The sequence below is a fragment of the Somniosus microcephalus genome, chromosome 19 (assembly GCF_052327205.1).
Source record: "Somniosus microcephalus isolate GS21.2 chromosome 19, FLI_Smic_1.0, whole genome shotgun sequence".
Taxonomy (NCBI): Eukaryota; Metazoa; Chordata; class Chondrichthyes; order Squaliformes; family Somniosidae; genus Somniosus; species Somniosus microcephalus.
Genome location: NC_141005.1, coordinates 52,125,698 through 53,177,455, shown reverse-complemented (window position 1 = coordinate 53,177,455; position 1,051,758 = coordinate 52,125,698). Strand labels below are relative to the sequence as shown.

Sequence of the window (1,051,758 nt, the reverse complement as noted above, 5' to 3'; positions counted from 1 at the left end):
ACCCTGTATGTTACGTCCTCAAAGAATTCGAGCAAATTTGTCAAACATGACTTCCCCTTCATAAAACCATGCTGACTCTGTCCTATTAAATTATGTTTATCCAAATGCTTTGTTACTGTTTCCTTAATAATGGACTCCAACATTTTGCCAACCACAGATGTTAGGCTAACTGGTCTATAGTTTCCAGCTTTTTGTCTACTTCCCTTCTTAAATAAGGGTGTTACATTAGCAGTTTTCCAATCTGCCAGGACCTTTCCTGAGTCCAGGGAGTTTTGGAAAATAATCACCAATGCATCCACAATCCCTACCGCCACTTCTCTCAAGACCCTAGGATGTTGGCCATCAGGTCCGGGGGATTTATCCGCCTTAAGTCCTATTATTTTACTGAGTACCATCTCCTTAGTGATTTTAATCGTGTTTAGCTCCTCCCCCCCCCCCCCCCCCCCCCCATTGCCCCCTGTTTGTCCAGTGTTGGGATATTTTTAGTGTCCTCTACTGTAAAGACTGATACAAAATATTTGTTCAGCGTCTTTGCCATCTCCATGTTCCCCACCACTAGTTTCCCGGTCTCATCCTCTAAGGGACCAACGTTCACTTTAGCCACCTTTTTTCTTTTTATATAGCTGTAGAAACTCTTGCTATCTGTTTTTATATTTTTTGCTAGCTTACTTTCATAAGGTGTCTGTGGGAGTTGGTGGGCTGAAAGGAGTTATTGGTTGACAGCCTATCCCCAGAAATGGAGATAGAGAAGTCGGAGATGGACCATGTGAAGGCGAGGCGAGGGTTGGAAATTTGAAGCAAAGTTGATGAAATTATCCAGTTCAGGGCAAGAGCATGAAGCGCCACCAATGCAGTCGTCAATGTACCGGAAAAAGAGGTGAGAGGGGAACTGAGTAGGACTGGAACAAGATCGTTCCACGTATCCCATGAAAGGGCAGGCCTGGTCAGGACCCATATGGACTCCTATAGTGACACTTTTTATTTGGAGGAAGTGAGAGGAGTCAGGAGAAGTTGTTCAATGTAAGAACAAAATCAGTCGGACTGAGTCGGGTAGTGGTTGACACGGACTGGTTAGGCCATTAGTTTTAGAATCATAGAATGATACAGCACAGAAGGAAGCCATTTGGCTCATGGTGTATGTGTCGGCTCTTTGGTAGAGCTATCAAATTAGTCCCACACACCTCTTTCCCCATAGCTTAGCAAATTTTTCCATTTCAATATTTATCCAATTCCCTTTTGAAAGTTATTATTAAATCTGCTCCTACCACCCTTTCAGGCAATGCATTCCAAGAACTCTGTAAAAATGTTTTTTGTCCTGTCGCCTCTGGTTCTTTTGCCAATTACCTTAAATCTGTGTCCACTGGTTACCAACCCTTCTGCAACTGGAAACCGTTTCTCCTTATTTACTCTATCAAAACCCTTTAAGATTTTGAACACCTCTATCAAATCTCCCCTTAACCTTCTCTGCTCAGTTTCTCTAGTGTCTCCACATAACTGAAGCCTTTCATCCTTGGTACCATTCAAGTAAATTTCCTCTGCACCCTCTCTAAGGCCTTGACATCCTTCCTAAAGTGTGGTGTCCAGAATTGGGCACACTATCCTAGAGGGGGGGGGGAGAACCCAGTGTTTTAAACTCAAGTTGGCCTGTTTCTGTGCTATAAATTCTATGTAATAAGAACCATGAGAAATTGAAATATAAAATAAGAAAATTGCAGAAAATAAACTCTGGAAAACCATTAAAAAAACAACACAAACTTCCCAATATTTATTGTAAAATAAACTATAAAACAAGTATTTATATTTGAAATACATAATTATATTTAAACTAATAATGAATATTTATGAAATCTAGTAATTAGCCTGGATCTTCTTTGTTAAAGTAAATCTGAAAAATTCCCAGAAAGGTGCAAATGATGTTAACTGACTGAGGAAGAGCACATTTCAAAGGTGTGAATGACACCTCTTCTGTCCACAATTGACTTTGGAACAGATGCTTACAGAGGGGAAGATGAACAAACAGGATATGGTGAGAAAAATTAGCATTTTTATGTTTTGATTGAGTTCACTTTGATCTCTGGGCTGTTGAGGAGGGTTTAAAATAAAATGGCAGGGGGTTGGGAATCTGTGCAGGGAGACAGAGGAAAGGGAAGCAAGGATAGAAGCAAAAGACAGGAAGGAGAAAAGCAAATCTGGAAGGCAGAGAAATCAAGGGTGTAAATCAAACAGGGCTACAGTAAATCATAATTCTAAAAGGACTAAGAGTGTTAAAAAAACAAGCCTGAAGGCTTTGTGTCTTAATGCGAGGAGCATTCGTAATAAGGTTGATGAATTAGCTGCGCAAATAGATGTAAACGGATATGATGTCATTGGAATTACGGAGACATGGCTTCAGGGTGACCAAGGCTGGGAATTCAACATCCAGGGGTATTCAATATTCAGGAAGGACAGGCAAAAAGGAAAAGGAGGTGGGGTAGCATTGCTGGTTAAAGAGGAAATTAACACAATAGTAAGGAAGGATATTAGCTCTGATGACATGGAATCTGTATGAGTAGAGCTGAGAAATACCAAGGGGCAGAAAACGTTAGCGGGAGTTGTATACAGACCCCCAAACAGTAATGCTGAGGTTGGGGATGGCATTAAACGGGAAATTAGAGATGCATGCAATAAGGGCACAGCAGTTATCATGGGTGATTTCAATCTACATATTGATTGGGCTAACCAAATTAGTGACAATACTGTGGAGGAGGAATTCCTAGAGTGCATACGGGATGGTTTCCTGGACTAATATGTCAAGGAACCAACTAGAGATCAGGCCATCTTAGACTGGGTATTATGTAATGAGAAAGGATTAATTAGCAATGTTGTTGTGTGAGGCCCCTTGGGAAGGAGCGATCATAATATGATAGAATTCTTCATTAAGATGGAGAGTGAAGTAGTTGACTCAGAGACTAGGGTCCTGAATTTAAATAAAGGAAACTACGATGGTCTGAGGAGTGAGTTGGGTAGGATGGATTGGGGAACATTACTTAAAGCGTTGATGGTGGATAGGCAATGGCAAACATTTAAAGATTGCATGGATGAACTACAGAATTTGTTCATCCCTGTTTGGCATAACAATAAAACAAAAAAGGTGACTCAACCGTGGCTAACAAGGGAAATTAGGGATAGCATAAGATCCAAGGAGAGGACATATAAATTGGCCAGAAAAAGCAACAAACCTGAGGATTAGGAGCAGTTTAGGATTCAGCAAAGGCAGATAAAGGGATTACTTAAGAGGGGGAAAATAGAATAAGCTTGCAGGGAACATAAAAACTGACTGTAAAAGCTTCTATAGATATGTGAAGAGAAAAAGATTGGTGAAGTCAAGCATAGGTCCCCTGCAGTCAGAATCAGGGGAATTTATAATGGGGAACAAAGAAATGGCAGACCAATTAAATACATACTTTGGTTCTGTCTTCACAAAGGAGGACACAAATAACCTCCCAGAGATGTCGGGGAACATAAGGTCTAACAAGAGGGAGGAATTGAATGAAATCAGTATTTGTAGGGAAATTAACAGCATTGAAGGCCAATAAATCCCCAGGGCCTGATAATCTACATCCTAGGGTACTTAAGGAAGTGGCCCTAGAAATAGTAGATGCATTGCTGGTCATCTTCCAAAATTCTATCGACTCTGGAATAGTTCCCATGGATTGGAGGGTAGCTAATGTAACCCCACTATTTAAAAAAGGTGGTAGAGAGAAAACGGGGAATTATAGACCGGTAAGTCTGACATCGGTAGTGGGGAAAATGCTAGAGTCCATTATAAAAGATGTAATAGCAGAGCACTTGGAAAACAGTGACAGGATCGGACAAAATCAACATGGATTTACAAAAGGTAAACATGCTTGACTAATCTACTTGAATTTTTTGAGGATGTAACTGGTAGAATAAGGGAAACCAGCGGATGTGGTGTATTTGGACATTCGGAAGGCTTTCGATAAGGTCCCACATAAGAGATTGGCATGCAAAGTTAAAGCACATGGGATTGGGGGTAAGGTACTGACTTGGATAGAGAACTGGTTGGCAGACAGGAAGCAAAGAGTTGGAATAAACGGGTCTTTTTCCGAGTGGCAGGCAGTGACTAGTGGGGTACCGCAGGGATCGGTGCTAGGACCCCAGCTATTCACAATATATATTAATGATCTAGATGAGGGAACTAGATGTAATATCTCCAAGTTTGCAGATGACACAAAGCTGGGTGGGCGTGTTTTCTGTGAGGAGGATGCAGAGAAACTCCAGTATGATTTGGACAGGTTGGGTGATTGGGCAGATGCAGTATCATGTGGATAAATGCGAGGTTATCCACTTTGGTGGCAAAAACAGGAAGGCAGATTATTATCTGAATGGCAATAGATTGGGAAAAGATGAAGTGCAACGAGACCTGGGTGTCCTTGTGCACCAGTCGCTGAAGGTAAGTATGCAGGCGCTTAAGAAGGCAAATAGTATGTTGGCCTTCATAGCGAGAGGATTCGAGTACAGGAGCAAGGATGTCTTGCTGCAGTTGTACAGGGCCTTGGTGAGACCACATCTTGAGTATTGTGTGCAGTTTTCATTGCCTTATCTGAGGAAGGATGTTCTTGCCATGGAGGGAGTGCAGCGAAGATTCACCAGACTGATACCTGGGATGGCAGGAATAACGTATGAAGAGAGATTGGGTCGATCAGGCTTATATTCGCTAGAGTTTAGAAGAATGAGAGGGGATCTCATTGAAACTTATAAAATTCTAACAGGATTAGACAGACTAGATGCAGGAAGAATGTTCCCGATGGCAGGGGAGTCCAGAGCCAGAGGTCACAGTCTAAGGATAAGGGGTAAGCCATTTAAGACAGAGATGAGGAGGAATTTCTTCACCCAGAGAGTGGTGAACCTGTGGAATTCTCTACCACAGAAGGCAGTTGAAGCCAATTCATTAAATATATTCAAGAAGGAGTTACATATATTTCTTAAGGCTAAAGGGATCAAGGGATATGGGGAGAAAGCAGGGACAGGGTACTAAATTTGGATGATCAGCCATGATCTCATTAAATGGCGGAACAAGCTCGAGGGTCCGAATGGCCTACTCCTGCTCCTATCTTCTATGTTTCTACGTAGTGTATGTGTATGTATATCTTTGATTAAAACTTCATTTGATTCGTTGATGATCACAACCCATTCCTTTTGCTTTGCAATAAAAAATGTCCACATTTGCCAGTGACCCACATTTTGTATGTGTTTTATGTTTCGTGCACCAATGTGCATTACCTTCTGTGTATCTACATTAAATTCCATCCACCAATTAAAATATAGATCTGGAGGTAAATAGTTTTGTTTGGGAGGAGTGGTGGTTGAGCTGAATGTCTCTGTCCATAGTACAAGGTATAATATTAGGCCCTAAATGCCTGTAACTAGTTTGCACTCCTATGTTAAATCTAGTAAAAAAAAAAAATCAAACTAATTAACCTCTTTATACTTCATTCATAATTATTCATGCAGAAAAAGTGTGACGTTGAACAGTGAGGGTTGAATAATGGAGATGTGAGGATGGATGGACATTCAGGACATTTTTATAATTCATTCACGGGATGTGGGCGTTGCTGGCAATGCCAGCATTTATTGCCCATCCCTAATTGCCCTTGAGAAGGTGGTGGTGGTGAGCCGCCACCTTGAACCGCTGCAGTCTGTGTGGTGAAGTTACTCCCACAGAGCTGTTAGGTAGGGAGTTCTAGGATTTTGACCCAGTGATATATTTCCAAGTCATGAAGGTGTGTGACTTGGAGGTGGTTCCTGTGCGCCTGCTGCTCTTGTCTTTCTAGATAGAGGAGGTTGCGGGTTTGGGAGGTGCTGCCGAAGAAGCCTTGGCGAGTTGCTGCATCTTGTAGATGGTACACACTGCAGCCATGGTACAGGGAGTGAATGTTTAGGGGGGTGGATGGGGTGCCAATTGAAGTAAGATTTAAAAATGAGCGTAACAGGGCACGTTTAGTAGAACGCAATTGCGCAGCAAAATGTTTAAAGGTGAAATGTACTAATTATTCGTATGTTTAATTGCAGAAATGACCATACCAGTTTAGAGCGATGAAACTTACAAAAAGAGACAATGACATAACCCTTTTCTGGAAAAACGAAACTCAGTAGTGGTCAAGAGAGAGAGGGTCTCGTTTCTCAGAAATCACATGACCTGATGACTCATTTCCAAGAAATCAGAGGGGCCACAGGCCCATACAATGAAAAGTGAAACTTATGTTATTGGTTACCTTGTAGAAGTTAGGCACACCTAGTTAGTGATTAATGTATAGACTTTTAAATCGATTGGACCTCTGGAGTAGGAGGTCTCGGAATATGTGTATAACTGTGTAAACCTCGAGATTCGGTGGAGTTGGAGCCTTGTGTTGGGACGCAAGAGCCATAGCTCCCCAGGCCTGAATAAACCATTTTTACTTCAATTATTGGGTCTGTCTTTCTTACAACAAGCCAGTGTAGTCGACTTTGTATATCACTTAGTCCACACTTTGGGGGCTTACATCAATTGGCGACGAGGATGGGATATGCGTTCTGAACCAGACTCTCGGACAGCGTTAACCTAAGACGGGTGAGTATGTTTTAATTACCACCTGTAAAATTAGGGGTTAATCGCTGGCGAGACGTTGAGTCAGAATCGACGTATAAAAGAACTATAAGAAGAAAGACACCCTTAATTGAAGGCGGTTAAAAAGATAGGGATAAGGTGTTCCCTAAGCCGTATAGCGGCAAACCGACAGGGGCGGAAAGACTCCAATCCCGGGAGGCGGGAAATCCTCATTTAGCCGGGTGGCGGCAAACCGACAGGGGCGGAAAGACTCCTATCCCGGGAGGCAGGAAATCCTCATTTAGCCGTGTGGCGGCAAACCGACAGGGGCGGAAAGACCCCTACCCCGGGGAGGCGGGAAATCCTCTTTATCCGTGAGATGGCGAAATCTCAACAATTGAATGAATGGGTGCACCGTGGTGAGTGAATGAGATAAAACCCTGCGGTCATAAGGAGGTTAGAATGGACAAGGGTGAGGTCTGTCCCCAGCACCTAGCCTGAATTAAGAGGACAGTAGTCCCACGTGACGGCCAGGATCAAGTAGGACGCCGGGAGCTACAGACCCCACAGTACCAAAACCTCGGGACTAAAGGGTTGGTGTGTGTCTAACGAAACGAAGTGACTAATAGAAAGCCAGAAACTAACGAAGGTGACGCTATAGGGGCGAACAACGTAGCGTACAAACCTAATTCCTCAACATCGTGAATTACGCGTGAAACGTAGCCGATAGTATGACTAAAAGGGTGACCGAAGCTTCCCTGGGGGAAATATGGGGAGACCCGGGAACTGCAACGCGCTACGTCTTTGACAAAAGCAAAAGCCTCATAGAGAAAATGAAGAAGGCAGGGTGGGACCCGGACGATAAACCAGAGGTACAGAGAGACTGGTGGAAGAAACAGACAAAGGATAAATTAGAAAAGGCACACCTTATTGTAGCTGCATGCTATAATTGGGAATGCCTGTTCCAAAGAGAGAAGCATAAACACTATCCAGTAGCCGCGATAGCCCCTACCCCGAGGGACGCTCGGGAAAGCCTATACCCAGAGACCACGAGGCGGGGGACGACTGAATGCCCTCCCCCGTATGTAGGACCCAGTTCGGGAGGCCAGGAATCGACTCCAATGGCACCGATAGCTTTGCAGTATACCCCAGCAGTCCAGGCGGCAGGCGCGAACCCAGCAGTCCCAGCCAGACCGGCTACAACAGCGCTGATTTATACACCATTGAGCTTGCAAGATCGGGTAACGCTCCTCAATGACCTGCCAGCTTTGAGACACCGCCAGAATAATCAGGGGTTTTGGCACAAATTGCGCGAAATACGCATAAATCATGCCCTGCATAACATAGATATCGACCAATTGGTGCGAGCTAAATGCCCTGAAGAACAGTGGAGACTGGTAGCAGGAAATCACGGGAACGGGACAAACACTTCAGCAATTAAATAATGAATTCGATCAATATAAGGCGGCGGTGGAGGCCGCTACGGGGCAAGCCCCCGTCAATTGGGCAGCTATAAGTGGAATCACACAAAAAAAGGGAGAAAGCGCCATCGATTATGGGAAACGAAAGTGGGCGGCCTTTGAGGGGAACTATGGAATCCCGGGCCCCCTAAACAAAGACAACGCTTGCTTCCTGCAGACCTTTAAACAAGGATTAAGTTCGATGCATCAGAATGCAATAAAGATGGGGCTAGTGGTCCACAATACTTGGGATGATTTAATCCAGTGGGCGTGTGAAGTAGACAGTCAGGCCCAAGAACAGTCTAAACTAAAGATAGCTGTCCTAAAGACAGATAGCGACGAGGAAGGTGCAGTACACGTAGCGGCGTGTTACGGGTGCGGGCAGGAGGGCCACATAAAAAAGGATTGCCAGAAGCAACAAAAGGAGGGAGGTAACCAGTCATCACAGAAGCAGGAATCCTGCCGCAATTGTGGGAAATCGGGACATAAGCAGCAGCAGTGTTGGAGGAATGGAAGGTCAGGGACCCAGACAAGGAGGAAAGCCGGGGTGTAACACTAGAAAGACTGCGACTAGTGAGGAGAACGTGGCCAAATTGATTAAGAAGGGAATACAGGAGTGGGAAGATGAAAAGGAGCGACAGGAAAAGAGGAGAAGAAAGAGTAGGAGGTCTAAAAGAGACGATTCTTCAGACGCCTCAGAAGGAGAGGACATAGAGGAATTGGCGAAGAAAGTAGAGAAACTGGCTAAGCAAATGAAAAAGGGTAGCGCCTGAAGGATAGCGGCCCTCGGAAACCCGGCAAAGGGGGACCCGAGAATGTTTATTGGCGCGCTGATAGGGGGCCGACAGTGCGATATGCTGGTAGACACAGGGGCCTCGATATCTGTGACAAATTTGCCTTTGCCACGAACTAAGACGAGCATGTTTATTTCGGGCATAGGCGGAGTTAAAATTAAAGCATGGAAAAGTGAGACAATATTGTTAGACTTAGGGAAAATCGCTATACCAACAAGTTTTTGGATCTGTGAAAATGCTGAGGGGACCATTATGGGAATAGATATATTAAGGGAAGTGGGAGTTTTAATCGACCCCAAGCGGGACAAGCTGTTATGGCCAGATAATCATAAGGAAGAGAGGAATAAGTCCAAGGGACCCAAGACAGCGTGTGCCATCAGCGCTATCAAAGTGATAGACCCCAAGTGGGATGAAAAGGGGAGGTGGGAGGAATTGTGCCATCAATTCCCCGAAGTATGGGCCATACATAAGCAGGACTGCGGGCTGGTTAAAATGAATCCCGTTAGAGTCCCCGGACCATCCCACCGACCCCATAAACAGTATCCACTCAAAACGGAGGCACAGATAGCCGTGCGGGGCATTGTATTGGAATTAGTTAAGCAGGGAATCTTGTGAGAAACAGTATCTGACACTAACTCTCCCGTGTGGCCCGTAAAGAAACCAGACACTTCATATCGACTCACAATCGATTATACGGCCCTGAATAAAGTAACTCCCAAAGAATATCCAATTGTGGCGAGTCCAGCCACTATCTTTAACGGTTTAAAGCCCGAGCATAAAATATTCACTGTGCTAGACATCGCAAACGGATTCTGGTCGATTCCTCTGCATGAGGACTCACAAGAAAAGTTTGCTTTTACCGTAGACAACAAGCAGTATACGTGGACACGAGTTCCACAGGGATTCCATAATAGCCCCGCCATCTTTCATCGCCACATGGCTAAAGCTTTGGAAAACCTAGATTTAGAGGAAGAAAGCAGTACCCTCCTGCAGTATGTAGATGACCTCCTAATCGCATCTGACACCCACGAAGGACATAGGGAGGCTTTAACAAAAGTTCTCTCAGCCCTGCGGGAGGCGGGTTTTAAAGCAAACCCAGCCAAAGCTCAGATCGGGAAATCAGAAGTCATGTACCTGGGGTATAGGGTCAGTATGGGAAAGAGGGCTATGCCAGAGGAAAGGAAAGAGGCAATCAGCCGAATGCCTAGACCCATAGATGTGAGAGGAGTACGACAGTGCTCGGTCTCTTATAACTTCAGCAGGAATTTTATAGAGGGCTTCTCGCGCATGGCAGCACCCCTGTATGAATTAACAAAAGGGGGTAGGGCAGCGGAAGAACCCATTGAGTGGATGGCAATACAGGAAGAAGCATTCTCAAAGCTTAAACGCGCCTTAACCGCTGCACCCGCGCTAGGATTGCCGGACCAGAGAAGACCGTATCACATATTCTGTCATAACCATGACGGACATTATAGCGCCGTAGTAGCTCAGGAGCACAGAGGAAGCATGAGAGCGGTAGCCTATTACTCAACAAGGCGATCCCCCGTCGTGGCAGGTATGCCCTGCTGTGTGGCCGCTATAGACTGCGCTAGATGGGCAGTACAAATCAGTGAACCAATTATAATGGCCGGAGAGATTGTGCTACACACCCAGCACACCCTGGTAGAACTACTGAATAAGGGACGACTAAAGTCTGTCTCAACCGCACGGCGAGCAGCCTGGGAGGCGGTACTCTTACCCAGAAACAAGTCCGTGCAGATAGTCAGGGACATGAGGCAGAACCCCGCCTCCATGATGATCCTGGAAGGGGAGGACCACCAATGTATGAATGAGGAGGTGCCAGAGAATGATATAGATAGAATAAGGGAACTACCCCTGGCTGAGGCAGACTTAGAATTATACGTAGATGGATCCCGGAAGTACGTGCAGGGAAAGCCGAGGACAGGCTGGGCAGTGGTAGATGTGGATGGGACAGTGTTACAAGCAGGGACCCTCTCCGGGGATAACTCCGCCCAAGCAGCCGAACTGACCGCTCTAACGAAAGCCCTGAAGATGGCCGAGGGAAAAAGAGCCAATATATACACAGATAGCCGCTATGCCTTTGGGGTAGTGCATGACTACATGGCCTCCTGGAATCGGAGGGGATATGTCACTTCTGGGGGAGCCCCCATCCAGCATTTAAACTTAGTAAAATCATTAGTGGAAGCTGCGCACGGGCCAATGGAAGTAGCCGTAGTAAAGGTCAAAGCACACACCAAAGGCAAGACCCCCCAAGAACAGGGAAACAGGGCAGCAGATTTAGCCGCCAAAGCCATAATTGAGGGGTCCTGTGCTTGCACAAAAGCAACCGAAAGCGCCCCAGTACCCCTTGTGCCTGTCGAGTATAATATTGTCAAACTGCACCAAAACATACCAGAGACCGAATTAAAAATCTGGAAAGAGAAGGGGGCGGAGCAATCAAGGGATGAGGTCTGGAGAAAGGAAGGTCGGGTCTGTGCCCCCAGCTGCATTCAACAGGAAATAATGAGGTTGTATCATGGGCTGGCCCACACCGGAACCAGCCGAATGACAGATAACTTGAGCCGATGTTGGTGGTGGCCCGGACTCTCAAACAGTGTGAGAAAGTACTGCAAGGATTGCCACATCTGTGCACAATGCAATACTGGGGAGCCAGTGAAAGTAAAGTGGGGTAGACAGCCGAGGCCAAAGGGACCCTGGGAGAAAATACAAATTGACTTCACGGGACCCCTAATTAAGAGCAAAGGAAGGATGTATTGCTTGGTGATAATTGACCAGTTCACCCGGTGGGTGGAGGCTTTCGCCACCCGGAACTGTACGGCAAGTACAGTAGCCCGGATCATGGCAGAAGAAATAATACCCAGGTGGGGAATCCCTTTACAAGTAGATTCAGATAATGGGACACACTTCACTGGCAAGGTAATGAAGGAAGCCTGTGCTCTGCTAGGAGTAAAACAGAGATTCCATATACCGTACCATCCGGAGAGTTCAGGGATGGTAGAGAGGATGAATCGGACACTCAAGCGATCCCTCACTAAAGCAATTGAAGAAACAGGACAAGGTTGGGCAGAGCTGCTACCCGCGATTTTAATGAGACTAAGAGCTACACCAAATAGGATAACCGGATTAACCCCTTTCGAATTAATGACCGGACGGGCCATGGCCCTCCCCGAAGGAGTAGCCACCGGGGAGGGGGATGTAGGACCCTTAAAAGACCGAATTGGTAGGTTCGTGAAACAACTGTGCACGGAACTACATGGGTTAAGACAGGAGGCCAGCAGATAATTCGGGACCTAGAAAAGGACTCAGAGGAACAAAAAAGGGTATTACCCGGGGTGGGAAGCCAGGTAATGTCTAAAATCCTACCGGTAAAACCGGGACTAAGGCTCCGGTGGGAAGGACCCTACGAGGTGCTAATGACCAGTGATACATGTGCATGTATAGATATACAGGGCACGGGAAAAGGGAGGTGGAAACACTGGACACAGCTGAAATTATATAAGGGAGCCAATGAGTAATCCGGAAATTGTACTTTACAGCGAGAGCGAGGACTACCGGCTTAGAGTCCAGCAGGAGAGCGACGACTTCAGATTTGCATTAGTAACGTCGTGCTGTGTGGTGGTAGTAGTATTCTTTGTAGTTTATATATTTAAATACCTCTGGGAAGTTAACCAGGAACAGAGGGGCGTGCCACCACCAGTGAACCAACCTGGAGAGAGGATAGAATTAGTGAGGATAAACTGAAACCTAGAATAAGTATAGCCACTCATTATAGGATTCCGAGGAACCGAAAGTCTTAGTATAAATTAAATGACTGTGGTATTGCGGTGCGCATGTTGGGGCGATATAGAGCCCGAAGTAGTAGGAATAATAGGATTGGATTAACCAATTGCTGGTGACGACCAGCCTTGTATTTTCACAGAACCTATCGGAGAAGAAACCAGAACGAAAGAGACAGCCAACAGGCAACAAACAGAATGATTATCTTTTTATTTTTTGGCCTTTTGAGCCTAAGGGCGCCCGACAATGTGGAAGGGAAACCCGCAAGCGCGGGGAACAGTTACCTGTACATGTCCTGGAAGTACACCAGTCAGTTAAACCTCTCGAGTTGTTGGGTTTGCACCAGGATCCCCACACACTCAAAGGGAGGGATTCCCTTGGTAGCGGGCACGGGGTATGAGTATCCTGAAATAGTCGAGTGGCTGATCAGGCAGAACACAAGTTCCGGTAACTATTCTTGGTTAAACAACATGTGCACGAAGATGTGGAGGACAGCCGGATACCCAATGAACAGATTTGAGGGCTGGTACCTGACTTCTTTCGATGCAAACGAACCACCTCCCGCATTGATACTGGTGGGGGAGCACCGGGGAGGGTGGTGTCTAAACAAAACCAGGAGCAAGGGACAGTTCATGGGGTGGAGTCTTTGTGATAACTTCATTGAAGTAGAGGCAATCTCTAGGACTAGAAACGGAGTGGTCACTCCAGTAGGGGATCTTATTTCCTTAGATTGGACTAATATGATTAATAAAACCAGCGGAGGAAAGTGGGGCAAAGGAAAAACCGCACAGCATTCATGGGAGGACATGCTCAGAGTCAATAAGACCGTACACGCCTATAATGGCACATATTTTATATGTGGGGAAAGAGCATACCCCTGGCTGCCGCATGACTGGAGAGGATCATGCTACCTAGGCTTTGTACGGCCAGATGTAACCCACTATGGCACCCTAACCGACGCACAACAAGGGGTTTCGGTGGGCAGGAACAAGCGGGCGGTACAATCCTGGGAAAAGGTGGTGGCTATGATGTGGCCTTTCTATGGGATACACAGGGCCCTTCATGAAATGGATCAATTAAATACCTTATTGGAACAAGTGGCCAATGATACAGCCGGGATAGCCAGATCAATAAATGAGGAACTGGTGGCCACGCGCACTGTATCAATGCAGAACCGAATGGCCTTAGACTACTTATTGGCTAAAGAAGGAGGAACGTGTGCTCTAATAGGGCCATCATGTTGTACCTACATCCCAGACAACTCAGAAGAGATTGAAAATCTCGCCAATCACATTCAGGAGGTGGCCAGGAAAACTAGAGGCCCCCCCACTTCCTCATATTTTGATAATTGGGGATCAGGATGGGCGGGGACTGTGGGCGCCTCGGTGGTACAAGGCATAATGATATTCCTCTTGATTGTTATTCTGATATATTGTGTATTTTTATTTCTCCAGTGCCTTTGTGCCAGAATGAGTAAGGCCGAAATTGGTGCGGTGAAGGAAGTAGAGCCTGAAGAGGGGCAGGAAGCGATGTTAAGAATGGACAACTCCCCCGCCTCTCCAAGGCAAATGGTGTAAGATGCGATGGGAAGCCCTGAAATTATATGGGATTAATTGGGCATGGTAATTAAAGACCGGGCCGGCCAACCGTACGATGGAGGTGGCAGAAGGGGGGTGGCAGAAGGAGGGTGGTGAATGAGGATCGGTGTGTGATGACAGTCTCGAATTGGCACGTCACACACCCCACGTGGGAATGAGGGACAGGCTTGAGCAGAAAAGCCTCAACCATTAGTGCAGGGTCTAAGGGGCCCCGGGAATGGTTACACCAGAAGGAGTGCATAAAGGAAAGACCACCCTAAAGGAAAGCCCACCGTAGAGGAAAGACCACCATACCACAGAGGGGGGAAGTCGGCCTCCAAATTGATAGGACATATACATGTATAACCTAGACTGGTAGAAGGCCAGGGAGTGCACGCTCTGGCAGACACCAGGCAGTGGACATGCATGTTGACCTGTTTTGGAACAATTGTCCAAAAGGTCAAAAGGAGGGACTGAAGTAAGATTTAAAAATGAGCGTAACAGGGCACGTTTAGTAGAACGCAATTGCGCAGCAAAATGTTTAAAGATGAAATGTACTAATTATTCGTATGTTTAATTGCAGAAATGACCATACCAGTTTAGAGAGATGAAACTTACAAAAAGAGACAATGACATAACCCTTTTCTGGAAAAATGAAACTCAGTAGTGGTCAAGAGAGAGAGGGTCTCGTTTCTCAGAAATCACATGACCTGATGACTCATTTCCAAGAAATCAGAGGGGCCACAGGCCCATACAGTGAAAAGTGAAACTTATGTTATTGGTTACCTTGTAGAAGTTAGGCACACCTAGTTAGTGATTAATGTATAGACTTTTAAATCGATTGGACCTCTGGAGTAGGAGGTCTCGGAATATGTGTATAACTGTGTAAACCTCAAGAGATTCGGTGGAGTTGGAGCCTTGTGTTGGGACGCAAGAGCCATAGCTCCCCAGGCCTGAATAAACCGTTTTACCTCAATTATTGGGTCTGTCTTTCTTACAACAAGCCAGTGTTGTCGACTTTGTATATCACTCAGTCCACACTTTGGGGACTTACATCACCAATCAAGCGGGCTGCTTTGTCCTGCATAGTGTTGAGCTTCTTGAGTGTTGTTGGAGCTGCACTCATCTAGGCAAGTGGAGAGTGTTCCATCACACTCCTGACTTGTGCCTTGTAGATGGTGGCAAGGCTTTGGGGAGTCAGCAGGCGAGACACTTGCCGCAGAATATCTAGCCTCTGACCTGCTCTTGTTGCCACAGTATTTATGTGGCTGGCCCAGTTAAGTTTCTGGTCAATGGTGACCCTCGCCCAGGATGTTGATGGTGGGGGATTCGGTGATTGTTAGACCCTCGCTTGTTGGAGATAGTCATTGGCAGGCACGAATGTTACCTGCCACTTAGCAGCCCAAGCCAGAACATCGTCCAGGTCTTGTTGCATGCGGGCATGGACTGCTTCATTATCTGAGGAGTTGTGAATGGCGCTGAACACTGTGCAGTCATCAGCGAACATCTCTATTTCTGACCTTTTGTTGGTGGGAAGGTCATTGAGGAAGCAGCTGAAGATGGTTGGGCCTCGGACACTGCCCTGAGGAACTCCTGTGATGATTGACCTCCAACCACCACAACCATCTTCCTTTGTGCTCAGTATGACTCCAGCCAGTGGAGAGTTTTCTCCCCTAAATCTATCCCATTTAGCACGGTGGTAGTGCCACACAACACAATGGAGGGTGTCCTCAGTGTCAAGATGGGACTTCATCTCCGCAATGACTGAGGTAGTCACTGCTACCAATACTGTCGTGGACAGGTAGATTGGTGAGGATGAGGTCAAGTAGGTTTTTCCCCTCGTATTGGTTCTCTCACCCCCTGTCGCACACCCAGACTGGCACCTATGTCCTTCAGGACTCAGTCAGTAGTGATGCTACCAAGCCACTCTTGGTGATGGACATTGAAATGCCCTTGCTACTCTCAGTGCTTCTTCTTCCACGTGGTGTTCACCATGGAGTACTGATTCATCAGCTGAGGGAGGGTGGTAGGTGGTATTCAGCAGGAGGTTTCCTGCTGGCCCATGCTTGACCTGAAGCCATGAGACTTCATGGGGTCCAGAGTCAATGTTGAGGACTCCCAGGGCCACTCCTTCCCAGCTGTATACCACTGTGCCGCTACCCCTGGTGGGTCTGTCCTGCTGGTGGGACAGGACATACCCAGGGATGGTGATGGAGGAGTTTGGGACATTGGCTGAAAGGTATGACTATGTCAGGCTATTGCTTGACGCGTCTGTGGGACAGCTCTCCCGATTTTGGCACAAGTCCCCAGATGTTGGTGAATACGACTTCTGCAGGGTCGACTAGGCTGGGCACGCCGTAGCCGGTGCGGTTTGTTACAACTGAGTGGCTTGCAGTTAAGAGTCAACCACATTGCTATGGGTCTGGAGTCACATATAGGCCAGACCAGGTAAGGATGGCAGATTTCCTTCCCTAAAAGAACATTAGTGAACCAGATAGGTTTTTACAACAATCAGATAGTTTCATGGTCACCATTACTGATACTAGCTTTTTTATTTAATTAACTGAATTTAAAATCCGCAGCTGCCATGGTGGGATTTGAATTCACTATCTCTGAAATTACTAGTACCAGTAACATTACCACTATGCTACTGTTCCTAATCCCTTAATGTGATCACAGGGGAAGTATTTGTATAGAACGTTCCCTCAAAAGATTAAATAGGTGGGGTAGAGTCCACAATAGAATAGAAACAATGAAAAATAGGAGCAGGAGTAGGCCATTCAGCCCTTCAAGCCTGCTCCGCCACTCAACACGATCATGGCTGATCCTCTATCCTCAATTAGATTGGATATGGCCTGTGTAAGGAGTGGGCTTGATGGGTCGAACGCTCTGTTCTCGCTACATACTTTTTCAATATTGTTCTTTTTAATCCTTACTATCTGGAGCAGCTACAACAACAACTTGCATTTATATAGTGCCTTTAATGTAGCAAAACATCCCAAAGTGCTTCACAGGAGTGTTAACAGATAAAATTTGACACTGAGCCACATAAGGTGATATTAGGACAGATGACCAAAAGCTTGTTCAAAAAGGTAGGTTTTAAGGTGCATCGTAAAGGAGGAAAGAGAGGCTGAGAGGTTTAAGGAGGGAATTTCAGAGCTTAGGGCCGAGACCACTGAAGGCACAGCTGCCAATGGAGGGGGCGACAGAATGCACAAGAGGCCAGACTTGGAGGAATGCAGAGTTGTTGCAGGGCTGGAGGAAGTTAGAGAGATAGGGAGAGATTTGAACCCAAGAAGGAGAATTTTAAAATTGAGGCATTGCTGGACTGGGAGCCAACACTGATAACTGCAGCAACTTTTGCACCCACTGAGAGCCCTGGCAAGCCTCCAATTTTATACTCTCTTGCTAACTAAATCGAAGTGGGCCTTTGGCGTAGCGGTAGCATCCCCGCCACTGGGCCAGTAAGGCGTAGGGTTTCGAACCCCGCTCCAGACAGTCCCAGCAAGTGGAGTCGGAGCTCCGGCTCTAAATTCTGGGTTGACATCCAGCGGGATACTTGCGTCCGTGGGTGTGGGTGGCCCCCCCCCTCGTATGGGTTGTGGGAGCCCGTAAAACCCTCCCGCATTAGGACTAACCACCCTAATGGCTGGTACGAAGATGGTTACGGTCACAGAAGAAGCATTAATCGTGGCCAGAAATCCTTCCACCACTTCATACAGTTCCCCAAAGGGAACAGTGTGAAGACATGTACGACAACTAACTAAATCAACTGATACTATCATTAATTGTAGATTAAAGATTTCATTGTTATTGTTGTACTTATCATACTTATAAACCTTGTTGTAATATGAAATGGGTAGACCGGAATAGATTTAAAATGCAAGAAACCAAGGCCTTGCTTAGCCAAATCTGGGGACTTGTGCCAAAACAGGGAGAGCTGTCTCATAGATTAGTCAAGCAACAGCCTGACATAGTCATAATCACAGAATCATACCTTTCAGCCAATGTCCCAGACTCCTCCATCATCATCCCTGGGTATGTCCTGTCCCACCGGAGGTGACGGTACAGTGGTATACAGTCGGGAGGAAGTGGGCCTGGGAGTCCTCAACATTTTTATCCGGACCCCATGATATCTTCACATCAAGATTAGGCAAGGAAACCTGCTGCTGATTACCACCTACCGCCCTCCCTCAGCTGATGAATCAGTACTCCTGCATGTTGAACACCACGTGGAAGAAGCACAGAGTAGCAAGGGCACAGAATGTACTCTGGGTGGGGGACTTCAATGTCCATCACCAAGAGTGGCTCGGTAGCACCACTACTGACTGAGCTGGCCGAGTCCTGAAGGACATAGCTGCCAGACTGGACCTGCGGCAGGTGGTGGGAGAACCAACACGAGGAAAAACCTACTTGGCCTCGTCCTCACAAATCTACCTGTCGCAGGTGCACCTGTCCATGACAGCATTGGTAGCAGTGACCAAGACACAGTCATTGTGGAGACAAAGTCCCATCTTCACACTGAGGGCACCCTCCATTGTGTTATGTGGCACTACCACCATGCTAAATGGGATAGATTCAGAACAGATCTAGCAGCTCAAAACTGGGCATCCATGAGGAGCTGTGAGCCATCAGCAGCAGCAGAATTGTGTTCCACCACAATCTGTAACCTCATGGCCTGGCGTATCCATCACTCTACCATGACCATCAAGCCAGAGGACCAACCCTCGTTCAATGAGGAGTGCAGAAGAGCATGCCAGGAGCAGCACCAGGCGTACCTAAAAATAAGGTGCCAGCCTGGGGAAGCTGAAACACAGGACTACATACATGCTAAACAGCAGAAGCAGCATGCTATGGACAGAGTTAAGTGATTCCACAATCAACGGATCAGATGAAAGCTCTGCAGTCCTGCCACATCCATTCATGAATGGTAGTGGACAATTAAACAACTAACGGGAGGAGGTGGCTCCCTGAATATTACCATCCTCAATGATGACGGAGCCCAACACACGAGTGCAAAAGACAAGGCTGAAGCGTTTGCAACCATCTTGAGCCAGAAGTGTCGAGTGGATGACCCATCTCTGCCTCCTGCTGAGGTCCCCACCATCACAGAAGCCAGTCATCAGCCAATTCGATTCACTCCACGTGATATCAAGAAACGGCTGAGCGCACTGGATACAGCAAAGTCTATGGGCCCCGACAATATCCTGGCTGTTGTGCTGAAGACGTGCTCCAGAACTAGCCGTGCCTCCAGCCAAGCTGTTCCAGTACAGCTACAACACTGGCACCTACCAGCTGAGATCTTCGTGGATAGCGCGTTTAACGAGGTGGTCACACTGCAGATAAAGAGTGCACAGGCAGACACAAAATGGGTGACTGCCAGACAGCGTAAAAGGACTAGGAAGGTAGTGCAGGAGTCCCCTGGGTCCATTTCCCTCTCCAACAGATTTTCCGTTTTGGATACTGCTGGGGGAGATGGTTTCTCAGGGGAATGCAGCAAGAGCCAAGTCCGTGGCACTACGAGTGGCTCAGCTGCACAGGAGGGGAGGAAAAAGAGTGGGAGAGCAATAGTGATAGGGAATTCTATCGTAAGGAGAACAGATAGACGTTTCTGTGGCCACAGGCGTGACTTCAGGATGGTATGTTGCCTCCCTGGTGCCAGGGTCAAGGATGTCACTGAACGGCTGCAGGGCATTCTGAAGGGGGAGGGCGAACAGTCAGAGGTCGTAGTTCACATTGGTACCAACGACATGGGTAGAAAGAGGGATGAGGTCCTGCAACAAGAATTTAAGGTAGCAGATTAAAAAGCAGGACCTCAAAGGTTGTAATCTCTGGATTACTCCCGGTGCCATGTGCTAGTGAGTATAGGAATAGGAGGATGGAGCAGATGAATGTGTGGCTAAAGACTTGGTGCAGGAGGGAGGGCTTTAGTTTCCTGGATCACTGGGTCTGCTTCTGGGGGAGGTGGGAGCTGTACAAGTCGGACGGGTTGCACCTGAACCGGAATGGGACCAACATCCTTGCAGGGAGGTTTGCTAGTACTGTTGGGGGGTTTAAACGAACTTGGCAGGGGGATGGGATACGGAGTGGAGCTATAGTAGCGGGTGATGCACCGCCAAATATAGAGGAAAAAACAAGTCAGCCTGGAAGGCAGAGCAAATATGTAATGGCACAAGGGAGTATGGCAAGGCTGGATGATATTTATTTTAATGCAAGGAGTCTTGCGAGTAAGGCAGATGAATTGAAGGTGTTGATGAACACATGGGAGTCTGATATTGTTGCTATCACAGAGACATGGTTGAGGGAGGAGCAGGACTGGCAGCTCAATATTCCGGGGTATAGAATCTTCAGGCAAGACAGAGGGGGTGTAAAAAAGGAGGGGGTGTCGCAATATTAATTAAGGAGTCAATTACTGCTGTAAGGAGGGATGATATCTTAGCAGGTTCCCCTAATGAGGCCATATGGGTAGAACTTAAAAACAAAAAGGGGGCAAGCACTTTGCTGGGAGTGTACTATAGGCCCCCAAACAGTCAGGGGGAGATAGAGGAACAGATATGTAGGCAAATCTCAGAGAAGTGTAGAAATAATAGGGTAATAATATTAGGGGATTTCAACTTCCCCAATATTAACTGGGATAGTCAGAGTGTGAAAGGCTTAGAGGGTGCGGAATTCTTAAAGTGCATCCAGGAGAGCTTTTTGAGCCAGCCTGTAGAAAGTTCTACAAGAGAGGGGGCGGTACTGGACCTAATTCTAGGGAATGTAGCCAGGCAAGTGGTAGAAGTGTCAGTAGGAGAGCATTTTGGTGACAGTGACCATAATTTGTTGAGATTTAAGGTAGTCATGGAAAAGGACAAAGATGGACCGGAAATAAAGGTTCTAAATTGGGGGAGGCCGATTTTAATATGATAAGGCAGGATCTGGCCAAAGTGGACTGGGATCAGCTACTTGTAGGAAAATCCACATCAGAGCAGTGGGAATTTTTCAGAAAGGAAATAGAGTACAACGCCAACATGTTCCCATAAAGGTCAAGGGTGTGACCAACAAGCCCAGGGAACCTTGGATGTCAAGGGATATACAAGAATGGATTAGGAAAAAAAGGGAGGCTTTTGGCAGAAACAAAGAACTAAAAACAGTGGAAGCCCTAGAGGAGTATAGAAAGTGCAGGGGGTACTTAAAAAAGAAATTAGGAGAGCGAAGAGGGGACATGAAAAAACACTGGCAGGCAAAATAAAGAAAAATCCCAAGGTGTTTTATAAGTATATTAAGAGGATAACCAGGGAAAGAGTAGGGCCCATTAGGGACCAACGTGACAATCTGTGTGTAGAGCCGGAAGATGTAGGTGAGGTTGTAAATGAATATTTTGCATCTGTGTTCACTATGGAGAAGGACAATATAGGCATAGAAATCAGGCAGGGGGATTGTGAGATACTTGAACTAATTAGTATTGAGAGGGAGGAGGTACTAGCGGTTTTAGCGGGCTTAAAAGTGGATAAATCCCCAGGCCCAGATGAGATGTATCCCAGGCTGCTGTGTGAGGCAAGGGAGGAGATTGCAGCGGCTCTGACACAAATATTCAGAACCTCTCTGGCCACAGGGGAGGTGCCAGAGGACTGGAGAACAGCTAACGTAGTACCATTATTCAAGAAGGGTAGTAGGGATAAACCAGGGAATTAAAGGCCAGTGAGCCTAACATCAATGGTAGGGAAATTATTGGAAAAAATTCTGAGGGACAGAATTAGTCTCCACTTGGAGAGGCAAGGATTAATCAAGAATAGTCAGCATGGCTTTGTCAGGGGGAGATCATGTCTAACCAATTTGATTGAATTTTTCAAGGGGGTGACTAGGTGTGTGGATGAGGGTAGTGCAGTTGATGTAGTCTACATGGACTTCAGTAAGGCTTTTGACAAAGTCCCACATGGGAGACTGGTCAAGAAGGTAAGAGCCCATGGGATCCATGGCAATTTGGCACATTGGATCCAAAATTGGCTTAGTGGCAGGTGGCAGAGGATGATGGTCGAAGGTTGTTTTTGTGACTGGAAGCCTGTGTCCAGTGGTGTACCACAGGGATCGGTCGGCTGGGTCCCTTGCTGTTTGTAGTGTACATTAATGATTTTGATATGAATGTAGGAGGTATGATCAGTAAGTTCGCAGATGACACGAAAATTGGTGAAGTGGTAAATAGCGAGGAGGGAAGCCTCAGGCTACAGGACGATATAGATGGGTTGGTTAGATGGGCAGAACAGTGGCAAATGGAATTTAACCCTGAAAAGTGTGAGGTGATGCATTTTGGGAGGACTAACAAGGCAAGGGAATACACAATGAATGGTAGGACCCTAGGAAGGACAGAGGATCAGAGGGACCTTGGTGTGCATGTACATAGATCCCTGAAGGCAGCAGGACAGGTAGATAAGGTGGTTAAAAAGGCATATGGCCTTCATTAGCCGAGGCATAGAATATAACAGCAGGGAGGTTATGATGGAGCTGTACAAAACGCTAGTTAGGCCACAGCTGGAATACTGTGTGCAGTTCTGGTCGCCACACTATAGGAAGGATGTGATTGCATTGAAGAGGGTGCAGAGGAGATTCACCAGGATTTTACCTGGGCTGGAGTGCTTCAGCTATGAAGAGAGACTGGACAGGCTGGAGTTGTTTTCCTTAGAGCAGAGAAGGCTGAGGGGGGACCTGATTGAGGTGTACAAAATTATGAGGGGCACAGATGGGGTAGATAGAAAGGAACTTTTCCCCTTAGTAGAGGAGTCAATAACCAGGGAGCATTATTTCAAGGTAAGGGGCAGGAGGTTTAGAGGGGATTTGAGGAAAAACTTTTTCACCCAGAGGGTGGTTGGAATCTGGAACTCACTGCCTGAAAGGGTGGTAGAGGCAGGAACCCTCACAACATTCAAGAAGCATTTAGATGAGCACTTGAAATGCCATAGCATACAAGGCTACGGACCAAGTGCTGGAAAATGTGATTAGAATAGATAGGGCTTGATGGCCGGCGTGGACACGATGGGCCGAAGGGCCTCTTTCTGTGCTGTATAACTCTATGACTCTACCCGACAATGTGGAAAACTGCCCAGATATGTCCGGCCCACAAAAAGTAGGACAAATCCAATCCGGCCAATTACCGCCACATCAACCTACTCTCAATCATCAGCAAAGTGATGGAAGATGTCATCGACAGTGCTATTAAGCACCACTTACTCACCAATAACCTGCTCACCGATACTAAGTTTGAGTTCTGCCAGGACCACTCTGCTCAAGACCTCATTACAGCCTTGGTCCAAACATGGACAAAAGTACTGAATTCCAGAGGTGAGGTGAGAGTGACTGCCCTTGACATCAAGGCAGCATTTGATCGAGTGTGGCATCAAGGAGCCCTAGTAAAATTGAAGTCAATGGGAATCGGGGGAAAACTCTCCTGGCTGGAGTATACCTAGCACAAAGGAAGATGGTTGTGGATGTTGGAGGTCAATCATCACAGCCCCAGGACTTCGCTGCAGCAATTTCTCAGGGCAGTATCCTTGGCCCAACTGTAGTGTATGTACCTTTAAGGGGAGAACTACTTTTTACAGCTCCTGTATACTGTAGTACCGGCAGTGACCACACCTGTATATAAACCCTGAGTAGGGATCTGTACTGTTAGTTTTTAGAGTAACCATCATCCAGTAAACACCTGTTGTTTGTTATCTGCAGTCTCTGTCTATTTATTGAAGGACACCATACATCAAGATACACGGATTTAACAGTGGCGATGAGAAGTGGATTCAAACCTACCTGAAAGAAGAAAAAAAAAGAAGGCCAAGTCCAGAAATACGGGTGTCGACCATCCAGCGAAGACTTGAGCATCGCAGAGGAGGCTGTTAAGAGCTGGGCTTGGTTCTCCAGTCACGACGATCCAGCGCAACGGGCTGGCAACAGGTACGGCGCAGACCCTTCCCGGACAGCGACGGCACAGATAAAGGCCGAGCAGCGTCGACGGGGTAAGAGAGAGGGTAAAGCGCACAGGGCGCAGCCGGGGTTGAAGACCGAGTGGCGTCGACGAAAACAAAAAAAAGAGAGAGAGAGGGTAAAGCGCACAGGGCGCAGCCGGGGTTCGGGACCGAGCGGCGTCAACGAGAGAGGCGCGCAGGAAAACGCGCAGAGCGCAGTCAGTGATCAAGGGCCGAGCAGCGTCCGCGGAGAAGAAAGGGAAGCGCGGGAGACACCATCTGAGCTGCAGCAGAGAAGAAGGGAGAGCGCGGGAGACGCCATTTTTTTTTTTGCCGCAGTGGAGCAGAAGGGAGAGCGCGGGAGACGCCATTTTGTTTGAGCCGCAGCGGAGAAGAAGGGAGAGCGCGGGAGACGCCATTTTGTTTTGAGCCGCAGCGGAGAAGAAGGGAGAGCACGGGAGACGCCATTTTGAGCCAGTCTAACCACACCCAGGGATGCCGAAGAGTGGCAGTGTCACAGCGTTCGACAGTGAAGTCGAAGATTGGACGACATATGTCGAACGCATAGAAGTGTACTGCAAGGCGAATGAAGTGCCAGATGACAGGAAAGCGCTGGTATTGTTGAATTCAATGGGTGCAAAAACGTATGGCTTGCTGCAAAACCTAGTAACCCCAGAGAATCCAGTGGAAAAGGATTTTGAAAACATAGTGTCAATACTAAAGGACCACTTAGACCCCACACCACTGCTGATAGCGGAAAGATTTAAGTTCCACAAAAGGAACCAGCATAAAGATGAAAGTAATGCTGAGTTTTTAACGGAACTGCGCAAGCTATCGAAACACTGCCAGTTTGGAACGGGACTAGCAGATACTTTAAGGGACAAGTTTGTGCGTGAGCTTCAAAGTGAAGGAACCCAGAAACGGCTTCTATCAGAAAAGGATCTTACACTGGACAAGGCTTTCAGCATGGCAGTATCACACGAAGCAGCAGCACGGGGCGCGGCAGAGATACAACGGAGACCGCAAGAATATGGCACAAATGAAATGTCATACGGAACAGTAAAGTGCTATCGCTGCGGCAGAACAACACACGACCATAAGGATTGCTGGTTCAAGGACCAAGTGTGCAGGCAGTGTGGAAAAGTAGGACACACAGCAAGAGTCTGCAGGTCGGAAAAGAAAACCAGCAGCAAGAAATCCCCACAGGAGAAGTACAAGAAGGTACATAAGGTGACGGAGAGTAGTTCAGACGAACTGCAGAGTGACACAGACTCCGGAAGCAAGGAGCTGGGTTGTCTGAAACTACATAATGTGATCAAAACGGAGGATCACCAAACTATCTGGGTCACGCTCAAGATAGCCGGAGTCCAAGTGAAAATGGAATTGGACACAGGATCAGCCCTAACAGTCATAAACCGAAGGGACTACAAGCGGCTATTCTCACATATACCCTTGAGAGATACGGAGATTGTCTTGAAGACGTACACGGGGCAAAAAGTCTACCCCAAAGGAAAAATAAGGGTGAACGTTATATATAACGGCAAGGAAACACCAAAAATGGACCTATATGTATTGCCAGATGGAGGACCACCACTACTAGGGCGTGAATGGATCCGGAAGATACAGCTAGATTGGCATTCCATACAAGCACTGACTGCAGAAGCCAAAAAGGATGACGACGTCACACCTGGACGACTGTCAAAAATGCTAACTGACGCACAAGAAGTGTTCCAGGAGGGACTCGGAACACTAAAAGGCATAGCAGCGATGATCAAAATAGAGGAAAATGCAAGCCCAAAGATTTTTAAGGCCAGACCGGTACCTTATGCGATCTGCCCAGCCGTCGAAGCAGAGCTGGAAGGTTTGGAACATTCAGGAGTACTGTCCAAAGTGGACTGGAGCGAGTGGGCTACACCCATCGTTCCTGTAATGAAGAGGTCGTCGAGTAATACGCCTGGGGAACCAAAGAAGGTTTGCATCTGTGGGGACTTTAAGGTGACAGTGAACCCAGTCCTTCACACTGTACAATATCCGCTTCCGCGGATTGAAGATATTTTCGCCTCGCTATCTGGAGGGAAACGCTTCACTAAGATTGATCTGGCCCAGGCATACCTGCAAATGGAGGTAGAAGAAGCCTCGAAACAGTACCTCACGATCAACACTCATAAAGGTCTCTACCAATACAACCGTCTGGTGTTCGGGGTAGCATCAGCTCCGGCTATTTGGCAAAGGGCAATGGATCAAGTCCTGCAAGGGATTCCAGGGACCCAGTGTTATTTGGACGACATCCTGGTCACGGGCGAAAATGACAGTGATCACCTCGCCAACCTGGAGCAGGTGCTCACTAGATTGAAGGATTATGGGCTCCGAGCTAATCGCCACAAATGCGAGTTTTTCCAGAAGCAGATCTCGTATTGTGGCCACGTTATTGATGAAGAGGGGTTACATAAGTCCCCTGAAAAGATTGAGGCAGTAGTCAAGGCTCCAGCACCGGAAAATGTGTCACAACTGAGGTCGTTCCTCGGGTTGGTGAACTACTACCATAAGTTCTTGCCGAATTTGTCTACAGTACTACACCCACTGAACACCCTACTGCAAACGGGGGTACCATGGAAGTGGAATGATGAATGTAAACGAGCTTTCCAGAAGTGCAAAGAATTGATCACATCAAAAGAGGTGTTGGCTCATTTCAACACAGCACTACCAATTCGGTTGGCGTGTGATGCATCACCCTATGGCATTGGAGCGGTGCTGTCACACAAGTTCCCGGACGGCTCGGAGAGGCCAGTAGCCTTTGCGTCTCGGTCACTAACCTCAGCCGAGCGTAACTACGCCCAGATTGACAGGGAGGCCCTCAGCCTAGTGTGGGGAGTAAAAAAGTTCAACCACTATCTGCACGGGCAGAAGTTCACCTTGCTGACTGACCACCAACCACTTGTCTCCATCTTTAATCCAAAGAAGGGCGTTCCGGTGATGACTGCGCAACGGCTACAAAGATGGTCCCTTTTTCTAGGGGCGAACCAATATGAAATCGAGTATAAGGGCACGAAGCAGCATGGAAACGCTGATGGGCTACCACGCCTGCCACTGCCTACTGCGGAGGAAGCACCAGCAGTGGACCCTGTCGAAATATTTTATTCGACTATGATTGAACGCTTGCCAGTAACTAACGCTGATATAGAGAAGGAGACCTGAAATGACCCGACACTGTCTCGGGTATATGACTTGACGGTGAAGGGATGGCCAACACATGGCGACTCATTGTTGCCAGCATTCTCATCCAGAAGAGAACAGGTGTCAGTATGCCAGGGGACCTTGATGTGTGGATCCCGAGTGGTAATTCCACCCAAGTTAAGGGAGAGAGTGCTCAATGAGCTTCACGAAGGCCATCTGGGAGGGGTGAAAATGAAAAGCCTTGCTAGGGCTTATGTGTGGCGGCCGGGGATCGATCAGCAAATCGAGGACCTGACAAAGAGCTGCTCAGGATGCCAGAAGGTCCAAAATGCACCACCACATGCCCCTCTACACCCATGGGAGTGGCCCTCATCTCCATGGCAACGGGTGCATATTGATTTTGCTGGTCCATTCATGGACTCAATGGCCTAGAAATTCATTGACGCCACTTTTGGGGCGCTAAAGTGGGGCGTCCGCTAAAGTTAGCGTCCGCCTCCAAATCTAGGCCACTTCTCCGATATTCATTAGCTTCGCCCTACTAGTTCGGGCGAGCGCTAAAACTGCTGTTGGACGCCTTCTTTGGGCGCTAAGCCGGAGGCGGTGATCGATAGCGCCTAGGCCGGGCGCAGCGCAGGTGCGGCCATCTCGTGACTGACAGCAGACACCCTGGCGCCGGCCAGCTCTTAAGGGGGAAGGGTCGACTGTGTCTGCTGCCACGCCCTGGATAGTGGAGCCCTCCAGCTAGGCCTGAACACTGCTGCTGGACCCAAATAGCGCCTGAAGACATGGAGAAGGCCCGTGAACGTGCGCAGCGCTTCTCAGAGCGTGATCTGAGTGTGCTGCTTGCTGCTGTGGAGAAGAGGCGCCATGTTTTGTACCCGGACAATGGCAAGAAGGCGACGGTCCGCGTCTACAGGAGAGCCTGGAGGCATGTCGCCAGCAAGCTGTCAGCCAACAGCGACGTCCCCAGGACCGGTGCCCAATGCCGCAAAAAGATAAATGACCTCACACGCATTGTCAGGGTGAGTACCCTTTCCACTGACCTCCTCATCCTTGCATGTGCACCTCACATTATGGGCAAAGGGACCTGAAAGCTCTAATGGCCAGCCTTCGTCCAGCAGCTATGGCACAGGCATGAGCATCAATTGCACATTCTGCACTGAACACACTGGCCAAGCTATTCCACCATGGGAGGCAGTGCACAGCAGATCATGGCGACACACTGGCCAGGCTATTCCACCATGGGAGGCAGTGCACACAAGATCACGGCGACACACTGTACTTAGAGGCCGTCCTTTCTCTTGCAGGCCAAGCTGGCGAATAATCGCAGGAGCCGGGCTGTGACCGGGGGAGGACGACCCCATTTCCAGCCACTCACCGACCTGCAACATCGCGTGGAGCGCCTCATGGGTCGCCGGGTGATTGGGCCCGTTGCATGTGGAGATGCCGACCCTGTTCTGGGAAGCAATGGTAAGGACATCACCTTTTGCACCTCTCTCGTCCCACTTGCGCATCAGATCTACATCCTTTGCCACTGTCCGACCAATGCGCTGAATGCCACCACTCATGCATCCCGCACTGACGCCCTCTCCTCACTCTAAAGCTACTCTTGTGCCTTCCTGCTTTCAGATGGTCAAGAGGAGGTCCCTCAACTTGCCAGTGATAGACCCTCCGAGGAGGAGCAGGAGGAGGAGCAAGAGGAAGGCGGCCCATCAGGGGAACCCTCAGCCGCGGCCACCCAGGCCAATGTAGGGGACACGTCTTCCCTGGAGGGCAGCGTGGCGGAAGTGTCGAAGGGGAGGGGAGCTCCTGGGACCTGCATCCTGCAGAAAGGCGGGAGGGGGGTGGAAGCTCGGCGGCCTTCTCCCCAGAGGGGGGATGCGTCGGAGGGGAGTCCAATTGCTGGGCCCAGCGGCCTCCAGCAACGTAGGAAGGGTCGGCCAGCTCGGCGGCCTTCTCCCCAGAGGGAGAGTCCGGCCTCCAGTCAGGAGATGCTCTTCGCCGAGGAGATGGAAGGCCTCAAAGACTTGTCCGCGGACTCGGAGCGCCGGCACACGGAGCTCATGGCGTTAGTGTCACGGTTGCCTGAGTCCATCGATTCCCTCTCTCGGAGTGTGGCCGAGTTCGGGCCCTTAGAGGCCACCAGTCGGGCGGAATACCGGGCAGATCTTGCAGCGACTGGCCAGGTGATTAGTGGTGCCGTCCAGTCACTGGCTGCTCTGCTGCGGGCAGTGAACAGGTCAACACGGGCACTCACTGCTGCCACACTCGCTGTGTCAGCCAGGCATCGCCAGGGCACCCGGCGCGCTGCAGCAGCACATCGGTCTGTCCCTCGGCAGATTGGTGCGCATGCTGCAGTGCTGGCCCGGGCGAGTGCCAGTGTCTCAGGCGACCAGCGAGCGCCTGCCATCCGCCAGCTTGCCGCCATTCCTCCAGCCCCCACTGCCACTCCCCCAGCGGAGCTGCCAGGAGCTGCTGCAGCGACTGATGCTGGCCAGCCACAGCTGCAGCAATCAACAGCCGGCCGCTCGACGCCCAGACCTCGACTAGGCCGACCCCCAAGGGCATCTGCCGTCACTACATGTGCCCCTCAGGAGCCTGCCTCCAGCCTTGCAGCAGCCAATGGCCTTACTTTGAGGCGGAGCAGCAGGGCGGGCAGGGGCCAGCCAAAGATGGCCAAGGCATCGCCCTAGCGGGCCAAATATTCGAATGTGTGGCCATTTGTGTTTGTTTCTTGAGGCCGAGAATTGGATGTTAGTTTTTTGAAGGCCGATGCTGTGATGTTTGTTTTGGACGAAGACCGACAATGACGGCCATTTTAGTTGCCCTATTTTGTTAATCCTCCCCAGGTTGTGGGAGCGAGTAATGTGTTTGAGTGTTTTTTGTGGGTTTCCTCTGTTTTTGGTTTTCATGTGGGAAGGGCCCAGAGTTTGTACAATAAAGCATTTTATTTATTCACATTGTCCGTGTTTGATCTTTGAAGTGTTTGTTGCCTTAACCGGCTGCGGGCTTGCGGAGCGGCTGCAATCATGTTCTATCATTGGCGCAAGCCATTCCCTGACAGGGGGCCTAGAAGTGACGTTCAATAAGCCGACGACGGGCGGCCCTTGGACCTTGTGCGTCCCTCCTGGGCTGGTACTCCTCGTCCTCGTCGTCCTCATGCTCCTCCTGCTCCTCCTCCTGAGGTGGTGGTCCAACGTGAGGTGGCAGTGCCTGAGTCCTGCGGATAGCCAGGTTGTGCAGCATGCAGCAAACGACGACGAATTGGGAGACTCGATCCTGCGAATACTGGAGGGCTCTCCCGGAGCGATCGAGTCAGCGGAACCGTTGCTTGAGCACGCCGATTGTTTGTTCTATGAGGTTCCTCGTTGCTTGATGGCTCTCGTTGTATGCCTCTTCAGCAGGGGTCGTGGGCGCGCGGAGCGGGGTCATGAGCCAGGTACACAAAGGATAGCCTTTGTCCCCGATAAGCCATCCTCTTGGGGGAGGCTGTGCCTGGAACATGTCAGCCACAGTTGTCTGTCGCAGGATAAAGGCATCGTGGCTGCTGCCTGGAAAGCGGGCATTGACAGCTAGGATGCGCTGCCTGTGGTCACACACCAGCTGTACATTGAGGGAATGGTAGCCCTTCCGGTTGCGGTAATCCTCGGCATGCTCAAGAGGTGCCCGCAAAGCCACATGCGTGCAGTCAATGGCGCCCTGCACCATGGGGAAGCCCGCTATTCTTGCAAACCCCAGTGCACGCTGCTGCTGCTTGTCCAGGGTCATGGGGAAGGAGATGAATTGATGTCTCCTTCTGAAAAGGGCTTCGGTCACCTGGCGGATGCAGCAATGCACGGCGAACTGGGAGATGTTAGCGATGTCCCCAGTAGCGGATTGGAAGGAGCCGGAGGCATAGAAGTTGAGAGCCACCGTCACCTTCACTGCCACCGACAGAGACGTCCTGCGCATCAGCTGTGGCTGCAGATCTCTCTGAAGCAGCCGGCAGATGTCTGCAACCACCTCCCTTCGGAATCGCAGCCTCCTAACACACATCGCGGCAGACATGGTCAGATAGGAGGTCTGCTGGCGGTATACCCTGCGTGGGTAAGGCCTCAGTTGGCGACGCCTGTTGCCCCCTCTGCGTCTAGCCAGGGCTGCCACTCTCTCACGGCGTCTGTAAGCCCTTCTGGCATAAGGCTGAAATTCAGCGTTGCCACCCAATGCAGCCCCCATTATATGCTGGCAAACACTGAGCTCTGAATGAAGGCTAAGATAATTGGTAAGCTCTGGCCTGAGCCAAAAATACCTGTCCAAGTGTTGGTCCAAACCAGTAAACTCTCCTCCTTGGTCTCTGTCCAAAAAACCATTGCACAAGAGTGAATGCTGCAAAATGGCTGGCCTTTATACTGCTGGGTAAGTGCCCTTTAATTAGCGCTTCCCCCGGCCTGGCTGCCCTGTGTACCGTTCCACTTCACAGTCGCTCGGGACGCCCGGCGCACAATGGGCTGGCGCGAGTGAAGTTCCGGTTTGGGGCGCACAAAGGGCGTTGCACTATTATATGACGTCATGATCTGCGCGCGCAGCAGGGCGCACGCTAAGACTTTGCGCCGGCGCTAAATGTGTCCTGAAGTTGGGGAGAGGCGCAGATCGTGCTGCGCCCGGGCGATAAGCGCCTAGCGCTCGAGATCTACTCCCCCTAAGGCGCTAACGGCTGGCGCGCCCAACTGAATTTCTAGGCCAATGTTTTTAATAGCCGTGGATGCGCACTCGAAATGGCCTGAAGTGATCAAAATGTCCTCCACCACCACGGAGAAAACTATTGCTGTCCTACGGACCATATTTGCCAGGAACGGCTTGCCAGAGCAGATTTGCTCTGATAACGGACCACAGTTTGTGTCCGAAGAGTTTCGAAGATTTATGAAAAGGAATGGGGTAAGGCATCATACATCCGCCCCGTATCATCCAGCCACAAATGGATTGGCTGAGAGGTTCGTACAAACCTTTGAAAAAGCAGTAAGGGCCATGTGCGATGACGACATTCCACTGCAGCATAAGGTGGACAATTTCCTGTTAGCCTACAGAAATGCGACACATGCAGTCACCAACCAGACCCCGGCCATGATGTTCTTTAACCGAAGGTTGCGATCTCGTCTGGATTTGCTCAGACCAAATGTACGAAGAGATGTTGAGCATAAGCAATTCCAGCACATCAATGAGAAGCCGACAAGGAGCTTCAATGTAGGGCAACCAGTCTTGGCCCGCGACTACTGAACAGAAAAATGGCAACCAGGAACGATATGCACACGGCAGGGGCCACTAATGTACACAGTGGATGTTGGGGAGAACATTGTGAGACGCCATGTCGACCAGATCCTAGAGTCACAGGAACAAGTCAACCCTAGGTCTCGCGTACCTGGTGATGAACCCGACGTACAGGTCGCATCTACCCCAGAAACAGTAGCATCGGAAGCTGATGAACCAACTGACGACAGGGGGCCAGAATCGCCTCCGCACCAAGAGCAAGACACTCAGGAAAGGCGCTATCCAGAAAGGATCAGGAAGCCGCCCCAAAGACTGAATTTATAAATGGACTATTTGCAGTTAATGTTGCATGTTAAAAGTGTTAATTGTTAAATGAATGTTATGGTACTGTTAATCTAAAAGGGGAGGAATTGTAGTGTATGTACCTTTAAGGGGAGAACTACTTTTTACAGCTCCTGTATACTGTAGTACCAGCAGTGACCACACCTGTATATAAACCCTGAGTAGGGATCTGTACTGTTAGTTTTTAGAGTAACCCTTATCCAGTAAACACCTGTTGTTTGTTATCTGCAGTCTCTGTCTATTTATTGAAGGACACCATACATCAAGATACACGGATTTAACACCAACCATCTTCAGCTGCTTCATCAATGACCTCCCCTGCATCATAAAGTCAGAAATGGGGATGTTTTGCTGATAATTGCACAGTGTTCAGTTCCATTCGCAACTCAGATAATGAAGCAGTCCATGCCCGCATGCAGCGAGACCTGGATAACATTCAGGCTTGGGTTGATAAGTGGCAAGTAACATTCGTGCTACACAAGTGCCAGGCAATAACTATCTCCAATAAGCGAGAGTGTAACCACCGCTGCATGACATTCAATGGCATTACCATTGCCGAATCCCTCACCATCAACATCCTGGGGGGGTCACCATTGACTAGGAACTTAACTGAACCAGCCACATAAATACTGTGGCTACAAGAGCAGGTCAGAGGCTGGGTATTCTGCGGCGAGTGTCTCACCTCCTGACTCCCCAAAGGCTTTCCACCATCTGCAAGGCACAAGTCAGGAGGAGTGTGATGGAATACTCTCCACATGCCTGGGTGAGGGCAGCTCCAACAACACTCAAGAAACTCGACACCATTCAGGACAAAGCAGCCTGCTTGATTGGCACTCCATCCACCATCTTAAACATTCACTCCCTCCATCACTGGCGCACTGTGGCTGCCGTGTGTACCATCTACAAGATGCACTGCAGCAACTCGCCAAGGCTTCTTCGACAGCACCTCCCAAACCCGCGACCTCTACCAACTAGAAGGACAAGGGCAGCAGTTGCATGGGAGCACCATCACCTCCAAGTTCCCTTCATCGTCGCTGAGTCAAAACCCTGGAACTCCCTCCCTAACAGCTCTGTGGGAGTACCATCACCACACGGACTGCAGCAGTTCAAGAAGGCGGCTCACCACCACCTTAAGGGCAATTAGGGATGGGCAGTAAATGCTGGCCTTGCCAGTGACGCCCACATCCCAGGAACAAACAGATGATGTCAGCGTGTCATAAGACTAGAACCTGCGAAGGCCAAGGTGCTATGAACGAGGCATCTTTATGATTGGATTTTGGGTGTCAGCCAGTTATTGGTTCAGGAGGACTCCATAGGTTTTGAATGAGAGTAAGGGTATAAGAAGGGCTCTCTCAGACACTTAGGTTGCAGAGGCATTCGGCAAAGAGCTTGGGCACATCCACCAGATGAGCCGAGGAGGGATTCGGATTGGCGGAGGACCCACATGGGTCACACCGGGCAGACGAGTGACCTGGAGGCCAGGGCCGACGGGGGCAATCATGTCTTCTACCCAAGGCATAACTGGTAATATAAATCTTGATTGCGCCTTGTTTAACTACTGCTCAGGTGCTCAAGTCTCACTTACACTGAATGAAAGAAAGAAGAAAGAAAGACTTGCATTTATATAGCGCCTTTCACGACCACCGGACGTCTCAAAGTGCTTTACAGCCAATGAAGTACTTTTGAAGTGGAGTCACTGTTGTAATGTGGGAAACGCGGCAGCCAAAAAAATATAATTACTGTCACCAGTACAGGTCAAGCCGAAACTGTTGGAACTTAGGAGTGAAAGGGTTAATTGGCAAAGACCCAGAAACTCAACACCGTGTCAAATAATAAATCTATTGGGACAAAATGGGGCTGATTTTCCTCCAGCTAAGATTCCATCACACATGGTCTGCATCCTGTTTCCACATGACACACATTTCCTGGGGCACCCCCAGCGTCTGCAACTGATCGGGCTATTTAGTGGTATGCAAATAACACAAGAGTGACATCATAACTTCTCCCGCATCATTTTCCTAGGATTCTGCTGGGCAGCCCTCTGGTAAAGGAAAGGTCCATAGAAACTGGGCTTTAGCGTCTGCGGGGCTGCCTCTTCAGATTGGAGGATCTACAAAGGGGCAGCCAGCAACTTCCACTTGCCTCAGGTGGGTATTTAAAAAAAAAATCCTCCATGTAGCAAGGCTGCACCGCAGTGCTGGAGGCTATGTTGCTGCTCTCACTGACAGCAGTCAGCAGACCAAATTCTCACTTGTAATTTGCACTGCTACAAGCCATTAATATACAACTTACCTCCTCCAATTTGTCGCGAGTGCCAACTCCCAGGTCATTGTCCTGTCCAGCACTCGTTCATTATATTTTAAATGATGAACGGACAGTCAGCATGGATTTGGTAAGGGAAGGTCGTGCCTGACTAACTTGATTGAATTTTTTGAGGCGGTAACAAGGAGGGTCGATGAGGGTAGTGCACTTGATGTAGTCTACATGGATTTTAACAAGGCTTTTGACAAGGTCCCACACGGCAGATTGGTCATAAAAGTAAAAGCCCATGGGATCTATGGGAAAGTGGCAAGTTGGATCCAAAATTGGCTCAGTGGCAGGAAACAAAGGGTAATGGTCGACGGATGTTTTTGTGACTGGAAGGCTGTTTCCAGTGGGGTTCTGCAGGGCTCAGTACTAGGTCCCTTGCTTTCTGTGGTATATATCAATGATATAGACTTCAATGTAGGGGGGCATAATTAAGAAGTTTGCAGATGATACAAAAATTAACTGTGTGGTTGATAGTGAGGAAGAAAACTGTAGACTGCAGGAAGATATAAATAGACTGATCAGGTGGGCAGAAAAGTGGCAAATGGAATTCAATCCGGAGAAGTGTGAGGTAATGCACTTGGGGAGGACTAACAAGGCAAGTGAATGCACAATAAATGGTAGGGTACTGAATAGTGTAGAGGAACAGAGGGACCTTGGAGTGCATGTCCACAGATTCCTGAAGGTAGCAGGACAGGTGGATAAGGTGGTTAAGAAGGCATACGGGATACTCTCCTTTATTAGCCGAGGCATAGAATATAAGAGCAGGGAGGTTATGCTTGAACTGTATAAAACACTAGTTAGGCCACAACTAGAGTACTGCGTACAGTTCCGATCACCACATTACAGGAAAGATGTGATTGCACTAGAGAGGGTACAGAGGATGTTGCCAGGACTGGAGAATTTTAGCTATGAGGAAAGATTGGATAGGCTGGGGTTGTTTTCTTTGGAACAGAGGAGGCAGAGGGGAGACTTGATTGAGGTGTATAAAATTATGAGGGGCCTCGATAAAATGAACAGGAAGGACCTAAGTTCCCCAGTAGAAAGGTCAATAGCCAGGAGGCATAGCTTTAATGTAATTGGAAGGATTAGAAGGGTGTTGAGGAGAACATTTTTCACCCAGAGGGTGATGGGAGTCTGGAGCTCACTGCCTGAAAGGGTGGTAGAGGCAGAAATGCTCATCAGATTTAAAAAGTACTTGGATATGCACTTGAAGTGCCATAACCTACAAAGCTACGGATCAAAAGATGGAAAGTGAGATTAGACTGGATAGCTCTTTTTTGGCCGGCAAGGACATGATGGGCCGAGTGGCCTCCTTCTGTTCTGTAGATTTCTATGATTCTATGAAAATAGCAGTACCCAGAAATAGGGCTGGGTTCAGCCATGGTCAAGTTGGGCACTTGCAAAAAATTCACCATTCACTGCATGATTGGTCAATGATGGTTGTACTTCTGTGTGTGTAAATGGGCACACACATCTGCAGCCTTGGTTTACATGGCTCTTATGATGTAAGGGAACATTAGTGGCATAAAGTACTTTAATTCCCGGGAGCCGCTTAAAGAAAGAGCCAAACACCAATAGAGTATAATTAAGTTTTGCATGAGTGCAGTTTATTGGTTATATAAAGTAGAACATGTTTGTGAAGTTATTCACAACAATTCCTGCATTGGTGGGTTATTGAATAAACCATGTTCAAACAGGAACCTTAATTTCTTAATGACACGGTGTCAATAAAGCTTAAATCTATCCTTTACCGTGAGTCTAGATTATCAGTCTTTTATTATTTGTTGAGCTGTGGTTAATTTAACAGAGTGTAAATGTATATTATATATATATAATGCAAAACTGATTATGCAGACAAAAGGTACATTCACAAAGTGCAGTTTTTGTGATCGGAAACAGTAAAAGATCCAGAATCGTTTTAAAATGTTTTAAATTACAAGAGAATGAACATCTTGGTCACGCTGGCAGGACAAAAACATTTCAGAAAGTTACAGAAAAGCAATTTTATTTTTACTTTACTGAAGCACAAACACCATGAAGCTCATTACAATATCAGGTTATATAGTTCTGTTAATGTCATTCAATACAGCTCAACTCAGCACAGTATACACTTTAACATGCAACACCATTCTTAGTCATAGTTCAGTATTCAGCTTCATGTTTAACAGGGCTCTAATTCCCCATTTCTCTTTACTTAGAAATACATTATTTGGTGCAAATTAGGATGTGCAGTAGTTTTTTTTTCATGAAGACGGTGTCTTTTTAAAAATACTGCACTACAGAATCTGTCACATTATCCAACTGAAAACAAGCAACAATGAAAGACTAGAGAAGTTTAAACTTTACAGTTTAGAAAGAAAGCATTTAAGGGATTGCCTCATCAAAGCATTTTATATTAAATGATACATCAGGAAAGTAGGACCAGATGGAATTTCCTAAATGGAAATGAGTGAAAACTAAATTTAAGACGGATATCAGGAGAACTTCTTTACTCAATAATGCAAACTTTTGGAATAATCTGCCAAGGAGGATATCAGAACCATAAACAGTGGGATCATTCAAAATACAGGTGGGAGAGTTAGGGTACTAGAAGATGAGTTGTGATGGACTGAATGGCCCTTCTCTCAACCTTGACTTTTCTTATGTTTTGGTAAAAATGTTACCTGCCTTTATTTTCATCACAAAAACATCACGGGAAAATCTTCACATTAAACATACTATCAGATCACATTACAATGGAAAAGAAAGCCACCTTAAAGAACTGTCCTTATCTAGCATATCACAATTGATAAAACAATGCCTTAAATTAAATGTAGTCAGTTATCCACTCTCGGGTTTCAGGTAAAACACAGAGGTTGTTCAAAATATATTTGAATGTTAGGATGGGAGAGGTAATACAGCAGGGTTCAGGCGATGTTCATTTACCACTTGTGATTGATGTCCTCACCTGAAACCCTTGGTTGAGTACCCTCTCTGTAATTCCCATAGATTTTCTGTATGTATCTCCATAACAGGTCCGGGTTATGCTATGAGCTTGGGACATACATTCCCATATCACTCTATGTAAATGTAATTAGATCACAGGAGGTGTCTGTTCATTGTTGGCTAACAATAGCAGGGACATTGAAATTGTAAAGAAATTGTGTACAAAAATATATTGGATTGGAGATAATAAACCACTTCAACTTTACTCGTGTGGTTTGTGATGTCACCAGAGCTTCTTGATATGTTATTGCCCTGTAACATCCTGTGTGTTATCCTCTAAATGGCAGATTTCTCAAAGCAATCATTTTCAAGTTTCCTGTCAGCAACAATTTCAATGAAAGTCATTGGCTATTTGCTTCAATTCATTGAATAAATGCAACCGAGCTTTGTCTAAAATTAGCTTAACGAAGCAGTCTGTAGGTAGATGTAAAATAATGAGGGAAAAAAGGACAGAAAGCTTGAATTCGTGCTCGCATTGGCTGGTCATTGATCAAATCATGTTCAAACAGAAACCTTAATTTCTCAATGACACGGCGACAAGAAAATACCCCACAGTTTCCTTTTTTCATTAAACCCTTTTGGGATAATACTTAATTATGGACTGAAATAAATCTAAGATAACTCACTTTGATTTGGAGAAGGATTCCACATATTTCTTCAATTTCGCATGATAATGTTTACCATTAAAAATATAAATAAGACAACCATTTTTGCAGCTGTTGTAAAGTATATTCAGTGTTCAAAGGGTTAATTATAATGTGACAGGAGAATTATTGGCACAGCACAAGTGCGGTATTTTGGAATTGGCAGGTTTCATCTAAATATCCAAGTAACACTTGATTGTAAGTTACCCTAAAAGTAGGTTAGAAATCATGTCCTGTACGCCTTCAAACATTTTATTCTTTTTACCTTCCCTCTCCCTAGTTCTGTGCCGAGGTAGCTCCTCTTGAGCTAGTTAATGAGAGGTACAGAGAATGAACACTATTTGAGTCATCCTCCCATTTTTTTTTTTACGTAGAATTCTCCCCAGCCCCCCCGGCAGAACCTTGCCTTCATTTGCTATACCCGAGACTGGCTGGCTGTGATTGTAACCCCCGCTGTTAATGGAACTGCTGGGGGGGGGGGAACCTACCATGGCACAGGACATAATACACCATTATGTTGTACCAGCAGCCCACCTGGTACCCGGTCCTCATGAGTAAGTGCTTGCACGTTGTGACATTCTTAAAAAGATCCCACTTAACCATCTCCCGCTTGCCACATAATCTGCGCATGATCACATTTTATATCTTCAAAGCGTGCAAACAACAGGACTGCACTTTCACAAATACGAAATATGTAATTGTTTCTGTTAAGCCATTTGCTAACTTGTAAGAGACAAACAAAGCAAGTTAGTGCCCCACATCTGTCATTTGTTCTTCGAAAAATCCAGACGGTAACTCCTATATATCTTTAAAATATACATTTACTGAAGAAACGGATTGGTGTTTTACCATGAAGCTTGCGTATGCTGAATTCTTAATATTTTATAAAGGAAGTGATAAAGTTTCTTTTATTTCATGCAACAACTTTTTTGTCATTGAACAGATGAAAAAAGTTGTTTGTTTGCTTGCAGCAGACGTTGCAATTTTAAAAGCCGCACGTTGGCAAAAAACTGACACAATAGATACACCATGTAACAAATTACAGAACAATCTCCCTCGTGTAAAAATATTGAAAGCGATGTTTCAATACTGTAATATAAAAGTTTATCTCTTATCACGCTGACAGCATCTGCACTCGGGTGGATTCTGATGCTCAGTGAAGTCTTCAGGATTGAATGAAACTTCTTTCAGCGGCCATGATCGAGGGTGTCATTGTCGTATGAACTTCCCAATCAAGCACAGAATACTCTGCGGAAGATGTGAGGAACAAGGGGAAATTGTAGCGTTAGTAAAACCACATAGAGGAATAGCTTTCCAGATTTAATTTAACTATTAGTGCACCTTTTAGTGTATAAGGTTGTCATGTTACATACTTATCGCAGTGCTCACTGAACCTTTCAGCATTGACTTTCCTAAATAATAACTCATAATTTTCTGTGAATTTCTCGTGACAAACATTGTAAAGTAGGAGATACACTAGAAAGCGGTCTAGACCTGACAAGCTGCTGGGAATTAAGTAAGTTATTTTTGATCTTGGCATTGAAATGCTATTGCAGTCCTCCATACCCTTCACACAGAGAATGATGGGCGTGACTATGCAGTTGATTATTTCTCGTGGGTCTAACACTTTGGGGTAGGTTTTCAACTGGGCGCAAACCTGGCGCTGTGGATCAGTCAGGCCCGTGTGACAGAAACCGCCTGGTTGAGAATCTACCCCTTAGTCTCTGTTCACATACTGTGCACAAGCAACCAAGCAATGATTTCATGACATTGGGGGTGATTCTCCCAGCCCCGCGGAGGCGGGTTTGGAGGCGACATTGTTGGCAAAATGGCAAAAATGAGGGCGGGTTCGGAACCCGCCTCCGCGCAATTTTGCCGGAGGCGGGTTTCATGGGTGCGATTTGGTCCCACCTTCATCAGTCGGGAGAGGTAGTTAAGATCCTTAAATAGTAGTTAAGGGCCTCTATAATCCTATTTTGACAGGCTGTCGTTATTTTACCACATTTTCAGCGTGTTGTACGACCCTCCTAAACCATGCCAGCTAATCCTGGCGGGCTGACAAGTGGGTGGCCTCCTCACAGCTGCAGCTCCACCATTGAAACAGAGCTTTCATCAGGGATCAGTTGCAGGTGGCAGAACTTTTGTTCCAAAGGCCTTTCAGCACTTTTAGCAGGCCTAGCGAAGTCGGAGGTGCTGCCGCTTCTATCTCTTAACTGTGGGACCTCCTTGGAAAACTCTCTCCCTGCTTGGACTGAGCGCTTCCCCAACAGAGGTATCTGCCAGCAGCATGGGAACCATTTATTTCCTTTCATCATGGACCTCAGATTCGGATGAGGAGCAGCCACGGCAGCAGCAGAACCAGGCAGCTCAGCAGCAACAGCAGCAGGAGCGCCAACCTCTTGCTCACCCACCTGATGTTGCACAGGGCAGAAGGTGCCAGCGCATGGTAGCACGTCGTGCAAGGAATGCACTCATCCTGGCCAGATTTGCATAGGTTGCCCATTGTGGCATATGTGCTTGGCTGCTTCTTAACACATGATAGACAATGGACATGACTCTCTGGCCTCCAAGTGTCGTGGAGCCCGCAATGTGGAGCTGCCTGAGCCGAAATAACAGATGCCATCACGCCAACAGTTTGCCATCACCTAATTTTAATACATTCCCACAGGGATGGCATTTCATCAATAAACAGAAACAATCACCAAATCTGCACACAGATCTGGAGGTTATATCCCTTGCCAGCTGGACCCACACAGCCTTGGTTTCTTTGGGAGGCCTCTTCCTCCCAGATGAGGGGAAGAACACCTCCCTGCTAGCTCTCGCCCCCCTCAACCAGCAATCCCAGCGCCTCATCCGAGAACCTCGGGGAGGCCCTTGCCTTGGAGCTGGTCAATCTTCAAGGAGATAACAGCTTGGAGGTGGTGCAGCATCGACCAAAAACCAGTGGAATGAGCCAAGGCAGCAAGCAGCCCTTAAATTAAGTTGGATGAGTGATGTCAGCAGAGGCGAGTTTCAGTCCCAAAACACTAATTGGCCCAGGGGAACCCACACCTCTGAAACCAACTGGCCAATTAGGGGAAAAATCACAAATTTTCCCCACCTCTCATCGCGCCCATTGTGCTCGATTTTGCCAGGCCCGAGGAGGTGGGAATGGAAGCGTGTGGGGTGTTAAAATTGCAAAACGTGGCGGGCAGGCCTGACCCCACCTCCGTCCCACCTCCAAGCAATTTTCCCAAATGTGTAGTTTCTGATCCCGTCTCCGTCCCGTCTCCAAGAGGCGGGATAGGCCCTTAAGGTCCTTAACCACTGAATTGCCTCTATAATCCCACTTTGAGAGGCCTTTCTGATTTTAACACTTTTCCCACATGATGCACGCCTCCTCTGAAACATGATGGTGAAACCTGGCGGTAGCACAATTGGATTGCTGACTATCAGCTGCAGCTCCACCATTAAATAGGAGATTTGATCAGTCATCATTTGCAGGTGGCAGGACTTTGTTGTCTCAGGTCTGGGGGAACTTTTAGCCGGCATAACCATAGCTGTGGAAGTTTGGAGCCTGACCCCCATCTCCAGTGTGACCTCCTGGGAAACCCCTCTCGTCACCTTAACTGAGCGCTTCCTCAACTGAGGCATATACCAGAAGCATAGGAACCATTTATTTCCTTTCCTCCTGGACATCAGATTTGGACGAAGACCAGCCACGGCAGCAGCAGAACCATGAACAACAGCAGCAGCAACAACAGGAGCGCCAAGCTGCTGCTCACCCACCTGAAGCTGCACAGGCCAGAAGGTGCCAGCGCATGGAAGCCCGTCGGCGCAGGAGATACCCCCCAAACAGGGTCTACAGACAGAGGATCAGCTACCTCAACATGACTGAGCAGCAGTGCCAAAGGCAGCTCCGACTTTCGCGAGAGGTAGTGGATGACATCTGCGCAATGGTGCAGCAAGACCTGGAGCCCAGAGGAGCAGGTGGACACCCCTTACCAGAGCCATCAATGTCACCACCGCACTCAACTTGTTTGCCTCATGCTCATTCCAGGGATCAGCAGCAGACATCAGCGGCATCTCCAAGGCGGCCGCACACACTTGCATCATGCAGGTAACCGATGCCCTCTTTGCCATCGCACACAATCACATCCATTTCACCAAGGATCGAGCAAGTGTCACGGCGCTAGCAGTTGGATTAGCTAATCTGGCAGGCTTTCCAAGGGTGCAGGGCATCGTTGACTGCACACATGTGGCCCTTAAGGCACCCCATCGCAATCCAGGTATTTTTGTCAACCGCAAGGGCTTCCACTCCCTCAACGTGCAGCTGGTGTGTGACCACAAGAAGGAAATTTTGCATGTTTGTGCCAAGTACCCTGGCAGCCGCCATGACTCCTTCATACTGCGCCAGTCTAGTGTGCCTCCGCTCTTCAGTCTGCCAGACCAACTTAACGGATGGCTACTTGGAGACAAGGGCTATCCCCTGAAGATGTGGCTAATGACGCCATTGAGGAGCCCATCCAACAAAGCTGAGGAGAGCTACAACTACAGCCACATTTCCACCAGATCCATAATCAAGCAAACCATCGGCTTGCTGAAGATGCGCTTCAGATGCCTGGATAGATCAGGTGGAGCCCTGCAGTACTCAGCAGCCAGGGTCTCCAGAATCGTCGTGGTTTGCTGTGCACTTCATAACATGGCACAGCGTCGTGGCTTGCAGATTCCTGAGGACCAAGTGGCTCCTCACATCTCCTCCTCAGATGAGGAGGAGGAGGAGCAGGAGGAGGAGGAGGAGGAGCAGGAGGAGGAGGAGGAGCGCGAAAACAAACATCTTGCAGAGGCCCATCAACCAGCGGCAACAGTACGCGAGAACATTGCTGCCCGGGATGCAAGGAACGCACTCATCTTGGCCAGATTTGCTTATCCTAGGCAATCAAGCACTTTTGCCTCGCAGCTTCTTACCAGAGCATCGACAATGGCCAAGAACCAGCGGATTCCTAGCACTCTGACCACAATACTGACAATTGCAAGTAATCCTAAGCCCTCAATGTGGAAGTCCCATTAGCGAAATGACACACGCCACAACTGCAACAGTTGCCATCAGAATTTTTATTTACAATAACCAACTGATGGCTTTTCAACATTAAACATCACATTTCACCCAAGTGACTACCCTTGTGACTATTTGTGCAGTATCTTTCTCTTACGCGTGCTCTTACGTGGTGGTTCCCCCTTGGCATCAGCAGATGTGGAGGCCCCTTGCTCACTTTCTTGCTGTTCGTGTCTCGACACCTTTGGCGGGCGTCCTCTGGGGTTGTGAACCTGTGAGGGCTCGGCAACAGTCTGCTGCTCCTGCGGCTGTGCAGGGGTTGAGACGCTGATCTCAGTTGGGTGGGGACTCTGGTGGGCCTCTGAGTGAGGACTTGGCAGTGGCATGGAAGTGTGAGCGCTTGGAGAGGAGCCCTCACTTCCTTGTTCTCTGCCACCAACATCCCTCTCATGGGTCAGGTCCACCTCAGCGCTTGCAAGTGGCTTGAGAGCACCTTGCTGCACATCAGGGGGGCCATGGGGACCCGTATCTGCACTGGCAGTCCTACTCAGAAGGACTTCCATGAAGGTCTGGTTTCTCTGTTCAGTAGCTGACCATCGCTCCTCCAGAAATGTCAGTCTATTCTGAACACTCATCATGTTTTCTACACTCTGGTGACTTAGCTCCTCCACACCGTAGCCATCCTCTCGTCTACTGTAGCCATGCTTTCCACGGAGGTTGCCATTATTTCCATGGTGATGTGTTCATGCGCCAATGACTCCACAAAGGCTCTGCTCATGTTCGCGATGGACTCCTCCATTCGCTCCACACTCGCAACGACCCTGGAGACAAAACCTGCCAGAGACTCCTGCACCTGTTACTAAAGTTCCAGCACCGCTGTTCTTCTGGATGGACCCAGAGGCAGAGGGTCGACATGCAGCTGAGCCGAGCTGGGAGAGTCCTGCGCCCTCTGACTAGGACTCTCCACTGCTGTCCCTGTCTCCACAATCTGCTGATGCTCACTTGTGAGCTGTGATACACCAGGTGACAACACTACTCGATCTCACGATGGTCCCACCGAGGTGTGAGTGTCTGCACTGGTGCTGGGTTGGCTGAATTCGGCTGACGCTGCGTCCTCAGAGGTTGCAGCTTCCTCTGAGGAGTCTGGAGGCTCAGGCTGTTCCTGCTGGATTGTGGGGACGGGTGCTTGCGATGGTCATGTGGGGGAGTAAAGGAAAGAGTCAGAGCTGTGAGGCCAAGGTTACATGCACATTGCATATTGCAGATGATCATAAGTCCATCTGTTAGAGCTTCAGAATCATTATCAGTGACTCATGCAATGTCATTGAGAGAGATGAAAAACTATTCTGTCACCAGTTTTCTCTGATGGACCCGTCTGTCCATCCCCCACTTGCGCATCGTCCTCGAGTCCCACGATCTCCAGGACCGCCTCCTTCCAAGGGGAGAGGTGGGCTACTGAGGGTGGCCCTCCTCCTGTCCTCGCTCTTTCCCTCTTATTGTGAGCTCTCTTTTCCTGCAATGAGGGAGACAAGTGGAGTTTGAGTGAGAATGAAGGAGTGAGTGTAGAGAATCCATAGCATAGTTGCTTAGAAGGAGACAAAGATGGAGTGAGGTGGCAAGACCAAGGGCCCTCCCTGTGTTTTGTAAGTTGTTTTCATAGCATCACAGTGATAGGGAGTGTGAGGGCTGCATAGTCGAATAGTTAGGTGAATGTGACCATAGAGAGAGAGGGAATGGCTAAGGGTGCAGGGATGTCAGTGTCAAGTGGGATGTGGAGGAAGAGGTTGCTAAAGTTGAGTGCTGGTGAGGAGAGGCAATGGGGATCAGATTGAGGGTGATGGGAAAGTCATACTCACTTTTCCAGTGCGCAGAAGGTCATGAAACCTCTTCCTGCACTGAAGCCAGGTTCTGCGGATGAGGGACAACGAGTTCCCCTCCTGGGCCACCTGGATCCACACAGCCTTCGTTTGCTGGGGAGGCTTCTTCCTCCCTGAAGAAGGGAAGAGCACCTCCTTATTAGCTCTTGCTCCCTCCACCAAAGCTTGCAGGGCGACGTCATCAAATTTGGGAGCAGACTTAGGTCTCCCGCTGCTCATTCTGTCTCCAGGCCCCTCTCACAGCAAAGGCCAAAAGGTTGGCAGTCTGTGGAAGAAGCAAGGCTTCTTGCAGACCTTAAATGCAGCAGCAATGATGACACAATCGGAGGCGAGTTTCAGACTGAAAAAACTAATTGGGCCATGGGTTCCCACACGCTGGAACTCAATTGCCCAATTAGATGAAAATCGCATCATTCTCCCACATTGATTTGGAATCGGATGGATAACACGAAAAGCGGATGACACGACCCCAGCCCGCCCCAATGACAAAATCGAGCCCATTATGTCCATTGAGCACATAAGTAAGAATTTGAGGTTTGAAACTAGAAAAAACAATTCTGATCTTGGTGCCTGATGGATTAGGATCTGTCTGCAGCATTAATCCATCTGTTACTAACTTTGAAGTCACTATCATCCAAAACTCAACTACAATCAATCAGCATCTTGCTTTCTACCCCCAACCCCCGCCACTATACTTTCCTGCCTTAGGAATCTATCAAATTCCTAAATCGTATTCTCCCTAGTTTTATTTTACTGATTTAATTCAAAGAATTTGCTACTTTCTACAGGAAACTTTTTTTTATCCGGCACCAACGGGACCGACGTGGTGCCGCTTCATCAAAAATTCCGGATAACCGAAAGCTATAGTAAAAGATACGGAGAGCTGAGAGCTCCGTATAAAGCAACAAACCCTGTTGCTTAGCAACAAGTTCAGAACAATGGCCACAAGTTCCAAGCGTCTCTGTAGCTTAGCAACAGCTGCAGCCACACCCTTGCACAGCAACAGATCGAGGAAGGCAAGTACAATATGAAGTAAAACTTACCGGAACCTGCTCCTGAATTTTGCCGGTTAACTGAGATTTCCGGTTATTTAGGTGCTGGTAAATCGAAAGTTTCCTGTACATTGTATACTCTGTATTTCCGTATATTAACAATCTGAATCTTATTTCTTTTCAAAGGATGATGAAATACATTTTTAATTTAAAACCAGCTCCTGGATGTTTCAAACTACTGATGCCAGATGTTACAAGAGATTCTATGAGCAATTCAACTTATTGCCGCTGTAATTTCAGCAATTTCTCACTTTTTTAATCCGCGTACTTACTCGTCTGAGTCTTTCTTGCTTTCTTCAATAAAAGCAATGGATTCTGATCGAAGGCGGTTTGTAACTTCATATGTACGAAGAGTAACGCCAAATATGTCTTCATGGTAACGGTTTTCATCCTGAAGTATTAAAGAAGGCACAGGTCAGCCATATAGCCAGCCAGGGGTTCTGACTAGTGTCAGGGGAAAGAAATCGGCATTGCATTAATACTTTGAATTTAAAAAAATATTTTTCATTGTCATTATGATTTAATGCTGAGGAGCACAGAATATAAAGCAAAAAATGCATTTTTGTTAATGAAAATTCTTGTTTCTATGATCATTTTGTTATTTTGTACTACATTTGGATACATGAAATCTCAAACAGGTAGCTATCATGAACTCCATGTTACAAATTTTGAATTGTATGTCTGTCTTAACATGTTAGACTATATGATGCCTTTTGTGATTATTATGAAGATTATCTAACAGCCTTCTAAATATCTAAACACAAATAATGATATGGGTAAGAAAATTAATTAGTTTGTATAAATCTATCCAAAAAGTTAAATGTCAGGTAACTCAGCTATTGATCTCGGAGTAGGATTAACATTCTGTGCTATAGTCTTTGTCTGCTATCTTTGTTTAAGACTCACTTTGACCAATAGTCAATTTGGATAAAAAACTGCAGAATCAATTAGATTGAAGATAATTGTGATTAATAATGGCCCAGAAAATGTTGGGAATTAAAAATTTAATAAACCTTTAGGAACAATTCACTACCTGTTGGAGTGAGACTCCAGAGTTTTAATTGTTCTCTTTCTGGGCTGGAGCGATTGAGTTTCAGGTCAGGACCATAAATCAAGTTATTAACCGAGTCCTTACAACATGAAATACCAGCCCTAAATGGCAGTGATGAGATTCATTCATATTTACGGCGCAAATCCAGCAATTTCTTGAAACTCATGGGGAGGTTGACGGTGAGCACCCATTTTTACGAGGCTAATTGTTCAGCAATTTGTGGCGATTCACAACTCACGGCATATCTCGTCCTTGCCACAAACTGTTGGTTTTTGTCGTGCTAATAATGGCGTGCGATTAAACTCGCTGTTATGTCCCCAGCAATTTCTGGGCCATTGTATCAAAGGCTGTGGTAGTGGGAACAGGACGGTAAGTTGTTCCGCGCCATTTTCAGGGCGTTACCACCCCGTTTCTGCCGGGCGAGAGGACTCAAAATTCAGCCCCATATATTCAAAAGTCAGCCAAATACTTTGTACTGAAATATACTCATTGTATATTCTGAAACGTTAGTTTCTCATGTAAAGTGCTTTGGATTTATTTGCTTCTCAAGCTGTCAGATCCTGAGTTCTCCATCCTGGCAATTCTGCATCATTTGTAACAAACTTCTTCATTATTTTTGCATCTACACCTGGAACTGGGCTAGAAACACAAACAGGGCTTTATTATAATCTCAAATAAAAGAAATGGGAATGCACTTTGGATCAGTCAACATCTGAAAGAGAAACTTTGGGCTGGATTTTGCCAATGGGGAGCTTTTGGAGGCGGGACTCCCACTTGTCGGGTTTCAGTCCCGCCTCCATCAACTTCTGGCCAACCCACGCTATTTTCCCTTGATTGACCTTGTTAAGCCCGCCCAACGGGCTTAGCAGGCCAATTAAGGGAAGCTGGTTACAGAAAACGTCAGCGTATGACGTTTCATCTGTCAGAATTGTCATCATTTGACAGCTCTGTGAAGCTGTCAAACAGTGACATTCTCTGTAGTTTGATGAGTTCTTGAATACAAGAACTCATCAAACCTCTTTCTTTTGCAGAAATTAGATGGTTGCTGCATTGGAGAATGCAACGACCATCTGTCATCTCTGCCGCGGAGGTGCGAGACTCTCCACATATCCACCGATTGAAGCCTGCAGGAAGAAACAAAGGTAAGTAATCTTTTCTTAACACTTTCCACTTACCTCACATACTCACCTCTCCACACTTGCACCCATCATTTACCTTCACAGCACACTTTTGCAGCCCTCCGACCGCCGCAGACCCACTACTCGCCTCGGTGACCCTGGCGGTGTTCGGAGCCTTCGGGAAGCCCGTACTTGTGTGGGCAAAATGGGGATAATTCTCTTATCTGCCTGTTAACAGGCAGTTAAGTGGCTATAATCCCTTCCCACCTTCAAGGAGACAGGACCCGGCGCGGGACGGCTACCCGCCTCCTGGCAAGATGGCACGGAGGTGGGTTGGGGGCGGACATGGGCTCTGCCATTTTGCCAACTGTCCTGCTTCCAAACCCGCCTCCCCAGGGCTGGCAAAAATTCAGCCCATATATTCAGTGTGGTACTGAGGGAGTGCCGCACTGTCAGAAGTGCTGTCTTTTGGATGACCATTTAATTCAAGACCCTGTTTGCCCTCAGGTGAACACAAAAGATCCCATTGCACTATTCAGAGAGGAGCAGAGAGTTCTCCCGGTATCCTGGCCAACATTCATCCTTAATTCAACAGAACCAAAAACAGACTAAGTGGTCATTTATCTCACTGCTGCTTACGGCATCCAGTGTGCAAATTTACTGCTGTGTTTACTGACATAACTAAAGTGACTGCTTTTTAAAAGTAATTCATTGGATGTGAAATGTTTTAAGCTTTCCTGAGGATGTGAGTGACACTCTATAAATGCTTACTCGTAGCTTGCTGATGAAGACCCCGGCATCTTCTAATGATATCTTTCCATGCTGTTTGAAGATGTGCTGAATGGTCTTCAGGACATCACCGGCCATTGTAACATCTCCACAAACGTATATGTGTCCGCCTTGTTCTTGTAGCAGTTTGAATATTTGGCCAGAAAGCTGTTCACGTAAAACGTCTTGCACATATTTCTGAAACCAGACAGACACCTCAGTGTGCTTACTGCCAATAAATATTAGTTTGAAATTTCAAATTTGCAATAGCATTAAAGGGACCTCAAAGTGTTCGGAAAACCTTGCCAATGGTGGTAGCATACACACAATGTCCTTATGTCATTTGCTCAACTGGTTGCTTCTCAGTGAAAGAACACATTTAAAAATTATATTTTAAATGCCCCAAAGTAAACCCCATTGCCCAAAGCTGGTATTGCAGCAAATCTTGCATTTGCTGAACCGTGAGCTTTCCCAATGGCCAATGCGGACCCACCATGGAGTCTTCGGCATTCTCATCTGTTCCACAAACTCAACCTGCCTGCCAGGAATCCCCCAGAGGGTGGAGATACTCCTTTAAAAAAAGCTGTATTTTGGAAGTCAAATAGACTTGAATATTTTGATCAAGGATTTGCTACTTTTATGTACTTAAAGCATTTAAAAATCCCCAATGTCCCAGAAGCTTTTTTACACCCTTTTAATGGCTGATTTATATATAATTATTTATTTTAAATAATTAAAAATAACAAAGGCTGTAATTAAATAAAATACTTTTACATAAACAAGATACATAAAACCCTACACAAAGACAGAAACATAGGCTGGCTAAGTACCTTTGGTTTTGCTGGTTCACGGGAGTAAGCTGTATAGAGTTCCTGAAAGACACCTTTAATTTTTACTTCAATGGTCTCCTCTCTATAGATGTGGTCGATTTTTGATTGCCGACAGCCAAACACAAGCATCATGGGACATGCTTTTATGCCTAAAAATATAAAAGTGATGTTACAAACTTTGATGAGGCAATGTTATTAAAGTGATTATTAGACACTAGGGGGGCATATTTCCTGCAGCACTTGACTTCAACATAAAAATTAATTTGGGCGGGGTGTAAAACAGGCTACTGATTTGCTATCACCCATTTTGCACTACAGCCCCAGACCAATTTCATCTACTAAGCCTCTGAATAATTGAAAGAAAACATTTTCATTGCCACTGAAGGGCATGGTGGTGATTTAGCCACTGCACAGAAAGAAGCAAAGGTTGTAAACACTGAGGACACAGGCAGAGCGGTGGGGGTTCGGACGGGAAACCTGGAAGTCTGGGTTTCCCTGCATGCTGTGAGCATGCATCTTTTGGCCCTGATAGGTTCCCACCTGGAAGACAGCCGATTGACAGGCTTGGCTTCCAGTTGGGCGGGGAGCTCTCTGGAGCAGGCTGCAGCACCAGGTAGATCCGATCCATCACCCCGGGGAGGGGATCCAATCCCAGAACCCGGAGAGGTCCGATCCCAGATCCTGGGGGGGGGGGGGTGGTCCAATCCCGGGGGGGTGGTCCGATCCCAGGGGGTGTCCGATCCCTGGCACCAGGGGTCTTTGTATGGGGGGGTGGGGTCTGATGGGTGGAGCTTGGGGGTCTGGCGGGGAAGCACTCCTGCTCCTCCTGGCCCACAAGCAGTGCCATAAAGGCACTTACCTTCTCCTCGAAGCTATCCTCACCTCACATCAGTTGCCAGGTTTCCCGAGGCCTGGGAAGCCCGACCGCCCACTGTAAACCTGCAAAGCAGGGTAAATCAGAGGCTGCCAGCCTCATTAACAGATTTAAAATGCTAACCCACCTCCTGGGAGCAGGTTGACTGCCCTTCCCTTGTCCCGCCTCGGTAAAATCCAGAAGTTGGCGGGTTGGAGCCAGATTCCCGACGCGCTCAGAATTTTTCCCAACTTAACCCAGCACCCAATCCCACGCGCTTACCCATGTTAAAATTCCACCCACAGGGCAGGATTTTCATTGGGCCGTGGAGGCGGGATTGGAGGCATGTGGGGGGTTAAAATCCCGAAATCAGGGGGCACGAACCCATCCCATACCCAACCCGCCTCCATGCCAGTTTCAAAGGAGGCGGGTACCCGCCCCGCACTGGGGCCCGCCTCCCCTAGGCGGGAAGGGGATTAGTGCCAATTAACTGCCTGTTAACAGGTAGTTAACAGGCAGTTTTTAGCCTAATCCCTATTTTTAATGTTGAAGTGTGGGATTCCCAACGGCTCCAAACCACGCCAAGTTAGAGGAAGTGGACCGTCAGGATGAAGGGCTTGGAGGGGTCGAGATGTCCGGTGTTCAGGTGAGTGATGGGTGCAGGAGTGCAAAGGTAAGTGTGTTTGGTGTGTGTAAAGTGCTTAAAGAAGTTTTACATACCTTTACTTACCTTTATAGCCTTCCTTCCTTCAGGTCTCGGGAGTCCCTCATCTCACCGGCACAGAAAGCAGAATGGCTGCGAGCTGTCAAAAATTGCAGCATTCAACTTTCTGTTCCGGGGAGATCTCTAAATCATCCTGAGAGGAAGGAATTAACCTGGAGTGCAGATTGTCAGTGTTTGACAGCTTCAAACAGCTGTGAAACGCTGATATTTCATCTGTCAAAAGGTCTTGACAGATGAAATATCAATCTGTGATGCCACCTGTTGCCGGGTGGTCCTTAATTGGCCTGCTGAGCCCGCTGGGCGGGCTCAACAAGGTCAATCAAGTCAAAATCGTGTGGGTTGGCTAGAACTCGATGGAGGCAGGACTACAACCCCGAAAGTTGTAGTCTCGCCTCCTACCCGACTCCTCAATGAAAATCCAGCCCATAGAGTCTGAAAAGAGTTGATTAATATGTCAAATTAGCAACAAAGTGTTGGCAGATTTGAATGAGATTGGAGGAGATCATTGACATGAAGAGGAAAGAAGGGCTCCTAAGGGTTCTGTCCTTTCTCCCACTCTTTTCCTTCTTCATATCAATGACCTCATCCAGTTAAGCAGTCCTAGGCAATTTATGTCTTCCTACATATTTTTAACAAATGTAACATTCACGCTTAGCCCTGTTGGAAGAACTACTTAACAAGTCTGGTGTGTTTTAAGCTTATTGTCTTATTTTGATGACCTACCTTTGTGTTCAATATCATGCAGACGCTGCTGCCAGAAGCTTCTGAAGGGCGCGATTCCAGTTCCTGGTCCAATTAAGATGCAAGGAACCATTGGATCTTTTGGCAACCTGAAAGAAGGTGCTCTGCATCCAAATGCATAAAATAAGTTAGCACTGGCCTCTGTCATTGGGTACTCTGATTGTTTTCCTTTGATTACTGAATGATCCTTTGATAAATGACTTGAAATTTGTGATACTGTATTTCCACATTTTTGATCATTTCAAAATTGCTCCTCTGTAAAGTTAACAGTGACAATCACAGGCTAGAGCTATGTGACATTCTTTTGTAAATACGGTAGCTGCTACTTTCTCAGAAAATTCTTGAAGTCCTAGTAATTGTAGAAACACTGGTAGTTAACTTCCTGTTGTATCTTGTACAGTTACAGTGAGAGAAGATCAGATTAAAGCCATAACTGAATCTCCTAGGCACCAGCCTGGGTAGAGTACTGGGAGTGAGTTTCTTGTTTGCTCTCAGTCCCAGGAGGCACTCGGCCCAGTGAGACCAGACTTGGCGAATTGAAGGGGGGGAACAACCAAAATAGTAACATATCCTCCAAAATGTAAAAAATAATAATTTCCTTTAGAATTAAGTGCAGATTAAGTAGTTCTATGGAAATAGAAAAGTGGTGGTCTTTAGTGTATGTGTGCATAAAGATGAACTAGCTCTACACTGAAATGAGAGTTTTTGGTCATGTCCTCAAGAAGTCACTATATGGCCATCTTTAGCCTTTATACAAGCCTCACACAAGCCTTGCAACTAGAGTGGTACTGCATTATGTTTTGAATCCGTGTGCTTATCTCCTGGGTCAGCGTGCTTTAGCTCACTCACAGGGTAAACTTTAAAGGTGCAACATGAATTTCTATTTGGATTAATTGATGTAAATTATGTGTGAAATATCTCATCTGAGTGTGAGGTTGGAATCATAGAATCATGGAATTTATGGCACCAAAGGAGGCCATTCAGCCCATCATGTCTGTGCTGGCAGAGCTATCCAGCCTAATCCCATTTTCCAGCTCTTGATCCGTAGCCTTGTAGGTTACAACACTTCAAGTGAATATCCAAGTACTTTTTAAATGTGATGAGGGTTTCTGCCTCCACCACCCTTTCAGGCAGTGAGTTCCAGACCCCACCACCCTCTGGGTGAAAAAAGTTCTCATCAACTCCCCTCTAATCCTTCTACCAATTACTTTAAATCTATGTCCCTTGGTTATTGACCTCTCTGCTAAGGGAAATAGGTCCTTCCTATCTCACTCTATCTAGGCCCCCATAATTTCATATACCTCAATCAAGTCTCCCCTCAGCCTCCTCTGCTCCAAAGAAAACAACCCCAGCTTATACAATCTTTCTTCGTAGCTAAAATTCTCCAGTCCTGGCAACGTCCTCGTAAATTTCCTCCGTACCCTCTTTAGTGCAATCGCATCCTTTCTGTAATGTGGTGACCAGAACTGTACGCAATACTCTAGCTGTGGCCTAACTAGTGTTTTATACAGTTCTAGCATAACTTCCCTGCCCTTATATTCTATGCCTCGGCTAATAAAGGAAAGTATCCCGTATGCCTTCTTGACCACCTTATCTACCTGTCCTGCTACCTTCAGGAATCAGTGGACATGTACTCCAAGGTCCCTCTGATCCTCTGCACTTCTCAGTATCCTAACATGTAATGTGTATTCCCTTGTCTTGTTAGCCCTCCCCAAATGCATTACATAAGTGTGGTAAACCACTGTTATTGCATATTGTTACCTCTGGTTGGCGCTGTGTACCAATGCATGCCTCAGCTGGCTCCGCCCACATGACCAGGTATAAAGGTGGGTGTTTCGGTTACCCACTTCCTTCTTGGAACCAGTCGTCCACGAGAGGCATGCTCTGTTCTTTAGTTAATAAAAGCCTTTTCATTACCTTCCTAATTCATCGCCTTTTATGGAGTAATTGATAAGCGTATCAATTTTATTAACTAAAAGTAAAATGGCGACACCTGAGCAGCAACAACAGCAACAACAACAGCAGGCGTTGCTGCGAGCCCTCAGACCAGCATGCCTGGACCTCGACCCTCAAGCAGCGGGTTCATCGACCAATTTCGAACACTGGCTGAGCTGTTTTGAATCCTTCCTAGAAGCCTCCGCAGTGACATCGGAGGAGAACAAACTAAAAGTTTTGACCGCCCAGGTGAGCCCTCAAGTATATACACTCATCCGGGACGCTGCTACGTACACGGCGGCCCTCGAACTACTAAAAGGGCAATACACGCGCCCAGTGAACACGATTTACGCCAGACACCTTTGGGATCCCGCAGGCAGCAACCGGGGGAATCGGTAGAGGCATTTGTACGGGCGTTACAGACACTCTGCAGGGACTGCGACTGTAAGGAGGTAACGGCTGCGGGGCACGCAGAGGGACTTACCTGTGATGCCTTCGTTAGGGGCCTCCAGTCCGACTACTCCCAGCAGAGACTGCTCGAAAGCAAGGAGCTCGACCTGAAGACGGCCGTAGCCCTTGCGCTCTCGTTAGATGCGGCCCACCGAAACCTCAAAGCATACTCACGTAACGGCGCCGCGCCATGGCCATCGCGACCTTGGGACATGGGACCGCTGCCCCCGGTACCAACTGCTGCAGCGATGTCCCGAAATCAACTGGGACCGCCGCCCCCGGTACCAACTGCAGCGATGCCCCGTAACCAGGCCCAAAAATGCTATTTCTGTGGCCAGTTAAAACACCCTAGAGCGCACTGCCCGGCTAAGACCGCTACCTGCTCGGGCTGCGGGAAGAAAGGCCATTACGCCCAATGCCTGCAGGGGGAAACCCGCGAACGCCAGCAGCGCCGCGTGCGAACCGTGGGGGCAGCCATCTTATCCGCCATTTTGTGCACCTCCGGCCACATGGCCGCCGCCATTTTGTCCGCCGCACTCAACCGCCATTTCGTCTCCGGACTCGACCACCGTCTCGTCGGACGACCATATCGACTCACTAAGCCATACACTGGCCTCCGTTACGCTGGATCAAGCCCTCCCTCATCATCTGTCCAGGTCCATGATGGACATCACGGTAAACGGCCGCGCCACCACTTGCCTATTTGACAGCGGGAGCACAGATAGTTTTATTCACCCCGACACGGTACGTAGCCACTCCCTCACGGTCCTGCCAATGCGCCATCGGATTTCTATGGCGTCCAAGTCCCATTCAATGGACGTCGGCGGCTATTGTGTGGTGACCCTTTCGGTTAGGGGCACAGAATATAAAAATGTTAAACTTCTAGTCCTGCCCCATCTTTGCGCTGCCGTGCTGCTAGGGTTGGATTTTCAGTGCCACCTTAAAAGTGTCACATTAGCATACGGTGGACCCCTCCCCCCACTCACAGTCTGCAACCAACACCTTTTAAATCGCCCGCCGCACACCACTTGCGGCCTTTCCACACTCAAAGTCCCCCCCCCTCCCTTGTTCGCTAACCTCACCCACGACTGTAAACCCATCGCTACCAAGAGCAGGCGGTACAGCGCCGGGGACAGAGCTTTTATTAGCTCTGAGGTGGAGCGGCTCTTGAAGGAGGGCATTATCGAAGGGAGCACCAGCCCCTGGTGAGCCCAGGTTGTAGTCGTTAAAACCACCGATAAACGCCGCCTGGTCATTGACTACAGCCAAACCATAAACCGGTACACTCAGCTGGACGCATACCCCCTTCCTCGCATATCTGATATGGTCAATCAGATTGCGCAATACAAAGTATTCTCCACCATTGACCTTAAGTCAGCATACCACCAACTCCCCATCCGCCATGAGGACCGCCAGTATACTGCCTTCGAGGCGAACGGCCGCCTCTACCACTTCCTTAGGGTTCCCTTCGGCGTCACCAACGGGGTCTCGGTCTTCCAAAGGGAGATGGACCGGATGGTTGACCAGAACGCGCTGCAGGCCACCTTTCCCTATCTGGATAATGTCACCATCTGTGGCCACGACCAGCAGGACCATGACGTTAATCTAGAAAAATTCCTCCGTACGGCCCAACGGCTGAACCTAACGTACAATAAGGAGAAATGTATGTTTCGCACCAAGCGCCTTGCCATTCTCGGCTGCGTAGTGGAGAACGGAGTCATTGGGCCCGACCCCGACAGAATGCGCCCCCTTATGGAGCTCCCCCTCCCCCACTGCCAAAAAGCACTGAAGAGATGCCTGTGGTTTTTCTCTTACTATGCCCAGTGGGTGCCCCACTATGCAGACAAAGCCAGACCCCTCATCAAATCCACCTCCTTCCCCCGGACACCAGAGGCGTGTGCAGCCTTCACTCTTATCAAGAGCGATATTGCGAAGGCCACAATGCACGCAGTGGATGAGTCCATCCCCTTCCAAGTGGAGAGCGATGCATCCGACTTCGCCCTAGCTGCGACCCTTAACCAGGCGGGGAGACCCGTGGCCTTTTTCTCAAGGACCCTCCAGGGCCCCGAGACTCGACACTCCTCTGTCGAAAAGGAGGCCCAAGCTATTGTGGAAGCGGTGCGTCACTGGAGGCATTACCTGGCCGGAAAACGGTTTACCCTTCTCACTGACCAGCGTTCAGTTGCTTTTATGTTTAATAATAAGCAGAGGGGAAAAATCAAGAACGACAAGATCTTGAGGTGGAGAATCGAACTCTCCACCTACAATTACGATATCTTGTACCGGCCCAGGAAACTCAATAAGCCCCCAGATGCCCTATCACGTGGTACATGCGCCAACGCGCAGGTTGATAGACTGCAGTCCCTCCACAATGACCTCTGCCACCCGGGGGTCACCAGGTTCTTCCATTTCATCAAATCCCGTAACCTGTCCTACTCCATCGAGGAGGTCAGGACCATGACCAGGAACTGCCAAATCTGTGCCGAGTGCAAACCGCATTTTTATAGGCCAGACAGAGCAAGCCTGATCAAGGCCACTCGCCCCTTCGAGCGCCTGAGCGTCGATTTTAAAGGGCCCCTCCCCTCCTCTGACCGCAACGTGTACTTCCTCAACATAATTGATGAGTACTCCCGGTTCCCGTTTGCCATCCCTTGCCCAGACATGACCGGTACCACGGTCATCAAATGTCTGAATGACCTCTTCGCCTTGTTCGGGTTCCCTAGCTATATACATAGCGACAGGGGCTCATCTTTCATGAGCGACGAACTCCGGCAGTACCTGCTCGCGAGAGGCATTGCTACGAGTAGGACCACCAGCTACAACCCCCGGGGGAACGGCCAGGTGGAAAGAGAGAACGCGACGGTTTGGAAGGCCGTCCTCTTAGCCTTAAAATCTAAGAGCCTTCCGACCTCTCGCTGGCAGGAGGTCCTCCCTGCGGCGCTCCACTCCATCCGGTCACTACTTTGTACTGCCACTAATGCCACCCCTCATGAGCAAATGTTCGTTTTCCCCAGGAAGTCCACATCGGGAACCTCGCTACCGACATGGCTGACTTCTCCTGGGCCCGTCCTACTGCGGAGGCACGTGAGGACCCATAAAACGGACCCCCTGGTCGAGAGGGTGAACCTCCTACACGCCAACCCCCAGTATGCCTACGTGGCATACCCAGACGGGTGGGAGGACACGGTCTCCATACGAGACCTCGCACCCTCGGGTGCCCCTGAACTACCACCGTTATCCCCCACCACCCCTCCCAACCCAACCCCTGCAGACGGCATGCCGGAGCCCCAGGACCCTTCGTTGACCACCCAGACACCAGATTCGACGTTGGATACTGCACCACCGCCACCGCCACCACGACGATCAGGACGTCAGACAAGGCCTCCTGATAGACTTACCTACACGAACTTGTAGTACACTTCACCCCGCCGGACTCAATTTTAAACAAGGGGTGAATGTGGTAAACCACTGTTATTGCATATTGTTACCTCTGGTTGGCGCTGTGTACCAATGCATGCCTCAGCTGGCTCCGCCCACATGACCAGGTATAAAGGTGGGTGTTTCGGTTACCCACTTCCTTCTTGGAACCAGTCGTCCACGAGAAGCATGCTCTGTTCTTTAGTTAATAAAAGCCTTTTCATTACCTTCCTAATTCATCGCCTTTTATGGAGTAATTGATAAGCGTATCAATAAGAACATAAGAAATAGGAGCAGGAGTAGGCCAATCGGCCCCTCGAGCCTGCTCCGCCATTCAATAAGATCATGGCTGATCTGATCCTAACCGCCAATCCACTATCACAGAACCATCTCCTGAATCTAACAGAATTAGACACACGAAATAGGAGCAGGATCAGGCTACACGGCCCCTGGGCCCGCTCCGCTACCCACAGGGCCATGACCGATCTGAACCTAGACTCATGTCCAAATTCCTGCCCGCTCCCCGTAACCCTTAATTCTCTTTACTTCTAGGAAACTGTCTATTTCTGTTTTAAATTTATGTAATGATGTAGCTTCTACAGCTTTTTGGGGCAGCATATTCCATGGACCTACCACCCTCTGAGTGAAGTAGTTCCTCCTCATCTCAGTTTTGAAGGAGCAGCCCCTTATTCTAAGACTATGCCCCCTAGTTCTAGTTTCACCCATCATCGGGAACATCTTCCCCGCATCCACCCGATCCAACCCCTTCACAATCTTATATGTTTCAATAAGATCGCCTCTCATTCTTCTGAACTCCAATGAGTAGAGTCCCAATCTACTCAACCTCTCCTCATATGTCCATCCCCTCATCCCTGGGATTAACCAAGTGAACCTTCTTTGTACTGACTCGAGAGCAAGTATGTCCTTTCTTAAGTATGGACACCAAAACCGTACGCAGTATTCCAGGTGCGGTCTCACCAATACCTTGTACAACTGAAGCAATACCTCCCTATTTTTATATTCTATCCCCCTAGCAATGAAAGCCAACATTCCATTGGCCTTCTTAATCACTTGCTGCACCTGCATACTAACCTTTTGAGTTTCGTGCACCAGGACCCCCAGATCCCTTTGTACTTCAGTACTTTCCAGTTTCTTGCCATTAAGATAATAACTTGCTCTATGATTTTTCCTGCCAAAGTGCATAACCTCACACTTTCCAGTATTGTATTCCATCTGCCAAATCTCTGCCCACTTACTTAGCCTGTCGATGTCCCCTTGCAGGTTTTTATGTCCTCCTCACTCACTACTTTCCCTCCCATCTTAGTATCATCTGCAAACTTTGATATGTTACACTCGGTCCCCTCCTCCAAATCATTAATATAGATTGTAAAGAGTTGGGGACCCAGCACTGACCCCTGCGGAACACCACTAGTTACTGATTGCCAGTCTGAGAATGAACCATTTATCCCAACTCTCTACCTTCTGTTAGATAGCCAATCCTCTATCCATGCCAGAATATTACCCCCAATCCCGTGATTTTTTATCTTAAGCAATAATCTTTTGTGTGGCACCTTGTCAAATGCCTTTTGGAAGTCTAAATACACTACGTCCACTGGTTGCCCTTTATCCACCCTATACGTTACTTCCTCAAAGAACTCCAGCAAATTTGTCAAACATGACTTCCCCTTCATAAAACCATGCTGACTTTGTCCTATTAAATTATGATTATCCAAATGTCCTGTTACTGTCTCCTTAATAATGGACTCCAAAATTTTACCTACCACAGATGTTAGGCTAACCGGTCTATAGATTCCAGCCTTCTGTCTACTGCCCTTTTTAAATAAGGGTGTTACATTAGCAGTTTTCCAGTCTGCCGGGACCTTTGCCGAGTCCAGGGAGTTTTGGAAAATTATTACCAATGCATCCACAATCCCTACCGCCACTTCCCTCAAGACCCTAGGATGTAAGCCATCAGGTCCAGGTGATTTATCCGCCTTGAGTCCCATTATTTTATCGAGTACCACTTCCTTAGTGATTTTGATCGTGTTTAGCTCCTCCCCCCATTTAGCCCCCTGTTTGTCCAGTGTTGGGATATTCTTAGTGTCTTCTACTGTAAAGACTGATACAAAATATTCATTCAGTGTTTTTGCCATCTCCATATTTCCCACCATTAATTTCCCGGTCTCATCCTCTAAGGGACCAACATTTACTTTAGCCACCCTTTTTCTTTTTATATAACTATAAAAACTCTTACTATCTGTTTTTATATTTTTTGCTAATTTACTTTCATAATCTATCTTCCCTTTCTTAATCAATCTTTTTGTTATTTTTTGCTGTCTTTTAAAGTTTTCCCAATCCTCTATCCTCCCACTAGATTTGGCTACCTTATATGCCCTTGTTTTTAGTCGAATACTATCCTTAATTTCTTTACTTAGCCACGGATGGCTCTCTTTTCTTTTACACCTTTTTCTTCTCAGTGGAATATATATTTTTTTGGAAGTTGTAAAATAACTCCTTAAATGTACACCACTGATCATGTATCGTCTTACCCTTTAATCTATTTTCCCAATCCACTCTACTCAATTCCGCTCTCATTCCTTCATAGACTCCTTTATTCAAGCTTAGCACGCTTGTTTGAGATCCAACCTTCTCACCCTCTAATTGAATATGGAATTCAACCATGTTATGGTCACTCATTCCAAGGGGATCCTTTACTTGGACATTTTTAATTAATCCTGTCTCGTTACACAGGACCAGATCTAAGGTTGCTTGCCCCCTGGTCGGTTCAGTTACATACTGCTCAAGAAACCCATCCCTAATACACTCAATGAACTCATCCTCAAGGCAGCCCTGCCCAATTTAATTTGTCCAATTAATATGATAGTTAAAATCCCCCATAATTATAGATGTTCCCTTATTACAAGCCTCAACTATTTCCTGATTGATACTCCGCCCAACAGAGTTGCCACTGTTCGGAGGCCTATAGACTACACCCACTAGTGTTTTTTTCCCCTTATTATTCCTTACCTCCACCCAAACTGTTTCATTATCCTGATCTTTTGACCCAATATCATTTCTCTGTATTACAGTGATTCCTTCCTTTATTAACATAGACACTACACCTCCCCTTCCTTCCTGCCTGTCCTTCCTGATCGTTAAATAACCTGGTATGTTTAATTCCCAGGCATTGTCACCCTGCAGCCATGTTTCTGTAATGGCCACAAGATCATACCCATATGTAGTTATTTGTGCCATTAACTCATCTATTTTGTTACGAATGCTACGTGCATTCAGATAGAGAACTTTCAAATATGTTTTGTGACACTTAGTTCCTGCTTTTGCCCTTTTTATTACTTTACCTTTTACTCCATACCTTCTGCCCCTTCCTGACATGCTCTGGTTTTTAATTTCCCCACTGCTACCTAAGTCTATGACCTTCTCTGTTGTCATTTTTATTATTTGCTCTCTAGGAACCTCCCCCCCACTAGTTAGTTTAAAGCCCTCTCTACAGCCCTAGTTATATGATCCGCCAGGACTCTAGTCCCAGCACTGGCCAAGTAAAGCCCGTCCCAACGGAACAGCTCCCTCCTGCCCCAGTACTGGTGCCAGTGTCCCAGGAAGCAAAACCCATTTCTCCCACACCAGTCTTTGAGCCACGCATTTAACTCTCTAATTTTATTTGTCCTAGCCAAATTCGCTCGTGGCTCAGGTAATAATCCAGAGATTATTACCCTTGTGGTTCTGCTTTTTAATTTGGCCCCTAGCTGCTCAAACTCCCTCAGCAGAACCTCCTTCCTTGTCCTATCTATGTCGTTGGTACCAACATGGACCACGACAACTGGATCTTCCCCCTCCCACTCCAAGTTTCTCTCCAGTCCAGAGGAGATGTCCTTAACCTTGGCACCGGGCAGGCAACACAGCCTTCAGGACTCTCGCTCTCGGCTGCAAAGAACTCTATCTATCCCCCTAACGATACTATCCCCTACCACTACAACATTTCTTTTAACTCCCCCCACTTGAATGGCCCCCTGCTCCACTGTGCTGTGGTCAGGTTGCTCATCCTCCCCGCAGTCCCTGTTCCCATCCTCACAGGGAGTAAGAGCCTCGAACCTGTTGGACAAGTGCAAGGGCTGCGGCTCCTCCAACACTACCTCCTGGATCCCCGTACCTGCCTCACTTCTAGTCACACCATCCTGACCCTGGCCACGGGCTACATCTGAATTAATTAATCTAATTGGTGTGAATACCTCGTGATACACAGAGTCCAGGTAACTCTCCCCCTCCCTGATGTGTCTCAGTGTTTGAAGCTCGGACTCCAGCTCTTCAACACGGAGCCGGAGTTCCTCGAGCAGCCAACACTTACTGCAAATGTGATCACCGTGAGCATCAATGGTGTTCACCAGCTCCCACATATTGCAGCAGCAACACATCACCTGATCTCCCATTCTATGTAATTAATTAAATTTATTAATATTATTCTTAAATACCCTCTGCCCCGATTCTAGATGGTGAATATCACACCTTAGAAACTATAAACCAAAGAGATTTAAGCTTAAAAAGGGAGAAATACTTACCAACCAATCACTTACCTGCTTTCTGGTGACGTCACACTTGGATTACTTTTTACCTCTCTCCTTCCCTCCGAGTTCCCAGACTGGAGATTGGTAAACCTTCCTGGTCTCTGGGGCCTTTTATAGCCCCGCTCTGCCGCTGAAATTCCCGCCGACGCTGTGAGGCCTTACCTGGTCTCTGGGACTTTTATAGCCCCGCTCTGCCGCTCAGGATTCCCGCCGACGCACTGAGGCCTTACCTGGTCTCTGGGACTTTTATAGCCCCGCTCTGCCGCTCAGGATTCCCGCCGACGCACTGAGGCCTTACCTGGTCTCTGGGACTTTTATAGCCCCGCTCTGCCGCTCAGGATTCCCGCCGACGCACTGAGGTCTTACCTGGTCTCTGGGACTTTTATAGCCCCGCTCTGCCGCTCAGGATTCCCGCCGACGCACTGAGGCCTTACCTGGTCTCTGGGACTTTTATAGCCCCGCTCTGCCGCTCAGGATTCCCGCCGACGCACTGAGGCCTTACCTGGTCTCTGGGACTTTTATAGCCCCGCTCTGCCACTCAGGATTCCCGCCGACGCACTCACATTACCTCACACTTCTCCAGATTGAATTCCACTTGCCACTTTTCTACCTACCTATTGATATCTTCCTGCAGTCTACAGCTTTCTTCCTCACTATCAACCACATGACCAATCTTTGTATCATCTGCAAACTTCTTAATTATGCCCCCTATGTTGAAGTCCAAATCATTGATATATATCATAAAAACCAAGGGACCTATTACTGAGCCCTGCAGAACCCCACTGGAAACAGCCTTCCAGTCACAAAAACACCCGTTGACCATTACCCTTTGCTTCCTGCCACTGAGCCAATTTTGGATCCATCTTGCCACTTTCCCTTGGATCCCATGGGCTTTTACATTTCTGACCAATCTGCCATGTGGGACCTTGTCAAAAGACTTGCTAAAATCCATGTAGACTACCTCAAACATGCTACCCTCATCGACCCTCCTTGTTACTGCCTCAAAAAATTCAATCAAGTCAGACATGACCTTCCCTTAACAAATCCATGCTGACTGTCCTTGATTAACCCATGCCTTTCTAAATGGTGATTAGTACAGTCTCTCAGAATTTTTTTCCAATAATTTTCCCACCACCGAGGTTGGGCTGACTGGCCTGTAATTACTTGGTTTATCCCTTACTTCCTTATTAAACAACAGTACAACATTAGCAGTCCCCCAGTCCTGTGGCACCACATCTGTAGAAAGAGAGGATTGGAAAATGATGGTCAGAGCCTCTGCTATTTCCTTCATTGCTTCTCTTAACAGCTTGGGGTATATTTCATCTGGCCCAGGCAATTTATCTACTTTCAAAGATGCTAAACCCCTTAATATTTCCTCTCTCACTATCCTTATCCCATCCAATATTTCACACTCCTCCTCCTTAACTACAATATTTACAGCATCCCTCTCTTTTGTGAAGATGGGCGCAAAGTATTCATTAAGAACCATACCCATGTCTTCCGCCCCCACACACAGGTTACCTTTTTGGTCTCTAATAGGCCCTACTCTTTCCCTAGTTATCCTCTTACTCTTTATGTATTTATAAAACATCTTTGGGTCTTTCTTGATGTTACTTGCCAATATTTTTTCATGCCCTCTCTTTGCTATCCCAATTTCCTTTTCAATTTCACCCCTGCACGTTCTATACTCCTCTAGGCTTTCTGCAATAAGCTCTCGTTATCTGACATAAGCTTCCCTTTTTTGCCTCATCCTACCCTGTATGCTCCTTGACATCAGGGGGCTCTAGATTTGAGAGTCCCACCCTTTTCTGTTTGGGAATGTATTTGTACCGAACCCTCACTAGATCCTCCTTAAATACTCTCACTGCTCTGACACTGATTTACCTTCAAGTAGCTGTTTCCAGTCCATTTTCGCTAAATCACATCTCAGCTTAATAAAATTGGCAGTGGTTAATGTCAGTGGGCTCTTCCCCCTTTGTTCCTCCATCCATTATCAGTTTAAGCTCTGACTGCAACAATTCCTATGTATATTGAATCCACAATAGATATAATTGCAAGTACTGGTATGCATTTTACAACATACACTTTACTTGCAGTGCACCAAGGCTCTGAAGAAGGGGAAATCACTATTTTTCCTCCTATTAACTAGGAATGCTCAGATTGCATGGGTGCAGTTCACCGAGGGGAAATTGGGTGGGGAGGAGATGATTACCCAATTCACCCAGGCACAGGAAAATCTGACCTATCTTTCTTAAAAGCACTTTTCAAAATTCAACGGCCTATGCTTGTGTAAAGATTTGCAGTACGCATTTATACAGTTCAGACAGCTGTTAAACTTCATACTTTCATGAAAAACTGATTACCCTCTGACAAAGCATGGCACCGTTTCATCCCTGTCTATCCTGTTAAACCAGGAAGAGCAGACTCCATGGTGTAGTGACCCTTCGCCATCTGTAAACATAAAGACAGTGGCTCATTGTCAAATATAACCACAATATATTGCATTTAAATGGTTAGTTATTCTCCACTCTCTTTTAGATTTCATCCATCCTTGTCATGCAGCATTCCCTCACTCAAGCCAAGCTCCCCAGCCTCTGCAACCAGTCACTAGGGTGGGGCAGAGAATGGTCTTCACTGAGTTATCTTTTGAAATATCCTGTGGAATTATGGAAGGGACCATGTCCTACCATGGTATAGAACGGTGTGTTGCTACCAAACCACAACATGTAACACTTTTTAAACAGAACAAAATAAAACTATCTTGAGGTTTAACACTTAACACGCCAGTCATATAAATCAAATACCAAACAACAGCCAAAATTAGATAGTACCCTTTACGGTATAAATAATTTCTTTCCACTTATTCTAGTCCTGTTAAGAGCTAACTCCAGTACATGAGATGAGAGAAGGTGCCGTGAGCAGTAGATTGCAATCCACTGATTTAAATTTTCCCCTTTTCTATATGTTCTGCTCTATCACTTATAGTTGCACACTTACACGAACTAATACATTTTAGATTCGGTCATGGTTTTGCATGCCAGTGCTATCCGATAGTAAACTTTCTCCAAACTTTCCCCCAGGGTTCCTCCTGAGCGCCAAATAGACAATCCTGCACACTCTTCCTCTTCCGTGTTTCCTCACTGTGTTAAAATCAAGACCCATTGCACCAAAATCTATTCTAACTCATTCTTTCTCTAGACCATAAAACTATGGAACTTTATCACAACTTTGGTCTTCTCTTTTACCTATAATTTACAGGTTTTAAAAACCCAAGCTTGGTGCTACCCAACCTTTACCACTCGATTTACCTTGTCTGCTCTCCTGCTCTTTTCAACATCCATTGTGCACTGCACAATGGAGCTTGGGCCCTCAAGCGAGAGCTGGGCCTGTTTCTGGCTTGGGCAGAGATCACCTCGTACAAAAGGTAGGTACTGCACAGCATTATCAGGGCCAGAGTGATCTCCTGGATTCGTTTTAATCACCTAAAGGGGGTCAGAGAGGAATTTCCCAGATTTTTTTCTCTCCCAAATCTGGTTTCTCGCCTCTCCCAGGAGATCACACAGTTTTGGGTCGGGTGCGGAGTCTTTATATTGTAATGCATAAGGCAGCGCAATTGTGAGAGACAGGCTGGATGGATCAAAGGGTCTTTTCCTGTCCGTCATTGTTCGTATGTTCATCTATGTTTCATAGATGCATGAGGTGAAGCTTGTACCACCTAACAGCTGTCATGATGTAGGCTTGGACCTGCATGCCGGATAGTGTCTCAATGCCACTATTGTACATAACTTCATTTTTTCATTCTTACACTTGGGCATAACTTTACTGCCACTTATATATTGGCATTCCGTCTAGAAAAAAAGAATTCTAAGCACAGCAATGTAGCAGCGATGAGCATATCTCATACTTTTGATGCGTGTACCTCTTGTGCGATATGAAACCACAGCCACTGTAAGGTGAATCTCCTCTGGGTACATGTCAGGAGATGAGCTGATAGAGTAATATCGAGGCTGCAGCAGGGGAAGCTGGGTAAGCAGTAGGGTTGCTGGGACCTGAACAGAAGGAAACTCCTCCAGCACTTCCACTATGGTTGGGTTATTGTACCACTTCCATTCCTCATACTCCTGCAAACCCTGCCAATGGAATGCATGGTCCTTATTAAACCGTCACTGCAGGCATAGCGTATTACAGTTAGGATTATTGAATGCTCCAAAGGTGAGGTCTAAAGTAGACTAAACATCTTTCTCACAATACAGAGAACTGGTCTAAACCAAAAGGCTGCCATACCATACCAAGACCACACCTTGAGTATTGTGTGCAGTTTTGGTCGCCTTATCTGAGGAAGGATGTTCTTGCCATGGAGGGAGTGCAACGAAGATTCACCAGACTGATACCTGGGATGGCAGGAATGACGTATGAAGAGAGATTGGGTCAATTAGGCTTATATTCGCTAGAGTTTAGAAGAATGAGAGGGGATCTCATTGAAACTTATAAAATTCTAACAGGACTAGACAGACTAGATGCAGGAAGGCTGTTCCCGATGGCGGGGGAGTCCAGAACCATGGGTCACAGTCTAAGGATAAGGGGTAAGCCATTTAGGACAGAGATGAGGAGGAATTTCTTCACCCAGAGAGTGGTGAACCTGTGGAATTCTCTACCACAGAAGACAGTTGAGGCCAATTCATTAAATACATTCAAGAAGGAGTTAGATATATTCCTTAAGGCTAAGGGGATCAAGGGATATGGGGAGAAAGCAGGGACAGGGTACTGAATTTGGATGATCAGCCATGACCGCATTGAATGGCGGAGCAGGCTCAAGGGGCTGAATGGCCTACTCCTGCTCCTATCTTCTATGTTTCTATGTTTCTATAGTTGCTGAGGTTGGGAGAGAAATATAAGGAAGGACCTTTGCTGGACCAGACAAGAATCCATATTATGAGTATCACCAAGAGGAACAATAACAGACACTCAGATATTACTGCTTTATAGTGCAGTGGTCGCGAGTTGGACACTATGCCTATACATGACTCTTCCATGAGAAAGTCTGATTTTACAAGCCACTGACTGAACTAACACCCTCTCGTAGAGCTGTGGTGAGTGTTGTGTATGTACCTTTAAGAGAATAACTGGTCTCAGACTGCAGTACCGGCAGTGACCACCCCTGTATAAAAGGCGCTAGAGAGCCTCTGTTGGTTAGTTTCGTTTATGCCTTTCACCAGTAAAGACTTCTTTGTTTCTCTCCTGCTAGTCCGTGTCTCAATCATTCACGGACTTAACACTGGCGACGAGTTAGAAACGAACTTACCTGCAACTCAGCAGCAGCTCCGACGACGTGTTGAAGGTCGGAGCCAGAAGAAAGAAGAAAAAAAAAAAAAATAGGCCATTGAAACTCGAGAAACGGGCGTCGACCGTCAACCATCGATTTCAAAACTTGCAGGAGAGACTGTCCAGAGCCAGGCTGGGTTCCTCGGTCCGTGGTTTCCCAGCTAATCGGGCTGGTGGCAGGTAGTGCTCTGATCCTTCCTGGGCTGCAACGGAGCCGGGCAGCGAGTCGGGAAGCAAGGAGAGAGAGAGAGGGTGGAGCATACAGGGCGCGGCCGGTGTTTCGAAGCTGGGCAGCGTTCGGACCTCAGAAGAGGGAGGGAAGTGTTCCAGAGGGTCCGCTCCACGACAGGAAAATAATAAAAGAAAAAGAATACGCGCAAGAAACCATGGAAAGCAGCGCTAACAACAGCGGGGAAGAAGGAAAAGTGCGGGAGGCGCCATTTTGTTAAATCGGAGAAGAAGGCAAAGCGCGGGAGGCGCCATTTTAGATTTGCAAGATGCCGAAGACTGGCTGTATCACTGCTTTTGATAATACATTAGAGGACTGGACGACGTATGTGGAAAGAGTCGAGGTATATTTCGAGGCAAATGAAATAGCGGAGGGGAAAAAGGCATCAATATTGCTAAACGTAATGAGCGCTAGAACGTACGGCCTATTGCGGGATCTGATTACTCCAGCCAAACTGAAGGCGAAGAGTTTTAACGAAATTGTTGCTGTTCTACAGGAGCACTTAAACCCTGCACCGCTGTTGATAGCAGAAAGATTTAAATTCCACAGGAGAACTCAGCACAAAGATGAGAGCAATGCTGAGTATCTTACGGAACTACGCAAGCTATCAAAGCATTGCCAGTTCGGAGCAGGACTGGCAGATACCCTACGGGACAAATTTGTCTGTGGACTCCTGAGTGAAGGAACACAGAAGAAGTTACTCGCAGAAAAAGAGCTGACGCTAGATAAGGCTTTCAGCGTGGCAGTATCGTATGAAGCAGCAGCCAGGGGAGCTGCAGTAATTCAACAAAAACCACAGGAATACGGCACCCACGAAATGACACGGGGATTTGCAAAATGTTATCGCTGCGGCAGAACTAACCATGACCAGAAGGACTGCTGGTCCAAAGACAAAATATGCAGACAATGCGGGAAGATTGGACACATTGCACGAGTTTGTAGGTCTGGGAAGAAGACCAGCGACAACAAAAAAGCTGCTAAGGAACCGTACAAGAAAGTACAAAAGATGAGCGATAGTGAATCCGAGAACAGGAGATTAAGCTGTCTCAAACTTCACAATGTAATCGCAAAAGAGGATTACCGAACCACTTGGGTCACCCTCACGATAGCAGGGTCCCAAGTTAAAATGGAATTGGATACAGGATCAGCGCTAACCGTCATGAATCGACGGGACTATGAGCGGCTATTTTCACACATACCCTTGAGAGAGACATCCATCGTCTTGACGACGTATACGGGGCAAAAAGTATACCCCAGAGGAAAAATAAGGGTGCCTGTCGAATACAATGGCAAGAAAATACAGAAATTGTATCTCTACATACTGCCAAATGGTGGACCACCGTTATTGGGACGGGAATGGATCAGGAAGATAAACTTAGATTGGCATTCCATTCATGCAATGACGGTGGACGGTAAAAAAGATGAAGACGTCACTCCTGGACGATTGTCAACAATCTTAGCTAACGCCAAAGAGGTATTTCAACAAGAACTGGGCACGCTTAAAGGCGTAACCGCCTCGTTAAAAATAGAAGAGAATGCAGTTCCCAAGTTTTTCAAAGCGAGACCGGTACCATATGCAATTCGTCCAGCCGTCGAGGCAGAGCTGGAGAATCTGGAGAAGGCGGGCGTGTTGTCTAAGGTCGACTGGAGCAAGTGGGCGACACCCATCATTCCTGTCATGAAGAAAACGTTAAGCAATAAGTCCGGAGAGCCAAGGAAGATTCGCATCTGTGGGGATTTCAAGGTGACGGTGAACCCTGTCCTTCACACAGTACAATATCCTCTTCCAAGGATAGAAGACATCTTCACCTCACTGTCTGGAGGGAAGCATTTTACAAAAATTGACCTAGCACAAGCATATTTGCAGATGGAGGTTGAAGAGTCCTCTAGGAAGTATCTCACGATAAACACTCACAAAGGTCTTTACCAGTATAATCGACTGGTATTCGGAGTAGCATCGGCTCCGGCGATATGGCAAAGAGCAATGGAACAAGTCCTGCAAGGGATTCCGGGGACTCAGTGTTACTTGGACGACATCCTTGTAACAGGTGAAGATGACAGTGAACACCTTAACAACCTAGAACAGGTGCTCACTAGACTACGGGAACATGGGCTGCGAGCCAACCGCCCCAAGTGCGAATTTTTTAAGAAACAGATATCGTATTGTGGCCACATGATTGATGAAGAGGGGTTACATAAGTCCCCTGACAAAATTGAAGCGGTTGTTAAGGCCCCAGCACCTGAAAATGTGTCACAACTGAGGTCATTCCTCGGGTTGGTGAATTACTATCATAAGTTTTTGCCGAATTTGTCGACAATTCTGCATCCACTGAACGCCCTGCTACGAATGGGGGTAGCATGGAAATGGAGCGATGATTGTAAACGTGCTTTTCAGAAGAGTAAGGACTTAATCACTTCGAAGGAAGTATTGGCTCACTACAACCCAGCACTGCCAATCAGGCTGGCGTGTGATGCGTCTCCCTACGGCATTGGGGCGGTACTGTCACATAAATTCCTTGATGGTTTGGAGAGGCCAATAGCTTTTGCGTCACGCTCGTTAACTTCTGCCGAGCGTAACTACGCCCAGATTGACAGAGAGGCCCTCAGCCTAGTGTGGGGGGTGAAGAAGTTCAATCACTATTTGCACGGTCAAAAATTTACTCTACTAACCGATCATCAACCTCTTGTCTCCATTTTCAACCTTCAGAAGGGCGTACCGATAATGACAGCACAACGGCTGCAGAGATGGTCCCTTTTCCTAGGGGCACACCAATATGACATCGAGTACAGGGGAACTAAACAGCATGGAAATGCTGATGGATTGTCACGTCTACCATTGCCGACGGTGGAAGAAGAAGACCTTGCAGTGGATCCAATGGAGTTATTCCACTCGACCATAGTCGAATGTCTCCCTGTGACAAATGCAAACGTAGAAAAGGAAACACGGAATGACCCGACACTATCACGGGTCTATGATTTAATGGTGAAGGGATGGCCAGCACATGGCGAACCACTGCTGCCAGCATTTTCGCCAAGAAGAGAACAGCTGTCAGTGTGCAGAGGAACCTTGATGTGTGGATCCAGAGTAGTAATTCCACCTAAGTTGACGGATAGAGTGCTCAATGAGCTTCATGAGGGTCATCTGGGTGGGGTAAAAATGAAGAGCTTAGCCAGAGCGTTTGTGCGGTGGCCGGGAATCGATAGAGAAATCGAAGAGATGACCAAGAGCTGTGCAGGATGTCAGAAGGTCCAAAACGCCCCACCACAAGCTCCTCTGCATCCATGGGAGTGGCCCTCATCTCCATGGCAAAGGGTGCACATTGATTTTGCTGGTCCCTTCATGGACTCGATGGCCTAGAAATTGAGTGGGGTTAGCGCCCAATTAGAGGCGCTAGAGGGCCTTGCGCCGGAATTATAGCCGCTTCGGAAATTGATTTGGGCCCTACCATCGGCGTTAGCCAGTAGCGCTGCGCCGGCACCGATGACGTCATCGGTGTGCGCAGCGTCCCGGTTGCAGTGGTAACGCGGCCGGACGCCGAAATTCAGTTGCGGCCGCCTCGCCCATGGCAGCCGCAACCAATGATTTTTCAAAAGTTTCTTGCTGGACTTAGCGCCGGCGCATTAAGGTGGCGCGGCGGCCGGCCGCTTTCCAGGCGGCCGCCTGCCCGCACCTCCCTCCCCGGACTCCTCCACCACCCCCCCGCGGCACAGATGTGTGTGGGCCTCGAGCCCGGCACTTCTCCGAGGTGCCGGGCTCATTTTTCGTGCGATTCCACCGGCCAGCGGTCGGCTGCAGGCAGCTCCTCCTTAACAGAAGGAGGAGGCCTGCAGTACCCCAGCCTGCCGCACCGCATCGGGTGCCGCAGTGGGGGATTAGCGCCGCAATCCTGCATTCAGCGCCCATTGCGAGGCGCTGACACCCTCCATTAGCGCCCGCAGCCGTCTGGGCGCGGCGCAGCTGAATTTTTGGCGGGCGCAGCGGCAATTAACGCTGGCGCTAAATTTCGGGCGCTACAGCCCTGGCGGAGGCAAACTCAATTTCTAGGCTGATGTTTTTAATTGCGGTGGATGCACATTCAAAGTGGCCAGAGGTAATAAAAATGTCCTCAACCACCACGGAAAAGACTATCGCAGTTTTACGAACCATATTCGCCAGGAATGGGCTGCCTGAACAGATTTGCTCTGACAATGGACCACAGTTTGTGTCAGAAGAGTTCCGGAGGTTCTTAAAGAACAATGGTGTTAAGCATTACACATCTGCCCCATATCATCCAGCCACTAATGGATTGGCCGAGAGGTTTGTCCAAACATTCAAGAAGGCTATCAAGGCAATGTGTAATGAAGATATACCCCTACAACACAAGGTGGACAACTTCTTGTTTGCCTACCGGAATGCGACGCATGCGGTTACCAACCAAACTCCAGCCATGATGTTCTTCAATCGAAGACTATGATGCCGCTTGGATTTGGTTAAGCCAAACGTCCGAAGAGATGTGGAGAACAGGCAGTTTCAGAATATGAATGAAAGGCCGACCAGGAGTTTTAAGATAGGTCAACCAGTTTTGGCCCGGGACTACCGCACTGAGAAATGGCAGCCAGGAACGATTTGTACACGACAAGGACCTCTCATGTATACCGTGGACGTTGGGGAGAGCATTGTAAGACGCCATGCTGACCAGATTCTAGAGTCACTGGAAAACGTCAACTCCACACCACGATCTGATACACCTGGTAATGAAATCGATGTTCCAATTGCAGCTACCGCAGAAGCGGTAATATTGGAAGCAGATGAACCAAACAATGACATTGATTCCGACTCAACATTGCCAGAAGAACCTGATACTCCAAAGAGGCGTTATCCAGACAGAATCAGGAAGCCTCCTCAAAGACTGAACTTATAATTGCTTAAACTTAACCAATGTATCTAGCAACAGTAATTGTGATTGTAATTCGTTATCATTAGTTGTTAAGTGAATGTTATGTACTGTTTATCTAAAAGGGGAGGAATTGTTGTGTATGTACCTTTAAGAGAATAACTGGTCTCAGACTGCAGTACCGGCAGTGACCACCCCTGTATAAAAGGCGCTAGAGAGCCTCTGTTGGTTAGTTTCGTTTATGCCTTTCACCAGTAAAGACTTGTTTGTTTCTCTCCTGCTAGTCCGTGTCTCAATCATTCACGGACTTAACAGTGAGGACCTGCAAATTATGGAGAATTATCAAAGTACATTTAAAGGGATGAGAATCTAGCCCAAGTCCCCCAAAATTTGCAACTCTAGCCCTAAAGCTAGTGTCTGGAAACTTGGATGTAAAAGATCACCCCCGGTGAAGCTATGGAGAAATCCCATGACCAATTTCGGATGGCAATCAGAGTCAGGCATTGTATATAAGTGCAGGATTATAGGCAATCCCTTCAATGTATGTTTCAACATCTTCAATAGATAAGTGTTTTTTAAATGGAAAAGATTTTAAAAATTATTCAGTTATGCAAACATAAACATGTTTTCTTGCCTGTGCGAGTTTAAAAGTGTGGCGGGTTGCAGGGAGTCAGCTGTTCATCGGGTTAGAGTTAGCATTAATGTTAGGTGCACTTTGATTGTGGAGGCATGGAATGCTTTATGGGAAGGGGTCTTTGAGTAGCTGTGACAGCTGGCAAGAGGCTCACTCTTTTGTTTTAAAAAAAAATATAAACCTAGTTGAAATAGTTTAATGAGTTTGAATAAACTAAGAAGTAATTTACCTTGCTGAGAACTTCGAGCCTTTTCTTTTGCTGGTCATTTCTTGCCAGGAGAGCAAACTGCTGCAGTAAGAGTGGGGTTGGGGCCGTTGTGATATCCAGATAGTATTTAAAGACTTGAAAGATGGTGCAAGGCGGAATGCGCTTCTCATCACTCCAGTTGCTAATAACGCCTGTGTGGACAAAAGAGGTTGCTCCTTCTGTTTCAAAAGCTGCAATCTAGAATTTACAGTTGACGATATGAATACAGGAACAGTTAAGAACCCATTTTCCTTTCGGGCCACGTATGTAAGGGGAGTCTGCCCAGATTCCCTGGCAGAGCCTAGCACTGGGATTGGAGTGGGGTTGAGGGATGGAAAACAGGAGCATAGCTGCAAGGCTGAGAGGCTGTGTCCCTGGCTACCAACTTTGAGGCCTTCGGGCTGTCGCTGGAGAGCAGCAACCTAAAGGTCTCATGGCCTGAAGCTCATGCTGGGGTGAGGGCGGGGGAGGGAAGAAGTTATTTTCTAAACTTTCCTGCCCTTCATCTTTGGGATAGTCCTGTGACCCCAATCTGTGGAGTGTCCCAGTGAAAGCCCCACTGTCAGTGTTTTTAGGGTGCCCCTCTGTATAGGGTGCCCTTGGGTACAGTCAGAAGAGAGCAAGGCAGGAGGGCTGAGAATGATACCTGCCACCTCATCTGCATGGTTACACTGGGCCTGCACCTACTCCAGGAATTTAGGAACCCACGGGGGTGGAGAGCTAATGTAAAGGGTTTGCGCCCCTGTTTCCTCTTCACTGTACCAGGAAACTGAGAGTTCCTCAGGGGCAACCAACAGAAAATCTCCCCTTTAATGTTTAAAGTAGGCGTTAGCCCACTTGTTTTAAATGGCATACAAAGAATATTCATTAATATCCACAACAGTAGTTCCTGGACCTTAGCGTTCAAAATTCTTACAGGGCTTGACAGGGTAGATGCAGGGAGGATGTTTCCCCTGGCTGGGGAGTCTAGAACCAGGGGTCACAGTCTCAGAATAAGGGGTCGGCCATTTAGGACTGAGATGAGGAGGAGTTTCTTCACTCAGAAGGTGGTGAATCTTTGGAATTCTGTACCCCAGAGGGCTGTGGAGGCTCAGTCGTTGAGTATATTCAAGACAGAGAGCGATAGATTTTTGGATATTAAGGGAATCAAGGGATATGAGGATAGTGCAGGAAAGTGGAGATGAGGTAGAAGATCAGCCATGATCTTATTGAATGGCGGAGCAGGCTCGAGGGGTCAAATGGCCAACTCCTGCTCCTATTTCTTATGTTCTTACACAGAGCTTCTCCCGCTGAGAGCACACATCAGGACTTCGGGCACATGTTCCCACAATTGTCTGGCAATTCCTAATGAATATCTACAGAATGGGCAGGAAACTCTGCTGTAATTCCCAATGGGAGAATTCCCAAACTAGCAACATGTACCCAAGTTCTGCCCCCAGAGCGCTGGAGATGAATATTTAACCCATAAGTGAAGACAGGGGGTGCAGTTTTCTTACTTCATGGTCCCAGCAGAGAGCCTTATCCACTAAGAATGTACATTGAAAATTCCAAAGACTGGCTGCACATAAATTTCCAACCAGTTAACGTAATTGGAGTGCCTTTGTGCAGTACCATGGAGTAGGCTGCAGGCTTTGATCTCCCACTCTGTTGAGTTTCTGATCTCAACCCCGTGGTTGCAAAGTGTTGAGCCCAGTGAGTGGAAGATTGTCCCCCTGACCTCTCAGCTTCCATCTAACTGCACGTGTAATGCTGAGCAGCGAGAAAGTTAGAGGATGAGGTTTCCTAAATTGATCTTCTGTGCCTACTGGAAGCCTGTTAAGATCAGCATTGGTGGATGCCCAGGATTGCGATGTCAATATTTCCTGTATTTGCTGTGCCTAGACAATCCATAGCCTCAGGCGCAGGAACAGGTTCATCTGCCCCACTACCCCCTAGCTCCCGACAGTGAAGTCAATGTTTTGCTCCTCTCAGGAGGGGGTGGAGGAGTCAGCTCCTCTCATTCAGCATTGTATTAACCATCAGGGTATTATACTAGTAAAATATAAATCTAAACAGTAACAGTTATTAAGATAATTGAATGATAAGGATATATGCACAATGAATTTCAAATGGCCCTATACCCTATATGTGAGTAGACCAGTATCATTTTGCCTGATATCTGTATGCCTAGACATGCAGATATTTTCTTTGAAAATCCCAGATATAATTTCTATAATTACCTAAAGCTGTGCTTCTCTCCTCCAAAAACTCAACTTTTATGATCTGATTTACAGGAGGTGCATCATCTAACCGGCCAATCAAGGCACTGACCAAATCTTCATGATTACCAGGAAAGACCCCAAGGTGGTCACCAGGCTGGTAGTGTAACTCTTCCCGCTTGTCTGTGTGTATCCGTAGTAAAATTGTGGAGCGGCTAAATGGAAAGACAGAATGATGCTTCAAACACTTGGATTAAAGATGTCTCAAAACCTATGTTGCTTTTTTTCATTGCACTCGGCCCTCAAAATGTTTTCCATTCTCTCTTGAAGATTGTGACTCTTGTTGGGAAATGATTCCACAGACCCACCCAAACAATGCCTCTTCATGTGTCAGTCCCAGTTGGTGATCATCAGTGGGCTATTTGACCACAGAGGGCAACACAGCAAAGCCCAATCTGCCCTTACTGATATCTACCTGTGCATACTTTCCAACTCTATAGTTTCCTTATGGGCACTGAATTGTAGGTGGGGATTATGCTCACCTCGGTGGGTCTAGGGCGGGCAAGGTTGGTGGCAGGTCCCGACCCCACTGCTGGCTCCATCCCGCTGTCTGAAATGACTTTCCCCTGATAGGGCTTGTTAAGCCCGCCCAGTGCCTTTACCGGTCCAATTAGAGGAGGCGGGTCGGGTGACGTCATTTCATGACACATCATCAACCGGTTTCCTTAAAGGGACCATGGCCAACTTTATTTTGACATTTGTGCTGTCAGTGTTCTACAGCAATGAGGTGCTGCAAACACTGACAAGCACTGCACAGAGGCAGAGGGCTACACCCAGGTTTCCCACGACTCCCTCCATATGCTTATGGAGGGAGTCACAGCACACAGGGAGGTCCTCTTCCCTTCTGATGGGTGGACGACACCTCCCCAGGAGACCAAAACAGCCTGGTTGCACATTGCACAGGAGGGCATAAGCAGGGATGTCATCAGGAGGACCAGACTGCAGTGGTGCAAACCTTCCAATGATCTCATTAGATCACGAGTACAAAGCCACACTCACCTTCATCCTGCTGTGCCTCTCATCACATCCCCATCACTCTGCCTTCCCTACCCAACCCCTGCACATCCTTACACCAACTTACCTTGCACCTCCACCCATCCCTCTCTATCCACACTATCACTTCCCCATCTCACTAGCCACCCTTCACACTCACCCTCATCCTAGTCCAATCATACCAACTAACAACACACAGGGGTAGCCACTTGGGTGTTTTATGCAATGTTCATGTGAAGTTTCTGTTAATGTGGTGTCAAAACATTGAAACCTTTATTTTCAACACTTTGCATTCTTGGACAGATTAGTGTGCATCTTTGGAAGTGGCTTAGTGAGTTGCAGTGAATGGTGAGACATAACGGTACCCCCTGCAATGATGGTGAGTGTGGAAGGAATGGCTTAAGCATTGTATGAGCTTTATGGTGTTGGTGTTGGGTGGTGCCAACCTGGCACATCATGTGGCAGCCAGGGTGTACAGCGTGAAGTGAAGTAAATCTGGCCATGGTGAGGCCATCCTTGGCCTCCCGGGCAGCAACGTGCTCGGGTGCTGATGCCCTGTGTCCTGTGCAGCATCAGGTGATTGCAGAGACGGCTGGTGTTGTTGTTGGTGCTGCTGGTGTTGGGGCTGATCGTGGTGGGATTCTGAAGACCAAGGTGAGACAGTATGAAGGGCACCAATGCTGATGCAATAGATGGCAGGTGAAGTGGAGATGACAGAAGCGATCTGTCAATGGTGAGAGAGTTCTTCCAATGAGGTGAGAGTGGATGCAGACTGTAAAGTGGAAAGCCTGCAGAATATATGCTGGAAATGGACTCAGAATCTTAAACCTGATGGGATAGAATTTCTGCAGTGGTTCTCTCGAAGTTACAGTGGATGATCAGGAGATGGTCCACTGGACTTCCAGGTACATGAGCTGAATAATGGGATAGCTTATTTGTCAGAATTGGAAACATCCCCATCGCATGCTGCCGAAACAGTTACATGTAAGTACACTAATATGTTCAACCGATTGGATCACAGTATCCTTAGGAACTGGTGATTAACTGGTGGTCTAGGGAGAAGATTGCTGGTTGCTGTTTGCTCTGATGTTTTTATATCTGAGGCTGGGTATTTAGTTTCCACAAACAAGTGAGAACATAATTGCCTTGTCCAGGCTTAAAGACGCCAGACCAACCCCGCTCCTCTTCCCCTCCCAACTACAGGTTTTTATTTTCTTTCTCCATCCACTCATGACACTTTGCTGGGATAAGGTACCGTGGGCACCACCATCACCCAAATGGCCATTCTCCATATGTAAGCCTAGACTGTGAGCAAACTATTCATTCATGGAGGGCATCAAAACTGAGCCAATCCTGACCTCAGCCATTGTTCATGTAAACCCAACTTCCAACAGAGGTTACTGAATTACTAATGAGAGAGGGAACTGTGGTTGTTCCCTCCCCCAAGCTTGGGAAGTGTGAGGAAATTAGAGCTTCTCTAACATCACCTCAGCTGAGATAAGTTAATTCATCAGAGATTAACCTGGAACATTTCAGGTCTGAATGACTGAGTTCTACACGGGACAGTATCTTTAACAGTGGAACTCTACATTACGGCCGGAATTTTGCTGGCGCACAGCAGATGGGATTGGTGGCAGGTCAGCTGTTAAATTTTAAATGATTGACAGCGGGTCGGTAACCCTCTGTCAAAATGCGCACACTGGACTTTCCCAATGTCAGATCTGTCAGCGCTGAGCAGACCTGATAGGCAGCGATGGGGGAGGCAATTAAAATCATTAGTGGCTTGTTTACAGCCACTTATCAAAGGTTTATTCCCAGCTTTTTGAATTTGGCAGGTCGCCCACCAGTTTCCTGCTGTGCCTAGACCTCGTCTGTGAAGCTGAGGCGGGAGGTCACTGGCCATTGAATCAGCTGATGAGTTGACAGCTTCAAATGTCAAGTCAAAGCTCCCAGCTGATTGAGACATATTCCCTTAACCACTAACTTCTTTAAACTGCATTTCCACTACAGATTCAGATGCTGCAAGTCTTTACACAAGTCTCCATCCAGTCTGACCACATTACCTCTCCCACCATTGACAGATTGCTTCTGTCATCTCTACTTCACCTGCCATCTATTCCATCAGGATCAGTGCCCTTGAAACTATCTCACCTTCGTCCTCAGGATCCCACCACGATCAGCCCCAACACCAGCATCACCAGGCACACCAGCGGCACCAGGCACACCAGCAGCAACAACAACAACACCAACCTTCTCTGCAATCACCTGATGCTGCACAGGACAGAGGGCATCAGCACCCGACCACATTGCTGCCCGAGAGGCCAGGGATGACCTCACCATGGCCAGATTCACTTCACTTGACACTGTACACCCTGGCTGCCACATGATGCGCCAGGTTGGCACCACTCAACACCAATGACATAAAGCATCCCTACAATGCCCGAGCCATTCCATTCGCACTCATCACCATTGCGGGGTATACCGTTATGTCTCACCATTCACTGCAACTCACTAAGCCACTTCCAAAAGTGCACACAAATCTGTCCCAGAACGTAAAGTGTTGAAAATAAAGATTTTTACATTTGACAGCACATTAACAGAAACTTTACATGAACATTAGATAAAACACCCAAGTGCCTATCTTTGTGTGTTGTTACAAAAAGAAAATACTGCAGATGCTGGAAATCTGAAATAAAAACAGAAAATGCTGGAGAAGCTCAGCAGGTCAGGCAGCATCTGTGAAGAGAGAAACAGAGTTAACGTTTCAGGTCGATGACCTTTTGTCAGAACTGGAAAAAAGCAGGAAATGGAACAGAGTTTTAAGCAAGTGTAGAGCATGGGAAAGGTGGGAGGGGATGAAAGAACAAAAGGGAAGGTCTGTGATAGGATAGAAGGCGGAAGAGGTTAAGAGACATTGAGATATTCAAGGGAAAAGGAGATGGTAATGGAGGGAGTCATGGGAGAGCCTGGGTGCAGCTGTGCACCTTTGTGCAGTGCTTGTCAGTGTTTGCAGCACCTCAATGCTATAGAACACTGACAGCACAAATGTCAAACTAAATTTGGGCATGGTCCCTTTAAGGAAACCGACTGATGACGCGAAATGACATCATCAGACCCGCTTCCTTCAATTGGCCGGGAAACGTTCTGGGGGGGCTTAACAAGCCCAATCATTGGAAAGTCATTTCAGAGGCCGGGATGGAACCAGCAGCAGGGTCGGGACTCGCCACCGACGTCGCCCACCAAGGACCTGCTGAGTTTCGTAAAATCGCGGCCAATGTGTTTGTAAAAACCTACAGAAATGTAATGACTTGCAATAAATTTGTACAAACATATCCGACTCTGGTAGTGGACAGATCACCCCTTCACCTTTGGCATCTGGTACATTTACGTCAGCCTTGACTCAGTTGGGAGCACTCTCACCTCTGAGTCAGAAAATTGTGGGTTCAAGTCCCACTCCAGGGACTTAAGCACATAATCTAGGCTGACACTCCAGTGCAGTGCTGAGGGAGATACTCTGAGCACTGCTCAGGAGCAGCTGGTGGCTTCACCACAAACAAGCAGGGACTTTACTGTTCGACGTTCACAAAGGTCTTGCAAGCCACCAGAGAGATTGATACTGAACTGTCAGAGGTGCCGTCTACTCTCTCAGGTGGATGTGAAAGATCCCTTGGCACTATTCGAAGAAGAGCAGGGGAGTTCTCCCCCGTGTCCTGGCCATTATTTATCCCTCAACCAACATCACTAAATCAGATTATCTGGTCATTATCTCATCGTTGGTTGTGGAACTTGGTTGTGTGCAAATGGACTGCCAAATTTCCTACCTTACAACAGTGACTCCACTTCAAAGGTACTTCATTGGTTGTAAAGCACTTTGAGAAATCCTGAGGTCACCAAAGGCGCTATATAAATGCAAGCTCTTTCCTTTTTCATTTTACACTGGAAACTTTGTAGCTAGGATAAAGTCCCATAGGCTCAGTGAGAACAAGACAATAATTACTTAGCGTTTTAATGTGAAGTATATCCTTCCACTTAAGTTTTTCTTCCTTCTAAAGTTATATTAATGAAGTAAAAATTGATCTACCTGGATTTTGGATTTTGCAAGTTGTGTCGAGACAAGAGTCTTGCAGCGTAAACTTTCTTTTTGTGAGTGCTGTAGAGAGCTTTGCCAGAGGGAAAAATACAAAAAGATTATTTATAATAATCAAAAATATTGAAAACGCGCTCACGTTATTTATAGTAACACGTACCTCCCGTGAGGTCGGGTGCTGTAGCCTGGTAGGTCAGGCGGAATTTTGCTCTCTTCCAGCTGCGATCGTTACTTATTAAGGAGTTGTTGGCTTTTTCAATGTTGACATCATCCCCCACACAGAATACATCGCACGCTGCCTAAAAACAGTGCAGTTATATGTAAGTGCACTAATATGAGCAACCGACTGGCTCACAGCAACCCCAGCAACTGATGATTAACTGGTGTTTTAGGGAGAAGGTTGCTGGTTGCTGTTTGCCTCCTTAAGCCTCTCCGCCTTGCTACCTCTCTCTCCTCCTTTAAGACGCTCCTCAAATCCTACCTCTTTGACCAATCTTTGGGTCACCTGTCCTAATATCTCATCATGTGGCTCGGTGTCAAATTTCTGTTTGATAACGCTCCTGTGAAGCGCCTTGGGACGTTTTACTACATTAAAGGCGCTATATAAATGCAAGTTGTTGTTGTTTAGCCTGAGATGAGGAGATATGGCTGGCCTTACTTGAGAACGTAGTTGGGATAACTCTTGGGTTTGTGACATCACTAGAGTACAACTGCAATCCTGTTCTTTTTTTTTACAAGTTATTTTATATTTTGGCATAGCTTCGCACCATTGTTACTCTATAACTAGACTTATGAAAGTACATGAGTGTCTCTCAGTATCTTGCCTTCTGATTTTTCCCTTTCTCACTGTGGAAAGCACCTTTCTCTGCTCCTAAATGTGGTTTTAGGCTAAAATTAAGAACTTCCGGTGGGGGGTGGGGGCGGGGAAGGTGGTGGGGGAGGGGGGTGCAGAGGGGTAATTTTCTAAAGGGATCCTCTATCCTGCCACACACTCCCATCGCTGGTGTAACTCCAATGCACCTTCACCACTACTGTGCTTCCCATTCTTATACAGTGCCTTCTTTGTCACTTCCTATACTTATTACTTTTTTATATTAATGCTTTCCTATGCTCTCTTAATACTTCCAATACTCTGTTATTACTTTTATGTGCCCTGCTATTAATTTTGGATATTCTGCTAATACTTTTCGACATCCTGCTATTATTTCTATATGCTCTGCTAATACTGCAGGCTCGATGGGCCGAAATGGCCTCTATCTGCACTGTGGGGTTTCTGTGATTTCTGTGATTTCTGTGACTTTGACATACTTTGGCAACACTTTGAGCAATACTTTGACAGAAATACTACAGCTTCATAAGTATCCCTGAAAAAGAACCAATTTTGACTTTGGGCGATAGTGTGAAACGAGCGCTATCGATTCAGCCGCCTGTTATACATTTCTCCCCATTTTCATTTCCATTGAAGTCTGATATTGCTCGATTTACACTATCGGCCAAATTCAAAATTACCCCCAGTGAATCTGAGAGGTCGCAACAGCAGACCCTGGTTAGTTTTAAAAAGTTATAAGTAAGTTCCTAAACATCAATAACCTTAAAGACTTTCTTAGCCCATGTCCTGAATGACTCCTCTTGCCCGCAGAGTTCATCCCCCTCTCCCATCCTCATAATCCGTTCGCCTCCAAGTTCTTCGAGTAAAGTGTCAACAGCTCGAGCAAAAGCGCAGAAATGGGGATAGGCTCGAGAGCCAAGACCAAAGGCAGAAAATCTGCAAAACAGTGTATTCAAAATTAATATTCACAGTGGTCACTTTCTTTCTACTTCTTATTACAAAGGTCACCACTACTTCAAACAAGAGCCTCTTTAACCAGCTTGACGGGTTTTCTTTAGGGGGTTATTTTTTTTTAAATTACATTTCCAGCAGTTTTTATAACCCAGGTTGACATGTGCTATAAAAATGTTTTATTTCCAGTGCACTGATTAAAGTGTTTGCATTAAATTCCAGTCAATTGTTGAACATTTTATTTAAAATGAGCCAGCAACAAAATACTAGGGTCATCCAGTACAATCAGGGCTGGTCATGTGTACTGCTTTGCTTATTTTGCAGGGTTGGAACATAAATGCAACTTGATTGAGCCTTATGCTATTTCAGATTATTTGGAAAGCACTTACCTAACATTAGCTAAAGGCCCGGTACTCTCAAAGTTATCTTTGTGTTCTGGTTCATCACTTGAAGATTTCCGGGACTCTGAGTATGAGGATACACTGTTGAAGCGAACCTTGTAGCTCCTGGAGTGAGAGGAGACACAACACATTTGTCTTATTTCTCATCTACATGTTGCCCCTTGGCAACATCATCCGAAAACACTGATGACACCCAGCTCTACCTCACTACCTCTTCTCTCAACCCCTCCACGGTCTCTAAGTTGTCAGACTAATTGTCCGACATACAGTTCTGGATGAACAGAAATTTTCTCCAATTAAATATTGGGAAGGCTGAAGCCATTGTTTTCGGTCCCCGTCACAAACTCCGTTCCCTAGCCACTGACTCCATCCCTCTCCCTAACATCTGTCTGAGGCTTAACCACACTATTTGCAACCTTGGTGTCATACTTGACCCTGAAATGAGCTTCCGACCACATATCCGCAGCATAACAAAGAACGCCTATTTCCACCTCCGTAACATCGTCCATCTCTGCCCTTGCCTCAGCTCATCCGCTGCTGAAACCCTCATCCATGCCTTTCTTACCTCTAGACTTGACTATTCCAACACACTCCTGGCTGGCCTCCAACATTCTACCCTACATAAAGTTGAGGTCATCCGAAACTCGGCTGCCCGTGTCCTAGCTCGCACCAAGTCCTGTTCACCCATCACCCCTGTGCTCGCTGACCTACATTGGCTCCCGGTTAAGCAGCGCCTCAATTTGAAAATTCTCATCCTTGTTTTCAAATCCCTCCATGGCCTCGCCCCTCCCTATCTCTGTAATCTCCTTCAGCCCCACAACCCCCCGAGATATCTGCGCTCCTCTAATTCTGCCCTCTTGAGCATCCCTGATTATAATCACTGAACTATTGGTGGCCATGCCTTCTGTTGTCTAGGCCCTAAGCTCTGGAATTCCCTGCCCAAACCTCTCCGCCTCTCTACCTCTCTTTCCTTCTTTAAGACGCTTTTGACCAAGCTTTTGGTCACCTGTCCTAATTTCTCCTTATGTGGCTCGGTGTAAATTTTTTTGTCTTATAACACTCCTGTGAAGCGCCTTGGGACGTTTTACTACGTTAAAGACGTTATATAAATACAAGTTGTTGTTGTTGTTATAAAGACAAGCTCAGTAATGGCACAGTAGTTATGTTTTCTGCTGATAGGTCATAGTTTGTCTCAGGTAGCCTGGCATTCTATAAACGGTCATTATCAGTGCTGGTGTTTCGATCGCACTCACTTCCTTTCTGCTGAATTTGAACTATGGTGTCTTATTTCCATCAGGGCAGATCCAAATTTCTAGAAGAATGAGATGAGAAAGTTATACTTCCATTATGAATAACCATTCGTCAAACCTGCATTTATTTACAAGGAAACAATACATGCAGTTAATTGCATCCGAGTGCCTCATCATATCACTTATGTCATTGTGAAGAGAATGATCCCGGGCTCTTCTCCTTTCCAATACAAAAAAAAAACTTTTCATGAAGGTAGCGCTGATTTAAGTATAAAGATGTTGTATAAGCAGTATTTTTATTATTGAGAAACCTAGGTGAAGGGGAAAGATATATAATGCAGAACATTGAGAAATGCCCTGATAATTGCTTTAAATGTGTCTTCCAAATGGAGTCAGTAGTTAGGCTGTTTGCTGGGAAAGGAACGGGCTAATGCTAATTAAACCACGAAGGCTTCTATAAATAAATCATTCCTTGCCATCGATAGAAGACAAGTTATCAAGACCTCATGCCCGGGGACGGCTTGTGAAGCGGGATATAAAAGTGTCCTGTCTTCTCTGCACCCGTGTGTGACTCAAGACCTAATAAGCTGGGGAATAAACATGCAGCCGGCATGTCTAGGTACCAGTGCCTCATTGATTTGGAGGTCAACATGGCTGCGTGAGGTGATTGACACCAAAGATCTGATTTGATCTGATTTCTTCTCGCACACCTGTCCCTCAGATTGGTCAATAGAATAGGGGAAGATTTTTTTGTAAATTAAGGCTATATAAGATGGCGTTTTTGACATTAAAGTCCTCAGTTCTCAGTCCTTAGTTATTTTAGTAGTTCTTGTCGTAGTCGTAGAAGTAGGAGTTCCTAGTCTAGTACATGTAGAAGGGTGTCGCTGTAAAATCAGTAAGTGCATCTCCAACAGAGAGACAGGAAGGTTCCAACAGTTAAGATTGACCAGCCAGATACAAGCTGTACAAGTTACCTGATATCAAGAAAGGTAAGATTTAAGACAGTCACTCCAGATACAGCTACCGGCACAAAAGGTGAATTTACCGAGGAGCAGAGGATCCAGGTGGAACGGATATGGAGATTCATCACTCCAACATCGCAGAGGCTCACGCCATCCACCCAGGAGCAAGCAAGGCACCCGGTGCATCCACACAAGCTCATAACGACGAGGTTCACAGAATCACAGAAACCCCACAGTGCAGATAGAGGCCATTTCGGCCCATCGAGCCTGCACCGACACATGTCCCACCCGATCCCCGTAACCCCTACACCAACACATATCCCACCCTATCCCTGTAACCCCACGTATTTAATCCCCCTAACACTAAGGGTCAATTTATCATAGCCAATCAACCTAACCTGCACATCTTTGGACTGTGGGAGGAAACCGGAGCACCCGGAGAAAACCCACGCAAACACGGGGAGAATGTGCAAACTCCACACAGACAGTGGCCCGAGGTCGGACTCGAACCCGGGTCTCTGGCGCTGTGAGGCAACAGTGCTAACCACTATGCCACCGTGCAAACATTGCTAACTACAAACCTTAATCTATTCAATAGACTGGCTATCTAATCCTGTTAATATGCCAGCTATCTAAGGAGTCTAATTTTAGGCCCAAAAAATGGGTGCATCAATGTCCAATTTAGATCCCTATCAGTCAAGAAGGCGTGGTTTGGTTTTAAACAAAGACGTCAGATTGTGAGAGGAAAGGAAGATTGAGAGAGGCTCAGTTCCACAGTTTTGAGGTCATGCGAAAGGTTGGGAATCAGAACTCCGATCTTTCGAGAAAGCAATTCAATACAGCACAACAGTGAAGTGCTATCCAGGATAATGGATATCCTGGATATCCAGGATAATGGATATCCTGGATATCCAGGATAATGGATATCCTGGATATCCAGGATGTGTCTAGCATTTAACTCAGAATTTGTAAAACTTGTTTGTGGTGCTAACTAGGTTAGAAGACTCAAAACATAACAGGGCCGTTTTTATTCTTTATAGTTTCACATTAACAACAATTTGCACTGGCTTTATTATTAAAAAAAACTAAAATTTGTACCAGTGCTTGCTGGGTAAACTGTGGTACATTTCGGGATTGAGGAAAGAATCTGCACTCTTATCAACAGCACAGCTATTTTCATTGTTCCTAAGATGGTGCATTTATGCAATGAAAGGGAGACACAAGGAGTAATGTATACGTTTTTGTAGGAAACCTCAACACAAATAAATCAGTACGTTAAGGGAGAAAATCTCCTTTACACTACTTATTCATCCATTTGGAAAATGGCTTCTTCCCCACTAGTGAGCAACCCATCATGGATTGCTCTACAGAGAGCCGGTATGGACTCAATGGGCCGAATGGCCTCCTTCTGTGCCGTAATGACTCTATATAGGGGGGAATTTTCCCAGCCCTGGGGAGGCGGGTATGGAGGCGGGACTGCCGGGAAAATGGCAGAAACTGGGAGCGGGTACCGTCCCCGCTTCCAACCCGCCTCCGTGCCATCTTCCCAGGGGGCTGGTCCCCGACTCGCGCAGGGACCCGTCTCCTCGAGGCGGGAAGGGGATTAGAGCCAATTAACTGCCTGTTAACTGGTAGTTAACATGCAGTTTTGAGGCTTTTTCCCATTTTACGCCTGCAATTGCGGGCTTCCCGGTGGCTGCGAACCTCGCCAGGGTCAGCGAGGCGAGCAGTGGGTTTGTGGGGGTGAGAGGGGTCGAAATGTCAGCTGTAGAGGTGAGTGATGGGTGCAAGTGTGGACAGGTAAGTATGAGAGGTGAGTGTAAAGTGTTAGAAAAAGTTTCTTTACCTTTGCTTCCTTCTGCAGGCTTCAACGTTTGAAGATCCAGAGGTGCCTCATCTCAACGGCAGAGATGACAGAATGGCAGCTGCACTCTCAGATGCAGCTACCATCTGCTTTCTGCTGAGAAGAGAGGTCTTGGTGAGCCTTCTGTGCAAGAGCTCATCTTAGAATAGAGATTGTCAGTGTTTGACAACGTCTCAAAGCTGTCAAACGCTGACAATTCATCTGTCAAAATTTTTTCGACAGATGAAGCATCATACGCTGACGTCATCTGTCACCGGCTTTCCCTTAATTGGCCAGCTAAGCCCGCAGGGTGGGCTTAACAAGGTCAAGCAAGGGAAAATAGCGTGGGTTGGTCAGACGTCGCTGGGGGTGGGACTGAAACCCGGAAACCAGAAGTCCCACCTCCAGCACGTCTCCATTGAGAAAATCCAGCCCTGCGACTCTATGTTTGCAGTAAAATCCAGCGCAGAGATTGCGCCAGGGGTTTAACACCCACCTGCAGTAACAGCCCATTGAGTTGAGCCAGTGCACAGGTTACACTGCCAGACTCTAGGGGGTCGATTTTCCTGGAGCTGTCAGGCGGGGTTTCAGGCGTGTGGGGGGGGGAAAATCCTGAATTCGGGGGTCCCAACACCATCCCGCCCAAAACCCCACTCCACGCAAGTTTCAGAGGCAGCAAGTACCCGCCCCGCACTGGGACCCGCCGACCCCAGGCGGGAAAGGGTTAGTGCCAATTAACTGCCTGTTAACAGGTAGTTAACAGGCAGTTTTTAGCCTAATCCCTATTTTGAGGGGTGTCGTGTGGGATTCCCGACGGCCCCAAACCACGCCAGGTTAGAGCAGGCGGGCCGTCGGGTTGAAGGACTTGGAGGGGTCATGATGTCAGTGTTCAGGTGAGTGATGGGTGCATGAGTGCAAAGGTAAGTGTGTTTGGTGTGTCTAAAGTGTGTAAAGAACTTTTACTTACCTGTACTTACCTTAACAGCCTTTCTGCCTGTAGGCGTCCAGAGCGCATCACTCAGCCGGCACTTAAAGCTGAATGGCTGCGATCTGTGAAAAGTGACAGCCTTCAGCTTTGAGTGCTGCTGAGAGTTCTAACTGAGTCTGTGCAGAAGGACTCATGTTAGAAGTAAGACTGTCAGTGTTTGACAGCTTCAAACAGCTGTGAAACACTGATATTTCGTCTGTCAAGAACTCTTGACAGATGAAATTGCAGTCTGTGACGTCACCTGTTGCCGGGTGGCCCTTAATTGGCCTGCTGAGCCCGCTGGGCGGGCTTAACAAGGTCAATCAAGGGGAAATCACGCGGATTGGCCGGACGTCGAAGTAGGCAGGTCTAAAACCCGAAAGTTGTAGTCCGGCCTTCTTCCCGACAGCTTCAGGAAAATCGACCCCTAGGTCATTGAAAACCAACACGCATCATGTGTTCGATATTTTGATACTTATTTCCATATAAAATAAAAACATAAAAGGTTTTATCTGGCACAAAGGCAGTATCGGCATAGCTGGTGCTCAGACAATACCGGCACTCAGGAAACTATAACCGGAATCAATGTGTACATTTTGAATTCTGATGATTTTAAATTTTGCTGGCTTGTCTTTTGGAAACACACTAGAGTAACTTGTACTTATTTTCATACTTCTCCATTCTCGGGTGGGTCACCATTGCCGAATGTGCTTGTAACTACCAGCACCAATGCTTCGTGCTCTAGGTGCACGATGTCATATTCATCCATGGACATCACCTACAGAAGAAATGGAATTCAGGCAGTCATACCAAACTTCAGCTCCATCCTTTTTCGGATTGAACCATTTTAACTCAACATCACATATATAAGTCCGCACCTTATTTATAAAATTTAATAACCATTAACCGTCATTTGTCATAAGTTGGAACTAATTAATAACGCTGCAAATTTTCATTGGCAACTCTTCTATTGTGCTTTAAATAAACGATTTGTAAATTAAATATATAGACAGCATCATAGCAATGGCCAAATGTTACGGACAGTTCATGAAGAAAAGACCATCCGAATCCAGTATGAGATGCGTTATACTTAAGGATTTCCTATAACACACCATCAAACGTTTAAATTCCTAACAATGCTATGTGATGTGCATCACTGAGTAATAGCTAGCTGTAGCTAGTTTGTATTAATATTTTCATTATGGTTAATTAACATATTGTTGGGCTAAGGAATTCTCAATAATCTTGCATTGTTTGGAAGAGAAACCCTTTATGACACAATTTTCAAGCTGGACATTAAACCCTGCTGAGCTGTGGCAAACCAGTGAAACCAGATGGTGCTATCAAGAAGGAACAAAGACTGGATGGATTTTGTCAGTGTGGGCGGGCTGGGGTGTGTCAGGTGGAAATCGTGTCAGGACCCCGACTCCTAATTGAAGTGCTGAAAAAGTGGGATTTTCCCCTAATTGGGCAATTGATTTCCAGCGTGTGGGAACCCCTGGCCCAATTAGTCTTTCCATCCAGAAAGTCGCCTCCGATGACGTCATCAGTGCTGCTGCTTTTAAGGCCTGCAATCAGCCTTGCTTCTTCTGGAGACTGCAATCTTTATGCAGCCCTCACACTCTCTATCAGTGTGATGCAATGACAACAACTTACAACACACAGGGAGGGCCCTTGGTATCCTTCTAAGCATCTATGCTATGGATTCTCTTCACTCACTCCTTCATTCTCACTCAAACTCCACTTCTATCCCTCATTGCAGGAAAAGAGAGCCCACAATAAGAGGGAAAGAGTGAGGACAGGAGGAGGGCCATCCTCAGTAGCCCAGCTCACCATTTCGGAGGAGGCGGCCCTGGAAATCGCCGGGATCGAGGAGGATTCCCAAGTGGGGGACAGACAGATGGGCGCATCACAGCAGCTGGTGACAGAATAGTTTGGCATCTCTCTCATTGACATTGCATGAGTGACTGATAATGATTCTGATGCTCTAACAGATTGACTTATGATCATCTGCACAATTCAATGTGCATGCAACCTTTACCTCACATCTCTAACTCCTTTACTCCCCCACAGGACCATCAAGAGCCCCCGTTCCATTGTCCAGGAGGAAGAGCCTGAGCTTCCAGACTCCTCAGAGGATGCTGCAACCTCTGAGGGCGCTCCGTCTTCAGAATTCAGCGCACCCTGCACCAGCGCAGACACTCACACCTTGGTGGGACCTTCGGGACATGGAGTAGAGTTGTCACCTGGTGTATCACAGCTCACAAATGAGCATCAGTAGATGGTGGAGATAGGGACAGCAGTGGAGAGTCCTCGTCGTAGTGGTGAGGATGCTCCCACCTCAGCTCAGCTGCATGTCGACCCTGTGCCTCCGGGTCCATCCAGAAGGAGAGCGGTGCTGGAACTCCAGGAACAGGTGCAGGAGTCTCTGGCAGGTTTTGTCTCCAGGGTCGCTGCAAGTGTGGAGCGAATGGAGGAATCCATCGCAAACATGAGCAGACCCTTTGTGGAGGCGTTGGTGCATGAACACATCACCACGGAATGGATGGCAACCTCCTTGGAAAGGATGTCTACCTCCATGGTAAGGCTGGCTACCGTAGAGGAGAGGATGGCTACGGTAGAGGAGAGGATGGCTCCGTCCATGGAGCAGCTTAGTTGCCAGGGTATGGAAAACATGGTCATTGTTCAGAATAGACTGACATCTCTTGAGGAGTGATGGACAGCTATTGAGCAGAGAAATCAAACCTTCATGCAGGTTCTCTGGAGTAAGACTTCCCGTGCAGAAACGGGTCTCATGGCCCCCCTGCAGTGCAGCAAGGTGCTGTCCAGCCACTTGCTAGCTCTAAAGTGGGGCTGACCCATGAGAGGGATGTTGGTGGCATACAACAAGGAAGTGGGGGCTCCTCTCCAAGCGCTCATACGACCATGCCACTGCAGAGCTCTCGGTCAGAGCCCCACCAGAGTCCCCACCCAACTGAGATCAGCGTCTGAACCCCTGCACAGCCGCAGGAGCAGCAGACTTTTGCCGAGCCCTCACAGGTTCGCAACCCCAGAGGACGCCCACCAAAGGTGTCTAGACAGGAGTAGCAAGAAAGTGAGCAAGGGGCCTCCACATCTACTGAAGCCACAGGGAAAGCACCACGTAGGAGCACGCGTAAGAGGAAGATCATGCACAAGTAGTCACAAGGGTAGTCACTTGGGTGTAATGTTGTGTTTAATTTTGAAAAGCCATCAGTTGCTTATTGTCATAAAACATTCTGATGGCAAACTGTTGCAGTTGTGGCCTGTGTCATTTCGCTAATGGAACTTCCACATTGAGGGCTTAGAGCGACTTGCAATTGTTAGTATAGTGGTCAGAGTGATAGGAATCCGCAGGTTCTTGTCCATTGTCGATGCTCTGGTAAGAAGGTGCGAGGCAAAAGTATTTGATTGTACAGGCTAAGCAAATGTGACCAACATGAGTGCGTCCGTTGCATCCCGGGTAGCAATATGGTCGTGCTCTGGTGACTTCTGGCCTGTGCATCTTCAGGTGGGTGACTAGCAGCTTGGCGCTCCTGTTGATGCTCCTGCTGTTGGTGCTGCTGTTGCTCATGGTTCTGCTGCTGCCGCGGCTGGTCTTCATCCGAATCTGATGTCCAGGAGGAAAGGAGTTAAATGGTCACCATTCTTCTGGTATATGCCTCAGTTGAGGAAGCGCTTAGTCAAGGTGGGGCGAGGGGGTTTCCCAGCGGGTCACACTGGAGATGGGTGTCAGGCTCCAAACTTCCACAACACTGAGTATGCCTGCTAAAAGTTCCCCCAGACCTGAAACAACAAAGTTCTACCACCTTCAAATGATCATTGGTGAAAACTCCTTTGTAATGGTGGAGCTGCAGCTGTGAGTAAGCAATCCATTTGTGATGCCACCAGGATTACCTGGCATGTTCCAGAGGAGGCGTGAGGGATGGGGGGAATGAGTAAAAATCGGAAAGGCCTCTCAAAATGGGATTATAGAGTCTATTAAGTGGCTGTTAAGGGCCTTAAGGGCCTATCCCGCCTCTTGGAGGTGGATTGGAAAGGGGGTCAGAAAACACGCATTAGGGAAAATTGCTCGGAGGCGGGATCGGGCCCGCCTGCCATTTTTAGCGATTTTAACAACTCACACGCCTCCAATCCCGCCTCCTCGGGCCTGGCAAAATCGAGCCCATTGTGTAGTAAAAGGAATTAGGCCTTGAGGAGATAACACAGAACTCAATGGGCCTCTTCAATAAACAATCTTTATCAGAAAGTTTGCCAGCTAGACGGTTGAGATTTGCGTGAGCTATCCAGCCAATCAACAGTTACTGTGGTCTTCACATGTGGGCTTTAACTTTAAGTTTTAAACATGATCTAAGGCTACCATCGATAGGTCAATGAAGCCTTGGCGATGTAACATCCTGTTCACCATTGAAAGGCAAAGATATAAAAGAAGCTGTTAAGGCAACTTCGTTACTGCAGTCGGAAGGAGGTGGCCTGGCCAGTCATCTCGCCTACGAGGATCAGACTGCAGTCAAGGGGTCGGAAGGAGAGCTGCAGTCAACAAGAAGGGAACGCGACCAATCGTCAGAAGGAGAGATCTGCAATCAACAGGAGCTGGCCACTTCGGGGTAATTGTATGACCATTTACTTAGAAAATATTTGGGCATTGTATTGCTGGAGCATCTTTATTGCTAAGAGTAGAGTAAGAAGGGCATTGTATTGTCAGGTAGACTAAGAAAGGCATTGTATTGCCAGGTAGAGTAAGAAGGGCATTGTATTGCCAGGTAGACTAAGAAAGGCATTGTATTGCCAGGTAGACTAAGAAGGGCATTGTATTGCCAGGTAGACTAAGAAGGGCATTGTATTGCCAGGTAGAGTAAGAAGGGCATTGTATTGCCAGGTAGACTAAGAAAGGCATTGTATTGCCAGGTAGACTAAGAAGGGCATTGTATTGCCAGGTAGACTAAGAAGGGCATTGTATTGCCAGGTAGGCTAAGAAAGGCATTGTATTGCCAGGTAGACTAAGAAAGGCATTGTATTGCCAGGTAGACTAAGAAGGGCATTGTATTGCCAGGTAGACTAAGAAGGGCATTGTATTGCCAGGTAGGCTAAGAAAGGCATTGTATTACCAGGTAGACTAAGAAAGGCATTGTATTGCCAGGTAGACTAAGAAGGGCATTGTATTGCCAGGTAGACTAAGAAAGGCATTGTATTGCCAGGTAGACTAAGAAGGGCATTGTATTGCCAGGTAGACTAAGAAAGGCATTGTATTGCCAGGTAGACTAAGAAGGGCATTGTATTGCCAGGTAGACTAAGAAGGGCATTGTATTGCCAGGTAGACTAAGAAAGGCATTGTATTGCCAGGTAGACTAAGAAGGGCATTGTATTGCCAGGTAGACTAAGAAAGGCATTGTATTGCCAGGTAGACTAAGAAGGGCATTGTATTGTCAGGTAGACTAAGAAGGGCAATGTATTACCAGGTAGACTAAGAAGGGCATTGTATTGCCAGGTAGACTAAGAAGGGCATTGTATTGCCAGGTAGACTAAGAAGGGCATTGTATTGCCAGGTAGACTAAGAAAGGCATTGTATTGCCAGGTAGACTAAGAAAGGCATTGTATTGCCAGGTAGACTAAGAAAGGCATTGTATTGCCAGGTAGACTAAGAAAGGCATTGTATTGCCAGGTAGACTAAGAAGGGCATTGTATTGCCAGGTAGACTAAGAAAGGCATTGTATTGCCAGGTAGACTAAGAAAGGCATTGTATTGCCAGGTAGACTAAGAAGGGTATTGTATTGCCAGGTAGACTAAGAAAGGCATTGTATTGCCAGGTAGACTAAGAATGGCATTGTATTGCCAGGTAGACTAAGAAGGGCATTGTATTGCCAGGTAGACTAAGAAAGGCATTGTATTGCCAGGTAGACTAAGAAAGGCATTGTATTGCCAGGTAGACTAAGAAGGGCATTGTATTGCCAGGTAGACTAAGAAAGGCATTGTATTGCCAGGTAGACTAAGAAAGGCATTGTATTGCCAGGTAGACTAAGAAGGGCATTGTATTGCCAGGTAGACTAAGAAAGGCATTGTATTGCCAGGTAGACTAAGAAAGGCATTGTATTGCCAGGTAGACTAAGAAGGGCATTGTATTGCCAGGTAGACTAAGAAAGGCATTGTATTGCCAGGTAGACTAAGAAGGGCATTGTATTGCCAGGTAGACTAAGAAGGGCATTGTATTGCCAGGTAGACTAAGAAAGGCATTGTATTGCCAGGTAGACTAAGAAAGGCATTGTATTGCCAGGTAGACTAAGAAAGGCATTGTATTGCCAGGTAGACTAAGAAGGGCATTGTATTGCCAGGTAGACTAAGAAAGGCATTGTATTGCCAGGTAGACTAAGAAGGGCATTGTATTGCCAGGTAGACTAAGAAAGGCATTGTATTGCCAGGTAGACTAAGAAAGGCATTGTATTGCCAGGTAGACTAAGAAGGGCATTGTATTGCCAGGTAGACTAAGAAAGGCATTGTATTGTCAGGTAGACTAAGAAGGGCATTGTATTGCCAGGTAGACTAAGAAGGGCATTGTATTGCCAGGTAGACTAAGAAAGGCATTGTATTGCCAGGTAGACTAAGAAAGGCATTGTATTGCCAGGTAGACTAAGAAGGGCATTGTATTGCCAGGTAGACTAAGAAGGGCATTGTATTGCCAGGTAGACTAAGAAAGGCATTGTATTGCCAGGTAGACTAAGAAAGGCATTGTATTGCCAGGTAGACTAAGAAGGGCATTGTATTGCCAGGTAGACTAAGAAGGGCATTGTATTGCCAGGTAGACTAAGAAGGGCATTGTATTGCCAGGTAGACTAAGAAAGGCATTGTATTGCCAGGTAGACTAAGAAGGGCATTGTATTGCCAGGTAGACTAAGAAGGGCATTGTATTGCCAGGTAGACTAAGAAAGGCATTGTATTGCCAGGTGGACTAAGAAGGGCATTGTATTGCCAGGTAGACTAAGAAAGGCATTGTATTGCCAGGTAGACTAAGAAAGGCATTGTATTGCCAGGTAGACTAAGAAGGGCATTGTATTGCCAGGTAGACTAAGAAAGGCATTGTATTGTCAGGTAGACTAAGAAGGGCATTGTATTGCCAGGTAGACTAAGAAGGGCATTGTATTGCCAGGTAGACTAAGAAAGGCATTGTATTGCCAGGTAGACTAAGAAGGGCATTGTATTGCCAGGTAGACTAAGAAGGGCATTGTATTGCCAGGTAGACTAAGAAGGGCATTGTATTGCCAGGTAGACTAAGAAGGGCATTGTATTGCCAGGTAGACTAAGAAGGGCATTGTATTGCCAGGTAGACTAAGAAAGGCATTGTATTGCCAGGTAGACTAAGAAGGGCATTGTATTGCCAGGTAGACTAAGAAGGGCATTGTATTGCCAGGTAGACTAAGAAAGGCATTGTATTGTCAGGTAGACTAAGAAGGGCATTGTATTGCCAGGTAGACTAAGAAGGGCATTGTATTGCCAGGTAGACTAAGAAGGGCATTGCATTGCCAGGTAGACTAAGAAAGGCATTGTATTGCCAGGTAGACTAAGAAAGGCATTGTATTGCCAGGTAGACTAAGAAGGGCATTGTATTGCCAGGTAGACTAAGAAAGGCATTGTATTGCCAGGCAGACTAAGAAAGGCATTGTATTGCCAGGTAGACTAAGAAGGGCATTGTATTGCCAGGTAGACTAAGAAGGGCATTGTATTGCCAGGTAGACTAAGAAAGGCATTGTATTGCCAGGTAGACTAAGAAAGGCATTGTATTGCCAGGTAGACTAAGAAGGGCATTGTATTGCCAGGTAGACTAAGAAGGGCATTGTATTGTCAGGTAGACTAAGAAAGGCATTGTATTGCCAGGTAGACTAAGAAAGGCATTGTATTGCCAGGTAGACTAAGAAGGGCATTGTATTGCCAGGTAGACTAAGAAAGGCATTGTATTGCCAGGTAGACTAAGAAGGGCATTGTATTGCCAGGTAGACTAAGAAAGGCACTGTATTGCCAGGTAGACTAAGAAAGGCATTCTATTGCCAGGTAGACTAAGAAGGGTATTGTATTGCCAGGTAGACTAAGAAAGGCATTGTATTGTCAGGTAGACTAAGAAGGGCATTGTATTGCCAGGTAGACTAAGAAAGGCATTGTATTGCCAGGTAGACTAAGAAAGGCATTGTATTGCCAGGTAGACTAAGAAGGGCATTGTATTGCCAGGTAGACTAAGAAAGGCATTGTATTGCCAGGTAGACTAAGAAGGGCATTGTATTGCCAGGTAGACTAAGAAGGGCATTGTATTGCCAGGTAGACTAAGAAGGGCATTGTATTGCCAGGTAGACTAAGAAAGGTATTGTATTGCCAGGTAGACTAAGAAAGGCATTGTATTGCCAGGTAGACTAAGAAGGGCATTGTATTGCCAGGTAGACTAAGAAAGGCATTGTATTGCCAGGTAGACTAAGAAAGGCTTTGTATTGCCAGGTAGACTAAGAAGGGCATTGTATTGCCAGGTAGACTAAGAAAGGCATTGTATTGCCATTTAAATCTATAAGCGTGTTTTGTTTTCTTTCCTCTCTTCTTTTCCTTTAATAAATGACCTTATTTAACTTAAGAGCTTTTGGGTGATTCATTAATTATTTCCCTTGTAATTCGTGGGTCAAAACGAACTACAAGCCTGAGAATAGGATAGCAAGGCTGACACATTTATATTACGCACTTTGGAGGTAATCTTGACTTTGTGCAATAGTGTAAAATGGGTGATAGTGAGTCAGCAGCCCATTTTACATCACTCCTGATTTTTATTTTTATTGGCTTCAATGGGAGAGATGTAAAACAGGCTGCCAACTCACTATCACCCGTTTTACACTATCGGCCAAACCAATATCGCCCCCCTTGTGCTTCAGGGAAGCTGTTTCTGCTTCTCAGCAATGTGGAAATGGCAGTATAACTGCGGCCGCACCAGCACCAGCACCACTTCGACCCGAAACGTCAACTCAAATTTCTGTCCACGGATGTTGCCTGACCTGCTGAGTTTTTCCAGCATTTTCTGTTGTTATTTCGGATTTCCAACATCCGCAGTATTTTGCTATAATACCTTCATGGCCCTGCACTGGTCAAAGTATAACAGCATCTGGTGACGATTTTTAAAAGAGCCCTAGTAATACGCTGTACCAGCTTTTAATTTGTAATGAGAGACAAGAGCCAATTGTCTCATGGGGCCTTTTCTTAATTTACAAATGTCACTGACAATGAGATGTTGGTGAGCAGAGCCCTGTGCACATATTTAAATGGGCAGCATTCACAGAAGTCTGCTTTCCCCTGGGTAGAGAGTGGTGCAAGCGGGCCAGTTAGAATTTGGTGTTGTCCACTCGCACTGCTCAAAAACAAATTATTTTCTCACGTGGTATTTTCATCACTTGAAACTTTGATGTAAACAGAGGTGTGTGTATGTATTTATCATTCCTGTTACAATATAAGGGGAGATGTTCCTAGGTCTGTGGCCGGGCTCACTGGATTGTGTGGTGAGAATAATAGAAAATTGGGCGGGTCGGAGCACAGGCCAGTGAAAGAGTTCTCCTGATTTTCCTTCCATTCATTTAATTGGAGCAAAACCAGGCGGGTTCCTTTTGTGATTCAGCCAGCCCAATTTTCCGATATCCGCTGTACCCGGTGAATCCGAACACGGAGCCAAGAAAATCTCCCCTATAGCATGAGGCACACAATTATTGTAGCATAGCTTCGTGAAATAAATTAAAGGAGTGCTATTAAAACAAATTTGTTTCTCACCTTTGCATCAAAAGCATGCTTGAATATTTCACATAATGTTTTTGCATAGACTTGGGACTTCCCCGTTTCTGTGGCATATAAGATGGTGGCTTTTACTCTTTTGGCCATTGCTTGTCCCATCAACTTTGTAGAGAATTTCACTGCCCTTTTCAAATGAAAATGATAGAGTATTAGGACTGGATGTCTTCATGGTGGAGCTAATGACAGCATACTAGGACGGGTCTTTTTGGAGAAGTCTCCTCAGGATCCTGTACCCACCCATTTGCTTCAGCTATGGAAAGTGCTGTACCACATGAATTCTGTACTCTGTCAAGTCTCATGATGCCAGTTGGCTTTGCTTCACTGTTTCCCGCTGTTGCTCAATGTGACTGTGTTTCTGAAAGGACAAGCCTGGTTTTATCTAGTCCAAACAGATGGGGAGCCAGCAATGCCTGGCCCCAGCGGTTTGTTTTTTCCAAAAGTGCTGGTGTTATTAGTGGTGCAAAAACATGTTTAACGCAGTGCAGAGAAGGCATACTCAGTACATTAGAAGCAATATTTTATGAAACTTGAAAGAGTGGTGTGCACAAAAAGATCACCGGTTATATTATATAGAATGATAACTTTTCAATATCCCCATGCAAAGTATATAAACATGCTACTAGATGTCTTTAAATATGGCAGTGCCACTGTTGCATTTCTGCCCTTTTTACTCTAGGTTATTTTGGCTCTCATATCTTAGATCATGCTCAGGGATGAGTCCCATCTCCCCGTACCTTCAATTTAGTCTATTCTAATCTTAAGATCTGCAGATCCCCAAGGAAAACGATACAGAAAACATTGTCTGGTAATTAGTGAGCTACTGGACCTACCCTATAGGAACTCTCTCAATGTTCAAAGAGCGAACAAGTCTTCAGACCTTGTTTTAAGAACTAAATTCACTTAATGATTTTGAAAACAAAAGGCAAACAAGCATACAATGGTTATATATATTTCCACCTAACTCCTCAAGTGGGAAAACACTAAAAGGGTCGGCAACAAAAAATACTAAGCTACCCTTTGTAAATAGCTTAAACAATGTTTCTTCTTAAATTTCTCACCATTGCGAGAGAGTTAACGTAACCCATCTCTTGCAAGTTTCAAACCAATTTCTTCTTGCTCCGAGAAGTTTCAAACTGACTGCTTCCTTCTCAGATACTTTCAAAGGATCTCTCCGATTGAAAGAGCTCTTTTTATATCCCAGAAAGAGTTACCAGGACTTCCTGGATTTTGAATAATCGTCCAGTCAAATTTAAAAAGCAGCTGTCAGTCATACAGCATTATTTAAGTTTGAAGTATTTCTCTCTCAAACCGAGAGCTAATGAAACTTGCAACATTGTAGTGAGTTAAGCGCTTGGGCCAAGATTCTGGCTGTAGCTAGTTCATTTTTAAATTGCTTATGACATGGATTTAAAGGAACAGACACCAAACCAAAACTAGGCTGAAGTCACGTGCAGGTAGCATGCACTGAAATCCACCTGTTACATCCAACTGAAATATTGAGCAACATATTTTAACATTTCTTAAAGTATATTGCTCCTATAAACAATAGTGTGTTGAATATAATAAACTTACTTTGCTAACTTTTTAAATCCAATGGTTCTCTTTTTGGTGGGAGTTCCATTGACTCCTTTCCACACATGAGTGAACCAGGGATCTGACTGCATGAGAAAAAGCAGTTAATACAGTTAGCCGAAGAACATTCAATGATGCATAAGATATGTTACAGGCAGGAACATGGGATTTTGATTCTGAGATTATTTCACAGGGCCAGAACTCACAAGCAACAAGTTTTAAGCTCCTGAGGAACATCCCAATTAGTTTTCACTCATACAACGTAACAAATCTACTGACATCACTCACAGGTACCTTCTAGTCCAGGGGTTTACTATCAGGTCACTGTGGAAAAGTTACCTTTGAGGTGGCATTATACATCGTGTAGGTCTGTAACAACATTTTATACAGCGCCTTTTTGCTCTGTTGCTAGGTCCTTGTATGATACATGACGATACCAAACCTACTGAAAACTTCACAGCATTTTAAATGTTACTAAGGCATTATTTGTCAAAAGTGGAGTGTTACTTGCTTTAGTTGATTTTTTAAAATCAAACATAGGTTTTGCTGGATCACCACCAATACTTTCAATAGTTTGAACTACAGGTGCTTTGTGAGGTAGTAAATATGTGGTAATAATATAAACCCTACTTACCACAGGAGGTAAGGGTCCTATGGACAGCATGTGCATAAATTAAAGCACTGAGAGCATTGAATGGTGCCAAAATACAGATGTCCTCATGTGAATTAAATAAATATTTAATAACTTATTACTAATTTATTAGAAGTCAAAAGGATAGATGGCCAGAATTGCTTATTAGGGGAATGCAATTGGCTGCAAACTGTAAGGGTAACTAAGGGCGACAGATCTTCAGAAAAACCAAGGTGTAAGAAATACAAATGTTTAAGGATCATTGTTTTATCTCTTATATGTTACAATGGAAGGGTTTCTATAGTTTATGCATTCTCACTCTTGTACATAAAGGAATTTTTAATCTAAGGTTAATTTACTATTTACTTTCATATTGCTTCTTGTTTCAGATTTTGCTTCTCAGCATTTTTCTTCTCATCTGTGTTCCTCGTCTGGTGACTCTGATTCTCTCTTATTTATTTCTGCTATTCCTTTCTTATTTCCTCATCTATTTCATTTTTGCTTCTCTTAGTCCCTCCTCCACTCCATAACCTTTACTTTCTTTCACTCTCCAAGTCCCTGTAGCCCTGGTAACTGAGATAACTACATTTGCTGAGAGTTTCTTCGATATGTTTCATTCCACATCTCCCTGTATACTTGCTTAAGGTATCTATCTGTTTTTTAAATTGAAACTGCTTCGGTGTTGCTCTTCAAACCAATCTTTCTTCCTATCCTTGTCCTTCTGTATTGTGTTGGAGGTGAACATGGAAAGAGATGAGGCAGAAAAGTGCACTACACTGGAAAAAGAAAGACTTGCATTTATATAGCACCTTTCACAACCACCGGATATCCCAAATCACTTTGCAGCCAATGAAGTACTTTTTGAAGTGTAGCCACTGTTGTAATGTAGAAAACGCAGCAGGCAATTTGCACACAGCAAGCTCCCACAAACAGCAATGTGACAATGACCAGATAATCTGTTTTTTTAGTGATGTTGATTGAGGGGTAGATATTGGCTAGGACACCGGGAATAACTCCCCTGCTCTTCTTCGAAATAGTGCCGTAGGATCTTTTATGTCCATCTGAGAGGGCTGATGGGGCCTCAGTTTAACATCTCATCCGAAAGACAGCACCTCCAACAGTGCAGCACTCCCCTGGAGTGTCAGCCTAAATTTTTGTGCTCAAGTCACTGGAGTGGGACTTGAACCCACAAACTTCTAACTCAGAGGTGAGAGTGCTACTCACTGAGCCACAGCTGAAGGTGTACACGGAAAGAGATGAGGCAGAAAAGTGCACTGCACTGGAACACCATACAGATTATGCTTTACTTCATTTTTCCTCCTGTATCTTGTATTTGAGGTCAAAACCTTGAGAAATGTCTTAAAACAGAGGTAGTACAATAACTGACACTCCTATTTTTTACAAACAGAATTACTGATTGCATAGAGCTAAAAGTCACGTCAGTCTTGGCTCAGTGGTAGCATTCTCGCCTCTGAGACAGAATGTTGTCGGTTTAAGTATCACTTCAGAGACTTTTTAAAAAATTCGTTCCTGGGATGTGGACATCTCTGGCAAGGCCAGCATTTATTGCCCATCCCTAACTGCTCTTGAGAAGGTGGTGGGCACATAACCTAGGCTAAGACTCCAGTGCAGTATTGAGGGAGAGCTGCAGTGTTGGAGGTGCCGTCTTTTGGATGAGTCGTTAAACCAAGGCCCCATCTGCCCTCTCAGATAGAAGTAAAAGATCACATGACACTATTTTGAAGAAGAGCAGGTGAGTTCTCCCCAGTGTACTGGCCAATATTTATTCCTTAACCAACATCACTAAAACAAATTATCTGGTCATTATCACATTTCTGTTTGTGGGATCTTGCTGTGCACAAATTGGCTGTCACATTTCCTACATTACAACACTTCAGAAAGTACTTAATTGGTTGTAAAGCACGTTGGGACATCCTGAGGTTATGAAAGGCGCTATATAAATATATAAGTCTTTCTTTCAAGTACATGACCACAGGGCAGCTAGACTTTGAAAACCATTATATAAGGCCATGGCTTGGTCCCTTAAAACATTTAATTTTATTCAAAACTATCTTAGTACTCATGGGAACTGTAATAATGTCCATCTGATACAGATGATTGAGCACATTTGAATACATTTGGCAGATATGTGGAAATCAACTACTGAAAGAAATATTTGAATAAAGTTGTTATGGAAGAGAAAATTAACCTTTGATGTGGTGGGATAAGGCTGATTAATAGAATGGCAATAGATAAGGATATATACTAAGTCAATTCAACAATGCTAAGGATGCTACCAGTTTTTTCCCAAATCTTCCATTATTTAGTAGCTCATAAGTAGGAACCACAACTGGCCAAATTAAAAAGGCAAAATGTAGCATTTTTTTGTAAAATATTCAAGAAATTGCTCCTGTATTATTAAATAGAGATCTTCTTGTTTTCATTACATTTCAGAGCAGGAGTTTCTACAGTCTCTGCGGTCGTAGCTTATCTCACATGTTGCAGGAGAAAGGCATCACTGACTGCCTCAGTGAAATTGTTTGTATTCTCATTCTTCCAATCTAGTAATCCCTGATCTATCCATCTGACCTTTGGGATGTGAAGAGCCGCATGATTAGTGTTATTGCATTGTCCCACAGCTTTCCTTATCTGCCAAAACAACTTCCTGTCCGCCTGCACACTGAGCTAATGATCTACAACAGTGGCCAACTGATAGTTTGCCAACCTTATTACTCATATTGTTTTGTTAAATTGTGCAAGGATAAGATTGTATAATGATTTCATGCTGTAATTTCCCATGTTAGATTATATCCTGGTGTTCTGGAGTTCTTTTCCAGTGCCCTCAACCAGCACCATCAAAACAGATTAACTGGTCATTTAACACATTATTGTTTGTGGGACCCTACCATGCATTATGGCCATTACATTTACCTACAAAGCGATAGTGACTACATTTCCAAAAAAAGTACTTCATTGACACTTTGGGACATCCTGGGGACATGAAAGGTGCAATATAAAATTTTCTTTGTTTCTTACATTATCACATTTAAAAAGAAAATCTAACCAATAAATTAAGAACAAGCTTTAAAAGAAAAATCATTCAACTATGGGAGTGACTTCCTAATTTACGCAACCGTGTTTGTTTAGTTCCTGCCTTAGATGAAGTCTCCTGGAACATGTAGCCTTGCTGTTAATTGATTTATTCTATTGCAAGCCCCTCAAACCACTTAAATTCAATGGTACGAATGATTGAAGTACATGGCAGGATGTGTCTCTTTTGCCTGCATTGCAATATACAAATGACAAAACCTGGCTATCAAGAGGACACAGCCTCTAAGCAACAATTAACTGTAAACTAGCCCAACAGCTCCACCACCATGAACTCTACCCATCGTACTTGTCCTCCTAATGTGTTAATCCTCTATGTTTTTTATATATGATCTAACAACGGTAACTGAAAACCTTCTAATAAGTTCAACTCACTGTGGTTAGTACTTTCAAGTCCAACACTTCCTTGTCAGTGCTCCAGATTTACACAGAGCGTATCCCTTGAATTACATCTCCATAACTTAATACTAAAAGTCTCCTCAGTGCCCTTGCACTAGATTTGCATCACTTACCCTGAGAATTGAAGGTGGAAGGCAGCTGCATTTAGTATGAGAATGTAGTTGTCCTTCAGCATTTTGGGCTTATCTACCTCAACAGTACTAAAATGACACCCCTTTGGCTTCCATATCTTATGGATATATGTAAGTAATGCATTGGACTTAAATAATATATATTCTAAAATGTCAAGAATTATTGATAAAGAACTAGCATAATAAAAAGTAAGCTTAATCGATTGGTTAGAAGCTAAGCAGAAAAAGACAGGCAAAGGGATTATATTGTTACCATCGGCTTACCTGATATTCAAATGATGGGCTTAGCTGATAGTTTAGCATCTCTTGATGGAACACAGGCGTGATGCTTCCTGACATCGGGGGAACAATCCACACCCAGTCTGCAGGACACCCTCCTCGGCATCTATACTCGTTTTCCATGTGTTTCATGAAGGACTCCGTAGCAGAATGATGATCCACAATGGTCACTTTATCAGACTAAATAGGGAGAAAACATTTTCAATGAGCAGATAATCTGTGTATTTATTGAGATAAAAATGGCCACTATATGAAGCACGTACATACCTGAAAGCTGTACAGGACAGCAATATTTATTTCAACTAATGCTTGATCTTTCCAAAGGGAAGATGTCTTTCTGGTGTCAAGTCCCATTTGTTTTGCTACATTCTGCCAGAAGATCACATACAAATAATTTAACAATAATAACATCTATAAAATAACCCTTCCTGTTTACATCAAATTAAACACTAAAAACATTTTTACAATATTTTAATATTGTATTACATATGTCCAAACAAAATACCTTCAGAATGCCACAAACACTACTTAAGTTGCTATTGCTATCTTTGGCTCAGCTGAGAAGTGGGTCAACAAGATGATGCGTCCACTGTGTACCACCATTATCTTGTTCATGCCTTGTAAAGAATTCATCCTTCCACAGAATGAGACCAAGCTGCACACAACAGCTTGTTTGATGGTTGGTCAGATTAATTCAATTCCTAGTTCAGTGTAACTCCCATATTTAATACCGGCAAGTACATATAAGTACTTTGATTTATTGTGTTGACAACACAAACTGAGTGTCGTGCTGCATTCTACAGATGGTAAAATAGCAAGTTTGCCTGTACAAAGCACTAGTCCCAGCCAACCTTGAGGTAAGTGCACAGTACTGGGCACTGTACCACAGTGGGGAGATCCTGGCCTTGGAGGGAGGATACAGCATTCTTCTAGCTATAGTATTCTATGTGTGAGAGAGATAAATGGGATTGGGCATCTGAACTATGAGGAAAAACTAGTGTGCTAGAGGCGTTTACATTAGGAAAAAGGCAGCTTAAAAGTGACCTTATTCAAGTATCTAAGGTCATTAAAGGAATAGATGTTCAATATTAACACGTGTACTAGGGCAAGGGAACAGAAATTCAAGTTTAGGCCATAAAATGAATATACAGTTAAGATAAGAGTCTTGCCTGCTGTGAGTGCATTTCAGAAATACGGGCAGGCATTCCTCATGATTTTCCATCTATTAAAATTAATGGACAGAAAATGGTAGTGTGTGCACACAAATTCCCGATATGTGCGCTCACGGGCAAAGCTCCACACCAGGAACATGATTTCCTAAAATTACCTGTAGAACTTCTTGGCATAGAGGGTGGCAAACGTGGGAATTGTCTACCCAGGGATGCAGTGAAAGCAGAGCATGATATAAAATTTAAGATTTGTTTGCAGACAGAGCTGTTGAGGTATCTCAGAGATAAAGTGGGTTAATAAGTCTGAAACCCCAGGAACTTAGTCGATGGACAGAGATGGTCATTTGCCGTTCTGTATTTTCCCATGGAAACTGGGAGACTTTTGGGGAAGATAGTTTAAGTATGTCTAGTGCTGCATTGTGGGTAACCACGGCCTGCTGGGACATGTTTGACAGCCTTACAGAGTCAGGTAGGAAATTCCCAGGATTTTTCCTGAAATTGGCCACATTTTCTTTTCTCTGCTTTTTTTTGCCTCCCCGGGAGTTAGCATTACTAGCAATTGGAGGGTAGTGTAGGAGGTTTCACTGCCTAATGGATGAGTCTGATGGCCTTTTTTCACCTTTCTGTATATGTTTATAAGTAACCATTCAATGAAATCTTTAATGGAATTATTTTAAGAGCTTAATCAAATATTAGTCCCAAGTAGCACTCCTAGCTATTGTGATTACAGTATTCTACATGAGCAAGTTCAAATCCATGGCCGAGATTTTGTGGGTGGGGGGTGGGTGGGTGTCAGCGGGCGCGATTGGTGGCGGGTCGGGTGGGAACGTGTTTTTTTTCCCTAGCAGGTCGGGACTCCACTGTGAACTCACCACCACACGCCTTTCTCCGATGTCGGGTCTGTCAGCGCTGAGCAGACCAGACACGCAGCAGCGGGGGACCTGATACACTAATTATGACCTTGTTTAGAGATTATTAAGAATACATTTGAGCTCGCCTTTTGATTTTACGTGCTCACCCATGGAGTCCTCGCTGCTCGGGGATCACATCTGTTAAACTGAGGCGGGAGTTCAGTGGCCATTGAATCAGCTGTTGAGTTGACAGCTTCAAATGTAAAGTAAAAGCTCCCACCTTACAGAGATATCTTCCCTCAGCCACAAGCTCTTCCTCACTGCATTTCCACAACAGATTCACCATGTTGCAAGTCTTTACACAAGTCTCCATCCAGTCTGACCTCATTACCTCTCTCACCATTGACAGATCGCTTCTGTCATCTCTACTTCACCTGCCATCTATTCCCTTTATACTCTCTCACCTTGGTCCTCGGAATCTGACCACAATCAGCCCCAACACCAGCAGCACCAGGCACACCAGCAGCACCAACATCAACACTAACCTTCTCTGCATTCAACTGATGCTGCACAGGACACAAGGCATCAGCACCTGACCACATTGCTGCCCGGGATGCCAGGGATGGCCTCACCATAGCCAGATTTACTTCACTTGACGGTGTACACCCATATGGCTGCCACATGATGCGCCAGGTTGGTACCACCTCACACCAACACCATAAAGCATCCCTACAATGCCCAAGCCATTCCTTTCACACTCATCACCATTGCGGGGGGTAACGTTATGTCTCACCATTCACTGCAACTCACTAAGACACTTCCAAAGGTGCACACAAATCTGTCCAAGAACATAAAATGTTGAAAATAAAGATTTCAATGTTTGACAGCACATTAACAGAAACTTTATATGAACATTGGCTAAAACACTCAAGTGCCTACCCAAGTGTGTTGTTAGTTGGTGTGATTGCAGTAGGATGAGGGTGAGTGTGAGGGGTGGTTAATGAGAGGGGGATGTGATAATGTAGATAGAGAGGGATGGGTGGAGGTGCAAGGTAAGTTGGTGTGAGTAAGGATATGCAGGAGTAGAGTAGGGAAGGCAGTTTGATGGGGATGTGATGAGAGGCACAGCAGGATGAAGTTGAGTGTGGCTTCCTACTAACGTTTCGTGATCTACTGAGATCATTGAAACGTTTGCGGCACTGCACCCAGGTCCTCTTGACCACATCCCTGCTTGTGCCCTCCTCTGCAATGTGCAACCAGGCTGTATTGATCTCCTGGGGAGGTCTCTTCCGCCCATGGGAAGGGAAGAGAACCTCCCTGCCTGCTGTGACTCACGAGAGAGCCGGGGTGCAGCCCTACACCTCTGTGCAGTGATTGTCAGTGTTTGCAGCACCTCAATGCTGTAGAACACCGATAGCACAAATGTCAAAATAAAGTTGGCCTTGGTCCCTTTAAGGAAACCAGCTGATGCCGCGTCATCATATGACGTCACCAGACCCACTTCCTCTAATTGGCTGGGAAACGCGCTGGGCGGGCTTAACAAGCCCAATCACGGTAAATTCATTTTACAGAGTGGGCTGGAGCCAGCAGTGGGGTCGGGACCCACCACCGACGACGCCCTCCACGGACCCGCCGAGGTAGGGGAAATCACGGCCCATGTGTGGGAATGATTTCTCATAGAGACTGTAGTGTATGTACCTTTAAGAAGAACTATGTTTTTGAAGCCCCTGTATACTGTAGTACCAGTAGTGACCACTCGGGTATATAAGCCTGTGTAGCGTCTTGTGTAGTTAGTTCACCTCCAGACTTTGTTCAGTAAACACTTGTTAAATCAACTCCTGCATTCCGTGTCTCCATTAACACACGGATCTAACAGTGGCGACAAGTTAGAAACGAACTTACCTGCAATTCGGCAGCACCTCAAGGAGATCGATTCCTCAGACGAAGGTCGAAGCCAGAAGCAAGAAAAAAAAACTGTGGTTTCACCAGCTAAACGGGCTGGTGGCAGGTAGTGCACTGATCCTTCCTGGGCTGCGGCGGACTAGAGCTCGATCGGGTGGCTCTGCAACGGGGCCGGGCAGCGAGTCGGGAAGCAGAAGCAAAGAGAGAGAGAGGGTGGAGCACTCAGGGCGCGGCCGGTGCTGCAAAGCAGGTCGGCGTTCGGACCGAGCAGAGGGAGGGGAAGTCCCAGAGGGTCCGCTCCACGATGGGAACGGTTCTCCAAGTAACGGAGAAACTACTGAAGCGAGATATAAAAAAAAATAGAAATACCGCGAAAAGCTGCAGGTCGCAACGGGAACCACGGAGAACAGCGTTGGCAGCAGCGGGAAAGCGCGGGAGGCACCATCTTAACTCGGCGGGGAAGAAAGGAAAGTGCAGGAGGCGCCATTTTGATCCATCGGGGACGGAGGAAAAGCGCGGGAAGCGCCATTTTAGATTTTCAAGATGCCGAAGACTGGCAATATTACTGCTTTCGATAGTAATATAGAAGATTGGACCACATATGTGGAAAGAGTGGAGGTATATTTCAAGGCGAATGAAGTAGCGGATGATAAAAAGGCATCGGTACTTCTAAATCTGATGGGCGCAAGGACATACGGGCTGTTACGAAACTTGATCACTCCAGCCAAACCGATGGACAAGAATTTTAAGGAGATTGTTGATACCCTACAGGAGCACTTAAACCCAACACCGCTGCTGATAGCGGAACGATTCAAATTCTTCAGGAGGAATCAGCACAAGAATGAAAGTAACGCTGATTACCTCACCGAATTACGAAAGCTGTCAAATCACTGCCAATTCGGGGCAGGGCTGGCAGATTCTCTACGAGACAAATTCGTCTGCGGTCTCCTAAGTGAAGGAACACAGAAAAGACTACTTTCTGAGAAAGATTTGACACTGGACAAGGCTTTCAGTGTGGCTGTATCATACGAAGCAGCAGCAAGAGGAGCTGCAGAGATACAGCAAAAGCCACAGGACTTCGGCACCCATGAAATGACACGGGGTTTCGAGAGATGTTATCGCTGCGGCAGATCCACCCATGACCAGAAGGACTGCTGGTTCAAGGACAAAGCATGCAGGCAATGTGGAAAGATGGGACACATTGCACGTGTATGCAGATCTGGAAAGAAATCCGCTGACAGTAAAAAGGTCAATAAGGAAAAGTACAGAAAGGTACAAATGATGACGGACAGTAGCTCCGAAGACCAGAAGAGCGATAGCGACTCCGGAAACAAGAGACTAAGCTGTCTCAAATTACATAATGTAATTGCCAAAGAAGATTACCAGAGCATTTGGGTTACCCTCACGATAGCGGGGTCCCCAGTCAAAATGGAGCTAGATACAGGATCAGCTCTGACCGTCATGAGTCGATGGGATTACGAGCGGCTATTTCCGCATATACCTTTGAAAGACACATCCATTATCTTTAGACATATACGGGGCAGAAAGTAAAGCCCAGAGGGAAAATAAGGGTGTCTGTTGTATACAACGGCAAGGAAATACAGAAGTTGTATTTATACGTTCTGCAAGATGGTGGTCCACCGTTGTTGGGACGTGAATGGATCAGAAAGATACGTTTAGACTGGCACTCCATTCAGGCACTGACGGTGACCAGTAAGAAAAAAAACGATGATGACGTCATACCTGGACGATTAAAAGAAATCTTGGCTAATGCCAAAGAAGTGTTTCAACAGGAACTAGGAACCCTGAAAGGCGCCACCGCCTCAATAAAAGTGGAAGATGCGGCAATTCCCAAGTTTTTTAAGGCAAGGCCGGTGCCATACGCAATTCGTCCAGCCGTCGAGGCAGAGCTGGAGAATTTGGAAAAAGCAGGCGTGTTATCCAAGGTAGATTGGAGCGAGTGGGCAACACCCATCGTCCCGGTCATGAAGAAAACGTTGAATAATGATAAATCTGAAGAACAGAGAAAAGTTCGCATCTGTGGGGACTTCAAGGTGACTGTAAACCCGGTTCTTCACACGGTACAGTATCCTCTTCCGAGGATAGAAGATATTTTCGCCTCACTATCCGGAGGGAAACGTTTCACCAAAATTGACTTAGCACAGGCATACCTACAGATGGAGGTTGAGGAGGCCTCTAAAAAGTATCTCACGATAAACACACACAAAGGCCTGTACCAGTACAATCAACTGGTTTTCAGAGTGGCATCAGCTCCGGCTATCTGGCAAAGAGCTATGGAGCAAGTCCTGCAAGGGATTCCGGGGACTCAATGCTACCTAGACGACATCCTTGTAACAGGAGAAAACGACAACGAGCACCTTGCCAACTTGGAGCAGGTGCTCACGAGGCTGAGAGAACGGGGCCTACGAGCAAATCGCCCCAAGTGCGAATTTTTCCAGAAACAAATATCATATTGTGGCCATGTCATTAACGAAGAAGGGTTGCATAAGTCACCTGAAAAAATTGAAGCGGTCGTAAAGGCCCCAGCGCCTGAAAATGTCTCACAATTAAGGTCGTTCCTGGGATTAGTAAATTACTATCATAAATTTTTACCAAACTTGTCGACGGTTCTGCACCCTCTTAACGCACTGCTACAAACGGGAGTAGTTTGGAAATGGAGCGAAGACTGTAAACGTGCCTTCCATAAATGCAAAGGCTTCATCACGTCCAGGGAAGTGTTGGCTCATTACAACCCATCACTGCCAATCAGACTGGCGTGCGATGCATCCCCTTACAGCGTGGGAGCGGTATTATCGCATAGATTCCCTGATGGCTCGGAGCGGCCGATAGCTTTTGCGTCACGCTCATTGAACTCAGCTGAGCGTAACTATGCCCAGATCAACAGGGAGGCACTCAGCCTGGTGTGGGGGGTGAAGAAATTCAACCATTACCTACACGGACAAAAATTTACCTTGTTGACTGACCATCAACCCCTCGTCTCCATATTCAACCCTAAAAAGGGCATTCCCATTATGACAGCGCAAAGGCTACAGAGGTGGTCCCTTTTCCTAGGGGCACACCAATATGACATAGAATACAAAGGAACAAAACAGCATGGGAATGCTGACGGGTTATCGCGCCTACCGTTGCCAACGGTGGAAGAGGCACCTACAGTGGACCCAGTGGAGATGTTCCAGTCGACCATAGTGGAATGTCTACCGGTGACAAATTCTACCATTGAAAAGGAAACGTGAAATGACCCGACTCTCTCACGAGTCTACGATTTAACGGTGAAGGGATGGCCAGCACTTGGCAAACCACTGTTGCCAGCATTCTCGCAAAGAAGAGAACAGCTGTCAGTGTGCCGAGGAACCTTGATGTGCGGATCCAGAGTGGTGATTCCACCCAAACTCAAGGATAGAGTGCTAAAGGAGCTTCATGAGGGGCATCTGGGTGGAGTGAAAATGAAGAACTTAGCCAGAGCGTTTGTGTGGTGGCCAGGTATCGATGGAGACATCGAAGAAATGACCAAGAGCTGTCTAGGATGCCAGAAGGTCCAAAACGCCCCACCACAAGCCCCTCTACATCCATGGGAGTGGCCCTCATCTCCATGGCAAAGGGTACATATCGACTTTGCTGGTCCATTTATGGACTCAATGTTCTTAATCGCGGTGGATGCACACTCCAAGTGGCCGGAGGTAATCAAGATGTCCTCCACCACCACGGAAAAAACCATCACAGTATTAAGGACCATATTTGCCAGGAATGGGCTGCCTGAACAGATCTGTTCTGATAATGGACCGCAATTTGTATCCGAAGAATTCAGGAAGTTCTTAAAAAACAATGGGGTTAAGCACTACACGTCCGCCCCATACCATCCCGCCACCAATGGATTGGCTGAAAGGTTTGTCCAGACCTTCAAGAAGGCCATAAAGGCCATGGGTAATGAAGACATAAATCTACAACATAAGGTAGATAACTTCTTGTTTGCGTACAGGAATGCAACACATGTGGTTACAAACCAAACCCCCGCCATGATGTTTTTCAATAGAAGACTAAGATGCCGGCTGGATTTGGTCAAGCCAAACGTCAGAAGGGACGTAGAGAACTGGCAATTTCAAAGCATGAATGAAAGGCCAACTAGAACCTTCCAGATAGGTCAACCAGTTTTGGCCCGGGACTACCGTACCGAGAAATGGCAGCCTGGAACTATTTGCACACGACTAGGACCGCTGATGTATACCGTGGACATTGGAGAAAGCATAATAAGGCGCCATGCTGACCAGATCATAGAGTCATCCGAAAAAGGACAACCTACACCACAACTCTATACGCCTAGTGATGAAGTAGAGATACCCATAGTATCTACCTCCGATCCGGTGATACTGGAACCAGATGAACTCGACACTGGCATTGAAGCCGAATCGACCTTGCCAAAAGAACCTACTACACCACCGAGGCGTTATCCGGACCGAGTCAGGAAGCCTCCAGAGAGACTGAATTTGTAATTGATTAACTTTGGCAAAAGTGTATATTATTGTTCTTGTAAAAATGTTATTTAATGATTACTTAAAATGTTATGTACTATTTATCTAAAAGGGGAGGAATTGTAGTGTATGTACCTTTAAGAGGAACTATGTTTTTGAAGCCCCTGTATACTGTAGTACCAGTAGTGACCACTCGGGTATATAAGCCTGTGTAGCGTCTTGTGTAGTTAGTTCACCTCCAGACTTTGTTCAGTAAACACTTGTTAAATCAACTCCTGCATTCCGTGTCTCCATTAACACACGGATCTAACAGAGACCGCAAATTTTTAATCATGTGAAGGACACAACTAGATCTCCATGTTGAAAAACAGTTGATTAAATTGACGTAAGAAAACTACCAGGCACTTGGTCTGAGTATTAAACAAGGCTTTAATCAACTGTTTTTCAACATGGAGATCTCGTTGTGTCCTTCACTCGTTCCTGTTAAAGATTCATGTCAGCAGGAAATAGGTACAGTAAATTATTTATGCTTTATGATAACCTTAGATCAATTTTTTCTGTATATATGAGTGAGAAAGCACAGAAAGTTTCCTTGTTTCCATTTTCTCCCTTGGATCATTCACACTGTGTACAGAGTAAAAATATGTAACTTCCTGATGGCTCAGTTGTTAAGAACACCAGCTGGTGTGAAATTCCACCATATGGACCAGAAAAGTTCCAGGTTCAGTCTGTGCTGTGTTTGTTGAGTTCAAGCAGAACAACCAGTGTCGTGGACTGGGGGGGGGGGGGAATGAAAATCAATCTGGATTCTTGCCCCAATTGGCATCTGAATCTTCTGCTGAAAGTGTGCTTCTGCGGACATTGGGTAAGGACAGGATTGTGTTTGGTTTTGATGCCCCCGCAGTTGAACAAACTACCAATATTCACTGCCTTAGTTTAGTCATGAAGATTTTCCACTTGAATAAGGAACTGGAGGGTGACTTGTGCTTGTAGAACTAAATGCCAGCATGGGGCAGTGCCTTCAACAGAGGAAGGAAGGGAAGAAAATTGGCCAAAAAATTCTGGTTTTCAGAAGTCTATTCATGATTGTGGTACTGTCATTCCAACAGGTCTTTACATCCACCACAATTTAGTGGCATATCAAGCACCATCCAATAAACAGAATGAAAGTTTCTGTGCTGTATAATCAGCTATTAGCAAGCTTTACGAGCATGCTGTCAACATTCATATTTTACAGACATATTTTTGTCAATGTCCTTTTCCAATGCTCTCCTGGCCAGGCTTCCCAACTCCCACCCTTCATAAAGGTCAGCTCATCCCAAACTCTGCTGCCCATCTCCGTATCCTAGCTCAGCTGACAGGGGACATTATGGGGTAAATATCCCCCCCCCCCACTATGAGCGGACTTCCGGCAGTTGTACGGCAGAAAACATCATTCAGCACCCCCTCTCCTGGGTAGTTGCAGCGGCAGACCTGGTTCATTTTGAGGCCTCATTTGTATTGAGACAGCAAGGTGCGGCTGGAGTTTGAGCCCCCCGCCCAGGGCATCCCCCCCTGAACCCCCCGCCCTCCCCACCGGTGCCCTACATTCCTCGACCAAATCTACCAGTAGCTCCGATGTTTAATAGTAAAGTGGCTGATTCATTTTGGGAATAACTACAGTGCACAGCTTAACTTTTTATCATCCCGTGTCACTTCTAAAGAATCAACAATGGCCAGAGGAGGCTGTGCTCCTGTTGTACTAATAGCTTCACACTGCATTCACACCACTCAGATTTGAAATGCAGCATGAAAATCTTACTTTCGAACTACCAATTCCACATTACCTCAAGCTGCACATTTCATTTAGATCTGCTCAAAATGGTTGTCTTGCAGTGGAGCAGCTTTGTGGCAGCGTGAGTATAACATGATGTGGCAAACTGGGCTGAACGTTCAACTTCAGCGTGGGTGTAAAACGGGCCAAGGCATAACATGGGCAGTAGCGGATCGGCCACAAGGGAAAGGAAATATTGTCTATATCCGCCGAACAGTGCATATCTGACTACAGTGTGCTTGTTAGCCAAAACCGTACCCACTGGGAGCGCATTATCAAGAAACTGTGAGCGCACAGCCAGCACTTTTCCATTCATTGGCCCAGAAATTCGGGTCGGAGGTTTCCCGCGGGTGCAAGCCTCCGACCTGCACTTACCTAGCGCGCTGGCCATTGTGCTGTGGGCCGGCGTGGGATTCCGATCCTTGGCCTCCTCCAACTGCCGACGCGCAGTGCTTGCGTATCCCAGGGGCGCAGTTAGTTCGAAGCATCCCCTGGGATCACGTGGGCCATGGAGAGCCAATGGTAGCAGGGAATGCCCATTCATAAATTTGACAGGAAGAGCTGTCAAAACTATAAATACAAATCAGCCTCAAAACATCACTAAAACTTCAAATAATTTTTTTTTTAAATCACATTTTTAAAATAACTATTAATTATATAAAATAACTATTTTAAACAATAATTTAAATTTTTGAAAAAATTAATTACAGTTTCTAACAGGGCTAAAAATAAACTTACCTTTCTTTAAAGTATTTAAAAATAATAAACCTATGTAAAAAAATGTTTTAATTTTACTTAATTCACCATTTACCTTGTTAAAAGCAGGCCTTGCGACTGCTTTTTAAAAGTGTAACTCCTGGAGACTTGCCCTCCCAGAGAAACCTGCAAAAAAAGTAAGTTCCAGGCGCACGCGCTGCCTCTCCTGCGCACGCGTTCGACCTGTGAACCCCTTCTTTCAGGGGAACGGAAGTTCCGGTTTCCCGCGCATGCGCAGTGCATGCACGAAACCAGCACTTTCATTGGGCCTACGCGTGAGTACCCAGTGCGTACTCAACCGTGGGGACCCGAATTTCTGGGCCATTATCTTTAATGGACAGAAGTCACGGTTCCACCTATGCTGCTTCCTGATAAGTGCTCCCAGAGGGTGTGGCTCTGTCCCACAAGCACTACTACTACAAAATTCCATTCGGCAGCTCAGCAGTGACGACGGAGTCCAATGAATTCACTCCACTGCTGTCAGTTCTGAACTAGCTTGGCCGCTTCAGTCATCTGTATGCCTTTCTGTGATTGATCGCTCTTGACATTGTCTATCCAGCACTTCCTTGGTCTTCCTCGGCTTCTTCCTCCGCGTACTCCTGTGTGCAGGACCATGAAAGGCATTCCAGCTGTTTCCATTCTTGAAACCTTCCCAAACCATCGCAGTCGTTTTTCTTGGAACTTCTGTGCAAGCCATGTTCTTATTATATCATTCTTGATTCTTCGCATCCTGGATACTCCCAGTATTCCTCACAGCCAACTCATCTCTGTAATGATCAGTAACATGTCATTCTAGAATGGTACACTAGGTGGAGCTGTATGTATATAAGAGTGGGCTACCCACGATGCACTAGGCTACCCACAAGGCAGTAGTCAAGATGGATGCTGTACAGAAGTCCACATGGCTGAATAAAGTGACTAGCTCAAGCTAGCTGTTCATAATGAAAATGTCTATTTATTTATGATAACAATCTCTGCTGTTAGTATCCTTTGCTCATCAACTTTTCTCATATTCCACATACCCAGGGACCCGGGTTCAAATCTGGCCTCGGGCGACTGTCTGTGTGGAGTTTGCACATTCTCCCCGTGTTTGCGTGGGTTTCCTCCGGGTGCTCCGGTTTCCTCCCACAGTCCAAAGATGTGCAGGTTAGGTTGATTTGGCTATGATAAATTGACCCTTAGTGTTAGGGGATTAAATACGTGGGGTTACGGGGATAGGGTGGGATATGTGTCGGTGCAGGCTTGATGGGCCGAAATGGCCTCTATCTGCACTGTAGATTCTGTGATACTGTGATACTGTGATACGCCTTATCCGTTAGTCCCTGCAAATCTGTTTTAGATGTTGCTATAAGGTCAATGTCATCAGTAAATTTGAGATTGTTTAAAATTTTGCCATATAAGAAGGTTCCTCCAATATCATCTTTTAATGCAAGATTCATTACTGTTTCCAGTATTAGGTTAAATAAATCAGGTGACAGTGAGCACCCTTGTCTCACCACAACTGGTGATCTAAACTGCTCTGTCAGTTTCCTATCCACTTTAACAGCTCAAGGACTTGTTGTAGATGTGTTCTATCAGTCAGATAAGTTTCTCAGGAATATCATACATCCTCAATAACACAATTCTTCAAAAGAGGAGACAAGGGCAAATGCAGCATTATAGAGAAATCAGCTTACTGAACATACCGGCTAAAGTATCTTGCTAAGACACCGCAGAGGAGAATGAAAATATACGTATGTAGAAGTGATACTGCATGTAGAACAAGTTGGTTTTAGACCAGGATGACATAAGTTAGGTCAACTGTGACAAGACAGATTTCAGAGAAGTTTATAGAACACAACATCCATTGTTATAACAGCTTCATTGATTTTAAGCAGGCCACTGGCAGTAAATGGCAAAAAGGGATATGGCACTACAAGCACTCGAGCAGAAAATTTGTGTTTGTGGGTCAACAGATAATACACCAACTGGTAGGCATAACTTCCAGATACACCAACTGTCTCTGCTTTAAGCTGACAGTCAACAATCCAACTCATGTGTCAGCTTGTTAGCTTTTTCTAAGAACAATCAGCTATCTCCAGCAGGATTGAAGGTTGCCTGTGCTGACCTATTATATCAGTTGAAAGATGGAGCCAGAGGCTGTCAGACCCAATCAGATCAGTTAGGATGGTGGAACGGGAGCCTGTCAGAACCAATTAGACATTGGTTTCTCCCACTGTTGGTTGCACACAAACACGAGGAAGGAAACTTTTAAGATGAGCTGAAGTTTTTTTTGAGAGTTGCAGTTATAGGTGTGTTTATCCAGTGTTTATCCCCAAATAATTTGTATAAAATAAATTAGATGCTTAAAAGCAGTCTTTAAAAGTATTTTATTTTCTAAAATAAGGAGGTTGAATTCTGGTGTGAGTGAATTAACCTGCTTTATTTCAGAATTGCCATCACTGTACTTGCAGAATCCCCAGTGTTTGGTAATAAAATAGGTAGCAAAGTTGGAGCAGTGGTGAGTTTTACTTAATTTTAAAAATTATACTGAGATTCCCATATTTAGGATCTTACTGCAATGTATGATGCGAACCATTGGCCTATTTGTGGGTGACTTGTAGTGTTCAGTTATGTTCCTCGACTTTGAAAGCAATTTTCAATTTACAGGAAACTTTCTTTTATCCGGCACGGACGGGACCGACGTGGTGCCGGTTCATCAAAAATTCCGGATAACCGAACGCTATAGTAAAAGATAGGGAGAGCTGACAGCTCCGTATAAAGCAACAAACCCTGTTGCTTAGCAACAACTGTAGAACAATGAACACAAGTTTCAAGCGTCTCTGTAGCTTAGCAACAGCTGCAGCCACACCCTTGCACAGCACAGATGGAAGGCGGCAAATAAATATGAAGTAAAACCTACTCCTGAATTTTGCCGGTTAACCGACATTTCCGGTTATTTAGGTGCTGGTAAATCGAAAGCTTCCTGTATTTACACACTGATAGTGGCGGTCCCTTTGTTACCGAACAGTAACTGGGGAAAGAACCCACACCATTGCATCAAAGTGGTTAACAACCATGGAAAATGTAAGGAGTTACATTAATAATTAGTAACATATATCACTGTTCCTTCAATGTTGCTGGGAAAACATTCTGGAATTCCCTACCTAACACCATTCCCTACCTACCACCATTGTGGGAGCACCATTGCCACAAGGACTGCAGCAATTCAAGGAGACAGCTTACCACTACCTTCCTAAGACAACTAAGGATGGGCAATAAATGTGGCCAGCATTGCTCACATCCCAAGAACAACATTTTTGTAAACACTTTACACCCACTGTTCTGGAAAGTCCTTTGATCCATGTCTATATCTGAACAGAGGACACAGTGGTATTCAACAACAAGTGAATCTGCTAAGCCTATATCTTTGACAGGTTCTAAGTAAGCATGATATCCACAAGAAATCAATGAATCTCTGGTTTTTGGAGCCAATTAGATGGTGGAGTGATGCACATTATAATTAATTGTTCTAGAGTAAGTGAAAGACTTGGCCTAAGAGGTATAAATGTTTGAAGAGTGTTGAATTAAAATGAATTGTCCTTTCCTATTTAGAATTGTAACCCGCTATAGATAATGCTACAAAGTACAATGTTAATGCCGACTACATTTTATAGGCTGGTGTGTACAAAACCATGGCAGGGCTGCATTTCCTACATTACAACAGTGACTGCATTTCAAAAGTACTTCATTGGCTGTAAAGCACTTTGGGACTTCCTGAGTCCATGAAAGGCGCTACATAAATGCAAGTTCATTCTTTTTCTTTTATCTGTTGTTGTATATCTCATTAAAAAAGTCATTCATTTTGCTCTGTGATAAATGGAAAGATCAATAGAAACATTCCTATGTTGGTCTACAAAGGAAATAGAAGTTACCTCTAGTATACAGTACCGGGAGGTATCGCAGAAGTCTCGTACTCCGATTTCTGTTCCCATATACCACCCACTGAAAGGACAGGCTGTAAACTCGAGGCCTCCGATATCTAGAAGCATGTTTGAAACAGCTGGCAGGCCATACCACTTCAAGTTCAAATCTTTAAACCATTCAAACCTAAAGGACGTTACAAAGGTTACAGAAATGCAAACACCATAAGATGCAAGACTCCAACGTTTTAACCGCTGTAATTATGATTCTAGATTATTATTATCTTTTATATTTGAGTAAATATTCCCTTCTTTTTTGTATTTTTCATCCTCTTTCTTCATCCACTGTCTTGATGCCTGGATCAAGGGGCAGGCATCTAGCTTGCTCTCAGACAGCTACTAATGCCCCTTGTAGCTAGCTGCCAGGAGCCACCAGAGACTACTGACTCTCCCCAACACTTCTCCCTCCCTCTTGCTGGGAGGCACAGCAATCAGTGCCACATTGTATGCCCTGTTCCACATGGCAACTGTACCTTTTTGGGGTTTCCGTCTAGTAACAGCAAGCCTAATGGAGGACATGTGAAAAAAAACTCACTGCACTCCAGCTAAACGCACAATGTAGTTGCTTTCAAATATGATTTGGAGTGAAATCAATATTCCTGGCAAACAAACTGCGTTTAACAGGAATTAACTGTAATATTAATCAAAAATGTTCATTTAGAGAGTTTAACAACATATTTTTTAAAACTCAGATGAATTTCATATCTAATAATGGGAACCATAACAATATTTGAATTTCAAAATTCTCATCCTTGTTTTCAAATACTTCCATAGCCTTGCCCCTCCCTATCTCTGTAATCTCCTTCAGCCCCACAACCCCCCGAGATATTTATGCTCCTCCAATTCTGCCCTCTTGAGCATCCCTGATTATAATCGCCCCACCATTGGTGGCTGTGCCTTCTGTTGCCTTGGCCCTAAGCTCTGGAATTCCCTGACTAAACCTCTCCGCCTCTCTACCTTTCTTTCCTCCTTTAAAACGCTCCTTAAAACCTGCCTCTTTGACCAAGCTTTTGGTCACCTGCCTTAATTTCTCCTTATGTGGCTTGGAGTCAATTTTTTTTGTCTTATAATACTCCTGTGCAGCGCCTTGGGACGTTTTACTACGTTAAAGGTGCTATATAAATGCAAGTTGTTGTTGTAAATGATCAAATAATTAAAATTCTACAAATAGGTGTCTTCAACAAAACTTATTGCTGTACGTACTTGGGGTGTCTGAGAGGTACTTCCAGGATTAGCTCTGGTGGAATCTCAAATTGTTCAGGGTCATTTCCATTGGCTTGAAGCAAAAGGGGGAGGATGTCAAAGCGACCTTTAGGTCCTTTCCAACCTTGTTGCATACAAACCTGTATCAATAATAATCAACAAAGAAAATAGAGCATTCAGGTAAGCAAATAGAGAAAGGTCCATAAATAGGACTGAATACTGTAGGTTGAAACAAGCTGTTATTTGATATACTAGACCTCAGTTAACTCCACAGAAGCAGGGTCTCCAATGACAGAGCCATCAGGTTGTTTGTACCCAGCATATCGTATCAACTGGCTGTTCCAGATTCTGAAATCATGCTTGCCATCTGTCCGTTGTGGGAATATTGTGATAGCAGATCTGTAAAATCATCGATCTTATAACTGTTGAATGATGGTATACTGACATCGATTGATGTTAATTTAAAACAATACTTTAAAAAAATTACATTAACTTTTGAGTTCTTAATTGAATCTGTGGATTTTCATTGAAATTAAATTATTATTTAACTAACTGTACAAACAGGTTAAAGATCTTGTTCAATGTATTTAATGAAAGATAATGGGGGAAAAATTCAGTTGTTTGCGCCTCCCGTTAGCACCTTAAGAGGGCGCTAATGGGGCGCAAAGCAATTAGCGCCCGGGCGCAGCAAAATTTGCATTGCTCGCGAAATTAGCTAGACATTTTTCGGCGGCTCTAAATACTACCGCCACGATCTCCTGCACTGGCAGGTCGTGACGTCAGTCGAGTGCACAACGTCCGGTAGCGCCCTGGACCGGATATTGAGTGGCGCCCCCTGCCTTACCACCTGCCGCTAGCAACGACAGGTTGAGGGGAGTGTTTTGCAGTCAGGAGGGGACTGGGGGAGCGCTATTTAAAGGCGACCGCTTCCTGCCCTTTTTTGTTGGTGACATTTTTGCACCACACATTCTGAGAGAGTGAGAGAGACTCTCCTGGAGAGATTCAACGCTGTGTGAAGGAGTTTTGGGTACTGAGCAGCACTTTGCAGGTTCATTTTGATTTGCCCTTCCTTGCTTTGCCAGCACTCTGAGGTAGCGCCTCGCTCCTCGGCCTTTGTGCCTTAAGACAGGTGTGAAGCACCTGATTTAGCGCTCCAATCACCTCCAGGGGCGATAAAAGCCAAGTTTGCCATCGGAGGCGATAAGTAGCACCAGGCGCTAAACTTTGCGCACGGCCGATAATGGCGCCCCAAATGGGGCGATACTGAATTTTTCCCCCAATGTGTTCTCAATGTGAGATAACTAACACAGGATTGAGCAATGTAAAAATATTTTTTTAAATGCACGCTTAGGGTTATCTATCAATTTGGATTTCTCTAGGAAATTAGCAAAATGCAGATATATATTTTACAAATGAAAAATTGTCTCAGTTGAAGAATAAGGTAAAACTTCAGTAAAGCCAACTGTCAGTGTTATTTAGTCTAATGGATAATATCATATGGCTCAGTTGTTTGAGTGCTGAACTAGAAGACACAGGGCCCCGAATGGAAATCCCAGTAGGGTTCACACAGCTTTTCATCCTTCTGAGATAGACAAAATGAATACCATCTTAGGGTGTGGGGGAGATCAAAAGACTGCAAGAACTGTGCACCATGCTTGACACACTGTAACTGTCCTTGGAAATTCCTTGTCATATGCAATAGGAACAGAGATCAGTACCCCGTCATGCTGCTAATGTAATGGTTAAAGTACAGTATTGGGGAAATCTAATGGGAATGGTACATACAGCATTTATTGAAATGCGCAAAAGAATTCCTACTTCTCCAATCATTGTCTAATTGCATTGCATGGTGTGAAACTGAGCCATACAGAGCAGTAAGGTCTCAGATTCAATTCCCTGGTCAGTGGTCTAGGTTGACACATGAGGCACTGCCCTGAAGAATGCGATATTGCCCAGACGAATGAGGCACTGCCCTGAAGAATGAGATACTGCACTGATGAATGAGGCACTGCCTTGAAGAATGAGATACCACACTGAAGAATGAGATACTGCCTTGAAGAATGAGATACCGCACTGAAGAATGAGGCACTGCACTGAAGAATGAGATGCTGCACTGATGAATGAGGCACTGCCCTGATGAATGAGGATACTGCACTGAAGAATGAGGCACTGCATTGAAGAATAAGGTACCGCCCTGAAGAATGAGGCACTGCCCTGACAAATGAGGCACTGCATTGAAGACTGAGATATTGCACTGCAGTCTGATTTGATATCTTCAGGAGAGGAGGACAGTAAATTGGAGGGTTAAAAAAAAACCCTCAGCCAGAAATAATAGTATTCATTTTAAAAGGTTGAATGCCTCTGTTAAACAGTGGACAAAGTAATGTCATACAAACATATAACATTTGCATGGTGATATTGTACATTATAATTTCTAGTCCAATGCTTCTGATTCTGTGACTAATTTTCTATCTATGACTGGACCACCAGATAAAGTTGATTAATAAAATTAACTTTCATGGCACCAACCTGAGATTTCCCTTGTTGGTTGCGTACTTGATGTGATTACAAATATAGTTGAACATTCCATGAGCACTGGAACAGTCTCGTGCATCAAAAACCTGCAAATATTACAGCAATTAACAAATTTGTAAAAAAGCAATCATCAGATACTATTTTTTTATTTTTAAGTTTTATCCTCTATTGTTTGATAATTTGTCTTTTTTGTTCTATTATTTTAGTTCTGTGATACTGCACCAACATAAAATCTTGTATCCAGCACACAGTACTATAAGAAAAAACATAGCTATAGGTTGCTTCAGTATGATGGAGAAATCCCACTAATGACTTTCGGTTCAATTTCAGTATCTTACAATAATGCCAGTTAAATTCTGCAGTGCATGTAGGGAAAAGAATGTGGGTTAGGAATTTCCCATTTCATCCAATGAATATATTTTTGAAACAACATCTGAAGGATTATCAGCATCTGAAAGAGAAAGATACGCTAATATCTTGGATGGGGATCCTTACCAGAACCGTTAAAGAATTTCACATAAAAAAAATTTTCTCTTTCAGATGCTGGCCATTCTGTTGTACATTTCCAGCATTTTGTTTCTCAGTTCAGATTTCCAGCATTCACACATTTGTCTGCATCTCTACAGGACCGTACTGTTTTAGTTTTCTTCTTGGTAATTGTGATTTATTTATCAGTCGGTGGAAATTCATTGGAGTAGATTTTGCGATAGCGAAAAACGAGTGATACTGAGTCGGCAGCCCGTTCTACATCTCTCCCTATTTTTATTTCCTTGAAGTGAATTAAATAAAATTGATAGAGATGTAAAATGGACTGCCGACTCCCTATCACCCATTTTACACTATCGAAGATCTACCCCATCATTTCAATCTCTGTTATTACAAACATCTGTTCACAGCAACCTATTCTCAATCCAGGCCTTGTCTTAGGAATGGATGAATGGGTCTCAATCACCATTTTCTCTAGGCAACCATCATAACATTTATCAATACAAATAAATTGGAATTGTGATTGATTAGAAAACACTAAAAAGAAAATTGTAAAACATTTAAGGGTAAACTCACTGTATCGCAGGGGGAGCTGTGCTTGAATCAGGTTAGAGAATTGGTGCTACAGTGTTGTAGCCTTGTCTCTATCTTACACTCCTTTTGAGTACAGCTCTCCACTAGGAACATCAGATCACTGAATTTACCCTTTACAGCTTTAATCTTAAAATAAAGCTGTTGTCCATTTGAATTCAGAACTGTTCATTGTATAAGTAAGTGTGAAGCTGAGATTGCGTAAATAAGTGATTAATGTGAACTTGCAACTTGACAATTCCCTGCCTTTTTAAAGATTGAAAAACAATTTTTTTTAATATTGCATTCTCCCCTTTTCTGCTCCTTAAATCTGGCAGTGCCATACCCTCCACACGTGACTGCACCATTTAAAGTACATTCTAATACAAGCATTGGTAAATCCCAACCTGTAACTTGGACCACTGGATCCTCCCAATGCAGCGGGTAGCATTTCTCCAGGCATGTTTGGCCCCATAAATTAGCTCAGTGTCTTTAAGTTGGTAAGTGCCAGTTGTTTCAATCTCCTTTGTCACCTCCTCGATCCTTTGAACGTGGGCCTTGGACCCATGCCTATAGTCCAAAACAAAGCGCTTTATGCTTGTAATAAATAGCACCCCATGTAACTGAATGTGTATTTGGGAGGCAAGTTCCAATTTCCAATACAAATTTAATATCTAAAAGCACTTGTGTTAATTCCTGATACTGAACTCTGAACTGGTTGTGGTTTCGGGATTGGAGTGGGCTAAGGTGGAATACTAGATTTAAAAACCATTTGCGCCCAGGGATGTATTACTAGGCAAAATATCAAAACTTGGTTTTGTTCTTTGACGTTAATTTTGTCAAGGTGAGGGATGTCAGTGTTGGAGAATTGAACATTTCTCAGCACCAAATACTCTGAAATTAGTTCAGTCAGATAAAGTGCCAACGTTACTGTAGTAACCCAATCCAAACTTCAAAAGAGCCCCTCTCCCCTTCCCCCAACACACATTCTACACCAGTGGGACATTTCTATCTCCCCCACAATCTAAACCAGTGGACGTTGAGCGAAACCATTAAAAATCAGTAGTTTTGTGCTGTGGACTGGAGGGGACTGGATTAATAAAGCTCAATTTCATTTCACTGGAGTCCCTTGCAGTCATCGGGAAGTGAGAACATTTTCACCCCATCTGTCTGGTTTGGATTCAATGTCAGGCCCCAGACACAAAAGGACAATTTCTAGCCCACTTCTCCATCCATCCTCCAAAAGCTATCTGCTGCATTTCGGTCCAATTCTTTTTTTAACGTTCACTTAATGAGTCAAACTTCTTTGGAAGGTTTGTAGAACCCAATTGCACAGCACAAGCCTGCCACAGTGATTCACTGGATGAGGGAGATGCAGCGGACTCACTTGGTTGAGGAGTTACCCATAGTATGACAGCATACGGCTTAGAAATTTTCAAGAGGATTTTACTCAATCACAATCAAATTACGGAAATTTAAATCAGATAAGACATAATAGCTCCCATTTTAAATAGGCGTAAATTAAATAATTGCCTTCTGATGGATGTATAATACTGGTTAATAAAGTCTGCTGCTGGCGGAAGTAGCTTCTCTTTTGTTCGGGCTTCATTTGGTTTTCTTACTTGCTGGTTTGGCATCACAACTGATCCCATGCATATCTGCTCTGTACACCCATCTGCCTGTAAGCACAGAACATGTTGAACATTACCGGAACTGCAATAAACTGCTTTGCACTAAAATGCTCAAAGGTTGCCAGCGAAGGCCTCAATTTGAATTTCTGAAAAGCTGACCTTACCCTTCGAGAGTTCAGGTGCAATGTATCGGTTAAAACGGCGCCCGTTTCCCAGTTCTTTATCTTAATAAAACGGGGACATTTGGATGGACTGCCATTTGACAAACTCTTTGTAGGTGACACTTCCCCGGATGGGATTATCTGAAATAAATGAACCGTTCACCTTAGTTTACAAAAACCTGTTGAAATCAGTACGTAGAAATGCAAAGCAAAGTTACTAAATAACATTAGTGTTAAAAAAAATAATTGGCCCGGAATTTACGGTCAGCGGCGAAGCAAAGGCGAGAAGTTTGCCTTTTTTGGCGCACAAGTCATTTCAGTGTAATTTCATGGGGATCCCCCCAGAGCGCTCTGCTGTGATGTCAACAAGCTGTCTAAGCAGCCAATCACAATTCAGATTTCTCGCAGACAAGGAACCAGGAAGTGAAGAAGCTGCTTTTATTCAGACTTTTTAAAAAATGTTACAGAGAGCACAAGACAAAGATTGGAGTTCTCACGTGGGGAAAAGGTAAACCTGTAATAAGTATGAGCAAACTTTAAAAAAAATATTAAAACGTTTTTTTAAGTTTCTTAAAAATTGTAATTTTTATCATTTGACACTCCACAAAATTAAAATTAGTTTCTCAGGGCCATAACATTTGTTGAGCAGTCAGTACACTGTTAAAACCCCAGTTACCCCTAATCCAACAAGGTCTAACTTTTAATGAGGTATTTAACAGTGATATTAATGCGGAAAAGACCAAGTTTTCATCAGTTTCACTGATTACATTGATTGCCGGCTGTTGGTGGGGTGGGGCTGGGGGGTGTGGGGGTGGGGTGCAGGTGCCCACAGCGCAGCCAGTGTCGGAGCAGTGAATGCCTGACCGCAACTTCAGGATTTCCACGTTAGGATGCGCATGCGCTACATCCTGAAGTTGCGGTCAGTTTCAAAGGGTTAATAACAGTGAACGCTGCTAGTCTGCCGTTATTACCCATTGGAAATTCCGGGCCATTGTTTTTCCTATAAGGTACCAACACAGATACATGGATTAACTTCTTAAAAATGAACCGTCTGGATGGCTCAATAAAACGAGTCAGTATTTTCCACTGTAGGAAAACAGTTCAAACCTGCATTAGACAAGAGAAATAAAAGTTTTATTTCTGATGCCTGCTAAGTGGTTAAAGTCCAGGGTACCCAGTGTCACGCATCAGAACAAAACTGCCTGGCAAATTGGAAAAGGTATCCATGATTTAGTAAGACTATTGAGGGTGGTCACAGAGTGGGAGAGTTCTTTCTGAAATTGGCATTTACAGTGGGGCCTCATCATCCACCATAATGGAGAGGGCTGGTGGATAATGGAGATTGGAGGTATGGAGATGAAGACAAGTCAGAAAAGAAACATTTTTTTAAATTTTAACATCTCTTGCACGGTTTTGTCTTGGAAACCTTCCAGCAGATAATGAGGTTGGCAGATAATTTAAATACCGATAACAGAAGTTGTACTGAATTTACTTCATTATGTTGCACAAGGTGATCAGGACTGGGATAACTGGCTGAAAACAGAAGCCAAAAGTTCTGAATTTAACTCTCTTTAAGCAGGAGTAGTGAGCAACATTTTACATTGAAGCTGATTTCAAAACTTTTGTGCAATTGCATTTAGTACAAATGTGAGATTAAAACGAAGTTTAAAAAAATGCCATTTTGAAGAGACTGATTACATTGACAAGTGGGACATTCAGCGGAAGGGTACTTGTATTGTTTTTCCAATTTCTACCTTTTCTCCCTTTTCCTGAAGACATTGCGGAGATATGGTTGGATGGATGCTGGCTACGCTCTGTTATCTCACCCAAATTTAGTGTGTGAGTCTAGACACCGAGCGACAGGAAGATACTCCACCATGTGGCCCGAGGCAGCTGAACCCAATCCTGACCTCATGCAATGTACACACATGCACATTTTCAACCATGGGGCTTTGGATAGTGATCAGAACCAAGAACTTTGGCTGATTTTATTTCCCCTTCTCTAGCCCATGGACACCAAAAATAATTTTAACACCCTTACTGCTGTTTTGGTTGAGATCTGCTAATTCAGCATGGACCAGAGATCATTGCACTTCCTACTAAATGACTGGGATTTAAAATACTTAAATACTTTTCATCTATTGATCTCATTTCCACTCTGCAATCAACTAAATCAATTGCTTTCTACATTAACGATTTATACTTTGGAATCAAAAACACAATTTCCAAATTTGCAGATGATACTAAATTGGGGGGATAGTCAATGCTGAGGAGGACTGCAACAAATTACAGGAGGACATTAATAAACTTGCAGAATGGGCATATAATTGGCAAATGAAGTTCAACACAGATAAATGTGAGGTATTACATTTTGATAAGAAGAATAGGGAGGTCACTTATTACTTGGAGGGTGCGAGTCTAGGTGGGGTAGAGGAACAAAGGGATCTCGGAGTACAAATACACAAATCACTAAAAGTTGCGACACAGGTTAACAAGGCCATAAAAAAGCAAACCAAGCACTTGGGTTTATTTCTAGAGGGATAGAAATAAAAAGTAGGGAAGTTATGCTAAACCTGTATCAAACCTTGGTTAGACCACACTTAGAGAGTGCTGCGTACAGTTCTGGTCGCCATATTCTAAAAAGGATATCTTCTCTGCACCATGGAGAGGTTGCAGAGAAGATTTACAAGGATGATACCAGAAATGTGAGGGTATACATATCAGAAAAGGATGAACAGGCTGGGTCTCTTGTTTCTTGAAAAAAGAAGGCTGAGGGGGTGACCTAATAGAGGTCTTTAAAATTATGAAAGGTTTTGATAGAGTGGATACAGAGAGAGTTTTTCCACTTGTGGGGAAGAGCATAACTAGAGGCCATCAATATAAGATAGTCACCAAGAAATCCAGTAGGGAATTCAGAAGAAACTTCTTTGCCCAAAAAGTGGTGAGAATGTGGAACTCGCTACTACAGGGCATGGTTGAAGTGAATAGTATAGATGTATTTAAGGGGAGGCTGGACAAGCATATGAGAGAGAAGGGAATAGAGGGTTACGCTGATACAGTTAGATGAGGAAAGACGGGAGGAGGCTCGAGTGGAGCATAAACACCGGCATGGACTGGTTGGGCCGAATGGCCTGTTTCTGTGCCATATATCCTATGTAATCCTATGTACTTGATTTTTTTTCCAATTTTGAACATTACATGTTTTTAAAATGTAGCAATAAAATGGTAACTGATAATTAATCACGTATGATCCAAACACTTATTTAATTCCATTTTTGCTACCAGTCATATAGTTGTTGTTTGGCACTTAATATATCTGAGATGTCAGCCAGTGTTGGCAATATGTTCTCTTACCTGTTCTGAATAAGGATTAGGAAGAACTGTCTGCAGATTTTCGTTACTCCACAAATCATAAAACACTCTGTCATTCTTGGCTTGAAGATACAAACACTGCTGGCTTTTGTCTGCCTCACCCCTGTATGTGAACATTATTTTTATTACTTTAATGATAATAAAACAGTTTTATACCCATTTTTCTGTTTCATCAGTGCTTTATGAGAGATTGCAAATTTCACATTATACACCAGTTCAATTTTTTTAGCATGTGCCAAAGAAAGCTTACGCTTCCGGGACGGTCGTAAGCGTATTTACTTTTCGGTTGGACGAAAATTGTTCGCGCCTTATGCAAAAAACCTTCAAAATTAAACTCATTATCTGCTACTTAGCATTGATTGACTGACGTCAAGGTTCCACCAATCCTGTGCCGTCACGATTGACCAATCCTACAGTACAGTCCCCTGATGGTTGGCCAATCGGTGTGTGTGTGGGCAGGACTAATCGTTTTCATCTCAGGGATGTGCCAGCCATTGTTTCACTGCTTTCAGCTCAAACTACTCTCCTTATCCAGCTTTGAAAAAGTTAGTATCTCTTTTAAAAATAACATAAGATTTACCAAAAACGTTTTATAAGTACTTTCACTTTCATCTTTCAAGGTATTAAAAGGTAGAAATGTTGCCCGGCAGCAGATTGAGAGAGGGACACAGACAGGGCCCAAAAGCCTGGGACTCGATTTAAAATGTTGCCCGGCAGCAGATTCACAGAGGGACACAGAGAGGCCCCAAAGCCTGGCACTCGATTTAAACCGCCCGGCCCAAAACAGCCCTGGCAAAGCCGGGCTCCCCCAGCTAGTATATATATAAATCAATAAATATGCCATTTACACCATTTTGCCAGGGTTTCCATTGGTCTTGTGCAAAAGAGATCAGGAGAATCCCAAACAGAAATTCTATCCCTTTTTCTCTCTTTTTGTGTCTCTTGCAGGAGATTGTGTGGTTATGGAGCAGGTAAATGGTGTATGTGGTTGTCCTATATCTGGATAGGGTAGGCTTGATTGTTCCGGTTTTTTTTCTCATCCTTTTCATATGTTTGTATATATATATATAATATATATATATGTATGTGTGAGAGAGACAGACAGACAGACAGAGGGGGACAGAGAGAGAAAGAGAAAAAGTGACAAGATATAAAATAGAGAAGTCAAATGAATGTTCAGTTATACAGGGAACCAGATGAAGACAGGTGAGCACCCAATGCACAGTTATATTTACCGCATCACTTCAAGTTATACAATAGGTATGGTATCTAACTGGTGAGTTATGTCAGTAGTTTATACCTCCATGTGTTCACTGGAATATTTTTTGTGATGCATTAATACTATCCAATAATGCATGTGACTTCCAAATGAATCAAAAGTAATTTCATAAATGTGATGAAGTCGAGGGCATATATTTGCCACCCTACCTACCTGAAGGAATAATCCTCTATAAAACATGATATATCACTTCATTATCATAGAAAAAAATCCTTTCTGTTTCCTATTTAGAATGCGTTTATCAATGAGAGTGGGGGGGTGATTTTCATTCAGAAGTCGGGAAGGAGGTGGGACTACAACTTTCAGGGTTGTAGTCCCGCCTCCATCGAGATACAGCCAATCCATGCGATTTTAACTTGATTGACCTTGTTTAGCCAGCCCAGCGGGCTCAGCAGGCCAATTAAGGGCCACCCGGCAACAGGTGATGTCACAGACTGAAATTTAATCTGTCAAGACGTTTTGACAGATGAAATATCAGTGTTTCACAGCTGTTTGAAGCCGTCAAACACTGACAGTCTTACTTCTAACCTGAGTCCTTCTACACAGACTCAGTTAGAAATCTCTCCTGCACAGAAAGCTGAAGGCTGTCACTTTTGACAGATCGCAGGGCCGTTCTGATTTCTGTGCCGATTAGATGATGGACTCCCGAAACCTAGAGGAAGGAAGGCTGAAAAGGTAAGTACAGGTAATTTAAACCTCTTTACACACTTTAGACACACCAAACACACTTACCTTTGCACTCATGCACCCATCACTCACCTGAACACCGACATCTCGACCCCTCCAAGTCCTTCAACCCGACGGCCCGCCTCCTCTAACTTAGCGTGGTTTGGAGCTGTCGGGTATCCCACACTTCAAGCTTTAAAATAGGGATTAGGCTAAAAGCTGCCTGTTGACTACCTGTTAACAGGCAGTTAATTGGCACTAATCCCTTCCCGCCTCAGGTAGGCGGGTCCCAGTGCGGGGCGGGTACCCGCCTCCTTTGAAACTTACATGGAGGCGGGTTGGGGGCGGGATGGTGTCGGGACCCCTGAGTTCGGGACTTTAACCCCCCCGCACGCCTCCAATCCTGACTCCATGGGTCAATGAAAATCGACCCCATGATCTTTAATCGGACTTAAAATCAGTTTTTCCTCACCTCACCATCTGAGCTCCTGTCTCAGTCTAATGTTGTTGGATTAAATTGAGAAAAGCTGGTTGCAGTAACTGGGTGCTGACCTGTTGTTATTAGTGCCATTGTTCCTGTAGCTGATAATAAATAATGGGTCAGAATCACCGTGACTAAAAATAGCTAATTTTCTGGTTACGGTAGAGGGTCATACTTGGGTAGGTAATATGCTAGCATCCTTATCAATTGAATTGCCCATTTGATATACTGTTGTTATGAAACAGTTCTCACATCCAATGTGCCTTGTGGTTGGCTTTATTTTGCCTTATAATTAGCTACTTAGGACTGCATCAGATTTACTTGTGAAAATTATTGACATAAGATGGAAATGTTCATTGAGAACTAGGAAAATGAAGAATACGCAATGAAGTCGGTTACTGACAGACAGAGATTATCAAGGGTTTCCTATGAATAGTTACAAGGAATGGTCTTGCATCAAAGGATAGAGTTTTGAGGCAAGACTGTGAAAAAACTTGAAAGGAAGCAACAGACAGAGGATCTTATAAAAATATACAAAATATTAAATAGCATAGATGAGGTTAATCCAGAGCACTACTTCAAGGTTCTGGTACAATTCTGGGCATCACATTTTAGGAAGGATGTCAAGGCCCTGGAGAGGGTACAGAGGAGGTTTACCAGGATGATACCAGGGATGAGGGAGTTCAGTTATGTGGAGAGATTGGAGAAGCTGGGATTGTTCCCCTTAGAGCAGAGAAGATTACAGGGAGACCTAATAGAGGTATTCAAAATTGTGAGGGGTTTTGATAGAGCGAGTAGGACGAAACTTTTATTCTGGACAGCTGAGCTAAAATGAACCTCATCTGTATCTCTCTTGTAATATTGTGAGTGAGCTGGTTGAGCCTTTTCCTCTTCTTAAAATGCCTATCTTCTTGTTGTCAGAGGCAAAAGTCTAAGTACACACAATAAAAATTGCAGGTAAAATTACCCGTCAAGATCTAAAGATTACTGCAGAACGCTGTCGACTGATTCTGTGACATAGTGTGGCTCTTGTCTCCAAAGTACAATAGCTTTCCAATCTGAAGGTGAATAAGTCAAACAAGGAAAAAATACTAACAGGAAAAATACTAGCGGATGACATTTCATCATGAACAATACATCAAACCAATAACAGAATGCATTCCACAGTCAGTATTCTTTCTACAAATGCTGTAGACATCTGGGATTAAATAGTTGTTCCAGTGAACAAAGCTTTGCTATATTTTTAATACCTCACCTTTTATCTTTCAAGTATTTTCTTGTACAGTACTATCCATAAAGGTAACATGTATTCACCAGAGAGAAGATGCAATTTTGTGCTCATACATTATGGATGACAACAATTTGCCCAATGCTTAATGTTTGCTCTTAAAAAAATTAGGTTGGTTTTCCGTGGTTTTATTTATTTCCCCTTGCTTTAGCTGTTACCTACATCATGTACATTCAATGGTGTGGGCCGGCAGACTCTTCTTAGGCCTTTGTCACTGATGTCTTTAGGACAGCCACTTGAAGCTTCTCCAATGGCTGAATTGATAAAGGCAACAGCTAACTGAGCCATACAAACCAGGCTCGATTCCCAGTCTTTGCTGAGTTATCTTATCACCGGGAATAGCAGTTGGGAAGTAACACTTGGCTCCCAGACTAGGGAGAAGAAAGCCAGTCAAAGTTCCCATTCCTGGTCACTACCGATAACTCTTACTGGAAAATGTACATTGGTATGGACGTTCCCGAGGTCAGTCCTCGGCTGCGATGCCTCTACGGTTAAACAGTCTGCCTGCACGCACTGTCCAAGCTCGTACATGAAGAGTGGTCTTCTGGATGAAGAGTAGAAAGGCAATCAGCCATGTAACACTGTGCCTCAGCAACAGTCAAAGCCTGCGGCAGAGAGGAGAAAACTGCCAACAAAAAACATCTCTGTGGTAATTAACTGGTTCTCTGTTTTTTTGAGAGGAAAGGGGCCTCAATATATGAGGAAGTACAAGTGACAACCTATATCTTAACATGTTATGATGTAGCATCTGCGAAAGGGCACCTCATATTGCTCAATAATTTAGGAATAAGAGGCGCTGTCAAAGTTCTACAAGGAAACCTCTCCCCTCCGCTCTCCCTCTCCCCTTTCAGATCAGGGATTCACTGTATGAATACCACCACTTTTTTTTTTAATCCCCTCCCAATTTTTCACCCTCACCACTTGAAGATGTGGCTCACAGTGTGACACTGTTCCGGCAGGTGCAAACTTCCCTCCAAGTATCTCACCCAAATGACCATTCTGTACCGATGAGCCTAGACAGTGAATGTCAGCTGGCCATCCTACTCAAATGGTATCAAAGCCATGTCCTTACCTGAACTCATCTAACGGCCACATTTTCCAGCAGGGAATACTGGGAAGTGTCAGGAGTGGGAACCCTGGATGATTTCCCCCCCCCCTTTCCTTAGCTTTGGGCCCTGGCTGAGATCGGCTAACTCAGCACAGCGCAACGATCAAACCTACAATGTTTTCGGAAAAGATGTTCACTTATATAGTTAAATCTTGAAACATGGAGAACTAATCTATGAAGGCATGTTATGCTTGTGTCAGAACTTCTATAACATACTTACCAGCCCTTCTAACACATCCTATATAATAATTAATTCAATGTAAGGATAAGCTGCTGAGTACACTCTACAAAAACCTGCATTTTCTACAAAAATTATTAGAATTTTAAAATATGTTGCTGTTTCTAGTTGAAATTTGGCATTGGATGAACTGTTTGGGGCCACTACATGTTTATCTAGAATGAATTGCTTAGAATTCTTCAATGAAGCAACCAGGATCCTTCCCTACTGTAACATTGCTGACAATGCAACAATCTTCAATGCTTCAAAGTATCTAATGGGTTGAATTTCTTTGTCTAGCAGTGCCAATGACTTTGTACTTCAGTGCTCATCTGCAGTGTCCTCACACTGTTAAACTGCCCACAGTTTTCTAATGTCAAAGTTTCCTTTATTAATCAGACTGTCCTAGAACTTTAACGAACCTCAGTAAAACTGGGATCATGTGTAACCATGGTAGTACAAGTTTGGTCATTGTCTTTGAGTGCCAAATCCCAGGTCCGTTATCTGCAAATCAAGGATGCACACTAAGACTTGTGATTCTAAAAACTGCATCTTTTATCTACGACGCCAGTCTTTCTCTCTCTCTCTCTCTTTTGCTTTCTAAAGTTTATCGAACACAAAACAAATACTAGAACAAGTGTGAACTCAGAACATTCTCACATATCCACGCAGAAACAGCTCCTCTGATTTTAAAGAAAATTTGGAATTTGTCTTCAAGCTCTTTTTCCCCAAATAACTTTGAAAAACCTTTGAGCAGAAACTGTAAGAAGCTCAAGAAAACAATATTTCTCAGTATAAGTGACTGAACAGTACCAACGCATCCTGGGAAATTAGGTACATCGCACATGTTCAGACATTTATTATAACCAGAATTCAACTGACCATGTCACAGCTCTGGCCACAAATATCAAGTCCAAGCCCAGGCTTTTGGGAGATGCTGAGGCCTTCAAGTAAAAACTTTAATGGAGGTATTAAAAGACACGTCAATAATTCAAGATACATTTAATCATGTTATTTGTGAAATATGTATTTTTGATTATTTTAATTTTGGTTAAGCCCTTATTTCAGATGTTAGCAATTTCAATTACTGAAGAAAAGATGATAGTGTGGCGGAGCCACTAAAGGACTCAGATCATTTGTACATAATTCCCTTTAACAACATGTTAGCTACAGACTGAGTCTGTATCTTTATTTACACTGTTTACTTGTACAGAGCGTGATTACTTTAACAGTGCGGGTAAACGCGATGACGTAACGCCGTTCATCACGTGATCCCCCACTGGCGGGAAGAACGTGATGACGTCATGACGTCAACCACGGGACCGCCCCAGCAGTCCTCGTGGAGCCTCCGAACTGAGCAGACCTACACTCGATGTTCTCCTGTAGTTACTTGTTTAAACCTGTTAGTTTCCATTAAACTTTGTTTTGTTTGATCGCCTGAGTGGACCTCAGTCTTTGGATAGGAACTAGACATTCCTACATTGGTGACCCCGACTTTTGCGAACGGTTTTCGCAGAAGATACTCAACATGGAAACGAACGCCATTACCTTGAAGCTACCGCTTCCAGGTGCCACCATCGCCCTTACCACCGACGCGTCGGACTACGCAATCGGCGCAGTGCAGGAACAGTGGGTGAATGGGACATGGCAACCACTGGCATTTTTCAGCCGTCAACTACGGCGAAATGAAAGAAAGTACAGCACTTTCGACCGGGAGTTGCTGGCCCTTTTTCTGGCCATCTGCCATTTCCGGTTCTTACTAGAGGGACGCCCGTTCACGGCTTTTGTAGACCACAAGCCACTAACGTACGCTATGGCCAAGACCGCCGAACCGTGGTCAGCTCGGCAACAACGTCACCTGACGTTCATTTCAGAATTCACCACGGACATTCAGCATTTGTCCGGCAAAGACAACCTGGTGGCGGATTGCCTCTCCCGCGCGACTGTGCACGCAGTCCAACTCAGAATCGACTATGCCCTCATGGCTGCGGATCAAGCCTCGGACCCAGAAGTCCAAGCATACAGAACCAGCCCCTCTAGCTTCCAAGCAGCCGACGTCAAATTCCATGCCGCAGGCACCACGCTACTTTGCGACGTCTCCATGGGAGCTCCCTGCCCTATCGTACCAGTTGCCTGGTGCTGAAAAGTGTTCGACGCCATACACGGGTTGTTACACCCTGGCATGAAGGCCTTGCAAAGGCTGATGTCATCAAAATTTGTCTGGAGGGATATGCACATGGATGTCCGCGACTGGGCCAACACCTGCGTGGTCTGCCAAAAGTCCAAAGTACAGCGTCATGTAAAAGCTCCATTGGCCACTTTCACTGTTCCGGAGCGTCAATTCGACCATGTGAATGTGGACCTCGTGGGGCCGCTTCCACCTTCTCAAGGTTTTACACACATCCTCACAATGGTAGACCGCACCACTAGATGGCCAGAGGCAGTTCCTTTGGTTTCCATCACTTCGGCAGACGTAGCCAGAGCTTTCATCTCCTCTTGGGTTGCTCGTTTCGGGGTACCGGCGGACATCTCTTCCGATCGTGGACCGCAGTTTTCCTCTGAGCTCTGGAACGCTGTGGCTCAGGGGCTCGGCACCAAACTACATTGCACCACCGCCTATCATCCACAGGCGAACGGCCTGTGCGAGCGATTCCACAGGTCGCTCAAAGCCGCTCTGCGGGCCAGTCTTCAAGGCGCGGGATGGGTGGACAGACTTCCATGGGTCCTTTTGGGTCTTCGTACGGCGCCCAAAGAAGATTTGCAATCGTCCTCGGCGGAACTCGTATATGGCCAGCCACTACGAGTACCAGGGGATTTCCTCCCATCTCCAACAGAGCCATGGTCTGCATCCCAGCAACTCGTCAGCCACCAGGAAGCAGCCAGATGTTTTGCTCCAGTGCCTACGTCGCATCACGGCTTACAGAGCTCCCATGTCCCAACTGAGCTGAAAAGCACTGAGTACGTGTTTATCCGCCACGACGCTCACCGGGATCCGCTCAAGCCTCCTTACCCTGGTCCCTTCCGCATCATAGAGCCGGGAGACAAAACCTTTTCGGTCGATATCGGAGGTAAACCAGACCACATTTCGGTTGACCGGTTGAAGCCGGCACACTTAGACCTGGACCGCCCAGTTGAGATCGCTCAACTGCCAGAACGTGGCCGACCGCCCACAGTTGCCGTGCCAGATCCACCACAACCGCCCGCAAGCTCGACCACCGTCCATCAGCTTCCACTTCAGGGTTACAGAAGTCGCTCGGACAGGCTTGTCAGGCCTCCTCGCCGTCTCACTTTTGCTGTTAAAGACAATTCTGGGGGGACGCATGTGGCGGAGCCACTAAAGGACTCAGGTCGTTTGTATATAATTTCCTTTAACAACATGTTAGCTACAGACTGAGTCTGTATCTTTATTTATAATGTTTACTTTTACAGAGCGTGATTACTTTAACAGCGCGGGCAAACGCGATGACGTCACGCCGTTCATCACATGATCCCCCACTGGCGGGAAGAACGTGATGACATCATGACGTCAACCACGGGACCGCCCCAGCAGTCCTTGTGGAGCCTCCGAACTGAGCAGACCTACACTCAATGTTCTCCTGTAGTTACTTGTTTAAACCTGTTAGTTTCCATTAAACTTCGTTTTGTTTGATCGCCTGAGTGGACCTCAGTCTTTGGATAGGAACTAGGCCTTCCTACAATAGTTGAATTATTTTTTCAAAAAGCACTTTGAGAGATTTGTGGGAAGCCATAGGCCGGATTGTTCAACCTGGTGGCCAGATTGTGCAGAGTGATGAGTTTACATACGGATTTTTCGTAACCAATGTGCACATAGGGATTCAAAAAGGAAAATGTTGACACAATAGTGTGACAACAATGTGACAAGAGGAAGTCAAATGGCACAAATAGGAAGTGTATGTAGATGTAAGATTTCAAATATCAGTCCACTGCACTACCACCCATGTTCCAGAGGTGAAAGGCCAATAGTCCAATTCACTAAACTAGGATTCTATTATTTAAAGCCACAGACAATAGACAAAGTTGGGAAATGTGCTGAAATGCATTTGAAAGCAATTGAATAAATAACAAATGTGTTATGTTAACATGCCTCAGCTAGTCATTTGTTAAAAAAGACACAAGTTCCGGTATATTACAAAAAAAACCACATAAGCACAGTTAGGATGTCTAATAGCAACAATAAAATTATTTTTGGATCTTTATTGTTAAAAGATTAAATCAGGCATTTCTTAATTTTGTTCGCCCTCCTAGGTAACTAACATAGAGCCCATTCAGCAATGAAGCAAGATGTTGTGATACTATACACTGTATCTACATTTTTGCTATTTCACATTCTATTACCAGGTATAATTTTTTCCTGTGTATGATGCATTGGTAACTTCTTTTTATTTGACAGCCATCTCTTTCCAGTGTAAGAAAAAGAGCCTGGAAACTACAATAAGCCGTATTATTGTGAAAAACGTAATGCCTTCATATGAAATTTCTCTGTCCCCAATTTCAATAGAGCTATTAATTCCTCTGTTAAAAAGGTGGGAAAGGCATTTGATACAAACTCATAAAGCGTTAAAGTAGCAAAGTGCGTTTTCCAGGCCCATATAGCACATGCTCCACATAAGAGGCTGTTGGCTAAAAGCTCATGGAATTGAAGGCAAATTATTGGCCTGGTTAGGAGATTGGTTAGGCGGGAGAAGACAGAGTGTAGGGATAATGGGTATGTACTCGAATTGGAAGGAAGTGATTAGTGAGGTCCCACATGGATCTGTGCTGGAGCCGCAACTATTCACTATATTTATTAATGACTTAGATAACAATAGAGAGCCATATATCCAAGTTTGCTGATACGCAAAGATTGGTGGCAGAGAAAGTAGTGTAGACGAGAGCATAAAATTACAAAGAGACATTGATAGATTAAGTGAGTGGGCAAAACTGTGGCAGATGGATTACAATGCAGGTAATTGTGAGGTCTTCCATTTTGGACCAAAAAAGGATAGATCCAAGTATTTTTTAAATAATGAAAAGCTAGGAACAGTGGCGGTCCAAAGAGATTTAGGGGTCTGTGTACACAGATCACTAAAATGTAGTAGTTAGATTGAAAAAAACAAGCGAAAAGGCTAGTGGAATGTTAGCCTTTATAACTAGAAGGCTAGAATATGATGGTAAGGGGGTTTTGATACAGCTTTACAAAGCCCTGGTTAGACCACATCTGGAGTACCATGTACAGTTCTGGGCAGTGCACCTTAGAAAGGTTATATTGGCTTTGGACGGAGTGCAGCTCAGATTCACCATAATGTTACCAGGGCTCCAAGGGTTAGATCATGAGGAGAGATTACATAAACTAGGCCTGTATTGCCATGGAATATAAAAGGTTAAGGGGTGATTTGAATGAGGTTTTTTTTAGGATTTTGAAAAGAATTGATAGAAACATTTTTCCACTGGTGGGGTTGTCTAGGACAAGGGGAATGGGGGAGTTGCTCTCACTGGGACTGGGACTGGGACTGGGGGAGTAGCTCTCACTGGGACTGGGTCTGAGGGAGTAGTGTTAAAATCAGAACCAGGGCATTCAGGAGAGAAGTTAGGAAACATTTCTTCACAGAAAGTGTAGAAGTGTGGAACTCTCTTCCACAAAAAGCAATAGATGCTAGCTCAATTAATAATTTTAAATTTGAGATCGATAGATTTTTGCTAGCCATGGGTATTATGGGATATGGAGTCAAGGCGGGTGGATGGAGTTAGGATACAGATTAGCCTTGATCTCACTGAATGGCGGAACAGGCTCGAGTGGCTGAATGGCCTACTCCTGTTCCTATGTTCCTGTAGAATGGACTTGTTGGGACTGACATTGGAGGAATTTCCTTCGGTGCACTAAGTGTAGAAAAATCACAAACATGTTCTTTATAAAGACATTTGTGACTCTACCACACATAGCACATAACCGCCACTGCCCCTGCTCATAAGCATCTTGGAACATGGTTTTTACTGTCTCTATCCATTTTCATACCAGTCCTCGGAATAAACAAAAAAGTGGGAAAATAATTGGGCAAAATTGCTGTCTCTATCCATTTTCATACCAGTCCCCGGAATAAACAAAAAAGTGGGAAAATAATTGGGCAAAATTGTAATGCTTGCCTACCTGTCCACTTGGACTTCAACATCACACTTCTCTGGCTTTTCACTGTTCTTCAGTAGATTTAGTACAGGTTCAATTTCTTTAAGAAGTTCATCGTTCTCAGCTCTTCCATTTATCATTGAGTTGTTCATGTTGGTAGAACAGGCATCTGTTACTTTTAAAGAGTTTTCATTAATCAAAGGCATCATTCCATTGATCTGAATTAGGGAATTGGGCTCCTGCGGGATCTCATTGCCCCATGTCTCAGATGTTGGGTTAGAGATGTCCCTCATCCTTTTATCTTCAGCTTTGAGGTGGTCTTTGCTTTGGGTGCCTTGAATGGGAGAATCACTCGCTTTGGTAACAGGAACCAAAGGCTTGGTAACACGCACTGTTTTTGGTGTCCCATCACCAGTGAAGGTGGTCTCCAGGTGAGTGGAGAATCCTTCTGGACCCCTCAAAATCAACACCACAAACGTCTCTGGGGCTATGTTCTTCAGCATCTCCAGAGCATGCTCATAAGTCACATCTACCAGAGGCTTGTCATTGGCAGCCACGATGATATCTCCAACCTGCACCAAACCGCTCTCCTCTGCTGTCCCGCCACGAATGATGTCAGAGATGATCACAGGGGGCTTGCACACACGCTGCTTCACTAGAAATCCGAGACCACCCACCTTACGTTTGAATAGTCGGACAGATATGATGTTTGGTTGCAACTGCTGGACATGGAACTCGTTCTCCTCCATGATTCAGGTGTTTCTCAGTGGATAAGCGACTATTTTACTTTACTGAATTTCCATGTACCTGGAGCTTTCATCCAACATAATTAACCTGTGATCACACTTGGGTTCTTCCAGTCTTAGTAAAGCTTCTCGTTCACTTAAAGAAACACAATACAGTGTTAGTTGAAGGAGCCGAATTGTAACTGTTATTGCTGTAATAAAAGAGAACATTTTCATTCATTAACAGTTATTTTAAGAAACTGTTCCGTGAATACATCCATGAAATAACTCTAATAGGAAGGGAATAGAGGGTTATGCTGATAGAGTTAGATGAGGAAAGATGGGAGGAGGATCGAGTGGAGCATAAATGCCGGCATGGACTGGTTGGGCCGAATGGCCTGTTTCTGTGCTGCATATCCGATGTAATCCTATGTAACGGTAGACCTTTATTTGTGTTGGGCCTTCATGGGCTAATTTTTCTTTGTTTAGAAAATTAACAGGTGAAGTTGCCGGTAAAAAGAGAAACTTCTAAAGTATATGACCGGGAGTAGTAGATCTACTGTAGTTACTTTCCTTCACTGTGGAGCAAGCCAAAAGCCCTAAAATGCCAGCTTTGTATTCGGAAGTACTCCTTGGCCCTTTTGATATTCTTGAAGCCTAGAAAACTTGGGAAGTCTGGTAGTCTTTTGAAAATGTTCTATTTTGAGTAAAATTATGATTTCAAATGCTTTCTTAGTGAAATATACCCTCCTTTTTGACTGGGAATTTGTTGGACATTCTATAATCAAATTTGTTTTTCATGCTTATTTCGCTCATAGAAAGCCACTGCTCGCGTTCCCCTTTTAGATTGAACATAATGGCCCAGATTTTGCGGTAGGAATAGCGGTGAGGCTATCAGCGCTCACTGTTATTATGGAGTAAATTGGACAGCAACTTCCGGCGTCTGCACATGCGCAGTTATAAGCGGAAATCAGGAAGCCGCTGTCAAAGTTGCCCTGCTCCTCCTCAAGCTTCGCTACACCGGTACATCATCGAGGTATTTGACATTAAAACACACGAAGGTCATGAAGTTGCGGTACTTACCCACTAGACACCCACTAAACACGCCAGAAAAAATTTGGGCTTGTCCATTCAAGTATAAGTGAATTTTTAACGGCATGATAAGTCTTAATTACTGCCAAACAATCTTTCTGGCACTGAAAATTAACTTTTACAAGTGTGGAGTCTCATTCCTTCAGATTTGAATTTAAATTACATTTTTTTTAAAACTTTTTTTTTCTGACTCTTTTATCTCTTTCTCTTAATCCCATCCTTCTTTCCCTCTCTTTATTTCACTTTCTGTACATGATTTTACATTGAATTAAATATTCTACCTTATATTTCCTGGTTTACACTCTCTGCGTGTCACTGTAAGGGCGGCCAGAGACGATCACGAACCTCTCTCTAGGTCAGTATTCCAACTGTGGCCTAACCAATGATTTTGTACTCTTGCTTTTGTACTCTATATCCCTATCTTTCTCCAGTTTCTCTCCGATCTCCCTTCATGACATCTCCGCGCAAAATTTGTCCATGAGACCCACTTCCTGCTCCCTCAACCCTATTCCCACTAAATTGCTGACCACCCAACTTCCTTTTCTGATTCCCATGTTAGCTGACATTGTTAACGGTACTCTCTCCTCAGGTACTGTCCCCCTCTCCCTTAAATCTGCCGTCATCACCCCTCTCCTCAAAAACCAATTCTTGACCCCTCCGTCCTTGCAAACTACTGCCCCATCTCCAACCTCCATTTCCTCTCCAAAGTCCTTGAACATGTTGTCGCCTCCCAAATCCATGTCCATCTTCCAGGCAACTCCATGTTTGAATCCCTCCAATCAGGTTTTCGCCCCTGCCACAGTACCGAAATGGCTCTCATCAAAGTCACAAATGACATCCTTTGTGACTGTGATAAAGGTAAACTATCCCTCCTCATCCTTCTTGTCTGCAGCCATTGACATGGTTGACTATTCCATCCTTCTCCAACGCCTCTCCACTGTCGCCAAGCTGGGTGGAATTGCACTCGACTGGTTCCATTCTTATTTATCTAATCATAGCCAGAGAATCACCTGCAATGGCTTCGCTTCCTGCTCCCACATTGTTACCTCTAGTGTCCCCCAAGGATCTATCCTTGGCCCCCTCCTATTTCTCATCTACATGCTGACCCTTGGCGACATCATCCGAAAACACAGCATCAGTTTCCACATGTAGGCTGACTACCAGCTCTATCGCTTCTATCGACCCCTCATGGTCTCTAAAATGTCAGACTAATTGTCCAACATCCAGTTCTGGATGAGCAGAAATTTTCTCCAATTAAATATTGGGAAGACTGAAGCCATTGTTTTCGGCCCCCGCCACAAACTCCATTCCCTAGCCACTGACTCCATCCCTCTCCCTAACATCTGTCTGAGGCTGAACCACACGGTTCGCAACCTTGTTGTCATACTTGACCCTGAAATGAGCTTCCAACCACATATCCGCAGCATAACTAAGACCGCCTATTTCCACCTCTGTAACATCGCCCATCTCTGCTGCTGCTGAAACCCTCATCCATGCCTTTGTTACCTCTAGACCTGATAATTCCAATGAACTCCTGGCTGGCTTCCCACATTCTACCCTATGTAAACTTGAGGCCATCCAAATCTCGGCTACCCGTGTCCTAACTCGCACCAAGTCCCATTCACCCATCACCCCTGTGCTCGCTGACCTACATTGGCTCCCGGTTAAGCAACGCCTCAATTTCAAAATTCTCATCCTTGTTTTCAAATCCCTCCATGGTCTCGCCCATCCCTATCTATGTAATCTCCTCCAGCCCCACAACCCACCCTCCCGCCCCGAGATATCTGCACTCTTCTAATTCTGCTCTCTTGCGCATCCCTGATTATAATCGCTCAACCATTGGTGGCCGTACCTTCTGTTGCCTAGGCCCTAAGCTCTGGAATTCCCTCCCTAAACCTCTCCACCTCTCTACCTCTCTTTCCTCCTTTCAGATTCTCCTTAAAACCTACCTCTTTGACCAAGCTTTTGGTAACCTACCCTAATTTCTCCTTATGTGGCTCAGTGTCAAATTTTTTTGTCTTGTAACACTCCTGTGAAGCTCCTTGGGACATTTTACTACATTAATAGCGCTATATAAATACAAGTTGTTGTTGTTGTTATTTATAAAACTATGGCCCCGATTTCTGCCAGCCGTCGGGCGGGTTTTCATGCGGGCGGGGGCCGAAAATCGCCGAAATAGGGGGTCACAACCCCCCCGCCTGATTCCCCACCCCGTCCGACTTTCGGACCGCCGTTTCTCTGTGACCCGAATCAGTCCCGCCCGCCGCTGGCAGAACTGGCCGTCAGGACCCTGATCACCAATTATTGGCGTGTTTAATGCCATTTTAGGGTGCCCTTGTGATTTTCAGGGGTTCCCCATGCTAAACACGCCTGCGGGGAACCTCGCTGTTGAAACCTGGCGTGAAGCTTGCCAGCTTGCTTTCTGTCAGCTGCAGGTCAGGGAAAGCTGCGATTTAAAGGGACAGCATTTGTATGTTGAAGGACCTTGTTGCTGCAGGCTTGGGGCTACTTCTTCAAGGCTTAGGCACAGCTGTGGAAGGTTGGAGCCTCACACACTTCTCCAATGTGATCTCCTGGGAAGCACCGCTCGGCACCCTCACTCAGCGTTTCCTCAGCGGAGGCATCTATCAGAAGCATGGGACGCCTTTTTTTCCTTCCCTTCTTGCCATTAGAGGATCTCCAGCAGCAGAGGTGGCAGCAGCAGAACTAGGAACAGCAGGATGAGCACCAGGAGCACCAGGCTGCTGCTCACTCACCTGAAGCTGCACAGGCCAGAAGGGGCCAGCGCTTGGAAGTGGCTTGAGAGCACCTTGCTGTGCTTTAGGGGGCCATGGGGACCCGTGTCTGCACTGGCAGTCCTACTCAGAAGGACTTCCATGAAGGTCTGGTTTCTCTGTTCAATAGATGGCCAACGCTCCTCAAGAGATGTCATTCTCTTATGAGCACTCACCATGTTTTCCGTACCCTGGCGAGTTATCTCCTCCATGGAGGTTGCCAACCTTTCCATGGTGATGCGTTCCTGCGCCAATGACTCCACAAAGGCTCTGCTCATGGTCGCTATGGACTCCTCCATTCGCTCCACACTTGCAGCGACCCTGGAGACAAAACCTGCCAGAGACACCTGCATCTGTGCATGGAGATCCATCACCTCTTCTCTTGCAGATGGACCCAGAGGCAGAGGATCGACATGCAGCGCAGCTGAGCTGAGCTGGCAGAGTCCTGCGCCCTTCGACGAGGACTCTCCACTGCTGTCCCTGTCTCCAGAATCTGCTGAGGCTCACTTGTGAGCTGTGAAACACCAGGTGACAACACTACTCTATGTCCCGAAGGTCCCCCCGAAGTGTGAGTGTCTGCGCTGGTGCTGGGTGTGCTTACTTCTGCTGACGCTGCGCCCTCAGAGGTTGGAGCTTCCTCTGAGGAGTCTGGCTGCACAGCCTCTTCCTCCTCCACAGTGGGGACGGGGGCTTTGGATGGTCCTGTGTGGGAGTAGAGGAAGGAGTTAGAGATGTGATGCCAAGGTTACATGCACATTCGAGTTGACATCTGCTGACACCTGCATCCATGCAGCCTTGGTCTCAGTGGGAGGCCTCTTCCTGCCTGACCTAGGGAAGAGGATCTCCCTGTGGGCCCTAACCCCATCCAATAATGCCTGCAGTGAAGCTTCATCGAATTTGGAGGCAGCTCGGGGTCTGGCACTGGCCACAGCTGCTGTAGGCTCCTCTGCCATCCTGTATGGTTCATTTGGAAGCCAACAGAGGAAGCAATGCTTGCTGTGGACCTTGAAAGCACCATGAATGATGACATCATACTGTGGGGCTTCCTGACTGGAAATGAACAATTAGCAAGGCTGCCCACACGCTGGAAATTAATTGGCCACTTGAGGGAAAATTGCGTGCAGCTGGCTGACCCATTTCTTTGTGTGTCAGAACCCCACATTCGGGGGAATCCGACCATTTCCCACACAATCCACAAAATCGGGCCCAAAATAATTTCATAAAAAGGCTTGGCTGTATTTTTGCACTACCTGTAGATTGTTGTGCAGCTCTATGTGGCTGTTCCTTCTGCGATGTTGTTCCTGGCTCCTACAAAATAAGACACTGCAACATAGAAAAATCAATCAAGTATCCAACATTTGCCAGGGTTATTTTCATGCCTGGGAAAAATTCACTTAAAACATGACTTCCTATCAGGGCTATTCATGAAATAATTGTATCAATACTACTTTAGAACTAATACTTGAATAGAGAGAAGCTCGCGAGCACAGTTGAAACTACAAAATAACTTTTTTTTAAGACAGGATTTTCAATATAATCACACAACAAAGACAACATGCGATGTATTTTCAAGTAGTCTCAAGGCCGCGTTACCCCTCCAAATTTCACAGCAGTACAATAAATGTTTTGCTGAACCTTCATCATCCCACTCCTCTCCTCTCCCACATAACCTGTTAGCTTTGATATTCTTTCCTGCATCTTATCATATGAACCAATCTAGTTTACCTCTGTGGTTTTATACCTTTTCAAAATAATTCTAAAAGGCTCCTTGCTGCCAAGAAGAAAATTGGTCTCCCCCCAAAAAAATCTTTGTTTGGTTGTCCGTATATTCATTATTAAATACTCCAGGGACTTTTTGAATCTTTGCGTTTGTAATTTAATGGCATGGTAACACTCACCTAGAAAAGTCCACTCAGGTAATCTATTTGAAAGACATACGTTCCGGATGATCATCTGCCTTTGTAGCAAGTTGTACACTTGCCTGAGTATCTAACAATGAAACAAAAGCAAAGGACTGCGGATGCTGGAAATCTGAAATAAAAACAGGAAATGCTGGAAACACTCAGCAGGTCAGGCAGCATCTGTGGAGAGAGAAACAGAGTTAATGTTTCAGGTCGATGACCTTTCAGTGTCAGAACATCTGACAATGAACTTATTTTTAATGTTTTTTTTATTATCCTCTTCCATTCCTATTCACGACAGTTGAAAGTACTGTTATATCTTTTATTACCGTATCCCAATTGTAAAAAAATCTATTTGTTACAAGAATGGCCTGAATCTTTTTTTTTAAGCAGGCCAACTTCGAAGCTCTTAGAAAGCGATTTCTATGGGATGCAATGTTTATTACTCGTTACATGATATCAAAATCGTGAGGGGTCTAGACAGAGTAGATAGAGAGAAACTGTTCCCATTGGTGAAAGGGTCGAGAACCAGAGGACACAGATTTAAGGTGATTGGCAGAAGAACCAAAGGCGACGAGGGAAAACTCTTTTACGCAGCGATGGTTAGGATCTGGAATGCACTGCCTGAAAGGGTGGTGGAGGCAGATTCAATCATGGCTTTCAAAGGGGAATTGGATAAGTACCTTAAGGAAAAAAAAATTGCAGGGCTACAGGGAAAGAGTGGGGGAGTGGGACTAGCTGAAGTGCTCTTGCAGCGAGCTGGCATGGGCTCAATGGGCCGAATGGTCTCCTTCTGTGCTGTAACGATTCTATGATTCTATGATTGGTTAAACATTTTGGCCCCGATTTTCTGCCAGCCGTCGGGTGGCTTTTCAGGCAGGCGGGGGCCGAAAATCGTCGAAATAGGGGGTCGCGACCGCCCCCGCCTGATTCGCCGCCCCGTCCAACTTTCGGACCACCGTTTCTCCGCAAGCCGATTCAGTCCTGCCTGCCGCTGGCGGGACAGGCCGTCAGGACCCTGATCACCAATTATTGGCATGTTTAATGCCATTTTAGGGTGCCCTTGCGATTTTCAGGGGTTCCCCACGCTAAACACGCCTGCAGGGAACCCCGCTGATGAAACCTGGCATGTAGCTTGCCGGCTTGCTTGTTCTCAGCTGCAGGTCATTCGGGAAAGCTGCAATTTAAAGGGACAGCATTTGTATGTTGAAGGACCTTGTTGCTGCAGGCTTGGGGCTACTTCTTCAAGGCTTAGGCACAGCTGTGGAAGATTGGAGCCTCACACACTTCTCCAATGTGATCTCCTGGGAAGCCCCTCTCGCCACCCTCACTCAGCGCTTCCTCAGTGGAGGCATCTACGAGAAGCATGGGACGCCTTTTTTTCCTTCCCTTCTTGCCATAAGAGGATCTCCAGCAGCAGAGGCAGCAGCAGCAGAACCAGGAACAGCAGGATGAGCACCAGGAGCACCAGGCTGCTGCTCACTCACCTGAAGCTGCACAGGCCAGAAGGGGCCAGCGCTTGGAAGTGGCTTGAGAGCACCTTGCTGCGCTTTAGGGGGCCATGGGGACCCATATCTGCACTGGCAGTCCTACTCAGAAGGACTTCCATGAAGGTCTGGTTTCTCTGTTCAATAGATGGCCAATGCTCCTCAAGAGATGTCATTCTCTTATGAGCACTCACCATGTTTTCCGTACCCTGGCGAGTTATCTCCTCCATGGAGGTTGCCAACCTTTCCATGGTGATGCGTTCCTGCGCCAATGACTCCACAAAGGCTCTGCTCATGGTCGCTATGGACTCCTCCATTCGCTCCACACTTGCAGCGACCCTGGAGAGAAAACCTGCCAGAGACACCTGCATCTGTGCATAGAGATCCATCACCTCTTCTCTTGCGGATGGACCCAGAGGCAGAGGGTCGACATGCAGCACAGCTGAGCTGAGCTGGCAGAGTCCTGCGCGCTCCGACGAGGACTCTCCACTGCTGTCCCTGTCTCCAGAATCTGCTGAGGCTCACTTGTGAGCTGTGAAACACCAGGTGACAACACTACTCTATGTCCCGAAGGTCCCCCCGAAGTGTGAGTGTCTGCGCTGGTGCTGGGTGTGCTTACTTCTGCTGACGCTGCGCCCTCAGAGGTTGGAGCTTCCTCTGAGGAGTCTGGCTGCACAGCCTCTTCCTCCTCCACAGTGGGGACGGGGGCTCTGGATGGTCTTGTGTGGGAGTAGAGGAAGGAGTTAGAGATGTGATGCCAAGGTTACATGCACATTCGAGTTGACATCTGCTTCCATGCAGCCTTGGTCTCAGTGGGAGGCCTCTTCCTGCCTGACCTAGGGAAGAGGATCTCCCTGTGGGCCCTAACCCCATCCAATAATGCCTGCAGTGAAGCTTCGTCGAATTTGGAGGCAGCTCGGGGTCTGGCACTGGCCACAGCTGCTGTAGGCTCCTCTGCCATCCTGTATGGTTCGTTTGGAAGCCAACAGAGGAAGCAATGCTTGCTGTGGACCTTGAAAGCACCACGAATGATGACATCATACTGTGGTGCTTCCTGACTGGAAATGGACAATTAGCAAGGCTGCCCACACACTGGAAATTAATTGGCCAATTGAGGGAAAATTGCGTGCAGCTGGCTGACACATTTTTGTGTGTGTCAGAACCCCACATTCGGGGAATCCGACCATTTCCCACACAATCCACAAAATCGGGCCCTTTGTCTTTTGTGTTAGTTTCCAATACATTTCTCACAGCTGTTTTCAGAGAAGTATATAACATAGTCATGCAAATCAGTTCACGAGTACTCCAACAGTTAATTTGTTGTAAAGGACAAATACGAATCGACTTCAATAAAAATCTTTTACGCTGATTTAAGGCCTAAGAATTCCCATCTATTGTGGTACTGCACAGGGCTGTAGCCTGGGTGGCCCACAGTTTACCCAATTAACACCCAGCCATCCCCCCCTCACCCAAATCTGAGCATGTGTGAATGCAGCATCAGAGAAACGTAGGATAGACTGCCCCATGTTATCAGTCAGACACAAGCAGAGCAGTGAAGCTCAGCCTTAAAACAAATGCTAGGAGGGAGATGGGCCACCAGAAATGGCAATCGGAACAACAGTGAGAGACAGATAACATGAGCGGTGGAGTGAACATCTAAATACACCATCCTGTTTAACTGTCTCTATAAAATGTTTCAACAGTGCTTCTGTTGGGGTGAGTGGGAGGGAGCAATATTGAAAATAATGCAGTGACTTGACTCCAGTGCAGAACTGAGGGAGAGGTGCACTGTCGGAGGTGCCGTCTTTCAGGTGAAATGTTAAACCGAGGCCCCGTCTGACCTTTCAGGTGGACATAAAAGATCCCATGAAACTATTCGAAGAAGAGCAGGGGAGTTCTCCCTGGTGTCCTAGCCAATATTTATCTCTCATCCAACATTTCTAAAAAACCCAGATTATCTGGTCATTATCTCATTGCTGTTTGTGGGAGCTTACATAAGAACGTAAGAACATAAGGCGTAGGAGCAACAGTAGGCCATTCGGCCCCTCGAGCCTGCTCCGCCATTCAATCAGATCATGGCTGATCTGATCTTGGCCTCAACTCCACTTCCCTGCCCGCTCCCCATAACCCTTGACTCCCTTATCGTTCAAAAATCTGTCTCTCTCCACCTTAAATATATTCAATGACCCAGCCTCCACAGCTCTCTGTGCTTGCTGTGCACAAGTTGGCTGCTGCGTTTCTTACATTACAACAGAGATTACACTTCAAAGAAGTACTTCATTGGCTACAAGGTGATTTGTGATGTCCTGAGGATGTGAAAGGCGCTATATAACTGCAAGTCTTTCTTTCTTATTTGTAGAATATAATATAAATGATTGGCTGTGACGTCAGACCTTTGATCATTGCCCATCCACCATAAGTTGGGGCCCATCCCAAATTTCCATTCTTAGGTACATTACTGCTTAGTAATCTTGGCGGGAATTTTCCAATAGATCAGCGGGTGCGATCGGTGGTGGGTCAGGTGGGAAAACGTATTCTTTTTACAGCGGGTCGGGACCCCGCTGTCAACCCGCCGCGACGCGCCTTTACCAAATGTCAGAGCAGAGCCAACATGCAGAAGCGGGGGAGGCAATTCAGGTCATTATGACCTTGTTAACAGAGGATTAACAGCAATTTTGAGCTCACCTTCAGAGTTTACCAGCTTGCCAACAGGGATCACATCTGTTAAGCTGGGCGGGAGTTGAATGGCCATGGAATCATCTCATTACTTGACAGCTTGAAATGTGCTATAAAAGCTCCCATCTCACAGCTGTTTACTTTCCAAGCTCAGAAGCTGTTGCTTACTGCATTTGGAAGGCAAATTGAGCTTTATGCAGGTTGCAAGTGTTTGGAGCAAACTCTCTATCCAGTGTCACCTCATTGGGACAACCTCTATCACCATTGACCAGATTGCTTCTGTCATCTCAACTTCAACTGCCATCTATTCCATCAGCATGGGTACAGTTTATACTCTCTCACCTTGGTCCTCAGAATCTGACCATGATCAGCCAGAACACCAGCAGCACCAGGCACACCAGCAGCACCAACAACCACACCAACCTGATGCTGCACAGGACACAAGGGCATCAGCACCCAAGCACGTTGCTGCCTGGGAGGCCAGTGATGGCCTCACCATGGCCAGATTTACTTCACTTCATGCTGTACACCCTGGCTGCCACCTGATGTGCCAGGTTGGCACCACCTCACACCAGCACCATAAAGCCCATACAATGCCCAACCCATTCCTTTCACACTCATCAGTATTGTGGGGGGCGCCGTTATGTCTCACCATTCACTACGACTCACTAAGCCACTTCCAAAGGTGCACACAAATCTGTCCAAGGCCGTAAAGTGTTGAAAATAAAGATGTCAATGTTTCACAGCACATTAATAGAAACTTCACCCGAACCTTGGTTAAAACACCCAAGTGCCCACCCTTGTGTGTTGTTCGTTGGTATGATTGGACTAGGATGAGGGTGAGTGTGAGGGGTGGCTAGTCAGATGGGGAAGTGACAATGTTGATAGAGAGGGATGGGTGGAGGCACAAGGTAAGTTGGTGTGAGTAAGGATGTGCAGGAGTAGGGTAGGGAAGGCAGAGTGATGGGGATGTGATGAGTGGCACAGCAGGATGAGGTTGAGTGTGGCTTTGTATTAACGTTTCATGATCTACTGAGATCATTGAAAGGTTTGCGCCCCTGCAGCCTGGCCCTCCTGATGACATCCCCGCTTGTGCCCTCCTGTAATGTGCAACCAGGCTGCGTTGGTCTCCTGGGGAGGTCTCTTCCGCCCATTGGAAAGGGAGAGGACCTCCCTGTGTGCTGTGACTCCCTCCATAAGCATATGAAGGGAGTCATGGGAGAGCCTGGGTGCAGACGTGCACCTCTGTGCAGTGTTTGTCATTGTTTGCAGCACCTCAATGCTGTAGAACACTGACAGCACAAATGTCAAACTAAATTTGCGCATGGTCCCTTTACGGAAGCCGACTGATGACGTGTCATCAAATGACATCATCAGACCTGCTTCCTTCAATTGGCTGGCAAACTTGCTGGGCGGGCTTAACAAGCCCAATCAGTGGAAAATCATGTCGGAGGCCAGCATGGAGCCAGCAGCGAGGCCATGGACCGCCACGGACATGCCGATGTTCATAAAATTGCTGCCCTTATGTTAGTTACTACTGCACCAGAGGCGGGAATCCCGCTTTAACCCTTTGATACATTAGAGAAAGTCATGGGTTTACTGGGGAAATATGAAAGACCCTATTTGCTGCGGGTCTTTGATACTCATAAGATGAGCTCTGCTTCCAAATAAGCACGGTCACTTACTGATGCGCCATCAATTTTATTAACTAAAGAATGAAGGTCTAGTCTCGAGTGGTCGACCCGTCCAGAATACTAAGGGACTGGGAGGTAGTCACTTATATACCTGGAATAGTGGGAGGAGTCAGCCGAGGCATGTCCAGACCTGTACCTAGTGGAATACACATACACATACAGACAGGTATAACAGTGGTTTACCACACTTACAACGGTTATTAAATGCAATGCACGACAGCCGTGGAAAAGTAAATGTCCCTGGAAGGAAAAAGTCAATGCTACTTAGATATACAGGGGGTGAAATTGGACATGGGCAGTGACTCAAAACAGCTGGAATCACATTGGTCACCAGGCATAGCCCCGTCTGATATTCAGTTTCATTGGCCGTGATTCCCCCTACCTCGACGGGTCTCGACCTCGCTGCTGGTTCCAGCCCGCTATGATGACTGATTTTACGTTGATTGGGCTTGTTAAGCCCGCCCGGTGAGTTTGCCGGCCAATTGAAGGAAACGGGTCTGATGATGTCATTTGATGACGCGTCATCAGCCGGTTTCCTTAAAGGGACCATGCGCAAATTTAGTTTGACATTTGTGCTGTCAGTGTTTTACATCATTGAGGTGCTGCAAACACAGACAAGCACTGCACAGAGGTGCACGGCTGCACCCAGGCTCTCCCACGACTCCCTCCTTATGCTTATGGAGGGAGTCACAGCACGCAGGGGGGTTCTCTTCTCTTCCAATGGGCGGAAGAGACCTCTCCAGGAGACCAATGCAGCCTGGGTGCACATTGCAGAGAAGGCACAAGCGGGGATGTCATTAGGAGGACCAGGCTGCAGTGGCACAAACCTTTCAATGATCTCAGTAGATCACGAAATGTTACTGCAAAGCCACACTCAAACTCATCCTGCTGTGCCACTCATCACATCCCCATCACTCTGCCTTCCCTACCCTACTCCTGCACATCCTTACTCACACCAACTTACCTTGCACCTCCACCCATCCCTCTCTATCTACATTATCACTTCCCCATCTCACTAGCCACCCCTCACACTCACCCTCATCCTAGTCCAATCATACCAACGAACAACACACAAGGGTAGGCACTTATGTGTTTTAGCCAATGTTCATGTGAAGTTTCTGTTAATGTGATGTCAAACATTGAAACCTTTATTTTCAACACTTTGCGTTCTTGGACAGATCTGTGTGCACCTTTGGAAGTGGCTTAGTGAGTTGCAGTGAATGGTGAGACAAAACGGCACCCCGCAATGGTGATGAGTGTGAAAGGAATGGCTTGGGCATTGTAGGGATGCTTTATGGTGCTTGTGTGGGTGGTGTTAATCTGGCACATCATGTGGCAACCAGGGTATACAGCTTCAAGTGAAGTAAATCTGGCCATGGTGAGGCCACCCCTGGTGTCCTGGACAGTAATGTGATCAGGTGCTGATGCCCTGTGTCCTGTGCAGCATCAGTTGATTGTGGAGAAGGTTGCTGTTGTTGTTGGTGCTGCTGGTGTGCCTAGTGCTGTTGGTGTTGGGGCTGATCGTGGTGGGATTCTGAGGACCAAGGTGAGATAGTTTCAAGGGCACTGATGCTGATGTAATAGATGGCAGGTGAAGTTGAGATGACAGAAGTGATCTGTCAATGGTGAGAGAGGTTGTTCCAATGAGGTGACACTGGATACAGAGTTTGCTCCAAACACTTGCAACCTGCATAAAGCTCAATCTGTCTTCCAAATGGAGTAAGCAACAGCTTTGGATCTTGGAAAGTGAACAGATTTGAGATGGGAGCTTTTATAGCATATTTGCAGCTGTCAAGTAATGAGATGATTCCATGGTCATACAACTCCCGACCTCCTTATCTGACGTGATCCCCGAGCAGATTGGACCCTGTGGGCGACCTCGTAAAATGTTACGGTGAGCTCAAAATGCTTTTTAATGGACTGTTAACAAGGTCACAATGACCTGAATTGCCTCCCACGCCACTGTGTGTCGGATCTGTTCAGCCCTGACAGACGCGACATCTGGGAAAGTCGCGTGGGGCGGGTTGACAGCGGGGTCCTGATCCACTGTCAAAAAATGTTTTTCCCACCCAACCCGCCACCGAACGCGCCCGCTCACCCCCAAAAAAATTCCCCCTATTGACTTCAGTAGTACTGAATATCAGGCGTGTCATATAAAGGTTGGCAAATGCGATTCTGCCCATTTGATGTCCCCACTCTTGTCCAGTTTCACCCCACAATGTTGTGCCAGTCCCATACTCATGTTTTCCACTTGGAGTCTATGTCTGGAGGTTTCATATCAATGAGCACCTTTTTTAAAGCCCCCCTATTGTTTCAACTGACTGCTCAATGGGATGTTTCACTATTAGTTTTCCCTTTAAAGGTTAAACTGTAGTTACATAGAATGTACATCAGAGAAACAGGCAATTCGGTTAGGCCGGTGTTTATGCTACACAAGAGCCTCCTCCTGCTTTATTTCATCTAACCCTGTTAACATATCATTCTATCCCTTTCTCCCTCATGTGCTTATCTAGCTTCCCCTTAAAAGCAGCTATACTATTCGCCTTAACCACTCCATGTGACAGCGAGCTCCACATTATAGAATCACAGAATCTTACAGAACAGAAGGAGGCCATTCGGCCCTTCATCCCTGTGCTGTCTCTTTGAAAGAGCTCTCCAATTAGTCCCACGCCCCTGCTCTTTCCCCATAGCCCTGCATTCTTCTACCCTTCGAGTATTTATCCAATTCTCTTTTGAAAGTGGCTACTGAATCTGCTTCCACCAGCCTTTCAGGCAGTGCATTCCGCTCACAACATAAAGCTGCATAAAAAAAATGATCCTCATGTCGTCTCTGGTTCTTTTGCCAATTACCTTAAATCCGTGTCCTCTGGTTACCGACCCTTCTGCCACTGGAAACAGTTAATCCTTATTTACTCTATCAAAACCCCTCATGATTTTGAATGCTTCTATTAAATCTCCCCTTAACCTTCTCAGAAGAACAATCCCAGTTTCTCTAGCCTCTCCATGTAACTCACCACTCTGAGTAAAGAAGTTTCTCCTGAATTCCTTATTGGATTTATCTCTGACTATCTTATATTTATGGCCCTTAGTTTTGTACTCCCCCACTAGTGGAAAGATATTCTCTGCATCTACCCTATCATAGAGTCATAGAGTTATACAGCACAGAAAGAGGCCCTTCGGCCCATCGTGTCCACGCCGGCAATCAAGCCCTATCTATTCGAATCCCATTATCCAGCACTTGGTCCGTAGCCTTGTATGCTATGGTGTTTCAAGTGCTCATCTAAACGCTTCTTGAATGTTGTGAGGGTTCCTGCCTCTACCATTCTTTCAGGCAGTGAGTTCCAGATTCCAACCACCCTCTGGGTGAAAAAGTTTTTCCTCAAATCTCCTCTAAACCTTCTGCCTTGAAACTATGCTCCCTGGTTATTGACCCTTCTACTAAGGGGAAAAGTTCCTTTCTATCTATCCTATCTATGTCCCTCATAATTCTGTACACCTCAATCAGGTCCCCCCTCAGCCTTCTCTGCTCTAAGGAAAACAACCCCAACCTGTATAGTCTCTCTTCATAGCTGAAGCACTCCAGCCCAGGTAACATCCTGGTGAATCTCCTCTGTACCCTTGCCAATGCAATCACATCCTTCCTATAGTGTGGCGACCAGAACTGCACACAGTATTCCAGCTGTGGCCTAACTAGCGTTTTGTATCCCTTCGAACCCCTTCATAATTTTAAAGACCTCTATCAGGTCACCACTCAGTCTTCTCTCTTCTAGAGAATAACAAGCCCCAGCCTGTTCAGCCTTTCTTCTTAATCCCTTTGTTTCAAGTGATTTTAACATGGCTGAATTACATCACTGTGGAAGCACCATCATTGTGATATTAATCCAACCCTTTCTCGCTGCTGGTCTCAGCAATCCTTCAATGCTAATTCTTCCCTTAATGTTACCAACACTGTCCAGGCAGCTTTACCTTTCATCGACTTACCGCAAACTTTATACAGAAGTAAAAGACCGCAAATAAACATACCCCTAAAGGGGGACACACTAACACTAATCCCAACTTTGGCACTGTGTTAAAGGGGACTGGTGGAGAGACATCTTTTAAAATGCCAAGAATATACACTTACCATATGACTGCAATTAGAATAAATTGATGACACTCTCCTTTGCTAAGAAACCATCTAACAGTATCAGTTGCAACCTTTATCACTCACACGAAAATAGTTACACAATTTTTAAATCTTTCCAAAACAAGACGTCCCTGTTCACCAAGCGTACATCCTATTGGCAGCTCTCCCCCCCCTCTCAGTCTGATAGTATAACACTATTTAGAATCATGGAATGGTTACAGCACGGAAGAAGGCCATTCGGCCCGTCGAGCCCGTGTAGGTCCTCTGCAAGAGCACTTCAGGTAGTCCCACTCCCCCCGCCCTTTCCCCTAGCCCTGCAAATGTTATTTCTTTCAGGTACTTATCCAACTCCCTTTTGAAAGCCGTGATTGAGTCTGCCTCCACCACCCTTTCAGGCACTGCATTCCAGATCCTAACCACTCGCTGAGCAAAAATGTTTTTCCTCATGTCGCCTTTGGTTCTTTTACCAATCACCATAAATCTGTGTCCTCTGGTTCTCGACCTTTTCGCCAATGCGAACAGTTTCTCAAATTCAAATTCAAATTCAAATTCAAATGCTTTATTGGCATGAAAGTTTACAGAGAACCATATTGCCAAAGCTTACATAGCAAAAAGGTACATTTTCAAACATTCTGTAGGTGTCAATCGATTTGACATTTGTTGGGTACATACAATATTACTTTTAAACAATATTAATTTTAAACAGTCTTTGTACTTCATTTGGTACGTTCAATATTAATTTTAAACAGTCTTAATTTTAAACAGTCCTCAGGTTGTGACATGTTGTTACATATTTGGCCCCAAGGTATGGTCTGTCTCCTTCTCCCAGGACTAATCTCAATTTTGACAGGTCATCCAATTCCTTGAAATCTCTCTGTCTACTCTGCCTGGACCCCTCACTATCCTGCGGGTTGCCTGATCTTTCTGTCGCCACAAGGGCGCGCTGTTATAGAAGAGGTAAACTGTGCTTAGAATGTAGACGTTTATCATATTACATAAACTGTATTTCTTAACTTTGAAAAAATATAAACTCTGCTCTTTAATCACCCTTTATATTTTGACGTGAAATGCAGTTAAACAAATGTAAAGAATGCAGCTGACTATAGTTGAAAAATAAACCTCACTTGGTAAATCGATGCATCGCTGGAAGTCACAAACTTTTTAGGGGAGCGATTGCAATCCTTCATTAATCTTCCAACTGTGCTGGTTCAATGCGAGTCCACCCAGGAAGGAACCCCGCTCCCTCACCTGTAAATCCCAGCAACTTTACTTTGACCAATTTACTACAAACTTTATACGGTGATACAGGAGCAACTATTAACTCGGCCAAGCTGTGTACCAACCATCTCCAGGACCAGGTACAGCATTTTCACCGGCTGCTCCTGGAATCTCAACTGCACTCGGTTCCCATGGGTTCCCTGCAAGAGCAGCAGCCCCGTCGACTAATAGAGATATTTATCCAATTACTACATTTATTTACAAGGTTATCCAGTATTGGAGCATTCAGAAATCGATCTGCTGATCTTGAAACAAACAAACATTCATATCTGCAAACCTTTACGTCTACTAGGTAATCCCAATATAAGCAAAATTCCTGACAGTGTCCTGGAACATGGGGAACGCATCTGCACGCCCAGTGTTTGATTTGATTAATGTATCCGTTGTTTTATTTTTGAAGAGTGGTGTCGAATGTCACCCATGTGCAGTTGCATTGTGTAACTGTCTAAGAATTGTGCAGGTTTGACAGCCTCTGGGCGTGAGACGGTGACAAGTAAAATGTGACAAAATAAAACTGCAAATGCTAAGAAAATCTGAACTCAGATAGATTTAATGTTGGAAATACGCAGCAATTCGGGCGGAGAATCTCCAAACATTAACCGGTCTTTTCTCTTCATGTTAAGCGAGTGCCTGGTGAGCTTCTCGTGGTTCAGTCTCTATCCAGCCTTTGAGTTGCAAAACTGCGATCTTGCACCTTGTATTTGCAACTTAAGTTACTTTCAAGGTGTACCTTAACCGACTTTACTCACTTCACGGAACACACGTGATCTGACCATAGATGTATCAACAATCCCGACATTCAGTCCGTGTCCCATCACTGCAGGGTCACAATAACCCTCTGGGTAAAACCAATCCGGTGTAGGACATTTTTTTTACAGGATGATCAATGGTCCAGGAATAAATGACAAACAACGTAACACCTGGGGGAAAGGTCACCCAATAAAGCACCAAGCCCCGTTCACCCACCGCCCCTGTGCTCGCTGGCCTATTATTGGCTCCCAGACCATCAACACCTTGAATTTAAAGCTCTCATCCTCATGTTCAAATCCCTCCATGGCTTCCCGCTCCCTATCTCTGTAACCCCCTCCAGCCCGACAACCTTCCGGGATCCCAGGAACTCTGCCTTCCTCCAACTCTGGCCCCTTGTGTATTCCCCACTCCCTTCTCCTCTCCCGGTGCCTTCAGCTGTCTGGGCCCTAAACTATGACATTTGCTCTTTTTGCTTCTCAATCTATATCTCCTCATTTAAGGCATTCCTTAAAACCTCTTTGACCAAGATTTTGCTCACCTGTCCTTATTTGTCTTGATGTCACTGTTTGTCTGATAACGCTCCTATGAAGCTGTTTGGGACGTTTTATGTTAAAGGCGCGCGCGATATAGCTGCAAGTTGTTGATAACTACAAAGTGATCTAATCTGGGGTTACGTTCAAACTCACTGAACACTGCGCAAAATTAATATTCCGCTTCCCATTTTAGATCCGCAACTTTGTAATACCGGCAGTTTTAGAAAGTTTGGACTACATAAAACCAATAGACCCGTGTCATTTCCAAACGGCCATTGGTTATAAAGTATCCGGAGCCGCTAAGAATGACAGTGCCAGCAAATGATCTTCACATTTCTACTTTACACAAGGTTCATCTGGTTATGAAGCTGAGTCCCCGCGGGCAGTGGAAATCATCTTCACTCACCCAGTGCTGTCTGAAGGAACACGTTAGCTGGCAGCCCAGAGGAAGGACTCCCAGCTCCTGATGTCAAGACGAGACGCAACATCTCTCACTGCTGGTCCAACTGAAGTCCTCAGTCTGTGGTCAGCATCCCAGCAAAATGAGGTGCTCGAGTGGAATGGGAATGAAATGGCGTGTACTAAAGACAATAAGTCTCCCTGTTTGAAGAGCTACAAGATGAGAGTGTAATATTAGGGAACACAGTTGCCAAACTTGGATAGAATGGTCCCACCGCCTTTCTATACTTGTGTTCTGTAAGGAAGAGCATTCTTTCAAAATGTAACTTTTCACAAGGACGCCCCTAAAATCCCTGCTTCACACTCCCCTGTACTGTAACCACTTTAAATAGGCGCAGGAAGGTGTATATTCTGGGGCAAAGAAAACGATGTCGCTGTATAAAGTAATGGTGCTTTGTCGCTTCCATCCCGGGGGTTTAACTGGGACCAATTCGTCTACTCCCACCCCTCCGTGGCTGAGCTGCACAGGGTAACTGACGCACGAACTTTATCCCGTCCCTGAAACAGAACAAATGATTCCCGTTCTATTTCACTCAAAAGTCTGGCAGTTCTGTCGCCAAGCTTCCATTGCCAAACCAGAAACCACACATTGACTAAAAGAAACCGCAGTTGTCTGTGGCGGTGAAACCCAGCTTTTTAGTGTCGCCCTCTGCACAGTCTCCTCGCTGCCTGGTGCGGGGAATAAAGCACAATACAGTCGCTGCCTTGTTTAAAACAGCCAGGTGCAGGTGTGTATTCGCCACCTACCTGGTTCCACGATGATATTCTCTGATGTCCAGCTGTCTCTTTCGCCTTCCTTGTCCAGTCAGTTTCACTATGTCTGGTCCAGTGTGGAGCAGATGGACTTTTGCCCTGATCCACTCTGTTGACACTCACCAAGCTCCCTCCCTCTCCCTCTCTCTCTCTCTATCTACTCTGAGATCTTGGAAACAGCATAAATATGTAGCAATTCCAGCCTCTGCCGAGTGTGGTGAGAAGGCATCAGTTAATGTGCCTCACTCCCCTGTCATCACTAAACGAATTAACTTTGACGTCCAACCAGTTTATTTTATGGCTGATGTGGAACAATATAACCCTCATTAAGAGCTGCGCGGTCAGAAAGTCACGGATCGGTGACAACGAACGAGGTTAGAAATATTACAGCACGACATCGACACGTTGCTTTTTCGCTGTAGAAGAGTTGGCTGGAAACGAGAGATTCCACTCATGTAGAACAGGATCCTTTGCAGGGGACACAGATCACGACCTAAGACAACAAAACTCGATGGTGGCTTTAAATTTCAAATTGCCAAACGCGATAACACCATCTAACGCGGTTCAATGTTTGACACCCGAGCCACAACATGACTTTACTAAAGTAATGTGTACTGTGCCACAAGTAATGTGCCACAGTGCCAGCCAGTGGCTCAGTGGGTAGCACCCCTCACCTCTGAGTCAGAAGGTTGTGGGTTCAAAGTCCCACTCCCGAGACTTGAGCGTCAAAAATTCTAGGCTGACTCTCCACTGAGGGAGTGCTGCACTGTCAGAGGTGCCCTCTTTCCAATGAGACGTTAAACCGAGGCCCCGTCTGCTCTCTCAGGTGGATGTCAAAGATCCCATGGCACTATTTCGAAGAGAAGAGTTCTCCCCGGTGTCCTGGCCAATATTTATCCCTCAATCAACATCACTAAAAGCAGATGATCTGGTCATTATCACATTGCTGTTTGTGGGAGCTTGCTGTGTGTAAATTGGCTGCCGCGTTTCCCACATTACAACACTTCAAAAAGTACTTCATTGGCTGTGAAGCGCTTTGAGACGTCCAGTGGTCCTGAAAGGCGCTATATAAATGCAGGTCTTTCTAGATTATTGCACGACTTGGTAACTGCTCCTTATTACAACAATGGACTACACTAAAAAGTCGTTGCGTAAGTTCCAATTAGTGGAAACTCCCTATTTTCATAATAAACATTTTTACACGGATTGCTTGGTCCTTCCATCCTATCTTTTATTACCTGGTGTAGATTTCAAACTTGCAGCTGCAGATCTCTCTCTAATGACATTTCTACTCAAGTGTAGCTCTAACACAAAGCAAACTTGGCGCCCACAGGATCCAGCTGTTCGCAACAAGTAACTTAAAACATGCCGCACCCCCTCACACTGCAAGTACAAACCTTACAACCTGTCAATTTTGACAGGGCAGCGATGGCATGGACCCAACTATAGGGAGCTCTCTGGGTAAGTTTGCGTTTGTGAAATTGACAAGGAAGTCAGTTTCAAAGAGATGTGACTGCCTTGACATTTCCAGGAGACTTGGCGGTTAAAATAAAAAGATGGAACTGTGATTGGAAGTCATACTGCTCAGCGCCGACTCGAACAAACCTAGACAGCAATGGGCTGCCAGGTGCAGTTTTGCAGTTGAAAGATTTCATGTGACACCATAGAGATCAACCATGTCGCTAGATTTTTTTTAAATCTACGATTTAGTAATGTATACATCAATTATATGTAAAGTGCTTCACTGATCAACGGCCAAAGCTAACAAGCAGGATCTAGAGTTGTGTTGCTGTTGCCGTAACAAACCACGCTCGATTATTTTATTTCTGTCCCCAGGGTCTTAAAAGGTGACGGATTGTCTGAGGTGCCACATTATCGCTGAAAGACTCCGCTTTCATTATGGAAGTATCGATTGCTAGATGATCTATGAAGTGGATCTGCTATTGATCTGAAAGTTATGTGAATATCATGCTATAGGATTCTAATGTTTGGAAGCTGCCGGTAAATCAAGTCTCGTTTCCAGACGATTTGTGGTTCATTTTGACAAGGTGAGCAATTGTTAGAATTCAATTATTCAATGATGGGTTGTCTAGACTATTAAAAGAGCAACGATTGGTTTTCCTGTTTATGTTGTTCCGTTATTAATGAGTGTACACTGACCATCTAAAGACTTAATAGAGGTCTTTAAAATTATGAAGTGGTTTGATAGGATAGTCATAGAGAAGATGTTTCCACTTGTGGGGGGAGTCCAAAACTAGGGGCCATAAATATAAAACAGTCACTAGTAAATCAAATTAGGAATTCAGGAGAAACTTCTTTACCCACAGAGTGGTGAGAATGTGGAACTCGCTACCACAGGGAGTAGTTGAGGCGAACAGTATAAGTGCCTTTAAGGGGAAGCTAGATAAGTGCACGAGGGAGAAAGGAATAGAAGCCTATGCAAATAAGGTTAGATGAAGAGAGGTGGGTGGAGGGTGGTGTGGAGCATAAACACCAGCACAGACTATGCAATTCTCACACAAACAGACTGGATGTCCCAAAGCACTTTTTGAAGTGTAGTCACTGTTGTAATGTAGGAAACACAGCAGCCAATTGGAGCACAACACGCTCCCACAAACAGACCAGATCATCTGTTTTACTGATGTTGATTGAGGGATACATATTGGTCAGGACACAAGGATAACTCCCCAGCTCTTCTTCAAAATAGTGCCATGTCCATCTGAGAGATGGCACCTCCGACAGTGCAACACTCCCTCAGCACTGCACTGGAGTGTCAGTCTAAGATTTCTGTGCTCAGGTATCTGGAGCAGGACTGTGAACCCACAACCTTCTGTCTCAGAGGCGAGGTGCTACTCACTGAGCCACAGTTGACACAGCATTACCTGTAATATTGCTCAATTGTTCTTGATGGGACCTACCAAACTCCCACCAAGTCTGAAGCAGCACCATACTGTGTAAAATCCCTGTCTTTTTTACTGGTTCCTGGGATGTGGCGTCGCTGGCAAGATCTACGGCCAGTTATATCATCGTTCAATAATTAATTATTCCACTGCCCTGAAGTTTGTTGGGAAGTAATATATATTTCGCAAGTGTTAGTCCCGTGGGTCACGAATGGCGAAAGACCCAACGTGTTCCACTTACCAAACTCCAAGGGTATCTGTAACCAAAACTTGTGTGAAATATGGGCATCTGGATGGGGTCCTTCAGTCACAATGAATTAGGTTATTGAATACGAAGATGTTATGTTTACAACACCAGACATAAACCACCTGGGTTTCAAGAAAGCATCGACCTTCATTATGGTCTATCCGAGAACATCCCGTTTTTCCTGACATTACGCAGGCTAGACAAGGCACTGCAAGACTAAGACTAAACGTTGTTAGGGTTGACACAGAGCAAAATGTGATTGCGCAGAGACAGAGGCACAGGAGAATCTCAACACGAGTGCAATGTTAGCTTAAGTGTAAGTTGTGATGGCTAAGGCGAAGACATGTACTAATAAAGTCTTTTTATGTAGAAATGAGAAGGTTTGAAGTGGAAATACGCTGGATAATGAGTTAAAATAGAAGCAAGGAAGGCGAATGGGCGGCTCACAGTACTAAGTTGGAAAGGTGTGATGTGTGAAATCAATGGACCTACACGCATATAAACTCAGAATAATGACTGGTGAACAGCAAGGGATCAGGGCACATAAAGAGAGTCACGATAATCGAGCGGGAAGTACGGCGTGCAGACCAGAGAGAGATGGTGTCATTAGAAGAATATGGTGAACCGAGGAACAAAGTATAGCCTGCCCTTTTTGCTTGCGACACATTTTGCAGAATCGCTAGCAGCTGTCAGATAGGGTCCATCGTGTTAATTCTTCACCACTCCAGTGATTCCATCTGCTTACGGTAAACGCGCGACATGTTCGAGGAGTCTCTGCCCGAACACCTGGACATGTTTAGTTCCGATAACTGAACATCTCCTCCACAAAGCTCCACACGTCAAGCAGGTCAAGGGGATGAAAATGATGAAAGTCTTGTAAGTAGTGTGTGTGCCTGGTGATATATAAATACACCAGAGACAAACATATACCCCGTCAGGTGCTGAACACAGAATTTGTCCCACAGGCAGGATAACTGAGGAGCAAGAGCCCAGTGTGGTGGGGCTGGTGTGGGCGCTGGAGCAGGAGTCACCAGTCTGCGCTGTCTGTAGTAACTGGAGCTCAGTTGCTTGGGAGAGAGCATGTAGATTGAACTTAAGACGCACTGCATGTTTACCTGAGAAGTTGCGGAGTTTTTCTTTGTAGAAAAGGACAATGTTATGCCGCGAATGGAGGTTTCTGATGAGAGTTGAAACCTCAAAGGAGAGTCTGGTAACTTGCTCCGATACCAATGTTTCATGAAGAGTGGAGGGATTGTTGCTTAGTAACAGATTCATGTGACGCGTTTCCCGAGAGCAGAGATTCTAGCCTCATTTGGAGCCACGGTTGGAACCAGTGACTGCGGGATTTTAAAAACCACATTGGCAGGTCTGTGCCATACTTATGGTGGAAGCACATTCATCTTAGAATTGGAGATTCTATTCAGGAAGTCTACAAAGAAAAAAATGGTCTTAAAAAACAGAAAACATTGTTCTATAAACGGCAGGACAGATCCAGAGTGGTTTCACTCTAAAGCGACTCAACAACACATTGCTATTCTATTTGTCTGACCCTGGACTCATCAAACTGGGTCTTACTTGGGGTGTTTACTTAGGGCAGGGCGCTTAGTAAAGTCCCTGTAATATTTAGTTCCCACATTACAACAGTGACTCCACTTCAAAAGTACTTCATTGGCTGTAAAGCTCTTTGAGACGCCTGGTGGTCGTGAAGGACGCTATATAAATGCAAGTCTTTCTTTCTCGTCAAGTATTTTTGTTGTCAGCCTCAGCTCAGTAGTAGGTCTCTTGCCTCTGAGGTAGAAGGTTGTGGGTTGGCCCGCTCCAGCGACTTGAGCAAATAATGAGCAAATGCTATCTTTCATGTTAAACCGAAACTCCATCTGTCCCTCCAGGTGGATATGACACATGTAAGAAGTCACACAACACCAGGTTATAGTCCAACAGTTTAACGCACGGACCTATGGAGCTTATGCCCAGGGATCGGTGTCATTTGAGCGAAGTTATATGATTTGCTTTATTATTAGTGCAGTGTGTAAACATTCTCGGGACTTATTCATGCACTTTACTACACATTTGTGTTTTAATGGGGGGGGGGGGGGATGCCTGCGGTGTGGTGACCTGAATGTTCCTGGTGCCCATATAATCGGGCCCTGATTAAATGTAAACCTTTTGTATGTATGTGTGTAGAAGTATTACACAAACATACACATACACGTGTACACACATACATATACACACATATACATATATTTATGCAAGGAAAGTGACATTGTCTCCAAAGGTGATTCATTCAGTTGTGGGAAATATAAATCCTCACAGCCCTGCCAAAGATTGATCTCATCCAAACACAATTGGCCTGCTCGCGCTCTGGACAGCTTAACTCACTCAGCTGCTATGTACTTCTATTAAATGTATAAAATGATACCAAAAATGGTTAATTTTCAGTTTTAGACCATAATTGGCTAAAAGAATAAACTTGGATCCAGATTTCATCCAATCTGTTTGGCTTTTTCTCTTACATTTTCCCACATGGTAACAGTGACAGCGCCTCACAAATACTTCAGCGAATGTGAAGCACCTTTTGAAGGTATGATATGGTGCTATATGGTGTTTACACACAGCAAGCTCTCACAAAAAGCAAAGTTATAAACTACTAAGTAATCTGTTTCGATTGTGTTGGGTGAGGGACAAATGACCAGGACACCAGGAAAACTCCTCTGCGTTTCTTCAAATAGTGCCATGGGATGTATCATATCCACCTGAAGGGGCAGATGGGGTCTCGGTTTAACATCGCAGCTTCTTTCTTTACTTCTCACAGTTGGACAATGAGAAGAGGAAGGCTTTGGAACAAATGCTAAAAAGTAGCTTTTTTGTAACAGAGGTAATATGGATAATATAGAAAAGATAGAAAGCTGAAGAAAGAGAATGGAGTAAAGAGAGAAACCCAGTATTTATTTTTTATTCAACACTGTTTTAAGTATTTCTTTCAGTGTATACAGTTAGTATTAAAAGTAATAAATCTACATCTGATAATTGCATAACTTATTATTGTAAGGTTAAGCATTGTTTTGACATCATAATGTGTGTGCTGATTCTTTAAAGGCTGGCTCAGGAAGATTGGAATTCCCTTGGACCTGCTAGTAGTCTCTGGGTTATTACCTATTCTGGTCAAAGTTATTTCCTTCAATTACAAAATGCTGTTTCTAATTATTGGCCTTAGTTCTAATAATTCTGGGTAGCAATTAAAGACAACTGGACAAGATCTTAGTGTAAGACTCATATCTGTACATATGATTGAATTTATATAGCATCTTTCAGAACCTCAGGACATCTCAAAGCACTTCACAGCCAATGAAGTACTTTTGAAGCGTAGTCACTGTTATAATGTAGGGAAAGGCAGCAGCCAGTTTACACACAGCAAGCAATGTTATAAACTACTAGGTAATCTGTTTTGATTGTGTTGGGTGAGGGACAAATGACCAGGACACCAGGAAAACTCCTCTGCTTTTCTTCAAATAGTGCCATGGGATGTATCATATCCATGGTGTGGAGATACCGGTGTTGGACTGGGGTGGACAAATGTAAGAAGTCACACAACACCAGGTTATAGTCCAACAGTTTTATTTGAAATCACAAGCTTTCGGAGCGCTGCTCCTTCGTCAGGTGAAGTGGAGAGATGCATAAAGACACAGCTTATATAGTCAGAGAATAATGCCAGATGATTACAGGTAATCTTTCTAACTGCCATTTATCACACCTCGGCAGAGAGATAATCACAGCGATCAAAGGTGTGAATGGTGTCCAAACAGGTTAGTCAGGAAAACATTACATCAAAGAACAATGAGGTGGGGTCACAAGGGGTCAAATGTTGCAGATGCTGGGGTCTGTATGAAAAACAAAAAGCAGACAAAAAAACATTTTTTTTGCTGGAAATCACAGCAGGTCCGGCCGCATCTGTGTAGAGAGAACAAGCCAACGACGACTTGAGTCTGGGTGACCCTACGTCAGGTGGGGTTACATGTAACGTGACATGAACCCAAGATCCCAGTTGAGGCCGTCCTCATGAGTGCGGAACTTGGCTATCAGTTTCTGCTCTACGATTTTGTGTTGTCGTGTGTCTCAAAGGCCGCCTTGGAGAATGCTTACCCGAAGATCGGAGGCTGAATGTCCTTGACTGCTGAAGTGTTCCCCGACTGGGAGGGAACACTCCTGCCTGGTGATTGTTGCGCAGTGTCCGTTCATCTGTTGTCGCAGTGTCTGCATGGTCTCACCGATGTACCATGCTCCGGGGCATCCTTTCCTGCAATGCATGAGGTAGACAACATTGACCGAGTCACATGAGTATGTACCATGTACCTGGTGGGTGGTGTCCTCACGTGTGATGATGGTATCTGTGTTGATGATCTGGCATGTCTTGCAGAGGTTGCCGTGGCAGGGTTGTGTGGTGTCGTGGTCGCTGTTCTCCTGAAAGCTGGGTAATTTGCTGTGAACGATGGTCTGTTTGAGGTTAGGTGGCTGTTTGAAGGCGAGTAGTGGAGGCGTGGGGATGGCCTTAGCAAGGTGTTCATCGTCATCGATGACATGTTGAAGGCTGCAAAGAACATGGCGTAGTTTCTCTGATCACAAACCCACTCAAGTCGACCTACAACACAGACTACGCTGAGAGACTCTGCTGTCGTACCTCTCGCAGTCTCCTCAACCATCTCGTACACCAGCTCTACAGCAGACGCCGCAACCTCGAAACCGAGATAGAGTCCATGTTCTCAGCCTGTGCTCAGGACACAGCAGACCAGCAACGAGACACCGCCAAACAGACGAGGCAACGGAACTACACTGCCTACATGCACACCAAGAACAGGAAGCTTGAGAAACTCGGCATCACCACCAGCAGCAACCAAGCCTCCCCCGGTACCACGGTCGAAACCATAGGGAAGTCCATTGTCAACTTGTCCGACCACACCCTTCTACCAGACTAAATTGAAGTTCTCAGCCGAGGGCTCAATTTCTGCCCCACCACCAAAATGGACCCCATCGGTCTTGCGGCAGACACAGAGGAATTCATCAGGAGAATGAGGCTCCGGGAATTCTTCCACAAATCCCAAGATGTCAGCAGCGAACCCAATGAGACAACCAATGATCCGGAACAGCAGACAGAGGGATCTGCAGTGCAGCAACCGAAGAAGAAAGAGTCAAATTGGACCCCTCCGGAGGGTCGCTGCCCTAAGCTTGACATGTATGCTCAAGCTGTCAGGAGATGCATCAACGCCAGATTCATCAGCCGCACTCACAAGACAGTCCAGAATGTCATCCGAGCACAACGCAATGCCATCCATGCTCTCAAGACCAACTGCAACATCATCATCAAACCAGCAGACAAAGGAGGAGCCATCGTCATACAGAACAGAAGGGACTATTGCAAAGAAGCATACCGACAACTGGACAACCAGGAACACTACAGACAGTTACCCGCAGATCCGACCAAAGAACACACCCTCCAACTCAACAGACTGATCAAGACCTTCGATCCAGACCTTCAAAGTATCCTACGCGCTCTCATCCCACGTACTCCCCGCGTGGGGGACTTCTACTGCCTCCCAAAGATACACAAAGCCAACACACCCGGACGTCCTATCGTATCAGGCAATGGAACCCTGTGTGAGAATGTCTCTGGATACGTTGAGGGCATCCTGAAACCCATCGTACAGGGAACCCCCAGCTTCTGTCGCGACACTACAGACTTCTTACAGAAACTCAGCACCCACAGACCAGTTGAACCAGGAACACTCCTCGCCACGATGGACGTCTCGGCACTCTACACCAGTATCCCCCACAATGACGGCATCGCTGCGACAGCCTCAGTACTCAACACCAACAACAGCCAATCTCCAGACGCCATCCTACAACTCATCCGCTTCATCCTTGCCCACAATGTCTTCACCTTCGACAACCAGTTCTTTACCCAAACACACGGAACAGCTATGGGGACCAAATTTGCACCCCAATACGCCAACATCTTCATGCACAAGTTCGAGCAAGACTTCTTCGCTGCATAGGACCTCCAACCAACGCTATACACCAGATACATCGACGACATTTTCTTCCTATGGACCCACGACGAAGAATCACTGAAAACACTACACGATAACATCAACAAGTTCCATCCCACCATCAAACTCACCATGGATTACTCCTCAGAATCGGTTTCATTCTTGGACACACGAATCTCCATCAAAGACGGACACCTCAGCACTTCACTCTACCGCAAGCCCACGGAAACCTCAGGATGCTCCACTTCTCCAGCTTTCACCCTAACCACGTTAAAGAAGCCATCCCTTATGGACAAGCCCTGCGAATACACAGGATCTGCCCAGATGAGGAGGAACGCGATGGACACCTACAGACGCTGAAAGACGCCCTCGTAAGAACGGGATATGACGCTCGACTCGTCGACTGACAGTTCCGATGGGCCACAGCAAAAAATCACATAGGCTTCCTCAGAAGACAAACATGGGACACAACCAACAGAGTACCCTTCATCGTCCAGTACTTCCCCGGAGCGGAGAAACTACGCCATATTCTTCGCAGCCTTCAACATGTCATCGATGATGATGAACACCTCAATAAGGCCATCCCCACGCCTCCACTACTCACCTTCAAACAGCCGCCTAACCTCAAACAGACCATCATTCGCAGCAAATTACCCAGCTTTCAGGAGAACAGCGACCACGACACCACACAATCCTGCCACGGCAACCTCTGCAAGACATACCAGATCATCAACACAGATACCATCATCACACGTGAGGACACCACCCACCAGGTACATGGTACATACTCATGTGACTCGGCCAATGTTGTCTACCTCATACGTTGCAGGAAAGGATGCCCCGGAGCATGGTACATCGGTGAGACCATGCAGACACTGCGACAACAGATGAATGGACACCACGCAACAATCACCAGGCAGGAGTGTTCCCTCCCAGTCGGGGAACACTTCAGCAGTCAAGGACATTCAGCCTCCGATCTTTGGGTAAGCATTCTCCAAGGCGGCCTTCGAGACACACGATGACGCAAAATTGTAGAGCAGAAACTGATAGTCAAGTTCCGCACTCATGAGGACGGCCTCAACTGGGATCTTAGGTTCATGTCACGCTACATGTAACCCCACCTGACGTAGGGTCACCCAGACTCGAGTCATCGTTGGCTTGTTCTCTCTACACAGATGCGGCCGGACCTGCTGTGATTTCCAGCAAAAAAAATGTTTTTTTGTCTGTTTTTTGTTTTTCATACAGACCCCAGCATCTGCAACATTTGACCCCTTGTGACCCCACCTCATTGTTCTTTGATGTAATGTTTTCCTGACTAACCTGTTCAGGCACCATTCCCACCTTTGATTGCTGTGATTATCTCTCTGCCGAGGTGTGATAAATGGCAGTTAGAAAGATTACCTGTAATCATCTGGCATTATTCTCTGACTATATAAGCTGTGTCTTTATGCATCTCTCCACTTCACCTGACGAAGGAGCAGCGCTCTGAAAGCTTGTGATTTCAAATAAAACTGTTGGACTATAACCTGGTGTTGTGTGACTTCTTACATTTGTCCACCCCAGTCCAACACCGGCATCTCCACACCATGGATATGATACATCCCATGGCACTATTTGAAGAAAAGCAGAGGAGTTTTCCTGGTGTCCTGGTCATTTGTCCCTCACCCAACACAATCGAAACAGATTACTTAGTAGTTTATAACTTTGCTTTTTGTGAGAGCTTGCTGTGTGTAAACACCATATAGCACCATATCATACCTTCAAAAGGTGCTTCACATTCGCTGAAGTATTTGTGAGGTGCTGTCACTGTTACCATGTGGGAAAACGTAAGAGAAAAAGCCAAACAGATTGGATGAAATCTGGATCAAAGTTTATTCTTTTAGCCAATTATGATGTAAAACTGAAAATTAACCATTTTTGGTATCATCCTACTGAACTCCACAAATAAACTCTAAAGCCTGCACATCTGCCAATGCACTTTATTATGTTTATGTTAATGTATTACAAGCCAAATGAATGTTGAATGTTTAAATGTCTTAATCTAAATGTACACTCTCGGGAGCCGCAAGCCTACATTTCGTTGTACTGCACTTGTGCACTAACAATGACAATAAAGTTGATTATTATTATTATTATTATTTTATACATTTAATAGAAGTACATAGCAGCTGAGTGAGTTAAGCTGTCCAGAGCGCGAGCTGGCCAATTGTGTTTGGATGAGATCAATCTTTGGCAGGGCTGTGAGGATTTATATTTCCCACAACTGAATGAATCACCTTTGGAGACAATGTCATTTTCCTTGCATAAATATATGTATATGTGTGTATATGTATGTGTGTACACGTGTATGTGTATGTTTGTGTAATACTTCTACACACATACATACAAAAGGTTTACATTTAATCAGGGCCCGATTATATGGGCACCAGGAACATTCAGGTCACCACACCGCAGGCATCCCCCACCCCCCCCCATTAAAACACAAATGTGTAGTAAAGTGCATGAATAAGTCCCGAGAATGTTTACACACTGCACTAATAATAAAGCAAATCATATAACTTCGCTCAAATGACACCGATCCCCGGGCATGGGCTCCATAGGTCCGTGCGTTAAACTGTCCCTACATTTTAATCATTACTGTTTACCTAACTTGAATCTGCACACCATAGCAGGAAGGCAAAAGGAAAGATATAGGATTTAGTTATCAAACACATAATAAAAGAACAATGGCAGTCCAACAGTTCATCATTTGTATATTCTTGCCACTCCTTAGCAGGGAAGAAAGTAATTTGTTGGTTGGTTTCACAACAAAGTAGAGTATGTGACAACACTCAGTCACAGTGCTATGGTGAGGCTTTAGCTTCCTGAGTTGATTATAAAGTCAAAATAATAATATTCATTTTAAAATCAGATTTTACTCGTTTTACAGAATTAAAACAATTTCAATTCCATAAATTAACTGAACTGTGAGAGTTTTGTGAATCATTGCAAAAGTAAAAATGTTTGGTAAGTTGTAACTTGACCGCAGCAAGAGTAGATCAGTATCCTCCTAAAATGAAGAGAGGAGCAATGGTATCATGATATGTTACTGCATAAAATAAACACAACCTTGCATTTATATTGACAGTGGGCGGCTGGGAGCTGATGTAGGTCAGCAAGGACGGGGTGATGGTCAGGCGGGGACTTGGCACAAGTTAAAATAGGGGAGCAGATTTCTGGATGAGCTGAGGTTTACAGATGGTGATGGATGGGAGGTGGAAGGAGGCAGTCTTAGTAACGGTAAGGGTGCTATATAAATGCAAGTTGTTGTTCAATATGTCTTGTACAAGATAAACCTCACTGAGCAAGAATTCACAGAGCGCTCAATGCATGGAGACTGTTTTTTTTCCATTGTCCAGTACATAATTCATGTTTTGGAATGTAAGAATTTTTAGGAACAGGAAATGGAAATTAGGCCCAACAAGTCTATCACTTTTTCAAAGATAATCCCCACCTACCTGCTTTCTCATCCTATATCTCAATCCCACTTCAAAAACACATTTATACAATACAACTCAATGTTCTTGCTTGGTAATTTATTCCACATCTCCTTATACCTTAGGTGAAGACTTGGGGCGCGATTTTGCCGGCCCCGGGGAGGTGGGTATGGAGGCACGACTGCCGGGAAAATGGAAGAATCTGGGAGCGGCCCCAACCCGCCTCTGTGCCATCTTCCCAGGAGGTGGGTCCCCGATCCGCGCTGGGTCCCGTCTCCTCGAGACAGGAAGGAGATTAGTGCCAATTAACTGCCTATTAACAGGTAGTTAACAGGCAGTTTTTTGGCTAATCCCTATTTTGCCACCTAAAGTGGGGCTTCCCGACGGCTCCGAACCTCGCCAGGGTCAGCGAGGCGAGCTGTGATCTGTGGGGGTCGGAGGGGCTGAAAAGTGCACTGTGCAGGTGAGTGATGAGTGCAAGTGTGGAGAGGTAAGTGTAGAGTGTTTTAATAAGATAACTTACCTTTGCTTCTTCCTTCAGGCTTCATCCCTTTAGGCTGCGGAGCTGCCTCATCTTACCAGTAGAGTAAGCAGAATGGCCGCTGCATTCTTAAATGCAGCAACCTTCTGCTTTCTGCTGAGGAAGGCTTTCTAATTGAGTCTTGAGTAAAGACTCAACTTAGAAGACAAATTGTCAGTGTTTGACAGATGAAACATCACTCGCTGACGTCACCAGTAACCGGCTTTCCCTTAATTGGCCTACTAAACCCGTTGGGCGGGCTTAACAAGGTCAATCAAGGGAAAATAGCGTGGGTTGGCCGGATGTCGATGGAGGCGGGACTAAAACCCGACAAGCAGCAGTCCCGCCTCCATCACGTCCCCATTGGTAAAATCACCCCCTTGATATCCCTTCTTGCTCCTAATATGTTAACTTCTATTGTGATGTCTCACATTCATCCACATGAACCAACATTTATTTTCATCCTTCAAAATTCTCCCCTCATTTCACTGACTCATTCTAAGCTACAGTTCCATCAGCACTGGTTACCTTCCAGTATCTTGCTCAAGTGATTATTCCTCATATGTGTGCCTGGAGAGTGAGCGATGGCAGGCTATTCAACTATGGGAGGGGAATCATTACAGCCAAGCTCAAGCCTCACACGAACAATTCCCAGAGGGGATTGCTGGATCAGGAAAAAGAACCCAGGTCAATGTTTCTCTAAACTCAGGGCTGCTGAGGCCAATTGTAGCTCCCCTACTAGGGTTCCGGTTGAAATCATTCAACTCAGCATAGACTCCGCAGTGAACCGGAAATCAGCCAGGACTTTATGGCTCAGGTACTCACTGGATAATCTTGCTGAGTAATCAGGGAAGTATTTTTTAAAAACTGATGTACAAAAATGTGTAAATAACATTAAAAGGAGCACCAAATTATGCAGCCCCTAAGTTCAAGTGGTTTTCATACATCTATATTTGTTCCTATTGTGAGTGTAACAGAACTCATTGCATTTATCAGCAAAAAGACTAAAATCAGACTCGCCATCACCAGATGAAAAGGAGGATGAATAGTTCCTGTGAAAGATACAACTACTGTTCTACACATTGGCCTGGAAATTCCATGGGCTATCTCCCAATGTCCTACTGTTACTTCACTGGGAGATCAGCATAACCCCTGGAGAGATGGCGTAAGTGGATGAAACAACAGTTTATGTTGTTTCTATGGGCACTCTGCTGATCTCCCACTAAAGTTAAGGCAGGAGACTTGGAGAACCCCTGTGGATTTTTCTGGTCATTATCGTTTGGTACAGAGTGCTTCACTGGTTGACCTCATGACCACAAACAAGCACATTTCCCAGCAACAATTTATGCTACAGAAACCTTTCTATATTTTGTACTAACAAGCCTTTCAGCAGCTTTTTTAAGGTAGACCTGTTGTATTGCCTTTTTAACAACAACCACCTGCATTTATATAGCATCTTTAATGCAGTAAAATTTCCTACTCACTCACAGGAGCATAAATCAGCGAAAAATTGACACCAAGAAGGCAACCTTATGAGAGGTGACCAAATGCCTGGTCAAAGAGGTAGGTTTTAAGCAGCGTCTTAAAGGAGGAAAGAGAGGTGGAGATGCACAGAGGCTTAGGGAGGAGATTCCAGAGCTTATGGCCTAGACTGTTGAAGGCATGAACACCAATGGTTGGACGAAGGAAGTGGAGAATGCACAAGAGACCAGAGTTGGAGGAACACAGATTTCTCAGAGGGTTGTAGGGCTGTAGGAGATTACAGAGATAGGGAGAAGTAAAGTCCTGGAGGGATTTGAAAGTAGACCTATTCTATTGCCTTTTTAAGGTAGACCTATTGTAGTGCCTTTTACTCAACCTCACTATGGAATAGTTACTGCAATAGATCATTGATTGTGCAGTATCTCCTTTATAGTCAACTAAAATTGATTTAATGTTGAACCAGATATTTTTTATTTTGCTATATACAACTCAATACTAATTGCTTTAAAGTTATTGAAGATGCATGTTTTTCATGTTTTCCCTAGAAGCAGCGGGTATTAACACTTTATTGCAAACTAAATTTACAGGAAATTCTTGTGGTTGTGATTACAACATTGTTCAAACTCCACTCTAGGACCAGAGTTGTGAGGCACATTTGCAAATTTATGTTTTGTATTCAATCAGACTGTAATTACTTGGAAGTTTTTTCACATGTTTTTAGTTGGACTGTGCATCTCGTAAATAAACTTATGCATAAAACAGAAAACAGCATGGAATCAAATTGAAACTGAACTACAGCCTAGAAATCACTGTTAGCAGTCCAAGCGTTAATATGATACTCATTTGTCTGCTATTTTAATGCAGATGTTAAGCTGTTTAAAATAAATAGATTGAGTTTTTAAGCATTCATATATAGTCTTGCTGACAGCAATTTCTAGGGTTGAGTCTTTTTATACTGAATCTTGTGAAACGTTAAGAATTGGATTTTGTGGTATGTCAAATTTTTTTCTTGGTTAGACAGAACTCTTCAATAATACTAGGTGTAAAACCTAACAGTAGAAGTTTAGTTTTTCTACTTATGACTCCTGACATTATTTCTCACCTGAGTAACAGCAAATCATCTCGACAATTATTTTTCATTGTCCACCGCTTCCCAGAATGGGGTCAAACTTTGCTATTGCTTCCTTTTGGAATGGTTAGAATTGGAATGATCTGAAGAATGTTTGATTTTAAAATACAAAAGATGCACAGCAACAGAACATTACATTGTAAGAGATAATTCTGTGAGGATACAATTTAGACTTGTGTTAATTCTGGACCTTTTCAATTACTTTTAAATTGTTCTTTTCTAGTCCTACTGCTTGATCTTGTGGTTTGCAGCAAACTCAGACTATTTCTCTGTGGCCGTTGTTCAATACCATTAACCTTTAATAAAATATAATAATGCAATCTGATTGACCAGAGTCTCAACATTAATCACAGTTAGAGTCCAGCATTCCAGTTTAATATACCTTTCGAAAGTGGCTGATTCATTTTTTTTGAGCATTCATAAAAATTTTATGTGTTAATGACCTGAAGTCCTGGGTATATTTTGATTTAATTTTTTTTTGATCCTGTAAGCGAATTGTAAAATGAACCTTTTGTGCATCTCATTGCAATGCATAGGAATAAGCACTGAAGGCAAATGTATTATACCTAAACTCATTGGGCAGGGAGGGGCACTTGTGGTGTGGGGTGACGGGAACTGCTGCAATTTGTAACAAAATTGTAAACTCATGTATATATAGTTACACCATTAGATTTTAGGTGATTCCTTTAATAGCATTTAGAAATCAAAAGGCTCCAGTAAAACCTTGTTTGTGTGTGAAAATATCTTGAGTAATTATTAATTGGAATAAAAGGTTGTTGATTTAATTTCCTCTGAGCAGCTATCCATAACTGCTATCATCACAACTAAAAACAAGTGGGCTTTCAGTTCTCTCCACTCGCTTCCACCTAATGCATACTTTAGAAATATTTCCCTACTTTTTTGCTATTGTTCTTACTCCTTTTATTTCTCTGTACTAAAATAGAAATATTTCCCTACTTTTTTGCTATTGTTCTTACTCCTTTTATTTCTCTGTACTAAATTCTGTTATCAGTTATGCTCCTTCTTCATCTCTGCCTTCACCTCCATTAGTCGTTATTACCCTTTAGCATTTCTCTTTTATTTGGAATAAAAACAGAAAATCCCAGAAACACACAGCCGGTCGGTCAGCCAACATCTATGGAGACAGCAGACAAGTTAACGTTTCGGCCAAGGAAGCTTCTTCAAAACTGGAAAAACAGGAGGTGGACAGGCAATGAGAAAAAAGGGAAGGGGAAAATTATATATTAAAAAAGACAGACCATGAGTGGAATGATGTAATCGTCAAGTAATGGACAGAAAGGTGAAGAGACAAAAGGTGTGTAAATAGCTAAGGAAGTGGAAGGTCTGGGGAACTGTGAGGGAATGGGAGCGATGGAAAAACCTGGGGTCAGGTACAAACTTAAAACAGGCTTGAAAATAAGGATAGAGCTAAAGTCTGAAGTTACTAAAGTCAATGTTCAGACTAGAGGGTTGCAGGGTGTCTACGAGAAAGATGAGATCTTGAACTTCTGTTGAGCTTCCTTGGAACACTGTATGAGGCTGTGATGAAATAACTCTGTGTTCTGGCATTTGTATTGTCTGTTGTTGTTGTACTTGCTAATGTCTGAAATGTTCTACAGATGTAACCACTAATGCTCCTCCCTAGCCCCGCCCCTCTGGATCCTCCGGATTGGTGTGAGTCTTACTCATAAGGGCTGGGTCGGTGATGAATGATGGCTGCCTTGTGTTAACTCGATGCCATGTTCTTACTTAATAAAAGCCTTTAGTTTTAAGCTTTAACCTCTTGGATTCAGGCAGTTATTTGGCACATCAGAGGCCAGTGATGGAGAGGTCAGAGTGAGAGTGGGAGGAGGAGTTAATGTGGAGAGGCACAGTTAGCTCGGGGTCACTTTTGCAGACAGAATGCAGGTGTTTGGCAAACTGATCACTTAATCTGTGTTTGCTCTCCCCAATGTAGAGGAGACCGTACTGTGAGCAGCAACAACAGTATCACACCCGAGCAGCAAGTTGAAAATCTACCCCAATGGTTTGTAGCCCCTACCCACTCTGTTACAGTTCTAATGATCGTATTTTAAGCTCACTGTTTCAGGAAGAATCTTTACCAATGTTGAGTTCATGAAGCACTCAATATTCACATGTGTGAAACCTCCTAATAAAATAAGCTTCAGTAATACAAAGATGAACACTGTGAGAAGCTTGAAAACACATTAGTATTTAGTCTGAAGAATCATTATCCAGTTAATAATTGTGCATTGCTCATTGTGCTGGGGAATAATGCTAACCTGTCGACAACTGCTTGACCTTGCTGAGCTCCACTAGAAGTCATTGGTTTCATGATGATTCAAAGGGAGGGATGTTCAAAGGGTTAGAGTTTTTGCAAAGTTTCTTGAAACATAACAATTATGTATTGGAATCAGATCATTCCAGAACTGTTCAACAAAACACACATCTAGCCAGCAGAACTATTGGGTGAGCTTTCTTTTATTAGACATTCCTCCAGAATGAACAGCTCATCTCTGACGCTGCAGTTGTATTGCGGGTGCCAGTTTAATATCAGTTATACTGCCATCTCTGCACCAATCTGTGCTCAGGCAAAGTGGTGCGGTGTGTATGTGTACTTAAATATATGGGCAGCTCTCTAGCCATTGGCACCCAACTGCCAGTAAAGTATTTTAAATTAGTAAAGCACCAACTGTCCCACCAGCTGCTTCCTGACATCCTCTTACAGGTGGTCCAGAGGATGTTCCAGGCACTTTTGAAACTTTACTTTTAATTTGGCAGGAATTCCACAGCACAGCTGGCTCATCAGGCATTCTACTGAGTGGCGCCTATTCTACTGAAGAATGGGAGCCAGATGGTGCAGTGGATGGTGGGATGAAAATGTCCTCTCGACCAGCTGCAAGGATCCGACATGGAATAAGTCAGGCACAGGCTCAAACCAGTTCCCAGTTCCAGATATAAAGCCACAGCACAAAACGTCCCATAATTTGGCACCAACTGCTACGAAATTGGCAGTATCTCTGAGAAGCCACTAACATGTCTGGTGTGGGGAATGGGATTGCTCAGTGATCTTTCGACGCCGGGGTTGACACACTGTTTAGGTTCAGACCTGTTTCGCGGGGGAGCAGTCGAGAGCTCCAATCCGCAGCGTGCCCGTGCAATTCCTGATGCTGACAGTAGATGGCAGCAGAGTTGATCCAGCAGGATTGCCAGTCACTGGTTTATTTTGGTTAAAAACACAATCGTAGTCAGATTTGGTGGGCTGGGGTTTAAAATGAAAATACCTATTGGACGAGTCTACTTTGACGGAAGGATGATTTTGATTAATTGCAGTATTTAAAAAAGAATACGATTGTGAAAGTGGATTTGAATCAAGAATGGTGATGCAGTCTTCTTGGAGATTCAGGGGTAATGGATCAAAATATGTTGGCCGTGGTTCTGCCTGTAGTGTATGTGCCTTTAAGTCAGAACTACTTTTTACAGCTCCTGTATACTGTAGTACCGGCAGTGACCACACTGGTATATAAGCTGTGCGCATGCCTCTGTACCCCAGTCTAGAGATTACCCTCCTCCAGTAAAGACCTGTTATTTGTTAATGTACAGCATCCGTGTGATTATTTATCCACTGAACCACGGATCTAACAGTGGCGACGAGTGTCGATTCGAATCTACCTGCAACATAAAAAAAAAATAGTCGAGTCCAGGAACACGGACGTCGACCGCGAGCAACCGCCCAGCAGTCAGGCAGAGATCCAACTTCGCTGGGGAGGCTGTGGAGAGCCGGGCTTGGTTCCCCAGCCACAACGAGCAGTAAGAGACCGACGACAGGTCCAGAGCAGACCCTTCCCGAGCAGCGGCGGCTGGAGCCGACCGACGGCAGAGAGAGAGAGCCGAGCAGCGTTGACGGGGTAAGAAAGAGGGTGAAGAGAGCAGGGCGCAGCCGGGGGTTGATCACCGAGCGGCGTCGAGGAAAAATACTGCAAACTGGAGAGGGAGAGGGTAAGAAACAGCCGGGTTCTAGACTGAGCAGCGTCGACAAATATCAAGAGAAGAACGCGCAGAGCACAGCCAGGGATCACGGGCTGATCAGGGTCCGCGGGGCGAAGCAACGGGAGACGCCATTGAGCCGCGGAGAAGCAGGGAGAGCGCGGGAGGCGCCATTGAGCCGCGGAGAAGAAGTAAGAGCGTGGGAAACACCATTTTGCGAAGCCGCAGCGGAGAAGACGGGCGAGCGCAGGAAGGAAGGAAAGCGTGGGAGACGCCATTTTGTGCCAGCGGAGAAGAAGGGGAAGCGCGGGAGGCGCCATTGGTGATAGTTAATGCACAACCAATGATGCCGAAGAGTGGCAGTATCTCTACGTTCGACAATGAAGTCGAAGATTGGGCGACATATGTGGAACGTATTGAGGTGTACTGCAGGGCGAATGAAGTGCCAGATGCTAATAAAGCACTGGTTCTGTTAAATTCCATGGGTGCAAAAACTTATGGGTTACTGCGAAATCTAATAACCCCAGAGAAGCCGGTAAACAAGAATTTTGAAAGCATAGTAGAAATCCTACAGGACCACTTAAACCCCACACCGCTGCTGATAGCAGAACGATTTAAGTTCCATAAAAGGAACCAACACAAAGACGAAAGCAATGCTGAGTACCTAACAGAACTGCGCAAGCTATCGAAATACTGCCAGTTTGGAGCGGGACTAGCAGACACGTTAAGGGACAAGTTTGTGTGTGGGCTACAAAGTGAAGGAACCCAGAAACGGCTTCTATCAGAAAAGGACCTTACACTGGACAAAGCTTTCAGTATGGCAGTATCACACGAAGCAGCCGCAAGGGGCGCTGCAGAGATACAACGGAGGCCGCAAGAATATGGCACCAACGAAATGACCTATGGAACAGGGAAGTGCTATCGCTGCGGCAGAACAACGCATGACCAGAAAGATTGTTGGTTCAAGGACCAAGTGTGCAGACAGTGTGGGAAAGCAGGACACATAGCAAGAGTCTGCAGGTCTGGGAAGAAAACCAACAGTAAGAAATCTCCACAGGAGAAGTACAAAAAGGTACACCAGGTGATGGACAGTGGTTCAGACGAACAAAAAAGTGACACAGACTCCGGAAGCAAGGATCTGGGTTGTCTGAAACTACATAATGTAACCGAAATGGAGGATCACCAGACTATCTGGGTTACACTCAAGATAGACGGAGTCCAAGTGGAAATGGAATTGGACACAGGGTCAGCTCTAACAGTCATAAATCAAAGAGACTACAAGCGGCTATTTTCACACATACCCTTGAAAGCTACAGAGATTGTCTTGAAGACGTTTACGGGGCAAAAAGTCTACCCCAAAGGGAAAATAAGGGTGAAAGTGACATATAAAGGTCAGGAAATACCTAAAATGGATATATATGTATTGCCAAATGGAGGACCACCACTGCTAGGACGTGAATGGATCCGAAAGATACAATTAGATTGGCATTCCATACAGGCACTGAAGGTTGAGGCCAAAAAGGATGACGACGTCACACTTGGGCGACTGTCAAAAATGCTAACTGACGCAAAAGAAGTGTTCCAGGAGGGACTAGGAACACTAAAAGGAATAACAGCAACAATTAAAATAGAGGAAAATGCAAGCCCAAAGTTTCTGAAGGCCAGACCAGTGCCTTATGCGATCAGACCAGCGGTTGAAGCAGAGCTGGAAGGGTTGGAACGTTCAGGAGTACTGTTCAAAGTGGACTGGAGCGAGTGGGCTACACCCATCGTTCCTGTAATGAAGAGGTCATTGAGTAATACGCCTGGGGAACCAAAGAAGGTCCGCATCTGTGGGGATTTTAAGGTGACAGTGAACCCAGTCCTTCACACGGTACAATATCTGCTTCCACGAATTGAGGATATGTTCGCCTCGCTATCTGGTGGTAAATGCTTCACCAAAATTGATCTAGCCCAGGTGTACTTGCAAATGGAGGTAGAAGAAGCTTCGAAACATTACCTTACGATCAACACCCATAAAGGTCTCTATCAATGCAATCGGCTGGTGTTTGGAGTAGCCTCAGCTCCGGCTATCTGGCAAAGGGCGATGGATCAGGTCCTGCAAGGGATTCCAGGGACCCAGTGTTATTTGGACGACATCTTGGTCACGGGCAAAAATGACGGTGATCACCTCACTAACTTGAAGAAGGTGCTCGCCAGAGTAAAGGAATATGGGCTATGAGCTAATCACCACAAGTGCGAGTTTTTCCAGAAACAGATCTCGTATTGCGGCCACGTCATCGATGAATAGGGGTTACATAAGTCCCCTGACAAGATTGAGGCAGTAGTCAAGGCTCCAGCACCGGAAAATGTGTCACAACTGAGGTCGTTCCTCGGGCTGGTAAACTATTACCACAAGTTCTTACCAAATTTGTCTACGGTATTACACCCGCTGAACACCCTACTGCAAACAGGGGTACCATGGAAGTGGGATGATGAACGTAGACGAGCTTTCCAGAAGTGTAAAGAATTGATCACATCAAAAGAGGTGTTGGCCCATTTCAACCCAGCACTACCAATTCGTTTGGCATGTGATGCATCACCCTACGGCATTGGAGCGGTGCTGTCGCACAAATTTCCAGACGGGTTGGAGAGGCCAGTAGCCTTTGCGTCTCGGTCACTAACCTCAGCCAAGCGCAACTACGCCCAGATTGACAGGGAGGCCCTCAGCCTAGTATGGGGAGTAAAAAAATTCAACCACTATCTGCATGGGCAGAAGTTCTCCTTGCTGACTGACCACCAACCACTTGTCTCCATCTTTAATCCTAAGAAGGGCGTGCCAGTAATGACTGCACAGCGGTTACAAAGATGGTCCCTGTTTCTAGGGGCGAATCAATATGAAATATAATATAAAGGCACGAAACAGCATGGGAACGCTGATGGGCTATCGTGCCTGCCACTGCCTACGGTGGAGGAAGCACCAGCAGTGGACCCTATCGAGATATTTTATTCGTCGATAATTGAACGATTGCCAGTAACAAACGCGGATATAGAGAAGGAGACCCGCAATGATCCGACGCTGTCACGGGTATATGAATTGATGGTGAGGGGATGGCCAACACATGGCGACTCACTGTTGCCAGCATTCTCATCCAGAAGAGAACAGCTGTCAGTATGCCAGGGGACAGTGATGTGTGGATCCAGAGTGGTGATTCCACCCAAGTTAAGGGAGAGAGTGCTAAATGAGCTACATGAAGGTCATCTGGGGGGAGTGAAAATGAAAAGCCTTGCTAGGGCTTATGTGTGGTGGCCGGGAATCGATCAACAAATTGAAGACCTAACGAAGAGCTGCTTAGGATGCCAGAAGGTCCAAAATGCACCACCACATGCCCCTCTACACCCATGGGAGTGGCCCTCCTCTCCATGGCAACGGGTGCACATTGATTTCGCTGGTCCATTCATGGACTCAATGTTCTTAATAGCAGTGGATGCTCATTCAAAGTGGCCTGAGGTGATAAAGATGTCTTCAACCACTACAGAGAAAATGATTACAGTCCTACAGACCATATTTGCCAGAAACGGTTTGCCAGAGCAGATCTGCTCTGATAATGGACCACAGTTTGTGTCCGACGAGTTCCAAAAATTCATGAAAAGGAATGGGGTAAGGCATTACACATCCGCCCCGTATCATCCAGCCACCAATGGATTGGCTGAGAGGTTCGTACAAACCTTTAAGAAGGCGATAAAGGCCATGTGCGATGAGGAAATTCCACTACAGCATAAGCTGGACAATTTCTTATTAGCCTACCGAAACGCGACACATGCAGTTACCAACCAGACCCCGGCCATGATGTTCTTTAACCGAAGGTTGAGATCTCATCTGGACTTGCTCAGACCAAATGTGCGAAGAAATGTTGAGGACAAACAATTCCAGCACATCAACGAGAAGCCGACAAGGAGCTTCAATGTAGGGCAACCAGTCTTGGCCCGGGACTATCGAACAGAGAAGTGGCAACCCGTAACGATATGTACAAGGCAGGGGCCATTAATGTACACTGTGGATGTCGGGGAGAACATTGTGAGACGCCACGTCGATCAGATCTTAGCATCACAGGAATGCGTCAACCCCATGTCTCGAGTACCTGGGGATGAACCCGACATACCGGTAGCATCTACTTCAGACCCAGTAACAGTGGAACCCGATGAACTACTCGATGAAAAGGGGTCAGAATCGCCTCTGCACCAAGAACAAGAACCTCTGGAAAGGCGCTATCCCGAAAGAGTCAGGAAGCTGCCCCAAAGACTGAATCTATAAATGGACTTTTGTTATTGAATGTACATGTAAAAATGTAATTGTTATTTGAATATTAAGGGGGTATTATTAATCTAAAAAGGGAGGAATTGTAATGTATGTGCCTTTAAGTCAGAACTACTTTTTACAGCTCCTGTATACTGTAGTGCCGGCAGTGACCACACCGGTATATAAGCTGTGCGCATGCCTCTGTACCCCAGTCTAGAGATTACCCTCCTCCAGTAAAGACCTGTTATTTGTTAATGTACAGCATCCGTGTGATTATTTATCCACTGAACCATGGATCTAACACTGTCCAACCCGGTTAAGCCTTCTATCACTCTATGTACTATGACATGTCCATGTGCTCTGTCACAATCTGAATATAATAATATTTACATTTAGCTAGCACCTATCATATCCAAGTCTCAAAGCCTTTCACACAATTAATTTTCATTTTGAAGCATCTATTCTCCACCAGCAATGTCTCACAAACAGCAACGAGACAGATGAATGATCAGTTCACTTGTTTGTTGAGGATGTTAATCGAGAGGAGAATGTTGGCCAGGACTATTCTGCAAACAACGCAAGGGATCTTTAACATCTAGCTGTACCGCCAGAATAGGCAGCTGGGGCACAGTTTGATATCCGAGCTAATAAATGCACCTGCAATAAAACATTACTCCCTCAATAGTGCTCTGGAGTATAAAGCTAGATTATGAGCTCAAAATTTGATAAGGGTTTCAAAACCACAACCACAGGTAAGACCGATATTAACTGAGCTAAGCTGACAGAATATTGAGTGTGCAACAGCTAATCTGAATGATGCTGTTGCCTGCAATTGGTGTTGGCTTGGTATTGGCTTGGTGCGTGCCCAGTGAACAGGTCCATTGCAAGATAACATATTTCAGGCCAGATGACATATCACTGGCAAAGTCACCTGTATCCACATGCTAGTTTGCCTCTTACCTTTGAGGCTTGCTTTCCAGCCAATCAAGGAATGCCAAGTTACTGAGCAGCTAAACTGGAGGATTCAATATTTGACTGCATCGTGAGCATATTTGTTTACCATTGAGGTTTAACAAAGCAAATATCATGGCTAGCACTTAATAGCTTTGAATATTCACAGTGAAACACCTGTAGTTACATCTTACTTCCCTAGGTTTTAACTAATGTGATTCCAAATCATAATACTACAGTTTTGTTCAACTGAATCAATTAAGTAATCAAATACTTTTGGGTAAAAACTATCCTTCCCTTTTTTTCTAACGCCCTGCCTTGTTGCAATTACATTCCCATCTCATCCTGTTTAAAGCCTGACAATCAGATTTCTACCATGTCAACAGCACCTGAGATTACCCTGGTCAAAGTCAGCAGCCTGGTGTAACTCAACTGTCGCTTACCATCCCTCCTCATGCTCCTCAACATCTCCTTTGCATTCAGTGTCATTGACCATTCCACCCTCCTCAATCATCTGTCCTGCACAGTCCTCCTCTGTGGCACTGCTGTTTCGTGGCTCCACTTCTACCCGTCACATCTTAGAGCTGTGGCTCAGTGGGTAGCACACTCTTGCCTCTGAGTTGGGAAGGTTGTGGGTTCAAGTTCCACTCCAGGGATTTGAGCACATAAAGCTAGGCAGACACTCCCAGTGCAGTGCTGAGGGAGTGCGGCACTGTCGGAGGTGCCATCTTTTGGATGAGACGTTAAACCGAGGCTCCGTCTGCTCTCTCAGGTGGACGTAAAAGATTCCATGGCACTATTTCGAAGAAGAGCAGGGGTGTTATCCCCGGTGTCCTGGCCAATACTTATCCCTCAAAAAACAGATTATTTGGTCATTATCACATTGCTGTTTGTGGGAGCTTGCTGTGCGCAAATTGGCTGCCACGTTTCCCACATTACAACAGTGACTCCACTTCAAAAGTACTTCATTGGCTGTAAAGCTCTTTGAGATATCCGGTGGTCGTGAAAGGCGCTATATAAATGCAAGTCTTTCTTTCTTCTAGACACTTCGGGGTAGATATTCAACTTGCCACCTGGGCATAAAACTGGCGATTCAGATCGACCGCCCGTTATAGAAACCGTTTGATTGTCATTAGCATTGAAATCAATGGAAATGAGAATCAGATGGTTTCTATAATGGGTGCCTGAGCCACAACATCAGTTTTACGCCTAGGCAGCAAGTTCAAATCTACCCCTTCATGTCCTCCAATATTTGCATGATCATCTGTGGCGTGCCCCAGGGTTCAATCCTAGCCGTGTCTGTAGTGTATGTAACTGTTCTACCTTTAAGAGAACTATTGTATGTAACCGTCCCCCTTTAAGAGAACTATTTTAGGTGTGGCACTATTTGATCTTGGCTGCTGTATACTGTAATACCGACGGTGACCACACCGGTATATAAGTGCTGTGTCAGGATTTATTGGGCAGATTCGCCCTGACCTTCGAATAGTAAAGTCCTGTTAAAGTTACTCTTGTAGTCTGTGTATTAATTTGCCATAATACCTACAGACTTTACAGTGGCGACGAGTTCGATCTTACCCTGCGGCAACAATACTTCCGAAGCAGTTAACGAGCGTCGAGAAGAGGCACCCGCCCTCGTCGTTCTGCTGAGAGAAAACTCGAGTCTGCAAAGCAAGGAAGAAGGAAGAATTCAGACACGAAGCCTTCCATCAGCAACAGGCACTGATTGTCCCTTCTGCCACGGTGGTGAGTGAGCCGATCAGCACGAGAAGCAAGTCGGCCACGGTGACTGTGAGTAAAGGGAAAATAAAAAAAATAAACGGAGGATAAGGGCGGTGAGCTCGACCACGGTCGGGGGGAAAGGAGCCGGACAGAAGTCGGGCCCAGAGGCGCTGAGACTGGGGCAGCGTGGAGCACGGAAGCCACGGTACAAGCGGGCTGGGAGACGCAACGGCGTCGTGAGACAGCTAGACCGCGACCGGCAAAAAAGGCCGGGCAGCTACCGAGGCCACGAAGCGCTGCGACCGGGATCGTACGGCGCGGGAAGATATAAAAAATAAATAAATCACGGAGAACTCAGCCGCAGCCGGGGAGGAAAGCACCGGACTGCAAGAGGGCTGGGAGGCGCGATTGGAAGCCGCTGAGGGAGAGACAGAGCCCGAGCGAGGGAGACTGAGCGAGATCCAGCCAGCGGCTGAAACTGTTCGCCGTCAACGGGTTGTACCCAGCGCCGGTTGCCCTGCCGAGAAAAGGGAACAACAGAGCCCGAGCGAGGGAGACTGAGCGAGATCCAGCCCAGCGGCTGAAACTGTTCGCCGTCAACGGGTTGTACCCAGCGCCGGTTGCCCTGCCGAGAAAAGGGAACAAGGAACGCACTGAAGCTGACGCGCAGGCTGCAAACCCCGAAAGCCAGCGGTCGTCGCCCGAGGGAAAAGCTTACCCCTCCCGCCAGGGGAAGAAACGCGGGAAGCCGCCAGTAGGCGGGGAAGACGACAGAAGCGGGAAACCGCCATTTTGAAAGTGGGCGGGGGAAGAAGAAAGCGCGGGAAACCGCCATTTTGAAAATAAAAGTTAAAGAAAAATTTCGTGTTTGTTTTGCAGAAAGATAGTGAGAGATAGTGAAGATGCCTAAGCATGGTAACATCAACAACTTCGATTCCGAGGTGGAAGATTGGGCCACGTACGTAGAACGTATCGAGATATATTGTGAGGCCAATAAGATAGCAGATGATGATAAAGCTCTCACCTTATTAAACGCAATGGGGGCAAAGACATACGGGCTATTGAAGCATCTTCTATCACCAGCTAAACCGGCGGATCAGACTTTCGCTAATATTGTTGCTGTCCTGAAGGATCATTTGAACCCCACACCACTGATGTTGGCGGAACGATTCAAATTCTATGCGAGAACGCAACGGAAAGAGGAAAGCAATGCGGAATACTTGGTCGAACTGCGTAGACTAGCGAAATACTGCCAGTTTGGGGAAAATCTGACAGAGGCATTGAGAGACAAGTTCGTGTGCGGGTTGTCGAAGGAAGGAACACAAAAGCGTCTGCTAGAAGAGAACGATCTCACACTTGATAAGGCTGTCCTTATTGCAGCATCGCATGAAGCCGCAGCGAGAGGCACAGCGGAAATGCAGCTGAAGGCAGCGGTACTCAGTGTGGATCAAATTACTTCGGGTACATCGAAATGTTATCGTTGTGGGAAGACAACACACGACCAGAACCAATGCTGGTTTAAAAACCAGGAATGTAGAAAATGTGGCAAGCTTGGTCACATAGCTAAGGTATGCCGGTCAGGGAAGAAGACCAACAACAACAAAAAAAAGTCACCGCAGGAAAAGTACAACAAGGTACACAAGGTGGCTGAGAAGAGTTCAGATGAACAGAATTCGGATTCAGACCCAAACGGCCAGGAACTGGGTAGTCTGAGAATTCACAATGTGAGTAAAGAAACCGACCTACAAACTATATGGGTCATGCTAAAAATAGCCGGAGTCCGAGTGAAAATGGAATTGGACACAGGATCAGCCCTATCAGTCATAAATCGAAAGGATTACAACCGGCTATTCTCAGATATACCCTCGAGAGATACTAAGTTTGTATTGCAGACATACACGGGGCATAAAGTATACCCCATGGGAAAGATAAGAGTCAAGGTGAGAGACAGGGGCAAAGAACACCCAGGAATGGATTTATATGTACTACCTGAGGGAGGACCACCACTTCTAGGATGGGAGTGGATCAAGAAAATAAACATGGAATGGCACTACCTAAAAGCAATAACGAGTGAGGACTCGGTGCAGACAATCAGCTCAGACTCTGAAACGGATGACGATAAGACCAGCCCAAGTACGAAAGACAAGTCTAAAATGGACTTGCTGACTAAGGTTGGAAAAACGAAGGCGTGCATAAATGCTTATGCTCCAGAGGAGAACAAAGTTGCAGAACAGAATTCCACTGAACAACAACAACATAGTTTGACAGCGAATTCTGAGTCTGTCCAGGTTACAGACATATACATTACTGAGGAACACCGAGCTCGAACTCAACTCCATTGCAAATTACGACAGCAATTAGAACAATTGAGTTGCCGTCTCAAGCAAGAGATGAAAGCAATGCAAAAGTTCTTGGACACCGAATGGGAGAATCTGGAAAGACAACAGAAGCAGCTGAGGGAGAAAAGGGAGCAGGAGCACACAAACCATCTGCGCGAGGAGGCCAAACGAATCAAAGCTGATTCGGGTTCTGAAGGTGCGTGCTCTAATCTGGTGGAACATGATGTTCAGCAACTGAAGGCGCTTGTTAGCAGGTTGCAGGCAGAAAAGGCTGAGTTGGTCGACATGACTTCCGAGCTCCTACTGAAGTTGGGTGCAGCATCACTGGACGATTCAATTGTGGAAATTCGAATGGTGGAGGCTGCGGATGATGGCGAAGTAGAAACAGCAAAGGAGCCCCAGGGCAAGGTTATAAACAGCCCTGCAGCTAACGGGAAACGGATGATGGCAGAAGAATTAACAGTCAGCCAACTCCTTCATATGCTGAGGGACAAGACTCTGAAATGGAAACAACTTGAACACGAGCCTCAATCTTCAAAGAAAAGGGGTTCGGAGCTCTCAAAAGTTATTGAAATAGCTGAGGTGGCAACACAGACTGAGAAGACTGCAGCAGAGCAGCCCTTGGATGCCAAAAGTACGCTGACTCGCGTCAATGTAGAACAACGGAATGCTGAAACAGCTACGTCAGTAGAAGGATTGAATAGTCCGATCAATCAATCTCCGAATGAAGTTGAAGTATTGAAATCACAAATGAGGTCATTAGTAAAAGACTTGCAGGAAGCCCAGGAAAAGCGGGATGAAGCTGAACGCATGAAGAAGTCTCTTCAGGAAAGATGTCTGGATTTGGAACAAAAGTTGGCTAATGTCCAGCTGGGTAAGGAGGAAATAGAAGACCCTCTCGCTGGTCTAGCTCAGGACGACACCGAATATTACCATGACCTGTTGAGCGACACTGAATATTACGATGACCTGGTCTGCCCAGCTTGTGCTGAAAACTCCCAAAGTGCCGAAACCATGATGAATCACCTAAAGTCTAAGGAACATCGGGAGATGGTGGCGCTACTACTGGCAGCTGACAGTGGAGCCCAGAGAGTCTCCAGGAAGCAGAAAAGGAAAAGATGAAGCAGAAGACGATGACCATCTGAACCATTATCACCTCTACCAGATCACGCACGTGGTCCCTCCGAACGGAGCCAAATCAGTTGGGAAGTAGAGAAACTTCCCAAGGCAATCTAGCTGTTTGTAAAAGTTAACAATGCTGGTTCAGAAGTGACGGAAGTTCAAGCTGTTAAGTTAGGGAAGGACTATTGGATGAGTCACTCCAGCAACGTGAACCGACTACACCACAAGGAACTGCTACACCACGGAGGCGTTGTCCGGACCAAGTCAAGAAGCACAGGAGATGCCTCCACAGAGACTGAATCTGTGAACTGTTTCCCGCAGAGACTGAATCTGTGAACTGTTTTCCGCAGAGACTAAATCTGTGAACTGTTTTCCGCAGAGACTATATCTGTGAACTGTTTTTACATGAAGTGAATATATGTTATGTTTAACGGGGAATAAGTATGTTGTAAGCTAAAAAGGGAGGATTATAGTGTATGTAACTGTTCTACCTTTAAGAGAACTATTGTATGTAATCGTCCCCCTTTAAGAGAACTATTTTAGGTGTGGCACTATTTGATCTTGGCTGCTGTATACTGTAATACCGACGGTGACCACACCGGTATATAAGTGCTGTGTCAGGATTTATTGGGCAGATTCGCCCTGACCTTCGAATAGTAAAGTCCTGTTAAAGTTACTCTTGTAGTCTGTGTATTAATTCGCCATAATACCTACAGACTTTACAGTGTCTCCTGACATTTACGTGGCACCCTTCGACTGGAAGCATGTAAGCTGCTTCCTCCATCCATCCCATGGCTGTTGCCACATTCTCCAGCTACCAATCCAACAATAAGATGTGGATCAGCCAAAACCTCTTCCAGCTAAATATTGGCAGTATTGAAGCAATCCTCTTTGGGTTCTGCAAACGCTTACGCACTACGGAACTTGACTCCCATTAGCCTCCCCAGGTTGCCACCTTATGCTAAGTGACATGAATCTTGTCATTCATGTGGAAATGACTTATGAAGTAATACTGGGTGGCCTGCTGGTGGCGCTGTCCAGGGAGAGTATAAATACTCAGGCATGGGCCCAGCTTGCGCAGGACATTCTTTAACAGGAACTAGTGAAGGACACAACTAGATCTCCATGTTGAAAAACAGTTGATTAAAGCTTTGTTTAATACTCAGACCAAGTGCCTGGTAGTTTACTTACGTCACTAAGCCCAGAGGTGTGGAACCTTAGTGTTCTGCTTGACTCCGATCTCAGCTTCCTCAATCACCATCTTCACCATTTTCACCTCCACCAAACCCCTGTGCCCCTGAGAATCAACTTCAAGATTTTCATCCACACCTTCAAATTACTCTATGGCGTCACCTTTTGCTACCTCTGTCACCTGCTCCAACTACGCACGTACTCCACTCCTCCAACACCAGCCTATTTCTCATTCCCTACTTCGTCTGGTGCACCATCAGTGCTGCTCCTTCATTCCGACAGTGGGTGTAACTAGTTCCTGGGAACCGCGATCTAGGGAATAGGATAGAATCAGACAAGGTAGAAGGCTTCTTGACCGAAGTAGTCCCTTTAAAAATTTCAGACTGGTTTAGAGGAAAAGGGGGACACTACAGGTTTTTCAAAGACATTCTGAAAGGGAGCTGGGAGGAGATAGAAAAGGTGGTGGAAAAAATGTGCTGGTAGAAAAAAAGACAGTTGCCCTGGGATGAAAAAGAAACTGGCGAGACAGTATGTAGCTGACTTCTGTGTGCAGAGAAGTGAAGCCAAAGTGGGTGATCTAATGAGAGAGGAAGAACAGTCTGAGGGCTTGCTCATGAATTCGGTAAAGGGAGTCGAGGATAAGAATCTGATGCAGAAACAGAGATGAAAGCAATGTGAGCAGCTTGCTCAGAAGCACTAAAGTTTCTGTAGGAATGGGCCATTTCAAAAGTGGTAGGTTGTTGAGTGAAAAGCAAAAATGTGGGAGTTGTAAGGATGGTGTAAAGGGATGCAGAATTGGAGTTGTAGGGCTCGATTTTACCAACCCTGAGGAGGCGGGTTTGGAGGTGTGTCAGCTGCTAAAATCAGAAAAATTGGCTTCAGACACCCAACCCGCCTCCATCCCACCCCCATGCGATTTTTGTGAGTGTCTGTTCCGCTGCTCCCAAACTGACCCGACTCCAACTGGTGGGACAGGTAGTTAGGGCAGTTAAGAGCCTGTTAATTGCCTTGATAATCCTATTTTGACAGAGGTTTCCCATTTTCCTATTTCCCGTCTTGTCAGAAACAGTCCTACTGCAAGGAGACGAGTTGGTGGAGGACATGATCTGTAGTCATTAGTGGTGGAGAACTTTAAAAGCGCACCTGTAACATGGCTGGCATTCAAATGCAACAACTTTGTTGTTGGAGGTTTGGGATAAGATTTTGCAAATCTACTGACCTTGTGACTGAACAAGCTGATACACATCTGCTGTTTGAACTGATTGGGAATAATTTCAGGCCACATTGAGTGTGCGCTTGCAAGCTTCTTGCCTGAACTGAAATCTATAACAACGGGATGGAAACCATTTACATCCTCTCATCCTGGTAGTCAGATTCGGAGGAAGAGCAGCGTAGCTTAGTGCTGCCGGATGAACAAGTGACTCAGCACACAGCCTCCTTGGAGGAAGATGAAGAGGACGAGGAGGAGGTTAAGGACATGGAGTGACGCCTTGCGGGGCCGGATGTGGCCAATCCAGCAGCAAGCGACCACATTGCTGGTCATCAGGCAAGGGATGCACTCCTTCATGCCAGATTCACATGAGCTTATACTTTAAACACAGGTGGCTGGCAGATGGAGATGAAGATAAGATCAAGATTCTTAACACACCATACATCATCTGTCCAATAAATGGTGCCTTCCGATCATTGTCACCACCATCATTATAAATGGAATTAGCCCTGAGCCCTCACTGTGCAACTTCCATTTCCCAGAACACATTGACTAGAACCTCAACTGCTTGCCATCACTTTTGGTTAATGACATCACAAAAGGAGGACACTCGATAATTTACAGCACGACTATTTGTGTGTTAACTTCCTCTAACGCGTGCTTCTACGTGGTGCTTCCCCTGTGGCTTCAGCAGATGTAGAGGCACCTTGCTCACTTTGATGCTGCGCCTATCTAGATGCCTTTGGCAGGCATCCTCTGGGTTTAGGAGCCTGTGAGGGCTCCTCTACAATTTGCTCTTCCTGCAGCTGTGCAGGGGCTGAGACGGCCATCTCAGTTTGGTCTGGAATGTGGGGCTCTGACCAAGGGCTCCACAGTGGCATAGTCATGTGAGTGCTTGGAGAGGAGCCCACACTTCCTTGTTGCCTGCCACAAACATCCCTCTCATGGGTCAGCCACACTTCAGTGCTAGCAAGTGGCTGGACAGCACCTTGCTGCACATCAGGAGGACTATGAGGACCCGTCTCTGTATTGGCAGTCCTCATAACAAGGACGTTCATGAAGCTCTGGTATCTCTCCTCAATAGATGCCCATCTCTCCTCCATTGCAGACAATCTATTTTGAAGAGTCACCATGTTTTCGTTACTTTGGTGACTTATGTCCTCCATGGCGGTTGCCACCCTCTCCATGGCGGCACTTTCATGCGCCATTGCCTCCACCATGGCAGTGCTCATGTTTGAGATGGACTCCTCCATTCTCGCCACACTCGCAGTTACCGTGGATGCAAACCCTGTTAGACGCTCCTGCACTTGTTCCTGAAGTTCCAGCACCACTCTCTTTCTGGATGGCCCCAGAGGCACAGCGTCCACATGCAGCTGAGCAGAGCTATGAGAGTTCTGTGACCTCCGACGAGGGCTCTCCACTGCTGTCCCTGTCTCCACCATCTGCTGATGCTCACTTGTGAGCTGTGATACACCAGGTGACAACACTACTCTATGTCGCGAGGGCCCTGCTGAGGTGTGCGTATCTGCGCTAGTGCTGGGTGCGCTGAGTCCTGGTGACGCTGCTCCCTCAGAGGCTCCAGGTTCCTCTGAGGAGTTGTCCGGCTCTTCATCCTGGATCGTGGGGAGGGGGGCTCTCGATGGTCTTGTGGGAGAGTAAAGGCATGAGTTAGGCATCAGATTTTCAGGTAGCAGACACATCCTTTTGTGCAGATGATTAGAAGTCAATCACTATGAGCATCTGTAAGAAGTCACACAACACCAGGTTATAGTCCAACAGCTTTATTTGAAATCACAAGCTTTTGGAGCGCTGCTCCTTCGTCAGGTGAAGTGGAGAAATGCATAAAGAAACAGCTTATATAGTCAGAGAATAATGTCAGATGTTTACAGGTAATCTTTCCAACTGCCATTTATCACACCTCGGCAGAGAGATAATCACAGCAATCAAAGGTGTGAATGGTGTCCCAACAGGTCAGTCAGGAAAACATTACATCAAAGAACAATGAGGTGGGATCACAAGGGGTCAAATATTGCAGATGCTGGGGTCTGTATGAAAAACAAAAAAAGACAAAAAAACATTTTTTTTGCTGGAAATCACAGCAGGTCCGGCCGCATCTGTGTAGAGAGAACAAGCCAACGACGACTCGAGTCTGGATGACCCTACATCAGGTGGGGTTACATGTAGCGTGACATGAACCCAAGATCCCGGTTGAGGCCGTCCTCATGAGTGCGGAACTTGGCTATCAGTTTCTGCTCAACGATTTTGCGTTGTCGTGTGTCTCGAAGGCCGCCTTGGAGAATGCTTACCCGAAGATCGGAGGCTGAATGTCCTTGACTGCTGAAGTGTTCCCCGACTGGGAGGGAACACTCCTGCCTGGCGATTGTTGCGCGGTGTCCGTTCATCCATTGTCGCAGTGTCTGCATGGTCTCGCCGATGTACCATGGTCCGGGGCATCCTTTCCTGCAACGTATGAGGTAGACAACGTTGGCTGAGTCACATGAGTATGTACCATGTACCTGGTGGGTGGTGTCCTCATGTGTGATGATGGTATCTGTGTTGATGATCTGGCATGTCTTGCAAAGGTTGCTGTAGCAGGGTTGTGTGGTGTCGTGGTCGCTGTTCTCCTGAAAGCTGGGTAATTTGCTGCGAACGATGGTCTGCTTGAGGTTAGGCGGCTGTTTGAAGGTGAGTAGTGGAGGCGTGGGGATGGCCTTAGCGAGGTGTTCATCGTCATCGATGAAATGATGAAGGCTGCGAAGAACATGGCGTAGTTTCTCCGCTCCGGGAAAGTACTGGACGACGAAGGGTACTCTGTTGGTTGTGTCCCGTGTTTGTCTTCTGAGGAGGTCTATGCGATTTTTTGTTGTGGCCCATCGGAACAGTCGATCAACGAGCCGAGCGTCATATCCCGTTCTTACGAGGGCGTCTTTCAGCGTCTGTAGGTGTCCATCACGTTCCTCCTCGTCTGAGCAGATCCTGTGTATTCACAGGGCTTGTCCATAGGGGATGGCTTCTTTAACGTGGTTAGGGTGGAAGCTGGAGAAGTGGAGCATCGTGAGGTTGTCCGTGGGCTTGCGGTAGAGAGTGAAGTTCTGAGATGTCCGTCTTTGATGGAGATTCATGTGTCCAAGAATGAAACCGATTCTGAGGAGTAGTCCATGGTGAGTTTGATGGTGGGATGGAACTTGTTGATGTTATCGTGTAGTCTTTTCAGTGATTCTTCGCCGTGGGTCCATAGGAAGAAAATGTCGTCGATGTATCTGGTGTATAGCGTTGGTTGGAGGTCCTGTGCAGCGAAGAAGTCTTGCTCAAACTTGTGCATGAAGATGTTGGCGTATTGGGGTGCAAATTTGGTCCCCATGGCTGTTCTGTGTGTTTGGCTAAAGAACTGGTTGTCGAAGGTGACGACATTGTGGTCAAGGATGAAGCGGATGAGTTGTAGGATGGCGTCTGGAGATTGGCTGTTGTTGGTGTTGAGTACTCAGGCTGTCGCAGCGATGCCGTCATCGTGGGGGATACTGGTGTAGGGTGCCGAGACGTCCATCGTGGCGAGGAGTGTTCCTGGTTCAACTGGTCCGTGGGTGCTGAGTTTCTGTAAGAAGTCTGTAGTGTCGCGACAGAAGCTGGGGGTTCCCTGTACGATGGGTTTCAGGATGCCCTCGACGTATCCAGAGAGGTTCTCACACAGGGTTCCGTTGCCTGATATGATAGGACGTCCGGGTGTGTTGGCTTTGTGTATCTTTGGGAGGCATCATATGCCATTTCAGTCAATCATGAATTGTAAATGCGAGGGATGAAAATGCATTCTGTCACCAGCTTCCTCAACTACACCCGTCTCTCTGTCCCCCACTTCCAGCTCCTCCCCACCTCCCACGATGTCGCGAGCAGCCTCCTCAGCGTTTGTTAATGTTGCCAGGCATGGTGGGCCTCCTCCTGTCTTTGCTCTCTCCCTCTTACTGTGGGCTATCTTTTCCTGCAAGGAGGGACACAAGTGGAGTTTCAGTGAGAGTAATGGAGTGAGTGTGAAGAATCCAAAACCTAGAAGCTTAGAGGGAGACCAAGATGGAGTGAAGTGGCAAGAGGAAGCTGCCTCCCTGTGTGTTGCTAGCTGTTGTCACTGTATAACAGTGAGAGCGAGTGTGAGGGGTGCATAGCAGCATGGTGAGGTGATTCAGTACAGAGAGAGAGATAGAGAGGTAAGGGTGCAAGGGAAGTAAGGGTAAGGTGGGATGTGGAGGAGCAGGCTGACAATGCAGAGTGCTGGTGATAAGAGAAGGGAAGCAGTTTGCAAGTACATGTGATGTGATGCTCACTTTTGATGTTCGCAGAAGATCATTGAAGCATTTTCGGCACTGGACCCAGGTGCGTGTGCATAGCAACCTAGCGCTGACCTCCTCAGCAATGCACAGCCAGGCTGCCTTGGTTTACCGAGGAGGCTTCCTCCGGCCATCGGGAGGGAACAGAATCTCTCTGCGTCCTCTTACTCCCTCCACAAGAGTTTGCAGGGAGTCCTCAGTGAATCGGGGAGCAGCCTTGGATTTTGCAGCACTCATGGTCACCTCGGCCCATTCAAGCTGCAGCAGTAATGAGAAATGAGATGCTGAGGCTACATGGAGCCCTTAAAAATAAATGCAGCGATGACCTCATCAGTGCAGACCAACAGACCTGCCCCCAGGCAATGCAGCAGGCAGCGCGCATGACAGGACTAATTGATCCAATTAAGCCAAACTGGGACACCGGGAGTGGCTGAAGCCGGCAGCGGGTCCGAAACCCGTCCACCAGGCAGACCGCCCTCAACCCGCCTCCATTAGTAAAATCAAGCCCCCAATGTTGAAACCAGCAGTGGGAGAAGCAATCATATCGGTTCCGGAGGGTGAACAGAGAATAGGACTGGGACTCTTGACTGGATCCTTAGCATTCACCTCCCCCTTTACTCTATGTCATTACACCCCTTCCATATACCAACAGAGAAGAGTGTTAAGAATTGTGCAGGAGATAACAGGCTTGGGTGAGGACACAGACTGTGATGTTCTTGAGACTTTGGCCTGAATTTTACAGGGTGTCAGTGAGCAGGATTGGTAGCGGGTTGGGTGGAAAAGTGTTTTCTTTGGCAGCTGTTCGGTGACCACGTCTGTCAACCTGAGGCGGGAGCTCAGTGACCATTGCTCCAGCTGATTACTTGACAGATTCAAATATACAGTAAAAGCTCCCACCTGACAGATCATCACTTTCCTCAGCCACAAGCTGTTCCTCACTGCATTTTCACAGCAGATTCAGAAGCTGCAAGTCTTTCCACAAGTCTCCGTGCAGTCTCACCTTATTCCTCTCTCAACATTTACAGATCGCTTCTGCCATCTGTACTTCACCTGCCATCTATTCCATCAGCATGGGTGCTGTTTATACTCTCTCACCTTAGTCCTCAGAATTGGACCACAATGAGCCCCAACACCAGCAGCACCAGGCATACCAGCAACACCAACCTTCTCCACAATCACCTGATGCTGCACAGGACAGAGGGCATCAGCACCCGACCACATTACTGCCCGAGAGTCCAGGGATGGCCTCATCATGGCTAGATTTACTTAACTTTATGCTGTACACCCATATGGCTGCCACATGATGCGCCAGGTTGGCACCACCCCACACCAACACCATAAAGTATCCCTAAATGTCCAAGCCATTCCTTTCACACTCACCATCATTGCGGGGGTACCGTTATGTCTCACCTTTCACTGCAACTCACTAAGCCACTTCCAAAGGTGCACACAAATCTGTCCAAGACCGGAAAGTTTTGAAAATAAAGATTATTATGTTTGACACACATTAACAGAAACTTTACATAAACATTGGATCAAACACCCAAGTGCCTACCCTTGTGTGTTGTTAGTTGGTATGCTTGGACTAGGATGAGGGTGAGGGGTGGCTAGTGAGATGTGGAAGTGATAATGTTGAGAGGGATGGGTGGAGGTGCAAGGTAAGTTGCTGAGTAAGGATGTGCAGGAGTAGGGTAGGGAAGGCAGAGTGATGGGGATGTGATGAGAGGCACAGCAGGATGAGGTTAAGTGTGGTTTTGTACTAGCATTTCGTGATCTACAGAGATCATTGAAACATTTGTGCCACTGCACCCAGGTCCTCCTGATGACATCCCTGCTTGTGATCTCCTGTGCAATGTGCAACCAGGCTGTTTTGGTCTCCTGGGGAGGTGTCTTCCGCCCATCGGAAGAGAAGAAGACCTCCCTGTGTTCTCTGACCCCCTCCATAAGCATATGGAGAGAGTCATGGGAGAGCCTGGGTGCAGCTCTCTGCCTCTATGCAGTCATTGTCAGTGTTTGCAGCATTTCAATGCTGTAGAACACTGACAGCATAAATGTCAAAAGGAAGTTGGCCATGGTCCCTTTAAGGAAACTGGCTGATGACGTGTCATGAATAACGTCAGCAGACCCGCTTCCTCTATTTGGGCCAGGAAACGCGCTGGGCGGGGCTTAACAAACCCTATCAATGGAAATTCATTTTAGACAGCGAGATGGAGCCAGCAGCGGGGCCGCGACCCGCCACCGAAATCGCCTGCCCCGGACCCACCGAGGTAAGGAAAATCCTGGCCTTTGAATCAGTACAGAATGGGGCTAAGTAGCAAACAACAGAAATTGAAAATTGGGTTAAGTGAAAAAGGATAAATTACTCTATGATGAAATAAAGAAGGGGAAGATCCAATCTCTTCTACTGTTCTACAGAATTTTTTGTTTTCAGCATCTCTTTAAAAAGCCGGTTTCAGTGCCATTAGCTGTGGCTCTACCCTCTTTTTCAAGACTAAGAATGTTACAAATATTTTGCTTAGCTGTGAAGGCTAACTTTTTCTTCAGTCATATTCAGTGTTTTTACAGTCATTTGAAAGAAGGTGATGTAATTTACTAGGTATTTGCTGTTCTGTATTGTGTTAAGTTTAAGATATTAAATAATATTAAATTAGGTATTGAGATTAACTAACCTATTAAATTGTGCAAACTTTTATTGTGGCTACAGTAAAATTCTGGTCATTGTAAATTATGTGGAAAATCTCTAGTTCTGAACATGAGATTATAACATAAAGAAAATTGAACTTTGAGTGTAATTGTGATCAGGGAACAATGGTTTATTATCTAAGATTAAATCAGTACAAGACATCTTGGGAGTACTGGAATGTGATAGCTGTTAGCAAACTGACAGCCCCCTTTGATTTTGTGATTGACTGTGATCAGATAAAAGATAAAAAGGGGAGTGGGGGGGGGGTGGGAGAATCCGAGAATCTACTGCTATCTCTATGACAACAATCTGAAGATACCTTGTAGGTGGACTAACTACCTCAGAGTTAATAACATTTTGGACAGCTCTTAAATAAATGCGAAATGCTTTAACGAAAATTGGAGTTTAATCTGAAATATTTGTAGGTAAAAAGGCCAGGCGAAACCTACATTTTAAAAATGAGATGAACGAACTAAAATGCTGTCTTCCCCAACAGGATTGTTTCACAGAATGTTTATTTTTCTGAGTTTAATTCTATTAGGATCTTTGGGCAAGCATTAACAGCACAGAGACTTTAAATAAAGTAAAATGGAGTTTGGTTCTTAATCATTTGACAAAGTTTCTTTTAGGTGCAAGCTGTGTGACGCAAGCTGCGTGAGGCTGATGCTGAATCTGGCTCCGCCTTCTTTTCACTGTAATGAATTTAACCTCTTCCACTGGCAGCTGATTTTAATTTTTCTAGTATCGGATTAACTCTGCTTAAATGTTCACTAAGCAACAACTTTTGAATTGCTGAATGTAAACATATACCAGGCATTATTAAATTCTAAGTTGCTTAATTTCAGTGGATGTTTCTCCACAATGGCAGAAGGAAATCAGGAATTGACGACTGTATTTTATGCAATTAACCCATTGGACTTTCAAGAAGAGCCACAATGGATTTTCTGGGTTTTTCCCCCCCTTTTAAACAGGCCACCATGGTATTGGGACCACAAGACTGTTGATGGTGCAGAAATACCGAGAGTAGTTCTTTGACATAAAAGTGGCTTCACAGAGTTATAGAGCAAGCTTTGCTGGAAAAATGTTGTTGCAGGAGGTGATCCAGTGGTGTTAAAAATTTAACCATGGTGTGGAGATGCCGGTGTTGGACTGGGGTGGACAAATGTAAGAAATCACACAACACCAGGTTATAGTCCAATAGCTTTATTTGAAATCACAAGCTTTCGGAGCGCTGCTCCTTCGTCAGGTGAAGTGGAGAGATGCATAAAAACACAGCTTATATAGTCAGAGAATAATGTCAGATGTTTACAGGTAATCTTTTTAACTGCCATTTATCACACCTTGGCAGAGAGATAATCACAGCAATCAAAGGTGTAAATGATGTCCTAACAGGTCAGTCAGGAAAACATTTCCACCTTCCCGTGCAAGCGCAGGAGATGTAACACCTGCCCCTATACCTCCCCCCTTCCCACTGTCCAGGGCCCCAAACACCCCTTCCAGGTGAAACAGCGATTTACTTGTACTTCTTGCAATCTAGTATACGGTATTCGCTGCTCATGATGCAGTCTCCTCTACATTGGGGAGACCAAGCGCAGATTGGGTGACCGCTTGCGGAAAACCTCCGTTCAGTCCGTAAGGGTGACCCCGACCTTCCGGTCACCTGTCATTTTAATTCACCGCTCCATTCCCACTCGGACCTCACCGTCCTTGGCCTCTTGTATTGTTCCACGGAAGCTCAATGCAAACTCGAGGAACAGCACCTCATCTTCCGATTAGGCACTTTGCAGCCTTCCGGACTCAATATCGAGTTCAACAATTTCAGATCATAACCTCGGCCCCTATTACATTTTTACTTATATTTTTTATCCACACATTTGCGGTTTCTTCCTCCCCCCCCCTTTCCTTTTTTTTCTCTCTCCCACATGGCAGCTGTCTCTCATTCTGCCAGTACATTTCACGCCTAATCTAGAGCCGTCTTTTGTCTCCACTAGTCCTATCACCATCTCGTCTCATTTTGAATACCTCTTAATGTCTCTTCACTTCTTTTGTTCTGTCCCAGCCCTACCTTTCGAACTATTTCATTTCCTTTCCAGTTTTGAAAAAGGGCTAGACCCGAAACGTCGACTCTAATTTCTCTCCACAGATGTTGCCTGGCCTGCTGAGTTTTTCCAGCATTTTCTGTTGTTATTTCGGATTTCCAGCATCTGCAGTATTTTGCTATCGATCTAATTAATTGTTTAATTTGATTTAATTTTTAATCAATATAGAGTTAAATACACTGGTACTTGTCAGAGGGATTGAAATTAATGAGGGCATAGAAGTTGGATTTCCAAAATTCAGGGTTGGGCTCCTTTGAGTTAACAATAACATTGGGACCATTGAGAGCTAGAGAGGAATAATACTTAGCAAGAATATCCACAAGATAGATAATGGTAAAAGGAGGTGGAGAATCATTTCTTGATTCATGATTTCTTGATAATATGGTACGTTCTAGCTTTCTGTACAATGTATTATGATTTCCTTTGTCTGTATCATGATGTGTAATATTTACCAAATAAAACATAGACTAGAAGAGCAAATGGCTCGAGATGAGGAACTTCGATAAGCCATGCGGGCTCACCAGGGGATATTGAAGATTATGACTGAGAAGTAGCAAAGGAAACCATTTTCTTGGATTCTGTAGTTTAAAAACCCTAACATTAAAAGACTGACAGTGTATATGAAACAATGTAATGCTGACATTGACAAGGGGACCTCTATTCTTGGGAATCATAAATGGCGGGAGATAATTTACAACATTGGTCAGCACCCATGGACTAGAATAATGCTGTATGTGCAGTCCACCTCACTCTATGGGAACACACAAGAAGAAATAAAAAGTGGTGGATATGTTGGACATGTTGTAGAGTTGAGAGTTAATAAACTGAACTATAGTAACCATATGAACTGTAGTAATCACATGAACTGTACTAACCATAACTGGTTGATGGACCAGCAGGCTGTCTGGAAAACGCAAAGTAAGATGAAACATGGAATACAAACAAAGGGATTCAGTTCCACTCCAGATGTCTGGTTATCAACTGGAATACAATGGTGTGCTGGCTCAAACGGACATCGACCACGGGTGATTAATGAAGAATTATAGTCCATAGTACAGATGCTTTGAAATAAACAACCAGTGTAATCATAAGTTGGAAGGTATCTCATAAGGGAGTTAGAAGGAGTTGACAGTCTGAAGGTCTGTCTATGAAGTACCATTTTGCAATAAACAACCAGTGTATAAAAAGGGGTGAAGTTGCAGGTTTAAGTCAGGTAGCAGGACCGAGAGAAACCCGAATTGCTATCCTTTCTATTGTATTGGTTGATCACCTATACTTTATGAATCCGTACACTCATCTGTCTCATGCTTACTCGAAGCAGGTTACCAGAACCACAGAGGGGAATAGGTTGACAATTAGCACTCATCAATATAGTTACACTTACCAGAACCTCTAAGTCTGTAGAGCCATTGATTGAAATGAATTATATCTGTGATTCCCAGTGGACTGGACTGATTGCTGCCTGACATGGAAATGTGTGCTGCACAAGAACACATTGGTGCTAATTTTAACTTTGGGTGATTGTGTAAAATGGGTCAGATCAAATTAGTTGCCCATTATACACCTGGCCTGATTTTTCTTACCATTGAAGTCAATGGAAGGGAAAGGTGGCCAATCCGATATCGCCCATTTTATAGCATTGCCTAAAGTTAAAATGACCCCCATTGGTTGTAATGGCTTCTCACAGGGTCTCACTTTACAATAATCTTCCCATGCTGAAGAATGATAACAAAGGAAGGCCAGTACACGGAAGCAGCCGACTTGTTTCACCCAAAACTGTCGTTTCCAGCATGTAAATGGCTGCCTTTAGAGGTCGAGTTCTTGCCAATTTTTGTTTCATTAAACTTAATTCTACAGGTGCGAGTAAGTGGTCGGTTTCCAGCACATCTATCATTATTTGTGATTTAGTAATTTTTCCGGAGAAGTTTTCAAATTAGCTCAGTGAACCAGTTTCCGACAAAGTTCCCATTATGGGATAACTTGTAATACTGTCAACGTTACCCATTTAGCAATTTCTAACAAAATTCAAATAAAGACAGGCACATCTACTCTGTAAGGGAGTTTTCAGGATACTTTCCTCAAACTTACATTTCCTCAGTTATTAAACTATAAAAATATATAAAGCATTGATGAGGGTCTGATTTTTTTAGTTCACAAACCTGGTAAAATAAGTTTGGCCCTGGCTTTGTAAATACCTAAAAAATAAAACATTCTATTCGGCTTTCACATCATATCATATATTATTATCAATCATATTAAGGCTGCTCCAGAGGCAATACAGTTGGCCTTCCCACCCGATAGCCAGCCAGCCTCTTTATCCGGCTGGCTGGAAAATGGTGTAAAATAATTCAAATGAGGTCCTGCTGTTAAACTCGGAGGAACATCCACATTACCCGCATTTCTGAGTTTCCCGGCTGCTACAATCCCCCACCCCTTCCCCACCTCCCCATAAATGTCGGAGCCTACGTGCCTCCCAGTCTAGCTTTGTGCACAGCGTGTTCTGTAAATAGCCAGTGAGAGGAGAACCCTGCAACCTACAGATTTAGAAAGCTGCTTACTCTTTCCACCCACTCTTTGGTGCAACGCCCCTGGGCTATTGCCAAGATATTTGTATCCATAACCTCAGACTATCTAACATCAGTTTCAGAGTCTTGCGGAGATTTTCATTTCAATTTTAAGAATTGCATTCTTAAGGTTGCTCCAACCCCCCAAAAGCTGAAAGGTGTTAAAGACAAAAGTAACAACCTCCAATAAACTTTAAAACCTTGACACACACAATCATTTCCTGCCAAGAGTGAAATATCAGTGTGAAAACTGGGATCAATAAAATCTCAATTAAAAATTATTTTGAGGAGAATTGTATTGTTTGTGTGCATTTACCTTCTGATTTGTTAAGTCCAGTATTCTCTGTATTACTGTGTGGTGTTTTACCAGCAATGGAAAATGCAGATAACAAGTCAGCGTGTGGTTTCAATAATTATTTGAACTAGTTTAACAAGCTGGAATTCACACCCTTAACTTCGAGAAGTTGTCATGGGGTCAACACTTAACAGGTGCAGAAAATGGTTACTGCATTGAAAAGAAGGAAGTGACTTTTTTTTTTACAGAACAGCAGGAGGATGTTCCTGTGGCTGAAGAGACACTAAAGTGAATGTCAGCCTTGTGGACAACGGTGTGAACCCCCTTCCGCTCGGACTCAAGGGCATGTCACAAGGCACGGCACGAGTTACTGAATGGAATCAGCCCCGTAAGAGGAACCTGGGTGAGTGCCCACAAATGATTCAGTGAAAAATGAAAAAAGATAACCAAGGTTGATAGATTCACAGGGGGAGAACCTCCCAACCTCAAAAAACTGACACCAAAGGGGAGGCATTGGAGGTGTTGGGGCTGTAATGTTGGATGGGCCGCTACTTATTCTGGTAAAGTGTCTCTTACCTTTAAAAAAAAAACTGTATAAATAGGGTAATTGTTAATTATTATATTTTAAGGGCATTTTCATTTTCTGTGGCAAGATGTATAATAGTTATATCAAGAAGAAGGAACAAGTAACTCAATGGATTAAAGGATGAGCCCTAGTCTTTCTCACCAACACACACAGTATGGCACCAATCATGTGTAATGCATATGGTTTGCAATTCAGTATTTAGATAGCTAAATACTCCAACATGCTGGAACAGCAGGAGTCCATCATCACAGTCGGTTACAGAAAAATATGGTTCATTTGAAAAAAATTCCTCCTGGATAGAAATAGAACTGAATTGTACCGAAAAGGTGCAAATGACATCAACCATTTTGTGAATGACATCTACTCAGAAAGAAGAGTTGATATTATCAAGCATTTTATTTTGATATTTTGTATGCACTATATTAACATCCAGCACCCTTTACTGTGTCTAAGCTGGTCCTAATCAGGTAGATTGCACTTTTGTTTTTATATATAATTCATTACAACACTTTCAACCAATTGATGGCACCTTTTCTCTGTAGGATTCGCAAAATTGAACATTGTCCTATAAGGGTCTATTGGCAGAAAAGGCCTTAATTTTAAAGACTGTTTTAAAAGAAGCCCAGGAAAAGGGGCACACAAAATGGCCACCAGACCCCGTGACCAGCTTTTTGGGACATTTTTAAATGGTTCCTGCAGTCCACAGACAGCTTTTGTGGATTCAGCCCACAGTAAGTTCTGGAATGCAATTTTGGAGAATGCGAAACCAGACAGAACCCCATACATATGGATTGGATGCAGATCCAATCAGATTGGCCTGTAGATAAAGGCCATCAAAATGTTTACCCAAACAAAGGGAAACAGCCTCAAGTTCAAAGGGGGACATCAAGACCCATTAAAGACAATACAAGGTCATTCCAGACCAGAGATGGCAGTTACCGGCCATCCCGAAAGTACTTTAAACACAATGACTACCCCTCTGTGCTACAAGCCTGCCAAAATTTAAACAAAGACTAACCTTGATATGGCAGGAGATAAGGGCCTCCATGAGAAGTATAACTGGAGACCTGGGGTAGCCATTAGGAGTTGGGAGAGAGAGAAGTGCGGAAGAGCAAGAAGAGCATTGTAGAGATCATTTTCGAGAGATCGTTCGGGGGTCCGAAGAAGGTGTAGTTCGGTTAGGAGTTCGGGTTTGGTAGAGAGGCCGCTCAGACTCGGAAGAAGACGACGATTCGGTAGACGATTGGGATCGGAGATGTTTGAAGACTCGGCGTAGCCATTGGTGGTTCAGGTTGAGTCAGCGTCCAGACCCTGGGTAGCTATCAGGAGATCATCGACAAACCCCGGGCCATTGACGAGACGAGAAGACGACGACCCTCCAAGAGGAAACCTTATGAACATGGTCAAACAGATGGGCTCTCTCCACGCCAACGTCCAGGCCTGCTAACATCCAGCCTGTCCGTGTCCATTACCTCGAGGGAGAAAAGAGTGTGTCGCAGCCCGCTGCGTTCCACTGACCACGTGGAGGCAGGACACCCGAGAGGACCAAAACGCAGACTTCAAAACCTCTATTTTTCTAACTGGGACTGGTGAGCATGTTTCTGGCCCCTCATAATCTAATTTAGCTAGGTTTAGGGGATGGGCATTTTAGGGGATAATTAACAATGAGTTGTTGTCCCTCGATGTTCCATGTGTTTCCCTATTTCATGGTGAACCGTGTAAAGTATAATATGCCTGTAGATATATTGGTTAGTACTGTATTATGATTTGTTTTTCCTTCCCATGTACCTTATTTGGCTTACATTCAATTTTTCCTTTATGCAATAAAATTTCACTTCGTTTCATTAAACTTGGTCTACAGAGTATTCTCTGCATTGTAGTTCCTGCCTCAAAGTCCAGTGTACAGAACCTAAGGGGTGAGTGGGTCGAACCACTCGGTAAATTACTGTGCAAAAGAGAGAGAGGTCTCACCAGAGAGAGAGATCTAGCAAAAACCCCTTACAGAAACACTAAGAAATATCAGTAGCCTACACTTCAGATATTCTGTGTTATACAGTCCAAAAATGTCTATGGAATCAAGTTTCCTGGAGGAGTCCACTCTTCTGTATGCAGGAGAGAGGATGGCACCCTTTTGTTATACTGAAAATCTATCTACATGGATTGCCCTTTTATAGGGTAATGTACCACTGATTGTGCAATGTTACCACTGAGAATAATTCAATGTTTATGCTAATTAGTGCTAAATGCATTCTCAATATTATCTTTCAATATGTTACATTAGAATTCTGCACACTGCCTAAAGAAACAATTAAGACAATGGATCATAGTTATTCTGGTAGTGTTTTTTATTTTTTTAACTTCCGTGCTTAATTTTTTTTTTAATTATCAGATGTAGCTCAGTGGTAGCACTCTTGTCTCTGAGTTAGAAGGTTGTGGTTTCAAGTCCCATTCCAGAGACTTGAGGACAACATCTAGGCTGACACTCCCAGTGTAGTACTGAGGGTGTGCTGCACTATCGGATGAGATTTTAAACTGAGACCTCATCAGGTGGACGGAAAAGATCCCCAGGCACTATTTAAAGGAAGAGCAAGGGAGTTCTCCCAGGTGTCCTGGCCAATATTTACCCTCAACCAGCATCACCAACAAACAGATATCTGGTCACTTATCACATTGCTGTTTGTGGCATCTTGCTGTGCGCAAATTGGCTGTCGCATTTCCTACATTGCAACAATGGCTACACTTCGAAAGTACTTCATTGGTTGTAAAGTGCTTTGGGACATCCTGAGGTTGTGAAAGCACTACATAAATGCAAGTTTTACTTTAAGTCCGATGACAGCATATAGCACAAACATAAAGTTTCAAAAATATATTTAATTCTGAATATTTTATTGATCGCCTTTACCAGAATAAGACGGGTCCTCCAACATCATAAACCCAACACTTCAATCTCTCCCCATGTTAACAGAGACATTTTTCTACATTACTCTATGTATATCTTGTAAAGTTTTACCATCGCTGTTTGAAATGGAGTAATTTTTTTGCTAATATCTGTAGCATTTGCAAGCAGTTTAATCAACCACTGATGGAATGTCTTTAAGTGCAAACAGGAGTATATTAAATGCTGTGAGCTGCTGCCAATTTACAGCACGTCTTTGAGATCATTTATCTGTGCAATGAAGATACTGGCCTGGATATTAACAGGGGTGGGTTACGTAGGCGGGGGAATGGAGTTTAGGACGGGGAAACCTGGAAGTCCAGATTTCCTCGCAGGAGTTTTATCTCCAATGTCTGCGACTTTTGGCCCTGACAGGTTCCCAGCCTGGAAGCCAGCCTGATTGACAGGTGAGCAGGCAGCAAGGCCAGGTAGGTCTGATCCGCGATCCAGGGTGGGGGGGTCCAGTCCTGGGGTGGGGGTCCGAACCCCGAGAGATCTGATCCCCGATCCCGGGGGTGGGTCTGATCCTCCTAGCCCACAAGCATTGCTGTGAAGGCACTTACCTTCTCCCCAAAGCTGTCTTTGCCTCACTTCAGCTGCTGGGTTTCCTGCATAGCAGGTTAAATCTAAGGCTGCCAACCTCACTCAAATATTTAAATAGTCATAGCAAAATACTGCGGGTGCTGGAAATCCGAAATAACAACAGAAAACGCTGGAAAAACTCAGCAGGCCAGGCAACATCCGTGGAGAGAGAAACAGAGTTAACGTTTCAGGTCGAAGACCCTTCGTCAGACGGAGTTTCTGACCCGCTGAGTGTTTCCAGCATTTTGTTTTTTTATTTGTTTTAATATCTGTCAGTCAGGCTGATTTGGAGGAAGACAGCAATGGTTGGGTTGGATTAAGCATGTTAGGAAAAACCATTAAAAAAATTTAAATTCTCTGAAGGAAAGATACAATACAACTTAATTCACAATAAATAATTCTTCGACCTGAAACGCTGACTCTGTTTCTCTCTCCACGGATGTTGCCTGGCCTGCTGAGTTTTTCCAGCATTTTCAGTTGTTATTTAAATAGCCAACCCTCCTCCTGGGAGTGGGTTGGCCACCCACCCCTTGTCCTGCCTCTGTAAAGCCCGGAAGTGGGCGGGTTTCAGGCAGGTCGGGGTCAGGGATCAGATTTTTAAAAATTTCACCCCCAACCGTTCCCAACCCACCTGTTTTTGCATGCTAAAGTTCCCCCCACTGATTTCAAAGGAGCAGCACTTTTTATTTAAAAAATGATTTATTGTGAATTAAGTTGTATTGTATCGTTCCTTCAGAGAATTTACATTTTTTTAATGGTTTTTCTAACATACTTAATCCAACCCAACCGCTGCTATCTTCCTCCAAATCAGCCTGACTGACAGATATTAAAATAAATAAAAACAGAATACGCTGGAAACACTCAGCAGGTCAGGTCGCATCTGTGGCGAGAGAAACAGAGTTAACGTTTCAGGTCGATGACCCTTCACCAGAACTTTATGATCGATAGACGTGATTTCATTGCCGTACTTATGGGGAATGGGGTAGAAACACTCAACCACAATCCCCCTCCCCCTGCGTTTTAAAAAGGCACAGGTAGTAGTTAATATGCTGTACATTAATGAAGAAAATAAAAGTACATTTTAATTGTACATTTTTAATAGGCAGGTAGTGGATGATGGAATTCCAATACTGGTGATCGCACTTCAATAAATATCAATCAGCCAAACTATTGGACGCTGGTCATGGGATCCCATTACTCCAGCAGCTCAATTTAAAGCAACATTGATGGCGACCACGGAAATAACCCTGAGCTGGACGACCCCATCTGGCAACCGAAGAGCACAGGATGGATGTTGGGAAAATTCTAATAAATTACGTTAAAAAAAAAAAACCCAAATCAGTCAAATATTTAATCAAAATTGCCTTCATGTTTATATATACAGAGGTGGAGAACCATTTGGTGATGATTTATCACTTGCAAAAATGATAAATGATGACAGAAGTTTCATAGCCAAAGGAATTCTTTGTTAATATTGCAAATCCAAGTTAAGGGGCCAAGGCCCATAGTGCAGCAGGCCATCAAGTTTAAAAGGAGCAGCAAAGAAGACAATGGCCCGTATTTTCCGATCGAAGGCTTCCTGCGTGCGGAGGCCTCCGATCTGGAAAAAATCTACGGACTTACCTGAGGGCTCCCGAGGTCCGTACACTTCCGTTTCCTGGGCCTCTGCAAACTCGAAATGTGTCGGGCCCACATATCCCAGAGGCGCAGGCAGTTCGCAAGCGTCCCTGGGATCACATGGGCCATGGGGAGCCAATAGGAGAAGGGACTCTCCCTTCAGACACTTGACATAGACCTGTCAAATATATGAATGGAGATCACCCCAAAAACAGTTAAACCATTAAATTAATTTAAAAAAAAACACATCACATTTTTAAAATGAGTTGAAATTGCAATAAATTAAATATTTTAAACAAATTTAATTTTTTGAAAAAAAAATTAGTTATTTATGGGGCTAAAAATAAACTGACCTTTTTTAAAGTATTTTTAAATGATTGAAATTAAAAAAAAAAAAAATTTTCAACTCTTATGCTAGTAAGCTTTTACCAGGCGTAAGATTTCTAAGGGTTTTCTGCGGGCGGAGGTTCTCCAGAAAGCCTAGGCGTCGGAATATCTGGCCCAATATAAATCGGGGTATAATGTTTAGGTGATGCTCAGCTTGGCTTTTTAAACCCCGGAGACGGCAGGGAGAAGAGAAAACTGAGGGAAGTAAGATAATTTATTAGTTTTATGTAAACATCAACAGTTATCAATGCAAGAACAAGTCAATAAATAAAAAAAAAACACAATTTACCATAGAACCTTGCGATGCAATGATTTTTAAAATTCTTTATTGGCATAAATAATTTGAACATCATAACCTCACCAAACTTTGCACATAACACAAGTTGATATTTGCAGTTCAAAGAGCTGATATCCAATAGAACAGCTGAAATTATAAATACTTTCTTAAAGTGTAGAAAACTTTATAAACGTTACTGTACAAATATACACAAGGGACCGACTATATCTTTGCACCAGAGACAATTCTTCTTTCGGATGAAGTAGCAAAAGAAAATCATTCCAGCCTGTTTGGTGACAGGCATCGTCACTAACACTGACGTTACACGGTATCCATTAATTCGGCTTCATACTATACAAGCTCAAGAGTTTAAAAAGGAGCGAGAGGGGGGGAAAAAACTACTTTTGTTGACCAAAGTAGGCTTTTGCATTTTTTTTTTCTGACAAAGCTGTCGAGGTCACTATTCACAAAAAAAACATGCGAAGTACGAACACTTGTGACTTTAAACAGTGGCTTGCAAGCAAATTGGAGCTAATAGAACATTTGAGCGATTCCTAACAGACACAGGACAGTTGGCCATGCAGAGTCATGGTTATTGTACAATGTGTCTTATTTGTGATAATCTCAGGAGAGAATGATCTCCCACTGACCACTGGTGGCAATGCTCCGTGCACTCCTGCTGCTGTCTGCTAATTGCCCTCAGCGCTATTTTCCTCGGACTTATTAACGTTTTTTCTTTAAAAAATAACAAATATTGATTGCTACCGTATATGTGTTGTGTCCTGGCAGTAATTATAAACCCTGATGAAAATAATGTTTCACAGGAGAGAGACTGGTAAATGGAGTTGAAAAATGTCCATTCTTAAGGGTTCGCAGACAATGCTGTTTGGCATTTAGTTTTGATTAAAGTACTTTATTAACTCAGTCCAGACACTGTCTCCCTAACTCCTAGTCACTACATGGTGGGAAACAAGCAAAAAATCTCCTGTTTCCCAACAAGAACATTCTCATTGTCATAGAACGTGTTAAAGGTTAAAAAATGATTTCTGAAGATTTGAGATATATAGTTATGTTTAAAAAATCCTCATACAGAGTAATTTCCATAATGATTCCCAATGAACCATTTCAATTAAGATTTATTAAAAACGTAATTAACACTAGTTTTATAGATTTGTTTCAGTTGATTGGCAGTGGTACAGTTATTGCATTGTCCTTTCATTCTAGAGCCTGGGTTCAAACCCAGTCCAGACTGATGGGATAAAAGCATTTTCTTGACCTGTAAGGATCACTGACTTGTAAAGATCCTACACAAAATGAGTTTGACCAGTCTCAATCTAGGTCAGCACTAAACCACTCATAACTGGCACTAATTTACCAGTGTTGTGCTGAGAGGATGTAAGGATAGTTGGTGAGTGACATATTACCCTGCTACAGAGATAGAGAGATGCTTGTACAAGAGTGGAGCTAAGGCACATTGTCAGGATAGAGTAAAAGGAGTCTTATTCTGCATCAGTCCAGCAACTAACTGATCTGCATGTGGCTGATAGTGGCAATGAATACCTAATTTGGAAACGTGTTCCCCACCCCAGAATACTGACATCCCTCAATTTAAAGTGGACAAAAGTTCAGTGAAAATATGAATTGTAGCAATAATCACAGAGGGAAATATGAAGTACTTGCAGTACACATCAGGTGAAGAAAAATAATTCATATACTATTGGTACTACACAGTACATGTGTCGCTTACTGTCAACTCCTGAAGGCTCAACACACGTGTCAGCTGTGGCTCAGTGGGTAGCACACTCACCTCCGAGTCAGAAGGTTGCAGGATCAAGTCCCACTCCAGGAATTTGAGCACATCAATCTAGGCTGACACTCGCTGCAGTGCTGAGGAAGTGCTGTACTGTTGTAGGTGCCATCTTTCGGATGAGACGTTAAACCGAGGCCCTGTCTGCTCTCTCAGGAGGACATAAAAGATCCCATGGCACTATTTTGAAGAAGAGCAGGGGAGTTATCCCTGGTGTCCTGGCCAATATTTATCTCTCAATCAACATAACAAAAACAGATTATCTGATCATTATCACATTGCTGTTTGTGGGAGCTTATTGTGCGCAAATTGGCTGCCGCGTTTCCCACATTACAACAGTGACTCCACTTCAAAAGTGCTTCATTGGCTGTAAAGTGCTTTGAGACGTCTGGTGATCGTGAAAGGCGCTATATAAATGTAAGTCTTTCTTTTCATGTAAGCTGTATACCAATCATGGCAATTGAGCCTCTTTTTTCAGAGCAAAACAGACCATGTTGGTGGTGACAGAGATTGTGTTTGAGAGTGGGACGGGCTGTGTTGGTGGTTGAAGAGGTTGTGTTTGAGAGTGGGACGGGCTGTGTTGGTGGTTGAAGAGGTTGGGGGGAATTTTTCAGGGGGTCAGTGGGCACATTCGGTGGCAGGTCGGGTGGGAAAGTTTTTATTTGACCGGGTCGAGTCCCCACTGTCAACTCGCCACCACGCAACTTTCCCAGATGTTGGGTCTGTCAGGGCTCAACAGACCTGACATGCAGCAGCAGGGGTGGCAATTCAGGTCATTATGACCTTGCTAACAGCCCATTAAGAAGTATTTTGAGCTCACCTTTACATTTTATGAGGACCATGTCAGTTAAGGAGGTCGGGAGTTGTATGACCATAGGATCATCTCATTACTTGAGTGCTGCGAATGCGCTATAAAAGCTCCCATCTCACAGCTGTTCACTTTCCAAGCTCAGAAGTTGTTGCTTACTGTACTTGGAAGACAGATTGAGCTTTATGCAGGTTTCAAGTGTTTGGAGTAAACTCTCTATCCAGTGTCGCCTCATTGGAACAACCTCTCTCACCATTGACAGATTGCTTCTGTCATCTCAAACTCATCTGCCATCTATTACATCAGCATCGGTGCCCTTTAAATGATCTCACCGTGGTCCTCAGAATCCTACCACGATCAGCCCCAACACCAGACACACCAGCAGCACCAACAACAACACCAACCTCCTCCGCAATCAACTGATGCTGTACAGGACAGAGGGCATCAGCACCTGACTACATTGCTGCCCGGGACCCCAGGGATGGCCTCACCATGGCCAGATTTACTTCACTTGATGCTGTACACCCTGGCTGCTACATGATGTGCCAGGTTGGCACCACACCAACACCATAAAGCATCCCTACAATGCCCAAGCCATTCCTTGCACACTCCTCACCATAGCTGGGGGTACCATTATGTTTCACCATTCACTGAAACTCACTAAGCCACTTCCAAAGGTGCACACAAATCTGTCCGAGAACGTAAAGTGTTGAAAATAAAGGTTTCAATGTTTGACAGCATATTAACAGAAACTTTACATGAACATTGGCGATAACACCCAACTGCCTACCTTTGTGTGTTGTTAGTTGGTATGATTGGATTAGGATGAGGGTGAGTGTGAGGGATGGCTAGTGAGATGGGGAAGTGATAATGTAGATAGAGAGGGCTGGGTGGAGGTGCAAGGTAAGTTGGTGTAAGGATGTGCAGCAGTAGGGTAGGGAAGGCACAGTGATGGGGATATGATGAGTGGCACAGCAGGATGATGTTGAGTGTGGCTTTGCAGTAACATTTTGTGATCTACTGAGATCATTGAAAGGTTTGCACCACTGCAGCCTGGTCCTCCTGACGACATCCCTGCTTGTGTCCTCCTGAGCAATGTGCAACCAGGCTGCGTTGGTGTCCTGGGGAGGTGTCTTCCGCCCATTGGAAGGGAAGAGAACCTCCCTGCATGCTGTGACTCCCTCCATAAGCATATGGAGGGAGTCATGGGAGAGCCTGGGTGCAGCCATGCACCTCTGTGCAGTGCTAGTCAGGGTTTGCAACACCTCAATGCTGTAGAACACTGACAGCACAACTGTCAAAATCAATTTACGCATGGTCCCTTTAAGGAAACCTGCTGATGACGTGTCATCAAATGGCATCATCAGACCCGCTTCCTTCAATTGGCCGGCAAACGCGCTGGGCAGGCTTAATGAGCCCAATCAGGGGAAAATCATTCTAGACAGTGGGCTGGAGCCAGCAGTGGGGTCGGGACCCGCCACCGACGTCACCCACCCGGGCCCGCCGAGGTAGGGAAAATCGCGACCGTTGTGTTTGTGAGTGGGACAGGCTGCATTGGTGGTTGAACAGGCTGTGTTGGAATGTGGGACAGGCTGTGTTGGCTATAGAGAAACTGGTATTTAAGGGCAAAATTGCACTATTGGTACTGGGGAAGTCCAAGTATATTTGTTTAATGTCTCCAATGATGTTTTTGGTACTTTCTATATTGGAAGTGTGCCATTGTTACCTTTCACACGCTGAAATGTATTGTGAGGTCTATAATAAAACTTGCTGGATGCAAAAGGATCTTCCCAATGAGCTTGTATTCAACTCCTATGTCCTATTTAAATGAAGCAGATTTACACACATGCCCAAAACTCTAAACTGTTACATTCAGAATCACTTTACCTACATTGGGTATAATTGGTGCGACTAATGAATTTTCCCATGGGGGTTTTATAACTCATTTCTTCTAATTAACCTTCTATCATATTCATTCCACCAACATCTGATAGTGCTTTTTGGATAAGCACATTTATAATGAAGTATTCTAACTGCAAGCAAAATTAAATATTTATAAATTAAATAATATTGCAATCTTGATATGTCATGATGTGGTAAGTTCAAAGCTATGCTTTTTGTATTAACAGGTCTCCATTTTAAATTTTTTGAGATACAGATGAACAATAGAATTGCACTTCTATTAATTTCTAATTATTGTAACATTGTAACGAATCAGTTTTTATTAAAACACTTCGATGTAGATCTTGACTTTGTGCGATAGTGTAAAACGGCTGATATGCGAGTTTATTTCTATTGAGGGAGAGATGTAAAACGGGCTGCCGATTCACAATCAACCATTTTACACTATCGTACAAAGTCAAAATCTACCCCATTAAGTCATAATTGCAAGTGGTCCAATAGGTCATCTGAGAAAAATTAATTCAACAATGTTTTCATATTTATTGATGAAGTATACACCCCAAAATATGATGACTTTGCATCTTGTTAGTTTCTGAAATAGTGCATATCTGAATGTCCGTCCTCCTATTATAATGAGAAATGAATATGCGTCCGCCATAAGACCAGTAGTGTAAATACATGTGTAGCTTGCACTAAGTTGGCACAGATAAAAATAAATCATTGTAATATTTTTAAAAATTCTCGTTCCAGCACTATAAATCAGATACATTCCACAATAACAGACTGCCAAGAGTCAGACACACTATCATTCATCCTTCCTAATTGTGCCAAATACTGAGAGCAGTTTTGTGTTGGAGAATCATAGCCCCTGAAATCTGCATCGCAACTGCCAAAACTTATTTCACTTCGGACACGTTGAGGACCATCAGAGACAGAGGAGGCTTTTATCCCACCTGTCTGCATTGGATTTAAACCTACATTGCAGTGATGTAATTCAATTGCCACTCAGTAACCCCTTTGGTATTTATTATCAATATGTGAATCTATTAAAAACTCAAGCAACACCAGCATCTTTGATGTTTGATCAGTTAATATTCAAGCAATAGTAAATATTGATGACATTTTCTAATCTTGCTCTCTTCTGTAGCAGTGTGTGATGTCACCAACTAAAGGAATGAGGTGCGTTATACATCTGTTGCTGAGGCTTGTTCTGCGATTACCCTTAGCAACAATACGCAGTCAAATGCCTAAAATAGCAGACAGCTAACAATTCTATTTTTGCTCATTAATGATGGCATGCTCTTGTGCTTTCTGACTAGAGATGGGAAGCTGGGGGGCAAGAAAAGTAGCAAATGATCTCTGAATTGTATTCTTGCTGCAGTAGTCAGGACACAATACTGTACAAACAACATTTAAAAAGACAGGTGAGTAAGTAAATAAGTATTTAAATATGAGTACACTGTAAAAAAACATTTTAACAAAATGTAACCAGGCATAACATAAATAACACTGCATCAATGAGACCAAATACTACTGAAACTTTCCTGCAACCTCTTCAATAAACCTTTTAGCTTTAAAGGGGACAGAAAGTGTAGGAAATGAGCACTTTCGCATGCAAATAGATCCTTTTTGTTCACCTTGGCATCTTTAAATCATAAGGGGTTCAGGAGAAACTTCTTAATCCAAAAAGTGTTGAGAATCTGGAACTTGTTACCATAAGGAGTCGTTGAGGTAACTTGCATTGATGCATTTAAGAGGAAGCTAGATAAGCACATGAGGGAGAAAGGAATGGAAGGGTATGCTGATAGGATGAGATGAAGAGAGGTGGGAGGAGTCTCGTGTGGAACATAAACACCGGTATAGACCAATTGGGCCGACTGGCCTGTTTCTGTGCTGTAAATTCTATGTAATTCTTTAATAAAAGTGGGAAATATTTAACTCTTCATTCTTTGTGCCAGGAACAGATCCGTGCTCTGCTGCCATTTCATTTGGTGGTGACAAGAAGCCACGGTGGCGCTGATGTCAGTTACGTCGTGATGCTTTCAGGCAAGGTGTGAAAATCGTGCTGACAATTAGCTTTGTCTGTCTGTTTTTTTTTAAAGTGCTTCAGCAGCTCAATGTCAGTGTGGTTTTACTGTGTTAGTGGTTTGCGTGGACCATGATGTCACCAAATCAAAAGGCAGCAGCAAAGGCCTACTTCTGACATCAAAAAATAATGATCATAAAAGCAAATATTTATAGTTAAGAACATAAGAACATAAGAAATAGGAGCAGGAGTAGGCCATTCGGCCCTTCGAGCCTGCTCCGCCATTCAATGAGATCATGGCTGATCTTCTGCCTCAACTCCATTCACCGGCCCTATTGCCATATCCCTTGATGCCCTTACTAGTCAGAAATCTATCGACTTCTGTTTTGAATATACCCAATGACTGAGCCTTCACAGCCCTCTGGGGTAGAGAATTCCAAAGATTCACCACCCTGAGTGTGAAGAAATTTCTTCTCATCTCAGTCCTGAATGGCCTACCCTTTATCTTGAGGCTGTGGCCCCTGGTTCTAGACTCCCCAGCCAGGGGAAACATTCTCCCAGCATCCATCCTATCAAGCCCTGCAATAACTTTGTATGTTTCAATGAGATCCCCTCTCATTCTTCTGAATTCAAGAGAATACAGGCCTAGTTTACTCAATCTCTTCTCATACGACAGTCCCGCCATCCCAGGAATCAATCTCGTGAACCTTCGTTGCACTCCCTCTATGGCAAGTATATCCTTCCTTAGTTAAGAAGACCAAAATTGTACACAGTACTCCAGGTGTGGTCTCACCAAGGCCCTATATAATTGGAGTAAGACTTCTTTACTCCTGTACTCAAATCCTCTTGTAATGAAGGGCAGCATACCATGTGCCTTCCTAATGGCTTGCTGCAACTGCACATTCACTTTCAGTGACTCATGTACAAGGACACCCAGGTCCCTTTGAATATCTGCATTCCCCAATCTTTCACCATTTAGGAAATACTCTCTTTTTTTCTACCAAAGTTGCTAACTTCACATTTATCCACATTATATTCCATCTGCCATGTTCTCGCCCACTCGCTGAGCCTGTCAAGATCCCCTTGAAGCCTCTTCACATCCTCTTCACAACTGACACTGCCACCTAGCTTTGTATCATCAGCAAATTTGGAAATGTTACATTTAGTCCCCTCATCCAAATCATTGATATAGATTGTGAATAGCTGGGGCCCAAGCACCGATCCTTGCGGTACCCCACTAGTCACAGCCTGCCATTCTGAAAAAGACCCGTTTATCCCTACTCTTTGTTTTCTGTCTGTTAACCAATTCTCAATCCATGCTAGAATATTACCCCCAATTCCAGGTGCCCTAATTTTGTTCACCAACCTCTTGTGTGGGACCTTATCGAAGGCCTTCTGAAAATCCAGATACACATCTACCAGTTCCCCTTTGTTTACTCCACTAGTTACATCCTCAAAGAACTCCAATAGGTTTGTTAAACAGGATTTCCCTTTCATATATCCATGTTGACTCTGCCCAATCTTACTATTAGTTTCTAAGTGCCCAGTTATTGCATCCTTTATAATAGATTCCAGCAGTTTCCCAACTACTGATGTGAGGCTAACAGGTCTGTAGTTCCCCGCTTTCTCTCTCCCTCCTTTCTTAAATAGCGGGGTTACATTTGTTATCCTCCAATCTGCAGGAACCTTTCCAGAATCTATGGAATTTTGGAAGATGACAACCAATGCGTCCAATATTCCAATGGCCACCTCTTTCAAAGCACCGAGACTTCACAATAAGGATAAATAACAACATAAAGTACTGGAAACACTCAGCAGGCCAGGCAGCATCTGTGGAGAGAGAAACAGTGTTTAACGTTTTGGGTTGATGACTTTCATAAGAACTGGGCACTTCCATCCGCTCTGAATGGTAGAACAAGGTTAAACGCCCCTCCAGGCACTTCGGTATGGAGCGCTCAGAAAAGGAAAAGAAGGATGTAAATAAATATGGGAGGGGGGAAAAAAAAGAACGCGGGAATGCCAGCTGTGGAAAACCAACCAAAACAAAAAGTGCATTTCGAGGCTCGGGATAGGGACCTAAAGGACCAGGTACATCCCAGGCAAGCCCAATGCCAATGACTGCACCATCTGGTTACTTCTAGATACTGGTTTCCACTCACTGGTCTGGAGGGGGAGGGTGAGGGACATCACGCAAGAAAGGCACAGTCCTCTCACTCCATCTGCTACAGCGTGGAGGGATTTCGTAAAAAGAAAATACACATTGCATCAACAAGCGGTCAAGACAGCATTAAAGACACTGGAATAATAGAATGGTGAGCTGTATCAATTTCCCCGATTCAAATTTATGAGTAAAAATTACAAATTTGTAATTAGTGGCCCAGCCACCTCGGATATCACTTGACCTGATATATTTTAGACATTAACAGCCCAGCCAATTACCCATTTTTATGAAGTGAAGGTGACCAGTGTAGCAAATGTTTTACTAATCTCCACGCTGAACTTAATGTTTCTGTTAACTGTTAAACCCGAGAGAAGAAAAAATTAAGCTGCCTCGCGATTGAGCTGGTAACATCTGTCCACAAGTCTGTAATAATGGCAAAAGTACACTTCTATCCCTGATGGGCTATCTTTCAGCGCACGTTGGTCCTACTTATGTGGAACTGATAATACTGATTTCTTTGTCAGCCAATTTTAGTCCATTTGACAAAATAAGTCACTTTTCTAGCCTGTGCCCAGCAACGGAGGCCTACTCCGTCCCAAGCTCCAGACCCTCAGCCAGCGTTACACCTGACTATCACCCTGAGAAGGAGCGGTAATTCTAGGCTATTATTTATTCAACAAAAGTACCTGATCAGGTAACGGATGAGCAACAAAGTCACAGTAAAGACAATTAGCTGGCGAGATTCCTGCCGTTGCTAATTTTGCCAGAAAGCTGGCAAGTGAATAAAGCTGTGTTCCCTACTTGATACTCACACTACCCTTTTTGCCAAAATAATATAGGTGACAAGAATTACATCTCCCCAGTTGGTAAATAACATCTTGCCAAGTTTTCTCTCTTAGGCTTTTAAACTGTGATTATTTGAAAGTGATGTTTCTGCTTTATGATCCTGACCCTGGCTGAGGAGGGGAAGATGTCCTGTGGTATTCAGAGCACGGGGCTGCCTGATGTTCTACTGGCGTGATATCAGTGGAAGGAAGTGGTCCACTGGACCTCCGGGCACTCTATATATGTGGACAGGATTTTTGTTTAATGTTTAGTAAAAGCAGACACCCCGCCTGTCCTCTTGAAACACTCAAAATTTAGCAGGAACATGTACACAGCCACAGGAGTGTGATTCGCAGGCTAACAGTAGAGCAGGAGTGCTGGTCTCAGTTGATCAGTCTCCGATCGGTTGTTCCTTATAACATAGTCCAGGTCTTAAGGCCCATGAATAAATATGGATTCAAATAGTGATGCCAAAAATCATATTCAATGGCAAGTCTTGAACAACGGCACCAATTGCTATACATGAACTAGCTGTTTGTGAATTTCTATTAATAGTACACATTTCCACGTACATTAATCATAGAATCATAGAACTTTACGGCACAGAAGGAGGCTGGCACAGAAGGGGGCCATTCAGCCCACTGCGGCTGTGCCGGCTGTGAAAGAGCTATCCAACCTAATCCCACTTCCCAGCTCTTGGTCCGTAGCCCTGTAGGTTATGGCACTTCAAGTGCATATCCAAATACTTTTTAAATGTGATGAATGCTTCTGCCTCTACCACCCTTTCAGGCAGTGAGTTCCAGACCCCCACCACCCTCTGGGTGAAAAAAGTTATCCTCAACTCTCCTCTAATCCTTCTATCAATTACTTTAAATCTATGCCCCCTGGTTATTCACCTTTCTGCTAGGGGAAATAGGTCCTTCCTATCCCACTCTATTCTAGGCCCTTCATAATTTTATACACCTCAATTAGGTCTCCCCTCAGCCTCCTCTGCTCCACAGAAAACAACCCCAGCCTATCCAATCTTTCCTTTTATAGCTAAAATTCTCCAGTCCTGGCAACATCCTTGTAAATCTCCTCTGTACCCTCTCTAGTGCAATCACATCCTTCCTGTAATGTGGTGACCAGAACTACACACAGTACTCAAGCTGTGGCCTAACTAGTGTTTTATACAGTTCAAGCATAACCTCCCTGCTCTTATATTCTATGCCTCGGCTAATAAAGGAAACTATCCCATGTGCCTTCTTAACCACCTTATCTACCTGTCCTGCTACCTTCAGGGGTCTATGGACATGCACGCCAAGGTCCCTCTGTTCCTCTACACTTCTCTGAGTGACAACACTGCAGGGCAGCTGCTGTTAATGCTTCAGGATAGTGATAAATTACTGGGCGAACATCGTTTGTGGCATAAGCTTAACGCACAGCCTTAATCAGGAGTCTAGGAACCCCATTCACACTGACACTAGTTACAGTGTAAACGCAGCCTGAATCCAGTCAGAAAACCCATTCACACTGACACTAGTTACAGTGTAAACACAGGCTGAATCCAGTCAGAAATCCCTTGTACTATACATACGAAGGCTTACTATCAGAGTAGATGCTGCTGGCAGGAGAGTCCATGTTGTGTTCCTGTGACTTTCTGATATGCGCTGCTGGTGGTTCCCCAATGCCAGCGCTGATGCAGAAGATAACCCCCACTCTCCAGAATCTACAATGATTTTCTAGCAGTAAATAATATTTTCAAGTAGAATTAAGGCCTGCTAAGGACCAAGTCAAACTCCTTGGCTCACTGGATAATTTGAACAGACTCTCAGAACTTAATCCTGTGTATGTATTAATTTATTTGTTTTTGAAACAGAAGTAGGAACAAGGTGTGGGGCCCAATATTCCTCCTTTTGCTTGTCTTAGCACAGGAGTGACAGGAAACGGAGAGTAGTGGTGAACGGTTGTTTTTCAGACTGGCGGAAGGTATACAGTGGTGTTCCCCAGGGGCAGTACTAGGACTGCTTTTCTTGGTATATATTAATGACTTGGACGTGGGGATACAGGGTACAATTTCAAAATTTGCAGATGACACAAAACTTGGAAGTATAGTGAACAGTGAGGAGGATAGTGATAGACTTCAGGATGATATAGACAGGCTGGTGAAATGGGCGGATACGTGGCAGATGAAATTTAACGCAGAAAAGTGCAAAGTGATACATTTTGTTAGAAAGAATGAGGAGAGGACATATAAAGTAAATGGTACAATCCTAAAGTGGGTGCACAAACAGAGAGACCTAGGGGTATGTGTGCACAAATTGTTGAAGGTGGCAGGGCAGGTTGAGAAAGCAGTTAAAAAGGCTTAAAGGATCCTGGGCTTCATAAATAGAGGTATAAGAGTACAAAAGTGTGAAAATTATGATGAACCTGTATATCCAACTGGAGTATTGTGTCCAATTCTGGGCACCGCACTTTAGCAAGGATGCGAAGGCCTTAGAGAGGGTGCAAAAAAGATCTACGAGAATGATTCCAGGAATGAGGGGCTTCAGTTACATTGATACACTGGAGAAGCTGAGGTTGTTCTCCTTGGAGCAGAGAAGATTGATGGAAGATTTGATAGAGGTGTTCAAAATCATAAGGGGTCTGGACAGAGTAGATAGAGGGAAACTGTTCCCATTGGCAGAAGGATCAAGAACCAGAGGACACAGATTTAAGATGATTGGCAAAAGAACCAAAGGCGACGTAAGAAAAAACTTTTTTACACAGCGAGTGGTTAAGATCTGGAATGCACTGCCTGAAAGGGTGGTGGAGGCAGACTCAATCTTATCTTTCAAAAGGGAGTTGGATAAGTATCTGAAGGAAAAAATTTGCAGGGCTACAGGGAAGGGGCAGGGGAGTGGGACTAGCTGAGAGCCGGCACGGGCTCGACGGGCCGAATAGCCTTCTTCCGTGCTGTAACCATTCTATGATTCTACGAAAACCGCAGGAAGGAGAATGGGGCATTGATAACTGGTATCAGCTTGATGGCAGGCTGCAGTTGCTCCCAGACATCACTCCTGTGTGTACCTCAGTGCTGGTGACTGTGGGTGCTCAGGTATGTACTGCTTTTTGGGTGCACCTGGTTCTGTGGAGAGAGCAGATGGTACATTATGGGGGCAATTTTAACCCAACCCATCTGTCGGGAAACTGACGAGATCGAGTGTAACGCTGGTTTTACACCTTGCCCGATTTTACTCGCCATTGAAGTCAACCGGCGTACCACCCGATTCCGTGGGTATCCTGCCTGGCAAGTTAGGTTAAAATTGCCCACTGAGTCTGTATGTTGGAGCATGTTAATGCAATATATCACGCCAATCATCCAAAAGATGATTAATATGGTACATGTCTGTACATCTGCACTGCACTTCAACCTCCCTCCCAAACAAACCAATAGGCAGTTTTACCTTAACTGAGTGCAATTGATTGTAGTCTCTCAGTTCTCATGCTGGTGACAGCACTCCTAAACATAAAAAATCCAACCTCCATAAGCTGACATCAGTGGTTACCCACTTTTTCAAATTTGATCAGTTGGCTCCACCTCCATCTTGCTAAATATAAGAAATAGGAGCAGGAGTCGGCCATTCGGCCCCTTGAGCCTGCTCCGCCATTCAATAAGATCATGGCTGATCTTCTACCTCAACTCCACTTTCCTGCACTATCCCCATATCCCTTGATTCCCTTAATATCCAAAAATCTATCGATCTCGGCCTTGAATATACTCAACAACTGAGCCTCCACAGTCCTCTGGGGTAGAGAATTCCAAAGATTCACCACCCTCTGAGTGAAGAAATTTCTCCTCATCTCAGTCCTAAATGGCCGATCCCTTATTCTGAGACTGTGACCCCTGGTTCTAGACTCCCCAGCCAGGGGAAACATCCTCCCTGCATCTACCCTGTCAAAGCCTGTAAGAATAGTGAATGTTTCAATGAGATCACCTCTCATTCTTCTAAACTCTAGAGAATATAGGCCTAGTCTACTCAATCTCTCCTCATAGGACAATCCCCCTATCCCAGGGACCAGTCTGGTGAACCTTCATTACACTCCCTCTAGGCAAGTATATCCTTCCTTAGGTAAGGAGACCAAAACTGTACACACTACTCCAGGTGTGGTCTCACCAGGGCCCTATATAATTGCAGTAAGATATCTTTACTTTTATACTCAAATCCTCTTGTAATAAAGGCCAACATACCATTTGCTTTCCTAAATGCTTGCTGTACCTGCATGTTAACTATCAGTGATTCATGTACAAGGACACCCAGGTCCCTCTGAACACCAACATTTCCCAATCTCTCACCATTTAAAAATACTCTGCGTCAGTTGATGACGCTTCATCTGCCGGTTTTCTTAAAGGGACATGAACCATTTATTTTTGACAGATGATGTGACCGTGTTTGACAACATTGAGGTGCTGTCAAACACTGACAATCACTGTACAAAGGTGAGCCCTTACACCCAGACTCTCCAATGACTCTCTCCTTAGGATAAAACAGATGGCAGCTGCAGGTGAGGGTACAGAAGCAATCTGTCACTTCTCCCAATGAGCTGAGGCCACACAAACTTTCAAAGCTTGTCACCTACAGAAAAATCTAAACACATTGGGCTGGATTTTCATTCAGCAGTCGGGAAGGAGGCAGGACTACAACTTTCAGGTTTTAGTCCCGCCTCCATCGATGTCCGGCCAATCAATGCGACTTTCCCTTGATTGACCTTGTTGAGCCCGCCCAGCGGGCTCAGCAGGCCAATTAAGGGTCACCCGGCAACAGGTGATGTCACAGACTGAAATTTCATCTGTCAAGAGTCTTTGACAGATGAAATATCAGTGTTTCACAGCTGTTTGAAGCTGTCAAACACTGACAGTCTGACTTCTAACCTGAGTCCTTCTACGCAGACTCAGTTAGAACTGTCACCGGCACTGAAAGCTGAAGGCTGTCACTTTTGACAGATCGCAGCCATTCGGCTTTCAGTGCCAGCTGAGTGATGGACTCCCGATGCCTAGAGGAAGAAAGGCTGTTAAGGTAAGTACAGGTAATTTAAACTTCTTTAGACACACCATACACACTTACCTTTGCACTCATGCACCCATCACTCACCTTTACACCGACATCTCGACCCCTCCAAGTCCTTCAACCCGACGGCCCGCCTGCTCTAACCTGGCGTGGTTTGGAGCCATCGGGAATCCCACACACCCTTCAAAATAGGGATTAGGCTAAAAACTGCCTGTTAACTACCTGTTAACAGGCAGTTAATTGGCACTAATCCCTTCCTGCCTCGGGTTGGCGGGTCCCAGTGCGGGGCGGGTACCCGCCTCCTCTGAAACCCCCGAATTCGAGATTTTTGCCCCCCGCACGCCTAAAAGCCCGTCTCACGGCACACTGAAAATCTGGCCCATTATAATTGACTTTCCCAACATATCCTTACCTGATACTCACCAGTGTCCCATTGCATCCTTCACACCACTTCTGCAGCTGTCATCTATACACAAACATTACAACAGACCCACAGCATGCCTCACTTACCCTGGCGGGATTCCCCGACGTCGGGAAGCCCGCAGCAGAAGTCTCAAAATGGGATAAAGTCTGTTAACTGCCTGTTAACAGGCAGTTAAGTGGCTATAATCCTCTTCCCACCGCTAGGAGTCGGGTCCCTGCGTAAATCGGGTACCCAACTCCCAGGAAGATTGGTTGGAGGTGGGTTAGGAGCGTGTTCGGAACCTGCTCCCATTCTTTTCAATTTTCCCAGCAGTCCCGCCTCCTCAGGGCTGGTAAAATCCAGCCCTCTCTGTATTCAAAGAACCAGTCTCCAAAAACCCTACAGGAAAGTGCCAGCAGATTAAGTATAGAAACAGGAGATCGACATAGGAAGGTTATTTTGGTATTCTTTCCTGCAATATATTCCTTCTCCCATTGTGACATTCGTAGGAGATGGGGTTACGAGATCTATAACACACCTGAGCCACCTAACATCCCACTATGTGGCTGGCTAGTGCACAGGGCAATGGGAAACTGTGGGCAAGGTTCACTTAGGTGATAACAGCAAAGCTTGCAAACCAAGAGTATCGACGATTATATTAATGAAGGGCCTCCCCATAATGTGACTGCAGGGCAAGTGATTCAGGTCACTGAGTGACTATTTAGAATGGATACTATTATGTCCATGTATAATTGAGACACGGCCAGCAGGAGTTGATTTAAACAAGTCTTTACTGAATGGAGACAATCGGGAAACTGAAACTACAGAGGCTTGCTAGCGCCTTTTATACAGGGGTGGTCACTGCCGGTACTGCAGTCTGAGACCAGTTATTCTCTTAAAGGTACATACACAACAGATACTTCAGGGAAGGAGGTGGAAAATCTTGGGCCTTTCCCTAATACTGCGCCATGCTTCATTATAAGAACAGTTTTTTTTTCTTCTGTCAGCAGTTCCATTCATTAAGGGCCTTAAATCACCAGTGGTCACAAAGAGGGAAATAATAGTGGCAATGTTGAGGCAGATAGCTGCCTTTCATTACCTCAGGCTGCCCACGCGCACTGTGGCACTCCCACTGTGTGTTTTGCACAAAGTGCTGGCAGTGGTAGTAAGTGCACGGACCCTGTATTGTATGAAGTTTGCTCCATCCCGTGCAGATACATGGAGCTGAGGGTCTGGCAGTGCTGTGTCAGGACCGCATTATTGTAATTTGTATAGTCGCAACTATTTTCACTGTTTAAACCATTCTTTACTACATTCTTATTTACAATTTTCTGCCTGAGTATTACGTTTCACAAACACCTTTAATGACAACATAGAAGATCAGCCATGATCTTATTGAATGGCAGAGCAGGCTCGAAGGGCCAAATGGCCGACTCCAGCTCCTATTTCTTATGTTCCTTCATGTCCACCTGTGCTCTGTGCTGGTACTTTACAGTTAAGACATGGCTTAACTTTGGGCCCTTACTTTAAGTAATCCAGCTTCTTCTGGACTACCCGCCGTGCCTTTTATGTCATTGAGACAGAGTTCCCTCTGTCAGTGGAGATAAAAAGAAAAAAAAGAAAACTGCAAATGCTGGAAATCTGAAATATAAACAGAAAATGTTGGGTGTACACACAAGGCCCGTTAGCCTATCTCCTTGCCTTACAGTTGCTAACAATTCAGGTGTAGGGCCTTCACCCGAACTGGAAGCTGGGAGGTAAGCTAGCTCCTTTTGTAGGACTGAGGGAAACAATCAAGGTACGGGTAAACAACAGGGCTGGCTGATTTTTCTTCTAGCTGCTCTGAACAGTGGTGGCAGTAGCTACAGCTGTGAAGATTTTTTTTTTAACCTGTTGTTCATTCTTCCTCGCTTATCGCCCGCTCTCCAGTTTTGACCAATAGTTAGCCTATCTTTTATCTTTATAGATGCTGATGGACCTGCGGCGTATTTCCAACATTTTCTGTTTTGATTTCTCTCTGTCAGTGACACATTGGTACATTTGGTGTTCTCTTTGCATATTGGGGGCTGCCCTTTCTCGTCAAAACAAGAAACAGTCCTCCCATTGCTTCCTTACAGCAGTTTCCAGCATTTGCGGGGACTCAGATGTTTAATTGTGTCTTTATGTAGGTCTTCCAAATACTGTGCACTCTACAGATGGATTAATGAACTTGGACATTGGGTTGAGGGCTTGTTAGCTGCTTGAGAAGCATTAAAGGATCATTAATGCAATAACTGACCTTGCGTCGCCACTAAAATTAATTGCATCCCCAGAAACCAGTGTTTGAAAGCTGAACCTTCCCACAATTTCACTAGGGATTTCTCCTTCGTGCAAAAGCAGTCCACTAAGCAGAACATTGTGCTTTGATGCAAGTAGAATCAGTTTTGTCAATTCGAGTAAAGTGAGATTCGCTGATCGCCCCAAGAGCAAAGTTGAGTGTGCGGAATCCTTGCTGTTAAATTTAAGCTGAAGAAATTAGGTCAATGTTGAGTATAGAATCATGCCGCCTAGTGGTTGCAAAGCAGAATAAACATGTTATTATATACAGTAACAACAATATGCATAGAGAAGTAAATCAAACACCTGCACTTCATTCTTTGAGCTTTGATCAGTAGAGGTGAATTGCAACTCTACAGATGTTAATGATTTTTTTCTACTTTTATCTTAACATGGATCTTTTTTATATTAAAAGAGCAACAACGTCTTCATTTTTATATTACACTGGGGAGACCAAACGCAGATTGGGTGACCGCTTTGCGGAACACCTCCGTTCAGTCCGTAAGGCCTGTCACTTTAATTCTCCGCCCCATCCCCACTCGGACCTCACCGTCCTCGGCCTCTTGCATTGTTCCACGGAAGCTCGAGGAACAGCACCTCATCTTTCGATTAGGCACTTTACAGCCTTCTGGACTCAACATAGAGTTCAACAATTTCAGATCATAACCTCGGCCCCTATCACATATATATATATATTTTTTTCTCTTTTTTTAATCCACACTTTCGTCTGGGCTTTTTTCTTCCCTCCCACATGGCAGCTGTCCTTCATTCTGCCAGGGCCATTCACACTTCATCTAGAGCCATCCTTAGTTCCTTGAATATCTCTCAATGTCTCTTAATCTCTCCTGCTTTCTATCCTATCTCTGACCTTCCCTTTTGTTCTTTCATCCCCTCCCCCTTTTCCCAGCCCCTACTTGCTTTAAAATCTATCCCTTTTCCTGCTTTTTTTTCCAGTTCTGACGAAGGGTCTTCGACCTGAAACGTTAACTCTGTTTTTCTCTCCATGGATGCTGCCTGGCTTGCTGAGTTTTTCCAGCATTTTCTGTTGTTATTTCTTCATTTTTATAACTCACCCTGTTTTCTGATTTTTTCCCCCATTACAAAATCTTCTTCCCTGTGCTGTTTTCTCTGCATCACAGTGAACCATCTCACTTAAAAAAAAATCAAAGGGAAGGCCAAAATCCAACCCATTTAATCTGTAAGGTTCTCACAGCCCATAGAGCAATTTTAATGCTACACGTATTTTTAACTGCAAACCAAAACAACAGGATAATTCATGGAAAACACAATGGCCTAGAAATTCATTGTAGCCACTTTTGGGGCGGTAAAGTCGGGCGGCCGCTAAAGTTTGCGCCCGGCGCAAAATCGAGGCCACTTCTCCGATATTCATTAGCTTCGCCCTAAGAGTTTGCTCGAGCGCTAAAACTGGCGCTGCACGCCTCTCTTTAGGCGCTAAGCCGGAGGTGCTGAGCGAGAGCGCCGAGGCTGGGCGCAGCGCAGGTGGGTGCTGGTTGGTGGTGTGGAGAAGAGGCGCCATATTTTGTACCCAGACAATGGCAGGAAGGCGCCGGGCCGCGTCTACCGGAGAGCCTGGAGGCATGTCGCCAGCAAGGTGTCAGCCAACAGTGAGGTCCCCAGGAGCGGTGTCCAATGCCGCAAAAAGTTTAATGACCTCACTCGGATTGTCAGGGTGAGTACCCTTTCCAGTGTCCTCCTCATCCTTGCATGTGCACCTCACATTATGGGCAAAGGGACCTGAAAGCCCTAATGGCCAGCCCTCATGCAGCAGCTATGGGACAGGCATGAACATCAATTGCACATTCTGCACTTAACACACTGGCCAGGCTATTCCACCATGGGATGCAGTGCACACAAGATCAGGGCGACACACTGGCCAGGCTATTCCACCATGGGAGGCAGTGCACACAAGACCAGGGCTACACACTGTACTTAGAGGCCGTCCTTTCTCTTGCAGGCCAAGCTGGCCAATAATAAGAAGAGCCAGACTGTGACCGGGGGAGGCCGACCCCAGATCCAGCCGCTCACCGAGCTGCAACATCGCGTGGCGCGCATCATGGGTGGCCGGGTGATTGGCCCCGTTGCATGTGGAGATGCCGACCCTGTTCTGGGCACCAATGGTAAGGACATCACCTTTTGGACCTCTCTCGTCCCACTTGCGCATCAGATCTACATCCTTTGCCACTGTCCGACCAATGCGCTGAATGCCACCACTCATGCATCCCTCGCTAACGCCCTCTCCTCACTCTAAAGCTACTCTTGTGCCTTCCTGCTTTCAGATGGTGAGGAGGAGGTCCCTGAAGTTGCCAGTGACAGCCCCTCAGAAGAGGAGGAGGAGGAGGAGCAAGAGGAAGGCGGCCCATCAGGGGAACCCTCAGCCGCGGCAACCCATGCGAATGTAGGGGACACGTCTTCCCTGGAGGGGAGCGTGGCGGAAGTGTCGGAGGGGAGGGGAGCTCATGGGACCTGCGGCCTGCAGAAATGCGGGAGGGGGGTGGAAGCTCAGCGGCCTTCTCCCCAGAGGGGGGAAGGGTCGGAGGGGAGTCCAATTGCTGGGCCCAGCGGCGTCCAGCAACGCAGGAATGGTCGGCCAGCTCGGCGGTCTTCTCCCCAGAGGGGGGAAGGGTCGGAGGGGAGTCCAATTGCTGGGCCCAGCGGCGTCCAGCAACGCAGGGTCGGCCAGCTCAGCGGCCTTCTCCCCAGAGGGAGAGTCCGGCCTCCAGTCCGGAGATGGTCGTCGCCGAGGAGATGGAACGCCTCGAGGACTTGTCCGCGGACTCGGAGCGCCGGCACACGGAGCTCATGGGGGTAGTGGCACGGTTGCCTGAGGCCATCGAGTCCCTCTCTCGGAGTGTGACCGATGTCGGGGCCTCACAGGCCATCAGTTTGGCGGAATTCGGGGCAGAGCAGGCAGCGAGTTGGGCGGCATTCGGGGCAGATCAGGCAGCGAGTCGGGCGGCATTTGGGGCAGCTCAGGCAGCGAGTGGGCAGCTGATCAGTGGTGCCATGCAGTCACTGGGTGCTCTGATGAGGTCACTGAACAGGGCAACACGGGCACTCACTGCTGCCACACTCGCTGTGTCAGCCAGGCATCGCCAGGGCACCCGGCGCGCTGCAGCAGCACAGCGGTCTGTCCCTCGGCAGATTGGTGCGCATGCTGCAGTGCTGGCCCGGGTGAGTGCCAGTGTCTCAGGCGACCAGCGAGCACCTGCCATCTGCCAGCTTGCCCCCATTCCTCCAGCCGCCACTGCCACTCCCCCAGTGGAGCTGCCAGGAGCTGCTGCAGCGACTGATGCTGGCCAGCCACAGCTGCAGCATTCAACAGCCACCCGCTCGACGGCCAGACCTCGACTAGGCCGACCCCCAAGGGCATCTGCCATCACGACATGTGCCCCTCAGGAGCCTGCCCCCAGCCTTGCAGCAGCCAATGGCCTTACTTTGAGGAGGAGCAGCAGGGCGGGCAGGGGCCACACAAAGATGGCCAAGGCATCGCCCTAGCGGGCCAAAAAGTCGAATGTGTGGCCAGTTGTGTTTGTTTTTTGAGGCCGAGAATTGGATGTTTGTTTTTTGAGGCCGAGAATTGGATGTTTGTTTTTTGAGGCCGAGAATTGGATGTTTGTTTTTTGAAGGCCGAGAATTGGATGTTTGTTTTTTGAAGGCCGAGGATGTGATGTTTGTTTTTTACGAAGGCCGAGGATGACGGCCATTTTAGTTGCACTGTTTTGTTAATCCTCTCCAGGTTGTGGGAGCGAGTAATGTGTTTGAGTGTTTTTTGGGGGTTTCGTCTGTTTTTGGTTTTCATGTGGGAAGGGCCCTGAGTTTGTACAATAAAGCATTTTATTTATTAACATTGTCCATGTTTGATCTTTGAAGTGTTTGTTGCCTTAACTGGCTGAGGGTTTGCGGAGCGGCTGCAATCATGTTCTTTCATTGGCACAAGCCATTCCCTGACAGGGGGCCTAGAAGTGACGTTCAATAAGCTGCCGACGGGCGGCCCTTGGACCTTCTGCCTCCCTCCTGGGCTGGTACTCCTCGTCCTCCTCCTCCTCATGCTCCTCCTGCTCCTCCTCCTGAGGTGGTGGTCCAATGTGAGGTGGCAGTGCCTGAGTCCTGCGGATAGCCAGGTTGTGCAGCATGCAGCAAACGACGACGAATTGGGAGACTCGCTCCTGCGAATACTGGAGGGCTCCCCCGGAGCGATCGAGACAGCGGAACCATTGCTTGAGGACGCCGATTGTTTGTTCTATGATGTTCCTAGTCGCTTGATGGCTCTCGTTGTATGCCTCTTCAGCAGGGGTCGTGGGCGCGCGGAGCGGGGTCATGAGCCAGGTACACAAAGGATAGCCTTTGTCTCCGATAAGCCATCCTCTTGGGTGAGGCTGTGCCTGGAACATGTCAGCCACAGTTGTCTGTCGCAGGATAAAGGCATCGTGGCTGCTGCCTGGAAAGCGGGCATTGACAGCTAGGATGCGCTGCCTGTGGTCACACACCAGCTGTACGTTGAGGGAATGGTAGCCCTTCCGGTTGCGGTAATCCTCGGCATGCTCCAGAGGTGCCCGCAAAGCCACATGCGTGCAGTCAATGGCGCTCTGCACCATGGGGAAGCCCGCTATTCTTGCAAATCCCACTGCACGCTGCTGCTGCTTGTCCAGGGTCATGGGGAAGGAGATGAATTGATGTCTCCTTCTGAAAAGGGCATCGGTCACCTGGCGGATGCAGCAATGCACGGCGAACTGGGAGATGTTAGCGATGTCCCCAGCAGCGGATTGGAAGGAGCCGGTGGCATAGAAGTTGAGAGCCACCGTCACCTTCACTGCCACCGACAGAGACGTCCTGCGCATCAGCTGTGGCTGCAGATCTCTGTGAAGCAGCTGGCAGATGCCTGCAGCCACCTCCCTTCTGAATCGCAGCCTCCTAACACACTTCGCGGCAGACATGGTCAGATAGGAGGACTGCTGGCGGTATACCCTGGGTGGGTAAGGCCTCAGTTGGCGACGCCTGTTGCCCCCTCTGCGTCTAGCCAGGGCTGCCACTCTCTCACGGCGTCTGTAAGCCCTTCTGGCATAAGGCTGAAAGTCAGCGTTGGCACCCAATGCAGCCCCCATTATATGCTGGCAAACACTGAGCTCTCAATGAAGGCAAAGATAATTGCTAAGCTCTGGCCTGAGCCAAAAATACCTGTCCTAGTGTTGGTCCAAACCAGTATGCTCTCCTCCTTGGTCTCTCTCCAAAAAACCGTTGCACAAGAGTGAATGCTGCAAAATGGCTGGCCTTTATAGTGCAGGGTAAGTGCCCTTTAATTAGCGCTCCCCGCGGCCCGCCTCGGCTGTGTACCGTTCCACTTTACAGTCGTTAGGGCCGCCCGGCGCACAATGGGCCGGCGCGAGTGAAGTTCCGGTTCGGGGCGCACAAAGGGCGTTGCACTAGGAAATGACGTCATGATCTGCGCGCGCAGCAGGGCGCGCGCTAAGACTTTGCGCCGGCGCTAAATGTGTACTGAAGTTGGGGCGAGGCGCAGATCATGCTGCGCCCGGGCGCTAAGCGCCTAGCGCTCGAGATCTACTCCTCCTAAGGCGCTAACGGCTGGCGCGCCCAACTGAATTTCTAGGCCAATCATTATAGTAATGCCTGCCACCTTCCTGACTCTAAAAGTCAACAATAATAGGACGCTGTCACAGGAAAAGCAGAATCTTCGTTAATTAAGTGTTTGAATAACACATTATTGGCCTTTGAAAAGAGCAGCCTGTTTTTGCGTTCTTAGCAACACGTCGGAGAGAAAAAAATCTGTTATGAAATAAACTTTAACTGGAATGTAAAATATTTAAAATAACATTGTAGGAAAAGATGGAATTCAGACATTGGTATTTAATAGAGATAATTATGAAGCTCTAATAATCACTGATGATCATTTTTAAGTCGATACTGCATCTTTTGTATGTGTGCTCTAATTCAGCACAGTCTGTTGGCGTGTTGACATTTTTGGGATGCTTCCTTTTACTAACAGATTCAATTGAAGAGTATGGGATGTAATAACCATCCAGAAATACACTACATGATCCTTTCTGTACTATGGTAGCACAATCTCCCTAAATAATAAGCACAATCTCCCTAAATAATAAAGTGCATGTGTAGAATACCAGGAATAAAGTAATGTTCTGTGAATCTGTTTGTAATATTCATTTTGAAAGTAATTGGCATTAACCCCAACAGACTCCACTAGCTAGGATGTACCGACGATGGTTAATCAAGAGGCATCTTGAATATCTTATACAAATTAGGCGAGAGACACAATATCAACTGGGTAATTATATCTGCAAGTTTCTATGGATACTGCACATAAGTATCTTTTTCAAGATTGATCAGTAGCTGCATAAGAGGTTCTGTGGAGCACCTATGGGCTACGAGCTGCACAGGGTAGTGAAAACGATCAGGGTACGAGAGGCTAAACATTGGGACGACCAAGGCCATTGTCTTCAGTCCCCACCACCAACTCGGCTACCTCGCCACTGATTCTAGCCCCCTCTGGCCACTGCCTCCAGGCTGAAATAAACTGTTTGCATCCTTGATGTTCTATTTGATCCTGAGCTGAGCTTCCGACCCCACATCCTCTCCATCACAATGATCGGCACTTCCACCTCCGTAACATCGCCTGTCTCCACCCTTGCCTCAGCTTATCTGCTGCGGAAACCCTCATCTATGCCTTTGTTACCACCAGACTCGACTGTTCCAATGCTCTCCTGGCCAGCCTTCCATCTTTCACTCTCCATAAACTTGAGCTCATCCAAAACCCTGCTGCCCTTATCCTAATCCGTACCAAGTCCCGTTCACCCATCACCTCTGATATAAGAAAACTACTAGGCACTTGGTCTAAGCATTAAACAAAGCTTTAATCAACTGTTTTACAACATGGAGGACTAGTTGTGTCCTTCACTAGTTCCTGTTAAGAATGTCCTGCGCAAGCTGGGCCCGTGCCCGAGTATTTATACTCTCCCTGGACAGCGCCACTCGCAGGCTGCTCAGTATTATTTCATAAGTCTTTCTTTCATGAATGACTGATTCATGTCAACCCCTGTGCTCGCTGACCTACACTGGCTCCCAGTCCACCAACGCCTTGATTTTAAAATTCTCATTCTCATGTTTGAAACACTCCATGGCCTTGGGCCTCCCTATCTCTGTAACCTCCTCCAGTCCTACAAACTTACAAACTCTGTGTTCCTCCAAATCTGGCCACTCCTTTTACCGCACCATTGGCGGCTGTGCCTTAAGCTGCCTAGGATCTAAGTTCTGGAATTCCCTCTGTAAATCTCGCTGCATCACTCTCCTCCTTGAAATCCTCCTTAAAACCTACCTCTTTAACCAAGCTTTTAGTCACCCATCCGAATACCTCCTCCTTTGGTTCGGTGTCAATTTTTGTTTGACTACACTTCTGTGAAGTGCCTTGGGACATTTCCTCATTAAAGACGTTATTTCATTGGTACTTCAATACCATGTCATTGGTACTTCAATAACTTAGAATCCAGCCATGGAAACCATAATTGGAATTTTTCAGCACATTTTTGGTTTATAAAAATAAAAGACTAACTGAAACTCAAAATATAAAATTCCCATCACATTATTAACAGAAAATCAACATAAAGGCTTGAATCAATGCAAAGTATGGAATAGACAATCCATATAATGACTGGTACAATTAATCTTATTAATATGTACTACATGGATGCAAAGAGTCTGAACTAACAACACTCCATAGGGAGTCTCGTCCCTGTGATCCCGATCTCCCTTGTGAGCTCTCGGTTCTCCTTCCACCTCCTGGTTTTGTTCTCATAAGCTTTAGACCTTGAATCAGTTCACTAGCATATTTCCACTGCTGTCACAGTATTATTTTACATACATTTTAATATTTGCTCTTAGTATGTTACAAATAATCAGTTACTGAGAACCAAGAAAATCGACAATTACCTGTGCTGAGGTAACTTTTCAAGACAATTTTTGACTCACAACACATGACCTCAAAGTATTGCAGTCACAATGAATGATAAAGATGGACACGTGTAGTTCAGCATTGAATCCTTTCTGTTCTAACTAAAAAGGAACATCTGATAATGCTAACTTACTTATAGACCAAAGGGTAGAAATTCCCATTGACAAAGTTCTCATATGAATGCTTAATGCATATGAACTACATTCATGTGTGCATGATTTTTACACTGGCATTAACCCATTTAAAAGATAAACAGGTTAATGCCTGCATAAAAATAGCACACACAGAAGTACAAGTGATTGAAGATACTGTGATAAGAACTTTTGTGAATGCTACCTTTAATAAGATGCATGTTTTTTTCTCTGAGGTTTAATCTGCATCAACTCAACAGCGCCTTTTCAACAAGGCTAGGATTTTACCTCCTTCTGCTCTGGTTTATTTATAATAATGTAGAATTATAACATAGAAATATATTACACACTTGTATTGGCCTTCAATGCATTGTGAATGAACTTACTCATCTGACATACTATTCTGAGGGGTGTTGATGAGAATACTGAGCTGTCGGCAGTCCTTTTCTATTTTGACATGAAAAAATGCATCAAGGATTGATTTGATCAAGTATACCTAAGCCAATTTTTGGATCCTGGGCATTCACCTCACCTGAGGGAAAAAGCTCCCCATGGAGCTAGGATTTAACCAGTGAAATGGCAATGTTTTTTTAATCAAAGTTGTTCCCATTTCTGAAACGGATGGTGGACACAGGGCGGCTGGAGAAACAAAGAAGGTCTGTAACTTTAAACTTAAGAAATGAAAATTGAATTTGTAGCATTGATTATATTAGAAAATAATGACAGTTAAAATTAAAATGGATAGAGAGAGAATAGAAGAAGGGAAGACAGGACAAGTGGGACAACAGGTAAGTGTTTAAATGTTTTACTTTTATTTAAAATTGTGTTTTTAGTGTTTACCTTAGTTGGTTATAGCCAATATTACAGTAATAAATATATCCCCTATGTTTCAGTAACATTACAAGCGTAGTATTACTTTTTTTTCAGTATCATACTGCGTGAGCTGAAACACACAAATCCAGCTGGCCCAAGGAGACAGACATGTCTCTGGACCCGTTGACAGTCCAAGGGTTGAAACTGTACAAATGTGTTTTTGCTACAAAACAGTAATGAAATATTGAATGAAAATTCAGAAATTTAAATATATTACTTCAAATGAAATTCAGAAAAATTCCAATTTAACACCTAAAAAAGAATTGCTGTAGCTAATTATTTTGAGTTCAACAAAATAAATCATGGGGTTTTGTAGATTTAAACTGAAACTATAATGCCTAGGAGTCAATTTCTGTTTTAGACTGTTCAATTTCTCCTTAGACATTTTACTTTTCACTACTGACATTTTTACATTAGATGAGCTGTTTTTCTTCAACATAAATATCTCGTGTTAAATGATTGTGTTAATTACACCAGATAGTTGCATCTCAAATATTTAACATCCCTGATGTTACCATGTGTGCCTTAATGTAACAGGATTTCCAACATTTGGCTTGCTTAGCTTATTTAGTTTGGATTGCTTACTTAAACCTCAAAACTAAATTAAATTTAAATGCTTACTTATTTCTTGAACACAGAATTGAAAGATGTAAAAAAGCAAGTTATGAATGGGGCCAAGTGACTATCATTTGGGTCTTGTAATTGTCTTAAGACTTTAAAGCCTTTCGAATGATTCAAAAACCAAGGCATCGAAACTAAATAGGGGTTAAAATGTAAACCAAAACTGATTCAAAATGGAGCCTTGTTCCTGTGCTTAAAATTTCTAGCAATTAAAATCAGGTTAGTCCAACCAACAGATCCACTGCAACTGGCCATCACAACCAACAGCTGCTCCGCTATGTTCTACCTTTGCCAGCTCGTAAAGAATAGTCACTGTTGCAGCTATTGGAAATATGTCAGCATTGCACTAAGTGACTATGTGGTACGTTGTTGGGGACGCTTGGCATATGACTTATACCCCATGAGTCAGCTGAGTTAATAACTCACTGTTGTGAATAAATTATAATCAATGCCATCAATGGCACAAAAACCATATCCTACATAACTTCATAATGTGTTGTTTAATGTCATATATTAAAAATTAAACTTGTAAACAAGTGAAAAGAATATGTTGAATGCGGCAGTATGTTCCTTTGTGCATTGGTTCTAGTGCAAATAGATGTATTGCAAGTGCCATTCAGCCAACTATGATGGGTACAGAATATTCAGGCTTTGAATGTTTTCGTCAAAACAAACTTTCAAAGTAAAAATAGTTCAGGTACTTAGAATGTGATGATCTAATCTCCATGAATTATGGGAAATACTTCAGGCCTCCGCCAGGACCACTCGGCTCCAGACCTCATTACAGCCTTGGTCTAAACGTGGACAAAAGAGCTGAATTCCAGAGGTGAGGTGAGAGTGACTGCCCTTGATATCAAGGCAGCATTTGAGTGAGTATGGCATCAAGGACCCCTAGTAAAATTGACATCAATGGGAATGAGGGGGAAAACTCTCCACTGGCTGGAGTCATACCTAGCACAAAGGAAGATGGTTGGTTGTTGGAGGTCAATCATCTCAGCCCCAGGACACCACTGCAGGAGTTCCTTAGGGCAGTGTCCTAGGCCCAACCATCTTCAGCTGCTTCATCAATGACTTTCCCTTTATCATAAAGCCAGAAGTGGGGACGTTTGCTGATGATTGCACAGTGTTCAGTTCCATTCACAACTCCTCAGATAAGGAAGCAGTCCGTGCCCGCATGCAGAAAGACCTGGACAACATTCAGGCTTGGGCTGATAAGTGGCAAGTAACATTCACACAACACAAGTGCCAGGCAATGACCATCTCCAACAAGAGAGAGTCTAACCACCTCCCCTTGGCAATCAATGGCATTACCATTGTCGAATCCCCCACCATTAACATCCTGGGGGGGGGGTCACCATTGACCAGAGACTTAACTAGACCAGCCACATATATACTGTGGCAACAAGAGCAGGTCAGAGGCAGGGTATTCTGTGGCAAGTGACTCACCTCCTGATTCCCCAAAGCCTTTCCACCATCTACAAGGCACAAGTCAAGAGTGTGATGGAATATTTTCCACTTGCCTGGATGAGTACAGCTCCAACAACACTCAAGAAGCTCGACACCATCCAGGACAAAGCAGTACACTTGATTGGCATCCCATCCATCACCTTAAACATTCATTCCCTCCACCACCAGCGTACCGTGGCTGCAGTGTGTACCATCTACAAGATGCATTGCAGAAACTCACCAAGACTTCTTCGACAGCACCTCCCAAACCCGCGACCTCTACCACCTAGAAGGACAAGGGCAGCAGGCACATGGGAACACCACCACCTCCAAGTTCCCCTCTAAGTCACACACCATCCTGACTTGGAAATATATCGTCATTCCTTCATTGTTGCTGGGTCAAAATCCTGGAACTCCCTCCCTAACAGCACTGTGGGAGTACCTTCACCACATAGAGTGCAGCGGTTTGAGAAGGTGGCTGACTACCACCTTCTCAAGGGCAATTAGGAAATGGGCAATAAATGCTGGCATTGCCAGTGACGCCCACATCTCCTGAGTGAATTAAAAAAAACTTCATGGAAATGACATCATCGTATGCAAGGAAAGATTTTCCAAATGCTGTCAGCTTGGCTCAGTGGCAGCACTCTTGCCTCTGAGTCAGAAGGTGTTGGGTTCATGCCCACTTCAGATTTGAGAACATAATCCAGGCTGACACTTGAGTGCAGCGCTAAGAGAGTGCTGCATTGTTGGAGGGGTCGCCTTTCAGATCAGATGTTCAACCAAGGCCCTATCTGCCTGCACCAATGATTCAGCTGGACGTAAAAGATCTCACGGCACTATTCAAAGAAGAGTTCTCCTGGTGTCCTGGACAACATCCTTCCCTCAACTAACACCAATGATCATTCATTGAATTTGCTGGGTTTTTTTGGAACTTGCTGTGTGCCACAGTTGCTTACGCGACAACTATGACTCCGCTTCAAAAGTAATGCATTGATTATGAAGTACTTTGGCGTGTCCTGAGGACATGGCAAGGTGCTATATAAATGCAAGTTCTCTCTTTATCAACAGAAGCTTCATAGGTAGTATGTATTCAGAAGCTCAACCCTATAATGGAATAGAATTGATAAAATTGCAGTGCTAGATCCAGCACAATACCACTTTTTGATGGAAGTATAGTGAGCTTCACGGTACTGCTATCAATCGCTTCTAGAGTCACATTTCAATTATCAAAAGAAAAAAAATCCATTAAACTACAAAAAAACCATACAAACACTAAGATGCTTTAATAAAGTTAAACACGTAGGAAAAGTACATAAAAATACCTCCAGAAATAAAGAAAAACTAGTGCCTCTGAAATGCCACACAGCATGAGAATGTGAGTTTCCTGGAATACTAAATGAATTATCACAAAGAACTACAGAACCAAAGTATCTATGGCAGAGATTTATAGTTATTTGACTGAGTTTTATGAAGAGGTTATGTACTTTTATTTTTTATGCATTAAAAAAAATGTTGACATAAAAAAATTGCTCATTTCAGGGCAGCAGTTGGCACAATCAGGTGGCAGTGAGGGCATGCAGTACCGGGTGGGGGGAACAGTTGCCAGGGGGGAGCAGCAGGAGATGGGGCATGAACTTGTAGTCAATGGGACAATGAAAGAATGTGGAGCAAGATATTATCGACTAAGATCAGCTGTTCCTTTGTAGTTTCTCTTCCAGAGATTGGCGAAATAAAGGGTCAACACAGCAGAGCCCTATTACAGGTGATAGGCCAGAAGGGGCACAAAAGTTGCTGATAAGAACGTAAGCTCGTTAAAAGGGTAGAAATGAGAAAAGTCCATACAGCCCATCTAGCTTGCCTTATTTTTGTGTCCATGATCAGGACCTGTAGTGACCGTTTTTGTCTCCTGCCTTGGTACCAAGTACCAAATCCATGTCTAACAGGATTGAATGTACATACCATTACTGACCAATTAAGGAGCACAATGTGCAGTTTGTAGTTATTTTCTATTATTAGGATTGCATGTACTATCAAAACCTGATAAGATTACATTGTTGATATAAATCACTTCATATCACACATCTTAAAGGTACTATCTTATCCATAGTCATTGTGATACAATAGGGGACAATAATCATAATGGATCACATGTTTTTCTGGGTCATAACAGCATTCTGTCCCAGTGATGTGGTCTTATCAGGTTTCCACAGCATGTGAATTAGACCACTTTTCCTCATTATGTTCTACCCATTTTGAGAGACCATCTGAGCAGTTGGAACTTTCCTCATTTGCAGACAGACGCAAAGCAGACACAGGATCATGCAAGTCTTATTTTTTGGCAACCATGTCACTCAATTTATTCATGAGGATTTTTGTCTTGAACTCAATTGGCCTTTTCTCCAAGTGCCTCTCCTGTGCCTGCCTAGGTACAGAACTCATAGTTAGAAGAATCCCATCAATCAAACCAAGTGATATTTCCACGCGCCGCACTCTTCAGCCCTGGCACTTGGAGCTGTGGCTACCAAAAGAGTGTGCTAAATTGTGCCTGCTACTGTTGCGGATTTTATTCGGTTAAGACTGAGGTTTAAAACACTCACTTGGAGTTTCAGTTTATGATTCCCAACTTGTGCATCCTTGGATGATTGATCTGATTTGTCCAGCAATCGTCTGAAACACTAAAGCAAATCGCTAACCCAATGTAATGCATGAAACGCAAGACTGCATCCGAAATCCGACAACGTGTATCTGGGCTTTCACACGTTGGAGCTAAGGGAAACGTACTCAGCTGACTTCCAGAAATGTCCAGGGTGGGAGAGGCGGCGGTTTCGCTTGGGCAGTTTCTCGAGCAGCTCCACGATCTTTGAGAAACTGGGACGCTCTTCCTGCTCATAGGCCCAGCAGAAAAGCAGGATATCCTGAAATCAATCAGAAACAGATGCACTGAGACTATAAAAAAAAGTCAATTACTGCACAATGTATTTATCTTTTTCACCTGCTCACAGATCAAAAGCTAACACATCCCATAACAGGTTTTAAAGAAGGAACATAGCTAAATTAGCCGCACAAGAGAAACTCAAATGATTTATACTAGGGATCTGTAGAGCACAAGTGTGAGATACAGATGTTTTATCATCAATACAAAAATGGTATTGTTGGAAGTTCAACATTATATAATCAACTGGATTTATAAATAACACTATGAAAACAAAGTTGTGTTGTCAAATGGTACAAATGTAGTAAAATCATTATCAACCATTGGAATCAGTGAGATAAGTGTCACTATACTTAACAAGTTGTACAAAACTGAAACTGCATAAAGGGAGATAGAGGCAGTTTAATGTTGCCATATCCCCACCCCGAGAAAGGCCTTTATTGATGAGAAAGGTTATTTGATGATAAGCCGTACTAAAAGAATTAAAGGTGCAAAAGTTCATCAATACTGTTCTCAAGGAGATAGACTTAGCAAGACAGCCATGAAGATCAGGAGAAATTGCACATTTCAAGTAAATGTGGTTGTAACTTTTGAGCTTCCTGACAGATCCAAGTCATATACGGGCATGGAAAAGAGGAGTGAGATAGAAGGTTGTTTGGGGGGCGGGGAGGGGGGGAGGAGTAAACTTGGGGTCAAGCTGTATTGTTTTTACAGCATGTAAGTTTAATTTAAGCATTGACTATTAATCAACAAAAGGTTGCGAGATAGTGTTACCTTCAGCAAACACAAATGAATAATAGTGCTAATACAGATGTGTGCACTGACTGTACTCTTTAGATGTACCTGGTTTAGTACCTGCGTGTTTTATTCTACCATGCCTTTTTATATGATCAATTAGGTCAATCAGAAAAATAAAATATTTGCAGTGTTTTCAAATATGAATTACAAGAAACAATAGTCATTAAATAGAAAAAGTGTACTGCAGATTATTTTGCACACTTGCCTACCTATTTTTAATCTTTATTTCTTCTCTTCTTTAGGTTTCCTCACCATAACCCAAGTGGGTAGGTAGGTGACCTATTTCAAAGCTTTGCTGTTGCTAGGAGAACTGGAGAGCAGAGGTCCAATTTTTCTTAACTCCATTCCTCACCTCTCCAAGACAGCCTGGCTGAAATTGGAAACTCAGCATATGGAGAAAATGGAGAGGAAAATCCCACGTCTTACCGCTGGTGGCACGGTGTATTAATGTATTGGTCGGTGCCAGTTTATAAAGGAAAATTGTCTAATTGCAAGTAAACTGGAGGTATGTTGTAAAATTGTTTTGTAGTACTTTAAGGTTACTGAATACTTTTAGATAACCAATGGTTGTGTGGTTTCTACATACCGAAATCTCCTTTCCCACGCCAATTTGACTTAGACTAGGCTTCATGCCTCGCCCGGCTTGCCATATTATCGCATCTGTTGGCTGATTCTTGAAAGGCCACTCACGTGCATGCAACTCGTACCATATGGTTCTGTTACAAAATGTAATAAATGTATTTAGCCCAACAGTACTGTGTTTTCAAAACATTTGTACAGATGTAGAATTGCAACAGGCTTGAACTAGTATGCTGCACACAAAAATGTTTCACAAGAAGAATGGCTTGATTGCACTTCACTTATTCCCCCAGGTAGGAACAGAAACCCCCAAAATCTCTACTTGAAGCAGGAGAAAGGAGAAAGACTAAATTAAAACCTTGGGGCAATAAGTCGCTTGCAACATCTAAAACTTCTCTGACTATGCAATGTATGGTTTATATGTTTAGGAAACTGCTTGGTACTGTAACATTTTCTAGTACATTTATATTCAGGGAAATAAAATATATTCTGTGATTTAAATTTGTTGGAATTTAAAAGAAAATCAATAAGGAACTACAATTCAATCATTTTCATTGCTATTGCAACTTCCCGCATTTTAATAATTTACACATTATGGTGATAAATTTTACTGTGCTGCTTTCTATTGACTATTTCATTGGCGCTTCAATAACTTGGAATTCAGATTTGGAAACCATAATAGGAATTTTTCAGTACATTTTTGGTTTATAAACTCAAAATATAAAATTCCCATCACATTACTGATAGAAAATCAACGTAAAGACTTGAATCATAAGAACATAAGAACATACGAAATAGGAGCAGGAGTAGGCCAATCGGCCCCTCGAGCCTGCTCCGCCATTCAATAAGATCATGGCTGATCTGATCCTAACCGCCAATCCACTATCACAGAACCATCTCCTGAATCTAACAGAATTAGACACACGAAATAGGAGCAGGATCAGGCTACACGGCCCCTGGGCCCGCTCCGCTACCCACAGGGCCATGACCGATCCGAACCTAGACTCATGTCCAAATTCCTGCCGCTCCCCGTAACCCTTAATTCCCTTTACTTCTAGGAAACTGTCTATTTCTGTTTTAAATTTATGTAATGATGTAGCTTCTACAGCTTTTTGGGGCAGCATATTCCATGGACCTACCACCCTCTGAGTGAAGTAGTTCCTCCTCATCTCAGTTTTGAAAAAGCAGCCCCTTATTCTAAGACTATGCCGCCTAGTTCTAGTTTCACCCATCATCGGGAACATCCTCCCCGCATCCACCCGATCCAACCCCTTCACAATCTTATATGTTTCAATAAGATCGCCTCTCATTCTTCTGAACTCCAATGAGTAGAGTCCCAATCTACTCAACCTCTCCTCATATGTCCATCCCCTCATCCCCGGGATTAACCGAGTGAACCTTCTTTGTACTGGCTCGAGAGCAAGTATGTCCTTTCTTAAGTATGGACACCAAAACTGTACGCAGTATTCCAGGTGCGGTCTCACCAATACCTTGTACAACTGAAGCAATACCTCCCTATTTTTATATTCTATCCCCCTAGCAATGAAAGCCAACATTCCATTGGCCTTCTTAATCACTTGCTGCACCTGCATACTAACCTTTTGAGTTTCGTGCACCAGGACCCCCAGATCCCTTTGTACTTCAGTATTTTCCAGTTTCTTGCCATTAAGATAATAACTTGCTCTACGATTTTTCCTGCCAAAGTGCATAACCTCACACTTTCCAGTATTGTATTCCATCTGCCAAATCTCTGCCCACTTAGCCTGTCTATGTCCCATTGCAGGTTTTTTATGTCCTCCTCACTCACTACTTTCCCTCCCATCTTAGTATCATCTGCAAACTTTGATATGTTACACTTGGTCCCCTCCTCCAAATCGTTAATATAGATTGTAAAGAGTTGGGGACCCAGCACCGACCCCTGCGGAACACCACTAGTTACTGATTGCCAGTCTGAGAATGAACCATTTATCCCAACTCTCTGCCTTCTGTTAGATAGCCAATCCTCTATCCATGCCAGAATATTACCCCAATCCCGTGATTTTTTATCTTAAGCAATAATCTTTTGTGTGGCACCTTGTCAAATGCCTTTTGGAAGTCTAAATACACTACGTCCACTGGTTCCCCTTTATCCACCCTATATGTTACTTCCTCAAAGAACTCCAGCAAATTTGTCAAACATGACTTCCCCTTCATAAAACCATGCTGACTTTGTCCTATTAAATTATGATTATCCAAATGTCCTGTTACTGTCTCCTTAATAATGGACTCCAAATTTTTACCTACCACAGATGTTAGGCTAACCGGTCTATAGTTTCCAGCCTTCTGTCTACTGCCCTTTTTAAATAAGGGTGTTACATTAGCAGTTTTCCAGTCTGCCGGGACCTTTGCCGAGTCCAGGGAGTTTTGGAAAATTATTACCAGCATCCACAATCCCTACCGCCACTGCCCTCAAGACTCTAGGATGTAAGCCATCAGGTCCAGGTGATTTATCCGCCTTGAGTCCCATTATTTTACCGAGTACCACTTCCTTAGTGATTTTGATCGTGTTTAGCTCCTCCCCCCCTTTAGCCCCCTGTTTGTCCAGTGTTGGGATATTCTTAGTGTCTTCTACTGTAAAGACTGATACAAAATATTCATTCAGTGTTTTTGCCATCTCCATATTTCCCACCATTAATTTCCCGGTCTCATCCTCTAAGGGACCAACATTTACTTTAGCCACCCTTTTTCTTTTTATATAACTATAAAAACTCTTACTATCTGTTTTTATATTTTTTGCTAATTTACTTTCATAATCTATCTTCCCTTTCTTAATCAATCTTTTTGTTATTTTTTGCTGTCTTTTAAAGTTTTCCCAATCCTCTATCCTCCCACTAGATTTGGCTACCTTATATGCCCTTGTTTTTAGTCGAATACTATCCTTAATTTCTTTACTTAGCCACGGATGGCTGTCTTTTCTTTTACACCCTTTTCTTCTCAGTGGAATATATATTTTTTGGAAGTTGTTAAATAACTCCTTAAATGTACACCACTGATCATGTATCGTCTTACCCTTTAATCTATTTTCCCAATCCACTCTACTCAATTCCGCTCTCATACCTTCATAGTCTCCTTTATTCAAGCTTAGCACGCTTGTTTGAGATCCAACCTTCTCACCCTCTAATTGAATATGGAATTCAACCATGTTATGGTCACTCATTCCAAGGGGATCCTTTACTAAGAGATTTTTAATTAATCCTGTCTCGTTACACAGGACCAGATCTAAGGTTGCTTGCCCCCTGGTCGGTTCAGTTACATACTGCTCAAGAAACCCATCCCTAATACACTCAATGAACTCATCCTCAAGGCAGCCCTGCCCAATTTGATTTGTCCAATTAATATGATAGTTAAAATCCCCCATAATTATAGATGTTCCCTTATTACAAGCCTCAACTATTTCCTGATTGATACTCCGTCCAACAGAGTTGCCACTGTTCGGAGGCCTATAGACTACGCCCACTAGTGTTTTTTTCCCCTTATTATTCCTTACCTCCACCCAAACTGTTTCATTATCCTGATCTTTTGACCCAATATCATTTCTCTGTATTACAGTGATTCCTTCCTTTATTAACATAGCCACCCCACCTCCCCTTCCTTCCTGCCTGTCCTTCCTGATCGTTAAATAACCTGGTATGTTTAATTCCCAGGCATTGTCACCCTGCAGCCATGTTTCTGTAATGGCCACAAGATCATACCCATATGTAGTTATTTGTGCCATTAACTCGTCTATTTTGTTATGAATGCTACATGCATTCAGATAGAGAACTTTCAAAGATGTTTTGTGACACTTAGTTCCTGCTTTTGCCCTTTTTATTACTTTACCTTTTACTCCATACCTTCTGCCCCTTCCTGACACGCTCTGGTTTTTAATTTCCCCACTGCTACCTAAGTCTATGACCTTCTCTGTTGTCATTTTTATTATTTGCTCTCTAGGAACCTCCCCCCCACTAGTTAGTTTAAAGCCCTCTCTACAGCTCTAGTTAGATGATCCGCCAGGACTCTAGTCCCAGCACTGGCCAAGTAAAGCCCATCCCAACGGAACAGCTCCCTCCTGCCCCAGTACTGGAGTTAAAGTATGGAATAGATAATCCATTAAAAAAAAATTATTCATTTACGGGATGTGGGCGTCACTGGCAAGGCCATCATTTATTGCCTATCCCTAATTGCCCTCGAGTCCATGTGGTGAAGGTACCTCCCACACTGCTGTCTTTGTCATAGCGGTTTAGCTATAACGGAGTGGCTTGTTAGGCCATTTCAGAGGGCAGTTAAGAGTCACAATCACGTTGCTGTGGCTTTGGAGTCACATGTAGGCCAGACCGGGTAAGGATGGCATGTTTCCTCCCCTAAAGGACATTATTCCCTTTACGACAATCTGGTAGTTTTATGGTCACCCTTTTTATTCCAGATTTATTTAATTAACTAGATTTAAATTCCCCAGCTGCCGTGCTGGGTATTTGAACTCTCAATTTCCTGATCATTAGTCCAGGCCTCTGGATAACTAGTCCAGTAACATAACCACTATGCTATCCAGGACGCCTGGAATTCCATTTTGAATCTGAAGAATCCCGGGCAGCGTTTGACGTCACGCCGCCCAGGAGTGCAGCCAGCGCGAAGCCTGGAGCGCGCTGTGCAACTGAGACACGCCCCTTGAGGTCTCAGTTTAACAGGACACGCCCCCAATGTTTCTGCCAAGCTGCTAAGCATTTTTACATGCAAAGCAGCAGTTTAAATAGGTTTTTGGAAGTTTTTTGAAGCTTTTGGTAACTTTTATAAACTTTTAAAAACGTTTACATTATTTTGAAGAATCTGAAGTAGTTTTAAACAGAATTAAAGCAATTTAAAGACTTTTAAAAGCCCTAAAAGATTTTTTTAAATTCCATTTATTTATTTAGCAATGTCGTCATCATACGTGTCTTCACACTGTTCCCTTTGGGGAACTGTATGAAGTGGTGGAAGGATTTATGGCCATGATTAACGCTCATTCCGTGACCGTAACCATCTTTGAACCAGCCATTAGGGCGGTTAGTCCTATGGCGGGAGGGTTTTACGGGCTCCCACAAGCTATACAAGGAGGGGGGGCCACCCACACCCACGGACGCAAATATCCCACTGGATGTCAACCCAGAATTTAGAGCCGGAGCTCCGACTCCACTTGCCGGGACTGTCTGGAGCGGGGTTCGAAACCCTACCCTGATCTGGCCCAGCGGCGGGGATCCTACCGCTATGCCAAAGGCCCAATCCGATTAGCAACGTGAAATGGCTGGAATGAGCACAATTCACGGCATTAAAAGAACTCACAATTGAACTGATGATGACCTCAGCAATCTCCTCAAGGAGGTGGAGGCGCAGCGCCTGCTCATCATTGGTAATGAGAAGTCAAAGGCGCCGCAAAAAGGGCAGATGATAGCTTGGTCTTTCAAGTGGCAGCATAGGGCTCCAGTCACGGGGAGGGAAAAGGCGCAGGAAACTTATGGGTGTCACCTTTTGTGCGGAGTGGGCCTTTTGCGTAGCAGTAAGCATCCCCGCCGCTGGGCCAGAAGGAGTAGGGTTTCGAACCCCACTCCAGACAGTCCCGGCAAGTGGAGTCGGAGCTCCAACTATAAATTCTGGGTGGACATCCAGCGGGATACTTGCGTCCGTGGGTGTGGGTGGCCCCCCCCCCTCAGATGGGTTGTGGGAGCCCGTAAAACCCTCACGCCATAGGACTAACCACCCTAACGGCTGGTTCAAAGATGGTTACGGTCACGGAATGAGCGTTAATCATGGCCATAAATCCTTCCACCACTTCATACAGTTCCCGAAAGGGAACAGTGTGAGGATATGTACGACGATGACCTCTTGCGCAATGCACCTCCTTGGACCCTCAGTCGCAGATGCGAGGGGGCAAATCGTGCAATTGTTAAATTTTTCATTTTATTGACATGTAAAATGTTGGCCCAGTAATTCCCTTCCAAATGCGCGAGTACGGTCGGGGTACTTACGCGTCTGGCCGGAGGAAATGCCGGTTTTCAGCATGCACAGTGCATGTGGGGAAAACCGGCATTTCCTGTCCTCTGAACGAAGGGGTTCAGAGGCAGAACGCGTGCGACTGCACAGGCAGCGCGTGCGCAGTAAAATTCGCCGCTTTCATTCATGCTTTCAGTGAAGTCAAGTCCTTACAACTTACACATGAAAAAAGCATGGGTACAGTTGCTCCAAAGGCTGCGGAGGAAGATATTTCTTATCGTGGAGCTTCTGAAAGTATGTATGTCTGTATATATTCCTTTGCGTGTTATGTATATATCCCTTTACTTATGTGTATGAATGTATTATTTAATTATGACTTTCAGAGAAAGTAACTTATTGGAAAATCATAATTAAAAACATACATTCATATACATAAGTAAAGGAATATAAAACATACATACATATACGTAAAGGAATATATGCGGACATACATACATAATTACTTATTACTGATGAAAAGTTTCTTTCTTAAAAGTGCTGGAAATGTTACATTACTCATTTTAGAACACTCATTTTCACATTCAATTCACACAGCCACAATTGCTCCTTCTACCTACCGTTCTGAAAACCCGTTTAAAAAAAAAAATTTAAACTTTAAAACTTACTTAAAATTTCTTAAAATAACTTCCCTCCCTTTCCCAAACAAAAATATTGCCTTTCAGAAGCTCCACGATAAAATATATCTTCCTCCGCAGCCTTGGAACAACTTTACACATGCTTTTTTCAAGTGTAACTTGTAAGGACTTACCCTCACTGAATCCATGAATGAAATCGGCGAAGTTCACTGCGCAAGCGCTGCCTGTGCAGTCGCACGCGCTGTGCCTATGAACCCCTTCGTTCCGAGGTCTGGAAATGCCGGCGTTCCCCGCATGCGCTGTGCATGCTGAACGCCGGCATTTCCAACGGCCAGATGTGTGAGTACCCAGACCGTACTCACGCATTTGGTCACGAATTTATCTAAAGTGACAAGTACAGTGGTGCCCAACCCATGCCAGTAATACACTAACGTACTGTAATTCCTTTCTTGTTCTATGCATTCATTATGATTTTTGTGTTAGAGTATTTTAGGTAGGGGGATTAAACTTTCTGCAATTTTCAAAACTGTATAGGGTAAGTACTGGATGGGCAGACAACAAGGGTTTTATTTTAATGTATTGAATGCCACCTCATCAAAATAGCAATCATTACTCCTCCCATCCAATCTCTTAGAAATAACCTGTTATAAAAATGATTATGCTCTGTGTACAGCACTAGGTTCTGGTTGCTCCTTACTTACTTTTATAACAACATTAATTATTACATAATCGCCAAGAGTGAGGTCACAAAGTTTAAGAGAAATTCTATAGGTTGTTGAAGAACAGGGACACTTGCATCTGTTGTTGTGATACCTGGGGCAGCCAATGATGGCAGAAAATCTTGTAAATGAACGACTGCAAAGGGCTTTAGATAAATTTATCTTCTGTGGAAGAAGAAATCCATTATGCTTCACAAATATTTAAATCGTTATTTTTCCTGATTTATGTTACTTTTTTAAAATAGACATCAATAACTTTGGGCAATTATCCTTGAAAGGACACTATGTGGGTAATTTGTGTCTTCCTTGTCCATTATAGAAAATTATAATTAATGGAAATCGAAATTGGACAGTTTCTATAACGGGTGGCTGATCCACATTGCCAGTTTTATACACGGGCAGCACGTTCAAAATCTACCCCAATGTCTCGATGTAATGTTTTGTTCAATTTATTCATTATTTTTTTCAAACCGGACACCACAGTGCTTATCTTATGATACGGCAGTGAACTAACCCAAATGCAAATACATCTGATTGCTTGGAGAACGGCAGTTTGTCTTCATCTGTAGAGGGAGAGAGTTGTTGAATGATTTCTGGAGCCAGATGACACAGCCAACCATTAGGAATCCTCATTTCACTCTCTCTCCTAGAGAATAAAACACATGAAAAATTCATACAATTAGGTGGCAGGGGGAAAGGAATCACCAGTTTCGGCTTTTGTTATAAATTTTGCATTTGCTAACTAATCAAATTGTCAGCATAAAACAGCTGTGCAAGGAGGAAGAAGTACAGAATTAATGATTTTGACAGTTAAGACATAAATTGAGTGGTCTGTAAGTAGATTTATATTGTAACTTATTACATTGCTATAATGCATAGGTCTACATAGCTCTTATTATTGCTCAATATTGTTGAAACTGTATCTAGAAATCAAATTAACAGAACCTGTAGCTAGACATCTCTGGGAACGAGTTTGGAAACATTTGTAGGCACGAGAAAATCTGATTAACTGTTGAGTGTTGAATTATGGCCCCTTGTTATTGGATCATGCAATGGGCACTGATGGCTTTGGTACAGAACTTCATGGCATAGACCATCCCATTTACTAGTCTGATGGTGGGAGGTTAACTGGCAATACAGCATTTGTTATATGCCGTTGACTAACATCAAAGCATTAACACGCAGTCTTGAAGTTAAGGTAACATAACAGCAGAAAGGTTTTGCTTTTCTGTGGTTGATACTGATTTGCTTATATCTAATGAATACTGCTATAATGGGGGAAGATGTAAAGGTATCAAAATGGAAAGAATCTGTATACTAACTGAAAAGTTAAATTTCAAGACAGTGTCCACTGCACATTACACTGTTCTACATTTAAGACGCTCCTTAAAATCTACCTCTTTGGTCAAGCATTTGGTCACCTATTCTAATATCTCCTTACAGTATGTGGTTCCATGTTAAATTTTGTTTGATAACGTTCCTGTGAAACATCCTTGGTAATTTTTTACTACGTTAAAGGCGCTACAATAAGTACAAATTGCTGTTGTTGTTTGATCGTGCAACAGAATGTGGCTTGTCCCATCCTTGTGCGAATACATAGGAGCCTCATCAGCCCGGAAGCTGAAGTTTCTTGTGTGTGACAGAAGTATGGTCATTACCAATGTTCAATGGGGTACAGAGTATATCCATGCAATGGTCAAGGCAATGCTGGCCATGCACCCACACATTGTATGGTGAGTTGCATTGCTTTCCATGCTGCTTGTGAAGAGCTCCTAATACCTCCTATCTGCTGAGTGAGGGCTCACACTGACACTTAACCAGTTGTCTGATAACCAAATAGTGGCTAGGCTGAGGAGGTAAGCAGGGTTCCTTTGTTATTGAGATTGATCCAAGATGACCCAGCTGGCAATGGAATATGAGAACCAAGTCAATCATCTGTGGCGGAATTTGTAATAGATCGCCTCAGCCAGGCAGGCCTGCAATACTCCAGGACACTATTGATAATTGGCCAGCCAGCCTGACCTATTAGTTTTTGGAGGGGTAGTCCCGTCACTGGGATCTAGGATTCTCCTCACTCAGTTCCAGATAAACCTGCAAGCAAATGCCCTAAATGGTAGGGTGGGCCTGACCGGACAAACAGCAGGAAGCTTACCAGTGCTCTGTGCAGTTAGGCTGGATGATTTAGGTGAACAGACTGTACTTGTGTGTATTTCTCAGTACCTTGGTTTGGAGATTCTTATGCATAGTGGTGGGTTTCTATATGTCAGACACCCAGGTGACCAAAAAAAACCCCATCACCGTTGTTTATTGGGTGACACAGCTTAATGGTAGAAGGTGTGTTGCACCAAAATGAATTGCGAAGAAACAGAGTCAATAGGTAGAAATAATCCATTAGGGCTTGGGCTAGCCTTAGAGTCCTGAGGATTTTTCATATTGCAATTGTTTTATGCTCTTGTCTTTTTTGCAATGTTGAAGGCTTTTATGCAAATAAAGATATTATTGCTGTTGATACCTATTAAGTGTCCAATATATTACTGTATATAGGGCCAACGTTCCCTCTAATATTTTTTGGCCCGCACGGCCCCTTTAACGGGCTGCGTGGGCCATTCAAGATTCCGCACTTGCGCGTTTTTTCTCTTTAAAAACCGGCTCACTGGGTGCGCGGGACCTTCAGAGCGCTGCACGGCCGTGCAACTTAAAGGGAACATTGTATAGGGCCATAATTTGCTGTGGCATGGCATCTCAAAAGTGTCTGCCATTAGTTAGACTTGCCCCTGCAAGTTTATGTTTTTAAATTTTTTGCGTGGCAAGTTGCTGAAAGTGCGAGCTGATAACGGGGCAGCGAGGGACACAGGGCATCTGGGACCTGAGTGAACAGGACAAGCAACTGTGTATCTCCTTAACCAATCAGATTGAAGGATCATGAAATTAACAACATAAGGACTGAGAAAGAAGTGTAAATTAGAGTGGGGGAATTCAGTGTCAAATCAGGTACAGAAAGAGAAATAATGAGAGGGACAGAAAGATTGGATTAAGAGAGAGAGAAAAAGAGACAGAAAGGAAAAGTAAAATAAAAATGTTACATCTTTTAAATCTCCAATAATTCAAACCTGAAGGAATGAGACTCCACACTTGTAATAGTTCATTTTCAGTGTTGACTGGCAGTAATTAGCACTTAGCACTTTGTTAAAAGGGTACTTAGACAAGGCTTAATGTCCTGTGGTGAGTTTAGCCTACCTACTGCGGAAATACAGCAACTTCACGTCATTCAATGCATTTCCATGGTGAGGCAGAAAGCAAAAAGCCATTTTCGAGAAACTAACAGCGGAGTGACACAATTCGGTACAGCAACTTTTGAATAATTCAGTTTAACCTCGCATCTGTCCCTTGCCTGAAGTTGCATTTGCGCATAAATAACGGCGACGCCATTAGTCTCAGTTATTTTGACAGCAAAAATGTTTTCAACAAGCTTACCAGCAACACTAAGCAAACCTTTATAACATCACATCAAAATATACTGTGGGAGAAGGCTCTATGTTTATTTAGATTTTATAGAGCGTAAACTACAATATTTGTTCACACACTTGTTCATAGTCACAAGTGATTATCAAATTGACTGAGTTCAACCGGACATAGAATGTGTTCACACTCAGAAATTATTACAAAAGTTGAATGGACTAAGCCCTAGGCTGTCCGCACTAATAGTTGATTAGCTCTGGCTGGGTTTGTACATGCATCTTACAGCAATACTTGCCTGTGAAAAAAATACAAATTGTGAATGCTGAAAATACACAGCAGGTCAGTCTGCATTCAAATTATTGTATTATTAATTATTGCCTATTGTAGTGTTATGAAAAAGAAAAACGGGGTTAACGTTTTGGGTGGGACCCTTCATCAGAACTTAGCTGTGGTGCATGTCAATCAGATACGGACAAAAGTACTATCAGTGTTACGGTAATGACATTATTGCCAATTACCATCTGATGCTCATCAAAGCAACGATCAGTGATGAAATAGCATCCTGACAAACAGGTAAAATCATTTTCACACTGTGTCCATCTTAATTCTACTTCATTGCTAGAGATAATAAGGGATTTTCAGTTCATACTTTAAAGAACTGTCTCAAAATACCAAATGGTAAAACTAAACACTCTTTGATTCTGAGGTTCAAAGAACTAATCACTTATCTGTGACAAGTGGTCTGTATAACCCCAAGTTTACACTTTACTCTAAACATAGCTATACATTCCTTAAAAAATAATTTGGATTTCTCATTCTTTAAAAGAAGCCATTGAACAGACGTTTATTGAATTTGGTTTTGATTGGATGGTGAAATCCCAGTACTGTTACTGATATGGTGCTGACTTTTTTTTCTCTTGTTGCACTTCCAGGTCAAGTTATATATCAAATTCAATCAGAATATGAATTAAATCTGTAATAACCCGACCCAACTGTCCCATGCTTTGACAATGAAGCTAAAGTTGTTGTTTCATCATTTGCCCAAGTATAGTTTGGAGACACCAGCCTCCAGAACAAAGCAGTTGCATTTAACGACAGTCTTTTCAAAATTTCCTCATGGACATCTACACCAACGGACAGCTTGTCCTAGCTTCAGTTACAATGTTCTAACGGGTAATACAAGAGGAATTCTCTAAAACTGTATTCGACTCCCCTGCCATTTAGCATGATGGAATTTTGATATTTCAAACTTCCTGTTGTCTAATATATAAATTTCTGTACATCCGTTGGGAATAACCATCTTTTAACTGTTAGATTAGTAGGAGTTTTAATTGTAACGGGGCATCTAAAGTTCAAAGTAATTGCAGTCTGAGGCAATCTCATTATAGTCCAATTAAACATTTTTTTCTGGAATTACATCTGTTAGTAATTTAATCTCTATTTTCATTTCAATTGTTAACCAAGTGCTGGGATTTGCAACTTCATAAAGGGAGAAACTGTCCAACTTGTATTGGTTCAAAAGATTGTCAGTAGAAATATCAAAGCTCCGTGGCTAAAAGCCAACAAATCCCCTGGACCTGATGGCCTACATCCTAGGGTTCTAAAAGAGGTGGCTGCAGAGATAGTGGATACATTGGTTGTGATCTTCCAAAGTTCCCTAGACTCTAGAACTGTCCCAGCGGATTGGAAGGTAGCAAATGTAACCCCGCTATTTAAGAAAGGAGGGAGAGAGAAAACAGGGAACTACAGGCCAGTTAGCCTGGCATCAGTCATCGGAAAAATGCTGGAATCCATTATTAAGGAAGTCGTAACAGAGCATTTAGAAAATAATAATATGATTAGGCAGCATCAACATGGTTTTATGAAAGGGAAATCGTGTTTAACAAGTTTATTAGTTTTTTGAGGATGTAACTTAAGGGTAGATAAAGGGGAACCAGTGGATGTAGTATATTTGGATTTCCAAAAGGCATTCGATAAGGTGCCACATAAAAGGTTATTACACAAGAGCTCATGGGGTTGGGGGTAATATATTAGCATGGATAGAGGGTTGGTTAACAGACAGAAAACAGAGAGTAGGGATAAACGGGTCATTTTCCGGTTGGCAGGCTGTAACTAGTGGGGTGCTGCAAGGATCAGTGCTTGGGCTGCAGCTATTTACAATTTATATTAATGATTTAGATGAAGGGATCGAGTGTAATGTATCCAAGATTGCTGATGATACAAAGCTAGATGGGAAAGTAAGCTGTGAGGAGGATACAAAGAGCCTGCAAAGGGATCTAGACAGGTTAAGTGAGTGGGCAATAAGGTGGCAGATGGAGTATAATGTGGGGAAATGTAAGGTTATCCACTTTGGTAGGAAGAATAGAAAAACAGACACAAAGCGGTAGCATGCAGGTACAGCAAGCAATTAGGAAGGCAAATGGCATGTTGGCCTTTATTGCAAGGGGGTTGGAGTATAAGAGTAAGGAAATCTTCTACAAATGCACAGGGCTTTGGTGAGACCACACCTGGAGTACTGCGCACAATTTTGGTCTCCTTATCTGAGGAAGGATATACTTGCCTTAGAGGCGGTGCAACGGAGGTTCAATAGATTGATTTCTGGGATGAGAGGGTTGTCCTATGAGGAGAGATTTCTGGAGTTTAGAAGAATGAGAGGTGATCTCATTGAAACATACAAGATTCTGAGGGGGATTGACAGGGTAGATGCTGAGAGGTTGATTCCCCCAGCTGGAGAGTCTAGAACTCGTGGCATAGCCTCAGGATAAGGGGTCGGCCATTTAAGACTGAGATGAGGACTTTCTTCACTCAGAGAGTTGTGAATCTCTACTCCAAACGGCTGGGGATGCTGAATCGTTGAGTATATTCAAGAAATATATTGCTTATTCCTTAGTTCCCACTAACTTAACCTATATCCCAAAGTGCTTTACAGAGGTACTTTTTTTGAAGTGTCGTCACTGTTGTAATATAGGAAATGCGGCAGCCAATTTACACACAGCAAGCTCCCACAAACAGCAATGTGATAATGACCAGAAAATCTTTTTTTTAATGTTGATTGAAGGATAAATATTGGCTAGGACACCGGGGATAACGCCCCTGCTCTTCTTCGAAAGAGTGCCATGGGATCTTTTACATCCACCTGAGAGGGCAGGCGATGCCTTGGTTTAACGTCGCATCTGAAAGACGGCACCTCTGACAGTGCAGCACTTCCTCAGTACTGCACTGGAGTGCCAGCCTAGATTTTTTGTGTTCAAGTCCCTGGAGTGGGACTATGAACCCACAACCTTCTGACTCAGGCGAGGGTGCTCCCAACTGAGCCACAGCTGACACTCAAGGCTGAGACAGCTAGATTTTTGGACTCTAGGGGAATCAAGGGATGTGGAGACCAGGTGGGAAAGTGGAGTTGAGGTGGATGATCAGCCATGATCTTATTGAATGGCGGAGCAGGCTCGAGGAGTCATATGGCCTACTCCTGCTCCTTAATCTTATGTTCTGACAATTATCACCATTCACCCTCCCTAGGTGTCAGAGTGGTAGCTCTTTCGTCTGAATCAGAAGGTTATGGGTTCAAGTCCCACTCCAGGAACTTGAGTACAAAATCTAGGCTGACACTCCAGTGCAGTACTGAGGGAGTGCTGCCCTGTCTAAGGTGCTGTCTTTCAATGAGACGTTAAACCCAGGCCCTTCTGCTCTCTCAGGGGAGTCCTGGCCAATATTTATCCCACAACCAACATCACTAAAGCAGATAAGCTGGACATTTATCTGTGCGTAAATTGGCTGCCGAGTTTCCCATATTACTACAGTGACTACACTTCAAAAGTACTTCATTGGCTGTAAAGTGCTTTGGGATATCCTGAGGCTATGAAAGGCACTATATAACATGCAAGTCTTTCTTTTGTTATGAAGTTTACATACATTTCTAGGCCGCAAGCTCTGGAATACCCTCTAAATTTCTCTACTGCTCTGTCCTCCTTTTAAGACACTCCCCAAAACCTACCTCGTCCTGTCCTAATACGTAGGTCGGTGTCGATTCTTATCTGATTAATTTTTCTCCTGTGAAGTGCCCTGGGACATTTTACTACATTAAAGGCTCTCTATAAATGCAAGTTGTTGTTGTTGATTCCAGAGCCTTCTGACTCAGAGATGATAGTGCTACCACTATGTCAAGCTGACACCTAGGGGGGACGTTTAACCTTAGAAAACGGGTGGGTTTGGAGTGTGAGGGTAGTCAAATTGTTAAAATTCGGATTCCCGACCTGAACCCGCCCACTTCCGGTTTAAACTTGTGCCTTGTAGATGGTGGAAAGGCTTTGGGGAGTCGGGAGGTGAGACACTCGCTGCAGAATACCTAGCCTCTGACCTGGTCTTGTTGCCACAGTATTTATGTGGCTGTTCCAGTTAAGTTTCTGATCAAAGGCGACCCCCAGGATGTTGATGGTGGGGGATTCGGCGATGGTAATGCCGTTGAATGTCAAGGGGAGGTGGTTAGACTCTCGCTTGTTGGAGATAGTCATTGCCTGGCACTTCTGTGGCGCAAATTATACCTGCCACTTATCAGCCCAAGCCTGAACGTCGTCCAGGTCTTGTTGCATGCGGGCATGGACTGCTTCATTATCTGAAGAGTTGTGAATGGTGCTGAACACTGTGCAGTCATCAGTGAACATCCCCATTTCTGACCTTATGTTGGAGGGAAGGTCATTGATAAAGCAGTTGAAGATGGTTGGGCCTAGGACACTGCCCTGAGGAACTCCTGCAGGGATGTCCTGGGCCCGTGATGATTGACCTTCAATCGCCACAACCATCTTCCTTTGGGCTAGGTATGACTCCAGCCAGTAGAGCGTTTTCCCCCTGATTCCCATTGACTTCAGTTTTACTAAGGCTCCTTGATGCCACACTCTGTCAAATGCTGCCTTGATGTCAAGGGCAGTCACTCTCACCTCACCTCTGGAATTCAACTCCTTTGTTCATGTTTGGACCAAGGCTGTAATGAGGTCGGGAGCCGAGTGGTCTTGGCGGAATCCAAACTGGGCATCAGTGAGCAGTGAGTAAGTGCCGTTTGATAGTACTGTCGATGACACATTCCATCACTTTGCTGATGATTGAGAGTAGACTGATGGGGCGGTAATTGGCCGGGTTGGAGTTGTCCTGCTTTTTGTGGACAGGATATACCTGGGCAGTTTTCCACATTGTCGGATAGATGCCAGTGTTGTAGCTGTACAGGAACAGCTTGGTTAGAGGCACGGCTAGTTCTGGAGCATAAGTCTTCAGCACGATAGCCGGGACGTTGTCTGGGCCCGTAGCCTTTGCTGTATCCAGTGCGCTCAGCCATTTTTTGATATCACGGAGTGAATCGAATTGGCTGATGACTGGCTTCTGTGATGGTGGCAACCTCGTGAGTAGGCCGATATGGATCATCCACTCAGCACTTCTGGCTGCAGATGCTTCAGCCTTGTTTTTTGCACTCATGAGCTGGGCTCCACCATCACTGAGGATGGGATATTCATGGAGCCTCCTCATCCTGTTAGCTGTTCAATGGTCCACTACCATTCACGCCTGGATGTGGCAGGACTGCAGAGCTTTGATCTAATCCGTTGATTGTGGGATCGCTTAGCCCCGTCTATAGCATGCTGCTTCCATTTTTTAGCATGCATGTAGTCCTGTGTTGCAGCTTCCCCAGGTTGGCACCTCATTTTTAGGTACGCCTGGTGCTGCTCCTGGCATGCTCTTCTACACTCCTTATTGAACCAGGGTTGGTCCCCTGGCTATGTGGTAATGGTAAAGTGAGGGATATGCCGGGCCATGAGGTTACAGATTGTGATGGAATACAATTCTGCTGCTGCCCCACAGCGCCTCATGGATGCCCAGTTTTGAGCTGCTAGATCTGTTCTGAATCTATCCCATTTAGCATGGTGGTAGTGCCACACAACATGATGGAGGGTGTCCTCAGTGTGAAGACAGGGCTTCATCTCCGCAATGACTGTGCGGTGGTCACTGCTACCAATACTGTCATGGACAGATGCATCTGCGACAGGTAGATTGGTGAGGACGAGGTCAAGTAGGTTTTTCCCTCTTGGTGGTTCTCTCACCACCTGTCGCAGGCCCAGACTGGCAGTTATGTCCTTCAGGACTCAGCCAGCAGTGGTGCTATCAAGCCACTCTTGGTGATGGACATTGAAGTCCCCCACCTAGAGTACATTCTGTGATAGTGCTACTCTCGGTGCTTCTTCCAAGCGGTGTTCAACATGGAGGAGTACTGATTCATCAGCTGAGGGAGGGCGGTAGGTAGGTGGTAATCAGCAGGAGGTTTCCTTGCCCATGCTTGACCTGAAGCCATGAGACTTCATGGGGTCCAGAGTCACTGTTGAGGACACCCAGGGCCACTCCTTCTCGACTGTGCCGCCACTCCTGGTGGGTCTGTCCTGCCAATGGGACAGGACATACCCAGGGATGGTGATGGAGGAGTTTGGGACATTGGCTGAAAGGTATGATTCTGTGAGTATGACTATGTCAGGCTGTTGTTTGACTAGTCTGTGGGACAGCTCTCCCAATTTTGGCACAAGTCCCCAGATGTTGGTGAGGGGGACTTTGCAGGGTTGACTGGGCTGGGTGTGCCATTGCCGTGTCCGTAGCTGGTGCTGAGGTCGATGCCGGGTGGTCTGTCCGGTTTCATTCTTATTATTTTGTTTCGTAGCGGTTAGTTACAACTGAGTGGCTTGCTAGGCCATTTCAGAGGGCAGTTAAGAGTCAACCACATTGCTGTGGGTCTGGAGTCACATATAGGCCAGACCAGGTAAGGGCGGCAGATTTCCTTCCCTAAAGGACATTAGTGAACCAGATGGGTTTTTACGACAATCTGATAGTTTCATGGTTATAGCTTTTTATTCCAGATTTATTTAATTAACTGAATTTAAATTTCCCAGCTGCAGGGGTGGGATTTGAACTCACGTCTCTGGATTATTAGTCCAGACCACTGAATTACTAGTCCAGTGACATTACCACTATGCTACCACTCCAAGTACAGAGTGTGACGGAATACTCTCCACTTGCCTGGATGAGTGCAGTTGCAACAACACTCCAGATACTCAACACCATCCAAGACAAAGCAGTTTGATTGGCACCCCATCCACCACCTCCTTAAATATTCACTCCCCCCACCACCGGCATACTGTGGCTGCCGTGTGTACCATCTACAAGATGCACTGTAGCAACTCGCCAAGGCTTCTTCAGCAGCATCTCCCAAACCCGCGACCTCTTCCACCTAGAAGGACAAGGGCAGCAGGTGCAGGGGAACACCACCAACTCCAAGTTCTCCTCCAAGTCACACACCATCCTGATTTAAAAGTATATCGCCGATCCTTCATCATCGCTGGTTCAAAATCCTGGAACTCCCTCCCTATGGCAGGCCTGGACAGGCTGAATTCAGAGAGAATGTTTCCAATGGCCGGGGAGCACAGAACCAGGGGCCACAGTCTAAAAATAGCGGGCAAATCATTTAAAACAGAGATGAGGAAGAATTTCTTCACTCAAAGAGTGGTGAGCCTGTGGAATTCCCTGCCACAGAGGGCTGTGAAGGCTAATTCAATAAATATTTTCAAGAGAGAATTGGATATATTTCTGAAGGCTAAGGGGATTAAGGGTTACGGAGAAAAGGCGGGGACGGGGTACTGAACTGGTAAGATCAGCTATGATCTCAGACGAAGATCAGCCATGATCTCATTGAATGGCGGAGCAGGCTCGAAGGGCCGAATGGCCTACTCCTGTTCCTATCTCTATGTATCTATGTATCTAACAGCACTGTGGGAGTACCATCACCACACGGACTGCAGCGGTTCAAGAAGGCAGCTCACCATCACCATCTCGAGGGCAACTAGGTATGGGCAATAAATGCTGGCCTTGCCAGCAACGCCCAGATCCCATAAGCGAATTTTAAAAAACGGAGGCGGGACATCAATTATAATATTATAATGAGGCTGGAAGCCTCTTTTTTAACCTCTATTTGTTTTTAACTCCATCTTGTCGGGTTTTACACACTTCGTAAAACCCGGCAGTTACAGCAAGGCGAGGACTGCTGCATCCAGGAGGCAAGTGTCTTTCCGCCTACCTCCTGGATCCAGGGTCCCTGCTTAGCCCGCCCCCTGCGATCAGAGACCCCCCTCACGAGGCCTCTGATCGCTTTCCTGGGCCCACACCCACTACGATCATCCTGAGGCCGGCCCCGATGCTCTGGTGGCCAGCCCTGAAGTGATCTTCCCTCCCCGCAACCCGGTCCCACGATGTCCCGGATCTCCCCCTCCCCATCCTCCGGAGGCTGGCACCGGCCCCCACCTGATCCCTCTTCTGTGTGGCCTGGTGCCGCAGGCCTACCTGCTCGCAGCCACCAAGCCTCTCCATCTAGCTGGCTGCGGGTGGGAAACAGAGGCTTCAGATGCAAATCAGGCCCTGCTGTTGAAGTTGGCAGGGCCTGCGGGAAACCTGTTCTCCCGGGTTTCCCGCCTGCTTCGGAGCCCCCACCCCCACCCCCCTTCCCCATGAAAATCCAGGCCTTAGTATCAAAGTACTTTTGTTACCCAAAGGCAATTCAGTTGTATCAACTTTCACTTGATTATTACTTGGTTAAAGTTATGTTCAATCTGATCAGTAATCACTGATAAAACACATAGGACCAAGAGCTCAAAACTCATGACTTGTTCTTTCATTGCTATCTGTAAAGCAAACCAATTATGATACTTCAATGCTGCTGGTGAAAGGGAGGCACATTACATTGCACAGCTACTGCAAAGCATTAGGGACACTGATTAAAATTCAAGCAGAAGCCATTGCCTAATATATATGATGACATGGCAATCACAATTCAAAAAGCAGAACATCTGCAGCTATAAACACTCCAGAACAAATGATTTCATTTATGTTAAGGAAAATTAAAAATGTCCATGTTCTAATTTGACGTCAAGACTTCAGGCTTAGATTTGGTTCATAGGACACAAATATCAAATCATGCTATATCTAAATTAGTTTGGATTGCCATCGCTGGTCTTGTTGCATCAATTAGGTTTGTATTCCTTTGAATATAGAGATGGTTAAGATAATGAAAGGAATTGATAGGGTAGATAGAGAGAAACTATTTCCTCTGGTGGGGGAGTCCGGAACAAAAGGGATTACCTTCAAATAAGAGCCAGGCTGTACATAGGAGATATATCAGAAAGCACTACTTCACACAAAGGGTAGTGGAAATCTGAAACTCTCTCCCTCAAAAAGCTGTTGAGGCTAGACCAAGCAAAAATATCAAAACTGAGATTGATAGATTTTTGTTAGGCAAGGGCATTAAGAGGTACGGAACCAAGACGGGTAAATGGAGTTAACATACAGATCAGCCATGATCTAACTGAATGACGGAACAGGCTTGAGGTGCTGAATGGACTACTCCTGTTCCTATATTCCGTGGGGAAAAAATTGGGTCACGCCCCCTTTGGGGCGCTATCTTCGCCGGGGCGCTACTTTTAACACCCCTGTGCCAGAAATTGAATGGTAGCGCCCCAAGCAGGAGGCGGGGCGCTCCTGGAAGCGCTCCCCCTCCCTCTTGGGGCGCTAGTATTCAATATCGCGGTGCTACGTGCAACAGCACCACACGCGCGTCGGCACGTAGCGCCGCGGTATTACAGGCCTCCCTCCCCTGATTAAAGGGGAGGGGGTGAGCGCAGCGCACACCGGGTCCCTGCTGGACCACCAACGAGCGGGGTGCCGGCAAAGAACCGGGCACTCGAGAGGAGTGCCGGGCTGACCGATCGTGGCCGGCATCCCGCAGGAGGAGGCGAAAGGGGGCAGGTGGTGGCAGGCGGCCCCAAAAAAATTGCCCGCCCAGCACCTGCCCTTTAATTTGCGATGCCGCAACTGCAAAAATGCCCCCCTGACCCTGTTGGACATAGCGTCCGGCGGTATCTCGGGGCGGGGCGCTGCGCACGGTGATGATATCATCACCAGAGGCGCAGCGCCGCACGGCGCTATCGGCTACCGCTGCTGCTAACCTCCCACTGAATTTCGCGGGAGGCGTTAGCGCAGCTGCGCCCGGGCGCTAGGTGCTTTGTGTCCTGTTAGCGCCCCCTATAGGTCAAAGTAAATGCTTATTCACGGTTAAGTGATCCAGATCCTAAGTAAGCTTCAGGCAAAGCTGGATTCAGCCAAATGTCTCTCACATCATCAAAATTGGTTTCATTAATTAAAAAAAATCACCGAGTTGCTATTATTATCCAAACTATCTCCAACGTCACATTATGTGCATTGCATTGCAATTAAAAAAATCTTTCTAGCTGTGAAAATAATCCAGTGCCAAGCAATACTTAAAGGTGGTATCATCTCTTGTCTTAAGCACTTAATACAAAATAGTTACTGTATAATTTAATGTCATCTGAAATTATAATTTTCTAGTAGAAGCATGAAATTCATAAACATTTGTAATGATATAATCAAATGGATTTGTGAAGCAATAGGAATCTATGAACTTAGGAGTGAAAGATAAAAGTGATTCAAAAGTGATTTAACAGCAGATAAAGAAATATACTTGACCAAAGAAATCCAAGTATATCATAAATGAATACTGACTAATTCTGATTTAGCACTACTGATTTTTCACGGTGTTACCAAGTCCCAATTTACACCAACCTATCGCAGAGAGCAGGATTTCAATATTTATTTAAATGACTAGCATTTACCGATTAGGCTTCTCATCAGCATTCAAGTAAATTGAATGTCAGGTCACAATGACTCATTTTCTGCAAGCGTATTGAGATTAACAACTAAATTTTGCAAGTACAATCTTCAGATTTCATTATGAGGAAAAAAGTTAATAGCTATTCTAGAAACCAGAGGTAGGGGAGCGATTTGATAAATTTTAATCAGAATATCAAGTGTGCATGTACTGACAGACTGCTGATAGCTGTTAATTGCCCTGCATTTGATTGTGTATGGGGCATAAAGGAGATCATTCTTGAGGGGAATTCTGTTTTTTCTCTCTTTTGTAGCAAGCACGATTTCATAGAAGCATGTTCTTGGTTGAACAGAAAGCTGTTAAAAGCACAGAATTTTGATGCATTTTATCACATTCAATTGACTTAGACTTCCTGGTCCAGGCAGTTAAACACACGCTCATGTTGATGGAATAGATGGCAGGTGAAGTAGAGATGAGAGTTCTTCCAATGGATGGAGACTTTGCTGGAAACACTTGCAGCCAGCGGAATCTGTGCTGGGAATGGACTGAGCAATAGCTTCTGCCTGAGGAAAGTGATCATCTGTCAGGTGGGAGCTTTTACTGTACATTTGATGCTGTCAAGTAATCAGCTGGAGCAATGGCCACAGAACTCCCGCCTCAGCTTGACAGACGTGCGTCCCGAGCTGCGTGAATCACGTGGCCATGCAGGGAAAGTTAAAAAGTAAGTGAAAAAAGGCTCTTGCCGGTAAACTACCTGATAATCATCTCAATTGGGTCCCCCGCCGCTGCTGGTCGGGTCGGCTCAGCGATGATATGCGCCTGGGGGAGAGGCTCGTGGAAGTGAGATGGCAGCGGGTTCCCGGCCTGCTGTCAAAAATAACAACTTTCCCACCTGACCCACCATCGATTGCGCCCACTATCACCCCGGAGAATTCCGGCCTATGATTCTATGGGCTGAAGCAAGGGTGAAGACTGATAATGATATGGAGGTGGATATAGGTGGTCTTGGTGATGGGAGAGGATATGGGGTCAGAAGCTCAGCTCGGGGTCAAGTAGAACGCCGAGGTTGCGAACAGTCTGGTTCAGCCTGTGACAGTGGCCAGTGAGGGTGTTGGATTCGGTGGTGAGGGAATGGAGTTTGTGGCAGATACAGAAGACAATGGCTTTGGTCTTCCCAATGCCTGATAAATTAACACAGGCACTTGATTCAATTTATCATGCAACGGTACCAAATGAAAGAAATTACTGCACTTAGGGTTTCTTTTCAAGCAAATCATGTATTTTATATCTTCAACAAAATGTTTTGGGAGTTTTACACTTTTTATTTTGCAGAGATATAATTCCCTCAGACTGGAAGGAACTTGCAGTATCTTTAGATCTTTTTATTGTTTAGATGGTAATTTCCATGAATCGTAAAGGCACAGTTGAATTGATTTAAAGTGTAGAAGTAAATCGTGTAAATCAATGAGAGTCAATCCCTGCTTGTGGCGATGTCTATTTGCAAACAAGTCGCATTGTGTATCAGGAATTGCTTTTGTGAGAATTCATCATTTCACTGCTGATTTTGTATGAGACACACAGGAATAAATTACCTCTAAACCAAATGGTTTGGAGGAGAGAGTTTGGCTGTCTATCCACTGCATGAATTGGCTGTCTCACTTAGGAGTTACTCATGTCAGGTTGGGATTAATGCTACCTTTGTATTGAATTATTAGCATCAGCTGTCTTCTTAAGGTGATGTGAGCAGGAATCCACTGCCCATTCATACTTGTAGGATGACAGAATTCTCATCTTCATGTGTGGAGCACTGATTACCAATCTTTGACTGCTAGTGAGATCGGTAATAATATAGAAAGGTGATGAGATGGTTAACTCTTTATTAAAACCTGTCATACCTTATTTTTCATGTTAGAAGCGCACCTTATTGTGCAGAGCTTTGTGCTGGCTGCTTTTATGCACCGGCTGATGTACAATCTTGTCGGTGTAAACCCACCTCTTCTAGGTGGTCTCATTAACTGTGCACCATGACTAACATACGGGTCAGTTTAGTAGCTCACTATTTAGTGCAATACAAAACCAATATAAAGCAAATTATTGCAGAGCATAGAGCATATTCATCTTATCCCAGCTGTACTGTGTCTCAATGAATCCCTTACATGGCTCACTTTAATGAGCAAAAAAGGTAACTCTCCCCCAAAACATGCAAGTTTAAACATAATGGGGGTAATTTTGAATTTAGATGATGATAAAATAGGTGATATCAGATCAGCCCCCCATTGTACATCTCTCAGCAACAACAACTTGCATTTATACAACACTTTTAACGTCATGACACATCCCAAGGCACTTCACAGGAGCATTATCAAACTAAAATTGACACCGAGCCACATAAGGAGATATTAGGAGTGGTGCCCAAAAGCTTGGTCAAAAAGGTAGGTTTACAGGAGGAGAGAGAGTTAGAGATGCAAAGAGATTTAGGGATGGAATTCCAAAGCTTGGGGCCCAGGCAGCTGAAGGCAAGGCTGCCAATGGTGGGGTGATAGAAATTGGGGCTACGCAAGAGGCCAGAACCGGAGTGGCGCAGAGATCTCGGAGGATTGTAGGGCTGGAGGAGGTTACAGAGGTGGGAAGGGGCGAGGGCCATGGAGGGATTTGAAAACAAGGATGAGAATTTTAAAAATCGAGGAGCTGCCGAACCGGGAGCCAATGTAGGTCAGCGAGCACACGGGTGATCGCTTTTCCAATCGGGTGATCGCTTTTCCAATCGACTGATCCGTTATCACTCGTTTCACGCTATCGCCCAAAGTCCAAAATACCCCACTGAATCTCAGTATAGCTTCCTCCTCTTACAGCACCAGTCTTATGTGGGAGACACCATCCAACTTCTCTCTTGACTCAGGGCCAAAATGTAGTGTAAACATTCAGCAGATCAAGCTCAATTCCACTCTTTTTATCCTTTACTTCCTGATTGAATTGAATCTGCAGTGTAAACAGGTTACATTAAACCACATCGCTACCCACTAAAATTACTCTGAATTCCACTGAACCAGGCAAGCCTGACGAAGATGACATTCAGTAGCATCAAAAGGGTGACAGGTCCGTGATCCATAATGAGATCATTCATTAATCATACTTCAAAATCATGTTATGTAATAATGTACAAAAAAATGTTAACATGCCAATTTGAACTTGAAAAGCTAAAAATTTACCTTGGTTCCAAATGTTTCAAGAAACACACAGGAAGGAACTCAGCTTGCACACAATGTCAGAGGTTCACAGCCCACATTCAATAACAGAGGAAGCGTGCATCCATATTCATACAAGGTATCAGTAAAAGAGTTAAGCACTGGTTCAACAACAGATCTAAGTAATGATGCATTAGCATTTCTAAAGTTCATTCGGCCTCTTAGTCATGATCACTTTTTAGAGTATCAGATTATTGATTTTAATTGGATAATTATTGTACATTCCCTTTTCATCTACTGCGCTCTTACACATTTTAAACTGGCTTTGACAATTATTCCATTATACAGTATATAAAGTCACAGATTAGCGCCAGGGAAATCCAATGTTTTTTGATCCTACGTTTTTTTAAGCTAATCTATCAATCTATTATATATTAAATTTGATAAACTGGGCGTGAGTTTCACAGAAAACTTTCATGATATGTTTGCCCAGAGGGACACAGTTATTATATTGCCTGTAGTACCAGTTATAGCTGTAGTTGGCGCTGTGATGGAAGTTTTCAATGTCAAACATGTTACAACTTGGCTGTCACGGACTCATCCAGACTGGCATCCCACATAGTGAGACTGCAATCCGTAACACTGCCTTTTCCCCTCCCCCCTCACAGCAAGTTGAATCCTTGAAGTGGTTCTGAAACTTGACCCACTCAAACCCCTCCCTCATCTATGTAGGGAAGATTAAACTGTCATGGCATAGTGCAATTATGGCATTATACCTAACTAAGCAGAATTTGTCCAGCCTCCTCTCCGCCCCCCTTTAATAATAATAATAATTTAATTTTATTGTCATTGTACAATGCACAAGTACATGAACAACGAAATGTGATCTTGCAAGCTCCCATGAGTCCAGTACAAATAACATTAACATTAAACGTAAATAGCACCGTCCTGGGAGAAGCAAAGCCGCTGCGTCTGTGCGCGCCGCCATTCCATTTCCACCATTCCTCCTGTCCTCTCCCTATTCTCTCCTACTCTCCTCCTATCCCCTTCACTCTGTTCACTGGCCTCTTACCCCTCCCTTTCCCCATGCCATCCCTCTTTGGTCTTGACCCTCCATGTGAAACACCACAGAAAATTAACTTAAATATAAATAACAACCTTGCATATCTCGGCACCTCTGTCCGTCACGCTTCATGCACAGTTTTGTGCCACACTTGCATCTGATTGTCTAAAATTTTGAATTCATAAAATAGCAACAAATCACAATGAGCAAAGTAGGGAATGTACAAATCAAATGTGAAGAAAGCAGATAGGCTCATTGGGGGGAGGAGAAGGACACGTGGAATGTGGAAGAAGAGCAGAGGAGATGAAGGGGAGAGGAGAACATAGGACATAGGAACATAGAACATGAGTAGGCCTGTCAGTCCCTCGAGCCTGTTCCACCATTCACTGTGAGCGTGGCTGGTCTGTATCCTAACTCCATCCACCCGCCTTGGCTCCATAACCCTTTGTACCCTTGGCTAGCAAAAATCTATCAATCTCAGATTTTAAACTATTAATTGATAAGTTTGACACCAAGCCACATAAGGAGAAATTAAGCCAGGTGACCAAAAGCAGAAGTAGGTTTTAAGGAGCGTCTCAAAGGACGAGAGAAGTAGAGATGCGGACTGGTTTAGGGAGGCAATTCCAGAGCTTGGGCCTAGGCAGCTGAAGGCATGGCCGCCAATGGTGGAGCGATTAAAATCAGGGATGCGCAAGAGGCCAGATTTGGAGGAACGCAGAGTTCTCGGAAGGTTGTATGGCTGGAGGAAGTTACAGAGATAGGGAGAGGCGAGGCCATGGACGGATTTTTACTCAACAATTACAAATTGCATTTATAGCGACATAGAAACAGGAGTAAGCCATTCACCCCCTCGAGCCTGTTCCACCATTGAATGAGTTCATGACTGATCTGTATCTTAACTCCATTAACCTGCCTTGGCTCCATATCCTTTTATACCTTGGGCTAGCAAAAATCTATCAATCTCCTATTTAAAATTATTAACTGAGCTGGCATCTACCGATTTTTGGGGGAGAGAGTTCCACACTTCTACCACCCTTTGCATGTAGAAATGTTTCTTAATTTCTCTCCTGAATGGCCTGGCTCTCACTTTAAGGTGATGTCCCCTTGTCCTAGACTCCCCCACCAGCGGAAAAAGTTTCTCTCTATCTATCCTATCAATTCCTTTCAAAATCCTAAAAAAAGAGGGGCGTGAAGAGTGAGAGGAAAAGGTGGCAGAGATGCGTAGGGAACAAGCAGGGGAGAGGGATAGAGGGGTGGGGGTACGAGGAGGAGACAGGGGGAGAATGGAGGATATTCTGATGATTAGTGGTGGAGGGACATCAATTGAAGCTCTGTGGAGGGAGAGATTATGTGCTAGCGACAATTTCATTGCTCAGTGAGGGTAGGGGGCAAGGCCAGAAATGCAGGGGAGTAATGTTCCCATTAATTTTGAAATGGCCTGCATGGCCCCTTTAACGGGCCGTGCGGGCCATTTAGAATTCCGCGCATGCGCGGTTTTTCTATTTAAAAGCCGGCGCACTGGCTGCGCGGAACCTGCAGAGCACGCAGCGTAAAGGAAATGTTGAGGGGGAAGGTGGAATTCTGATGAGTGGAGGTACTAGCAGGAGCCATAAAACTGCTATTTGGCCAGGTTATGAAAGGGATATTGATACATTAATGGAATGGACAAAAAAGTGGCAGATGGAATTCAATGGCAGTAAATATGAGGTGGTAAATTTTAGTTTGAGCACATAATCTAGGCTGACACATCAGTGCAGTACTGAGGGACTTTTCGAAGAAGATCAGGGGAATTCTCCCTTGCCCTGGCCAATATTTATCCCTCAACCAACATCTAAAACAGATTATCTGGTCATTTATTTCATTGCTGTTTGTGGGAGCTTGCTGTACACAAATTGGCTGCTACATTTACTACATTACAACAGTGATTACACTTCGAAAGTACTTCATTGGCTGTAAAGTGCGTTGGGACATCCTAAGGTTGTGAAACATGCTATATAAATGTAAGTTCTTTCTTTTGAATGGAGGAAAGCTGGGTAATGTGGAAGGGCAGAGTGAGTTAAGGGCTCAGGTTCACAAGACATTTAAAAACAGCAGCTGAAATGGATAAGGCTGATGGAATATTGAGCTTTATGGCAAGAGGTATAGAACATAAAAGTTGAGATGTAATATCTTCATAACCTTCATAAAGTAAGAACTTGCATTTAGATAGCACCCTTCACAACTTCAGGATGTCTCAGAGTGCTTCACAGCCAATGAAGCACTTTTGAAGTGTAGTCAATGCTGTAATGTTGGGTAACATAGTAAGACCATAGTTGGAGCAGTGTGTGCAGTTTTGGGCTCCACGCTGTATGAGGGATTTTGAGGCAATGGATAAGGTACAGCACAGATTCACAAGGATGTTGCGTGCTATGAGAAAAAATAAATACAAGAAAGACAGAGAAGATTATGGTGTGATTTTATAGAGGTGTTTAAAATTATGAAGGGGTAACAAAAGGTCATCGACCTGAAGCATTGGGCTGGATTTTGTGAATGGAGATGTGCTGGAGGCGGGACTGCTGCTTGTCGGGTCTCAGTCCCGCCTCCATCATCTTCTGGTCAACCAGCGGGATTTTCCCCTGATTGTCCTTGTTAAGCCCACCCTGCGGGCTCAGCAGGCCAATTAGGGGGAAGTCACTAACAGAGCACATCAATGTCTGATGTGCCATCTGTCAAGACTTCTTGAAAGAAGAAATGTCAGCGTTTGAGAGCTCTGTGAAGCTGTCAAACACTGACATTCTGTGTAGTTTGATGAGCTCTTGTGTTCAGGACTCATCAAACCTTTCTACTTTGTAGATTTCAGATGACTGTTGGTTCGGCAGTTCCAACAGCCAGTCTGTGAAATCTACAAGGAAGATGTCGGGACTCCCGATCCAGAGTGGGTGAAGGTTGTAAGCAGAAACAAAGATAAGTGAACATTTTTTAACACTTTACACTCACCTTACATACTTACCACTCCACACTTGCACCCATCACTCACCTCTACATTGCACTTTCAGATCCCGCAAACCCCCACAGACCTCCTACTCGACTCCTCCAACCCAGCGGGGTTCTCCGAGGTCGGGAAGCCTGCAGTTGAAAAGGTAAAATGGGACTAATCCTTTTTTCTGCCTGTTAACTACTTGTTAACAGGCAGTTAAAAGGATTTAATCCCTTTCCTGGCTCGGAGACGGGACCCGGGTCAGGACGGCTTCCCGCCTCCTGGCAAAAGGGCATGGAGGTGGGATGGGGATGGGTTTTCCAGCCGCCCCCACTTTCTGCAACTTTACCAGCAGTCCTGCCTCCATACCTGCCTCCTCAGGGCTGGCAAAATCCAGCCCATTAACGCTGTTTCTCTCTGCACAGATGCTGCCTAACCTGCTGAGTATTTCCAGCATTTTCTGTTTTTATTTCAGATTTCCAGCATCCACAGTATTTTGCTTTTGTATAAGGGATGGGTCAAAATTGATAGAAAAGAAAGACTTGCATTTATAAAGCGCCTTTCACAACCACCGGATGTCCCAAAGCGCTTTACAGCCAATCAAGTACTTTTTGAAGTGTAGTCACTGTTGTAATGTAGGAAACACGGCAGCCAATTGTTGCACAGCAAGCTCCCACAAACAGCAATATGATAATGACCAGATCATCTGTTTTTTTTTAGTGATGTTGATTGAGGGATAAATATTGGCCAGGACACCGTGGATATCTCCCTTGCTCTTCTTCGAAACAGTGCCATGGGATCTTTTACTTCCACCTGAGAGCAGACGGGGCGTCGGTTTAATGTCTCATCCGAAAGACAGCACCTCCGACAGTGCAGCACTCCCCCAGTACTGCACTGGAGTGTCAGCCCAGCTTTATGTGCTCAGGTGTCTGGAGTGGGACTTGAACCCACGACCTTATGACTCAGAGGCGAGGATGCTACCAACTGAGCCACGGCTGACACGATAGCAACAGACTGGTTTTAGTGGTTGATGGGTCGAGAACAAAAGGGCATAGAAGTAAGATTAAAAAAGGGCATAGAAGTAAGATTAAATGTAGGAGATTTAGGACAGAGGGTTGTGAGGCTGTGAAATGAACTGTCGGAGTTAATGATTGAAGCAGAGACCATGTCAATATAGGTTAGATAGGTGGTTGAAGAAAAAAGATGGTGGGGTATTAATATGCTGCTCAGCGGTGGGGCCTGGGAGGGGCGGTGGGGGTGGGGGGGGGTGGAGATATGGTGTACGGTAGGCAATAAGCAATGGTTAAGATGGTGGGGTATTAATGCTGCTCAGTGATGGGGCCTGGGGCGGGGGGAGGTGGGGGGGTGGAGATATGGTGTATGGTAGGCAGTAAGCAATGGTTAAGATGGTGGGGTATTAATGCTGCTCAGTGTCGGGGGAAAGATAAAGACAAGAGTGATGATCAGTGGGGATCAAGAGGAACCTACAATTAATGATGAAGGGTGTGATAAAAATGATAACTTCCGGGAAGTTATGTCATCACTTCCTGTGAACTATGAACTGTGTACATACCTCACTTCCGGTCATATGTCACTTCCTGTTGGACTGGTATAAATACTGGTCTGTTCAGTATTGTAAGAGGCTTCTACCAGAGGCATGGTAAAGACCTCTCGTGTATATAGTGTGTTTATAAGTTACTTAAAGCTTACTTTAAAGTTACTTGATGGTAAGTCTCCTTTTTCTTACATCAATTTAAGTAACTTAGTATTTACACTGACAAATACTAGACCTTCAGACAAACTCAGAAGTTAAGGATCCAGGGAACCACCCATCATGGAGAAAATCCTTAGACCTATTCGTCTGGACTTGGACCCGAATACACCAGCAGCTGGCAGGGTATGGAAGCATTGGTATCGTACTTTTGAGAATTTTCTGGATGAATGTAAAGCGGATGCTCCTGCTAAATTGAAGATACTTGTCAATTATGTGACCCCAAAAGTGTTCGAATATGTTGATGAATGGGATAATTACGAAGAGGTGATTCGGGCACTTAAGAAACTGTATGCGAAGACCCCAAATGAGGTCTATGCTAGACATCTACTGGCCACAGCCCGACAAGGGCCAGGGGAATCAATTGACGAATTCCTGCAAGAACTTCGCAGGCTCAGCGTAGATTGTAACTTTCAGGCAGCCTCAGCTGAGCTGTACCGCCAAGAAATGATTCGTGATGCTTTCATCTGCGGGATTGCCTCTCCATTTATACGCCAGCATCTACTAGAAAGTAAAACACTTGAGCTACAAAAAGCTTTTGACCTAGCTTGTTCACTGGATTTGGCAAAGAGAAATGCAGACCTCTATCAGCTGCCCAGATCTCGATCTGCTGCTGTAGCTGCAACCAGACAATTCAAGCGGTCTCAGGTGAACCCTATCATGGGGGAATCTAATTCTGATAATTCTGATGAAGAAGAGGAGGACGACCCCACTTTAGCAGCCTCTTGGCAATCTAGGAAGGAATGCTTCTTTTGTGGAGATGCTTTTCACCCTAGGAAAACCTGCCCTGCTCGCAATGCAATCTGCAGTTATTGCGGGAAAAAAGGACACTTTAGCAAAGTTTGCCTATCAAGGGCCTCTACGAGGGCCAATCCAGCTAAGGCCTACCGAACTGCCCCAATTAGGGCCTATCAAGATGCTCCAGCTAGGACCTATCAAGCTTCCTCTCGAGCTCTCTCCCGAAGAAGCACACCGAGAGTTTTAGCCACTCTCTGTGCAACGACACCAATTACAGCTGCTTGCCCACAGAACCTGTCTCATGCAGCCACAAAAATTTCAATTAAAGGGCATACCTTAGATGCCTTAATTGACTCAGGAAGTACTGATAGTTTCATTAAGGAACAGATTGTTGCGAAATTGAAACTACATGTCTTCCCATCGGACCAGGCAATTGCGATGGCCCAGTCATCACTTAATACCAGAATCTCCGGCTTTTGTGTTGTTGATATGACACTTCATGGTCGTATGTATCCCTCCACCCGACTTTCGGTGCTCAAGGACTTATGTAGTGATCTCCTCTTAGGGCTGGACTTCCAAAAACAGCATAAGAAACTCACCATTGAGTTTGGTGGATCCAAACCCGGACTTACTATTTCTAATATACCGTCTAAATTACCATTTTGTGCATTATCAGCAGCTTCACTTGATGAACCCTCATTATTTGCCAGTATTCCGCCTCAATGCCAACCGATAATAACGAAATCACGGCGCTTTAATCAGGAAGACCAATCTTTTATTGCGGCTGAAATCTCTCGACTTCTAGCAGAGGATATCATTGAACCATGTTCGTCGCCCTGGCGGGCTCAAGTCGTCATTGTCAAGAACCCTCTAAAACCTCACAAACAGCGACTATGCATCGATTATTCGCAAACCATCAATCAATATACCGACTTGGACGCCTACCCATTGCCACGCATTGATGATATGGTTAATAAACTGGCCGAATACAAAGTGTTCTCAACTTACGATTTAAAAAGTGCCTATCATCAGTTACCCTTGAAGGTCTCAGATAAGCAGTACACAGCCTTTGAGGCTAATGGACGGCTGTACCAATTTCGTCGCCTCCCATTCGGGGTTACTAATGGAGTGGCTGTCTTTCAACGGGCAATGGATGGCCTGGTTAAGCAGGAAAACCTAAGGGACACTTTTCCCTATCTTGATAACATTACCATTGCAGGTCACGATCAACAGGAACACGACTCCAACCTCCAAAAATTTCGGGATGCCCTCCATCGCCGTAATTTGACCCTGAATGAATCCAAATCTGTTGAGTCGCAACCGACCATCAACATCCTTGGCTACTGCGTAGGCAATGGTATCATTAAGCCAGACCCAGAAAGACTTTGCCCGCTCCAAGAGCTCCCGTCACCTAAGAATCCGGCTTCTTTACGTCGGGCTCTCAGTCTGTTTGCATACTACGCTAAATGGATTCCTCATTTTTCGGACAAAATCCAACCCTTGCTGCATGCTAGATCATTTCCACTGGGAACAGCGGCTGTTGCAGCCTTTAACCTTCTCAAAAAACAGTTGGAGAAAGCGGCTCTTCACTCCATTGATGAGAATCTCCCTTTCGTGGTTGAATGTGATGCCTCGGAGGTGGCGATCTCGGCTACTCTGAATCAGGAAGGTCGTCCTGTAGCATTTATGTCCAGGACCTTACAAGGTGCCGAGCTACATTATCCTCTGGTTGAGAAAGAAGCCACAGCCATCATAGAGGCAGTACGGAAGTGGAACCATTTTCTAGCTCGCCAGCACTTTACATTGATCACGGACCAACGATCAGTCGCCTTCATGCTCGATAATCGAAAACGAACCAAAATTAAGAATAATAAAATACAACTTTGGAGGATGGAACTGGCCTCTTTTGGTTATACCATTCTCTATCGGCCTGGCAAGGAGAATGTGGCCCCGGACACCCTCACACGGGCATTCTGCTCCACTATGTCATCCTCCACTCTCATGGATGTCCACAATGGTTTGTGTCATCCTGGCGTTACGCGCATGCTACATTTCGTACGATCACGGAATCTCCCTTTTTCCACTGGAGATGTAAAGAAAATATGCTCAGAATGCCGGCTTTGTGCGGAATTAAAACCTCAGTTCTTCCGCCCCTCAGATGGTATACTCATACATGCAACCCAACCGATGCAACGACTTGGCATCGATTTTAAGGGCCCAGTGCCCTCTTCAACTCGGAACACATATTTGCTCACCATGATCGACGAATATTCACATTTTCTGTTTGCCTTCCCCTGCTCCAATATGCTGGCGTCCACAGTAATCTACTGCCTTGAGCAGGTATTTTCTCTCTGTGGCATGCCGGCTTATATTCACTCAGATCGGGGTCCATCCTTTATGTCAAGGGAACTCAAGGACTACCTCTCAGAACGGGGAATTGCTACAAGCAAAACAACACCATACCATCCCATCGGAAATGGGCAGGTAGAGAGGTATAACGGTATCATCTGGAATTCCATACGTCTCGCTTTAAGATCTCGGGGCCTACCAGACCAGCAATGGGAAACAGTGCTTCCGGATGCATTGCACTCTATACAGTCCCTGCTTTCTACAGCCACAAATACTACACCTCATGAGCGGTTCTTTGGATTCCAGCGTCGCTCATCTCATGGGACATCACTCCCGTCATGGCTAACTACTCCTGGACCTGTATTACTCCGAAGATACGTTCGGACGTCTAAAAATGACCCTCTTGTAGACGAGGTCGAACTAACCGATGCCAACCCCACCTATGCAAACATACGATATTCCGACGGCCGAGAATCTACCGTATCATTACGGGATCTGGCTCCCTGCCCACCAGGACCTAGTGGGACATCGGGTGATGGCATTTCACCAGGAAACTCTTGGGACCTATCGGGTACCCCTCTCCAGGATCCTGATCGGACACCAACTAGCTTGGTGCCGGTAGAACCCCGTGCTCAAGGTTGCGACCCTCCCAGTACCGCGCATGAAAGTACTGATCCGCCACAGGCCAGCTCTGCACCTCCCTCTGAACAGAGGCAGTCCGACTTTGAACCTATTGGGGCTCGTACTCGAAGCCATGATCTCCCCGACCCTTCACAGGGCAATCCAGGCCACACAGACTCTGACCAATGGCCAACCGCATGTAAGCGGACCAGCGGCCCTCTACGACGGGAATCCAAACGGGTGCGACTCTTCCTTGTTCGGCGGCTGCGGACCAAAAGGTAGACCACAGCCTCCTAATCCTGCAGGAGGGAAGAATGTGATAAAAATGATAACTTCCGGGAAGTTATGTCATCACTTCCTGTGAACTATGAACTGTGTACATACCTCACTTCCTGTCATATGTCACTTCCTGTTGGACTGGTATAAATACTGGTCTGTTCAGTATTGTAAGAGGCTTCTACCAGAGGCATGGTAAAGACCTCTCGTGTATATAGTGTGTTTATAAGTTACTTAAAGCTTACTTTAAAGTTACTTGATGGTAAGTCTCCTTTTTCTTACATCAAAGGGAGTGGAATTGAACAAAAAAAAAACTGCTCGGGGTGGAGGGGCTCTACAACTGCAGGAAGGAGACTGAGGCATTGATAACTGGTATTGGACCCTTCATGCCTGCAAAGGACAAAAGAAGGTAAAGGATGAAGGCAGGAGGTTGAACGGTTAGTGGGGAGGGCAAGTAAGCCAGCAGGCTGGAGGGGCCGGGCGGTCCAGCAAGGTGGAAAGCCTGGGCAGTCACATTAGCGAGCTGTCAGCAAAGGCCAAACGTAGATGTGGAGCGAGTTGGCAGCTGGGTGTCCAGTCCGGCAATCCAGGCCTGCAGAAACACCGGCCTCAAAAAGTAAAGGCTGAAGGTGAGACAGCAGGCTTGAGGGGCCAGGTTGTCCAGCAGGGGCAGCTGTATTAGTGGGTAGATGTGCGAATGGTCTAGACAGGCGGGCAGCAGAATTTCTTCACTGTTTCTTGCAGTGGAGAACAATCAGGCAGTGGGGTGGCATGACAGGAATCTGGGAGAGCTATATTTAGGCATAATCATTCTTTTTAAAGAATTAAGATTTAATTTTAAAGCAAATTGTTTACCTCCTTTACTTACCTATACCAACATGGTTGTTGTTTGAGAGACCAGTATTTCAGAGAAACAGGCTGCACCATAGTGACACTAGGTGGTCAGAGCCTGCAACTGTATGCAGATGCAACCTTTCTTTTTAAAAATGAACTCTTCCTATATATTAGATATTGGGCAGGATGTCGGCGGGGAGTAAAACAGGCAGTAACAAGTCGGCCGCCCGTTATATACCCTGCCTGAAAATTAGGCGGGGTCTATAACAGGCAGTCAATCAGCTACTGCCGGTTTATGCCCCAGATGAAGTTGCAAGTTCTGCTCATTGTTTTAGCAGCTAATGTTACGTGACATTTACCACTGAAAACCCCTATCACAGTGCCACCTACAAACGTAATTGGTAATGCATTTCCCCATCGAGATAGTGTGAAATAGGACTTTCCAATGTAATGTCAAATGGAATGTTGTGACTCACTCATCGATTTTAATATGACAGATATTTAAAATAAATATATATAAAAGTTTTGAGTCTCTTGTGCTTAGGATGTCCTACTTTGCTAAAGATGCAAAAGAATCTTAAAAAAACGAAAGAAATTACCTTCAGTTATTTCTTGTTGTTACAAAAAACACCCTCTCACTGAGTTAAGAATGTGCTGTTTTATATTTTAATAATCCTTGTGGTCTTATAGGAAAAACCCATTTTAAACATAGCATCAACGTAGCTGCAGAATAAAACACTATGCATTACATGATATAATGATCCTGTTCCATGGGAAATCCGCAGAACTCAACTTAATCTCCTCTCCTCAAAGTGCTCAAACCTGCTGAGTACAGTTTCACCAGCACTGGGCACTCATTGTAACTCGTCCACTTTGATATTCTTCATATGTCAGCCTAGACTGTGAATTTTGACAGGCTATTTGATCATGAAGGGAGGGGGGCATACAGCTGTTAAGGAAATGCTTGGCAAGTAAAAAGATTGGGTCCATTTTTCATGAAACTATTCCATAAAATCTTCCGTGCTAATTTTCCTTTGTATTTTGCAAGGCACACAGATATTTTGAATTATATAAATGCTGTAAAAATGAAACCCATATGAAATTCCAATATTGAATGCTATGTGGAAATGGGAAGAAAGTTAACAATGCAAACTGTTTTATTCACGAGCATTCTCAATAATGACAGTCCCTAACCACTGTAAATGTTTGCACAATCTAATTTCTTCTTAGTCATCTTCTCCTCTTTCAAATGAAAATCATCCTATATTTTCAGTTTCTGTTCAGCCAGTTAAGCTGGAGGAAGAGAGTATTTAAGATGGCATTGAAGTATTAGATTCTGAGTTGAGACTAGTTTTGTATAATACAATCTATTTTAATCTGGGGGCATTTTGTAATTCTCATCAATCACCACATAACATAATTATTTGAAAAGGGAATGTTATCTGTGAAGGGCAGGGTTGAATAGTGGAAAACTAGAGACGGTAAATTTTATAGAATTCTGTTTCATTATTTTTGAGAAATGTTGAATATTTAAGCAGATTTTTCCCTCAGAAAATTAAGTAGAATCTAATCCATGTGATAGGATAGACTTGTGCATGGTTGGTGAAGTTGTTGGGTTTGAAGAACCAAATGGCCTTGCCTCATTCCTTGCTTTCTTTTATTCTTATGTTTTGTCATTAAAACACAAACAAAATTCCCATCGAATATGGTACCTGAAGTCCAGTTAATCACCATACAACACGACCTTTCAATGCCACCACACATCCTATTTTAGATAGCAATCTGTATTTGAGAAACTTAATTTTAGAAAAAAAGAACATGTAATGGAAAATGTATTGAGAAAATAAGGAAGTCTTTCAGCTTAAGAGGGAATTATTGATAAAAAATTGTTTCGGAATAGCAACAATTTGGGAAAGCTTCTGTAAAATACTAAATACACCGGGAGCGGTGGGGGCCGGGCAGAGTGCGGGAAACCCAGAAGTTCACGTTTCCTCACATGCTGTGGAGTTTTAACTCCAGTGTTCGTGTGATGTCACGGATTGGTTCCCTGCCTGGAAGTCAACCTGATTGACAGGCTGGCTTCCAGCCGGGCAGGGAATACAGGATAAGAGGCTGCAAACCCAGGGGTGGGAGGGGGGTCGATCCCTGACCTCGGCGGCGGGGGGGGGGTGGGGGGGTGTGTAAGTTCCGATTCTGGAGGGGGTCCGATCCCCGACCCTGGGCAGGTCTGATCCTGGGGGTCTGATACCTGACCCTGGGGTTCCAGCCTCATTATCATATTTAAGTGCCAACCTGCCTCCTGGGAAGGGTTTGGCTGCCTGTCCCCTTCCCGCCTCCATTAAAACTGGAAGTGGATGGGCTGGGGCCGGGATTCAGATTTTTTACACTTTTTAACCCCCCACCTGACCCCAACCCACCCATTTTTGGGGTTAAAATTCCCCCCAGTGTGTGGCTCAAAGGTCCAGGTTAAAGCAAAGCATTTCTCTCTTCTCATGAGAAATTGCTACATTTTTTAGTCACAATTTGTGACTAATGCTATCCCCCAAGGATCTACATTGGGGCCTCAACTATTCACTGTATTTATTAACAACTTAGATGATAGGATAGAAAGCAACATGCCCAAGTTTGCCGACGACACAAAGGTAGGTGGCATTGTAAGCAGCGTAGATGGAAGCATGAAATTACAAAGAGATATTAATAGATTAAGCGAATGGGCAAAACTGTGGCAAATGGATTTCAATGTAGGCAGGTGTGAGGTCATCCACTTTGGTACAAAAAAAGGGTAGAGCAGAGTAATTTCGAAATGGGGAAAAGCTAGAAATAGTGAAAGTCCAAAGAGACTTAGGGGTCCATGTACATAGGTCATTAAAATGTTATGGGCAGGTACAGAAAATAATCAAAAGGGTTAATGGAATTCTGGCTTTTAAATCTAGAGGACTAGAATACAAGGGGGTAGAAGTTATTCTACAGCTACACAAAGCCCTGGTTAGACTACACCTGGAGCACTGTGAGCAGTTCTGGGCACCACACATTAGAAAGGGTATATTGGCCTTGGAGGGAGTGCAACGTAGATTTACCAGAATGATATCTGGACTCCAGAGGTTAAATTACAAGGAAAGATTATACAAACTGGGGGGGGGGGGATTTTTTGTGGGGTCAGCGGGTGCGTTTGGTGGCGGGTCGGGTGGGGAAAAAAAATGTTGACAGCGGGTAGGGAACCTGCTGTCAACCCGCCACCACGTTAGTTTCCCAGATGTCGTGTCTGTCAGCGCTGAACAGACCCGACACCAAGTGGCGGGGAAGGCAATTTAGGTGATTAAGAGCTTAATAACAGCCTGTTAAAGAGAATATTGAGCTCACCGTAACATTTTATGAGACCGCCCACAGGTTCCATGCTGCTTGGGGATCACGTCAGTTAAGAAGGTCAGGAGTTGTGTCACCATGAACTGATCTCTTTACTTGACAGCTGCAAATGTGCTATAACAGCTCCCATCTCACAGCTGTTCACTTTCCAAGCTCAGAAGCTGTTGCTTACTGCATTTGGGAGACAGATTAAGCTTTATGCAGGTTGCAAGTGTTTGGAGTAAACTCTGTATGCAGTGTTACCTCATTGGAACAGCCTCTCTCACCACTGACAGATCGACTCTGTCATCTGAACTTCACCTGCCATCTATTACATCAGCATCGGTGCCCTTGAAACTATCTCACCTTGGTCCTCAGAATGCCACCACGATCACCCCCAACACCAGCAGAACCAGGCACACCAGCTGCACCAACAACAACACCAACCTTCTCCGTAATCAACTGATGTTGCACAGGACACAGGGCATCAGCACCCGACCACACTGCTGCCTGGGGCGCCAGGGATGGCCTCACCACGGCCAGATTTACTTAACTTGACACTGTACACCCTGGCTGCCACATGATGAGCCAGGTTGGCACCACCCCACACCAACACCATAAAGCATTCCTATAATACCCAAGCCATTCCTTTCACACTCATCACCATTGCGGGGGGTACCATTATGTCTCACCATTCACTGCAACTCACTAAGCCACTTCTAAAGGTGCATACAAACCTGTCCAAGAACGCAAACTGTTCAAAATAAAGATTTCAATGTTTGACAGCGCATTAACAAAAATTTCATGTGAACATTGACTAAAACACACAAGTGTCTACCCTTGTGTTGTTAGTTGGTATGACTGAACTAGGATGAGGGTGAGTGTGAGGGATGGCTAGTGAGATGGGGAAGTGATAATGTAGATAGAGAGGGATGGGTGGAGGTGCAAGGTAAGTTGGTGTGAGTAAGGATGTGCAGGAGTAGGGTAGGGAAGGCAGAGTGATGGGGATGTGATGAGTGGCACAGCAGAATGAGGTTGAGTGTGGCTTTGCAGTAACGTTTTGTGATCTATTGAGATCAATGAAAGGTTTGCACCCCTGCTTGTGTCCTCCTGTGCAATGTGCAACCAGGCTGTCATGGTCTCCTGGGGAGGTGTCTTCCACCCATTGGAAGGGAAGAGGACCTCCCTGCATGCTGTGACTCCCTGCATAAGCATATGGAGGGTATCATACGAGAGCCTGGGTGCAGCTGTGCACCTCTGTGCAGTGCTTGTCAGTGTTTGCAGCACCTCAATGCTGTAGAACACTGACGGCACAACTGTCAATATGAATGTGGCCATGGCCCCTTTTAAGGAAACCGGCTGATGATGCGTCATCAAATGACATCATCAGACCCGCTTCCTTCAATTGGCTGGCAAACGTGCTGGGCGGGCTTAACAAGCCCAATCAACGTAAAATCACTTTCGTCAGTGGGCTGGAGCCAGCAGCGGGGTTGCAACCCGCCACCGATCCCGGCCACACCGGACCCGCCGAGGTAGGAGAAATCGCGGCCTAGGGTTGTACTCCCTGGAATTTAGAAGGTTAAGATTGATTTGATTGAAGTTTTCAAGATATTAAACAGAACTGTTAGGTTAGATAGAAAGAAACTATTGCCGCTGGTTGGGTAGCCTAGGACTAGGGGGCATAGACTAAAAATTGGAACCAGGCATGAAGTTAGGAAATACTTCTACGTGTAAAGGGTGGTGGAAGTTTGGAACTCTCTTCTGCAAACAGCAATTGATGCTAAGCCAAATGTTAATTTTAAAACTGAGATTGATAAATTTTTATTAATCAAAGGTATTAAGGGATATTGGTCACAGATCAGCCATGATCTCACTGAATGGCGAACAGGCTCGCGGGGCTAAATGGCTGACTCCTGTTCCTATGTTCCTAAAGGAGGAGAAAGAGGTACAAAGGCGGAGAGGTTTAGGGAGGGAATTCCAGAGCTTAGGACTGAGGCAGCTGGAGGCATGGCAGCAATGGTGGAGTGATTAAAATCGGAGATGCATAGGAGGCCAGAATTGGAGGTGCACAGAGATCTCAGAGGGTTGTAGGGCTGGAGGAGGTTACAGAGATAGGGAGAGGCAAGGCCAAGGAGGGATTTGAAAAAATTCGGAGAATTTTTAAATTGAGGTGTTGCAGGATCGGGAACCAATGTAGGTCACTGAGCACAGGGGTGATTGGTGCGAGTTGGGATACGGGTAGCAGAGTTTTGGATGAGCTCAGGAGGGTGCAAGGTGGGAGGCCGGCCAGGAGTGTGTTGGAATAGTCGAGTCTAGAGGTAACAAAGGCATGGATGAGGGTTTCAGCAACAGATGCACACATCTTATTGGAGAGAAACCAAGGGCCTCCAGCGCAAACCTGTGAACTTTACTATTTATAAAAGAGGGAAATGTATCCCATGATATCTAATACAGCATTCAATTTAATAATTACAGCTGACTGAAATGTCAAACAAAGCATTGCTTTCTCCTTCAGATTAAATTTGATAAAGTGCCACATAATAGGCTTGCCAGCAAAGTTGAAACCCATGGAATAAAAGGGATAGAGGCAGCATGAATACAAAATTGGCTGAGTGACAGGAAACAGAGAGTAGTGGTGAACGGTTGTTTATCTGACTAGAGGAAGGTACACAGTGGGGTTCGTAGCGAGAGGATTCGAGTACAGGAACAAGGATGTCTTGCTGCAGTTGTACCTTGACCACACCTTGAGTATTGTGTGCAGTTTTGGTCGCCTTATCTGAGGAAGGATGTTCTTGCCATGGAGGGAGTGCAGCGAAGATTCACCAGACTGATACCTGGGATGGTAGAAATGACATATGAGGAGCGATTGGGTCGATTGGGCTTATACTCGCTGGAGTTTAGAAGAATGAGAGGGGATCTCATTGAAACTTATAAAATTCTAACAGGACTAGACAGACTAGATGCAGGAAGGATGTTCCTGATGGCAGGGGAGTCCAGAACCGGGGGTCACAGTCTAAGGATAAGGGGTAAGCCATTTAGGACAGAGATGAGGAGGAATTTCTTCACCCAGCGAGTGGTGAACCTGTGGAATTCTCTACCACAGAAGGCAGTTGAGGCCAATTCATTAAATATATTCAAGAAGGAGTTAGATATATTTCTTGAGGCTAAAGGGATCAAGGGATATGGGGAGAAGGCAGGGACAGCGTACTGAGTTTGGATGATCAGCCATGATCTCATTGAATGGCGGAGCAGGCTCGAGGGGCCGAATGGCCTACTCCTGCTCCTATCTTCTATGTTTCTATGTTCCCTAGGGGTCGGTACTAGGACCACTGCTTTTCTTGATATATATTAATGACTTAGACTTGGGTGTACAGGGCACCATTTCAAAATTTGCAGATGACACAAAACTTGGAAGTATAGTGAACAGTGAGGTGAGTAGTGGTAGACTTCAAGAGGACATAGACAGGCTGATGGAATGGGTGGAGATGTGGCAGATGAAATTTAATGTAGAAAAGTACGAAGTGATACATTTTGATAGGAAGAATGAGGAGAGGCAATATAAACTAAAGGGTACAATCCTAAAGGGGGTGCATGAACAGAGAGTCCTGGGGGTATATGTGCACAATTCTTTGAAGGTGGCAGGGCTGATTGAGAAAGCGGTTGAAAAAGCATACGGGATCCTGGGCTTCATGAATAGAGGCATAGAGTACAAAAGCAAGGAAGTTATGATGAACCTTTATAAAACACTGGTTCAGCCCCAACTGGAGTATTGTATCCAATTCTGGGCACCGCACTTTAGGAAGGATGTGAAGGCCTTAGAGAGAGTGCAGAAAAGATTTACAAGAATAATTCCAGGGACGATGGACTTCAGTTACGTGGATAGACTGGAGATGCTGGGGTTGTTCTCCTTAGAGCAGAGAAGGTTGAGAGGAGATTTGATAGAGGTGTTCAAAATCATGAAGGGTCTAGGCAGAGTAGATAGAGAGAAACTGTTCCCATTGGCAGAAGGGTCGGGAACCAGAGGACACAGATTTAAGGTGATTAGCATTAGAACCAAAGGCGTTATGAGGAAAAACTTTTTTATGCAGCGAGTGGAATGCACTGACTGAACGGGTGGAGGAGGCAGATTCAATCGTGGCTTTAAAAAGGGAGTTGGATAAGTACCTGAAGGAAAATTTTTTGCAGGGCTACGGAGAAAGGGCGGGGGAGTGGGACTAGCTGAAGTGCTCTTTCAGAGAGCCAGCATGGACTCGATGGGCCGGATGGCCTCCTTCTGTGCTTTAACCATTCCATGATTCTATGATTATTTACAAATCCTGATGGCAGATTGCTGCCCCAGGGAGAGAGCACGGAGGTTTTCCCGAGGAAGCTTTGGAGGCATTGGTTTTAGCGGTGGAGAGAAGGTGAGCGGTCCTGTATCCCCCAACTGGCAGGAGGCCCTCGCCACAAGTCTGCCAGACTATGCGAAGGGGGGTGGCACACCATGTCACGGGCAGACTGTGCACCCCAGGACCCACACCCAGTGCAGGAATAAGTTTAATGAGTTCACGCGGGTGGGTAGGGTGAGTGAATGCTTCACCAAATGCTACATACCACCATCTGTACCACAAGCTTCACACAATGCTCAATGCACCACACCCCCAACACTCACCCACCAACAATCTCTACCTAGCAAAACTCACACCCACATCTCACTCCTTGCACACAATGATAGCTATTCAACTATGGCAGTCACAAGGGTCATTAGTTATTAGAATTCATGTGATATGTTTATGTTTATTAATTGTGTTTGGAATATTTTGTGGTCTCTCTCATTTCACCTTTGTGCCCAGGAGGGCACTGATATGCCATGAGACAGGGATTGTATGATGGGGATGTGGTGAGCTACGGGGATCTGGGGTTTCATTCATGTGAATCGGAGTCTGATGAGCCGGTCACGGACAGCCCGTCCAGAAGGCTGATTGTCTCGCTGCCTCGTCCCTCCCTCTTGTTCCTCCTCCTCCTCCTCGTCCTCCTCCTCCTCTTGCTGCTCCTCCTCATCCTGCTCTGCCTCCTTGTCATCGTGAGGTAATCCCACAATCCCGCAGCCGCCATGACTGTGAGGAAGTGTTGTGAGCAGAAGCCTTTACCAAATAATGAGTGACCTCTGCACTTGAATCAACACTCCCTGTCACCAAAAAAACTTGAAATAACTAAAGAAAGCTGCTTCAGTTGCAGGAAGTAGCAAACAGGCACGGAAACTGCAGAACCCTGTTAGTTGGAGCTGATTGGGGGATGGTGCCTTTAAATATCGCTGCTGCAGCCTGCTTCCTGCTGGTAGACACCAGCTCTCCCTGTCGTCGTTCTGCGCGGCCGTTAAGGTAAGTGGTTATAACAAAGTTGGGAGATCGGACGTCGAATGAGCATTGCACACTCACTGACATCACGATCTCCATGATGGCGCGGTCGCTGGCAATCGCGTTCAGTGGCCACGCTGCCGGCAACACCGATATGGCATGCGGTGCTGGAACCGACATCAGCTGTCGTTACAGCTGTCAATGGCATTTTAGCGCCTAATGTGTGGCGCAAACCACACAAATTTCTCCCTCAAGGTTTTTAAACTGCATCAACAAATGTCTTCCTTGCTTCTTACAGCATCAAATATTTGTGAAGTACTAATTGAAAACCATTTAAAATAGTAATACATTTCCATTCTGTTCACAGTTCCAATATATTTTCAAGAAAAAAGTCTGCTATTCTGTACATAAAAATGGAAAACCCATCCTCTCCATTTTGTAGAGAAAATACAAGGCAAATTTGTAAGAAAGAACAAACTATCAATATATATTATCTAAATTGTTTATCTGCTTAATAACAATGATTTATATGCACTGCAGTACTGTACCTGCCCTCTTGCAAAGCTCCAGAGATGCTGAAGAGGCCAAAATCGGTAATAATTATCTTTCCATTGTCATAGAATATATTCTTTGACTTCAAATCTTTGTGAAGAATTCCTTTAGCATGTAGGTAACCCATTCCCTTGAAAATAAAAATTACAATAATGTTTTAAGTAAGCGCATCGAGGTAATTACATAGAATACCACAGAACAAGAACATGTATTACATTTTCCCAAGGTACAAATATTTTGCAAATTAATCAGTACAAAAAATGTGAAGTTCTATTCCTTATTTTATTAGTACCAGTGGATTGGTGTTAAATGATTTAGCATTTTTTTTAAAAAGTTTTATTTTTGTGTCACTTTGCGTACCTTCACAATCTCCTGAGCAATTTGTCTGGTCTTGTTCACATCCAGCACCATTTTAGCATCTCTTACGACAGAGTACAGAGTTCTTCCCTTGCAGAGGCTGCAAAAAAATCAACCAATTACTAAATTACTGTATAGATGCTGCAAGCTTAACTGCAAGCAGTGGGAAACTGAAATAAGTAGTGATACTTGTTAACATATATAACCGTTTAAAAAAAATATTAAATTCGTATTGTGTATTTTTAATTTTTGTAAAATTAAAATGGTAATTCAAAATATTTTTAATAGGTATTGCAATATATTAAAGATTTTAAAATCTGTTAATACTGAAAATCTAAAATTGGTTCAGTCAGCAGCTAAAAAAGAATGAATAATTAATACCATGGGTGAGACCTTTCATTATGTTTTCTGATGAAGTGTCCTCTTGAAGTACAGTACTATGTATATGGGACTGTCTGTATGTGTGTGTGTGTGTATATTTATTTATAAAATGCATTTGCTCAGCAAGAATTAGAAGTGTGATGACACAGTGATGCCATTCCCTTAAGTACTTCAAATGATGCCCATATTTCACTTTCTCAAAGGCCCAAATGTAGGATCTGAGATATTGATCTTTGAAGATTCCCATATATGTTCCCTTTGGACGCTATAGATCTCAAAGAGTTTGGCTTCAAACTGTGCCCATCTGTTGTATATTATGGTACTAGAGGTGTTTACTGTCATGCAAACAGCAGATTCTTTGATCTGGTTGCTTATTACAAGTGTCTGGAGAATCCCTAGCCTCTCACATACAGCTCAGGCAGCAGGTTTCAGGTGAATATATTGCATTCATTTTGACATTTGAAGAGCGATTGTTAATTTGAGTAATGATTGATGATTTAAAGGATTTTAATTCCTTGAGTACATCACAGCAATGGTTTCTATATACTTACTGCATACTTTACAATGTGGTTGTTGTGAGTGACAGTATACTTTAACAGATAAGATAATCTTCACTATAGAACAAGATTAAATGGCCTAGAAATTCAGTTGCTTGCACCACCAGTTTGCGCCCAAAGAGGCCACTCAGAGGCTTTAGCGCCACTGGCCACAACCACCGCGATATTTAGCGGGGCGCTAATGGCGGCGTTAGCCTGTAGCGCTGCGCCGCCACCGATGACGTCACCGGTGTGCGCAGCGCCCCGCTACCGCCCCGAGCGCCATATTAGGTCGCGGCCGCCTCTTCCGCGCCGGCCGCAAATAGCGACCGGTACACAGGGGCCTACCTGTGGCGGTAGTGGGGCGAGTTAAGGTGGAGGTGCGGCCGGCCGGTTTTTCGGCGGCCGCCTGCCTGCACCTCCGTCCCCGGCCTCCTACACCCCGCCCCCCCCCCGCGGCATTGCCGGCTGTTTCCCGAGAGCCCGGCACTTCTCCTTGGTGCCGGGCTCATTTGCCGGCACTCACGAGCGGGGATCGCGCTGTTGCAGGCACCTCCCCCTTAACAGTGGGAGGAAGGCCTACAGTACCGCAGCCTGCCGTGCCGCAGCAGGTGGCGTTGCGGCACTTTGCGCGCCGAAATTCAGTTTCAGCGCCCCAAGCGGGGCGGCTAAAGCCTTGTTTAGCGGCCGGCTTCCATTTGGGGCGCTGAAACTGAATATCCCGATGGCGCAAGTGGCTCCACGCGCAGCGGTAATTCCGGCGCCCAGGCGAGCTTGGCGCCCCAAACTGAATTTTTAGCCCAATGAGTCTTCATAATCCATAAAATAAGTGAAGGAAGCTAAGGTATAAATCCCACTTCTAGTTCAGCTTCTAAGTGATCACATTAAGCTTAAGTCAGTGTGGGGTTTCTCACAATCTCACCTTTTCTGCCTTTGGAAAATGTGAATTTTGGAAAGATGGGAGAGGATTTGAATTTGACTTCATCTGTTGCCTTCAATCAGGGATTAAATGACGAACTAACTTTTGTAGTGCGTTTTGATTAACTTCTGTAGTTTATAGATTCCCATTGGTTAATAACACCATTCTGATGTGAATCTCCATCGCAGTGCTAGTTGAAACTGGCCTTAAGGAGATGTGCTTGCCTTGCAGGTTAAATTCTCCTTTCTTGTCTTGGGAGTCCTTATACCATACGGTTCTGAGTCACAGTGATTGCAATACTGCTCTGAAAACTGCAATCACTGTATGAATGTGATATTGCCGAAACCCCTATTTTTTGACTGAGAAGATCGAAACTCATTTTCCAAACCATTTTGAATGTATTAGGGTATCTCCCATGGATTTCCCAACAGAAAGTTCAATGATTTGTTATTTTATAGGAACAGGAGTATTATACCATGTAAATCAGAATTTATTCTGCTGTTATGGTGGAGGTGTCCCTGAAGGTTAAAAAGTCTAATTGTAGTAAACAGGCATGCCCTGAGGTTAATTAGAGGCTAAGTGCTGTCGCCAGGAGACAGCTGCTTGTAAATCCCCAGCTCCTCCCCTTGGGAAGAGTCCATTTTTCAAGGTCAGAAGAAACCAGCAAAAAAAGACTGGCTTTCCCTCTCTTTTGTGAAACACTTTTTATAATATTACTTGTTCATTGGTAGATTCTCTTTCTGATCAGTTGTGATTCGTTGCTGTTCTATGAATATAGTATTTCAGTTTATTAGATGCAAGTGTGACGCTTTCAAGGGTGACGAATAAACTAGACGCGAGACTATAGAGAGGGAAGAGAGAGGGAGAAATAAATGCTAAATGTTAAGAATCAGCTTAGGCTGCTGTCTCTATTGCACCCATTGTGATCTTACCCCAGTGGAGGTGTTCAGTAGGTGTTTAAGCATTTTATTTCAGCATAATTAAATGAGTCATTCACCTCATCTGTATTTGAGATGATTCATTAACTTACATTGTACTACAAAAGAACATGCAAAGACAAGATTCTCGCTCTTACAGAAAGAATCAACAACTTGTTGATTTTCTTTACCTAGGGTGCTTCACCGAGTGCGGGAACGATGCAGAGCCAGACAAGGGGAAAATCAGGGATATTATTTGAATACACATGGCAATCTATTCCAACCTTTCTCACTAGCATTCCTAAATTACTAACTTCAATCTTGGCCACAGTGGTCTTCAGTGGTAAATTTATACTATGGCAACTGTTAGCATTTACAAACTAACGCTTCCATCTAATGGCTGTCACTCTTTACTGTGGTCTTTTTTCAACATAGGTTTCATTCTTGAATCAGTTAGCATCTAAAAAAAAATGTATGCTCTTGACTTCCATAAAAGAGTTGGTCTGTTTAAGATAATTAACTCACCCTCGCTATGTTTCAGAGTCGCCCCCTTCCCCCCCACAGCCAACACCATGTAAAGGGCATGAATATTAGGGCTTCAGGTTCTATCAGCTTTCAATCTATGGCTCTGATCATTAACTAATTTGAAAGATCCAATGCCATTTCTGATTTTTGTTTTGCAAACAACAAGAAATAGATAGCGGGTGCATAGAGTGAAATGAGATATCATTGTGGTGGAAAAACTCAGCAGGCCAGGCAACATCCGTGGAGAGAGAAACAGAGTTAACGTTTCAGGTCGAAACCCTTCTTCAGATCATTGTGGTGTATTTGCATATCTTAGCCCTTATTTTTAGCCCTTTTAAACCCTGATTTTGCTCATTTACAATTTAAAATAGAGAGTGAATATGGGCAGGGATCACTTAGGCGCAATCTCTGCCCGTAATACGCATGATGCACAATTCCAGTGGGCATTATGACAGGTGCAAGAAGCTCCCAGCAGAGGCGCCAACCTCCTTACAATATAATAATGCACGGGCGTAACACCATTTGGATGTGTACACTATTTCTCAGCGTTTATCCAAGATATACATTCATCCATCAATATGTCATTGTAAAACCTACAACCAGGACTGCTAGGCAGCTGGTGGATGCAGAATTGAGGATTTATTAAAGGAAGACAAAATAGTGTTTCTACAAGATGCTTTACAAGTGTTTTAGTGCAGGTTTTTTTTTTAGCAATTTTATTTTTGCTCACCTTAGTTGGCGAGAAGGCTTGCTGTGATGAGTAATGGCACTGCCATGCCGCAGAAATCTGGATAATGTGCTTCCTTATGTGAATCCTGCTATATTTAAGTTTTCTGGCAGAAGAAGCGGGATCTGGGGGTGCCAAGCAGGTGACGTAGGAGGACTGTGCACACCTGCTATTAACCTCCCACCCACAAAGTAGGCAGAGGTACATTTCTCTGCAACTTTTCCAAGGAACTCTGTGTGTGCATAGGTTCCAGTTCCCAAGGAGACAATGACAGAATTGTACCACTTATTGCAATCTGATCGGGAGCCAAACTCCTTCACGTTTTCGGCACGGCCACTGGCTGTGAAGGTCACTTCAGCCCTTATCTTTTTGGCCTCAGACTCATTTCAGCATGCTGCACTGCAGTAGGGTCGCCAACGCTCCAGGATTGCCCTGGAGTCTCCAGGAATTAAAGACTAATCTCCAGGACACTTCTGCGAGCAACCCTGGAGAAAAAATCACAGGGGCACTAAAAAATGGTATTTTTTTAAAACACTTCTTTGAACACTTTTGTTTACTAGTTATAAAAACATTGGACATGGGGAAAAAAGGCTGTTTGACTGACAGTCAAGAATCATCTAATTGGGTAATGAAGTCTATTCGCTTTCCAATGGCAGGAGTGTGGGGGCGGGTTGGCAGGAGGTCATGTGATGATATATCCAGGAATATGTTCAACTAGAGTTGGCAACCCTACGCTGGAGTCCTTCGGTGAGGGGACCCTCGGAGCCAAACAGGGCAAACCTCTTTGCACCCATCTCATGCATCATATAACTTGCTTTGCCAGCCATGGAACAGGGGTTTGGATTGTGGGCTGCTCCATCACCTACCGGCAGACTCTACTTCCTGCCTCCACTTTCTCTTCATCCTCTTCATTCTTCTTGCAGGGGACTGATGGGTTGAAATGCCTTCTGAGCATTTCCAAAGGCTCTTAAGAATTTTTGTCGCTCGCCCCCATGCGGCCACGTATTTTTAACTGACTGCATCTCATAAGTTGCACCTAGGGCTTAACCAGTCCCCCGGTTAGGTTACAAGGCCAATGCTACACAAGGAACTATGAAATATTATGCAATGGAAAATTATATGCAATCAGGTCACACCACCTCTGGCAAGCTTTGCACAAGCACGTAACCATTCTTGATTGAACTTCACTGCATCTCGAATATCTATACTCTTATGCGTTCCTGAGCCCAGCATCAATCAGGACAGCAGCATTGATATACTGTCATTAAACAAAATAGCTATGGGCTGTACCAGAGATCCTATAACCACTTCAACTGATCAGCAGGGCCTTTCATGTGCCTATATTGTCCATGCTGATTTCCCAAAGAAACTCTGGCCTGGAAATTACTGTTTATGGTATTATTGTACCAACAGAAAATAAGATTGTATCAAATTCCTGGGTCCACTATTTTAACAAAGGAATTCCTTTTGTTTACTTTTATTTTAATCAGAATTAACTTTAAAACCTCCATAAAATGGCAGAAAAAAGAATTTGATATGAACATGTGAGCTTGTATGATAATATCACACACAATCATTTCTAGGTTTCTACAATGGGTAATGAAAACTACAATACCAGACCGATAAATGGCTTTCCACAATATGGGCGCGATTTCGCCTACCTGGGCGGCTTCAAGGCGGGAGAGGGTGGCGGTGGGGAACGACCCTGCTGCTGCATTGATCCCAGCGAAAAAGAAGATCTTCCCTTAATGGGCCTCGTTAGGCCCGCCCTGCGTGATTCCCGGCCCAATCAAAACGTGCAGGTCTGGTGACGTCACCGGATGACTCGATTCTTGTCAGTATATTTAAAGGGGCCATGGCCCCATTTTCTGTCACTTGCAAATTCAGACAATTCAGTGTGTGTGGGTCTGAAGTATGAGCTCCCAGCGCCGAAGAGCTGCGCCTCGCTTCTCTGATAACTCCCTCCATCATCTTGTGGAGGGAGTGAGAGCACGTAGGGAGGTTCTCTTCCCTACAGACGGTAGGGAGAGGCCTCCCCAGCAGACAAAGGCAGCGTGGCTGCAGATAGTGCAGGAGGCGACAGGGATGTCAGTGGTGGTTCGCACCTGGGTGCAGTGCCGGAAGGTTCAATGATCTTCTAAGATCAGGAAAAGTGAGTATAAAGTCACACTTACCTTGATTCTGCTGTGCCTGTCATCACATTCCCACCACTCTGCATTGCCAACCCTACTCCTGCACAACGTTACTCACCCCAACATCCCTTGGACCTTTATCTATTCCTCTCTCTCTATCTACATTATCAGGTCCCCATCTTTCTATGCATCCCTCACACTCAGCCTCATTGTATTGCAATGACAGCAACTAACATCACAAAAGGAGGCAACTTGGTATTGCCAACCCACTCCATCAGAGTCTCCCTGTAAAGCTCTATCCCATTCCATTCCTTACACTCATTCCATCACTCTCACTCAACCTTCTCTTCTTTTCCTCCTTGCAAGAAAAGAGAGCCCACAATAAGAGGGAGAGAACGGGAGGAGGCCCTCAAAAAGCCATGGCATATTTGACCACTGCAGATGAGGCAGCACTGGAGAGTGGTGGACCTGCCGGAAGTGGGGGACGGAGATAGGGGCTCATTGGAAGAAGCTGATGACAGACTTATTTTCCATACACTTGTATGCCTTTCATCAGCCACTCATATGGGGTCTGATGTCAATAGAAAATGAATGCTCATCATGTGGATAATGGTATGTGTCTGCAGTCGACATCTCGGATATGTAACTGATGTCTTTACTCTCCCACAGGTCCATCAAGATACCTCCCAGTGTCCAGGAGAAACAGCAAGACTTCTCCTCAGAGGAGCCTCCTGCTTCTGAGGGCGCACCTCAGACAACCCAACCCAGCACCAGCACAGAGATGCACACCTCGGTGTGTTCGTTGCGAGACAGAGTAATGTTGTCACCTGGTGTCTCACAGGTCACAAATGAGCAAGAGCAGATGATGGAGACAGTGACAGCAGTGGAGACTCCTCGTCAGAGGCCACAGGAGTCTCCTAACTCTGCTCAGTTGCATGCAGACGCTGAGCCTTGGGGGCCATCCAGGAAGAGGGCGATACTGGAGCTGCAGGAACAAATGCAGGAGGCTCTGACTGGTTTCATGACCGCGGTGACTGCAAGTGTGCAGAGAATGGAGGAGTCTTTCTCCAACATGAGCAACACCGTGGCGCAGTCACTGGCAACTATAGCTTCCTCCATGGATAGGATGGCCACCTGCATGGAGGGAACACTGCACCAATCTCATGAGAACATGGTTTCACTTCAAAATAGATGGTCATCTATGGAGGAGAGAAACCAGAGGCTCACAGAAGTCCTTTGTAGGAGGGATGTCAATATAAACGTGGGCCCTCATGGCCCCTATAAAGTGCAGCAAGGTGCTCTCCAGCTGGCAGGCCATGAGAGGGATGGTGCTGGGAGGGGACATGGAAGCAGGGGCTCCTCTCCAAGCGCTCAGACTTCCACCCCCTTGCCAACCCCTCGGTCAGAGTCCCAGATGTCTCCCCGGCCAGTGATGGCCGAGTCTGCCTCTGCACAGGAGTAGCAGACTTTGGCGGGGCCCTCACAGGCTCCAAAACCTAGAGGACAACCGCCAAAGGCGTCTAAGCAGGCACAGCAGGGAGGTGAGGAGGCTGCCTCTACCTCTGCTGAAGCCACAGGGGTAGCACCACGTAGAAGCACCCGGAAAAGATCCCACACAAATAGTCACAAGGGTAGTCACTCGGGTGTCTTTTTTATTATCGCTGTCATCTTTGTATTATATGAAATTGTTGTAATAAATCATTTATTTGTCACACTTTGCAGTCTTTGCCAAATGTGTGTGCTCAAATGGAAGTGGCAGGGTTCATTTCACATCCAGCAATGGTGGGGTGAGTGAAACAAGGGACTAGTTATTGTTTGACTGCTCTATGGTGTTGGTGTGGGGTGATGCCTGTGGCAGCCACACGTCTGAGCTGCATAAAGTTAGTTAAATCTGGCATTGATTAGGGTATCTCTGGCGTGACGGGCAGCAACGTGCTCATGTACTGGTCGCAATGGCACTGCCGGCTCCTCCAGGTCTTTGTCATCCTCGTTTTCAACCTCATGGTGCTCCTCCATGTCTTCCTCCGATGAGGCTGTGCGCTCTGCGCCGTCTTCCTCATCCAGTGCTAATCCTCGCTGCTGCGCTATGTTGTGCAGGGCGCAGCAGACCACGACTATTCTGGAGACCCTGGCTGGTGCATACTGGTGTGTACTGAAGGGCTCCTCCAGATCTGTCGAGGCATCTGAAGCGCATTTTCAGCATGCCTATTGTTTGTTCTATGACACTTCTCGTCCAGATGTGGCTTTGATTATATCATCCGTCAGCCTCGTTTGTTGGCCTCCTCAAAGGCGCCATGAGCCACATCTACAGGGAATAGCCCTCGTCTCCAAACAGCCAGCCGGAAAGACTGTTTGGCGGAGCGAAGAGCTGAGAGATGGTGGAGTGGCGCAGGATCTAAGAGTCATGGCAGCTGCCCCCAGGGAACTTGGCGCATACATGGATGATGATCTTCCTATGGTTGCAAACCAGCTGCATGTTGAGGGAGTGGAAGCCCTTGCGGTTGACAAAAGCTCCTGGGTGATAATGGGGTGCCCTGATGGCCATAGCGCAATCGATGATGCCCTGCACCCGTGGGAAGCCAGCCAGAGTGGCAAAGCTGAGCGCCCGCTCATTGTCACTGGCTTCATCAGCGGCAAAATGGATATAATTGGCGGACTTGTTAAAGAGGGCATCGGTGATCTGTGTGATGCATCAATGGGCGGCCGACTGCGAGGTGCCGCAAATGTCTGCTGCAGATGCCTGGAAGGAGCCAGAGGCAAAGAAGTTGAGGGCAAGGGTGACTTTGACAGCCACTGGTAAGGTGTGTCCACCCACTCCTCTGGGCTGCAGGTCTTGCTCCAGCAATCCGCAAATATCGGCGACGACCTGGCGCGACAGCCTGAGCCTCCTTTGGCACTGCTGCTCCGTCATGTTGAGGAAGCACATCCTCTGCCTGTATACCCTGTGTTGGGGGTATGGCTTCCGGTGCAGTGCAACCCTACGCTGATGCCCTCTGCCTTGTGTAGCATCAGGTGGTTCAGGAAAAGGTTGGCGCTCTTGTTGCTGCTGCTGGTGTGGCTGATCGTCATCAGATTCTGAGGACCAAGGTGAGAGAGCATAAATCATGCCCATTCTGATGTTAGATATAGCAGCTGAAGTTGAGATGACAGAAGCAATCTGTCAATGGTGAGATATGTAGTTCCAAGGAGGTGACAGTGAATAGAGAGTTTACTCTAAACACTTCCAAATTGCATAAAGCTGAAAAGTCTCTTCCAAATACTGAAGGCTCCAGCTTCTGAGATTGGAAAGTGAACAGCTGTGAAATGGTAGCTTTTATAACACTTTTGCAGCTGTCACCTATTCAAAGCAATGGAGAGTTGTTGAAAACCTGACATACTTACCTGACGTGATCCCCGAGCGACATGAAACTCGTGAAAAACTTGGGAAAATGGTTTGGACCTGGTAAAATGCTGCTTAAGTACTTTAAACACCCTCGTAAGTATTTCAATTGGCTGGCCTGTCGCTTAGTGCTGGGTCTGCAAAACGCAGGCAGAGCCGGCACTAGGGAAACTCACAAGGAGGCGGGTTCAGAGCGGGATACCGCCCCGCTGTCAATCTTTTAGATTTTGACAGCAAACCCGCCTCCAAACCCGGCCTCTGAGCACCGGCAAATTCCAGCCCTTTATGTGTAAGTGAGTCTCAATCGGTTCCTTTATTCGGAGCCACCTGATAAAATTGCCTCTCTGTAGAGTATGATTGTTTTTTAATATAAAGCACTCGAGGCTTTTTACCACAAATTAACAACTGCTAATGAAACAACTATTGAGTTAGAAGACCATGGCAATCATTCAAAAAATTAGTCCAACCTAATGAGCAGCAATCCTGGCACATGCAAGGAGCGCATATCCGGAAATTCTACACTTTGTCCGTGCTTTTCCTATGATCAATTGTAATGATCAGAAAACCATAGGCCGATGTGTGCTGCCAGGGCTGAAGTGGAAAACCCCAACCAGATAGTCCAGAGACTGGTAAAAATCACTATAAATACACCAGATAGATAGTTTTCCAACTGGAAATTTGGGTATTTCGGATGAGATGTTAAACCGAAGCCCCAACTCCCCTCTCAGGTGGACGCTAAAGATCCCACGGCACTATTTTGAAGAAGAGCAGGGAAGTTCTCCCCAGTGTCCTGGCCAACATTTATCCCTCAACTAACATCATTAAAACTGATTATCTGGTAATCATCTCATTGCGGTTTGTGGGACCTTGCTGTGTGCAAATTGGCTGCCGCATATCGTACATTACAGCAGTGACTACATTTTAAAAAGTACTTAATCAGCTGTAAAGTGCTCTTGGACGTCTTGAGGTCATGAAAGGTGCTATATAAATTCAAATCTTTCTTTCTTTCTTTCTATGTGCTGTGTGTGGTTTCCAACCTTTACCTTAATGGCCTGCCTCCTTGCACATGGAAAACATGCTTGGTTGGGGGCCTTGCAAAAATCAGGACAGGCAGCGTCTCGCAAAGGGGCGACCATTGTTTGTAAAGATGGAAAGCCTGGAGGTGCAGAGAATGTCACAAGAGAGAAGTGTGGGCAAAATTAACCCCTTCACTGACTATGCTCTGGAGATCCTGCTGCAAGAGGTTCACCAAAGGAGAGCGGCTCTTTTTAGCATGGAATGCCACCCTGCTGTAAGATGGAGGTCCAAATTGTGTGGCAGGAGATGGGAGCCGAGTGAATACAATATCCCAGGTACGCCAGATCCGACAATAAATGTGGAAAAGGTTTCTGGTGATTTGGAGGGGTGAAACAGTAAGTATATGCCTTATGTTGCAGATTGCTTGCTCACATTCCTTTCCCACATTACAACAGTGACTCCACTTCAAAAGTACTTCATTGGCTGTAAAGTGCTTTGCGACATCCGGTGGTCGCTGTATAAATGTTTCCTTTTTTTTTCTTTCTTTCTTTCCTTCCCCTTCTTTCCTTCCCCCCTTCTTCCCTTTCCTTCTTCTCTTCCCTTCTTCCCTTCTTTCCTTCTTCTCTTCCCTTCTTTCCTTCTTCCCTCCTTTCCTTCTTTCCTCTCCTTCTTTCCTTCTTCCCTTCTTTCCTCCTTTCCTTCTTCCCTCCTTTCCTACCCTTCTTCCCTCCTTTCCTTCTCCCCTTCTTTCCAACCCTTCTTCCCTTCCCTTCTTTCCTCCCTCCTTCCTTCCTTTCCTCCTTTCCTTCTTCCCTCCTTTCCTTCTTCCCTCCTTTCCTCCTTTGCTTCTTCCCTCCTTTCCTTCCCTCCTTTCCTTCCCTCCTTTCCTTCCCTTCTTTCCTTCCCTTCTTTCCTTCCCTTCTTTCCTTCCCTTCTTCCCTTCCCTTCTTCCCTACCCTTCTTCCCTTCTTTTCTTCCCTTCTTTTCTTCCCTTCTTTCCTTCCCTTCTTTCCTTCCCTTCTTTCGTTCTTCCCTTCTTTCATTTCCTCCTTCCCTTCCTTCCTGTCTTCCTCCCTTCCCTTCCTTCCTGTTTGTGTCTTACCTCCCTCAGGGAAAGAGCATGATGAGAACATTTTTCCCTCTTCACATCACGCTTTCATACAGTAGAAGGTGGAGATTATAATTGCAGTGGGCCACACTGATACCATACACACAGCATTTGAAAGTTCTGCTCGTAATCAGTACTGCCACCAGAAACACCGTGCTAATTAATTTGCAATGTCTTAGCCCAAAAAAAGGTGGTGTTCACAGAGGTGCTGTTTGGGTTTCTAAGAAAGTTCCTATTTAATCTTCTTTCCAGTGTTCTGATTAGAGGCTGAGTCAGTGCACTACAGCAGGGACAGGTGGGCGACTGGCAATCTTGAAACAGCTGACTTCACACTGGGAGAGAGGCAGTGAGGGTAAATTTGGAGGTGTGCTGACCCCATCTAGCAAGCATTCTCCATTTATAATAATCCTTCATACTCTAACTCCTTTTCTTCATCCTCAGCACAAGGGCTGTACTAGGTAAGTAACTGTGTGGTGCATTCAATGTTTTATGGTCTTACTTCACTTTTGCAGGAATTGTCTTGGGCATGCACTGCAAGTTCTTCCCAAAATGAGGTGACCGGACCAACTAGCAGCATTTAACAGACAAGTAGGGAATAAGAATAAGAATGAAACGAACAAAATACTTTGTGATGCATCAACTTGTGGCCCTTCTTTTTGACAGCACCGTGCCAAGCACAAGTCCTATTAAGCCATTCTTTTCAAATCTTTTCTTATCTGTTGTTATCCACTCCATCTTACATATCCACTGTTGAACTAGTTTCCCTGAAAAATGCAACTGGGGTCAATTCACTCTCAGAATCCGGTAGTCTGCTTCATAATGTCTCTTACGGGCTTTTAACCAAATTAAGCAGCTCAAGGCTTTCTGTTTTCTAACTCATTTGTGTTGCTCTGTTGACTATGCAAACATTTAAAGCCTGTTTTAAACAACTGCGTACTTCCCCATTAATATGATTCACAGTGGGACATGGATTGAAGATTCTGCTTTCTGCTTAACTCTTTCACTCTCCCAGCTTAGCTTCTGAAAAACCACTTAGAAAGACACTGCAGTCTAACTGCGCTGTTATAACCTAACCCGCTAATGAGACTGGGTGCAACGCCTGATTTCAATGGAGAGAAATATTGGGCGTGGTGTAAAACCGGCGTTCCATCTGATCCCGTGGGCTTCCCGCCTGGCAAGTTAGATTTAAATTACCCCCTCAATGTCAGGATCAAGCAGTTCCAGGTTAGATTTGGCACAATAATATGCCTCAGCCCAATCCCAGAAGAGCAGCACTCTCCTCCCCACTGCCCTCTACGTCAGTTTGACAATTTTTCCAATTCCCACACTAACTATCCTGTGACTCCTTGACTGACATTGTCAATTAGGAGTTGCTTTGTGCTGTAGGCTTACTTCACCCTGACACTTTCATTCCAGCAGTATTGAAAGGCCAGTGCTAACCCAAAGCATCACACAGCTCATTATTTTTTAAACTATACAAACAGTGCTAAATGGATGACTTTTGTTGAGAAAAAATGGGCTGCATACAGTGGCAGGGCCATTTTGGGCCAGAATGGAGATGACTGGGTAATTCCCCCGTCAATCCCGTCTAGAGACTACACTGCTGTAAGTGACTAGGATTGATTTTACGCAAAAGATTTGTATGTAACTATCCTCCACTCACTGTATTTTGCTGGCGAAATCACTGCTTTTATCGAGAGAAGTTGCTGCTGCAGTTGGTAGAGACTCTTTTTAAATATTTGCTTTTTGCTGTAAAATACACTGTTTGGGTGTAAGTCCTGCTGCAAGTCCCGCCTCACTGCCAACTCATTGGCTGACACAGTGTACCTCATTGGCTGACAGTGGTGTCAGTAGATACTCTGGAGAAAATTTGCATTTTAAATTGTTTACAAGTCACTTACTGTGCTTAGCATCTGAGTACCCATGTGCTGCTTCGCTGTTTGCAGTAATAGCTGTATCACCCAGTCAGCTATCCACAGACTCCATTTTGAGGTCTCAGATTGGGTTTCTTTTCATTTAATTTTTGCCAGGCACTTCTCTCCTTCCCCCAGGCTTGATAAATATTTAACGTTCATTCTGAAGCTTTATAAAGGTTGAATTTTGTGAGGCCCCATGTAGCAGGCAGGGTATCTCACACAGCCAGTGCATATCAGAAAATCATAGACTCACTGCCTGCCATTCTCTGGCGGTTGAAATCAATCAATGGACGGTTTCCTGATATGTACTGGCTGCATGCAAAATCCTATTAGTGGTTCGGCGCCTTGCAAAAGTTATCCTAATATTTCCACACACCCGCCCCCGCCCCCCACCACTCCCCATATTAAGCCACTTAACTTTAAGTGGGTACATCCTGTTATATTTGAGATGCTGACCAGATTTTGACAAGGGGAGCCAGCGGTAGGCCAGGAATGTTCCAAATGGGTTAAACCTGGATGAGAGATAGAAGAACTGAAGGACTGTTCGGGTGTAAAGACCCAGGTTCCCTCGGAGGAAAGCAAGCGGAATAGAACGTTATATTGAAATATTAAATGATTATAAATAAGCTTAGAAGGAAAAGAGACTAGAATCTCTGTCTTCCTCTGTTCGTGAGTCGCGTCAAAACCAAATAAATGCCCCAGACAAGTCTTGTTACTGGCTCGGGCGATGTAATATATATATATATGCAGCGAAGATTTAATAGACTGATACCTGGGATGGCAGGAATGACGTATGAAGAGAGATTGAGTCAATTAGGTTTATATTCGCTAGAGTTTAGAAGAATGAGAGGGGATCTCATTGAAACTTATAAAATTCTAACAGGACTAGACAGGCTAGATGCAGGAAGGATGTTCCCGATGGCGGGGGAGTCCAGAACCAGGGGGTCACAGTCTAAGGATAAGGGGTAAGCCATTTATGACTGAGATGAGGAGGAATTTCTTCACCCAGAGAGTGGTGAACCTGTGGAATTCTCTACCACAGAAGGCAGTTGAGGCCAATTCATTAAATATATTCAAGAAGGAGTTAGATATATTTCTTAAGGCTAAAGGGATCAATGGATATGGGGAGAAAGCAGGGACAGGGTACTGAATTTGGATGATCAGCCATGATGTAATTAAATGACGGAGCAGGCTCGAGGGGCCGAATGGCCTACTCCTGCTCCAATCTTCTATGTTTCTATACATACACAATATCTCAGGTGGGTTAGCTTTACCCAAATGGTAGTTGCATAACAGGACTAAATTCCAGGGCGATTGGTGCATTTACAGAGCACTCCGGGTCCTGATCATGGGCAGTTTAGTCCTGTGGGCACTAGAAACTGGGTTGAGTCTTACCTGGTTCATGTCACGTAGGACCTTTAAAGCCATCAGAGACTTCATATCAGATCAGTGTGCACTTAATTCAAAACTTAACTGACAAGGTGGTAAAATAGAGTGCTGACCCACTACATTACCCAGCACCCACTCAAGCAGTTTATTAAGTTATCTTAACTCCAAGATTAAGTGGGAACTAGAACTGGATATGAACACAAGAGAAGACTACTTTAAGGGACATAAGAAAGGAAGTATACTTGTGTTACAAATTCTGGACCGCAATGACTGGATTTGTAAATTTGAGCATACCCTTCATTTGTTAAGACAGACGTGAAGAATCACACAAGTGCCATAGACTATCTCTCACGAGGCTGGAAACCTTCAGATGCATTAATGACAAAGTAGGTACTCAAGAAAACACATTAAACACATCAGCATCTCTGGGAGGAGGTTAGTAAAACAAGCCACAAGCTCAGTGGGATTCTGTGGCTTGGTTGTGCTGCATGAGAAATCCTACCCTCAAGTTGAGTTTACCGCAGCTCCCACAGCATCAGATCACCTTTAAAACTAAGGCACTTTATCAACAGTGGAAGTGGCCTTGGAGCTTTGAAAGCTCATATTTAAACTTCAACATTTTTCTGTATTTATGACTCCGATTACTTAGAAAAAAAGAACTTGCATTTATATAGTGCCTTTCACGACCTCAGGATGTCCCAAAGTGCTTTACTGACAGTGGCCCAGTAATTCCTGTCACAACGCGTGAGTACGGACGGGGTACTCACACGTGTGCCCAGAGGAATTGCCGGTTTTCAGCATGCACAGCGCATGCGCTGAAAACCGGCATTTCCTGTCCTCTGACCTAAGGGGTTAAGAGGCAGAACGCGTGCGACTTGTGATGCAGCGCGTGCGCGCTGAAATTCCTTTTTTTTTTCAGAGTTGCCCGAGTGTAAAGGCCTCCGGTTTTTACGCGTGGAAAAACCAGATGTAAGTACTTAGTTTTACAGGTAAGTGGTCTTTTAGTACAATTTAGAATTTTTTTTCCACAGGTTTATTATTTTTAAAGAATTTACAGTAAGGTAAGTTTAGTTTTAGACCCTATTTTTTAAAAATTTATTTTTTTCAAAAATTTGATTAATTGTTTAAAATATTTTTTTAAACTTATTTATATAGTTAATATAATCAGTGGGATGTTTTTTAAATTTTTATTTGACGTTTAAGTAGTGTTTTGGCAGCCCATACTTTTCATGAGTTTGACAGTTCTTACTCTCAAACTCATGAATGAAGTTTCCCCTCCCCTGATTGGCTGCACAGTGCTCACCTGATCCCAGCCGGCACATCGCACTAACTACGCCGCTGGATCAGGTAAGCACATCGCGCCGACATCTGAACCGGGCCAGTGACAGGAAATGCAAGCAGGCCCGGGCTTCAGATGTCGGCGCGCCGGGTGAGTGCACATCGGGGGCTTGCACGCGCGGCAATTTCAGGGCCAATGAATTACTTTCGGGTGTAGTTGCCTTATCTCATTACTGAACAGTGACAATTACTTTTGATCCAACTTGATGCAAAGTGATGTATATTTTCAGTTGCATCTGTACACTTTGCCAATATTTGGAGGGAAAAAAGAAAGTCTAAAGAATTAATAAGCAGCCTTTTCGATTTAACACTGCTTTGCATAATAGTGTGTGACTGAAAACTGCAGTCAGTTCCCCACTGTCAGATCACACCTCAAATTGGTACCCAGTGATTTTATTCTCTTAGAACACCCAAACCCTGAGCTTTATAATTGGCAGCTATTCTCTGTAGAATAATTAATCACAGCCAATGCACTTGGCACAGTTTCCCACATTAAACAGGCTCACAAAATCCCAGGCACATTTTATCTTTTCTATACTGTAATTTACCTTACTGTTGAAAACACAACATTTGCGGTAGAAATAACAGTGAGGCTAACAGCGCTCACCATTATTTACGTGGAAATCGGACAGCAACTTCCAGTGACTGCACATGTGCAGTTAAATACGTAAATCAGGAAGTTGCTGTCCGAGATGTCCTGCTCGTCCAAAAGCTGCGTGACATCAAGAGACTCTCCATTGAAATACATGGAATGGCATGAAGTTGATGTACTTACCTGATATATACAAACTAAACTCGCCAGAAAAAGTTAGGGGTTGTCCATTCCAGTGTAAGAACCCATTTAATGGCGTGATATGTCTTAATTACTGCCAAACAACCCCCCATGCCATTGAAAATTAACTTTTACAAGTGTGGAGTCTCATTTCTTCAGGTTTTAATTATTGTTGGAGATTTAAAAAAAATTAAACCATTTAAATAATTTTTTCTTTCTGTCACTTTTATTTCTCTCTCTCTTAATGCCATCTTTCTATCCCTCTCTTTATTTTGCTTTTTGTACCTGATTTAACATTGAATTAAACATTCTAACTGACACTTCCTGGCTTAGACTCTGCACTGTTCATTAACGATTCTTCAATCTGATCGGTTAAGGAGATGCACAGTTGCTTTCCCTGCTCACGCAGGTCCCAGATGCCCTGTAGCGAGCGCTGCACGTTTTCGACAGTTGGCTGACAGGAACTTCCAATGCAAAAGCTCATAGAAAGTCTATGGGTAGGTTCAAGTGTAATGAACAGCACCGCTTACTGCAAAATCTGGCCCAATGGTTTTGATTTAACTAGCTGGTCAAAAATAAAGAAACTATCCCCTCATCTGAAAATACTGCCAATCGTAGAATCATAGAATAGTACAGCACAGAAGGAGGCCATTTGGCCCATCGAGTCTGCGCCGGCTCTTTTGAAGAGCAATCCAGTTAGTCCCACTCCCCTGCTCTTTCCCCATATCCCTGCAATTTTTTTCTCCTTCAAGTAATTATCCAATTCCCTTTTGAAGACTACTATTGAATCTGTACCCACCACCCTATCAGGCAGTGCATTCCAAATCCTAACCACTCTTTGTGTAAAAAAGTTTTTCCTTATGTCGCCTCTGGTTCTTTTGCCAATCACCTTAAATCTGAGCCCTGTGCTTATCGACCAATGGTAATATTTAAAACTTTATAGCATATATGAAGTTTTGTAATGTGTCAAATTTAAAACCACTCTTTTTCAAATTATTGGAGTTAGATATGAATATTGTAGCTATAAAAATAGAAATGAAATTTATTTCTTATTTTATTCCAGGAACAAAGTGAAGACAGAAATTCCCTATGGTCTAATGGGGATTAAATTCAATTTGGATGGGGACATGAAATGGGTCATATCTGTCTGTTTTACACTCCGCCCAATATTCGGTTCCGTTAATTTTATGGGCATATAACAGGTGGCCGATGTAATACTGTCTGTTCTGTGTCCCCGGCCAAGTTTCACCCCCAATATGTTATGTTCCTATTGCACAATATACAGTGTTCAAAATTCACGGTGCCAGTATTATAGAGGTAACATGGTAGAAACAGCATGTATATTTTGAAAATTATCAATAAAATTCAGCACTAAAAGAGTAAAGAACGAAAAGCACTATTTATATAGATGTAATGAATTGGTGACTCGGGGTAAAAGCTGGATTTTGATTTACCTCAATCAGTAGGAGGTACTCTTTTGGCTGATAAAAACAGCTTAAATGGGCACTAATCAGTAAAGAGCAAAAGTAGCAAATGCTGAAAATCAGAAATAAAAATAGAAAATGCTGGAAAGGCACAAAAGGTTCAGCATCTGAAAAACAAAAATTAAAGGTTTGTACCTGACCCTTCATCTGAATTGGTCAGTTCAGGTTGATGGATGATGAAGCCAATTCTACAAAAAGCACGTCACCAGCCTGATCATGCCAATTCTGGTGAAGGATCACGTCGGAAATGTTAATCTATCTTTCTGTTTCAGATGCTGATCAACTTGCTGCGGCTCCTAATCAGAACTGGGAAGCTCAGAGGCTGGGCTTCTGATGACTCAATTATTATTTTTCTGAATCCAATGAGGGGGTCAATGAATGCACCCTATATTCAGAGCAAGGGGCGAGTGGGAGACAAAATAAAATATGCTCCATTTTGATTTCTCGAATTGAGCCCCGAGAGACTTATATTACAAACAATGTATAAAAAGCACAAAATAAGAAGAAAAGCAATTCTGATCTGCAGTTTTAACATGCTGAAACATTTGTTGGACTGTTATTTTGTTTTGGAATAGATGTGCTATACTAAAGTGCTTTTTAATTAAATCATATTAAAAATAAATCTAGTGACATCCTGGCAATTATTTCAGAAGAAAGCTCTGAGACTGGGCTCAGGGGGCCTGGTGAAACTTGTTGTTGAGCAGCTGGCCAGTATTTGGACTGAAATTTTCAAAATGGCTCTCCTCGTTAATAAAAAGCCGCTACAACAAAAAACCTTTTCAGTTGATTCAGTGAAGACTTTTTTTCCCTTTCCTGAAAGATATCTTGCAACCAAAACTAAACTCCAATAGATTAGGATTTTTGTCGTTGAACTCAGCATTAAATACTTAAGTGTCAAACTGCTGTTTCTCTGTAGCAAAATACTGCGGATGCTGGAAATCTGAAATAACAACAGAAAATGCTGGAAAAGTTCAGCAGGTCAGGCAGCATCCGCGGAGAGAGAAACAGAGTTAACGTTTCAGGTCCGAGACCCTTCGTCAGAACTGGAAAAAGTTATAGATGTAACAGGTTTTCAGCAGGTGCAGAGGCAGGGAAAGGAGGGAGGGGAGGAAAGAACAAAAGGGACGGTCTGTGATAGGGTGGGAGGCAGGAGTGGTTAAATGTTGCAAATGGGGATGGCAGAATCATCAACAGCTGCCGCCTGAAAAAATAGGGGCAGAGGTTAAAGTCTGAAATTGTTGAACTCAATGTTGAGTCCAGAAGGCTGTAAAGTGCCTAATCGAAAGATGAGTTGCTGTTCCTCGAGCTTATGTTGAGCTTCATTGGAACAGTGTAAGAGGCCGAGGACAGGGAGGTCAGAGTGGGAGTGGAGCGGAGAATTAAAGTGGCAAGCGGCCGGAAGCTCGGGGTCACCCTTACGGACTGAACAGAGGTGTTCCACAAAGCGGTCACCCAATCTGCGTTTGGTCTCCAGAATGTAGAGGAGACCGCATCATGAGTAGCGAATACAGTATACTAAATTGCAAGAAGTACAAGTAAATCGCTGTTTCACCTGGAAGGGGTGTTTGGGACCCTGGACAGTGGGAAGGAGGGAGGTAAAAGGGCAGGTATTGCATCTCCTGCGCTTGCATGGGAAGGTACCGTGGAGAGGGGAGGGGCTGTTGGGGGTGATAGAGGAGTGGACCAGGGTGTTACGGAGGGAGCGGTCCCTTTGGAATGCTGAAAGGGGAGGAGAGGGGAAGATGTGAATAGTGGTGGGATCACGCTGCAGGTGGCGGAAATGGCAGAGGATGATCCATTGAAAAAGGAAGACACATCCACTATAAGCCCACTGACTCCCACAGCTACCTGGACTACACTTCCTCCCACCCCGCTTCCTGTAAGGACTTTCTTCCATTCTCCCATTTCTCCGTCTCTGCCGCATCTGTTCTGACGATACTAGTGCTTCCGATATGTCTTCCTTTTTCCTCAACCGAGGATTCCCCTCTACCATGGTTGATATGGCCCTCAACCGTGTCCATTCCATTTCCCGCACTTCTGCTCTCAACCCATCCCCTCCCTCCCGGAACCATGATAGGGTTCACCTTGTCCTCATCTTTCACCCCACCAGCCTCCACATTCAATGGATTATCTTCCGCCATTTCCGCCACCTCCTGCGTGATCCCACCACCAAATGCATCTTCCCCTCCCCTCCGCATTCAGCATTCCGAAGGGACCGCTCCCTCAGCAACACTCTGGTCCACTCCTCAATCACCCCCAACAGCCCCTCCCCTCCTCACTTCCTGTGCAAGCGCAGGAGATGCAACACCTGCCCTTTTACCTCCTCCCTTCCCACTGTCCAGGGCCCCAAACAGGCCTTCCAGGTGAAAGAGTGATTTACTTGTACTTGCAATTTATTATACTGTATTCGCTGCTCACAATGCGGTCTCCTTTACATTGGGGAGACCAAACGCAGATTGGGTGACCGCTTTGCGGAACACCTCCGTTCAGTCTGTAAGGGTGACCCCAAGCTACCGGTCGCTTGTCACTTTAATCCTCCCCGCCACTCCCACTCTGACCTCTCTGTCCTCGGCCTCTTACACTGTTCCAATGAAGCTCAATGTAAGCTTGAGGAACAGCAACTCATCTTTCGATTAGGCACTTTACAGCCTTCTGGACTCAACATTAAGTTCAACAATTTCAGACTATAACCCCTGCCCCTATTTTTTCAGGCGGCGGCTGTTGATGATTCTGCCACCCCCATTTGCAACATTTCACCACTCCTGCCTCCCACCCTATCACAGACCGTTCCTTTTGTTCTTTCCTCCCCTCCCCCCTTTCCCTGCCCCTGCTTAAAACCTGTTACATCTCTAACTTTTTCCAGTTCTGACGAAGGGTCACAGACCTGAAACGTTAACCCTGTTTCTCTCTCCATGGATGCTGCCTGACCTGCTGAGTGTTTCCAGCATTTTCTGTTGTTATTGCTGTTTTTCTGTGGTCAGCTTGCCTCTAGCCTCCGAGTCAAAAGGTTGTGGGTTCTAGTACTACTGCGAGACTTGAGCATTTAGTCGAGGCTGATGCTTCTGTGTAGTACTGAGGGGCTGCTGCACTGCTGGAGGTGCTGACGTTTAAATGAGACGTTAAAAGAAAACTAAACCATCTGCCCATTTCGGTGGTTCAGGTGGAAGTTAAAGATCCCCTAATGGAAGAAGAGCAAGGAGTTCTGGCCAACATTCTTATTTCAAACAAAACCATTAAAAATATATTGATTAAGTGATTACAGCCATTCATCTCATAGCTGTTTTGGGTCCTTGCCATGTGCAAAACGGTTGTCACATTTGCCTGAAAATCAACAATGACTACACTTCAAAGTAAATAACTGTACTTGAAGTGCTTTGGTTTGTTTCTGAGATGTGATAAAGGCACTATAGAAATGCAAGCTTTTTCTTTCATTCTCAATAGGATATGGCACTGCAAGGCGGCTGTGCGCCAACTACAATTGAAACTCCTATACAAGGTGTTAAGGATAGTGTAAGAATTATTTGTGGGTGTATTGAATTTACAACACGTTGCTGGCATAATGTTTAAGATATTAAGGGCTAAATTGGGGCGCTAACTTCACCGATGCGCTAAATTAGCGTCCCCACACCGGAAATTGAGTGGTTGCGCCCTAAGAGGGAAGTGGGGCGCTACTGGAAGCGCCCCGCATCCCTCTTGGGGCGCTGTGAGTCAATATTGCGGCGTTATGTGCCGCAGCGTCACACGCTGCGCCACGTCACGCCGTGGTATTGCAGGCCTTCCTCCCCTTCTTAAAGGGGGGGGACCTTGCGCAGCGCGACCTGGGGGGGATCGGGAGTGCAGGCAAAAGAGCCTGGCACTCGAGAAGTGCCGGCCTCTTGGAGCGCGGCCAGCACTCCGCGGGGGGCGGGGGGGCGTTTCAGGAGGCCGGGGACGGGAGCGCAGGCAGGTGCGGGCAGGTGGCCAGCAACAAAAATGGCCGCCCCGCACCTCGCCTTTAAATTGCGCCTCCCCGGCCGTAGGTACGCCCCCCTGATCCCGTCGGACATAGCGTCCGGCGGTAAGTCAGGAGGTGCTTCCGAAGATCATGGCCGGGGCATGAGCGGGGCACTGCGCACGCCAATGATGTCATCGCCAGCAGCACAGCGCCGCAGGGCGCTACCAGTTAGCGCCACCACTAACCTCCCGCTGAATTTTGCGGGAGGCGTGGGCAGTGCCGCGCCCTAGTTGGTTTGCGTCCCGTTAGCGCCCTCTTAAGGCAACCAACTGAATTTTTCCCCCTAAATGTTTTCATCAAGGGAGGGGAATTATTGTGCAACTCCAATGCTCTAAGCACTCTGATATTTTCTGCACATTATGTTTGTTGTATCAGACTGTGACAACCTGTTGCCCACTTGTATCCGGTACAACTTTTTCAACTCTCTCTGTACTCCCAGCAACTACCAGGCTCAATCTCGGGTGGCATCTGGCCATCCAAAACGGTCCTATCTCTTCTCATTACAGAGAAGGAGCTGTTATGCATTGCGAGCATTTTTGTATTATTATTTCAGATTTCCCACGTTTGCAGATTTTTCCTTTTATCGTGAAGTATCTGTCTGATACAATTGTCTCCTGCTGCAAGCTCTGCTTGTGCAATCTATCGCTTACAGGGCTTGCATCCGTATTTAATGCAGACACAATCACACTTGTGAAGAAGAGCACGGAGGAACAAAGAACAAATACATAAAAATGATAAATGGAAACGCAGGTCCCCTGGTGTCAAATAATAATTACTGCTAGGAACAAAAAGAAACACTTTCCATGAAGTAAAAGTCTGACAGATAAGGACGATACAAGTTAAATCAGTCTTGCTTTGAAGAAACAGAAAATAAAGGCTGGATACTGTGCCTGGAGTTATAAGTACCAGAAATACTTAGATGATGCCCATATGTAATAGATAGTTGGTATAAATATATATTATACATACATACACACACGCATAAATATACATATGTATTAGAAACAGCTGCAGAACCAGTGATAATCGTGATTATATCAGTGATAATACTGCTAGAGCCAAGTCCAACAGACATTTTAGAATAAGAAAGGCAGAGATGTGAGTGCCTGATGAATATCATTTCTGCTATACAAGCTATGAGTTACTAACATGTGTGTTTGCTGCTTATCAAAATAGTACAAAAATAACTCATTAACTGCACACACGCAATGTTTTCTGGCTGTGGTTTCATACAGCTATTAAGTTCTATGGTCAATAACTGCTGCCTACATTCAGTAGGGTCCATGCAAGCAGCTTTAGTAACCATAGATACATTGTGATAGGGCAAACTAATGATTACCTTTCCTGAAAGACTGCAGTTACAGGGAGATGCCAACATTACCATTCAGCCTACTCAACCAGGTACGATAACACGATAACATCAACAAGTTCCGTCCCACCACCAAACTCACCATGGACTACTCCTCAGAATCGGTTTCATTCTTGGACACACGAATCTCCATCAAAGACGGACACCTCAGCACTTCACTCTACCGCAAGCCCACGGACAACCTCAGGATGCTCCACTTCTCCAGCTTCCACCCTAAGCACGTTAAAGAAGCCATCCCCTATGGACAAGCATTGCGAATACACAGGATCTGCTCAGACGAGGAGGAACGCGATGGACACCTACAGACGCTGAAAGACGCCCTCGTAAGAACGGGATATGACGCTCGACTCGTCGATCAACAGTTCCGACGGGCCACAGCAAAAAATCGCATCGACCTCCTCAGAAGACAAACACGGGACACAACCAACAGAGTACCCTTCGTCATCCAGTACTTCCCCGGAGCGGAGAAACTACGCCATGTTCTTTGCAGCCTTCAACATGTCATCGATGACGATGAACACCTCGCTAAGGCCATCCCCACGCCTCCACTACTCGCCTTCAAACAGCCGCCTAACCTCAAACAGACCATCGTTCGCAGCAAATTACCCAGCTTTCAGGAGAACAGTGACCATGACACCACACAACCCTGCCACGGCAACCTCTGCAAGACATGCCAGATCATCAGCACAGATACCATCATCACACATGAGGACACCACCCACCAGGTACATGGTACATACTCATGTGACTCGGCCAACGTTGTCTACCTCATACGTTGCAGGAAAGGATGCCCCGGAGCATGGTACATCGGCGAGACCATGCAGACACTGCGACAATGGATGAACGGACACCGCGCAACAATCGCCAGGCAGGAGTGTTCCCTCCCAGTCGGGGAACACTTCAGCAGTCAAGGACATTCAGCCTCCGATCTTTGGGTAAGCAATCTCCAAGGCGGCCTTCGAGACACACGACAATGCAAAATCGTAGAGCAGAAACTGATAGCCAAGTTCCGCACTCATGAGGACGGCCTCAACCGGGATCTTGGGTTCATGTCACGCTACATGTAACCCCACCTGACGTAGGGTCATCCAGACTCGAGTCGTCATTGGCTTGTTCTCTCTACACAGATGTGGCCGGACCTGCTGTGATTTCCAGCAAAAAAAATGTTTTTTTGTCTGTTTTTTGTTTTTCATACAGACCCCAGCACCTGCAACATTTGACCCCTTGTGACCACACCTCATTGTTCTTTGATGTAATGTTTTCCTGACTGACCTGTTTGGACACCATTCACACCTTTGATTGCTGTGATTATCTCTCTGCCGAGGTGTGATAAATGGCAGTTAAAAAGATTACCTGTAATCATCTGGCATTATTCTCTGACTATATAAGTTGTGTCTTTATGCATCTCTCAACTTCACCTGACGAAGGAGCAGCGCTCCGAAAGCTTGTGATTTCAAATAAAACTGTTGGACTATAACCTGGTGTTGTGTGACTTCTTACAGGTTAGAGATGTTAGTTTAGTCCACATAAACAACTATGACAATTGGTAATCTATGCTCAAAGGAAGGGGCAATGTAATTGATAATCTGAATTGTCCTCAGGCAAAAACTTGTGTCCGCTTCTCCCAGCTTCAATCATGGGGTGCGGATTTTAGTTAAGACCAATATGTTGCCTTCATCAACCTTTGAGCCCAAAGACTGCGGTATGGTTTTAATTAAACCTTAACCCTTCCTATCATCTTGAATGAGTTCATGTTTAAGTAGATTGTTCTGTCATGTCTGATACATGGAGCAGCCCCTCTCCTATTACCTGGTGACACTGGTAAACTAGTAAGCTAACAGCACTCACTGCAGTCTTTGTCTGCCTTGGGGTATGTTAATCTAATGTCGAGACACAATAATTCCTTTGCCACAGAGCAGACAAACCAAGACAAGTCGAATGACACGTCAAATTACCTTCACAGTTGCACCCAAAAGGCACATTCGGCAAGATGGATCAGTCTTGTTATGCCAACAGGGGTAAAGTTGTATGAAAGCATAGAATTGTACACCCAAACATTTATTTCAACAGATAATAATGCCTCAACAGTTAATGACAGTTAATAGAGGCAGTTCCAGCAGATATTATGTGCATTGTATTATTTTATGCCATGTAATGAATATGGACTATGGCCTCCTGTCACATGAAGTGTGTGATCATTTATAATGGGAGTTCTCATGGTAAATGCTTGTGAAAAAAAAAATCTTTTTCTTGCTGATTTGTCTCCCCCCACTTTCCTGAAGTTATTGACTCCTTCCTGTAGTATGGTTCCACGGACCTCTGGCACCATCCTGTACCTCACCCAAGTGGCTATTATCCACGTGCAAGTCTTGATAATGAGTGTCGGCAGGTTATCCAATCTTGGGGGACATTGCAGCCTATCCTCACCTGACATCCCACATATTTTCGGCAGGAGTCACTGGATAACATTCATGTGAGGGAACACTGCTTGATCTCCTCTCTCTAATTCAGGAGTCCTGAGCCATTTGTAGCATTTCAACTACTGCCTGATCAGCTAACTCTACACAGGCCAGGTATCAGACCTGCGGATTTCCTGTTCTGTGTGACTCAATTACTCACTCACTCACTCAGCATTCTCTATCCACTCTATTCAGCAGCACAACATTCAACTTTTTTTTGCAACCAACTTACAGGAAAACTCTTAGTTTTGAAGATGAAACAAATTAAATCTATCTGAAGCCAGACTCATTTTATTTTTCTCAAAGAAAACCATTTTTTCCCCTCACTAATTAGACCTTCTGCAGTCAATTCTGGTCAGAGTTTACTTTGAACAGATTTTTCTTATAATTAGGATAGTAATATAACAGAACTCACAATGGTTTTCTAACTTATCTTGACCCTATTTCTCTGAAGATACTTAATACATTCTCTATTCAAAAAGCTTCCACAATTCTTTGAACATAACGAAGCAAAAGACTATTAAGTGAAATGTACCACAGCTGCATTTATGAACTATCTTAAGTTTGGTTCTGTCGATTGACTCGCCTGAGAACATAAGAACATAAGAAGTAGGAGCAGGAGTAGACCATACGGCCCCTCGGGCCTGCTCCGCCATTCAATAGGCTCATGGCTGATCCGAATCTAGACTCACGTCCACTTCCCTGCCCTCTCCCCGTAACCCCTAATTCCCTTATCTGCTAGGAAACTGTCTATCTCCATTTTAAATTTATTTAATGTTGCAGCTTCCACAGCTCTCTGGGGTAGCAAATTCCATAGATTTACTACCCTCTGAGTGAAGAAGTTTCTCATCTCAATTTTGAAAGCGCAGCCCCTTATTCTTAGATTATGCCCCCTAGTTCTAGTCTCACCCATCAGTGGAAACATCCTCACCGCATCCACCCGATCAAGACCCCTCACAATCTTATATGTTTCGATAAGATCGCCTCTCATTCTTCTGAACTCCAATGAGTAGAGTCCCAACCTACTCAACCTTTCCTCATACATCAACCCCCTCATCTCCGGAATCAACCGAGTGAACCTTCTCTGAACCGCCTCGAGAGCAAGTAAACCTTTCTTAAATATGGAAACCAAAACTGCACGCAGTATTCCAGGTGTGGCCTCACCAATACCCTGTATAACTGCAGCAAGACTTCCCTGTTTTTATACTCCATCCCCCTCGCAATAAAAGCCAAGATTCCATTGGCCTTCCTGATCACCTGCTGCACCTGCATACTAACTTTTTGTGTTTCATGCACCAGGACCCCCAGATCCCTTTGTACTGTAGCACTTTGCAGTTTCTCTCCATTTAGATAATAACTTGCTCTTTGATTTTTTCTGCCAAAGTGCATAACCTCACACTTTCCAACATTATATTGCATCTGCCAAATCTCTGCCCACTCACTTAGCCTGTCTATGCCCTTTTGCAGGTTTTTTATGTCCTCCTCACTCATTGCTATCCCTCCCATCTTTGTATCGTCGGCAAACTTGGATATGTTGCACTCGGTCCCTTCCTCCAAATCGTTAATATAGATTGTAAAGAGTTGGGGTCCCAGCACTGACCCCTGCGGAACACCACTAGTTACTGATTGCCAGCCCGAGAATGAACCATTTATCCCAACTCTTTGTTTTCTGTTAGATAGCCAATCTTCCACCCATGCCAGTATATTACCCCCAATCCCGTGATTTCTTATCTTGATCAGTAATCTTTTGTGTGGAACCTTGTCAAATGCCTTTTGGAAGTCCAAATACACTACATCCACTGGTTCCCCTTTATCCACCCTGTATGTTACATCCTCAAAGAATTCGAGCAAATTTGTCAAACATGACTTCCCCTTTGTAAAACCATGCTGACTCTGTCCTATTAAATTATGTTTATCCAAATGCTCTGTTACTGTTTCCTTAATAATGGACTCCAACATTTTGCCAACCACAGATGTTAGGCTAACTGGTCTATAGTTTCCAGCTTTTTGTCTACTTCCCTTCTTAAATAAGGGTGTTACATTAGCAGTTTTCCAATCTGCCGGGACCTTTCCTGAGTCCAGGGAGTTCTGGAAAATAATCACCAATGCATCCACAATCCCTACCGCCACTTCTCTCAAGACCCTAGGATGTAGGCCATCAGGTCCGGGGGATTTATCCGCCTTAAGTCCCATTATTTTACTGAGTACCATCTCCTTAGTGATTTTAATCGTCTTTAGCTCCTCCCCCCCCCCCCCCATTGCCCCCTGTTTGTCCAGTGTTGGGATATTTTTGTGTCCTCTACTGTAAAGACTGATACAAAATATTTGTTCAGCGTTTTTGCCATCTCCATGTTCCCCACCACTAGTTTCCCGGTCCCATCCTCTAAGGGACCAACTTTCACTTTAGCCACCCTTTTTTCTTTTTATATAGCTGTAGAAACTCTTGCTATCTGTTTTTATATTTTTTGCTAGTTTACTTTCATAATCTATCTTCCCTTTCTTAATTAATCTTTTAGTTATTGTTTGCTGGCTTTTAAATGCTTCCCAATCTTCTATCCTCCCACTAGATTTGGCTACTTTATATGCCCTTGTTTTCAGTCGGATACTATCCTTTATTACTTTACTAAGCCACGGATGGCTGTCTTTTCTTTTACTCCCCTTTTTCCTCAGTGGAATATATTTATCTTGAAAGATGTGAAATATCTCCTTGAATGTAGACCACTGCTCTTGTACCGTTTTACACTTTAATCTGTTTTCCCAGTCCACTTTAGTCAATTCTACTCTCATACCTTCATAGTCTCCTTTATTTAAGCTCAGTATGCTGGTTTGAGATCCAACTCTCTCACCCTCAAACTGAATTTGGAATTCAACCATATTATGGTCACTCATTCCAAGGGGATCCTTTACTAGGACATTTTTTATTAATCCTGTTTCATTACACAGGACCAGATCTAAGGTTGCCTGCCCCCTGGTTGGTTCAGTTACATACTGCTCAAGGAACCCGTCCCTAATACACTCTATGAACTCTTCTTCAAGGCTGCCATGCCCAATTTGATTAGTCCAGTCAATATGAAAGTTAAAATCCCCCATGATTATAGCTGTTCCCTTATTACAAGCCCCAACTATTTCCTGATTTATACCCCGACCAACAGAGTTGCCACTGTTAGGAGGCCTATAGACTACGCCCACTAGTGACTTTTCCCCCTTCTTATTCCTTATCTCCACCCAAACTATTTCACTATCCTGATCCTTTGACCCAATATCATTTCTGACTATTGCAGTGATTCCATCCTTGATTAACATAGCAACCCCACCTCCCTTTCCTTCCTGTCTGTCCTTCCTAATTGTCAAATAGAGGCTTCTAATACAAGTCTAGAATGAACGAAAGAAGTTTGGTGCACCAACTTTCAAAATGCATGGAATTCACTGCCTAGAAACATAGAAAAATAGGAGCAGGAGTAGGCCATTCGGCCCATCGAGCCTGCTCCGCCATTCATTGAGGCAGAAATTCCGGTCCCTACGGGTGTGTACGGTTTTAGGCATGCACTGCGCATGCGCTGGAAACCGGCATTTCCAATCTGTCATGCGCTGGAGCAGGGCCTCTGCGGGTGGAGAGTTCCGTTTTTTGGAGACCTCCTGCAGAAAACACTTACAATTCTTGCGCCTGTAAAAGCAGGCATAAGGCCTGCTTTTACCAGGATAAGAGTTGAAAAAAGTAAAAAAAAATGTTTCCACTAATTTATCATTTAAAAATACTTTAAAGAAAGGTAAGTTTATTTTTAGCCCCGTTAAAAACTTAAATTTTCTTTTCAAAAAATAAATTTTTTGTTTAAAATACTTAATTTATGTAATTTAAAGTCATTTAAAAAATGTGATTTAAAAAAAAAATGTATTTAAAGTTTTACTATGTTTTTGGGGGTGATCTCCATTCATATATTTGACAGGTCTTCCTGTGATCCCAGGGACACTGCGAACCACCTGCGCTTCTGGGATATGTGGGCCCTGCGCACCGGCAGTTTGGAGAGGCCCAGCAACGGAACTCTGCGCCTCCCGGGAGCCCTCCGGTCTAGGCGCAGATTTTTCCAGATCGCAGCCCTCTGCCCGCGGGAGGCCTGCGAAAGGAATTTCTGGGCCAATATGATCATGGCTGATCCTCTATCTCAATACCATATTCCCGCTCTCTCCCCATACCCCTTGATGCCTTTTGTGTCTAGAAATCTATCTATCTCCTCCTTAAATATAATCAGTGACTTGGCCTCCACAGCCTTCTGCGATAGAGAATTCCATAGGTTCACCACCCTCTGAGTGAAGAAATTTCTCCTCATCTCAGTCCTAAATGTCCTACCCCGTATCCTGAGACTGTGACCCCTCGTTCTAGACCCCCCAGCCAGGGGAAACATACTCCCTGCATCCAGTCTGTCTAGCCCTGTCAGAATTTTATACATTTCAATGAGTTCCACTCTCATTCTTCTAAACTCTAGTGAATACAGACCTAGTCGACCCAACCTCTCCTCATACGACAGTCCTGCCATCCCAGGAATCAACCTGGTGAACCTTCACTGCACTCCCTCTGCCTTTAAGAGATACATTTCCTTTTCTGTTTATTTGTAAGAATTTTCTGCTTTTATGAGGTACTTATCATCCTCACTGGCTCTGGAAACTTTTTACTATCTTTGTCACTTGTGCATGCGCAAGTGAGGAAGAGAAACTGCCAAGGCTTAAAGTATACAAAGTGTTACATATATTTACTAGTTTATGTGCATATGTATGAAGAATAAAGTACTCATGACACCAGATGGTGATTTTTAACACTGAATGGCTTCTAAGATGGCGGCACAGGTATGTAGATGGAAAACACTCAGACAAAGATTCCCTCGATCACTATGTAATGGAGAAATTGCAAACCAAACAGGAAGATTTCTTTGGATCACTATTTCTAAGAGGGGGGGAGTGGAATATGTTTACGATTTACTAGAAATAGCAAACACAGGGAATCTTTCCCCTATGTTTGATATCAATAACACATAGTGATCAGATGTAACTGCCAACGGACACCAACCAGATGTTTATGTTCCCCCTATATTTCTGATATCGCTAATGTATAACGATCACAGGAAATCCTCCCAGTATGTTTATGATATCGCTAACACAGTGACCAGAGGTAAATCTTCAAAGTATCGCTAACAAATAGTGACCATAGAGAGTTTCTCTGCCACGTTTATGATATCACTATTAAATGGCAGCCAGCAGAAATCTTCCCACATGGTGAGTAAACAATAGCATGGAGCACATGGCATGACATGATGTGTCAGGTGGTCATAACTTAGGACTGGGCATGAGCTAGCAGTCAAAAGGGAATTAAAGCTGTGGTAGAACGTTATTACACTCCAATCTGACCAGGTCTTCTTGTTGGGTTATATACGCTGAAATGAGGATGTCATTTTCTCAGCTTCACTGTTTTCTCTTGTAAAACTACCAGAATCAAATGCTCAGTTTGTTTTTAATATTATGTTTAATGGCACATTATAGGATGTTATAACACATGGGCCTAGAAATTCGGTGGCGCCCCAAGCTCGCCTGGGCACCGGAATTAACGCTGTGAACGGAGCCGCTTGCACCCGCCGGAAATTCAGTTGGAGCGCCCCAAGAGGGACGCGGGGCGCTGCTCAAGGTGCCCCGCGTCCCTCTTGGGGCGCTCCAACTGAATATCGCAGCGCAACGTGCCGCAGCGCCACACGCTGCGGCACGGCGCACTGTGGTACTGCATGCCTTCCTCCCCTTCTTAAGGGGGAGGGGCCTGCACCAGCGCGATGACCGATCGCGAGTGCCGGCAAAAGAGCCCGGCACCGAGGAGAAGTGCCGGGCTCTCGGTACAGAGCCGGCACTGCCCGGGGGGAGGGGGGATCAGGAGGCCGGGGACGGTGGCGCGAGGAGGTGCTGGCAGGCGGCCACCGAAAAAAATGGCCGCCCCGCACCTCCACCTTAATTTGCGCCACTACCGCCACAGGTAGGCCCCGTGAACCGGTCGCGATTTACGACCGGCGCTACAGGGGGGGGGGGGGCGCGACCAATTATCGCGATCGGGGCGGGAGCGGGGCGCTGCGCACACCGATGGCGTCATCGGTGGCGGCGCAGCGCTACAGGCTAACGCCGCCATTAGCACCCCGCTAAATATCGCGGTAGGCATGGCCAATGGCGCTAAAGCCACTGAGTGCCCTCTTTAGGCGCTAACTGGCGGCACAGCCCACCGAATTTCTAGGCCATGGTTCTTTAAAACACGTGAAAAACTAGGCACCCAAAGAAGATGGAATGCACTAATAAATTTCTTTGTTGGCCTTTCATCTGCTATAAATTTTTCTAAATGTTTAGAATAATGGTAAGCACCATTCTTACATAGAATTACATAGCATTTACAGCACAGAAACAGGCCATTCGGCCCAACCGGTCTGTTCAGTGTCTGTGCTCCACACAAGCCTCCTCCCACTCTATTTACTTCATCTCAACCCATCAACATATCTTTCTTTTCCTTTTTCCCTCATGTAGTTATCTGGCTTCCCCCATTCTTGTGTAATGTACTTCTACTGCCTCATGACATAAAAATCAGTGTTGGAAAGGTTAATGCATAACATAAAAAGAACTTGCATTTATTTAGTGCCTTTCACATTCTTAGGACTATCCTACAGCAGTTCACAGCCAATAAATTACTTTTGAAATGTAGTCACTGTTGTACTGTAGATAAACATGGCAACCAGTTTGCACACAGCAATGTGCTAGATGGCTAGTTAATCTGTTTTTGGCGGTGTTGATTCAGGGATGAATATTGGACAGGACACCAAGAGAACTCCCTGTTCTCCTTTGTAAAAGTGCCATGGGATCTTTTACACCCAAACAGGGTCTCGTTTTAATGTCTCATCCTAAAGACAATGTAGCACTCCCTCAGTGTGCTGAAGTGTTGGCCTAGATTATTTTTTCTTTACACTTGTACTTTTGTGGAGCTGGAAGGAGTAGGAGTGCTCCTCCTGGCTCCACAAAAATATTGTGGGTCGCTGCCGGCCCAGGCTTAGCTCACCTCGGCCTCCAGTCGGATTTCAAATGAGGCCCGGGCCTCAAATTTTGCGGCAGCCTCTTTGCCGCCACAACGGGCGGGTGGCCGTCTGCTCCACTGGTTGGCTGTCCAAAGATTTAAGTCTACGCACTGGGCTATAAAACACATCTACGGTCCTCAATTTATGAGCATTTTACCAACTGTCATACGAGTATGAACAGCGGAACTGTGAATCAAAAGTGCCACTGAGAGACAAAGCACATTATACCGATATTTCAATTGATTCTAAACTGACATTTTTATGCAATTATGTTTTTTAAGCCAACGACCGCCCATTTAATATAATGATATTTTACTACAATAGTAATATATGCTAGGAATTTCCTTCGGGGTTCTCCTAATTGGTCGCTGTAACTTTGGCAGTCGATCGGCAGAAACCCAGTTTATGTGTGTATTTGTGCTGATCTTACTTAGAATTTATGGCGGCCGATTGGGAGAAGACTCAAGGAGATGTTTTCGTAGTAAACTGTACTTTGCACTCTGTGGGCCATTTGCAAATAGCACTAACCTAGCATTGTATTATTTATTGTAAAAATACGTATTTTAAAAAAGTTAACTAGACAATGTGTTCAACAAAATGGAATTTACTTTATGATTCATGTACAAGGGGTAAGATCTGCTCATCTCTTGATATGCAAAAGGTTTATTATTTTTTTTTAAATTACGTTTATTTAGGAAATTGAGAAACATGATTTATCAAACAATTCACTGAACATGCACTTGCCTGCTGCAGGCCTCACTAGTTGGGGCTCTTGCCCCTGCATCAGATGTCCCACAATGCCATCAGTAATTAAAATAAAGATGTCTGCCGCCTCGCAGGTTAGAAGTCAGCCCACTCAAAGTTTTATCAAATGGTAATCATGAGTTGTTTGTTTGGTCCAGCAGCTTCTCATCAAGGAATATGAGTCACCGCCAAACAACTGTTAACAAAAGCCAAGATAAAATAATGATCAGGGCTGTCAAATTTAATGCATGTTTTTCATTTATGCAAGTTGGCTCCTGATGTATGACAACGCTGAAACTGCTAAGAGACTAATTATATTCCTCTGCATTGAAGGTTGGCAATGATCTGTACCGATACCAATTCATCTTTTGCTTGCAATGTCTTACATATATAAGCTGTGCACAAATTGGCTGCCTTTTTGCCTACATAACAATAACTACACTTCTAAAGTTAATTAATTGGCTGTGAAGTGCTTTGTGATGTCCTGAGGATGTGAAAGGCATTATATAAATGCAAGTTCTTTCTTCTCTAAATGGATAAATGAAGAGAAGGAGCAACATACTGCAGATTTTTAGTAGTTACAGGTTTAACTATCATTCCAAGAAGAAAGAAGATATACAAATAGTCATGCCTGCTGCACTAAACTGTAATATAAACCTATAAGGGGACATGCATTGCTCATTGTCTATGGAGTCTATCTGGCAACTCAATTGGAAAAAGGCAGGTTGAGAAATACTTTTCAATGTGTTGCTGGGACAAAGAAAATTTAAATGCGTGTCCATTAAACTCAAATTTATCATTGAATTGAGTGGCTTGGTCCATCCTTCAGAAACCTGACCAGACACAATGGGGGAAAAATTCAGTATCGCGCCGTTTGGGACGTGATTATCGGCCGTGCGCAAAGTTTAGCACCTGGCACTAATTATCGCCTCCGATTGCAAACTTGGCTTTTATCGCCCTTGGAGGTGATTGGAGCGCTAAATCGGGCGCTTCACACCTGTCTTAAGGTGCTAACGCTGAGGAGCGAGGCGCTACCTCAGAGCGCTGGCGAAGCTCATGTGATGTCAGTCAGCAATGGAACACAGATACAATGGTGCCGGCCAGTTCTTAAAGGGGAGGGTTGATCTTGCTCTCCATCCACATCCTGCTCATTGCAGCCTTGAATCTCGGCCGGGAGAGACCTGTGCATCAAATCTGCTGGAAAGAACAAGGGAGAGAACCAGGGAAAGAGCTCAGAGTGCAGCCCCTACAGTCTCTTCTAAATCGATACAAGGAAGGTCAAATCAAAATGAACCTGCAAAGTGCTGCTCAGTACCCAAAACTCCTTCACACAGCGTTGAATCTCTCCAGAAGTCTCTCTCTCTCTCAGAAAGTGTGGTGCAAAAATGTCACCAACAAAAAAAGGCAGGAAGCGTTCGCCTTTAAATAGCGCTCCCCCAGTCCCTTCCCGACTGCAAAACGCTCCCCTCAACCTGTCGTTGCTAGCGGCAGGCGGTGAGGCAGGGGGCGCCACTCAATATCCGGTCTGGGACGCTACCGGGGCGTTGCACACTCGACTGACGTCACGATCTGCCGGCGCAGGAGATCGTGGCGGTAGTGTTTAGCGCCGCCGCAAAATGTCTAGTTAATTTCGTGAGCGGCGCAAACATCGCCTCACACGGGCGCTAGTTGCTTTGCGCCCCATTAGTTCCCTCTTAAGGCGCTAACAGGAGGCGCAAACCAACTGAATTTTTCCCCTAATGGGTCTCAAGTTCCAGGTGACCTGCTCCGCCAGCCGATCGGCGACAGAGTTGAACTCCCAGCTGCCCATGGACCCTCCCGTAGACTCCATCATAAACTGCAGAGACAGGGAGCTGGATTTTCATTCAGGAGTCGGGTAGGAGGCGGGACTACAACTTTTGGGGTTGTAGTCCCGCCTCCATCGAGATGTGGCCAATCCACACAATTTTAACTTGATTGACCTTGTTGAGCCCGCCCAGCGGGCTCAGCAGGCCAATTAAGGGCCACCCGGCAACAGGTGATGTCACAGATTGATATTTCATCTGTCAAGAGGTTTTGACAGATGAAATATCAGTGTTTCACAGCTGTTTGAAGCTGTCAAACACTGACAGTCTTACTTCTAACCTGAGTCCTTCTCCACAGACTCAGTTAGAAATCTCTCCTGCACCGAAAGCTGAAGGCTGTCACTTTTGACAGTTCACAGACATTCTGCTTTCTGTGCCGGTGAGATGAGGGATTCCTGAGACCTAAAGGAAGGAAGGCTGAAAAGGTAAGAAAGGGTAATTTAAACTTCTTTAAACACTTTAGACACACCAAACACACTTACCTTTGCACTCATGCACACATCACTCACCTGAACACCGACATCTCGACCCCTCCAAGTCCTTCAACCCGACGGCCCACCTCGCAAACTTGGCGTGGTTTGGAGCCATCGGGAATCCCACACTTCAGCATTAAAAATAGGGTTTAGGCTAAAAGCTGCCTGTTAACTACCTGTTAACAGGCAGTTAATTGGCACTAATCCCTTCCCACCTCGGGTAGGCGGGCCCCAGTGCGGGGCGGGTACCCGCCTCCTTTGAAACTGGCCTGGAGACGGGTTGGGTGTGGGATGGGGTCGGGACCCCTGATTTCGGGGTTTTAACCCCCCACATGCCTCCAATCCCGACTCCACGGCCCAATGAAAATCCTGCCCAGGGTCATTAATACACTCAGGGTGGGCTATTGGCACCTGTAAAGGTGCATCAGCAATGTCGATCTCAGCTGAGGCCCAATTCTGCAGTTCCAAAAGAAGACAGTCAATTCCATCTGTGATCAATTCTTTGCTCTTCTGTATATGTAGGGCCTTTATTACGGCCATAATGGGTGTCGGCTCCATTGGGACTATCAGAAGGCAGACTAGGTAGGTATGCGATTGATTGGGTATCTCAACTACGTAAATTACCTGCTGCACCTTTCTACCTTCTGTGTACGGAACTGCTAAGTGGACCTGTAATTGGTTACACTTCACTGGCAGCAGAATCAGCCGCGCCATCCTACCTGATACTCTTGGTACTTGGCATTGCACTCATACCAGTTTTTCTGCTGGCTCTGTGCATGTTCTTGAATCTCCTGTGCATGCTTGGTGAACCTCATCAGATCATTCCTCAATTTCAGGATATACTCTATTATAGTCCTGTCCTTATCAGTAATCTCTTCCCTGACTGTGCTTCTCTGATCACTGCCCATTAAACAATTCAAATGCGGAGCATCCTGTTCTTGGAGTACTTCATTGTAGATTCTTGGAGTCCCTTCCTATAGACAAACAATGAATATGGCAATGCTTTATCCCAGTGCTTGAGGTGGTGCTGCTCAGTGTATGTGCATAGCATGCAAGTTAGTGCGCCATTAAACTGTAGTGTATGTAACCGTTCTACCTTTAAGAGAACTATTTTATGTAACCGTCCACCTTTAAGAGAACTATTTTAGGTGTGGCACTACTTTATCCTGGCTGCTGTATACTGTAATACCGACGGTGACCACACCGGTATATAAGTGCTGTGGCAGAATTTATTGGGCAGATTCGCCCTGACCTTCGAATAGTAAAGTCCTGTTTAAGTTACTCTTGTAGTCTGTGTATTACTTCGCTATACAACCCACAGACTTTACAGTGGCGACGAGTTCGATCGTACCCTGCGGCAACAATACTTCTGAAACAGTTAACGAGCGTCGAGAAGAGGCAACCGCCCTCGTCGTTTTGCTGAGAGAAAACTCGAGGCTGCAGAGCAAGAAGGAAGACTTCAAACAAGATGCCTTCCATCAGCAACAGGCACTGATTGTCCCTTCTGCCACGGTGGGGAGTGAGCCGATTAGCACGAGAAGCAAGTCGGCCACGGTGACTGTGAGTAAAGGGAAAATAGAAACAAATAAACGGAGGATAAGGGCGGTGCACTCGACCACGGTCGAGGGGGAAAGGAGCCGGACAGAAGTCGGGCCCAGAGGCGCTGAGACTGGGGCAGCGTGGAGCAGAAGCCGCGGTACAAGCGGGCTGGGGAGCGTCGTGAGACGACTAGACCGCGACGGCGAAAAAGGCCGGACAAATACCGCGACCACGAGGCGCTGCGACCGGGATCGTAAGGCGCGGGAAGATATAAACATAAATAAGCCACGGCGAACTCAGCCACAGCCGGGGAGGAAAGCACCGGACTGCGAGAAGCTGGGAGGCGCGATTGGGGTGAAAAAGGCCAGACAGTGACTGAGGCCACGAAGCGCTGCGACCGGATCGTAAGGCGCGGGAAGAGATAAAAATAAATAAACCGCGGAGAACTCAGCCGCAGCCGGGGAGGAAAGCACCGGACTGCGAGAGGGCTGGGAGGCGCGATTGGAGCGAAAAAGGCCGGGCACCTACCGAGGCCGCGAGGCGCTGCAACCGGGATCATAAGGCGCGGAGGCAATAAATAAATAAATAACTAAATAACCCGCAAAGAATCAGCCGCAGCCGGGGAGGAAAGGACCGGACTGCGGGAGGTCTGGGAGAGGCGTTTAAAGCTGCTGAGGGAGAGCCGCGCGAGCGGGAGAGACAGAGCCCGAGAGAGAGCGAGCGAGAGCCGAGCGAGCGGGAGAGACAGAGCCCGAGAGAGAGCGAGCGAGAGCCGCGCGAGCGGGAGAGACAGAGCCCGAGAGAGAGACCGAGCGAGGTTCCGGCCAGCGGCTTGCAGCAGCTGCCGTGAAGGACCAGGAGCTGGATCTGTCCGACGCCAACTGGTTGTCCCCAGCGCCGGTTGCCCCTGCCGAAAAGAAGGGGGGGGGAACAAGGAACGCGATCGGCTTTTCTAGCGCGCGCTTCAGAATAAACTGAAGCCGGCACACAGGCTACAAACCCCGTAAACCAGCGGTCGTCGCCCGAGGGCAAAGCTTACCCCTCCCACCAGAGGAAGAAGACAAGCGCGGGAAACCGCCATTTTGCCAGTAGGCGGGGAAGAAGACAAGCGCGGGAAACCGCCATTTTTGGAAAAAAAAAAGAAAAAGTAAAAAAGTTAAAGAGAAATCCTGTTGTTACGCAGAAAGATAGTGAGAGATAGTGAAGATGCCTAAGCATGGTAACATCAACAACTTCGATGCCGAGGTGGAAGATTGGGCCACGTACGTAGAACGTATCGAGATATATTGTGAGGCCAATAAAATAGAAGATGATGATAAAGCTATAACCTTGCTAAACTCGATGGACGCGAAGACATATGGGTTATTGAAGCATCTTCTATCACCAGATAAACCGGCGGATCAGATTTTCGATAATATTGTTGCTGTTCTGAAGGATCACTTGAACCCCACACCGCTGATGTTGGCGGAACGATTCAAATTTTATGCGAGAACGCAACGGAAAGAGGAAAGCAACGCGGAATACTTGGTCGAACTGCGTAGACTAGCGAAATACTGCCAGTTTGGAGGAAATCTGACAGAGGCATTGCGAGACAAGTTCGTGTGCGGGTTGTCGAAGGAAGGAACGCAAAAGCGACTACTCGAAGAGAACGACCTTACACTTGAGAGGGCTGTCCTTATTGCAGCATCGCACGAAGCCGCAGCGAAAAGAACTGCGGAAATGCAGCTAAAGGCAGCGGTACTCAGTGTGGATCAAATTACTTCGGGTACAACGAAATGTTATCGTTGTGGGAAGACAACACACGACCAGAACCAATGCTGGTTTAAAAACCAGGAATGTAGAAAATGTGGCAAACTGGGTCACATAGCTAAAGTATGCCGGTCAGGAAAGAAGACCAACAACCAAAAAAAGCCATCACAGGGAAAGTACAACAAAGTACACAAGGTGGCTGAGAAGAGTTCAGATGAGCAGAATTCGGATTCAGACCCAAACGGCCAGGAACTGGGTAGTCTGAGAATTCACAATGTGAGTAAGAAAGCTGACCTACAAACTATCTGGGTCATGCTAAAAATAGCCGGAGTCCAAGTGAAAATGGAGTTGGACACTGGATCAGCCCTATCAGTCATAAATCGAAGGGATTACAACCGGCTATTCTCACATATACCCTTGAGAGATACCAAGTTCGTATTGCAGACATACATGGGGCATAAAGTATACCCCATGGGAAAGATAAGAGTCAAGGTGAGAGACAGGGGCAAAGAACACCCCGGAATGGACTTATACGTACTACCTGAGGGAGGACCACCACTTCTAGGATGGGAGTGGATCAAGAAAATAGACATGGAATGGCACTACCTCAAAGCAATAACGAGTGAGGACTCGGGGCAGACAATCAGCTCAGACTCTGAAACGGATGACGATAAGACCAGCCCAAGCATGAAAGACAAGTCTAAAATGAACTTGCTGACTAAGGTTAGTAGAACGAATGTGGGCATAAAGGCTTATGCTCCAGAGGAGAACAAAGTTTCAGAACAGAATTCCTCTGAACAACAACAACATAGCTTGAATTCTGAGTCTGTTCAAGTTACAGACATATACATTACTGAGGAACACCGAGCTCGAACTCAAACTTATTTCAAATTACGACAGCAATTAGAGAAATTGAGTTGCCGTCTTGAACAAGAGATGAAAGCAATGAAAAAGTTCTATGACACCGAATGGGAGAATCTGGAAAGACAACAGAAGCAGCTGAGGGAGAAAAGGGAGCAGGAGCACACAAACCGTCTGCGAGAGGAGGCCAAATGAATCAAAGCTGATTCGGTTTCTGAAGGGGCGTGCTCTAATCTGGTGGAACAAGATGTGCAGCAACTGAAGGCGCTTGTTAGCAGGTTGCAGGCAGAAAAGGCTGAGTTGGTCGACGTGACTTCCGAGCTCCTACTGAAGTTGGGTGCAGCATCACCGGACGATTCATTTGTGGGAATTCGAATGGTGGAGGCTGCGGATGATGGCAAAGTAGAAACAGCAAAGGAGCCCCAGGGCAAGTTTGTAAACAGCCCTGCGGCTAATGGGAAACGGATGATGGCTGAAGAGTTAACAGTCAGCCAACTTCTTCATATGCTGAGGGACAAGACCCCGAAATGGGAAAAACTTGAACACGAGCCTCAATCTTCAAAGAAAAGGGGTTCGGAACTCTCAAAAGTTATTGAAATAGCTGAGGTGGCAACACAGACTGAGAAGACTGCAGCGGAGCCGCTCTTGGATGCCGAAAGTACGCTGACTCACGCCAATGCAGAACAACAGAATACTGAAACAGCTACTTCAGTAGAGGGATTGAATAGTCCGATCAATCAATCTCCGAATGAAGTTGAAGTATTGAAATCACAAATGATGTCATTAGTAAAAGACTTGCAGGAAGCCCAGGAAAAACGGGATGAAGTTGAACACATGAAGAAGTCTCTTCAGGAAAGATGTCAGGATTTGGAACAAAAGTTGGCTAACATCCAGCTGGGTAGGGAGGAAATAGAAGACCCTCCCGCTGGCTTAGCTCAGGACGACACCGAATATGACCATGACCTGTTGAGCGACACCGAATATTACGAGGACCTGTTCTGCCCAGCTTGTGATGAAAACTCCCAAAGTGCAGAAACCTTGATGAATCACAAAAAGTCTAAGGAACATCGGGAGATGGTGGCGCTACTACGGGAGGAACTGTGCAGGCAGCTGGCAGCTGACAGTGGAGCCCAGAGAGTCTCCAAGAAGCAGAAAAGGAAAAGACGAAGCAGAAAATAATGACCATCTGAACCATTATCACCTCTACCAGACCACGCACGTGCTCCCTCCAAATGGAGCCAAATCAGTTGGAAGTAGAAAAACTTCCCAAGGAATCCAGTGGTTTTTAAAAGTCAGCAATGCTGGTTCAGAAGTGACGGAAGTTCAAGCTGTTAAGTTTAGGGAAGGACTATTGGATGAGTCACTCCAGCAACGTGAACCGACTACACCACCAGGAACTGCTACACCACGGAGGCGTTGTCCGGACTGAGTTAAGAAGCACAGGAGACGCCTCCACAGAGACTAAATCTGTGAACTGTTTTCCACAGAGACTGAAATTGTGAACTGTTTTCCACAGAGACTATATCTGTGAATTGTTTTACATGAAGTTGAATACATGTATGTTTAATGGAGAATAAGTATGTTGTAAGCTAAAAAAGGAGGATTGTAGTGTATGTAACCGTTCTACCTTTAAGAGAACTATTTTATGTAACCGTCCACCTTTAAGAGAACTATTTTAGGTGTGGCACTACTTTATCCTGGCTGCTGTATACTGTAATACCAACGGTGACCACACCGGTATATAAGTGCTGTGGCAGAATTTATTGGGCAGATTCGCCCTGACCTTCGAATAGTAAAGTCCTGTTTAAGTTACTCTTGTAGTCTGTGTATTACTTCGCTATACAACCCACAGACTTTACATAAACCTCTCTAGCAGGCTACTTATCAGAGGATGATATAGGATAAATGAAAGTTGTTATATTTGGCTCTTCTGGGACCCAGATTCAAGTTTCAAACAATGTATTGGCCATGATGTTGCTGATTGATTGCCACTTGCAAGATATTAAGCAGGGAGCCCTCAGCCCCCTCACATAGTTGTCACAGCAGAAGTAGAAGACTCCTCAATGCAAGGCCTGGCCACTGTCTCTGGTGCTGTGTGGCCTGAGCTTGCTGTGGCAACCAATTCTACCAGTCCTTTCATTTTGTTGGAGATTTAAACAACAATGGATAGCCAGGAATGATTACATAGCAATAACCTTATTAGTGGAGTTCCCTAAATTTATAACTGTCATCTGAAGCCCTTGACAAGATTACAGCTCTGAAATTACCATAAATCCATTGCTAGATTTTGTTCAGTGTGTCAAAGTTTTTCCTGGTATGTGTCGTGGGTTAGGACAACCAGTGCTCTCCGAGTAGTTGGTACGTGACGAAATCCCATCTGCAGGATTATTGATTTTTATGTGATCACTACAAGTTTATCAAGTGATAATAATCAGTTGATTTCTAGGAGATAGCAGTCATTACATACTGTAGAGAAATAAGCTGCAGTTGATTTCAGGTCACCTGTAGGTCTAATGTATACTATATTGTCACATATTGAATAGACCTAAAAGGTAAGAAAAAAGTAATAGAGCAATATATTCCTCTTATTGTCAACTTAATCTGTCAAAAGCAACTGTTGAAAAACAAAGACATGGGGATGGATAGATATTTTGGAGCGTTACTTGATTACCTTTGTAAACCACAGAGTATTTACTCAGCACTTTTCCCTCAGGAGATTAAATGGATGGGTAATCTCCCTGATAGGGTAAACAGTACACAATCTATGGAAAGATCAGGCTTATTTAGTTGACTTTCTGTGCATTAGGTTCCACATGAAATAAATCATCTGCTATTTGTATTATCTATGAAACCCACATTTTTACCTTCCTGAAATCCCACATGAATTTACAGTGCATGGTGGTCAATCATGCAACATGCAATATTCCATGCCAACTCAAGGATTTAGCTTTAGGTCAGTTTTAAAGTTAAACCTTTAACTCCAGCATAAAGTGGAAACAGGCACAACATTTTACAGGGATACTTTCTCCGTATTAAATAGAATTGTCTGACAAAGCATTCCTTGAGGAAGTTGAGGAGCTTTCCGTCATCTTCATCATAATGACATGATTTGATGATCGAATTTGATGCAATTTAAGCCACTGTGTCAATTTAGTTCAAATGAAGCCAGTGTCCCTTTAACACTAACATTGCACTGAACATAAAAAAATTTTGACAGAGTGCCAGGTAAAATAGGCAAGTAAGATGCATTATTGTGGGCCATTTAAAAAAATGTTTCTAGTGTTTTTTTTCTATGACATGCAAACTCACTCATTGTCAAGAACAACATAATATATGTAATTCATGAACACACCTGAAAATCTGACAGCTGATTCTATGGTTGGGCCAAAAAGTTGACCATGCTCCATGTGCACCCACACTGGTCGAATGGCAGCTTGACCATGCCAGATTTCACATGGAGCTACCTTGTGGGGGGAGGGTGGTGGAATTGGGAGACCAACAGCTTCTAAAGGTCTGCTGCATCCTTAAAGGGAGGCGGCATTTATTTTTTGAAGGCTGACTTATTGTACAGCATGGCTGGAGGAGCTCCCAGAATGCCTTCTTCAATGAAGAGAGTCTGGAAGTTTCATTGGTGGAGCTGTCTCTGAGGAAAGTTGCCATTTTTGAGGAAGAGGGAATCCCCCAATAGAGATACAGGTACACTATCCCTTATCCGAAAGCCTTGGGACCAGCTGAGTTTCAGTTTTCGGAATTTTTCGGATTTCAGAAGGTATTATTAGAAGACTGGGAAATTTGTATTTAATATGAATTTTAAAAGTTCAGGCTACCTCTTGTGACTGTTCCGTGTCTCATTCCCCTTCCTGCTTCTCTGGAAAGCCAAATATCGGCTGACTCCTACTAAGCTGGCCCGCAAATCAGGTCGGGGGTCGGGAGAAAAGAATATCGGACGGGCCGCGGTTCAGGTCGGGGGTGGGGGGGGAGGTCGGGGGTCAGCGGGGGGGGGAAAGAATATCGGATGGGCCGCGGTTCGGGTCGGGTGGGGGGGGGGGAAAAAGAATATCGGACGGGCCGCAGTTCGGTTCAGGTCAGGTCGGGTCGGGGGGAGAAAAGAATATCGGACGGGTCGCTGCAGCTATCGGACGGGCCGCTGTATTGTTGGGTTCACTCTCCCGGTACCTCCTTCACACTGCCCGGCTCGGCCTGCAATCTCCTACCCAGGAGGGAACTCTGTGACCCTCTGCCCTGCTCAGTGTAAGTTGTGCGCCACCTCTGGTCATGTCGTGCGCACGACTTACGCTGAACAAAAAAACTTTCGGTTTTTAGAGGTTTTCGGAAGTTCGGATAAAGGATAGTCTACCTGTACTATACAGCACATATGGCAGGAGGTGTCCAATCATGTCAATAATGTCTCCTCAGTGTATTGCTCGTGGAAGCATATTAGAAAAAAATCTTTAGATTCAGGAAGAGTACCAAGATAAGGAAGACTAATGGGTACCAGCTCAAAACAAGCGGATAGTTGTATTATGTACATGCCAAGCACTCAGCCCCCAGTATGCTGCCACATTTGCAGGGCAACATACAAAGCACTGGGCCCACCTCTCACTCCTTCAACCTTCAAAATATCTGAAACGGCACCTCCAGCTTGATGGCTTTTAAACAGATAGGCTTCCTTTCGCTCTATCTAATATTTTTTTCCAGCAAACATACTGTACGGTTTTTAGAACTACTTGCATGCGTTCTACTCATCCTTACACATCAGGCGGAATGTAGGCTTCACATTGGGATGCTCCTCATATTCAAAGGGTTCTCTTGTTTATCTTTTCAAAGAAGAAGGCTGCACATAACCATCAGCACAGAACCGCACTGGTGGCTTATCATGAGTCAGTAACATAGAATTTCAATGTGGTGGTGAATTTAACCACAACAGGCAAAGTTGTTGCTGTGCTGGATGTCACCCAAAGGTCCAGTCCAGTAGATAACACTACTCGGCGACCACCTCGCTATTCAAGATCTTCCATCCATTAAAATGAGTGGAAAACCTGCCTCCCCAACCCACCCCCGCCCCCTCCCAACACCCAACAGGATTGGTAGACTTCTTAATCAAAGCTAAAGTTTCCCCATGGACATTAAACAGGTAGAATATCTCTCATGTCATCTTATTGTGGTGTATTCCTTTAAGTTTTGTATTTTGAATAATTAACAGCCATCTGAGCGGATTAGCAACAAACACTGAATCAAAACTAATATTTGGAGAGATTTGCTGGTGCAGTGTAGTGCCAAGAGACACTCAACCTAAACTGGGATCTAGTTCATCAAAACGGGTGACTTGCGCTGCTGCTAAACCACAGACCAGTAGTGTGATGCGCAGATAGCAGATCTGAGTTGTACTGCTAGCTGCGGGTCATACTGAGCTCAGCATCAAACAATGTGCAGATGTTCGCTCCTCAGCTGGCTAAATTTAATGTTAGGAGACAACTGATGAAAGGATGATTCACTCAACATCAGAAATATTCCACACTAATTTTTAATGTTCCCAGGAGGTACACTGTGGCTTTGTTTCAGGTTGGAATTATACAAGGCCTATTGAGAAACCCAAGTAATGTGAGCCACCGACTTCCTGGTTTCATTGCACTTGGCAGTCAGATTGCCTCCAGGACCACGTTTAATACTGCGTCTCTCACAGTGGATACCACTGCATCAACACAAAAACCTTAACAGAGGCCTTAAAATCAAAATTCTCACAGTAACCCCTGGAGTTGCAGCTATTAACCACATGAAGTTTCTATTTACTCAGCAAGTGTCATATATGAAATGAGGTCTGGCCAGTCTCAATGAGGATGCCCTGTTCAGAATAACATTCTCATTTTTCAGAAGTCATGCTTTGAATGTGTGATGTTTGAAACTATCCCAAGGCCTGTGGTACCTACAATGATCTTTAGCCTGAACTTTGACTCTCATAATGTAAACTACAGACCGTTTACATACTCATGACCCCATCTTAATTCTCGTTGTAACTGCATGAAAAGAAAAGGAAAAAGAAAACCTTTGTTACTTGTCCATCACTCTTATTAAGTCTCCTGCTTGACATTGAGACTATGTTATGGCCAGGCAGAACATAGGATAAACATCTCCATAAGTTAGTCTGATAAGTTTCAAATAAGTTAAAGTCAACTCACAAGTGGAGACATTTATCATATCACATAGCTCCCCATGATATATTTATTACAGCTTCGTTTCAACTGATAAGAAAATTGAATGAGTGTTTTTGAACCCCTGAAAATGAATTGAAGCTGTTTTGTGATCTTACTTTGTTACTGGAACATCACACCTGTGGGAGCAGGATTCGTATCTCTTCTTCTTTATCTCGCCTACAAAATAAATTATATTAAGTCATCACTTACCTGGTGATTATAGCTAAGTGAGGGGGACTCATACAGGCTCCCATAAACAGTACCACATTCTCATGTCGAGTTTGTCTATATGCCATCACTTCCCTTTTGAAAAGTTTTAGGTGGTCCTCATTGTCCCTTTCAATATCAATCAAACGGATTGCCACCTCTCCATGCCAACGGCCATGATAGACTTTGCCAAAGCGTCCTTTGCCTATGAGTTCTCCAATTTCTAGTTGCTCAAACGGGATGTCCCATTCCTGCAGGAAAATGCTGGTCTGGCTTGCTTTTCGTGGAAAATTACGTGCAGACAACAATGAAAGGTTCATCTCCTCAAAATCATCTTCAGAACCATCTGACTTATAAGCCTCATCATTTGCATCTTCATTCTAAGAAAACAAAATGAGTTTCAATCAATCAATTAAGCAACTTGCAATGTGTATCTAGGTTCTAAGTGAAACATGCAACTTAACAGAGTGAAGACGTTTCCAAATGTGGTTGTTACATTGTACTTCTCCCACATGTATTTTTAATAAGTAAATCCAAAATTCTCCATATAATGCCAGGAAGTTCTTCAATTCAATTTGAAAGAACCTTTTGCCTTTTATTACCATATTTACCAATCCATCGCAATCTTCATCTCTCATGCTTTTTATATATTCATAATGAAAGTGTGAGACTGATTTTAAGCAATCAGATGATGTCTTGAAATACAAAAGTAAAGCTTCAGCATTCATTGGAAGCCTTAATTATGAACAGATATTCAACCTTGTACTTATTATTTTATATCATTTACGTTGTTTCAATGTAGAGGTTTTAATTCTCAGCTATTTTCTGTGCCAGCAGCAGCTGTCAGCACAGATGCTGACCCTTAGTGCATCTCAAGTCCTTGATGTGAAATGGTAATGATGTGATGATCACATGAGGGCATTACCGACTAGTGTTATATCTATTTATTGAGAAATATTCCACAGCCAAGCTACTAAAGGGGGTGGTTAGGTGCATCATATATAGTAGTAGGGAAAATTTCACTCCCTTCACAACATGGATACTTCACAACAATTTCTGGAATCTTCCTCTTTTGTACTAACCTCCAACTGTAGTCAACACTGAAGAGTATAAAAGGTTTGGTGATATCTATGTTTCCTTGATAAATAAATATACACCATAACAATGGAATCTAGCATTCTTATCTCATTAGTGTTAATATTTTTTCCTTTTAGGTTCTGCTTTTGTGAAAATATGACCCTTTGATCACCTCTTTTATGTTCATTTCACTTTTGATGTGGAATTGTGCTGTGTAATATTAGTAATGAATACATTAACATGTTAGTATGAAATTCCTTTGTCTGCTGTTTCAATGAAGACGTTAACCTGTTTATTTTAATGCAAAATGTATTTTAAATAGGTTAACAACGACGCTAAAAGAGCAGACAGAAGAATGTCATACAAACCATTAACATACTCTTCACAGTGTGTGTCTACTGACTATGAAAACCAGCAGATTCTGAAGCCATCCTTCGCTCACAAACACACATTATGTTGTCGTTACCTGTTGACTTTTCGTCTATTGTACTTTGCCGCAAACAAGCTTAATTTGGAGAATGCAGCAGTTCTTGTGAATCTAGTAATGTTTCTGCAGAGAGGACACTGTGTACTGGCTGAATCATCAGCAACCAGCACAATCAACCTGTTAACACGGTGGTGCCTTATTTTACATGCTTGAAAACAGACTTCATGTATTAATGCTGTGTGCTCACTTTCTTACTGTCGCGGTCAAGTAGTCACTCTTAGTAATAGGAGATGTCTGATTTTTACAATGCAAAATGATGTAGCAGCACATTAATGGAGTTATTCCAGTGTTCTAGGCTATTGATTCTAAGGGTGCCTGAAGGCAGGGAATCAACGGTTGTGCCAATCTAATTTAAAACATACTAAATCGTTTTCTGATATGACTACAGAGTTCATAATATAAATCAGAGCAATTTCGCAAATACAAAGCAAGACTTAAATTTTCTATAAAACTAGCGGGTGTCCTGTGGTGTTGTTCATTGGTAGTCTTGGATCTGGGGTACAGTTGTGACATTTAGCTGCTCTAAATGGGCAAATCAAGGTAATTGTAGCTATTTACAATCTGTAAAGGTTAGTAATAGCACTATGGCAACTGCTTGTAAATTTTAGGATGCAGACCAAAGACTGGCTTTCTGTTTTCAAGATTGTTTTGCAGCTCAGCAATGTGTTACATCTGGCATGTGACGTCTGCAGTGTAACAGATGAACACAAGACATTTAAAAAAACACTGCCGATGTTCCAAGGCATTGCTGATAGTAAACTGAAGGTCCAGCTGTTTTATATGTCAATAAGTGTGTCATCAACAAACTGTGATGGGTAAGTACGACAGAGAAAGTACTACAGGAAATAAGTGCCGGCTATAAGCAAAATGTTACTCACACATCTCACTCCTGTAGTACTGCTCACAGTGAGTTGGATGATGTTTTATAAGGCCAGGAGTGTTATACCATGTGATGCTCAACAAGGCTATAAAAAAGCTAACAGAATTCTAGGTTTTATCTCACTAGGATGCTGCCTGGTATAAGGAAATACAAATATGAAGAAAGACTTGGGAAATTGGGTCCTTTTTTGTTAGAACTATGCAGATAATGGGGTGATACAATAGAATTTTTTTTTAATTACGAAAGGTTGGGACAGGGTAGATCGATGAAGACTGTTTCCAGTAGCTGAGGGGGTAAAAACAAGGGGCAGTAGGTACAAGATTATATGTAAGACTTTATTAAAAAAGAGGACTGAAGAACCGTTTCCATACAAAGTTGTGAGGCTGTGGAATTCATTTCCAGGCTTACTGGTCGAGGCAGAAACTATGTCAATGCTCAAAGTTATTCGGACAGGTGGATAAAGGAAAAGGGACGGGAAGAAATTTATGTATGAGCCAATAAACAGCAATACATTTTTGCTACCATTAATTGTGAAGTGAGACAGGAAACGACGCACATGTTTCATGATGCCAATTAATAATTACCCCCTCCCCCCACCACCATATTTTCCCCTTCTTTCTGACAGTGTTGACTTATGCTGAAGTATGCTTCCACAGTGATGGCAGCCCTCCAGTATCTCATTCAGGTGTAATTTTTCATGTGTGAGCACCATAAGTATGAGGCAGTGAGTACTGGCAGGTTACTCGATTATGAGGGGGTTGGGAAGAGAGCATCGCAGCCAAGCCTGATGCTAGTCTCACCCAGTATCTATAACGTGCGCACTTTCTAGCAAGATTCACAGGATTGCTGATTTTTTTTTCTAGTGAACTAAATAAAGACTCAGAACATGTAGTTTGGAACAATTCAAATATATCGCTTTTAAATTCATTAGAACAGGTTGCAATTTGACTTCACAGGCCTACACTTGTGAATGTCCTACTTAGGCAGTCATTCTCTTTCCTGCTGTCTCTAGCCTATCATTGTAGACCTTGGTCAAACCGTGTTAGCTTCAGATACAAAAGCTTGCAATGGATCAATACACTGCACCTAACACAGGGGTTAGAACTGGAGTAGAAATTCTTCTTGGGCGGTAAAGCCAAATGTGTGGTGTTGCATCGTCCGTCTGTTATACGCGCCGCCCTATATTTAGTTCCATTGACTTTAATGGAACAGAATATCGGGTGGGGGATATAACAGGCGGCCAGTGCATACCACCTGTTTTGTGCTACCCCCCCACCCCAAGATTAAATCTCTCTCCCACTGAGACTAATTGTAGCTCTCTCATTATCCAGCATAGATGAGATTAGCTAATAAGCTAAGGCAACGTAGACCAAGGATTGAAACTGGGACCTTCCTGGTCATATATGGGTCAGTTCCATGCTTGATTCATTTATTATTAAACCATCGAGGAAGCAAGTTAGCACGACTTACATTAATTTAATTTAATAGAGCCACAGTATATACTTATACAAGAGCAAAATTTAATTTCCTCTCTATCATCATTCAAACAGTGGAGCCTAGATTTTCCAATTTTTTTTTAAACACCAGTGTTAAAATAAATAAGTTAATGCTGGAGTTACAATACCGCCGATTAGCAAATCTAGGCTTAGCTTCCTAAATTTATTAAGTCTATTGACACTTATTTTCAAATGAAATCTCTTAATAAATTGATTTATTCTTCATTTGTCTTGCTGCTTAAATTTCATGGATGAAGAGCTTCAAGAGGTTAGTTAATCTTTTCTAATCACTTCCAACTTACCTCTGAAGTGGGCTCATTCACTTCCACTCTAAGCGGGGGAGCTCCTTCACTACTGAAAAAACAAACAATTATGCTTTAGTGCAGCCCGGCAGTTCGAATAAAGTGCATGCAAACAAAAAGAAAATTCCAACAGTAAAGCCCATTCTCCACATTGGATGCAGATTATGCGGGGGTAGATTTGACAAATGAATACTCCTGGAAGAGCTTCACATGACAGGAGTGTATATCCCCTCATACAATTTCTAGTCGTTAATTTTAATGAATGGGGCTTGATATATGAATGCCTAACTTTCCAGTATACACCCTCAGTGCATGAAGCTCTGCATCAGGAGCGCTAATTGATTGAAGTCTACCCCATCGTTAATTCCAATACATTTTCATGCAGGAGAGGCTGAGAGAGATGCAACATGCTGACCAAACTGTGCTGTCCCCAAATAAATGATCCTCCTCTGTGGGGCTGATTTTCCCCAATTCAGTTATTGTGAAGCCGGGGGTAGGTGGCGGGGGAGGGGTGTGGGGACTGATCAATGGTGAGCTGTTTCCCCAGAGGGTGAGAATGTTGGGGGTGTAGCCCCTCCAACCTATTCTCCCACAGACAAAATAAGTCTAACTAATACCTGCGATTCTGCTATCACACTACAGAAATTGAATGTATGTTCAATGGACATGGTACCTTGAGAGAAGTTAATATAAATATTCAGTAAGATGGCTGGGCATTTCCAGATATAACCTGAGGAATATTTGGAAAGTAGAAAACATCTGTATTTCCATTGTAATGAGGGATATAATGGGCCATGATAATAGACTTAGCTTGGGTACCATTCAGACATCCCCCTCCCTCCTGACAAAACCATTAAGGGGAAAGTAACATATTCTGCAAATTTTGTAGACTGGGGGAAGGGGCCCTCAAGAAAACGCAGTGGTTAAAATGGGTCGTAACTGTCTAGAATACGATTCCAGTTCTTACCTCTTTAGGTACCATATAGTACTGCTGCTTGTCGTTTGGTCTGTCCCACTTACTACAGGGCTCCACGGCTGGTGTTAGATTATCAATACAAGTACTGGCAACATAACTGAATTTCTCAGCTCTCACAGCTGGCGACAGTAGCTTTAGGCTGAGGAGATCACTGATTCAGCAGGCACACAAACACAACAGTTGTGAGGCTCAGCATACCGATAAAACAGCTGAGTCTCCTAGCTGACTATCCTGTTTGCCGGCCTCCTGACTCAGTGAGCTCCCTAACCTACCAGCATTTCACTCAACTAGGGTTGCAACCCACCAGGATTCTCCTGAATGAAAGATTCATTTCCTGGGCACTGCTGGAGAAAAAAATTAGGAGGGCACTAAAGAAAATGTGTTTCCCCCCTACCCCCCCCCCATTTCTTTTGAACACTTTAATTTATTAGTTATAACAATATTAGAGATGGGAGGGGAAAAAAAGGTTGCTTGCTGACAGTAAAGAATCACCCAATCGGGTAATGGAGAGTCTGTTCACTTTCCAATTGGTCTGGGAAGGCGATGTGACACGTGGATTTTTTTAAAGAATTGCACAGAATTTTACAGCACAGGAACAGGCCATTCGGCCCAACTGGTCTACACGATACCTCTTCCCAACCCTCTTCATCTCACCCTATCAACATATCCTTCTATTCCTTTCTCCCTCATGTACTTACCTAGATGTCGCTTAAATGCGTCTATGCTAATCGCTTCAACCACTTCATCTGGCAGCGAGTTCCACATACCCACCACTCGCGGAGTAAAGAAGTTTCTCCTGAATTCCTTATTGGATTTATTAGTGACTATCTTATATTTAGGGCCCCTAGTTTTGGACTGCCCCACAAGTGGAAACATCTTCTCTACATCTACCCTATCAAACCCCTTCATCATTTTAAAGACCTCTATCAGGTCACCTGTCAGTCTTCTCTTTTCTAGAGAAAAGAGCCCCAGCATGTTCCTGATAGTTATAACCTCTCAGTTCTGGTATCAACCTTGTAAATCTTTTTTGCACATCTTCTATTGCCTCTAATATCCTTTTTATTGTATTCCTTTAAGGCCGTAAGATGTAAATGCTGGACAGATTCTCAGGTCTGCTTTCTTTTTCATTTTTTTTTAATTCCTGAAGTTTCTGTTGGGGAAGTTTCTCCATATATTGGGAATGATTGGCTTTTATTTAAATATTTTAAAAAAGGAATGACATAGAAATTTCTGTGTATGGCAGTGTGACATCCAAGTGTGATGGATGTGTCTCGAAACTTCTAGAATTACATAGAATCTACAGCACAGAAACAAGCCATTCTGCCCAACTGGTCTATCCTAGTGTTCATACTCCACAAAAGCCTCCTCCCACTTTAATTACCTCCTTTTTTTTTACCTCTTTCCCATCCTGACACCATATCCCTTGGATTCTCTTCTCCCTCATGTACGCATCAAGGCAGCTCTTAAAGATGTCAATGCTAGCTGCTTCCATCACTCCGAGTTCCATGTCCTTATCACTTTTGGTGTAAAGAAATTCCTCCTAAATTCTTTATTTGATCTTTGAGTGGTTATCTTATATTTATGTCCCCTTGTGCTGGGTCATTTTTCCATGTCAAATCATGGATGAAGACAATGGCCCAGAAATTCGGGTCCCAACGCATGAGTACACAGGGGTACTCACGCGTAGGCCCAACGAAAGTGCCGGTTTCGTGCATGCACTGCGCATGCGTGGGAAACCGGCACTTCCGTTCCCCTGAAAGAATGGGGTTCAGAGGTGGGACGCGTGCGCCGGAGAGGTAGCGCGTGCGCATTGAACTTATGTTTTTTTTACAGGGTTCTCCGGGAGGGTAAGTCTCCAGGAGTTACACTTTTAAAAAGCAGGCGTAAGGCCTGCTTTTAACAAGGTAAGTGGTGAATTAATTAAAATTAAAACATTTTTTCCACAGGTTTATTATTTTTAAATACTTTAAAGAAAGGTAAGTTTATTTTTAGCCCCGTTAGAAAATGTAATTAATTTTCTCAACAATTTAAATTATTATTTAAAATAGTTATTTCATGTAATTTATAGTTATTTTAAAAATGTGATTTAAAAAAAAAGTATTTGAAATTTTAGTGATGTTTTGGGGCTTATAGTATTTATAGGTTTTACAGCTCTTCCTGTCAAACTTATGAATGAAGCATTCCCTGCTACCATTGGCTCTCCATGGCCCATGTGATTCCAGGGGACGCATCGAACTAACTGCGCCCCTGGGATACGCATGCACTGCGTGCCGGCAGTTGGAGCAGGCCCAGGATCGGAATCCCACGCGGGCCCACAGCTCAACGGCCGGCGCGCTAGGTAAGTGCAGGTCGGAGGCTTGCACCCGCGGGAAGCCTCTGCCCTGAATTTCTGGGCCATTAGCTTCAAGAGGTCAGTTAATCTAACCCCCTTCATAATTTTAAAGACATCTATCAAGTCTCTTCTTCGTCTTTACTTTTTCAGTGAAAAGAGCCCCAGCCTGTGCCATCTTTCCTGACAGTTGCATGCTCTCAATTCTGCTAACATCCTTGTAAATCTTTTCTGTAATTTCTCCAGTGCTTCAATATTCTTTTTGTAGTATGCAGACCAGAAATGAGCACAGTATTCCAAGTGTCGTCTAACCAAAGTTGACATAAGAAAACTACTAGGCACTTGGTCTAAGCGTTAAACAAAGCTTTAATCAACTGTTTTACAACATGGAGGTCTAGTTGTGTCTTTCACTAGTTCCTGTTAAGAATGTCCTGCGCAAGCTGGGCCCATGCCCGAGTATTTATACTCTCCCTGGACAGCGCCACCCGCAGGCCGCTCAGTATTATTTCATAAGTCTTTCTTTCATGAATGACTGATTCATGTCAAAAGTTCTATTTGAATTTTACATTACCTTCCTGCTTTTGTATTCTATTCCTTTAGAAATGAGCTCCAGCACTTTGCTTGCACTCTTTGTGGCATATCGATTTGCATTGCTACTTTGAGCTATTTATACATCTGTATTCCCAGATCACTTTGTTCCTCGACCACGTTTAACTTCTTAGCTTCCAAGTGTCAGGCGACAAATGGCGGGCAGGGTGGTTGGAGGTGGGAGGGTCATGTGACGATACTTCCAGGAATACATCTGACCAGAGTTGGCAACCCTACACTCAACTGACATGCAAACTGAGTTGACTCCAAATAAAATTGTAGCTTTGTATGCATACTGGTAGAACAGCTGAGGTCTTTCAGCTATATGAAATGTCAGTTGAGTGAAATGCTGGTAGGCGGGGGAGAACACGCAGAGAGTTAGCTGTGATTTTTCCTGTATTTCTATGTCAGTTGTCCTGTCACAGCGAGGCTCCAACTCCTGCTGAGGAACTAAAGGCCAGACTAAAAAGTACAGAAACAAGCCGCAAATTATTTGATGAGAAATTCAGCCTAGAAAAAGCTCTTTAAAAGGTTTAGAAAAAATTCCATTCGTCCAAAAAGCTAAATGTAAGACTAAGGAAGTTGCTGATCTTGTGTAGAATGTGGAGGTACTGAAGGCTGTTTTGGAGAAGAATGAATGTGAGCACTGAAAACCTAAATGTCTAGAAATTGGATAAAGCCCGAAAATGGGCGCGGGGATCGCGGTGCGCGAGCAACCCACGCTGGTTCCACCGATGCAGGGAAACTTTGTGCTGCCTGGCAATTTACATGATTGCAGCGTTCAGCCCAGTGCTGAATGTGTGCTGAGTGGCTGCACCCTCAACAGCGGGCCCAAGTTCATGTGAGGCTAGCACCAATTAAAGCTAGCCTGCAATTCTTAAAGGGTATGTGCAGTTTAACGAGAGGACATGCCAGAAGTCATTCCAGAATTGAGTTTGAGCTGGGAAAGAAACAGGAATGGCACAACATGCCAGAGAACAGGCTGCAAGATTCTCCGATGCAGCATTGAAGGCCTTAGTGCAGGAGGTGGATAGGAGGTCCTGTTTCTGCCAAGGGTCAGGAGGCCCTCCAGACAGACTGCGAAGGCAATGGGAGCAGATAGCCATGCAGTGTTGCCCTGAGGACCTGGTGCCGAAAGAAGTTCAATGAGTGGTCAAGGTCAATGAATGCCTCTTCAAATGCCATATCCCACCAACTGCACCATTAGCCTCACACACTACTCAATGCACCACACCCCCATCACTCGCCAACCAACAATCTCTAAATCGACTCATATCTCACATTCATATGCTCCACCTCACCCTCACTCACTTACCGCTGCTGCAAGCCTCACACCCACATCACACAGTTTGCACAAGCTGTTCACCCATGACAGCCACATCAACCAAACACATTGCACCACACTCACTGACACACTTCCCTCTCTCTTGCAGGAGAAAGAGGCGCATAACTGCAGACAGCAGCAGCTAACTGGAGGGAGTCAGGCGCGCCTGCATATCCTGACCCCTGTGGAGGAGATGGTGCTTGGCATTATTGGAGCGGCCATGGCCAGCGACGGGGCTGAAACCATTGAAGATGACGGTATGCTCATACCTAATCCTCCTTCTCACATCCCACTTCCCCCTCATCCCACAATCTCTTCTGATTTACAAGCTGCACATGGTGTAAGCATGCACCTCTTGCTTTCCCCCCCTCCCCTCACCACAACCCTACCCTTGTGCCTTTCTCCAAACTGGACAGGCAATGGTGGAAGAGGAAGACGACAATGATGAAGAAGACAATGATGAAGAAGAAGACGACAATGATGAAGAAGAAACACTGTCATTCGCACTCACACTCGCCAGCTCCCTGGAGGGTGAGGTCGCACACGAGTTCTGCTGCACCGGGTTCAGACAAGGACTTCGATGGGGCGGCCTACAGAAGAATGCTGATGGGTGTACACAATTAAATGCTTGGTGCATTTGCAGGCCTGCTAGGAAGCCTGAATGCAATGTCAAGGAACATGGAGGGGTCCAGCACCAACCTTACACAAGGCTTTGGGCAGAGCTTGGAGCCTATCCTTTCCAGCATGGAAGGGGTGGGCAGATCCATTAGCGCACTTGTGGACCCAACCATGATGCAGCATCTGATGGCCAATGTCACAGCTTCAATTGCAGCACAAGCAGAAGCCGCCCAAGGTCTGAGTGCTGTAGTGGAAGCGCAGACTGAAATCATGCAAGCTCAGCTTGTTGCCATCATGGCTGTGATTACCAGTGCTGAAAGGGGCATGCAGGGTGTCACAGCAGTTCAGCAATCTGTCCTCCAACAGATTACAAGGATCACTGAGGTGCCGCCCCAGGGGAGTAGCAGTGGCTCCATGGACCATGAACCTGCTGTCCTCTCCCAGGATGACAGCATTTGTCCTTCCAATTCAATTTAATTCAATTCAATTTTATTTGTCATATATGCAGCAAACGTGTGTACTGCACAATGAAATGTTGATTTTTACAAGTCCTCCCAACATTGGAATAAATATGGCATAGCAATGATAAAAATACTAATAGAAATACAGTAATAATAAATAAAACAACAGTATAAATAATAGTTCGCCCCCCTGCCATCTGGGAGACACTACAGATGCATTCGCACCCGAACGACCAGATTTAGGAACAGCTTCTTTCCCAGGGCTGTCATCCTATTGAACTCTGCAAATAATCTCTAAAGCCTGCACATCTGCCAATGCACTTTATTATGTTTATGTTTATGTATTGCAAGCCAAATGAATGTTGAATGTTAAATGTCTTAATCAAAATGTACACTTTCGGGAGCCGCAAGCTTACATTTCGTTGTACTGCACTTGTGCACTAACAATGACAATAAAGTTGATTATAAATTATTCGTTCATGAGTCTTATAGCCTGGGGGTAGAAGCTGTTTCGAAACCTGCTGGTACGAGACCGTATGCTTCGATATCTCTTACCGGACGGGAGCAGGGCGAAGTGGCTGTGGCTGGGGTGGCTCGCGTCTTTGATGATTCTCAGGGCCTTCCCCCGGCACCTCTCGGGGTAGATATCCTGCACAGCAGGTAGTTTAATTCCTATAGTATGTTGTGCAGCTTTCACCACCATCTGTAGAGCTTTGCGGTCTATGGCGGTGCAGTTGCCATACCAGGTAGTGATGCAGCCGGACAGGATACTCTCGATGGTGCACCGGTAGAAGTTGGTGAGAATCTGGGGGGCCATTCCAAATTTCTTCAGTCTCCTGAGGAAGAACAGGCGTTGGCATGCCTTCTTGGTTACGACGTCGATGTGATTGGACCACGTTAAGTCCTCCGTAATGAATACACCCAGGAATTTGAAGCTGCTAACCCTCTCCACCTCAGCCCCTTCGATGTAGATTGGGGTGTGTCCCTCCCCCTGCCGCTTCCACCACTCCCACTCCGCCAGTGCCCTTGCTGTTGCCTGTAAGCCAGCCAGCCTAGACTGCTGCCGCCCATGCTGAGGGGGTGCAGTCTAAAGCCGGGTCTTCTAGGTCCAGAGCTGCTCAAGGTTGTCCTTCAAGGCCAGCTGCAGTCTCCGTCACTGAAAGTCAGCAGCCTTCCATCAGCCATGCTGCAGCCTCTGGGGTAGCACTGCATAGGAGCACTAGGACAGGCAAAGGCACACAGAAGACAGGCACTAAGGGAATGCACAAGGGTGATTAGTTGACTTTCGTATGTAATATTGGATGGACTGATGTATAAATTTCATTTGGAATGTTTGTTTTGTGGTGGCTTTTACTGTAGCATTGTGGCCAAGAGGACACTGTGATGGTCCGTAACAGAGGGAAGGTAAGGTATGGGACTGTGGGTGAATGGAGAATGGGGGCTGCTGCTGTGTTCACTGGTACCCCAGTCGGGTCAATTGATCACGGGCAGCCCGGCCAGAAAGGGGCTGTGTTGGTTGACTTTTCCCTTCGTCCTCCTCCACCTCAGCTCTTCACCAAATACCCGGGGGCAAAGGCTGTGCCCTCATGATGGCGATGTTGCTCAGCATGCAGCAGATAACGACGAATCTTGAGACACGCTCTGGTGAGTACTGCAGGGCTCCTCCAGAGCAGTCCAGGCAGCAGCAGCATTGTTTAAGGACCCCAGTGGTCTGCTCGATCAAATTCCATGCGGCAGCATGGTTTTCGTTATATGTACGCTGCTTGGGTTGCGCACCGGAGTCTTGAGCCAGGTGTTCAGCAGATAGCCTTTGTCACCCAGTAGTCACCCTTGGTTTGTCGTGGTGGCTCAAAAGCAGATGTTAAAGCGCACTGCCGCAGAATGAAGGCATCATGGCTGCTGCCAGGATATCGAGCATTGACCTGCATGATGCACGGAATATGGTCGCACACCAGCTGGACATTGAGGGAGTGGAATCCCTTCCGGTTGTGGTATATCACCGAGTTCACATGCAGCGCCTGCAAAGCAACATGTGTGCAGTCAATGGCACCTTGCATCATGGTGAAGCCTGCTATCCTGGTGAAGCCGTGTGCTTGCTCCGCCTGCTTCTCTCTGGCAAGGGAAGATGAAATGTATTCACCTCTCTTTGCATACAGAGCCTCCCTTACGCAACGGTGAACCGCGAACTGTGAGATGTTGCAAATGTCACCTGCTCCAGCCTGGAAGGAGCCTGTCACATAAAAATTCATGGCCACGCTCGCCTTCACAGCCACTGGCAATGCTGTCCTCATCCTGCTCTGAGGCTGCAGGTCTGCCTGCAAGAAGTGGCAGATGTCAGTGAGCACCTCCTTAGTGAAGCGGAGACGTCAGATGCCCTGTTCTTCGCTGAGGTTGAGGTAGGAGAATTGCTCTCTGAAGACCCTGGCTGGATATGGCCTCCTGCTGAGAGCCCATCTCTCCTTCCACCTACTCCTCCCTCTTCGAGCAGTGTGTCCTCCTCTGTGTTGCCTCTGCTCATTCTCCTTATCATGCTGCAGGCCAAGGGGGATACAAACTACAGCACTGGGAGCAACTGGTCTGAGTAGAAGCCTTGAAGTGACCTGCCACACCTCTCCCTGGAGGCTTCAGCAACTTCAAATAAGACACCAAACCAAGAAACACCTCTACAAACTCACCAAGAGCCAGTAGAAATCAATCACCAACTAACCTGAAAGCAGGTGATGATCCCTTTAAATAGCGCTGGTGGGGTCCTTCCTGCTGCTGAACGCATGTTCAGCTGTGGGAGGTTAAGTGAGGGCGTTAGCTACAGTGTTGAGGTTGAAAATGGTAGCGCTGGCGTTAAATCACGTCACAATCTGCTTACTCTGCATATTTCTGGCGCACAGTCCTTGCGCCGATGCAAATGACCTCACCAGAATGGTGGTCCAGTGCGTCCCCCAGCAGAAGTGTGTGCGTGCGTGGACGCCATTTTGGACACAAAATGGCACCCACAGTGCCGAAAAATCGGGCGCTATGAGGCCGAATTTCTAGGGCAAAGACTTTAGAGTCTACTCCCGACAATTCAAAGTCTTTTTTTGCACTAAAAAATTAATTAGCCAATAATGTGAATTAAGCAATGTTAATAAGGCAGTTAAATGGGAATCTAGAGTAAAGAATGATTTATCAGATAATTTGAATTAAAAAATTAAGCACAACCTGCTCGCGTACAGGAGCAGTGAATAGTGACTGAAAAGGGTTGTACAAGAATGATCAGGAACAGCTGCTTAGTCTCTGATATGACCAAAATATTGATAAAAGAATAATCAAGTGAAGGAATTACACAATTGTCTTTCAAGCTACAAACTAGAAGACCAAGAACACTGCACGATAGTTTTTCAGCTGTTTGGCTGCTTCAAAAAGAAAACTCCAGCGATTGTTTCCTATTGCATTCTTTATGATCGTCATGTTATAATCTTAAGAACATAAGAAATAGAAGCAGGAGTCGGCCATTTGGTCCTTCGAGCCTGCTCTGCCATTCAATAAGATCATGGATGATCTTCTACCTCAACTCCACCTTCCCGCACTATTACCATATCCCTTGATTCCCTTAGTGTCCAAAAATCTATCGCTCTCTGTCTTGAACGTACTGAACGACAGAACATCAACAGCCCTCTGGGGTAGAGAATTCCAAAGATTCACAACCCTCTGCGTGAAGAAATTTCTCTTCATCTCAGTCCTAAATGGCCGACCCCTTATTCTGAGACTGTGACCCCTAGTTTTAGACTCCCCAGACAGGGGAAACATCCTCCCAGCTTCTCTCCTGTCAAGCCCCATAAGAATTTTATATGTTTCAATGGGATCACCTATCATTCTTCTAAATTCGAGGGAATATAGGCCTAGTCTCCTCAATCCCTCCTCATAGGACAATCCCCTCATCCTAGGAATCAGTCTAGTGAATCTTTGTTGCACTCCCTCTAAGGCAAATATGTCCTTCCTTAGGTAAGGAGAACAAAACTGTACACAGTAGACCAGGTGTGGTCTCACCAAGGCCATATATAATTGCAGTGAGAATTCTTTACTTTCATACTCCCTTTGAAATAAAGGCTAATATACCATTTGGTTTCCTAATTGCTTGCTGTGATTCATGTACAAGGACACCCAGGTCCCTCTGAATACCAACATTTCCCAGTCTCTCACCTTTTAAAAAATATTCTGCTTTTCTATTTTTCCCTACCAAAGTGGATAATTTCACATTTCCCCACATTATATTCCACCTGCCACATTCTTGCCCACTCACTTATACCCCTTTGCAGCCTCTTTGCGTCCTCACACTTACTTTTCCACCTAGCTTTGTATCATCAGCAAACTTGGACACATTACACTCCGTCCCCTCATTTAAGTCATTGATATAGATTGTAAATACCTGAGGCCCAAGCACTGATCCTTGCAGCACCTCACTAGTTACAGCCTTCCAACTGGAAAATGTCCTGTTTATTCCTACTCTCTGTTTCCTGTCCGTATATGTGGATGTTATTTTTAATATTTTGATTTAAATCACAATTGTACTATTAATATAAGAGGTGTATAAGACGGGCAGCCGATCTGATTCTGTCAGTTTCCCGCCAGGCGGGTTAGGTTAAAATTACCTTCCTGGTTTCTGAATGAGTCGGAGCGACAAATCATTTACCTCAACTGATTAGGGTTCGCATCTATTTATAAGGGGTTTAAATGTATTAAAAAGTTCAGTGAACATCCTAAACCACAAACACTGCATAACGTCAACTGATTTATGGCAGTGTTGCAGATTGTTTTACTTTTCAGATTACATATTACCATAATAGATATATGTGCAGTGATATACCTTCTGGAGGTGCTTCCAAAGTTGGGTTGAATTTTTCTGACTGTGCTGTCCAAGTTGTACTGTTAGAAAACTGTTAGAAAACCCTATTTAACTGCAGATGTTCAGAAGTACCATAATATATTAACAGCAAATAAGTGAGAGGGCAACACATGATGAAAACTAGCGTGTTAAATAGTTATTTTCTGTACTGCGATCCTTGGCCCTCATTAATTGTGTACATTAAGATGCCACTGATGTTATTTCTGTTAAAACAATAGGTCAGTGTGCGTATACATGAGAATGGTTGGGAAGTGGGTTTAACATTTTGTACCTTCAATATGTCTTGGGTTTTTTTGGTAAGGTTTTAGAAGCTTTTTCCTTTCTGCAGAGCAGGCAGCTGTCAGGTGGCTTGGTCTAAGTCCACTGCCAGTAAGGTTCCATAAGCATGTAAGAAGATGTGCGAGAACAATCCAGGACAAGCCTCTTTCCAAATCTACCCCCATGTCAGAAAGCACCCGGCTTGCACTAGGAGCGTTGGCTATTGTGGCAAAGTAGGAGCAGTGCAATAACTTAGCGTGGCAAAATGTCGCCATGCCACTCTACATTTTATTGATCATTCAATATTCCTGCAGACTGTATACAATGCTTCGTATTCACAAGGTTCATTGTAATTTTAGTCAAATTAGCCAGTATCAAAATCTCTTACATGGGGTCAGAGTTGACAGGATGGAGAATAACTTGTGGAGTTCGGCTTTGTGTGTCAGGTGTGACATCTAGGAACAAGATATTAGGTTAGAAGAGAGGAGAAATTACCAGCTGACAATTAAAAAAGTAATCATAAATTCTACATCAAATAAAGAATACCAACTCTCTGAAGGGCCTCAAAGGCAGCACATGGCACATATTAAAAGAAGATACCTTAATCTTGGGGAAATCAAATAGAAACTGTATGAATTTATTCATGTGCCCTAGTCAAATATTTATCAAAGGACCTTGCCTCTTACAGCAATGGCACACACACGATTCAATTCATTAAAGCATCTCAAATGTCAATAATTAATGGTAATAAAGTACTTTAAGAAAATGCAAGAACTATGACTACAGTTGCATAATACCCATCAAAAGGTGCTAACTTAACTGTGTAGTGCACTACAGAAAGGAATAATGGTCAATTAAAGATCACTTACCTGGAAAAATGAACTGCTGCTTGTACTTGAAATAATGAGAAGCTTGCAACAGAGAAAAGGCAGAACTGTAAGCAAAGCAATCGAGCCCAAGTAAAACACAGGCACAAAGGCATTCTCTTATCTTTATAATAATCATTACATTTGTCAACTTGATTGATAATAAGCCTATGTTACAAGCAACACTTTATATCAGGCTATCAATATTATAAGTTAAAACAACTGATAAAATGACACTAAAATTGCAGATTAAAATATTATACCAGTCCTATGGATTTTGCAAAGCTTTATGTTACTAGGTTCACAAAAATGGATTAAATGCCTTTTTCCCTCCTCGATTAACAACCTGCTAACAAAATGGTGGGCTATGCAGTTTTTAAACGTGCGATTACTTTGGATGCAAATTTGTTAACAGGATCGACAAAGCAACAATCAATCATGGTGCACATGTAATAATGGTGTTTTTCTTAAACACGTCTGAAGCAACTAATAAGCTACTTAACTTACAATCTACTTGTGGGGTGCACAGAGCATCTCAGAAATGACTGCATGGCATTTTTGCAAGGCTTGTTTTTCCCATCAGGCCCTGCAGCTACTGGTGAACCGTGCATCAGGAAATGCCAGAATCTGATTGGTGTGGAAGGGAGTGCCTCGAAGCACGTTACAGGATCTACAAACATGGGCTGGCATTTTCTCAAGGGAGGGGGATTGGGGGCGGGGGGACTCCGAGGCAGGCGGGAAATCCGGGAGGCCGGGTTTCCCACCGGACTTTAACGGCAGGGCTTGATTTGAATGTGAGGCCTTGGATACCCGCCTGCAGCCAGCCAGATAGAGAGGCTGGCTGGCTGCAGGCGGGTAGGACTCAGATGTGAGGGGTCGGTCCGGGGAAGGGATCGCGGTGTCGATATGGTCAGGGATAGGTGGGGGGGGGGGTGGGAATCACGGGGTCAGCATGGTCGGGGATCGGGGGGGGCCGGGGATCGGTCTGGCATAATAGGGGATTGGGCAGGATCGGGGAGGGAGGTCGCCAGGAGTGGGGTCGGCCAGGGATCGGGAGTGGGTTAGAGGATCTGTAGGGGGAGGTCTGGGATTGCAGAGGGTCGACAGAGGCGATGATGTCTGCCGAGGATTGGCGGGGGAAGAGCGGATTGTGGCCGGCCACAGCATCATCGGTGGGGTGGGGGCGAGGGGAGGCCTCATGGTGGGGATCGGAGGCCTGGGGAGGCGATCGAAAACCTGTGGGAGGGTCTCCGATCGTGGGGGGCGGTGGGGGGGTCGGGACCCTGGATCCAGGAGGTAAGTATAAAGCCACTTCCCGCCTGGATGCAGCAATCCCCGCCTCGCTTTAACTGCCAAGTTTCATGAATTGTGTGAAACCCGTCCACAGGCAGTTAAAAACCATATGGTGGTGAATAAGGAGGCTTCCAGCCTCATTACAACATTTAAATTGATGTACCGCCTCCGGGAGCGGGTTGGTCACCCGCCCCCCCACCCACCCCTGTGCTTGGGAGCTCGCCAGTGCAGGGTTGGGGAAGGGTGGTAAATGGCTGCTGCTATAGAATTTCACTGGCAATGCATCATTGTCATGTTGGTAACATTGAGCTAACTCCAATCTTCCTCACAAATGCCTGAAGTATCTGTAGAAAAATGCTGCTGGCCTATCGACTTTAAAGTGCCCGTTGTACCAGTTAAAATTTAATTCTGAATTTTGTGGTCCCTAGCAATGCTGGAATATTAGGGCCATAGTGTCTGTCTTCCTGTAACTGTGGATGAGCTATGTTCCAGGCTGTAACGGATTCTATCTCTGTCTGTGTTTGCTTGTCTTGGACTGTTATGTATGTGTTATCTCCAATATCGTTCTGTTTGTTTGTGACTGGTTTGGCCATTCGGTTTATCTGTTTGTTTCAGTCCGCTTGTCTTCTGCTTACATGGATCTGAACGGGTGGGAAGTTGGCCAGTGAAATTTCAGCGAGACCCGGGAGTTAAAATACCCCTCATTTCTAGGAGCATAGGAACAGGAGTAGGCCATTTAGCCCCTTGAGCCTGTTCTGCCATTCACTGAGATCATGGCTGATCTGTGACCTAACTCCATATACCTGCCTTTGCCCCATATCCCTTAATACCTTTGGTTAACAAAAATCTATCAATCTCAGATTTAAAATTAATAATTGACCTCAACTGCCATTTGTGGAAGAGAGTTCTGAACTTCTACCACCCTTTGCATGTAGAAGTGTTTCCTAACTTCACTCCTGAAAGGCTTGGCTCTAACTTTTAGGATATGTCCCCTAGTCATTAGCCCAGAACTGAACACAGTATTCCAGGTGTGGTCTAACTAGGGCTTTTTATAGCTGTAGCAAAACTTCTACCCTTTTGTATTCTAGTCCTCTAGATATAAAGGCCAGCATTCCATTAGCCTTTTTGAATATTTTCTGTACCTGTCCATGACATAGTAACGATCTATGTACAGGGATATAGGGCAAAGGCGGGTATATGGAGTTAGGTCACAGATCAGCCATGATCTCATTGAATGGCAGAACAGACTCGAGGGGCTAAATGGCCTACTCCTGTTCCTATGTTCCTACAGACCACTAAGTCTCTTTGGACTTCCACTGTTTCTACCTTTTCACCATTTATAAAGTACTTTGATCTTTTTTAGGTTCTGGAGCAGCGGCTGAGTTTCTAACTCATTCCGCTGCTCGCCCGATGAAAACTGATCTCGAGTTAATTGGCCTGAGTTTTTATCTTTATCACCTCTCTCAGGAGATTGCATGGCTTTCAGGTGGGGTATATATATACTGTATAGTGATGCACAAGACATTGCAGTTGTGTGGGACAGGCTTGATGGACCAGCGGGTCTTTTTGATATAACATTAACCAGTCTTTCCTCTTTACACATGCTGACAGACCTGCTGTGCATTTCCAATATTTTCTGATGTGTTTTTATTGGTGTAATGTCATGCGAGTGGTTGTGCGAGTAAGCCAAATATTTATTCTTCTGCATTTTGGCCACAATAGTTTGATGATGTTCCAGTCATTAATGAATTTGAGTTCATCAGTTCTTCAAACCAATGGAGCCTGTTTTTCTTAGATTTATGGGCCTGCCAACGCCCCTGTCTGATTTTCCTTTGCAAACTGCACCCAGGCAATCTTTTATGCCCATGTGCAATAAGGATCTGCACTAGTATTTCTCTGCCTGGGAATAGCAATGAATACAATTGAGTGAAGACAGTAAAAAATTGAAGGTAGACTGCAAAGTGCATCATAGAATCATAGAAATTTACAGCACAGAAGGAGGCCATTTGACCCATCGTGTCTGTGCCAGCCAAAAAAGAGCTACCCAGCCTATTCCCACTTCCCAGCTCTTGGTCCGTAGCCTTGTAGGTTACGGCACTTCAAGTGCATATCCAAGTACTTTTTAAATGTGATGAGTGTTTCTGCCTCTACCACCCTTTCGGGCAGTGAGTTCCAAAACCCACCACTCTCTGGTGAAACAAGTTCTCCTCAATTCCCCTTCTACCAATTACTTTAAATCTATGCCCTTTGGTTATTAACCTCTCTGCTAAGGGAAATAGGTCCTTTCTATCCACTCTATCTAGGCCCCCATAATTTTATACACCTCAATAAGGTCTCCGCACGGCCTCCTCTGTTCCAAAGCAAACAACCCCAGCCTATCCAATCTTTCCTCATAGCTAAAATTTTCCAGTCCTGGCAATATCGTCGTAAATCTCCTCTGTATCCTTTCTAGTGCAATCACATCTTTCCTGTAATGTGGTGACCAGAACTGTACGCAGTCCTCTAGCTGTGGCCAAACTAGTGTTTTATACAGTTCAAGCATAACCTCCCTGCTCTTATATTCCTTGCCTCGGCTAATAAAGGAGAGTATCCCGTATGCCTTCTTAACCACCTTATCTACCTGTCCTGCTACCTTCAGGGATCTGTGGACATGCACTCCAAGGTCCCTCTGTTCCTCTACACTTCTCAGTATCCTACCATTTATTGTGTATTCCCTTGCCTTGTTAGCCCTCCCCAAATGCATTACCTCACACTTCTCCGGATTGAATTTCATTTGCCACTTTTCAGCCCACCTGACCAGTCCATTGATATCTTCCTGCAGTCTACAGCTTTCTTCCTCACTATCAACCACATGGCCAATTTTTGTATCATCTGCAAACTTCTTAATCATGCCCCCTACATTGAAGTCTAGATCATTGATATATACCACAAAAAACAAGGGATCTAGTACTGAGCCCTGCGGAACCCCACTGGAAACAGCTTTCCAGTCACATAAACATCCATCGATCATTAACCTTTGCTTCCTGCCACTGAGCCAATTTTGGATCCAACTTGCCCTTGGATCCCATGGGCTTTTACTTTTCTGACCAGTCTGCCATATGGGACCTTGTCAAAAGCCTTTCTAAAATCCATGTAGGTTACATTAAATACACTACCCTCATCAAGCCTCCTTGTTACTTCCTCAAAAAATGCAATCAAGTTCGTCAGATACGACCTCTCCTTAACAAATCCACGCTGACTGTCCTTGATTAATCCGTGCTTTTCTAAATGACGATTAATACCGTCCCTCAGAATTTTTTCCAATAATTTGCCCATCACCGAGGTTAGGCTGACTGGCCTGTAATAGTCTATCCCTTATCCCCTTTTTTAAACAACGGTACAACATTAGCAGTCCTCCAGCACCACGCCTGTAGCCAGAGTGGATTGAAAAATGATGGCAGAGCCTCCGCTATTTCCTCCCTTGCTTCTCTTAACAGCCTGGGATACATTTTATCTGGGCCTGGTTATTTATCTACTTTCAAAGATGCTAAACCCCTTAATACTTCCTCTCTGTGTGTTTATCTCATCTAATAATTCACTCTCCTCCTCCTTAACTACAATGTCTGCACCGTCCCTCTCTTCTGTGAAGACAGATGCAAAGTATTTATTAAGAACCATGCCCACATCTTCCGCCTCCACACACAAGCTTCCTTTTTGGTCTCTAATAGGCCCTACTCTTTCTTTTGTTATCCTCTTGCTCTTTATGTATTTATAGAACAGCTTTGGGTTTTCCTTGATTTTACTTGTCAATATTTTTCATGCCCTCTCTTTGCTTTCCTAATTTCCTTTTTAATTTCATCCCTGCATTTTCTATACTCCTCTCGGCTTTCTGCAGTATTTAGCTCTTGGTATCTGACATAAGCTTTCCTTTTTTGCCTTATCTTAGCTGGTATGCCCCTTGACATCCAGGGGGGACTAGATTTTGGAGTCCCACCCTTTTTCTTTGTGGGAGCATATTTGCTCTGAACCCTCACTATCTCCTCCTTGAATGCTCCCCCCACCACTGCTCTGACACCGATTTATCTTCAAGTAGCTGTTTCAAGTCCACTTTTGCTAAATCACAACTCAGCTTAGTAAAATTGCCCTTTTCCCAATCGAGAACTTTTACTCCTGATCTATCTTTGTCCTTTTCCATAACTACGCTAAATTTAACTGAATTATGATCACTACCACCAAAATGCTCTCCCACTGATACCCCTTCCATCTGCCCAGCTTCATTCCCTAAATCTAAGTCCAGAACCACCCCCTTGTGACATACTGGCTACAAAAGTTCTCCTGAATGCATTTTAAGAATTTTGCGCCCTTTATACCTTTTACACTGATTCTATCCCAGTTGATGTTGGGGTAGTTGAAATCCCCTACTATTACTGCCCTATTGTTTTTGCACTTCTCAGAAACTTGCCTACGTATTTGTTCTTCTATCTCCCTCTGACTATTTGGGGGTCTATAGTATACTCCCAACAGTGAAATTGCCCCTTTTTGTTCTTCAGTTCAACCCATATGGCCTCATTTGATGATACTTCTAACATATCATCTCTCCTCACAGCTGTAATTGTTTCTTTAACCAATATTGCGAACCCTCTCCTTTTTTATCCCCCTCCCTATCTCATCTGAAAACCCTGTAACCAGGAAAGTTGAGCTGCCACTTCTGCCCTTCTTTCAGCCATGTTTCAGTAATAGCTATAGGGGGAAAAATTCGGTTGCTTTGCGCCTCCCATTAGCGCCCTAAGAGGGTGCTAACGGGGTACAAAGCAACTAGCACCCGGGCACGTCGCCGCCAACGCCTCCCGCAAAATTAAGCAGGAGGTTAGCGGTGGCGGTAACCGTTAGCGCCCCGTGACGCTGCGCCGTGGGCAATTAAATCATCGGCGTGCGCAGCGCCCCGCTCGCGCCCTTGCCGGAATCTTCGGTAGCACCCCCTGACTTACCGCCGGACGCTATGTCCGACGGGGTCAGGGGGGCCTACCTGCGGCCGGGGCGGCGCTATTTAAAGGCGAGGTGCCGGGCGGCCATTTTTGCTGCTGGCCGCCTGCCAGCACCTGCCCCCACTGCCATCCCTGGTCTCCTAACCCCCCCGCATAGTGCCGGCTGCACTCCAAGAGCCCGGCACTTCTCTTGAGCTCTTTTGCCGGCACTCCGATCCCGGTGGCCCTGCTGGGCCCCAGGTCGCGCTGCGCAAGGCCCCTCCCCTTTAAGAAGGGGAGGAAGGCCTGCAATACCGCGACACGTAGTGTATAGCTTCCCTCTTGGGGCGCTACCACTCAATTTTGGCTGCGGGGGTGCTAGTTTTACCCCTTTGTTGTCTATTTTCTAGCCTGATGCATTAGTGCTTTTGGCATAAAGGGTATAGAAAATGGAAGATGGAAATGTCTTCAAAGGAATAACTAGTAGTAATTTTCCCCACTGAATCATGTGACTTATAGTCTGTGATATCAAATGACTTTAATACAGAAAACAGTCATTGTACAGTCTGTGGGACATCTGCAGCCCTTGTGGTCTCTGTTGGGGCCCATGGTCCAATCCTATGCTTCCCATTTCTTACATTGCTGCCACTGTCTATCTAGCCCTTGTTCTTCGTGTCAATGTCCCAAGATCCTGCCACTGTTCCAATGCCCCTCCTGATTCAATCCTTCTCCTCCCTTCAACCAGATGCTGGTCCCAATCCTTGCCCCTCAGCAGATAATATCAAAGCCAGGACCAAGGGATACTTCCTGACTGCTGTGTGTCTCGGTAAGGCTCTGAAGTGGAGCCGTTTCCGCGAGTGAAATGAAATGTGGGGATTAAAATAAACTGTAAATGCTAAAAAACGGTAATAAAAATAGAATCTGCTGCTCTGTCAGCATCTAGTAATAAAAATAGAGGTTAATGTTTGGGATGTAGACCCTTAATCATGAAATGTATACTGTAGCCTGTCATAGAACAGCGCTGGAAGTTTAGAAGGCTTCTGACTTGGAGTATGCTGCTGTCCTAGCTGAAGGAGATTAGAAGAGAAACCATTTCAAATGTAAGATGGGAAAGGAAAAATAGCATACTTTCTACTGAGTAAATATTTAACTACTATTTAAAATACTTTTCAGATCCATGTAAGCACACACATTATAAACTATTTTGATCAAGATTTGAAAGTGTGTTTTATGGTTTCTTGTTGTAATGTCCTGATATCTTTTTAATGTCGCTGACTCGCACTTCTCAGTACAGGTACGTGAATATACAGAATATTTATTATTTACAGCTTGTTGAATGTCTTACATTGGAATCATAGGATCTTACAGAATAGAAGGAGGTCATTCAGCCCATCGTGCCTGTTATGTCTTCTAGCGCTCGTAGTGCTTTGTAAAGACGGCTCTGGACTCGGTAGTTTGTAATTATAACTACTGTTTTATTTGTGTTGTAATGGCTGCCTGCCGCATGGTGCGGGGTGATATTTCTAAGTCCTATGCAGCGCCTGCGCACTACTTTCCCAGCATCGTAGTGCTGCTACACTTGATTTGAGTGTTAGTACACTTGTACAATGTAGTCCCAACATAACTATGTAACATCCCTCTTTCCCAACAAAACTAATTACATAAATTTTCTATTTTACAATGTTTCCAGTTGAATAACGTTAACAAAATACAGAACGTGAGCTTTCTTTGCTCAATTTATATACAGATATTTGTCCATGTTGTTTTACTGTTCTGTGCGAATTATAATTGTCTTTATAATTATTCGCGATACCGCTCAGGTGGTTGTATGTTACTCCTCCATCTTGTGGATTTAGCTATAACTATTCCTTTCTGCGGTGTTTTGGTGTGTTCTTTTCTTGTTGCCGGTGCTGTCGTGTTTGGCTCTGGAGAGTGCATGTTTGCAGTTGTTGTATTTGAGGTGTTTGTTTCTGGCGTTATATTGTTTTCCGTGTCTGGTACCCTAACTGCTGTTAATGTTGTCCGCTGTTTGACAGCTTCAGGTGAGGGTCTGATATGGATCCTGTTTCGCCTGTATTGGTTTCCAGGTTCTGTCTCTACCAAGTAAGATCTTGGAGTATCAGCTTTTCCAATAATCTTGGCTGGACTCCATGTTCTCAACAACGGATCTTGTATATGCACTGATTGCCCATTTAGCAGCTCCGGTAGTGGTTTTGCATGCTTGTTATAGTGTGTGCTCCCCGTAGCTTGTGTTTCCATCAGCTTCTGCCGAACATCCTCTTGGTCCTGGGGAGGATATACCTTTGCTGGTAGAGTTGTTTTGTATTTTCTACCGTTGAGTAGTTCTGCTGGTGATTTCGAGTCTGCTCTCAAAGGTGTCGATCTGATTGCCAAAAGGGCGAGGTCTTGGTCTTCTCCCATCTCCTTGCTTTTAATGAGAGCTCTTTTGACTGTTTGGATCTGTCTTTCAATAAATCCGTGTCCCCTTGGGTAATGTGGGGATGAGGTAATTATTTTAAATCCGTATTTTCCAGCCAGTGCTCTGAATTCGCTGGAGGTGAATTGTGTCCCATTGTCGCAGGTGACCTTCTCTGGGATGCCCTGTTCTGCGAATAAGTTTTTTGCAATTTTTGTGACTGTTGTGGCTCTCATGTCGTTTATCCTTCTGACAAAAGGAAATTTTGAGTAGTAGTCTGCTACTATGATGTACCACTCCTGGTTGCACAGGAACAGATCTGTTCCGACCGTGTGCCATGGTCTCGGGGGTACTTCCATTGAATTATCTCCTCCTTCTGCTGTGTGTTTCGGTATTTCTGGCATATGCAGCATGTGGAGACCATTTGTTCTATGCTTTTGTACATGCCTATCCAGTACACAGCTGATCTGGCTCTTAGTTTACATTTCTCCATCCCCATATGGCCTTGGTGTATTAAGCGGAGAAGTTCCGTTTGCATCGTTTTTGGTATTATGATTCTTGAGCCAGCAAGGAGAACACCGTCCTCCACCGAGATGTCGTCTCTGATTGTCCAGTCCTGTCGGATTTGGTTTTGGACCTGCTGGATCTTCTCCGGCCACCCCTGTATTACCTGTTGCATGAGTAGTAGCAACTCCTCTTCTTTACCAGTCTCCTCTTGAATTTGGCTAAGCTTTGTGGGAGTAACATTTACGAGGTGGTGTATTTTTACTGTCAGGCCCTTCATCTCATGTTTTTCGTGTGGTGACAATCGAGACAATGCATCTGCCAGTGCCATTTCTTTCCCTGGCCGGTATTTTAATTCAAAGTCGTAACTTTGGAGTCTTAACAGTAACCTTTGCAGTCTTGCTGGGGCCTTGCTTAGGTTTTTCTTGTAAATTTGTTCGAGTGGATGATGGTCACTCTCTACCTCGAATTTTCTTCCGTATAAGTAGGTGTGGAACTTTTCGCATCCGTATACTACTGCCAATAGCTCTCTTTTGATGTTTGCGTATCTTGTCTCTGCTGATGTCAATGCCTTCGATGCGAAAGCTATTGGTTTTCCTTCCTGCACGAGGGCTGCCCCTAGCCCCCTGGTAGAGGCATCTACCTGTAGGGTGACAGGTTTTTTTCTATCGTAATAAGACAGGCTGGTTTCTTCACTTAATAATTCCTTTAGGTGTTTGAAGTTCCTTTCATGAGATTCTGACCATTGGTATTCGGTGTCTTCTTTTAGTAATTCTCTTAGGTTCGCAGTGTAGTCTGACATGTTCGGGATGAAAGAGCTCATATACTGGACCAAGCCGAGGTAGCTTCTCAGCTCCTTCTTGTTGTTTGGAGGTTTCATCTCTGCTATCGCCTCGACCTTTTCGGGATTAGGTTTGACACCCTCTGGTGTGTAGATCATGCCAACAAATTTGCATTTCGTACTTTTAACGATGCACTTCTCGGCGTTCAGCTTGATGCCAGCCGTTCTGGTGCGCTCCATGGCCTCGTGCAAGTGCACATCATGGTCTCTTTCATTTGATCTGTAAACTTGGATGTCATCAGCGATTCCAATGGCTCCTTCACAGCCTTTGTATGTTTCATCGATCATTTGTTGGAAGATGTCTTGGCTGACTTTCAACTCGAATGGCAGCCGCAGGAATTTATAACACCCCAATGGTGTATTAAAAGTCATCAGGTTAGTTGATTCTTCGTCCAGTTTTACGTTCCAGTAGCCGTTTCTGGCATCCAGTTTGGAGAAGACTTTGGCTCCTGCCAGTGCTGGTGTGATTTCTTCTAATGTTGGTTTGGGGTAGTGGTCCCGCTTTATTGCCTGGTTTAAGTCTTTGGGGTCCAGACAGATTCTGAGCCGCCCGTTCGGCTTTTCCTGTACCACAATCGAGTTTACCCAGTCTGTGGGTTCAGTGACCTTTGCAATTATTTCTTTCTCTTCCATTTCTTTTAGTTCGGTGTATAATTTTTCTTTTAGCTCGATGGGTATTTTTCTTGGAGTGTGGATGACGGGTTTTACCTCTGGATCTATTGTTATATGGTACTTGAACTCCCCGAAGCATCCTACAGTGTCATCAAAACATTCTGGATACATGTCCATCAAATGTTTCGTGTCCATGATTTGTGGACGATTTTCCAGTGGGGTGTTGCTGTCGACTTTCAGTGATGTTTTTGTTAGTTCATGGTTTACCGAGATTAACCCCAGCTTCTCGCAGCTGTTTAATCCCAGGATCGCCGGTCCCTCGGAGTCGGTCACATAGAACATGCAGTTGATGTTTCTGCTTTTGTGTGTTCCTTTTATATAGGTTGTTCCGAGTTGTCTGATCTCGCTCCCCCCATACGCTGTCAGCGTGACGTTGTTTGCTTTTAAACATCCTCTTTTCGGGTATCTATCTTCGCCCAAGTTTTCGGGGAAGATCCTCTGGTATAGCCTCAGTGGAAGGATGTTGCTCTGAGCTCCTGTTTCCAACTTTACTTTTAGATTGACGGTTGTGGGCTGTCCTTCGATCCTCTTTTTAATCTGGATGATAGTGTGCCATTCTTTCTTTGGGGTGCTTTCCGCTCTGGACGTTTCGTGTAAGAGAACCTTTATGGTTTCAATGTTCAGAGCTTTGTCATACCCGCAGTCTTCGTCATCTTGCTCACCCATGGTATGGATTTTGTTTTTCTTTTGTTGGTTCTGCTGCCCACCTCTGCTTTTGGTGTGTAGCCCCTCTCTTTTAGCTCTGCACATCTTTTGCCAGTGGTTTGCTTTACCACACGTGTTGCAGCTTGTTCCATACGCTGGGCATTTTCTTCTGTCTGTGTAGTCGTGTTGTCTTCCGCAGTTTCTGCACGTATTCTTCCCGCTGTCATATACTTGTTTTTGTGTGCTGTGCTTTTCGCGCACTGCATCTACTCTGTGATCCGGTTCAGGAGTTGTCCGCACATCAGCCGTATGAGTATTCAGCGTTTTCATCTGTTGTTTTGTGGCTTCGTGAGCCCTCGCTGTATCTATGGCTTCTGATATTCCAAGCTTTTCTTTTCCTATTAGTTCTTTTTGCACTTCTGTATGTGCTGATCCCCATATTAATTGGTCTACCAGCCTTTCTTCTAGTTCCGTAAACTTGCATTTGCTGGCTTCGTTTTTTAATCTCGTCAGGAAATTGTTAGCCGTTTCACCAGGTTCCTGTCTTAAGCTTTGGAATTTATACCTGTGTATGCTGTGGTTTGATTTAGGCTTGAGATGGTTACTGCACTTTTCATAAATCTCCGTAGGGTTCGTTTTATCCTCTTCGGATAAACTCCAGCTGTTATAGAGATCTAAGCCTTTTTCTCCCACCCACAGTAGAATATAGCTGACTTTTTCCTTGTCGGAGGAGCCTTTCAGGAAACTTTTAAATGTAAGCTCGCATTTTTGCTTAAATTTCCAGAAAGCTTCCACGATATCGTCGGCTTCCCAGTTCATGATGGGGAGCATATTCGCGGTCAGTGCATTGGACGCCGCCATTTTAGCTGCCCGTATGATTCGCGGTTACAACGCTGCAGAGTTTACTTTTAAATTTCTTTCTTCAATCTGATATCATTTTTATTTGCGTAAGTTTTACTCACTTATACCGCTGCCACCATGTTATGTCTTCTAGCGCTCGTAGTGCTTTGTAAAGACGACTCTGGACTCGGTAGTTTGTAATTATAACTACTGTTTTATTTGTGTTGTAATGGCTGCCTGCCGCATGGTGCGGGGTGATATTTGTAAGTCCTGTGTGGCGCCTGCGCACTAATTTCCCAGCATCGTAGTGCTGCTACACTTGATTTGAGTGTTAGTACACTTGTACAATGTAGTCCCAACATAACTACGTAACAGTGCCTGTGCCAGCTCTTTGAAAGAGCTACCCAATTAGTCCCACACCCTGCTCTTTCCCCATAGCCCTGTAAATGTTTTCCCTTCAAGTATTTATCCAATTCCCTTTTGAACGTTACTATTGAAACTGCTTCCACCTCCTTATCAGGCAGTGCAGTCCAGATCACAACTCTCTGCATAAAAAAAATTCCTCATGTCGCCTCTAGTTCTTTTGCCTATCACCTTAAATCTGTGTCCTCTGGTTACCAACCCTTCTGCCACTGGAAACAGTTTCTTCTTATTTACTCTATCAAAACCCTTCATGATTTTGAACACCTCTATCAAACCTCCTCTTAACCTTCTCTGCTCTCAGGAGAGCAACCTCAGTTTCTCCAGTCTCTCCACATAACTGAGGTTCTTCCTCCCTGGTACCATTCTAGAAAATCTCTTCTGCACCCTCTCTAAGGCCTTGACATCATTCCTAAACTGTGGTGCCCAGAATTGAACACAATATACCAGCTGAGGCCTAACCAGTGTTTTGTAAAGGTTTTGCATAACTTCTTTTATTTTATACTCCATGCCTCTATTAATAAAACCAAGGATCCCATATGCTTTTTTAACAGCCTTATCAACTTGTCCTGTCACCTTCAAAGATTTGTGTACACACACCCCCAGGTCTCTCTGTTCTGCACCTGCTTTGAAATTGTACCATTTAGTTTATATTGCCTCTCTTCATTCCTCCTACCAAAATGTATCACTTCACACTTCTTGTGTTAAATTTCATCTGCCATGTGTCTGCCCATTTCACCAGTCTGTCTATGTACTCCTGAAGTCTGTTACTACCCTCCTCATTGTTTACTACATTTCCGAGTTTTGTGTCATCTGCAGACTTTGAAATTATACCCTGTATACCTAAGTCCAGGTCATTAATATATATCAAAAAGAGCAGTGGTCCTGATACCGATCCCTGGGGAACATCACTCTATACTTCCCTCCAGTTTGAAAAGTAACCGCTCACCACTACGCTCTGCTTTCTGTCCCTTAGCCAATTTCGTATCCATGCTGCCATTGTCCCTTTATTCAATGGGGTTGAATTTTCCTTACAAGTCTATTATGTGGTACACTGTCAAATGCCTTTTGAAAGTCCATATACACATCAACTGCACTTCCCTCATCCGCCCTCTCTGTTACTTCACCAAAGAACTCAATCAAGTTAGTCAAATGCGATTTGTATTGACTTTCATTTATTAGCCCATAATTTTCAAAATGCCAATTAAACTTTTTCACAATTATTGTCTCTAAATATTTCCCAACCACTGATGTTGGGTGGACTGGTCTTTAATTTCTGGGCTTAACCCTCCTCTTTTTTGAACAGAAGTAACATTTGCAATCCTTAAGTCCTCAGGCACTACCCCCATATCTAAGGAGGACGGGAAGATTGTGGCCAGAGCCTCTGCAATTTCCACCCTTACTTCCCTCAGTAACTTAGGATGCATTCCATCCAGACCAGGTGACCTTTCTACTTTTGAGTACTTCGAACCTTTTAAGTACCTCCTCTTTATATATTTTTATCCTATCCAATATCGCTACTATCTCCTCCTTTACTGCTACTTGGCAGCATCCTCTTCTCTAGAGAAAACAGATGCAAAATATTCATTTAGTACCTCAGCCATGCCCTCTGCCTCCACAAGAATATCTCCTGTTTGGTCCCTAATCGGCCCCTCCCTTCCTTTGACTACCCTTTTACTATTTATGTGCTTATAAAGGACTTTTGGGTTTCCTTTTATGTTAGCCGCTAATCTGTTCTCATACTCTCTCTTTGCCCCTCTTATTCCCTTTTTTTAGATCTCCTCTGTACTTTCTATATTCAGCTTGGTTCTCTACTGCATTATCAAGCCTCCTTTTTCTGTCTCATTTTAACCTCTATATATTTAGTTATTCCGGGAGCTCTAACTTTGGATGGCCTCCCTTTTCCCTTCATAGGAATATGTTTACTCTGTATCCGAACCATCTCCCCTATAAAGGCCTTCCATTGTTCAGTTACAGTTTTGCCTACCAATTTTTGATTCCAAACCACCTGGGCCAGATCCTTTTTCAACTCACTGAAGATAGCCCTCCTCCAGTTCCCACATGGACCACAACTTCTGGTTGTTGGCCTGGCCCCCGCCACCCCCCACCCCAAAAAAAACACATTCTGCACCCTTGCGGCTCTGTTTTTTATTGTAACACTGAGGTTCCTAATGATTCATTTAAGTTCGAAAATGCTACAATAATAAAATTCTGTATGCTCACCTGTAGAGGACTGCGGAATCATAGCAGCTAAATAGAAATACAACAGTGCACAAATTCACTGCTTTCAATGAAGCAGATTGTGATTGGAACAGAACCCACCGTGTAGCAGTGAGATGTCCTTTCAGCATTTCTCAACCTATCACTACATTTTGCGCTAACTAACAGCTTTGTTAATAAATCTAATGAGAAGTCTTTGCTATTGTGAGCGCCAATGATTATCGAGCAAGTGTAACTACCCCGACCCATAACTGGTCAAGAGACATAGGCCTGGAGTTTCTGCTTTGGGCGCAATCGGCGATCTGGGCGCAAATTGCGCTCAAAATTGCGCTAGTTTTGAGAAGGTTTTCTTTGGTCAAGTTTCCACTTGAACTCATTTGCATATGGCTGAACGTAAAATCTTCCATGAACCAGTGCAGCAGGCAGCGTTTTAGAACTTAACTTTTTTAAAATAAAAAATCTTCATTAAAACATATTCCTTGATATATTTAAGTGTGGTAACTGATACAGCTTTATTAAAATAGGTTCATCAAAAAAATTAGCATTTTTAATCAGAGTGTCTGGTCCACCACCTGTGAGTAACCTGATTTTAAATAACTGAAAATGATGTTAAAAACTGCAGAGAACCATTTACAAGTTACATTGGTGTACAGGAGTCACTTTCTTAGTAAATTAAAAACTAACATTTTTTTTTAAAGGTGCCTATTAGTGCACATGCGCCTAAACAAAACAGCTTAATTTTAAGAACCTCTTCGAAGGCCCGCAAATGAGCGCATTAGCGGAAACTCGCAATGGTGATTAATTCGACCTGGGGGCATGGCCAGTTTTGTGAGCAGGGCCAGCTTCTAGCACAATGTTTTTTAAGAACTGGCGCAAAAGATTGTGGAAACTCGATTTGCGCTGAATGTAATTTGCTCCTAAAATTCCTCGATCTTTTGCGCAGGTTTGGCCGATTTCGGGCGAATTGCGCTGAAAAAACCAGCGTAACCGAGTGGAAACTCCAGGCCGTAAAGTTATTAGATTGAAAAGGGGGAAAATGCATCCCATTCTCACTAAAAGTCACTTTCCAAGGGGCACAAATGCATTGAGGCACAGCTACACACACCATAAACATACTCTGACATGAGGATAGATCGTAGCGTAGATTTTATGAATTCACCTTCCCAGCCCTGAACGTCACTTGCCAGGAATGCATACCGAGAATTCAGGTGCAGCAGTTAGCCCGTCCTGCAGAATTTTCCATTCATTAAATTCCCAATAATACTCCATGCCAGGAATATAAATTCATAAAATCTGCCCTAATGGGCCAGAAATTGGCGAACGGGGCTTGCCGCGCGTGCAAGCCCCGTATATGCACTTACCCCGCGCTACTGCCGATCAGCTCCAGGGACGCCTGGACTTGGTGTTTGAAAAAGAAGAATCCCGGGCAGCGTATGACGTCACGCCGCCCAGGAGTGCAGCCAGCGCGAAGCCAGGAGCGTGCAGTGCAAGTGAGACACGCCCCTTGAGGTCTCAGTTTCACTGGACACGCCCCCAATGTTTCTGTCAAGCTGCTAAGCATTTTTACATGCAAAGCAGCAGTTTAAATAGGTTTTTGGAAGTTTTTTGAAGATTTTGGTAACTTTTATAAACTTTTTAAAATGTTTACATTATTTTGAGTAATCTGAAGTAGTTTTAAAGAGAATTAAAGCAATTTAAAGACTTTTAAAAGCCCTAAAAGAATTTTTTTAATTCCATTTATTTATTTAGCAATGTCGTCGTCATACGTGTCTTCACACTGTTCCCTTTGGGGAACTGTATGAAGTGGTGGAAGGATTTATGGCCATGATTAACGCTCATTCCGTGACCGTAACCATCTTTGAACCAGCCATTAGGGCGGTTAGTCCTATGGCGGGAGGGTTTTACGGGCTCCCACAAGCTATACAAGGAGGGGGGGCCACCCACACCCACGGACGCAAATATCCCACTGGATGTCAACCCAGAATTTAGAGCCGGAGCTCCGACTCCACTTGCCGGGACTGTCTGGAGCGGGGTTCGAAACCCTACCCTGATCTGGCCCAGCGGCGGGGATCCTACCGCTACGACAAAGGCCCAATCCGATTAGCAACGTGAAATGGCAGCATAGGGCTCCAGTCACGGGGAGGGAAAAGGCGCAGGAAACGTATGGGTGTCACCTTTTGTGCGGAGTGGGCCTTTTGTGTAGCAGTAAGCATCCCCGCCGCTGGGCCAGAAGGAGTAGGGTTTTGAACCCCACTCCAGACAGTCCCGGCAAGTGGAGTCGGAACTCCAACTTTAAATTCTGGGTGGACATCCAGCGGGATACTTGCGTCCGTGGGTGTTGGTGGCCCCCCCCCTCAGATGGGTTGTGGGAGCCCGTAAAACCCTCCCGCCATAGGACTAACCACCCTAATGGCTGGTTCAAAGATGGTTACGGTCACGGAATGAGCGTTAATCACGGCCATAAATCCTTCCACCACTTCATACAGTTCCCCAAAGGGAACAGTGTGAGGATACGTACGATGATGACCTCTTGCGCAATGCACCTCCTTGGACCCTCAGTTGCAGATGCGAGGGGGCAAGTCGTGCAATTGTTAAATTTTTCATTTTATTGACATGTAAAATGTTGGCCCAGTAATTCCCTTCCAAATGCGCGAGTACGGTCGGGGTACTTACGCATCTGGCCGGATGAAATGCCGGTTTTCAGCATGCACAGTGCATGTGGGGAAAACCGGCATTTCCTGTCCTCTGAACAAAGGGGTTCAGAGGCAGAACGCGTGCGACTGCACAGGCAGCGCGTGCGCAGTATAATTCGCCGCTTACATTAATGCTTTCAGTGAGGTCAAGTCATTACAACTTACACATGAAAAAAGCATGGGTACAGTTGCTCCAGAGGCTGCGGAGGAAGATATTTATTATCGTGGAGCTTCTGAAAGTATGTATGTCTGTATATATTCCTTTGCGTGTTATGTATATATTCCTTTACTTATGTGTATGAATGTATTATTTAATTATGACTTTCAGAGAAAGTAACTTATTGGAAAATCATAATTAAAAACATACATTCATACACATTAGTAAAGGAATATAAAACATACATACATATACGTAAAGGAATATATGTGGACATACATACATAACTCATTCTCACATTCCATTCACACAGCCACAATTGCTCCTTCTACCTACCGTTCTGAAAACCCTTTTAAAAAAAAAAAATTTTTTAACTTTAAAACTTACTTAAAATTTCTTAAAATAACTTCCCTCCCTTTCCCAAACAAAAATATTGCATTTCAGAAGCTCCACGATAAAATATATCTTCCTCCGCAGCCAATGAACAACTTTACACTTGCTTTTTTCAAGTGTAACTTCTAAGGACTTACCCTCACTGAATCCATCATTGAAATCCACAAAGTTCACTGCGCAAGCGCTGCCTGTGCAGTCGCACGCGCTGTGAATAGACCTCGGGTCTGGAAATGCCGGCGTTCCCCGCATGCGCTGTTCCTGCTGAACGCCGGCATTTGCAACGGCCAAATGCGTGAGTACCCCGACCGTACTCACGCTTCTGGCCGCGAATTTCTGGCCCAATATGTCTCAACCAGAGCAATATACAATAGCAAAGTTGGATATAAAATCTCATCAACACATTACATTTCATTTTGTTAATATTGTTAATTTTCTTTCCTCGACATTCCTCGGATCATGAGGTTTCTCACTTTTGTTAAATTCTATTAACAACTTTTGCACAGTGATGCAGTATTATTAATTAGGGTACTCTCAAATACAGCACCAAGGATACATTCCACTCCTTTGTTCCTTCCCCTTACTCTCACGGTGCAAGGGCATACATATGTGAGTCAATTATGCATTTCCAGCTTGATTGTCACTGAGTTTTCCCACTATGATTGGTATAATGAACAGAGTTTGTAACATACCAGGCTATCACATAGTCTTCAAATAAACAACACTTAAAATCTTCAGCCTTCAGATTCAACAATACTTCAAATTCTGGGATCATCAAGAACCTCAGTGCTACAACAGAAACTTGGGCGGTAAAATATTTACTTCTAGGTATGTAAATATAGACCATATATATGCTATTGTTAAAAATGGAGTTACCTTGCGGTGGGCTTGTGTGGCTGTGGCCCTCAAGCAAGTCACTGCTTGTGATTGCTCTCAACCGAATGTTAGTGAGTATACCTGATTTGGAAGAAAAGCAAAATTCTAAAACCCATTTAAGATGGATATTGGCTGTACTTACAAGTTGACTACCTTATCCCAAAGGATCAAACTGAAAATTACCATCATTTCAAGTTTTATTGTGCAGATAAAGAACCTGCTGTCAAATTAACGGCGCTTTTGTACAGACTCTGATGTTGCTGATGTCCTATTCCCCGTTACCATAGAAACTATTTGTGTCCTATCTAATAGCAGGCATTAGCTTTGTAGTTATAGTAACAGCAGCTTCTCGTAGGTTACTAGGGAAAACTGCAATGGATACCAACTGTTAAATGCACAAAATGTTAAAATGCAATTATGAACAGAGCTGGGTTTTGTCACATATTTTCTTTCAAAAGTGACACTTACTTAAAAATAAATCGCTGAATTGGTGGACATTATCCCAATTGGATGGCCATCAAAGATAATAACTTCTAATTGAAGAGAGGAAATGACCAGTTTGAAATAGGTGGCTTTTGATTTCTTTGAATCAAAATCTCCTAGAAAGAACCTATTTTACTTTCCCATATTGATTAGACCTTCTTCAGCCAAACCTTAACTCGTCCACTAATGCAACTGTGGACATGTGCCTGGACACCAAAGATACATCAGCTGCTTTAGGAGCCTAACGGCATGAATTTGAAGCTATTACGTACACAGATCAAAAAATGTTCAATCAGTGGAATGAATGAAGTGCCAAAGGAAATAGATCAGCGGCTGATGGCTTAAAGTAATGAATGTTTTGTTATAAGCAGACTCTGTTGGCTTAGAAGCTTGGCCAAAGTAAAATTACATTTCACATAGAGTTGTGGAGGAAAGCACTGCAGTTGGAAGAAAGCAAGCTGTAAGGATAGCTTCTGAACAATGATTTACTGCAGAAGAGAGCACCAAATCACAAGACAGGCTGGGAGACTATTACCGGGGGAGAGCATTAACATTTATTTGAACGTTGGACCCTTTTTGAGAAGTCTATGCTGAATTAGGCAATCAGGAACAGATGTCTATGGAGAGCTTCACTCAACCATAAGAGATCAGATGAAACTTTGAAACTAGGTGTCTAATGAACATGGATATAACCCTCAATGAACTGCCAGTGATTAGATACATGCCACTCATTTGGCAGGAGTCAAATGCACGATGATATACCCCTTGATGCATTTCCCCTTTACTGGATTGTCAGGGATCTGACATACTCATCACTAGGTAAATAATACCAGACATTGCCCACCTCTACAAGATCACACTAAAATATATCAAAAATAAAATAGATGTTTATGGACTCCAGCACAGATTCAATGGGCTGGATTTTACCAGCCCTGAGGAGGCAGGTATGGAGGCGGGACTGTCAGGAAAGTGGCAGAATTTGGGGGCAGGTGGCCTCCGTGCCCTCTTGCCAGGAGGCGGGAAGCCGTCCCGCCCTGGGCCCCATCTCCTTGGAGGCGGGAAGGGATCAAAACCTATTAACTGCCTGTTAACAGATAGAAAATATGATTATCCCCATTTTTCATCCTGAAGTGCAGGCTTCCCGACCTGGGGGAACCCCGCTGGGGTGTAGGAGGTGAGTAGGAGGTCTGCGGGGGTCGGAGGGGTCTGAAAGTGCGAGGTTTCTAGTTGTGCTCCTGGCTGTACTTCTCTTCTTCCGATACCAGTGCCTCTGGAGTAGACTTTGTGCAATGAGACCGCACATAAAAATATCGCCTAACTGAGTCTGAAAAGAGCCAGGGCGTTGGGGAGGGGGGAGGGCAGGGGGATGTGGAGAATAAGTTGAAAATTGCTATTGCTGGAGCTCTTTTATCTTGTTGGATGAGTCAGGCTGCCTTTTCAACATCTCCACAGGAAATTGCTTTATGAAGAACCCTTTGACTATTTGATCTCGATTCTGTCACAACAAGCAGAGTCAAAACGGTTATCATGGTAGAGTCTAATGGGGTTGGTTCCCTCCATGCAGCAGGTATAAGGAAATTGTAACCACGTATGTAAGGAAGAAGTCTGTGGTTTTGCTATATTCCGTGCACAGAGGAAGCTTCCACCCTTTGTTAGTAAACTCAATCTCAGCAGACCAGCGGAGCGATGTACAGAAACTACACTTGCCGTGGGGAAAATATTTACAAGTTACGGATGGGGTGTAAAACGGGCTTCCGATTTGCTATCACCCATTTTGCTCTACCGCCAAAGGCCAATTTCACCCCCTTTTTCTTTAACTTTATACCCAGAGGTAAATATAAATCCCCAAAAAGTCTTATTACAGATACGCGATCTGATTTACCATATTGAATAGGGGGCAGGAATTGCTTAGAATTATTGCCTCATGTTTAAAAGAAATTACATACACTTTACACTTGAGTACCTACAACAGATGTCACATAACTGCAAAGTTAAGATCCAATATATCCGTGAACATTCCCAGATATTATTTATTAACTGAAATATACTTGTCCAATGGAATTTGGTGACACTGTCATGCATTAATATATTTGGTAATATTTACAGTCATTATCAAAACCACGGTAGTCAGGCTGTGTTAATTATTGATTTTTTGAGCAGTTAAGTATAGAGAAATTAATCTTTTGATGAAGAAACTCCTTCAGTTATTCCCTATTCCTATCCTATTCCCCACTTCAGTCATTGCTATGGTCATTGGCTCTCATTTAATGCTAGGGTAAGGTGCTGATAATTAGAACATTCCAGAATGGGTGCTCTCGTGACACAGTAAAAATCTTTAACTGTTTTCAGAAAAACGTCCACTGCAAGTAAATAAGTTATTGTTCTTAAATTATAATCCAAAATCCCATTTCTTTTTTTTTACAGGAGAGCAAAAATAAAATAAAAACAAAAAAAATGGGAGAATGTTGATGTTAAACATTTTATGATTTCCATAGTTTTTAAGAGATGTGATTGTATACATGCACATTCAGGGAAAGAGAGGAAGAGAGAGAGAAAAGACACATTGAAGTTGGTCTGTCTCCTTTAGAATATTTAGAATTATAAAAAGTTGAGTAAAAACCCTGTCAGGGATCAAACTCAACAGACCTGACATTCCAGGAAAACAAACAGGACAGGAAAAGTAATTGAGAAATACAGGGAACTGCAGAAGAAAATGTGCAGGGATAGTCTGCTCACGGTATGTTATTAATTTTTCCGATGCCATTTCTTTTCTGGATTAACGCAGCGTTGCAATTTAATTTCCCGACCAGACACATAAACAAACAGTGTCGAGAACTTCGGGTTTTCCGACCTTCAATTCAAATCAATGAACTGTAGTGGGGATCCCCTTGCGCGAACTGCTGTGACGGCAACAGGCTATCTAAGCAGCCAACCAAAAGGCAGAATTCTCACAGACAGCGAACAAGGAAGTGAGTAAGCCCTTAAAATTCTAACATTTTGAAAATGTTAAAGAGAGCGAAACAAAGATTGGGGCTCTCACTTGGGGAAAAGGCAAATCTGAAATAAAGGTGGACAAACTTTAAAAATAAATGTAAAACATTTTTTTTGAAAAGTTACTTAAAAATTTAAATTTTTATTAAAATGAACAAATTTCACACTGCACAAAATTAAAATTAGTTTTCCAGGCCCTTAACATGTATTGAGCAGTAATAACTGACATGAATCAACTGAGCGGCCTGCGGGTGGCGCTGTCCAGGGAGAGTATAAATACTCGGGCTCGGGCCCAGCTTGCGCAGGACATTCTTAACAGGAACTAGTGAAGGACACAACTAGACCTCCATGTTGTAAAACAGTTGATTAAAGCTTTGTTTAACGCTTAGACCAAGTGCCTAGTAGTTTTCTTACATCAATAGCGCTGTTAAAACCCCAGTTACACCTAATCCCTTTGGGCCTAACTTTTAGTGGGGAACTTAACAGGGTAATTACTGCGGAAGAGCCGAAGTTTTCATCAGTTTCCCTGATTTTGGCTGATTACACAGATTTCCGGCTCTGTGGGGGGCAGGGGGTTGTGGGGAAGAAGGGGGGGGGTCACAGCGCAGCCTATTTCGGAGCCGTCAATGACGGACCGCAACTTTCGGGATTTCTGCATATGCTGTCAGTTTCAAAGGCGGAATGACGGCGAACACGGCCAGTTCGCCATCATCCCGACCGCAAATCCCGGGCCATTCTATTTTTAAACAAGCATGCTCTTTAAACATTTACCCAAATTGTCTGCTTTAGTATAGTGCAGACAATCTTTAAATGTCTGTTGACCGGTTTGAGTTTCATTTTGTGGCAATTACCATACCCAGTAGGCATGTCCTTGCTCATTTGACACGAAGGGTGATTCTGTGATACTGCATTTGCAATGGCAAGCTGTGCTCCCAGGGAAAGGGAGCACTGGGGCTAGAATGTTCTATCACCATCTCCAAACTACGCTCCCCAAGAGCTTGGCTCCCCCATTGGGCACGGGAGATTTCGAAATAACCCCTATGATCCAAATAAGAAGAAAAATGACATGCTGCAGGGCTGAATTTTTTTTTAAATTTGGGAACTACACAAAGAAAGACAAGTTAACATTCCTGGTGGAGGCCTCTTATTTGAATCAGGTGAAGGGTTCCACCCACAATGTTAATCTGCTATGGTGTCCATATCTATCATTTTCAGTTTCTAACTTAAATAAAACACGTTGGGGCTGATTTTCTGCATAGTGGGGAGCCTCATCCCGCCAGGAAATCACGGGGGACGGGACGACAACACCTTGCTCTCGATTCTCCATCTGTAGTGGCTCCCCACCAGCAGAGAAAACTCAGAAAAAAAGACCCCGTTACTTTCAACACGTTTCGGCTAAACATACGGAACGCTGAAGAGTTGTACCTGGCAGGTTGAATTGTTTCTGCTGCCGGGTGCCCTGCGGCGAAGGATGAAGGGGTGAAGGAGGAGTCGCGCTGGGAGGTAGAGGCGGCGCTGGAGAAGATGGTGTTGAAGACGTAGTTGATGAAGGATTACTGCTGGAATCCGGCTGGTAGGGGACAGGTATGTGATCCTGCAGACAAAGAAAAAAGATCTTGCATTTATATAAGGCTGCATGTAGTGACACAAGTCCCGGCCAAAATGGACACGATTGGGTAATTCCCCCGTCAATCACGCCTGTAGACCGCACTGCTGTAAGTGACTGGGACTCATTTTGTGCATATAACTTGCATTCTGTAACTATCCTCCACTCACTGCATTTTGCTGGAGAAATAATCCTGCTGTACTCGGGAGGCTCTGTTTGCTGTAGTTTCGCTTATGAGTTCGGAGACTCTGTAAATTAAAACCACAAGTCTCTCCCCGCCTTCAACACATTGGATTACACAGTGGTGTCAATATTTACTCCATTTATGTAAAGAAAGAATTGCATTTATATAGCGCCTTTCAGGACCTCAGGATATGCCAAAGCGCTTCACAGCCAATTAAGATTTTTTGAAGTGTAGGCCTTGTTGTAATGTAGGGAAACTTGACATCCAATTTACGCACAGCAAGCTCCCACAAACAGCAATGCGATGATGACCAGATAATCTGTTTTAGTGACATGGATTAAGGGATAAATATTGGCCAGGACACCACCTATGCTCTTCTTTCACTAGCGTCGTGGGATCTTTTATGTCCACCTGAGCATTGTTCCCTGTAAGATGCGCTTTGTTCTGCACGGCCTGTTTCTTTTAATGCATGGTCCCTTTAAATTTCTGTGCATGCACGGTATTTACAATGTAAAAGCAGCCTGCATAGGACCTTTGAGATTACTGCGCGTCCGCGCACCTTAGTGGGAACAGCGCACCCGAGAGGGCAGACGGGGGCCTCGGTTTAACGTCTCATCTGAAAGACGGGTACAGTGCCTTTCACGGCCTCAGGACGTCCCAAAGCACTTCACCACCAATGAAGTACGTTTTGTAAAAAATTTAAACTTCAATAATTAATCTTTGAAAACTGTTTATTTGCTGGTGCAATAGGCAGGGTGTGTTATCTTTTTTATTAGTTTATTGGATGTGGGCGTCGCTGGCAAGGCCAGCATTTATTGCCCATCTCTAATTGCCCCTGAGAAGGTGGTGGTGAGCCACCTTCTTGAACAGCTGCAGTCCATGTGGTGAAGGTACTCCCACAGTGCTGTTAGGGAGGAAGTTCCAGGATTTTGACCCAGCGACGATGAAGGATCGACGATATACTTTTAAGTCAGGATGGTGTGTGACTTGGAGGGGAACTTGGAGGCGGTGGTATTCCCATGCGCCTGCTGCCCTTGTCCTTCTAGGTGGAAGAGGTTGCGGGTTTTGGGGAACATCTAGTTATTAAAGACAATGGGGCAGATTTTCCTCTTTCTAAGCTTGGGGTTATTATATTGCCTAGGTACAGAGAACACGGGGAAACTGTGCAGGAGGAGCGCGTGTCTGTAAGGGAGACTGCCAGACTTTCCATCCATTTCAATGAATGGATTTGAAAATCGGGCAGACTCCCTGAGGCATGTGTGCTCCTCCCTGCTTGACTTTCCTGTAGTGGCCGCACTCAGACAATCCAATAGGTGCAGGAACAGGAAAATCTTTTCTCATTTACAGAAGCAACTGCTGTTGCTCTCATTAATTTTTGAATTCATTTATTAAAGTAAACTAAAGTGTAGTAATTAATATACCACGTCATAGCTTACATAGGGTGTACAGTTATCGTGCTGTCTCCTACATTCCCATCCAGCGCACAGGACATCAGTCCTGCCCCATGCACTGAAGCCTACTTTATGAGAACATCACTTATAGCAACATCCGGTTTTGATTTTAAACAACATATAAACATTGTTAGTCGCAATTATTTTTTGAAAGGCATTTCTCAGCCTGCCTTGTTCAAAATTAGTTGTCTGCCTGAAGGAATTAGAAGTAAAGATAGGCCAGAGAGACTTCATAGATTGCCAGCAACAAATTGCTATGCTCAGATTAATATTTGATTTCTTATGTCTGGTCCTCTTTACATTGTGGTTTAGTCCAGCATACATGACTGTTATTGTTCTAACTTCCGAGGAGGGAAAGTTAAGCCTGTAACTGCTGTAAATCTACAGGTTGTCATTGTTCCTGTTAACTTTCATGTTAACTTTGCCAATTCGGAAGTATTTCTATGAAAGTCCAACTGGTATAATGTTATCCTAAATGCTGAAGGGGGAATTTTGAAAGATGCCCAGTACTTTCCCCCACACTTGGAACTTTCTCCCCAAACCTCCCTGCCTTGCTTTGTCGCTCCCTGCTTTCAGAAAACTCCGTAAAACCTTTGGTCATTTTCCTTAATTCTCTCCTAGTCCTGCTTAGGTTCACATCGGAACTGTGATGTGTCTTAGGAGGTTTTACTAAGTTAAAGGTGCAATATAAAGGTAAGTTGTTGTTCCATTTCAGATACATCCTTGTAGCTTGATGAATTCCAGCTCAGTCTACAAACTCCTAATTAAAAAAAATAAGTTACAGTCCTGGATTATATTTTTAAGGAAACGTGCTATTGCTAAAACTATTAGCTACCTTTTTTGGAAGGTAACTGTTCTGGACTGTAACCCCACTCAATAGCCAAGCTAATTTTAAGTGTCACAATTTTTGAAATAAAGATCTGGAACAAGTTTCCGTTTGGTTCTGCTAGTAATATCAGCACAATCCGGATGAAATTCACCGAACCAGCATGAAATATATCGGGGAATTTTAAACGTCAGTGAGTTACGCTCAAAACCACTTGCGTTTGTGTTTTCCGCAATCTTTTACTCTGATTCAAGATTCAATTCGCCTGGATCAGGCCCCACCCACAAAATTGCCCCCCCCCCAGGTTAAAGATTCCGTTGAATGTGCTGGTTAGGAAAGGCGTCTCAAAGTGCGCTCATTTCATTAGGCATACAGGCACCAGTAGGCACATTTTCAAAGTTTTTTCATATCAAATAATAGTTAATTTACTAAGAAGCTGACTGGTGTACACCAACAAAACTGTTAAATGGTTCGGTATAGTATTTTAAAATCATTTTCAATGATTTTAAATCAGGTTGCTCACTCACAGGTGGCAGACTGGACACCCTTATTAAAAACGCTTATTTTTGCTGATAAACCTGTATTGATAAAACTGCACCGGGTTACCACTCTTGCATACATCAAGGAATACTTTTTAATGGAAAGGAAAGAAGCAATTACGTTCTATTACGCTGCCCGCTTGCGTGGTTCATGGAAGATTTTACGTTTGCGATTCTGCAAATGCATTTTAGCAGAATCTTGAACTTTATAACCTAACCAGTGCATTTTGTGTGCAATTTCCTGATTGCACCCAAAGCGTAAACTCCACCCCATGCAGCTTCTTCTCTGTTCACACTTGTTATGTAATTCCAGCACAATCAATGGTGGGAAACTCAAACTGTGCCAGTAATGAATCTCTCTCCCTGACAGAACACTGGGCAAGCTTTTACAAGGATCCATGTTTGACAGCAAGCAGGCCACTTCCTTATATGTTACATTGCTCAAAGCTGAGTGTTCAATTGTCAAGGATAGACTCTTTGAATAGATCCATTAAACTATCACCAAATAGCACAAAGGAGGCTAGAAGAACAAAGGGTATGGGATTAGGGGGAAGGTAGCAATTGGATTAAACACTGTAGAAGGGAGGAAATACATAATAGGAGTTAAGGTGGTTGATCAGAGTGGTTGGAGGTGGGTAGCAGTACAGGGTATCCCGCAGGGTTCAGTTCTGGGACCACTTCTGTTCACTATAGGGCTTGAGGGAGCGGTGTTCAAATTTGCAGATGATAATAAAATAGGAGGTATTGTAATAAATTCTGAGGACTAAACAAAGCTACAAGGGGATACTGATAAGAAGGAATGGGCATAACAGTGTTAATGGAATTCAATGCCAGTAAATGTGAGGTGATAAATTTTGTCTAAAAAAAAGAAGTAAATTATATTTCGAATGGGGGAAAGCTGCGTGATGTGGAGGATCAGGGGGTTCAGATTTGCGAGACATTAAAAGCAGCGCCACAAGTGGATAAGGCCATAAAATAATCTAATGGAATACTGGGGTTTATGGCAACAGGTATAGAATATAAAAGTTGAGATACAATGGTGAATCTATGTAAAACCTCAGTTGGAGTACTGAGCTGTATGGGTTCCACACTACAGGAAGGATGTTGAGGCAATAGAGAGGGTGCAGCTCAGATTCGCTAGGGTTCTGCCTGGTATGAGGAAATACAGAAATGGAGATAGACTTGAAAAATTAGGGCTATTTTCATTAGAGCAGAAAATATTATGGGGTAATTTGATAGAAGTGTTTATAAAATTATGAAGGGATGGGACAGAATAGACTGTTTCAAGTGGTGGGGGGAGGGGTCGAGAACACTGGGGCATAAATATAAGATTACATTTAAGAGATTTAGGACAGAGAGCAGAGGAAATATTTTTAAACAGAGGGTTGTGAGGTTGTAGAATGCACGATCAGACTTAGTGAAGCAGAGACCATGTCAACATTTAAGAAAAGGTTAGATCAGTAGATGAAGGAAAGGGGAATAAAGGGATATGGAAACAGAGCAGGCACGTGGGACTAGGACTACTGCTGATGTGGATGATAAACAGCAACGCGGACTGGTTAAACCCAGCAGCCTGTTTCTGTGTTATAATTTAGATGAAATTCTATGTAATTAGCAGGAATGATCATCTCTAATGATAGACCAACACTGTGAGAGGACCAGGTTACGACCACATACATGCACTGTTTTACACACTCCCTGGCTATAATTCCATGGAAAAAGTGCAGCCCTTGTTGCAAACATAAATTATATTTTAATCTCTTTTAAAAGTCATATTTGGTGCCTTTTAACATTATTTTTAGCTAAGTGATTGCTCACACTACTTCATTCATTTACAAAAATAATGGTACCTTTGAAGATCATCACTGAAAAGATGATTTTTCCACCTAAGTTAATTATTTGATCTGTGGTTCCAACAAATATGTTATATTAATATGGTGACTGAACCGTAATGGGTATTTTGCATATCAGGTACTTATAACAAATTAACACAGGAATCAGTCTTAATGAGGCTTGGTTTTAAAAATACTGGTCCATTGGGAATGCATTTATACTCTAATTGCATAATACCAATGCTAACACTACCTTATCATTTTTGTATTGCTAAAATTATGTGGCAATGACTGTAATTTAAACTAGCCTTCACATTCCCCCCCGCAATTTTCTCCTGAAGATACCGACTACTGTAGGGATACAATTCCGCAGGTGCCAGCAACTCTCCTGTACTTCACTCAAGTAAATATTTTTTTATGTGCCTGCATAGACAGCGAGCAATGGGGGAATGACTGAACCAAGCCTGATGCTGCTTCTCGTCTGATATCTACGTATGTGCACTTTTAGCAGAGGTCAGAAGTGGGAATCCAGGAAGATCCTACGTTTAATCCTCAAATCTGAATCGAGTTAGCAGGAAACTCCTGCTGCAAAGTACACGTGTGTAAACATTATAGAATCATACAGCACAGGAGGAGGCCATATGGCCCATCGTGCCTGTGCTAGCTCCCTGAAAGAGCTATCCAATTAGTCTTGTTCTTTCCCCATAACCCTGCAAATCTAACCTTTTTAAGTATATATCAAATTCCCTTTTGAAAGTTCCTATTTAATCTACTTCCGCCACCCTTTCAGGCAGGGCATTCCAGATCATAACAATTCTTTTTTATTTATTCATCTCCCCTCTGGATATTTTGCCAATTATTTTAAATCTGTGTCCTCTGGTTAATGACCCGCTTGACAGTTTCTCCCCATCTCCCCTATAAATCTCCTCATATTCGTGAACACCTCTATTAAATCTCCCCTTAACTACCTTTGGTCGAAGACAAACAATCCCAGCTTCTCTAGTCTCTCCATGTAACTGAATCCCATCATCCCTGGTACCATTCTGGTGCACCTCCTCCGCACCCTCTCCACGGCCTCGAGATGAGGACATGATTGGCTAAGCTATGTTGTCCCCATGGTTGCCCTGTCAACAAACACTGTTTAGGCCCACGCATGAAGAATGAATATTGAGGCAAGGGACTGCTCCCCAATATAAGATGGTAACTTCAGGGGCAATGGGGAAGAACATTTTGAGGCAGCTGACAGACACCACAGAATTGCATGCTAACTGCTAATTATAAAGGGTTTGACAGGTTTCTTTTTTATTCACAAGTTTCCATTGATAAAAAAGATACCAGTACCTAATTCGCATTAAGCAGCTAACACATTTTCTTCAGCAATAATAATGTACACGGCTCTAAGCTGGTACTACCAGCTGTCATTTTTATCTTTCGCAGATGGTTAAACAGATTAGTGCATGACTGAGGAGCAGCTTCCTGCAAAATATCACCCTTGTAAATTATTCATGTTTCACGTTACAGCTTAACCAATTCAGAGTACTAACTAAATATTATCCAAACTGCAAAGCAAAATAAGCTTTGAGTGTGTGTGACAATTTAAATAACACTTGTAATCATGATTCAGTGCCATTCAATGGGTTAGAGCCGAACACTGCTGAAAATGTTAACATTTCTTCTTGCTATTCCAGACTAGCCAAAAGTAACATAAATTGTGCCAATCTTGCTTCAGTTTTCAGCAAGAAATAGCTCTAAATTTAGCAATAAATGGTTAAGTGTTAAGTGTTTGTCCGCTAATATGGCCAACAGCAATTTCTGGGCTCATGTAACAAAATGCAGAACAACTGAAATTTTGCTTTTTAAAATATTGCTCAAGTACAATGTAATATTACAGAAATGCTACAGTCCAACCCCTGAATGATGTTTGTGACGAACAGGCTGAATTTTATACTGAAAAGTATTTAATAATGCTCCGGGATACTAAGTGGATAGTAACAGTGCACATAAAGTGATTAAATAGCAAGGCAGTTGTCCAATTTCATTTTAAATGCATGAACAGTAAAATGCTTTAAAGCCAAATTGTTCGAGATTTTTAAAAAAAGTTATAAAGTTGTTTTAAACATTCAACTGTGCTTAGAAAAAAAAAGAGAAAATTCTATTATTTCTCACATAAACAATGGGATGGCAGCACAATAGATATGGTGATATAATCAATGATTCATGAGTTACATATAATATGGCCAGGGACATTTCCAAACATATTAGATATCCTTTACATGAGTTCCCTTGAGTATGGGATCTGGTTAAAGCTTGGAACAACACATCTATTATTTAATGCTTTTAGCATTTTACTATTCTAAACATCACTCCAGAATTAAGCAAATCAGTGAAGCAACAGAGACACAGTTGGGGGTTTGTCCACTTCTGTGCTCGCCAGTCCGTGATTCTCCTAGCCATTAAAACAAGCACATTATAAGATCCATCTAAATGTTAGGGCCTTGCCAGAAAGCAGCAGCAGATTATGCCTCTTTGGACTTGACAGCATTTGAATTATACTGATGGCAGAGACAGCAGTCCAGTGGCACCAGATTTATGAGATTCAGCCGTCGTTTCAGCGGCAAAGCATCATTTGCTCAATATCCTATACTTAGCAACCCACTCACTTCTGGAGAGCAGCAGGCCAATTTGAACAAGGCCTTATCTAATGTTTCCCCTAGTTCAGATGCTAATTGGCATGGCAGTGCCCCAGCAGTTAGTTATAATAGCAGGCACACTGTGATAATGTGTTGCCAGTTTAATGGGCATAAACAACTATTGCATCTATCTTTTTAGTGCATGTAAACTGTAATTTATCCATTAGGAAAGAATGCTGGGTAATTGCAAGGACAGAGCAGATTACAGTCAGAATTTATATAAAAGATATTTCAATGAGTTATGAGCTAAAGTAGCTTAAATCCCCTTTACATTCCATATTTGGAAGCTCTCATACCAAACCTATTGCAGCCCCTCTCGGCAACATGAGATGTCCGTGCCGAAATAGCTGGTCCTGGCATCTGGCAACATCAGGAATGAAGATACCTGTGCCATTTCCTGAACTCAACAACGGCAGTCATTTTGTGGATTTCAGCCAGGCCAAAGTGCGACGTGGCTTAAAATACCCATCAAAAGTTATCGCTGTGCCATGATGACCGTGCTACGAACTATCCGTTTAGGTACAACTGCAAGCTTGCTGTATTTCCTGCAAACATTTTGTTGGTAATTAAGCTTTGTCACTTGTATTCCACAAATTTTCCATACTTCCAAACCTGAATTTGTGGAAACATTTCAGGAAAACCACATTTTTTACTGAACTGAGCATGAGGTCATTTTACAGGTCAGTTCTACGTATAAAATGGTCGGTTCTGGTACAGCAGCCAGGCCCTACTCGGGCTTGATTATCGCATTATTGGACTTTTCTGGACAGACAACTCCTTACAGCATAAATGAGAATGGGAAATTGGAGGGCTAAATTTTATTTTCTTAAAAACAAGCACGTAAGTAATCGTACAATATTGTCATAAATTTACTGTAGACATCCTTCTACCTAACTCCTCAAATGGACAAAGAAAAAGAAGCTGATTACAAGTTCAAAAACTAAGCTCACCCTTTGTAAATAACTTGTGAATTTTACTTTTCCTAGAATTTCTTACCACTGTGGAAGGCTAATTAATCTAAATTGTTTCTTGGAAATTCAAACCAATTTTTCTCTTTCAGGAGTTGCAAATCGGTTGCTTCTTAGATGTTGTAAACAGACTCTTGAACAGAACAGCTCCTTTTTATATTCTAGGAAAGAGATTCTGGACTTCCTGGATTTCAAATTTCTCACCGCTCAAATTTAATAAGGAATTATCAGTCATATACAAAGTGAACCAGTATTGTTAATCATTTTCCTCTCCACCACATAACCAATCAACTTTCAACACTGTCTCAAAATAAACTGAATTACAGTTGGTTTTTAAACTGCTAATGTAATGTGACTGGATGTAAATCAAAACTGAACAAAAAGACCTCATTTTTGTCACAGGAGGTTTGGGACAAGGAACTGGAACAGAAATTCTCATCCTTGTTTTAAAATCCTTCCATGGCCTTGCCCCTCCCTATCTCTGATCTCCTTCAGCACTACAACCCTCCGAGATCTCTGTGCTCCTCCAATTCTGGCCTCCACTACTGGCAGCCTTGCCTTCAGCTGCCTAGGCCCTAAGCACTGGAATTCCCTGCTTAAACCTCTCCGCCTCTCTATCTCTCTCCTCCTTTAAGACGCTCCTTAAAACCTACCTCTTTGACCAAGCTTTTGGTCACCTTTCCTAATATCTCATTATGTGCCAAATCCTGTTTGATAATCGCGCCTGTGAAGTGCCTTGGGACATTTTATTACGTTAAAGGTGCTATATAAATGCAAGTTGTTGTTGCTGAACAGATGACACAAATAAAGTTTGTTCACCTCTAGCATATCTGCACATGAAACATTGAAGTCGATTTTAAAACTGGCTGCCTGGGTGTAAAACTGGCATCGCGGATCGGTTATCTGATTTTCACTTCCAAAAATATTGTCGTTAACGCGTAACCCCAACACCAACACCTTCAATGACACATCTGGCTAATGTATGTGAGCCGTAAGCAAGTACAATGACTTACCTTATTAATTTTGTTGGTTTTAGGCAGTGTTTGGCTGGAGTGCAGATCAGAGTACCTGGGTGGCTTCTTAAGCGGATTGTTAATGTCACATGGCACAGATTCTGTTCGCACAAGTCTTGCTGAAAATCAGAGATGGCTACAAGTGAGGATAAAGCTGGGCATATTACCATTATCATGCATGACAATGATTTATTCCATAATTAGTCACTCAGCTGATTAGTAATGTCTGTTCTCCATATTAAAGTCAGCACCCTCAAACAAAGATTCATTTAGTTACATTTGCACATCTTTGTCCTTAAGGTTATATGCATCATGATTCTGCATTCAAAATGGAGATTACTGGCACAGGGAAACAAATCAATTTCTATATATTCAGAGCCTGGAGCAAGGGGAATTTCCAAAAGGGCTTTAAATTAAAAGGGGGGGAGGGGTCAGGTGCAGGAAAATTTAGAAACCTAAAGAGAAAGGTCAAGGCAATAGAACAGTGTAGCAATTTGGGTAAAAATAAGCAGAGTGTGACAGGAAGGGACAGCGAATTCAACGGTAACAGTGCAGCAGAGAATAAGGTCAAAGCAGGGAATAATGGTAAAAAATTTAAATTAAAGGCTCTTTATCTGAATGCACGAAGCATTCGTAACAAGATAGATGAACTAGTGGCACAAATAGAGATAAATGGGTTTGATCTAATAGCCATTACAGAGACGAGGTTGCAAGGTGACCAAGGTTGGAAACTAAATGTTCCAGGGTACTTGATGTTTTGAAAAGACAGGCAGAATGGAAAAGGGGGGTAGCCCTGAGAATAAAGGATGACATAAGGACAGTAGAGAGAAAGGATCGGGGCTCAGAAGATTATGAAGTAGAATCAGTATGGGTGGAGATAAGGAATAACAAGGGGCAGAAAACACTGGTGGGAGTAGTATATAGCCCCCCTAACAGTAGCTGTACCGTTGAACAGAATATTAATCAAGAAATAGTAGGAACTTGTAAAAAAGATAATGCAATAATCGTAGGGGACTTTAATCTTCATATAGACCGGACAAATCAAATTAGCAAATGTAGTCTGGAGGACAAGTTCATGGAATGTAATCGGGACAGTTTCCTAGAACAATAAGTCATGGAACCAACCAGGGAACAGGCTATTTTAGACATTGTATTGTGTAATGAGACAGGATTAATTAGCAATCTCATAGTAAAGGATCCTCTGGGGCAGAGTGATCATAATATGATAGAATTTCACATTAAGTTTGAGAGTGACTTACCTAAATCCGAAACTAGTCTTAAATTTAAATTAAGCCAATTACATAGGTATGAGGGGCGAGTTGGCTTAGGTAGATTGGAAAAATAGATTAAAAGGTATGGCAGTAAATAAGCAGTGGCTAGCATTTAAAGAAATATTTCATACTTCTCAATGAAAATACATTCCATTGAGAAACAAAAACTCCATGGGAAAAGTGATCCATCCGTGGCTAACTAAAGAAGTTAAGAATAGCATTAGATTGAAAGAAGAAGCTTATAAAGTTGCGAAGAATAATAGTAAGCCTGAGGATTGGAAGAGTTTCAGAAACCAGCAAAGGATGACCAAAAAATTGATAAAAAGGGAAAAAATAGAATGAGAGAAAACTAGCAAGAAAAATAAAAACAGATTGTAAGAGCTCCTACAAGTATGTAAAAAGGAAGAGAGTAGCAAAATAAACGTTGGTCCCTTAGAGGCTGAGACAAGAGAAATTATTAAGGGGAATAAGGAAATGTCAGAAACGTTAAACAAATATTTTGTATCTGTCTTCACAGTTGAAGACACAAAAGGCATAACAAAAATGGTGGGGAACTAAGGGTCTAATGAGGGTGAGGAACTTAACGTAATTAATATAAGTAGAGTAAAATTACTAGAGAAACCAATGGAACTAAAAGCCGACAAATCCCCTGGACCTGACGGCCTACATCCTAGGGTTCTAAAAGAAGTGGCTGCAGAGATAGTGGATGCATTGGTTTTGATCTTCCAAAATTCCCTAGATTCTAGAATGGTCCCAGTGGATTGGAAGGTAGCAAAAGTAACACCGCTAATCAAGAAAGAAGGGAGAGAGAAAACAGGGAACTACAGGCCAGTTAGCCTGACATCAGTCATCGGGAAAATGCTGGAATGCATTGTTAAGGAAGTGGTATCAGGGCACTTAGAAAATCATAACATGATTAGGCAGAGTCAACATGGTTTTATGAAAGGGAAATCGTGTTTGACAAATTTATTAGAGTGTTTTGAGGATGTAACTAGCAGGGTAGATAAAGGGGAACCAGTGGATGTAGTACATTTGGATTTTCAAAAGGCATTCGAGAAGGTGCCACATAAAAGGTTATTACACAAGATAAGGGCTCATGGTGTTGTGGGTAATATAGTAGCATGGATAGAGGATTGGTTAACGGACAGAAAACAGAGAGTATGGATAAATGGATCTTTTTCAGATTGGCAGGCTGTAACTAGTGGGGTGCCGCAAGGATCAGCGCTGGGGCTTCAACTATTTACAATCTATATTAAGAACTTGGATGAAGGGACCGAGTGTAATGTATCCAAGTTTGCTGACAATACAAAGCCAGGTTGGACTGTAAGTTGTGAGGAGAACACAAAGAGTCTGCAAAGGGATATAGATAGATTAAGTGAGTGGGCAGTAAGGTGGCAGAAGCTAATTTGTGGTACATTTGGCCAAATGGCCTTGTGACAAAGTAGCTCTATTTTCTTTTTTAAAATTTGGTCTCAAGATCAAACAAAATAAAGCCGCTTTTATATTGCCATTGTATTTGTCCAGATTCTGGGAAATGGGCATTCTACTAAATCTGGTTTCATTATCCTGGCAGCTGACTCGTAGGCCGCAAATTTAATAGTGCTCAGGGGGCGGGTTTGGAGGCGGGTCCGCTGTCAAAATAGCAAAGATTGACAACGGGTAGGAAACCCGCTGTCAACCCGCCTCCACGCGAGTCTCCCAGGTGTCGGGTCTGTCAGCGGAGAACTGACCCAACACCAAGCGGCGGAGGACACAATTCAGCTTGTTAAATGGCTTGTTAAGAACCAACTTAAGAGTATTTTGAGGCTTACTTCTAATTTTACATTCTTCCCCACGGGTTACCCGCTTTTCAGGGAACACGCCAGCTCAACCTGGCATGTTTTAAGTCTGCTCTGATGTTTCTGAAAAGCTGACAGCTGCAGAAGTGGTGTAAAGGATGCTATGTTGCAGATGGTCAGTTTCAGAGCACAGAAAATGTTGGTTACTGCATTTGTAAGACATATAGAGATTTCTTTAGCTTACATGTTTTTAGATCCAACTGTATGAACCTCTCCCACCATTGTCAGATCGCTTCTGTCATCTCACCTGCAGCTGCCATCTATTGCAGCAACATCAGAGCCATTGCAACAATCAGACCGTGGTCCTCCAAAACCTTCCACGATCAGCCCCAACACCAACATCACCAGGCACACCATCATCACCAACAACATCACCAACCTTCTCCGCCATCACCTGATGCTGCACTGGACAAAGGGCATCAGCCCCTGACAACATTGCTGCCCGGGAGGCCAGCGATGGCATCACCATGGCCAGATTTACTTCATTTGATGCTGTAAACCCTGGCTGCCACATGATGCGCCAGGTTGACACCATCCCACACCAGCACCGTGAAGCATCCCTTTAATGTCCAAGCTATTCCATGCACACTCATCACTATAGCGGGCGGCAGGGGGGAGTTATGTCTGAACAATCACTGGAAATCAATAAGACACTTCTCAAGGTGCACACAGATCTGTCCAATAAGGGGCACATTTGGAAAAATAGATTTCACTGTATGGCCATACATTACCAGAAACTTCACATGGACATTGGCTAAACCTCTCAAGTGCCTACCCTTGTGTGTTGTTATTTGGTATGCTTGCAGTAGGATGAGGGTGAGTGTGAGGGGTGGCTAGTGAGATGGGGAACTGATAAAGTAGATAGAGAGGGTTGGGTGGAGGTGCAAGGTAAGTTGGTGTGAGTAAGGATGTGCAGGAGAAGGGTATCGAAGGCAGAGTGATGGGGATGTATTGAGTGGCACAGCAGGGTGAGTTTGAGTGTGGCTTTGCAATAACGATTCGTGATCCACTGAGATCATTGAAAGGTTGGCGCCACTGCAGCCACGCACTCCTGACGACATCCCTGCTTTTGCCCTCCTGTGCAATGTGCAACCAGGCTACGCTGATGTCATGGGGAGGTCTCTTCCGCCCTTGGAAGGGAAGAGAACCTCCCTGCGTGCTCATTGGAGAGCCTGGGTGCAAGTGTCCTCCTTTGTGCAGTGCTTGTCAGTGTTTGCAGCACCTCAATGCTGTAGAACATTGACAGAACAACTGTCAAACTCCATGTGGACGGGGTCTCTTTAAGGAATCCAGCTGATGACGTGTTATCAAATGACATCATCAGACCCGCTTCCTGTTAATTGGCCGGGAAGCCCGCAGGGCAGGCTTAACAAGGCCAATCAAGGGAAAATTATGTCTACAGAGCGGCTGCAGCTGAGAGCGGGACCGGAACCTGGAAAGCAGCTCTCCCGCCACCATCCCGCCTCTTCCATTAAATTCGCGGCCGTAAATTCAGTCTTCTGTGGGTCTACGAGTCTGCTCCTGTGATAAGGGAGCCAGATTCAACATCAGCATGCTCATGGATGCTGGTCTCCTGGAATCCGATGTTGGACGTAGAACAGCAGCTTGAAAGGCACAGTGAAATACCTACCATTTCTATTACTCTGAAACTTGCTTTAAATGATATACTCAAATAGAGAAAGTGTGCATCAGCAGGGTGAGTTCGAGTGTGGCTTTGCAATAACGTTTCGTGTACATCAGCAGCTACCTGAATTGAGCTTAAAGATTTGAAAGCCACGTCAAATATGCTCATAATTATTACTGTTCCATTAACACTGAGGCCCACGGTACAGACACAGGTAAAGCACTTTACTTTGAGTGCAACCTTATATGCAAAGAATAAGATGAAGATGAAAATAGAGTCTCTTTGTAAATTACAATGGAATTAGGATTATTACAGAAAAACAGTATAACACAAATTCCAGTGACACAGGTTCAATCTATGACTCATGGAGTCACATTACTCCGTATTACAATATTGAAAGCATGCAAAATCTATTGAACATGCTATGGCTTGTTAAGTAAAATATATGCGTTTAATATCAAGAAAAATATACTTATATGTTCACAAAAGTGAAAGAAAGAATAGTCAGTTAATCCAATAAATTTGCTAAATGGCTTAACTGCAGAAGGATTTTTCAACCTAAACTAAAGGTCTCACAGAGGCAGTCACATACAAGCCATCTTAAAATAAAAGAATACAAGAGGAACTGGAAAGTGGTCCAATGACTTATTAAAATACAAAAGCAACAATAATCCTTTGTTAACTTGATTGATAAAAGTTAAGTGATATAATCACTTTATTATTGATCTCCAGCATTGAATAATGGAGGTACAGATGAGTGGAACATTTCAGAGTCAATATACAAATAAGAGTTACAAAATACAAATATTTAAACCTCACCTCCACGATGAATGATAAGTAAATGACAAGGTGGGGCTTCTTTGGTGCATTTGTTATGGCACTTCAACCTAGTGAAGAAAGAAACATTGAAATATTATTACAGGAAATGCCTTGATATTAAATCAATGTCAATGACATTTTTAAATAGGTTTCTCTGTTGCCTCTTTTCTAAAAAATTTTTAAGCTACTTTCGTCTCTTGTGATCTTAGGTATTCTCAAAAAAAGGTACCAATCCCCTTGCTGATACGGCAAGCAGATTGGCATTTTAGGTCTTTGCCAATGACTCTCTTGGTCTGATGTAGAATAGACAAAGCGGGCCTCTGCGTAAAGGTAATGGATCCCCTCCAGGTTTGCGGCATTTTTTGCAGGCTTCAGCGGAACTCATGTCAGCTCTTAGCCCCCTTGAAATAGAAAGGTCAGAAGATCAGCCCATGCTTCCCCAAGCCCACAGAAATGGCAGATTCCCAGTGTAGTCGGGTTCCACCCCATTTTCTGGCGTCCGATCTGGAGATGAACTGGGGATTGCTGGGATTCTACCTTGGAACTTCGGGGTCAATGCTTTCATGGAATCTTGTCAAAATATAATTCTGAGTCTGGTTATTATCGGATTCAGCTAGATAAAAGAAGCAGGGAAAGCACATTGGGGCAATTTACCCAACCCACCCGGTAGGAAACTGAAGTCAATGGAAAGTAAAATCAGGCGGGGTGTCAAATGGGTGACCGATCCGATACAGTCACCTTCCGGCTGGGCATATTCAAACTGGCAGTGTTCAAAACCACCAAAGGATAACACATAAGGGGGGCATTTGTTAACTTAGCACTATGGCTGCGCAGCCATGACTGCTGGGAGTGCTTGTCGGAAATCTGGACACGTGCAGCACAAATGGGCTAATTGCCCTGCTCTGCCAATGGTCACAGCTGGGCCCCTTCAGCCGCATGGTAACACCTCTCTGTATGGTGAAGTTGTGTAACATGCAATGCACCGTTAAAATCTTTGAAATTTTGACAGGCGTATACTGCAAAACAATCCCATTGAGCTGTCCAAGCACCTGAACCACTGTTTCAACATGCTGTTCCACAATGTTCCTAGTGGCCACATGTGCCTCATTATATTGCCATTTGCTGCTTCTGCATTAAATCATTGTCTGGTACTCCCTTCTGTTCATTAAGATCATGGGGTTGGTGCAAGTGCCTAGATAGCCACGTGCATGCTAGCTATAATGCGCTGCACTCTGGCAAAACGGAAAAAGTGCAGGGTGCTTCTACACGTTCCGCGGAGTGAGTGATGAAACAGTTTGCCTAAGTGGCAATGCCTTTGTTGCCTATCGTGTGGATTAGTGCATTGTTCTTTGATTGAATGGGAGTAATTATAAGGAGTGTCCTTCTGTTTGCCATTCTTGGGAAAACTGTAAACTTATGAATAAATGGCACATTTATGATTTCACCACAAATTCTTCCCCTTTGTTATATGCTCTGAACTGAGTCTATTGCTAGATTGAGCCTGTTGAGTCTAATTTCACCTGTGGTCCTTAGTTGTCAGATGTGCTCCCGAAGGCTAAATCTACAAGGCAAATTCTGATGCTCATTGAATAAACTTGAAGACGTTGCTGTTGATCCGACCTCCAGCCATCAGCAGGTTGGTTTGACATCATTAGGAGATGTAATGCAGCTAATGTTATCTAACCAGTGTAAACTAAATCCAACAATTGAAAATTTCAAACCATCAGATCTGCTACCTGATTAACCTTCTAACTTCTCACTGAGGGTCAGGGTCTGAAGTACCTAGAGCTCCCCGTATAAATTACCAACACACAGTTTATTTTTTGGATATATTTTTGGATTGACTTCATTTCTATTTCTTTTTTCCATGTGTCCATTCATCTTGTGTTCAGCTGAGAAAGAAGGCAACAAGTAAACTGCTCTTAGGCCCAGCCAATCCCACTCTTGATCCAACCACTAAGAGATGTACAAGAGTGATCCAGGGTGAATGGCCCTTTGATTTCCCTGCCTCACACCCTATGGAGAAGCATCTGGCTCCTCTTTGGTGTCTCCTCTTGCTGCAACTGAAACTTATAATTCATCAATTAGAAAATCATAGGCATAAACCTGCATTCTACTACTTCCTGAGCTTCCACATATAAATGGAGTTAGATAGACACATGTTAATACTACTTTTAGCCAAGAATGGAAGGCTATATTTTACTTTGTTTTCTAACTTTAGTGAGTCTGTATACAAAATATTCTTTCTACATGTCAGCCGTGGCTCAGTGGGTAGCACTCTCGCCTCTGAGTCAGAAGGTTGTGGGTTTAAGTTCCACTCCAGAGACTTGAGCACAAAAATCTAGGCTGACACTCCAGTGCAGTACTGAGGGAGTGCAGCACTGTTGGAGGTGCCTTCTTTCGGATGAGACGTTAATCCGAGGCCCTGTCTGCCCTTTCAGGTGGACGTAAAAGATCCCACGGCACTATTTCAAAGAAGAACAGGGGAGTTATCCCTGGTGTCCTGGCCAATATTTATCCCTCAACCAACATCACTAAAAAAAAGATTATCTGGTCATTATCACATTGCGGTTTGTGAGAGCTTGCTGTGCACAAGTTGGCTGCCGTGTTTCCCACATTACAACAGTGGCTACATTCCAAAAGTACTTCATTGGCTGTAAAGCGCTTTGGGACAACCTGAGGCTGTGAAAGGTGTTACAGGAAACTTTGGTTTATCCGGAGGTTAACTGTCTGGAATGCTCGAGCCACCGGCAAAGATCAGGAGCCGTTTCGTTAGATTTTTTTTCTTTCCGTTGCTTTTTTTCCCACCAGTCAGGCTCTGCAAGGTCCCGCTGAAGCTGTTGCTAAGCTACAGAGACGCTTGCAAGGTACGGCCGACTGTTTAGAAGCTGTTGCTAAGCAACAGGGTTTGTTGCCAGATACGGAGCTCAAAATCTCCGTATGTTTCAACATTAGCACTGGTTTGTCCGGCAGTTTTGATGGGACGGCAACAGCTCGGTCCCGTCGGTGCCGGATAGCACAAAGTTTCCTGTACATATGTGCAAGGCTTTCTGTTCTTTTACATTATCACTAAAATTAGTAAACAGAGGAAAAATATACTCTACAGTGTTTGATTTGGTTACATACTTGCAGTTTTTGCACTTCAAGCCAAAAAGCATCCCTTTCCCACATACTGTGCAGGTCTGAGACATCCAATACTTGGTGGAAAATCTATAAGAAAAAGAGTAAAAGAGGATATTTTAAGATCAATCACTTGGATCAATATTATTAATTAGATTTAAACAATATTATTATGACCAGGAAAGGGAAAGTAAAATGGACATGATCAAATATTACTTAATTTAATGTAGACTGTAATACATTATCAGCTCATAGTATGGTAACAATGATACATTTCTTCAGAAGTAACGTGGGCCAGAAAGCATGTTTACATCTATTGTAATATGTACTGAAGAAAAAAAAGTAAACAGAATGTTGTCATGGCTATGTTGAAGATGGCACAATCCAGCACATCTTTTGGACTTTTAAAAATCCATCTCTACTGGCATAGCACGCTACAGGGATGAATTAAAGAAAATACCCAGCTTATCACTAAGATGGATTCAAGACACTCCTTCCTAGGATGCCCTACAAAGACCTCCAAAAACCTCACTTCTCCTAACTGCAGTCTGGTGCTACATCTCACTCAATAACGGGCAGATAGAACCCCTGTGCAAAAATGGTTCAGTTCCCAATAAATTAGAAGAGCAAAAAATAGAAGAGGATGAAGAAAAGGTCCATAGGGCCCACCAAGCCCATTCCTCCCACAAACCATAAAAAGGCTCTCATTAAAAATAAATTGGGAGGTATTTTTCAAGATATAGGGCTGGATTTTCCCTGCGGAGGCGGGATGGCGGCGGGAGAGCTGGTTGGCGGGTTCCTGTCCCGCTCCCGTCTGCAGCTGCTCTCTGGAAAAGATTATCCATAGATTGGCCTTGTTAAGCTCGCCCTGCGGGGTTCCCGGCCAATTAACAGGAAGCGGGTCTGATGACGCGTCATTAGCCGGTTCCCTTAAAGGGACCACGGCCACATTGATTTTGACAGTTCTGCTGTCAGTGTTCTACAAAGGAGCACGTCTGCACCCAGGCTCACGCATGACTACCTCCATATGGTTATGGAGGGATTGACAGCACGCAGGGAGATTTTCTTCCCTTCCCATGGGCGGAAGAGACCTCCACATGAGATCAACGATAATAGGAGAAAATAGGAAAACAAACATAAAACAATTTAACACAACGCACCTACAACATGTACTACATCTTATGCATTGCTGCAAAACATTTAGAGGGAAAAATTGGGTCGTGCCCCCTTTGGGGCGCTATCTTCGCCGGGCCGCTACTTTTAGCACCCTGAAAAAGTCAGCAACCCCTTGCCTGAAATTGAATGGTAGCGCCCCAAGCAGGAGGCGGGACGCTACAGGAAGCATTCCCTCTCCCTCTTGGGGCGCTCCCATTCAATATCGCGGTGCTATGTGCAATAGCGCCACACGTGCGTCGGCACGTAGCGCCGCGGTATTACAGGCCTCCCTCCTCTGATTAAAGGGGGGGAGCCTAGCGCAGCGCGCACCGGGTCCCTGCTGGACCACCGTGGAGCGGGGTGCCGGCAAAAGAGGAGTGCCGGGCTGACTGATCACGGCCAGCACCCCGCAGGAGGCGACGAAAGGGCCTAAAAAAAATGGCCGCCCGGCACCTGCCCTTTAATTTGCGTTGCCGCCGCCACAAACACATCACCCTGATCCCGTCGGACATGGCGTCCGGGGTGTGAGCGGGGCACTGCACAAGGCGATGACATCATCGCCGGAGGCGCAGCGTCGCGGGGCGCTACCGGCTACCGCCGCCGCTGCTAACCTCCCACTGAATTTCGCAGGAGGCGTCAGCAGCGCCGCGCCCAGGCACTAGGTGCTTTGTGCCCCGTTAGCGCCCCAAGGGGCTCTAACGGGAGGTGCAAAGCAACCTAATTTTCCCCCCTTAGAAAACAAGAATAAAGAGAGAAACAAATAAAGCATTATAAGAAAAACTCAAAATTTAGAAGAATGATCTGAGCATTCGCATGACAATGAAGTTCAACATACAGTAGTTACTAAGTCAGTGTGGAACCTTTATTAAAGTCCTGGGGGTGGGGGGGGGGTGGCAGGGGATCAGGGGTTAACAGAATGTGAGTAATGTTGTCTGACAGAACTGAGTTAACATAAAGGCTTTTCCATTTATCTTGTCACTAGAATAATGACCAATAGTTTAACACATTACAACAAATTACAGTTAAACAGCAAATTTACTGACCTATTACGAGCCTAAAATGAAGGAGGCTCTGTTTTATTGGAGAAGGTATCTTTTTTTCAAAATAATTTATAAGAAAAAAATGGAAAATTAAGTTTTGCCCAAACAGTGCGGGTAACCGTATCATTTTTTTGGCTGATGTTGCTCGAGGTCAGCAAAGTCTGGAATAGCTTCATTCAATAAAGTAAGAGTGTCACACTTCAGAGGATTACTATCTGCCCTGGTAAGTGAGCAATGAATGACAAGATACATTTCTAGAAAACAAAATTTTGAACTTGAAGCATGTTTCAAAACACAAACCTAGATTTTCTCCTCTTGTCAAAGAAAATGAGTTACTAGCTCTAATACCTTGGCTTTGCTTTGGGTGGATTGATTTGGCAGCGGTTGAAGGAGTTGTAAAATATTATACGGTATTTGTTCTTAGAAAGGTTCTACTGTCCCTGGTGAGGGAATAGCTTGATCCTGGCTTGCTGGTAAAATCATTACCACTCCTGCCCCACGGTACAGTAATGACTCATCATATTATTTTATACCGTAATCTAATTGCGACAGATTTCAAAAAAACATTTCATATTTTCTTTTACATAATTATTTGGGTGAATATTTCCTTTAAGTTAGGTGAAATGGGATTGTTTATAAAGAAATCTGACCAATCTGGCACCGATAGTTTCATCCTTCTTCAGTACCTTAACAAGCTCTTAACTAGGAAAAGTAACAGCAACGACTGTTAATATAGATGGCGGTGGGAAAACAGAAGGCTAGGGTCATAGCCAGTCATATGAACTGAAAGCTGAGATGTCCTGCAGCAATTAATTATTTTTTAAAAACATATGAGTTTTCTGGACTGAGATGATAGAATCATAAAATGATACAACACTGAAGGAGGCCATTTGAAACAGTGCCTGTGCCGGCTCTTTGAAAGAACAATCCAATTAGTCCCACTCCTCTACTCTTTCTTCATAGCCCTGCAAATGTTTCCCCTTCAAGTATTTATGCAATTTCCTTTTGAAAATTATTATTGAATCTGCTTTCACCACCCATTCAGGTAGTGCATTCAAGGTCATAAGTTAGATATATCTCTTAAGGCTAAAGGGATCAAGGGATATGGGGAGAAAGCAGGGACAAGGTACTGAATTTGGATGATCAGCCATGATCTCATTAAATGGCGGAACAGGCTCGAGGGGCCGAATGACCTACTCCTGCTCCTATCTTCTATGTTTCTATAACATCTTGCTGCGTAAAAAAAATGTCTCCTCATCTCTCCTCTGGTCCTTTTGCCAATTACCTTAAAGTTGACAGCACAAAAAAAATCCCTAGTAGTGGCAGATTTTGGGGATGAAGCACAGTCTATCACTGACATTACCGACCTTACCCAACCCGACCTCGAATCTGAAACAAAAGCAAAATACTGCAGATGCTGGAAATCTGAAATAATAACAGAAAAATGCTGGAAATACTCAGCAGGTCAGGCAGCACCTGTGGAGAGAGAAACCAAGTTAATGTTTCAGGTCGATGACTTTCCATCATGAACCTGATGAAAGGTCATCAACTTGAAATGTTAAATTGTTTCTCTCACCTCAGATGCTGCCTGACCTGTTGAGTGTTTCCAGTATTTTCTGTTTTTATTCGCCCAGAATCTGTTGAGCCTCAATTTCATAAGGTGCAAATTTACAACATAGTGCTGTGGGTGCACACACCAACAATAAAAGTGTTTTTGCACATACTGTTTGCTTAGCAGCTTCTGAAATATGCTTTCACTAATCAATAGAAGATTTACGATCATAGCATTGCAGCAATACATTACTGAGCTGTTTCATTCAATGCATGGGAGCCATTTCATTCATAAGTGCAAGAAGTTGAAATTACAACTTGATCTCTCTATCCTTACCACATAAGCAATGATTGGCCTGAAGTTGTACATCACGAATGGATAAAATCTATTACTTCAGGACAACTATTCCTGGATACACAGCAAAGAGACAGGCCATTCAGCCCAACCAGTCCATGCCGACGTTTATGCATAACCCTCTATTCCCTTCTCCCTCATATGCTTATCTAGCCTCCCCTTAAATGCATCTCTACTGTTCGCCTCAACCACTCCCTGTGGTAGCGAGTTCCACATTCTCACCACTGTCTGGGTAAAGAAGTTTCTTCTGAATTTCCTATTTGATTTCTTGGTGACTATCTTATATTGATGGCCTCTAGTTTTGCTCTTCCCCGCAAGTGGAAACATTCTCTCTGGGCTGGATTTTACTCACCGAGACGAGTTGGGGGCGGGACTGCTGCCTTCTGGGTTCTAGTCCCGCCCCCAGCGACGTTCGATGCACAGACGCTATTTCCCCCTGATTGGCCTTGTTAAGCCTGCCCTGTGGGCTTGCCGGCCAATTAAGGGAAAGCCGGTGTCAGATGACGTCATTTGATGACACTTCATCTGCCGGTTTTCTTAAAGGCACATGAACCATAAATTTTTGACAGATGATTTGACAGTGTTTGACAACATTGAGGTGATGTCAAACACTGCCAATCACTGTACAAAGGTGAGCCCTTGCATCCAGGCTCTCCAATGACTCTCTCCTTAGGATGAAACAGATGGCAGCTGCAGGTGAGGGTACAAAAGTGATCTGTCACTTCTCCCATTGAGGTGAGGCCACACAAACACTTAAAAGCTTGTCACCCACAGAAAATTCTAAACACATTAAAAATGACTTTCCCAACATTTCCTTACCTCTGATACTCACCAGTGTCCGATTGCATCCTTGCATTCTGCAGCAGTCATCTGTACATCAACAGTACAACAGACCCACAGCACACCTCACTTACCCTGGCGGGGTTCCCCGAAGTCGGGAAGCCCACAGCAGAAGACTAAAAATTGGAAAAAGCCTCTTAACTGTCTGTTAACTACCTGTTAACAGGCAGTTAAGTGGCTATAATCCTCTTCCCGCCACTAGGAGTCGGACCCGACTCCCGGGAAGATTGGTTGGAGGTGGGTTGGGAGCGGGTTCGGGACCCTCTCCCAATCTTTTTGACTTTCCCAGCAGTCCCGCCTCCAAACCCGCCTCCTCAGAGCTGGTAAAATCCAGCCCTCTGTGTCTACTCTTTCAAAACCTTTCATAATTTTATAGACCTCTTTTAGGTCACCCCTTAGACTTCTCTTTTCAAGAGAAAAGAGACCCAGCCTGTTCATCCTTTCCTCATAGGTATATCCTCGCATTTCTGGTATCATCTTTGTAAATCTTTTTTGCACCCTCTCCAGTGCCTCTATATCCTTTTTATAATATGACAACCAGAATTGTACACAGTGCTCCAAGTGTGATCTAACCAAGGATCGATTCAAGTTTAGCATAACTTCTCTATTTTTCAATCTATCTCTCTACAAATAAACCCTAGTGTTTGGTTTGCTTCTTTATGGCCTTATAAACCTGCATCGCTACTTTTAGTGTATTTGTACTCCTAGATCCCTTTGCTCTTCTACCCCATTTAGATTCTTATTTCCCAAGTAATATGTGACCTCCTTATTTTTCTTTCCAAAATGTAATACCTCACATTTATCTGTGTTCAAATTCATTTGCCAATTATATGCCCATTCTGCAAGTTTATTAATGTCTTCTTGTAATTTGTTGCAGTCCTCCTCAGTATTGATTATCCCCCCAATGTGGTGTCATCTGCAAATTTAGAAATTGTGTTTTTGATTCCAAAGTCTAAATTGTTAATCTAAATTGTGAACAACAGTGGTCCCAGCACTGACCCTTGTGGGCCCCCACTTTCCACCTTCTGCCACTCTGAATAGCCACCCTTTACCCCTACTCCCTGCTTTCTGTCTTGAAGCCAGCTGCTACTTGTCCCCTGACTCTGCATTCTCTGACCTTTTTCATTAGTCTATTATGTGGTACCTTTTGGAAATCTAGATAAATTACATCTACTACCTTACCCTTGTCTACCTCTTCAAAGAATTCAATGAGATTGGTCAAGCAAGTTTTTACCCTTTGAAATCCATGCTGACTATTCATTATTATATTTTTGATTTCTAGATGTTCTTCTATTTTTTCCTTCATGTAGGGATTCCATTATTTTTCCTACCATCAATGTTAAGCTGACTGGTCTATAGTTCCCTTCTTAAATGTAGGTATTATGTTAGCTATCTGCCAGTCCTCTAGCACTACACCTTTTTCTAACAAATTATTAAATATGTGTAATAGTGCCTCTACTATCTCTTCCCTAGATTCTTTTAAAATGCGCAGATGTAATCCGTCCGGACCAGGGGTTTTATCCTCTTTGAGTTTGATTAGTTTATTTAATATTTCTCCTCTTTTTATTTTAAATGTGTTATATCATATTACATTAAACATGTTTGTGTAACAGTAGAGTGCTTAGAATATCAAATAATTACCAGAGAGAAGTTGGCACTAGTTTGGAAACGTCACTCAGAGGTTATAAAGATGGCTGGTATGGGACATAGACATGCCACAGGGGCAGAGTGTTGTATCCGTGTGTTAATAGGGACACGGAAGGCAGGAGTAGGTTTCACAGGCGTTTACTGAACAAAGTCTGGAGGTGAACTAACAGATACAAGACAATATACAGGCTTATATAGCCCGAGTGGCCATTACCGGCATTACAGTACACAGGGGCTCTTAAAGGCACATACACCACAATTCCTCCCCTTTTAGACAACCAGTACATAATATTTTAAGTAATCATTAATTAACATGTTACAAGGACAATAATCTACACATTGCTGCAGTTAATCAATTATAAGTCAGTCTTTCTGGAGGCTTCCTGACTCGGTCCGGATAACGCCTCGGTGGTGTAGTGGTTTCTGGTGGTGTAGTAGGTTCTTTTGGCAAGGCTGATTCGGCTTGAATGCCAGTGTCGGGTTCATCTGGTTCCAGTATCACCGGATCGGAGGTAGATACTATGGGTATCTCTACTTCATCATTAGGCGTGTAGAGTTGTGGTGTAGGTTGTCCCTTTTCGGATGACTCTATGATCTGGTCAGCATGGCGCCTTATTATGCTTTCTCCAATGTCCACGGTATACATCAGCGGTCCTAGTCATGTGCAAATAGTCCCAGGCTGCCATTTCTCGGTACGGTAGTCCCGGGCCAAAACTTGTTGACCTATCTGGAAGGTTCTAGTTGGCCTTTCATTCATGCCTTGAAATTGCCGGTTCTCCACGTCCCTTCTGATGTTTGGCTTGATCAAATCCAGCCGGCATCTTAGGCTTCTATTGAAGAACATCATGGCGGGAGTTTGGTTTGTAACCACATGTGTTGCATTCCTGTATGCAAACAAGAAGTTATCTACCTTATGCTGAAGTTTTATGTCTTCATTACCCATTGCCTTTATGGCCTTCTTGAAGGTCTGGACAAACCTTTCAGCCAATCCATTGGTGGCGGGATGGTGTGGGGCGGACGTGTAGTGCTTAACCCCATTGTTTTTTAAGAACTTCCTGAATTCTTCGGACACAAATTGCGGTCCATTATCAGAACAGATCTGTTCAGGCAGCCCATTCCTGGCAAATATGGTCCTTAATACTGTGATGGTTTTTTCCGTGGTGGTGGAGGACATCTTTATTACCTCTGGCCACTTGGAGTGTGCATCAACCGCGATTAAGAACATTGAGTCCATAAATGGACCAGCAAAGTCGATGTGTACCCTTTGCCATGGAGATGAGGGCCACTCCCATGGATGTAGAGGGGCTTGTGGTGGGGCGTTTTGGACCTTCTGGCATCCTAGGCAGCTCTTGGTCATTTCTTCGATGTCTCCATCGATACCTGGCCACCACACAAACGCTCTGGCTAGGTTCTTCATTTTCACTCCACCCAGATGCCCCTCGTGAAGCTCCTTTAGCACTTTATCCTGGAGTTTGGGTGGAATCACCACTCTGGATCCACACATCAAGGTTCCTCGGCACACTGACAGCTGTTCTCTTCTTTGCGAGAATGCTGGCAACAGTGGTTCGCCATGTGCTGGCCATCCCTTCACCGTTAAATCGTAGACTCGTGAGAGAGTCGGGTCATTTCTCGTTTCCTTTTCAATGGCAGAATTTGTTACTGGTAGACATTCCACTATGGTTGAGTGGAACATCTCCACTGGGTCTACTGTAGGTGCCTCTTCTACCGTTGGCAACGGTAGGTGCGATAAACCGTCAGCATTCCCATGCTGTTTTGATCCTTTGTATTCTATGTCATATTGGTGTGCCCCTAGGAAAAGGGACCACCTCTGTAGCCTTTGCGTTGTCATAATGGGAACACCCTTTTTAGGGTTGAATATGGAGACGAGGGGTTGATGGTCAGTCAACAAGGTAAATTTTTGTCCGTGTAGGTAATGGTTGAATTTCTTCACTCCCCATACCAGGCTGAGTGCTTCCCTGTCGATCTGGGCATAGTTACGCTCAGCTGAGTTCAATGAGCGTGACGCAAAAGCTATCGGCTGTTCTAAGCCATCAGGGAATCTATGTGATAATACCGCTCCTACGCCGTAAGGGGATGCATTGCACGCCAGTCTGATTGGCAGTGATGGGTTGTAATGAGCCAAAACTTCTTCGGACGTGATCAAGCCTTTACATTTATGGAAGGCACGCTTACAGTCCTCGCTCCATTCCCAAATTACTCCCGTTTGTAGTAGTTCGTTAAGAGGGTGCAGAACAGTTGACAAGTTCGGTAAAAATTTATGGTAGTAATTTATCAATCCCAGGAACGACCTTAATTGTGAGACATTTTCAGGTGCGGGTGCTTTTATGACCGCTTCAATTTTCTCAGGGGACTTATGCAACCCTTCTTCATTAATTATGTGGCCACAATATGATATTTGTTTCTGGAAAAATTCGCACTTGGGGCGGTTTGCTCGTAGGCCCCGTTCTCTCAGCCTAGTGAGTACCTTCTCCAAATTGGCAAGGTGTTCGTTGTCGTTTTCTCCTGTTACAAGGATGTCGTTTAGGTAGCATTGAGTCCCAGGAATCCCTTGCAGGGCTTGTTCCATAGCTCTTTGCCAGATAGCTGGAGCTGATGCTATTCCGAAAACCAGTCGATTGTACTGGTACAGGCCTTTGTGTGTGTTTATTGTGAGATACTTTTTAGAGGCCTCCTCAACCTCCATCTGTAGATATGCCTGTGCCAAGTCAATTTTTGTGAAACGTTTCCCTCCGGATAGTGAGGCGAAAATATCGTCACTGTACCGTGTGAAGGACTGGGTTTACAGTCACCTTGAAGTCCCCACAGATGCGAATTTTTCTCTGTTCTTCAGATTTATCATTATTTAACGTTTTCTTCATGACTGGGACGATGGGTGTTGCCCACTCGCTCCAATCTATCTTGGATAACACGCCTGTCTTTTCCAAATTCTCCAGCTCTGCCTTGACTGCTGGACGAATTGCGTATGGCACCGGCCTTGCCTTAAAAAACTTGGGAATTGCCGCATCTTCCACCTTTATTGAGGCGGTGACGCCTTTCAGGGTTCCTAGTTCCTGTTGGAACACTTCTTTGGCGTTGGCCAAGATGTCTTTTAATCGTTCAGGTATGATGTCATCATCATTTTTTTTCTTACTGGTCACCGTCAGTGCCTGAATGGAGTGCCAGTCCAAACGTATCTTCCTGATCCATTCACGTCCCAACAGCGGTGGACCACCATCTTGCAGAACGTATAAATACAACTTCTGTATTTCCTTGCCATTGTATACAACAGGCACCTTTATTTTCCCTTTGGGGTATACTTTCTGCCCCGTATATGTTTTCAAGATAATGGATGTGTCTTTCAAAGGTATATGCGGAAATAGCCGCTCGTAATCCCGTCTACTTATGACGGTCAGAGCTGATCCTGTATCTAGCTCCATTTTAACTGGGGACCCCGCTATCGTGAGGGTAACCCAAATGGTCTGGTAATCTTCTTTGGCAATTACATTATGTAATTTGAGACAGCTTAGTCTCTTGTTTCCGGAGTCGCTATCGCTCTTCTGGTCTTCGGAGCCACTGTCCATCATCATTTGTACCTTTCTGTACTTTTCTTTATTGATTTTTTTTCTGTCAGTGGATTTTTTGTTTCCAGATCGGCATACACGTGTAATGTGTCCCATCTTTCCGCATTGCCTGCATGCTTTGTCCTTGAACCAGCAGTCCCTCTGGTCATGGGTGGATCTGCCGCAGCGATAACATCTCTCGAAACCCCGTGTCATTTCATGGGTGCCGAAGTCCTGTGGCTTTTGCTGTATCTTTGCAGCTCCTCTTGTTGCTGCTTCGTATGATACAGCCACACTGAAAGCCTTGTCCAGTGTCAAATCTTTCTCAGAAAGTAGCTTTTTTTGTGTTCCTTCACTTAGGAGACCGCAGACGAATTTGTCTCGTAGAGAATCTGCCAGTCCTGTCCCGAATTGACAGTGTAGGGTATCAACAATCTCCTTAAAATTCTTGTCCATCGGTTTGGCTGGAGTGATTAAGTTTCGTAACAGCCCGTATGTCCTTGCGCCCATTAGATTTAGAAGTACCGATGCCTTTTTATCATCTTTTATTTCATTCGCTGTGCAATATTTCTCCACTCTTTCCACATATGTGGTCCAATTCTCTATATCATTATCGAAAGCATTAATATTGCCAGCCTTAGGCATCTTGGGGGAAAAAAATGGCGCCTCCCGCGCTTTCCCGCCGCTGCTGCTGACAACGCTGTTTTCCGCGGTTTTTATTTACAGGTGGAGACTCGTTCCCGCCGGACTCTCTGGGACTTTTCCCTCCCTCTGCTTGTCCGAACACCGACCTGCTTTGCAGCGCTGGCCGTCTCCCGAGTGCTCCCCCCCTCTGTCTGTGTTTGTCTCCGCCTTCGCTGCTCGGCCCCGCTGCAGAGCCAGCCGATGGAGCCCCAGCCCGCCGCCCAGGAAGGATTATTGCAGTACCTGCCACCAGCTCGGCTAGCTGGTGAAACCACAGTTTTTTTTTCTTGCTTTTCTTTGACTTTCGTCTGAGGAATCGATCTTCTTGAGGTGCTGCCGAATTGCAGGTAAGTCCGTTTCCACTTCGTCGCCACTGTTGTATCCGTGTGTTAATAGAGACACGGAAGGCAGGAGTAGGTTTCACAGGTGTTTACTGAACAAAGTCTGGAGGTGAACTAACAGATACAAGACAATATACAGGCTTATATAGCCCGAGTGGCCATTACCGGCATTACAGTACACAGGGGCTCTTAAAGGCACATACACCACACAGAGTAGGAGGTGCTTTCTGAGATTGGAGTTAAGGTCCATCAAAGAGAACAGAGAGGCACAATGGCCTGCATTTTGAAATGGAGAGTGAAAGAAAGAGAAAGACAACTTGAATAGTAGAAACTGAAAGAGACAAAGGAAGGTAAAAGAATTGGGGAGAGAACAAATCTAAAATACAGAGAAAGAAACAGGAAGTAAAAAAAAGAGAGAATGAGCTTAAAAGAGAGAAGTAGAGATCAAAATATAGAAATAAACATGGGAGAAAGAGTGAAATAGAAACAGAGGGAGGAAAGTAGACAGAAATAAAGAAAGAGGGAGAAAGAAAAGGACTGGCATATATGTATGTATGTCTTAAATCAAACATAATCTGGTGAGTTTAAAGTGCTCCTTTGATCATGTAAAGCTCATTCATAAATTAATCATGTGTACGCAGTGCTCAAGATTAATCAGTTTTATTCACTCATTTGTGAAAATCCAGCAAGCAGACATCACCAGTGGGATCTCTGGTGTACTGAGTTGTGGTGCCATTCAAAGATCTCTTGAGGTTCACCGTCCCATTTTCTTTTCACTTTTAAGAAACTAAGAAACAATTTTAAGCTGTAATGCTGAGTTTTACTGATTTGCTGCTGCAACTATTGCTGCTATGCTTGTGGATGACATGCTATCTAATTGGAGTGACATGTTAAGTCATATTGTTCACCGTATCGTACCTGTGTTTTATTGAATTCCCCAGATCTCTGCGGGGAATCTGTGGGGACCATCGAGGCACTGACAATGTATCTAACAAAGGGAGAAAAAGAAAAAGGCAAATGAGATAATTGGCCAGTGGTTCTAAAATTCTACTCACAAAACACAGTAACAGCCATTAAATGGTATTTAATTCAGAATTATAAAAATGAAGCAGGTGAAGAAGTACATTTTTAAATTCAATTTGCTTAACAATTTTATGAGTATGATTATAATTAGCACAGAAAATAGTCACATCGCTTAAATGTATATTCTTGACCAATATTACGTAAACCTTCAGCTACTCTGAAGTAGCTTTAAATTCCACTTTTGTCTATTTTTTTATGTGTGTTCAAAAGGTTCAAAAATAACACTGCTGACACCCTGAGTAGCCGGAAAAAAAAACCACCTGCAATACTTATACTGCCGAGTATCAGTTCAGACTTAATGTACTCTAGTGTGGGTTGAAGGGGTTTATTAGTTCTAAAAAGCAGCAAAATGAACATGGTGATGCTTCCATCTGTTTTATTAGGGGCAATTACAATCCATAATTGGGGCCATTTTCAACCTGACAGTGAAAGTCTCACCAAACTTTCAAACATTACTAATACATGTCATTTATATGAGAATATGAAGAGGATGAGGATCACTGGGATGTATTTGAAATTTTTCAAGTGAAGTGTTTTGCTGCCTGTAGCAAATGTACTTGAGGTTATTATCCATCTGAGTGGAACAAGTACTTCAGTTTTGGTTCGTACATAATTGCAAACAAACCCAAAGCACCAAAGCTCAAAGGCTGCAGGAACAAAATTGATTTCAAGAACCAACTATGATGGTGGAGGAGTAAACAGCAAGGGAAAAACAAGTCTTACAACTAAAATTATTAACAAGGCTGATTAAAAAACTTGAAATTCAACTTTCGTCTCTCCTTCTCCCCTCTCCCCACCACCACCAGTGTGCTCGATATGTGCTTCGCTTCCCAAGTCTGCTGCATCTTGTCAAGGCCTCATGAGCATTCTTTCAAGCAGTACCACTGAAAACATTATGGGGGAGAAATTCGGTATCGCCCCGTTTGGGGCACAATTTTTCGGCCGGGCGCAAAGTTTAATGCCTGGCGCTAGTTATCGTCTCCGACTGCAAACTTGGCTTCTATCGCCCCTGGAGGTGATTGGAGCGCTAAAACAGGCGCTACTCACCTCTCTTAAGGTGCTAATGCGGAGGAGCAAGGCGCTACCTCAGAGCGCTGGCAAAGCTCATGTGATGTCAGTCAGCAATGGAACACAGACACACTGGCGCCGGCCAGTTCTTAAAGGGGAGGGTCGATCTTGCACTCCATCCACACCCTGCTCATTGCAGCCTTGAATCTCGGCTTGGAGAGACCTGTACATCAAATCTGCTGGAAAGAACAATGGAGAGACCCAGGGAAAGAGCTCAGAATGCAGCCCCCATAGTCTCTTCTAAATCGATGCAAGGAAGGTCAAATCAAAATGAACCTGCAAAGTGCTGCTCAGTACCGAAAACTCCTTCACACAGCGTTGAATCTCTCCAGAAGTCTCTCTCTCTCTCAGAATTTGTGGTGCAAAAATATCACCGAAAAAAAGGCAGGAAGCAGTCGCCTTTAAATAGAGCTCCTACAGTCCCTTCCCGACTGCAAAACGCTCCCCTCAACCTGTCATTGCTAACGGCAGGTAGTAAGGCAGGGGGCGAAACTCAACATCCAGTCCGGGGCGTTGCACGCTCGACTGACATCACGGTCTGCGGGCGCAGGAGATCGTGGCAGTAGTGTTTAGCGCCGCCGCAAAATGTCTGGTCAATTTCGCGAGCGGCGCAAACATCACCGCGCCCGGGCGCCAGTTGCTTTGCGCCCCATTAGTGCCCTAACGGGAGGCGCAAAGCAACCCAATTTTTCCCCCTATATATTGTGGCTGGAATGCTTCTAAGGAAGCATCCAGCATTAGAATTGGTCAGGCAATCATATATCTTAGTGGTGCCATCTGGTCTGCTGTCCAGCTTGCTTTGAGAATGGGAGCCTCCTCATGCAGTAATCCTTTGCCAAAGCAAGGTATCTGTCTGTAGATGCGGGTGTGAGGGTCCCAGCGGGTGGGCACAGAACGGCTCTACTGCAGCCTGATTGGCTTTGCATCCCTCTGTTGATTGTTCTCTTCTTCCTCCAAAAAGCTCAGATAAAGGGGGTTCCCTCTAGAAAACGTAATGGTGCTGGTGACAAAACAAAATTGCACCAATACCTGCAAGGCACGTCGGGAGTTTAGTGGATGGGTGCAGCTGCAACAACACTCAAGAAGTACAACACCATCCACGACAATGTAGTTCGCTTGATTGGTAGCCCATCCATCACCTTAAACATCCATTCCCTCCACCACCGGCGCACCATGGCTGCAGTGTGTACCATCTATAGGATGCACTGCAGCAACTCGCCAAGACTTCTTCGACAGCACCTCCCAAACCCCAGACCTCTACCACCTAGAAGGGCAAGGGTAGCAGATGCATTGGAACTCCACCACCTCCAAGTTCCCCTCCAAGTCACACACCATCCTGACGTGGAAATATATCGCCGTTCCTTCATCGTCGCTGGGTCAAAATCCAGGAACTCCCTCCCTAACAGCACTGTGGGAGTACCTTCACCTCACAGACTGCAGCAGTTCAAGAAGGCAGCTCACCACCACCTTCTCAAAGGCAATTAGGGATGGGCAATAAATGCTGGCCTTCCAAACGACGCCCACATCCCATGAATGAATAAAAAATACTAAAAAGTGGAAAAAGAACAAAAAGAAAATGGAGAAAATTGGTCAGGAAATATTTTAAGAATGCTTAACTGAGTTTTCTTGTGTCCTTTAAATGAACTTCCATATATGGACTATCCCCTAGTGTTGATTGAGTGTTCTGCATGCACTATCGTAAATTTGCATGCAGGACGATGGGCGGGGCTGATTTTAATATACAAATGGAGCTCCCACCTGTTTCAGGCAGACATTACTAATACCAGCGTTCTCTGTCTCCACAAATGTGCACGTGATGTAAAGCGGACGGAGATCCAGAGTAACTATCTCTGCCCCATCTTCCCAATCTGGTTCGCCTGATTTATTCCCCAAAATCGATCGAATCTGATCAAAACATTTACTGCAACATCTCATCTTCTCATGAGAATACTGCCAGAGTTTCTTCAAACTTGTGTTTGATATTAAATCTATTTATCTTACGTACAATCAAAGCACTTTTTTTTTACAGCATTCAAACTTAAAATTATAATGAAATATCATTGCTGAGACTGTAAAAGAGACTAGGGCCCAGAAATTGGGTTCTGGTCTTGCCAGGGCTGTAGCGCCAGAAAGTTTGCGCCAGCGGTAATGCGGCAGCGCCTGACGAAAATTCGGGTGCGCCGGGCCCAGACGGCGGCGGGCGCTAAAACCCTCCTTTAGCGCCTCAAAACGGGCGTGAACGTGGGTTTCCCGGCGCTAATCCCCCGCTGCGGCACCCGATGCGGTGCGGCAGGCGGGGGAACTGCAGGCCTCCTCCTCCTGTTAAGGAGGAGCTGCTTGCAGCCGACAACTGTCCGGCGGATTGACCCGACATCTGAGCCCGGCACCTCGGGGAAGTGCCGGGCTCGCATGAGACACTGATCAGGGCCGCGGGGGGGGAATGCAGGAGTCCGGGAAGGGAGGTGCGGGCAGGCGGCCGCCGGGAACGCGGCCGGCCGCCGCTCCACCTTTATGCGCCGGCGCACACTGGGGGAAGACTCTGTTGCCAGAGTCTTAGTTGCGCCTGCCACGGGCGAGGCGGGCGCAACTGAATTTCGGCTTGGGGCCGGGTTACCACGGCAACCGGGACGCTGCGCACACCGATGACGTCATCGGTGCCGGCGCAGCGCTACCGGCCTACCGCCGCGGTAGGGCCCCAGGCAATTTAGGAACCGGCGCCAATTGCAGCGCTAGGCCCTCCAGCGCCGCAAAATCGGCGCTAAGGGCACTGAATTTCTAGGCCTATTATTTTTGTCAGTTACCCAGGGGAATAAGTCCTCATAAAGTTAATCTAGTAAACGTTTGGGCCTTTATGCTCCTTGTAGTTTTATGAACATATACACCATCTAAATCAAACAGCACCCCACTGAACTGCTTGCTCAGATCATTAGTTTCAATAAAATCTTTAATAATTGCCATATGATGCTGCAATGAATCTGAATATAATTATAAGTTCCAGTGCAGTAACTTGTATCACTCCGTTACACAGAAAATTAATGACAGCACCCTGCACATGATTAACATGTCTGCGTGCTTGACTATACTAACGAGGTTCAAAAGTATGTATCATTCAAAAAAAACCTAGCTTCAGATTTTGCCTATGCATTAAAATAAGATCCTGATCATGAACCAATGTTTATATCAATTAGGTCAATTTTAACTCCTCCCACCTGGCAGAAACCAGTTAAAATGGAACGGGGGGAACCTTACCGTCTCCCTTCCCCCCCAATCTGGTCGACTGCAATTTTAAAGTGGCGGGGCGCTCTTTAAATATGCAGATTGAGCTCTTGTGATGGGGCCCAATCTGCTATTTTAGCCTAAGGTCCGAGCGGGGGAGCAGTGGTTTCTAATTTTTTTTTACAGGTTTGCCTGTGGGAAACCTTTGGCCTCCCCTATCTCAGGGATCCTCCTCCTCCCTCCCCTGACCGGGATTCCCCTACAGGAGCACTTAACTTGTGCCGGGAACCGTTGCCCTGGAAATAGCCTCCTGTCACCCGATTTTAACGGCTGAACAGCTGCTTCCCACCGACTTCCTGGCCGGGAAGTCGGCAAGCGGCATGTTAATGAGGCCTGGCTGTTACAAATCGGCCAACCCTGCCCATTGCTGCTCCCGGACAGGCACACATGGCTGGCTTTGTTGCGTTCCTGCCCGGGAGTTAAAATCGAGCCCACTGTGGCACAATTACACTTCACTGAAGTTACACTGGGGTTAGATTTTCAACTTGCCGCCTGGGCACGGAAACAAAAATCAAGCAGCTTCTATAACAGGCGGCTGATCCGCATAGTCACATTTACGCCCGGGCGGCCCCTTACAAAGCTACCCAGTGGGGTCCAGGTCTGGTTGCTGGGGTGAAAGCCACCCACAACATGCTAGGAAATGATGCAGAAATGTAGTCATGCAAGATTGCCTGTAACCAACTATTCCAATGGTCTCTCAGGTTTCACATGAATGAACAGGAACACAGTTACCAAATCTAACAAGCAGGTTCAGAGAGCTACCATCCTGTGCAATGAGCCAATCCTTGCAATTGTTAGCCCAGAACCAGGCCACTGCTGCTCTAGAAGCTTTGGGAAACCCAAATAATGGATTAAAGTAACATGATGAAACAGTCTTCACCACTGATGATTGTTGTACCATTTCCAATATTCTGGATAAGACAACATTAAAATAAAAAGTCCCTCCTCCTGACCTATGAAAGTTTAATCTGAAGAGCTCCAAAATTCACACTAGAATGCCTTCTGCTTACATGAAATGTTGATTCAATCACTAAAAATCAGTCACACCTGCTTCCAAGCCTACAGCATGATATCTACACAATGGGCAGGATTTACATTGGGCCGTGGAGGCGGGATTGGAGGCGTGTGGGGGGTTAAAATCTCAAAATCGGGGGGCACGAATCCATCCCACCCCAACCCGCCTCCATGCCAGTTTCAAAGGAGGCGGATACCCAACCCGCACTGGGACCCGCCTCCCTGAGGCGGGAAGGGATTAGTGCCAATTAACTGCCTGTTAACAGGTAGTTAACAGGCAGTTTTTAGCCTAATCCCTATTTTTATTGCTGAAGTGTGGGATTCCCGACGGCTCCAAACCACGCCAAGTTAGCGAGGTGGGCCGTCGGGCTGAAGGGCTTGGAGGGGTCGAGATGTCCAGTGTTCAGGTGAGTGATGGGTGCATGAGTCAGAGGTAAGTGTGTTTGGTGTGTGTAAAGTGTTTAAAGAAGTTTTACTTACATTTACTTACCTTTACAGCCTTCCTTCCTTCAGGTCTCGAGAGTCCCTCATCTCACCGGCACAGAAAGCAGAATGGCCGCGAGCTGTCAAAAGTTGCAGCATTCAGCTTTCTGTTCTGGAGAGATCTCTAAATCAGCCTGAGAGGAAGGAATTAACTTGGAGTACAGATTGTCAGTGTTTGACAGCTTCAAACAACTGTCAAACACTGATACTTCATCTGTCAAAAGCTTTTGACAGATGAAATGTCAATCTGTGACATTACCTGTTGCCGGGTGGCCCTTAATTGGCATGCTGAGCCCGCTAGGCGGGCTCAACAAGGTCAATCAAGTGAAAATCGCGTGGGTTGGCCACAACTCGATGGAGGCGGGACTACAACTCCGAAAGTTGTAGTCCCGCCTCCTACACACCTCCTCAATGAAAGTCCAGCCCAATGTTTCAGTAAAGTTGACCCTCTTCTGAGGAATAAAAAGGACAGAATGTGCAAAGAATTAAAACGTTATGATGCAGTGCAAAGATGTCATTCAAAACCTGAGAGTGATGGGCACTATCACAGGCAATGTAGAGAAAGCTAAGCCTTGCCTCTGTTTTATGCCATACCAATGACAATTTGTTGAATGTTTTATTCTGAGGTACTACCATCCCTTGCCTGAGGATATCAATGCAAGTGAAGGAGAATATGATTGGTTCTTAGCCTTGAGTGTAAGATTCAACAGATTGTAAATATTTTCCATTGTTAGTCTGTAAGACTGCAATGTGCAAACATAATTAGGATCATGCCCGCAATTCAAATTAGCATCTTCAGTAGAGGGCGAGAGATGTTAGTCTTAGGGAATAGGATATGTTCAGATATAGCACAATATGCCTCAATATTAACTTCAGAACAGTTTCTCCTAGTACACCAGCATGACATTTTCCCCATTTCCCACTGATGGCCTCTCTGTGTGAGAATGCCAATTTATGGGCAATTTTGTGCTGTGGGACCAGTTCTACTAGGAACTGGGTTGTCCGCCCAAGCTTATCTCACGCAGGACTTTTAAAACTGGCTGAGAAAGGAGACAGTCAGCCCATCGTTCTGGGTTGGCTTCAATTCCAGGTCTGAGAGTTGAAAGGTGTTGAAGTCATTGCACTACCAAGTCCCCTGGATATAATGTTTACGAACTCTTTACAAAGGTCAGAAAAAAATGACTGCATTAAATCAATAACATAAATCAAGTCTAATATGGAGTTACAGATTAAATGCAAGTTGAATACATGCATAGATTTATGAGTGAAAAAAAGACAGTTAGGAAACATGTACAAAAATTTTGAGAATTTGTACATTATAGTTTAAAACATTCCTGCCAATAAGGGCTAAAGTCCACAATCCTGTACAAGTTCCATTTTTACTGACAGTACGTGTAATGAACCTTGTCAATTCTTAGAGGTTAACAGCCCTTCACGAGAGAAAACAAATGTGGCTTACTAAACATTTTGTCCTAGAGTTCTGATCCTTTTTGACCAAGAGATTGTGCCCTGCACCTAACCTCCTATGACCTTATGTGTGGGGGTGAGTGGCTCCAAGGAGAGAAAGGTGCAGAGAGCTACACCAGTTAGGAAGCTATGAGTTTGTGTCTAAGGGCAGGATTTTGTCAATGGGGGCGCGTTGGAGGCGGGACTGCTGCTTGTTGGGTTTTAGTTCCGCCTCTATCGACTTGTGGCCAGCCCACGCTATTTTCCCTTGATTCAACTTGTTAAGCCCGCCCACCGGCTTAGCAGGCCAATTAAGGGGAAGCCGGTTACAGAGAATGTCAGCGTATGACGTTTCATCTGTCAAACATTTTTGACAGATGAATTGTCATCGTTTGACAGCTCTGTTAAGCTATCAAACACTGACATTCTCTGTTGTTTGATGAGTTCTTGAATTCAAGACTCATCAAACCTCTTTTGTGAGCAGAAATTAGATGGTTGTTGCATCGGAGAATGCAGCAGCCATCTGTCAAATCTGCCGGTGAGATGTGAGACTCTCCGGTTCCCCAACTTTCAAGCCTGCAGGAAGAAACAAAGGAAAGTAAACATTTTCTATCACTTTTCGTTCACCTCACATACTTACCTCTTCACACTTACACCCATCACTTACCTCCACACCGCACTTTTGGACCCCTCCGACCCCCGCAGACCCACTGCTCGCCTCGCTGACCCTGGCAGGGTTTCCCAACGTTGGGAAGCCCGCACCTCTGATAGAAAAATGGGGATAACCCTCTTAACTGCCTGTTAACTACCTGTTAACAGGCAGTTAAGTGGCTGTAATCCACTTCCCGCCTCCAGGAGACGGGACCCGGCGTAGGTCAGCTACCCGCCTCGTGGGAAGATGGTACAGAGGCGGGTTGGGGGGCGGGATGGGTACCCGCCCCCAGATTCTGCCATTTTCCCGGTAGTCCTGCCTCCAAACCCGCCTCCCCAGTGCTGGCAAACTCCAGCCCTTAGTGTCTGCATGTAAAATTGTTTTACTCAGTTTATGGATGTTAAAACCCTTTGCTTAAAATACATGGATTTTAACAATTCAATTAAAAACTCAGCCTTTTGTAAGCATGGTTGCTTGCTCTTAGTAAAGATGGTTTAGTTCAAAACAAATGACTGCCTGTGAAGCTCACTCTAGCTTCATTATATTCAGAGAATATAAAAACTAATGAGGCTAAAAATCATTCTGCCTGTCTTTACATAGGGCTGCCCAAGCCTTTTGTCTCCTCGCTGTCTTCAGGTATTTATTTTCCAAAACCATTTTATCTTTCCTTACTCTCACACCATTTTGTTGCTAATAAGGTGAGGATTAGTACTGCTCCCGCTTTAAATGATCTGATTGCAATACTAGTGAATTGTGAACATCAAGAAATAGTCAACAGTTTCATGCAAAACACGTCAGATTTAGCAGAATGTCTTCAGTGCTGGTAAATTAATTTCAACTATTAGATCTCCCATGGCATAGCTCATAGGTAGTTTGGGGCAGGGAGTGAGCATTCCATGTATGTTACTTGTGATGAATTGACATTGCTGCTTTGTTTCTTATCAAATTGTCTCTCAATCAAGGTCTTACTGTTGTCTCTCAAGGGCTTTGATTAAGTGCTGGGGCAAGGGTGAGGACTGGGAGCACTTGTGGGCAGGCCTGAGAGACTGAAGATAGACTGGTTCTACTGGTAATATTGGCCCAGAAATTCGGGTCTCCACGGGCGACTACACACGGTGTACTCACCTGTAGGCCCAATGGAAGTGCCGGTTTCCTGCACGCACTGCGCATGCCCGATAAAACCGGCACTTCCGTTCTCCTGAACAAAGAGGTTCAGAGGTCGAATGCGTGCGCGGGGGAGGCTGCGCGTGCGCATCGAACTTCGTTTTTTTTTACAGGTTTTCCCGGGAAGGTAAGTCTGCAGAAGTTAGAAATGTAAAAAGCAGGCATAAGGCCTGCTTTTTACAAGGTAAGTGGTGAATTAATTAAAATTAAAACATTTTTTCCACAGGTTTATTATTTTTAAATACTTTAAAGCAAGGTAAGTTTATTTTTAGCCCCGTTAGAAAATAAAATTATTTTTTTCAAAAATTTAAATTATTGTTTAAAATAGTTATTTCATGTAATTTATAGTTTATTTAAAAAATGTGATTTAAAAATTTTTTTATTTGAAGATATAGTGCTATTTTGTAAGAAGAAGGGGCCCGTAGTATTTCTAAGTTTGTCAGCACTTCCTGTCAGACTTATGAATGGAGCATTCCCTGCTCTGATTGGCTCCCCGTGGCCCACGGGACGCATCAAACTAACTGCGCCCCTGGGATACGCAAGCACTGTGCGCCAGCAGCTGGACCAAGCCCCGGATCGCAATTCCATGGGGGCCCACAGCTCAACGGCCGACGCGCAAGGTAAGTGCAGATCGGAGGCTTGCACCCGCGGGAAGCCCCCGACCTGAATTTCTGGGCCATTATTTATGGAGACTTTTGTGCTTTCTAGAGGAAGGACATTTAGGGGGTGATTTTCATTCAGAAGTCGGGAAGGAGGCGGGACTACAACTTTCGGGGTTGTAGTCCTGCCTCCATCGAGATGCGGCCAATCCACGTGATTTTAACTTGATTGACCTTGTTGAGCCCGCCCAGCGGGCTCAGCAGGCCAATTAAGGGCCACCCGAAAACAGATGACGTCACAGACTGAAATTTCATCTGTCAAGACGTTTTGACAGATGAAATATCAGTGTTTCACAGCTGTTTGAAGCTGTCAAACACTGACAGTCTTACTTCTAACCTGAGTCCTTCTACACAGACTCAGTTAGAAATCTCACCGGCACAGAAAGCTGCAGGCTGTCACTTTTGACAGTTCGCAGCCATTCTGTGCCGGTGAGATGATGGACTCCTGAAACCTAGAGGAAGGAAGGCTGAAAAGGTAAGTACAGGTCATTTAAACTTCTTTACACACTTTAGACACACCAAACACACTTACCTTTGCACTCATGCACCCATCACTCACCTGAACACCGACATCTCGAACCCACCAAGTCCTTCAACCCGACAGCCTGACTCCTCCAACTTGGCGTGATTTGGAGCCGTCGGGAATCCCACAGTTCAAGCTTTAAAATAGGGATTAGGTTAAAAACTGCCTGTTAACTACCTGTTAACAGGCAGTTAATTGGCACTAATCCCTTCCCGCCTCGGGTAGGCGGGTCCCAGTGCGGGGCGGGTACCCGCCTCCTTTGAAACTTACATGGAGGAGGGTTGGGGGCAGGGTGGTGTCGGGACCCCAGAATTCGGGACTTTAACCCCTCGCACGCCTCCAATCCCAACTCCACGGGTCAATGAAAATCGACCCCTTAGTGTTTGGTGGAGATTGTTCCGTCACTGCAGCTCATCTTACGCAGGGCCACGCGACAAAGTTTGGCTGCTCATTTATGACTCCTCCAGGGATGGAATTGGTCTTGGGGGGGTGGGGGAAAGGGGGGACGGTAGCACACAATGGGCTACAGTGAATCGGCAGCCCCGTTTTACACCCTGCCCAATTTTCTTATTCATTGCAGTCAAATGGGCTGTAAAATGGGCAGCCAATTTACTATATATCGTTTTGCACTACTCTCCTAGACTAATTTCACTGCCCTAGGTCTGTTACTATTACCTTTTCTCTGTGTTTTCTCCCTCCCAGCAAACTCTCGACATTTTGTGTTTTTTTCTATTACTTTGTTCTGCATTTCCCTTAGCCTCCCCTTTTCTTTTAATCTGTTCCAGTGCCCTGGTTACAATTTTTCTTTCTCATTTTGTGTCTGTGTTACTCCTTTCTTGTGCTTCTGTTTCTTTCCCTTCGTTTCTGTTGCTCTCAATCTTAATAACGTACACCGACCAGTGTGCAGCACCAAGGAGAGCCACTGGAGAGTACAAGTGGGAGAGTGGGGAGCCCAATGATCCTGCACTGAGCACAGAGTCAATGGAGGGATCAAGCAAGAAAATGCAGTTGGCACCAACCATATGCCTTGGTCTGCTGTACATACATGTGCGTTCTCCACATTGGACCTAAGTTGGGCAGACCCTGGCGTTGTGGTATGGCTGGATATGGTGCTGGTTCCTATCAAGAGAGGGTGTCCCCAGGGGCAAGGCTGTTGATTTTCTGTGGGCAGAGGAAAGACATCAGGGCAAATGGAACATGGGACTGAAAAAGTTCTCGGTGAGTTTGATTTTTTAAAATATGAATGGCGAGATGGGTGAGGAGCTGTCATGGCAGCTGTATGCCACAGAAATGTTTTTGGTAACATGTGACTGGCCACTATAATGATTGATTCAATGAGAACTTACACCATAGAGGGACCTCTCGGATCTGACAGGTGCCTGGTGAGATGATTCTGGGATCTAATTTGTTCCTGGTTTTGGGATCCTATCTGGATGAACAGGCAGGTTGAAGGGATAGTGGTTTTTGAGATCTGATTTGTTCAAGTTCTCAGATATGATTGGTTGAAGCAACAGTAGTCTCTGCTTCCGCAATCTGATTGATTGAAGGGAGTCTCCACCATTACAGCAGAAAACAGACATATATTCACACAGACATAAGCTTTATAATAATAGATAATATAGCTTGTCAATTACAATTCCATTATACAGTACTATGCTTTCACTTTAATGTGAAGTGATTTCCAATGCACACTGGCACTAGAGCAGTAGTATAACTTGGAAGTCAGGAAGCTATCGGCTGCCTGTATCCTAACTCGCACCAAGTCCCATTCACCCATCTCCCCTGTGCTCGCTGACCTACATTGGCTTCCAGTTAAGCAGCGCCTCGATTTCAAAATTCTCATCCTTGTTTTCAAATCCCTCCATGGCCTCGCCCCTTCCTATCTCTGTAATCTCCTTCAGCCCCACAACCCCCCCCGAGATATCTGCACTCGTCTAATTCTGCCCTCTTGAGCATCCCTGATTATAATCGCTCAACCATTGGTGGCCGTGCCTTCTGTTGCCTAGGTCCTAAGCTCTGGAATACCCTCCCTAAACCTCTTCGCCTCTCTATCTCCTTTAAAACACTCTTTAAGACCAAGGTTCTGGTCATCTGCCCTAATTTCTCCTTTTGTGGCTCAGTGTCAAAAATGTTGTCTTAAAATACTCCTGTGAAGCGCCTTGGGACGTTTTACTACGTTAAAGGCGCTATATAAATACAAGTTGTTGTTGTGGTTGTATTTGATTTCCATTTATGTCAGGAAGTGTGAAACCACCACTAGTACCCGGTGACAAAGAAGAAGAAGCGTTTTGTCTTTGTTTAGCTCAGTAGTGGTTCTTTTAATTCAGTTATGATATACAGGTTGACTATCCCTTATCCGAAAACCTTAGGACCAGCTGTGTTTCGGTTTTCGGAAATTTTTGGATTTCAGAAGGTATTATTTCAGACTGGGAAACTCTGAACATTAAATTAATTTGGTAATTAGTATTTGTATTTAATATAAATTTTAAAAGTTCAGGCTACCTCTTGTGACTGTTCCGTGTCTCATTCCCCTTCCTGCTTCTCTGTGCTGCCGCTCACAGTCTGTTTACAGCTCCCCCTGCTCCGTATCTGAATTCCTTGACTTAGCGGGGGTCTGGGGCTCGACTGCCACCGCCAGTTGTGGGAAAGCCGGATATCGGCTGACTCCTACGCTAAGCTGGCCCGCAAATCAGGTCAGAAAAGCATCGGCCGCGTCGGGTCATGTTTGGCGCCACTCGGGTTATGTCGTGTGCACGACTTACGCTCCACAAAAAAACTTTTGGTTTTCAGAGGTTTTCGGTTTTCAGAAGTGCGGATAAAGGATAGTCTACCTGTATAAGGAATTAAAAGCCAGCTGCATTCCAAATCATGTCTCCAGCCTAACCTGATACAATGTGATGAGGACCTCTGTTTGGTTGCCTCTGAGACTGTTGGCTTGAGGGAGCAGCCAAGCCGCACAGTTCTAACAAAAGCGTACCGTGTGATTAGTTCAGTTATGTACATGACACCCTTGTTGGACTTAGCTGACAGTTATTCAAATGCATGAGCTTCAATGTCTATTTGGGGAGTATTTATGAGCCTGAGTTATTCAACAATCTGGAATTTTTGTAGAGATTGGGTCGGGTCCGTTAGCTCCAGCAGTTGACAAATAAGACAAGAGTAAATATGTATACAAAAGTTAATTATAAAATATATAGTTACGATCCATTCATTACGCTCCTCATCCAAGAAAATTAACATAGTTTAACATTTGCTGGAAATACATACATTACATTGTTCTTATTTAGTTTCTTAGTTTGTCTATTGTTCAATGCCTTCATTTGACAGTTAAACCTAAAATATTGTCTGATGTGTGTGATACTTGTCAAAGACATGAGGTATATTCTATAGAGTTACATGATAGATCCAATAGTGAAAGCAAATCTAATAAAAGGTCTGCTGTTTGCTATCCATGGGCATGCTTTCATAACTTTCGCAAATAGCAGGGCCAGTGGACATACTTTTAAGGTTGCAGGGAGCTAAGAGTCACCGATGAGAGTTGTAAAAATACTGAAACTGAAATATCCAGAAAAAGGGAAGAAAGCCCCAAAAGTGCTTGGGCTTTACACTGCTTTCAGTATGATAATTTAATTGGACTTTCTGGCCAGTTTATAAGCTACATTTTCAATGTTTCAATGCGAGGAAAAAGTTGACGTTCTTGCCCTCTTAAAAATGTAATTAAAAACTGCCTGCCCGAGGAGCAAATCACCGTACGTGAATGCGCAATGCTCCTTTGCCTCTGGGCGAGAAGCAGCCGGTAGTGTAGTTCAAGTCTGCTCAGTTGCACACTCTGTTAATGCTGGTCTCAGATTAGTGTCCATGGTATAATGTACCTTAAATAAATAACAGGCCACTAGACTGACCTAAGTGATGGGACAAGTGAATTGTACATTATTTTCCATGCTTTCAATGAGGCAGCTCGAAACAAGTGGCACACGGGAAGAATTACCTTTCCGATTATATGCAAACTAATCGGGGTAATGGCTAATATATACGCACACATTTCTACAGACTAAAAACCTGATGGATGTAGCTGGGTTTGGAAATAAAATCAGATCCTCTTTCGCGTACTGCTTCTCGTGCCTCTACTCAGAGTAGTAGATATGCAGAATAAACTCTCACCTGCAGTGATTAATGCTACATTGATTAGCCACTTTAAAAAGAAGCTTGGCAGATATTTGGTTATGTAGAATGTAAATTGTTGAATTCTAAGGAAAACAGAGATTGCAGATAATCAAATATTCTACCAAGCGCTCTTGAGTCTTCTTGAGATCATGGGAATGTCATCTGTGGAAGAAAACCTGACAGGGCAGCATTTTATTAATAATGCACATTAACCTATCAGAATAATATCCTGGGGTTCCAACAGAGAATATTAATTGTATCTTCTCTTCTTAAAAATTTACCTGCAGCTATTTGCTCCGTTTGGGAGATAAAATAACTTAGGTAGAATCCGTGGGGATAATTTTAACCTAACCTGCCAGGAGAGGAAATGGATGGGTTTGGATCTGCCGCCCATTTTACTGAGAGTAAAATCAAGCAGGGTATAAAATGGGCGTCTAACCCAAGCCTGCCCAGTGGGTTAAAGAAAGAACAGGAAGAAAGACTTGCATTTATAGAGCACCGGTCATCATCTCAGGACGTCCCAAAGCGCTTTACAGGCAATGAAGTGCTTTTGAAGTGTAGTCACTGTTGTAATGTAGGAAACACGTTAGCCAATTTGACACAGCAAGATCCCACGAATAGCAATGTGATAACGACCGGATAATCTGTTTTTAATTATGTTGGTTGAGGGATAAATATTGGCCAGGCCACCTGGGAGAACTCGCCTGCTCTTGTTTGAAATAGTGCCATGGGATTTTTTTACATCCACCTGAGAGGGCAGACTTTTTGGTTTAACATGTCATCTGAAACATTCCCACAGTACTGCACTGGAGTGGTAGTCTAGATTTTGTGCTCAAGTCTCTGGAGTGGGGCTTGAACCCACAACCTTCTAACTCAGCGGAAAGAGTGCCACCAATGAGCCATGACTGACACCTAGATCGTAAGGTTATTAAAATTAGCGCCCATAACACGGGATGAAGGGCTGTTGGTAATCAGATGAACGTGACAACAGTCAAAGAAAAATGAACAGCTCCATTTCTCAGTTGTGTTCAGGGCTAGAAATTCATTATAGCCAAGAGATGGGCAGCGTTTAGACTAAAAATGGTTAAGTAGCGCCAGTTGAAAATCTTCTAGGCTGCGCGCAAAATTCGTCCTCACTCATTAAAATGATTGCAGTCATGATTCTAGTCTAAAAACTCAAGCTCATTGGTGTTACACTGAAAAAATGGCCCAATATCGGGGGCAGTCTAATTGAAAGTTATGATTGCCACAGGCTTTTTTCACTACTTAAAGGGGAGGTTCATGATGCTGCAGCACCTCATTCTCAGCATTATTGGGTGTGCAGCTACCTCACGTGCTTCTCACATGCAGTGTTCATCATGACTGAGCACTTTATGTTAAAATAGGAACAGGAGAAGGCCATTCAGCAACCATAAGAAGAAGGACAAGCAGAAGGAGCACTTATTTACAAATCCTGATGGCAGATTGCCGCCCCAGGGAGAGAACCCGGAGGTTTTCCGATGAAGCTTTGGAGGCATTGGTTTTAGCGGTGGAGAGAAGGTGGGTGGTCCTGTACCCGCCAACTGGCAGGAGGCCCTCACCACAAGTCTGCTGGACTTTGTGGAGGGGGTGGCACACCACGTCACGGGCAGCACTGTGGTCCCCAGGACCCACACCCAGTGCAGGAGAAAGTTTAACAAGCTCGCACGGGTGGTCAGGGTGAGTGAAGGCTTCAACAAATGCTACATACCACCATCTGTACCACAAGCTTCACACACTGCTCAATGCACCACACCCCCAGCACTCACCCACCAAAAATCTCTACCTAGCAACACTCACACCCTCATCTCAGACCTTGCACACAATGACAGCTGTTCAACAATGGCAGGCACAAGGGTCATTAGTTATTAGAATTCATGTGATATGTGTAATATGTTTATAGATAAATGTATTAATTGTGTTTGGAATATTTTGAGGTCTCTCTCATTTCACCTTTGTGCCCAGGAGGATGCTGTGATATTGCATGAGACAGGGATGGTATGATGGGGTTGTGCTGAGCTGTGGGGATCTGGGGTCTGATGAGTCAGTCATGGACAGCCCGTCTGGAACCCCGATTGTCTCACTACCTCCGTTCCCTCCACTGTAGATCCTGGAGGGCGAGGTCCACTGCCAGTACAGCCCTCATAACTTTTAGCAAGTGTTGTAGGTTGGAGCTTTTCAGAAATAATTATGGAATTTTGTACTTGCCACAATACTTCCTGATACCAAAGAACCTTGAAATGAATAAAGAAAACTCTTCCAGTAGCAGGAAGTAGCACACAGCAGTCAAACTTTAAAAACCTGTCAGGTCCGCGTGTTTGGTGATAATTCCTTTAAATAGCATCACTGGAGCTGGCTTCCTGCTGTTGCACGCCACTTGAAGTTGTTATTGTTTTCTCCAGCCGGTAAGTATATTGGTTGTAATGAAGTTGGGAGTTCGGACGTCAAGTGAGCGTTGCACACTCACCGACGTCACGATCTTCGTGATGGTGAGGTCCCTGGCGATCGCGTTCAGCGGCAGCACCGATATGGCGTGCAGCGCTGGAATCGGCATCAGGTAGCGTTAAAGCTCTCAACGGCGTTTTAACGCCATCTCGTGGCGCTAACGTTTGATGCAAACCACATGAATTTCTCCCCCATGTTATTTCACTCCAAATTATATTAAATAAACATTAACTGCACCTATATTATTAGAAGTTTACAGGATATGGCATTACAATAAATTCAATGACAGACATTGTGCATTTAGAATACTATGTAGAAATCATTGGGGTTGAATTTTCACGGGGTGGGGGGGATGTTCCTCTCTCGCGATGATCTGCTGTTACTTCGACGGAATATCCGCTGAAACACCTGGTCTTCCACCAAAGTTACCCACAGAAATTTACCCTTGGTCAATGAAGGATTAATTTAATGTTCTTTTGCTATTAAGCTGAATGATTAATGTTCAATAAGTTTTATGCTGCCTTTCTTTTTTTATATTCCCTGCAATTCTCTTCAGACATTGCATCTATTGTGCTTGTTTTTTTTTGCAGAGTGACAGCTAATGAACTGAACATTTCCCAGATCTCCATTTTTTTGTGTCTCGTTCATCAAATAACTAACCATCATGACTGCTTATCCGCAAATGTTGTTGGACTCCCACTGGAATAACAGAATGAGCTTTGAAATTTAAGTAATTTAGCATTCTAATTATCTTATTGCTGCACACAGTATTATATATCATTCTTATCTAATCCCAATGATTTTAGAATTCTATATTTTTATGTTACTGTTAGGTAATAGCATTCACATTTTCAAGCTACTTTTCTTTAAATTTTGCAATTGCGTTCACAGTAGTTCTCAGATACAATGGTAAGTAGTATCAAAGTACCCCCGAATTTTCCCAAGAATATCAACTCTAAGGTGACATTGAAACTGACAGGCTTGGCAGCAAAGTGAAGTTGGACTTGCCAGATAACAGATGAAAAACACATGTTAAATGTATGGCAAGAGTGTATGATGAGCATTTGAATATCAATGATTTGATTATGAGAACCTGTAGTGCACATGGAGATAGATAAGTCAATGGACACCTATCTATCTATAAAGGTACATGTCCAAGCATGAAATGGATTAAATTGATTGGTAAGAAACACAAAAAAAGTGAAAGTTTACCATTTGAATTTCTCATTTTTCTATGAATCATAATAACAGTAATACAATTTGCAAAAACTTCCCCATCCTCTACTTCATGTTTTAAATTGATCTCATAATTACTAACCCCATCTCTATTACTGCCAGGGGCTAAGGAGAACTTGAAAAGCTTTATAATAAACTAATATGACACCAAGAAAACAAAGGAAATAATCGTGGACTTCAGGAAGTCCAAAGGCAGAAGTCACACCCCCATCCACATCAATGGGGCGGAGGTGGAAAGGGTGGCCAGCTTTAAGTTCCTCGGAGTCCACATCACAGAAGACCTCTCCTGGTCCCTCAACACCTCCTCTCTGGTGAAGAAGGCCCAGCAGCGCCTATATTTCTTGAGGAGGCTGAAGGGATGTAATCTGTCACCCCTGATCCTCTCTAACTTCTACCGCTGCACTATAGAGAGCATCCTGACAAACTGTATCATGGTATGGTACGGCAGCTGTAGCTCCCATGACCGGAAAGCCCTGCAGCGGGTAGTCAAAACTGCCCAACGCATTACCGGCACCCGGCTACCGACCATAGAACATATATATCAGAAACGCTGCCTACGGAGGGCACGGTCCATCATCAAAGACCCTACCCACCCCAGCCACAGTCTGTTCGCCCTCCTACCATCTGGAAGACGCTACAGATGCATTCGCACCCGTACGACCAGATTTAGGAACAGCTTCTTTCCCAGGGCTGTCATCCTACTGAACTCCACAAATAAACACTAAAGCCTGCACATCTGCCGATGCACTTTATTATGGTCATATTTATGCTAATATATATGTACAAATGTATGTTGAAATGTTTAAGTGTCTTAATCCAAATTGTACACTCTCGGGAGCCGTAAGCCTACATTTCATTGTACTGCACTTGTGCACTAACAATGACAATAAAAGTTGATTTGATTTGATTTGATTGATTTGATAAAGTGACAATCAAGTATGAATATTTTGTATATTTGTTTTTAAGTAGGTGATGTTTTAGTCAAAAGGATGAGGGAAATAAGGGCTTTGAAAACAACAGATGAAGGACTACATTTTACATTTGCCAAAGTACATTTTGAAGTACAACCCAGGATTATCCTCCTCTTCCTCTCCTTTCCTTTCCTAGTAGCTACATTGGAAAGCTAAAACTACTGTATTGGCTGATTGAGTGAATGATTAGTTGACATCTGTTGTGCCAGATGCCTCTGATCTTCCCTACAACAAATAGGCCAGACTGTGTGCCAGGCCTTGACACACCAGATTGTGTGTCCAGGATTATACTAGACGTTGAGCAACATGATCAGTAGTCCTTAACGGGACTGTTGCAGACCACTTAAAATATAGCACCCCAAAAAATAAAGAGCAGAGGTCAGTAGTGTGAGCATTCAAACCACATTCCATAGTAAAGTGAGTCTCCAATACAAAAACCTAAAGTCACGTGGTATGAGGCCCACAACTTTTTTCAGTGGTTGGTAAATTCAGATTCTAATTGTAGCAGGGTTAAGGCAAATGTAGCCACTGCAACTTTAGAAAAACACCAAACATCCTGTCCAGAGATGTAGTCACACTCGCAGGTTAGCATTGGTGTGAAGCAATGTTGCCTTCACATCAATGCTAAGTGGAAAATTTACTTCTGGGTTCAGGGCCCACCCTGACTTCAGAGAGAAATTACATTTGGGTGCTTACCTTGTGGGTGCATCCATACTGTAGCTTCCTTTGAGCCATACGAAAAAAAACTGACCAATAGCATAAAGCTACCATTCTATGTCTGCATTGTCAATCACATTACTGTAAATTAACAATGGCAGGGTAAAATAGAGATTTCCGCTATTTTCTTCTACGCATTAAATGAATCCAAAAATGCTTTGTTTGTACATGAGTTTACAGATTCATTAAGACTAATATACAGAGGAAAATATTGGGGCCTGTTCCTCAGGACAAATCCAATATCTTTACGTTGCTTTTACATGGCGGAATGATTTTCATTAGTGCCTTTTCATCCCAAATTTGTAATGTTTGTATTCAAAAGGCAAGTCTGATCTGAAATGTAAAATTATGATGTGTAAGTAACAGACGCCATCTGGCGATATCACCTCTCCGGTAACCTTTAACTACATCTGGTGAACTCCTGATAAGATATAAAAAGCATCTGAAGCCTCCAGGGGAAGGGTCTCCTAGTCCTACCCCCCCTGGTGCCTCCCCATGACATTGCAGCTGACACAAGGTGCTGAGCAGAGTGGAAGAACTGAACCTGTGTCTCACCACTCAGCGGCACAGTGTACTGGTGCACCAAGGTGCTGTCTCATCAAAACAACTGTACTAAATATATTATTTCCTTATGTAATAAATTTGGCAGCATTCTTGATAACCTGCAGCAATGAACATTGCTGCACGTGACAAGTTGCAATTGAACATCAGGGAACATGACACCGACAGCTGTTCATGACTAAGAAATAACTGATTGAAGACTAAATAAAACAGAAATAAAATATGAAGCTGCACATATTAAAAACAGTAACTTATAGCAGGAAGTTCAGTGGGCTGTTATTAACTTCTCAAGCTCTGCTCTTGTGGTTTGGGATGTCATCTGAGCCCTTTAATCAGATCACTACCGATTAATAACTCCCAGGTATTTGTTATTCTGCATTTCCATCTTTTATTGAATGTGTCGGTCATAGCATGCTTCTAACCTGTTCCTCCCACAATACCTGTTCACAGACTCTATAACAGACAGCGCCCTTCAGAATGAGTCACACAAGACCATTGGGAGCTGAATCAGGGGCTTACATAAAGAGCAGATCGACAGCTTTTTAAATAAAAAAGCAGGCAGAGAAAAACAAAGAAGATGGAGAGAACAGGAACTACCGGTTGGAGTAGAATGTTCAAATAAATTTCTGCCATGAGTTTTAAACACTTCAGAGTAGAATATTCCAATCACCAACACGTGAGTCCTTGGAGAGGGAGCATGCAGTGTCTACCAGTAAGTGTGAGTCCTTCCGCCACTGCTGGGCACTGTAGGGTAAAGAATGTATTTTGGATACCCATAACAATATTATAATTTAATTGTTTTGTTATCTCTTACTCTGTTGGGCATGTTATTTATTTGAACCTGTTGTTTATTTATTATATTAATGTTGCTCCCCTTGCCTTATTGATTTCTGCTTCCGTTTGGTGATACTGGGGCAACTTAGTGTCACCCCAACAGGCCAATCAAAGAAAAGGCCGAAAGGTGACTCTACTGATTGCCATATTGTAGCAGGCTCGAGAGAGCAATTGAGCTGCAAAATGGCAGTAGAAGTAGATTAGACCATGAAAATGCAAACAGAATTCTTCTTATTGTTTCTAGAGGCAGAGAATACAAAAGGAAGGAGCTAATGTAAAAGACCTTAGTTAGACCACAATTGGAGCACTTTGTACAGTTTTTGGCATACCATTATTAGGATATAAAGTAATGGTAAAAGGTGCAGAGTATGATTATGAAGAGTCTTGATCAGCAAGAGGAAACTTGAGCAGCAAGAGACCAGTGGAATGCAGAAGGTCCGGAGTATGGATTTTAGTCTCAATGGGTATGGTGAGTGCAAAAGTACTGGCATTTTAACTAATTTATTTTATTGTATTTTGACTTAAATTTACTTAATTTCAGCTGTTCACCACCAGGAGCTGCTTAAACTGGCTTATATGGTGCCTTACCTTTGGGCTGGCTTAATCTGGTAATAGGTTAATTAATCAATTACTTATGTGGTGTCAATAGCTATTCTCCAATAGGTTGTTTTTTCCCACTGGCAAATGGCTTAATGTGCAAATTGGGACAGTATAAATTTGTGTTTACTAGTGAGAGATTAGTCTTAAAACAGCAAGAGATCAATGGGGAGTGTGGACTTTAGCCTCAGCGGGCATTACGCCTTGAGGTGCAGTTGGCCTAAAGTTACATTTGAGCTGTAAAATTGCTAATTTGTTGTTTTTGATTTTATTAAACTATTTAGTTTGGTATCTGGAGCAGCTGAAGCCTATGATGTGTGGTATCTATGCAGTGTGGGAGGTCCTGCTTGCTTCATGGGCCTGGGATAATCACATCTGTTGGAAGTGTTTCTGACTGCTTGCAATTGAACTCAAAGTTTAACTTGTGGAACAGCTGGCGATTCTGCTACACATACGGGACCCTTCGGTGACTGGTGGACACTGCAGGGACTGGAGTGCCTAGTCAACATGCATAGTACAATTATATTACTTAATTTGATAAGTTTCCTCTGTTATGATTTAGTTTTCTATTAGTTGTGCCCCTTTAAAAGGGGGAACTTCTATTTGTTTTTGTTTGATGACACTGGGGCAACCCAGTGTCTCCTTATAGTTTTAATTAGAAGAGGCATACGGGACACTGAAGGCACATTCCAGGAGTTGGTCATCCTGTAGGCAAAGCGAGTTAGGGAAGAGAAGTTGGTAACCATCCATTGGCATAGGAAGAGGTGATCAGAGGCAGTGCAGGGATTGCCTGAGACTACTGAATTGATAAAAAGGGATTCTGTACTGTATATTCAAGACAGTGACAACTCGGTGGAAGTTACGGTTGGAGTTTTATGGCAGTCCCATAACTATCAAAATGTCAAACTCCTGGCTGACAAAAACATAACTAATAATATACTCGCCTATCGCTAACTAAATAATGTGCAGCCAAATCTTTCCAATGTGTCTCATATCAAATAGGTGTTTCCATTTTATGTTTCTCGATGATAAAATGTACAGGATGCTGCTGTATCCACATGAATAGGCAATTGAAATACTTCTTCCCCCCACCCCCCCCCCCCCCCCCCCCCCCAGCTTTGGATAATCATTCAGTGAGCTGGAAGAGTATGAACAAACCCCTGAACGTGAAACAGCACGTCATTGAAGAGAGAGCAAGAAGCAACCTCCAGCTATTACAACGTCATAAAGTGAAGCGAGGTGAAAAATTAACCTCCAGCATTTAGAATCTACGTTGTCAATTGTTTCTATACTCCTTGAATAGCTTTATATCTTTGTGCGCCTGCTGTTACTTACTGTGACATTTTCATGTCAGAAAACAGGATGTTAGATTTTGGCTACATACCAAACTTTTGCGACTTGCAACAAATGATAATGAACTCCGTATCAGTATTCGCAGGTATTTTGAAACCGCTCCGCTGCAGATTTGCAGACTTCCCTGACTTTTCCTGTGTGTACATTTAAGTAAAAATTCTCTTACTGAATTCTTATTGGTTCATAATGACTGATCGGTAAAAAAAATTACATTTTCCTCGGTGTAAAGTTTATCACGTAGCTTTGTTTTAAACAATAATTTTTATACAGTTCCATACCCAGGTGTAAAGATAGTCATTATTATGAAATTTATAGTGCATGCAAAACAGATTTATTATCTAATGTAACCAAAGAACATTGGAAAATTCAATCATTTTTATTAAATAGAGATTTTTCCACTGCCAGATAGGTTTCTAAAAAATTGTAGGTGCTCACAATGTGATCTGCAGTTACTGCAACAACTTTTAGTTGTATTAAAGACTAAGGGAGCTAAATTCGGTTGATTTGCGACTCCCGCGGGGCGCAAATCAACTAGCACCTGGGCGTGGCACCACTAGCAGCTCCCGCAAAATTCAGTGGGAGGTTAGCGATGGCGCTAACATCATCGCCGTGCGAAGCGCCCCACTTGCGCCCCGGCTGTAATATTGGGTGGCGCACACCGACTTACCGCCGGACGCTATGTCCACCGGGGTCAGGGGGGGACTACCGGCGGCGCTAGTTAAGAAGGAGGTGGCGGGCAGCCATTTTTGTTTCTGGCAGCCTGCCAGCGCCTGACCCCGTTGCTGTCCTCGGCCCCTGTGAAGCCCCCCCCCCCCCCCGCGGGGTGCCGGCTGCCCTCCGTGAGCCCAGCATTCCTCTTGAGTGCCGGGCTTGTTTGCTGGTCCCTGGTGGCCCAGCTGTGCATTGGGACGCACTGCGCCTGGCCCCTCCCCTTTAATAAGGGGAGGAAGGCCTGCAGTACCGCGGCACGATGTGCCGCATCGCCGCCGCGATATTGGCTCACAGCACCCCAAGAGGTACGCGGGGCGCTTTCAGTAGTGTCCCTCCTCCCTCTCTGGGCGCTACCTGGGAAAATCGGCTGCCGGCGTGCTAAAATTAGTGCCCCGGCGAAGGTAGCACCCCAAAGGGAATGTGACCCAATTTTTCTCCCGAAGAGTAAAAAACATGCCACAGGTTTATAGTACAGCAAATATACCTCAACATTTTCCTCTGTGGGTTACTTGTGACAAATCTGTAAATGCATTGGTACTGCAATTCCGCAGGGGTTCTCCTGGGAGATTGATGGAACTCTCGGAGAAATGCGCAAGTTATTGTTCTTGGCTACTGAAGCCATTTCTCCAGGGGTTCCGGTGATCTCCTGCCAAAGTTATGGTGGGAAATCGGGAGAACCCCTACAGATTTTGCTGCATTTGGCCAGGCCACAAGTCCCAGCCAGGATGGAGCTGATTGGGTAATTCCCCCATCAATCACACCTGGAGACTGCCCTCCTGTAAGTGACTGAGATTGACGTTACGCACATAATTTGCATTATGTAACTATCCTCCACTCACTGAATTTTGCAGGAGAAATAATCCTGCTTTTATTGGAGACTTTGCTGTAGATTCGGTCATGAGTTCTGTTTGCTGTAGTTCATAGAGACACTGGGCCAGATTTTCAGTGTGCCGTGAGGCGGGCTTTCAGGCGTGCGGGGGGCAAAAATCCCGAATTCGGGGGTCCCGACACCATCCCGCCCAAAACCCGCCTCCACGTAAGTTTCAAGGGAGGCGGGTACCCGCCCCGCACTGGGACCCGCCGACCCGAGGCGGGAAGGGATTAGTGCCAATTAACTGCCTGTTAACAGGTAGTTAACAGGCAGTTTTTAGCCTAATCCCTATTTTGAGGGGTGTCATGTGGGATTCCCGACGGCTCCAAACCACGCCAGGTTAGAGCAGGCAGGCCGTCGGGTTGAAGGACTTGGAGGGGTCACGATGTCAGTGTTCAGGTGAGTGATGTGTGCATGAGTGCAAAGGTAAGTGTGTTTGGTGTGTCTAAAGTATGTAAAGAAGTTTAAATTACCTGTACTTACCTTTACAACCTTTCTTCCTCTCGGCTTCGGGAGTCCATCATTCAGCCGGAACTGAAAGCTGAATGGCTGCGATCTGTCAAAAGTGACAGCCTGCAGCTTTCAGTGCCGGCGTGATTTCTAACTGAGTCTGCGTAGAAGGACTCAGGTTAGAAGTCAGACTGTCAGTGTTTGACAGCTTCAAACAGCTGTGAAACGCTGATATTTCATCTGTCAAAAACTCTTGACAGATGACATTTCTGTCTGTGACGTCACCTGTTGCCGGGTGGCCCTTAATTGGCCTGCTGAGCCCGCTGGGCGGGCTCAACAAGGTCAATCAAGGGAAAACCGTGTCGATTGGCTAGACGTCGATGGAGGCGGGACTAAAACCCATGTGGTAAACCACTGTTATAACCTGTCTGTGTCTGTATGTGTATTCCACTAGGTACAGGTCTGGACATGCCTCGGCTGACTCCTCCCACTATTCCAGGTATATAAGTGACTACCTCCCAGTCCCTTAGTATTCTGGACGGGTCGACCACTCGAGACAAGACCTTCATTCTTTAGTTAATAAAAGCCTGATTGTTACTCGCTCAACCTCAGTCTTTTGAGTAATTGATGGCGCATCAACCCAAAAGTTGTAGTCCCGCCTCCTTCCCGACAGCTTAATGAAAATCCAGCCCTCTGTTTAAATAGACTCTGTTTGCTGTTTGCTGTAGTGCGCTGTTTAAATAGGTTCTGTTTGCTGAGTAAATAGACTTTGTTTTCTGTAAAATAGACTCTGATGTAAGTCCTGCCATAAGTTCTGCCCTGCCTCCAACTCATTGGCTGACACAGTGGTGCCAAACTCACTTTGCACAGAATTTCCAGGTTTACAGATGCATTAAAACTGAAGCACTGAGAAAAATATCAGCAGTAGAATTGGCTTTAGTGTTCTTCCCCCAACAACCAATATAGTATGCTCAGTTTTCAGAATAGGCTGCTCCCCTACTGTAGCTGTTCCCAGCAAAAGCTCCAGTACAATAACATCTCCTTAAATGTTAATCCATTTACCTTTGCATGGTATTAGTTGAAGTAACACTTATAATCAGCTGTTTTTCAGTAAATCATTAAAAGAACTTTTATATTTGATTATTCTTAGCAAAAGATCGAGTGCCTCTGTTACTGCTAATGCCACAATAAATACTTGTAACCCGAGTTGTGGCAACAACTATGATTTCGGGATCAAGGTCAGTCTCACCCACCCAGGCAGTTCTTCAGCAATAAGCAATAGTACTCAAGGACCCAAACATGCTGGAAGAAGAAGAAAAAAAAATCTTGTCCATGCTTCAGAAGGTAGCTGGAATGACAGAAATCAAATAGGTGGTAACTGTTTTGAAAATGTGTATAAACCCAAATTAATTAAGAACCACAACAGGTTATCTTTACAAACAAGGTTCCCCTTATAGTTAAATTATAAATATAATAGTTTTTGCAAGTCTATGATTGAGATTAAAATTAGTTAAAAAAAATTAAGATAGTACAGCATGTTACTTTCTTACTGGAATTACCTAGTTTTAGACTACGGTTTTCCCAGACGATTTTGGTGAATTTTAGACTATGCTTTCTAACCTGAAGAGCACAATAGAAAAATTGGAATAGCTGTCTATCATGTTCCAACATTTATTTGACCATTTATCCACAGACTGGAGTTAGGAATGAAAGAAACACTTGCATTTATATAGCGCCTTTCACGACCTCAGGACGTCTCAAAGCGCTTTACAGCCAATGAAGTACTTTTAAAGTATAGTCATTGCTGTAATGTAGGCAATGAGTTGTTTGTTAATTAAATTAAAGTGAATTAACAAAGGGCTAACACCCAGTTTACAGCTAAACTTACAACAAAGAAAAGAATAAAATACATGATCCGTCAGGCTGAGAGGCATGCCTTGGTCTGAGCTGGAAATTAGGATATAGCCCGTCGGTTCTTGCAGCTCGAGGCCGGCCAGGAAGAAAGAAAAACTCTAAAGAGAGCATTCGGCCCTACATTTGGGATAGCACTGTACAGTTTTCTTGTTTTCTATGTTGTGAGAAGTGCGATAGATGAAATTTAAAAAGTCTGGAAACACTGTACTGATCAGTCACATGTATTATCCAAAATAAACCAGCTGCTCTCCATATTGTTCATCCATTCCACCTACCAGAAGATTGGAGAGGGCAAGAGCGAAGGACACGATATCCAGTTCAGATCATGAGGGTCCTATTCTTACACCCCTAGGTTAGTCTTTCATATAATTAGATATTGGGCAATAAAGACGAATTCCTGAATGTAAGACATGGGACAATTTTCAACTGCTGGCTGACCGTTTCTCCTGTGAAAGACAACAGTCCGGCAGTTGAAAATTGGGGCGGGGAGAGGGGGGAGTCATTGGGGTGGCTGACATGCGCCCAAGGCCCTGATACAATTGTCACCTAAGCCTGTAAATGGACGAGCACGCCTACCTGTTTTGGGCGGGAGGCTGCTTAAATATGCAAATCAGCATCTTACGCTGGGTGTAGGGCCCCATTTGCAATTTTCAGGTACAAATGAACAAAGCATGTTCCACCCATTTCTACCAGGTGATGCGTGTCCTAACCGCTGGTCCTCAAAGAGACTGCTGGTGGCCACTCAAGAAAAGGCCCCAAACTTTTTTTCTTTCCTTTTGTGGGCCCTGGAGGAGCAGGAGTGCTTCTTCCGGGCTCTGCAAAAATACCACAGGCTGCTGCTAGCCTGTGTTCAACCCCCCTCTGCGATCGGCTCTCTTCCTCCTAGCACCAGACCTGCCAGTCGCATCGATGTGAGGGCCGGATGATTTCCCACCCTCCCACAAGCTGCGAGGGGGTGGTGGTAGTGGTGGGTGCAGGGGCACGGGCGGGGGTTTAGTTGGGGGGCGGGCCCACAACTCACCGGCGGCAGTCAGGTTAAGGCCCGAACCGGAAAGTGGATTGGGCCTCCCAACTCTGGCTTCAGCCAAGTGGTGCAGTCGCTCCACCGATTTCATGTCAGTTCTGGCAGGATATCTAAAATCGTCCCCACAGGTCACATCTACTGGAGGCACCAGAGCCACCGAAACCAAGAGAATATCTGAGGCAGGCCCGAAATTTGTAACAATGCCTCGAACAAGGAATACCCATCCAGTTGTTAGTGGCCTTTGTGAACAATTAGCATTATTAGTTTCTTGCTGAAAAATTCCACCAAATTTATATTTCAAATCAAAGCTAATGGGAAATAGAGTGCTTCCAACATAACTGAAAATCCTCTGTTAAGTTAAGGACACAGGGCTTTTCATTACAGCTTCTTCATGGACCTTTTAACCCAACACAGCACAGTTTAAAAAATGTCAGTTCTTCCAACCAGATTTAACCCCCACTGGATCCAATCTTTGAGGATCGTTACTTTTTACATTACAGAAAAAGCCCTTGATATTGTTAAGCAGGAAGTAACTCTCTGCAAAAGCATTTTACTGCAATCCTTCATAATGCTAATTTGTTTTTAATTAATTTTCCATGTCCTTGGAAATGCATTTTATTTTAAACTTGCTTTTATCAAATCATTAGAAGTCCATCTAATCCAGGCCGTGGTATGAATGAATGAGCTCGCACTTATATAGCATCTTTCACAGTCTCAGAAATGCTTCACAGCCAATGAAGTGCATTTGAAGTGTTTTAATGTTGTATGTTTTGATGCTTACTTCCAATGTCAGTCCTTCTCTCTCCCAATGGCCCCTGGCATCTTCCATGACATACAAAAAACTTAATAAAAATTATTTTCAGCTCCTGTGGAATAGCTAATTATACTTTAACATTGCCAGTATTAAAATGATACTGATCTGTAAATCCAGTCTGCGAAGTCTTTGCTTTCATACTCGAGTATTTCATAGCTGAAATTTACCACCTTCTGTAGTCTCCGGTCTTCCACCGTTTCATAGGCAATGAAATGTTAAGTTTTCTCTCCTGCAGTTGTCACTGTAGTGACAAGAAGAAAAAGAAGAAGCTCCAACACAATAGACAAGCTTTTGGAAACATATCTCTTCCATCTTCAGGATCATGCCTTGCATCAGTGTATGAAATAAGGAAGACCTAGGGGGAGAAATTGGGTATAGCCCTGCTTGGGGCACTAGAATTGGCGGAACGCAAATTGTATCGCCAGGCGCAACTTATCGCCACCTCCAGCGATATTGGGTTTCATCGCCCCTGAAGGAGATTGCGGCGTAAAATCAGGCGCTGCAAGGGACTCCTAAGGCGCTAACCTGGCGGCGCTACTCAATGTCTGGGCAGCCGGGCGCAGCGCAGGTGCTGTTAATAATCGATGACCATGAGACATGCTGGCGCCGGCCAGCTCTTAAAGGGGCGGGTCATTTCGGTTCAGCAGCCACACTCATTGCCCTGTAGGCCTCAAAATCAGCGCTGTGCAATCTGAGGCATTACAAACTTTGACCAGATGGAGAGGGTGAGGCAGAGAGCGGAGCGCTTTACCGAAAGGGCATTGGATGCTTTGGTTGGCGCAGTGGAGCACCGGCGAGCAGTGCTGTACCCTGACAATGGCACGAGGCCTCATCAGAACGAGTACCGCAGAGCTTGGAGGGAAGTTTGTCAAAGAGTCAACTCCAGCAGCGTGGTGCCCAGGACTCCTGTGCAATGCAGGAAGAAGTTCAACGATCTCACTCGGGTCGTTAGAGTGAGTGGCTTGTTGGCAATCTTCTTCATCCCTCCATCTGCACCTGACTTTATGGCCAGAGGGTGCGCGATGCCCCAATGGCCATCTGTCAGCCAGCACCCATGGCCCTTTCTGGGAATGCACACGCACATTCAACTCCGGGCATAATGTAAGGGCTGATCCACCATGGGGGGGGCATGAGATGACAACTCAGGGCATAATGTAAGGGCTGATCCACCATGGGGGGGCATTAGATGACAACTCAGGGCATAATGTAAGGGCTGATCCACCATGGGGGGGCATGAGATGACAACTCAGGGCAGCATGTTTCATAACTTCCCGTCCTTTCTCCTGCAGGGCAAGCTGGCCAGGAACCGGAGGGAACAGATTCGTACTAGAGGGGGCCCTCCTCAGCTGCAGGAACTCACGGACCTGGAGGAAAGAGTCCACCAGATTGTTGGAGGTTGGATGAGTGGTCCTGTCACCACTGGAGCTGCCGACCCCATTGTGCACAGCGATGGTAAGGTCATCACCTTTTTGAACTCTCTCCTTCCACTTGTTCCCCCCACCAGCATGCTTTTTCAGTCTGGACCCATGTCAGAGCATTGCAGCGCTCTTGCATCCCTTGCTGCCACCCTGTCCTTTCGCTAAAGCCACTCTTCAACCTCCCTGCTTTCAGATGCTGCATCACCAGCTCGGGAGCCGGGCCATCAAGCTGCCAGGGACACTGACTCCGGAGGCGACGAGCAGGAGGAAGCCGGACCATCCGTCCCACCCTCAGGCGAGCCAGCCCATCTGCAGACTGGGGATAGTGCTTCCCTGGAAGGGAGCAGGGAGGATGGCTCTGAGGAGGAATCAGTTGCAGGAACCAGCGGCCTCCAGCAGCGCAAGGGGGGTAGGGAAGTTCGGGAGCCGCCTCCCCGGAGGGCGCGTCAGGCCACGATGACTGCTGCACAGAGCGCAGAAGAGGTGCGTTCCCTCACAGAAATGAGTGCCCAGGCTCGACTCAGGCACACTGAGCTGATGGCTGCAGTTGCAAGGATGCCTGAATCCATTGAGACACTGGCAAGGAGTGTGCAAGACTTCGGGGCAGCACAGGAAAGGATTGTGCAAGACTTCGGGCAGCCCTGGAAAGGAGTGCCCAGGGCTTCGGGGCAGCCCTGGAAAAGACTGCCCAGGGCGTCGGTACATCACTGGAAAGGACTGTCCAGGGCGTCGGTACATCACTGGAAAGGACTGTCCAGGGCGTCGCTACATCACTAGAAAGGACTGTCCAGGGCTTCACCGAAGCACTGGCACCTGCCACGCAGTCCCTCGCTGGCCTCATGCAGAGGCAGATTGAGGCCACACAAGCACTGACTGCTGCCACCCTCGATGGATCAGGCAGGATTACCCGGGGCCCTTGCAGCACCACAGCAGGCCAGCAATCTGTGGACCAGCCGATTGGTCCGCATGCTGCGGTGCTGCCCCGTCAGAGTGCCAGTGTGTCGGCCGACCATGGAGCAGGTGTCCGCTCTCAGGATGTCAGCATTCCTGATGCCAACGCTGGCACGTCTTCACTGTAGCTGCCATCACCTGCAGGACAGACTGCTTCCACCCATGCCCATTTGGAGCAGTCAGCATCCGGCCCCTCCAAGCCCAGAGTCCGTCCAGGCCGTCCCTCGGGCATCTGCACTTTCGGACAGTCAGCAGGCGTCCCCCAGCCTTCATGCAGCCACTGGGGTCCCATTACGGAGGAGCTGCAGGGAGCGAAGGGGCCGTTCTTGCAAGAGAAGTAGATCACCATCAAAGAGGAAAGAGTAGAAGGTGCTGCTGAAGCGTCCTATTTCTAGAAATCAAGGCCGTGAATGCTGGTCTGAATGTTAGTCATGTTTTGGATAGTCTCCCGGGTGTGCGAGCCACTTGGTCTGAATGTTAGTCATGTTTTGGATAGTCTTCCGGGTGTGCGAGCCACTTATGTGTTAGTTTGTTAGTTAAGTTTTCTGTTGCCATTGCTTTGTCATGTTGGAAGGAAGCACAGTTTTCAAAATAAACAAAACATTTTATTGTCATTGGCCATGTCTGCTATTTACAATCATTGTGGCCTTCATAGGCTTTGGGTTATCCGAATGGTTCCATTCCTGGTCTTTGAATGGCACCAAGCAGTCCGTGAGAGGGGCCTAGAACCGACTCCTTATCAGCCTCAGATGGACGGCCCTTCCAGTTTCTCGGACCCTCCTGTCTTGGTCCTCCTCCTCCTCCTGCTCCTCCTCCTCCTGCTCCTGCTCCTCCTCTGCTGGTCCTTCAATGCCTGCTGGCATTGGCTGGGTGCGCAGGGTGGCGAGGTTATGGAGCATGCAGTAGACAACAACGAAGTGGGAGACTCTCTCTGGTGAGTACTGCAAGGCTCCTCCCGAATGGTCCAAACAGCGGAACCGCTGCTTCAGCACGCCGATTGTGTGCTCCACAATATTCCTCGTCGCCTGATGGCTGACGTTGTAGTGCTCTTCTGCAGGGGTGCTGGGCGTACGGAGCGGGGTCATCAGCCATGGGCACAGTGGATAGCCCTTGTCGCCGAGAAGCCAGCCTTCTGGGTGAGCCGGGGCCTCGAAAAGGTCAGCGACTGAAGTCTGGCGCAGGATGAATGCGTCGTGGCTGCTGCCTGGGAACTGTGCATTGACCGCCAGGATCAGCTGCCGGTGGTCACAGACCAGCTGCACATTCAAGGAGTGGAACCCCTTGCGGTTGCGGAACTCCTCAGGATTCTGTACAGGCGCCTGCAAAGCCACGTGCGTGCAGTCAATGGCGCCCTGCACCATGGGGAAGTCCGCTATTGCTGCGAAGCCCTCTGCACGCTCCCGCTGCTTCTCCGGTGTCACACTGAAGGCTATGTACTGACGCCGCCTTTTAAACAGGGCATCTGTAACCTGCTGGATGCAGCTATGCACCGCAAACTGGGATATGTTGGCAATGTCCCCAGTTGCTGACTGGAAGGAGCCGGTCGCATAGAAATTCAATGCCACTGTTATCTTCGCAGCCACCGACAGAGAGGTCCTGCACCTTATCTGCGGCTGCAGATCTTCCTGAAGCAGGTGGCACAGCTCAGTCACCACCTCCTTTCGGAATCGCAGCCTCCTAACACACTGCTCCTCTGACATGTTGAGGTAAGAGAACTGCTGCCTGAATACCCTGGCAGCGTAAGGTCTGGTGTGGCGACGTCTGTTGGCCTTCCTCCGTCTGGCCATTCCTGGCCCTCTCTCCCTCCGTCCCTGTGCCCTTTCCAGATGGTCGAGCAGCAGGACATTCCCCTCCAAAACAGCCCCCATAATAATAGGTCAGCAGAAATTAAATAGGGTGTAAACGCTCACCAGCAGCAGGGTGATGGTATGAAGGCTGAAGGTCCTCTGGCAGCGCTGGGTCACTAGTGAAATGGCTCAGAGTTCAACTTTGCAACTCTGTGTAAATCTCAAATAAGTTGTGCTCCCAAAATGGCTGCCACTTTTATACCAGTGCAGTCCCCTTTAAAGAGCGCCCCCCTAAGCCTGAGAGCGACTGGGGAACGTTCCAGGAAGCTGTCCTTATTAGCGCCGGTCGGAACAGAGGAGGGTGCCACTGAATTTCCGGTCCGGGGCGCCAAAAAGGCATTGCACACTGAAATGACGTCATGATCTGCCTGCGCCCGCGAGCTAAAATTTAGCGCCGGCGCTAAAAGCCCATTCAATTTTTCTTTATTCGTTCATGTAAGAGGTCAATGATTTTTCCTATAATTGTTATATGACTGTAAGCCTGATTTAATTAAAAGGTGGCAAGAACCTTAAACCCCAATGATGCCAAGTCCTATCTTTTGTCCATAAAACCCTGCTTTTAGTGGAATGCCACAATTTCTTGGGGAGGATAATGTGGTCTCAGTGCGTTATATTGGGCACTGTCCTCACCTGCGCCCCAGGATACTAATGTCACCCAATAATGTGAAGTCAGCTCATTATCAATATTTGCTGGTACTCCTAGCACATAGCACATGACACACTGGGAATGCGCCAAAGAGAGGTGCAGGATTTTCTGCGTCAGTTGGCTGCCCTTAAAGACATACATCGCTTTAGGCTACAAGATGGTTGTAGAAGGTCCCCATTCAGCAATAAGACTTTGAAGATCGTGCTGCAGGAGGTCCTAAAGTAAAGGGTGGCTCTATTTTCTAACTGTATATAGAGTACAGCCAGAGCAACAGGGATGGGGGTGATGGACCACTCGATGCAATCTCACCTGCAGCCTGAACCTGGGAGCAGCTGAAGAAGAATTATTTTGGCCAATGCAAGGTTGCCATGGTAGGTATCCCAACATATGACAACGTTTTAATAGATTATTTGCCAATCTTCTTTATTGATCCTCATTGTAAATTTGGCAGACCATCAGAGAGGGAGAATGCAGGGAACTTTGTCAGTTGCTGTATAAATGTACATGCATTCTTACTTTACTTTGCTTAATTGTGCCATGTAACCATATCACAACTGACTGTTAAATGGGCCAAGTATCAAGCAAGAAGTACTATGTTAGCATAAAGTTCCTTACAGCTACAAGTTCACTTTATTAACCTTCGGCTGTTGTCCCTGGACACTCTGATAGAGCTCATCTTCTCTTTCTGTCCTCTTTCTCACATCTGTCCCTTTCATATCACCTTGCAGGGGAAATAATATGGGACAGCGCTTGCAAACAGCAGGGGGTCACCAAAGCTACACTCCTTGACTCCTTATGAAGAGTGGGCCATCAGCATTATGGCTGTGGGAACAACAGAGACAGTGAGGTGGGGTGAATTTGGCAACTCCCCAAGCTCCCCTCTTGCTTACCTCCTTAATTATTCTCTCATTCATTCCCTCACACACAGGCCCACGTTGCGGAACTTCAGTGTAACACACAGCAATCTCTTGGTGTTTGCATCTATATTTCGCAGTGCTTCTGACTGCGAGCACTGCCAAGTATGTTCATCGTCTGCGCCTCTAGGTGCCCAAGAGGAGGAAACGGGTGAGCCAATGTTATAGCTTCAACCTCACAGCACTTTGTGTCACCCACTCCTACAATTTTAAACACCATCATCAAAATATCTACTGGGGGAGGTAGGGGGACTGGGGCCTGATACCAACTTGTAGGAGGAAGTGCTTGGTGAAGCACTGAGCAGGAGTGAGGGGAAGAATTGCAGGAGGTGTAACCTACTGGCTGGATGGTTTGCTTGAGTCCTCCTTCAGCTGCTGTACCCAGGAACTTGGATCTCAAAGTGCCTGCCTACATATGTTCTTTGATAGCTCAACATCAGCACTTCAAGGAGTCATTTGAGAGTGTCTCATGCAGCCTGCACAAGTAACCCTCCCACTCCTCACCCGCCTGGTTTCTTCCCCAGTGTTTCAGGATGCCAAGGATGTCTTCCACTATGACTCAGGTGGATGTATAGGTTGCACCGTATCTCTCCTGGCACCTGTCTGTGTGTGATGTACTGGTGTCATGAGCCCAAAAGCCATCCTGGAATCTTTTTGGTCCTTCAAATAAGTCTGGCTCTACTGACTGCAGCAGGATGAACAATTCGCGGGAGCTGCTTGGGAAACGCACGTTGGATTCTGTCCCCGTGGTCACAGACTACCTGTACATTGATGGAATAGTAGTGCTTTCTATTTATGAATGGTACTGTGTTCATGCTAGGGGGAGGATGACCACATGAATGCAGTTAATGATGCCCTGCTCTTCCGGGAATTCTGCCACATAGGGTTCTTTCTTTCTTGCTGGCTGTTTTCTGCAGGAAATGTGATGAAATCCCTGGCTCTGGAAAACAATCCATCCGTTAACCTGCTTGGTGCAGTTGTCGACTGAAGGTTGGAAGATGTGCAGAATTCTCCTGCATTTGCCTGGAAGGAGCCTGCCATGTAACATTTCAAAGCAGCTGTAACCTTGACAGGCACTGACAGTGTTGTCCCTGTGCTGGAACTGGTCCCTTAGTCTGGCCGCAGGAGTGTGCGGAGCTCGGTGATGGTTTTCTCTGGGAATCCAAGTCGGTGCTGGCAGATTTCTTCAGGCAGGTTCAGGTAACAGACCTTGGCCCTGTACACACGAGTGTCAACATAAGGATGTGTCTGAATGGAGCATCTAAGGTGCAATCTCACCCGTCTTTCATGCCTCCTCTGATCCTCCTTGATATGCCGACAGGAATATCCTTAACTGGAAGATCGTGAACTCTCTAACAGCTACAGCTGCACAAACAGCCACAAAAACACGGTACAGCTTTAAGTAGCTTATCAGGAAGGCTCCAATATTTTTGAACTTTATTTCTGCACTGTTTTGGTTTTGTTGGACAAATAATCAGTTGCTAAGAGATACAGCAATAACAGCAATTTTCCTTTACCAAGAAGGACACAACTGAAGGAACGAAAATCCTTAGCAGCACAGGGATCGATGCTCAGCCTTTTGGGAGCTGCTCACGCCGCCTGATGCCATTATGGGGCGGGTCCCCTCACTTAAATAAAATTGTTGGCTCAGAAATGCTTCAGGGTCATACTTTGGTGCACTGTGCTCTTCTATTGCCTCGGAGGCCTCAGGCCAATAATACGGGGAACCAGCACTCGATTTACATTGTGTTTCTGGTGCCTGCCATTGGATTATTGTCTGGTTCATGATCTAGTGAAACCTTAGTTAGGTCGATTGGCCCTAAAAATCAGCAGGGGCGTGATCCCAGCTGTTAGAGCGAAGTTGCTAGCTGTTCCGTCGGAGTTATAGCAGGAGCCCGCCAGAACAGCCGAATAAGTTCGGAGCCATTTTGATTTACCTCTCTGACTCAGAAGAGGTACATGTGTACACATTATTGCTCAGCTTGTACCCTGGAATACCTCTGTAGTTGGAGTCAATGTCCAAGTTAGATGCTTCACTCTAACAATTCACCTTACTAATTCCATCGTTACTGTTTCTGTTTAAATCAGCCAGATGGTAGAAATGAATGAGTGCTTTAAAACCAGAGTCTACTGGCTATTTATTAAGGACTTAAAACATACATCTTTGAATTCACATTAGTCCCACACTTTCTAGTTAGGCCGGGACCTGAACTGTAGAAAGAAAGTATTCCAATCAATGTGAAGTCTCTGACTTTCTCTTTAATCATAGGTGATAAATCTGTTATGTGGAAAAATCAATTGAACAGAAAATCTATGAGTGTGCCATATAAAGCTGACAGTCTGCAGATAATGGGATAAAGCTGCATCTGTTTTGCATTAAGGGACCAAAACACAACACGGAGGAAACATGCTGAAATAATGGATGAGTCTGTGTGTGATAGTCTGGCGGTGATTCAATCTACTTTAAAAAAAAAATCAGGGCTCCCAGCTCCCAATTGTCATTTTACCAAAACATTCCTATGGAGCTTTACACACATTTTTTTACCTGCATTTCATGTCTACTGTCAAACACTGGCAACAGCCACCCAAAAAAAAAAATCAGTGGAAACATTCAAGTGGGTAAACTACCACCAAAAATTTACCACCACTTAAAGTGCCGGCATTTAAAGAGGCAGAACCTCCACATTTGGAAAATCTGAAATTGATGCGTGATTTGCTTGTTTCATTCACTCTAACTTTGCAGTATTTATAATGGAAAACAGTAGTCAAATTTTCTCACTGTTTTCTCCAATTTGGCTCCTATTTCATTCAGTGTCACTATTCACCACGACAGTGCCCAAGACAGGAAGACTTGTCAAATCTATGAATAGAGTTCGGCCCCAAAACATAACTAAAACTTCAAATAATTTTTTTTTTTAATCACATTTTTAAAATAACTATAAATTACATAAAATAACTATTTTAAACGATAATTAAAATTTTTGAAAAAATTAATTACAGTTTTTAACGGGGCTAAACTTACCTTTCTGTAAAGTATTTAAAAATAATAAACCTGTGGAAAAAATGTTTTAATTTTACTTAATTCACCACTTACCTTGTTAAAAGCAGGCCTTGCGGCTGCTTTTTAAAAGTGTAGCTGCTGGAGACTTACCCTCCCGGAGAAACCTGCAACGCACGCGTTCGACCTGTGAACCCCTTCCTTTAAGGGAACGGAAGTTCCGGTTTCCCGCGTATGCGCAGTGCATGCACGAAACCGGCACTTTCGTTGGGCCTACGCGTGAGCACCCAGCGCGTACTCACCCGTGGGGACCCGAATTCCTGGCCCATTATGAATATTCTTCTCATGGTGCAGGTCGTTTGCTGCTTGCACTGCTTCCAAGACAGACACACCTGGCAAATATGTCAAATGCCTTGCTGATATTTCCCATGTAAAATGAAAAACAGAAAATGCATGGAAAAGCACAGCAGGTCAGTCAGCATCTAAAAGAGAAGTGTTTCCAGTTCTGATGGAAAGTTCCACTGAAACATTAATCTCTCTGCTGTTTACCCCATTAAATCATTTTTAAAAAATCTCTAATTCTCATGCAAATGGTCCTAATCAGAACGAGAGAAAGGAAGTTGCTGTGCCACGCAGCCTGAAATATGTGTTGGGTGGTTTAAGGGATACTAGGGTGGGAAAAAATAACCCAGCAGGGGCTCAAATTTAAAAAGATAACTATAGATCTGATCAAAATTATACAACATTGGGATTGAAATGATACAACATGCATCAATAAACACATCTAGTAAATGATGGCTCAAATTGAATCAAGACTGCTGAGAGAGTCCAGCAGTTAGGTGATGTTGTCAGGGGCTGTTAGTCTGATTAAATCATTTTGCTCCTGCAGGCTGCAGCAGCTGTTTGAATTTGTCTTCATTAGCATCTATAAACAGGATAGACAAACGACCAGGAAAGCAACTATTTGATCGGTCGGCTTATGCGATTTTACTGGCAGGTTAAAACGGAACAAAACAAAATGAAACATATTTAAAGTCTGAGGCGTGCAGTATATTTGTGCACTGCTATCATCATAGCATTGTCTCTTAAAACCACTAGTGAATCTTCAATGGCATTGCTCAACGTAAGTCTATACTTACGTTGAGGATATACCCATCAGGAAAGGATGAACAGGCTGGGTCTCTTTTCTCTTGAAAAAAGCCTGAGGGGTGACCTAATAGAGGTCTTTAAAATTATGAAAGGTTTTGATAGCGTTGATACAGAGAGAATGTTTCCACTTGTGGGGAAAGAGCATAACTAGAGGCCATCAATATAAGATAATCACCAAGAAATCCAATAGGGAATTCAGAAGAAACTTCTTTACCCAGAAAGTGGTGAGAATGTGGAACTCGCTACCACAGGGAGTGGTTGAAGCGAATAGTATAGATGCATTTAAGGGGAGGTTAGATAAGCATATGAGGGAGAAGGGAATAGAGGGTCATGCTGATAGGGTTAGATGAGGAAAGACGGGAGGAGGCTCGAGTGGAGCATAAACACCGGCATGGTCTGTTTCTGTGACATATATCCTATGTAATACTATGTAATCAGAAGACAAGAGCAGTACATTGTGTACATCATAGTGAATTATTTCTGCTATTAAACTGGAACTATATACAAGGTGGCCTGGCCCTTTATGGCCACACAGTCTAATATGGATCCTTCTAAAGTGAATTATATTCCTCCTAGATACAACCTCAAGGCAATTGCTCTTAGATACATGGCTCCTCCCCAAGGTTAAAAAACAGCAGGACATGACTGGATTTCCTCTTTAGAAAAATGAGTTTTGCACCTGTAATAAATGTGATGTCGGAAGTGTGATATGTGCAGCGTAACCGATGCGAACTAGAAGAGAGGGCGGGGGTGGGGATATGGGATGAGTTATCGGGGGGGCATGAGGAGGGTGGTTTGGATTACTGTTCGCTTGGTGCGATTTTAGCTTCAAATTTGCTTGGCTTGTTTGATTTTATTCGGAGCTTGTTTCCTCTGGTGGGGGATTCCAGAGTTCTCCCCGCTGTCCTGGCCAATATTGCTCCCTCAACCAACATCACTGAAACAGATTATCCAATTATTATCACATGACTGTTTGTTGGACCATTCTGTGCGTAAATTGGCTGGCGCATTTCCTACATTACAACAGTCACTACACTTCATAGGTACTCCATTGGCTGTAAGGCACTTTGGGACGTCCTGAGGTCCTAAAAGGCGCTATATAAATGCAAGTCTTTCTTTTCTTTTACCCCAGTGCGAGTTGCCATCTTCAGGAGGTAAGGAGAGAAAATTGAAGTGGGGGAGGGGTGAATTTAAAAATCTGCCATTGCTGCCTTAAGTTTGTATGGCTGTAGTTTTATGTGGATAAAGTTTACACTATAGTTGTGGATTACAGACACTGTGGTAACAATAAGGTACAATGAAAGAACTTCACAGAATCTTACAGCACAGAAGGAGGCCACTCAGCCCATCATGCCTAGGTTGGCTCTTTGAAAGAGCTGTCCAATTTAGTCTCACACCCCAGCTTTTGCCCCCTTAACACTGCAAATTAGTCCTCTTCAAGTACATGTCCAATTGCCTTTTGAAACTTCCTATGGAATCTGATTCCACCACCCTTTCAGGTAGTGCGTTCCAGAACTTAACAATCCTCTGTGTGAAGAAATTTCTCCTCATTTCCACTCTAGTTCTTTTGTCAATTATCTTAAATCTATGACCTCTGGTTACCAATGCATTTGCCACAGGAAACAGTTTCTCCCTACTTGCTCTATCAAAACCCCTCATAATTTTGAATGCCTCTATTAGGTCTCCCCTTAACCTTCTCTGCTCTAAGGAGAATAATCTTAGCTTCTCCAATCTCTCCATATAACTGAAGTCCCTCATCCCTGGTATCATCCTGGTAAACCCTCTCCAAAGCCTTCACATCTTTCCTAAAGTGCGCTGCTCAGAACTGTACACAATACTCCAGCTGAGGCCTAACCAGAGATTTGTAAAGGTTTAGCATGACTTCCTTGCTTTTGTATTCAATGCCCCTATTTAAAAGCCAAGTATCCCATACGCTTTCTTAACCGCCTTATCGACCTGCCCTGCTACCTTCAAAGATTTGTGAATATGCACCCCCAGGTCCCTCTGCTCCTGCACCCCCTCAAAATAATACCATTAATATTATACTGCCTCTCCATGTTGTTTCTCCCAAAGTGCATCACTTCACAATTATCTGCATTAAATTGCATCTACCATGTGTCTGCCTATTTCACCAGTCTGTCTATGTCCTCCTAAAGTCTGCTACTATCCTTTTCACTATTTACTACGTTGCCAAGTTTTGTATCATCCGCAAACTTCAAAATTGTACTCCCCATACCCAAGTCCGGGTTATTTATATATAAGAAAAGCAATGGTCCTAATACCGACCCCTGGGAGACCCCACTGAATACTTATATCCAGTCATCGAAAACATCCATTCACACTACTCTCTGCCTCCTATCCCTTGGCCACTTATGTACCCAGGTTACCACTGTCCCTTTAGGGCAGCACGGTGGCATAGTGGTTAGCACTGTTGCCTCACAGCGCCAGAGACCCGGGTTCGAATCCGGCCTCAGGCGACTGTCTGTGTGGAGTTTGCACATTCTCCCCGTGTTTGCGTGGGCTTTCTCCGGGTGCTCCGGTTTCCTCCCACAGTCCAAAGATGTGCGGGTTAGGTTGATTGGCTATGATAAATTGACCCTTAGTGTTAGGGGGATTAAATACATGGGGTTACAGGGATAGGGTGGGATATGTGTTGGTGCAGGGGTTACGGGGATCAGGTGGGATATGTGTCGGTGCAGGCTCGATGGGCCGAAATGGCCTCTATCTGCACTGTGGGGTTTCTGTGATTCTGCCATGTGCTTCTATTTTCTGAATAAGTCTGATATGTGGTACTTTATCAAATGCCTTTTGAAAGTCCATATATAAAACATCTACTGCACTACCTTCATCGACCCTCTCTGTTACTTCATCAAAGAACTTGTTAGAATTTATTATTGGGACAGTTTTAATAACTGTTCCCCATGGGGATCTGAGTGACAGATAGCATAGCTATTTGTGAGGAAACCGTTGCGTATGAGTTTTTGGGGCATTTTACTTTGTATAGTAATGACTGAGTTTACTTTCAGGCCTGTGGAAAGACACGGTTCTATTTAACTATCCAGCCATCTCCTCACCAGGATGCAATGAATATGTTGCCACTGGAAATTAACTAAAATAAAATTAACGAAGTCAGCAGGATGACCCTGTGTGGCACTGATGAATAAAACATCATTTTTGTGCGATAACACTTAGCTGAGAGTACAGTGCCGTGAGGCGAGTAAAGTGGGTTTTTGTCAAAAGGTTGGGGGCAGATGAGACGTCCTAAGCAATAGGTTAGTCGAGAAACTAAAATCCTCTTATTCTATGCAAAAAAATACTGTTTCTTAGAAAAGGACACATGACGTGAATCTCCAGGACACATGACGTGAATCTCCAGGACACATGACGTGAATCTCCAGGACACATGACGTGAATCTCCAGGACACATGATGTGAATCTCCAGGACACATGACGTGAATCTCCAGGACACATGACGTGAATCTCCAGAAGGGGAATCAGCAGAAAAAGTTTGGGAACCTCTGAAGTAGAAGATGGAAGGGATTTTTCAGCGAATCTCCCATGGCATTGTTCACAGTGAGGCAGAAGTTAGGCTTTGTTCTGTGATGGCAACTTCACAGTAGATGCAACACTAACAACAATCACATTCAGAAACCAGGCATTTTCACTCAAGAACCCAACAATCACCGATCTATGTTTAAAAATCTGTTTTTAGGCCCCCCATGTTAGCAATGCATCAATTTTAAAATTCTCATCCTTGTCTTCAAATCCCTCTAAGGCCTCGCCCCTCCCTATCTCTGTAACCTACTCCAGCCCTACAACACTTCAAGATCTCTTCACTCTTCCAGATCTAGCCTCTTGTGCATGCTCGATTTTCATCGCTCCACCATTGGCGGCTGTGCCTTCAGCTGCCTAGGCCCTGCGCTCTGGTATTCCCTCCCAAAACTCTCCACCTTGCTACCTCTCTCTCTTCCTTTAAGATGCTCCTTAAAACCTGCCTCTTTGACCAAGCTTTTGGTCATTTGTCCAAGGTTGCGAACAGTGTGTTCCAGCCTCAGACAGTGGCCAGGGAGAGGGCCGGAGTCGGTGGCTAGGAAACAGAGTTTGTGGTGACGACCGAAGACAATGGCTTCGGTCTTCCCAATATTTAATTGGAGGAAATTTCTGCTCATCTAGTACTGGATGCTGGACAAGCAGCGTGACAAATCCGAGGCAGTGGAGGTATCAAGAGAAGTGATGGTGATGTATCATCAGCGTACATGTGGGACCTGATGACGTGTTTTCAGATGATGTCACCGAGGGGCAGCATGTAAAAGAGAAATAGGAGGGGGCCAAGGATCGATCCTTGGGGGACTCCAGAGGTAATGGTGCAGGAGTGGGAAGAGAAGTAATTGCAGGTGATTCTCTGGCCACGACTGGAGAGATAGGAATGGAACCAGGCGAGGGAAGCCCCACTCAGCTGGATGACGGTGGAGAGGCATTGGAGGAGGATGGAGTCGGCAACCGTGTCAAAGGCTGCAGACAGGTCGAGAAGATTGGGGAATGTCACTCAAAGGGTTAACGGTGGATAGGCAATGGCAAACATTCAAAGACCGCATGGATGAACTACAGAAGTTGTTCATCCCAGTTTGGCATAAAAATAAAACAAAAAAGGTGACTCAACCGTGACTAATGAGGGAAATTAGGGATAGCATAAGATCCAAGGAGAGGACATATAAATTGGCCAAAAAAAGCAGTAATCCAGAGGATTGGGAGCAGTTTAGGGTTCAACAAAGGAGGACAAAGGGACTAATTAAGAAAGGGAAAATAGAATATGAAAGTAAGCTTTCAGGGAACATAAAAACTGACTGCAAATGCTTTTATAGATATGTGAAGAGAAAAAGATTGATGAAGTCAAGCGTAGGTCCCTTGCAGTCAGAATCAGGTGAATTTATAATGGGGAACAAAGAATTGGCAGACCAATTAAATACATATTTTGGTTCTGTCTTCACAAAGGAGGACACAAATAACCTCCCGGAAATGTCGGGGAACATAGAGTCTGATGAAAGGGAGGAACTGAAAGAAATCAGTATTTGTAGGGAAATGGTGTTAGGGAAATTGATGGGATTGAAGGCCGATAAATCCCCAGGGCCTGATAATCTACATCCTAGGGTACTTAAGGAAGTGGCCCTAGAAATAGTAGATGCATTGCTGATCATCTTCCAACATTCGATGGAATCTGGAACAGTACCCATGGATTGGAGGGTAGCTAATGTTACCCCACTATTCAAAAAAGGTGGTAGAGAGAAAACGGGGAATTACAGACCGGTAAGCCTGACATCGGTAGTGGGGAAAATGCTAGAGTCCATTATAAAAGATGTAATAGCAGAGCACTTGGAAAACAGTGACAGGATCGGACAAAGTCAACATGGATTTACAAAAGGTAAATCGTGCTTGACTAATCTACTGGAATTTTTTGAGGATGTAACTAGTAAAATAGATAAGGGAGAACCAGTGGATCTGGTGTATTTGGACTTTCAGAAGGCTTTCGATAAGGTCCCACATAAGAGATTAGCGTGTAAAGTTAAGGCACATGGGATTGGGGGCAAGGTATTGACTTGGATAGAGAACTGGTTGGCAGATAGAAAGCAAGGAGTTGGAATAAACGGGTCTTTTTCCGAGTGGCAGGCAGTGACTAATGGGGTACTGCAGGGATCAGTCCTTGGACCCCAGCTATTCACAATATATATTAAAGATCTAGACAAGGGAACTAGATGTAATATCTCCAAATTTGCAGACGACACAAAGCTGGGTGGGCGTGTGTGCTGTGAGGAGGATGCCGAGAAACTACAGGATGATTTGGACAGGTTGGGTGATTGGGCAGAAGCATGGCAGATGCAATATAATGTGGATAAATGTGAGGTTATCCACTTTGGTGTCAAAAACAGGAAGGCAGATTATTATCTGAATGTCAATAGATTGGGAGAAGGAGAAGTGCAACGAGACCTGGGTGCCCTTGTGCACCAGTCGCTGAAGGTAAGCATGCAGGTGCAGCAGGCAGTTAAGAAGGCAAATGGTATGTTGGTCTTCATAGCGAGAGGGTTTGAGTACAAGAACAAGGATGTCATGATGCAGTTGTACAGGGCCTTGGTGAGACCGCACCTTGAGTATTGTGTGCAGTTTTGGTCACATTATCTGAGGAAGGATATTCTTGCCATGGAAGGAGTTCAGCGAAGATTCACCAGGCTGATACCTGGGATGGCAGGAAAGATGTATGAGGAGAGATTGGGTCGATTGGGCTTGTACTCGCTGGAGTTTAGAAGAATGAGAGGGGATCTCATTGAAACTTATAAAATTCTGGCAGGACTGGACAGACTAGATGCAGGGAGGATGTTCCCGATGGTCGGGGAATCCAGAACCAGGGGTCACAGTCTAAGGATAAGGGATAGGCCTTTTAGGACAGAAATGAGGAGGAATTTCTTCACCAGAGATTGGTGAACCTGTGGAATTCTCTACCACAGAAGGCAGTAGAGGCCAATTCATTAAATATAGTCAAGAAGGAGTTGGATATATTTCTTAAGGCTAAAGGGATCCAGGGGTATGGGGAGAAAGCAGGGTCCGGGTACCGAACTTGGATGATCAGCCATGATTGCATTGAATGGCGGAGCAGGCTAGAGGGGCCGAATGGCCTACTCCTGCTCCTCTCTTCTATGTTTCTATATTTCTAACCTGTCCTAATATCTCTTTATGTGGCTTGGTGTCAAGTTTTGTTTGATAATCGCTCCAGTGACGTGCCTTGGGAAGTTTAACTATGTTAACGGTGCTATATAAGTGCAAGTTGCTGTTGTTGTATTACATAGGCCCGTAATTTCCGATCGGAGGCTTCCCGCGTGTGGAGGCCTCCTATCGAGAAAAAATCTACAAACTTACCTGAGGGCTCCTGAGGTCTGGACACTTCCGCTCCTGGGCCTCTCCAAACTTGAAATGCGCAGGGCCCACGTATCCCAGAGGCGCATGCAGTTCGCAAGCGTCCCTGGGATCATGTGGGCCAGGCCAGCCAATAGGAAAAGGGAATCTCCCTTCATACACTTGACAGATAGACCTGTCAAATATATGAATGGAGATCGGAAATGCCGGTTTTCAGCGCATGCGCTTCGCATGTCCCTACGGGTGTGTACACAGCTCGTACACACCTGTAAGGATCGGAATATCCGGCCCATAAAGTTAAACATGTGACTCGAGTTCCCTGTGTTAACCAAGAGTTTTTTTCCCCCAATTTCAGACAGACCTTTAAACATTAATCTTTTCCCTTATGTTATTTGCTATGTTTCCTTGTACAAGTCTGACGTGGCAATTTGTAGAAAATGAGCATGTGCCCATGTCATTTACCACACTCCATGAGCATCCAGGATTTGCTGCTTACTTAACAGTAGTCGGCCTGTCTGTGATCAATTGCCATTGGGAAATGACATTGTGGGCTCCACTTATGGCCCTTGTATGGTAAATATGTCTGTGGCATGCAGGCATAATTTCTTCTACACTGGGCAGAACTGGCAGGATTTCCAAGCAGAGACTGTCTGTCATCCCATTCGTCCAGCTTCCAAGTGTGATATCAAGTTGGGGGGAGGGAAGAATGGAAGTGGCGCTTGCTCCCCGTCCTCCTGAACTTTGGAACATGGCCAGAAAGGGACAGATACCTGGCAGAAACAGGTGCCACCCAAATTCAACACCCTTCCCATCCAGATTGCACCACTTCTGCACCCAAAGCAGGCTGCAATTTCTAGGCTAACATCTGTGAAACAAATTGTTTAGGGATGAATAACAATGTCAAAATGGTGATTTAGAGCATTCACTCAATTAACTTTAGTGATCAGAGAACATTTTGAGAGCTTTCTCTCCTTAGAGATTTTTGATTACTCACATCGCCTCAGGAAGTTAAGTAAATTAGTACAAACGTACATAAGTTGCAGCAAGGAGCAGGTACAATGGGCTAGATGGCTTTCTCTTGTTTCTTACTGGAGGTCTGGTTGTATGATTATCTCAGCAATATCTTTGCTATCCACACAGGAGAAACAGAAACTCTGTGTCGTTCCTGCTTTACTATTAATGGCCTTAAAGATTGTTATCCTTTGCAGTGTTAATGCTGCTTACATGTTAGAAACAAAAAGTAGAAAGAGAAAGCACAAAGCATGTTGATGCATTCTACTGAAGGGCCTTGACATTACACCATGGGATTATAACTTACGAATGCCTCAATGCCTTGTTTCTAATTCCACTACTTTAGTAGCGGCTTAACACATTTATTTTACAAGAGAGGAATTTCAGATGGATGTGTTAAGTGCTCTTCTTTTATTATCCAATGGTGTCATGTCAAATAAATTAATGTGTAGAAGATAATATTGTGCACCAAAAATAAAAGTCATTAAAACAATGAAAATACAAATCTAGTTAAAAATAATTGCTGGTTTTATTCATTAAATATGTCTTTTAACAGTATGCATATTCTCATGCCCAGCAGTTCATCCCATGCATAAGAAGCTGAAAACAGCCTTCATCTGGTAAAAGATTAATTGCTCAGCCCTCTACCTGACAAGAATGTTATGCAGTAGGGACCAGCACCACAGGATGAATCATGTTGGCAGGATAAGTAGCAACAGATGAATTAGAACATATTGGTCTAGCTTTGAGTCTACGATGTGTCATGTTCCATCCGGAACAATTACAGTTTAATTTGCACTACTTTTTGCCATTTGCAGTCCCCTCACACGGTCACTTCAGGCTCCTATTTGTAGATTAACACATTTCAACACGTAGCTTGCGGAAGCACAGCAGCAACATGAAACGCTGGCATAGGCAACATGTACGCCATAGCATGCTCATAATTAGAAATAATTAGAAACAAAAAAATCTGCTCACACCTCGCTTCTTTCCTGAGGACAATATGCTGTATAAACCACACACATTTATATTTGTCACAGTGGTAGTACAAGCTTTTTATATTGCACATTACTGAAATTCTTGGAAATGTATAAACCTGTTGTTTGATTCAGCAGCATGTAAATATTTACAATTGGCAATTCCAGAGCTCTAGGCTGTCCACACAGATAAGAGGTCCAGTAATCTATCCCTTTAACTCAAACTTCCAAGAGAAACCTTTGCTACTACTACCTTTGCAACTTGATGTGAAACATGCAATAAATTTTACTTTAGGAATGTACAAGTGGCTGATTTATGCACAGATACATCGCTATTATAAAAATTGGGTAGTGCAGTGTGTTAACATCTTGCCCTTGCACCCCATACTGTTGGGGTGAAAGTCTCTTTAATTAAGGAACCTAAGTGAAGTGAGCTTGGCCATGTGCTATGGAATATGAAAATAACTTCCGCCTGCCCATCTGCCCCCATCCCCACTCCACTGCAAATCTTGAGACAGGGTCATTTGTGTGCCCGGTGAAGGTGCTTGCACCATTCGTGGTGCTACTGGGGTGCCTGCCCCATGGGGGCAGAAGGATATTCGAGTAACGTCTTCCATCGAGGGAAGGCAGGAGTTGGGTTTGTCCTGCGTGTCCATAGCAAGAACCAAAATCAAAGTTGCAGCTGCTCTAATGTCGCCGCGCCACTTCTCAAATGGTAATCAATCTCTCTGAGATGGATTACTGTTGGGATACGACATTGTGGAGTCTGTTTACAGCACTTACGCAGATAATATACCTACTTCATGCAGGTGTATGTACTGCTGGATATAATTGGCAGGAGTACAGGTTAATGCAGCAGTTCAAAAAGTAACATCATGCAGGTAGAAGGACTTGCGGTCCCTCCATTGGAATTTCTCAGTGAAGCAAGGAAGGGCAGACACCATATAGAAATGGGTTCCACCCCAAATTCAGCACCCATCTCCCATTTGATTAAGCTAATTCTGCCCCCAAAACAGGCCAGAATTTCTAGGCTCAAATCTGTTGGGATTTGCAACAGTCTTACTCCACCAAATAAAAAACAGCTGGAACATATCAAAATACGAGATGAATTTTGAACAGGAATATTCTCAAGTGTAATCTCCACATTTTATAGAAGATTTTATGAAGCATTGTCATGTGAAATTAATGCTGCTGAACAAATATAATTTCAAGATTCATGTATTCTCTGTATATCTGAAAAGAGATAGTAATGCTTTCAAGTATACATCCTACAATTGCTAATGTACTTAGATTGAATACATACTAAATGAAATTGTGGTTAATCTTGAGATTTTCAATGATGTCAGTTTGGTCATTGGACCTCAAGACTTAATTTTTCTACTACCATGGTCTGACGTGTGGAAACCTATCACGATGTTGAAGAGTCTCCAAACTAAGCTACTGAGAAATCCAAAAAGTAAAACTCCTGTTTACCCACTATGGAAAACACACTATTTTCACATAGGGACACACTCCACTTAGCCAAGTCCAGAGATCTTAAGCACACATTGGCATGAGAACGACCAAATGCCACCGAACAGCTCCACCACTTGCAGGTGTGGAGCTTCAGCAACAGCTTCTTGCCATTCTGCAAGCCAATCACGGTAGGTAATGATCCCTAGATATATCAGCATGTGCTTTCATACCCAGCCTCCAGATAACGCCTTCCAGCAGCTGTTATCCCAAGTCTCAGAATTTCCTCATGAGATATACGATGATCATCTGCCATCAGCATGGTGGAAGAACCTACACAGGTCAACTTATGACATGCCAGTCACCTTGATGCTCTAGATGTCCAAATTCAGTGCCACATACCAGATTCACTCATCACTGGCTGCTTAATTCAGGTCCTTGTGTGAAGGACCTTGTTAAATCTGCTGATGTTGACTTCCCTTCCAAGGTGCTGAGTAAGAGGTTGGTGTAGGCTAGAGCCCTCCTACCCTGCAACCGTCCTTTATGCCACAAATCCACCTTTTAGCTTCATCCTGGATCTTACACATGGGCCAAAGGAAGCTCCTCTGTAGCCTATTTGGAAACTCTGAACCATGAAGGAGAACTGTTTCAACACATGCCATATATATAACCTGCCCTGGAACTTTGCCGTCATTTAAGAAAGACAAGTGCCCTGTGCCAATTCTCAGCATAGTCCCAAAGGACTGTGTCCAGACTGAAGCTAATATCCTCTATGGCCCCAGGTACCCATAAGAATCAACAACTGAGACAAATGCCCCTTGTATCTTCTAGTCAATATCTTTGTGTATATTCCAACTAAATTTTTCTACTCTTACTACAGTATTAAGTACTATTATTATCCCTACTCCAAAAAATGATTTGCTAAAGTTCCTGCCGCTGCACAAACATGGCAGACTTTGACCATAATTAAAACTTTGAACAACTCCTATTGCTCCCATTTTAATTACTGTATTTCCTGGAACGCCAGTGCTTTTCTTTTGAGAAGACGACAGAATTTTATCGTAGCTAGGCCCATTACTGACAATATCGCTTTGAAATCAAGCGCTGTAAAGATCAAATAGCCTCAAGATCTTTAAAACCAAGCTCTGCTCTTTAAGATACACTACATATCATTAGCTTATTCAATTAATTTCCTGTCAGATCTTGAACTAGATGTTACTCTGCTATGATTCTCAGAGCATGGTGTAGCCTGAAATAAGCGATGTAATGTCACTGATTCAAATATACCACCTTTGGTTACCAATAGCTGGTATAGCTTTAGCAGGTTACCTTCCAAACGGTCCAATATTGAATCAACAACTGCTCCTCTACAAAATTTTCAAAGTACATGTGGGGGTTTTTTTTGGAAGTAAAACAAACGACTAAACCAACACAATATTAAAGGGTTAATGGGATTAAAAATGAAGTGGGGCTTTAAGATTCCAAAATAGATGGCTGATGTTCTTTCAAATTGAAATGGCTGGATTTTGACCTGGAATAGACCCCTTGTTCATGCAACGACCCATTCAAAATGACTTGCGTTACTTACTTGATGAAAAATTGGCTTCAGTGTGAACTGGAGGAGTGGAAGGAAGAAAAGACGGGTATCCCACAAAGAAGGAGCGCAAAGAACGTTCGGAGAGAAGAGGGGAACGTTGAGCAGGGATGTTCTCGCAGCTACCAACACTATTGTGAATCTTCAGGTTTAGAGGTTTGTTCTTTTTCTTTGCTCTGGCAGAATGATACAAAGGCAACAAATCAGTAAAGACCTATTCACATGTACAAAATTAGCCCTCAAATATAATGAAAGATTCACTGCTTAGAAAGCATAATGACTACAGAAAGTGCTGGAGCAGGCCACTCGAAGAGGTGCAAAACTCTTGCTGCCTCTGTTCAACCTTGATCAGTTTTTTAATAACTTGCTGCAGTTTTCCCGGGAAACCCAGCCTCCATTGGTTAAAAACAAAACTTTCGGTAAAATGGAGGCACACTGCATCCTTAAAAGATTTTACTGACCGACCCATCTCCTGAGAGCAGATTGGTCACACGCGCCCCCCAATCAGTCTCTGTTAAAACCGAAAGTGGGTGTGTTGGAGACGGATTGGGGTCGGGTTTGAGAAATGTAAAATTTTTTACCTCCCACCCACCCCAACCCACCTGTCCTTGGGGGTTAAAATTCCACCCCCCACAATGACTCATGAGGGAGTTTATCAAGAGAAATAATCAATTAATTGGCTCTTCTAAAGGGGAGAATGGGGGATAATTAGCTAACTCTACACAATGCACTCAAACTAAAAAATGACATTGAGTATGAAGATTAAAAAACTGACATTGAAATAATTTAGCACCGGCTGCTAATCCAATAGCTTTCTAATAGTTTCTGATCGCCAATGCTGTTATTTGTGACTGATTTTTAAGAAGGATGCTACTCTTGTTGCACATGTCCTTAAACGTGGTCACTGTAATATGTGCTCAGTCAATGCTGCCTTATATCTAAGCTAAAGTTACCCAGTAAAAATCCAGCCCTTGTTTGATACCATCTTTAATTCTCAAATTCCTTTTCTTTTTAAATCACACAATTCAAAAACATTTCACCAAAATGTTTGTGGATTTGCTTTTGTGCACGTGCTTTATTTGCAACCCTCCAGACACATGCGAGATATAACCTTACAAAACAACTGCAGTCGAGACACAAATATGTTTGTACCATCCTCACAGCAAGACTCCGAAAGACATCTGTGATGATTCATTCCAAATATTAACATTTTTGGCTGCAAATTAATTTTTGAATTTACCCTTTAACTTTTCAGTTCCAATATTAAGCTCACCACAAACTTTAGGGGGTGAAATTCAACTTGCGTGGTAGTGCAAGACGGGCGGAGTCGCATCTGCCGCCTGTTGTACGCCCCGCCTGATATTCAGTTCTATTGCAGTCAGCTGGTGGGGTGGCGAGGCGACAGTGAAGTATGGTGAGGTAGGGTGTACCAGATGTTGAGAGGCCATGGGGACTTATTGGTGCTGTTTGTGAAGGAGGGGGGAAGTTACCAGAGGAACACGTTTGTGGCTAAGTTTGTGATTTCTTTTTTTAAGATTTTTTTTAATATAGTTTTTGTGTGACAACTTATTATTTTTAGGAGTACATAGTGGTATGGTTGAAGAACTCTCATGGTGCTTGCTTAGAATCATAGAATGGTTACAGCACGGAAGAAGGCCATTTGGCCGGTCGAGCCCGTGCTGGCTCTCTGCAAGAGCACTTCAGCTAGTCCCACTCCCCTGCCCTTTCCCCGTAGCCCTGCAAATTTCTTTCCTTCAGATACTTATCCAACTCCCTTTTGAAAGCCGTGATTGAATCTGCCTTCACCACCCTTTCAGGCAGTCCATTCCAGATCTTAACCACCCGCTGCGTAAAAAAGTTTTTTCTTACATCGCCTTTGGTTCTTTTGCCAATCATCTTAAATTTGTGTCCTCTGGTTCTCGACCCTTCTGCCAACGGGAACAGTTTCTCTTTATCTACTCTGTCCAGACCCCTCATGATTTTGAACACCTCTGTCAAATCTCCTCTCAATCTTCTCTGCTACAAGGAGAACAATCCCAGCTTCTCCAGTCTATCAACGTAACTGAAGTCCTTCATTCCTGGAATCATTCTCGTAAATCTTTTCTGCACCTTCTCTAAGGCCTTCGCATCCTTTCTAAAGTGTGGTGCCCAGAATTCGACACAATACTCTAGTTGGGGCTGAACCAGTGTTTTATACAGGTTCATCATAATTTCCACACTTTTGTACTCTATGGGCTGGATTTTCATTGAGGGGGGTAGGAGGCGGGACTACAACTTTTGGGGTTGTAGTCCCGCCTCCATCGAGTTCTAGCCAACCCACACGATTTTGACTTGATTGACCTTGTTGAGCCTGCCCAGCGGGCTCAGCAGGCCAATTAAGGGCCACCCGGCAACAGGTGACGTCACAGATTGATATTTCATCTGTCAAGACCTTTTGACAGATGAAATATCAGTGTTTGACAGCTGTTTGAAGCTGTCAAACACTGACAATCTGCACTCCAGGTTAATTCCTTCCTCTCAGGATGATTTAGAGATCTCCCCGGAACAGAAAGCTGAATGCTGGAACTTTTGACAGTTCACGGCCATTCTGCTTTCTGTGCCAGTGAGATGAGTGACTCCCGAGACCTGAAGGAAGGAAGGCTGTAAAGGTAAGTAAAGGTTAGTAGAACTTCTTTAAACACTTTACACAGACCAAACACACTTACCTCTGCACTCATGCACCCATCACTCACCTGAACACCGGACATCTCGGCCCCTCCAAGCCCTTCATCCCGACGGCCCACCTCGCTAACTTGGCATGGTTTGGAGCCGTCGGGAATCCCACATTTCAACAATGAAAATAGGGATTAGGCTAAAAACTGCCTGTTAACTACCTGTTAACAGGCAGTTAATTGGCACTAATCCCCTTCCCGCCTCGGGGAGGCGGATCCCAGTGCGGGTCAGGTACCCGCCTCCTTTGAAACTGGCATGGAGGCAGGTTGGGGGCGAGATGGGTTCCTGCCCCCCCCCCGATTTCGGGATTTTAACCCCCCACACACCTCCAATCCCGCCTTCACGGCCCAATGAAAATCCTGCCCTATACCTCTATTTATGAAGCCCAGGATCCCGTAAGCCTTTTTAACTGCTTTCTCAACCTGCCCTGCCACCTTCAACGATTTGTGCACACATAGCCCTAGGTCTCTCTGTTCATGCACCCCCTTCAGGATTGTACCATTTAGTTTATATATCCTCTCCTCATTCTTTCTACCAAAATGTATCACTTCACACTTTTCTGCGTTAAATTTCATCTCCGACGAGTCTGCCTATTTCACCAGCCTGTCTACGTCTTCCTGAAGTCTATCACTCTCCTCCTCACTGTTCATTATTCTTCCAAGTTTTGTTTCATCTGCAAATTTTGAAATTGTGCTCTGTACACCCACATCCAAGTCATTAATATATATCAAGAAAAGCAGTGGTTCTAGAACCGACCCCTGGGGAACACCACTGTATACCTTCCTCCAGTCCGAAAAACAACTGTTCACCACTACTGTCTGTTTCCTATTGCTTAGCCAATTCCATATCCATGCTGCCACTGTCCCTTTTATTCCATGGGCTTCAACTTTGCTAGCAAGCCTATTATGTGGCACTTTGTCTAACGCCTTTTGGAAATCCATGTACAGTACATCAACCACATTACCCTCATCAGCCCTCTCTGTTACCTCATCAATCAAGGTTAGTTAAACACGATTTGCCTTTAACAAATCCGTGCTGGCTTTCCTTAATTAATCCACACTTGTCCAAGTGACAATTTTGGGGGGATTGGGGAGAAAGGTTTTGTATGCTGTGATTAGTGAAGAACAAAAGTAGAACGTAACCAAGGTGAAAAATACAAAGCTGTAAACATTTATCAAATGAGAAAAGGAGAAAATTGACTAGTAGCTCAATGGTTACGTGATATAGGACAGACTCAACAGCTGTTGCATGGATGATAGACACAGGAAATTTTATGGTAAAATGGTCAAATGTATTCTGAAAGCATCTTTATTGTCTCTGTATTCTTTTCTCCCACTGGAACTATGCAGATGACCAGAATATTTCATTGTTCTCCTTTTATCTTGAGGACATGAGGTAGTGTTTCCTGTATTAGTACCATACAATAGGATTTCCTTCTACAGCAATCACAATTTGTGTTCGCGAAATTAGTTCATCTTGAATAATAATTAAATTGTAAAGCCATCATATGCCTTTCTGACAGATTCATTATTTCTGACCGGAGAACAAATGAATGGCTTTTGAAATTGAGATATTCATTTTGCAAAATAATACGGAAAAACAATGTAAAATGTAATGAGACATTTATTGGCTCTTGAATGTGATAAAAGCAACAATACAAATACTGTATGACAAGACAAGGCACATAGCAACATCAGAACAGCCAGCTGTATCGAGAATGGCTTGTGGTACTTGTCAAAACAAGGAATAGAGCATCCAAAATGGGGGCTAACAGCAGTATCACACAGCACCACAAATATTATCTGTAGCTATAAAATAGAATAATGGCAATGATAATGTTAATTAGTTAATACCATGTTGAGCTTTTCATTTAAAACTGTAATATGTTGTAGTAAAACAGTGTGATAGTTTTAACTTTAATTTGCAACAGGACTTTAATACTCTCCATTTTATGAAAATATAATGCAGGGAATACTATAGGGAAATGTTACTGGTTTTTATTTGGGTTCATCACACTGGGGTATCATATCATTAACAATGAATAAATGAATTTATCATGACAAATGTTATTCCCACCCCCACATTTTGTGTAAATTTCCACAAAATAGTTTGTTTATAGAGTGTATAAATTGTGACAATTCCTCCTTCAAGTAAGAGAGAGACTAACAAATTCCACTCACTAACTGACTTGGAGCAATTTTCTTTTGAACTTAGCAGCGCCCTGGTTTATACTGTCTGGCTGAAACAACTGTTCTGCAGCCCAAGGAAGAGAAGAGTTTCTCACTGGTGTCAGGTCAGCCGGCAGTCTGGATTTATACTGCAACTTTAGCATCACTACAAAGCAGAAAACACTAAAGTTGCTGTGTAAACATACCCAAACCAAGTCAAGGGGGGGTGAATACTGGACGGTTCGTATAATGGGGGGCAGATGCGATACGGCCCATTTTGCATCCCCGTACCCAAGTCGAATTTCACTCCGAGTGTGATTACCTCATTATCTCCTCCAGTCCCTAATTATACAGTTGCTTCGTCTGCCATTGCTAATATTTTAAGGTATTTAATCTTCCATCACCAATCCTTTTGTGGGGAAGGGTAATCATCTGTCTTCAATCTGTTGTGGCAGGTAATCTTGTATTTCCATTCTTTTGGGACACTTACTGTTGCCAATCCTCAGGGCACTCAATGTTAGCCCTTTATCTCCATTTTCTTGAGGCACTTACTCTGCCATCTCCAGCCTGCATCTTCTTTCTTCCTTGCTGCATCTGCTGCATTTTGGGCTGCTGTAATTTTTGCCCTAACCCAATGGCTAGCTCCTGCCTTATAATAAAAGTTACATTTCACTTTATTTCAGGATTCATTTCCTCTGATTAAAAATAAAATAATAGTTATTTGAAAGCATAATTGAGCTGAAGTTTAAAAAAAAAAATCATCCTAGCTTTTATAGTTTGTAATGGAATCATTATTCCTGAATTGGATGTTACGGCACCTGCATTTAGTTAGACAATTTTCATTATAGCCCACTATATATTTCTGTTAATAGTTTAAAAATATGTAAATAAATTAGCTTGCTGCCATGTCTTGCAGATCATAGCTCCATTTCTATGCCATCCAGCTAATTCAAACTCCTTGACGCAATTTTCTTAACAGCATAAGAAGTCTATATTAGCATTAGGAGGCAGCTGCGGCTCAATGGCAGCACTCTCGCCTCTGATTCAGAAGTTTTGGGTTCAAATCCCACACCAGAGACTTGAGCACATAGTGATACTTCAGTGCAGTACTGAGGGAGTGCTGCACTGTTGGAGGTGCCGTGAAACCGAGGCCCCATCTGCCCTCTCAGGTGGATGTAAAAGATCCCATGGCACTATTCAAAGGAAAAGGAGGAGCTCGCTCTGGTGTCCCGGCCAATATCACTAAAACAGATTTTCTGGTCATTATCTCATCGCTGTTTGTGGGACCTTTGAGCCACGTTTCCTACATTACAACAGTGATCACGTTTCATAATTAAACGCTTTGGGATATCCTGAGGTAGTGAAAGGTGCTATATAATTGCAGGTTCTTTCTTTCTGTCTGGGATAATAAAACACTGTTGAGCACACCATGCTCGTCCCTTTGCCATTTGGATGTATTTTGAATTAACCCTAATATTACTGCCTTTACTACCCTGTTTGGAAGATTGTTGCAGACATTCACCATATTCCTAATTCTTATTCTTTCTCTTATCTAGGTTCTGTCATGATACCCAGCATTCTCTGACCAAGGGAGCAGGCAGGCAATCTGCTCACACCACTTCTGCCAAAAGATGCTTTTGAAACAGACGAGAATCACAACAAAATATTTATTCCTCCAGCGAGATGCAAAGTGAAGATTCCACAGGGGCATGAGGAAACCAGGAGAGGGCTCAAATGACAGAAGAATTAAAGTGCTCTGGGTTGTTATCGGGTAATTACTTTATTATTAATGCATTACTTGACCTCTGGGAGGCCTATAGAATTTATTCAAGAATCTTTTGCCTTGAAATTGGGCTGTTGAATATTAGCATACAAGCAAACAATGGGTTTGTGTGAAATTCCATTGCTATTTTAATTCAGGTGTTGACTCAAGATTTTTAAATGGACTAATGCCAGTATTAAAATAGCAGACAAAAGAATTTAATTCAATCATCTTTAGTGCTCATTTGGTAAAATTCAATCAGCATAACTTCAAGGCAGTTCACTCATGAGTTGTCTAAAGTCTCTCCCACATAGGGAATAAACTGAGTATGTTACTAATAATTGGAATGTATGTACCTTTAAGGGGGGAACTACTTTCTACAGCTCATGTATACTGTAGAACCGGCAGTGACCACACCTGTATATAAGACTGAGTAGTAATCTGTTGTTTCAGTTGCAGTTTGAACCACGTTGAGTAAACACCTGTTGTACCGTTCTCTGCAGTCCTTATCTTATTATTACACGGACGTAACAGTGGCGACGAGCAAGTTCGAACCTACCTGCAACTCTGCATCACCTCCCAGGGATTCGCTCCTGGAGAACAGTGGAAGAAGGTCGAGTCCAGAAGCACGGGCGTCGACCACGGGCAACCGCCCAGTCATCCAGCGGAGATTTGAGCATCACAGGGGAGGCTGTCGAGAGCCAGGCTTGGCTTTCCAGTCACGGTGGTCCAGCGAAATGGGCTGGCAACAGGTACTGCGCAGATCCTTCCCGGACAGCGACGGGCTAGAGCCCGACCGAGCGGCACAGAAAAAGGCCGAACAGCGTCAATGGGGGAGAGAGAGAGGGCAGAGCGCACAGGGCACAGCCGGTGTTCAGGACTGAACGGCGTCAACGGGGGAGAGAGGCGAGAGAGAGCAGAGCGCAGCCGGTGGTCAAGGGCCGAGCAGCGTCAACGGGGGAGAGAGGCGCGCAGGAAAACGCAAGGTGCTGCCATTGCCACGACGACCGCAGAGAGCGGCGTTGGCAGCAGCGCAGGAGCAGCGCACGAAACCCACAGGGCGTCGCCATTTGCCACGAGGACCGCCGAGAGCGGCGTTGGCAGCAGCGTGGGAGACGCCATTTTAAGCCGCAGCGGGGAAGAAAGGAAAGCGCGGGCGACGCCATTTTAAGCCAGTCTAACCACACCCAAAAATGCCGAAGAGTGGCAGTATCACAGCGTTCGACAATGAAGTCGAAGATTGGACGACATATGTCGAACACATAGAAGTATACTGCAAGGCGAATGAAGTGCCAGATGACAAGAAAGCGCTGGTATTGTTGAATTCAATGGGTGCAAAAATGTATGGCTTACTGCGAAACCTAGTAACCCCAGAGAAGCCAGTAGAAAAGGATTTTGAAAACATACTGTCAATCCTACAGGACCACTTAAACCCCACACCGCTGCTGATAGCAGAAAGATTTAAGTTTCACAAAAGGAACGAGCATAAAGATGAAAGTAATGCTGAGTATTTAACGGAACTGCACAAGCTATCGAAACACTGCCAGTTTGGAACGGGACTAGCAGATACTTTAAGGGACAAGTTTGTGTGTGGGCTTCAAAGTGAAGGAACCCAGAAACGGCTTCTATCAGAAAAGGATCTTACGCTGGACAAGGCTTTCAGCATTGCAGTATCACACGAAGCAGCAGCACAGGGCGCTGCAGAGATACAATAGAGACCGCAAGAATATGGCACAAATGAAATGTCATATGGAACAGTGAAGTGCTATCGCTGCGGCAGAACAACACACGACCATAATGATTGCTGGTTCAAGGACAAAGTGTGCAGACAGTGTGGAAAAGTAGGACACATAGCAAGAGTCTGCAGGTCGGGAAAGAAAACCAGCAGCAAGAAATCTTCACAGGAGAAGTACAAGAAGGTACATAAGGTGACGGAGAGTAGTTCAGACGAACAGAAGAGTGATACATACTCCGGAAGCAAGGAGCTGGGTTGTCTGAAACTACATAATGTGATCAAAACGGAGGATCACCAAACTATCTGGGTCACGCTCAAGATAGCAGGAGTCCAAGTGAAAATGGAATTGGGCACAGGATCAGCCCTAACAGTCATAAACCGAAGGGACTACAAGCGGCTATTCTCACATATACCCTTGAGAGATACAAAGATTGTCTTGAAGATGTACATGGGGCAAAAAGTCTACCCCAAAGGAAAAATAAGGGTGAACGTTATATATAACGGCAAGGAAACACCAAAAATGGACCTATATGTATTGCCAGATGGAGGACCACCACTACTAGGACGTGAATGGATCCGGAAGATACAGCTAGATTGGCATTCCATACAAGCACTGACTGTAGATGCCAAAAAGGATGACGACGTCACACCTGGACAACTGTCAAAAATGCTAACTGATGCACAAGAAGTGTTCCAGCAGGGACTCGGAACACTAAAAGGCATAACAGCGACGATCAAAATAGAGGAAAATGCAAGCCCAAAGTTTTTTAAGGCCAGACCGGTACCTTATGCGATCCGCCCAGCCGTCGAAGCAGAGCTGGAAGGTTTGGAACGTTCAGGAGTACTGTCCAAACTGGACTGGAGCGAGTGGGCTACACCCATCATTCCTGTAATGAAGAGGTCGTTGAGTAATACGCCTGGGGAACCAAAGAAGGTTTGCATCTGTGGGGACTTTAAGGTGGCAGTGAACCCAGTCCTTCACACTGTACAATATCCGCTTCCACGGATTGAAGATATTTTCGCCTCGCTATCTGGAGGGAAACGCTTCACTAAGATTGATCTGGCCCAGGCGTACCTGCAAATGGAGGTAGAAGAAGCCTCAAAACAGTGCCTCATGATCAACACTCATAAAGGTCTCTACCAATACAACCGGCTGGTGTTCGGGGTAGCATCAGCTCCGGCTATTTGGCAAAGGGCAATGGAACAAGTCCTGCAAGGGATTCCAGGGACCCAGTGTTATTTGGACGACATCCTGGTCACGGGCGAAAATGACAGTGATCACCTCGCCAACCTGGAGCAGGTGCTCACTAGATTGAAGGAATATGGGCTCCGAGCTAATCGCCACAAATACGAGTTTTTCCAGAAGCAGATCTCGTATTGTGGCCACGTTATTGATAAAGAGGGGTTACATAAGTCCCCTGAAAATTGAGGCAGCAGTCAAGGCTCCAGCACCGGAAAATGTGTCACAACTGAGGTCGTTCCTCGGGCTGGTGAACTACTACCATACGTTCTTGCCGAATTTGTCTACCGTACTACACCCACTGAACACCCTACTGCAAACAGGGGTACCATGGAAGTGGAGTGACGAATGTAAACGAGCTTTCCAGAAGAGCAAAGCATTGATCACATCAAAAGAGGTGTTGGCTCATTTCAACCCAGCACTACCAATTCGGTTGGCGTGTGATGCATCACCCTATGGCATTGAAGCGGTGCTGTCGCACAAATTCCCGGACGGCTCGGAGAGGCCAGTAGCCTTTGCGTCTCGGTCACTAACCTCAGCCGAGCGTAACTACGCCCAGATTGACAGGGAGGCCCTCAGCCTAGTGTGGGGAGTGAAAAAGTTCAATCACTATCTGCACGGGCAGAAGTTCACCTTGCTGACTGAACACCAACCACTTGTCTCCATCTTTAATCCAAAGAAGGGCGTTCCGGTGATGACTGCGCAACGGCTACAAAGATGGTCCCTTTTTCTAGGGGCGCACCAATATGAAATTGAGTATAAGGGCACGAAACAGCATGGAAACGCTGATGGGCTATCACGCCTGCCACTGCCTACTGCGGAGGAAGCACCAGCAGTGGATCCTGTCGAAATATTTCATTCGACTATAATTGAATGCTTGCCAGTAACTAACGCTGGTATAGAGAAGGAGACCCGAAATGACCCGACACTGTCTCGGGTATATGATTTGACGGTGAAGGGATGGCCAGCACATGGCGACTCACTGTTGCCAGCATTCTCATCTAGAAGAGAACAGCTGTCAGTATGCCAGGGGACCTTGATGTGTGGATCCCGAGTGGTAATTCCACCCAAGTTAAGGGAGAGAGTGCTCAATGAGCTTCACGAAGGTCATCTGGGAGGGGTGAAAATGAAAAGCCTTGCTAGGGCTTATGTGTGGTGGCCGGGGATCGATCAGCAAATCGAGGACCTGACAAAGAGCTGCTCAGGATGCCAGAAGGTCCAAAATGCACCACCACATGCCCCTCTACACCCATGGGAGTGGCCCTCATCTCCACGGCAATGGGTGCATATTGATTTTGCTGGTCCATTCTTGGACTCAATGTTTTTAATAGCCGTCGATGCGCACTCGAAATGGCCTGAGGTGATCAAAATGTCCTCCACCACCACGGAGAAAACTATTGCAGTCCTACGGACCATTTTTGCCAGGAACGGCTTGCCAGAACAGATTTGCTCTGATAACGGACCACAGTTTGTGTCCGAAGAGTTTCGAAGATTTATGAAAAGGAATGGGGTAAGGCATTACACATCCGCCCCGTATCATCCAGCCACAAATGGATTGGCTGAGAGGTTCGTACAAACCTTTAAAAAAGCAGCAAAGGCCATGTGCGATGACGACATTCCACTGCAGCATAAGGTGGACAATTTCCTGTTAGCCTACAGAAATGCGACACATGCAGCACGGTGGCATAAGTGGTTAGCACTGTTGCCTCACAGCGCCAGGGACCTGGGTTCGAATCCGGCCTCGGGTGACTGTCTGTGTGGAGTTTGCACATTCTCCCCGTGTTTGCGTGGGTTTCCTCCGGGTGCTCCGGTTTCCTCCCACAGTCCAAAGATGTGCGGGTTAGGTTGATTGGCTATGATAAATTGACCTTAGTGTTAGGGGGATTAAATACGTGGGGTTACGGGGATAGGGTGGGATATGTGTTGGTGTAGGGGTTACGGGGATCGGGTGGGATATGTGTCGGTGCAGGCTCGATGGGCCGAAATGGCCTCTATCTGCACTGTGGGGTTTCTGTGAACTTTCTGTTTCTGTGAACCAGGCCCCGGCCATGATGTTCTTTAACCGAAGGTTGAGATCTCGTCTGGATTTGCTCAGACCAAATGTACGAAGAGATGTTGAGAGTAAGCAATTCCAGCACATCAATGAGAAGCCGACAAGGAGCTTCAATGTAGGGCAACCAGTCTTGGACCGCGACTACCGAACAGAGAAATGGCAACCAGGAACGATATGCACACGGCAGGGGCCACTAATGTACAGAGTGGACGTTGGGGAGAGCATCGTGAGACGCCATGCTGACCAGATCCTAGAGTCACAGGAACGAGTCAACCCCATGCCTCGCCCATACGTACCTGGTGATGAACCCGACGTACAGGTAGCATCTACCCCAGAAACAGTAGCATCGGAAGCTGATGAACCAACCGACGACAGGGGGCCAGAATCGCCTCCGCACCAAGAGCAAGACACTCGGGAAAGGCGCTATCCAGAAAGGATCAGGAAGCCTCCCCAAAGACTGAAATTATAAATAGACAATTTTCAGCTCATGTTGCATGTTAAAAGTGTTAATTGTAATTAGTTTGATATTTAATTGTTAAATGAGTGTTATGGTACTGTTAATCTAAAAGGGGAGGAATTGTAATGTATGTACCTTTAAGGGGGGAACTACTTTCTACAGCTCATGTATACTGTAGTACCGGCAGTGACCACACCTGTATATAACGCTGAATAGTAATCTGTTGTTTCAGTTGCAGTTTGAACCACGTTGAGTAAACACCTGTTGTACCGTTCTCTGCAGTCCTTTTCTTATTATTACACGGACGTAACACTAATACAAAGTGTGGTAAACCACTGTTTGTATTCCACTGTGTACATGCCTGGACAAGCCTCGGCTGACTCCTCCCACAAGTCCTAGTATAAAGGTGACTGCTCCCCAGCCCCTTTGTATTCTGGACCGGTCGACTACTCGAGGCAGACCTTCATTCTTTTGTTAATAAAAGCCTTTAGTTACTCTCTTAACTCTCAGTCTTTTATGAGTAATTGATAGCGCATCAATTTTATTAACAAAATTTTTTTAATGGAGAAGATCCTCACACCAGCATGCCTGGACTTAGATCATCGGGAGGTGGACTCATCCACCAAGTTTACTCACTGGCTTAAGTGTTTCGAAAAATTCCTGACCGCCCCCGCAGCAATCAAATCGGACGAGGACAAACTGGATGTCCTGACCTCCAAAGTGAACCACCGAGTGTACTCGGTCATCCAAGACGCGACCTCGTACGCGGACGCTATCAAGCTCCTCAAGGACCAGTACACGCGCCCAGTGAACGAAGTGTACGCCAGGCACCTTCTGGGGAGTCGTAAACAACAACCTGGGGAATCGACCGTGGAATACCTTCAGGCACTGTCTGTGCTTGGCCGGGCCTGTGGTTGTAAGGATGTAAAGGCCGCCGTGTACACAGAGGAACTTATTCGGGACGCTTTTGTAGCGGGCCACAGATCCAATTACACCCGACAGCGACTGTTGGAGCAGAGTGACCTCGACCTCAACAAGGCCTCTGAACTCGCACTATCACTGGATGCAGCCTACCGGGGCATGGATGCCTACTCCTCTGCACCGTGGACGCCGCGGGGAATGACAGCCTGGGACACGGTAGGACCGCCTCATAGCGCCGTGCCACCCCAGCCACACCCCAGCAACGGCCCAACTACCGCAGCAGTGTTCCAAGGCCAGACAGCAGTGCCCCAAGGCCAGAAATGCTACTTCTGTGGCCAGGCAAAACACCCCAGAGCGCGCTGCCCGGCGAAAAACGCGATCTGCTCGGGCTGCGGGAAGAAGGGACACTACGCTAACGTCTGCAGGGCCAAAGCCACCCCAAACCCCAGCAGCGCCGCGTGTGGGCCATGCGGGCCGCCACCTTGGGCCTCCCCGGCCATGTGCGAACCACCGGTACAGCAGCCATTTTGGACGCCTCCAGCCACATGGGGATCATGGACGCCGCCATCTTGGACGACAGCCGGAACGCAGCAGGCCCCCAACACCGCCTCATCCGATACCCGCAGCGACACACCGACCCCTACGCTGGCATCCGTTACACTGGACCAAGCGAGACCGCACCAGCTGGCCAGCTCCACAATGGACATTAAGGTAAATGGCCACGATACAATCTGCCTTTTTGACTCTGGGAGCACGGAGAGCTTCATCCACCCCGACACGGTGCGGCGTTGCTCTCTCCCAGTCCTGCCTGCGCACCAGCGGATTTCTATGGCCTCCGAGTCCCAGTCGGCGGACATCGGCTGCTACTGCGTAGTGACACTCGTAGTAGACGGGACCGTGTACGATCATTTTAAACTTCTGGTCCTGCCCGACCTCTGCGCTGCCGTCCTGCTGGGGTTAGATTTTCAGTGCCACCTTAAAAGTGTTACGATGGCGTACGGTGGACCCCTACCCCCACTCACAGTCCGCAGCCAGCAGCTCCCAAATTGCCCGCCGCGCACCAGGTGCAACCTCTCCACACTCAGAGTCACCCCCCCCCCACTGTTTGCTAACCTCACCCCCGACTGTAAGCCCATCGCCACAAAGAGCAGGCGATACAGTGCCGGGGACAGGGTTTTCATTAAAACCGAAGTGGAGCGGCTCCTGAAGGAAGGGATTATTGAGGGCAGCACCAGCCCCTGGCGAGCCCAGGTTGTGGTCGTTAAGACCGGCGAGAAGCAGCGCCTGGTCATCGACTACAGCCAGACAATAAATCGCTACACCCTGCTGGACGCCTACCCACTCCCCCGCATAGCTGATATGGTCAACCAGATCGCGCAGTACCGCGTCTTCTCGACCATTGACCTGAAATCAGCGTACCACCAGCTCCCTATCCGCCCTGAGGACCGCCAGTATACTGCCTTTGAGGCAAACGGCCGCCTCTATCACTTCCTTAGGGTTCCCTTTGGCGTCACCAACGGGGTCTCCGTCTTCCAAAGGGAGATGGACCGGATGGTAGATCAAAATGCGTTGCAGGCCACTTTCCCATATCTGGACAATGTGACCATCTGCGGCCGTGACTTGCAGGACCATGACGCAAACCTCGAAAAATTCCTCCGCACCGCCCAACTCCTGAAACTGACATATAACAAGAAGTGCATATTCCGCACAAACCGCCTCGCCATCCTTGGCTGTGTTGTGGAACACGGAGTCATCGGCCCCGACCCCGACCGGATGCGTCCCCTTATGGAACTCCCACTGCCCCACTGCCTCAAGGCCCTGAAGAGGTGCCTAGGGTTTTTCTCCTATTATGCCCAGTGGGTCCCCTACTATGCAGACAAGGCCCATCTGCTGATCAAGTCCACCTCTTTTCCCTTGACGGCAGAGGCCCGCTTAGCCTTCCACCGTATCAAGGAAGACATTGCCAAAGCCACCATGCACGCAGTTGATTCCGGAGCTGAGGGGGTTGACGTATGAGGAAAGGTTGAGTAGGTTGGGACTCTACTCATTGGAGTTCAGAAGAATGAGAGGCGGTCTTATCGAAACATATAAGATTGTGAGGGGGCTTGATCGGGTGGATGCGGTGAGGATGTTTCCACTGATGGGTGAGACTAGAACTAGGGGGCATAATCTAAGAATAAGGGGCTGCCCTTTCAAAACTGAGATGAGGAGAAACTTCTTCACTCAGAGGGTAGTAAATCTATGGAATTTGCTACCCCAGAGAGCTGTGGAAGCTGCAACATTAAATAAATTTAAAATGGAGATAGACAGTTTCCTAGCAGATAAGGGAATTAGGGGTTACGGGGAATGGGCAGGGAAGTGGACGTGAGTCTAGATTCGGATCAGCCATGATCCTATTGAATGGTGGAACAGGCCCGAGGGGCCGTATGGCCTACTCCTGCTCCTACTTCTTATGTTCTTATGTTACAGCATCCACTTGTACACTGGTTGTACAGTATTGGTACACTGAAAGTACAGCATCCACTTGTACACTGTTAGTACAGTATTGGTATACTGAAAGTACAGCATCCACTTGTACACTGTTAGTACAGTATTGGTATACTGAAAGTACAGCATCCACTTGTACACTGATAGTACAGTATTGGTATACTGAAAATACAGCATCCACTTGTACACTGATCGTACAGTATTGGTACACTGAAAGTACAGCATCCACTTGTACACTGATCGTACAGTATTGGTACACTGAAAGTACAGCATCCACTTGTACACTGATAGTACAGTAATGGTACACTGAAAGTACAGCATCCACTTGTACACTGATAGCACAGTATTGGTACACTGAAAGTACAGCATCCACTTGTACACTGATCGTACAGTATTGGTATACTGAAAGTACAGCATCCACTTGTACACTGATCATACAGTATTGGTACACTGAAAGTACAGCATCCACTTGAACACTGATAGTACAGTATTGGTACACTGAAAGTACAGCATCCACTTGTACACTGTTAGTACAGTATTGGTATACTGAAAGTACAGCATCCGCTTGTACACTGATCGTACAGTATTGGTACACTGAAAGTACAGCATCCACTGGTACACTGATAGCACAGTATTGGTACACTGAAAGTACAGCATCCACTTGTACACTGATCGTACAGTATTGGTATACTGAAAGTACAGCATCCACTTGTACACTGATCGTACAGTATTGGTATACTGAAAGTACAGCATCCACTTGTACACTGATAGCACAGTATTGGTACACTGTAAGTACAGCATCCACTTGTACACTGATCGTACAGTATTGGTACACTGAAAGTACAGCATCCACTTGTACACTGATCGTACAGTATTGGTACACTGAAAGTACAGCATCCACTTGTACACTGATCGTACAGTATTGGTACACTGAAAGTACAGCATCCACTTGTACACTGATAGTACAGTATTGGTACACTGAAAGTACAGCATGCACTTGTACACTGATAGCACAGTATTGGTACACTGAAAGTACAGCATCCACTTGTGCACTGATAGTACAGTATTGGTACACTGAAAGTACAGCATCCACTGGTACACTGATTGTACTGTATTAGAAAACTAGGAAGAAAGACTTGGATTTATATAGCACCTTTCACGAAGTCCCAAAGTGCTTTACAGCCAATGAAATACCTTTGAAGTGCAGTCACTCTTATAATGTAGGAAACGCAGCAGCCAATTTGTGCACAGCAAGCTCCCAGAAACAGCAATGTGATTTTGACCAGATAATCTATTTTTTTTTAGTGATGTTGGTTGAGGGATAAATATTGGTCAGGACACCGGGGATAACTCAACTGCTCTTTTTCAAAATAGTGCCATGGGATCTTTTACATCGACCTGAGAGAGCAGAAGAGGCCTCGGTTTAACATCTCATCCGAAAGACGGCACCTCTGACAGTGCAGCTCTCCCTCTGTACACTGATAGTACAGTATAAGTATACTCATTTTAAGTAAATAGAAAGCAAAGATTTTTTCAATAATAGTATATTGATCAATTCATAGAATGATAGAAATTTACAGCATGGAAGGAGGCCATTTCGGCCCCTCGTGTCCGCGCTGGCCAACAAAGAGCTATCCAGCCTAATCCCACTTCTCAGCTCTTGGTCCGTAGCCCTGTAGGTTACGGCACTTCAAGTCCACGTCCAAGCACTTTTTAAATGCGCTGAGGGTTTCTGCCTCTACCACCCTTTCAGGCAGTGAGTTCCAGAACCCCACCACCCTCTGAATGAAGAAATTTCCCCTCAAATCCCCTCTAAACCTTCCAGCAATTACTTTAAATCTATGCCCCCTGGCTGTTGACACCTCTGCTAAGAGAAGTAGGTCCTTCCTATCCACTCTATCTAGGCCCCTCATAATTTTATACACCTCAATTAGGTCTCCCCTCAGCCTCCTCCATTCCAAAGAAAACAAACCCAGCCTATCCAATCTTTCCTCATAGCTAAAATTCTCCAGTCCAGGCAACATCCTCGGAAATCTCCTCTGCACCCTCTCTAGTGCAATCACATCCTTCCTGTAATGCGGTGACCAGAACTACACACAGTACTCTAGCTGTGGCCTAACTAGTGTTTTATACAGTTCAAGCATAACCTCCTTGCTCTTGTATTCTATGCCTTGGCTAATAAAGGAAAATATCCTGTATGCCTTCTTAACCACCTTATCTACTTGGCCTGCTACCTTCAGGGATCTGTGGACCTGCACTCCAAGGTCCCTTTGTTCCTCTACACTTCTCAGTGTCCTACCATTTAATGTGTATTCCCTTGCCTTGTTAGGCCTCCCCAAATGCATTACCTCACACTTCTCCAGATTGAATTCCATTCACGGAGAAACATCAATGCCACAAAATCATAGTACTTAAGTATAACCTTAACAAATGAGGTTTGAAAGATGGTGCTTCAGTATTTTAACATTGCCTCTAGGGTACATTTTATTCTTGAATGACATGTACAGTAATGTTAAAACATTGCAGATTATTGGATCACACTTTAGAGAAAAATTGACCTTTACAAACCCTGGAATAGATTAGCCAATTGGACATCAGTTATTAACAATCACCCAACCACGAGTGTGCTGATCCCATGTGATTTTGCGGAATCTGTCTTATTTAAATAGTGTGGACAAGTTTCTGACCGTTAATGGGGCCCGGCATTGGGAATTTGCCAGAGGAGGTAGGAAAGTATGTGTAAGCAGTCTTTAAATTGCTATTTACGAAGAGTAATGAGTACATTTAAAGGGACGCAACCAGTTCAAGGTAAGTGGCTACGTATAGGAACAAAAGTGTTGGTAACAATTACAAAAAATTACACACTGCAACCATGATTGGCCTTCTGTGGAGGTGCTGGAAGTAAAATTGTGTGAGAGCATGCAAATACGCAGCCATTCATTTATCTCACCAGATAATGGCAGTAGTTACTGATGGGTGCAGGTCAATCTGTTATACCCAATGCATAATTACATTTTTATGTGGCTAAAAAGGTTTGAAACCTTTTAACGCTAGTGTGGGTTATTTGCTTATCTGGACTGAGATGTATCAAAATAAATATACTCTATAGGTTTCCCACACCAACACTAACACAGACGCGCTGCCCACAATTCTCCATCAGTATGGGCAGAAAATCATGGGAAGTGTGCCTAGGATTTCCTGATAGGTGCAGCCAGCAATAGAGGCCCCTGTCAGCATTGCAAACTTGGAGAATTTCCCTCAATTGTATAATCCCTTTGTGACTGAAGACAATATCTGAACCTTTTGATTTTTTTACAGCCTTCTAAACGACCATGTAAGCTCACCGTATATATACACATATACACACATATACACACGCACACATTTTGTTTAACAATAGTGAAAAGGGAAACAATCCTTTGTCTTTGTCATGCAAGAACGCTTTGGATTTACACTTGTAGCTCTCAGGTTCACTTGATGTAATATTTTAGGCTCTATATATTGGTCTGATGCACTATAGAGTAATCAAATAATAATCACCAGTTGAAAGTTCTTGCCCCTCACTAAATGTAATATACTACAGGAAAAGAACAACTCGCTTAAGGCATTTTAGTCTTCATTTTGAATTAAATTCTCCTCTGCATACTATGAGCAATGATCAGAATCTAGCATAGCCCATGAGGGAAGGCTTCAGGATTCCTAAATCAGTGAAAAGCAACTGTGTCATTCCAACACATGACCTTCCCTTTCCTATAGCACCTTTTTATCTTTTCAACAGATGGAAGGCAAATTAATATATTTGCCAATCAAACAATGTTTAAAAAAATCCTTTTTCCTACTCAAACATATACTTAATTCAAAACTTTGTTTTGGTTCATGCAAATATGTGTAATACTATCTATACGACGGAGTCACACACAACTGTCAGAATCTATTGAAATAAAAGCAGGAAAATTGATATGTGGAAGAAAATCTCATTGAAGCATAATAAGCCCTGAGTGAGTAATTCCAGGCCAATGATTGCCTTTCTTGGTCTTTGTTCCTTAAAATTATTTTACATCTCTAACAAAGTGTGATCTCTGCTGTGTGACAAATGCACATTGTACATATTGTGTATTAGAGAAAAATGAGATGTGGCTACAATTCTTATTGAATGATTTGTAATTTTTCCTGGGAGCTATTTTCCTGACAGTTGATTAATCAGTGGTGCCTTCCAAGTACGTAGTTTCCCATTCTTTGTTTTTTAAACGGTTTGAGCAATGTTTTGTTTCCAAATAAAATAATTGGATATGCTGAAACTCTCAGATGTATCTTGACAGTAGTAGAGAGCCAAACAGTAATCTTGCAGATAATTAACAGAATCTTATTCAGTAGAATTTGCTTTACTTATCAGACTTAGTCAATGTGTCAGTTTGGTTCAGTAGGAGCACATTCACCAGAGTCTGAAGGTTCTGGGATCAAGCCCCACTTCAACATCTAATTCTAAGCCAACACTTCAGTGTGGTACTCAGGTAATGCCACATTGTCAAAAGTACTCTCTTTCAGATGAAATGTTAAACTGCGGCTCCATCTGCTTGTTTATGTGGATGTAAAAGATCTTAGGCAAGTGTTCAAAGAATAGCAGGAAGTTCTCCTGCTGTCATAGCCAACATATATCCCTCAACCAACATCACCAAACAAATTAACTGATCATTGGTGTTTTGCGGCCTTGCTGTGGCTGCGGTATTTGCCTGCATAAACAGTGTGGTAGAAATTGGTCCTTATCGCAACACTCTGTGCCCGATCTGCTTTGCGTTACAGGCGCCAATTCTTCTCTTCTTCTTAGGCAGTCCCTCGGAACCGAGGATGACTTGCTTCCACACTAAAAATTAGTTCTCAGGTGACTGATGAGTCCAATGCGGGACCTACAGTCTCTGTCACAGGTGGGGCAGACCGTGGTTGAAGGGGCGGGTGGGTGGGGTGCTTGGGTTGACGTGCGCTCCTTGCGCTGTCTGCACTTGGCTTCTGCTTGCTCCCGGCGAAGAGACTCGAGGTGTTCGGCGCCTTCCCGGATGCTTCTTCTCCACTTTGTGCGGTTTTGGGCCAGGGATTCCCAGCTGTCGGTGGGGATGTTGCACTTTTCCAAGGAGGCTTTGAGGGTGTCCTTGAAGCGTTTCCTCTGTCCACCTGGGGCTCTCTTGCCATGCCGGAGCTCCAAGTAGAGTGCTTGTTTTGGGAGTCTCGTATTGGGCATGCGGACGATGTGACCCGTCCATCAGAGCTGATCGAGCGTGATCAAAGATTCGATGCTGGGGATGTTGGCCTGAGCAAGAACACTGACGTTTGTGCGCCTATCCTGCCAATGGATTTGCAGGATCTTGTGGAGGCAGCGTTGGTGGTACCTCTCCAGTGCTATGAGGTGCCTGCTGTACATGGTCCACGTCTGTGAGGCATACAGGAGGGCGGGTATCACTGCTGCTCTGTAGACCATGAGCTTAGTGCCGGGTTTGAGGTCCTGGTTTTCAAACACTCTCTTCCTCAGGCAACTGAAGGCTGCACTGGCACACTGAAGGCGGTGTTGGACTTCGTCATCGACGTCTGCCCTTGTTGACAGTCGGCTCCCGAGGTATGGAAAGTGGTCCACGTTGTCCAAGGCCTTGTCATGGATTTTGATAATTGGGGGGCAGTGCTGTGTGGCGGGGGCAGGTTGGTAGAGGACTTACGGATGTTTAGTGACAGGCGCCAATATATTGGTAAAGTCAGCTTTGCAGGCAGCCCAGTTGGCCACCTAAGCGGGTGTAAGGCCCCTTGCCTATGTTACTGAGGGGCCTAACACCAGTGTTAGGACCGCTCGTCAAAATTAGGCTGCCCTGAGTGGAGCAGGCGTCGGGCGGGCCCCACTCAGGTTTCCTGTTGCGGATGCAGCCAAGCAAATGGCTGCCACCGAAAAGTTAAGTTAATTTTTTTTATTCACAGCTTGATGTGAAGCCAGGAGGAGCAGGACTGTTCCTTCCGGCTCCACAGCACTCCCAAGGGCCGCTGCGACCCGTGATCGGCCCCACCTCCCGTTTTCCCTCTCCCCCGGGACTTATCTGAGGGCTGTTGCCGGCGAGGCAAGCGGCCCAAAAATTGATCTCATTGAAATGTGCCTCTCAAGGTGCGTCAGGCATCGGCAGTTTTGCTCAAATTATTGAAATGAGGCGCGATGCCCAGTTTCGGGTGAGCCTCGGGCCTCCTGGTTTGGGCTCAGGCTGTCTGTGCGCCATTGAGTTGTGGCTGAAAAAGGACCATAGCCACTTTCTAACTCTAGTGACTACACATCAAAAGGAATTTGTCGGCAGTTAAGCATTGTAGGATGTCCTGCAAACATGAAAGATGCACACCAATGCAAATTTTTTTCTTCTTTTCTTTCTTGGTTGGAGCAGAGTAGAATGTTAATCTTACAAAATGGATGAAGCTCAGAGACTGCACGCTGTTGTATCTTGATGCCATTTCAGGTAAGGGCGATCACTCATCAAGCTGTGCAGTTCAGTGACCATTCGTGAAGACCAATGCAACAGCTCCAACGCGGCTAGTTCTTCCAGAAGCGTGGATGGATTTGCCTTATCATAAAAGTTGTGGGAAGTAGAAGGGGAAGAGAAATAATTGTGGACGCTTGCTGGCTTCGGCCATGTCAGCCATTGTTGTATCAGTCACCATGGATTTGACGAATGACTCCAGATTATGCCACTGGATCTTGGTATAAATAAGGTGCAAGACAAGCACGGTGGCATAGTGGTTAGCACTGTTGCCTCACAGCGCCAGGGACCCGGGTTCAAATCTGGCCTCGGGCGACTGTCTGTGTGGAGTTTGCACATTCTCCCTGTGTCTGCGTGGGTTTCCTCCGGGTGCTCCGGTTTCCTCCCACAGTCCAAAGATGTGCGGGTTAGGTTGATTTGGCTATGATAAATTGACCCTTAGTGTTAGGGGATTAAATACGTGGGGTTACGGGGATAGGGTGGGATATGTGTCGGTGCAGGCTCGATGGGCCGAAATGGCCTCTATCTGCACTGTGGGGATTCTGTGATTCTGTGAAAATGTTCCCTGTTCCATCTGATCAAACTAAGCAAAAGTGATAGAATATACATTTAGCAATCCCAACGGGTGGGCAAGAACAGAAAACGTTGTTGTCGAAGAACCAAAGCCATTAACAAGTCTCCAAAAGCAGTTCTAAATTAGAATATAAGAGGGAGTAAAAATGGCCCACTGAGTTCTTCAGTGGTGGATCTGCTGTACGGTAATAGCAGCAAATCATTCAAATTCTATTCCGATCACACCGGCTCCAATCAGACTACTATTCAGCAGGTTTATATATATATTTTTTTAAACAATTATCTTTGTGAATGTGGCTCCAAATCCAGCCATCGTGGGTGGCGGGGGGGGGGGTACAGGGAAAATGGAAGTTTGCATCTGTTGCTTTTTTTAAAAACATGAACGTTTTCAAAAATTTGGGTAATCTTAATTAAATTTGAAACTTTTTGCCTCACTTCCAACTCAGAATATGTTTTGCAGCTAATCCCCAAGTCAGACATCCACAGTTATGAACTGTATTGAAGTCACTCTGGGGACAAGTAAACGGCGCCCTCTTCACATCTCCACAATAGAAGCTGTTGTGGTTCCAGTAGCCACAAGTAGGAGGCACTCGAGGCTGCCACTGTCCTTTAGACTAACTCTTAAGGCTTGAAGATTCAGGGCACCACTGAAATGTGGAATCAAAAACATTGACGTACCTTCCCAGCAAGAAAGAATAGAAATAACGTAACTCAACCCAACAAGAAAAGCACCAAGGAACTTCAAACAGGTCTTTATCCATTTGTAGACGTGCACAGAGCTGGAAAATATCCATTTGTAATTTCATAGTTTTATCTGAAAATTCAGAATCTCTAATCATGATAATCAGCATATCCTCACTTTTTTGTGTTTATTCCCAATTATCTCCCCTTTTTTCTCTAAATTATATTGGATATTGAGGTGCAGGCATCAGTTATGTCTGGTGTTTCACTCAGGTGCTCATTCACAGTGTGTAAATCCAGACAGTGAATGTCAAGCAGGCTAAACAAAAAATAAAAACCGTGGATGGCTGGAAATCTGAAAGAAAAGCAGAAAATGCCTTCATCTGTATGGAGAACAAGTTAACATTTCAGTTATAGACCTTTCATCAGAACTTCTGAAGAAGGGACTATGCCTAAAGTGTAAACTTGTCTGTTTTGTTCATAGATGCTGAGGGCAGGAATTTAACTCGGGAGTCGGGTAGGAGGTGGGACTACAATTTTTGGAGTTGTAGCCCCGCCTCCATCGAGATGCAGCCAAACCACGCGATTTTAACTTGATTGACCTTGTTGAGCCCGCCTAAGCAGGCCAATTAAGGGCCACCCGGTAACAGGTGATGTCACAGACTGTTTGAAGCTGTCAAACACTGACAGTCTTACTTCTAACCTGAGTCCTTCTCCACAGACTCAGTTAGAAATCTCTCCTGCACAGAAAGCTGAAGGCTGTCACTTTTGACAGTTTGCAGCCATTCTGCTTTCTGTGCCGGTGAGATGATTGACTCCCGGAACCTAAAGGAAGGAAGGCTGAAAAGGTAAGAAAAGGTATGTAAAACTTATTTAATCACTTTAGACACACCAAACACACTTACCTTTGCACTCATGCACACATCACTCACCTGAACACCGACATCTCGACCCCTCCAAGTCCTTCAACCCGACGGCCCGCCTCCTCTAACTTGCCGTGGTTTGGAGCCGTCGGGAATCCCACACTTCAACATCAAAAATAGGGATTAGGCTAAAAACTGCCTGTTAACTAACAGGCAGTTAATTGGCACTAATCCCTTCCCGTCTCGGGTAGGCGGGTCCCAATGCGGGGCGGGTACCCGCCTCCTTTGAAACTGGCATGGAGGCAGGTTTGGGTGCGGGAAGGGGTCGGGACCCCTGATTTCGGGATTTTAACCCCCCGCACACCTCCAATCTCGACTCCACAGCACAATGAAAATCCTGCCCTGAGTGTTTCCACCATTGTCTGCTTTTATGTCCATAGGATATTTGACTTTAAGAAGCATCACTTCCTGTTCTCATCCAAGATTCACACAAATGCACTTGCAACAACAACAACTTGCATTTATGTAGCGCGTTTAACGTAGTAAAACATACCAAGGCACTTCACAGGAGCATCATCTAAAGAATTTGACACTGAACCACATAAGGAGATATTCAGACAGCTGACCAAAAGCTTGGTCAAAGAGGTAGGTTTTAAGGAGCGTCTTAAAGGAGGAGAGAGAGGTAGAGAGGCCTTAAGGAGGTAATTCCAGAGCTTAGGGCCTAGGTAGCTGAAGGCACGGCAGCCAATGGTGGAGCGATTAAAATCGGGGATGCGCAAGAGGCCAGAATTGGCACTAGAGAGGGGAAAAAAGTCAATGGCCCTGTTTCAAATCCTGCTCCCTGCTTGACATTCACTGTCTGGATTTACACACTGTGAATGAGCACCTGGAGGAGCGCTGAGATCTCAGAGGGTTGTGTGGCTGGAGGAGGTTACAGAAATAGGAAGGGGCAAGGCCACTGAAGTATTTGAAAACAAGGAGGAGAATTTTAAAATCGAGGCGTTGCCGGACCGGGAGCCAATGTAGGTCAGCGAGTACAGGGGTGATGGGTGAATGGGACTTGGTGCGAGTTAGGATACAGGCAGCAAAGTTTTAGATGAACTCAAGTTTATGTAGGGTGGAAGATGGGAGGCCAGCCAGGAGAGAATTGGAATATTCAAGCCTAGAGGTAACAAAGGGATGGATGAGGCTTTCAGCATCAGATGTGAAAGGATTCGCAAATTTCATGTCTCCCCTGAAGATTTACTTCTGGCTTATTGGAGAAACCCTGGCTGGACTGAGTTTAAAATCCAGGGCTCCAGGACCCAACAAGATGGCTACGGTCAACCTCATGGCCAAGGCCTGCAAAGTTCAGGTTTGGACTGACAAAGAAGGAATGTTCCAGAAATTAGAAGGCAGACAGGCCTTCTGCATTTATGTATGAGAAGCAAACAGTGGCATTCGGGCCTCTGATTAAAACCCATCAAGGCCGTTTGCACAGATAATCAACGGGTAATGGCTGCATTCAGACCTTCGTTAGCTGACTTCAACACTGTTTGGAAACGATCAACGGGGCATTAAAACTGGAATGGTCCCATCACAAGACCAGTTACACAAAGGAAAACACTTATGAGACGTTCAAAAGCCGATTAACCGGCCATCCAGGTCGATGGGCCCAGATCGGTTTCCTTTGTAAAAGCTTCAACACGTCCAAGTCAGACAAAGAAACAAGCTGATCTGGCGAGAGATAAGGACTCCCAGGAGGGGTATAACTAGTCCCTCGGGAAGCCATCTCTCTCTCTCTCTCTCTCTCGCCTGGACTCCGATGCCCTGCCTTACCATCAAGAAGATCGACGACGAAGAGCCCGTCCAGGGAAGCAGGATACCGACAGTTACCTTTGAATCACTGGGGTATCTCTGCTCTGGGCGGTGAAAACCCTAAAGACATCGGCAGGCAACGGGGCACGGAGCAGGCGTTCTAACATCCGAGACTGGTGAGCATAAACTTTCTGGCCCATCGCAAGACAACTTAGATAGGTGTAAAGGGTGGGAGTTAAGGGGATTGCTAAAATTGTCATTTTAGTCATTTTCCCTCGATGTGTCCGTTTCTCCTCCCCCGCTAAGTGTAATTGTGTTACATACATAGTGATTTTCTCTGTATAGTGTTTATCTTTCTCTATTTTTAATAAACATTGGTTTTCTTTGCACCAAACCACTGGTCTCGTTTTGTCTATATTGCTACTCGTAATAAGTCCGGTGGTCAGAACCAGAGGGGAAGCGATTCGAACCGCACGGGGCTGGAGCAGCTCAGATACGCCTGACTGGCCAGACACAAACCCCAAACCAAAACCCCCTACAGAAATGGCGACCGTGGCAAGGACATCGGCGACAGTATGCGATATAACAGACAGTGGTGCGGAGGGAGAAACCGCAATGGAAGAGAGGTTGTCCACTTATGTGTGTAGAAAGGTCAATATCGCCAAGAAATGGGTGGGCGCTATGTTAAAAGCCGAGCGTCCCATAGACGCCGTCGCCCAGTGGACGGCGAGTAAACAGCATAAGAGGGCAATTGAAAAGGCAGTCTGGTTAATGTGCTATAAGAAACAGGTCCCAGTGCTGGACAGGGTTGTAGCAGCACAGGCTGCCAAGCTCAAGAAATTGGCCCTAGAAATGCAGGATAAGGTTGCAGCAGAAGAGAAGGTGCTAGTGGTGCTTCAGGCTTTAAGCCAAGAAAGAGCGCAGACGGCCAAGGAACACCAAGCAAAAGTAGAGTGTCTGGAGGCCCGGGCCGTCGAGGTGCAACGGGAACATCAGGCAAGGGTAGAGCGCCTGGAGTACCAGACCGCTGAAAGTAAAGCCAGCGCTAGGCGCAAGATGGAGCACTTAGAATACCAGGTTAGAGAGGCGAGGGGCAGCGAGGTAAGGCTGCAGGACACAATTTGCGACCTTACCCAAAAATTAAAAGAGCAGGAGGAGAAAGTAAGGGAGGTAAAGGAAGCATAAAAGCTAGCTTGCGACCGAGGGTTCGAGGAGGCAAATCACGGGCCCTGTAGGGAGGAGACAGAAAGCTTGGGCATGGCCTTGTCGCGGGCGAAGGGGATGATATGCCTCATCAGCCCGAAGGCGGGCCAGTCGGACTTTACCGGCAACCCAAACCGAACCGTCCCACAGGCAGCACCCAGGACAAAGTTGGCTAGGGAATCAGAGGTCCCACGGCCACCACCCATAGCTGAGTTTTCAGGAGGTCTGGCAGCAAGGGGGGGGTGGAGGATGAAGTGGTAGGGGAAGCACAGCAGGCCCTGCTAGATAGGCCGGGACCAGGACCGATGTACCCCCTCCGACAACAGAGGTACGGCCCGCCCGTTGATGACGAGGACCCAGGGGCCATCCAAAATCAGTTTGTGGTGCCGCATGGCACCCAACAGCTCAGGGCCATGGTTAGTCACATCCCCAAGCTCACCGAAAAGGGAGACCCCTCTCTGCACTTCAGGGAGATAGAACAGGCAGCGTGCGTCAATGACTGCGATGATGCAGAGCAAGCTAAGATGCTGCTGTTTTCTCTGGGGAGTAATCTCCTCCAGACCCTATCTGATGAATGTAAAAAGGGGCAGAAAGATTATGAGGATTTGAGGAACGAGATATTGGAGGCCATGGGACTCAATGACGGTAGTCCATTCGCCCGAGTGGAAAAAACGGTACAGCTCCAAGGGGAGTCCCCGCAGGCGTTCGCAGACAGGCTGTGGCCAGTCTACCAGAGCGCATGCCTGGGAATGCCAGCGCGGGCATTACTGAACCAAGTTCAATTGACCCACTGGCTCCATTGTCTAATGACAAACTGCCTGCCCCAAATCCGAGCCCAGGCTGCGGCCTGGTTTGACCCTAGTAGCCCCCAGACCACCGAGGAAACGGTGATCCGCCAGCTCACGATAGCATTTAAAAATATGAGGGGTATCGAGATGCCCCAACCCAAGGGAAAAGTCCATGAGGTTAAACCTGGGGGCCAGAGTAAGAAAGAGTGGCACCAGGAGGGGAACCGTCCCTCCCAGATTAAGTTAAACTGTTACGGGTGCGGGAAGGACGGCCACCGGCGCAAGGATTGTAAGAATCACTGGAAGGAGAATAAGGGAAAGAATTCATCAGCCCCAGCCCAAAAGGCAGAGCCAGGTATCCCTCCCGCTGCGATCGAGCCAATCTTGGAGTCGATACGATTTTTCTTCCTGACCAACCAGGGGAAAATAGCAGCCACCACCAGTGCTTTGACCCCGTCTGCCCCATCCCACTCCCAGCAATGACTAGAGCCAGCACAGCCTGTCGACCTGTGTCCCCCAGAAAGACACGCACAGGAAGAGACCTCCTGTAAAATGGAGGAATACCTGCGGTGCCAGGTTGCGGAGGCTAAGTTAGTTGAGCAGGCTTTAAGGGAGGAGAACGTTAGGTTAACAGCGAGGGCTGGCAGTTTAGAGGGTCAGCTAAGGGTTTTTAAAATGGTTCATGACCAGTGTGAGCTGTTTAAGCAGGCAGCTGGGATCCAACCCGAGGTTAGAAATCCTCAGCCCGCAGCGGGTACGCGCACGCAGGCTGCACACGCAGGTGCAGTCACGTGCGTCAAGGGAGAAGTTCCCCAGCACTTTGTCCAGACCACTCCCCCTCTCTTATGGGATGCCGAGGAGAAGGAGCCCGAATCAGATGGCCCCGAGCCCGAACCAGGTTTTGAGCCTGGAGGGGAAGACCCTCAGCCGCCGGCTGCCAGTGGCGAGGGATTGCCCATCCCCAGTTCAGGTTTGGGAAGGGAGGGACCCGAGGGAGAAGGCCCCCAGCCAGCGAGGACTGTGACCTGAGCCAAGGGTCCGCTCACCAGGGTAGCCCCACTGGTAGCACTCCCCAGGAGGTCTCCTCGGCCACCCCAGCCCAGAAAAGTATGGTCACCGGCTCTTCAGTTAAAAAGGGCGGTCTCCTGTGTCAGGGAGAAGCCGAGAGACAGAGGTCCCCAGCCAGCAGCCATAAGCTGCGACGGACCAGAAATGGAGATCAGTGCAGCCACACTGCAGGGAGCAGCCTGCAACAGCCCAAACAGGGATTAAGCTGGCCGCCCGAAGACGGGCGGCGGATGTATATAGTTTAGGTAGTATAATTTTAAGTAGTGTGTATAGTGTTAAGTTTAGGGTTTTAATTTAATTCTATGCAAGGAACTGGTAGTGTATACGTTTTATAAGTATGGAACCGTTCCAGAGTGCTGTCTACGTGAGCCAAGGTCGTGGGACCCGATCACACTTCCCCCGAGCCAGGGAGCCTCCAGGGAACCTGGCTAGATGCTTTTATGTCTTTTTCAGAATTTTCGAAATGTACAGAGGAATAATCCTGCTCGCCCTGTTCGGGCTGAGCCTCGCAAGAAGGGGCGATGTCGAGGCCCATCATATCTTTGGATGCTTGGGGAAGAGAGCGCCCCTAGCACACGATGGAAGTGGTCTACGGGAGGCGGATGAAATCACCTCGTATGTCCACGAGGGGAGCTGGCCGGGATGGCTGGGATCCAATTCAACCCAGTATTCTAGCGAGACCGGCTTCACGTATGGGGAGGCCTCCCTCCAGTGCCCGAGGATACGAATCGTCACCCCAAGGATTAGCATCACCGTGGGCAAAAGAATATGTTTGACCTGTAAAGGGAACGTTCCCCTGGATAGGTGGTGGTGGCTCAGAAAGTTAAGCAAAGACATGAGGAACCCCAGGGTAGAGTGGGAAAGGTTAGGGAATGACACTCACAGGACCATCACAGGGACTCAGGGAGGGTTAAATGGTGGGAACCGGCTCAGGGGATCTACGTCTGTATGTTGGGATCAGAGAAAGTCTGCCCCACAGGCGTTTCCATCATTTTCCGCAGCCAGTGGCAAAATAACAGGAGGGGGATGGACTGGGAGTCTCGCCTGGACGCATGCGCGATCCCGTACTCCCCAATCTCGGTTAATGCCACTGAACTAGTGACCCGCCCCCGACGGCCCCTGCCCACGACCCCGACGTCACGGACAGTAGCAGAGGGATGCCCCGCCACCACCAAGGGACCAGGGAACGGCTTGGTGCTAGTACCCACAGACCAGGTGCTGTACCAAGGGGTGCATTACGCGGTGGCCTCTGTGATTTTAAACCTCACTGAGGTACACTTACCCGCGTGGTGTCCCGCAGAGACTGCCAAATTGTATCAAGCCCTGTTAACTGACATGTTTCGAAAATTCCGTGAATTTGACTTTTCGGAGGTCAATAAGACCGCATTGTATACTCACCATGAGATTTGGGACGGGGTTGGGAGGCAAAGAAGGGGTGTTTTTAATGACGTTTTAACTGGTTTTAACACGGGATCCTCGGTCATCAACAGTTTAGGTGACATCGAGCTGCAGACCCAGATTAATGGTCTAAAAACGCAATTAAAGGGTATTTTAACTGATGAGAATAAGGTGGTAGGTTCTGAATTGCATGAAGACCAGGCCATGACTCTCCACTTGAAGGAGATCATCACGGAGCTGGAAAAACATGCAAAAACGGTAAATGCTCTCATCAGGGAGGACAGAAACGCTTCTGACCAGGCTGCGCAAAACGAGGTGTGCGTGCTGTATGGAGCATGGTTGCTGGGCGAGGGCCGCAGAAATCTGGAGGATTTAAAGCAAGGTTTAGTCCCCTCCTGGATCAGCAACAAACACCTCGCAGCCCTCCACCCTTTTGAGAAAGCATTAAGCCCGTACCAGCTCCGGTTAGCTTCTGAGGCCTACCCAGTCCCGGTGGACTGTGGGCGGTCCAACCACACCGTCATGGGGATAGTTATAAGAATGCCGGTCATGGGCGGGATGGCCCAACCCGCACCGGTATACAGGGTGGAGAACATTGGAATCATTCAAGGGGGTGCACACATTCGTTTTGCAGCGGTCCCGTCCTATGTCATAAAGTGGGAGCACGCTATGACGAGTACTGACCTCTCGGGGTGCTGTAGCCGGGGAGCACACATCATCCTGTGTCCCCAGCACTTGAATGCCTATTCGAAACCACAATGCGGGTTCAGAGCTGCTGACGCAAAACCTATAAATTGTACCATGGAAGCCATGGCACAAGGCCATGTTCCCCCACAGGTAGCATATATAGGTGGGACATATTGCGTCACCACAGGAGCATCTCACTACCAGCATGGACAGCACAGCTGGTGCGCGGTGAGTGACAGCAGTTTCTGCTTCAAACCCGAGGCAGAAGTTCAAGTGGCACAGATACGAATTGTCCCCATTCCTGAACCATCCACTGTTCACTTCACTGTGGAGGAGCATTTCACTCACCTCCAGAAATATGTCGCCCATTTCGGTTACCCGATTCCCCCTCTCCCAGAGCACCTTACCAAATTATTAAAAGCCGTCCTAGTATCACAAAACCACTTCTACACTTTGGAACAGAAGACTGTACAGATAGGGGCCAACATTTTAGATATCACGACCCCGCCCTGGTGGGATGTTTTTGAGAGTATAGAGGTCCCCTCCTGGATTTGAATGGTGTCCCACATCTTAGTAGTCTGTCAGTTAGGGATCGTCCTCTACCTGGTTTGTGTCCAGTGTAGGAGAAAGGGTCCCGGGGTAGGGTTTAAAGTAAAAGGGTTGTGGAAGGACCAGTATGCCCGGGTGGAAGAAGAAACACCCATGTGAGCTTTGTGTAATATCACTGCCGAATGATGGCAGATCCATTTGTTATTTTAATAAAGCTCGTTTCCTTCCATTTGTTATTTTTAATAAATATATTTTTGGCCTGATGTTTATTTTTTATTAAAGGTTATGTGTTGAAATGAAGTTCTATGATGTCCCAAGTAGTGCAGGGGTGTTGGACCCCCTCCGTGCTTGGATTATCGTAACAGATAGTAATTTGTTTCTATCGATAGATGCCTGTCGTGCACTGTGGTTTTCTCTGAGTAAGGGGAATGTATGTGTCGAGGGATCGTGGATAGACAAATATAGGGGAAGGTTGTTTGTGGGGGGGCAGAAATTTGCTCACCTTGATTGAATACTTCAAGCAAGTTTCAGTATCCTAGGGGGGACTGAAAGGATTCGCAAATTTCATGTCTCCCCTGAAGATTTACTTCTGGCTTATTGGAGAAACCCTGGCTGGACTGAGTTTAAAATCCAGGGCTCCAGGGCCCAACAAGATGGCTACGGTCAACCTCATGGCCAAGGCCTGCAAAGTTCAGGTTTGGACTGACAAAGAAGGAATGTTCCAGAAATTAGAAGGAGACAGGCCTTCTGCATTTATGTATGAGAAGCAAACAGTGGCATTCGGGCCTCTGATTAAAACCCATCAAGGCCGTTTGCACAGATAATCAATGGGTAATGGCTGCATTCAGACCTTCGTTAGCTGACTTCAACACTGTTTGGAAATGATCAACGGGGCATTAAAACTGGAATGGCCCCATCACAAGACCAGTTACACAAAGGAAAACACTTATGAGACGTTCAAAAGCCGATTAACCGGCCATCCAGGTCGATGGGCCCAGATCGGTTTCCTTTGTAAAAGCTTCAACACGTCCAAGTCAGACAAAGAAACAAGCTGATCTGGCGAGAGATAAGGACTCCCAGGAGGGGTATAACTAGTCCCTCGGGAAGCCATCTCTCTCTCTCTCTCTCTCTCGCCTGGAGTCCGGTGCCCTGCCTTACCATCAAGAAGATCGACGACGAAGAGCCCGTCCAGGGAAGCAGGATACCGACAGTTACCTTTGAATCACTGGGGTATCTCTGCTCTGGGTGGTGAAAACCCTAAAGACATCGGCAGGCAACGGGGCACGGAGCAGGCGTTCTAACATCCGAGACTGGTGAGCATAAACTTTCTGGCCCATCGCAAGACAACTTAGATAGGTGTAAAGGGTGGGAGTTAAGGGGATTGCTAAAATTGTCATTTTCCCTCGATGTGTCCGTTTCTCCTCCCCCGCTAAGTGTAATTGTGTTACATACATAGTGATTTTCTCTGTATAGTGTTTATCTTTCTCTATTTTTAATAAACATTGGTTTTCTTTGCACCAAACCACTGGTCTCATTTTGTCTATATCGCTACTCGTAATAAGTCCGGTGGTCAGAACCAGAGGGGAAGCGATTCGAACCGCACGGGGCTGGAGCAGCTCAGATACGCCTGACTGGCCAGACACAACCCCCAAACCAAAACCCCCTACAGATGAACTGAGGCAGAGACTGGCGATGTTACGGAGGTGGAAGTAGGCAGTCTTGGTGATGGAGTGGATATGCGATCGGAAGCTCATCTCTGGATCAAATATGACACCAAGGTTGTGAATGATATGATCTAGCCTCAGACAAGTTACCAGGGAATTGGATGGGGTTATGGTGGTTAGAGAAGGCAGTTTGTGGTGGGGGCCGAAGACAACAGCTTCGTTCTTCTCAATATTTAGTTGGAGGAAATCTCTGCTCAGCTAGTACTGGATATCGGACAAGAATGTGACAAATCACAGACAGTATAATAGAAAAATACTGCGGATGCTGGAAATCTGAAATAACAACAGAAAATGCTGGAAATACTCAGCAGGCCAGGCAGCATCCGTGGAGAGAGAAACAGAGTTAACGTTTCAGGTCTGGGACCTTTCATCAGAACTAGAAAAAGCTGGAGATGTAACAGATATTAAGCAGGTGCAGAGTATGGGGGGGGGGGCAGTTCGGAGGGGAGGAAGGAATTGAAAGAACATCCTGTACTTTTGTAAGAGGCAGGAAAGATAAAATGTTGCAAATGGGAGTGGCAAAAATCATACTGCATGAAAAATGGGGGCAGGGATAATTATCTGCAATTATTGAACTCAATGTTGAGTCCGGCAGGCTGCAAAGTGCCTAATCGAAAGATGAGGTGCTGTTCCTCGAGCTTATGTTGAGCTTCATTGGAACAATGTAATAGGCCTAGGACAGAGAGATCAGAGCGGGAGTGAAACGGTGAATTAAAGTGACAGGCGACCGGAAGCTCAGGGTCACCCTTACGGACTGAACGGAGGTGTTCCGCAAAGGGGTCGCCCAATCTGCGTTTGGTCTCCCCAATGTAGAGGAGACCGCATCGTGAGCAGCGAATACAGTATATTAAATTGCAAGAAGTACAAATAAATCGCTGTTTCATCTGGAAGGGGTGTTTGGGGTCCTGGACAGTGGGAAGGGAGGAGGTAAAAGGGCAGGTGTTGCATCTCCTGCGCTTGCACGGGAAGGTGCCAGGTGAAGGAGAAGGGCTGTTGGGGGTTATTGAGGAGTGGACCAGGGTGTCGCGAAGGGAGCGGTCCCTTCGGAATGCTGAAAGGGGAGGTGAGGGGAAGATGTGTTTGGTGGTGGGATCACGTTGGAGGTGACGGAAATGGCGGAGGATGATCCGTTGAATGTGGAGGCTGGAATCACAGACAGTGGTGGGAACAGGATTTGAAACGGGGCCACTGACTTTTTTCCCCCTCTCTAGTGCTTAGATGCTGAGGCCAATTGTACAGAGGGCTTTAAACTAAATAGTGGGGGGGAGGATCCAGGTGAGTGGGAATTTAAAATGTCAATGAGAAATGATAAAGCAATAGAGCAGGATAGAGATGAGGGAAATAATAACCAGACTGTGGCAGGAAGGGACAGAATGTTTAAAAATAAGAGTGCAACAGAAAATGGGGCCAGAACAAGGAGAAATGGTAAAAAGATAAAGTTAAAAGCTCGATATCTGAATGCACGCATCAAGATAGATGAGTTGATCGCACAAATAGAAACAAATGGGTATGATCTGATTGCCATTACAGAGACGTGGTTGCAAGGTGATCAGGGCTGGGAATTGAATATTCCAGGGTATTTGACAATTCGGAAGGATAGACAGAAAGGAAAGGGAGGTGGGGTGGCTTTGTTGGTAAAGGATGGGATCAATGCAGCGGTGAAAAGTGATATTGGCTCAGAAGATCAAGATGTAGAATCGGTTTGGGTGGAGATAAAAAATAATAAAGGGAAAAAGTCTCTGGTGGGCGTAGTCTACAAGCCTCCGAACGGTAGCAATACTGTTGAACAGAGTATAAATCAACAAATAATGGAGGTCTGTAAAAAAGGTACAGTAATAATCATGGGTGATTTTAATCTCCATATTGATTGGACAAATCAAATTGGCCATGGTAGCCTTGAGGAGGAGTTCATAGAGTGCATCCGGGATGGTTTCCCAGAACAGTATGTAATGGAACCAACCAGGGAGCAGGTAATCTTGGATCTGGTACTGTGTAATGAGACAGAATTAATAAATTATCTCATAGTAAAGGATCCTCTAGGAAAGAGTGATCATAGCATGGTTGAATTTCAAATTCAGTTGGAGGGTGAGAAAGTTGTATCTCAAACCAGTGTCCTGATCCTAAACAAAGGCAATTATAATGGCATGAGGGCAGAACTGGCTAAAGTAGACTGGAAAAATAAATTAAAGGGTAAGACAGTTGAAATGCAGTGGCGGACATTTAAGGAGATATTTCATAACTCTCAACAATATATTCCAGTGAGAAAGAAAGATTTTAAGAGAAGGGAGCACCAGCAGTGGCTAACTAAAGAAGTAAAGAATGGTATCAAATTGAAAACGAAGGCATACACTGTTGCCAAGATTGGTGGGTGACCAGAGGATTGGGAAATTTTTAAAAACCAGCAAAGGATGACTAAAAAAATAATGAGAGAGAAGATGAATTATGAGAGTTAACTGGCAAGAAACATTAAAACAGATAGTAGGAACTTCTACAGGTATATAAAAAGGAAGAGGGCAGCTAAAGTAAATGTTAGTCCCTTAGAGGATGAGACTGGGGAATTAATAATGAGGAATGGGGAAATGGCAGAGGCTATGAACAAATATTTTGTATCTGTCTTCATGGTAGAAGACAGTAACAACATCCCAATAATGGATAATCAAGGAGCCACAGGGAGGGGGGAACTAAAAACAATCACTATCACTAAGGAAATAGTACTTGGTAAAATAATGGGACTAAAAGATGACAAGTCCCCTGGACCAGATGGCCTGCATCCTAGGGTCTTAAAAGAAGTGGCTGCAGAGATAGTGGATGCATTGGTTGCAATATACCAAAATTCTCTGGACTCTGGAGAGGTCCAGCGGATTGGAAAACTGCAAATGTAACACCCCTATTTAAGAAAGGAGGGAGACAGAAAGCAGGAAACTATAGACCAGTTAGCCTAACGTCTGTCATTGAGAAAATGCTGGAGTCCTTCATTAAGGAAGCAGTAGCAGGGCATTTGGAAAATCATAATGCAGTCAAGCAGAGTCAGCATGGTTTTATGAAAGGGAAATCATGTTTAACAAATTTGCTGGAGTTCTTTGAGGATGTAACGAGCAGGGTGGACAAAGGTGAACCAGTGGATGTGGTGCATTTGGATTTCCAGAAGGCATTCAATAAGGTGCCACATAAAAGGTCACTGCATAAGATAAGAGCTCACGGAATTGGGGGTAATATATTAGCATGGATAGAGAATTGGCTAACTAACAGAAAGCAGAGATTTGGGATAAATGGGTCATTTTCCGGTTGGCAAACGGTAACTAGTGGGGTGCCACAGGGATCGGTGCTGGGGCCTCAACTATTTACAATCTACATTAATGACTTGGATGAAGGGACCGAGTATAATGTAGCCAAGTTTGCGGATGATACAAAGATGGGTGGGAAAGCAAGTTGTGCAGAGGACTCAAAGAATCTGCAAAGGGATATAGACAGGCTAAGTGAGTGGGCAAATATTTGGCAGGTGGAGTATAATGTGGGAAAGTGCGAGGTTATACACTTTGGCAGTAAAAATAAAAAAGCAAATTATTATTTAAATGGAGAGAGATTACAAAATGCTACAGTTCAGAGGGACCTGGGGGTCCTTGTGCACGAAACACAAAAAGTTAGCATGCAGGTACAGCAAGTAATCAAAAAAGCAAATGGAATGTTGGCCTTTATTTCAAGGGGGTTGGAGTATAAAAGCAAGGAAGCCCTGCTAGAACTGTACAGGGTATTGGTGAGACCACACCTTGAGTACTACGTACAGTTTTGGTCTCCTTATTTAAGGAAGGATATACTTGCGTTGGAGGCAGTTCAGAGACGATTCACTAGGTTAATTCCAGAGATGAGGGGGTTGACTTATGAGGAAAAGTTGAGCAGGCTAGGCCTATACTCACTGGAATTTAGAAGAATGAGAGGTGATCTTATTGAAACATATAAAATACTGAGGGGCTCGACAAGGTAGATGCAGAGGATGTTTCTAGAACTCGGGGGCACAGTTTCAGAATAAAGGTCACCCTTTTAGAACTGAGTTGAGGAGGAATTTCTTCTCTCAGAGGGTCGTAAGCTGGTGGATGGGATGCCGATCAAGCGGACTGCTTTGCCCTGGATGGTGTTGAGCTTATTGTGTGTTGTTCAAGCTGCAACTCACTGACATCCAGGCAGTAAAGATGAAAATCTACGCCACATTCTATAGATTTAATCTGAAAACCTTGTGGGAAGCATCTGAGTAAGTTAAAGGAAGAACGGATGCTCTCTAAAACCGCTGCTAAGTTATTTTCTTTTGGGTTTCAATGAGAATTAATACCTACATCTCGGGAAAGATACAGTGTAGACTTGAGATGATTAAATGTGCTACGACATTTAATTTTGCAAGCCATAGTTTTTTTAAATTAAAAACACAGTAAGAAATGTATTTACCCTCAAAAAGTTCCAATAATCACAAAGAGCCATAAAAACAAACACAGAAGCCCATTTCCCCAATCACACATCCTGCACACTCACTGACATCACGATGCCCACTTGAATCTGTCAGAGTGCATGCTTAATGATGACAGCGCTATTACCACTAACATTCAGGCTTAATAAATCAAATATGCATGGGCAACGAGAGAATTCCAGGCGTCAACACTGGATGCACGTAAATACTCATATAAATTCATAATCATGCCTTCAATTTCTTGTCTTTTGAAGATGCAATGCTTTTCATTAAAAGAAATAGCTGATGCAAAGAATTAGTTCATCCTTGCCACACTTCAACACTCCCCTCTCCCTTCTGTCCTCACTGAAGACTGAATGCCACGGTGGAAATCAGCTTTGATGTGACTTAGTAACAGCCACAGATTCCAACTTCTTTAATGTTGATTGTTATGTGGTAACACAGCCTGTTGTATCTTCCATCCAATCATGCCTGTTGTATCCGTGTGTTAATGGAGACAGGAATGCAGGAGTAGGTTTCACAGGTGTTTACTGAACAAAGTCTGGAGGTGAACTAACAGATACAAGACACTATACAGGCTTATATAGCCCGAGTAGCCATTACCGGCATTACAGTATACAGGGGCTCTTAAAGGCACATACACCACAATTCCTCCCCTTTTAGACAACCAGTACATAATATTTTAAGTAATCATTAATTAACATATTACAAGAACAATAATCTATACATTTGCTGCAGTTAATCAATTATAAGTCAGTCTCTCTGGAGGCTTCCTGACTCGGTCCGGATAACGCCTCGGTGGTGTAGTAGGTTTTGGTGGTGTAGTAGGTTCTTTTGGCAAGGTCGATTCGGCTTGAATGCCAGTGGCGGGTTCATCTGGTTCCAGTATCACCGGATCGGAGGTAGATACTATGGGTATCTCTACTTCATCATTAGGCGTATAGAGTTGTGGTGTAGGTTGTCCCTTTTCGGAGGACTTTATGATCTGGTCAGCATGGCGCCTTATTATGCTTTCTCCAATGTCCACGGTATACATCAGCGGTCCTAGTCGTGTGCAAATAGTTCCAGGCTGCCATTTCTCGGTACGGTAGTCCCGGGCCAAAACTTGTACACCTATCTGGAAGGTTCTAGTTGGCCTTTCATTCATGCCTTGAAATTGCCGGTTCTCCACGTTCCTTCTGATGTTTGGCTTGATCAAATCCAGCCGGCATCTTAGGCTTCTATTGAAGAACATCATGGCGGGAGTTTGGTTTGTAACCACATGTGTTGCATTCCTGTATGCAAACAAGAAGTTATCTACCTTATGCTGAAGTTTTATGTCTTCATTACCCATGGCCTTTATGGCCTTCTTGAAGGTCTGGACAAACCTTTCAGCCAATCCATTGGTGGCGGGATGGTATGGGGCGGACGTGTAGTGCTTAACCCCATTGTTTTTTAAGAACTTCCTGAATTCTTCAGACACAAATTGCGGTCCATTATCAGAACAGATCTGTTCAGGCAGCCCATTCCTGGCAAATATGGTCCTTAATACTGTGATGGTTTTTTCCGTGGTGGTGGAGGACATCTTTATTACCTCCAGCCACTTGGAGTGTGCATCAACCGCGATTAAGAACATTGAGTCCATAAATGGACCAGCAAAGTCGATATGTACCCTTTGCCATGGAGATGAGGGCCACTCCCATGGATGTAGAGGGGCTTGTGGTGGGGCATTTTGGACCTTCTGGCATCCTAGGCAGCTCTTGGTCATTTCTTCGATGTCTCCATCGATACCTGGCCACCACACAATCGCTCTGGCTAGGTTCTTCATTTTCACTCCACCCAGATGCCCCTCGTGAAGCTCCTTTAGCACTTTATCCTGGAGTTTGGGTGGAATCACCACTCTGGATCCACACATCAAGGTTCCTCGGCACACTGACAGCTGTTCTCTTCTTTGCGAGAATGCTGGCAACAGTGGTTCGCCATGTGCTGGCCATCCCTTCACCGTTAAATCGTAGACTCGTGAGAGAGTCGGGTCATTCCTTGTTTTCTTTTCAATGGCAGAATTTGTTACTGGTAGACATTCCACTATGGTTGAGTGGAACATCTCCACTGGGTCCACTGTAGGTGCCTCTTCTACCGTTGGCAACGGTAGGCGCGATAAACCGTCAGCATTCCCATGCTGTTTTGATCCTTTGTATTCTATGTCATATTGGTGTGCCCCTAGGAAAAGGGACCACCTCTGTAGCCTTTGCGCTGTCAGAATGGGAACACCCTTTTTAGGGTTGAATATGGAGACGAGGGGTTGATGGTCAGTCAACAAGGTAAATTTTTGTCCGTGTAGGTAATGGTTGAATTTCTTCACTCCCCATACCAGGCTAAGTGCTTCCCTGTCGATCTGGGCATAGTTACGCTCAGCTGAGTTCAATGAGCGTGACGCAAAAGCTATCGGCCGCTCCGAGCCATCAGGGAATCTATGCGATAATACCGCTCCTACGCCATAAGGGGATGCATCGCACGCCAGTCTGATTGGCAGTGATGGGTTGTAATGAGCCAAAACTTCGTTGGACGTGATCAAGCCTTTGCATTTATGGAAGGCACGTTTACAGTCTTCGCTCCATTTCCAAATTACTCCCATTTGTAGCAGTTCGTTAAGAGGGTGCAGAAGAGTCGACAAGTTCGGTAAAAATTTATGATAGTAATTTATCAATCCCAGGAACGACCTTAATTGTGAGACATTTTCAGGTGCTGGGGCTTTTATGACCACTTCAATTTTTTCAGGTGACTTATGCAACCCTTCCTCGTTAATTATATGGCCACAATATGATATTTGTTTCTGGAAAAATTCGCACTTGGGGCAATTTGCTCGTAGGCCCCGTTCTCTCAACCTAGTGAGCACCTGCTCCAAATTGGCACGGTGCTCGTTGTCGTTTTCTCCTGTTACAAGGATGTCATCTAGGTAGCATTCAGTCCCCGGAATCCCTTGGAGGACTTGCTCCATAGCTCTTTGCCAGATAGCTGGAGCTGATGCTACTCCGAAAACCAGTCGATTGTACTGGTACAGGCCTTTGTGTGTATTTATCGTCAGATACTTATTAGAGGCCTGTTGTGTATGTACCTTTAAGAGAATAACTGGTCTCAGACTGCAGTACCGGCAGTGACCACCCCTGTCTAAAAGGCGCTAGTAAGCCTCTGTAGTTTCAGTTTCCCGATTGACTTCATTCAGTAAAGACTTGTTTTGTTCAACTCCTGCTGTCCGTGTCTCAATCATACACGGACATAATACTGGCGACGAGCAGATACGAACTTACCTACAGTCTGCAACACCTCCTGGGATCCATTCCTGAAGCGAAGTGAGCAGAGGTCGAGGCCAGAAGGAAGAAAGTAGCAGTAGAAATGGGCGTCGACCGTGGGCATCCGCCACTGAGTCAGCAGAGTTGAAGATTGCTGGAGAAGCTGTCGAAAGCAGGGCCTGGTTCCTGCCGACGGTGCTTCAGCTAATCGGGCTGGTGGCAGGTAGTACACTGATCCTTCCTGGGCTGCGGCGGTCGCGAACTCGAGCGGGTGGCTTGCAACGGGGCCGAGCAGCGTTGTCGGGAAGAGGAGAGAGAGAGGGTGGAGCACACAGGGCGCGGCCGGTGCTACGAAGCCGGACTGCGTACAGACCCAAGAAGAGGGAGGCAAGAGTCCCACAGGGTTGTTCCACGATGGGAAAATAATTTTAAAAAAAAGAAATATTGAACGCGCAGGAAACCGCGAGGAGCTGCAGGTTACAACGGAAACCGCGGAAAGCAGCGCTCGCAACAGCGGGGAAGAAGGCAAAGCGCGGGAGGCGCCATCTTAATCAGCGGGGAAGAAGGCAAAGCGCGGGAAGCGCCATTTTGTTAAATCAGGGAAGAAGGCAAAGCGCGGGAGGTGCCATTTTAGATTTTCAAGATGCCGAAGACTGGCTGTATCACTGCCTTTGATAATACAATAGAGGACTGGACCACGTATGTGGAAAGAGTCGAGGTATATTGCGAGGCAAACGAAATAGCCGATGAGAAAAAGGCATCGGTATTGCTAAAATTAATGGGCGCTAGAACATACGGCCTATTGCGGGACCTGATTACTCCAGCCAAACCGAAGGCGAAGAGTTTTAACGAAATTGTTGCTGTCCTACAGGAACACCTAAACCCTGCACCGCTGCTGATAGCAGAAAGATTTAAATTCCACAGGAGAACTCAGCATAAAGATGAGAGCAATGCTGAGTACCTTACGGAACTACGCAAGCTATCAAAGCACTGCCAGTTCGGAGCAGGACTGGCAGATACCCTACGGGACAAATTTGTCTGTGGACTCCTGAGTGAAGGAACACAGAAGAAGTTACTCTCAGAGAAAGAACTGACGCTAGATAAGGCTTTCAGCATGGCAGTAACGTACGAAGCAGCAGCCAGGGGAGCTGCGGAAATACAACAAAAGCCACAGGAATACGGCACCCACGCAATGACACGGGAATTTGCAAAATGTTATCGCTGCGGCAGAACTAACCATGCCCAGAAGGACTGCTGGTCCAAGGACAAAATATGCAGGCAATGCGGAAAGATGGGACACATTGCACGAGTTTGCAGGTCTGGGAAGAAGACCAGCGACAACAAAAAGGCTACTAAGGAACCGTACAAGAAAGTACAAAAGATGACGGACAGTAGTTCCGAAGACCAGATGAGCGATAGTGAATCCGGGAACAAGAGACTAAGCTGTCTCAAACTTCACAATGTAATCGCAAAAGAGGATCTCCGAACCATTTGGGTCACCCTCACGATAGCAGGGTCCCAAGTTAAAATGGAATTGGATACAGGATCAGCGCTAACCGTCATGAATCGACGAGACTACGAGCGGCTATACTCACACATACCTTTGAGGGAGACATCCATCATCTTGACGACGTATACGGGGCAAAAAGTATACCCCAGAGGAAAAATAAGGGTGCCTGTCAAATACAACGGCAAGAAAATACGGAAATTGTATCTCTACATACTGCCAAATGGTGGACCACCGTTATTGAGATGTGAATGGAGCAGGAAGATAAACTTGGATTGGCACTCCATTCATGCAATGACGGTGGATGGTAAAAAAGATGAAGACGTCACTCCTGGACGATTGTCAACAATCTTAACTAACGCCAAAGAGGTATTTCAACAAAAACTGGGCACGCTTAAAGGCATAACCGCCTCGATAAAAATAGAAGAGAATGCAATTCCCAAGTTTTTCAAAGCAAGACCGGTACCATATGCAATTCGCCCAGCCGTCGAGGCAGAGCTGGAGAATCTGGAGAAGGCAGGCGTGTTGTCTAAGGTCGACTGGAGCGAGTGGGCGACACCCATTGTTCCTGTCATGAAGAAAACGTTAAGCAATAAGTCTGAGGAGCCAAGGAAGGTTCGCATCTGTGGGGATTTCAAGGTGACGGTGAACCCAGTCCTTCACACAGTACAATATCCTCTTCCAAGGATAGAAGACATCTTCGCCTCACTGTCTGGAGGGAAGCGTTTTACAAAAATTGACCTAGCACAAGCATATTTGCAGATGGAGGTTGAAGAATCCTCTAGGAAGTATCTCACGATAAACACTCACAAAGGTCTTTACCAGTATCATCGATTGGTATTCGGAGTAGCATCGGCTCCGGCGATATGGCAAAGAGCGATGGAACAAGTCCTGCAAGGGATTCGGGGGCCTAGTGTTACTTGGACAACATCCTTGTGACAGGTGAAGAAGACAGTTAACACCTTAACAACCTAGAACAGGTGCTCACTAGACTACGGGAACATGGGCTACGAGCCAACCGCCCCAAGTGCGAGTTTTTTAAGAAACAGATATCGTATTTTGGCCACGTGATTGATGAAGAGGGGTTACATAAGTCCCCTGACAAAATTGAAGCAGTTGTTAAGGCCCCAGCGCCTGAAAATGTGTCGCAACTGAGGTCATTCCTCGGATTAGTGAATTACTACCATAAGTTTTTGCCGAATTTGTCGACAATTCTGCACCCACTGAACACCCTGCTGCGAACGGGAGTAGCATGGAAATGGAGCAATGACTGTAAGCGGGCCTTTCAGAAGAGTAAGGACTTAATCACTTCAAGAGAAGTATTGGCTCACTACAACCCAACACTGCCGATCAGACTGGCGTGTGATGCGTCTCCCTACGGCATTGGGGCGGTACTGTCACATAAATTCCTTGATGGTTTAGAGAGGCCGATAGCTTTTGCGTCACGCTCGTTAACTTCTGCCGAGCGTAACTACGCCCAGATTGACAGAGAGGCCCTCAGCCTAGTGTGGGGGGTGAAGAAGTTCAATCACTACCTGCACGGTCAAAAATTTACTCTACTAACCGATCATCAACCTCTTGTCTCCATTTTCAACCCTCAGAAGGGCGTACCGATAATGACAGCGCAACGGCTGCAGAGGTGGTCCCTTTTCCTAGGGGCACACCAATATGACATCGAGTACAAAGGAACTAAACAGCATGGGAATGCTGATGGATTGTCACGCCTACCGTTGCCGACGGTGAAAGAAGAAGACCTTGCAGTGGATCCAATGGAGTTATTCCACTCGACCATAGTCGAATGTCTCCCTGTGACGAATGCAAACATAGAAAAGGAAACACGGAATGACCCGACACTATCACGGGTCTATGATTTAACGGTGAAGGGATGGCCAGCACATGGCGAATCACTGCTGCCAGCATTCTCGCCAAGAAGAGAACAGCTGTCAATGTGCAGAGGAACCTTGATGTGTGGATCCAGAGTAGTAATTCCACCTAAGTTGACGGATAGAGTGCTCAATGAGCTTCATGAGGGTCATCTGGGTGGGGTAAAAATGAAGAACTTAGCCAGAGCGTTTGTGTGGTGGCCGGGAATCGATAGAGAAATCGAAGAGATGACCAAGAGCTGTGCAGGATGCCAGAAGGTCCAAAACGCCCCACCACAAGCTCCTCTACATCCATGGGAGTGGCCCTCATCTCCATGGCAAAGGGTGCACATTGATTTTGCTGGTCCCTTCATGGACTCGATGTTTTTAATTGCGGTGGATGCACATTCAAGGTGGCCAGAGGTAATAAAAATGTCCTCAACCACCACAGAAAAAACTATCACAGTTTTACGAACCATATTCGCCAGGAATGGGCTGCCTGAACAGATTTGCTCTGACAATGGACCACAGTTTGTGTCTGAAGAGTTCCGGAGGTTCTTAAAGAACAATGGTGTTAAGCATTACACATCTGCCCCATATCATCCAGCCACTAATGGATTGGCCAAGAGGTTTGTTCAAACATTCAAGAAGGCTATCAAGGCAATGTGTAATGAAGATTTACCCCTACAACACAAGGTGGACAACTTCTTGTTTGCCTACCGGAATGCGACACATGCGGTTACCAACCAAACTCCAGCCATGATGTTCTTCAATCGAAGACTACGATGCCGCTTGGATTTGGTTAAGCCAAACGTCCGAAGAGATGTGGAGAACAGGCAGTTTCAGAATATGAATGAAAGGCCGACCAGGAGTTTTAAGATAGGTCAACCAGTTTTGGCCCGGGACTACCGCACTGAGAAATGGCAGCCAGGAACGATTTGTACACGGCAAGGACCTCTCATGTATACCGTGGACGTTGGAGAGAGCATTGTAAGACGCCATGCTGACCAGATTCTAGAGTCACTGGAAAACGTCAACTCCACACCACAATCTGATACACCTGACAATGAAATCGACATACCAATTACAGCTACCGCAGAATCGGTGATATTGGAAGCAGATGAACCAAGCAACGACATTGATCCCGACTCAACCTTGCCAGAAGAACCTGATACCCCAAAGAGGCGTTATCCAGACAGAATCAGGAAGCCTCCTCAAAGACTGAACTTATAATTGCTTAAGCTCAACCAATGTATCTAGCAACCGTAATTGTGATTGTAATTAGTTATCATTTAGTTGTTAAATGAATGTTATGTACTGTTTATCTAAAAGGGGAGGAATTGTTGTGTATGTACCTTTAAGAGAATAACTGGTCTCAGACTGCAGTACCGGCAGTGACCACCCCTGTATAAAAGGCGCTAGTAAGCCTCTGTAGTTTCAGTTTCCCGATTGACTTCATTCAGTAAAGACTTGTTTTGTTCAACTCCTGCTGTCCGTGTCTCAATCGTACACGGACATAATAAGGCCTCCTCAACCTCCATCTGTAGATATGCCTGAGCCAAGTCAATTTTGGTGAAACGTTTTTCTCCGGATAGTGAGGCGAAAATATCTTCTATCCTCGGAAGAGGATACTATACCGTGTGAAGGACCGGGTTTACAGTCACCTTGAAGTCCCCACAGATGCGAATTTTTCTATGTTCTTCAGATTTATCATTATTCAATGTTTTCTTCATGACCGGGACGATGGGTGTTGCCCACTCGCTCCAATCTATCTTGGATAATACACCTGCCTTTTCCAAATTCTTCAGCTCTGCCTCGACTGCTGGACGAATTGCGTATGGCACCGGCCTTGCCTTAAAAAACTTGGGAATTGCCGCATCTTCCACTTTTATTGAGGCGGTGACGCCTTTCAAGGTTCCTAGTTCCTGTTGAAACACTTCCTTGGCGTTGGCCAAGATGTCTTTTAATCATTCAGGTATGACGTCATCATCATTTTTTTTCTTACTGGTCACCGTCAGTGCCTGAATGGAGTGCCAGTCTAAACGTATCTTCCTGATCCATTCACGTCCCAACAGCGGTGGACCACCATCTTGCAGAACGTATAAATACAACTTCTGTATTTCCTTGCCGTTGTATACAACAGGCACCTTTATTTTCCCTTTTGGGTATACTTTCTGCCCCGTATATGTTTTCAAGATAATGGATGTGTCTTTCAAAGGTATATGCGGAAATAGCCGCTCGTAATCCCGTCGACTTATGACGGTCAGAGCTGATCCTGTATCTAGCTCCATTTTAACTGGGGACCCCGCTATCGTGAGGGTAACCCAAATGATCTGGTAATCTTCTTTGGCAATTACATTATATAATTTGAGACAGCTTAGTCTCTTGTTTCCGGAGTCGCTATCGCTCTTCTGGTCTTCGGAGCTACTGTTCGTCATCATTTGTACCTTTCTGTACTTTTCCTTATTGATTTTTTTCCTGTCCGTGGATTTTTTGTGTCCAGATCGGCATACACGTGCAATGTGTCCAATCTTTCCGCATTGCCTGCATGCTTTGTCCTTGAACCAGCAGTCCCTCTGGTCATGGGCGGATCTGCCGCAGCGATAACATCTCTCGAAACCCTGTGTCATTTCATGGGGGCCGAAGTCCTGTGGCTTTTGCTGTATCTCTGCAGCTCCTCTTGCGGCTGCTTCGTATGATACAGCCATACTGAAAGCCTTGTCCAGTGTCAAATCTTTCTCAGAAAGTAGCCTTTTCTGTGTTCCTTCACTTAGGAGACCGCAGACAAATTTGTCTCGAAGAGAATCTGCCAGTCCTGCCCCGAATTGGCAGTGCTTTGACAGCTTCCTTAATTCGGTGAGGTAATCAGCGTTACTTTCATTCTTGTGCTGATTCCTCTTAAAGAATTTGAATCGTTCCGCTATCAGCAGCGGTGTTGGGTTTAAGTGCTCCTGTAGGGTATCAACAATCTCCTTAAAATTCTGGTCCTTTGGTTTGGCTGGAGTGATTAAGTTTCGTAACAGCCCGTATGTCTTTGCGCCCATTAGATTTAGAAGTACTGATGCCTTTTTATTATCTTCTATTTCATTTGCTGTGCAATATACCTCCACTCTTTCCACATATGTGGTCCAATCCTTTATATCGCTAACGAAAGCATTAATATTGCCAGCCTTAGGCATCCTGAAAAAAAATGGCGCCTCCCGCGCTTTCCTTTCTTCCCTGCAGACAAAAAATGGCGCTGCCCGCGCTTTCCCGCCGCTGTTGCTGCTGACAACGCTGTTCTCCGCGGTTTTTATTTACATAGGTTTTTTTTTCTTCAATCGGTGGAGACTGTCTGGGACTTTCCCCTCCCTCTGCTTGGTCCGAACGCCGACCTGCTTTGCAGCGCTGGCCGTCTCCCGAGTGCTCCCCCCCTCTGTCTCTGTTTACCTCCGCCTTCGCTGCTCGGCTCCGCTGCAGAGCCAGCTGATGGAGCCCCGGCCCGCCGCCCAGGAAGGACCACTGCAGTACCTGCCACCAGCTCGGCCAGCCGGTGAAACCACAGCCTTTCCCTTATTTCTTTTCTTTCTTGTTTTTCTTCGACTTTCGTCTGAGGAATCGATCTCCTTGAGGTGCTGCCGAATTGCAGGTAAGTCCGTTTCCAATTCGTCGCCACTGTTGTATCCGTTTGTTAATGGAGACACGGAATGCAGGAGTAGGTTTCACAGGTGTTTACTGAACAAAGTCTGGAGGTGAACTAACAGATACAAGACACTATACAGGCTTATATAGCCTGAGTGGCCATTACCGGCATTACAGTATACAGGGGCTCTTAAAGGCACATACACCACAATGCCATTTGGATAAACAATGGCCCAGAAATTCGGGTCTCCACGGGTGAGTACGCACGGAGTACTCACCCGTAGGCCCAATGGAAATGCCGGTTTACTGCATGCACTGCGCATGCGCGGGAAACCGGTGATACGCTTATCAATTAATCCATAAAAAGCGATGAATTAGGATGGTAATGAAAAGGTTTTTATTAACTAAAGAGCAGAGCATGCCTCTCGTGGCTGACTGGTTCCAGGAAGGAAGTGGGTTGCCGAGCAGCCACCTTTATACCAGGTCATGTAGGCGGAGCCATGGGTGGAGCCAGCTGAGGCATGCATTGGTACACAGTGAGTAGCAAGAGGTAACAATGTATAATAACGATAACAGTAGTGAACAACAATGAAAACGATAACAGTGGTTTACCACATTCACCCCTTGTTTAAAATTGAGTCCGGCAGGGTGAAGTGTACTAAAAGTTCGTGTAGGTAAGTCTATCAGGAGGCCTTGTATGCCGTCCTAATCGTCGTAGCAGCGGCGGCGGTGGTGCAGTATCCAACGTCGAATCCGGTGTCTGAGTGGTCAACGAAGGGTCCTGGGGCTCCGGCATGCCATCTACAGGGGTTGGGTTGGGAGTAGTGGTGGAGAATAACGGTGGTGATTCAGGGGCGCCCGAGGGTGCGAGGTCACGTATGGAGACCGTGTCCTCCCGCCCGTCTGGGTATGCCACGTTAGGCATACTGGGGGTTGGCGTGTAGGAGGTTCACCCTCTCGACCAGGGGGTCCGTTTTATGGGTCCTCACGTGCCTCCGCAGTAGGACGGGCCCAGGAGAAGTCAGCCATGTCGGTAGCGAGGTTCCCGATGTGGACTTCCTGGGGAAAACGAACATTTGCTCATGAGTGGTGGCATTAGTGGCAGTACAAAGCAGTGACTGGATGGAGTGGAGCGCCGCAGGGAGGACCTCCTGCCAGCGAGAGGTCGGAAGGCCCTTAGATTTTAAGGCTAAGAGGACGGCCTTCCAAACCGTCGCGTTCTCTCTTTCCACCTGGCCGTTCCCCCGGGGGTTGTAGCTGGTGGTCCTGCTCGTAGCAATACCTCTCGCGAGCAGGTACTGACGAAGTTCGTCGCTCATGAAAGATGAGCCCCGGTCGCTATGTATATAGCTAGGGAACCCGAACAAGGCGAAGAGGTCATTCAGACATTTGATGACCGTGGTACTGGTCATGTCTGGGCAAGGGATGGCAAAAGGGAAACGGGAGTACCCATCAACTATGTTGAGGAAGTACACGTTGCGGTCAGTGGAAGGGAGAGGCCCCTTAAAGTCGATGCTCAAGCGCTCGAAGGGGCGAGTGGCCTTGATCAGGCGTGCTCTGTCTGGCCTATAAAAATGCGGTTTGCATTCGGCACAGATTTGGCAGTTCCTGGTCATAGTCCTGACCTCCTCGATGGAGTAGGGCAGGTTGCGGGCCTTAATGAAATGGCAGAATCTGGTGACCCCGGGGTGGCAGAGGTCATTGTGGAGGGTCTGCGGTCTATCAACTTGCGCGTTGGCGCATGTACCTCGTGATAGAGCATCTGGGGGCTCATTGAGTTTCCCGGGCCGGTACAAGATATCGTACTTGTAGGTGGAGAGTTCAATTCTCCACCTCAAGATCTTGTCGTTCTTGATTTTGCCCCTCTGCTTATTATTGAACATAAAAGCAACTGAACGCTGGTCAGTGAGAAGGGTAAATTGTTTTCCGGCCAGGTAATGCCTCCAGTGTCGCACCGCTTCCACAATAGCCTGGGCCTCCTTTTCGACAGAGGAGTGTCAAATCTCGGGGCCCTGGAGGGTCCTTGAGAAAAAGGCCACGGGTCTCCCCGCCTGGTTAAGGGTTGCAGCTAGGGCGAAGTCGGATGCATCGCTCTCCACTTGGAAAGGGATGGACTCATCCACTGCGTGCATTGTGGCCTTTGCAATATCACTCTTAATAAGAGTGAAGGCTGCACACGCCTCAGATGTCAGGGGGAAGGAGGTGGACTTGATGAGGGGTCTGGCTTTGTCCGCATAGTTGGGCACCCACTGAGCATAGTAAGAGAAAAACCCCAGGCATCTCTTCAGTGCCTTTTGGCAGTGGGGGAGGGGGAGCTCCATAAGGGGGCGCATTCTGTCGGGGTCGGGGCCGATGACTCCGTTCTCCACTACGCAGCCGAGAATGGCAAGGCGCGTGGTGCGAAACATACATTTCTCCTTATTGTATGTTAAATTCAGCCGCTGGGCCATACGGAGGAATTTCTCTAGATTAACGTCATGGTCCTGCTGGTCGTGGCCGCAGATGGTGACGTTATCCAGATAGGGAAAGGTGGCCTGCAGCGCGTTCTGGTCAACCATCCGGTCCATCTCCCTTTGGAAGACCGAAACCCCGTTGGTGACGCCGAAGGGAACCCTAAGGAAGTGGTAGAGGCGGCCGTTTGCCTCGAAGGCAGTATACTGGCGGTCCTCAGGGCGGGTAGGGAGTTGGTGGTATGCTGACTTAAGGTCAATGGTGGAGAATACCCTGTATTGCGCAATCTGATTGACCATATCAGATATGCGGGGAAGGGGGTACGCGTCCAGCTGAGTGTACCGGTTTATGGTTTGGCTATAGTCAATGACCAGGCGGTTTTTATTGCCGGTCTTAACGACTACAACCTGGGCTCGCCAGGGGCTGGTGCTCCCTTCGATAATGCCCTCCTTCAGGAGCCGCTCCACCTCAGAGCTAATAAAAGCTCTGTCCCCGGCGCTGTACCGCCTGCTCTTGGTAGCGATGGGTTTACAGTCGCGGGTGAGGTTAGCGAACAAGGGAGGGGGGGAGACTTTGAGTGTGGAAAGACTGCAAATGGTGCGCGGCGGGCGATTTAAAAGCTGTTGGTTGCAGACTGTGAGTGGGGGGAGGGGTCCACCGTATGCCAATGTGACACTTTTAAGGTGGCACTGAAAATCCAACCCTAGCAGAACGGCAGCGCAAAGACGGGGCAGGACAAGAAGTTTAAAATTTTTATATTCCGTGCCCCTAACCGAAAGGGTCACCACACAGTAGCCGCCGACGTCCGTTGAATGGGACTTGGACGCCATAGAAATCCGATGGCGCGTTGGCAGGACCGTGAAGGAGTGGCTACGCACCGTGTCGGGGTGAATAAAACTCTCCGTGCTCCCGCTGTCAAACAGGCAAGTAGTGGCGCGGCCGTTTACCGTAATGTCCATCATGGACCTGGACAGATGATGAGGGAGAGCTTGATCCAGCGTAACGGAGGCCAGTGTATGGCTGAGTGAGCCGATGTGGTCGTCAGACGAGACGGTGGTCGAGTCCGGAGACAAAATGGCAGTTGAGTGCGGCGGGCAAAATGGCGGCGGCCATGATTCCGATCCCCACGTGGCCGGAGGTGCACAAAATGGCGGATAAGATGGCTGCCCCCACGGTTCACACGCGGCGCTGCTGGCGTTCGCGGGTTTCCCTCTGCAGGCGTTGGCGTAATGGCCTTTCTTCCCGCAGCCAGAGCAGGTAGCGGTCTTCGCCGGGCAGCGCGCTCTAGGGTGTTTTAACTGGCCACAGAAATAGCATTTTTGGGCCTGGTTACGGGACATCGCTGCAGTAGTTGGTACCGGGGGCGGCGGTCCCAGTTGATTTCGGGACATCGCTGCAGTAGTTGGTACCGGGGGCGGTGGTCCCATGTCCCAAGGTCGCGATGACCATGGCGCGGCACCGTTACGTGAGCATGCTTCGAGGTTTCGGTGGGCCGCATCTAATGAGAGTGCGAGGGCTACGGCCGTCTTCAGCTCGAGCTCCTTGCTTTCGAGCAGTCTCTGCCGGGAGTAGTCGGACTGGAGGCCCTTAACGAAGGCATCACAGATAAGTCCCTCCGCGTGCGCCGCAGCCGATACCGCCTTACAGTCGCAGTCCCTGCAGAGTGTCTGTAACGCCCGTAAAAATGCCTCTACCGATTCCCCCGGTTGCTGCCTGCGGGATCCCAGGAGGTGTCTGGCGTAAATCGTATTCACTGGGCGCGTGTATTGCCCTTTTAGCAGTTCGAGAGCCGCCGCGTACGTAGTAGCGTCCCGGATGAGTGTATATACTTGAGGGCTCACCTGGGCGGTCAGAACTTTTAATTTGTTCTCCTCCGATATCACGGCGGAGGCTTCTAGGAAGGATTCAAAACAGCTCAGCCAGTGTTCGAAATTGGTAGCTGAACCCGCCGCTTGAGGGTCGAGGTCCAGGCATGCTGGTCTAAGGGCTCGCAGCAACGCCTGCTGTTGTTGCTGATGCTGCTGCTCAGGTCCCGACATTTTAATTTAGTTAATAAAATTGATACGCTTATCAATTAATCCATAAAAAGCGATGAATTAGGATGGTAATGAAGAGGTTTTTATTAACTAAAGAACAAAGCATGCCTCTCGTGGATGACTGGTTCCAGGAAGGAAGTGGGTTGCCGAGCAGCCACCTTTATACCAGGTCATGTAGGCGGAGCCATGGGTGGAGCCAGCTGAGGCATGCATTGGTACACAGTGAGTAGCAAGAGGTAACAATGTGTAATAACGATAACAGTAGTGAACAACAGTGAACAACAATGAAAACGATAACAGTGGTTTACCACAACCGGCACTTCCGTTCCCCTGAACGAAGGGGTTCAGAGGTCGAACGCGTGCGCGGGGGAGGCTGCGCATGCGCATTGAGCTTCGTTTTTTTTTTACAGGTTTTCCCAGAGGGTAAGTCTGCAGAAGTTAGACATGTAAAAAGCAAGCGTAAGGCCTGCTTTTTACAAGGTAAGTGGTGAATTACTTAAAATTAAAACATTTTTTCCACAGGTTTATTATTTTTAAATACTTTAAAGCAAGGTAAGTTTATTTTTCGCCCCATTAGAAAATAAAATTAATTTTTTCAAAAATGTAAATTATTGTTTAAAATAGTTATTTCATGTAATTTATAGTTTATTTTAAAATGTGTTGTTTTTTAAAAAATTTATTTGAAGATTTAGTGATGTTTTGTAAGAAGAAGGGGCCCGTAGTATTTCTAAGTTTGACAACACTTCCTGTCAGACTTATGAATGGAGCATTCCCTGCTCCGATTGGCTCTCCATGGCCCACGTGATCCCAGGGGATGCATCGAACTAACTGCGCCCCTGGGATACGCAAGCACTGTGCGTCGGCAGCTGGAGCAGGCCCCGGATCGGAATTCCACGGGGGCCCACAGCTCAACAGCCAGCGCGCTAGGCAAATGCAGGTCGGGGGCTTGCACCCGCGGGAAGCTCCCGACCCGAATTTCTGGGCCATTGGGCTAAAAATTCGGTGGCGCCGCGTTTGGGGCGCCAAGCTCGCCTGGGCGCCGGAATTTGCGCTCCGGCCAGAGCCGCTTGCGCCCTCCCGATATTCAGTGGGAGCGCCCCAAGAGGGACTCGGGGCGCTGCTCGAGGCTCCCCGCGTCCCGCTTGGGGCGCTCAAACTGAATATCGCCGCGCTACGTGCCACAGCGCCACATGCTGTGGCACGGCGCGCTGCTGTACTGCAGGCCTTCCTCCCCTTCTTAAGGCGGAGGGGCCTGCACCAGCGCGATCACCGATCGCGAGTGCCAGCAAAAGAGCCCGACACCGAGGAGAAGTGCCGGGCTTTTGGGACACAGCCGGCACTGCCCGGGGGGTGGATCAGGAGGCCGGGGAGGGCGGCGCGAGGAGGTGCTGGCAGGCGGCCACCGGAAAAAATGGCCGCCCCACACCTCCACCTTAATTTGTGCCACTACCGCCACAAGTAGGCCCTGTGAACCGGTCGCGATTTGCGACCGGCGTTACAGAGGCGGGCGCGGCCAAGTATCGCGATCGGGGCAGGAGCGGGGCGCTGCGCACACCAATGACGTCATTGGTGGCAGCGCAGCGCTACAAGCTAACGCCGCCATTAGCGCCCCGCTAAATATCGCGGGAGGCGTGGCCAGTGGCGCTAAAGCCACTGAGTGCCCTCTTTGGGCGCTAACTGGTGGCGCAGCCCACTGAATTTCTAGGCCATTGTCTTTTGGCAAGCCTTTGTGAAAATCTATATGCTACTTGTAAGGGAGCAGCATTACTCTCACTACTTAGGAGACAAGTATGTTTAGCTCATTTAAAAGTAAATTCATACAGAAACAAAACATTGAGGAACAGTAACCACCATTGACACACTCAACTCTCGGGGGGAAAAATTTGGTTGCTTTGCGCCTCCCGTTAGCTCCCTAAGAGGGCACTAATGGGGCGCAAAGCAACTAGCGCCCGGGCGCGGCTTGCGCCGCTCGCAAAATTGACCAGACATTTTGTAGCAGCGCTAAACACTACCGCCACGATCTCCTGCTCCCACAGATCGTGACGTCAGTCGAGCGTGCAACGCCCTGGTAGCGCCCCAGACCGGATATTGAGTGGCGCCCCCTGCCTTACCGCCTGCCGCTAGCAATGATAGGTTGAGGGGAGCGTTTTGCAGTCAGGAAGTGACTGGGGGAGCGCTATTTAGGGACGGCCGCTTCCTGACTTTTTTTTCGGCGACATTTTTGCACCATGCATTCTGAGAGAGAGAGAGAGAGAGATTTCTAGAGAGATTCAACGCTGTGTGAAGGAGTTTTGGGTACTGAGCTGCACTTTGCAGGTTCATTTTGATTTGACCTTCCTTGCATCGATTTAGAAGAGACTATGGGGACTGCACTCTGAGCTCTTTCCCTGGGCCTCTCCATTGTTCTTTCCAGCAGAATTGATGTACAGGTCTCTCCAGGCCGAGATTCAAGGCTGCAATGAGCAGGATGTGGATGGAGAGCAAGATCGGCCCTCCCCTTTAAGAACTGGCCGGCGCCAGTGTGTCTGTGTTCCATTGCTGACTGACATCACATGAACTTCTGAGGTAGCGCCTCGCTCCTCGGCGTTAGCGCCTTAAGAGAGGTGTGTAGCGCCTGATTTAGCGCTCCAATCACCTCCAGGGGCGATAGAGGCCAAGTTTGCAGTCGGAGGCGATAATTAGCGCCAGGCACTAAACTTTGCGCCCGGCCGATAATTGCGCCACAAACGGGGCGATACCGAATTTCTCCCCCTCGGTGTTTAACAGCTAACACAGTCAAGGATTTTTACATCACACCACATGTGTATAACCTACATTATTAAAAACAGAAATGTGTTAACTTATTCAACAAATTATTAACTATATAAAATTATCCAATGAATCCCCATGTTGTATAGAAATTAAGATTCCTCTAGTCACATTGTTTAATCAGCCATCCAGTCAAATGCTGATAGTTTATCTCCGAGAGATCTCATTACCTTTTCTTTTTGAGAATCCGACATTTGTAGTACTGCTAATTTATAAATCCTCAAACATACTGAATAGATTATTCTAACAGAACTGAACCCTTCAGCTTGCAGTTTTTCCAGTGCAAACATACCGTGCCATGAAACCTTATCTATCAACTTACTCCTTCTGCAAGCACCATGTGATCAAAATATAACATGGCTTCATAAAATTTTAATGTATGAATGTAAATCTTTGAAAATACAATTTAGAACACTTAAAAAATAAACTGAACTGAACAGATCTGTATTAGAATGGGCTTTAAGTTTTAAATAGGGGTCTTCCCATTGTTGGCAGAGCACTGGGACCTCTACCAACAAGACTGAAAATGGCAGAATTACGCACTTTTCCACAGCACTAACTGTGTTTGATGTTTGATGAATTTGGTCCATTGCAGCCAAGTTCACAGTATACATTGTTTACAAGTGACTAGAAACATAGAAACATAGAAAAATAGGAGCAGGAGTAGGCCATTCAGCCCTTCAAGCCTGCTCCACCATTCAATATGATCATGGCTTATCCTCTATCTCAATACCATATTCCTGCTCTCTCCCCATACCCCTTGATGCCTTTTGCATCTAGAAATCTATCTATCTCCTTCTTAAATATATTCAGTGACTTGGCCTCCACAGCCTTCTGTGGTAGAGAATTCCACAGGTTCACCACCCTCTGAGTGAAGAAATTTCTCCTCATCTCAGCCCTAAATGTCCTACCCCGTATCCTGAGACTGTGACCCCTTGTTCTAGTCCCCCCAGCCAGGGGAAACATCCTCCCTGCTTCCAGTCTGTCTAGCCCTGTCAGAATTTTATACGTTTCAATAAGATCCCCTCTCATTCTTCTAAACTCTAGTGAATACAGGCCTAGTCGACCTAATCTCTCCTCAAAAGACAGTCCTGCCATCCCAGGAATCAGTCTGGTGAACCTTCGCTGCACTCCCTCTATGGCAAGTATTCTTAGGTAAGGAGACCAAAACTGCACACAGTACTCCAGGTGTGGTCTCACCAAGGCCCTGTATAACTGTAGTAAGACTAGATTTACATTAAGTATCAGGACAAATTCAATGCACCAAACACTAAGCATCATTGCACAACTCTGCCATTGGGAGAATCAGGGCTGTAGCGTGTAACCCTATCTCCAACCTGCTCTCCTATCTAATAAGACTCAGCAATGGGCACACAGGATTGTTGAATAAGCCTGATAATGTAATTTGTGCTAAGACCCAAGTGCATTTGAGTGGGTAGTGCAGTCAGTGAGGGGTTACGGTAAAAGGGGAAATTAAGTGGGGTAGGGGTAGCCTGTGATGGGCATTCGCAGCCAGTGAGAGTGTTGAGCGGGAAGAGATTGACGGCCAATGGTTGGGTTGGAAATAGAAATGCAGCTCGTGGGGGAAGGAGGAAGGGGTCGAAATCGCGGTCATGGTGGGACAGAGTGAGGCCCAAAACTTGCTCACTGCTTTTCTCGACAACAGTGACTCACCTTGAAAGTAATTCATTGGCTGTGAAGCGCTTCGGGATCTCTAAAGGTCATGAAGGATGCTATATAAATGCAAGTTCTTTCTTTTGCGTTCAGTCAGGAGTGTGTGGGGGGTGGGGGAGGGCGAAGGAAGAGGTTTAGTGCTGAAAACGTGCTCATGGTAGGTTGATGAGTGACATTTAGCTGCGTGGAGAGGGGTGATGGCCTCAATCCAACTCATTGAGGGGGGAGGGCTGGAATCTTGCTCAATTGAGGGGTGCGCGGGGTAAAATTATGCTCAGTATAGGCTGGGGTGGGTTTGAGGCCATAAATCTTGTTCAGTGTGGGGTGCGATTCTTACCCAAGGGACTAAAAGTTGTCATTCCTGTGCTTTTAATTGGCAGGTGTGAGGTTACCTTAGATCTGCCCCAATGCACTTATGTATGTGGTGTTAACTTCAGGTGCAAGCCCATTACAATCTACGTTGAATGCAGCATAGATAGATGGGAAAAAAAATAACAGTAATATAATGTATATGTTAACAGTAGGTATTCCATTATGATTATCGCCTCAAAGAAGGAAAGTAATGGTTTGCAATCTCTATACTAAACTAGATATTTTAGAATTAACATTTATCTACAGTTATCTTATATTCGTTCTAACTGCAAGAGCTAACTGGGCTAACCTGACCTCTAAGAAAATTCCAGACGAGCTCAAAAGGTTGTTGTGTAGCTCCACCTCTGAGCTACTCACCAGTTATCTGGGGTAGTGCTTTTGAATAACTTTTTTTTTCATACATTGCTGGGATGTGGGCGTTGCTGGCAAGGCCAGCATTTATTGCCCATCCCTAATTTCCCTCGAGAAGGTGGTGGTGAGCCGCCTTCTTGAACCGCTGCAATCCGTGTGGTGAAGGTACTCCCACAGTGCTGTTAGGGAGGGTGTTCCAGGATATTGACCCAGTGACGATGAATGAACGGCAATATATTTCCAAGTCAGGATGGTGTGTAACTAGGGATGTGGTGGTATTCCCATGCGCCTGCTGCCCTTGTCCTTTTAGGTGGCAGAGGTCGCGGGTTTGTGAGGTGCTGTCGAAGAAGCCTTGGCGAGTTGCTGCAGTGCAGCTTGTAGATGGTATACACTGTAGCCACGGTATGCCGGTGGTGGAGGGAGTGAATGTTTAAGGTGGTGGATGGGGTGTCAATCAAGCAGGATGCTTTGTCCTGGATGGTGTCAAACTTCTTGAGTGTTGTTGGAGCTGTACTCATCCAGGCAAGTGGAGAGTATTCCATCACACTCCTGATCTGTGCCTTGCAGATGGTGGAAAGGCTTTGGGGAGTCACGATATGAGACACTCACCGCAGAATACCCAGCCTCTGACCTGCTCTTGTAGCCACAGTATTTATGAGGCTGGTCCAGTTAAGTTTCTGGTCAATGGTGACCCCCCAGGATGTTGATGGTGGGGATTCGGCGATGGCAATGCTGTTAAATGACAATGGGCAGTGGTTAGACTCTCACTTGTTGGAGATAGTCATTTCCTGGCATTTGTGTGGCATTTATCAGCCCAAGCCTGAATGTTGTCCAGGTCTTGCTGCATGCGGGCATGGACTGCTTCATTATCTGAGGAGTTGCAAATGGAACTAAACACTGTGCAATCATCAGCGAATATCCCCACTTCTGACGTTATGATGGAGGGTAGGTCATTGATAAAGCAGCTGAAGATGGTTGGGCCAAGGACACTGCACTGAAGAACTCCTGCAGCAATGTCCTGGGACTGAGATGACTGACCTCCAACAACCATCATCCTTTGTGCTAGGTATGACTCCAGCCAGTGGAGCGTTTTTCCCCTGATTCCCATTGACTTCAATTTTACTAGGGCTCATTGATGCCATACTTGTTCAAATGCTGCCTTGATGTCTTCTTCACTCAGAGGGTGGTGAATCTTTGGAATTCTCTACCCCAGAGGGCTGTGGAGGCTTAGTTGTTGAGTATATTCAAGACAGAGATCGATAGATTTTTGAATATTAAGGGAATCAAGGGATATGGAGATAGTTCAGGAAAATGGAGTTGAGGCAGAAGATCAGCCATGATCTTATTGAATGACGGAACAGGCTCGAGGGGCCGAATGGCCTACTCCTGCTCCTATTTCTTATGTTCTTATGATCTAACAGAATGGCAGAACAGGCTTGAGATGCTGAATGGCCTACTCCTGTTACTACGTTGAAATCTCAAACTACAGCTGAAACCGAAACAGGCAGTCTTGGAGGCAGTCAAGACATCAGTGGACATTTACCCACTGCTACACCCATGTCTACAGAAGAGAGAAACTTGGACCAGTCCGAGCCACATTCTGAAGGCAGCTGCATGAGTCATAAGCTTTTGTCACTTGCAATTTAGGAGATCTTCCACAGTACTGAGATCAATGTATTCCAACTCAGTGTTCTCTGTATCAAATACATGCAGCCATCACCGATTGAACAATCATTGTGGCTTAATCATTCTCAGAAACCCTTATAACATGCTTAATTTTTGATACAGATCTTATTATATTGTACTGCACCAATTAGAAGTAAAAAAAATACTGGGAAATTTGCCTCACTACATATATAAAAATCAAATAATCAGTAATCCTTCTGTTAACTATTATCAATTTTATGTTAAATTTACAACCCAAACTGACAGGTTATTCACTTTTGTTTAGTCAAGCCTCATCATAGGGTATTCAAGATTATTTATAGTTGAATGAAATGACAGTGGCATTGCAGTGGTTAAATTTAGACACCCATAAAATGATTTTAAAGTGCATAAGCTGAATTTTCAGTTGTACTGATTTTTAGAAAGACTGAAGCCTTTAAGATGGTATTTTAATTAGAGGCAGCTCAATATCAGGAACTACAGGGACACAGGCCTGCCACTTGTCATCCATTGGAAGTGACAGTCATTCATTTTCAGTTGAAATATGTAACTCGTTTTGACATGTCGCTTTGAAATTTGGCCGTACATCTCAATCCTAGCATTTTCCAGATGTTAATGCTCTTGGAATAGAATCTGGGTACTGCAGAATCTCAGAAAGAGAATGGGAAGTCCTCATTAAGGTAGTCACTGCTATAATCATTCAAAATCATTGTACTGAATTTTGGATGTCTTTAGAGGTAGGACTAAATTACTAGTACTGTTCGCCCTCCACCTACTCCTTACAAAAAAATAAAACAGCCTGGCACACGTGAGCAGTAATATTATGACAAATTCTACAAAATGCCTGCAATAGTCTTTCTTTCAACATTTTGCAGACATACAATGTGAAATGAAAGATTGCATGATCAAGATTAAGATTTTTTTAAATGAACCTTTGTCTTAAATGTGTTCATACCAATCTTGTTTTTATACAAATTACTGTATATGCTTTTACACATCATAAGAAATGTGCTAATAAAAATAAATTAAGCTGCCATCTTCATTTATTCACTGATTATTGCTAAATTGATAGTGTTATGTGCATGCCATTCTGGATGAAAGCTGCTGTGTAGAGATCCAATTGCATGTGCAACAATGGGGTCCATCATACACTACCATAAAATTAATGAATTGGCCCATAGTGAAAAATCATGTCATTGAATCCTGAAGTAATTGTCTGCAGTAACTAATAAAAATATTGAGATCATGAATGACATTTACAATTGAAAGTGCTACAGGAAGTCCTACTTCTTATAGTCTATTTTCTAATATAATCTGGATGTATATTTGTTCTTCTTTATATACGAGAGCCATAAAACATTTAGCAGCAATACTGTTATGATTGTAAAATTTAATGCATTGCCTGGATGTGACCACCTATGGCTAAAACGTATTAACAATACACAGCAGTTCAGTCCCGACTGTGACTGAAAAGCAACATTTCTCTCAAATAATTTACTTTAGATTTGTACAGGTTTTAAAAAAAACTTTAGACGAGCTAGATCGTGTAATTTAGTAATCATGTAAAGTGATGTAATCTGTTCACATAATGCAATATCATTGAAGTTGAGATTGGTAGAAAGGGACAATTTAATAAAGTTCTCACTCATCCTGAATGCAGCATTTTGTTTAGGTCAAAGCTCCAGCCGCGGGGGGTGGGGGGGGGGCAGGTCAGGAGGCCGGGGACGGGAGCGGAGACAGGTGCTGGCAGGAGGCCAGCAACAAAAATGGCCACCCAGTACCTTACCTTTAAATAGCGCCGCCCCGGCCGCAGGTAGGCCCCCCTGACCCCGTCGGACATAGCGTCAGGGGGCGCTACCGATAATCACGGCTGGGGCGCAAGCGGGGTGCTGCGCAGCGCCACGGGGTGTTAACGGTTAGCGCCGCTGCTAACCTCCCGCCGAATTTCGCAGGAGGCATCGGCAGCGTCGCGCCCGGGCGCTAGTTGCTTTGCGCCCTTCTTAGGGCACTAACGGGAGGCACAAAGCAACCAAATTTTTCCCCCAATACATTTATCTGAAATTCCTCGATCTGTAATTTTAGCAGGGATGTTATATCAAAGCTGTAGTGTTCTAGTTCATGTATATGATCCATGATGAGAACAATTTAGATTTTTTTTTTAATTTATTAAAACGATTAATGCTGCGCTACCTCATATGGTGAATTTTAAATCTGGCCAGATGTTTCTCTATAAGGGAAGGGAAGAGTTATAAAAAAAAGTCATTATGGTTACAATTCTCCTAATATTATTTTTTGGAGGTTAAGGAGGAGGCCAGAGGGCTTCATTAAAAAATTAGCCTGGCGATACGGTCCCCATGCACCATAAATGAGGGGGGATGGGGTGGGGGGGAGGGGAGAATTCCACCCAAATATTTGGAGTAGTATTGAGCACTTTTTGAGAGAACCCCAAAATGGAATACAATTTATAAATGATTTTAACTGCATTTCATTTGTTGTTACTTTATGACATCAACGTCTTCCACACAACTGAGCCCCGAATTTAGCCTGGGGTGGCGGCCGTGCGCCGAGGCGGTTGGAAAACTGTTCAGGCCTCGGCGGCATTGGTTTCCGGCGGGTGCCCCTCTTGCCTGCTCAGAAGAGCAGGTTGAAATCGGAACTCGCAGTTGGACAGTGGAGCCTCAGTAACTCCCACTGGCGTTTATAATTGCCCACCCATCTGGTTTCCCCCCAGTAGGCGGGTTAAAGTCGCCCCTCGAGAAACACGCTGACAAAATACATTTTACTGCTTCATAACACTGTTAATTTAAAGCTACAGTATTACAGTAATGACTCCTGAATTGATGACATTAACGATAACCAGCCAGTTAGAACTACAGAAAAAAGATGCAGCCATGTGTCTTGGTTTGGTTGTTATTTGCCTCATTTCTATTTCACTAAAATGTTCACCCCTCATTCACAGAATGCCACACAGGTGTAAAACTTCAACTGTATAACAACAAGGTGACAGAGATGCAAACAGACACATAGGTCAATGTTGTTTTGGGAGCACTTTGCCCAAATAGGTACATATTTGTGTTGAGGAGGAACTTGACAAGGTTTCTAGAAATGTTAATGTGGACAACAATTTTAATTCCCTAAATGAGCAAGGCCCACTTAGATGAAGGATAATTTAATTTTTATCTATCTTTTCCCCACTCCTGTATTCTATATTTTGAATGTAAATTTGCAAAATGCTTACATTATAAAAAATAAGCTCACTGTTCTCAATGAACTTCACCTGTTGGTGATGATTTGGGAAGCTGTTTTGTTGCTACCGTCATTTTATTTTACTTTTTCCTTCCAGATGACATGCTCAACATCTTGATATTTCATTTAACTAAAATTAAATTCAAAAGAAACTAAACCAGTCCTTTAGGGAGCTTGCCTGTAAAACATGATGAGGATCTGCAAAGGCTTTCTCAAGTTCAGTCTCTCCTATGGCTTTGCCGGGCAAGTGTACAGATGGGTGAACAGCCAGGACCATGAAGGGATTTGAAAAAACAACAGAAAACACTGGAAAAACTCAGCAGGCCAGGGCAGCATCCGTGGAGGGAGAAACGGAGTTAACGTTTCAGGTCGATGACCCTTCGTCAGAACTAGAAAAAAGCAGGAAAGGGAATAGATTTTAAAGCAAGTTGGGGGCTGGGAAAGGGGGGAGGGGATGAAAGAACAAAAGGGAAGGTCAGTGATAGGATAGAAAGCAGGAGAGATAAAGAGACATTGAGAGATATTGAACGCCAGAGGAGGTGGTGATGGGACAGGTATAGGAATAAAGGATGGCTCAAGATGAAGTGTGAATGGCGCTGGCAAAATGATGGACAGCTGCCATATGGGAGGGAAGAAAAAAGGCCAGACGAAAGTGTGGATTAAAAAAAAATTAATTATATAATATATGATAGGGGCCGAGGTTATGATTTGAAGTTGTTGAACTCTATGTTGAGTCCAGAGGGCTGTAGAGTGCCTAATTGAAAGATCAAAGTGATCTGAAAAACTTGTAATAAACTGACCAAATGAAAGAACAACAACACAAAATAGTTTTCGTTCTCCATTAAGCAAGGGACACATGCCATGCACAAAATCAAACCCTTGCCCGTCAGTTTTATTTGATATTTATTGATCCTGTGAAACCTTAACATCACTGCCCACAATTGCATTAAGGCCAGGAGGTGGGAGTTTCTCCAGTAATGTGCAATAACGTAACATAAGCAGGGCTTTAAATTATTATTCCTGCCATCAAGATTGAAAGAGAAAGCATCCTCTCCAGATACTCAGCACAGCTAATCATTCCTGTCTTTAGAAGGGAAGGCGAATGTTATTCGTTTCACAAAATCGGCTATGGCGATCATTCCCATTATCAATCAACTCCCTGGAGAGAATAACATTTCCTTTCTATTCCTAAGTTTGTCATTTTTATTGACAGGAGAGAGACAGTGAACATTATGCGAGAGAATCGACTAAAGTAATCATTCTTGTCATCAAGGACAGATCAAAGGTAGGATTATGTAATTTGCAGCCTCAAAAGTCTGATTTAGATGCTTGAGTACACATTGGTTTGAAAACCAGATCAGTTACTGTAAATTTAAAAGTCCCATTTTATCAACAACCAGCAAAGAGCAAAACAATCAAATATTGGTTCAGGTCACAGTGTCAAAGAATGCTATAATGTAAAAAAAAGCCTTTTGACCCATCAAATCTGCACTGGAGTTTATCTCCACAGCCACCTAGTCTAATCCCACTCTCCTGCTCTCTCTCCATACCAGTTAACATTCCTCCTTTTCAAGCAACTATTTAATTCCCTTTTAAAAGTAATAACGGATTCTATTCAACAACCGTTTGGGGCAGAAAATTCCACATTATAACCATCTTCCATGCAAAGGAATATTTTCTTGGGGCTTAGTAGCCTAAGAATTAGCACACTCTGAAACATAGGGCACGATTTTGCCAGCCCTGGGGAGGCGGGTTTGGAGGCGAGACTGCCGGGAAAATGGCAGAATCTGGGGGCGGGTACCCATCCCACCCCCAACCCGCCTTCGTGCCATCTTCCCAGGAGGCAGGTACCTGACCCGCGCCAGGTCCCATCTCCTGCAGGTGGGAAGGGGATTACAGCCACTTAACTGCCTGTTAACAGGTAGTTAACAGGCAGTTAAGAGGATTATCCCCATTTTTCCAGCAGAGGCACGGGCTTCCCGACGTCGGGAAACCCCGCCAGGGTCACCGAGGCGAGCAGTGGGTCTGTGGAACTGAGAGGGGTCCAAAAGTGCGCTGTGGAGGTGAGTGATGGGTGAAAGTGTGGAGAGGTAAGTATGTGAGGTGAGTGAAAAGTGATAGAAAATGTTTACTTACCTTTGTTTCTTCCTGCAGGCTTCAACAGTTGGGGATGCGGAGAGTCTCGCATCTCGCCGGCAGAGATGACAGATGGCTGCTGCATTCTCCAATGCAACAACCATCTAATTTCTGCTCACAAAAGAGGTTTGATGAGTCTTGAATACAAGAACTCATCAAACAACAGAGAATGTCAGTGTTTGACAGCTTCACAGAGCTGTCAAACAATGACAATTTTTGACAGATGAAACGTCATACGCTGACGTTCTCTGTAACTGGCATCCCCTTAATTGGCCTGCTAAGCTCACTGGGTGGGCTTAACAAGGTCAATCAAGGGAAAATAGCGTGGGTTGGCCACAAGTCGATGGAGGTGGGACTGAAACCCGACAAGCAGCAGTCTCGCCTCCAACGCGCCCCCACTGACAAAATTGCCCCCTTGGTTTCAAATACTGGGATAAAAATCTTGGTGGAGAAATGAGTCCTTATTGCACCTGTTTTCCAGGCAAAAAGTACCAATTTCTGGGGGCACTGTCCTGTACCCCAAGGAGCCCTGAAAGACATCCGACCCCTAATTGGGCCCACAACTAGCAAGTGAATGAATGACCAGAGAATTTGTTTTTGGTATTGTTGGTTGAAGGAGGACTTTTGGCCAGGACTCACTGCTCTTGTTCGATTAGTGCTATGAGATTTTTTATATCACCTGAGAAGGCAGATAGGGCCTGACCCTACTGTCATATCCAAAAATACCTCCGCAATGCAGCACTCCCTCACAATGGCACTGAAGTGTCAGCCTAAATTATGTACTCAAGTCTGTAGCTGACGGGTAAGAGAGCTTGCTGAGTGGGTTGCACACAGAGAAGGTAAATTTGTGGAGGGAAGGGCGAAGATGCACAGTGGACTATTAATGCTATAGCCAGAGATGGTAGTCTAGGGGTCTTGAATGAGAATTGCCTGAATGTCTCTTGCAGCTGGCAACAGATTGTCCTCTGCATCCTCTTCAGGCTGACGCCACTAGTCTTGCTAATCCCTTAAGCTACCTGTGGGGTATCTTCCTCCTCTGGGGCCTCCATCCGGAGGCCTCTTAGTAAGGCAAAGTTGTGCAGCATGCAACACACAGCCATGTTCCTCGAGATCCTAGCAAGACTGATCCTAGCAAGAGTGGTGCTCAGCTCATTTCCTGGGAAAACACACAGGAGGGATGAGCCCTGCCTGCATAGGATAGCCTTGATCTCCCAGAAGCCACCCAGATACTTGCCTTTTGGTGTCAAAGATTGCTGCCATGGTGGATAGCCTTGAATTGAAGGCATCTTGGAAACTTCCAGGGAGGTGAGGGCAATCTATAGCTCCTTAAACTTTTGGGAATCCTGCCACTCCTGCAGGGCTCTGTCAAGTTGTTGCCAATTGCTTAGGAGGAAGACAATGAAAATTGCTTGCTCTAACAAACAATGCATCCAAAACTTGCTTAATGCATCTGTGCGTGCCTGATAGGCCAACGGTACTGATTTCACCACTGGAGTTACCCAAGAGTTAAGTGTGTTTGCGGCTCTTACAGGCAATGCCAGTGCACTATATGTAGGTGTAGGTGGGTTTTAGGAAGGGTTGCAGCATGTCGTATAAATCAGTGATGTCTTCATTTATAAAGCAAAGCTTTCGCAAGCACTGCTTCTGGGACAACTGGGGGTAGAAGCACCTCTGCCTGTGTTCTGGTGTGGCCATACTGGCTGGTGAATGGCGTGCACATGTTATGCTGCCTCACCAGTTTGGCACCCTTTCGTTCTTGTTGTTCTTCTTCTTCCAAAAAGCAAAAATACCAGGGAATTTCAAGTGTGAAACACAATGTTCCCTTTCTGAAATAATGGGGGGAATAATTGCAGTCCCACAGCCAAAGCCACCACCTTCTCAAGGGCAACTAGGGATGGGCAATAAATGCTGGCCTTGCCAGCAATGCCCAGATCCCAAAAGTGAATTAAAAAGAACCAAAGCCAGATGAGATGTTCTAGGCAATAGCAAAAAATCAGCAGAAAAAAAAACACCAAAAGAATCAGAAATAAGTTTCCTGGAATTTTTGTTAATTCATTCTCGGGATGTGGGCATTGCTAGCAAGGCAGGAATTTATTGCCCAAATAGCTCTGTAAATCTGCTTGCCTGCAGTGCCTAACAACCATGGTGCACATTTTATACCGGCAAGAACATGCATTTGGGCAGAAATGACGTAGTCGCAGCTCCATTTAAGTGCGCTCGCATAAAAATGAGTGGATGTCTCTCGCGGCCGCCTGAAATGATGCAGGGAAATGAGGAGAGTGCTGAAGTAGAAGGCACCCTGACCAACCAGAACTCCGGCCATTTTCTGCCCTGAGATGCCGTATTTACGCCAGTAAAATGAGCACTTCGGTTGAAAAATCTACGGTGGTGCCTAAAAAGAGGAAAAATATTCCAGTACCAACAGTGACAACCCTCACTTTACTGGGTGCAAATTTCATGAAAAAAAATTCAGCTTTAAAAGAAAAATGGGTTCCAACATTCATTTTATTTTCTAATTTTAAACACATTTATATAAATCAGAGTTGCCTGAAATCTATCCTTCCTGTGTGAGGCAATGTAATGTTACATAAAATCAGATTTGTTTTGTCTGGCTGCAGCAGCATAATTTATGACACTTTAGTGTTTAAATAATTATAGCATCTTATTTCCTGTTTTCATAGTGGTCGGCCAACAGTCATACTAGATCATTAATGACAATTGAGAAATAACTTCACGGGATTATGGCACTTTACAAAAGCCATCTTTCCAGGATCATGCTTTGCAGGCCAGAAGAACCCCCTGTTATTGTTTAAAGTGACTGAGAAGCCCATAGTGCAGGAGTAACGAAAAAGAGGAGATAAATCAGCTAGTGGGTGCTTAACAGAAAATGCTGGAAACACTCAGCAGGTCAGGCAGCATCGTGGAGAGAGAAACAGAGTTAACGGGCTGGACTTTCATTGAGGAGGCGGGTAGGAGGCGGGACTACAGCTTTCGGGGTTATAGTCCCGCCTCCATCGAGTTGTAGCCAATCCACTCGATTTTGACTTGATTGCCCTTGTTGAGCCCGCCCAGTGGGCTCAGCAGGCCAATTAAGGGCATCCCGGCAACAGGTGACGTCACAGATTGATATTTCATCTGTCAAGACCTTTTGACAATCTGTACTCCAGGTTAATTCCTTCCTCTCAGGATGATTTAGAGATCTCCCCGGAAAAGAAAGCTGAATGCTGCAATTTTTGACAGATCGCGGCCATTCTGCTTTCTGTGCCGGTGAGATGAGAGACTCCCGAGACCTGAAGGAAGGAAGGCTGTAAAGGTAAGTAAAACTTCTTTAAACACTTTAAACACACCAAACACACTTACCTCTGCACTCATGCACCCATCACTCACCTGAACACCGGACATCTCGACCCCTCCAAGCCCTTCAGTCAGACGGCCCGCCTCGCTAACTTGGCGTAGTTTGGAGCTGTCGGGAATCCCACACTTCAAGAATGAAAATAGGGATTAGGCTAAAAACTGCCTGTTAACTACCTGTTAACAGGCAGTTAATTGGCACTAATCCCCTTCCCGCCTCGGGGAGGCGGGTCCCAGTGCGGATCGGGTACCTGCCTCCTTTGAAACTGGCATGGAGGTGGGTTGGAGGTGGGATGGGTTCGTGCCCCCCGATTTCGGGATTTTAATCCCCCACATGCCTCCAATTCCGCCTCCACGGCCCAATGAAAATCCTGCCCAACATTTCAGGTCAACGGCCCTTCGTCAGAACTGGAAAAAGTTAGAGAAGTAACAGATTTTTAAGCAAGTGTAGGGGGCAGGGAAAGGGAGGAGGGGAGGAAAGAACAAAGGGAAGGTCTGTGATAGGTTGGAAGGCTATTGTATTAGTGGTTGCTCGATACCTGGCTTGGGTTTTAAAGGCTGGCAGATTGTAGGAGGAACAGAAGAGAGGGAGGAAAGAAAGTGTTTTGAGGTCCAGGGAAAGAATGAGACAAGTAAGAATCTAAATGGGGTAGAAGAGCAAAGAGACCTTGGAGAGCAAATACACAAATCACTAAAAGTAGCAACACAGGTTAATAAGGCCATAAAAAAGAAAACCAAGCACTGGGGTTTATTTCTAGAGGGATAGGATTGAAAAGTAGAGAAGTTATGCTAAACCTGTATTGAACCTTGGTTCGACCACACTTGGAGAACCGTGTACAGTTCTCGTCGCCATATTGTAAAAAGGATATAGAGGCACTGGAGAGAGTGCAAAAGAGATTTACAAGGATGATACCAGAAATGCGAGGATAAAGCTATCAGGAAAGGATGAACAAGCTGGATCTCTTTTCTTTTGAAAAGAGAAAGCTGAGGGGTGACCTAACAGAGGTCTTTAAAATTATGAAAGGTTTTGATAGAGTAGACACAGAGAGAATGTTTCCACTTGTGGGGAAGAGCAAAACTAGAGGCCATCAATATAAGATAGTCACCAAGAAATCCAAAAGGGAATTCAGAAGAAACTTCTTAACCCAAGAGTGGTGAGAATGTGGAACTCGCTACCACAGGGAGTGGTTGAGGCGAATAGTATAGATGCATTTAAGGGGAGGCTGGACAAGCATATGAGGAAGAAGGGGATAGAGGGTTATGCTGATAGATTTAGATGAGGAAAGACGGGAGGAGGCTCAAGTGGAGCAGAAACACCGGCATGGACTGGTTGGGCCGAATGGCTGGTTTCTGAGCCGTATACCCTATGTAATTCTATGTAAGAGAGTTTTGGTTTCAATACATTGAGAATGCAAGGAGAAGAAACAGCATGTATTCCAGCATATTTGCAGCTTAAAAGAAAGAAAAGAAGAAAGTTCAAAGAAGCATAGTAGTACAAATTAAGTAGAGAAAGACAAATTGATAGCGATCGAACATGGTTAGATACTAGAGATGAGAGGAGTGTCAATCAGTTGAAAAACTTTATGGCCGTGAAGTTTGGGGGTATAGTGCGGCCATTAAGGCCGGTTTTGCTGAAAAAATAGCGGCTGCCTCGCTTCCGCCATTTTGTAGAGGTCTTTCACGCTGCCGTTGCCTGTGCTCGCCTCTCACATGTAAATATGCAGATCGTGAAGTCAATTGAATTGTGATTTTGGACATCGCAGCTCTTGATACCGCCCTCTCCAAACCACGCATGGAAGAACGTGCGTGCAGCAATACTACAGAGATGCTGCCAGCGCTTCTTAAAGGGACACACACATCTTTCAGGTAAGTTTCAATTTTAGCTTTTGGACTTTTTTTTAACATTTTATTGCAGTAGTGGCTTGGTGCAATACATTTTAAAAGTTGTGTGCAGGGAGTGCTGTTGGACGGTTGCAAGGCTTTGGATGTTAAAGGAAGGCCTCTGAGAACACCACTTGCTCACAGTCCGGGGGGCTCTAGTTGCAGTCCCCCCTTGGGCTGCAACATCACATGGAGATGAAGCAGAGGCAGCAAAGGGGACAAGCTGCTCGCAGAGGAAAGAGGAGGACGCAGAAGAGGAGGACGCAGAAGAGGAAGACGCAGAAGAGGAGAAAACAGAAGAGGAAAAAGCAGAAGAGGAAAAAGCAGAAGAAAAAAGGCAACCCAGGCAGCCACTTTCTAGCTGGGATATTTGGGATTGAATCATCTGCCTGCGGTACCAGTGACCCCAACCCCAATTCCTCTTTCAACATTTGTCCCACACCTTACCTTCCCTCTGTTACTGACTATCACAGCGTCCGCTTGGCCACAATGCTGAAATAAAAGCCACCACAAAGCAAACTTTCCAATCCAACTTTATCCATATATGCAGCCAATATTACATCAAAAATCAACAATCATCCTTGTGCATTCCCTTAGTGACTGTCTTGCGTGTGCCTTTGCCTATCCTAGTAATGTTATACAGTTCTACTCCAGTGGCTGCAGCATGGCTGGTGGAAGGCTGCTGACTTTCAGTAGGGGATGCTGCAGATAGCCTTGCAGGACGACCTCGAGGAGCTGGTGGCTGGGAGTGTGAAATTAAGTGACCGTGTTTCTTCTTCTTCACTCTCCTCTCCCTCTTCTTGGTCAATCACTGGCTGGGTAGGCTGGATTTCTTGGGTGTCTGAAATGAGGAAGGCACAAGGGTAGGGTTGTGGTGAGGGGAGGGTGGGAAGGCAAAGGTACATGCTTACACCATATGCAGCTTGTACATCAGAAGAGATTGTGGGATGAGGGGGAAGTGGGATGTGAGAAGGAGGACAACGTATGAGGATACCAGCATCTTGTATTCTTTCAGCCCTGCCCCTGGCCAAGGGCTCAGCCATGCCCCTGCCAACAATGGCTAGCATCTTCTCCTCCAAGCGGGTGAGGTGAAGCTATGAATGTGAGGTGTGCCTCATGTTTAGTAGAGATTGTTGATAGGTGAGTGATGGCCGGGGGGTGGGGGAGGTGGGGGGGGGCAGCGGGCGAGGGTGGGGGGTGTGCATTGAGCATTGTGTGTGAGAGTAGAAGTGCTGCTGGTAGAAGACAGCTTTTGAAGATGCATTCACTGACCTTGGCCGCTTGTCTGAGGTCATGAATCTTCTTTGGACACTGGAGCCAGGTCCTGGGGGGCGACACTGCTGGCAGTGACGGCCTCAGCGATCTGGTCCCACATCCTTCTGTATGGAGGGCCTCCTGGCCCCCTGTGGGTAGAGGATCTCTCTTCTTGCACAAGGCTCGAGTGCTGCATCCGAGACCCTGGGTGCCCTTTCCCTGGCCTGTTGAGTCATTTGTGTTAGTGCTGAAGCACTTTTACCATTTTATATGTGCAGAAAGCCGTTCAGCTTTAAGAGCTGCAAACTGCCTAGTTTGGAATGATTTTTAATTTTTTTTGCAGAAGGCAGTTGAGCTTTAAGGGTTAGAGACTGCCTTGAAATCTAACAGCCTCGCCCCAGTGACGCGACCTTGGGCCTCCTGCTGAGCGAAAAGCATGTCAGCAGCGCGATAGCTGGGCTGTGCGATTGTGGTGATTGTTCTTTATGTTTGGTAAGAAGTATTGTGATTGGTTGTTTGTTTCCTGCCTTGGGATATATGCTGTAATCTCATTGGTAGTTGATGTCATGTGATTTGTGGTGGCCATCTTAAATTCAGTTCTTTCCAGCCTTTAGTTGGGACTGGGTGTTGAAAGATGTGCTACAAGATTTTTAAGTTAATAAAGCCTAGATTAGAAAGGCAAATCTATTCTTTATTTCAATTTATTAACTTTATGTCAGAATGGAGCGATATCTTCAACCAGAACGATTCAATGCTGACCCTAATTCTGCAGGAGTGGATGATAAATGGAAACACTGGTATTGTACATTTAAAAACTTTTTGGGCGTGTTGGATCAAGAGTCTCTAAATAAGCTGAATATGCTGATCAACTACATTGCTCCGGATGTGTATAAGTATATTATGGACTGTAAAACTTACGAAGTGGCTATTTCTACATTGGAAAAGATTTTTGTTAAACCAAAGAATGAGGTATTTGCACGTCACCTTCTATCTGCCCGTAGGCAGCAGGTGGGAGAATCTTTGGATACTTATTTACAAGCACTTCGGTGCCTTAGTGTTAACTGTAATTATAAGGCTGTGACGGCTGAAGAATATAAGGAAGAATCGGTACGGGATGCTTTTATTAATGGATTACTGTCCAGATCAATTCGTCAGCGGTTGTTAGAAAATAAGACTTTGGATCTTAAGAGTGCTTTTGAGCAAGCTTCTACATTGGATGTGGCTCAGAGAAGTTCGGATTCTTATGCTCTTTTTAATCGGCCTGTGACTGTGGTTTCGGCAGTTCCGGATGAAAAGGAATTATGTGGACTTAATAGGAGTGGTTTACTAGATTCTGAAACAGTTTCTACTTCAGCGGCTGTTGCCTCTAGGGTTCAGAAGTGTTATTTTAGTGGGAACGTCCGGCACCCTCGTCTGAAGTGTCCTGCTCGGGAGGCTGTGTGTAGTAAATGCGGCAAGAGAGGTCATTACGCACGTGTGTGTAAATCATCAGGTTCAATTACCTCCTCTGTGACTATTCAGCCTTTAGATAGGGCGTTTATTGCATCAATTTCTGCTGCATTTGCTCATGGCCTAAACAAAGCTATAGTTACAGCCCAAGTTAATGGGTTGGAAGTGAAGGCCCTTATAGATACGGGCAGTACCGAGAGTTTTATAAGTCTTCAATTTGCAAAGGAGAAGCATTTGAAAATTTCGCCTGTTTCCTATCAGGTGTGTATGGCTCAGACGACTCTCACTTCACAAGTAGCTGGTTGTTGCCTTGTGAAATTGATTCTTCTAGGTAATACGTATACTGATATACGCCTATCTGTTTTGCCTAATCTCTGTGCGGATATTTTGATTGGTCATGATGTGCTTCAGTTACACGAGTCTCTCAGTCTTTCATTTGGAGGGACTAAGCCACCTTTATCTATTTGTGGATTAACCTCTTTATCCATTTCTCCATTATCACTTTTTTCCAATTTGATGCCGGATTGTAAGCCAATTGCTACCAAGTCAAGAAGGTATAGCAGTCAGGATAGAGAATTTATTAATTCTGAAGTTCAACGTCTCTTATTGGAAGGAATCATTGAACCTAGTTGTTCGCCTTGGCGGGCACAGGTAGTTGTCACGACTAACGACAGACATAAGAAACGAATGGTGATAGACTATTCCCAAACTATTAATAGGTATACTCAATTAGATGCGTACCCTTTGCCTAAGATTGATGAGCTTATCAATAAAGTATCTCAGTATAAGGTTTTTAGCACTATTGACCTAAAGAGTGCTTATCATCAGATTCCTATTGTTAAGAAGGATCAACCATATACGGCCTTTGAGGCTGGTGGAAAGCTGTATCAGTTTTGCCGAATACCATTTGGTGTTACTAATGGTGTTGCTTGTTTTCAACGGGCAATGGATGCTTTTATAAGTGATAACTCTCTCTCTCTGACACCTTTTCATACTTAGATGACATCACGGTGTGTGGCAAATCAAGGGTGGAGCATGATTCTAATTTAGAAAGATTCCTTCAAGCTGCGGAAAAAGTTGGTTTAACTTTCAATAAAGAGAAGTGTACCTTTTCGACCACTGAGGTAAATCTACTGGGGTACATTATCTCGGGAAACAAGATTAAACCAGACCCAGAACGTCTGTGACCATTGATTGATTTACCTTGTCCTACTAATTCTAAGGCTTTGCAACGAGTTGTTGGACTGTTTTTTTACTATTCTAATTGGATTGCAAATTTTTCACAGAAGATCCGGCCTCTTATTCGGGTTACGACATATCCTCTATCATGGGAGGCCAGGACGTGTTTTCATAATTTTAAAAAGGATATCCTTGGAGCAGTTGTGCATTCTATTGATGAGCAGGTTCCTTTTGTGATTGAGACGGACGCTTCTGATTTTGCAATTGGGGTTACTCTGAACCAAAATGGAAGACCTGTGGCCTTTTTCTCACGTACCTTGAACAATAGTGAAAAAAGGCATTCTTCAATAGAGAAAGAGGCGTATGCAATAGTAGAAGCACTGCGTAAATGGAGACATTATTTATCGGGGCGACATTTTACATTGGTAACTGATCAAAAGTCTGTGTCCTTTATGTTTGATGTCAAACATTTTGGAAAGATTAAGAATGATAAAATAATGAGGTGGAGGATTGAGTTGGCATGTTACCATTTTGATATAGTTTATCGTCCGGGGAAGGATAATGTTGCTGCTGATGCGCTGTCGAGGGCTTATTGTTCTGTGATTCACGGAGATACGCTTATTAATCTTCACAATGCCTTATGCCATCCTGGGGTTACGAGGATGATACACTTCGTACGCAGTAAGAATTTGCCCTTTTCAGTTGAAGACGTCAAGCAGATGACTTCATCATGTTCTATCTGTGCTCGGTGTAAACCGAATTTCTTTAAGCCTCAACGAGCTCATCTTATAAAGGCTACTTCTCCTTTTGAACGTTTGAGTGTCGATTTTAAGGGGCCTCTTCCTTCAACTACTCAAAACCGATATATATTTACTGTTGTGGATGAGTTTTCAAGGTTCCTTTTTGCTTTTCCTTGCGTAAATGTATCAACTGCTAGTTATCAAATGTCTGACTCAACTTTTTGTCATCTTTGGGATGCCTGCGTATATCCATTCGGATCAGGGAAGTTCTTTTATGTCTTCCCAGTTGAAGGAATACCTTCAGAGTCGGGGAATTTCTACTAGCAGAACTACCCCGTATAATCCCCAGGGTAATGGACAGTGCGAACGATACAATGGGGTGATCTGGAAGGCAGTTATGTTGGCTTTGACATCCCGGAACCTTAAGAATACACAGTGGGAAATGGTACTGCCTGATGCCCTGCATTCCATTAGATCATTGCTTTCAACGGCTACTAATGTGACCCCCCATGAAAGGCTCTTTAACTATCCGCGGAGATCTACTACGGGATATTCGGTACCTTCATGGCTTACTATGCAGGGACCTGTGCTGCTTCGATGCCATGTTAGATTGTCAAAATATGATCCTTTAGTGGAGGAGGTGGAGCTGTTGGAGGCAAATTCCCAATATGCTCATATTCGATTCCAAGATGGGAAAGAAAGTACCGTTTCAATTAAAGACTTGGCTCCTTGTGGTGGCCAGCCCTCTTCTGAGGATATTAACAATAGTCATGATTCAGATAATGTGGATGCTGTTACAGATACTACGAATATTTCCAATCCGACTGCAGATAATTATACTTCTATTAGTCAGCCCTCGATGGATGTTCATGACCGTCCCAGTTTACCTCCTGATGGGATTTCTAATCCGGAAACTGTTGAAAATCGGGATATGGATAGCCTTCCTGCAGAAGATACTTCTGTGTCTCCTGGTGTGGGAGGGCAAGGAATTTCACCAAGGTTAAGAAGGTCGACACGAACAAGATATCCGGTCGACCGATTGAAAATGGACTTTTAAATTGATAGTAATGTTTTAAAATTGTTGAAATATTATATTATATTGTTTTAGTTGAGAGATACTTAATACTTATGTGCAATGTTACTATTTGTTGTTGCTCACTTAGTATTGTGTCATGTTGAATAGTTTTATTTTGTCTGTGCATAGTTTTCGTTGTAAATAATTAATTATAAATTGTAAAGGTTATTTAGGTTGGAGTATATTTTAAAAGGAGGGGTGAATGTGGTGATTGTTCTTTATGTTTGGTAAGAAGTATTGTGATTGGTTGTTTGGTTCCTGCCTTGGGATATATGCTGTAATCTCATTGGTAGTTGATGTCATGTGATTTGTGGTGGCCATCTTAAATTCAGTTCTTTCCAGCTTTTAGTTGGGACTGGGTGTTGAAAGATGTGCTACAGGATTTTTAAGTTAATAAAGCCTAGATTAGAAAGGCAAATCTATTCTTTATTTCAGCGATAAAATCATTTAAATTAGCAGACAGCACCAAATTGACATGCTGCCTGCGCTTTCTAATCGGGCGTGAGCAAATCTCGCATCGCAGTGCCCGTGCCCATTTTTGGGCCATATCAAATTTCCTGGCCTATATTTATTCCTGGTGAGGTGCGAGCAGTTTCTCCCCAGATATGTGAACTGTATTAAAATCTAATACTTTACACTAAGGGCTGGATTTTGTCAATAGGGACGTGATGGAGGCGGGACTCCCACTTTTTGGGTTGTAGTCCCGCCTCCATCGACTTGTGGCCAACCCACGCTATTTTCCCTTGATTGACCTTGTTAAGCCCGTCCAGCGGGCTCAGCAGGCCAATTAAGGGACACCTGGTTACTGGTGACGTGAGTGATTGACATTTCATCTGTCAAGAGCTTTTGACAGATGAAAAATCAGCATTTGACAGCTCTGTGAAGCTGCCAAACACTGACAATCTGTCTTGTAACTTGAGTCCTTCTACTCAGACTCAGTTAGAGATCTCTCCAGACCAGAAAGCAGAATGCTGCAGATTTTGACATTTCAGCGGCCATTCTGCTTTCTGTGCTGGTGAACTGAGGGACTCCTGAGAACTGAAGGAAGGAAGCCTGCAGGAGAAAGTAAAGGTAAGTAAAACTTATTAAAACACTTTACACTTACCTCACACACTTACCTCTGCACACCTGCACCCATCACTCACCTGCACAACGGACATCTTGACCCATCCAACCCCTTCAGACCGACGGTCCGCCTCGCTAACTTGGCGTGGTTCAGAGCCGTCGGGAAGCCCACACTTTAGGGCTAAAAATAGGGATTAGGCAAAAAACTGCCTGTTAACAGGCATTTAATTGGCACTAATCCCCTTCCCGCCTCGGGGAGGCGGCTCCCAGCACAGGTCGGGTCCCTGCCTCCTGGGACATTGGCACGGAGGCGGGTTGGGGCGGAATGAGTTCGTGCCCCTCGATTCTGCAATTTTCCCACCACTCCTGCCTCCAAGGGGCTTGGAAATTCGAGCCCTAAGGATTCAATCAATGGCTACAGACCAGGGAAGAACCATTTGAAATATCTTCTACCAAAGGCTGATGTGGAATTTTAGAGCAAGTTAGCAATCTGCTCAAATGTTTTCAGAATAACAAATGTTCTTTGTTTGCAACGTGTGCAGAACTTGTACAGATATTTGGTAAACTGGCAGCACGTTTGACCAGTACCAATGCAAAAACAACAACACATCCTTTCATAACTATACTTGATATTCTGCAGCTTGTGTTGAAAACATTTCTATACTAAGTAACTTCATTGTAATCAGTTAATATTTGTTCGCAAAACAGACCCGTCACAACCCAACACGACCTCCTTCCATCATCACCCAACTCCAAGCCGAGACAATATACTGAATTTACCCAATTCCTAACTGCCAAATACAAAGGCTTAACTCTTGATGACATAATAATTGCAGGTTAAATTCATAGGGCACAAATAATTAACAACTATATAATGCACATTATAATCTCTTTCACGGGGTCATTTGCATGATTTTACATCTTCTCCAAAGTCAATCATGAACTATTATAGGGCTCTAATTCTCCATTACTTCAATTGTTTTATAATTGCAACTTTTCAAAAACATTCAAGTGACAAAAGTGCGCAATTAGAATTTACATAGTTGAACTCATCCTGACAAGGGTTAATATAATGGTTCTGAACTGTCAGTATATATGTCATTGATTGACCCCACTGAGCACCTGAAGACCTAGTAGAGGTCATGCTTATTGTAATAAGAGGTTAATTTCCAATCTAATAGTTGCCAACATTTCTCTCCACAGTTGGCATAATTTAATTCTACACAACTTGCATAACTCTAACTGCTTCACAGATACTTGAATTTAATTTTTCACTTAAAGTCTCTGCTTTCCAAAAAGCCAAATCACAAGAATTGTAGCACAACCATCCGATCTATAAATATATTCATAATCATCCTTCAAGGCAATGTAGTATAGACGTTCAGAAGTAAATTGATTGCCCAGTGACTTTAATACAATTGTGACTTCATTGTCGTCAATTCCCAAGTATTTCCAGATATTCACTAGTTGATATCCTTTTACTAAAATGTAATTCTCAAACTTCTTGAATAGAAGTCTTCACTAATATTCAGTTTTAAGTTTCCTACAGATATGTAACAATCTGAGCAGATGTCCTGACGCACTGCATTTCCAAGCTTGACTCTATCCCATTCCCCTACTGAATGATACCAATTGCTTACAAATTTACCCTTTCCACGGTGCTTCTAGTTAAAACTGCTGTCCTCCTGAAACTGAATGGATAATGATAAAATACAGATTTACTGATATGGTGCCTGGTAATCATAAAACTAAACTTTACTGAAAAAAATACACAACATGCTGCTAGTCTCTGAATCTTATCCACAATTTTGAAACTGAGCTGAAAGGAAGTTACGGCTGTGCATTGCCAGTGCCTTACTGCCAGATCAGGTTTCTGTAAGAAAACAGATGCATTACATTCATTACCACTTTTCCAAAACAAAGCTACGATTATAATATGGTTTTAACCAAAGTTAAGTTGTTAGCTTTCCAGTTATTTTATCTGTAATATACTAAATGATGATTCCTAACTGTTCCAACAACTCAGAGTTTCCCCAGGCTTGTGTTCTCTCTCCCGCTCTGTTCTCTCTTTATATCAATGATTTCCTCTACTTATCATCCACTCTTTTGCTGATAGTTCCACTTTACTGCCTACATGCCCGCAGTACACACAGCACATTCCTCTCACAGTGCAAGGGTTCAATCGCTTGATCTTTTCTATGCCCATTAATGGGGCAATGGAAGGCTTGATTGTTTCAATTCTTCAAAGACACAATTCCTTCACATATCTTACAAGTCCAACCTGCAACGCCACCTTTTCATCTCCTTTGAGCTCAAATGGAACTCCCTCCAAAAGGTTTTGTTTCCTCTCTTGCTCAACAACCTTAACTGCTATTTAAAGGCCAAGTCTATTCAGAAGTTGAATAGTGCTATCACACCTGGGAAGACTCTTCTTGCACTCCTGTCCACTCCTGGACAAGATAGAAAAAAATGCTGCCATCAGATAGACAATCACATTTTTCCATTGCTAGATTCCAACCTCTCTCTCCATCTTGACCTTTCTTGTCTCTATTTTATTAAGACTGCAATGATCATTGTTCCTCTGAATTTTCTGCTCTTATTTCTTCTAAGCTCCAGATATTGTTCACATTAATGGAAAATGAATCAGGGGAGGAGCCATCAACTACACTTTACTACCATTTTTAATATGTACTTTCTGAAAAACCATCTTGTTGGTGCTTAGGGCATCACCAAATGGAAGGACTTGCAAAGGATGGGGGAGCTTACATTTGAAAACAATGCTTATTAGGTTAAAATGAAGGAGGGCACCTCCTTGAAACTGAATTGTTCTTGATCGTTTGGGAGTGGAGTTTTCATTAGTGGAGAATTAACTTTTTTTACATTTAAGCACCATTAATATTTTGATTATTCTCTGTGTAATGTGAAAAATGCAAAGTAAGAACAGAAGAATGAAAGAAGGAAATACAGAGAGGTAACTAAGAGAGAGATAGTAAATACAAAAGATACTGAAAAGAGGCAAAGTGTGAAATGAAGAGAAAGAGAGTCAAGTAAAAGGAGGGGAAGAAATTGCAGTCACAATGTAAAGATAAATTGTTCAACAGTTCCAAGTATTAAGCCACTCAAAGTCTACCTGAGCGCACTGTTACCTATTTTCAGTGTATTATGGATAGAAAAATCTGAAGCTGGTCAAAGCTCATCAAAGAGAAGGGTAAGGAACCTCAACAGAATGCCATAATCATGTGGGTCAAAAAATCATAGAAAGCTGCCTGGAAGGGGGCAGGTTGTTACAACAGCAATCAGGAGCTTATTTAACATTAGGACCATAAGTGTTGTGTTCACTGATGGGTACGTCATCCGTTCTTTTTTGACTGTTAGATGGCAGTAAATTATTCGAGTGGACATTAGAGGGAGTCTTTAATACAAGAAGGTAGGCTTCCAGACCACACGCGCTCTTTTTCTCTCTCTTTGTAGTCTACCAACATACAGGACAATTTATGTGCTTGGGACGGGAACTCATACCGCCCAATGTTATTTTTAACTGCTGCTGATGCTTGTCACAGCTACAAAGTGATAAAAGGTAGCAAGCTGAATATTTATTCCATACGCATCTCTCTAAAAGTGAAATAAAGCCAGCTGCTGTTACCATTTAGTATACATCACAAAGTATAAGTATTCCACTGTAAAATTTGGTATTCTTTCAAGTTTTGTTCGCCATAATCAAGTCCTTCCATATGGTACAGTATTCTGTTTTTTCAGAAAATTTACTCCTGAAAACGGGGGAGGGATTAAACTAAAATGGCAGGGGGTTGGGAACCTGAGCAGGGAGACAGAGGTAAGGGAAACAAGGATAAAAGCAAAAGATAGGAAGGAGAAAAACAAAAGTGGCAGTCAGAGAAATCAACGGCTTAAATCAAACATGGCCACAGTAAATAATAATTCTAATAGGTCTAAGAGCATTAAAAAAACAAGCCTGAAGGCTTTGTGTCTTAATGCAAGGAGCATTCGTAATAAGGTGGATGAATTGGCTGCGCAAATAGAGGTAAACGAATATGATTTGGTTGGGATTATGGAAACATGGCTCAAGGATGGCCAAGGCTGGGAACTCAACATTCAGGGTATTCGATATTCAGGAAAGATAGGCAAAAAGGAAAGGGAGGTGGGGTAGCATTACTGGTTAAAGAAGGGATTAACACAATTGTAAGGAAGGATATTAGCTCTGATGATGTGGAATCTGTATGGGTAGAATTGAGAAATACTAAGGGGCAGAAAACGTTAGTGGAAGTGGTATATAGACCTCCAAACAGTAAGGCGGAGGTTGGGGATGGCATTAAAAGGTAAATTAGAGAAGCGTGCAATAAGGGCACAGCAGTCATCATGGGTGACTTTAATCTACATATAGATTGGGCTAACCAAATTAGTAACAATACTGTGGAGCAGGAATTCCTGGAGTGTTTACGGGATGGTTTCCTGGACCAACATGTCGAGGAACCAACCAGAGAGCAGGCCATCTTAGACTGGGTATTATGTAACAAGAAAGGATTAATTAGTAATCTTGTTGTACGAGGCCCCTTGGGTCGGAGCGATCATAATATGATGAAATTCTTCATTAAGATGGAGAATGAAGTAGTTGACTCAGAGACTAGGGTCCTACATTTAAATAAAGGAAACTACGATAGTCTGAGGAGCAAGTTGGGTAGGATTGATTGGAGAATGTCACTCAAAGGGTTGACGGTGGATAGGCAATGGCAAACATTCAAAGACCGAATGGATGAACTACAGAATTTGTTCATCCCAGTTTGGCATAAAAATAAAACAAAAAAGGTGACTCAACCGTGGCTAACAAGGGAAATTAGGGATAGCATAAGATCCAAGGAGAGGACATATAAATTGGCCAGAAAAAGCAATAATCCTGAGGATTGGGAGCAGTTTAGGATTCAACAAAGGAGGACAAAGGGATTAATTAAAAAGGGGAAAATAGAATATGAGAGTAAGCTTTCAGGGAACATAAAAACTGACTGTAAAAGCTTCTATAGATATGTGAAGAGAAAAAGATTGGGGAAGTCAAGCGTAGGTCCCTTGCAGTCAGAATCAGGGGAATTTATAATGGGGAACAAAGAAATGGCTGACCAACTAAATGCATATTTTGGTTCTGTCTTCACAAAGGAGGACACAAATAACCTCCCAGAGATGTCGGGGAACATAGGGACTAATGAGGGGGAGGAACTGAAAGAAATCAGTATTTGTAGGGAAATGTTGTTGGGGAAGTTGACGGGATTGAAGGCCGATAAATCCCATGGGCCTGATAATCTACATCCTAGGGTACTTAAGGAAGTGGCCCTGGAGATAGTAGATGCATTGCTGGTCATGTTCCAGAACTCGATAGACTCTGGAACAGTACCCATGGATTGGAGGGTAGCTAATGTTACCCCACTATTCAAAAAAGGTGGTAGAGAAAAAGCAGGGAATTATAGACCGGTAAGCCTGACATCGGTAGTGGGGAAAATGCTGAAGGTAAGCATGCAGGTGCAACAGGTGGTTAAGAAGGCAAATGGTATGTTGGCCTTCGTAGCAAGAGGGTTCGAATACAGGAACAAAGATGTCTTGCTGCAGTTGTACAGGGCCTTGGTGAGACCGCACCTTGAGTATTGTGTGCAGTTTTGGTCGCCTTATCTGAGGAAGGACGTTCTTGCCATGGAAGGAGTGCAGCGAAGATTCACCAGGCTGATACCTGGGATGGCAGGAATGACGTATGAGGAGAGATTGTGTCGATTGGGCTTATACTCACTGGAGTTTAGAAGATTGAGAGGGGATCTCATTGAAACCTATAAAATTCTGTCAGGCCTGGACAGACTAGATGCAGGAAGGATGTTTCCGATGGCCGGGGAGTCCAGAACCAGGGGTCATAGTCTAAGGATAAGGGGTAAGCCAGTTAGGACTGAAATGAGGAGGAATTTCTTCACCCAGAGAGTGGTGAACCTGTGGAATTCTCTGCCACAGAGGGCGGTGGAGGCCAGTTCATTAAATATATTCAAGAAGGAGTTGGATATATTTCTTAAGGCTAAAGGGATATGGGGAGAAGGCAAATGGCGGAGCAGGCTCGAAGGGCCAAATGGCCTACTCCTGCTCCTATCTTCTATGTTTCTATGTTGAATAGTTCATAGATGCCATTCGGCCCATCGAGCCTGTGCCAGCACTTGGAAAGAGCTATCCAATTACTCCCACTCCCCCTACTCTTTCCCCACAGCCCTGCAAATGTTTACTTTTCAAATATATATTCAATTTCCTTTTGCTTTACTTTGTCTTTGATATTTTCAACAACAAAAAACTGGCTACTTTTAATTTTCCAAAACTGGTTTCCCTCAGGGTTTGCATTAGAAATCATTAGAATCATAGAAAGTTACAGCACGGAAGGAGGCCATTTTGGCCCATTGTGTCCGCGCTGGCCAAAAAAGAGCTATCCAGCCTAATCCCACTTCCCAGCTCTTGGTCCATAGCCCTGCAGGTTAGAGCATCCCAAGTGCATATCCAAGTATTTTTTAAATGTGGTTAGGGTTCCTGCCTCTACCACCCTTTCAGGCAGTGAGTTCCAGACCCCCACAACCCTCTGGGTGAAGACATTTTCCCTCAAATCCCCTCTAAACCTTCCACCAATTACTTTAAATCTGTGCCCCCTGGTTTTTGACCCCTCTGCTAAGGGAAATAGATCCTTTCTATCGACTTTATCTAGGCCCCTCATAATTGTTTACACCTCAATAAGGTCTCCCCTCAGTCTCCTCTGTTCCAGGGAAAACAGACCCAGCCTATCCAGTCTTTCCTCATAGCTAAGATTCTCTACTCCCAGCAACATCCTTGTAAATCTCCTCTGTACTCTCTCTAGTGCAATCACATCTTTCCTGTAATGTGATGACCAGAACTGCACGCAGTACTCTAGCTGAGGCCTAACTAGTGTTTTATACAGTTGAAGCATAATCTCCCTGCTCTTGTATTCTATGCCATGGCTAATAAAGGCAAGCATTCTGTATGCCTTTTTAACCACCTTATCTACCTGGCCTGCTACCTTCAGGGATCTGTGGACATGCACTCCAAGGTACCTTTGTTCCTCTACACTACTCAGTGTCCTACCATTTAATGTGTATTCCCTTTCCTTGTTAGCCCTCCCCAAATGCATTTCCTCACACTTCTCCGGATTGAATTCCATTTGCCACTGTTCTGCCCACCTGACCAATTTATTGATATCTTCCTGCAGTCTACAGCTTCCTTCTTCAGTATCAACCACACAGCCGATTTTAGTATCATCTGCAAACTTCTTAATCATACCCCCTATATTCCGAGCAGTTTTTCATTGGAGGATGGATCACTGCATTAACACCTGTGCAAATCAGCAAACGAGTCCAGCACCAGTTTACAGTGAAGTCTAAACCAATTTGATAAGAATCCAGATCTCTCACTCTTGCTATTTAATGGTATTGTACATCAGGTTGTGTTATTCAGCAAATAATGGCATAGTTGGCTACATGTTGCTAAGCAAATTACATCAGAATTTCCTGGGACGTTTTAGCATAACTGTGGCTTAGGAGCATCGATGTGCCGTTAGTTTATGAGGAAATTCGCGTGTGTTTGATTTCACATTGGTTTTACGCTGAAACACCGCTACACAAGAATTCCCTTGATCATTGGCGCGCTTCCGAAATACGCCTGCCAGAACCCTCTGCCACTTACTTACATAGCTCCAACCCGTGCAAAAGATCAGCTCATGTGAGTTTCTTGGATTTACGTGAATAATGCGCTGATGCAGATTTGTGCCCAAAAGTGTAGGCGGAGCACAGCCCAAAGTCACCTGATATCAGTGTAACTGAGACCTCTGGAATTTGATAGCGATTTTCTATGTCATTTTAAAAAAAAATCTTGACCAGCACTATACTGAAACAAAGTTCTTGGTGAACCTGAAGGTATTCAGAATCCCCCCACCGCTGCCCCGCCCCCACACATTCAGAAGGGCTAATCAGGTGGAGTGGCTTTTCCAATGGGCGTAACCCTGTTCCGAAAAATACTGAAAGAGGAAGAAGAATGGCAGAGGCAAAGGCACTGAGAGTAAGGTTCCCTGGCAGAAGACAGCAGCCCATTCTCCATTACCCCCACTAATGGTGCTGCAATTGTACATGTTTTACACCTGTTTTTACATTCCAGGTAAGGTAAATATGCTGCACAGGAAATTTGGGCATAAGTTCCCGTTGGCAAGATCGGCGCAGAAGCCGGCATGAATTTTGACGTAATTTCTGCGTAGGTGCGATTCAGGATGTTCAGGGCCTTTATTTTTGAACCTGTTTCAATTCTTACACCACTAACAATTTCAGGAAATTAAAAGTGTACATTAGCTTTATAAAATTGTAGAGGAATTGGAAAGATTATTTTTAGCATCTGAAATATCAATTATTTAAAATTTGAACTGAACTCTTTAGCCCCACTTTTAACCTAAACCACCCAGAGGGAATGAAGCAGTTTCTGGATTGGCACCCGTTTTACAGCCCGCCTGATTTTACTCTCCATTGACTTGAATGTTGAGTAAAGTCGGAGCGGGTATAAAGTGGGTATCCGACTCAAACCTAACTCAGTCCCACTGGGTGGGTTAGGTTAAACCCAGGGCTACATTTGTTTCTTTGAATTGAACTCTTCACTGAAAGTAACTGATGTAGAAAAGATATTAAAGCTGTTACCAATGACTATTACAGCGACACTGATTCAAGGCCTCACTATTTAAAAGGGAAAGCTGGAAGTTCTATTTATATATATAATATATTAACCTATGTGAAGGTGCAGGATATCAATAACGGAGGAAAAGCTATTCTGAAGTATTGTGCAAGTGATGTCAAACTTGGGTTTCAAAGGCCTGTAGATTGCAGGAGAAAGACATGACTGAGGAGAGTGAGAAATTCAACCTTTTTAAGGTGATAGAAAGAATGAGGCACAGTTGTTTGTGGTGCAATGGGTCTTGTTTTCAAGTTTACTAGGATATTTCCACTGTACAGAAAGAAAAACAGTTCAACATTCAGAGTCAAGCTAAGGGTGAAAACTCAACCCAAACATGATATAAGTGGGTAAACGCATTACCTCTTACCAATTGTAGGCTCTTTATAATCAATTATTTTGTGCCTGTCATGCTGAAAAAACAATTATGGATAAATTCTGTTCAGTTTCTGATTTGCTGTTACCTTATGCCCTTTAAACACAGAAAACGACATGTCGAACTGTATTATGCTGCAAACAAGTAGCTGAGCCTTTGTATTGTCAAACCTCTGAACACTAATTGGGTATGAAGGCACATGTAACTAACAGCCATCCTTCGATGATTAGGAGCTCTTGCAGTAAATTAACCTTTCTACTCCCTCTTAGTAGTGCTAGGACTTTGGTCTTCTGTATTTTCTAGTATGAATAAATTCCATACACCCGGTTTGATGCCTTAGGCATAAGTGCTGTTTACAATTTTTCCCCTGAAAAATGATGGTGCTCTTGGGAGTGAGTATTCATCACTGATTTCTGAGTTTCTAGACGCAGATGCTCTTTCGCTAATGGAAGGTCTAATCACTCAGCTCATGTCTCAGTATAATACAAATAAGAACACACGCCACCTCTCAGGCACAGATACCATGAAAAGTAATTTTGTGTAGAAGAAGAAGAAGATTGGAATTCTATGGCACTCCCTGAGCAATGAGCTATTAAAATTTAATTCATTCTCCTGCACTTCTGCAAGAAATGTGCAAACCCGCTAAGGTGGGAAGCAATGAGTAAATCTGGAAGGGGAAACAGCTGTTTGTCATTTCAATCACCTTTGATTTAAAGAGAATAGCACATCTGAGAAGAAAGGAGTATTTAATTTTTTACAAATGACATTCATGAGAGAAATCTTTTCAGGCTGGATTAACAGTGAACAACAGAGTAGCAGTAATTGTCTGAAAGTGACAAACATATGGTTAAGGAAATCAAGGAGAATATTATCCCAAGTTGAAGCAAATCACAATGCTGAAACCCAATTCATAATATAGGTGGACGTGATATTTTTAATGGCCCAGGAATGTGGTAACTAATCATACTGATGGGAAACTCAGGTTAAACTGCAGTGCACTCTGACCTCACATCACATTCTTATGGTTCTTACATTTATGTATTTGATTGGGTCATAATTTTGTTTCATCTTATTTTCATACTAAATCCAAACAAACAGATTTATTGATCTTTATATCTGATGACAGTAAATGGCACGCCTGATATAACACTGAAAGCATACTTTATATTCCCACTCTGATAACAGATGTGTTACAGGGTGTTAACTGTTAGCCCTAGAGCGGTGATTTGAGGCCATTGCCAACATATTTGTAACTCTGGCAACTTTTGCTGTACAGGCTTTTTTTTACTGTAACTTAAGGTTGAACATTTTGAACGCATTTTAACATATTAAGATTTAATAACTCAAACATGAATTGCTGTCACTGCAAGTGATGAAGGAGGCTAACTTTTTAAAAAAAAGAAAGGTATATGAAGGGGTAAAAATGCATTTAAAGAAATAATTAAATTTGGTGCGTTACAAAACTGTGTAAACGAAATAAGCTCAAAATTCTGACTTCCAACATGCCAAGACTCGGTAATTTTGAAGAATATTTTATCTGGTTTGAATGAGCATCAGGGATTCAAGCACAACTTTCTCTTTTAGCTATTGTAATCCTTTAGGGTTGATTTTGAGTTTTCGGTGGTGGACTGGCAGAGTGCAGGTTGCCCACAGTTGAAGCAAAGAAGAGGCAAATGATACTGGGACTGTTTAAGTATCATTTTCCTGAAAGCTTGTATTAGAATTTGAGACAAAATGTCTTCAGTTAGATTAGATGAGGCATAAACGTTCCACACAGGGGCCCACAGGATGGCCTTGCCTGCCATATCTGTTATTTGTAAGTTAGGATTTTGACTTTGTTAATGTATCTTTAATTTGGCCAATGAAGGGCCAACCTATGTTCCTTCTATTATTACTAATAACCATATTATAATGCTACGGTAGAATTTGGAGTTTGTTCAACTTAAACAATGTTTAAGTGTCCAATCCAAATTGTACACTCTCGGGAGCCGCAAGCCTACATTTCGTTGTACTGCACTTGTGCACTAACAATGACAATAAAAGTTGATTTGATTTGATTTGAACTGCTTGTGAAGATAATTAAAAGTTAATTAGTGTATAAAGACATAGAATAAAAGGAATTTAGGGCAGTTAAAGTATGGATGGCGCAGTTTGTATGAAAGTGAGATAATGACCGGCTGAAGCGGAACAGCTCTGGCTTGGGCCTCATGATTGAAAGGGTACAAGGCCAGGCCTAGCACCAACTGTGCCAGGGAGGATGGGGACAAAGAGAGATTGGACGAATTCCAATGGAAGGACGTTCAAAATGTAAAAACAAGAAAGATAAATTGGCAAAGGACATGAGACCCCTTTGAGGGAGGGCTTTCATCCAAGAATTGAGACAAAGAACTCGACGCCCCATTGGGTACTGAGTTTTTTGGGGAACCTCTATTGGTTAAATGGTTAAATGACACAAATTTTCAGAACCTCTCTGGCCACAGGGGATGTGCCAGAGGACTGGAGAACAGCTAACGTAGTACCATTATTCAAGAAGGGTAGTAGGGATAAACCAGGGAATTACAGGCCAGTGAGCCTAACATCAGTGGTAGGGAAATTATTGGAAAAAATTCTGAGGGACAGAATTAGTCTCCACTTGGAGAGGCAAGGATTAATTAGGGATAGCCAACATGGCTTTGTCAAGGGAAGATCATGTCTGACCAATTTGATTGAATTTTTCAAAGGGGTGACTAGGTGTGTGGATGAGGGTAGTGCAGTGGATGTGGTTTACATGGATTTCAGTAAGGCTTTTGATAAAGTCCCGCATAGGAGACTGGTCAGGAAGGTAAGAGCCCATGGGATCCAGGGTGCCTTGGCACATTGGATCCAAAACTGGCTTAGTGGCAGAAGGCAGAGGGTGATGGTGGAAGGTTGTTTTTGTGACTGGAAGCCTGTGTCCAGTGGGGTACCGCAGGGATCGGTGCTGGGTCCCTTGCTGTTTGTGGTCTACATTAATGATTTGGATGTGAATGTTAAAGGTATGATCAGTAAGTTCGCAGATGACACGAAAATTGGTGGGGTGGTAAATAGCGAGGAGGGAAGCCTCAGGCTACAGGACGATACAGATGGGTTGGTCAGATGGGCGGAACAGTGGCAAATGGAATTTAACCCTGAAAAGTGTGAGGTGATGCATTTTGGACGGACTAACAAGGCAAGGGAATACACAATGAATGGTAAGACCCTAGGAAAGACAGAGGATCAGAGGGACCTTGGTGTGCATGTATATAGATCCCTGAAGGCAGCAGAACAGGAGGATAAGGTGGTTAAAAAGGCATATGGGATACTTGCCTTCATTAGCCGAGGCATAGAATATAAGAGCAGGGAGGTTATGATGGAGCTGTACAAAACGCTGGTAAGGCCACAGCTGGAGTACTGTGTGCAGTTCTGGTCGCCACACTATAGGAAGGATGTGATTGCTTTGGAGAGGGTGCAGAGGAGATTTACCAAGATGTTACCTGGGCTGGAGCGCTTCAGCTATGAAGAAAGACTGGACAGGCTGGGGTTGTTTTCCTTGGAGCAGAGAAGGCTGAGGGGGGACCTGATTGAGGTGTACAAAATTATGAGGGGCATAGATAGGGTAGATAGAAAGGAACTTTTCCCCTTAGTAGAGGGGTCAATAACAAGGGGGCATAGATTCAAGGTAAGGGGCAGGAGGTTTAGAGGGGATTTGAGGAAAAACTTTTTCACCCAGAGGGTGGTTGGAATCTGGAACTCACTGCCTGAAAGGGTGGTAGAGGCAGGAACCCTCGCAACATTCAAGAAGTATTTGGATGAGCACTTGAAAGGCCATAGCATACAAGGCTACGGACCAAATGCTGGAAAATGGGATTAGATTAGACAGGGCTTGATGGCCGGCGCGGACGCGATGGGCCGAAGGGCCTCTTTCTGTGCTGTATAACTCTATGACTCTATGGTCTTGTCAATTATTTGGCCTCAGGCCCACCCCTAAAAAGAGAATAAAAATAACACCCTGAGGGCTTACCCACGCAGACGGTGGAGGGGAGAGCTAAACAAAAGTTGGGCTGGTCGAGCGCTCTTTCGAGTGTGATCTCATGCTCGCCAACTCAGAGGTTCTAGACGATAGGAAGAGAGGCCGCAAGCCAGAGAACTGTTCACGCACGCCAGCCGCCTGTCCGATCGGGTCCGGTCCAGCTGCTTGTCATGGTCATATGTTTTTGCTGTATTACTAGTGTGTTATATTCTGTCCTAAACTCCAATTAAACACAATATACCCACCATATTGGTTTGCACTCGATCCTGTTTACCAGAGATACATGAATCTCTACACAAATATCATTTCTGGTTAGTAGCTAATCATTTTGTTGCCCTTCACTTTCAGTCAGGTGCACCAATCATTAAGAAGATCTATAGATAAAATGCAATGAAGCTGTAAGAACACCTAACTCTTTATGCACTGATTAAAGCTAATGATGACTACTTAGGAACTAATGTACTGAGAGTCAGCAGATTCTACGTGCTCTTGATGAGTTAGTTCACATTTAGTATTTTCCATATTTAGCTTCAAGTGACTACTCTTTCCTTATTCTAATTCATATCATACTCAACATTCCCAATTGTGTCATTTTGCAGCAATACCAATATTCTCTTAATAATAACACAAGGTGGCTAGAACCATTTTTTCTTATGGAGCAACTCACAAACTGTGACAATTTTATGCTGTGCAACTTAAGTCCACTACAGTGAATTGAAAATGCTCAAGTATGCACTTTGTGATCCTATAAAGCCCTCAGTGAGTCACAACCTGCATAAGTTACAAATTCATTAGGTCTGAATTTCAGTTTCCAAAAGTAAAAACAAGTAAAAATGACCACTTTAATGATAATACAGTACGCCAATCTCTGTTTTATTTATTCCAACCTCCAAGAAAGCATGGGGGAAAAAATCAGTATCGCCCCGTTTGGGGTGCGATTATCAACCGGGCGCAAAGTTTAGCGCCTGCCGCTAATTATCGCCTCCAACTGCAAACTTGGCTTTTATCGCCCCTGGAGGTGATTGGAACACTAAATCAGGCGCTGCACACCTGTCTTAAGATGCAAAGGCCGAGGAGCAAGGCACTAACACAGAGCGGTGGCGAAGCTCATGTGATGTCAGTCAGCGATGGAACACAGACACACTGTCGCCGGCCAGTTCTTAAAGGGGAGGGTCGATCTTGCTCTCCATCCACATCCTGCTCATTGCAGCCTTGAATCTCGGCCTGGAGAGACCTGTACATCAAATCTGTTGGAAAGAACTGTAGGGGGTTTTGGTTTGGGGATTGTGTCTGGCCAGTCAGTCGTGTCTGAGCTGCTCCAGCCCCGTGCGGTTCGAATCGCTTCCCCTTTGGTTCTGACCACCGGACTTATTTACAAGTAGCGATATAGACAAACGAGACCAGTGGTTTGGTGCAAAGAAAACCAATGTTTATTAAAAATAGAGAAACAATTACTATACAGAGAAAAATCACTATGGATGCAACACAATTACACTTAATAGGGGAGGAGAAATGGACACATCGAGGGAAAATGACTAAAATGACACTTTAGCAATTCCCCTCAACTCCCACCCTTTGCACCTATCTAGATTGTCTTGTAATGGGCCAGAAAATTGATGCTCACCAGTCTAGGAGGTTGAAACGCCTGCTCCGTGCCCTGTTGCCTGCCGATGTTTTAGGTTTTCACCGCCCCAAAGCAGAGATACCCCAGTAATTCAAACGTAACTGCGGGTATCCTACTTCCCTGCACGGGCTCTTCGTCGACGATCCTCTCGCTGGGTTGATGATATGGCAGGGCACTGGAGGCGAGGCGGGAGAGAGAGAGAGAGAAAGAGATGGCTTCCCGAGGGACTAGTTATACCCTTCCCGGTAGCCCTTATCTCCCGCCAGATCAGCTCGTTTCTTTTGTCTGATCTGGACGTGTTAAAACTCATACAAAGGGTACCGATCTGGGCCCATCGACCTGGATGGCCGGTTAATCGGTTTTAAACGTCTCACCAGTGTTCCCCTTTGTCCAACGGGTTTCGTGATAGGGCCATTCCAGTCTGAATGCCCCGCTGATCGTTTGTAAACAGTGTCGATGTTCTCTAACGAAGGTCTGAAATGCAGCTAAGCTTGTCCCATTACATATTGAATAGGCCTTGCCTGCTCTTGATTGTCTGTGTAAACAACCTTGATGGGTTTTAATCAGAGGCCCAAATGCCACTGGGTTTGCTTCTCATGCATAAATGCAGAAGGTCTGTCTGCATTCGAGTTTCTGGAAAGTTCCTTCTCACAGTCATCGGAATCCAAGTTTGTGAGTCCAAACTGAAACTTACAGGCCTTGGCCATGAGGCTGACCGCAGCCATCTTGTTGAGCCCTGGATTTTAAACTCAGTCCAACCAGGGTTTCTTTACTAAACCAAAAGTAAATCTTCGGGGGAGACATGAAATTTGCGAATCCTTTCAGAACAAAGGAGAGGACCAGGGAAAGAGCTCAGAGTGCAGCCCCCATATTCTCTTTTAAATCGATGCAAGGAAGATCAAATCAGAAAGAACCTGCAAAGTGCTGCTCAGTACTCCTCAACACAGCTTTGAATATCTCCTGCAGTCTCTCTCTCTCACTCAAAAAGCATGGTGCAAAAATTTTGCTGACTAAAAAAGGCAGGAAGTGGTTGCCTTTAAATAGCGCTCCCCTAGTCCCTTCCCCACTGCAAAACACTCCCCTCAACCTGTCGTTGCTAGCGGCAGGCGGTAAGACAGGGACACCACTCAATATCCAGTCCGGGGCGCTACAGGGGCATTGCACACTCGACTGACGTCACGATCTGCCGGCGCAGGAGATCGTGGCGGTAGTGTTTAGCGCCGCCGCAAAATGTCTAGTTAATTTCGTGAGCGGCGCAAACATCGCCGTGCATGGGCGCTAGTTGCTTTGCGCCCCATTAGCGCCCTCTTAAGGCACTAACGGGAGGCACAAACCAACTGAATTTTTCCCCCCATAACTCTGCACAATTTTTCAAAAAATGATTGGAAAAGCATGCCAAGTCACATCATCATTTCCAATATACACTCTTAGTGGGTGAGGGTTCCCATTGGGAGCGTGGAATCGGAAAATCACCCCTTCTATTTAAAATTCAAGGTTTATTTTCCAAACTCAAAGAAAATCTAGCTGCATAAAGGTTTGAAGTGCTCCCTTTTTATTGGGACAAGGTACAGACATCCCTTTACAGAATACCTCTACTTTAATTTTTTTTTTACATCACTTATCCTTTATATCTTTCCCTATCTTTTCTTACAAGTTTTTAGTTTTGTTTAATGTAGCTCACCCATCACCCCTGTGCTCGCTGACCTACATTGGCTCCTGGTCCACCAACGTCACGATTTTAAAATTCCCATCCTCGTGTTCAAATCCTTCGATGGCCTCTCCCCTCCCTATCTCTATAGCCTCCTCCAGCATTACAACCCTCCGAGAACTCTGTGCTCCTCCAACTCTAGCCTCTTATGCATTCCCCACTTCCACCGGTAGTGGGTCCTGTTGGTTGAGGTCACTATCCTGCCTATTTATGGGTGTATAATTACAATCAAGGTTGAGGAAAGACCATCAGGCCCATTAAAGCTCACCCTATCCATTAGACAGTGCAACTTTGTTGCTCATTCAGTTCTACTTCTTTGCTCGTCTGCTTTCTCCTGCTGGTTTGGTGTTTGGACAAGTGTGGGGAAAGCAGATGAGGGTAGGGGCTGTGCTGAATGAGCTTCCAAGAATGAGCCCAGGCTACCTAGTATTCTCTCAGTTCCAGGCGGAGACTAAAAACTTCCAATTCTTTTAAATTGGGATATGTCTAATTGGTTTTTCACTCATTGGTTGTGGAGAGAGCTACACTTTGCCTCAATGGGGGAGAATGCATCCATGTGTAGCTCTTGCTATCTCTTTATCATTGTGTTTGATACTTTTTACTTTATTCAATTTTCTCCTATATCTGTTTTATTTTCTGTGTTTTATTTATTTCATTTTTCTTCGTCCATTTTACTGTCTATTTCTGGACGCTTCTGTATTTTTAACTTCAATCTCATTCAGAACTGCTTTAACTCAACTTTCCAAGTGACTCCTTCTCCTTAGGCATTGTTTCTCTTGAAAGTGGCCGTTCCCTACACAGTAATATGCCACTTTCAGTCCCTGAAGATCAATATGCCACTTTCATTTATGCTCAGATATCGTGGATGCAACATGTCTACAGCTATCAAATCTGAGCCATTACAATCACCACAGCCTGCAATGAAAAATAAGTCACTTATTGAGAGAATTTCCAACATATGTTAGGATGATGCCTGGAAACAGCAAGAATGATGAAAAGGAAACTTTGCAAGCTATTATGCCAAGAATCCACATTGTTAGAATAATTACCCAAATACAAGAACTGCAGTCACATTGCTGCACCAATGTTAAAAATGTAACATGGTTATTGCTTTGCAGTTTATTAACATGAAACATTTTTCTTAACTAAAAAAAAAAGTTCTGAGCGTTCCTCAAATCTTGCTTGGTGATAAGGAATATTAGGAATTTACAGAAAGTCAGTTTTATTGAGAATGAATTGCAAAAAGGTTCTGAAAGTGTGGTCTTTCCGCAGTTGAAGGGCTAGACTTATTGTCACAACTTAGGAGCCACACATTCTTGGAATGAGATGTGCACTCCAGATGCATTCTTCATTAAATTAATAACAAGCCAATATAAAAAAAAAATAATCTCAATGTAAATGCAAAAGTCCGATGACATGGACCGCGGTTAGAATCCATTAATGTCTGTGCTCCCATTATAATTGTTGATTCAGACATCACATTAGATTCCACAAGGATTGTGTTAATTATCTCTCAACATGATTTTGCTCAGTTCAAAATTCCAGAAAGTGAATAGGTGGCAAAGTAAAGAGACATAGGGGGGAATTTTCACATGAAAAAATGGGTGGGTTGAAGGCGGTGGGGGGGGGGGGGGGGGGTGGGGGGGGCGGGGGGAAGTTAAAGTTTTGAAAATCTAAAACCCGACCCCAACCCGCCTACTTTCACCTTTTACTCAGGCAGGATGGGGGGCGTGCAGCCAACCCACTTCAGGAGGCGGGTTGGCATTTTAAATATTATAATGAGGCCTGAAGACTCTGCTTTAACCTGCCTTGCAGGTTTAACTGCTGGCGGCCGGGGATCCTGGGGCTCGGGATTCACGGTAGCTGCAGCGAGGCGAGCACAGGCTCAGGGAGCAATCCTTGGGGGCCGGGAGGAGCAGAAGTGCTTCCTCCCGACCCCCAAGATCACCCACCAGCAGCCGCCCCACCCCCCGGGGTCAGGGATCGGACCCCACCCACTGGGGATCAGACTCCCACCCCGGACCCCACACCTACCTGGTCCTGTGGCGTCCTGATCAGCATTCCCTGCCCGACTGGAAGCCAGCCTGTCAGTCAGGCTGACTTCCGGGCGGGAAACCTGCCGATTACATCACACGCATGCTGTGGAGTTAAAACTCCAGGTTTCCCACTATCTACCGGCCACCCCCGCTCCAGATGGGTGGGAAACGACAAAATCCAGCCCATAAACGCTGATTTTTCAAGTGTTTCCTGTGCATATCAGAAAACCGTGAGCAGTGGGCCTGTGATTTTCTGATACGTGCTCATGGCAGGCAAGGTACCTCACCACAGGTACCACAGGACTGGGAAATTTTGCCCTATTGGGCAAAATACACTGATTGCAAGAAGTCTGTTGTGAAATGTCACAATGTTTAATAAAAGAGAAAATACATCAACAGAATTGCTAATTTAAAGAATAAAAGGTAAATAAAAGCAAGTTTTTCTCTAGGTAAAGAACCAGAGATGAGCATCCAAATCAAAATTGATATTGTCCTTTTAATTAATAACATTGAATTCCAGGACCAGTGTGAGGAGTTTTAGAATACTCATTTTGATGGGAGTCACAATCATGAAAAGTCAGCCACAGGCATGAGCCCCTACATTAACAGTTGCGCTTCTGCAGACAGAACTTCAATTTTTCTTGATAACAAGAAACAGTTGCTAAATATTCTCTGTATACGAAACAGGGGAGGCTTTCCTCTTTGTTGTGCCTGAAGAACACTCAGTTCCCAAACAAATGGTCAGGACCTGGAAAATTCCAGGCAACTCTCAACTCACAGATGCAGTGCTGGACCTGTTGGGGACTCAGTAGGAGTTCAGAGAGGAATATCAGCCTTAATACCTAGAACAGCAAGATAACTTATCAATTCAGAATATTCTCCATGGTTTTACAGCACCTTCAACCTGCTCCCTTGTGTAAAATATTTATACATTGATGTACGGCTAACTTACAAGCAGATCTGCTAACATTAACATAATAGTCATTTGACGTTGTGTTATTTGGTTAAACTATCCTCCATATGAATGGAGGGAAAGTGTTGCTCTACAAGTATAAAATGATTGTAAATTTTGTGATACAAATCAATGTTATGATTCAAAATTACTTTCGATATCAATAAATTATGAGGACAGGTTGCATAAACTTGATTTGTATTCCCTTGAGTTTAGAAGGTTGAGAGGTGATCTAACCAAGATCTCGAATATGATAAAGAGATTCAATAAGGTAGATACAGAGAAACTATGTCCTCTGGTGGGGGAAATCCAGAACATGGGGACACAATCTTAAAATTAAAACTAGGTCATTTAGGCCAGGAAGGAGTGAAATCAGGAAGAACTTTTTCACACACAAGGTAGTGGAAATCTGGAACTCGCTCCCTCAAAAAAGCTGTGGATGCTGGGACAATTGAAATTTTCAAGACTGATTTTTGTCAGGGAAGGATATGATCTGTACCTCAACTGAATGGTCTACTCCTGTGCCTATATTCCCAATATCACTGACTTTTTTTGTCTTGTGGACCCCACAACTTATGTCCTACAGCATCAATGAAATGAAATATAGGTGGTGTAAATGCAGCTTAATCAAACAGCAGCTTGGTTTTATGTTATAAGACCTTATTCAAAAATTAATTTGCAACTCTTCAGGGCAAACATATTATTCAGTTCATTGAGTGACAATTTAATTTGACAAATAATTGGTAAAACCATGATTAGTTGTACATATTTAGTCATAAAAGCCTGGAAATTATGCTGAGCGATATTTTCATTCACACCCTTATCACTATTGTATCAAATTCTTTTGTTTGATATTTTAGCGTATTAACCTATTCAAAACAATATTGGACGGTGAAATTTCATTTCAAATTGTTCCTTTCGTTTCTGCTTTTCCAAGATGAAAGCACGAAGAAAACATGGAATGAGAAGCAATCATTCAGAGCACCAGGCCTTTTACCTTCCCAAAGACCATGTCCAATTTCCCTGACATGGATTACGCCCAACTTATTGATCCTCCTGAAGTAAATAACAGAATCTAAAACTTAGCAGAAAATTTAAGTTATAAAGTTTCTCACCAGCCCTAAAGGTGTCATGGATCCAGCAAAGTTTGAAGACATCAATCAAACATCACATTCTACCTTGCTGATCCATGACAGCTGACATTCTATTCATCACAGCTTCAACAGGACAGAATCCATGTACAGGAAACTCTCGATTTACCGGCACCTAAATAACCGGAAATCTCTGTTAACCGGCAAAATTCAGGAGTAGGTTCAGGTAAGTTTTACTTCATATTACTGGCCGTTCCTGGATCTGTGGCTGTGTAACCGGGGTTCCTGCACCTGTTGCTAAGCAACAGGGATGCCTGGATCTTGTGGCCGGGGTTCCTGCACCTGGGAAGCCTGGATCTGTTGCTATGTACGGGGCTCTCGTACCTTTTACTATACCTCTCTGTAATCTGGACTTTTTGATAAACCGGCACCACGCTGGTCCCGTTGGTGCCGGATAAAAAAGAGTTTCCTGTATTCCACACAGTATTTGACAATCTGGCCTAGGTTTTCCATGTTTGTATACATACATGTATACATTCTCTCTGATTCTGTATTTTGTATTACTTTTTGAATGGGCTTGTCTTCTTTTTCTTTTCTGATCCTCATTGCTCCCTATGCCTCTCTATTTTCTTGTAAATCCACTTCTAAATACAGTAAATGTATTCTTTATGTTTACATTTCCAGCCCTGACTCTGGCTGCAGTTGGAGCTGAGAAGAGTTATGGGTCATATTGGGTCTGGCAAAGCAGAGAGACTGAGTAAGACAAAACTTTGGCAGGTGGTTACACTTGGAGGGAAAGGGGAATTCGGATCAGGCAGAAGAGAGAAGCCGTGCTGGTCTGGACCTGGTTGCCTGGGAGAAAGAAAGGATTTTAAAAAAGCAAAACTCTAAAAATAATTTAAAAGTAGAAATAAAATTAAATTATAGCAAATGATTTTAAAAGGTAAGCTAGTAAAAAAAAAGACTAAAATGTTTTAAATGGCTGACTTTTGATTTTGACAGAATTGATTGGTCTGTGGTGACATGATCATTCTACAATCCTAACTATTTGCTCTCTAGAGTCACACAACTCTACACACATAAAACTCTGTACAGACATAAAAGGCTGGCTTTTTCCAACCTCAGCGGGTTCAGGGTGGGCGATGTCAGTGTGGGGACCTCGCCTCTGTCTGGATCCCGGCCACCAACAAGATTTTACGATGATGGGGCGAGGTTCCCGGCCAATTAATAGGAAGTGGGTCCGATGGCGTCATTTGATGACGCGTCATCAACCGGTTTCCTTAAAGGGGCCATGTCCAAATTGATTTTGATGGTTGTGCTGTCCGTGTTCTACAGCATTGAGGTGCTGCAAACACTGACAATCACTGCACAAAGGTGCACGGCTGCACCCAGGCTCTCCCATGACTCCCTCCATATGCTTATGGAGGGAGTTACAGCACGCAGAGAGGTTCTCTTCCCCTCCAATGGGTGGAAGAGACCTCCCCAGGAGACCAATGCAGCCTGGTTGCACATTGCACAGGAGGACACAAGCGGGGATGTCATCAGGAGGGCCAGGCTGCAGTGGCGCCAACCTTTCAATGATCTCAGTAGATCATGAAACGTTACTGCAAAGCCAGACACAACCTCATCCTCCTGTGCCACTCCTCACATCCCCATCACTCTGCCTTCCCTACCCTACACCTGCACATCCTTACTCACACCAACTTACCTTGCACCTCCACCCATCCCTCTCTATCTACATTATCACTTCCCCATTTCACTAGCCACCCCTCACACTCACCCTCATCCTAGTCCAATCATACCAACTAATAGCACACAAAGGTGGGCACTTGGATGTTTTAGCCAATGTTCATGTAAACTATCTGTTAATGTGTTGTCAAGCATTGAAATCCTTATTTTCACCACTTTGCATTCACCTTTGAAAGGGTTTTGGTGAGTTCCAGTGAATGGTGAGACATAACGTTGCCCCCCCCCCCAATGGTGATGAGTGTGGAAGGAATGACTTGGACATTGTAGGGGTGCTTTATGGTGCTGGTGTGGGGTGGTGCCAACCTGGTGCATTATGTGGCAGCCAGGGTGTTCAGTGTTAAGTGAAGCAAATCTGGCCATGGTGAGGCCATCGCTGGTGTCCGGGTGATGATGCCCTGTGTCCAGTGCAGCAGCAGTTGATTGCAGAGAAGGTTGATGTGGATGTTGGTGCTGCTGGTGTGCTCCACCATTAGTTTTGCAAAAACAGCATCTCGCTGTCTGCCTCACCACTGATATGCATTGAATGGTGTAAAGTTGTTGTATGTGTGCGGTAGATACGAACTAAATGCAGCACAGAAAGATAAGTCAAGTCATTTCAAGCCTAAGTACCCTTTTAACAATGTGATAAGTGATAATAACTGCCAATCAACCTCTCTGGCACTAAAAAAATAACTATTACATGTATGGAGTCTTATATTCATTCAGGTTTTAATTGTTGTTGGAGATTTTAAAATGTCAAATTTGACTTTTTTTACTTTTCCTTTCCGGCTCTTTATTTTTCTTTCTCTCTTAATCCAATCTTTCTTTCCCTCACTTTATTTCTCTTTATGTACCCAATTTGGCATTGAATTCACCCATTCTAACTTACACTTCTTTCTCAGTCCTTGTGCTGTTAATTTCACAACCTTCAATCTAATTCACTACGGAGATACACAGTTGATGCCTTGTTCACTCAGGTCCCAGATGCCATGTGACATAAGAAAACTGCAGGTAGACTATCCTTTATCCGAAAACCTTGGGACCAGCAGTGTTTTGGTTTTCGGAATTTTTCGGATTTCAGAAGGTTTTGACAACAAACACTGTTGCTTAGCAACAGCTTGTAAACACTCGGGCCCTGCCTTGGAAGCGTCTCTGAAGCTGTTGCTAAACTACAGAGACTCTTTCCACAGCCTGACTGTTTAAAAAAATGCTAGGGGAAGAAAAAAAATGCTAGGGGAAGAAAAAAAATGCTAGGGGAAGAAAAAAAACCTAACAAAACGGCTGCTGATTTCTGCCGTTAGATCGAGGTTTCTGGCTCCCCCTGCTCCGTATCTGAATTCCTTGACTTAGCAGGGGTCTGGGGCTCGACTGCCGCCGCCAGTTGTGGGAAAGCCGGATATCGGCTGACTCCTACACTAAGCTGGCCCGCAAATCAGGTCGGGGGCGGGGGGGGAAGAAAAGACTATCGGACGGGCCGCTGTATTGTTGGGTTCACTCTCCCGGTACCTCCTTCACACTGCCCGGCTCGGCCTGCAATCTCCTACCCAGGAGGGAACTCTGTGACCCTCTGCCCTGCTCACAGGGAAAGGCAGAGCTCCTGGACCACTCCTGTCATGTTTGGCGCCACTCTGGTCATGTCGTGCGCACGACTTACGCTCCACGAAAAAACTTTCGGTTTTTAGAGGTTTTCGGTTTTCGGAAGTGCGGATAAAGGATAGTCTACCTGTACTAGACACTTGGTCTGAGTATTAAACAAGGCTTTAATCAACTGTTTTTCAACATGGAGATCTAGTTGTGTCCTTCTAAAGAATGTCCTGAGCAAGCTGGGCCCATGCCCAAGTATTTATACTCTCCCTGGACAGCGCCACCAGCAGGCCGCCCAGTATTACTTCATAAGTCATTTCCACATGAATGACAAGATTCATGTCATTCTTCCCGCCTGAAAGATTGGAAGTCCGGCGGCTTCCTTCTACTGAATTAATCGGACTAAGAATAGACGCAGTCGTTTGGATCTCCGTTGAAGGCCGGAAGTAACGTCTCCTCGGACATTGTTTTGGTCCCTGGGTCGCTTGGTTCTTACTGGCGGGCCGGCAGAGTCCATGTCGCCTTGATCGATCTGAGGGGGACTGGGGAGATCGTGGCTCCGGGTGCGGGCCCCCACTGGTGCAGAGCTGGCTTCACCCTGCTCAGTAGTCGGTGACTGACCGGCATCCTGGCTTCGGGTGGCCATCCCACGGGGAGTGCTCTGTTCCCCGGGCTGATCCGGCGGAATAGCTGGCAGATCCCTTGACGTACCGGGTAGGGCATCATCCTCAGAGGAGCGCAGGGTATCGGCGTCATTAATACGGATCCCACTATCGATTGGGTCTGTGGGACCGGTTGGGCAGGGAGCCAGATCCCAAAGTGACACTGTGGATTCCCAGCCATCAGGGTACCGCACGTGCGCGTACATGGCAGTTGATTAAATTGACGTAAGAAAACTACTAGGCACTTGATCTGAGTATTAAACAAGGCTTTAATCAACTGTTTTTCAACATGGAGATCTAGTTGTGTCCTTCACTAGTTCCTGTTAAAGAATGTCCTGAGCAAGCTGGGCCCATGACCGAGTATTTATACACTCCCTGGACAGCGCCACCAGCAGGCCACCCAGTATTACTTCATAAGTCATTTCCACATGAATGACAAGATTCATGTCACCATGTTTCCCTCAGTGCGCCGTTATCAGTTCGCACTTTCAGCAACTTGTCACATGAAAAATTTAAAAGGGCAAGTACAACTAACAGCAGATGCCATTAGATGCCCTGCTCCAGCAAAATTTGGCCCAATATTTTACAAACACAGTTGTTAGCAATTGTATATTAACAGTGTGCCAAAGTTTGAAAAAGGGCATTGCTACGCCAAAAGCTTATTTAGATGAGAAGAACCTTCACATGTTCAGCTTGATTTTTTACTATGTTATTGTCTTCAACGTCTACGTAGCTATTGGAAGATTTAGATTAAATTAATTTCATCTTAAAATGTTTTTCTATTAAGACGGCATTGTTGAGATAACAGTCGGTGGTCGAGACATAAAGTTCTAAGAGAAAGAATAATTAATTAAGAGTATTTAACTTACTTTGGGGTTTGTGTTTCTTCCACTCGGTTTCCTAGCTGGAACTCATGTGATTTACTTCGGTGTAGTGCAGTGAAGCCAGGGATGAGGTGAATCAGTTTGCGAGAAGTTGGCGGAGGAGTTCCAGGTGGTTTCAATTTGTTCCTTCTCCTCACCGGTGGCGTTCCCGGAGGTGTCATTGTCGTCACTATTGGAGGGGTTCGAGGAGGAGTATGAATAGGATGCCGCTGTCGTGGAGACGGTGGCAGGGAACTTGGTCCAGTCTCTAATGTAGGGCAAAGTCCAATCGGATCTCCAATGGTCAGTCTATCTGCGTATGTACAAGAGGGTCCTAGCACAGGCACTGAATGGAGGTCTTGCTGCATGAACTTTGATGGGAACTTGGGACTGTGTGCGATATGGCATCCAGGCCACTGGACAGGTTCTGCTTGGCTGACAGGAGTATTCTCTTTCCCAGTTTCTGTTGTAGGCCACTGGATAGCCCAGTCCTGGCTGGAATGGCTACTCCCTGCATTTCAAAAACACAAGATGCTCATTAAATCCACCAAATATGAAAACAATGAGAACATTATAATTAGCAGTCTTAATTAACAACCAGCCAACTATGTCACAATTTGACTTGGCTACAACACCATTTTTCCTAAAAGAAAAAATAGCCGTTAGTGTTAGTGAATCAGGAGTGCATGAAGTTGACAATTTAGGCAAATGTTCAGCTTACTTCTTGCTAGCAGCTTAACTCTGGGTTCTGACTGCATAAGTGCCTAGAAGCAGTATGGGACCAGTTTAGCTATATTCATGACTAGACTGTGTTTTGGTCTTACTGTGCACAGTTTTGGTCTCCTTATCTAAGGAAGGATATACTTGCCTTAGAAGCGGTGCAACGAAGATTGATTCCTGGGATGAGAGGGTTGTCCTATGAGATTGAGTAGATTGGGCCTATACTCTCTGGAGTTTAGAAAAATGAAAGGTGATCTCATTGAAACGTACAAGATTCTGAAGAGGGATTGACAGGATAGATGCTGACAGATTGTTTCCCCTGGGTGGAGAGTCTATAACTCGGGGGCATAGTCTCAGGGTAAGGGGTCGGCCATTTAAAACTGAGATGAGGAGAAATTTCTTCACTCAGAAGGTTGTGAATCTTTGGAATTCTCTGGCCCAAAGAGCTGTGGATGCTCAGTCATTGAATATATTCAAGGCTGAGATAGATTTTTGGGGGGAGAAATTGCACACCTTTGTGCCTCCTGTTATCGCCTCCGGGGGGCGATAATGGGGCGCTAACCACTTTCCACCTGGCCGCAGCGAGAATATCGCCTCCCGCTAAATTTAGCGGGAGGTTTACGGCGGCGGTATGGTGTTGTGCACCAATCTCCATCATCGGCATGGAGATCATGATGTCATCGTCGTGCACATCGCTCCGGTTGCGCCCCTGACCCGAACTACAGTTCCGCCTCCTGCAACATCGCTGGGCGACAACACCGACAGCTGCAGGAGGCGTTCATCGGGAGGCCAGGCACTTCGGGGGCGATACTTAAAGGCGAGGTGGCCGAGGTAGGGAAAACGATAATCAAATGCTTGTTTTCTGGGTTTTTTTCCTTTTTTCCCCAGTGCTCGATCAGTCTGGCACTCTGCTGCACTGCATCGGGCTGGATCGCAGCTGCTGTCAGGGACCAGGTAAGTCGTTTTCCATTGCAGAGCCTGCAGTGATGGCCCTTCCCTTTAAGGGAGAGAAAGGCCTTCCAACGTGGCAGCGCTGCACGCCCCGCCTGCTGCCTGTTGCACTCCAGGAAGTTAGTGGAGTGCTTGATTTAGCGCTCCACTTCCTTCCTGGAGCGCAAAACCGAATTTTTTAAAAGTTAAGAAATATTAGTGCCTGGCGCTAATTTTTTCAACTTTTAAAAGTTAGCGCCCCAAACAGGGCTAAAATGAATTTCTCCCCCTTGGACTCTAAAGGAATCAAGGGATATGGGGATAGGGCAGGAAAGTGGAGTTGAGGTCGAAGATCAGCCATGATCTTATTGAGTGGCAGAGCAGGCTCGAGGGGCCGAACGGCCTACTCCTGCTCCTAATTCTTATGCTCTTATGTTATGCTCTTACACTTCAAAACTACTTCATTGGTTGTAAAGCACTTTGTGCCGTTCTGAGGTTGTGAAAGCCGCTATATAAATGTAACTCTTTCTTTCTTTCTTTCTTTCTGTTTCTTCTTGAAATAAGCTGTCCTCTGAACCCATGTCCTGTTATTAAAGACACTGGCCTAGAAATTCAGTTGGCGCCGCGCCAGGGCTTTAGCGCCGGAAAGTTAGCGCCGGCGCTAAGTCCCCCTGCGCGCGCCAAAAATTCAGTAGCGCCACGCCCAAACGGCTGCCGGCGCTACTGAAGGGTGTTTGCGCCTGAAAACTGGCGCTACGCGCCGCATTGCGGCGCTATTCCGGCGCTGCGGCGCCCGATGCGGTGCGGCAGGCTCGGGAAGTGCAGGCCTCCTCCTTCAGTTAAGGAGGAGCTGCCTGCACCCGCCCGCTGGCCGGTAAAATCGCCACAAAAATGAGCCCGGCACCTCGGGGAAGTGCCGGGCTCGCAGCCGAGAAGCATCTGTTCCGCGGGGGGGGGGGGGGGGGTGGGGGAGTCCGGGGAGGGAGGTGCGGGCAGGCGGCCGGCGGGAAAGCGGCCGGCCGCTGCTCCACCTTTATGCGCCAGCGCAAAGTCGTGTAAGACTCTGTTGCCAGAGTCTTAGTTGCGGCTGCCACGGGCGAGGCGGCCGCAACTGAATTTCGGCGCTGGGGCCCGTCGGCATGGCAACCGGGACGCTGCGCACACCGATGACGTCATCGGTGCCAGCGCAGCACTACCGGTCTACCGCCGATTCCAGGGCCCCAGGGAATTTTTAAACTGGCCATAACTCCGGCGCTAGGCCCTCCAGCGCCCCAGATGGGGCGCTAGGCCTACTGAATTTCTAGGCCACTGAGTGGCATTATAAGCTCATTCTAATTTGGTTGTTAATTTTGATAAAGTATTGTGTACTTTTTGGTAGGAGAAGTGAGATAACAGGAAGTTGTGTCACTCCATTTCGTTTAACCGACATTTTTTTTCTTTATTTTTCATCAATTTGAGATATCTGTGTTGGGACTGTCAGCATCAAGGACACCTGGGTCAGGTACAGTATCGATATGATAAAGGGTAAAGCTCCATTTACTTGCTCCAACAATGTGCTTTTAACCTTTACCTGCATAATAGTCCCGGCACTTCAAAACATAAATCATATGTGAAACCGTTTGAGATGTTTTGATATAATAGGCATGATATTACTACTATAAACTCAACCTCAGAAAAGCACCTGTGCCCCATTAGCATGACATTTCCATTTCCTACGCCATCCGTTCATGTAGCCTGCCCAAAGTCGACCTCAAATTTAGTACCAATTAATCCCAAATATAGGTCAGTTTTGTGCTGTAGACATTTCAGATCCTGAACTGAGTCTGCCAAAACTCATTCTGTTTGGAATCTTTGCAACCACCAAAGAATTCACACTTTCAACCCAACAACAAGGGCTGAATTCAAACTCAAGACCCAAAGGTGAAAGCGCAGTACTCTATTTCATTGCATCACCCGTCCCTAGCTTCATAACCTTCTATCAGACTTCAGGAACCACTAGTCCATAGAGATTGGAGCAGACAGCAGCTTTGCTAAGCAGAATTAAAATACTGAATAACACATCTCTCCTCAGTTCTATTCTCTGCAACTGCTGTAGTTCTGATCACATGCAGTATATTTGCAAATGAAGCAGCTTCATTGCTTGGCTATTATTTTCTGACTCTGATCTCATCCAAATAATCTCAACAGGAACTGTAGTGTAAGCAGGGCTCTGGATAGATCCCTTTGCTTATTAACTTGAAATATCCAAAGGGATCTACCCAAAGTCCTGTAATTTACTGCAGTCTACTGGTTGATGTACCAATACAGTGCACAAAGAGTGATTAAACATTGATTCCTGACCACAACTTTCCCATATGGTCTCTGATGTAATAAAACTCACTACGCACTTGGTTCGAGTATAAAGCAAGGCTTTAATCAACTTGTTTCAAAACATGGAGGTCTAGTTGTACTTCACTAGTTCCTGTCTTGCAAAATGTCCCTGGGCGAGCTGGGGCCCACGCCCGAGTATTTATACTCCTTGGACGGCGCCACCAGCTGGCCATCCAGTGTTATTTCATGAGTCGTTTCTTCATGATGATGAGCTTTATAACAGTGAGTTTCCAATCCCAGCTAACCTGAACAAAGAGAAAAAATTTCCCCAGACTGTAAACAAAACATGATACAGTTAACCAAATATCCACATTCACCTCTCAGAAGCTTAACAATGTTTTCAGAGCAGCCCTGGAAGTAGGGTGCTTTCTCAGTAAGGGATTGAAACCCATTCATGGTGATGGGGTGGTATTAACAATAAGAAATAATATGAAGAAACAATGATTTGATAGTTTTCATATGCATGTAGAATATTCAATTACTGATAAAAAAAAAAGTTAATTACATTTTTAGCTGCACCAGAAAAACGTTTTTTCTGCACAAAAGCAAGGAAGTTATGCTGAACCTGGTTAGGCCTCGGCGTGTCCAAGTTTGGCCACCACGCTTTAGGAAGGATGTCAAGGCCTTGGAGAGGATGCAGAGGAGATCTTACAGAATGATACCAGGGATGAGGGACTTCAGTTATGTGGAGAGACTGGAGAAGCTGGGATTGTTCTCCTCATAGCAGAGAAGGTTAAGGGGAAATTTAAATGAAGTGTTCAAAATTATGAGTGGCTTTGATAGTGTAAATAAGGAGAAACTGTTTCACTGGCAAGAGGGTTGATAGCTAGAGGACACAGAGTTAAAATAATTGGCAAAAGAACCAGAGGGGAGAAGAGCATTTTATCACGCAGCGATTTGTCATGCTCTGAAATGCACTGCATGAAAGGGTGGTAGAAGCAGATTCAATAGTAACTTTCAAAAGGGAATTACAAAGGAAAAAATTGCAAGGCTATAGGGAAAGAGCAAGGAAGTGGGATTAACTGGATAGCTTTTACGAAGAGCCAGCACAGACATGATGGGATGATTGGCCTCCTTCTGTGCTCTTTGGTTCTATGAAGCGCATTCTCCAATTCCATCCATTTTTCTGTTGACAGCTTGAGTATGTTTACTAAATTAATGGTCTTTAAGTCTACCCAGGTCAATATAGAGAGGCGAGCTTCCAGTTAGAGATTTCATTACTCCTAACCTCTGCATATAGCATACCTTTAATCAAAAGAATAGGCTCACTCCTCAAGCAGATTTTTTGCTTTCCTGAGTAATGAGGAGACGGGGCATGAGATTAAAGAGATGCAAATACTTAAAGAAAAGAAAGAAAATGCTTGCATTTATATAGTGCCTTTCACGACCTCAGGACGGCTCTTAGCGCTTTACAGCCAATTAAGTACTTTTGAATTGCAGTCACTGTTGTAATGTAGGACGTGTTATCAAAATTGTTTTGGCTGTAAGAACTTAGAAATTATTTTTCAGCCCTGCAAAGGCTTTGTGGAGCAAAGGAAGCTGGCAAAAACCATTGGGTAGCAAAGGATGTGATTGCTTTGGAGAGGGTGCAGAGAAGATTCACCAGGATGTTACCTGGGATGGAGTGCCTCAGTTATGAAGAAAGACTAAACAGGCTGGGGTTGTTTTCCTTGGAGCAAAGAAGGCTGAGGGGGGACCTGATTGAGGTGTACAAAATGATGAGGGGCATAGATAGGGTAGACAAAGAGGAACTTTTCCCCTTAGTAGGGGGGTCAATAACAAGGGGGCATAGATTCAGGGTAAGGGGCAGGAGATTTAGAGGGGATTTGAGGAGGAACTTTTTCACCCAGAGGGTGGTTGGAATGTGGAACTCAATGCCTAAAAGGGTGGTAGAGGCAGGAACCCTCACAACATTCAAGAAGCATTTGGATGAGCACTTGAAATGCCATTGCATACAAGGCTATGGACCAAATGCTGGAAAATGGGATTAGACTGGACAGGGATGGATGGGCGGTGCAGACACGATGGGCCGAAGGGCCTCTTTCTGTGCTGTAAAACTCTATGACTCTATGACTCTATGATGGAGCAGTCCTGCACTCAACCCCCACCCCTCCCCTCCCCACTGTTTAATAGGTGGTGAAGTGGACACGTTGCTGCACGAGGTGCATACCAGGAGAGGAGCCCTGCTTGGCGCACAAAGGTACCCTCCCCAAAAGACTGCGGTGGAACATGCCTCACGGGAGAAGGTGGTGGCGAAGGTCATCACTGTGTACACTACCCGCAAGACCCAGAAACAGATGCAGAAGAAGGTGGCACACCTAAAGGAAGCTGCCTGACTTAGACCACTCAACAGTAGAGAGCCCGAGTATCTGTGCCACAAAGTGCTCCTTTGGCACCATTTCTCCAGTGGGTTCCACCAGTCTCCCACCAAAGTTACGGCAGCAGATCTGGAGAACTCGTGTGGAATTTCAGAGCTTCTTGGGGCAATTTTAACCTAACCCACCTGTTAAGTCCGTGAATGATTGAGGCACAGACTAGCAGGAGAGAAACAAACAAGTCTTTACTGGTGCAAGGCATAAACAAAACTAACCAACAGAGGCTCTCTAGCGCCTTTTATACAGGGGTGGTCACTGCCGGTACTGCAGTCTGAGACCAGTTATTCTCTTAAAGGTACATACACAACAATTCCTCCCCTTTTAGATAAACAGTTCATAACATTCATTTAACAACTAATGATAACGAATTACAATCACAATTGCTGTTGCTAGATACATTGGTTAAGTTTAAGCAATTATAAGTTCAGTCTTTGAGGAGGCTTCCTGATTCTGTCTGGATAATGCCTCTTTGGAGTATCAGGTTCTTCTGGCAATGTTGAGTCGGAATCAATGTCGTTGTTTGGTTCATCTGCTTCCAATATTACCGGTTCTGTGGTAGCTGCAATTGGAACGTCGATTTCATTACCAGGTGTATCAGATCGTGGTGTGGAGTTGACGTTTTCCAGTGACTCTAGAATCTGGTCAGCATGGCGTCTTACAATGCTCTCCCCAACGTCCACGGTATACATGAGAGGTCCTTGTCGTGTACAAATCGTTCCTGGCTGCCATTTCTCAGTGCGGTAGTCCCGGGCCAAAACTGGTTGACCTATCTTAAAACCCCTGGTCGGCCTTTCATTCATATTCTGAAACTGCCTGTTCTCCACATCTCTTCGGACGTTTGGCTTAATCAAATCCAAGCGGCATCGTAGTCTTCGATTGAAGAACATCATGGCTGGAGTTTGGTTGGTAACCGCATGTGTTGCATTCCGGTAGGCAAACAAGAAGTTGTCCACCTTGTGTTGTAGGGGTATATCTTCATTACACATTGCCTTGATAGCCTTCTTGAATGTTTGGACAAACCTCTCGGCCAATCCATTAGTGGCTGGATGATATGGGGCAGATGTGTAATGCTTAACACCATTGTTCTTTAAGAACCTCCGGAACTCTTCAGACACAAACTGTGGTCCATTGTCAGAGCAAATCTGTTCAGGCAGCCCATTCCTGGCGAATATGGTTCGTAAAACTGCGATAGTTTTTTCCGTGGTGGTTGAGGACATTTTTATTACCTCTGGCCACTTTGAATGTGCATCCACCGCAATTAAAAACATCGAGTCCATGAAGGGACCAGCAAAATCAATGTGCACCCTTTGCCATGGAGATGAGGGCCACTCCCATGGATGCAGAGGAGCTTGTGGTGGGGCGTTTTGGACCTTCTGGCATCCTGCAAAGCTCTTGGTCATCTCTTCGATTTCTCTATCGATTCCCGGCCACCACACAAACGCTCTGGCTAAGCTCTTCATTTTTACCCCACCCAGATGACCCTCATGAAGCTCATTGAGCACTCTATCCGTCAACTTAGGTGGAATTACTACTCTGGATCCACACATCAAGGTTCCTCTGCACACTGACAGCTGTTCTCTTCTTGGCGAAAATGCTGGCAGCAGTGGTTCGCCATGTGCTGGCCATCCCTTCACCGTTAAATCATAGACCCGTGATACTGTCGGGTCATTCCGTGTTTCCTTTTCTATGTTTGCATTCGTCACAGGGAGACATTTGACTATGGTGGAGTGGAATAACTCCATTGGATCCACTGCAAGGTCTTCTTCTTCCACTGTCGGCAACGGTAGACGTGACAATCCATCAGCATTTCCATGCTGTTTAGTTCCCCTGTACTCGATGTCATATTGGTGTGCCCCTAGGAAAAGGGACCATCTCTGCAGCCGTTGTGCTGTCATTATCGGTATGCCCTTCTGAGGGTTGAAAATGGAGACAAGAGATTGATGATCGGTTAGTAGAGTAAATTTTTGACCGTGCAGATAGTGATTGAACTTCTTCACCCCCCACACTAGGCTGAGGGCCTCTCTGTCAATCTGGGCGTAGTTACGCTCGGCAGAAGTTAACGAGCGTGACGCAAAAGCTATCGGCCTCTCCAAACCATCAAGGAATTTATGTGACAGTACCGCCCCAATGCCGTAGGGAGACGCATCACACGCCAGCCTGATTGGCAGTGCTGGGTTGTAGTGAGCCAATACTTCCTTCGAAGTGATTAAGTCCTTGCTCTTCTGAAAAGCACGTTTACAATCATCGCTCCATTTCCATGCTACCCCCATTCGTAGCAGGGCGTTCAGTGGGTGCAGAATTGTCGACAAATTCGGCAAAAACTTATGATAGTAATTCACCAACCCGAGGAATGACCTCAGTTGCGACACATTTTCAGGCGCTGGGGCCTTAACAACCGCTTCAATTTTGTCAGGGGACTTATGTAACCCCTCTTCATCAATCACGTGGCCACAATACGATATCTGTTTCTTAAAAAATTCGCACTTGGGGCGGTTGGCTCGCAGCCCGTGTTCCCGTAGTCTAGTGAGCACCTGTTCTAGGTTGTTAAGGTGTTCACTGTCATCTTCACCTGTTACAAGGATGTCGTCCAAGTAACACTGAGTCCCCGGAATCCCTTGCAGGACTTGTTCCATCGCTCTTTGCCATATCGCCGGAGCCGATGCTACTCCGAATACCAATCGATGATACTGGTAAAGACCTTTGTGAGTGTTTATCGTGAGATACTTCCTAGAGGACTCTTCAACCTCCATCTGCAAATATGCTTGTGCTGGGTCAATTTTTGTAAAACGCTTCCCTCCAGACAGTGAGGTGAAGATGTCTTCTATCCTTGGAAGAGGATATTGTACTGTGTGAAGGATAGGGTTCACCGTCACCTTGAAATCCCCACAGATGCGAATCTTCCTTGGCTCTCCGGACTTATTGCTTAACGTTTTCTTCATGACAGGAATGATGGGTGTCGCCCACTCGCTCCAGTCGACCTTAGACAACACGCCCGCCTTCTCCAGATTCTCCAGCTCTGCCTCGACGGCTGGACGAATTGCATATGGTACCGGTCTCGCTTTGAAAAACTTGGGAACTGCATTCTCTTCTATTTTTAACGAGGCGGTTACGCCTTTAAGCGTGCCCAGTTCTTGTTGAAATACCTCTTTGGCGTTAGCTAAGATTGTTGACAATCGTCCAGGAGTGACGTCTTCATCTTTTTTACCGTCCACCGTCATTGCATGAATGGAATGCCAATCTAAGTTTATCTTCCTGATCCATTCCCGTCCCAATAACGGTGGTCCACCATTTGGCAGTATGTAGAGATACAATTTCCGTATTTTCTTGCCATTGTATTCGACAGGCACCCTTATTTTTCCTCTGGGGTATACTTTTTGCCCCGTATACGTCGTCAAGACGATGGATGTCTCTCTCAAGGCTATGTGTGAAAATAGCCGCTCATAGTCTCGTCGATTCATGACGGTTAGCGCTGATCCTGTATCCAATTCCATTTTAACTTGGGACCCTGCTATCGTGAGGGTGACCCAAATGGTTCGGTGATCCTCTTTTGCGATTACATTGTGAAGTTTGAGACAGCTTAATCTCCTGTTCTCGGATTCACTATCGCTCATCTGGTCTTCGGAACTACTGTCCGTCATCTTTTGTACTTTCTTGTACGGTTCCTTAGTAGCCTTTTTGTTGTCGCTGGTCTTCTTCCCAGACCTACAAACTCGTGCAATGTGTCCAATCTTCCCGCATTGTCTGCATATTTTGTCTTTGGACCAGCAGTCCTTCTGGTCATGGTTAGTCCTGCCGCAGCGATAACATTTTGCAAATCCCCGTGTCATTTCGTGGGTGCCGTATTCCTGTGGTTTTTGTTGAATTTCTGCAGCTCCCCTGGCTGCTGCTTCATACGATACTGCCACGCTGAAAGCCTTATCTAGCGTCAGCTCTTTTTCTGCAAGTAATTTCTTCTGTGTTCCTTCACTCAGGAGTCCACAGACAAATTTGTCCCGTAGGGTATCTGCCAGTCCTGCTCCGAACTGGCAGTGCTTTGATAGCTTGCGTAGTTCCGTAAGATACTCAGCATTGCTCTCATCTTTGTGCTGAGTTCTCCTGTGGAATTTAAATCTTTCTGCTATCAACAGCGGTGCAGGGTTTAAGTGCTCCTGTAGAACAGCAACAATTTCATTAAAACTCTTCGCCTTCGGTTTGGCTGGAGTAATCAGATCCCGCAATAGGCCGTACGTTCTAGCGCCCATTACGTTTAGCAATATTGATGCCTTTTTCCCCTCCGCTATTTCATTTGCCTCGAAATATACCTCGACTCTTTCCACATACGTGGTCCAGTCCTCTAATGTATTATCAAAAGCAGTGATACAGCCAGTCTTCGGCATCTTGCAAATCTAAAATGGCGCCTCCCGCGCTTTGCCTTCTTCTCCGATTTAACAAAATGGCGCCTCCCGCGCTTTTCCTTCTTCCCCGCTGTTGTTAGCGCTGCTTTCCACGGTTTCTTGCGCGTATTCTTTTTCTTTCACTATTTTCCCGTCGTGGAGCGGACCCTCTGGAACACTTCCCTCCCTCTTCTGAGGTCCGAACGCTGCCCAGCTTCGAAACACCGGCCACGCCCTGTATGCTCCACCCTCTCTCTCTCTCCTTGCTTCCCGACTCGCTACCCGGCCCCGTTGCAGCCCAGGAAGGATCAGAGCACTACCTGCCACCAGCCCGATTAGCTGGGAAACCACGGACCGAGGAACCCAGCCTGGCTCTGGACAGTCTCTCCTGCAAGTTTTGAAATCGATGATTGACGGTCGACGCCCATTTCTCGAGTTTCAATGGCCTATTTTTTTTTTTTTTTCAGGCTCCGACCTTCAACACGTCGTCGGAGCTGCTGCTGAGTTGCAGGTAAGTTCGTCTCTAACTCGTCGCCAGTGTTAAGTCCGTGAATGATTGAGACACGGACTAGCAGGAGAGAAACAAACAAGTCTTTACTGGTGCAAGGCATAAACGAAACTAACCAACAGAGGCCCTCTAGCGCCTTTTATACAGGGGTGGTCACTGCCGGTACTGCAGTCTGAGACCAGTTATTCTCTTAAAGGTACATACACAACACCACCTGTCGGGAAACTGAAGGGATTGTGTGCGATGCTTGTTTTTTTACACCACACCCAATTTTACTCTTCATTGAAGTCAATAGCGAGTAATATTGGGCGGGGTGTAAAACCCGCACGCCACCCAATCCCATTTCCCGCCCGGTGAGTTAAGTTAAAATTACTCCAGTGTCTTTGTCCGGAATTTTCTGGCGTCTGTGCGGGCAGGATTGGAGGCGGGTCAGGAGGGAAATTTGAAATAACTTGGAGCGGGTCGGGAACCCACCATCATCCGGCCCTCACGCACCTTTCCCTCAGGCGCATTTGCCAGCACAGCAGCGACCCGAACAGCAGAGGCGGGCGAGCTAATTTAGATGATTATTCAGTACTTGTCAGACACTTAAGTGTCTTTTTGACCCCACCTTTCAAATTTCCCTGGATGACCATGGGAATCACGCAGCTCGGGAACCACGTCTGTGAACCTGAGGCAGACGTTCAGTGGCCACTGAACAGCAAGGAAAGCACAATAAATACTCCCACCTGACACCTGGTTACTATCCTAAGGCAGATGCTGTTGCTGAGTGCATTGTCAACACAGAGTTAGGTTTCTAGAGGTTGCAAGTCTTTTCAGCAAAGTCGGGATCCACTGTCACCTCATTGGTACAACCTATCACACCACTGACAGGTTGCTCTGTCATCTCTAATTGACCTGCCATCTATTACGTAAGCATGGGTGTCGTTTATACTGTCTCAGCTTAGTCCTCAGAATCGGACCTTGCTGAGCCTCAACACCAGCAGCACCAACAACACCACCACCAACCTTCTCCTCACCAACCTGATGCCGCACAGGACAGAGGGCATCAGCGCAGGACTGCAGGAGGCGATATCCCCAACACAGGGTATACAGGCAGAGGATGAGCTTCCTCAACATGACTGAGTAGCAGTGCCAAAGGAGGCTCAGCCTATCATGCCAGGTCATCGCAGACATTTGCAGATTACATAGAAACATAGAAACATAGAAGATAGGAGCAGGAGTAGGCCATTCAGCCCTTCGAGCCTGCTCCGCCATTCAACGAGATCATGGCTGATCATCCAAACCCTAACACCCGGTCCCTACACTGACAGCCATCCCACCCAAGCCCTATCCCCGTAACCCCACATATTAATCCCTCCTAACACTAAGGGCCAATTTTTTATTATTTTTTATTATGGCCAATCAACCTAACCCGCACATCTTTGGACTGTGGGAGGAAACCGGAGCACCCGGAGGAAACCCACGCAAACACGGGGAGAATGTGCAAACTCCACACAGACAGTCACCCAAGGTCGGATTTGAACCCAGGTCCCTGGCGCTGTGAGGCTGCAAGACCTGCAGCCCAGAGCAGTGGGTGGACATGCCTTACCAGTGGTTGTCAAAGTCACCCTTGCCCTCAACTTCTTTGCCTCAGGCTCTTTCCAGGGATGTGCAGCGGACATTTGTGGCATCTCGTAGTCGGCCGCCCACAGATGCATCAGACAGGTCACCGATGCCCTGTTTCACAAGTCAGCCAATTATATCAACTTTGCCACTGATGAAGCCAGTGTTACTGAGCGGGTGCTTAACTTTGCCACTCTGACTGGCTTCCCACGGGTGCAGGGCGTCATCAACTGCACAAATGTGGCCATCAGGGCACCCCATCATCACCCAGGAGTCTTTGTTAACTGCAAGAGCTTCCACTCCGTCAATGTGCAGCTCGCCTCCAAACATAGGAAGATCATCATGCATGTGTGCGCCAAATTCCCTGGCAGCTGCCATGACTCTTTTGTCCTGCGCCAGTCCACCCTCCCTCAGCTATTCGCTCCTCCAAACAAACTTTCCGGCTGGCTGCTTGGAGACAAGGGCTATCCATTAAAGACGTGACACATGACACCCTTGAGGAGACCAAGTACTGAGGCCCAAGAGAGATATAATGAAAGCCACATTTCCACCAGGTGTGTCATAGAGCAGAAAATAGGCATGCTGAACATGTGCTTCAGATGTCTTGACAGATCTGGAGGAGCCCTTCAGTATGCACCAGCCAGGATCTCCAGAATCATCGTGGTCTGCTGCGCCCTGCACAACATAGCACAGCAGCGAGGAGTAGTGCTGCATGAGGAGCAAGGCACTAAACGCACAGTCACTTCGGAGGAGGAGGAGCATCAGCTGGAAGATGAGGAGGAGGAGGAGCAGGAGGAACCTGTGGTCCAGCTCCCACCAGCACCCGAGCACACTGCTGCCCGGAAGGCCAGGGATGGACTCATCATGGCCAGATTCACTTAACTTCAGGCATTAAACCTGTAACATTTGCATATTGAATTATCATTGGTCCGCAGGCATCTATAAGGAATACCTATTATATTCACATGTGATCACATGCTGAGTTGTCATTGGCCTGCAGGCATCTGTAAGGACTACTATTGTTTTGAAGACCCAGGCTAGGGGTCCTAATGCCAGGCCTTTTCCCCATGGATGCTGCTATGAGTAAGATCAGACCTAATGCTTAATAAAAGAGTTAAATTGTAATACTCCATTGTCCTGCAATTTATTATTTTTGTACAAAGTGTGCAAAACAAGACAACACCCATATGGCTGCCATATGTTGCGCCAGGCTCCCAACACCCCACAGCAACACCATGCAGCATCGCTACAATGACCAGGCCATTCCTTTCAAACTGACTACCATTGCAGGAGGTAATGTTATGTCTCACCATTCACTCCAACTCACTAAGCCAGTTCTAAAGTTGCAGACACAATTGGTCATGAACAGAAAGTGGTGAAAATAAGAATTTTTATCTGTGACATCACATTAACGGAAACTTCACACAGTTATTAATACACCCAAGTGATTACCCTTGTGCATCTACTTGTTTGTCATCTTTCTCTTCTGTGTGCTTCTACGAGGTGCTACCCCTGTGGCTTCAGCAGAGGCAGAGGCAGCCTGCTCACTTCCCTACTGCGACTGCTCAGACCCTTTTGGCAGATGTCCCCTGGGTCTTGGAGCCTGTGATGGCCCCGCCAAAGTCTGCTCCTCCTGCGACTGTGCAGGGGCAGACTCAGCCATCGCGATCCCAGGAGGCATGTGGGCTCTGACTGAGGGGGAGGTAATGGGGGAGAAGTGTGAGCACTTTGAGAGGAGCCCCCACTTCAATGTCCCCTCTCACCGTCATCCCTCTCATGGGCCACCCACACTTCCCTGCTAGCAAGGACCTGGAGAGCACCTTGCTGCACAGCAGTGGGGCCATGAGGACCCAAGTGTATGTTTACATCCCTTCTAGAGAGGATGTCTATGAGAGTCTGCCATCTATTCTCCATAGATATCCATCTAGTCTCCACAGATAGCCATCTATTCTCCATAGATCCCATGTGCTCCTGTGAGTGGTGCATGAGCTGCTCCATGCAGGTGGCCATCCTATCCATGGAAGAGCCTACAGTCGCCATTGCCTGTGACATGGTGGTGCTCATGTTGGAGATGGACTCCTCCATTCTCTGCACATCTGCAGACATCGCCGTTGCAAAACCTGTCAAAGCCTCCTGCACTTCTTTCTGCACCTCCAGGATCACCCTCTTTCTGGATGGCCCCCGAGGCTCAGCGTCTGCATGCAGTTGAGCAGAGCTGGAAGCGTTCTGCGTCCTCTAGTGAGGACTCTCCACTGCTGTTCCTGTCTCCACCATCTCCTCTTGCTCACTTGTGACTTGTGAGATACCAGGTGACAACACTACTGTATCTCGCATGGGACCCACCGAGGTGTGCGTATCTGTGCTGGTGCTGGGTGCGTTTATGTCTGGTGACGGTGCACCCTCAGAGGCTGGAGGCTCCTCTGAGGAGTTGTCTTCCTCTTCCTCCTAGACAGTTGGGGGGGCTCTTGATGGACCTGTGCGAGAATAAAGAGATGATTAAGAAATGTCATATCAAGCATGGGTAAAAATACCATTATGCGCGTGATGAACATTCACTGGCTGCTGACATCAGTCCCCATACTGCTGTATGCCATGTGGTTGTATGAAATATAATTCTGTAACCAGGTTGTTGAGATATCCCCCTCTCTCTCCGTCTCCCACCTCCGGCTGCTCTGCGACTCGAGACTTCCAGGGTGACCTCCTCTGCTGGAATTAAGGTGGCCAATGATGGAGGGCCACCTCAGGTTCTCTCCCTCTCCCTCTTATTGTGGGCTCTCTTCTCCTGCAAGGATGCAAAGGAGAGAAGTTTGAGTGAGAGTAATGGAATAATTGTAAGAAATGGATGGGTAACATCTTTAGAGGGTGACTATGAGGGAGTGTCGTGCCAATGCCAAATGGCCTCCTTGTGTGTTGTTAGTTGGTATGATTGCATTAGGATGAGGGTGAGTGTGAGGGGTGGTAGTCAGATGAGGATGTGATAATGTAGATAGAGAGAGAGGGATGGGTGGACATGCAAGGTATGTTGGTGTGAGTAATGATGTGCAGGAGCAGGCTTGGGAGGGCAGAGTAATGGGGATGTGATGAGAGGCACAGCAGGATGAAGTTGAGTGTGGCTTTGCACTCACCTTTGCTGATCTAATGAGATCATTGAAGCGTTTCCGGCACTGCACCCAGGTCCTCCTGACCACATCCCTGCTGTTGACCTCCTCTGCTATTTGGAGCCAGGCTCCTTTGGTCTGCTGGGGAGGTCTCTTCCGCCCATCCGAGGACCTCCCTGCATGCTCCCACTTCCTCCACAAGCATATAGGGGGAGTCATCTGAGAACCTGGGTGCAGCCCTCTGCCTCTGTGCAGTCATGTTTGCAAGTGTTTGGAACACTCCAATGCTTCAGTACAGTGCCTACACAATTCTAGATGAACTTTCAAATGTAATGTGGCCCTGGCTCCTTTAAATATCTCGGCTGAAAACGTGTCATCGATGACATCATCAGACCCGCACCATTTAATAGGGCCGGGTAACGCGCAGGGCTGCCTTAATAGGCGCCATTAAGGGAAAGTTGATCTCAGGAGCGGGATGGAATGAGGAACGGGGTCGCGACCCGCCACGTCGACCGCCCGCAACCGCCCCACCCAGGTACAGAAAATTCCAGCCATTGTATCCACTTTCTTGTTATTACTTGACGTTATTCTGTCATGTGTGTTTATATACATGAAACTTTCTGGTATCCGGCACCGACGGGACCGAGCTGGTGCCGTTAGATCAAAACTGCTGTAGAAACCAGCGCTAATGTTAAAACATACGGAGCTCAGAGCTCCGTGTGAAGCAACAAACCCTGTTGCTTAGCAACAGCTTCAAAACAGTCGGCGCAGCTTGCAAGCGTCTAGCTGAAGCTGCTACTTAGCTACAGAGACGCTTGCAGAGCCAGGACTGGAGAAAAGAAGCAATGAAAAGAAAAAAATTATCTGAACCGACTCCTGAATTTTGCCGGTAGATAGAGCTTTCCGGACATTTAACCTCCGGATAAACGAAAGTTTCCTGTAGCAGTTTAGTCATTAACAGAAGTCAAATGGCAAAACGTGACAGTGACAAATACAAATCCTAAAGGAAATATTTGGTGGCAAGAGGAGAAGATGGAAAAAAAGAAGGGAATATTTATGTAGTATTATTAATAAAAATACCAGCTATCATTAACAGTTTGTCATAAAGCACAATCTCTGGATTCACATGGCTTTGTAAATTGCTTAAACTTTGCTCTTGCAGTTTATGATGCTACTTGAGCCAGAAACACATTTTAGTCCACTAACTGTTCTATATATTTATCATTATTTAGAAATGAACAATGACTAAAAAATGCAAAGTCCCTTCAATTATACATCTGGGAATCCCATTAAGCTAATCAGATGGAACTGCATCTACACCATTAAAGACAGAACTACTGTAATTAGTGAAACGATGATTAATCATTTTACTTGCACAGAATTGAGAGGATACTCTAAGGGGGCATTTAAAAAAATTAAGTTATTTTGGCAGGGTTCAGTTTTTAGCATTTGTCTTCAGTTGTCAGGATCCTCATTTGCATAGAAATACAACATCAAAACAAATTTGCAATCTTGTTCAATTTTCAATAAACGCCCATTAAAGACAAATGCAAGTTTCAGGGGACATTGAACAACTAACACTAATAGTTTGTCGTTGGGAAAACAGACCAATGAAGCAATACCGAATTACATAGGCCTAGATTTTAGCCCGGAGGCATGCTCCATGCGGGGGGCAGGCTGTTTTGAGGTTGAGAAACCCAGAAGAATGGGTTTCCCGAATGCGCTGCAGCTTTAACTGCAGGGTTCCTTTATATTTTTTTCTGTTGGTTTCCCGCCCACAGGCAGCCTGATTGGCAGGCTAGAGGCTTGTCGGGCAGGAAGCCTGCAGCACAAGGCCGCAGTGGAGAAGAGAACGTAGGTCTAGTGAGGGGGATGTTACAGACTGTGGGGGGGGTCCTGATCGTGGGGGGGGGGTGTTGATTCGATGGTGCTTGGGGGTGGGTGGGGTCCTATGGTGGTCGGAGGGGTCTGATGTTGGTCAGGGGAACAGATGGTGGGGGGGAGGGGAGGAGCTGACAAATCGCAGGGGGTGGGGGTTTACTGGGTAGCTTGTTGGGCCTGGCCCACAAGCAGTGCTGTAAAGGCACTTACCTTATAGATTCAGCCCTTCTCATCTCCTTTCACCTGCCAGATTTCCCGAGGCTTAATACTTAGTACTGAAGTATAATACTTAAATGACCAACCTGCCTTCTGCGAGCAGATTAGTCGCCCGTCCCTCGTCCCGCTTCCATTAAAACCGGAAGTGGGTGGGTTCAAGGCTTGTTGGGTTCCTGTTTCAGACTTTTTGAATTTTAAACTCTGTCACCACACCAACCCACCCATTTTTGGGAGTTAAGGTTCAGCCCATAGTACTTACAACACAGAAAAAGGCCATTCGGCCCAACTGGTCTGTGCTGGGGTTTATGTTCCACACGAGCCTCCTCCCACCCTACTTCATCTAACCCTATCTGTACATCCTTTCTCAAACACAGAAACTGTGAAGAAACACAGCAGGTCTGCAGGTGTCCAAAAAGAGAAAAGACAGATTTAACATTGCAGGTGGCGATCCTTCATCAGAACTGGAAAAAGGCAGAAAAGCCTCTGTACAGCACTGACCAAAACAAAAAAACTGTTTTTCCATGTGCCTTGAAGAGATGCTGGTACCACCGGTTCCCGACTTGGGGATCCTGTGCCTCCAGCAGAAACTCCAATCCAACTTTGCCAGATTCACTCCAAACCAGCAGTTGGGAAGAACCAACTCAAAACAGGCCTTCCTCGCAGCCAGTCTCTGTGAAACCAGCACGTTTACATTGGAATAAAAACAGAAAATGCTGGAAACAATCAGCAGGTCAGGCAGCATCTGTGGTGAGGGAAACATAAAGTTAATGTTTCAGGTCGATGACTTATCAGAAATTTTGGTGAAAAGTCATCAAGCTGAAACGTTAACTCTGTTTCTCTCTCCACAGATGCTGCCTGACCTGCCGAGTGTCAGCAGCATTTTCTGTTGTTTTTTTTCAGATTTCCAGCATCCGCAATATTTTGTTTTAACGTTTAAATTGGAGTTGCTGCCTGGGGCATAAGCATCGGGAAACAGTGGCTGAGGTGCCCTTCTAAGACCCGTGTGAAAGCAGCTGAAAGAGCGTGGGAACTGTTGGAGAAGAGCAGGCAAATAACACAAGAATGAATCATGGAAACTTACGGCACAGAAGAAGGCCATTCGGCCCATCGTGTCTGCGTCTGCAAATTATTACGAAAAGGCAACTAATCGCTTAATTAGCCTAGAAACAGATTTTTTTTTTTAAATCATCTTTTAAAGGTGAAATGAGCTGGATGATATACATTGCTTGTCTCAGCTAGGCTGTGAAAAACATATAGGAAACCAAAACTGAAATCTTTAAAAAATATAAATGTTTAACAAATTGCTGTGAAAATTGAGGATTAGCAAATATCTACAAGCTGATCTAGTTACATTTCAAATAATAAATGATAATTTTATGAGCATACTTGGATAAAGGCAAGATAGGTTGGCAGGGATTGTTTTCCCCCACAGTTCAAGGTGTAAGCCTCCTTAAGACATATCCTTAAGACATTGAAAGATCAAAAGAAATTACCTGATCAGGGATTTTCAAAAATTTATGATAATGTTAAATAGAGGGTCCCAGAACCTTTTAAAATACGGTTATGAAGAACTTGTGGCATTGCCACATTGGGGAAACACTGTGTGTATGTAGATAAACCTGTATAATCCCCTTTTAACTGCTGTATTCCCCTCCCCCCGCAAGACAGTGGCAAGCTGAGAGGAATAAGGCATGTTCAGACTTGCCTGCTGCTGAGAGAAGGAAAACCAATCAGGTTCCAGCAGGTGACCAATCCGTGAGTCATCACAGGTTCGTGGGCTTTACGAATTCAGTACTGTATTGTGAGAGTTGGAGTAAAGACCTATTTCTTGTAGCTCGCTGTGTTGCCTATTTCTTTACGCGGGAGACTGTAGTCTCCCACATTGGTGACCCCGAATGTCGGCGGCCGAAGCCCCCGACTCACGTAGCCCTACAGAGGCCAGCAACGACCCGACGGCAACCAGCAGCAGCCCGATGTCAGCCGACGCCGCGTCCTTGAAGCTCTCCACCTTCTGGGAACACCAAGCACCAGCTTGGTTCGCGCACACGGAGGCCCAATTCACCCTTCGCAGGGTTCAAGACGATGAAGAAAGGTACCTCCATGTAGTCTCAGCACTAGCAAGCTCCACCGCCGCCGAAGTTCTCGACCTGCTGGGGAACCCACCACAGACCGGCAAGTACTCAACCATTAAGGGCCGCTTGCTGCAGGCTTACGGCCTGTCCGGGGAGGAGAGGGCCCGTAGGCTTCTTTCACTACCAGGCCTCGGCGACTCTACCCCGACCCAGTTGATGAGCTGGATGCTTGCGCTCCTGGGCTCTGAACCGCAGTGCTTCTTGTTTCGGGCCCTTTTCCTCAGCCTGCTTCCTCAGCAGGTACAGACTGCCCTCGCGGGGTCCCCGATCACGGACTGCGTACAACTGGCAGCCGCCGCGGACAAAGTCTTCGCCATCGCCCAACTCGGCTGTGCAGCCGCGAGGCTCCCCGACACCACCGAGCGCGCGCCGCCACGCCAGGCCGCAGAACTATGCTACTACCACGCGCGTTTCGGCCACAAGGCCCAACGCTGCATAGCACCCTGCTCTTTCGATCAAACCAAGATGGCCGCCCAGCCCAACGCGCCAGCCCCGCGCCGCCGTCTAGGCCTGCTCGACCGCACCCCCGCCGCCACGATGGCCATCGGCACCGCAGGTAAACTGCTGTACATAACCGACTCCCTTTCAGGGCGCAGATTCCTTTGCGACACCGGAGCCCAATGCAGCATAATTCCTGCCTCCCAGCTCGACATCCAGGCAGGCTGCAGCGGCCCACCCCTCGTGGTGGCAAATGGCGCAGCCATCGCTACTTTTGGAAAGCGACGGGCCGAGGTTTGTTTCAACGGCCAGCGATTTACGTGGGACTTCGTGACGGCCTCGGTGGCACATCCCTTGCTGGGCGCCAATTTTCTTTGCGCCCACGGACTCCTGGTCGACGTCCGCGACAGGCGCCTGATCGACGCAGCAACTTTCACTTCACTGGCCTGCCAGCAGAGCAACAGCCCGGCCCTCGTCGGGTCCTGCTCTGCCCCGGCGGATGACGACTACGCCCGCCTACTCGCAGATTTCTCGAGGCTCACACAACCGACCTTCTCAGCCGCGGCAGCCAAGCATGGTGTCGAGCACCACATCGCCACTACGGGACCACCAGTGTTCGCCCGAGCCAGGCGCCTGGACCCAGCCAAGATGGCGGTGGCCAAGGAAGAATTCGCCATGATGGAGAAACTGGGCATCATCCGCCGCTCGAACAGCCCCTGGTCATCCCCCCTCCACATTGTGCCCAAGCCGGGCGGTGGCTGGCGCCCCTGCGGCGACTACAGACGGCTCAACGACGCCACCACGCCCGATAGATACCCCATTCTGCACATCCAAGACTTCTCGGCACACCTAGCAGGAAAGTCCGTCTTTTCCAAGGTCGACCTGATTCGCGGCTACCATCAGGTCCCCGTCCACCACGCAGACGTCCAGAAGACGGCGGTCATCACCCCCTTCGGACTGTTCGAGTTCCTGCGCATGCCCTTCGGGCTCAAGAACGCCGCACAGGCCTTCCAACGGCTCATGGATTCCGTCCTACGGGACCTGAGCTTCCTGTTCGTCTATCTGGACGATATCCTCGTGGCCAGCACCAGCAAGGCCGAGCACATCGCGCATTTGTGCTCTCTTTTCCAGCGCCTCAGCCAACACGGGCTAATCGTCAACCCGGCCAAATGCCAGTTCGGAGCAGCCCAAATTGACTTTCTCGGCCACAGAATCTCGCCAAGGGGAGCCATTCCCCTACCTTCCAAGGTGCAGGCGGTGGCGGACTTTCCCCAGCCCACCTCGGTCAAGGCGCTGCAGGAATTTTTGGGGATGGTCAATTTCTATCACCGTTTCGTGCCCAAGGCCGCCTCACTCATGCGCCCCCTCTACGAAGCCACCAGGGGCAAAACGGGCAAAGAGCAACTCACCTGGTCCAGCGAGATGGCGACAGCCTTCCACCAGACCAAAAGCGCCTTGGCCAACGCCACACTACTGGCCCACCCCATCCCGGGCGCCAAGACCGCCCTCACCACGGACGCCTCAGATTACGCCGTCGGCGCTGTCCAGCAACAGTGGGTCGAAGGCGCGTGGCAGCCACTGGCATTTTTCAGCTGACAGCTGCGCAAGAATGAGCAGGCCTACAGCATGTTCGACAGAGAGCTCCTGGCCCTGTTCCTGGCAATCCGGCACTTCCGTTTCCTCCTGGAAGGCCGGCCGTTCACTGCATTCGTGGACCACAAGCCGCTCACTTTCGCCATGGCCAAAGTAACCGAACCCTGGTCCGCGCGCCAACAGCGCCAACTCAACTTCATCTCGGAGTTCACCACGGACATCCGCCACATCGCCGGCAAGGACAATTTGGTGGCCGACTGCCTCTTAAGACCCTCGCTCCACGCAGTGCAGCTGGGCGTCAACTACGCCAGCATGGCGAGAGACCAGGCCGCCGACGCGGAGATCCAGGCCCTCAGGACGTCAACCACCAGCCTCACTCTGGCCGACATCCACTTCCACGCAGCCGGCACAACCCTCCTGTGCGACGTCTCAGTCCCCTCGCCTAGGCCGGTCGTCCCATCCGCCTGGCGCAAGCGAGTTTTCGACATCATCCACGTGCGTCTCAGAAGCTCATGTCCGCCAAGTTCGTCTGGCCTGGACTCCACAAGGATGTGAGAGACTGGACCAACACATGCATGGCATGTCAGCGCGCTAAGGTCCAGCAGCACACCAAGGCGCCATTGGAGTGTTTCCCGGTGCCCGAGAGGCGTTTCGACCACGTCCACGTCGATCTGGTAGGCCCCTTGCCGCCGTTGCACGGTTTCACACACCTGCTCACGATCGTCGACCGCACCACCAGATGGCCCGAGGCGGTTCCCCTCGCCTCCACCACAACGACCGACGTCGCGCGAGCATTCGTCTCGACATGGGTGGCCCGGTTCGGCGTGCCGACCGACATATCCTCGGATAGAGGCCCCCAGTTCACCTCCCACTTGTGGAATGCCATCACCGCCGGCCTCGGCACCAAGTTGCACAGGACAACAGCGTACCACCCGCAGGCCAACGGGCTCTGCGAGCGCTTTCATCGTTCCTTAAAAGCCTCCCTCCGCGCCAGCCTGGCCGACACCAGCTGGATCGACAAACTACCCTGGGTCCTCCTGGGATTGCGCACTGTGCCCAAAGAGGACCTCCGCGCCTCCGCAGCCGAGATGGTCTACGGCCAACCGCTCAGAGTACCAGGCGACTTCCTCCCCCTGACAACGGAGCCGTGGTCGGCCGCCAGACAGCTTTCCCTGCACCAGGACGCGGCCCATCAATTCCGTCCAGTGCCCACTTCGCAACACGGCCCGCAGCCGTCCTACGTGCCTCGGGACTTACGACATGCGGAGTTCGTCTTCGTGCGCCGGGACGCGCACAGAGGCCCTCTGCAGGCACCATACACCGGCCCCTTCTCAGTATTGGAGACGGGGGACAAAGCTTTTCTTATCGACGTCTGCGGGAAGCCGGACCTTATTTCAGTAGACCGCCTCAAACTGGCGCACCTGGACCTCAGCTTCCCGTTTCGTCCGGCTCTTCCCCCACGGCGGGGCAGACCTCCTGTGTTGGCGGCGGCCCCACAAGAGGACCAAGACACGCCAGAACCTTACTTCCCGGCCGCCGCCCCACCTTCGCCGGCAGCCCGTCCAGCCAGCCCACCGGCAGACCAGCCGCCAGACCAGCCGACGAACCAACTGGCCGACCTCCCAGACAGCCCTCCTCACACGCCAGATGGCTACTACAGCCGCTACGGCCGTTTGGTCAAACCTCCGCAGAGACTGACTTTTACAGTTAACGAGGATTCTGGGGGGGCGTATGTGGCGTTGCCACATTGGGGAAACACTGTGTGTATGTAGATAAACCTGTATAATCCCCTTTTAACTGCTGTATTCCCCTCCCCCCGCAAGACAGTGGCAAGCTGAGAGGAATAAGGCATGTTCAGACTTGCCTGCTGCTGAGAGAAGGAAAACCAATCAGGTTCCAGCAGGTGACCAATCCGTGAGTCATCACAGGTTCGCGGGCTTTACGAATTCAGTACTGTATTGTGAGAGTTGGAGTAAAGACCTATTTCTTGTAGCTCGCTGTGTTGCCTATTTCTTTACGCGGGAGACTGTAGTCTCCCACAAACTACAATTAATTCTAGAAAGAACGACTTCCACTTATAAAGCACCTTTCACAACCACTGGACGTCTCAAAGTGCCTTACAGTCAATTAAGTATTTTTGGAGTGTAGTCACTGTTGTAATGTGGGAAACGCGGCACCAAATTTGCGCACAGCAAGCTCCCAAAGAGCAATGTGATAATGACCAGATAATCTGTTTCCATTATGTTGATTGAGGGATAAATATTGGCCAGGACACCGGGGATAACTCCCCAGCTCTTCTTCGAAATAGTGCCAGAGGCGAGTGTGCTACCCACTGAGCCACAGCTGTCACACAATGACAGCCAATGACGTACTTTTGAAGTGGAGTCACTTTTGTAATGTAGGAAACGCAGCAGCCAATTTGCACAATGCAAAGTCCCGCAACCAGCAATGTGATAATGGCCAGATAATTTGTTTTAGTGATGTTAGTTGAAGAATTAAATATTGGCGAGGACACCGGGGAAAACTTCCCTGCTCTTCTTCAAAATATCGCCATGGGATCTTTTACGTCCACCTGAGAGGGCAGAAGAGGCCTCGCCTTAATGTCTCATCCAAAAGGTGGCACCTCCGACAGTGCAGCACTTCCTCAGCACTGCACTGAAGTATTAGCCTAGATTTTGTGCTCAAGTCCCTAGAGTGAGACTTGAACCGACAACCTTCTGACTCAGAGGAGTGAGCGCTACCACTGAACCATGGCTGACACCTGCACCATCTCATTTTGTTTAACTAATTTGTTCAATACTTTTATTAAACACAGAGTAGCAAAGCATCATTGTGGGTAATAACTTGGAAAAGTTACTGACCCTGACAATCCATGTTGAAACTGAAATACCCTTAAGGTTAAAGCCTATCCCTACTGATAATAATTCTGCTCCCACCACTGTTGGCCTCAGTGACTCATTCAAACTAGCACCTCTGATGATGTCATCAGCATTTGTTGTTTAAACAAAAATATCCAAAATAAACTAAAGTGGATAGAAAACAAAAATGGTGATTAATACTAAATATATTTTTTCGTAATAATTTGATTTTGTAAAAGGATCTGACGCTATCAACTTCCTTCCCCATTTCATGGTGTGGGTCTTAGCCACATAAACCAGGAATTGAGGTGCTAGAGGGTTAGTACTTTCGGTGGGTGTCCGATGCATCTCTTGAAAACTGCAGGTTAAATTCCAGAAGGCAGCAAGATCCCAGGGGGTAAGTCACTGCCCTGATTTTTACTGCCCTTGCCTGGTTTCCGTTGCGATGAAGGGGTGTTTAAAATCCCCCCCACCCCCACAGAGTGTCTATGACTGTCCATCTGCAATGGAGCCTGCTAACAGCCACATAAAGGTAAATTTTACAAATTCACACGTCAGTTTTAATGGGCAGAAAACCCTGCAAAGACCACTGACCTCTGCAACGTTATACGTTTCCAGCGGGCAAAGTTTCATGGTGGGAGCGGGACTTCGTAAAACTTACCCTAAGATCTGAAGTGATGGCATCACAAACAAAGCATCGTTAGGATGTTGACTTCCAGACAACAGTAATGATAGACATAAACCTTTCAATGTTTTATCACTGAGTTGTATATTTTCCTGCATCAGAAGTGTAACAGTCTCAGAGCAAGTCTTCAGAATCGTTAGAAACAGTGACATTTAAATAATCTTAGCAACCAGCCTCTCTCTAGACTGGCATTCAACCAACTTATTTATGCTCATGAGGTCAGGCAGACGCTTATTTCCTGAGACATCAATTTTGACCCCCCAGCTGTCAATCATTATCGAAAGTTCTGTCCACCCTCATATAAGACATGGAGCTGTTCAATCTGAATGGTAGATTTTAAATTCCACACAACAGTACACAATAGAGTTCTAATACTGTGTGTGGTTCCTTCAGCAATCGTGTGGCATAAGTATTCCCAGTAATGTTCATGTTCAGAGGTCATCAAAATGTAGTAACATTATCTGACAATCTGTATGAAACCAATGTGATATGCTTTGTTACGTCAGTCCCCAAGAGATATGGTTGTTGCGAGTGCAATGCCTGGCACCCAGTGCCCTTCAGCACATTGAAAAAAGACTTGCATTTATATAGCACCTTTCACAACCACCTGACGTCTCAAAGTGCTTTCCAGCCAATGAAGTACTTTTGAAGTGGAGTCACTGTTGTAATGTAGGAAACGCGGCAGCCAATTTGCACATAGCAAGGTCCCACAAACAGCACTGTGATAATGACCAGATAATCTGTTTTTGATATGTTGATTGAGGGATAAATATTGGCCAGGACACCAGGGATAACTCCCCTGCTCTTCTTTGAAATAGTGCCATGGGATCTTTTACATCCACCTGAGAGAGAGCAGACAGGGCCACGGTTTAACGTCTCATCCGAAAGACGACACCTCCAACTCCACTTGCCTGGATGAGTGCAGCTCCAACAACACTCAAGAAGCTCGACACCATCCAGGACAAAGCAGCCCGCTTGATTGGCACCCCATCCACCACCTTAAACATTCACAGTGTACCGTGGCTGCAGTGTGTTACCATCTACAAGATGCAATGCAGCAACTCGCCAAGGCTTCTTCGGCAGCACCTCCCAAACCCGCGACCTCTTCCACCTAGAAGGACAAGGGCAGCAGGCGCATGGGAACACCACCTCCTCCAAGTTCCCCTCCAAGTCATACACCATCCTGACTTAGAAGTATATCATCGATCCTTCATCGTTGCTGGGTCAAAATCCTGGAATTCCCTACCTAACAACACTGTGGGAGTACCTTCACCACACGGACTGCAGTGGTTCAAGAAGGCGGCTCACCACCTTCTTCTCAAGGGCAATTAGGGATGGGCAATAAATGCTGGCCTTGCCAGCGACGCCCACATCCCATAAACAAATTTTTTTAAAGTGCAGCACTTCCTCAGTACTGCACTGGAGTGTCAGCCTAGCTTTATGTGCTCAAGTCCCTGAATTGGGACTTGAACCCACAACCTTCTGACTCAGAGGTGAGAGTGCTACCCATGGAGCCACAACTGACACTGGATACCTGCTCCCCCTATTGTTGGGCACAGAGGCTGCGACATCCCCGAGGCACACAGTGTGCCCTAGTACAGCCAGTGAGTGTGAAGGATGCTGGGAGCCTGTGCACAAGACAAATTTATATTAGGGGGTTGCCCCCATAATTTAACTGGTGCTCCTGAGCATTTGGAATGGGAGCTGTACTGGAAGCACTAATATATTTGAGTTTTAATTTCCCTTGCCTGGCCTCTCCACACGCAGCCTGTGCTACCTATGCTCCCGTGCCATCTCTGGCCCAATTGCCACGCGGCCCCACCCCCAGCCCCTGAAAGAAAATATGTCAGTGTTCAATGGGCAGCTGGCAGTCCACCCCACACCCCCAATTCCAGGCTTACAATGAAAAGTGTGAAGAATACTAGTAAGAATGGTTTTATTAAAGAATCCATTTTATGTTCAAGACTCCATTTTGAAGTTAAAAGTCAGTTTTTGCAGAATCTGTTAAAACAGAGGATATCTGAAGCATGTCGATAAGACAGCCAAAGCTGCAAAGCTGGTTTCGATTGTATATTCAACTGAATATTGGGACGCCGAAACCATTGTCTTCGGTCCCCGCCACAAACCCCGTTCCCTAGTCATCGACTCCATCCCTCTCCCTGGCAACTGTCTGAGGCTGAACCAGACTGAACCTCAGATGAGCTTCCGACCACATATCTGCGCCATCATTAAAACAGCCTATTTCCTCCTCCATAACATCGCCCGACTCTGTCCCTGCCTCAGCTCATCAGCGGCTGAAACCCTCATCCATGTCTTTGTGTCCTTCTAGACTCGACTATTCCAATGGACGCCTGGCCAGCTTCCCATCTTCCACCCTCCGTAAACTTGAGGTCATCGAAAACTCGGCTGCCCGTCTCCTAACTCGCACCAAATCCAGTTCACCCGTCACCCCTGTGCTCGCTGACCTACATTGGCTCCCGGTTAAGCAACCCCTCAATTTTAAAATTCTCATCCTTGTTTTCAAATCCCTCCATGCCTCGCTCCTCCCTATCTCTGTAACCTCCTCCAGTCTTAAAACCCTCCAAGATATCTGCGCTCCTCCAATTCTGGCCCCTTGTGCATCCCCAATTTTAATCGCTCCACCACTGGCAGCCGTGCCTTCAGCTGCCAAGGCCCTAAGCTCTGGAATTCCCTCCCTAAACCTCTCCGCCTTTCCACTTCTCTTTCCTCCTTTAAGATGCTCCTTAAAACCTACCTCTTTGATCTGCCCTAATAACTCCTTATGTGGCTTGGTGTCAAATTTTGTTTGATAACACTCCTGTAAAGCACCTTGGGACATTTTATTACGTTAAAGGTACTATATAAATACAAGGTGTTGTTGTTGTTGTCATTATAAAAGATAGCCTTTTGAAGTTATAACTCTCTAATGGATGCAACTATCTGTTTGACAACTATATATTTATCTTTTTTGTACAAGGACAGCTTTGGTTATGAGAGCCACTCTCTGGAATCCTGAGTTAGTGTAAAACCAAGAGTAAAGGTCATGGAAGAAGTTTGATGTAATGGCCTTTTAGCTGAGGATGAAAGTGTGACCATTGTAAGGAAGTTAGCAAAGACCAGGGGAGCTACTCGCCCTGTGACCAAACACAGCAACTGTAACATGAGGTCTCCCATAGTCTTCACATCATCATCTGTGTGATCACTCCTTCTAATGAATTCGATAACCGAAGATTCTTCATTTAAAACTCTCATTCCTGGCACAGGGATAAGCTTCAAACTAGTCCCTCTAGCAGTATTATTCAACAAAAAGCATTTATTTAGACCCTTTCATGAGCTCAGGACGTTCCAGAAAGCTTGCCAGCCAATTAATTATTTTGTAGTGTAGTCACTGCTGTAGTAGAGAAACATGTCAGCCAATTTGTGCACAGCAGGGTCCCACAAACAGCAATGACATACATGGCCAGATAATCTGTGTTTGGTGGTGTTCATTGAGAGATAAATATAGACCAGGGCTTCAAGAGAACTTCCCTGCTTTTCTTTGAATAGTGACATGGGGTCTTTTATGTCCATCTGAGAAGGCAGATGGGACCTAGGTTTAATGTCTCATCTGAAAGACACCATCTCTCCATAGCAATCAGATCAGGAAACAAATGATTTTTAAAATAAAGCTACGTGAAGTGTAAATTACAAAATAAGTAATATTACAATATGAATAAGAACTAACCATATATTAAACAGGTTTAAAGTCTGAGATAGTTGAAGGTAGACTTAACAAAACAATAAACCAGAACAGTTGACTCTTGTCAGACCCAGAATGCAGTATATCCTGGTTTACAGCCCGTCTCAAGCAGTGTCCCACTGACTTCAAGGTGATTGATGGAGACACATCGAACTATCATTATTATTTGTTAGGTTGAGGGTAATTTCAGAAATAGATACTGTTGTACTCATTTCATCCCAGGAAAATATGCAGAGTCACACACACATCGTATGTCCTCTGTTCTGGGGCCCTGCTGTTCACATTATCCATAAATTATGTGAAGCAATATCATTCCAGTCATATTATAAAAATTGCTTTTGTCACCAAGCTATGTGATAAGAAGATGAGTATAAGGGAGACTGATAACATTCAAAGGAATCTGGACCAATTAAATGGATGGACTAAGGAACCAATGGAATTTAATGTGGTTCAGTGCAAACTAGGGTAGGAAATGTAAAAAATATGTTAAAAGGTGCTATTCAAAAGATTCCACGGCAGTCACCATCAGCTGTGGAGGACATCAAGTCCAAACCCAATCCTGTTCTGTACCACCATCCAGTCCCATAGACACACACACATAATTCCATTAAGGGGTCATAATTAGACTGGGGATTAAACATCAGACCTTCTAGCCTGTCCGGGTCAGAGATGGAGATGTCGCCTTGGAGCAACTGGGGCAGTTATACATGATGAAAATGTATAATTTTGCAATGCAATGAAGAGGTCCTATTTTAGGTAGGCCAGTGGAAATGTGGGAGCCAGGCAGGTCACACTCAAAGTGTCTGTCCTTATAAGGGTGGACACCATTAATATTTCTTCAGAGAGGGTCTGGCCCACCACGTTCCCCGATTTGAAAAATATTAGTAAGCAAACTAAATTAAAACACTGAGGTCAAGGAAGATGACTGCAAAAATTCCACACAATGTCCACCTTTCCTGGAAGAAATCCAGAGATCTGGCAGGTGCCGCATGTTTGTGCTCAAGGAGATACAATGGAAAGGCCCTCAACAGCAACGATGGAAAAGAAGAGGATACGGGTGCAATTATTGACCATACACTGAATGGTAGTGTGAGATCATCACCAACAGAGTGATCAGTAGTACTGTTCTGGACATTATGTGGACATTATGGACATTTTACATGCAGATAGCACCCTCTGGTGGTAGCTATCGTATTGCAGTGAAATTCTGTACTCTGGTGGTGGTTATTGTGTTAGCAGTGTGTTTGTATGAAGCAGAGGTCATTTGACCTTTGTTCCTTTCTTCCTGTGTGAGGTCATTTGACCTTTGTTCCTTTCTTCCTGTGAGAGGTCATTTGACCTTCGTTCCTTTCTTCCTGTGAGAAGTCATTTGACCTTCGTTCCTTTCTTCCTGTGAGAGGTCATTTGACCTTCGTTCCTTTCTTCCTGTGTAACCCAGGAAGTAGAATCCCAGGAAGTAGAATTCCAGGAAGAACCTGGCAGTAATGGAGGATTCATAAGGGATTCACAATCCAATGTAATCTGATTTCATATGTTAGGCCAAGCGCAATATCTGTGAGTATCTTTGTTTGTTAGCATAATAGCAACATTGTCAGAGTAGTATTTTGATAACACTATGTTTATAAAAGGTTAATATTTGATAGTTACAGAAGTTAGTCCAAATGTTAGTTAGTTATACAATTAGTCTATTCTACTGTTGTAAATATGTTTATATCTTATGTAATATCGAATGTATAGTACTCAGTTTATGTACAAAACATACTTTGTCTTTGTTTACAGTTTCACAAATTTGTTCAAGTAAAGCTTCAAAACAGCAAACGGCTTCACGAAGAATTATTTTTGAATAAGTGTTTAACTTGCTGGATAACTAGATAGGAGCACGTCTAGCACGGCCAGTACAAGTACTATGATGTAAATCAGGAACATTTGATTAAAAGTAAACAACAATAACTTGCCTTTATATAGTGCCTTTAATGTAGAAAAACACCCGAAAGCCCTTCACAGAGGTACAATCAAAAAATGGATACTGAGATAAAGGAGGAGACATTAGGAGAGGTGACAAAAAGCTTTGTCACAGAGGTGGGTTTTGAGAAGGGTCTTAAAGGAACAGCAGGATATGGGTGCAATTTCTACCCTTCTATCTTCAAAAGAACACTGATATATTGGAAAATATTTAGAGAAAGTAACAATTCTTGAAAGTAACAAGAATGTTTCTATGACATATGGCTCTTAAGTTCTGAAGGCAGAATCACAAAATTTAATATTTTTTACTGGAGGAATAAAGACAGGGCATTATCCAAATCTATAGAATTCTGATACAAATGGAAAATGTGATGTAAAAACCACTTCAACCATGCCACTTTGCTTTCAAAAGCCTCTTATGAAGCAAGCCTTTTCAACCAGCATTTGCTCTACACTCCTAAATTCCTTCTTGTCCTGTTTAATGCCCACCGCTACCTCTTGTAAAGCACTTCGGTGTTCTTTTACATAAGGAACACTACATAATTGTGGTAATAATTGTAAATAGACAGGCAACAGTAAAGATAGATTTTATTTTACCCCTGAGAACTAGTGGATATGCAGAACTGACATCAGCAAAAGTTTCACATTAACAGAGGTGGTCAAATACTTTACAGAACGCAATGACCCATATTTTCCGATCGGAGGCTTCCGGCGCGCGGAGGCCTCCGATCTGGAAAAAATCTACGGACTTACCCGAGGGCTCCCGAGGTCCGGACACTTCTGCTCCTGGGCCTCTGCTCTACGAAATGCGCAGGGCCCACGTATCCCAGAGGGGCATGCGGTTCGCAAGCGTCCCTGGGATCACGTGGGCCATGGGGAGCCAATAGGAGAAGGGAATCTCCCTTCATACGCTTGACAGATAGACCTGCCAAATATATGAATGGAGATCACCCCAAAAACACTGTAAAACATTAAATAAAGTTTAAAAAATCACCACATTTTTAAAATGAGTTGAAATTACAATAAATTAAATATTTTAAACAAAAATATAATTTTTTGAAAAAAATAATTAAAGTTTTTTACGGGGCTAAAAATAAACTTGCCTTTTTTTAAAAGTATTTTAAAATTATAAATGAGTTTTTAAAAAACTTTTTTCAACTCTTATGCTGGTAATAGCAGGCCTTACACCTGCTTTTACCAGATGTAAGATTTCTAAGGGTTTTCTGTGGGCGGAGGTTCTCCAGAAAGCAGAACTATCTGCCCACAGAGGCCCTTCTTCAGGGCAGGTATCCAATCTATCAAGAGCATTGTCGACAGATCGGAAATACCGGTTTTCAGCACATGCGCTTTGCATGCCTGAAACTGGCATTTCTGATGTCCCTACGGGTGTGTACACAGCTCATACACACCCGTAGGCATCGGAATATACGGCCCAATAGTTCCAGGAGTTCTGGGACTCAAACTTCTGTGGAAAGCAACTGGTTGTCGTGGATTAATATAAACTGCAAATCTCTGTAACCTCCCTATCTCTGTAACCTCCTCCAGCTCTACAGCCCTCCAAGATATCTGCGCTCCTCCAATTCTAGTCTCGAGGATCCCCGATTTTAATCGCTCCAACATTTGTGGCCGTGCCTTCAGCTGCCAAGACCCTAAATTCTGGAACTCCCTCCCTAAACCTCTCCGTATCTTTTTTCCTTTAAACCTACCTCTGTGGCCAAGCTTTTGGTCACCTGTCCTAATATCTCCTTATGTGGCTTGGTGTCAAATTTGGCTTGATAACGCTCTTGTGAAGCACCTTGGGACATTTTACTACATTAAAGGCACTATATAAATACAAGTTGTTGATGTTGCGAAAAAAGACAGCTAACTTTTGAATTTTGCTTGACTTTTTGGACACCAGTGAAAAATTTACAGAATTTTCCTTGAGATGTTATAAGTGGGACAGAGTCCATGACAAGCCAAGCTACGAGCTGACTTTTATTTTTCTCTAGATTATTTTTCCTTCTGTTCCCATGTTTCGCTTCACTGCTTTTTCATCAACAACAACAACAACTTGCAGTTATATAGCACCTTTAACATAGTAAAACATCCCAAGGTGCTTCACAGGAGTGTTATCAAACAGAATTTGACACCGAGCCACATAAGGAGATATTAGGGCTGGTCAAAGAGGTAGATTTTAAGGAACATCTTAAAGGAGAGGTTTAGGGAGGGAATTCCAGAGCATCGGGTCTTGGCAGCTGAAGGCACGACTGCCAATGGTGGAGCGATGAAAATTGGGGATGCGCAAAAAGGCAGAATTGGAGGAGCGCAGAGTTGTAGGGTGGAGGTAAAGCTTTCTCTACAATTCCCAACATCTAACCAAGCTGTCAGTTTTGGCTCAGTGGTAGCACTCTCTCAGTCAGTAGGTCGTGGGTTCAAACCCCACTGCAGGTAAAGAAAACTTGCATTTATATAGCATCGCTTAGCACTGACAGTAATCCTTATCCACACTCCTTTCCGTTGGTCAAAGCACTACATAGAATAAATGCAAGTTCTTTCTTTTATTGCAATATACACGATTGTGAAGCAGTGCTGTCTTCGCACAGCTATGTACCTAACTTTTTAATTTTGCTTGACTTTTCAGATACCATTTACAGAATTTTCCTGGAGGAGATGGAATAAGTGGGACAGAGTCCTCGACAAGCCAAGATACAAGCTTACTTTTATTTTTCGTAGATTTTTTTTTCCTTCTGTTCCCATGTTTCTCTTCACTGCTATTGCCAGTCACCATGGTTTAGATTCAGGGTCATGGCAAAAGGAGATAATAAAGTAATGACCCAGAAATTGGATAACGCGAAAAAAACGGGCGCAGGCACCACAATGCGCGATATGCCCGCACCTGTTCAAGCAGCGCTGCCAGCATGTCAACTTTGTGCTGCCTGCTAATTATAATGACTGCTGCGCACAGCCTAGCATTGATCGCGCTGCTGACAGGCTGTGCGCTCAGCAGGGGGCTGAAGTTCGCATTGTTCGAGCGAGGCTAACTTTACTTAGCTTTACTAGTTGATTTTTTGATGTAATATTGGATGCATATATGGATAAAGTTGGATTGGAAAGTTTGCATTGTGGTGGCTTTTATTTCAGCACTGTGGCCAAGAGGACACAGTGATGGTCAGTAACAGAGGGAAGGTAAGGTGTGGGACAAATGTTGAAAGGGGAATTGGGATTATGGTCACTAGTACCGCAGGCGGATGATTCGATCCCAGCCAGGAAGAGGCTGCCTAGATTGCCTCCTTCTTTCCACTTCCTCCTCTTCTGCTTTTTCCTCTTCTGATTTTTCCTCTTCCTCTTCCTCCTCCTGCTCCTCCTCCCTCTATGAGTAGCTTGTCCCCTTTGCTGCCTCTGCTCCATCTCCATGTCATGCTGCAGCCCAAGGGAGACTGCAACTAGAGCCCCCAGGACTGGAAGCAAATGGTGTTCTCAGAGGCCATCCTTTAAGAGCCAAAGCCTAGCAAATGTCCAGCAGCACTCCCTGCACTCCTTTCACGCTTTAACCACTTTTTAAATGTATTACACCAAGCCACTACTCCAATAAAATGTAAAGAAACCAGTGATGTGCCATCAATAGCTCAAAGACAAGGAATTAAAGGATTCAACTGAAGGCTTTTAATCACTAAGAACATTGCATGTCTTTCCACATCGGATTCGTCTGGCAGAAATGACATACAGCACTCGAGACCTTTATATGACAAAAGACAGGGGCGGAGCCAATACACACAATAGGAAAAGGGGGCGGTACACACAATACAATGCAGGTAAAACACAGGGGCTGATGAAGGCATATATTTCATCACATTCACCCCTTCTACAGATTTAGTCTGTCCGGGGGTGTGATAGTCCTTCCTGAACGTCGCAACAGTACCTCGGGTTCCGACCGGGAGTCCGTGGTGCCCTCCTGGGCATACCCCTGTGCTGGGGGTGTTGCAGGTACTTCTGGGGGTGGTGAGGATACCTCTGGGGATGGTGGAGGTTCTTCTGGGGGTGGTGAGGATGGGTCGTCGTTGCTTCCTGCCGAGGCGAGGTCCTCTATGGACATGGTGTCCTCACGCCCGTCGGCGTGCTTGACGTACGCGTACTGTGGGTTTGCGTGGAGTAGGTGTACTGCCTCCACGAGGGGATCCGCTTTGTGGCCCCTCACATGCTTCCGTAATAGGACTGTCCCTGGGGTGGAGAGCCACGAAGGTAGGGACACTCCTGAGGTTGATTTGCGGGGAAAAACAAACATCTTCTCGTGAGGAGTGGCGTTAGTAGCAGTACACAGTAGCGACCTTATCGAGTGGAGTACGTCTGGGAGGACCTCTTGCCAGCGGGAGGTAGGGAGGCCTTTAGACCTTAGTGCTAAGGTGACCGCCTTCCACACCGTCGCGTTCTCCCTCTCCACTTGCCCATTAACCCGGGGGTTATAACTAGTGGTCCGACTCGTGGCTATCCCCTTCGACAGCAGGTATTGGCGCAGTTCGTCGCTCATGAACGACGCCCCCCTGTCAGTGTGGATGTAGTTAGGCATGCCGAACGTGCAAAACAGGCTGCCGAGGCACTTGATGACCGTGGCACTGGTCATGTCTGGGCAGGGGTAGGCGAATGGGAAGCGGGAGTACTCGTCCACAATGTTGAGAAAGTACACATTGCGGTTGGTGGAGGGGAGTGGTCCCTTGAAATCTAAGCTCAGGCGCTCGAATGGCCGTGTAGCTTTGATCAGGTGGGCTCGGTCGGGCCTGAAAAAACGGGGCTTGCATTCCACACAGGTGCGGCAGTCCTTGGTCATAGACTGGACCTCCTCGATGGAATAGGGCAGGTTACGGGATTTTATAAAGTGGAATAGCCGGGTGACCCCCGGGTGGCAGAGGCCATTGTGGAGGCCCTGTAGCCTGTCCCCCTGGATGCTGGCACACATCCCTCGTGATAGGGCGTCGGGGGATTCGTTGAGGGCCCCCGGCCTATATATTATGTCGTACTCAAACGTGGCGAGTTCGATCCGCCACCTGAGAATTTTGTCGTTCTTGATCTTCCCCCTCTGTTTGTTGTTAAACATGAAGGCTACCGACCGCTGGTCGGTAAGCAGGGTGAAGCGTTTGCCGGCTAGGTAGTGCCTCCAGTGCCGCACTGCCTCCACTATGGCCTGGGCCTCCTTCTCTACCGAGGAGTGCCTGATCTCAGGCCCTTGGAGGGTTCTTGAGAAAAAGGCTACGGGCCGCCCATCCTGGTTGAGGGTGGCTGCTAAAGCAAAGTCGGACGCATCGCTTTCGACCTGGAAAGGGATGTTTTCGTCCACTGCCTTCAGCGCGGCCTTCTCAATGTCATGTTTAATGCTGTTGAAGGCGGCGTGGGCCTCGGCCGTGAGCGGGAAGGACGTTGATTTCAGGAGGGGACGGGCCTTGTCGGAATAATTGGGGACCCATTGGGCGTAATAGGAGAAAAACCCCAGGCACCTTTTCAGGGCCTTGGGAGTGTTTGGTAGGGGTAGCTCCCGTACGGGGTGCAATCGGTCGGGGTCCGGACCGATTTCCCCGTTTTCCACCTCGCAGCCCAGGATACAGAGGCGCGTGGTGCTAAAGACACACTTATCCTCGTTGTAGGTGAGATTGAGTCTGAGGGCGGTTTTCAGAAATCTCACGAGGTTCGAGTCGTGGTCTTGCTGGTCGTGGCCACAGATGGTGACGTTGTCTAGGTATGGCTAGGTGGCTGTTGACTGGTTCTCATCGACCATGCGGTCCATCTCCCGCTGGAAGACCGAGACCCCATTCGTTACCCCAAAGGGGACTCTGAGGAAGTGGTAGAGGCGTCCGTTCGCCTCGAAGGCAGTGTATGGACGGTCCTCCGGCCTAATGGGGAGCTGGTGGTATGCCGATTTTAGGTCGATGGTGGAAAACACCCGGTATTGCGCGATTTGGTTAACCATATCCGCTATGCGGGGCAGAGGGTAGGCGTCTAGCTGGGTGTATAGATTAACCGTCTGGCTATAATCTATCACCATCCGCTTCTTTTCGCTACCCTTAACTACTACTACCTGGGCGCGCCACGGGCTGGTACTGCATTCAATGATACCCTCCCGCTTGAGTCTTTCTACTTCCGATGCAATGAACCGTCTGTCCTTCCAGCTGTACCGCCTACTCTTGGTCGCTATGGGTCGACAGTTGGGTGCGAGGTTGGCGAACAGAGAGGGCGGCTTGACCTTCAGGGTAGCCAGACCGCACACTGTGAGGGGCGGCTGGGACCCACCGTAGGTGAGCGTGATACTTTGGTGGTGGCACTGGAAGTCCAGACCCAAGATCACGCTCACACAGAGATCTGGCATTATCAATAGTTTAAAATCTCTGTAATCAGTGCCTTTTACCGACAACATAACCGCGCAGAAACCTGTAATTTTTGAGGTATGGGTCTTATCAGCCATGGCGATTTTGCCCTGTGTAGGGACTATCGTTAGTGAAAGTCGTTTTACCAGGCTAGGATGAATAAAGCTTTCGGTGCTCCCGCAGTCAATCAAGCATTTAACCTTGTTCCCGTTTACTTCTATGTCCATCATCGATCTAGACAACGGATGCGGCCTGGATTGATCCACCGTGATCGAGGCCACCAGTGGGTCCTGGAGGTCCGTGTAGTCGGGACAGGATGGTGGACTCCATGAGGGTGGATAAGATGGCGTCCAAGATGGCCGCCCCCACGGCGCGCACGCAGCGGTGGCGGAGTTGGAGGCGGGGTTCCCTCTGCAGACTTTGCTGAAATGTCCTTTCTTCCCGCATTTAAAACAGGTGGTGCCCTTCGCTGGGCACAGATGCCTGGAGTGTTTGTCCTGGCCGCAGAAGTAGCATTTCGGGCCCCGATGCATCGCGGCAGTAGTGGGGCTCCTGGGTGGAGGCTGGGGCTCCGATGGTGCTGGGCTGGCCTGAGACCTGGGAGGTGAAGATGGCTTCCAAGATGGCGGCCCCCACGGCGCGCACGAGGCGGAGTGGGCCGCGTGGCCTGAGGAACAGGATTCAGAGTTCCTCTGAGCCATATCCAGCGATCGCGCTATGCCCATAGCCTGTTTTAAGTCCAGTCCCTCCTTTTCAAACAGTTTCTGCCGAATGTAATTTGAACTGAGGCCCGCAATAAAGGAGTCTCGGATCAGCTCCTCCGTGTACACGATGGCAGACACGGCCTTACAGTTACAGTCTCTGCCCAGTACTTTTAGGCTTAGCATGAAGTCCTCTAGTGACTCACCATGCCGCTGCGTGTGAGTAGTCAGAAGATGCCTGGCGTACACCTCGTTTATTGGCCGCACGTAGTGGGCCTTCAGAATGGTGCAGGCATCCCCGTAGCTGGTGGCATCTTGGATGAGAGGGGAGACCCGATGACTCACCCAGTTTCGCAGGATTCCCAGTTTCACGTCTCCGGTGGCGGTCGCGGCTGCGATGGCGGTGGCTGAGCTTTCGATGAAAAATTCGAAGCATTGGAACCAGTGTCCGAACTGTGTGGCTGCGTCTGAGGCATGGGGGTCCAGATCCAAGCGCTCTGGTTTCAGGAGTCGATCCATCTCGGCATATATTTCATCACAACCAGTACAAAAGCAAAAATCTAAACTTACCTGAAAGTTGCGTGTGTCCCTTTAAGAAGTGCTGGTAGGGGGTCCATCGTACTGCTGCACGCACGTTCTGCCATGTGTGCTTTGGAGAGGGCGGTAAAAGAAGCGGCGACATCCAAAATACCAGATCGTGTGTCAATTCAGCAATGCACGCCGCTTGACATCACTATCTGGCTCATCTAAATATCTGGAGCAAGCTCAGGCAACCATAGTGCTGCCGAGCTGTCCAAAATGGCGGCCATCAAGTTCTGCGCCTGAAATGGGTGAAGGCAAGGCGGCCACCATTTTTTCTTCCAAACTGGCCTTAACGGCCGGCGCAAACGGGTCCAATTTCACAGCCAATGTTTTTTTGCAGAATGGTAGCGGAATATTCCTGATCTGGTATTTGTTACTATGTTAGGATTTTTCTCAAAGTTTTTAGTCATATTCAAAATGTATAGTATGAGTACATGGTGAGGAGCTCTGATCTCTGCTCATTGAGATTGATTGTGATTAATGAGACCTTTTCTGATTTTCACACAATGTAAACAGCAGCCACAACAGTATCTGGAAAGCTACAAAGGTGGCAGAGGAAACCCAGTCAGCTTGTAAAGATTCCTAGTCCCAGTGCTCAATACAGGTCAACACTTCCTTTGGTGTCTGCTTGTGTGTCATCAAGACCTCATTAAACATTGCACACTTGTGGCAACAGCATGAGTTTTTGGCAATATCCCTGGGATAATTTGCAAATAATTGACGGTTTCACTCAAAGAGCCCATAAGGCTAACTGAGGGAATTGGAGATGCCACGTTGATTCAGCAGGGCCTGCTTTCCAGAGGTTGGATAAAGCTACACAGCTGTGTGCTCAAGATTTGCATTAAACATACCCACAGCTGGAGTGGCAAGGAGAACTTTCAAGATTTGCATAATAATTTGTGCTAAGTTAGTTAGTGTCAGTAGGTTTCCTGACACCACATCAGTGACATCATGTAGCGGTATATTTAGTTAGTATCACTGACAGTGAGCCACATCTCACATATTACTTGGACCATGAAGACATTGATATTAAAGTGATTGATGAAAGGACTGCACAGCTTCAAGCTATTTGTGTTACATAGACTGCCAATATAAGTTAAAATATGCACATATGTCAGCTTTGTTACTAACTTCACAATCTGTCAAATGCACAACGTGTTATTGGAAAGTTTCTTGTAATTTTTATGAAGTATTGGGGGGGGAGTGGGGAAAGAGAAGAATTGGTGCAGTATGTTAGAACACTGTTCTGTCATATCTGGGGCACAGGTTCAGGCTAATGGGATGAAGGCTTCCCTTTCTGTGGTGGAAGTAGGGGTCAGTTTCTATCAGCCACAGGAGGTCACAGTGAATTACTGCTCCCCTAATTCGTCACCAATTGGCAATTTTAACAAAGAGTCCACAAGGCTGGCTGTGAGAATTGGAAATGCCATATTTATTCCACATGGGGTGCTTTTCTGTGGTTAGCTGATGGTGCATTGTTAGGAATTGTGGAGAAGGCTTTACTTTACATCTAACCAACTGTCAGCTTTGGTTCAGTGGTAGCACTCTCTGGGGGAGAAATTCGGTATCGCCCCGTTTGGGGCGGTAACTTTTAAAAGTTGAAAAAATTAGCACCAGGCGCTGATGGTTTTCAACTTTAAAAATAAATCGGGGTTTGCGCTCCAGGAAGGAAGTGGAATGTTAAATCAAGCGCTCCACTTCCTTCCTGGAATGCAGCAGGCAGCAGGCGGGGCAGTAGGTGTACAGCTGAGCACTGGGCCGTGCAGCGCTGCCGCGTTGGAAGGCTCCTTCCTTACCTTAAAGGGAAGGGCCATCGCTGCAGGCTCTGCAAGAGGAAACCTTACCTGGTCCCCGACGACAGCCGCGATCCAGCCCGATCAGCCCGATGCACTGCAGCAGAGAGCCGGGCTGATCGATCGCTGGCAAAGAGAAATGGAAAAAAAAAATCTAAAGAGCATTTCTGAATATTTTTCACTTACCTCGGCCACCTCGCCTTTAAGTATCGCCACTGAAACGCCCGGCCTCCCGATGAGCGCCTCCTGCAGCTGTCGGTGTATTCGCCCGGCGATGCTGAAGGGAGCGGAACTGAAGTTACCGGGGCGATGACGTCACGATCTCCGGGCGAAGGAGATCGGGGCGCAACGCCATACCGCCAGCGCAAACCTCCCGCCAAATATCTTCTGGTCGTGCCCGGTCAGTAAGTATTTAGCGTCCCGTTATCGCCTCCGGGGGCGATAACGGGAGACACTAAGGAGGCCAATTTCTAGCCCTGAGTCAGAAGGTTGGGTGTTCAAACCCCACTCCAGGTAAAGAAAGATCTTGCATTTAAAGAGCACTTTTTAGGGTGTCCCAAAGTATTTTACAGACAATGAAGTACTTTTGAAGTGTAGTCACTGTTGTGATGCAGGGAAACACGGCAGCCAATTTGTGCACAGCAAGGTCCAACAAACAGTAATGAGATAAATGACCAGATAATTGGCTTTTATTGATGTTGGTTGAGGGATAACTATTGACCAGGACACCGGGGAGAGCTCCTCTGCTCTTCTTCGAATAGTGCTATGGGATCTTTTATGTTCACGAATCCAATTTTATGATTTTGTTTGGCGCCCTTTTTCAGAGCTGTGTAATTTCTATGGTGTTTGTCCTGTTATTAATGTTATTTTTAGCTGTACATTTTCAACGCAAGTTGTTGTATATATTGACCTCAATGAGGAAGGAAGAAGGTGGCTGAAAACAGTTTGAAAAAAAATTGCTCGGTTTGTTTTGTGGTCATTGCTGGGTTTGAAAAAAAAAAGTGATTTTACTAGGTAATTTTGTGATAATATACTTGTTGTTAATTGGTGGCTTTTCCTACCTGGCCAGTAAATGGAAATGTTTTTAATTTGTTTCACAGATAATCAAATATTTAAGCCAACAAACATGGTTAACTTAACAGACTGGTTAGTTGATCCAATCCTGACTCTTGGTCCTATGGATGAGTGACATCTTTGAGATGTGATGGTATGGACACTACAGAAGCTCAAGACTTTAATTCTATAGGGAGGAGGGCCTTCAGATTAAAACTCCTGTCTCCTCCTCTTGGTTTTGGTGGACACTGCAAAATGAGAGAATTGTACCTGGCAAACACAATAACATAAGATTTACATCTGTTCAGATAATCAAAAGACTGTCTTGGCATTGGTCAGGTAACTAGATATAGTAATCTGGGATGTTATGATTAAGGTTATCCACCAGGTGGTGCTGTAGCCAACACTGCTGCTAAGGTCAGAGGTTTGCTTCCTGTTAAGGTCAGAGGTTTGCTTCCTGTCAAGGTCAACAAAAGGTGGAATGCCAGGATGCAGGCATGATGTTTGTTACTCTGTTTGTTTAATAACATACTCGTACTAGTTCCAAGATATCGCCTCTTCGAGTTCTTGTTCCACTACATGGATTTATCACACTAAATATCATTAAACCTGCTGATAAGGGTGGTGCTGTTGTTGTTTGGCAAACCGACCTCTACCGTTCGGAAGCTGAATGCCAACTCTCCAACACCTCCTGCTACCTCCACTGGGACCATGGCCCCACTAGCTAACATAAAGCCATTGTTTCCAAGACTGTCACTGACCTCATCTCCTCTGGAGATCTTCCCTCCATGGACGCCAACCTCATAGTCCCCCAACCCCGCACAGCCCACTTCTACCTCCTTCCCAAGATCCACAAACAGGACTGCCCTGGTAGACCCATCGTTTCAGCCTGTTCTTGCCCCACGGAACTTGGCCTAGAAATTCATTGACGCCACTTTTGGGGCGCTAAAGTGGGGCGTCCGCTAAAGTTTGCGGCTGCCGCCAAATCTAGGCCCTTATTTAAAAAGGGTAGTAGGCAGAAGGCTGGAAACTATAGACCTGTTAGCCTAACATCTGTGGTTGGTAAAATGTTAGAGTCCATTATTAAGGAGACAGTAGCGGGACATTTGGATAAACATAATTTAATAGGGCAAACTCAGCATGGTTTCATGAAGGGGAAATCATGTTTAACAAATTTGCTTGAGTTTTTTGAGGAAGTAACATACAGGGTGGATAAAGGGGAACCAGTGGACGTAGTGTATTTCGACTTCCAAAAGGCATTTGACAAGGTGCCACACAAAAGATTATTGCTCAAGATAAAAAATCACGGGATTGGGGGTAATATTCTGGCATGGGTGGAGGATTGGCTCTCTAACAGAAAGCAGAGAGTTGGGATAAATGGTTCGTTCTCAGATTGGCAACCAGTAACTAGTGGTGTTCCGCAGGGGTCAGTGCTGGGTCCCCAACTCTTTACAATCTACATTAACGATTTGGAGGAGGGGACCGAGTGTAACATATCAAAGTTTGCAGATGATACAAAGATGGGACGGAAAGTAGTGAGTGAGGAGGACATAAAAAACCTGCAAAGGGACATAGACAGGCTAAGTAAGTGGGCAGAGATTTGGCAGATGGAATACAATACTGGAAAGTGTGAGGTTATGCACTTTGGCAGGAAAAATCATAGAGCAAGTTATTATCTTAATGGCAAGAAACTGGAAAGTACTGTAGTACAAAGGGATCTGGGGGTCCTGGTGCACGAAACTCAAAAAGTTAGTATGCAGGTGCAGCAAGTGATCAAGAAGGCCAATGGAATGTTGGCTTTTATTGCTAGGGGGTTGGAATATAAAAGCAGGGAGGTATTGCTGCAGTTGTACAAGGTATTGGTGAGGCCACACCTGGAATACTGCATACAGTTTTGGTGTCCATACTTAAGAAAAGACATACTTGCTCTCGAGTCAGTACAAAGAAGGTTCACTCGGTTAATCCCGGGGATGAGGGGGTGGTCATATGAGGAGAGGTTGAGTAGATTGGGACTCTACTCATTGGAGTTCAGAAGAATGAGAGGCGATCTTATTGAAACATATAAGATTGTGAAGGGGCTTGATCGGGTGGATGCGGTGAGGATGTTCCCAATGATGGGTGAAACTAGGACTAGGGGGCATAATCTTAAAATAAGGGGCTGCTCATTCAAAACTGAGATGAGGAGAAACTTCTTCACTCAGAGGGTGGTAGGTTTGTGGAATTTGCTGCCCCAGAAAGCTGTGGAAGCTACATCATTAAATAAATTTAAAACAGAAATAGATAGTTTCCTAGAAGTAAAGGGAATAAAGGGTTACGGGGAGCGGGCAGGAAATTGGACATGAGTCTGGGTTCGGAATGGTCATGGCCCTGTGGGTAGTGGAGCGGGCCCAGGGGCCGTGTAGCCTTGTTCTGCTCCTACTGTGTTCTAATTCTGTTAGATTTCAGGAGATGGTTTTATTCCTGTTCCTGGCTGGGGTGGAGATCGCCTTTACAGAAGGTAAGTACTGTAACAAATATAGGGACAGAGTGATCTCCTGGAAGAATTTCGATCGCCTAGATGGGTCGGAGAGGAATTTCCCAGATTTTTTTCTCCCAAATTGGCCATTGGGTCTTTATCTGGTTTTTCGCCTCTCCCGGGAGATCACATGGGTTCGGGTGGATGCAGAGTGATAGAAGATTTGAGGTTAGGGTCAGATCAGCCATGATCTTATTGAATGGTGGAGCAGGCTCGAGGGGCCGATTGGCCTACTCCTGCTCCTATTTCTTATGTTCTTATGTTCTTATGTTCTCCGATATTCATTAGCTTCGCCCTACTAGTTCGGGCGAGCGCTAAAACTGCTGCCGGACGCCTCTCTTTGGGCGCTAAGCCGGAGGTGGTGATCGATAGCGCCGAGGCCGGGCGCAGCGCAGGTGCGGCCATCTCGTGATTGACAGCAGACACCCTGGCGCCGGCCAGCTCTTAAGGGGGAAGGGTCGACTGTGTCTGCTGCCACGCCCTGGATAGTGGAGCCCTCCAGCTAGGCCTGAACACTGCTGCTGGACCCAAATAGCGCCTGAAGACATGGAGAAGGCCCGTGAACGTGCGCAGCGCTTCTCAGAGCGTGATCTGAGTGTGCTGCTTGCTGCTGTGGAGAAGAGCCGCCATGTTTTGTACCCGGACAATGGCAAGAAGGCGACGGTCCGCGTCTACAGGAGAGCCTGGAGGCATGTCGCCACCAAGCTGTCAGCCAACAGCGACGTCCCCAGGACCGGTGCCCAATGCCGCAAAAAGTTAAATGACCTCACACGCATTGTCAGGGTGAGTACCCTTTCCAATGACCTCCTCATCCTTGCATGTGCACCTCACATTATGGGCAAAGGGACCTGAAAGCTCTAATGGCCAGCCTTCATCCAGCAGCTATGGGACAGGCATGAGCATCAATTGCACATTCTGCACTTAACACACTGGCCAAGCTATTCCACCATGGGAGGCATTGCACACCAGATCATGGCGACACACTGGCCAGGCTATTCCACCATGGGAGGCAGTGCACACCAGATCATGGCGACACACTGGCCAGGCTATTCCACCATGGGAGGCAGTGCACACCAGATCATGGTGACACACTGGCCAGGCTATTCCACCATGGGAGGCAGTGCACACCAGATCACGGCGACACACTGGCCAGGCTATTCCACCATGGGAGGCAGTGCACACAAGATCACGGCAACACACTGTACTTAGAGGCCGTCCTTTCTCTTGCAGGCCAAGCTGGCGAATAATCGCAAGAGCCGGACTGCGACCGGGGGAGGCCGCCCCCATATCCAGCCACTCACCGACCTGCAACATCGCGTGGAGCGCCTCATGGGTGGCCGGGTGATTGGGCCCGTTGCATGTGGAGATGCCGACCCTGTTCTGGGCAGCAATGGTAAGGACATCACCTTTTGCACCTCTCTCGTCCCACTTGCGCATCAGCTCTACATCCTTTGCCACTGTCCGACCAATGCGCTGAATGCCACCACTCATGCATCCCGCACTGACGCCCTCTCCTCACTCTAAAGCTACTCTTGTGCCTTCCTGCTTTCAGATGGTCAAGAGGAGGTCCCTCAACTTGCCAGTGACAGACCCTCCGAGGAGGAGCAGGAGGAGGAGCAAGAGGAAGGCGGCCCATCAGGGGAACCCTCAGCCGCGGCCACCCAGGCCAATGTAGGGGACACGTCTTCCCTGGAGGGCAGCGTGGCGGAAGTGTCGAAGGGGAGGGGAGCTCCTGGGACCTGCGTGCTGCAGAAAGGCGGGAGGGGGGTGGAAGCTCGGCGGCCTTCTCCCCAGAGGGGGGATGCGTCGGAGGGGAGTCCAATTGCTGGGCCCAGCGGCCTCCAGCAACGCAGGAAGGGTCGGCCAGCTCGGCGGCCTTCTCCCCAGAGGGAGAGTCCGGCCTCCAGTCAGGAGATGCTCCTCACCGAGGAGATGGAACGCCTCGAAGACTTGTCCGCGGACTCGGAGCGCCGGCACACGGAGATCATGGCGGCAGTGGCACGGTTGCCTGAGTCCATCGATTCCCTCTCTCGGAGTGTGGCCGAGTTCGGGCCCTTAGAGGCCACCAGTCGGGCGGAATACCGGGCAGATATGTCAGCGACTGGCCAGGTGATTAGTGGTGCCGTCCAGTCACTGGCTGCTCTGCTGCAGTCAGTGAACAGGTCAACACGGGCACTCACTGCTGCCACACTCGCTGTGTCAGCCAGGCATCGCCAGGGCACCCGGCGCGCTGCAGCAGCACAGCGGTCTGTCCCTCGGCAGATTGGTGCGCATGCTGCAGTGCTGGCCCGGGCGAGTGCCAGTGTCTCAGGCGACCAGCGAGCGCCTGCCATCCGCCAGCTTGCCGCCATTCCTCCAGCCGCCACTGCCACTCCCCCAGTGGAGCTGCCAGGAGCTGCTGCAGCGACTGATGCTGGCCAGCCACAGCTGCAGCAATCAACAGCCGCCCGCTCGACGGCCAGACCTCGACTAGGCCGACCCCCAAGGGCATCTGCCGTCACGACATGTGCCCCTCAGGAGCCTGCCCCCAGCCTTGCAGCAGCCAATGGCCTTACTTTGAGGCGGAGCAGCAGGGCGGGCAGGGGCCACCCAAAGATGGCCAAGGCATCGCCCTAGCGGGCCAAATAGTCGAATGTGTGGCCAGTTGTGTTTGTTTTTTGAGGCCGAGAATTGGATGTTTGTTTTTTGAGGCCGAGGATGTGATGTTTGTTTTTTACGAAGGCCGAGGATGACAGCCATTTTAGTTGCACTGTTTTGTTAATCCTCTCCAGGTTGTGGGAGCGAGTAATGTGTTTGAGTGATTTTTGGGGGTTTCGTCTGTTTTTGGTTTTCATGTGGGAAGGGCCCAGAGTTTGTACAATAAAGCATTTTATTTATTCACATTGTCCATGTTTGATCTTTGAAGTGTTTGTTGCCTTAACCGGCTGAGGGCTTGCGGAGCGGCTGCAATCATGTTCTATCATTGGCACAAGCCATTCCCTGACAGGGGGCCTAGAAGTGACGTTCAATAAGCCGCCGACGGGCGGCCCTTGGACCTTCTGCCTCCCTCCTGGGCTGGTACTCCTCGTCCTCGTCGTCCTCATGCTCCTCCTGCTCCTCCTCCTGAGGTGGTGGTCCAACGTGAGGTGGCAGTGCCTGAGTCCTGCGGATAGCCAGGTTGTGCAGCATGCAGCAAACGACGACGAATTGGGAGACTCGATCCTGCGAATACTGGAGGGCTCCCCCGGAGCGATCGAGACAGCGGAACCGTTGCTTGAGCACGCTGATTGTTTGTTCTATGAGGTTCCTCGTCGCTTGATGGCTCTCGTTGTATGCCTCTTCAGCAGGGGTCGTGGGCGCGCGGAGCGGGGTCATGAGCCAGGTACACAAAGGATAGCCTTTGTCCCCGATAAGCCATCCTCTTGGGGGAGGCTGTGCCTGGAACATGTCAGCCACAGTTGTCTGTCGCAGGATAAAGGCATCGTGGCTGCTGCCTGGAAAGCGGGCATTGACAGCTAGGATGCGCTGCCTGTGGTCACACACCAGCTGTACATTGAGGGAATGGTAGCCCTTCCGGTTGCGGTACCCCTCGGCATGCTCAAGAGGTGCCCGCAAAGCCACATGCGTGCAGTCAATGGCGCCCTGCACCATGGGGAAGACCGCTATTCTTGCAAACCCCACTGCACGCTGCTGCTGCTTGTCCAGGGTCATGGGGAAGGAGATGAATTGATGTCTCCTTCTGAAAAGGGCTTCGGTCACCTGGCGGATGCAGCAATGCACGGCGAACTGGGAGATGTTAGCGATGTCCCCAGTAGCGGATTGGAAGGAGCCGGAGGCATAGAAGTTGAGAGCCACTGTCACCTTCACTGCCACCGACAGAGACGTCCTGCGCATCAGCTGTGGCTGCAGATCTCTCTGAAGCAGCCGGCAGATGTCTGCAACCACCTCCCTTCGGAATCGCAGCCTCCTAACACACATCGCGGCAGACATGGTCAGATAGGAGGTCTGCTGGCGGTATACCCTGCGTGGGTAAGGCCTCAGTTGGCGACGCCTGTTGCCCCCTCTGCGTCTAGCCAGGGCTGCCACTCTCTCACGGCGTCTGTAAGCCCTTCTGGCATAAGGCTGAAATTCTGCGTTGCCACCCAATGCAGCCCCCATTATATGCTGGCAAACACTGAGCTCTGAATGAGGCAAAGATAATTGGTAAGCTCTGGCCTGAGCCAAAAATACCTGTCCAAGTGTTGGTCCAAACCAGTAAACTCTCCTCCTTGGTCTCTGTCCAAAAAACCATTGCTCAAGAGTGAATGCTGCAAAATGGCTGGCCTTTATACTGCTGGGTAAGTGCCCTTTAATTAGCGCTCCCCGCGGCCCGGCTGGCCTGTGTACCGTTCCACTTCACAGTCGCTCGGGCCGCCCGGCGCACAATGGGCCGGTGCAAGTGAAGTTCCGGTTTGGGGCGCACAAAGGGCGTTGCACTATTAAATGATGTCATGATCTGCGCGCGCAGCAGGGCGCGCGCTAAGACTTTGCGCCGGCGCTAAATGTGTCCTGAAGTTGGGGAGAGGCGCAGATCGCGCTGCGCCCGGGCAATAAGCACCTAGCGCTCGAGATCTACTCCCCCTAAGGCGCTAACGGCTGGCGTGCCCAACTGAATTTCTAGGCCCTTATCTCTTCCTATCTCAACTCTATTTTTTCTCCCCTTGTCCAGTCTCTTCCCACCTACATTCGCGACTCTTCCGACACCCTCCGCCACTTTTAACAGTTTCCAGTTTCCGGGCCCCAACCGTCTCCTTTTCACTATGGACGTCCAATCCCTCTACACCTCCATCCCCACCAGGACTGCCTGAGGGCGCTCCGCTTCTTCCTTGAACAGAGGCCCAACCAGTCCCCATCCACCACCACCCTCCTCCACCTGGCTGAACTTGTTCTCACATTGAACAACTTCTCCTCTGACTCCACTCACTTCCTCCAAATTAAAGGTGTTGCTATGGGAACCCGCAGGGGCCCTAGCTATGCCTGCCTTTTCATCGGATATGTGGAACATTCTTTGTTCCAGTCCCACTCAGGTCCCCTCCCTCACCTCTTTTTCCGGTACACTGATGACTGTATCGGTGCCGTTTCCTGCTCTCGCCCTGAACTAGAAAAGTTCATTCACTTTACTTCCAATTTCCACCCTTCCCTCACCTTCACATGGTCCATCTCCGACTCTTCTCTTCCCTTCCTTGACTTTTCTGTCTCCATTTCTGGCGATCGGCTATCGACAAACGTCCACTACAAGCCCACTGACTCCCACAGATACCTGGACTACACTTCCTCCCACCCCGCTTCCTGTAAGGACTCTATTCCATTCTCCCAGTTTCTCCATCTCTGCCATGTCTGTTCTGACGATGCCACCTTCCATACCAGTGCTTCTGACATGTCTTCCTTTTTCCTCAACCGAGGATTCCCCTCTACTGTGGTTGACACAGCCCTTGACAGTGTCCGTTCCATTTCCCGCACTTCAGCTCTCACTCCTTCCCCTCCCTCCCAGAACCACGATCGGGTTCCCCTTGTCCTCACCTTTCACCCCACCAGCCTTCACATTCAACGGATCATCCTCCGCCGTTTCTGCCACCTCCAACGTGATCCCACCACCAAACGCATCTTCCCCTCACCTCCCCTTTCAGCATTCCGAAGGGTCGCTCCCTCCGCGACACCCTGGTCTACTCCTCAATCACCCCTAACAGCCCTTCCCCTTCGCCCGGCACTTTCCCGTGCAAGCGCAGGAGATGCAACACCTGCCCTTTTACCTCCTTCCTTCCCACTGTCCAGGACCCCAAACACCCCTTCCAGGTGAAACAGCGATTTACTTCTACTTCTTGCAATTTAGTATACTGTAATCGCTGCTCACGATGCGGTCTCCTCTACATTGGGGAGACCAAACGCAGATTGGGCGGCCGCTTTGGGGAACACCTCCGTTCAGTCCGTAAGGGTGACCCCGAGCTTCCGGTCGCCTGTCACTTTAATTCTCCACTTCACTCCCGCTCTGATCTCTCTGTCCTCGGCCTCTTACATTGTTCCAATGAAGCTCAACGTAAGCTCGAGGAACAGCACCTCATCTTTCGATTAGGCACTTTACAGCCTTCTGGGCGCAACATTGAGTTCAACGATTTCAAACTTTAACCCCTGCTCCCATTTTTCATGCTGGATGATTTTTCCATCCCCATTTGCAACATTTTATCTTCCCTGCCTCTTACCTTAGCACAGTATGTTCCTTCAATTCCTTCCTCCCCTCCCAACACCGCCCCCCCCACTCCCTGTCTCTGCACCTGCTTAATATCTGTTACATCTCCAGCTTTTTCCAGTTCTGATGAAGGGTCCCAGACCTGAAACGTTAACTCTGTTTCTCTCTCCACGGATGCTGCCTGGCCTGCTGAGTGTTTCCAGCATTTTCTGTTGTTATTTTATGTTGAACTAAATAACTGACTTGGTTATTTATTGAGCCTTCTGTACAAACCCAAAATGATCACATCCAGGTCAGGTATCCTGATCAAACTCACTGTGGTCTCAATGGAATTGAAAGTCTGAATGGCATTTGAGTTGATAATCGGTTTCTTTTTTGAGTTTTGCAGGTTTAAAGTTTACTTACTGCAGGTCCACTGACTGCGCTTTTACTGATTTCTGTCCTTTATAGTCTAAGCGGCATCTAATTCACCCAATGGATAACCAAACTGCAATGACAGATAATTTTTGTGAAAGAATCTACATCTAAACTATAGCACAGAACATGCAGCATTTCCATAGTCCAACTCTTCTGACTTTGCTGTGATCCACTGTTTTAATGTGTTCTGCATCTTTGAGCTTGAGTTATTCATAACTGTCTTTCAAACTGATGGCTGCACACTTCTTGGCCAGTTAGGCCCTTATTTTCAAGAATGTTAATTGCTTCCTCTAGCTTGCACAGCTTTTAAGTCTGCTTCATTCCTTTCCCTTACTCTTTGGTGTTCTGTGAAAAGCTCCATACAGTAAAAATGTTATGAATCCAAAAGCCTCAGGAGAGGGGCTATTTGTTTGAACATGCAGTAGCTGCTCACTTTCATGACTGAGCGCACTAATTACCTGACTTGCCGATCAATTCAGATTTGCTGTGATCACAGTGGTGACTTTTCCCTGTACTTAAAATTATTTTCCTCAGTTTTATTTGCTTCATGCAGTATTCCTTATCTGTCTAAACTTTATTAGTACTTATTTCATTCACTAATACGAATACTCTTGTGTGGCTTAGGGATATTCTCTGGCTTAATTTACTTCAAAAGAACCTGTGCTCGAAGACCTGTGATCTTTTGATGGACCCTATCCACCTGGTATCTACCCCATTTGACATATGCTGACGGGCCTCTTGTGCGGCCCATTCAGTAATGACATTACTGAGACAGGGCGAATGGCTGGATAACATCATCTACTGGAACTACCATCAGATCCGCCTCTGTTGACCCCCATGTAGTGTTTGCCTGCCCGAAGCAGGCGTGCATTATCGCCAGGATCACATCCTGGTGGAATTGGGTCCGACAACATTTTGAAAGGCCAGTGTCCTTCTGGCAGCCAGTTGCAAAGCAGGCCAGTTTTGATTTCAGGTGTGTGTCTTCATCCAACCCTGCCAGCACTCCAACCCTGCCAGCGCTCCACCAAAGTGGCAGCCCTCTTCTGGGATCTTCCTCCCCCTCCATCCCCCACCCCACCCCCCACCCCACCTACTGGCACGGGTACCTGCCTATTTTATGCCCCTGACCCTAGGAATTCAGACATGTTCGGGGGTGCAACGTGCCAGCTGGGTGAAGTCCCACTTTGCCATGGTTACAGTAACAGAGAAGCGCTTGCAGGTTTTCAGGCCTACTGTTTTTAACCTAAGAAACTCAACACAGAGAATTAACCATAAGCTAGAGATAAAATTATCCTATTGTTGTCACACTGTAACGCTGTGAAGAATCTCCTTTAGCAAGAAGAGGAGAAAAATTGAAGAGAAACAAAAATGACTCTTTGGAATAAAGTTTCCACATAATATTTGCATAACTGATTCTCAGTAAGTCCCGTTGATGAATTTGGTAATGCAGAATTAGAGAAATTTCTAGCCAACAGTGGAGGTAATGTTCCACTTGCCACTCTTGTGTAAATCTGACACTGCGGATCAAACGCTGATGAGGGTTGCCAACTCTGATTGGACATATTCCTGGAGGCGTCATCGCATAACCTCCTGCCTCCGACTGCGCCGCCCCCACACCCCTGCCACTGGCCGCCCAACATGTCCATACTCACGGTGCACCGCCTTCCCACGCCAATTGGAAAGCAAACAGACTCTTCATTACACAATTGGATGACTCTTGACTGTCAGTCAAACAGCCTTTCTTCCCATGTCCAATATTTTTATAACTAGTAAACAAAAATGTTCAACTGTCTTTTTTAAAAACACCATTTTTTATTGTCCCTATGATTTTTCCCCAGGGTTGCTCACAACAGTGTCCTGGAGATTAGTCTTTAATTCCTGGAGACTCCAGGGCAATCCTAGAGGGTTGGCAACCCTACCGCTGATTATAGAAACCGCTAAACTTCCATTTCTATTGATATTAATAGAAATGAAAATTGGGCGGGTTCTATAAAGGCCGACCCATCCACAATGTCAGTTTTACAAGCTGAAAATCTACCTCAGTATTTCCATCTCACAATATTGTTAAGAACATAAGAAATAGGAGCAGGAGTTGGGGATACGGCCCCTCGAGCCTGCTCCGCCATTCAATAAGATCATGGCTGATTTTCGACCTCAACACTTTCCCACCCGATCCCCATATCCCTTGATTCCCTTAGAATCCAAAAATCTATTGATCTCAGCCTTGAATATGCTCAATGACTGGGCATCCACAGCCCTCTGGGGTAGAAAATTCCAAAGATTCACAACCCTTTGAGTGAAGAAATTCCTCCTCATCTCAATGAATATATTGTTATATATGACTGAAACAAGTGGAATTGTGGTTTTGAGTTTGGTGCAGAGATACAGCGCCCAGGGGAGGGGTTTAACCTAGACTTGCACTCCAAGATCCGTGACAGTAAACTGACACTCTCACTAAGAAAAAGCCTGACCTTCATTCTGAGACTGCCCTGCTAAAATAAACTTCTCACCACTCTGTTCAGAGAAAGCGCTGCTAAAATTATCATCCCCAGATTCTAGTCAGAACTCTTCTTCCTAAAAGCTTTCTTTCTCACACCTTTCATAGCTATTAAAAATAATTCTTACATATTGTTTCTTCTGGATTTCTTTGGACTTCACTAAGATCTGCTAAATGGCCAGTTACAAATACAGGAAACTCTCGATTTACCGGCACCCAAACAACCGGAAATCTCAGTTAACCGGCAAAATTCAGGAGTAGGTTCAGTTAAGTTTTTCTTCATATTAGTGGCCGTTTCTTGATTCTTGGCTGTATAATCGGGGGTTTCTGCACTTGTTGCTAAGCAACAGGGATGCTTGGTCTGTGGCCGGGATTCCTGCAGCTGTTGCTAAGCAACAGGGAAGCCTGGATCTGTGGCCGTGTACGGAGCTCTCATATCTTTTAACTATAACTCTCTGTAATCCGGACTTTTTGATAAACTGGCACCACGTCGGTCCCGTCGGTGCCGGATAAAAAAGAGTTTCCTGTAGTCCTTTGTGACAAGAGATGTTTGTCTTTGCTTTTATATGGTTTTAAATATGATAAATTCTTATCAAAATGGCATCAGCCGGCTGTGTCTCTGGGATGCCTTTATGAAATTTCCTTTGATCTGTGGCAAAGTTAGTCTGTGAATGATCAATCCATATGGCTGTCTGCAATGCAAATAGCCTTTGTGAACTCACTCAATGTGGATGTTGGAGTTAAAGGTTGTTGTTTCCTATCCATGTCTCACTGTCCAAAGCATAGCCCATTGTTTCCATGAATCCTCAGCAGGCTTATTTTATGTGAATTTGGCAATCTTAAAATGTAATTACCAATTGCTGTTAGGTGTAAACACTGCCAAGAGAGGACACAATTCCTGCGCCATCATCCCACTGCTTACTGACAAGTTAGTCTGTCTGCTTGTTAAAGACAATCTTTAAAGAGACTGTTTCTATTATCTAAGGGATCTCAATGCATAAATGGCAGGCCACTAGAGTCTGTCTCTTCATGACTTTGCCAAGAGAAACTAGAAGAATTCAGACTCTTTTTAAACAGTCAAAGCAGTTTGCATGTAATCGGAGTTGATGACTGTCCTGTATAGCATCTTGCCTGTACAAAGTGGTCTAATGATGTGATAGTCTCTGTCATCTGGATTGACAAGATCTGTACTGGCACCCTCTGGTAAGCAATTGACCACAATAAAGGTTAATTGCCAGACTGGGGCTATGCTAACTCACTGTAGTACAGAATAAAAATCGCAGGTTTAATTCATAAAGGGACACAGTTTGCTTACGGAAATTGTCAAGTCATTCACATGAGAAAAATCTGCTGGAAAAAGCCTGAACCATAAAATGAGGGTTTAGCATTTGACGGGTTTATAATTTGTAGCACAGTGAAAGTACTGACTAGTGAAAAGGTCGTTAAATCGAAGTAAATATTTTGTTTACCTTTGAAAGTGCATCAACATTTAAATGTGCTGCTGGCTTTATCCCCAGTGCTGGAGAGCTGGACAGTTATACAGAGCTCTCACTAGTCCTGGTGTACCCGGTTCAGCACACCTCTGTTACTTCAGGAAACCATTCCAATGAGTCTACGGAAGGCTTCCTCCCCCGCCTTCACTGTCCCCAACTCCAATGGAGTCTGGCAGGTGCTTGCATTTAAGGAAGACCAAATTGAAGCTTCTCCTGGGCTCCACACATAATTCAACCTTCGAAGCAATAGTGTTTGGAGCACCGCAGTATTGTAGAATATCATGGGAAACAGGTTCTAAGGAAATCCTTCCACTGCACATAGCCCTTTGGTTTAGAATTTTTAAATGTTTTTTTCAGTTATACATTGAACTGAAATGAAGCATCACAAATGTTAATATGGTGTAAAGTAATAGCTACTCAAAATGTATGATAAATGTTATTCTTAAAAATTATACTTGTAGAATTGTTATTGTTTTAATACTTGCATACTTTTCCTCTGCATGGGTATTCAGAATCACCAAAGCTTCATGGAATTGCACAGTGTGACGATGTAATTCAAATGTGCCATCGCACACCACATTGAAAAATCAGCCAAGTAAGGAAAATTGCATTTTCATGTATTACTGTGTGGTGCTCTGGATAAACACACTGTGATTTTCAGTCACAGAGAGCGACTGACGGTTTGAAAACAGAGAAAACAGCTGAAGTGCAGTACAACAACACAACAGGGAAAGGAATGGAGTTAGGCAGTTTTCCTTTATATAAAAAAGGCACTTTAATTTGACACAAAACCTGTCAACCTCACTCAGAAATGTCAAAAGGAGAGCTGGTATGAGAAGTGGAAAAGGCACCCAAGTGCTGTAAGAGTGTTCGTCCGACATTAGGGTTAAGGCACATTGTTAGGGCAGCATGATAGAAATATTTAGGCCTAGAAATTAACTATAGCCCCGTTTGGGGCGCCAGCCTCGCCAGGGCGCTAAAAGTAGCGTCCCAGACGCAGTCGCGGCCGCCCAGCGGAAATTCAGTTTGAGCGCCCCAGAGGGAAACGCGGCGCTATGGGAGGCGCCCCGCATCCCTCTTGGGGCGCTGCAACTGAATATCACTGTGCAACGTGCCGCAGTGCCACACGCTGCGGCACGGCGCGCTGTGGTACTGCAGGCCTTCCTCCCCTTCTTAAAGGGGAGGGGCCTTGTGCAGCGCGATCGAGGATCGCGAGTGCCGGCAAAAGAGCCCGGCACCGAGGAGAAGTGCTAACGGGTGGCGCAGCCCACTGAATTTCTAGGCCTTAGTCTTTGTTGTATCAGATCTCACAGTGCTGATACTAAGAAAAAGTGCTCCATTGTCTATCAGTGGCATCGCTCACCTCAGTGAACCCTAACATTAGGTTATAGAGTGAAGTATAATCAGCTGGTTGCTTGTACAGTTTAATAAAGTATGTTATATAGAATAGAGAATAAACACCTTTTTTCCCAGAGTTTCCGTGGCTCTTCTGCTTAAGTTAGGCAGGTGAACGGGAGAACTCCCACAGAAAATAACCTCCAACCACCACCCCCCCCACCATAGAATATAAAAGCAAGGGAGTAATGTTGAACTCTACAAGACTTCAGTTAGACTGCAGTTGGAGTGCTGCATGTCGTTCTATGTGTCCCATTATAGGAAGGATAGAAAAGCAATAGGAAAGGTGCAGCATAGATTCACTAGGATGTTTCTGTACTGTAACATCCTAAAATTCTATGATTAAAAAGGATGGAAAAAAATGTCAAATAAGTCATATCCGTGCAATCAAACTTTGACAAAGTAGTTATTTTGCAGCAACTTCTATCTCAACAATTATTCTGACTGCAGTCATAATTTCTCAGGTAAGTCTTGGCCTGTCACGACAGCTCCTGTGTGATCAGAGAAAATCTATTTAGTAATTTCAAAATCTAAATTTAGGTTTTCTCGGTGTAGCTCAAACAATTGAAAACCAGCCTCAAGTTCATGTCCCAGGAGATTGGCACTTGAACTCACATTTCTCAGCTGGGTGGATTTTGTCAGTTCTCACTGGAGAGCATGGAATTGTATTTCAGCGGAGAAGGGAAGATTTATTTATTTAGGGTATGCGGACTCGGCGTATAATTCCAGCCACCTTAAAGCAATGTCATCACCAGCGTGCAAAGCGCATAGGCCACCAGATAGTTTAGTTAGTGGGCATGCTTGATGCAGTCTGATATTGTGACTGCTTGAACCATATCTCTTGGCTTCTCTGGTGACTCAGCTGGTTAAACCAGTGAGTAGCTGAGCTACACAGATCAGATACCTCCCATATTCAATCTTTGGTCTCCGCTAAGTTTATTGATCTCAGCCAGAGCTGCAACAGAGGTGCAGCAATTGGACTTAGTACTCTCAGTTAGAAAGAAGGAAACCAGCCAGGGTTCCTACTCGATTGATGTCCAGTGACTCCCATTAGAAAGTGTGCATGTCCAGTTGGTCAGATGTTGGCTATGATCAAACAACCAGTCAACATTCAGCACCTCAGTGTTATTTCATTTCAAAAACAAGTTTTCACACAGAAGGGTTAAAACTGAAGATCAGTTTTCTGTGCATTGACGATACTGCAATTAGGTTTAAAAAAAGAGAACTCTTAGATTTCCTTCTAATTTCAACAAATAGTGTGCCATTATGACCTCTCCACAACAATCAACATCTTCTTTTGCAAAGTGGAATACATGCACTTTGAAATGTGTTTTTTGAACAGTGAAGCGATAAAAATGAGTAAGTTCGAAGAATTAGATATTAGAGATGTGTTCTGTAATGTAAAAATAGTCTTAGATCTTCCTGAGGTTCAAATATCCCAAAACACTCCTCCTGACAGTATAATAGAGAAACCCGCTGCCATATTCTGCCTGATGATCAAATGAGAATCAATGAAAGCTCACTCTAAAAATCTCCTTACTGTACTGTGCAACACTTCCATTTCGCACACCAGTCATCCTTGTAGCCTCTCTGAATGAAATTGCCATTTTATTAACATATTTTGGGCTGTTCTGTGCTCTGAGCCTGCATCGTCCAGGATCTCGATGAGGTTTTTCAAATTCACTATACTTGCAACCAGCAGAGAGACTTTCATCACATCAACTCAGTTGTAGTCAAACCCAAATCCCAAAGGACAGCATGCAAAGAAACTATACCTTAAACCCACAGGGAAGTTGAATTCATTGTGCTCCTTTAGTCACTCTAAAAATTATGATTTGATTACAGTACTGGGAAATCAACAAAATACACTTGATAGATCTCAAAGAAAACAGTTACACCTTATGTGCAAAGGCTAGGGTACACAACTCCATCTTCTTTATCACAGACTTAAACAGTAACTTAAAAAGAAAGCCTTCAGTAGAGAAGGCACTGGCAGCATTGGGAAATTGCACAGTCAAAAGTATCGTTTTTGCTTTGCAGCATTTAAAGCCCTTAATGTCACTTGTCACATTATTTAATGACAGCTTATCTGTCACAAGTCAGTCATGTCCGTTTTTAAGACCCGTCAGTGAGGTGACATCCATGACCTCGTATGATGCTAAACGTCACAGCTCTCTTGAAGCATTACACAAATAGAAAGTATAACACGAGGCACTCCTGCTTCTGCCTTGCGGTGCCCTGCTGGAGACTTGGCACGTATCACTCTTCCTGAAGCAGTCCAGTCAAAGTGAAGCTGCAGTCAATCTTTCTAAAGAAGACATTTTATTATGAAGCAGTGTTATGCCTAAGCAAGTGCCACTGGGATATAAGATTCACATGCTAGAAAGTGAATTGACATTCCTCTGAGACAATGCTTAGGCATTCCAAGTTTTTTTGTGTAGTTTTGTACTTTAAGATATTCCAAGAAAAACTGTCCATACTTTGCCATGAGGTTTGTTGTAATGTAAGAGGCCAGTGCTATATCTATTTTGGTAAGTCATTTTTTTAATCAATATTTATCAATTGTTTTAAAGCACATTCAATCACTGAGTTATTACTGGTTAGGTCATTGCAAACATTTCTGTTTCCAAACCTCACAAAGTCACTTTTTAATTTGTAGAAACATAATGATTTTTATGGAGTTAAGTAAAAACACAGTACAGAGATGGACTGCGTAGGATAACAGAGGATTGGGAATGAGATATGGCGCAATAATTCAATCGAGTGGTTCTTATGGTATCATAAATCACAAGAGTGAAACTATGTATTGTCACTCTGAGCTGCAGTGTGTTCCCACACCAATGCCACTGCACTGCACCAGGCAGGATACATTTTAAACTGGTAAATGCAATAAGGTTTTAGTAAGAAAAAAATGACTTGCATTTATATAGTGCCTTTTATGACCTGAGGAGGTCCCAAAGCAAAGTACTTTTGAAGTGTAGTCACTGTAATGTAGGAATCACAGCAGCCAATTTGCGCACAGCAAATGAGATGGTGATGTTTTAGTGATGTTGGTTGAGGGATAAATATTGGCTAGGAAATCGGGGAGAGTTCCCCTGCTCTGCTTTGAAATAGTACCGTGGGATCTTTTATGTCTGCCTGAGAGGGCAGACGGGGTCTCAGTTTAACATCTCATTGGAAAGACGGCACCTCCGACAGTGCAGCACTCCTACACTGGAGCATCAGCCTAGATTTTCTGGCAGCAACAACTGACCTCTTTGTGGCTGGTTATCTTGTTTTATTGGCCCAAAACCTCCTTTCACCTGTTGAGTTTCCAATGTGTTCAAAGATGACAGATGGAAAATGGAACACTTTTCTACTAAGCAACAGTGCTTCAATAGTCTGAAATTTCAAATCGCACCAACTACAACCAGGCAACATCACTGTTTGACTTATTGACAGCGGTAATATCCTTCAATGATACCACAACATTCAGAATGTGTTCAGATGACATTCTAAACTTTGAGAGGTAACCTCAAGAAAAATGTATACACTTGCAAGTTCTCCCTCTCCCCTCCCCACCACTTGAATTGCAAACGTGCAATGTACGGTGGCCACGGAATTTCCTGGAAATCAAGTGCAAATTGTTTCTACGATTCTAATAGGAAACAGGGTGGCTTTAATGAGCACCATGACCTCAGTGGTGTTATGGCAGCACCATTTGATGAAACTGAGTTCCAGTACTCCAGCTATGGATTGCTTCCAGACTAGCTAGTTGAACTCTACTTTATTACTGTCCACACCTAGTGATTTTCCGAATATTCTAGAACACTGGCCCAGTTGTACACCACAAAAGATGTAGCAATATACTTCAATATGGGCAAATTTTGCATATTTGAATCAGATGACATCAACTGTCACTATGGTCTGCGCATAAAACAAAGATGAAAAAAGGGGGGCTGAAAGGTGAATTAAAGTGTCTCTGCAAGAAAACCGCAATTTCAAGTTACAGTGAAAGCTGGAAATTAGGGACACCTAAGGGACTTGCATCAGGTCTCCTTTATTTGCAGGTGTCCCTATTTTCAAAATGGTCATTGTATGTACAGTAAACAGGTTGAGCCAAATCTTCCAGGATTGACTGCATCTCCTGCAGCATTCCTTCTTTTTACACCCTCACCTGCCTAATTCGGGAGCCCTGCCAGCAGGCTGTGATTTCAGTTTGTTTTCTCTTTGTTGGGATTTCTAGTTCATTGCCATCCCGGGGTCCTTTTCCATTGCGGGTGGGATGTCCTGATCCTGGGATCTGCTACATTGGCAGGCTGCGCAGGGCAAGGTGACTGTTGTAGGGCCGGAGTGCCTGGCAGATCCCAGCCAAATTGGGGAGGTGGGAGGGAATTAATGTCCTGTAGACCCCTGTCCGGGACCCCATCCCTTCGTGCGCTGCAGCTGCTAATGTTTAAAGCGTTGGGTAGCGGGTAGGGGGCTATTAGCAGCTCCTCAGTACCCGACGTACTGGCGGAGTGAGAGGTCTAGGGCTGCCAACTCTGGTTGGAGGCATCCCTGGAAGTTTGATCAGTTCTGACCACGTGACATCTGACCGTGACGTATGATTGCATGATACCTGATCACGAGCCCCCATTCACCATCTCTCCTCGAGCCACCATTCCCCAGTCTCTCCATCTCTCCCCAGCCCCGTCTCCCTCTCCCCCGCCCCCATTCCCCAGTCTCTCCATCTCTCCCCAGCCCCGTCTCCCTCTTCCCCGCCCCCATTCCCCAGTCTCCATCTCTCCCCAAATCCTGATTCCTGAGGCCCACCCCAATTGCCGGTTCCTGAGGCCGCCTTGATATTTTAAGTTGTAAACGGACTTGGTGCATTGAAGGCTGTCTGTAGTTCGTGTATCGATTTGTATGTGGGTTCAATGACGACACATTCATGAAAGAGAATGACTTTTTATCTAAAGTATGTTCAACTCAGTTAACAGCATTACAGGAGACACCATCTTAGAGATCCATCTAAAACGAAACCAAAACTAAACTGCTTGTCTCTCACATGCCCTCTGCTGGTCAGGCATAAATAATCAATCAGGCAAATATGCTGGTAAGGCATAAATAATCAAACAGGCAAATACCATCACTATTTGCTGATATCATTACATCTCCCTTTCTTAAAACAAAAGTATTTTACTTTTATCTAACTACATGTTTTCTTTGTATTACTCTGCATTTTAACTGTAACACTTAATGAACTTACATTATCATTATCATGATCAAGGTTTTTTAACCTTGTTTTGTGTGTTCACATGAAATATGTAAATACACTAGAACTTGAAGAAAGAATAAGATAACATTACTTCCTTCTATAACAAGAGTCCTTAAACTTGCTCAATGAGTCTCTCAGGAGGCTTCACGTGTCTTGAAGATTTTCTGATTGATTGTCCTTGAATCTGAGTTGTTGCCTCAGATGATGATTTCTCAGCTGTGTGATCAGGTTGTTCAACAGTATCAGTCTTTTGACCTGCTGTGTGATCAGGTTGTTCAACAGTATCAGTCTTTTGACCTGCTGTGGCTGGTCCCATGAGAAGATCCCGACGATTTCTTCTCAGAACAGCACCCTCATCTGTCTGAATGGTGTATGATCTTGGTTGTACTTCACTCAGGACAGTTCCCTTCTGAGTCCATATGTTTGTTTTGTCTTTGAACCTTACTTGGTCACCAGTGTGGAGTTCAGGTAGGTTTTGTGTTCCTCTGTCATAGTAGTACTTTTGCTTTTCTTTCTGTTGTTCTTTGAACTTCCTCACTTTCTCCCCCTCTTTTGTTTTCAGGAGGTTCTCCAGGATGGGTAGGTTTGACCTTAGCAGACGTCCCATCAGGAGTTGGGCTGGTGACATACCACACTCGAGCGGCGTTGTGCGGTATACAAGCATGCTCTGGTAGAAGTCAGTTCCAATGTCTTTTGCCTTGTACATCAGTCTTTTCACTGTCTGGACCGATTTTTCCACTAGTCCATTGGACTGTGGAAAGTGAGGACTTGACGTTGTGTGGACAAAGTCCCACTCTTTGGCAAAGTGTCGGAAACTTGCATTGTAAAACTGGGGTCCGTTGTCTGTGAAGACCTCGCTTGCCACGCCATGTCTGGAGAATATGGCTTTCATACATCTTATCACAGCATCTGCAGTGGTGGTGTACAGTCTACAAACCTCTGGATACAGGGAGTAATAGTCTGTGACTACAAGATAGTCCTTCCCTTGATATACGAATAGGTCAGCGCCTACCTTCTGGTAAGGTCTGTCTGGTGCTGGGTGTGGCTTTAGTGGTTCTACCGGATTGCTTGCTCGATATTTCAGGCATATTGTGCAGTTTGACACCTCATTTGTCACATCTTGGTTGATTCGTGGCCAGTACATCACCTCTCGTGCTCTTTTCTTACACTTTTCGATTCCCAGATGTCCTCCATGGATTCTTTTTAGCATCTCTTTTCTCAGACTCTTTGGGATATCTATTTTACTTCCTTTGTAGATGATGTCTTCGACCAGTGATAGTTCCGCCCTGCAGTTCCAGTACTCTGCCATGTCAGGTGAGCAGTCTTGCTTCATGTTGGGCCATCCATCCAAGATGCTTTTCCTCAGACGTCTCATTGTTTCATCTTTGTTTGTCTCAGTCTTTATGAGCTCCATTTTTGCATCTGCTATGGGCAGTGCACTTGTGATCATGTCCACGTAGGCGTTCACTTTTTCATCCATTTTGGCGTTTGCGGGCTCACTTGGGTCAACAGCTCTGGACAACGTGTCTGCTGTATACATTAGCTTACCCGGTGTGTACGCAACATTCAGTGTATAGCGTTGCAGCCTGATCATCATTCTTTGTATTCTAAGCGGACAGCTATTTAGTGGCTTTTGGAACAATGCAATCAAGCGCTTATGGTCAGTCTCTACACTGATTGCTTGTCCTGACACAAACTGGTGAAATCTTTCACAGGCGTATGTGATGCTGAGCAGCTCCTTTTCTATTTGAGTATATCGCGTCTCCGCGTCTGTCATTGAGCGCAATGCATATGCAATAGGTTGCCAGTAGTCATATTTTTGCAGAAGAACGGCACCGAGCCCACTCTGTGATGCATCTGATGATATCTTGATGGGTCTCGCTGGGTCATAAAACCTCAGAACTGGTTCCTCTGTGAGCAGTTTCTTTAGATCGCTCCATGACTTCTCATGCTCATGATTCCATTCCCATTCTATGTTCTTTTCAGTTAGTCGTCTCAGTGGCGCCATCTTTTCTGAGAGGTTGGATATGAATTTACCCATGTAGTTGATCATTCCATTAAACCTCTGCACGTCCTTTTTGCATTGTGGCTTTGGCATATTCTCAATGGCGGACACCTTTCTGGGATCTGGTCTGATGCCCTCACTGCTAAGGATATCTCCCATGAATGTCAGTTCTGTCACCCCGAGCTGGCAGTTCTCTCTATTCAGCTTCAGGTTTGTTTTCCTTGTTGCTTCCAGCACTTTTTTCAGTCTCTCGTCATGCTCAGTTCTCGTGGTTCCCCATACTATGATGTCATCCATTGATGTATCAACTCCCTCCAGGTGCTCATAGATCATATGGATAGTTTTGTGATACACTTCAGGAGCTGAGGCAATGCCAAATGGTAACCTTAGGAATCTGTATCTGCCAAATGGACTGTTGAACGTGCACAGTCTTGAACTTGCCTCGTCCAATTTCATCTGCCAAAATCCTGATGATGCATCTAACTTGCTGAAATACTTTGCATTTGCAAACTGTGACATGATTTCCTCACGTGTAGGAAGCTTGAAGTGCTCTCTCTTTATTGCTCTGTTTAGATCTCTTGGATCCAGGCAAATTCTGAGCTTTCCATTCTTTTTGTCCACAATGATGAGGGAACTCACCCACTCAGTTGGCTCATCTATCTTCTGAATCACGTTCAGGCTTTCCATCCTGTCCAACTCTGCCTTCAGTTGCTTTTGAAGAGCAAACGGAACTTTTCTGCATGGATGTATGACCGTTGGCATGCTTTTATCTACTCTGAGCGTGTGTTCTCCTGGAAGGCAGCCTAGACCCTGAAATAAGTCGCTGTACTCTTTCATGAGTTCATCATAGACTGTCTCTCCTTCGCTATCCACAACGAGGACTCTCTTTACCAGGTTCAGTCTCTCACAGGCTATTAAACCTAGTATGGCTTGCACATCCTTTGGCACCACGATTAATGCTAGCGTGTGCTCTCTGTCCTTGTGTGTCACTTTGACAATGCATCTTCCTTTCACTGGTATATTAGTACCTGAGTATCCTGTCACTTTCATTCCATGTATCTTTGGTCTGGGTCTAATTTTCTTAAAATCAGTCTCTGATATCACATTAACTTGTGCTCCAGTATCCAATTTAAATGGAATGTGTATGTCATTCACTTTTAGTGTCAACATCCAGTCTCTTTTTTCTTCTTTGTTTTCAGATACAACATCTACATAGAACTCCTCTATCTCGCTTTCATCTACTGCATGGACCTTGCTTTGTTGCGCTTGGTTCTTACAGCAACGGGCATAATGGTTGTTTTTATTGCAACTATTGCATGTTTTACCATATGCTGGACACTTTTTTGGTGGATGCTGTGTACCGCATCGACTACATGACTTTCGATTGCCCCTTTCATTTTTGTTCGCTGGCCACGCCTCTTTTTTCACATTGGCGCTTTTTGTTAAACGGTTTGTATCCGTTCTTTTTCACTGCATCCACGTTGCAGCTACTGTCACTGAACAGCTCCTTTGCCTGCGACTTCACAGTCTCTGTAGCCCTACACAGTGCTATGGCTTTTCCCAGGTCTAGATTTTGCTCTCTTAGCAGTCTTTCCCTTAGACCATTATCTGGAATACCACACACCAGTCTGTCTTTTATCAGCGAGTCTGTCAGTCCCCCAAAGTCACATGTTTTGCTTCGGTTTCTCAGTTCAGTCACATACTGATCAATAGTCTCTCCCGTTTTCTGTACACATGTGAAAAATCTGTGCCTCTCAAACGTCACATTACGTTTAGGTATGCAGTAGGCCTCAAACTGTTCCATTATTTTATCCAGCTTCATATTGTCTCCATCAGCAGCGAATGTGAAGTTATTATACACCTCCAGCGCTTCATCACCCACGACATGTAAGAACACTGACGCTTTCATTTTATCACTTTTCTCGTCAGCTCCGATTGCCGCTAAATACAACTCCAAACGTTGTTTGAACCTCCTCCAATTTTCAGCCACATTGCCTGTCAATTGAAGCTTCGCCGGTGGGTGTAAACCTTCCATTTTTCACTTCGTTAGCTATTCTCCAATGGTAAGTAACGATGTTCTCTTTTGGCTTGCTAATATGTGGAGAGCTGATTTCACTTCAGATTTTTCCTCTTCATCTCTTTCAATCACTTCTGACACCATGTATCGATTTGTATGTGGGTTCAATGACGACACATCCATGAAAGAGAATGACTTTTTATCTAAAGTATGTTCAACTCAGTTAACAGCATTACAGGAGACGCCATCTTAGAGATCCATCTAAAACGAAACCAAAACTAAACTGCTTGTCTCTCACATGCCCTCTGCTGGTCAGGCATAAATAATCAATCAGGCAAATATGCTGGTAAGGCATAAATAATCAAACAAGCAAGTACCATCACTATTTGCTGATATCATTACAGTTCGTAATTTGCAAGTGTCCTTAGTTTCAAGGTGCAGCTTGTATCCATTACAGTGACTGTTATTTGGGATGGTCAATAAGTGTCCATTTTTTACAGGTGTCCATTTTTTGGGGGTGTCCGTGTGTACAGGTGTATATCACAAGAGCTTTTCCCTTGTTTTTCTCTCTCTCCCACATGGCAACTGTCTCTCACTCTGCCGGCGCATTTCACACTTCATTTAGAGCCATTGTCTGTTTCTTTACCTATCCTATTACTATCTCGTCTCACCTTGAATATCTCTTAATGTCTCTTCTTTCATCCCCTCCCCCATTTCCCAGCCCCCAAACTGCCCTCTGTTTCATTTCCTGCCTTTTCTCTCAGTTCTGTAGAAAGGTTTCGACCCGAAACGTTGACTCTATTTCTCTCTCCACGGATGTTGCCTGGCCTGCTGAGTTTTTCCAGCATTTTCTGTTGTTATTTTGGATTTCCAGCATCCGCAGTATTTTGCTATCGTATTAGTGTATTATAATGCTTTAGTTAGACCACATCAAGGATATTGGGGGAGGAACTGCTCTGTTCACCACACGTAGTGACACTGTAAATAATTTGAAGATTTCCTCTGGTTGACATACCTTCTAGCTAAATTGTAAACGCCTTCAAATAATTCTTGCTGAATTTTTGTGGTCGGGACTTATTTTTAAATGCCAGGATTCTGGGTCTCTCAGAGACTAATGTAAGTAAAGGAAATGCATGTCTCTGTTGTGCTGTGCATTTTCCAATTTTTTCTTTTTAACATGTGTCCATTTTCCTGTTCTGTTTTGTCATGTTAAAAAAAATACATTAAAGACTTTATTGTTTCCTCCCTTTGCTCGACACATTATCCACCATGCCTGACTGAGAGTGGTGTCAGAGACTGTGTGCCCAGGCCTCTGCGAATCGTCTCTGTAATCAGTCCCTAATTGATGCCTGTTGATTGTTGACATGCATAGCATCCAGCGTTACTGAGGCGATAATGATGTAAAAATGTGGCATTTAGTGTCATTTGTCATTATCGCCTCGCTTACAGGTGCTCGTCCTTATTTAAATGGACGCTTCTGGCATCCGGCATAAATAACACCAGAATATCAGGTGCAGAAATGGACAGGAATCTAGTGTAACGAGTTCCTGACCCATTTTCCACATCCGCCTGCCTCAGTACCACCTCAAAACCAGCATTAAGGCAGAGAAAAATCTGCCTTGTAGCTTCACTTCTCATTCAAACTGTAACAGTGATCAACAATACAATTTTAAACTCAGCAAATGAGATACATATATAAATAATTGGACTCAATATCCACCCCCTCCACCACTGGCACACTGTGGCTGCAGTATGCACTACCTATAGAATGTACTGCAGCAACTCACCAAGCTTACTTTATAGCATCGCCCAGCCACAACCCCTCTCCTATCAAGACTCGGCCAACGTTGTCTACCTCATACGTTGCAGGAAAGGATGCCCCGGAGCATGGTACATCGGCGAGACCATGCAGACACTGCGACAACGGATGAACGGACACCGCGCAACAATCACCAGGCAGGAGTGTTCCCTCCCAGTCGGGGAACACTTCAGCAGTCAAGGACATTCAGCCTCCGATCTTCGGGTAAGCATTCTCCAAGGTGGCCTTCGAGACACACGACAATGCAAAATCGTCGAGCAGAAACTGATAGCCAAGTTCCGCACCCATGAGGACGGCCTCAACCGAGATCTTGGGTTCATGTCACGCTACATGTAACCCCACCTGATGCAGGGTCATCCAGACTCGAGTCGACATTGGCTTGTTCTCTCTACACAGATGCGGCCGGACCTGCTGTGATTTCCAGCCAAAAAAAAAAAATGTTTTTTGTCTGTTTTTTTGTTTTTCATACAGACCCCAGCATCTGCAATATTTGACCCCTTGTGACCCCACCTCATTGTTCTTTGATGTAATGTTTCCCTGACTGACCTGTTTGGACACCATTCACACCTTTGACTGCTGTGATTATCTCTCTGCCGAGGTGTGATAAATGGCAGTTGGAAAGGTTACCTGTAAACATCTGACATGATTCTCTGACTATATAAGCTGTGTCTTTATGCATTTCTCCACTTCACCTGAAGAAGGAGCAGCGCTCCGAAAGCTTGTGATTTCAAATAAAGCTGTTGGACTATAACCTGGTGTTGTGTGACTTCTTACATCTATCAAGAAGGACAAGGGCAGCAATATCATGGGAGCACCATCACCCCCAAGCTTCCTTCCAAGTCACACATCAGTCTAACTTGGACATATACCACCGTTCCTTCGACATACACCACCATTCCTTCATGGTCACTGGGTCAAAATCCTGGAATTCCCTACTCAACACCATTGTCTGATTAACATTATCACAAGGACTGCAACGGTTCAAGTAGAAGGCCAACCGCCGCCTTCTCAGGAAACAAATAACGAAAGGCATAGATGGAAAAATAATGAGAGGTGGATAAACAGGGATGGCGTATTTAAAACAAGTCAGCATGGGTGGCAGGAGAGAGAATGACACAACCTGCCCAATCACCATGCCTGTGATTCACACTATCTACCCCGTGGTTCAGTTGATAACACTCTTGCCTCTGAATCAGAAGGTTGTAGGTTCAAGTCCCACTCTAGCGACTTGAACACAAAAATCTAGGCTGACACTCGAGTGCTGCACTGTCGGAGGTGCTGTCTTTCAGCTGAGATGTTAAACAGAGGCCCTGTCTGCCCTCTCAGGTGGAAGTAAAAGATCCTATGGCACTATTTTGAAGAAGAGCAGGGGAGTTATCCCCGGTGTCCTGGCCAATATTTATCACTAAAGCAGATTATCTGGTCATTATCACATTGCTGCTGGTGGGAGCTTGCTGTATGCAAATTGGCTGCTACATTACAATAGTGACTACACTTCAAAGAAAAAGTACTTCATAGGCTGTAAAGTGCTTTGAGACATCTGGTAGTCATGAAATGTGCTAAATAAATGCAAGTCTTTTTTAACTGTCACTCTTTTTATTTCTGCATGTATCTCTCTATTCTCTGATACTTTTCTCTCTTTACACACATCATATAAAATATATAATATATAAAAGCAAAATACTGCGGATGCTGGAAATCTAAAATAAAAACAGAAAATGCTGGAAATACTCAGCAGGTCAGGCAGCGTCTGTAGAGAGAGAAACAGAGCTAACGTTTCAGGCCGATGACCCTTTGTCAGAACTGGAAAAAGTTGGAGATGTAACAGGTTCTTAAGCAAGTGTAGGGGCAGGGAGATTCCCCCGGCATTTAAAAAAATGTTCTTTTCACCTGCATCTTGATCCCCTGCTGCTCCCAGTAATCATTCCCTGGTGAGATGGTGAACATGAGACCTGCTCTAATGCCTTTGTTAATATATATAAAAAGTTGCAAAGTGCCAAATAATCTGTAAAAATCAAAATGTTCTATAGCTTGTACCCCCTAGAAAATAAATTTGTGCATAATTTACAGTATATCCAGTTCTAAAATTGCCACTGCACCAGTGTTAATTTTAGAATGGATAAAGGGCAATATGGAAACTTGGAGACATGAAGGTATATGGATCAGAAAGAAGAAAGTACGATGGCCTGATTGGCCTTTTTTGGGCTATGTTTTTCTCTTGTCTACTTTTTTGCTGAAATACCTGAAAGGATGAAGATATACTCTTGCTCCTTATGTTCTCAGCCATAACATATTGGAGTGTAGAGTTTCCTCTGATTGCTAATAGTGTTCAGCTGTGGCTCAGTGGGTAGCACACTCGCCTCTGAGCCAAAAGGTTGTGGGTTCAAGTCCCACGCCAGGGACTTTGAACACATAAAGCTAGGCTGACACTCCAGTGCAGTGCTGAGGGAGTGCTGCACTGTCGGAGGTGCCACCTTTCGGATAAGATGTTAAACCGAGGCCCTGTCTGCTTCTCTCAGGTGGACGTAAAAGATCCCATGGCACTATTTTGAAGAAGAGCAGGGGAGTCATCCCCGGTGTCCTGGCCAATATTTATCCCTCAACCAACATAATAAAAACAGATTATCTGGTCATTATCACATTGCTGTTTGTGGGAGATTGCTCTGCGCAAATTGGCTGCCACATTACAACAGTGGCTACACTCCAAATAGCACTGCATTGGCTGTAAAGCACTTTGAGACGTCCGGTGGTCGAGAAAGGCGCTATATAAATGCAAGTCTTTCTTTCTTAGGAGTATAAACTGGAACTGGCTTATCCATTCACAGTAGTAAACAGGAAAATATGCCCAGTTGATCTCTAGCACAGAGTTTGTACCCATCTGCTGACCTGTGGAAAATCTACCACTAAAACAAGACTCACTGCGCACAAGTTCTGACTGTTCATTATATTCCAATTTGAGGAAATATAGCAATTGTCTACAGCCACAGTGAAAAATTGGATGTGCATGCACAGAGGAAGTGTAAAATATTTTAAATGTGGGAGAATGCTAATTGTGTACGGAATAAAACACTAACATACTAGGACAGTACAAGTAGGTTTCAGATGCTTGATGTGTACACTTTGTTCCAGCCGCTTGCATCTTTCCCCCACATTTAAAAAAATGTTCTTTTCACCTGCATCTTGATCCCCTGCCGCTCCCAGTAATCATTCCCTGGTGAGATGGTGAACATGAGAACTGCTCTAAAGCCTTTGTTAATGTTTCCCTGTTAACCACCTGATACAAGGTGCACAACAGCTCCTCGGTGATTTTTATTCAGATATTCCTTCCTTTTGGGATCTGCCTGGGCTCCTCTCAGCATCTCTTCCTCTTGTGTGGAGAAATCACAAGCATAAACCACTGTCGGTCCTCGACATAGTGGATAGGAGCACCCATAATCAATGCCAATGTTAAAAACTGCACGTTCCTTCTAGCTTTTATTAAAACTTTGAAACATTTCAACTGAAGGAGAAAGAGTGACAAGGTGAACTATAGCTTTGTCTATCCATCTCTGCCGCGTGGGTTTGAACTAAGGCAGGCTTGAGACCAAACTCTGCTCCCTCTTGTGACTATAAATGGTTCCAAGTGAAATGGCACAACTCTTGGTGATTTCTAATGACCTCTCTGGGCGCGATTGCCAGTTTATTGCCAATCTGTGCTGAATCACAGGGTGGTTTTGTCCTGTGGATCAGTGTCCAAAAAGAACTGAGCTGAGATTATCCAAACTCATTTCACCGAGGAGCTACCATCTCATCATTCTAGGTATGGACACTACTACAGGTCCTGAGAAGCGAAATGCGAGTGTGCTAACCAACGTTCCCTCGAATTTATTTTTCCCCTGCGCGGGCCCTTTAAATTTGCTGTGCCATATCTCTTCCAGCAGAGCAGCTGGCGAGCGGTCTGCGCCGGACCTCGTGATCGGTGCGCAGCTGCACGGCCGCGCACCTTAGGGGGAACATTGATGCTAACTCACTAGATCATGCATTCCCACTAATTAATAAGAAAAATAATTACAGATAAGGCAAAGGTAGCATGACAAGTGGGTATTCTGGTGCGTATAATGTACCTGAACTTTCCCACAAAAGGTTTAGAAAAAAGATTTTTAACATTAGTATTTCACAATTCAGAGCAGCTCTCTCTCTCATTTTTTTTTAGTGGAAATTACACTTTTCAATCATGAAAACTAGCAGGACTATCTTTAGTAGAAATGAACGATTATTCTTACAAAGTGTCCTGAGATAACTTCTAATAAGCTGGAGTCAAAAATGGCCAACTAATGAAATACATGTTTCTGAAATTTGTGTTCCATGGTCTCTGTGCTTTCTCCCAAATCTCTGACATCATAAGGAATTTCTGTCAACACAATGGGGGGTGGGGTGGGGGGGGATTTTAACTGCTAGCTGGTTTCAGATTCTTACCCACCCACTGCAATACGAGGCCACCAAGATTTTAACCGCCGGATGGGTAGGGTTAATATTCTCCCCCCCAACCCGCCCAAAATAAATTGAATCCAAGAAAAAAAGACACAAAAGACGTTCTATGATAGAACTCTGTGGCGCTCTTTACACATGCACACTCAAAATCATGCCAAGTTTTGCTTCCACGGTTTGGGATTTGCTAAAAGGGCAGGGAAAGGCTCCAGCTGGAAAGCTCGCACCGCTACAGATGCTAATAGGCCAAATGTTCTCCTTCTGTGCCCTAACTTTTTATAATTCTAGAACTATTTTAAGTCAACACCACTTAAAATGTTAATTCATCGGATATTTATTTAAATATTTAACGTCTCAAAATTAAATTATTTAATCCAACAATACTGAAGATGTGTAGATTCCAGGGATTCCCACATGCAACTATCGATAGCAAACATGTAGGTGCAGCAAGCAGTTTGGATTCATTGCAAGAGGATTTGAGTACAGGAGCAAGGATTTCTTACTACAGTTGTACAGGGCCTTGGTGAGACGGCACCTGGAGTACTGTGTGCAGTTTTGGTCTCCTTACCTAAGAAAGGATATACTTGCCATAGAGGGAGTGCAGCGAAGGTTCACCAGACTGATTCCTGGGATGGCAGGACTGTCGTATGAGGAGAGATTGGGTCGACTAGGCCTGGATTCACGAGAGTTTAGAAGAATGAGAGGGGATATCATTGAAACGCATAAAATTCTGACAGGGCTAGACAGACTGGATGCAGGGAGGATGTTTCCCCTGGCTGGGCGTCTAGAACAAGGGGTCACAGTCTCAGGATATGGGGTAGGACATGTAGGACTGAGATGAGGAGAAATTTCTTCACTCAGAGGGTGGTGAACCTGTGGAATTCTCTAACACAGAAGGCTGTGGAGGCCAAGTCACTGAATATATTTAAGAAGTAGATAGATTTCTAGACACAAAAGGCATCAAGGGGTATGGGGAGAGAGCAGGAATATGGTATTGAGATAGAGGATCAGCCATGATCATATTGAATGGCGGAGCAGGCTCGAAGGGCTGAATGGCCTACTCCTGCTCCTTTTTTTCTATGTTTCTATGATATAATCACACCAAAACAATCCCTGCAGAGTCAACATGGTTTTATGAATGGGAAATCATGTTTAACAAATTTGCTACAGTTCTTTGAGGATGTAACGAGCAGGGTGGATAAAGGGGAACTAGTAGATGTAGTGTAGATGCAGGGATCGGTCCTTGGACCCCAGCTATTCACAATATATATTAATGATCTAGACAAGGGAGCTAGATGTAATATCTCCAAATTTGCAGACAACACAAAGCTGGGTGGGCATGTGTGCTGTGAGGAGGATGCCGAGAAACTCCAAGATGATTTGGACAGGTTGGGTGATTGGGTAGAAGAATGGCAGATGCAATATAACGTGGATAAATGTGAGGTTATCCACTTTGGTAGCAAAAACAGGAAGGCAGATTATTATCTGAATGGCAATAGATTGGGAGAAGGGGAAGTGCAACGAGACCTGGGTGTCCTTGTGCACCAGTCGCTGAAGGTAAGCATGCAGGTGCAGCAGCGGTTAAGAAGGCAAATGGTATGTTGGCCTTTGTAGCGAGAGGGTTTGAGTACAGGAACAAGGATGTCTTGCTGCAGTTGTACAAGGCCTTGGTGAGACCACACCTTGAGTATTGTGTGCAGTTTTAGTCGCCTTATCTGAGGAAGGATGTTCTTGCCATGGAAGGAGTTCAGCGAAGATTCACCAGGCTGATACCTGGGATGGCAGGAATGACGTATGAGGAGAGATTGGATCGATTGGGCTTGTACTCGCTGGAGTTTAGAAGAATGAGAGGGGATCTCATCGAAACTTATAAAATTCTAACAGGACTAGACAGACTAGATGCTGGAAGGATGTTCCCGATGGTCGGGGAGTCCAGAACCAGGGGTCACAGTCTAAGGATAAGGGGGTAGGCCATTTAGGACAGAAATGAGGAGGAATTTCTTCACCCAGAGAGTGGTGAACCTGTGGAATTCTCTACCACAGAAGGCAGTAGAAGCCAATTCATTAAATATATTGAAGAAGGAGTTGGATATATTTCTCAAGGCTAAAGGGATCAAGGGGTATGGGGAGAAAGCAGGGACCGGGTACTGAATTTAGATGATCAGCCATGATCACATTGAATGGCGGAGCAGGCTCGGGGGGCCGAATGGCCTACTCCTGCTCCTATCTTCTATGTTTCTATGTATTTGGATTTCCAGAAGGCATTCGATAAGGTGCCGCATAAAAGGTTATTGCACAAGATAAGAGCTCACGGGGTTGGGGGTAATATATTAGCATGGATAGAGTGTTGGCTAACTCACAGAAAACAAAGAGTCGGGATAAATGGGTCATTTTCCGGTTGGCAGGCTGTAACTAGTGGGGTGCCACAGGGATCAGTGCTGGGGCCTCAACTATTTACAATCTATATTAATGACTTGGATGAAGGGACCGAGTGTACTGTAGCCAAATTTGCTGATGATACAAAGATAGGTGGGAAAGCAAGTTGTGAAGAGGACACAAAGTATCTGCAAAGGGATATAGATAGATTAAATGAGTGGGCAAAAATTTGGCAGATGGAGTATAATGTGGGGAAATGTGAGGTTATCCACTTTGGTAGGAAAAATAAAAAAGCAAATTATTATTTAAATGAAGAGAGACTACAAATTGCTGCAGTACAGAGGGATCTGGGGGTCCTCGTACATGAAACACAAAAAGTTAGCATGCAGGTACAGCAAGTAATTAGGAAGGCAAATAGAATGTTGGCCTTTATTGCAAGGGGGATGGAGTCTAAAAGCAGGGAAGTCTTGCTACAACTGTACAGGGCGTTGGTGAGACCACACCTGGAGTTCTGCGTACAGTTTTGGTCTCCTTATTTAAGGAGGGATATACTTGCATTGGAGGCAGTTCAGAGAAGGTTCACGAGGTTAATTCCTGAGGTGAAGGGTTGTCTTATGAAGAAAGGTTGAGCAGGTTGGGCCTACACTCATTGGAGTTTAGAAGAATGAGAGGTGATCTTATTGAAACGTATAAGATTCTGAGGGGGCTTGACAGGGTAGATGCTGAGAGGATGTTTCCCCTCGTGGGGGAATCTAGAACTAGGGGGCACAGTTTCAGGATAAGGGGTCGCCCATTTAAAATGGAGATGAGGGGGAATTTCGTCTCTCAGAGGGTCGTGAATCTTTGGAATTCTCTACCCCAGAGAGCTGTGGAGGCTGAGCCATTGAATATATTTAAGGTGGAGATAGACAGATATTTGAACGATAAGGGAGTTGAGGGTTATGGGGAGCGGGCGGGGAAGTGGAGTTGAGACCAAGACCAGATCAACCATGATCTTATTGAATGGCAGAGCAGGCTCGAGGGGCCAAATGGCCGACTCCTGCTCCTATTTCTTATGTTCTTATGATATTGACCTCAATATAGACACTCCACCCTTCATTATTACCCAAGTAACAGTGACTTTCTTCTTTCTTCGATATTGGTTCAGTTCCTCAGCTGCCAAAAGCAGTGAACACTAAATTCTCAGCAGCAGAACCACCATTCTATCTGTTATTTTTTCTAAGTGGCAAGTGCTACACTGTTGTGTCACTGAATGAAAGGTGTGGGTTGATGACAGTGATTTCCCTGGACTGTGAACTCCTGATCTCAGCCAATCATTTTCTCAAAGGAAAGAATGGAGAAAATAAGTCAGAGGGGGGGTCACCGTGGGTCACTTCCAAGATCCTTGTCGGACCCAGTTTCAGAATAACGGAAACCCAAGATAAAGTTAGCTGCCTGTTCTCTTATCTGAGGATAGAAAAACTGAAGGACAGGGAATGGAAGGAAAACTTTTGAAAAGGGGACTTCAAAAAATGTGGCATGCAATTCTTACCATGTCTCTATTGCAACAACTATCTTAAATCTGTCAAGAATTTGATTTTTGACAACAGCCTTATGTTATTGAATTTACAGTATTGATGATTTAAATCTAATACCTCGTGATAAGGTACTCTTCCTTGCTGGCTGAATGACTTGTTTTTTGAATACACAACAGAGATAATTCCAATCAGTAAAGGACTGTTGCCCTCTGCTGGTGCAGAAAGCACCTTAAAATAAAACAAAATGATACTTTAAAGGCAGTTCAACAGCACGGGTAGAGTTTGACTTTGTGCGATAGTGTATAACGAGTGATAGGTAATCAGGAGAGATGTCAATTCACTATCACCCGTTTTACACTATCGCACAAAGTCAAAATCTACACCAATATGTGTGACATAAGCTCCCAGCCAAGACTCCGTAAGAATCGTGCTGAAAATCCAAGCCTTTTGTGAATTTTGCAGCAAATGTACCAACTGTGGAAGTGGAAATGGAGGACGGATATTTATTTTGATTGCGTTTCAGAGTTATGTTGACACAGATGGCCAAGAGAGTGATTAGCTCAACAGCAGATACCAGAAAGGAATCAGGGTTAATCCCCGGCCTGTGCTGAGTTAGTTGAATTCAGGCGGGGTGGCAATAAAGGTACCACAATCAGCCCCACTGCTCTGAGTGAGGGAGGGAGGAAATCGAATAGGTTTCCCGTTTCTGAACGATATCCAGTGAAACCTGTGGATTGAGGGATGATGGGATCCGGCTCGGCTAGCTGACACTCACTGTCTGAACACACACGTTAGGAACATTTACTTGGGCAAGGCACCCAGTGTCTGTGAAACTGTACCTCAGCAAGATGGCAATGCCTTCGAGAGAGGAGGATGAGAAAATTGGTGGAAAAATGAGAAGAGGGGACAAAAAATTAACAACAACCTACAGATTTAAACTGAAAACTAAAAGTCAGTGCACACTAAGGGCAGATTTTTAAAAAATATCTTCATGATGAACAGGGGAGTGTTTGCTGGAAAGAAATGAATGGATCTCTTTCTGCCCCCTAGTGGTAATATAATGTTACAACACCTCTGGTACTGCTATGCCTGGCACTGTGGCAGTGGCTGGTTCTGTCCAATTTCTGCCACATCTTCTGCCATTTGAGGGAAAGAGGGAGAGCTTGGTTGGGATGGACGTGACTTCACCCTGAAATGCGGAAGCCTCGTCTGTGTCTACTGCAGCCACAGCCGTATTACTGGGACTCCTTCAGCACGTCCGCTGATCTGAATTGAGGCAAACCTTTAGCCAGCTTTGAGAGCAGCAAAGTCCTGAGTAAAGGCTCTCTGCATCTGATGCCCCGGCATGTTGCAGCCAGACACGAAAGAAGTCCAAAACTTCTATAGCAACAGTCTGAGTATTCGCGAGAGGTATTCAGACTGGTCTTAGGACGTCAGTCGCTGCGGGATTCGATGCGGTTGACCCTAGTGGGTCAGATCATGTCCTTCCTCAGCTGCAGGGCGCAGGGGATTCAGACCTCAATGGGGCCCACATTTAAAAGAAAGATGCTATTTCAGCGACAATGCAGGAGAAATTCAACTTTGATGGGGGCACAAAATGGACGGTAGTCAGTTATACACCCCGCCCAATTTTCCTTTCCATTAACTTCAATGCTGCTAGTCCCCCCAGTACTTTTCCCAAATGGGCATTCTTCACCTAGGAGTTTGGACAGTGAATGTCAGCCGGCTATTCAACCAGAGAGGGCGTGGCAGCCAAGCCCAAGCCTGACCTCACCCGAAACCTATCCGCACATGCGCTTTCAAGCAGGTGTCGCTGAATAGCATTCAGGAGCGGGAAACTCCAGAGTGAATTTCCCCAGCCCAGGAACACCGATACCAACTGCAGCAACCCAACCACTGCCCCAGCAATGATCAGCTAACTTAGGTCTGTATAGCTCAGTGATGTAAGGAGCAGTACCTTTACTCACTGTACCATCCGAGAGCTGAAGTAAGTATGTTTTTAATCCCCTGCACAATGCTTATATTTATTGAACAAAAAAAGCTTTCAGAATGTATATCTCTCTCTTCCACAAAATGCAGCCATCCTCACATGTGCTCACCCTGGGTACACTGCAGCTTTGCACTACACACTTTACCCACCTGATTTATGAAGGCTTCTTAGGCAGGATAGTGAGGCGTTTAATCTGGCACATTCCTCACTGTTTGTTCCGTATTTCTTCACCGTTTCACACACTTCATCATCGGTCATCTCTAACAGGGCTTCCAGAGTCAGTTGGTCAGGGGTTATGTCCTGAGGGTTTTAACAGAAAGCTTAAATCATAAAGTGTATTGTATGCTAATGATGTTTTTTAGGCCCTTGTGCTTTACTTCACCTGACAGTTTGAGTAACGGTGTCTCGGTTATATAGAATTAAATAGAAATTACAAAATGGAAACAGTTCATTTGACCTAACTAGTCCATGTTGGTGCTTATCCTCCACACAAACAGTAGTCCTAATCTAATCTACTCGCCCTGTTCCCATATTCCTTTATTGCCCTTTCCCTCACCCACCAGTATTATCCAATATCTCAACCACTAGTTAACATGTGGGTAATTGGGACCGCCAGCTGTGGCTCATTGAACTTTTGATTAGTAAATAAAAAGGGAGTCACAGACACCGTATGTGATCTCAATACTCATGGTCGCATGGCGTTTGCATGTGCACTTCAACATTTTTGTGCACTTGTTGGTAAAATGCCAAGCCGAGAAGCAGAGCGTGCGAGTGTTTTTTGATCATTGTGTGTGCTTTACTTTCTTGGTTACTGATTAACACAGGGGAAAACACCGGACTTCAGGCACCATGGGAACACCAGAACAACTGTATGGAGAGGGATGCTGTCATTGTAGTCAGCTCGTAATCAGAAGGAAGCAAACCCAAACAATGATGAGAAGCTCCCAAAGGACACGTCATGGCAAAGAACAAGCAGCGTCCAATCACATTCTGAATGGAGAGCAGGAGTGGGTCTGGATGGAGAGTGGGGGAGGGTTTGGATGGAGAGCGAGGGGGATGGAGAGCGGGGGGAGTGGGTCTGGATGGAGAGCGGGGGGGGTGGGGATGGAGAGCGTGGGAGGGTATGGATGGAGAGCGGGGGGGGTGGGGATGGAGAGCGGGGGAGGGTATGGATGGAGAGCGGGGGAGGGTTTGGATGGAGAGCGGGGGAGAGTTTGGATGGAGAGCGGGGGAGGGTTTGGATGGAGAGCGAGGGAAGGGTTTGGATGGAGAGCGAGGGAGGGTTTGGGGGAGAGCGGGGGAGGGTTTGGATGGAGAGCGGGGGAGGGTTTGGATGGAGAGCGGGGGAGGGTTTGGATGGAGAGCGGGGGAGGGTCTGGATGGAGAGCATGGGGGGTGGGGATGGAGAGCGGGGGAGGGTATGGATGGAGAGCGGGGGGGGTGGGGATGGAGAGCGGGGAGGGTATGGATGGAGAGCGGGGGAGGGTTTGGATGGAGAGCGGGGGAGGGTTTGGATGGAGAGCGGGGGAGGGTTTGGATGGAGAGCGGGGGAGGGTCTGGGGGGAGAGCGGGGGAGGGTTTGGATGGAGAGCGGGGGAGGGTTTGGCTGGAGAGCGGGGGAGGGTTTGGATGGAGAGCGGGGGAGGGTTTGGGGGGAGAGCGGGGGAGGGTTTGGATGGAGAGCGGGGGAGGGTTTGGATGGAGAGCGGGGGAGGGTTTGGATGGAGAGCGGGGGAGGGTTTGGATGGAGAGCGGGGGAGGGTTTGGATGGAGAGCGGGGGAGGGTTTGGATGGAGAGCGGGGGAGGGGTCTGGATGGAGAGCGGGGGAGGGTTTGGATGGAGAGCGGGGCAGGGGGTGGATGGAGAGCGGGGGAGGGTTTGGATGGAGAGCGGGGGAGGGTTTGGATGGAGAGCGGGGGAGGGTTTGGATGGAGAGTGGGGGAGGGGTCTGGATGGAGAGCGGGGGAGGGTTTGGATGGAGAGCGGAGGAGGGTTTGGATGGAGAGCGGGGGAGGGGGTGGATGGAGAGCGGGGGGGGGGAGGGTTTGGATGCAGCAGCGGCAGTGCGGACCTGGGAGGAGCGGCGAGGAGGCGGCGGCGGTACCAACTCAGCACCGGCAGAATTTTCAAAAAGTGACGTCGGCACAAGGGGAGGGAGCTGATTGAGGCCAGTGTCGGGAGGAGCAGAGAGCGGCGTTACTGTGATAACTTAAACTCACTTTCGTGGGCTTTTTTACAATGGCCGGTATCGGGAGGAGCAGAGAGCGGCGGGCGGTACAGTGAGTACTGAAACTCACTTTCACGGGCTTTTTTACACAGGCTTACCAATCTCAAAGACCGGCGGCGGCGTTCCGGAGCCATGTCATGATTCAAAAAGGTACGTGGGCAAGAGGAAGCAGCTGATTGGGTGAGTACGACTAGGTGAGTATTTATACTGCTCTATAGTTTGACAGTTAAGATTAATAGTTTATAAAATTTAGAAGGTCTTAATTTTTGTGGTTATAGTTTCTAAGGTCTCTGTTGTGTATCGGGGAGTGCTAGTAACCAAGGGCCCTTGAGTATATCATTTAATTGTAGTGTAATTAATGGTACTGATTTGATTTAAATTAATTAAAGGGTAAGTCATGGCAGGACAGCTCGGCCCCATGGCATGCTCCTCCTGCGCTATGTGGGAAATCAGGGACACTTCCTGTGTCCCTGACGACCATGTGTGCGGGAAGTGTATCTAGCTACAGCTACTGACAGATCGCATTGTGGCGCTGGAGCATTCGCGATGCTGAGGACATTGTGGATGGCACATTTAGGGAGTTGGTCACACCGCAGGTAAAGGCTGCACAGGCAGGAAGGGAATGGGGTGACCACCAGGCAGAGTAGAAGGCGCAGGCAGGTAGTGCAGGGGTCCCCTGTGGCCATCTCCCTCTCAAACAGATATACCACTTTGGATATTTTTGAGGGAGATGGCTTATCGGGGGAAGGCAGCAGCAGCCAACTTTCTGGCACCATGGGTGGTTCTGCTGCACAGGATGGGAGGAAAAAGATTGGGAGAGCTATAGTGATAGTGGATTCTATTGTAAGGGGAACAGATAGGCGTTTCTGCGGCTGCAAACAAAACTCCAGGATGGTATGTTGCCTCCCTGGTGCAAGGGTCAAGGATGTCTCGGGGCAGCTGCAGGGCATTCTGGAGGGGGTGGGTGAACGACCAGTTGTCGTGGTGCATATAGGTACCAACGATATAGGTAAAAAACAGGATGAGGTCCTAAAAGCTGAATATAGGGAGTTAGGAGGTAAATTAAAAATTAGGACCTCAAAGGTAGTAATCTCAGGATTGCTACCAGTGCCATGTGCTAGTCAGAGTAGAAATAGAAGGATATTTCAGATGAATACGTGGTTAGAGGAATGGTGCAAGGGGGAGGGATTCAAATTCCTGGGACATTGGAACCGGTTCTTGGGGAGGTGGGACCAGTACAAACTGGACGGTTTGTACCTGGGCAGGACTGGGACCGATGTCCTACGGGGAGTGTTTGCTAGTGCTGTTGGGGAGGGTTTAAACTAAAATGGCAGGGGGATGGGAACCTGTGCAGGGAGACAGAGGAAAGGGAAGCAAGGATAGAAACAAAAGACAGGAAGGAGAAAAGCAAAAGTGGAAGGCAGAGAAATCAAGGGTGTAAATCAAACAGGGCTACAGTAAATAATAATTCTTAGAGTGTTAAAAAAACAAGCCTGAAGGCTATGGGCTGGATTTTCATTGTGCCGTGGAGTCGGGATTGGAGGCATGTGGGGGTTTAAAATCCCGAAATCGGAGGTCCCGACCACATCCCGCCCCCAACCCGCCTCCATGCCAGTTTCAAAGGAGGCGGGTACTGGCACCGCACTGGGTCCCGCCTCCACGAGGCGGGAAGGGGATTAGTGCCAATTAACTGCCTGTTAACAGGTAGTTAACAGGCAGTTTTTAGACTAATCCCTATTTTTATTGCTGAAGTGTAGGATTCCCGACGGCTCCAAACCACGCCAAGTTAGCGAGGCAGGCCGTCGGGATGAAGGGCTTGGAGGGGTCAAGATGTCCGGTGTTCAGGTGAGTAATGGATGCATGAGTGCAGAGGTAAGTGTGTTTGGTGTGTGTAAAGTTAGTAGAACTTCTTTAAACACCATTACCTACCTTTACAGCCTTCCTTCCTTCAGGTCTCGGAGTCCCTCATCTCACCGGCACAGAAAGCAGAATGGCCGCCAGCTGTCAAAAATTGCAGCCTCTGCTTTCTGTTCCGGGGAGATCTCTAAATCATCCTGAGAGGAAGGAATTAACCTGGAGTATAGACTGTCAGTGTTTGACAGCTTCAAACAGCTGTCAAACACTGATATTTCATCTGTCATAAGGTCTTGACAGATGAAATTTCAATCTGTGATGTCACCTGTTGCCGGCTGGCCCTTAATCGGCCTGCTGAGCCCGCTGGGCGGGCTCAATGAGGTCAATCAAGTCTAAATCGCGTGGGTTGGCTAGAGCTCGATGGAGGCGGGACTACAACCCCGAAAGTTATAGTCCTGCCTCCTACCCGACTCCTCAATGAAAATCCAGCCCTTTGTGTCTTAATGCGAGAAGCATTTGTAATAAGGTGGATGAATTAGCTGCGCAAATAGATGTAAATGGATATGATGTAATTGGAATTATGGAGACATGGCTCCAGGGTGACCAAGGCTGGGAATTCAACATCCAGGGGTATTCAATATTCAGGAAGGACAGGCAAAAAGGAAAAGGAGGTGAGGTAGCATTACTGGTTAAAGAGGAGGGATATTAGCTCTGATGATGTGGAATCTGTATGGGTAGAGCTGAGAAATACCAAGGGGCAGAAAACATTAGTGGGAGTTGTGTACAGACCCCCAAACAGTAATGCTGAGGTTGGGGATGGCAGTAAATGGGAAATTAGAGACGCATGCAATAAGGGCACAGCAGTTATCATGGGTGAATTTAATCTACATATAAATTGGGCTAACCAAATTAGTAACAATACTGTGGAGGGGGAATTCCTAGAATGTATACGGGATGGTTTCCTGGACCAATATGTCGAGGAACCAACTAGAGATCAGGCCATCTTAGACTGGGTATTATGTAATGAGAAAGGATTAACAATGTTGTTGTGCGAGGCCCCTTAGGGAGCAGCAATCATAATATGATCGAATTCTTCATTAAGATGGAGAGTGAAGTAGTTGACTCAGACACTAGGGTCCTGAATTTAAATAAAGGAAACTATGATGGTACGAGGCGCAAGTTGGCTAGGATGGATTGGGGAACGTTACTTAAAGGGTTGACGGTGGATAGGCAATGGCAAACATTTAAAGATTGCATAGATGAACTACAGGATTTGTTCATTACAGTTTGACATAAAAATAAAACAAAAAAGTTGACTCAACCGTGGCTAACAAGGGAAATTAGGGATAGCATAAGATCCAAGGAGAGGACATATAAATTGGCCAGAAAAAGCAGCAAAACTGAGGATTGGGAGCAGTTTAGGATTCAGCAAAAGAGGACAAAGGGATTAATTAAGAAGGGGGAAATAGAATATGAGAGTAAGCTTGCAGGGAACATAAAACTGACTGTAAAAGCTTCTATAGATATGTGAAGAGAAAAAGATTGGTGATGTCAAGCGTAGGTCCCTTGCTGTCAGAATCAGGGGAATTGATAATGGGGAACAAACAAATGGCAGACCAATTAAATACATACTTTGGTTCTGTCTTCACAAAGGAGGACACAAATAACCTTCCAGAGATTTCGGGGTACATAGGGTCTAATGAGAGGGAGGAATTGAATGAAATCAGTATTTGTAGGGAAATGGTGTTAGGGAAATTGACGGGATTGAAGGCCGATAAATCCCCAGGGCCTGATAATCTACATCCTAGGGTACTTAAGGAAGTGGCCCTAGAAATAGTAGATGCATTGCTGGTCATCTTTCAAAATTCTATAGAATCTGGAATAGTTCCCATGGATTGGAGAGTAGCTAATGTAACCCCACTATTTAAAAAAGGTGGCAGAGAGAAAACAGGGAATTACAGACCGGTAAGCCTGACATCGGTAGTGGGGAAAATGTTAGAGTCCATTATAAAAGAAATAATAGCAAAGCACTTGGAAAACAGTGACAGGATCGGGCAACGTCAACATGGATTTACAAAAGGTAAATCATGCTTGACTAATCTACTGGAATTTTTTGAGGATATCACTGGTAGAATAGATAAGGGAGAACCAGTAGATGTGGTGTATTTGGACTTTCAGAAGGCTTTCGATAAGGTCCCGCATAAGAGATTGGCGTGCAAAGTTAAAGCACATGGGATTGGGGGTAAGGTACTGACTTGGATAGAGAACAGGTTGGCAGACAGGAAGCAAAGAGTTGGAATAAACGGGTCTTTTTCCGAGTGGCAGGCAGTGACTTGTGGGGTACCGCAGGGATCGGTGCTAGGACCCCAGCTATTCACAATATATATTAATGATCTAGACGAGGGAACTAGATGTAATATCTCCAAGTTTGCAGACGACACAAAGCTGGGTGGGCGTGTGTGCCGTGAGGAGGATGCAGAGAAACTCCAGTATGATTTGGACAGGTTGGGTGATTGGGCAGATGCATGGCAGATGCAGTATAATGTGGATAAATGCGAGGTTATCCACTTTGGTGGCAAAAACAGGAAGACAGATTATTATCTGAACGGCAATAGATTGGGAAAAGGGGAAGTGCAACGAGATCTGGGTGTCCTTGTGCACCAGTCGCTGAAGGTAAGCATGCAGGTGCAGCAGGTGGTTAAGAAGGCAAATGGTATGTTGGCCTTCATAGCGAGAGGATTCTAATACAGGAGCAAGGATGTCTTGCTGCAGTTGTACAGGGCCTTGGTGAGACCATATCTTGAGTATTGTGTGCAGTTTTGGTCACCTTATCTGAGGAAGGATGTTCTTGCCATGGAGGGAGTGCAGCGGAGATTCACCAGACTGATACCTGGGATGGCAGGAATGACATTTGAAGAGAGATTGATTCGATTAGGCTTATATTTGCTAGAGTTTAGAAGAATGAGAGGGGATCTCATTGAAACTTATAAAATTCTAACAGGACTAGACAGACTAGATGCAGGAAGGATGTTCCCGATGGCAGGGGAGTCCAGAAACAGGGGTCACAGTCTAAGGATAAGGGGTAAGCCATTTAGGACTGAGATGAGGAGGAATTTCTTCACCCAGAGAGTGGTGAACCTGTGGAATTCTCTACCACAGAAGGCAGTTGAGGCCAACTTATTAAATATATTCAAGGAGTTAGATATATTTCTTAAGGCTAAAGGGATCAAGGGATATGGGGAGAAAGCAGGGACAGGGTACTGAATTTGGATGATCAGCCATGATCTCATTAAATGGTGGAACAGGCTCGAGGGGCCGAATGGCCTACTCCTGCTCCTATCTTCTATGTTTCTATGAGAGCGGGGGTGCGGTTTGGATGGAGATCGGGAGTGGGTCTGGATGGTGAGCGGGATGTTAGGTTAATATGCATGTGAAGGACATTTACCTGTATTGTGTGTAAGGCGTTTCCCACTAAGATTAGTGCATGCAGAGCTCTGACAAAAGGTCATTGACCTGAAACGTTAACTCTGTTTCTCTCTCTACAGATGCTGCCTGACCTGCTGAGTATTTCCAGCATTTTCTATTTTTATTACCTTTAGTCATCTCAGTTAGATCACCCCTTAATCTTCTATACTCAAGGGAATACAAGCCAAGTCTCTGCAACCTGTCCTCATAATTTAACCCTTTTAGCCCTGGTATAATTCTGGTGAATCTGCACTACGCCCGCTCCAAGGCCAATAGATCCTTTCTGAGATGCTGTGCCCAGAAATGAACATCGTCTGGTCCAAGAGTCTAAATTAAAGTCATGCCAGTACATAAGCGTGAATAGCGATTCAAATGCATATTATGGTACTGGTAGATAATAATCATAGTATAAAAAGGACACTAAGGATTTTTCATCTACAGAAAAAGTTCTGATATCCGGCACCGACGGGACCGAGCTGCTGCCGATCTATCAAAACTTCCGGATAGACCAGCGCTAATGTTGAAGGATACGGAGGTTTTCATCTCCGTATCTGACAACAAACACTGTTGCTTAGCAACAGCTTGTAAACACTCAGCCCGTACCTTGGAAGCGTCTCTGAAGCTGTTGCTAAGCTACAGAGACGCTTTCCAGAGCCTGACTGTTAAAAAAATGCTAGGAGAAGAAAAAAAAACTAACCAAAACGGCTGCTGATTTCTGCCGTTAGATCGAGGTTTCCGGGCATACAACCTCCGGATAAACCAAAGTTTCCTGTAATTTTATTTTAAAAAGAAAATATGCTATATTGTTGTTTCTCAGATTGAAGTAGACTCTTCGCGACCTTGGTGTTCTATTTGACCCCAAGCTGAGCTTCTAACCCCATATCGTCTCGATCACAAAGACCGCCTACTTCCACATCCATAACATTGCCTGCCTCTACCACTGCCTCAGCCCATCTGCTGCTGAAACTCTCATTCATGCCTTGGTCACCTCCAGAGTTGACTATTCCTATGTCCTCCTGTGCGGCAACTCATCCCCCACACTCTGTAAACTTCAGCTCATCCAAAACGCTGCTGCCCATATCCTATCCCGCGCCAGGCCCACTCACTGGTCACTCCTGTCCTTGCTGGCCTGCACTGGCCTGAAATGTTATTTAAATTTATTTACGGGATGTGGGCGTCGCTGGCAAGGCCAGCATTTATTGCCCATCCCTAATTGCCCTTGAGAAGGTGGTGGTGAGCCGCCACCTTGAACCGCTGCAGTCCGTGTGGTGAAGGTACTCCCACAGTGCTGTTAGGGAGGGAGTTCCAGGATTTTGACCCAGCGACGATGAAGGATCGGCGATATACTTTTAAGTCAGGATGGTGTGTGACTTGGAGGGGAACTTGGAGGTGATGGTGTTCCCATGCACCTGCTGCCCTTGCCCTTCTAGGTGGAAGAGGTCACGGGTTTGGGAGGTGCTGCCGAAGAAGCCTTGGCGAGTTGCTGCAGTGCATCTTGTAGATGGTACACACTGCAGCCACGGTGTGTCGGTGGTGGTGGAGGGAGTGAATGCTTAAGGTAGTGGATGGAGTGCCAATCAAGCGGGCTGCTTTGTCCTGGATGGTATCGAGCTTCTTGACTGTTGTTGGAGCTGCACTCATCCAGGCAAATGGAGAGTATTCCATCACACTCCTGACTTGTGCCTTGTAGATGTTGGAAATGCTTTGGGGAGTCAGGAGGTGAGACACTCGCCGCAGAATACCCAGCCTCTGACCTGCTCTTGTTGTCAGAGTATTTATGCGGCTGGTCCAGTTAAGTTTCTGGTCAGTGGTGACCCCCCCATGATGTTGGTGGTGGGGGATTCGGTGATGATAATGCCGTTGAATGTCAAGGGGAGGTGGTTAGACTCTCGCTTGTTGGAGATAGTTATTGCCTGGCACTTCTGTGGTGCGAATGTTACCTGCCACTTATCAGCCCAAGCCTTAACATCGTCCAGGTCTTGTTGCATGCGGGCATGGACTGCTTCATTATCTGAGGAGTTGTGAATGGCGCTGAACACTGACTTTGGCCTCTTGTGCATCGCCCTCCCTTTGCCCCAACATTGGCGGCCGTGCCTTCAGCTGTCTAGGCCCCACACTTTGGAATTCCCTCCCTAAACCCACGCTCCACCTTCTTCTCTTCCTTTAAGGCCATCCTTAAAACCCACCTCTTTGACCAAGCTTTTCTTCATCCCTCCTAATATTTCCTTCTGTAGCTCAGCGGCCATTTCTGCCTGATTACGGCTCCAGGAAGCACCTTGAAACTTTTTTCTATGTCATAGGTGCTAAATAAATGCAGGTTGTTGCTGTTATTTTTATACCCTCCATAGCTGTCAAGATGTGCCTGCTAACAAAATAGCATTACCGTGTTTTATCTTACAGTATAGAAGATTGAGGGGTGATCTGATCGAGGCGTTTAAAATTTGTAAAGGATTTGATGGGGTAGAGACAGAGATACTATTTCCTCTGCCGGGCGAATCAAGGACATAATCTTAAAACTAGAGCTAGGCCATTTAGGAGGGAAATCAGGAAGCATTTTTTCCACCAAGGATAGTAGAAATCTGGAACTCCCGCCCCCAAAAGGCTGTGGGTGTTGGGCCAACTGGAGCGTTCAAGACTGAGACCGCTAGATTTTTATTAGGTGAGGGTATCAAGGGGATATGTAGCTAAGAGTTGAGGTACAGATCAGCCGCGATCTAATTGAATGGCCAAGCAGGCCCGAGGGGCTGAATGGCCTTACTGCTGTTCCTATGTTCCTACAGTAATGCTGAAATCAGAAAAAGAGGGTTATGGAAACAGACAGAAGAGTTGGAAATGGAGCACTACAAAAATCAGGGCTTCATTGTTTTTTTGTGGTAGGATTGTAATGTTTCCGACTCTACACCAACAGTGCTCCTTCAAGCAAAAATGGAACTCTGTTCTCAGTGTGGTTATGGAAGCAGGTCATATTATGAAGAAACAATGGATCTGCTACTGGGTAGAATTTTTTTTAAACTGCGAAACATTAAGAACTAAATCGTGACCGATCTCATTCCAGGTCTGATACATTTTCAGCTCCATACTGCCCTCTGCTGGATATTGTAATATTTACACAATTCAGACAGGGAAAGGACCAAATGTTACAGGCTAAATGTTCCGGTGCTAAGAGCTGCACCTCTATTAATCAGTCACTGATTTGGAATTCATTAGTTTTGAATATTGGAGTGGATTGGCAAAAAATAAAGACATCATCGCTAAAAGATGTGAGAATGAGAGTAAGCGAAGAAACAAAAATCAAAAATGAATTCAGGGATTTCACTGCTGGCTCAGAAGTTTATTCAGTGACTACCTGAATCACATGGACCAGCAATATTCAATCTCTGGCCTGTGCTGAGTTAGTTGATCTCAGCCAGTTGGGTGGGTGGGTGGGAGGGAGGAAGGGAGGAAGACTTGCATTTATATAGCGTGTAAACACTGTTGTAATGTAGGAAACGCAGCAGCTAATTTGGGCACAGCAAGGTCCCACAAACTGCAATGAGATAAATGACCAGATAATCTGTTTGTATTTTTGATGATAATATATTTTTATATATTTTTTATCCACACTTTTGATTTGTGCCTTTTCCTTTTTTTTCTCTCCCACATGGCAGCTGTCTTTCATTCTGCCAGCGCATTTCACACTTCATCGAGAGCCGTCTTTTGTCTCTTTACCTGTCCTATTACCACCTCGTCTCGCCTTGAATATCGCTTAATGTCTCTTCACCTCTCACAGAACTTTCCTTTTGTTCTTTCATCCCCTCCCCCATTTCCCAGCCCCAAAACTTGCTTTTTAATGTTTCATTTCCTGCTTTTTTCTCAGTTCTGAAGAAGGGTTTCGACCTGAAACGTTAACTCTGTTTCTCTCTCCACGGATGTTGCCTGGCCTGCTGAGTTTTTCCAGCGTTTTCTGTTGTTATTTCGGATTTCCAGCATCCGCAGTATTTTGCTATCATAATCTGTTTGTGATGTTGGTTGAGGGATAAACATTGGCCAGAACACCGGGAAAAAATCCCCTTCCGTTCTTCGAAATGTGCAATAGGATCTTTTACGTCCACTTGAGATGGCAGACGGGGCCTCGGTTTAACGTCTCATTCAAAAGACAGCACCTCCGATGGTGCAGCGGACTCAGTACTGTACTGGAGTGTCAGCCTAGATTTTGTGGGTGGGATTTGAACCCACAACCTTCTGACTCAGAGGCAAGGGTGCGATCACTGAGCCACTGGTGACAATAAGCTTCGAGAAGGGAATCCCCCCCGAGGTGGGACAGTTTGCAGGTTCTGGGTCAATCGCATTTGTGTACTGGTGGTCCTAACCGAGCGCCGAGTCCTGCTGGTCGTATCTGCTCGGAGCCCCATCCTATTGCACTGATTGCACAGTCCTAACACCACCCTTGCCTGGTTGCTACCCAGAGAACTCTGCTGGAAGTACCTGTCTATGGACCTCAGGTGAGAATAGGATCGGGCTCGACCATGATGCCCCCGCAGTTAAAGAACGTGATGACACGCACTGTCAACGCTCAATGGTCATCAACAGTTGTGTAGTGGCTATGGTCCTGGACTAGTAACCCGAAGGTTGTGCGTCCAAGTCCCACCACGGCAAAATTTAATTCAATATTTGTGGGTCAGTATAAAATGACTGGATTGTTGCTAAATCACTTATGTCCTTCAGGATGGGAACCTGCCACCCCTACCCGCTCTGGTCTACATATCACTCCAGTGTCACACTATGTGGTTGACTCTTAAGCCAATTGAGATCACGTTTAAAAATGTTCCCATGGAACTGCACTCCATTAAGGAATCTACAGGAGAGAAAGGAATTTGGAGAAGATTGGCAGAAAAAATGAATCTAACGCTTGAATGACAGCCACTGGAAGAGTTTCTCTAATTCTCTGCTCGATGTAGAACTAGAGGTTCAGGGAAAGGGGACAAATTAACAGGATGATCATTCCCACTCTATGAAGTTTACAACCTTCCAAAAACTGTGTGGAGTAGCAAGGACACACAGTCAACATCATCAAGCCCAGAAGAAAGTAACAGCATTGACACAGGAAGGCAACAGAGGCTTAGGGTACCAGAGGAAGAGGGAGAGGGGATGTACCACAGTGTGTGTTATTCCAACAGCGTTATGGGTTACTCAGAAATGATGGTTTTAACTGCTTTGTGCTGGGTTTACCTCTATCACTTCTTTGCGGATATTTACAATCCGGAACCAGTGCACGAGATGCGGAAACCCCTCGAGCTCAGCATTCCGCTCCTGCAGAGAAACTTTGCGTTTGCAGGAAAGCTGACGGCTGAAGTATTTCACAAGTTTACCCTAAAACAAAGAAAAAAAAACTGTTAGAAACTACCAGTAAATGAATCCTCTGAAAGAAGATTATACACAAATCTGTGTCAAACCCAAAGGCAGCACAACTGCAGTTTGGGATTTATTTTTAATCAGTCAATAGTGATTGCAACAAAATTATTAGAGTTTGTCACAGCTTTGAAAATTTCACCTTCCCACGGCACCCCCCCAACCCCGCCAACCCCTCACCCACCCCTTCACCCCTCCGACCCTGTCTCTTGAAGCAGAGACTGGCCCAACTGACCATTCTTGATGTATGAGTCCGGACAATGAGGAGGTCGTGAATAGCACGTTTGATCAGTTGGTCACACCGCAGGCAAAGGTTGGACAGGCAGAAAGGGAAGGGGTGACCAACAGACAGAGTACTAGGCACAGGCAGGTAGTGCAGGGGTCCCTTGTGGACATCCCCCTCTCAGATACACCACTTTGAGTACTGTTGAGGGGGATGGCTTACCAGAGGAAGGCAGCAGCAGCCAACTTCCTGGCACCAGGGGTGGCTCTGCTGCACAGGACAGGAGGAAAAAGAGGGGGAGAGCTATAGTAATAGGGGATTCTATTGTAAGGGGAATAGACAGGCGTTTCTGCGGCTGCAAACGAGACTACAGGATGGTGTGTTGCCTCCCTGGTGCAAGGGTCAAGGATGTCTCAGAGCGGCTGCAGAACATCTTGGAAGGGGAGGGTGAACAGCCAGTTGTCGTGGTACATATAGGTACCAACGATATAGGTAAAAAGCGGGATGAGGTCCTAAAAGCGGAATATAGGGAGTTAGGAGGTAAATTTAAAAATAAGACCTCAAAGGTAGTAATCTCAGGATTGCTACCAGTGCCACATGCTAGTCAGAGTAGAAATAGAAGGATATTTCAGATGAATACGTGGCTAGAGGAATGGTGCAAGGGGGAGGGATTCAAATTCCTGGGACATTGGAACCGGTTCTGGGGGAGGTGGGACCAGTTCAAACCAGATGGTTTGCACCTGGGCAGGGCCGGGACCGATGTCCTAGGGGGAGTGTTTGCTAGTGCTCTGGGGGAGGGTTTAAACTAAAATGGCAGGGGGTTGGGAACCTGAGCTAGGGGACAGATGAAAGGGAAACAAGGATAAAAGCAAAAGATAGGAAGGAGAAAAACAAAAGTGGCAATCAGAGAAATCAACGGTTTAAATCAAACATGGCCACAGTAAATAATAATTCTAATAGGTGTAAGAGCGTTAAAAAAACAAGCCTGAAGGCTTTGTGTCTTAATGCGAGGAGCATTCGTAATAAGGTGGATGAATTAGCTGCGCAAACAGAAGTAAACGAATACGATTTGATTGGGGTTACAGAAACATGGCTCCAGGGTGGCCAAGGCTGGGAACTCAACATCCAGGGGTATTCAATATTCAGGAAAGATAAGCAAAAAGGAAAGGGAGGTGGGGTAGCATTGCTGGTTAAAGAAGGGATTAACACAATTGTAAGGAAGGATATTAGCTCTGATGATGTGGAATCTGTATGGGTAGAACTGAGAAATACCAAGGGGCAGAAAACGTTAGTGGGAGTGGTATATAGGCCTCCAAACAGTAATGCGGAGGTTGGGGACGGCATTAAAAGGGAAATTAGAGAAGCGTGCAATAAGGGCACAGCAGTCATCATGGGTGACTTTAATCTACATATAGATTGGGCTAACCAAATTAGTAACAATACTGTGGAGGAGGAATTCCTGGAGTGTTTAAGGGATGGTTTCCTGGACCAATATGTCGAGGAACCAACCAGAGATCAGGCCATCTTAGATTGGGTATTATGTAACGAGAAAGGATTAATTAGCAAGCTTGTTGTATGAGGCCCCTTGGGTCGGAGCGATCATAATATGATCGAATTCTTCATTAAGATGGAGAATGAAGTAGTCAACTCAGAGACTAGGGTCCTAAATTTAAATAAAGAAAACTACGATGGTCTGAGGCACGAGTTGGGTAGGATTGATTGGGGAATGTCACTCAAAGGGTTGACGGTGGATAGGCAATGGCAAACATTCAACGACCACATGGATGAACTACAGAATTTGTTCATCCCAGTTTGGCATAAAAATAAAACAAAAAGGTGACTCAACCGTGGCTAACGAGGGAAATTAGGGCTAGCATAAGATCCAAGGAGAGGACATATAAATTGGCCAGAAAAAGCAGTAAACCTGAGGATTGGGGGCAGTTTAGGATTCAACAAAGGAGGACAAAGGGATTAATTAAGAAAGGGAAAATAGAATATGAGGGTAAGCTTGCAGAAAACATAAAAACTGACTGTAAAAGCTTTTGGAGATATGTGAAGAGAAAAAGATTGGTGAAGTCAAGCGTAGGTCCCTTACAGTCAAAATCAGGGGAATTTATAATGGGGAACAAAGAAATGGCAGACCAACTAAATACATATTTTGGTTCTGTCTTCACAAAGGAGGACACAAATAACCTCCCAGAGATGTTGGGGAACATAGGGTCTGATGAAAGGGAGGAACTGAAAGAAATCAGTATTTGTAGGGAAATGGTGTTAGGGAAATTGATGGGATTGAAGGCCGTTAAATCCCCAGGGCCTGATAATCTACATCCTAGGGTACTTAAGGAAGTGGCCCTAGAAATAGTTGATGCTTTGCTGATCATCTTCCAGCATTCGATGGAATCTGGAACAGTACCCATGGATTGGAGGGTAGCTAATGTTACCCCACTATTCAAAAAAGGTGGTAGAGAGAAAATGGGGAATTACAGACCGGTAAGCCTGACATCGGTAGTGGGGAAAATGCTAGAGTCCATTATATAAAGGATGTAATAGCAGAGCACTTGGAAAACAGTGACAGGATCGGACAAAGTCAACATGGATTTACAAAAGGTAAATCGTGCTTGACTAATCTACTGGAATTTTTTGAGGATGTAACTGGTAAAATAGATAAGGGAGAACCACAAACAAGTGGCCCTGTCCCTTTATATACAGATTTGATTGTGATAATTTGTTTTGGTTTAATGACTAGTTTTCTGTCTGCAGGATTTGGACTTTCAGAAGGCTTTTGATAAGGTCCCGCATAAGAGATTAGCGTGTAAAGTTAAGGCACATGGGATTGGGGGCAAGGTATTGACTTGGATAGAGAACTGGCTGGCAGACAGAAAGCAAAGAGTTGGAATAAACGGGTCTTTTTCCAAGTGGCAAGCAGTGACTAGTGGGGTACCGCAGGGATCAGTCCTTGGGCCCCAGCTAGTCACAATATATATTAATGACCTAGACAAGGGAGCTAGATGTAATATCTCCAAATTTGCAGACGACACAAAGCTGGGTGGGCGTGTGTGCTGTGAGGAGGATGCTGAGAAACTCCAGGATGATTTGGACAGGTTGGGTGATTGGGCAAAAGCATGGCAGATGCAATATAATGTTGATAAATGCGAGGTTATCCACTTTGGTGGCAAAAACAGGAAGGCAGATTATTATCTGAATGGCAATAGATTGGGAGAAGGGGAAGTGCAACGAGACCTGGGTGTCCTTGTGCACCAGTCGCTGAAGGTAAGCATGCAGGTGCAGCAGGCGGTTAAGAAGGCAAATGGCATGTTGGCCTTCGTAGCGATAGGGTTTGAGTACAGGAACAAGGATGTTTTGCTGCAGTTGTACAGGGCCTTGGTGAGACCACATCTTGAGTACTGTGTGCAGTTTTGGTCGCCTTATCTGAGGAAGGATATTCTTGCCATGGAAGGAGTTCAGCGAAGATTCACCAGGCTGATACCTTGGATGGCAGGAATGACGTATGAGGAGAGATTGGGTCGATTGGGCTTGTGCTTGCTGGAGTTTAGAAGAATGAGAGGGGCTCCCATTGAAACTTATAAAATCCTGACAGGACTGGACAGACTAGATGCAGGAAGGATGTTCCCGATGATCGGGTAGTCCAGAACCAGGGGTCACAGTCTAAGGATAAGGGGTAGGCCATTTAGGACAGAAATGAGGAGGAATTTCTTCACCCAGACAGTGGTGAACCTGTGGAATTCTCTACCACAGAAGGCAGTAGAGGCCAATACATTAAATATATTCAAGAAGGAGTTGGATATATTTCTTAAGGCTAAAGGGATCAAGGGGTATGGGGAGAAAGCAGGGACCGGGTACTGAATTTGGATGATCAGCCATGATCGCATTGAATGGCGGAGCAGGCTCGAGGGGCCGAATGGCCTACTCCTGCTCCTATCTTCTATGTTTCTATGTCAGGAGGCTATTTAACTATTGTAAGGAAAGGGTTAAACACACTGTCCTGAAGTCTACTAATGTTATACTAAGATTGATTTCGCTTTGTACTGCAGTAAGATTAACCTTTAGCCTTTGCCTGTTAAGCGGGGATGTTTAAGTCAATTTAAAGTACCACTGGGCTATAGAGCCAGGGCTGACCCTACCGCAATGGTCAGCTTCAGGATGAAGTAGTAAGCGGTTTAATTAAAGACTTCCAGTGAATCATTTCATAACAGTGTGGAAAAACAGTTAGTTCTGCAAAGGAAAACTTCCAGGTATACAACATTCTTTTTAATTGGGTTTCTGTAGAAGCAGGATATTGACTGATGCGGAATGGTACTGAATCAAAGACAGACTTAGGATTCCAAGTTTCACTGGGTAGAATAGCAATTATATGTAACAAGAGTAAAACTATTGATAAAATAACAAAGTTAGGGAGTTGCCTACAGAAAAAAGAGCTCATTAAGTAAAGGAAACTAAAGCTATTGCTAAGGGATAAGTCAATTAAATTCTCCTTTTATGGAGTTGTATTTTAACTTTTATATAATTATGTAATGCAGAGGGAGAGTCACGCAGAGGGAGTAAGGGAAATGTATAAAAAGTGGCTGATTGTAATGAGTATCTGGATTTGTAAAGGCCTAAGATACAGCTCAGAACTGTAACATGTTTAAATCCCCAACCAGCCATCATTAGGTTTGGTTGTAAAGACTACTTTTTAGGTGTATGTTTAAGTACTTTTGCATGTGCTGTGTGCTTAATAAATCTATGACACCTGATTTTCAAAGTTTAGAATCTTATTGATTTGAGGAGTACATTATAAATACGAACACCTCCTCTAACACCATGGAGAGTGATCAGACCCAAACCTGATCCTGTCCTCACCCTTTGTCCCCAAACACGCAACCTTTCCAGCGGGAGGCACTGAATGATGATCAATAAGAAGAATCCTAACTATTGTTTTCCTCTCACGAGCCCAAGGGTACTGAAGCCCTTGTGCCCTGCATAAGGGCACTGGTGGAATGGGTGAGGTCAGCTTACTGAGTGCTGACGAGGGATCAAACTGGATGCATCTAGTCTTTGTGGCTCCGTATCACACCATGTGGTCATGTTCTCACTAAACTCTTTAGAGAGCTTAAAACACATTCTTAACCTGGCTTCACAGCAGAATGAACTTACTCTGGACCTAGTGCTATGCCCAAGCACATCACACTGGTATAACTGCAGCCTAAGACTGAGAAAGTGATCTGAAGTCATGAACATAATTCGGATACTGTTACACTTTCTATAATACACCATCCTGACTTAGAAGTCACACACCATCCTGACTTAGAAGTATATCGCCGATCCTTCATCGTCGCTGGGTCAAAATCCTGGAACTCCCTCCCTAACAGCACTGTGGGAGTACCTTCACCACACGGACTGCAGCGGTTCAAGAAGGCGGCTCACCACCACCTTCTCAAGGGCAACTAGGGATGGGCAATAAATGCTGGCATTGCCAGTGATGCCCACATCCCATAAGCAAATTTAAAAAAAATCCCAATGGCAATTCGACCTCTGTTCAGTCTGTTATATTTGTTTTCATTGTTAATCAGTGCGATACTTACAAAATTCATATCGATTTTGCATAGGTTTCTATTGATTACTAGAATCCAATCAGAAAACTTGATGCAATATTTCCAAGTACAAGAATTTCTGTAGCTATAACAGAATAAGTGACCTGTATAAGGACACAGGAATGAAAATATTTGAAAGAAACGTTCGCTGAGTCCTGCAATCTCATTAACGATCTGTAGGAAACTTTAAGATAACAATTTTATACTAGAGTATCTAGCTTACGTTATTTAAAAGGTATCTTATTGAGTGTAAAAGCAGAACTTGCTGGAAATATAAGGTAGGTGTAGGCACTTCTAAAAAGAGAAAAGACAGGTTAGCATTTGGGGTATAGAACCTTATTTTAGATTTCCAGAATTTACATTTACCTATCTTGGAAATGCAGCTAGGAGATCTCAGAGGTAAAGAAACAACAGCACCACCTACTGAACTTGGAGGACATAATCAAAGGAAAGTAAAATGAATTGGTAAGTTTAACTGTGGCAGAACAGTGAGGGATAGGAATGTGTTACAGGATGTGCTACCTGACCGGAAGTATCTGCAAATGCAAGACTTATATTGTGAATTTCTACTTACAGTTTATTAGCCCATCTATGAAAATCCTAAACAGTTAAATAACTAATAATGGGGGAAGTCTGGAAGGGAGGTCCTGAGATCCAGTCGGACTGACAAAGGGGTTTTGGAGCATTGGGAAGATCAGAGTCTTGCAGTATTGAGAGTTGCTGGGGTCTGTCAGTTTTGGGGAGAGTTGGACCTAACAGCCTTATTGGGGAGGGAACCCAGGAAAATGGAATCCAAACTGCTATTGGTCCCTATTGGATCATCTGGCCCCAACCACCCCACCATACACCCACCTGTCAGCCTCCAGACCCGTCCATAGCTCCCTTTGCGCCCTCAGTTACCCATTCCACCACCTTCCCCATAGTCAGCCAGTGCCAGTCTTTATGTTCCTGCCATAAAATATTTAAGCGTAAATTTTATGCTTTTCTAAAATGAATGGGACGGAAAGTCACAGACTGTGGGGGTGGGGTGCGCACGTTCCTAATACGCAGTCACAGGATGCACCACAGGGGCAGAAGCAGGAAACTAAAATTACCTCATAAAGTTAATTGTTTTCATAGTTTTCAAATTCTTATATCTAAAAAAAATCCCGACTCCTCAGAAGAGTTTTTTTAACTGAGTTTTCAACAGCAACAAACAGAAATCCATTCTCTATAAACAGTGTTTGTTTTCAGAAGGTCACAGATCAAACCCTACTCCTGAAACAATGGGACAGAATTTGCTGACAAAATAACAGCGAGTTAAAGTCACATGCCGTTATTGGTGTCTAAAAAATCCAGCAAGTTGTGGTGAGGAAGAGATACGCCGTGAGTTGTGAAACGCCACAAGTTGCTGGACAATTTGCGCCGCTCTGCCGTTAACTTCGAGAAAACGGTAGCTCACCGCCAATCTCCCCGGGAGTTTCAAGAAATTGCTGGATTTGCACCATAAATGCACGAGACAATAAATTGAGGCTCCATCTGCCCTCAGTAAAAGATCTTATGGCACTATTTGAATAACAGTTCCCCTGGTGTCCTGACCAACATTTATCCCTCAATATAACCAAGTTACAGTGAGAAAATGTTAGTCTGCAAAACTCTGCAATGCACAGTATTGCATACTTACGAAGCATGCAGTTTAGGGAATCTTTGGCCCAGGATTTCCTTGGAGCTGCTCTGTCACCTTAACTTTATCGGAAGCACGTATACAGGGTTTCTGCTGCACTACAAGTGAAGTTACAGCAGCAGCTCCAAGGAAATACCGAGCCATTATATTTATGATAAAATTAACATAAATTGCACCGAGTACTTTGATTTTTTTTTTTTGCGTATAAAAACAAGATATAGAAATGCACAGAAGTTACAACAAGGAAATAGTCCAGTTGGGCCAAACCAGATGGTGTTGGTGTTTACCATGCGAGCAAATGGTTCTCATAAACTCAACCTAATGGTCAAATTGAATTTAAATCAGTTGTGCAAATGGAAAATCCCATTAGACTCCACTGGGTGGCAGCATATCACCCATGCACATCTTCCAAGCTGGATCAAATAGTGTACAGCATGCAGAATGTGAACTTAACACTTCATAGAATCATAGAATGATACAGCAGAGAAGGAGGCCCTATGCCGGCTCTTTGAAAGAGCTATCCAATTAGTTCCACTCCCTGCTCTTTCCCCATAGCCCTGCAAATTTTTCCTTTTCAAGTATTTATCCAATTTTTTTTAATTGAATCTGCTTCCACACCACCTTTTCAAGCCGTGCATTCCAGATCATAACAATTCGCTGCGCAAGTCTTTTTTTTCCTCAAGTCGCCTCTGGTTCTTTTGCCAATTACCTGGTTACCGACCTTTCTGCCACTGGCAACAGTTTCTCCTTATTTACTCCATCAAAACTCTTCAAGATTTTGAATACCTCTATCAAATCTCCCCTTAACCTTCTCTGCTGTCAGGAGAACAAGCCCAGTTCCTCTAGTCTCTCCACGTCTCTGGTACCATTCCAATAAATCTCCTCTGCACCCCCTCCAAGGTCTTGACATCCGTCCTAAATTGTGGTGCACAGAGTTCGCCGCTATACTCCAGCTGGGGCCTAACCAGTGTTTTATAAAGGTACTCTGCCTCCATTAATACAGCCAAGGATCGCATGTGCCATTTTAACAGCCTCCTTAACTTGTCCTGCCAACCTCAAAGACTTGTACACATACACCCCCAGGTCACTCTGTTCCTGCATGTCCTTTAAAATTGTACCATTGAGTTTATATTGCTTTTCCTCATTCTTCATACCAAAATGAATCACTTCACATTTCCCTGCATTAAATTGCACTTGTCATGTGCCTGCCCATTTCACCAGTCTATGACCTCCTGAAGTCTTTTACTATCCTCCTCACTGTTTACTATATTTCTGAGTTTTGTGTCATCTGCAAACTTTGAAATGATGCCCTGTATACCCAAGTCCAGGTCAATAATATAGATCAAAAAGAGCAGTGGTCCCAACACCAACCCCTGGGGGACACCACGGCACACTTTTCTCCAGTCTGAAAAACAACCGTTCATCACTACTCTCTGCTTTCTGTCCCTTAGCCAAATTTGTATCCACACAGCCGCTGCCCCTTTAATCCCATGGGTTTAAATTTTGCTAACAAGTCTATTATGTGATACATTATCAAACGCCTTTTGAAAGTCCATATACACATCGACCTTCATCCACTCTCTCCATTACTTCATCAAAGAGCTCAGTCAAGTTAGTCAAACACGATTTGCCTTTAACAAACCCGTACTGATTTAATTTATTAGCCCATACTTTTCCAAGTGCCAATTAATTTTGTCTGGATCAAAGTCTCTAAAAGTTTCCCCACCATCAACGTTAGGCTGACTGGCCTGTAATTGTCGGGTTTCTCCCTCTCCCCTTTTTTGAACAGGGCTGTCACATTTGCAACCTTCCAGTCCTCTATCACCACTCCCATATCTAAGGAAGATTGGAAGGTTGTGGCCAGAGCATCCACAATTTCCACCCTTACTTCCCTCAGCAACCTAGGGTGCATCCCATCTGGACCGGCTGACTTCTCTACTTTTGAGGTCTGCCAACCTTTTAAATATCTCTGTATCTATTTTTATCTTGTCCAATTTCTCTATTACCTTCTCCTTTACTGTGACATTGGCAGCATCCTCTTCTTTAGTGAAGACAGATCCAAAGTACAGGAAACTTTCGTTTAAACGGAGGTTAAATATCCGGAATGCTCTATCCACCGGCAAAATTCAGGAGTCGGTTCAGATAACTTTTTTTTACTTTTAGTTGCTTTTTTTCTCCATTTGGGGCTCTGCAAGCGTCTAGCTGAAGCTGTTGCTTAGCTACAGAGACGCTTGCAAGCTGCGCCGACTGTTTTGAAGCTGTTGCTAAGCAACAGGGTTTGTTGCTTCAGACGGAGCTCTGAGCTCCGTATGTTTTAACATTAGCGCTCGTTTCTCCGGCAGTGTTGATCGACCGGCACCAGCTCGGTCCCATCAGTGCCGGATACCAGAAAGTTTCCTGTACTCACTTGTACCTCAGCCATGCCCTCTGCCTCCTTTTTGGTCCCTAATTGGCCCCACCTTTCCTCTGACTACCCTATTTTTTATGAAAGACTTTTGGGTCTCTTTTTAAGTTACCTGCTAATCTATCCTCATATACACTCTCTTTGTCCCACTTATTTCCTTTTTCAGTTCTCCCCTGTACTTTCTGTATTCAGCTTGATACTCTACTGAAGAATGAACCTGACATTTATTGTAAGCCTCCCTTTTATGTTTCATTTTAATTTCTATATATTTAGTCGGCCGGGGAGCTCTAGCTTTGGATGCCCTTCCTTGCCCCCTCGCGGGAATGTGTCTAATCTTGCTGCCCCTCTGCGACATCATCTGAAAACACGTCAGGTTCCACATGTACGCTGATAACGCCCAGCTCTACCTCACTACCACCTCTTCCGACCCCTCCACTGTCTCTGATTTGTCAGACTGCTTGTCCGACATCCAGTACTGGATGGGCAGAAATTTCCTCCAACTAAATATTAGGAATACCAAAGCCATTGCTGTTGGTCCCCGCCACAAACTTCGTTCCCTAACCACCGACTCCAGCCCTCTCCCTGGCAGCTGCCTGAGGCAGAACCAGACCATTTGCAACCTTGGTGTCGTATTTGACCCCGAGATGAGCTTACAACCACATATCCACCCCATCACCAAGACAGCCTATTTCCACCTCTGTAACATCGCCCAACTCCGCCCCTGTCTCAGCTCATCTGCTGCTGAAACCCTCATCCATGCCTTTGTTACCTCTAGACTTGTCTATTCCACTGCTCTCGTGGCTGGCTTCCCATCTTCCACCCTACATAAACTTAGAATCATAGAATGGTTAGAGCACGGAAGAAGGCCATTCGGCCCGTCGAGCCCGTGCTGGCTCTCTGCAAGAGCAGCTCAGCTAGTCCCACTCCCCCACCCTTTCCCCATAGCCCTGCAAATTTTTTTCTTTCAGGTACTTATCCAACTCCCTTTTGAAAGCTGTGATTGAGTCTGCCTCCACCACCCTTTCAGGCAGTGCATTCCAGATCCTAACCACTCGCTGCGTAAAAAAGTTTTTCCTCATGTCGCCTTTGGTTCTTTTGCCAATCACCTTAAATCTGTGTCCTTTGGTTCTTGACCCCTCTGCCAATGGGAACAGTTTCTCTCTATCTACTCTGTCCAGACCCCTCATGATTTTGAACACCTCTATCAAATCTCCTCTCAATCTTCTCTGCTCTAAGGAGAACAACCCCAGCTTCTCCAGTCTATCCACATAACTGAAGCCCCTCTTGAGCTCATCCAAAGCTCTGCTGCCCATATCCTAACTCGCACCAAGTCCTGTTCACCCATCAACCCTGTGCTCACTGACCTACATTAGCTCCTGGTCAGACAATGCCTCAATTTTAAAATTCTCTTCCTTATTTTCAAATTCCTCCATATGTCTGTAACCTCCTCCAGCCCTACAAGTCTCCGAGATCTCTGCGCTCCTATAATTCTGGCCTCTTGTGCATCCCCAATTTTAATCACTCAACCATTGGCGGCCGGGCCTTCAGTTGCTTAGGCCCTAAGCTCTGGAATTCCCTCCTTAAACCTCTCCACCTCTCTCCTCCTTTAAGATGCTCCTTAAAACCTACCTCTGTCCTAATGTTTCCTTATGTGGCTCGGTGTCAAATTCTGTTTGATAACACTCTTGTGAAGCACCTTGGAACGTTTTACTACGTTAAAGGTGCTATATAAATGCAAGTTTTTGTTGAACTATCTCCTCTTTGAAGCCCTCCCATTGCCTGACAATCTTTGATTCCAATCCACCTTGGCCAGATCACATTTCAACTCACTGAAGTTGGCTCTCATTTAATTTTTCCTTCTCCTTTTCCATAACTATTATAATCCTAATGATAGTGCGATCACTTCTTTTCCAAGTGCTCTCCCACTGAAACATGCCCCACTTCATTCTCCCACACTGGATCCAGCACTACTTCCTTCCTCGTTGAGCTGGAAACACGCTGACCAAGAAAGTTTTCATGTTCACATTTCAGGAATTCCTCCCCGCTTTGCCCTTTACACTGTTATTTTCCCAATCTATGTTGGGATAATTGAAGTCCCCCATTATCACTACTCTAAAGTTTTTGCATCTTTCTGCAATTGGCTTGGAAATTTGCTCCTCTATCTCCTTTCCTGTTTGGATGCCTATAGTACATACCCAGCAGAATAATAGTTTTTCTATTGATCCTTAATTCAAACCAAATAGATTCTGTCTTTAAACCTTCAACTACATCATCCCTTTCTAGTGCTGCAACAGTATCTTTGATCAATAATGCCATCCCCACTCATTTTTTTCCCTTCCCTATTTTTTCTGAATACATTGTAGCCAGGAATATTAAGTGTCCATTCCTCCCCTTGTTTGAGCCAGGTCTCCGTTATTGCCAATGGCCCAGTAATTCGGGTCCCAACGCGTGAGTACGCACGGGGTACTCACGCGTGGACCCGATGGAATTGCCGGTTTCTTGCATGCACAGCACATGCGTGGGAAAACGGCACTTCCAGTCCGATGAAAGCAGGGGTTAAGAGGTGAAACGCGTGCGACGTATGAGGCAGCGCGTGCGCGTTGAACTTCCTTTTTTTTGACAGGTTTGCCCGTGCGTGAAGGCCTCCACTTTTTACACATTAAAAAAGCAGACGTAAGGACTTCATTTCAACAGGTAAGTGGTCAGTTAATTAAAATTAGAACATTTTTTCCACAGGTTTATTATTTTTAAATACTTTACAGTATAAAATTATTTTTTTCAAAAATTTAAATTATTGTTTAAAATGGTTATTTAATGTTATTTATAGTTGATTTAAATAGTGTGATTTAAAAAAAAAAATATTTGAAGGTTATGTACTGTTTTGGGTGCCCGGAGTTTTCATGAGTTTGACAGTTCTTTCTGTCAAACTCATGAATGGACTTTTGCCTCCTCCGATTGGTTGCCCAGTGCTCACGTGATCCCAGCCGACGCATCGCACTAAGTACGCCGCTGGGTCACGCAAGCACAGCGCGCCGGGAGCTGGAACGGGCCACAGACAGGAAATCCACGCAGGCCCAGGCCTCAACTGTCAGCGCGCTAGGTAAGTGTAGGTCGGGGGCTTGCACCCGCGGGAAGCCCCCGACACGAATTTCTGGGCCATTATATCATAATCCCATGTGGCTACTTGTGCCTGCAGTTCACCAACCTTATTTCCCAAGCTCCGTGCATTTACACCATGCACTCCAAACCCATCTTAGTCTGCCTCGCATATCCCACCGCCCTCCCCCTTCTGATCTCTCCGATTACTGAACTACTCTTTATTCTAATGATGTTTGTCTCTCCCATTCCTCTGTGCACCTTGTATCTCCTCTCTAATGCTTCATCCTGGTACCCCTCCCCCTGCCAAATTAGTTGAAACCCTCCCCCACAGCACTAGTTAACCTGCCCGCAAGGATATTGGTCCCAGCTTTGTTGAGATGCAACCCGTCCACTTTGTACAGGTTCCTCCTGCCCCAGAACTGATCCAAATGCCCCAGGAAGCTGAGGCCCTCCCTCCTGCACCATTTCTCCAGCTACATGTTAACCTGTCTTATCTTACTGCTCCTATACTCACTAGCACGTGGTACTGAAAGTAATCCAGAGATTACTACCTTAGAGGTCCTGCTCTTCAACTTCCTCCCTAGCTCCACTCTGTCTGTGGGACCACAACCTTTTTCCTACCCACGTTATTGGTTCCAACATGGACCCTGACTTCTGGCTGTTCCCCTTCCCCCCGCAAAATGTTCTGCACCCTTTCAGTGATGTCCTTTACCCTAGCTCCAGGAAGGCAACACACCGTGCGAGACTCATGTCAACGGTTGCAGAAACGCCTGTCTATACCACTGACTATCGAATCCCGTAGGACCACAGTACTTCTACACTTTGGTGTTCCCCCGTGTGCAGTCTTTTGTCCCACGGTGCTGTGGATGTGCCCTAGACTGCACACCCCCGAGGTATTGTCACCCTCACCGGTATTCAGCACGTTAAACTGGTTTGAGAGTGCCACACTCCCGGAGGATTCCTGCATTGCATGCCTCTTTCTACTCTGCTGTCCTTCTGAACACTCTGTAGCTGTGGGGTGACCGCCTCCTGAAACGTGCGCTCCAGGATATTCTCAGCCTCCTGTATGCCCTGTAGTGACTCCAGCCGTTCCTCAAGCTCAGAAACCCTGAACTTGAGTTCAAGCACTGGAGGCACTTCCTGCCCACGTCGTTATCCAGGACACATGAAGCATCCTGGAGTTCCCACATGACAGGAATTGCAGGCAATGGGTCTCAGCTGTCCCATCATTTTGCTTAAAAATCTGTATACTTTTTATTTAATGCAATTCCGATCCTTTAATGTTGGTATCCTCTACTTAGTTAATTTAATTTTATCCCCTTAGATCTAATTAATTACTCTGATTATTTATATATTTACTTATTCACTGTTGGCCCTTGGTATAAATGACTTAGCACCTTGATCCCCCTCTGCACCAAATTCCCACTCTCACCAAATTCCCATCATCACTCTGTTTAGCAGATTCACCCAGCTCTGTGTGCACAGCTTGCAGTGAGTTCTCATTCGTGAGGATGCAGCTTTACTTTTATGAGTAACAAGATTGGCTGATGTTCATTCAGAGGCAACATTCTCAGCTGAAAAATTCCATTTTTGGAAAAAAAAAATGGGACAAGTGCCTCTTTTTTATTGCAATTTACAAACCATGAATAAAATCGTGGCAACATGCAGTTTTCAAAAGTGCATTAAGAATCCCATTCTGTTAGCTCTGACAAAAAAGCAACCAGTTATAACACACCTGCAATAACGATCATTTAGTATTTCTCCAGCACCTTCAAAGAAGAAGCCATTAAGTCATCATTACCATTAAAATACAGTACGAGAGCCAGCGAAACCTGCTGCAACAAGGGGACAGTATAGTGGAGAATCATTAAGCCTTTGACAGTGTTCTGTTGTTTCTCCTCCCTCAGCTCAGCTCGCCTTGGCTCCGTGCTGTGCAAATTGGTCAAAATTCTGCCTGTGCAGTTTGTCCTCTCCTGGTAAAATGCAACATAATAAATGTACTGGAAGGTTTTGTCATTCACTCCCTCCACCACCGGCGCACCGTGGCTGCAGTGTGTGCCATCTACAAGATGCACTGCAGCAACTCACCAAGGCTTCTTCGGCAGCACTTTCCAAACCCGTGACCTTTTCCACCTAGAAGGACAAGGACAGCAGGCGCATGGGAACACCACCACCTCCAAGTTGCCCTCCAAGTCACACACCATCCTGACTTAGATGTAAAGCACCGATCCTTCATCGTCGCTGGGTCAAAATCCTGGAACTCCCTCCCTAACAGCTCTGTGGGAGCACCTTCACCACACAGACTGCAGCAGTTCAAGAAGGCGGCTCACCACCACCTTCTCAAGGGCAACTAGGGATGGGCAATAAATGCTGGCCTTGCCAGCGATGCCCACATCCCATAAAATGAATTTTTTTTAAATGGGGTTGGGCAGGCGGGCGAGTGTGCGGGGGGGAAGAGGGGGTTATTGATCCACTTTGCCATGCAGCTCAGCACTAACCTTTGAGAGTTCACAGGTTTTGTCTGGATTAGATTAGTCTATGTGCGCAGATGCCAGAGAGAATTCTGCTGTACTCAAGTCATCAATATCTAGCACCTGGTCACTATATTCTATCGCCGGGAAAGTTGGAGAGCTGTGAAAGCCGGTTGTTCAGTGGAATGCAGCTCTGTCAGCCAATGGTAATGCTGAGGAAAATGGCAGAGATCATCGCCCTGATACATCAGTTATTTCTTTATTACTCTTGGCCAAGATGTACTGCACCACACTGTTCTTAAAGATCGCATCGTCCATGATGGGTGCCCCGTTACAGGCCGACAGTCTGCTTTGCTCCAAGACAATTAATGTGCTTGGGGAAGACAGGTGGAACATCACAGTGTCCTGGTCAGCAGAGTCTGTACCATATTTATACTGAATATCACCAGGATTCACTGACTTGAGTGGAGAACCCCATTAACTCCAGGACCTCATGAAACGACATTGGTGAAAAATGAAAGAGAAATTCCAACTGGCATGGGATCAAAATTTGCTGCCGTACAATTTGATTGTTTGAAATACAAGTTTACCAAAATACTGAAACAGGTGATGCAAACACATAAAATCGTAAACCCAAGAAAAGGTTTAATTTAAAAATCATGAGACACGTCATAGTTTAAGCATTGAGCAGCGACCAGCGATATACTCTTAACACTGTTAATAATGTCTTACAATATTGTCACAAAATATCATCACAATCAGATTGTAATGTATATTTTTATCATCAGTGTCACTGCAAAGGAAATAATTGTTCGTTATGTAACCTGGGGTTTAAGAAAAAAATTCTAGGTAAACGAAAGAAAATCCGTAGAAGTGAAGTTAAAAACCTAATCAGCAATTTGAATAAGATTTGTGAAATATTAATACTGAGCATGTTGATAAATATATCTTTATTTGTATATGAATGATTATTTAATAAAGGCAAATGAAACGCGAGATCTAAACTGCATCTTCAAAGACTTCAAAAATGAACAGGCCATAATCCAGGGAAAGTTTATAGAAAGTGTAGGAATAAGTTTCATATTCCAATTTATATATTATCCGGAATATACTTCATTTGTATCTTCTGTTTTTGGCAAGTACAATGCGGACCCAATTTTGTTCTGTTTTCTTGACCACACTTCATGTAGATATAGCGAATCAAAATACTGCGATCTTGAAAGACAATGACAAACTACTATGTTTATAAACCCCTTTCGTATTTTGATAAAGTCATGACTACGTATTTCATGACCGATCTGTAATTGTACGGTATGGATTTATTAGTAGGAGCCTAGCTTCATGGCACATTTTACAAAATTTCACATTGGATTCTAGTGAGAATTTAGCAACAATATACCAGGCATTAAAGTGATGGTGTCACAGTGAGATGTTGTGGCTCATCGTAAAACTACTACATAAACACGGAGCTGCTACTAACTGCTGCTGGAACCCAAACCATTTCCACCTGGCCTCTGCCTGCCCCCAACTTCCCCACTGTATTATTCACTCCTAGCTTATACCATTCACTTCTGTCATTGCAAAATGTTCCCATTGTTAATCTCACTGATCTGGAGTGAAATACTCAATTTGACTCTGACCCTGAGAAGAGCTGCAACCTTTTTAATGACCTCAGTGAGGTCTGAACAAACAAAAGTCTGTTCTTTTTTCTTCATTCAGTCCTCTGACACTGTGGGGGGGGCAGGGGGGTGGAATTTTAACCCCCAAAAACGGCCAGGTTTGGGTTGGGTGGGAAATAAAAATGTAAAAAGTCTCAACCCCGAACCCAACCCGCCTTGAACCCGCCCACTTCCGGTTTTAACGGAGTCGGGATTGGGGGCGGGCAACCAATCCGCTCCCAGGAGGCGGATCGCTCATTTAAATATTTTAATGAGGCTGCGTGCCTCCAATTTTTTCCCTGTTGCAGCTTTAACACTGGCCAGCTGGGTTTCCTGGGCCTCGGAAAACCCGGCAGCTAAAGGGGGGCGAGGACTGCTGCATGGAAGAGGTAAGTGCTTTTCCAGCACAGCTTGTGGGCCAGGAGGAGCGGAAGTGCTTAACTCCGGCCCCCCCCGAGCAAACCTGTTAACCTCCCCAGTGATCAGAATTGAAAATTAATCTCCAGGACACTGCTATGAACTACCCAGGAGAAAAATCATAGGGGCATTTAAAAAAAAGGGCATTAAAACAAAATTGTGTGTGATTTTTTTCATTTTCTTTGAATGTTTATTAGTTATAAAAATATTGGAGATGGGATAAAAAGGCCAAACATCATCCAATCAGGTAACTGGGAGCCAGTATGCCTTCCAATTGGCATGGGAAGGCGGTGTGCCATGAAGATGGTCGTGTCGGGCGACCAATGGCGGGAGAGTGGGGGCGGGGCAGTTGGAGGCAAGAAGTCATGCGATGAAACCTCCAGGGATACGTCCAACCAGAGTTGCCAACCATAAATGCAGGACCAAGGCTGGGAAAGTAGGACACAGCAGTGCCCAACAACAAGAGTGGTGACCTTCTGATGAAAGGTCATCAACCTGAAACGTTAACTCGGTTCCTCTCTCCACAGATGCTGCCTGACCTGCTGAGTATTTCCAGCATTTTCTGTTTTTATTTCAGATTTCCAGCATCCGCAGTATACTGCTTTTGTAAGAGTGGTAGGCCAGTCTTTATGGAGGAGGGTTGGGGCAGAGCATGTGCTTGAGACAGAAGGTGACCAATGGGAATGATAGAACGGAAATGATACAATTTCTCACGACTCTGAAGAATTAATGAATGTTGTAGACAAAAATGTGCATGAGACACAGACCACATGACTGGGAAAACCAATTAAATTACAGGCAGAAAAGTTGAGGTACAATTCACATCAAGCAGTTTGGCAAATGAAAATGCTCAGATATAAAAATCAATTATAGGTGACTGAAGAGCCAAGAAATAATGAATCAGCTTCGACTTTCCCAAAGCAAAGGCAAATAAACTTTGGAGGACTGGAAGAAACAGTGAACTCTTCAATTACTAGAGTTACTGTGTTGAAATCAAGACTCATCACGCCATCTCCCACTCTAATTCATTTGTTGATAGACCTCGAAATCAGGCAACTCCTGATCTCTCCTTCTATAATTTACAGGTTCTTAAAATCTAAGCTTGACAACACCTAACCACTTCTCCCTGATTTAACTTTGCTTCTCTTCCACTCTTCAACAAGTCGGACTGTCATTTAGGTTTATCAATTTAAAGAAAAAAATGACAACGACAATTCTATATTTGGTAGCCTGCTCCTTGACTATCATTTCAAACGGTTCCTTGATTATATACCACATAAAATTGTGGATATTGATTCTGACTTAGAATCAAAAATTCACACATTTACAGTGAGGATTTTGGAAAAAGTTCCTGTTCCAGAAGCAGACAAAGCTCCTCTAAACGTATGGAAAAACTCATGAAGGGCTACTAATTATCTTGTAAAATGATCACCCTTCTGAACCACCATTAACTGTAATGGCAATAGGCTGGCACTATACAGAACAGAGAAGCCATGAATGAGATCAATCTGGTGACCTAAATGTGAATGGTATGTTATGGGTCAGCAGATACTACAATGTGGATCAGCTTGTTATGTGTGTGCTTTCTTCTGATTAAAATTGTTCCATTTCACAGCAGTACTTTTGATGTTCAACGGTGAATTGTTTCTAAGACTGAGTGAAACTGGGAACCCACTGTGGCTTTTACAATGGTTCTCAACTGATCAGAGTCCTCTATTAAGATTAACCAAACTCGATAGTCATTTTTAGCTTCGCTGCAGTGAGTCAAATGAAAGCAAGAGTGACCACAGCACCCGCTGTGCTGATCTTCACACTGATACTAAAATGATACCCACCTCCTTGATTGCATATGCAGCGATGTTGCAGCCCATACATTTCATGCTGAATCCAAAGTTTCACTCTCATACTGTACGTACAGCAAAGTAACCAAGAGCAATATTGATGCTGGGTTACGGACAGCCAAATACAGCTCTTAGTCAGAGTAGGGAAATTCCAGGTTACTCAAATCTTTCCTTGGGTAGATATAAACCTCTTTCAAACACAATACTGACAACGAAACTATGGAGGAGATTTTTTAATTGTGCTGTACCTGGTCTCCTCATAGTAATAGTTTTAATGACGTTTTTGGATCATTAACAGCTGTCACATATATTTTAAACTCTCTTATTTCTCATTAGTCTTTTACACACAGAAACATAGAGGATAGGAGCAGGGGTAGGCCATTCGGCCCCTTGAGCCCGCTCCGCCATTCAATGAGATCATGGCTGATCATCCAAATTCAGTACCCTGTCCCTGCCTTCTCCCCATATCCCTTGATCCCTTTAGCCTTAAGATATATATCCAACTCCTTCTTGAATATATTTAATGAATTGGCCTCCACCGCCCTCTGTGGCAGAGAATTCCACAGGTTCACCACTCTCTGGGTGAAGAAATTCCTCTTCATTTCAGTCCTAAATGGCTTACCCCTTATCCTTAGACTATGACCCCTGGTTCTGGACTCCCCGGCCATCAGAAACATCCTTCCTGCATCTAGTCTGTCCAGGCCTGACAGAATTTTATAGGTTTCGATGAGATCCCCTCTCAATCTTCTAAACTCCAGTGAGTATAAGCCCAATCGACACAATCTCGCCTCATACGTCATTCCTGCCATCCCAGGTATCAGCCTGGTGAATCTTCGCTGCACTCCTTCCATGGCAAGAACGTCCTTCCTCAGATAAGGCGACCAAAACTGCACACAATACTCAAGGTGCGGTCTCACCAAGGCCCTGTACAACTGTAGCAAGACATCCTTGTTCCTGTACTCGAACCCTCTTGCTACGAAGGCCAACATACCATTTGCCTTCTTAACCGCCTGCTGCACCTGCATGCTTACCTTCAGCGACTGGTGCACAAGAACACCCAGGTCTCTTTGCACTTCCCCTTCTCCCAATCTATTGCCATTCAAATAATAATCTGCCTTCCTGTTTTTGCCACCAAAGTGGATAACCTCACATTTATCCACATTATAGTGCATTTGCCACGTTTCTGCCCAATCACCCAACCTGCCCAAATCGTTCTGGAGTTTCACGACATCCTCCTCACAGCATACCCTCCCACCCAGCTTTGTGTCGTCTGCAAATTTGGAGCTATTACATCCAATTCCCTCGTCCAGATCATTAATATATATTGTGAACAGCTGGGGACCTAGGACCGATCCTTGCGGTACCCCACGAGTCACTGCCTGCCACTCGGAAAACGACCCGTTTATTCCAACTCTTTGCTTTCTGTCCGCCAACCAGTTCTCTATCCAAGTCAATACCTTGCCCCCAATCCCATGTGCCTTAATTTTGCACGCTAATCTCTTATGTGGGACCTTATCGAAAGCCTTCTGAAAGTCCAAATACGCCACATCCACTGGTTCTCCCTTATCTATTTTACCAGTTACATCCTCAAAAAATTCCAGTAGATTAGTCAAGCATGATTTACCTTTTGTAAATCCATGTTGACTTTGTCCGATCCTGTCACTGCTTTCCAAGTGCTCTGCTATTACAGGAAACTTTCTGGTATCCGGCACTGACGGGACCGAGCTGGTGCCGTTAGATCAAAACTGCCGTATAAACCAGCGTAATGTTAAAACATACAGAGCTTTTCAGCTCCGTGTGAATCAACAAACCCTGTTGCTTAGCAACAGCTTCAAAACAGTCAGCTGCAAGCGTCTCTAGCTGAAGCTGTTGCTTAGCTACAGACCTTGCAGAGCCTGACTGGGGAAAAAAAAGCAACGAGAAGTAAAAAAACTTATAGAAAACGGCTCCTGAATTTTGCCGATAGATAGAGCTTTCCGGACTTTTAACCTCCGGTTAAACGAAAGTTTCCTGTACATCTTTTATAATGGACTCTAGCATTTTCCCCACTACCGATGTCAGGCTTACCGGTCTATAATTCCCTGCTTTTTCTCTACCACCTTTTTTGAATAGTGGGGTAACATTAGCTACCCTCCAATCCATGGGTACTGTTCCAGAGTCTATCGAGTTCTGGAAGATGACCAGCAATGCATCTACTATTTCTAGGGCCACTTCCTTAAGTACCCTGGGATGTAGATTATCAGGCCCTGGGGATTTATCGGCCTTCAGTCCCATCAATTTTCCTAACACCATTTCCCTACAAATGCAGATTTCTTTCAGTTCCACCCTTTCATCAGACCCTATGTTCCCCGGCATCTCTGGGAGGTTATTTGTGTCCTCCTTTGTGAAGACAGAACCAAAATATGTATTTAGTTGGTCTGCCATTTCTTTGTTCCGCATTATAAATTCCCCTGATTCTGACTGCAAGGGACCTACGCTTGACTTCACCAATCTTTTTCTCTTCACATATCTATAAAAGCTTTTACAGTCAGTTTTTATGTTCCCTGCAAGCTTACTCTCATATTCTATTTTCCCTTTCTTAATTAATCCCTTTGTCCTCCTTTGTTGAATCCTAAACTGCTCCCAATCCTCAGGATTATTGCTTTTTCTGGCCAATTTATATGTCCTCTCCTTGGATCTTATGCTATCCCTAATTTCCCTTGTTAGCCACGGTTGAGTCACCTTTTTTGTTTTATTTTTATGCCAAACTGGGATGAACAAATTCTGTAGCTCATCCATTCGGTCTTTGAATGTTTGCCATTGCCTATCCACCGTCAACCTTTTGAGTGACATTCCCCAATCAATCCTACCCAACTCGCTCCTCAGACCATCGTAGTTTCCTTTATTTAAATTGAGGACCCTAGTCTCTGAGTCAACTACTTCATTCTCCATCTTAATGAAGAATTCGATCATATTATGATCGCTCTGACCCAAGGGGCCTCGTACAACAAGATTGCTAATTAATCCTTTCTCGTTACATAATACCCAGTCTAAGATGGCCTGATCTCTGGTTGGTTCCTCGACATATTGGTCCAGGAAACCATCCCGTAAACACTCCAGGAATTCCTCCTCCACAGTATTGTTACTAATTTGGTTAGCCCAATCTATATGTAGATTAAAGTCACCCATGATGACTGCTGTGCCCTTATTGCACGCTTCTTTAATTTCCCTTTTAATGCCATCCCCAACCTCCGCCTTACTGTTTGGAGGTCTATATACCACTCCCACTAACATTTTTTTCTCCTTAGTATTTCTCAATTCTACCATACAGATTCCACATCATCACAGCTAATATCCTTCCTTACAATTGTGTTATTGTAATCCCTTCTTTAACCAGTAATGCTACCCCACCTCCCTTTCCTTTTTGCCTATCTTTCCTGAATATCGAATACCCCTGGATGTTGAGTTCCCAGTCTTGGCCATCCTTTAGCCACGTTTCCATAATCCCAAGGAAATCATATTCGTTTACCTCTATTTGCACAGCCAATTCATCCACCTTATTACAAATGCTCCTCGCATTAAGACACAAAGCCTTCAGGCTTGTTTTTTTAACGCTCTTACACCTATTAGAATTATTATTTACTGTGGCCACGTTTGATTTAAACCGCTGATTTCTCTGACTGCAACTTTTGTTTTTCTCCTTCCTATCTTTTGCTTTTATCCTTGTTTCCCTTTCCTCTGTCTCCCTGCTCAGGTTCCCAATCCCCTGCCATTTTAGTTTAAACCCTCCCCCACAGCACTAGCAAACACTCCCCCAGGACATCGGTTCCAGCCCTGCCCAGGTGCAAACCGTCCGGTTTGAACTGGTCCCACCTCCCCCAGAACCGGTTCCAATGTCCCAGGAACTTGAATCCCTCCCCCTGGCACCATTCCTCTAGCCACGTATTCATCTGAAGTATCCTTCTATTTCTACTCTGACTAGCACGTGGCACTGGTAGCAATCCTGAGATTACTACCTTTGAGCTCCTGTTTTTTAATTTACCTCCTAACTCCCTATATTCCGCTTTTAGGACCTCATCCCGCTTTTTACCTATATCGTTGGTGCCTACATGCACCATGACAACTGGCTGTTCACCCTCCCCTTCCAAGATGTTCTGCAGCCCCTCGGAGACATCCTTGACCCTTGTACCAGGGAGGCAACACACCATCCTGGAGTCTCGTTTGCGGCCGCAGAAACGCCTATCTATTCCCCTTACAATAGAATCCCCTAATACTATAGCTCTACCCCTCTTTTTCCTCCCATTCTGTGCAGCAGAGCCACCCCTGGTGCCAGGAAGTTGTCTGCTGCTGCCTTCCTCTGATAAGCCATCCCCCCCAACAGTACTCAAAGTGGTGTATCTGTTGGAGAGGGGGATGGCCACAGGGGACCCCTGCACTATCTGCCTGCGCCTAGTACTCTGCCTGTTGGTCACCCGTTCCCTTTCTTCCTGTCCAACCTCTACCTGCGGTGTGTCCAACTCCGTAATTGTGCTATTCACGATGTCCTGAGCATCACGAACGCTCCAGTATGCGTCTCTGGGATAGTCTTTTTTTCCCCCACGATTATTTCAATTAATACACGAGTTATACAACACATTTTACACGGATACGAAGCAGTTTCCCAACATAAAATGTACCTGGGTGCGAAGTCACCTTAATCGAATCCAGGAGATAGTTTATTGCTGCAGCACAATGAAGGAAAGTTTAAAAGGTTCCCAGCGGTCTAAATTGGTTTTTAATCCCTTTAATGTTTGTAGGAGCAAAGTGTCACACTGGCTTCTTTATCTAAAGCGGTTCTTCTGTCTGTCTGTCATTCCGTCTGTCTATCTGTATTGAATAAACTCGAAAGTTATAGAGCGTACCTACACGTGTGTTACATCGAAAGAAAGCTTACGATTCCAGAACCGTCATAAGCGTATTTACGTTTCAGCCAGACAAAAATTGCGCCCGCGGTATCCAAAAAACATTCAACATTCCGCTCATTATCCACTCATTAGCATCGAGTGACGTCGAGGTCGATCAATCGTACGGTCGAGCGACCCGACGGTCGACCAATCGCTGCGTGGCGGGGGTGGGTTCCTGGCGCTTGCGGGCGAGCCCTCCTAGAGTCGAGTGACGGGACGATTGACCAATCCTACGCTTCGGTGACCTGACCTGCGTGTGTGGGCGGGCCTTATCGTTCTGAACCGAGGTGAGTCGCCGCCATCTTGATTCCAAACTTTTCATTTCTTTTTCCCGCTTTCTGCGTGTTTCTTTTCAAATCTACATTTCCAGCAAAAAAAAAGTTGCTTTTTAAAAAAAAAAGTTAATTAATTTGTAAATCTTTTCTGTAACATCTAGAATTTTCCTACCTTTAACCATTTTTCCAGGCCTCTAAGCCTGGACCTCTGTTGCCCAGCCACGCCCGAGCTAGGCACCTCCCATCGCGCTGAACAAGCGGCTCGCGATCTCCGCCATCTTTGTGAAGGCTGGAGGGGGCGGGCCTGAGCCGAGCGTCGCCACCACCGCCATGTTAGTAAAGGCGGGTGGGGCTGGAGTCAGTGCGCACGACTTGAGTCCGGCCAGGCCTCACGTGGTAGGTTGCGCGGCGGCGTCTCTCTGCTCTTGAAGCCGGCTCGGGCGGGGGGGCGGGGCTCGGGAAATTGGGCCTCCGGTGATCGGGAGGGTCGAGCCTCGGGAGATCGGGGGGGCGGGGCTCGGGAGATCGGGGCGGGGCTCGTGAGATCGGGCCTCGGGAGATCGGCGCTCGGGAGATCGGGGGCGGGGCTCGGGACATCGGGGGCGGGGCTCAGGGACTCCCCCCCTCTCCCTGCCCCACCTCCCCTCCCCTTCCCCCCCGTCGCTCTCTCTTCCCCCCCAGTCGCTCTCTCTCTTCCCCCCCCAGTCGCCCTCTCTCTTCCCCCCCAGTCGCCCTCTCTCTTCCCCCCCAGTCGCCCTCTCTCTTCCCCCCCAGTTGCCCTCTCTCTCTTCCCCCCCAGTCGCGCTCTCTCTCTTCCCCCCAGTCGCTCTCTCTCTTCTCCCCTAGTCGCTCTCTCTGTTCCCCCCCAATCGCTCTCTCTCTTCCCCCCAAGTCGCCCTCTCTCTTCCCCCCCAGTCGCTCTCTCTCTTCCCCCCAAGTCGCCCTCTCTCTTCCCCCCCAGTCGCTCTCTCTCTTCCCCCCCAGTCGCGCTCTCTCTTCCCCCCAGTCACGCTCTCTCTCTCTCTCTTCCAACAACAACATGCCCTCGAAAAAGCCTTGGCACCGCCGGGCACTCCAGCTAGTTAACAATAAATTTAGCAATCAGTTGGACATCAGTGAACAGAGCTCTGTGCATGTACCTTTGTACATATGTACGGAGTTCCACTTTCTCTGGTCAAACAACCGTGCAGAGCCAGCAGTATAACTGAAGTCCCATATTACTCTATACAGGAACTGGTCTCACATCAGTAACGTGCTTATTACAAATTCGGGTCTGCTGTAGATGCCCCAACATTTCTTTCTGGCAAAGACAAACTGAAAGCTTTGAACCTAAGTAGTTTTAAAAGCTTGTGTCAAGCCATTATTTCTGATTTCATGATTCGGTGCCGTTGAATGTATTATACTTCATCACGTGTGAAACTTTCCAGCTCAGCATCTCTGATGAAGCAATCTGTTGACTGATCCCCAATCGGAGTGTGAATATCAAGCTTAGGAGATAACCAACAGCTGGAATAGGTTATCAAGAAAATGTAGTTGAGACCATGACACTGGACTCAATTAAAAACAACTCATGCTCTAATGGGAAGACAACCCAGCTGAACAGGATAACAACAACGTGCATTTATATAAACCCATTAATATACTAAACATCCCAAGGCACTTTACAAAGTTGTAGTAAGAGGAATGGCATGCTGAACCAAGCTTAGGAGCAGAGAGAGGTTAAAAAAAAGTGGACGGGTTTGGGGAAGGACTTTCTTAGAACGGGAGCTTGGTGTCCGAAAGCTCTGCCAACAATGGCAAAATGATATAATGGGGAGGAGCGCAGGCAGCTAGAGTCAGAAGACCATGGCGTGAGGGAGGAAAGTAATCTAGAGAGGGGTGCAGGAGTAGGGTGGAACAAGGCCATGGAGGAATTTGAAGTCAAGGACAAGGATTTTTTTTTTAAACTTAATGCACTGGGAAACATATTCAACAGGACAAGAGCAATAGGAAAGCAGGGCTCAGTGTGGAACAGGATACAGGCGGCTGCAATTTAGGCAAGTTGGAGTTTATGGAGCATGGATAAGGGAAGGCCAGCGAGGGGGGCTCTGGTACAATCAAGTATGGATTTCAAGGTTTCAGCAGCAGAGGGGTTGAGATAGTGGCAGAAATAGGCATTGCAGCAGAGATGATAAGCAGTCTTAATGATGGCGAGGATGTGGGATTTGAAGCACAGTTCAGGGCCGAACAGGACACCAAGAATTTGCATGCTCTTGTTCAGGCTGAGTGAGAAACTAGGGAAGGGAATGGAATTAGTATCAAGGGAGCGATATTTATGCCAGGTGCCAAGAATGATGCCTTTGGTCTTCCCAATAACTCAACACCCTGGTGGCACAAACACTTACAATGAACACAGCAAAACGCACTAGCATCACTGCCACTACCCGCAATCAGTTCCCAATGTCACTCACAATCCCTGCCACTCAGTAAGTTCACTCGTTACTACATATGACGTGTATATACCTCGTACACTGTATATTGCGAATGTAATGTATGTCGACGTGTTTTAATCAATGCAATAAAAGTTAAATTTAAAAAATCTTAAAATAGAAATTAGTCTGATAAAATTACAATGTGGCTTAGTGAGCCTGACAATAAATGCACCTTGTCATAGGTCATGAAGTTAGCATGCAAACCATCGTTTCTGTTCACAGTAGGAAGGAGATTTAGTAAATGCAGCACTCCAAAAAAAAACTTTAGGTGGTAAACAAAATAGTTTCCACCACGTGTGTGATAAGCAATTGGAAAGGTTTTCGCATTTGCGCCTGAAATAATTTTGTGATGCTACTGTTCAAAATGCTCCTTGCAAACAGTCTATGCGAGAGTAACATTTCAACAACAAAAAAACTGCCCGGTAGAATACAAATTATTATGAGGGAACATGAAAATAAAACAGTCAGCAGCAGCTCCAAATGAAAAATAAATTATTTTAAGCGCGCATGTTTATGAAAGAAGCGTCTAAGTGCAGAAATTCAATTATTGTATAAGCATGATGCTTTGAAAATTTTTAAAGCAATCGGACGACATTGCTCAACTTCACGTCTCAGTAAAAAAAATCCCTTTGGCAACCCTCTTGTAAGCACATAAGCTTGCCCAGTAGAAAAAAACGGTTTGATCATCCATCATTCGGCCAGACAAACACTCTCTCAGACAAGGGCCTTTAATGTTTTTAACAGCCTCGACAAAGTGCATTTAATTGTAATGTTATGTTAATAGATTTTCAACTGGCTTCTGGGAATTCCAGGTTACTTCACCCTTGGGGAGTCTCAGTGAACCAGAGGTCGACCGTCTGCATATTACTGATACGCTGATCATTCGTTTTATTGGAAATTTACTTAACCCTTTCAGTAATTGACTGCTTTTGAAGCTTCGAATACACTCAGAGTTGTTTCATGTGGAACATGTACTGTGCACTACTTCCCCACAAAAAGCAAAAGAAAACATTGTTTTCTTCATTTTTTTTTAAGTAAAGGGTGAATTTCATGCTCAGCGAATGAGGAGTGTCAGTGATGGGAAATGGAATGTTTTTCCACCTTTTCTATCTACTATCAATATCAAGTTCCTCAAGGTAAGATGCAATACAAGTCAAGTGCAGGGTAAAGGTCCTGCTCCAAAACCCCAGTAACGTGCCTATTATAAATCTGATGCCCTCTCAGGTTCAGTGGTGTCAATCGCTCCCGCAACCGGTCTAAAAATCCGACTTTCATGGAACAAAAGAAAAATACTGCGGATGCTGGAAATCGGAAATAAAAACAGAAAATGCTGGAAACACTCAATAGGTCAAGCAGCTTCTGTGCAGGGAGAAACAGAGTTAACGTTTCAGGTTGATGACCTTTCATCAGAGTTCTGATGGAAGGTCATCGACCCGAAACAATGGGCTGAATTTTGCCGCCGCTCAAGAGTGCGGGTTTGGAGGCGGGTCCGCTGTCAAAATCACAAAGATTGACAGCGGGTCGGTATCCCGCTGTAAACCCGCCTCCTTGCCAGTTTCCCAAGTTCATCCCTGAACAGACTCGACACCAAGCGGCGGGTCAGCCAATTTAGATAGTTGAAAGCTTATTAAAAAGGTAGTTAAGAACCATTTTCCCATGTACTTACGATTTTACAAGGTTTTCAATGAGGTTCCCGGAGAGCAGCTATCACGTCAGTGTCGGGTTCTCAATGACTGTGGATTGCTGTGAATAGGTGAAAGCTGCAAAAGTGGTCTAAAACCTACCATTTCACAGCTGTTCACTTCCCAATCTTAGAAGCTGGAGCATTAATGATCTGGAACCCACTTTTGAGCTTTATGCACTTTTGAAGTGTTTGGAGTAATCTCTCTATTCACTGTCACCTCCTTGGAACAACCTATCTCAACATTGACAGATTACTTCTATCATCTCAACCTCACCTGCCACCTATTCCAGCAGCATCAGTGCCCTTGAAAAAATCTCAGCTTGGTCCTCAGGATCCCAACTTGATCAGCCCCAACACCAGCATCACCGGGCACACCAGCAGCACCAACATCCACACCAACCTTCTCCGCTACACTGGACACAGGGCATCATCACCTGTGCACATTGCTGCCCGGGATGCCAGCGGTGGCCTCACCATGTCCAGATTTGCTTCACTTAACACTGAACACCCTGTCTGCCACATGATGCACCAGGTTGGCACCACCCCACACCAGCACCATAAAGCATCCCTACAATATCCAAGCCATTCCTTTCGCACTCATCACCATTGGGGGGGGGGGGGACGTAATGTCTCACCATTCACTGGAACTCACTAAGCCACTTCCAAAGGTGCACACAGATCTGTCCAAGAGGGCAAAGTGGTGACAATAAGGATTTCAATGCTTGACAACACATTAACAGAAAGTTTACACGAACATTGGCTAAAACACCCAAGTGCCTACCCTTGTGTGTTAGTTGGTGTGATTGGACTAGGATGAGGGTGAGTGTGAGGGGTGGCTAGTGAGATGGGCAAGTGATAATGTAGATAGAGAGGGATGGGTGGAGGTGCAAGGTAAGTTGGTGTGAGTAAGGATGTGCAGGAGTAGGGTAGGGAAGGCAGAGTGATGGGGATGTGATGAGTGGCACAGCAGGATGAGGTTGAGTGTGGCTTTGCAGTAATGTTTCGTGATCTACTGAGATCATTGAAAAGTTTGTGCCACTGCAGCCTGGTCCTCCTGACCACATCCCTGCTTGTTTCCTCCTGTGCAATGTGCAACCAGGCTGCGTTGGTGTCCTGGGAAGGTCTCTTCAGCCCACTGGAAGGGAAGAGAAACTCCCTGCCTGCTGTGACTTCCTCCATAAGCATATGGAGGGAATCATGGGAGAGCCTGGGTGCAGCTGTGCACCTTTGTGCACTGCTTGTCAGCATTTGCAGCACCTCAATGCTGCAAAATACCAACAGCAGAACTGTCAAAACCAATTTGGACATGGCCCCTTTAAGGAGACCGGCTGATGACGCGTCATCAAATGATGTCACCAGACCCGCGTCCTAATAATTGGCCGGGAACCTCGCAGGACAGGCTTAACAAGGCCAATCATGTAAAATCTTGTTGGAGGCCAGGATCCAGACAGATGCGAGGTCCCCTCACACCATGGTCGTTGCCTGCCCCGGACCCGCCGAGGTCGGAAAAATCCAGCCCAATAACTGTTTCTCCCTCCCTCAGATGTTGTCTGACCTGCTGAGTGCTTTCCAGCATTTTCTGTTTTTATTACTTTTATAGGAGTTGACTGACACTGACCTAATCTGCCTGTATACGATAGCGGGACACAGAGATGTAACAGTGAAATCCACTTTGTGACTTGCATCGGATATCAATGCCCTTTGCACGTGTACTATTTCAATCTCTCCGAAGGTAGTCCAAGCCAACAGTGGATGAGGTGAGGCTTGGTTCAAAAAGTTAAGCTGCTTTATTGCACAGTGAAGTGAACATACAGGGCAATCTATGATTAGATTCACTTAGCTCATTCATTACAACTTATCTTTGCATGATTACATGAAAATATTGCGTGCACTTTGCTATCCTTCAGTGGGCCGTCTTACTTCACTTAAACGGAACAACCTCTCTCCATTCAGACCTGCAGTCCAGGGCAGAGCCTCCTCTCCCTGCGGTCTTTTGCTGCCTGCCTGGCTGCGCGGTTTCCAAAACCAGACCATCGCTTTGGTGACTGTATCTCTCTTTTTAACCAGCGCCCCTCGCTTTGCAAATGGACTGAGATCCAAGGTTGAACGTATTCCTGGGGCTTTCATCGCATGACCTCCCGCATCCAACTGCCCTGCCAAACAGACATTTATCCCATCACCAATATTTTTTTATAAATAATAAATTGAAGTGTTCAAAGAAAACAAAAAAAAACACACACCATTTTTTTTGAATGCCGCTTTGATTTTTATCCTGGATTGTTTTTTAATTCCAGGACTCCAAAACAATCATGGAGGGTTGGCAACCCTATTGCGATCAAAAGGTTTTCCAATACCATGGGCGAGATGTGTTTTTCCGATTCCCCAGTACAAGCTAACAATTGGTTTATTGGGGGGGGGGGGGTGAAACACCATTTAACCTATTAATCATCTATTCATCTGGTGCCCTTTTTTTTAAAAAACTCATGGGAATGCACATTGTTTTAAAAACCCATCATTAAAAGTAGCTTTTTTTCAACAACAATTTGCATTTATACAGCACCTTTACCTTTAATGTAGTAAAACATCCCAAGGTGCTTCACAGGAGCATTATCAAGTAAAATTTGACACAACCACATAAGGAGATATTGGATAAGTGACCAAAAGCTTGGTCAATAAGGAAGGTTTTAAGCAGCATCTTAAAGGAGGAGCAAGAAAAGGTAAAGAGGCGGAGAGGTTTAGGGAGGGAATTCCAGAGCTTAGGGCCTTGGCAGCTGAAGGTATGGCTGCCAGTGGTGGAACAATTAAAATCGGGGATATGAAAGAGGCCAGAATTGGAGGAGCACAGAGATCTCGGAGGGTTATAGGGCTGGAGGAGGTTACAGAGCTAGGGAGGGCCGAGACCATGAAGCGATTTGAAAACAAGAATGAGAATTTTAAAATCGAGGCATTGCCGGACCGGGAGCCAATGTAGGTCAGCAAGAGCAGGGGTGATGGGTGAACGGGTCTTGGTGTAAGTTAGAATAAGACCAGCGGAGTTTTGGATGAGCTCAAGTTTATGGAGGATAGAAGGTGGAGGCCGGCCAGGAGAGCGTTGGAATAGTCGAGTCTGGAGGTAACAAATTCATTGAGGTTTCAGCAGCAGATGAGCTGAGGCAGGACAGAGACGGGCGATATTATGGTGGTGAAAGTAGACGTCTTGGTGATGGAGAGGATATGGGGTCGGGAGCTCAGCTTAGGGTCAAAAAGGGTCGCCAAGTTTGCAAACGGTGTAGTTCAGCCTCAGACAGTGATCAGGGAGAGAGATGGCATCAGTGGCTAGTGAATGGAGTTTGTGGTGGGGACTGAAGGCAATGGCTTTGGTCTTCCCAATATTTAATGGAGGACATTTCTGCTCATCCAATCATAAGCAGCGTGACAAATCAGAGGCAGTGGAGGGGTCGAGAGAGCTGAGGTAAGGTAGAACTGGGTGCCGTCATCATACATAGAGTCATAATGGCACAGAAGGAGGCCATTCGGCCCATCGAGTCCGTGCCAGCTCTCTGCATAGCAATCGAGTCAGTCCCATTCCCCCGCTCTATCCCCGTAGCCCTGCAAGTTTATTTCCCTCAAGTGCCTATCCAGTCTGCCCTTGAAAACATTGAGTGTGTCCGCTTCCACCACCTCCGTCGGCAGCGAGTTCCAGGTCCTCACCACTAGCTGCGTAAAAAAGTTTTTCCTCACGTTCCCCCTGTATCTCTTGCCCAAAACCTTAAATCTGTGTCCCCTAGCCCTTGTACCATCAACTAGTGGAAACAGCTTTTCCCCGTCTAGCCTATCCAAATCTGTCATAATCTTATACACCTCTATCAAATCACCCCTCAACCTCCTTTCTTCTAATGAAAACAAATCCAGCTTCTCCAACCTGTCCTTGTAGCTAAGATCCCCCATCCCTGGAACCATTCTGGTAAATCTCCTCTGCTTTTGTACTCAATACCTCTATTTATGGAACCCAAGATCCCATAAGCTTTGCTAACCACTCTCTCAATATGTCCTGCCACCTTCGGGGACTTATGTACATTAACTCCCAGGTCCCTCTGTCCCTGCACACTCTTTAAAACTGTGCCATTAAGTGTATATTGCCTCTCCCTGTTCCTTCTGCCAAAATGCATCACCTCACACTTCTCTGTATTAAATTCCATCCGCCACTTGTCTGCCCATTCTGCTAGCCTTTCTGTGTCCTGTTGCGGTCGATTGGTATCATCCTCACTGTTTGCCACACCCCCAAGTTTGGTATCATCGGCAAATTTAGAAATTCTACTTTGTATTCCAATATCTAGGTCATTTATATATATATCAAAAAAAGCAGTGGCCCCAGCACTGACCCTTGGGGAACACCACTGTCTACCATCCTCCAGTCTGAAAAACAGCCATTTACCACAACTCGCTGTTTTCTGTCCTTAAGCCAATTCCTTATCCAAGCTGCCACTGACCCACCTATTCCACGAGCCTCAATTTTGTTAACCAGCCTTCTATGTGGAATTCAATACAGTCTCGAAGACGATGTGACAAGTCATTGCAGCCCGAAGACCTGCAGAAAAGAGAGCATCAAATTTCAACGACGCTGAGATCTGCTCTTGGAAGCAATGAGGGAGAATGTGTCCTTTATCAGAGCACTTCTGACATTTCTTGGGCCAGCCTTTGGATCATCTTCATTCTCCTGTTCATCAGTATGTCCATCAGCATCCTTCTGCCTTTCCTGTGCTAGTTCCTCCTCTTCCTGCAATTGGACTCCTCCCTCCAGTGCAAGAGAGCAGTATGCAATGAATATTCTGGATGCTCAAGCTGAAGCATATTGTTGATATGAGCTGGGAAAGGGCATGCGATGGGACAGGAGAGAAACTAGAGAAAGATACTAATTTGGTTTGGGGCTGAGCAAAGGAAAGCTTGGGGAGAGGTTTTCCTTGATGGGCAAGTGGAAGAGGGGGCAGAAGCAGCAGAAGCAGCTGAACGGATAGTCTCAATATTAGCGACAAGCCCATGAATTCCTGGCGCTTTCTGGATTTTAAGGTGGAGGGGGCAGGGGAGAAGAGCTCAAGTAGATGGTTGATAGTTTAGAAAAGAAGCCAGGTGTATTGTTGCTGTCGAAGATGATCCGGGTATTGGGGACAGTTTTGGCTGAGGAGTGTGAGACCCAATAGTTCTTGATGTGGTCCTGGTGATGGATGGCAAAGAATGTCACTGAGGACTATGAGTCTTGGTGCTATGGACAGGGAAAACCAGATTGGAAGGATTCGAAGATAGAGTACTGGGAAACATACTTACAGAGGTGGTAACAACATGCTCGAGGACTTCAGAGAGAAAGAGGTGGTTGTAAGTGGGGCAACACTAGGAGAGGATAGAGGCATCAAGGAAGGGTTTATTTAAGAGGGGTGATGATGGTACTTGTCATAGGGGAAACTGAACAAAAAGAGAATGAGCCATCATCATCAGTTTACGGTTAGTATCATGAATTTGGAATCTGCCAGACATTTCCGTGCCTGCACCATGCAAACCATAATGTTGTGAAATAATGGGCCAGATTTTGCTGTCAAAATAACAGTGGGGCTAATGGTGCTTTCCATTATTTTTGCGCAAATGCTACAGCAAATTCAGGTGAGGAGCAAATGCACGTTTAAATGGCAATATCCAAAAGTTGCTGCACAAAGTTGCGCCGTTCCACCATTAGCTTTGCAAAAAAGGCATTTCACATTCTGCCTCACCGTTGACATGTACTGAATGGCGTGAAGTTGTTGTATTTGCTGAAGACATAGAAAATGGGATCCTGCAATTTGAACGATATCTCCATCATCCCCTCTCTGACTCTGAAGGCTTTCCAAATTAACTGGGCTACGCTTTGAAACTGGAACAAATAACACCAAGCAAACTTGTGATCTCTGAGACAACAAGGGGTTGAAATTCTGCAGGGGTCCTCTGGTCTCCTGCTGTAACTCTAACAGGAGACTGCCAGAACCCCACCCCGGAAAACAGCGGAGACCCAGCTGTACCTGAGCCCCACTGTTTCTGGGGGTTTCCTATATGCATTGTAAAGAGCGAAAGTTCTGTTCCTCCCTTACAAGGCAAATTGCAATGTGGGGGGTGGGGGGGCGAAGAAGGGGTGAGACCTACTTAAACCAAGGTTCCGACTGCATTTGTACAGATGGGATCCAGTGTCTCTGTGGAGGCCAGTATGCAAAGTGAGTTAAGGTCTCATGCTGGGTGTTATGTCTTCTTGCGCTCGTAGTGCTTTGTAAAGACGACTCTGGACTCGGTAGTTTGTAATTATAAACTACTGTTTTATTTGAGTTGTAATGGCTGCCTGTCGCATGGTGCGGGGTGATATTTCCCAGTGCCCTGTGCGGCGCCTGCGCACTACTTTCCCAGCATCGTAGTGCTGCTACACTTGATTTGAGTGTTAGTACACTTGTACAATGTAGTCCCAACATAACTATGTAACATCCCTCTTTCCCAACAAAACTAATTACATCAATTTTCTATTTTACAATGTTTCCAGTTGAATAACGTTAACAAAATACAGAACGTGAGCTTTCTTTGCTCAATTTATATACAGATATTTGTCCATGTTGTTTTACTGTTCTGTGCGAATTATAATTGTCTTTATAATTATTCGCAATACCGCTCAGGTGGTTGCATGTTACTCCTCCATCTTGTGGACTTGGCTGTAACTATTCCTTTCTGCGGTGTTCTGGTGTGTTCTTTTCTTGTTGCCGGTGCTGTCGTGTTTGGCTCTGGAGAGTGCATGTTTGCAGTTGTTGTATTTGAGGTGTTTGTTTCTGGCGTTATATTGTTTTCCGTGTCTGGTACCCTAACTGCTGTTAATTTTGTCCGCTGTTTGACAGCTTCAGGTGAGGGTCTGATATGGATCCTGTTTCGCCTGTATTGGTTTCCAGGTTCTGTCTCTACCAAGTAAGATCTTGGAGTATCGGCTTTTCCAATAACTTGGCTGGACTCCATGTTCTCAACAACGGATCTTGTATATGCACTGATTGCCCATTTAGCAGTTCCAGTAGTGGTTTTGCATGCTTGTTATATTGTGTGCTCCCCGTAGCTTGTGTTTCCATCAGCTTCTGCCGAACGGCCTCTTGGTCCTGGGGAGGATATATCTTTGCTGGTAGAGTTGTTTTGTATTTTCTACCATTTAGTAGTTCTGCTGGTGATTTCGAGTCTGCTCTCAAAGGTGTCGATCTGATTGCCAAAAGGGCGAGGTCTTGGTCTTCTCCCATCTCCTTGCTTTTAATGAGAGCTCTTTTGACTGTTTGGATCTGTCTTTCAATAAATCCGTGTCCCCTTGGGTAATGTGGGGATGAGGTAATTATTTTAAATCCGTATTTTCCAGCCAGTGCTCTGAATTCGCTGGAGGTGAATTGTGTCCCATTGTCGCAGGTGACCTTCTCTGGGATGCCCTGTTCTGCGAATAAGTTTTTCGCAATTTTTGTGATTGTTGTGGCTCTCATGTCGTTTATCCTTCTGACAAAAGGAAATTTTGAGTAGTAGTCTGCTACTATGATGTACCACTCCTGGTTGCACAGGAACAGATCTGTTCCGACCGTGTGCCATGGTCTCGGGGGTACTTCCATTTGAATCATCTCCTCCTTCTGCTGTGTGTTTCGGTATTTCTAGCATGTGGAGACCATTTGTTCTATGCTTTTGTACATGCCTATCCAGTACACAGCTGATCTGGCTCTTAGTTTACATTTCTCCATCCCCATATGGCCTTGGTGTATTAAGCGGAGAAGTTCCGTTTGCATCGTTTTTGGTATTATGATTCCTGAGCCAGCAAGGAGAACACCATCCTCCACCGAGATGTCGTCTCTGATTGTCCAGTCCTGTCGGATTTGGTTTTGGACCTGCTGGATCTTCTCCGGCCACCCCTGTATTACCTGTTGCATGAGTAGTAGCAACTCCTCTTCTTTACCAGTCTCCTCTTGAATTTGGCTAAGCTTTGTGGGAGTAACATTTACGAGGTGGTGTATTTTTACTGTCAGGCCCTTCATCTCGTGTTTTTCGTGTGGTGACAATCGAGACAATGCATCTGTCAGTGCCATTTCTTTTTCTGGCCGGTATTTTAATTCGAAGTCGTAACTTTGGAGTCTTAACAGTAACCTTTGCAGTCTTGCTGGGGCCTTGCTTAGGTTTTTCTTGTAAATTTGTTCGAGTGGACGATGGTCACTCTCTACCTCGAATTTTCTTCCGTATAAGTAGGTGTGGAACTTTTCGCATCCGTATACTACTGCCAATAGCTCTTTTGATGTTTGCGTATCTTGTCTCTGTTGATGTCAATGCCTTCGATGCGAAAGTTATTGGTTTTCCTTCCTGCACGAGGGCTGCCCCTAGCCCCCTGATAGAGACATCTACCTGTAGGGTGACAGGTTTTTTTCTATCGTAATAAGACAGGCTGGTTTCTTTACATAATAATTCCTTTAGGTGTTTGAAGTTCCTCTCATGGGATTCTGACCATTGGTATTCGGTGTCTTCTTTTAGTAATTCTCTTAGGTTCGCTGTGTAGTCTGACATGTTCGGGATGAAAGAGCTCATATACTGGACCAAGCCGAGGTAGCTTCTCAGCTCCTTCTTGTCGTTTGGAGGTTTCATCTCTGCTATCGCCTCGACCTTTTCGGGATTAGGCTTGACACCCTCCGGTGTGTAGATCATGCCAAAAAATTTGTATTTCGTACTTTTAACGATGCACTTCTCGGCGTTCAGCTTGATGCCAGCCGTTTTGGTGTGCTCCATGGCCTCGTGCAAGTGCACGTCGTGGTCTCTTTCATTTGTTCCGTAAACTTGGATGGCATCAGCGATTCCAATGGCTCCTTCACAGCATTTGTATGTTTCATCGGTCCTTTGTTGGAAGATGTCTTGGCTGACTTTCAACCCGAATGGCAGCCGCAGGAATTTATAACGCCCCAATGGTGTATTAAAAGTCGTCAGGTTAGTTGATTCTTCGTCCAGTTTTACGTTCCAGTAGCCGTTTCTGGCATCCAGTTTGGAGAAGACTTTGGCTCCTGCCAGTGCTGGTGTGATTTCTTCTAATGTTGGTGTGGGGTAGTGGTCCCGCTTTATTGCCTGGTTTAAGTCTTTGGGGTCCAGACAGATTCTGAGCTGCCCGTTCGGCTTTTCCCGTACCACAATCGAGTTTACCCAGTCTGTGGGTTCAGTGACCTTTGCAATTATTTCTTTCTCTTCCATTTCTTTTAGTTCAGTGTATAATTTTTCTTTTAGCTCGATGGGTATTTTTCTTGGAGTGTGGATGACGGGTTTTACCTCTGGATCTATTGTTATATGGTACTTGAACTCCCCGAAGCATCCTACAGTGTCATCAAAACACTCTGGATACATGTCCATCAAATGTTTCGTGTCCATGATTTGTGGACGATTTTCCAGTGGGGTGTTGCTGTCGACTTTCAGTGATGTTTTTGTTAGTTCATGGTTTACCGAGATTAACCCCAGCTTCTCGCAGCTGTTTAATCCCAGGATCGCCGGTCCCTCGGAGTCGGTCACATAGAACATGCAGTTGATGTTTCTGCTTTTGTGTGTTCCTTTTATATAGGTTGTTCTGAGTTGTCTGATCTCGCTCCCCCCATACGCTGTCAGCGTGACGTTGTTTGCTTTTAAACATCCTCTTTTCGGGTATCTATCTTCGCCCAAGCTTTTGGGGAAGATCCTCTGGTATAGCCTCAGTGGAAGGATGTTGCTCTGAGCTCCTGTGTCCAACTTTACTTTTAGATTGACGGTTGTGGGCTGTCCTTCGATCCTCTTTTTAATCTGGATGATAGTGTGCCATTCTTTCTTTGGGGTGCTTTCCGCTCTGGACGTTTCGTGTAAGAGAACCTTTATGGTTTCAATGTTCAGAGCTTTGTCGTACCCGCAAGTCTTCATCATCTTGCTCACCCATGGTATGGATTTTGTTTTTCTTTTGTTGGTTCTGCTGTCCACCTCTGCTTTTGGTGTGTAGCCCCTCTCTTTTAGCTCTGCACATCTTTTGCCAGTGGTTTGCTTTGCCACACGTGTTGCAGCTTGTTCCATACGCTGGGCATTTTCTTCTGTCTGTGTAGTCGTGTTGTCTTCTGCAGTTTCTACACGTATTCTTCCCGCTGTCATATACTTGTTTTTGTGCGCTTTGCTTTTCGCGCACTGCATCTACTCTGTGATCCGGTTCGGGAGTTGTCCGCACGTCAGCCGTATGAGTATTCAGCGTTTTCATCTGTTGTTTTGTGGCTTCGTGAGCCCTCACTGTATCTATGGCTTCTGATATTCCGAGCTTTTCTTTTCCTATTAGTTCTTTTTGCACTTCTGTATGTGCTGATCCCCATATTAATTGGTCTACCAGCCTTTCTTCTAGTTCCGTAAACTTGCATGTGCTGGCTTCGTTTTTTAATCTCGTCAGGAAATTGTCAGCCGTTTCATCAGGTTCCTGTCTTAAGCTTTGGAATATATACCTGTGTATGCGGTGGTTTGATTTAGGCTCGAGATGCTTACTGAACTTTTTATAAATCTCCGTAGGGTTCATTTTATCCTCTTCGGATAAACTCCAGCTGTTATAGAGATCTAAGCCTTTTTCTCCCGCCCACAGTAGAATGTAGCTGACTTTTTCCTCATCGGAGGAGCCTTTCAGGAAACTTTTAAATGTAAGCTCGCATTTTTGCTTAAATTTCCGGAAAGCTTCCACGATATCATCGGCTTCCCAGTTCATGATGAGGAGCATATTCGCGGTCAGTGCATTTGACGCCGCCATTTTAGCTGCCCGTACGATTTGCAGTTAAAACGCTACAGAGTTTACTTTTAAATTTCTTTCTTCAATCTGATATCGTTTTTATTTGCATAAGTTTTACTCACTTATACCACTGCCACCATGTTATGTCTTCTTGCGCTCGTAGTGCTTTGTAAAGACGACTCTGGACTCGGTAGTTTGTAATTATAAACTACTGTTTTATTTGAGTTGTAATGGCTGCCTGCCGCATGGTGCGGGGTGATATTTCCCAGTGCCCTGTGCGGCACCTGCGCACTACTTTCCCAGCATCGTAGTGCTGCTACACTTGATTTGAGTGTTAGTACACTTGTACAATGTAGTCCCAACATAACTATGTAACACTGGGCAAAAGTGGGACCCACTGGTGAGGCCAAGAAAGTCAGCTGAACCCCTGTAGAATCACTATCACTAGAGAAAAAGTACTAGGCAAACTAATGGGACTAAAGGTGGACAAGTCCCCTGGACCTGATGGCCTGCATCCTATTGTCTTAAAAGAAGTGGCTGTAGGTATAGTGGATGCATTAGTTGTAATCTACCAAAATTCCCTGGATTCTGGAGAGGTCCCAGTGGATGGGAAAACCACAAATGTAACACCTCTATTCAAGAAAGGAGGGGGACAGAAAGCAGGAAACTATAGACCAGTTAGCCTAACATCTGTCATTGGGAAAATGCTGGAGTCCATTTTAAGGAAGTAGTAGCAGGACATTTAGAAAATCATAATACAATCAAGCAGAGTCAGCATGGTTTTATGAAAGGGAAATCATGTTTGACAAATTTGCTAAAGTTCTTTGAGGATGTAACGAGCAGGATGGATAAAGGGGAACCAGTAGATGCAGTGTATTTGGATTTCCAGAAGGCATTCGATAAGGTGCCACATAAAAGGTTACTGCACAAAATAAGAGCTCACGGGGTTGGGGGTAATATATTAGCATGGATAGAGGATTGGCTAACTTACAGAAAACAGAGAGTCGGGATAAATGGGTCATTTTCAGGTTGGCAAACGGTAACTAGTGGGGTGCCACAGGGATCAGTGCTGGGGCCTCAACTATTTACAATATATATTAATGACTTAGATGAAGGGACCGAGTGTAATGTAACCAAATTTGCTGATGATACAAAGATAGGTGGGAAAGCAAATTGTGAGGAGGACACAAAGAATCTGCAAAGGGATATAGATAGGTTAAGTGAGTGGGCAAAAATATGGCAGATGGAGTATAATGTGGGAAAATGTGAGGTTATCCACTCTGATATAAAAAAGCAAATTATTATTTAAATAGAGAGAGACTACAAAATGCTGTGGTACAGAGGGATCTGGGGGTTCTTGTACATGAAACACAAAAAGTTAGCATGCAGATACAGCAAGTAATTAGGAAGGCAAATGGAATGTTGGCCTTTATTGCAAGGGGGATGGAGTATAAAAGTAGGGAAGTCTTGCTACAACTGGACAGGGTATTGGTGAGACCACACCTGGAGTACTGCGTACAGTTTTGGTCTCCTTATTTAAGGAGGGATATACTTGCATTGGAGGCAGTTCAGAGAAGGTTCACGAGGTTGATTCCTGATATGAGAGGGTTGTCTTATGAGGAATGGTTGAGCAGGTTGGGCCTATACTCATTGGAGTTTAGAAGAATGAGAGGGGATCTTATTGAAACATATAGGATTCTGAGGGGGCTTGACAGGGTAGATACTGAGAGGATGTTTCCCCTCATGGGGGAATCTAGAACTAGGGGGTATAGTTTCAGGATAAGGGGTCACCCATTTAAGACGGAGATGAGGAGGAATTTCTTCTCTCAGAGGGTCGTGAATCTTTGGAATTCTCTACCCCAGAGAGCTGTGGAGGCGGAGTCATTGAATATATTCAAGGCGGAGATAGACAGATATTTGAGCTACAGGGGAGTCAAGGGTTATGGGGAACCGGTAGAAAAGTGGAGATGAAGCCAAGATCAGATCAGCCATGATCTTATTGAATGGCGGAGCAGGCTCGAGGGGCTCCTATTGCTTATCTTCTTAAGTAATGTGGAATTTTTTTTTAAAATTAACAATCACCTTCCCCTCCCCCTTAAACCAGACAAAGGGCTGGTGGCCAGGGTTATTGGGGGGGTAGGGGGCGTTGGGCAACCCATCTCCACCACCAGATTTCTTGGCCACAAGGGACAGGCGGGTGCCAGAGATACACTGCTAGTGACACTTGCACCCACCTGCCTCATGCAAATTAGGTGCCCTCTCACTGACCCTGCAAACTCCAGCAATGGAGGCCACCAGCGGAGATCACACCCCAAAGAATTTCGTCCCCTAAATGTCTATTTCCGCCACTGGCACCAGCGTGTAGTTTTTTTTTCTGCAGCTATATAGACTTGATGAAAATGCCAGATGAAAAAAGAAAAAAAGGTTCTATTTTTAAGACTGTACCATAATAAAATAGATGCTTACTGTGATAATAATAATAACTTCCGGGAAGTGATGTCATCACTTCCCGTGAACTATGAACTATGAACTGTGTACATACCTCACTTCCTGTCATATGTCACTTCCTGTTGGACTGGTATAAATACTGGACTGTTCAGTATTGTAAGAGGCTTCTACCAGAGGCATGGTAAAGACCTCTCTTGTATATAGTGTGTTTATAAGTTACTTAAAGCTTACTTTAAAGTTACTTGATGGTAAGACTCCTTTTTCTTACATCAATTTAAGTAACTTAAATATTTACACTCACAAAAATTTCAATTAAAGGGCATACCTTAGATGCCTTAATTGACTCAGGAAGTACTGATAGTTTCATTAAGGAACAGATTGTTGCGAAATTGAAACTACATGTCTTCCCATCGGACCAGGCAATTGCGATGGCTCAGTCATCACTTAATACCAGAATCTCCGGCTTTTGTGTTGTTGATATGACACTTCATGGTCGTATGTATCCCTCCACCCGACTTTCGGTGCTCAAGGACTTATGTAGTGATCTCCTCTTAGGGCTGGACTTCCAAAAACAGCATAAGAAACTCACCATTGAGTTTGGTGGATCCAAACCCGGACTTACTATTTCTAATATACCATCTAAATTACCGTTTTGTGCATTGTCAGCAGCTTCACTTGATGAACCCTCATTATTTGCCAGTATTCCGCCTCGATGCAAACCAATAATAACGAAATCGCGGCGCTTTAATCAGGAAGACCAATCTTTTATTGCGGCTGAAATCTCTCGACTTCTAGCAGAGGATATCATCGAACCATGTTCGTCGCCCTGGCGGGCTCAAGTCGTCATTGTCAAGAACCCTCTAAAACCTCACAAACAGCGACTATGCATCGATTATTCGCAAACCATCAATCAATATACCGACTTGGACGCCTACCCATTGCCACGCATTGATGATATGGTTAATAAACTGGCCGAATACAAAGTGTTCTCAACTTACGATTTAAAAAGTGCCTATCATCAGGTACCCTTGAAGGTCTCAGATAAGCAGTACATGGCCTTTGAGGCTAATGGGCGGCTGTACCAATTTCGTCGCCTCCCATTCGGGGTTACTAATGGAGTGGCTGTCTTCCAACGGGCAATGGATGGCCTGGTTAAGCAGGAAAACCTAAGGGACACTTTTCCCTATCTTGATAACATTACCATTGCAGGTCACGATCAACAGGAACACGACGCCAACGTCCAAAAATTTCGGGATGCCCTCCATCGCCGTAATTTGACCCTGAATGAATCCAAATCTGTTGAGTCGCAACCGACCATCAACATCCTTGGCTACTGCGTAGGCAATGGGATCATTAAGCCAGACCCAGAAAGACTTCGCCCGCTCCAAGAGCTCCCGTCTCCTAAGAATCCGGCTTCTTTACGTCGGGCTCTCGGTCTGTTTGCATACTACACTAAATGGATTCCTCATTTTTCGGACAAAATCCAACCCTTGCTGCATGCTAGATCATTTCCACTGGGAACAGCGGCTGTTGCAGCCTTTAACCTTCTCAAAAAACAGTTGGAGAAAGCGGCTCTTCACTCCATCGATGAGAATCTCCCTTTCGTGGTTGAATGCGATGCCTCGGAGGTGGCGATCTCGGCTACTCTGAATCAGGAAGGTCGTCCTGTAGCATTTATGTCCAGGACCTTACAAGGTGCCGAGCTACATTATCCTCCGGTTGAGAAAGAAGCCACAGCCATCATAGAGGCAGTACGGAAGTGGAACCATTTTCTAGCTCGCCAGCACTTTACATTGATCACGGACCAACGATCAGTCGCCTTCATGCTCGATAATCGAAAACGAACCAAAATTAAGAATAATAAAATACAACTTTGGAGGATGGAACTGGCCTCTTTTGGTTATACCATTCTCTATCGGCCTGGCAAGGAGAATGTGGCCCCGGACACCCTCACACGGGCATTCTGCTCCACTATGTCATCCTCTACTCTCATGGATGTCCACAATGGATTGTGTCATCCTGGCGTTACGCGCATGCTACATTTCGTACGATCACGGAATCTCCTTTTTTCCACTGGAGATGTAAAGAAAATATGCTCAGAATGCCGGCTTTGTGCGGAATTAAAACCTCAGTTCTTCCGCCCCTCAGATGGTATACTCATACATGCAACCCAACCGATGCAACGACTTAGCATCGATTTTAAGGGCCCAGTGCCCTCTTCAACTCGGAACACATATTTGCTCACCATGATCGACGAATATTCACGTTTTCCGTTTGCCTTCCCCTGCTCCAATATGCTGGCGTCCACAGTAATCTGCTGCCTTGAGCAGGTATTTTCTCTCTGTGGCATGCCGACTTATATTCACTCAGATCGGGGTCCATCCTTTATGTCAAGGGAACTCAAGGACTACCTCTCAGAACGGGGAATTGCTACAAGCAAAACAACACCATACCATCCCATCGGAAATGGGCAGGTAGAGAGGTATAACGGTATCATCTGGAATTCCGTACGTCTCGCTTTACGATCTCGGGGCCTACCAGACCAGCAATGGGAAACAGTGCTTCCGGATGCATTGCACTCTATACGGTCCCTGCTTTCTACAGCCACAAATACTACACCTCATGAGCGGTTCTTTGGATTCCAGCGTCGCTCATCTCATGGGACATCACTCCCGTCATGGCTAACTACTCCTGGACCTGTATTACTCCGAAGATACGTTCGGACGTCTAAAAATGACCCTCTCGTAGACGAGGTCGAACTAACCGATGCCAACCCCACCTATGCAAACATACGATATTCCGACGGCCGAGAATCTACCGTATCATTACGGGATCTGGCTCCCTGCCCACCAGGACCTAGTGGGACATCGGGTGATGGCATTTCACCAGGAAACTCTTGGGACCTATCGGGTACCCCTCTCCAGGATCCTGATCGGACAGCAACTAGCTTGGTGCCGGTAGAACCCCGTACTCAAGGTTGCGACCCTCCCAGTACCGCGCATGAAAGTACTGATCCGCCACAGACCAGCTCTGCACCTCCCTCTGAACAGAGGCAGTCCGACTTTGAACCTATTGGGGCTCATACTCGAAGCCATGATCTCCCCGACCCTTCACAGGGCAATCCAGGCCACACAGACTCTGACCAATGGCCAACCGCATGTAAGCGGACCAGCGACCCTCTACGACGGGAATCCAAACGGGTGCGACTCTTCCTTGTTCGGCGGCTGCGGAACAAAAGGTAGACCACAGCCTCCTAATCCTGCAGGAGGGAAGAATGTGATAATAATAATAACTTCCAGGAAGTTATGTTATCACTTCCTGTGAACTATGAACTATGAACTGTGTACATACCTCACTTCCTGTCATATGTCACTTCCTGTTGGACTGGTATAAATACTGGACTGTTCAGTATTGTAAGAGGCTTCTACCAGAGGCATGGTAAAGACCTCTCTTGTATATAGTGTGTTTATAAGTTACTTAAAGCTTACTTTAAAGTTACTTGATGGTAAGACTCCTTTTTCTTACATCACTTACTGCCTAAGGCATGCATAGAAATTATGAAATAACTGGCTTTGCCACATAGCCACCTGCTGATAACACCAATTCTACTGAACTGCAGACTGCAATGACTAGAAAATAAGGACTGAAGTGCTTGCTCAGCAGAATGTGGTGTACAGCCTGGAATTGAACTGACTAAAATAAAATGTGGAGGAGGATTGTTGACTCACTGTAAATGACTCTCTACATGAGTGGAATTATTATTTGTCTATAGCCAAGAAACAGCACTGTTTAAGGCGATATTGCTTTTACTTCCGACACCATGTTTGTCATTTAAGAAATCCAACACATGAAAAGGCCCGTATGCAGCTTGCCACTGAGGTGAAAGAGAGTAGAAAAGGAGGCATGGTTAAGTCCGGAAGTAGTAGTTAGGTGATCCCACAACTTGGATTATAAAAGGATAAAGAAAAGATTGAGGAAGATAAGGAATTCTATAATTATATGCTCCTGGGAAACAATGAGCTAAAGTAGACGAGTCCACTTTATAATTACAAGTCCTTGTCCCTGCTTTGGTTGTTTATTGACTTCAATATCTATCAAATGAGAAACACAAAATGAGTTTCGTTAAATCCAAAAAATCTAAAACACGGCTGCAGTCGAACAGGTATGAAAGATTTTTGATTTAATTTTTTACTCACTACATGGCAGGAACATACAACGTTAAAGGAGCATTCGTACAACAATGTTGTTTTTTACATCAAGAAATAAAAAACAGATCGAATCTCCAAAATCTAGAATAGTTATTGACCACAGGGCAGGTTTTCCTGTTTCTGCACCTGTTACATTACACGGACATAGACTATCGAGTGGGCTTTGTTAGGGTCGTGCGGTTTGCTCATCTGATTATCGCATGGATGAACTACAGAATTTGTTCATCCCAGTTTGGCATAAAAATAAAACAAAAAAGGTGACTCAACCGTGGCTAACAAGGGAAATTAGGGATAGCATAAGATCCAAGGAGAGAACATATAAATTGGCCAGGAAAAGCAGTAAACCTGAGGATTGGGAGCAGTTTAGAATTCAACAAAGGAGGACAAAGGGATTAATTAAGAAGGGGAAAATAGAGTATGAGAGTAAGCTTGCAGGGAACATAAAAACTGACTGTAAAAGCTTTTATAGATATGTGAAGAGAAAAAGATTGGTGAAGTCAAGCGTAGGTCCCTTGCAGTCAGAATCAGGGGAATTTATAACAGGGAACAAAGAAATGGCAGACCAATTAAATGCATATTTTGGTTCTGTCTTCACAAAGGAGGACACAAATAGCCTCCCAGAGATGTCGGGGAACATAGGGTCTGATGAAAGGGAGGAACTGAAAGAAATCAGTATTTGTAGGGAAATGGTGTTAGGGAAATTGATGGGATTGAAGGCCGATAAATCCCTAGGGCCTGATAATCTACATCCTAGGGTACTTAAGGAAGTGGCCCTAGAAATAGTAGATGCATTGCTGATCATCTTCCAACATTCGATAGAATCTGGAACAGTACCCATGGATTGGAGGGTAGCTAATGTTACCCCACTATTCAAAAAAGGTGGTACAGAGAAAACGGGGAATTACAGGCCAGTAAGCCTGATATCGGTAGTGGGGAAAATGCTAGAGTCCATTATAAAAGATGTAATAGCAGAGCACTTGGAAAACAGTGACAGGATCGGACAAAGTCAACGTGGATTTACAAAAGGTAAATCGTGCTTGACTAATCTACTGGAATTTTTTGAGGATGTAACTGGTAAAATAGGTATGGGAGAACCAGTGGATGTGGTGTATCTGGACTTTCAAAAGGCTTTCGATAAGATCCCGCATAAGAGATTAGCGTGTAAAGTTAAGGCACATGGGATTGGGGGCAAGGTTTTGACTTGGATAGAGAACTGGTTGGCAGACAGAAAGCAAAGAGTTGGAATAAACAGGTCTTTTTCCGAGTGGCAGGCAGTGACTAGTGGGGTACCGCAGGGATCGGTCCTTGGACTCTAGCTATTCACAATATATATTAATGATCTAGACAAGGGAACTAGATGTAATATCTCCAAGTTTGCAGACAACACAAAGCTGGGTGGGCGTGTGTGCTGTGAGGAGGATGCTGAGAAACTCCAGTATGATTTGGACAGGTTGGGTGATTGGGCAGAAGCATGGCAGATGCAATATAACATGGATAATTGCGAGGTTATCCACTTTGGTGTCAAGGCAGATTATTATTTGAATGGCAATAGATTGGGAGAAGGGGAAGTGCAACGAGACCTGGGTGTCCTTGTGCACCAGTCGCTGAAGGTAAGCATGCAGGTGCAGCAGGCGGTTAAGAAGGCAAATGATATGTTGGCCTTCGTAGCGAGAGGGTTTGAGTACAGGAACAAGGATGTCTTGCTGCAGTTGTACTTGGTGAGACCACATCTTGAGTATTGTGTGCAGTATTGGTCGCCTTATCTGAGGAAGGATGTTCTTGCCATGGAGGGAGTGCAGCGAAGATTCACCAGGCTGATACCTGGGATGGCAGGAATGACATATGAGGAGAGATTGGGTCGATTGGACTTATACTCGCTGGAGTTTAGAAGAATGAGAGGGGATCTCATTGAAACTTATAAAATCCTGACAGGACTGGACAGACTAGATGCAGGAAGAATGTTCCCGATGGTCGGGAAGTCCAGAACCAGGGGTCACAGTCTAAAGATAAGGGGTAAGCCATTTAGGACAGAGATGAGGAGGAATTTCTTTACCCAGAGAGTGGTGAACCTGTGGAATTCTCTACCCCAGAAGGCAGTAGAGGCCAATTCATTAAATATATTCAAGAAGGAGTTCGAGGGGCCGAATGGCCTACTTCTGCTCCTATCTTCTATGTTTCTATGTTATCCAGTATTCGTTGTGCCCAGGTGATTCAATAGCTCCAGGTGCAAGAACAAGAAAATCTGCCCCCATATTTAACATGTGCTTTGGTGACCTTGGAGGGGGTGCAGGGCAGATACCAGGGCATAAAGGGTTAACTTATGAGGAAAGGTTGCATAAACTTGGTTTGCGTTTAGAAGATTGAGAGATCTAATCAAGGTTTTTTAAATGATAAAGGGATTTGATAGAGTAGATACAGACAAACTATTACTCCTGGTTGGGGAATCCACAATAAGGAGACTAGGGGGGAGAAATTCGGTATCGCCGCGTTTTGGGGCGCTAATTTTTGAAATGATGAAAATTAGCACCAGGCGCTCAAGATTCTGAGCTTCTCCTAAATTGGCTGTTAGCGCTAATGACCTCAGTAGAGCACTGCAGGGGTACTACCAGCAGAGTGATAATGAATTTCAGGTGCAATGCAATCGGGAATGATCTTTCACATTGGCTCCTTTCAGCTCTTAAAGGGGAGGTTGCATCATTGGGCAGATTCTCATTATCAGCATTGCTGGCTGTGAAGGCGACCTTCAAACAACTCAATCGCCTGATCGTGATGGCTGATCCCACTCCCAGGGAGAGAGCTCGTCATTTCACGGACGAGGCATTGGTCACGGGAGTGGAGCGAAGGAGGGCAGTGCTGTTCCCGGACACTGGAAGGTGGCCATTACCCCAGGTCTTCAGGGCAATATGGAGGGAAGTGGCCCAGGAGGTCTCGGCCAGTAGCATGGTTGTACGCAGCCTGACACAGTACCAGAAGAAATTCAATGACCTCATGTGGTCGAGGTGAGTACGTGCTTCAACAGGTCCTACATACCAGCAGCTGAACCTCAGTCTGTACACTCTGCACAAACCACCACTCCCCCACCACTCACCCACCAAGCATCTGCACCTAGGTAAACTCACATCCACATCTCATGCCTTGCCTACAATCACAGCTATTCAACTACGGCAGGCATATCTCCCAAACACATAGCTGGTCTCTGACTCACACACATTCGTTTCTCTTGCAGTCCAAGAAGGCCCACAATAGGAGGGAGCAGCAGAGAGCAGGTGGGGGTGATGCGCATCTCCAGCAGCTTTTCAGACCTGGAGGAGCAAGTGATGCGGCTCATTGGGCAGCAGGTGGTGGGCGCCGTGGTCGTCGGTGACGTCTACCCTCTTGGGGGCAACAACGGTATGTTCAGCCCCTTTCCTTCTCTCATCCCACTTCCCCCTCACACCACAAGTCTTTCCCACTTTCCAGCTCATTATACTGTCAGCATTCCTTGCTCCATTCCTCCCCCCTGCCCTCACCTTAACGCGTCTTGTGCCTTTATGCTTTCAGACAATCAGAAACCAGACGACCAGCCTGTCCCTGAGCCCCCCCACTGAGAGTGAGGAAGGAGAAGAGGAGGAGGAGCAAAGCACCGCGTCACTGCATGTCTCACCCGCAGGCACCACCTCAGGTACTGGCACTATGCGATATTTAGAGGCAAGTTTAGTAGAGGGGTCTGCACTGGGTGATGCACCGGGGACGAGTGGGCTGCAGCAAGGCCGGGGGAAAGGGTAGCTCGGGGGCCAGCTCCCCAGAGGGCAAGTTCGCACGCGAGTTCTGTTGCACAGGACTCAGATGAGGACCTTGATGGGGGGGCGTTCACAAGCAGGGTGATGGGCATGCACTCCATGATGATAGGTGCAATGGCAAGGGTGCCTGAGAGCCTAAGGTAAGGAGCATGGAGGAGTCCGCCTCCAACATTACACCGAGCTCTGCACACACCATGGAGCCCATCATTTCCACTTTGCAGAGGATGGTGGACTCACAGAGAGACCGTGCGGATCCAGACCTCATGACGCGCGTCATGGGCGATGTGGTAACTTCCATTGCAGCATAGGCAGAAGCGACGCAACGCACGTAAATGGTGGAACAGGTACGAGGGGATGAATGGCCTACTCCTGTTTCTAGTTTCCTATGTTCTTCCTATGACTGTTTTACATTGTATCCGATAAATGATCTGGGACCTTACTTTTGCACAGTTGACCAAATTATTGTCAAGTGAGAAACTGCATTTTGGCCAGTAATGTGCATATTTGAGGTTGTAATACCATACTACATTCTCTGATATGGTTTTAACACAATGGCAAATACCTACCACTAGAGCTCCATTGATCTGACCCATGAAGCCCCTGCATGGTTCCTTTCCTCTTTGCACTTGTATCCAAAGCCAACTTCTTCTGTCTTTGGGCTTCAGGCCTAGATTTGCCATTTGCCATTATTATTTAACTCACCACCAGCAGCAAGATAAAGCTCAGTAGGGTAGAGCTTTGGGTCATTTGCAGTTGTGCCGATGCAGAATGGGTACAGGGGACTGTTGTGTCCGTGTATAATAAGACACAGACTGCAGGAGAACGGTACAACAGGTGTTTACTCAATGTGGCTCACACTGGAACTGATCTGTACAGATTACTACTCAGTGCTATATACAGGTGTGGTCACTGCCGGTACTGCAGTATACATGAGCTGTAAAAGATAGTTCCCCCCTTAAAGGTATATACATTACAGGGACCAGAAAATTGGGGATGCAGGCCTCATGTATTACACTACAACAGTGACTACACTTCAAAGGTGTAAAGCACTTCGGGACATCCCGAGATCATGAAAAGTGCCATATAAATGAAAGTCTTTCTTTTCTTTTTACATGTTTTGCACCCAATTCCTTCAGTTGTGGGCTTCTGTCCAGCTGCATTTTATGTGCCACAGTCCTTGCACAGATTTCAGAGTAATAAGTTTTTGCCTTTAGCGTTCCCAACACTTTGAGGGCGGTAACCAAAGTAGCGCCTCACATTTAGCGCCCGGGGCAGGAGTACGGCCCCGGCCGCTAAATTGGGTTTACCGCCCGGCGAGGAAGTGGGCTATCTCGGGCGCTCCACTTCCTCTCGGGGCGGTGCGTGGGGCGCAAAGCGCGGTAGCGTTACGCGGCCGCTCCGCGTAGCTCTCTTGCGTTTCAGCGGCCCTCCCCTTCCGTTAAAGGGGAGGGCCGCTGCACACTCTGCAGGCCGTTTGACGGCCTCCACTAACCCACCAGGGCGGCATGGTGCCGTGGCCACAGCCTGGCACCGAGACGAGGTGCCGGACGGCGTAATGGTAGCCACGGGCCATGCCAAGGGGCGCCAAGAGGGGTCGACCTGGAGGTCGGCCAAAATTTAAAATGTCGGCGCGGGGCGCAGCCGAACCACCCCTTTGACTAACTCCCACCAGCGGTGTGCGACCCGGCTCATGACCCGCGAGGCTGTCGCTGACATCGCCCGCAGCTGCGGGGCGCTAAGGGGTCACATCGTTCAGCGATTACATCATCGCCAGCGGCGCAGCAGCCTGGGGCACTGCCGGCGGGGTCGCGGCGCTATCGACCAGCACCTCAGTAGCACTCCACCGAATTTCTTGGCAAAAATTCAGTTGGTTTGCGTCTCCCGTTAGCGCCTTAAGAGGGTGCTAATGGGGCGCAAAGCAACTAGCGCCCGTGCGAGACAATGTTTGCGCCGCTCACGAAATTAACTAGACATTTTGCAGCGGCGCTAAACACTACCACCACGATCTCCTGCGCCGGCAGATCGTGACATCAGTCGAGTGTGCAACGCCCCGGTAGCGCCCCGGACCGGATATTGAGTGACGCCCCCTGCCTTACCGCCTGCCGCTAGCAACGACAGGTTGAGGGGAGCGTTTTGCAGTCGGGAAGGGACTGGGGGAGCGCTATTTAAAGGCGACCACTTCCTGCCTTTTTTTGTTGGTGACATTTTTGCACCACGCATTCTGAGAGAGAGAGAGAGAGAGACTTCTGGAGAGATTCAACGCTGTGTGAAGGAGTTTTGGGTACTGAGCAGCACTTTGCAGGTTCATTTTGATTTGCCCTTCCTTGTATCGATTTAGAAGAGACTGTGGGGGCTGCACTCTGAGCTCTTTCCCTGGTTCTCTCCATTGTTCTTTCCAGCAGATTTGATGTACAGGTCTCTCCAGGCCGAGATTCAAGGCTGCAATGAGCAGGGTGTGGATGGAGTGCAATATCAACCCTCCACTTTAAGAACTGGCCGGCACCATTGTGTCTGTGTTCCATTGCTGAATGACATCACATGAGCTTCACCAGCGCTCTGAGGTAGCACCTCGCTCCTCGGCCTTTGCACCTTAAGACAGGTGTGAAACGCCTGGTTTAGCGCTCCAATCACCTCCAGGGGCGATAAAAGCTAAGTTTGCATTCGGAGGCGATAATTAGCACCAGGTGCTAAACTTTGCGCAAGGCCGATAATCACACCCAAAACAGGGCAATACTGAATTTTTCCCCCACTGAGCCCTACATTCCCAGGGAGGGGGCAGAGGGGTCAGAGATAGGGCTATGGCACTGTAGCACCAATTTACTATCCAGAATGGGATTGGTGAATTTACTTTATTATATATTGTAGTGTGAACTTTTATAACGTGGTTTTAATGTTTTGATCTTTCTATTAAAACTAAAAATTAATTTGCATTACCAGACGTATCTAATGATGCAGTGATAGCAGTACCTTAAAGGTGCGATATAAATGCAAGTTGTTGTTGTACATCATTGAACACATCACCACCTTTTGCCTCTGTTTACTAACAGAGTAAATTGTTTTTCAAGTTAACTTACCAGTTGAGAATGATCCTTTATATGCACTACTTTAAAGACCATCACAATTCTAAAAAGCTTTGGGGTCAACATTCCTGTGATCAATTATCTTAAGAGAAAAGGCATAATGAATAAAGAGTGATGGAATATTGGGAAAACACCAACAGATAATGTGTCCATGTCTGGCTGCTGTAAGGAGATTCTTCCCTCTCAAAAAGAGAGTAAAAAAGGCTAGTGAAATATGAGAAATTTTAATTTGCTAATGCCTGGTTAAAGATCATGTTGTAGTGGTTCGTGTAGATCGCCACTAAATAAGAGAGTTTGACTTCGATGAACTATTAACAAGTTGTTTATTTACAGGAACAGACTAATTACATCAGGTAAGATGGCAGGTAAGATGGCTGACTGTAGGAGCACCGTGGTATAGGTCTTGTCCCAGCGGGGACTCCACGAGGACTGAGTTCGCAGTCCTGTGGAGAACGTGATGACGTCATCGCGTTTGTGTTGTGACGTCATCACGTTGTTCGCGTTTCATAGAAACATAGAAGATAGGAGCAGGAGTAGGCCATTCGGCCCTTCGAACCTGCTCCGCCATTCAATGAGATCATGGCTGATCATCCAAATTCAGTACCCTGTCCCTGCCTTCTCCCCATATCCCTTGATCCCTTTAGCCTCAAGAAATATATCCAACTCTTTCTTGAATATATTTAATGAACTGGCCTCCACCGCCCTCTGTGGCAGAGAATTCCACAGGTTCACCACTCTCTGGGTGAAGAAGTAACTCCTCATTTCAGTCCTAAATGGCTTACCCCTTATCCTTAGACTATGACCCCTGGTTCTGGATGCCCCGGCCATCCGAAACATCCTTCCTGCATCTAGTCTGTCCAGACCTGACAGAATTTTATAGGTTTCGATGAGATCCCCTCTCAATCTTCTAAACTCCAGTGAGTATAAGCCCAATCGACACAATCTCTCCTCATACGTCATTCCTGCCATCTCAGGTATCAGCCTGGTGAATCTTCGCTGCACTCCCTCCATGGCAAGAACGTCCTTCCTCAGGTAAGGTGACCAAAACTGCACACAATACTCAAGGTGCGGTCTCACCAAGGCCCTGTACAACTGTAGCAAGACATCCTTGTTCCTGTACTCGAACCCTCTTGCTACGAAGGCCAACATACCATTTGCCTTCTTAACCGCCTGCTGCACCTGCATGCTTACCTTCAGCGACTGGTGCACAAGAACACCCAGGTCTCTTTGCACTTCCCCTTCTCCCAATCTATTGCCATTCAAATAATAATCTGCCTTCCTGTTTTTGCCACCAAAGTGGATAACCTCACATTTATCCACATTATAGTGCATTTGCCATGTTTCTGCCCAATCACCCAACCTGTCCAAATCGTACTGGAGTTTCACGACATCCTCCTCACAGCTTACCCTCCCACCCAGCTTTGTGTCGTCTGCAAATTTGGAGATATTACATCCAATTCCCTCATCCAGATCATTAATATATATTGTGAACAGCTGGGGTCCAAGGACCGATCCTTGCGGTACCCCACTAGTCACTACCTGCCACTCGGAAAACAACCCGTTTATTCCAACTCTTTGCTTTCTGTCCACCAACCAGTTCTCTATCCAAGTCAATACCTTGCCCCCAATCCCATGTGCCTTAATTTTGCACGCTAATCTCTTATGTGGGACCTTATCGAAAGGCTTCTGAAAGTCCAAATACACCACATCCACTGGTTCTCCCTTATCTATTTTACCAGTTACATCCTCAAAAAATTCCAGTAGATTAGTCAAGCATGATTTACCTTTTGTAAATCCATGTTGACTTTGTCCGATCCTGTCACTGCTTTCATTTTCCCCACTACCGATGTCAGGCTTACCGGTCTATAATTCCCCGCTTTTTCTCTACCACCTTTTTTGAATAGTGGGGTAACATTAGCTACCCTCCAATCCATGGGTACCGTTCCAGAGTCTATCGAGTTCTGGAAGATGACCAGCAATGCATCTACTATCTCTAGGGCCACTTCCTTAAGTACCCTGGGATGTAGACCATCAGGCCCTGGAGAATTATCGGCCTTCAGTCCCATCAATTTTCCTAACACCATTTCCCTACAAATACTGATTTCTTTCAGTTCCTCCCTTTCATCAGACCCTATGTTCCCCGGCATCTCTGGGAGGTTATTTGTGTCCTCCTTTGTGAAGACAGAACCAAAGTATGTATTTAGTTGGTCTGCCATTTCCTTGTTTCCCATTATAAATTCCCCTGATTCTGATTGTAAGGGACCTACGCTTGACTTCACCAATCTTTTTCTCTTCACATATCTATAAAAGCTTTTACAGTCAGTTATTATGTTCCCTGCAAGCTTACTCTCGTATTCTATTTTCCCTTTCTTAATTAATCCCTTTGTCCTCCTTTGTTGACTCCTAAACTGCTCCCAATCCTCAGGATTATTGCTTTTTCTAGCCAATTTATATGTCCTCTCCTTGGATCTTATGCTATCCCTAATTTCCCTTGTTAGCCACGGTTGAGTCACCTTTTTTGTTTTATTTTTATGCCAAACTGGGATGAACAAATTCTGTAGCTCATCCATTCGGTCTTTGAATGTTTGCCATTGCCTATCCACTGTCAACCCTTTGAGTGCCATTCCCCAATCAATCCTACCCAACTCGCTCCTCAGACCATCGTAGTTTCCTTTATTTAAATTGAGGACCCTTGTCTCTGAGTCAACTGCTTCATTCTCCATCTTAATGAAGAATTCGATCATATTATGATCGTTCCGACCCAAGGGGCTTCGTACAACAAGATTGCTAATTAATCCTTTCTCGTTACATAATACCCAGTCTAAGATGGCCTGATCTCTGGTTGGTTCCTCGACATATTGGTCCAGGAAACCATCCCGTAAACACTCCAGGAATTCCTCCTCCACAGTATTGTTACTAATTTGGTTGGCCCAATCTATATGTAGATTAAAGTCACCCATGATGACTGCTGTGCCCTTATTGCACGCTTCTTTAATTTCCCTTTTAATGCCATCCCCAACCTCCGCCTTACTGTTTGGAGGTCTATATACCACTCCCACTAATGTTTTTTTCCCCTTAGTATTTCTCAATTCTACCCATACAGATTCCACGTCATCAGAGCTAATATCTGTCATTACAATTGTATTAATCCCTTCTTTAACCAGTAATGCTACCCCACCTCCCTTTCCCACGCTTAGAGCGTCACGTGATGCGCGTCGTCGCGTTTACCCACGCTTGGGGCAGTCACGTGACCGCATCGTTGCGTCGCTGGCCGTTGAGGCCGAGGTCGTGAGGCCGGGCTGTGCCGGTGCTTGCCGCGGGAGCGGAAGATCGCGTCGCTCCCGTCGGCTGGCCGTTGAGGCCGAAGATGCTAGGCCGGGCTGTGCTGGCGGCCGTCCTAGAAGGCCGAGTCGGGCCGGCGGCCGCCGCACGCACATCACGTCGTACATGACGTGACGTCATCATGTTAGGGTGAATCTTAAAGGGGCAACAGCCCCAACAGGTAAGTTAAAAGGGCAACGCCCCAAAAGGTAAGTTATACATACAGTAAGGTAAGTTAAAGGGAATTATGTGTCTTTGTGGCGGTACCACCGGTTGTACCTTATATAATGTCCTAGATTTTCCAATCATAAGGAAAGATATATTTAAGGGGAAGCTAGATATGCACATGAGGGCAAAAGGGATAGAAGGATATGCTGATAGGGTTAGATGAAGAGGGGTGGGAGGAGGCTCGTGTGGAGCATAAACACCGGCATAGACCAGTTGGGCCAAATGGCCTGTTTCTGTGCTGTAGACTCGATGTAATTCTATGTAAGGCCAAGTGAAAGCGGGACAATGCAAGAATAGCAACTTATTTAGAGTGCACTGATCCCGTGCAAGTCATGGGGCCAGCGTCATTTGTGTAATCTCAAAGAGCTCCCACCCTGTGATTGGAAGCTTTCCCACTGACATGTGAGAAAAAGCACAGTGCTACAGGATTCAAGGGCTTCAAGCAGCTTAAAAGGCCGGGTACTGTGGTATGCAAGGCAACATCCTTCTTTTTGCAAACTTTTCTGCAAGCAGCTCAGCAGAGCACAGAAGGCCCAGCTTATTCGATGGAGTGTCATGAGCAATGTATAAAGTACCCGGAGGTTAAGAACATTAAAGGTGAGTCGAGGTAAGAAAACCCACTGCTACCTTCCATTAATTCAGTGTACTAAACACCTATAACTTACACCTACCTTCCCCTCACACTATACTATCAATGCTTGGCATGAATATCCATTCTGTATCATACCACCTTGCATGCATTCAAGCTAAAGTAATCATCCCATCTAATGTAGTTGCATGATGCACATATGTGTTATTGCACCGATTGTGAGCTGCTTGCTGTCTCTTTAGTATGATTGTATATTATCATGACAATATCAATTTCTCAATGCTTTTTACTCTTGTTGCAAGAGAAGACAGCTCATAAAAAAAGAACGAGAGCACACGCAGGAGGGATGACCCCAAACATTCGTGACTGATCCTATGTGAGAAGAATGTCTGTAAATTGTGGGCAGAGAAGCCATAGAAAGTTTTGAAGCTGTGGAAGTAGGAGGGTTGGCGGCAGCTCAAGGATTGTGCTAACTACTTTCTCTTGTTCTATCTTCTCATTCTATTCTCTCATTCACTCACAGGTGACAAGCCATAGAGTGAAGCACTTTACCAAGTAATCTCTTCTATTGGAAGCTTTACGGGAAGGTTTTTTCTTAAAGTTATTCTTGCAACATCTCTTCCTCTTTCTTTAGGTGAGGCAGAGGAAGCTTGAGTCATGCCCCAGGTACAGCAAGCCTGTTAGCACTTCACACCATGCACTGTCACTTACTCTAGCCCTCCCAAGCACCAGCTCATGTAGAGGAGCTCACTAACTGTGTGTGCGCAGCCTTGCATGACAGTTTCCCATCACTGCAGTCCATCAGGAAGCCATCTGATGCAATTCTTCCACTCAGGCAGCATTTATATGAAGCACAAAACTCATTTCAAGAACAATTACATGTCACCAAGGGGAAGCACTTCAAAAGTAATTCATTTGCCGTGATTTTGGGACGTCCTGAGGACATGAAAGGCACCATAAGTTCGTTTTATACTAACCCAGTCAGGGGATGTACCGCAACAGAGTCAGCTACCTGGGTATAAGGGAGGAACATTGCATGAGGAGGTTAAGGCTCACCAGGAAGACTGTGACCAAGTTATACCAGCTGAAAAACTTGCAGGATCAATCATTCACATACTTCCAGCATTTTCTGTTTTTATTACTATAATTTTTCCATTCATTCTGTGGTCCAAAAGCTACACTCATCATAATGTAAATAAATGTATTTTTAAATTTACATTTTCTGCTCTCACCCTTCCTCCTCTCCTGAAGCCAATGACTCATGCTAGGCTATATAAGCAGTGGCAGTACTTCGATGCCTCACCCAAGTACATCTGTCTTCAATGGATAGTGAATTCTCAGCAAGCCACTTGACTGGGAGGACCACCACAACCAACCTGATCCATCACCTCAATCAGCATCTACACACTTCTGGCAGAGATCACTGGGCTGACTTTGGAGAAAAGACTGAGGAAGATATGGTACAGGTCTTAAAAATAAAGGTGCAGATAAAGTCCATTGGGCCCATTCCCTCCAATGTATCACATGTAACTTCACTCATGATCTCCAGCTAATCCAATCCAGTATCTCCTGAGAAAGCTGATTTAAATCAGTAAATACCCAAACAAATGCCAGCAATACCAAAGTCTTAACCCAGTGTAAAGCAAAAGTAACACAGGCTGAACCTTGTCTGCTGCCAGTGCATGTCAGAAAATCATCAGATTTCCAGCATGCACTGGTGGCAGGCCAAGGCTCCAACACTCATGCAGAAAATAACTCCCAAAGAGCCTTCCATTGATGTCCACCTTTGAATGACAGAGCTGTAAATTTATTTGTAATTTTGAGTTCTACAAACTCCTTCCCTAGACACCGATTCTATCCCTCTCCCTGGCCACTGGCTGAAGCTAAACCAGACCATTTGAAGCGCCGTCCTATTTGACCCTGAGCTAAGCTACCGACTCCATATCCTCTCCCTCACCAAGACTGCTTACTTCTACCTCCGTAACATCGTCCGTCTCCACCCCTGCCTCAGCTCATCTGCTGCTGTAACACTCATCCATGCCTTTGTTACCTCTAGACTCGACTATTCCAATGCTCTTCTGGCCGACCTCCCACCTTATACCCTCATCCAAAACTCTGCAGCCGTATCCTAACTCCAAATCTCGTTCACCCATTACCCCTGTGCTCGCTGACCCACATTGGCTCCTTGTCCGGCAACACCATAATTTTAAAATTCTCGTCCTTGTTTTCAAACATCTCCATGGCCCCGCCCCTCCCTATCTCTGTAACCTTCTCCAGCCCTACAACCCTCCGAGATCACTGCACTTCTCCAATTGTGGCCTCTTGCATATCCATGATTTTCATCGCTCCACCATTGGCAGCCGTACCTTCAGCTGTCTAGGCCCGAAGCTCAGGATTTCCCTCCCTAAACCTCTCCGCCTCTCCACCTCTTTCTCTTCCTTTAAGACGCTCCTTAAAATCTACCTCTTTGAGTCACCTGTCCTAATATCTCCTTATGTGGTTGTGTCAAATTATGTTTGATAATGCTCCTGTGAAACACCTTGGGATGTTTTACTACGTTAAAACTATAATATAAATGCAAGTTGTTGTTGTTGTTGGTGGTGATGGGCCAGCATCTAAAATGTTAACCTGTCTTTTCTTACACTTACTGACAAACCTCCAAATACTCTTGCCGTGTACTGAATAAGATGTTACAAGCATTCCACAAACTAAACACCTGTGCTTAAATTTATCCTCATTTTACCTTCAATCCCATTTTTTGCCAAATGATCAGCCAACGCATTTTAAAAAGCTCAATAAATCAGCAATTAGCTGTGGCTCAGTGATATCACTCTTGTCTCTGAATTAGAAGGTTGTTGATTCAAGCTCCACTCCAGATACCTGAGCACATAATCTAAGCTGACACTTCAGTACTGTACTGAGGGAGTGCTGCACTATCAGAGGTGCCGATTTTCAGCAGAAATGTTAAGCCCTGATGAGTTATACAGAGTACCTTACTTTGATTTGTAATCAAATGATCCCAAGATGTATCCTCAGACCCGATTTGCCTTGTTTAACAGTTTAACAATGATTGGATATTTTGGTGAATGATCAATAATCATAGCCAAAACTTTCTTCTGTTCCACTTTCAAAGGAAGCCCATGTATTCTTTACAAATAAAGCTAGAAACTACTGTCAGCGATAATAGTGCTGATTGGTTAATACATTCCTATGACATTCCTCTGTCCACTATTTTAATGTACTTTAAGTAATAACCCATTTATTTTAAGCAGGTTATTGCCTTTGTTAAAATAACAGATAGAAGAATGTGATTCTAATGTACAACGTATTCCTTTGTTATTATCAGCAATCATAGTTTCTAACCTACAGTCCTTATTCCCCGTACCTCTAGGTCTTACCTTACAATTCTTCACAATGAATTCCACTTGCCATTCCTTAATCTATTTATATAATTTCTCCTGATCGAATTGAATATTTTCTATCGCCTCTACAATGGTCACCTGACCATACAAGCAAACTTTCTAGCATCAATAGTAGTAGCCATTTTATTATCATCCTTCTTCAACGGTGTAAACAAGAGAGGACCCAAAACAGATACTTTGGTTTTCCTTCAATTTGCTACACATCTAGTCATTTAGCCAGATTCTATTTTACCCTATTAAAACCATTACTCTCTCTCACCCTGGCCGTTCCCCCTGGTATGGCCCTCATCTTCACTCCCTCAAGTCCAAGGGACGTAGACCTGAACAGACATGGCAGACAACTGGTTTAGCCATTCACCGCCATATCTGCCAAAACTGCTCAATATTCCAGGATCACTCTGGAATGCAAAGATAACCCCTGGCTACTATTTTCTACTGCTAACCATCTTCTTAAACCCCTCTCCCCTGTCTCCTCCACCCTCACCTCCAACAACAAGTGCGAGGAGCTCATGGACTTCTTTGTCTCATAAAATTGAGACCATCCGTTCAGCTGCCTCTGCCACTTCCCTTCCTTCTCCAAGCCCACCGGGCCAAACTTCCTCTAAGGTTCCCCCCGCCGTAGCCCTGAATTTGCATCTTTCTCCAGTATCTCTCCAATCTCCCCTCTTGACCTCTCCATGCTCATCTTGTCCATGAGATCCACTTCCTGCTCCCTCGACCCTATTCCCACCAAACTGCTGACCACCCAACTTTCTTTTCTGGCTCCCATGTTAGCTGACATTGTTAACGGTTCGCTCTCCTCAGGTACTGTCCCCCGCTCCTTCAAATCTGTCGTCATCACCCCTCTCCTCAAAAAAATTCCCTTAACCTCTCTGTCCTTGCAAACTACCGCCCCATCTCCAACCTCCCTTTCCTCTCCACGTTTGAGTCCCTCCAATCTGGTTTCCACCCCGCCACAGTACCGAAACGGCTCTCATCAAAGTCACAAATGACATCCTTTGTGACTGTGACAAAGGTAAACTATCCCTCCTCGTTCTTCTCGACCTGTCTGCAGCCTTTGACACGGTTGACCACTCCATCCTCCTCCAACACCTCTCCACCATCGTCCAGCTGGGTAGGCCTGGTTCCATTCTTATCTATTTAATCATAACCAGAAAATCACCTGCATTAGCTTCTCTTCCCACTCCCGCACCATTACCTCTGGGGTTCCCCAAGGATCTATCTTTGGCCCCCTCCTATTTCTCATCTACATGCTGCCGCTTGGTGGCATCGTACAAAAACACGGCATCAGTTTCCACATATATGCTGACGACACCCAGCTCTACCTCACCACCACTTCTCTCGACCCCTCCATGGTCTCTAAATTGTCAGACTGCTTGTCCGACATCCAGTACTGGATGAGCAGAAATTTTCTCCAATTAAATATTGGGAAGACTGAAGCCATTGTCTTAAGTCCCCGCCACAAACTAGGTTGCCAAGCCACCGACTCCATCCCTCTCCATAGCATCTGTCTGAGGCTGAACCACACTGTTCGCAACCTTGGTGTCATATTTGACCCTGAAAACAGCTTCCAACCACATATCTGTGGCATAACTAAGACCGCCTATTTCCAATTCTGTAACATTGCCCATCTCCGTCCCTGACTCAGCTCATCTGCTGCTGAAACCCTTATCCATGCCTTTGTTACCTCTAGACTTGACTATTCCAACGCACTCCTGGCTGGCCTCCCACATTCTACTCTACATAAACTTGAGGTCATCCAAAACTCGGCTCCCTGTGTCCTAACTCACACCAAGTCCCGTTCACCCATCACCCCTGTGCTCGCTGATCTCCATTGGGTTCCGGTTAAGAATCGCCTCGATTTCAAAATTCTCATCCTTGTTTTCAAATCCCTCCATGACCTTCCTCCTCCCTATCTCTGTAATCTCCTTCAGCCCCACAACCTTCACCCCACCCCCCCCGACCGCAGAAATATCTGCACTCCTCTAATTCTGCCCTCTTGAGCATCCCTGATTATAGCCGCTCAACCATTGGTGGCCGTGCTTTCAGCTGCTAAACTCTGGAACTCCCTCCCTAAACCTCTCCGCCTCGCTACCTCTCTTTCCTCCTTTCAGACGCTCCTTAATACCTACCTCTTTGACCAAGCTTTTGGTCACCTGCCCTAATTTCTTCTCATGTGGCTCGGTGTCAAACTTTTGACTTATAACACTCCTGTGAAGCACCTTGGGACGTTTTACTACATTAAAGGCGCTATATAAATACAAGTTGTTGTTGTTGTTTCCTTAAAAGCATCAAATCTATAACCTTAGCAAATGCCTTCTGAAAAACTTGAAGTAAGCAAGCTATTTAACTTGAACAATTACCATAGAACTTTGAGACATAAACACGAAATTCACAAGTCATTAGGTGGAGACTAGGAAAAAAATCCCCCCGTTCCACAGGATATTGCACTTGTGGAAAAAATCTCAAAGGAAGTTTGTTAAATATTTCATTACTACTCTATTTCACATTAAGGTAGCTTTAATATCAACTCTTTTAAACATTGAACCAAGTGGTTGTATTATATGATTACTGAAGTTGAAAGGACAATTTTGGGAGAATCAATTGCTAACAAGATTCAGCAGTTTACAAACCAACTCCAATTTGGTATCAGTATTGTTGCAGACAAATCCGAGAATCTGGAACAGCACCATGGACAGAGATACACATCCTATAAGGTGTCAGCCTTGATTTAGTAGTAGCAGCCTTGCCTTTGAATCTGAAGGTCGTGGGTTCAAGCCCCACTCCGGAGATTTAAGCATGTAATCTAAGCTGACAAATCAGAGCAGTGCTGAGCTGCACAGTTGGAGGTGCTGTCTTTTGGATGACGTTGAACCAGTTCTCCTGGTTTATCCCTCAAATAAAACCATCAAAAAACAAATTAATTCATCATTATCTCATTGTTGCTTGTGGGTCTTTGCTGTGTGCAAACTGCCACATTTGCCTACAAAATGAAAGTGACTACGCTTCAAAAGTAAGACTGACATCTTATAGGATGGCTATAAATCACTTTGAATTGACCAAAAAGTTCTTTCTCGCTCTTCTTATAAACCACTATATTTACACCACCTCTGTGCTCAGAAAACAAATTCTGTTGCTGAGTAAATAATACCATTACAGTAGATGAAGGTTCCAACTAAAAATTCCCCATTAGTGAGTTCTTGATCTCAGCCAAGCTGTCCAGGCATTTGCTTACAGCCAAATACAGATTTGCACTACCAAACTCTGCCTGTCTTTTCAGCTGAGAAATGGAAATTCTAAAGAGGAATCTAAAAGAGTGCAAAAGTCCTCTCGAAATGTTTTTAAAAATTTGTGGTGGAGTAGGTTGTTGTTTCTTTAATGTTTCCTTTCAGATCACTCAGGTTTGCCACATCTTTATTGCCTCTGTTAGTTTAATCTGAATCAAAACACTGGTAACCTGATCTAGGTCTAAAAGTACAAAGTGTACTCCTGTGCTTTCTACGCTTCTGGCAATATAGCACAAAAGACAGATGCCTCTTTTTTTCTAATGTAAGGCAATGTTTTTCAACCAACATCAGTTTGGATTCTGTACCACATTCTATTGTCAAGCTACATTGGGGGAAAAAATCTATATTGTCTTGGCCAACAAGCAATATTTGTTTGTAGTATAGATGTGCAAAAAGCTTTCATACAACGGTATTCTCTTACATAACAAACAATGAGTCACTTAGCTAAGTGTAATAGATCCTTCAAATCTTACTTAAATAATATATTTCAATAATTATTGATCAGTTCATTTAATTTACACCTGATAGCATTTATAGGCCTAGAAATTCGGTTGGTAGTGCCGACGCTGAGCGCCTAAAGAGACCTAGAATTGGGGCGATACCCTATGTTGGGGCGGTCGCTATGAAGATAGCGACAACTCAGATATTGACTATACATTTAACGCCTGCGCTAAGTGTTTGCGCGCGCCCGCGAGCGCAAGCAGATCATGACGTCATTTCAGTGTGCAACGTCTTTTAGGAGCGCCTGAGCACATATTGGGTGGTGCCCGGAGCCTTAACGCCTAGCGCTATTAGTGACAGTTCGAGGGAGGGCTAGCAGGCCCTTCTCGGAGTAGGGGGGCGCTATTTAAAGGGGACAGCTCTGGTGCAGAATCTTCAGCCACTTGGCCTGCTCATTGCGATCGTTGCTGGAGAGAGTTGGCGAGCTACTGTGGAGCAGAGTTTTGGGAATTTAGCTTTAGAGTACTTGGGACCTTCAAACCTGTCCGAAGCACTTGCAGCACTACACCTAAAAGCCTTTTGACCAACTGGCATCGGAATGGGAGCTGCTTTGGAGGGCGACGGCCTCATGGCCCAACACTGTGAAGGGGCAGACAGACGGCGGGAGAGAGGGCCGGGATTGGCCAGAAGGAGGAGGGGCAATGGAGGTCGGCCAATCCGACGGGATGCTGCGAGGGTCTTTAGGCAGCAGGTGTCAAGCCTTGACATGTCGGAGGAGCAGTGTTTGCGAAGGCTCCGATTCTGGAGGGACATTGTTACTGATCTGTGCCACCTGCTTGCTGAGGATCTGCAGCCGCGTGAACGGTGCAGAACCTCTCTGTCCGTGATCGCTAAACTGACTGATGGCCTCAATTTTTATGCCAACGGATCCTTTCAGTCAGCCATTGGGGACATTGCGACTATCGTTCAGGTTGCAGTCCACTGTTGCATCCGGCAAGTTACAGATGCCCTTTATAGGCGAAGGCGTCAATTCATGACCTTCCCTCTGACCCTGCACAAGCAGGCGGAGCGCGCGCAGGGTATCGCTTCTATTGCGGACTTCCCCATGGTGCAGGGGGCGACTGACAGCACACACGTGGCTTTGAGGGCGCCATGCCAGCATCCTTAGGACTTCCGCAACCGCAAGGGGTTCCACTCCCTCAACGTGCAGCTGGTCTGTGACCACCGCCAAATCATCATGGCAGTCACCGCGCATTTCCCAGGGTGCAGCCACGATGCCTTTATCCTGCGGTTGACCTCAGTTTGTAACCTTTTTGAGGGGCTGGCTCTAACACGAGGCTGACTTACTGGGGACAAGGGCTATCCTCTCTGCCCATGGCTGATGACAACACTCCGTGTGGCCGACACCCCAGCAGAAGAGCTGATCAGCAGCAGCCATCAGGCGACCAGGCACAGTAAACAGCACACTATTGGTGTTCTCAAAAAGCGTTTCCGATGTCTGGAACATTCGGGGGGATCCCTGCAGTACTCGCCGCAGCAAGTGGGACACATCGTCGTCGTCTGCTGCATGCTCCACAACTTGGCGATTCGACGCACCCAGTCAATTCCACCTGTCCCTCAACGACCAGCAGAGCAGGCGGAGGAGGAGGAGGAGGAGGAAGAGCAGGCGGAGGAGGAGGAGGAGGAAGAGCAGGCGGAGGAGGAGGAGGAGGAAGAGCAGGCGGAGGAGGAGGAGGAGGAGGAGGAAGATGGAAGGGCTCCTGAAAGTGGAAGGGCCATACGTCAGAGGCTCATCACGACTACTTTCGAGACCCCTGTGGCGGAATGATGAGAGTCTTAACTCCTGCGCACTTTGGATGTTTGACGGCCTCTGAATGCCAGCATCACTGAAAGTAGTCACGTGCACCATGCCACATTGAAACTTCTGTTTATTGTCACAAAAGTCTTTCATTACAGCAAAACAACGTAATGTCAACAGAAACCATAAGTAACAAAATAACTGTGGACTCTTCGGCAAAGCCGCAAAACTCAACAAACCTTCTGCAAATATAACAGGTGAGGGTGTCCTTGAATTTGGACAAAGAAATGTCTCAGCACCTCCCTCTACAACTGGCCCCTTGAGGGAGAACGACTTCTCTTTCGCGCCCGGCCCCTTCCCTCCCTGCTGCTCCTACGTAATTGGACCCCAGTGGCGGGCTCAAGGCTGGGGGACGCCTGCTGACTGTCTGGAAGCGCAGAAGCCCCTGAGGGACGGCCTGGCCGACCTCTGGGCTTGGAGGGTGCGGACGCAGGATGCTTGATGTGACCATGGCTGGAAGCAGTGTGCCCTGCAGGTGGTGGCAGCTGCACTGCAGACGTACCAGCACTGGCATGTGCAATGGTCTCCTGCCGAGAGAGGACACCTGCACCATGGTCGGACGACACACTGGCTATCTGAGGGGAGCGGCTCGGCTCATCCGCCACAATCGCATGCTCCACTGATTCCTGGCCTTGTATGGGACTGGTGGCATAGTGGTTAGCACTGTTGCCTCACAGCGCCAGGGACCCTGGTTCGAATCCGGCCTCGGGTGACTGTCTGTGTGGAGTTTGCACATTCTCCCCGTGTTTGCGTGGGTTTCCTCCGGGTGCTCCGGTTTCCTCCCACAGTCCAAAGATGTGCGGGTTAAGTTGATTGGCTATGATAAATTGACCCTTAGTGTTAGGGGATTAAATACATGGGGTTACGGGGATAGGGTGGGATATGTGTTGGTGTAGGGGTTACGGGGATCGGGTGGGATATGTGTCGGTGCAGGCTCGATGGGCCGAAATGGCCTCTATCTGCACTGTGGGGTTTCTGTGGTTTCTGTGGAAGGGCCCGGGGTAATCCTAACTGATGCAGAGAGGGTGGCTGCAGTGAGAGATCGCGTTGCCTCAATCTGGGTGTGGAGGAGCCCAGCAAGTGACTGCGTGGCAACAGTGAGGACCTGTGTGCCAGGTGCCAGTGCTTCGGAGAAGCCCTAGACAGTTCTTCCCATTGCTTCGGACAAGGCAGGTGCCGACCACTCCACTGCCTCGGACAAGCCCTGGACAGACCTTTCCAGGGATTGTCCGAAGCCCTGAACAGTCCTTTCCATAGCGGCCTCAAAGCCCTGGACAGTCCTCTCCATTGTTGGGCCGAAGCCCTGGATAGTCCTGTCTATTGTTGCCCCAAAGCCCTGGAGAGTCCTCTCCATTGTTGCCCCGAAGTCCAACATACTCTTAGCCAATGAATCTATTGACTCAGGCATCTTCTCCACTGCAGCCATCAGCTCCGTGTGTCTGAGCCGGGCCTATTTGCTCATTTCAGCCAGGCGACGCACCTCCTCTGCACTCTGTGCAGCAGTCATCACTACCTGCCTTGCCCTCTGGGGAGACGGTGTGCGAACTTGCCTATCCCCCTTGCGTTGCTGCATGCCGCTTGTTCCGGCAACTGGTTCATCCTCAGAGCAAGCCCCCCCCCCCCCCCTCCAGGGGACTACTATCCCCAGTCTGTAGATGTGTCCGCTCCCCGGATTCTGCAACGGTTGGTCCGGATTCCTCCTGCTCCTCGCCTCCGGTGGCACTGGCACTGGCAGCTTCAGTGTGTTGAGCCCGAGTTGGTGCTGATTCATCTGAAAGCAGGGAGGTGGAAGAGTGGCTTTAGCAAAAGGACAGGTTTGCGGAAAGGCATGCCAGATTGCGGCAAGGCTCTGACATGGCTGCACACTGAGGAAGCATGCTGGCGGCGGGACCAAGTGGAAGGCAACAGGTGAAAAAGGTGAGAGTCTTACCCTCGCTGTCGGAAATGGGGTCGGCAGATGCAGTGGTCACAGGACCAGACAGACGTCCTCCAAGAATCTGGTGCACTCTCTCCTCCAGATCCGTGAGAGTGACCACTTGTGGAGGTCCGCCACCGGTTCGACGCTGCTCCTTTCGGATCGTCGCCAGCTTGGACTGCAGGGGAAAGAAGGGGAAGTTCTGCAACATGATGCCTTGAGAGATCATCTCATGCCCCCCATGGTGCAAGAGCCCTTACATGATGCCTTGAGAGAGCATCTCATGCCCCCCATGGTGCAAGAGCCCTTACATGAGGCCTTGAGAGATCATCTCATGCCCCCCATGGTGAAAGAGCCCTTACATGAGGCCTTGAGACATCTGTCCATGTGTGTGCCCAGAAAGGGCCATGGGTGCTTGCTGACAGATGGCCATTGGGGCATCATGGCAACAGGGTGGCCGAAGTCAGCTGCAGATGGAGGGAATCAGAAGTTTGCTAAACCATCACTCACCCTAACGATCCGTGTGAGGTCGTTGAATTTCTTCCTGCACTGAACAGGGGTCCTGGTCGCCATGCTGCTGGAGTTGACCCTCACAGCAACCTCCCTCCAAGATCGTCGGTAAGCCTTCTGATTCGGCCTCTTGCCATTGTCCGGATACAGGACATCTCGACGGCGCTCAACTGCAGCCACCAACTGGTCCAGAGCCTCAGTGCTGAAGCGCTCTGCTCTCTATCTAACCTTCTCCATGCTCAACAAGTTTCTAACGCCAGAGAAGGGCGAGCGCCGAATCTGAGGCCTACAGGGCGTTGGGTGTTGAAGCTCAGGCTAACTGACCCACCCCTTTAAGAGCCGGCCGGCGCCTGGAAGTCTCGTGGTTTCCCGTAATTGAGATCACCTGCGCTGCGCCCGTCCGCGTGGATATTGAGTAGCGCCTGAACTTTTGCGCCTTAGGAGCACCGTGCAACGGCTGAATTAGCGCCTCAATCCCCTTTGGGGGCGATGCAACCCAATATCTCGCCAGGCAGCAATAAGTTTCGTCTGGCTATAAACTTTGCGCACCGCCAGTTCTAGCGCCTCAAGCGGGGCTATACCCAATTTCTAGGCCATAGAACCATAGAATGATATGGTGCAGAAGGAGGCCATTTGGCCCATTATGCCTGTGCCGGCTCTTTGAAAGAGCTATCCAATTAGTCCCACTCCCTTGCTCTTTCCCTATAGCCCTGCAAATTTTTCCCTTTCAAGTATTCATCTAATTCCCATTTGTTATTATTGAATCTGCTTGCACCACGCTTTCAGGCAGTGCATTCCAGATCATAACAACTCGCTGCTAAACATTTTGGTCCTCATGTCGCCTCTGGTTCTTTTGCCAATTACCTTAAATCTGTGTCCTCTGGTTACGGACCCTTCTGCCACTAGAAATAGTTTCTCCTTATTTACTCTATCAAAACTCTTCATGATTTTAAACACCTCCATCAAATCTCACCTTACCTTCTTTTCTCTATGGAGAACAATCTCAGTTTCTCTAGTCTCTCCACGTAACTGAAGTCTTTCATCCCTGATGCCATTCTAGTAAATCTCTGCACCCTCTATAAGGCCTGGACATCCTTCCCTAAAGTGTGGTGCCCAGGATAAAACACAATACTCCAGCCGAAGCCTAACCAGTGCTTTATAAAGGTTTTTCATAACTTCCTTGCTTTTGTACTCTATTCCTCTATTAAAAAAGCCAAGGATCCCGTATGCTTTTTTAACAGCCTTCTCAACTTGACCTGCCACCTTCAAAGAGTTATAGGGGGAAAGATTTGGTTGCTTTGCGCCTCCCATTAGCACCCTAAGAGGGCACTAATGGGGTGCAAAGCAACTAGCGCCCGGGCACGGTGCCGCCAATGCCTCCCGCGAAATTCAGCGGGTGGTTAGGGGCGGCGCTAACCGTTAGCGCCCCATGGCGCTGCGCTGCCGGCGATAACATCATCGCCATGCGCAGCACCCCGCTTGAGCCCCAGCCGCGATCTTCGGTAGCGCCCCCTGACTTACCACTGGACGCTTTGTCCAACGGGGTCAGGGGGGCCTACCTGTGGCTGGGGCGGTGCTATTTAAAGGTGAGGTGCCGGGCAGCCATTTTAGTTGCTGGCACACCCCGAAGTTTGGTGTCATCGGCAAATTTAGAGATTCTACTCTGTATTCCAATATCCAGGTCATTTATATAAATCAAAAAAAAGCAGTGGTCCCAGCACTGACCCTTGGGGAACACCACAGTCTACCATCCTCCAGTATGAAAAACAGCCATTAACCACAACTCGCTGTTTTCTGTCCTTAAGCCAATTCCTTATCCAAGCTGCCACTGACCCACTTATTCCATGAGCCTCAATTTTGTTAACCAGCCTTCTATATGGTTCTTTGTCAAACGCCTTCCGAAAATCCATGTAGACAACATCCATTGCATTCCCTTCATTAATCCTCTCTGTTACTTGATCAAAAAATTCAATTAGATTAGTCAAACATGATCTGCCTTTTACAAATCCATGTTGGCTCTCCTTAATTAGTTTAAACCTCTCCAAGTGTCCGTTAATTTTTTCCTTGATTATTGTTTCTAAAACTTTACCCACCACTGATGTTAAACTGACCAGCCTGTAGTTACTAGGTTTGTCCTTACACCCTTTCTTGAACAATGGTGTCACATTTGCCACTTTCCAATCCTCAGGTACCTCCCCCGCATCTAGGGAAGATTGGAAAATTATGGCAAGCCCTTCCGCTATCTCCTCCCCCAATCCCTTAGCAACCTGGGATGCAAGCCATCTGGACCAGGCGACTTGTCCACTCTAAGCATACCCAGCTTTTCTAGTACATCCTGTCTATCAATTTTCACCCCCTCCATTGCTTCTACCTTTTCCACTGCTACCGATATGTTGTCAGCATCCATCTCCTTAGTAAACACCGATACAAAGTACTCATTGAGTATTCTAGCCTTGCCCTGCGCCTCTAAGCATATATCACCTTTGGGCTCGAATTTCATTGGGCCGTGGAGGCGGGATTGGAGGCGTGTGGGGGGTTAAAATCCTGAAATCGGGGGGCAAGAACCCATCCCGCCCCCACCCCACCTCCATGCCAGTATCACAGGAGGCGGGGACCCGACCTGTGCTGGGAGCTGCCTCCCCGAGGCGGGAAGGGGATTAGTGCCAAATAACTGCCTGTTAACAGCTAGTTAACAGGCAGTTTTTAGCCTAATCCCTATTTTTATCCCTGAAGTGTGGGATTCCCGACAGCGCCAAACCACACCAAGTTAGCGAGGTGGACCGTCGGGCTGAAGGGCTTGGAGGGTTCGAGATGTCCGGTGTTCAGGTGAGTGATGAGTGCATGAGTGCAGAGGTAAGTGTGTTTGGTGTGTGTAAAGTGTTTAAATAAGTTTTACTTACCTTTACAGCCTTCTTTCCTTCCTTCAGATCTCGGGAGTCCCTCATCTCACCGACAGAAAGCAGAATGGCCGCGAGCTGTCAAAAGTTGCAGCATTCAGCTTTCTGTTCTGGAGAGATCTCTAAATCAGCCTGAGAGGAAGGAATTAACTTAGTCTACAGATTGTCAGTGTTTGACAGCTTCAAAGAGCTGTCAAACACTGATATTTCATCTGTCAAAAGCTCTTGACAGATGAAATGTCAATCTGTGACGTCACCTGTTACCGGGTGGCCCTTAATTGGCCTGCTGAGCCTGCTGGGCGGGCTCAACAAGGTCAATCAAGGGAAAATCAAGTGGGTTGGCCACAACTCGATGGAGGTGGGACTACAACCCCAAAAGTTGGAGTCCCACCTCCTACACGCCTCCATTGATAAAATCCAGCCCATTGTCACTAATAGGCCCCACCCCGCCTCTTACTACCAGCTTACTGTTTACATGCCGGTAGAAGATTTTTGGGTTCCCTTTTATGTTAACCGCCATTCTACTCTCATATTCTCTCTTTGCCAATCTTATTTTCATCTTCACATCCCCTCTTAACTTATTGTATTTGGTCTGGTTCTCCCTTGAAGAATTCACCTGACATGCATCATACACCCTCTTTTTTTGTTTCATCATATTCTCTATCTCCCTCGTCATCCAAGAAGCCCTTGCTTTGGTTCCCTTACCCTTCCCTCTTGTTGGAATGTACCTAGCCTGTACTTGGAACATCTCCTCCTTAAAGATCACCCATTGTTCCATTACAGTTTTCCTGTCAGTCTTTGGTTCCATTTTACCCTGGCTACATCCTTTCGCATCCCATTGAAGTTAGCCCTATTCCAGTTTAGAAGTTCCACTCTAGATTGTTCCTTGCTCCTCTCCATTGCTAATCTAAATCTTATGATACAATGATCACTCATACCCAAGCGTTCTCCCACAGACACTTGGTCGCCCTGGCCCACCTCATTCCCCAGCACCAGATCCAGCAATGCCTCCTTCCTAGTTGGGCCAAGAACATACTGGTCAAGGAAATTCTCCTGAACATAGTTCAGAAATTCCTCCCTCTCCTTATCCCAATCGATATTTGGGTAATTAACGTCCCCCAATATCACCACTCTATAGCTCTTGCATATCTCTGCGATTTGCCTGCAGATTTGCTCCTCTACCTCCCTCTCAATATTTGGAGGTCTATAGAATACCCCCAATAGTGTGATCATACCCTTTTTGCTCCTCAACTCTAACCAAGTGGATTCTGTCCTTGTCCCCTCAAGGACATCCTCCTTTTCCAACACTACAATATCTTCCTTAATCAACACTGCCACCCCACCTCCCTTTTTTCCTTCCCTATCTTTTCTGAACACCTTGTACCCTTGAATATTAAGTGCCCAGTCCTCGCCGTTTTTAAGCCACATTTCCGTTATTGCCACATCATATTGCCACACGGCTAATTGTACTTGTAGCTCACCAACCTTATTCACCATACTTTGTGCGTTTACATACACGCATTCTAAACCCATTTTTGAATTTTTCGTAGTCTTTCTTAGTCTGCTCCTATCTAATATGGTACTACTACCGCCTCTAGTACTATCTTCTCTAGTACTATCCAACACACTCACTCTTTTATGACCTTATTCCTCTTTTGTACTCCTATATGCTGGTGCCCATCCCCCTGCCAAGCCAGTTTAAACCCTCCCCGACAGCACTAACAAACCTCCCCGTGAGAATATTGGTCCCGGCTCTGTTGAGGTGTAACCCCATTCGGCTTGTATAGGTCCCACCTTCCCCAGAAACGGTCCCAATGCCTCAGGAATCTAAAGCCCTCCCTCCTGCACCATCGCATTCATCTGTTCTATCCTCCTATTCCTGTACTCACTAGCACGGGGCACCGGTAGTAATCCAGAGATTACTACCTTTGAGGTCCTGCTTTTTAATCACTCTCCTAGCTCCCTAAACTCTGCCTGCAGGACCTCATCTCTCTTTCTGTCTATGTCGTTGGTACCGATATGGACAACGACCTCTGGCTGTTCACCCTCCCCACTCAGAGTGTCCTACAGCCGCTCAGTGACATCCTTGACCCTGGCACCAGGGAGGCAACATATTATCCTGGAGTCACGTCTACGGCCGCAGAAATGCCTGTCTTCTCCCCTAACTATTGAATCCCCTACCACTATTGCTCTTCCACTCTTTTTCCTCCCCCCGTGCAGCTGAGTCATCCATGGTGCCATGGACTTGACTCTGGCTGCACTCGCCAGAGGAACCATCGCCTTCACCAGTACTCAGAACAGAATACTGATTGGAGAGCGCGATGCACTCCGGGGACTCCTGCACTACCGGCCTGGTCCTCCTCTTCTGTCTGGTGGTCACCCATTCCCTCTCTGCCTGCGTACTCTTAAGCTGCGGGGTGACCACCTCTAAAAATGTGCTATCCACGTAACTCTCAGCCTCGCGGATGCACCACAGTGACTCCAGCCGCCGCTCAAGCACCGAAACCCGGAGCTCAAGTTGCTGTAGCTGGCGACTCTTCCCGCACATTTGGTCGTCCAGGCTTCGCGAAGCATCCAGGACTTCCCACATGGTACAGAATGTGCACTCCACGGGACTGAGCTGCCCTGCCATGCCTCTATTTAATAGACTAAGTACTAACACAGCAGAAATAAACTTAAAACTTTACAAAAAACACTCCCCAACCTCTCACCAATCAGCTCTTTCCCTCTATTTAATAGGTTATTAACTAACTTAGCAGAAATAAACTTATAAACTTAAAAAAAAATACACTCACCAGCTACTCACCAATCAGCTCCTTCCCTTGTGCCGACGTCACTTTTTTTACTCTGACGTCACTTTTTCAAAAACTGTCTCTGTTGAGTTGCTGCTGCTCGGGACTGCTCCTTTTAACTGCTCCGCTCTCGCTGTGCTCCCACCAAGCATGCTCCTTCCGGTCTCAGGCTCCTGCCGCTCGGGACTGCTCCTTTTAACTGCTCCGCTCTCGCTGTGCTCCCACCAGGCATGCTCCTTCTGGTCTCAGGCTCCTGCCGCTCGGGACTGCTCCTTTTAACTGCTCCGCTCTCGCTGTGCTCCCACCAGGCATGCTCCTTCCGGTCTCAGGCTCCTGCCGCTCGGGACTGCTCCTTTTAACTGCTTCGCTCTCGCTGTGCTCCCACCAGGCATGCTCCTTCCGGTCTCAGGCTCCTGCCGCTCGGGACTGCTCCTTTTAACTGCTTCGCTCTCGCTGTGCTCCCACCAGGCATGCTCCTTCCGGTCTCAGGCTCCTGCCGCTCGGGACTGCTCCTTTTAACTGCTCCGCTCTCGCTGCGCTCCCACCAGGCATGCTCCTGCCGCTCGGGACTGCTCCTTTTAACTGCTCCGCTCTCGCTGTGCTCCCACCAGGTATGCTCCTTCCGGTCCTGGGCTCCTGCCGCTCGGGACTGCTCCTTTTAACTGCTCCGCTCTCGCTGTGCTCCCTCCAGGTCCGCTCCTTCTGGTCTCCATGTACATACACCCCCAGGTCACTCTGTTCCTGCACGTCCTTTAAAATTGTACCATATAGTTTATATTGCTTCTTCCCATTCTTCATACCAAAATGAATCACTTCACACTTCCCAGTGTTAAATTTCATGTGCCATGTGTCTGCTTATTTTATCAATCTCTCTATGTCGTCTTGAAATTTATTGCTATCCTCCTCACTGTTTACTACATTTCCGAGTTTTGTGTCATCTGCAAACTTTGAAATGATGCCCTGTATACCTAAGTCCAGGTCAATAATATATACCAAAAAGAGCAGTGGTCCCAACACTGACCCCTGGGGGAACACCACAGTATACTTCCCTCTTGTCTGAAAAACAACCGTTCATCACTACTCTCTGCTTTCTGTCCCTTAGCCAATTTCGTATCCATGTAGCCACTGCCCCCTTAATCCCATGGGCTTCAATTTTACTAACAAATCTATTATGCGGTCCTTTATCAAACACCTTTTGAAAGTCTGTATGCACAGCGTCAACTACACTACCCTCATCAACCCTCTATGTTACTTCATCAAAGAACTCAATCAAGTTCATCAAGCACGATTTTCCTCTAACAAATCCATGCTGGCTTTCATTTATTAACCCCTGTTTCTCCAAGTGCCATTTAATTCTGTCCTGGATTATTGTCTCTAAAAGTTTCCCCATCACTGACGTTAGGCTGACTGGCCTGTAGTTGCCGGGTTTATCCCTCTCCCCTTTTTTGAACAGGGGTATAACATTTGCAATCCTTCAGCCCTCTGGCACCGCTCCCACGTGTAAGGAGGATTGGAAGTTATTGGCCAGAGCCTCTGCAATTTCCACCCTTACTTCCCTCAGCAACCTAGGATGCATCCCATCCTGGGTGACACCTGCTCCTATTTCTTATGTTCTAATGCTAGCTCACGATGCCACTCTCAGTATGGGCTGCAAACTAGCTCTCTATTAAAAAACTAGGATAACCCATGAAGTTCTGCAGGGTCAACATTTACCCAATCAGGTGGGTGCTAATCCTGCCGCTAGGTCCACACTGAAACTCAAAAATCGGCACTACTTTTTGCTAATGACAAAAACTGAAACCAAATACTTTGAATATAGGGTTATACAGGTCTTTTCAAAAGCACAATTTTATAAAAAGGGTGTGACATTTCCACTTGTTGGTCAGTCAGACCAATGTTTTTTTTTAAATGTCTGGTCAATGAGATGAGACTGTAGAACACTTAAGGAGCACAAACAATTTTTCACATGCTGTAGAATGAAGGCATTCTCAACAAAAAGCTTGCAATCACATTATTTCATGGCTAGATAGTGACAATGACAAGCTTAAAAAATTGCTAGCCTTAGTAATCATTTTGGAGAATATCTCCTCGATATGAGGGAAGAAAAATGTTTATTGCAGAATACAGTAAAGTAAGGGTGCCTGAAGCGAAGGCCATCTTTACACTTCAAAATGGAATATTTATGCAGTAATACAATATTTTGTGAGGAAGCCTTTGGGGGAGAAATTGGGTATAGCCCCGTTTGGGGCGCTAGATCTGGCGATGCGCAAAGCCTAGCGCCAATTGTGATTTAGTGCCACCTGGCGCTATATTGGGTCGTTGCGCCCCTGAGGGTGATTGCGGCGCTAAATCAGGTGGTGCACGAGGCTCTTAAGGCGCTATCCCGGGGGCGCAACCCAATTTAGCGGCGGCGGGGCGCAGCACAGGTGCTTTCAATAATCACTGACCCCGAGACACACTGGTGCCGGCCAGCTCTTAAAGGGGCGGGTCGAGTACGATCACCAGACCCAGCACTTCCTGGCACGCCTTAAATTCGGCGCTAACTTACCTGAGGCGCTCCATCCTGTCAAAACATAGAGAGGGCGAGACAGAGGGCAGAGCGCTTCACCGAGGAGGCCCTTGAAGCTTTGGTAGGCGCTGTGGACCGCAGGCGTGATATTCTCTACCCTGAGGATGGGAGGAGGGCTCAACATGCAGATTACCGGCGAGCATGGAGGGATGTGGCCACCAGAGTGACCTGCAGAAGCGTGGTGGCCAGGAGCGCCGTCCAGTGCCGGAAAAAGTTCAACGACCTCACTCGGGTCATCAGGGTGAGTGCCTTTTCCACGATCATCCTCATCCCTCCATCTGCACCTGACTTAATGGCTGGAGGGTGCCCGAACCCCCAAAGGCCATCTGTCTGCCTGCACCCATGGCCCTTCCAGGAAACACACACGCACATTCAGCTCAATGCATAATGAAAGGGCTAATCTACCATGGGGGGCATGTAATGTCAGCTCATTGCACAATGTAAGGGCTAATCTACCATGGGGGGCATGTAATGTCAGCTCATTGCATAATGAAAGGGCTAATCTACCATGGGGGGCATGTAATGTCAGCTCATTGCATAATGCTTCAACACTTCCCGTTCTTTCTCCTGCAGGCGAAGCTGGCGAGGAACCGCCGAGAGCAGCTGGCCACCGGTGGAGGCCCGCCTCACCTGCAGAACATAAGCGAGTTGGAGCTGAGAGTGCAGAGGATAGTGGGACACCGGCTGACTGGACCAGTCGCCTCTGGAGCTGCCGACCCCAGAGTGGACAGCGATGGTAAGGCTCTCACCTTTTTGATCTCTCTCCTACTGTGGTGATTATTCTTGTTTTATAAGAAGCATTGTAATTGGTTGCCTGTTTTCCTACCTTGAGATATATGCTGTAAACTTATTGGTTAGTTGATTCCATGTGACCTGTGGTGGCCATCTTAAATTCAGTTTTCTACAGTGGTTGAGACTGGGTGCTCAACATGTACTTGCTGGTTTTTTAAGGTTAATAAAGCCTAGCTTTTGAAAGGCAATCTACTCTTTATTTCAATTTATTAACCTTTTGCTATAATGGAACGATATCTTCGACCGGAACGATTTAATGCTGACCCTAATTCTGCAGGAGTGGATGATCAATGGAAACATTGGTATCGTACATTTAAAAACTTTTTGGGTGTGTTGGATCAGCAATCTCTGAATAAGTTGGATATACTAATCAACTACATTGCTCCGGATGTGTATAAGTATATTTTGGACTGTGAAACTTATGAATTGGCTATTGTTACGTTGGAAAAAAATTTTGTTAAACCCAAAAATGAGGTATTTGCACGTCACCTTTTATCTGCCCGTAGGCAGCAGGCAGGAGAATCCTTGGATGCTTATTTACAAGCACTCTGGCGCCTTGGTGCTAACTGTAATTATAAGGCCGTGTCTGCAGAAGAACATAAGGAAGAGTCGGTACGGGATGCATTTATTAATGGATTACTGTCTAGATCAATTCGTCAGCGGTTATTAGAAAATAAGACTTTGGATCTTAAGAGTGCTTTTGAGCAAGCCTCTACGTTGGATTTGGCTCAGAGAAATTCGGATTCTTATGCTCTTTTTGATCGGCCTGCGACCATGGTTTCGGCAGTTCCGGATGAAAGGGAGTTACGTGGATTTAATAGGAGTGGTTTACCAGATTCCGAAACAGTTTCTACTTCGGCAGCTGTTGCCTCTAGGATTCAGAAGTGTAATTTTTGCGGGAACGCCCGGCACCCCCATCTGAAGTGCCCTGCCCGGGAGGCTGTGTGTAGTAAATGCGGCAAGGGAGGTCATTATGCACGTGTTTGCAAATCGGTTGCCTCCTCTGCGACCATTCAGCCTTTAGATAGGGCGTTTATTGCATCGGTTTCTGCCGCCTTTTCCCATGGCCTAAACAAAGCTATAGTTATGGCCCAAGTTAATGGGTTAGAAGTGAAGGCCCTTATAGATACGGGCAGTACTGAGAGCTTTATAAGTCTTCAGTTTGTGAGGGAGAAGCGTTTGAAAATTTCGCCTGTTTCCTATCAGGTGTGTATGGCTCAGACGACTCTCACCTCACAAGTAGCTGGTTGTTGCCTTGTGAAATTAATTCTCCTAGGTAATACGTATACTGATATACGCCTATCCGTTCTGCCTAATCTCTGTGCGGACATTTTGATTGGTCATGATGTGCTTCAATTACATGAGTCCCTCAGTCTTTCTTTCGGAGGAACCAAGCCACCTTTGTCTATTTGTGGATTAACTTCTTTATTCATTTCTCCATTATCACTTTTTTCCAATTTGATGCCGGACTGTAAGCCAATTGCTACCAAGTCAAGAAGGTATAGCAGTCAGGATAAAGAATTTATTAATTCTGAAGTTCAACGTCTTTTATCGGAAGGAATCATTGAACCTAGTTTTTCGCCCTGGCGGGCACAGGTAGTTGTCATCACTAATGAGAGACATAAGAAGCGAATGGTGATAGACTACTCTCAAACTATTAACAGGTATACTCAATTAGATGCATACCCCCTGCCTAAGATTGATGAGCTTATCAATAAAGTATCTCAATATAAGGTTTTTAGCACTATTGACCTAAAGAGTGCTTATCATCAGATTCCTATCGCTAAGAGGGACAAACCATATACGGCCTTTGAAGCTGGCGGAAAGCTGTACCAGTTTTGCCGAGTACCATTCGGTGTTACTAACGGTGTTGCCTGTTTTCAACGGGCAATGGATGCTTTTATAAGTGATAACTCTCTCTCTGACACCTTCTCATATTTAGATGACATCACGGTGTGTGGCAAATCAAGGGTGGAGCACGATTTTAATCTAGAAATATTCCTTCAAGTTGCGGAAAAAGTTGGCTTAACTTTCAATAAAGAGAAGTGTATCTTTTCGACCACCGAGGTAAATTTACTGGGGTATATTATCTCGGGAAACAAGATTAAACCAGATCCAGAATGGCTGCGACCACTGATTGAGTTACCTTGCCCTACTAATTCTAAGGCCTTGCAACGAGTTGTTGGACTGTTTTCTTATTATTCTAATTGGATTGCAAACTTCTCGCAGAAGATCCGGCCCCTTATTCGGGTTACGACATATCCTCTATCATGGGAGGCCAGGATGTGTTTTGATAATCTTAAAAAGGATATCCTTGGAGCAGTTGTGCATTCTATTGATGAGCAGGTTCCCTTTGTGATTGAGACGGACGCTTCCGATTTTGCAATTGGGGCTACCCTGAACCAAAATGGAAGACCTGTGGCCTTTTTCGCACGTACTCTGAGCAATAATGAGCAGAGACATTCATCAGTAGAGAAAGAGGCGTACGCAATAGTAGAAGCACTGCGTAAATGGAGACATTATTTATCTGGGCGACATTTTACGTTAGTAACTGACCAAAAATCTGTGTCCTTCATGTTTGATGTCAAACATTTCAGAAAGATTAAGAATGATAAAATAATGAGGTGGAGGATCGAGTTGGCATGCTATCATTTCGATATAGTCTATCGTCCGGGGAAGGATAATGTTGCCGCTGATGCGCTGTCGAGGGCTTATTGTTCTGTGCTTCACGGAGATACGCTTATTAATCTTCATAATGCTTTGTGCCATCCTGGTGTTACAAGGATGATACACTTCGTACGCAGTAAGAATTTGCCCTTTTCAGTTGAAGACGTCAAGCGGATGACTTCGTCATGCTCTGTCTGCGCCCGGTGTAAACTGAATTTTTTAAGCCTCAACGAGCTCATCTTATAAAGGCTACTTCTCCCTTTGAACGTCTGAGCGTTGATTTTAAGGGGCCTCTTCCTTCAACGACTCAGAATCGATATATATTTACTGTTGTGGATGAGTTTTCAAGGTTCCCTTTTGCTTTTCCTTGTGCAGATGTATCAGCTGCTACAGTTATTAAATGTCTGACTCAACTTTTTGTCATCTTTGGAATGCCTGCGTATATCCATTCGGATCAGGGAAGTTCTTTTATGTCTTCCCAGTTGAAGGAATACCTCCAGAGTCGGGGAATTTCTACTAGCAGAACTACCCCGTATAATCCCCAGGGTAATGGACAGTGCGAACGATACAATGGGGTGATCTGGAAGGCAGTTATGTTGGCTTTGACATCCCGGAACCTTAAGAATACACAGTGGGAAATGGTACTGCCTGATGCCCTGCATTCCATTAGATCATTGCTTTCAACGGCTACTAATGTGACCCCCCATGAAAGGCTCTTCAACTATCCACGGAGATCCACTACGGGATATTCGGTACCTTCATGGCTTACTATGCAGGGACCTGTGCTGCTCCGACGCCATGTTAGACTGTCAAAGTATGATCCTTTAGTGGAGGAGGTGGAGCTATTGGAGGCAAATTCCCAATATGCTCACATTCGATTCCAAGATGGGAAAGAAAGTACGGTTTCAGTTAAAGACTTAGCTCCTTGTGGTGGCCAGCCCTCTCCTGAGGACATTAACAATAGCCATAATTCAGATAATGTTGATGTCGTCACAGATACTACGAACATTTCCAATCCTATTGCAGACACTTACAATTCTCTTAGTCTGCCCCCGATGGATGTTCATGACCCTCCCAGTCTACCTTCTAATGGGACTTCCAATCCGGAAACCGTTGATAATTGGGATATTGATAGCCTCCCTGCAGAAGATATTTCTGTGTCTCCTGGTGTGGGAGGGCAAGGAACTCCATCAAGGCTAAGAAGGTCGACATGAACAAGATATCCGGTCGACCGATTAAAAATGGACTTTTAAAATAATTAATAAATTAATAGTAAAATGTTAAAATTGTTGAAGGCATTATACATGTATTGCTCTAGTCATAAATAACTAATTGTAAACTGTAAAGGCTACCTAGGTTGAAGTATATTTTAAAAGGAGGGGTGAATGTGGTGATTATTCTTGTTTTATAAGAAGCATTGTAATTGGTTGCCTGTTTTCCTACCTTGAGATATATGCTGTAAACTTATTGGTTAGTTGATTCCATGTGACCTGTGGTGGCCATCTTAAATTCAGTTTTCTACAGTGGTTGAGACTGGGTGCTCAACATGTACTTGCTGGTTTTTTAAGGTTAATAAAGCCTAGCTTTTGAAAGGCAATCTACTCTTTATTTCACCTACCAATTGCTCCCCCCACCAGCATGATTCTCCACTGCCGAGCCACTACAGTACATTGCAGCACTTATGCCTCCCTCGCTGCCACCCTGTCCTCACGCTAAAGCCACTCCTGTACCTCCCTGCTTTCAGATGGTGAATCGCCAGGTGAGGCTGCGGGCCCTCAAGCTGCCACTCTGAGTGACTCTGGAGGCGACGACCAGGAGGATGCCGGACCATCCCAACCAACCTCAGGCGAGCGAGCCCAATGCCAGACTGGGGCACTACTTCCCTGGAGGGGGGCGGGGGGACCAGCTCTGAGGAGGAGGCAGTTCCAGGCAACAGCGGGCTGCAGCAATGCAGGGGGGTGAGGGAAGCTCGGGTGCCGTCTCCCCGGAGAGCGAGTCAGGCCGCCAGTGCTGCTGCACAGAGCACAGAGGAGGTGCGTGCCCTCAGAGAAATGAGCGCCCAGGCTGGCGGGAGGAACACTGAGCTCATGGCTGCAGTGGGAAGGTTGTCTGAAACCATCGGGACACTGGCGCGGAGTGTCCACGACATCGGCGCAGCACAGGCCCGGAGTGCGGTGGACTTCGGGTCAGCATTGGAAAGGGCTGTCCAGGGCTTCGCCGAAGCACTGGCACCTGCAACGCAAGCGCTGAGTGCTGCCACGCAATCACTCGCTGGTGTCCTGCATTCGCAGAGTGAGGCCAGGCGACCAGTGACTGCTGCCACCCTCGATGGCTCAGACAGGATTACCCGGGGCCCTCAGGGCACCACAGCAGGCCAGCAATCTGTGCTCCAGCAGATTGCTCCGGATGCTGAAGCGCTGCCCCGTGGGAGTGCCAGTGTGTTGCTGGAGCAGAAAGGTACTGTCCTCTCTCAAGATGACAGCATTCCTGCTGCCACCACTGGCACTTCCCCACTGCAGCTGCCACCACCTGCAGGACAGACTGCTTCCACCCATGCACAGGTGGAGCAGTCAGCAGCTGGGCCCTCTAGGCACAGAGGTCATCCAGGCCGCACCTCAGGGGCATCTGCACTCAGGGACAGTCAGCAGGCCTCCCCCAGCCTTGCTGCAGCCACTGGGGTCACATTAAGGAGGCGCTGCAGGGAGGGAAGGGGCCAGAGCCGCAAGAGACCGAGATCCCCATCCGGGGGCAAAGAGTAAAGGGGGGGGATGAAGCCTCTGTTGAGGTCGAATCAAGGCCATAGAGGATGCCATGAGAGAACCTCATGTTTTGGACAGTCTCACGGGAGAGCCAATTATGTGTCTGTGTTTTTTAAGCTTTCTGTTGTTATTCCTTTTTCATGTTGAAATGAAGCTATTTCTTTGTATTAAAACACTTTATTCATTTGCAAAGGCCAAGTCTGGTTTTTACATGATTTATGCCCCTCACTGGCTTGGGGGTATGAGGGCGGCTCCAATCCTGCTCCTGGAATGGCCACAAGCATTCCGTCAGAGGGGCCTAGAAGCGACTTCTGATGAGCCTCTGACGCACGGCCCTTCCAGAAAGTCCCTCCCTCCCATCTTGGTCCTCCTCCTGCTCCTGCTCCTCCTCCTCCTCCTCTGCTGGTGCGTCAATGTCTGCTGGCATTGGCTGGGAACGTAGGATGGCGAGGTTATGGAGCATGCAGCAAACAACAACGAAGTGCGAGACTCGCTCGGGCGAATACTGCAGCGCTCCCCCGGAATGGTTGAGACAGCGGAACCGCTGCTTCAGGACGCCGATTATGTGTTCGACAATGTTCCTCGTCGCCAGATGGCTCGCATTGAAGTTTTCCTCAGCAGGGGTTCTGGCGATCCGGAGTGGGGTCATCAGCCACGGGTACAGAGGATAGCCCTTGTCCCCAAGAAGCCAGCCTTCTGGGTGAGCCGGGGCCTCGAAAAGGTCGGCAACAGAAGTCTGGCGCAGGATGAAGGCGTCGTGGCTGCTGCCTGGAAACTGCGCATTGACTGCGAGGATCAGCTGCTGGTGGTCACAGACCAGCTGTACATTCAAGGAATGGATCCCCTTGCGGTTGCGGAACTCCTCTGGATTGAAAACAGGTGCCCGCAAAGCCACGTGCGTGCAGTCAATGGCACCCTGCACCATGGGGAAGTCCGCTATTGCTGCGAAGCCCTCTGCGCACTCCCGCTGCTTGTCCGGGGTCATTGGGAAGGAGATGTACTGCCACCTCCTTCGAAACAGGGCATCAGTCACTTGACGGATGCAGCAATGCACCGCGAACTGTGAGATGCTGGCTATGTCCCCAGATGTGGACTGGAAAGAGCCGGTCGCGTAGAAGTTCAGGGCAACAGTCATCTTCACAGCCACCGACAGAGATGTCCTGCACCTTACCTGAGGCTGAAGATCTGTACGAAGCAGGTGGCACAGCTCACTCACTACCTCCTTTCTAAAGCGCAGCCTTCTGAGACACTGCTCCTCCGACATGTTCATGTAGGAAAACTGCTGTCGGAAAACCCTGGCAGCGTAAGGTCTGGTGTGGCGATGTCTGTTGGCCCTCCTCTGTCTGGCCATGGCCGGCCCCCTCTCCCTGCGTCTCAGTACCCTTTCTAGATGATGCTGCAGCAGGACGTTCCCCTCCAATGCAGCCCCCATAATAAGCGCGCACAGGAAGTGTCCCCTTTGTAAAAGCTCACCAGCAGCAAGGCGATGGTCAGAAGGCTGACGTTCCTCTGCTTGCGCGGGCTCAGTGGTCAAAAGGTTCTGTGTGTGCAGCTCAGCAACTCTTTGTAACTCAGGAAGAAGTTGTGCTCCAGAAATGGCTGCAGTTTTTAAACCACACCAGTCCCCTTTAAATAACGTCCCCCCAGACCGAGAGCGATTGGGTAAGGTTCCCTGTAAGCTGTCACTAATAGCGCCAGGCGCTATGGAGGGGGGCGCCACTGAATTTCCGATCCGGGGTGCACAAAAGGCGTTGCACACTGAAATGACATCATAATCTGCCTGCGCCCATGGGCGGGCGCTACGAGTTTGCGCCGGCGCTAAATGCATGGGCAATATGGGGCGAGGCGTTAGGCACCCTGCGCCCGCCCAGAAATTGGCTAGCACCCCACTTCTCGGCCTCTTTAGGCGTTAATCGGTGGCGCTACCAACCGAATTTCTCCCCCTTTACGTTTAGTAAGAATCCCAAGGGCCACAGTACAGAACATTGTTAAGATTGAAAAATTAGGAGAGAAACTGAGGCAAATCGGATGGCAGCAAGCTTGGGTTTTTAAAAGCCTGTAGGTTGTAGGTGGGAGTCTTCTCTAATGGAAGCAAGACGCTCAAGATTCTGGGAATCTTGCAGCATTGTTCTCAAAATTGCTTACTGCAATTGTGTCTTTGTGATGCAAAATCGAGTATCTGCGACATTATTCCACTGATGGCCCAGAAAACCTAGGCAACATGAAACGCTGCACGTTGAAGAGTAATGTAAGAAAAGATTTTGTGAGCTACATTCGCTCTGGATCACATGGACCCCAACACCATTCAGCCTCACAATATTTGCACCCGTGATAGTCTTAAATCAGTCCAGCTGCTGGTAGGCAGCAAGTGGAAACTGAACAGAAGTGGTAAGCATTCCTTTCTTTTATAATTTTTTTTGTGAACTTTGCGCTCATCTAGTTGAAAGATATTAGTCCTAGTCAGATACAACATGGTTATATATCAACAACGTGCCTCAGCCCCAATCTCAAAAGAGCACTGCTAACTGCACTGATTTGACATTTTCCATTTCCCATGTCAACTGCCCTGTGGCCTGCGAGTGAGTTTGCCAATTTAGTATCAATTAGTACTGAATTAGGCGCTGTTTTGTGCTGTGGGACTATGCCTACTATGATCTGGGTTAAAGGTGCACCTTATACAGGAATCCCGCCCCAACCGCGGTTTTGCCATACGCGGATTTCAAGTATACACGGTTTCCTCTCTGCGACTTTTGCCAACCGCGGCACTGAATTTTGCGTATAGGCAGTTTTAAATTTAGGATTAAGGTAAATAACATGATTTTATTGCTTTTATATTCTTTTTTATTGTGTTAATTGAACATTGATACTGTATTTGCCAACCGCGGTTTTACAAACCACGGGGGTTTTCAGGGATGTATCCCCCGCGGTTGGGGAGGGATTACTGTATTGCCAACTGTAGCATTGGTACAAATTCCTTTCACTTTACATCTGTGCTGCAATACAGACCAAAGCCTAACCCTAGAGTGAAGCAAAGTGGGACACCATAGGAGGGGAGTCTCATTCTACTTCGCCCACGAGCCAATTTGGCCTTAACACCCAATTTATCGTACACAAATTCAGTGTCAGTGCAAACATGTCGTGTAAATGCAGCCTAAGACTGTACAAACCGATATCACATAGCACTCACACTATTCCTTTCACTGATCTACTCATTCATCTTTCTGTCTAAAAAATTGAGCCATTTCTCAGCTGCTTTTCATTTTTCATCAGAATGCCCTACTCATTTTAAGTGTTAACTTTAGCTCGGCGGTAGCACGCTGGCCTCTGACTCAGAAGGTCATTGGTTAAAGCCTCACTCCAGCACTTGAGCACTTAATCTAGGCTGGAACTTCATTGTAGTAACGAGGGAGGACTGCATTGTTGGAGGTGCTGTCTTTCAGACAAAATGTTAGCCAAGACCTCATCTGCCCTCTCAGGTTGATGTAAAAGATCCCATGGGACTATTCAAAGAAGAGCAAGGAGTTCTCCCGCTGTCCTGCCCAACATTCATCCGTCAACCAACACAGCTGACCATTTATCTCATTTTCTGTTTGTGGGGCCTTGCTGTGTGCAAATTGGCTGTCACATTTGCCTACAAAACAACAGTGACTACATTTCAAGAATAATTCATTGGCTGCAAAGTACTTTGGGACATCCTTGTGCATATGAAAGGTGCTACATAAATGCAAACTCTTTCTTTTTTCATTTAAGCCTATTGTAAAATATTACAGTGGAACAAGTATTCACAGCTGTCATGAACCAGGCTGTTGACATACTTTTGGTTGTAGAAAATTTACAAAATAAAATACAATATTTTTCTGGGCTGTCTTTTTGTGTATATCATAGAGAGACACTAAGGAATCGAATACTCAGTTTCGTCATCAAGAAATATCAGATCAGGTATGCACAGGCTTTATTAAGATATAATACACTCTCTTTTATTAAGCTATTGTAGGGATAGGCGTATTCCTAACCAAATGACTGAGGTCGACTCAGGAGAAACAATCCAGCAGGTCTTTAATGAAGGATTCGACGAAGTACAGAAAACAACAAGGATCAATGCAGGAGAGCCGTGGAACAAGTCTTACCCGAATGGGGACGCCACGAGGACTGAGTAGGCAGTCCCGAGGATTCCGCTTTCCCACGCTTGGGGCGGTCACGTGATGTGCGACGTGACTTCATCGCGTTTTCCCGCGCTTGGGGCGGTCACGTGATGTGCGACGTGACGTCATCGCGTTTGCCCGCGTCATCGCGTTCGCCCGCGTCATCGCGTTTACCCGCGTTCTGAAAAGTGCAACGCCCCGTACATGCAACCCTGCACAAACATCGTTAAAGAGAATTATGTACGGTAAGTAAGGGACACTCGGTGGTGCCGCTACACTATGATACTTTTCTTTATTCTAATGTTCTATCTGTGTTATACCATGAAAGAAGGTCTCTGACCAGAGGGATAAAATCTCTCACGAGATCCACTAGAACTTAGCTTTGTGCAATAACCATGCCTCCTGCCTCAATACATTGCAGGGCCACCCCGCTGCAGAATTACAGATATTTACACTAAAATTCGACTTCTTTTTTAACTTCTGAATATTCTCCCTTCTGATTCACTCTGCCATATGGTTCCATGGGTGCTAACTGCCTTCTGGTCCCAAACGATCATTCGTCAGTAAGATCCTGGATAGTGTGTTCTGGCAGTTCTGTCCATTTGCTCCTATCAGCACATGGACTTATTCAGCGCAGTGGTGAGTGCAAACACCGTGACAGTGAATAGGTCTGGGATTATTCAACTGTAGAGGGCCATTACGACTGACCGTGAGCCTGTTGTCACCTGACGCCATCTACACAAACTTTCCAGCGGGGGGGGACACTAATGAGCAGTCAGCAGAGACAAACGTAGCTAAATTTCCCCGCCCTAATTCAGGGGTACTGAGACCATTTGTAGTTATCCTCCTATATCACTACCGAGGTCAGCTAACTCAGCTTAGACTGGGAACTGAACTGCAGCCTTCGTGGTCTGCATGGCTCAGTGTCACAAAGAGCAGTGCATTTACCAAATGAACCATCAATAAAGGTTCAATCGAACTGTAAAGCAAATTACTTTTAGATAGAAAAAAAGCTGACATTTCTTAATGCTTTCATGTTGCATATAGTGTAGCTAAGGTGCACCAGCATAATGCTTTTCTTCACAACTAGTGACTTAACCAGTGTAACAGATTCTTGATTGCTTCACTTGTGGGTTATGTGGTTGGGTGTTAAACTGTCACACATAAGCTAGCCTCTGCATAGTCCTTAGAGTTCTGTATTAAAATAAATAGATCAAATACACCAGGAAATCCTACCTTACCCAATGGAAAGAAAATATATTATAGCAACAAGCAGAAATTTCACACTGTACACCACAATTGCAGTGCTCATTTCATAAGTAACAACAAAACTACTCTCGCATGTCACAACAGCCCAGCCGTTACTTGCCTAGGTGAGTGTTTAAATAGTAAACGTTTTTGTTCGATAGCTAATGTAATAAGATCTATATTGATATTATAGTATTTCATAATAGAGGTATGGTGCAACTCTTTCTCTGATAAGTGTCTCTCATATACTAAGACCTCTGATTCAACATACTGCTTGCACATTCCTGGAGAGTCCATCAAAGAAACCTATTACAAAACTCTTCTTTTTGCATGGTTTCTAACATTAATGTCATAGAGGGGGCTTACTGTATTTTAATTTTATTTTCCCCTGTTTCTATCTTGTGTAATTTCCCAAACTATGTGCCATTCCCAAGCATTTGCTAAAACCAGACTGTAACCTGCTACAGGAGGGTATACCGTAGAGTGGTAGTTGACATTCCCTCTCTAAAGGACTCACCTTGCAGCAGACAGTCCCTGAACAAGATTGGAAACTCACTGATTTGGCAATTGTGTGTGTGTCTATGTGATGGGAAAGTGGTAGAAACTACATCATAATACTCCACAGGACTGAGTGCGAGTCATCAAAGAGTGCTGTGAGTTTGGGTAAGTGTGAGAGTTCTTTAATTGTTATTTCTCTTTAAATCATTCTTGATAAGATTATTTAAGCAGTTTAAGTAAAGGGGAAAAGTTAAATATTTGGGATTCTGTTGGTTTAAGAAGAGTAAAACAAGGTTACACTGCAGTAGGAGTAAATTGGCACAGCAGGCAGTGGAAACCAGTTTTCTAACCAATCAGCAGGGGTGACTCATTTGGCTGTAAACAAACAAACAGTATAACAAGACCAGTCCTAGTGCGAGCAAACACTGAGTGCGAGTCATCAAAGAGTGCTGTGAGTTTGGGTAAGTGTGAGTTAGGGTAAATGGGGTGTTAGGTGCTCTTTTCAAACTTTAACTCTGTGGGTTGTAGTTAATAAGGCCTTTCTGGTGCAGAGTGACTGTTGGTAAACCATTTAACTGGTGTAATTAGAGGGATTGATTTAATTTAAATCCAATTAATTAAAGGGGATACGAGCATCTAAAATCGGGCAGAGGGTGTCCATTACTAACAATAATTTTTTTTAATTAATTACATAGAATGGAGCAGGTGATGTGTTACTGTTGCGAGATGTGGGAGCCGGTGGACCCCATTGAGGCTCACGGTGATTACGTCTGTGACAAGTGTCTGCTGCTACAGGAACTCCAGCTCCGTGTTGATGAGCTGGAGTCTGAGCTTCAGACACTGCGACACATCAGGGAGGGGGAGAAGTACCTGGACTCTGTGTGTCAGGAGGTGGTCACACCTATGAAGTTAATTAATTCAGATGTAGCCCATGGTCAGGGACAGGACGGTGTGGCTACGAGTGAGGCAGGTACGGGGATCCAGGAGGTAGAGCTGGAGGAGCCGCAGCCCTTGCTCTTGTCCAACAGGTTCGAGGTTCTTACTCCCTGTGGGGACAGGAGCAGGGACTGCAGGGAGGATGAGCAACCTGGCCACAGCACCGTGGAACGGGGGGCCATTCAAGAGGGGGGAGTAAATAGAAATGTTGTAGTGGTAGGGGATAGTATTATTAGGGGGATAGATAGAGTTCTCTGCAGCCGAGAGCGAGAGTCCCGAAGGCTGTGTTGCCTACCCGGTGCCAGGGTTAAGGACATCTCCTCTGGGCTGGAAAGAAACTTGCAGTGGGAGGGGGTGGATCCAGTTGTCGTGGTCCATGTTGGTACAAACGACGTAGATAGGACTAGGAAGCCAGTTCTGCTAAAGGAGTATGAGCAGCTAGGGGTCAAATTAAAAAACAGAACCTCAAGGGTAATAATCTCTGGATTATTACCTGAGCCACGAGCGAATTTGGCTAGGACAAATAAAATTAGAGAGTTAAATGCGTGGCTCAAAGACTGGTGTGGGAGAAATGGGTTTTGCTTCCTGGGACACTGGCACCAGTACTGGGGCAGGAGGGAGCTGTTCCGTTGGGACGGGCTTCACTTGGCCAGTGCTGGGACTAGAGTCCTGGCAGATCATATAACTAGGGCTGTAGAGAGGGCTTTAAACTAACTAGTGGGGGGGAGGTTCCTAGAGAGCAAATAATAAAAATGACAACAGAGAAGGTCATAGACTTAGGTAGCAGTGGGGAAATTAAAAACCAGAGCGTGTCAGGAAGGGGCAGAAGGTATGGAGTAAAAGGTAAAGTAATAAAAAGGGCAAAAGCAGGAACTAAGTGTCACAAAACATATTTGAAAGTTCTCTATCTGAATGCACGTAGCATTCGTAACAAAATAGACGAGTTAATGGCACAAATATGGGTATGATCTTGTGGCCATTACAGAAACATGGCTGCAGGGTGACAATGCCTGGGAATTAAACATACCAGGTTATTTAACAATCAGGAAGGACAGGCAGGAAGGAAGGGGAGGTGGGGTGGCTATGTTAATAAAGGAAGGAATCACTGTAATACAGAGAAATGATATTGGGTCAAAAGATCAGGATAATGAAACAGTTTGGGTGGAGGTAAGGAATAATAAAGGGAAAAAAACACTAGTGGGCATAGTCTATAGGCCTCCGAACAGTTGCAACTCTGTTGGACGGAGTATCAATCAGGAAATAGTAGAGGCTTGTAATAAGGGAACATCTATAATTATGGGGGATTTTAACTATCATATTAATTGAACAAATCAAATTGGGCAGGGCTGCCTTGAGGATGAGTTCATTGAGTGTATTAGGGATGGGTTTCTTGAGCAGTATGTAACTGAACCGACCAGGGGGCAAGCAACCTTAGATCTGGTCCTGTGTAACGAGACAGGATTGATTAAAAATGTCCTAGTAAAGGATCCCCTTGGAATGAGTGACCATAACATGGTTGAATTCCATATTCAATTAGAGGGTGAGAAGGTTGGATCTCAAACAAGCATGCTAAGCTTGAATAAAGGAGACTATGAAGGTATGAGAGCGGAATTGATTAGAGTGGATTGGGAAAATAGATTAAAGGGTAAGACGATACATGATCAGTGGTGTACATTTAAGGAGTTATTTTACAACTTCCAAAAAATATATATTCCACTGAGAAGAAAAGGGTGTAAAAGAAAAGACAGCCATCCGTGGCTAAGTAAAGAAATTAAGGATAGTATTCGACTAAAAACAAGGGCATATAAGGTAGCCAAATCTAGTGGGAGGATAGCGGATTGGGAAAACGTTAAAAGACAGCAAAAAATAACAAAAAGATTGATTAAGAAAGGGAAGATAGATTATGAAAGTAAATTAGCAAAAAATATAAAAACAGATAGTAAGAGTTTTTATAGTTATATAAAAAGAAAAAGGGTGGCTAAAGTAAATGTTGGTCCCTTAGAGAATGAGACCGGGAAATTAATGGTGGGAAATATGGAGATGGCAAAAACACTGAATGAATATTTTGTATCAGTCTTTACAGTAGAGGACACTAAGAATATCCCAACACTGGACAAACAGGGGGCTATGGGGGGGAGGAGCTAAACATGATCAAAATCACTAAGGAAGTGGTACTCGGTAAAATAATGGGACTCAAGGCGGATAAATCACCTGGACCTGATGGCTTACATCCTAGGGTCTTGAGGGAAGTGGCGGTAGGGATTGTGGATGCATTGGTAATAATTTTCCAAAACTCCCTGGACTCAGCAAGGGTCCCGGCAGATTGGAAAACTGCTAATGTAACACCCTTATTTAAAAAGGGCAGTAGACAGAAGGCTGGAAACTATAGACCGGTTAGCCTAACATCTGTGGTAGGTAAAATTTTGGAGTCCATTATTAAGGAGACAGTAACAGGACATTTGGATAATCATAATTTAATAGGACAAAGTCAGCATGATTTTATGAAGGGGAAGTCATGTTTGACAAATTTGCTGGAGTTCTTTGAGGAAGTAACATATAGGGTGGATAAAGGGGAACCAGTGGACATTTGACAAGGTGCCACACACAAGATTATTGCTTAAGATAAAAAATCACGGGATTGGGGGTAATATTCTGGCATGGATAGAGGATTGGCTATCTAACAGAAGGCAGAGAGTTGGGATAAATGGTTCACTCTCAGACTGGCAATCAGTAACTAGTGGTGTACCGCAGGGGTCAGTGCTGGGTCCCCAACTCTTTACAATCTATATTAACGATTTGGAGGAGGGGACCGAGTGTAACATATCAAAGTTTGCAGATGATACTAAGATGGGAGGGAAAGTAGTGAGTGAGGAGGACATAAAAAACCTGCAAGGGGACATAGACAGGCTAAGTAAGTGGGCAGAGATTTGGCAGATGGAATACAATACTGGAAAGTGTGAGGTTATGCACTTTGGCAGGAAAAATCGTAGAGCAAGTTATTATCTTAATGGCAAGAAACTGGAAAGTACTGAAGTACAAAGGGATCTGGGGGTCCTGGTGCACGAAACTCAAAAGGTTAGTATGCAGGTGCAGCAAGTGATTAAGAAGGCCAATGGAATGTTGGCTTTCATTGCTAGGGGGATAGAATATAAAAATAGTGAGGTATTGCTTCAGTTGTACAAGGTATTGGTGAGACCGCACCTGGAATACTGCATACAGTTTTGGTGTCCATACTTAAGAAAAGACATACTTGCTCTCGAGTCAGTACAAAGAAGGTTCACTCGGTTAATCCCGGGGATGAGGGGATGGACATATGAGGAGAGGTTGAGTAGATTGTGACTCTACTCATTGGAGTTCAAAAGAATGAGAGGCGATCTTATTGAAACATATAAGATTGTGAAGGGGTTGGATCGGGTGGATGCGGGGAGGATGTTCCCGATGATGGGTGAAACTAGAACTAGGGGGCATAGTCTTAGAATAAGGGGCTGCTCTTTCAAAACTGAGATGAGGAGGAACTACTTCACTCAGAGGGTGGTAAGTCCATGGAATATGCTGCCCCAAAAAGCTGTAGAAGCTACATCATTACATAAATTTAAAACAGAAATAGACAGTTTCCTAGAAGTAAAGGGAATTAAGGGTTACGGGGAGCGGGCAGGAATTTGGACATGAGTCTAGGTTCGGATCGGACATGGCCCTGTGGGTAGCGGAGCGGGCCCAGGGGCCGTGTAGCCTGATCCTGCTCCTATTTCGTGTGTCTAATTCTGTTAGATTCAGGAGATGGTTCTGTGATAATAGGTTGACGGTTAGGATCAGATCAGCCATGATCTTATTGAATGGCGGAGCAGGCTCGAGGGGCCGATTGGCCTACTCCTGCTCCTATTTCTTATGTTCTTATGTTCTTATGTAGGACGGCATATCAGGTTCACAAATTCAGGATATGATTTGGGACATTATTCTATTTTCTTCAATTTATCAATGATACACATAATATTTCAGCACGTTTAACTGGGTCCATTGTGAGTTTCATAGCTGGTTTAGAATCAGCAATAATTGCTTCTCGCAACCAACTCAGGAGTAGAATAGGTAGTAGGCTAGGAATGGACCAATGCCTATCCTAGTACTCCAGAGACCTAAAGAGAGGAAGAAAATGCCTCATAAAACATAGTCATAACAGAAAAAAGTTAAATAAATTATAATAAAATGTAATAATTAAAACAGCAGTTAAATTAAAAAAGAAAATAAATTCAGTAACACATCATAATTAGTGATAAACTTAGTGTGAATCGTACTTCATAATTCCATCAATTTGTGAATTTCTAACATCTGATGTGTTAGATTTTTGTGGCACTTGACCGTGCGTAATGGAAAACCCTAGAACTCAACATTTATATTGGGCATGAATTCCAACCATCTCAGCAGTTAAAATGGAAACTCAATGACTTGATACTCTGCAGAAAAATCTTGATCAAAATATTGAACTAAATGATATAAATTCATGCACAAATTCGAAGTCCACGAGTAAATTCTTCTTCTTCTTCTTCTTCTTAGGCAGTCCCTCGGAACTGAGGATGACTTGCTTCCACACTAAAAATGAGTTGTCAGGTGGCTGATCAGTCCAATGCGGGACCTACAGTCTCAGGTGGGGCAGACGGTGGTTGAAGGGGCGGGTGGGTGTGGTGCTTGGGTTGACGTGCTTGGCTTCCGCTTGCTCCATGCGAAGAGGAAGCCATGATCCTGACCAATGGATCCACCACAGACGAGTAAATTGCCACCCAGCTGACTAGGCCATCAGTCAATGCAAAATTACTTTCAGTTCAGCGAGTACAGCGATTGCAAAAACTCATATAATTTGTTTAATTCTCCAAAAGGTAACAAAATCAACAATCCACTTTATATATATCATTACTGAGGCGGTATTAGAGATACTATTTCCCTTAAGAAGCTACAAAGGCAAATAACCAACAACAACAACTTGCATTTATATAGCGCCTTTAACGTAGTGAAACATCCCAAGGAGCTTCACAGAAGCGTTATCAGAAAAAAAAATCACCTTGAGCCACATAACGAGATATTAGGACAGATGAAAGAGGTAGGTTTTAAGGAGCGTCTTAAAGGAGGAGAAAGGCAGAGATGTTTAGGGAGGGAATTCCAGAGCTTAGGGCCTAGACAACTGAAGGCACAGCCGCTAATGGTAGAACAAAGGAAATCGAGGAAGCACAAATGGCCAGAATTGTAAGAACGTAGGGTTGTAGGGCAGGAGGAGAATACAGAGATAGGAAGGTACAAGGCCAAATGCCTTTTTATATTCTTAACAGTTCCTACGTTCAGAAAGATTGTGTGGTGCAGGGGTGAGGCGCTGGCCTTTCACTTCTGAATCCAACCCAGACTGATGGGGTGAAAATCTCTTATAAGAACATAAGAAATTGTAGCAGAAGACAGCCATTCGGCCCTTCGAGCCTGCTCCGCCATTCAATGAGGTCATGGCTGATCTTCTGCCTCAATTCCATTCACCGGCCTTATCGCCATATCCCTTGATGGCCTTACTAGTCAGAAATCTATCGACTCCTGTTTTGAATATACCCAATGACTGAGCCTCCACAGCCCTCTGGGGTAGAGAATTCCAAAGATTCAGCACCCTCTGTGTGAAGAAATTTCTTCTCATCTCAGTCCTAAATGGCCTACCCTTTATCCTGAGGCTGTGGCCCCTGGTTCTAGACTCCCCAGCCAAGGGAAACATTCTCCCAACATCCACCCTATCAAGCCCTGTAATAATTTTGTATGCTTCAATGCGATCCCCTCTCATTCTTCTGAATTCAAGAGAATACAGGTCTAGTTTACTCAATCTCTTCTCATACGACAGTCCCGCCATCCCAGGAATCAATCTCGTGAACCTTCGTTGCACTCTCTCTATGGCAAGTATATCTTTCCTTAGGTAAGGAGACCAAAATTGTACACAGTACTCCAGGTGTGGTCTCACCAAGGCCCTATATAAATGGAGTAAGACTTCTTTACTCCTGTACTCAAATCCTCTTGTAATGAAGGTCAACATACCATTTGCCTTCTTAATGGCTTGCTGCACCTGCACATTCACTTTCAGTGACTCATGTACAAGGACACCCAGGTCCCTTTGAGCATCTGCATTCCCCAATCTTTCACCATTTAGGAAATACTCTGCCTTTCTGTTTTTTCTACCGAAGTGGATAACTTCACATTTATCCACATTATAATCCATCTGCCATGTTCTCGCCCACTCACTGAGCCTGTCAAGATCCCCTTGAAGCCTCTTCACATCCTCTTTGCAACTGACACTGCCACCTAGCTTTGTGTCATCAGCAAATTTGGAAATGTTACATTTAGACCCCTCATCCAAATCATTGATATAGATTGTGAATAGCTGAGGCCCAAGTACCGATCCTTGCGGTACCCCACTAGTCACAGCTTGCCATCCTGAAAAAGACTCATTTATCCCTACTCTTTGTTTTCTGTCTGTTAACCAATTCTCAATCCATGCTAGTATATTACCCCCAATTCCATGTGCCCTAATTTTGTTCACCAACCTCTTGTGTGGGACCTTATCAAAGGCCTTCTGAAAATCCAAATTCACCACATCTACCAGTTCCCCTTTGTCTACTCCGCTAGTTACATCCTCAAAGAACTCCAATAGGTTTGTCAAACAGGACTTCCCTTTCATAAATCCATCAATCAAGAGATTAGAAGTGCATGTAACAAGGGCAATACGGTAATCATGGGGGACTTTAATCTACATATTGACTGGGCAAATCAAATTACCACTAATGGTGCGAGGACAAATTCTTGGAATGCATGCGAGATGGTTTCCTGGATCAGTATGTGGAGGAACCAACCAGGGAACAGGCTATTCTGGATCTGGTACTGTATAATGAGAAAGGGCTGCCCAATCTTACTATTAGTTTCTAAGTGCCAGTTATTGCATCCTTTATAATAGATTCCAGCATTTTCCCAGCTACTGATGAGAGGCTAACAGGTCTGTAGTTCCCTGTTTTCTCTCTCCCGCCTTTCTTAAATAGCGGGGTTACATTTGCTATCCTCCAATCTGTCGGAACCTTTCCAGAATCTATAGAATTTTGGAAGATGACAACCAATGCGTCCACTATCCCAATGGCCACCTCTTTCAAAACCCTAGGATGTAGGTCATCCGGTCCTTGAGATTTATCAACTTTTAGTCCCATTAATTTTGCTAGTACTGTTTTTTTACTAATAATAATTTCTTTAAGTTCCTCATTCTCGCCACACCCTTGGTTTTCTCGTATTTCTGGGAGGTTTTTTGTGTCTTCCTCCGTGAAGACAGAAACAAAGTATTTATTTAATTTCTCTGCCATTTCCTCATTCCCCATTCCCCATTATAAATTCTCCCATCTCTGACTGTAAAGGACCTACATTTACCTTCGCCAGTCTTTTCCTTTTCACATACCTAAAGAAGCTTTTACAATCCGTTTTTATATTTTTCGCTAGTTTGTGCTCATATTCCATTTTCCCTTTCTTTATTAATTTCTTGGTCCCCCCTTTGCTGATTTCTAAAAAGATCCCAATCCTCAGGCTGACTGCTTTTACTGGCAACTTTATAAGCTTCCTCCTTTGACTTAATACAAGCTTTAATTTCTTTTGTTAGCCATGGTTGGATCACTTTTCCTTTTGGGTTTTTAAAACCTAGACAAATATATGTTTGTTGCAAATTATGCATTATTTCCTTGAATGTTAATCGTTGTATGTCCACCTTCATACCTTTTAGTGCAGTCTCCCAATCTAGCATGGCCAACTTTTCCCTCATACCCTTGTAGTTTCCTCTGTTTAGATTGAAGACCTTAGTTTCAGATTGGACGACATCACTCTCAAACTTAATATAAAATTCAATCATGTTATGGTCACTTGTCCCTAAAGGCCCCTTTACCAAAAGATTATTGATTAGCCCTTTCTCATTACACAGTACCAGATCCAGAATAGCCTGTTCCCTGGTTGGTTCCTCCACATACTGATCCAGGAAACCATCTCGCATGCATTCCAAGAATTCGTCCTCGCACCATTAGTGGTAATTTGATTTGCCCAGTCAATATGTAGATTAAAGTCCCCCATGATTACCGTATTGCCCTTGTTACATGCACTTCTAATCTCTTGATTGATACTGTGCCCTACATTACCACTACTGTTTGGTGGCCTATACACAACTCCCACCAATGTTTTCTGCCCTTTGCTGTTTCTTAGCTCCACCCAAACTGATTCCAGTTCTACATCACGATCTGCAAAGCCAAGATCTTTTATCTCTACCGTACCGATCTCATCCCTTATTAACAGTGCTATGCCATCTCCTTTTCCTTTTTGTCTGTCCTTCCTAAATGTTGAGTACCCTGGAACATTCAGTTCCCAGCTTTGGTTACCCTGCAACCATGTCTCTGTAATGGCAATTACATCATACCCATTTACTTCTATTAGTGCCATTAATTCATCTACCTTGTTGCGAATGCTATGTGCATTTAGATAAAGTGTCTTCAACTTTGCCTGTTTAATATGTTTCTGTACTTTGACCCTCTTTACTGTTGGCCTTTGTTTCTGCTCCCTATTAGTTTTGCTGACTACTTTTCTAACTTGCACTTCCAGCTTTGTTTCTCTCTATTCTGGGCCCACACTTAGGTTCCCAGCCCCCTGACAAACTAATTTAAATCCCTCCCAACAGCACTAGCAAACCCCCCCTGCGAGGATATTGGTCCCGGTTCTGCCGAGGTGTAACCCGTCCAGCTTGTACAGGTCCCACCTTCCCTAGAATCGGTCTCAATGCCTCAGGAACTTAAATCCCTCCCTCCTACACCATCTCTCCAGCCATGCATTCATCTGGTCTATTCTCCTATTTCTGCTCTCGCTAGCATGTGGCACTGGGAGTAATCCTGAGATTACTACCTTTGAGGTCCTGCTTTTTATTTTATTCCCTAGCTCCCTATATTCTGCTTGCAGGACCTCGTCCCTCTTTCTACCTATGTCGTTGGTACCGATATGGACCATGACCTCTGGCTGTTCACCCTCCCCCTTCAGAATGTCCTGCAGCCGCTCAGTGACATCCTTGACCCTGGCACCAGGGAGGCAACATACCATCCTGGAGTCACGTCTGCAGCCACAGAAACATCTATCTGTTCCCCTTACGATAGAATCCCCTATCACTATTGCTCTCCCACTCTTTTTCCTTCCCTCCTGTGCAGCTGAGCCACTCATAGTGCCACGGCCTTGGCTCTTGCTGCATTCCCTTGAGAAACCATCTCCTCCAGCAGTATCCAAACGGAAAATCTGTTGGAGAGGGAGATGGACCCAGGGGACTCCTGCACTACATTCCTAGTTCTTTTACTCTGTCTGATGGTCACCCATTCCCTTTCTGCCTGTGCACTCTTTACCTGCAGTGTGACCACCTCGTTAAACGTGCTATCCACAAAGATCTCAGCCTTGCGGATGCTCCACAGTGACTCCAGCCGCAGCTCCAGCTCCGAAAAGCGGATTTTGAGTAGCTGCAGCTGGAGACACTTCCTGCACACGTGTTCGCCCTGGCCACCGAAAGTGTCCCTGACTTCCCACATAGCACAGGAGGAGCACTCCACGCTGCCGAGCTGCCCTGCCATGTCCTACCCTTAATTTACTCCCTTTACTTCCTCTAAATTAAAGAATATTAAATACACTAGGGACCTTACTTCACTTTACACACTACTTACTCTAGAGACCTTACTTTTACTTTAACGACTGGACTGTAGAAATACTCACCAGGTCCTACTTACCAATCAGCTCCTTCCCTGGTTGCTCCCACTCTCGGACTCTTTCCTGGGTGTAAAGTAAGAACCAAATTCTACAGAGTGAAAAGTTAGGGAAAGCAAAGGCAAAGCAAGGAAGCTCCTCCTTCCACTCCTTACCCACCTAACTCCCTCACTCACCCAACGCTCAGCACTCTGTGCAAACCGCACTCACTGCAGATCGCACTGCGAAGCCTTTTTTTTTATAAGCCTAGTTTCCCTAATTACAGTAACTGCCTTCAGCTGCTCTGAATTATCCTCTGCCTTCTCCGGTGCTGCCGACTCCTTTTAGGTCCGCTGTCCTCGGCCTCCCGCGCTCTTTATCCTCTGCCTTCTCCGGTGCTGCCGACTCCTTTTAGGTCCGCTGTCCTCGGCCTCCCGCGCTCTTTATCCTCTGCCTTCTCCGGTGCTGCCGACTCCTTTTAGGTCCGCTGTCCTCGGCCTCCCGCGCTCTTTATCCTCTGCCTTCTCCGGTGCTGCCGACTCCTTTTAGGTCCGCTGTCCTCGGCCTCCCGCGCTCTTTATCCTCTGCCTTCTCCGGGGCTGCCGACTCCTTTCTTGTCTGCTGTATTTAAGAGTCCTATTTAAAATGATCTTCTGAAGTTGGAGCAGAGTGGAGGGAGGTTTAGTCTACATGTAACTGTGCCATACCTGATCTGAGAGTGCTTAAAGGTTTAGTTTGGGGAATAAATGTTGATCTTTCGTGCTCCTGGTACAGAGTGTTGTGCACTGGGAGCACATATCTAGAATTAATTTTAATGGACAGCAGATTCTAAGCCTGCAAGACAATCGTAGGCTGGAATTCCCAAATTGCCAGTCCACAAAGCTCTCCGCCAAGAATGTTAAAGACAATAGTTTATCCCTGGGTGCCTGAAATGGAAAGTGTTTCATTCCCCAGCAGTAACACTAATATCCTGATGAGCAGAAAAATAACAACAAAAAATGATGTTCAACAATGCTTAAGTGCTCAATGGTTATAGGAATATCTTACTGTTAACTCTTAATTAGACACAGTAAAAAATGTTTTAATACTTTTATTCAACTAAAGTGAAATTTTGTTGGTCAACTGTTCAGCATCTAGAGTTTTAATGTTGAATTGAGGCATTGCCAAGGTAGGCCTAATAATTAGTTGATACGAGATTCAAGTGTCAATGAAATTATTACACATCGCTTGACTGCATTTGAATCTCTTATAATCCCAAATTGTACAATATATGTGGTGCCTGCGTTAAAGGGGAAAACACGTCCAAAACAATACACAGTATTTATATTCACCTAACTCAATGAACAAGTCACCTAATTGTAATATTACAACACTGTGAACTTCAAAAGTACTTCATTGGCTATGAAGCACTTTGGGACAGCCTGAGGTCAAGAAAGGCGCTATATAAATCTAAGCTCTTTCTTTCTAAAGCAAACATTCTTCTATAGTGAGCCACTTAGGTGTATACAATGGGCCACATGCAAAGTTTAAGTGCATGCTTCCACTTGTTACATTTATCTCTTGGTGCCAATATCAGCAGACCTTGGTGTTCAGATTAAAGACGTACCAACCAATAAGGAAGCAATACTGAGAAGAGACATTTCCCCAAACCTCCACGGCCATGATATTCAAACAGGAGAAACCCGCAAAGTAAGAAATATAAATGCAAATTGAGTTGGTTTGCTCGTTAGGATATGAAAACAGTCCATCAACCCTTAATTATGTTAGTCAAATGATTAATTATTCTCCATGCATTAACAGTTTAACATGCATTTGTGTAACTCCTAATGAAAGTACAGTAGTAAGGATGCAAATTTTAGCCCACTTGGCCAAAGTGATTGATATGAATTTTAGTGATGACATGTAGAATGTTGACTGCTTGACAACCACATACTCTCAGCTATAACAAAAAGATGAAAATGTAGGAGGTCTAAAACATTTGTTTGTAAAGTGCAATATGCTGGTGAGAGTGCCAACCTATAACTTTTAGACATCTTTGCACTTTGAAATAGCTATTTACTATTATAAATGTCTAAATTGCCTACAATTCGATCAACTACATATCTAATATAAAAGAAATTAAGACGCGCATTTATATAGCACCTTTCACAACCTCAGGCACCCAAAAACGTTTTACAGCCAATGAAGTACTTTTTGAAGTGCAGTCACTGTTGTAATGCAGGAAACACGATTGTTGAAGGCCAATCATCTCAGCCCCAGGACATCACTGCAGGAGTTCCTCAGGGCAGTGTCCTAGACCCAACCATCTTCAGCTGCCTCAGTCATCAATGACCTTCCCTCCAACATAAGGTCAGAAGTGGGGATATTCGCTGATGACTGCACAGTGTTCAGTTCCATTCGCAACTCCTCAGATAATGAAGCAGTCCGTGCTCGCATACAGCAAGACCTCGACGACATTCAGGCTTGAGCTGATAAGTGGCAAGTAACATTCGCACCACACAAGTGCCAAGCAATGACAAGCTCCAACAAGAGAGTCTCTAACCACCACTCCTTGACATTCAACAGCATTACCATCGCCAAATCCCCACCATCAATATCCTGGGGGTTACCATTGACCAGAAACTTAACTGGACCAGTCACATAAATACTGTGGCTACAAGAGCAGGTCAGAGGCTGGGTATTCTGCAGCAAGTGTCTCACCTCCTGACTCCCCAAAGCCTTTCCACCATCTACAAGGCATAAGTCAGGAGTGTGATGGAATACTCTCCACTTGCCTGGATGAGTGCAGCTCCAACAACATTCAAGAAGCTCGACACCATCCAGAATAAAGCAGCCCGCTTGATTGGCATCCCATCCACCACCTTAAACATTCATTCCCTCCACCACCGGCGCACCGTGTTTGTAGTGTGTACCATCTACAAGATGGCGCTGCAGCAACTCGCCAATGCTTCTCCGACAGCACCTCCCAAACCCACGACCTCTACCACCTAGAAGGACAAGGGTAGCAGGCACATGGGAACTCCATCACCTCCAAGTCACACACCATCCTGACTTGGAATTATATTGCTGTTCCTTCATCATCGCTGGGTCAAAATCCTGTAATTCTCTCTCTAACAGCACTGTGGGAGTACCTTCACAGACAGACTGCAGTGACTCAAGAAGGTGGCTCACCACCACCTTCTCAATGGCAATTAGGGATGGGCAATAAATGCTGATCTTGCCAGCGACGCCCCTATCCTATGAACGAATGTTTTAAAAAGCCAAATTGCGTACAGCAAGCTCCCACAAATAGCAACGTGATAATGACCAGATCACCTGTTTTAGTGATGTTGGCTGAAGAATAAATATTAGCCAGGACACCGGGGAACCCCAGCTCTTCTTCAAAATAGTGCCGTGGAATCTTTTACCTCCACCTGAGACGGCAGACGGGGCCTCAATTTAATGTCTCATCTGAAAGACGGCACCTCCGACAGTGCAGCACTGCCTCAGTACTGCACTAAAAGGTGAATGAAAGCAAATGAAAGGTACTAGACTAGGTTTAATATTATTACCTTACCATGTGCACAGGCTCACTTGTTCAGCCTCGTAATAATGATCCAAAATGGCAGTAAGTATGAAAAGCAGAAACACTTCACACTAATTTAGTGTTGAGTATGTTCAAGACAGAGATCGATAAAAGTTTTGAATATTAAGGGAATCAAGGGATATGGGGATAGTTCAGGAAAGTGGAGATGAGGAAGAAGATCAGCCATGATCTTACTGAATGGCAGAGCAGGCTCGAAGGGCCGAATAGCCGACTCTTTCTATGTTCTTATGTTCTTATGTCTTGATTTTAACCAACCATTTAAGTGTGACCTGCTAATAACTTATCCTCACATGAATACACCAATCATTTCCTTACTTAAGCCTTTACAACTCAGGTTGTGCTATAGCTTTAAGCCCAACCTGAAGCACCATCTGGCATGCTGATGCTTCTTAATTTCAAATTTTATTTGTGTGTGTTCTGTAAATGTTTTGTCAAAATTTAAGAATTGATTAACTTGTAGATAAAAATACGTATTTGAAAGATCATATGAAGTCAAAAGCTGCAAAACAAGTGTTCCAGGTTTCAGCGTATTAGTGTGTCAGTCAGCTGCTTGCTGGCCAGCTCAAGAGAGTCAGATGTTTTGTAGGTCATCGGATGGGTGATGATTTCTGCTGAATGCAGACTGAATGCAGCCCAGTCAGCTCTTTTGTTGTCCACGTGTTCTGGGTGGTCAGAGTCAGGCAGACAAGGTCAGTGTGAACTGCGTTGGGAGCCTTTGCTAATTATTTAAATAAACTGACCCAATAAAATTAGACATAGTCACCATGGGCAAGTTTGGTCCAGGTAGCTAACCATTTGGCACAGATATCTTAAGATCAAAACTTGCTGATCTTAGTCACAAACTTTAAAAGATAATTATTTATTTTTTAAATTGGAGCAGACTTTAATCCCCCCAGTCTGAACCTCAGTCTGTTCAATTACTGTACGAGGCGTTAGACCTGTGGAAAACTGGCCCTAATATAATTACTGAAGTCACTATCTCACGGAGTGCTGTGCATTGAGTGCTGCTAGAGTTTGGTAAGAGGGAGAAAAGTCATTTAAGTGTATTTTGTGAATTTTAGTGTGTTAAAAAGTTAATTATTTGAAGTGAGTTTAATTTTTAAGTGTATATTAAACTGTTGGGGAGTTTAAACCGGAAGTAGAATCTGGGTATAAAAGGGGCGGGACTAGTGCTTGTGCACGGAGTGCTGTGCATTGAGTGCTGCTAGAGTTTGGTAAGAGGGAGAGTTCGGGCAAGTGGGAGGTGAGGGTGTGTTTTTTGTTCTGTTTTGTTCCCCACTCCCAGGCTTAGACAGCACTGCGGAAGCAAACAACCAAACATGCCCCACGGACAGTATTCAAGGAGGAGGTTGGTGATCAGCTGGTTGGTTGGTTTTCTTCCTTCTCTTTTATTCCTTTAAGTTGGTAAGTCCTATTGAATAGTGGTGTAATACTATCATCTATATCGGGGCAGAGGGTCTTCATAACTAATAATAATACATTTAATTAATTACATAGATATGGGTGAACAGGTGATGTGTCACTGTTGCGAAATGTGGGAGCTGGTGGACCCCATTGAGGCTCACGGTGATTACATTTGCGATAAGTGTTTGCTGCTAGAGGAACTCAAGCTCCATGTTAAAGAGCTTGAGACCGAGCTTCAGACACTGCGACACATCAGGGAGGGAGAGAAGTTCCTGGACTCTATGTTTCAGGAGATGGTCACACCTAGGGTTGCAAAATTCTGGGAATTTTTAAAAGAGGAAACTTTCCATGGGAATTTTCAGGAATTTATGGGAATTTTGGGAATTTATGGGAATTTATGAGAATTTTGAACTTTTTTGCACACTGATGGTTTTTGTCTCTGACCCTTATATTATCTTTGTCGTCAAAATAGACATACTGTTCCATACAAATAAAAACAGGCTTTCAAAACTTTATTTAGGTTATAATTTTTAACTTTATTGAACCCCCACAAAAAAGACCCATCTAAAATAAAATAAAGAGCGTCAGCTTATTTAGCCTGTAATTTGTCCTTATTTTGTCCCTTTGAGTCTTCTACTTATGAGTCTTCTGAGTCTTCTACTGCTAATTGCTCCTCCTGATTCTCTGACTCTGGCTCTGACGTGTCCATTTCCTCCTCTGTGTCAGTGTCTAGCTGTGTGGTGGACACTTCTGTATCTGGCTCAATAAGTTGTAGGTTCGCCCGGATAGCCACCAGTTTCTCCACTCTCTTGTTAGTCAGCCTGTTGCGCACCTTTGTATGCGTATTCCCAAAAAGTGACCAGTTTCGTTCAGAGGCCGCTGATGAAGGTGGGATTTGGAGTATCACCGATGCAATAGGTGACAGGGCCTCAGATGCACAAAGTCCCTTCCACCAGGTATGTGCACTGATATGCTTGCATGATTCCCATATCCCATCCCCATTCCAAAGACCTTGCTTGGTAGAGAACTTTGCCAGACTTCCCAGAACTTTGCCCACATCCAGATTGAGATGGTGTGAGAGGGTAGAAATCACACTGTAAGCGCTGTTGATCTGTTCTCCAGAAAGTATTGGTCTCCCAACATGCTTTGGGTCCAGCATGTATGCTGCAGCATGAATCGGCTTGACACAAAATTCTTGACGCGTCTGTATAAATTGAACAATTGCCTTCTCCTCTGCTTTGAGCAACAGGGATGTGGGTAGGGCAATGCTGATTTGTTCTTTTAAATCAGTAAAAAGCCTGAGAACATCTGACAAGACAGCGTCATCTCCTTCAATCTGAGCAATTGCAGATGCTACTGGTGAGAGTAGTTTAAGGCTGCTAACCACTCTCTCCCAAAACACATCATCCAGCAGTATTTTCTTGATGGTGGTTTCCATATCCCCAGACTGGGATATTGCCATTTCTTGCAGCGACTCCTTACCCTCCAGAAGGCTGTTGTACATTATGACAACGCTGTTGTGTATATACCTTTAAGAGAATAACTGGTCTCAGACTGCAGTACCGGCAGTGACCACCCCTGTATAAAAGGCGCTAGTGAGCCTCTGTTGTTTTCAGTTTCACTATTGACTTCCATCAGTAAAGACTTGTTTTGTTCAACTCCTGCTGTCCGTGTCTCAATCATTCACGGACGTAATACTGGCGACGAGCAGATACGAACCTACCGACAGTCTGCACCACCTCCTGGGATCCATTCCTACAGCGAAGTGAGCAGAGGTCGAGGCCAGAAAGAAAAGAAAGTAAGAGGCAGTAGAAACGGGCGTCGACCGTGGGCATCCGCCCCTGTGTTGCGGAGTTGAAGATTGCTGGAGAAGCTGTCGGAAGCGGGGCCTGGTTCCTGTCGACGGTGCTTCAGCTAATCAGGCTGGTGGCAGGTAGTGAACTGATCCTTCCTGGGCTGCGGCAGTCGCGAACTCGAGCGGGTGGTTTGCAACGGGGCCGAGCAGCGTTGTCGGGAAGAAGAGAGAGAGAGGGTGGAGCACACAGGGCGCGGCCGGTGCTACGAAGCCGGGCTGCGTATAGACCCGCGAAGAGGGAGGCAAGAGTCCCACAGGGTTGTTCCACGACGGGAAGATAATAAAAAAAGAAATATTAAACGCGCAAGAAACCGCGAGGAGCTGCAGGTTGCAACGGGAACCGCGGAAAGCAGCGCTAACAACAGCGGGGAAGAAGGCAAAGCGCGGGAGGCGCCATCTTAATCAGCGGGGAAGAAGGCAAAGCGCGGGAGGTGCCATTTTGTTAAATCGGGGAAGAAGGCAAAGCGCGGGAGGCGCCATTTTAGATTTGCAAGATGCCAAAGACTGGCTGTATCACTGCATTTGATAATACAATAGAGGACTGGACCACGTATGTGGAAAGAGTCGAGGTATATTTCGAGGCAAACGAAATAGCGGAGGAGAAAAAGGTATCGATATTGCTAAACTTAATGGGCGCTAGAACGTACGGCCTATTGCGGGACCTGATTACTCCAGCCAAACCGAAGGCGAAGAGTTTTAACAAAATTGTTGCTGTCCTACAGGAACACCTAAACCCTGCACCGCTGCTGATAGCAGAAAGATTTAAATTCCACAGGAGAACTCAGCATAAAGATGAGAGCAATGCTGAGTACCTTACGGAACTACGCAAGCTATCAAAGCACTGCCAGTTCAGAGCAGCACAAATTTGTCTGTGGACTCCTGAGTGAAGGAACACAGAAGAAGTTACTCTCAGAGAAAGAGCTGACGCTAGATAAGGCTTTCAGCGTGGCAGTATCGTATGAAGCAGCAGCCAGGGGAGCTGCAGAAATTCAACAAAAAACACAGGAATACGGCACCCACGAAATGACACAGGGATTTGCAAAATGTTATCGCTGCGGCAGAACTAACCATGACCAGAAGGACTGCTGGTCCAAAGACAAAATATGCAGGCAATGCGGGAAGATGGGACACATTGCACGAGTTTGCAGGTCTGGGAAGAAGACCAGCGACAACAAAAAGGCTACTAAGGAACCGTACAAGAAAGTACAAAAGATGACGGACAGTAGTTCCGAAGACCAGATGAGCGATAGTGAATCCGGGAACAGGAGACTAAGCTGTCTCAAACTTCACAATGTAATCGCAAAAGAGGAACACCGAACCATTTGGGTCACCCTCACAATAGCAGGGTCCCAAGTTAAAATGGAATTGGATACAGGATCAGCGCTAACCGTCATGAATCGACGAGACTACGAGCGGCTATTTTCACACATACCCTTGAGAGAGACATCCATCGTCTTGACGACGTATACGGGGCAAAAAGTATACCCCAGAGGAAAAATAAGGGTGCCTGTCGAATACAACGGCAAGAAAATACAGAAATTGTATCTCTACATACTGCCAAATGGTGGACCACCGTTATTGGGACGGGAATGGATCGGGAAGATAAACTTAGATTGGCACTCCATTCATGCAATGACGGTGGACGATAAAAAAGATGAAGACGTCACTCCTGGACGATTGTCAACAATCTTAGCTAACGCCAAAGAGGTATTTCAACAAGAACTGGGCACGCTTAAAGGCGTAACCGCCTCGATAAAAATAGAAGAGAATGCAGTTCCCAAGTTTTTCAAAGCAAGACCGGTACCATATGCAATTCGCCCAGCCGTCGAGGCAGAGCTGGAGAATCTGGAAAAGGCAGGCGTGTTGTCTAAGGTCGACTGGAGCGAGTGGGCGACACCCATCGTTCCTGTCATGAAGAAAACGTTAAGCAATAAGTCCGGGGAGCCAAGGAAGATTCGCATCTGTGGGGATTTCAAGGTGACGGTGAACCCAGTCCTTCACACAGTACAATATCCTCTTCCAAGGATAGAAGACATATTCGCCTCACTGTCTGGAGGGAAGCGTTTTACAAAAATTGACCTAGCACAAGCATATTTGCAGATGGAGGTTGAAGAGTCCTCTAGGAAGTATCTCACGATAAACATTCACAAAGGTCTTTACCAGTATCATCGATTGGTATTCGGAGTAGCATCGGCTCCGGCGATATGGCAAAGAGCGATGGAACAAGTCCTGCAAGGGATTCCGGGGACTCAGTGTTACTTGGACGACATCCTTGTAACAGGTGAAGATGACAGTGAACACCTTAACAACCTAGAACAGGTGCTCACTAGACTACGGGAACATGGGCTGCGAGCCAAACGCCCCAAGTGCGAATTTTTTAAGAAACAGATATCATATTGTGGCCACGTGATTGATGAAGAGGGGTTACATAAGTCCCCTGACAAAATTGAAGTGGTTGTTAAGGCCCCAGCGCCTGAAAATGTGTCGCAACTGAGGTCATTCCTCGGATTGGTGAATTACTACCATAAGTTTTTGCCGAATTTGTCGACAATTCTGCACCCACTGAACGCCCTGCTACGAACGGGGGTAGCATGGAAATGGAGTGATGATTGTAAGCGGGCCTTTCAGAACAGTAAGGACTTAATCACTTCAAGGGAAGTATTGGCTCACTACAACCCAGCACTGCCGATCAGACTGGCGTGTGATGCGTCTCCCTACGGCATTGGGGCGGTACTGTCACATAAATTCCTTGATGGTTTAGAGAGGCCGATAGCTTTTGCGTCACGCTCGTTAACTTCTGCCGAGCGTAACTACGCCCAGATTGACAGAGAGGCCCTCGGCCTAGTGTGGGGGGTGAAGAAGTTCAATCACTACCTGCACGGTCAAAAATTTACTCTACTAACCGATCATCAACCTCTTGTCTCCATTTTCAACCCTCAGAAGGGCGTACCGATAATGACAGCACAACGGCTGCAGAGGTGGTCCCTTTTCCTAGGGGCACACCAATATGACATCGAGTACAAAGGAACTAAACAGTATGGAAATGCTGATGGATTGTCACGCCTACCGTTGCCGACGGTGGAAGAAGAAGACCTTGCAGTGGATCCAATGGAGTTATTCCACTCGACCATAGTCGAATGTCTCCCTGTGACGAATGCAAACATAGAAAAGGAAACACGGAATGACCCGACACTATCACGGGTCTATGATTTAACGGTGAAGGGATGGCCAGCACATGGCGAACCACTGCTGCCAGCATTCTCGCCGAGAAGAGAACAGCTGTCAGTGTGCAGAGGAACCTTGATGTGTGGATCCAGAGTAGTAATTCCACCTAAGTTGATGGATAGAGTGCTCAATGAGCTTCATGAGGGTCATCTGGGTGGGGTAAAAATGAAGAACTTAGCCAGAGTGTTTGTGTGGTGGCCGGGAATCGATAGAGAAATCGAAGAGATGACCAAGAGCTGTGCAGGATGCCAGAAGGTCCAAAATGCCCCACCACAAGCTCCTCTGCATCCATGGGAGTGGCCCTCATCTCCATGGCAAAGGGTGCACATTGATTTTGCTGGTCCCTTCATGGACTCGATGTTTTTAATTGCGGTGGATGCACATTCAAAGTGGCCAGAGGTAATAAAAATGTCCTCAACCACCACGGAAAAAACTATCACAGTTTTACGAACCATATTCGCCAGGAATGGGCTGCCTGAACAGATTTGCTCTGACAATGGACCACAGTTTGTGTCTGAAGAGTTCCGGAGGTTCTTAAAGAACAATGGTGTTAAGCATTACACATCTACCCCATATCATCCAGCCACTAATGGATTGGCCAAGAGGTTTGTCCAAACATTCAAGAAGGCTATCAAGGCAATGTGTAATGAAGATATACCCCTACAACACAAGGTGGACAACTTCTTGTTTGCCGACCGGAATGCGACACATGCGGTTACCAACCAAACTCCAGCCATGATGTTCTTCAATCGAAGACTACGATGCCGCTTGGATTTGGTTAAGCCAAACGTCCGAAGAGATGTGGAGAACAGGCAGTTTCAGAATATGAATGAAAGGCCGACCAGGAGTTTTAAGATAGGTCAACCAGTTTTGGCCCGGGACTACCGCACTGAGAAATGGCAGCCAGGAACGATTTGTACACGACAAGGACCTCTCATGCATACCGTGGACATTGGGGAGAGCATTGTAAGACGCCATGCTGACCAGATTCTAGAGTCACTGGAAAACGTCAACTCCACACCACGATCTGATACACCTGGTAATGAAATCGACGTTCCAATTGCAGCTACCGCAGAACCGGTAATATTGGAAGCAGATGAACCAAACAACGACATTGATCCCGACTCAACATTGCCAGAAGAACCTGATACCCCAAAGAGGCGTTATCCAGACAGAATCAGGAAGCCTCCTCAAAGACTGAACTTATAATTGCTTAAACTTAACCAATGTATCTAGCAACCGTAATTGTGATTGTAATTAGTTATCATTTAGTTGTTAAATGAATGTTATGTACTGTTTATCTAAAAGGGGAGGAATTGTTGTGTATGTACCTTTAAGAGAATAACTGGTCTCAGACTGCAGTACCGGCAGTGACCACCCCTGTATAAAAGGCGCTAGTGAGCCTCTGTTGTTTTCAGTTTCACTATTGACTTCCATCAGTAAAGACTTGTTTTGTTCAACTCCTGCTGTCCATGTCTCAATCATTCACGGACGTAATAAACACCACCCCATCTAGTGTTGTTGGGCAGCTTCAGTGTGGTGTTCTTGTTCTTTGTAATTTGCTTGGAGTTGTAGGTTGCTGCAACTACCTGTTTTCCCCTGACATACTTAACAACTTGCTTGGCTCTCTTGTACAGTGCTTCCATGGTTCTCAAACCCATGATGTCCTTGAGGAGCAGGTTAAGCCCATGAGCTGCGCACCCAATAGACGTAATATGAGTGAAGTTGTTGCATTTGGATAAATGCTGCTGCATCTTTGTGGCATTCTTTACATATGGCTTTCTACAGTGTTTGCACATGTACACAGTCTTTCCATCTTTAATGCCTGGGGTAAAATGCTTCCACACATCCGACGGTAAACGTGGCATTGTTCTATGCAGAGAAATAAAGGGCATTCATCTGTGTCAAACTGTGGTCGATCAGCACGATTGCAACAGGGTGAGTACATTTTTGCTGATGCTCCATGTGATGGAAGCATGACCTGTACACACACGACGCTACATCACCAATAGTGTATTATTTTGTATATTTTAAATTGAAGGACAACAGAGTTCACTATAGAGAGCATCCTGACAAACTGTATCACGGTATGGTACGGCAGCTGTAGCTCCCATGACCGGAAAGCCCTGCAGCGGGTAATCAAAACTGCCCAACGCATTACCGGCACCCGGCTACCGACCATAGAACATATATATCAGAAACGCTGCCTACGGAGGGCACGGTCCATCATCAAAGACCCTACCCACCCCAGCCACAGTCTGTTCGCCCTCCTACCATCTGGAAGACGCTACAGATGCATTCGCACCCGTACGACCAGATTTAGGAACAGCTTCTTTCCCAGGGCTGTCATCCTACTGAACTCCACAAATAAACACTAAAGCCTGCACATCTGCCGATGCACTTTATTATGGTCATATTTATGCTAATATATATGTACAAATGTATGTTGAAATGTTTAAGTGTCCTAATCCAAATTGTACACTCTCGGGAGCCGCAAGCCTACATTTCGTTGTACTGCACTTGTGCACTAACAATGACAATAAAAGTTGATTTGATTTTGATTTGAACAAGTAACTGGTTTATTTGGTATAAAGTCTGATTTACTTACTGCATCATCACAACATCAGCAGAAAACAAAATGACTTCCCTCAGGACCCCTAACCTGGATCTTAAAAAAACTATAGCAGTCTTACAGATGCCTGCAGGCCAATCACAATTCGATTTGCAAATATTACAAATAGAGGGAGCTAATCGCTCATCCACTCATCCAACCAATCAGGACACATTTGTTCACAGTCACACACAAAACTTGTAATTATTAAAACAAGCCAAGTAAGAAGATAAACATATATTGATTAAGAAATTCATTAATAATTAAGATTCCATCTCTGTTAGTAATTTTAAGAGAGGACCTGTGGAAAAAAATGAAATACAAAAAAAACAATATTATGCTAGCATGTGCTTTTTTGGGCAAAATTCCCAAAATTCCCAAGCTAAACTTCCCGTGGAAAATTTCCAGAAACTTTCCACCCCTTTGCAACCCTAGTCACACCTATGAAATTAATTAATGCAGATGTAATCCGTGGTCAGGGACAGGACGGTGTGACTGCAAGTGAGGCAGGTACAGGGATCCAGGAGGCAGTGTTGATGGAGCCGCAGCCCTTGCTCTTGTCAAGCAGGATCGTGGTTCTTACTCCCTGTGAGGGCGGGAGCGGGGACTGCAGGGAGGATGAGCAACCTGGCCACAGCACCGTGGTACAGGGGGCCATTCAAGTGGAGGGAGTAAAAAGAAATGTTGTAGTGGTAGGGGATAGTATCATTAGGGGGATAGATAGGGTTCTCTGTAGTCAAGATCGGGAGTCCCGAAGGCTGTGTTGCCTGCCCGGTGCCAGGGTTAAGGACATCTCTTCTGGGCTGGAAAGAAACTTGGAGTGGGAGGGGGAGGATCCAGTTGTGGTGGTCCATGTTGGTACAAACGACGTAGATAGGACAAGGAAGACGGTTCTGTTAAAGGAGTATGAGCAGCTAGGGGTCACATTAATAAACAGAACCTCAAGGGTAATAATCTCTGGGTTATTACCTGAGCCACGAGCGAATTTGGCTAGGATAAATAAAATTAAAGAGTTAAATGCGTGGCTCAAAGACTGGTGTGGGAGAAATGGGTTTTGCTTCTTGGGACACTGGCAACAGTACTGGGGCAGGAGGGAGCTGTTCCGTTGGAACAGACTCCACTTGGCCAGTGCTGGGACTAGAGTCCTGGCGAATCATATAACTAGGGCTATAGAGAGGGCTTTAAACTAATTAGTGGGGGGGAGGTTTCTAGAGAGCAAATAATAGAAATGACAACGGAGAAGGTCATAGATGTGGTGTATGTGCCTTTAAGAGCAATTATGGTGTATGTGCCTTTAAGAGCCCCAGGTGTGCGTAATGCCGGTAACTGCCACTTGGGCTTTTTAAGCCTGTGTATTGTGTATATCCTTTAGAAACCCCCCCCCCCCCCCCCAGACTTGCTTAGTAAATACCTATGAACCAACTCCTGTCTTCAGTGTCTTTATCTACACACGGACACTGCAGTGGCGACGAAGTGGAAACGGACTTACCTGCAATTCGGCAGCACCTCAAGGACATCGATTCCTCCAGCGTCCAGAAGACTCAAGGAAGTAAGAGAAACTGTGGTTTCACCAGTTGGCCAAGCTGGTGACAGGTACTGCGCTAATCCTTCCTGGGCGTCAGGCTGGAGCTCCAGCGGCGGGCTCTACAGCTGAGACAGGCAGCGAAATCGGAGGCAAGCAATAACGGACTGGGAGGGTGCACTCGAGAGACGGCCGGCGCGGCAAGCAGGTCAGCGTTTAGACCTCCGTCGGGAACGAGTCTCCAACAGTGAATAAACGGAAACCACAGTAAAACAGCGTTGTTATCGGTAGCAGCGGCGGGAAAGCGCGGGAAGCGCCATATCGTTGCTACAGAGAGGAAAAAAAAAAGCGCGGGAAGCGCCATATCTTTTCTGAAATGCCTAAATCTGGTAATATTGAGGCTTTTGATGGCGAAATAGAAGATTGGACCACATACGTGGAAAGAGTAGAGGTTTATTGCACTGCAAATGGAATAACAGATGAAAAAAAAGCTTCAGTACTTCTGAACTTAATGAGCGCGAAGACATGCGGGCTGTTACGAAATTTAATCACTCCAGCCAAACCAAAGGACAAGACTTTTAAAGAAATTGTTGATACCCTGCAGAAGCATTTAAACCCAACACCGCTGCTGATAGCGGAACGATTCAAGTTCTTCCAAGAGAAATCAACACAAGAATGAAAGTAACGCTGATTACCTAACCGAATTAAGAAAGCTATCAAAGTACTGCCAATTCGGAGCAGGACTATCGGATTATCTTCGAGACAAATTTGTTTGCGGTCTCTTAAGTGAAGGAACACAAAAAAGACTGCTTTCTGAAAAAGATTTAACATTGGACAAAGCTTTCAGTATGGCTGTATCATACGAAGCAGCAGCAAAAGGAGCTGCAGAGATACAACAAGAGACACAGGACTTCGGCACCCATAAAATGACACAGGAGTTCGGAAGATGTTATCGCTGCGGCAGATCCACCCATAACCAGAGGGACTGCTGGTTCAAGGGCAAAGCATGCAGGCAATGTGGTAAGATTGGACACATTGCACGGGTATGCCAATCTGGACAAAATAAATCCACTGACAGAAAACAAAAAATCAATAAAGAAAAGTACAGGAAGGTACAAATGATGACGGACAATAGCTCCGAAGACCAGAATAGCGATAGCGACTCCGGAAACAAGAGACTAAGCTGTCTCAAATTACATAATGTACTTGCCAAAGAGGATTACCAAACCATTTGGGTTACCCTCACAATAGCAGGGTCCCCAGTTAAAATGGAGCTAGATACAGGATCAGCTCTAACCGTAATAAATCGACGAGATTACAAGAGGCTATTTTCGCATATACCTCTAAAAGACACATCCATTATCTTAAAAACATATACGGGGCAGAAAGTCTACCCCAAAGGAAAAATAAGGGTGCCTGTGGTATACAACGGCAAAGAAATACAAAAGTTGTATTTATACATTCTACAAGATGGTGGTCCACCGTTGTTGGGACGTGAATAGATAAGGAAGATACGTTTAGACTGGCACTCCATTCAGGCACTGACGGTGACCAGTAAGGAAAAAAACAATGATGACATCATACCTGAACGATTAAAAGACATCTTGGCCAACGCCAAAGAAGTGTTTCAAGAGAAACTAGGAACCTTGCAAGGCATCACCGCCTCAATAAAAGTGGAAGGTACAGCAATTCAAAAATTTTTTAAGGAAAGACCGGTGCCATACGCAATACGTCCGGCAGTCGAGGCAGAGCTGAAGAATTTGGAAAAGGCAGGCGTATTATCCAAAATAGATTGGAGCGAATGGGCAACACCCATCGTTCCAGTCATGAAAAAAACATTGAAAAATAACTCTGAGGAACAGAAAAAAATTCGCATCTGTGGGGACTTTAAGGTGACTGTAAACCCGGTCCTTCACACGGTACAGTATCCTCTTCCGAGGATAGAAGATATTTTCGCCTCACTATCCGGAGGGAAACGTTTCACAAAAATTGACTTGGCACAGGCATATCTACAGATGGAGGTTGAGGAGACCTCTAAAAAGTATCTCACAATAAACACACACAAAGGCCTGTACCAGTACAATCGACTGGTTTTTGGAATAGCATCAGTTCCAGCTATCTGGCAAAGAGCTATGGAGCAAGTCCTGCAAGGGATTCCGGGGACTCAATGCTACCTAGACGACATCCTTATAACAGGAGAAAACGACAACGAGCACCTTGCCAATTTGGAGCAGGTGCTCACTAGGCTGAAAGAACGGGGCCTACGAGCAAATCGCCCCAAGTGCGAATTTTTCCAAAATCAGATATCATATTGTGGCCACATAATTAATAAGGAAGGGTTGCATAAGTCACCTGAAAAAATTGAAGCAGTTATAAAAGCCCCAGCACCTGAAAATGTTTCACAATTAAGGTCATTCCTGGGATTAATAAATTACTATCATAAATTTTTACCGAACTTATCAACTATTCTACACCCTCTTAATGATCTTCTACAGACAGGAGTGATTTGGAAATGGAACGAAGACTGTAAACGTGCCTTCCATAAATGTAAAGACTTAATCACATCCGAGAAAATTTTGGCTCATTACAACCCATCACTACCAATCAGACTGGCGTGCGATGCATCCCCTTACGGCATAGGAGCGGTATTGTCCCATAGATTCCCTGATGGCTCGGAACGGCCGATAGCTTTTGCGTCACGCTCATTGAACTCAGCTGAGCGTAACTATGCCCAGATAGACAGGGAAGCACTCAGCCTGGTATGGGGAGTGAAGAAATTCAACCATTACCTACACGGACAAAAATTTACCTTGCTGACTGACCATCAACCCCTCATCTCCATATTCAACCCTAAAAAAGGTGTCCCCATTATGACGGCACAAAGACTACAGAGGTGGTCCCTTTTTCTAGGGGCACACCAATACAACATTGAATACAAAGGGTCAAAACAGCATGGGAATGCTGACGGTTTATCACGCCTACCGTTGCCAACGATAGAAGAGGCACCTACAGTAGACCCAGTAGAGATATTCCACTCTACCATAGTGGAATGTCTACCGGTGACAAATTCTGTCATTGAAAGGGAGACAAGAAATGACCCTACACTCTCACGGGTCTACGATTTAACAGTGAAGGGATGGCCAGCACATGGCGAACCACTGTTGCCAGCATTCTCGCAAAGAAGAGAACAGCTGTCAGTGTGCCGAGGAACCTTGATGTGTGGATCCAGAGTGGTGATTCCACCCAAACTCCAGGATAAAGTGCTAAAGGAGCTTCACGAGGGGCATCTGGGTGGAGTGAAAATGAAGAACCTAGCTAGGGCGTTTGTATGGTGGCCAGGTATCGATGGAGACATCGAAGACATGACCAAGAGCTGCCTAGGATGCCAGAAGGTCCAAAATGCTCTGCCACAGGCCCCTCTACATCCATGAGAGTGGCCCTCATCTCCCTGGCAAAGGGTGCACATCGACTTTGCTGGTCCATTTATGGACTCAATGTTCTTAATCGCAGTTGATGCACACTCCAATTGGCCGGAGGTAATAAAGATGTCCTCCACCACCACGGAAAAAACCATCACAGTATTAAGGACCATATTTGCCAGGAATGGGCTGCCGGAGCAGATATGTTCTGATAATGGACCGCAATTTGTGTCCGAAGAATTCAGAAAGTTCTTAAAGAACAATGGGGTAAAGCACTACACGTCCGCCCCATACCATCCCGCCACCAATGGATTGGCTGAAAGGTTTGTCCAGACCTTCAAGAAGGCCATCAAGGCCATGGGTAATGAAGACATAAAACTTCAGCACAAGGTGGATAACTTCTTATTTGCATATAGGAATGCAACGCATATGGTTACTAACCAAACTCCCGCCATGATGTTCTACAATAGAAACCTAAGATGCCGGCTGGATTTGGTCAAGCCCAACATCCGAAGGGACGTGGAGAACCGGCAGTTTCAGGGCATGAATGAAAGGCCAACTAGGGCCTTCCAGATAGGCCAACCGGTTTTGGCCCGGGACTAACGTACCAAGAAATGGCAGCCTGGAACTATCTGCACACGATTAGGACCACTGATGTATACCGTGGACATCGGAGACAGCATAATAAGGCGCCATGCTGACCAAATCATCAAATCATCCGAAAAGGGACAACCTACACCACCACTCTATACATCTAACGATGAAGTAGAGATACCCATATCTACCTCCGATCCGGTGATACTGGAGCCCGATGAACCCGACACTGGCCTTCAAGCCGAATCAGCCTTGCCAGAAGAACCTACTACGCCACCAGAAACTACTACACCCCCGAGGCGTTATCCGGACCGAGTCAGGAAGCCTCCTGAGAGACTAACTTATAATTAATTAATACAGCAATGTATATTATTTTGCATATAACATGTAATTAATAATTACTTAAAATATGATGTACTAGTTAGCTAGAAGGGGAGGAATTGTGGTGTATGTGCCTTTAAGAGCAATTATGGTGTATGTGCCTTTAAGAGCCCCAGGTGTGCGTAATGCCGGTAATTGCCACTTGGGCTATATAAGCCTGTGTATTGTGTATATCCTTTAGAAACCCCCCCCCCCGCAGACTTGCTTAGTAAATACCTATGAACCAACTCCTGTCTTCAGTGTCTTTATCTACACACGGACACTACAATAGACTTAGGTAGCAGTGGGGGAATTAAAAAACAGAACGTTTCAGGAAGGGACAGAAGGTATGGAGTAAAAAGTAAAGTACTAAAAGGGGAAAAAACAGGAACTAAGTGTTACAAAACATATTTGAAAGTTCTTTATCTGAATGCACGTAGCATTCGTAACAAAATGAATGAGTTAACGGCACAAATAACGACATATGGGTATGATCTTGTGGCCATTACAGAAACATGGCTGCAGGGTGACCATGACTGGGGATTAAACATACCAGGTTATTTAACAATCAGGAAGGACAGGCAGGAAGGGAGGGGAGGTGGGGTGGCTATGTTAATAAAGGAAGGAATCACTATAATACAGAGAAATGATATTGGGTCAAAGGAGCAGGATAGTGAAACAGTTTGGGTGGAGGTAAGGAATAATAAGGGGGAAAAAACACTAGTGGGCGTAGTCTATAGGCCTCCGAACAGTTGCAACTCTGTTGGACGGAGTATTAATCAGGAAATAGTTGAGGCTTGTAATAAGGGAACAGCTATAATTATGGGGGATTTTAATTATCATATTAACTGGACAAATCAAATTGGGCAGAGCAGCCTTGAGGATGAGGTCATTGAGTGTATTAGGGATGGGTTTCTTGATGAGGTCATTGAGTGTATTAGGGATGGGTTTCTTGAGCAGTATGTAACTGAACCGACCAGGGGGCAAGCAACCTTAGATTTGGTCCTGTGTAATGAGACAGGATTAATTAAAAATGTCCTAGTAAAGGATCCCCTTGGAATGAGTGACCATAACATGGTTGAATTCCATATTCAATTAGAGGGTGAGAAGGTTGGATCTCAAACAAGCGTGCTGAGCTTGAATAAAGGAGACTATGAAGGTATGAGAGCGGAATTGATTAGAGTGGACTGGGAAAATAGATTAAAGGGTAAGACAGTACATGATCAGTGGTGTACATTTAAGGAGTTATTTTACAACTTCCCAAAAAAATATATTCCACTGAGGAAAAAAGGGTGTAAAAGAAAAGATAGCCATCTGTGGCTAAGTAAAGTAATTAAAGATAGTATCTGACTAAAAACAAGGGCATATAAGGTAGCCAAATCTAGTGGGAGGATAGAAGATTGGGAAGTCTTTAAAAGACAGCAAAAAATAACTAAAAGATTGATTAAGAAAGGGAAGATAGATTATGAAAGTAAATTAGCAAAAAATATAAAAACAGATAGCAAAAGTTTCTATAGTTATATAAAAAGAAAAAGGGTGGCTAAAGTAAATGTTGGTCCCTTAGAGGATGAGACCGGGAAATTAATGGTGGGAAACATGGAGATGGCAAAAACGCTGAACAATTATTTTGTATCAGTCTTTACAGTAGAGGACACTAAGAATATCCCAACACTGGACAAACAGGGGGCTCTAGGCGGGGAGGAGCTAAATACGATTAAAATCACTAAGGAAGTGGTACTTGGTAAAATAATGGGACTCAAGGCGGATAAATCCCCTGGACCTGATGGCTTGCATCCTAGGGTCTTGAGGGAAGTGGCGGTAGGGATTGTGGATGCATTGGTAATAATTTTCCAAAACTCCCTGGACTCAGCAAAGGTCCTGGCAGATTGGAAAACTGCTAATGTAACACCCTTATTTAAAAAGGGTAGTAGGCAGAAGGCTGGAAACTTTAGACCTATTAGCCTAACATCCGTGGTTGGTAAAATATTAGAGTCCATTATTAAGGAGACAGTAACGGGACATTTGGATAAACATAATTTAATAGGACAAAGTCAGCATGGTTTCATGAAGGGGAAGTCATGTTTGACAAATTTGCTTGAGTTCTTTGAGGAAGTAACATACAGGGTGGATAAAGGGGAACCAGTGGACGTAGTGTATTTAGACTTCCAAAAGGCATTTGACAAGGTGCCACACAAAAGATTATTGCTCAAGATAAAATATCACAGGATTGGGGGTAATATTCTGGCATGGGTGGAGGATTGGCTCTCTAACAGAAAGCAGAGAGTTGGGATAAATGGTTCGTTCTCAGAATGGCAACCAGTAACTAGTGGTGTTCCGCAGGGGTCAGTGCTGGGTCCCCAACTCTTTACAATCTATATTAACGATTTGGAGGAGGGGACCGAGTGTAACATATCAAAGTTTGCAGATGATACAAAGATGGGATGGAAAGTAGTGAATGAGGAGGACATAAAAAACCTGCAAAGGGACATAGACAGGCTAAGTAAGTGGGCAGAGATTTGGCAGATGGAATACAATACTGGAAAGTGTGAGGTTATGCACTTTGGCAGGAAAAATCGTAGAGCAAGTTATTATCTTAATGGCAAGAAACTGGAAAGTACTGTAGTACAAAGGGATCTGGGGGTCCTGGTGCACGAAACTCAAAAAGTTAGTATGCAGGTGCAGCAAGTGATCAAGAAGGCCAATGGAATGTTGGCTTTTATTGCTAGGGGGATAGAATATAAAAACAGGGAGGTATTGCTGCAGTTGTACAAGGTATTGGTGAGACCGCACCTGGAATACTGCATACAGTTTTGGTGTCCATACTTAAGAAAAGACATACTTGCTCTCGAGTCAGTACAAAGAAGGTTCACTCGGTTAATCCCGGGGATGAGGGGGTGGTCATATGAGGAGAGGTTGAGTAGATTGGGACTCTACTCATTGGAGTTCAGAAGAATGAGAGGCGATCTTATTGAAACATATAAGATTGTGAAGGGGCTTGATCGGGTGGATGCGGTGAGGATGTTCGCAATGATGGGTGAAACTAGAACTAGGGGGCATAATCTTAGAATAAGGGGTTGCTCTTTCAAAACTGAGATGAGGAGAAACTTCTTCACTCAGAGGGTGGTAGGTTTGTGGAATTTGCTGCCCCAGAAAGCTGTGGAAGCTACATCATTAAATAAATTTAAAACAGAAATAGATAGTTTCCTAGAAGTAAAGGGAATTAAGGGTTACGGGGAGTGGGCAGAAAATTGGACATGAGTCTATGTTCGGAATGGTCATGGCCCTGTGGGTAGTGGAGTGGGCCCAGGGGCCGTGTAGCCTGGTTCTGCTCCTACTGTGTTCTAATTCTGTGTTAGATTTCAGGAGATGGTTTTATTCCTGTTCCTGGCTGGGGTGGAGATCGCCTTTACAGAAGGTAAGTACTGTAGAAATATAGGGACAGAGTGATCTCCTGGACGAGTTTCGATCGCCTAGATGGGTCGGAGAGGAATTTCCCAGATTTTTTTCTCCCAAATTGGCCATTGGGTTTTTTAGCTGGTTTTTCGCCTCTCCCGGGAGATCACATGGGTTCGGGTGGATGGAGAGTGATAGAAGATTTGAGGTTAGGATCAGATCAGCCATGATCTTATTGAATGGTGGAGCAGGCTCGAGGGGCTGATTGGCCTACTCCTGCTCCTATTTCTTATGTTCTTATGTTATGTTTCCGGCTTATGTAACCAGTTTCTTTCTTAACTTCAATTTTATTTAAATATAAACATACTCCATGAAGAACTGCACAACTTCATTCAGCTGCAAGGATGGGACTATCTGGGCCCAAGATTGCTAAAATTACAACGCTGCTTATTTGACACAAAGTCCACTTTTTGGGAGAGTCAAAGGTGCCAATTCTTTTCTCCCATCATGACAAAGAGAAAGAAAAACTCATTCCCAAGCAGAAAAAGGGTAAGCTTGACAGACAGTAGGCCCGAGGACTCAAATCAGTTCCAAAGAGTTCCAGATGAGATTCAGGAATTCAATTATCTTTGCTTCCAAGCTCCTTTTGTCTGCTTTGAAGGTTTTTTACATTGACTGGCAGTGTACCTACCTGCACTTAGCTGGGCAGACAAAGCAGATAGAGAGAATGCTGTACACATCTGAACACTTTGATTTCAGAAACATCTGAACAAATCTCATTAAACTTAAATTTGAAAACAGCTTTGGAATGCATCTGTATATTTCAATATGGGCCACCTGAAGTACCTAGTACTTTGTACGATGAAATATGAGAGTGGATTTTAAAAATTCGGAAAACCTACTCTATGGGCCTCAGCGCTGTCTTCATAAACACCCTAGGATAGAATTTGCATGAGGGTTGTCCTAACTGCCCGCTGTGTAAGCCATTTCTCTGGGTTCCCTCCAATCCTCTGCCAAAGTTACGGCGGAGGACCGGGAGAATCCCTGATGTAAGAAAAAGGAGGCTTACCATCAAGTAACTTATAAACACACTATATACAAGAGAGGTCTTTACCATGCCTCTGGTAGAAGCCTCTTACAATACTGAAGAGACCAGTATTTATACCAGTCCAACAGGAAGTGACACATGACAGGAAGTGAGGTATGTACACAGTTCATAGTTCATAGTTCACAGTTCACAGGAAGTGATGACATAACTTCCCGGAAGTTATTATTTTTATCACATTCTTCCCTCCTGCAGGTTTAGGAGGCTGTGGTCTACCTTTTGGTCCGCAGCCGCCGAACAAGGAAGAGTCGCACCCGTTTGGATTCCCGTCGTAGAGGGTCGCTGGTCCGCTTACATGCGGTTGGCCATTGGCCAGAGTCCGTGTGGCCTGGATTGCCCTGCGAAGGGTCGGGGAGATCATGGCTTCGAGTACGAGCCCCAATAGGTTCAAAGTCAGACTGCCTCTGTTCAGAGGGAGGTGCAGAGCTGGTCTGTGGCAGACCAGTACTTTCATGCGTGGTACTGGGAGGGTCGCAACCTTGAGCACGGGGTTCTACCGGCACCAAGCTAGTTGGTGTCCGATCAGGATCCTGGAGAGGGGTACCCGATAGGTCCCAAGAGTTTCCTGGTGAAATGCCATCACCCGATGTCCCACTAGGTCCTGGTGGGCAGGGAGCCAGATCCCGTAATGATACGGTAGATTCTCGGCCGTCGGAATATCGTATGTTTGCATAGGTGGGGTTGGCATCGGTTAGTTCGACCTCGTCTACAAGAGGGTCATTTTTAGACGTCCGAACGTATCTTCGGAGTAATACAGGTCCAGGAGTAGTTAGCCATGACGGGAGTGATGTCCCATGAGATGAGCGACGCTGGAATCCAAAGAACCGCTCATGAGGTGTAGTATTTGTGGCTGTAGAAAGCAGGGACCGTATAGAGTGCAATGCATCCGAAAGCACTCTTTCCCATTGCTGGTCTGGTAGGCCCCGAGATCTTAAAGCGAGACGTACGGAATTCCAGATGATACCGTTATACCTCTCTACCTGCCCATTTCCGATGGGATGGTATGGTGTTGTTTTGCTTGTAACAATTCCCCGTTCTGAGAGGTAGTCCTTGAGTTCCCTCGACATAAAGGATGGACCCCGATCTGAGTGAATATAAGCCGGCATGCCACAGAGAGAAAATACCTGCTCAAGGCAGCAGATTACTGTGGACGCCAGCATATTGGAGCAGGGGAAGGCAAACGGAAAACGTGAATATTCGTCGATCATGGCGAGCAAATATGTGTTCCGAGTTGAAGAGGGCACTGGGCCCTTAAAATCGATGCTAAGTCGTTGCATCGGTTGGGTTGCATGTATGAGTATACCATCTGAGGGGCGGAAGAACTGAGGTTTTAATTCCGCACAAAGCCGGCATTCTGAGCATATTTTCTTTACATCTCCAGTGGAAAAAGGGAGATTCCGTGATCGTACGAAATGTAGCATGCGCGTAACGCCAGGATGGCACAAACCATTGTGGACATCCATGAGGGTGGAGGATGACATAGTGGAGCAGAATGCCCGTGTGAGGGTGTCCGGGGCCACATTCTCCTTGCCAGGCCGATAGAGAATGGTATAACCAAAAGAGGCCAGTTCCATCCTCCAAAGTTGTATTTTATTATTCTTAATTTTGGTTCGTTTTCAATTATCGAGCATGAAGGCGACTGATCGTTGGTCCGTGATCAATGTAAAGTGCTGGCGAGCTAGAAAATGGTTCCACTTCCGTACTGCCTCTATGATGGCTGTGGCTTCTTTCTCAACCGGAGGATAATGTAGCTCGGCACCTTGTAAGGTCCTGGACATAAATGCTACAGGACGACCTTCCTGATTCAGAGTAGCCGAGATCGCCACCTCCGAGGCATCACATTCAACCACGAAAGGGAGATTCTCATCAATGGAGTGAAGAGCCGCTTTCTCCAACTGTTTTTTGAGAAGGTTAAAGGCTGCAACAGCCGCTGTTCCCAGTGGAAATGATCTAGCATGCAGCAAGGGTTGGATTTTGTCCGAAAAATGAGGAATCCATTTAGCGTAGTATGCAAACAGACCGAGAGCCCGACGTAAAGAAGCCGGATTCTTAGGTGACGGGAGCTCTTGGAGCGGGCGAAGTCTTTCTGGGTCTGGCTTAATGATACCATTGCCTACGCAGTAGCCAAGGATGTTGATGGTCGGTTGCGACTCAACAGATTTGGATTCATTCAGGGTCAAATTGCGGCGATGGAGGGCATCCCGAAATTTTTGGAGGTTGGAGTCGTGTTCCTGTTGATCGTGACCTGCAATGGTAATGTTATCAAGATAGGGAAAAGTGTCCCTTAGGTTTTCCTGCTTAACCAGGCCATCCATTGCCCGTTGAAAGACAGCCACTCCATTAGTAACCCCGAATGGGAGGCGACGAAATTGGTACAGCCGTCCATTAGCCTCAAAGGCTGTGTACTGCTTATCTGAGACCTTCAAGGGTAACTGATGATAGGCACTTTTTAAATCGTAAGTTGAGAACACTTTGTATTCGGCCAGTTTATTAACCATATCATCAATGCGTGGCAATGGGTAGGCGTCCAAGTCGGTATATTGATTGATGGTTTGCGAATAATCGATGCATAGTCGCTGTTTGTGAGGTTTTAGAGGGTTCTTGACAATGACGACTTGAGCCCGCCAGGGCGACGAACATGGTTCAATGATATCCTCTGCTAGAAGTCGAGAGATTTCAGCCGCAATAAAAGATTGGTCTTCCTGATTAAAGCGCCGCGATTTCGTTATTATCGGTTGGCATTGAGGCGGAATACTGGCAAATAATGAGGGTTCATCAAGTGAAGCTGCTGATAATGCACAAAATGGTAATTTAGACGGTATATTAGAAATAGTAAGTCCGGGTTTGGATCCACCAAACTCAATGGTGAGTTTCTTATGCTGTTTTTGGAAGTCCAGTCCTAAGAGGAGATCACTACATAAGTCCTTGAGCACCGAAAGTCGGGTGGAGGGATACATACGACCATGAAGTGTCATATCAACAACACAAAAGCCGGAGATTCTGGTATTAAGTGATGACTGGGCCATCGCAATTGCCTGGTCCGATGGGAAGACATGTAGTTTCAATTTCGCAACAATCTGTTCCTTAATGAAACTATCAGTACTTCCTGAGTCAATTAAGGCATCTAAGGTATGCCCTTTAATTGAAATTTTTGTGGCAGCATGAGACAGGTTCTGTGGGCAAGCAGCTGTAATTGGTGTCGTTGCACAGAGAGTGGCTAAAACTCTCGGTGTGCTTCTTCGGGAGAGAGCTCGAGAGGAAGCTTGATAGGTCCTAGCTGGAGCATCTTGATAGGCCCTAATTGGGGCAGTTCGGTCGGCCTTAGCTGGATTGGCCCTCGTAGAGGCCCTTGATAGGCAAACTTTAGCAAAGTGTCCTTTTTTCCCGCAATAACTGCAGATTGCATTGCGAGCAGGGCAGGTTTTCCTAGGGTGAAAAGCATCTCCACAAAAGAAGCATTCCTTCCTAGATTGCCAAGAGGCTGCTAAAGTGGGGTCGTCCTCCTCTTCTTCATCAGAATTATCAGAATTAGATTCCCCCATGATAGGGTTCACCTGAGACCGCTTGAATTGTCTGGTTGCAGCTACAGCAGCAGATCGAGATCTGGGCAGCTGATAGAGGTCTGCATTTCTCTTTGCCAAATCCAGTGAACAAGCTAGGTCAAAAGCTTTTTGTAGCTCAAGTGTTTTACTTTCTAGTAGACGCTGGCGTATAAATGGAGAGGCAATCCCGCAGATGAAAGCATCACGAATCATTTCTTCGCGGTACAGCTCAGCTGAGGCTGCCTGAAAGTTACAATCTACGCTGAGCCTGCGAAGTTCTTGCAGGAATTCATCAATTGATTCCCCTGGTCCTTGTCGGGCTGTGGCCAGTAGATGTCTAGCATAGACCTCATTTGGGGTCTTGGCATACAGTTTCTTAAGTGCCCGAATCACCTCATCGTAATTATCCCATTCATCAACATATTCGAACACTTTTGGGGTCATATAATTGATAAGTATCTTCAATCTAGCAGGAGCATCCGCTTCACATTCATCCAGAAAATTCTCAAAAGTACGGTACCAATGCTTCCATACCCTGCCAGCTGCTGGTGCATTCGGGTCCAAGTCCAGACGAATAGGTCTAAGGATTTTCTCCATGATGGGTGGTTCCCTGGATCCTTAATTCCGAGTTTGTCCGAAGGTCTAGTATTCGTGAGTGTAAATACTAAGTTACTTAAATTGATGTAAGAAAAAGGAGGCTTACCATCAAGTAACTTATAAACACACTATATACAAGAGAGGTCTTTACCATGCCTCTGGTAGAAGCCTCTTACAATACTGAACAGACCAGTATTTATACCAGTCCAACAGGAAGTGACACATGACAGGAAGTGAGGTATGTACACAGTTCATAGTTCACAGTTCACAGTTCACAGGAAGTGATGACATAACTTCCCGGAAGTTATTATTTTTATCACAATCCCCATGGAAATTCCAGGCGCCAGTCTAACAGCAAAACTAATATTCACAGATATATATACTGGGGAGACAATGTTTCTGTAAACAGCTACAGATCATTTACCAGTAAAACTGCAGTGATGGTTTTACAAACTCCTTTAATACACTTTCGGCTGAAAATTCAGTAGCCTTAGCGCCTCATTTGAGGCGCTAGAGGGCCTTGCGCCGGAGTTATGGCCAGTAGTGAAATTCCCTGGGGCCCTAAATCGGCGTTGCTCCGGTAGCGCTGCGCCGGCACCGATGACGTCATCGGTGTGCGCAGCGTCCCGGTTGCCGTGGTAACCCGCCCGAACTCCGAAATTGAGTTGCGGCCGCCTCGCCCGTGGCAGCCGCAACCAGCGTTTTGTCAGAGGTGCCTTACTGCAGTTAGCGCCGGCGCATTAAAGGCCCCGCGGCGGCCGGCCGCTTTTCCGCCGGCCGCCTGCCCGCAGCTCCCTCCCCGGACTTCTCTCCCCCCCCCCCCCCCGGAACAGATGCAAGCCCGGCACTTGTCCGAGGTGCCGGGCTCATTTTTAAGCAGATTTGCGCGGGCCGCGGCCGGGTGCAGGCAGCTCCTCCTTAACGGAAGGAGGAGGCCTGCACTTCCCCAGCCTGCCGCACCGCATCGGGTGCCGCAGCGCCGGAATTGCGGCGCGAAACGGCAGTTAGCGCCCTTTTCCAGGCGCTAAGACCCTTCAGTAGCGCCGGCAGCCATTTGGGCGCGGCGCCACTGAATTTTTGGCGCGCGCAGGGGACTTAGCGCCGGCACTAATTTCCGGCGCTAAAGCCCTGGCTAAGCCAAAACCCAATTTCTAGGCCTTTGTAAACAGCATACCTCTCAGCTGTTAAATTAGTAATGAAATGAAAGATTCCTGATCCTGATGCTAAAACTGCCAGATTAAAGTGCAACAGGTTTCCTGCGCACCACTTTGCCCAATCACCAAATACACAGGATATCCCATAGGGAGTGTACTTAATATATTTAAATTTATACAAGCGAGCTCTCAGCTCATATCAGCCTAGCGCTGGGAGCTCAGCAGAGCAGAAAGATGGGGATATTGTACGTCAGCGATGCTGGGGAAATTAAAGGGATGCGATGACTTAAAGGTAAGTAGTAGATATGAGCGCAAAAATTTGATTCGCCTTTAAAAATCTGTAAGGCCCTGAAATTCTGCAGGGATTCTTCCGATCATCCGCCATAACTTTGGTGAGAAATGGGCGGAAGCCCCAGAGAAATGATACAAGTGGGTAAAAATAGCCTTTCACACTGTTGCTCGGGCAGTTCCACCGATCCCCTGCCAAGGTTATAGCAGGAGACTGGGAAAATCCCTCACGGAATTTCCAGATCGATATATTTTTCGAAGGCTGTTTTGTCACAAATAAAAGTGGCTGGCTAAACCCGGTGGTTGGTACAATCAATATACAGGCAGGAAATGCAGTCTCTGGGCTAGTGATCAAGCAGTGCAGCACTCGATTTCACCGTAGATGGTGAAGCAGAGGTGGTCCTGCACGAGCATGGGGGGGGGGAAAACAAATTGCTCATTCACCACTCCCAAGGCAGCTTCCTCAGGGGACAGCAGATCACCACATGTCAGGAGGAGGTAGTCAGTCTCAACTTTGAGTTGCATGACCTGGGAACAGACACGGAGGATGGTGCACCTTAAGAAAGCCACCAAGGTAAGCTTGTCCAGTGGCACCATTTACTAGGTACATGACACATGTATGCATGCCACAAAAGGTTGTCAGGTAACCTGTTCTATATTTAATGCTGGTTTATTGCCAACCATTTACACAACCTTACAGCTCTTTCGCTGCTCACCAATCATACCCAATGGTCACACATTACAGCAATAATTTACAATTGAAAGCCTTGGCATATTCACATCTTCAAAGAGTTTCACGCATAAAAGCACTGTTACACAACCTAAGGTATTCTACATAAAAGCATGTGACTAAAACATACCACTACGTATTAAGGCCTAGAAATTCGGTGGCGCCTGGGCGCCGGAAGTACCACCCCGGACGGAGCCGCGAGCGCCAGCTGGAAATTCAGTTTCAGCGCCCCAAATGGAAGCGGGGCGCTGCTCGAGGCGCCCCGCATCCCTCTTGGGGCACTACAACTGAAAATCGCAGCGGAACATGCCACAGCACCACACGCTGCGGCACGGCGCGCTGCGGTACTGCAGGCCTTCCTCCCCTTCTTAAAGGGGAGGGGCCTGCACCAGCGCGATCGGAGATTGTGAGTGCCGGCAAAAGAGCCCGGCACCGAGGAGAAGTGCCGGGCTCTTGGGACACAGCCGGCACAACGCGGGGGGGGGGGGTGCGGCCAGCAAATAAAATGGCCACCCCGCACCTCCCCTTTAATTAGCGCCTCTACCGCCGCAGGTAGGCCCCCCTGAACCGGTCACAAATTGCGACCGGCGTTACAGCGGGGGGCGCTAACAAATATCGCGATCGGGGCAGTAGCGGGGCGCTGCGTACACCAATGACGTCATCGGTGGTGGCGCAGCGCTACAGGCTAATGCCGCCATTAGTGCCCCTCTAAATTTCGCGGGAGGCATGGCCAGTGGCACTAAACCCACTAAGTGTCCTCTTTGGGCGCTAACTGGTGGCGCAGCCCACCGAATTTCTAGGCCTAAATGTTTAAAATTCACTAGTCACATTAGAAAGATTATGGCCCATAATTTGCGGTCAGCAGCGAAGCAACCGCGATTGCCACTGACCTTGAAGAAAGCTGCCCACAGAGATCTCGCGATCTCTATTGGGAGAACTTTAGCTTCCTCAAGGTGGAATTGATTGGAGTGCTGTCAAAAGGGTATCCCCAGCACGATGCAGCAGTGATGTCATCGAGCTGTCTAAGCAGCCAATCACATTAAAGAATTCTCATAGACAGCAAACCAGGAAATAAAAAGCACTACTTATATGCACTTTTAAAAAATGTTACAGAGAGTGAAATAAAGATTGGGACTTATGCATGGGGTTAAGGTAGAAGCCAAAATATCATGAACAAACTTTTTTTTAAATCTAGTCATTTTTATCATAAAGGAGAAATTTGACATTCCACAATATAAAAATAGTTTTTCAGGGCCAGAACGGTTCTTTAGCAGACAATATGCTGTTAAAACCCCCGTTATACCTATTCCAACATGGCTTAACATTTAATGGGGTGGTTAACAGCGATATTAGCGCAGAAAAGCTTAAGTCTTCGTCAGTTCCACTGAGTGCACTGATTGCTGGCTATGAGGAGTTCCACAGCGCAGCCTGTGGCAGAGCAGGGAATGACTGACCGCAACTTCAGGATTTCCACGTTTAGCTGCGCATGCACTAAATACTGAAGTTGCAGTCAGTTTCAGAGGGGTAATGATGGCAAACATTAACATTTCACCGTCATTACCCACTGCAAAATCCAGGCCGATATTCTGATTTTAAAAATTGATTCTTGGTAACAGCAATGTTTATTTTTCTCATAGTCAGATATTATTAATAAAGATGTTATTATTAAAGATGTTATAGCAGAGCATTTTGAAAAGTTCAAAGTAATCATGCAGAGTCAACATGGTTTTGTGCAAGGGAAATCATGTTTAAACAATTTATTGGAGTTCTTTGAGAAAGTAAATGTGCTGTGGATAAAGGGAACCGGTGGATGTACTGTACTTAGATTTCCAGAAGGCATTTGATAAGGTGCCACATCAAAGGTTATTGTGGAAAATAAAAGCTCATGGTGTAGGGGGTAACATATTGGCATGGATAGAAGATTGGCTAGCTAACCGGAAACAGAGAGTAAGCATAAATGGGTCATTTTCTGATTGGCAAGATGTAACGAGTGGTGTGTCACAGGGATTAGTGCTGGGGCCTCAATTTTTTACAATTTATATAAATGACTTGGATGAAGGGACCAAAGGTATGGTTGCTAAATTTGCTGATGACACAAAGATAGGTAGGAAAGTAAATTGTGAAGAGGACATAAGGAGGCTACAAAGGGATATAGATAAGTTAAGTGTGTGGGCAAGGATCTGGCAGATGGAGTATAATGTGGGAAAATGTGAAGTTGTCCATTTTGGCAGGCAGAATAAAAAAGAAGCATGTTATCTAAATGGTGAGAGATTGTAGAGCCCGAGATGCAGAGGGATCTGGGTGTCCTAGTGCATGAATCACAACAGGTTACTATGCAGGTACAGCAAGTAATTAGGAAAGCTAATAGAATGTTATCGTTTATTGCGAGGGGAATTGAATACAAAAGTAGGGAGGTTATGCTTCAGTTATACATGGCATTGGTGAGACCACATCTGGAGTACTGTGTACAGTATTGGTCTCCTTATTTAAGGAAGGATGTAAATGCATTGGAGGCAGTTCAGAGAAGGTTTACCAGACTAATACCTGGAATGGGCAGGTTGTCTTATGAGGAAAGGTTGGACAGGCTAGGCTTGTATCCGTTGGAGTTTAGAAGAATAAGAGGTGAGTTGATTGAAACATATAAGATCCTGAGGGGTCTGGACAGGGTGGATGTGGAGAGGATGTTTCCTCTTGTGGGAGAATCTAGAACTTGGGGTCACTGTTTAAAAATAAGGGGTCGCCCATTTAAGACAGAGGAGAATTTTTTTCTTACAGAAGGTCGTGAGTCTTTGGAACTCTCTTCCTCAGAGGGCGGTGGAAGCGGAGTCTTTGAATATTTTTAAGGCAGAGGTAGATAGATTCTTGGTAAGCAAGGGGGTGAAAAGTTATCGGGGGTAGGCGGGAATGTGGAGTAATCAGATCAGCCATGATCTTATTGAATGGCAGAGCAGGCTCGAGGGGCCGAATGGCTTACTCCTGCTCCTAATTCGTATGTTGGTATGTCTTTTGATAGTATACTGCCCATCAGTATTATATTTTGTGGCACCTGATGGTACCATTTCTAACCAAACTCCAAAATAGCTACTTAGAGTACACTATAGCTATGGGCTCCCCTGAGTTTTTCGAAGGGTTCATTATAACTCTAGCTGTAGTTCAGTGAAATCTACCGAAAAAAGGCAGGGGTCTGGTTATGCCAAGTCCCAAACAGCAACTCTGGAAGATCAAAGCTGGCCTTGTCAGGAGCAGAATCTCTACCAGCCCTTGAAGCCGGTATACCAACAACAACAACAACTTGTATTTATAATAGCGCCTTTAATGAAGTAAATCGCCCAAGGTGCTTCACAGGAGTAGTATAAGACAAAAATTATGACACTGAGCCATATAAGGGGTAATTAGGGCAGATGACCAAAAGCTTGGTCAAAGAGGTAGGTTTTAAGAAGCGTCTTAATGGAGGAAAGAGAGGCAGAGAGGCGGAGAGGTTTAGGCAGGGAATTCCAGAGCTTAGGGCCAAGGCAACAGAAGGCATGGCCACCAATTGTTGAGCGATTATAATCAGGGATGTTCAAGAGGGCAGAAATGGAGGAGCGCAGATATCTCAGGGGGGTTGTGGGGCTGGAGGAGATTACAGAGCTAGGGAGGGGCGAGGCCATGGAGGGTTTTGAAAACAAGGATGAGAATTTTGAAATCGAGGCATTGCTTAACCAGGAGCCAATGTAGATCAGCAAGCACAGGGGTTATGGGTGAATGGGACTTGGTGCGAGCTAGGACACGGGCAGCCGAGTTTTGGATGACCTCAAGTTTACATAGGGTAGAAAGTGGGAGGCCAGCCAGGAGTACGTCGGAATAGTCAAGTCTAGAGATAACAAAGGCATGGATGAGGGTTTCAGCAGCGGATGAGCTGAGGCAAGGGCGGAGACGGGCGATGTTACGGAGGTGGAAATAGGCAGTCTCAGTTATACCGCGGATATGTGGTCGGAATATCATTTCAGGGTCAAATATGACACCAAGGTTGCGAACAGTGTGGTTCAGCCTCAGGCAGATGCTAAGGAGAGGGATGGAGTCAGTGGCTAGGGAACGGAGTTTGTGGTGGGGACCGAAAACAATGGCTTTGGTCTTCCCAGTATTTAATTGGAGAAAATTTCTGCTCATCCAGAACTGGCTGTCGGGCAAGCAGTCTGACAATTTAGAGACCGTGGAGGGGTCGAGAGAAGTGGTGGTGAGTTAGAGCTGGATGTCGTCAACGTACATGTGGAAACTGGCGCTGTGCTTTCGTATGATGTCGCCAAGGGGCAGCATAAAGATGAGAAACAGGAGGGGGCCAATTATAGATCTTTGGGGGACACCAGAGGTAATGATGCGGGAGAAGAGAAGCCATTGCAGGTGATTCTCTGGCTACGATTAGATAGATAAGAAAGGAACCAGGCAAGTGCAGTCCCACCCAACTGGATAATGGTGGAGAGGCATTGGAGGAGAATGGAGTGGTCAACTGTGTCAAAGCCTACAGACAAGTCAAGAAAGATGAGGAGGGATAGTTTACCTTTGTCACAGTCACAAAGGATGTCATTTGTGACTTGGGTGAGAGCTGTTTCGGTACTGTGGCAGGAGCGGAAACCTGATTGGAGGGATTCAAACATGGATTTGTGGGAAAGATGGGTATGGATTTGGGAGGCGACAACACGTTCAAGGGCTTTGGAGAGAAAAGGGAGGTTGGAGATGGGGTGGTAGTTTGCAAGGACGGTGGGGTCAAGGGTTAGTTTTTTGAGGGAGTGATGATGGCAGATTTGAGGGAGAGGGAGACAGTATCTGAGGAGAGAGAACCGTTAATAATGTCAGCTAACATGAGAGACAGAAAAAGGAAGACAGAAAAAGGAAGTTGGGTGGTCAGCAGTTTGGTGGGAATAGGGTCGAGGGAGCAGGAAGTGGGCCTCAAGAACAAGATGAGCGTGGAGAGGTCATGAGAGAGTGGAGAGAATAAGTTCAGGGCTAGGGCAGGGGGGAACCTTAAAGGAAGTTTGGCCCGATGGGCATGGGAAAGGAAGGGAAGTGGCAGAGACAGCTGAACTGATGGTCTCAATCTTAGGGACAAAGAAGTCCATGAGCTCTTCACACTTGTTGTTGGAGATGAGGGTGAAGGAGACAGGGGAGAGGGGTTCAAAGAAGACGGTTAGCAGTAGAGAATAGAAGCCGGGGTTTATCTTTGCATTCCAGAATGATTCTGGAATAGTGAGCAATTTTGGTAGACGAGAGCAGGAACCCATAATGCTTTATGTGGTCCAGCCAGATCTGGCAGTGAATGGCTCAGCCAGTAGTCAGTCATATCCTTTCAAATCTGCGTCCCTTGAACTTAAGGAAGTGAAGATGGCCAGGGGGAATGGCCAGGGTGAGAGAAATTGTTTTAATAGGGACTAGGGCATCAAAGGTGGTGGTGAGGGTATCGTTAGGCAGATCGGTAGCTGCAGAAATGTTGTGGTGAATGGAGGGCCAAAGGCTGGACAGTTGGGATTTCGTAAGTGCAGTTGTAAGAGAGTTGGGAGAGAGTTGGGAGAGACTTTTTTCCAGGGGTGGACACAGAAGGAAGTAGGGTTGGGTGTGGGGGGGGGGCGGGGAAAGGGGGATGTGGGTGGAGTGTGACACGAGGAAGTGGTCAGAGATAACAAAAGAGGGTTGTCACATGCTATCACAAGACAATTTATACTCTCCTCAGTCTTCAGTTTAAAGTTGATGGGTTGGACTAGAGAGTGGGTATTTATACATAGACTAGCTGGGGAGCCCCGCGTTGCGAGGGCAATTTTGGGGTGCTTGGTCTCCCTGCCCCTGTGTGTCCCCCCTCTCGCTGTCATGTCCTCTCCCTGTCCTATCCCTCCCTCCCCTCCCCTCCTCTCCCTCCCCTCCTCTCCCTCCCCTCCCCTCCCCTCCTCTCCCTCACTCCCCTCCTCTCCCTCCCCTCCTCTCCTCTCCCTCCCCTCCTCTCCCTCCCTCCCCTGTCTCCCTCCCTCCCCCGCTCCCCCACTCCCCTCTGTCCCTCTCTCCGGCCCCTCCCCCTGCCTAGCGCCTGAGGTCCGGAGCTGAGGTCCCCCGCGTATCGCGCGGCTGATGGACGGCCGCTGTGGGCGGGCGGGCGGCGCATGCACGGTCAGTGCGGGCGGCGCATGCGCGGTCAGTGCGGGCGGCGCGAGCCCCCCGCGATTTCCCGAGGCTCGCCCCCCCCCGTGATTTCATGAGGCTCTCCCCCCCCCCGTGATTTCCCGAGGCTCTCCCCCCCCCCCACGATTTCCCGAGGCTCTCCCCCCCGCGATTTCCTGAGGCTCTACCCCCCCGCGATTTCCCGAGGCTCTCCCCCCCCCGCGATTTCCCGAGGCTCTCCCCCCCCCGCGATTTCCCGAGGCTCTCCCCCCCCCCCCCGCGATTTCCCGAGGCTCTCCCCCCCCAAAACGTAAATATGCCTATGACCGGTCCGGAATCGCAAGCTTTCTTTTGAGGCGACGCGCGCATCGGTACACTCTGTAACTTTCAAACGTATAGAGAACGGACGGACAGACAGACATCGGGACAGACATCAGGACAGACAGACAGAAGAGCTCTTTTATATATATAGATGCCCCAAAGCTATATCGGTTATTCAAATCACACAGAGTTATTATGGAGAATTGGAAAACAACTGTCTTAATTTAACCAACCCACGTTGGCCAGCAAACAATGTTTTATTCCAAGTTGTTTTTTGCCATGAAAACATTTAAGTCAAAAAACAAATTTGTTGCTGAGTTCCAAAAGGAACCTGAAAAACATATTAGGGTTCATTTTCCCCAGGGGGTTGACGAATCATCCGCCAGGACTTTGGCGGAAGGTCACAGTAACCCCACAGAAATGGTGTAACCGGCGTTTATGCAGGGCACTTCCCCCCCGCACCCCCGGTGTCCCGGCCAATATTGATCCCTCAACCAAGATAAAAACCAGATGATCTGGTCATTACCTCATTGCTGTTTATGGGACCTTGCTGTGCGTAATTGGCTGCCGCGTTTCCTACATTACAGCAGTGACTACACTTCATAAGTACTTCATTGGCTGTAAAGTGTTTTGGGACGTCCTAAGGTTGTGAAAAGTGCTATATAAATACGAGTCTCTTTCTTTGTTCTTTCTTCCCCAGGGTTTCTGTGGGTCTTCCACTGAAGTTACGGCAGACAATCAGGGGACCCGGTGAAAATTTCAACCCCATCCTTTTTTAGCATGGCAAAAATGTATGAAACTTTTATCATACAACCAAATGTATTATTTCATATTTAACCTTTGATTATGATATAGGAATATCCAACTCTCTTTAGCAGCACATTCCCATTACGTTCACTGCATTTCCACCAACGCTGTATTGATGTCCCTCTTGACTGGAAATCTGACGCCTTTTCACCAGGTACTATATTGCACAAAATTCTTCTAATTCTGCACTTTTGATACCAATTTGCAAGAAAGAAAGGCCTAAATCTGTCCACTCTAGCTGTCAATCAGTAGAGTTGTACAATTCTTGCAGCATAATTTTTTTAATTAGTTTATGGGATATGGGCGTCGCTGGCAAGGCCGGCATTTATTGCCCATCCCTAATTGCCCTTAATGTGGTGGTGAGCCGCCTTCTTGAACCGCTGCAGTCTGTGTGGTGAAGGTAACCCCACAGTGCTGTTAGGGAGGGATTTTGACCCAGCGACGATGAAGGATCGGCGATAAACTTCTAAGTCAGGATGGTGTGTGACTTGGAGGGGAACTTGGTGGTGGTGGTGTTCCCATGAGCCTGCTGCCTTTGTCCTTCTAGGTGGAAGAGGTCACCGGTTTGGGAGGTATTGCCGAAGAAACCTTGGCGAGTTGCTGCAGTGCATCATGTAGATGGTACACACTGCAGCCACGGTACGCCGGTGGTGGAGGGAGTGAATGTTTAAGGTGGTGGATGGGTTGCCAATCAAGTGGGCTGCTTTGTCCTGGATGGTGTTGAGCTTCTTGAGTGTTGTTGGAGCTGCACTCATCCAGGCAAGTGGAGAGCATTCCATCACACTCTTTACTTGTGCCTTGTAGATGGTGGAAAGGCTTTGGGGAGTCAGGCGGTAAGACACTCGCCGCAGAATACCTAGCCTCTGACCTGCTCTTGTTGCCACACTATTTATGTGGCTGGTCCAGTTAAGTTTCTGATCAATGGTGACCCCCCAGGATGTTGATGGTGGGGGATTCGGCAATGGTAATACCATTGAATGTCAAGGGGAGGTGGTTAGACTCTCGCTTGTTGGAGATAGTCATTGCCTGGCACTTCTGTGGCGCTAATGTTACCTGCCACTTATCAGCCCAAGCCTGAATGTCGTCCAGATCTTGTTGCATGCGGGCATGGACTGCTTCATTATCTGAGGAGTTGTGAATGGCGCTGAAGACTGTGCAGTCATCAGCGAACATCCCCATTTCTGAGCTTATGCTGGAGGAAAGGTCATTGATGAAGCAGCTGAAGGAGATGGTCACACCGCAGGTAAAGGTTGCGCAGGCAGAAAGGGAATGAGTGACCATCAGGCAGAATACTAGGCACAGGCAGGTAGTGCAGGAGTCCCCTGGGGTCATCCCCCTCTCGAACAGTTATACCGTTTTGGATACTGTTGGGGGGGATGGCTTAACAGGGGAAGGCAGCAGCAGCCAACTTCCTGGCACCAGGGGTGGTTCTGCTGCACAGGACGGGAGGAAAAAGAGGGGTAGAGCTATAGTGATAGGGGATTCTATTGTAAGGGGAATAGATAGGCGTTTCTGCGGCAGCAAACGAGACTCCAGGATGGTGTGTTGCCTCCCTGGTGCAAGGGTCAAAGATGTCTCGGAGAAGCTGCAGAAAATTTTGGAAAGGGAGGGTGAACAGCCAGTTGTCGTGGTGCATATAGGCACCAACGATATAGGTAAAGAACGGGATGAGGTCCTAAAAGCTGAATATAGGGAGTTAGGAGGTAAATTAAAAAATAGGACCTCAAAGGTAGTAATCTCAGGATTGCTACCAGTGCCACGTGCTAGTCAGAGTAGAAATAGAAGGATACTTCAAATGAATACGTGGCTAGAGGAATGGTGCAAGGGGGAGGGATTCAAATTCCTGGGACACTGGAACCGGTTCTGGGGGAGGTGGGACCAGTAAAAACCGGATGGTCTGCACCTGGGCAGGACCAGGACCGATGTCCTTGGGGGAGTGTTTGCTAGTGCTGTGGGGGAGGGTTTAAACTAAAATGGCAGGGGGTTGGGAACCTGAGCAGAGCGACAAAGGAAAGGGAAACAAGGATAGAAGCAAAAGACAGGAAGGAGAAAAACAAAGGTGGCAATTAGAGAAATCAAGGGTTTAAAACAAACATGGCCACAGTAAATAATAATTCTAAAAGGTCTAAGAGCGTTAAAAAAACAAGCCTGAAGGCTTTGTGTCTTAATGCAAGGAGCATTCGTAATAAGGTGGATGAATTAGCAGCGCAAATAGAGGTAAATGAATATGATATGATTGGAATTACGGAAACATGGCTCCAGAGGGACCAAGGCTGGGAACTCAACATCCAGGGGTATTCAATATTCAGGAAAGATAGGCAAAAAAGAAAAGGAGGTGGGGTAGCATTGATGGTTAAAGAGCAGATTAACACAATTGTAAGGAAAGATATTAGCTCTGATGATGTGGAATCTGTATGGGTAGAACTGAGAAATACCAAAGGGCAGAAAACATTAGTGGGAGTGGTGTATAGACCCCCAAACAGTAATGCAGAGGTTGGGGATGGCATTAAAAGGGAAATTAGAGAAGCATGCAATAAGGGCACATCATGGGTGACTTTAATCTACATATAGATTGGGCTAACCAAATTAGTAACAATACTGTGGAGGAGGAATTCCTGGAGTGTATACGAGATGGTTTCCTGGACCAATATGTCAAGGAACCAACTAGGGATCAGGCCATCTTAGACTGGGTATTATGCAATGAGAAAGGATTAATTAGCAATCTTGTTGTGCGAGGCCCCTTGGGTCGGAGCGATCATAATGTGATAGAATACTTGATTAAGATGGAGAGTGAAGTAGTTGACTCAGAGACTAAGGTCCTGAATTTAAATAAAGGGAACTATGATGGTATGAGACGCGAGTTGGGTAGGATTGATTGGGTAATGTTACTCAAAGGGTTGACGGTGGATAGGCAATGGCAAGCATTCAAAGATCGCATGGATGAACTACAGAATTTGTTTTCATCCCAGTTTGGCATAAAAATAAATCAAAAAAGGTGACTCAACCGTGGCTAACAAGGGAAATTAGAGATAACATAAGATCCAAAGAGAGGACATATAAATTGGCCAAAAAAAGCAGCAAACCTGAGGATTGGGAGCAGTTTAGGATTCAGCAAAGGAGAACAAAGGGATTAATTAAGAGGGCGAAAATAGATTATGAAAGTAAGCTTGCAGGGAACATAAAAACTGACTGTAAAAGCTTTTATAGATATGTGAAGAGAAAAAGATTGGTGAAGTCAAGCGTAGGTCCCTTACAGTCAGAAGCAGGGGAATTTATAATGGGGAACAAAGAAATGGCAGACCAATTAAATACATATTTTGGTTCTGTCTTCAAAAAGGAGGACACAAATAACCTCCCAGAGATGTTGGGGAACATAGGGACTAATGAGTGGGAGGAACTGAAAGAAATCAGTATTTGTAGGGAAATGGTGTTGGGGAAGTTGACGGGATTGAAGGCCGATAAATCCCCAGGGCCTGATAATCTACATCCTAGAGTACTTAACGAAGTGGCCCTGGAGATAGTAGATGCATTGCTGGTCATCTTCCAGAACTCGATAGACTCTGGAACAGTACCCATGGATTGGAGGGTAGCTAATGTTACCCCACTATTCAAAAAAGGTGGTAGAGTAAAAGTGGGGAATTATAGACCGGTAAGCCTGACATCGGTAGTGGGGAAAATGCTAGAGTCCATTATAAACGATGTAATAGCAGAGCACTTGGAAAGCAGTGACAGGATCGGACAAAGTCAACATGGATTTACAAAAGGTAAATCGTGCTTGACTAATCTACTGGAATTTTTTGAGGATGTAACTGGTAAAATAGATAAGGGAGAACCAGTGGATGTGGTGTATTTGGACTTTCAGAAGGCTTTCGATAAGGTCCCGCATAAGAGATTAGGTGCAAAATTAAGACACATGGGATTGGGGGCAAGGTATTGACTTGGATAGAGAACTGGTTGGCAGATAGAAAGCAAAGAGTTGGAATAAACGGGTCATTTTCCGAGTGGCAGGCAGTGACTAGTGGGGTACCGCAAGGATCGGTCCTAGGACCCCAGCTGTTCACAATATATATTAATGATCTGGACGAGGGAATTGGATGTAGTATCTCCAAATTTGCAGACGACACAAATCTGGGTGGGAGGGTATGCTGTGAGGAGGATGTCGTGAAACTCCAGTATGATTTGGACAGGTTGGGTGATTGGGCAGAAACATGGCAAATGCACTATAATGTGGATAAATGTGAGGTTATCCACTTTGGTGGCAAAAACAGGAAGGCAGATTATTATTTGAATGGCAATAGATTGGGAGAAGGGGAAGTGCAAAGAGACCTGGGTGTTCTTGTGCACCAGTCGCTGAAGGTAAGCATGCAGGTGCAGCAGGCGGTTAAGAAGGCAAATGGTATATTGGCCTTCGTAGCAAGAGGGTTCGAGTACAGGAACAAGGATGTCTTGCTGCAGTTGTACAGGGCCTTGGTGAGGCCGCACCTTGAGTATTGTGTGCAGTTTTGGTCGCCTTATCTGAGGAAGCATGTTCTTGTCATGGAAGGAGTGCAGCGAAGATTCACCAGGGATGGCAGGAATGACGTATGAGGAGAGATTGTGTCGATTGGGCTTGTACTCACTGGAGTTTAGAAGATTGAGAGGGGATCTCATCGAAACCTATAAAATTCTGTCAGGCCTGGACAGACTAGATGCAGGAAGGATGTTCCCGATGGCCGGGGAGTCCAGAACTAGGGGCCATAGTCTAAGGATAATGGGTAAGCCATTTAGGACTGAGATGAGGAGGAATTTCTTCACCCAGAGAGTGGTGAACCTGTGGAATTCTCTGCCACAGAGGGCGGTGGAGGCCAGTTCATTAAATATTTTCAAGAAGGAGTTGGATTTATTTCTTAAGGCTAAAGGGATCAAGGGATATGGGGAGAAGGCAGGGACAGGGTACTGAATTTGGATGATCAGCCATGATCTCATTGAATGGCGGAGCAGGCTCGAGGGGCCGAATGGCCTACTCCTGCTCCTATCTTCTATGTTTCTATGAAGATGGTTGGGCCTAGGACATTGCCCTGAGGAACTCCTCCAGCGATGTCCTGGGGCTCTGATGATTGACCTTCAAGAACCACAACCATTTTCCTTTTTGACAGGTATGACTCCAGCCAGTGGAGCATTTCGCCCCCCCCCCCCGATTCCCAATGACTTCAGTTTTACTAGGGCTCCTTGATGCCACACTCGATCAAATGCTGCCTTGATGTCAAGGACAGTCACTCTCACCTCACCTCTGGAATTCAGTTCCTTTGTCCATGTTTGGACCAAGGTTGTAATGAGGTTGGGAGCTGAGTGGTCTTGGCGGAACCCAAACTGGGCATCCGTGAGCAGGTTATTGGTGAGTAAATGCTGCTTGATAGCACTGTCAATGACACCTTCCATCACTTTGCTGATGATTGAAAGTAGACTGATGAGGCGGTAATTGGCCAGATTGGATTTGTCCTGCTTTTTGTGGACAGGACATACCTGGGCAGTATTCCACATTGTCGGATAGATGCCAGTGTTGTAGCTGTACTGGAACAGCTTGACTAGAGGCGCAGCTAGTTCTGGAGCACAAGTCTTCAGCATGATAGCTAGAAGTATGCAGCGGGTAGTCAAAACTGCCCAGTGCATTACCGGCACCCGGCTACCGACCATAGAGCACATATACCAGAAACGCTGTTTACGGAGGTCATGGTCCATCATCAAAGACCCTACACACCCCAGCCACAGTCTGTTCGCCCTCCTGCCATCTGGGAGGCGCTACAAATGCATTCGCACCCGTACGACCAGATTTAGGAACAGCTTCTTTCCCAGGGCTGTTATCCTACTGAACTCCACAAATAAACTCTAAAGCCTACACATCTGCCAATGCACTTTATTATGGTTATGTTTATGTTAATGTATTACAAGCCAAATGTATGTTGAATGTTTAAATGTCTTAATCTAAATGTACACTCTCGGGAGCCGCAAGCCTACATTTCGTTGTACTGCGCTTGTGCACTAACAATGACAATAAAAGTTGATTTGATTTGATTTTTTTTTAATGTTGTCAGGGCCCATAGCCTTTGCTGTATCCAGTGCACTCAGCCATTTCTTGATATCACGTGGAGTGAATCGAATTGGCTGAATACTAGCTTCATTGATGGTGGGGACCTCGGGAATAAGCCGATATGGATCATCCACTTGGCACTTCTGGCTGAAGATGGTTGCAAATGCGTCAGCCTTGTCATTTGCACTCATGTGCTGGGCTCCACCATCATTGAGGATGGGGATATTCTTGGAGCCTCTTCCTCCAGTTATTTGTTAAATGATCCACCACCATTCACAACTGGGTATGGCAGGACTGCAGAGCTTTGATCTGATCCGTTGATTGTGGGATCGCTTAGCATGCTGCTTCCGCTGTTTAGCATGCATGTAGTCCTGTGTTGCAGCTTCCTCAGGTTGGCACCTCATTTTTAGGTACGCCTGGTGCTGCTCCTGGCATGCTCTTCTACACTCCTTATTGAACCAGGGTTGGTCCCATGGCTTGATGGTAATGGTAGAGTGTGGGATATGCCGGGCCGTGAGGTTACAGATTGTGGTGGAATACAAATCTGTTGCTGCTGATGGCCCTCAGCGCCTCATGGATGCCCAGTTTTGAGCTGCTAGATCTGCTCTGAATCTATCCCATTTAGCACGGTGGTAGTGCCACACAGCACGATGGAGGGTGTCCTCAGTGTGAAGACAGGACGTCGTCTCCACAATGTGTGGTGGTTATTGCTACCAAAACTGTCATGGACAGATGCATCTGCTACAGGTAGATTTGGTGAGGACGAGGTCAAGTAGCTTTTTCCCTCGTGTTGGTTCTCTCACCACCTGTCGCAGGTCCAGTCTGGCAGTTATGTCCTTCAGGACTCGGCCAGCTCGGTCAGTAGTGGTGCTACCGAGCCACTCTTGGTAATGGACATTGAAGTCCCCCACCCAGAGTACATTCTGTGCCATTGCTACTCTCAGTGCTTCTTCCAAGTGGTGTTCAACATGGAGGAGTACTGATTCATCAGCTGAGGGAGGGCAGTAGGTGGTTATCAGCAGGATGTTTCCTTGCCCATGCTTGACCTGAAGCCATGAGACTTCATAGGGTCCAGAGTCAATGTTGAGGACTCCCAGGGCCACTCCTTCCCGACTGTATACCACTGTGCTGCCACTCCTAGTGGGTCTGTCCTGCCGGTGGGACAGGACATACCCAGGGATGGTGATGGAGGAATTCGGGACATTATCCAAGGTTAAATATGAAATTAAAAATTTGGTTGTATGATAAATGTCTAATAAATATTTGGCCAAGCTAAAAATGGAAGGGGTTCAAATTTCCGTGGGGGTTCTCCTGATTGTCTGTTGTAACTTTGGTGGAAGATCTGTGATGAATGATCTGATGAAGGATCACAACTGAAACATTCAGCTCTCTTTCTCTTTGAAATGCTGATTGACTGCAATGCATTTCTATATTTCTTGTTTTTCCTTTAACCTGAGCACTCTTGCTGTGCTGAATAACCAACGACCATGCTTGAAACTGTGCTCACAAATGAGCAATTTTCCCCAAACTTATTTTAGTAGGACTCCTACTGAAAGTTTCTTATAACCACACTGCACAGCTCAACATTGACTACACCACTGCAGATTAAATCAGAAACATTTCTTGGGCTTCATAACAATTTGTTTTATCAGATTTTGATACAAAGATTATGGACCAACCCTGGTTAAATGAGGAGTGTAGAAGAGCATGCTGGGAGCAGCACCAGGCATACTGACCAGTGGCTTCTCTGGCTACTAGAGCAGGTCCGAGATGGGTATTCTGTTGCAAGTGGCTCGCCTCCTGTCTCCCCAAAGCCTCTTCATCGCCTACAAGGCACAAGTCAGGCATGTGGTGGAACACTCTCCACTTGCTTAGATGAGTGCAGCTGCAACAGCACTCAAGAAGCTCAACACCATCTAGGACAAAGCAGTCCGCTTGATTGGCACTTCGTCCACTAGCCTAAGCATCCAACCTCCACCACTGGCATACTGTGCATGCAGTGTGTGATATCTATAAGATGCACTGCAGCAACTCACCAAGGCTTCTTCAACAGCACCTCCCAAACCAATGACCTCCACTACCGAGAAGAAAAAGGGCAGCAGGTACATGGAAACACCATCACCTCCTTATTCCCAGCCAAGTCACACACCATCCTGACTTAGACATATGTCGCTGTTCCTTCATCGTCACTGGATCAAAATCCTGGAACTGCCTATCTAGTAGCACTGTGGGAGCACCGTCACCACACAGACTGCAGTAGTTGAAAAAGAAGGTCCACCGCCAGCTTCTCAAGGGAAAGTCAGAATGGGCAATAATTGCCAGCCTTGCCAGCGATGCCCACATCCCAAGAATGAACAAAAAAAATATTTTTGGTCGTTAATGCATTTTTGTGAAAGATTCATTTGCATGCCACAATACTTTTCTATAACTTTGGGCCTCCAGTATCACTGTTTGGCAGCTTGTCTGACATCACCCACATTTGTCTTCATGATGATGCAGCAACCAGCATTTGCCACAAAGAAAACTGAAAAGTAACTGTGGAGTCCTTCTATGCCTTAGGACTTGTATTTCTATGACAAATAACAATGAGATTTTCATGTGAATTGTGTATTAAGTATATATATTATGCACCATGATGAAAGAAAAAGGCTATTTTTTTGATGGGATTAATTTTTGTCGTCTTCAAAATGAGGAGGACATGTTAGAACTGGAGATTGGAATATATATCCCAACATCAGAAGACATGCCCTACTGCACCAGTGTGACATTTCCATTTCCATAAACATGCGTCATGTTTACAGCCTCTCCAATTACAGCTACACTGCACAAAGAAAACTGAGAACAAATCACTCAAGTTCACTCTGGTTCTGGAGAGCCAGATTAGCTATTTCAGAGAGTCCAACACAACACAACTCCCAATCCAAGCTGTAATGAATTAAGAGCAATAGGGAATGCTTAAGTCATATCCCAGCACTCTGAACAACACAGAGAGCTAATGGGTAGAGGCCCAGTAGAAATAAAATAATTCACTCTGCGGTATATTATTTGAGTTTGCAAACTACTGTAACAGCAGGGTAGATTAGCAGAGACATTCTTAGGCAGTCCCTCGGAACCGAGGATGACTTGCTTCCACATTAAAAATGAGTTCGCAGGTGACTGATGAGTCCAATGCAGGACCTACAATCTCTGTCACAGGTGGGGCAGACGGTGGTTGAAGGGGCGGGTGGGTGGGGTGCTTGGGTTGACGTGCGCTGCCTGCGCTTGGCTTCCGCTTGCTCCCGGCGAAGAGACTCGAGGTGGTCGGCGCCTTCCCGGATGCTTCTCCTCCACTTTGTGCGGTCTTGGGCCAGGGATTCCCAGGTGTCAGTGGGGATGTTACACTTTTTCAAGGAGGCTTTGAGGGTGTCCTTGAAGCATTTCCACTGCCCACCTGGGGCTCTCTTGCTGTGCCGGAGCTACGAGTAGAGCGCTTGTTTTGGAAGTCTCGTATCGGGCATGCGGACAATGTGACCCGTCCATCGGAGCTGATTGAGCGTGGTCAAAGCTTCGATGCTGGGGATGTTGGCCTGAGCAAGAACACTGGCGTTGGTGCGCCTATCCTGCCAATGGATTTGCAGGATCTTGCGGAGGCTGCATTGGTGGTACCGCTCCAGTGCTTTGAGGTGCCTGCTGTAGATGTTCCATGTCTCTGAGGCATACAGCAGGGCAGGTATCACTGCTGCTCTGTAGACCATGAGCTTAGTGCCGGGTTTGAGGTCCTGGTCTTCAAACACTCTCTTCCTCAGGCGACCAAAGGCTGCACTGGCACACTGAAGGCGGTGTTGGACTTCGTCGTCGACATCTGCCCTTGTTGACAGTAGGCTCCCGAGGTATGGAAAGTGTGATAATAATAATAACTTCCGGGAAGTTATGTCATCACTTCCTGTGAACTGTGAACTATGAACTGTGTACGTACCTCACTTCCTGTCATGTGTCACTTCCTGTTGGACTGGTATAAATACTGGACTGTTCAGTATTGTAAGAGGCTTCTACCAGAGGCATGGTAAAGACCTCTCTTGTATATAGTGTGTTTATAAGTTACTTAAAGCTTACTTTAAAGTTACTTGATGGTAAGACTCCTTTTTCTTACATCAATTTAAGTAACTTAGGCCTAGAAATTCGGTTTTGGCGCAGCGAGGGCTTTAGCGCCGGAAGTTAGTGCCGGCGCTAAGTCCCCCTGCGCGCGCCAAAAATTCAGTAGCGCCGCGCCCAAACGGCTGCCGGCGCTACTGAGGGGTCTCAGCGCCTCAAAACTGGCGCCGCATTGCGGCGCTATTCCGGCGCTGCGGCGCCCGCTGCGGTGCGGCAGGCTCGGGAAGTGCAGGCCTCCTCCTTCCGTTAAGGAGGAGCTGCCTGCACCCGGCCGCAGCCCGCGATAATCTTTTTAAAAATGAGCCCGGCACCTCGGACAAGTGCCGGGCTTGCTTCTGTTCCGGGGGGGGGGGGGAAGTCCGGGGAGGGAGCTGCGGCCAGGCGGCCGGCAGGAAAGCGGCCGGCCGCCGCGGGGCCTTTAATGCGCCGGCGCAAAGTTCTGTAAGGCACCTCTGCCAGAACGTTGCTTGCGGCTGCCACGGGCGAGGCGGCCGCAACTCAATTTCCGAGTTCGGGCGGGTTACCATGGCAACCGGGACGCTGCGCACACCGATGACATCATCGGTGCCGGCGCAGCGCTACCGGCCTAACGCCGATTTAGGGCCCCTGTCAATTTCTAAACTGGCCATAACTTCGGCGCTAGGCCCTCTAGCACCTCAAAAGCGGCGCTAAGGCCAGTGAATTTCTAGGCCTTAATATTTACACTCACAAATACTAGACCTTCGGACAAACTCGGAGTTAAGGATCCAGGGAACCACCCATCATGGAGAGAATCCTTAGACCTATTCATCTGGACTTGGACCCGAATACACCAGCAGCTGGCAGGGTATGGAAGCATTGGTACCGTACTTTTGAGAGTTTTCTGGATGAATGTAAAGCGGATGCTCCTGCTAGATTAAGGATACTTATCAACTATGTGACCCCAAAAGTGTTCGAATATGTTGATGAATGGGATAGTTACGATGAGGTGATTCGGGCACTTAAGAAACTGTATGCCAAGACCCCAAATGAGGTCTATGCTAGACATCTACTGGCCACAGCCCAACAAGGGCCAGGGGAATCAATTAACGAATTCCTGCAAGAACTTCGCAGGTTCAGCACAGATTGTAACTTTCAGGCAGCCTCAGCTGAGCTGTACCGCGAAGAAATGATTCGTGATGCTTTCATCTGCGGGATTGCCTCTCCATTTATACGCCAGCGTCTACTAGAAAGTAAAACACTTGAGCTACAAAAAGCTTTTGACCTAGCTTGTTCTCTGGATTTGGCAAAGAGAAATGCAGACCTCTATCAGCTGCCCAGATCTCGATCTGCTGCTGTAGCTGCAACCAGACAATTCAAGCGGTCTCAGGTGAACCCTATCATGGGGGAATCTAATTCTGATAATTCTGATGAAGAAGAGGAGGATGACCCCACTTTAGCAGCCTCTTGGCAATCTAGGAAGGAATGCTTCTTTTGTGGAGATGCTTTTCACCCTAGGAAAACCTGCCCTGCTCGCAATGCAATCTGCAGTTATTGCAACAAAAAAAGGACACTTTGCTAAAGTTTGCCTATCAAGGGCCTCTACGAGGGCCAATCCAGCTAAGGCCTACCGAACTGCCCCAATTAGGGCCTATCAAGATGCTCCAGTTAGGACCTATCAAGCTTCCTCTCGAGCTCTCTCCCGAAGGAGCACACCGAGAGTTTTAGCCACTCTCTGTGCAACGACACCAATTACAGCTGCTTGCCCACAGAACCTGTCTCATGCAGCCACAAAAATTTCAATTAAAGGGCATACCTTAGATGCCTTAATTGACTCAGGAAGTACTGATAGTTTCATTAAGGAACAGATTGTTGCGAAATTGAAACTACATGTCTTCCCATCGGACCAGGCAATTGCGATGGCTCAGTCATCACTTAATACCAGAATCTCCGGCTTTTGTGTTGTTGATATGACACTTCATGGTCGTATGTATCCCTCCACCTGACTTTCGGTGCTCAAGGACTTATGTAGTGATCTCCTCTTAGGGCTGGACTTCCAAAAACAGCATAAGAAACTCACCATTGAGTTTGGTGGATCCAAACCCGGACTTACTATTTCTAATATACCGTCTAAATTACCGTTTTGTGCATTGTCAGCAGCTTCACTTGATGAACCCTCATTATTTGCCAGTATTCCGCCTCGATGCAAACCAATAATAACGAAATCGCGGCGCTTTAATCAGGAAGACCAATCTTTTATTGCGGCTGAAATCTCTCGACTTCTAGCAGAGGATATCATCGAACCATGTTCGTCGCCCTGGCGGGCTCAAGTCGTCATTGTCAAGAACCCTCTAAAACCTCAGAAACAGCGACTATGCATCGATTATTCGCAAACCATCAATCAATATACCGACTTGGACGCCTACCCATTGCCACGCATTGATGATATGGTTAATAAACTGGCCGAATACAAAGTGTTCTCAACTTACGATTTAAAAAGTGCCTATCATCAGGTACCCTTGAAGGTCTCAGATAAGCAGTACGCGGCCTTTGAGGCTAATGGACGGCTGTACCAATTTCGTCGCCTCCCATTCGGGGTTACTAATGGAGTGGCTGTCTTCCAATGGGCAATGGATGGCCTGGTTAAGCAGGAAAACCTAAGGGACACTTTTCCCTATCTTGATAACATTACCATTGCAGGTCACGATCAACAGGAACACGACGCCAACCTCCAAAAATTTCGGGATGCCCTCCATCGCCGTAATTTGACCCTGAATGAATCCAAATCTGTTGAGTCGCAACCGACCATCAACATCCTTGGCTACTGCGTAGGCAATGGTATCATTAAGCCAGACCCAGAAAGACTTCGCCCGCTCCAAGAGCTCCCGTCGCCTAAGAATCCGGCTTCTTTACGTCGGGCTCTCGGTCTGTTTGCATACTACGCTAAATGGATTCCTCATTTTTCGGACAAAATCCAACCCTTGCTGCATGCTAGATCATTTCCACTGGGAACAGCGGCTGTTGCAGCCTTTAACCTTCTCAAAAAACAGTTGGAGAAAGCGGCTCTTCACTCCATCGATGAGAATCTCCCTTTTGTGGTTGAATGTGATGCCTCGGAGGTGGCGATCTCGGCTACTCTGAATCAGGAAGGTCGTCCTGTAGCATTTATGTCCCGGACCTTACAAGGTGCCGAGCTACATTATCCTCCGGTTGAGAAAGAAGCCACAGCCATCATAGAGGCAGTACGGAAGTGGAACCATTTTCTAGCTCGCCAGCACTTTACATTGATCACGGACCAACGATCAGTCGCCTTCATGCTCGATAATCGAAAACGAACCAAAATTAAGAATAATAAAATACAACTTTGGAGGATGGAACTGGCCTCTTTTGGTTATACCATTCTCTATCGGCCTGGCAAGGAGAATGTGGCCCCGGACACCCTCACACGGTCATTCTGCTCCACTATGTCATCCTCTACTCTCATGGATGTCCACAATGGATTGTGTCATCCTGGTGTTACGCGCATGCTACATTTCGTACGATCACGGAATCTCCCTTTTTCCACTGGAGATGTAAAGAAAATATGCTCAGAATGCCGGCTTTGTGCGGAATTAAAACCTCAGTTCTTCCGCCCCTCAGATGGTATACTCATACATGCAACCCAACCGATGCAACGACTTAGCATCGATTTTAAGGGCCCAGTGCCCTCTTCAACTCGGAACACATATTTGCTCACCATGATCGACGAATATTCACGTTTTCCGTTTGCCTTCCCCTGCTCCAATATGCTGGCATCCACGGTAATCTGCTGCCTTGAGCAGGTATTTTCTCTCTGTGGCATGCCGGCTTATATTCACTCAGATCGGGGTCCATCCTTTATGTCGAGGGAACTCAAGGACTACCTCTCAGAACGGGGAATTGCTACAAGCAAAACAACACCATACCATCCCATCGGAAATGGGCAGGTAGAGAGGTATAACGGTATCATCTGGAATTCCGTACGTCTCGCTTTAAGATCTCGGGGCCTACCAGACCAGCAATGGGAAACAGTGCTTCCGGATGCATTGCACTCTATACGGTCCCTGCTTTCTACAGCCACAAATACTACACCTCATGAGCGGTTCTTTGGATTCCAGCGTCGCTCATCTCATGGGACATCACTCCCGTCATGGCTAACTACTCCTGGACCTGTATTACTCTGAAGATACGTTCGGACGTCTAAAAATGACCCTCTCGTAGACGAGGTCGAACTAACCAATGCCAACCCCACCTATGCAAACATACGATATTCCGACGGTCGAGAATCTACCGTGTCATTATGGGATCTGGCTCCCTGCCCACCAGGACCTAGTGGGACATCGGGTGATGGCATTTCACCAGGAAACTCTTGGGACCTATCGGGTACCCCTCTCCAGGATCCTGATCGGACACCAACTAGCTTGGTGCCGGTAGAACCCCGTACTCAAGGTTGCGACCCTCCCAGTACCGCGCATGAAAGTACTGATCCGCCACAGACCAGCTCTGCACCTCCCTCTGAACAGGGGCAGTCCGACTTTGAACCTATTGGGGCTCGTACTCGAAGCCATGATCTCCCCGACCCTTCACACGGCAATCCAGGCCACACAGACTCTGACCAATGGCCAACCGCATGTAAGCGGACCAGCGACCCTCTACGACGGGAATCCAAACGGGTGCGACTCTTCCTTGTTCGGCGGCTGCGGACCAAAAGGTAGACCACAGCCTCCTAATCCTGCAGGAGGGAAGAATGTGATAATAATAATAACTTCCAGGAAGTTATGTCATCACTTCCTGTGAACTGTGAACTGTGAACTATGAACTGTGTACATACTTCACTTCCTGTCATATGTCACTTCCTGTTGGACTGGTATAAATACTGGACTGTTCAGTATTGTAAGAGGCTTCTACCAGAGGCATGGTAAAGACCTCTCTTGTATATAGTGTGTTTATAAGTTACTTAAAGCTTACTTTAAAGTTACTTGATGGTAAGACTCCTTTTTCTTACATCAGAAAGTGGTCCACGTTGTCCAAGGCCTTGTCATGGATTTTGATAATTGGGGGGGCAGTACTGTGTGGCAGGGGCAGGTTGGTAGAGGACCTTTGTCTTGCGGATGTTTAGTGTAAGGCCCATGCTCTCGTACGCTTCATTGAAGGTGTTGACGATGGTTTGGATTTCGGCCTCCGAGTGAGCACAGACGCAAGCGTCGTCTGCATACTGTAATTCGATGACAGAGGATGGGATGACCTTGGATCTGGACTGGAGGTGACGGAGGTTGAACAGTTTCCCCTTTGTTCTGTAAATTAGCTCCACTCCAGCGGGGAGCTTACTGAGGGCAAGATGGAGCATTGCAGCAAGGAAGATCGAGAAGAGCGTTGGCACGATGACACAGCCTTGCTTGACGTGAATTGGGTCTGTGGTGGAACCGTTGGTCAGGATCACGGCTTGCATGTCGTCGTGAAGCAGGCGGAGGATGGTGACAAACTTTTGAGGGCAGCCGAATTAACGTTCATTTCACACTGAAACATGGGTAGGTAGTGTTGGATTTTTGTTTGATCATATTCAATATTGTTGATGTTGTTCTACCATAATTATAATCTGTGTTTAAGTTTATTGTGTGTAACAGACAGTAGTTGTGAGAACTGGTGGTGAAGGCCATGACACATTTATTCTGAGTTAGCATATTCCAGTGACAATTGCTTTTGTTAACAGTTATTTTAGTTAAAATTAGGTGGAATTTTCTGTGGCGAGCATCCCTTGATACAGGTGATATGTAAAGAACAATTTGGGAAAAAAACTGCATTTGGTAGGAGAAGCTTAAACATAAATTTGTCATGACCTCAAAACACTGCTCGCAGAAAGAAACTGAAGCTGGAAAACCCAAACTACCGAAGACCTTGTTCACACAATAATAATTCAACTTTATTGTCATTGCACAAGTACATGAACAACGAAATGTGATTTTGCAAGCTCCCATGACTGGGAGAAGCAAAGCCGCTGCATCGGTGCGCGCCGCCATTCCATTTCCACCATTCCTCCTGTCCGACAATCTTCAGCCCAACGCCCGGGCCTGCTCACCAGCTGCTCCTCCTTCCGTGACCTTCTCACCAACCGCCCCTCCTCAGGGCTCCTTCCGTGACCTTCTGCACCTGGTCTTCCCTACCAACCGCCCCTCCTCGGGGCTCCTTCCGTGACCTTCTGCACCTGGTCTTCCCTGATGGTCACCCCTCCAGGTACTAACCAGGCCTGGTTCTGCTTAGACTTCCAAGCCTTGTCCAGTGACCCTGTCCCTAGTCCCAAGAACAGGAATAGTAAGGGAGTTGCACTTCAGGTGTGAAACCGCCAGCTGATAGAGGTTTCAGTTTTATTTTAAAAGTGTGCTGATCCGATTCCATATTTACAGTCCAATTTTAGCATGTCAGGAACCACTTTGCTGCAATGTTAAAGTTGAAGTGTACATGACACCTTCTGAGTGAAATTAGCAGCTCGTGTTGACCAGTTCCAAAGTATGGAAAGTTTTTGTGGCGTGGGTTCTTAGGGTAACATTTTATCAGACCCTACAACACCGGCAGGACTTCGCACGCAGCAGGCAGTTTATCGAAAAATCACAGCAACACATGCTGCAATTTTATGCCTGTTGATTCAATGGACACAAAATCATAGAAAGTGTGAAACTCTGCTGGTGGCAGCCTCAGAACACTCTGCCCATATCCTCCAGGAATTGGTCTGAAATTGGCCAAATCCAATTCAGACCAGAACAGCTGTCTTAAGAAAAAACATTTTATTCCATCAGTCTGGGCTGAAGTGAAACCTAGATCCAAGTAGTCAACCAACAGTGTTCTCATCCACCGGACTATCCTATTTCTCAAACAATTCTCATTATGAATTTTTGTCTATGTTAGTAACCACATATGTTGTCATTTCCATTAAATTACACCCCCAGAGCAAATCACCCATAAGTTGAGCGTCATTGATCTTATCCTCTGAGCCTGGTGAATCTGAGCATTTCATTTAAAAAATCCACATATTTTAACATTTTTATTAGGAAAAGAGACCTTTAATAGGAGCAAATGACGTAAATCAGTGATAAATATGATTCAGACACTTTGAAAACAAGTCATGTAATTTAGATGATTAAATCAGGAGATAGATTTTCTCAAAGATGGACATAGCTCAGATTTATTGTGTTATTGGACAATGTTTGTGTGAAATGTAATGGCTTATTTCTCAGAACTCACTGGCACACCATGTGGTGAGGGGGAGGGAGGATCAGCACTCATAGGCTCTTCTTTTGCATCAGATCTGGAATTGGTTCAAGCACCAAGATTACTGATTTTGGAATATTTTGTACATTATACTGTAATCTCAGTGATCATATTCCTAAGTGGTTTACCTTAGCAAAATTTAAATATTTAACTGGAGACTTTTAGGGCTAGAAATTCTCCTCGATCCCCATTTGGGGCGCGAAATCAGAAAAACTGGAAAAGTTAGTGCCAGGCGCTAACTTCTTGCAGCCTTTCTAAAATTCCCACCTTTTTGCTCCAAGAGGGAAGTGGGGCACTAAATCAAACACTCCACTTCCTTCTTGGAGTGCAAGGGGGGGGGGGGGAAGTTCGCGACCCGGGGCACGCGGCTCAGCAGCGCCACCCACTGGGCCGCGTGGCACTGACGCGTTGCAGGGGCTCTTCCCTGAATTAAAAGGGCCATGCTGCGAACTCTGCAATTTTTTTAAAACTTACCTGCAGCACCGGGGAGCGGGTAAGCAGAGTGCCGGGCTGACCAATCACGGCACGGACCCCGCGTCCGGAGCAAAAAAAACATTTTTCAAAAAAGCCGACATTTTTTCAGAGCGGCCGGCCACCTCACCTTTAACTTCCGCCCCGCTAGCGGCCGGCCGCCCTGCTCACGTCCCCTGCAGCAGTCGCTGCCATCGCTCCGCGTTGCTGCAGGGGATGAAGGGGAATTTTTCTGCCGGGGCGATGCGCCCGGAGATGACATCATGATCTCCAGGCGCATGAGGTCGGGGCGCAACCCGGTAGCGCCGGCGCTAACCTCCCGCGGAATTTGGCGGGAGGCGCAATCAGCGCTGTGGCTGGGTGAAAAGGACTTTGCGCCCCATTAGCGCCCCCCACAGGAGGCGCAAAGGAGGGGAATTCCTCCCCCTTATAGTCTTGAATACAATATAAATCATGAAGGATTTTGATAGAGTAAATAAGGGAGAAACTGTTTCCACTGGCAGAAGGGTCGTTAACCAGATGACACAGATTTAAGGTAATTAGCAAACAAGCCAGAGGGTGAGATGAGGAGATTTTTTTTTCCACAGTGAGTTGTCATGATCTGGAATACACTGCCTGAAAGGGTGATGGAAACAGATTCAACAGTAACTTTCAAAGGGAACTGGATAAATACTTGAAGGGGAGAAAATTGAAAGGCTATGGGGCAAGAGCAGGGGAGTGGGACTAATTGGATTGCGCTTTCAAAGAGCCGGCACAGGCACAATGGGCTGAATGGCCTCCTTCTGTGCTGTAAGATTCTGTGATTCTATAATTAAAATTTCAATGCTTACTTTTTGTTGGAAACATATTTGAAAAATATTTGTTTATAACAATATTTACCTACTGTGTTCATAACATGAAAAATGTTTATATAATAAAATGAAGGTAAAATCCAATTTTATTTACTTACTAGCGTCAAGAAGATTTTTATAACTTTACTGCTTAATATTTTCAGTATTAATAACTACAAAGGCACTAATAGAAAAAAACCTCCATTTATATAGTTCCTTTCATGTCCTCGGGATGTCCCCAACTGCTTCACAACCAATTAATTACTTTATAAATTGTAGTCAATGTTGTTACGTAGGCAAACATGGCAGCCAATTTGCACACAGCATGATCACACAAGCAGCAAATTAAATAAATGGTTGGTTCCCGTGTTTTTGGTGGGGTTGAATGTTGGCAAGGACATTGGGAGAACTCTCTACTCTTCTTTGAACAGTGCCATGGGATCTTATATTTTCAGGTGAAGTGTCCGATGGGGCTTTGGTTTAACGTTTCATCTGAAAGTCGGTACCTTCTACAACACAGAATTCTTTTTGGTACTGCACTGAAGTATCAGCCTATTATCTCCTAAAGATAAATCCCTCTTTGGAAAAGTACTAGGATAGCATATGGTGACATGGAAATCTCTCAACCAGAAAGATTCACATTATTTTGGGCTTACCTATAAATGAAATTACTATATTGTAAATGTCACAAATCTGTATCAAATTCTTAGTGTCATATAAATTGCTTTTTTTTTAAATTATTCATCCCCTTCCTTTTTAGGTCTTACTCCCCACACCAAGTGGATGGACAGGCAAACTGTTCCCCAGTCTGTGCCAATAAGGCTCTAAATCTATCCTTTAAGCGATGTAATAGAATGATTCGGGTGAATTATTTTCTCCTTCCCTGTTGAGAAAGACCCCACATCTGCTCTTCACTCTCCTCTGACTGTGGTGACATGAGGAATGCATCATGTGCAAAGTCACAGGGGGGGAACTCACATCCCATCACTCTGTGGCACAATGTATTGGACCTTTACGTGCGATGCCAAAGGGCCACCATACCATATTAAATAAGAGGAACATATTCATTATAATTCTGATCTAAAATCTACAGATCCACAAGAATGAGAGATTGTGTTCATAGTAATTCAATGTAGCCATGCGAAAATAGTCATTTAGCTTTCCATGTTAATCACTTATACACTATGGTAACTGAAAATCTTTACTAATTTTAGGAAGAGGTGCAGCAGTGTTCTTAGCACACTCTTTATTTCCGACAATATTTAGACCTCTATGGTCAGAGTGCTTTGCTAATGTAAACTTGTGTAGTGTTCTTTAAGTGCTCACATTAGTGCTGCACCTTGTCTTTCTGTAAATTTTGCATGTCAGCAGAAGTATGACACGACCTGGCCTCGTTGCATCATTTTCATTTCACTTTGCGAGCATATCTGCCCGATATGAGGTCGGGACCTAGCAGGGCTACAAAGTAACGCGTGGGCAACATAGCCTGCTTCTAACCACACTTTATTACACATCCAGCCCTTCAGGGAGGGCTCTCGCAGTCGGGGCTTTAAGTAACCAGCAGCAAATGTTTCAACTCATTTGCGTATGGAAAATTGCAACACGCTCCATGTTTTAGGTCAACTGCCGTCAACTCCTGAACTTTCCCACGGACTCTCCTACTTTTAACCGAAAATAAGAAGAAAATGGTCATTTGCTGTTTAGCGCAAGGCAACAATCCTCAAAGCTGCCCCAAGTTTATCAGTTCCTTAGCAATACTTCAAAAAAGTATCTTTCATCTGCGACAGTTTGTTCTATGTGTATATCATTAAAAAATACAGAAGATACCTTTAAACGCCACGTTGATGCTGTAGGACAGTTACTCAAGGTTCATGACAGGTCCAACACATGATTTTGTAAATTTAGTTTTTTAAGTTACTTCGGACTGTATTTTTTTTTAATAAATCAGGTTCAATAATATTTTTTACGGAATCTATCTAATATGGAAACAACAGATTTTCCGTTTGCTTTGAAAAGTCAGAAATTAAAGGCATGAATTTACCTGCGAAATCGTTCATTAGCTTCTAATTTACAACAAAAACCTCATTAATTTCTGATCGCTTGCGTTCCTATCCTGCAGAAAAACGAAAACTAACACGAATGGTTCAGGTCAACTAATGTCGATCGCCTCCTGAAAGTTAGTTCCGAGTGAATACTTTTTGCAGACTGCTGGAATAAAAGCAGGTTCAAGTCATGGCGCGCAGTCCAGGGTTATATTTGGACTGTTTTGTCTGGAAGCTGTGTGTTTTTGCAGTTTCCTCAAGGGCTGGGTGGCGAACAGTAGGTGTCGCCAGTTGCACGAGCAGCCCGTGCTAACCTCTGCATACCTTGAGAAACTTCCAACATCTGGACAATGTCTTGATGTACTTTCTGGAATTGCATCACCTCGTCTATCTCTTCCGTGCAGGTCAAACAAATATTGCTCGTTGCAATGAAGTGCGTCTCTAGGGGGTGACAGAGCGCCCAAGGGTACGGTCTATGGGATCATACAGCGCCCAGAAATATCGAACTGCTAGAAATAAGCATTCCGCGTCCAACATTGGTGCAGCCTTCAGACATGTATAATCTGCAATATTAGATATAGTCCCCAATATAATGTAAGAGCAATGTAGTGAGAGCATCAATATGCTGCTTTGAAAATAAATGTTAATTTCTATTCCGGGTGCAACAGTTACGCACTGCCTGGAAATATGTATTTCAGTAGAAGTGATCATTTGAAGGGAATTTAAAGTCAATCTAAACGCACGTTCTTTAGAATAGAAAACATGCATTTTTAATATGACAATTTTGCGACATTTCAGTTCACAGCTTAAAACAATTCGAAAGCTGAACCGACCATAATGATTCACAACTACTGAAATAAGTCACACTTCAATAGCGCAAATTCCTGTGAAGTTAAAACCCAAAAAAAATTCCCCACCTACGAACGAACCATCAGTGTGACTGGCCCCAGCCACCATGTGTTGTACATTAAAAGACATCAGGCAGCTAACATCTCTGTCCGTTAATGACAGGGCCATAAAGAGAAAGGGAACCCACAAATATATTACCATATATTATTAATTATGGTCATGTAACATTTTGCAATTCATCTTGAGCCGCACGGAGATAAAAGTGCGCTCTCTTTAATCACCCTTTTTTATTATTCCGATTGTATCACATCCAAGAACCACCGATGCAAAACGTGGAATGCAGGATATTTTGAAACGACATGTATTCATTTTTAAATGAGTCGCAGAGTGTAAAAAAATAAATAAAACTAACATTTTATAACACGGAGCCCACCACCTTTCCACCACCTGCAGAATGCGCAGACTCACTTCATTCTGCTGCAGCTCCTTAATTTATTACACTGCACACAACACCATTGTATATAAACAAAATACAGCAGACACCTAGCCTGCAGCCAGCCTCCTCTTGATATGTTAACCTTACATCATTTATTTAAAATGCAATGCAAATACAATTTTTTTTGGAGGGGGGGGCATACAAAACATTTTAATTCATTTTTCATCATTATTTTCCTTACCTCAAGTGTTCTTATTTCTTTTTGCGTGAGATCATTTGATGTGGCACATTTAGTCCTTAACCCTTCCAGACTGGAGATGCTGATGTCTATCATATTTTGGACCAGTTCACATTGCTGCAATGCTTTTTGCAAAGTTAGATGCTGTTCTTCGCTCTTTGTCTTATTATCTTCATCCATGACTGGAAATTATGATATAAAAAAATAAATAATAAGCAGCTGCAAGATTGAATTAAAAATCTGAAGAAATTATCTATATATATATATTTCAAATTGACTCCATGCGGCTGGGTAGAGTTTGACTGGAGAAAGTGGCCTATTTTAGGAGAGCAGCTTGTGATGCTGATGCTATGGAGAGCTGCGCGCTTCTGCTGCAGGTGCTTGTTGTCGCCGTTCCCAAAAGCTTGCACCGGGGAGCTCTTTCTCCACCGACATCTTGGTTGTCAATCAAAGGGGGGGGGGGGCAGTGCGCCAGCTCTCGCGAGATAAGCCGCGATTGAAATCGTTGCAAAGCTCCCAAACAGCAAAAGAAAACTTACTGTTAACCTCACTTGCTCGTAATTCGCGTTTAATCTTTCGCCTTTTGCGATTGATTTCTCCAGTGCAAAAATGCCTTGCACCCATTATGTCTTCTTATTGCACAGATACTGTGCCACTTTGACAAGAGCTGTCGGATAGTTTCCACATCGCAATATTTAAAAAAACAACGAAAATGGAAACGTCTGCCTCGATTTGTGGTTTGATAGTGCATTTGGCAATTATTCTAAAGTCAAACTATAACCTCATGAATGACAACTGAGAAGGGACTGGCAGAGGCTGAACTTGTTTTCATTGGAGAAATGAACCGGGGGTTGATTCGATCTATTACAATTGTAGAGGGGATGCAAGACCATTTCACTTCCCACCGATGCTACAGATACAGTGTCATTGCGTGCCAAGAGCAGAAGCAGGGCTTAACCTGTCACTGGAGGCAAGCAAAGTGAAATGACCTCCTCCAAAGAGTCTCATTTCGCTTCACTTCAGTCATGCTGGGCCCAAAATCCTCACGTACACCACACAGGTATAGCATCAGTGCAAAGTGGAAACTACTTCACACCAACACTAAGCATGTAGTGCAAATGCATCCTAAAATACTGAGAGGCAAAGATGATGTAAACTTATTTCACTTCGTTTGTGAGCACAAAACTATACAGGTTCAAAGTTTAAAAACTTTAAGTGAGATTGGGGGTTGTTTTCCCTGATTAGTAATGGATACATGGATCAGTAATTGATGTTGTGTTCACTAACCTCCTTATAAAAGAGCTAAATAGATATCTGGGTGGAAATAAGATTAAAGGTTATAAGGATAATTCAAGATTGTAATAAAACTACTTCAAAGGGTCTATTTTTCAAATAGTAATTTCGCAACAAGGTTCAAATTGAAGCATTATTACTTCCATTAATCTAACAATTCAAATCATAGAATAGTTACAGCGCGGAAGGCCATTCGGCCCGCCGAGTCCATGTCGGCTCTCTGCAAGAGCACTTCAGCGAGTCCCACTCCCCCGCCCTTTCCCCGTAGCCCTGCAAATGTTTTTCCTTCAGGTACTTAACCAACTCCCTTTTGAAAGCCATGATTGAGTCTACCTCCACCACCCTTTCAGGCAGTGCATTCCAGATCCTAACCACTCGCTGAGTAAAAAAGTTTTTCCTCATGTCGCCTTTGCTTCTTCTGCCAATCACCTTAAATCTGTGTCCTCTGGTTCTCGACCCTTCTGCCAATGGGAACAGTTTCTCTCTATTTACTCTGTCCAGACCGCTCATGATTTTGAACACCTCTATCAAATCTCCTCTCAATCTTCTCTGCTCTAAGGAGAACAACCCCAGCTTCTCCAGTCTATCCACGTAACTGAAGTGCCTCATCCCTGGAATTATTCTTGTAAATCTTTTCTGCAGCCTCTCTAAGGCCTTCACATCCTTCCTAATGTGGGGTGCCCAGAATTGGACACAATACTCCAGTTGAGGCCGAACCAGTGTTTTATACAGGTTCATCATAATTTCCATGCTTTTGTACTCTATACCTCTATTCATGAAGCCCAGGATCCCATAAGCTTTTTTAACTGCTTTCTCAACCTGATCCGCCACCTTCAACGATTTGTGCACATATACCCCCAGGTCTCTCTGTTCATGCACCCCCTTTAGGATTGTACCCTTTAGTTTATATTTTTCTCTTCATTTTTCCTACCAAAATGTATCACTTCACATTTCTCTACGTTGAATTTCATCTGCCACGTGTCCACCCATTCCACCAGCCTGTCTATGTCCTCTTGAAGTCTATCACTCTCCTTCTCACTGTTCACTATACTTCCAAGTTTTGTGTCATCTGCAAATTTTGAAATTGTGCCCTGTACACCCACATCCAAGTCATTAATATATATCAAGAAAAGCAGTGGTCCTAGAACTGACCCCTGGAGAACATCACTGTATACCTTTCTCCAGTCCAAAAAACAACCGCTCACCACTACTCTCTGTTTCCTGTCACTGAGCCAATTCCCTATCCACGCTGTCACTGTCCCTTTTATTCCACGAGCTTCCACTTTGCTGGCGAGCCTATTATGTGGCACTTTGTCGAACGCCTTTTGGAAATCCATGTATATCACGTCAACCGCATCGCCCTCATCAACCCTCTCTGTATCTCATCAAAAAACTCAATCAAGTTGGTTAAACATGATTTGCCTTTAACAAATCCGTGCTGGCTTTCCTTAATTAATCCACACTTGTCCAAGTGACTGTTAATTTTGTCCTTGATTATTGTTTCTAAAAGCTTCCCCACTAGCAAATGAAAAGAAAAAAGTGTTGTCCGCTAAAAACTGTAAAGCACGAAGTCCAAACACAAGTTTTGTGTCACTGGTCTATCAATAACTTTGCTACGATTCACTGCAATGTCCCAGTGATCATTTAGAAGCGCAAGCAACAAATCCGTTTTAACTCATCAAATTGCAAAACTGACAAGTTCTGGAAGAACATCCATTGTTTTATCAAGTGATCTAAGGCAATTCTTTCAAAAGAATGAAACAGAAGTGTTTGAACACCCTGAGCACCCCCTACCTATGTCACTGGTGTGTCAATGGATAAATATTCTGGATTTGCATATGTTTACCTTTGAGAATCAGGCCATAATTATAGAGAACATTCCCTCAAGTGATTAAATAGTGCATTGCTCATCCACATTAAAGATGGGACAAATGGTCCTCTCTCATTCCACGGCTTTTTTATGTTCTTAGTCAGGAGCTCACTTTATCACAAAAAGGAGTTCGTTTTTCTGTATATACTGTTTGCGGTTGAGTTTCTCTGTGCAGCCTCTGGTTGTAAATGGAGTATTGAGCAGTTGTGAAATTCTGTAATGTGAATTATGTTCATTTACAGTGATTATACCAAATCTGTTATTTTGTTACCACATCATAAGCTTAAACATTTAGGGGGAAAAATTAGTTTGGTTTGCGCCTCCAGTTAGCGCCTTAAGAGGGCGCTAATGGGGCGCAAAGCAACTAGCGCCCGGGTGTGGCGATGTTTGTGCCGCCCACGAAATTGATGACATTTTGCGGCGGCACTAAACACTACCGCCACAATCTCCTGCGCCCACAGATCGTGACATCAGTCAAGCGTGCAACGCCCCGGATTGGATATTGAATGGTGCCCCCTGCCTTAGCGCCTGCCGCTAGCAACGACAGGTAGAGGGGAGCGTTTTGCAGTCGGGAAGGGACTGGGGGAGTGCTATTTAAAGGCGACCGGTTCCTGCCTTTTTTTGGGTGACATTTTTGCACCACGCATTCTGAGTGAGAGAAAGAGGCTTCTGGAGATATTCAGCGCTGTGTTGAGAAGTTTTGGGTACTGAGCAGCACTTTGCAGGTTCATTTTGATTTGACATTCCTTGCATCGATTTAGAAGCGACTGTGGGGGCTGCACACTGAGCTCTTTCCCAGGGCCTCTCCATTGTTCTTTCCAGCAGAATTGATGTACAGGTCTCTCCAGGCCGAGATTCAAGGCTGCAATGAGCAGGGTGTGGATGGAGAGCAAACTCGACCCTCCCCTTTAAGAACTGGCCAGTGCCAGTGTGTCTGTGTTCCATTACTGACTGACATCACATGAGCTTTGCCAGCGCTCTGAGATAGCGCCTCGCTCCTCGGCGTTCGCGCCTTAAGAGAGGTGTGTAGCACCTGATTTAGCGCTCCAATCACCTCCAGGGGCGATAGAAGCCAAGTTTGCAGTCAGAGGCGATAATTAGCGCCAGGCGCTAAACTTTGTGCCCAGCCGATAATTGCACCCCAAACGGGGTGAGATCGAATTTCTCCCCCTTAATGTCTGACCTTGTATGACAGTATTCAGAGACATCATAAATTTGCCTTTATAACACATCGGTGAAGCTTGCATGACATTACACAGAGTGGGCAGAGGCTACGCTGTTACACGGGGTGGGTGCTGGGATGTGGGAGATGGGTGCACATGGCCACTGAAAGAATTTGGAAAAAAGCTTTTAGGATGTGCTCAGGAACAGTGAATTGAAAAAAATGAATTCTCGGGATGTGGGCATCACTGGCAAGGTCGGTATTTATTGCCCATTCTTTGTTGCCCTGACAACTGAGTGGTTTGCTGGTCACTTCTGAGGACAGTTAAGAGTCAACCACATCGGTGTAAAACTGCAGGCACATATAAGCCAGACCAGGTATAGACGGCAGGTTTCTTTCCATAAAGGACAATAGTGAACCCTTTGGATTTTTAGAACAATCCGACAGCTTCATGGTCACTTTTGCTGAAACCAGCTTTTTATTTCAGTGAATTAAGGGGGAAAAATTGGGTTGCTTTGCGCCTCGTTAGCACCCGGGCGCGAAATTCAGCGGGAGGTTAGCAGTGGCGCTAACTGGTAGCGCACCATGGTGCTGCTCCGCCGGCGATTACGTCATCGCCGTGTGCAGCGCCCCGCTGGCGCCCCGGCCGCGATCTTCAGGGGCGCCCCGTGACTTACCGACAGACGCTATGTCCGACGGGGTCAGGGGGGCCTACCTGCAGCTGGGGAGGCGCTACTTAAAGGCGAGGTGCGGGGCGGCCATTTTTGTTGCTGGCCGCCTGCCAGCACCTGCCTGCGCTCCCATCCCCGGCCTCCTGAACAGCCCCTCCCTCACCCCCCCGCGGAGTGCCGGCTGCGCTCCAAGAGCCCGGCACTTCTCTTGAGTGCCGGGCTCTTTTGCCGGCACTCTCGATCCCCTTGGCCCAGGTGGGCCCCGGGTCACGCTGCGCAAGGCCCCTCTCCTTTAAGAGGGAGAGGAAGGCCTGCATTACCACGGCGTGACGTGCCCAAGAGGGATGCGGGGCACTTCCAGTAGCGCCCCGCTTCCCTCTTGGTGCGCAACCACTCAATTTCCGGCGCGGGGAGGATAATTTTTCCGCCCCGGCGAAGTTAGTGCCCCAGATGGGACGCTACTCAATTTTTAGCCCCAAGTGTTTTTGATTAGATCCTGGAGAATAAATAGTACTTTCTTTAGCAGCTGCTAATAAATAAGTAAATGTGTTCCTTGCACATACTAGTTACATAAATAGATAGATCTGTGCATGTGTCACAGAGTGGGGAGGGGCAGAAGCTAATTCCACTTTTCACTGTGAAACTAGGCATTTGGCTTTCCTTAAGAGTATTCTTAGTTGTGTTCCCATAGCCCTTTAATTAGCTTTCTTAGTGCATATGCATGTCTCTCTTTTTCTCTCTGAATTAGGCACAGGAGTCATCTGGCTTGGTTAAAACAACTAATTTTATTCAACTACAACAACGTGCATTTAAGTTTGGATGAGCTCATGTTTACGGAGGGTGCAAGGTAGGAGGTCAGCCAGGGGAGCATTGGAATAGTCGAGTCTAGAGGTAACAAAGGCTTGGATGAGGGTTTCAGCAGCAGAGGAACTGAGGTGGGGCAGTGACGGGCGATATAACGGAGGTGGAAATAGACTGTCTTGGTGATGGAGAGGATTTGGGGTTGGAAACTCAGCTCAGAGTCAAATAGGATGGCAATGTTGTGATGGTCTGGTACAGTGTTAGACAGTGACCAGGGAGAGGGATGGAGTTAGTGGCTAGGGAACGGAGATTGTGAGGAGTGGACCGAAGACAATGGCTTCGGTGTTCATAATATTTAATTGGAGAAAATTTCTGCACATCCAATACTGGATGTTGGACAAGCAACGTGAAAAATCAGAGGCAGTGGAGGGGTCGAGAGAGGTGGTGGTGAGGTAGAGCTGGGTGTCATCAGCGTAAATGTGGACAAGGTGGACATGTGGACGAAAGGCCAGCCCATCACTGCCAGCTACAATATTAAATTGGTAGACTGTTTAGAAAATAGCCATTTTCTCACAATATCTACAAATCTATATTTCTATGACATTTATATAAATTAAAGTGAACAGACCAGGTTACAGCTCTCTGTTTAACCATTTTTTTTTAAACAGAACTTTAAACTTTAATATTTTACGTTAAACCTCCTTCTGTGTCCTTTATGTTTTGGGGTATAAGATACAATATTCTGTATAAAAATAATAAAAATTATATATTTTTTCAAAAACAGCTAGTTACCTACATTATCAAATAAGCAGACTTCCCCATCTTCCTTTAGGTTTGTTTCTTTTAATATAAAGACTGTGGCAGGTAATCACAAATGTTAACGATGCAGAAACTTGTCCCATGTCTTTGGCAAATTTCCAGTGTGTGAGGGGTTCTTATGGGAAATCACATCAGCCTGAAAACCTGGAGAACCAAAAGGTGAGAGCTAGAAAGTTGTAATAAAAAACAAAAGTTGTGTCAAGGTGGTAAATAAATGGAAAGAATTAATAAAAAATAGTAAAACAAGAAAGGTAGAAGAAACTTACAATTGTTTGACAATGGTGGAGTCTTCTCTTAGGCAGTCCCTCAGAACCGAGGATGACTTGCTTCCACATTAAAAATGAGTTCTCAGGTGACTGATGAGTCTAATGTGGGGCCTACAGTCTCTGTCACAGGTGGGGCAGACGGTGGTTGAAGGGGCGGGTGGGTGGGGTGCTTGGGTTGACGTGCGCTCCTTGCGCTTGGCTTCCGCTTGCTTCTGGCGAAGAGACTCAAGGTGGTCGGCGCCTTCCCGAATGCTTCTCCTCCACTTTGTGCAGTCTTGGGCCAGGGATGCCCAGGTGTCAGTGGGAATGTTGCAGTTTTTCAAGGAGGCTTTGAGGGTGTCCTTGAAGCGTTTCCTCTGCCCACCTGGGGCTCTCTTGCCATGTCGGAGCTCCGAGTAGAGCGCTTGTTTTGGGAGTTTCGTATCGGGCATGCAGACAATATGACCCGTCCATTGGAGCTGATCGAGGGTGGTCAAAGCTTCGATGCTGGGGATGTTTGTAGTGTCCGTGTGTTGATAAAGACACTGAAGACAGGAGTTGGTTCATAGGTATTTACTAAGCAAAGTCTGGGGGGGGTTCTAACGGATATACACAATATACAGGCTTATATAGCCCGAGTGGCAATTACCGGCATTACAGCACACCTGGGGCTCTTAAAGGCACATACACCACAATTCCTCCCCTTTTAGCTAACCAGTACATCATATTTTAAGTAATTATTAATTACATGTTATAAGCAAAATAATATACATTGCTGTAGTTAATTAATTATAAGTTAGTCTCTCAGGAGGCTTCCTGACTCGGTCCGGATAACGCCTCGGGGGTGTAGTAGTTTCTGGTGGTGTAGTAGGTTCTTCTGGCAAGGCTGATTCGGCTTGAATGCCAGTGTCGGGTTCATCGGGTTCCAGTATCACCGGATCGGAGGTAGATATGGGTATCTCTACTTCATCGTTAGATGTATAGAGTTGTGGTGTAGGTTGTCCCTTTTCGGATGACTTTATGATTTGGTCAGCATGGCGCCTTATTATGCTTTCTCTGATGTCCACGGTATACATCAGTGGTCCTAGTTGTGTGCAGATAGTTCCAGGCTGCCATTTCTCGGTACGGTAGTCCCGGGCCAAAACTTGTTGACCTATCTGGAAGGCCCTAGTTGGCCTTTCATTCATGCCTTGAAACTGCCGGTTCTCCATGTCCCTTCTGATGTTGGGCTTGACCAAATCCAGCCGGCATCTTAGGTTTCTATTGAAGAACATCATGGCGGGAGTTTGGTTGGTAACCATATGTGTTGCATTCCTGTATGCGAATAAGAAGTTATCCACCTTGTGCTGAAGTTTTATGTTTTCATTACCCATGGCCTTTATGGCCTTCTTGAAGGTCTGGACAAACCTTTCAGCCAATCCATTGGTGGCGGGATGGTATGGGGCGGACGTGTAGTGCTTAACCCCATTGTTTTTTAAGAACTTTCTGAATTCTTCGGACACAAATTGCGGTCCATTATCAGAACATATCTGTTCCAGCAGCCCATTCCTGGCAAATATGGTCCTTAATACTGTGATGGTTTTTTCCGTGGTGGTGGAGGACATCTTTATTACCTCCTGCCATTTGGAGTGTGCATCAACCGCGATTAAGAACATTGAGTCCATAAATGGACCAGCAAAGTCGATGTGCACCCTTTGCCAGGGAGATGAGGGCCACTCCCATGGATGTAGAGGGGCTTGTGGTGGAGCGTTTTGGACCTTCTGGCATCCTAGGCAGCTCTTGGTCATTTCTTCGATGTCTCCATCGATACCTGGCCACCATACAAACGCCCTAGCTAGGTTCTTCATTTTCACTCCACCCAGATGCCCCCCGTGAAGCTCCTTTAGCACTTTATCCTGGAGTTTGGGTGGAATCACCACTCTGGATCCACACATCAAGGTTCCTCGGCACACTGACAGCTGTTCTCTTCTTTGCGAGAATGCTGGCAACAGTGGTTCGCCATGTGCTGGCCATCCCTTCACTGTTAAATCGTAGACCCGTGAGAGAGTCGGGTCATTTCTTGTCTCCCTTTCAATGGCAGAATTTGTCACTGGTAGACATTCCACTATGGTAGAGTGGAACATCTCTACTGGGTCTACTGTAGGTGCCTCTTCTACCGTTGGCAACGGTAGGCGTGATAAACCGTCAGCATTCCCATGCTGTTTTGACCCTTTGTATTCTATGTTGTATTGCTGTGCCCCTAGAAAAAGGGACCACCTCTGTAGCCTTTGCGCTGACCTGCTTGCCGCGCCGGCCGTCTCCCGAGTGCTCCCTCCCAGTCCGTTATTGTTTGCCTCCGATTTCGCTGCGTGTCTCAGCTGTAGAGCCAGCCGCTGGAGCCCAGCCTGACGCCCAGGAAGGATTAGCGCAGTACCAGCCACCAGCTTGGCCAGCTGGTGAAACCACAGCTTCTCTCACTTCCTTGAGTCTTCTGGACGCCCAAGGAATCGATGTCCTTGAGGTGCTGCCGAATTGCAGGTAAGTCCGTTTCCACTTCGTCGCCACTGTAGTGTCCGTGTGTTGATAAAGACACTGAAGACAGGAGTTGGTTCATAGGTATTTACTAAGCAAAGTCTGGGGGGGGGTTCTAACGGATATACACAATATACAGGCTTATATAGCCCGAGTGGCAATTACCGGCATTACAGCACACCTGGGGCTCTTAAAGGCACATACACCACAATGTTGGCCTGAGCAAGAACACTGACGTTGGTGCGCCTATCCTGCCAATGGATTTGCTGGATCTTGCGGAGGCAGTGTTGGTGGTACCTTTCCAGTGCTTTGAGGTGCCTGCTGTACGTGGTCCATGTCTCTGAGGCATACAGCAGGGCGGGTATCACTGCTGCTCTGTAGACCATGAGCTTAGTGCTGGGTTTGAGGTCCTGGTCTTCAAACGCTCTCTTCCTCAGGCGACCGAAGGCTGTACTGGCACACTGAAGGCGGTGTTGGACTTCGTCATCGACGTCTGCCCTTGTTGACAGTAGGCTCCCGAGGTATGGAAAGTGGTCCATGTTGTCCAAGGCCTTGTCATGGATTTTGATAATCGGGGGGGGCAGTAATGTGTGGCGGGGGCAGGTTGGTAGAGGACCTTTGTCTTACGGATGTTTAGTGTAAGGCCCATGCTCTCGTATGCTCCAGTGAAGGTGTTGACGATGGTTTGGAGTTCGACCTATATTTTTGCACTCACTTTTACCTTTTGGTTCTCCAGGTTTTCAGGCTGATCTGATTTCCCGTAAGAACCCCTCACACACTGGAAATTTGCCAAGGACATGGGACAAGTTTCTGCACCATTAACGGTTGTGATTACCTGCCACAGTTTTTATATATTTGGAGTACCCAATATACAGTTATAAACATCTTCAACAATTGAAAATATCTAAAGAAAGAATCATTATTTAGACAATATTTAAGACCGCGGGTGTCGGCGGGAGGCGCGAGCGAGAAGCTTAAAAAGGCTTCAGAGACCCAGGTAAGGCCTCAGACCGCGGGTGTCGGCGGGAGGCATGAGCGGGAAGCTTAAAAAGGCTTCAGAGACCCAGGTAAGGCCTCAGACCGCGGGTGTCGGCGGGAGGCGCGAGCGGGAAGCTTAAAAAGGCTTCAGAGACCCAGGTAAGGCCTCAGACCGCGGGTGTCGGCGGGAAGCGCGAGCGGGAAGCTTAAAAAGGCTTCAGAGACCCAGGTAAGGCCTCAGACCGCGGGTGTCGGCGGGAGGCGCGAGCGGGAAGCTTAAAAAGGCTTCAGAGACCCAGGTAAGGCCTCAGACCGCGGGTGTCGGCGGGAGGCGCGAGCGGGAAGCTTAAAAAGGCTTCAGAGACCCAGGTAAGGCCTCAGACCGCGGGTGTCGGCGGGGGGCGCGAGCGGGAAGCTTAAAAAGGCTTCAGAGACCCAGGTAAGGCCTCAGACCGCGGGTGTCAGCGGGAGGCACGAGCGGGAAGCTTAAAAAGACTTCAGAGACCAAGGTAAGGCCTCAGACCGCGGGTGTCGGCGGGAGGCGTGAGCGGGAAGCTTAAAAAGGCTTCAGAGACCCAGGTAAGGCGTACCAACCTCCAGTCTCCGAAGTCAGAGGGAAGGAGAGAGGTAAAAAGTAATCCAAGTGTGACGTCACCAGAAAGCGGGTAAGTGATTGGTTGGTAAGTATTTCTCTCTTTTTAAGCTTAAACTCTGTGGTTTATAGTTTCTAAGGTGCGATATTCATCATCTAGAATCGGGGCAGAGGGTATTTAAAAGTAATATTAATAAATGTAATTAATTACATAGAATGGGAGATCAGGTGATGTGTTGCTGCTGCAATATGTGGGAGCTGGTGGACACCATTGATGCTCACGGTGATCACATTTGCAGTAAGTGTTGGCTGCTCGAGGAATTCCGGCTCCATGTTGAAGAGCTGGAGTCCGAGCTTCAAACACTGAGACACATCAGGGAGGGGGAGAGTTACCTGGACTCTGTGTATCAGGAGGTAGTCACACCAATTAGATTAATTAATTCAGATGTAGTCCGTGGCCAGGGTCAGGATGGTGACTAGAAGTGAGGCAGGTACAGGGATCCAGGAGGTAGTGTTGGAGGAGCTGCAGCCCTTGCACTTGTCCAACAGGTTTGAGGCTCTTACTCCCTGTGAGGATGGGAACAGGGACTGCGGGGAGGATGAGCAACCTGGCCACAGCACCGTGGAGCGGGGGGCCATTCAAGTGGGGGGAGTTAAAAGAAATGTTGTAGTGGTAGGGGATAGTATCGCTAGGGGGATAGATAGAGTTCTTTGCAGCCGAGAGCGAGAGTCCCGAAGGCTGTGTTGCCTGCCCGGTGCCAGGGTTAAGGACATCTCCTCTGGGCTGGAGAGTGTTGAGTCTGTGTTTTCAAATGTAGTTATGCTGAATAACAGGACACAGACTACAGAAATAATTAAACAGGTCTTTAGTGATTGAGGGTCAGGGCTGAACTGGGATACACTTTGCTCTGCAGGGTTTATATACCGGTGTGGTCACCACCGGTACTACAATGTACAGGAGCCATCAAAAAGTAGTCCATCACCTTAAGGTATCCTCTTAAGGTGGTACAGGTTACATACACTACAGAGAGAAACTTGGAGTGGGAGGGGGAGGATCCAGTTGTCGTGGTCCATGTTGGTACCAATGACATAGATAGGACAAGGAAGGAGGTTCTGCTGAGGGAGTTTGAGCAGCTAGGGGCCAAATTAAAAAGCAGAACCACAAGGGTAATAGGGCTAGATTTTCAGTCGCTTGCGCCAGCAGTTAGCGCCTTAAGAGAAGTGTTTTTCGGGCGCTATGCGTGTAGCGCCCGGGCGCAGCACAGTTTGCGCCCCGCCCCAAATTAAGTTGCCCGTTAGCGCCGGCGCAAAGTTTAGCGCCCGCCCGGATGCGCGCGCAGAAAATGACGTCACATCCTCGTGCAACGCCCTTTGTGCGCCCCGATTCCAAACTTCAGTCGGACCGCCCCATTGTGCGGCTGGCGGCCGGAGCGTTTGGAAAAAGGAACGCAACACAACCAGCGCGGGCCCCGGGGGGCGCAAATTAAAGGGGACGTTCTCTCCAGTATAAAGGCCAGCCTTTTTTCAGAAAACACTCTTGTGCAACGCATTTCTGGAGACACAACAAGGAGGATAGCTAACTGGTTTCAAGCAGCAAGAGCCAGGTATTTTTGGACTCAGGCCAGAGCGCTGCAAGTGGCCTTTTGAAATTAGAGTGTTTGCCAGGATTTGATGGGGGTTGCATGGGGTGCCAACGCGGAGCTGCAGCTCCATGTCCGTAGGGCTCGCAGACGCATTGTGAGAGGGGCAGCCCTGGCTAGAGGCAGAGGGGGCTACAGGCGTCGGCCACGTAGGCCTTACCCAGTCAGGCTATACCGCCAGCAGCGCTCCTACCTAAACATGAGTGCCGCGCGATGTGTTAAAAGGCTCCGATTCCGAAAGGAGGTGATTGCAGAGATCTGCCACCTGCTTTGCCGAGATCTGCGGCCAAAGCTCAGGTGCAGGACGTCTCTGTCGGTGGAAGTGAAGGTGACGGTGGCATTGAACTTCTATGCCACCGGCTCCTTCCAATACGCTGCTGGGGACATAGCAAACATCTCCCAGTACGGCGCGCATCGCTGCATCCGCCAGGTGACCGAAGCACTGTTCAGAAGGAGAAGCCAATTCATCTCCTTCCCCATGGCCCTGGAGAGCCAGCATCAGCGCGCATTGGGATTTTCCAGACTCGGGGAATTCCCCTTGGTGCAGGGCGCCATTGACTGTACGCATGTGGCTTTGCGGGCCCCTCTGGAGCATGGCGAGCAGTATCGCAACAGGAAGGGCTACCATTCTCTGAATGTGCAGCTGGTCTGTGACCACAAGCAGCGCATCATGGCAGTCAATGCCAGCTTCCCAGGCAGCAGCCACGATGCCTTTATCCTGCGGCAGAGTACTGTGCATGACATGTTCCAGGCACAGCCTCCCCCAAGAGGATGGCTACTCGGGGACAAAGGCTATCCTTTGTGCACCTGGCTCATGACCCCGCTCCGCGCGCCCAGGACCGCTGCTGAAGAGGCCTACAACGAGAGCCATCAAACCACCCGCAACATCATCGAGCTAACTATTGGGGTCCTCAAGCAGCGGTTCCGCTGCCTTGATCGCTCCGGAGGAGCTCTCCAGTATTCGCCGGACCGGGTCTCCCAATTTGTGGTGGTTTGCAGCATGCTACACAACCTGGCTATCCGCAAGACTCAGGCACTGCCACCTGACGTTGGACCAGCACCTCAGGAGGAGGAGCAGGAGGAGCATGAGGAGGAGGAGGAGGAGGAGCAGGAGTACATTCCCAGGAGGGAGCGACCAGGGCCAAGGGCCGCACGACGCCACCTTATTACACGGTACTTCTAAGCCCCCTGTCAGGGAATGGCCAGGGGCCATGAGGGAAGATGAATGCAGCCGCTCCGCAAGCCCTCAGCCGGCGAAGCCAACAAACACTAAGAAGAACAACCATGGAGACTGCATGAATAAAGATAATTTTTTATTACACAAAAATGAAAAGCCCTTCCCACACGAATCCCCAAAAACAATAAATGGGCCCCACAAAAAGCCCAACAAACGACTCACTCCCACAAACTGGGGAGGAGTCACTCCACCTTTCTTCAAACCGGGCCTCAACGTCGGCCTAACGCAAAAAATAAGCCCTCCAACAACACAACCATGGGCAAAATAAAGATGGCCACCGCCATATAAAAGGAAAGCTGCCCACACCCTCTACTGAGTGGCCCGCGAGGGCGAGACCTTGCCCAGCCTTTTGCCTCCCCTGCCCGGCCTGCTGCTCCTTCGCAAGCTCTGCCCAGTGGCTGCTGCGAGGCTGGGGGAAGGCGCCTGAGGCTCAGATGCCCTTCCGCCAGATGCCGCTGGGGGGCAGCCTACACGGCGTTTGGGCCTCGAGGGGCCGTCTGCTGAGTGGCGCACCTGAGCCTGGCCACCATCAGCTGCAGCCGCTTGCCCTTGACGCTCCAGTGGGGGAATGGCAGCGACGGATGGCGCAATGTGGGCCAGCTGGCGTCTGGGATGCGCTGGCTGGTGCTGTGGCGCGGTGGCACTCGGCCGGGCCCGCACTGCAGGATCCGCAACAATCAGGCGAGGGGCGGCTTGCTGGGATGGTCCAGCGCGGCGGCTGCCCTGGCGACGCCTGCCTGAGACAGCGCGTGTGGCAGCAGTGAGTGCCCCTGTGGTCCTGCTGTGCGCGCGCATCACAGCCGCCAGGGTCTTGACGGCATCAGTCAGCATGCGGCCACTCGCGGCAGTTGCTGCCCCGAACTCGCGCACACTGGTCGCCAGCGACTCGATGGCCTCAGGCATGCGCCCCACCACGCTCATGAGCTCCGTGTGGCGCCGGTCCGAATCGTCGGCCATCTTATCCAGCTTCCGCACCTCCTCCGAGGTGAAGGTGTCCGGACTGGAGTCGCGACTCTCCCGCTGGGGAGGAGGGGGCCGAACTAGGGGACCCTTGCCGCGTTGGTGGCGGCGAGTGTGCCGAACAGCAGCACTCCCCTCTGATCCTTCCCCCCTTTGGGGGGAAGGCCGCGGGCCACGCGCACGGCTCCTGGGTGGCTGGACGCCACTGGTCCCAGAAGCTGCATTGCCCTGCGACAGTTCCTCCAGGCACTCGTCCAGTGAGGAGGTGTCAAGCATTTCCTCCTCTCCTGCGGGACGTGACTGTTCCCCCGAAGGTCCGGCTTGCTCCTCCTCCTCCTCCTGGTCGGAGGTGCTGTCACTGGCAGCTTCAGGGTCCTGGTCGTCACCAGCTGAAAGCAGGAATGCACAAGAGTAGCTTCAGAGTGAGGAGACGGCGTCAGCGAGGGAGTTAGGACTGGTGGCATTCAGCGCATTGGTGGGACAGTGGCAAAGGAGGTAGCTCGGATGGGCCAGTGCGACGCGAGAGGGCCAAAAGGCGAGGTCCTTACCATTGCCGGGCAGTGGAGGGTCGGATACTCCGCACGCTGTGGGGACAATCACACGGGCTCCCATGAGCACACACACGCGCTCCTCCAGCCGAGTGAGCTTCTGCAGCTTGGCGCGGCCACCCCTGGCACGCGCCTGGCGATTAAACGCTACTTTAGCCTGCAAGAGAAAGGACGGGCTGTAAGTGCGCAGTGAAGCCCTGATGTAGTGTGCACTGCCTCCCATGGTGGAATAGCGTGGACAGAGTGAAGCCCTGATGTAGTGTGCACCGCCTCCCATGGTGGAATAGCTTGGACAAAGTGTAGAGTGCCGAATGGCCATGTGATGCTCATGACTGTCCCAATGCTGCTGGCTGAGGGCTGGCCAATAGGACTTTCAGCTCCCTTTGCCCATCATGTCAGGTGTACATGCAAGAATGAGGAGGAGACTGGAAAGGCTACTCACCTTCACAATCCTGGTCAGATCGTTGTATTTTTTACGACATTGTTTGTGGGTCCTGGGGGCATCGCCGGTGAACGTCACCCTCTGGGCGATCTGCTTCCAGGCTTTGGTGTAGTCGTGGTGGGTTGGATTCCTCCCACTTTCTGGGAACAAGATCTTGCGCCTCACCTCCAGAGCTGTGACCATTATGTCCAGATCACCCTCTGAGAAGCGCAGGGCACGCTGACGGGCCTTCTCTGGCGTTGCCATGACTCCCTGGGGCTGAGCAGCAGTGTTGAGGCCTCTTTGCAAGGCTGCAGTGTGCAGGGCGTGGCAGCAGACCAATTCGTCCCTTCCCCCTTTAAGAGCTGGTCGGCGCCACGGGGTCTGCTGCCAGTCCAAAAATGACCGCACCCGCGCTGCGCCCCGCCTGGGCGCTATCCCTCTGGACCGCCGGCTTAGCGCCTAAAGATAGGAGTGGAACGCCTCTTTTAGCGCTCCACCAATCTCTTAGGGCGAAGCCACTGAATTTCCGGCAACGGGGCGCTACTTTGGGGCGGGCGCTAACTTCGGGCGAGCGCTAAGGTTAGCGCCCCAAAACTGTCTATACTGAATATCTAGCCCATTATCTCTGGATTACTACCTGAGCCACGTGCAAATTTGGCTAGGGTAAATAAAATTAGAGAGTTAAATGCGTGGCTCAAAGACTGGTGTGGGAGAAATGGGTTTTGCTTCCTGGGACACTGGCATCAGTACTGGGACAGGCGAGAGCTGTTCCGTTGGGACGGACTTCACTTGGCCAGTGCTGGGACTAGAATCCTGGTGAATCGAATAACTAGGGCTGTAGAGAGGGCTTTAAACTAATTAGTGGGGGGGAGGTTTTAAGAGAGCGAAAAATAAAAATGACAGTGGAGAAGGCAATAGAGCAAGGTAGCAGAGGGGGAATTAAAAACCAGAGTGTGTCAGGAAGGGACAGAATGTATATAATGATAAAGGTAAAGTAGTAAAAGGGGTAAAAGCAGGAATAAATTGTCAGAAAACATATTTCAAAGTTCTTTATCTGAATGCACGCAGCATTCATAACAACATTGACGAGTTGACGGTGCAAATAACTACACATGGGTATGATCTGGTGGCCATTACGGAAACGTGGCTGCAAGATAATCATGAATGGGAACTAAACATACAAGGGTATTTGACAATTAGGAAGGACAGACAGGAAGGAAAGGGAGGTGGGGTTGCTATGTTAATCAAGGATGGAATCACTGCAATAGTCAGAAATGATATTGGGTCAAAGGATCAGGATAGTGAAACAGTTTGGGTGGAGATAAGGAATAATAAGGGGTAAAAGTCACTAGTGGGCATAGTCTATAGGCCTCCTAACAGTTGCAACTCTGTTGGTCGGAGTATAAAACAGGAAATATTTGGGGCTTGTAATAAGGGAACAGCTATAATCATGGGGGATTTTAACTTTCATATTGACTGGACTAATCAAATTGGGCATGGCAACATTGAGGAAGAGTTCATAGAGTGTATTAGGGACGGGTTCCTTGAGCAGTATGTAACTGAACCAACCAGGGGGCAGGCAATCTTAGATCTGGTCCTGTGTAATGAGACAGGATTAATAAAAAATGTCCAATAAAGGATCCCCTTGGAATGAGTGACCATAATATGGTTGAATTCCAAATTCAGTTTGAGGGTGAGAGAGTTGGATCTCAAACCAGTGTACCAAGCTTAAATAAAGGAGGCTATGAAGGTATGAGAGTAGAATTGACTAAAGTGGACTGGGAAAACAGATTAAAGTGTAAGACGGTACAAGAGCAGTGGTCTACATTCAAGGAGATATTTCACATCTTTCAAGATAAATATATTCCACTGAGGAAAAAGGGGAGTAAAAGAAAAGACAGCCATCCGTGGCTTAGTAAAATAATAAAGGATAGTATTCGACTGAAAACAAGGGCATATAAATTAGCCAAATCTAGTGGGTGGATAGAAGATTGGGAAGCATTTAAAAGTCAGCAAACAATAACTAAAAGATTAATTAAGAAAGGGAAGATAGATTATGAAAGTAAACTAGCAAAAAATATAAAAACAGATAGCAAGAGTTTCTACAGCTATATAAAAAGAAAAAGGGTGGCTAAAGTGAACATTGGTCCCTTAGAGGATGGGACTGGGAAACTAATGGTGGGGAACATGGAGATGGCAAAGACGCTGAACAAATATTTTGTATCAGTCTTTACAGTAGAGGACACTAAAAATATCCCAACACTGGACAAACAGGGGGCAATGGGGGGGAGGAGCTAAACATGATTAAAATCACTAAGGAGATGGTACTCAGTAAAATAATGGGACTTAAGGCGGATAAATCCCCCGGACCTGATGGCCTACATCCTAGGGTCTTGAGAGAAGTGGCGGTTGGGATTGTGGATGCATTGGTGATCATTTTCCAGAACTCCCTGGACTCAGGAAAGGTCCCGGCAGATTGGAAAACTGCTAATGTAACACCCTTATTTAAGAAGGGAAGTAGACAAAAAGCTGGAAACTATAGACCAGTTAGCCTAACATCTGTGGTTGGCAAAATGTTGGAGTCCATTATTAAGGATACAGTAACAGAGCATTTGGATAAACATAATTTAATAGGACAGAGTCAGCATGGTTTTACAAAGGGGAAGTCATGTTTGACAAATTTGCTCGAACTCTTTGAGGATGTAACATACAGGGTGGATAAAGGGGAACCAGTGGATGTAGTGTATTTGGACTTCCAAAAGGCATTTGACAAGGTTCCACACAAGATTACTGATCAAGATAAAAAATCACGGGATTCGGGGTAATATACTGGCATGGGTGGAAGATTGGCTATCTAACAGAAAACAAAGAGTTGGGATAAATGGTTCGTTCTCGGGCTAGCAATCAGTAACTAGTGGTGTTCCGCAGGGGTCAGTGCTGGGACCCCAACTCTTTACAATCTATATTAACGATTTGGAGGAAGGGACCGAGTGCAACATATCCAAGTTTGCCGACAATACAAAGATGGGAGGAAAAGCAGTGAGTGAGGAGGACATAAAAAACCTGCAAAAGGACATAGACAGGCTAAGTGAGTGGGCAGAGATTTGGCAGATGCAATATAATGTTGGAAAGTGTGAGGTTATGCACTTTGGCAGAAAAAATCAAAGAGCAAGTTATTATCTAAATGGAGAGAAACTGCAAAGTGCTACAGTACAAAGGGATCTGGGGGTCCTGGTGCATGAAACACAAAAAGTTAGTATGCAGGTGCAGCAGGTGATCAGGAAGGCCAATGGAATCTTGGCTTTTATTGCAAGGGGGATGGAGTATAAAAACAGGGAAGTCTTGCTGCAGTTATACAGGGTATTGGTGAGGCTACACCTGGAATACTGCATGCAGTTTTGGGTTCCATATTTAAGAAAAGATATACTTGCTCTCGAGGTGGTTCAGAGAAGGTTCACTCGGTTGATTCCGGAGATGAGGGGGTTGACGTATGAGGAAAGGTTGAGTAGGTTGGGACTCTACTCATTGGAGTTCAGAAGAATGAGAGGCGATCTTATCGAAACATATAAGATTGTGAGGGGGCTTGATCGGGTGGATGCGGTGAGGATGTTTCCACTGATGGGTGAGATTAGAACTAGGGGGCATAATCTTAGAATAAGGGGCTGCCCTTTCAAAACTGAGATGAGGAGAAACTTCTTCACTCAGAGGGTAGTAAATCTATGGAATTTGCTACCCCAGAGAGCTGTGGAAGCTGCAACATTAAATAAATTTAAAATGGAGATAGACATTTTCCTAGCAGATAAGGGAATTAGGGGTTACGGGGAGAGGGCAGGGAAGTGGACGTGAGTCTAGATTCAGATCAGCCATGATCCTATTGAATGGCGGAGCAGGCCCGAGGGGCCGTATGGCCTACTCCTGCTCCTATTTCTTATGTTCTTATGTTCTTATGTGGAGAATTTATCATGCAAGTCTGTGTATACCCTCATACCTGTCCCCAATTTCAGCCAAGCAAATGGCTTCCTTTTGAGAGACATGGACACAAAGCTGAGAGGCGACAACAGAATCAAGGACCTTAAGAGAAGAAAGCAAGGTTAGAGATGGGGCAGTACTTGGCAAGGACAGAAGGGTCGGGCGGGTTTTTGAGGAGGAGAATGATGATTTTGAAGGGAAGACTAACAGTGCTAGACAAGAGGGAAGCATTGACAATGTTAGCTACCATGGGATCAGGAATAGAAGCTGGGTGATTAGCAGTTGAGTGGGAACAGGATTGAGGGACTAAAAGGTGGGACTCATAGACAAGATAAGCTTGGAGATGACGGGGGTGTGGTGGAGAAGAAGCTGCTGAGGGACGGGACTCAGGGCTAGAGAGGGTGGGAGACTGGGGTGTGGCTGGAGCCAGGGGCAACTGGAACCAGATAATACAGCGGAGGCAACTGTATGGATCATCTCAATCTTGGTGACAAAGAAATCCATGAGCTCCTCAGACTTGGTATTTGAGGGGATGGTGAAGGGTGTCAATGAGAAAAGTTTAAAGAGACAATTGGTAGTAGAAAAAGGATCCTGGAGTTATCCTTGCCTCTAGGGTAATCCTGGATGACTTTGACAAAGAAGAGCTATGTGCAATAGTGCTTGATGTGGTGAAGCCAGATCTGACGATGGATCGGTAGGCCAGTTGTCCTCTAGGTACATTTGAGTTTATGTTCTACATCCTTGAGGGGGTGAAGCTGGGGGTTGCATCAGGTAAAACAGCAGGGGTAGGAGACAGTAATAGTTTTACTGGGAACAAAGATGTCCAAGACAGAGAGTGTGATTAAGCAATTTGGCAGTGTAGAGCGGTCATGGTGCGTGGTGAGTGGTGGGCAGCTGTGGCAATTTTGGGAATTTAGTGAGGTTGAGGTTGTAAGAGTCCTGGGGAAGAGTTTTTCCATGGATGTATAGTGAAAGTAATATGATTGTGGGAAGGTACATTAGCAATTTGGCATAACTGAAAATTATGGGGAACATGGATTTAAACAATATGTGCTTCTTTACGAAGTGTAAATTAGAACACCTTATCCAGGGTGAACCATTGTTTCTGTTCCCAAAGGTCAGCCTGTTGGAGCCCTTCACCTTCTGTTTCAATAAGGTTATTTATTCAGGGTCAACAACTGTCTTATCTCAATAGTCAGAATGCTTTCACAGCTATTTCACAGTTAAGTTTCTAAATTTCCAAACCCAGTTTGTCATGTTTTAATAAGACCAGAAATCTTTCATAAGATGGTGTCTTTTTCTGAATAGGTTATATGGCTTATTCCTTCACATAACCAGTTGCAATGAGTAGGATGACACTTTCAATTTCCATATGTATTACATCAAGAAAAAGGAGATTTAAAAAAAAGCAAAAAGAGTCGTACATAAATAGGATATTTCACACAAGACTTTGTCTTGCAAAATTCAGGAGAACGGATATAGGAGCGTGGATAATAGAGGATCAACTGTATAGTATTTCTGTGCAGATTATTAAACAACTGTAGCAGAATTTGTTGTGCTAAATGCAGTTTTTGTTAATTCAGTATGGTCATATTTAGCAGCTATTTTTATTTCTAAATGTGTCTATCCTTTTCTGGTACAAGTGGTGTACTATCATCATGAACACTTCATATGTAGCACCATAGCGAAACTTACGTTAATTATGAATTGCATAGATTTTATGCCTACTTATTTAGAGGCTGCTATAACATTAGGACTCAAAATCTAGGCTGACACTCCAATGCAGTGCTAAGGGAGTGCTGCACTGTCGGAGGTGCTGTCTTTCAGATGAAATGTTAATCCAAGGTCCCGTCTGCCCTCTCAGGTGGGCGTAGAAGATCCCATGGCACTATTTTGAAGAAGTTCTCCCCTGTGCCCTGTTCAATATTTATCCCTCAACCAACAGCACTAAAAACAGGTAATCTGGTCATTATCACAGTGGGACCTTGCAAATTGACTGCTGCGTTTCCCACATTATAACAGTGCCTATTCTTCAAAGGTATTTCATTGGCTGTAAAGCGCTTTGGGACATCCTGAGGTCGTGAAAGGCGGTAAGTTCTTTCTTTTTTTTTTGCACCATTTTCCTACAAATAACCTGCATCTCAATTATAAGCTACAAGTACAAATGCATACTTCCCACGAATAATTAAGTCTTGAAGTTATTTTGTGACCAGAAATGATAACGACGGTCTCACTTGAATTCAAGTCATCTAGTCCATAGGTTCACTGGTGGTTTTTATTTGGATATACTATTGCAGCACCACACTAACATGTGAATCAACAAGAAAAGGCCATTCAACCCACTGAAACTTTTCCCTCGAGTGGTCCAGCTCCCTAACCCTGCATCCCACTGATTTTTAAACATCTCTAATTTCTTTATAAATGCAAGAACCAAGCCGCAAACCGTAAAATATTTGAAAATAATTACACTTGCGACATTGGAAAGCATTTAGCGATGTGACCCACAAATTCTCAACACTGTATTTTCACACAGCGTTTTGTGGTCTATTTTTCCATTCTTCCGGTCTTTTAAAATGACCATCTGAAATAAACTTTGAAGAAAATGGCACAGTACGCTGGGGTTGATAACCAGGGAGCAAATCCCAAACTGAAAATCTGAAAACCTGAGACGGAGGCCCCAGAAATCAGGAACAAATGGCCAAAATCAGGACACTATAGTTTAACATAGAAACATAGAAGATAGGAGCAGGAGTAGGCCATTCGGCCCCTCAAGCCTGCTCCGCCATTCAATGAGATCATGGCTGATCATCCAAACTCAGTACCCTGTCCCTGCCTTCTCCCCATATCCCTTGATCCCTTTAGCCTTAAGAAATATATCTAACTACTTCTTGAATATATTTAATGAATTGGCCTCAACTGCCTTCTGTGGTAGAGAATTCCACAGGTTCACCACTCTCTGGGTGAAAAAATTCCTCCTCATCTCTGTCTTAAATGGCTTACCCCTTATCTTTAGACTGTGACCCCTGGTTCTGGATTCCCCCGCAATCGGGAACATCCTTCCTGCATCTAGTCTGTCTAGTCCTGTTAGAATTTTATAAGTTTCAATGAGATCCCCTCTCATTCTTCTAAACTCCAGCGAGTATAAGCCCAATCGACCCAATCTCTCCTCATACGTCATTCCTGCCATCCCAGGTATCACTAAGCATAGTGCAATTAATATTAAAAACAAGCTGGTATTTCTTTTATTTCACTATTATTTGTATATTGATACTAAGTTTAAACCTGTAGTTGTACTACGCTGCTGGTCTGAGACTGATAGTTGTAAAGTATTTACTTGTGCTATTTTTCAACATGAGTAGACAACAGGATCTGCCTTCTCATCACGCTAAAAAGACTCGGCACTAAGTTTATATAGAGCCCAGGACCTTTTAAACTTGGCTTTGCACCAGACTGAAGTTATACTTTACTGATACCAAGCTTAAGCTGTGTGATACAGACTCCTGGAGGGCGTCTCACCAGTTTGCTTTAACTTGATTTGGGAGTCAAATTGGCAACTGATGTTAAATTGACAGTCAGCTGTGCTGTAATGAATTGTTATGGTTTCCACAAATCCAATTTTAAATTAAGAAGATTTTGGCCTACTTTTGCTTAATACGGTTTATTCTACGTGTTAAAACATTTTTTTTATCTGTTATAAAGCTTCAGTAATCGTGGAACCCATGGTATGAGTTATTTTGATGACTTTCTTGACCAATTATCCCTGCTGAGAAACCTTTAATTAATTAGTATTAAATATTTTGGTGATGGTGCTCCAGCTCCTCCATTGTGGCATTGTATAAAAATCCTAAACTACCATTAATGAGATGGGTAACTAAAATATAATACACTGTTTGCCTGTTTTTAAGTACAAGTAGCACCACACATCTTGTCACTAATGTTATTTAGCACCAACACTAAGTGAGTAAAATGTTGCCCAAAATGTTTTACCATTTTGGTTGATGTTTAGCATAACGTCAGTCAGTGGCTGTTCAATCTACAGCATGATATTGTTATAGATGAGACTTATTTCAAACCCCTTATCCTATCCATTACCAAAGCCCCTTATTTCCATCTCCACAACAAAGCCCACCACTGTCCCTACTGTGCCCTCACTGTCACTGAAATCCTTAACCACACTTTCATCACCTTTAGACTCAATTCCTCTGATGCCTTCCTGACCTCCACCTTCCATAAACTCCAAAATGTACAAAGCTCTACCACCTGGAACCTGCCTTACAGTAAGCCACACTCACCCATCCCCCTTTCTCATCACTGAACTACACTGGCTTACTATCACCCCAGCAGGTCAAATTCAAAATCCTGGTCCTCATCTGCAATTCATTCCATGGCATTGCCCTATCCCACCTCTGCAACCTTCTCCAAGCTTACATCCCCTCTGGTTCTCTAACTCCAATCTGTGCGCCCCACCCCTTCTACGAGTGGGCCTTTGGCGTAGCGGTAGCATCCCCGCCGCTGGGCCAGAAGGCGTAGGGTTTCGAACCCCGCTCCAGACAGTCCCGGCAAGTGGAGTCGGAGCTCCAGCTCTAAGTTCTGGGTTGACATCCAGCGGGATACTTGCGTCTGTGGGTGTGGGTGGCCCCCCCCTCGTATGGGTTGTGGGAGCCCGTAAAACCCTCCCTCCATAGGACTAACCACCCTAATGGCTGGTACGAAGATGGTTATGGTCATGGAAGGAGCGTTAATCACGGCCAATCCTTCCACCACTTCATACAGTTCCCCAAAGGGAACAGTGTGAAGACACGTACGACGACGACCCCTTCTACACTCTGCTTCACCTTCGGTAGCATAGCCTTCAACCATCTTGGCCCTACTATCTGGAATCCCCCTCCCTAATTCTTTCTGCCTTTCTAACTGCAGCATCTCAAAACAAATCTCTTCAACCAAGCAGTCCTGTAAAGGATCATTGCCTGCTCCTTTTCCCCTCTATGAAGCACCCTCAGTTTCTACATTAAAGGTGCTATATGAATGCAAGTTGCAGTTGTTACCATAAGGTAGTTGTGAAATCGACTGTGTCCAATTTATTGGGCCCCGATCCGAAGAGTTTTTCCCCATAAATTTTGATTTGCTGCATAAGATGTCATTATAGTGCCACACTAAAGTAATGTAGAAACAGTAACCAAGAATAATACAGAAAAGTTGCATTTAGTGGAAAAAAAATCTTGTAAAATTTTAAATCTAAAAAAAATGTTAAACCAATTGTAACCTTAATTACATCACAGTTCTGTTCTCTGAAGCCATGATTTGAACCTGTTGAATGCAATTTCTTTCACAGGGCTGCTTGCAGTCTAAATTTAGAAGAGCTACTGTGACTCCCATTTAAAACAACTCAGTCAAAGCTAGCTTCCTACACACAATCACATTCTTGCACAAATAAATTCAGTTTGGAAAAATTGCAAAGCAAGCATATTAGATACAGTGGGGCTGATTCTGCAGTCAGGTGCTCCCTCCCATTGAGGAGCAGCGCTCACAGGGAGCGCTGGTCGGGAAGTCGTGTGCCAGCAGTGCCTGATTTTCCATCTATTAGTTTAAATGGATGGATAATTAGGCACTGCAGGCCCACAATTTTGTGTCTAGCGCTCCCTGCACGCACCACTTTGCGTCGACCGTGGAATTAACTCTAATAATTTTTAACTGCTAACCTATTTTTCCTCAGCCCCGGTGTGATTATAATTCCCTCCTCCAAGCAATGTAACCAAGCAGTGCCTTGTGTGAAGTGAAGATTTGAATTTGAAGTTTTGCATTGTTTGTTTATCTTATAATATGTTCTGAGTAGCTGGTGCAGTTTAATCTTTTTTATTGACGTGTATCTGAGAGAGGACACTATGGGCTAGAAATTGGCCTCCTTTGCGTCTCCCGTTATCGCCGCCGGCGGGCGATAATGGGGCGCTAACAACCGGGTACAGCGAAAGAAACAACTCCCACGAAAGTTAATGGGGTTGGGGGGGTAGCGCCAGCGGTAATACTTACCGCCTTGATCTCTTGCGCCCCAGAGATCATGACGTCATCACCCCGTTACCACCCCGGATCCTAAATTTGCTTCCGCCCCCTGCAGCTTCGTCAGACGTTAGCAACGGTAGCTGCAGGAGGCGTTGTGACCTCGGCCAGCCGCTTGGGGAGTTTGGGTAATCAAAGGGATTGGTGGTCGGGTAGGCCCAAAAAAATTTCTCACCCCTTTGTGTTGTTTTTTTAAATGTTTCATTGCTGCAATTGATCAGCCCTGCAATCTCTTAGAGTGCTTGGGGCTGCTCCTCGTGGATCGCGGGAGCCATTGCCGACTCATCCCCAGCCTTCCCTTTAACTGCTGTGAGCATTGGCCTTTCCCTTTAAAGGAGGGAAGGAGCCTGCAAATCCGGCAGCGCTGCACGGAACATTGATCAGCACTCTGGCGATACCTTTAGCACTCTAAGGGAAGTGGTAGCGCTTGATTTAGCGCTCCACTTCCTTCTTGGAACGCTAGAACTGAATTTCGCGGGAGCCTCTTATCATTAGCACCTGGCAATAATTTTTCTGTTTCCGAAGTTTTAACGCCCAGTGAGACAAGGACTCGAAAAGGCGATATCATAGAATTAGCACGAGTACTTTATTAACAAACAGAGTAACAAACATTATGTCTGCATCGTGGCATTTCATCTTTGCTGACCTGACAGGAAGCAAACCTCTGACCTTAGCAGCAGCATTGGCTACAGCACCACCTGGTGGATAACCTTAATCATAACATCCCAGATTACTATATCCCTCCCCCCTTAAGATTTCAGTATGAATTTCTTAACAAACAACCATTCCTGAGGGTCACATAAGAAGTCTCCATTCATCATGTTCCATACTTGATGAATCTAACAGTTCAGTATCAGTCTCTCTGGTGGCTTGCGAGGCCTTTGTGAACGTCTAACAGTAAAGTCCCTGCTTGTTTGTGGTGAAGCCACCAGCTGCTCCTGAGCAGTGCTTAGAGTATCTGACTCTGCAACGATGGTTTCCTCTTGACGAATAGGTTCCTGTGGAATTGGCTCTGTCCCTGGTGGTGGCACCACAGATGCACTTGGATAACTGGGGGCAACCCTGTCTTCAGTCATTGCATCTGGAACCTTCATTTCAATTTCCCCTTGTCTGGGAAGTATCTGATCTACATGTCTGCATACTACCCTACCATCTCCCAACATGACCTTGTATGATACTGGACCTGTCATTGAGTCTATGAAGCCAGGAATCCACTTTGGTCCATAACTGAAATTCCTGGTAAGGACCGCATCTCCTTCTCCAAAACTTCGGCTCTTTGTTCTTTTGTCATGGTTCTCTTTTTGTTTGTTCTGTCTGTTTTCCATTTTCCTTTTTAGGCCTGGGTGGACAAGGTCAAGAGTGGAGCGTAGTCTACGACCTAATAACATCTCAGCAGGAGAGAGTCCTGTGGTGGATTGAGGTGTTATTCTGTAGCTGAACAGAACCCGTGACACTTTGGCTGCTAAACTCCGTTCTGCACTTTTTTTCATCTTCTCCTTAAATGTTTGTATGGCTCTCTCCGCAAGTCCATTCGAGGACGGATGGTATGGAGCCGAGGTCACCTGCACTATGCCATTTTTTCTCAAGAACTCTTTTGCCTCTGTACTCACAAAACAAGTGGCATTGTCACTCACCACGATCTCCGGTAGCCCTTGATTACTGAAGCTCCGATGCAGGCAGTCTATAGTAGTAGTGGCGGAAGCAGAATTTACAGGATAAACATCCATCCATTTAGAATGTGCATCAATGATTATGAGGAACATCTTCCCCATGAATGGACCCACATAATCTAAGTGCAATCTTCTCCATGGTTTATCCGGCCACTCCCAGGGGTGGAGAGGAGCCGCTGCTCGTGCCTTCCGGTGTTCCTGACAAGTGCTGCATGTCTTGACTAGATTTTCTATCTCCTCATCTAGCTTTGGCCACCACAAGTAACTCCTAGCCAAGGCTTTCATACGCGAGACCCCAGGATGACACTGATGTAGTTGCTCTAGGATAGACTGTCGTGCTGGCTGTGGAATAATCACTCGTGCTCCCCACAACACGCAACCATCCTGCACACTCAGCTCTGTTTTCCTGACACTGTAGGGTGTGAAGTCAGCCCCTTCCGGATGCTGTGGCCATCCCCTCACCACATATTCTCAAACTCTAGACAGTACTGGATCTTTACCTGTCCATGTTCTTACTTGCTCTGCAGTCACAAGTGCCGTGTCAGTGTCCTCCAACATCAAAACTCTGTCCTCTGGAGCTGCACGGATAGATGTGCCTGGCAGTGGAAGATGGCTCAAGGCATCTGCGTTCCCATGGTACTTGCCCGCGTTGTAGATGATGACATACTCATATGCCCTCAACGTCACTGCCCACCTCTGGATCCGGGGTGACACCATCTGTGGAACTGCTTTCATTTCATTTAAAAGAGAGAAGAGGTTTATGATCGGTGCATATGGTGAACTTCCTGCCATATATGTACTTGTGGAACCTCTGTAACCCAAACATTACTGCTAATCCCTCTTTGTCTAACTGGGAATAGTTTTTTTCCGCTGGTGTTAGAGTTCGGGACATAAACCCTATTGGTCTTTCAGTTCCATCTTCCATGCAGTGTGAAAGAACTGCCCCCACCCCGTAAGGTGAAGCGCCACAAGAGAGAATGATGTCTTTCTCTGCATTGTAGTGAACCAGCACATCCAACGACAGCATCAGTTTCTTGGACTGTTCAAATGAAACCCCCTGCTCCTCTCCCCACTGCCACTGTGTCTCCTTGCGCAGTAGTTTGTGAAGAGGTGCTAACACAGTTGACAAGTTTGGTAAAACCCTGTTATAATAGTTCAGCAGTCCCAGGTAAGCTTTTAACTCAGCCACATTTGTAGGAGCAGGTGTCAGGGCGAGGCTGGTTCTGGACCCAAGTGCAGAGACGAGGCTAGAGGCAGGTATAAAGTTCAAACAAAGTACTTTACTTAATAAACACAAAGATACAATTACACTTTAGAAGCTCTGACAAGCAACCACTTGGCACAAAGGCTTGTCAAGACTGAGCAGAGAGAAGGGGAAAAACAGAACCTATATACTACAAATCACAGGTGAAACTCATAAGCCCAATAACAGTCAATTAAGGATTAACACAGGGGTAACCACTCATGAAGGTGCCACCTAGGGGTTACTAGGAGAACTAACTGGCACCCTCACAGGACCCCCTCCCCTAGGAAATGGCTCCTGACGTTCCTTCTGCACGAGCCGGGTGGCGACGGCGAAAATCCCTTATGAGTTCCGGATCCAAAATGTCCCAGGCCGGAACCCAGGAATGCTCCTCAGGACCGAAACCCTCCCAGTCAACCAGGTATTGGATACTCCTCCTGACCCGGCGACAATCAAGGAGGCGACGGACCGTGAAGGCTTGCTGGCCGTCGATCATACGGGGCGGGGGGGGGGGTGGGGGGAAGGTCTAGCCGCAGGAACCAAGGGACTAGTAAGTACCGGCTTGAGGTGAGAGACATGAAATGTGGGATGTATCCTCATCGATCGAGGAAGGAGGAGCCGGTAGGCCACCGGGTTTACTTGCTCCAAAATCCTAAAAGGTCCTATGAACCGGGAAGCCAACTTGCGGGACTCCACATGGAGTGGAAGATTCTTGGTAGACAGCCAGACCTTCTGTCCGGTCCGGAACCGAGGAGCTGGGCGGCGGTGACGGTCGGCCTGTACCTTCTGCCGAGATGAGGCAAGCTGCAAGGCAGATCGGACCCTCCTCCAGGTACGACGGCAGCGTTGGACTAACCCCTGGGCTGCCGGCACTCCTACCTCCCTCTCCTGTTCTGGGAAGAGTGGCGGTTGGAAGCCATATTGGCACTCAAAAGGCAAAAGACCAGTGGAGGAGCTCTGAAGGGTATTATGTGCATACTCTGCCCAGACCAGGTACTTGCTCCAGGAGGAAGGATTGGAGGACACAAAGCTTCGTAGCACCCTCTCCAGATCCTGATTAGTTCTCTCAGTCTGGCCGTTAGATTGAGGGTGGAACCCCGAAGAGAGACTGACGGAAGCCCCCAGGAGGGAACAAAAGGCCTTCCAAAACCTAGATGAAAACTGAGGACCACGGTCAGAGACAACATCCAGGGGCAAGCCATGGAGGCGGAAGACGTGTTGGACAACCAGCTGGGCGGACTCCCTGGCAGAGGGAAGCTTGACAAGAGGAACGAAGTGAGCAGCCTTTGAAAAACGATCAACCACAACTAGGATGGTGGTGAATCCTTCAGATGGAGGTAGCCCGGTGATGAAATCCAGGACGCTATGAGACCAGGGACGGCTGGGAATAGGCAAGGGATGCAGGAGACCAAGCGGAGGTTGTTGGGATGTCTTGTTCTGGGCACAGACGGGACAAGTGGAGACAAAGGCCCGGGTGTCGGCTTCCATAGCGGGCCACCAGAACCTCCTTTTAAGAAACTCGAGAGTCCGATGGATCCCAGGATGACCCGTCAATCGAGAAGAATGGCCCCATTGAAGGACCTGGGCGCGCACTCGACTGGGAACATATAGTTTATTAGGAGGGCCTCCTCCGGGATCGGCCTCCTGACGTTGGGCCCTTCGCACCACAGTCTCAATCTCCCACGCGACGGGAGCCACGATGCAGGAACTAGGGACGATAGGTTCCGGAATCCGGTCCTTTTTCGAGGGGTCAAACTGGCGAGAAAGGGCATCCGGTTTGAGGTTCTTAGACCCTGGGCGGTACGACAGGAGAAAGTTGAACCGGTTAAAGAAGAGTGCCCACCTGGCCTGCCGGGGGTTGAGGTGCTTAGCGTCCTGAATATATATCAGGTTCTTATGGTCGGTCCAGACGACAAAAGGACGTTCCGCTCCCTCCAACCAGTGTCTCCACTCCTCCAAGGCCAACTTAACTGCCAAAAGCTCCCTGTTGCCGACATCATAGTTACACTCAGCTGGCTTCAGGCGACGGGAGAAGAAGGCACAGGGATGAAGTTTTTGGTCCTTGGGGGAGCGCTGGGACAGGACAGCCCCAACTCCAATATCCGAGGCATCCACCTCTACGATGAAGGGCAGGGTGGGATCGGGATGTATCAGAATGGGGGCGGAGGTGAAGCGTTGTTTGAGCTCCTGGAAGGCCCGTTCTGCTTCAGAACACCGGCTGAACCGTACAGGCGAGCCCTTGGTCAATGCGGAGAGGGGGGCGGCAAGGGAGCTGAAGTTACGGATGAAGCGTCTGTAAAAGTTGGCGAATCCCAGGAACCGCTGAATCTGCTTAACCGACGTGGGACTCGGCCAGTTCAGGACGGCTTGAGCCTTACTCGGATCCATCTGGACGCTTCCACCAGAGATAACGTAGCCCAGGAAGGTAACCTTGGTGACGTGGAATTCACACTTCTCGGGTTTGACGAAGAGACGGCTCTCCAAGAGCCTCTGCAACACCCGCCTGATGTGTTGGACATGCTGCTGGGGGGACTTCGAGAAGATGAGAATGTCATCCAAATAAACAAACACGAACTGATTCAGCAGGTCCCGGAGCACATCATTGACCAGAGCCTGGAAGACAGCAGGAGCGTTAGTGAGACCAAAGGGCATGACAAGGTATTCCCAGTGACCGCTCGGGGTGATAAAGGCAGTTTTCCATTCATCCCCCTCCCTAATGCGGACCAGGTTATATGCGTTGCGGAGGTCAAGTTTGGAGAAGATGGTAGCTCCCTGTAGCTGCTCAAACGCTGAAGACATCAAAGGGAGGGGATAGCGGTTCTTAATCGTAATTTTGTTAAGCCCCCAATAGTCTATACAAGGTCTGAGACCACCATCCTTCTTTTTTACAAAAAAGAAACCTGCACTCGCTGGGGAGGTGGAAGGACGAATGAAACCTGTGGCGAGGGCTTCTTTGATATATTCCTCCATCGAAACATTCTCAGGGCCAGAGAGAGAGTAGAGCCAACCCCGAGGGGGGCTAGTGCCAGGCAGGAGATCAATCGCACAGTCGTAGGGCCGGTGTGGGGGGGAGTGTAGAGGACCGCCCCTTACTAAATACCGCATGGAGGTCCGAATACTCAGGAGGCACACGAGCAAGGTCCAGCTGATCGGCTGACTCGGGAGAGGAAGGACGAGGCAGACTAGGGAAGACCTTGAGACAGTTAGTTGAACATGAAGGGCCCCACTCCAGCACCGTCCCAGTAGTCCAGTCAATATGAGGGTTGTGGAGAAAGAGCCACAGGTGTCCAAGAACGAGAGGGAGCTCAGGGGAATCTATCAGGTGAAACTGCAACAACTCTTGATGTCTCTCCCCCACTTGGACATGTAACACTCCAGTGATATGATGAACGTGCCCAGAACCAAGGGGCCTGCCATCGAGGGCGGTGATTTGTAAAGGCTTGTCCAGGCGGGAGAAAGGAATTTTCAGTCTGTGCACCAGGGTACGGTCAATAAAACAACCCGTGGCCCCGGAGTCAATGAACGCCTGCAGATTGAACTGCTTTCCCTCCCAAGAGAGATGAGCAGGAATCAGGGTTTGGAAGACAGAAGGGGTAGGAGAAGGGGTTTGATCAGTCCGTATCTCCCCAATCCTCCTGGCTTGTTCCTGGAGCTCTGGGCATGTGGCTCTGAAATGACCAGACAGGCCACAGTAAAGACAACACCCCTCTCTCAATCTCCTCTGTCTCTCAACCTGGGAGAGCCGAGTTCTGCCGAGTTGCATAGGTGTCTCTTCCGTGCTAACAGGTGGACTCGGGGGTACTTGGAAACTCCTGGTCAGATCCGGAACACCAGACGATTTCACCCCTGTGGAAGTAGTGAATCTCCTCTCTCTAGCATGCTCCCGGAGGTGGTTATCCACTCTGACAGCAAGGGAGATGAGCGTGTCAAGGTCCTCCGGGATCTCTCTGGACGCTAGTTCATCCTTGATAGTTCCGGAAAGACCGTAAAAAAACATGGAAAGAAGGGCCTCGGTGTTCCAGCGACTCTCGCAGCGAGTGTGCGGAACTCAATGGCGAAGTTGGCTACGCTGCAGCCGCCCTGGCGGAGATTCAAAAGTCTCTTAGCTGCCTCCCGTCCACTCACAGGATGGTCAAAGACCTTGCCCATCTCATTGGTGAAATCGACAACGTCAAAGCAGACCGAAGATTGCTGCTCCCAGATAGCGGTAGCCCAGGCGAGAGCTTTTCCCGAGAGTAGTGAAATAATGAATGCTACCTTAGAGCGAGATGAATGGAACATGGAAGGTTGAAGTTCAAAAACCAGGAAGCACTGGGTCAGGAAGCCACGACACTTGCCTGGATCACCATCATAGCGCTCCGGCGCAGGTAGGCGAGGCTCTCGGTAAGTCTGGCGATCGGCGACCGGTGGGGTAGCACCCAAAGGAACTGACTGAAGAGGAACATCCTGAGCAGAAGCCACAGCGGCTAGGTGTTGAATGGTCTGAGTCCACGTATCTACCTTGACCGAAATGCTTTGGAGAAGTTGCTCAAGGCGGCCGACGAAAGCACCTTGATGGGAGAGAATAGAACGAAGTTCCTCCATCACTGCTGGGTCCATAATGGCTCAGTCTTGCTCTCAGGGCGAGGCTGGTTCTGGACCCAAGTGCAGAGACGAGGCTAGAGGCAGGTATAAAGTTCAAACAAAGTACTTTACTTAATAAACACAAAGATACAATTACACTTTAGAAGCTCTGACAAGCAACCACTTGGCACAAAGGCTTGTCAAGACTGAGCACAGAGAAGGGGAAAAACAGAACTAATATACTACAAATCACAGGTGAAACTCATAAGCCCAATAACAGTCAATTAAGGATTAACACAGGGGTAACCACTCATGAAGGTGCCACCTAGGGGTTACTAGGAGAACTAACCGGCACCCTCACAGCAGGGGCGTCCTGCAGTGCTTGTAACTTCTCCTTGAGTGGATGGAGCCCGGTGGCGTCCACTCTGTCCCAGGAACACTGACTCATTCCCCAGGAAAGTGCACTTACTCCTCTTGAGCTGGAACCGTGCCCTCTCCAATATCTGTAGTACCTCTGAGTGCTCAGATGCTCCTGGTCGGTTCTTCCCGTCACCAGAATGTCATCCAGATAGATGGAAACATGTGCAATCCCTTGCAGTACACCTTCGATTGTCCTCTGGAAGATAGCTGGACTAGATGAGACACCAAATGGTAAGCGGTTATATGTAAACAAGCCCTTGTGTGTATTTATGGTGGCATACTTCTTTGATTCGTCATCCAGTGTAATCTGCAAGTAGGCATGACTAATATCCAACTTTGTGAATTTCTTTCCTCCAGCCAGGTTTGCAAAGAGATCCTCTGTTTTGGGAATCAGATACTGCTCTAGTTTGGACACCTGATTGACTGTCAATTTATAGTCTCCACAGAGTCTTATCGAATTGTCCGGTTTTAAAACAGTAATATGGGAGCTGCCCATTCCGAATATTTCACCGGCTCCAGTATGTTCTCTCTCAGTAGACGGTCAAGCTCAGCCTCTACCTTTGGCTTCATGGCATAAGGCACAGGTCGTTGTTTAAAAAACCTTGGCGGTGCCTCCTTGTCTACATAAATCTTAGCTGGGGGGCCATTAAATGTGCCAAGTTCCTCCTTGAACACATTCTCATGTTCACTCAACACTTCTTGCAAAGTCAACTGGTTGCCCGCATCTATTTGATGTACTGTTCCCCAGTCTAATTTAAGTTCTTTTATCCAGCCCCGACCTAACAGGTTTGGTCCGGTACCCGATACTATAACTACAGGTAGCTGTTCCACTGTGTCCCTGTGTTGCATAGTTACCTTAGTTGTACCTAATGTCGCTACTCGTTCACCTGTATATGTTTTAAGATGCAGGGAGCAAGGCTTTAACTGTGGAACTTTTGCACGGTTCCACAATTTTGAGTACTCTGCCTTGTTCATTATGGTCACGCCGCACCCTGTATCCACTTCAAAGTTCACCTTAGAGTCATTTACTGTCAGTTGCAATGTGATAGGAGCCACTTTTGGAATGTTCTCTAACATGCTATACATTATGAACATGTCCTCTTCTTCCTCAGCTTCCCCACTGATGTGATGTGCTCCGTGTTTTTTCACTTCTCTCCCTTGGTTTTGCTGTCCTCCCTTTTGGTTTGGATTCCTCCACAGGTGATTTCGCCATGCAAGCTCCTTTTATGTGTCCTTGTTTCCCACACTTGTTTCCTCCAGAAACCGGCATTCACTCGCCAGGTGATTGCCCTTGCATCTATAACATGCCTTCACATGCTCACCTTGTGGTTTCTGATGCATGTTCAACTTGTGCACAACAACCTGACCTGCAACTTGCGTAGCATTAGCCCTGTCTGAACCCTGTATTTCTTTTACATCTCGGTTCGCTGTCTCTATGGCTTGAGCAAGTTCCAATGCTTTTTCATAAGTAAGCCCAGCCTCGGATAATAATCTACGCTGCATTCGGTCGTCCATAATTCCGCAAACTAGCCTATCTCGCAGCATTTCCTTCAGGTTGTTCCCATAATTGCAATCTTGTGCTAATTTACGCAACACCGCTACATAGTCCATTACGCTCTCTTCCTCTTTCCTGTTCCTTGAATTAAACTTGAACCGCTGTACAATCTCACTAGGCTTAGGGTTGAAATGTTCTTATAGCAAAGCCACTAATTTAACAAATGATTTGTCTCCAGGCTTTTCAGGACTGAGCAGATTCTTCATCAAACTGTAGGTTTGGCTTCCCGCTGAACTAAGCAGAATGGCTTTCCTTTTTCTGGCATCATTTATTTCATTTGCTTTGAAAAAATAAACCAACACTTCACAGTATTCCTCCCAGGTTTGTGCTTGACCATCAAAAGCGGAAACCGTTCCTACCGTGGCAGCCATGCTCTCTTCCAACTGGTAGCTAACTGCAGCTCGTAATTTTGTTGTTTAAATGTCCTGGCAGACTTCTCTTCTTTATCCAGGGTCCTGTTTTACCTCATTGCCAAATGTGATAAATCCATGTAGTGAGACAAGGACTCGAAGAGGCGATATCGTAGAATTAGCACAAGTACTTTATTAACAAACAGAGTAACAAACATCATGCCTGCATCCTGGCATTTCACCTTTGCTGACCTTGACAGGAATCAAACCTCTAACCTTAACAGGAAGCAAACCACTGACCTTAGCAGCAGCATTGGCTACAGCACCACCTGGTGGATAACCTTAATCATAACATCCCAGATTACTATAGCCGCCAGCAGGCGATAATGGGGCGCTAACGACCGGGTACAGCGAAAGAAACGACTCCCGCGAAAGTCAATGGGGTGGGGGGGGTAGCGCCAGCGGTAATACTTACCGCCTTGATCTCTTGCGCCCCAGAGATCATGACGTCATCACCCTGGATCCTAAATTCGCTTCCGCCCCCTGCAGCTTCGTCAGACGTTAGCAACGGCAGCTGCAGGAGGCGCTGTGACCTCGGCCGGCCGCTTGGGGAGTTTGGGTATTCAAAGGGATTGGTGGTCAGGTAGGCCCAAAAAAAATTCTCACCTCTTTGTGTTGTTTTTTAAAATGTTTCATTGCTGCGATTGATCAGCCCTGCAATCTCTTAGAGTGCTTGGGGCTGCTCCTCGTGGATCGCGGGAGCCGTCGCCGGCTCATCCCCAGCCTTCCCCTTAACTGCTGTGAGCATTGGCCCTTCCCTTTAAGGGAGGGAAGGAGCCTGCGAATCCGGCAGCGCTGCACGGAACATTGATCAGCACTCTGGCGATACCGTCCCTCGCACTCCCTTTAGCACTTTAAGGGAAGTGGTAGCGTTTGATTTAGCGCTCCACTTCCTTCTTGGAGCGCTAGAACTGAATTTCGCGGGAGCCTCTCATCATTAGCGCCTGGCAATAATTTTTCTGTTTCCAAAGTTTTAACGCCCCAAACGGGGCTATAATCTCCCCCCTAACACAATAACAGCTGAGAAGGGGCCAAGTTAAAGGAGGGCAATCCTGGGAAGACAGTACTGTAGGAGTCTACGTACTCCTAGCAAAAAATACTGAACTCGGAGAGGTTCAACAGAAAAGGTTTAATTCTTGAGACTGCATGTTGAACACAAAATGGCGTCAGAGCCTACAACAAGCATGACTGCCTTTCATCAGTACACAGCTTCGACTGCCCCTCCCCTGCTCTGGGCTTAACTATGTTGCAGATCGAGTTTCTTAAAGGTGTGATCCTTCTTAAAGGCATGACGCCTGATTTATTGTCTACGGACCGAAAAGCGGATTGTGTCCTTTCTGTGGTCGGTACGCCACACAGCTCCCCCCAGAATCCGCTAGTAGGGAGTGTACGAACCGGCGTGGCGGCTTGATGGCACGGCCGGAACGGCTCTTGGCGGTTGGTGTCGGGAGCGGGGCGGTCGGACGCGTCGGGCTCTTAGGCGGTCTGCCCCGCGGTGGTGGTTGGCCCACTTGAACGGGTTCGTCGGGCTCTAGGTGCGCCAGCTTGAGCCGGTCGACCGACACCTTGTCAGTTCTGCCGCCCACTTCGAGGAGGAAGAACTTGTTCCCCGTCTGGAGTACCTTGTAGGGTCCGTCGTATGGGGGCCGTAGAGGTCCTCGGTGGGCGTCATGGCGCACGAAAACAAATTTGGCCATGTGCAGGCTAGGTGGTACGCGGGTTGCTGGTTCGCCGTGCCAGCCGGTGGGTACCGGAGCGAACAGTTGTGCTCGGTTGGCGAAAGCGCGGCGTTGCTGGTCAGCCGACCAGGGGGTCGTGGCGGTGGGCAGGAACTCTCCGGGTACGCGCAGCGGCTGGCCGTACACGAGTTCCTCCGCCGAGGCTTGCAGGTCTTCCTTGACCGCGGAGCGTAGGCCAAGTAGCACCCACGGGAGGCGGTCGATCCAAGCCTCATCCTCGAGGCTGGCACGGAGGGACGCCTTCATGGACCTGTGGAATCGCTCGCACAGTCCGTTGGCTTGGGGGTGGTAAGCCGTGGTGCGGTGAATGGCCACCCCGAGGTTTCGGGCGATGGCGGCCCATAGATCAGAGGTGAACTGCGGGCCTCTATCCGACGTCATGTCGGAGGGGACGCCGAACCAAGCGACCCAGGTACCGATGAACGCCCTCGCGATGTCGGCGGTGGTGGTGGACGTCAGTGGAATGGCCTCGGGCCAGCAGGTGGTACGGTCCACGATTGTCAGCAGGTGCGTGTGACCTTGTGATAGCGGCAGGGGGCCGACGAGGTCGATGTGGACGTGGTCAAACCTTCTTTCTGGCACGGTGAACTCCTCGAGTGGGGCTTTGACGTGCTGGTGGATTTTGGCACGCTGGCAAGCTATGCAGGATCTGGACCAGACGCGCACATCTTTGCGCAGGCCGCGCCAGACAAATCGGTTGGCCACCAGTCTAATGGACGCTCGGGTGCCGGGGTGTGAGAGGCCGTGGACGATGTCGAACACCCGTTTTCGCCAGGACGCCGGGACTACGGGGCGGGGTTGCGCCAAGGAGGTGTCGCATTTGACTGTGACGGCGGACGGGCCGCAGGCGACGTCGGTCAGTCGCAGCCCTGGGAGGGTTGTGGGCGCGGAGAGCAGATCGGGGTCGGTGCGTTGCTCCGCTGCCAGTTGAGCATAGTCCACTGCGAGGTGGGCGCCGTGGACGGCAGGGCGGGATAGGCAGTCGGCCACCACGTTGTCTCGACCGGAGACGTGCCGGATGTCCGTGGTGAATTCGGACACCGCGGCGAGCTGGCGTTGTTGCCTGGCTGACCACGGGTCTGCAGATTTCGCCATCGCAAATGTCAGGGGTTTGTGGTCGACAAACGCGGTGAAGGGGCGGCCCTCCAGAAGAAATCTAAAATGGCGGACTGCCAGGTACAGTGCGAGGAGCTCGCGGTCAAAGGCGCTGTATTTGGCCTCCGGGGGGCGCAGTTGGCGGCTGAAAAAGGCCAGCAGTTGCCAGGCCCCGTCGATCCACTGTTCGTACATGGCGCCGACCGCGTGGTCGGAGGCGTCCGTGGTGAGGGCCACCCTGGCGTTGGGCTGTGGGTGAGCGAGCATGGTGGCATCGGCGAGCGCCTTTTTGGTTGAGTCGAAAGCGGTCAACATGTCCGCCGACCACTCAATCGCCATTCTGTCTTTCTTACCCCGGAGGGCTTCGTATAGGGGCCGCATGAGGGAGGCCGCTCCGGGAATGAAGCGGTTGTAAAAGTTGATCATCCCCAAGAACTCCTGGAGGCCTTTGATGGTGGTAGGCCGGGGGAACTGCTGGACGGCTTACACCTTGGCGGGCAGGGGAATGGCTCCGTCCTGCGTGATGTGGTGGCCGAGGAATTCGATCCTGCTGAGGCCGAATTGGCACTTGGCTGGGCTGATGATGAGCCCGTGCTCACTGAGCCGCTGGAACAGGGTGCGGAGGTGCTCGATGTGTTCCTGCTTGGAGGAACTAGCTACCAGGATGTCATCCAGGTAGACAAAGAGGAACTTCAGGTCCCGGAGGACCGAGTCCATGAGCCGCTGGAAGGCCTGGGCCGCGTTTTTGAGGCTGAAAGGCATTCGGAGGAACTCGAATAGCCCAAAAGGGGTGATTATGGCTGTCTTGGGAATGTCCGTGGGGTGGACTGGCACCTGATGGTAACCGCGCACCAGGTCGACTTTGGAGAAGTCTGAGCGGCCGGCCAGTCTAGCCGAGAAGTCTTGAATGTGCGGTATGGGGTACCGATCCGGCGTGGTGGCGTCGTTTAGGCGCCGGTAGTCCCCGCAGGGGCGCCATCCCCCGTCGGGTTTGGTGACGATGTGGAGTGGGGAGGCCCAGGGGCTGTTGGAGCGGTGGATGATGCCGAGCTGTTCCATTGTGGCGAACTCGGCCCGCGCGATCTCCAGCTTGGCCGGGTCCAGCCTGCGGGCATGGGCATACACCGGTGGGCCTGTGGTGGGGATGAAGTGTTCTACCCCGTGCTTAGCAACTTTCGCGGAGAAGGTCGAGTTGGTGAGGGCTGGGAACTCAGCCAGGAGTGCCGAGTAGTCGTCTGTTGAGCAGGCGCGGCACTGCCACGCCATTTTGGCGGGTTGGGGGGGGGCCATGGCACCCGGGATAGGTTACATGGTGTTCATGTCCACGAGGCGGCGCCGAGGCATGTCGACCAACAGGCCGTGGGCGCACAGGAAATCCGCACCGAGGAGCGGGGAGAGCACCTTGGCGGTGATAAACTCCCAGTGGTAGCGGCGGCCTGCGAGGTCGATGGTGACGGTGCGGGTGCCGTACGTCCGGATGTCGGTGCCGTTGGCGGCAGCCAGCGCAGGGCCACGGCCGCCTCGCTGGATCTCGAGGGCGGACGCGGGGATGATGCTGCGCTGCGCACCCGTGTCGCATAGGAAACGGCGTCCGGAGGCGCTGTCCGTAATGTACAGCAGCGCGTCTGCTTGCCCCACGGCCATCGTGTAGGCCGGTGTGGGGGCGGTTGGAAACGTGCAGGGATGGCTGCAGCGGCGTGCCTGTGCGCCGAACCGGGTATGGAAGTAGCAGTAGCCCTGGGTCGGAGGGCTTGGGGGACGTGGGGGCCTGGGGGGCCTCGTGGCCGAGCTGTGTGGCCGCGCGATAGAGGGTGGAGCGCGCGCCGACGCTGCGGAGGCCAGGTCGGGGGTGACGGCGCGGTTGGAGCCGGCGGACAGGAGCTTATCGGCTTTGTCGGCCAGGACCTCGAGGTCCGTGAGGCTGGACGCCACGATCGCCGGGCGGATGCTGGGAGGTAGTTGGCGGATAAAGAGCGTGCGGAAGAGGGAGCCGGGCGGTTTCTCGTCGGTCAGAGCAAGCATGTGTGAGAGCAAGTCTGACGGCGTGGAGTCACCGAGGCCCGGGAGGTCGAGGAGGTGGCAGTTGCGCAAAAATTGGGAGGCTGTGAATTTTTTAAGGAGCGTGGCCTTGAGATGTGCGTACTTGCCTTCCTCCGAAGGGTTTTGTAGTGTTGTCCAGACTTTCGTGATTGTGGAGCTGCCCAGGGAGGCGAGGAGGTAGTCGTACATCGTTGCGTCGGCGGTGATGCCGCGGAGTCGGAATTGCGATTCGGCTTGAAGGAACCAGGCGGTGGCTAGGTTCTCCCAGAACTCCGGCAGCTTCACAGAAACTGCGTTTGTGTCAGCCATGGTTACGCTTAGGAGTCGTCCTGAGCGTCGGGGTCACCAATGTAGGAGTCTACGTACTCCTAACAAAAAATACTGAACTCGGAGAGGTTCAACAGAAAAGGTTTAATTCTTGAGACTGCATGTTGAACACAAAATGGCGTCAGAGCCTACAACAAGCATGACTGCCTTTCATCAGTCCACAGCTTCGACTGCCCCGCCCCCGCTCTGGGCTTAACTATGTTGCAGATCGAGTTTCTTAAAGGTGTGATCCTTCTTAAAGGCATGACACCTGATTTATAGTCTACGGACCGAAAAGCGGATTGTGTCCTTTCTGTGGTCGGTACGCCACAGTACTATCATTCGAGTAAATAGAGGAGATCTATCTTAGCAGTCCTCCACATACACATGGTATATAAACAGAAGCTCCTTAAGAACAATTAATCATAATGCAGAGGTATTGGACATGCTAATTTGAAGAAATAGGGCGTCTCTCTTACCTGTCTCTGTTGTCTTCGTATTGCTGTTTGTCTCTCTGTCTCTCCTCTTCTACTTCTGTCTCTCTTTCTTTTCTCTTCAGCTTCTCTTTTTCACTCTTGTTTTTGCTGCACTCTGTCCTCTTCTGCTTTTCTCTTTTTCATTTTTCCTTTCATGTGAGAGTTGGCGGCTGGCACGGTGCAGTGTGGAAAGGAGCCACTAATGAATGCAGACTGCTTTTGAGGTGGAGTTGCAGGGAAAATCTGGCCCGCAGCAACTCAATTCATATTCTCTCCTCCAATTATGTGTGCTTCCCCCACCCTCTCACTTCCATTGTATCCCCTTCCTCTTCACCTTGCCACTACCTCCATCACTACCCCAACTTGTGCCACTTTGAACAACCCACTAAACACCTGTGCTCTCCAATCCTCCTCACTCCGCTGTCACTCACCTCATCCTTCACCCTCCATCCACTCCTCCCACTTCCATTTTCTCCCCCCAGGGGCCTCCTCACCCTGTTTTCTCTTCCCTTCCCCCTTCCCCCCTCCCCTGCTATCCAATTTCCTCAAAGAGGCTTTTTTGCTTTCAATATTCAACTGACTTGTTCCATTACAAAAAAAGACTTTTCTGTCTTTCTTTCTCTTTCACAGATGTTAGCAATTGAAAGCTCTAGGGTAGATTTTCATCTTTACTAACTAGACGGTAATCCGGTGGAGCGGATCACCTGCCCTTGATAGAACCTGATCGAGTTTTATTCCATTGAAGTCAATTAAATTGATAAATTTAATAATATAATTGCAGAATATGTTTCTTTTTTAATTGTTTAAAGCATTATTTTTGTACATTAGAAATTTCATTTACTGAGGGAAAAAAAATGGCAGAAAGAGAAAAGTCAGAAAACATTGAGCGATTTGTAGGAACCCAGTGGCCCAATTGTGCAATTACAGAGTGATGAGTTTACATAGACACATTGGCCTGAAATTCAGTGGGCTGCGCCACCCGTTAGCGCCCTAAGAGGGCACTTAGTGGGTTTTGCGCCACTGGCCATGCCTCCCGCTAAATTTAGCGGGACGCTAATGGCGGCGCTAGCCGTTAGCGCTGTGCCGCTACTGATGACGTCATCGGTGTGTGCAGCACCCCGCTACCGCCTCGAACGCGAAATTTAGTAGCGCCCCCTGCTTTAACGCCGGTTGCAATTTGCGACCGGTTCAGGGGGGCCTACCTGCGGCGGTAGAGGCGCTGAGGTGCGGGGCAGCCATTTTTTTTGCTGGCTGCCTGCCAGCACCTCCCCGCACCGCCGTCCCCGGCCTCCTGAGCCCCACCCCCCCCGCGGAGTGCCGGCTGTGTCCCAAGAGCCCGGCACTTCTCCTCGGTGCCGGGCTCTTTTGCCGGCACTCGCGCTCTTCGAGCGCGCTGCAGCAGGCCCCTCCCCTTTAAGAAGGGGAGGAAGGCCTGCAGTACCGCAGCGCGCCGTGCCGCAGCGTGTGGTGCTGTGGCACATTGCGCTGCGATTTTCAGTTGCAGCGCCCCAAGAGGGATGCGGGGCACCTTGAGTAGCGCCGCGTTTCCGTCTGGGGCGCTGAAAGTGAATTTGCGGCGGGCGGCCGCGACTCCTTCCGGGGCGGTACTTCTGGCGCCCTGGCGAGGGGGGCGCCAGTGAATTTCTAGGCCATTGGGCCATAATTTGCTGTGTAGGGGGTGGTGGGTTTGTCGGCCTTTTAAATTGACCTTGACGGTTCGAATCGTCCCACTCCCTGGTTCTGGGGCTTGGAATTATTTAGGGGATGTGATAGATGTAGGCAGACAACTGTTTGGTGCAAGAACAAATATTTTATTTAGAAATCGCACACCACACGAATTAACCAAACAAAAACGTATACGCAATGGGTACAGAGGTTATGCAGTGAGCGAGAAAAAAAAACCCAAAAATAAAACCACCTCCCACCACTACACTAAGTTAGGCTCTGAAATTACAGGGACTATGCTCACCAAAGGATTTCTCCACAGTTTAGACCAACTGCACACTGCTTTCTCTCTCCTCAATCTTGTGGACTTCTTGGCTGGTTGCGGTGTCTTCGGTATTAGCACTGGTCGACGTTTTGATGGTAAACAAGTTTTTCCTAGAGTCAGCGCTGGATGATGGTTGATCTTTCAGTGACTCCCAGGCTTCTTGTTAGGTTTTCTTGTTGCGTTGCTGTAACCTCGTGTGGCAAGTTAGATGTTTCAAAGCCAGAGTCAAAGAGCCCAGGGTCCAAGTGCTTTTCCAGCGTGTTCTCGGGTACGTTTCTTCTGCTCCGGTGTGCTGCTGCTGCTGCCTGCCGGCACTCTCTCTCTTCAGCCCGTCTGTTGAGGTCTCTTTAGCTACTAGCAAGCTCCCAGTTATACCTGAGAGGCTGCTTAAACTTTTGCGCCAAAACTCAGGTGCACAATTGATTTTAGATGACTCCCTTTTGTGCGATTTTGGCAGGCTGATCAACTCTGATGTGATCCCTTTGTGAGAATTTTGGTGGGCTGATTGAGCATTAGCATGATACAAGATTCCCAAAGGTGTTGATGGGGTTTTTGAATGGTACTGTTAGAATGTAATCAGGTCTTGATACTGTCCATTGTGTGTTTTGCTGATGCCAAGGTTTTTCTGTATAGCCGTTTTAAGAACTATTAAAATATGTATGTATCTGGGTCCCTGGTAAGTGGGCTTTTGTTAGACTGCTAATGTCTCCCTGGGGGCCTGCCTCCCAGGTGGGTTAGCAGCCCTATAAGGATCCCATTTTCCTGTGCAGACCCAGCATACAATTTAAAATGTCCAAACTCAATCCAATAGGCCCTAGTTTAGTCCAAAGGTGCCTAATAGTGAGATATTTCTGTCCACATTTCTCCTCCAAAAGGTCCAACACAGTCCCTTTTTAAATTCCAGACACATGTCCATTGAGTAGGGGATCCCGGAATTTTGTGAATCCTACAGTTGTGCCAGGGTATCTAACAGCACCTGCCATTACTCAGACTTGCACTTGCACATTTAGGTTTTTACAATTTTTGCATGGCAAGTTGCTGAAAGTGCAAGCTGATAACGGTATAGCGAGGGAAACCGAGCATATAGGACCGGAGTGAACAGGGGAAGCAACTGTGTATCTCCTGAACCAATCAGATTGAAGGACTGTGACATTAACAACACAAGGCCTGAGGAGGAAGTGTAAATTAGAGGGGGTGAATTCAGTGTCAAATCAGGTACAGAAAGAGAAATCAAGAGAGGGACAGAAAGATTGGATTAAGAGAGAGAGAAAAAATACAGAATGGACAAGTAGCACTTTTTTTACATTTTACATTTTTAAAATATCCAACAATTAAAAAATGAAGGAATGAGACTCCACACTTGTAATAGTTAATTTTCAGTCCCAGTGACATTGTTTGGGAGTAATTAACACTTATCACTGCCTTAAAAGTGTACTTAGACTGAAATGGACAAGACTTAACTTTCTGTGGAGAGTTTAGTTCGTATCTATCGCGAAAATACAACTTCACGCCATTCAATGCATTTCTGAGCCAGACAGCGAGGTGCCATTTTCGCGAAGCTAAGACAATTCGGACAGCAACTTTTGGATATGTGAGTTTAACCTTGCATCTGCCCCTCGCCTGAAGTTGCTTTACCACTTGCGCATAAATAACAGTGACGCCATTAGACTCATCGTTATTTTGAGAGCAAATTCTGGACCAGTATAAATGTGGACATAAACTTTAAAAATTTCTAACGGAAAAAAGTTGAGAAATGTGAGAAAAAGAATGACAGCAGGATGTAAGGTTTGTAGACAGGAAGTGCATGCATGTAAGATTTTTATTAAGATATAGATAAGTTCCATATCAGAAATGTTTGTTGAGCAAGAAAAACTGTGAATTAGTTGAATATTATCTTGGGTTATTGGGGGGAATTTTAATCCCCAAAAATGGGTGGGTTGGGGGGGGGGGCGGGTGGGTAGTTTAAGTAATTGATTTTTGGATCACAACTGCAACCCGGCTCCAACGCGCCCACTTCCGGATTTAACGGAGGCATGTTGGAATGTCTGCGGATAACCTACTCACTGAAGTCGGGGCGTTAATTAGTGCAGGGGGGCAAGTACTTATTGCTGCATTGACATCCTTAGGAGACGTTAATGAGGTGTTATTAAATAGAATTTTACTTAGGCTTAAATTTAACCTGTCCAGCACACGTTTCCCAGAGTTCGGGAAACTGACCAGTGAAACAGAGGAGAGATAAAGCCACCGTTCAGGTGGGTATTTAAACTTGTGATTGCCCCATCTGAATAGAAGCTCACTTATTACAGCTGGTGTCTCAGTTCCCACTGGCAAACGTCTGGCAGAGAGTTCCTGTGTGGATGCAGCTTTTTCTAAACTTTGAAAACTTTCAAATTGACAAGACCAGGATAGGAGATGCGTTGGATGTGTTTGACAGTACATCAGTAGAGGAAGACCGTCACCATCCAAGTCAGCAGGTGCAGAGGAGGGAGATGCACAGGAGGGAGCTGCACAGGAGGGAGATGCACAGGAGGGAGATGCAGTTTAGAAGAATGAGAGGGGATCTCATTGAAACTTATAAAATTCTAACAGGACTAGACAGACTAGATGCAGGATGGATGTTCCCGATGGCGGGGAGTCCAGAACCAGGGGTCACAGTCTAAAGATAATGGGTAAGCCATTTAGGACAGCGATGAGGAGAAATTTCTTCACCCAGAGAGTGGTGAACCTGTGGAATTCTCTACCACAGAAGGCAGTTGAGGCCAATTCATTAAATATATTCAAGAAGTAGTTAGATATATTTCTTAAGGCTAAAGGGATCAAGGGATATGGGGAGAAGGCAGGGACAGGGTACTGAGTTTGGATGATCAGCCATGATCTCATTGAATGGCGGAGCAGGCTCGAGGGGCCGAATGGCCTACTCCTGCTCCTATCTTCTATGTTTCTATGCACAGGAGAGGGGCTGAGGTCGCAGGAGGCACTGCCCAAGTCACAGGGTTTACAGACAGAGGTTTGGCTTCCTTGACCTCTCGGAAGAGCAGTGCTTCCGCAGGCTGAAGTTGTCACGTCAGGTGGTGGCAGACATCTACAGCCTCCTAGAAGACCTGCTACCTGCTGGACCTGGCAGACATGCATTACCAGTGACTGTGAAGGTCACCACCATCCTCAATTTGTTTGCCTCTGGTTCCTTCTGGAGACATCTTGAGAGTCTCGCCGTCCACTGCACATTAATGCATAAGGCAGGTGATGAAGGGATTATTTACCAGGGCTGGGAGCAATGTTCCCCCTAAGTTGCAAGGCCGCGTAGCCACACACTGATCACGAGGTCCCGCCCATGCAGGCTGCTAGCTGCTAATCAGTTGATACCGCTGGAAGAGTAACCGTGCATGCAGCAAATTTAAAGGGCCTGTGCAGGGGGGAAAAATTAGAGGGAACATTGGCTGGGAGTTATGTAAACTTTCCGTGATGATAATAACCATAATGAGCAGGCACTCCGATTCACCTCTCTGGCTGGATTCCCACAGGTACAGGGAGCCATTGATTGCACACAAATGGGAATCCAAGCACCACCACAGCAACAGAAGTTTTTATAAACCGCAAGGGATATTCGTCCATCATTGCGCAGGTGGTGTGCAACCACAAGAAAAGGTTCATGCAGGTGTGTGCCAGATTTCCTGGGAGCTGTCATGATACACTCATACTGCAGCAGTCCAACATTCCAGACCTTTTCATTCCGGGATGCAGACTTAAGGGCTGGCTCTTAGGAGACAAGGGATACCCCCTTTCAAATTTGGCTCATAACACCTGTGAGGAACCCCACCAATGAGTGTTACAACGAGAGCCACATGACCACCAGGTGTGTCAATGAACAAGCTATCGGAGTGTTGGCAATGCTCTTTAGGCACTTAGATAGGTCTGCAGGCACCCTTCGGTACTCACCAGTGAGGGTGTCCAAAAGATAGTGGTGTGCTGCGTCCTGCACAACATCGCGCAGCAGAGAGGATAGCATGCGCAGGAGGACAAAGGGACTCATCACTCATCTTTGGATGAAGAGAACATAGAGGAGGAGGATGAAGATGGGGCACCTATCCCTAGACTAGCTGCTGGCATGCCAGGGATGCCCGAATATCGCGAAGCTTCACCTATTGCTGAGTCACACAGAAAAATAAGAAATGAAATGCTGCGGTCAACTCGCACCACCAGAACCATCATTCCACCTCCCCCACCCACTCCACCCCCACCCTTGCACTAAACAGTCCTTCAACCACTCATCCACCCATTGCACATCCTCTCAATGGGTCCTGTCATGTATTGACATTCATCATGAAACAAGTGAAAGGGTGAGTTGACACTCGGGATGTAATAGTGGGCAAGACATGGAAGTGGTGCAAAGCAATAAATTTTATGTGTGATTATAAAAAAAGGAAACTTAACAACATAATATTTTGTCAAACACCCATGTGCATACACTTGGTGAATTACAATTTCTTTAACTTAAGCTTCGTACCACTTCTACGTGGTGCATCCTGTTTAGCTTCAGCAGAGGTAGAGGCAGGCTGCTCAGATCCATGTCCTGACTGCTGAGAAGCGTTTGGCCTATGTCCTCTGGGTTTTGGAGCCCTTGAGGGCCCATCCAAAGAATGCTCCACCTCCACCTGTGCAGGGGCAGACTCGGCCATCGGGAGACAAGGCAGCATGTCGGGTACTGGCTGAGGGCGGGGGGGAAGAGGCAATGGGTGAGAAGTGGGAGTGCTTTGAGTGGAGCTCCCACTTCCAAGTCCCTTTTCGCCATCAACCCTCTCCTGGGCCAGCACCACATCACTCCTACCACTCTGCTGCAGACCAGCTTGGTGAAGATCAGTGACATGTTGTAAGGCCACGAATAAGGTATATGTCATCCTGCTTAAGACATCTCCTGCAAGGCTGTGGTCATGACCTGCATGGACTCATTTGAGAGCCATGTTGAAGTTCCATGGAGGCAGCCACTCTCTCCATGGCAGACAGTCTCACAATTCCCTGTGTCACCAATCCATTAGCAATTGAGTTGAATACTTCTATCCTTTCCACTATTGTGTGTAGCACGTCTGTCAGTATCTGCACCTCTAGCATTCTCCTTCTCAATGGGGTTCAGTATCTGTATCCAGCTGAGCAGAGTTTTGAGAGGATTGCGCCCCCCAAAGCGGTCACACCACAGCTGGCTCAGCTACCAGTGTCCACTTGTGCTCACTTATGAGTTGTGAATCACCAAGTGAAAACCCAACTAACTCTCTAAGTGGACCCACCGAAGTGCAAGTATTTGCACTGGTGCTTGGCTGTATGTCCTGTGACAGTGCACCCTCAAAAGGAATGAGGCTCTCTGAGGAATCGTCCTCATGCATGACCCTGACATTTGCTGTACACATGAAGACTCTGGAAAACAAAACATTTAGTTGTGGTAAAATCACAAAATTGACAATCACTGTACTCAATCTTTTCATAGTTCAGTCATTGATGAAATAAAGTCAGCTTACGTGTGTCAGAGATATTTGTAATTCTGTCGGCAGCTATCTGCGAGCTCCTTGTCTCTCCATCTCCGATTGAGAGGGGTGCAGATGTGCAACTTATCTCTAGGGCTTGCTCCTCTACATCTGTTAGCTGGACTTTTTGTGGTAGCCCACCTCTAGACCTGTCCCTGCCCCTTGTGTTTTGCGCTCTCTTCACCCATTGGATGCAGTGCATTCAGTGAGGGTAAGTATGAGACAGATTCTTCACATTGCATAAGGATTGGGGTGAGTGGCAACAGTGGATGGATAAATGGGGAGGTAACAAAGTGCATAGAAAATGAAGACTAGGTGCTGCTGAAAGCTGAGTGGGTGTGAGGAGTGATGTGATGGAAAATGCTTAGCAAGACAGACTGAAAGGGGGGCGGAGGACTAAAGCACAGGATGTAGGTGAATCAGCAAATGTACTCACTTTTCCTGACCTGGTTAGGTCATTAAACTGCTTCCTACATTGCATCCATGACCTGGGCACAACACTCCTGCTGCTCACCTCCTCAGCCACCTCCAACCACGCCGTGTTGGTGAGAGCCGTAGGCTTCTTCCTCCCATTGTTGGGGAAAAGTATGTCCCTCCTGCTCCTGACAGCACTCAGCAGTAATTCCAGGGATTCATCATTTAACTTGGGTGCTGCCCTTGCTCAGTATCCATCATGAACACCTCCAATTTCCATCTGTACGTTGTTCCTTTAAATACAGCTGGGATTGTGTCATGCGGGTGCGCATCACGCCCACTGTGCAGCTTGAAGACGCAAATCCCGTAAGTCAAAATGAATTAGCTCAATTCATTTGCAATTGCAGATTCCAACTCACTCAGTTGACTTCTGGGTATCGCCCACACAATTCCACCCCTCCCGCTTGGAAGCCGCCTTCAGATTAATAGATTAATATCGGGGCCATTGATTCTCGGTATAAAGTCTCATCCCCTAGCTTAATGGAAAGTAAGGCCTAGATTATTATCTCTCATTCTGAAAGTATTATTTAATTTGTATAAACTTTGTTCAGAACATTGTGTTTTGTACCCTTAAACATGCAGGAAGTTTGGAAGGAATTGTTTAATATATCACTTTTGATTTGCTGAGAAATCGTCTGTTTTCTAAAGGTCTGCTTATCAAATCAAATCAATCAAATCAATCAAATCAACTTTTATTGTCATTGTTAGTGCACAAGTGCAGTACAACGAAATGTAGGCTTGCGGCTCCTGAGAGTGTACAATTTGGATTAGGACACTTAACATTTCAACATACATTTGTACATATATATTAGCATAAATATGACCATAATAAAGTGCATCGGCAGATGTGCAGGCTTTAGTGTTTATTTGTGGAGTTCAGTAGGATGACAGCCCTGGGAAAGAAGCTGTTCCTAAATCTGGTCGTACGGGTGCGAATGCAGCTGTAGCGTCTTCCAGATGGTAGGAGGGCGAACAGACTGTGGCTGGGGTGGGTAGGGTCTTTGATGATGGACCGTGCCCTCCGTAGGCAGCGTTTCTGATATATATGTTCTATGCTCGGTAGCCGGGTGCCGGTAATGCGTTGGGCAGTTTTGACTACCCGCTGCAGGGCTTTCCGGTCATGGGAGCTACAGCTGCCGTACCATACCGTGATACAGTTTGTCAGGATGCTCTCTATAGTGCAGCGGTAGAAGTTAGAGAGGATCGGGGGTGACAGATTACATCCCTTCAGCCTCCTCAAGAAATATAGGCGCTGCTGGGCCTTCTTCACCAGAGAGGAGGTGTTGAGGGACCAGGAGAGGTCTTCCGTGATGTGGACTCCGAGAAACTTAAAGCTGGCCACCCTTTCCACCTCCGCCCCATTGATGTGGATGGGGGTGTGACTTCCGCCTTTGGACTTCCTGAAGTCCACGATTATTTCCTTTGTTTTCTTGGTGTTAAGGGCCAGGTTGTTGTCGGCGCACCACTTCACGAGATGCTGGACCTCCTCCCTGTAGGCTGACTCATCGTTGTTGGTGATCTGGCCTACTACCGTGGTGTCATCTGCGAACTTGATGATTTGATGATTATAGTGCGATTAGCTTAATGAAACTAATTCAGTGGCAAATAAAACTTACTATTAACCACACTCAACTAACTCTGGTTAGAGTGTTGGCTGCAGTCATCAGGGAAGTAAGTATAAATATTAGTGACTCCATTTTTCTGAGTGGTATTTTGCACTCAATGTCACTGTCGAGCACTCCAGGTCATGGAGCAGATGCAGTGTAAAGTGTCCTCCACACTGCTTTAACTCCAAGCTCAAAGAGCACCCTCCATTGCCTCAGGGATTTAATTTCCCTTACCAAGCACCCTTTTAGCCTCTCTAAGTAGGGTTATTAATTCTGGGCTATTTTGTGCTGTAGATTCATTCCCACTACAAACTGGTTTGTAATTGTCCAAATTATGTCATCGGAAAATCCTGCTTTGTCATGAGACTTTCAACACTTCAGTTTATGCTGTAATTAAACTTAGATGTCAGAGGTGAAAATACAGTGTTCTAACTCACTGCACATACTATCCTTGAATATTGTGGTATATGAGGGATTGCAATGCAAGTTTTATTTTCATTATTATTTCACTTCACGTTGTTCAGAATTATATAAATGACCTGCAATCTAGGATCTATAATACATTAAAAGTCTTGCATCTAGCACGCAATTCCTGTTTGTCACACTTATTTCCTGTGTCATGATTTTGCAACATCTGCTTTTACTTTTAACTATAAGGTAAGGTATGCATGCTTACTATTATACTTAGCTTGCAGCCCTTGCAACACGAGGGGGGTGAATTTCCTTGGTAACTTCAGCGGAATTTCAGCACACACATATAGTTATGGTGGCAGAGCAGGAAAACCTCAGGAAATTCACCCTCCAGGTTGTGCTACTAGTCTTCCAAATTGCATCACCCAGATCCCTTCACTACAAGGCCTGGAGTACAGTAATATACTGGTTATGGTAATGGGCTAGCAAGCCAGAGGTTGTGAGTTCAAGTTGTGAAATTGAATTCTGTTTGGTGACAGGAAAAAATGACCTGAAACCTGCCAAATTGTTAGAAAGCCCAACTGGTTCACTAATGTCCTTCAGGGGAGGGAGCCTGTCACCCCTATCTGGTCTGGTCTATATGTGACTCCAGTCCCACAGGACGGGAGAAGGTCGGGGGGGGGGGGGGTTAAAATATTGGGTTTGAGCAACCCGACTCTATTCCTGCCCATTTAAAATTTGACAAACAGAAATCAGGCCATCAACGAGGCTCCCACAACAGACAGGCGAGGGCCTAATTAACATTCAAAAGTGGCATCATCGGCGCTGCCGACTTAAATTTAAGAGTGAGGGGGAGGGCCGCGCTGTGGACTTCTCTGCAGCAGATCCCAGGCAGGAGTTGCCGACTTGCCAAGGTAAGTGCTGAAGATCAGCTCCTTTTAGCACTCCTTGTGGGCCAGGAGCAGCAGGAGTAAGCCTTCGGCTTCACAAGTAAGCCTTCGGCCTTCTCCCACCCCGGATCATGGCCCTGCCATTCTCTTGCCCCTTCCCCCAGCAACTCCCCACGATAGCCCGATTGCAGCCCCGTTGTTCTCGCTCTCCACCACCCCCCTCCCGATGGCAGCCCAGAGTACAGACTGCCAGAGACCGTTCCCGCGTGTCCCCGGCTGTGGCTGCCTGCTACTTTTTTGCGCTCCCATCAGCCGGCCAAACTATCATTAAGATCGGCAGGGCCTCCCCGTCTCCAGCTTTGCCGGGTTTTTCCCGTGCTACCGCACTCCCCCTGTCAATATCGGCGTCTATGTGATTGACAATGCTCTCTGAAGTGGCCTAACAAACCATTCAGTTATAAACAATTGCTACAAGGTTCAGACAGACCTATTGTATCAAAACAAACAAGACGCAGGCAGTTCAGCCTAGTTGACCCTGCAAAGGCCTCCTCACTAACGTATAGGGAATGGTGCCCATGTTGGAAGAAATGTCCCACAAGAAACAGCCTGACATTGTTGTATGTCTATGTTTAGCTGTACTGGCCTACACACTCAAACAAGCCCAGAATGGAGCAAAGAAGAAAATGGTAATTAACGTTGCTGCTACCAACACCATCCCAATTTTTCTTGGTGTGGTGGAGCCATTGCTGGTAATTATAAGAAACAGGGAAAAAGAGAGGGAATGAAAGTGACAAGGAGAGATAGAATGAAAGAAAGAGGAAATAAGAGAAAGACAAGGAAAGAAGGAGCAAAAGACAGAAAGAGAGGCAAGGAAAGAGGAAGAGCAAGAATGAGTTAGAATCATAGAATGGTTACAGCACAGAAGGAGGCCATTTGGCCCATTGTGCCCATGCCGGCTCTCTGCAAGAGCACTTCAGCTAGTCCCACTCCCCCGCCCTTTCCCCATGACCCTGCAAATTTTTTTCTTTCAGGTACTTATCCAATTACCTTTTGAAAGCCACAATTGAAACTGCCTCCACCACCCTTTCAGGTAATGACCCCAGATCCTAACCACTTGCTGCGTAAAAAAGTTTTTCCTCATGTCACCTTTGGTTCTTCTGCCAATCACCTTAAAGCTGTGTCCTCTGGTTCTCGACCCTTCTGCCAATGGAAACCGTTTCTATCTACTCTGTCTAGACCCCTCAGGATTTTGAACACCTCTATTAAATCTCCTCTCCACCTTCTCTGCTCTAAGGAGAACCGCAGCTTCTCCAGTCTATTCACATAACTGAAGTCCCTCATCCCTGGAAACATTCTTGTAAATCTTTTCTGCACTCTCTCGAAGGCCTTCACATCCTTCCTAAATTGTGGTCCCCAGAATTGGACACAATACTCCAGTTGAGGCCGAACCAGTGTTTTATAAAGGTTCATCATACCTTACTTGCTTTAGTACTCTATGGGCTGGATTTTGTCATGGGGCGGGCTGGGGTCGTGTCATCCGCTTTTCGTGTTATCCACCCGATTCCAAATCGATGTGGGAGATTGATGCGATTTTCACATAATTGAGCAATTGAGTTCCAGCGTGTGGGAACCCTAGGCCCAATCAGTTTTTTCAGTCTGAAACTCGCCTCCGGTGATGTCGTCATTGCTGCTGCATTTAAGGTCTGCAAGAAGCCTTGCTTCTTCTGCAGACTGCCAACCTTTTGGCCTTTGCAGTGAGAGGGACCTGGAGGCAGAATGAGCAGCGGGAGACCTATGTCTGCTCCCAGATTTGATGACGTCACCCTGCAAGCTTTGGTGGAGGGAGCAAGAGCTAGTAAGGAGGTGCTCTTCCCTTCTTCAGGGAGGAAGAAGCTTCCCCAGCAAACGAAGGCTGTGTGGGTCCAGGTGGCCCAGGAGGTGAACTCATTGTCCCTCATCCGCAGAATCTGGCTTCAGTGCAGGAAGAGGTTTCATGACCTTCTGCGCACTGGAAAAGTGAGTATGACTTTGCCATCACCCTCCATCTGATCCCCATTGCCTCTCCTCACCAGCACTCAGCTTTAGCAACCTCTTCCTCCACATCCCACTTGACACTGACATCCCTGCACCCTTACCCATTCCCTCTCTCTCTATGGTCACATTCACCTAACTATTCGACTATGCAGCCCTCACACTCCCTATCACTGTGATGCTATGAAAACAACTTACAAAACACAGGGAGGGCTTTTGGTCTTGCCAACTCACTCCATCTTTGTCTCCTTCTAAGCATCTATGCTATGGATTCTCTACACTCACTCCTTCATTCTCACTCAAACTCCACTTGTCTCCCTCATTGCAGGAAAAGAGAGCTCACAATAAGAGGGAAAGAGCGAGGACAGGAGGAGGGCCACCCTCAGTAGCCCACCTCACCCCCTGGGAGGAGGCGGTCCTGGAGATAGTGGGACTCGAGGAGGATACCCAAGTGGGGGACGGACAGACGGGTGCATCAGAGAAAGCTGGTGACAGAATAGTTTTTCATCTCATTGACATTGCATGAGTCGCTGATAATGATTCTGAAGCTTTAACAGATGGACTTATGATCATCTGCAGTATGCAATGCGCATGTAACCTTGGCCTCATATCTCTGACTCTTTCCTTTACTCCCCCACAGGACCATCGCAAGCACCCGTCCCCACTATCCAGGAGGAACAGCCTGAGCCTCCAAACTCCTCAGAGGAAGCTGCAACCTCTGAGGGCGCAGCGTCAGCCGAATTCAGCCAACCCAGCACCAGCGCAGACACTCACACCTTGGTGGGACCATCGCGAGATAGAGTAGTTTTGTCACCTGGTGTATCACAGCTCACAAGTGAGCATCAGCAGATTGTGGAGACAGGGACAGCAGTGGAGAGTCCTAGTCGGAGGGCGCAGGACTCTCCCAGCTCGGCTCAGCTGCATGTCGACCCTCTGCCTCTGGGTCCATCCAGAACAGTGGTGCTGGAACTCCAGGAACAGGTGCAGGAGTCTCTGGCAGGTTTTGTCTCCAGGGTCGCTGCGAGTGTGGAGCGAATGGAGAAGTCCATCGCGAACATGAGCAGAGCCTTTGTGGAGTCATTGGCGCATGAACGCAGCACCACAGAAAGGATGGCAACCTCCGTGGAAAGGATGGCTGCAGTAGACGAGAGGATGGCTATGGCCATGGAGGAGCTAAGTCGCCAGAGTGTAGAAAACATGGCGAGTGTTCAGAATAGACTGACATCTCTGGAGGAGCGATGGTCAGCTATTGAACAGAGAAACCAGACCTTCATGGAAGTCCTTCTGAGTAGGACTGCCAGTGCAGATACGGGTCCCCATGGCCCCCGTGATGTGCAGCAAGGTGCTCTCAACCCACTTGCAAGCGCTGAGGTGGACCTGACCCATGAGAGGGATGTTGGTGGCAGAGAACAAGGAAGTGGGGGCTCCTCTCCAAGCGCTCACACGATCATGCCACTGCAGAGCCCTCGGTCAGAGCCCCACCAGAGTCCCCACCCAACTGAGATCGGCGTCTCAACCCCTGCACAGCTGCAGGAGCAGCAGACTGTTGCCGAGCCCTCACAGGTTCGCAACCCCAGAAGACGCCCGCCAAAGGTGTCGAGACAGGAGCAGCAAGAAAGTGAGCAAGGGGCCTCCACATCTGCTGAAGCCACAGGGGAAGCACTGTGTAGGAGCATGCGTAAGAGGAAGATAATGCACAAGTAGTCACAAGGGTAGTCACTTGGGTAAAATGTTGTGTTTATTTTTTAAATGCCATCAATTGGTTATTGTAAATAAAAATTATGATAGCAACTGTTGCAGTTGTGGCGTGTATCATTTCGCAAATGGGACTTCCACATTGAGGGCTTAGGATTACTTGCAATTGTCAGTATTGTGGTCAGAGTGCTAGGAATCCTCTGTTTCTTGGCCATTGTCGATGCTCTGGTAAGAAGCTATGAGGCAAAAGTGCTTGATTGGCTAGGCTAAGCAAATCTGGCCAAGATGAGTGCGTTCCTTGCATCCCGAGCAGCAATGTTCTCGCGTACTGCTGCCGCTGGTTGATGGGCCTCTGCAAGATGTTCGTTTTTGCTCTCCTCCTCCTCCTCCTCCTCATCTGAGGATATGTGACGAGCCACTTGGTCCTCAGGAATCTGCAAGCCACGACGCTGTGCCATGTTGTGAAGTGCACAGCAAACCACGACGATTCTGGAGACCCTGGCTGCTGAGTACTGCAGGGCTCCAGCTGATCTATCCAGGCATCTGAAGCGCATCTTCAGCATGCCAATGGTTTGCTTGATTTTGGATCTGGTGGAAATGTGGCTGTAGTTGTAGTTCTCCTCAGCTTCATTTAAATGGGCTCCTCAACGGTATCAGTAGCCACGTCTTCAGGGGATAGCCCTTGTCTCCAAGTAGCCATCCGTTAAGTTGGTCTGGCGGACTGAAGAGCGGAGGCACACTAGACTGGCGCAGTATGAAGGAGTCATGGCAACTGCCAGGGTACTTGGCACAAACATGCAAAATTTCCTTCTTGTGGTCACACACCAGCTGCACATTGAGGGAGTGGAAGCCCTTGCGGTTGACAAAAATACCTGGATTACGATGGGGTGCCTTAAGAGCCAGATGTGTGCAGTCAACGACACCCTGCACCCTTGGAAAGCCTGCTAGATTAGCTAGTCTAACCGCACGCGCCGTGACACTTGCTTGTTCCTTGGAGAAATGGATGTGATTGTGCGCGCTGGCAAAGAGGGCATCAGTTACCTGTGTGATGCAAGTGTGTGTGACCGCCTGGGAGATGCCACTAATGTCTGCTGCTGATCCCTGGAATGAGCCTGACGTAAAAAAGTTGAGTGCGGTGGTGACTTTGACGGCCACTGGTAAGGGATGTCCCCCTGCTCCTCTGGGCTCCAGGTCTTGCTGCACCATTGCGCAGATGTCACCCACTACCTCTCACGAAAGTCGGAGCCACCTTTGGCAATGCTGCTCACTCATGTTGAGGTAGCTGATCATCTGTCTGTAGACCCTGTTTGTGGGGTATCTCCTGCGCCGATGGGCTTCTATGGGCTGGCGCCTTCTGGCCTGTGCAGCTTCAGGTGGGTGAGCAGCAGCTTGGCGCTCCTGTTGCCGCTGCTGTTGTTCATGGTTCTGCTGCTGCCTTGGCTGGTCTTCGTCCGAATCTGATGTCCAGGAGGAAAGGAAATAAATGGTTCCCATGCTTCTGGTAGATGCCTCAGTTGAGGAAGCGCTCAGTCAAGGTGGCGAGAGGGGTTTCCCAGGAGGTCATACTCGAGATGGGTGTCAGGCTCCAAACTTCCACAGCTATGGTTATACCTGCTAAAAGATCCCCCAGACCTGAGACAACAAAGTCCTGCCACCTGCAAATGATGACTGATCAAATCTCCTATTTAATGGTGGAGCTGCAGTTGATAGTCAGCAATCCAATTGTGCTCCCGCCAGGTTTCACAGTTGTGTTTCAGAGGAGACGTGAATCACATGGGAAACGTGTTAAAATCAGAAAGGCCTCTCAAAATGGGAGTATAGAGGCAATTTAGTGGTTGTTAAGGGCCTTAAGGGCCTATCGCGCCTCTTGGAGGCGGGACGGAGACGGGCTCAGAAACCACGCATTTGGGAAAATTGCATGGAGGCGGGGTCGGGCCCGCCCGCCACTTTTTGCAATTTTAACACCCCACACGCCTCCATTCCCGCCTCCTCGGGCCTGGCAAAATCCAGCCCTATGCCTCTATTTATGAAGCCCAGAATCCCGTATGCTTTTTTAACCACTTGAAAATGCAGAGGAGAAAAGAAAAAAGGGAATATAGACATTCAAATATACAGATTTAGGATCAGAATTAAGGCCAAATCTCCCTATTCATAATTATCCATTAACAGATTATCTGGTCAATATCACATTGCTGTTTGTGGGAGCTTGCTGTGTGCAAATTGGCTGCCGCGTTTCCTACATTACAACAGTGACTACACTTCAAAAAGTACTTAATTGGCTGTAAAGCACTTTGGGACATCCAGTGGCTATGAAAGGCACTATATAAATGCAAGACTTTCTTTTCTTTTTACAAGATCAAAATGCCATGCCCACTTGAATGCAATTCCAATATATCCAAATCACATTCTCAACTGTATGCCAGCTTTCCCTATTCATTTATCATAACAAATAAGCAATATATAATTTATATGTAAATCTGCTTACCATATAAAACCTTTTCTTCTATTACTATCTGTTTTATATAATAGTATTCCACTGCAAGAGTTGTGTGAGAGTCCAGTATATCTTGAGCAGCCACAAGCTAAAACTTTTCAGGGGGGAATGGTCAATCTACATGTCAGCTTTTTTTTAATAGAAATCTGAAATGGGGTTTGAGTTCAGGAGAAGGCCAATGCTCGTTATAGGGGAAGGAAAGATAAGTGGAGGGAGAAAAAAACTCCTGTCCTTTGCTGTTTGTAGTGTACATTAATGATTTAGATATGAATGTAGGAGGTATGATCAGTAAGTTCGCAGATGACACGAAAATTGGTGGAGTGGTAAATAGCGAGGAGGAAGCCTCAGGCTACAGGACGATAAAGATGGGATGGTCAGAACAGTGGCAAATGGAATTTAACCCTGAAAAGTGTGAGGTGATGCATTTTGGGAGGACTAGCAAGGCAAGGGAATACACAATGACTGGTAGGACCCTAGGAAGGACAGAGGATCAGAGGGACTTTGGTGTGCATGTACATAGATCCCTGAAGGCAGCAGGACAGGTAGATAAGGTGGTTAAAAAGGCAGATAGGATACTTGCCTTCATTAGCCGAGGCATAGAATATAAGAGCAGGGAGGTTATGATGGAGCTGTACAAAATGCTAGTTAGGCCACAGCTGGAATACTGTGTGCAGTTCTGGTCGCCACACTATAGGAGGGATGTGATTGCATTGGAGAGGGTGCAGAGGAGATTCACCAGGATGTTACCTGGGCTGGAGTGCTTCAGCTATGAAGAGAGACTGGACAGGCTGGGGTTGTTTTCCTTAGAGCAGAGAAGGCTGAGGGGGGACCTGATTGAGGTGTACAAAATTATGAGGGGCATAGATAGGGTAGATAGAAAGGAACTTTCCCCCTTAGTAGAGGGATCAATAACCAGGGGGCATAGTTTCAAGATAAGGGGCAGGAGGTTTAGAGGGGATTTGAGGAAAAACTTTTTCACCCAGAGGGTGGTTGGAATCTGGAACTCACTGCCTGAAAGGGTGGTAGAGGCAGGAACCCTCACAACATTCAAGAAGCATTTAGATGAGCACTTGAAACGCCATAGCATACAAGGCTACGGACCAAGTGCTGGAAAATGGGATTAGAATAGACAGGGCTTGATGGCCGGCGCGGACGTGATGGGCCGAAGGGCCTCTTTCTGTGCTGTATAGCTCTATGACTCTAAGTTTTTACAGAACTGTAGATGACAGTAGCATAATATTTCTTGAATAATTTATCACATAACACATCTATTACTGACAACTTCAAACAGGCTAACACTTAAGTGTAGTGTTGAGGGAGCACTGCATTGTCAGAGGTGCTGTCTTTTGGATGAGATGTCAAAATGAATTCTCAACTGAGGGTTTAGGTAAACATAAAAGAATTCTCTTATTGTCCTGGCCAACGTTGCTCCCTCAACAAATATCATGAAAAACAGATTAACTAGTTATTCATCCGATTGCTGTTTGTGGGATCTTGCTATGTGTAAATTTGCTGTCACATTTACCTACATAACAACAGCGACTTCAAAAGTAATTCATTGGATGTGAAATGCTTTGGGATACCCTGAGGAAGAGATCAGGCACTATAGAAATGCAAGTTCTTCCTTGGAAAAAAATAGGTCTTTAAACATGGGCAAAACAATAGTCTTGTCAAAATTATAGCCTAAAACATGTTAACTTTTATTGAGGAAAAAACAATGACAGATTGTAAAGATAAAAAGAAAAAAACAGGAATGATGGAATTCTAAAATAAAAATATTATAATGGAAGTGTAGAGCAGATCTATCAGCATCGTGAAGAGAAAGATGTGTTAACATTTACCGTGGATTCTAAGCCTACCAAAATGGATTATAAATGATAAAAAATGTGAATGATTCTTTTTTCTGCAGTTAGGCACATGGAAAAAGGTTAAATTTTATTCATATCATAAGGTGCGAACAAAAAAAGCTATTCATCCCATTAAAGCTGATCTCGCTAATACTCCAACTCACCTGTCTACCATCTAATTGCATTTACCTCCAACCTGCGCACCAATGTCTTTGACTCCAGTACATTACTCCAAATATTTATCACCCTTTGTATCTTGAGCTGAGAGACCAGTGGAATGCAAAAAGGCCAGGATTTTGTTTTTCAGGTGAGATGTTAAACCAAGACCCCGTCTGCTCTCACAGGTGGACGTAAAAAATCCCATTGCACTATTTTGAAGAAGAGCAGGGGAGTTATTCCCGGAGTCCTGGCCAATATTTATACCCAAATCAGCATCACTTAAAACAGATTATCTGGTCATTATCACCTTGCTGCTTGTGGGAACTTGCTGTGCGCATTTCCTACATTACAATAGTGACTACATTTCAAAAGTACTTCATTGGCTGTAAAGCACTTTGAGACGTCCTGAGGTCATGAAAGACACTATATAAATGCAAGTTCTTTCTTTCTTTTAGTCTCAGCGGGAGAGATGAGGGCATAAGTACTGACATGTTCACTTATTTATTGAGTTTAATTTACTTCAATTTAATCTTGAGCTGCGAGAGGCCAAGGGAGTGCAGAAGTCTAGCAGAGTGAGGACTGTAGTCTTTGCAGTTCAGCCAAGAAGTGCAGTTGGTCTAAAATTATGCTCAAGGAGTTACAATACTAAATTGTTGTGTTTGATTTTATTAAACTTTAAAGTTAAACCAGTTTAGTTTAAAGTGGGGGGCCAGCTGAAGCTGTGTGGTACTTGTATGACTTGGGGAGGTCCTGGATGCTCCTTGTGTTCGAAATGCATGAAATGTCTCTGACTGCTTGAGCAAGAGTTCAAGGATCCTGAGCTAGAAGAGCAGCTGGCAACATTCTGTCACATTCAGGAGGCTGAAAGGTTCTAAGAATGCACATTCCAGGAGGTGGCCATTCAGCAGGCAGAGTGAGTTAGTGAAGAAGGGAAATGGGGGAACCATCCATCAGGTTAGGAAGAGTAGACAAGAGGCAGTGTAGGGATCTGCTGAAAGTGGTGAATTGACAAACATGTATTCAGTAGTGAATTTCTGTGACAATGACAACTTTGAGAAGGGCAACCACAAGCAAAGCCATAGCATTTTGGAACAAATGGTTGCCAGAGGTAGGAATGAAATGCAGAATTGGAGTAGTAATAAGGTGTTTCATATTCAGGGGGTAGGTGCTTTTGCAGTCGCAATCGAGGGTCCCAAATGGTATGTTGCCTCCTAGGTGCCAGGGTAATGGATATCATGGAGCAGGTGCAAAGGACTTTGGTGAGGGAAGGGGAACATCCAGAAATCATGAAACCCTCATCGCATTCAAACAGTACTTGGATATGCACTTGAAGTGCTGTAACCTACAAGGCTACGGACCAGGAGCTGGAAAGTGGGATTAGGCGAGATAGCTCTTTTTCGACCGGCACAGACATGATGGGCCGAATGGCCTCGTTCTGTGCCATAAATTTATATGATTCTTTTCATGGTTTACGTTGAAATCAATGACATGGGTAGGTGTTTGCGTGGGTTTCCTCCGGGTGCTCCGGTTTCCTCCCACAGTCCAAAGGTGTGCAGGTTAGGATGATTGGCTATGATAAATTGACCCTTAGTGTTAGGGGGATTAAATATGTGGGGTTAGGGTGGGATATGTGTTGGTGTAGGGGTTACGGGGATCGGGTGGGATATGTGTCGGTGCAGGCTCGATGGGCCGAAATGGCCTCTATCTGCACTGTGGGGTTTCTGTGATTTCTGTGAAATGGAATTGGGATCCTACAAAGGGGATTGCATCGATTAGGAGATAAACAGCTGGGCCCTGAGGGTAATAATCTCAGGATTGCTCTTGTTGCCATATTATCAGTTTACAAATAGTAAGATAAGAATTAAAAATTTGGCTGAAGAAATGGTGTAGGAGGGAAGGATTTAGATTCCAGAGACATTGGGACCAGTTCTGGAGCAGGAGTGACTTGTGCAGAATGGGTGGTCTTCATCTGAACAAGGTTGAGACTAATGTCCTCGGTGGAAGAGTAGCTTTAAGGATTTAAATTAATATGCCAGGGTAAATGGGAGAATGAGAAGATGCAGCAGAAAGGAGAGCAAAAGGGAAAAAGGGGTGTTTCTTAATATGTGTTCACAGGATTTGGGCAACACTGGCAAAGCCACAATTATTGTCCATCTCTAGTGTCTTTGAACCACAGCAGTCCTTGTATTAATGGTTCTCTCACAATAGTGTTATATAGAGAATTACAGGAAGTTGACGCAACAACCAACAACAACAAACAACAACTTATTATATTTATACAGCGCCTTTAACATAAAGGTCCCAAGGTGCTTCACAGGAGTGCTATCAAAAAAAACCATGAAGGAGCAGTGATATATGTTCAAGTCAGGATGGTGTCTGACTTGGAGGTGATGGTGTTCCCAATTTCTTGTCCTTCCTGGTGACAGTGGTAATGGGGTTGGGAGGTGCTGTTGAAGTAAGCTCAGTAAACATTCTGTAGATTGCTCTTCACAATCTATATTGATGATCTGGAATAGCAAACAATAATAAAGGATGACTTTAATTATTCAAAGATAGACTGGGGCAAAAGTAATGCAATTGGCAAAGATGGAGGGTTGTTTTTCCTCCAATATGAGTAAAGGGAGGTTGGGTATATCTACAGCTTAAGGTACAAGCCCATGTAACTAGTTGTATATTCACATATTTAATCAGGGCTGTTCATGTGTTATCAACTAATTTGATGTTGGTCAGTTTTTGCTAGTGTTCTAGGTTTGTAAGAATGTTAACCCAGCTAAAGATAGAGAAATAAGAAATAGACAATGACACAGACAGCAACAAACAAACATAGCCCTGGTTAATATACTTGAGGTCACCAACTAGTTACAGATCAGGTTTAATTCATCTAGAAAGATCTAAACACCACTTCCCATCCCCAATTGTCAGCATCCAAATGTTTCTTAAATGATTGCAGGGTTTGTGACTCCACTTATCTGGAGTCGAGGACTGGTAGGGTGATGGGGTGGGGGGAAATCGCTCTGGCTGCCTGCCTCTCTTTCACGGTCTTGTCTGTGCCCGGGTGGTCCTGGAGAGGGAGCATGCGGTGTCCACCGGTACACTTGATGCCCCCCGCGACCGGTGGGCACCGCAGGGTATAGAATGTCTTGTAGACATCAATAATAAAATCCTGATTTAGTCAATAAGGTAATCCTTTTGTTTTGGTGGCACTTGGTGCTTATTTTGGCATTTTTTTAAAGATTTATTGGACTATCCCATATTAGTGGTGCCCTAAAAGGGGCACTTGTGATGATTTTTGTTTTGGTGACCCTGGGGCAACACTTATTAGTCAATAAAAAAAAGTCCACGTATCTGGAAATGTATTCCATACAACTAATCATTATTTGTGTCCCCTTTAACTTGTTTCTCGCCAGCCTCTGGAGCATTTTCTTCCAAACTCGTCCCTTTTATGGTTTTAAATATCCAGCCACCTATTCGGTGGGACCAGTTGAGATCTGCTGTTGGCTAACGGTGCTGGAGCCATTCTAGGAGGGAACTCTGCACCATCGCTACCGCCGGAAAACTCGCGAGAGCTCCGGCTCCGGGCTGGGAATTGGCGCCAACCCGCACTCTGAAGCCGTCACTATGGCGACCGGGAAGGAGCCGAGGAGCAGGAACCTGCCCTGGTAAGAGCAGCCGGAGGAGAGAGAGGGAGGCAGAGCTGGCAAAGTTCTCCCCCGCCCTTAAAACCAACCTAACGGATTGTGGCCAATTTTTGCATTGCACCAGGAGCCGCCGTGTGTCCCCCCCTCCTCCTCTCGCCGCCTGGCGGAAGCGGGCTGTCCGGGGCCTGACGGGCGTGAGCGAGTGAGCGCGGGCGCCGCTGCAGATTTGAAATAAAACGGAAAGTCCGCGCGCCTCGCTGACTGACGCTTTTAAACGGGTCAGTGGGAGGGGGCACCCACTGGGGGCAAGAAGCCGCTTTGCAAAGATGTGCATGCTGCCCGGGGCAGTCGTTTCAACAACTTGATGCGAGCCAGGGCCCTGTCACTCTCTTCAACACAGTACCCCGAAACACGCATTTTGCAAACGCTCCGGCCGGTGCCTTTCCTTGCAGACTTTCAGATCGCTGCAGAGATGGTCATTCCCTGCTGCATTCAGCAGCTGCAGATGGCCCACTTGGTTCTTTTGCCAAACTTACTCATTTGGCCAGTTTTGGTGTTGGGAGTGCTGTGTATGAATAGGGTGGCACCATTTGCCCCCAATGCTGGGTGGTACTCAACTTTGGGCTGCACCCACCATTAACAAAATTCCAGTTGTCAACCCTGCTAAGCTACGTATTTCTGAAATAGGAGCAGGAGTAGGCCATTTGGCCCTTCGAGCCTGCTCTGCCATTCAGTAAGATCATGGCTGATCTTCTACTTCCTCTCCACTTTCCTGCACTATCCCCATATCCCTTGATTCCCTTAATATTCAGAAATCTATTGATCTCTGTCTTGAATATACTCAATGACTGAGCCTCCACAGCCTTCTGGGGTAGAGAATTCCAAAGATTCACCACCCACTGAGTGAAGAAATTTCTCCTCATCTCAGTCCTAAATGGCCGACCCCTTATTCTGAGACTGTGACCCCTGGTTCTAGACTCCCCAGCCAGGGGAAACATCCTCCCTACATCTACCCTGTCAAGCCCTGATTTTGTATGATTCAATGAGATCACCTCTCATTCTTCTAAACTCTAGAGAATATAGGCCTAGTCTACTCAATCTGTCCTCATAGGACAATCCCCCCATCCCAGGAACCAGTCTGGTGAACCTTTGTTGCACTCCCTCTGTGGGAGGTATATCCTTCCTTAGGTAAGGATACCAAAACTGTACACAATACTCCAGATGTGGTCCCACCAGGGCCCTATATAATTGTAGTAAGACAATATTGATAAAACTGTAAAATCATAGAAACTACAGCACTAACAGAGGGGGGAGCACATTTGGCTCATTGTGTTTGTTCTGATGCTAACTTTTTCCTTTTTTTCTTTCCTTTTGCTTTCCTTCTAAAATCCCCTGTGTGGAAAGATTTCTTCTAATTTCTTTTTTGTTCTTCTAGTTATAATCCTGAGTTTAAACCCTTTTTGATAATTTGCCAACCAGTGGAATCAACCTTTCACTATTTACCCTCTCAAAACCATTCAGAATTTTGAAAACCTCTATTAGATTCCACTTAACCTTCTCAGTTCCAGTGAAAAAAGCTCCAAATTATTTTGGGTCTTTAAAACCTGTCAGTCATGACTTAATTTGTGTGAATTTTCACTATATCCTTTCCATGACTCTCATGTCCTTCATTTGATGGAGTGGTCAGAACTGCAAGCAATACTCCAGCTGTAGCCTTGCCAATGTTTTGTACAGATTTAACATCACTTCTGAGCACTTGCAGTCAAAATCCTTGTATATAAAACACAGAATCCCATTTAGCTTTCTCGATTAGCCTCCAAATGGTGGAAAACAAGATAAAAATGTTCAGCCTACAACAATTTGCATTTATATAGCACCTTTAACGTAGTAAAACATTCCAAGGCACTTCACAGGAGCATTATCGAACAAAATTTGACACCAAGTCACATAAGGAGATATTAGGGCAGATGACCAAGAGCTTGGTCAAAGAGGTGGTTTTAAGAAGCGTCTTAAGGGAGTAAAGAGAGGCGGAGAATTCCTGAGCCAAGGTCCTTGGCAGCTGAAGGCATGGCCGCCAATGGTGGAGCGATTAAAATCAGGGATGCGCAAGTAGTCAGAATTGGAGGAGCGCAGCTATGTCGGAGGGTTGTAGGCACTGTTCCCTGTAAGCTGCGCAGCCTGTTTCTTTTACTGCGCGATCCCTTTAAATTTCTGCGCATGCACGGTACTTACAATGGAAAAGCTGCTGAGCGACTTGCACGGGACCTTTTCCATTACTGCGTGGCCCCGCAGCTTAAAGGGAGCATTGGTTGCAGGGCTGGAGGTGGTTATAGAGATAGGGAACAGCGAGACCATGGAGGGAATTGAAAACGAGGATGAGAATTTTTTAAATTGAGGTGTTGATCAACCGTGAGCCAATATAGGCCAGCGAGCACCGACCGGGGTGATGGGTGAACAGGACTTGGTGCGAGGTAGGATACAAGCAGCAGAGTTTTGGATGAGCTTAAATTTATGAAGGGTGGACGATGGGAGTCTGACCAGGAGTGCGTTGGAATAGTCAAGTCTAGAGGTAACAAAAGCATGGATGAGGGTTTCAGCAGCAGATGAGCTGAGGCGGGGCGCAGCCGGGCGATGTTACGTAGGTGGAAGTAGGCGGTCATAGTGATGGCGCAAACATGTGGTCGGAAGCTCATCTCTGGGTCAAATACAACACCAAGGTTGTGAACAGTCTGGTTCGGCCTCAGACAGTTACCAGGGAGAGGACTGGAATCGGTGATTAGGGAACGGAGCTTGTGGCGGGGACTGAAGACAGAGGCTTCGGTCTTCCAAGAATTAGTTGGAAGAAATTCTACTCATGTCCTCAAAACATTTATACTCAGCACAGCTCATGTACAAAATATATTTGATGTGGAATTTTGTTTTAGGATTACATGTGAGTCACGTTTGTAGTAATAGCACTACATTTAACCCGCTAGTGGAATTTTCTTCTTTTAATTCGTTTATGGGATGTGGGCGTCGCTGGCAAGGCCAGCATTTATTGCCCATCCCTAATTGCACTTCAGAAGGTGGCAGTGAGCCGCCTCCTTGAACCGCTGCAGTCCGTGTGGTGAAGGTACTCCCACAGTACTGTTAGGTAGGGAGTTCCAGGATTTTGACCCAGCGACGATGAAGGATCGGCGATATACTTCTAAGTCGGGTTGGTGTGTGACCTGGAGGGGAACTTGTCCTTCTAGGTGGAAGAGGTCGCGGGTTTGGGTGGTGCTACCGAAGGAGCCTTGGCGAGTTGCTGCAGTGTATCTTGTAGATGGTACACACTGCAGCCACGGTACGTCGGTGGTGGAGGGAGTGAATGTTTAAGGTGGTGGATGGGTTGCCAATCAAGCGGGCTGCTTTGTCCTGGATGTTGCCGAGCTTCTTGAGTGTTGTTGGAGCTGCACTCATCCAGGCAAGTGGGGAGTATTCCATCACACTCCTTACTTGTGCCTTGGGGGGAGTCAGGAGGTGAGACACTCGCCAAAGAATACCTAGCCTCTGACCTGCTCTTGTTGCCACAGTATTTATGTGGCTGGTCCACTTAAGTTTCTGGTCAATGGCAACCCCCAGGATGTTGTTGGTAGGGGATTCGGTGATGGTAATGTCGTTGAATGTCAAGAGGCGGTGGTTAGACTCTCGCTTGTTGGAGATAGTCATTGCCTGGCACTTGTGCCGTGCGGATGTTACCTGCCACTTATCAGCCCAAGCCTCAACGTCGTCCAGGTATTGTTGCATGTGGGCATGAACTGCTTCATTATCTGAGGAGTTGTGAATGGCGCTGAACACTGTGTAGTCATCAGCGAACATCCCCATTTCTGACCTTATGTTGGAGGGAAGGTCATTGATGAAGCAGCTGAAGATGATTGGGCCTAGGACACTGTCCTGAGGAACTCCTGCAACGATGTCCTGGGGCTGAGATGATTGACCTCCAACAACCGCAACCATCTTCCTTTGTGCTAGGTATGACTCTAGCCAGTGGAGAGATTTCCCCCTGATTCCCATTGACTTCAATTTTACTAGAGCTCCTTGATGCCACACTCAGTCAAATGCAGCCTTGATGTCAAGGGCAGTCACTCTCACCTCACCTCTGGAATTCAGCTCCTTTGTCCATGAGGTCGGGAGCCGAGTGGGCTTGGCGGAACCCAAACTGGGCATTAGTGAGCAGGTTTTTGGTGAGTAAGTGCCGCTTGATAGCACTGTTGATGACAACCTCCATCACTTTGCTGATGATTGAGAGTAGACTGATGGGGCGGTAATTGGCCATATTGGTTTTGTCCTGCTTTTTTGTGGACAGGACATACCTGGGCAGTTTTCCACATTGTCGGATAGATGCCAGTGTTGTAACTGTACCGGAACAGCTTGGTTAGAGGCGCGGCTAGTTCTGGACCACAAGTCTTCAGCACAATAGCCGGGATGTTGTCGGGGCCCATAGCCTTTGCTGTATCCAGTGCACTCAGCCATTTCATGATATTATGTGGAGTGAATCGAATTGGCTGAATACTGGCTTCTGTGATGGTGGGGACCTCAGGAGTAGGCCGATATGGATCATCCACTTGGCACTTCTGGCTGAAGATGGTTGCAAACGCTTCAGCCTTGTCTTTTGCACTTACGTGCTGGGTTCCACCATCATTGAGGATGGGGATATTCATGGAGCCTCCTCCTCCTCCCATTAGTTGTTTAATGGTCCACCACCATTCACGACTGGATGTGGCAGAACTGCAGAGCTTTGATCTGATCTGTTGATTGTGGGATTGCTTAGCCCAGTCTATAGCATGCTGCTTCCACTTTTTAGCATGCATCTAGTCCTGTGTTTCAGCTTCCCTAGGTTGGTACCTCATTTTTAGGTATGCCTGGTGCTGCTCCTGGCATGCTCTGTTACATTGTTATATAGTATCACATCGTTAAATGGAACTACTTTGGTATGGAACTACTTTGGTATGGTGTAGTTATATTGCTATGTGGCACACTGTGCATGGGCAGTGCACAGTGCAGCGTCGGACATCTTGTATCACTCCGCACCATGCGGCAGCACTGTAACAAAGCAGAAATACAGCTGAGTAAAAGCACTAATTAAAATGAACTAAAAGTGTCTGTAATATATATAGTATATAAGAACACAAGGAGACACAACATGGTGGCAGCGGTATAAGTGAGTACAAAATTGTGCTATACGAACTACGATTAAGACGAAAAGTGATTTTATGAGCTGATTGTGAGTGCCGGTGTCTGCGGAGATTTGCACTGACTGTGCAAATGTAACCCCTCATGAACTGGGAAGCCGACGATATAGTAGAAGCATTCCGCAAGTTCAAACAGAAATGTGAGTTTACATTCAAAAGCTTCCTGAAGGGTACTACCAACGAGGAAAAGGTTAGTTACATTCTGTTGTGGACAGGAGAAAAAGGTCTAGATTTGTATAATAGCTGGAGTTTGACTGAAGAGGAAAAGGAAAACCCTGCGAAAATTTTTGATAAATTCAGCAACCATCTAGAGCCTAAATCCAATCACCGTATACACAGATACAAATTCCAGAGTCTAAGACAGGAACCCGGTGAAACAGCTGACATTTTCCTGACAAGGCTGAGAAATGAAGCCAGCAAGTGTAAATTTAAGAAAATGGAGGAAAGGCTTGTGGACCAGCTAATATGGGGGTCAGCGCATGTAGAGGTACAAAAAGCCCTGATAGGAAAAGAAATGCTCGGATTAACAGAGGCTATAGATACTGCGAGAGCTCATGAAGCAGCAAATGAAAACGCTGATTTCTCAAACGGCTGACATGTGGACGGCTTCTGAGACGGACAACAGAGTGGGTGCAGTGAGAGAAAAGTACAACACACAAAAACATGCACATGACAACGGGGGAAACGTGCAGAAATTGTGGAAGACCGCATGATTACACAGACAAGTGGAAATGTCCAGCATATGGAACAAGCTGCAATGCATGTGGCACACTAAACCACTGGGAAAAGAGGTGTAGAACGAAGAAAGAAGGAACATACATCAAAAAAAAAGGCGGACAGCAGAACCAGAGAAAAAAACACAATATCCATGCCATGGATGAGCAAGATGATGATGATCGCGACAATGCACTAAACATCGAAACCATAAAGATACAGCTTCACGAGATGTCCAGAGCGGAAAATACTCCGAGGAGAGAATTGCACACCATCATCCAAATCAAAAAAAAGGTCAAAGGTCGGCCCACAACCATCAACTTAAAGTTGAAGCTGGACACAGGGGCTCAGAGCAACATTCTCCCATTGAGACTGTACCAGCAGATCTTTCCCGAAAACCTGACAGAAGATGGCTACCCGAAAAATGGTTGTTTAAAGGCAAGTAATATCACGCTGACAGCATACGGGGGGAGTGAAATTAAACCACTCGGAATAACCTTTATCAAAGGGACACATAAAAGAAAGAACATCAACTGCATGTTCTATGTCACCGACACTGAGGGGCCAGCGATCCTGGGATTAAACAGCTGCAAGAAGTTGAGATTGATCTCCGTGCATCACGAGCTGACGGAAACGCCACTGAAGATAGACAGCAACACCCCACTGGAGAACTGCCCACAAATCAAGAGTAAAAAAGACTTGATAGACATGTATCCGGAATGTTTCGATGATACAGTGGGATGTTTCGGAGATTTCCAATACCACATCACCATCGATCCAGAGGTAAAGCCCGTTATCCATGCTCCACGAAAAGTACCCATCGAGCTGAAGACAAAGCTTGAAAGAGAGCTAAAGGAGATGGAAGAAAAGGGAGTGATCGTAAAGGTCACTGAACCCACAGACTGGGTAAACTCAATTGTGGTACGAGAAAAGCCAAACGGGCATCTCAGAATATGTTTGGACCCCAAAGATCTAAACCCAGGCGATAAAGAGGGACCACTATCCCACCCCAACGCTAGAGGAGATTACGCCATCACTGGCAGGAGCCAAGGTTTTCTCAAAACTAGATGCCAGAAATGGATATTGGAACGTGAAGTTGGATGAGGAATCAACAACACTGACAACATTCAACACACCATTTGGGCGTTACAAATTCCTGCGGCTACCATTCGGGCTAAAGGTCAGTCAAGATATCTTTCAACAGAAAATAGACGAGACATACAGAGGCTGTGAAGGAGCTATAGGAATAGCTGATGATATTCAGATCTATGGAGCAGATGAAAGAGACCATGACATGCACCTACATGAGGCCATGGAGAGTACCAGGAAGGCGGGCATCAAGTTAAATGCAGATAAGTGCATAGTTAAAGTCAAGGAATGCCAATTCTTCGGTATGATTTATACACCAGAGGGAGTCGAGCCAAATCCAGAGAAGATTGCGGCGATTGCTAAAATGAAACCACCCAAAGACAAGAAAGAGCTGAGGAGTTACCTCGGCTTGGTCCAATACGTGAGTTCTTTCATCCCACACATGTCGGAACATACAACAAATCTCAGAGAGATAATGAAAGAAGACGCCGAATACCAGTGGTCTGAATCACACGAAAGGAATTTCAAACAACTTAAAGAACTGTTGTGCAAAGAAACAAGTCTGTCATATTATGACAGAAGAAAACCAGTCACTCTGCAAGTAGACGCTTCTACCAGAGGACTAGGGGCAGCTCTGGTGCAGGAAGGAAAGCCGATAGCTTTCGCATCAAAGGCCTTGACGTCAGCCAAGACGAGATACGCCAACATAGAAAGAGAACTATTAGCAGTAGTGTACGGATGCGAGAAATTCCATACATACATACCTATATGACGGGCGATTTACAATAGAGAGTGACCATCGTCCACTAGAACAGATGTATAAGAAGAATCTGTGCAAGGCGCCTGCAAGACACGGCCACAGGTGCAGGAGCCCCAGTTACACGGCCACAGATCCAGGAGTCCCGGTTACACGGCCACAGATCCAGGAGTCCCTGTTGCACGGCCACAGGTGGAGGAACCCCGGTTACAAGGCTACAGATCCAGGAACCCCGGTTACACGGCCACTAATATAGTAAAACTTACCTGAACCTACTCCTGAACTTTGCCGGTTAAGAGAGATTTCCGGATATTTAGGTGCCGGTTAAAAGAGAGTTTCCTGTACTGCAGCGGGTGACATCTATACTTAGAGCTAGCACAAACTTAAAATCCAAGATAAAACAAGCAATTTTCAAATTGTGACGAGTAACTTGAAGTTTTAAACTGTTGTGATGTCAGGGAACCTTGCATTACTGTTTGGGAATTATTTTCAGATATGCATTATTATATATAATGACACTCCATTATATGAACAAGCACTGGTTATCATATACTATGCATGCCTGCATCCATGAGTCTTCACTCTTGACCTGGTGATTTAGAATCATATATGCACTGAAATTGATTTTATCTACTTAAAACAAAATTAAAACTCCCTTTACTCTCTGTTCCAGGGTGGAAAAGTACCGGCCCCAGACCCTGGATGATCTTATTTCCCATCAAGATATCCTCAACACAAGTGAGTTGTTGTCACAGTGCAATTTTTTGGCTGCTGTTCCCTTTCTTTGTTAAAGACAAATCAACATAAGATAGAAGCTTACTGTAAACTAAAGATTGAAATTACCCAATATGTTTCTATCTAAGGCAGAAAGAAGAAAATTTCTTTTGACAAGTACATATTTATTTTATTGGGACTTTACATTGCTGTAGGTCTGTGTAAGGTTTAAAATAAAACTACAGCTGACATAATGAACACTTTGCAGGTTTATAATTTTTAAAAAGTTGATGTAGAGATCAATTTGATAATTATTTGAAGGCAAAAGTCTTTCATGTTAGAAAACTTTTATCTCCATTCATTGGACAGCATTTAGCTGCAGCTGGGGAACTGATGGGGTTTCTAGTATCTAATCCAAGTGTATTATAAATTTTGAAGAAAACTAGTGAGTTTCCCATGGCGTTGATTATGGAAACATTGTTTATAACAACGTGAATGTTTTACCGTGCAGTGCACAATGTATTATTCTAATCCTAAAGTGGAACTGTGTTTAATGTTGTCTGTCCCTTTTAAGACCACAAGGTCTAATTGCTGTAAATAGGCACATCAATTAGAGGCTTTGTCTAGACTAGTAACTGCTTAGAAATTCCTGGGCCCTCCCCTGAGGGTGAATTTAGGTTATCAAGATAAACTATCAGAAAATAAGTGATTTTTTAATTTATTTACAATGTTAGTTGTTCATTGGTAGTTATCCAATCTGTTCAATTGTGATTTGCTGTTTTATGAATGATATTTGAGACAGTCAAGTTCAAGTGTGATAGACACACTAGATGCAAGATTTTTTTTACATATATACAGCACTAGGTGATTTTCCACGGTATTGCATGGACAAAATGGGTGAGGTTATGATTTAAAAACACTGAAGTTATAAATTAAAAGTTTCACATTTTATTGAGGAATTCAAACATTGGCAAAATACATTTTATAAATCGGCTGCAAGAAATTTCCCAAGGAAGATGAATTTGCCTTAGTTTGATTGACAGGAAATATGTGCATTTGTATAATTTTTTTATATTCTAGAAGAAAGGTACAGATATTTCTTTAAACAAAAAACTGTAATTGATTTGTAGTAATTCAATACACTGTCCAAATGCTGTGAGAAAAGATTGTAAATGTTCATCTGTACTCAGCAGTGTTTTTCAAAAGCAAAATTTGCACAGTGCCAAAATAAGACATGCACTGTTACTTAATAGTATTATTTTTGATACCCTGCGAGTTACAGTACTTCCTCATTGCCCACACTGCAGCATCTGAGGGAGTATTCATTGTTCTGGATCACTTACTAATTAATGAGTCATATAAAACTGATGGTGAACCTATGTAACAAAAATAATACTGCCTTCTCTTTTTGTCAATATAAACTAATGTAAAGGGGCTTCCTAAGTTAAGTGTTAAGTAACATTTTCGTAACAATTTGACTGAATATTTGTGGCAAAATCTGATTTAATTGTTCTTCTGTGTTGGGGATTAATCTTGAATGTATTACATACAGTATGCTACCTGAAGACTTTTTTGTTAATTTAGCCCTTAGTGCTTACTATAAAATGTGTGTAGTTTCCCTGTAAAGGGTTCAGGTAGTGTAGCAATTTTACATAGTGCTTAATTAAATGTGTTGAAAATACTGCAGGTATTTTTGATGCATGACTGTGCTTTACAGCATGTGAATTCTTCCTTTCAACTTCCTTACCTGTTTTCCATAAGCTCCAATATAAAATATAATACATAATAATATATTGACTGAAATTGGTGTATTTCTTGGTCACATTCGTACCTATATAGACATTCTCTGAACGTCTTTTGCACTACTTTCAACTGTCTGTTTACTACAAGGAACTAAAAATGTCATATATCTCCAAAAAGATCAAGATCAATAATAAATATTGCATCTGCTTCCATTAATCCTCTTTATCACCTGAGGATTGATGAGCTTCACTGAGATATTAATGGTAATGCCCTTTAGATTATTTCTTGCCTGGAACTTTTGAGCATAGAACCACAGATAAAATCATTAAGACTAACGAACTTCATGAATTAAACAAAATGTTCTAATGTATAGAAAGGAATGATTTCAAGACTTTGATTCAATGATGCCATTGGCAACACCTCCTGGTTTTCATTATTCTATGTACTGTATAGGCTCACTATTTTAACGTTCTACTTGTGCCAGAAATGACACGGTGTATTTTTATACTGATCTCCGGTTTTAGGTATGAGTAGGACAATCAGATGGGATGTGAACTGTTAATTAGGAGGCACAGGACTGGATTCAGGGATGAGCCAACAGTTGGTGTGTGAATGAAAAGAGGGTATAGGTAATGCACTGCAGTCCAATAATAATCTGTTCTTTTATATTTTAAGAAGCTGTAAAACTTGTCTGAAAAATCACTTATATTTTTCCTTTTTAACGTACGCACGAATTAATAGCAGATTTACATGATACTCTTTCTCTAAGAGAATTTGCAGTATTGGAGAGACAGAAAACCGCTCTTGCACAGTAATTAATTAACATTTCTAAGATCTGTGACAGCTTAGAGAGAGAAATATCTTCAAAGAAGTTCATAATGAAAAACTAGAAATGCAAGGTTCTAGTTATAATGCAAGGGATGAGATTCTGTTTTTTTCCCACTGCTCTTTCCTGCACATCATCTCTCCACTACTGCACAAACAAAACGTCAGATTGAAATTCAAGTTGTTTTCGACTTCCACACTGGGCCCCAAATTACCAACTTTAAAAGCCCCCGCATCTATGTGAGAACTTTCTGAAAGGTCATTAGTAACGTAAAGCTTAACTTTTTGTTGGTGTCAAATTTGTTGTTGGGCAATGGCCCTGTTAAACCGCATTTCTTCTAATGTTACCCATCTATTATAATCTTTTAAAAAAAAATCAAAAACCTTAAGTAATAGGTCAGTGGGTATGCACTTTGAACTCATTGCAATTAGTTCTTAATGTATATGTTTTCCCCATAAATGAGATGAAAAGATAACCTTTTCCAGGTTAGGCATATGAATTGGTTTGTAGGAGTTAATGTGATGCTAATGTTATTAGTTTCTTAATTTGTGATCAAACAAAATCCTTGATCTTCAGTGCATTCTTCAGTAGCTTTACTTGTCCAAGTGTGTTTTTTTTGTAGCTACACTGCACAAAATGAACTTAGAACAAATTGTTCTTGAACTCAATGGTTTTTGGAGAGCTGATTTATAATGTCTTGGAGAGTCCAACACAGTCCTCAATCTAACTAATGAATGAAAAGCCACCAGAATTGCTAAAGCACTTTGGACACTGAGACAGCTCACAGTAGGAGGAATTTATTCTCTAGTGAAGCCCACTGTACAAATGTTTCTCCATCATAGTTGACACCTGCATAGCCCCACATTGTGTGGTGGCTATTAAAGTCTCCGAGATGGATGGATGGATGGATGTTGACTAGGAGGGAGTGGTGGGTCAGGCCACTGTACGAGTGGTGGTTTGTAGACATTGGAGATTGTTAGCTCTGCTACGTGTATTGCTGTAGTGAAAACTCCGGCAATACTGGTATGCTCAAGTTTGGTGCAGCTTTCAATGCCTTGTTTGACATAGCATGCCAGGCCATATTTGGGATGGTTATTGCAATCGATTAGGTCAAAACCTGTGATACACCCTCTTGTGTCAAATTGGTGGATGTGTTTGATGTCTGTTTCTTCAAGTACCAGGACATCAACCCTGTGCTTTCTTGAGTAACCTTTCAAGATATTGGCCTTTTGAACAAAAGATGTTTTCGATGTTAAGTTGGCATATTCGGATGGCTGGGCCTACATGTAGTTTTCTTTGGTCCTGGAGAGGACCGTTCGATTTGCTTGGTTTGCTACTGTCACTGGGAGGTCGATTTAACGACAAGTTCGGTGTCCTTTGAGATGACATTAGTTGTGGTCTAAGATCACGTAACAGGGTGGGCCGCGAGAAGACTGTCATCACCCACAGCACTCGTGGACATGTTAGTGACATATGACATGGCATGGACTGCTTTTCAAGCTCTCCACCATTTTACCCTGCAGAACAACGATCCACCTTCTCAACTCCATGCTTAGTAACCGATGCTTCCGTGTGTACACTGGCACCCAGAAGAGCAGATATAGGACATTGAACAATGGACTCCCACAGGGTTCTGTCCTGGCATCAGTGACCTGACCGAAACAGAGTCCCGCAAGTTCGTTTACACTGATGACATTGCCTTGGCCACGCAAAACATGAATCTGTCCATCACCGAGGAGACCCTGACCAGTGATTTTACGAGGATGGAGGCCTACTTCCGCCGATGGTGACTTCGGCCAAACCCGCAAATTACTGTCGCCTCGCTATTCCACCTCAACACCCATCAAGCAAACCAAGCTTTGAAAGTCTCCTTTTGCGGCACAGAGAGAGGTAAACCATGCCCAAAAAACGCTCCTATTTAGGAGTCGCGCATGATTGCACCCTGTCATATAGACAGTATCGCCAGAACCTTGGGAAGAAACTGAAGAGTAGGGTCAACTTGATCCAGAAACTCACCGGATCCACATGGGGAGCAGGCTCTCAAATCGTCCTGGTGTACTCTACAACGGAGTACTGCTCTCCAGCATGGCTATCCAGTCCGCATGTCAAAACCGTTGATGCCCAGCTGAATTCTACTAAGAATTATCACCGGTACGCTTTTATCGACACCAACACCTTAGCTGCCTGTGCTTGTAAACATTGCACACCACACCTACGCCATGAATATGCAGTCTCCAGTGACTACAACCACTACACCAACAAAGACATGCCAATCCAGACCGACTTGAACAACCTACCACCAACCCGTCTCAAATCTAGAAGGCCATTTTAGACTGTCGCCGAAGCCCCTCAGCCTTGATGACCGAAGGCCAAATTTTTTTTTTGATTATTCGTTCCTGGGATGTGGACATCGCTGCCAAGGCCAGCATTTATTGCCCATCCCTAATTGCCCTTGAGAAGGTGGTGGTGAGACGCCTTCTTGAACCGCTGCAGTCCTTGTGGTGACGATACTCCTGCAGTGCTGTTGGGGAGAGAGTTCCAGGATTTTGACCCAGCGACGATAAAGGAACGGCGATATATTTTCAAGTCAGGATGGTGTGCAACTTGAAGGGAACTTGCAGGTGATGGTGTTCCCATGCGCCTGCTGCCCTTGTCCTTCTAGGTGGTAGAGGTCGCGGGTTTGGGAGGTGCTGCCGAAGAAGCCTTGGCGAGTTGCTGCGGTGCATCTTGTAGATGGTACACACTGCAGCCACGGTGCGCCGGAGGTGGAGGGAGTGAATGTTTAAGGTGGTGGATGGTGATTACTACAACAACAACATGGTCAAGATGGCGGCCGTGACGGTCCGGTGCTGCAGCACGTCGGCCGGCAGCTCCATTTCGGGTAACTCGCAGTCCGGATGGGAGGAGGGGAGCCGGGCATGGTGGCCAGAGCGGGAGAAGCAGGCCACCACACGTGGAGCCGGCAACAGTGAGGAGGAGGCCGCGGTGAAGAGGAGGACGGAGCGGCTGAGGGACATCGTGTTCCCACTGCCACGGGAAGCCATTGTAGTGACTCTGAACGCGGCGCTGTATGTATAGCTGACGCGTCCCTACAGGGAACAAGCATTCCATTGTACTTGTTACATATGGCAAATAAATCTAATCTGAATCTGGTGTGCCAATCAAGCGGGCTGCTTTGCCCTGGATGGTGTCGAGCGGCTGGAGCAGACCTGGGAGTGGATTGAGGAGCGCGGCGGCAGTTTAAAACCGGCAGCGAGGCCCGACCAGTGCGGCGGAGCGGACCTGGGAGTGGATTGAGGAGCGCGGCGGCAGTTTAAAACCGGCAGCGAGGCCCGACCAGAGCAGCTGGAGCGGACCTGGGAGTGGATTGAGGAGCGCGGCGGCAGTTTAAAACCGGCAGCGAGGCATACCAATTCAGCAGCGGGGGAGAGAGGTAAAAAGTAATCAAAGTGTGACGTCACCAGGAAGCAGGTAAATGATTGGTTGGTGAGTATTTCTCTCTTTTTTAAACTTTAACTCTGGTTTATAGTCACTAAGGTCTCTCTGGTGTAGCGAGGACTGTTGAACATAAGAACATAAGAAATAGGAGCAGGAGTAGGCCAATCGGCCCCTCGAGCCTGCTCCGCCATTCAATAAGATCATGGCTGATCAGATCCTAACCGCCAATCTACTATCACAGAACCATCTCCTGAATCTAACAGAATTAGACACACGAAATAGGAGCAGGATCAGGCTACACGGCCCCTGGGCCCGCTCCGCTACCCACAGGGCCATGTCCGATCCGAACCTAGACTCATGTCCAAATTCCTGCCCGCTCCCCGTAACCCTTAATTCCCTTTACTTCTAGGAAACTGTCTATTTCTGTTTTAAATTTATGTAATGATGTAGCTTCTACAGCTTTTTGGGGCAGCATATTCCATGGACCTACCACCCTCTGAGTGAAGTAGTTCCTCCTCATCTCAGTTTTGAAAGAGCAGCCCCTTATTCTAAGACTATGCCCCCTAGTTCTAGTTTCACCCATCATCGGGAACATCCTCCCCGCATCCACCCGATCCAACCCCTTCACAATCTTATATGTTTCAATAAGATCGCCTCTCATTCTTCTGAACTCCAATGAGTAGAGTCCCAATCTACTCAACCTCTCCTCATATGTCCATCCCCTCATCCCCGGGATTAACCGAGTGAACCTTCTTTGTACTGACTCGAGAGCAAGTATGTCCTTTCTTAAGTATGGACACCAAAACTGTATGCAGTATTCCAGGTGCGGTCTCACCAATACCTTGTACAACTGAAGCAATACCTCCCTATTTTTATATTCTATCCCCCTAGCAATGAAAGCCAACATTCCATTGGCCTTCTTAATCACTTGCTGCACCTGCATACTAACCTTTTGAGTTTCGTGCACCAGGACCCCCAGATCCCTTTGTACTTCAGTACTTTCCAGTTTCTTGCCATTAAGATAATAACTTGCTCTACGATTTTTCCTGCCAAAGTGCATAACCTCACACTTTCCAGTATTGTATTCCATCTGCCAAATCACTTAGCCAGTCTATGTCCCCTTGCAGGTTTTTTATGTCCTCCTCACTCACTACTTTCCCTCCCATCTTAGTATCATCTGCAAACTGTAGTGTATGTAACTGTTCTACCTTTAAGAGAACTATTTTATGTAACCGTCCACCTTTAAGAGAACTATTTTAGGTGTGGCACTACTTTATCCTGGCTGCTGTATACTGTAATACCGACGGTGACCACACCGGTATATAAGTGCTGTGGCAGAACTTATTGGGCAGATTCGCCCTGACCTTCGAATAGTAAAGTCCTGTTTAAGTTACTCTTGTAGTCTGTGTATTACTTCGCTATACAACCCACAGACTTTACAGTGGCGACGAGTTCGATCTTACCCTGCGGCAACAATACTTCTGAAGAAGTAAACGAGCGTCGAGAAGAGGCACCCGCCCTCGTCGTTTTGCTGAGAGAAAACTTGAGTCTGCAGACCAAGAAAGGAGGAAGATTTCAAACACGAAGTCTTCCATCAGCAACAGGCACGGATTGTCCCTTCTGCCACGGTGGTGAGTGAGCCGATCAACACGAGAAGCAAGTCGGCCACGGTGACTGTGAGTAAAGGGAAAATAGAAACAAATAAACGGAGGATAAGGGCGGTGCACTCGACCACGGTCGAGGGGGAAAGGAGCCGGACAGAAGTCGGGCCCAGAGGCGCTGAGACTGGGGCAGCGTGGAGCAGAAGCCGCGGTACAAGCGGGCGAGGGAGCGTCGTGAGACGGCTAGACCGCGACGGCGAAAAAGGCCGGACAACTACCGCGACCACGAGGCGCTGCGACCGGGATCGTAAGGCGCGGGAAGATATAAACATAAATAAGCCACGGAGAACTCAGCCGCAGCCGGGGAGGAAAGCACCGGACTGCGAGAGGGCTGGGAGGCGCGATTGGAGCGAAAAAGGCCGGGCACCTACCGAGGCCGCGAGGCGCTGCGACCGGGATCATAAGGCGCGGAGGCAATAAATAAATAAATAACCCGCGAAGAATCAGCCGCAGCCGGGGAGGAAAGGACCGGACTGCGGGAGGTCTGGGAGAGGTGTTTAAAGCCGCTGAGGGAGAGCCGCGCGAGCGGGAGAGACAGAGCCGAGAGAGAGCGAGCGAGGGCCGAGCGAGCGGGAGAGACAGAGCCCGAGAGAGAGCGAGCGGGAGAGACCGAGCGAGGTTCCGGCCAGCGGCTTGCAGCAGCTGCCGTGTAGGACCAGGAGCTGGATCTGTCCGACGCCAACTGGTTGTCCCCAGCGCCGGTTGCCCCTGCCGAAAAGAAGGGGGGGGGGGGAACAAGGAATGCGATCGGCTTTTCTAGCGCGCGCTTCAGAATAAACTGAACCCGGTGCACAGGCTACAAACCCCGTAAACCAGTGGTCGTCGCCCGAGGGCAAAGCTTACCCCTCCCACCAGAGGAAGAAGTCAGGAGCGGGAAACCGCCATTTTGCCAGTAGGCGGGGAAGAAGACAAGTGCGGGAACCCGCCATTTTTGGGGGAAAAAAGGAAAAAGTTAAAAAGTTAAAGAGAAATCCTGTTGTTTCGCAGAAAGATAGTGGGAGATAGTGAAGATGCCTAAGCATGGTAACATCAACAACTTCGATGCCGAGGTGGAAGATTGGGCCACGTATGTAGAACGTATCGAGATATATTGTGAGGCCAATAAAATAGAAGATGATGATAAAGCTATAACCTTGCTAAACTCGATGGGGGCGAAGACATACGGGCTATTAAAGCATCTTCTAGCACCAGTTAAACCGGCGGATCAAACCTTCGATAATATTGTTGCTGTCCTGAAGGATCACTTGAACCCCACACCGCTGATGTTGGCGGAACGATTCAAATTTTATGCGAGAACGCAACTGAAAGAGGAAAGCAACGCGGAATACTTGGTCGAACTGCGTAGGCTAGCGAAATACTGCCAGTTTGGAGGAAACCTGACAGAGGCATTGCGAGACAAGTTCGTGTGCGGGTTGTCGAAGGAAGGAACGCAAAAGCGACTGCTCGAAGAGAACGACCTTACACTGGATAGGGCTGTCCTTATTGCAGCATCACACGAAGCCGCAGCGAAAGGAACTGCGGAAATGCAGCTGAAGGCAGCGGTCCTCAGTGTGGATCAAATTACTTCGGGTGCAACGAAATGTTATCGTTGTGGGAAGACAACACACGACCAGAACCAATGCTGGTTTAAAAACCAGGACTGTAGGAAATGTGGCAAACTGGGTCACGTAGCCAAAGTATGCCGGTCAGGGAAGAAGACCAACAACCAAAAAAAAAAGCCATCACAGGAAAGGTACAACAAAGTACACAAGGTGGTTGAGAAGAGTTCAGATGAACAGAATTCAGACTCAGACCCAAGCGGCCAGGAACTGGGTAGTCTGAGAATTCATAATGTGAGTAAGGAAGCTGACCTACAAACTATCTGGGTCATGCTAAAAATAGCCGGAGTCCAAGTGAGAATGGAATTGGACACTGGATCAGCCCTATCCGTCATAAATCGAAGGGATTACAACCGGCTATTCTCACATATACCCTTGAGAGATACCAAGTTCGTATTGCAGACATACACGGGGCATAAAGTATACCCCATGGGAAAGATAAGAGTCAAGGTGAGAGACGGGCAAAGAACACCCCGGAATGAACTTATACGTACTACCTGAGGGAGGACCACCACTTCTAGGACGGGAGTGGATCAAGAAAATAGACATGGAATGGCACTACCTCAAAGCAATAACGAGTGAGGACTCGGGGCAGACAATCAGCTCAGACTCTGAAACAGATGACGATAAGACCAGCCCAAGCATGAAAGACAAGTCTAAAATGAACTTGCTGACTAAGGTTGGTAGAACGAATGTGGGCCTAAAGGCTTATGCTCCAGAGGAGAACAAAGTTTCAGAACAGAATTCCTCTGAGCAACAACAACATAGCTCGACAGAGAATTCTGAGTCTGTTCAAGTTACAGAGATATATATTACTGAGGAACATCGAGCTCGAACGCAAACTTATTTCAGATTACGACAGCAATTAGAACAATTGAATTGCCGTCTCGAGCAAGAGATGAAAGCAATGAAAAAGTTCTATGATACCGAATGGGAGAATCTGGAAAGACAACAGAAGCAGCTGGGGAAGAAAAGGGAGCAGGAGCACACAAACCGTCTGCACGAGGAGGCCAAACGAATCAAAGCGGATTCGGCTTCTGAAGGGGCGTGCTCCAATCCGGTGGAACAAGATGTGCCGCAACTGAAGGCGCTGGTTAGCAGGTTGCAGGCAGAAAAAGCTGAGTTGGTCGACATGACTTCCGAGCTCCTACTGAAGCTGGGTGCAGCATCACCAGACGATTCATTTGTGGAAATTTGAAGGATGGGGCCTGCGGATGATGGCGAAGTAGAAGCAGCAAAGGAGCCCCAGGACAAGGTTCTAAACAGCCCTGCAGCTAATGGAAAAGGGATGAGGACAGGAGAGTTAACAGTCAGCCAACTCCTCCAGGGAAAGGTTATAAACAGCCCTGTAGTTAATGGAAAAGGGATGATGGCAGAAGAGTTAACAGTCAACCAACTCATTCATATGCTGAGGGATAAAACTCTAAAATGGGAAAAACTTAAATACGAGCCTCAATCTTCAAAGGGAAGGGAGCTCTCAAAAGTCATTGGAAGAGCTGAGGTGGCAACCCAGACTGAGAAGTCTGCAGCAGAACAGCCCTTGGATGCCAAATGTACGCTGACGCACGGCAATGTAGGACAACAGAATACTGAAACAGCTACTTCAGTAGAGGGATTGAATAGTCCGATCAATCAACCTCCGAATGAAGTTGAAGTACTGAGATCACAAATGAGGTCATTAGTAAAAGACTTGCAGGAAGCCCAGAAAAAGCAGGATGAATCTGAACGCATGATGAAGTCTCTTCAGGACAGATGTCGGGATTTGGAACAAAAGTCGGCTAACGTCCAGCTGGGTAAGGAGGAAATAGAAGACCCTCTCGCTGGCCTAGCTCAGGACGACACCGAATATTACCATGATCTGTTGAGTGACACTGAATATTACGAGGACCTGGTCTGCCCAGCTTGTGCCGAGAACTCCCAAAGTGCCGAATCAGGATGAATCACTTAAAGTCTAAGGAACATAGGGAGATGGTGGCGTTACAGCTGGCAGCTGACAATGGAGCCCCGAGAGTCTCCAAGAAGCAAAAAAGGAAAAGACGAAGCAGAAGATGATAACCAGCTGAACCATTATTACCTCTACCAGATCACACACGTGGTCCCCCGAACGGAGCCAAATCAGTTAGAAAGTAGGAAAATTTCCCAAGGCAATCCAACTGTTCTTTGTTTGTTTTAAAAAGTCAGCAATGCTGGTTCAGAAGTGATGGAAGTAAAGCTGTTAAGTCTAGGGAAGGACTATGGGATGAGTCCCTCTCGCAAGGTGACCCGACTACACCACGGAGGCGTGGTCCGGACCGAGTCAAGAAGATCAGAGAATGAATCTGTGAACTGTTTCCCGCAGAGACTGAATCTGTGAACTGTTTCCGCAGAGACTACCTCTGTGAACTGTTGTAACATGAAGTTGGATATGTTATGATGTTATGTTAATGGGGAATAAGTATGTTGTAAGCTAAAAAGGGAGGATTGTAGTGTATGTAACTGTTCTACCTTTAAGAGAACTATTGTATGTAACCGTCCACCTTTAAGAGAACTATTTTAGGTGTGGCACTACTTTATCCTGGCTGCTGTATACTGTAATACCGACGGTGACCACACCGGTATATAAGTGCTGTGGCGGAACTTATTGGGCAGATTCGCCCTGACCTTCGAATAGTAAAGTCCTGTTTAAGTTACTCTTGTAGTCTGTGTATTACTTCGCTATACAACCCACAAACTTTGATATGTTACACTCGGTCCCCTCCTCCAGATCGTTAATATAGATTGTAAAGAGTTGGGGACCCAGCACTGACCCCTGCGGAACAACACTAGTTACTGATTGCCAGTCTGAGAATGAACTATTTATCCCAACTCTCTGCCTTCTGTTAGATAGCCAATCCTCTATCCATGCCAGAATATTACCCCCAATCCCGTGATTTTTTATCTTAAGCAATAATCTTTTGTGTGGCACCTTGTCAAATGCCTTTTGGAAGTCTAAATACACTACGTCCACTGGTTCCCCTTTATCCACCCTATATGTTACTTCCTCAAAGAACTCCAGCAAATTTGTCAAACATGACTTCCCCTTCATAAAACCATGCTGACTTTGTCCTATTAAATTATGATTATCCAAATGTCCTGTTACTGTCTCCTTAATAATGGACTCCAAAATTTTACCAACCACAGATGTTAGGCTAACCGATCTATAGTTTCCAGCCTTCTGTCTACTGCCCTTTTTAAATAAGGGACCTTTGCTGAGTCCAGGGAGTTTTGGAAAATTATTACTAATGCATCCACAATCCCTACCGCCACTTCCCTCAAGACCCTAGGATGTAAGCCATCAGGTCCAGGTGATTTATCCGCCTCGAGTCCCATTATTTTACCGAGTACCACTTCCTTAGTGATTTTGATCGTGTTTAGCTCCCCCCCCCCCCCTATAGCCCCTGTTTGTTCAGTGTTGGGATATTCTTAGTGTCCTCTACTGTAAAGACTGATACAAAATATTCATTCAGTGTTTTTGCCATCTCCATATTTCCCACCAATTAATTTCCCGGTCTCATCCTCTAAGGGACCAACATTTACTTTAGCCACCCTTTTTCTTTTTATATAACTATAAAAACTCTTACTATCTGTTTTTATATTTTTTGCTAATTTACTTTCATAATCTATCTTCCCTTTCTTAATCAATCTTTTTGTTATTTTTTGCTGTCTTTTAAAGTTTTCCCAATCCTCTATCCTCCCACTAGATTTGGCTACCTTATATGCCCTTGTTTTTAGTCGAATACTATCCTTAATTTCTTTACTTAGCCACGGATGGCTGTCTTTTCTTTTACACCCTTTTCTTCTCAGTGGAATATATATTTTTTGGAAGTTGTTAAATAACTCCTTAAATGTACACCACTGATCATGTATCGTCTTACCCTTTAATCTATTTTCCCAATCCACTCTACTCAATTCCGCTCTCATACCTTCATAGTCTCCTTTATTCAAGCTTAGCACGCTTGTTTGAGATCCAACCTTCTCACCCTCTAATTGAATATGGAATTCAACCATGTTATGGTCACTCATTCCAAGGGGATCCTTTACTAGGACTTTTTTAATTAATCCTGTCTCGTTACACAGGACCAGAGCAAAGGTTGCTTGCCCCCTGGTCGGTTCAGTTACATACTGCTCAAGAAACCCATCCCTAATACACTCAATGAACTCATCCTCAAGGCAGCCCTGCCCAATTTGATTTGTCCAATTAATATGATAGTTAAAATCCCCCATAATTATAGATGTTCCCATATTACAAGCCTCAACTATTTCCTGATTGATACTCCGTCCAACAGAGTTGCAACTGTTCAGAGGCCTATAGACTACGCCCACTAGTGTTTTTTTCCCCTTATTATTCCTTATCTCCACCCAAACTGTTTCATTATCCTGATCTTTTGACCCAATATCATTTCTCTGTATTAGTGATTCCTTCCTTTATTAACATAGCCACCCCACCTCCCTTCCTGCCTGTCCTTCCTGATCGTTAAATAACCTGGTATGTTTAATTCCCAGGCATTGTCACCCTGCAGCCATGTTTCTGTAATGGCCACAAGATCATACCCATATTTGTGCCATTAACTCGTCTATTTTGTTACGAATGCTACGTGCATTCAGATAGAGAACTTTCAAATATGTTTTGTGATATTTAGTTCCTGCTTTTGCCCTTTTTATTACTTTACCTTTTACTCCATACCTTCTGCCCCTTCCTGACACGCTCTGGTTTTTAATTTCCCCACTGCTACCTAAGTCTATGACCTTCTCTGTCATTTTTATTATTTGCTCTCTAGGAACCTCCCCCCCACTAGTTAGTTTAAAGCCCTCTCTACAGCCCTAGTTATATGATCCGCCAGGACTCTAGTCCCAGCACTGGCCAAGTGAAGCCTGTCCCAACGGAATAGCTCCCTCCTGCCCCAGTACTGGTGCCAGTGTCCCAGGAAGCAAAACCCATTTCTCCCACACCAGTCTTTGAGCCACGCATTTAACTCTCTAATTTTATTTGTCCTAGCCAAATTCGCTCGTGGCTCAGGTAATCCAGAGATTATTACCCTTGAGGTTCTGTTTTCTAATTTGACCCCTAGCTGCTCATACTCCTTTAACAGAACCGGCTTCCTAGTCCTATCTACGTTGTTTGTACCAACATGGACCACGACAACTGGATCCACCCCCTCCCACTGCAAGTTTCTTTCCAGCCCAGAGGAGATGTCCTTAACCCTGGCACCGGGTAGGCAACACAGCCTTCGGGACTCTCGCTCTCGGCTGCAGAGAACTCTATCTATCCCCCTAATAATACTATCCCCTACCACTACAACATTTCTATTTACTCCCCCCTCTTGAATGGCCCCCCGTTCCACGGTGCTGTGGCCAGGTTGCTCATCCTCCCTGCAGTCCCTGCTCCCGTCCCCACAGGGAGTAAGAACCTCGAACCTGTTGGACAAGAGCAAGGGCTGCGGCTCCTCCAACACTACCTCCTGGATCCCCGTACCTGCCTCACTCGTAGTCACACCGTCCTGTCGCTGACCATGGGCTACATCTGAAGTAATTAACTTCATAGGTGTGACCACCTCCTGAAACACAGAGTCCAGGTACTTCTCCCCCTCCCTGATGTGTCGCAGTGTCTGAAGCTCAGACTCCAGCTCATCAACACGGAGCTGGAGTTCCTGTAGCAGCAGACACTTGTCACAGACGTAATCACCGTGAGCCTCAATGGGGTCCACCGGCTCCCACATCTCGCAACAGTAACACATCACCTGCTCTATTCTATGTAATTAATTAAATTTTTTATTGTTAGTAATGGACACCCTCTGCCCGATTTTAGATGCTAGTATCCCCTTTAATTAATTGGATTTAAATTAAATCAATCCCTCTAATTACACCAGTTAAATGGTTTACCAACAGTCACTCTGCATCAGAAAGGCCTTATTAACTACAACCCACAGAGTTAAAGTTTGAAAAGAGCACCTAACACCCCACTTACCCAAACTCGCAGCACTCTCTGCTGACTCGCACTCAGTGCTTGCTCACACTAGGACTGGTCTTTTTATACTGTTTGTTTGTTTACAGCCAAATGAGTCATCCCTGCTGATTGGTAAACCATTTAACTGTAGTGTAATTAGTGGGATTGATTGATTTAATTCAAATTCAATTAATTACAGGAAACTTTTTTTATCCGGGACCGACGTCGTGCCAGTTCATCAAAAATTCCGGATAACCAAAAGCTTTCGTAAAAGATACGGAGAGCTGAGAGCTCCGTATAAAGCAACAAACCCTGTTGCTTAGCAACAGGTTCAGAACAATGGCCACAAGTTCCAAGCGTCTCTGTAGCTTAGCAACAGCTGCAGCCACACACTTGCACAGCAACAGATCGAGCAAGGCAAGTACAATATGAAGTAAAACTCACCGGAACCTACTCCTGAATTTTGCCGGTTAACCGAGATTTCCGGTTATTTAGGTGCCGGTAAATCGAAAGTTTCCTGTAAAGGGTAAGTCATGGCAGGACAGCCCGGCCATGTGGTATGCTCCTCCTGCAATATGTGGGAACTCGGGGACACTTCCTGTGTCCCTGACAACTACATGTGCAGGAAGTGCATCCAGCTGCAGCTACTGACAGACCGCATTGCGGCACTGGAGCTGCGATTGGAGATGCATTGCTGGTCATCTTCCAGAACTCAATAGACTCTGGAACAGTACCCATGGATTGGAGGGTAGCTAATGTTACCCCACTATTCAAAAAAGGTGGTAGAGAAAAAGTGGGGAATTATAGACTGGTAAGCCTGACATCGAGTCCATTATAAAAATGTAATAGCAGAGCACTTGGAAAGCAGTGACAGGATCGGACAAAGTCAACATGGATTTACAAAAGGTAAATCGTGCTTGACTAATCTACTGGAATTTTTTGAGGATGTAACTGGTAAAATAGATAAGGGAGAACCAGTGGATGTGGTGTATTTGGACTTTCAGAAGGCTTTCGATAAGGTCCCGCATAAGAGATTAGGTGCAAAATTAAGACACATGGAATTGGGGGCAAGGTATTGACTTGGATAGAGAACTGGTTGGCAGATAGAAAGCAAAGAGTTGGAATAAACGGGTCATTTTCCGAGTGGCAGGCAGTGACTAGTGGGGTACCGCAAGGATCGGTCCTAGGACCCCAGCTGTTCACAATATAAATGATCTGGACGAGGGAATTGGATGTAGTATCTCCAAATTTGCAGACGACACAAATCTGGGTGGGAGGGTATGCTGTGAGGAGGATGTCGTGAAACTCCAGTATGATTTGGACAGGTTGGGTGATTGGGCAGAAACATGGCAAATGCACTATAATGTGGATAAATGTGAGGTTATCCACTTTGGTGGCAAAAACAGGAAGGCAGATTATTATTTGAATGGCAATAGATTGGGAGAAGGGGAAGTGCAAAGAGACCTTGGTGTTCTTATGCACCAGTCGCTGAAGGTAAGCATGCAGGTGCAGCAGGCGGTTAAGAAGGCAAATTGTATGTTGTCCTTCGCAGCAAGAGGGTTCAAGTACAGGAACAAGGATGTCTTGCTGCAGTTGTACAGGGCCTTGGTGAGACCGCACCTTGAGTATTGTGTGCAGTTTTGGTCGCCTTATCTAGAAGGAGTGCAGCGAAGATTCACCAGGCTGATACCTGGGATGGCAAGAATGACGTATGAGGAGAGATTGTGTCGATTGGGCTTATACTCACTGGAGTTTAGAAGATTGAGAGGGGATCTCATCGAAACCTATAAAATTCTGTCAGGCCTGGACAGACTAGATGCAGGAAGGATGTTTCTGATGGTCGGGGAGTCCAGAACCAGGGGTCATAGTCTAAGGATAAGGGGTAAGCCATTTAGGACTGAAATGAGGAAGAATTTCTTCACCCAGAGAGTGGTGAACCTGTGGAATTCTCTGCCACAGAGGGCGGTGGAGGCCAGTTCATTAAATATATTCAAGAAGGAGTTGGATATATTTCTTAAGGCTAAAGGGATCAAGGGATTTGGGGAGAAGGCAGGGACAGGGTACTGAATTTGGATGATCAGCCATGATCTCATTGAATGGCGGAGCAGGCTCGAAGGGCCGAATGGCCTACTCCTGCTCCTATCTTCAATGTTTCCTGAGTGTTGTTGGAGCTGCACTCCTACAGGCAAGTGGAGAGTATTCCATCACACTCCTGACTTGTGCTTTGCAGATGATGGAAAGGCTTTGGGGAGTCAGGAGTTGAGACACTCGCCACAGAATACCCAGCCTCTGTCCTACTCTTGTTGCCACAGTATTTATGTGGCTGCTCCAGTTAAGTTTCTGGTCAATGGTGACCCCTAGGATGTTGATGGTGGGGGATTCAGCGATGTTAATGCTGTTGAAAGTCAAGGGGCGGTGGTTAGACACTCTCGCTTGTTGGAGATAGTCATTGCCTGGCATTTGTGTGACGTGAATATTACTTGCCACTTATTCATCCAGATCTTGCTGCATTCGGGCATGGACTCCTTCATTATCTGAGGAGGTGCGAATGGAACTGAACACTGTGCAATCATCAGCGAACATCCCCATTTCTGACCTTATGATGGAGGGAAGGTCATTGATGAAGTTGGTTGGGCCTAGTACACTGCCCTGAGGAACCCCTGCAGTGATGTCCTGGGGCTGAGATGATTGACCTCCAACAACCACAACCATCTTCCTTTGTGACTCCAGCCAGTGGAGAGTTTTCCCCCTGATTCCCATTGACATCAATTTTACTAGAGCTCCTTGATGCCACACTCAGTCAAATGCTGCCTTGATGTCAAGGGCAGTCACCCTCACCTCACCTCTGGAATTCAGGTCTTTTGTCTATGGTTTGACCAAGGCTGTAAAGAGGTCTGGAGCCGAGTGGTCCTGGCGGAACCCAAACTGAGCATCGGTTCCATCGCTTTGCTGATGATTGAGAGTAGACTGATGGGGCGGTAATTGGCCGTATTGGATTTGTCCTGCTTTTTGTGGACAGGACATACCTGGGCTGTTTTCCACATTGTCGGGTAGATGCCAGTGTTGTAGCTGTACTGGAACAGCTTGGCTAGAGGCGCGGCTAGTTCTGGAGCGCAAGTCTTCAGCACGACAGCCAGGATGTTGTCGGGGCCCACAGCCTTTGCTGTATCCAGAGCGCTCAGTCGCTTCTTGATATCACATGGAGTGAATAGAATTGGCTGAAGACTGGCTTCTGTGATGGTGGGGACCTCGGGAGGAGGCCGATATGGATCATCCACTCGGCACTTCTGGCTGAAGATGATTGCAAACGCTTCAGCCTTGTCATTTGCACTCGCGTGCTGGGCTCCGTCGTCATTGAGGATGGGGATATTTCTGGAGCCTCCTCCTCCTATTAGTAGTTTAATTGTCCACCACCATTCACGACTGGATGTGGCAGGACTGCAGAGCTTTGATCTGATCCATTGATTGTGGGATCGCTTAAACCTGTCTATAGCATGCTGCTTCCGCTGTTTAGCATGTATGTAGTCCTGTGTTGCAGCTTCCCCAGGTAGGCACATCATTTTTAGGTACGCCTGGTGCTGCTTCTGACATGCTCTTCTGCACTCCTTATTGAACCAGGGTTGGTCCCCTGGCTTGATGGTAATGGCAGAGTGAGGGATATGCCGCGCCATGAAGTTACAGATTGTGGTGAAATAAAATTCTGCTGCTGCTGATGGCTCACAGCTCCTCGTGGATGCCCAGTTTTGAGCTGCTAGATCTATTCTGAATCTATCCCATTTAGCACGGTGGTAGAGCCACACAACACGATAGAGGGTGTCCTCCATGTGTAAGATGAGATTTCGTCTCCACAAGGACTGTGTGGCAGTCACTGCTTCCAATGCTGTCATGGACAGATGCATCTGCGGCAGGTAGATTGGTGAGGACGAGGTTAAGTAGGTTTTTCCCTCGTGTTGGTTCTCTCACCACCTGCCGCAGTCCTAGTCCGGCAGCTATGTCCTTCAGGACTCGGCCAGCTCGGTCAGTTGTGGTGCTACCAAGCCACACTTGGCATTGGACATTGAGGTCCCCCACCCAGAGCACATTCTACCCTCAGTACTTCTTCCAAGTGGTGTTCAACATGGAGGAGTACTGATTCATCAGCTGAGGGAGGGAGGTTTTCTTGCCCGTGCTTGACCTGAAGCCATGAGACATCATGGGGTTCAGAGTCAATGTTGAGGACTCCCAGGGCCACTCAATTCACAATTCACAATTCAAATCGCTTTATTGGCATGATAAGTTACATCTTATGTTGCCAAAGCATCAAAATACATTTATGGTTTACCACATAAACGCAGTTCTATTCATACAGTGTATAAACAGGTATATCCCTGAGTGTATAAATATACATTCGCATTGTTTATATATATTCTTTTCTTAGTTTACTGGTTGGCTCTCTGTTCATGGCAAGCTGTAACATAGCGTGCCGCCAGTGTTATACAGCTTCTCTCCTCTCCCAGTAGGAATGGGAGTTTTTGGTTGTCATTCAGATTTCTGAAATCAGGGCATATTTGTGAGAATTTTTGGTAGAAATTCTCCCTGATGCCCTGATATTTTCCACAAGCTGTGAGGAAGTGCATCTCTGTCTCCACCACTCCCTGACTGCAGTGCGAGCATATCCTGTCCTCTCTTGGCAGCCTGGTCTGCCTGTGTCTGCCTTTTTCGATCGCTAGGCTATGTTCGCTAAGTCTGTACCTTGTCAAGGTTCTTCTCAGTTTGTTATCCTTTACCATGGTCAGGTAATCAGCTATGTTGTATTGTCTGTTTAGGGCCAAGTAGCAATTGAGTTTGCTTTGGGTTTTTGTTGTTTCTGCCCAATATGTCAGATATTTTTCCTTTTGCTTAGCGACGATTGTGTTGGGTCGAATTCTTTGTGTTACCCTGTCACTGTCCTGGGGCTGACCCCGACTGTATACCACTGTGCCACCACCTCTCGTGGGTCTGTCCTGCCGGTGGGACAGGACATACCCAGGGATGGTGATGGAGGAATCTGGGACATTGGCTGAAAGGTATGATTCAGTGAGTATGACTATGTCAGGTTGCTGCTTGACTAGTCTGTGGGACAGCTCTCCCAATTTTGGCACAAGTCCCCAGACATTAGTGAGGAGAACTTTGCAGGGTCAACTGGACTGGGTGTGCCATTGTCGTGTGCAATGCCGAGGTTGATGCCGGGTGGTCCGTTCGGTTTTATTCTTATTGTTTCTCATAGCGATTGTGTACAAATGAGTGGCTTGCTAGGCCATTTCAGAGGGCAGTTAAGAGTCAACCGCATTGCTGGAAGAACTGTGACATATGGAATGGATTCCTTATAGAAGACCCCACAGTACAACCTGAAGGATCAAACCTTCCTCGCAAACAGTGGACAACCATCAGAACCGGTCATGGTAGATGCTGCCACCTTCTCCATAGATGGAAGATTAAAGCATCCCCATCATACGACTGTGGAGCTCCTGATCAGACCCTGGAGCACACCATTGAGCACTGCCCTCCGAGAAAATTCACAGGCAGCCTACAAGATACCCACGCTGTTACACCGGAAGCTTTGGTCTGGATATCTGACTTAGATATTGACATCTGATTTGCTTTGCTACTACCAAACGAAAGAAAGACAGACTGAGTCATTTCATTCTACTAGTGGATCTCCCCTTGTGTTGCTCTTGGTAAGTCTGATGTCACAGTATGACAGAATAAATGTGTAGCTAAAATCGCTTCATTAGAAGTAATTGTAGAAATGGTATTAGTTAAGATTAATGCACTTAAAATTGATGCAGGACCCGTTTACCCGAGTGCTCCGGGAAAGGGGGAAGCTTGTAGGTGAACCAATAGCTTATATATTCAATAGCTTTTTGAAATCCGGGTTGGCTCCCATGGATTGGCAGGGAATTATGTGGTCCCATTATTTAAGAAAGGGAAGAAATCAACCCTGGAAATGATATGCTCGTTAGCTTGAATTTTATGAAAAAGAAAGCTGTTAGAATGTATTTGACAGATTGTGATGTACGTTCACCTAGTGACTTGGCAGTTAATAAGGATACTGTATGGTTGTAGAAAATATTAGGTCCTGACTCAGTAACCTGATTGAGTTATGAATTGTGATTGAAGATATACCTTAACTTTCAAAAACTGTTTGATAAAATACCACATAGTTGGCTATTTGGGGAAAAAAATAGATATTGCTGAATTTTAATTTTCGAACTTTTATTGTATCCATGTCAGCAGCGGGTTGTTATTAATGGGAATCGATCTGTTTACAAGCAGAGTTCAACAGGGCTCTGTATTGGGACTTTAATGATGTAGAGTGGAGGAGGTTTAAATGCAATAATTATTAGATTTGTGGAAAATACATGAGTTAGTAATTCAGACCAAATCAATAGGTTGCAGGCTGATTTAGATAAATAAGTGAACGGAGCCCATGTGTGGCGAATGTCATTTAATGTGGAGATGTGCAATGTCCTGCATTTGGTTTAGGAACCTCCGGGCACGTTTCATCGCTTAGGAGTACCCGTCAAAGGTTACAGATCAAGAAAGGGATCTGGGGGTAATGGTTAGGTCACTCGTTTAAAAATGCACAAGCAGTCCGAGAGGCTGTAGCAAAACCTAATGGGGTTTTAGGTTGTATTAATAGCGCCATTAAGTACAAATGAAGAGTACTATACCTGGGCTATATAAGGCACTGGTATGCTTGTATTTGGAGTATTTCTGTCCAGTTTTATTCACTGCACGTGGTTAAGGATATTAAGGCTTTCGACAGGGTACAGAGTAGGGCAGTTAGGATAATACCAAATTGCAGAGTTATGTGAAATAGGCTCCAACAATTATGGTTATTTACTTTAGAGAAAGGTAGGCTTAACGACGGTTATTATTGAAATGTTTAAAACAATGAAGTGATCGGATACAGTCCGGTTAGATATTGTTTGAAATGAATAGGGACTGGAGGATGAGAGGCCTGCCTATAATATCAGTAGGCAAAGAGTTAGGTTATACGAACATACATACGAATTAGGAGCAGGAGTAGGCCACTCGGTCCTTCAAGCCTGCTCCGCCATTCAATAAGATCATGGCTGATCCGATTACTCCACATTCCCGCCTACTCCCGATAACTTTTCACCCCCTTGCTTACCAAGAATCTATCTACCTCTGCCTTAAAAATATTCAAAGACTCTGCTTCCACCGCCCTCTGAGGAAGAGAGTTCCAAAGACTCACGACCCTCTGTGAGAAAAAAATTCTCCTCATCTCTGTCTTAAATGGGCGACCCCTTATTTTTAAACAGTGACCCCCTAGTTCTAGATTCTCCCACAAGAGGAAACATCCTCTCCACATCCACCATGTCCAGACCCCTCAGGATCTTATGGCCTAGAAATTGAGTTGACGCCGCGCCAGGGCTTTAGCGCCGGAAATTTAGCGCCAGCGCTAATTCCCTTGCGCGCGCCAAAAATTCAGTAGCGCCGCGCCCAGATGGCTGCCGGCGCTACTGGCGGGCGTGAGTGCCTCCCAATGGGCGCTGAGTGCCGCATTGCGGCGCTAATCCGGCGCTGCGGCACCCGATGCGGTGCGGCAGGCTGGGGAAGTGCAGGCCTCCTCCTCCCGTTAAGGAGGCGCTGCCTTCACCCGATCGCTGGCCGTTTGATTTTTTCAAAAATGAGCCCGGCACCTCGGACAAGTGCCGGGCTTGCAGGCCAGACGCATCTGTTCCGCGGGGGGGGGTGGTGGAGGAGTCCGGGGAGGGAGGTGCGGGCAGGCGGCCGGCGGGAAAGCGGCCGGCCGGCGCTAACTTGTGTAAGACTCGGTTGCCAGAGTCTTAGTTGCGGCTGCCACGGGCGAGGCGGCCGCAACTGAATTTCGGCGTTCGGGCGTGTTGCCACGGCAACCGGGACGCTGCGCACACCGATGACGTCATCGGTGCCGGCACAGCGCAACCGGCTAACGCCGATGGCAGCGCCGAAGTGAATTTCAGAAACGGCTATCATTGCGGCACTAGGCCCTCTAGCGCCGCAAAATGGGCGCTAACCCTACTGAATTTTCAGCCCTATATGTTTCTATCAAGTCACCTCTTACTCTTCTAAACTCCAGCAGATACAAGCCTAGCCTGTCCAACCTTTCCTCATAAGACAACCCGCCCATTCCAGGTATTCGTCTAGTAAACCTTCTCTGAACTGCTTCCAACGGATTTACATCCTTCCTTAAATAAGGATACCAATACTGTACTCCAGATGTGGTCTCACCAATGCCCTGTATAACTAAAGCATAACCTCCCTACTTTTGTATTCAATTCCCCTCGCAATAAACGATAACATTCTATTAGCTTTCCTAATTACTTGCTGTACCTGCATAGTAACCTTTTGCGATTCATGCACTAGGACACCCAGATCCCTCTGCATCTCAGAGCTCTGCAATCTCTCACCATTTAGATAATGTGCTTTTTTATTCTTCCTGCCAAAATGGACAACTTCACATTTTCCCACATTATACACCATTTGCCAGATCTTTGCCCATTCACTTAACCTATTTATATCCCTTTGTAGCCTCCTTATGTCCTCGTCACAATTTACTTTCCTACCTATCTTTGTGTCATCAGCAAATTTAGCAACCATACCTTCGGTCCCTTCATCCAAGTTATTTATATACAGGAAACGTTGTGTTATCCGGAGGCGAACCGTCCGGCAAGCTCGAGCCACTGGCAAAAATCAGGAGACGGTTTTTTTTCCGTTTCTTTTCTTTGCTTTTTTTGAACAGTCAAGCTCTGCAACGTCTGTAGCTAAGCAACAGCTTCAGCTAGAGACGCTACAGAGACGCTTGCCGGCTATTTAGAGGCTGTGGGTTTGTTGCTCCGTATGTTTCAACATTAGCTCTGGAGTGTATAGAAGATAGGAGCAGGAGTAGGCCATTCGGCCCTTCGAGCCTGCTCCGCCATTCAATAAGATCATGGCTGATCATCCAAATTCAGTACCCTGTCCCTGCCTTCTCCCCATATCCCTTGATCCCTTTAGCCTTAAGAAATATATCCAACTCTTTTTTGAATATATTTAATGAACTGGCCTCCACCGCCCTCTGTGGCAGAGAATGCCACAGGTTCACCACTCTCTGGGTGAAGAAATTCCTCCTCATTTCAGTCCTAAATGGCTTACCCCTTATCCTTAGACTATGACCCCTGGTTCTGGACTCCCCGGCCATCAGAAACATCCTTCCTGCATCTAGCCTGTCCAGGCCTGACAGAATTTTATAGGTTTCGATGAGATCCCCTCTCAATCTTCTAAACTCCAGTGAGTATAAGCCCAATTGACACAATCTCTCCTCATACGTCATTCCTGCCATCCCAGGTATCAGCCTGGTGAATCTTCGCTGCACTCCTTCCATGGTAAGAACGTCCTTCCTCTGGTAAGGCGACCAAAACTGCACACAATACTCAAGGTGCGGTCCCACCAAGGCCCTGTACAACTGTAGCAAGACATCCTTGTTCCTGTACTCGAACCCTCTTGCTACGAAGGCCAACATACCATTTGCCTTCTTAACCGCCTGCTGCACCTGCATGCTTACCTACGGCAGTTTTGAGGGAACGGCAGCAGCTCGGTCCCGTCGGTGCCTGATAGCACAAAGTTTCCTGTAAATTGTAAAAAGTTGAGGCCCCAGCACTGATCCCTGTGGCACACCACTTGTTATATCTTGCCAATCAGAAAATGACCCATTTATGCCTACTCTCTGTTTCCTGTTAGCTAGCCAATCTTCTATTCATGCCAGTATGTTACCCCCTACACCATGAGCTTTTATTTTCTGCAATAACCTTTGATGTGGCACCTTATCAAATGCCTTCTAGAAATCTAAGTACAGTACATCCACCGGTTCCCCTTTATCTACAGCACATGTTACTTCCTCAAAGAACTCCAAAAAATTGGTGAAACATGATTTCCCTTGCACAAAACCATGTTAACTCTGCCTGATTACTTTGAACTTTTCTAAGTGCCCTGTTATAACGTCTTTAATAACAGCTTCTAACATCTTCCCTATGACAGATGTTAAGCTAACTGGCCTGTAGTTTCCTGTTTTCTGTCTCCCTCCCTTTTTGAATAAAGGAGTTACATTTGCTATTTTCCAATCTAATGCAACCTTCCGTGAATCTAGGGAATTTTGGAAAATTAAAACCAACGCATCAACTATCTCACTAGCCACTTCTTTTAAGACCCTAGGATAAAGTCCATCAGGACCCGGGGACTTGTCAGCCCGCAGCTCCAACAATTTGCTCAGTACCACTTCCCTGCTGATTATAATTTTCTTGAGTTCCTCCCTCCCTTCCATTTCCTGATTTACAGCTATTTCTGGTATGTTATTTGTATCCTCTATAGTGAAGACCGATGCAAAATACCTGTTCAATTCAACTGCCATCTCCTTATTTTCCATTATTAATTCCCCAGACTCACTTTTTATAGGACCAACGCTCACTTTATTAACTCTTTTTAAAATATCTATAGAAACTCTTACTATCTGTTTTTATATTTCTAGCTAGCTTTCTCTCGTACTCTATTTTTTCTCTCCTTATTAATCTTTTAGTCATTCTTTGCTGTTTTTTATATTCTGTCCAATCTTTGCGCAATTATATGCTTTTTCTTTAAGTTTAATACTATCTTTAACTTTTTTCGTTAACCACGGATGGTGGGTCCCCCCCCCTTGAAATTTTTCTTTCTTGTTGGAATGTCTATATTCTGTGTATTTTGAAATATCCCCTTAAATGTCTGCCACTACAACTCTTTTGCCCTAACCCTTAACCTAATTTGCCAGTTCACTTTAGCTAGCTCTGCTTTCATGCCCTCATAATTGCCCTTATTTAAGTTTAAAATACTAGTCTTGGACCCTCTCCTCTCTCTCAAACTGAATGTAAAATTGAATCATATTATGATCGCTGCTACCTAGGGGCGCCTTCACTATGAGGTCATTAATTAATCTTATCTCGTTGCACAACGAGTATAGCTCTAGTATAGCCTGCTCTCTGGTTGGTTCCAGAATGTGCTGTTGTAAGAAACTAGCCCGAAAACATTCCATGAACTCCTCATCTATGCTACCTTTGCCCATCTGATTTTTCCAGTCTATCTGCAGATTAAAATCTCCCATGATTATTGCCATACCCTTCTGACAAGCTCCCATTATTTCTTCCTTTATACTCCATCCTACCATGTGGTTACTGATAGGGGGCCTGTACACTACTCCCACAAGTGACTTCTTGCCTTTATTATTTCTCATCTCTACCCAAACCGCTTCTACATCCTGGTTTCCTGAACTTCGGTCATCCCTCTCTATTGTGCTAATACCATCATTAATTAACAGAGCCACCCCTCCACCTTTTCCCACCTTCCTGTCCTTCTTAAATGTCATGTACCCTTCAATATTCAGGTCCCAATCTATGTCATCCTGCAGCCATGTTTCTGTAATGGCTATCAGATCATATTTATTTATTTCTATTTGCGCTATCAGTTCATCTCTTTTGTTTCGAATGCCACGTGCATTCAGATGCAGAGCCTTTAATTTTGTCCTTTTTGTTATTTTCGTAACCTCTAGCCTTATCTGTTGATTTACTCTTAGATTTGTACTCTCTATCCCTTCCTGTCCCGGTCTGTTTATCATTTCCCATATTAACACCTTTCTCTATTGCCTTGTCTCTAATCTTTGAATTACCACATCTTCCCAAATTTGATCCTATGCCCCCAAAATTTAGTTTAAAGCCCTCTCTACCGCCCTAGTAATACGACTCGCCAGAACACTGGTCCCAGCACGGCTCAGGTGAAGACCGTCCCAACGATACAGATCCCACTTTCCCCAGTACTGGTGCCAGTGCCCCAGGAATTGAAACCCATTTCTCCCACACCAGTCTTTGAGCCACGCATTCATCTCTCTAATTTTATTTACCCTGTGCCAATTTGCTCGTGGCTCAGGTAATAATGCAGAAATTATTACCCTTGAGGTTCTGCTTTTTAATTTAGCCCCTAGCTGCTCATACTGTCTCAGCAGAACCTCTTTCCTAGTTCTACCTATGTTGTTGGTACCTACATGGACCACAACCACTGGCTCCTCCCCCTCCCACTGCAAGTTCCTCTCCAGCCCAGAGCAGATGTCCCGAACCCTGGCACCGGGCAGGAACACAGCCGTCTGGACTCTCGCTCTTGGCCACAGAGAACTGTATCTATCCCCCTGACTATGCTGTCCCCAATTACCATTACATTCCTATTAACTCTCCCCGCTTGAATGGCTTTCTGTACCTCGGTGCCATAGTCAGTTTGCTCATCCACCCTGCAGCCACTGCTTTCATCCATACAGGCCGCAAGAACCTCAAACCTGTTGGATAATTGCAAAGGCTGAGGCTCCTTCACCTCCTGGGTCCCCATACTTGCCTCACTCGCAGTCACATCCTCCTGTCCCTGACCACTGACCAAATCAGAAGACCCTATCCTAAGAGGTGTGACTGCCTCCTGGAATAAAGTGTCCAGGTAACTTTCCCCCTCCCTGTTGCATCGCAGTGTCCACAGCTCGGCCTCCAGCTCATCAACTCTGAGCCGAAGCTCCTCAAGCTGCAGACACTTACCACAGACGTGTTTGTCCTGGATCACACTGGCGTCCAGGAGCTCCCACATGCTGCAGTCGCAACACATCACCTGCCCTGCCATCTTTATTGAGTCTTAATTAATTTACCCTATTACACCTAATAAGATGTATTACTGCTTGTAAACTAGTACTAATGAAACCTTACAATTACAAATAAATTTCCTGAGCTTTAAAAGATAAGGGAAGTGAGCAAAATACTCACCAACCAATCTCTTACCCTTTTCCATGTGATGTCACCTTTTATTTTTCTCCAAATGCAGTTGGGGGGTGTCACAGAGCTGAACTCCCGCTGGTTCTCAGTCCCCTCTTGTGCAGCGTTTTAACTCCTGCTCTCCTGGAAGCTGACAAAGATAGAAAAAGAAGAATTAGGATGTATTTTTCATGGGGAGTCATCGCCTTCTGGACCAAACTGCAGTGAGTATGGAGTTTCCACAGTCCTTGAAAAGGAAACCTGGCAAACTTCTGCGAAAAGAGGGCATTTCCAGTTACTGTATAATGGTTAACTAGTTATGATTTATGATGAATTATGGACAGCCACAGCCTGTTGAAGCTTGTTTGAATACCGTGGGAGTCTGAGAAGAATTTCTCTTTTTTTTGTGAATTGGCTCCAAGTTTATTTTTCTCTTTATTTTTTGCTTCCCTCCAGGAGACAATGTGAAAGGGGTAGGAGCAGTGAATGAATTGTGCATTAGGCTGCTCTGTTGATTGAATGGAGTGGGCTTAATTGTGCTTATTCACCCTTGTTACAAGTCTAGCAGCACTTGAGAGGATCAAGGCTGTCACACAGAGAGGGGGTTGTCGCAGTGCACCTAGGGAAGAGGGGAAGACTGCCAGTACTTTGGGAGGATGGTTGTGACCGAGAAGCACTTGGAGAAGTTGGAACTGAGGCCTGGCAGTACATAACCTAAGAGCTCTCCAATTTGGTATTCTCCTAGCTGCCCTACTCTGCACCCTGTCCAGAGCCTCAATATCCTTTACCATGTACAGTGAATAAAACTCAGGGCTTTGGTGTTATAACATCTGACTATGAACAGTTAGAACCAAGTCACCCCTCTGTGATCTGAAACCTGAGCCAACTCGGTCCACAGAATTCCCGAGAACTACAAATGATTGACCCATCAGCCTGGAACATTAATGGCATCCAGAGGGTTAGACTCATCACTGAAGGCTGGAATATTTCCCATTTGGCTCCAGATAACCCTGTAAGATAAAGGATTAACGAATAGGATGATCTTGGCTGGATAAGCAATGAGAAACTTGCCAGTGCTTTGTGCTGGTGAACTGCATGGTTAAACTCTAGCAGTAATCCTATGCAGATTTGGAGGTTGTAAGTCTTGGCTCTTGATAATTTGTGCCTAAACAATTTAGACTTGGGTAAGTGGGGTGTGTCGGTATGGCATTCCATATGAGGCAATCAGCGACTACCTATATGGATTTCTCAGTAGCTTGTTTTGGAGATTCTTAAGCATGTTAATGGTTTTCTGCACATGTCAGACAACTGGCTGACCAAAACAAAATCTAATAATACAAGGGAGTGTCTGGAGCAGGGTTCCTTGTGATTTCCCCCCCCCCCCCCATTTTGTATGGAATAAATGATCCGAGTTTTGGGCAGCCCAACTTTCATTATTTCTGAAATCTCTGCTCAAAGAAGTAACTAAAATCAGCTGCACAAACTCCTGACTTTTGTTTATTTGTTGCAGCAGTGGAATGTACAATTTTTGCCAGTTTTCCAATTGCCAAAGGCTGCAAACTTTAGGTCTACCATATTCTGAGTTCAGGAAATATCAGTTGGAAGCTAACTGCTGCGAGCTCTAGAAATCGAGTCGAGCTCAAGCCCCAGTGTCCAGTGAAAGGGGCAGTCTGATTGTGGAGGAAAGTTGTTGCAGTGCTATGGTAAAACAGATACGTTTACGGCTAAGATTTATTTGGTAATTATTTCACTTTTTAGATGTTAATTTCCACTGTTGCTAAGGTATGAAGAGGTCTGCTAAAACCACTTTCAAAACATGTTTTGCGCTATTTCATTAGTTGGCTTTATGTTACTTGCTGGTTGCTGTAGGTTTCTTACCAGTCCTATTGAGGGCATTCAGCATCAACTTAGCTATGTTGTGAAATAAAAAAAGAAAATGCTGGAAATACTCAACCGATCAGGCAGCATCTGTGGAGTGAGGAAACCGAGTTAGCATTTCAGTTCGATGACCTTTCATCAGAACTGCCTGACTTGCTAAGTGTTTACAGCATTTTCTGTTTTTATTTCAGATTTCCAGCATCTGCAGTATTTTGCTTTTGTTTTAGTGATGATGTGTTGTGAATTGTTTTTATCAATGTGATTGAATATGATACTTGAGCCAGTCCAGATTTTGAGAGTGGCACTTTGCATGGCTCTGGCTCTGCAGATGCATGATATTTGCAAGACTTCTAATTACAGAGACAATACCTACTTCAAATGCTGTCCTCAAAGTCTTTTTAGATGGAGTGAATTTTGGCACAGTGTTGTGATTTTTTTTCCTTATGAAAGTGCAGACTAATCATTTCCACATCCATCTTCCAAGAAAATCTATCAATGGCTTGCTTTAAAGGACTGCATACTTGTAAATGATGACTAGTATAGTTATCAAAAATTCCTGAACACTTAACATAGATGAATCTGCATTTAACAGTGAAAGCTGGGGCTACATGACCAAATTTGATTTGCTTCATTTCAGTTCAGCGGTTTATCAGTGAAGACCGGCTCCCTCACCTGCTGTTCTATGGGCCGCCAGGAACTGGAAAAACATCGACTATTTTGGCCAGTGCGAAAATGCTCTATAAGGACAAAGAGTTAAACTCGATGGTTTTAGAGGTAACAACTGAACTTTGAATCCTTAAATACTATAGCATGGCATTACACCATAACAGAGGGATGCAGTTTTAATTTCCCCCGTGCTGCTCATTTCAGCAGCACTTAATGCAGGGACACATTTAATGACATTCCATTTAGGGGGGATGGAGTGTGAAGAAGTAAAGTTGTCTCGGGGCCATTATCGTGGGCTCCCAGTGCCCACCTTACAGCCGCATTGGTGAGGCCTGGGAGCAGGTTGCTTGCTTGCCCTTTTGATCACGTCACCCAGGAGATCTGGGGCAATCAGAAGGGTTAGCAGTCCTTAACTAAAAAGAAAACCCTATGTGTGGTAATTGTAATTGATGTTGAAACAAATTAAAACTGTATGTATGGTATGGTGTTGCATTTTGCTGGAAGTTTATAATTTTGGCTTTAATTTCAGATGAAATGTTCTTCCTTAGAAAGATTATACTCTACATCAATGCAGACCTAGTTTATCCTTAAATAAAGGGCCAGGTTTACAGGAATAGTTTACAAAATATGACTTTTGAAATTAAAATTTGAAAATAAAGTTAATATGAATTAAATGGGTAAAGTAATTAATTAATCTGGGAAGCATTGGGGATATTACAATTGGCCTAAGCTTGTGTGGTGGGAGGGTAATAATCAACCAGAGTTTCCTTCTTGTCTACTACCCTTTTTACCCCTGCTGAAAAGTAGACTTTGGGTGAGAACCGGTTTGGACTCCGCTGTGATATTCTTAATGATCCAATAACTTGCCAAATCTTAATGATCCAATAACTTGCCAACACACACCAACCAGACTCGCGTATGAAAAATAGCCTTTTAGGCAAGGTATTGGAGGGGTGCCAAATACTTGTAAAACACAGCGTGAGCTAGTACCTTCAAGAAGAGTTAAACATTTTGGCAGTGGGGGAGGGAAATGTACCTGACTTGTACATTTAAATAGGTAGTCGTAAAAGTATTTTTAGTGCAGTTTTTAAAAGACAAGTGATCATGGTTCTGTAGATAGGATTTTAATAATTAAAGTAAGACCTAGGTTAAAAGGGATACTGGATTTTAAACTATATCTTTTTTAACATCATGGATAATCTTATCAGTAGAAACAATCCTATTTATCTGATATACGTTTTCAAACCCCAGTGTGTGAAATTTTCATTGGCCCAGAAATTCGGGTCTCCACGTGCGAGTACGCACTGGGTACTCATGCGTAGGCCCAACGAAAGTGCCGGTTTCGTGCATGCGCGGGAAACCGGAACTTCCGTTCCCTTGAAAGAAGGGGTTCAGAGGTGGAACGCATGCGCCGGAGAGGCAGCGCGTGCGCATTGAACTTAAGTTTTTTTTCCAGGTTTTTCCGGGAGGGTAAGTCTCCAGGAGTTACACGTGTAAAAAGCAGGCGTAAGGCCTGCTTTTTAACAAGGTAAGTGGTGAATTAATTAAAATTAAAACATTTTTTCCACAGGTTTATTATTTTTAAATACTTTAAAGAAAGGTACGTTTATTTTTAGCCCCGTTAGAAAATGTAATTAATTTTTTCAAAAATTTAAATTATTCTTTAAAATAGTTATTTTATATAATTTATAGTTATTTTTAAAATGTGATTTAAAAAAAAAATTTATTTGACGTTTTAGTGATGTTTTGGGGCTTATAGTATTTATGGTTTTGACAGCTCTTCCTGTCAATTTTATGAATGAAGCATTCCCTGCTACCATTGGCTCTCCATGGCCCACATGATCCCAGGGGACGCTTCGAACTAACTGCGCCCCTGGGATACGCAAGCACTGCGCGCTGGCAGTTGAAGCAGGCCCAGGATCAGAATCCCACGGGGGCCCACAGCTCAATGGCCGGCGCGCTAGGTAAGTGCAGGTCGGAGGCTTGCACCCGCGGGAAGCCTCCGACCCGAATTTCTGGGCCATTATCTCTTTAATTATATTAACTGCTCATACACTTAACCACAGATCCTGGTTCTGTTCCAAATACAAATTGAATCCAAATACATTTAGAGCTCTTTCAAGGCTGATTATTTTGAGCAGGTCCAAAATTGGTGCAGAAAATAATTACTTTCGAAACTTAATCTCATGAATAAATCCAAGTTGAGATAACCTGTATGATACTGTGTAGTTCATAACATTCTAGCAAGCCAGTATAGCCAAGAAGCACATTGATGAAAACACCTCTGACTGCTTAAGCCACAGAAATAAGCACCTATATATGGATTAAGCACTAATACCTAATCTAGTGGTAATGGATATAGTTGGTGCAAGTACTGTCCCTAATACGACCATTTGTGGGGGCAGCACCAGTGAATTCTGCAGTAGAAATGTGTAATATTTCCTTCAGTTCAATAGAAAATCAGTGTTACTATGTTGTCACTAAGCATATCTAGCATACTGGTGTTTTGTTATGGGAGAAATTTTAATGTGCTGATATGCTGCTTGTGTGCAACTGAAATTGCTTCCAATGACAAGTCACAAATATTTGTGCCTGCAGAGAAAATTTTGAGCTATACAACGTTGCAATCAGTGGGTGTTTTTCACAGTTCAGAAGTTTCCTATTCCACCCTTCCACTTTACTGCTCTTTTAGTGATAACAGTGGCCCAGGTGCAGTGATTTAGTTAAGTTGAGTTGCAACAGTAATAATGAAAATTGGGAGACTATGGCCAGAATTTTGATTTTGTCGGGGGTGGGGGGTGGGGGGGGGAACCCGATTTTACCAGCAGGGCCTAATTTGAATGTCAAGCCACCGTTTCCCATCTGCAACCAGCCAGCTTGAGAGGCTGGCTGGCTGGCTGCGAGCAGGTAGGCCTCAGTTGCAAGGGGTTGGCGTGAGGAGAGTCGGAATTGGCGTGGGGTGGGGGTCGTCAATCTGATGGGGGGAGAGAGGATCGGCGGGGGTCGGCAATCTGGGGGGGCGGGCGGAAAGAGGATCGCCGCGGGGGTGGGTTGGGGTGTTGGCCGGGGACCAGAGGATCGGGGCCGGCCTCGGCATCATCGTTTGGGGGGGGGGGGGGTGGAGGGGCGAGGCATGGGAATGTGATCGGAGGCCTCATTGGGGGGCTGGGGGGGGGGGGGGGGTCAGGACCCTGGATCAAGGAGGTAGGTATAAAGCCACTTACCTCCTGGATGCAGCAGTCCCGCTTCTGTTTAACTGCTGGGTTTCACAAATTGTGTGAAACCTGTCCACTGGCAGGTAAATTTAAAATGGAGGGGAAAATAGAGGCTTCCAGCCTCATTACAATTTTTAAATTGAGGTAACGCCCATTGGCAGCGGGTTGACTGCCTGCCCCAGTCCCGCCTCCGGCAAAACTGGAAGTGGGCAGTTTGGCGGTGGGATCAGGTCAGGGTTCACATTTTTAACACTTCAACTGCCCCCACGCTCCAAACCCAGCCATTTTTTGATGGGAAAATTCCAGCCTTAGTGTTTCTTTGATAATGGAATAATGATCTAAAAATGGCACTGATTTTTTTGGGGGGACACTTAATTTATCAACAAAATCTATTGTGTCTTACCAACATCAAGGTTGCTTAAGAAGTAGTGTGTACTTTAATAAATATCGGCATGCCAATTAAAAGGGTTACTCTTTATTTATCATGAGGCCATTTCAGACTGTTAACATTATTGATTTTTTTCTGCAGCTGAATGCCTCTGATGACCGTGGTATTGACACAGTGCGCGGACCTATACTGAACTTTGCCAGTACCAGGACCATTTTCAAGTAAGTATTATTTTGTTTTCAGTTCATAAAGAAAAGTTTATTTACAAACAGTGTTGCATCAGGTACAAAATGCTGTACAGGGATGATGACCCTAATATTGTTAAGTGTACTGAAAGGAACAGCAAGTAACTTTGCATCACAGCCATTGTCATACTCTCCTTACCTCCTGAAGGTTGTGACTGGGGTATTGTGTCAGTGGCCCAATGGTATATATGCTTTAGTGGGCATTCTTCACGTGTAAGCTTGGACACTCGGGGCTGGATTTTCTCTGCAGTGTTGGGATAGTGGCGGGACAGCGGTTTGCCGGGTTCCGATCCGGCTGCAGCCGCTCTGTCAAAGGGATTTTCCCTTGCTTGGCCTTGTTAAGCCCGCCCTGCGGGCTTCCCAGCCAATTAACAGGAAGCGGGTCTGATGATGTCATTTGATGACGTGTCATCAGCTGGTTTCCTTAAAGGGACCACGGCCACATTGAGTTTGACAGTTGTTCTGTCAGTGTTTGACAGCATTGAGGTGCTGCAAACACTGACGAGCACTGCACAAAGGTGGACGATTGCACCCAGGCTTATGGAGGGAGTCACAGCACGCAGGGAGGTTCTCTTCCCTTCCATGGGTGGAAGAGGCCTCCCCAGGACACCAACGCAGCCTGGTTGCAAATTGCACAGGAGGGCAAAAGCAGGGATGTCGTCTGGAGTCCCTGGCTGCAGTGGCGCCAACCTTTCAATGATCTCTGTGGATCACGAAACGTCACTGCAAAGCCACACTCAAACTCACCCTGCTGTGCCACTCAATACATCCCCATCACTCTGCCTTCCCTACCCTTCTCCTGCACACCTTACTCACACCAACTTACCTTGCACCTCCACCCAACCCTCTCTATCTACATTATCACTTCCCCATCTCACTAGCCACCCCTCACACTCACCCTCATCCTACTGCAGGCATACCAACTAACAACACACAAGGGTAGGCACTTGAGAGGTTTAGCCAATAGCCATGTGAAGTTTCTGGTAATGTGTTGTCATACAGTGAAATCTATATTTTCAACACTGCTCCTTATTGGACAGATCTGTGCGCACCTTGAGAAGTGTCTTACTGAGTTCCAATGAATGTTGAGACATAACTCCCCCCTGCCGCTATAGTGATGAGTGTGTATAGAATGGCTTGGACATTAAAGGGATGCTTCACGGTGCTGGCGTGAGATGGTGTCAACCTGGCGCATCATGTGGCAGCCAGAGTTTACAGCATCAAGTGAAGTAAATCTGGCCATGGTGATGCCATCGCTGGCCTCCCGGGCAGCAATGTTGTCAGGGGCTGATGTCCTGTGCAGCATCAGGTGATGGCGAAGAAGGTTGGTGGTGTTGTTGGTGCTGCTGGTGTGCCCGGTGATGTTGGTGTTGGGGCTGAGCATGGAAGGAATCAGAGGAGCATGGAAGGAATCAGAGGAGCACGGTGAAATAGTTTCTAGGGCACCGATGTTGCAGCTGCAGGTGAGATGAAAGAAGCGATCTGTCAGTAGTGAGAGAGGTGGCACTGTACATACAGTTGGCTCAAAACATTTGCAAGCTAAAGAAATCTCTACATGTCTTACAAATGAAGTAACCAACAGTTTCTGCGCTCTGAAACTGACCATCTGCAACATGGCATCCTTTACACCACTTCTGCAGCTCTCAGCTTATCAGATACATCAGAGTAGACTCAACTCACACCAGGGTGAGCAGGCGTGTTCCCCGAGCAGCTGGTAACCCATGGGGGAGCACGTAAAATTGGAAGGAAGCCTCAAAATACCATTAAATTGGATGTTAACAAGCCATTTAATGATCTCAATTGTCTCCCCCGCCGCTTGGTGTTTGGTCAGTTCTCTGCTGACAGACTCGACACCTGGGAGACTCGCGTGGAGGCGGGTTGACAGCGGGTTTCTTACTCAGTCTTTGCTATTTTGACAGCGGGCCCGCCTCCAAACTTGCCCTCTGAGCGCCAGCAAAATCAAGCCCTCGGTGTTAGTATTGACTGGTTATTCGCTTATGGGGTCCTCATAACTACTGAATCCTGCCCTTAGTGTGCTTCCAGTCGAGGCCACTGACCAACTATTCGAAGCAGGATCCCTGATAAATATACTTTATCCTTGATGGTAATTAAAGTGCCCCATACCACAGTCCCATCTGAATTTGGTAAATCAGCATAGTTTAGGGATCAAAATCTGGGACCTTTCTGTTCCGAATGACTCAGTATCACACCATGTGTTGCATTCATTCACTGAGCAACTGAAGGATCTCCACCAGGAGTTGTATTCATGCAAAGTGGGCATTTGGTGCCTGATAGTTTGCTTTTCTTATCATGACTGCAATATCACTTAGACACAGAGTTAGAGTTTCAGCTGGTTAGGTTACAGTTCAATTTTCTGATAAAATTCATTTGCACAATCACAACCATAAAATCTTCCATGAACCAGCGCAATCGGGTAGCGTAATAGAACGTAATTGTTTAATTTTTTTTCTTTCCGTTAAAAGTATTTATTGATGTATGTAAGAGTGGTATCCTGCTGCAGTTTTATTCACACAGCTGAAATGGGTTCATCACCAAAAATAAGCCTTTTTAATAAGAGTGGTCAGTCCTCTGACTGTGAGTAATCTGATGTAAAATCACTGAAAATTACTTTTTCAAAAAAAACTATACTGAACCATCAACTAGTTTTATTGGTGCACACTAGTCAGTTTCTTAGTAAATTAAATATTTGTTGATTTTAAAAAAAACCTTTAAAACGTGCCTACTACTACCTGTGAATGAGCGTGATTTGAAGAGCCTTCCCTAACCAATAGAATCTCGCAATGTTGACCTTGAAGCGTGGTCAGTTGTGTGGGCAGGGCCTGATCTGGGCGAATTAAATCTTAAACCAGTGGAAAACACGAAGTAAGGTTTTGGGTGTAACTTACTTTATATTTGTTTACGGGATGTGGGTGTCGCTGGCAAAGCCAGCATTTATTGCCCATCCCTAATTGCCCTTGAGAAGGTGGTGGTGAGCCACCTTCTTGAACCGCTGCAGTCCGTGTGGTGAAGGTACTCCCACACTGCTGTTAGGGAGGGAGTTCCAGGATTTTGACCCAGCGACGATGAAGGATCGGCGATATACTTCTAAGTCAGGATGATGTGTGACTTGGAGGGGAACTTGGAGGTGGTGGCGTTCCCATTCGCCTGCTGCTCTTGTCCTTCTAGGTGGGAGAGGTCATGGGTTTGGGAGGTACTGCCGAAGAATCCTTGGTGAGTTGCTGCAGTGCATCTTGTAGATGGTACACACTGCAGCCATGGTATGCCGGTGGTGGAGGGAGTAAATGTTTAAGGTGGTAGAGGGGGTGCCAATCAAGCGGGCTTGGATAAGCTGAACGGGGAAAAGCTGTTCCCACTAGTTGATGGTACAAGGACTAGGGGACACAGATTTAAGGTTTTGGGCTCCTTGATGCAACACTCTGGTCAAAAGCTGCCTTGATGTCAGGGCAGTCACTCTCACCTCACCTCTGGAATTCAGCTCCTTTGTCCATGTTTGGACCAAGACTGTAATGAGGTTGGGAACCGAGTAGTCTTGGCGGAACCCAAACTGGGCATCAGTAAGCAGGTTATTGGTGAGTAAATGCCGCTTGATAGCACTGTCGATGACACCTTCCATCACTTTGCTGATGATTGAGAATAGACTGATGGGGCGGTAATTGGCCGTATTGGATGTGTCCTGCTTTTTGTGGACAGGACATAGCTGGGCAGTTTTCTACATTGTCGGATAGATGCCAGTGTTGTAGCTGTACTGGAGCAGCTTGGCTAGAGGCGCGGCTAGTTCTGGAGCACAAGTCTTCAGCACGATAGCCGGGATGTTATCGGGCCCACAGACTTTGCTGTATCCAGTGCGCTCAGCTGCTTCTTGATATCACATGGAGTGAATCGAATTGGCTGAAGACTGGCTCTACAAGTATGTAAAAAGAAAAAGATTAGTGAAAACAAATGTAGATCCCTTACAGTCAGAAACGGGAGAATTTATAATGGGGAACAAGGAAATGGCAGAGCAATTAAACAAATACTTTGGTTCTGTCTTCACAGAAGAGGACACAAATAACTTCCCAGAAACCAGGAACCAATGGTCTAGTGAGAAGGAGGCATTGAAGGAAATTAGTATTAGTAAAAAAAATAGTGCTGGAGAAATTAATGGGACTGAAAGCCGATAAATCCCCAGGGCCTGATAATCTGCATCCCAGAGTATTAAAAGAGGTAGCCATGGAAATAGTGGATGCATTGGTTGTCATCTTCCAAAATTCTATAGATTATGGAACAGTTCCTGCAGATTGGAGGGTGGCAAATATAACCCCACTATTTAAAAAAGGAGGTAGAGAGAAAACCAGGAACTACAGACCGGTTAGCCTAACATCAGTAGTAGGGATAATGCTGGAATCTATTATAAAGGATGTGATAACAGGACATTTAGAAAATATCAACGGGATTAGACAAAGTAAACATGGATTTATGAAAGGGAAATCGTGTTTGACAAACCTACTGAGCTTTTTGAGGATGTAACTGGTAGAATAGATAAGGGAGAACCAGTGGATGTGGTGTATTTGGATTTTCAGAAGGCCTTTGATAAAGTCCCACATAAGAGGTTAGTGTGCAAATTTAAAGCACATGGGATTGGGGGTAATATACTGGCATGGATTGAAAATTGGTTAACAGACAGGAAACAGAGTAGGAATAAATGGGTCTTTTTCGGGGTGGCAGGCGGTGACTAGTGGGGTACCGCAGGGATCAGGCCCCAGCTATTCACAATATATATCAATGATTTGGATGAGGGAACCAAATGTAATATTTCCAAGTTTGCTGACGACACGAAACTAGGTGGGATTGTGAATTGTGAGGAGGATGCAAAGAGGCTTCAAGGCGATTTAGACAAGTTGAGTAGGTGGGCAAATACATGGCAGTATAACGTGGATAAATGTGAAGTTATCCACTTCGGTAGGAAAAACAGAAAGGTAGAGTATTATTTAAATGGTGATTGATTGGGAAATGTTGATGTACAAAGGGACCTGGGTGTCCTTGTACACCAGTCACTGAAAGCAAACATGCAGGTGCAGCAAGCAGTTAGGAAGGCAAATTATATGCTGGCCTTCATTGCAAGAGGATTTGAGTACAGGCGCAAGGATGTCTTACTACAGTTATACAGGGCCTTGGTGAGACCACACCTGGAGTACTGTGTACAGTTTTGGTCTCCTTACCTAAGAAAGGATATACTTGCCATAGAGGGAGTGCAGCGAAGGTTCACCAGACTGATTCCTGGGATGGCAGGACTGTCATATGAGGAGAGATTGGGTCGACTAGGCCTGTATTCACTAGAGTTTAGAAGAATGAGAGGGGATCTCATTGAAACATATAAAATTCTGACATGGCTAGACAGACTCGATGCAGGGAGGATGTTTCCCCTGGCTGAGGGGTCTAGAACGAGGGGTCACAGTCTCAGGATACAGGGTAGGACATTTAGGACTGAGATGAGGAGAAATTTCCACTCAGACGGTGGTGAACCTGTGGAATTCTCTACCACAGAAGGCTGTGGAGGCCAAGTCACTGAATATATTCAAGAAGGAGATAAATAGATTTCTAGACACAAAAGGCATCAAGGGGAATGGGGAGAGAGCGGGAATATGGTATTGAGATAGAGGTCCAGCCATGATCGTGTTGAATGGCGGAGCAGGCTCAAAGGGCCGAATGGCTTACTCCTGCTCCTATTTTTCTATGTGATGGTGGGGACCTCAGGAGGAGGCCGATATGGATCATCCACTCGGCACTTCTGGCTGAAGATGGTTGCAAATGCTTCAGCCTTGTCTTTTGCACTCACGTGCTGGGCTCCACCATCATTTGAGGATGGGGATATTCATGGAGCCTCCTCCTCCCGTTACCTGTTTAATGGTCCACCATCATTCACAACTGGATGTGGCAGGACTGCAGAGCTTTGATCTGATCAATTGATTGTGGGATCGCTTAGCCCTGTCTATAGCATGCTGCTTCCGCTTTTTAGCATGCATGTAGTCCTGTGTTGCAGCTTCCCCAGGTTGGCACCTCATTTTTAGGTACGCCTGGTGCTGCTCCTGGCGTGCTTTTCTGCACTCCTTATTGAACGAGGGTTGGTCCCCTGGCTTGATGGTAATGGTAGAGTGAGGGATATACCGGGCCATGAGGTTACAGATTGTGGTGGAATACAATTCTGCTGCTGCTGATGGCCCACAGCACCTCCATGGATGCCGAGTTTCGAGCTGCTATATCTGTTCTGAATCTATCCCATTTAGCACGGTGGTAGTGCCACACAACACGATGGAGGGTGTCCTCAGTGTGAAGACAGGACTTCGTGTTCACAATGGCTGTGCGGTGGTCACTGCTACCAATATTGTCATGGACAGATGCATCTGCGACAGGTAGATTGGTGAGGACGAGGTCAAGTATGTTTTTCTCTCGTGTTGGTTCTCTCACTACCTGTCGCAGGCCCAGACTGGCAGCTAAGTCCTTCAGGACTCGGCCAGCTCGCTCAGTACCGAGCCACTCTTGGTGATGGACATTGAAGTCCCCCACCCAGAGTACATTCTGTGCCATTGCTAATCTCAGTGCTTCTTCCAAGTGGTGTTTAACATGGAGAAGTACTGATTCATCAGCTGAGGGAAGGCGGTAGGTGGTAATCAGCAGGAGGTTTCCTCGCCCATGCTTGACCTGAAGCCATGAGATTTCATAGGGTTCAGAGTCAATGTTGAGGACTCCCAGGGCCACTCCTTCCTGACTGTATACCACTGTGCTGCCACCCCTGGTGGGTCTGTCCTGCCGGTGGGACAGGACATACCCAGGGATGGTGATGGAGGAGTCTGGGGCATTGGCTGAAAGGTATGATTCTGTGAGTGACTATGTCAGGCTGTTGCTTGACTAGTCTGCGGGACAGCTCTCCCAATTTTGTTACAAGCCCCCAGATGTTGGTGAGGAGAACTTTGCAGGGTCGACTGGGCTGGGTGTGTCGTTGTCGTGTCCGTAGCCGGTGCTGAGATCGATGCCGGGTGGTCCGTCCGGTTTCATTCTTACTGTGTTTCGTAGCGGTTTTTGTTACAAATTCCCCGATCTTCTGCGCTGGTTCGGCCAATATCGCCCGGATTGCGCTGCTATTACTAGTGGAAACTGTACCCCAGGGAATTAATTTTGTTACAGCTATAGTTTCATAATGTACCAAATGATGAGAAATGTTTGCAACAGGTGTCCATTGAAATGCAACAAATTTTAAATACGGTAACTAATTGTAATGGGTCTGCTGTCAAGCACTTACGTAATTTTTCCCACAGCGTATAACCGATATGGTAGTTATGCAGCTAAAGATTTTAATTTATATTGAAATAGTTATTACTTGTCTTTGCCTGATCAATCATCGAGTCCTGACCTTTTTTCACCTGCTTCAGGCTGTTTATAAATTTATTAGAATAGACTGTACTCCTTAAAATGGGGGTGGGAGGGTGGGAAGACTTGGATCTTAGGGTTTCCTGGCTCATCTTGCTTTTGGATTTCTCCTTTTATGTGAATATTTTAAATGTATTGAGTTACATACTGATATACAAACTTCAATGACCAGCTGCCTGGCCTAGTGGGTAGTTACACTGCCTGGCATAGTACTGAGCCATACAGACCAGGTAGGCCCCAGGTTTCATCATCTGCTGTGAACACATATCAACCAGGGTAGCAATAGGGGTGTTCCAGTTGTACTTCATTCTCTTGGGCTTGGAAAGGAGGGACAATTGGTTAAGTTTCCCAATCCTGATCGACACCTTCTGATAAGTGCATATGTAGGGATGTTGAACAGGTGCCTGCTCAGATTTGAACAGAATGCTCATGCATTCTGTCTAGGCTCACATGAAGAATGGCCATTTCTTCACTAATTACGATTATTTATGCCTTCATTTTTGTAGTCCAGCAACTATTTATCAATGTATTATTTTAAGATGTCTGCTGTCTACTTTCTGTAGTTCCAGCAATTCCCTCTTGTGCGATTGACTACCCAGAATAATGATGTAGAGCTCATTAACTGAGTGTAATGAGTGGTATCACCCTTGAACCTTTCACAAGAAAAGATTCAATGATTTTTAATTTTTTTTTCAGAAAAGGCTTTAAGCTGGTTATCCTGGATGAGGCCGATGCCATGACTCAAGATGCTCAGAACGCTCTCAGAAGGGGTAAGAGCTGGTAGTATTAAATTTTAATGGAAAGGTTAGCCTGCTTCCTAGTTTTGTTTTGTTCTTTTATCTTGCATATGAGACGAGCACTATTGGTGCTATGGTGTATGTTTATATTTTCACCTGTTTGCCATAATGGCAGATACGCAAAGCAGTGCTTTAGTAACCCCAAAATAAACTAGCCAAAAGTGTTTGGTTTACAGCACAGGGGAGGGAATGAATTGAACAGGTGCATCACAGCACATCTCATTCTTTCTTTGATATTTATTTGTTTTATTATCTCACCACAACTCCTGGATATCACACACCAATCTCTGATGGTGTGGAGATGCCGGAGTTGGACTGGGGTGGACAAATGTAAGAAGTCACACAACACCAGGTTATAGCCCAACAGCTTTATTTGAAATCACAAGCTTTCGGAGCGCTGCTCCCTGATTGTAAGTGCAGGGAGGTAACCTGTTCCCAGGTCTCTACCTTTGCAGTTCATGAACTGGCGTTTGATGAATACAACAAAAAAATCGAAGGTGATTGCTTTTTTTTTTAATTTTCAGTTTGGTAGCCCTAGATTTTGCTTGTTTTCTTTCCTGGCAGCAACAATTTGCTGTGCTCATTCTGTGCCACACTGCCCCCAAGCTTCTTATTTTTAGCTACAAGTCTGGACGTTTAAAATGCAGAGGTGGGTCTTGGATGCTTTCAATTATACAGCATCCCTTCATGGACTACTCAAATAGAACTGAAATGATTGAAAATGTGCATAATACTGTTGTTTAGCATGCACTGAGTTTCTCTTTAATTAGCAGTGTATTTGCATTTAATCTTGTGAAAATTGACTTCAAAAGCGCTCTGATGATTGGGTGTTATATTTGTTGCATTTAAATAGCAACTTATTTTTAGAAGATGTTAAAGAATATTTTCTTTCAAGCATTTAAATGCGGTCAAAAAAGTTGTCTTGCCTACTGCATGTACTGTTTTCCACATTCCTAACTCAAAAATAATTCATTGTTTGTTATGCAGTTATTGAGAAATTTACAGAAAACACCAGGTTTTGCCTGATCTGTAACTACCTGTCAAAGATCATCCCTGCTTTACAGTCTCGATGTACTAGGTTCCGTTTTGGACCGCTGTCACCAGAACAGATGATTCCAAGATTGGAATTTGTCATCCAGGAAGAAAAGTGAGTCTCTTAATAGTACTGTGCCACATATAACTGTAGAAAATTAAGGGAGAAATTATACTGTCCAATGCACTATTTAATAATAGTTTCCCTCCTTTTCTGCAGTCAATTAATCAGTGAAATCTGTTATCTGGCAGAGACATGCAGCAAAAGACATTTTAGCAGAGATTATTTTTTTAATCTGTTGGGTTCACTTTTTTTTCGCTCTTTCCTTTTTTCCCCACTCTTGCTCTTCACCCAATTGCATTCAGTAGTAGCCGAGGTAGACTCCAATCTTCTGCAAAGTAGCACTTTTACATCCTCCCGATTTGTACAGTATCTGTAAGCTGAAAATCTTTTGTGCCCACTCCTGTGCTATTAATAAAAATGGAAATACCATTCCAGAAAGATCAAACAATACACCACCATTCCTGTTTACATATAATATGTTTTTTTGTAGCGTTTCAAGAATAAAATGTCTCCTGAAATTTAGCTACTTGGAAATCTAGCATCACTTCTAGTTTTTAGAGTGGAAGCAGAAGAGGGAGGGGGCGAGCTTTCAGCTAAAATGCCGCCCAGCTAATGTGTTACTGCAAACTGATTTATTTTTTTGTGAGAGTAATAATCGGTCTATGTGCTGCCCCTCAATTTGGTGTCACTGCAACTACATTATTCTTTGCTGAGAAGGCAGGTGTAACCTGCTCTTCAGAGCATCACTGTTGGAGACTTAAGCGGACCACGAGTAATCAGGCAACAGCAAGTGATTTTCCTTTCTGACTTCCCTTTCCTGTGTGGAGGTGCCCAGGCCTCCACTTAATGTGTTCCCAAAGCAGCATATCATTGATCAAGTTAGAAACAGTTGTATGAACCAAAATGGAGTTCACTGGACTTGAGGCGTAGGCTTTCATGGCTCAAATAATTGTATTTCAGTTAAAATACTAGAGTATTGTCGCATTCCATCTAATCAAGTATTCACTCTGTAAAATGTTGTCACGTGAGTACGACCGTCCTCCAGCATGAGCGTCATGACAAAAGGGAAATATTTTTAAAATTCTGTAACCAAGCCTCTTTTTCTTCGACAAAAGTTCTGTTTTGAGGAAAATTGGGGTTGATGGGAGTCTGTAACCTCACTGACTCCTGATCATTCACTCTTTTAAATATTAACAAACTGTCACTTAAATCATTTGTCTTCAGAGAATAAACTAGTACTTGTGATACCAGTAATGATTTCTAACAACCTACTCTCCACAATGTCTGGAGGAAAATAGATTTTATTAATACTGTAATCAAATTTGAAATATAATTGCATATCAGCACTTAATGATTTAGCTTCCTTTCATGTCCCATCCTTGAAGATTTATCTTTCAGGCATACAGACGTGGTTTTCTGGATCATAGAGCTCCATGTGACTCCTGTTGAAAAAGCTGGGACACTAACTCAACAGAAGCTGTGCTTCTGCAGGACAGGACTGGCCCCTTTTTGTTTATTTGCAGTGCGCCAGCTTCTGTCCTGACTCATAACTAACAAACTTGCGCAATGAGGTCAAACAAGTTCAAATGCCATCTCACAGTTGTCAGAGTTGAGAGACAAATACACAACTGCTGGATTTATAATAATTTCTCTTCTCCACTTCCCCCCCCCCCCCCCCAAAGTTACTTTGTCATCTTTGCTTATTGAATAGAATTAATTTCCAAATAACTTGGCTGGAATTTCATCCAAAACATATTGATTGTTGACTAGGCCTGGTCTTTAAACAGCAGAACCACAGCATAGAATCCTACAGCACAGAAGAAGGCCATTCGGCCTGTCATGCCAGTGCTGGCTCTGTGAAAGAGCTGTCCAATTTAGTCCCATACCCCAGCTTTTTCCCCATAACCCTGCAAATTAGTCCTCTTCAAGTACATGTCCAATTGTCTTTTAAAAGTTCCTGTGGAATCTGATTCCACCACCCTTTCAGGTAGTGCGTTCCAGATCTTAACAACCCTCTGTGTGAAGAAATTTCTTCTAATTTCCCCTCTAGTTCGTTTGCCAATTATTTTAAATCTATGACCTCTGGTTACTGACCCACTTGCCAGAGGAAACAGTTTCTCCCTATATGCTCTATCAAAACCCCTCATAATTTTGAATACCTCTATTAGGTATCGCCTTAACTTTCTCTGCTCTAAGAACAACAATCACAGCTTCTCCAATCCCTCCACATAACTGAACTCCCTCATCCCTGTATCATCATGGTAAACCTCCTCTGTACCCTCTCCAGGCCTTGACATCCTTCCTAAAGTGTGGTACCAGAATTATACACAATACTCCAGCTGAGGCCTAACCAGAGATTATACTGACTGACTGACTTCTTTGTTTTTGTATTCAGTGCCCCTATTACAAAGCCAAGTATCCCATACGCTTTCTTAATTGCCTTATCATCTTGCCCTGCCACCTTCGAAGATTTATGAATATGCACGCCCAGGTCCCTCTGTTCTTGCACCTCCCTCAAAATCGTACCATTTAGATTATACTGCCTCTCTCTGTTGTTTCTGCCAAAGTGCATCACTTCACACTTGCCTGCATTAAATTGGATCTGCCATGTGTCTCCCCATTTCACCAGTCTGTCTGTCCTCCTGAAGCCTGCAACTATCCTTCTCACTATTTACTATGTTGCCAAGTTTTTTAATCATCTGCAAACTTCAAAATTGTACTCACTATGCCCAAGTCCAGGTCATTTATATATAACAAGAAAGGCAATGGTCCTAATACCGACCTCTAGGGGACCCCACTGCATACCTCTCTCCAGTCAGAAAAATATCTGTTCACCACTACTCTCTGCCTCCTATCCCTTAGCCAATTTTGTACCCAAGTTACCACCGTCCCTTTAATACCATGTGCTTCTATTTTCCGAATAATTCTGTTATGAGGTATTTTATCAAATGCCTTTTGAAAGTCCATATACAACATCTACTGCACTACCTCCATCAACCCTCTCTGTTACTTCATCAAAGAACTCAATCAGGTTAGTCAGACGCTATTTGCCTCTAACAAATCCGTGCTAGCTGTCCCTTATTAACCCATGCTTCTCCAAGTGAGAATTAATTTTGTCCTTGACAGTGGTCTCTAGTAGTTTTCCCACCACTAACGTTAGACTGATTAGCTTGTAGTTACCAGGTTTATCCCTCTCTTTTTTGAACAGGGGTGTAACATTTGCAGTCCTCTGGCACCACTCCAATATCTAAAGAGGATTGGAAGATTGTGGTCAGCACCTCTGCAATTTGTACCCTTACTTCCCTCAGCAACCTAGAATATATCCCATCTGGACCGGGTGACTTACCCACTTTAAGTACTGCCAGCCTTTCTAGTACCTCCTCTTTATCTATTTTTATCTCATCCAGTATCCCAACAACTTCCTCGTTTACCGTAGCTTTGGCAATGTCCTATTTTAGTACCTCAGCCATGCCTTCTGCCTCCACCAATAGTTCTCCATTTTGGTCCCTAATTGGCCCCACCGCTCCTCTGACGACTCTTTTACTATTGATGTGCCTATAGAAGACCTTTGGATTCCCTTTTATGTAAGCCGCCATTCTATTCTCGACTGTCTCTTTGCTCCTCATATTTCCTTTTTCACTTCTCCTCTATACATTTTATATTCAGCCTGATTCTCCCATATTGTTGGAATTATCTAGAGATGTACTCTGGTAACACTCCTTCTCATGGACTTGGTAAGGGTTATCTGCCCAAAGAACATAGCACTTTATTCTAGCACCAGTTCTGATAAAAGGCCATTGACCTGAGACGTTAACTCTGTTTCTCTCTCCACAGATACCCGCTGATTTCTTTCTAGCATTTTCTGTTTTTTATTTCAGATTTCCAGCATCTGCAGTATTTTGCTTTTGTTTCAGCACTTTATTCTATCTTTGTTCCTCACTTTAGTCAGGCTTAGTCTAAGAAGTTACAAGAATACTAATGAAGAATACCTGGCTATAGCAGAATGTGTGATCCCAGAATTTAAAATTAACTTTTTTAACTAAGAATATCCCAGAATACATATCTTGCACCAGTGAGAGTAGCTATGTCACTGGTCATCTGTATTAAACATTTTGACCACAATGAACAGCTCCCAGAATTTTACACGGCAAATTTACTGATGAATTAATAATAGTTATTGTGAACGTGTCCTTACAGTGTCAACATAACTCCAGATGGACTGAAGGCCATTGTGACACTTTCCAATGGTGACATGCGTCGATCTTTGAATATTTTACAGGTCAGTGTTGTGCAGGAATTACAATTGTTGGCTTTTCCTTGATTACACTGAAACTAATCCAATTGTGTACCGAATCAAACAGAGCACAAATATGGCATATGATAAAGTGAGCGAGGATACGGTGTACACCTGCACTGGTCATCCACTAAAATCAGACATCGCAAACATCCTTGACTGGATGCTAAACAAAGACTTCACCACTGCATACAGGAGTATCCTTTGGAATTGAAACCAGAAGAGGTTACACTTAATATTGATGTTTGTACTAATATACAATTTATGTTGTGTTTTTGTTTAAACCTAATCATAGAATTATGTAGAAATTAAAATGTGGAAACAGATAATTCAGCCCAACCAGTCCATGTCGGTGTTTATCCTCCAAACGAACAAAGTCCAATATGCCCGCCGCATTCCCATATCCCCTTTTCTTTCAACCATATATCTAACCTATTCTTAAATGTTGACGTGACCTCTGCTTGAATCACTAACTCTGGTAGTGCATTCCACAGCCTCATAACCCTGTGTTTAAAAAAATAAAGTAAGTTTCTGTCCTAAATCTTACATTTAATCTTGTATCTGTTTCCCCTCATTCTCGACCTCGCAATCACTGGAAATAGTCTGTTTCTATCTACCCTGCCCCATTCCTTCATAATTTTAAACACCTCTATTAAATCACCCCTCAATCTCCTCTCTTCTAATGAAAAGAGCCCCAATTTCTCATCTTCATGTTTGTATTTCAAGGCAGCATCCCAGTTAATTTGTGCTGTACCCACTCTATTGTCTCAACATCCTTCCTATAGTGTCGAGCCCAAAACTGCACACTACTCCAACTGTGGTCTTACTAATGATTTATATATAGATTCACCATTATGTCTCAACTTTAATTAATCATGAATAGTTCTATTTTGGTGACTGAATATTTGAACAGTATTTAAAATAAATCCAATGGTGACTAGAACTTGTGGCCAATTAGTATACGTGGAAAGCCATACAGAAGCAAAACATAAGATTTTTGATATTCACTTAAGTCACACCTTAGACTAACTATAAACAGCATAGATGGAGATTGTGGAGAAATTGGAGGTTCATTTTTTGACCTCCTGACTGGAGCAGAATAAGTAACCAAGTGGCAAGGGAAGAAAAAATGAAAAATACATTTAAAATGTAACAAAATTGTCTTGAACTTTAAATATGCATTGTTCCCAGCAAAAACACAGCCACCATTGCAAAATCAAGGTACTAATGTATGGAACTTATTCCCTCACTGTATTGTACAAACTGTTTCTGTACAGTGCCTTCTCAAAATATGCATATGTAATGCATTGGGCAGGGGAGAAAATGTGATTAGAAAGTTTCAGCATGTATATAATGGACGAATGAAGATGTTGTGCGGTGGTTTTATTTATAATGAAAGTGGAAGTTTCCCGGACTATTGTGCTGTAGTTTTTTTTTATATACGTGAGATGGAAGGATATTTAGTTCAAGTAAAGAAGTTGGGGCTGAATTTGCGGTCGGAGGCTTCCAACCAGAAAAAAATCTACGAACTTACCTGATGGTCCCTGAGGTTTGGACACTTGCGCTCTTTGTTCTTGGGCCTCTAGGCGTAGGCCTGCATATCCCAGGGGCACAGGCAGTTCACAAGCGCCCCTGGGGTCACGTGGGCCGGCCCAAACAATCAAAGAAGGGGGATGACATTAAAAATAGATTTAACGTAACAAATAAATTAAAAAAATTACATTTAGAATTCATTAAAATACAATATAATTAAACATTTAAAACAAAAAAAATTTTTTTTTGAAAAATAAATTTACATAGAAACATAGAAGATAGGAGCAGGAGTAGGCCATTCGGCCCCTCGAGCCTGCTCCGCCATTCAATGAGATCATCCAAATTCAGTACCCTGTTCCTGCTTTCTCCCCATACCCCTTGATCCCTTTAGCCTTAAGAAATATATCCAACTCCTTCTTGAATATATTTAATGAATTGGCCTCTACTGCCTTCTTTGGCAGAGAATTCCACATTTACATATTTTAAATGGTCTAAAAATAAACTTGCCTTATTGTACGTGTTTTAATGTTTAAACCCGGAACTTGCGCGGCCCCTGCGGTCGAGTGCGCACCTCGTACGCGTCGCAAATTATGGCCCAGTATTTTTTTAATCCCTTAACGTTCTCTTCAGATATCATGGAATTAAAGACATTAAAAGGTTTAGCCCTGCATGACATTCTGACTGAGATTCATACTTTTGTACATAGAGGTAAGAGATGTACTGAAATGGAACCATTTGCTTTGTGGCATGTTGCAATTTTATTTACATTTTTTTCTTATAAAAATTATCAGTAGTAAATATTAAAGGTACACCACCATTGTCAAGAATTTGTTTATAACATCTCCTTTATATGAGAGATATTTTTGTATTTCTACAGATTGAAGAGCAACTCTCAAAGACTCAATTCCAATCTTGTATTCTAATGTGTCTCATTCTGGCCAAATGCTGTTAAACTGGGGATTAGTATCATTCCCATTTCTACATACCATAACATCTAAGCAGTGGTCAAAGATGAAGTCCTGGTGAGGGCAGTGTGACATTTTGAGTTGTCCTTTCCATTCTATTAGACTCTTGGAACAACTGTACAATGAGGAGACAAATGTTTTACTAGCTATAGTAGCAAAGTTAATTTGTTTTTTGAATTCAAAGAAAAGCTGTGCTGTACCTCTGAGAGTGGTGAGTTAAATCAATTAGCTCTGTTAAGTAAATTGCTGGGAAAATCTGATTACTTTCAATCCAAGTGTTTTGTGATGCTACATAGTGGTATGGTGTGTATTGCTAGCTTGGCTCAGTTGGTAGCACTCTTACCTCCGAGTTAGAAGGTCACACTGCAGGATTTGAGCACATAACATAGGTTATCATTTCAGTCCAGTACTTTGGAAGTGTATCTCCTCTTTTGGATAAGATGTTAAACTGAGGCCTCGTCTACCTTTTCAGGTGGACCCTTTGTATTTAAGAAAAAAATTCCCATGAGACTATTCAAAGTAGTGCAGGGAGTTCTCCCGGTGCCCTTTTTATTTCATGCTCAGGATGTGGGTGTTGCTGGCATAGCTGCCATTTATTGCCCATCCCTAGCACAACTCTGTGGCTTGCTAGCCATTTGAGAAGGCAGTTAAAGGTTACATATAGGCCAGACCAAGTAAGGATGGCAGGTTTCTTTCCCTAAAGGACATTAGTGAACCAGTTGGGTTTTTGAGAATCCAACAGCTTCATGGTCACGTTTTATTTCACCTCCAGATGTTTTAAAAACTGAATTCAAATTCTCAAACTGCCATGGTGGGATATGAACTTGTATTCTCTTGATTATTAGTCCAGTAACATAAGCACTAAACTACTGTACTCATTCTGACCACCACTAAAATGGATTAACTGTCATTTATCTCGTTTGCCCTTGATGGCGCAAATCAGCTGTCATGCTTGTCTATATAACAGTGGTGATTACTTCAACAAGTAATTTGTTGATTGTGAAGTTCTTTGCGACATCATAGAAACATAGAAAATAGGAGCAGGCCATTCGGCCCCTCGAGCCTGTTCCGCCATTTAATGAGATCATGACTGATCATCCAAATTCAGTACCCTGTCCCTGCTTTCTCCCCATATCCCTTAATCCCTTTAGCCTTAAGAAATATATCTAACTCCTTCTTGAATATATTTAATGAATTAGCCTCCACTGCCTTCTGTGGTAGAGAATTCCACAGGTTCACCACTCGCTGGGTGAAGAAATTCCTCCTCATCTCAGTCCTAAATGGCTTACCCGTTATCCTTAGACTGTGACCCCTGGTTCTGGACTCCCCCGCCATCGGGAACATCCTTCCTGCATCTAGTCTGTCCAGTCCTGTCAGAATTTTACAAGTTTCAATGAGATCCCCTCTCATTCTTCTAAACTCCAGCGAGTACAAGCCCAATCGACCCAATCTCTCCTCATATGTCATTCCTGCCATCCCAGGTATCAGTCTGGTGAATCTTCGCTGCACTCCCTCCATGGCAAGAACATCCTTCCTCAGATAAGGCGACCAAAACTGCACACACTACTCAAGGTGTGGTCTTGAGTATCATAAAGATATGAAAGGTGCTTTGTAAATGCAAGTTCTTACTGTATGGGTGGAACTACGTATAGATTGTTGACACTAAACTGACATTTTGCTACCAAGTTAATTTCCCACACATCCTGGTTTCTAATCTTTTTAAATGGAAATGCAGCTTAAAACTACATTGATATCATAAGATGTTAGTTTCTGGAGATTTTATGTAAACTATAAAATACAAGAAACGTCAGCCTTGGCTTTGCTGATAACTTCTATGAAATCGCATCCTATACTAATTATTCTTCCATTTTCTCCTCTCCTGAAGATTTACTTTCCAGCAGGATTGTTGTAAAGCAACCTGGACTTGGGAACCTTTAATGATTTGTTGTTTTTTCTTTTCCCTAGCCAAAGGGTTTTCAGTCCCATTTTAGTCCCTTACTGATGGTGTGGCTGACATCAATTAACTCTGCACATACCCTGGACCATTTTGCTTTATATTGCTCGCCAGCACACCAGGTGCATTTACCCAGTGAATGTAGTCATAATGCACTAATGAAATTTGACATTTAAAACTAGACTGGGCTGAATTTCCTGTTCCTGCACCTGGGGCTATTGGATTGTCTGAATACAGAAAAAGCAGGTGAGGAGAAACACACACCAATAAGGGAGCCTGTCTCATTTTCCATTAATTTAAATGGATGGAAAGTCAGGTGGGTTCCTTTATTGCTACACACTCCTCTCAGCCTGATTTCCCTATACATGCTGCACCCAAGCAAGCTAATGGCACAGGAACAGGGAAATCGACCTCACCATGCCTATGTATTGCTTGCACAACACAATTAATTCCATGATCTAATGTCGCAGTGTTTGTTTGTAATGAATATATTTCAATCAGTGGAGATTTCCCCAGCACCATACTTCTAAAGGAGGGCAAAAATAAGCTGATCTTTAATATTTTGTAAACCAACCTGTATACATTTGTTGAGCTCAAATATTACAAAAAGGTCTCCACTTCATCAATTATGTTGAAAAAAAGTCTAGTGCAGTAGTACAAATAGACATTTTTTCTTAAAAACTTGTAAACCTTATTCATTTATAAATAACTATTCTCGGTACCAATGATAAACACCCCATCTTAATTCTGCAGTTAAATACATGACTGTTAATTTTCCTGGGGGACACGCAGTGTTCATTTCCACAGGAAATTCAAAATCGTTTTATGCTCTGTCCCTGGAGTGCTTCTGCAGTCATCACAGTTCGGATATTTTTGTGGGCTCTGTTTCTGCGATTATGTGATAAAGTATTCAGTTCTGCAGTATCAGCAATGAGCTACCAGTGCTGGGCAGCAAGCAGACTTGAGAGTTGGAATTCTTTTGGTAGTATTTTCATCCGATCTGTTTAGGATAACCAACCTCAACTTGGACTTTGTTCTCCCTGCATCCCCCCCCCCCCCGTGCTAGTTTTGAAATAAAATATGGTATTTTTGGAGTATCTTTAACAAGGCAAGGACATGAGGCCCAATATACAGTAACCTGAAGGCTGTGGTTATTCTGTTTAAAAATTGGATCGAACTTTTTGTAACTAGATAATTTTTGATACACAATTCAGTAAAATGAATGTAAATACCACAGTAAGATGCAGAACACTGCTTAAATTATGCCAAAGCAATGGTGTAAGACACTTTAAAGATAATTTGGTCATGCAAATTAGGTCTGTAAGCAAGGATTTTTTGCATAAAGTGATTTTTGGTTGATTTTATTGAGGATTCAGGAAGAGTTGTTTCAGTCTGTCATGTAAACTGGGTGTTTCATATTGCTATAGATTAGTAAAGAGATGTTTGGGGAAATCTCATGGGTGCATTCAGTAAACAGTGTAGTTGATAGCTTTGTTACAGCTGTGTGCATTCAAATACTCAGCAGAGACCAGATCCTGAAACCAACACCATCTGCCCGGTGATGCTGGATGTTTTCTCGCTCTTGTCTCCCTGGAGACCATTGCTGTTTCCATAACAACAAGATGTTCTCTTGTAGGAGGAGCCACTTGGTGGCTTTTGAGAGTATGACCTAATAAGTTATTAAAGTGTGGCTCATGTAAATAAACACTAAGATTTGGCTTTAGAACATTTTGATTTGCATCAGCCTGGATCAATTGTCCTGCGTCAGGTTACTGCTAATGTCAATTTGCTTCAGGAATATACCGTTTTACCTCAAACCATTGTGTGCAACAGATTAACTTGTATGTAATAGAAACTTCACAATTAGATTCAGTAGTAAAGCTGAAACTGGGCACATTCAAACACTTTATAGTAGCTTGACTTCTCCTCCTGATCCTCCCACCCAGGTTTTGTGTATTAGGATTTCTCAATTTCATGTTTCACTTAAAATAAAACTTTAAATGTTCACTTATAATAGAAAAATGCACCATTTCCAAATCCTAAAAGTTGGCAGTATTAAGTATGTGAATCTGTCACCGTGATCCCTCACCTCCAGTCTCTGCCCCTCCTTTCCCCCTTCCCAAATCCGTGGCCGTGCTGGCAGATGCCTCGTTCCCACTCTCCAGTATGTGCCCCTCTACCTTCCTTAAGCCCCTCTACCTTCCTTAAGTCCCTCCTTAAAACTCAGCACTTTGACCAGGCCTTTAGTTACCTCCTAATTTCTCCTCCAGCCTTGTGATGTTTTTTCTACATTTAAAGGTGTTTTATAAATGTAAGCTGATACTGTTGCTTGTCCCCAGGGAAAATATAAATTTTCAATTGCAGAATCCTACTGTTAAGTGGATTTGCATAACTTAATAATTTTAATAAATGACTGAATTTCCTCTTGGTTATCTTTTCTATTTAATTTTTTTTAAATACCCTCTGTGCAAATGATGTCAGTAGTCTGCATGTACTTAAGTTCCTGCTGTGATAAAAGTGGAAGGTTGTACACATGCACACACATCTGGTAAGAACTGGTGAGCGAAGCCAAGTTATCAGCCTATGTCTTGACATTAAGCATTTTTGTTTACACAGCGAAGCAATTTATTTTTGGAAAACTGGTTTGTTTCTATCCCTTGATCCTGCTGCGGAGCACATACAATTGGCTATTAGGAGGTGCATTATACTAGTCAATGTGACTTACTCCCTTCACCTCCACCACCACCTTTATTTCCTTCTGTTTCATCCCTCCACATTGAGAATTCACTTTTTTTAAATCACAAGTACTGTCATGATTACATGTATGGTACTCCTGTTTTTCAGTTGATTTACCACCTTCAGTTCGCATTCATTTATTGATCAAGATGGCAGATATTGAGTAAGTGTTACTTCACCCTTTTCATTTAAATGGTAATCCTAGGATCTGCATATGAAATTGTAAAAAGTACATTTAGGTATGGAATAAAGCAGCAAAGCGTGAAATGGGAGAGTTGCTTCCATCAAAGGGGTATTTTATATAGCAGAATTCTACTAAAATTGTTTTAAAATATGGTTATTCAACAACTTCATTAAGATTAGGTTACAATTTTAAAAAGCTTGTGCATCATTGCATGGTGATAAAATATGAATCACCTTTCCTTCATGGCATGAACAAGATTAGCGGATAGCCTAGTGGGGAAGTGACTTCAGCATCCTTGGATTAGGGATAGATGGAATAAACAACCAAGGTGACCCGATAATTATTCAGTAGCCCGTTATTATATATGTGCAAGAGGATGGCAGGTTCACACAAACAGGAAATAAAAGGTTTGGTTTGGGCTGGGGGTGGGGCGGACTCGTTCTAAACCAGAGGCGGGCAAAATACAGAAATAAAACACAGTTTTTTGCTTCTGGTGCTCTTTGGCCCTCTAGGGGTCAACGAGTTTGGTATGTTCCATCTGCAGTGTCCCTGGTGTTGGTTTTGTGTGGAACGGTCTCCCCTGCACCACTCTGAGACTGAGCACACTAGCCCGTGTTGAGATCTGGGGCTGGCCTAGAATTGCATCGGTGGTGGGGGGAAAGGGAGGTTAATGGTATATCAATGGCTAAGTTTTGGATGAACCTGTATATCATGTTCGTTAGCATGTTAAGTGTTATTTTGAATAAGTGTGGAAACAACGTGAAAGGTTCTTTAGGCAATAATTGCCATAACACATTTTAATGTTAACTTTTATGTGTGCGGCAATGTTCCTGTTGCGGCACGCTGGGGGTCTCACACAGCTGAACTCCGGACTAGATTAAGCTAATGCGCTATATATATATAACTTCCATCTCTTCCCGTGATTGAATAGCCCACTGACACGTGCTGTCCAAGTTCCCATATATGAGTAACAACTGGCAAAGGTAACAAGGGTTTATAGTGCGTGTACAACCAAACCTTGACATTAGGCATCTACAGGGAAAATATGAGGGGAAACCCAAAAAACTAACCACTAACTAGATCTTTAACTGCCTTAAATGCATTTGTTCATTTATAGAGCAGTTCTTCTGAATTCTGTTTTATTAGTCAGTATAGATCGGAGATTGAGATTTGACTATAATGTGACACTGTTGTAGCAGGTGCTAAAAAGGCCATTGTTGCAAAGTGAAAGTTAGGTTACTAAAATGATAAGCTGTTTAACACCCATTTTCTAAATGGAAAGTGTTGCCACTAGAAATCTTGTTTTCAACCACAAACATTTTGATCAGTCTTGCACTGAAAATGTGCCTTAGTTCACACAAAAAACCCTAGCTGTCCTTTTACATTATTCCTTGTAGTAAAGTGTGTTATTTGGGTCATTGCAAATAAACTTCTGTAAAACATACGACGGGACACAATAACTGAACTGCTTGTAGCAAGGAGGTTGCTGTGGTTAAACTAATTTGGATTGTTTATCGTCGCAGGAACGCAGCACATGGGCGGATTGCCATATGTGAAATGCTAGTGAATACTGTTGCAATTACTATATAAATAATTGGGGCTTTTTTTTTCCTGAGATTGTTTCATTGAGTTAAGTGGTTACCACCAGTTGCTTTGAGAAGCTGAGTAATGTAGGTCACAGCAATTGATTTGTATATTATTGGCTACCCCATTTTCCTGACACTGCTGGATATCCTAAAAGTAGCCAAACAGTATTAAAGGAACATATCCAGAGACAGCTCTTCTAAATTATATTCAATTAATTGGAGTTACAAATTGGAAGAAGCAAAACTCTTGCAAGCTGGGATTGTGGACATTGCTGACTTCTTACTTTACTTTCACAGGTACAGGCTGGCTTCAGGAACCAGTGAGAAAATTCAACTGAGCTCACTCATTGCTGCATTTCAAGTTGCCCGTGATATGGTTGTAGCTGAAGTCTAGTGCTTTTATATTTTGGATATGACAAATGATGATTTGATACAATTAAATGTAATGTTTTGTTTAAAGTAAAAAGTTTATCCGTTTGGAAACCGAGGCTTTGTTTGGTGTTTTGTCCAACATTCTTAAATGAAACTTTAAAAGCACAGCAACAAATGTGGATGAAGCTATTAAGACAGAAATTCAGAAAAAGAATTGAACTTGCACGCTCACGGAGAACAGAGGGAATGCGGGGCTGTGCACATCAAGACAAAAGTCGCATCCAATGGGTGTTATTTACTAGTATGAGATTTGACCCACGTTTCAAGTATATTTTAAGCTGCTTTCCCCAAACTAATCCTGTAGTAGATATCATAATTGGAAGGTTTGCATTGGGCCTGGGGAATCTTAATTGTCAGGCACTAATCATGCAAGAAGAAACACCTCTTGTACCTCAGCTTTGTGTTTTTTCAGTGGGTCTCACTTCACATGGCTCTGTGCCAAAACTTTTAAAATTCAAATATTCTAAACTAGAATTTTGGTATTTCGAAGTCAATTTTTTAATTAAAAAATATATGCAGCAGATTTAGCAAAAAAAAATGCAATGATTGTGTTTCCACACTGGACTTTGCATATCAAACAAGTGCCACCTACTGGACAGTTTACAATGTTTATTTTGAGAATTTGAGTCAGATACAGCTGTGGATCATATGACAGCCAATTTAATACAAGGCAGTAACTGACTGAAAACCAAGTTGTAAATCAGTTTCTTTTTAGTCATTACACATCTGTCAGTTTTTATTCCATTATTTACAGTGATGTATTTGTCTATTTTCATGTTATACGGAGTGGCTTGCAGTTGGCCTTAGTGACTTGAACAAAGTTAAACTAAATTTACAGTAATGCCATCATAGTTCAAGTTTCATATTTACCATGGTGGCAGTAAAGATGCAGTTTTAAGTTTGGAAACTAAATTTCATTTCATAGCAATTCTACTGCTATAACAGAGGCACTTCTGGATTTTTTCAATCTGCACTTAAATTGTCAAAGGTGGAATTTAAATAGTACCGTATCACATCAAATCATTTAAGTATTTCAAAGAGAAATGACAACAAAAAGTAGACAAACATGTTATCTTTGCTGATAAACAAACATGAATTAAAATTAAAATTTATGCACAATATGCTAACATTCAAGAGTTTCCTTTTTAAATATTGTCTATTACTTTAGATTAAAATCACTTACCAGGATTGGAATTTAAGCTGCTGAACATGATGCAGGCAGAACCCTAATTAAGGTATGTCTGCAGACACTATGAAATGCCTCTGTATATAATGCCCCTGGCAGTGATGGTTAACAATTCAGATACTCAAAGCCAGCCTGCTAAATGCTAAACACATTGACTAACAAATATAGTGTGAGGATTTGAAGGCAAATTGTTGAAAAGGATGTTCCTATTGGAAGTCTTCGATGTTCAAACAAAACCCACACATTATTACTTCTGGCAAACTGTACTTTGCAAGGTTTTTCCCTTTCTTTTAGATGGTCAATAACCAAATTCTACTTAATGGCACAAATAGCAGCCATAGTAGAAGTGTTTCAAAAAATCTTAGTCCAATATGCATTATATAGAAGAAATATTGCTTATTCCCCCACACTGTTCCGTTAAAATCTAAATTGGTTGCTTTGACACCAATTTAAATTTTAGACTCTCTTCTAATGGCATTCCATTCAGGTGAATAGTTTATACTGTTCTTGCATGCATCAACAGCTTAAATTGTTTGAGATTTGATAAGTCCATATAACTGGAATAGGAAGTTTGTTCCAATACATTGAATGAAATAATCTGCTAGTATATGATTTTGTCCCCCATTATCACAGGCATTTGCATTTTCACAACAGAGGACAAAAAATGTAAACACTAGGCAAAAGGGCAGAGGGGTCAAAGCAGTTAGAGAAGGGTTGTTAAACTTTTTTAAAGTATGGAGGATGGTAATGAGGCAGAGGTGTTGCAGGCAAGGACAAAGTGGCTTAAGGATTAATATTAATTGGCCAAACTGTGCGCCCTGGATGTATAGGGATGAATGAGCTGACTATGACAGTGTGCAGCAAGGCTATGGAGGGACTTGCAGCCAAGGACTTAAAAGTTGATTTGCAATGGTATGGGAATCAGTTGGCAAGGATGAATAAAAACCTTTGCAGGGTTGGGGATGCAAGCCACAGCATTTTGTAAGAGTTGTAGTTTGTGTAGAGCAGAATCAGGAAGGCTGGCAGGCAGATCATTCAAAGCAAGGGTGCAGAAAAGATTTACAAGAATGGTTCCAGAGATGAGGGAGCGAAGTTATGTGGATAGACTGGAGAAGCTGGGTTTGTTCTCCTTAGACCAGAGAAGGTTCAGGGGAGATTTGATAGAGGTGTTCAAAATCCTGAGGGGTCTACATAGAAGATAGGAGCAGGAGTAGGCAATTCGGCCCCTCAAGCCTGCTCCGCCATTCAATGAGATCATGGCTGATCATCCAAATTCAGTACCCTGTCCCTGCCTTCTCCCCATATCCCTTTAGCCTTAAGAAAGATATCCAACTCCGTCTTGAATATACTTAATGAACTGGCCTCCACCGCCCTCTGTGGCAGAGAATTCCACAGGTTCACCACTCTCTGGGTGAAGAAATTCCTCCTCATTTCAGTCCTAAATGGCTTACCCCTTATCCTTAGACAGAGTGGATAGAGAGAAACTACTCCCATTGGCGGAAGGGTCGAGAACCAGAGGACACAGATTTAAGGTGGTTAGCAGAAGAACCAAGGCGACATGAGAAACTTTTTTTTAACGCAGCGAGTGGTTAGGATCTGGATTGTATTGCCCTGCCCAAGAGGGTGGTGGAGGCAGACTCAATTGGAATAGTACCTGAAGGAAAAAATATTGCAGGAATAGGGTGGGGGAGGGGGGACTAGCTGAAGTGCTCTTGCAGAGAGACAGCACTGGCTTGATGGGCCAAATTACCACCTCCTGTGCTGTAACCATTCTATGATTCACTAAAGGCACAGAGACTACAGTTTTGCTAGTGGAGGAAGAGGCAATGATGGACAATGTTGGAGGTGGAAAGTGGTGATTTTGGTAATCCCTTAGATCTGGGGTAAGAAAATGAGCTCAGGGTTGAGCAAAGATTCCACACCTCTGCTTAGCCTACAGTGGCAACTAGATAATTTGGCAGAGCCTTAAAATTTGCAGACGTGCATTAAAAGCAAACTTTTTTTTAATTAAGTTTTTATTTCTAAAAGTCAGACCAAATGTACAAGTACTGAAAATATGTACAAAATTTCATATTCTATTCCTTTAAATATAATGAAAATACAGGTTTGCACAGAAACTATTCATATCAAGCCTTCTCCAGTAGAGACATTTTGCATTTATTAAATCATATTGGAGGTATAAAACATTTTGGTGCAGTAACAAGAACACAAGTGTGGAGCCAAATAGTTGCAAGTGATTAAGCCAAAATGTATGACGCCATGTTAAAAGAAATTCTATTCCATAGAAAGTCTATAACTGATCATACAATTGACCTGCAAGCCCATTGATGCAAAAGAAAGCACACAAACCTACCCCAGTTTAGTACCATTGATTGTAGATCTTTCAGAATTTTGCTTCTCCACTTTTCCCTATTGTCTAAATTTGTTTCTTCTCTACATCTCTTACAAAAAAAAGTCACTTGCAATTCCACACTGTAGCAGGGATTAAAACTAGTGCATGTGGAAAATAAAATAAAAGTGCCCAGCTATAAGGCAGACTAGCTCATAGGTGCAATGGGCCAAAAGGTCTGCTTCTGTACTGTACAATTCTAGGGCAACAGAAGAAGTACTGATCCAAAGAGAAAAGATGAAAAATTAAAAAGGGACAGTGAGGAAATACCAACAGAAAGGAAAGAACATTGACCAGATACAAGAAATGCTTTAAAAATGAAGAAAGTGGCTACAGTCAGCAGTTGCACAGAGATTCCAACCAACCCGCGAGAAGAATTAAAAAGGTAAATCTAGAATATTACTTTAAACCGCAGGTGGGATAAGGTACAAACTAGTAAAAGGTAAATTTAGGACTCAAAAGTTTTTCCAAGAGTAATCAACACATCTAATGGACATCCATAAAGTAGTGAGGGTAACAACTGAAATTATTTAAGAAACAATTAGATACTGAATGGAGGGACTGTTGGGTCTTTCTGGATGGATGGATGGATGGATAAAAGAATTAACAGACCAAATGGCCTTCCTCATGTGTAATTATGAGCCACATAACTTGTTTGTGGATGCAAAACATTTTTCCCCCAAATAAAGTGGAGATGAGAAAAAGGTAACATTTGTGGATTTTGTTTCTCTAAATAATTGGAAGTTTCATAATTAAATGACAAAACATTTTAACCTTCAGCCCAGTGTTACCCTTTTGAATACAATAGAAATTCTTATGTTGTAGCATCAAGAGTAATATGGTACTTTTCATAGGTCACATTACTCCATTCACAATGTGGAAATTTCCAATGGTATGCAAAAGATTGATTCTTACATAGGGCTCTCAACTTTTAATTGAATATATGTTAAACAAGTTTTAGATATGTAAAAGGCTCTTTTTGATGACCCAACTCTTACTGCAGCATAGCTGTAGATGTTTTTAAAATTACAACTCATCAAATACTATTCATTGTCTTATAATATGGAGAGCAGATTTTCCTCCCATCCTTTTATCTTACCCCTGCAAGTGTAAACTAGAATGTCTTATAAACCAAAAACTGTTTTATCTTCTCAGGAACTGGCAAGAACATAACTTGGTGGGTCGACATCACACGGCGCAGAGCGTTGCGACAAATGTGTTGCAGAGTTGGCAGGACCCTAGATACTGTCCAGAACTTAACATGACCATCTCTTGTCCTAGAATAGTAGGGGGGAGGGGGAGGAAAAATATAAGTTGCAAATTAGTTTGCATAAATACATATAATGATGAATAACTCCACAGAAGGAACATTAATTTAATATTTTGGTCATTTTTTTCCTCTAGAATTCAGTGCCATAACACAGGTGACCATCGTTTGCTGTTGTTGCTCTAATCAGCTGCTATGAGGTATGAAGAAGTCCCAAATCTGTGCCTCCCAACATGACAGCTGACATTTGGGTCTCATCAATCCCCTATTAAAAATACACTCACCATTTTGGTTAGATAATGTAAATAATCAATTTTACTAGTCATCAAACATACATTAAAATCATACAGAGCAGCAGTTAAACTCTTGTGCAATATCGAACCACAAAGCATCCTTACCCTGTAGCCAATACACCACCATGTGGAGAGAATGTACAACAAAGTCCATTGGCCAGAGGGGCAACAGATATTGGCCTTTGTAATTCCAGGCACCAAATTCTCAGCAATCTAGACACAAAAATACTTTTATTACAAATTATTATAATCTACAGATTTTATAATGAACAAAGAAAGACTGGCCTTTAACCCAAGTAGCACTAAAAATTGTGACGGCCGTGGCTCAGTGGGTAGCACCCTCGCCTCGGAGTCAGAAGGTTGTGGGTCCCACTCCAGAGACTTGAGCACAAAAATCTAGGCTGTCACCCCAGTGCAGTACTGAGCGAGAGCTGCACTGTGTTTCGGATGAGATGTTAAACTGAGGCCCTGTCTGCTCTCCCGGGTGGACGTAAAAGATCCCATGGCACTATTTTGACGAGCAGGGGAGTTATCCCTGGTGTCCTGGCCAATATTTATCCCTCAACATCACAAAAACAAATTATTTGGTCATTATCACATTGCTGTTTGTGGGAACTTACTGTGTGCAAATTGGCTGCCGCATTTCCTACAATACAGCAGTGACTACACTTAAAGTACTTCATTGGCTGTAAAGCACTTTGGGACGTCCCGAAGTCATGAAAGGCGTTATAGAAACGCAAGTCTCTTTTTTTTCTAAAAATGCAAGCTAGGTAGACATCATGAATAACTTGATAAAGCAAATCGTATCTAATGTAAACTAATGGCAGTTTACAAATCTAATCAAATTTAATTACAGCAACCCGAATATTTAAAACTATTGAGACTGAACATTTCAAATTAAATTTATGTACTTTAATATTAACTTCTACAGTAACCAAGACCTTGTAGAAAACGTATATAATGTTCAGATTGCGTCATTGATAAATATTACAATGCAAACTATTTTGTTTTTAAGAAAGGGATCTCACCCATCATCTGCCACTGAGGTAACATTTAGTCCCTCCTGGGAGAAGGAGACCGCTCGTACAAATCCAGTACTGAAGCCACCATCAACATCCAGAGCAGAAACTGGGGAACAATGCCTGCAATACAGGAGCTTTACATTAACAAGGACCTTTAAAATCAACTTTTAACTGGTTCCCAATACACTTTCAGGGTGGGTGCAAAATCCATACAAATGATTTCTTCCTGAATTTATGGGGGGGTGGGTAAACTGCTGAAATTTCCCATTTTACCGTACCAGAAATCCAGTCCTGAGATAACCACAAATCACATCTGTAATGGAAGAAGTCACAACACCAGGTTATAGTCCAACAGCTTTATTTGAAATCACAAGCTTTCGGAGCGCTGCTCCTTCGTCAGTTGAAGTGAAGAGAGGCATATAGGCACAGCATATATAGTCAGAGAATAGAATCACAGAAACCCCACAGTGCAGATAGAGGCCATTTCGGCCCATCGAGCCTGCACCGACACATATCCCACCCGATCCCCGTAACCCCTACACCAACACATATCCCACCCTATCCCTGTAACCCCACGTATTTAATCCCCCTAACACTAAGGGTCAATTTATCATAGCCAATCAACCTAACCCGCACATCTTTGGATGATTACAGGTAATCTTTCTAACTGCCCTTTATCACACCTCGGCAGAGAGATAATCACAGCAATCAAAGGTGTGAATGGTGTCCAAACAGGTCAGTCAGGAAAACATTACATCAAAGAACAATGAGGTGGGGTCAAATGTTGCAGATGCTGGGATCTGTATGAAAAACAAAAAAAACTTTTTTTGCTGGAAATCACAGCAGGTCCGGCCGCATCCGTGTAGAGAGAACAAGCCAACGACGACTCGAGTCTGGATGACTACGTCAGGTGGGGTTACATATAGTGTAACATGAACCCAAGATCCCGGTTGAGGCCGTCCTCATGAGTGTGGAACTTGGCTATCAGCTCCGAAAGCTTGTGATTTCAAATAAAGCTGTTGGACTATAACCTGGTGTTGTGTGACTTCTTACATTTGTCCAACACTGGCATCTCCACATCACATCTGTAATGTCAGGACACACCTTGAAGAGCCTTGATAATGACTACAAAATGGATTCACGGCCTACAATAATCACAATATACTGTTTACAGGGAATACTGCTAGGAGTGTGCTACTTTAAATATTTAATTGTAGCAGTTAACATTTTGTAGTGCACAATCCATCCACAAAATATTAAAATGTATTATTAGATCACCCATTTTCTCTTGGACACCTTTTCTGGACCCATCTATTGTTTCCATCTTGCAAACTAGAACTTTTCCCAGTTCTGACAAAAGGTCATCGACCTGAAACATTAACTCTTTCTCTCTTCTGAGATGCTGCCTGACCTGCTGAGTATTTCAAGCATTTTGTTTTTATTTCAGATTTCCAGCATCTGCAGTATTTTGCTTTTGTGTTGTTCCCATGTTTGTCCCAATATCAGCTCCTTTTGCCTTGCACCATCAACCCTTTTATTCATTTAATCACTCCTGCCCTCCACCCCATCACAGACCTTTCCCTTTTGTTCTTTTCCTGCCCCCCTTTCCCCTGGCTCTGTACTTGCTTAAAAGCTGTTCATCGCCAACATCTTTCAGTTCTGATGAAAGATCAACCTGAAGCATCAACTCTTTCTCTCTCTCCACGGATGCTGCCTGATCTGCTGAGTATTTCCAGCATTTTCTGTTTTTATTTCAGATTTCCAGCATCCGTAGTATTTTGCTTTTGTATAAATGTGTTGTACTGCTAAAATAGCTTGACAGTATTTTTGATCATAGGGGCTTATATTACATGACTGTTGGAACCACAATTGTTATAAAAGTGATGCCTGTGAACAGTGTAAATTATTATGGAATGTAATTTAGCTTAACTATGCCCGATTAGCCTTTTACTTTTCTTTTAAGTTCAGTGATGTTCAAGGTAAAAAAAAACAATTACAGGATACTTTGGTTTATCCGGAGGTTGTATGTCCGGAATACTTGATCTAACGGCAAAAATCAGGAGCCGTTTTCTATAAGTTTTTTTTAGTTCTCGTTTTTTTCCCCCCAGTCAGGCACTGCAAGGTCTGTAGCTATAGCAACAGCTTCAGCTAGAGACGCTTGCAGCTGCCTCTTTAGAAGCTGTTGCTAAGCAACAGTGTTTGTCAGATACGGAGATGAAAACCTCCGTATGCGTCAACATTAACTTTGTATGTCCGGCAGTTTTGATAGATCGGCAACACGCCGGTCCCGGATATCACAAAGTTTCCTGTATTACTGATTTTCACAACAATACTATGGGTATCTTGTTTAAAAAATGTTTACCAGAGTTATTCAAGATACCTGGGAGGGAGTTGAAAGCATTTGATAAATTAGCTTTTCCACTAACACCAAATTTATATCTGAACAGAGAGTCAAAGATCAGATTCACATTGTACAGATATACCAAGACGTTAGGATCAAGAAATATCACCCCAATTGGTCGATCTCATTCATACAGCACACTGGAAAACACTTGCCATGTAACAAAGCAAAAACAAATTTGGCTGTTAAATTTCACACAAATGCTCCTTTACCTCAGCCTCATCAGGCTTTCTCCAGTGTGTGGGTCCCACACAATTACATGCGTGTCATACGATGCAGTAGCTAGTAACGCTCCATCGGGGGAAAACTCACACGATACTACATCGCCGCCATGTCCTTCCAGTTTCCGAATCACTGTGTATGAAACCAGGCTCCACAGCAGCACCTGCAATCACAATGCAGCTGAACTTTTTCTTGACAATGCCATACACAAGTCAAGTGCTAAACCTGAAGCAGAATTTATACACAATTAGCTAAGCAGGTACACAGTTTGGAAGTTCATACCAAAAGTATTAGGGTAGATTTTCCAAGTCCTGGCACATAGCGAGTACCTCTGTGAGCACACATCAGAAACTCATGCGCCTACTGCCCTTTGCCAGGGCATAGAAAGTCTACCCTGCAGAGTATAAATGTTCATGCCGTCATCATCCCAGTTAGACTGACGTTTGATACTGGAAGAAACTCAGCAACTACTGCCGATTCGGTTCCCTTCTCAAACATAAACAGGCCCAGTTCTGTGCTGTAAACACATCCGGACATGAAGCAATACTTCTGTAGTAAAAGGACTGATGCTGGAACTATTTGAGCCAAGGCAACATAAACAGGTTACGTGTTTGTTTCAAGTCAGTTTCCAAGTTGCCTTCTCATTGATAGTGGCAAAATCTGCTCAAGACATGCAGTAACTAATACAACAGCTTGCATTTATAGAACATCTTTGATGTAGAAAAACATCCCAAGGTGCTCTGAGAGCAATAATCAGACTAAAGGAGATATTAGATGGGGTGACTAAAAGCTTGCTCAAAGAGGTAGGTTTTACGGAGGGTCTTAAAAGGAGAGGGAGGTGAATACATATACAGAATAGCAACATGTGAATACGTCAAAGAACAAAACTAGATCCGTGAAGGTGCCCCACACAGGTCTTGCCGTGTAAATAGAACCATTCACTGAAATCCAAACACACATCTTAAAAGGAAGCCAAGGCAAGGTGTAAACAAGGATACTGGTGCTGATGTCTGATCTGCAATCTGAGGAGTTTGTATTGAATTCCTGGGATGCTGCCATGTCTGGCCTTCCTATGAAGAATACAATGCAGTCGGGTCATTAAGTACACTATTTCTCAATTCTAACTGATGGCCTTCATAGCTACAGACATCTCAGCTATTTCAGAAATGTCAGGGCAGAGAAAACAATATGGAAAGAAGGACAAGGAACCAAAAGAAAAGGGTAATGGCGAGAAATAAAGAACAAATGTAAAAATAAAATTAATCAGGTACACGCCCCAAACTCCTAAGATAGCCATAAAGAACTGGGCTGACAGTCTGACTGAACTTTATGCCAGAATGCTTCCTTTGGTTGAAAACGGAAGCAGACAGAGGATGATCTAATGGGTGCAACAAGATCACATGGTTTCTGGTTGAACAGTCACCAATGACAGGCTCATTTGACTTTGCCCACAAGAAAGGGATTACAACCTTCATTTAGTAATTGCAACTGCACCCAAAACGTGAGTAATCTACTTTGATCAGAGGGGTGTGAATTTTCCAAACATCCCACATATGTTAGTAATGGTTATTTATGGCCTGAAACTGGGTGTGCAAGAGCATTATGTAGTGGGAGTTAACTTCCAGAATTCCTTATAATATTCAATAGAACAGCCTACAATTCTTTCATAAATATTAAGGAATGTTAATAAAGCTTTTTTAAATGTCACTAATGTATAAAATTCAGTAGCATCTTGGTTTCTAGCAAATAGAGTTACTTTTTCCAACTACCTACAGACTACGTCATATGTAAAAGAAATGTTTCTTGTCCGAAAGGCTTTGACCTTTACTGTTAAGGTTGGAAACTTACAGTCTTTCCTCCTCCCACAGAACAAAGCATGCTCGAGTCAGGAGAGACAGCACAACAATAAACCCATTGGCTGTGGCCATTCAATATATGCAGTAGTTTACCTGTAGGAGGATAGAGAGAGAGAAAAAAAAGTAGCAATGTATCATACTAAAACAATCCTCAGCCTATACAGGACATCACAGTTATGACAATGAGTTATGCAGTACCCTCAGAAGTGGCAAAGAACCAGACTGAGGAGCCCCAACTTTGAGAAATATTTCCCATGACTGAAAGAATGCCAGGAATTCTAATTGACAAAGATAGGGCAGGATTTTCATTGGGCCGTGGAGGCGGGATTGGAGGCGTGTGGGGGGTTAAAATCCCGAAATCAGGGGGCATGAACCCATCCCGCCCCCATGCCAGCTTCAAAGGAGGCGGGTACCCGACCCACACTGGGAGCCGCCTCCCTGAGGCGGGAAGGGGATTAGTGCCAATTAACCTCCTGTTAACAGGCAGTTTTTAGCCTAATCCCTATTTCATTCTTGAAGTGTGGGATTCCCGACGGCTCCAAACGACGCCAAGTTAGCGAGGCGGGCCGTCAAGCTGAAAGGCTTGGAGGGGTCGAGATGTCCGATGTTCAGGTGAGTAATGGGTGCATGAGTGCAGAGGTAAGTGTGTTTGGTGTGTTTAAAGAAGTTTTACTTACCTTTACAGCCTTCCTTCCTTCAGGTCTCGGGAGTCCCTCATCTCACCGGCACAGAAAGCAGAATGCGCGATCTGTCAAAAATTGCAGCATTCAGCTTTCTGTTCCGGAGAGATCTCTAAATCATCCTGAGAGGAAGGAATTAACTTGGAGTACAGATTGTCAGTGTTTGACAGCTACAAACAGCTGTCAAACGCTGATATTTCATCTGTCAAAAGTAAGAACAAAAGGGCAGGGAGAGAATGAGAATATGTTAGCAGCCAACATAAAAGGGAACCTAAGAGACTGGATATCAATGATCACAGACAATCTAAAATACGGATGCTTCTGAACAAGAACACTGGCATATTCATTTACCTTAAGGGGTTATATTGTTAAAGACCATGGCCCCAGAATAACTAGTATCGGTGCAGGCTAGACAATGGGCCGGGCTAGGAACCATTTGAATAAAAAATGCTAACAGAAACCAACAACTAGCATATGCAGTCACCTTGGGAAGGTTGCATTGTCAGAAAGGTATCTCTAATCAATGGACAATACGAGGGACAGTTAGCCATCAAGAGCTCTCTGCTAGAGACATTCACACATTTTAAAGGGCAGGAAATGTGTTTCGAGATACTGCAAGTTGGTTTTGGTTTAAAGTAAGGCACACTTCGAAGAGAGCGGTGTAGGAAGCCATAGGAAGAACAGCAAGCAAAGAGATTCAGACCTACAATCAACAGGAGACAGCCGATCGGGAGTGGTGATTGTATGTTTCAGTCAAATCATAGAGGGCTTTTGTGATTCAGTCTGAGTAAGTTGTAAGTTTGTCAGATCACAATAAGGGTTTTGTGATTGAGTCTGGGTAACTTTATATGTGGACAGGTTTAACTGTGTCATATTGTGTTGATGCAAATGACCCTTACATAGGGGTTTGTATTATGGGGTTGTTAGCCTAATATAAATCGTAGGGATTTATACTGGGAAGGTAATTGTGTGTGTGTGTTCAATAAACAAACGAATCAAAGGTTGAGCCAAAATCCTGTGCCGTGTGTATTTTGCTCTTCTAAATACTAACGTCCAAGAACACTGTGTAACGGGGGACCAGTACTGGAGAAAACCCCTTACAGGTGCCAATCAAGTGGGCTGCTTTGTCATGGATGGTGTCAAGCTTCCCGAGTGGTGTGGGAGCTGCACTCATCCAGGCAAGTGGAGAGTATTCCATCACACTCCTGACTTGTACCTTATAGATGGTGGAAAGGCTTTGGGGGAGTCGAGGTGAGACACTTGCCGCAGAATACCCAGCCTCCGACCTGCTCTTGTTGCCACAGTATTTATATGGCTGGTCCAGTTAACCCCCCCAGGATGTTGATGGTGGGGGATTCGGTGATGGTAATGCCATTGAATGTCAAGGGGCAGTGGTTAGACTCTCGCTTGTTGGAGATAGTCATTGCTTGGCACTTAAGTGGCAGGTAACATTTGCGCCACACATCAGCCCAAGCCTGAACGTCGTCCAAGTCTTGTTGCATGCGGGCATGGACTGCTTCATTATCTGAGGAGTTGTGAATGGTACTGAACACTGTGCAGTCATCAGCGAACATTCCCATTTCTGACCTTATGTTGGAGGGAAGGTCATTGATGAAGCAGCTGAAGATGGTTGGGCCTAGGACACTGCCCTGAGAAACTCCTGCAGCGATGTCCTGGGGCATAGAAACATAGAAGATAGGAGCAGGAGTAGGCCATTCGAGCCTGCTCCGCCATTCAATGAGATCATGGCTGATCATCCAAATTCAGTACCCGGTCCCTGCCTTCTCCCCATATCCCTTGATCCCTTTAGCCTTAAGAAATATATCCAACTCTTTCTTGAATATACTTAATGAACTGGCCTCCACCGCCCTCTGTGGCAGAGAATTCCACAGGTTCACCACTCTCTGGGTGAAGAAATTCCTCCTCATTTCAGTCCTAAATGGCTTACCCCTTATCCTTAGACTATGACCCCTGGTTCTGGACTCCCCGGCCATCAGAAACGTCCTTCCTGCATCTAGTCTGTCCAGGCCTGACAGAATTTTATAGGTTTCGATGAGATCCCCTCTCAATCTTCTAAACTCCAGTGAGTATAAGCCCAATCGACACAATCTCTCCTCATACGTCATTCTTGCCATCCCAGGTATCAGCCTGGTGAATCTTCGCTGCACTCCTTCCATGGCAAGAATGTCCTTCCTCAGGTAAGGCGACCAAAACTGCACACAATACTCAAGGTGTGGTCTCACCAAGGCCCTGTACAACTGCAGCAAGACATCCTTGTTCTTGTACTCGAACCCTCTTGCTACGAAGGCCAACATACCATTTGCCTTCTTAACCGCCTGCTGCACCTGCATGCTTACCTTCAGCAACTGGTGTACAAGAACACCCAGGTCTCTTTGCACTTTCCCTTCTCCCAATCTATTACCATTCAAATAATAATCTGCCTTCCTGTTTTTGCCACCAAAGTGGATAACCTCACATTTATCCACATTATAGTGCATTTGCCATGTTTCTGCCCAATCACCCAACTTGTCCAAATCGTGCTGGAGTTTCACGACATCCTCCTCACAGCATACCCTCCCACCCAGCTTTGTGTCGTCTGCAAATTTGGAGATATTACATCCAATTCCCTCGTCCAGATCATTAATATATATTGTGAACAGCTGGGCTCCTAGGACCGATCCTTGCGGTACCCCACTAGTCACTGCCTGCCACTCGGAAAATGACCCGTTTATTCCAACTCTTTGCTTTCTGTCCGCCAACCAGTTCTCTATCCAAGTCAATACCTTGCCCCTGTGATGATTGATCTCTAACGACCACAACCATCTTCCTTTGTGCTAGGTATGACTCCAGCCAGTGGAGAGTTCCCCCCCCCCCCCCCTTCCCATTGACTTCAGTTTTACTAGGGCTCCTTGATGCCACACTCGGTCAAATGCTGTCTTGATGTCAAGGGCAGTCATTCTTCACCTCACCTCTGGAATTCAGCTCCTTTGTCCATGTTTGGACCAAGACTGTAATGAGGTCAGGAGCCGAGTGGTTTTGGCTGAACCCAAACTGGGCATCAGTGAGCAGGTTATTAGTGAGTAAGTGCTGCTTGATAGTCTTATAATAAATAATAAAAAAAGGTAGTTAAAAGAAGAATGGGGCCGATTAAGGACAAAAAGATCTTGTGGAGGCAGAGGGCATGGCTGAGGTACTAAATGAATACTTTGCCTCTGTCTTCACTAAAGAGGATACTTCCAAAGTAGCAGTAAAGGAGGAAGTAGTAACAATATTGGATAGGGTAAAAATAGATGAAGAGGAAGTACTTAAAAGGTTGTCAGTCCTCATAATAGAAGTGTCACCCGGTCTGGATGGGATGCACCCTAGGTTAGAGGGAAGTAAAGGTGGAAATTGCGGAGGATCTGGCCACAATCTTCCAATCCTCCTGAGATATTGGGGTGGTGCCAGAGACTGGAAATGTTACAGCCCTGTTCAAAAAAAGGGGCGCGGAATAAACCCAGCATATACAGGCCAATCAACCCAATGTTGGTGGTGGGGAAACTTTTAAGGACAATAATCAAGGAAAAAATTAATTGACATTTGGAAAATTATGGGCTAAAAAGGACAGTCAACATGGATTTGTTAAAGGCAAATCGTGTTTGACTAACTTGATTGTGTTCTTTGATGAAGTAACAGAGGGTTGATGAGGGTAGTGTGGTTGATGTGTATGTGGACTTTCAAAAGGCTTTTAATAAAGCACCACATAATAGACTTGCTAGTAAAATTAAAGCCCATGGGATTAAAGGGACAATGGCAGCGTGAATATGAAATTGGCTAAAGGGGCAGAGAGCAATGGTGAACGGTTTTTCCAGATTGGAGGGAAGTATGCAGTGGTGTCCTCCAGGGGTCAGTATTAGGACCACTGCTCTTTGATACATATTAATAACCTGGACTTGGGTATACAGGGCATCATTTCAAAGTTTGCAGAGGACACAAAACTCAAATATTAGTAAATAATGAGGTGGATAGTAACAGACTTCAGGAGGCAAAGACTGGTGAAATGGGCAGACACATGGCAGATGAAATTTAATGCAGAGAAGTGTGGGGTGATACATTTTGGTAGGAAGAGTAAGAGGCAATATGAACTAAATGGTACAATTTTAAAGAGGATGCAGGAACACCTGGGGGTGTATGTACACAAATTTTTGAAGGCGGCAGGACAAGTTGACGAGGCCTTTAAAAAAACATAAGGGATCCTTGGCTTTATTAATAGAGGCATAGGGTATAAAAAGCAAGGAAATTATGCTAAACCTTTAGTTAACTGGTTCGGCCTCAGCTGGAGTATTGTGTTCAATTTTGGGCACCACACTTTAGGAAGGATGTCAAGACCTTAGAGAGGCTGCAGAAGAGATTTACTAGAATGGTACCATGGATGAGGGACTTCAGTTATGTGGAGAGATTGGAGAAGCTGGGGTTGTTCCCCTTAGAGCAGTGGAGAGGAGGTTAAGAGGAGATTTGATAGCGATATTAAAAGTCACAAACAGTTTAAGAGTAAATAAAGAGAAACTGTTTCTAGTGGCAGAAGGGTCAATAACCAGAGGACACAGATTTAAGGCGATAGGCAAAAAAAACTAGAGGCGACAAGAGGGAAAACATTACGCAGCGAGTTGTTGCGAGCTGGAATACAATGCCTGAAAGGGTGGTGTGAGCAGATCAAATACTAACTTTCAAAAAGGGAATTGGATAAATGCTTGAAGGGAAAAAAATGACAGGCCAAGGGGAAAGAGCGGGGAAGTGGGACTAATTGGACAGCTCTTTCAAGAGCTGGCACAGGCACGATGGGCTGAATGGCCTCCTTCTGTGCTGTATCATTCTATGATTGTAAGAAAATTCTCATATGATTCATTAAGCCTGGTCCTTCTGTGTACAATCAGTCAGTCATGGACTCTACCTCACCCATATAATCTGCATAGGCAGAGTGCTGCATAAATACTTGCCAATAATTTAAGCGGATCAATGAAAACTCCTGAATTCCCATCTGGCGCTATCACCACTCTCAATTTCATTAACAGTAGTGTAAAATCAGTAAATGCTTAATGAGTGCAATTCAGCGTGTAGGGGGAGTTCTTGCTCACCCTTCTATCCTCATGAATCACATATTACAATTATTGCAAAATCAGCAAGCTAATAAAATTGTGAGGTGGAAATGCTGTTCATCCATTCTCACAACTCTACAAAGCAACCTTGAATTGTTGCCCTCCACAGACGACTTGAAGAAATTATTACTCAGTCTGAAGTGTTCTTGGAGGTTTGTTCCACACATTCACTGCTTTGTATGGGGAGAAAAGTTTCTTCTAATCTATTGTCTCACTGGAGCCGGTCTGTGCTCACAATACAAGTTAAATAGCCTATCTATACCTCAAGTTTTTATTTTTAAGGATATAGACAGAAAATTGAGGTTTTTTCCACTTACCATCCTGTTTTAGGTCCCATACACGCAAAGTTTTGTCTCGTGATGCAGAGACCAGCATGAAGTTTTCATTGGAGATAAAAGCAAAACATCTCACCACAGACTGATGTCCTTTTAAATTGAAGAGAAGGTGTGCTGCAACAAAAATAGGAAACTTTAAACAGCACATTGTAGAAAATATTGCTTCCCATCAGGTATCGGCACATGAAACGTTCATCAGGTCGGTCTCTGGAGTACGCTTCCAGGAGTGTTGGCTTCCTGATCTCACCCAAGTGGCCATTCTTCTCACAAGCCCACACATTGAATGTTGGCAAATACTCAACTACAGTAGGCATCACAGCCAAGACCAATCCTGCCCTAACCCTAAACATGCATTTGGCAGGAGGAGTCACAGAGAGCAAGGAGGAGCAACCCTGGCTGATTTTTGTCCCTCTGGCCCAAGGGTGTTGCAGTTATCGGTAGTACCCCAATTGAAACCGGAGATCAGTTAACTCGGGGGATCAAACCTGTGACCTTCCTGGTCTGAAGGAGTCAGTTTGTCTTTTTTTTTAAGTTGTAAAGTAGAACATTTGTAACTGGGTTGAAATACGCTTCAGTACATGCTCCTGGCATCTGCCCATATATAAATTTATTTAAATAGTTTACTTTGGTACTGGCCCAACACTGCCTCCAGCTGCCACCAACTACCACATTTACAATTAAGTCCCAACAGAAACATGTTCCTACATGTTGCACTTTTTAATGACCATTATTGAGGTAAGCTTAGGTACTTAGCAGCACTTTAGCACTATAGATCAATGAAGGAGAACCAATACTATTTGTGAAAGTCATAAAAACAGAAACAGCTAATATTGAAACAATCTGATTGTTAGCGTGAAAACCATTAAAACCTCTACCTATTCGCCAAACGAGATGATCAGCGCTCTCTTTTAAAGAATAAATAGTTAAAAAGGAATTTGCATCTTGTGGTTTTGATGTCTGAATGCATTGGCATTTTCCCTTTATTTCTGTTTAAACATTAAATGCTGTTGACCGCAATGGTTTGGAACAGTGGCTGGACCCAACAGTAGGAATGAGCTGAATTAGCATGTACCATTATTAATCATAGAATGGTTACAGCACAGAAGGGGGGCATTCGGTCAGTTGAGCCTGTGCCGGCTCTCTAAGAGCACTTCAGCTAGTCCCACTCCCCTGCCCTTTCCCCATAGACCTGCCATTTTTTTTTCCCTTCAGGCACTTATCCAATTCCATTTTGAAAGCCATGATTGAGTCTGCCTCCACCACCCTTTCAGGCAGTGCATTCCAGATCCTAACCGCTCGCTGCATAAAAAAGTTTTTCCTCATGTCGCCTTTAGTTCTTTTGCCCATCACCTTAAATCTGTGTCCCCTGGTTCTCGACCCTTCCGCCAATGGGAACAGTTTCACTATCTACTCTACTCCTTATGATTTTTGAACACCTCTATCAAATCTCCTCTCAACCTTCTCTGCTCTAAGGAGAACAACCCCAGCTTCTCTAGTCTAGCCATATAATTGAAGTGCCTCATCCCTGGAACCATTCTTGTAAATCTTTTCTGCACCCTCTCTAAGGCCTTCACATCCTTCCTAATGTGCGGTGCCCAGAATTGGACACAATACTCCAGTTGAGGCCGAACCAGTGTTTTATAAAGGTTCATCATAACTTCCTTGCTTTTGTACTCTATGCCTCTATTTATGAAGCCCAGTATCCCGTATGCTTTTTTAATCACTTTCTCAACCTGCCCTGCCACTTTCAACGACTTGTGCAAATATACCCCCAGGTCTCTGTTTATGCATCCACTTTAGAATTGTACCCTTTAGTTTATATTGCGCCTCCTCGTTCTTCATACCAAAATCTATCACTTCGCACTTCTCCGTATTAAATTTCATCTGCCACGTATCCACCCATTTCACCAGCCTATGTCTTCTTGAAGTCTATCACTATCCTCACTGTTCACTATACTGCCAAGTTTTGTGTCATCTGCAAGTTTTGAAATTGGACCCTGTACACCAAAGTCCAAGTTATTTATACAGGAAACTTTGTGATATCCGGCACTGATGGGACCGGCGTGTTGCCGATCTATCAAAACTGCCGGACATACAAAGTTAATGTTGAAGCATACGGAGGTTTTCATCTCCATATCTGACAACAAACACTATCAACAGCTTCTAAAGAGTCAGCTGCAGGCGTCTGTAGCTGAAGCTGTTGCTATAGCTACAGACCTTGCAGTGGCTGACTGGGAAAAAAAAAAGAACGAGATCTAAAAAAACTTACAGAAAACGGCTCCTGATTTTTGCCGTTAGATCAAGTATTCCGGACATACAACCTCCGGATAAACCAAAGTTTCTTGTATCAAGAAAAGCAGTGGTCCTATTACCGACCCCTGGGAAACACCACTGTATACATTCCTCTAGTCTGAGCCACTTCCTCCAGTCTGACCCCACTTATATTATGAAATTATATTATTAATATCGCATTTATATTATGAAGCTATTATGTCCCTTCCTGCCAAATTACCCAATTTATACTGCAAGCCAACATTCAACATGTTGCAGTTAGTACAGGTCACCTTTGTGACCGTGAATCTTCCCAGGGCCTTCGCCCATGCCAGAGGAAATGTCCCTACTCGCCAGCAATGGCAGACTGAAAGCAAGAGCGTCTGGCAGCGGTGGTTTACTTTTGCCACCGTCAGCACTCGGAGGCAGCCGGAAAAACGACCCAAGCGTGTCAGAGCCTTTGACAGAACTAGTGGCTGGTTGTTTGCGTCACAGGGTCACCTCTGATGACGCTGCTGCTTCCAGAGACAATGCTGTAAACTAAATGGGTGTAAATTGCAAGCTCACAGAAACAAACTATTATTAACCAATGTTAACTTAGCACCCTCACACTATCGATGGCATTCTTTTCAACCGGTTCCAATCATTAGCATTCATCTGTAAAGAAAAACTTTACAAAAAACAAAAAAAAATGCTAATCATAATTCTTTGATTAAAAAAAAATACACAAGGGGCACCAATCCTTATTCTCCTTTTAAAAACTAGATACCTTTCACCAGGGAATTGCAATTGCAGACATGAATCTATGACCTCATACCGTGTGCTACAGTACACTGAAGCACAATCCACTTATCTACCCTCCGCTCCTTTATTGTAGATGCCACATTTGAAAATGATCTCTATATACAATTATTTTCCCAAAAAAATTGCAAATTATGTCATGAAGTCAATTCGTCTCCTGCAGGCTAGAATATAAAATAGCAACCAGGACTCAGACCAGTATGGAAGAACAGAGATTGTTTGCGACTGTAGGGATTCATAAAAGGTCTGTAATGTTGTACCATGCTACAAGAAATGTTATAACCAGAATCGGAAATTCTGAAAACAGCAAAAGGCTCTTTGTCCCAAAACACACCACCTTTCAAACTGATCTCAATCCCATTACATCCATCTAGCCACTCAATCCAGAAACACAGCTACAAAAGGTATAATATAAATGCAAGTCTTCTAAGCGAAATAATGTAATGGGTGCTTTTCCCTACTAAAGGGCCATAAACATCAGAATTATTACACAGTACAGACCACTTTACACCAGAGTTTACATGTAATCCATTTCAAAAAAAATTCTCTCAACACAAGTTCCTACCCATCTAGGCATGCCCTTGTTTACAACCAAAAATCAACACTGAAATGTTCTCCTTACTAGTTTGCATATCATTGCAACACTTCGTAAAAACTATATTCAGCAAAAAAAAGTTAATGTCAAACATAGCAGATCATAAATAAAACAGTGTAGATACTAGGGCCATTTAACCATTAGTAAAATCTTAAAATAAAACATGCAAATTTATAAATTGGGACATAATCCAGAAATGCTAGTGAAGTTGAGGTTTTTTTTTTAAATTTTTTATTTTTATAAAGTCTTTTACACACGGGTCGAGTTTCCACTGGTAATATCAACGCGATTTGGCAGAATTGGCCGAACCGGCACAAAATAGTCGAGGAATTTTAAACGTGAGTTACGCCCAAAACCACTTGCGTTCGTGTTTTCCATGATCTTTTGCATAGTTCAAGATTCAAATGGCCCGAATCAGGCCCTGCCCACAAAACTGGCCACGCCCCCAGGTCAAAACTGCACCATCCCACCGACAAAGTGCATTTTGAGCACAATTTCCCGATTGTTTACCGTCTCCTTTAAAGTCAGTGGGTGCAAAGAGGAGAGTACTTTCGATAATGTATTAGCAACCCTTCATCCCCCAATACAAGTATGGGTTCAAAGTTTTTCTTTTTTAAAAAGCACTACTGTAGCACGCTATTTAAATTTTCACATTTTTCCTCCACTATGAGGAACACAACTCAGGGTGTCCGAGTTGCCTCGGGCGCCAGTGACATACGCTGAGGAGACCATCAGCAATCAGCATCCTTTCCTGTCCAGGAACCCTCCCGAGAGGTGTCCAAAGCAGGATCCTTGAGGCATCAGAGCCAAGTAATGCTGGGTACCCCTCTGATAATTAGCTCCCCCTCTGCTGTTCCTTCATTTACACAGGGGGAAAAAAAAAAACAAGTTTTCAGAGTGGCAGGTTTCCACAATAAACAATATAAAGAAATCATTTGAAACTTGTTCCTCCTTCTGTAAATAAAAAGGTGAAAATGAATCAGTGTTGCTATCCGAAAGGTGTTCCCAGCTCCCCCAATAGCTGAATAAGTTTAACCATTGAGCGCCTAAGCCATACAGGAAAATCACAGCTTCGACCAAGTTAGCTGATCCAAGCCAGGACGCTAATTGGAGTGCTACAATTAGCCTTAGTGCCCTTGGTTAGCAAGGGGAAAAATCAGTCAGGATTTCCACACATGATCACTATACAGCAACTCCTGTTAGAAACATGTGTGCGAATGGTGGATGAAGACAGGATCAGGCTTGGCTGTGATATAGCCCATAATTGTATTCAGTGCCAATACTCCATGCCATGGCTCAGACACATATAATGGGCAATTAAACAAGGCATTGGAGGGAGACTTGCACCCCTGAATCCATAACCACAGCAAGAGGTTAATATCTTGGGGGGGAGAGGGGAAAAACTGATGAGAAAAAGTGTGTTTTGAATGTAAGTTGTTCAAAGGCTACAGTTTCTCTAAGTGACAATGATGTTCTCTCTGCACAATGGCCCATGTAAAAGGGATACCTCAAGACATTTTACCGGTAGGCACTTCCCACAATTTGATTTCTCCGTTGGCGAGACCTGTGGCAAGGATTGTCCCCGAGAACGGAAAAGTGCACGCGTGTTGATTCTCTGATGACCGACTTCCATTCTCAGATGGAGACGTTCCAAATGATAACCCCCACACCGTTTGACCGCAATCGATTATCTTTTCTCCGCACTGGCCCTTTGCCCTTCCATCTGCTTTAAAATTATATGTATTTTTACAACTTCTGTAAAAGAAACAAAAAAGGACAAAAACATTAGCCGAGGAAGAATTCACTGAAGATATGCTAATAATTTTATGTTCAAAAACTATCACTGCGTACACAAAACTGCTATGACCCACTGACTGACAACGTGCACTGGATCCTCGCAGTTAATCCGCAATTCATCATTTTGTGGTGCTAACTAAGCTGCCATATGATCCTTGTTTTTGAAAACAAAAGAGAGAGAACAGCCCAGGTTTCAATGGCAATTTTTAAAGAGTTTTATACATGATCATCGTGGAATCTGTTACTATTTTAATTGGAGTTTTTACTGATAATTAATGTAAAATGTACTTAGAATTACATAGAATATACAGCACAGAAACCAGCCGTTCAGCCCAATCAGTCCAGAGAATCATAGAAATTTAAAGCACAGAAGGAGGCCATTCGGCCGATCGTGTCTGTGCCGGCCGATAAAGAGCTATCCAGCCTAATCCCACTTTCCAGCTCTTGGTCCGTAGCCCTGTAGGTTACGGCACTTCAAGTGCATATCCAAGTACTTTGTAAATGTGGTGAGGGTTTCTGCCTCTACCACTCTTTGAGGCAGTGCGTTCTAGCCCTCCACCACCCTCTGGCTGCAAACATGTCAACTCCCCTCTAATCCTTCCAATTACAGGAAACTTTGTGATATCCGGCACCGACGGGACCGAGCTGTTGCCGTCCCATCAAAACTGCCGGACAAACCAGCGCTAATGTTAAAACATACGGAGCTTTTGAGCTCCGTATCTAGCAACAAACCCTGTTGCTTAGCAACAGCTTCTAAACAGTCGGCCGTAGCTTGCAAGCATCTCTGTAGCTAAGCAACAGCTTTAGCTAGGCCTTGCAGAGCCTGACTGGTGGAAAAAAAAGCAACAAAAAGAAAAAAAGCTTACTGAACCGACTCCTGAATTTTGCCAGTGGATCGAGCATTCCGGACAGTTAACCTCCGGGTAAACCAAAGTTTCCTGTACTTTAAATCTATGCCCCCTGGTTATCGACCCCGCTGCTAAGGGAAATAGGTCCTTCCAATCCACTATCTAACCCCCTCATAATTTTATACACCTCAATTAAGTCTCCCCTCAGTCTCCTCTGTTCCAAAGAAAACAACCCCAGCCTATCCAATCTTTCTTCATAGCTAAAATTCTCCAGTCCTGGCAACATCCTCGTAAATCCCCTCTGTACCCTCTCTAGTGCAATCACATCATTCCTGTGGTGACCAGAACGGCACGCAGTTCTCTAGCTGTGGCCTAACTAGTGTTTTACACAGTTCAAGCATAACCTCCCTGCTCTTATATGCTATGCCTCGGTTAATAAAAGCAAGTATCCTGTATGCCTTCTTAACCTTATCTACCTGTCCTGCTGCCTTTAGGGATCTGTGGACATGCACTCCAAGGTCCCTCTGCTCCTCTACACTTCTCAGTATCCGACCATTTATTGTGTATTCCCTTGCCTTGCTAGCCTTCCCAAAATGCATTACCTCACACTTCTATGGAATAAATTCTATTTGCCACTTTGCAGCCCACCTGACTAGTCCATAGCTTTCTTCCTCACTATCAACCACACGGCCAATTTTTCTATCATTTGTAAACTTCTTAATCAAACCCACTACATTGAGTCTAAATCATTGATATATACCACAAAAAGCAAGGGATCTAGTAGAGCCCTGCAGAACCCCACTGGAAACAGCCCTCCAGTCACAAAAACACCCGTCGACTATTACCCTTTGCTTCCTACCACTGAGCCAATTTTGGATCCAACTTGCCACTTTCCTTTAGATCCCATGGGCTTTTACTTTTCTGACCAGTCTGCCATATGGGACTTTGTCAAAAGCCTTGTTAAAATCCATGTAGATAACATCAAACGCACGACCCTCATCGACCCTCCTTGTTACCTCTTCAAAAAATACAATCAAGTTAGTCAGACACGACCTCTCCTTAACAAATCCATGCTGACTGTCCTGGATTAATCCGCACCTTTCTAAATGACGATTAATACTGTCCCTCAGAAGTTTTTCCAATAATTTGCCCACCACCGAGGTTAGGTTGACTGGTCTGTAATTATTCAGTCTATCCTAGTCTCGCTTTTTAAACAACGGTACAACATTAGCAGTCCTCATGCACCACACCTGTAGCCAGAGAGGATTGGAAAATGATGGTCAGAACCTCCGCTATTTCTTCCCTTGCTTCTCTCAACAGCCTGGGATACATTTCATCCGGGCCTGGCAATTTATCTACAGTCAAAGATGCTAAACCCCTTAATATTTCCTCTCCCACTATGTTTATCTCACCTAATATTTCACACTCCACCTTAACTACAACGTCTCTTTTGTGAAGACAGAAGCAAAGTATTCATTAAGAACCATACCCACACACAGGTTACCTTTTTGGTCTCTAACAGGCCCTACTCTTTTAGTTATCCTTTTGCTCTTTATGTATTTATAAAACATATTTGGGTTTTCCTAGATTTTACTTGCCAATATTTTTTCATGCCCTCTTTGCTTTCCTAACTTCCTTTTTAATTTCACCCTTGCACTTTCTATGCTCCTCTAGGCTTTCTGCAGTATTTAGCTCTCGACATCTGACATGCTGGCGTTTATGCTCCACACGAGCCTCCTCCCTTATATCAGCATAACCCTCTATTCCCTTCTCTCAAATGTTTATCTAGCTTCCCCTTAAATGCACCTTTACGATTCAACTCAACCGCTCCCTGTGGTAGCGAGTTCCACATTCTCACCACTCTCTGGGTAAAGAAGTTTCTCCTGAATTCCCTATTTGATTTCTTGGTGACTATTTTATATTGATGGCCTCTAGTTTTGCTCTTCCCCACAAGTGGAAACAATCTGGGCTGGATTTTACCAGCCCTGAGGCGGTGGGTTTGGATGCGGGACTGCTGGGAAAGTAAAAAAAACGCCTCCAGCCAATCTTCCCGGGTTAACAACAGAAAACGCTGGAAAAACTCAGCAGGCCAGGCAACATCCGTGGAGAGAGAAACAGAGTCAACGTTTAGGGTCGAAACCTTTCGTCAGAACGGAGAAAAAAAAGGCAGGAAATGAAACAGATTAAAAGGCCAGTTTGGGGGCTGGGAAATGGGGGAGGGGGATGAAAGAACAAAAGGGAAGGTCTGGAAGGTGAAGAGACATTAAGAGATATTCAAGACGAGACGAGATGGTAATAGGACAGGTAAAGAGAAAAAAAGACGGCTCTAGATGAAGTGTGAAATGCGCTGGCAGAATGAGAGACAGCTGCCATGTGGGAGAGAAAAAAAGGAAAAGGCACAAAACAAAGGTGTGGATAAAAAAATATATAAAAATATAATAGGGGCCGAGGTTATGATCTGAAATTGTTGAACTCGATATTGAGTCCGGAAGGCTGTAAAGTGCCTAATCGGAAGATGAGGTGCTGTTCCTCGAGCTTACGGTGAGCTTCCGTGGAACAATGCAAGAGGCCGTGGACGGTGAGGTCTGAGTGCGAATGGAGCGGTGAATTGAAATGACAAGCGACCGGAAGCTCGGGGTCACCCTTACGGACTGAACGGAGGTGTTCCGCAAAGCGGTCACCCAACCTGCGTTTGGTCTCCCCAGTGTAGAGGAAACCACATCGTGAGCAGCAAATACAGTATATTAGATTGCAAGAAGTACAAGTAAATCGCTGTTTCACCTGGAAGGGGTCTTTGGGGCGCTGGACAGTGGGAAGTGGGGAGGTATAAGGGCAGGTGTTGCATCTCCTGCGCTTGCACAGGAAGGGGTGCTGGGGGTGATAGAGGAGTGGATTAGGGTGTCTCGGAGGGAGCGGTCCCTACAGAATGCTGAAAGGGGAGGGGAAGATGCATTTGGTGGTGGGATCACGTTGGAGGTGGCGGAAATGGCGGAGGATGGTCTGTTGAATGTGGAGGCTCGTGGTTCCGGGAGGGAGGGGTAGGGGTGAGGGCAGAAGTGCGGGAGATAGAACGGACACGGTCGAGGGCCGTGTCAACCACGGTACAGGGGAATCCTCGGTTGAGAAAAAAGGAAGACATGTCGGAAGCACTGGTGTGGAAGGTGGCATCAGAGCAGATGCGGCGGAGATGGAGAAACTGGGAGAATGGAAGAGAGTCCTTACAGGAGGCGGGGTGGGAGGAAGTGTAGTCCAGGTAGCTGTGGGAGTCAGTAGGCTTGTAATGAATGTTGGTCAATAACCTATCCCCAAGGATGGAGACGGAGAAGTCGAGGAAGGGAAGAGTCGGAGATGGACCATGTGAAGGTGAGGGAAGGGTGGAAATTGGAGGCAAAATGAATGAAATTGTCTAGTTCAGGGCGAGAGCAGGAAACAGCACCGATACAGTCATCAATGTACCGGAAAAAGAGGTAAGGGAGGGGACCCGAGTAGGACTGGAACAAAATGTTCCACATATCCCACGAAAAGGCAGGCATAGCTAGGACCCATGCGGGTACCCATAGCAACACCTTTAATTTGGAGGAAATGAGTGGAGTTAAAGGAGAAGTTGTTCAATGTGAGAACAAATTCAGCCAGGCGGAGGAGGGTGGTGATGGATGGGGACTGGTTGGGCCTCTGTTCAAGGAAGAAGCGGAGCGCCTTCAGGCCATCCTGGTGGGGGATGGAGGTGTAGAGGGATTGTATGTCCATGGTGAAAAGGAGGCGGTTGAGGCCAGGAAACTGGAAACTGTTAAAGTGGCGGAGGGAGTCAGAAGAGTCGCGGATGTAGGTGGGAAGAGACTGGACAAGGGGAGAAAAGAAAGATAGAGTCGAGATAGGAAGAGATAGGTTCTGTGGGGCAAGAACAGGCTGAAACGATGGGTCTACCAGGGCAGTCCTTTTTGTGGATCTTGGGAAGGAGGTAGAAGCGGGCTGTGCAGGTTGGGGAACTATGAGGTTGGTGGCTGTGGGGGGGGGGGGGGGGGGGGGGAAGATCTCCAGAGGAGATGAGGTCAGTGACAGTCTTGGAATCGGTGGTTTGATGTTCGGTAGTGGGGTCATGGTCCAGGTGGAGGTAGGAGGAGGTGTCAGAGAGTTGGCGTTCAGCTGCCGCTAGGTAGAGGTCGGTTTGCCAAACAACAGCACCACCCTTGTCAGCATGTTTAATGACAATGTCGGGGTTGGATCTGAGAGAATGGAGTGCTGCAAGTTCAAAGGGAGGTAGGTTGGAGTGAGTGAGGGGAGCAGAGAAATGGAGACGGCCGATGTCACAGCGGCAGTTAGCAATGAAAAGATCTAGAGAGGGTAAGAGGCCAGAGGGAGGGGTCCAGGTAGAACGAGAATTCTGAAAGCGGGAGAAAGGGTCAGCCATGCTTCCCGGGAGTCAGGTGCCTGATTTGCGCAGGGACCTGACTCCTAGTGGCGGGAAGAGGATTATAGCCACTTAACTGCCTGTTAACAGGCAGTCAAGAGGCTTTTTCCCATTTTGAGCCTCCTGCTGCGGGATTCCCGACATCAGGGAACCCCGCCAGGGTAAGTGAGGTGTGCTGTGGGTCTGTTATGTTGGTGTTTGGATGACAGCTGCAGAAGTGGTGTGAAGGCTGCAAATTAACAATGGTTAGTATCAGAGGTAAGGAAATGGTTAGTATCAGAGGTAAGGAAATGTTATGAAAGTAATGCTTAATGTGTTTAGATGTTTATGCAGGTGACAAGCTGTGAAGTGTTTGTGTAGTCTCATCTCATCGGGAGAAGTGACAGATGGCTGCTGCAATCTATTTTCTCCTGAGAGAGTAATTGGAGAGCCTGGATGCAAGGGCTCACCTTTGGACTGTGATTGTCCGTGTTTGACAGCACTTTAATGCCCAATCAGGGAAAAATAGCGTCAATTCGTCAGACATCGCTGGGGGCGGGACTAGAACCCAGAAGGCAGCAGTCCCACACCCAACTCGTCTCGGTAAGTAAAATCCAGCCCATTGTGTCTACTCTATCAAAACCATTTATAATTGTAAAGACTTCTATTGCGTCACCCCTCAGCCTTCTCCCCAGTCTGTTAATCCTTTCCTGATACCTCACAGTTCTACATCCCAATGCATTTATTGACATGAGCAATGCAGCCTTCAGCAGGAACAAAGTAGCATTTCTATCCTAAAAAAAACAATTTGTAGAGCCTCAGCAATCCAATAGTTCAGTTGATCAAAACACTGACTATCTGGGTCATCCTGACTAGGAAGGTCCTAGGTTCAATCTTGAGTCCCATGGTAAGTTAGCAGATCTCAGTGGTGGTAGAGGTGTTACTGTTGGTCTCAGCATCCTTGGATTACAACTGAGAAAATCAGCAGGAGGAGTTTCTGCTCCTGCTCAACATCCAGCAATGATTGCTGGAAATGTGCATGTCCCGATGGCGAATGAGGAGAACGCATGAGCCTCTGTGATGTTCTCCATGGTAAAATATAGCACACTGACTAGCCTCAAAATAAAGAATGGCTACTTGGGCTAGGTAGCAGAGGGTGACCAGTAGCCATGGAATCTTACCCCAAGCAAGGAGTTAATTATCTTTGGCACAGAAGGAAAATTGGTAGAAAAGGAGGGAAAAGATGTAAAATTGGATGAATTACACAATGGTGAAGAACTCTGGCATTCGTGTTGATCAGCAATGGGGGCATTACAATCAGGCTCAGCCTTTGCACTAGGGAGGTGAAATATCATCCACGGTTCCTGACCGCCATTCAGCGACCTCTGCTGGAATGTGCAGTTTTGGGGACAGGGTCAGACTAGGACATGCTGGCCAATGATCAAATAGCATGCAAACACTCAATGTCTAGGTTCAAATGTAATGAATGGACATTTGAATGGGGTACCAGAGAACAATAAGGAGATAACGTCTTCAGGAACAACAGCAGGGAGGGGCAGAGAGAAAATTGGTAGAAGTACTGAGGGTCTCACCATCAGTATTATTTTTGAAAAATCATTATGTTAAATAGATTTCCAATCTGTTCATTTGTTGAGAATACTTTTGTTTAAACAGTGATTGCCTGTGACAGCATCTGGGAGGAGTACTGTCCTGGAGAGCGAGCACTGTCCTGGAGCACGAGCACCGCCCTGGAGACCATGAGGAAGTGAACTACAATCAGAGAACAGGCCTGGGAGTTCCTCAGGCCTGGCTTAAAAAGGGCAGGGATTGGGCGGTGACCCAGTAATGCTGTGTCTTTACTCCAAAGAATGGCTATTCAAAGTTCTTCTGGGGGCAGGTAGTAGATACATCCATCCTCTTGCAGCTTAAAGCATGAAAAGGAGTCGGGAATGGCAGGATGGCGTCACCTGTTGGAATTCCCACTGGTCCCACCTCCTGCACCAACATACTGGATGCCAGCAAGATATTGTTGATCTGTACTTTGCACCATCAGAAATGGGGGATTGTTCCAAACCAGGATGATGGCTTGAAACACACAAAAAATAAGAGGGACTGAATCAGCTTATTTTGTAGGTAGGCAGCGATCCAACACCGCATTTCCCTCATCTGCCCACTAAGTGGGCACCCAAAATGTGCCACTATTGGTGCAGGCACTCACCGACATTACAGAAATTTCCTGACCTCAGGATCTCCTGTGGGCTCTGGTATTTTGGTCACCTGTGGGGCACAATTCCCATTCTGCCATGGTTATAGCGGCAGTACTGGATCGCAGGTTTTTGGGCCCACAGTCATTAACCGAAGAGCAATCCTGCCATTTTAACTGCATATCTTAATTCACCATCTTCCTTCTGCCAAGATCTGAACAAGTGATCGCGATGGAGCACGACTGGGCTACTGACAAAGTAACAAATAAGGACGATAACATTTAATTATTCTTCAGGGGAGCTGATGCCAAAACTCGTTTGAAGTTCTGGAACATTTTGCTGCTGTAACAAGCAACATGGGCATATTTATAAAACTTAAAGGGGCATTCCATGGGAAAGAATTACCTCCTTAAAATCAGAACATTTTTGATACAGTGCCAGCAGTTATATTAAACCATAAAGACCTTGCTAACATTTTTTTCTATTATACTTTGCAGGTATATACCAAAGAAAAAGGTGTTTTTGACAATGATTCCTTTTGTATTTAAGCACAGTTTTGCCTTGCAGAAAGCGATGCACAACTATCAGCAAAATCTTATCAAGCCGTCCACAGCTGATATGTCACAATGGCTAAATGACATTGCTCAATTATTTTCTCCTCTTAAATTTTCTTGGAGTAAAAGATTGCATTATGCTTCTTTTGTTTATTTTATTGTGCTCATCTTTATTCCCATGCCTGTTTTATATGTGAGACACCAAATTTTCTGCCTCGATTATCTGAATATTTCTATCATCAACTGAGGAGGTGGGGGAGGTGGAGGGAACAGGAGGCGGACTCCATCATGGCAATTACCGTGCAACAATTCTGCATACTTTCCTTGAATGAAAAATATAGCAGAGAAAAGCTCGAGAATAACCATTTCTAAGAATTATCATCAGTCACCAAAGCTCTGCTGGATTCCTTAAAGACTGAATTTACAAACTTACATTTTGTGATCTTCAAGTGGCCAAGGAACCAACCTCACAATATTGTGTCCCTGTGACCAGGCAAAGTATGAGCCATCAGGGGAAAATGCCACACCCCATGTCTCACAGCCAGATTTACAATCTAATTCACGAGATCTGTGGGGTATGAGCTTTGCGACCAAAAGAGACTCTGCTGCTGTAAAAAAAAACAAAGATTTATGCTGCATATAACATACCATCCCTCATTAAAATGTCCCCTATAACCAGCAGTACCATTATATTGCCTCTTCACGCACTAAAATCCACACATTTTCAGATTATATTTATATATTTTTTTTTTTTTTTTTTTAAAAAGACTTTTCTTACTTTTATATCTTTACCCTTAATCAACCATATTGTTCTTGTAATTCTACCAGATGTTTCAATTTTTGTACATTTTAACTGGGGTCTTTAATAAAAAAGGCATAGTCATTATTTTCCTGTCCCCAAGTTATATTATCTTAAGTGGGAAATGAAATGCAGTCATCTCTTGTTCTTGTAGAAGCAAGCTTAGTTTAAAATTAAAAATCACTTTTTTTTTGGTCACATTTGCTTTTTGACTGATTTGTTCATGCTTCCATAGTCACAATGCAAAATTAATACATCGACGTCAAACCCTTGTGACTCAATGAGACGCCACTCAGATCTCGTGTTCCCTCACTTTCTAGCAAGAGGAGGGATTTTAGAGCTGGGGAATGATGCTCTTCCCATTTCAATCACCCAGTGTCAGTACTGAGCACTCCCACACAGGTATAGCACAGTGAGATGCAAGAGTAAGGCAACCTCGACCCTTTCCGACAAGGTGCGCCAGTCCCAACTTTAGAAGAGCACTTCTACTGTCCTAGTGTGACTTAAAAAATATTTCCAAACTCACAGAGCCACACAAAAAAAAATTGGGGCCCTGTGCACCAAAAAAATGTCCCAACCCCCATCCATTAAAACACAAATATTCAACCTAACCTTGCAAAGAGCTGCTGATTACAGTGATAACACCCTCGCCTCAGTCAGAATATTGTGGGTGGAGTCCCACTCCAGAGACTTGAGCACATAATCTCGGCTGACACACCAGTGCAAGAGTAAGGGAGTGCTGCACTGTCGGAGCTGTTTCCACATGATTGTTGACACTATCCTGTGTGCTTCGCAAACACTTCTTAAAACAAGGGCCACGCCCCTTTAAAGGTGAAACACCTGCTGTTCTTTAGCTCTTGTATTTTGCAATCCAAGTTACACAAGGCTCACTTCCGCGACCAGTGGGCACCGCGGGGACTGGAGTGCATTATCACCACCGACAACCAAATTTTAATTTAAGTTGTTAAGGTTCATTTCATGTTTTATTAGTTACAGTGTTTTGTTTACGGTACACACAAGAGTACACCGAGACTCAAAACTGGTCCAGGCAGCGGGCGGTCGAGGGGGTTGTTCGGCCCGACTGCCCTGTCTCTCTTCCGTGGCCATGTTCGTGCCCGGGTGGTCCTGGAGATGGAGCACGCGGTGTCCGCCAGCACACTCGAGACCTTCCGCGACCGGTGGGCACCGCGGGGCACTGGAGTGCAATCACCACCCCTTGGCAACCAAATTTTAATTTAATTTACTAAGTTTCATTTAACGTATTTTTGTTAATTTAAAGTTTATTTGTTCGTACCCCCCAAAAAAGTACACCGAGACTCAAATGACGCAACAATTTATAAATGAAAGCCCGAATGTGTGTATAAACCATGTAACGATTCCTGTTCAAGGTGACAGCGTGAACGAGAAATTCTGACACGATTGCCAGAAGCTCGTCCTTGCAGTGTTCACTGACCTGCGCTCTGCCGGCTGCAATCTGTATACTCGTCCATCAGTGAAGCAGGCAGCTGCTGGGCTGCGTCCTCAGGGGGAATAACAAGCGGCGAATCTACTTTTTGTTTTGGTTTCGACGCAGCTTTAAATCTTCTCCCTTTCCCCAATCCATTCGGGGTGGAGTTTAAAAAAAAAAATCCTTACAAGTGCAAGTTTACAGACTGTTTCATCACCAGTGAGTATCTGGTGTGCAGCTTTACCTGTGTGTGTGTTTGCAGGCTCTTGGCGGAGGTTACATTGTAGAAGCTGCTGCTCCCAGAGCTCAGCCCCGCCCTGTAACCAGCTGAGCAGCAGCCACGTGACCCGCTCACACTGGAGCGCCCCCTGGCTGCAGGGAAGGCAAAATTAAAAACCACTCTTCCACCCCACCCCACCCCAGTTCCCTGAAAATTAAAACAAACCCTTTATAATTTGAATGGCGCCTCTTTCTGCCCCCTCCGGGAGTTCACAGCCAACGAATTGCTTTTTTTGAAATGTAGTCGTCCTTACTGGCGTCAGCCTTGGCTCAGTGGTCGCGCTCCCACCCAGATGGTCTTGGATTCATGACCCCATTCCTGAGGCCTGCGCTCAAAATCTGCTCTGACACTCCAGCGCGGTGCTGAGGGAGTGCCACACGGTTGGAGGTGCTGTCTTTTGGGTGACGGGTTAAAGCGCGGCCCCCGACTGTCCTCTCTGATGGACGTAAAAGATCCCACGGCAGCATTCGAAGAGGAGTGGGAGAGTGTTCTCCCCAGTGTCCTGGCCAATATTTATCCCTCAACCAACATTGCTTAAAAAAAAATCTGGTCATTATCTTATTGCTGTTTGTGGAACCTTGCTGTGCATAAAGTGGCTGGGCGGTTTCTACGTTACAATTCTTCTTCAAATAGTGCAACAGCATCTTTTACACCCACCTAACCAAGTATACTTGGTTCAACAACTCTTCCAAAGACAATCTTCATGGGCAAGCCTCAGTACCGGATAAAATCTGCCCAGTTTATCTATCTCTATGTCTTGCATCTAGCCTCCGCCCATCAGACCGCAAAGCCTCACACTTGAGGTCACACATGTACTGATTGGCTAAAGTATAATTTTTATAAAATACCAACAAATCACAACTCAATAGATACCCACTGTGCCAATCATCAGGTTGTTCTTTTCATATCTTCACACTCTTCTTGGAGGACAGGGTGAAGTTGTGGAAGGATTTGCAGGCTGATTAACAGACTGACAGGCCGCAGCGTGAAGGCTCCTTTGATGGCCATAACCATCTTTATACCATCCGATAGGGTGGATAGACCTATGCGGCAGAAGGGTTTTATGAGCTCCCACAACCCATACAATGATGGGGCGGGGGCGGGGGCGGGGGCACCCACTGGACATCAGCCCAGAATTCAAAGCCAGAGCTCTGGTCTCACTGGAAGTGTCTGGAGCAGGGTTCACTACCAAACAAGAATCAGCAGTCTGTAAATAGCTACCAATTGAAAAAAGGAGTAGGGTTACCAATAAAACAGTTAATAATAAATTTGGAAATAGTTTCATCTGCTATCTTGATTTATTAGTAAGTTCAAGATAGAATCAGAAAAATAAAGTTCCTAACATAAGAAAAATTGAATAGTTCACAATAACATCATGAAATGTACCTAAACAGCTGATTGTTGTGTTAAAAGACTGGGACTTGTGCTTAGCTACTTTCTCAGGTCCCTGCGTACTGTAGGATTCGCAAAATCCAGGAAAATACAGCCTATATTTTAAAACCCCTGAAATGGCCACATTTTTAAGAGCACAAGATGGAGTCGGCAGATCACATGACTCATTTCAGAAGGACATACCACTGCAATACCTTAAAGAAACCTGAGTCACCACCGATTGGAAAATTCCAGACTGACTGCAATTGATATGGTAATAAAGGTAGCAGCAGTAACGAAGTCAAAAACAAAGGACTTGCACTTGAAAAGGTCATGTTAATCGCCAGATAAACGTAAACCCATCACTGAAATCACAGAGCACAGACAAGACCCATTATCTGCATCAAACTCAGCGGGACACGGGACATAACCCATCAGTTTGGTTTCAGCCACGATTAAAGTCGTTAAACTAAAGTACCAGCTTTTGTCAAAGTAGCCGGCCCAAAACTTTGACAAAAGAAAACCCCTGATTTGGCGCCAAAGATAAGGGCAAGGAAACGGTACAACTGTTGGGGGAAAATCGACGGGCGGAAGGTACGATCGGAGGCAGAGAACAACGAGAGGTTAAGGTTAAGTTGAACGGTTCGAGCGGAGAGGTCCGATTAGGAGGTTCGATTACGGTTCGAGGAGCATGGAGGTTCTACAAGTTCGATCGAGCAGGAGAGCAGGTTCAGGAGCCCGTCCCAGAAGGAAGATCAATCGGGAATCCCGGAAGCTACAGGAGCTTCGGGGTCCTTTCAGGGCTCATCAGCAGACATCAGCGGCATCTCCCAGTCGTCAGCACACACTTGCATCACGCAGGTTACCGATGCCCTCTTTGCAAAGGCGCACAATTACATCCACTTCTCCACAGATGAAGCAAGTGTAATCACGTGTGCGGTTGGCTTTGCAAATATGGCAGGCTTGCCAAGGATGCAGGGCATCGTAGACTGCACACATGTGGCCATTAGAGCACCCCATCACATCCCAGCTCTTTTTGTCGACCACAAGGGCTTCCACTCCCTTAACGTCCAGCTGGTGTGTAACCACAGGAAGGACATTATGTATGTTTGCGCAAAGTACCTTGGCAGTTGCCATGTTCATCCTACTGTGCCTCTGCTCTTCAGCATGCCAAGACAACTTTCCAGATGGCTACTTGGAGACAAGGGCTAACCCCTGAAGACATGGCTAATGACACCGTTCAGGAGGCCATCCAACAAAGCTGAGGAGCGCTACAACTCCAGCCACATTTTGACCAGATCCATTATCGAGCAAACCATCAGCTTGCTCAAAATGCAATTCAGATGCCTTGACAGATCAGGTGGAGCCCTACAGTATTCAGCAGCCAGGGTCTCCAGAATCATCGTGGTCTGCTGTGCACTGCACAACATCGCACAGCATCATGGCTTGCAGTTGCCTGAGGAGCAAGTGGCTCGGCGCATAGCCTCCTCAGATGAGGAGGAGGAGGAGGAAGACCTTGTGGAGGCGGATGAGCCAGCTCCAGCAGCACAGGAGCACATTGCTGCCCGTGATGCAAGGGATGCACTGATCTTTGCCAGATTCGCTTAGGTAGACGAATCAAACAGATGTGGCTGGCACCTGCTTATCACACCATGTACAGGAACCTGTAGGTTCCTATCACTCTCACCACCATCATTACAAATGCACGTCGCCCTGAGCCCTCAATGTGTAACTTCCATTTCCCAGATCACATAGGCCAGAGCTTCAACTATTTGCCATCACTTCTGTTTAATACATGCACAAAAGGATGACAATGCCAAATATTAAAGAAAACAAAAGACAACGGGACAGAACACCCAAGTGTCTACCCTTGTGACTAATTGTGCTTTATCTTCCTTTTATGCGTGCTTCTACGTGGCGCTTCCTCTGTGGCTTCAGCAGATGTGGAGGCACCTTGCTCACTTTCATGCTGCTCCTGCTTCGACACCTTTGGCGGGCGTCCTCTGCATTTGCAATCCTTTGCGGGCTCGGCAACAGTCTGCTCCTCCTGCAGCTGTGCAGGGGCTGAGACGTCCATCTCAGTTGGGTGAGGACTCTGGTGAGGCTCTGACTGAGGGCTACGCAGTGGCATGGGAGTGTGAGCACTTGGAGAGGAGCCCACACTTCCTTCTTGCCTGCCAGCAACAACGCTCTCATGGGTCAGCCCCACTTCAGTGCTAACAAGTGGCTGGACACACCTTGCTGCACATCAGGGGGGTCATGAGGACCCGTATCTGCACTGGCAGTCCTCCTCAAAAGGACTTCCATGAAATTCTGGTTCCTCTGTTCAATAACTGCCCATTGTTCCTCCAGAGATGTCAATCTATTCTGAACATTCACCATGTTTTTCTGGCGACTTAATTCCTCCATGACCGTAGCCATCCTTGCCTCTACCATAGCCATCCTTTCCATGGAGGTTGCCATCCTTTCCGTGGTGGTGCGTTCATGCACCATTGCCACCACAAAGGCACTGCTCATGTTAGAGATGGACTCCTCCATCCTCTCCACACTCGCAGTAACCCTGGATGCAAAACCTGCCAGAGACTCCTGCACTTGTTCCTGGAGTTCCAGCACCGCTCTCTTTCTGGATAAACCCGGAGGCACAGGGTCCACATGCAGCTAAGCAGAGCTGGAGTCGCCCTGCGGCCTCCGACGAGGACTCTCCGCTGCTGTCCCTGTCTCCACCATCTGCTGATGCTCACTTGTGAGCTGTGATACACCAGGTGACAACACTACCCTATGTCCTGAAGGTCCCACTGAGGTGTGCGTATCTGCGTTGGTGCTGGGTGCGCTTAATTCAGCTGACGCTGCGCCCTCAGAGGTTGCAGGTTCCTCTGAGGAGTCTTCAGGCTCAGGCTCTTCCTCCTGGACAGTGGGGAGGGGGGCTGTCGATGGTCCTGTGGGGGAGTAAAGGTATAAGTTAGACATGTGATATTAACGTAGCATGCACATGGAATTAACATAGAAACATAGAAGATAGGAGCAAGAGTAGGCTATTCGGCCCCTCGAGCCTGTTCCGCCATTTAATGAGATTATGGCTGATCATCCAAATTCAGTACCCTGTCCCTGCTTTCTCCCTATATTCCTTGATCCCTTTAGCCTTAAGAAATATATCTAACTCCTTCTTGAATATATTTAATAAGTTGGCCTCAACTGCCTTCTGTGGTAGAAAATTCCACAGGTTCACCACTCTCTGGGTGAAGAAATTCCTCCTTATCTCAGTCCTAAATGGCTTACCCCTTATTCTTAGACTGTGAACCCTGGTTCTGGACCGCCCCGCCATCAGGAACATCCTTCCTGCACCTAGTCTGTCTAGTCCTGTTAGAATTTTTTAAGTTTCAATGAGATCCCCTCTCATTCTTCTAAATTCTAGTGAATATAAGCCTAAATGACTCAATCTCTCTTCATACGTCATTCCTGCCATCCCAGGTATCAGTCTGGTGAATCTTCGCTGCACTCCATCCATGGCAAGAGCATCCTTCCTCAGATAAGGCGACTAAAACTGCACACAATACTCAAGGTGTGGTCTCACCAAGGCCCTGTACAACTGCAGCAAGACATCCTTGCTCCTGTATTTGAATCTTCTTGCTATGAAGGCCAACATACCATTTGCCTTCTTAACCGCCTGCTGCACCTGCATGCTTACCTTGAGCGACTGGTGCACAAGGACACTCAGGTCTCGTTGCACTTCCCCTTTTCCCAATCTATTGCCGTTCAGATAATAATCTGTCTTCCTGTTTTTGCCACCAAAGTGGATAACCTCGCATTTATCCACATTATACTGCATCTGCCATGCATCTGCCCAATCACCCAACCTGTCCAAATCATACTGGAGTTTCTCTGCATTCTCCTCACAGCACACACGCCCACCCAGCTTTGTGCCATCTGCAAACTTGGAGATATTACATTTAGTTCCCTCGTCTAGATCATTAATATATATTGTGAATAGCTGGGGTCCTAGCACCGATCCCTGCGGTACCCCACTAGTCACTGCCTGCCACTCGGAAAAAGACCCATTTATTCCAATTGTGCAGATGATCATAAGTCAATCTGTTTGAGCATCAGGTGCCATATCAGTCACTCATGCAATGTAAATGACTGTTCTGCTGCGCCCGTCTGAATTTTTGCCACCAGATCCTCATCACCTCCGATGATTTCGAGTGCAGCCTCCTCAGCATTGGTCAGATTGGAAATGGAAGGTGGCCCTCCTCCTGTTATAGCCCTCTCCTTCTTATTGTGGTCTCTCTTTTCTTGCAATGAGTGGAGTTTGAGTGAGAATGATGGAGTGAGTGTAGAGAATCCATAGCATAGATGCTTAGAAGGAGACAAAGATGGAGTGAGGTGCCAATACCAAGGGCCCTCCCTGAGTGTTGTTAGTTGTTGGCATTGCATAACCGTGATAGCGAGTGTGAGGGCGGCATAGTCGAATAGTTAAGTGAATGTGTACATCGAGCGAGAGGGATGGTTAAGAGTGCAAGGGATGTAAGGGTAAAGTGGGATGTGCAGGAATAGGTTGACAATGCAGAGTGCTGGTGATGAGAGGAGATGGGGAGCAGATTGAGGGTAAGTGTGATGCTATACTCACTTTCCCTGAGTGGACCAGGTCATTAATCCTTTTCCTGCACTGCACCCAGGATCGAGTGCACATGGATCTGGAGCTGACCTCCTGAGCAATTTGCAGCCAGGCTGCTTTGCTTTGCTGTGGAGGCTTCCTCCATCCAGAGGATGGGAAGAGTACCTCCTTGCGCCCTCTCACTCCCTCCACAAGAGCATGGAGGGAGTCATCATCAAAACGGGGTGAGGCCTTGGCCCTTGAAGCAATCATGGCAGAAGTTGACAGCACGAAATCCAGCATCAAATAATGAGAGAATAAAACAAGGCTGCATGGGCCCCTTAAATGCAGCTGGCTGACAGACATCAGCAGAAGCGAGCAGCAGACCCAAAACCACTAATTGGGCCGGGTAGCGCGCACGCAGGGACTCAATAGCCCAATTAGGGCAAAATCTCAATTTTTGACCGTCTGAAAGTGGCGGCGGGACCGGAACCCGCCGACCACCTGACCCGCACCCAACCCGCCACCAATGAGAAAATCGCGGCCAAAGAGTCTGCAAAGGGATATCGATAGACTGAGTGAGTGGGCAGTAAGGTGGCAGATGGAGTATAATGTAGGGAAATGTGAGGTTATTCACTTTGGTAGAAAGAATAGAAAAACAGAATATTTTTTAAATGGTGAGAAACTTTGAAATGTTGGTGTTGAGAGAGATTTGGGTGTCCTCATGCAAGAAACACAGAAAGCTAGCATGCAGGTACAGCAAGAAATAAGGAAGGCAAATGGCATGTTGGCCTTTATTACAAGGGGGTTCGAGTATAAGAGTAAGGAGGTCTTGCTACAACTGTACAGAGCCTTGGTGAGACCACACCTGGAGTACTGTGCACCATTTTGGTCTCCTTATCTAAGGAAGGATATACTTGCCTTGGAGGCGGTGCAACAAAGGTTCACTAGATTGATTCCTGGGATGAAAGGGCTGTCCTATGATGAGAGATTGTGTAGAATGGGCCTAAACTCTCTGGAGTTTAGAAGAATGAGAGGTGATCTGATTGAAACATACAAGATTCTGAAGAGGATTGACAGGGTAGATGCTGAGAGGTTGTTTCCTCTGGCTGGAGTATCTAGAACTAGGGGGCAAAGTCTCAGGATAAGGGGTAGGCCATTTAAGACTGAGATGAGGAGGAATTTCTTCACTCAGAGGGTTGTGAATCTTTGGAATTCTCTGCCCCAGAGGGCTGTGCATGCTGGGTCTTTGAGTATATTCAAGGTTGAGATAAGATAGATTTTTGGACTCTAGGGGAATCAAGGGATATGGAGATCGGGCGGGAAAATGGAGTTGAGGTCGATAATCACCCATGATCTTATTGAATGGCGGAGCAGGCTCGAGGGCATGTATGGCCTACTCCTGCTCCATTTCTTATGTTCTTAAGACTTAAAAAACAGGAAGTCATGGTTTGCTCTGCGAGTGGCCATGTTGATGTCATTCATAAAACTGGCAGATGGAGTTCTATGTGGGGAAGTGTGAGTGCATCCTCTTTGGACCGAAGAAAGATTGGTCAGAATATTTTCTAAATGGTGAGAAGCTAGGAACTGTGGAGGAGCAGAGAGATTTAGGGGTCCAAGTATAGAAATCACTAAAAGCTAGTGGACAGGTACAAAAAATAATTTAAAAGACTAATAGGACATTGGCCTTTATCTCAAGGGGGGTGGAATACAAAGGGGTGGAAGTTATGTTATAGCTGTACAGAGCTCTGGTTAGACCCCATTTAGAGCACGGTGTTCATTTCTGGGCTCAGAAGGTGCAACACAGATTCACCAGAATGATACCTGGGCTAAAAGGGTTAAATTATGAGGACAGGTTGCATAGACTGGGCTTGTATTCCCTTGAGTATAGAAGATTAAGGTGTGATCTAATTGAGGTGTTTAAGATGATTAAAGGATTTGACAGGGTAGATAGAGAAACTATTTCCTCTGTGGGAGAGTCCAGAACAAGGGGGCATAACCTTAAAATTAGAGCTAGGCCGTTCAGGGGTGATGTCAGGAAGCACTTCTTCACACAAAGGGTAGTGGAAATTGAGGCTGGGGGTCAATTGAAAATTTCAAAACTGAGATTGATAAGATTTTTCTTAGGCAAGGGTATTAAAGTTTAGGGAAACAAGGCAGGTAGATGGGAGTTAACATACAGATCAGCCATAATCTAACTGAGTGACAGAACAGGCTCAAGGGGCTGAATGGCCTACTCATCTTCCTATGTAAAAAAAAAAATTTGAGTGCTTTAAAGACATGTCCCAATTTTTTTGAATGGACAACAAAGCATTCTCAGAAGACCCATCATCAAGGGGAGGGAGCAGATCATCAAAAGCAGAGGTGAGGGAGGAGTTGAGCAAATCAACAGCAGCAAAGGTACTGTGACGGATGGAGGCTCAAACAAGGCAGTTGAGCATTCAAATATGAATTATAAGGAGCTTGGGAGGGGTGGGGCAGCAGGAAAGTGTCCCCCCCACCCCCCCACCCCCAGGGCAGAGGGCGAGAGTCATGGATTTGGAGGCAGGAAGTAATATTTAGCTGATTAGGAAGATGAGAAAGTGGTCAGAGATAGCCAGATATTCTCGCGGGGAGGTTTGCCAGTGCTGTTGGGGAGAGTGTAAACTAGCTTGGCAGGGGGATGGACACCAGCATATAGGAGTAGAAAGAGGAATAAGGTGCATGAAAGAGTGAGTGTTTTGGATATTACTAGAGAAGAAAGTAGTACTAGAGGCAGAAGTAGTACCATATTAGATAGGAGCAGACTAAGAAAGACTACGAAAAATTCAAAAATGGGTTTAGAATGCATGTACATAAACGCACAAAGTGTGGTGAATAAGAATTAGCCGTGTGACAATATGATGTTGTGGCAATAACGGAAACGTGGCTTAAAAACGGCGAGGACTGGGCACTTAATATTCAAGGATACAAGGTGTTCAGAAAAGATAGGGAAGGAAAAAAGGGAGGTGGGGTGGCAGTGCTGATTAAGGACGATATTGTAGTGTTGGAAAGGGAGGATGTTCTTGAGGGGACAAGGACAGAATCCATTTGGTTAGAGTTGAGAAGCAAAAAGGGAATGATCACGCTATTGGGGGTATTCTATAGACCTCCAAATAGTGAGCGGGAGGTAGAGAAGCAAATCTGTAGGGAAATCGCAGAGATATGCAAGAGCTATAGAGTGGTGATATTGGGGGACTTTACTTACCCAAAGATCGATTGGGATAATGCTAGGGTAAAGGGAAAGGAGGGGGAGAAATTTCTGAAATGTGTTCAGGAGAATTTCCTTGACCAGTATGTTCCTGGCCCAACTAGGAAAGAGGCATTGCTGGATCTGGTGCTGGGGAATTAGGTGGGCCAGGTCGACCAAGTGTCTGTGGGAGAACAGTTGGGTACAAGTGATCATCGTATCATAAGGTTTAGATTAGCAATAGAGAGGAGCAAGGAACAATCTAGAGTGAAACTTCTAAACTGGAATAGGGCTAACTTCAATGGAATGCAAAAGGATCTAGCCTGGGTAAAATGTAACCAAAGACTGACAGGGAAAACTGTAACAGAACAATGGGTGATCTTTAAGGAGGAGATGTTCCAAGTACAGGCTAGGTACATTCCAACAAGAGGGAAGGGTAAGGGAACCAAAGCAAGGGCTCCTTGGATGATGAGGGAGATAGAGAAGATGATGAAACAAAAAAAAGAGGGTGTATGATGCATGTCAGGTGAATTCTTCAAGGGAGAACCAGACCAAATACAATAAGTTGAGGGGAAGTGAAGATGAAAATAAGATTGGCAAAGAGAGAATATGAGAGTAGAATGGCGGTTAACATAAAAGGGACCCCAAAAATCATCTACTGGCATGTTAACAGTAAGCGGGTACCTGTAGTAAGAGGCGGGATGGGGCCTATTAGTGACAAAGAAGGCGTTATATGCTTGGAGGCGCAGGACAAGGCTAGAATACTCAATGAGTACTTTGTATCGGTGTTTACTAAGGAGGTGGATGCTGACAAAATATCGGTAGCAGTGGAAAAGGTAGAAGCAATGGAAGGGGTGAAAATTGATAGACAGGATGTACTAGAAAGCTATGCTTAGAGTGGATAAGTCGCCTGGTCCAGATGGCTTGCATCCCAGATTGCTAAGGGAATTGGGGGAGGAGATAACGGAAGGGCTTGCCATAATTTTCCAATCTTCCCTAGATGCGGGGGAGGTGTCTGAGGATTGGAAAGTGGCAAATTTGACACCATTGTTCAAGAAAGGGTGTAAGGACAATCTTAATAACTACAGGCCAGTCAGTTTAACATCAGTGGTGGGTAAAGTTTTAGAAACAATAATGAAGGAAAAAATTAACAGGCACTTGGAGAGGTTTAAGCTAATTAAAGAGAGCCAACACGGATTTGTAAAAGGCAGATTGTGTTTGACTAATCTAATTGAATTTTTTGATGAAGTAACAGGGAGGATCAATGAAGGGAATGCAATGGATGTTGTCTACATGGATTTTTGGAAGGCATTTGACAAAGTACCACATAGAAGGCTGGTTAACAAAATTGAGGCTCATGGAATAGGTGGGTCAGGGGCAGCTTGGATAAGGAATTGGCTTAAGGACAAGAAACAGTGAGTTGTGGTAAATGGCTGTTTTTCAGACTGGTGGATGGTAGCCTGTGGTGTTCCCCAAGGGTCAGTGCTGAGGCCACTGCTTTTTTTGATATATATAAATGACCTGGATATTGGAATATGAAGTAGAATTTCTAAGTTTGCCGATGACACCAAACTTGGGGTGTGGCAGTGAGGATGATACAAATCAACTGCAACAGGACATAGAAGGGCTAGCAGAATGGGCAGACAAGTGGCAGATGGAATTTAATACAGAGAAGTGTGAGGTGATGCATTTTGGCAGAAGGAACAGGGAGAGGTAATATACACTTAATGGCACAGTTTTAAAGAGTGTGAAGGGACAGAGGGACCTGGGCGTTAATGTGCATAGGTCCCCGAAGGTGGCAGAACATATTGAGAGAGTGGTTAGCAAAGTACATGGGATCTTGGCTTTCATAAATAGAGGTATTGAGTACAAAAGTAGAGAAGTTATGCTGAATCTTTATAAAGCGCTGGTTAGGACACAACTGGAGTATTGCATCCAGTTCTGGTCACCACACTTTAGGAAGGATGTGAAGGCCCTTGAGAGGGTGCAGAGGAGATTTACCAGAATGGTTCTGGGGATGGAGGATCTTAGCTACAAGGACTGGTTGGAGAAGCTGGATTTGTTTTCATTAGAGCAAAGGAGGTTGAGGGGTGATTTGATAGAGGTGTACAAGATTATGACGGGTTTGGATAGACTAGACAGGGAAAGGCTATTCCCACGAGTTGATAGTACAAGCACTAGGGGACACAGATGTAAGGTTTTGGGCAAGGGATACAGGGGGAGTGTGAAGAAGAACTTTTTTACACAGCGAGTGGTGAGGACCTGGAACTCGCTGCCGAAGGAAGTGGTGGAAGCGGAGACACTCAATGTTTTCAAGGTGACACTGGATGGGCACTTGAGGGAAATAAACTTGCAGGGCTATGGGGATAGAGCGGGGGAATGGGACTGACTGGATTGCTCTGCAGAGAGCCGGCACGGACTCGATGGGCTGAATAGCTTCCTTCTGTGCCATTATGACTCTATGACTATGACTCTATAGATGATTGAAATTTTAAAGATGGAGAGGTCATGAATGATGGCAAAGTCAAGGAGATGACTGTGAATAGGAGAGTTTATGGTGAAGTTGACTGACAGCAGAGAAGTTAGAGAATAGGGAAATTTATGTGTAGGTTCAAATTACCAAGGATAGGGAATTGCTCAGTGCAAAGGCTAACAAAGGAACAGGAGTAGGCCATTCAGCCCCTCGAACCTGTTCCACCATTGAATGAGACTGAATGATGTCTGATCTGTATCTTAACTCCACCCACCTGCCTTGGCTCCATATCCTTGGCTAGCAAAAATGTATTGATCTCAGATTTAAAATTAATTGAGCTAGCATCTACTGTTTTTTGTGGGCGAGTGTTCCATACTTCTATCACCCTTTGTGTGTAGTGTTTCCTAACTTCTCTCCTGAATGGTCTGGCTCTGATTTTAAGGTTATGTCCCCTTGGCCTATACTCCCCCAACAGCAGAATAAGTTATCTACCTCATCAATTCCTTTCAAAATCCTAAAAACCTCAATCAAATCACCACATAACCTACATTCCAGGGAATACATGCCTAGTTTATGTAATCTCTCCTCATAATCTAACCCTTGGAGCCCTGGTAACATTCTAGTGAATCTGCACTGCTCTCCTTCCATGGCCAATATACCCTTTCTAGGGTGCGGTGCCCAGATGTGGTCTAACCAGGACTTTGTATAGCTGTAGCAAAACTTCTACCCCTTTATATTCTAGCCCTCTAGTTATAAAGGATACATTCCATTAGCCTTTTTGATTTTTTTTTTATACCTGATTGCTATATTTTAGTGATCTGTGTACATGGATCTCTCTTTGACCCCCCACTGTTTCTAGCTTTTCACCACTTAAATAATACTCGGATCTATCTTTTTTTGGTCCAAAATGGATGACCTCACACTTCTCTGCGTTGAAACCCATCTTCCACAGTTTCACCCACTCACTTAATCTAACAGAGAAGCGAGGAGAGATTTCTATGAGGAAATGAGATGGCAGTAGATGACGTTGATTTTAAATGAGATGTTCAAGGGATGGAAGATGGAGAGATACTTGAAGGAGGTTAGGTTGGTGGAGGAGTATGGGGAAGAGACTAATGTGGGGCTCAGCCATGAGAGCTATGCCACCAGCAGAACAGTTTGGGCAGGGTAAGTGCAGGAATGTCTAACTGGGTGATTTTGGTGAGAAGTTGGCACTCATCAGGTTTCTGCCAAATCCAGGACGTCATTAGATTCCTCCAACCAGGGCCTCGTTTAAGAGAGTGCAAATATTCCGAAGGGTGATGTGGAGCAATGTTATTAATTGGCGGTCCACTGGCGGGGTCAGTGGGGGTTGTGAAGGTTAAGGGCTCAGTGAAAGATGAGAAATGGGAAGAGGTTAACAAACACCAAGAAGCCAGCTGGGCAGATGGTCACTGGAAACAGCTAAAAAAACAGGTTGGGGTTGCTGGAATGTATCCTGTGACAAAGAATATTAAGGGGAGGCGCAGAGAGAGAGATCACAAGCACTGGATGGTGGCAGGAGAGAGGGAGAGTTGTGTACTAATGTTGAGTGGATGGAGGAATTGAGAGGGTCATTGTGCTAGAGAAAGGGGAGCATGGTTGAGGATGATGAAGAGATGGATAGAGCAGAGCATGAATAGGAATGGCCGATAAAGAAAAGTAGGGGTGAGATCAGAGTTGGAGCAGCAGCCAATATTTTAAATGAGTGGACACAAAGATTGCATGGACCAATGACACAGCAAGGGAGAATCTTAGAGGAGGGTCTTGATATGAGGAGATAACGAGTTCAAGAGCTTATCTTAAGAGCCAAGCTGAACTTTACACAAAAAAAAATTATACCTGCTCCTGATTGATATGCATTGATCCTTCAGAAAACTGGGTGTGCAGACATCAGATCATAAGGTGGGGCTTGGCTGCAAAGCAAAACCTTCAGCATGTCAAATAGTCACTGTCTAAGCTCACTCAGGATATTGTGGGACTGTACCCAGCATTAGTCAGTCTTTAGAATATAAGGAAGACAGAAAACTTTGCTTGTAAAATAATGTTTGACATTTTTTTTCTGTATTTGTATACGTCGGCCAATTGCTTCATCGGGACAAGTCTCTAGGTGTCAGTATCAATGAAGCAGTCACTTGATAATGGATGGAGGTTTCCCATGCGCCTGTTGCCCCCTTATCCTTCTCGGTGGTAGAGGTCATGGGTTTGGAAGGTGCTGTCGAAGACCTCAATTAACTTAAGTGTGGAGGAATCTAAAATGTAAAACAGAGTTTGCAGTGTTCCTACTTTATCAGCATTGGTATAGCATTTATGTATTTTTCCTCACAGCACACTTTTAGATTTAGCAATTCCATCTCCCTGCCTCTCCCCTACCTCCCCCACCATTGGGCGTTTTCTTCCCTTCCCTCCCAAAAGCATTGACTAGTTGCTAGGGTACAGTTACACAGGTGATGAACCCTCTCCGAGACCTTGCACAAATTGATGTGTGAACCTTAACAGTGGGCCATCCCAATTGAACCTGATCCTGCCCTCAGCACGTCAAGAACTTAACACTCTGTCCTTACTCTGGCCGTGTGCATTCCCCCTCACTTCACCCCACCATTAGCAGCAGTGTCTTCAGGCCCCATGTGCTGCATTACCTTCCCTTAACCCTTCCACCTTGCCACCTCCCTCTCCTTCTAACCTTCTTTGTCTAGGATAGTGATGGGGGGGGTCAGAGAGTGGAAAACATGGGCAATTTTTGGCTTCCTAATCAAGGGGCACCAAGACCTATTTGCTTTTCAAGGCAAGATGAAGTAACTTAAGAAACTAAGGTGTGTACTTCAGACTTCATGGTTTGTATGGCTCAAGTATTCAGTGGGTAAACGTGCTGAACTATCTGGGGAGCTGGAAATTCCACTTTATAAATAGCAGCAGCAACACATCATCTGTAGATATACAGATGGAAATTTTATTAGCACTTATGCTTCACCATCAGAGGCATTTCTTTCAGCCACCTCTTCAAAGAGGTATTGAGTACAAAAGTAGAGAAGTTATGCTGAATCTTTATAAAGCGGTGGTTAGGCCACAACTGGAGTATTGCGTCCAGTTCTGGTCACCACACTTTAGGAAGGATGTGAAGGCCCTTGAGAGGGTGCAGAGGAGATTTACCAGAATGGTTCCGTGGATGGAGGATCTTAGCTATAAGGACAGGCTGGAGAAGCTGGATTTGTTTTCATTAGAGCAAAGGAGGTTGAGGGGTGATTTGATAGAGGCGTACAAGATTATTATTTTTTTTTTTTTAATTTGTTTTTATGGGATGTGGGCGTCGCTGGCAAGGCCAGCATTTATTGCCCATCCCTAATTGCCCTCGAGAAGGTGGTGGTGAGCCACCTTCTTGAACCATTGCAGTCCATGTGGTGAAGGTGCTCCCACACTGCTGTTAGGGAGGGAGTTCCAGGATTTTGACCCAGCGACGACGAAGGATCGGCAATATACTTCTAAGTCAGGATGATGTGTGACTGGAGGGGAACTTGGAGGTGGTGGTGTTCCCATGCGTCTGCTGCCCTTGTCCTTCTAGGTGGGGAAGGATGCGGGTTTGGGAGGTGCTGCCGAAGAATCCTTGGTAAGTTGCTGCAGTGCATCTTGTAGATGGTACACACTGCAGCCATGGTACGCCGGTGGTGGAGGGAGTAAATGTTTAAGGTGGTGGATGGGGTACCAATCAAGCGGGCTTGGATAAGCTGAACGGGGAAAAGCTGTTCCCACTAGTTGATGGTACAAGGACTAGGGGACACAGATTTAAGGTTTTGGGCAAGAGATACAGGGAGGATGTGAGGAAAAACTTTTTTTACACAGCGAGTGGCGAGGACCTGGAACTCGCTGCCGACAGCAGTAGTGGAAGCGGAGACACTGAATGTTTTCAAGGGGAGACTGGATAGGCACTTGAGGGAAATAAACTTGCAGGGCTACGGGGATAGAGCGGGGGAATGGGACTGACTGGATTGCTCTACAGACAGCTGGCACGGACTCGATGGGCTGAATGGCCTCCTTCTGTGCCGTTATGACGATGACTCCAGACCTTCCCAATACATAGAAACATGCTCCGCCATGATCATCCAAATTCAGTACCCTGTCCCCGCTTTCTCCCCATATCCCTTGATCCCCTTAGCCTTAAGAAATATATCTAATTCCTTCTTGAATATATTTAATGAATTGGCCTCAACTGCCTTCTGTGGTAGAGAATTCCACAGGTTCACCACTCTGGGTGAAGAAATTCCTCCTCATCTCTGTCCTAAATGGCTTACCCCTTATCCTTAGACTGTGACCCCTGGTTCTGGACTCCCCGACCATCGGGAACAGCCTTCCTGCATCTAGTCTGTCCAGTCCTGTTAGAATTTTATAAGTTTCAATGAGATCCCCGCTCATTCTTCTAAACTCTAGCGAATATAAGCCGAATCGACCCAATCTCTCTTCATACGTCATTCCTGCCATCCCAGGCATCAGTCTGGTGAATCTTCGCTGCACTCCTTCCATGGCAAGAACATCCTTTCTCAGATAAGGCGACCAAAACTGCACACAATACTCATGGTGTGGTCTCACCAAGGCCCTGTACAACTGCAGCAAGACATCCTTGCTCTTGTACTCAAATCCTCTCGCTATTAAGGCCAGCATACCATTTGCCTTTCTAACCGCCTGCTGCACCTGCATGCTTACCTTCAGCGACTGGTGCACAAGGACACCCAGGTCTCGTTGCACTTCCCCTTTTCCCAATCTATTGCCATTCAGATAATAATCTGCCTTCCTGCTTTTGCCACCAAAGTGGATAACCTCGCATTTATCCACATTATACTGCATCTGCCCAATCGCCCAACCTGTCCAAATCGTACTGGAGTTTCTCTGCATCCTCCTCACAGCACACACGCCCACCCAGCTTTGTGTCGTCTGAAAACTTGGAGATATTACATCTAGTTCCCTCATCTAGATCATTAATATATATATTGTGAATAACTGCCTTCCACTCGGAAAAAGACCCGTTTATTCCAACTCTTTGCTTCCTGTCTGCCAACCAGTTTTCTATCCAAGTCAGTACCTTACCCCCAATCCCATGTGCTTTAACTTTGCACGCTAGTCTCTTATGCCGGACCTTATCGAAAGCCTTCCGAAAGTCCAAATATACCACATCCACTGGTTCTCCCTTATCTATTCTACCAGTTACATTCTCAAAAAATTCCAGTAGATTAGTCAAGCATGACTTACCTTTTGTAAATCCATGTTGACTTTGTCCGATCCTGTCACTGTTTTCCAAGTGCTCTGCTATTACATCTTTTATAATGGACTCTAGCATTTTCCCCACTATCGAGGTCAGGCTTACCGGTCTATAATTCCCCATTTTTTCTCTACCACCTTTTTTAAATAATGGGGTTACATTAGCTACCCTCCAATCCATGGGAACTGTTCCAGAGTCTATCGAATTTTGGAAGATGACCAGCAATGCAACTACTATTTCTAAGGCCACTTCCTAAAGTACCCTAGGATGTACTTTAAATACCTTAAATTTAAATTCTCATCCTCATGTTTAAATTCCATTATGGCCTTGCCCCTTTCCATTTCGATCCTCGTCCAGCCTTACAACCTATCCGCGAACACTCTGTCCTTACTCTGGCTGCGTGCATTTCCCCTCACTTCACCCCACCATTAGCAGCAGTGCCTTCAGGCCCCATGTGCTGGATATCCCTCCCTTAACCCTTCCACCTCCCTCTCCTTCTTTAAAGCTCTCCTTTAAACCTCCTTCTTTGTCCAAGGTTTTGGTCACCCCTCCCAATATCTCCTCCTTTGGCTCAAAGTCAATTTTTGTTCTGATTACGCCTTTGAAGTTCCGTGAGATATTTTTCTACGATAAAGTCGCTATATAAATGCAAGTTGTTAATGTTTTGCATGAAAAGTGCTGTACAAATCCAAGTTGTTACAGAAATGAATCTTTATTTTACAGAAATTTAAAACACATACATTTAGTTTAATTAAAAAAAAACCTTACCATTGGCTATGCTATACAAATAGAAAAACCATTTATAAAAATAAATACATTATGCATTAGTTTGTCCTCATGTATTCATACAATCTGGATTCCTATTTGCATAAACAAGTTAATCTCTGAACAAAACCAAAATGCACAGTATCAATTTAACAATTAGTTACACAGTATAGTTTTTACAAAAAGGGTTCTCTTACAAAAAAAATTTGAAAATTATTTTTGCAATGCTTGCAAATAAACATTTTCAGCGGGAATGCAAAACATCAATTGATACAGGAGAAGAAAGTAGCAATACACAGAGCACATTCATTTAGGTTTTTTAAAAACTAAATTAGTTGCAAGCCAACAGGTTAGATACAAACAGATACGGCAAACACTATAAACATACCTTTCATAGTTACATCCTGAGCACAAACGGTAGTACATTTTCTGCTAGCCCATTCTGGTGTTTAAAAGCAGTTCATAATGCTGTTTTGTCATTTGTTCCAACATGCCCAGAAAAAGGTTGCACTTTACAGTAGCATTAGTATAATTGTTTCATAGCAATATAATTAACTCAACCAGGGCTCGCTGGAAAAGCACTTTCACAGCAGATTTCCCACTCAGGTAGAAAATATTTCACAGAAGCAATCACATTTCCTCTGGTCCTAAAAGAATGAATGGATTAAAAAAAAGGTTAAACATTTGACACTGCACCAATAACTATGCCTGTTACAAGACTCCTTTGGTAAGTGAGGAAGACTCAAATCACAAGCATAACATAGCATATGTTAATGTAAGTGGGTTCATAAGCTACAGTATCTTTTGTACAAGGTGCTTTCTCCTTTCTAAATCCTCCATACCACATACACCATACCCACAACTGAGGTATACAACATTCTCCCAGGGCTCTACCAATGTCACTTTGACTGGCCACTGTGAGATGTGGAAAGTGATCCAAGGTAACTGTGTCCCCCCCCCCTACTGGCATAAGAAGCATGTAGCCTTTCCTAGGCACTCCTTCCTAACAGCAGAGCTCAGGTCAACATGCGAGAAAACAATTGGCAGTGAATAAATCTTAACACACCAACACAAATGATCTATTATACAAGCATTATTCTAATGGAATGCACTATGCAATAAAAGCCAATAAAGGGATAACTATAGCAACATTATATTACTAATTTTCTCTCTTGCAGCTATCAGTCTATTCCATGACCTCAATCTCATCATTAACACCTGCATAACAAAATGGTGTATAGGCATCAGTAAATTTTAATGTAAACTAGTAGAATAGAATTTGCTTTCTCAGTTTGTGAATTATTCCATCCAAGGCACATGATTACCAGAAAACTGTAGCCAGCCAACCATTCAAAATTTAAAATCCTCATACGACTAGTTCTATGCTTACACCTCCAGTGAGAATCCTGTACCAAGGCAAGTACCTAGTGCCAGTGATGGGTCACAAATGGCAGAATGCAAGAGGTTATTTGGAAAATAATTCATTTGTGAATAGCAGAGTTATGGAATATTAAAATTAGAAATTAATCGACCAAATAGTTATCAATATAATGCTGAACAATTCAATAGCTGTAAATTGGGGGGTTTAAAACCAGTCACTTTCCAACTAATGGAGTGTTTTGGATTTTAAAAAGGTATCCATCGGACAGGAGATTGGTCTTCATCAAATCCATACTGATATTTTCTTGCTGTTTGTACTTTGGGTGACACGCCAGTGCGTTATGGTTCAGGTGGCTGGAATGTTAATTACTCGGAATAAAAATAAGTATTTTGCCCTAAAGTAGAAAATCCTTTTCCATCATGGCAGTGCAAGGAAACGGTTAATTCTTTATATTAACTTTAGTTTTAGTTAGTTTCTATTAGCCATGTGATGCGCCATCAATTACTCAAAAGACAGAGGTTAAGCGAGTAACAACCAGGCTTTTATTAACTAAAGAATGAAGGTCTAGTCTTGAGTGGTCGACCCGTCCAGAATACTAAGGGACTGGGAGGTAGTCACTTATATACCTGGAATAGTGGGAGGAGTCAGCCGAGGCATGTCCAGACCTGTACCTAGTGGAATACACATACACATACAGACAGGTATAACAGTGGTTTACCACATTCACCCCTTGTTTAAAAATGAGTCCGGCGGGGTGAAGTGTATTTAAAAGTTCATGTATTGGAGTCTCTCCAGAGGTCTTGTCTGCCGCTGTGATCGATGTGGCGACGGCAGGGGTGGTGGAGCTTCCGGCGTCGCGTCCCGTGTAGGCTGGGGCACTGGAGTGTAGTCCTCGTGGGTGACGGTCCAAGGCGAGCCGGCTGCTGGGGTTGGATATCGGGTCGTGGGGGGTGGTGGTAATGGGTAGTGGGTTACAGCGGTCCCCGAGGGTGTCGTGGGGGGGGGGGGGGGGGCGGGTGGTAATGGGTAGTGGGTTACAGCGGTCCCCAAGGGTGCGAGGTCTCGTATGGAGACTGTGTCCTCCCGCCCGTCCGGGTACGCAATGTAAGCGTACTGGGGGTTGGCGTGGAGGAAGTCGACCCTCTCGACCAGGGGGTCCGTTTTATTGGTCCTCACGTGTCTTCTCAGTAGTACCGGCCCTGGGGACGTCAGCCATGGCGGTAACGCTGTCCCTGATGTGGACTTCCTTGGGAAGACAAACATTTTCTCGTGAGGGGTGGCATTGGTGGCAGTGCAGAGCAGTGACCGAATCGAGTGGAGCGCATCGGGGAGCACCTCCTGCCAGCGGGAGGTCGGAAGGCCCCTAGACTTTAAGGCTAGTAGGGCGGCCTTCCAAACTGTTGCATTCTCTCTTTCCACCTGTCCGTTCCCCCGGTGGTTGTAACTGGTGGTCCTGCTTGTGGCTATGCCCCTAGCGAGCAGGTACTGGCGGAGTTCGTCGCTCATAAACGATGAGCCCCGGTCGCTATGGATATAGCTGGGGAAACCGAACAGGGTGAAGAGGCTGTTCAGACATTTAATGACCGTGGCACTGGTCATGTCCGGGCAGGGGATAGCGAACGGGAAACGGGAGTACTCGTCAATGATGTTGAGGAAGTACACGTTGCGGTCGGAGGAGGGGAGAGGCCCTTTAAAATCGACGCTCAGGCGTTCGAAAGGGCGAGTGGCTTTTATCAGGTGGGCTCTATCTGGTCTATAAAAGTGCGGTTTGCACTCAGCGCAGACTTGGCAGTTCTTGGTCATGGTCCTGACCTCCTCAATGGAGTAAGGCAGGTTGCGGGCCTTGATGAAGTGGAAGAACCTGGTGACCCCCGGGTGGCAGAGGTCATTGTGGAGGGCCCTCAGCCTATCGATCTGCGCGCTGGCGCAGGTGCCACGCGATAGGGCATCTGGGGGTTCACTGAGCTTCCCAGGCCGGTACAAGATCTCGTAATTGTAGGTAGAAAGTTCGATTCTCCACCTCAAGATCTTGTCATTTTTGATTTTGCCCCTCTGCTTGTTGTTGAACATAAAAGCAACTGAACGCTGGTCAGTGAGCAGGGTAAATCGTTTTCCGGCCAGGTAGTGCCTCCAATGACGCACAGCCTCCACAATAGCCTGGGCCTCCTTCTTGACCGCGGAGTGTCTGGTCTCCGGGCCCTGGAGGGTTCGTGAGAAGAATGCCACAGGTCTCCCCGCCTGATTAAGGGTGGCAGCCAGAGCGAAGTCGGATGCATCGCTTTCCACCTGGAAGGGGATGGATTCGTCCACTGCGTGCATGGTGGCTTTGGCAATGTCCTCCTTGATACGGTGGAAGGCCGAGCGGGCCTCTGCCATCAGGGGAAAAGAGGTGGATTTGATCAGCGGACGGGCTTTGTCTGCATAGTAGGGGACCCACTGGGCGTAGTAGGAAAAGAACCCTAGGCACCTCTTCAGAGCTTTTAGGCAGTGGGGGTTCCATAAGGGGACGCATCCGGTCCAGGTCGGGACCGATGACCCCGTGTTCCACAACACAGCCAAGGATGGCGAGGCGGTCTGTGCGGAATATGCACTTCTCCTTGTTATATGTCAGGTTCAGGAGTTGGGCGGTGCGGAGGAATTTCTCGAGGTTTGCGTCATGGTCCTGCAAGTCATGGCCGCAGATGGTCACATTGTCTAGGTAAGGGAAAGTGGCCTGCAGCGCGTTTTGATCGACCATCCGGTCCATCTCCCTTTGGAAGACGGCAACCCCGTTGGTAACGCCAAAGGGAACCCTAAGGAAGTGATAGAGGCGGCCGTTTGCCTCAAAAGCAGTATACTGGCGGTCTTCGGGGCGGATGGGGAGCTGATGGTACGCTGATTTCAGGTCAATGGTCGAAAAGATGCGGTACTGCGCGATCTGGTTGACCATGTCAGCTATGCGGGGGAGTGGGTAGGCGTCCAACAGGGTGTAGCGGTTTATTGTTTGGCTGTAGTCGATGACCAGGCGTTGTTTCTCACCGGTCTTAACGACCACAACCTGGGCTCGCCAGGGGTTGGAGCTGCCCTCAATAATCCCCTCCTTCAGGAGCCGCTCCACTTCGGTTTTGATGAAAACCCTGTCCCCGCCACTGTATCACCTGCTCTTTGTGGCGATGGGCTTACAGTCGGGGGTGAAGTTAGCAAACAGTGGGGGGGGGTGGGACTCTGAGTGTGGAGAGGTTGCATCTGGTGCGCGGCGGGTAATTTGGAGGCTGCTGGCTGCGGACTGAGAGTGGGGGGAGGGGGCCACCGTACGCCATCGTTAACGCTTTTGAGGTGGCACTGGAAATCCAACCCCAGTAGAACGGCAGCGCAAAGTTGGGGCAGGACCAGGAGTTTAAAATTATTGAACACAGTCCCGTCTACTACTAGTGTCACCACGCAGTAGCCGCCAATGTCTGCTGGCTGGGACTCGGCGGCCATAGAAATCCGCTGGTGCGCAGGCAGGACTGGGAGAGAGCAACGCCGCACCGTGTCGGGGTGGATGAAGCTCTCTGTGCTCCCGGAGTCAAAAAGGCAGTTTATTGCATGGCCGTTTACCTTAACGTCCATTTTGGACCGAGCTAGTTGGTGCGGTCTCGTTTGGTCCAGCGTAACAGAGGCCAGCGTAGGGGTCGGTGTGTCGCTGCGGGTATCAGATGGGGGGGGGGGTTGGCGGCCTGCTGCGTCCCGGCTGGTGTCCAAGATGGCGGCGTCCATGATTCCCATGTGGCTGGAGTCGTCCAAGATGGCTGCTGCTGCTGTGGTTCGCACATGGCTGGGGAGGCCCAAGATGGCGGCCCGCACGCGGCGCTGTTGGGGGCCCAAGATGGCGGCTCGCACGGCCCACACGTGGCGCTGCTGGCGTTCGGGGTGGCTTTGGCCTTGCAGACGCTAGCGTAGTGTCCCTTTTTCCCGCAGCCCGAGCAGGTCGCATTCTTCGCCGGGCAGCGCGCTCTGGGGTGTTTGGCCTGGCCACAGAAGTAGCATTTCTGGCCTTGGGATACTGCTGTCTGGCTTTGGGACACTGCTGCGGTGGTTGGGCCGTTGTTGGGCTGTGGCTGGGGTGGCACGGTGCTATGGGGCTGTCCTACCGTGTCCCAGGTTGTCGTTCCCCGCGGCGTCCACGGTGCAGAGGAGTAGGCATCCATGCCCCGGTAGGCTGCGTCCAGCGTTAGTGCGATTTCGGAGGCTTTGTCGAGGGTGAGGTCACTCTGCTCCAGCAGTCGCTGTCGGGTGTAGTTGGACCTGTGGCCCGCTAAGAAGGCATCCCGGATCAGTTCCTCCGTGTACTTAGTGGACGTTACCGCCTTACACCCACAGGCCCGGCCAAGCACGGACAGTGCTTGGAGGTATTCCTCAGTCGATTCCCCAGGTTGTTGCTTGCGACTCCCCAGGAGGTGCCTGGCGTAAACTTTGTTCACAGGGCGCGTGCACTGGGTCTTGAGGAGCTGGAGGGCGGTTGTGTACGAGGTCGCGTCCCGGATGACTGAGTGCACTCGGTGGTTCACCTTGGAGATCAGGACAGACAGTTTGTTCGCATCCGTTACGACCGCAGTGGAGGCAGTCAGGAATGCCTCGAAGCACATGAGCCAGTGAGCAAACTTGGTGGAAGCGTCCGCTTCCCGACTGTCCAGGTCCAGGCATGCTGGTGTGAGGATCTCCTCCATTATAAAAAATTTAGTTAATAAAATTGATGCGCCATCAATTACTCAAAAGACTGAGGTTAAGCGAGTAACAACCAGACTTTTATTAACTAAAGAATGAAGGTCTAGTCTCGAGTGGTCGACCCGTCCAGAATACTAAGGGACTGGGAGGTAGTCACTTATATACCTGGAATAGTGGGAGGAGTCAGCCGAGGCATGTCCAGACCTGTACCTAGTGGAATACACATACACATACAGACAGGTATAACAGTGGTTTACCACACCATGTTCAGTTAGTAAAATGGATTCCAGTTAGACAGTGTTTTAGCTGATAAGGAGAGGCCACAAATTGCCTTTGTTTGCTCAGCTTTGAGAGCTACCATAGATCTCTCTGCAATGAGATATCTATGGACATGTTTTGACCAAAGTCAAGAAGCTTTGGCTTTAGATAGTGACTCTTCTGAGGACAGCTGTGTAATGTCCCTGACGAGGGCCTTTGTTCTCTGCAACCGTCTCAGTTCAGTGAAGGCTTGGGGAGTGATTCTTGCTAAATCTGATGTTTTTGCAGCTAATTGGATGAGGTAATGTGGAAACGTGCGGATTCTTGCGTAGCCAGAGTAAAAGAAGTGTATAAAAAGGTGTTAGAATAGATACTTCCGAACTCGACATGGCCTGGCCAACCATTCCCCTTGAGCTCGAAACCTGAGACACGGTGAATCTGTTTTAACTGCAAGTGTCTCAAATATGTGTGTAATTATTATTAGTAAGAGTTATCATTATGTGTGTGTAGTTATTGGTAATAGTTATCATTTTATGTTTAATTGCTATGAAAGCCAATAAATACCTTTGAACCCCATTATCTTGTGGAATAACTTATAAGAACATCCATTCCCTAACACAGGAAACTTTAGTTTATCCGGAGGTTAACTGTCCGGAATGCTCGAGCCACCGGCAAAAATCAGGAGCCGTTTCGTTAGGTTTTTTTTCTTTTTGTTGCTTTTTTTTCCCCACTAGTCAGGCTCTGCAAGGTCTTGCTGAAGCTGTTGCTAAGCTACAGAGACGCTTGCAAGGTACGACCGACTGTTTAGAAGCTGTTGCTAAGCAACAGGGTTTGTTGCCAGATACGGAGCTCAAAATCTCCGTACGTTTCAACATTAGCGCTGGTTTGTCCGGCAGTTTTGATGGGACGGCAACAGCTCGGTCCCGTCAGTGCCAGATAGCACAAAGTTTCCTGTAGTAGGACAATGCATGAATGCAAAGCAACATATTCTTAAAATATATGAATGAAGAGTCACCCAGCTTCTCAAATTCATTTAGGCAGGGATGCTAGCACTAAAGCTATCGATCTCACTTCCCTCTTTTTGGCCACCACACAAATTTAGAGAAATGTTAGCTTTGCATATGTTTTTACCTTACTCTCTTTTCGGTATGACGGATGATATGGATTTACAAATGGTTTGCACCAAATACTGAAATTTTTATTTGGTACTATTGCTTTGAAGTCCTTTTCTCTCTACCTACCTCCCTCCCCCGCCCCCCCCCCACCCACCCACCCCCGGGACAGCCGTTACTGTTTTGGAAAATTAAAGAGGATATACCAATGATCAGCTACCATGCATTTATACTTGGGTGACACTGGTTTTACATCAGCACTGCTCCTGAATCCTGTGGATGAGTCTTTATACTTGAATACTAATTATTAACACTGGAGACAAAATGGTGCCATATTTATACTGGTAAAAAGAGTCTTGTGCTTAACAGTTGCAAAGGTGACAATGGATACATTTATTATATGAACTGTATGTATAGCTGTAAAAGTAATCTCAATTGCATTTAGGGTAACACTTACCTGAGCATCGTTCTGGAGACAAAAAGATGGTAATCTAAGATTTAAACTACTTTACACTTAGGGGGCTTCTCTGGTAACTATATAGAACAGGAAGATCCCAGGTTTGAATCTCAGCAACAGTAGGGGACCCATAATTAGCCCTCCTCAGGCTAGAAAGGAAAACCTCCCCAAAAATAATTTAAATCGAGTTGAACCTTCAGATGGAGAAAAGTCAGAGGGGGAAAACTTTACATTTAATTTAAGTGAGAATTTTAAACCAAACGTAAAACTCACGTCAATTTTGAAGGCTTGCATATTTAGTCTAACTATATGGCCAAAAAACCCCCCAATACTGCATGATTATTTTATTTCCCACTCTATGGCACAGTAATAACTCCTAATCTCGCTGGTATCCTGCCCTTTGGGCCTTGCCTCATCAGCTAGGTTTTTCATGACAATAAAATTACACCCGTCACATCCATCGCCAGAAACAAAGAACAATTCAGTATTAATTAATTCAACATTGTACAGCAGAAATGAATCGCCTACCTTTAAACATCCGTTACATTTCTTTCCTCATTTGGGAGCTGGTCATTAGTTGTTGCTTGTGGGTCATCAGAAACAACTGCAAGAGGAAACGGACATGTAAACCAAAGTTTTGTGCTGAGCATGTCACACTATATTTCAATTCACTTTTTTTTACAATAAAAACAGTAATTATATAATAAAACATTCCTGATTTTGCACATGCCTACAGCATAATGAATTCCAAGGTGCTGAATGTAATTCCATGACTACTGCGTGATTCATGTATCTTCATTCTTTTGCAGTTAGAGTGCCATAGGTGACTACATCAGAAGTGCGCACGGATACAAACAGCTGAACCTAGAGTCTTTCAAAATGTTATCTAAAAATATTTCCTAAAAATGACAATGGCCGTCGGCAAGAGATGAATGTAGTTTCTTCAGAAACCTTAAGTTAGATTTGTCACAAGTATGAAAACCACATCAGATCACCATTGCACAAGTCCACAACTTACTCCAAAATATCATTAGACAGACAGTAGGGAGCATGGTACTCAATCTTAAGGGTACCACAGATATCAATTCACTTGTCCTCTTGGTTTAAAAGATCAGAAATCCTTGATTAATTTACAGCTTTATGAGTTAATTCCCAAGCACAGATGTTAAGTCTTTATTTTTTTAAATCTGACATAATTTGAGTGAACAACAATTCATGCAGCAGATACACAAGTGATATTTTGTTTGAAAATAATTGGTTTATCTCACCCTAACGGATTACATTTTAGTGAATACATAAAGGTATAATAGATAGGAATACATGGACAAATGTTCAGCGCCTTCCTAGAGCTATACAATCTAGAGCTGTAATCATTTTATTGAAATCATTGAACACTTAAAATAATAAAAGGATTCAAAATGTGATTGCACTAATGAAGATAATAGCATCTTCTTGCAGCTTCTCAGTAATTAGTGCATGATCAGTAAGGTAATATTTGATATAAAAACAGAAAATGCTGGAGATACTCAGCAGGTCAGGTAGCATCTGTGAAGAGAGAAACAGTCAACGTTTCAGGTCGATGACCTTTCGTCAGAACTGGAAAAAAAGCAGGAAATGGAACAGATTTTTAAGCAAGTGTAGGGGCTGGGAAAGGGGGGAGGGGATGAAAGAACAAAAGGGAAGGTCAGAATAGGATAGAAGGCAGGAGAGGTTAAGAGACATTAAGAGATATTCAAGGCAAAAGGAGATGGTAATGGGACAGGTTAAGAAACAAAGGATGGCTCTAGATAAAGTGTAAATTGTGCTGGCAGAATGAAAGACAGCTGCCATGTGGGAGAGAAGAAAAAAAGACAGACAAAAAGTGTGGATAAAAATATATATATATGGTAATATTTGATATTTATCATTGTGGTGGGCAGTCTACAATACATTTGTGTGGAGAGACAGTTTTTTTGTCAGCCCTGATCAGATAATTGGCCAACGCTCAGTAATTTAAATTGCACCCGAGGGTCAGTTAGAACCAATATTAACCCCCTTACACAGGCAGGAATGACTAATCCACAGTTCTCTAGCTACTCTGCATTTAGAAGTATTGATTCTTAGCAGTAGATATGCTTACCAGCTTGACTATTCATTCATGGTATATAAAAGTAGATAGGAACTGGAGATTTTCCATTTGACAATGTCCACTGTATACAACTCAACAAGCAATCCTTCTTCAGGGAAACATGCCAAAACAATTCAAACCAGAAGAAAGATTTATCACTAACATCAGTCTTTGAGTTAAACTCTCTCTGCTGCATGCATGGTATGGCACAGATTTATATGACAATGCACACTGCTTCATAGTTCATGGCTTGGAGCATTTATTACAATAGCTGCCGAACGTGGACATGAGAAACTGCTTTGGGTAATAGCCTTCAGAGAGAGATTCTCCATATTGGAGCAGTTTGTTTCATGACTTTGTTACAAGATTTCACATGGGCTATTGCCCAATTACATCAGGTAGTTTGGCAGAATAATTACAAAGGCAACCAAGTGCATTCCAGTTTACTCCCTGTACAAGAAAGGAAAGCATTACATGACATGTTATTGTCAGCTAGGTTGATCATTCTTATTAATTTGGTAAAAATACTAGACAATAATCAAAGGTGACAGAGATGGTTCAATGACATATGTTTACTACGATGATTACCACTACTACAACAACTTGAACTTACATAGCACCGTCAAAATAGAACGACATCCCAAGGCCCTTTACAGGTTCAAGGAAATCCAGATTCTGAGCCAAAGAAGGAATGATTAGGAGGGGTGATCAAAAGATTAATCAGAGGTTAGTTTTAAGCATGGGTCTTAAAAAGGAAGAGCGTGAGGTGGAGAGCTTAAGGAAGGGAATTCCAGAGCATTGGGTCTTAAGGGCAAAGGGAGGGTGGGTTTATAGAAGGTTTTGTATGGTGTTAGCAGAGGAAAGAATAAAATGATGTATTCTAGGCATTATTGCGTATATATTTTGACCGATTTAGAAAGCAGATATTTGTAAGAACAGACCATGTATGAACAGACCATGCAAAGTTCAATAACGTAGTCGTCATTTATGCACAGGAAATGTACATTCTTTATTCACATATACCGTGTATATCATGCAGAGTTCCTGAATTCAGTCACATTGTAAGATTCGCAATTTTCAGCAAAAATCACGCAAGAAAACTGGATAAAATAAGACTGTTTATTGACCAAAGTAAGCTTGCACAAAAAAAACCTTTAATAAAAGGGCATACAAAATGGCCGCCAGGCCCCGTGATCAGTTTCTGAACCATTTTATTTCTGTTACTGCAAGCCAGACAGGCTTGTGGATTGAAGACAGTAAGCCCGCGAAAGCCAGTATCTGGGAACCGAAACTCAGAGAAACAGCATACATATTCAATGGATTCTAAGTACAGGATGGGGCCCATCAAGATATGGGCGGACAATGCAAAAACACTTATACCCATTTATTGTACAAAGGAAAAAACCGTTTAGCAGCCATCAAGGAAAATCTCCGGACCGATCAATGTGCGAACCGAGCCGCAGTGACAATGCAAAGGACATTAAAAGACATTATCGGCCAGGAAGGCCAGTTTAAGTTATCACCGGCTCCGTTACAAGACAAAGCGCCCCTGCAGAGATTTCTGCCCGCCAAAATTAATACAAAGACAGGACTATGATTTGGCGGGAGATAAGACTGTTCCAAAAGAGTATAACTATGGATTGAAAGTCCATATACGTTACTTCGACTTCTTCGGCTTCGACTGGAACAACTTCAAACTTGACTTCACGGCTGCTTCTTCTTGGACGACTTCAGACTTCTACTTCTTCAAGGACTTCTTCTACAAGGAATGAACGAAGGACGGACGGTGCCAGGATCGGCGCCTCTTCCACTTCGGCAGATGCAGAATCGATGAAAACGTTTTCGTCTTTTTAAAGACGGACGGTTTCGGTAAAAAGACAACGTGGTCGGTGTTCAGCCAAACAAGGCTCGGCCACGACGAGAAGACGACGAGGGTGGCCCGGGTACTGGGGTCGGGAGATCATCGACGACCCAGGCCGACGGAGAAGAAACCCTCTGGAGAACCGACCAGGCCGGAGACAAAAAGACAGTCCGGGCCTGACACTTCCGTGTCTCAACATCCCATCTGGTTGTTGGTCTGCTCCATGAACCAAAATCGACAACAGCTTGTAGCTGATCTTCAACCTTGATGAGCACTCATCGAGGCTGCGTCTACCCCATCGCCGAGAGAGAGAGAGAGAGAGAGAGTATATCGACTGCGCCAGAAGTTTCCAAATCCACGTGACGACGGAAAGCGGTGCCAAAAAGGCTGCGAACCCCCTTTCTCGCGATTTCGAGAGTGGTGAGCATGATCCCAGGTTCCCCAGGTCGAAACTTAGTTTAGGTATAGGGGAGGGAGTTAAGGGAAATCGTAATGTGTTTCCCCTTTTACGATGTGCCGTGTGTTCCCCATTTCCATAGAGTCAAGTTCTTAAATTTGTGCATGATTGTAGTTACTTTAATCTGTGCCTATGACATGTATTTTGTAATGCTTCAAACTGTTTAAAAATAAAAGCATCCATTTCATGCTATTCAGCCTGGTCTATTGAGTCCTTTCTCTGCACTACTGTTCTCTGCATCTAAGTCCAAGGTCTAGAACCGTAGGGGGAGTGGGTTGAACCACTCAAGGGTAATTCTTGCACGAAGCCTGGCAGGAGGCCAGAACAGGCAAGAGAGCAGGAAAAAAAAAACCTACAGAAATGGCGACCGCGGCAGGACCTTGGCAGCAGGAAAGTAGTGTGTTAGATCAAGATCTGAATAAACGAAATGTGATGGATGAAAGAATAGCAGATTATGTTTTCGGAAAAGTCAACCTCACAAAACAATGGATATCTGATCTATTAAGGGATAGGCGCCCGCTAGACGCAGCCATCAAGTGGACAGCGGGTAGAGAGCATAAGAAATCTGTAGAAAAGGCGGTCTGGCTGATGTGCTACAAGAAGCAAGTCCAGCTTTTGGACCAGGTAGTTGCAGCACAGACAGTCCAGATCAATGGCTTGCTTAAAGACGTAGAGGAAAAGGTTGCGGGTGGTCAAAAGCTGATTGAATCACTTGACACGCTGAATCAGGAACGCCGCTCCGTAATTCGCTGCCACGAAATCCGAGTAGAATATTTAAAATGTCAGGTCGTTGAGGCCAAGGCCAGTGAAGGTAGAATGAGAGAGAGGTGTTTCCGTCTAGCCAAACAAGTAGATGCCCAAGAGGAAAAGCTCCTGGGAGCCAGGGCAGCATATAAGATGGCCATGGAGGATAGATCTGAGAACACCGACCACAGCGCTTGCCGCCGGGAGCTAGTGGACCTGAGAAAGGCCCTAGCGAAGGCAAACGGGTTGGTGTGTCTCATAAATCCACCAGCGAGTCAGCTGTTGCTAGCCAAGGAATCCAAAAGACCGATTCCACAAGAGGCAGTTGGGGTACCAACCCCCGAAACCTCTGCGCCTCCTGCTTATGAGGAGTCTTGGACTCCGGGACAGGAGACGGAGACGGTAGAGGAAGAGAGCCCTGAGGTAGAGCAACCCCAGATAGTAGAGTCGGGGCCAGCGCGTTGTGTCCAACGAGGCACCGGAAGCTCGGTCCAAATGAAGAAAATGGCGATGACGGACCCCTTGAGAGTCAGATCATAATGCCTCATAGCGCACGACAGCTAAGAGAGATGATAAGTCACATCCCAAAACTCTCCAAGTCAGGAGATCCCTCCGTGCATTTCAGGGACGTGGAGCAGACCGCAGCAGTCAATGACTGCGACGGGGTTGAACAGTCTAAAATGCTGCTGTTCTCCCTGGACAGTTCGCTCCTCCAGTGTCTCCCTGACGAGAGCAAGAGAGGGCACAGGGACTATGAGTTGCTACGGGATGAGATTCTGGAGATCATGGGAGAGGGGGACGGAACTCCGTTCCTCCGTTTAGAAAAGACAGTGCAGCTAGAGGGAGAACCCCCACGGGTTTTCGCCGACAGGTTGTGGCCAGTGTATCGGCGCAGCTGCCCGGGCGGGCTGGCCCGGGCCGGGCTGGATGGCGAACAAAGGGCTCACTGGCTTCGGTGCCTGGTAGCAGGTTGCCTGCCAGTAGTGAAGGAACAGGCCAAAGCATGGTTTGACCCCACCAACGCCCGCTCCACGGAGGATCTAGTGCTAGATCAGCTCACGATCAGTTATAGGAATAACAAGGGCAAGAAAATGCCTGTTGTAAAAGGAAAGGTGCATGAGGTGAGGCCCGCAGCCTCTGCTAAAAGGGAATGGCATCAGGAGGGAAATCGCCCTCCTCAAGCCAATAGCAGTTGTTACGGGTGTGGGAAGGAGGGTCATTGGTGCAAGGACTGTAGGAATCCTTGGAAGGATAAGAGGGAGAGAGCGTTCACCGCAGCCAAAGATCAAGCCCAAGCCCGAGTCGCCAACGGCCCGAGAGTTTACCCAACACCAGCACAACCACAAGTGCAGGCCGCTGCCCCAACACCGGTCCAGAACCCAACCGTAGCCTCTGCCCCGACTAAAGGGGGTGGTGCGGTTGTGGACCCCGCTGCGATCGAGTCAGTCCTGGAGACTATGCGGTCTCTGATGACCTGGCAGGGGAAGGTAGCGGTTGCTAACAGCCCTATCGCCCCCGAGACCCCAGCCGAAACACCTAAATGACTGACGCCCGCGCAGCCCGTCTACTTGTGTCCGCTCCGCTATGACGCTTGGAGAAGACCTGTGGTGGAGATGGAGGTGGAGAAACAAAGGGGTAGTTACCTGTTGGATACGGGAGCTTCGTGTACCGTGATCCACACGGATAAACCTTTTGCCTCACCTCTGTCCGCCCAGGCTCCATATTTAGTAGCGGGTTTCACAGGTAGAGAACAGGCTGGCGCGTACTCCCTCCCGCTCTCCATTCAGTTGGGAGCACTCCACACCACATGGACGTGCATCCTATTGAAGTGGAATGAGGGGGGGGGGGGGGGGAAAAGGCATCCTCGGGGCTGATTTCTTGGTGGAACACGGGATCCTCGTGGACCTGAGAAATCACTGTCTCTGGGGAGCCGAGGGCGGTTTAGGTAAGGTAGTCGTAATCCCGGGGAAGGAAGAAAAGGGGACCCTGTGCACTATGAAGCCGTCAGGAGGTTACAATCTCGAGCTCATGATAACAAATGTCCCAACGGACTTGCAGGCGTGTGTGTCAGAAAATCTGGCCGCGTTCGCCACCCACAAGCACGACTGCGGGAGAGTCACTGGGTTCGAAGTCAGCGTAGACGGGGACCCCATGATCCGACCCCAAAAGCAGTATAATTTCCCCAAGGAGGCAGAACCCGACATGGAGACAGCAATATCTTCATTGGTACAGCAGGGCGTGTTGAGGACGATAGCCACCCACGTAAACTCCCCATTATGGCCGGTAAAGAAACCGGACAATTCGTGGAGAGCCACGGTGGACTACAGAGTCCTCAATAGTAATATCCCGGCCTGCGCGCCCACGGTAGCAGCAGTTGCAGACTTAATAGGGAGTATTCCAGCATCGGCGACCACATTCACGGTGCTGGACATCTCGAACGGTTTTTGGTCCATTCCGTTGCGGCGGGAGGACCAGTACAAGTTTGCCTTTACATTCAAAGGGCAACAGTACACTTGGAACTGCTTACCACAGGGTTTTCACAACAGCCCCAGCATTTTCCATCAGTGCATGGCGGGGAGTTTGAAAGAGTTTAGCCAGCCCAACCAGATAGTGCAGTATGTGGACGACTTACTCCTGTTCACAGATACAAGGGAGCAGCACGGCCCACTGTTAGCCGAATTGTTGGAACTGTTAGAAAGGAAGGGTTTCAAAGTAAACCCAAAGAAAGCCCAGATCGGCCAGCAGGAAGTCAAATTCCTGGGTCTGGCCATCCGCGAGGGAGAAAGAGCCATAGATAAGGCCAGGCGGGAATCTATACAAGATCTGCCGATTCCCAACACAGTAACGGGTGTAAGGTCCTTTTTGGGATTGACCGGGTACTGCAGAGATTTCATCGAGGACTATGCTGCCACAGCGGCCCCGCTACTTCGACTCTTACACAAGGGAGTCGAATGGTCTTGGGACGAGGGGTGCCAGGCAGCGTTCGAGAAGTTGAAAAGAGATCTGCAGACCGCGCCAGCCCTAGGGGCCATAGATGGGGGAGAGGAGTTCTTTCTGGAGGTAGCCGCTAGTGGGGACAGCCTGAGCACAGTGCTGCTCCAAGAACGGCACGGCAAGCTAAGACCAGTAGTTTATTCCTCCAGGGTGCTCACGGATGTGGAGAGGAGTTTCTCCAATTGCGAACGGCATCTCCTGGCCACGCATTGGGCTGTGAACAGATCAGTGATCTTCACAGGGACCTCTCCCATTACGCTCCTCACCCATCACACCCCCACGAAGATGCTTCTGGATGGGAGGATTAAGGATGGGACCGTAAGCAGCGCTCAGATTGCGCGCTGGACCCTCCTCCTTTCCCAGATGGATCTCAAAGTTAAAGGCCTCTGCGCGCCAAGGCTCGCAGCCAATATGGCATATCCCGGGACAGCCCATCAACGTTCCGTAGAAGGGGTATGGGAAGTTAACATAGGTTTACGGGCCGGGATACATCCCACAGGCCACAAGATCTACGTAGACGGTTCTAGCACTGTATCTGACGGCAAGCGACTCACAGGGTGTGGAGTTTATGACCCTGCGGCAAACATTGCCCTGGCAATTAAGCTCCCCAGCACTATGAGCGCGCAGCAGGCTGAACTGTCCGCGGTGGCGTACGTGGTTACCCACCCCGAGATTTTCCCAACCCCATACACGATTTGCTCAGACAGCATGTTCACGTGCAATTCGTGTACAGAGTACCTCGCCATCTGGTCCCGACGCGGGTACACCTCCGCGGACGAGCGGCCTTTAACAGTTAAGCCCTTGCTGGAGAAGATCCTAGCAGCTGTGGGGGAGAAAGGAGGTGTTCATCCATAAGGTGAAGGCTCACTCCACCACAGAACCCCGCAGTCAGGGCAACCAGCAGGCAGATGCGCTAGCCAGGGAGGGTGCCCGCAACGGCATTCTCTGGGACCCATACGAACCCGGACCCGTGGCGGCGATCCAAGGCAGGGAGGGAATTCCCGGGAACACAGGGGTGACACCGCCCCCAGACCTAAAGACCGTCCAAACCCTGGATCCCGCCCTAAAAGCAGTCCTAAAAGCCATCACAGAAGGCAAACAGGTAGAAGGTCCATACAGTACGGCAGCCCTCACAGTCAAAGAAGGTGCGCTGTTCCGAGAGGAGCAGTGGGTTGTGCCGCAGCAGCACCGGAGGGAATTCCTGCAATTGGCCCACGAGGGTCCAGGAGCGGGACACCCCGGACCTGAGGTCACCTGGCAACGGGTAGAGCAGGCGGGATGGTGGCCGAGACTTCGGGACGATGTCCGCGAGTTCTGCGCAAGCTGTCTTGTGTGTGCTGCTAACAACCCAGACCCCCACAAAAGGAAGGTGCCCATGGGGCACATCAGGAGGGTAGAGGGACCATGGCAGTCGATTCAGGTCGACTACATAGGGCCCCTGCCCGCCGCCCAGGGAGGCTATAAGTACTGCCTTGTCCTGGTAGATGTGTTCACCAAATGGGTAGAAGCCTTCCCGTGCAGAACAGCTACGGCACTGGGTACTGCTAAGATCTTGATTCGGGAAGTGTTCTCACGGTGGGGACTCCCCCGTTTTGTAGAGTCCGACCAAGGGAGTCAGTTCACCGGTCAAGTAATGCAGAACGCCCTCATGCTCTTGGGCATTGAGGGAAAGTGGCACGTAGCATACAATCCCCAGTCATCCGGGATTGTTGAGCGTATGAATCGGACCCTCAAGGAAAAGCGGAGGAAAGAGACAATGGGCTCACCCCAGAAATGGGCGGAGGTCCTGCCTTTAGTCCTCATGGGGATCCGAGCCAGCCAGTCCAAAAGCACGGGGTATTCCCCGCACGAGTTAATGACTGGAAGGATCATGCGAACACCCACCCATGTGCTAGCCCCGGTGCTCACTGAGGGCCAGCTCCGAGAGGTGAAACGGGACAAATTCGCCCAAACCCTCTTGGAGCGCCTGAGACAGATTTATGGGCAGGCGGCTGGGAACATGGGAAGACAGCACCAGGGAAATAAACTGTTGTTGGAACCTCGGAAACAACAAGAGTGGGTAGTCGGAGACCAGGTCATGGTCCGAAACTACGCCAGGGTAGGGAGTTTTGAACCACTGTACATGGGGCCCTACAGCATTGTGGACAAGGCCAGCCCCATGGTTTATGCAGTGAAAACACCCCGACGTACCAAATGGTTTCACATCAACCAGTGTAAACTATTTAAATCGGGTGCACAAGGGCCATCAAAGGGGACCAGGTCGGAGAACAAAGATCCACAGCCTGTAACAGAGTCACAGACCACACAGGCTGGAACCGTAGCCTGCGTAAAGGGAGAGGCCATCCCATTGGAGTGGGAGGTCTCATCTTTTGAATGGGATTTAGGCAGGAGAGAGCACGAACAGCTCGACCCCGCCTTAGACCCAGTCATGGAGGAGGAAGAGTCAGAGGGCGACGATCCCGCCCTCGACTCAAGCTTGGGGGAGGTAGGGAATGGGGGCGGAGACCCACTACCTGTAGGGACAGGTGAGGTGGAGTCAGAAGCCACAGATCCTGACCCCGGGGGGGCGGAGCCTGAGGAAGGGGAGCTGGAGCCGGCAGCTGTGGAGAAACCACAGGCTGTGACGGTAACAGTCCCAACCCCCGGTCCATCGGCCCCGGGAGCCCGACCCAAAGCAGCCCCTCGTAGGTCGGCTCGAGCGCCACAGCCCAGAAAATTTTGGCCAGATTCTCCCCATCCTTCCCAACCACGGTTTAGAGCAGCCCCAGGAAGGCATGATCCCCGTTCAGCAGCGACAGGCTGCGGGGGATCAAAGCCAAAGATCAATGCAGCCCCACCGCAGGGTGTGGCACACGACAGGCCTCACAGGGATTCGGAAAGCCGCCCCACGGAGGGCGGCGCTGTACATAAGTTAAGTTAGGTAATTATGGTCATAGTTTTAAGGAATGTAAAGTATATGGTGTTAAGAGTACAATTTTGAGGTCTGCCCGGTATGTGTTTGTGTTAGGGAGCGGGGTCCAGGAACCCGCGCGTCCAATTAATTTAGGCCAGCACCTATCGGGAGCCCGGCTACATCACTTTGTTGGTTACAGAAACCTGGGATATGATGGAAAGGATTTTCATCGCGTTCATGGCGATCGGGTGCGGGTGGGCCTACCGAGGCCGCACCAAGGACGTCATCATTTTCGGATGCTCCGGGGACACGGCCCCCATCGCAACGGATGGGACGGGGAAGCGAGAGGTTGAGGAAACCGCCACCTACTTCCACCAAGGGAGATGGTCAGGTTGGTTGGGAACAAATTCCACGGAATATTCCAGCAATTTCGGTTTTGCCTACCAAGAGACTTCGTTAACGTGCCCTCGAGTGAGGATCCTTGCGCCCAGAGTCAGCGTCACCGTGGGAAAGAGGATTTGTCTGGTGTGCAATGGGAACGTACTACTAAGGCGATGGTGGTGGCTACGAAAGCTGGGAAAGGACATGAGAAACTCTACGGTCGAGTGGGAGCGACTGGGTAATAATACCCATCGGACTATTACGGGAACTCACGGACAATTACGTGTGTGTTGGGACAAATGGTGGGAACCAGATGAGGGAATATATATCTGTATGTGGGGTTCGAGACACGTCTGCCCCAAGGGCGTATCCATCTTCTTCCAGAGGCAGTGGCAGGATGAAGGGAAGGGGATGAGATGGGATGTTAGCACTCGAGCGTGCGGAGCCCCATACTCCCCTATTCCGGTTAATGCCACTGAACTCATCACCCGCCCACGCAAGCCCCTGCCCACGCTTCCGGTAGCACTAGCCCAGAAAGGAGGGTGCCCAACCACCACCAAGGGACCCGGGAACGGTTTAGTATTGGTACCCACCGGTCAGGTGCTGTACCAAGGGGTACACTACGCGGTGGCCTCAGTGATTTAAATCTCACTGAGGTAAGATTGCCGGAGTGGTGTCCCAAAGAAACGGAACAATTATACCAGGTCCTGTTAACCCGTATGTTTAGACAATTTTACGAATTTGACTTTGCCGACATCGACAGAGACAAATTATACACCACACCGCCAGAAGTTTTGGATCGAGTCGGGAGGCAAAGAAGGGGTACTGTAAATGACATATTCACTGCTTTTAATACCGGGACATCTGTTGTCAACGCTCTAGATAACGTGGAGCTGCAGACACAGATCAACGGTTTAAAAGCCCAGTTAAGGAACATATTGACAGACGAAAACAAGGTAGTGGGTTCTGAGTTGCATGAGGACCAGGCCATGACACTACACTTTAAGGACATAATTGCTGAGCTGGAGAAACACGCGAGAACGGTAAATGCACTCATTGAGGATCGGAATGCGTCCGATCAAGCTGCGCAAAACGAGGCCTGTGTGCTGTACGGGGCGTGGTTACTGGGCGAGGGCCGCAGTAATCTTGAGGATTTAAAACAGGGTTTGGTCCCGTCCTGGATCAGCAACAAGCACTTGCAAGCGCTCCACCCTTTTGAGAATGCATTAAGCCCGTGCCAGCTCAGACTAGCCGCAGAAGCATACCCAGTCCCAGTGGACTGCGGACATTCAAATCACACTATTATGGGAATAGTAGTAAGAATGCCGGTGTTGGGTCCCGCAGCAAAGCCCGCCCCGGTGTACAGAGTAGAGAACATTGGAGTCATTCAGGGGGGGCGCACACATTCGTTACGCAGCAGTCCCACCTTACGTCATCAGATGGGAGCGTACGATGACAGGCACCGACCTCTCGGGATGTCGGAGCCGGGGAGCACACATCATCCTGTGTCCCCAGCACTTGAACGCCTTTCTGAAACCACAGTGCGGGTTCAGGACTGCTAGCGCAAAGCCGGTGAATTGCACCATGGAGGCAATGGCAGAGGACCATGTGCCCCCACAGGTAGCATATATCGGGAGTGGGACATACTGCGTCACCACTGCAGCGCCTCAGTACCGATATGGACAACACGAGTGGTGTTCGGTCGGTGATAGCAGTTTCTGTTTCAAACCCAGGGCCGAGGTTCAAGTGGCACAACAACGAATTGTCCCCATTCCTGCGCCCTCCACCGTTCACATCACTATCAAAGAGAATTTCACAGACTTACAACGATTTGTCGCGCATTTTGGTTATGTCATTCCCCCTCTTCCCGAACACCTCACCAAGATTTTAAAAGCCGTTATAGTTTCACAGAAACATTTCTACACACTGGAGCAGAAGACTTTAGAGATAGGAAAAGACATATTGGACATAACCATCCCACCATGGTGGGACTTGTTCACCAACATAGAGGTCCCCGCCTGGATTAGAATAGCATCCCATATCCTAGTAGTATGTCAGGTTTTGATTGTGATATTTTTGCTCTTCGTGCATTGCAAAAGAGGCAAACGCCTCCAGAGGCACGAGAACACAGGAGAATGGAGAGAAAGCTATGTGCGAATGGGGGAAGCAGATACCCCACTCTAAGCTGCTAGTATAAGATTAAGCGTCCCTCCATTTTAAATTTTTTTGTGATTGTTTTGGGTTAAAGGAAATAAGTATTGTTATGTTATTAGTCGTTCTTAAGTTTTTTGGATTAATAAAAGATGCATGCAGATGGTGCCAGGGGGTATCAACCCCCGCACATCTGACAAGTGAATGTGTTATAGTTTAAAATACGCTGTCTATGATTGTCCAAATGTACAAAAGGTAATTTTCGTTTTCTGCGGAAATGGGAACTGCATGTGTCGTGAGGGTCATAGATAGCTAAGTGCCAGGAATGTTTGGATGTGGGGAATCAGGGAAAATTTGCTCATCAAGGATTATTGATACTTTAAGCAAGCTATCAGTATCACAGGGGGGCCTGTAAGATTCGCAATTTTCAGCAAAAATCACGCAAGAAAACTGGATAAAATAAGACTGTTTATTGACCAAAGTAAGCTTGCACAAAAAAAACCTTTAATAAAAGGGCATACAAAATGGCCGCCAGGCCCCGTGATCAGTTTCTGAACCATTTTATTTCTGTTACTGCAAGCCAGACAGGCTTGTGGATTGAAGACAGTAAGCCCGCGAAAGCCAGTATCTGGGAACCGAAACTCAGAGAAACAGCATACATATTCAATGGATTCTAAGTACAGGATGGGGCCCATCAAGATATGGGCGGACAATGCAAAAACACTTATACCCATTTATTGTACAAAGGAAAAAACCGTTTAGCAGCCATCAAGGAAAATCTCCGGACCGATCAATGTGCGAACCGAGCCGCAGTGACAATGCAAAGGACATTAAAAGACATTATCGGCCAGGAAGGCCAGTTTAAGTTATCACCGGCTCCGTTACAAGACAAAGCGCCCCTGCAGAGATTTCTGCCCGCCAAAATTAATACAAAGACAGGACTATGATTTGGCGGGAGATAAGACTGTTCCAAAAGAGTATAACTATGGATTGAAAGTCCATATACGTTACTTCGACTTCTTCGGCTTCGACTGGAACAACTTCAAACTTGACTTCACGGCTGCTTCTTCTTGGACGACTTCAGACTTCTACTTCTTCAAGGACTTCTTCTACAAGGAATGAACGAAGGACGGACGGTGCCAGGATCGGCGCCTCTTCCACTTCGGCAGATGCAGAATCGATGAAAACGTTTTCGTCTTTTTAAAGACGGACGGTTTCGGTAAAAAGACAACGTGGTCGGTGTTCAGCCAAACAAGGCTCGGCCACGACGAGAAGACGACGAGGGTGGCCTGGGTACTGGGGTCGGGAGATCATCGACGACCCAGGCCGACGGAGAAGAAACCCTCTGGAGAACCGACCAGGCCGGAGACAAAAAGACAGTCCGGGCCTGACACTTCCGTGTCTCAACATCCCATCTGGTTGTTGGTCTGCTCCATGAACCAAAATCGACAACAGCTTGTAGCTGATCTTCAACCTTGACGAGCGCTCATCGAGGCTGTGTCTACCCCATCGCCTCGAGAGAGAGAGAGAGAGAGAGAGAGAGAGAGAGTATATCGACTGCGCCAGAAGTTTCCAAATCCACGTGACGACGGAAAGCGGTGCCAAAAAGGCTGCGAACCCCCTTTCTCGTGATTTCAAGAGTGGTGAGCATGATCCCAGGTTCCACAGGTCGAAACTTAGTTTAGGTATAGGGGAGGGAGTTAAGGGAAATCGTAATGTGTTTCCCCCTTTACGATGTGCCGTGTGTTCCCCATTTCCATAGAGTCAAGTTCTTAAATTTGTGCATGATTGTAGTTACTTTAATCTGTGCCTATGACATGTATTTTGTAATGCTTCAAACTGTTTAAAAATAAAAGCATCCATTTCGTGCTATTCAGCCTGGTCTATTGAGTCCTTTCTCTGCACTACTGTTCTCTGCATCTAAGTCCAAGGTCTAGAACCGTAGGGGGAGTGAGTCGAACCACTCAAGGGTAATTCTTGCACGAAGCCTGGCAGGAGGCCAGAACGGGCAAGAGAGCAGGAAAAAAACCCCTACAACATCACAAACAGGGAGCGTCATGTGCAGGCACAAAGTTCCCTCAGACCGCTCTAGCGGTCTGTTCCAATGCAGCCTCAGTGGAGAGTACGGAGATGATTCTCCCCCCTCCCCCCAATCCCCAAGGCCTGGAAGCTGCATGGTACAGGAAGACCTATTTAAGGTACAGCACAAAAATGTTAAGAGGAAAATCACCCTGAGCCAAAAATATATATTTGAGGAATAGTTGTTCTAATTACAATAAAAATATACTGTAAACCAAACAGAAATAGTGGAACTCTGTTTTAATTGGCACAGACGGTTAATTGCTATCATTCAGCTCAAAGGTTATTTACCTTTTACAAAAGCATGACCGTTCATTGTCTGGGCAGTTTGATGATTAACAACTGAGGTTGTTCCAGATGAACTGTCATCCATGAAGTCATCCTCACCCTCCGAGTCCACCAGGGTAAAAACGGTAGAACCCGTTTGCCTACAAATCAGGAAACAGTGATCAAAGCTAGTTACAAAGAAGAGAAAACTGTTTTAGCGTTAAGCAAATTGGTGTGGCAATCTTATGTACAATTTGTTTAAAATGATGATCTGCAATCTTCTCTTTTCAGGATTTAGTTTTGGGTGCAACACCATATAGGTTACTAACCATCACCACTGGCTTTTGACACAATCGCCCAACACCATCAATCCTGCAATGGTTAAAGCCACAGAACTCTCCACAATCACCAATACTCTTCGTGCCCAGCCGCTTGATGAGCTCAAGTAGAGCAAGGCAATAATATGTCTTGAGCCTACTTTCTGAATCTGCTATTTCACTTCTTTTGACCCAGTTCAAATGCTTAAATTATGCTGCACTTGAGGCAAACACAAAATTTGTTTCATCCCAAGACTGTAGTCGTCAGTAATGAGACTCGAAGAAACAACCTCAAAAACGCTCTTAGGATAAAGCAGGAAATGATCAATTGCTGTAATAATAGGAAACAAGGATTTATGGTCAATGCCACTGGTCTTCAGGTTTCATAGAATAGGTGCCCCAAAACACCAATAAGAATATTGGAACGCCATGCTATTAAAAACAAAATTTCACTCAGTCACTATAAACAAATAACCCAATTATAGGCAATATATATTAGTTTTCTATTTTTTTTTAAAAAAAGCAGACAGAATTAACCATTAAAATTTAGATCACAGGAGGGCAACATTCAGCCCACCATATCTCTGTGGGCGCTTTGCTAGAGGAATCCAAAACCAATTCCATTGCCCTGTTCTTTCCTTATAGCTCTGTTATCTTCATCTGCTTCAAATATTTGTTTACTCTTCCCTTGATCGATGCAGTGGTTTGTGCCTCAACTATTCCCTATGGCAAAGCATTCCAAGCTCTAACAACTCTGCATTAAGAAGTTTCCCCTAATCTCTCTCCTGACTCTCTTGGTTGATTAGTTTCCCTTTAAAAGATGCAATGGTCTCGGCCTCAACTACGGACACTTGCTAGAGCATAACTACAGTTTCTCATTCCGATCATCATCCTGGAGAATCTACGCTGTGGCTTTAGTAGCCTTTCCGTAATGGAGTACTGAAAACTACACATAGTTAAATGTGGCCTAACCATTGCCTTATACAAATTTATTACCTCTTTGCTCTTGTACTCCATGTCCCTATTTATATAATTAAAACAGTGCTATTGGCCTTTTTTATGGCTTTATCTAGCTGCACTCTTTCAAAGAATTATGTAATTGCTCCCCTGGGTTTCTCTGTGACCTTCAGCATCTTTCCATCGAGTGACCCCTATTGTCCATGCAAACTACTGCCCCCATCTCCAACCTCCCTTTCCTCTCTAAAGTCCTTGAATGTGTGTGTTGCCTCCCAAATCAGTGGCCATCTTTCCTGGAACTCCCTGTTCGAATCCCTTCAATCTGGTTTCCGCCCCTGCCACAGTACCGAAACGGCTCTCATCAAAGTCATAAATGACATCCTTTGCGACTGTGACAAAGGTAAACTATCCCTCCTCATCCTTCTCGACCTGTCTGCAGCCTTTGACATGGTTCACCACTCCATCCTCCTTCAACGCCTCTCCACCATCGTCCAGCTAGGTGGGACTGCACTTGGCCGGCTCCATTCTCATCTACCTAATCGTAGCCAGAGTATCACCTGCAATGGCTTCTCTTCCCACTCCCGCATCATTACGTCTGGGGTCCCCCAAGGATCTATCCCTGGCACCCTCCTATTTCTCAGCTATATGCTGCCCCTTGAAGACATCATCTGAAAACACGGCGTCAGTTTCCACATGTACGCTGACCACACCCAGCTCTACCTCAGCACCACTTCTCTCAACCCCTTCACGGTCTCTAAATTGTCAGACTGCTTGTCCGACATACAGTTCTGGATGAGCAGAAATTTTCTCCAATTAAATATTGGGAAGACCAAAGCCATTGGTCCCTGCCATAAACTCAGTTCCCTAGCCACCGACTCCATCCCTCTCCCTAGCATCTGTAGGAGGCTGAGCCAGACTGTTCGCAACCTTGGTGTCATATCTGACCCGGAAATGAGTATCCGACCACATATCCGCGGCATAACTAAGACCTCCTATTTCCACATCCGTAACATTGCCCATCTCCACCCCTGCCTCAGCTCATCTGCTGCTGAAACCCTCATCCATGTCTGTTACCTCTGGACTTGACTATTCCAACGCACTCCTGGCTGGCCTCCCACATTCTACCTTACGCAAACTTGAGGTCATCCAAAACCTGGCTGCCCGTGTCCTAACTCGCGGCCAAGTCCTGTCCACCCATCACCCGTGCTCGCTGACCTACATTGGCTCCCGGTTAAACAACGCCGCGATTTCAAAATTCTCATCCTTGTTTTCAAATACCTCCATGGCCTCGCCCCTCCCCAACTCTAATCTCCTTCAGCCCCACAACGCCCCTAGATATCTGCGCTCCTCAAATTCTGCCCTCGAGCATCCCTGATTACATTCGCTCAACCATCGGTGGCCGTGCCTTCAGCTGCCTAGGCCCTAAGCTCTGAAACTCCCTCCCTAATCCTCTCTGCCTCCCTTTCCTCCTTTAAGACGCTCCTTAATACTTACCTCTTTGACCAAGTTTTTGGTTATCTGCCCTAATTTCTTCTTATGTGGCTTGGTGTCAAATTTTTGTCTTATAACACTCCTGTGAAGCGCCTTGGGATGTTTTACTATGTTAAAGGCACTATATAAATACAAGTTGTTGTTGCCGCCTATTCCCATATCCCCATTCCTAGTTGTGCCTCCCAAAATGCATCACTCCTGCATTAAATTGCATATACCACCTGGCTGCCCATTTTGCTAACTAGTCTGCTTCCTCCTGAAGTGTTGTACAGTCTACTTCACTGTTCACCAAATACCCTTGTGTGTCAGTAAATTTGAAAATGCCCAAGTCCAAATCATCTACACTCTACTCTTGATAATGTGAAGTTATTATGCACTAATTTTTTTTTTTTTGAGTTTTCCAGTAATTTGAATTAAACAACATAAATAAGTAGGAATTTACAGCTCCCACAACTTTCATACTAGAGAGAGAGAGCTACCACAGAGCCAAGGCCGGTGCCTTGATATGTTCACGTGATGGAGTTGGGAAAGACCTGTTACATCAGATGGCATTTTCCGGTTTTCATTCAGCATTTCTTCTCTAAATTATCCTCCCCATTTCAAACCACGACAGATTTAGAAATCAGCTTGAAGTGGCAGTAGAACCACTTTGAATGTAGATCAAATCAAGATAGAAAAGCACTTTTTCCCCCCAGGGTTGAAAAGGTAGTTTCAATTATATTAAATGATTTAACAGACAGGAAATAATTCAATCCCGGTCAGTTTGCAGTGTTATATTTTTTATATTAAAAAAAAAATTACTTACCAAAAATGTTTTCCTGAAAAAAAGAAAAAGTAAAACTCGTAAGTTTAGCAGTCCAAATGTTAAGCAAAATTTCAATACTCCACAATATGGTTCAAAGTATGCCAGAAAAATCTCACATCAGCTTATAAAAGGGTAACAACTTTTTTTTGAAAGAAAAACTAATTTGGTACAGGCTTGATTTGCATTTTACAAAGACCCTACAGATGGAATCAACAGACTTATCAAAATCATGTCTCATTAGCCAACATGAAGTAATGTCATAACCTGGTGAGATGGACTGTGCCCATCCCGGCAACTTAAATGCTTGTCCTCACAGCTGGGCCAAGAACTAACAAAATTTGATTTGTGCAAACATTATAGGAACGGCTTTCCATACAAGTGGGGCAAGTCCCAGTAATCTTGTATTAACTGTCAGATTACTTACTGGAAGGTCAACAACAAAGAATGGCCAATAGAATCTTCCATTTTGAGAGAATCCTAGAATAGGTTATCAAGCCAAAATTAATACTTTCAACAGGCAGTTTGATGGTACAGGCATTAGAAAGACTGTTCTTGCCCCTGACTAACTGGTTATAGGTACTATTGCTAAAGCTGGCCATTACTGTTAAGGAAGTTCTGTCATCCTTGACTGATTCACAAGAGTGCCTCAGTACTACTAAACAGATTAGTTTGGAAGGGGGAAAATTGCCAAGTTAATCTATTCCAACAGACCTCCTGCCCGATGAACCATTAATAGCAGTCATAAAGCAAAATGCAACATTAACTCTCCAAACAGTAATGCGGAGGTTGGGGATGGCATTAAAAGGGAAATTAGAGAAGCGTGCAATAAGGGCACAGCAGTCATCATGGGTGACTTTAATCTACATATAGATTGGGCTAACCATATTAGTAACAATATTGTAGAGGAGGAATTCCTGGAGTGTTTACGGGATGGTTTCCTGGACCAATATGTCGAGAAACCAACCAGAGATCAGGCCATCTTAGGCTGGGTATTATGTAACGAGAAAGGATTCATAAGCAATCTTGTTGTACGAGGCCCCTTGGGTCGGAGCAATCATAATATGATAGAATTCTTCATTAAGATGGAGAATGAAGTAGTTGACTCAGAGACTAGGGTCCTGAATTTAAATAAAGGAAACTATGATGGTCTGAGGTGCGAGTTGGGTAGGATTGATTGGGGAATGTCACTCAAAGGGTTGACGGTGGATAGGCAAAGGCAAGCATTCAAAGACCGCATGGATGAACTACAGAATTTGTTCATCCCAGTTTGGCATAAAAGTAAAACAAAAAAGGTGACTCAACCATGGCTAACAAGGGAAATTAGGGATAGAATAAGATCAAAGGAGAAGACATATAAATTGGCCAGAAAAATCAGTAAACCTGAGGATTGGGAGCAGTTTAGGATTCAACAAAGGAGGACTAAGGGATTAATTAAGAAGGGGAAAATAGAATATGAGAGTAAGCTTGCAGGGAACATAAAAACTGACTGTAAAAGCTTTTATAGATATGTGATGAGAAAAAGATTGGTGAAGTCAAGCGTGGGTCCCTTGCAGTCAGAATCAGGGGAATTTATAATGGGGAACAAAGAAATGGCAGACCAATTAAATACATATTTTGGTTCTGTCTTCACAAAGGAGGACACAAATAACCTTCCAGAGATGTCGGGAAACATAGGGTCTGATGAAGGGGAGGAACTGAAAGAAATCAGTATTTGTAAGGAAATGGTGTTAAGGAAATTGATGGGACTGAAGGCCGATAAATCCCCAGGGCCTGATAATCTACATCCTAGGATACTTAAGGACGTGGCCCTAGAAATAGTAGATGCATTGCTGATCAACTTCCAACATTCGATGGAATCTGGAACAGTACCCATGGATTGGAGGATAGCTAATGTTACCTCACTATTCAAAAAAGGTGGTAGAAAGAAAACGGGGAATTACAGACCGGTAAGCCTGACATCGGTAGTGAGGAAAATGCTAGAGTCCATTATAAAAGATGTAATAGCAGAGCACTTGGAAAACAGTGACAGTATTGGACCAAGTCAACATGGATTTACAAAAGGTAAATCGTGCTTGACTAATCTACTGGAATTTTTTGAGGATGTAACTGGTAAAATAGATAAGGGAGAACCAGTGGATGTGGTATATTTGGACTTTCAGAAGGCTTTCGATAAGGTCCCGCATAAGAGATTAGCGTGTAAAGTTAAGGCACATGGGATTGGGGGAAAGGTATTGACTTGGATAGAAAACAGGTTGGCAGACAGAAAGCAAAGAGTTGGAATAAACGGGTCTTTTTCCGAGTGGCAGGCAGTGACTAGTGGGGTACCCCAGCTTTTTGCAATATATATTAATGATCTAGACAAGGGAACTAGATGTAATATCTCCAAATTTGCAGACGACACAAAGCTGGGTGGGCGTGTGTGCTGTGAGGAGGATGCCGAGAAACTCCAGGATGATTTGGACAGGTTGGGTGATTGGGCAGAAGCATGGCAGATGCAATATAACGTGGATAAATGTGAGGTTATCCACTTTGGTGGCAAAATCAGGAAGGCAGATTATTATCTGAATGGCAATAGATTGGGAGAAGGGGAAGTGCAACGAGACCTGGGTGTCCTTGTGCACCAGTCGTTGAAGGTAAGCATGCAGGTGCAACAGGCGGTTAAGAAGGCAAATGGTATGTTGGCCTTCGTAGCGAGAGGGTTTGAGTACAGGAACAAGGATGTCTTGCTGTAGTTGTACAGGGCCTTGGTGAGACCACACCTTGAGTATTGTGTGCAGTTTTGGTCGCCTTATCTGAGGAAGGATGTTCTTGCCATGGAAGGAGTTCAGCGAAGATTCACCAGGCTGATACCTGGGCTGGTAGGAATGACATATGAGGAGAGATTGGGTCGATTGGGCTTGTACTCGCTGGAGTTTAGAAGAATGAGAGGGGATCTCATTGAAACTTATAAAATTCTAACAGGACTGGACAGACTAGATGCAGGAAGGATGTTCCCGATGGTCGGGGAGTCCAGAACCAGGGGTCACAGTCTAAAGGATAAAGGGTATGCCATTTAGGACAGAAATGAGGAGGAATTTCTTCACCCAGAGAGTGGTGAACCTGTGGAATTCTCTACCACAGAAGGCAGTAGAGGCCAATTCATTAAATATATTCAAGAAAGAGTTGGATATATTTCTTAAGGCTAAAGGGATCAAGGGATTTGGGGAGAAAGCAGGGACCATGTACTGAATTTGGATGATCAGCCATGATCACATTGAATGGTGGAGCAGGCTCAAGGGGCCGAATGGCCTACTCCTGCTCCTATCTTCTATGTTTCCAATGGGGATTGCAGTTCTTGCAGAGTGATTAGCAGGGGATGGGAGGAGAAAGTGGTCAAACTTAAAGGAATTCTTGCTGCCATTATATTTTACTACTTTGTTTTATTCACAGTCACCAATATAATTGAATGCAATATTGTCTGAGCTTATTTAGCATACTGATACCAATGTATTCAAGCACAAAAAACAATCTAAAGCCAACACGCTTCAATGCCAAGACAAAATGCTTCAGCATTATGAATATTATGGTATAATATTTTAAAGGCTTTACAACGTCAAATTGTTCCCACCATCAGTATTTCACTTCACACACTGGGCACCATTGACATCATAGAACCCAAAAAATGAGCTTGTACAAACGTGCTATCAGGCAAGACCATCAGCGGCAGTAAACGGGAAGCTTGTCTCCCGCACTGCAAGACTATGCAAACAGCATCATTAGAGAACTAAAGAAATAAGCTTCTTATACCGTTACCTCTCTATCTCAAACATGCAGATACAGACCGTATTAAAAAACAGAAACAAGTTACCGACTTACAGCTTGATTCCAGCTATAACAGGCATATGGCATGAAGTGAAAACCCATTGTACAGGAAACTTTGGTTTATCCGGAGATTATATGTCCGGAATACTCGATCTAACGGGAAAAATCAGGAGCCGTTTTCTATAAGTTTTTTTAGTTCTCGTTGCTTTTTTTTCCCCCCAGTCAGGCACTGCAAGGTCTGTAGCTATAGCAACAGCTTCAGCTAGAGACGCTTGCAGCTGCAGCCGACTGTTTTGAAGCTGTTGCTAAGCAACAGGGTTTGTTGATTCACAAGGAGCTTTTCAGTTCCGTATGTTTCAACATTAACGCTGGTATGTCCGGCACTTTTGATGGTACGGCACCAGCTCGGTCCCATCAGTGCCTGATATCAGAAAGTTTCCTGTATTTGGTTACAGGCTGGTAAATCTGAGGTTTTGACTGCACTGAAAAATAAACATTTTAAATTACAAACTAACACCCCCAAAATATATATTTTAAAGCATGTGCTTTAACAGAAATAATTTAACTAGTCATCAATGTGGTCTTTGCATTACGCAAAGATTGACACCTTACTAAAAAGGCAGGAAGAGCCGTGCTACACTTAAATAGGTAATGTCAAAGCACCTCTAATGCTAAAAAGCTCAGAATGGTGTCTCTCAACATAAGCTTAGAATGATAACATTTATAAATTGTCGTGCTGGATACTTCACTTCAGCTGGACACAGTATGAACATTTCACAAACCATTAAATTTTAATGAAATCCTAGTGAAACACTGGAATATTTATTCCTATGCAATACTGCTGAGGAATTGCTGTTGAATAGAAAAGCTGCATTCGGTACTTACTAGTGATAAACTTGTTCCAGTTCTTATACAAAAGAACTCCAAAAATTGCTGCAGCACTTAGAAGTAAAAAGGCAGTAATTCCTCCAACTAATCCAGAAATGTTTTTAGCTGTATGGAGGAAGAACACACATAAGAAATCAATGATGGGTAGCGATAGCTGCAACATGGATTTTTTTAAAACATGCAAGATTTTTGAAAAATAATTCTATTCTATAAATCAAATAACTGACAAACTTGTAGCGGGAACCTTAAATGTTTACTTCCAGAACAGTTGCATAAACTTACTGTTAAACGAGACCCAGATTTCTACTTCTTTAATCCCCAGAGGATTCTCACTCTTGCAAATATATGTTCCTTCATCCTGCTCTTTTGAGGACTTCAATATTGTTAAGCTTGAAACGACACCCTCTTGCGAGATTACATATTTGCTGCTGGAGAAAATTTCAGTCTCATTGTTTCTCAACCAGGTTAATTTGGAAGGTGGATTTCCTTCCTTGCAGTGACACGTTAAAGTTGTATTCTCCCCCACATATCCAGTTACAAGAGGTAGTGACTCAGGAAGTGGAGCCTCTGAAATGAAACAAGAGTTAGGTTCCACGCAACACTGCCCAATACTTACTGCAATCTTTTTCTTATTAAAATAGTAAAGGCTAAGCTAGTTTTATATCTTATTTGACTAAATATCAGAATTAGTCAAACATTTTTTTTTGGGAGGGGGGGAATGATTTTTTTTACATGTAATCTGAACTTTAATATTTTTGTCGATCCAATTTCAATTGTGAAAATCAACTGCAGAAAATATCAGTGAAATGAATACATGAAGAAGCGTACTTTAAAAAAAAAATCTGAAGTAGCATTTGCCGAAACTCACCTACCTTAAATGTAAGGACAAATATTTTTATTAACATTTGCTTAAAAAAAATTCAAGTGATTTTCAAAAGTTTTCTTTCCAAGAGTTGGGGATTTAAAAAAGTTTAATTTACTGATCACCTATACATACAGTCCCCACCAGTTATAGCGGGCACGTTCGTGCAAGTGCGATTTGCCCGCTATACGCGGTGGCCAGTGTATTGGGTCAGATCAATTTCAAGCAGAATTTTGACAACTTAAAACTCGTTGTTTAAGTACCGTCAGCTGTGTGTGTGAGTTCAGAACTCCACCCCCTCCCTCTCTCACGGGGATGATTCTCCAAAGAAACGGTCAGGAAGTGGCCACAGTCTCTCCACTGCTCTCCTACTCCTTTTTATTTGTTCCCAGAGTTTGCTGTTGGTGATCTGAAGAGGTTTTCTGGGCTTCTATATTGTTACTATTTCTTGAATTACAGGAAACTCTTTTTTATCCGGCACCGACGGGACCGGCGTGGTGCCGGTTTATCAAAAAGTCCAGATTACAGAGAGGTATTGTAAAAGGTACGAGAGCCCCGTACATAGCAACAGATCCAGGCTTCCCTGTTGCTATGCAACAGGTACAGGAACTCTGGTTACACAGCCACATATCCAGGAACGGCCACTAATATGAAGTAAAACTTACCTGAACCTACTCCTGAATTTTGAAGGTTAACAGAGATTTCCGGTTATTTAGGTGCCGGTAAATCGAGAGTTTCCTGCATATTTGCAAAAAAATATTCCCGGCTACAGAGATGGCATGTGAGTTGGAAACTTTTCGCCTTATTCAGCAGGCGCTCTAAACGCAGCTCGAGTTTTAGCAGGCATCGTCACTTGGGGCTGCCTGAAAGGACTTGATGACAGGTAATCACACTCAAACAGCTGCTTGAACTGCCCAAAATAGCCAGTGGCTGAATACGGTTTAAGCGGTGCTTTGGTTATAGACGCTTATGGCAACAGCAAATGGTTAGTGCCATTCGCCCGATGTAAGCGACTATCTGGGATAAGCGGGGTCGGTGTAAGTGTTGGGGACGGTCTAAAGAGGAAGCCACATTAAAAAACTGCATTGTAAGATTTATTTAGTAACTTATTATTCTTCAAATTCAGCAATGTAGATACTGCGCCAAATAAAATTACACTGATTAAGATTAAACAATTTCTTGTTTTTAAAGTCAGCAAGGATTCCAATTTTGACCTCACATGACATTGCTAGAATTAATACCATATGATCAACTACAGCTGTCCTCAATATCATAGAATGAATAAAAGTGGGTTTAAATTTTTTTATTTTTTATTACAACCATGATGAAAGCAGAGCTCGAAATACACCAAAAGGGGGGAAATTTCAGTTCATTTTTAAATATATGACTTCAGCTAAACAGAGAAAAATGAATTTTAGAAATAGGATTTGCCTTTGAAAGAGTTGTTTTGCCGGTATTGCAGAGCACATATGTAAAAGAATATTCACAGTTTCCATCTGAGACATGCTGTCTGCATAAGAGCAAGCTGGTTGTTCCGATACACAGATCAGGCAAGAGGCAAAAGCTTGGCATCTAGGCAAATGGGTATTTTATTGGGACTTCAAATTATTCTTAACGCCCAATTGGCTGTTACGGCTCAATTTGCTTTGACACGTTACATTGGATGGCCAGCAAAATACTGGGCACATCTTAAGTGTTAGAAATGGTCAAGAGCTTCACATGACCATTAAAAAGAATTCATTCAATCTTCAAAAGGAGTCTGCTTCAACATCAAAGCAAAAAGATGCAACTAGGCAGCAGCCCGGAGGTCCTCAGTTCCCTACTTCATTCTTCCCATTCCATGTGAGGAGCACCGTTGAGATATCAGCTATGTAATGTTTTATTAGAGACTTAGTCAAAAGCTACTTGAGTTACTATAACCTTGAACTGTTACAAAATAAACAAACTTTTTTCCAAAAAGGTAAAGCATTGTACTACTAGCTTTGCATTGCATGTTTCTGCTTCTATTGGCATACTGAACAAATATTGTACTTACTCAACACCAATGAGCATGATTGTTCCATCCTTTGTTCATATGCAATGTGATAACCCACACATTTAAATATTTGACCATCATGAATTGTTGACCCTTTAACTGGCAATACCATAGTATCATTTGGCCCTGGTAATCCATGTGGATGATCAGTGGATTCATAATTCTGGTTCTTACTTGACCAAGCAAATGTGGGATGGGGATATCCCTCAGTCCAGGAACAAAACAGATGCACATCATCATCAGACGATTCTGCATGGCACATTGGAGGCCCCTCTGGTGGGTCTGAAAAAATGAATGTTAAATGTCAAAAGTATACCAACAATTGGTCATGCTTCATAATATTTAAATTAGTGTATATGTAGCTTGTTGAATGAAATAAGGGTATATGTTTGCAAGAACAGTATCTCATCTTCCCCCCCCACCCCCGGAACTCTTCAGCCCTCTGATCTGAACAATAACTTCAATAGCTTCAGACCTCAGTGGCTTCCTGATTTTCCTGCTGGATTCTTTCCAATGGGTGAATTTCATATTCTGATCCATTCCCTTCCATTTGGGAACAATAAATTTCTAATGTTCCTTTAAATACCTGAGCTGATGTTTGTATAGCATGCAGCACTATAGAAACTATTATTGGGCTGTTAAACCCATTAGCTGCCTCTATGAAAGTAATTGGCATAGCTGAATTCTACATCTCTACCCACCATTCATCCTTCTGTTTATTTGGTCCTTAAAAAAAATCCTAAATCAAATTGGTAACATTTTTACTGCCCTTTACATTGCCTACTGCCAAAACTTAAAATTGCTTCTTGCCATTTATTACCTAATAGCATAAGGATACACCAGTGTTCAATATGTCAAAATGGCTACTATGGGATTTCATTTAAAAAAAATATGTTCCTTTAGGAAGAAAATACACTTTATTTCTTTAGGTCTCCCCAGATCCATTGACCAGTCAAGAGAGTAGATCAGTTCTCAGGTGGTGGAGGCAACAACAACAAGCATTTATATAGCGCTTTAACGTAGTAAAACATCCCAAGGCACTTCACAGGAGCTTTATCAAACAAAATTTGACACCGAGCCACATAAGGAGATATTAGGACCGGTTGATCAAAGACATAGGGTCGTATTTTGCAACCACTACGGGTGCGTATGAGGTGTGTACGCGCCTGTAGGGGCCGCGCAAGTTCCAGGTTTAGGCATGTGAAGCGCATGCGCTAAAACCCAGAACTTGTGATGTCAAGAATCTTCTTGATAGATCCTCCGCATCCCTGGGAAATGGGCCTCTGCGAGTGGAGCGTTGTGCTATTTGCCCAACTTCTGCCCGCTGAATGCCTGTGAAATCCTTACGCCTGGTAAAAACAGGCGAAAGGCCTGCTTTAACCAGCATAAGAGTTTTAAAAAATAGAAAAATAAAATTATCACTTATTTATACATTAAAAACCCTGTTCAATAAGGTAAGTTTATTTTTAGCCCCGTTAAAACATATACTTTTTTCCCCCAAAAATAAAATTGTTTAAAATATTTAATTAAATGGCATTTTAATTCATTTTAAATGTCATTTTTTTTTTAATTTCATGCGTTCATGTTTTTTTTTTTAAAAAGTGATCCCCATTCATACTTATGGGAGTTCCGTACGTACGGAATGGGGATTCCCTTCTTTTATTGGTTGGGCCAGCCCACGTGATCGCAGGGGCACTTGCGAACCGCATGCACCCCGGGATACGTGGACCTCTACCCGCGCGTACCCGGAGAAGCCCAGGATCGCAAGCCTCCATACCTTCCCGACCACCAGGTAAATGCGTAGATTTTTTTTTTTTTTTTTTTTAAAACAGGTCGGAGGCATCTGCCCGCGGGAAGCCTCCGATCGCAAATTTTGGGCCATAGGTTTTAAAGAGCGCCTTAAAAGGAGGGGGGTTTAGGGAGGGAATTCCACTTTTGATCCAGATCCCTCAATACCCTTACCCAACAAAAATCTATCACTCTCAGTCTTGAAAATTTCAATTGACGCAACATCCACAGCATTTTGGGGAGTGAGTTCCAGATTTACACTATCCTTTGTGTGAAAAAGTGCTTCCTGATTCTAATTTTAGGATTATGCCCTCTTGTTTTGGATTCTCCCACCACAGGAAATAGTTTTACTGTATCTACCCGATCAATTCCTTCAATTAGATCACCCCTCAACCCTCTAAACTCAAGGGAATACAAACCAAGTTTATACAAACTTCTTATAATTTAACCCTGGTATCATTTTTAACTGACCTAACCGCTTATTCCGTACCAGTTGTGCCCATTAAATACATAGTGCTCTTTTTATGTTTTTGAGTAGGATTCGTCCCCTCCCCTGGTTTCTATTAATTTATTCTATCTTCTTATTCATCCACCTGGCCCGATGCCTCTGCAGTCACAGAGCTTGCTCCAAGGTGATTCTCAAAGCACTTGGGGGGGGGGGGGGGGGGGGGGGGGAAAAGGTCATAGAGTTATACAGCACAGAAAGAGGCCCTTCGGCCCATCGTGTCTGCGCCGTCCATCAAGCCCTGTCCAATCTAATCCCATTTTCCAGCATTTGGTCCATAGTCTTGTATGCAATGGCATTTCAAGTGCTCATCCAAATGCTTCTTGAATGTTGTGAGGGTTCCTGCCTCTACCACCCTTTCAGGCAGTGAGTTCCAGACTCCAACCACCCTCTGGGTGAAAAAGTTCCTCCTCAAATCCCCTCTAAACCTCCTGCCCCTTACCTTGAATCTATGCCCCCTTGTTACTGACCCCCCTACTAAGGGGAAAAGTTCCTCTTTATCTACCCTATCTATGCCCCTCATCATTTTGTACACCTCAATCAGGTCCCCCCTCAGCCTTCTTTGCTCCAAGGAAAACAACCCCAGCCTGTCCAGCCTCTCTTCATAGCTGAAGCGCTCCATCCCAGGTAACATCCTGGTGAATCTTCTCTGCACCCTCTCCAAAGCAATCACATCCTTCCTATAGTGAGGCGACCAGAACTGCACACAGTACTCCAGCTGTGGCCTTACCAGCGTTTTGTACAGCTCCATCATAACCTCCCTGCTCTTATATTCTATGCCTCGGCTAATGAAGGCAAGTATCCCATATGCCTTTTTAACCACCTTATCTACCTGATCCGCTGCCTTCAGGGATCTATGTACATGTACACCAAGGTCCCTCTGACCCTCTGTGCTTCCTAGGGCCCTACCACTCATTGTGTATTCCCTTGCCTTATTTGTCCGTCCAAAATGCATCACCTCGCACTTTGCAGGGTTAAATTCCATTTGCCACTTTTCCGCCCATCTGACCAACCCGTTTATATCGTCCTGTAGCCTGAGGCTTTCCTCCTCGCAATTTACCACCCCACCAATTTTCGTGTCATCTGCGAACTTACTGATCATACCTTTTACATTCTCATCCAAATCATTTATGTAGATCACAAACAGCAAGGGACCCAGCACCGATCCCTGAGGTACCCCACTGGACACAGGCTTCCAGTCACAAAAGCAACCTTCGACCATCACCCTCTGCCTCCTGCCACTCAGCCAGTTTAGGATCCAACGTGCCAAGGCACCCTGGATCCCATGGGCTCTTACTTTCTTGACCAGTCTCCTATGCAGGACTTTGTCAAAAACCTTACTGAAGTCCATGTATACCACATCCACAGCATTTCCCTCATCCACACACCTTGTCACCCCCTCGAAAAATTCAATCAGATTGGTCAGACATGATTTACCCTTGACAAAGCTATGCTGACTATCCCCGATTAATCCTTGCCTCTCCAAGTGGAGACTAATTTTGTCGCTCAGAATTTTTTCCAATAATTTCCCTACCACAGATGTTAGGCTCACTGGCCTGTAATTCCCTGGTTTATCCCTGCTACCCTTCTTGAATAATGGTACTACGTTAGCTGTTCTCCAGTCCTCTGGTACATCCCCTGTGGCCAGAGAGGTTCTGAAAATTTGTGTCAGAGCCCCTGCAATCTCCTCCTTTGCCTCAGGACCTCCCAGACATAACTCCCCACTGACTTCAGGCACTCACACACCCCTTTGATGAGAGTCACTGCAGCTTTCACTCAGTGATTCAGCACAAAGATTTACGTGAACGCTTTAGTACAGGAACCAATTCAAATCTCAATGAGTATCAGTGGCATTTCATGGTCTACATAGAAGTTGAATGCTAAGCAAAGTTAAAATTTGATACATTATTTTTTCTGTTTTGGATCTTTTTTGTTTTGAATCTTTCCTACATTAATGAAGTGCTTACTGATGAGGAAAGTAACAGCCTCAATAAATTTAAAATGTAAACACACCTGCTTTGCTGGAGTGGGCCTTTGGCGTAGCGGTAGCATCCCCACCGCTGGGCCAGAAGGCGTAGGGTTTCGAACCCCGCTCCAGACAGTCCCGGCAAGTGGAGTCGGAGCTCCGGCTCTAAATCCTGGGTTGACATCTAGCGGAATACTTGCGTCCGTGGGTGTGGGTGGCCCCCCCCCCCTCGTATGGGTTGTGGGAGCCCATAAAACCCTCCCGCCATAGGACTAACCACCATAATGGCTGGTACGAAGATGGTTACGGTCACGGAAGGAGTGTTAATCGCGGCCAGAAATCCTTCCACTACTTCATACAGTTCCCCAAAGGGAACAGTGTGAAGACACGTACGACAACGACCTGCTTTTCTAATTTCCAATACCTTCTGGAAAATTAGACTTTATTCTTCATCAGTAAAAAAAGAGTTGTTTTAGCAGAGATATTACAAAGTGCAAAAGTAACTTACAGTAGACAAGAACTTCCTTGGTTACAGTTTTGACTTTTGAGCAGGTATAATTGCCCTGGTAGTCATAACCCATATTGAAAAGTTTAAATTCTGTATGGTTCCCCATAACATTTGTAAAATTTTCCTGCTTTGAATCTGGATGAATAAAGATCCACGATATGTTTGGCTTTTGTTGTGACCTGCTTGAGCAGCTGAATGAAACATTTTTGTGTTTGATTACATAGATAGTCCCATTTGGTAACTCTTCTCCAGGACTAATGGTAATGACAAATTCCTCAGCATCATCTGCAAGTACAAAAAGTACATTTTAGCCAGAAGGAAAAACAACAAAGCATTTAGAGCTATTATCAACATTAACTAAGAAATCAGGTAAATATACATTTTAATTCTTTAATAAATAGAAGCTTAGCTCATGTTACTCCTCTCCCCCAATTGGAAAGTAAACTTGGAGGGTGTTGTGGACTTTGACGATTGCCATTACTTTCATTTGTAAGAAAAAATTGGAAGTCCCTTTGGACTGTATGTTCAATGGATCGAAGCGGACTCCATACTGGTAACAGTTATGATTTTATTTAAGCATAAATGACACTTAATACACTCAATATTTGAGCAACAGTTTACAAAGTACAACTGAGAATTATATTACCCGTTATAATTTTCCTTTGGGCAGTAGGCGTGGCTCGTTCCTCATTCCTTCTACTCACGTGTGCGTCTGCACCTGTCCGGCTCAGTACCCTTCCTGACCCTTCTACACAGAGAATGACCCAAATCCACAGGATATACCCAAAGAACTGGAACTACAGAAAGACCCATCCAATCATGCATCTTCCATACCCACTATTGTACTTGGCAAGTTCTGTCTCCAGGCACAGGCCTTGGGCTTGCCTCATCTGTTTTTCAGACTTAGCACAAGCTTTTTGTTTTGAGTTTCTATTGCCATGGTGATGATGCAACCCAGGACCTTGATGATAATGGGTTCTAATTAGAGTCTGGTTTTTAATATGCTTTCCCCAACTCTAACAGAGATAAGAATAAATTAATAAACCTATACTAACTTAATAAAAACTATAAACTGACAATCTTAATATTAAACTACGGTCTAGCAAAGGTTAATACTGAAAAGTAGTAAAAGGGACTTAGTTGGCTATGTTCAATGACTCGCAAGCGTTTGGACATTCGCACAGACACAAGGAGATAAGAGAAGAACTTTTTGTTCTTTTTCTCTCGCTTCCCTAACAACAAGTATGTTTTTGCCATAAACAAGGCCATTTGTGATGCACCCAGTACCTGGGAGTCTGAAAGTCATGGATTCTGCAGAACATCAGTTCTAACAAAAAGCTTAGGGTCATTTAATTCTTGCAATGCCTGATTCCATCAAAATACCCTCATAAGCCCATATTTTTACACATTGTACAACTGGAAGTGGGTTTGCTGTAGTGCAAAGCAACTATATCTGTTACTCCCAAGAGTAACGGAGTAATAGAACCAATATCAGTTAAAGCTTAATTATGTAAGTAGAATTACCTCTGTAAATGCCTAAATTCTGTTACAAATGCAATTTGGATGTTGAATGAAAACATACTCTCAAAGTTTAAAAAGTCCAAGAGGTCATGTGTACAAAAAGCCTAACACTATTCTATTTATCGTATCTTTAACAGTTAAATGCCTTACTACACCCAAGTGATAACAGAATGTGTGTGCAATGCTCAGCAGTTTGTTACAAACCTTTGGCAACTAATGGGCATTTTACAATGGCCAACTCTTTTTTGGATCCCACATTTAGCTTCTTAAAAAACAAGTTTTAACATTCAACACTTCTCTCCCCACCTCACTAATAGTTTATTTTTGACACTTTGCTTTAAAGAGAGAAGAACCAAGTCATTTCCTACCAAGATTACCAATCCTGTTGATCCCGGGTTGGTTTTACCAAATCCAGCTGTGTACAACCATGGGAATGTCACCTTCACAGTAAAACCAGCCAGGGTGCCACATTAAAATAACATTTTGAAATCTTCACTTGATTTCCATCACGATTAAGAGAAAAATTAAAGTTCTATGCTTATGTTTGTGTATTCACACTCTTGGGATATTGAAATTTGGGGAAAGTCCATGAACAGTACAAACTGCATATGGTCTATTGGAAGGAGTAGACATCTGGGGCTAAAACTCAGAACTCCCCAGTCTTCCTCACTTCATAAACAACTTCATGTGTTTAATTGGGATGGTTTTATAAGTTTCTCTTAAAATTTGCTGATGTTAACATCATTGCCTTTTCTCATCTCCTACTTTCTTATATACCAAATTTTATCTTTTCTTAAAAAGAAAAATAAATCATATTGAAGTGAGCAGAAACATAGCTAACAATTCTTAGCTCATGCAAGACTGTTTCTTTTGTTGTCTACATAAATGAAAGGAATGAATACTCACAACTCTTAACCCCGAGTTACTTGTAACAAATATTTCTAATAAAGGCAGCATACTGCAAATGTTGGAAATCAAACAAAAACAGAAAAGGCTGGAAACACACAAGTCAGTCAGTACCTGTGGAGAGACCAGTCAATTCAATTCAATTCACTTTATTGGCATGACAAGGTACATCTTATGTTGCCAAAGCATCGAAAAACATTCATGGTTGTACACAAAAATACAGATCTATCCATACAGTGTATAAACAGATATATCCCTGAGTGTATAAATATACATTCATATAATTTGTATATACTCTTCTTATATTTAGTGGTTGTCCCTCTGTTTATGGCAAGCTGTAACATAGTGTGCCACTAAGGTTACACAATTTCTCTCTTCCCCTAGTAGGTATGGGAGTTTTTGGTCGTCATTCAAATTTCTGAATTCCGGGCATATTTTTGTGAATTTTGGGTACAAATTCTCCCTTATGCCCTGATATTTTCTACAAGCTGTGAGGAAGTGCATCTCTGTCTCCACCACTCCCTGACTGCAGTGAGAGCATATCCTGTCCTCTCTTGGTAGCCGGGTCTGCCTGTGTCTACCTTTTTCGATCGCCAGGCTATGTTCACTAAGTCTGTACATTGTCAAGGTTTTTCTCAGTTTGCTATCCTTTACCATGGTCAGGTAATCAGCCATGTTGTATTGTCTGTTTAGGGCCAAGTAGCAATTGAGTTTGCTTTGGGTTTTTGTTGTTTCTGCCCAATATGACAGATATTTTTCCTTTTGCTTAGCGACGATTGTGTTGGGTCGAATTCTTTGTGTTACGCTGTCACTGTCCTGGGGCTGGTTATTGTTAGTAGTGTTAGTAGTTACTTCACTGAGTCCCAGGACTAGTTGACTGAGGGTATTCTTCTTTATGGTCCTCTCTTGGCATTTCAGGGCTCCGTAATGATAGCATTGGGGGTTGCTCATTTTTAGGTGTTTCCAAAATTTGGTGGTTCTTTTTTGGATAGTGATTATTAATGGATATTGGCCGAGTTCTGCCCTGCATGCATTGTTTACGGTTTTCCTTTGAGCCCGGAGGATACTTTTACAGAATTCTGCATGTAGGATCTCAATTGGGTGTTTGTCCCATTTTGCAAATTCTTGTTGTGTTAGTGGTCCCCACACCTCACTGCCATAGAGTGCAATTGGTTCAATTACTGATTTGAAAATTTTGAGCCAATTGCTAATTGGGATTTCTATTTGGATTGATTTTTTAATGGCATAGAAAGCCCTTCTTGCTTTCTCTTTCAGTTCATTCACAGCCAGATGAAAATTTCCCGTAGAACTGATTTTTAAGCCCAAGTATGTGTAGTTAGTGGTTTGTTCAATTTTGGTTGTTCCTAGTGTGAAATTTATTTTGGGTCCCTGATGCCTGGATCTTTGCTGGAACACAAGGACTTTGGTTTTTTGGGGATTTATTGTCAGGGCCCAGGTCTGGCAGTACGACTCCATCAGATCCAGGTTCTGCTGTAGACCCTCCTTAGTTGGTGACAGCAGAACCAGGTCATCTGCATAGAGGAGGAATTTAACCTTGGATTCATATAGGGTGAGGCCGGGTGCTGTAGATTGTTCAAGTAGTTTTGCCAATTCATTTATGTAAATATTAAAGAGTGTCGGTGAGATGGGCGAGCCCTGCGCCACCCCACGCCCCTGTGGGAAGTATTTTGTTTGTTTGTCTCCAATTTTAACTGCACATTTGTTGTTTGTATACATTGATTTAATTACATCATATGTTTTTCCCCCTACCCCGCTTTCGATAAGTTTCAGGAATAAACCGTCGTGCCAGATGGAATCGAAAGCCTTCTGGAAATCTATAAAGCATGCGTAGATTTTGCTTTTGTTTTGATGAACGTGTTTGTCAATTAGGGTCTGTAGGGTGAAGATATGATCTGATGTTCTATAGTTTGGCAGGAATCCAATTTGGCTTTTACTCAAGACATTGTGCTCCTCAAGGAAGTTTATAATACTACAGAATACCTTCCCCAGGTTACTGTTTACACAGATGCCTTGATAGTTATTTGGGTCGACTTTGTCCCCACTTTTGTATATGGGCGTTATGAGTCCTTTGTTCCAGATATCAGGGAAGTAACCGACACTCAGAACCAAGTTGAAGAGTTTTAGGATAGCCAGTTTCATTTTATCGTCTGTGTGTTTAATCATCTCGCTTAGTATGCCGTCTGCACCGCAAGCTTTTCCTGGTCGCAGGTCCTTGAGTTTTTCAACTAGTTCTTTTTCTGTTATTATGGAGTCTAGCGGGTTTTGGTTATCTTTTATGGCCATTTCGAGCTTTTCCAGTTTTTTGCATATTTGGTGTTGCTCTGGTCTTAGTGTGTTTTTCTGGTATCGTTTTTCAAAGTGGTTTTCCCATGTGTCTCCATTTTGAATGGCCAATTCGTCGTGTTGCTTTTTGTGTAATGTATTCCAGTTGTCCCAGAAACAATTGGAATCAATGGATTCCTCAATGGAGCTGAGTGTATTCTTAATATACTGCTCTTTTTTGGCTCTGAGTGTGTTTCTGTATTGTGTTAGTGTCTGACAATAAGTAAGGCGTAATTCCTCGTTTTCTGGCTGTCTGTGTTTTTGGTTTGATATTTTTCTAAGTTTTTTCCTCATGTTATAGCAATCTGGGTCAAACCATTTTTCATAGTTTTTTGTTTTGGGTTTGTTTTTGCGAGCTTTCAAGTTTGACCTTGTTGCCAAATTATCAAAAATATTGTTTAGGTTATTCACTGCCCGGTTTACGCCTTCTTTATTGTGAGTGTATATGTTATCCAGAAAGGTGTCCAATAGAGCTTGAGTTGATTCATTGCTAATTGCTTTCTGGTATTTTTCCGTGCTGCTTTTGGCCCATCTGTATGATTTTTTGGTGTTGTGTTTCTGTGTTGGTTGTTTCTGTCTTTTTAAGATACATAGTAATTTGACTGTGGTCTGACAGTGTTGTTTGTGGTTTGACTGTGAATGCTCTGAAAGAGGATGGGTCCAAATCCGTAGTCATATAGTCTACGGTGCTACAGCCAAGAGGTGAGCAATAGGTCAATCTTCCTAGGAGGTCTCCCATGAACCTACCATTGACAATGTACAGACCCAGGCTTCGACAGAGCTGCAGGAGCTGTTTTCCGTTGGTATTTGTCTGCTTGTCGCAGTTATGCCTGTATGGAAGGGAAGGGATATTGAAGTGGTTATTCCCGAATATGTAATTGTTTCCCTGATTATTGGTGAAGTCTGGTTCTTCGCCAGTTCTTGAATTGAGGTCACCACAGATCAACACGTTCCCCTGGGCCTGGAATTGGATAATCTCCCTCTCAATGTTGGAGAAGGTGTCTTCTTTAAAGTATGGGGATTCCATTGGGGGGATATAGAGTGCGCAAATGAAAACATCTTGGGTGTTAGAGATAATCCCCCTCTCAATTTTGAGCCACATGTGGTTTTCGCCCTTTTTTATAAATTTGATGCAATTCTTAAGCTTTTTAAACCAAATCAGTATGCCTCCGGAGTCTCTGCCTTGGGTTACTCCTGGCAATTTATTGGAGGGGACCACCAGCTCTGTGTACCCTTGGGGACAGCCAGTGTGTCCTTCTCCTCTATACCAAGTTTCCTGTAAAATGATAATATCCAGATCTTTAGTTTCATCTATGAACTCTGGGGTCCTACTCTTCACGTCTAGCACCGAAGAGCGTAGACCTTGGATATTCCAGGTCGAAATATATAAGGATTTCATGTTAAGTTTGATCATTTACTATGATAGGTTAAAGAATGATATGTGTTTGTCGTGTCTAAATGGGGGAAAAAAACGATCATCTCAATTGTCTATAAATGCTAATACTACTTGGTTACAATTCTTTCTAGTAATTAGTCCTTTTTTTTTCCTGATCCATAAGGTGGAAGTAGATGCTGCTGCACGTCTGCTTAGTGTCTCTTAATGGATTGTCTCTGCCTGAGGTATTGCGTATTCAGCCTAGCCCCTCTTCAGAACTGAGATGGGAGGATGTGAACAAGCATATTAATAGAATCAGGAAAAAAAAGCAGGAAAGAAAAAAAATCAAAAACACAGATGTATCAGTGGGATGATCTCATCATCTCAGTCAAGCAATGGAAATAAGTGTTAAAGACGTTAAGGAAACAAAGAATAGCTACGGTAGTGAAGGGCTACCGAAAGAAAAAAGGTGAGAGAATGGGGAGGGATGAAAAACACAAAATCTATTGACTAGGTTTTAAATTGAAACAGAAACTGCTGGCAAAGTACAGTAGGTCCATCAGCTCTGAAAATAAAAAATAAACAGGTCAAAACTGAGAGCACAGATCCTTCCCTCCTCCCACCACCACCCACCCCTTCCACAAACCCATTCTCCTTCCCATTAGACACCAACAGACTCACATCATCGATAACTCTTGCTGTAAAGAAAATGGAGGACAAAGCCGACACTTGAAGTTAGGGAAGTCAGTGTTTGGACCAGAGGGCTACAGGAGAAATGAGCTATTGTTCCAGAAACTTTCATTAGAGATCTGTTGTAACAGAATAAGAGGCCAAAGATAGAGGTCAGAGTGTGAATGGGAGGGGAAGTTGAAGTGATAAGCCACAGGGAACTGAAGGACACACAAAGATGGAATGGAGATGATCAGTAAAGCAATCATCTAATTGCTTATTTTCAATGTGCCTATTTTATTTAATTTTGGCCAGTTTTTCTATTGCTTTCTGCCCTGATCCAGTGATTGGCAGACACAGACACGCGCATGGGGGGAAACCAGCCAGCATTCCGTTCCCCAATGCAGAGGTGACACAATCAATTACTGTATTCCTTCCTTGCCACTACCATAGCCGAGGTCAACAACACAGACCAGAATTTGAATCTGGACATTTCTGGTTTGTTCAGAGCAAACCCTGGGAATGGATTAGAAACTGAAAAGTAGAAGACAACCAGTACTCATTAGAAAGTTATGTTGGGGAGCGAGGAAATACAGAACGGGGTGCCTCGAAGTTCATTGCTGCGACCATTAGAGTTTCTAATTTACATGTGATCTGGATTCAGAAACTCAGGTGTTGGTTAAATTTTCAGATACCAAACTAGGAAGGGCAGTGGAATCAAAAGCAGCACCTCAGGAACTTCAGAATGAGTTGGACAAAATATGTATGTGGGCGGAACAATGGCTGATGAAATTTAGTGCAGACAAAACGTAAAGTGATACAGATAGGAAGATTAAAAATGACAAGCAATGTTCCCTGTAACTTTTTTTGGCCCTGCGCGGCCCCTTTAAGGGGCTGTGCGGGCCATTCAAAATACCGTACATGTGCGGTTTTTGCATTGAAAAGCCGACAGGCCAGCTACGCGGGTTTCCTGGAACGCTGCGCAGTTAGCAGGGAAATTTGATGACAAGCAGACTTCATGAATGGTGCTGAAATAGCTAAGGATGAAGTTGAAAGAGACCCAAGTGTCTCAGTAGACTCAATGCTAAACATGTCCAACCAATGCAGAGCAGCAATCGACAAAACCAATAGGCTATGGTGTTCCTAGAGCATAAATGAGTTCTGGTGAGGTTGTCGACCTGAAATGTTAACTTTGTTTTTCTCTTTCCACAGATGTTGTCTGATCTGCTGAGTGTTTCCAAAAATTTCTGTTTCTATTTCAGATTTCCAGCATCTACAACATTTTGATTTTGAGTATAAGCGAGAGCAGGTAATGATCAAACTTTATAGTGTTCTACTCAGACCACACTTTGAATACTTCATCCAGTTCTGGTTGCCAGAGACATTCAAGGGCTGGAATCAGTTCAGAGAAGATCCACAAGGCTGATTCCCAGTGTAAGGGATCTGAGTGGAGAAGTTTGGGCCGATCAGCTTGGAAAGAGAGTGATTTTATAGAGATATCTAAAAATGTTACGGGTATAAAAAATTAACCTAGATTATCACCTTAAATGAAACTGTGGGAATATAAACTAGGGACACAGGTTTAAACCTAACAAGGCTATTTTTAGAACAAAGATCAGGAAGATCATCCTCATACATTTGAGCAATCAACATATGGAATAAACTTCCAGATGGAATCGTGGAGGCAAAAACCCTGGAAATATTTGGATGCTATAATGGGGTGGTATAGTGATCTTCCTCGATGGTTGCATCCACCTTCTGAGTGATCAGGGAAATCTAAATTGCGACATCAAACACATAAAAAAACTGGAACATATTGTGCCTGTAATACACTCCCACGTGGAAGAGTGCCAGAGGCGCATTAGAAGGATCTATTAAAATTAGAATGGCCGTCACAGCAGCATGCGCTGTTGGACCTTTAATAAAGGGGAAAAGGCTTCTTCCGGCTTTAAATACAATTCCTAGAGACATTAGGATTGTATCAGTTACAATCCCCAATTCGAGAAGTTTGTACTCTAACAATACCAAGTAATAGCATACAATACCGACCTTACCTCTAAAGTAAAAGTTACTGTTACTAGAAAAATATATAATTGCCCCGCTATCAGTTAAACATTAGTGTTTTAAATAAACTAAAACCCAAACAAGTGAAAGAAATGAAAATGATGTCTGGGAGCAGGGGGAACTAACATTTGCAAAAACAACTTGCATAAACATGTCGAACGCAAACTTGTTTTCAAAACACACAAACAATTCTTGGAAAAACTCACAGAGTGCTCGATCGGTTAAACAATAAAATGAACAATACAAAGCCTACCTGCCCCGACCACGGCACACAACGTTAGGCAGAGAACAACCAAACAATTGGGGCAACCCATGTTTTTTTTTGCCGGCTGACCAGCGAGCAACTCTCGGCCGAGGACAATAACCTTTAGCACTTCCTGTTCGCGTGCGCACGCGCAGCACGCCTCACCTGTCGGCACAGGTGAGCTCAGCCCCAGAGCCGCCCGCTGAGACGCTCCTCCCACTCCCCTCGGTAAACAGCCCCAGTGCGGCCCTGCCAGCCTCACTTCCAGATGTGCTTTCCTGTTGCCTGAATGCGGGGGCGGGGGAGTATAATCAACAATTTATAAATAATGATACATAAGTGAAACAAAACCAAGCATGGCAGAAGTCCAACTCCAACCACTCTTTGACTAATACATTCTAACTGTCCTTGCACTTCATAAGTAATTCATCAGCTGTGAAGCGCTTTAGAAAACAATAGAAACATAGAAGATAGGAGCAGGAGTAGGCCATTCGGCCCCTCGAGCCTGCTCCGCCATTCAATGCGCTCATGGCTGATCATCCAAATTCAGTAACCTGTCCCTGCTTTCTCCCCATATCCCTTGATCCCTTTAGCCTTGAGAAATATATCCAACTCCTTCTTGAATATATTTAATGAATTGGCCTCTACTGCCTTCTGTGGTAGAGAATTCCACAGGTTCACCGCTCTCTGGGTGAAGAAATTCCTCCTCATTTCTGTCCTAAATGGCTTACCCCTTATCCTTAGACTGTGACCCCTGGTTCTGGACTCCCCCGCCATCAGGAACATCCTTCCTGCATCTAGTCCTGTCAGAATTTTATAAGTTTCGATGAGATCCCCTCATTCTTCTAAACTCCAGCGAGTATAAGCCCAATCGACCCAATCTCTCCTCATACGTCATTCCTGCCATCCCAGGTATCAGCCTGGTGAATCTTCGCTGCACTCCTTCCATGGCAAGGACATCCTTCCTCAGCTAAGGCGACCAAAACTGCACACAATACTCAAGGCGTGGTCTCACCAAGGCCCTGTACAACTGCAGCAAGACATCCTTGTTCCTGTACTCAAACCCTCTCGCTACGAAGGCCAACATACCATTTGCCGCCTTAACCGCCTGCTGCACCTGCATGCTTACGTTCAGCGACTGGTGCACAAGGACACCCAGGTCTCGTTGCACTTCCCCTTCTCCCAACCTATTGCCATTCAGATAATAATCTGCCTTCCTGTTTTTGACACCAAAGTGGATAACCTCGCATTTATCCACGTTATATTGCATCTGCCATGCTTCTGCCCAATCACCCAACCTGTCCAAATCATCCTGGAGTTTCTCTGCATCCTCCTCACAGCACACACACCCACCCAGCTTTGTGTCATCTGCAAATTAGAGACATCCAGAGGTCGTGAAAGGTGCTATATAAATACAAGTTATTTATTTTACTATCTTAACAATGATTTCACAGCCAGTTGCAATTTAAAAAGTCAGTTATCTCGCTTTCAGGATTAATACATTTATCAAAGTGTATTAATCTACATATCTCCTAATATGTATTTGAAGGATACCACATGCACATTGTTCCATTAGCTAGAATAAAACCCTTCCTTGCTGTCCCGAGAAACTATTTGTGTCCCTTTGTTCCTGTATGTTCAGCAATGCAAAAGGTGTCACCAGAAGTGAGCAGAGAAGTGTGGAGTGAAAAGTTTAAGTCAATACACTGTCTAACTGATCTCAAATCGTATTGACTTGTAATGGCAGGATTATTTTAAATTCAGTATAAAAAAATTTAAAAAACATTTTTAAAACTCTCCTGCAGCAGCAATTAATTGAGAATATAGTTTTTAAATCATTTTCTTTTTAAACTTTATTTCCAAGCAAATAGCTCGTCTATTACTGTACTGAGAGAAAAGAGACTGAAATCTAAATAAAAGGAAAAAAATACTATTTTTAAACAATATGTAGAGAAGAAATATCTCTTATTGGCAAATAAGGATTGAAACCCCATATATAGTAAACAACTTGCATTTATATAGCGCCTTTAACATAGTAAAATGTCTGCAGGTGTTTCACAGGAGCATTATCAACAAAATTTGACACCATGCCATGTAAGGAGATATTAGGACAGGTGACCAAAAGCTTGGTCAAACAGGTAGGATTTAAGGAGCGTCTTAAAGGAGAGAGCGGTGGAGAGGTTTAAGGAGAGAGCGGTGGAGAGGTTTAAGGAGAGAGGGGTGGAGAGGTTTAAGGAGAGAGCGGTGGAGAGGTTTAAGGAGAGAGGGGTGGAGAGGTTTAAGGAGAGAGCGGTGGAGAGGTTTAAGGAGAGAGGGGTGGAGAGGTTTAAGGAGAGAGCGGTGGAGAGGTTTAAGGAGAGAGGGGTGGAGAGGTTTAAGGAGAGAGCGGTGGAGAGGTTTAAGGAGAGAGCAGTGGAGAGGTTTAAGGAGGGAATTCCAGAGCTTAGAGCCGAAGCAGCTGATGGCACGTTGCCAATGGTAGAGCGCTGAAAATCAGGGATGTGCAAGAGGCCAGAATGGGAGGAGCACAGAGATCTGAGGGCTGCAGGGTTGGAGGAGGTTAGAAATAGGGAGGGGAGGGGCTATGGAGGGATTTGAAAAAAGGATGAGAATTTTTAAATCGAGGCACTGCCAGGCCGGGAGACAGTGTAGGTCAGAGAGCACAGGGGTGACTAGGTGAACAGGAGTTGGTGCGAGTTAGGATACGGGCAGTAGAGTTTTGAATGAGCTCAAGTTTACGGAAGCTGCAAGGTGGGACATTGGTCAGGAGAGCATTGGAATCGTCGAGTCTAGAGGTAACAAAGGCATGGATGAGGGTTTCAGCAGCAGATGAGCTGAGGTAAAGATGGAGACGGGCAATTTTACGGAGGTGGAAGTCGCCGGTCTTGGTGATGGAATCGGAAGCTCAGCTCAGGGTCAAATAGGACGCCAAGGTTATGAACGGTCTGGTTCAGCCTCAGACAGTGGCCAGGGAGAGGGATGGAGTCGAAGGCTAGGGAACGCTGTTTAAATCAGGGACCAAAGACAATGGCTTCAGTCTTCCCGATATTTAGTTGGAGGAAATTTCTGCTCAGAGGACTAGATGTTGGACAAGCAGCGTGACAAATCAGAGGCAGTGGATGGGTTGAGAGAAGTGGTGCTGAGGTAGAGCTGGGTATTGTCAGCATACTTGTGGAATCGGACGTGTTTTTGTATGATGTCGCCGAGGGGCAGCACGTAGATGAGAAATAGGAGGAGCCCAAGGATAGATCCATGGGGGACTCTAGAGGTAACGTTGTGGGTCTGGGAGCGGGAAGAGAAGCCATTGCAGGCGATTCTCTGGCTACACCTGGGTAGATAGGAATGGAACCACCCAGCTGGACGATGGAGAAGAGGCGTTGGAGGAGGATGGTGTGGTCAACTATGTCAAAGACTGCAGACAGGTTGAGAAGAATGACAAGGGATTGTTTACCACGGTTACAATCACATAGTTGTAATTTGTGACTTTAATTAGGGCCATTTCAGTGCTGCGACAGGGAAGGAAACCTGATTGGAGGGGTTTAAACATGGAGTTGCGGGCAAGATGGGCACAGATTTGAGAGGAAAGGGGAGAAAGATTATAGAAGACTGGGGTAAAAGATTATTAAGTGACTGAAGGTGCGCAACCTTCTTAGCAAATTTCACTTTGACTACTGAGAACAATTACAATAATGTATCAACAACTTAGAACCTTGACTTATCCGCACATAGTTTTGACCACCCAATTTCAAATTTCTAGCATTGAATCTTTATTTTCACCACGCCCAGAATCACTGTCCATTTTGAGACATAGGCCAAAATTTTCTGGGGTGCGTGCGGGCACGATTGGAGTCGGGTCAGGCAGGAAATTTGAAATATCTTGCAGCGGGTTGGGAACCCGACGTCAGCCCGCCCCCATGAACGGCAGAGGCGGGTGAGCTAACTTAAATCATGGTGAGGTACTTGTCAGACCCTTGAGCGCCTTTTTCACCCTACCTTTCAAATTTCCCTGGACGAGCACAAGAATGACGCAGCTCGGAAACCACGTCTGTGAATCTGAGGTGGAAGTTGAGTGGCCATTGATCCAATTCATTAGTGCACAGCATGAAAAGTACAATAAAAACTCCCACCTCACAGCTAATCACTTTCATAAGGCAGATGCTGTTGCTGACTGCATTGTCAGCACAGATTTAGCTTTCTAGAGGTTGCAAGTGTTTCCAGCAATGTCGGCATCCAGTGTCACCTCATTGGTAGAACCTATCACATCATTGACAGATTGCTTCTATCATCTCTACTTGTCCTGCCATCTATTCCATCAGCATGGGTGCCGTTTATACTGTATCACTTTGGTCCTCAGGATTGGACCACGATGAGCCCCAACACCAGCAGCACCAGGTACACCAGTAGCACCAACCTTCTCCTCAACCACCTGATGCCGCACAGGACAGAGGGCATCAGTGCAGGGCTGCATTGTGCCGGAGACGATACCCCAACACAGGGTATAAAGGCAGAGCTTCCTCAACATAACAGAGCAGGGGTGCTAAAGGAGGCTCAGGCTATCACACCAGGTTGTCGCAGACATTTGCACATTGCTGGAGGAAGACCTACAGCCCAGAGGAGTGGGTGGATGTGCCTTACCAGTGGCTGTCAAAGTTACCAGTGCGCTCAACTTCTTCACCTCAGGCTCCTTCCAGGGATCTGCAGCAGACATTTGTGGCATCTCGTAGTCAGCCACCCACAGATGCATCACACAGGTCACCGATGCCCTGTTTGACAAGTCAGCCAATTATATCAACTTTGCCACTGATGAAGCCAGTGTTAGTGAGCGGACGCTCAGCTTTGCCACTCTGGCTGGCTTCCCATGGGTGCAGGGCGTCATCGACTGCACACGTGGCCATCAGGGCACTCCATCATCACCCAGGAGGATCATAGGAGGATCATCATGCATGTGTGCGCAAAATATCTGGCAGCTGTCATGACTCTTTTGTCCTGTGCCAGTCCACCCTCCCCCAGCTCTTCGCTCCTCCAAACAGACTTTCTGGCTGGCTGCTTGGAGACAAGGGTTATCCACTAAAGACATGGCTCATGAAACCCTTGAGGAGGCCAAGTACTGAGTCCCAGGAGAGATATCATGAAAGCAACATTTCCACCAGATGTGTCATAGAGCAGACAACAGGCATGCTGAAAATGCGCTTCAGATGCCTTGACAAATCTGGAGGAGCCCTTCAGTACACACCAGCCAGGGTCTCCAGTATCATCATGGTCTGCTGTGCCCTGCACAATATAGCGCAGCAGCGAGGATGAATGCTGTGTGAGGAGCAAGGCTGAGTGCACAGCCTCTTCAGAGGAGGAGGAGTAGGAGGAGCATCAGCTGAAAGATGAGGAGGAGGAGCAGGAGGAACCTGCAGTCCAGATCTCACCAAGACCCGAGCACATTGCTGTCCAGGAGGCCAGGGATGGGTTCATCATGGCCAGATTTACTTAACTTTATGCATTACACCCATATGGCTGCCACATGCTGTGCCAGGTTGGCACCATCCCACAGCAACACCATAAAGCATCCCTACAATGACCAAGGCATTACTTTCACACTGACCACGATTGCTGGAGGTAACGTTATGTATCACCATTCACTCCAACTCACTAAGCCGCTTCCAAAGGTGCACACAAATTTGTAAAGTGGTGAAAATAAAGATTTTTATCTGTGACATCACAGTAACAGAAACTTCACAGAAACATTGACCGCGAATTTAATAGCGCTGAGGGGGTGGGTTTGGAGGTGGGCCCGCTGTCAAAATAGCAAAGATTGACAGCGGGTAGGAAACCCGCTGTCAACTCACCTCCACGCGAGTCTCCCGGGTGTCGGGTCTGTCGGCGCAGAACTGACCCGACACCAAGGGGGATACAATTAGCCTACTTAAATAGCTTGTTAACAGCCAATTTAAGAGTATTTTGAGGCTTACTTCTAATATTACCTTCTCCCCCACGGGTTACCCACTGTTCGGGGAACATGCCAGCTCAACCTGGTATGTTTTGAGTCTGCTCTGATGTTTGTGATAAGCTGACAGCTGCAGAAGTGGTGTCAAGGATGCCATGTTGCAGATGGTGAGTTTCAGAGCAAAGAAAATGTTGGTTACTGCATTTTTAATACATATAGAGATTTCTTTAGCTTACAAGTTTTTAGATTAACTGTATGTCCACTGCCACCTCATTGGGAGAACCTCTCTCACCATTGACAGATCGCTTCTGTCATCTATTCTGCTATCTATTCCAGCAACATCAGAGCCAATGAAACAATCAGACCTTTGTCCTCCAAATCCTTCCATGATCAGTCCCAACACCAACATCACCAACCTTCTCCACCATCACCTGATGCTGCACTGGACACAGGGCATCAGCCCCTGACAAAATTGCTGGCAGGGAGGCCAGCGATGGCATCACCATGGCCAGATTTTCTTCACTTGACGCTGTAAACCCTGGCTGCCACATGATGTGCCAGGTTGACTCCATCCCACACCAGCACCGTGAAGTATCCCTTTATTGTCCAAGCCATTCCATGCACACTCATCACTATAGCTATAGCTTGGGGGGGGGGGGGGGGGGGGCGGGGTTATGACTGAACAATCACTGGAATTCAGCAAGATACTTCTCAAGGTTCACTCAGATCTGTCCAATAAGGGGCACTTTTTGAAAAAGAAATTTCACTGTTTGACAACACATTACCAGAAACTTCACGTGGACATTGGCTAAATCTCTCAAGTACCTACCCTTGTGTGTTGTTAGTTGGTATGCTTGCAATAGGATGAGGGGGAGTGTGAGGGGTGGCTAGTGAGATGGGGAAGTGATAATGTAGATAGAGGGGGTTGGGTGGAGGTGCAAGGTAAGTTGGTGTCCTGGGGAGGTCTCTTCCACCCTTAGAAGGGAAGAGAACCTCCCTGGGTGCTGTGACTCCCTCTATAAGCATATGGAGGGAGTCATTGGAGAGCTCGGGTGCAAGTGTTCACCTTTGTGCGGTGATTGTCAGTGTTTACAGCACCTCAATGCTGTCAAACACTGACAGAACAACTGTCAAACTCCATGTGGACGTGGTCTCTTTAAGGAAATCAGCTGTCCTGCCCCCCTATCCCGCCTCAATTAAATTCGCGGCCATTGAATAAAACACCCAAGTGGCTATCCTTGTGAATCTACTTGTGTTTCATCTTTCTCTTGTACGTGCTTCTATGAGGTGCTACCCCTGTGGCTTCAGCAGAGGTAGAGGCAGCCTGCTCATTTCCCGGCTGCGTCTGCACAGACCCTTTTGGCGGATGTCCTCTGGGTTTTGGAGCCTGTAATGGCCCAGCTAAAGTCTGCTCCTCCTGCGACTGTGCAGGGGCAGACTCGGGCATCACGATCAGAGGAGGCAGCTGGGGCTCTGACTGAGGGCGTGGGGGCAATAGGGGAGAAGTGTGAGTGCTTTGAGAGGCGCCCCCACTTCCATGTCCCCTCTCAAGGGCCACCCACACACTCCCCTACTAGCAAGGAGCTGAAGAACACCTTGCTGCACAGCAGTGAGGCCATGAGGACCCACTTCTACATTGACATCCCTTCTCGAGAGGACGCCTCTGCCATCTATTCTCCATAGAGACCATGTGCTCCTGTGAGTGGCGCATTAGCTGCTCCATGCAGGTGGCTATCCTATCCATGGAAGAGCCTACAGTCGCCATCATTAAGATTATCATGGATTAGTTGGTTTTTTGAATACTTGTTTTGATATCTTATAACCATGAATATCTTATAATCATCAGTAATAGATCTATAATCATGTGTAAGGATTAAATTAGAAGTTTGTAATCAACAATATGCAATGGTAACCTAAATTATATATGACATGTAACCCTTTTGCTTATAATTATAAGCCTGTGAGTAAACTGTAACCAGACAAACTGGGGTGAGAAACAGGATTGCTATAGTTGAATAGCGAGGCTGTGGGTAAAAGTTGGATATTACCCAACAGTGAGGATGAGACAGACTACAGTTAGTCATAGAGTCATAGAGTCATAGAGTTTTACAGCACAGAAAGAGGCCCTTCGGCCCATCGTGTCTGCGCCGCCCATCCATCCCTGTCCAGTCTAATCCCATTTTCCAGCATTTGGTCCATAGCCTTGTATGCAATGGCATTTCAAGTGCTCATCCAAATGCTTCTTGAATGTTGTGAGGGTTCCTGCCTCTACCACCCTTTCAGGCATTGAGTTCCACATTCCAACCACCCTCTGGGTGAAAAAGTTCCTCCTCAAATCCCCTCTAAATCTCCTGCCCCTTACCCTGAATCTATGCCCCCTTGTTATTGACCCCCCTACTAAGGGGAAAAGTTCCTCTTTGTCTACCCTATCTATGCCCCTCATCATTTTGTACACCTCAATCAGGTCCCCCCTCAGCCTTCTTTGCTCCAAGGAAAACAACCCCAGCCTGTCCAGCCTCTCTTCATAGCTGAGGCGCTCCATCCCAGGTAACATCCTGGTGAATCTTCTCTGCACCCTCTCCAAAGCAATCACATCCTTCCTATAGTGAGGCGACCAGAACTGCACACAGTACTCCAGCTGTGGCCTCACCAGCGTTTTGTACAGTTCCATCATAACCTCCCTGCTCTTATATTCTATGCCTCGGCTAATGAAGGCAAGTATCCCATATGCCTTTTTAACCACCTTATCTACCTGTTCCGCTGCCTTCAGGGATCTATGTACATGTACACCAAGGTCCCTCTGACCCTCTGTACTTCCTAGGGTCCTACCACTCATTGTGTATTCCCTTGCCTTATTTGTCCGTCCAAAATGCATCACCTCGCACTTTTCAGGGTTAAATTCCATTTGCCACTTTTCCGCCCATCTGACCAACCCGTTTATATCGTCCTGTAGCCTGAGGCTTTCCTCCTCACAATTTACCACCCCACCAATTTTCGTGTCATCTGCGAACTTACTGATCATACCTTTTACATTCTCGTCCAAATCATTTATGTAGATCACAAACAACAAGGGACCCAGCACCGATCCCTGAGGTACCCCACTGGACACAGGCTTCCAGTCACAAAAGCAACCTTCGACCATCACCCTCTGCCTCCTGCCACTCAGCCAGTTTAGGATCCAACGCGCCAAGGCACCCTGGATCCCATGGGCTCTTACCTTCTTGACCAGTCTCCTATGCGGGACTTTGTCAAAAGCTTTACTGAAGTCCATGTAAACCACATCCACAGCATTTCCCTCATCCACCCCCCTAGTCACCCCCTCGAAAAATTCAATCAGATTTGTCAGACATGATTTACCCTTGACAAAGCCATGCTGACTATCCCCGATTAATCCTTGCCTCTCCAAGTGGAGACTAATTTTGTCCCTCAGAATTTTTTCCAATAATTTCCCTACCACAGATGTTAGGCTCACTGGCCTGTAATTCCCTGGTTTATCCCTGCTACCCTTCTTGAATAATGGTACTACGTTAGCTGTTCTCCAGTCCTCTGGTACATCCCCTGTGGCCAGAGAGGTTCTGAAAATTTGTGTCAGAGCCCCTGCAATCTCCTCCTTTGCCTCCCACAGCAGCCTGGGATACATCTCGTCTGGGCCTGGGGATTTATCCACTTTTTGGCCTGCTAAAACCGCTAGCACCTCCTCCCTCTCGATGCTAATATGTTCAAGTATGTCACAGCCCCCTTGCCCGATTTCTATGTCTGCATCGTCTTTCTCCATAGTGAACACAGATGCAAAAAATTCATTTAAAACCCCGCCTACATCATCTGGCTCTACACACAGATTGCCACTTTGGTCCCTAATGGGCCCTACCCTTTCCCTGGTTATCCTCTTGCCCTTAATATACTTATAAAACATCTTAGGATTTTCCTTTATTTTGCTCGCCAGTGTTATTTCATGGCCCCTCCTCGCCCTCCTAATTTCTTTTTTAAGTATGCCCCTGCATTTTTTATACTCCTCTAGGGCTTCTTCCGTCTTTAGTCTTTTGTAACTGCCAAAAGCCCCCCTTTTATTTCTAATGCATTTTTGTATATCCCTTGTCATCCAAGGTTCCCTTTGCTTGTTGGTCCCACCCTTGACCTTTACAGGAACATGTTGGCGTTGTACTCTCTCTATTTCCCTTCTGAAAGTCTCCCACTGTTTTGATGCGGATTTTCCTATAAGTAGCTGCTCCCAGTCCAATTTGGCCAGATCCTGCCTTATCATATTAAAATCGGCCTTCCCCCAATTTAGAACCCTTATTTCCGGGCCGTCTTTGTCTTTTTCCATGACCACCTTAAATCTCACCGAATTGTGGTCACTGTCGCCAAAATGCTCTCCTACTGACACTTCCACCACTTGCCCGGCTACATTCCCCAGAATTAGGTCCAGTACCGCCCCCTCTCTTGTAGGACTTTCTACATGTTGGCTCAAAAAGCTCTCCTGGATGCACTTTAAGAATTCTGCACCCTCTAAGCCTTTCACACTCTGACTATCCCAATTTATATTGGGGAAGTTAGCCAGGGAACCAAGGTTAACTGCAGTTATCATTGTGCTGGAAAGTTATAACATCCGCAGTGAATTATAAAAAGAAAGGCCAACATCAGGGGCCGTATCTCAACCTATGGAGACATGTTCCTTTTGTATTGCCATAACTACCCCAGATGTGAGTCTTGGTGGTCAAAAACAGATGATGTAAGAGTGTCATAAGACTAAAAGCCTGCGTAAGCCAGGGTGCTATGAACATGATGTGGCGGTACCACTGGTTGTCCCTTACATTGAGATACATAATTCCCTTTAACTTACCTTACTGTATGTGTCTGTTACTATACTCAGGCTTCTCTCCTGTACTCTGCGTCACGACGTCATGACGTCAGAGCTCGGAACCTTCCAACAGTAGAGCTCGGAATCCTCTGGCAGTTGAGCTCGAAACCTGCTAGCAGTCGAGCTCGGAAACTTCTAGTCAGTCCTCGTGGCGTCCCCACTGGGGAAAGACCTACACCACGGTGCTCCTACAGTCATCCATCTTACCTGCTACCTTACCTGTTGTATTTAACCTGTTCCTGTAAATAAACAACTTATTTATAGTTCGTCGAAGTCGAACTCGATTATTTACTGGCGATGCACACGAATCGCTACAGTGGCATCTTTATGATTGGATTTTGGATTTGGATGTCAGCCAGTGTTTGGTTCAGGAGGACTCCATAGGTTTTGAATGCGAGTAAGGGTATAAGAAGGGGGTCTTAACAGCCACAAACTGTAGAAGATTTCAGGAGTAGAAGATTACAGGACGAATTAAGGAGACACCTGCGAGCTGGAGAAAGAGAGACAAGAGACAAAGGGTGCAGCCTACTCACAGTTGTGGCTTCTACCCAGAGTATAAGTGGTAATATAAGTCTCAATTATACTCTGTAAACTGCTGCTCAAATACCGTAACGTGCTTGTGCTGAATAAAGTTAAATCACTGTCCCCAATATGGGTCAACCTCGAATCATTTGGAACCAAGGTCCCTTTGGGATCTTATATCACCTGCGACACGGTGGTGCTTATGTTGGAGATGGACTCCTCCATTCTTTGCACATTTGCAGACATCGTGGTTGCAAAACCTGCTGCACTTCTTGCTGCACCTCCAGGAACGCCCTCTTTCTCGATGGCCCCCGAGGCTCAGCGTCTGCATGCAGCTGAGCAGAGCTGGGGGGGGTCCTGCGCCCCCCGGCGTGGAGTCTCCACTGCTGTCCCTGTCTCCACCATCTGCTCTTGCTCCCTTGTGAATTGAGATACACCAGGTGACAACATCACACTATCTCGCGTGGATCCCACCGAGGTGTGCGTATCTGCGCTTATATCTGGTGACGATGCGCCCTCAGAGGCTGGAGGCTGCTCTGAGGAGTTGTCTTCCTCTTCCTCCTGGAGAGTTGGGGGTGGTTCTTGATGGACCTGTGGGAGAGTAAAGAGACGAGTTAGGTATGTCATATGAAGAATGGGTACAGCTACCATTATGCACATGATGAACATTCACTGGCTGCTGACATCAGTCCCCATACGAATGACTGCTATATGCCATGTGGCTATACGAGATGTAATTCTGTCACCAGGTTGCTGAGATGTCCTCCTCTCTCCGTCTCCCACCTCCAGCTGCTCGGCCACACCAGAGACTTCCAAGGCAGCCTCTTCTGCTGATGTTAGGGTGGCCAATGATGGAGTGCCACCTCTGGTTCTCTCCCTCACCCTCTTATTGTAGGCTCTCTTTTCCTGCAAGGAGG

At 45.4% G+C, this 1,051,758-nt stretch overlaps 5 protein-coding genes across 8 annotated transcripts; 1 reads left to right on the top strand and 4 right to left on the bottom strand.

The window, feature by feature from the left end:
- Nucleotides 1–36,797: 36,797 nt before the first annotated feature.
- Nucleotides 36,798–148,074, bottom strand: nos1 (nitric oxide synthase 1 (neuronal)). 2 transcript variants are annotated; one of them, XM_085961785.1, is made up of 30 exons: nucleotides 147,611–148,074; nucleotides 146,963–147,035; nucleotides 141,146–142,003; nucleotides 129,944–130,064; nucleotides 126,593–126,730; nucleotides 126,331–126,476; nucleotides 125,205–125,367; nucleotides 123,736–123,827; nucleotides 121,464–121,605; nucleotides 121,207–121,346; nucleotides 119,956–120,130; nucleotides 105,331–105,432; nucleotides 105,049–105,243; nucleotides 100,516–100,601; nucleotides 98,923–99,067; nucleotides 89,798–89,902; nucleotides 85,356–85,414; nucleotides 84,091–84,207; nucleotides 83,512–83,686; nucleotides 82,082–82,220; nucleotides 81,916–81,994; nucleotides 76,803–76,996; nucleotides 74,566–74,735; nucleotides 67,197–67,407; nucleotides 65,641–65,728; nucleotides 52,878–52,999; nucleotides 50,578–50,726; nucleotides 49,751–49,945; nucleotides 47,083–47,201; nucleotides 36,798–40,094 (listed from the first exon to the last, which is right to left on the bottom strand). In XM_085961785.1, the coding sequence occupies exons 3-30, from the start codon at nucleotides 141,868–141,870 to the stop codon at nucleotides 40,079–40,081; spliced, it is 4,308 nt and encodes a 1,435-aa protein (XP_085817911.1). In that variant the 5' UTR covers nucleotides 141,871–142,003; nucleotides 146,963–147,035; nucleotides 147,611–148,074; the 3' UTR covers nucleotides 36,798–40,078. The 2 variants fall into 2 exon arrangements, with proteins under 2 accessions (XP_085817911.1, XP_085817912.1); XM_085961786.1 differs by lacking the exon at nucleotides 36,798–40,094 and having other exon boundaries at nucleotides 47,079–47,201.
- Nucleotides 148,075–241,913: 93,839 nt separating this feature from the next.
- ksr2 (kinase suppressor of ras 2) lies at nucleotides 241,914–810,676 on the bottom strand. The gene is made up of 20 exons (XM_085961784.1): nucleotides 810,253–810,676; nucleotides 651,535–651,675; nucleotides 638,929–639,079; nucleotides 560,893–561,397; nucleotides 458,674–458,855; nucleotides 407,690–407,759; nucleotides 395,605–395,688; nucleotides 392,479–392,546; nucleotides 386,927–387,045; nucleotides 377,243–377,411; nucleotides 372,344–372,424; nucleotides 353,437–353,478; nucleotides 352,956–353,022; nucleotides 341,135–341,186; nucleotides 336,896–337,272; nucleotides 289,841–289,937; nucleotides 289,477–289,610; nucleotides 252,814–252,945; nucleotides 244,971–245,100; nucleotides 241,914–243,569 (listed from the first exon to the last, which is right to left on the bottom strand). Exons 1-20 carry the CDS (start codon nucleotides 810,427–810,429, stop codon nucleotides 243,408–243,410), a joined length of 2,940 nt encoding a protein of 979 aa, XP_085817910.1. The 5' UTR covers nucleotides 810,430–810,676; the 3' UTR covers nucleotides 241,914–243,407.
- A 63,462-nt stretch (nucleotides 810,677–874,138) lies between these two features.
- rfc5 (replication factor C (activator 1) 5) lies at nucleotides 874,139–940,265 on the top strand. Its single transcript, XM_085961783.1, has 11 exons — nucleotides 874,139–874,310; nucleotides 882,736–882,800; nucleotides 913,332–913,468; nucleotides 917,105–917,184; nucleotides 925,330–925,403; nucleotides 926,418–926,577; nucleotides 930,724–930,805; nucleotides 930,888–931,017; nucleotides 932,984–933,061; nucleotides 938,117–938,171; nucleotides 940,076–940,265. The coding sequence occupies exons 1-11, from the start codon at nucleotides 874,270–874,272 to the stop codon at nucleotides 940,170–940,172; spliced, it is 999 nt and encodes a 332-aa protein (XP_085817909.1). The 5' UTR covers nucleotides 874,139–874,269; the 3' UTR covers nucleotides 940,173–940,265.
- A 537-nt stretch (nucleotides 940,266–940,802) lies between these two features.
- Nucleotides 940,803–973,033, bottom strand: wsb2 (WD repeat and SOCS box containing 2). Of its 3 annotated transcripts, none has more exons than XM_085961781.1 (9): nucleotides 972,706–973,031; nucleotides 970,887–971,058; nucleotides 962,186–962,418; nucleotides 956,979–957,110; nucleotides 950,839–950,939; nucleotides 948,981–949,153; nucleotides 946,374–946,487; nucleotides 945,451–945,558; nucleotides 940,803–945,062 (listed from the first exon to the last, which is right to left on the bottom strand). In XM_085961781.1, the coding sequence occupies exons 1-9, from the start codon at nucleotides 972,740–972,742 to the stop codon at nucleotides 944,900–944,902; spliced, it is 1,233 nt and encodes a 410-aa protein (XP_085817907.1). In that variant the 5' UTR covers nucleotides 972,743–973,031; the 3' UTR covers nucleotides 940,803–944,899. The 3 variants fall into 3 exon arrangements, with proteins under 3 accessions (XP_085817907.1, XP_085817905.1, XP_085817908.1); XM_085961779.1 differs by having other exon boundaries at nucleotides 970,887–971,061; nucleotides 972,706–973,030; XM_085961782.1 differs by lacking the exon at nucleotides 946,374–946,487 and having other exon boundaries at nucleotides 970,887–971,061; nucleotides 972,706–973,033.
- A 17,547-nt stretch (nucleotides 973,034–990,580) lies between these two features.
- vsig10 (V-set and immunoglobulin domain containing 10) lies at nucleotides 990,581–1,039,727 on the bottom strand. The gene is made up of 9 exons (XM_085961778.1): nucleotides 1,039,536–1,039,727; nucleotides 1,030,405–1,030,689; nucleotides 1,025,638–1,025,919; nucleotides 1,023,023–1,023,307; nucleotides 1,022,738–1,022,845; nucleotides 1,018,052–1,018,064; nucleotides 1,014,506–1,014,642; nucleotides 999,076–999,151; nucleotides 990,581–991,300 (listed from the first exon to the last, which is right to left on the bottom strand). Exons 1-8 carry the CDS (start codon nucleotides 1,039,594–1,039,596, stop codon nucleotides 999,078–999,080), a joined length of 1,245 nt encoding a protein of 414 aa, XP_085817904.1. The 5' UTR covers nucleotides 1,039,597–1,039,727; the 3' UTR covers nucleotides 990,581–991,300; nucleotides 999,076–999,077.
- Between the last annotated feature and the right edge of the window lie 12,031 nt (nucleotides 1,039,728–1,051,758).

Coding starts and splice junctions, on each gene's coding strand:
- nos1 (XM_085961785.1), bottom strand. CDS start 141,870: ATGGAGGAGAACGAGTTCCATGTCCAGCAGTTGCAACCAAACATCATA. Junction 130,065..141,145: donor GTTGAAGTCCAAGTGGACAG/GTAGGCAAGCAT, acceptor GTTCACATACAG/GGGTGAGGCAGACAAAAGCC. Junction 82,221..83,511: donor GGGCTAAGAAAGTCTTTAAG/GTTATTGATGTT, acceptor CACTGTTTTTAG/GCAGCGTGCGATGTATTCTG.
- ksr2 (XM_085961784.1), bottom strand. CDS start 810,429: ATGGATGAAGATAATAAGACAAAGAGCGAAGAACAGCATCTAACTTTG. Junction 407,760..458,673: donor TGAAGCCAATTTTTCATCAA/GTAAGTAACGCA, acceptor TCCCTTTGTTAG/ATACATTGTCAGTGCCTCGA. Junction 245,101..252,813: donor TCAGATGTATTTGCATTTGG/GTTAGTTCACTG, acceptor ATTTTGTAACAG/AACCATATGGTACGAGTTGC.
- rfc5 (XM_085961783.1), top strand. CDS start 874,270: ATGGCGACCGGGAAGGAGCCGAGGAGCAGGAACCTGCCCTG. Junction 917,185..925,329: donor AGTACCAGGACCATTTTCAA/GTAAGTATTATT, acceptor TTTTTTTTTCAG/AAAAGGCTTTAAGCTGGTTA. Junction 925,404..926,417: donor TCAGAACGCTCTCAGAAGGG/GTAAGAGCTGGT, acceptor TTTGTTATGCAG/TTATTGAGAAATTTACAGAA.
- wsb2 (XM_085961779.1), bottom strand. CDS start 972,742: ATGGACGAGTATACAGATTGCAGCCGGCAGAGCGCAG. Junction 957,111..962,185: donor ATTGTGGGAAGTGCCTACCG/GTAAAATGTCTT, acceptor TTTTTGTTGCAG/CACACCTTCTCTTCAATTTA. Junction 950,940..956,978: donor ATGGGACCTAAAACAGGATG/GTAAGTGGAAAA, acceptor ATCCTCCTACAG/GTAAACTACTGCATATATTG.
- vsig10 (XM_085961778.1), bottom strand. CDS start 1,039,596: ATGGGTTGCCCCAATTGTTTGGTTGTTCTCTGCCTAACGTTGTGTGCC. Junction 1,030,690..1,039,535: donor GTGTGCCGTGGTCGGGGCAG/GTAGGCTTTGTA, acceptor TTGTACTTGCAG/ATGATGCTGAGGAATTTGTC. Junction 1,022,846..1,023,022: donor AATCTGGGTCTCGTTTAACA/GTAAGTTTATGC, acceptor TCCTCCATACAG/CTAAAAACATTTCTGGATTA.